Source organism: Lepidochelys kempii, chromosome 6 (assembly GCF_965140265.1).
Source record: "Lepidochelys kempii isolate rLepKem1 chromosome 6, rLepKem1.hap2, whole genome shotgun sequence".
NCBI classification, from domain to species: Eukaryota; Metazoa; Chordata; order Testudines; family Cheloniidae; genus Lepidochelys; species Lepidochelys kempii.
In genome coordinates, this window is record NC_133261.1 from 63,029,729 (window position 1) to 64,016,772 (window position 987,044).

The 987,044-nt window shown below is 42.7% G+C and overlaps 5 protein-coding genes across 33 annotated transcripts; 4 read left to right on the plus strand and 1 right to left on the minus strand.

The window, feature by feature from the left end:
• Window positions 1-141,165: 141,165 nt before the first annotated feature.
• On the plus strand, window positions 141,166-731,365 carry GPHN (gephyrin). Of its 22 annotated transcripts, XM_073348352.1 has the most exons (27): window positions 141,167-141,298; window positions 307,948-308,026; window positions 408,012-408,069; window positions 450,565-450,657; window positions 474,572-474,610; window positions 507,985-508,079; window positions 521,172-521,238; window positions 528,870-529,142; window positions 530,524-530,631; window positions 545,742-545,876; window positions 580,094-580,150; window positions 589,175-589,216; window positions 615,895-615,937; window positions 630,599-630,736; window positions 645,814-645,906; window positions 655,520-655,575; window positions 659,587-659,706; window positions 674,682-674,740; window positions 674,960-675,113; window positions 677,270-677,391; window positions 690,621-690,692; window positions 712,745-712,832; window positions 720,232-720,305; window positions 723,359-723,423; window positions 726,315-726,418; window positions 728,488-728,584; window positions 730,396-731,365. In XM_073348352.1, exons 1-27 carry the CDS (start codon window positions 141,235-141,237, stop codon window positions 730,527-730,529), a joined length of 2,529 nt encoding a protein of 842 aa, XP_073204453.1. In that variant the 5' UTR covers window positions 141,167-141,234; the 3' UTR covers window positions 730,530-731,365. The 22 variants fall into 22 exon arrangements, with proteins under 22 accessions (XP_073204474.1, XP_073204453.1, XP_073204456.1 ...); XM_073348355.1 differs by lacking the exon at window positions 589,175-589,216; XM_073348358.1 differs by lacking the exon at window positions 530,524-530,631.
• On the plus strand, window positions 245,334-247,738 carry LOC140912939 (myb/SANT-like DNA-binding domain-containing protein 7). The gene is made up of 2 exons (XM_073348377.1): window positions 245,334-246,189; window positions 246,778-247,738. The coding sequence occupies exons 1-2, from the start codon at window positions 245,607-245,609 to the stop codon at window positions 246,861-246,863; spliced, it is 669 nt and encodes a 222-aa protein (XP_073204478.1). The 5' UTR covers window positions 245,334-245,606; the 3' UTR covers window positions 246,864-247,738.
• A 71,761-nt stretch (window positions 731,366-803,126) lies between the features above and the next one.
• PALS1 (protein associated with LIN7 1, MAGUK p55 family member) lies at window positions 803,127-939,678 on the plus strand. 7 transcript variants are annotated; one of them, XM_073348379.1, is made up of 15 exons: window positions 803,127-803,324; window positions 870,418-870,544; window positions 878,159-878,671; window positions 889,919-890,127; window positions 900,958-901,035; window positions 903,854-904,000; window positions 904,810-904,971; window positions 909,162-909,239; window positions 914,356-914,539; window positions 916,960-917,031; window positions 919,167-919,238; window positions 921,079-921,246; window positions 923,092-923,294; window positions 926,771-926,881; window positions 936,657-939,678. In XM_073348379.1, exons 3-15 carry the CDS (start codon window positions 878,305-878,307, stop codon window positions 936,831-936,833), a joined length of 2,028 nt encoding a protein of 675 aa, XP_073204480.1. In that variant the 5' UTR covers window positions 803,127-803,324; window positions 870,418-870,544; window positions 878,159-878,304; the 3' UTR covers window positions 936,834-939,678. The 7 variants fall into 7 exon arrangements, with proteins under 7 accessions (XP_073204480.1, XP_073204479.1, XP_073204483.1 ...); XM_073348378.1 differs by lacking the exon at window positions 870,418-870,544; XM_073348382.1 differs by lacking the exon at window positions 870,418-870,544 and having other exon boundaries at window positions 889,922-890,127.
• Window positions 939,679-940,426: 748 nt separating this feature from the next.
• ATP6V1D (ATPase H+ transporting V1 subunit D) lies at window positions 940,427-961,023 on the minus strand. Its single transcript, XM_073348388.1, has 9 exons — window positions 960,837-961,023; window positions 953,406-953,523; window positions 952,134-952,213; window positions 950,871-950,938; window positions 948,520-948,564; window positions 947,982-948,085; window positions 947,264-947,330; window positions 943,074-943,152; window positions 940,427-941,118 (listed from the first exon to the last, which is right to left on the minus strand). The coding sequence occupies exons 1-9, from the start codon at window positions 960,875-960,877 to the stop codon at window positions 940,977-940,979; spliced, it is 744 nt and encodes a 247-aa protein (XP_073204489.1). The 5' UTR covers window positions 960,878-961,023; the 3' UTR covers window positions 940,427-940,976.
• A 446-nt stretch (window positions 961,024-961,469) lies between these two features.
• EIF2S1 (eukaryotic translation initiation factor 2 subunit alpha) lies at window positions 961,470-975,127 on the plus strand. 2 transcript variants are annotated; one of them, XM_073348385.1, is made up of 8 exons: window positions 961,470-961,590; window positions 963,505-963,746; window positions 965,975-966,054; window positions 966,679-966,830; window positions 970,901-971,007; window positions 972,943-973,040; window positions 973,859-974,002; window positions 974,568-975,127. In XM_073348385.1, exons 2-8 carry the CDS (start codon window positions 963,506-963,508, stop codon window positions 974,691-974,693), a joined length of 948 nt encoding a protein of 315 aa, XP_073204486.1. In that variant the 5' UTR covers window positions 961,470-961,590; window position 963,505; the 3' UTR covers window positions 974,694-975,127. The 2 variants fall into 2 exon arrangements, with proteins under 2 accessions (XP_073204486.1, XP_073204488.1); XM_073348387.1 differs by lacking the exon at window positions 961,470-961,590 and adding an exon at window positions 961,653-961,811.
• The last annotated feature ends 11,917 nt before the right edge of the window (window positions 975,128-987,044 follow it).

Below are 987,044 nucleotides of genomic sequence, written 5' to 3' on the forward strand. Positions count from 1 at the left end.
GTAAAGGGGTGGCAGTGAGAGGAACACATCTTTTTATATTCTTAATATTTTTCACATAATTGTGATCAGTGCCTTAGATACCAACGTGCCAGAGGTCTAAAACAGACAGAGAAACAAAGGAAAAATCTGCATTATCAGTCAGTTTTATTTGGGGTTTATAGCCTCTGTGAGCTCCAGCCACTGGAGAAAGACAATTAAAATGTGTTGAGCAGGTAAGAGACATTTGATCCAAATAGAAAGCAGTAATCATACATATAAATTACTCAGTCTATTATATGTCAGAGAAGACAGGGCAAGTAATTTAGTTTGGTTCCCACTTCTATTTATAGCAGCTACAAATCCAAGGAGAATCATGTTGGTGGTGGGAAGGAGCTCTTGTCTCCTCTCTTCCCCCACCCTCCAGCGCAGCTTCTATCAGTTCAAGGTTCAAACCCTCCCTGGTTTTCATCACTCTGCTTTGATCCAACCCTTGTTTCATGATATCAAGCTTTGATCTGCCAACTTATATCTCCCAGGTATCCATTATCTCTCACTGTCTCCTGAGACCTCGTTTCCCTACTCTTCTTTCTTCTCCATAAGTTCTCTCTATCCATTTCTCCTTCCCTGTGTGTCTGTAGGGAGTGGAGAAGGGGTCTGCAGTTTGTGACGTGTCTGAGTCTCCCCTTCTTGTCACTTCTGGCCTCTTTTCTCAATCGTGATGGTAGTAAAGAGTCACAGAAAGAGCCACTTTCTTCTAATACTGAACAGGGGACTTTATTAGAATAAAGAAAATCACAGAGTCATAGAAATGAAGGGCGAGAGGACCGCAAGAGGTCATCTAGTCCATCCCTCTGTGCTGAAGCAGGATTAAGTATGGCTAGGTCATCCCCAACAGATGTTTGTCTAACCTGTTCTTAAAAACCTCCTGTGACAGGGATTCTACTTCCTCGCTAGGTCACCCCTGTTCCAGGGCTTAACTGGCCTTGTAGCTTTTCCTAATATCTAAATCTCCCTTGCTGCAAACTAAGCCATCATCTTTATAACAACCTTTCACATATTTCAAGACTGTTGTCAGGTCACCCCCTCAGCTTTCTTCTCTTAAGACTAAACATGTCCAATTCTTTCACCTCAGAGGTCAGGTTTTCTAAACCTTTTGTCATTTTTGTTGCTGTCCTCTGGACTCCATCTAATTTGTTCACATCTTTCTTAAAGTGCGGTGCCCAAAACTGGACAACAGTACTCCTTATGAGATCTCGCCAGGCCAGAATACAATGCGACATATTCAGTTTGTGATCCATTACAATCCCCAGATCCTTTTCTGCAGTACTGCTGCCTACCCAGTTATTCCCCATTTTGTATTTGGGCATTTGATTTTTCCTTCTTACGTATAGTACTTTGTACTTATCCCTAAAGCTACTGTCTCTCTGTGCCTCACTGCAGAACTTCTGCCTGCTACAGATTTAAAGAAACGGTACTCATCCCAACAGTTCCCTCCCTTTGCTCTGTATAAATCTTTAACAAACTGTAGATTTATACAATTCACCATCTTCACTACTCATCAAGATTTGGAATTCTTCTGGCCTTCAGAAGGGTTTTGGCCAGTTAATTCACTTGAATTATTAAACCCCACAGGTATTAAAGCTGGTTGAGAACACAACAGGATAGCGTGAGAACCACTGCAACTAGGGTCACAAAGCAACACAACTGTGTGTGGAATCAGAGGAATCATGCCACCTTTTCTTTGCACTGAGTACCATGATCAGTCCTAACCAAATAGGGTCTTGGAATGTAGCTGTATTCAGCAACAGGTGGGTGTTGTCCACTATGGGCCTGGGTCTACTGGTTTTAAGGTTAGGTAAGCTTTGGACTATGTTTTACTGGTTAAAGAATAAAAGCATCTCTCTCTGAATTTGTCACTTCTCAGATGCATGTTTTTCAAAAGCAGGGCTACTTAGGATGAAAACATTTCTAAGGATAGGAGTGTTCTTCTAATGAGTGGACCTATACATAGCTGAGATAGGTTGTCTTTGGTGACTGATGTATGGGTTGCCCTACAGCTCACCAGAGCTAATATAGAATCTATTTATTGTAAAATTCTCTGGGCCATCTGTAATGCTCGGTTCATCATTCCATTCTCTCATGTGTGCTGGGCACTGGAAGTAAGATGCTTAAACTCATATTGTATTGCAAAATTTCAGTATTCATGTGTGGCAAACTGCAGCCTGTTGCTGGTGTCTATTTCTTCCAAAACAAGCAAAGTTGTCTTCAAGTTTTCTGTGACCTGATGACATGTGGGTTTAATAAGAAGTATTTCTGCAAATACTGAAAAATAGTCAGACAGACATGCCACTTTTCTTCATGTAGGTCTAATGCTATTCTGTAGCCTGACTTATTGGGTAGTGTTGTGGGCATGAGATGTTCTTTTAGGTGTATACTCAGCCTGGGGTGCACTCTAATTTGTGCCAGCTGGTAGAGTTACCAACCCTCCAGGATTGGCCTGGAGTCTCCAGGAATTAAAGATTAGTCTTTAATTAAAGATTATGTTATGTGATGAAATCTCCAGGAATACATCCAACAAAAATTGGTAACCTTACAAGCTGGCTGTGGTCCCCAATTGGGGCAGCTTCAACAGGAGAGATTAAGGAAGGCCCACATCAGAATAGCCCAGTGGTTAGGACACTCAAAGGTATCAAATCCTCTCTCCCTTCTGAACCTGGGTCTCCCACATTATAGTTGAGTGCTCTATCTATTGGGTTAAAAGTTATAAGATAAGCCCCACCCCCTCCTTCAAACCGATTTAGAACAGACTCCAAACCAGTAGGCAGCTTCTGAGCATGCTTACTGGGTCAGGCCCTGCACGCAACTTAGGGGGCAGAATGCCTGTCTTCTGCTGGTTTGTGACTTGTTCTGGGGTTTAAGCAGGAGCTAGGTGTCTGGACATAAGAACAGCCATTTTGGTCCAGCTAGCCCAGTATTCTGTCTTCTGACAGCGGCCAACACCAGGTGCTTCAGAGGGAATGAACAAAACAGGCAATCACAGAGTGATCCATCCCCTATTATCCACTCCCAACTTCTGGTAATCACAGTCTAGGAACACCCAGAGCATGGGGTTGCATCCCTGACCATCTTGGCTAATAGCCATAGATGGACCCATCCTCCATAAACTTATCCCATTCTTTTTTGAACTAAGTTATACTTCTATTCTGAACATCCTTTGGCAACAATTTCCACAGGTTGACTGTACGTTCTGTGAAGAAGTACTTCTGTTTGTTTTTAAACTTGCGGCCCATGAATTTTATTGGGTTCAATTCTTGTTTTCTTGTGTTATGTGAAGGGGTAAATAACACTTCCTTATTCACTTTCTCCACACTATTTGTGATTTAATAGACATATATCATATCCCCCCTTAGTCATCTCTTTTCTCAGCTAAACTATTCTACGGCTGGGCTTCAGGCTCTTTCATTTAAATATTCTTGCAATACCATTTACCCCCGGCTCAAAAGAATCTATCAGAATGTTCAGCCATATATGTCAAGTATGACCTGATATGGATGGAATCAGACCTAGTTGTGACATTCCTCTGGTGTTATCCAGACCAGTAATCTGCTAGGCCACTCCAATCCTTGACTCTGGGACCCAACCTTACCCTGCTCTGCTGTGAGAACCCCCCACTCCTGGGCTGTTCATGTACAGCCTCTGGCATGTAAGCTGCTCCTTGGATTGTGCAACTGAATGACACTAACCAGTATCTCCGATCCCAGACACAACCCTAGGAATCTCCATCTTACAGTGTCCAGTTATGCCCGCTGGACACTGCAAGCTTTTATGACTTTGTCAATTTAACAAAGAAATTTATATGTACCAGGCTTGTTATCCCAAGGGGAGTCTCTGACATGCTTTAAACCAAACACACTGCTTCAGGTAGAATAAACAAATGAATTTATTAACTACAAAGATAGATTTTAAGTGATTATAAATCAAAGCATAACAAGTCAGATTTGGTCAAATAAAAAAAAAGCAAAACGCATTCTCAGCTGATCTTAACACTTTCAATGCCCTTACAAACTTAGATGCTTCTCACCACAAGCTAGCTCGTTGCCCTTCAGCCATGCTCTCCCCTTTGATCAGTGTTTCAGTCGCTTGGTGGTGACATCTGTAGATGGAGGTGGAAGAGAGAGGAAGAGCATGTCAAACGTCTCTCTCTTTTATCATTTCCTTTCTTCCCTCTTGGCTTTGCCCCCCCCCCCCGCCCTCCACTTCAGAGTCAGGTGAGCATTACCTCATCGCAGTGCCAAACTGACCAAAGGAAGGGGGGTGACTCACTCAAGAGTCAAACAGATCCTCTGTTGTTGCCTAGACCAGTGATCTTTGTTCCTGTGAGGCTGGGCTGGGTTCGTCCCATACATGCCCTGCTGAAGTGTGAACTACCCCTCTGCTTCTGGAGAGTTTTTGCCTGGGCTTGCTTTAAAACATGAGGACACATTTTCAGCCTCATAACTATATACATGAAATTACAACTTATAACATTACTATAACAATGATTACCATAACATTACCCCAACAACAATGCTCAGTGCATCATGAGACTTCCGAAGACACCTGACATGACAAACTTTGCATTAGATACCACACAATCATAAGGATGAACATGGGGGTGTTGGATGTTCCCCCAAGGTACAGAACATCACACTAGTCCTCTCTGTGTCACCACTGCCTTTAACTGGATAGAATTATACCTGTTCCTCTATTGAAATTTAAATCTTATCAGTATTGTCTCCTGTTTGATGTAAATCAGACCTGCACATGTGTGTGCATGTGCCCCCTGAAACACTGGTATTTGCTGAGGAATATTTGTTGTGCATTCATTTAGATTTAATATAAAATAAAATACCTATATAGAGTTCTACATTAGCTGGCAGCAATTAAAATCATATCCCCACAGAGATCACCCTGTAGTGAAACATAATAAAAATCAATGTACTGCCAGCAAATGCAGCAGCCAAACACTCCCCCATTCTAATCAATCCAAAGCCCCATACCCTCAGCCATCTTCAGAAGTTTGTCAAATAGATGGTTTTGCAATATATCCTAGAAATCTATTTCAGAGTAAGGATATGGGGAGGGGGAAAATTCCAGAGTTAGGGGGCCCTCACAGAGAATGCCTTATCCAGGAATAGTGGCATTTGCTAAATGCTAAATAAAGCCATAATTTTTGGTCACAAGGATTCCTGCAAAACATTTTCATCTGGGAATGGGCAGGCTGGGGGTTGCACTTCACCTATTAAGTTTCATTTTGAGTTATTAGTTTTTGTTCATATGGGTTCTATCATAAACTACAGCTTATCCCAGGCTCACATGAGACTCAGCTCAGATTTGCCCAGAAAGTTCACAAACCCTGATAAAACTAAATGAACAGATCAAGGAAATCTGAGTCCCCAGTGAATTCATTCATTGGGACATCTCGTCTCCCCAAACACTAGGGCCCAAGATTCAGTGTGCACCTTCCCCCCTTTCACAAAAACTCCTGTCAGATGTTCATTCCCTCAGAGGTGCGTAGCTGAGTATGAACCGTACCACAAACTGGAGTATATGTTTGCGGAGGAAGTTAGAGATTGTGAAAGGAGATTTCCTGTTAAACAGGAGAAAGAAGGAACCTGGACTGCACTGTGCCTCATCATGGGCTGCAATAAGAAGGCAGACATTTTGATTCTCCTCTGCTCAAGTTATCACCACAGGACAGCTCATATGTCACCATGTCAGGAGCATAAGCAGTAAACACCACACTAGTATTTTCACCTATCCCAGGTGCAGAGTCTCAGTGGCCTAGTGACTCTCTTATGCTAAGAGATTTAACAATATTATCTGAACTAGTTCTATGGACCTGACCCACATTCCAGTTTTGTGATGAAACCTCAAGGTAGGGGGATTTTGCCTGTTTCAGATTAGAAGCGTGTTGCATGTTAAGGCCAGTCACCCCAGATTCTTTGCTGGAAATCCAAGCATTTTGGGGTCTCCTGCACACAGCTATGTGAGGTAACTGTCTTAATGACATTGTGTGTGCCAAATGCGAAAAAATGCTATTCCATTCATCTCAACCTTGACTCAAACGGAACTTCAGCAGCTGTGTGTTGTGTGATATGGCAGCAGAGACAAAAGACAAACTGAATCCCAGCAGTCAGAGTAGCAGCTTTCATCCCCCTCACCCACAGAGCAGTTAGCTCTTTTGTAATGGCTTTACCTTGAATACTTTGACTAATTAAGCCATTTCATCTGAGTGCTCTCTTTGTACTGCAAAAGGTTTTTGGCAAGGTAAACATGATTTGGAGCACATGAATGACTAAGGTGTACATGCTAAGGCGGGAAATGTGATAAACGATTTATTCTAAGAAAAACTTATGTCTCTCCTGCAATTTATTGCTAAGTATTTAATTGTTTTAGCACAAGTAAAAATACAGAAATAATAGATTTTTAAAGGTTTCTTCAAAAGGTTAGCTCAATTAGCAAATGATGTGGAATCAAGTAATTAGACTCTTCCAATTGTTTTTCTCCAGATTAAAATTTATTCAAACCCCTCTATTTTAAAAACAAAGGAAAATTGAGATTGAATATTGAGAAAAAGTATCTTGACTGTGAAAGCTTTTGGCTGTGAAATAGCCCTCAAGAGAAGTGATTTCCAGATTTAAATAACTCAAGTGCCTAGACAATGCAAAGGATGATACATAGAATCAATCCTGTAATCTCTTCCTACTCTAGTGCCTGTGATTCTATAGTATATTCATGGGGCTGCATATTAATAAAACTTCACAGCTATAAGAAAACAACATTCAAGAATGACCCCTTTTGGCAATGCCAGTGATGGTTTCTTCTCAGCTTTTTGGCTAAATCTACCTGTAGCACCAGATTAATATCTGTTAGGTCCTCTGTTGATGCGACTATTGCGCTTTCAAGGGTTGGGCTCAGTGATCTAACAGATCCTTGCCATTTCTAACTGAGATTGTTTATCTGAGGTTTTTCAACCACTTTCCCAATGTGACCTATATTTAACACCTCAGATTCAGTCCTCTTCAGACATGCCCCATAATCCTTTGCACCACATAACACAGTGCTTCACAGCCAGTACAATGGGAATCAAACCAATGTTTTATAGGGTTTTTCTAGCATCTAAGGAGGAACACTTCTAAGTGACAGAGCAAATCCATCTCTGCAAAGACCAGAGACAAGAAAGAGGAGAGACAACTAAATAAATACTGGCTAAATTATTCCCTTGATGGTTCACTTATAAAGCACCCAAAAGCCATTCAAAGAATGGTAGTGAAGGACACAGCCGTGACCCTTGTCCCAGTCACTCAGAGGAGTCATCTATGAGTTGATATGACTCCTACTGCCAGAGTCTTTCCCAGATTGATTATAGAAGACTGAGGATGTTGAGAGTCTCAGGCTGTAAAAGGTTCTTCTCTGGAAGCAACTAACAACTAGCCTTTCACTTCTTATTTATTTCCCTTATTTTCTGTTCTGTGAATATTATTCTGTTAATAATTTTACATTGCCTGCTACTCTTTGCAGCTCAGATTGCATCTTGGCCTCTAAGACTATGTCTACTCAGCAAAGAAAAGCCCACTGCTGGCCTGTGCCAGCCAACTCGGGCCTGCAGGGGCTCAGACTTCAGGGTTGCTTCTTTGCCTTGTAGACTTCGGGCTCGGGCTGGAGCCCAGACTCTAGGACCTTGCAGGGTTGGAGGGTCTCAGAGCTCAGGCTCCAGCCCAAGCCAGGAAGTCTACACAGCAATGAAACAGCCACTCAGCCCGAGCCCCGTGAGCCCATTTCAGCTAGCATGGATGTGTGTGCATGTGGTTTTTTAATCTGTACTGTATATTTAATCTGAATATAATCTGGCTATGAATGTATTTGTATAACCAAGACACAATGATGAAGACCACAGACTAGACAAGGGTTGGGCCTGGAGAAATGAGTAAGAGAGCACCATTAGGGGTTTCCATTAACTGAAACCCAGATCCCACAAGAGAGTAGAATGTTTCCACTTGCACGGAGTTAGGTGGCAATAGAATGTAATCATAATTAGATATCTTTAAAGCTTGGAAGAAGGAACCCCAGGCCATTACAAAACCCCAACCATTAATCACTCTTAGCCATCAATGCCTTTAATAATACCTAACTTCAGTTATAACTCAGCTCATAGTTCTACAGCCAAATGCAGCTCAACTGGATTCTAGCCATCTGTGTGGAGCTCTAAATGCTCTGCTTGGTTTTAGTGGAGTGGCGATCATGGGAATGCTCGCCATGCTACCTAGCAGGTAGCATGAGTCACAATGAGAATGTGCTATGGGCACATTCATCCCACCTTCATCCCACCAGAAAACCAAGGAGCTGTTTTCATCCCACCTTCATCCCACCAGAAAACCAAGAAGGTATGGAGTAGAAGGGGGAACAAGGAGGTGGTCAAATGGATCTGCAAAGGAAGAGCTTGATATTTAGTAGCAGTGTTTTCTTTGTGATATGCATGAACAATGTTAGTATATTGAGTTTTCATTGTGAGACACTGTGATGTCAGTATTGCAACACAATGCCAGGTTGTCATGCTGTTATTAATTTGTGCAGCTCCATTCTCTGACAGATTGTTAAAAGTGGCTGGTGTGGTTTCTGTGCTTCTTTATAATGGAGGAAGAAGGTATGAAAATGTTTGTTTTTTTCCCCTGTGTTTTTTACCATAGAGATATCAGAATATCTAATGAGGTTTTCCTGAAGGACCATTTGGGGGCCTCAGAAGTGGGGCTGTTGAGTCTTTAACAAAAGCTTCTTGTATATAAAATGTTCATTATTGTAAGGTGGTTGCGGCTCTCTCCCCGTCCGTCAGGGAGGGAGACCACACCCCCTTGCTACAATGCCTTTGGAGCGACCGGCAGTTAGTAGGCCCGAGCGGGCAGTCCAGGCCGGACAACAACTGAGCCTATGAGCCACAGCCCTCAATCAGGGTGGGGCAGCAAACAGTTAATGGTGCTGGTCTGCAGTCGGGCCGAGCAACACAGCAGTCTAGGGAATCAGCTCTCTGGAAGGGCAGACAGCAAATCCTAGCTCCGGCGGATGACAGACCAATTCAGGTCTCTTGGCCTAAATTTGGGGAGTCTGCCACCCTAGGGGTAGGGTGCCAGGGGGTACAGGGATGCAGGCCCATCTGACTCCACTGCATCCTAGCCAAGGGCTCTAACAGTAGCAGAGTGGTCCGCCACTGGGTCAGCGGGGAATCCAGCCACAACACACTAGCTAGCTTGCAGTCAGTAATGCAGCCAAACGCTATTCGGCTTCCCTGGGCTCCTTTCTACACTCCCATTCAAGGGGTACTTGGGTTCTGGGGTCATCATTCATCTCACCGGGGTAAACGGCTAGTTACAGCCCCAACAGCTCCTTGGTGTCCCCACTGCCTGGAAGTGCCAGCAATCCCTCCAGGTCTCTGGCACTGTAGCGGCCTCCGTCAGGTCCAAGCTCTCGTAGCAGGTGGGAGATGTCCTGATCCTCTGGCAGCTGTCCTCCAACTAAGCTGGAGGTCCTGCCTTTTATATTTCCGGTTCCTGTCCCACCCCTCTGCTTCCAGTGGGGCAATTGTGGGTGTTCCAGCTCTGCCCACCAGGAGGCAGTTGCGGCTCTCTCCCCATCCATCAGGGAGGGAGACCACGCCACCTTGCTACAATTATTGAAATTAAATAACTTGTTGTTTTAAAGAACTCCAATGCAAAATATTTAAACAGTGACTAAATATCACTTCTTTAAAGAGCTCAGTTTCCACAAAGTGACTCTTACTGGAGGAGCCCAGAGCTGATTGTGACTAGCTCACATGTGTATAAAAGTGTTGTTATCACTTTTCAACACATGCAGCTTGTCAATGTTTGAAGTCCTGTGGGTCTTCCAGTTGGGAGTAGAAATTGGTGGTAGTCAAGTATTTCTTTGATGCAGTTTTGTTTATTTACAAAGAATGTACAGTCTTGTGTCTCTGAACACAGAAGGAATCAAATAGCAGAAAACAGCTCCTTTTGCTCACAGCAGCAAGAGCACTCCTCTCAGCCTGCATGTCTGACCAAAAAACCTCTCCTAGGTTTCTTCCAGAGTCAGCCGCATGCTTTTAGTTGGTCCTCCAGGCAGTCTCTCTCTCTCCGTCGGTTCCGTTTTTGTCTCAATTTCTGTGAGATCTCTCTTCCTATACACACACCTCTACCCAACACAGTACTCAGCAAAAGTTCCTGGGCAGGTTCACACACTCCTTTTGTCTTAGGTGGGGGGATATGCTTACAGTTGTGCTAATTGAAGGGTGAGTTCATGCCTGTCCATCTCAATGGGGTTTTAACTCAATACATAACAAGGTTTCACCCAGATCATAACAGTGTTAAACATTGTCTATGCAAGTTGCTAACTCGGAAAAATGGGTGTGTGCACACGTGCTTTTTAGACAAGGTTGGGGTGAAGCAGAAAGCCTCATGTCCTCAGTCCACTGAAAAGCATTGATGCCGCTACATCCCCCAAAATGAGGCACTTTAGGCTCCAAGCCAGTTCTTCCCAAACCCAGCCTGACCTCCACCCATCAGCCCATTTATGGCCTGCATGAACAGTCAACAATAAGGAGGTGAGTATCAGAGGGGTAGCTGTGTTAGTCTGTATCCACAACAACAACGGGGAGTCCAGTGGCACCTTAAAGACTAACATTTATTTGGGCATAAACTTTCATAGGTAAAATACCACTTCTTCAGATGCTTCAGTGAGGTCGAGCCAGTCATCACTCACTGCAGGCAAGAATCCTAAAGTTGTCCCACCTCCCCGCAGCCAAAAAATTCCTGTCCTCATCTAACAGCACCTTCTAGTGACTTCCAAACCTTTGGAAGTTAACTGTCTCTCAGGTGATTAACTAGCTTCTTAAGGGTTAATTTAATGTGATATATTTGACTCTTTTCAACCCAAGCAACTAGTCAAATTTGGGACCCGGGGATGTTCCCAATGGGAGAAGAAATGGGTGACTGATATTTCTTTGATGCAGTTTTCTTTATTTACAAAGAACATACAACATCCTGTGGCGCTGAACTTCTTTTTTTCTGTCTCTCAGAGTTTTTGTGTTCCCCTGACACACACCTGGTCACAATACCCAGTGGATCTCCTCTGCCCACGTGGTACTAGTTTCTGGGCAGACTATATTAGGCCTTGGTTTAGGTGTGAACCCTTAAGTGTTTCTTGCAACTATCTTAAGTGTAGTTCACACATCTTTTTGACTGAGGTTTTAACTCTACCCATAACAGGGTTTCACCCAGCTCATAACAGCATATACAGCATAACGAAATTAACTAAAGAGTTCAGGAAAATAGTTTAATTTTCCAGTTTATGGGGTGGACTTTAATTGCATTTTTGTCTCTTTAATTTAACTCTTAGGAAAGCTGTAGTAGCTAGAGGTTAATTAGCTTATGGACTTATTTCTTTGTGCTTCTGCTCATCAGTTTCTTTAGGATAATTAGGTGTGACTAAGAACATAAGAATGGCCATACTGGATCAGACCAATGGTCCATTTGGCCCAGTACCCTGTCTCTGACAGTGACTAGTGTTTGTTGCTTTTGGCAGTTGGAGGATTAGGGACATCTGGAGTATAGGGTTACTTCTCTGATCATCTTGGCTAATAGCCATTGACAGAACTATCCTACATGAAACTATCTAATTCTTTTTTAAACCCATTTATACTTTTGGCCTTCATAATGTCCCATGGCAATGAGTTCCACAAGTTCACTCTTCATTGTGTGAAAAAGTATTTCCTTTTGTTTGTGTTATATTGATTCCCTATTAATTTCATCAGGTGATCCTAAGTTCTTATGTTATGTGAAGGAGTAAATAACACTTCCTATTCACTTTCTCTATACCATTCAAAATTTATAGTCCTCTGTCATACCCCCTTAGTTGTCTCTTTTCTAAGCTGAGCAGTCTCACTCTCTTTAATCTCTTCTGATCTGGAAGTAGTTCCATAACTCTAATCATTTTCATTGCCCTTCTCTTGCACCTTTTATAATTCTAATATATCTTTTTTGAGATGGGGCAACCAGAACTGCATGCAGTTATTGAGGTGTGGGTGTACCATGGATTTAGATAGTGGCATTATATTTTCTATTTTATTGTCTATCCCTTTCCCAATGGTTCCTAACATTGTTAGCTTTTTTGACTGCTGTTGCTCATTAACCAGATGTTTTCAGAGAACTATCCACAATGACTCCAAGATCTCTTTCCTGCGCGGAAACTGCTAACTTGGACCCCATCATTTTGTGTGTATAATTGGGATTGTTTTCTAACGTGCATCATTTCACACATCTCGGCACTGAATTTCATCTGCCATTTTGTCACCCAGTCACACAGTTTAGTGAGATCCCTTTGTAACTCTTCACAGTCAGCTTTGGACTTAACTATCTATCTTGAATAATTTTGTATTGTCTGTACATTTTTATCCCTCACTGTTTACTCCCCTTGTCCAGATCATCCAGACTCTCCCAGTCTTGATAAGTTACAAGTGGTGGGAAATAACCCTGGATCTACCAAAACCCAAGCAAAATTCCTCTGAAGTGTCTGCTGGAAAAGGCCTCTCTCATCAAAATCCTCATATCTGTCTAAGCATAATTCCCTCATTGTTGATGATAGTTTCTTGAAAGTAAAATGTATTTTTCTACTATTTTTCTCCTTCATACAAACACACATTTGTTATTGTAGGGTTGTTTATAAGTACTAAATATCCCCTACAGTTTCAGTTAGATACAGCACTTTCCACTTGCCATAAACAGCTATTTTCCACTCCAGAGAACGTTGTATTCTGGCATTTGGTAAAGTGGTTCCTGAATGTAAAGGGTGTTATGGGCCCTTTAGGGATGAAAAGCACTAGTGAAGTGTACAATACTATTGATTCGTTATTACCTTATTGAGGGGTGTATGTTGAAAAATAACATGACATAGTCCTAATGGAGACACATGATGGACCTATGTGACTGACTCCTCTCTTCCTTCTGCCTGACCCTGCTGTTTCAGGTTGCTGAGAAATTCAGTGCATTTTGAATGTCTAGCTAATCTGTCACTTAATTCTGGTTTCTGCAAATGAAAGAGAAAAACATGACATATCTTTGCTGAGATGCTGTTTACCCTGAAGTACATGTTTGCTCACTGGCTTAATCTGAGCCACAGGAAAACTCTGTGTGTTGTAGAAAGCCAGTCACAAGAGCATTCCTCTCACTCCACTGAGCCACAGTCCAGACAACAAGACAGATCTGAGAGTAAAGAGACAGAGGCATGTACCAATCCAATTTCACACAGGTCTGTCAGCCATTCCTCAGCTGCCCTGAGGAGTCTACATGTGAGAACAGGATCTGTCTACAGGAGCACAGAGACTGTTACTTCATGCTGGGTGCGTACATGATATTTGCACTGTCTGAACAGGTTACAGAAAGGAGGAATTCGAAGAACATCTGCCAAACTTCAGGAAACTGAACATTAGGGCATTCCAGAGGGGTAGAACTGGAATTAAGGGGATGAAGTTTAGGCTGGTTATCAGAAAACCATTTCAAATGATGAAACTAAGACTGGGTCACATGGACCATTAAAAACTGAACCAACCATAGCACTAGAAATTGTACTGTAGCAAACAATCATTCACTGGTCCCTGGATGGATGGACTGGCTTTGTGACCTAATAGCCCTTTCCAGTCTGTAACTTCTATGATTAAGAATCTTAATATCTGATAAAATTTACAATGTTAAACAACATTTGCTCCCTCTAGCACTGTTGTAAAAGACACTTGCGCTGCACAAAAATCTCTTCAGTCTTATTATTATTCAGGGTGTGAGTGAGCCTCAATTTTTTTGGTGCCAGTGTGTATGGAGGCTAATGGCATGTTGGCACAAATGGTGCTAATAGTCTTCTCACTGCTATTTCACAGTGCACTACTCACTGCCAAGTTGGCCTGTCCGGTTTCCTTTCTGCACTCCACAGGGAGTTCCAACACCAGTTGTTGCAAAGCAAAATCACAGCTTCTGCTCCCTCTCATTTGGGCTCACAACCATGTATTTAAATAAACCCCATTGTGCTCTCAGTCTTCCTCAAGACACACCACTCCACTTGCAGGTGGAGGGATCATTTTGTACATATAGTTAGGATTATGTTTTCCAATGTGCATTACTTTGTCTTATCAACATTGAATTTCATCTGCCATTTTGTAGCCCAGTTGCACAGTTCTGTGAGATCCCTTCGCAGTCTGCTTTGGACTTAACTATCTTGAATAATTTTGTATCGTCTGCAAATTTTGCCACCTCAACGTTTACCCCTTTTTCCAAATCATTTATTAATACGTTGAACAACACTGGTCCCAGTACAGACCGCTGGCGGGACACCACTATTTACCTCTCTCCATTCTGAAAACTGACCATTTATTCCTACTCTTTGTTTCCTGTCTTTTAACCAGTTACTCATCCATGAGAGGACCTTCCCTCTTATCCCATGACTGCTTACTTTGCTTATGAACCTTTAGTGAGGGACCTTGTCAAAGGCTTTCTGAAAGTCCAAGTACAGTATATCCAGTGGATCACCCTTGCTCACATATTCATCAACCCTCTCAAAGAATTCTAATAGATTGGTGAGGCATGATTTCCCTTTACAAAAGCCATGTTGACTCTTCTCCAACAAATTATGCTCCTCTGTGTATCTGATAATTCTATTCTTTATTCTAGTTTCAACTAGTTTGCCTGGTGCTGAAGTTAGGCTTACCCACCCGTAATTACCAAGATCCCCTCTGGAGCCTTTTGTAAAAATTGGCGTCACATTAACTATCCTCCAGTCATCTGGTACAGAAGCTGATTGAAGTGATAAGTTACATACCACAGATAGTAGTTCTGCAATTTCCTATCTGAGTTACTTCAGAACTCTGGGGTGAATACCATCTGGTCCTTTTGACTTATTATTGTCTAATTTTTCAGTTTGTTCCAAAACCTCTTCTAATGACACCTCAGTCTGGGACAGTAAATTCCTCAGATTTGTCACCTAAAAAGAATGGCTCAAGTGTGGGAATCTCCTTCACATTCTCTGCAAAGGATTCATTTACTTTCTCCTCAATGGCCTTATCTTCCTTGAGTGCTCTTTTAGCACCTCAATCATCCAGGGTCCCCACTGACTGTTTAGCCCGCTTTCTGCTTCTGATGGACTTAAAAAAAATTGCTATTAGTTTTTGAGTCTTTAGCTAATTGCTCTTCAAATTCTTTTTTGGCCTGCCTAGCTATTCTTTTACATTTGACTTGTCAGAGCTTATGCGCCTTTCTATTTTCCACAGTAGGATTTAACTTCCAATTATTAAAGGATGCCTTTTTGCATCTAACTCCTATTTTACTTTGTTGTTTAGCCACAGTGGCACTCTTTTGGTCCTGTTACTATGTTTTTCAATTCTACTGTGTCCTGCAAAATCTTATCTATGTACCTCTTTGTCTCCCTTAGCTCCTCCAGTTCAGCTACTCTCCAGAGCAAGTAGTTGGTCTCTGAGGGCCATGAATGCACACACATGCCACCTGCCCATAAGGTAGGTAATACATTCTGCATTCAGTGCAATAACTGGATAGCCCCCACTCTGTTGCTGGACTTCTGTCTGCATTCTCTTTAAAATCCTGCATCTTTTGTTGCTGTTGTGTTTTGTTTTGTTTTTCTGTTTTGTTTATTGGGGTAGAGGGTGTTTACTGCCTTAAGTTTAAAGAATGTTAATCAGGTGTATCTAGCTCTTCCATTCCCTCTATAAAGACTTCCTTGCAACATTAGCTGCTCCTGTTTGCTAATTCGAATGGTCACTTAGGAGCTGGCTTTTTAAACTCCTGTGCTCCCAGAATAGCTCCCCCACCCTTAAGGATTAATGGGTGTTAAAGAGCCTTGTCAAAGCCTTGTTAAGAAGCTCTCAGCCTTACCTGGCAGGCTGCTAAACTCAACATCCCCCTCAAACAAAGAAATCACACTATACACTTCAGTCAAGCAGCAAGCACACCACAAACACACACTAAAGACAACAAACACACCCCAAGGGTCATATAGTCGCTCCTCCTTCACCTGGAGAACTCCCTTGCAAAACTCCCGTGTTGTAATATAAACTGGTTTTGATGTTTAAAGTACACAGTTACTTTTCCTCCAGGTATGCATTCCCCCTTCACTGTGACAAAATTCAGTACCAAAAGCAATAAACCCACAACCTTAACAACAAAAATATTTCCTCTTCTCACTCCTTCTCCGTTAAAGAGAAACAAATTTGTTAAAGCATAACAATATCAAAGCGAAACATACATCAACAGCCCACCACCATGGCATCAACAACGACTTAAATGCACCAGTTATTTCTGACGTATTAGCCTCCTGGAGCACACACCCCTGCAAAACTATGTATTGGCTTATATATCACCACCTCAACAGCAATCTGCCTGGACTCCGCAACCCCAAATTGAAATTGCATTAGCACTGGGGATACCTGTGCATCCTGCAAGAATTTTTGTCTTAATATGAGGTGTGTTACAGTCATGGGCGCTTGCAGTGATGCTTGCAGTGCAAAAAGTTGGCAATATCTATTACACAGGGCCAGTCCATCAGGAGATCTGATACCAGCTTCAAAGAGCATCCCTCACTCCCTGAGATGGCAGGAGTTCTCTATTAGAAAAAAAGTTTCTAATTTCACCTCCCTAACAGGAACCACCACAATGAAGGTACTATAAGTACCTAGATAGGATATCACCAATAGATAGCCTCCTTTGCATCCTCATTAGTTTTCATTCACATAGATAATGAAGTAGGCAAAATCATGTAATTGAGGATTTATGACCCTAAGAAGAGGATCAGTAAATAAAAGCAACAGATTACCCCAATATTATTGAATGCTGCCATTTAGAGTATCTTTTGACAGGTTTACTAGGCGATATATATCCATTTTATTGGAGGCTCTGGAATGACTAGCATCTAAATCAGAAACACAGAGTCAACAAGGCAGATAGATATCTTATCTTTTAGCTGGATGGTGGTAATGCATGCAAGATTTGGAGAGATTTATGCCAGGATTCAAGGAATATAATATTCATCCTGAATTAACTAATTTTTACAATCAACGTACTATGAGTGATACACTGCTGCCAGCATAGATTTGTGATCTGCCTGAAGTACCAATTACCTTTCAATTTCAAGAGTAAATTTATTTGGCAATGTGAGGTGCTGCAGCAATTTTTACATACCAGTAAAGATAGAAATGAATGGGCTTTCTATCTTGCCTGGAAACCAAGTTTGTAAATAAAATAAAATATAGAGGAGAAATCTCTAGGACTTGTGCAAGCAAACTTCAATTGGTATTGAATTTTTATTTATTTGTTTTTTCTGCCCAATGATGCTTCTCAGAAAGGTTGATTTTTCTTGTACGTTAAAACAAAATGCTCTGTATGCTTTGAAAAGGAAGGTTCTTTCTAAGTACAGGAAAGAGCCAATATAGTACAATCTTAAATCAGGTTGTATGCAGCAGAACACAATCTACACCAATGCTTTGGACAATTTCATCTTTATTCTCCTCTTGGTATACATACAACAGTGTGAGTCCTGTCTCTTTTCTGGTTTACTCCAGATTTACAGCAGTGCAAATAAGTGGAGAAATAAGCTAACTGCTATATTTATAGTGATATTGTCAATTCAAAAATCATATTGCAAAAACAAATTGCCTTTATCTGTGTTACTAACAACACCTGTAATTATTAAAAGTGACTAGATTTTTAAAAAATCCAATATAACTCATCATTATTTATGCCCTTTGTTTACATTTTTCATTTCTTTCCGCATGGACAATGAAATTCAGTCACTCAGTTTCATGTCTGTTAAAAGCCATTTTCACTTTAAGATTCTTCTGGCTGCAATGTTTGGATTTAAGAGCGCTGTAGCAGAGTGCTTATTTGTTTATTTTCATTGGATATTTATTTTAAATTTATCCAAAGTTTTCTATTGCTTACTTCTCAAGCTTACTTCTCAAAATTTAAATTTCAGGCCAAAAATAAATTGGACAGTATTCCCTTAAAGGCTTCAAAACAGTTTGTTATAACTCCTGTTTTCAGATGCTCATAACATAAGTGTTCCTGTGACTTTTTATTAAAAAAATAGGGCTTTAGCCAAAATAGCTGTAGTTCAAAGCCGCAATATGGCATGGAAATAGTCCCCAGTGAGGTACAGAATGAGCTCAAATTGGTTTTGATTTGACTAAGTCATGAGCATTTTAAAAATTGCCCACTGAGCACATATAATAGAGATTTTTGCTAAGGTTAAGTGCATGCCTAAGGATCAATGGACTGTGCATTTGTGCATTAACAGTTAAGTTTGCATTGCAAACTAAATTCTCAAAAGCTTGCATTTATATAGGGGCTCATTCTGGAAGGTGATACAGCTCCAGGAGTAGAATATATTTTTCTGTATGTTGATTAGCAGAGGGAACCAGCTCACTTCTGTTCTGCAGTTCTTGTTGCTGGAATTCCTGTAAACATGGATTTGTTTGCAGAAGTGCAGATGTAGAGTTTCTGATGGAGTTTTACCCAATCAGTGTAATCAGCTGATGATGATATACTTCTTATCTTATGTATACTATATACTCAGGTGATATTGCTGACTATGCAGCTTACTGCAACACATCCATCCTACTTGACCATTTTCAATATCTCTGTTTTGTCATTTTTAAAATAAACTTCTTAACTTTTCTGTGCTTTTGCTGCTATTTTGAATCTGGTCACATTGCATCTGTTTGATGGGTACTTCACCTTTACTTGAAACCATGGTCCATTTAGCTGACTATGGAGCAAGAGAGACACACACAGACAGACAGGGTTGGTTATGGAAGTGGTTACCAAACCTAGTGGCATCTGAGGAGCCATAGTAGGTATTGACCTATGGAGTAGGGAGATGCTACTTCTCTTACAAAAATGTAACTGGGGGAAGGGGTCTTTTGCCCTCCTGAAAGGCTACAGCTAACTTGTTCACAAAAAACACAATATTCTTACAAACCCCTCATTTCCTGAGTCTGATTCATCCAAAAATCAGATGTGGGCCATTTTTAGACCAATAATTCTCAACCTATTTACCGTTGTGGGCCACATATACAGCACTCTATATGCTATGTTGGCCACACCTACACAATATATACACTACCCGTATTGCCCTGAAGATGTCTCATGAGCTGCAGCTGTGTGCTAATTGGGCCACAAGTGACCCGCAGGTTGAAAACCACTGCTCTAGACTTTCTACCTCTGTAACGGGGCTTTGGGATTCCAGCATAGATGTAGTTTTATCCTGGTTCTCATGCTGATTCTGGGCTAGAACCCAATAATACTGTTCTCTCCTTTTTTATTTTTTTGTCTTTCTATATTGCTGGGTGTCTTGTTACAATCTAAAATGAATTCTAGCTCTGTAGAATGCAGTCAAGTTCATCATAAAAGGGCAGGTTTTTCTTTCTGGACTGGAGCAGCTGTTGTGATTCTGGGTTCTGTGGTATGGGACCTTTTCACAAAGGGGAGTAGGCCCTTTAAGAGGGAACTGCTCCATCCCACTTGTGCCTCATTAACAGCCTTAATGGGGCCCTGTAGAAGATAAGTGTTCCCTATGAAGAGCTAGAGAGGAACAGGAAAGAGAAAGCTGTAGTAAAAGGGAGTTGTAATAAGCTGAAGGTTCCTGCAGAAGATCTTGAGGGGGAGAAAGGTTGGGGCCTGGAAACCAGAGCAAGAAGGCTGAGCTTTAGCTAGGAAGGACTGGGAGTCGTGGCAGATTTGGGATGAGCAGATTCAGATAGGACAAGTGCTCCAGGTGTGATAGAAGATGCCAGAGCTAAGTATGAATTTAGTGTTGTGGTGATAGACTTTATTTTGGATCCTTGAGGAATGATTTCTGTTATTAAACAGCCCCAGGAAGGGGTGACGTTAGTTACAAGAAAACCTGTGTGGCGTTTTGAGGGGCCCTGAAAAAAGGAAACCAATATAAAGTTCTATAGAGCCCTCCCCGTTCCCCCTGCCAGGGCAGAGGGGCTTGAGAGGTGGCTCACCCCATTGCTGACCTTCAGATCCTTTTATCTTTTCCTAGTAGTGTTTCTTGGCGCAGGTGATTGCCTAGTGGTCAAGACACTTGAATATTGGACATACTACAGGGTATTCCAACTGGAAGTCAGCTGTGGCTGTATTTTCTGGTAAATTCCAGAAGTTCATAATCACTCTGATCTGTACTTTAAACTAGCTTGTAACATGTTCATAAGGGGACTTCTTCTGAGACGTGTTCCAAAAGTAATTTGATTACACCACAGTTTCAAGGGAGTTGGATGCTGGTGAAACACTGTGATATCTGAAGTGTGTGCAGCATAGTTGGTGAGGGACTTCCTTAGGGTGACCATATCTCCCGTTTTGGCTGGGACAATCCCTTTTTTTAAGCCCTGTCTGGCCATCATGACCTTTCTAGCAAAACTGGATATTTGTCCCTTTTGCTGTTGCCAGCTGATGATCAACCCCGCGCAGGCAGACAGCAGGAAAACTTGGGCTGCCCCACATATAGGGGATTGGGGGCGTGGATATGGGCTGGCTCCAAGCAAGCGGAGGGCAGAGGGGCTTGGGATGGTCCTGCTTGTGGGAGAGAGAGTGGGGCCTTGGGCTGGGACTGAGCCATGTCTAATTTTCCCTTTGGGAAAATATGTTCACCCTAGGCTTCCTGAAAACTTGACCTTGGTCCAATAATACAGAAACTCAGGCCCAGATGTCCCATAGGAAGTGAGTAGTGCACTGTCACTTGGTAGTGGGAGGATTAATTGTACAACTCTAGCTGATACTCCATCACTTGCTGTCTACGCCAGCACTGAATTGGTGGAGACTGGCCTGGTGAGGGAACAAACAATAGTTGGTCTTTCTCAGACCAAGTACAATGCTTGTGTGCTGTTGGGAGCACTCTTGCATAGCATGGTGTCAAGGTTCCCTCCCCACTCTGAACTCTAGGGTACAGATGTGGGGACCCCCATGAAAGATACTCTAAACTTATTTCTACCAGTTTAGGTTAAAACTTCCCCGAGGCACAAATCCTTCCTTGTCCTTGGATGGATACTGCTGCCACCACCAAGTGAGTTAGACAAAGATTCAGGAAAAGGATCACTTGGAGTTCCTGTTTCCCTAAAATAACCCCCCAAGCCCCTTCACCAGGGAGGCTTGAGAATAATCTGCCAACCAAATAGGTTAACAAGGTGAGCACAGACCAAATCCCTGGGTTTTTAGGACACTAAAACCAATCAGATTCTTAAAAACCAGAACTTTATTAAAAAGAAAAAAAAGTAAAAGAAGCACCTCTGTAAAATAAGGATGGAAGGTAACTTTACAGGGTAATCAGATACAAAACACAGAGGATTCCCCTCTAGGCAAACCTTTAAAGTTACAAAAAAAAAGGGATAAACCTCCCTCTTAGCAAAGGAAAATTCACAAGCTAAAAACAAAAGATAATCAACGTGCCTTGCCTTATTTACTTACTCTTTTTGCAATATTGAGAATCATTTTAGGAGATGGAGTTTTCTGACCTGATACTTCTCTGCTTCCCCAGAGAACATACAACACCAAGCACAAACAAAGCCTTCTCTTCTTCTCTCCACCTGCCCCCCGCATATGAAAGTATCTTCTTTCCCCATTGGTCCTTTTGGTCAGGTGCCAACCAGGTTATTTGAGCTTCTTAACCCCTTACAGGTAAGGAGGGATTCTAGGTTACCCTTAGCTGTATGTTTATGACACATGTTGAGTGTGGAACTGGAAAAATTGAACCTGGTTTCAGGAGGGGCATATATTGATATGGGGCTAGAAACCCACTTATTGCTCTTTGGTGTGGGATGGAGACAAACAGCAGAGCCTGAAGGGTTCTTGGCACTTCACTCAATCTCTTCAAGAGTGAGAGGATTTTGGCTGGGGCTGGAGTTCACCCGGTGACAGTTCTCTCCTGCATTTCAGCCCTGTCCTGTGACAGGCTGCTGCACTGTCCTGCCTCCTGGGAAAGAGCAGCTCTTCTCCCTCAGGCAGCTAGCACCAAAATAACCTCATTTAATAGGATTGCCAGGCATCTCGTTTTAAAAGTCTGGTCCATGGTGCAGCAGGGTTAAGGCAGGCTCCCTGACTCTGCACAGCTCTCAGAAACGGCTGGCATGTCCAACACCTAGGCGCAGGAGTGACTATGGGGTCTCCACATGCTGCCTGTCCCCCCAGTGCCGGCTCTACAGCGCCCACTGGCTGGGAATTATGGCCAACGGGAGCTGCAAGGGAGGCGCCTGTGGGTGCGGGCAGTGCACAGAGCTGCCTGGTCGCACCTCCACCTAAGAGCCGGACATGCCGTCCACTTCTGGGAGCCGCCTGAGGTAAGCGCTGCTTACTGGAGTCCCAACCCCCTGTCCCACCCCAGAGCCTGCACCCCTTCCCCAGCCCTGAGCCCCTTCATGCACTCCTGCCCCGGTCCAGAGCCTCCACCCTGAGCTGGAGCCCTCATCCCTTCCTACACCCCAACTCCCTGCCCCAGCCTGGTGAAAGTGAGTGAGGGTGGGGGAGAGTGAGCAATGAAGGGAGTGGGGGTGGAGTGAGCGGGGGTGAGGCCTTTTAGAAGGGGTGGAGCAGGGCTAGGGCCTCGTGGATGGGGTGGGGCAAAGGTGTTCCATTTGGTACGATTAAAAAGCAAGCCTATTAAATATATTTGGAAGAGTTGGCAACAATAATTTCTCTCACACGCTAGGAAGGGGCAGTTAAAAAGATCAAAAGCACAATATAAGCTTTTAAAGCCAAATTGCATGTTTGGTGGTGGGGCAGTCTGACTCCTGAATATTTGGGGTTGGCAGTACCGTAACACTGGCCTTTGACTATATTTAATAAAAGTCTTTTTCTTAAAGCTCTCCCTAGCTGCTGCAAAACTTACTGCAAACGATAGAGCAGAGGGGGGCAAACTTTTTGGCTTGAGGGCCACATCAGGTTTTCAAAATTGTATGGAGGGCCAGTTACAGGAGGCTGTGCCTCCCTAAATAGCCAGGTGTGGCCTGGGCTCTGCCCTCTAGCTGACACCCCCCGCTTCTTGCCCCCTGACAGCCCCCCCGGGACCCCTACTCCATCCACCCATCAGGGCCGGGCAGGAGGGTCCCGTGGGCTGGATGTGGTCCACAGGCCGTAGTTTGCCCACCTCTGTGATAGAGTATGTGTGTTTCAAATATGCTAGGCAGTCCACACTGGGTAGAGTGATATGGCACACTAGTGTAGAAAAGACTTTGGAGAACAAATGTGAGAGACTTCTCCCAACTTGACTATGTGACAGAGAAAGAGATGGCCCCTGCCTTGCAGCTGCAGCAGAAACAAGCCATGCAGGGCTAAGCCATTGCAAAGAGACTGCAAGATGTCTCTACAGCAGGCCTTTTAGCATTGCCAGAGCTGGCTCTATGTCCCTGCTTCTGCAGGAGGCCCTGGCACAGGGAGCATTTTGGGATAGCCAGGTGTGTGTTGGGGATGATTTGGGGACTGGTCAGGACAGTCCTGTGTACCCTGATTTCTGTGCTGCTCCAATGATCCATGGAAGTCATTGCAATAAGAGTGCAAGATAGGGCAGTCTGGAAGGCTGTGAGGGTGGCTTCTGGCAGTCCCTGAATAGCAAGGTTACAAGCCACCTCCTCTTGGTGCCTGTGCTAGATTAGGATCTATTGTGTAACCAGTTTGACAAGAGAATTGAAGATCAGAAGAGCCATGAATTAGATCCAGGCCCATGTTATATAAACTGAGATGAGAATAAAAGGAGGACCTGCCTTTGAGAAGTGTCTCTAATAGGAGAGCCAGTATCCAGCTGGCCTAAAGCTGGGAGAGGTAATGGAGTCGTTGTTCATCTGGTAAAGGGAGATAAGAAGAGTTAGGGTGTAATTTAATGAGAATCTCACATATAGTCTCATCAAAATATTCTTCACAAGTTAACAGGAATGATGCAACTGCTTTAGTTTAGTGCACAGAAAGGAACTCTGGTGCCTCTGCAATTCGAATGGCTTTATTTAAAGGCAAAAAGTCATAGAACCAAATCATATGCAAAGTGCAGTATCTTTTCCAGCTGCTCTGGGGTGACTATATGTACTGAGATCAATTAAAAGAACGGTATGGAGCCAGTTGACATCTTGCAAGCATGCTGGAAAAACAGTTGCGTAACCATTTGTTAAATTGTTTTCCTATTGAAGTTGTTACCCAATTTAACCTCCAGCAAACTTTTTAAAAACTGAAACTTAAAAGACAGAAACCACCTCCTCAGTGAGGTGTTACAAAAGCCCTTATTCATGGTGACAACCTGACATTGTTGAGACAGCAAGGAGTAAAAATGCAGCAGAGAGCAATGTCTGAAAGGCCATGACGTGCTTCAAGCATTGCAGCAGAAAAATCCTACAGTTGGCAGTATCAGAAAGTTACAGGAAGATCATGAGGAATTAAAATTGATAGAATGCCAGGATCCATCTGTGAGAGAAGGTCAGTGCAAATACATGTAAGAAGTCTTTGTTTGGAAGGGTGGGGGAGTAAGGGTTCTTGTCCCTATTAAAACAGTAAAACTTACTGTGTGGGTTGAAGATGGAAAGTCAGATTCTCCATTCTACACGCACTTTGCATTGGAATAAATGATGACAGAAGGTGCAGACCACAGTCTATAAATACACTGCCACTAGCAAAGACTGTAGTCTTGTCTGCCCCAAGTCCACTTCAACCATATATGTACATCTGAGTCAGAAGGCTCCTTCACAAGAGGAAGTGTCCTCATTACAGGGCTATTTGCACCTTTACCCCCTTTCTGGTTGTCCTTAGTGGAACCCCTCGGATACCAAGCCTCATGCATTTACCTAGCTTAGCCCTGGTCTACACTAGGACTTTAGGTCAAATTTAGCAGCGTTAAATCGATGTAAACCTGCACCCGTCCACACAATGAAGCCCTTTATTTCAACTTAAAGGGCTCTTAAAATCGATTTCCTTACTCCACCCCTGACAAGTGGATTAGCGCTTAAATCAGCCTTGACGGGTCGAATTTGGGGTACTGTGGACACAATTCGATGGTATTGGCCTCCGGGAGCTATCCCAGAGTGCTCCATTGTGACTGCTCTGGACAGCACTCTCAAATCAGATGCACGATTGTTTGCCGTTGCTCTGATGCAAGGAGGAGCGACTGACGACACGGCTTACAGGGTTGGCTTCAGGGAGCTAAAATCGGGGCGGGGGGGAAGCAAATGAGTACAAAACAAATCTGGTCTATATCTTGTTTTGATACACTCCATCTATCTTTTACATCTTTGGCTGGCAGCAGACGGTGCAGAAGGACTGCATGCCATCCACATCTCATGGCTGCTTGGCAGAAGATGGTACAATAGGACTGCTAGCCATCCTCATCTCTTGCCTGCCCGGCAGAAGATGATGCAATAGGACTGCTAGCAATCCGTATCACCTGCCTGCTCACCATAAGATGGTTCAATAGGACTGACTGCAGGACTAAAGAGAATGACTTGATCAAGTCACTCCAAATTTAGTCCCTGCGCCCATGTCTGCCCAGGCGCTCCTGATCGACCTCACAAAGGCGACCAGGAGCACCTCGGACATGATGATGACGGCTACCAGTCCTATTGCACCGTCTGCTACCACAAGGCAATGGGCTGCTGCTGCTGTGTAGCAATGTCCGCATCTGCCAGCACCCAGGAGACATATGGTGACAGTGAGCTGAGCAGGCTCCGTGCTTGCCGTGGTATGGCGTCTGCACAGGTAACTCAGGAAAAAAGACGCAAAACGATTGTCTGCCCTTGCTTTCACGGAGGGAGGGAGGGAACGGGGGCCTGACGATATGTACCCAGAACCACCCGTGACAATGTTTTAGCCCCATCAGGCATTGGGATCTCAACCCAGAATTCCAATGGGCAGCGGAGACTGCGGGAACTGTGGGTTAGCTACCCACAGTGCAACACTCCGGAAGTCGACTCCAGCCTCGGTACTGTGGAAGCACTCCGCTGAGTTAATGCACTTAGAGCATTTTCTCTGGGGACACACACACTCGAATATATAAAACCGATTTCTAAAAAACGACTTCTATAAATTCGACCTAATTTCGTAGTGTAGACGTACCCTTAGAGTGGAATTCTCCACTTCCCTCACTCCTAGAGCAGGACCTGGGCTACAGCACCCTGTGTATCAACCACTTTTACCTTGCAGGTCCAACAGAGTTTGGACCCCTGCTGTTCTTCCCTTTGGGCATTTATGATCAGAGGTATATAGTGACTAGACAGCCTTCTTATTGTTTTGTTTGTTTTTATTTTTAGCATAGGAACAAAGCTTTTAGAGGAAAAGGATTTTAAATCAGTATTTATGTAATGTAAACTGACATGAAGCCCTACCATCCTTTGGTGAGCTAGGCAGGCCTAGCTTCTCCAGAAACCTGTAACTTCCCCAACCAACTGCCTTGAGAGTGTGTCCCCCTTTTAAACTCTGCTCTTGTTCCTACGCTTTGACACCTCCTGGTCCAAACCACTTTGCAGGTTGGCTCAAGACAGAGCTGAAATCATCCAAGCTAATTGTTCTGGCATTGTCCTCTTAAAAACTCATAAGTGTTTGACGAGGAGTGACTATCTTGAGCCATTCCTTTTCTTCCTGCCTGTCTTTTTTTTTCCAGACAAACTCTGGTTGAATTACACTTATAACAGTCATACAGAAAATACAAATACCCAGGCCAGCATACAGGATTTGAAAATTATCACTGGGCAGCTCCAAATCTGCCATCTCCTCCCTTTAGATCAACCAGGATGGTATGCTCACAGTCATATCTGGGAAGCTTTCACGTGCCTCCATTAACTCGGACCTTCTGGGACCTGAACTTACCACCTTTTCCCATTTGTCTTCCAGGGAGTGAGAAGGGTGGTGATCCCTTATTTTTTATTTCTTAATGTGCCAGACACTGGCTTTAATGAGGATGCTGGCATTAGAGCAGCAATCTTCCCACTTGATGCAAAGGATCTTCCAGAGGCGGCATTGCTGGTACCTCTCCAGACTCTTCAGGTGCTGTCAATAGGTCACCCAGGTTTTGCATCCATAAAGGAGTGTGAGAATAACAATTGTCTTGTAGACCTGGATCTTGGTGTCCTTCCATAGGTCACAGTCCATGAAAATGCATTGGAGTAGTTTCCCAAAGGAAGCCCTTGAAGCTGAAAAGAGAAAACTTTCTCCAGCAGGCAGCTGATCCACCAGGAACTATCTGTACCTAATGTGGGCGGATCTGTGGTTCCAGGATCAGACTCCTGAGTCATCTTGGGACCTGTATGTAAATCTGTGGTAGAGATCATCCTCAAATTGAGGGATCACAGATGAGAGTTCAGCAAGCTACAGTGTGCTAACTATTCTGCATTGACTCTTCTATGGGGACACATACTGTGCGCTAAGAGTGCCTTTGTGCACTTGAGTTTACTCATGTACAGTGTCATTGCAGAGTAGCTAGCACACTGTAGCTTGCTGAGCAGTAACTTCCCTGTGTAGGCAACCCCTGAGGAGAGAGTGCTCTGTTGCATCACACCACTGCCTGCAGCACCCTGCATTTTCCTTGGCCTTGCTTTGATGGTGAACAAAAGAAAACAGAATTACTGGTGCACAGATGAAGCTGTCTGCTTCTGCTTTGAGAGATGTGTAGTGGGTTATGTCCCACTTTCAATCATGAAGCAAGAAGAGGGTGGGGGAAATGCTTCAACCCAAACCAATCCATCTCATTGCTTTTCACAGCACAGACAGAGAGCGCGAGAGTGTTTGTATGACGCTGTTCCAAGTCATGCAAGTAAGTCATTGTACTCTGTATTACTCTGTAATACCTTTAGGGAGAAACAGACTTGTCTGCACTTTATAGATGGTTCAGAATAAGATGGTGTATGAATTTTAAAGCACAATACGTGTTGTAGAGTAACTCCATATGTAGATGAGCCCTAAGAGATGAGATAGAAACAGAATGCAGCAGACAAAGAGAGAGTGAGACAGACAAACTGAGAGACAGAAGAAAGAAGATACACCAATAAGAAGGTAGAAAAGAGACAGGCACATAAAAAGAAGGGGGGCATCTATGCTACAGAACGTCTAAGCATCTGGTATGTAGATGGAAACAAAGACAGGAAGCAGTTACTACTCACTGACTTCAGGAGCAGCAGAAAAGTAATTTGTATGCCAGGAGAAATGAAACCAAGAGCCCTGTACTACTTGTATTTCTCGTTATGAGACCATGAGTTGTGTGATTCTGGTCTAAGGAATGTAAGATCAGAGGTACTCATGCTGGTGTTTAGACTATCATTTATTTCTTATGCAGGGTTGCCAAAAATTCTAGTAACAGCTCTTTATTAATCCCACCCTGACCTTTTCAGGGATTTTATCCATCACTGACTTTACTTTGTACTTTTGAACTTAGCAACATATGAATCATGGAGTTGAAAATGTGTGTGTGACTGTGCTGTGGATGCCAGAAATGCAGGGGGCATGGCAAGTGCAATAGACATGGAGAGGGTTGGTGGTACAGGGCTCTCCAGGCAGGCTGAGCCCTGGAGATGCACAGAGAGTATTTGGGTGGGTGGGAGAAATGAGGAACAGAGTGGGAGATACATGAAACACAGGTGGCAGAGGCCACAAAATGATGGTAGAGAAGATGTGGGGTCATGGAAAGAGTCTGAGGGGAAACAGGGAAACCTGAGTTGTGGAGGCACAGATAGTGGATCCGGAAAGGCCCTATATTTCAGCTTTTCATCACTTGCGCCGCTGTGATCTCATGTGTGCCTCTGCTCTTTAAGAGCCTTCAGATCAGAAGGAATTGACCCGCTCTCCCGGAAGTGAGGAACACCAGGAGGCAGCTATATCACTATGATGCTGTGCTGGCATGATGATGTGCATTATTCCTCCAATTTCATGGGGAGCAATTCTTCCTCTTAAAGTCAATCTGCAAGCTAACGTGTGTGTATGCACAAGGATTAGAATTCTCCTTTTCCAGTCTGTCTGCATTCTGGCCTGGCAGTGACCATTGAAACCAAGTTGCCAGGAGAAGGTACATGAAGTAGGTAGGTATCTCAGCCACAGAATGAATGACCAGCTATTGTCTCTCCTTTGTTGAAAACTATTTTGCATAATTAGCCATCTGTAAAAGGGACTACACTGAACTACCATGGAGAAAAGGCTTGTTTCCAGGGGTCCATTCTATTCTTCAGTGCATAGAGGCTGTTCTAAATTGCACCTCATTATTAATCTAATGCTCAGTGGCCCATGGATCATGTTGGGGGAACTGTAGCAATGTTTTATTGAAATCCAGGTAGACTAGATCTACTGTATTTCCCTTGTCTAGAAAATCAGTTAAGTCTTAGATCTATCTTTAGTAAAACCATGTTACATTTTATCCTGTTTACTGTTTACCTCTGCTTTTAATTACTCTTTTCAAAATTTGTTGCAAGATCTTGTATACAACTGAGGTCAAACTAACAGGTCTATAGGACTATATACTTTTTTACTTGGTGTTTTTGTTTGTTTTTTGCTCCTGCTCAATATTAGAATCAGGCATGGAGACTACATGAGAATCTCCCAACCATCATCCCTGAATTCCTAGTTTAAAGCTGTTTTAATCTGTTGTACCAACCTCCCTCCCTACCCAGGTGGAGTCCATCCCATGAGAACAGTCCATCATCTGTGAATGCCTCCCAATAGTCAAACATCCCAAAGCTCTCCTTTACACCCATTGCCTGAGCCATCCGTTGATCAGCCTATTCTTGTTTTGCCTTTGCGGTCCTTCTCTAAGGACAAGTAGATCACATGAGCCTCCATTTCTTAATCAGTGGATTCTTTCCTGCTCCCATTAGGATCCTCTTCAGCCTCTGGTCCACATTCCATATCTTAGCTCCCAGCAGACAACATCCCCTTCTATTTTTCCGAATCCACTCTGGTGACAGGTCTGTGTGCTTTTCTTCTTAACAGTGTCCCCAATCACATAGACCACCTCTTCCTGGTGTTGGTATGATTCTCTGGCCTTCCCCCTTCTGTATTTTCTGGCTGTAAGTTGTCTTGTCTTCTGTTGTCACTTGCAATGTCCTGTGATTTACCCTCTATCCTCCTAAGGCTCTGAACTCTGGCTATCTCCATCATCTCTTCTTCTTACTGCCTGCCTCTCATCTTCATTTTCCACCTCAGCAAACCTGTTCCTCAGCTCTTATTTCTCCTCTGCTAGCAAGTGTTGTGTGGTTCCCCCCCACACACCTTTGTTCTCATAGTCACATGGTACTACGGACCCCTTTCTTCATCCAGAAATCTACCCTCCCAGCACTCCTTCCCAGCATGCATCTGACATTCAGTCTTCACTCTCCTTCCCTCCATCTGCTCAAATCACCTTTTTTCTAAATCCAACTATAGTTTCTAGCTGCATCTCCAAACCTGCAAATCTGCATCTATCAGATGACACATCATACAAACAACACACCTTTCAGGTACCCTCTCCAAAATAAATGTACATTCTGCAGCTTTCATATGTAGTCGTCTTTGCCTCTTCCATTCTTAGGGTCTCTAGCTGTGCCTAAACTGCTATCAAGGAAAAAAACATACCACACAAACTGTCGTCTTATCAAGGTGACCCCAAATGACTAGGGCTTCCTAAACAAAACTAATTATGTTGATTTTCCAGACCACTACACTGAGTAAAATAAGAGTCATTCTATTTCGCCCTCTGACTTCCCTATTCCTGTACTAGCATGTTATGCTTCAATCAGGCACCCTGTTACACAGGCTAAGTCTGCATTTCTGCACTGCATTTACTGTTATCAGAACAAAGTCTAACAGTAAGAGGGAAGTGCAGTTTTACAAAGCACCTGTATTCTGCAGTTCCCTTTTTAGCATAGTAAGTCATTTAAGTTGAATTATTAAGTCAGGGGTTTCTGACTTCCTGGGGATTTAGCTGAAGGCATCAGACTAGTGAAGCATTCAGAATAAGCATTATTCCGTCTGTCCATCCTTCTGTGACTTGTAATCTGCAAGGCTTGAGACCCACATCAAGGGAGTTAGCATTTTGATCAGTTTACTCCACTCCTGGAAATACTTGGTTGGCAGACTTTCCCTTTACTTTCCTGCTCTGGATAGGAATTTAGGGTAAGAGGGTAGTGGGAGAGAAGTCTTACGGGATTCCCTATTTAAATTTTCTTACTGTTCACTTGTAATGCCCCCTACTGATTCTCCCTCACACTGAGAGGCTGGATATGTAGGGCCAGAACCTTAACAAGACCTTCAGTTTTGCACCCACAATGAATTACAGGTAGTTAGGTGTCTGAATACTGTTTTGTTACTTTAGCTCACAAATGATTACAAGTGCAAAATGGCACATGCAACTTTGAAGTCACAGGGGCCCTGCTTCTATTTATTCTCCAGGTTCTGTAAATCCTGACTGAAGCCCTAGTAGAGAGGTCCCACTACTGACTCCCCAGCACCACCTTTTGCAGGACAATTGGATTTCCTTGGAGAGTCCCAGCCAAGCACTGACCAGGCCCTACCCAGCTGCACGCTTTGTGAAATCCAACAAGTCAGTCTGCGGCAGAGAAGCTCAATAAATGAGACACTGCCTTTTCTTTCCCCCTCAATAAACTTATCTATAGAAGTCCCCTAAGTACCATTCTCATGTTCTTTCATGTACTTCTTCACTTCCAATACAGCTATGGAGATCACCTTCAGGGAAATGATCAAACATTTCTAAAAATGTCCAAGTAATTACTTTCAAGCAGTTGTGCATGGCAGTTTTTGCCTTCAGTACATCAGTGGAGCCAGTTTTCAGTAATCTTCAGCTATGCAGAGAATGTAGCTGGTTCTCCCTTAATTCTGAAGTACAGATGCATTAGCCTGGGGAAGCTAGGGTTGTGTTATTGACCATAAACTTACCAGCAACTGGCTTTCTTCTCTTATCTAGTCTCTGGAGACAAGGTCCCCAAGCTGTACATGGGGAAGTGCCTGAGTCTCTGCTTGATATGATGGGATACTTGTATGGTATGAGTGTAACACATCACTACACACAAAACTGAACATGTTAATCCTTTGAATGTTAAAATGAGCTCACCCTGTCTTGTTTACAGAAGATTTGAACTCAGACAATCTCTCCCTTTCCCTCCCATTTTAATTTACAGTTTTGCACTAAACTGCTGCAATGTAGAAAGACTCTTTGGCCTGGATTATAATCAGGAAAACAATCCTTAATTCCTGACTGTGGGCACTGACAAATGATATCTCTTCTGGCATCCATGGTGCTTAACACTCAGAGTATAACAGTCACATAGGCTATGTTTCCACGGGGCACTTCTTGACCTTGTAGTGAGCCATGTGAGGCATGAGACTACAACTATTATTAAAGACTCCCAGTCCAAGTGAAATGCCAAAGTCCTTTAGTATTTTCCATCAGTGGGAGCTGCTTGGAAAGCAACAGGAGACAAACTCTTCAACCAAAGCAGATCATTCCAGAATTCAAGTCATTCAGTGGATAAGGCAAAATTTCATATACTGATATTCTATTCTATGGGCTGTGATATAAATTTAGGATAACAGACTACCTTGAGTCCACAGCAGATCTCCTACTGATGTTAATGGGAGGTTTAAATAATTTGAAGAAAGAATGTCTTTTATCTAGCACCTAAATTTGTAGTTTCATTTGTTTTATTTAAGTGCCCTGTTCTTGCACTCAGAATGTGATCCCCTTTATGACCACTCTCTTCTTTTCCCCATTCTCCTTTCTTTCTCTCCCGCAAACCCCCCCACACACACACACACACACCCCTCCAGTCCTTGTCTCACTGTCTCTTCTCCTCTTCCCTCTGCATTTCCCTCCTGGCAGCAACTCCCAGTTCCCTTCTCCATCTTCTAAAGTTTTTGGCAACCAAATTGTTACTGTTTAAATGTAAAGTGCCACAATTAGTGATGATACCTCAAAGAAAGAAATGGAGAGGAAGGGAAATTAACAGTCCTGAGCTGCTGTTTCAGGCTGTCTGCTTGTGACAGATGCCACCATGCCATTAATTCACACTCCAGTCATGTTGGGAAGGTTTTCTTTACAAAAATGTAGGCTAAAATCCTACTGGAAGGAAATCTTGATCAGGCATGCTGGATCTAGCCCACAGCACAGGCATTTAACACTACTGCTTTAGACTTGCCAAGTGACAACAGCAGCTGACTCTGCAAAAGCGTTCACTGTCTCCAACTTCATACTTATTTAGATTTATACTGCTACTAAAATGAGTTCCTCTCCTACCTGTGGGCATCCTTGATAATCTCTTAAAATATGCATTTAAATAAAAAGACTCCTTCACTTATCCCAGAACACAATATGCTGAAAGCAGTAAAACTTAAGCCCTGATCCACTCAATGGAGACAGTGGGGGAAGTTGCACAGACAATCCAGGAAGTTTTTGGAAAGTGTAGGGGACAATTTCCTGGTGCAAGTGCTGGAGGAACTAACTAGGGGCAGAGCTCTTCTTGACCTGCTGTTCACAAAGCACGAAGAATTAGTAGGGGAAGCAAAAGTGGATGGGAACCTGGGAGGCAGTGACCATGAGATGGTCGAGTTCAGGATCCTGACACAGGGAAGAAAGGAGAGCAGCAGAATACGGACCCTGGACTTCAGAAAAGCAGACTTTGAATCCCTCAGGGAACTGATGGGCAGGATCCCCTGGGAGAATAACATGAGGGGGAAAGGAGTGCAGAAGAGTTGGCTGTATTTTAAAGAATCCTTATTGAGGTTACAGGGACAAACCATCCCGATATGTAGAAAGAGTAGTAAATATGGCAGGCGACCAGCTTGGCTTAACAGTGAAATCGTTGCTGATCTTAAACACAAAAAAGAAGCTTACAAGAAGTGGAAGATTGGACAAATGACCAGGGAAGAGTATAAAAATATTGCTCAGGCATGCAGGAGTGAAATCAGGAAGGCCAAATCATACTTGGAGTTGCAGCTAGCAAGAGATGCTAAGAGTAACAAGAAGGGTTTCTTCAGGTATGTTAGCAACAAGAAGAAAGTCAAAGAAAGTGTGGGCCCCTTACTGAATGAGGGAGGCAACCTAGTGACAGAGGATGTGGAAAAAGCTAATGTACTCAATGCTTTTTTTGCCTCTGTCTTCATGAACAAGGTCAGCTCCCAGACTACTGCACTGGGCAGCACAGCATAGGGAGGAGGTGACCAGCCCTCTGTGGTGAAAGAAGTGGTTCGGGACTATTTAGAAAAGCTGGACGAGCACAAGTCCATGGGGCCGGATGCGCTGCATCCAAGAGTGCTAAAGGAGTGGCGGATGTGATTGCAGAGCCATTGGCCATTATCTTTGAAAACTCATGGTGATTGGGGGAAGTCCTGGACGACAGGAAAAAGGCTAATGTAGTGCCCATCTTTAAAAAACGGAAGGAGGAGGATCCTGGGAACTACAGGCCAGTCAGCCTCACCTCAGTCCCTGGAAAAATCATGGAGCAGGTCCTCAAGGAATCAATTCTGAAGCACTTAGAGGAGAGGAAAGTGATCAGGAACAGTCAGCATGGATTCACCAACGGCAAGTCATGCCTGACTAATCTAATTGCCTTCTATGACGAGATAACTGGCTCTGTGGATGAGGGGAAAGCAGTGGACGTGTTGTTCTTTGACTTTAGCAAAGCTTTTGACACGGTCTCCCACAGTATTCTTGCCAGTACGTTAAAGAAGTATGGGCTGGATGAATGGACTATAAGGTGGATAGAAAGTTGGCTAGATTGCCGGGCTCAACGGGTAGTGATCAATGGCTCTGTGTCTAGTTGGCAGCCGGTATCAAGTGGAGTGCCCCAAGGGTCGGTCCTCGGGCCGGTTTTGTTCAATATCTTCATAAATGATCTGGAGGATGGTGTGGATTGCACCCTCAGCAAGTTTGCAGATGACACTAAACTGGGAGGTGAGGTAGATATGTTGGAGGGTAGGGATAGGATACAGAGGGACCTAGACAAATTAGAGGATTGGGCCAAAAGAAATCTGATGAGGTTCAACAAGGACAAGTGCAGAGTCTTGCACTTAGGACGGAAGAATCCGATGCACCGGTACAGACTAGGGATCGAATGGCTTGGCAGCAGTTCTGCAGAAAAGGACCTAGGGGGTTACTGTGGACAAGACGCTGGATATGAGTTAACAGTGTGCCCTTGTTGCCAAGAAGGCCAATGGCATTTTGGGCTGTATAAGTAGGGGCATTGCCAGCAGATCGAGGGACGTGATCATTCCCCTCTATTCAACATTGGTGAGGCCTCATCTGGAGTACTGTGTCCAGTTTTGGGCCCCACACTACAAGAAGGATGTGGAAAAATTGGAAAGAGTCCAGCGGAGGGCAACAAAAATTATTAGGGGACTGGAACACATGAGTTATGAGGAGAGGCTGAGGGAACTGGGATTGTTTAGTCTGCGGAAGAGAAGAATGGGGGGAGGGAGAGATTTGATAGCTGCTTTCAACTACCCGAAAGGGGGTTTCAAAGGGGATGGATCTAGACTATTCTCAGTGGTAGCAGATGATAGAACAAGGAGTAATGGTCTCAAGTTGCAGTGGGGGAGGTTTAGGTTGGATATTAGGAAAAACTTTTTCACTAGGAGGGTGGTGAAACACTGGAATGCGTTACCTAGGGAGGTGGTGGAATCTCCATCCTTAAAAGTTTTTAAGGTCAGGCTTGACAAAGCCCTGGCTGGGATGATTTAGTTGGGGATTGGTCCTGCTTTGAGCAGGGGGTTGGACTAGATGACCTCCTGAGGTCCCTTCCAACCCTGATATTCTATGATTCTATGATTCTAAGTTTCAGAGAAAACCTGAAATAGAGGGGATGGGTGGGTGGCACATAGGGAGCTTGAGAGAGGGATACGGGGAGCCCCTGGTGTGTAATGTGCTCCTCTTATGGAAGCAACCAGCGTGTGACCCTAAAGTTAAAGCTTCTGAGGATGTGTGCACTTTCTCACTGGTCTAGCCAAAGAATTTTGTGTTCTGCTTTCTTTATTGCAGGAAACTAATTTCCTATGTCTCTGGAATAGCTATTTCTCATCCTCTTTGCTAGAGTACTTTCAGTCTGACTAACTATCATGAGATAGTCACCTTGTCAGAGACCAAATTAATGAAAAAAATAGGTGATGGTGTTCTGCCCACTCATCACCAGCATGCGCAAGATGCTGTAGCAGTGGGCAGATACCATTGTGGGCACAGCATCTAGACAAAATAGAAAAGGAACGCAAAACTCATCAATACCAGTGACCATGTACTGGTGTCACTCGCTGGGCTTCATATCCCGCTCTGGGATTCCATGCAGTGATGTGCACTGAGGTCAGGGGTCTCTTACTAGGTTGTCACTGAGGCATGCTAGCATCCCTTGCTGGGGTCTGGAGTCATGCAATAGGGTGGACTACCCTTCTTGGGCAGCTGCTGCTATTTCCAGGTACTCAGAAGGGAATGGCACCCACAGCAGCTCTCCTGTGGTTGCAGCTCCATCTCTGGGTGTGTTCCCTCTGCCAGCTGGTGGGGAAGGAGCTGTCAAAGCTTGGGCTCTTATGCCAGTCTCAGGAAGCTGCATTTCTGAATACACCAGTGGCTGATTGGTCAGTTGTATGAAAAGGAGCAAAAAAGGGGTGGTGCAAAACACTGCTGTTTAGAGAAGTGGCACTCTGACATACATGTGCATACTGGCTGTTTCCAAGCCTTGTCTGTAGATGTTAATGGTGGAAAATATCTACGGAATCAGTCATTTCACTGCACTGAAGCCTAGTGAAGGCTTGACCCCTGCATTTATTTTATGCAGTGCAATTTTAAATTACCCAAATGAAGGGACTTCCACAAGTCCTCTTTCAAAGGTTATTCCATAGGCTCGCAGACCTCCTTGTTAGGCTGCATATCAGGATAAAATTCCTAAATTTTCATTTGATCATTTTCCTCTCCCTGCTCTTTAGAGCTCTCCTTTAAGACAACCTCAGCAATTCCTCTTTGGCATTTATACCCTACACAAACTTGTAGGCAGTTTTCTTTGAGGAAGAAGCATCAGATGTTGATATCAAAAGTAGCTTACAACACCACTCAGAATTGCAGACTTGGAACCAATGAAAATTTTCCTCCCGTGTATGCTCTCTAAATAATAAACCATACTTGAGATACCTGGGACAAGTGAAGAAGATTAATGGGAGAATGACATGAAAGAAGTTCTTTGGCTAGATTTGGTTTTGGATTATAATAATGATCGGCCCACAGCTTGTGGTGGCAAAAAGTCTTCTCATAGGGCATTGTGGCAACACAAGGCACCCTGAAACCCTCAGTTGTGGGGGGATGGGGGGGAAGAGAGGACCTACCCTCTGCCAGTGAAGTTCTCCGAACTGGAAGTGTTGGCTAGAAGAGGAGGGGTATTGAAGATAGGTTTTCAGCAGTCCTTGCACTCAGGAAGGACTGTGAGTCCATGACCTCTTAGTCAGGGCTTATTGGGAAGGTTCCTTATGCTCGCTCGCTCTCTCTCTTGCTTACCCATGCAAGGCTGAACACCAACTGTGTTCCTTAATCACTTTCATTTTAGGACACTAGTTTAATTTCTACCCCCCAAAAAGGATAAAAGAGTTTGGCTTCTATAGTAAAACCAGTATCTGTATCTGTGGTATACATTGGATTTGTTGCTTTAATTCTGGTGATTGATATTCAGAATCAATAAGCTAAACTGATTAGCAGATATGAGGGCAAGCAGCACTTCATTTTTCAGATTATGCTGGCAAGGACTCTGAGTGTTTTCTTCTTCCTCTGGAGCTTTTACAAGAGATTATCTGTTAAGATTAGGTGGATTTATCACACCTGCTAAGCTTCTAAGGGCAAGGGGCATTGGTAGACCTTAATATTTAGATGTTTTCTGTTTCTAGCCTGGCACAGTGGGCAGTCCCTGCTTAACAAGTGTCTAGGTAGGGAACTACCCTCCAGGTGGAAGCATTACTCAACCCAAAATCAGTTTGATTTTGCAAAATCAGGGGACAAGTGTCCAGAAGATTGTCTGTAATCCCTACAAAAGGGCAATCTGTCTTTATATAGAATGGCAAAAGGATCCTGAAACCCCAAAGCCCTTTCAGCTGTTTGCCTCTTCTAGAGTGCAAATATTCACCGCTAATCTCGTGCAAACAAAAAATGATCAGTAGCAACTGTTCCATTTACTGTTAACAGGAGTTGAGGAATAATTATGCATATGTGGTATAAGCATTTCAAGTCTTCTAAGCCATTTGGCTGGAAGCCTGATTATATTTCTGCTGCAGTACACTTTCTCTCTTTTTTTTGATTTTTTTTTAAACTATTCAAATTTTATTTCTTGACCCAGAAAAAATCCTACTGTACTAGCCTGCCATCCACAAAGGGACTTCTTAAAGATAAATTATGGATTAAATCCAACATGCCCCAAAATATGGCACCGCCTGATTATTCCAGGAAGAATAAAACTGAACTAGGCAGCTTTTTTATTTCTGAAGAAACTTTACTGCTCATCAAGTGTGCCAGCTAGTCAGCCCTGAAGAACGAAGTTCTCTATCTAATCACAGAGCAGGTCCAGCATGAGCTGCAGCTATGCAACTTTCCCCTACACTGCCTTCTCCCAAAATACCTCTGACTGAGACCATCACCTCATTTCATTTGGGCCAAACAATCATCATGTATCTCTAGATTTCCCCTTAATTACATATGGGAGTCCTCTTCCCTTTCTGTCCTAAATTATTATGTAATGTTGCTGTGTGCTGTCAAACAGCTTCTGCATTTTGCTACAGGGTGGTTGTATTATAATGGTGGGTGAAATTATTCCTATCTACATCATATAGGGCTTGGTCCTCTTTTGGTGTAAATTGGTGTAGCTCTATTGAATTCAACAGATCAGTGCTGGTCTGCCCCTGCTGACAATCTGGTCCATAATTTCTAAGGTGCTCTGGGATTCTTCAGGATGAAAGGTGCTTTAGAAATGTAAGCTCACTTTCATTATTAACAGTAACATCAGTTACACACACATCAACAGCAGGCTAGACCCCAGAATTGTTAAACCATCAAAATCTCTCTGAACCCTGCCTATAGTCATTTAAAGAGGTAATGAAGCCACAGAGTAAGAGCAAAGTGTTCAAACTAAAAATACAGGGTGCAAAATCAGAGACATCCATGCTGAGAAGGGACAAAGGCAGAGGAAATTCTCTGACTAGAAAAAAACAATCTGGATCCAAATGAGTCATAGACTGAGTTTCACAGACTACACATAGCAAATATAGTCAGCAGCAGCAAATTACAACTTCAACTCACCCAGTGATGTGTCCAATTACTGAGACAAGAGTTTCATGCAAAGTGAATAGCACAGTAAGTAATTAACTGTAGTGCAAATACTTTAAACGCTGAGAGCATGTTTCATCCTGGCTGTCACCAATTGTTCTGTGCAATATGGAAGCTTTTCATCTCAACTTTTGTTGAACACTATTTTTGTCTGGGCTTCAATAGGAAAAAAAATCAGAAGTAGGACATACTAGAACTATAATGAGAAGAGACAGTTTATTCAAGGTTTTTGGCTCTGCTTTAGTCAGAGCTAGATAGAAGCATTAGACAGTTCATGGGAGGTAGCAGATTCTTCATCAGTATGGTTGGAGGTGGCTGCTGCAGCTAAAGCCACGGCTCCCAACGTGTGGTACATGTGCCACTGTGGGCACGTGAGCTTGTTGGAAGAGGTATGCCGAAAAAAATTCAGTTTCAAATTAACAGTTATGCACCATAAAATGTCCAAGAACCAAGATGCACTTTTCTGACCACTGTCAGCTATAATGATGAATAACACCCCTCAGTCATGGTGGCACAGTCGTTTTATCTGGTGGTGTGTTATGCACTGTGGCTGTGTAGATGGGCACTGTACTCTCAGCTGGTACACAGCTGGCTGGCTCTATGCTAGGCCTAGCCTTCAGCCTGGCCCAAGCTGCACAGCTTGAACACTGAAGGAATCACAAAGTTCCATATCGCTGCGGCAGAGCACCTCTCTTTCCAAAAAGATACATGCATACAGGGTTGCTTCAGAGTGCCTGGAAAAATCTGCAGCCCCAGGGAACCCCAAGATCAAAGTCCCTCCCCCATCCAAGGAAGTTGCTGCAGAGAAGGAGCACCCTTTGCTCTCCCTACCCCACAGAGGCTACAGCCTGGCCCCTGCAGGGCAGGAAGGCAGGGGTCACCTGAGGAATTCCCTCCTTTCTCTGCAGGGAAGTTGGTGGGTGGGGTGGTCAGTTGGATCCAGAGGATAAAAGCCTGGTTACAGGAGTAAGGAGAACCACCTGGCCCTAGAGCAGCAGAACAATGACTGGCTGCAAAGGAAGCTTTTTGGGATCTTTTAAGATGAAAGGTGCTGTAGCAATGTAGGATATTAATTGTTACTTAATAAAAACACCCAAGTGCATTGTTCGGAAGGTAAAGAGCTACTGTACAGTATTTTATGAATAACTTCAATTTCCAAACATTTAAAAACTAATTACATTGCCATTGATATAAGGCTCTCAAAAAGTCCAGTGAATGGGCCTTCAGAAAGGTGACACCAATTAATTGCCAGCAGTAATTGTCATTTCATAATCATGTTAATATCTAATTTGCTTCTGCCAACTCGTTAAAATGACAATTGCACATCTTCTTTTTAGTGTGTTAATAAAAAGAGCAATCATGCATTTGCCTTTATAATTTCTGAGTTAATTATATAGCAGCTTGAGGTATGTCTTCTGTACTTAACCGTCATGCTGAGCTCTTTGAAGAGCCCGGTGGATGGCAAATTAATATACTTGAACTACCTCGCCATAGTGAACTAAAATGCTTGCGTGGAACACTTAAATCTAAAACTTCTCAGGGATGTTCAATTAAAAGAGATCTGAAGTGACACTGGAGCTACAGAGAGTATATTAAAGAGCAATGCAATTCTTCATCCTCCCTTGCCCCATGGAAGGAAGGGTAAGGCAAAAGATAGGTTGTTTTTTAACAAAGGGGGCAGGGAGGTTTCCTACTAGCCGTCACCTGGAGGCTCCCGGGTGGTGCCTCATTACCCAGGAAAGTATTGGTATCTAAGTACAGAACGATACTCTTCCAAAAGGGTTGGTGGCAGGAAAGCTCAGGAAACTCATTCAAATCTGTCCACCGTTTGGTAGAACTAGGGCAGTGCTCCACTACCCAGTGGGACCTGGTTTGGATTCATAGAGATTCAAGAGGCTAGGAAAGATTTATGAGGACATACTGTTCATGCCTAGAGGAGCTAATATAGAATTGGGGCCTAAGGTATGTCCTGCAGTAACACAACACATTTAAGATCCACAGGCATCCGAATAAATTCTTAATCTCAGCATTTAGGTAAATTAACTAAACTCCAAATACCTTGACATTTATATTTATGGATTTTTATTATCTTTCTCTAGGGAACCATTGATGGGCCTAAAGCAACAGGAGCTTCCCTTCTGCTAGTATTTCCACCATCCAGAAACTGAAAAGCCGGGAGAAAAAGATCTCCTATGTTAACCCCACAAATCCCTATATGTGGTTCCTTATTGTTTGTAATTCTGTAAAGCTTTATGATTTGGATCCTGGTGAGCATAGAGACTGCAGGACAGATTCTCAGATGGCATGAAGTTAGAATAGCTCCATTGACTTCAGATGAGCTGCACCAACTGAAAATCTGCCTACACCCTATCCCCTCTCTCTTTGTGTGTCACCACAACAGTTAAGACAATCTGTAATGTCCTTCTAGTTAAGTCCCCTGATTTGAAAGGGGGGAGGGTTGGAGCCAGGCTCTTTTTCTCATTGGTGGCCCCATAATCCTGAGATTTTTTTCACTTATCAAAATAAATGTAGCTAACAAAATGGGAAATTGAAATAATTAAATGAACAGCATGGTGAACCTTGCGCCTAAACTCCCACAAGAAATTTGTCCTATTTCATTATGACTGATGCCATCTGGTATATTGACACCTTTTTAAATGGAGATGGTTTAAACTGAAATATAGGCCCCTCATAACCCAGGCCTCTCTCTAATGATCTTGCAACAACACATACTTCAGCCCTCTCATCCAGAGACTGGAAGGAAAAAAATGTCCTCCTCTCACCTACCCTCCCTAAATCTACGCAAGATCACAGCTGCATAACCTGCATGCAGGGATTATCAAATTAGTGGGGCTGGGCCAGTTGTGGCAAATTAGTTAATCCAGTAATATGCTATACGAAGGATGTGCTTGCTGAACTTGAAACAGCTGGAGCTAGAAGTTAGATATACTGTGCTGTAAGATCTTTTGAGAAGAATCTATTTTGTACAGTTTATGTACTGTACTGTGCCATGTACATTTACAGTGCTATATAAACAAATATATTCAGTTTTGTACAGTAGAATGGCAATATTTCATAAGCACAACAGATAAACCCTTGAGGCTACATGGGTTTGTTTGGCCTGAGCGCTAAATAGCCCCAGCAGTTTCCTTTTCTTAATCTAAACTACTGACAGGAGGTCCATAGACATCTATTTTTGCTGCAAATTTTAGCTTAAGGGCTCTACTGAAGGCAGTCCAGTACAGTCAAAAGGCATTGACCCAACAATCTGAAGTCCTACCCTGACCCACACTTTTGTAATGTCCAGATTTAATGTTATGTGCCCTCCAAAGTGCAAAATTAAGATTTTTTTTAAAAGAGTGCGGGGGGAGGCGGGGGGAACAGACCCACTGGCAGGGAAGGAAGAAACCCCACTGCTATTGTTTGGCTCCCATCAGCACAGTATTTGAAGCTCTCCCAGGTGTAAAGTCTAGATAGAAAAACCTATTGTGTAAACCAGAGCCAGAATGTGGGGTGAATGGAAAGAGCCTGTGCAGCTGCTCCACCTCACAGCCCCAGGAGTTCAAACTGCTCCAGAGAAGGTGTGGGGGTGGCTGGGTTCTCTACCCACTTACAGAGCTGGTCAAGCCATGAGAATGAGGAGGATGCACCATTCAAAGGGATAGTGCTGCCTTTGTGCATCTCCTGCCTACAGGGAAGGATGGTACATCCTGAGTTCCACCTGACGTGGTGTGACGCCATACCATTCCCTGTGGGAGACAGTGGCTAAATCTCACACTCTGGCCATAACTGTATGTTGCCCTGTTGTAGCTGCAGTCCCCAGAAGGTACGGGCCCTTCTACTCTCACATGGGAGGAAGATTCTCTTTGAGCAAAAATAGCACAGACCTACATTTGGGGGGTGAAGGTCCTACGGCCCTATCTTCACTGGCAATCATGATGGCTGCAGCCTATGGAATTGCAACGTTGTCCAACGGATCCTTTCATGTGTTTCAAGTTCTGTCTGTTTCCCATATTCATCCCTTAGGCAGCTTCTAGGAGATGGGGAAAGAACTTTTTTTTTTTAATTCCTGCCCTTATGTGGAACAGCCAGGTGGAGACATTTTTAGTGTCAGCCTGGTGCAACAGACACAAAGTCACAGATAAAACCTTTGTGAGGAAAGTGGTTCAAGTGACAATCTTGTTGCTTACAAAGAAAAGTAGGTCAACTTTTATTGTGTAAAACACTGGGAGCAAGAACAGTGCTGCTTAACATGAAGCTGACATCTCCCCCACCTCCTGCATCACGTTCTGCTTTTAATACAGTTTAAAAAAATTAATACTGTGAGATTTAATCTGAAGCCCGTTTAAAATTAACCCAAAGACTGCTCCCCTTTCTCACCTTCTGTTCCTCTTGTACTTTCTGCCATGTTTTTTTCAAGTTTTTCTACCTTTCCATCTTCACATTATTTCCACCTAAACTAGCCTAAATGGATATATTAACTATTTCTCTCTTAATAATTTCCTCCCTTTTTTCTTTCTCTCCATCTCCACATCTTTTCTGCCTCCTCTCCTTCTTCAAGTATTTGACTAGTTTAAACACCGAGAAGGAGATGGTATGATATTACAAGAGAAAATTTTGGTTACAGGTGAGGAAAAAATTTCCTGACAGTGAAATTACTGGACTGTCAAGGGAAGTGTTGGAAACCCTTTTGTGCAAGACATTGAAAAGTGAACTTGACACAGCACTGGAGAATGTTCTGTAGGGAACAGTGTTGCATTGCTCAAATGAATGAGATCTCTGGTATTTTCTGGTTCCAGACTAAGTGGAAGCACCATGAGAGCAGCTTCCCACACCTTGCTGGTATTTTGGCACTCCCAACCCTTCCAAATACAGGAAATGCAGAAGCAACTGCCAAAATAAAATAATAATAATAATAGAATAGAAAAAGTTAACCAAAATTCATATCTCTAGAATTACATTTTAAAAATGATAACTTGTGAATAGTCATAGACTAGAGTCACAGTGAGAATTAACTAGTTTTGTCTAGAAATGTTATAAGTATGCTGCACAGTTATTCATCAAATCTGAGGTTTTATTCAGCTTCAGGAGGCAAACGAGCAAAAAGTGTCTGTCTGGTCCATTCTCCTTGCTCTGGACTGATTTTTTTACCCATTCTGTTCAACTTTAAGATAGGGCATCACTACTACTGTGCTTTGCTGTGATTGATGTTAGCAGGAAAACAAAATTCATGTCCTTAAGATGCAAGACCTAACAAAAAGCCTCCAATAAACCCACCAAAGACTATTACGTTCTCATTGATTAAATTCTGTTGACTATGCAATAAGGGTGTTGGTTTCATTATATCTTATTCATTTGCTTCGTTATCTATCTTTTTGCTTTGTTTACATCTGGTTCAACTTTTCCTATCACTTGTACCTACCCGCTATGTCTAGCCATTTGAAGCAGAAGAAAACCACCACCTACTGCAGTTGCTGCAAGTTTTCTAATTTTCTCAAACAAAACTAGACACATTACAATCTGAGTAGCTACAGAAAAGTTTTCTACAATTGATCTGAAGTGTCCGCCAAATGTATGATTCCCCCAGTGGTGCTGCCTCGCATATTCTGTTAAATCCAATTGTGCTCTGAGGCTGAGCCAGGACTCTGAGCCACTGTGTTTGCAAATGTTTAGGGTGGACTCAGCCTGGGGCCACACACAATGGGAAATACTGACAAGCTTTGAGAATAGCAGCAATACAATCATATATTCTAAAAGGCACTCGCAACATCAGTTTGCCTTGAAGCCAAATGGCTGCCAGAGGTTTTGTTTCAAAGCACAGATCAGCCCTGGATGAAACAATAGGGTTTACTGTAGTTGTATTTCTTTTCCCCTAGATTTTCAAACTTGAAACTAATCAGAAACAACAGATCATTTATTCACCTAGGGCTATAGGAAGGAACCACCACATAACAATATATAACTCTTTCCTCAAGAAGATTCTATGCCAAATCGTTGCAGATCTCAAGTCTTCTATGGTAACTGTACAAGACTGTCTCTGCTTCAGTATAATTAAGCCCCTTTGTTTTCAGTTTAAACCAAGTTTTACTGAAAAATTCTTGGGTTTTATAAAAAGTATGATTCAGTTTTTTTCTGATTTTCACCTTACTTTTATATCATTCAAATATATAAAAAAATAACTTGTTTTATTAGGTAAATACAATATGTTGTCTGAGAGAGCTGTATTACAATACAGTAGTCTGTGTGTATACGCAAAGCTGCCTGTTGAAGTAAGGCTATGTATTTGTCAGATACACACAATAAGCAAACAGGCACGCACACAAGCTCTGAAGTGCGTGCACATCTGAATGTACTGATTAATCTAACGCCCGCCACTTACAGATTTTAAGCTGTTAGCAGGTAATAGTTAAAAATTTGACCCGTTAAAATGGGAAGAAAACAAAAATCTGTATCAGAATATGTTTCAGAACACGAGGAAGTATTCAAAAGTTTAAAACAAAAACAAGAGAAGAGGATGAAGTTGAGTGTATGCGCTGCAAATGGTGTGGCCCAATTATGAAATGTAAATATTTATAGGCTAATAGTTCTCAGTCTACAACAGTAAACTGATTATTCAAATTAAAAGTTTTATTTGGGGATTAGAGATGTATTGTTTTCTTAAACTCAGAGGTGGCATTGTGTTTTGAGTTCTGTTTTAGTTCTGCAGCAAACCATGATGATGAAGGGAATTCAAAGCATTAATCTACTGAATACTTTTTCCCCCCGTCTTTCCATCCACCAAAATAAACCCTGATATTATTATTAATAGTTTTTGCACTGATTTTCACCTGTTTTTGTTGTTGTGGTAATAAACACTCATAAATTCCCAGTAAAACTTAAATAAAATAAAACTGAAAACAAAGGGCCCTAAGTATAATTAAGATGCAGATGGTGGTCACTAGATGGCAGACTTTAACCTCTTAAAGAAGGCATTAAGCTTCACTATAGGAGACTTCCTGGCAAGGCCAGAGTTTGCTTAAACTGTAGGTGGGCTTTCTGAGGATATCTGCCCAGATTAATAATACTCAGTCTGGTACATAATAAGAGAACAGACAAAAACACACACAAGGCTGATTTTGTTTGTCATGTGTTCAGTTTGGGAAGAATAATTTCCTAATAGCTTGTCATGTTTGGTTATTCTTTAATTTAAACTCCTGTCTTAGCTAATAAATCATTTGCCTGACATTAGCCTGCATGATCCACTCAGTGCATGTATTTCTATAGAACAGAGAATCCTCTGAGCAGTGTGAACAGGGCCCATCGCACTAGACCGTAACGAAGGATACAAGGGTAAACAGGGCAGTAAGATCTCAGAATTCTGTGTATGTGGAATTGAAGCACTTTCTATATCACTAATAAGACATAATCTGCCCTTCTGGGGGCTTTACATTATTTGGGCTTTAAAACACATTTTGAAGTAAAGCGTGCCCCTTCTCCCCCTGCCCAGCATTTAGGCATTTCAGACAATCCAAATTATGGCTTACAAAAGTTAGAGATGGCAAAGGTAGTTTGGGTAACAGCTAATCCCTCCACCCAACCAACCCTGGGTTGTTCCCTGCGATACATAGTTTTTAGTGTCTTGTCTGATCCAATTTTAAACTAGTCAAGCAATTGGGCTTCTACAGTTTCCCTGAATAATGTTCAAGAATTCTCACAGTTAGGAAATGTTTTCTGATGCTGAAAATGTCCAAGAGTTGAGTTGCAAGCAATTAATAAATATTCAGGATCTAGACAATTTTGTTCATTTAAAAAAAAGCATTAGACTTTACATTAGATCAGTGTCCATATGAGGCACACTTAATTACACATATGAGAAAATAGATGCAACAAATCATAGCATAGTATAGAACCCGGTAACTGCATCTTTATTACTAGCCATTAAGGATGATATTGCTTAGGCAGTGTACCTATCTTACACGCCTGTGTAACTCACACACCTCCTGGGTATCATGTTCTGTCCCCTCTATTAGTACCGAGACCACTGAGAGATTAATGAGTCTGCTACAGCCTTAGCTAAGAGCCATGTGGCTTTTAGCTCATACAGTAGGGGTTCATCCATTTAGCTCTAGAGTTCTCAGATTTGATCCTGCCCGCCGATGACTAGGGTCTGTCGATGTTAAAACTGCACTAGCATCAAATATTTATTTAGTTTATACATTCTATACTTGTGTATTTGGTATTTATGAAAACCAATAACTAATTCGACTTTGTTTATTTTGCTTGAAGTGAAGGGAGCATATTTGTACTCCAGGAGCTTACTTTTCAAAAACCTGACAGTCATAATCAGCTAAAGACCAATCTTAAACCTGTTTATAAAACAAAATATTTAAAATTTAATTTTAAGTGCCACCTTCCTGATTGTAGTGATATTGTTATTGATATGACCGTTATGGGCATTTCACTATTTATAGATCAACCCACCAAGCAGTGGTGGTAATGTCTGACCAATGCTACTCTGCTGTATGGTAATCTTTTTACCATCATGGACTTTCTTTCCTTGCCTTCTGTCTCAGCTGGAATTTTATCCCCATCCCTGTTCATTAAATGGCATCTTTTTATGGGTAGTGACTGAATTATCTAATACCCAGACTAAAATAAACAAACAAAGGATATAAATTAAAGATGAACATCAGGGTGAATATTATTGGGTTTGCATTCCATTTAGGCGAGATTATGGAAAAGGAATAAGTAAGGGGGAGCGGGGGAGAGAAGTATCAGTGGAATAAATGAAGTGGAAATGGAGCAGCGTGTTCAGAATGTAAAACAAAATATGGAAAAGCAGGAAAAAGGTAATGTATTTTGAGCTTAAATTCTCATCTTAAAAATTAGTATTTAATTATATCAAAGAGGGGAAACTGCAAAGCCCTTTCATTCCATCAGAGTCAGACGAGCTTGCATATGAATTATATAAGGGCATTAGGGCAATCTTAATATGGCTGCAATGCTGATATTTCCCCCTAAGCTACGGTAAACATTTTTAGATTGCCAGAGGCCATAACAATGGAGTAGAGTAAACATGCTGAGGTCTCAAATACATTTGGCTAATGTAAAACATCCCCCACACCTGCAATGTTTTTCATTTTTTATTTTTATTTTTTTGGGGGGAAGGGGAAAAGGAGGGGCATTTTTCGTGAAGGTGCTGAGACAGGTGATTGAGCACTTGCTGTGGTGGCCCCAGGGTATGACTCACTCCTTGCTGACATCCATCTATGTCCACCTCTCTCCACTAATAACAACTTTAGGATTTGTTTTTCCAGAAATCTTTTCTTTTATCCCCTCTTATCCCCTGTTTATTTCATTTTCCTCATTATTTTGTACCTTGTTTGGTTTCATTTGGATGATACCAATCTTTTTTTTAAAGTACTTTGAGATCTGTGGATGAAAAGCATTATATAAGAGCAGCTAGGTATTAGTTGTTGTAGTTGTTGTTATTTTAGCTGTGTTTTTATGATGGCGTGCAGTGCCCTTGCACAGTGATGGAGAAGAGGTGTTTTAGTGCTTTATAAATAAAATGATCACTGCTGTTGCTGACATCAGTAGGAGTTATGAATGCAAATTAAGGGCACTGTGTGATCCTATGTGCAGAAGTAAAATCAGGGCAGCCAGTCAGCCTGTCTGTAGTCTCACTTTAGCATGTAAACGATGCTGATCCAGGGATTCTTTTCTGTCTCCTTAATAGATGGGAATTGACCTTAATAGCTCCAAGATTTGGTTGCTGAAGCTGGTCAGAGGCATGTAATTTGTTGGTCTCTGAGTAGGAATTTGATCCAGTGGGCAATGATTGTTTTGTGTGATCTTGGCTGGGGCATTGCATTTTGCAGTAGCAAATCACTAAAAAGGGGGAAGCAGCTAGTGAATTGTGCTTCCCACTTCTGTTGACAGTGATGTAATGCCCTTTACTCAGGGCACTGCCTTAGAGCAGAATCTAGCCCTTACACCAGGTATGTCAAATTCCATTTTTAGTTATGGTCTGTTGGAGATGGCATAAATTTAGGGCCCTGAATCCACAGGATATCTCCCACTGATGACAGTGGGAGATCTATAGAGTTTAAGAGTGAATCTGGGTCTTCATATGAAAGTGAAACTTTTAGATACTTGTTTTAATCAGCGCCTAAGGCTATGTCTACACTAGTACTTTTGTCAGTATAATTTATGTCGCTCAGGGGTATGAAAAAACACATCCCAGCAACGTAAGGGACTGCAACACAGAGCACCGGTGTTGACAGCGCTCTGTGGGCGGGAGATGCTCTCACACCAACATAGCTACCACCGCTTGCTGGGGGTGGGTTAATTATGTCGACAGGAGAGCTCTCTCCCGTCCGCATAGAGCGGCTACACGGGCGATCTTATAGTGGTGAAGCTGTGCTGCTGTAAGCTCTCTGGTGTAGACATGCCCTTATTCTCAAACTCAGCATCACTCAGTGGGGAAATGAGCTTCCCTTTGGGACCAACAATATTTCTGTTTCTCTCCCTTCTGCTTCCTGTTGTCCCACCTCATCCCATTTCCTCTCTCTCTCTCTCTCCACCCTTTTTCCCTTCCTTCTTCATTTTCTTCCTGTCTATCCTGTGCCCTGAATGAGGCAGTGGAAAAAAAATGTGGTCATGTAATTAATGACTATATCATAATGCATATGCAGAAGGGGGCTGAATTAGGCAACCTTAATTCTTGATTTCCTAACTTCTGAGTACTTCACTTTGTAACTGTAATGTTCTTTTAACATAAGTGGGGTCTTGTTTGTTTTTATGTAATGTTAACATGTTATCACTAGGCTTTAGCATTAACATTCCAATTATATAAATAGGGGACTGACGGGATTCACAGCTCTCAGTCATCATTTCAAGCAGACTGCAGATTCAGGAAGAAAACACTGCATCAATTTACACTTAATTAACATTTAAAAGGTTGTCCTTCCAATGACAAGTATGAGAATTTTAGCTCTTCCCCCCCCACCATCTCTTTAAATGAAAGTTTAGTTCTGAATGTAATGTCAGTGACATAAATATATCAAGTGGACAAGATTGAGCCCAGGGGCCAAGCATTTGACACTCATGGCTTAGATTATAAACTCTTTTGGACAAGGATTTAGTATATGTTTGTAGAGAACCTAATGTAATGTGGCCCTGATCTTAAGTGAGGCTTCTTTGTGCTACTGTAGTATAAACATTTAATAACTGCTGCTCATTATTTGTGCAACCCTGTCTTTATAACGTGGGTGGTTTATTAGGAACAAAATTTGCCACCCATGCTCCCTTGGCTTCTAAATCTGAGAAACTGCTATTTCAAGGTTCTGTCACATGTACATAACTCACTTCAAAGTTAAAGCCACGAAACTTCAATTCTAGACAATTCTTTTATTGCTGATACAGAGAGGTATTTCAGATTTCTGGGCCAGCATTCTCAATGGTCAATTAGAAACCAATCTGTGCTTCTGTGAAATCCAGGCCATCATATGTTCAGATGAAGGGAAGCTGTCAAAAACCAATTCACTTTCTGGCAGTCAATACCTGAAATAGAGTCAATGACTCAGCAACATACAGCATTTCTTGCTGCTTCCAGGACACTACAGTTTGTCAGACTTGTCATTCTTTCCTGACAGTTTCAATAATACTTAGTCCAACAGGCTTTGTTCTGGAGTCTCCTGCAATTTTGTCACCTCTTTTTTACAAGGAAAATGCTGGAGGAGACAGTTTCAGAGAGTGGGTTAATTATTCTGCATATATAGTTTATTCAGAAGATTGTTATATTGGTACAATTTATAAAAACCGTACATTTTAAAACAATGAACTATTGACTGATCTTTTAGAAAGATGTCCAATCTTGATTTAAAGACTCCAAGTGATGGAGAATCCTTAGAAAGCTATTCCAGCGGTTAAACACACTCAGTTAAAAATTTACACCTTATTTCCAGTTTGAATTTTTCTAGTTTCAACTTCCCACACTGGGTCTTATTATGCCATTGTCTGCTGGATTATATAGACCCAGAGTGTCAGATATATTCTTCCTGTGTAGGTACTTAGACTTTAAGTTGTCTCTTAGCCTTTCTTCAGCAAACTAACAAATGATCTCCTTTAAGTCTCACTCTCTCTCTACAGTATATTTTCCAGGCTTTAAATCATTCTTGTTGCTCTTCTCTGAATCCCCGCCCTTTTTTTAAAAGCATTCTTTTTAAATTGTTGACACCAAAACTGCACACAGTATTCCAGAAGAGAACTCACCAACAGCCATATACAGAGGTAAATAATCACTTTCCTGCTCCTTTTGCTATTCCCTTGTTTATATGTGCAAAGGCTGTGTCAACCCTTTTAGCCACAGCATTGCACTGGGACCTCATGTTCATTTGTTATCTACCATGATCCATGAGTAGAGCTGTGCAAATAACTGATTTTTTGATTCACTGGCAGTTCCAAAAATAATAAATAATAATTTTAAAAAACACCTGTGAGGGTGAAAGTAAATGTGTTTAGCGTATTTTTAATAAAAGCAAAAGAAATAAAGGGCTAGATACATAAAAATGGAGGAGCCCGTTATTACTTTAGTCCGTGGTGAGATGCTCACCTAGGAGGTGAGAAACCCTTATTTGAGTCCCTGCTTTGGAGCTGAGATTTGAACCCATGTCTCCTTCTCCTAGGTGAGTAAACTGACCACCAGGCTACAGGGTATTCTGGTTTAGGTCTTTCTCAATCTCTCTCCTGTTGCAGCTGTTCCGTTTTGTATAAATAATTAAATAGTCATTGGAACAGGGACTGGAACCCAGGTGTCCCCTTCCCAGGTAAGTCCCTTAACTGCTGGGGTATTGGCTATTCTGGGATGGGGTCTGCCTCAGTCTCTCCTGTTGAAGCTGTTCTACTGTGTAGCAGATAGCTAGTCACTGGGCCAAAGGGGAAGTGAAAATGACTCCATAGCCTAATGCAGTGGTTCCCAAACTTGTACCACCGCTTGTTCAGGGAAAGCCCCTACTGGGCTGGGCCGGTTTATTTACCTTCTGCATCGGCCAGTACGTCCCTCGGCCTGCGCCACTTCCAGCAGCCCCCATTGGCCTGGAGCAGCGAAACCGCGACCACTGGGAGCCGCGATCGGCGGAACCTGCGGTGGCGGCAGATAAACAAACCAGCCCGGCCCGCCAGGGGCTTTCCCCGCACAAGCGGCGGAACAAGTTTGGGAACCACTGGCCTAATGGTTAACACAATCTGCTCAGAGACTGGGATTCTAGTCCCTGCTCTACCAAATATTTTAATTACTTATTCCAAGTGGAGCAGCTTCAACAGGAGAAATTGAGAGACACCCACCACAGAATAGCCAATAGCTGTGTGATCAGCTAATAGCATCCCATAAATATAGGATATAGTCTGTTTCTATTTGCATTTTTATCCAGCCTACCAAGCGATCCAGATCCTTTTCTGTCAGTGTCCTGTTCTCATCAATATTCACCACACCACATATGTGTGTCATCTACAAACTTATCCGCAATGATTTTATATTTTCTTCCAGATCATTGCTAAAAATATTGAGGAGTGGACCCACTAGCTGATGCTTCCTCAGGAATATTTACCTTCTAAGATCCATCAGTTACCCAGTTTTTCATTTGTTTAATATGTGCTGTATTGGCTTTTTTTTATATTGCTAATTTTTAATCACGATATCAGGAGGTAAGTCAAAAGCCTCACGGAGGTCTAAAAGCCTGATTTTCACTCAGAGTTAGGCCCTATTACACCACTCTGGCTCTGTAAAAGGAGCTTTGGTGTAAATGAAAATCAGGTCCTAAATATATCATATCAGCATAGTTACCTTTATTAACCAGCTTGTGATCTCAAATAACGAAATAAAGTTCATTTAAGAAGACCTGTTTCCTATAAAACTATGTTGACTGGCATTAATTATATTTGCATCCTTTATTGATATTCTGTATCAGCTATTCTATTATCTTTCCCAGAATCAGCTTTAGGCTAACTGTCCTATAATTACCTAGATCATCCATTTGCACCTTTTAAATATTGACATGATACTGGGCTTTCTTCAAGCCCTCAGGAACTTCCCCAATTTTCCATTATTTATTCAGGATTAACGAATGGACTGGAGAGCTCCTTGGCCAACTCCTGGGTGCAAGTTATCTGGGCATGCTAATGTAAAAACAACCTCGCCAGCAGTCTATGCTGTCCTTCTGTCAGTCACGTGTGCAGTCTCCTCCTGCTTCATCCTTTGCCTGTATCCTGATGCTGCTACTGTTGGCTCCCTGCCAGCACCAGCCATCTTCCCTGCCAGACTCTCAGCTTTCACTGAAACCTCTTTAACCCAGGTCTCATGCTACCTGTTGCCACAAGTCTGCCATTTACCCTTATACACAACCATTGGGTTACATAGAAGATTGTAGGGAAAGTATCCTACAAGAAGGGAAATATTTCTCATTATGAAGAATCTTACGGCTCCTTCTTGCCTCCTGGCTCAGAATTCTCTTCTCCATAGAGTATCTGAGATCCTTGAGTAGTAACAGTGAGGGAGGAAACGTATTCAGGATAGAGATTTTGATATAATGCAGCAAGAGGAGAGTTCTTGGCTCTGATTCTGTTCCAACCAAACTATGTGCAGACACAGAAGGGTCAGCGCAATGGTGCCTTAAAGTCACCTTTGTGCATCTGATATTCTTGGCCCAACCGCATATGAATCAGAGCATCCTTACATGTAACTTACTGTCACCTACCTGTGGCCCCAAGCAGAAGAGAAGAATCAGAACACAGTAGTGCTCCAGTTTCGATCCCAGTCACACCTCCATGAACCCTCTGTACAATGGGATGCAAAGCATTATGGTAAAACCATTACTCCAGATGTACGCAACCTAGGGAATCCCCGATGACTGTATCTGCTAGCTTTGCACTACATTTATGCCAATGGATAAGCATAAAGTAAACATAACATACTGAAGAATCTGTATCCTTTTCTCCAAATCTGTGTCACTTGAAAACACCTGAAGTAGCTAGTAAAAAAGATTGTCACTAACAAATCAAGACACAAGCTAAATATAAAACATTGATCAGTTATTTATATACAATTTTCAGATGCTGCATATTTTATCTGGCCTGGATTAAAGTATTTGATATTTGTGTATCACTTTTCCTCTCAAATTTCCAAATTACTTGACATACTACAACACATGCTATACAGTGCCAGAGAAATGCAGCTACCTCTGTGGTTGGAAATGACAGCCATCTTCTACACATTCCACCACAGTGAGTATGGATAGTTTTGGCAACAGACAGGTCAAATGCCGTTGAAGAAACAGGGGGATATGTGAGATATTTCAGGTCAAGTTTCCAAAGAGGAGTAATGCATTCACAAGGGAGGCTGGTCCTTAATGGTTCAAATTTGCAATGCTTAAAACCAGTAAGTCCTCCTCTGACAGATTCAAGCTCTTGTATAAACAGAAAACTAAGTGTGTCCGGCCTGCAAGCAATTTATAAGGCATGTACAAAATTGTTGTTGTTGTTTTTTTTTTAAAGAGTTACTGAAGCAAAAAAAAGAAAAAGCCTTCCACTAACTCCAATCCAAATGACATTGAAATGACTATGGAGTGTGTAAAACCTTGATGAGAAAAGTGACTGAATCCGTGATTTGATATTCTAGCACAACCCAATTTTCAGTTTATTAAAAACCTTCATTAAGTGAAACAATGGCCAGGTCTATACTATAAACTTTTGCCAGCACCACTGTGACAGGCAGGGATATAGGAAGGTGTAATCTTTGACTGACATATGCCCTTAGTATAGATGCAGTTCATAGTGGCAAAAACACACTTTTATTGGTATAGCTTATTTGGCTCGTGGGGAGCTGGAATACGCTATACTGGGAAAAATACACTTTTTTTGCCAGCATAAGCTGTGTCCACACTAGGAGCACTTTGCTGGTACAGTATATTGGCAAAGTGTTCCTCGTATAGACCTGGACTCCAAGCAGTTTTCCTCCAGCACAAACCCCTTACCTAACAGTCAACTAAACTACTCGCCATCCAAGGAAAGATTGAGCAGACAAAACAGGACAAAGAAAAAACTATGTGAACACTACAGACTCCTGCTGGCATAGCTAAGATGGTCAGCGGTGTAAAGAAGACTGCTCCCTGACTGACATGGCAGTGCTGGTAGAAGTTTCTATTGGGGATGCAATTATACTGGCAAAACTACACTTACTGGCATAACTTCTTTTGCTTGTGAGGGGTATTTTTACTATACTGGTACAAAGTGCAGCTTTGCTGACATAAACTGCATCCACATTAGAAGTGCTTTGCTAGTATAGTATACTGGTATTTATATACTGATAAAGTGTTCCCAGTGTACACATAACTAAAGTCTGTCTCTTTTTTTTTTTCTCCAAACCAATGGTCAAACATTTAATGTGCAGAGTCACCTGTTGGATGCTGTACTTGCACCTGCGTATGAGCATGTTAGAGATGGATGAATGTTAAAAGGTTTGAGGAGTCTGATCAGATATAAACATCTAGCTGTCTGGATGCTTCTCCAAACTTCGCATTTCTCAGCAGTGGAACAGAAGTCAAGAGAAGAGCTTTTCTGACAGCACATAGTATTTCCTGTGCCGGGCTGTAACCTGGAAGCATGTACATCAAAACCAAAATCAACAAGAAAAAAATTGCCAACATATTTTCAGTGCTCAAAGATTTGTGTTCAGTTCTTAGTTTCCTCACCTTAGAGCTTTCAGTGCACCAGCAGAATCCAGCAGAAAAGTTTTGGTTTTTTTTTTTTAAAGTAGGGAAATCTCAAAATAATTACAAACCTCAGGGACTTAATAGGTTATAGCCTTGTTTAATACAACACAGTCCACAGGAACAAAGTAAGGGAGAAAATTAAAGGGGATTATGATCAAACAGTATGGAAAATGGTTCCCGCTAGTGGAGTATATGACCGACTAGAGAGACAATGTGGGTGAGGTAATATCTTTTATTGGACCAACTTCTGTTGGTGAAAGACATAAGCTTTCAAGCTACACAGAGCTCTTCTTCAGGTCTGGGAAAGATACTCAGTGTCACAGCTAAATACAAGGTGGAACCGATTTTTAGCATTAGTAGTTAACACATTCTAAGGGACCATTTAAGGTGAAGTTGCCCATTAATACCCCTGCAGTCATAGGACAAAAAAAGGGGGGTTAGCAGGTTACAAATTGTTGTAATAAGCCATAAATCCAGTGTCTTGATTAAAACCATGATTTTTAGTGTCTAGCAAAGTTATTAATTTAAGCGCCCAGGTTTGACTTTTGAAGTTTCCTTTGAGGACGAAGACTGAGAGTGATCGTTTTGTGAAAAATGTTCTCTAACAGGTTGTCATAAATATAAAGGGAAGGGTAAACACCTTTAAAATCCCTCCTGGCCAGAGGAAAAACCCTTTCACCTGTAAAGGGTTAAGAAGCTAGAATAACCTCGCTGGCACCTGACCAAAATGACCAATGAGGAGACAAGATACTTTCAAGAGCTGGGGGGAGGGAGAAACAAAGCCTCTCTCTCTCTGTCTGTGTGATGCTTTTGCCGGGGACAGAACAGGAATGGAGTCTTAGAACTTAGTAAGTAATCTAGCTAGATAGGCGTTAGATTCTGATTCCTTTAAATGCCTGAGAAAATAATCTGTGCTGAATGGGATGTAGATTCCTGTTTTTGTGTCTTTTTGTAACTTAAGGTTTTGCCTAGAGGGATTCTCTATGTTTTGAATCTAATTACTCTGTAAGGTATTTACCATCCTGATTTTACAGAGGTGATTCTTTTTACTTTTTCTTCTATTAAAATTCTTCTTTTAAGAATCTGATTGCTTTTTCATTGTTCTTAAGATCCAAGGGTTTGGGTCTGTGTTCACCTATGTAAATTGGTGAGGATTTTTATCAAGCCTTCCCCAGGAAAGGGGGTGAGGGTTTGGGGAGGATTTTGGGGGGAAAGACGTTTCCAGGCGGGCTCTTTCCCGGTTATATATCTGTTACACGCTTGGTGGTGGCAGTGATAAAGTCCAAGAGCAAAAAGGTAAAATAGTTTGTACCTTGGGGAAGTTTTAACCTAAGCTGGTAAAGGTAAGCTTAGGAGGTTTTCATGCAGGTCCCCACATCTGTACCCTAGAGTTCAGAGTGGGGAAGGAACCTTGACACACGTGATATTGAGTTTTTGTCCTTTTATAATTTTTCTGCATAAGTTCATTCGGGAGCACAGTTATTGTGTGGTTTCACCCACATAATTGTTGTGGGGGCATTTGAAGCACTAGATGAGATACACTACATGCTGTGACAGGCATATATAGGATCCATGGATCTTGAAAGGTGTGTTGTGGGGGATATTGATCATTATAGCAATGGAGATATGTCTGCCAATTTTGCATCTGGCAAGGGCTGGTGCCACTTTGAGTTGGTGAGTCCTGGTCTGGGGTGAGCCTGCTTCCAAAGATGAGCTTTGAGAGGTTGCAGGATTGTTTGAAGGCCAGAAGAGGGGGTTCAGGAAAGATTTTTCATGATGTGGTCACCATTGATTATGGGTTGTAATTGTTTAATGACATCCCCTAAGTGTTCCACTGTGGGGTGGTAGATGACAACTAAAGGTGTGCAGACAGAGGGGTTTTTTCCCCCTGTATTGAAGCAGATTATCTCAGGTTATTTGGGTGGCCTGTTCCATGATGCGATCGACTTCTCTGGTGGAGTGTCCATGCTTGGTGAGGGTGGTTTTGACTGTGTTAAGACATGTATCCCAGGCTTTCTCCTTGGAGCATATTCTGTGGTATCTAAAGATCTGGCTATAGATTAGATTTCTTGGTGTGTTTGGGGTGTTACTGGATCTGTGGAGGTAAGTGAGGTGATCCATAGGTATCTTGTATATAGTTCTCTGTAGGGTTCTATTGTTGAAGCTGATTGTGGTGTCCAGCAAGCTGATGCTAGTGCAGGAATGTTCTAGAGAGTTGGCTAAATGGGTGTAGTGGTTGAAGTTGTGGTGCAAATCTATGCAGGAATTCAGGACATCTGACCAGAGGGTGAAAATATCAATGTATCTCAGGTACATCCTTGGTTTGTGGTGCATTTGTCCAGAAAAATCTTCCCCAGGGTGGCCTATGTAGAGGTTCGCAAAAAGAAAAGGAGTACTTGTGGCACCTTAGAGACTAACCAATTTATTTGAGCATGAGCTTTCGTGAGCTACAGCTCACTTCATCGGATGCATACCGTGGAAACTGCAGCAGACTTTATTTATACACAGAGAATATGAAAAAATACCTCCTCCCACCCCACTGTCCTGCTGGTAATAGCTTATCTAAAGTGATCATCAGGTGGGCCATTTCCTGCACAAATCCAGGTTCTCTCACCCCCTCACCCCCCTCCCAAAAAACACACACACAAACTCACTATCCTGCTGGTAATAGCTCATCCAAAGTGACCATTCTTCCTACAATGTGCATAATTAAGGTGGGCCATTTCCAGCACAAATCCAGGTTTTGCAAATTGGATACTATTAATTTAGGCTTAAATAGAGACTGGGAGTGGCTAAGTCATTATGCAAGGTAGCCTATTTCCTCTTGTTTTTTCCTACCCCCCCCCCCCAGGTGTTCTGGTTTAACTTGGATTTAAACTTGGAGAGTGGTCAGTTTGGATGAGCTATTACCAGCAGGAGAGTGAGTTTGTGTGTGTGGTTTTTGGGAGGGGGGTGAGGGGGTGAGAGAACCTGGATTTGTGCAGGAAATGGCCCAACTTGATTATCATGCACATTGTGTAAAGAGTTGTCACTTTGGATGGGCTATCACCAGCAGGAGAGTGAATTTGTGGGGGGGGGGGGGTGGAGGGTGAGAAAACCTGGATTTGTGCTGGAAATGGCCCAACCTGATGATCACTTTAGATAAGCTATTACCAGCAGGACAGTGGGGTGGGAGGAGGTATTTTTTCATATTCTCTGTGTATAAATAAAGTCTGCTGCAGTTTCCACGGCATGCATCCGATGAAGTGAGCTGTAGCTCAAATAAATTGGTTAGTCTCTAAGGTGCCACAAGTACTCCTTTTCTTTTTGCGAATACAGACTAACACGGCTGTTACTCTGAAATATGTAGAGGTTGGCATGTTGGGGAGCCATCCTAGTACCCAGGCTGTTCTCATGGTTTTAATAAAGTGTTTGTTGTTGAAAGTAAAATTGTTATGGGTGAGGATGAAATGGATGAGTTTAGCGATGTGTTTGGGGGGGATATCTGAGTGTTGTCCATTGTAGATACCTCAGGCAGGCCGTAGGGTCATCATCTTTTATTTATACGTAATACTACTGAGCTGAAATGGGTTGAAATCAATATCCTAGAGATTAAAGCATCCAGTATTCTATTACTGATCTCTTGGGCCACTCAGTCCCCTTTTGGTACTGAATACAGTTAGCTGAATGCCAGAGTGTCTGTTTATGTGATTTGTTACCAAATTGGACAACTTCTTTATCTTAAGTCAATTCATTACAATTTATGCTTTTGATCTTTGCTAAAGTTTGTTAGATTCTATTCTCTGTTCCTACATTGATGTGGCAGATATTTTGTGTTTTTCTAACAATGGATGGGTAATATCATGGAAGAAGGCATCAAGTTGGATGGACTACACAAATCTAAGTTTCTGGGTCTTTTCTGGGATTTCCCAGTGAAGCGTAGTCATAAAAAAATTAGTAGTTTCAAATTATTGTGTTCATTTTTGGAGTACTGGATACAGTATAGTATATAACTCAGGTTTGTGCTATTTACTAATATACTTCATTTCAACATCTTTGTTCTGTTTACTTTTTGTTACTATAGTTTCTCATTATCTTGTAGTTAAATCATAACTAAGTATGATGATCCTTTTTGTTTCCCTGTTACCACATCAAAAATTTAGTCTCAGTATTTCGTTTTGAGAGATCTACACAAGTTGATTTCTAGGAGTCTCTCTCTCTGCTGTAATAAAACACAGAGCTTATCATAGAACCAAAGGCATAAACCTCCTACACAAAACTGAAAGAACGAGGCTACATTTTACTCAGAACAAATAATTTTTGAGTGAAAACCATGGTTTATAGTTTTGACTTGAGCACATGGTATATATAAAACATAACTGAAATAAGCAGCTGCCTGACAACTGTGCCACCATGGCTAAATAGCAGAGTAAAAGAGACTGATAGAGGCAAAAAGGCATCCTGTAAAAATTGGAAGTCAAATCCTAGTGAGGAAAATAGAAAGGAGCATAAACTCTGGTAAGTCAAGTGTAAAAGTATAATAAGACAGGCCAAGAAATTGTGTGTGTCTTTAGCTAGTTGCTCTTCAAATTCTAACAGCAAAAAAATTAAGTCCATCAGATGCAGAAAGCCTGCCAAACAGTCAGTGGGGCCAAAGGAACTTTCGAGGGAGACAAGGGTGTTCCAGAAAACCTAAGTGAATTCTTTGCATTACTCTTCACTGCCGAGGATGTGGGGGAGATTCCCCATACCCAAGCCATTCTTTTTAGGTGACAAATTTGAGGAACTGTCCCAGATTGAGGTGTCAATTGAGGAGGTTTTGAAACAAATTGATAAATTAAACAATAATAAGTCACCAGGACCAGATGGTCTTCACCTAAGAGTTCTGAAGTAACTCAAATATGAAACTGTAATATGTAACTTATCACTTAATCATCCTCTGTACTCGATGAATGGAGGGTAGCTAATGTGATGCTGATTTTTTTTAAAAAAAAAAGACTCCAGAGGCAATCCTGGCAATTACAAACCAGTAAATCTAATTTCTGTCCCAGGCAATTTGGTTAAAACTATAGGAAATATCAGAATTATCAGACACACAGAGGATATGATATCTTGCTGAAGAGTCAATACAGCTTGAGTAAAGGGAAATCATGCCTCACCAATCTGCTCCAGTTCTTTGAGAGAGTCAACAAGCATGGGGGCAAGGGTGATCCAGTGGATATAGCGTACTTGAACTTTCAGAAAGCCTTTGACAAGGGCCCTCTTCAAAGGCTCTTAAGTAAAGTAAGCAGTCATGGGATAAGAGGGAAGGTCCTCTCATGGATCAGTAACTGGTTAAAAGATAGGAAATAAATGGTAGGAATAATTGGTCCATTTTCATAATGGAGAGAAGTAAATAGCAGGATCCACCAAGGATGTGTGCTGGGACCAGTGTTGTTCAATATATTAATACATGATCTGGAAAAGTGGGTGAAGAGTGAGGGGGGAAATGTGAAGACTACAAAGTTACTTAAGATAGTTAAGTCCTAAGATGAGTGTGAAGAGTTACAAAGGGATGTCATCAAACTAGATGACTGGGCAACAAAATGGCAGATGAAATTCGGTGTTGATAAGTACAAAATAATGCACATTGGGAAAAATAATCCCAACAACATATAGAAAATAATGGGGATCTAAATTAGTAGTAACCACTTGGAAAGAGATCTTGGAGATATCGTAGATAGTTCTCTGAAAACATCTGCTCAGTGTGCAGCAGCAGTCAAAAAAGCTAACAATGTTAGGAACCATTAGGAAAGGGATATATAATAAAATAGAAAATATAATGGCACTATATAAATCCATGGTATGCCCACACCTTTAATACTACGTGCAGATCTGATCACCCCATCTCAAAAAAAGATGTATTAAATTGGAAAAGGTACAAAGAAGGACAACAAAGAGGATTAGGGTATGATATGGACCAGCTTCCATATGAGGAGAGATTAAAAAACTAGGACTGGTCATCTTAGAAAAGAGACGGCAAAGTGGAGATATGATAGAGGTCTATAAAATAATGATTTCTATGGAGAAGGAGAATAAGGAAGTGTTATTAACTGCTTCACATAACACAGGACTACGGTCACCCAATGAAATTAATAGGCCGCAGGTTTAAAGCAAAAGGAAGTACTGCTTCATACAACACACAGTCAACCTATAGAACTCACTGCCGTGGGATATTGTACAGGCCAAAAATATAACTCGGTTCAAAAATAGATAAATTAATGGATAGATAGGACCATCAATGACTATTAGCCAAGATGGTCAGGGATGCAACCCCATGCTTGGGGAGACCCTAAATCTCTGGCTGACAGAGCCTGGGACTAGACTATGGGGGATGGATCACTGAAAATGACTTGTTCTGTTCATTCCCTATGAAGCATCTGGCATGGGCCAGTGTCAGAAGACTGGATACTGGGCTAGATAGGTCATTGTTCTGACCCAGTATGACTGTTTTTAAGCAAAATGAATTTATATACAGCTTCTGAGACCATAATACCTTACAAAGGTACAGCAAATTTGATTTGTTTTCAGAGGGACCATGATAATGTAGTCAGACTTCCTAGATAACATGCCATTGAATTTCACCAAGTGGTTCCTGCATCAAACCCATCAATTCTAATTGAGCTAGAGCATCTTTTAAAAATACATCCAGTCCTGGTTTAAAGATTTCAAGCAACAGAGAATCCATCACATGCCTAGGTAAATTGTTCTAATGTTTTTTACCTTCACTGCTAAAACCTTATTTCTAGTCTGAATGTGTCTAGCTTCAGCTTCTAGGCGTTGGACCTCTGTCTGTTACAGTGAAGAGCCCTCTATCATCAGAAATCTTCTCCCCACAAGGTGCTTATATGCCATGATCGAGTCACCTCTTTCTCTGGGCCAGCATTTACTGAATGACGGCAGAATCACATGGATGTTTCCTCAGGCCTTTTTTCTTCTGTTACTCTCTTCCCCCTTTTTGCCTCACATCTAATTAGGCCCCTTGTAAATCCAGTGCAATTTCTGTGAATAACTAAATTATTTTCTTAATTGATTTAGTTGGTTTGATGCAATCCCCCTTGCATGAGCTCTCTTAAATTAGTATAGAGTGGCTAGTATTGATTTGGTTTAAAACAGTTTGCTTCCAAATGTGACCTGAAAGTAAACCAATAATTGTTGTTTTTTCCACTCTTTAGGCAGCCTGAAACAACAGCTGTAAGAGAGGCATGAACTGTTTCCAATCAATCTCAATGGGAGGGTTAACGGTCAAACCTAATACTGTAGACGTTGTTGTAGCCATGTCTGTCCCAAGATATTAGAGAGACAAGGTGGGTGAGGTAATTTCTTTTATTGGACCAACTTCTGTTGGTGCGAGTGACAAGCTTTCAAGCTACACAGAGCTCTTCTAATCCTGATAATTTTGTTGTTACGTATTTCATTGATGATAATCAAAGCAAAATCATGTAGTGAATGTGCTTATTGCTGTTGCATTCAGTGGCAGATATTGGGAGGTTGGAGGGAGTAACTGAATGTTGTCAGTGATTGCTGGAGTGGGAATTAAGAACTCAAGCCCTCACAAAAATTTGGAATCACTTCAGTCCTTCCCAATTCCAGGGTAAGTAATAAAAAATACACCCCATTCCTCCTCAAACATGAATAGTCTCCTAAGGTACATTGATAGATGGCATTGCGCCAGGCATTATGTAATGAGGTTCCCAGATCTGGCTCCATCCTGCAAATCTCTGGGACAGCCCATAAGCAGCACCAGGTGGGGTCAGGGCATGCACCCTTTTGTCCGTCTTTGGAGATTTTCAGAGCACAGTGTGCTGGGGTATTTTTGTCCATCCTGGTGACATGGCCAAAGAGCACATAACCCCTCTTTCAAATATAATGAGTGAAAGAAGGAAGACTAGATCTCTGTGAGATTTTGACATTTCACTCAAAGTCAAATCACTTTATGCTCTGGATTTGGCACTGACAGCATATATGGAATGTCTCTAGCTGCTCCAAGTCTGCCTACAGGAGGGTCCAGGTTTCTGACACATATAGCAATACAGGCAGTGCATAGGTTTGATAGATCCTGAACTTTGTCTCAGTGCAAAGACATTTTTGCATCCACAAGCAAGACATGAACTTATTACAGGAGATAATGAGACCTATTTGTTGAAGAACATCCAGTTTGCTGGGACTGTTTGAACTCTGCTTGCAACCTAGGTAGATGACCTTGTCGGCACTCTCCACAGTACTCAACCACACCTGCACCACAGGTTCTGGTGGCCTAGCTCTGAGGTTCTGGATCTTGATCTTCTGCCATGAGACATTCAACCCCATAGGACAGGTGGTATTTTGGAGACCATGGCCGGTGGGGCTGAAATTCTCTGATTTCTCCCAAGTGCCAAAAACCTGAACAGCTTCCTGACTATCTAAACCCCAAGCCACCTTTTGCCTGTTCCTGGGTGCCAAAAGCCCCAAATTCCCCCTGCTCAATTGCCAGAGCTTCAGATTTCCCCAGACAGGTATTACATTTAATATTAAAATAAATGACAAGTTATATTACACTGGATTGTTCATTTTCATATTAAATTATAAACTTCTGGTTTTGAATTTACTTGAATCTTCTACAGAAATGTTGATGTGGCTGTAGAATTCACCACTGAATTCCATAGCCAGCACGCCGCTGTTTAAGCAATTGGGACTTGGGCAGGCATGCTCGGTGGTTAGAGCTGTAGACTGTTAGGTCAGAGGGGATCAAGCCAGAGATGATCACCAGGGTCCAGAACCAGGAGTCAAGAACCAGGAACCAGAGCCAAGGGTCGAGATGAAGTCAAAAGCCAGGACCTGGGGGCCAGCCAAGGAACTAAGAACCGTGAGTGAGACAAGGGAACAGGAACAAGGCAGGGTCGGTTTCAGCAGCAGGTTAGTGATCTGCCTCATTGCACAGACAACTACCAGATGCTCTCTTCAGGCTTATATAGTAGGCCTGTGCCAGTCAGAGTTAAGGGAGGAGCTGCCAGTCATCTCTACTGTGGGCAGCACTTCCTGCAGTGACTGGTCTCCCAGGATGTATAGTGTGTTGACCATGGATCTGCCATGGCTGCCTGGTGGCAGCATGGAAGTACCACCTGACTGTAGCCTTCCAGAGCTGAATTTAAGTCCCATGAAATTTACTAACATAGCTATTCCAGAATAATTATTACAGTATAACCCTCCCCAGGGATACTTTTATTCAGAAATAAGGTTGTCCACATGGGGAGTTATTCCAGAATAACTAATCTAGAATAATTATTTTCATAAAATTCCAGGCGTAGACAAGCCCAGAACAGTAGTGAAAAGATTTAGCAAACATTTCCTAGTGTAGACAAGGCCTCTGCAGCATAAACATTTCATCTTTTGAAGTGTTTTTACTGTTGAAGATTATGTGAAATGTGGATGAACGCTGTCTGTGTGTGTGTGTGTGTAATTATAATTTCTGGAGCACCAACAGAGTGTTTATCATTACACAGAACTGTGCCTAGTTATAGGGGCCTCCCTAGTTTCTAACAAGCGAGTCATTAACTCACTGCTTAGATCTTACAGAGGGATACAGGCTTTAGGGCTCTTTTGTGCCACCAGAGGGCTTTCTGTAAATAATCCTGTGAAATAAATGCCGCTTATGGGGACCAGTAACTTGCCTTAGACCTACACTACCAAGTTATGCTGGTCTAACTATGTCACTCGGGGGTGTGGAAAATCTACACTCCTGAATGGTGCAGTTATAATCGACCTAATCCCCAGTGTAGACAGCACAATGTTGATGGATGGGCTTCTCCCATCAACAGAGCTCCCACCTCTCGGGGAGGCAGAGTGCCTGCACCAGTGGGAGAAGCTCTCCAGTCAGCATAGGTAATGTCTTCACAAAGCACGACAGTGGTGCCGCTGCACCACTATAAGTATAGAAAAGCCTAAACTCTGCTTTCAAACCTCAGGCTGGGGTTGGGGTTGTGGCTTTTGTTTGAATCATGCAAAGTGCCAACTGAGAGAGGCGAAAGCACATAGATTAAGCACCTTTTCAGGGCTAACTGGTTTCTCATACAATGAATTCATTGAGCTTAAATTTGCACTGTGCCTGAGGTGACTTACTTTCATATTTTAGTTAGGCACAATTTCTATTTCACTGAACATAACTGAGCCTGAAATACTAGAAATGGAGAGAAATCTTTGCAGCTAAATGATTTCTAATGGGACATAAACAAGAAAAAGCAAACCTGGCAGGGCAAAATATATTCATAGAATCATAGAATATCAGGGTTGGAAGGGACCTCAGGAGGTCATCTAGTCCAACCCCCTGCTCAAAGCAGGACCAATCCCCAACTAAATCATCCCATCCAGGGCTTTGTCAAGCCTGACCTTAAAAATATTTAAGGAAGGAGATTCCACCACCTCCCTAGGTAACACATTCCAGTGTTTCACCACCCTCCTAGTGAAAAAGTTTTTCCTAATATCCAACCTAAACCTCCCCCACTGCAACTTGAGACCATTACTCCTTGTTCTGTCATCTGCTACCACTGAGAACAGTCTAGATCCATCCTCTTTGGAACCCCCTTTCAGGTAGTTGAAAGCAGCTATCAAATCCCGCCCCCCCATTCTTCTCTTCCGCAGACTAAACAATTCCAGTTCCCTCAGCCTCTCCTCATAAGTCATGTGTTGCAGTCCCCTAATCATTTTTGTTGCCCTCTGCTGGACTTTTTCCAATTTTTCCACATCCTTCTCATAGTGTGGGGCCCAAAACTGGACACAGTACTCCAGATGAGACCTCACCAATGTTGAATATAGGGGAACGATCACGTCCCTCGATCTGCTGGCAATGCCCTTACATATACATCCCAAAAAGCCATTGGCCTTCTTGGCAACAAGGGCACACTGCTGACTCATATCCAGCTTCTCGTCCATAGTAACCCCCTAGGTCCTTTTTTGCAGAACTGCTGCCGAGCCATTCGGTCCCTATTCTGTACCAGTGCATGGGATTCTTCTGTCCTAAGTGCAGGACTCTGCACTTATCCTTGTTGAACCTCATCAGATTTCTTTTGGCCCAGTCCTACAATTTGTCTAGGGCCCTCTGTATCCTATCCCTACCCTCCAGCGTATCTACCTCTCCTCCCAGTTTAGTGTCATCTGCAAACTTGCTGAAGGTACAGTCCACACCATCCTCCAGATCATTTATTTAACAAAACCGGCCTGAGGACCAACCGTTGGGGCACTCCACTTGATACCGGCTGCCAACTAGACACAGAGCCATTGATCACTACCCATTGAGCCCGACAATCTAGCCAACTTTCTATCCACCTTATAGTCCATTCATCCAGCACAATTCTTTAACTTGCTGACAAGAATACTATGGGAGACCATGTCAAAAGCTTTGCTAAAGTCAAAGAACAACATGTCCACTGCTTTCCCCTCATCCACAGAGCCAGTTATCTCGTCATAGAAGGCAATTAGATTAGTCAGGCATGACTTGCCGTTGGTGAATCCATGCTGACTGTTCCTGATCACTTTCCTCTCCTCTAAGTGCTTCAGAATTGATTCCTTGAGGATCTGCTCCATGATTTTTCCAGGGACTGAGGTGAGGCTGACTGGCCTGTAGTTCCCAGGATCCTCCTCCTTCCGTTTTTTAAAGATGGGCACTACAGTAGCCTTTTTCCAGTCGTCCGGGACTTCCCCCGATCACCATGAGTTTTCAAAGATAATGGCCAATGGCTCTGCAATCACATCCGCCACTCCTTTAGCACTCTTGGATGCAGCTCATCCGGCCCCATGGACTTGTGCTCGTCCAGCTTTTCTAAATAGTCCCGAACCACTTCTTTCTCCACTGAGCGCTGATCACCTCCTCCCCATGCTGTGCTGCCCAGTGCAGTAGTCTGGGAGTTGACCTCGTTCGTGAAGACAGAGGCAAAAAAAGCATTGAGTACATTAGCTTTTTCCACATCCTCTGTCACTAGGTTGCCTCCCTCATTCAGTAAGGGGCCCACACTTTCTTTGACTTTCTTCTTGTTGCTAACATACCTGAAGAAATCCTTCTTGTTACTCTTAACATCTCTTGCTAGCTGCAACTCCAAGTATGATTTGGCCTTCCTGATTTCACTCCTGCATGCCCGAGCAATATTTTTATACTCTTCCCTGGTCATTTGTCCAATCTTCCACTTCTTGTAAGCTTCTTTTTTGTGTTTAAGATCAGCAAGGATTTCACTGTTAAGCCAAGCTGGTCGCCTGCCATATTTACTATTCTTTCTACACATCGGGATGGTTTGTCCCTGTAACCTCAATAAGGATTCTTTAAAATACAGCCAGCTCTCCTGGACTCCTTTCCCCCTCATGTTATTCTCCCAGGGGATCCTGCCCATCAGTTCCTTGAAGGAGTCAAAGTCTGCTTTTCTGAAGTCCAGGGTCCGTATTCTGCTGCTCTCCTTTCTTTCCTGTGTCAGGATCCTGAACTCGACCATCTCATGGTCACTGCCTCCCAGGTTCCCATCCATTTTAGCTTCCCCTACTAATTCTTCCTGGTTTGTGAGCAGCAGGTCAAGAAGAGCTCTGACCCTAGTTGGTTCCTCCAGCACTTGCACCAGGAAATTGTCCCTACACTTTCCAAAAACTTCCTGGATTGTCTGTGCACCGCTGTGTTGCTCTCCCAGCAGATATCAGGGTGATTCAAGTCTCCCATGAGAACCAGGGCCTGCGATCTAGTAACTTCCGGGAGTTGCCGGAAGAAAGCCTCATCCACCTCATCCCCCTGGTCTGATGGTCTATAGCAGACTCCCACCACTACATCACCCTTGTTGCTCACACTTCTAAACTTAATCCAGAGACACTCAGGTTTTTCTGCAGTTTCATACTTGAGCTCTGAGCAGTCATACTGCTCCCTTACATACAGTGCAACTCCCCCACCTTTTCTGCCCTGCCTGTCCTTCCTGAACAGTTTATATCCCTGCATGACAGTACTCCAGTCATGTGAGTTATCCCACCAAGTCTCTGTTATTCCAATCACATCATAATTCCTTGATTGTGCCAGGACTTCCAGTTCTCCCTGCTTGTTTCCCTCACTACACAAAGCAACCCTGTGCTGCTTGTTTGTCTGTGAATAAGGAATTGAGGGGGCATATCACACCTTCTGCTCAAATTAAATACTAAGACTCAAACATGAGATAAAACTGCTAGTTCTTTACAAATGCAGCTTTACTGGAGAGCTCCATAAACTAACTATAACTCAGTGTCTTGTCTAGGCCTGCACTGGACTTATTGTAAACCTGGTATTAATTCTTCATCGGGCTGTTTCTTATGATTGTTCCAAAGTCCTGTTCAACTAAGGAGAATAAAAGATTCCGTACAAGTCCCTCTGGTGGCTATGCCCCTGAAAATGAGAGAGCACTGAGACGTGTAATTAGCTGTTCTCTGGATTTTTCTATGAACATGTCAGTGAGAATAAAATATGTCATCAGAAAGGATGCATCTTTGTCCAAGGATTTGCTGTAGTGTCTATTATTATGAAACATAACATTTTAATTAACTGAACGGCTATCACCCATTGGAGGGACTAACTCATTTAATAGAGGTGACAAAATGCCAGCATTTCCTGGCATAAAGTCAGAGTGTCAGTGCTTTCATAAAGCTGACAGAGACAAATTCCCCAGTTTGTTCTGTGTGAAAGCAGCTTTATATACAGTTCTGAGATTGTGTCACAGCTGAAACTGAGACTTGGTAGAGGATCTATTATAATTCCACACACAAAAAGCCACATTAAAGGAACATTAAGGTTGAAAAGTGAAGTTGTCAAATTCTGGAAATTACAGCTGCCTGCTCCCTACTGCACTGGTTTCTTTTGGCTGACTGGTGGAGAAGAGAGGCAGCTGGGGGACAGCCTGTGGCTCTGCTGTGTGTGAAGTCTATCACATCCAGAGGCACTAGACTTCGATGGGGGTTGTACTTTGGGAGTCAGAAGACTGGTATTTTGGCTGATGGCTGTGAAGATGCACAAGGAGATGTCGTCTTGTTCCCTATGGTTGCCCTCCACCTTCCCCCGAATCCCCTCTTGTGCACACATGCAGGGATCAGCAACGCCTCTGGCCCCATATATAAGGATTTCTTGTACTTAACAGGCATTGTACAGTTTTGCATAAAAAAATTCTTCACTGCATTGCACCATGTAGTCACTTTAACCTGTACAAAGTGAGTATGAAGTTGATGTAAAACACAACTTGTTGGGATATATATATACACACATTGTGATTCATATATCCATGTAATATATTATAGGTCATTGAGGCCTGGTATGAATGACTCATGCTTGACATGAATGCGTGTGTTGCAAGTTAGCAACAGAAGCAAGAACTTAGGGTCAAGGACTATTAGAACTATTTGTGCAAAAACAATCTTATGTTCTGAAAAATATACAGAAAATCATCAGACAAAGAAATACCAGCTGGACTGATATAAAATTGTATAAGAATTGGAGGAAATGGCACATCTATGATCATAGCGGCCTGCGCAGGATTGTCTCTTTGGAATTGTGTGGGTAGAAGGCCTAGTAAATAAAGGCAAAGAACCAATGATGCGATGGAATGAACTATAAATGGTTGCCTATGATTTCTGCACATCAGAGTCGTTTATTGATCCAGAGTCCCGTGTAGCTATAGATGTGGTTTTTGCCAGCTCCCCAATCTTATGATCTTATCCCGATGGAAGGAATCTCAACTGGCCATCAGGACCATTCTGACCTTTGGACTCTGGTATAGTATGTTTGGGGTGTGAATGTGGAGTGAGTAAGGTTTGTTTTGTAATCAATAAAGAGCATTTAGAGTATTATATACCAACACTGTGTCCGGTATCTGCTTGCTCCCCATCCCGTAGGGAGACCTCTATTGCGGGTCTAACAAACTTTTCTGATTTGGTAACATTTTATGCCCTCATTGCACTAGCATAAATGACTCCACAAGGTACAAGGCAGTGACAGTGGGCAATCAGGCCTAGTTTCTTTCATCTTCAAATATTTCTGTATCTGAATATTTCTGTATCAGACTTGGCTTTCCAGGTATTGCAGCCTTTTTCCTCCCACCAGATTTCTCTTAAATAATTTTCAGGCTAACTTGGTATTAACTGTCACTTTGATATCCTGAATGCGTTTTCTTTGAGTTAATTTAAATAAAATGAATGACTGAGCAGAAATTATTTCCCAATCTGTTCACTTTATTCTACCTGCCCTCCCCATATTTTCCTCCAGAGAGGACAGCAACTTTATTGCTTTCTCTAGTTGATCTTTAAGATACCCTGTGAAGGCCCAGGAGGGCTGGAGTGTCAAGGAAGATGTACAGGATGCAAACTGCCATAATGGCAATAAGGAAGCAGTTCAACTGTGTGGTTTGGACAAATCTTGCTGTCTCACAAGTCGTAGGTATTAGCTTCTACATACAGATTGGCCCTAAACAAAAATTCCAAATCTGAGCACCCACAAACTTTGAGGGAGTTTGAATCCAGACTTTACAGATGCTTCCATCTCAGTAATAATAATTTACATTTACATAGCACATACCAAAACCCTGGACCACACACCTCAAACTTTGAAAAATTCAAATGATCCAATTCCAGCAGTGTGACTTGGACTTCTCTCCTTCCAACCAGTTGGTAAAATATATAATTGGTAAAATTCTGCACTTAGAGAGAAGTCACATGGCCCTGCAGAACTGCTATTCAGACCCACCATTGCCCTTTTTTATATTTACAGAACCTGCAGCATTCTAAATAAGCTCTAGTCTTCCGAGTCTCTGTTGTCTCTCAGTTTGTGATACACCCTGGAGGCGGTTTAGGCCAGGGATTCCCAGTCTTACTCATGTAGGCCACCTCACAAAACAAAAATTGACTCCACATACAGTTTCCCAGCCAATTAAAAATCAATTTTAAATACACACAAACACATTTTAAACAAATGTAATGCCACTCCCCTCCCCCAAACGCGCACATTTAAAAAAATCAGTGTATGTGAAATAAATGCGTTAACATGTGCCTGCTGAGCTGGGTTTCTCGAAAAGCAACCCCTATTTGGACATATGAGTGCCCTGTTAGGGATTTTGAAACTGCCATGTAAGCAGCTAAACCATGCTCTTGTCCTGCCTCTCTATTTGCTGATCTCAACAGATAGCTCAGGGCCCTTTGTGGCTACTTAAGGCTACTTTTCAAAAATACCATGAATGCCAACAGACAATGGCACACATTTAGCCACCAATATGCCAAATATGACTGGGTAAGCTATTGAAAAGTTTGTCTCAAATCTTGTTGGTGTTTTAATCACTCTTACTCATCAAACCACCTTGCAGTGCATGTGTATGTCTTCAGATGTTGCATCTTTGTTCAGCCCACTTGCCAGTTTTTCCATTGGCTCAGGATTAGGAGTTGATACAGTGGGAGCTATTGTTGTTTTCTGTGGCATAACTGTGGCCTGTTTCTTTGATACATCTCAGGAATTGTCTGTTACCTTAGGAACCTCTGTTTATCCGGCTCCACAGTGCATGAATGAATATGGAGCTACTGATCCAAGCAGGTTCCCTTTCTCTGCTTTCCATCTCTTTCAGTTGGAAATGCCTTTACTCTTTCTCTGACCTGTTTTCCACTCTGGCAGTTCTTTGGTTCCTTGATCACAATATGCTTTGGATTTGCAATGATATTGAATTGTGGTTTATGACTTCAGATGTAGTTTACTGGCTGTTTGGAGCAATGTTCAGGTTTTCCTGGACCTTAGCTGTTGTACAGAGCTGATGATGGTTCCTTGCGGTGGGCAATTCTGCCAGTCAACTATTGCTTTTTAGCAAAAAGAAAAGGAGTACTTCTGGCACCTTAGAGACTAACCAATTTATTTGAGCATGAGCTTTCGTGAGCTACAGCTCACTTCATTGGATGCATACCGTGCATAATAGCTCATCCACCAGCAGGATAGTGAGTTTGTGTGTGTGGTTTTTGGGAGGGGGGTGAGGGGGTGAGAGAACCTGGATTTGTGCAGGAAATGGCCCAACTTGATTATCATGCACATTGTGTAGAGAGTTGTCACTTTGGATGGGCTATCACCAGCAGGAGAGTGAATTTGTGGGGGGGGGGTGGAGGGTGAGAAAACCTGGATTTGTGCTGGAAATGGCCCAACTTGATGATCACTTTAGATAAGCTATTACCAGCAGGACAGTGGGGTGGGAGGAGGTATTGTTTCATATTCTCTGTGTGTATATAAAGTCTGCTGCAGTTTCTACGGTATGCATCTGATGAAGTGAGCTGTAGCTCACGAAAGCTCATGCTCAAATAAATTGGTTAGTCTCTAAGGTGCCACAAGTACTCCTTTTCTTTTTGCGAATACAGACTAACACGGCTGTTACTCTGAAACCTGTCATATTGCTTTTTAGAGATCTTTCCCACTGTTCTTACCTTTCAATTGTTTTGCTACTTTGAATGCTGGCTCAGTATATGTCAGATTGACTGTGTTATAGTGATAAGGGTAGCTACTCAAACTCCCACTGATTACCAACTCTGCAAACTCAGTGCTAGTAAAGTGTGGACAGCTGAAGTGTTTCTCCAATTCTTCATGGGTCCTTGTAACATCCTGTTTATTCTGCCTCGGGTTGTGAGAGATACTGGCAGCAGTCTGTTCCCACTACTGAATGTAAGGAAGCTATCCATACTTTAGGATATTTCTATTTCAGCTCAGTTGCAGCTTTGTAGTCTGCTTGTTTTGATATACAAAACTAGTTAGTCCGATCTCACTTGCATTCCAGCTGGGGTGGGAGGGGAGAGAGAGCAGTTTGGAAAGTTGTTAGTAGCCATTTTCCCACTTCCCACCACCACTACCCCAACTCTCACTCAAGCTTTCATACAGCAAGTTCAACCTCTCTTTGCCGTTACTGAATCTTCAGGCCCAAAAGCTGATCAGTTTTTACAGGGTGGGAGTGTGATTCTGTGGTTTAAATATTCAAAAGTCCACACAGCACTTCTGGCAACATATTTCAGCAGATCTTTTCAAACAAAAACTCTGAATATGGAACTGAAATAAACACTGTAATCTGTAATGCCCACTGGTGGCTCCACACACTGGATAATAATACGATTCTTGTAACATTCTCATGACTGAAGCACCCATCCTGTGCCTGGACTCACTCACTCTGCGCATCCTGCGTGTTACTCAAGCCAAGAATCAAACCCAGAGCCTGATGGGTTCCTTAAGCAGCAGCTCCATTAGGTTTCAGAGTAACAGCCATGTTAGTCTGTATTCGCAAAAAGAAAAGGAGTACTTGTGGCACCTTAGAGACTAACCAATTTATTTGAGCATAAGCTTTCGTGAGCTACAGCTCACTTCATCGGATGCATACTGTGGAAAGTGTAGAAGATCTTTTTATACACACAAAGCATGAAAAAATACCTCCCCCCACCCCACACTCCTGCTGGTAATAGCTTATCTAAAGTGATCACTCTCCTTACAATGTGTATGATAATCAAGTTGGGCCATTTCCAGCACAAATCCAGATTTTCTTTCCCTCCGCCCACACACACACAAACCCACTCTCCTGTTGGTAATAGCTTATCTAAAGTGACCACTCTCCTTACAATGTGTATGATAATCAAGGTGGGCCATTTCCAGCACAAATCTAGGGTTTAACAAGAACGTCTGGGGGAGGGGGGTGGGTAGGAAAAAACAAGGGGAAATAGGTTACCTTGCATAATGACTTAGCCACTGCCAGTCTCTATTCAAGCCTAAGTTAACTGTATCCAATTTGCAAATGAATTCCAATTCAGCAGTCTCTCGCTGGAGTCTGGATTTGAAGTTTTTTTGTTGTAATATCGCAACTTTCATGTCTGTAAGCGCATGACCAGAGAGATTGAAGTGTTCTCCAACTGGTTTATGAATGTTATAATTCTTGACATCTGATTTGTGTCCATTTATTCTTTTACGTAGAGACTGTCCAGTTTGACCAATGTACATGGCAGAGGGGCATTGCTGGCACATGATGGCATATATCACATTGGTGGATGTGCTGATGAACGAGCCTCTGATAGTGTGGCTGATGTTATTAGGCCCTGTGATGGTGTTCCCTGAATAGATATGTGGGCACAGTTGGCAACGGGCTTTGTTGCAAGGATAGGTGCCTGGGTTACTGGTTCTGTTGTGTGGTATGTGGTTGCTGGTGAGTATTTGCTTCAGGTTGGGGGGCTGTCTGTAGGCAAGGACTGGCCTGTCTCCCAAGATTTGTGAGAGTGTTGGGTCATCCTTCAGGATAGGTTGTAGATCCTTAATAATGCGTTGGAGGGGTTTTAGTAGGGGGCTGAAGGTGATGGCTAGTGTCGTTCTGTTATTTTCTTTGTTAGGCCTGTCCTGTAGTAGGTGACTTCTGGGAACTCTTCTGGCTCTATCAATCTGTTTCTTCACTTCCGCAGGTGGGTATTGTAGTTGTAAGAATGCTTGATAGAGATCTTGTAGGTGTTTGTCTCTGTCTGAGGGGTTGGAGCAAATGCGGTTGTATCGCAGAGCTTGGCTATAGACAATGGATCGTGTGGTGTGGTCACGGTGAAAGCTGGAGGCATGTAGGTAGGCATAGCAGTCAGTAGGTTTCTGGTATAGGGTGGTGTTTATGTGACCATTGTTTGTTAGCACTGTAGTGTCCAGGAAGTGGATCTCTTGCATGGACTGGATCAGGCTGAGGTTGATGGTGGGGTGGAAATTGTTGACATCATGGTGGAATTCCTCAAGGGCTTCTTTTCCATGTGTCCAGACGATGAAGATGTCATCAATATAGCGCAAGTAGAGTAGGGGCGTTAGGGGACGAGAGCTGAGGAAGTATTGTTCTAAGTCAGCCATAAAAATGTTGGCATACTGTGGGGCCATGCGGGTACCCATAGCAGTGCCGCTGATTTGAAGGTATATATTGTCCCCAAATGTAAAATAGTTATGGGTAAGAACAAAGTCACAAAGTTCAGCCACCAGGTTAGCCGTGACATTATCGGGGATAGTGTTCTTGATGGCTTGTAGTCCATCTTTGTTTGGAACGTTGGTGTAGAGGGCTTCTACATCCATAGTGGCCAGGATGGTGTTATCAGGAAGATCACCGATGGATTGTAGTTTCCTCAGGAAGTCAGTGGTGTCTCGAAGGTAGCTGGGAGTGCTGGTAGCGTAGGGCCTGAGGAGGGAGTCTACATAGCCAGACAATCCTGCTGTCAGGGTGCCAATGCCTGAGATGATAGGGCGCCCAAGGATTTCCAGGTTTATGGATCTTGGGTAGTACATAGAATATCCCAGGTCGGGGTTCCAGGGGTGTGTCTGTGCGGATTTGATCTTGTGCTTTTTCAGGGAGTTTCTTGAGCAAATGCTGTAGTTGCTTTTGGTAATACTCAGTGGGATCAGAGGGTAATGGCTTGTAGAAAGTGGTGTTGGAGAGCTGCCAAGCAGCCTCTTGTTCATATTCCAACCTATTCATGATGACAACAGCACCTCCTTTGTCAGCTTTTTTGATTATGATATCAGAGTTGTTTCTGAGGCTGTGGATGGCATTGTGTTCCGCACGGCTGAGGTTATGGGGCAAGTGATGCTGCTTTTCCACAATTTCAGCCCGTGCACGTCGGCGGAAGCACTCTATGTAGAAGTCCAGTCTGCTGTCTCGACCTTCAGGAGGAGTCCACCTAGAATCCTTCTTTTTGTAGTGTTGGTAGGGGGGTCTCTGTGGATTAGTATGTTGTTCAGAGGTATGTTGGAAATATTCCTTGAGTCAGAGATGTCGAAAATAGGATTCTAGGTCACCATAGAACTGTATCATGTTTGTGGGGGTGGAGGGGCAGAAGGAGAGGCCCCGAGATAGGACAGCTGCTTCTGCTGGGCTAAGGGTATAGTTGGATAGGTTAACAATATTGCTGGGTGGGTTGAGGGAACCATTGTTATGGCCCCTTGTGGCATGTAGTAGTTTAGAAAGTTTAGTGTCCTTTTTCTTTTGTAGAGAAGCAAAGTGTGTGTTGTAAATGGCTTGTCTAGTTTTAGTAAAGTCCAGCCACAAGGAAGTTTGTGTGGAAGGTTGTTTTTTTATGAGAGTGTCCATTTTCAAGAGCTCATTCTTTATCTTTCCCTGTTTGCTGTAGAGGATGTTGATAATCCAAAAGGGTCCCTTCTCTGGATGAGCTAGTAGGTGCTGTCTAGATCTCAGCTAGTAGTTGTCCTTTGCAGATTTTACAGGCAGCTGATGACTGGCTAAAAGAAAAAGCTCCCCCCTTTCCTCCCCGCCAATTGAGTCAGCAAGACCTATGGTTCCTAATCAGCATGAAACATTGACCAAATATACCTGGTAAAACACAGTTCCTTCCCTTCCAAGCATACCAGTTACTCATCCTGACATCTCCAATTTCGTATAAAGGAAGCAGCTGAGACCCATCACTTGGAACACTTAAAATTGGCCTGGATAAAGCATGGGGGGCAGGGATCACTGGTGGGAACTATCTTGCACTGTCTCCAGGAGGGTTGAGAATGGACTACATGTGTCCTATTGTAGCATCTTTTCATCTGTAATTTACCCGATTCCATGCGGGGTCCCTGGAATGCCACAATAGTGAATTTTGAATGGAGAACAGTTAGCAAAGGCTAACCCTGTGCATAGTTTCAAAAGGACAGTGGATGAACCGAGGAAAATTGTGGATTTCCTTTTAAATTATATAAAGCAAACACTTTAGAGCTTTATAAAAGTTTAAAATCATGAGATTTTTATTTTCCAAGGTCAGGATCTCTCTCTCACTCTCGCTCTCGCACTCTGATGTAACAAACTATAAACAGTTCTCATAGGCTTCGAATCCCAGAACTCAAGCATTCCAGGATCCTGGTTTCTGATTTTTCCTTATTACCTTCCCAGTTAAAAAGCAGCTCAGTCACAGAACTGGAGGCTGTTTTGATCATGTTTTCCAACCCCCGTCCCTTTCCTCCTGCCTTCTCTCTCCCCCATTTACCCATTTGGTGGAGGGGGAAAACATGAAATAAAACACATACAAAAACATCCCAGGAGTGCACAAGAGAGCTCGGGCTGAATTCCACCACTGTGGGATGTGAGGAAAGGTGAAGTTGCTGAAGGGGGAATAGACCTCTATAACAGGAACAAATCCATACGCTTCAGTGATGATGGCTGGAGTTATTTTCAGCAGACTTCTTTCTCACATTATTTCTCCTTGATTACTTAGCCATCAGGGTATAACCAATCTGTCAGTCAGAACATTCTCTTCAGTTTGTTATGAAAATAAAAACTGCCATCATGGGTTTTCCACTGGGAGAGAATGGAGTGTTCAGTAAATGGTGTTTCCATTTATGGCAAATTTTATATTGTGTTGAGGCATAACTGATGCTCCTCTGCTTTCCAGCACCAATTCACAGTAGATTAAATAGTAAAATAAGTAATAATTTACATTTACATAGCACCTATCATCCTGAAGGATCTACAGTAACTAAAACCCCACAATTATGAATTGTTAATATTTAAAACTTGCCCAGGCATAAAAACTTGCCCAGGCATAAACACTGCCCAGGCAAAAACAGAAGAGTGGGCTGAGAGATTAAAAACCCAAAGTCTAATGACTAGTTTTGTTCAATAGTCTGAAAAACCGCAGAGTTGCTGCAGCCTTTCACAAGAGCATACTGCTTGGGCAGCTAAAGACACTTCCCTGTCTATGAAAAAGTAAATGAATTAAAAATAATATTAAATTAATAACAAATATTGATATTATATGAGGTGCCACAGACAGCAGTAAAATAGGGATCTTGATGGAATCTAATCATAATTAAAATGTGTATTGCAAACTTTAATGACAGGATTTACCTTATGGTAATCCTGTTAGCCTTGGTCTACACTACGAGTTTAGGTCGAATTTAGCAGCGTTAGATCGATTTAACCCTGCACCTGTCCACATAACGAAGCCATTTTTGTTGACTTAAAAGGCTCTTAAAATCGATTTCTGTACTCCTCCCCGACGAGAGGATTAGTGCTGAAATTGACATCACCGGGTCGAATTTGGGGTCATGTGGATGCAATTCGATGGTATTCGCCTCCAGGAGCTATCCCAGAGGCTCCATTGTGACGACTCTAGACAGCACTTTCAACTCAGATGCACTAGCCAAGTAAACAGGAAAAGCCCCGGGATCTTTCATTTCCTGTTTGGCCAGCGTGGCAAGCTCATCGGCACAGGTGACCATGCAGTCCCAGAATCGCAAAAGAGCTCTAGCATGGACCGAATGGGAGGTACTGGATCTGATCGCTTTACGGGGAGATGAATCCATGCTATCAGAACTCTGTTTCAAAAGAGAAAATGCCAAAATATTTGCAAAAATCTCCAAGGGCATGATGGACAGAGGCTACAGCAGGGACCCGCAGCAGTGCTGCATGAAAATTAAGGAGCTCAGGCAAGACTACCAAAAAACCAAAGCGTCAAACAGCCGCTGCGGGTCAGAGCCCCAGACATGCCGCTTCTATGATGAGCAGCATGCAATTCTAGGAGGGGGCCCTACCACTACCTCACCCCTGTCTGTGGACACCTGCAAGGGGGGAGTCTCATGCAATAGGGATGAGGATTTTGAGGATGAGGAAGATGAGGAGGAGGATAGTGCACAGCAGGCAAGCAGAGAAACCGTTCTCCCCAACACCCAGGAACTGTTTATCACCCTGGAGCCAATACCATCCCAACCCTCCCAAGGCAGGCTCCAGGACCGTGAAGCCGGAGAAGGCACCTCTGGTGAGTGTATCTTTGTAAATATAATACATGGTTTAAAAGCAAGCGTGTTTAATGATTAATTTGCCCTGAAGACTTGGGGGATGCATTCATGGCCAGTACAGCTACTGGAAAAGTCTGTTAATGTGTCTGGGGATGGAGCGGAAATCCTCCAGGGACATCTCCATGAAGCTCTCCTGGAGATACTCCCAAAGTCTTTGCAAAAGGTTTCTGGGGAGGGCAGCCTTATTCCGTCCTCCATGGTAGGACACTTTACCACTCCAGGCCAGTAGCATGTAGTCTGAAATCATCGCATAAAAAAGCATGACAGCATATGGTCCTGGTGTTTGCTGGCATTCAAGCAACATCCATTCTTTATCTCTCTGTGTTATCCTCAGGAGAGTGATCATCCCAGAGAATTGGGTGTGTGGGAGGTTTAGTTGGGTTTGTGCTGCATGTTAACCCGAAAACCACAGCCCCTCCTTTTAAATGGCCAACCCAAAGGGTGCTTGGTGTGGGAAAGGAGGGCGCTGCTCTTTGAAACCATTCCCACATATTATGAAGATTGAAGAAGCCAAAAGACTGTGGCTTACCATGGCTGCCTGCAAGCCAAATTCTGTTGCCCGGCCCTGCGTGTGTGATCTCTCACACCAAATTGGCAGGCCCTCAATATAAGAGGCAAAATGCGACCTTGTACCAAAAGCACATGTGCTATGTAATAAGTTTTGAAGTGCAGTGTGGCCTTGTCCTTCCCCCCTCCTCTCATCCACCACCCCACCTGGTGCTTCCCTGCTCCCCCACCCCTCCCGGGCTACCTTGGCAGTTATCCCCCTATTTGTGTGATGAATTAATAAAGAATGCATGATTTAGAAACAGCAATGATTTTATTGCCTCTGCAACTGGTGATCAAAGGGGGAGGGCAGTTGGCTTACAGGGAAGTAGAGTGAACCAAGGGGACGGGTTTTCATCAAGGAGAAACAAACACAACTGTCACACCGTAGCCTGGCCAGTCATGAAACTGGTTTTCAAAGCTTATCTGATGCGTAGCGCACCCTGCTATGCTCTTCTAATCACCCTGGTGTCTGGCTGCACACAATCAGTGGCCAGGCAATTTGCCTCAACCTCCCACCCCGCCATAAATTTCTCCCCCTTACCCTCATAGATATTGTGGAGCACACAGCAAGCGGTAATAACAATGGGAATATTGGTTTTACTGAGGTCTAACCGAGTCAGTAAACTGCGCCAGCGCACTTTTAAATGTCCAAATGCACATTCTACCACCATTCTGCACTTGCTCAGCCTATAGTTGAACTACTCCTTACTACAGTCCAGGGTGCCTGTGTTTGGCTTCATGAGCCATGGTATTAAGGGGTAGGCTGGATCCCCAAAGATAACTATAGGCATTTCAACATCCCCAACAGTAATTTTCTGGTCTGGGAAGTAAGTACCTTCCTGCAACTGTTCAAACAGACCACAGTTCCTGAATTTGCGAGCGTCATGGACCTTTCCCAGCCATCCCATGTTGATGCCAGTGAAATGTCCCTTGTGATCCACCAGTGCTTGCAGCACCATTGAAAAGTACCCCCTTGCAGTTTATGTACTGGCTGCCAAGCACTGGAATGCATTACCTCGGGAGGTGGTGGAATCTCCTTCCTTAGAGGTTTTTAAGGTCAGGCTTGACAAAGCCCTGGCTGGGATGATTTAGTTGGGGATTGGTCCTGCTTTGAGCAGGGGGTTGGATTAGATGACCTCCTGAGATCCCTTCCAACCCTGATATTCTATGATTCTATTATTCTAAGGTGGTCCGGTCCCAAGATAGGGATATGTGTTCCACCAATCACCCCACCACAGTTAGGGAACACCATTGCAGCAAAGCCATCCACTATGACCTGCACATTTCCCAGAGTCACTACCCTTGATAGCAGCAGCTCAGTGACTGCGTTGGCTACTTGGATCACAGCAGCCCCTACAGTAGATTTCCCCACTCCAAATTGATTCCCGACTGTCCGGTAGCTGTCTGGCATTGCAAGCTTCCAGAGGGCTATCGCCACTCACTTGTGAACTGTGAGGGCTGCTCTCATCTTGGTATTCTTGCGTTTCAGGGCAGGGGAAAGCAAGTCACAAAGTTCCATGGAAGTGCCCTTATGCATGCGAAAGTTTCCCAGTCACTAGGAATCATCCCAGACCTGCAACACTATGCGGTCCCACTAGTCTGTGCTTGTTTCCCGGGCCCAGAATTGGCATTCCACGGGATGAGCCTTCCCCGTTGCCACCAGGATGTCCAAATTGCCAGGGCCCGTGCTGAGAGAAGTCTGTGTCCATGTCCTCATTACTCTTGTCACCATGCTGCCACCGCCTCCTCGCCTGCTTTTGCAGGTTCTGGTTCTGCACGTACTGCAGGATAATGCGCGAGGTGTTTACAATGCTCATAACTGCTGCAGTGATCTGAGCGGGCTCCATGCTTGCCATGGTATGGCATCTGCAGGAGAGCAGACTTGCAGCGGAAGCAGTGTGTGACAATGGATGCCACAAGAATAGATATTTATAAAGAACGACGAGAGGACCTGCTAGGTGGATTCATGAGAGCAGGAGAGCAGAGTTGCAGCGGAAGCGGTGGAGGACAACGTTTAGCACCATGCACATTTCCCGAGGAAGAACACACGTACCCGGGAGCCCATGACAGACAACATGGAGAAATTCGCTATTGAGACAATAGCAGCAGAGCAGAGTTGCAGCGGAAGCGGTGGATGACGACGGTTAGCAGTCCTACTGCACTGTCTGCTGCCAGCAGCACCCAGGACACAACAACGGCGGTGTCGGTGAGCTGAGCTGAGTGGGCTGCATTCTTGCTGTGGCATGGTGTCTGCGTGGATAAAAGGCACAAAACGATTGTCTGCCGTTGCTTTCACGGAGGGAGGGGCGACTGACGATATGTACCCAAAACCACCCACGACAATGTTTTTGCCCCCATTAGGTTTTGGGAGCGTAACCCAGAATTCCAGTGGGCGGTGGAGACTGCGGGAACTGTGGGATAGCTACCCACAGTACACCGCTCTGTAAGTCAATGCTAGTCACGGTAGTGAGGGCACACTCTGCCGACTTAATGCACTTAGTGTGGACATACACAATCGACTGTATAAAATCAATTTCTAAAAATTGACTTCTATAATATCGACCATAGTGTAGATATACCCTTGGAAAAGAAAGAGATTGCATTCACATTGATTTCTTTTGGTTTGAGATAAAGTGAAGAAGGTTAATGTTTGCAATTAAGCATGTGCATGCTATCTAGTTAGTGAAATACACCTGTGCTGAAAAAGGCAATAAATAAAAGGAACTGAACCTAAATAATGTGTTTATAAGGACACCTGACCACAGAGTGGCATAATCAGAAATGTGACTGGTTAATAATGCACAGACTCAGCTCAGCCATACATACCAAGGTCCCACCACTGTTGTTAAAACAAGGGAAACAGAAATAGAAGATTTATAATGGCTGTTCTCCTGGAGAACAATAGTTCTTGAAATGACTTTGCATTGTATAATGGACTGTTAAAACAAGTTTAAAGAGCAACAAACAATATGGAGAGACTTTGTATAAATTATAGGAACTTTAAACTGGACATTTCAGCAGCTAGCAGAGTGTTCATGGAGAAACTACAAATTGAGCAAGCATAACTGTAAAATAACCCAAGGGATCCACCATAAAGGGGCCCATGGAAAGTGATTTGCAGAGATAAGCTATTGACTGAACAAACCAGCTGTTCTTAAAGATGTGTACCAAGTAGGGTGACCAGACAGCAAGTGTGAAAAATCGGGACGGGGGTAGGGGGTAATAGGAGGCCATATTAAAAAAAGCCCCAAATATCGGGACTGTCCCTATAAAATCAGGACATCTGGTCATCCTAGTACCAAGATGGTTGCACCAACAGTTATGGCCTAACAGGTCTTACACAAGCTGGTGTAACAAGATGTGTTGCACAAAGAGACTAGTAAATTCCAGTCTCAGTGGCAAGAATGCAAAAGCTGATGTCTCATTCCCCGGTTGGATGGTGAGAGAGAACAACTTTCATTTTGGTTGGACATTTTGAATCTTCAGAAGAAGTATGAGTTACCATCTGATTAGCCCACACCAGCAAGAAAATTAACTCAGTTGGATCACCAGGCAGAAATAGGATAAAATAGACTGTCTCCTTCAGCACATTGCTTCCTGATAGCCAAAGACACCTGGAAGGGAGAAAACTGAAGTCCAGGGCTGGCCACCTTGGAGCCCTCTGGTGACATCAAGTACCTAATAGGTAACTTTTATTTTCCAGTAATGTGTTTGCAGTGTTGACTCCTGCTGTGAACAGTAATGGAGCTGAAAGCTGACAGCTGAGCAAAGATCTGGTAATAAGTAACACAGACTTTCTCCTGGGTAACTACCCAAATCAATCAATTGACCACTTCCTGAAACTGGTTACCTAATTAGTAAGGAAATGTACATGTCTGTGTAGTACGTTAAAGATTGTCACAGTTAGTATGTCTTTTTTTTTTTGGTAACAGGTTCCAATCAAGATTGCTGTAAAGTAGCTTTAAACTGAACTGGCTGCTCTTGTTAACTAGGATTATAGGATACTACATGTATGTGTGTCTACCATAGTTAATAGTTTTCAACCTGCCTTTCAAGTTCAAGATGTACGAAGACAAGGTGAGACTAAGCGTGCAAGGTTTTTGCACTCAGTCTGTACAGTCTGTCATAAACGTAGGCATTTATGTTATATAGTTAGGAGTATCAGTCAGATCCTGGGGCTAATATCATTTCTTGGGAAATAGGTAAAAAGGATTGACTACTATAGATACATTGGAAAGAAGACCTTGGTAAACTGGCATGTAACTAATTGACCAAATTGTCTTGTGATCTAGCTTTGATTGTTTTTCTTCTGTTGTGTTAGCAACACTGCAATTGATAACCAGTTGGCACTAGTGAGGCCCTAGTCTGAGGGACTCTTAGTCAAAAGTGTAAACAAAGTCACCTTCCTAAAATAGTAATTGAGTATAAGTAGTACTTCCTATTGTGGTTGTATGATTTGATTCTGCAGACCTGATTGGTTATATCAACAAATTTTTTAATTTATGTAGCCAAATCATAGTCCAATAACATCTTTTGCCTTCTTATATCTTGTACTGTGTGTACCTATTGTTAAGGATATTTTTAGTAAACTCTATAAAACTCATTTCAACTCTCTGATCCTTTTTCTTTAGTTAAACAATAGAAAATAAAAGAACCCTAAGAAAGGTGGTAGGGGTAATCAGTTAAGCAGCTACTTATCAAAGGTTTGTTTTATATCCTATCTTTCTAACAGATCCCAAAATGCTTTACAAGCTACATGAATATGGGAATAATTTCCCCTACTAATGAAATATAGAATTCTTGAAAAAATAGATAGTAACATTACAGAACAGTATAGGACAGGAAATGGAACACAAAGAATCCAATATTCAAATTAAACTGGAATGTAGGAGTTTCTTTATTTGAGTGAATTTTATCAGTGGCAAAAGGTGCTTAAATACCATTCTCAGTTTGGGTCCCCCAAGGATTTAGTAGGTGTCCTGCACTACCTTGGGTAAAACTTAACAGATTGAGACCATTTTGACCTGCACCACATTAATAATTTAATCTCTAGCTCTGTGCAAAAAACCAAAAACAACGTAGACATTTTTTTGAAAAAATGGCTATTTATTTTCCAGTCTAATATCTCCTCAACTTCTAGTTGAAATTATCCCACATTTGGGTCAATAGCCTTACATGAGGCACACCAATATATGTAGTCAGATTTCTTTGAAAACTTGGGGTTTTTTTAATAAAGGTTGACCATTAAACAGAAGGCATGATGTACCCTTCACTGTGCCACTATAATATACCTATCTACATCACAATACTAGTGACGACAGCAGCTCTTTAAGTGTGGAGAGGAAGGCCGGACAAGAGATACAGCCAAAAAGATCATGATACAGTTCCTGGCATATGGGGTCCTAATCCCTGTTTGAAGTCCATCTGAGTTACCACAGTAGAAATGGAGGCTGTATTGGGTAGGTTTTCTTGAGTCACGATGGTTCTGATTAATTTTTCTTTTGGTTCACATGCATCTATACATAACAGATGTGGGTTATGTATTTGTTTGGGGCTGGACAAGGTAGGGATGAAGGTAATATATTGGATAACAGGAAGAAGTGGGATTCCTGAGGGTTTAAGAGGGGAAAGCAGGGAGAGTCATGAGGCTAAGCAGGAGGGCTTGAGACATGGTAGGCAGGGCAGACCTCAGCAGAGCAACAGAGTTGGTAGCAGGTGTGGTAAGCAGTTCTGCACTACCAACAAGATAAATAGTAAATTTAGCAAAATCTAAGGTGCACAGAATTGGGACCAATTCCTTCAGGAGTCACCTGATGCTGTGAAAGCTTGCTCCCCTCTGTGCTTGCTGCAGACTGGATCATAGTAGCAAGAGGTACCTTTATAGGTATGCATTATTGAGAGCCCTTTCTTGTCCACTCAGGCAGAGGAAGCATTAGGGTCATTCTCTCACAGAGTCAGCTCTACACCGAGTCTTATTCAAAAAGGAATAGAAACTTTTTTAAAGGACCATTACAATTTTGCAGCAACTGACTTTGCTATTGTAGAATTGTTGCTTTATCATACTGCCCCCCACTTTAGACATGGTGAATGAGCAGTGTTTTGAAAAATAGCACTTATGGTATTAGAAATAGAGCAGGAGGGAGTAGGATACTCCAGGAACTGAGTGGGATTCCACAAGGTTCAAAGCCATCATCCTGGTCCATGGTAAGATGCTTAGGAGGCATTTAGGCTTAAACAAAACACTTAAACTTTTCTCTTAACTTTAAATTGGAAAAGGCTCAGTGACAAAGTGTGGATCTGACTGGTTATCTGGTTAGACTACATTTGGGTCAATAGCTAAAAACATGCCACTTTTAAAGTCTTTGGTAATCAGTAGTATCTTTACTGTTTCAGAGTAGCAGCCATGTTAGTCTGTATTCACAAAAAGAAAAGAAGTACTTGTGGCACCTTAGAGACTAACAAATTTATTTGAGCATAAGCTTTCGTGAGCTACAGCTCCCTTCACTGGTTAGTCTCTAAGGTGTCACTAGTACTCCTTTTCTTTTATCTTTACTGTGGGATTCTGGCTCAGCTAATACAAAGTCCTGTGCTGCGCTGCTGAAATTTAAAGTACTGCTGCCATCTGCAGGGCCTCATCTTAATGTCATTTTCATGCTTTATTGCTGAGCTTGTAGAGAGCAGGAAACACATCTGTAACTTATGCATCAGAAATCACAAAGTGTCAGGGTCTGTAATGGCATTTTCAAATGTGTCATCTACATATGGACCCAACAGGACAAACTCGTACATGGTGTAACTCCACTGAAGTCAATGGAATAGCATCAGGGATGGATTTGGCACAATATATGGCAATTTCACGAGAATTGTAGAAATGTAAGGCTGGAAGGGACCTTGAGAGGTCATGTAGTCCAGCCCTCTGCAATGAGACAGGACCAAGTAAACCTAGACTATCCCTGACAGTCGTTTGTCCAAACTGTACTTAAAAACCTCCAGTGATGGGGATTCCACAACTTCCCCTATTTCATAACTTAACTACCCTTATAGTTAGAAAGTTTTCCTAATATCTAACCTAAATCTCCCTTGCTTAAGATGATTACTTCTTACCCTACTTTAAATGGACATGAAGGCTAATTGATCACGATTCTCTTTATAACAGCCCTTAGCAAACGTGAAGACTGTTAGCAGGTCCCTCCTCAGCCTTCTTTTCTCAAGACTAAACATGCTCCTTTTTTTTAACGTTTCCTCCATGTGTCAGGTTTTCTAAACTTTTTATCATTTTTGTTGCTTTGCTGTGGACTCCCTCCAGTTTGTCCACATCTTTCTTAAATTGTGGCACTCAGAATTGGACACAGTACTCCAGCTGGGGCCTCACCAGTACCTAGTAGAGCAGAAAAATTACCTCCTATGTCTTACCCCATAATATTAGTCTTCTTGGCAACTGCATCACATTGTTGACTTGTATTCAATTTGTGATCCCCTATAACCCCAGATCCTTTTCAGAATCATTCCCTTGAAGGTAAGGGCATTACTCACAGACTTTACTGGATCAGGGCCAGACTACTTAGCACTTTGTAAGATCAAGCTGAAAATACATATTCCTGGACAGTATGGCATAGTCTGTGCGATCAGCACTAACAATGCACCCTGGCTAACAATTGCCTCTTGATAGTTTATGCACCTTCTGCTAGCATAATTCTAGTATTACAAAACAAGATCAAATTAGCCCAAAGTACATGTTTTGTAAATCTGATCCAGAATTAAATTTGTTTGAACTTCTACTATACAATAAGATGTGTGATTGCTTCACAGCATGGGAACATCCTACACTCCCGTTCAATATTGACCTTATAAATGCTCAGGTGCCTATATGCCAAACTTGTATTTTATAAAGAATACATCAGATAATGAATAAAGTAGGAATTAATTCAGGATGGGGGAGGGAGAAGAGTTGGACGTGGCATATAGGGTGCATTTCATGGGGGCATGTAGGCCTGGTATTAGAGTGTATAGGTCCACCCTGTAAATATGAGGGTACACACTGAGGATGCATGAGACCAGATATGATCACTATTGATTACTGTACAACCAGGTGGGTCACATTGGCCCAAGACTGGAGCCACAGGGAGTTGTGATCTTGTAAGGACCCAAGGAGTGAGGTGGGGCTGGATGGGTACATAAGGCACATGGAACAGAGAGGAAAAGGTAATAGAAACAGAGGGGAAAGAGGATGGTGGACACTTAAGGCTGGACAGAATGCTTTATGCATAAATGGAGCCCTGTAACAAGGTGTCAAGTTTTAGGACTCTAGGGTAAAGTACAAACCTATTCTGCTGACTCACCCAGGCCACCAGACCAGGCGGGTCTCATTAGCTACGACTCTGGAATATAAAAGGGTCAGAGCAGTTCTGAAACAAGATAACTTGAGGAAAAAAAGGAAATCCTGATGGGAGAAGCCCTGGGACTACCCCACTCAGGAAGATTTGTTTGTCAGAGCTATTCTAGGCCTTTGTTACTGAAATTAAAAATAACGAAGGCAAATCCCAGGGTGTGAGAGTTTCAGGCATGACCGCACTATATATGTATTTTGTGAATGGGGTGAAAGGTATGGAGATAACAGTCACATTGCCTTTGTAGAGACTGAATGAAAAGAATTCTACCTATATTCTTCAATTTTATTCACCTTTCCTGTCCTACAGAATAAAAGGAATCCAGACAAATTAACTGGTGACTCTCCCTAGATACTGATTTATCTTTGGCATCTAACAGATTTATTTCTGTCTCACTTAGAGAGTTCAGTTTCTGGTCATTTTGTCTCCTTTTGTAATGATTTTGGCAGGTTTCTCTCTCCATTGTGTACACAGTGCAAAAGCATTCTTGCATCTGAGGAAATTAAATATTTAAGATGGATGGAAAAAGATTTTCCTTTACAAGAACTGATGCCAAGACTACAAAGCAATTATCACTCCCAAATTTGTGTTATTCTGTAACTGTGTTTTGCCTCTTATTTGAAAGTACCCTAATTTTATAAATAACAGCAATTTGTGACTGGCAGACTTTGTCAGTAAGTAGGATTTGGAAACCAACAGGATAAGAAATTAGTGTTAAAATATAATTTCCAGCTTTATATTTTTGAGATATAGTCATAAGCCACTGTAGCTTTGAATTCTCTGAGTAAAACTGGAATTTTAGCAAATCTCAGAATCCTTCCTCAAACTTGTTCTCCTGATTTTAATGGGAATGAGGCAGGTAAAGCTCTTAAGTGATGTGAAATAAGCACAGCAATGTTTTTGTGTCTTCATCCTAAAGGATGCCCAAGTGCTTTACAAACCGTTTTTCTATCTTGCCAGCAAGTTAAAGAAGTATGGGCTGGATGAATGGACTATAAGGTGGATAGAAAGCTGGCTAGATCATTGGGTTCAAAGGGTAGCGATGAATGGCTCCATGTCTATTGGGCAGCTGTTATCAAGCGGAGTGTCCCAAGGGTCGGTCCTGGGGCCAGTGTTGTTCAATATCTTCATAAATGATCTGGAGGATGGTGTGGACTGCACCCTCAGCAAGTTTGCAGATGACCCTAAACTGGGAGGAGTGAGAGAGACGCTGGAGGGTAGGGATAGAATACAGAGGGCCCTAGACAAATTAGAGGATTGGGCCAAAAGAAATCTGATGAGGTTCAACAAGGACTAGTGCAGAGTCCTGTGCTTAGGAAGGAAGAATCCCATGCACTGCTACAGACTAGGGACCGAGTGGCCACGCAGCAGTTCTGCAGAAAAGGACCTAGGGGTTACAGTGGACAAGAAGCTGGATATGAGTCAACAGTGTGCCCTTGTTGCCAAGAAGGCTAACAGCATTTTGGGCTGTATAAGTAGGAACATTGCCAGCAGATTGAGGGACGTGATCGTTCCCCTCTATTCAGCATTGGTGAGGCCTCATCTGGAGTACTGTGTCCAGTTTTGGGCCCCACACTACAAGGATGTGGAAAAATTGGAAAAAGTTCAGCGGAGGGGAACAAAAATGATTGGGGGCTGGAGCACATGATTTATGAGGAGAGGCTGAAGGAACTGGGATTATTTAGTCTGCAGAAGAGAAGAATGGGGGGGGGGAAGAGATTTGATAGCTGCTTTCAACTACCTGAAAGGGGGTTCCAAAGAGGATGGAGCTAGACTGTTCTCAATGGTAGCAGATGACAGAACAAAGAGTAATGGTCTCAAGTTGCAGTAGGGGAGGTTTAGGTTGGATGTTAGTAAAAACTTTTTCACTAAGGGGGTGGTGAAGCACTGAAATGCGTTACCTAGGGAGGTGGTGGAATCTCCTTCCTTAGAAATTTTTAAGGTCAGGCTTGACGAAGCCCTGGCTGGGATGATTTAGTTGGGGATTGGTCCTGCTTTGAGCAGGGGGTTGGACTAGATGACCTCCTGAGGTCCCTTCCAACCCTGATATTCTATGATTCTATGATCTTTTACCTGGGCCTCAAATACTGCAGACCCAATTTTGCTCCAACAATGAAATGTGGGCACGAGCCTGAGGGTACAATTATTCGTGCTTGCTACTGCATCCAGTTAGATGCCTATCTACCTGATTTCCAGGTGCAGACAGGTAGTTTGAGATTGCACTCAGAATAGTGGAGGATGTTTCTGAAGAATTAGGCCTGTACATTGTATATATCCTGATCCTGCAATCATTCTGTGTGCTCAACTCCTACTGGAAGTGCTGCGATTAGACAATGCTTGCCTTCACTGGTCCTGCAGGGGTTAACTCCACCCTATGGGCCAAGGAGGCCACGCCCCCTTGGCCTTGCTGGGCATGCTCCAAGTATAAAAAGTATACTTCCAAGTATACTTGAAAACCAAGTATAAAAGTGAGGAGCTCAGCTCAGTTGGGGCTGACTGCCGGAGAGGGAGGATGCATGTTGCAGGCTCCAGCTCAAGAACTGCGTAAGCCAGAGGTGGCCAAGACCCTGGCAGACATCCAAGCACCTGTGGTCACCCAAGGAAGGTTGGAACTGCCGGGAACTGCGTAGGCCAAAGAGCCCAGAGATGCCTGGACTACTGCATCGGGTACACAGAAGGAAGTAAACCAGGGGGACTAGCCATTGTGCCACGTGGCGTTAGCGTGTTTTGGTCAGATCACCGCTGACTCAGTGGCAACCACACTTGCCACTGCCAGTACCCTGGGCTGGGACCTGGTGGAGCAAGGAGGATTCAGATCCCCCTACCCCAGCCACAACCTACACCTAGGTGACAACCCACTTCCCCAACTGACCACTATGCCACACAGCCCTGAGGGAGAGGGCAGCCATATTTGTCCCTGGCTGTTGGGCCATACAGCCCTGAGGGAGAGGGCAGCCATCTTGATTTTGGCCCCTTGGCCACACTATCCCGAGACTAAAGGTGATTGGGCACACTTAGCCATGGGGCTAAAACAACCCTTAGCCAACTCCAAAAGTGAATGGGGAGCACTTGCCCCGTCGACAGTGCCAAATAGAAATGATGACCATCACTGAAGTGCAACAGTTCTTGGATGGATGGTGGTAGTAGTTTAACAGTGCTGGTACAGTGCATAATAGTTTAGGGCAAATGGTGAACAATACTGGGGAATTTAGATAGACAAAATATAAGTATCCACATCAGAGTTTGGCAAGAATATCAGAACTAACCCCCTATTACAAAAAAAGTGAGAATCTTTAATGATCACATGCAGTCAGGAATCAGGATCTCAGTTTTACATCTCATCTAAAAGATGCACAGTCTCTCACATTGAGCAGTACACTGCTCTATAGACAGTGGGGACATTAGTTCTGTCCTGACTCAAAGGGATGAGTGACCTCTATTGAGCAACTAAAACTATTTCCAGTAGGACCTTTGGGCTTCCTTGGAAGTTTCCCATCTAAATATTTTGTTTACCCTAATGTTCCCACTGTGAAAATTCTCTCTTGTTCTTTGCTTGTACTCTTTAAACTAAACTAAAAGTAATCTAAAGTTCTAATTTTGTGTTTTCCTGTGTGTGGAAAATAACCTGGAGGGCTCTGGAAATGATTGAAAGAGGAAGGTTGAGTGTTGCAGGAGTCTGGGATTTGGGATACTAGTTCCCCTAGACTCCCACCCAGTGGTATCTACCACAGTGCGACCTGGCTTTTGCTTTGAAAGTCTGGTTAACTGAATGGGGAGTTAGGGGAAATGAGAAATAGGGAGAGAGATGTGGGGTGGCTCTGGTACCCATAGTCCTACTATTTACCATGTTTTGAGCACTAGACACAACCAGTGAGACAAATAAGGTTCTATTTTTGACTCCGATTGACACTATGGAGGCAGAGTTAAGGGTGCTTCCCTGCCTTAACCGTGCATTTTCATAACTATAGAGCATTTAGGGTTAGTTTAAATTTAGACTTAACTCAAATTTCCTGGATTTCTAATGCTTGGGTTTTGTTTTATTTATTAAATTATAAGTCTGGCAAGGCTTTACCCTTAAGTAATTGATATACATTTTCAGCCTGAACTCCAGATTAGGAACACTTTGTCTGTTTCATTTTAAATGTTTATTAAATTAAATGGGAGCCAAGGAAGCAAGATATCCTGTGGAGCTCTTAAGCTCCCCATGGCACTGGGAGCAGGTGAGCCAGGGAGCAGTGAGCTGTACAGGGCACAAGGTGTGAAGAAGCAGGGAACATGTGGGGGGCTTAGGAGCTCTGCATGGTTCCTAGCTCCTCAGATCCTCAGTATGCTCCAGCCTTCTCTACTATGTCAGGTTCCATACCTTGATTTCTGCTTCCCCTCCCAGCTGTGCCTCTCTGTTGCTCTACGGTCCACATAACCTGCTGTGGATTTAGCAAGTCATTAGAGATAGTAAGCTTAATGTAGACTCTCATTAAGTTCCACACAGGGGTCAAGCGGTGCTGGAATGCTCCAGAATGCCTTTCCAGCACTCTATCTTTTTTATTTACTATTACTTACCACAAGTCCTGGAAGTGCCTTCTAGCACTTTTTTTTCTTTTAGGTCTGGAGCATGGGTTCCATAACTGCTCCTGTGGACTTTAAATAACATGTAAGTATGTCTGTCTGAACTGAAAACAGGTATCAAAGTATTGTTGCCCTTTGGCCAGAGCAGTTAGCCAGTGTTTGAGACCTTGTTAGGTTATTTCCATTAGGAAGAGAAATTTATGAGAGTCAGGTATTTCTTGGGTGCAGGCCTGTTTATTTACAAAGAATGTACACAAAGTTTTGTTTCCTTGAACACAGTAGGAACTAACAATAGGAGGCAGTCTCCTTGTTCAAAAATCCAAGCCAGTCTTCCACCCAGTACTTTGCCCTAAAAAAGCTCACTCTCTTGGCTTTCTCCCATGGCCAACCTACCAGCTTCTATTGCTTTCTCCTGGCTTTCTGTCTGCTTCTGTCAGACACACAAAGCTCCACCAATCAATGCCCTAGGCCCTATGTTTGCTATCAGTCTCCAAGGAAACCCCATGGGTTTTCACTTAGGCCTTCCCATGCTGGTCTGTGCCTTGGGTGGTGGCTTGTATTGTTTCAGCTAAACAATCACTAAACAAAGGGGCATTTAATTGATCCCTCATTTAGCCTGGATGAAAAATGGCTAGTACACCCACCAGCTTCAGCAAGGTCTGTGATTGCCCACAAAACAAAGACATGCTTGCTGGCAGCCATAGGCGCCGACTCCGTGGGTGCTCCGGGGCTGGGGCACCCACAGGGAAAAATTAGTGGGTGCTCTGCACCCACCAGCAGCCAAGCTCACCTCACCTCCTCCTCTGCCTCCTCCCCTGAGCGTGCTGCATCCGCCTACCTCCCAGCACTTGCCACCGCCAAACAGTTTTTTTTTGTTGAAGAATTGCCACTTTTAAGTCTGTTATTGAGTGTCCAGGGAAACTGAAGTGCTCTCCTACTGGTTTTTGAAGTTACACACACTCCCAATCCATCCCTCCCAGCTTTTAATTCTTCCCACACCTTGTTGTCACTAGTTTCAAAGATATAGTCCCTCTGACATTATAAACTCTTAAGCTTGTTCAAATGTCTCATTATCAAGCTCAAGTTCTGAATAAATTGTGTTGATCTCTCATCTTCTTCCTTTATTTAAAAAAAAATCACAGTGACTGCTCAGGCACTAGTTGTGCTATAATATTTTTATAAGGATTTTATTTTAAGTCCTCGAAGATTTCCCACCTGGTAGAATATAAATTCACTTTATCAAGCAATTTAAATGTATAATTTCTTCACTTTTTTTAGACCTGATAAAAATGCAACAAAAATTTGTCAATTAGGAAAAACCAAAGTGGGCTACATTTCTGTATTGCAACCATTGTATCCTAGCAACAGCTGTGTCTGCTGCTGCTTCTGCAGATGCTTTGCTGACTCACCAACTGATTCACTCAGACAGCAGCTTTATTTGGCTTCTGATTAGCATCACTGTGCTTGCGTGCAGCTCTCTGTGTGTAATGCCCTAGGCCACACCTATAAATAGCCTCTGCTTTCCCTTCCATTGAGCAGGGAGCTGTGCAACATTCAGTGCTTCCATAAGATGAAACGAGGGTCTCTTCGCCCTTTGCTGGACTTGTGCTGCTACAGGCCCTGGGGCAATAATTAAGGTGTAACGAATGAATGGATGCAATCTGTAAAGTTAACAACCTGAAAGGAACTCTTTGTTTGTTTCATGGCCAGTAGCTTGAAGTCCATTCTTCCCCTTGATGAACATGTGCAATTCCCATGAACACCAATGGGAACTGCACAGATGATGCCAAGCGTCAATAACAAAAATAATCATTAAAACTCTGTGAAACAATGTTCCTGTATCTCAGTAAAAATGGCAGGAATTTAAGCTGTAGGACCTTTGGGGCAAAGATGGTCTTAATTTTACACTTTGTGCAGTGTTGATGGTGATGTTGTTATTTATTACAGCAGTTTCCAAAGACAAAAGACAACATAGTCCCTGCCCTGATGAGCTGACACACTATAAAGACAAAGAAAGAGGAAAAGAGAGGGGGAAAAAATGATACAAGGTACAAAACAGAGGTGAGTGGCCCACATCACGTTATCTCCATCTTTTTTTTTTTTTTTGGTTTTGTTAACTGTCACAATTTTTATTGTTTCTTGGCTTGCCCCACTGAATTTTCCTGACTTAGTTTTTTATTGATTGAATATTTGTAAGATTAACTATTTCAAAATATGCTAAATCTGCCCTGCCAGGAACTAGATTGAGAAAAATGAACAAGGAGGGTCAAGAGGTTAAACATAAATAAGGAAAGTCGTCTTACATTTTACGTGTTGTCTTTTGTACATTTAATTGTTGAGCAGCTTATTTCCCTGTGCACCATGGATCATCTGTCAGTTCCCACAGTGGTGACTGCTAGAGCTGGATGAAATTTTCAGATGAATAGCTTATTCGCCAAAAAATGAAGTTTCAGCTGACCCAATAGTTTCAGGTCAGCAAACTGTGTGCAGCTATCAGTCCAGGGATGTGGAATATCTGGGTTTGAATCCCTGCTCCAGAGTGGGGTTCAAATCTAAGTCTCCTACATCTCAGGCAAGCACCCTAACCTCTTGGCTAAATGTTCTAAATGGGACAGATAAAGACAAAACTTACACTGGTGCAAAATGGACTCTCAATTTGCTGATAAAACCCAAAGATTTTTGGAACCAAACCAAATATTTTGTAGAGGGATTTTTTGTTTGGCCAGCAAACCTAAAAATCCATTATTCATCCAGCTCTCGTAATTGCTAACAAGATACATGCTAATCAGCTGCAACCTCTCTCATTTAGACCTCAATTTATTTCCTAAACAAAGACAGATGGGAAAGTCTAGAATCTTTTCTCCAGCCTCTTAAGAAATCAGAGGGTTGCTCTCGAATTCCACAGAGCCAACTTGCCCTGTGAAGTCAGGCATCAGGATGGGATTGCCTCAGGACAAAATGAAGCAGGAAACTCCTTGAGCCCTCATTCTGGGCCTTCGGTTTTCTTTATTTGGGAAAGCAAAGGGCAGGGGGGAGGAAGATATGCACAGAAAAAAAGAATGAAATTAAGAAAAGGAAAAATTAGTTTAAGTATCAGAAAAACCTTTCAAATGGAGAAAACTACTTGGTTTTGGAATAGTTTCTCAAAGGAAATGATGAACACTTCATAACAGACATTCAAAACTGGACTTGAGAAAGCACTGGAGAATATGCTGGAGCAAACAATCCTATATCTGCCTCCTAAAAGGGATGGACTGTATCATGCTTCTCGTTTTCATGGTGTTCTACAAACACTTAAGCCTGGTCTACACTGGAAAATTAGGTTGGTTTAGCTACATCAGTCAGGGATGTGAAAAATCCATAGCCCTGAGCAGCGTAATTAAAGCAACCAAAGTCCCTGTGTAGACAGCGCTAAGTCAATGGAAGAATTCTTCCATTGACCTAGCCACTGCCTCTCAGGGAGATGAATTACCTATGCCAACAGGAGAATCCCTGCTATCAACATAAGTAGTGTCTACACTGAAGCACCACTGTAGCATTTTATAGTGTAGACAAGCCCTAAGACTAACAACAGCTGTGAGGTAGGGAACTATTTTTATTCCCATTTTGCAGAAGAGGAAATGAAGGCAGGGAAGGTAACAGAAGAAGTTAATATCAGAGCCAAGAAAGTGCTGTGTACAGAATACAAGACCTGGCCTTTCTCTAATGACTAAATAAGACTTTACCATTGCTAATTTCTATCACATTCTATATACTTAGTAGAATGATATTCTGGCTTTCAGGCTTGATATTATAGAAAGCTTTCCAACTATCAAATCATGGGTGAGCATGTGTCATTTGTTGCTTGAGGTCTGGCTCAGACACATTCTCAAAAGTTAGACACAGTAAAATCCTGTTCAGATCATGGAAATGTTTTGTAGATCCAAACCTCTGTTGTTAGACTATTTATCAGTTCACCATTGGCCTACAAGGTATTATGATCTAAGAAGAGTTTACAGTTGGTACATAACAGGAAACAGATTCAGCCATGTGAGAAACAGAATGTCCAGTTTGAATCAGTCTCTGTCAGCAAAGCAATGACCAGTATTTGGATGAATTTTTACTGAAACTAGAGGGTAAGAAATAAAAATCATTATAGTCCCAACATAAAACCATGCACAACGCCCAAGTTATGCTGACTGAAATCTCTGGGAAAATGTATGGTGAAAAATTAAGATAAAGCTCCCTTCAGATATTAACCTGTGAGTCAAATATGGTTCCAGTGTCCACGGTGCAACCTCTATCTTCTTGGTCATGTTAGGAGTCACCAATTTCAAGACTAAGAATTGACCTAATCTCTACACTCAGTAAGTCTCAGGCATTCCAATCATGAAAATCAATTCATATAACGTGAGTATCTATCTGAGACATAGATGCACTGCACACTAGCAATTAAGGTGATATCCTCAGATTTATTAGTCTCTTAGATGTCAAGAGTTCCTTATAAACCTTTACACCACTTTCCATGTGGATCTTACAAAGAGCACTGGGACCTAAACCAACGGATTCTGGACAACATGTGAGGAGGAGTTGTGAATGGAAGTCTAGAATCATAAAAGGATACAGGCTGAGAACCTCAATGCTCAAAAACTTCACCTGTAAGGAATTCTGCAAAATTATTTTGCATGTGCTACCAAGTAAAAACTAGCCCCTTGAATAGCTTCTCTTAAAGGATTATGGATGCCCATCCAATAAGAGTTCTTTTGGTATTAACATAATTGATAGTTACACAGGCAAATTAGATAGGGGACCATCTTATGGACTTCTGTAGCTTCCATCACTGTAGTATCTAAGCATTTCCCAGATAAGGTTACTCTGATAAGGTCTATGGTAGATTTTGAGAGTCTCCTGCTTTGCCCTCTGCCCTGGCAGAAGAGATGGTGCTTAGAATATGTATGTATAAACAAGCAAGGAGGTTGTTTGTTTATTCGGCAATCAGACTCTGGATCACCATGGACAGATCTTTATCTGGGAGGAAAGAGGGAAGTTTTCTAGAGCAACTTGAAGGGGGAAGAAGACAAAATCCATGAACTCGTGCTACCTGGTCTCACAGGATAATTGCAAAGGTCCAAGTTGAACAGGATCCCTCCACACCTTTGCATTACTTTGACAAATGGGAGACAAATACCTTTGATGGGAGGTGAGGTTAATGATTAGCATCTTTTCTGTCTTGTGTAAGTTATGTTTGAGCCAGCTGGTCTTCATCCTGGTGTTGACCTCCTGCAGGCATTGTGGCATCTGGTGATGATGTTGGTTGTGTCTCTGGAAAAAGAAGTATACAGCTGAGTGTCATCAGCAAATTGCTGGCAATGGAGGCCAAGAGGAGAATATATACCTGCTGTGTAGGCAGAATGAATTAGAGGCAGAAATCACTGCTGAAGTTGAAAAATAAATACTAAGCCAACTCAAAGGAATGAATTCACACATTCATGTGGAAAAAAGCTTGGTGAAATACCCTGGTCTCCAGTAGATATGTGAGATGCAGATTGATTCATAAAGGGATATTTCATCAAAATTATATAATCCTCTAAAACAAGAAGAGGCAGTAAATACATAAAACAGAAATGGCAGATGAAGAAGAGAACTTGATCAGGGATGCAAAACACTTACTCCCTATTCTCAAAAGTGAGGTTGACAATCTACACACTCCAGTGTTTACTGACAACATTTCAAATAAGGTAATCAATGAATCCGGGTGATACTATTAAATTAATCATAGTTCCTTAGCCCTTTCTCTCCCCTCTGAGGTACTTCAGACCTTCCCTTAATTCCCAAAGCTGTCTTCTCCCCCACAACAACACTCCAGACCACTATCCTCTTCCCTAGTACTTCCACAGCATTCCTCCCTTTAAAATATGACGACCACACTCTTTCTTTTTTCCCATGAATTTCTTCCTTTCTCTGACCCACCCACCCATTGCTGCCCACTTGTCTTGTACTGACTACTTGAGCTTATATTGGTTCCCTCTCCACTTGCAGGAGACATGTTCCAAACACACCTTGTCCCAAGACTTGGGTTTCTTAATTGCAGGAAAACATCATAAATCAGAGATCAATGAAGGTTTCAGTTAGTTGGGATGCAGGTTGGTTCATCACTAGAGTCCTACCTTGTCCCACCACTGCTGTGATGGAGAACATCCCTGAGTTCTTGCTACCTACTGCTCATCCAGCCTTTCCTGCCTATACTCATAGGAATTCCCAGTTACTAGGTGCTATCTGTCTTTCTAGGAATCCAGCTAGGTCACTAAGGCTTTTTAAAACAACTCATTGTGGAAAACTATTATTTCAAAGTAATTCTGGACCAATATGTCTGCTCAAGGTTATACATATCAATGTTTACAGAAATCATGCTAAACTACATTGCCTTTGTAAATGCCTTTCATCTGAGTATCTCAGAGGACCTTATAAACCACTATTAAACCTCGTAAAATCCCATAAGGAAGATGATGCAGATTTTACAAATAAAAAACACCTGGGCACCGAGAAGCCAGGGTCAAAATTGCCAAATGGGTGCCTAAAGTTGGGAATCTGAATACATATTTAGGCACCTAAATAAGTGGCCTGATTTTTAAATGTGCTGAAATTTCACTAACTTCAATGGGAGTCAGAGTCTCTGTATTTTTGAAAAATCAAATCACTTATGTTTTGGTACATGAATATAAACATAGATGCCTAACTTTGAACCCTGAATGTTGACAATTTTGGCTTAACTCTGACTTTTGTTTAGCATTAGAAGGAATATGAAAATCATACATTTCAGCAGCATCTTTCATCAAAGATCCCAAAGTACTTTATAAGCTGTACAATCACTTCACCAACCACTGAAATGTAGCCATCTCTGGGGTGGATTGTGACAGCTGTTTCACACCTCACAACAACACTACAAAACAGTTTTGAAAATGAAGTGAAGAATATTGTATTCAACTTAAACTGCAAGGAGAATCTAGGTCAGCAGAATGTAATTACTAGAGCTGAGTGAGCAGTGGAAAAATTTTCCACTGATATTAATTCAAAGTCAAAAACAATCAAGCTTTACTGATACTTGCAAAAAGTGTGTTTTAAATATGAAAGCTTAAATGGTCAACAAATATATTTGAAATTGTATATTCACATGTAATGTTTGAAACTTGCAGTGTGTTGGTTAGTTACATAAGTCACCCAGTCATGATACAGAAACTTTACCACTTATGTAATTAACTAACACAGAATGAATTTAAAAATACAAATAATGAATATTCACAACAAACTGCTGATGAGCTACATATAGTGAAAACATTTTCCAAATAAATTCACAAATTTCACATCAAAATAAGAATTATTCTGGACGTTTTGTGAACAGAAAAAGGGAAGGAATGTATTTCATCAATTACCTATTAGGAATAGTTAGTTCATTTTTATCTTCTGATTATACAAGCTTGAAACTAGCTAGAATACATGGGATAACAACCTTTTTCTTGAAGAAAACATCATGGGATCTTTAACCACAAATATTAGCATCTCACTTCTGTAATTGTTTTGAACTGTATGATAAATGAAGAGCGGGGTAGCCCCTGTTTATGAATACCCAGCCAGCAAGTTAGCAGTAAAATTTCTCTTGGTGTCTGTTTTCTGCTTGCTTTACCTGTAAAGGGTTAACAAGCCCACAGGTAAAAGAAAAGGAGTGGGCACCTGACCAAAAGAGCCAGTGGGAAGGCTAGAACTTTTAAATTTGGGAAAGAAACTTTCCCTTTGTCTGTTGTTCTCTGGACTGGAGGGACAGAGCAACAATGCTGTAAGCAGCTTTAAGCCACGTATGATCATAAATCATCAGATCATACCTAGAACTACTTATCTGAACTCCAAATGTGTAAGTAGATCAGAATGTTTAGCTAGATGCGATCAGGTTTATTTCCGTTTATTTTTTAAGGCTTGTGGATCTCCTCTGTGCTAACCCCTGATGCTTTTGTTTGCTTGTAACCTTTAAGCTGAACCCCCAAGAAAGCTATTTTGGGTGCTTAATTTTTGTAATTGTTTCTTTTAAGATCTAGCAAAAAGCCTAAATTCCAGATATATTTTTTTCCTTTTTGGTTTTAATAAAATTTACCTTTTTTAAGAACAGGTTTGGATTTTTGGTGTCCTAAGAGGTTTGTGCATGTTGTTTGATTAGCTGCTAGCCACAGCTAATTTCCTTTGTTTTCTTTCTCAGCTCTTCCCTGGAGGATGGTGGGGGAGGGCTTGAGGATACCCCACAGGGAGGAATTCCCAAGTGCTCCTTTCTGGGTTCAAAAGGTTGGGGTTTTTTTTTTTTCATTTGGGTGGTGGCAGCGTTTACCAAGCCAAGGTCAGAGAGAAGCTGTAACCTTGGGAGTATAATACAAGTCTGGAGTGACAAGTATTAATTTTTAAAATCCTTGTGGGCCCCCACTTCCTGCACTCGGAGTGACAGAGTGGGGATTCAGCCTTGACAAACTGAAATATCAGTTAATCCAAAAATCAGCACAGTACAGCACCCCAGCCTCATTTAATTAATTGAATAGCACCCCTACCACTGCACTGGGACAGTATTGACCTAAACAAATGTTACCCTTCACACTGGGACAGTACTGACGTAAAATGTTTAACCTTCTTAGATTGTATGTTCTTCAGGGCAGGGGATGTCTTCTACTGTGTTTTCTCAGTTCCTGGCATATTTTGGGTGATAACACATGCTTGCTACAATTGAAATATTGATCACACCTCTCCTTCCTTTAATGTATGAGGTCAAGCTAAAATAGACTGATAGAAATGGAAGCCAATTTCAATCTTTATAACTAGTCAAAATACAAAACATTTTTATTTAATATTTGGTTGTGTAAAACAACTGCTTTTGGAATAATATTGTAATATTTAGAGTACACAATAAAATTTAGTATCAAGCTGTAGTAGAGAGAGCCTAGACCATTAGGTCTGGTGCAAGACCTGAGGCCTGAATCAGAGACTGTGAACCAAAGTCAGACCATGCATTAAAGCAAATGCCTATAAGTTCAATGTCTGGTACATGAACTTGGCATAGGTACCTCTAGCATTGCTAAAATACACTGAATATGTAAACACATTCCTGCAGGCTAACACAAGTACACCCCAACCTAGCACAAGATAAGACGAATAGTTTTGTCTGTAACATCAGGGGAAATGTTTTGTCTATAACATCGGGGGAAAGGTACAAGAGGAGGTAACAAACATGTAATGAAATGTGTAAGGAGATGTGTAAGTTGTTTATCCCATATTGTTTGTCTCAGTCTATAAATGTTGGGATACCTAGCCTTAACCCTTTGTCTGGCCTAGGTGGCAGTGGGAAGTCCTTGCTGCTAATCCCATTGTCATAGGCATACATGTATTAGTGTACCTGCAGAATCTATGGAGTGCTAGTACCATGCTTTGTCGGCAATAAACCTGGTTGAGCGCCTTTGCCACTGAACCAAGTTTGCAGTCTTTCTTGGCAGTTCTCTCAAGGTTTGCTGAACCAGCTACCTGTTCAGAGCTAGGACAACTCACAGAGAGGACACACACACATGCCACCACTGACAACCAGTGTTAGTAGGGTGCTTTATTTTACTTTAATTCAAAAACATTTCAATATTGTTGTTTGATTCAGATAATATATTACAAATGAATCCCATTAATACAATACAAGTATAGTGTTATATATGAATTTCTGTGGAGTATGTAGGGTACTTCTTATTTGTAAGTATTTTACTTCCCATGGATATCTATAAGAAACTTTATAAGCAGTAACAGCCTTAGGAATGCTTTGGACTAAAGTGCCTGCCCATCTGTTGAGATCTATTTATTGCTTTCTTAGCAAAAGAAAAAAAAGAAAATTAGGAATTCCGGGTTCATGATAATTGTGAATTTTTTGCTAAAAAACAAAAACAAAAAATCCTTTTCATATGTCCTTTTTTGCAAGCAAGTCAAAGAGGAGCCCTGCATATTATCAAATTAGATACAGTTAGTGTAAAAAAACTGCCAAAATATCTTGCCAGTTGTTTTATTGTTTTTTGAAGGGGGCATATTTTAAAATAGATTAAATTTAAAAAGTGGCTAATTTTGTTTTAAAAATAAAATGTTATGGCTGATTTTACTGTTGATGAAAGCCAACACTGAGATAAGCCAGATATAGTACAGAAAGGAACTGTTTAAGCTTTGTCAATAGAAGTACATTCTGATCTATAGCTGTTCTAATTTGGGGCCCCTCATGAAGTTCTGTCTAGGGCCTTCAGCCAAAATCTTCAGACCTAGGTACCTAAAGTTAGGGTTTCTAAATCCATTTTTGGCAACTAAATGAAAAGGGACGGATTTGCGGAGGTTCTAAGCAACTCCAGTTCCTATTCAACTCAATGGGAGCCGCAACTGTTTAACAATTTTGAAAATCAGGCCACCTCTTAGTACAGGAGTGGGCAAACTACGGCTCAGGGGCCACATCTGACCCTTCAGATATTTTAATCAGGCCCTCGAGCTCCTGCTGGGGAGTGGGGTATGGGGCTTGCCCCGCTCTGCACATGCCATGGCTCCACGCTGCTCCCACAGCTCCCGTTGGCTGGCAACCAATGGGAGCTGCAGGGGCAGTGCCTGTGGATGGGGCAGCGCGCAGTGCCGCCTGGCTGCATCTATGTGTAGGAGCCAGATGGTGAACATGCTGCTGCTTTTGGGAGCTGCTTGAGGTATGTGCTGCCTGGAGCCTGCACCCCTGACCTCTTCCCATGCCCCCAACCCCCTGCCCCAGCCCTGATCCCCGTCCCACCCTCACTCCCTCCCACACCCCAACCCCCAATTTTGTGAGCATTCATAGCCCACCATACAATTTTCATACCCAGATGTGGCCCTTGGGCCAAAAAGTTTGCCCACCCTGTCTTGGTAGGTGTCTAAGGGTATGTCTACAGTATGAAATTAAGTAGATTTTATAGAAGTCGATTTTTAGAAATCGATTTTATACAGTCAATTGCGTATGTCCACACTAAGCGGAGTGCATCCTCACTACGGTGGCTAGCATCAACTTACGGAGCAGTGCACTGTGGGTAGCTATCCCATAGTTCCCACAGTCTCCGCTGCCCATTGGAATTCTGGGTTAAGTTCCCAATGCCTGATGGGGCAAAAGCATTGTCGCATGTGGTTTTGGGTACATGTCATCAGTCACCCCTCCCTCCGTGAAAGCAACGGAAGACAATAGTTTTGCATCTTTTTTTGTGCAGACACCATACCACGGCAAACGTTCAGCCCGCTCAGCTCAGCTCACCGACACTGTGGCTGTGTCCTGGATGCTGCTGGCAGCAAACGGTGCAGTAGGACTGCTAGCTGTCATCATCCATTGCTTCCCCTGCAACTCTGCTCTCCTGCAGCTCGGGAAATCCATTCTGGTCTTCCTGGGTGCGGCTAACCATCGTCATCCACCACTTCTGCTGCAACTCTGCTCTCCTGCAGACGCCATACCATGGCAAGAATGGAGCCCACTCAGCTCACCGTTACCACTGCTGTTGTGAGCATTGTAAACACCTCGCACATTATCCTGGAGTATATGCAGAACCGGGCTAAGAGACACCCGCACGAGGAGGATTTTGATGAGGACATGGACACAGACGTTCCTGAAAGCAAGGGCTCTGGCAACTGTGACATCACGGCAGCAGTGGGACTGGTTGATACATTGGAACGCCGATTCTGGGCCAGGCAAACAAGCACAGATTGATGGGACTGCATAGTGTTGCAGGTATGGGATGATTCACAGTGGCTGCAAAACTTTTGCATGCATAAGGCCACTTTCCTGGAACTCTGTGAGTTGCTTTCTCCCATCCTGAAGTGCAGGAATACCAAAATGAGAGCTGCCCTGACAGTTGAGAAGCGAGTGGCGATAGCCCTGTGGAAGCTTGCAACGCCTGACTGCTACCGGTCAGTCGGGAATCACTTTGGAGTGGACACGTCTACTGTGGGGGCTGCTGTGATCCAAGTAGCCAATGCAGTCATTGACATTCTGTTATCAAGGGTAGTGACTCTGGGAAATGTGCAGGTCATAGTGGATGGCTTTGCTGCAATGGGGTTCCCTAACTGTGGTGGGGCAATAGACAGAACGCATATCCCAATCTTGGCACAGGACCACCTTGCCAACCAGTACATAAACCACAAGGGGTACTTCTCAATGGTGCTGCAAGCACTGGTGGATCACAAGGGATGTTTCACCAACATCAACGTGAGATGGCAGGGAAAGGTGCATGATGCGCACATATTTAGGAACTCCAGGCTGTTCGAGCAGCTGCAAGAAGGGACTTACTTCCCAGACCACAAAATTATCATTGGGGATGTTGAAATGCCAATAGTTATCCTTGAGGACCCAACCTAACCCTTGCTCCCATGGCTCATGAAGCTGTACACAGGCAGCCTGGACAGTAGGAAGGAGCAATTCAACTACAGGCTGAACAAGTGCAGAATATGCCTTTGGACGTTTAAAAGCTCACTGGCGCTGTTTACTGACTAGGTCAGACCTCAGCGCAACCAACATTCCCATTGTTATTGCTGCTTGCTGTGTGCTCCATAATATCTGTGAGAGTAAGGGGGAGACGTTTATGGTGGGGTGGGAGGTTAAGGCAAATCGCCTGGCATCCAATTTTGAGCAGCCAGACACCAGGGTGATTAAAAGAGCACAGCAAGGTGCGCTGCGCATCAGAGAGGATTTGAAAACCAGTTTCATGACTGGCCAGGCTATGGTGTGACCATTGTGTGTGTTTCTCCTTGATGCAAACCCGCCCCCCTTGGTTGATTTTAATTCCCTGTAACCAAACCACTCTCCCTCCCACCTTCAAAATAAAGTAACTATATTGTTTTGAAACCATCCATTCTTTCTCTATTAATTAAAAATAAAGGGAGATAACTGACAAGGTAGCCTGGGTGGGGGAGGAGGGAAGGACAAGGCCACATTCCTTTTTGTAGCCACACTGCAAATCAAACTGTTTGAATGACAGCCTTCTGTTGCTTGGGCCATCCTCTGGAGCGCAGTGGCTGGGTGCCTGGAGCCTCCCCGACTGCATTCTTGGGCATCTGGATGAGGAGGTTATGGAACTTGGGGAGGATGTCAGGCGGTTGTACAATGGATGTAGCACGGGTCTGTGCTCCAGTTGGCTTTCCTGCAGCGCCACCAGATGCTTCATCATGTCCGTTTGCTCCCCCATTAGCCTAAGCATCACCTCCTGCCTCCACTCTTCACGCTCCTGCCTCTGCTCTTCGTGCTCACTTAATGCTTTCTTAGCCTCTAACACTGAATGCCTCCATGCATTAAGCTGTGCCCTATCAGTGTAGGAGGACTGCACAAGCTCATAAAACATGTCATCGTGAGTGCGCTTTTTTCGCCTTCTAATCTGTGATAACCTCAGGGATGGAGATGATAGGGGGAGCTTAGAAACATTTGCACCTGTGGGGGGAGATAAAAAGGGAGAGTAAAATTTAAGATGATACATTTCTGAGAACAAAATGGAGACTCTTTCACAGTGAATTAGGCAATTCACAGCAGACAGCATATGTGCTTTAGGTACAAGGTGGCATTTTGCCTTTTATATTGAGCACCTGCCAGTATGGTGACACATCACACACGGCTGGGCAACAGAATTCGGTTTCCAGGCAGCCATGGTAAGGCACAGGGTACGCGGGGTTGGCTTCTTACGCATAAAATGTGGGAATGGTTTCAAACTGCAGCACCATCCTTTCCCATAGCAAGCAATGGGTTGGGTTTCACATTTAAAAGGAGGGGCTGTGGTTTTCGGGTGGATGTGAAGCACACACCTCCCCCCACCCCACCGCGTGGCTATTCTCTGGGATGGTCCCTTCACCCGTCCCCCTGTCGCATGGCTATTCTCCAGGATGACCCCTTTTAGCCAAGCGCAAACAGCCCAGCATGAATGGGGTAAATCAAACATTAAACACTATTGCTTTTAAACCCTGTAGTGTAGCTACAAATGTGCACTCACCAGAGCTGCCTTCTCCGGCTTCAGGGTCGGGGATTCCACCTTGGGAGGGTATTGGGTCCAGGATGATGAAAAGGTCCTGGCTGCCAGGGAGAAGGGATTCACCGCTTGCCTGCTGTGCATTCTCCTCCTCCTCTTCCTCATCCACAAAATTCTCCTCCCTGTTGCGTGAGACTCCCCCCTTGCAGGTGTTCACAGACAGTGGTGGGGTAGTGGTAGGGTCCCCCCTAAAATGCCATGCAGCTGATCATAGAAGTGGCATGTATGGGGGTCCGAGCCGGAGCGCCCATTTGCCTCCTTTGTCTTTAGGTAGGCTTGCCTGAGCTCCTTAACTTTCACGCGGCACTACTGTGTGTCCCTGTTGTAGCCTCTCTCCAACATGCCCTGTGCGATTTTGGCAAATATATTAGCATTTCTTCTTTTTGATCAGAGTTTGGCCTGCACAGATTCTTCTCTCCATACAGCAATCAGATCCAGTGTCTCCCGTTCGGTCCATGCTGGAGCTCGTTTGTGATTCTGGGACTGCATGGTCACCTGTGCTGCTGAGCTCGCCACACTGACCAAACAGGAAATGAAATTCAAAAGTTCCCAGGGCTTTTCCTGTGTACCTGGCTAGTGCATCGGAGTTCAAAGTGCTGTCCAGAGCGGTCACATTGGAGCACTCTGGGATAGCTCCCGGAGGCCAATACCATCTATTTGTGTCTGCACTACTCCAAATTTGACCCAGCAATGTCGATTTTCGCGCTACTCCCCTCACTGGGGAGGAGTACAGAATCGATTTTAAGAGCGCTTTAAGTTGACGGAACGGGGTTGGTTGTGTAGACACATCCATTTTAAAATTAACCTAACGCAGCTAAATTCGACCTAACCCTGTAGTATAGACCAGGGCTAAATATGGTTTTAAGAACCTAAGTTTGAAAATCTGGCTCTAGCCTGTTGCATCCATGATTTTTCACTTTGGGGCTTTCGATATGGCTTTACCAGTGCGTCTCACTCAGAACTTGCAGCAACCCCCGATATGTCAATCCTAGGCTCTCAAAGCACCTCAGTCCTGTTGTTCCAGTACTAGCAACCCAGGTATTCCAGTACTACCTTCTTGTACTTCTCTGCCAAAGAACTTCAGTCCTCAGCTGCGCCCTCCCCACCTGCGATTACAATTTTCATTGTTCCATACCTCAGTGCCCATGCTCTTCAATCCTTATCTATGGTACCCCTACTCTTTACAGTCGTGGAGTTCCACTCAGTCTTGCCAATGAATCTCAACCCTGACTTGCAGTACCCTAACTTGGACTCCCATAGACCTATGCCTCTGCAGCTAAACCTCCTTTGTCTTGCAGCATCTCTTTTTTTATTATAGTCCTGTACCACAATCCTGACAGTGTAATAAAATTTCAGGTTTTGAAATCACATTTCAAAAGGTAAAAGTCCACCAACTACCTGGCCTCCCCTAAGCTCTATAATCATAAGCGTACAATTCTGTATGCTTGATTCTCCACGGCCTTGACCTTGTGTGTGTAAAGTGCTAGCAAATCCGAATATCAGCATTCACATGCACATTGCACAGACATAAATGACCATACAAGGCCATGGAGAATCCAGTTGTGTGTGATTTAGAAGTGCAGGAGTCTGATTGAAATGAGTTTCACATTGCTCTTTGAAGACACTAGCTATTCTGAGAGTCCAAAGTATCATGTTTTATGGGCCCTTGTTACTAATCCCAAAATTCAGGCTTCTGGGGGATTGCCAAATCCAAAGCAGGACAGTTACGTAGAATGGAAATGAAAGTTTAAAATGCAGAAATCAGAAAAATAACTTTTTGTAAAAATGTCACTGTGGGGCCCATTTTTATTCTTTCACAGATTCCAGTTCAAAATCACAGTTTACATGTCAAAATATTTTTTTTAATTGCCCATTGCACAAATTCTACCTGGCACTAGAGAACCTAGATATGTCCTTTCTGACTTTTATATCACCAGCAATAAAGAAGCTGATCCTGCAGCCCTTACTTACATAAGTAGTCTAATTTATCACAATAGATTCTTTGATTTGTCAGTGTAACATGAGTGAGAACTGGGTGATCAGTCTCAAATATTCTGTATTCAGAATTTAGATGAAGGGCTAAATTCTGCTCTCAATTGCACACAAAGCAGAACAGAGCCCTACTTACTCTCTTAGATGGAGCAACCTGCATGGAACTTGGAGAGAGGAGCACAGGCTGTAGGAGGAGGAAGTGTTTGGGAGGCACCCAGAAGTCAATGTGTGTGCATATGGCTTGAATGCTAGCTGCCCTGGCAGTATCTGTGTAAATAGTTCTCTTAATAAAAAGTGTGTTTAGTTCTGTAGGCATTGAGTCCTCTCATATTATTATCCAGCACACAGCACATGAAACATGGTGGCAGCAGACAACCTAGTGAGAGACCCACAAAAAGGAAGAGGGTGTGATTAACAGGCAAACAAAGCAGCACCTAGAAACAGAGCAAAGTAAGCAGCATGGAGGTACTGAGGTAATCAGGAATTCTGGATTTCCAGACAAAAAAAGCCTTGCACAAGCATGGAAGAAAGAACTGAGTCTGTATACAGAGCTGATCAAGGGATAAAGATGAGAAAATGAAGGTAAAGTTTTTTCCAATTGATTGAGGTGAAAGGATGAGAAGTCAGAGAAGCACTGTTGCCTGATAATGCCTGAAATACTGGAACAGCTGATAAGTGTTTGATGAGTACCTCAACTTCCAGACAGAATGAGACAGTTTATTTACCTGAAACCAAGAAGTAGAAGAGGGAATAGACTCTTACATCACAGAAATGAGAACTCTGGCATCCACATCTAACTTTGGAGAGATTAAAAACTCCCTAATTAATTGTTGGTGGACACATGATTCCAGTTTATGGGAGAGATTGTTGACGGAAACAGATCTAACCCTAGAGAAATGCCTCCAAAAAGCAAGGACGGCTGAACTGTCCAGGGAAAGGATCAAAACAGTATCAGTTACAGTCTCAAGCTAAAGGAATCCAGGAAACAGGATGGAGACAGATGGACTGAAAATGCAGACATCATTGTCCAGGCTATGTACCTTGGAAAGCAACATGAAAGGCAGAAAGAAAAATGTCCAGCCTATAAGCACTGGTGCAAGGAGCACAGGAAACAGAACCACTTTATGTCCCAATCCTGCAACTACCCTAGGAAGAAAAAGAGCAGCAGTGCATGCACTGTTTGGAGGACATAGAGACTTTTAATAAAGAGGAGGATATCTGCAGTGTGATTTTAGCAGATTCAAACATCTTCAATCTACATGCACTGCAGACGAAAGCTTCCAGCCTTTCAACTGCCATATTTCCAACTATGCTATTAGATCATTGACTAATTCTATTCCAACTGTAGAGCCAGCTGCATGGTAATCCCAGCAACACTGATAAGCAGCAATATTGGACCAGAAAAATGTGACCAAGTTCTGGTGATGTATAATAGATCCATTCTGAGGCCAGTGGGCAAATGCAGGCTGTCAATAAGAAACCCATGAAATGAGATGTTGTCACTTGGAGTTTATAGTAGTTGACACACTGGAGTACCACCCATTGCTGGTCAAGAAGGCAGTGCAAGTCATGGATTTGGTTGCCATACAAGACCAGAACATCTTCTGCATGAAAGAGGAGGGTGAATAGTCACAATGGGCTCTGTCCAGCAATCTAACAGTGAAAGGATATATTTCAAAGAGATAGCTTGCCTTCTGGATGTCAAAGTTAGAAATAGACTCCCATGTGCACGCCATGAGATTACCAAAATGCATCAGCCAGACCCCAGAGGTGTGCCAGTGTCAACTGAACCAGGCACTAAAGGGACTTCAAGACAACAAGATTGTAGCTGATGACATTCTTATTGTATGAAGAGAGGACAAGGAAGAAGTGATACAGAACCATGATATGAAGCAACAACAGCTCCTGGTTGCTGGGAATGGAATATTAGGCTGAATGCAAACAAAGTGAAGCTGAGAACTGTGTTCCCCTACGCTGGATATCTGTTGACTTCTGAAACACTCCAGCCAGACCCTAGGAAACTGAGAGCCATTAAGGAAATGCCCAGAACAAAGGATGTGAAAGGAGTCCAGAGATTTATAGAGATGGCCAACTATCTTTCCAGATTCTATGCACACCTGTCAGAAGATTCTGAATGATGCAGCATGGAAGTGGTCAGAGAACAGACAGTTGAAAAACCTTGCACAGGCATTGATGGCACCAATCCTAAAGTATTACAACCCTGCGGAGCAGCTAGAGCTACAGTATAAGGTTTCAGAAGGAGGCCTATGACTAGCAGTCCATAGGACTTGCTAGGACAACCCTGACAGACAGAGAAAGGGGACATGCTCAGATAATAGGAGCTACTGGCTGTGCTCTTTGGAAAGAACAATTCCATCTGTTAACGGTTGGCCACAAGGTGGACTTGCAGTCCGATCACAAGCTATAAGAGAGCAGCATGAAGAAGCCACTGCTGTGACTACAACATGTTACTGAGACTCCAGCACAATGATATGAGGATAAGGTACTGCCCAAGAAAGTCACTATTGGTGCCATACACTTGGCAGGCCATCCTCAGTACAATGCAGATAGTCTATCAACATGTTACAATGCCTTCATATCTCTAATAGGAGGCTCCAGGCAATCCAACAAAGCACCAAACAGGATGGAGTGTTACAAGCAGTAAAATTATTCCTACTCCAGGGTTGGCCAAACTGCCAGGAGCAAGTGCCACATGAGGTTATACCCTACTGCCAGGTGAGGGATGAGCTGTGTGTGCAAGATGGGATTTTGTTTAAAGGGACCAAGCAATAATTCCAGTAGACTTAAAAGCTGAAATCAAGAAACAGCCAAGCATGAATGCCCAACTGTGAGCGGGTAAATGGAACAGTGTGAGGTGAGCAAAAAATATAGTGATTGAAAATAGGAGACTCTAGAGCCTCCTGAAATCTCAGCCTAGCCCTAGGAAAAGTTCTAATTCACTTTTAATGACAGGAACTACAAGGTCGCAGTAGATTACTGCTCCAATTTTCTAGGAGGTGGATACTCAGGCAAGATCTATGTTCAGGAAATTGAAGATGCATTTTGCAAGGTATGGTATACCTGACATGCTATGCTCAGACAATGGACCACAGCACAGTGCAGCACAATTCAAATGATTCAGTGCCAAATGAGCACAAGACATCTTCCCATGGGTACCCACAAAGCAATAGGAAGGCAGAGTCAGCAGTTAAGACAGCCAAGAGACTGATGGCAACAGTAAAACAGACAGAAAGTGATCACTACTGGCAAGGTTGGACCATAGCAATATGCCCTCCTAGGGATGACATAGAAACCCAGCACACAGAGTGATTGGCCAGAGAATTAAGACCGCTTCCCATGAGGGGCAGTCTGCAACTGCCCAGCAGAAGAACAGTGGACTGGACACAGAAGCAATTAATAGAACACCAAGCTGGGCAGCCCGCTAGAACAATGGAGCCAAGGATCTAAGGTCACTGCTCATGGGTGACCAGGTCTGGGTCCAACCCTCCAATAGCTTTACAAAACAATGGCATAAGACAACAATCCAAGCTGCAGTGGAGCACAGGTCATGTGAGGTAACTACAGACTCGGGACAGCAGTGGAGATGCAACCGAGAACCAGCACACATGGACAAACAGGACCAAAGCCAGGACCAGGAGAACTTGGGAAGAGCCTCTGTTATTAGTTGGCTTCAGAAGAGCTGTCAGAAACAAGGTGTATAAGCAATACCAAGGGTGAACAGGATACCCCCCAACAGACAAAAAGCAGCAACAGATGGAAGCAAGTCCTGAACCACCAGTGAAAACACAACCATTAAATAGGAGACTGATTTGAAGACTAGCATGCTGAAACACTGTGAGGCCTAACAGGCTGCAATGGGCCAGTGGTAAAGGCCATGTCCCTGGGGTGAACTGCGTACCAGTAACCTCTGGCCATTACAAGCCAGCAAACACTTTCACAAAAGACACAAAAACAGACATTGTTAAAAAGAAAGCTGTAGCAACATGCATGGAACTTGGAGGGAGGAACACAGGTTGCAAAAGGGAAGAGTTTGGAGCAGGTGCCAGTAAGTAGATCTGTGTGCATGTGACTTGAATGCTAGCTGCCATTGCAGCATTTCTGTAAATAGTTCTCTTAATAAAAGAGCCATTGGAGCTCTTTCTTGTTATTGTCCAGTGCAGGGCACCTGAAACACTGCCACTAACCCAGGAACTTATCCTTGCAACAAAGCCCGTTGCCAACTGTGCCCACATATCTATTCAGGGGTCACCATCACAGGGCCTAATAACATCAGCCACACTATCAGAGGCTCGTTCACCTGCACATCCACCAATGTGATATATGCCATCATGTGCCAGCAATGCCCCTCTGCCATGTACATTGGTCAAACTGGACAGTCTCTACGTAAAAGAATAAATGGACACAAATCAGATGTCAAGAATTATAACATTCATAAACCAGTCGGAGAACACTTCAATCTCTCTGGTCACGCGATCACAGACATGAAGGTCGCTATCTTAAAACAAAAAAACTTCAAATCCAGACTCCAGCGAGAAACTGCTGAATTGGAATTCATTTGCAAATTGGATACTATTAATTTAGGCTTAAATAGAGACTTGGAGTGGCTAAGTCATTATGCAAGGTAGCCTGTTTCCTCTTGTTTTTTCCTACCCCCCGCCCCCCAGATGTTCTGGTTTAACTTGGATTTTAACTTGAAGAGTGGTCAGTTTGGATGAGCTATTACCAGCAGGAGAGTGAGTTTGTGTGTGTATGGGGGTGGGGGGGATGTGAGAACCTGGATTTATGCAGGAAATAGCCCAGCTTAATTGTCATGCACATTGTGTAAAGAGTTATCACTTTGGATGGGCTATCACCAGCAGGAGAGTGAATTTGTGTGGGGGGGTGGAGGGTGAGAAAACCTGGATTTGTGCTGGAAATCACTTTAGATAAGCTATTACCAGCAGGACAGTGGGGTGGGAATAGGTATTGTTTCATATTCTCTGTGTATATATAAAGCCTGCTGCAGTTTCCACGATATGCATCTGAAGAAGTGAGCTGTAGCTCACGAAAGCTTATGCTCTAATAAATTGGTTAGTCTCTAAGGTGCCACAAGTCCTCCTTTTCTTTTTACTGTAACTATATTGGCTCTGCAGGGCTAACAACAAAAATTGTTTGCATCAGCAAATTTGGAATTTGTGACTTTACTTGACATACAGAGAACTTGAATAAGAAGGAACTATTTATAGTGCATCCACAATTAATGAATATAGAGCAATCTTTCGAAGGTAACCTGGAAATTGATAGCAAGGAAACTAAAGAAATGAATCAAAGAAAGAGTTGGGGAAAATCTGAGATTTTGCAAAAGGCTCTTTCTGATTAATGAATAAAATGCCAAGGAAGGAAGAGAGGATCCAAAGTATGGAAAAGAAGGTGGGAGAGTAACCATGAAACATGCATAATTAACCCAGCATATGATTATCATTTCCATTTGCTTACCCTTCTATTGTCTGTCATTATTATCTAAGCACTGACAAATCCTAACAATCAGTTTCCTCAAGGCAGGGACTGTTTCTTCTGTTAGTTCTGTGGGAAAGAAGCAGTGGGGAATAGACATGCATTTCTTTCTTGAATCCTGTGTGTCTCATCACACATGTAGAGGGCACCTAGTTAGAAAGGCCCACAGAAATCTAAAGGGGGTGGGGGTGGTAAATTACTAGACATATGCCCAGTAGCTCTCACTGAAGCGAAGCACAGGGTTCCAATTAAGGGCAAAACAGCCTAGCGAGTTCTGCACATTCATCATCTGAGAGCTGAATCAAGCAGAGCTCAGTGGGGAAAAGTTTATAAATAAGGAGTTGGAGACAACCCTGTTGATTCAGCAGGTAAACAATGCAGGACTAAGATTTGTCTGTGATTAAATGCAGGGGCAGGGTGGGGTTGCAGAACATCAGGGAGGGTGAAGAGCTATTTAAGCTAAAGAACAATATTGGCACAAGAGCAAATACAAGTTAGAAATTAGTAGGTTTCTAACCATCAGAGGAACTAGGTTCTTGACCAGCCTCCCAATAGAACTGTGAGGGGAAACAACTTAATTAATTTTAAGAGGGAGCTGGACAAATTTATGAGTGGGATTGTTTGATGAGGTTGCTTCCAATGGTGGGGGGAGCGGGGAGCTTGGCAGTCCTGGAGGTCTCTTCTGGCTTGTGTCTTATGTTCCTAAAGTTCATGCTTTGGGGTTTCAGCTGGTTACTTGCAGGGGTAAGAAGGGATTACCCCTCCAGCATATTCTGGGTTTTCTGGGGGGTTTGGGGTTTTTTGTCTCCTTCCTCTGAAGCTTCAGAGATAGCCACAGGTGGAGATGAGACATTGGATGGGGTGGGCCAGTACTTTATGGTAGTAACTGAACATTCTCTCTCTCATATGTTTAGCTGGCTGATTCACATGCTCAGGGGCTGACCGCCATATGTGGGGTCAGGAAGCAGTTTCCCCTTAGGTCAGATTGGCAGTGACCTATGGGCGGGTTTTGCTTTCCTGTGCAGGATGTGGGTGCAGGTCACTTGGCAGGATTATCTGGGTATATCTCATTTAATCATTTTCCTGCCATTGCAGGGCTCTCAGGCATGGGTGCACCTCCGTCCCTCCTAGTCTCTCTGTGTAGCACATGATCTTCCTGTGGGCTATAGTATTTCAGTGTAATTTTGGTTGTTGGGTTTAGTGTCCAGGTGGCCTGTGATACACAGGAGGTCAGACAAAGTGATCTGGTGGTTCCTTCTGTCCTTAAACTGTTATTCTCACAAGCAAGTAGTATCTCTCCATGGGGACAGAGGATCTAAGTTTGTGTCAATCTCCTCCTGTCAATTGTAATTAACTGCACACTTGTTTACAAACAATATTGATACACAATGAAAACACAGGAGGAACAAATGGCATTTCCAGAAATGGATGATAAGGCAGATCCCCTAAAAGTGCTGGGTAATGAGTGGGTTGGATGGGTGGTGGAGCCAGAGAGTTCACACTGATTTTTCAGAAGTGTGCAAAGTCTGCCCACATGTCCACACAGTATTACTGCCCTGATTGTGTCAGGGAGATGACTACCTTAGCAGGTGGAAATGAACTCACTCACCTGCCACCAAGTCTTTGGATGAATCAGGTGAGGCACACCTGATGAACATTAAACACCACTTTGCCCTCTGACAATATTGCTGTGATGTTGATAAAGTTTGTCTTTTAAAGCACCAATTGATTTGTTCCCTTAAAACTGTGTCAGACCCAATGCCACAGGTGTTCTTTAGTTTCACAAGATGAATTTTTATGTTCACATCTCTCGGAAGATAAGTTCACCTGACTACTCAGGCTGCTGAGGCCCCATATCAAGAGTATGCCATTCAGTCTTATTTTTCTACTCTGGAAAGCACGCATTCAGTGGTGATTCATGTGATATTAAAGCCTAGATAGAATATAGTCATAAGGGTGTCTGGATGATTGCTTTTATCTGACAGGAGAAAACTCATTCAAGCCATGTCCTTCTCAGGACACCAACTGTTATCCAGTTCATGGAGCGATATTTCCATGGTTACTTCTGACCTATTTGCTACAATAAAGAAGGAGCAGCCACACTGCTAGATTAGAACGTGCAAGGTGAAAAAGATGATTCCAGATGGTCAGGAAGACAGTTGCTTAAGCTCTGAGCATGTGGAAATGGTAATCTGTACAGAAAGACTAAGATTCATATGGGACACAGCAAGTCATGCTCTACAAATCAAAGCTGTATTGTATATCTTAGTCTGTAGATTGGAAGGATGTGTCTGGCCCCTCTGCAGATATATTGTAGTTAGTGAGAGCTAGCTAGTGGCACTCTGATACTGTTAAAAGAGAGCAGCACATCTTCCCAGCTGTCTCTGTGCGCTCCTGCTGTAGCCAGCCAGGGGTCCAATAGTAGAGGAAATGGTGGGCAACATCTTGGCTTTCCAGACCTGTGCTGGCCAAGTCACAATTTGGCCTTAGCTGTTTTAACTAAAAATAGAGCTGTCAAGTGATTAAAAAAAATTAATTGTGATTAATCACACTATTAAACAATAGAATATCATTTATTTTAAATATTTGTGGATGCTTTCTACATTTTCAAATATCTTGATTTCATTTACAACACAGAATACAGAGTGTACAGTGCTCACTTTATATTTATTTTTGATTAAAAATATTTGCACAGTAAAAAAAAAAGCATTTTTCAGTTCACCTAATACAAGTATTGTAGTGCAATTTCTTTATCATGAAAGTTGAACTTACAAACGTAGAAGTATGTACAAAAAAAATGCATTGTTTTATTTTTGAATGTAAAACTTTAGAGTCTACAAGTCTACTTAGTCCTACTTCTTGTTCAGCCAATCACTCAGACAAACAAGTTTGTTTACATTTGCAGGAGATAATGCTGCCCGCTTCTTGTCAGCTGAAAGCGAGAACAGGCATTCACATGGCACTGTTGTAGCCATCATCGCAAGATATTTAAGTGCCAGATGCACTAAAGATTCATATGTCCCTTCATGCTTTAACCACTATTCTATAGGACATGCATCCATGCTGATGACGGATTCCGCTCGATAACGATACAAAGCAGTATGAACTGACACATGTTTATTTTCATCATCTGAGTCAGATGCCACCAGCAGAAAGTTGATTTTCATTTTTGGTGGTTCAGGTTCTGTAGTGCTCTTTTAAGACTTCTGAAAGCATGCTCCACACCTCATCCCTCTCAGATTTTGGAAGGCACTTCAGATTCTTAAACCTTGGGTCGAGTGCTGTAGCTATCTTTAGAAATCTCACATTGTTACCTTCTTTGCATTTTGTCAAATCTGCAGTGAAAATATTCTTAAAAGGAACAACATGTTCTGGGTCATCATCCGAGACTGCTATAACATGAAATATATGGCAGAATGTGTGTAAAACAGAGCAGGAGACGTACAATTCTCCCCCAAGGAGTTCAGTCACAAATTTAATTAAGGCATCTTTTTTTAATGAATGTCAGCAGCATGTAAGCGAGTCCTCTGGAATGGTGGCCAAAGCATGAAGGGGCATACAAATGTTTAACATACCTGGTACATAAACACCTTGCAATGCCAGCTACAAAAGTGCCGTGCAAACACCTATTCCCACTTTCAGGTGACATTGTAAATAAGGAGCAGGCAGCATAATCTCCCATAAATGTAAACAAACTTGTTTTAGCGATTGGCTGAACAAGAAGTAGGACTGCATGGACTTGTTTCCAAAGTTTTACATTTTGTTTTTGAGTGCAGTTATGTAACAAAAAAATCTACATTTGTAAGTTACACTTTCATGATAAAGAGATTGCACTACAGTACTTGCATGAGGTAAACTGAAAAATACTATTTCATTTATCATTTTACAGTGCAAATATTTGTTATAAAAATAATATAAAGTGAGCAATGTACACTTTGTATTCTGTTTATAATTGAAATCAATACATTTGAAAATGTAGAAAAACATCCAAAATATTTAATAAATTTCAGTTGGTATTCTATTGTTTAACAGTGCAATTAAAACTGCAATTAAGCTTGATTAATTTTTTAAATTGAGATTAATTTTTGAGTTAATTGTGTGAGTTAACTGTGATTAATCGACAGCCCTAATTAAAAACAACACTGCCCTTTCCTGTTTTGACAAAAAAATGCCATAAACAGATTAATATCTAAAGTAAGTATAATGCTCTTAAAGTCCAGGTTATTCAGGGTCCAGTTCTGTGCTGTGGAATCTGTGGCTAATCAAAGGGATTTTTAGATTAATCATGGATGGTATTGATGTTCTTAGTTAATTATTCAAAGGGCTAATCTTTTTCTTCCCTAAATGACTGTTCAAGTGATTAAAAGAAATCATGGCAATCATCAGATTGAAAATGTGCAATTTTCAGGTGACTCAGGAGATAAAAAATTTACTTGCTATCTCAGAGGAAAAATTCTACCCACCAAAATTCGCTGTGCAGTTTCAGTTGGATAAATTAAAGTAGTTTTTACTTTCCCTCCACTTCTCTTTCCTTTATACTGGCTGTCCTGTGCCACCCCAAAAGTATTTGAATTTCAGTGGTGGGTGAAGTGACCCTATATCTTCCATAAAACTGTGGCTTGCAAATTATTATAGTACATGTTTCAATTACTAATGCTCAGCAGAGATATGATGGGTCACAGAGTGATAGCGTCTCCTCATTTCCAGTTGCTTCCACAGGTGTCCAGGAACTTCTTTGAAAAGACAAGCCTGGATGCCTGCAAAAGCAACTGGAAATGAGGAGGAGGAGCCAGGCTAATTACCTCCATTAAGTGATTGTTACTAAAGGAACAGAGAGAAAAAGAGAGAGTAGCCACACTTGGAGACCAGAGCCACCAGCAAGATCAGAGCTACCAAACACCAGCATGACTGCAACTGCCAGTTACTATGAGGAAATTCAAATGGGAGAGAAATGTGAAGGCAAGCAGAAAAAGAAGGACCTGGTTGGAGGAAAATATGTGCTAGGAGTGTGGGAAAGGAACAGACGAGATGATAGGAGGAAATAAAATGAGGAGCAAGATGAGATGACTAATTTTTACCTAAAAGGCCAAAATGTTTTTCACTGTGAAAGTTAATGTGAGTTTCTAACATTACTTTTCCATATAAATAATTGCTGTAGTTGCCGCAAATATGCTGTATGACTGGAATATTGGGAAGGGAGCTGATCCATAAAATGATCTCTCTGCTACGTTATGAGCCACACCATGAAAATGAAGTTTGAGAGTCTCTTCCTGAAAACACTTTCCTTCCTTCAGGATGATGGACACTGTAAAAATTGAAGGCACTGCTGTTCATAAAGAATTACAGGTAGAAACCAGTATTTTCAAAGTGGGGGGAAACGGGTGCTCAGCTCTTGGTAGACACTAATGCCCTCCTTTAGAAAATGTTTTAATGTCTCAAACTGTCACACACAAGCTTTTGAAAATTCTGGTGATACTGTCCATTTGATGTGGGGGTGATTGATATGAGATTTCAGCCACTTCCTCCCAACCATCTTCATTCCCTAAGGATACTCACCCTTGAAAAGCCTCAATCCTGCAATGCTTACTAACTAGGTAGATGGTTGCACCCATGCATTGCATTTTTTTATGCATCAGTGGAAAAAATAGCCTATTCATTACATAAAAACTTGCCTTGGTATTGCAAACAAAGTGAGTTTTTGCAATTGCAATATAACTACAGCCAGGAACACACAACTCCATATGAAACTTAAAGTTAATAGTAGTAGTTGGTGTTTTTATAGCACTTTTTCTTTCAGTGATTCCAAAATATTCAAATAACTTCAAAGTGATATATAAATTTTGGGCCCAGTTCTATGGATTACTTGCATGAATAAATATTACTCAGTATGGGTAAGGGATGTAGAATCACTTCACCCTATACTGAAGTACTGCAGCCGTCTTTGGCGTGGAACAGGACAGTTACTTAGAGTTTCCTTCAGAAAGTGAAAGAGGAAGCAATATTCACTTGAAACTGAATGGTGGATTTATAAGGACTGTTGAAGGTTAGAATTTCTAGGTTACTCCTTTGGGGTGAGAGCAGGTCTCTCACTTCCCTTTTAACCCTATATCATTCTCCAGGCAGCCACAACCCTGCGGTCTAGTTCTGAGGCATGGAGTAAAGCCCTCCAGCTGTGCTTTTTAGTGAGTCCGCCCCCTTTTAGTGATATAACACAGTCCAAACAAAAGGAAAATCCTTCCCTCACCCCGTTTCTTGTGCAAGAGAGAGGGAAGCAGTCTCTCAGGCCTCACAAGCAAGTCTCCTTTCCCACTACTCAGTGCAAGTAAAAGTCAGGCTTAATCAAGGGAGAATTTCAACAAAGAAAACCAGCCCATCATCTTCCTTTGAGGGCTCAAACAAGTCATAGGACCCCCAGTCTGGGGGGCTCTGGGCCCTGGCTCTGCTTGATTTTGAGTGTCACCCCTACTACACTGAGATCTTCCCTTTTAAGAGCCCACCTCCTAGCCTGACAAACCCTATGGGTGCAGTGGTTTACCGCTGATTGCGACCACAGTTCTTTAATCCTTGCCTGGCTTGGTGTTGGGAAGGGCGGGGGGCTCATCTGTCCCACCAAATCGAAGGAGAATGTTATAAATAGTAATTTTACCTATGGTAGTAGGGTTAACACATTCTTTAGAGAAGTGCCATGGTATCCTTAGTGACCACATGTATGTGCTTAATATCTTTGTTTTACATCTCATTCAAAGGTCTTGTTCTTTCAGTTCCTGTTTGAACACAGTTGCTAACACAGCACACAGATGCACTCTGATATCTTTTTATAAACTGTGTTATTCTCGAATAAATGTTATTCACCAAGTGAGTGACCACTGAGTTCCTATTTAAACTGTGTCTCTGATTAAATGCCTGCATGCACGGTTGCTGCACTAGAGGGAGTAGGAACCTCATCTCTGCCATGAACAGCATTGTCTCACTTAGGCTTGGATAGTATGCATGCTGCATTGAGACCATCAGATTGATCAAGTCCCCTGGTTACTAAATATAGAATATTGAATACATCATTACGTAACAATTCTGGAGCTCAGTGGGAGAACAAGGGTCTTCTAGAGATTAAAACTTTTCAGCTTCAAACAGCTTGATATACATGTCAAAAATAATTCTTTTGATAAGGCTCACCAACCCAGGCACTTTCTGGAATTGCTCCATCCTGAATCTGGGAATCCCTCACCCCAGGCTATCTGTATTTACTCTTTCCTGTGGAAGAGACTCCCCTATCCCATTATATAAGATGGATAGAAAGCTGGCTAGATTGTCGGGCTCAACGGGTAGTGATCAACGGCTCGATGTCTAGTTGGCAGCTGGTATCAAGTGGAGTGCCCCACGGGCTGGTACAAGTCCCTGTACTGCAGATGATACAGAACTACTAGGCTGAAAGGATGTGGGGCTTGGTCTATCTGTAAACCTGAAGAGCTGCAGTTAGAACCTTACCTTTCAGTGCCAAAAACACAGGCCTCTATCACACCAGCTAAAGGAGGTCTTCCTTAGCTGAAAGTTGTTAAAGTTTCCCATATACAAAAAATAACCATATAGTTCTTTGAGTGATGATCCCTATTATCAAAAAAAGAACAGGAGTACTTGTGGCACCTTAGAGACTAACAAATTTATTAGAGCATAAGCTTTTGTGTTTCAAGTTTAATCTTGAAGCCAGATAGGCCTTTTGCCCCCCACTGCTTCCCTTGGAAGGCTATTCCAGAACTTCACTGCTCTGATGGTTAGAAACCTTCGTCTAATTTCAAGCCTAAACTTCCCGATGGCCAGTTTATATCCATTTGTTCTTGTGAAGTAGTAGTTTTTAGGATTTTAAGGACTTTGTGACACCATTTTACTGGTCGCTCCCTCTTCCCCCCCCCCCACCTCAGTACAGGTTTGTGCTGAAGACGCCAGGGTTCAAGATCTGTGCCTCCTGCCCTCATTCATTCTCAGTCAGCGATGAGCACCAGCACTGCCTTTACTGCTTGAGGGAAGCCCACATTGCATCTAGGTGCAGTATCTGCCTATTCTTCCCAAGCCATACCCGGGAATGCCGGGCTGTCCTCCTCAAGAAGAATCTTGTGGAGGTCGCCATGAGACTGCAGTCTTCCCACCCCACCTGTACGTTGGCCTGAGCAATCAAGGAGCACACCTCCTACCATGAAGCACCAGGTCGGTTTTGCTGGTACCAGTGCTATGGACCCCATGCTGGAGCCTTATCGTGAGGCAAGGAAGCAGATCCATAAAGATGGCAGTAAGTCTTCCTCCTGACTGAAGAAGGATACTGCTCCATCCACCAGTTCCAGCCATGAAGAAATGATACATTCCAAGGCTCACAAGCACTATAAAGAAGCCACACAGACTGGCAGATCCTCAGTTCCATCCACTGAGCTGTGAACTCCTTCCAGGTTGGCACCACCAAAGTCAAGGCAACCTTCAGTTCCGAGGCAGTCCTCTGTTCCAGCTCCCATTCCTGCTCCGGTTCTGACTGTGGAGCATGTACTGCTGATGCCCCCGACTTTCATGAACTCTGCCTTGGCAAAGGTGAGGTCTCCACACCTATAAACATATATTAGACTCGCCAGCCATGTTCCTGCTCTGTCCCCAACAGCTCCCATCATTGGAATTGATTCTCAGCATCGGAGGACTTGGATGGAATGCAGGATCCCCCCACTTTTGTACCATCAGTATGCCTATCTTAAGGTCCCATTGACTCAATGGCAATAACCTTCCTGCTCCTTGGGGCTCTCCACAGTAACGACCGGATCTGTCTGGTTGGCCAAACTGGGAGTTGTGGCTGCAGTATCCGCTGTCAGATCCCTCCCACTCCTCTTGTGAGGAGTCTCCAAACTTGCCCCTTCAATTGTCATCGAGTAGGCATTTAGAATTGCTGTTGGAGGATGAGCCACTTAGTTCGATTCTGACAGTACTGGCAGAAGCAGAGCAATTCCCCTCATCATTCCCTGATGCCACGGTGTCTTTGACTCCCTCTTCGCCCCTGGATGACTACTGCCAATTTCAAAACTGCTATGTAGGGTGGCTGATGACCTCCACATTCCACTGAAGGAAGTACAAGACAAACTGCACCAGCTCCTTGACATCTTACATGCCTTGGTACCAGCCAGAGTATCTCTACTGATCAACAATGCTATTCTTCAACTGGCATGGACAGTACAGCACACACCAGCTACCTGCAGACACCCCCCACCCCTGGGGGCAGAGAAGAGGTATTATGTGCCCCTCAAGGGGTCTGAGTTTCTCTTCTCTCACCCCCACCTAATTCCCTCATCATTTAGGCAGTGATGGGATGGGCCCAGCAGCAACACCCACACTCCACCCTGGCAGACAAGGAGGGCAAGGGACTGAGCATTCTGGGTCACAAGGTCTCTTCTGCCAGCATCCAGTTTCACATTTCCAATTACTTGACTCTATTCACCAGATACAACTTCCTTACCAGCAGCAAGTTGGTGGACTTCACAGACAAACTGCTCCAGTAGGATCAAGCCCACTTTCCGGCTATCCTAGGGGAGGGGAAGTTGGTTACAAGGACAACTCGCCAGGCCACAGTGGATGCAGCGGATACTTCTTCACACATAATGGCTATGGGGATTGTCATGCAAAGGGACTCATGGCTACATTCATCAGATTTCCCGAGGGAAGTTCAGACCACCACAGAGGACCTCCTTTTCAATGAGTCTTATCTCTTCACTCCCTCGAAGACTTCAGGTCCACTCTGTGATTGCTGGGTATCTACAAATGAGTAACCAAATGCAATTCTACCTGCTGCCTCCAGTGCAAAGATTTAGAGTTCCCGAATTCTTCCACCAATGGTCTTATGAGCCTCCTCGCAAGGAGTAAAAAACCCAACAGCCCCATCCTCTCGGTTCATCATAGAATCATAGGGTTAGAAGAGGCTGGAAGGGTCATCTTAATCTAGCCCCCTGCCAAGATGCAGGCTTTGTTGTTTCTAAACCATCCAACATAGATGACTATCCAGCCTCCTTTTGAAAACTTCCAGTGAAGGTGCTTCCACAATCTCCCTAGCCAGTCTGTTTCATTGTTCTCCTGTTCTTACAGTAAGGAAGATTTTCCTGAGATTTAATCTAAATCTGCGATAGTGTAGTTTCTTCATCACAACCTTCAGTGTCTCATACTCAGTCTTTGCAGAAGCCTTATTTCTGAGTGAACCAGAGAGCTGCCAACAACCCTCCCTCACACTGTGCATCTGACCCACTTCCTTTGGGGGGGCATCTAGAACTCTTTTTACCAGCTTGGAGTGTGATAACAGGCAAATAGGTGCTAGATGTCATTAGACATGGCTATATGATCAACTTCACGATGCTACCTCACCCACGACCCTTGCCACAGCCCCGCCTCAGGGACCACTCTCACAACAGTATCCTTGCCCATGAAGTTGACTCCTACTACAAAGAGGAGTGATAAAACCTGGTCCTATGACATATTAGGGCACAGGGTTCTATTTCACCTATTTCCTGGTCCCCAAGAACAAGGGCAGTCAGAGGCCAATTTTAGGCTTCGCCATCTCAACCGCTTCATACACAAGCCATACACAACATGGGCGAGTGCATGACTATGGGGACTTGGATTGCTCAGAAATCCCAGATGCACATCAACATCCTGGAACTCCGAGCAGTGCAGAAAGTGTGTCAGGCGTTCCTCTCATCCATCCATTCCAGTCATGTTCTTGGCATGTCAGACAACACCACCACAGTTTACTACATCAGCAAACAATGGGGCATGAGGTTGCCTATGCTTTGTATGGAGACTATTTGCCTTTGGGACTGGTGCATTGCACACCAGATCCTGCTGTCAGTGGCACACCATTCTGGGACTCAGAACATATTTGCAGACTCTCTCAGCAGAAAATTTGTGACCGACAGCCAGTGGGAGCTCCATGACACTGAAGTCGCCAGCATCTTCGACCACTGGGAAGACTCTGACCAGAGACCTTTTCACCTCCCACCCCAACACCAAATGTACTCAATACTGCTCTGGGGATGAGCAGCACCCTTTCCCAATGCAATGTTCTGGTCCTCTGCTGGTCGGACCATGTCAATTACGCGTTTCCTCCTCTACCACTTCTGCTGTACTTCCTGCACAAGATCAGATGGGAGTGGTTTCTGGTTTCCCCTTCTTCTCCGTATGTCAGCATACTCCCCACTTCTGCTGCCACTTCTTCCAGAACTCCTCATGCAACAAAGCAGCTGGACCCGACATCCCGATCCACAGAACCTTCACTTTAGAGCATGATTTTGGGATGGGCATATTCACTAGAGTGAGAATGTTCATCAGCAGTTCGAGACATCCTCTTGAGTAGCCTAAAAGAATCCACAAGGTTTTCTTATAGGGCCAAGTGAAAGCGTTTCTCCTCATGGGTGCAACGGAGGGGTCTTGCCCCTGGGAATTGGACATTCCTCTTCTTTTGGTCTATCTCCTCTCACTGAAGACACCAGGCCCTACTCTCAACTCCATCAAGGTGCACATAGCTGCTATCAGTACCTTCCAACCCCCTGTGGATGGGCACTCTGTCTTAACTCACTCCTTGACTACCAGGTTTTGTAAGGGCCTCCTATCAACCTATCACCCTATCCAACCCTTTGCTCCCCAATGCGACCTCAACCTTGTCCTCACAGCATTGACAAAGTCACCCTTTGAACCTCTGACCTCATGCTCTCTGTCTAGCCTCTCCATGCAAGTCACCTTCATGGTAGCTATTACTTCCACAAGAAGGATAGGCGAACTGGGGACCATGATGGCAGACCCCCTTCACCACGTTCCATAAGGGCAAAGTTTCCCTGCATTTTGCATCCCAATTTTCATCTCAGCCAACCCATACACTTACCTGCTTTCTTTCTGAAGCCTCGTGCCTCAGCAGAGGAATGGCGCCTCCACTCCCTTGATATCCACAGGGCCCTAGTCGTCTGCTGGCAGAGAATTAAATCATACTGTTTATCACCATAGCAGAAAGGATTAAGGGGCAAGTGATCTCCACTCAGAGGCTTTCTGTGTGGGTTTCGAGGTGCATTACGCTCTATCGGGACTATCTCCACCCCTTGAGGTATAAGCCCAGTCCATGAGAGCGCAAGCATCAACTACAGCCACACTTCACAATGTGCCACTTACGGACATATGTAAGACAGCCACATGGAATTCGGTACATACCTTCTCTTCCATTATGCCTTGGTGCAAGACTCTGCAAGAGATGCCTCATTCGGCACAGCTGTTCTCCGTTCCACAGTTCCATCATCTTCCTCGCACCCTTCTCCTAACCAGGTACCACTTGTTAATCACCGTCAGTGGAATACAATAGGGACCATCACTTGAAGAAGAAGAGGCGGTTACTTACCTGTAACTGGAGGTTCTTTGAGTGGTCCCTGTATTCCAATTCTGCCCTCCTTCCCCTCTGCAGCAGATCTTTGATTTGTGGTGGAGAAGGAAATGAGGGTGGGTCAGTCCGCCTTGCCCTTTATCACCTTGGATGAAACCATGAGGCAGAGCAAGGGCAGATGTGCAGACCAATGGGTACTACTACTTTCAAAATCTCTGGCTTCAGACACATGGCTCAGTGGAATACTGATAGGGACCACACATCTCAAAGAACCTCCAGTTACAGGTAAGTAACCTCCTTTTTCACCTAAAATTACTTATTTTAGAGTAAGAGTTTAAAACAACCATCAAGAAATCGATGACAGAACACAATGTCTGTATATTCCTCCTAGTCAGAGATCAGGGCCTACAGAGCCAGTCTCTGGGCAACCTAATGAGCAAAGTAGACTGCCTGATTGGCTACACCACCCGATTGGTGGGAAGAGTCAGCAGACCAACTGCTCAAACCATTTGTCCATGGCAGCAATAGCTTCTATGCCTGCTTATTCCCAGCCCTGCCCCCGCCCCATGAAAGGTAACCTAGCTCTGACCCTCTGCTCCAGTTCCTGACATCTGACTCCAGCTCTTACCCTGGGCTCCTATTCCTGGCTACCAACCCCTGCTCTAACAACTAGGTATGACCACCCATGTCACAATCTGATACTTTTTAATAGTCTGCATTGACCCCTGCCATTCAAAATAGCTGCCTGTAGCTGCAGAGTCCTAAAAGATTAAAAATATTCAGTATGCAGAAAACCCGAAGGCCTCCTTTTTATAGCAATGGTGCATACACCTCAGTAATAATGGTAGAAGTAGATCCCTTATTCCTGCTGTATGCCAATCTTTAGGAGAAGACATGCTCACACTCTCAGAATCCATAGATAACCTTTTCTTATTTCTCCTACCTTTCCAGGTGCCACCGCATATTCCTGCTCCCTTTCGTATCTAAGATCCTTTGGCATGTAGTCCATTCCCATCAACTAAAGTTTCTCACCTCGAACGCTCCTTGACCATTTACAGTCTGGCTTTTATCACATCTTTTCTATTGAGACTGGCTTCACTGTCATCACAAGTGACCTCTCCCTAGATCAGTTGGGAAGGCTCCTTTCCAGTCTTGTTCCCTTCATCCTTTCCATTGCTTTTGACACTGTTGACTACACTGTCCTTCCAAATGTTCTCCCCTCTCTGGACATTTTTGAGTCCATGTTGACAGGGTCTCTTTCCCACTCTCAAACTACTCCTTCATGGTCTCCCTTGGTGCCTCCATCTTCTCCTCACTCCTTGCTGGTATGCCTCAGTGCTTTGCCCTTGCCTTTTCTGCTTCTCAGTCTGTGCCCCCTTCCTGTACCTCAGAGAACCCTATGATCTCTGGAATATTCTGACTGATGCAAGAAATGGTCCTTAGCAATTCTGGGCAGACCACTGTCAGAGCAAGCAAAGACACTGTCAAAGTATTTTCAGGCAACAACTCCCAACCCTTTTCATTTCCTGCCCCTTCACAAGAACTTCATTTATTTTCTGGTTGTTAACAATTGATCTCATATAAGTAACCCTTTCATCTTTTGGTGAAAGATACCAGATTGAAAGATGACTGAACTAACTGCCATGGACACTGAAGCATTCTGCTCATTCCCAGAACAGGAACAGTAGCAGTTTAAGCTTCCCACACACACCCAATGTATTTCAGTCCTGCCGTGGAAGACAAGGTTTCAAGTTAACCTTGCAAAACAAGGAATTGTGGCTCAAGGGATTAGTGATAAGCTATGTGCAGCCTTATACGTGCATTAGCTGAACTGTGAAAGGGCATGTATGCTAGGAAGAGCAGAGGGTGTTGCAGGCCTGGCTTGAGGTGCATCACCAGTGCTGCTAGTTCTCAACCCACATGAGCACAAATTCACACAACTTTTTTAAATGCCAACAAAATAAAATTAGTTTTACCCTTTTATGCCCACCTCAACATAGGGGGCATATTGAAGACAGGGAAAGAACCAACCAGGAGTGGGACTAAAGCACATAGCACTCTTCCCAACCCTTAGTTGCTGTCATGGTATCTGGGAGAACCTGCTACCCAGCACAATTTCGGGCAGAGGTGAGCAAACTACGGCCCGCGGGCCACATCCAGCCCACAGGACCATCCTACCCGGTCCTTGAGCTCCTGGCTGGGGAGGCTAGCCCCCGGCCCCTCCCCTGAAGCCTCAGCATGCTGTGCCACCAGCGCTCTGGCCTGCCGCTCCTGCCAGGCAGCGTGGCAGCATGGCTGGCTCCGCCGGGCAGCAGGGCTACGAGCTCCTGCTGCTCTCAGTGGCATAGTAAGGGGGAGGGGAGTGGGGGGGTTGGATAGGGGGCAAGGGGTTCCAGGTGGCAGTCAGGGGATGGGGAGCAGGGGGGGGTTGGATAGGGGGCAGGGGGTTCCAGGTGGCAGTCAGGGGACGGGGAGCAGGGGGGGTTGGATAGGGGGCAGGGGGTTCCAGGTGGCAGTCAGGGGACGGGGAGCAGGGGGGGTTGGATAGGGGGCAAGGGGTTCCAGGTGGTAGTCAGGGGATGGGGAGCAGGGGGGGTTGGATAAGGGGCACGGAGTCCCAGGGGCAGTCAGGGGACAGCAGAGCAGCACACAGCAGGAGTTTGCCTGGGAGTTCGCCTGGAGTGAGCCCAGTGAGGCTTACATCTTGCCAACTTCTCTGAGGAAGCTCATAGTAAGAAGGTGATATGAAAGGGGGGGCTTCAGCTGTTGTGACCTGCACTGGATGTGCCATGTTTGTCTTTCTTCCACAGGACAGAAGCGACTTTGTGTGTACAAAGTGCAAGCTGGTCTCCATATTGGAAGAGAAGATTGAAGGTCTGGAGCAACAGATAACGACCCTGCGTTGCATATGAGAAACGGAGGATTTTCTGGACAAAAGTCAGGATATGCTTCTACAGGCACAAAGCTCTAAAGATTTAGAGCTGGTTGCACAGCGGAGCCAAGAGGCCAGTGAAGAAGCTTGGCAACATGTGACCTCCAGAAGAAGGGGGAATGTCCAAGTTCCAGCAATGCAGACACAGGTAACTAACCACTTTCATGTTCTCTCCACAGGTACCATTGCGGAGAGTGGACTGGATGATATGTCCGGGGGGAGAAAGCAGAAGGAGACTGCGATGGTTGGACGGCATGAGATGCACTGTCCTGAGATGGGGGGTTCCACGACCACCACTCCCAAGAGAAGGAGGCGGGTGGTCGTGGTCGGGGACTCTCTACTCCGGGGGACTGAGTCATCTATCTGCCGCCCTGACCGGGAAAACCGAGAAGTCTGCTGCTTGCCAGGGGCTAAGATTCGCGATGTGACGGAGAGACTGCCGAGACTCATCAAGCTCTCGGATCGCTACCCCTTCCTGCTTCTCCACGTGGGCACCAATGATACTGCCAAGAATGACCTTGAGCGGATCACTGTGGATTAAGTGGCTCTGGGAAGAAGGATAAAGGAGTTTGAGGCGCAAGTGGTGTTCTCGTCCATCCTCCCTGTGGAAGGAAAAGGCCTGGGTAGAGACCGTCGAATCGTGGAAGTCAACAAATGGCTACGCAGGTGGTGTCGGAGAGAAGGTTTTGGATTCTTTGACCATGGGATGGTGTTCTGTGAAGGAGGAGTGCTAGGCAGAGATGGGCTCCACCTTACGAAGAGAGGGAGGAGCATCTTTGCGAGCAGGCTGGCTAACCTAGTGAGGAGGTCTTTAAACTAGGTTCACTGGGGGAAAGAGACCAAAGCCCTGAGGTAAGTGGGAAAGCAGGATACCGGGAGGAAGCACAGGCAGGAATGTCTGTGAGGGGAGGGCTCCTGCCTCATACTGAGAATGAGGGGCGATCAGCAGGTTATCTCAAGTGCTTATATACGAATGCACAAAGCCTTGGAAACAAGCAGGGAGAACTGGAGGTCCTGGTGATGTCAAGGAATTATGACGTGATTGGAATAACGGAGACTTGGTGGAATAACTCACATGACTGGAGTACTGTCATGGATGGTTATAAACTGTTCAGGAAGGACAGGCAGGGCAGAAAAGGTGGGGGAGTAGCACTGTATGTAAGGGAGCACTATGACTGCTCAGAGCTCTGGTACGAAACTGCAGAAAAACCTGAGCGTCTCTGGATTAAGTTTAGAAGTGTGAGCAACAAGAGTGATGTAGTGGTGGGAGTCTGCTATAGACCACCGGACCAGGGGGATGAGGTGGATGAGGTTTTCTTCCGGCAGCTCGCGGAAGCTACTAGATCGCACACCCTGGTTCTCATGGGTGACTTTAATTTTCCTGATATCTGCTGGGAGAGCAATACAGCGGTGCATAGACAATCCAGGAAGTTTTTGGAAAGTGTAGGGGACAATTTCCTGGTGCAAGTGCTAGAGGAGCCAACTAGGGGGGGAGCTTTTCTTGACCTCCTGCTCACAAACCGGGAAGAATTAGTAGGGGAAGCAAAAGTGGATGGGAATCTGGGAGGCAGTGACCATGAGTTGGTTGAGTTCAGGATCCTGACACAGGGAAGAAAGGTAAGCAGCAGGATACGGACCTTGGACTTCAGGAAAGCAGACTTCGACTCCCTCAGGGAACGGATGGGTAGGATCCCCTGGGGGACTAACTTGAAGGGGAAAGGAGTCCAGGAGAGCTGGCTGTATTTCAAGGAATCCCTGTTGAGGTTACAGGGACAAACCATCCCGATGTGTCGAAAGAATAGTAAATATGGCAGGTGACCAGCTTGGCTTAACGGTGAAATCCTAGCGGATCTTAAACATAAAAAAAGAAGCTTACAAGAAGTGGAAGGTTGGACATATGACCAGGGAAGAGTATAAAAATATTGCTCAGGCATGTAGGAATGAAATTAGGAGGGCCAAATCGCACCTGGAGCTGCAGCTAGCTAGAGATGTTAAGAGTAACAAGAAGGGTTTCTTCAGGTATGTTGGCAACAAGAAGAAAGCCAAGGAAAGTGTGGGCCCCTTAATGAATGAGGGAGGCAACCTAGTGACAGAGGATGTGGAAAAAGCTAATGTACTCAATGCTTTCTTTGCCTCTGTCTTCACTAACAAGGTCAGCTCCCAGACTGCTGCGCTGGGCATCACAACATGGGGAATAGATGGCCAGCCCTCTGTGGAGAAAGAGGTGGTTCGGGACTATTTAGAAAAGCTGGACGTGCACAAGTCCGTGGGGCCGGACGAGTTGCATCCGAGAGTGCTAAAGGAACTGGCAGCTGTGATTGCAGAGCCATTGGCCATTATCTTTGAAAACTCGTGGCGAACGGGGGAAGTCCCGGATGACTGGAAAAAGGCTAATGTAGTGCCAATCTTTAAAAAAGGGAAGAAGGAGGATCCTGGGAACTACAGGCCAGTCAGCCTCACTTCAGTCCCCGGAAAAATCATGGAGCAGGTCCTCAAAGAATCAATCCTGAAGCACTTACATGAGAGGAAAGTGATCAGGAACAGTCAGCATGGATTCACCAAGGGAAGGTCATGCCTGACTAATCTAATCGCCTTCTATGATGAGATTACTGGTTCTGTGGATGAAGGGAAAGCAGTGGATGTATTGTATCTTGACTTTAGCCAAGCTTTTGACACGGTCTCCCACAGTATTTTTGTCAGCAAGTTAAAGAAGTATGGGCTGGATGAATGCACTATAAGGTGGGTAGAAAGTTGGCTAGATTGTCAGGCTCAACGGGTAGTGATCAATGGCTCCATGTCTAGTTGGCAGCTGGTGTCAAGTGGAGTGCCCCAGGGGTCGGTCCTGGGGCCGGTTTTGTTCAATATCTTCATAAATGATCTGGAGGATGGTGTGGATTGCACTCTAAGCAAATTTGCGGATGATACTAAACTGGGAGGAGTGGTAGATACGCTAGAGGGCAGGGATAGGATATAGAGGGACCTAGACAAATTGGAGGATTGGGCCAAAAGAAATCTGATGAGGTTCAATAAGGATAAGTGCAGGGTCCTGCACCTAGGACTGAAGAACGCAATGCACAGCTACAGACTAGGGACCGAATGGCTAGGCAGCAGTTCTGCGGAAAAGGACCTAGGGGTGGCAGTGGACGAGAAGCTGGATATGAGTCAGCAGTGTGCCCTTGTTGCCAAGAAGGCCAATGGCATTTTGGGATGTATAAGTAGGGGCATAGCAAGCAGATCGAGGGACGTGATCGTCCCCCTGTATTCGACATTGGTGAGGCCTCATCTGGAGTACTGTGTCCAGTTTTGGGCCCCACACTACAAGAAGGATGTGGATAAGTTGGAAAGAGTCCAGCGAAGGGCAACAAAAATGATTAGGGGTCTGGAACACATGACTTACGAGGAGAGGCTGAGGGAACTGGGATTGTTTAGTCTGCAGAAGAGGAGAATGAGGGGGGATTTGATAGCTGCTTTCAACTACCTGAGAGGTGGTTCCAGAGAGGATGGTTCTAGACTATTCTCAGTGGTGAAAGAGGACAGGACAAAGAGTAATGGTCTCAAGTTGCAGTGGGGGAGGTTTAGGTTGGATATTAGGAAAAACTTTTTCACTAGGAGGGTGGTGAAACACTGGAATGCGTTGCCTAGGGAGGTGGTGGAATCTCCTTCCTTAGAAGTTTTTAAGGTCAGGCTTGACAAAGCCCTGGCTGGGATGATTTAATTGGGGATTGGTCCTGCTTTTGAGCAGGGGGTTGGACTAGATGACCTCCTGAGGTCCCTTCCAACCCTGATATTCTATGATTCTATGATAATGCTGAAAACCAGCACTTGAGAGTTTAAAATGGTGCATCCAATAACCTTATTCAGAATAAAACCAAAAAGGGAATGTGACTTCAGAAGAAAGACTACAATATCTGGAAAATCAAATTACACACAAAAGTATAGAAGCTCTTGGAGATAGTTTTGGTATGCTATGCAGTGCTATACTGTGCTTAAATTGACGGGAAAATAAGTGGTTATGCCACACCACCATTTTTCACTGCTACTGATGGGGGAAAATAGGTAAAAATTGTATTTAGAAATAGCTGGAATATGTTGTAACTTTTTTTTTCTTTTTTTATAGAGGGGTACAAGGGAGGATGGGTATACTATGGGTTTGTGGAGCACATCATCACATTTTCCCCCCCAGTTCAAGCTCTGATCCTATAGACCTTTCTTTCTCCTTGTAACTGTGTATAAGCTACCCCAAATATTATTAGCTATGATAATTTCCTGTTACAGTGGTCTTATGGTGAGAATAGGGCATTAGCCATCAAGATTTTGATGGTGTATACCCAGTTCTGACATACCCTCATTCTGTGATCTTGCACAGTCACTTGATTCCTCTATGCCTCAGTTTCCTCATCAGTAAAATGGGAGTAATAATGCTTAACTTACACTAGAGTTGGTTGGTGAATCTGAACATTTCAAAAATTCAAAAAAAAAGGGAGGGGGGAAATGCATAATTTCCCCCATTTTTCACTAGGCATGCATACCACACAACGATGTGTGGGGATTAATTAATTAATGTTTGTATAACTCTTTGAGATCTTTCATAAATGAGGAAAAATAACCATCCAGATGCTATGGAATTTATTTTTACAATCTTGCAGGGTATGTCTACACTGCAATGTAAACCCAGGTTTAGTAGAACTTGCGTTAGCAGGGCTTGAGTGTCTACACTCATTTGTAATCCCAGGTTAGGAATTGTTGAACCCTGGTTCTCAGTGTGGGGCTCCATTATCTAAATTGCATTATATAGGACTGAGTCCAAACACCTAGACTAGTCCTAGACTTCCTAGTGCCCTCCATAAATGTGGCTGCTCTAGCAATTTGTTTATGGTGCAGTATGGGAAAACTTGCCTGTGCATGAAATTTACTCCTGGGGGGAATTCTGCACTACTGTGCATGTACATAATTAGTGAGCCCCACATTTTTTTTTTTTGGGTAGAAAAAAACTGCTGAAATGTTGATGTAGTTCTGTTTTTGCCCACCAGAGGGTGCTGTGGTGAAGAACAGCAGCAGCTCCCTGCAAGTGAGGGAAGAGACAGAGGCCTGCCTTCTTTGCAGCAGCCCAGGTCAGGAGATGGGCTATGGGGAGACAGACAGCATGGGATGCTGGGTGGGGGGGTCAGACAGGGGCTTATAATGGCTAGTGGGGGAGGACAGACTGGGCAGAGGCCGAATGGGAGTGGAGGCACAGGGCCATGGGGGCAGGGAGATGCAGGGCCACATGGGGACAGAGGGAGGGAATACGGGGGAGGGGGTACAGGGACACATACGGACAGGGGAGTGGCTAGGTGGGGGCACAGAGACATATGGGGATGGGGGAAGGGGTACAGAGCCACAGAGGAAGGGCTGCAGGAACTTATAGAAATAGTGGCTGGGTCGGGGATAGAGACACATGGGGGCAGTGGAGTGGGTAGAGAGACACATAGGGACGGGGGAATAGCTGGGGAATTGATGGGGGAGAGGGTACAGAGCCACATAGGGATGCAGGGGGTGGTGGTGCAGGGACACATAGGGACAGGGGAGTGGCTGGGTGAGGCACAGAGACACAAGGGGATGGGGGGGGGTACAGAGCCACACAGGGACAGGGGGACGGGGTGCAGGGCCACATCGGGATGGGGGGGAGTGGGCATCTGAGTGAGCATGGAGGGACAAATGGACAGGGGGGTGCAAAATACACAGGGGTGCAGGAACACATGGGGACAGTGGCAGATGTGCCTGACTGAATGGGAGAGGCTAGGGGTCAGCCAAGGTCTGCATGGGGGAAGCTCGCTAACAATCCCTCCCAAACCAACAAAAAAACTGTTCCATACTTTTCCCACCCATACCCAACAACCCTCCAAGTTCACACCCAGGCTCCTTCCCAGCAATTTACTTCCCTCTCCTCAGCTCCTCTGTTACCCCTGACTTCCCCAAGCCTTTGCTCTGCTTCTGAGGAGTGTGGGAAATACAGTTTTGAATTGTAGTTTAAATGAATTATAACTCAGAGTTCTGTATTAATATGCCTGTTTGAAAAAAAACATTTCCTGAATCTTTTTTGTTGTCTGTATTGTTACAGACAGATTTGCTGACAGATATTTTGAAATAAATTATCAGAAATAATGGAAACTGGTATGATTATACTGTGTTATTTTGAGAAATAAAATAGTCAGAATTTTGCAGAATTTTAAAATATTGTGCACAGAAATTTAAATTTTTTGTTGCGGAACTTTTAATTTTTTGGCACAGAATTCCCCCAGGAGTAACCAAACTCGACTATCCAGAGGACAAAGAAAGTCAGGTCATGGGATTGGGATATTTCTGGTGGACTTCTAAAGGATGAGTTCAGTAGGGCTGTGCCTATACTGCAAAACAATAGGGCTTGAAACCTGGGTCCGGGCTTGATTCAGGCTCGGACCCTCCACCCCCCCAGAGGGATACTGGTACCCTGAGTAAGCACAGAGTTAGACTTGAATCTGAGTTTGAACCCTGAGCTTACATTGCAATGTAGACATACCCATAGCAATCAGATGTGGAGCACACTGGGTTCTTTGTTCCAGTTCTGTTTGAATTGTGACTCAGGTGAGCTTTATGACTCAATCAGATGGATCACGCACTATTATAAGTTGACATGCTATGTAGATCAAAAAAGTGCCACCCTTATTGACTAAAAAGTACTTGAGGAATTGCTAAATGTGGTTATTATCAGGTTAAAAAATCAGAGGCTTTCTTTTGCTTTCAGTCTTCTTCAAAATTTCTTTTTTCTCTTTAAATTACAGGCAAAAACTCAGAAGTATCCCTTATGTTTCTTCACTGATCTATATATATGATGATATGGTTGTGCACTGGTGTAGTAATGAAACCAAATAAAAAGAAGCACCATGACATATGCTGGCTTAGATAAAGAATAATAATTAAAAATTCACTTCCTGAAGAAGCTGTTCCATTGTACACTATTTCTATGTACAAAAAAGCATATTCTTGTCATTCTTGTTCTCAGAAGGTGTACAAATTATGGCATTGGCACTCTTGGATCTCTGTTTCACTAGCATGACTGATGAGTTTCCCTTAGTAATTAAGTATTTGACATCAAGGAGGAAGGCATTGTATGCCTATCTTTGCCTAGAATGCTGACAATCACTAGTGCAGTGACAGGAAGATCATGGATATAAGATCTAGCAGAAGTGGGTGGTATAGCACTAAATTTGCTTTGCTCTGTCTTCTTTGGCAGATCCTTGAAAATTATGATGAACAACAGTGCTACTTCCCATATCCCAGGTGAGTACTCAAAGCACCTGGCTAAAAGTTATAAGATGGGCACCACCACTTCTCTGGCCAGAATGGGGACCAATCCAGGAGGCATGCTCTGAGGCTGCTTACTGGATTGGGTCCTGCATCAGCTTAGGAGTCCAAACATATATCATCCTCTAGTTTGTGAATTGCTCTGGGGTTTAGGTGATATATAGGCATCTAGACACCTAGAGAGATGCAGCAGTGTGCATGCCCCCAGCGTCTAAATGGCACCTAGGGAACTTTTACAGTGGAAAGTTAACCTATCAGAAAGTTCATGGATTGGAGTGGTGCCACACACAGGGACTGAAGTGCCTAACTTTGGAGAAATACTGGTGGATCAGGGGACCAACTTTACATCCAGGGTTATGCAGGAGCTATGCTCTCTACTGAAGATCAAGTCACTGAGGACCGCCGTCTATCATCCACAAATGGATGGATTAGTTGAGAGAACAAAATGCTGAAGGTGATACTAAGAAGATGGGGCCTCTGGTCCCAAGCATTGGGACCAGCTACTTCCTCCCCTTTTGTTCACCATAAGGGTGGTACCACAAGACTTCACCAGGGTCTCTCCCTTCCAACTGTTATAAGGCACCAGTTTCAAGGAATATTAGACCTCCTGTGTGAGGACTGGGAAAGGCAAGACCTGAAGGTATCCAACACAGCTCTACATGTTCTCCAATTAAGGGAGCACCTGAAGAAGCTAGGGGATTTTGCTCTTGAAAGCTTTTTTAGGGTTCAGCAGGCACAAGAACAACCATGCAGCCAAGGTGCACACCTACAGACCTTCCAACCCAGTGGTCAAATATTGTTACTCTTCTCCAGCATGAAATCCAGATTGCTAGCCAGCGGACAAGGGCATTTTGAAGTGATTGCCAGGTTGGCCGAGTAGACTCCAAAGTCCACCTGCCCCACTCCACCCCTTCCCTCAATGCCCCACCCCTGCCCTGCTTCTTCCTACCCCTGCTCTGCCCCCTCCCCTTCCCACACCCACCCAGTTCTGCCCCTTCCCTCGAGCACCCTGCGGCCTTGCTCCTTCCCCCACCCCACAAGCGCCTCTTGATACTGCGAAACAGCTGATCCATGGCAAGCACTAGGTGCTGGGAAGAAGGGGAAGGTGCTGATCGGCAGGGCCCCCCTGGCGCGTGGGAGGCACTGTGGGAGAGGAGGAGGTAATGATGGGGGGCTGCCGGTGGGTGCTCTGCACCCACTATTTTTTCCCTGTGGGTGCTCCAGCCCCAGAGCACCCACGGAGCCGGCGCCTATGCTGCTGAAGTCCCATCATTCTTGTCTGAAAACCCGATAGTTCAATGCGCTTCTGTTAGATTGCATTAAATTTTTAGAAGTCTATGTGTAATCCACACACCTCCTGGGTGTGGTGCTCTGTCCCATCTAGTGCACTTAGAGCAGGGATTCTCAAACTGGAGGTCGGGACCCTAGAGGGATTCACGAGGATAGTACATGGGGGGTCGTGAGCTTTCAGCCTCCACCCCAAACCCTGCTTTGCTTTCAGCATTTATAATGATGTTAGATAAATAAAAAAGTGTTTTTAATTTATAAGGGGTGTTGTACTCAGAGACTTGATATGTGAAAGGAGTCACCAGTACAAAAGTTTGAGAACCACTGACTTAAAGAGAGATTAATGAGTCTGCTACAACTTAGCTAACTGCTACATGGCTTTTAGCTCATGCAGTAGAGGCTCATGCATTTAGTTCTAGAGGTCCCAGGTTTGTTCCTGCCTGCTGGAGACCAGGGTCTGTTGGTGTTACATATGCAGCTTGACATGTACCCAGTTCCAGGGGACAAGATATTGAAACATTTAGGATCTTTTAGGTATGTATCAGTACTTTAGATCTTACAAAAGGGTCTTGGCTGGCCCCTTGTTGCCTGTGTCACAAGAAAAATCAGCCTTCTCAATACCTTTTGGGTTCTTCCACTTCAAGACAGTGCCTTCTCTTGTGTGGAGCAGTTGCAGTGTTTCAAGATTAATGGATAGAATATTCATACCCAAGGGGGCAAAAATAATTTTCCTAAGGAGGGGGCCTAGGTTACCTGTCAGGTAGCAGAGATTGGTGGGATCCCACCTTATGAATGCATTGCATTCCGAGAGGCACATGCATATATGGGGTTTTCCTTTTCCTTCCTTTTTATTACCACCCATGTCCTCACTGAGCCACCATCTCTCCTTCTGGAGTGGCATTGGAAGCAGAAGAGGTGGAGGAGGAGGCATGAGAAAATGGCAGCCTAGCATTCTGGGAAATGTTCACATAAAACTGGCTTACATATAGAAAAAGAATTGGAGGTAACAAAACAGAAAGGCTTAATGTACACTCTGGATTCAGGTTTGTCAGGAAGGTAGGTAAAACACATTTTTATTCACGGCATGAGTACACAGCTCAGTCTATGGGGGTCAAGCTTCTGGAAACCCTGGATAGATTCAGAGCTTTAATACAGGCATAAGGATAGTTATGACCATATTAATATCACATCATTATTAATTTACATGATTGTAGCTTGACCTTCTTCTGGCCATGGAACTGAAACTGGTGATCTCAGCATTCAGATTTAGATAAGAATCTGGAAAAAGATCGAAAGGATTTGGCTTTCTAGTCAAGTCACTAGTCAAAGTATGTGGTGTGCCACATTTCAGCTGCATATGGATGTTAGTGTCTTTCCTTATGCAATCAGACTGAATTTTATAAAAATACAGTTTAGTTTTATTTATAAAGTTAATTGTGTGCTGTTCTGCGTGTATGCTAGGGGAGACAGTGAGACAATTTTGGCTGTGGATTATACATAGCTGTGTCTTATTTTTGTCAGCCCTGGTTGGTGAGGTATTGCTTTCGAAGACCCGGTCTACATTTAAAAATTAGATCAACCTAGTTACATTGCTTTGGACTGTAAAAAAATTAAAGCCAAGTGCTGGAGTTACTTTGATCTAGCCCTTGATGCAGATGCAGATGCAGCTAGGTCAAAGGAAGCAAACAGACACGGGAGTCTCTCTTTTTTTACCGTTTGGAAATACCCATATCGGTTGACATACAAATGAAATCTCAGTGAATTAACCTGAACTGAATTTGAATAGGTGCAATGCAGGTGAGGGCAGTACAGCTCGGTGCAGCTTGTGTGTGGCAGTGGAATGCCGATGAGCGTGGTGCATTATGGTTAGCATTGCACGGGCAGCTGCAGCGCAGGTGTATGTAGTGGAATGCCGGTGAGTGCAATACAGGCGAGTGTTGTAAATATATTATTTGCACAGGTCAGCTAATGTACATTGATGATCTGCAAACATGTAAACAGCGGTGCTTTCTGGCTGCTCTGAGTGACGGCACAGGCACACGCATGAAATCTCTCTAGCTAGGCAGCGAGCAAGGCACAATCAGGCCAGTCCGCTCACAACACCTCGCTGCAAATCTATGCCTCGGCGGTAGATTGATGCTGCTTGAGTCCGGTACTGCGGGTTGGTCGTCTCGAGCTCATTCGTCCGCGTTGTTGGCTCCGCCCCACGCTAGCTTCGCCCTCCCTTTCACGCTGGCTCCCTCCTCCTCACGGGTCCTCCCTCAGGCGAGCTCCGCCCCTCCGCCGCGCGGGCTCTGCCTCGCGCTCCTTCCCTCCCCCCCCCACCTCGCGCCCGCGCCGCTCTCGCGCTCCCTTTCCCCCTCCCCCCCCCCAGTCAGTGCGGTGGCTGCGCTGGGAAACATGGCGTCGGAGGGGATGATTTTAACCAACCACGACCATCAAATCCGCGTCGGGGTCCTGACAGGTAACGGGCCGCGGCCGGGCACGGGGTGGGGAAGAGCCGGTAGAGGGTCGGTGCTCCCTGTCAGGCTGCCCCGCGGGGCGTCCCAACGGCTGTCGCCTCCCGTGACGGCGCCGCCGCGCGGGGCGCCATAGCCGCTCGCCAGTGTTTCTGGGCCCAGGCCTGGGTTTGGGGGCTCCGGCCAGAGGGGCGGCCCCGGCTGCCGGGGCTGTACGCGTAAGGCCGGGGGGAATGGTTTGGGCGCCGCTGCCACAGGCGGGCGGGCTGCTCCGCGCTGCACTGGGGATTGGCCCGTAAATAACCTGAGTTGTGGGGTGGGGGAGGGGAGATGGCCGGGCCCCGGGATTATTACAGGTGCAGCGGTGCCTGGGATAAGTGTCTCTTCGGCCAAGCCGAGCTCAGGGGAGGTGGACCTGTAGTTCTCACCCGGGCGGGAGGCGAGCCCCCGGGAAATGCCTCTGAGCGTGGCGCGCACGGCGCAGCAGGCACCTTTGCAGTGACTCTCTCCCTTCCCTCCTGTGTCCTTTACTTCCAGGAAGGTGGAGCGCGCCTGTGTGTGGGCATGTATGGTGCTGCTACTTATAGCGCACGGTTGATCCTTTAGTAATCTCATGGTACATTACATGCTATTGCTGTAAAGAATGACTTCTAGGTCCATAGTGTGTGTTGCAGCTTCGTGGTTTATTTGGCTTTTGAGGTTGTATGGCCTGATGTAGTGTGGAGATTCAGGCTCCTGATTGAGAGCCACACGCCTAAAGCCCATGAGGGTATGCCTTTTTAGGGAGAATAAATCTGAATTTGTGGGTGCAAAGATACTAGAGATATTTATATCATGTCCAGTTCAGATAGCTTTTAGCAGACGTTCGAGAAGGGATAGATGTTAATGAAAAGCTGTTTTATGAACACATTGACGAGTCTATAGGTGTTCGGGATGGGAAGGGATAAATTAGCAGAAGGGGGAGCGAAGAGCTAATCACAGAGTTATTTATTGAGCTTGGTGATGTTAAATAAGAACAACCCTGCCTCTTCTCTTTTTAAAAATGGATTGTATTTGTCTGTGTTCTTGTCGGTCCCAGATATTGGATGAGGGTGTGTTCTGCCTATGAATGTCCTACTGGACGCTCCCTTGGGTAGGGAAGCGAGTCTGAATGTGACATGTAGAGGGAAACCCCCGAGTCTGATGGTACGCTGTTCTTTCCTCCTGGTGCTGAAATTGTCAGCCCACTGACTTTCACCAACAGTACCCACCAATAGAATTAAAGGATTAGAACAGGGACAGGAATTTCAAGCATTACTGCAAGATTATTGTGGCAGAATATAAACCTCTAGAAAACTCCACTGTAATAGTAATCGAAAAGTAAATCTGTAGTATTGGTTTCACAATTTAAACAATCAGCTCGTTCATAATGACATAAGTGGTTTGACAAAGTGTGAAAGTCAAATTGCAGGAGTTCATACCTTTCTGTTTGTGCCCTAGGGTACATAAACACAATTTAATTTTATAAAACTTAAAGTATGGGGGAAGGAGTATGGCAATTATAGAATATTAATTGCATGTTTTGTACATTTTTATGTAGCTTAGATTTTTCTCCGTGTTGATTGGTGATTTCTGGTAGCTTGCATATTTCTTTTAGAAACTAAAAGTCTAAAAGTTTTAGTACTTGTGCATTTTAAGGAAATGCAATATAAACCATAAGTGATGCAACAATTTCTTAAACAATTGTTTAAGTGGCTTGAAATAACCATATGATATCACAAAGATCTGTTCTCTGTTACATATCTGTGATTATAATTCCTGTCTGACTATTAAATTCTTGTACTTGTTACCATAAATTGTGGTTGCATTGAGAAGGGCACAGGGCCTGTCTTTAAAAAGCAAACACACCTGTCCTTGTTCCTTAAATCCATGATTTTGAATTAAAATATTCAAGGTTGCACTAAAGTGTTCTTTCCAGTGATAAGAGATGGTTTATGTACTGAATAATTTTTAATAACCCTTTGTAGTTTAGCCAGTGGACTTTTTACAGACTTCCAGTCAGAATTTATACAAATATATTATTTGAAAATAATATCATTGGCTGAGCTTCATTCTCTTCTCTGTGGTGTTTCTGTTTATCCGTTGACAGCTACTATTTGCACTTTGAGGGTTTTTGTCCTCTGGATGTTTTAGTTATCTTCTCTCCAGCTGTGAATTCAGCAAATATAGTATGCGGTCTATTGAAATTTCTCATAAAAATGAACTAATAATTGTATGTTGGATAATTTCTGAAAGAATAAGAGTAGGAAGAGAAACATTAAACATAAGCAGTATTTTTCTGGTTTAGTCTTTCAGATTCATTCAGGAATTAGAAATCAGATAATTAACTTAGCATGGGCTTTTTAGCTTTCTAATTAAGATTATATCTATATATTTGTTTCATTATCAGTGAAGTAGTAAAAGTACATATGTGTATGTTTTATCAGTAGAGTCGTAAACACTTCTATTCCTGTCACACTTTGAACTGTACATTTAGAAATGTTATATTGCATATAGAATACATCATTATCGCTCCTTTAAAATGGTATTCAAATAGAATTTAAATGTACTGTAAAAAGTAACTGGTTTATATTGATTTGTCAGGAAAAAAGGTTACATCTACTTCAGTGGTTTTTTTATGTAGTAGTTGCTAATAGATGTATTTTACATGTGTTTTGCTTATTGTAGATATTGAAGGTTGTTCAATAATAATGTCAAGTGAATATTTTCTACCTTGTAACTTGAATCAGTTCAAATAGGCTTTTAGAATACTTTCTGAAAGTGATCATGGTTTGTATATCTTCAAGAGTGTGTATTGCTACTTTTAACAGTTTGCTATTTAAAAATAAATGTTACTTTTCACCTCTCTGTTCTTACTGCAAAAATTTATTACGATAGAAATTTAGAATGTAAAAAGATTCTGCTGTCTGTATATGTGAAAGCATATTTGACATTGACATTCAAAAATATACAGAAAATGATGTCTTGATATCTTAGTCTTATATGCTGCATTTATTGCAATAAATACCATAGTTGTCAAACTTTTTATTGGCTAGGGGTCAATAAGAAGTGGGTGTATACAGAAGCCACTGTCTCAAAATCCAGGAAGAGTCTCTTTGAAATGTAGAAGCATATTGTGCATTGTACAGCATTCGAAAGCTGACTTTCACATTTTCATTCACATTTACTGCTGTGTCTTTATTCAAAAAGCTACAGCCTTGACCCTACTCACAGAAATATGGACAAGTCTAAACACTGTTGATAAAATACAGAACTAATAAACTAGGGCAGTATTTCCTATATGGACAGAAAACCTCTTTAGCTAATGGATAGATAATTGCTTTCTAGTTTTTGTATAGTGTGCATTCCAAGACATTTCTTAGTGTTAAAAGTATGCAACCTCAGAAATATCAAATAATGTGCCATTGTTAATGCAGTGTTGAAGTTAAAGAAAGTGATCACACAGATTAATTTCAAAGTTTCAGTTTCCTACTTGATCTGTGTATTTATGGTACACATTGAACAATAAGTCTTTATATTTGCTTTGTTCTCATGGGGATAATACAGCAATTAAAAGGTCCTCATAGAATCATAGAAATATAGAACTGGAAGGACCTCGAGAGGTCATCTAGTCCAGTCCCCTGCACTCAAGGCAGGACTAAGTATTGTCTAGACCATCCCTGACAGGTGTTTGTCCAACCTGGTCTTAAAAATCCCTGATGATGGAGATTTTACAACCTCCCTAGGCAATTTATTCCAGTGCTCAACCACTCTGACTGGAATTTTTTCCTAATGTCCAACCTAAACCACCATTGCTGCAATTAAAACCCATTGCTTCCTGTCCTATCCTCAGAGGTTAAGAAGAACAATTTTTCTCCATCCTCCTTGTAACAACCTTTTATGTACTTGAGAACTGTTATCATGTCCCCTCTCAGTCTTCTCTTCTCCAGACTAAACAAACCCAATTTTTTTAATCTTCTCTCATATGCCATGTTTTCTAGACCTTTAATAATTTTTGTTGCTCTTCTCTGGACTTTCTCCAATTTGTACACATCTCTCCTGAGATGTGGCGCCCAGAACTGGACACAGTACTCCAGTTGAGGTCTAATCAGTGCGGAATAGAGCAGAAAATTACTTCTCGTGTCTTGTTTACAATACTCCTGCTAATACATTCCAGAATGATGTTACACTGTTGACTCATATTGAGCTTGTGATCCACTATGACCCCCAGATCCCTTTCCGCAGTACTCCTTTCTAGGCAGTCATTTCCCGTTTTGTATGTGTGCAACTGATTGTTCCTTCCTAAATGGAGTACTTCGCATTTGTCCTTATTGAAGTTCATCCTGTTTACTTCAAACCATTTCTCCAGTTTGTTGAGATCATTTTGAATTTTAATCCTATCCTGCAGTGCACTTGCAACCCTTCCCAGCTTGGTATTGTCCACAAACTTTATAAGTGTACTCTCTATGCCATTATTTAAATCATTGATGAAGATATTGAACAGAACCAGACCCAGAACTGATCCCTGCTGGACCCTCCTCATTATGCCCTTCCAGTATGACTGTGAACCACTAATAATTAGTCTCTGGGAACAATTTTCCAACTGGTTATGCACCCACCTTATAATAGTTCCATCTAGGTTGTATTTCACTAACTTGTTTATGAGAAGGTCATGCGAGATTGTATCAAAAGCCTTACTAAAGTCAAGATATACCACAATCTACCATTTTCCTCCTCCACCCCCCATTCACAAGGCTTGTTACCCTGTCAAAGAAAGCTATCAGGTTGGTTTGACACGATTTGTTCTTAATAAATCCATGCTAACTGTTATTTATCACCTTATTATCTTCTAGGTGTTTGCTAATTGATTTCTTAATTATTTGCTCCATTATCTTTCCGAGTGCAGAAGTTAAGCTGACTGGTCTATAATTTCCCGGGTTGTCCTTAATTCCCTTTTTATAGATGGGCACTATATTGTCCCTTTTCCAGTCTTCTGGAATGATTCTGACTTTGTCCAAGCAGGAGAATCCCTTTCAGGGAGAAGGGACTAGTATAGTTCTGTTGAGCATGAGCTTTGGCTTCACTAACATTCAGCGTGCCAGGTGGCTTCCCTTGGAAAAATAATATGTGGGAGAGATGCTGTGAAATTGATCAGTTTTAGTCAAAGATTGCATTTATATATTTTTAATAGAACTACTTATCTGAAACTGTACTCCTTTTGCCACCCCACCCCCCAAAATATCAGAATAGACCAAAGTTTTCACCTTCAGCTTCCTGATCTACATACCTGATATAAGTAGTAGATCGGTTACCACTAGTGCCAGAATATCATTCTGGGCATCAATCTTAGGAAAATTTTTGAATGCAAGGATCTTGATTGAAAAAGGAAAGAAAATAATACACTGTCATAAATATAAAGGGAAGGGTAAACACCTTTAAAATCCCTCCTGGCCAGAGGAAAAACCGTTTCACCTGTAAAGGGTTAAGAAGCTAGGATAACCTCGCTGGCACCTGACCAAAATGACCAATGAGAAGATAAGATACTTTCAAAGCTGGAGGGGGGAGAGACAAAGGTTCTCTCTGTCTGTGTGTTGTTTTGCCAGGAACAGAAAAGGAATGGAGTCTTAGAACTTAGTAAGTAATCTAGCTAGATATGCGTTAGATTCTGTTTTGTTTAAATGGCTGATAAAATAAGCTGCGCGGAGTGGAATGTATATTCCTGTTTTTGTGTCTTTTTGTAACTTAAGGTTTTGCCTAGAGGGATTCTCTATGTTTTGAATCTGATTACCCTGTAAGGTATTTACCATCTTGATTTTACAGAGGTGATTCTTTTACTTTTTCTTCTATTAAAATTCTTCTTTTAAGGACCTGATTGCTTTTTCATTGTTCTTAAGATCCAAGGGTTTGGGTCTGTGTTCACCTATGCAAATTTGTGAGGATTTTTATCAAGCCTTCCCCAGGAAAGGGGGTGTAGGGTTTGGGAGGATTCTGGGGGGAAAGACGTTTCCAAGTGGGCTCTTTCCCTGTTATATATTTGTTAGACGCTTGGTGGTGGCAGCAATAAAGTCCAAGGGCAAAAGGTAAAATAGTTTGTACCTTGGGGAAGTTTTAACCTAAGCTGGTAAAGGTAAGCTTAGGAGGTTTTCATGCAGGTCCCCACATCTGTACCCTAGAGTTCAGAGTGGGGGAAGGAACCTTGACATACACACCGTGCCTAGAGAGAAAGTGATCATGTTCTGAAGTCTCTAATCAGTATTAGCCCATTCTGTATTGTATTTGACGATGGTAGTCATATCCTGTGCCCTAACAAAAAGTGGTACCATGGCTGGGGCTATTACTTTGCAGTAGGAATCCTTAGCCGATGAGCAGAATCCCATCTCTTCACTTGGTGCGGGAGCCCTCAACCTTCAAGCAGGCTGCCTGAGCAAGAGTCAGCTTCACTGAAGTAAGTGCTATTAAATCAAGCTGCATTTCAACCTCTGTGCAGCAAATGGGTAACACAGACACTGGAGTTGTCTAATACCTTTGCCAACCAGAACATCTCCAAATTTTGCAGCTGTTTCTGACATAAATCTCATGCTACTGGTTTTGGCACTGAAGATTCAGCTGCCTCTGCACCCATCTTTTTTACTATAGTGGCCAAATCCTCATTACCACCCTGGAATACTATCCCTGGAAACCTAAAGATTGAGAAACAGTTGTTGTTCTGACTAACTCATTGAGTCCCTCCTTCTCTTAAAGACAGGTTCACCTTCATTTCAGCCGTTTATGGTATGGTAAACTTCTTTCACATTGATTTTTCTCTTAGAAATATTTCTGGCAAAATGATCACACCTCGACTCTGGGTTGTCTCTCCAGTCTTCTCTTCAATTTCAAGTTGCAGCCTTAAGTACTGTCAAAGGTAGAATTGGTGGCTGTTCATTATGGTCCCTCTTCTTAGCAAAAAGATGCATTTGAGCAGCCACTTATCTGAAACCTAGATTCAAATCAGTGGCTCCTCCCAGGAGCCTCAGATAAGTCTCAAGAGTGCTAATTGCCTAGATTCCCATGGATTTACGGATCTTTAAAAGAATGCTCCTTGTAACCATCTTTTCAGCTAAAAGAGTAGAGTTTTAGGCCCTTCTTCATTTTTGCGGAGGAGTCTTTCTAAATTCACGGAATGTACTGCTAAGTGCAGTTGTGAAGTGAGAAAGTTAACAAAAGCCTGTAGGTCTTGCCTCCTTCACTATGAATTTTGCAAGTTAAAAACTGAACATATTCAAAGGCTTGCAAAAGAATTGCTCCCTCCTATGGAACTTGTGAAGAGTGTGGGTTTAAGTGATGCCATGGTATCTCTCAAGTAGTGAAATACTTTCACATAACTCCTCTCACTTTGCCCCTCCCATACATGGAGTCTTAGGTCTCATGATTAATCACTGAAAAGTCCAAGTAATGTAAGTGGGAAAAAATGTGTTAATTTTATTGTCATAATGGTTTATTATGATTGACTTAGACTAAAGTTCTCTTCTCTTAAAGGTATGTGTTTTAGGGCCTGTTCCTACTGCTATTGGGATAAAGGGAAAAACTTCCATGGACTTCATTGGTAACTCATAGGTCTTGTCAGCACTGTGCTATAGTGCGGACTGTGGGGATATTAATTGCAGAGTGCACCAAAGTGTTGTACTCTGTCTGCCCTGTGTGAATGCTGCTGGCATGAATGAAAAGATATCTAATTCATGTTAACATAGTCCTGTTTGAAAGAGGACTACGTTAATGTGAACTCGATACCTTTAAGTTTGTGCCAGCAACATCCACGTGGGCTAGTTGTAGTGCAATACTTCGGTGCACTCTGCAGTTCAGATGCTCATAATCTGCACTGTAGCATAGTGTAGACCAGGGATTGGCAACCTTTGGCACACAGCCCATCAGGGAAATCCACTGGCAGGCCAGGACGGTTTGTTTACCTGCAGCGTCTGCAGCTCCGGCCAATCGCAGCTCCCACTGGCCACGGTTCATTGTTCCAGGCCAATGGGGACTGTGGGAAGCAGCAGCCAGCACATCCCTCGGCCCACGCTGCTTCCCACAGCCCCCATTGGCTTGGAATGGCGAACCGTGGCCAGTGAGAGCTGCCATCGGCTGAACCTGCGGACGCTGCAGGTAAACTGTCCCGGCCAGTCAGCCAATTTCCCTGATGGGCCACGTGCCAAAGGTTGCCGATCCCTGGTGTAGACATAGGCTTAGTCAGCAGTTACGTACTGTAAAATTTATTTTCAAAGAGCAGCAGCAAGACATTTGTAGTTGCAGTCCAGGGGTTAGAGAGACTAACTACAAACCTAATTTAGCTGCAAATATAAGTGGCCTATATATGCCAACAAACTTCAGTGTTGCTCTCTGGTGTTCTACAAAATGTGTAAATATATTTTAGTGTGTATTTCTTATACAAATGATGTTGAAGTGTTTGGCAAACGTAGTACACTACTACAGCATGCTGTATATGTATCTTAGATTGAAGAAAAATTGTATATTTCAGAAATAGGATGTGATTGTTTAGATTTTTTTTTTAGAGTGTATCATGATTATGCAGAAGAGGGCAGTGGCAAGGAGGCACATGAATCGTTAACTTTGGCATTTCCTTGACTTTTAGGTACTTAACTGCATGATCTTAATATTCTAATATTTTTTTAAATAATGGTTGTATTTTTTTAGAATTTTGAAAACTATACATTACTTGGAAATACAGGTTTTTTTACAATTTTACTTGTGATCTTATTTTGACGAGACTAGAATGTGACTAAATTAAAGAGATGTACAAATGTAGCTGATCACAGAAGGCAAGGGAAATAGAACCATAAGGTATCATTTCAGGGTGATTCAGTTGGGGCTTGCCATATTGAGAGATTTACTCAGCAGTGGCCTTCATGACAGACACTCCAGTTGATTGACTGACAGATACAGTGTAGGAGCAGTGGGTGTAACTCAGCACCATGTCACTAACTTCGGCTTTAAGACTATGGAAAGCAGACCTTAAAGAAAAATAAATGTGAGTCAGTGGACTACACTGGAAGTTAGACTCTTTGGTGAGTCTATAGATCAAGCAGCAACTGAGTCCTCTGGTAAAGCAGAAAAAGAGTTTGTTAGCCACAAAAACCTCCAGAAGGGATTCTATATTATTCTGCAAAAAGAAAAGGAGTACTTGTGGCACCTTAGAGACTAACCAATTTATTTGAGCATAAGCTTTGGTGAGCTACAGCTCACTTCATCGGATGCATACTGTAGATCCTGGAACTCTTTTTGCTGCTATTCAGCAAAACAGGACAGGAAGGATAACCAACCAGCAAGAGGTAGTTAGAACAAGCCAAGAGGCTTTGAGAGGTCAGTGAGACTTCACAGAGGAAACTTTGCCTCCTCCAAGCAAGCATACTTACAAGGCAACCCCGTATAGTGTGGGTCCTTGGAAAGAGAGCAAGTTGCAGGACTTCTAAAAGGTTGGGTATGCCCATGTTTGACAGATGGGTCTTATATCTAGTTATTTTGGGTGTCACCTTAGAATTAAATGCAGTTCTGAAATTTGAGATTTTTTTTTTGTATGTTCAGCATTGTCCAATCCATTGGAACCCCAGAGTATGAAGATGGCTATAGATCACCTACTTCTGCTTGGAGCAAGAAGCTCAGGGACTCCATGCTTTTCCTAGTTACCCTAGTGTTCTGGGGAAGGCAGGACAGTTCTCAACCTGACATTCTCAAAAACTTTTCTATGGAAGCCAAAGATCAGGAAGAGGACTTAAAGTCCACCTTAGCAGTGACTGATGAAAAGGACTTCCTGTCATTGATAGACTTGAAGAGATGCCTATCTGTGTGTTCCTATTCAATCTTTCTAGAGGAGGTATCTCCAGTCTGCACATGACTAGCGTTACCTCTACGTGGCTTTACCCTGAACTGCTGATCATTGTTTTGCCATTCCTTAGACAGCAAGGGGTTCATGTATGCCTATTTTAGATCTGATCATCAGTAAGGCAAGAGCAAAGTACTACATCTCAAAAGGAAAAATCCAGCACACCAATACAAGATGGGGAATAACTGGCTAGGCAGCAGTACTGCAGAAAAGGCTCTGAGTGTTATAGTGGATCACAAATTGAATGAGTCAACAGTGTGAAGCTGTTACAAAAATGTAAAAGTGATTCTGGGATGTATTAATAGGAGTATCATCTAAGACATAGGAGTTAATTGTTTTTGGGCACACGCTTTAAGAAAGAGGTGAGCAAATTGGGAAGAGTGCAAAAGAGAGCAACAAAAATAAGAAGTTTAGAAAATGCGACCTACAAGGAAAGAATTGACATGTTCAGTCTAGAGATGAGAGGGCAAAGGGGGGACATAAGTCTTCAAATATGTAAAAGGTCATTATAACGATGATGGTAATCAGTTGTTTTTCATGGCCAGCGAGGGTAGGACAAGAAATAATTGGCTTAGTTTGCAGCAAAGGAGATTTAGATTAACTATTTGGAAAAACTTTCTACATATAAGGGTAGTTAAGCACTGAAACAGGTTATCTAGGGAGGTTGTGGTCACTCTGTCATTGGAGGTTTTAAAGAATGGATTAGACCAGGGTTTCTCAAACTTCATTGCACCGTGACCCCCTTCTGACAACAAAAATTACTACACAACCCCAGGATGGGGGACCAAAGCCTAAGTACTTCTGATTCCCACTACCCCGGATTTGGGAGCTGAATCCTGAGCCCCACTGCTCTGGGTGGCGTAGTGGTCAAAGCTGAAGCCCAAGGGCTTCAGCCCCAGCCGGTGGACCTGTAACCCTAGCCCCACCACCCAAGGCTGAATCCCTCAGGCTTTGGCTTTGGCTCCGGGCGGTGGGGCTTGGGCTTCAGCCCCGAGCCCCAGCAAGTCAAAGCCAGCCCAGGCAACCTCTTTAAAATGGGGTTGCAACCCACAGTTTAAGAACCGCTGGATTAGACAAATATCTGTCAGGAATGGTTTAGATTAGGGCTGTCAAGCAATAAAAAAAATTATTCGCGATTAATTGTGCTATTAAAAATTATTTGTGATTAATCGTGCTGTTAAACAACAATAGATACCATTTATTTTAAATATTTTTGGATGTTTACTACATTTTCAAATACATTAATTTCAATTAAAACGCAGAATACAGAGTGTACAGTGCTCACTTTATATTTATTTTTTATTACAAATATTTGCATTGTAAAAAACCAGTGTTTCAATTCACCTCATACAAGTACCGTAGTACAATCTCTTTATCATGAAAGTTGACTTACAAATGTAGATTTACGTTAAAAAAAACTGCATTCAAAAATAAAACAATGTAAAACTTTAGAGCCTACAAGTCCACTCAGTCCTACTTCTTGGTCAGCCAATCACTCAGACAAACAAGGTTGGTTACAATTTGCAGGAGATAATGCTGCTTGCTTACTTGTTTACAGTATCACCTGAAAGTGAGAACAGGCGTTCACATGGCACTGTTGTAGCTGGCATTGCAAGATATTTACATGCCAGATGCGCTAAAGATTCATAGGTCACTTCATGCTTCAACCACCATTCATGCTGATGATGGGTTCTACTTGATAACGATCCAAACCAGTGCGGACTGACACATGTTCATTTTCATCATCTGAGTCAGATGACACCTGCAGAAGGTTGATTTTCTTTTTTGGTGGTTTGGGTTCTGTAGTTTCTGCATCAGAGTGTTGCTCTTTTAAGACTTCTGAAAGCATGCCCCACGCCTCAGCCCTCTCAGATTTTGAATGGCACTTCAGATTCTTAAACCTTGGGTCTAGTGCTCTAGTTATTTTTAGAAATCTCACATTGTTACCTTTTTTGCGTTTTTGTCAAATCTGCAGTGAAAGTGTTCATAAAACGAACATGTGCTGGGTCATCATCCGAGACTGCTATAACATGAAATATATGCAGAATGCGGGTAAAACAGAGCAGGAGACATACAATTCTCTCCCCAAGGAGTACAGTCACAAATTTAATTGACACATTTTTTTAACAAGCATCATCAGCATGGAAGCATGTCCTTTGGAATGGTGGCTGAAACATGAAGGGGCATATGAATGTTTAGCATATCTGGCACATAAATACTTGTAACGCCGGCTACAAAAGTGCCATGCGAACACCTGTTCTCACTTTCAGGTGACATTGTAAATAAGAAGCAGTCAGCAGTATCTTCCGTCAATGTAAACAAACTTGTTTGTCTTAGCAGTTGGCAGAATAAGAAGTAGGACTGAGTGGACTTGCAGGCTATAAAGTTTTGCACGGTTTTGTTTTTGGGTGCAATTATGTAACCAAAAAAAAAAAAATCTGCATTTGTAAGTTGCACTTTCATGATAAAGAGATTGCACTTCAGTAACTGTATGAGGTGAATTGAAAAATACTATTTTTTTTATCATTTGTACAGTGCATATATTTGTAATAAAAATAATACTATAAAGTAAGTACTGTGCACTTTGTATTCTGTGTTGTAATTGAAATCAATATTGAAAATATAGAAAAACATCCAAAATATTTAATACATTTCAATTGGTATTCTATAATTATAAGTGCGATTAATCATGATTAAATTTTTTTGAGTTAATCGCATGAGTTAACTGCAATTAATTGACAACTCTAGTCTAGATATATTTAATCTTGGCTCAACATGCAAGGATGGACTAGATGGTCCCTTCCAGACCTACACTTCTATGATTCTATGATTCATCCAGCTAGGAAGGTGAAGCATGTGACTAAGTGACCAGTGTGCCCCTTGTGGCACAGTATTGCATAGCAGGCTTTTCTCCTTTAGCACCACCTGCTGACAGCCTCTCCTGGTGGGCCAGGTCACATGTAGTCCTGGACCTTCTGAGGTAAATCAATATTCCAACAAATAACAGTCCATCTCCCTCACATTGGGCCTTCTGTCCAACTTTGGACTCAGTCTTTATGCCTTGCCAGAGGGGTTCCACTCCACTTTTTTCAATGGGCCAGTAGGGGAACCCAGACCCTCCCTCTCCACTGGATTCTGGTCCAAGGACCCTTTATTAAGCAGTCAAGGCCTCTTGACACAGACCCCTTGCCAGTTCCCTGGATCACATCCTACCTTGCCCTGTCTTGGGCCTTTTTGTCATAGCAGGTTCACAGTATATTGACTCTTCCCTTTCTAAACTTCTTCCATGGGCTTGCTGCAGAGCTTTCTAGCGCTTTCTGCCATCCAGCTAGTTCTGCTACTGGAGAGTTTTCTCTACTCTCCTAGCAGGGCAGTCCCTAACTTTGTTGGAGTCTTCCTATTCCCTGCAGGCCCCTCCACCAGCATAGAGATTCTGAGGCCTACTTGTTTCCTGTTGCTTTCCTTCACAACTATCTTGGGCTCCCTGTTGCAGAGAGACCCTTACTTCTGCCAGCAGTCCAGCTCAGCTTCTAGACTCCAGAAAGGCATCTTTCACTGAGAAAGAGCCAGCAATCTGCTCTCCCTCCTGAGCAGCCCCCAACTGAGCCCAGTTCAGTCTTTTTAACTCCTCCTTCCAGGTTTGACACCTACCGCAGGTGTAGCAGGGCAAGCCCCCAGGCTCTCACTAAGCCCTTCTGTGCCAGTGTGGAGTTAGTACTCTCCATCATAGAACGGTTTTAGAGCTTGGGGCTTTATCAATAGAACTGCAGTACTGTACCTTTCATAAAGATAAAGTTTGTGCTGAGAATTAATGTGGCCTTCATATGTAAAGTAAGTTCAGTCACGTCACAGGAAAATATCTTTCCATCTTTCTGCTCTCATTTGAAACGTTCCTTGGGAAACTATGGTACCCCTTGAACATCAGGAGAATGTTAAAGACCTTTATTGCATGCACTAAGCCCTTCAGAAAGTTTTTGGCCCTGATCATTCTGTACCACCCATCAAGGAGTTAAGGGGGAAAAAAGCTTTTTAAGGCTTTCATTTCTAAAGGTATAAAATGGTGTATTGCTGAGATGTATAATACTAGAAGCCTGCCTTTCCCCCCTCAAACATTTGTGCATACTTCCTCAGAAGCATCCTGTGCTGAAAGATATGTAAGTTGGCTGCCTGGTTGTCCATCCACACACATTAATTGGTATAGGTTAGATGTTTTAGCCTCAGCTGAGATTACATTTGAAGGTTTCTGCATACTTTTGTCACTTGTTAGCCATGTAAATAAAGTTAAGTTTATATATATTTATTTTATGCACTTTTGGTTCCCCAGCTATACACTTTTATTGGAAATGCCATTGTAAGGGATCTGTAGAATTTCTTGTACAGAATAGGATAATATGTCTTAACCTATCTGAAAACTTCCTTTCTTCTCGTGGGACAGTTCCCAGATCCATCCCATATGATGCAAGTTTGCAGTTTAGAGGGATGGGTTTTGCCTTTGTTGCTATTTTTTTCTTCTTCCTCTTAAGTGCAATTTCTTTCTATACTCTGCTGATGCTTGAAGCAGATTTAAAATTACAGTACATTTTTTCTGTGATTGTTTTTGCTATGTTAATTACCTGTTAATGGAGTTTTAGGAGAATTGAACTCTATGTAGCAGCTTTGGAAGAATCTCAAACTGGCGGGGTACCCCAGGATGTGGCCATTTTCAGCCTGCTGTGTTTGAGAAGTTAGGGCTCTGCTTTCAGTGAATTGCAAGAAGGGGAAACCCGCTGTAAAGTATCTACAGACTTTATTGCTAGAAGAAAATAAATTTTCTGGGTAATTCAAGATACATTTTCCAGTTATCAAGTGTATATTTTCTGATTCACATGCATAATAGCTAGGTCAGCATATAGTCCGTTCCAGATGTTTGTGCCCAACATAGAGCTGAGCATCCAGGATCTTATTTAGGTGTAAGCAGCTGGAAAAGCTGCATGATATGTTTATAGAAATATTTAAATTTATGCTAAAAACTGAGATAAAAATACATGGTCTGGCTACAAAAACTGTCTTGGAATGGGGAGAAGTGAGTACTGGATCTAGCATTTGTGGAGAAGTAGGAATGGGTTTTGTAGATTTGTATACCACAATTCAGTGTTTGTCAATTTAAATAGAATAATTATAAAAAGATCTAGATTAAGACAATCTCTCTCACTTTAGCTAAATTGAAGCATGATAAAGAACAGATATGCTGTACTAATTGCTTATAGTGGGGACATCTGCTCTAGCCTAGTGATTTGCTTGATTATTGTTTCTGTTTTTAGAATTTTAGAAACCTTCAGTGTTCAGGTGTCACTCTGGGAACTAAATAGGTTTGCTTCAGGGTATTTTGTCAGAGTTGCTCAAAATGGCAACTGCTTCTGCCTTAAGAAAGGTTTATGGTACAAACCAAAATGCACATTTGTTGGGGATGGGAAATTTGGCCTAGGAACTTATAGTTTGAACATCAAGGTCAGGAAACCTGTTTTACCACATTTGGGATTATGTGTCTCTGAAAATGTGGCTAATAGAGGTAGTGGGATGGACTGAAGATGATGTCAGGAAACTTATGCTATCACAAAAACTGGTTCTGTTGTGATTTTTCTTTTTCTCTCTCTTTTTTTTTTTTTTTAAGGGATACTGGGGAAGAAGTGCTCTTTCCTCTTCTGTTACTTACCACTACCAGCTCTGGTCTCCCTTGTTTTCACTCTTTCTACAGACCATGTGCCAGTCATGCTCTCTGTGGCCTTGTTTACACTGGGAATTGTTAATTGTGTTGGAACACGATTTTTATCAATCAAATTAGCTAGCATGATGTTGACTATGAGTTTTTGGTCTGCATAGAAGAGAATGAGTAACCTCTTGGAAACTAGGCCGGCATACAATTGTCTTCTAGTAAATGCTAGCTGACATGCTGTATTGAACTTGATTTGTCCTTGTATGTTCTGACCAGAAAGTCATAGTTAGCATCATGTTAGCAAATTGTTTGGACTTTTTTTTTCCAATTTTTAATTTTGCAACATCCTTTCCTCACTGTTGATACTGAGCAGTGTCCGGATCTCTCTCTGGATACGCTCTAGGGTTATCCCTTTGAGATCGATGTGGGTGGCACACCCAGCCGCAGGCTTCCCTGAATCACGTAAATTGAACACTGGTATGCCTGAGGTGACCTGGAAAAAAAGTATGGGTATCAAAAAGTATCAAAAAAGGATCAGTGGCAGCTTGGTTACACTGGCACAGTTATAGGGTCCTGTCTTCCAAGCAAAATGTTAGATGCATTTACCAGAAGACAGCTGTGTGCCATCATAGGCTGCAGACAAATGTGGTACACAGTTAGCTTCAGTGGTTTTTAATTATGTATTAACCATCTTTGTGTGTGGACACAAACAGTGTATGGAGGTAACCAAGTCATGACCTGGTTTAAAATGAATGTTAAAAGGTGTAGTGAAAGTGGAATCTTCGTTATGAAGGCCCAGCATGAAGCAAAAGTTAGGAGAAAATGCAGTTCGGAATATTTGGAATTTTGATACAGGTAATAGTCACAGAATAAAGCAATAATGCAAATGAAAAATGGGAAATGTAAAAGATTAGTGTGATTGCACAGGGACTTTTTAAGATAAATAAAAGGGAATCATAGAAAATGAAATGGAGAAGTTACAGGAGTCTAGGCTTATAGTAATGCTATGTAGGTAGAAAGATGTAGCATAAAGTACAGTTTTAACAAAGGATATAAAAGGACACAAGTTATAAAAATGAAGCAAGAGGATGATACTAGAAAGTACAGATTTTCTGAAAATGAAAAGGAGGTTCGTGTGCTTAGTGTTTACACAGACTTCACTAGAAAGTCTAGTAGTAGGATAGTTAATGTGATGCACTAAGTAACCAAAAGGACAAAATGAGGAAGGAGCAGGTTAAAGAAAAGTTGAAGTAAACTGAATGTAGTAAAAGCAACTGGTCGTAGTCAACTCTCCTTAGTATTTAAGGTGTGCTTTTCATTTTCCAAATGCTTTATGAACACTGAACCTGACAACTCTCTGTGGTAAATATTTTGCAGACGGTGAAATTAAGGGTATGTCTACTCTTCGAACTTGGAGTGTGGATCTCAGGTCGGGGAGACAGACTGGTGCTAAATGTTACTGGTGCTAAAAATAGACGGTAGCCATGGTAACGTGAACAATGGAAGGGGCTAGTCACCCTGAGTACACCACTTGTGTCTCAGATGGGCTGAGCCATGTTCTGCTTTTAGCTCACTAGCTCTGTGAAAGCTAGTACGAGTGTATCTTCTGAAGCTGAGAATCACTTTCTCAGCTTGAAATGTAGACATACCCTAAGGTGTGCAAAAACTGTCAGCTGCTTTAAGGCAAAGTAGCAGTGCCTGAATTCCAGTTTTGCTCAGTCCATTGACCATGTTGTCTGATCAGAACCATTAACTGTTTGTTTTTTATAACTGTTGGAGGACAAGTGAAATTCCAGAATATTTGTCAAGAATACACATCACATATCATAATTAGGGAGTCCTTTTTTAATTCTCTACCCAAGGGCCAGTATTTTTTTTTTTTTTTAATCTTCAGTGTGTGGTAAAATGCTGGAACAAACTGACTGACTTTTTCAGTAACTGTAAGCACCTAGAAGAAAATAAGGTACTAAATAATAGGCAACATGGATTTATCAAAAACACAGAATGTCAAACTGACATTTTTGAGTTTTTCATGCCAAACTTATTTTTTTTCTTTGATTAGGATAACAAGTTTGGTTGATAAAGAAAATGCAGTAGTCTTGGTATATCTTGACTTTAGTAAGATCACTGATAAGGTTCTGCACAACCCTTTCATAGGGGAAACAGGTAATGGGGATTAGCTAAAACTTTATACAGTTGACCTCAAAAGTCTTTATACAGTTGGCCTCAAAAGTCTGACACAAAGTGATTAATAAAGATTTTATGTTGAGTCGAGTCCTGTAGGGTCTATTCTGGATCCAGTGTTACTTAAAGATTATTGATGAGTTTCACTATTAGCGAATGACTTACAGGAGGGAGTAGGGGAGATTATGTGAAATTGCAAATGAAATTTTAATATAATATAAACCTGAGAGAAATCACATTCTTAAAAGATTTTATTTAAAATTCAGGTCAGCATTGATGAGCTGAGAATACCGGGATGAAACCAAAATAATTTACTAAAACTTCAATGAGTAAATAATTCTTTTATAGAAGGAATAATCAAAAGTACAAATACAGACTAGAGGAATAGTGGCTAGCTTCTGTATACCTCTAACTGATCTGTGTCTACTGGTGGTCTAAAAATTAAACTTTTTGAGAGCCAAGCGTGTGTTGGAAGGAGAGGTGAATTCATAGAGGATTTCTTGAAAAGTGGTCTGTAGAATATTAAAATAGAAGCAACACTGGGTTAGGTAAGAATGTTTGTTACAAATACAAAAATGGAATTTGTGATAGACAAGTTGAGTGAATCAGTAATGCAACACTATCTCAAATAGTCAAATGCTATATTGAGTTGTTTTAACAGAAGAACTAGTCGATCTTGCTGCAGATTAATTAGACCTCATTTGGAGTACTACGTTGAATTCTGCATATCAGATTTTAAAAAAGAAGCATTGGGATCAAGCATGTGTGGCTATTGTTTTTAACTCCCCCAAATCTACATCAACAGATTTTGTGGCTGGAGTCCCACTAAGTGGAGCTTCTAACAATCTCTAGTTTAAGGGAGTAAAATAGCTACTTATTTTGTTCCTTTGGATCACATTGTTTAGAGTGACTAAGATTCTTTTCTCCACACTTGAGGACCCTTACCTCCGGGGGAAAAAAACCTGGAAAATACTCACAGGTTTACAAAGTGAATCATAAAATGTGTACTGTATACTTTGCTTTGTAAGTATATTTATTCCCGAAACATAAGAAGGCAGAGATATTGTCAAAAATGAAAAGCTTGCAATTCTTAAGTAAATCACAAATCCATAATTGAATGCATCAGTCTACTAATTAGTTAGATCTACCACTCTTATCTATCTTTAGCTACCGATATACTTTTGCCAACCTATTTTTTTTCCAGTGTCTTGCTTTTTGATCAAACAAATATAAATGCAGTTAAAAACAAATAATTAACAGATGTTGAATTGGCAGGAAGAGAGTTATGGGCATCATAAAAACTGGCAAAATTCTGAATTAAATTATTTTCTCTTCCATGCATTTTACTTCCACAATTTTACACAGTGAACTGAGAGAAAAATGCCTTCACAATTGTAAATTTGGGGATAGAAATCTGGTTCTCCCATTCTAAATAGTAGAAAAGAATAAACAAATTTTTGGGATTACCTTCCATTAGCCACACTTAAGTCTCTCTTTCCTGTTCTAGGCTCAATTTAACATCTTTGCTCTCCCATGTTGGTTAAATATTGGAAATGTTCCATACCTTCTCAATTTCTTTTCATTGTGCAATTCCAGTTCTTTTTTAATTAGATCAAGCCAGATGTCCATTGAAACTACGACATGAGTGTCATGAGCCTGTAGTCTTCATTTGCTTTTCTAACTTTTTTGTGCCTTGTTGTGTGAAATGCGTGTTGTGTTTTGATTGAGGAGGAGTTGTGCTCAGTGAAAATTACAACAATACTGGATGCAAACAGGTATGACATTTTTCTTTCAGAGTTCCTACTGGATATCATTGGGAAACTAGGGCATCAATCCTTTTTTCAGTCAACTAACTTTGAGGCTGATAGTGGTTATGGAACTTTTAAACTTCCATGGTTGCTTTAGGACTGTTTTTTAGCATTGGCTCTTACTGAATGAGGTTTGAATAATGTACTGAACATCCATATGTCAGAAGCTTGAGAAGGCTGCACTTTTGAAGTGTTCTTACTTTGTTTTGTTTTTCTTGTCTGAGCAGATGACAAGACCTCCTTGTCATATTTTTCTCTGCATTCTTGAATGACATCATCAGCAACTTGGATAGAATATTCTGTGACTTTTTTTTCTTTACAGGCATAGATTCAGTAGCATTAAAAAAGAATATATTTTTCCCAATATGGCTGCTTTAAAGCATTATTGTGTTTGACCATGTTGTCAGTTTTGATTCTTCTAAATATTTCTTCAGTTTGTCCTTTTTGTTTCTTCATTTTGCAGCATCTACTAGTGGACTTACAGGTTATCTACTGTCTGGAGGAGTATATTCAGAGAGAAGTGCTTTAATATAGAACAAAATGAGAAATTGAAAGAAATGTTTGAAGGAGATTTTGGCATAAAGGAAGGTTATAACTGTCTTATCAGTTCAAGTCTTTGCCTTTCACTTTTTCTTAATAGTATAATCACCAATTGATCTCTGCCATTTTTTGGGAGTCAAAAATAGAGTTTGTTCCTGAATGAATCTGATGGTGAACGAGCTGCTGGAAAGCTTGGAACAGCGACTTAAATAATCAAATATCAAAAATGTCTCTCGCAGGATCAGCAGAATTATCAAACTCATCAAAGTCCTGATTTTTCTACATCAGTAGATAAAGTTTCATTTAATGGCATAGTTGTTTTTGAAGGCTGAAGAAACTGACTTTCTGCATTTCTGGAGATTAATAGTAACCTATTCAGTCTTGCTACTTTAATTTTTCTTGCTGTTTACTTCTTAATTTAGAAGAATTATCCATTTTCATTATTTAAATTGCTTGCTCCTTCCACTTCCTTCAGCTTTATCATGTTGAGTCAGATAAATTAATACTGATGTTTGATACTCAGACACCAATTGCCTGTTTGTAATATTGATCATAGACATTTACTAACTAATGGAACTTAACATTGTGAAGATAAAGATAAGATGAAGTAGCCTCCTTCAGCTAGAGCATCTGCTAGATTTGAGCAAACCAAGCCCACTTGTTCACAATTCCATCCACTCCCTTCTTTTAGTCATCCAATGACAGTTGATTCCAGTCACTAATTACACCTCTCTCTCTCTCTCCAGTCACCACTAACTCTTCCTTTTCCATTTAGGTATACAGACCATTTTATTACCTAAATTTTTAATAGTGACTAGAGATTTTGGGTAGCTCACCTTTTTCGGTGCCCCTTGTGAGATAATTTTAAGAGACCAAATGTTCAGAAAGTATACCCACTCTCTAAAAATTTAGCACCTTTTAAGGTATCTCAAGTTGGATACCCAGATATTGAGCCATACAAAGTCACTGGTCACTTCTGAACATTAGGCCTATGTACATTTCTTCTTGTTTTGTAAGAGGCATAACCTTGATGTTCTTATTGCATCCTTCTAAACTTTTTAGGTAAGTTAAAGGATAACCTAATAAGAACTGGTGGTTGAAAAATTGGAATATTTTCTGTGAAAACTTTCATAAAAAGTTTTGAATTTTTTTCAATCAGCCCTAAGCCTAATGGTTCTTCTAGTTGTTTTAACCTTTCAAATGTGCCATCTTCATTAAAATATTTCAGAGTGCAAACAGTACAGAGTACTTGAGATAGAGTGAGTTCAAAATTGTGTGCAAGAGGTTATTTGGAGTTATTTTGGCTAGATGAGCTGCGTGATGAGGATTTTACATAGCTCTGCATCTGTTGTCTTTTTGTTTTCCACTGTATCGAATTCAAGCTGTTTGTCCCTGTCTTTAAGGCATGTCAGGACACCCCTGTGAGGAAGGAGAGTCATTGCTTACAGATGGGGAACTGAAAAACAGAGATGTCATACAGGAAGTATGTGGCGCAGCTGGGAACAGCTGTCTGATCTCTGGAGTGCTAATTGAGTGCCTTAAGAGAGACCACGTTCTTCCTTTCATTGTTAGAAAACCCATTCTAGTGGCTATGTGGGGAGAGGTCAAGTAGGATTGTGGGACAGCAAAGAAAATGTGCAAAATGTATGTAGTGGACCAGAGAAAATATGATGAGAGATGGAGGATATAGTGGGGGTCACTAAGAAGCAAACTTAAAGTGAGGATTTTTATTTTTTTTGGCTATAAATTCAAGTAACGGCAAGAAACACATGTACAGGTCTTGCCCCCGCCCCAACTCAGAAAACAAAACATTTTGAACCCTGTCTGTGTTTGGGAGTACATAGATATGGAATATTTGTAACCTAAAACTTGATTTGGCTGTTCAGATGCTTTCATGGTGTCTTCTTTCAATACTAATTCCCTTTAGTAAACGTTCAATTAGAATGAAACAATATTAATAATCGTTGGGAGACTGGCTTCTGCTAGCCATTAATAAAAGCAATCAATCATTTAAAATTTCAAAACAATTTTTTTTGAGTTGCTAATGTGTCAGAAAATTTCTCAAAGTTCTATGAAACAAGTGGTGTGTAGGCAACTGAGTCTGCTCTCTCACTTATTTTCAGTAACATTACTTTGTGAATGTTAGACTGCTTGGCAAAGCAGGACCAGACTGTAGCCAGGGATTTTACTGTAATGCTAATTGATAACTCTCTAGGAATAGCAAAACCTATAATAAGCAGTTTGATCATGATTTAAACTATAGAACTGTAAGTCATGCTGCCAATTATAAATTAAATTTAGAAATGGCATGTAGTGATATAGATTTTATGCTATAAAATGGAAAAAAAATTGGTGTATTCTCTGGATATATGCTAACCGTTTGTACAGATTCATGATGGAAATAGTCTCCTCTTTTTGTGACAGATACTGTATATCAATGCCAGCGTGCTTTACTTTACCAAAATAGTAGGTAGTGTCAGAAAATAGGACATTTTACCTTTCTTCCATAGTGTAAGCATGAATGGGTTCAAATGTATCTATTTGCCACTATGCCTGTTAATTTAGCTCAAATTTCAGAAACAAGATTTTCACAAAAAAGATTTAACGAGTTTGAGGAATACTAATATCCAATATTGTCTGGCAATATTATAACCTTGTTTCGGTGTGAGTTTATGGAGCATTAGTTTACTAACTTTAATGCTGGGTTCTTTACACTGAGCAATTTTTTCTTTGGACAGCACTCTTGCACCAGGACATTTAATTATTCTTAACTGCTGTTTTTATGCATTCACCACAGACAAATTTATATGTATTCACAGTTGGAAAAGATCTATAAATCAAGTCTGGATGCACAAGATATTCTAGGCATATAAGTTCACAATGTACCGTCTTTCAGGTGTTCTACATAGACTTGTGTTGAGGCTAAGCAGTTATACAAGAAAATTAATCGCTACTAATTTCTTATAAAATTTATAAAATGAGTTACTAAATTTCTAGAAAGAAAAGGAGTACTTGTGGCACCTTAGAGACGAACAAATTTATTTGAGTATAAGCTTTGATTTTCTCCATATGGCTAAATTCAGTGCCTTGCATAATGACAGGTTTCAGAGTAGCAGCCGTGTTAGTCTGTATTCGCAAAAAGAAAAGGAGTACTTGTGGCACCTTAGTACTCCTTTTCTTTTTGCGAATACAGACTAACACGGCTGCTACTCTGAAACCTGTCATTATGCAAGGCACAGAATTTAGCTGTATGGAGAAAATTAAATTTTGTTAGTCTCTAGGGTGCCACAAGTACTCCTTTTTCTTTTTGCGAATACAGACTAACACGACTGCTACTCCTGAAACCTAAATTTCTAGAGTATTTTAAATACTCTGAACACACACCAAAATAACTCTCAAAGGAGAAAAGGTTACATTTTGACTGACTGTATTATATAAATGTTGTTCCTGAGATTTTCTCTTACTGTTTTTTAGAAGGCACTAGTTTTATAATAGCAAAAGAACTTGCTGTAAAGAATGTTCTTTGGTGGCCATTACATCTGTGCCTCAGTTTTCCCTAGTGAACTTTCAGTATGCCCGGTGAGGCTGATGTATATTGAACAGTACCTCTTCAGAAGTCTGGTTTATTTAACCCAAAGGTTAAATCCAATGAAATTAATAGGCAGCAGTTTAAAACAAACAAAAACAAGTACTTCTTCACACAACGCAGTCAACCCGGAAATGTTGTGAAGGCCAAAACTATAACAGGGTTCAACAAAGAAGTAGATAAGTTCATGGAAGATAGGAGTATCAATGGGTATTAGCCAAATGGTCAGCGATGCAACCTCATGCTCTAGGTGTCTCTAGCCTCTGATTGCCAGAAGCTGGGAGTGGGTGACAGGGGATGGATCACTTGATTTGTTGCCTGTTCTGTTTATTCCTTCTGAAGTACCTGGCACTGGCCACTGTTAGAAGACAGGATACTAGGCTAGATGGACCATTGGTCTGGCCCAGTATGGCCATTCTAATGTTCTGATGTGGAATATCATACAATAGGCCTCCACTTCACCATCTTTATCTGGAGTGGGAGAGGGCTGAGTTAACCATAGTTCATCACTCCACTTATGCCTAGCAAGGCTCTCTCGACCCAGAACCCTCTTCTGGAGCCAGGGTCTCTTGTCATCAGATGAGGAAGGGTCTCTCCTCCTGTGTCAAGATGCTCACAACAGTCAAACCACAACAGCTCTTCGTCGCAGGTGAATCTGAGTTGCCTCATCCCCTCCCCCCCCATGGAGCCTGTCAGGTAGGCGGAACCCCTCACTCCTTTGGAGGGCCCGCTATCCTCTGACATATATTTTTAGTGTTTTTCTTAAGCCACCTTGCTTGGATTTATAAAGAGGAAACTTGTATATTAAATTACTTGGGCTTTGTCTGCACTAGTACTTTTGTCAGTAAAACTTTTGTTGGTCAGTGGTGTGAAAAATCCCTCGACCTACAAAAGTTTTAGTGACAAAAACGCTAGTGTGGATAGAGCTATGTTGGCATGAGACTGCTGCTCGTTAGGGGTCGTTCAGTTATGCCAGTGGGAGAGCTCTCTCCCGCTGGCAGAGATCGACTACGTGGGAGACCTTACAGTGGCACAGCTGCAGTGGTACAGTGTGCTTCTGTAAGGTCAGTAGTGTAGACAAAGCCTTAGTAAAACCCAACATTCAGTTCCTTAGGATCTTGCTGGAAGGAGTGAAGCTCCAGCAAGGTAACTTTGAGATAATTAATAAAACCAAAAGAGAGCCAATCTTTTATTTAAGTGAAATCTCACAACTTTTTCTGGTTCCTGGTAGTCAGTGGATAAGGGGTGAGGCTGCTCTCAGTGTAGTCTTAAGTTTTGCATAGATAGTATTGCTCTTGGTGGATTCAGCATCTCTGGAGGCTCTTTCTTGACATCTGAACTTTTATAGCCTTTTTGGGGGAGAGGCTGGAGCAGGGACTTACCCCTGTTTCTATTGGATATTGACTCCTCAGATTTCTGATCCTCAGGTTTTTGTTCTGCTTCTGTTGATGTCCATTAGATAGTGTCAGTATATCTAAAATCTTGTTTGATTTTTCTTTTTCCAGATGATTTTAGGTTTTATGCATTTCAAGACTGTTTTCTTTAACCCATATTAATAAAGAATTCTTTACTCAATTCTTTTTAATGTCCTAAAGCTGCATCCAGGTTGGGTGTTTATATCTTACAATATTTCCTTCTGTCTCTATATAATGCAGTTCACATTATTAGAAGATTATTATTTCCAAAATGCAACAACTTTTCGAAATCTTATAGTTCTCATGTTTGGTGGCAGTGTTCCATACATTCTCTGAGTTAAATTACATCTAATATATTTAATTAATAACTTTTGATGTTTCCATTAGAATAAAATATATAGAATTACCCACATTGAAATAGAATGTATTGGTACAGAAAGACCAACTATCTGATTTGTAACAACAGATAAAACTACTTTCTAGCTTGGAATGAAAACCTATTAGTTTTATTTTTTTGAGGTGATAATAAGAGTGAGTTTGCTAGATATAGGCCCTGTCTGTACAGGGGGTTTAGTCTGCACTGAGTTGACATGTACTAGTTGGTGCACCATGTGCAAGCTGCACACAGGAAGGCTGTGCCGTCTTTCAGTTCTCCTCATTGTATACACATGGCGGGGGCTTGTTGCACAGTAAGCGATTTGCTTTGTGGGAGGGTATCCCATGGTCCTTTGCTTTGCTGTTGAGCTGCGTATTGTGGGATGCATAATAGAAGCCAGGAGGAAACCATCTTAATTTTGGAATTTGGGGTCAAACTCCAAAAATCCCATGATTCCACTCCCTCTGCCCCATGGATCCTCTCTATCTTGGCAGGTTAGTGCCATTTTTGAACTGTTGTTGACCAGCATGGATCCAACAATTCTGTGCACCACTTTGTTGGCAACCATGAATATGCAGAGGCCGTTTGCATTTTATTTGAGCTTTCTGAGCCAGGTGGCTTTGGTTTTGGACTTTATTCTGTAGCAAATGACCTGGTTGCAGTAGTGGCTCCTGCAGCAGCAGCAGAGTGGGAGGACAAGGAAGAGGAGGGCAACATCAAGCAACTGCTACTGAACGAGTTGTTCGTGGAGCATCTTTATACAATGCAGTGTCATTTCTGGGCTTAGGAAACCAGTGCTGATTGGGGGAAAGGACTGTTCGGCAGACCTAGGATGACAGAAGTGGCAACAGAGTTTCAGGATGGTGAAGACAACCTTTTTTGAGATCTGTTCTGAACTAGCCCGACAGCTGCAGTGGCAGCATACCAGCATGTGGTGTCCTGTAACCGTTGAGAATCCAGTCACCATTGCCATCTGAAATCTGTCCACTCCTTAATGTTACAAATCCATAGCCAACCAGTTTGGCATAGGGAAATCGATTGTTGATGCCATTGTCATGGAGGTGCCATTGTCACTGGAGGTTTATAAAGCTTGTTAATGCTCTGGAGGTAGGTTATTGATGGCTTTGCACATGCGGGATTCCAAAACTGTATGGGGGCAGTTAATGGAACCTATGTGCTTATGGTGTACTTCCTGTACCGGGCTTGGAGTTTGTAAACAGAAAGGTGTTTCTCCCTGGTTCTCCAAGGCCTCGCAGACTGCTATAGCAGATTTCACAAACATAAATACAGAATGGTCTTGAAAGGCCCATGATACTAGGATTTTTTTGGAACTCAGCTCAGTTTATCTTAACGAATAAAGGAGACTTTGTCCTCAGGATCACTATGGACATTAATGTTGTGGAGATAGTCCAGTTATCCTGGGAGACCTGGCTTATCCTCTGCTTCCTTGGCTAATGAAGCTGTTCACAGGCCACTTGAATAAAAAGAAGGAACTGTTTAACTGTTGCATCAATAGTTGCAGAATGACAGTGGAGTGTGCCTTTGGACATCTTAATGGAAGTTGGTGTTTTACGAGCTAAATTGGAAGCCACAGAAAAATAATTTCCTAAGATGATAGCTGATCGTTATATTTTCCACAATATTTGTGAGAGTAAGGAAGGAAGTTTTAATCATAGGTGTGGAGGGTGTGATGTTGAGATTTGCCCAGCCATTTGAGAAGCTAGTAAGGTGTCCGCTAGAAAATATAAATGACCAGGGCAGTACCATCAGGGTTGCCTAATTGTCCTCATTTTGAGTCTGGGGTATGAAAATGAAGGGGAAGGGGACAGACTGTGAACACTGCAGGATTTTTGTTGTGGACCGTAGAAGTTACATGTTATGGGAGTCCTTATTTTGTCATGTGTGTGTTTTTTTCTTTGTAGAAATCTGATTTATGCAAAATTCATATTTTTGTGTACCATGTACCATGCGTGACACTGCAACCCATATGCTTCACAGTAATATTATGATATGATTATGACATAACCATAATGTATTTCATGCAAGATAGTTCATGTGAGATATTATTGGAAAGGTTATGATTTACTGAAATGATTATCCTATTTGTATGTATGTATCATTTTTGTATCTGAAGTTAGGAATATTGACTATGTATCTGTATCACAAATGTGTTTACACCTGGGGAATGCCCAGTAAGCAAAAGACTATCAGTCTAGATGGTTGGCTGGGAAGGGCCCATTCAGATTACAGGGCCATTAGGAGAAAACAGTAGGTTTTAGAAGAAGCTAATCTCCCACCCGGGAGCCTTCCTGAGGAAGCTGTAAACAGCCTCTGATATATGGCTGCTAGGACCCTATAGAGGCAGGTGACCAGGTCACCTGGTACTGGACTCTGTCTTGGAATACCAGTGTTTTTCCACTGACTGGCGTGGGAACGAAGGTTGGAGACAAAGGGTTCCTGCCATATGCAAAAGCTATTTAAGGCAAGGGAGTGACATCATCGAAATTCTTCACTGACTCCCCTCCCAAAGAAGACTCCTGAAAACACCTGAGGAACAAGGACTGAACTGGAGAGAAGTGCTGGACTCAGGCTGAAGGGATTTTTAGCCTGCGAAAGGAACACCTGGGGTTTTTAAGCTGTAAGTGTCGCTGGCCCCTTAAGAAGTTTTGCAGCTGCTCGAATCATCGTTTAGGGTGAGAATTTGCTACTCATATGCAATATCTTTAGTATATTAAGATTAGTTTGTGTGTGTTGTTCGTTTGCTAGGTAATCTGCTTTGATCTGTTTTCTATGCCTTATAATCACTTAAAATCTATCTTTTGTAGTTTATAAATTTGTTTTTGCTTCATCACAAACCAGTGTGTGGGAGTCATAGCTTGGGGCAAAAAGCTGTTGTATGTTTCCTCTCTACATTGAGGGAGGGGGCGAATTTCATGAGGTTATGCTGTACAGATCTCTGTGCAGTGCAAGATGGTATAATTTTGGGTTTACACTCTGCGGGGTGTGGGGGGCCTTAGAAACTGGGAGGTGCCTTAGCTGTGCCTTCCCATGCAAGGGCTGGTTAAAGGGATTCTCATGCAAGGGCTGCGTGTATGTAACTACAACTGGGTGTGTTCCTACCTTTATGTGTGCGCTGGAGTCTGGGAGAGGGTTTGGCAGGCTGGTCACAGCAGTACAGTGTATAGAGAGCCCAGGCTGGTGGGTTGCGGGGCTCAGTGGTACCCCAGTTCCAAGTGGCACCCTGAGAGGAACCTGTCACACCATGCATTGCAGATTCTTTATGAATGTATTATAATGGTTTTTGTCTTTACATTTTTTTTAAATAAATCAACCAGAAGTAAATCTTTGATTAAAACAACAATGAAAAACAGGTGTAAAGTGAAACAGTGCAGTGGATGGCAGCACTCAACAATAGTGGGAGAGAGGCTCCAATTTATAGGCAAGTATGTGTCTTGTCTCTGCGTTTCTTCTGCCTTCTGGGTGTTGAGTGTCAAGGCTCAATGTTACCAGGGGCTTTTGATAGCTCAAAAGAGCTAAGTTTTCAGGTGTGGTTCTTCTTGCTGCCCTGAGTTGGGGCCAAGGAGGGAAATGGCATGTGGGAACACAGTTGTGGGATACATCTGGGGGACATCTGCTGTTGCAGAATATGGCTGGGTCTCATTTAAGAGGACAGGATAGTCTGTAGGCCACCTTGCAGCAAGCACTCCAAAAGAGCATCTGCTTCTGTATTGCATTCAGTAGTTGCCTATTCATGTCCTTGTCTTTCTCTAGTGTCTTAGGCCATGACTGAGCTGTCTCTGGACACTTCAGTGCTCTCTCTCTGGATATCTGCCTGTCTTTTTCCCTCTCTGACTTCAAAAACAATCTCTAGCTGTATGTTGATTTTGGTGAGGTTTTTTTGAGTCTTCACTGTGGTTTCCGAAAACATCTCATTTTGATTTCTGTTTTCTCCCACCCTCCCCCCTCAGGTTAGCCAGCCACTTAGCTGTTGACATTCTGAAAGTTTAGAGAAAAATAGATTTTGTTTTGCACTGATTGGAAGCAGTTAAGGTTTCAAACAGTCTTTTTCTATGTAAGCTGTAGGGAGCTGTAGTCTTATTACCTTAATGGCATTCAGTGCCCCTGTCTACATCACATAAACTGAGACTACAAACCAAAGCTTTTTTCTTATAACCACTGTCCCAGTAAATTTTGCACAACTGAATATTTTCATTGTTTCACTATGCTCGGGACAGGAGGTGGGGCTGAGGTTGGAGCTGCGCCATCCTGCTGGCTGCCATTTTGAGCAGGCAAATGGGGTTTTGAGTGGGAGAGGGGTGATCACTGGGCAGGACAGAGGTGGGTAAAGAAAATGAAAATCGGTGCCCTCTGTGTCATGGGCTTGTAAACAGTCTGTGGTCATTGTGGCTTTAGCTTGAGATAGAAGCTGATTGCCTGGCCAGTCCAGACATCATTTTAAACATATGATGTAGGGAACAAACAAAAGGGGATAGTGTGGGGAGAGGGAGATAGGAAGGGAGGTGGGGGCTGGAGACTTGGAAAGGCTCCTACTCACATCTGCCAGAAATGTCTGTGGCTGGAAAATTTAAGCACATGAGTATAGTATAATAATTTTTAAAAATAAATACTAATATGCTGAGGTTCCCTTGATAGGATCTGCCTCCAGGGTCCTGGGCTGGATTTCTATGTGGCCACTCTCAGGGTCCTGAGTTCCAAAGTGATCCTGAGTTTCTGAGTAGATCTCTTCACGCCCCTCCTTGTTCCTCCTCTGATGACTGGAATAATATTGCTGTAATGCCAGTATGTTGGAATCTGGGAACAAATGGGCCGATCTTGGCACTGCACCAGCTTTTAAATGGGAGGATTCAGCTTGACTCCTGAGCAGTGGAGGGCACACAGGTGGGTAGGTTGGTCATAGACACCCACAAAACAGTGTGGGATAGCAGTTGGAGGACAGCTGGAGTAGTGCATGGCAGCACTGTATGCCAACAAACAGACTGCACTAACTCAATTTCACATCAGAGTTAGTACACCTTGAAAGACAACTCAAGAGTGCACAAAAAGGGCAGAGTTAGTGCATTCTAACAAGTTGCATTGTGTACACAGGCATTTTCAGATCAGACCAACTTAAGTTAATGTGGACTAAACCCCCCTCCCCCAATGTAGAGATACTTGTGTATATAGTGAGGGGAAAAACTCCCACTTTCTTTAGTGAAGCAATCAAGACATGATTATACTGTCAAAACAAATATACACGTACTTGTAATCAAGTTTCATTGTAATTTAATGGATAGAGGCATGTATATATGGAAAATTAATATTGATTAACTATCAGTAAAAGAGGCTTGTGGAGTCTTAAAACAGCTTAAGAGAAGGAAAATTGATTGATTAATTGAACTGCTTCTCCACGTGGGCACCAATGATACTGCCAAGAATGACCTTGAGCGGATCACTGCGGACTATGTGGCTCTAGGAAGAAGGATAAAGGAGTTTGAGGTGCAAGTGGTGTTCTCGTCCATCCTCCCCGTGGAAGGAAAAGGCCTAGGTAGGGAGCGTCGAATCGTGGAAGTCAACGAATGGCTACGCAGGTGGTGTCGGAAAGAAGGCTTTGGTTTCTTTGACCAAGGGATGGTGTTCCATGAAGGAGGAGTGCTGGGCAGAGACGGACTCCATCTTACGAAGAGAGGGAAGAGCATCTTTGCCAGCAGGCTGGCTAACCTAGTGAGGAGGGCTTTAAACTAGGTTCACCGGGGGAAGGAGACCAAAGCCCTGAGGTAAGTGGGAAAGCGGGATACCGGGAGGAAGCACAGGCAGGAATGTCTGTGAGGGGAGGGCTCCTGCCTCATACTGGGAATGAGGGGCGATCAACAGGTTATCTCAAGTGCTTATATACAAATGCACAAAGCCTTGGAAACAAGCAGGGAGAACTGGAGGTCCTGGTGATGTCAAGGAACTATGACGTGATCGGAATAACAGAGACTTGGTGGGATAACTCACATGACTGGAGTACTGTCATGGATGGTTATAAACTGTTCAGGAAGGACAGGCAGGGCAGAAAAGGTGGGGGAGTAGCACTGTATGTAAGGGAGCAGTATGACTGCTCAGAGCTCCGGTACGAAACTGCAGAAAAACCTGAGTGTCTCTGGATTAAGTTTAGAAGTGTGTGCAACAAGAGTGATGTAGTGGTGGTAGTCTGCTATAGACCACCGGACCAGGGGGATGAGGTGGATGAGGCTTTCTTCCGGCAGCTCACGGAAGCTACTAGATCGCATGCCCTGATTCTCATGGGTGACTTTAATTTTCCTGATATCTGCTGGGAGAGCAATACAGCGGTGCATAGACAATCCAGGAAGTTTTTGGAAAGCGTAGAGGACAATTTCCTGGTGCAAGTGCTAGAGGAGCCAACTAGGGGGGGCGCTTTTCTTGACCTGCTGCTCACAAACCGGGAAGAATTAGTGGGGGAAGCAAAAGTGGATGGGAATCTGGGAGGCAGTGACCATGAGTTGGTTGAGTTCAGGATCCTGACGCAGGGAAGAAAGGTAAGCAGCAGGATACGGACCCTGGACTTCAGGAAAGCAGACTTCGACTCCCTCAGGGAACGGATGGCCAGAATCCCCTGGGGGACTAACTTGAAGGGGAAAGGAGTCCAGGAGAGCTGGCTGTATTTCAAGGAATCCCTGTTGAGGTTACAGGGACAAACCATCCCGATGAGTCGAAAGAATAGTAAATATGACAGGCGACCAGCTTGGCTTAATGGTGAAATCCTAGTGGATCTTAAACATAAAAAAGAAGCTTACAAGAAGTGGAAGGTTGGACATATGACCAGGGAAGAGTATAAAAATATTGCTCGGGCATGTAGGAATGTTATCAGGAGGGCCAAATCGCACCTGGAGCTGCAGCTAGCCAGAGATGTCAAGAGTAACAAGAAGGGTTTCTTCAGGTATGTTGGCAACAAGAAGAAAGCCAAAGAATGTGTGGGCCCCTTACTGAATGAGGGAGGCAACCTAGTGACAGAGGATGTGGAAAAAGCTAATGTACTCAATGCTTTTTTTGCCTCTGTTTTCACTAACAAGGTCAGCTCCCAGACTGCTGCGCTGGGCATCACAAAATGCAGAAGAGATGGCCAGCCCTCTGTGGAGATAGAGGTGGTTAGGGACTATTTAGAAAAGCTGGACGTGCACAAGTCCATGGGGCCGGACGAGTTGCATCCGAGAGTGCTGAAGGAATTGGCGGCTGTGATTGCAGAGCCACTGGCCATTATCTTTGAAAACTCGTGGCGAACCGGGGAAGTCTCGGATGACTGGAAAAAGGCTAATGTAGTGCCAATCTTTAAAAAAGGGAAGAAGGAAGATCCTGGGAACTACAGGCCAGTCAGCCTCACCTCAGTCCCCGGAAAAATCATGGAGCAGGTCCTCAAAGAATCAATCCTGAAGCACTTGCATGAGAGGAAAGTGATCAGGAACAGCCAGCATGGATTCACCAAGGGAAGGTCATGCCTGACTAATCTAATCGCCTTTTATGATGAGATTACTGGTTCTGTGGATGAAGGGAAAGCAGTGGATGTATTGTTTCTTGACTTTAGCAAAGCTTTTGACACGGTCTCCCATAGTATTCTTGTCAGCAAGTTAAGGAAGTATGGGCTGGATGAATGCACTATAAGGTGGGTAGAAAGCTGGCTAGATTGTCGGGCTCAACGGGTAGTGATCAGTGGCTCCATGTCTAGTTGGCAGCCGGTATCAAGTGGAGTGCCCCAAGGGTCGGTCCTGGGGCCGGTTTTATTCAGTATCTTCATAAATGATCTGGAGGATGGTGTGGATTGCACTCTCAGCAGATTTGCGGATGATACTAAACTGGGAGGAGTGGTAGATACGCTGGAGGGGAGGGATAGGATACAGAAGGACCTAGACCAATTGGAAGATTGGGCCAAAAGGAATCTGATGAGGTTCAATAAGGATAAGTGCAGGGTCCTGCACTTAGGACGGAAGAACCCAATGCACAGCTACAGACTAGGGACCGAATGGCTAGGCAGCAGTTCTGCGGAAAAGGACCTAGGGGTGACAGTGGACGAGAAGCTGGATATGAGTCAGCAGTGTGCCCTTGTTGCCAAGAAGGCCAATGGCATTTTGGGATGTATAAGTAGGGGCATAGCGAGCAGATGGAGGGACGTGATCGTCCCCCTGTATTCGACATTGGTGAGGCCTCATCTGGAGTACTGTGTCCAGTTTTGGGCCCCACACTACAAGAAGGATGTGGATAAATTGGAGAGAGTCCAGCGAAGGGCAACAAAAATGATTAGGGGACTGGAACACATGAGTTATGAGGAGAGGCTGAGGGAGCTGGGATTGTTTAGCCTGCAGAAGAGAAGAATGAGGGGGGATTTGATAGCTGCTTTCAACTACCTGAAAGGGGGTTCCAAAGAGGATGGCTCTAGACTGTTCTCAATGGTAGCAGATGACAGAACGAGGAGTAATGGTCTCAAGTTGCAGTGGGGGAGGTTTAGATTGGATATTAGGAAAAACTTTTTCCCTAAGAGGGTGGTGAAACACTGGAATGAGTTACCTAGGGAGGTGGTAGAATCTCCTTCCTTAGAGGTTTTTAAGGTCAGGCTTGACAAAGCCCTGGCTGGGATGATTTAACTGGGAATTGGTCCTGCTTTGAGCAGGGGGTTGGACTAGATGACCTTCTGGGGTCCCTTCCAACCCTGATATTCTATGATTCTATGATAATAAAACTTACTTATAAAGTGTTTGACTACATGGAGAGTTGCACTTATTCAACTAAAGATGTGAAGTAAAACCAGTGCAAACTCACACATGGACACTTTTATTTCAGTTTGAGAGTGACTTTATTGTGGTTTAGTTAAAGTCAGTTAGGAACAGGCTTAAGATAGACCAAATAAGCCACTCTCAAACCAAAATAAGAGTATCCACATGGGGCTTGGCCTAGTTTAACAAAACCTGTGCAAGTTTGTGTGTAGACAAAGTTTAAGATTTTTTTTCATTCATGATCTGACCAACAGTTTAAGAAAGCTTTTAAAATATCAATATTTTGAGGAAGTTTGGTTACATATCAAAGATTCTGTATTGCCCATTTCTTGGAGAAATATGTTTTGACTCATTTGAAAGGGACATGATTCTGGCAGTTACGTTACCTTGGTTTCTGGACATCAAGATATCTTTTCCTATTGTCCCAAGTTTAGGGTGAAACTTGAATAAGCACTTGTTTGGGGATACCTAGAGTTGGATAGCTACATGTTTTGCTGCATCAGTGTGATGGGAATAGATGAAAAGGGTTACAGGTGCTTGTTCTGGGAGACGTGGGGCCCCCACTTTATTAATAGTAGTTATGAAGTACCACTCCATTTAGGGCACATTTGGCATCTATATATACCACGATAGAAAGTGTGCAAAAATAGACTTCTTAAATTTAACATTTCATGATCAAGAAAAAAACAAATAAGTTGTAGCTCCATCCCTTAATTGCCCTTTTTCCAGAGTTTTTTCAGTTCTTTTTTCCTGCTACTCATTTATTCTCAACGTGATAGTTTTATACAAATTAGTCCCATTCATGGAAGTAACACCCAGATTTCTCTTCAGAATTTTTTTTATAATCCAGGTAACTTCCTCTGCTGGCAAATTAAAAATACTTCACCCATGCTTTTTATTCCTAGTATGTTGTCTTCTTATTGAAGAGAGAGAGAGGAATCTAGTTAGTTCCTCACAGCTTCTTCAACAAGAAGCTTTGACTATTTTTCCCTCTGTAGGTCTCCTGCCTAGTGGTTAGGGCCCCAGGTGGCAGCTCCAATAATAGGCACAGTTCTTGGTGGCAACCCTGCCTAGTAGGTTTAGTTCATGAGTGGTGGGGTAGGGGGACACTACTCCACCAGATTCTGACCTAGGCTCTTAAAAAAACCACCTCCACGAGGGGCGTAGCTACTAGCGTTGGGAGTGCAGCTTCCAGTGCTGGTGCACTGTCTATACTGGCGCTTTACAGCGCTGAAACCTGCTGCGCTTAGGGGGGTGTTTTTTCACAGCCCTGAGCAAGAAAGTTGCAGCGCTGTAAATTACCAGTGTAGACAAGCCCTTAGGCTGAGCATACTTTGTGCACTTCTGGGATTTTAAAGGGTTTCAATCATGGTCTCTTTTGCCCACTTAATACTGCCCACTTCATTGCTTGGTTCCCAAAAGGGAATTACTGGTGCAAGTGAAGATGTAGCAAAACAAAGTGTTGCAAGCCACCACCTCTCTTTTAGGTACTGTATTGCTAATGCTCTTACCACCAGGGAATCTTGACACCAAAGGGAAGAGTTGCATTAAAGTTGTTCACAAAGTTATTCACCAATCTTTGTTGTTCAGCCTTTTTTGCTTTTCCCCCTCACTTATCTTTGGGCTGTGTTGCTGCCGGTAGTCTTTTGAGAAAAGTCAGGATCAAGCTTATCTAATTCTTTTTGTTTAGATGTTCCATTCCATGCTTATAAGAAGCGCACGGGATCTTTTTCAGGGGAAAAGGCAACACACCACATTTATTGAGAGTACAGCAGTTAGCATATGCTTTTCAGTCACACACCCACACCCCTACCTCCCAGTCGATATTTATAGTTACCAGTCCAGAGTCTGGATCAATCTAGTGGCCAGCTAGATTGGTTGCAGAGGGTAGTCAGGCTCTGTCCGATGCTCCTGGAGTTGTGGCAAAACGAACCCAAAGTCCCATGGCCAAGCACCGTGTTCTGATAGTCTTTTTTACCCTCTGTTGAAGTCTATGGATTTTGCTGTGTCAGTTTGCGACTGGTTACTCCTTATTGGTGTTATCTTTTGATGGTAACGTTCCAAAACACCTCCGAGAGGGTCATCCTGTCCTGGTTTCGATGTAATCAATTGTCTTGTCTTTGGGGGTGCCAGCCTCCACCTCAGGGTCGTCAATCTGCCCTTCCTCACTTATGGATGCATGTTGATGGTTCTCTGGTGTCCTTAAGTTTCTTCACTCCTTCTTCCTTGACCATCTGGCTATAACAATGGTCTTCACACCTTATCTTGTCCTGATGCATACATTCCTCATTCACACAAATAGTCTTTTACAGAGACCTTCAGACAGGATAACATTTTGGAAAGGATTATATGGTTACTAAAGGGATTACAAAAGAACCTTACACAAATTAGTTTGCAATGCATACAAGAAGCAAGACCTTACAGCAAATTATTGTAATGAAATCTTATCCTAAAACAAAAGGGTGACCATAATCAGTCATAAGGATTGTTCTGGTCCGTCCGTGCCTTAACATCAGTACAGACACCGGCAGTCTCTCAGATGCGTTTCTACTAATGTCTCAGAGAGTCATTCCTTTCTACTATTCGAAAAGGGTGGCTAGCAGGATGATCAAATCATACATTAATTCTTATAGTACAAATATAAAATCCTGCTCCTACACCATGATGTTCCACAGTTAAGGGCTTTCTACTGAGAATGCTATTCCCTGTGGTTTCCATGAGTTTTGCCTTCGTTGGGGTGAGCCCTGTTGTTCTCTTTGTGCTTATCTGCCTTAGATCACTGATGGACAGGTGCTTTCTAAGTCCACTGGGACTAGACTATTAAGGTAATATCTGGTCCTTGAATCCTTATAATTAGTTTGAATTGTTGATAATGAGCCTCTACTACTCCAGCGTGATTTTAAAACACATGGTTTTTTAATTAATAGTACAAATAATACTATACACAGTTGCTGGGTGTTTGAGAATCATTTATAAATGTATTATTTAATGTTTATATTGCAGACCCTTAGAGGTGACAGCCAGTTTAGGCCGCATTATGTTAGGCACTGTACAGACATACAATCAATAATACTTTCTGCCCCTAAAAGCTTAAAATCTAAAAGACCAGATATTAACAAGTGGATGAGACACACTACGAGAAGACAAATTCTTGCTGCCTTTTCTCTGAGGATCTCAAAGTACAGTATAGAAGAGGGTGGTATCTTTACTATTGAAAGTTGTTTCAGGTTACATTTTTCTACATTAAGTAATTGGTAATAACTATTCTGAAAGCAGTGCATTCACATTGCATTGTTATCCCAGGTTAAATTACTTCTGTTAGGCTCACTGGCCTATAATTTAGTACCGGGAAAATTGGTAGAAGCTATAGTAAAGAACAGAATTATCAGATACATAGATGAACACAGTTTTTGAGGAAGAGTCAATACAGCTTTTGTAAAGGGAAGTTGTCCCTATCATTTTAGGAAACTCAGTTTGCCCTCTGCTTACTTGGTTTATAAAGACTTTTACTGAACAGCTGGATAGGAGAAAGGAGCTGTTTAACTGTACTCCTGAGCAGCTGCAGAATGACAGTAGAATGTGGATTTGGAAGGCTGAAGGGTTGATAGAGATACCTCATGGCAAGGCTAGAGCCTGTGCGGCAATATCTGCCCTGTGTGATAGCTGCCTGCTATGTTTTTCACAACCCCTGTGAAAGCAAAGGAGAGAATCTTTTTGACAGGTGGGTGCAGGAGGTAGACAGACTTTATGAACAGCTGCATCTGGTTAGGGATGTGGGCAATAAGTTCCATGGGTTAACTGTGTGTTGTGTGAAAAAGTATTTCCTCTTGTTTGTATTATACCAGCTGCCTATTAATTTCATCAGGTGACCACTGGTTTTTGTATTATGGCAAAGGGTAAATAACACTTCTTTATTCACTTTCTCCACACCATTCATGATTTTATAGACCTCTATTATATCCTTTATTAATCATCTCTTTTCTAAGCTGAAAAGACTTCATTTTTTTTTTAGTCTCTCTTTGTATGGAAGCTGTTCCATACCCTTGATCATCTTTGTTGCCCTTCTCTGTGCCTTTTCCAGTTACACTTATTGAGTTATCCTTAGAGACAGGGTGACCAGAACTGGACACATTATTCAAAGGGTGGGAGCTCCATAGTTTTATCCAGTGGCACTATGATAGTTTCAGTCTTATTTTCTACCCCTTTTCTAATAGTTCCTAGCGTTCTGTTAGTCTTTGACTGCTGCTGTGCATTGATCTGAAGTTTTCAGAGAATTATCCACAACAACTCCAAGATCTCTTTCCTGAGTGGTAACAGCTCCTTGGCAAAGGCTTTCTGAACATCCAAGTGGACTCACTGCCATAATAGCAGGGCTCTACTATTACCCTTATTCACGATCACCTTTATCCACATGCTTGTTGACACCCTCAAAGAAATCTGTGTTGTTGGCTGGTGAGGAATTGGGGAAGTGAAGGGTATCTCCCACTATGCAGCATTCTTAGATTGCTGCACTGGATATGGCTAGGTTGGGGTGGTGTCCGTAAACAAAGCGCCACTGTGTTCTCCAGTTGGGCTGTATGCTTCCCTACCATCCCAAGCAGCTGTGCCTGCATATCTCTTAACAGTCCCTGTCCTCTCTCTCACAAAGAGTCTCACCTGGATGTGCGCCTGCATTTAAACAGGGAGGTGACATCTTCTCAAGATGACCTCAGAGAAGTAGCGGTCACACAATTAAATAGACAGTCTGATTCAGGTGGGCAGCAAAGCAGTGAGGGATAGCAGTGGGAGGACTGTCAGAGACAGAACAGTAGATCTGGAGTGGGAATGCATCCCACACCTATCTTGTTTTGGGAAAACAAATCACTTACAATTTGGGTTAATTAACATGGGTTGAGACACCAGATGCTTTGAAACAAAAACTTTTGTGTGGATGCAAATGCAGTTGATCCCAAAAAACTCATTAATCCAAAACAATTTTCAAGTGTAGATAAGCCCCTACAGTCGGAAAGAGCTAATGGATCTTTGCTTATGTGGAACCAGTGGGTGGGAATTCCAACATAGGAGCTGTGGAGGGACAGTGGGCTTGGAGTAGCAAATATAGGAGTAACTGTGTCATAGCTGCATGGTCTACTTGAGGGTTGGAATTGGATTTCTTTCCTGTTAGCTCCTGCACAAGTCATTAACATATAAAGCCCAGTTACTTGGACTTTGTACATTCTGACATGTAACTGGCTTGATTCAGAAATGCTGAGCACCTGCACCTTCTATTGAAACAATATTTTAAAAGTATTTTCCCAAAATAAGAATTGGGGGAAAAGATCTAGGCAGCCATTCTTTCAAATCAGTTCTCTGCCAGTTGTCGTCTTTATCTTGCTTTCTGGAGCATTCTTCACATAATTGCACAGTTATTTTATTTTTGAAAGATAATTGCTCTTTAATTTAGGGTTTACTCTGGCTTCTATTGAATTTAATTGAACTTTGCTTGTTGACTCCGCTGGAAGCGGGATCAGCCTCTAAATTAAATTATTTTTCTTTTTTTTGTTTTAAATTCTGTCAGAGTGAGCTGTTTGTCAGGGGGTTGCTATACTGAAGAACTGTACTAAATTCTATATAGAGTCTGCTCAATCCTTTGGGTTTGGGAATTTTCTCATATTGTATAATAATGATTCCTCAAGCTAAATTGTATTTATATATATTTTAAGACTCCTAAAGATATTCAGGTATAGAGGTGTCACCGGGCCTCAGTGGGTCACGGCTGAGAATGCCAAATTCAGAACACACTGCTGAGAAATAGGCAGATTCACCCCAAACTGGTGATGATTCTATCATTAGATTATACCAAGCCAATAACAAATGTATACTTCTGTATCACCACACTAGTTAACAAGAAAGCAAAAGTGCACTAGAGTGGACTAGATGACCTCCTGAGGTCCCTTCCAACCCTGATAGTCTGTGATTCTATGCAATCTCCTCAGGCATTCTATCCCTGGTTCACCATCCAGACACAGGACTTTATGATGAGTAATTACTGAAAACCAATTTAATCAAGCATAGAGTCAGTCTAATCCCAAGAGATCAACCATTTAGCCAGGTCAGTTTATAACTCTGATCTTACCCAATAATCATGCTGCTGCCAATCCTTTAGTAAGTAAAACTAAGGGTTTAATAATAAAATAGAAGAAGAGGAGGTGTTAATAAAGGTTAATAGATCATATACATAAAGTTGGATACAATTAACTTAGGCTTGAATAGAGACTGGGAGTGGCTAAGACATTATGCAAGGTAACCTATTTCCCCTTGTTTTTTCCTGCCCCCCTCCCCCTCAGACGTTCTTGTTAAACCCTGGATTTATGCTGGAAATGGCCCACCTTGATTATCATACACATTGTAAGGAGAATGGTCACTTTAGATAAGCTATTACCAACAGGAGAGTGGGTTTGTGTGTGGGGGGGGGGAAGAAAACCTGGATTTGTGCTGGAAATGGCCCAACTTGATTATCATACACATTGTAAGGAGAGTGATCACTTTAGATAAGCTATTACCAGCAGGAGAGTGGGGTGGGGGGAGAGAAAACCTTTTGCAGTGGTAAACACCCATTTTTTCATGGTTTGTGTGTATAAAAAGATCTTCTGTATTTTCCACAGCATGCATCCGATGAAGTGAGCTGTAGCTCACGAAAGCTTATGCTCAAATAAATTGGTTAGTCTCTAAGGTGCCACAAGTACTCCTTTTCTTTTTGCGAATACAGACTAACACGGCTGTTACTCTGAAACCTATACATAACGTGATTTTTCAGTGTTCATAGGTCAGGTTCATAGCAGTGTTGGAATAAACTGCTAGCTTGCAAAAGTCTCACTGGAAGTGACCCAATCATATTGGGGGTCATCTGTCCTTGTTCAAAGCTTCCTTGTTAGAAATCCAGTCCAGAGAAACGAAGCAGGAAATGAAGACAAGATGGAGATGTTTTAGGGGTCTTTTATATCCTCTGCCAAGTGCATGGAATTTTACTGTTCCAAGCAAAGCTCACGGCCTTAGTTTGTGGAAAGTTACTGGCCCAAGATGGAGTTCAGGGTCACATGAGCATATCCCATGTCCTTACATGCTTTGATGAATCATAGGGGCAGCCATTGTCCATATTTTTGCTAAGGCGTCCACAGGAAGAGCTGTCTGGACAGAATGAGTTTCTTCTATGGCCCACTGTGAAAGCTAAGTGTCCTTGATGAGCCATCAATACGTAGCTGTCTGGCCTTAATGCAAATTCCATCTGGTGGTAGTACCCAGGAATACAACACATGTAAGATGCCAGTGCATAGCCAATATTTATAACTTCAGATACAAAGATGATATATGCATATAAACAGGATAATCATACTTAGAAAATCATAACTTTTCCATTGATACCTGACATGACATACTTTGTACAAGATTTGTTGCAATTGTATGACAGTGGTAGCTACAATGATATAAATGGTCCTGTTCAATCATACAACATCACAAGGAGCCAAAAAAAGATAAATGAATTAGTGTATTACTGAGATGGGGTGGACTAGGCCCAGAGGCTCCCTGCTCAAGGCCTCAAGATCCTGCCACACCTATCCCAGGAAAAGGAGCGTGGACTGTGTACTCTGAGTGGTCTAGAGAGGCTGCAGAGAGCAGCCTGTCAGGGCCAGGAAGGGCCATATAAAAAGGAGCTGCAGAGCCAAAAACAGGCAGGTCCTTGCTAGAGCCAGAGGAGTACAGATGGTCCTCCTGGCTGGCCAAAGGAGGTCTTTAAAGACTTCAGACACACCTGACCAGCAGGGGGCTCTTGCAAGAGGTGGGTTTCACCCTGTTACATTTACACTAAAGGAACAGTAGGAGTCCTTGGCCAGAAGGTTGTCAGCTGTGAAGCAGGCCTTCAGAATTGTCTGCAAAAAGCAGGAAAAACGGTGACAATCTCCTTAGGACTGTGAAAGGAAGTCTGAGATGCTAACATCAAAGCATCTAAATTTTAAGGGTCTTTTTTATTTGGAATGAACTAATCTCGATAAGAGGTATTGTGCTCATTTCATGTTTATATTACCATTCTAATTATATAGTGAAACATTTTACAATCTTTTGATAAACTATTTAGAAATACAGATACACTTTTCCCCTTTGCTGCAGGGGAATTGTGTGTAACTATTTTCTTAATATCAGGTTAAATACAGCTATGGGGTATTGATAATACATCCAATAATGTAAGGTAAGATGAACTCTCCAACTTTCCAGGACAAAAATGAAACAATGGGGGAATTTGAATAAAAGAATTACTTCAGGATTGCTGCAGTATGAAATTGCATTACTTCTTAGAAATCAAAATATATAAATAACTCTTGTAGTCAACCAGCTCTTGATAAGCAAGTTCTACGAAGATACAGAATCATAGGATAAAAAGTTAGAATTAACAGTTGTCAGAGTGAGTTGTCTTTTAATTTGCACTGCTTTAAACTACATATTAGTGGAGATGTTTTGATGAGGTAACTTATTAAATTATCCATCTAGCACTCATGCTACTTTTATTATGTTTGCTATCAAGCTTTAATTGATGCCAAGTGTGATATAATACACCCCTGTATTCACATCCTACACACTATTGTAATAATCTTTGTCCAAAGCATGCCTTGTAAGACCATAATTTACTGGTCAGTATTCTCCTGTTAAAATGTGTGGCAACATTGTGTATGAAGTTATAAGATTCCCCTACATGATGATGTTTACACATGTTCCATACCCCACAGCCCTGCCCAGGCAGAAGTCAGGTTAATCGTAAGCCAAGGAAGGAATGTGTGCTTACCTTAATTTGCATTTAAGCTATAAACAGAGTTATCAAGCAGAAATTAAAAACATACAGGTAATATCCTTCCTCGTGGACTTTTTGTCTCCTGGGTCTCAGCTGGAAATATTTCTCAAGCGGGGGACTGAAACTAAAAAGGAGGGACAAACAGCCAAAAGAACCCTCCTCTCACCCATCACATTCTCTACACCTGAAGAGACAAAGAAAGCAGCTGTTAGACTCTGAGAGAGATGTACTGAACTAAAAATTTTGATCAGTAAGACTGCTGAAAGCATGTGGTGAGAAACTTTGCTTGAATCTGCTATAGTTTGTAGGCATTAGTAAACATATTATCTTTCTTTTTTCCCCCTCTTGTAACCAGTTCTGACTTTTATATCTCATTGCTTGTACTCACTTAAAATCTATCTCCTTGTAGTTAATAAACTTGTTTTATTGTTTTATCTAATCCAGTGTGTTCAAGCTGAAGTGTCTGGGTAACTCCATTTCGGGTAACAAGTTGTGTGCATTTCCCCTTTAAAGGAATAACAGACTCAGTATATTTATACTGTCCAGGAGAGGGCTGGGCAGTACAGGACATATATTTCTGAGGGAAAATCTGGGACTCGGAGTGTGTTGGGATCACCCTTTGGCAATTTTTAAGGCTGGTAAGAGCCAAGGTGCGGCTGACTGGCTACAACACACGCACAGACATAGCTGGGAGTGACTTACATGCTGGAGGCTGCGTGTGAGCAGTCCAGGTTGAAGAATACAGCAGCAAGGCATTGTAAAGGGTACTTCAGTTACAGGGCCAGAGGGACACAGCTACTTAGTAGTCTGGATTGTATCCTGGTATGTCACACCAAGGTTTCTGAAACTTATGCTGTACTAGTTGAAGTAAGTGGAAGCTTATCTTCTTCACGTGTAGTCCATGTATTCTCCACTTTAGGTGATTGCGCGCACCTGTGCCGCTAGTTGGAGAATTTAAACAGTGGTAGCTAGCGGGGCTGCACATGCACTCTCCCCATCTCATGCCTGCAGTGGTGATTAATTAGCACTGTGCAGCCATGCCCCCTCCCCTCAGTTCTTTCTCAACTGCTGTTGGTCCAAGTTGGAGCTCCGGCAGTGCGTCACTCGATTAACCTCAGACCTTAGTGTTAGCAGTACATAACAGCTAGAGTAGTGTTCGTCTATAATAGGTTAGTTTAATAAAACCCTTTCTCTGTTTTTCTTCCCCATTTAAAAAAACAAACAAAACCTTTTCTTTATCATTTCATCCCACTTGGCATATTTTCTTCAAAATGCCAGGATCTCCAGGCTTTAAACATTGCCTCTCTTGCTGTGAGGCAATTCCACTTTCGGATGGATACTCACAATGAGTCCAGTGCCTCAGGGAAACATGTACCCCAAAAGTGCACCCATTGCTACAACCTCAAGGCTTGCACAAGAAAGGCCAGGGACCTTAAATTAAAACGTATTCTTATAGAGAAGTCCCTCCATCCAGCCTTGCACCAAGGGCCTCAAGCTTGTCCCAGTGGCTGATTGCTGAATACTGCTTCTGACGGAGCTCCCTCCTCCTCAACCCTGTACGGGAAGGATCTATCTCCTAAAGAACATGCAAAGAGGAGTACCACCTCTCTTACCAAGTCCATGTCTAAGAAGCAGTGTTCCCTGACTTGGGCTTCAGCATCGGTACTGACCGTGGTGCAGCAAAGAACCTACACGTCGGCAGGGACTTCCGGTACTCTCCATACCGTTAAAGCCACAGACTCTAAGCAGGCAGGCTCTAAAAAGGAAGGCAGAGAAAAGACTGCCCATTCCAGCGTGTTACTGGCAGCAACAACTAAATACTTGGTGCCAGGTGCCTCTGCAGTTTCTAAGGTACTGACGTCACCTCCTGGCTTCTTGTCTCATAGCAAGGATGCATCGGCACTGAAGCTTGCTGTGTCCTCCTCTGTGCAGTTGATGTTGGCACCTATTCCCCAGGTGCCGCAATACCTCCCGGGACGGCATCAACTCTTGGCACTGCAGAAATGCAGGCGTCTCTGCCAGTACCAAACTTTCAACAATTCCTTACACCTATGGACCTGACAGTGACCCCGGCACCTGAATCGCCTCTCCTTGGTGCCGACAGTGCCTTGGTGTTTTCACCACCATGCTCATGACTGGCTGCATCTGCCCCTCCCTTCTACTGTGAGGAGGATAAGGAAAGGGAAGTTTCTTAATCCCAACACTCCTCACCTCTGCAAGTCAGTCTCAGATCTGAGCCACAAGTAAAGTTTAGGCATCACCCCAGACCAGATATCCGTGGGGACCTCCACTAGTTCTTTTCCCAACGTTTCCCATGCACAATCTTTCGAGGAAACAGAGGAGGCTGTGCACCAGGAGGCTATTCCTGCCACCAACCCTCCTCCCTCCCCTGACGAGACCATCATGCCTCCGCCACCTACTACTGGAGATGACTTCAAACAGTTTCAAGATCTGTTTAAAAGGATAGCTGACACGCTCCAAATACCCCTCGGGGAAGTCACTGAATCATAGCACAAGCTCTTGAACATACTCCACACACAGACCTCCTCCAAGATCACCCTGCCGATAAATGTTGTAACCATGGAGCCCACCACAATCATTTGGCAGGCACCCCCTCCCCTCCCCCAGCCACAATTCCACCTACATGTAAGAGGATAGATAAAAAATACTATGTCCCTTTGAAAGGGCTGGACTTTTTATTCTCTCACCCCAGCCAAACTCTCTGGTGGTAGACACAGTAAATGACGGGGGCAGGCAACATTATTCCAGGACCAGCCCATATAAGAAAGAGTGGAAGAGACTGGATCTACTCGCCTGCAAGGCCTATTCATCAGCGAGATTACAATTTAGAATCGCCAATTATGAAGCCCTAATGGCGAAATAGGACCACATGAATTATTCCAAAGTATCTGAATTTACTGACTTCATACCTGAAGGAAAAAAACCAAACAATTTATATCACTCATCTCAGAAGAACACCTCTTGGCCCATATGGCCCATCAGGCATATTTGGATTCCGCTGACATGGCAATTAGGTCCATCACTACCACCACTGTAATGGGTCAAGCCTCCTGGCTTCACCTGTCAGGATTTCCAAGGGAAGTGCAATCCACAGTAGAGGGCCTCCCCTTCGAGGGTCAAAAACTGTTTGCGGGTAAAACTGAATCCCTCCACACTCTCTAAAGGATTCGAGAGCCATTCTCAGATCTCTTGACATATATACACCGGCAACAAAACGTAAACAGGGCGGGTATTACATCTTACCTGTCCTAGACAGGCTCCCTATATGCAGATCCAGAAACAATACGATCCCCAGAGGTGCAGACAAAGGCCACCCAAGCATAGAACAAACTCTTCTCAACCCCCTGTACCACAACAATCTACGCTTAAACACCAAATTTGAAGGTTTGGTCAAGGGCTTGGCAGACCTCCCCCAATTACCAGTGCTGAAACTACTCTCCTTCAACCATCCATTTACAGATCGTCTAATACCATTCTACCTAATATGCAAACCATCTCTTCTGCCAAATGGGTATTGGAAATCATCAAAACGGGATACCCCATCCAGTTCTTCTCCATCCCCTCTATCTACCTTCCCTCCTTAGGGACCTCTCTCATAAGCTCCTCTTGAGACAGGAAGTAGAGCACCTTCTGCAACTCAGTGCAGTAGAACTAGTGGCCCTACAACACAGAGGGAACAGGTATTCTCGATCTCAGGAACCTAAACAGATTTGTCAAAACACAATGATTCCAGACTGTTAATTTGGCAAAAATCATTCCAGCTCTGGAATGAAGGGATTGGTTTGCAGCCCTCGATGTGCAAGATGCTTATTTTCACATCACCATTCATCCAGCACGCAGACAATTCCTCAGATTTGTCCTTGGGCAGCATCACTATCAATACACGGTACTGCTCTTTGGCCTCTCCACAGTTTTTTCCAAAGTTCTAGCAGTGGCAGCAGCCCACCTACACAAGCAAGGGGTCATGATATATCCCTATTTAGATGACTGTCTCCTCAAGGCTCCCACTCAGAAAGAAGCCATCAAAGCCACCATGTCACTCTTCACAAACCTCAGCCTGCAAATAAACCTTCAAAAGTCAACGTTAACACCAGTTCAAGAACTGGAATTCACTGGGGCTCATCTAAACTCGCTAGAAGCAAAATCCTCTTTACCATTTCATAGATTTGTCATGCTAGTGAACCTGATCAATACCACTGTGAGCAGCTCACAAACATCTGCCAGGATTTGCCTCCGACTACTGGGATACATGGTGGCGACCACTTACATCGTCTGACAAGCCAAACTGCGCATGTGCTGCCTGCAAGGATGGCTCAGGATAGTGTACCTCCCACACAAACACAGCCTAAAAAAACTTTTAAACATGCCAACAAAAGTCAAGGTCTCCCTTCAGTGGTGGACCCGCTCACACAGGGTGTGTACAGGTGTGCCTTTTCTGCAGACTCCCTCTGAACTGATAATCATAACAGACACCTCCCTGCTGGGGTGGGACGCCCACTTAGACAATCTCACCGTCCAGGGCAGATGGTCTTCTTCGGAATCAACTCTGCACATAAATGTTCTGGAACTGTGAGCAGTTTGCAATGCTGGAGCACATTTCCCACCTCTGATCAAAAACAAGGCCATACAGATCATGATGGACAAACAAGAAGGAGCGAGGTCACGCTCCCTATGTATGGATGCCATAAGGCTGTGGATGTGGTGTATTCAACACAACAGCTCCATATCAGCCACTTACTTACCAGGATCTCATAACATCACTGTGGACATGTTAAGCCGAAATTTCTCCCGTGACCATGAGTGGGAAATAAACACCTCAGTGATTCACAACATATTCTAACAGTGGGTCTTCCCTCTAATAGATCTATTTGCCACGAGTTGGAACAGCAAATGTCCAATGTTCTGTTCCAGAGCAGGCCTGGGACCAAGATCCAGGGGTGATGCCTTCTTCATCCGATGGGATGTGCCTCTCCTGTATGCCTTTCCCCGTACCCTGTTGTTAGCCAGGGTTATCCATAAGATCAGAACCGAACACACCAAAGTCATCCTGATAGCCCCAGCCTGGCGCAAGCAAACCTAGTATCCTAACCTACAACAGATGTCTGCATGCCCATCTCATGTCCTCCCACTTTTTCCAAACCGCTTGTCACAGGATACAGGCCATACCTCATACCTGAACATGGAGACACCCCCTGAGAGGTTGGCTCCTCAATGGTTCCAAGGCGAGATGATCTGTTCTGAGGAAGTTAAAGACACCTTGTTAAACAGCAGACAGTCAACTATACGCTCAACATACCTCCACAAATGGAAGAGATTCCACATGTACTGTCTAAACAAACAAATAGAAGCCATTACCTCTACCCTGCCATTAGTCCTGGATTACTTACTCCAATTTAAGAAATCAGGTCTGTCAGCGAGCTCGATACAAGTTCACCTGACAGCGATCACAACCGTCCATAACAAAGTAGATGCGGTCTCAGTCTTTCCACATCTAGTTACCAAAAGATTCCTACAGGGAATCTACCCAGAACCCAGAGTCCCAACTCCTCCATGGGACCTCACTTTAGAGCTTCAGTCCCTCACAAGTGCCCCTTTCGAACCTTTGGCTACCTGCTCACTACTACACCTGTCCATGAAAGTTGCTTGTCTCGTTGCCATCACATCAGTAAGGTGTGTAGAGGAATTCGGGGCCCTTATGGCACACCTCCCATATACGATCTTCCTTAAGAATAAGGTCACCCTAAGGCCGCACCCAAGGTTCTACCTAAAGTCCCTTCTTCCTTCCGCATTAACCAACCCATTCATCTCCCCCACGTTTCTTTCCTAAAATGTTTACGCCTGGGGGAATTCTCCATCACTGCACATGCACAGAATTTACGCCCCCCACAGATTTATTTGCTTCCCAGCAGAAAAATGACTTTCTGTTGGGGAAGCGAAGGAAAGCCAGAAGAGCCGTCATGCGACCCTCCCCAGCAGTACGTTTCGGGCAGCCGGCAGAGAGGTAAATCGCTGTTGGGCAGGAGGCGGGACTGGGGAATACCTGGCTGGTGGCTCCTACCCTGCGCCGGGCTCAGTTGGTAGTCCAGACTGGGCTGGGTAGGATGGGACTTCCTCTTCTCCTGCATAGCATCCGGGTCCACGTCAGACCCACCCCCAGATTTCTCCCCCAGCTGCAGGAAGCTTTGCAAACCCCTCCCCCTATTTCTTGCAGCCATCGCTCCTCACCTGCAGGGGGAGGGATCCCTGTACAGGGAGCTGCTCCGCCATCTGCCCAACCCCTGTGCATCCAGACCCACCTCATACCCAGACCCTCCTGCTAAGCCTCACCCCCATCCCCGCACACTCAAAATCCCCCTGCTGAGTCCCACGCCACCTGGATCCCCCACCCCACTGAGTCTCACTTGCCCAGCATCTGGAACCCCCACTGAGCCCCTCCCCCCCGCATCCAGACTCCCCTGCCGAGCCCTATCCCTCCACACCCAGACCCCCCCCCCCCACTGAGCCCCAGCCACCTTCACCTGGACCCGCCTGCAGAGTCTCATTATCATTGCACCCAAAAACCCCCAACAAGCCCCTATGCATACAGATCCCCTCTGCACCCACATATCCTACTGAGGTGCCCACAACCACATTGCCCCACACAGAGCCATCTCAACCCACACCTGGATCTCCCCACACTAAGTCTCTCCACACTTGGATCCTTCCTTGCTGAGCTTGCCTGCCCATACCTGGTGCACCTGGCATAGAGGGGCTGGGCCCTGGCGTGTTTCTGGGGTAGGCACGATCCTTGTACTGTCTCAGAGTTGGGTGCAGCCTCACTGCTGAGTCCGTGTCCAGGGGTGGGGGGGAGGAGCTGCACAGTGATCTCCCACCTCTGTGCAGCCAGTGGCCTATGCTCCCCAGTGCCATGCTGGAGCCTCCACATTTATTTGACAAATAAAATTTGCAGAATTTTGCAGAATTTTAAAATATTGTGTGCAGAATTTTTAATTTTTTGATGCAGAATGCCCTCATGAGAAACCTCTCAAAAACAAATAAGGCAGCATTCCACACCCTGGGCGTCAAAAGGGCACTAGCCTTTTATCTAGAATGGACCAAAGTGTTCAGAAAGACTCCTAAATTATTTCTCTCCATGACAGAACGGACTAAAGCAAATCCATATCTAAGCAGAGACACTCCAAATGGATTTCCGGCTGCATCCAGCTTTGCTACCCCACCAACATGAACTGCAGCCTCCATCATGGATCAGAACACACTCCACAAGATCCGTAGCCACATTGGTAGCCTTTTCGAATGGCGTGCCTATTACCAATATATGTAAAGCAGCCACTTGGACATCCTGTCACATGTTCATACAACACTACATCATTGATCAGGATTCAGCCTCTGATGCTCGGTTGGGATGCAGTCTTATAGTCCATTCAGACCTAACTCTGAAGCCCCTCCTTTCCCTTGAGAGGCACTGCTCTACAGTCACCTAAAGTGGAGCATTTACAAGGACTCCACTTGAAGAAGAGGAGAGGGTTACTCACCTTGTGGAGTAACTGAGGTTCTTCGAGATGTGAGTCCCTGAGGATGCTCCACTACCCACTCTCCTCTCCTCTACTTTGGAGTTCTAATTTAGTCCTCTGTGGTAGAGAAGAAACTGAGGGGGCGGACAGGGGAGGCACACAGCTCTTGTTAATTGCTGCTGCAGGTGTGAGACAGGGAGAGCGCATGTGCAGCCCAGCCAGGTACTGCTGTCAAAATTCTCCAAGTAGAGGTGCAGGGGCATGCAATCACCTGAAGTGGAGCACCCATAGGGACTCACATCTCAAAGAACCTCAGTTACTGCACAAGGTGAGTAACCCCCTCTTGTTTTGCTCTAATATAGGGAGAATCAGACTTTTGCGTAACTGAAATTCATATAAGCAACTTGCCCAGTAACCACGTAATTTTCATAAAGTTGATCAGTTTGCAGTCACTTTCCTTTAATAGAATAGTATGATCTGTGGAGGCTACGGGGCCACAGTGTATACTCTTCTATCTTGGTGGGCAGTTCAGATCAAGATAGAACAGTGCATGCTGGGACTTACAATTCTCTGTGGGCCACATCTCCATATTAAAAACAAAAAAATACAAGGATACCGGTACGTCACATTTTCAAAATCCATGGGCTGAATTTGGCCTGCAGATTGCTTTTTGGGCAACTCTAATCTTGCTACAGTTATCAACAGTTCCCCTTGCTGACATGACATTGAAGAGCTAGGTGAAGCACCCAGTGATAATGGATCAAAAGCACTAGGTGCTCACTTCAAAAAGGTACATTTTCCTACATTCTCTGATCTCCATCTAATTAATTTACTCATTGCTGGTATCCAGGTGCCAAGAAGTGAACATAGCATTCCTGGAATGGCCTCGCTAATATGGTATTTAAAAGGGACTATCTGTTCTCTGTAACAGTATTGCCACAATACAAGCATCCAAACATCAGATTGCCTCTTAGTTTGGCTGATGTGTCTGACCAAAAGGTTCTTTATACATCGTTGGTCAATTTTGTGTAAGGCAGTTCACCCTAATCCAAGTACCCTGGAGTTTTAACATAGAGAATATCTTTGTGCGTGGAAGAGGAAGAGTATTTTTTCTAGCTATCTGGGATGAAACATGGTGGGGAGGGTGTAAAGTGGTGGTAGTGTGAAGGTTGGTAGGGTTACAGCTGGAAGCTTTTATTCAGGAAAATTAGGTGCAGTACTAATAGGACTACTAGTTCTGGAAGATTACTTTCCAATTTCTTTAAATATTAAATACCTACCTCGGGTCCCTTTAAGTTAAAATATAACTGAGCAACATATACAAATATCAGGCCAAAGCCTAGTTATATATTCATGTAATCCAGTGTGCATAAAGCAGTTCTGACCTGAACATTAAAAAATATAGGACAAATTAAGAGTTTTTCACAGAATCAGTCAAAATAATTAAAAAAACCCCCTGCTTTAAAAAATTAAATCTGACCGTGTTTATCAATGTATTTTTAGACTTGCAACTATTGAAACAACAACATAATTATACTGTCCTCAGCCATGGATGCAAAAAGCTGCTGTTTTATTTCCTTTCAAAAAGTGAGATGGTGCATAGGACAAGAGCAGTATATATTTGCTCTGCACCCAAGCGATAAAACCTAGGAGCAACAGCAAAACCAATAATTGCTAATGATCTGACAAAGGAGTTGTTACCATCCATAGTGACTTAGATCCAATAGATCCCAGTTATTCAGGCTATGTCTACACTGGCACTTTTGTCACTAAAACATGTCATTCAGGGGTGTGAAAAAACACACCCCTGAATGACAAAAGTTTTAGTGACAAAAAGTGCCGGTGTGTACAGCGCTTCATCGGTGGGAGCTGTGCTCCAGTCAATGAAACTACCGCCCCTCGTTGGGGGTGGTTTTATTTTGTCGCTAGGAGAGCGCTTTCCCAGCGATAAAGAGCGGCCACACAGTGTACCTTTCAATGGCATGCCTGCAATGGCACAGCTGCGCCGTTGTAAGGTGCACAGTGTAGACATAGCCTCAGTCACTATGTGTATACAATATATATATTCCTTTTAAGCCAGTTACACAGTACAATTACTGATCTACTAAGGGTTGATGAGTCACTGACCTCATCACCGTAGGCAGCTTCTTTGAAAATGGATGAAGTTGTGAACTTAAATAAAAGGGTTCAGAGTACTGTTCTTTTTAAATAAAAAGGGTTACTTATGAATCTTGGTGTCTCTCCTCCCTCCCTCCCATTTTGAATTTTAGCTCATTTTGCACCCCATCCCTCCTGGCCTAATCCGTCTCATTTTCTTTTTTCTAATGTCTATAATTTCCTGCTGAGTCTCTGGTGCCATCAACAGGGGAAGGCAGTGCAGTTGAAAGAAGAGAGGCTGCTGCTTTAGAAAGCGTGGGTAATCTGAGGGGCAAGTGATGAGATGGTCTTTTGCAAACCAACAGCGCTAGACACATCTGTCCGTCTTTCATGCCCAGCTGGTATAAAACATCTAAACTCAGAACTGACCACAGAGAGTTGATAAAACTGGGTAGAATTGAAGTGGAGGGGAAAGTACGATAACCAGCATGAAATAAATTTGGTCTGAAGAGCAAATGTTTCCTAAATCCAATGTAACATACTTCAACGCTTCTGGGAATCCTAGTCTTCGAATCACAAATGGCATTTTTACCCCTTGTAGTTTGAGTTATTGAACCTTGGAACTGTCACTGCTCCCTTGGTCTGGTTGTGCTTTTTGAGGTGACCACCTTTCTTCTTTTACCAGCAGCAGAAATTTTACTTTCCCCTGCTGTTGATACTGCTCCTGACACTGCTAAGTGTTTCATGTATAGTTTGAAACACTCTCTCAAATTGAGGTCTGGTAAGGTGCAGGTACTCGGCATATTACAGGACTGTCCCTATTAGAAGAATTTTAACAGATGGTGATATGTCAGCTTTCTAGATCAAGGAAGAAAATAAGAAAATTGAGAGAAAATTTGAAAAGACCTAAAAATAAACCAAGATTTGAGCTGTAAGTCACTATGAATCTTTGTTTAAAAAAAAAAAAAAAAAAAAAAGCAAGGGTCAGTTAAAAGGGGGAGAAAAACACACCAATTCCATATTAAACTCATAAAGAGAAAAATATAAATGTATGCCTCAATCGCAGATATAGAAATTAGGATAAATAATAAGTGGAAGATTTACCTTACTAAGAAATGCTAACTTTAATCCAAAACATTTTACATGTACACGTTTTTTTTTTAAAGGCCAAGACATTCTTTACTTCAGGCACTTCTCTGCTAGATTTCACTTTTCCTGTTCCTTTTTCACCTCTTGGGCCTTAGTGCATGCAGTTTCACATAACTGCAGAGGGGATTTGGAGAGGATGGGAAGAAGTCTGTCTGTAGTGGTGGGGATGGTTAATTTGTGGAAGGGGATGTTGGAATCTTGGCATACATACTGATACAGAGTTAAGGTTGTGGTGTCTTTTCTGGTGTCTTTAGTGCTGGTAATAATGGATGTTGTGGGAGGGGGAAGAGTAGAATGAATCTATTGTTGGTTGTATTAAGTTTTCATTTTCTTGATTTCAATTTTGTATGTTATACACAGTCCATCCTTAACTGAATTACAACACAGTTTATATAGTATCATCACAGCAGATTCTCATACTGTTGGATTTTTTAGCATTTTTATTAGTTTTCTCTATTTCTGATTCCATATTAGTTATAGGTAAATTTTATAGTTTATTGCAGCACGGTTTATGCCCATTCATCAGCCTGTTCATGTGAGCTAATTCAAAGAAATACTTTGGTGACAAAAACAGTATTGTCTGTACTTGGTTCCTGTGTATCACAAACGTAACATTTTGATTTGGATTGTACAGTTCCATCTTTAACAGAGTTAATATTTACATATTTAAAAAGTGCTTTGGTATCAAAAAGCTATTATGAATAAAAAGGACTTATCATGATCAACGCGTCCATGTCTCAACTTCCTGGGCAAAGGCTGGTGTTCTCCCTGGCATTTATTCATCTATCATGTTCACCGAATGCAAGCACTTGCTTCTAGTAAAAATAGTAGGCTGACAGTAATCATCCTGAAGCAGACCTTATTTGGTGTGCCCATCAGCACTGAAGGAAATCAGGTTCAGGTCTAAAAAAAGTACACTTCTCTGATCCTAATGTAGTAGAATAAAGTAGAAAATCTTAGATTTGTGCTTATTGGCTCTGGGTGCTGAGAATCTTCACAGGCACATGGAATTAATTGTGCAGTGGGTTAAAAGATCAGAGATTTGTATAGGTATTTTTATATGGTGCTTATGGGCTTTTTGGAGAAGGGAGGGATGACTATTTAGATTCTGTGGTCAGTATCACCACACATTTGGTCCTGGATCTGTAACAGGATTTCTCGTTATTGCTGGGAATTCAGGGCACGAGCAGTCATGTTTTGTCATCTTCAGATCAGTCCTCAGATCTTGGCCCCTACCCTTCTCATAGATTCTAAGACTGATAGATTCCAAGGCCAGAAGGGACCATTGTGATAATGTAGTCTGACCTCTTGTATAGCACAGACTAATGAACTTTCCCCAAATAATTCCTAGAGCATATCTTTTAGACAAACATCTAATCTTGATTTAGAAATTATCAATGATGGAGAATCCACCATGACCTTTGGTAAGTCGTTCTAGTGGTTAATTCCTCTCACTGTTAAACATATATGCCTTATTTCCTTCAATGCTCATGTGATCCAACCCTTCTTTCTTCTTCTAGGAATCCAGTGTCTGCTCAAATATGTATTCTATGTCTTCCTCCTCATGATGATTTTAATGCCTTCTAAGATTAGGCCCACAACTTCTTGACATATTGAGGTACTTCTCTCTATAGTCCGTGACAAGTATCATTGAGTAATGTAAGGTATTTCCTCCTCCTCTGTTCCTTACCATTAGGGGAGCTAATTTATACTATCTACAGCACTTCTGGCCTCAGGAAGTAGGAGTCTAGGACTGGAAATTTTATTTTGGTTTTCCTCATGGTAATGCAAGGCACAATTAATGGACCAATACACAGTTTAAAATAACTTGTTCAGTAGTGTATAAATCATTCTAAACCAATCCAGTTTCCTTTTTTGACAGGGTAACTGGCATAGTGGATGAGGGTAAGCAGTACACATGATATAGCTTGACTTTAGTGAGGCTTAATACACAGTCCCCCATGACATACTTAAAAGCAAACTAGGGAAATGGGATCTAGATGAAATTGCTATGAGATGGGTGTATAACTGGTTGAAAGATCATGATAAAATATTAGTTATCAGTGGTTTGCTGTCAAAGAGGAGTCCCACATGGGGTCTGTCCTTGGTTTTGTGCTACTCAACATTTTGATTAATGATTCATGTAACGGAGTGGAGAGTATGGTTATAAAATTTGTGGATGACACCAAGTTGGGCAGTGTTGCAAGCACTTTGGAGAACAGGATTAGAATTCAGAAGGACCTTGATAAATTGGAAAATTGGTCTGAAATCAACAACATGAAATTCAATAGAGAAAACTGCAAAGGTACAATACTTAGAAAAGATAGCAAATGCACAAATATAAAATGGAGAATAACTAGCTAAGCAATAGTACTGATGAAAAGGATTTGGGAGTTTTAGTGGATTACAGATTAAATGTCTACTAAAAGTCTAATATCATTCTGGGGTATATTGACGGAAATATCATATTTAAAACATGGGAGGTAATTGTTCCACTCTACTTGGTTCTCATGAGGCTTCAGCTGAAGTACACTGTCCAATTCTGGGCGCCACGCTTTAGGAAAGATGTAGGTAAATTGGAGAGAATCTAGAGGAAAGCAGCAACAAACAGAGGTTTAGAAAACCTGACCTATAAAGACAGATATAAAAAACTGGACATATTTAGTCTTGAGAAAAGAAGACTGAGGGGGGCATGCTAACAGTCTTCAAGTATGTTAAGGTTTGTAATAGAGTACTATGGTCAATTGTTCTCCATGTCCACTGAAGGTAGGACAGGAAATAATCAGCTTAATCTGTAGCAAGGGAAATTTAGGTTAGATATTAGGAAAAACTTTCTAAGTATAAGCGTAGTTAAGTAATGGAACAGGTAGCCAAGGGAGATTGGGGAATCACCATTATGAGAGGTTCAGAACAGTGAGACAAGCACCTGTCAGGGATTGTCTAGATATTGTGCCAACCCCCATGTGGGACACAAGTGTTTTTAAATGTCTTAAATAGTGAGCCTGCACCCCTTCCTCTCTGAGGTGGACATTTGCCCGCTTTGCTTATGTGGGTCCAGAAACTCCTGATACAAAATTCCTGTGTGTAATTTGGTTTTGTAACAGTGTATAAAAGAATATTAGACAAGGGAATGGGTACAGATTGATGCACTAAAATGGGACTGGGAAACTTCGGGGAATTTAACAGTTAAACAATAGCACAGTCCCTTCCTCCACCTCTGGAAGTGAGCATAATCTTTAGTCCCCACCTAAGGCCTTTAATCCCACCAGTGGTGCACATAAAACTGAGCCTGGTGAGCTGCTCTTCTGGTGGCTGCTCAGTCTGGATCTCTGGCCTGGTTGGTTATGTTGCTTCTCCGCTCCTCAGCCTTTATCTTCCTTTGGGACACAAGTGAGTTTAAATCCAAAATGCTCACAAATCTGTCCAGCAGTGTTCATTGCAAGTTCATCCCCGGGCTCACGCACATTCATATTCAGGGCAACACAGCTTTTTGTTTCACAGAGGTCCCACATACACACTACTACAGCCAAGATGGCACCCACCCTTCAGCTCCTCCCCGGTGTCATGGAATCCTTCTCCTTTTTGCCCCTCTAAGCAGTTGATCCTCCAGGACTTGATTGCTTGATCCAGGACTTAGGTGCTATCTGCTGACTTATTATATTATTCCTGCTCTGAGGTTGCATCCCGACATCCTACTGTAGCTACTTCAGGTAGTCCTTAAGCCACGTGGTCTGTCTGTGCATGCACTGTGGTCTGTCCTGGGGTTCTGAGACTGGAGCCAGAGGTTGCAGAGATGAATTTCAGGAATGCTCCTCTGCCATAGCTTGCTCTGCCACCACATTGCCCTTACCATTCCCATCTTCATCATGCTAGGGTACCCAAACTAAGCTTTTTGACTCAGGAACATTCCTTGCGGGTTGCGTATTAGAATTGTAGAGGGATGTAATACAGGACTCCTGAGAATATGTTGGCTGAGGTTGGGTGGTACCACCCAGGGCTCCTGTGTAAGATCATTGTCCCTGAATTGTGAATTCACATGAGCCTTCAGCCAGTTGTAGTGTACATAGAAGATTGTCCACCTGGCTCAACTTACAGCTCATACACCACTCTGGACAATTTCCCGAGGACTATATAGGGACCATTAAACATTTTGTGTAAATTTTTTACATTGTCCCTTTCTTCTAGTCTGGTCCTGTACCCACATCAACTTTTCTGGCTTGTACACCTTCTGGCAACCCTGAGGTCATAGTATTCCTTTTTGTGTGTGGCTCTAGCCTGATGCCTCTTAACAGTCTGTGTCATGGTACGCAGTTACCCTGCTACCCATGTGACATACTCAGATTGCTGAACTTTTCTGATATATCTATCCCAGATATAAGCTTAACAGGTAGGCAGTTCTGCCCAAATAACACAGTATTATAGGGTATATATTCCACAGAAGACTGGACACTGCTCTGATATGTCATCATAATGCAGGGGGGTAACTTTATCCCACTTCCTTTGTTTGTCTGATCAGAGAAGACATATTAACAAATGTGCGGTTGAATCACCTGACGAACCCATTTGATTGGTGGTGATGAGGAGTAGTGTGGATTTTTTTTTTGGATCTCCAAAAGGTTATGCAACTGTTAGAACAATCGGGATTTAAGATTTTTCTCCCTCATCAATATGCAAGGACTGAGGCACCCCATGGAGGCACACAAACCTGTTGACAAATGCCCTTGCTACTGTCTGAACTTCATGATCAGGAATGGGCTATTTTGAAAAACTGTCATTCACTACTAACACATATTTGTTTCCTTGAGGTGTAATGGGCAGAGGACTCAGGATATCCTATGCCACCCATTCAAGGGGCTGCCTGGCCTGAGTGGAGGTCATAAGAAGCCTCTGTTTACTTCCTGTTTCTTTTTGAGACCCCAACACCTTGCACAACCTACACCAATTCCTCGTGGACTTCCTCCACCCCAGCCAGAAATACTGGGACAGGAACTTACGAGTAACTTTTTTTTTATATCCAAATGTCGTCTTCCCCCCTCCTCCATATTTACATTATGAAGAGTCCTCAAAATTCCTGGCACTTTCTCCTTTGGCATCACTACTTGAACAAGTTCTGACCTTTGCCTAGATCTTGACAGTGTCCACACCAGTATCCCTTGTCTAACTCTCAGGTCAGGCCACAAAGTCTGATACCTTTTCAGGAGAGGAGGATGCTGAATTTCCTCTGGGAGCTCCCCGCTACCATTTCTTTAAAATAATTTTAGCTTTTTTTATACCAATATCTTCCTGCTGGCTCCGATGCCAATTTATTGACCCACTGATCTTTTCTGAATCTCTGAGTGCTACAACCTTGGTTGACACACACGTAGAGAATAGCAGCATCTCCGCCACCTGAGTCTCTTGTTCAACTTCTTCCAAATCAGGGTTCCGGGAAAAGGCATCGGCATTTGGGTGTTGCTTCCCTGGGCAGTATATAATCTGATAGTCAAACTGAGCCAGTTGTTCCAACTCTCCGGCTAACTGCCCTCCAGGTTAATGGAAATTGTGCAGGAGAGAACTGTGATCTGTTCTCCCTAGAAGAAAATACTGAAAACGTTTGTTTGATAAAGGTGACCACAGTGAGCAGCTCCTTCTTTATCATCACATACTTGAGTTGTGCTCTACTTTGGGCTTGGCTACCATAGGCTATCACCTTCTATTGGCCATCTTCCACTTGTGACAGAACTGCCCCAATACCAACCTCACTTACGTCAGTATCCAGCAAGAAAGGCACTTGGGGATTTAGATACACTGGGATGGAAGATGACATCAGCCATTGCTTCTGCTCTATGAAGGCGTCTTGACACTCCTAAATCCAGAGGAACTTTACCTTGTCCAAAATCCTGTGTAAAGGGGTAGCAAAGTATTCTGTGAATCTTTTGTAGTAAGAGGCCAAACCCAAGAAACTGCGTACTTCAGTCATCTGTGAAGGCACTAGCCATGCACTTATAGCCTTTATCTTTTCTTTATCTGGGCCTACTTCCACTGTAGAAATCACATGCCCCAAATATTTCACCTCCCTGCAGAAAAACTGACACTTAGCAGGCATGACTTTCAAATTGTCACCATTCTACTTCTTGAGTACCAATTTCAGTTTCTTCAGGTGTTCTTCAAAGGTTTGGCCTATCATTATATTATCAGGTATGCTAGGCAGGATGTTCCTGAAAGTTTGCTAAGAAGATATCTGAGCCTTTGGAACCTGGATAAAATCCTGCCCTGCACCCCTAACTAAACAAACAAAAACACAACAATCTCTTTAAAGCCTTCTTATAGTGATACAAACAAGCAAAAATGGGTAAAAAGCCACTTTCACTTCCCTCTTGTAGTTCACTTTTTTCCCTCACCCTCACATTTATATGGTGAATAGTTCTTTGTATCTTTATAAGTAGTTCCACCTAAATATTGCATGGAACTTAATTTGTATCTTAATCTTGGCAGTGAGACTGCTATACGAGATTAAAAATTGAAAGGTGCTGTGTAGGTGATAAGTATTTTGATACTTTTATAAAAAAAAAAAAAAAACCACCAACTAGCGCTATTTAAGAAAATTATTTCCAAACTGAGATTCTGTGGACTAAATCAGAAACCTGAGTAGAATTTTGTAGCTAAGAGTAAGATAGCTCTGAAATTACAAAGGGTATTCCATAGAGATGCTGATATATCCTTGACAATAGCTAGGCTAGTGGGTGCTATTAGAATATTTCACATCTTTCTGGTGAGTTACAGCATCATGATGGCAAGTATTTCCACTTGGAATTTATTTTCAGAAATGACAAAAACACCTTGTTATAATTAATCTTTTGCACAAAAAGTACTGGACTGTAGCAAGGAAAATATACAAAGAAACCAACAGTCTCTGGAGTTCAAAAACAGAATTAATTTTTCTGTGAAGTTCTCTAATCTGTACATTGAGAGACAAGGTGTAAGAGAGAGAAGGAAAACAATACCATTTCACTATCTCTCATTGAGACAATGATACTGATCATACTTATATATAGTTTTGTTCCATGTAACAGACTTATTTCTTTCAAGAAGTCTTTAATATATTCTCTGCCATGGAATGTGAACTTTTTGTTAAGTAAAAGCTTGTTATAGGTTTATTCTTTTAAATGGTACAAATGCCATTAAGTGTAGACCTGATTATCACAAATGGCAGCATGTAGAGCAGATCTTTATAATGCAGTCCTTTAGAATAGTAGAACATCCAGTTCATCTACTAACAGGTGATCTATTGACACAGAGTCCAGCTTATCATGATTTACTTCAGGCTTAAGGCATAATAATTGAAAAAGGAAAGTCACTAAAAGAAAGGTCTTTGGGAAAGGTAATTACATGATGTACTCCTGCAAGCTGTCCATATCCACCCCAAATACAAGGATCAGGACAGCATTTTCTCACTGGTGTTGCAGATGTTTTCCACCATAGCTGGAATACCTTCAAAACGTGGGAATGACTGTTAGCACTTTGAGGTAAATTTGCTGATAAATTCACCTTTAATCTATTAAACTCATTTAAATTAAAAAATATTATTAAGTTGTTGCCAAGTTTTAAAGAAGGTCAAACTACTGAACTGGTATAAGTCACTGGCTAAGCACCTGAAACCAGAGTTTGTTGGTGTGCTACACCAGATTTTGATTGAATGTAATGGCTTTTTTGCAGGTTTAGAGAGAACATTCTCTTCATTTTAGTTTAAGTCAGTGACTAGTTCATTCAAAGTTAAGAAAATTGGGAGTTGAAAAAGCAGGAAACGCTTGTTTTCCTCTTCTGATCGATGAATGACAGCTACGTGTGGCAGGATGAAATCTACTAATTCTAAATTAGTCAGTTCACTAACTACAGATACTTCTTTTGTTTAATAAATCCATTAGTTTTAAATACAAAACATGTTTTGATCAACTTTTGTATGTATTCAGAACATTTAAAGTAGTATTTCACTTAAAAAATAAAATTTCTTGCATTTTAACTGAATTTTAATTTTCATCAGAGTTTGAAAATCACAAGTTTAAATTTTTTTAGCATCTATTAAATGAGAAATGCATCATTTACCATTTTCTAACATAAACAAGATGACTAACATTTATTTTGATTTTTAATATTTAAGCTATATATTACTTAAATAAATGTGTATAGATATTGTGTATCCTCCTGGTTAGCAAAAAGAAGCACCAAGTCTTATCCCTGGACCGATGTAATTTTGTGGGGGAGGCAGGATGTAGATTGATTTAAATCAGAGTGACTTAAATCACTTATCTTAGTCATGACTTATAGTCATGCTTATATCAGCAAAGAGAGAACCTTTATTTAAATTGATTTTAATATTGTTTTGCATTTGTACTTTTTAGTTGGTTTCCCAAAGAAAAGTTGATTCTCATTGTTTGTTTCATATAATTTAATTGTACTTTTTGCTAGCCAAGGGGATACACTATATCTATACTCTTATTTAAATAATTATGTATCTTAACATACATTTATTTGGATTGTTCGTTTTAAAAATTTTATTATGTTAGAAAATGGGGAATGCCAAAATAATTTTTACTCATGATTTGAGTCACATTGCATTGGGCTGGAAATTGGAATTGAATTAAAAACACACCATTTTACAATAGTTTTATTAGTTAAATAAAACAATCTTAAATGCATTGGGTACATAAACTTATTTCTTATCAAAATAGTTTTATTTAAAAATGACTGATTTATTAACAAAGTATTTTGAAGTGATTGTTTCTGGTCACCATATCCTTCAAGATTTTGGAACTGGTAGATCTTACCTTGTCACACCTAGCTTTTATTAATAGGATGGAAAACATTTTTTTCCTCTTTTTAAACTACCTATTCATTTCTCAACTGTCAAATAATCTAGATTCCATAAAAAATAATATTGAAGCAGTACATGTTTGTTTGCGGTCAAAGTTTTAAAGAAAGTCAATCCACAGAACTGGTGGATGTCACTGGCTATGCACCTGGAACTAGAGTTTATTGAAGTGTTAAAGAAGTTTTTAATAGCATTAACCTCTTCTGCAGGTAAAGAGAGAATAATTTCATTTAATCTGTTTCTTCAGTGCCTGCAATTTAACCTTATCCTAAAATAAACTTCTGCAGTATTTCATGAAATTTATTCAAAATGTAAACAGTATCAGAGCTATCTGTTTGTAGTTTAACTTCGGCAATGGAAGTAGGCTGCGCTGCGCTGGGCATCACAAAATGCGGAAGAGATGGCCAGCCCTCTGTGGAGATAGAGGCGGTTAGGGACTATTTAGAAAAGCTGGACGTGCACAAGTCCATGGGGCCGGACGAGTTGCATCCGAGAGTGCTGAAGGAATTGGTGGCTGTGATTGCAGAGCCACTGGCCATTATCTTTGAAAACTCGTGGCGTACCGGGGAAGTCCCGGATGACTGGAAAAAGGCTAATGTAGTGCCAATCTTTAAAAAAGGGAAGAAGGAAGATCCTGGGAACTACAGGCCAGTCAGCCTCACCTCAGTCCCTGGAAAAATCATGGAGCAGGTCCTCAAAGAATCAATCCTGAAGCACTTGCATGAGAGGAAAGTGATCAGGAACAGCCAGCATGGATTCACCAAGGGAAGGTCATGCCTGACTAATCTAATCGCCTTTTATGATGAGATTACTGGTTCTGTGGATGAAGGGAAAGCAGTGGATGTATTGTTTCTTGACTTTAGCAAAGCTTTTGACACGGTCTCCCATAGTATTCTTGTCAGCAAGTTAAGGAAGTATGGGCTGGATGAATGCACTATAAGGTGGGTAGAAAGCTGGCTAAATTGTCGGGCTCAACGGGTAGTGATCAATGGCTCCATGTCTAGTTGGCAGCCGGTATCAAGTGGAGTGCCATAAGGGTCGGTCCTGGGGCCGGTTTTATTCAGTATCTTCATAAATGATCTGGAGGATGGTGTGGATTGCACTCTCAGCAAATTTGCGGATGATACTAAACTGGGAGGAGTGGTAGATACGCTGGAGGGGAGGGATAGGATACAGAAGGACCTAGACCAATTGGAAGATTGGGCCAAAAGGAATCTGATGAGGTTCAATAAGGATAAGTGCAGGGTCCTGCACTTAGGACGGAAGAACCCAATGCACAGCTACAGACTAGGGACCGAATGGCTAGGCAGCAGTTCTGCGGAAAAGGACCTAGGGGTGACAGTGGACGAGAAGCTGGATATGAGTCAGCAGTGTGCCCTTGTTGCCAAGAAGGCCAATGGCATTTTGGGATGTATAAGTAGGGGCATAGCGAGCAGATCGAGGGACGTGATCGTTCCCCTCTATTCGACATTGGTGAGGCCTCATCTGGAGTACTGTGTCCAGTTTTGGGCCCCACACTTCAAGAAGGATGTGGATAAATTGGAGAGAGTCCAGCGAAGGGCAACAAAAATGATTAGGGGACTGGAACACATGAGTTATGAGGAGAGGCTGAGGGAGCTGGGATTGTTTAGCCTGCAGAAGAGAAGAATGAGGGGGGATTTGATAGCTGCTTTCAACTACCTGAAAGGGGGTTCCAAAGAGGATGGCTCTAGACTGTTCTCAATGGTAGCAGATGACAGAACGAGGAGTAATGGTCTCAAGTTGCAGTGGGGGAGGTTTAGATTGGATATTAGGAAAAACTTTTTCCCTAAGAGGGTGGTGAAACACTGGAATGCGTTACCTAGGGAGGTGGTAGAATCTCCTTCCTTAGAGGTTTTTAAGGTCAGGCTTGACAAAGCCCTGGCTGGGATGATTTAACTGGGAATTGGTCCTGCTTTGAGCAGGGGGTTGGACTAGATGACCTTCTGGGGTCCCTTCCAACCCTGATATTCTATGATTCTATGATTCTAGGCTTCAGTATATTCTCTTTACTCTGTCTTTACTTTTGGCAGTGATATCACCTATTTTTTTTCCAGAATTTTCTTCATAGTTTGTCCCTAATCGTGTAGTTAAATATATTGTTCAAAACTCCTGTTGTGGAAGATCAAGTGGTTGAGATGCCACTTCTCCTCCTCTCCCATCACAACCACCATTCTCTAGAAGCACCTGAATATTATGCTAAAGATTAGGCTATGGAATTGAGTGGGAAATGGTTTAAGTGGTAAACTTCATCCAGTTTATTAAGAATCGGAGAGAGGAGGAGGTGGGGAAAATAGAGGAGCTGGCAAAGGAAGCAGATATGATCGTGGAGGGACCCTACAAGCCTGGCAACTTTTGCAGCAAAAGACTATAACATTTTAACAGTTAAAACTGTAAACCTATTGTGTGTTTGGTGAGTTGAAAGGGAATTAGGGGAATTTAATAAAAACAGTGGAGAAAAAGTGTTTGTAACCTTTTCTGTTTTTCTATTTTTCTTTTTATTAGGATCTAGTTTTAATATTGTAATAATATATTCTTTAAGGGTCTGTGTTCATTCCCTCTTGTGGGATATGGTGCCCCTGGTGTTGAGCTGCAGAAATACCTTGAAAAGCAGTGTCCATTCACAGACTTTAATACAAGAAGGGACCATTAGATTATCTAGTCTGGCATTCTGTACATCACAGGCCATTACATTTTACACTGTTAGTTATTGGGTGCAATAAAGGACTGTTTGCCTAAAGCATGACTCCAGAAGGTCATCCAGTCTTCGTTTGAAGACATCAAGTTATGGAGAATCCATCACTTCCCTTGGTAGTTCAAATGGTTAATCACTGTCACTGTTAAGTGTCTTATTTCCAATTTGAATTTGTCTGGCTTCATGTTCCAGTCAGTGGTTCTTGTTATACCTTTCTCTAGATTGAAGAGCCCTTTAGTACCTGGTCTTTTTTCTCCATGAAGCTCCGGCGGGGGGTGTCACCGTGCCTCAGTGGGTCACAGCTGAGAATACCAGATTCAAGACAAACTGCTGAGAAATAGAGCAGACTCACCCCAAACTGGTGGTTATTCCATCATTAGGTTATACTAAGCCAGTACCAAAATAAACTGTCTCACCACATTGGTTATTAAGTCAAAAATGCAGTCTCGTTAGGCATTCCAGCTCTTATCTCGCCATACAGACACTATACTTCTGATAAGTGATTATTGAAAACCAATTTAATCAAATATAGGGTCCTTCTAATCCCAAGGGACCAGCCACTTAGCCAGGTCAATATATAACTCTCATGTTACTCAATAATCAGGCTGCTGCCGGTCCTTTAGTAACTAAAATCTAAAGAACAACAAGGAGTTCGGTGGCACTGGACTCCTTGTTGTTTTTGTGGATACAGGCTACTCCCTGATAAAATCTGAAGGCTTGTTGTTAAAAGAAAAGAAGGGAGTTAAAATGGTTAATAGATCATTTACCTATAATAATTTCAGTGTCCATATATCAGGTTTATAGCAGTGATTTTTATAGAGTGCTGAGGTGTAAAGTCTCTGTGATTGGAAGGTCCTCAGTGCATAGTTCAATATATTCCTTTTAGTTGTAAATCCGCAGTCCAGAAAATCAGGGCAGGAAAGAGGCAAAATGGAATCATTCCAGGGGTCTTTTATACCCTTTGCCACGTGCCTGGAAATTTTCTGTTTCATATAAAGTTCACAGTCCAGTTTGTGGAAAGTTACTTGCACAAGATGGAGTCCACGGTCACAGGAACATATAACATGTCCTTACAAGGTTTGATGCCTCACAGGGATTGCCACTGGCTGCTTGGAGGCTGAGATGTCCACAGGAATTGATATCTGGGTGGAATGAATTTCCATAAAGCTTGATTAATCCATGCACAATGGCTTGCTAGACTGGAAGTAAACTATCTTGTGGGTGATACCCCAAGAACAAACACATTTGAGACTAGGGTTGCCAACTTTCTACTCGCTCAAAACTGAACACCCTTGCCCTGCCCCTCCTCCGAAGCCCTGGCCCCACCCCTGCTCACTCCATCACACCTCCCTCCCTTGCTTGCTCTCGCTACCCTCCCTTGCTCACTCATTTTCACCAGGCTGGCTCAGGGAGTTGAGGTGTGGGGGTGGTGAGGGCTCTGGATGGGGGTGCGGGCTCTGGGTTGGGGCCAGGGATGAACGGTTTGGAGTGCAGGAGGAGGCTCCGGACTGGGGGGTGGAGCGAAGGGTTTGGAGTATGGGAGGAGGCTCTGGGCTGAGGCAGTGGTGTGGGAGGGGCTATGGGCTCTGGGCTGGGGGTGTGGGGTCCAGGGTTGGGCCAGAAATGAGGGGTTCAGGGTGTTGGAGGGGGCTCTAGGCTGGGGCAGTGGGTTGGGGTTCTGAGGGGGGAAGGGCTCCAGTATAGGGCTAGGGATGGGGGATTTGTGGTGCAGGAGGGGGCTCTGGGCTGGGGCTGAGGGATTTGGAGTGTGAGAGGGGGCTCTGGGCTGGGGCTGGGGGCTAGGGTGCGGGGGTGTGAGAGAGCTCCGGCGGGGGGTGCAGACTCTGGGGCAGGGCTGGGGATGAGGGGTTTGGGGTGTAGGAAGGGGCACCGGGGTGGGACCAAGAGGTTTGGAGGGCAGGAGCGGGATCAGGGCTGGGGCAGGGGGTTGGAGCACGGGAAAGGGTCGGGGTGGAGGCTCCAGGTGGTGCTTACCTCAAGAAGCTCCTGGAAGCAGCAGCATGTTCCCCCTCTGGCTCCTACGCAGAGGTGCAGCTAGATGGTTCTGTGCACCGCCCCGTCCCCAGGCACCACCCCGTTACCAGGCGCCGCCGCAGTTCCCACTGGTCACTGTTCCCAGCAAATGGGAGCTGCGGAGTGGCGCTTGGGATGGGGGCAGCACGCAGAGCCCCCCATCTGCCCCTATGCATAGGAGCTGGAGGGGGACATGCCGCTTTTGGGAGCCGTGAAGAGCCACGATAGGAAGAGAGCCTGCCTTAGCCCGCTGTGCTGCCAACTGGACTTTTATGGCCCAGTCAGCCGTGCTGACTGGAGCCTCATTTTTTGACCAGACATTCTGGTCAAAAACCTATACCTGGCAACCCTATTTGAGACACAGGTATGTAGCCAATATTCATAACTTGAGATACAGTAATGATACATGGATTTAAAAAGGATAATCTTAATTAGCAAATCATAGCATTTCCAGGGACACCTTACATGATATACTTTCGAACAAGACTTGTTGCAATTGTCCAACAGTGGCAATATCAATGATATACATGGTCAATCATACAGTATCACAAAAGGTACTGATAGATTCTGATCAAGTCACCTCTGAATCTTCTTTTTGATAAGATAAACAGATTGAGCTCTCCAAGTCTCTCACTGTAAGGTATTTTCTCCAGCCCTCAAATTATTTTTGTGGCTCTTTTCTGCAATTTTAACATTCTTTTAAAAATGTGCACATCAGAACTGTACAGAATATTCCAGTACCTGTGTCACCGGTGCTATATGCAGAAGTAAAATTATCTCCATAATTCTTCTCTGCTCTGTTTATACATCCAAAGATCACATTGGCTCTTCTTGCCACCGCACCTCTCTAGGAGCTTATGTTTAGTTCCTTATCCACTGTGACCCATAAATCCTTTTCAGAATCACTGTTTTCCAGGATACAGAATCCAATTCCATAAATAAGGTCATCATTTCTTGTTCCAAGATGAATGACCTTGCATTTGGCTGTATTAAGAACACATTAGGTTTGAATGGGCCCACCATAACAAGCAAACCAGTTTGCTCTCTGTAACTGCCGTATCCTTATCATTATATACCACTCCATCAATCTTTGTGTCAGCCACAAATTTTATCAACAGTGAATTTGTTTCTTCAAGTACTGTCCCTATTGGTACTCCACTGTAGTTGTGCTTGGGTCCCTGCGCTGCTGATAGGAGAACTGTGGTAACAGTGTCCGTTAGACCCGCAGGTGCGCTGTCTCTCCTTGTGCTGTACCACAAGGTTAGTCAGTGTGCATGGGCTAACGCTGCTCAGTTCCTTCTCAACTGCCCCTGGCTAGAGATAGAGGTATTCACAGTCCGTTAGGATCATTGCGTCAATTTGCATTCAGTTAGCTGCCTACTTCTTTGTTTACTCCTGAGGGCATTCTGTGCCAAAAAAATAAAATTTCTGCACACAATCTTGCAAAATTTTGCAAATGTTATTTGCCAAATAAATGTGGAGGCTTCAGCATGGCACTGGGGAGCACAGGCCACTGGCTGCACAGAGGTGGGAGATCACTGTGCATTTCCCCACTTGGACACGGACTCAGCGGTGAGGCTGCGAACCAGCGCTAACACAATGCCAAGGATTGGGCCTGCCCCAGAAACACCCCAGGGCCCTGGCCCTCCATGCTAAGTGCACCAGGTGTGGGTGGGCAGGCAGGCTCAGCAAGGCAGGAAGGGCTTAGTGTGGGGAGATACAGGTGTGGGTTAAGAGGGTTCTGTGTGGGACAATCTGGGTGCGGGTGGCCTAGTGGGGGATCTGGGTGCAGGGGGAATCTGGATGCACAGGGGCTTGTTGGGGGCTTCTGGGTGCAACAGTAATGGGACTTTGCAGGGGGCTCCTGGTGAAGGTGGATGGGGCTCATCGGGGGAGGGTCTGGGTGTAGAGGGCTCAGTGGTGGGGTCCAGATGCTGGGAGAGTGAGGCTTGGTGGGGTCAGGATCTGTGTGTGGGTGGCTCGTCGGGATAATCCAGGTTCAGGGGGAGTGGGGCTTGAGGGGGGGGGTTCTGGGTTCGGGGTGATGCTCAGTGGGATGGTCTGGGTATGAGGAGGTCTTGGGTGCACGGGGGTTAGGCGGATGGGGGAGCAGCTCCCTGTACAGTAATCTCTTCCCCTGCAACTGAGGAGCGATGAGTACAGGAAGTGCCCGGGGAGCAGGGGGAGATTGCAGAGCTTCCTGCAGCTGGGGGGAAATTTGGGGGAGGGTTTGACCCAGCCCCGGATGCCATGCAGGGGAAAAGGAAGTCCCATTCTCCCCAGCCGAGCTGGGACTAGCAGTTGAGCCCGGCACAGTGTAGGAGCCACCAGTTGGGTCTTCCCCAAGTCCCACCCTCTGCCCCACAGTGATTTACCTCTCTGACGGCTGCCTCGGGCATCTGAAAAATACTGCTTGGGAGGGTCATATGACCGCTTTTGGGCTTCCCTTTGCTTCCCTGTCAGAAGGTCCTTTTTTTGTGGGGAAGCAATGAAATCTGCGGGGGACATAAATTCTGCGCATGCGCGGTCATGCAGAATTCCCGCAGGAGTATTTGTTGTTGTCCTAATTGTAGGGTTTTTTGTTCTTATTTTTTCCCTTAAAAATAAAAAAAATACCCTTTAGTTTCTTTTCCTGCTTCTTTGCTCGTTGGGGACCTTTCCCCCAACGGAGTATGCCTGGCGCACCGGGCTTCAAATAGTGCCTCTTTTGCAAAGAGGCAATCCCTGTTACAGAGAAGCACTCACAGTGCTTTTGCTGCCTCGGGAAGGCCACATTCAACAAAAGTGTGGTCTTTGGCTGAAACTCAGGCCCATGTCTCATAAGGATAGAGAGCTCAGGCAGAAAATTATCTTCATGGAGAAGGTTTTCTGACCCTCTCCAGACTTGTGCCACGAGTCACCTGGCACATGTGAGTCTTCCCCACAGTCTTCAACATCTAAAGGTTGTGAACTGAAGAAACAAGTCACTGACCCTTCCCACAAATCATCAAAAAAGACAGCGAGCAGACTACGTAAATTATTCAAAGCTAAATGATTTTATTGAACAGCTGCCAAGTCACATCACAACCAATTTAAGGCCATCATTTAGGAGGGACAGTTAGTAGCAAAGACAATACTACTATCTGCCCTTGATGCAGCTGACATTGTGTCCAGGTCCAACTCCATGGCGGTGGTGATGTGACATGCATCTTGGCTCCATCTGTCAGGTTTTTCGAAGGAGGGACACTCAACCATTGAAGATCTTTCCTTTGAGGACGCTAAGCTCTTTTCAGAAAAGCCTGATGTGTCTCTTCACACCCTGAAGTATTCTCAGGCCACTCTCCATTTGCTGGGCATCTACATGCCAGGACAGAAGAGAAAATTTTGTTCGTAGCCCCAGCATAAGCCACGCACCTCCCAATACACAGCTCAATGCTACTATGTGCCACAGAGGAAGAGATCTAAATTTTTGAGGTGTAAACCGTCTGGCTCGCAATTTTCCTCATCATAGCCATCCACTTCCAAGCACCAGTTTTGATGTGTTGGTTGAGGTGCCGATAGACCATTTCCCCCCAACTGCTACATCTGACCACCGCTACCTACCCATTTGGCCACCAGTTTGCAGCATTCCGCAGCACCTGGGAATGCATAACATTGGACTGATTGGACCTAGAGATTGTTAATGAGTACTCTGTCCATTTTACCTCCCTACCCCTCTCCACAACACCGTTCCTTGTCCCTCTTCAGGGACCATTCATAGATATTTAGGTCAGAAGGGACCATTATGATCATCTAGTCTGACCTCCTGCACACCGCAGGCCACAGAATTTCACCCACCACTCCTGCAAAAAACCTCACACCTATATCTGTGCTATTGAAGTCCTTAAATCGTAGTTTAAAGACTTCAAGGAGCAGAGAATCCTCCAGCAGGTGACCCGTGCCCCATGCTACAGAGGAAGGCGAAAAACCTCCAGGGCCTCTTCCAATCTGCCCTGGAGGAAAATTCCTTCCCGACCCCAAATATGGCGATCAGCTAAACCCTGAGCATATGGGCAAGATTCATCAGCCAGATACTACAGAAAATTCTTTCCTGGGTAACTCAGATCCCACCCCATCTAATATCCCATCACAGGTCATTGGGCCTATTTACCATGAATATTTAATTACCAAAACCATGTTATCCCATCATACCATCTCCTCTATAAACTTATCGAGTTTAATCTGAAAGCCAGATAGATCTTTTGCCCCCACTGCTTCCCTTGGAGGCTATTTCAAAACTTCACTCCTCTGATGGTTAGAAACCTTCATCAAATTTCCTGGTGGCCAGTTTATATCCATTTGTTCTTGTGTCCACATTGGTACTGAGCTTAAATAATTCCTCTTCCTCTCCGGTATTTATCCCTCTGATATATTTATAGAGAGCAATCATATCTCCCCTCAACCTTCTTTTAGTTAGGCTAAACAAACCAAGCTCCTTGAGTCTCCTTTCATAAGACAAGTTTTCCATTCCTCGGATCATCCTAGCAGCCCTTCTCTGCACCTGTTCCAGTTTGAATTCATCCTTCTTAAACATGGGAGACCAGAACTGCACACAGTATTCCAGGTGAGGTCTCACCAGTGCCTTGTATAACGGTACTAAAACCTCCTTATTTCTACTGGAAATACCTCTCCTGATGTATCCCAAGACCGTATTAGCTTTTTTCACGGCCACATCATGAGAGTTTACTAGAAGAGGTAGATCATCTCCAATTACGAGCTATAGAATCAGTACCTCAGTATTTACAAGGCAAAGGGTTCTACTCTCATTATTTCCTAATATTCAAGATACCCTATATGCCACGTTGGCGGTTCTCTGCCTCAAGGCATAGCTCCTTCTTGGTTCAAACACCTAGAAAGTGCCTGTTCAAAGCACACGTTAGAGGGTATTGTTACACGGTAGAAAGTCCTCAACATGATGTACTTACCTGCAAAAATTGTCCAGGTTTTGAATTTGGTATACTTCCCAACAAATCTCCCCATCTGTGACTCTTCGACACATCTTAGATTATACTCTGGCCCTAAAAAGATTGGAACTGTCTCTAAGATCTCAGAATCCACCTAGCAGCTATAATAGCCTTCCATCGTGCAGTGGAGATGTACTCAGTGCTGTCACTGACAAGGATCCACAATAGACAGAGCAGGGAGAACCTGGTAAGGGACTCTCCATTCCTTAGCATGCCTCTCCCACTCTGTCTTTCAGTGGCTCAGGACTACTCTCTGGCACCAATGTCAGCCTGTCACTCTCTGTCTTCCAGCACAGCAGGTGGGCAAAGAAACACCTTTGAACTTCCTGTCTTGGAGCATGGCGCCCCAAGTGTTGGGTCAGCCTAGTTCCAGGCCACGTTCATGAATCTCCCTTGAACAAAGAGTGGGATACTGAGAAGTGCCCTCCTGAATCCAGTCCAGCACAAATCTCCAGCCTGAACCTACTCTTAGGGCTAGATAGCTTCCCAGAAGAGTAATCATAAGGTTTCCCCCACCGAAGAGAACTTAGTCTAAAATTTCTGTCTTCCTTTCTGAGGAGGAGGAAGATCCAGGGACGCATAAGAAGAGGTCCCAGAGATGTTCTGATCTATCTAGTTGCCTGGACAAAAACACTGAGGAAAGAAAAAGAGCCCCCTGATTCCCTTCATCTTCAGACTACTCTGTTTAAGGGAATTCCTCTAGGAGTCTCTCTGAAGAGGCATAAAGTGAAATCTGTTTTTCTGAATCTGCATGAATCTGCAGAGTGCAGCAGGGCAGATAATCCTCCGTGCTTGGTTCATCTGTTCACCTTCCTGGAATGCAGCATGGAAAATCAATGCAAAAAAACCCCAAACAAAACACACAAACCCAGGCCATGGACATGTGTTGATTCTTATGAGTACATATTCTCTCCCCCCCAAGTGAATTCTTCCCTTTTAGAAGAGTAAAGCCAGCATTCCAAATCAGAGTTAGAGAATCAAATAGTAAAATATATTAAACAAAAAAACAAAACATGATATAGAGGATAGAGAGTGTATTGAGTATTGGAAACTATTATATGTCAGCAGATTTCCTAGACAAACTATAGCTAATTATTCCTCGACAAGCACCCTGGGAGTATAATAATGGGATAGGCATTTTCTTGCCTCACCTAAAAGACTGAGAAAGTATATCAGGCTGTCATTTCCTGCTGTTGCTGTGGGTCACCATGCCCTCATATCCAGATTATTGCTCCCAGCTCTGTTGCAGGTTCACATGTCTCGCCACCATCTCCTGCCCCCAGCAGATGGCTATGGAGTGATAAGAAGGATAGCAGAAATGGAAGAATTGGCAGGCAGTAAGAGGCTTCTTGGCCCATCATTTCTTTCTTTCTATTCCCTCCCACCCTACCCCAGGCCTCTGTTTTATAAGGCCAGAAGGTATTTCAGCATGCACCAATCCAAATTTATCTTTGTATCATTAAACAAAGATAATTGTGCATGTTTTCCTGATAGTCAAGGACTAGTTGTTTCATATAAAAATCTCTCCTAGTTAGAAAGAGTGGCTTCCTCGTTATACAGGTCCTTCATAGGCAGGCATAGTCTTATTCCCTCCGTTGGTCATGAAAACTACTGGGGGGGCATTAGGCCAACAAGAATAAACAAACCAACAAATATGAGCTATCTGTCACGCTAAATGCTCCATATGCTTTCACAAGCAGTGCTGTTATAGGTGGACATATTGCAAGTATGGTCCCTCATCTTACCAAAAATGAAAAATCACATGGCGTAAGGGCTTCTCCCTGAGTAAGAAGAATCAAAGCATGCAGACAGCTGTCCTAGATTTACAAATGGGAACAATAGAATCTGTCCCTCTTCTACAGAGTAAACAAGGTCTTTACTTCATATTGTATCGAGTTTTTAAAAAAAGATCAGAAGGCTACAGAGCAGTTCTCTGCTTCAAGTACCTGAACAGGTACATGAAAAAATCAAAATTCAAGATGGAGACATTAAAATCCATGCTAGTTGCTATCAAAACAACAAACTCCATGTCATCAGTAGATTTTAGGCTATCTATCTACGTATCCCAGTTTGTCACAGGTGCTTGCTAAGCTTTGTTTTCAGATCATGACACTACGAGTACAAGCCCTTGCCAATTAGTATAGTAACATCACTGCAAATATTTACAAAATGCTGTTGGTGTTATGGCAGTTCTCAGACAGGAAGGGGTCCATGTGTTTCACCAGTTGTATATTCCTGAAGAGGAGGCTGAATCCTTCTTCATTGTCAATATATTCATGTAACTTCTTTCTAATTCACTGGGACATATTAGGGTCTCTAAGCCCTGGTCTACGCTACGAGTTTACAAAAAGAAAAGGAGTACTTGTGGCACCTTAGAGACTAACAAATAAATCTGTTAGTCTGTAAGGTGCCACAAGTACTCCTTTTCTTTTTGCGAATACAGACTAACACGGCTGCTACTCTGAAACCTGTCACTACGAGTTTAGGTCAAATTTAGCAGTGTTAGGTCGATTTAACCCTGCACCCGTTCACATGACCATACTTGTCTGTTGACTTAAAGGGCTCTTAAAATTGATTTCTGTACTCCTCCCCGGTGAGGAGAGTAGTGCTAAAATCGACCTCGCTGGGTCAAATTTGGGGTAGTTTGGATGCAATTCGATGATATTGGCCTCTGGGAGATATCCCAGAGTGCTCCACTGTGACCGCTCTGGACAGCACTCTCAACTCAGATACACTGGCCAGGTAGACAGGAAAAGCCCCGGGAACTTTTGAATTTCATTTCCTGTTTGGCTAGCATGGCGAGCTGATCAGCACAGGTGGCCATGCAGAGCTCATCAGCACAGGTGACCATGGAGTCCCAGAATTGCAAAAGAGCTCCAGCATGGATCTAATGGGAGACACTGGATCTGATCGCTGTATGGGGAGAAGAATCTGTGCAGGCAGAACTCCATTCCAAAAGATGAAATGCCAGTATATTAACCAAAATCTCCAAGGACATGACAGGCAGAGGCTACAAAAGGGACACACAGCAGTGCCACGTGAAAGTTAAGGAGCTGAGGCAAGCCTACCAAAAACCAAAGGATGCAAACGGTCGCTCCGGGTCAGAGCCCTATACATGCTGCTTCTATGATGAGCAGCATGCAATTCTAGGGAGCGCCCCTACCACTACCCTACCACGGTCCGTGGACACCTGCAAGGGGGGAGTCTCATGCAACAGGGAGGAGGATTTTGTGGAGGAGGAGGAGGTTGAGGATAGCACACAGCAGGCAAGTGGAGAATCCATTCTCCCCGGCAGCAAGGAACCGTTCATCACCCTGGAGCCAGTACCCTCCCAACCCTCTCAAGGCTGACTCCCGGACTGTGGAGCAGGAGAAGACGCATCTGGTGAGTGTACCTTTGTAAATATAATACATGGTTTAAAAGCAAGCATGTTTAATGATTAATTTGCCCTGAAGACTTGGGATGCATTCACGGCCAGTACAGCTACTAGAAAAGTCTGTTAACGTGTCTGGGGATGGAGCAGAAATCTTCCAGGGACATCTCCAGGAAGCTCTCCTGGAGGTACTCTGAAAGCCTTTACAGAGGGTTTCTGGGGAGGTCAGCCTTATTCCATCCTCTGTGGTAGGACACTTTGACCACGCTAAGCCAGTAGCAAGTAGTCTGGAATCATTGCAGAACAAAGCATTGCAGTGAATTGGCCAAGTGCTTGAATGGCACTTTGGTGGCATTCAAGCAACAGCTGTTCTTTATCTCTTTGTGTTAACCTAAGGAGAGTGATATCATTCATGGTCACCTGGTTCAAATACGGAAAATTTGCTTAAGGAGACATTCAGAGGTGCCCGTTCCTGCTGGGCTGTTTGCCTTTGACTGAAAAGAAATCATCCCCGCTGTTAGCCACGTGGTGGGGGGAGGCCCGTTCATGCTGAGCTGTTTGCGTTTGGCTGACAGGGATTTTCCTTGATAGGGGTGTGTGTGTGAAGCGATCATCCGAGAGAATTGTTGAGGGGTTGGGTTGTGCTGCACATTCACCCTAAAACCGTAGCCCCTCCTTTTAAATGGCCAACCCAATGGGCTTTGCTTGGTATGGGAAAGGAGGGCACTGTTGTTTGAAACCGTTCCCACATGTTATGAAGGTTGAAGAAGCCGAAACCCTTTGCCTTACCATGGCTGCCTGCAAGCCAAATTCTGTTGCCCAGCCGAGCGTGTGATATGTCTCAAACCAAACCAGCAGGCACTCAATATAAGAGACAAAATGCGACCTTGTACCAAAAGGACATGTGCTATGTAATGTGAATCGCTTGATTCACTGTGAAATAGTCTTCGCTTTGTTCTCTAAAATGTATCTTTTTAAACACTACTCTCCCTTTTTTTCCTCCCAAATGTTTCTACACTCCCCCTATCATTTCCATCTCAGAGGCTAGCACAGATTAGAAGGCAAAAAAAAACGCACTCGCGATGAAATGTTCTCAGAGCTCATGCAGTCCTCCTGCACTGAAAGAGCTCAGCAGAATGCGTGGAGGTAAACAATGGCAGAGACCAGGAAAGTGTTAAATGAACACGATTAGAGGAGGGAGGATGCAATGCTGAGTCTAATGGGGGAGCAAACTGACATGCTCAGGTGTCTGCTGGAGCTGTAGGAAAGGCAGCGGGAGCACAGACCGCCACTGCAGCCCCTGTATAACCGCCTGCCCTCCTCCCCAAGTTCCATATCCTCCTCACCCAGATGCTCAAGAACATGGGGAAGGGGCGGCTTCAGGGACCCAGCTACTCCATTCCAGAGGATTGCCCAAGCAACAGAAGGCTGTCATTCAATAAGTTTTGAACTGTAGTGTGGCCTTGTCCTCCCCTTCTCCACCACCCCACCTGGTGCTTCCCTCCTCACCCACCCCTGCCGGGCTACCTTGCGAGTTTTCCCCCTATTTGTATGATGAATGAATAAAGAATGCATGATTTTGAAACAATAATGACTTTATTGCCTCTGAAAGCGGTGATTGAAGGGAGGGAGGGAGGTTGGCCTACAGGGAAGTAGAGTCAACAAAGGGGGTGGGTTTTCATCAAGGAGAAACAAACAGAACTGTCATACTGTAGCCTGGCCAGTCATGAAACTGGTTTTCAAAGCTTCTCTGATGCGCAGGGCACCCAGCTGTGCTCTTCTAATCGCCCTGGTGTCTGGCTGCCTGTAATCGGCCGCCAGGTGATTTGCCTCAACCTCCCACCCTGCCATAAACGTCTCCCCCTTACTCTCACAGATATTGTGGAGCACATAGCAAGCAGTAATAACAGTGGGAATATTGGTTTCGCTGAGGTCTAACCGAGTCAGTAAACTGCGCCAGCGCGCTTTTAAATGTCCAAATGTACATTCTACCACCGTTCTGCACTTGCTCAGCCTATAGTTGAACTACTCCTTACTACAGTCCAGGGTGCCTGTGTATGGCTTCATGAGCCATGGCATTAAGGGGTAGGCTGGGTCCCCAAGGATAAGTATAGGCATTTCAACATCCCCAACAGTAATTTTCTGGTCTGGGAAGTAAGTTCCTTCCTGCAGCTGTTCAAACAGACCAGAGTTCCTGAAGATGCGAGTGTCATGCACTTTTCCCAGCCATCCCATGTTGATGTCGGTGAAACATCCCTTGTGATCCACCAGTGCTTGCAGCACCATTGAAAAGTACCCCTTGCAGTTTATGTAATGGCTGCCAAGGTGGTCTGGTCCCAAGATAGGGATATGCGTTCTGTCTGTCGCGCCACCACAGTTAGGGAACACCATTGCAGCAATGCCATCCGCTATGACCTGCACATTTCCCAGAGTCACTACCCTTGATAGCAGCAGCTCAGTGATTGCGTTGGCTACTTGGATCACAGCAGCCCCCACAGTAGATTTGCCCACTCCAAACTGATTCCCAACTGACCGGTAGCTGCCTGGCGTTGCAAGCTTCCACAAGGCTATCACCACTCGCTTGTGAACTGTGAGGGCTGCTCTCATCTTGGTATTCTTGCGCTTCAGGGCAGGGGAAAGCAAGTCACAAAGTTCCATGAAAGTGCCCTTATTCATGCGAAAGTTTTGCAGCCACTGGGAATCATCCCAGACCTGTAATACTATGCGGTCCCACCAGTCTGTGCGTGTTTCCCGGGCCCAGAATCGGTGTTCCATGGCATGATCCTGCCCCATTACCTCCAAATGTCCAAATTTCCAGGGCCTGTGCTTTGAGAGAAGTCTGTGTCCATGTCCTCATCACTATTGTGATTGCACTGTCATCGCTTCCTCACCTGCTTTTGCAGGTTCTGCACATACTGTAGGATAATGTGCGAGGTGTTTGCAATGCTCATAACAGTAGTGGTGAGCTGAGTGGGCTCCATGCTTGCTGTGGTATGATGTGAGCAGGAGAGCAGAGTTGCAGTGGATGATCACAGATGCCATGAGAATAGATATTTATACAGAACAACGAGAGGACCTGCGAGGTGGATTCATGGCAGCAGGAGAGCAGAGTTGCAGTGGAAGTGGTGGAGGATGGCGGTTAGCACCGCGCACATTTCCCGAGGAAGAACACAAGTACCCGGGAGCACATGACAGACAACATGGAGAAATTCGCTATTGAGACGAGCAGCAGAACAGAGTTGCAGCGGAAGCGGTGGATGACGACGACGGTTAGCAGTCCTACCGCACTGTCTGCTGACAGCAGTATTGCGTCTGCACGGAAAAAAGGCACGAAACAATTGTCTGCCATTGCTTTTATGGAGGGGGGCAACTGATGACATGTATCCAAAACCACCCGCGACAATGTTTTTGCCCCATCAGGCATTCGGAGCTCAACGCAGAATTCCAGTGGGTGGTGGAGACTGCGGGATCTGTGGGATAGCTACCCACAGTGCACCGCTCCGAAAGTTGATGCTAGCCATGGTTCTGTGGACCCACTCCGCCTACTTAATGCGCTTAGTGTGGACATACGCAATCGACTGTACAAAAGCGATTTCTAAAAATCGACTTCTATAAGATCGACCTAATTTCGTAGTGCAGACATACCCTAAGTGGTTCCTCTGTTCCCCCAGTCTATCTATAAAATACAAATCACAGCTGTTTTACAGTATTATGTGGGCATATACACCACTGCAGACAGCAGTTGTAAAATCATTGCTAATCTTTTCAGTATTTGCTCTTCTATTGATGTGTCGTATCATACATCTCTGGGTTTGAACTAATGTTATGATGGGGTGTTATTTTATTTTTTCAGACAGTCATTTGTTTAACAAATATAGGGAGAACAGCAGACAGGAAGAGGCATTACCCTGGTTATATGTTTACCATTCCAGCCCTTATGCCTGTATTTAATTTGCAATTCACTGACACAAGATAATTACGCAAGGGAATAAAGATTCTATCTAAACAAAATGGTTCCTACTGACTTCCTATTTTCTTTACGCAGTCCTCTTTTCAGAGTGGGAATAGGGGCAGTTACATGTGTACAAAAAAGAAAAAAAGCATAAAAATAGTTGATAGTATGCTTGATCTAGTGACTTGCCGAAACAAATCCGTTCATAGATTACAATCACTGCATGACACTTGGAGCCATTACTGGGTGACTTATCAGTTGCACATCTTTTCCTAGAGTGTCTGTCCACTCTCTCTCCAAGTCCATGTCTACATTACAAAGTGATGCCATTAATTGTCTCCTGCTACAGAGGACTGTGACTCTGGGCAATGTGCAGGACATAGTGGATGGTTTGGAGCAATGGGCTTCCCAAACTGCAGTGTGGTGACTAATGGCACAAATATCCCTATTTTAGCACCGGACCACCTTGCCACAGAGCACGTCAACAGAAAGGTCTGCTTTTCTATGGTAATGCAAGCACTGGTGAATCACCTGGGGAGCTTTACCAACATCAATGTTGGCTGGTCAGGGAAGGTAAATGCCGCACACATCATTAAGAACACGGGACTGTTCAGAAAGCTGCAAGTACAGACTTACTTTCCAGAGCAGCGGATTACCATTTGGGATGTTGAAGTGCCAGTAGTGATCCTGGGAGATCCAGCCAACACGTTGCTTCCATGGCTCATGAAGCTGGCATTGTTCACTTACAAGATTGCCCCTCCATGAGAAAAATATCCCAATAGTATAGCTGCTTTCTGTGTCCTGCCTAATATCTGTGAAGCAAAGCGGGGAAAATTTCCACCAGGGTGGAGGTAGAGTGACTATCTGCTGAATTTTGAACTACAAGATACAGGGGCTATTAGAAGAGCTGAATGGGGAGCTATAAGGCTCAGGGAGGCTTTGAAGACTATTTTAATCATGAGACTGAGTAGTGTGTGTTGCTGCAGTGTGTTCTACCTGGCCTTGCTCTTTTGCAGGCTGGCATGAATCTTGTAGTGATTGCTCTGTAGATAGGTGCACTGACAATGTTATATTCCTATCAATATTGTCTGTGAATGATGTTATCCATTCTGTGACAAAGTGAAGTAATAGGAAATTGGTGAGCATCAGACCTGCTCAGCAACAGATAGCATATGTTATGATCTAATAAAGATGAGTTTTGTTCCAAAAAATAGAATTTTAATCTGAAACGTGAACCAGGCAACCAAAAAAAGACAACAAACCATTTAAAACTTAATAAATTAATGGAACAGAATTTATGAAGGGGGAAGAACTCTGCATTTCAGGTACACGTACACCAACCATAACTTTCACAGGTCAGCGTATATGGAGCTGTGATTGTCCTTAATGTCCCACTGAGTGGAGTGGTAAGGGTATTGATGCCACGTGGAATGTGTGTGTTTTGGGGGAGGGGCTGAATAGGAGGTCCTGATATTGAGTTCTCTGTGGGATTGAGAGGGAGGCGAGCATGGAACTGTTAAACTTGCAGGTCTGCTAGAGTCTGCAGCATCTCAGTTTGCTGTCTGAGAGGCGCAAACGTCTCCTGCTGCACATCCCTCTCCTTTTCCTGCACCCTGAGACCCAATCCTGCTGCCTGGGGTCTGTCAGCCCCAGGCGGAGCTCAAGGCTGTACAGTACATGTAATTGGGACCCAGGGACTCGGGTTCATTATAGCCAAAGGTTTGTAATAGTAAAGGGTGTTATAGAAAGGGTGTACTAAATTTTGAAAATACTACGCATACCAGGAGAGTCCCCTCCCGAACGCCAAAAAAGGAAGAAGTTAGCTGTCCAAGGTATCGATTTTGGCTTTGGAAATTCTGACCATGACACCTACATTATTGTGTTCCACTTTCTCCACTGCATGAAATTAGCAGAGTATGTTAGTTGTGATAGGATGCTCCAAGAAGTCCTTTCTATTAGAAAAAAATAGTTTGGTTCATTTTAATGCAAGGCATTTCCAATTTATTAAGAAAAATATTCCAGCATAGTCTTGAAAGTTGCTGTTCTAAGCATTGTTCTAAGTATTATCAACTGCTTCTGTGCTAGAATTGTGGTATGTGACTGGGTGCTAAAATGTTCTAACAAGTTTAGAAAGGGAAAAAATGCTAATGATTAATCTCTATGAAACAAATCACTGAGGACAATTAGTGGAATCTGAATTCATACCTGCTATTTTGCTGAACTTCTAGATTTTCAGACCTTGTGATTTGGAGTTCCTGTGATGTTAACAAAATCTCTATAGCGTCAGTATTTTTTGCATTGTAGTTGGTATCTGTCATACAGTGTCTAGCTTTACTTTACAATTAATTAAATAATTTAAAGTCCTTTATACCACAGTAATCAGTTTAAAAGAAGAAACGCTTCAGTTTAAAGGTGTTTGATAAATAATTACTGTAAACTGTCAGGTGTCTGAATTGTTTCCTGATCTAGAGGCGTAAGGAGCAAAACCTAAAAGTAGGGATAGCAGTGAAGTGTGGGTTTTTGAATATGCTTGAATATACCTGGAATGCTTGCGCTGATAAAGGCTTATTGGAAACCAAATATAATTTAATTTAATTTCAGTGTTGTTTATATCCGTGTTAAATGAAGCTTGCCCCTTCACAACAAAATAATATTCTGTGTCTGAACCTCCTGTGGTATAACAGACAGGAAATCCACACTGATTCTTAAGGAATGTGGAGGAAAGGGAAGAACTTGGGGGAGAAGGGCACAAGGAGGAAGGTGAAGGGCAGGAGAAAATGTGAGGGACGTGAGACTGAGGGGAAAGAGAGGGTAAATATTAGCATGCAGATGGAATACTGAAGACTGAGAACGCATGGAGGGAGAATGTGACTGGGGCAGAACACTGGATTTGATGGCAAAGACAGAAGCATGGGGGATCAGGAGAGAACAGGATTCTCATAGGTTAGCAGAAGGGAGAGGGATAGAAAGATTGTTTCCCTACCTCAGGGCTCAGGAAAGAAGTACCTTTCCAAGCAGCCAGGGGAGAATTTCATGTTTTTGGTAGTGTATATAAAATTGAACTTTTAACTGGAAATGTTCAAACAAAAATCAGGATTATTTTTTCAGGTTGGTTTAGTTCCTGAATGTCCCATCAAGGAGCCTAAATAGGTCGGGTGGGGGGAATGGAAGGGGATTGTTGTTGTTCTGAGTTTTTTTACATGAGAAATCAATGTTCCTCAGGCTGGGCCTCATACTAAACGTGCCCAAATCCACGCTGGTCCCTACACAGAGAATAGAGTTCATAAGGGCTCTCTTGGACTCTGTGCAAGCCATGGCATCCCTGCCCTAGCCATGCTTCCAAGCCTTCAGGGCCATTATTGAGAACCTTCGCCAGTTCCCCACAACGATGTCCAGAAACTGTATGAAGCTGCTGGGGCATATACATGGTCCAGCATGCCAGACTACGTCTCAGACTCCTCCAGGCGTGGTTAGCTCAACTGTACAGACCCAGCCGAGACCCACTGGACAGGATAGTTACTCTTCCTCCTCCCATTCTCGAGTCTCTACATTGGTGGCTATGGCTGCAAGTGGTCTGTGCGAGAGTTCCCTTTGCCAAACCGCATCCTACCATGTCGCTGGTCATGGACACCTCAGCGCTGGGGTGGGGAGCGCATATAGGCGGTATCAGAATTCAAGGCCTATGGTTGCAGGCAGAACTATCGCTGCACATCAACGTGTGGGAGTTGACGACGGTCCGTCTGGCATGCCAAACGTTCCAGAACCACCTTGGAGGCAGATGTGTGTCAGTGCTCACAGACAACACCATGGTGATGTTTTATATAAACAAACAGGGTGGTGCTCGCTCCTCTCCCCTGTGCCACGAAGCCCTAGAGCTCTGGGAATTTTGCATTGCCAACTCGATACACATACAAGCGTCGTACCTCCCAGGGGTGCAGAACAAGCTCGCAGACTGACTCAGCCACTCTTTCCTCAGTCACAAATGGTCCCTCAGGCTGGACATAGCCCTTTCAGTTTTCCAGAAGTGGGGCTTTCCCCACATAGACTTGTTCGTGACATGGAGCAACAGGAAGTGCCAGCGGTTCTGCTCCTTTCTGAACCACAGCCTGGGCTCCATCGTGCCCGCTTTTCACCTCATGTGGATGAGTCACATGCTCTATGCATTCCCATCCTTCCCTCTCATGCACAGAGTTCTCCTCGGTGTCCCCCAGGACAGGGCTTCGTTGATCTTCATAGTGCTGGCGTGGCCCTGCCAGCACAGTTCACCATGCTGTTAAGCCTATCGGTCAACAGACCAGTAACCGTTCCCTTTATGCCCGGACCTCATCACTCCGGACCACGGCAAGCTCCCGCACCCCAACGCGGAGTCCCTCCACCTCATGGTGTGGAAACTCCTTGGTTGAGCTCGTTGGAGCGCCAGTGTTCAGACTCAGTGAGAGAAGTTCTCCTGGGAAGTAGGAAACCTTCCACCCAAGCCACATATCTGGTAAAGTGGAAGCAGTTTTCTATTTGGTCCTTGCAGAAGGTCCCACCGCAGCAAGCTCCAGTTCCCCTAGTTTTGGACTACTTACTGGACCTGAAGCAACAAGGGCTGTCAATATCATCTGTAAAAGTGCCCCTGGCCGCCATCTCTGCCTTTCACTCAGGCAGCAAGTAGATCAGTCTTTGGAAATCCCATGGTGGGCCGATTCCTCAAGGGCTTAGACAGGCTTTACCCTCATGTGCGGCAGCCCGTTCCTTAGTGGTACCTCAGCCTGGTCTTGTCCAGGCTCATGGGCCCTCAATTTGAGCCCATAGCCATCTGCCGTCTCTCCTATCTCTTTTGGAAGGTTGCCTTTCTGGTGGCTATAACATTGGCCGGAATGGTCTCTGAGCTCAAAGTGCTTACCTCCGAGACCCCCAAACTGTCTTTTACAAAGACAAGGTTCAGCTGTGTCCTCACCCTGCATTTCTGCCCAAGGTGGTCTCCTAGTTTCATGTGAATCAGGACATATTTTTACTGTTCTTTTTCCCTAAGCCTGATGCCACTGGAAGAGAGCAGAAGCTCCATTCCCTTGATGTCAGGTGTGCTCTAGTCTTCTACATTGAATGCAAAAAGCCATTTTGTAAGTCACTACAGCTCTTTATTGCAATCGCCAAAAGGATGAGAGGGCTTCCCATCTCATCCCAGCGCATTTCATCGTGGATCACGTCCTGCATTAGAAAGTGCTACGACCTGGCCAAAATTCCACCCCCGCCATTGAGTGCGCACTCCACAAGAGCTCAGGGTTCGTCCGCAGCTTTCCTTGCGCACGTCCCTGTTCAAGACATATGCAAGATGGCAATGTGGTCTTCCATCCATGCCTTCACGTCACACTACGCCATCACCCAACAAGCGAGAGATGACGCAGCATTCGGCAGGGCAGTCCTACAATCATCAACCAGGTGAACTCCGACCCCTCCTCCAGAGAAACTGCTTGGGAGTCACCTATTGGAATGGACATGAGTAAGCACTCGAAGAAGAAAAAATGGTTATCTACCTCTCATAACTGTTCTTCAAGATTTGTTGCTCATGTCCATTCCAAATCCCACCCATCTCCACTCCGTTGGAGTCTTCTGGCAAGAAGGAACTGAGCAGGGGGTGGGTCGGCAGTGTTCTATATACACCGCCATGATGATGCCACTCCAGGGGGCTCCATGGCCGACCCGACATGTACTGCTATGGGAAAAATCCTTCCAACGATCATGCATGTGGCATGCGCAAACACCTATTGGAATGGACATGAGCAACACATCTCGAAGAACACCAGAGGTACGAGAGGTAGGTTACCATTTTTTCAGTTTGGATGAGTCCATAAGACTCTGCTATGAGGGATTCTCTAAACTTAATCCTATTTTTAAAAGGGCTTGAATGAGGTTTCCTCTGGATCTGATAGGTTTCCGGCTTTCTTACAGTACTTTCACTTTTTTCTTTATCCTTTTAGGATGGGTACCTGATTTGGACCCAGATAAAGCAACTATGACTGAAGCTATCAGATCACATCTGCTCTTAATCATTGGTTGAGAAATACAAACATTTTTTTATTTTGAAAACACAGTGTGTGTGTGGGTAGGGGTATGTAAACGTATAATTTTTAAGGCAGATTATATGTCATACTTTCTTGGTTTGTCATGGACTCAGCAATGATTGTGACTTTTTTTTTTTTTAAAGTCACAGCTCCTTAGTAATCTTGGCTTTGGGTTTGTTCAACAAATGATTGATAAAATGTACCTTTAGTTTCAGATGAGGTGTTTTTTTTTTCTGTAATTAGTCATTTCTAACACAAATGCTTCTTAGGTCTTGTCATCTAGTTTTCTGATGATGGCTATACAGTATTTCTCCGTTTGGCTGCATTCGCAATTCTTGTTGCTAACAGTGAAAGTGTTAGTACTGATCTTTTTCTGTAGCAGTACACCCACTTGTTTGTCAGTGGTCTTCAACACCATTCTTTTACATTGCTATGTTGCAACAAATACTATAAGGTGATGGGATAGGCTATGTCACTAGTGTGTCCACTTGGAGTAAGGAGGAATAACACTGGAGGAATTCAGACTAGTGGATCCCAGATCTCACCTTTCCCTAAATGTTTCCAACAGCTTGGAAGATGAGCTTCATCTGACAGGCTGAAGGTAGTGGTTAACTGCTCTGCCATTTGCTGAGGGAAGCAAGCAATTGGGGAGGTAAAATACTACACTGGACTGGGTGCGCGCACACACACACACACACATTTTCTCAAACTAGGTCTTTCACTGTGGATGAAAATATCTATGTATTAGAACTATGAACAATTAAATTTGTTTGCCCACACACACTCAGAATCCAGGATTCTTAGACTGCTACAGCACTGGAAATCACCATCATCTCCTAGGATAGAATACTGGCACAGTGAATAAAGTGACATGGCAGTTCTTAAGAGTAGCAGAGTAGAATGGAAAAACTCCACAGATTTGCCATTTAATCTTTCTGCTTTTAGGGCTAGATACTTATAGAATGATTGTATGGGAAGTTCTATTAATAGATTTGGTGAAACAGTGCTGACAACTGTTGCTAGATTGATGTCATTGTTGTATGACGACCATTTGATTGCGTGGTATTTCATCCGACTAGAATGATGTCCAAATGTGTTCTTTCCCTAATTTCCTACCACTTTTTTGCTGTACTCTTTGCTGTTTTTTCCTGAAATTTCTTATAACCTAAAGCCCTGAACAGATGTGAAATATTATCTTAGACATGATTAATATGGCTTTATAGTAGATATGTAGTTTTTCTTATCTGATTGCAATTGTATGTCTTCCCCCTCTTACTTACAGAGGAAAACATTTAATCAAAAAAGGTCAATACTCGGAAATGATTTGAAAATCCAATTTATTTAGCATTCCTAATATTTAGTAGCAAGTAATTCTCACACTCCTAAACTCAGGTAGAAAAGTGACTCTGAAGTTGCTCTCTTAAGAGGCAACAGTAATCTTCATCTTCTCCCCTTAATTACACTTGAGGTTGCACAGGTCTTATTAGGGCATCATTTGAAGACAATGGGATTGGTCTGATGCCTCTGCAGTTGGTTCGTACTTAACAATTTTAAGGATGATTCACATGCTGGAAAAGAATCCTGTTCACTCTCCTAAAACTGTATTGATATTTTGCAGGGCTGACTGTGGAAAAATATTACTGTTAGCTAAGACTTTCAAAGGAGCCTGAGGAAGTTAGGAATCCAGCTCCCAAAGAATTTCAGAGTTGGGGTCCTAACTTTCTTAGGCTCCTTTGAAAATTCCATACCTTGTTATGAAAGTAAATAGTCCATAAATACACACTGAGCAGATTTGCTGAGTGAGAAGGTGCTATTTTTACAGTAATTTTTCAGAGTAAATCTTCTCTTTAAGGACATTCTCTCAAATACATAGTATTTAATTTCCTCTGAGTTGCAACCCTCTTCGCCCTTTTAAAAATCTGCAAAGTGGCTGTTTAGATATCTTAATGACATACATTTTTAAAAAGATAAAAGTTGAGGCTGTCACGACATTTTCTTTTTTTCCAGTTAACAACCACTGTAGAACACAAATGAATCCTAATTGTGGAAGCATTTACCTATATCACAGAGATTTCTAAGTTTTATGATATGCTTTGTACTGCAGATAATAATGGTGTTGGTTACAGATCACTGTGGTCTGCTAGCAGGTTGGCGTTATTCTGAAATATTTCATAATTGACCCAAGAAACTGATATTTAAAGGCAACCTAAGACCACCTGCATGCATGCAATATGTAATTTTTTCTTACGCTAGTGTGCACACCTTTATTTTGTTATATTTGAACTTCTTGAACCACTTGACTTTTGGAAAACTATTCTTTGTAAATGTCTATTCATCTTGCAAGGTCTTTTCTTAAAATATGAAATATTTCTAAAGCAGCTTGAACAAACTTGACAGGACATTAATATTAAACTTCAAATAACAAACACTGGTTTTTAAAAAACATAAATGGTAGTTTGATAAATTGTATGAAATGTATTGTTTCCACTTGTATAATTTCCTTACGCTTATTTGAGACAGAACTATACACTTTTTAAAATTAGATTTCAAGATCAAGTTGGGGACCTTATCTGCCTTGTGGTTTTACTTTAACACAATAGTGCCCAGACCATGATGGGGCCTCTTGATGTTAATGTAATATAAATAATAACTACAGTTGTTAACATTCTGAGCAGTAAAAATAATATTTGCCTCTAAGTTGCTTGCAAGCAAGTCTTTAAACCACAATTTGAGGACTTCAGTAGCTCAGACATAGGTTAGAGGTTTGTTACAGGAGTGGGTGGGTGAGATTCTGTGGCCTGCGTTGTGCAGGAGGTCAGACTAGATGATCATAATGGTCCCTTCTGACCTTAAAGTCTATGATTCTATGTAAGCAAACTGGCATTATTTTCAGAAAACACCAGGCACCATTTTCAACTGTCTGCCGTAAACAGTAGAAAGACTTTTTTCTAAATATGTCAAGTTGCTCTTCTGCACTTTATGAACTACTGTCATTTCCTCCACCATGCCCTGCCTAGAAGATAGACGTTTAAAAAGAAGAAATTCTAAGGTCAATTAAGTATTAGAGAGGGCCAGCCAGGGCTTTGTGAATGTTGTAAGAGGAAAGACTGATGGTGCTTATAGATCTGAAATTTGGCAGCCTGTAATAAAGTTCCATTTCAATAAATGAGACTATAGAGCAGGGAGGATTGGAAATGTCTCTGGTTTTCCCACACTTTTTCTTTTCTTCCCTTCCTCTATTTTCCATCTTTTGATCTCCAGTTCTGTTCACTTATACTGATGGATCCCAGCAGCTTTTTATATATATAATTTATGCAGCAATTTATGTTGTAAAGGAGAGAATACTCTATGCATATAAATATACATTTTTAATATTGTACTTCAAAGTTTTGTAGAGCAAGTACAAGACTGTCTATTATCCACTGCAGTAGCAGCGGACAGGGTTAAATCCTGGCCTCATTCAAGTCAATGGAAATTTTACCATTGATTTGAAAGGGGCCAAGATTTCACACAGGGTCTTTAATACCATTTCTCTGATTGAGCTGACTAGAAGGTTGCACACTTCATTGCTTCTGAGGCATCAGTTTTGAGGAAAGAGGCTTCTAGTATAAGGCACTCATTTCTCTCATTCTGGGAGTGGCAGTTTTCTGTCACCTGATCCTGTGCTCTCTCCACTCCACTTCTTACTGGGGGCTCTCTAACTTATGATTTGCATTCATGACTTACTCTACTTGGTGGATTCCTAGCACTTGTGTTTAACAGCCGTGGAGCAAGTTTCTGTTATCAAAATTTGCTTGTCTCATTGCTATGGGAAAGTACTGCTTGTGTGCTGTTCTTAGGAAATGGTATGTAGTATATGTGGTCATATATTGCAGAGGTTGGTTCTTTCAGCCTCTCTGGAATGCCATAGTTTACCACTTAACGACTCCAGCATTTTTCTCCATCAACTAGCCATGGATGAAAGAACCTGAATCCTAAGGGTAAGGTCAGAGGAGAATCTTTGGAAAAATCAGTGGTTAAGGTTGTCTTCATCAGGAGTTAAAGGGAATGTAACACCTTGATTTACAATAAGGCAGTGCCTACACTATTCTACTTGTTCTCCTAAGGCATATAAGGGTATGTCTACAATACAAAGTGAGACAAAAAAGTTCGTTAGGGGCTGGTAGAATAGAGGACAGTTTGGGGAGAATCTTGACTTTAACTAGGCAGTCAACATAATTCTAGGTCAGACTAGTCCAAAATGGAGCTTCTCGTAGGAGGCAGATTACAGAGTACTACAAGAAAATTGATTTGTAACATGATGGACAGACGGGTGTTGTGCCTGCGATGCCAAAGCTACATGACAGTATTGTTTCAAGTAGTCTTGGCTCTGAGATGCAAGTGTGTAGCAATCCCAATTTCAGACAATATCTCACCCTCACTTCCTCTTCCCCTGAACAATAAAAAAACACAAAATGAAATCAGAAAGCCCATGAAAACAGTTATACCTTACTCAGATCGGCGTTCACACAGCAGATAGGGTTTTATACTCCGTCTTTTCCTTGATTCCCAGGTGCTCAAAGGAAGACAGCTGAACTAGATCCTGAACATAGTCATGCGGGTGCTGTGGGAGGGCAGCCCAGCTGCTTGGGGGTGGGGGTGGGCAGGCAGAAGCATGCAGCCTGGGACCCCTGCTGGTGTTGGGGGGGGCGGCAGGATCCCTACCTGGCTCCTCGCCTCCCCACCCCATCAGCAGCAGAGTTTCGATGTGGGAAGAGGGAGGGGGTTGGGGCATGGGATGGGGTGAAGCAGGCTTTGGGCGGCACTTACCTGGGTGGTTCTCCAGAAGCAGCAACATCCCCCTCGCTCAGCTGCTAGGCGGAGGCGTAGCCAGGCAGCTTTGTGCACTGCCTCCGCCCAGCTCCCATTGGCTGCAGTTCACTTGGGTATGTGAAGGTATCTCAGAACAGCTTCACTAGTCAGTCCTCCACCATGCTGTAGGATGCAAATATATGAGCTTAATTTGAGCTTTAAAGCATTAATTTAAGCATCCCCTTGAATAGTTGGATGGGTGTACTTTTTATCGCTGATAGTCTTCATAGTTGCAATTGCTTTTGCACAAAAAATTGTAGAACTTGGAAGAGTGCCTGTTGTGGAAAGTAAAATACTGTGGAACAAGGATTTAGTAGTATTAAGAACAAACTCTGCATCTGTTTTCCAAAGTGTGAACTCCATGTTCCTATAGTCATGGCACATAGTGTTGCCTACTGTGTGTCTTTATCCAAAGCACCCATCAGAAAAACAGTGGCATACTTTGATGTGAGAAGCTTCCTCAAGATTTTCATGGACCAGACTATAGCTTTCAGATGTTCCCTCTCTTTTATCCATGTTCTACCACCTGGCAGCTAAGGACAAGAAAGTCTCAAAGGTGTTAATTTACAGAAGGATAAAGAGAAGCATTTGAGAGACATACTTTACTCCTTTTTTGTGGTGTAGGTCTCTCTCCCTAAAAGTCATGAAGTTTACATGGACAGAAGGGAGCTAATATCTTTCATATGAAGAAATATACAAGCAATAAGGTGGTCACTTGTCAGTCCATTCACCAAATTGTACTAGTTATGTAATTCCACCTCCAGCAGAAGATCCTAGATACAGTGGCTTGTTAATGATTAGCCAGAGGGGTACTCTTTTATGAATATGTAGTAATATCTGTTGAATCTTTCTTCATTGCTTCACACTACTGCTTAAATCCTGCTGTTAAAGAACTGTGTGCTTTCCTGCACAAGAGAAAAATAACATATTTTAGCTTACCTGAAAATTTCCTTTCTTCCAATGGGAAAGTCCACAGATTCAGCCCCACCATGGACAAGTCTTGAGATTTCTTTTTGTGGGGGCCCTGGTCTTCTGGCAAAGAGGAGTAGACGTTCTTCAGTAAATTAGGTTGACAGGACTAAGCTGATTATAGAGTACAACTTGTTAAATCAGCTAGTTACCTGAGAACAGCTATGGAAGTTATTTTGAATTGCCAGTCTTCAGAGGTCAGATGAATCCCTTCCTAACAGCTATTGACAAATCTGGTTCTGTTTCCTTAGCAGGACACAGACTGAAATCCCACAGTTAAAGATTTGTAGACCTTCGTGCCACAAGAAAGAACGTTTTCAGGTAAACACAGATGCATTTTCCTATTCTCCTTCCCCCACAACCAAACAGTCAAATCTATCAATTTGGTCACTCATTTTTACTCCCTACCTCTTTGCGGGATTATTCTGTTTCTGCTGCAGCCACCCTTGTTGCTCGTCTTTCTGTAGATTGGCCCTCTAAGTCTCCATGTTCTTTCATCTCTACTGCAGAAAGTTCAGCAGTTCCAGATGTTTTGCTCTCTCCCCTTCTAAACAAGTTAGTGGTGGATGGTCTGCTCTGCTTCCTGTGGCCTATTTCCCTCACATTTAAAAGATTCATGTGTTAAGTGAGGACAGAAACAACACTGGATGTGAGGTCCACTGGAGTTGGGAGTGGTGGGTTAGGACATTTGCTGGTATGGGAGAGCAGAGGTTGAGTTGCCCGCCTAGTGCCAGAGTCCTAAGGCAGGTGTTCAAAATCCAATACTGTCTTGGGCATGCTGTAACTTTTGGCAGCTAAATCTATTGTGCTTTATTCTGATTGGCTTTTTTTTCGTGTGCTACCATTCTCTACAGACATTGGTTATTATAGCATAATATTCAAAATTAACTAGAAAAGGGTTTGTTTGTTTATCCTAAGGGTGATATAACTGGAGGTTTGTAATGCTTGATGCTGAAGCCTCACTAACATAGACAAAGCCTTAATTACGGCTAGTAAATTAGTCTTCACAACCTGCATCTGTTCCAGGCATGTGACAAATTTGCTAACGGAACTGCTGTTGGAAATCATACAACAGGAACATGAACAGATGTTCAGTGGATGTTGGTGTATAGCAGACTGCTATATTCAAGCATATCTGGCAGCACTTTTATATTTTATGTACATCATTTTCTGGGTGAATGAGTTGTATTTTAACAATAACCTCTGCTTGCTGTATCCCAAAATATGTAAAAAGAAGAGGCTAGAATAGTGTTCAGAGGCTAAAAGTGTGACCTAGAAGTAACAGTGCAAAGCCCTTGCAATACTTGCAGATTTTCTTTAGAACAAACTGTTTCCTACTATGAAGTTTGATAGAGAATTGACAGCACCTCCTCAGTCTGTTCTTAAAAACGTCCAATGATGGGGATTCCATAACCTCCCATGGAAGCCTGTTCCATATCTTAACTTCGCTTATAGTTAAAAATATTTTCCTAATATCTAATCTAAATATCCCTTACTGCAGATGAAATCTATTTACTTCTTGTCCTTCCTTCAGTGGACATTTGTTCAATTCAGTGATCAACTGTTCTCCATTGTTTTTATAATAGACCTAATAATTTGAAGATTATCAGGTCTCCCCTCCCCCCGTCATCTTTTCTCAAGACTAAACATGCCCAGTTTTTTTAACCTTTCCTCATAGGTCAGGTTCTTCTTTGAGTGATGGTCCTCTAGTATTCCACTGAGGGTTATATGCATGTGCCATGTGTCCAGAGCCAGAGATTTTGCACCCTTGCTCTACCTCATGGTTTTGTCCGAAGTGATAAATTGCGGGGTGAACCAACAGTACCCTCAGTTCCTTCTCACCTCCATATGGTGTGAGTCGGAGCCTCTGCTGTTTTGATCGGGGGAATCTACCTTATGTCTTGTGATGTACTTTCTAAAATACAGAAAAAAAGACTTATATTCTTGTAAATAGTATTTTTGTTATTTTTTGTTGTGTTTTTAGTGTTAGTAGTAGTTTTTAGGCTTTTAAGGACTTCGGGATGCCATTTTGCCAGTCTCCCACTTCCCTCCTGAATTCCACACCTGAATATTAGATTATGCTGAAAAAGCAAGATCTGCGCTTCCTGCCCTTGCTTGTTCTTGGTTAGCGATGAGCACCAACACCTCCTTTACTGTTTGGGGGAAGCCCACATTGCATCCAGGTGTAGTATCTGCCTCTCCTTCCCAAGCCAAACCCAGGAAGGCTGGTCTCTCTGCCTCAAGAAGCACCTCATGAAGGTTGCCAGGAGGCCACAGTCAGATCCAGGCTGGGGAATCCTCCCCTTTACATTTACCTGAGTAATCAAGGAGCATACCTCCCACTGCGGAGCTCCAGTCCAGTTCTGCTGGTACCAGTGCTATGGACATTGTGCCAGGGTCTTGTCATGAAGCAAGGAAGCATGCAGTAAGTCTTCCTCCAGACCCGAGAAGGATACTGCTTCATCCATAGTTCCAGCCACAGAGAAGCAGTGCATTCCAAGGCGCTCAAGTTCGATAAGAAGCCGCACAGACCGTCTGATCCATCGGTTCCATCCACCGAGCCGTGTACTCCTTCCAGGTTGGCACCACCAAATTCAAGGGAACCTTCGGTTCTGAGGCAGTCCTACGTTCTAGCTCCAGTTCCAACTGCGGAGTACGAATTATTGACACTGGGGAGACTCGAGTCATCCCCTGAGCCAAAGGTGAGGTCTCTGTTTCTTCAAGTGCCATCACCTCTTAGGGGGGTACGTTCTCCTACCTTAGATTTGCCTCCTTCAGTTCATGTTCCCACCTGTTCCCCTCTGGCTCCTATCCTAGAATCAGAGAATACTAGGGTTGGAAGGGACCTCAGGAGGTCATCCAGTCCAATCCCCAACTAAATCATCCCAGCCAGGGCTTTGTTAAGCCTGACCTTAAAAATATCTAAGGAAGGAGATTCCACCATCTCCCTAGGTAACGCATTCCAGTGTTTCACCACCCCCCTAGTGAAAAAGTTTTTCCTACTATCCAACCTAAACCTCCCCCACTGCAACTTGAGACCATTACTCCTCGTTCTGTCATCAGCTACCACTGAGAACAGTCTAGATCCATCCTCTTTTGAACCTTTCCTCTTTCAGGTAGTTGAAAGCAGCTATCAAATCTCCCCTCATTCTTCTCTTCTGCAGACTATAAAGAATCCCAGTTCCCTCAGCCTCTCCTCATAAGTCATGTGTTCCAGTCCCCTAATCATTTTTGTTGCTCTCCGCTGGACGCTTTCCAGTTTTTCCACATCGTTCTTACAGTGTGGGGCCCAAAACTGGACACAGTACTCCAGATGAGACCTCACCAATGTCGAATAGAGGGGAACAATCACTTCCCTTGATCTGCTGGCAGTGCCCCTACCTATACATCCCAAAATGCCATTGGCTTTCTTGGCAACAAGGGCACACTGTTGACTCATATCCAGCTTCTCATCCACTGTAACCCCTAGGTCCTTTTCTGCAGAACTGCTGCCGAGCCATTCGGTCCCTAGTCTGTAGCGGTGCATGGGATTCTTCCGTCCTAAGTGCAGGACTCTGCACTTATCCTTGTTGAACCTCATCAGATTTCTTTTGGCCCAATCCTCTAATTTGTCTAGTTCCCTCTGTATCCTATCCCTACCCTCCAGCGTATCTACCTCTCTTCCCAGTTTAGTGTCATCTGCAAACTTGCTGAGGGTGCAATCCACACCATCCTCCAGATCATTTATGAAGATATTGAACAAAACTGGCCCGAGGGCCAACCCTTGGGACACTCCACTTGACACCGGCTGCCAACTAGACATGGAGCCATTGATTACTACCCACTGAGCCCGACAATCTAACCAACTTTCTATCCACCTTATAGTCCATTCATCCAGCCCATACTTCTTTAACTTGCTGGCAAGTTCCTGGGGTTCTGCCAGTTGCAATGGCACCGCCATTCAAACTGGACTCTGATTTTTTGGCATTGGAGGACTCGGATGGCGCATAGAGTTCGCTCCTTCTGTATGATATGACTACTCTAAGGTTTTGCCGACTCAGTGGCAGTACCCTCCCTTTCCCCAGCAACGGAGCCATGGTACCACACTCCTTAGGGCCCTCCACAGCAACCGCTGGATCTGCCTGGTTGACTGTACTCGGGGTTGTGGCCGCAGTATCTGCCTTCATAACCTTCTGGCTCCCCTTGAGGAGTCCCCGATCTCACCTCTTCGACTGTCATCAAGTAGGCATTCTGAACCAGTGTTGGAGAGGACTTCACTTAGTCCAACTCTGATGGTACTGCTGTAACTCGAGCAGTTCTCTTTGTTGCCTACAGATCGCAGTGTCTTTGACTCTCTCCTTGCCCCCGGATGACTACCATCAGGTCCAGGGACTGTTATGTAGGGTGGCTGATGCCCTCCACATTCCTCTGGGGGAAGTCCAGGACAAACAGCACCAGCTGCTTGATACCTTACACACCTCAGTACCGGCCGGAGTCACTCTATCAATCAGCAATGCCATTCTTCAATTGGCCCGGACTGTCTTGCACACTCCAGCCACTTGCACACCCCACGCCTAAGGGGGCGGAGAAGAGATACTGTGTACTTGCAAAGGGGTCTGAGTTTCTGTTGTCTCACCCCCCTCCACCCAATTCTCTCGTCATACAGGCAATGACAGAGCAGGCCCGACAACAGCACTCATTCTCCACCCTGACAGACAAAGAGGGCAAGCAACTGGCTCTTCTGGGTCGCAAGATATTCTCTTCCAGCCTCCAATTTTGCATCTCCAATTACTTGGCTCTATTTGCTAAATACGACTTCTTTACCTATGGCAAGTTGGTGAACTTGGCAGACAAACTTCCCAGAAGGATCAAGCCTGCTTCCAGGCTATGCTACAGGAGGTGAAATTAGTTGCGAGGACAACGCTCTAGGCCACAGTGGATGTGGCACACTTCTTCGCACACAATGGCTATGGGGATCATCTTGTGGAGGGAGTTATGGTTGCATTCGTCAGGTTTTCCAAGGGAAGTTCAGAATACCATAGAGAATGTCTCTTTCAATGAATTTTATTTCTTCAATTAGAAGACTGATGATTCCTTCCACCCCCTCAAAGAGCCACTCTGCAGTCACTGGGTATTTACACATCAGCACTCAAGTGAAAGTTTTAACTGCTCACTACTGGCACAATGTTTTAGAGTTCCCCAATTCTTCCATCAGTGGTCCTATGATCCTCCTTGCAAGTTGCAGAAGACCCAACAACCCCGCTCTCTGGGTTCATTGTCACAAAGTTCAGCATCTCATACTCAGTCTTTGCAGAAGGGATATTTCTGAGTGCACCTAGAGAGCTGCCATCCATCCTGGATCATGCTGTACACCCAACATCTTTGAGGGTATCTAGCACGCTTTTTACCAGCTTAGAGTTTGATAACAATGGAGAAATGGGTCCTGGATGTCATTTGACATGGCTATATGATTGAGTTCATGACGTTACTTCATCCATGTTCTCTGGAAGCAGAGGACAGTTCCAGATCCAGAAGAGCTGATTTTCCAGAGGATTTCTAGTCCTCCTGTTCTGGCCAGGACTTGCCTTTCTGTTCTTGGCCACATGATGGCTTGCACCTACATTACTGCCTTTTCTTATCTCTGCTTTCGCTGCTGTGACTCCAGGGGACCTATTCTTCCACATGTCGCACCGTGGACTTTCTACTTAGAATCATAGAATATCAGGGTTCGAAGGGACCTCAACAGGTCATCTAGTCCAACCCCCTGCTCAAAGCAGGACCAATCCCCAATTTTTGCCCTGATCCCTAAATGGCCCCCTCAAGGCTTGAACTCTCAACCCTGGGTTTAGCAGGTCAATGCTCAAACCACTGAGCTATCCCTCCCCCCCTTAATGGTTCCCCACAAGGTTCTTTCCTCCCTCCAGTGGTGGGTGGACCCAGGTCAGGTCTGCACCGGGATACCATTCCTTCTATCCTTTCCAAGCATAATGGTCATCACAGACTCATTGCTTGTAGGATGGGGCACCCACATGGACAAGCACATGACTTAAGGGACTTGGACCGGTTGGGAATCCCGGATGCCCATCAACAACTTGGAACTTCGGGTGGTGCAGAGAGTATGTCACGCATTTTTCCCATCCCTTCAGTCCTGACATGGTCTCATAATGTCACCACTGTTTACTACATCCCCAAATAAAGGTGCATGAGGTCCCTTGCACTTTGTGTGGAGACAGTTCATCTTTGGGATTGGTGCATTGCCCACAAGATCCTGTTGTTGGCAGCATACCTTCCTGGCCCTCAGACTGTAATTTCAGACTCTCTCAGTAGGAAATTCATGACTGACCACAAATCAGAGCTCCATGACACTGTGTTCGCCAACATTTTCAAACACTGGGGGACTCCAGCCAGGGACCTCTTCTCCTCCCATGCCCACAGCAAATGCATCCAGTACCGCTTTGGGAAGAAGGGAGGCTCGGCGCCCTTTCCCAACTTGAACCCCTAGTCATCCGCTGGTCAAACCAGATCAATTACACCTTTCCTCCCTACTGTTCCTGCTGCATGTCCTATTGAAGATCAGATAGGAGAGAGCAATGGTCATTCTGATCACCCCATTCTAGTCTTGCCAGTTCCAGTTTTCCCTTCTTCTCTGCATGTCAGCATGTCCTCTGCTTCCACTGCCAGCTTTTTCGGAACTCCTTACACAACATAGTGGCAGGATCCGGCATTCTGATCCACAGACTCTTCACCTCAGAGTTTGGTTTTTGGATGAGAATGTTTGTGAGTGGGACTGTTCGTGAGCAGTACAAGACACTGTCTCGAGTAGCAGAAAAGAGACCACAAGGTGGTCCTATAGAGCCAAGTGGAAGTATTTCACTACATGGGCCCAAAAGAGGGGTCTTGCCCTTGAAGATGTGGACATCCCTCCTCTTTTGGACTATCTCCTCTCCTCTTTACTCATCCCTTGACTATCAGGTTTTGGAAGGGCAGGTCTCCTATGGACTTACCCTCCCATTCAATCCCCAAGGGGACCTCAACCTTGGCCTCATGGCGTTGATGACCTCGCCCTTTGAACCTCTGGCCTCCTGCTCCATGTCTCTCCTCTCCATGAAGATTGCCTTCTGGATAGCTATTACTTCTGCAAGAAGGTTTGGCGAACTGGGAGCCATGATGGCAGATGCCCCCCACTTTACCCCATTCCATAAAGACAAATTTTCCATGTGCTTGCACTCCAAGTTTCTGCCAACGGTTGTATCCCGATTTCATCTCAAACAATCCATACACTTACCTGATTTCTTTCCAAAGGAATGGCACCTTCATCCCCTTGACATCTGCTCAGCCCTGGCTTTTTACTTGCCGAGGATGAAATCATTTAGAAAGTCTCTGAGACTTTTTATTGTTATAGTGGAAAGTATTAAAGGGCAAGCGACCTCCACTCAGAGCATTTCTAAGTGGGTTTTGGGGTGCGTTACACTGTGTTATCTCTTATCTCCACCCATTGGTGTATGAGCCCACTCCACAAGAGTGCAAGCATTGACTATGGCTGTGCTTCATGACATACCACTTAGGGACATATGTTGGGTGGTCAGGTCGAGTTCGGTATGTACCTTCTCTTCCCATTACTCCTTGGTGCGAGACTCTGCAATGGATGCCTCGTTCAGTGTGGCTGTTCTTCATTCCACAGTTCCATCATCTTCCTCTCACCCTCCTCCTAGCTAGGTACTGCTTGTTAATCACCTTCAGTGGAATACAATGGGGACCATCACTTGAAGAAGAGACAGATAAATAATCTCCTTAACTGGGGGTTCTTTGAGATGTGTGGTCCATATCCATATTCTAATCCCTCCCTCCTTTTCCTCTGCTGTGGAGTTTTTGGTTTGCGTTGGCAAGAAACTGAGGCCATGGTCAGTTTGCCCTGCTTTTTATCGCCTTGGACGAAACCATGAGGCAGAGCAAGGATGCATGTGCAGACCAACGAACACTTTTACTTTCAAAATCTCTGGCTCCGAACCATGGTGAATGCATATAACCCTGTATGTAATACAGATACGGACCACACATCTCAAAGAACCTCCATTTACAGGGTAAGAAACCTCCTATTTTCTGAAGCTTTCATAATTTTTGTAGCTCTCCTGGGCTGTCTAGAAATGATGTGGGCAAATTGGATAATACGGTGCCCAAACTGGACACAGTTGGAAGTAGGTAAGTAATTATTTTGGCACCAGCCTATATAATAATATAGTATGTGTTTATGTATGATATACATTGTTTTGAACTTCTGAAGGTTATGAAAATAACTAAAAGAACAGTCTTGACAGTCTTTCTGTCAGACATGAAATGCTGTAATTGGACACTGAAGCATTTATCTATAATCATTCTGTATGAAAATTAGAAGAAGGAATAAAGGGAAGTAGTTTTTTGCTCCAGATAAAACCTTTACACCACATCACACTATCTTGTAGTCTTCCCCTCTCTCTTTACTGAAGATGTGGGGCCAGATCCTGGCCAAGCCGCACTTGATGTAGGTTTGGGATAGGGTGAGGAACCTAAACCTCGTCAAAACTCAGAATCAACTTGGAGCAACCTAAGCTTGCTCTAATTTATGCCAGACGCTCAAGACCCAGAGACTGTTCCAGTATCTAGGGACAGCATAAAGTCTTGACTACTCCAGTAGTCTTGACTGCTATTCTTTACTTTTCCAGCCAAGCGTCCTGTGCTGGTCAGAAGGAGTAATGGTGGTGTAGGAGCCATTATGGCAGCTCTGTCTCCCAGGATAGTGAGAGAATCCTCACCAGCATTGCACTCGTTGATTGGCTCAAAGCTCCCCAAAGGTAGGGCAGGAGCTGGGCTGTAGAATTTATGATCAGGAGATAGAGGTGACCTTGCAAGTCACATGAATTCACTGTTAACTTTTCACTGAGAATGGTATGAAAATGAAAAACTGGTATTTTACTTCGTTGTTCTGAACTATGCTGTTCCCTCCATGTAATGTATTTGTATTAAGTGCCAATGATAAAGAATTCACACAGAAGTTAAATTTAATTAGAATTGTATAATTCTTAACATTTATGTCATGCTTTATAACTTCAAAATGCTGTACAAATATTCAGATTCTGAAAATAGAGAAGTATTAATTATGTAGCCACAGACACTGAATTGTAATGTCTGGGTTCTTTCTCAGACCCTAATATGTAATATGCAGCTACTGGCTTGATGATTTGGATGCCTTTTGCCCTAGCTCTACCCATGTTATATAGCAATAGAAGCTTCTTTGCCTTAGCTGTTTTTAAAAAAACAACACATCAGCACACCGCTCTTCTTCACCCAAAAATAAATGGGGGGAAAAAAAACAAGGTGGGGAAGAGGGGGCAAGGAATTTGTGTCTAGTTTTGCTCTACACCATTACTTGGACAATTTGCCCATGCTTTCAAGTGCTGAGAAGGAGAGTCATCAGACTTGCTACCTGCAGGTTGCAGTTCACCTTCATGCAACAGAACTCAACCCTCAGTTACTCCAAGATTCAAGTACTGCCAGCCAAAGCCATAGATCCCCTTCTCTCCTGCCACCCCAGAAGCCAGGACATGGGAGTTAGGAATCCTAACAGCTTCCCCTTGTGTGGAGGAGGCATAGAGGGGACTCCAGTGACTCCCTTTCCTCCAGTATGGAATCTGGAATGTCTATGAAACGACTGTTCCATGTGTCTTTATCCAGAACCACACCTGGTAGTCAGTGTGGGGTAGGGTGGGAGAGATCTACCTACTAAAGAGCCTAGCAGGATTTTTTTTGGGGGGGGGAGGAGGGTTTCCTGCCTCCTTAGGGGCAGGCATTTCTTTTTCAGACCTCCCTTTTGCAGAACAGAAATTGAAAACAAGAGTGGTGAGGAATGTTTAATTCAATCAGTTGTGTCTTTTTAGAGCTGTGTGGCCAGGTTTCTCTGAGGGTACTTGAATCCTATTTTTTTTGTTTTCTTTCACTGAACACTGGTAGCAGCTATTTCCCTTGAAGAACCTCTGGAAGTGCAAACTTAGCAGACAAACAAAAAGAAAGGAGAAAGGAAAGGTCTGTATCTCCTGTTTTTCCCACCCCCTATTGTGGAATTCAGGAATAGAGCTCTTGTTCTCTGGGCATCTAGACCCATCCTCTGAAGCTCCACCAGCCAACTATTTCTGAAGACACCTCAGGCCAGGCAGGAGCAGAGCCAAATAAGCAGTTGCTTTAAACGGCATCCAGAGGATACTCATACCCTTCTTCCTCACATGGTAAGCCACCTAAAGCACAGCACAGCTAGTCCAGCTGGAGTGGGCATGAAGTTCCTTGGGCTTCCATCGTTACTGCTGCTGCTGACTGTGATGCCCCATCTGGTTGTACCTTTGACAGCAACTCAGACCCTGTGTAGCACTGGATGCTGGTAAGGGATTTCTGGGTTTAGGTGTTCATTCATTTAGTATCTCTCTGACTCCTGTCCTCCAGGTGATATGCCAGCCCTCATTTCCAGTTGGCCCTTCTTAGGTGGGTTTCATCATTCAGATTCTACGTGTAGGGATGTCTCAGCACCTCCTGAGTTGGAGGGTAGTGCACCATACTAACTGCATGACCAACCCTGTTTAATAAAGGTCCACTGACTGATGTGGGTATCTTCATGGCTCCTAACTTGCTGATTCATTTGGAACTACTCAGTAGGCAAAGAGAACGTGGGGAGAACCTTGCTTGTCACAGGGGATGTAGGAATGCCAATAGCAATTAGTTGATTGTTCAGCAAGCAACAGCACAGTAATGAGTGGGCACTATGTGGTCAGGCAAGTACCAATACAACCTGCTGCCATGGCTGTACTGGCCCTATTGGGGCTCAGCCTCTCACAGGTCACAAAGCAGGGAACCTTCGCATTTCTCAGCAAAGAAGCAGCAGTTTCAGTCACCATCAGCATTGATTCTGTGTGTTGGAGTTTGATCTTTTTCTTGTGGCATTTGAAGCTATCTTAAAAGCATCTTTATGTGTGTGTGTGGGGGGAGAATATGCAAAACCCATAATGGGGCAGTAGTCAGCCAATTTCTAGATATAATGGATTGCAAAATATCATACATTAAATCTTCATCAGATGCATAAAGTGAAAAGTACAGTGAGGAGATTTTGTATACACACAGACCATAAAAAAATATACATTGTAAGGAGAGTGATCACTTGAGATGAGCTATTACCAGCAGGAGAGTGGGGTGGGGGGAGAGAAAACCTTTTTAAGTGTTAATGAAGGTGGGCCATTTCCAGCACATTTCCAGGAGTTAACAAGAACATCTGAGGAACAGTGGGGGTGGAGGGAGAAAAAAACAAGGGGAAATAGTTTCACTTAGTATAATGTCTTAACCACTCCCAGTCTCTGTTCAAGCCTAAGTTAATTTTATCCAATTTGCAAATTAATTCCAATTCAGCAGTCTCTCGTTGGCGTCTGTTTTCGAAGTTTTTTTTGTTGAAGAATTGTCACTTTGAGATCAGAAATCGAGTGACCAGAGAGATTGAAGTGTTCTCCGACTGGTTTATGAATGTTATAATTCTTGACATCTGATTTGTGTCCATCTTTATTCTTTTACGTAGAGACTGTCCAGTTTGCCCAATGTACATGGCAGAGGGGCATTGCTGGCACATGATGGCATATATCACATTGGTGGATGTGCAGGTGAATGAGCCTCTGATAGTGTGGCTGATGTGATTAGGCCCTATAATGGTGTCCCCTGAATAGATATGTGGGCACAGTTGGCAACGGGCTTTGTTGCAAGGATAGGTTCCTGGGTTAGTGTTTTTGTTGTGTGGTGTGCGGTTGCTGGTGAGTATTTGCTTCAGGTTGGGGGGCTGGCCTGTCTCCCAAGATCTGTGAGAGTGATGGGTCGTCCTTCAGGATAGGTTGTAGATCCTTGATGATGTGTTGGAGAGGTTTTAGTTGGGGGCTGAAGGTGGTGGCGAGTGGCATCCTGTTATTTTCTTTATTGGGCCTGTCCTGTAGTAACAGTTAACTTAGGCTTGAATAGAGACTGGGAGTGGATGGGTCATTACACAAAGTAAAACTATTTCCCCATGTTTATTCCCCCCCGCCCCCCACTGTTCCGCAGACGTTCTTGTCAACTGCTGGAAATGGCCCACCTTAATTATCACTACAAAAGGCCCCACCCTCCCCCCCCCCGGTCCACTCTCCTGCTGGTATTAGCTCATCTTAAATGATCACTCTCCTTACAGTGTGTATGATAACACCTATTGTTTCATGTTCTCTGTGTATATAAATCTCCCCACTGTGTTTTCCACTGAATGCATCCAATGAAGTGAGCTGTAGCTCATGAAAGCTTATGCTCAAATAAATTTGTTAGTCTCTAAGCCCTGGTCTACACTAGGACGTTAGGTCGAATTTAGCAGCGTTAAATCAATGTAAACCTGCACCTGTCCACACAATGAAGCCCTTTATTTCGACTTAAAGGGCTCTTAAAATCGATTTCCTTACTCCACCCCTGACAAGTGGATTAGCGCTTAAATCGATGTTGCTGGCTCGAATTTGGGGTACTGTGGACACAATTCGATGGTATTGGCCACCGGGAGCTATCCCAGAGTGCTCCATTATGACCGCTCTGGACAGCACTCTCAACTCAGATGCACTGGCCAGGTAGACAGGAAAAGAACCGCGAATTTTTTAATCTCATTTCCTGTTTGGCCAGTGTGGCAAGCTGCAGGTGACCATGCAGAGCTCATCAGCACAGGTGACCATGATGGAGTCCCAGAATCGCAAAAGAGCTCCAGCATGGACCGAACGGGAGGTACGGGATCTGATCGCTGTTTGGGGAGAGGAATCCGTGCTATCAGAACTCCGTTCCAGTTTTCGAAATGCCAAAACCTTTGTGAAAATCTCCCAGGGCATGAAGGACAGTGGCCATAACAGGGACCCGAAGCAGTGCCGGGTGAAACTGAAGGAGCTGAGGCAAGCCTACCAGAAAACCAGAGAGGCGAACAGCCGCTCTGGGTCAGAGCCCCAAACATGCCGCTTCTATGATGAGCTGCATGCCATTTTAGGGGGTTCAGCCACCACTACCCCAGCCGTGTTGTTTGACTCCTTCAATGGAGATGGAGGCAATACGGAAGCAGGTTTTGGGGACGAAGAAGATGAGGAGGAGGAGGAGGTTGTAGATAGCTCACAGCAAGCAAGCGGAGAAACCGGTTTTCCCGACAGCCAGGAACTGTTTCTCACCCTAGACCTGGAGCCAGTACCCCCCGAACTCACCCAAGGCTGCCTCCTGGACCCAGCAGGCGGAGAAGGGACCTCTGGTGAGTGTACCTTTTGAAATACTATACATGGTTTAAAAGCAAGCATGTGAAAGGATTACTTTGCCCTGGCATTTGCGGTTCTCCTAGATGTAGTCCTAAAGCCTTTGCAAAAGGTTTCTGGGGAGGGCAGCCTTATTGCTTCCTTCATGGTAGGACACTTTACCACTCCAGGCCAGTAACACGTACTCGGGAATCATTGTAGAACAAAGCATTGCAGTGTATGTTTGCTGGCATTCAAACAACATCCGTTCTTTATCTCTCTGTGTTATCCTCAGGAGAGTGAGATATAATTCATGGTCACCTGGTTGAAATAGAGTGCTTTTCTTCAGGGGACACTCAGAGGAGCCCATTCCTGCTGGGCTGTTTGCCTGTGGCTAAACAGAAATGTTCCCCGCTGTTAGCCACAGGGAGGGGGGAAGGTTGAGGGGGTAGTCACGCGGTGGGAGGAGGCAAAATGCGACCTTGTGACGAAAGCACATGTGCTATGTATGTAATGTTAACAGCAAGGTTTACCCTGAAAGAGTGTAGCCACTGTTTTATAAAATGTGTCTTTTTAAATACCGCTGTCCCTTTTTTTTTCTCCACCAGCTGCATGTGTTTCAATGATCACAGGATCTTCTCCTTCCCAGAGGCTAGTGAAGCTTAGAAAGAAAAAAAAAACGCACTCGCGATGAAATGTTTTCCGAGCTCATGCTGTCCTCCCACACTGACAGAGCACAGACGAATGCGTGGAGGCAAATAATGTCAGAGTGCAGGAAAGCACAAAATGACCGGGAGGAGAGGTGGCGGGCTGAAGAGAGTAAGTGGCGGGCTGAAGACAGGGCTGAAGCTCAAATGTGGCGGCAGCGTGATGAGAGGAGGCAGGATTCAATGCTGAGGCTGCTGCAGGACCAAACCAGTATGCTCCAGTGTATGGTTGAGCTGCAGCAAAGGCAGCTGGAGCACAGACTGCCACTGCAGCCCCTCTGTAACCAACCGCCCTCCTCCCCAAATTCCATAGCCTCCACACCCAGACGCCCAAGAACGCGGTGGGGGGGCCTCCGGCCAACCAGCCACTCCACCACAGAGGATTGCCCAAAAAAAAAGAAGGCTGTCATTCAATAAATTTTAAAGTTGTAAACTTTGAAAGTGCTGTGCTTAAAGTGCTGTGTGGCATTTTCCTTCCCTCCTCCACCATCCCTCCTGGGCTACCTTGGTAGTCATCCCCCTATTTGTGTGATGAATGAATAAAGAATGCATGAATGTGAAGCAACAATGACTTTATTGCCTCTGCAAGCGGTGATTGAAGGGAGGAGAGGCGGGTGGTTAGCTTACAGGGAAGTAGAGTGAACCAAGGGGCGGGGGGTTTCATCAAGGAGAAACAAACAGAACTTTCACACCGTAGCCTGGCCAGTCATGAAACTGGTTTTCAAAGCTTCTCTGATGCGTACCGCGCCCTCCTGTGCTCTTCTAACCGCTCTGGTGTCTGGCTGCGCGTAACCAGCAGCCAGGCGATTTGCCTCAACCTCCCACCCCGCCATAAACGTCTCCCCCTTACTCTCACAGATATTGTGGAGCACACAGCAAGCAGTAATAACAGTGGGAATATTGGTTTCGCTGAGGTCTAAGCGAGTCAGTAAACTGCGCCAGCGCACCTTTAAATGTCCAAATGCACATTCTACCACCATTCTGCACTTGCTCAGCCTGTAGTTGAACAGCTCCTGACTACTGTCCAGGCTGCCTGTGTACGGCTTCATGAGCCATGGCATTAAGGGGTAGGCTGGGTCCCCAAGGATACATATAGGCATTTCAACATCCCCAAGAGTTATTTTCTGGTCTGGGAATAAAGTCCCTTCCTGCAGCTTTTGAAACAGACCAGAGTTCCTGAAGATGCGAGCGTCATGCACCTTTCCCGGCCATTCCACGTTGATGTTGGTGAAATGTCCCTTGTGATCCACCAGAGCTTGCAGCACTATCGAAAAGTACCCCTTGCGGTTTATGTACTCGGCGGCTTGGTGCTCCGGTGCCAAGATAGGGATATGGGTTCCGTCTATGGCCCCACCACAGTTAGGGAATCCCATTGCAGCAAAGCCATCCACTATGACCTGCACATTTCCCAAGGTCACTACCCTTGATATCAGCAGATCTTTGATTGCGTGGGCTACTTGCATCACAGCAGCCCCCACAGTAGATTTGCCCACTCCAAATTGATTCTCAACTGACTGGTAGCTGTCTGGCGTTGCAAGCTTCCACAGGGCTATCGCCACTCGCTTCTCAACTGTGAGGGCTGCTCTCATCTTGGTATTCATGCGCCTCAGGGCAGGGGAAAGCAAGTCACAAAGTTCCATGAAAGTGCCCTTACGCATGCGAAAGTTTCGCAGCCACTGGGAATCGTCCCAGACCTGCAACACTATGCGGTCCCACCAGTCTGTGCTTGTTTCCTGAGCCCAGAATCGGCGTTCCACAGCATGAACCTGCCCCATTAGCACCATGATGCATGCATTGGCAGGGCCCATGCTTTCAGAGAAATCTGTGTCCATGTCCTGATCACTCACGTGACTGCGCTGACGTCGCCTCCTCGCCCGGTATCGCTTTGCCAGGTTCTGGTGCTGCATATACTGCTGGATAATGCGTGTGGTGTTTAATGTGCTCCTAATTGCCAAAGTGAGCTGAGCGGCCTCCATGCTTGCCTTGGTATGGCGTCCGCACAGAAAAAAGGCGCGGAACGATTGTCTGCCGTTGCTCTGACAGAGGGAGGGGCGACTGACGACACGGCTTTCAGGGTTGGCTTCAGGGAGCTAAAATCAAGAAAGTGGGTGTCTTTACATCAAGGAGTATTTCAGGCAGGACTTCACGGAGGGTTCCAATAAGAAATGGTGCACCTAAGTTATCGTTCTTATTGGAACAAGGAGGTTAGCCTGGCCTCTGATTGATACATGGCTAGATTTACCTCGCAGCACCTTCTCTGTGAGTGACTGCAGTGTGACCTAGAGGAATGAGTCCCCTAGACAGGAGAGGAGGCAAATGAGTACAAAACAAATCTGGTCTATTTCTTGTTTTGACCCACTCCATCTATCTTTTACATCTTTGGCTGACAGCAGACGGTGCAGAAGGACTGCATGCCATCCACATCTCATGGCTGCTCGGCAGAAGATGGTACAATAGGACTGCTAGCAATCCGTATCGCCTGCCTGCCTGGCAGAAGATGGTACAGTATGACTGCTAGCAGTCCGTATCGCCTGCCCGCTCACCATAAGACGGTTCAATAGGACTGACTGCAGGACTAAAGAGAATGACCTGGTCAAGTCACTCCAAATTTAGTCCCTGCGCCCATGTCTGCCCAGGTGCTCCTGATCGACCTCACAGAGTCGACCAGGAGCACCTCGGACATGACGATGACGGCTACCAGTCGTACTGTACCGTCTGCTGCCACAAGGCAAGGGGTTGCTGCTACTGTGTAGCAATGCCGTACCACGTCTGCCAGCACCCAGGAGACATAGGGTGACGGTTACCTGAGCGGGCTCCATGCTTGCAGTGTTATGGCGTCTGCACAGGTAACTCAGGAAAAAAGGCGCGAAATGATTGTCTGCCCTTGCTTTCACGGAGGGAGGGAGGGAACGGGGGCCTGACGATATGTACCCAGAACCACCCGCGACAATGTTTTAGCTCCATCAGGCATTGGGATCTCAACCCAGAATTCCAATGGGTAGCGGAGACTGCGGGAACTGTGGGATAGCTACCCACAGTGCAACACTCCGGAAGTCGACTCTAGCCTCGGTACTGTGGAAGCACTCCGCCGAGTTAATGCACTTAAAGCACTTAGAGCATTTTCTGTGGGGACACACACACTCAAATATATAAAACCGATTTCTAAAAAACCGACTTCTATAAATTTGACCTTATTCCGTAGTGTAGACATACCCTAAGGTGCCACAAGTACTCCTTTTCTTTTCATGGATACTAAGTTTTTTAAAGCACCTATTTTTCAGTTAAATTTAATTTAAGCTAATTAACACATGTAAATTCTCAGAAAATTTATTCTCTGCCCAAAGTGCCATCTGTCTGGGGAGGATACTCTGTATTTCGTGTAGCGCACGTCTACACTTCCTTGCAGTCCAGACTACAGAGGTGTGAACTGCAGTATGCGCTGTAACTCCTCTATTTCAGACTCTGCCAGCATGAACTAAAATGTTCCTAGCTCATGTTCCTAGTTCTCCTGTTTGAAGAGGGCTAGAATGATCACATTTGGGGGAGGGGGGCGGTGACTGGGTGCTAGGGACTCTAGGATATAGTTACTTTGAGTCAGGTTTTTGCAGTGTGGATGCCAGAGCCCTAGGTTCGAACATGGGTTAGAAATGTCTTAAAATAGAGTTAAAATACAATGTAGATGCCCAAGCCCAGGGTTTCCTTACACAGGTCAGCTGACTCGAGTCCAACTAACCCTGAGCTTACATTGCAGTGTAGTTATACCCATGGTGACCTCCAGGTGATCCTAATCATTATATTAACGTTTGAGCCTTTGATACTCCATATAAAAAAAAAATTGATTACTAATTTCTTTAGCCGAGTTTTGAATGGCTGCACCTTCCAGAGCCCCGTATATATCATGAGGTTCTTCAGAAGATCTAATGGTGATTGGATTTTTTTTTTTTTTTGGCCCAGGTCTCGTGTGTTACAAGTGGTGTGCAAGAACTATCCTTTGACTGCTGGGATCGCTAGAGATACTGATGATTTTATTGTTTCTCTTAATCCTAGTGGGCATATTTATTTAATCTAATCTAATCATTCACACATCAGACCTTCCCCCCCACCCAAAAAAAAATCACACCACACACCTGGGGAGGTTGTGACATTAATTATACTATTTTATAGGGAGCTCTTAAATCTCTTTAAATACTCCACTTGTAGTGTTTAAGTGGAGAGCTTCACAAAACATATATGGTAAAGAATGAAAAATTAGGCACCACCAGCAACCACACACCACACAACAAAAACACTAACCCAGGAACCTATCCTTGCAACAAAGCCCCTTGCCAACTGTGTCCACATATCTATTCAGGGGACACCGTCATAGGGCCTAATCACATCAGCCACACTATCAGAGGCTCGTTCACCTGCACATCCACCAATGTGATATATGCCATCATGTGCCAGCAATGCCCCTCTGCCATGTACATTGGTCAAGCTGGACAGTCTCTACATAAAAGAATAAATGGACACAAATCAGACGTCAAGAGTTACAACATTCAAAAACCAGTCGGACACTTCAGTCTCTTTGGTCACTCAATTACAGACCTAAAAGTGGCAATTCTTCAACAAAATAACTTCAAAAACAGACTCCAACAAGAGACTGCTGAATTGGAATTAATTTGCAAACTGGATACCATTAACTTAGGCTTGAATAAAGACTGGGAATGGATGTGTCATTACATAAAGTAAAACTATTTCCCCATGTTTATTTCCACCCCACCCCCCCCCGTTCCTCACACGTTCTTGTCAACTGCCTGAAATGGCCCACCTTGATTATCATTACAAAAGGTTTTTTTCTCTCTCCTGCTGGTAATAGCTCACCTTACCTGATCACTCTTGTTACAGTGTGTATGGTAACACCCATTGTTTCATGTTCTCTGTGTATATAAAATCTCCCCACTGTATTTTCCACTGAATGCATCCAATGAAGTGAGCTGTAGCTCACGAAAGCTTATGCTCAAATAAATTTGTTAGTCTCTAAGGTGCCACAAGTACTCCGTTTCTTTTTGCGGATACAGACTAACAGGGCTGCTACTCTGAAACCTGACATTAGGATGTTACAGTACAGCATGATGGAATCAAACAACATTGGGTGGTGGTAAACTTGATCAGCTTTGAAAACTTTTGGCAATGCTGACATCCCTTGAGATATCTATGGTATTAAAGGGATAGAGTGAACTTCGGAATCACATTTCTCTCAGAATTCCGCCCCACGTTTATTACAATAAATGTGTAAGATTTCTGTAACTGGAAGATATTATAGAAAACAGAACAGGGTAGATAAGTCATATGTTTCTATTTAAATGAAACCTTTGTAATACTAAGTTTGAAATTATAACAACCTGTGTTAAGGCCTAAATTTATTATAATCTATTAAATGTGTTTAAATTATGTACATAAAGGGTATTAAGCAATATCATTTTGCTGCTAAAATTTTGGAAAAAGTTAAACCACTGACCTGGTGTAAGATCACTGGCTAAGCACCTGAAAGCAGTGTGTTGAAGTACTACACCAACTTTTGAGATCAGGTGCAGAGAGACTAGTTCAGTTCAATTTCTTCGTTCATTCAAAGTTTAGAAACCAACCGAGAGTTGAAAAACCAAGAAGGCTTGTTTTTTTCTTCCAATGTATTAATAAGAACTAGATGTGACAGGATGAGTTCCAGTACTTCTCAAATCTTGAAGGACATGATGACCAGAAGCAATCAGTTAATTTCTCTAAAGGTAATATTCCCTATGTTTAATAAATCAGTTAGTTTTACGTACAAAACTTGTTTTGGGAAATTTTTTTATATGTATCAAACATGTTTAAGGTAGTTTTATTTAAGAAAAAAAATTTAAGGCTGTTTTTGTGCATTTTTAATTAAATTTGAATTTCCATCCAGTTAGACCTCGACACAAATCACAAGTAAAAAAGTTATCAACTAGTGAAAATAAAGAATGCGTCATTCACCATTTACCGTTTTCTAACATAATAAAAAGCTAAAAAGTAAGAATCTGAATAAAATGTAAATTAAAGTGTACAATTGTTTTAAATGTATGTGCATAGTCCATCTATTTGATTAGCAAAAAGATGCACTAAATTTAGTGTGAAAGCTATATTTTGTTGAAAAACAACATGTTTTAATGATTACTGAGCAATGGGAGTCAACCTTTCTTTAGGAAAATAACTAAAAAGTACAAATGCAAAACAAGATTAAAATCAGTTATTTAAATCGAGGTTTCCTGCGTCCTGATTTAAATCATTATTAAAACCATTAATTTAAATGTATTTGAATTAAATCATCCCACTCTCAGACAAAATGTAACTTTATCAGTTTGCTTACTTTGACCGTTTGATGGCATTTTGTAAACAATCATCCTCTAGTGATTTTTTTTTGGGGGGGTGGGGGAAGGGTGGGGTGTTTGTTTTAGATAGGAACAAGAAAGGAAAAAAAGCCTGAAGTGTCTGGGGAAGGCCCATCAAAGTGAGAAGAGCAGGATCTGCAAAGGGTTTTGTCCTCAGACTAAAAAGGAGCGGGACTTTTGTTTAAAGCAGCTCTTCATGGAGGCAGCTCTTAGCCCTCAGCCTCCTGCGGTGTGGCAAGACCCGGCACCGAGCGCCTCCGTGCGAAATGCCCCGGCGGCGGCAGGGGCTGCACCTCGGTTGGACTCTGACTGAGACCCGCAGCACCAATGCTCCCCGGTACCGCAACCGGCGACATCGGCTCAGCACCGCTCCCACTCTCCTGGTCAGAAGTGGCATTGGAAGCTGGAAAAGGGAGGCTCTCCTACGCACAGACCAGCTTCCCTGGAACCACCTGTGGTGGTGCGTCCCAGAGGGGAGTGCCCAGGAGCAAGGGCTACAGCCCCGGGACTGTTGACTCTGGCCCTGAGAGGGGAGCCGTTGAGTCTGGTACTGTGGGACTCCCCGACCTGCAGCGTGGTAGAACTCGAGCTGCCATCTACTCCAGGCACCTTTGCGGCTGCGAGGGACCTTATTGCCATGACGGCATCAGCATCCCCTCAGCTACATGTCAAGGCCCTGGTGCCTCTGTTGTACAGCAGCGTCTCTGGGAAAGCCAGCCCTGGTTCACCCGTTGGCACCATCAGTTGAGCTATGGCACCGATCCCGCTCTCAGCACTGTTCTTGCTCTCATCGTCACTTGGAGTCCCAACACCGCTCTCCTTCGTGGCGCCAGTCGTACTTGTCAGGGGCAGGGTCTTAGCAGGCGCACGGGCAGGGACCCACTCAGTGACTGTTCTGGATGCCATTGGTGTACCGCCAGGCCTAAGGTGCTCTGTTTGGGGCTTCCCGATTGGCCCCTTCCGAGGCGCAATTGCCAGAGGCTACTGCCATTCAGCCTGCTTCGGGGGGCATGGAGGTGGCGGCTACTCTCCTCACTTCAGGACCTTCTCCGATCCCAATTGCTGGGCCAGCCTCTGAGATCGGTGACACAGAACAGCGGGCCCCAACACTGCAAGGGGCTCTAGATGACCCTCTTCCTCCTCACCTGATGAGGCAGTAGCAGGTACTTTGTCTCCTCCAGTAGACCTCTGTGCCCACCGGGACCTCCTGCGCAGGGTGGCATGAAATATGAAGCTTCAGGCAGAGGAGGTGGTGGAGTCGGAGGACCCTGTGGTGGACATTGTAACTGCAGAAGCCCTGTCAAGGGTGGCCCTGCCTCTCATTAGGACCATCCAGACTAATGCCGCGACAATCTGGCAGGCCCTGGCGTCCATTTCCCCGACGGCCAAGGGGGTGGAACGGAAATACTTTGTCCCCTTGAAGGGGTAGGATTACCTGTTCACCCACCCACAGCCCTGTTTGCTCGTGGTTGCAGCTGTGGATGAAAAGGAGCGGCATGGCCAGCAGGTTCCAGCGCCCAAGTTGAAGGACGCCAAGCGACTTGATTTGTTTGGACGCAAAGTCTATTCTACGGGGGTGGGGGGGCTTCCACTCATGATCACTAATCAGCAGGCACTCCTGAGTCATTACAATTTTAACTCCTGGAACTCCATGCTGAAATTTAAGGAGCTGGTGCCTCCGGAGTCCAGAGAGGAGTTTGGGGCTTTGGTTGACTGGGGCAAAACAAAGGCACGGACCTCTTTGCAGGCCTCACTAGACACTGTGGACCCAGCTGTGCGTACTTTGTCCTCAGGGATCGCGATGAGGCATACCTCCTGGCTGCAAGCCTCCGGCCTGCCCGCAGAGCTTCAAAAGACACTGCAGGACCTCCCCTTTGATGGAGAGGGCCTGGTTTCAGAAAAGACTGCCTCAAGACTGCATAGCCTTAAAGACTCGAGGGCGACAGTGAAGTCCCTGGGCATGCACACCCAGTCTACCCAGCGGAAACCCTTCAAGCCTCAGCACGCACAGCAGCACTCGTATCCTCCTCAGCCGAGGGCAGGATTTCTATAGGCAGTGGGGGCATAATGGCAGAGGAAATCCTCCAACCCCCCGTCAGGACAAGGCCTGGTCCCGACCAAGCCATTTGTCGAGCTCAAAACAGGCCTTTTGAAAGGACGCCTGAGGACGGTGTACCAGACCTCACTCAGGATTCTACCCCACCTTTCTTGCATCGCTTATCCCATTTCCACCGTGCTTAGTCTCAGATAACCACAGGCCGCTGGGTCCTCCGCATGGTGGAAGTGGGATACTCTCTCCAATTTTCTTCCTCCCCGTCCATCTTCAGGGACCCTTCTCACAAGCTACTCCTTATTCAGGGGGTTCAGGCGCTCCTTGCCATGGGGACGATCGAGGAGGTTCTGAGGGAACTAAGGGGCAGGGGGCTTTACTCCCGATATTTCTTAATCCCCAAGGCCAAGGGGGGCCTCCGGCCCATTACGAACCTGTGTGGACTCAACAAATTCATGGTAAAGTTGAAGTTCCGCATGGTCTCCTTGGGCACCATTATACCTTTCCTGGTCCTGGAGACTGGTACTTTGCTCTCGACGTGAAGGACGCGTACTTCCACATAGCGATTCATCTGGCTCACAGATGCTTCCTCCGCTTTGTGGTCAACCGCGAACACTACCAGTTCATGGCCCTTCCCTTTGGACTTTCCACGGCCCTCTGGGTGTTCACCAAATGTATGTCGGTCATGGCAGCCTTCCTTCGTCGACGGCTGGTGCAAGTATACCCTTACCTCGATGACTGGCTGATCCAGAGTCACACCAGAGAACAGGTGCAGTCCCATCTCCGTCTGGTCAGGGACACGTTTCTTCGGCTGGGCCTCCTCCTCGATGTAGCAAAATCAACCCTAGAACCGACCCAGAGGATAGAATTCATTGGGGTGGTTCTGGACTCTGTTCAGGCGCGAGCCCTCCTGCCAGACGCTCATTTCCAAGCTATCGTGGGCGTCGTCCGGAGCTGTTAGAGATTCCGAACCTCATCAGCAAGAAGTTGCCTGAGTCTTCTCAGCCACATGGCTTCCTTTTCATACGTGACCAGGCATGCCAGGCTCGACTCCGCCTGTTACAAGCCTGGCTCATTTCAGTCTATTGTCCCGGTCATGACAGTCTGAACTTGGTGGTCACCGTCCCGGAGCGGTTCCTGGCCTCCCTCTGATGGTGGCTAGATCCCCAGGTGGTGTGTGCACGAGTCCCTTTTCACAGTCCGCAGCCCTCCTTGTCCCTGGGATGGGGCGCTCACCTCGGAGAGCTTCAGACGCAGGGCCTGTGGCCTCCGTCCACACTCTCCCTTCATATCAATGTCCGTGAGCTGGTGGCAATGCATCTTGCCTGTCAGGCCTTCCAGGAGCAGCTACAGGGTCGTTGTGTGGCGGTCCTCACGGACAGCACCACGGTCATGTTCTACATCAACAAGCGAGGGGTGGGGTGGGGAGGGGCGCCCGCCCCGCTCCGCCTGTTATAAGCCTGGCTAGTTTCGGTCTATTGCCCCGGTTGCGACAGTCTGAACTTGGTGGTCACCTCCTCTCTCAGGAGGCCGTTTGACTGTGGGAGTTTTATATAGCCCACTCTATTCACCTGGTGGTGTCCTTCCTCTCCAGCGTCCAGAACATGCTGGCGGACTGCCTCGGCAGGTCCTTCCGTACGCACGAGTGGTCACTCCAGCCAGATGTCATCCACTCCATCTTCCAAAGGTGGGGGTTTCCCCAGGTTGACCTGTTCGCCTCCCGCAGCAACCGGAAATGCCCAGTGTTCTGCTCCTTCCAAGGTCCCTGCCCAGGCTCCCTCTCAGATGAGTTTCTACTCCCATGGACAGGTCACCTATTTTACACCTTCCCTCCATTTCCCCTAGTGCACAAGGTCCTGCTCAAGATACGTAGGGACAGGGCGTGGGTGATTCTGGTGTCTCCGGCATGGCCCAGGCAGCAATGATACACAACACTGTTGGAACTGTCCGTGAACACTCCAGTCCAGTTGTCTCTTCTTCCTGACCTGCTCACTCAGGATCACTGTCGCCTCTGTCATCCCGACCTGCAGCCTCTCCACCTCATGGCATGGATGCTGCATGGCTGAATCTTTGTGCTCGGACTCCGTGCAACAAGTGCTGCTGGGCAGCAGGAAGCCCTCCACTCGAGCCATGTATCTGATGAAGTGGAAGCAATTTTCTTTTTGGTGCGGCCAGTGACGCACACCCCCTCTCCAAGTGCCGGTGCTCCTCATCCAAGGGTACCTCTTGGACCTGAAGCAGCAAGGCCTGGCCGCATCCTCTGTGAAGGCTCACCTCGCGGCCATCTCAGCCTTTCACCTGGGCATGTCGGGCCGCTCTGTCTTCGCCAATCCGATGGTTAGCCGCTTTCTCAAGGGCTTAGACTGCCTCTACCTTCAGGTCCAGCAGCCTGTCCCTATGTGGGACCTTAACCTGGTCCTTTCAAGACTCATGGGGCCCCCGTTCGAGCCGCTGGCCACATGTTCCCTCCTATATCTCTCCTGGAAGACGGCTTTCCTTGTTGCCATTACGTCGGCGAGGCATGTCTCTGAGTTAAAGGCCCTTATCTTGGAACCGGCTTACACATTCTTCCATAAGGATAAGGTGCAGCTTAGACCTCACCCGGCCTTCCTTCCCAAGGTGGTGTCGGCCTTCCATACCAGCCAGGACATTTTCCTGCCAGTTTTTTTACCCCAAACCACACGCTGGTCCCCAGGAACAGCGGCTGCATTCCCTCGACATCCACAGGGCACTTGCCTTCTACATCAAGTGCACAAAGCCATTCAGGAAATCGACCCAGCTTTTTGTCGTGGTGGTGGACCGGATGAAAGGCCTCCTGGTCTCCTCTCAACGGATTTTCTCCTGGACCATGTCCTGCATCTGTGCTTACTGTGAGCTGGCCGGTGTACCAACTCCAGCTCTCACTGTTCGATCCACCAGGGCCCAGGCCTCGGCGTCCACATTCCTGGCCCAGGTGCCGATCCAGGAGATCTGTAGAAGGGTGACTTGGTCCTCAGTGCATAGTTTCGCCTCGCACTATGCCATTGTCCGGCATGCCAGAGATGACGTGGTGTTTGGCAGAGCAGTGCTGCAGTCCACGTTACTTCACTCCGACCCCACCACCTAGGTAAGGCTTGGGAGTCACCTAATTGGAATCAATATGAACAAGCACTCAAAGAAGAAAAAATGGTTACTCACCTTTGTAACTGTTGTTCTTCGAGATGTGTTGCTCATATCCATTCCAAACTCACCCCCCCTTTCCCCTCTGTTGGAGTAGCTGGCAAGAAGGAACCGAGGAGGCGTCGGGTCGGCTGGGGTATATATCGAGCGCCATGAAGGCGCCACTCCAGGGGGCTCCACAGCTGACACGCTGGGTGTTGCTAGGGTAAAACTTTCTGACGGCCATGCACATGGTGCGCACACACCTAATTGGAATGAATATGAGCAGCACATCTCGAAGAACAACAGTTACAAAGGTGAGTAACCATTTTTTTCAAGTAGACAGTGTCCTTTTAAAGGCAACACAGTCCAGCACTGACAGCTGAAAATAAAAACTGACTCAGGAAAGTGCAGGTTTAACACTTTCTTCTCACCCAACTATCATATCAATTCATGTTGTGAGTGGAGGAAGGAAAGAGGCCAGCTGAACAGAAACCCTTAGCCTGCGCTGACCACCAGTTTGATTTACTCAAGTTAACAAAGAAGTGTTTAAATATTCACAATTAGTAATGATGATGCAAGAAAAATGTATATACATTCTAGTCATTCATAGTTTGTGTCTTGTAAGTGTAGATTCTATTTCTGTCAATTTTGAAGGAATTTTCTGTTTGGTATTTTTGTCAGTAAAGCCTTCATTTCATCAGCTCTAGATTGGTGTCTGTTCTGAGATGGTAGAATATGAATAATACTTTGTTGAACAGTAATGTTTTGATTGATATATGTTTTCTTTGTTTGGAAGATGGTTTAAGAAAGGAAAAATATACTTTTATTCCTTCTACAATGCATGAGAACACTTACTGTAGCCCAGCAAATTCTTTTTTAACCGTACACCATCTTTGGTATGAAGAGCTTTGAAATTGGCCCTGCAAACTCTGATATAATGAGCTCTCTTGCATCTCTCCCTTAATGCTACATTATGGAGGAAGGAATATAGGAATAATATTGAGGAATATCAGTTTATTGTAGATCTGTTAAGAAACTTACTTTAAAGTGTTCGTAGAGAAGAAAGGAAAAGGTTATACTGTCAAAATAATTCTTTCTGAAAAGTCTTTATTTAACATAATCTTACTGAGCACTTCAAATACCCTTTTTTGCTGTGCCCCAAATATATATCTGCACTACGCTGTCTATATGTGCAATACTGCATCACATCCTGTTCTCTGTACGCTATAAATATATTGGATTGAGGTAAAAGATCAAGATTCTAGTAGCCAATTTAAAAAAAAAAAAGGATTAATTCTGCTAGATTATTCAGACCAACTGACTGCCTGTTTGCTGAGCTGATTCATATGATTCTGTGAATCAAAAAAAGCCTGAGTCCAGGGCAGGTTTAGTGCTGTACTTAAAATCTCATGCCCTATTTTTTAGGCTTCTTAGTGCTTGTCTACACTGCCCCACAGTTGAGACAAAAGGGACGTGAATAGCAGTGTGCACTGAAGTGCTGCACTGTAACACTCCCTTGAGAGCATGAACTAAAAGGTTAACTCACTCATATTAATGTAGTCCCCTTCAAACAGGGCTACATTTAATGTGAACAAGGAATCTTTATTTTGTGCGCACAGTGTCCACACAGGCAGCATTTTGGTGCACAGTGCTATTCACACCCCATAATGTGAACTGCAGGGCAGTGAAGACATAGCATTAGACACATTGTTAGAAACATAAATCCTGGAGAGAAAAAAGCAAAAATTAGTGTGACAGTAAGTGAGAATATATACTGTTAAACATTCCTAGACCACTGAAGGAGTCCTGCAATTTGTTAAATTAAAACAATTTCATAGTTACTGTGAAGCTAGTGACACTGTAAAAGCAGAGTACATTTTTTCTCTTTTATGTAATATGGCTGCTGTTATTATTGCTGGAAGTCTGTGATTGGTTGAGAGTCACTCTCAGGTAAAATAGATACCTTATAGGGGATAATTAAATCTGTTAATATTCAGGACAAAAATATATTTTTAAAAGAGTATGATAACACATGTAGAACAATATTTGTAGGTTATAGAGAAAACAATTCCCATTTAGTTTGAGGCATTGACTTCCATAGTGCTTTACTGGTTTATAGGTCATTTTTCCAACCTGCCTAGAAATATTTTTTTAACATTATATTTCCATTCCAGTCCTTATGAAACCCAGTTTTCAGATGCTATAATTTTTACAAACTTTAACCATTCCATACTGAAATTTTTAATGTTTTTCTGTCTCAGGCTAAATTTTTATTTTGAAAGTTTAAGCAAAAATGGTTCATCCATTTTTGAGAATGAGATTAGGATAAAATGTTATTTTGCCAATGATAAAAATGTCTTACAGCTGTTTCCTTGAGAGGTTCTAGTATGTCTACATGTTTTGAAGCAAGGTCTTGAAGCTAAAGAGATGAGGTTAGAGAGCTGCCTTTTTGCTATCCTTGTGAAAATTCATCTAAATTTGGCCAGATTTTAAATCTCTGAAAATCATTATTTGCACATGGTCCATAGAGGATTGTTAGAGGCTGGCAGAAAAATTCTCAACACTTCATCACCTATGAGTATGCTCCACCTCCACATAGCTCTGTACTAACCACACTGAACATGCTTTGCCCCCCCCCCCCCACACCTACATAGTTCATTAAACATTCAAGTAACCAGAGGGTGAACAGAATTTTTCCTGCAGTTGCTGCTAATGACATTTATATGCAGCGTTGTTGCAGCTGTGTCAGTCCCAGGATATTAGAGAGACAAGGTGGGTAAGGTGATACCTTTTATTGCACCAACATCTATTGGTGAGAGAGACAAGCGTACGGGTGTAAGCTCAAAAGCTTGTCTCTCTCACCAACAGAAGTTGGTCCAATAAAAGTTATTACCTCATCCACCTTGTCTCTGTAATTGACATTTGTGGCATCAAGCACCATAACTGGGAGCAGGGAGACTTTTTTTCTCTCCCTGTTGGCACCCAGGTGGCTTGGAGGAAAAGGAGGAAGCAGCCAAATTCAGATTTATAAGGGCAGGATGAAGAGTAGGTATGACCAGGCTGATTAGAAGAAATATGAGAAGGGGGAATGGGATTGACTGGAGCTAAAGCACTGGGAGAATGGGACAAGCCGGTGAGGAGATACATGAGCAAGTGGAGAATGGGACAGTCTGGAAGTTGGAATGTCAGAAACCGGGGGAATAGGATAGGCTTGGACAGACAGCAGAGGGGACAGGGACAGAAGGGATCAGGAGCAGAAAGGTCTACACACCACTAGAAAACACTCCCCTGTACAACCTGGACTAGAACCCAGGATCTCGGAGTCCAAATGTTCCTCTGCCGTCAGCAAATATCTGTGAAATCCACTGGCAAACCCACTCTGTTTCATCCCCCTCTAGTGTCTAACCTGCAGACTAGTATTATTACGACCAGTTACTCTGTGTGACAAAGTTCCTCCTCTGCTTTGGTGGGTCCTGCACTTATTGGCGGATTTGCTCGCCTCAGAGATTCACAGCAGCTCTCAGTTTGGCCACTTTTGCTAGTGGCTCAAGCCTGCCCTTCACTCAGTTAACCTCAGCACTGGCCAGCTTGGGGAGAAGAAAGGAGAACAATTCCCGCAATCTCTGCTGGTTCACCTAGTGGGTTGGGGGACAGGCCAGGGACCTTCCCCTCTGATGGGACCCACAGTCCGGTCAACTCCTCCTGTATCCAATAGGGAGTTGGTTGGGGGGGGAGCCCGGGTCCGCCCTCTACTCCAGGTTCCAGCCCAGGGCTTTGTGGATCACAGCTATCTACAGTGTTTCATGTAACACCTGTGTGACAGATACAACTCCCTGGGCTACTTCCCCATGGCCTCCTCCCAACACCTTCTGTATCCTCACCACAGGACCTTCCTCCTGATGCCAGATAGCATTTGTACTCCTCAGTCCTCCAGCAGCACACCCTCTCGCTCTCAGCTCCTTGCACGCCCCTCACTGACTGAAGTGAGGTCCTTTTTAAACCAGGTGCCCTGATTAGCCTGCCTGTCTTAATTGATTCTAGCAGCTTCTTAATTGGCTCCAGGTGTCCTAATTAGCCTACCTGCATTAATTGGTTCCAGCAAGTTCCTGATTGTTCTGGAACTGCCCCTGTTACCTTACCCAGGGAAAAAGGGACCTGCTTAACCTGGGGCTAATATATCTGCCTTCTATCACACTCCTGTAGCCATCTTGCCCGACCCTGTCATGTCTGCTAGTTCGAGAGGTGGAGGCCTGTGCAATAAAACTAAAGGTTCCAGTTCTGCTTATGATCCATATGGGGGTCAGTATGGTTCCACATGACAGAATTTCTACAGTTTCTACAGTTAATTTCTACAGTTAATTTTTTGTATATAATTTCCTAGTTATTTTTTAAAGCTATATTAAATGAAAATTTAAGATTCAAAATTAAGCATTCAAAAGCTAGGAAATGCCAGTATTAAGGTTGACCAAGCAATCTTAGTTCAACTCCTGTGTGCCTGTGGACTGTGACGGTCTTTAATTACATGATCACATACTGTTTTTTCCACCGGACGCCTGCATCGTTCTGTGTTACAGATGATGTATGTAGTGAATGAGGCAGTAGGAAAAGAAAGGGTGTGTTCATGGTGATGAAAGTTGAGTGCAACTCTAGAGAATTTGATTCTATCCCTGCAGCAGACTCTCTGTGTGATGCTGGACAAACACTTAAACCAATGGTTCTCAACTGGGGGTCTGTTGCCCCTTGGGGATCTGCGAACCCTTTCCAAGGGGCCGTGGGGCCCCACATCTGAAGCCCCGATCCCTGATTGTACCAGGAGGTGTGGGGCTGAAGGCACAGTCCCCGCCAGTGTAGTGGCACAAATAGCTCCCTGGCAGAAGAATTTCCTATCTAGGTTGTACTGAGCATGCTCACCTGAACTGAACAGGCTCAGTAGGTAACTGCTATTGGTGGGAAAATGTGCCGGCTGCTGTTTTTGCCATTACACGTGGCAGTGCAGGGCAGCTGCTGCTCTGGCTGGTGCCATGGAGCAGGCAGCTGCAACGTTCCCTCCCCTCCTGCTGGTGCCCCCCCCAACCCAGTTGAAGCTGCTTCTCAGCTCCCAGCCCCTTTGCTCCTGCAGAGGCAGCTAGTAAGAGCCACCCAGGTGGGGAGTCCCAGCTCCATGGCTGGCAGACCCTTCTGGGAACAGGGACCACAGGGGAGTCCTCCCAGCACACAGCCCCTAATAGCCCTCTCTCTGCACCCTGAGTTATGCCCTCCTACACTCTGAGCTACCCCCTGCATGCACACAGCCCCAGCTGTCCCTCTCCCTGCACCCTGAGCTACCCCCTGCGTGCACACAGCCCCAGCTACCCCTCCCTGCACCCTGAGCTACCCCCTACCTGCACACAGTCCCAGATATTCCCCTCCCTGAACCCCAAACTACCCTCCTGTCTGCACACAGCTTCTAGCTACCCCCTGCCTGCACCCTGAGGTACTCCCCTGCCTGCACACCGCTCTAGCTACCCCCTGCCTGCACCCTAAGCTACCTTACTGTGTGCACACAGCCCCTAGCTATTCCCTCCGTGCACCCTAAGCTGTTTTCAAACTTTTTGAGCTAAGCCCCCACCTTTGAGTTATAATTTTTGGTTGCACCCCCTCTAACCCAGACAGGCTGGGTGGCCTGCTGAGGTGAGTCACAGCGTGGAGGTAGCACTCCCTCCCTGGACCCCGCCATGCGGAGGTGGCTCGAGCCCCGCTGGCCCCTGTTCCCCCAAAATAGAAGTCAAACTACGCCTCTGCCCAAGGCTCCTGCCCTGAGGCCCCCCTCTGGGCCCTGGAGTTTTTATAGCATGTCGAGGGGTGAAAGAAAAGAGAGAAAAAGTTTGAGAAGCTGTGACTTAAACCAAATTTTTTCACATCTGGCCACTGTGAATTCCTTGTTTTTGTGTGTATGTGGGGGCGGGCGGGGGAGTGATGCCATTGGGAATCGCGCACTCCTGGCAAAGTCATCCAAGGTGGCAAAGTGAGGTTCCAGACCAAAAAATCCAATTCCCCACCTCAGGTCCTCAACAGAAGAGGAGGCAAACAGAGACAATTTGTCTCGACAGCTGTGAAGCCAGATGAAGGATGCAGCAGGATGAACGTCTCCAATTATCTTGGTTTCCTTGACGTTGAATTATGATCCTCATGTCAAGCACTGTGTGGACACTGGTGTGTAATGGTATCTTCATGTTAAAAGAAATCATGTATGTGTCTTCCATATAGATGTTCGAGTCCTTTGCAGATCGACAAGTGGTGACAGGAGCAGAGGTGACCGGAAGCCTCTAGTTGTGGACCAGCTTGCAGCGGCTGTCAGATGGTCTTTTTGGATGGAGGCAGGCGTGCAACTTGGCAGTTGCAACTGTGACTGAGCAGCCCATTTTAATGTTCACCAAGTCAAATGCCTTTTTGTAGGTGACAAATGCAAGACACAATGGTGCTCTGTATTCCTTGCATTTTTTGATGAGCTGCTGAACTGAGTGGATATGATCAGTTGTCAAATGCCCTGAGCAGAAACCGGTGTGTTCTCTGCTTTCGTGCATTCCAAGATTCTTCTTAATCCAATTGAGTACGACGCGGGTGAAGACTTTATACACTTGTGAGAAGAGTGTGATCGGACGGTAGTTGCTCAATTCTTCTGGATTGCCTTTCTTCATCAATAGTATTTTTTTAGATTTTTTCCATGTATCTGGAATACGCTTGCCATTGATGTAGATGGTGAACCATTGCGCCAATGCTTTGAAGAGAGTATCTTCCCCTGCTTTGAGATATTCCGGCCAAATATTTTCCACTCCTGGGCTCTTTGCTCTCTTTATGTTACGAACCGTGTATTTGATTTCTTCCCACATAACGTTGGGAACTTCTTCTGTAGCCTGCTGCCTTGATGGTGTACACTGGACATTGACATGCAAGGAGTAGAGATCATTGTAGAATTTTGTACAGATTTCATACATCTGGCTCCTTTCTGATATCCTTTCACCATTATCATCTTTCAGCGCTGCTGGGATAACCTGTTTCAGCCTAACATCTCTTTCTACTTCCTTCAGACTCTCGTTCTTTTCAGCTGCCTCTGAATTTCTTCTTTCTGAAGTTTTTGTAGTCTTCTTTGATCTTCACGCAAATTTCTTTGCACAGTGTTCTATGTTCTTTGCCCATTTTTCCTTCTAATTTCATGTGCACCCTCCTCGCTATCAGATTTACAAATTCCTCACTGATCCTCTGTCTGCGTCTCAGCATTTTCAATGCCTTTGCCTTCTTAGCTCCTGAGATTATCTGTGAGATAAACTCCTCGTAGTCTTCATTGATGTCCTTGTTGACCTTATGCTCGAGGTCCATTCCACTCACTTCCTGTGCAAATGCCTCTTTTTTTGAAGTGCCATTTTCCCTTCGGTTTCTGGTTTCTCTTGACACGGTCTTTGTAGGCATTGTCAACGCATAGTTTTGAGCGCAACATATGATGGTCTGAGCCTGTGCAAATGATTCATTTTCCTGTTGTCACTACATTGTTGACCACACAACAATTGAATATGTAGTGATATAAAATATTAAGTACTCTTGTGATGGGGTCCCCGGGGTGAAGCCTGGATTGTGGGACCACTGAGTTCCCTGAACCCACCGACCTGGGCTGGCCCTCACACTGTGATGCAGTGGTCCAGCAACAAACCTCTGGTAGGTACTGCAGTTACACAGCCATCCACAGGCAGGGACACATCCAACTGAGTTACATGAATGCTCTCCCACCCACTCGTGAACCAACAATATAGAGGCTTAAGACAATTCCCCCAGCCTTGCACCCCAGAATTATACTGTCTTGCACTGATAAAATATAAAACAGGTTTATTAACCACAAAAAGATAGATTTTAAGTGATTATAAGTAGCAGGCATAGAATTCAAAGTCTTTGTCTTCCATACATTCCTTCAGGTGTTGAGTTGGGAGGCAGGGAGAGAGAGAGAGGAGAGGCCAGGCTTGCTGGAAAGATATTTGCTGTGACATGGGGATCAGCCAATCCCCATTGGTCAAGCAGTCTCCACTGCATATAGTCTATAGGATAGTGAATCTTTTCTGTGATCGGTGTTGATGAGCCATTAATGTTGTCTGGGTACTCTGTTGTTGTACCTGAAAGGCTGGTTGTGGGTGTTCCCAACCTCACAACATATTTCAGTAACATATACAGCAATACTTCATAACCTCACATACAACAATAGCACATACAATCCAACAGGATATTAATGGTCAACATAATGTTCAATGGTACCTCAGAAGGCATACTTTGTACAGAACATATAATTACATGACAGTGGTGAATATGGGGGTTCCCGTATGCTGCTTTTGAGGTATAGAGTGTCACAAGTCTGAAAACCTAGGTGTCTCAAATTAGGCATCCAACATGAGTGGATGCTTTTGACATCTGAGGCCTTGATTGCCCTGTGCCTCAGTTTCGCATCAGTAAATTGGGAAACTGCTTACTTCATGGAAAAGAAAATTCATTGCTGTTTGTGAAGCAGTTAGATGCTAGACTGATGACTGCCTCTGAAAAGCCCATGAGGAAATTAATAACTGTGTATTTAATCAATGGTTGGGCTGGTAAATTAAGCTTCGAGCCTCACATTAAATGAGCATAAAATAAATACTGCTACACACTCAATGAGCAACATCCAATTAATGCACTGAATGAGGCAGGGATCTGGTAGAAAAAAAGTATATTGAACATTAATGATAGTATCGTAATGGAGATGCATAAAAGGGATGGAATTAATATTGCACAGGCAACCAAATTTTGGCATTTTCTAATTTTCGAGTACTTGATTTTGCAACCTAAATAAAATTCTTTTAATGTAGGTTTTTAAAAATACAATTAAGACATAATTAGGGTCCTTAGATTCTGCAGTGCTCTGGTAGAAACTCATGTAAATTTAGTATTCTTTTAGTATAATTTTTTTACCGTATTTTTTTTTAAAGTGAATGAAACAGCCTAGAATTCTTCTACCTAGAAATATATGGGCCAGGTATTATATTTCTGCTTTTATTGATTCAGTTTTTAAAATATTCTACAAAAATTGACACTTGCTTTTGTCCTGAATCATTAATTTCACTTTCTTTCACATGAACTGTAAAAATGTTGTAAAGTTAGTGCCGGTGTAGAAGTCAGCCTGTTATTTTTTTTGTGGGGGAAAAGGCAGGGTTGCCAGGTGTCCAGTTTTCGACTGTAACGCCCAGTTGAAGACTGGAGCCTCCAGGGTCCCTTAACACTGTAGACCGGGCCGTTAAAAGTCTAGTCGACGGTGCTGCAGGGCTAAGGTAGGCTGGTCCCTACCTGTTCTGGCACTGCTCTGTGCCTCAAAAGTGGCCAGCAGGTCTGGCTCCTAGGCGGGGGGGTCACGGGGCTCTGCGCCACTGTCCCCGCCTTGAGCACCAGCTCCATACTCCGATTGGCCGGAAACTGCAGCCAATGCGAGCTGGGACGGGGCGGGGGGGAGGGGGAGGGCACTGCCTTCAGGCGAGAGCAGAGTGCAGAGCCTCCTGGACCCCCTGCCTAGGAGCTGGACCTGCTAGCTGCTTCTGGGGCGCAGCGTGGAGCCAGGACTGGCGGGGAGCCTGCCTTAGCTCCACTTCACAGCTGACCGGGAGCCACCCGAGATAAGCCTGTGCCCCAACCCCAAGCCCCAACCCCCTGCCCCAGCCCTGGGCCACCCAACCCAGAGTCCCCTACTGTACCCCAAACCCCTCATTCCCACCCCAGAGCCTACAACCCAACCCCCTGCCCCAGCCCAGTGAAAGTGAGTGAGGGTGGGGGAGAGCAAGCCACCGAGGGAGGGGGAATGCAGTGAGTGGAGGGTGTGGCCTCAGGGGAGTGGCAGGGCTAGTGTGTTCGGTTTTGTGCAATTAGGAAGCAAGTAGCCTAAGTGTGAAAACTCTCCTTCATAATGAACATCGGATGGCTGAGCAAGGAAAGTGCTGATTTTAGACGCGCACGCGCACACACACAAAATCGATAAACTATTTTAACCTACTGTGCTTTTTTTTAGCAATATTGCCATACCATTTTCTCTTCCGTATACATACACACCTAATATTAGGCTAATGATTTCTTGGCATGCAAATTGTTTAAGTACGTTCCTATGTGTTATGAGTATCATATCATGTATACTAACAGTTTAAGGCTATTCATATGCATATTTGCGATGAAAACCGAGACAGTGCTACAGATACTTTGCAGTAAATTAGGGCTTGAAAAATATTACTCCACGATGGCATGTTGAACCTTTTCCAGGCAAGTAGCTGGCTTCACCATTAGCATCTGCAAAATATAAACTTTAGTTTGAGGAAAAAATATATTCTAGCTCTTGCACTTTTGAAGATAAGTTTCCAAATGTGACCTGACCCACTGTAATTTTCTTGAATCTGCCTGGAGCAATGGAGGTGTGAAGTGTTTAAGGCCCAAATGCTGGACCCAGTCCATAGCTAAAACATTTTGACTCTATGGCAGGGAGGGTTTTTTTTGGGGGGGTGGGGTGGGGGGTATCTAAAAGTGGGGAAGAAATCCTTATAAATACCTGAGGCTTGCAGCAGTGGAGCTACTCTGCTGCCACTGTTCCAGCAAAGAAAGGTTTGAATTGCCTCCCTTAATCTCAAAGGAATTTTCACTTTGAAGCCTTTCTGTCTCTCTGGCCCTATCTATGTTGGTAAATTGATCCATTGCTGACAACAGTTAATACGAAAGTTATGCATGCCCCCTTAATGTAGAAATTTCTTGACTTTTTGAGTGCTTATCTTTGCAACATTCTATAAGAACAATAGTGGCATATAAAGTATAATCTCTTTGTTGAGGGCTAGATTGAAATTTCACAATCTAGACAGAGCGAGGCTGGAATGTAGCTGTACTACTCCAGGTTCACACTGGGGAGGGAATTATGTTGAGTCACATTCCCCTCCCTCATTTCCCACCTTGTTCCAGTGGGGAAGTAATCTGCTGTTAGTCTGTACCAGTCTATAGTCTGCTGGTGTCAAAACTCCATGTATTACCCACCTCTTTCTGCACCCTCCCCACCCATCTGTAAAGAAAGAGCCTCACACAGGCTACTCTCCTCCTCCTGCCCTCCATTCACTGTACTGTGACCTGCCTTGCATCTCCTTACTGTGTGGTATCACTGATATGCACCTGCAGTCTTAACTTTGCTGTAATAGTTGTTTTTGAGTGTGTTTAAAATGACAAGGAAAACTTTAGGACATTTTCTGTTTAATTTCCAATTTGTGTTTCCCCAGAAGTCTCAGGAAAAAAAATCTGGTGACACATGGTGGAAGTCTACTACTACTTTTCTCTAATACACCGCAGCTTTTTCAGATTAATTGAGGAAAAAGTAGGCCATTGACAGAGTGGTGGTGTCCACCTCAAAAGAATAGTCCACCTCAAATTTGTGTTACATTAAGTTAACGTAAGGATTATTGTAGTGTAAACATGCCAGGGATTACAGACTCCTGCCTAGGCTCAAAATAGCAGCTCAGTTCTGTTTAGAGTTCGTTGCACTAGGTGGATGTAGGAGAAAAGGGTTTTCTTTTTTTGAAGAAGCACAGGAATTGTGGTCTCTGTTGTTGACGTCTGTGGTTGTTTTTAATCAGATTCCTGCTCCTGGGTTTTTTTATTGGGCTTTTTGACAAGCATCATTAGAGCTTTGGTGACTTAGCTCCCAAAATGAGAGAAAATGTCTCACTTTGTCAAGATACCAGTAGCTTATATAAGGAACACGAGTGTTAAGCTTTTAAGACAGTTCCCATCCTTTGATCTGGAAGAATAGTAGCTATAACACAGATTATTAATCGTTAGGGGGACGGTGAAACAGAAAAACTACAAGCAGTGGTCACAGCACACCAGCTGTTGAATATTTATTGACATTACTGCTAAGGAGGGATTTGAGGTAGGAAAGTGAGGTGGCTTTGTGGATATTCATAGGAAGCTTTTCCTGTGCATAAGGAGCATCATGGGAAGGAAGAGTGAAGGAGCTTGTTTGAAAAATTTAACAAATAAGTGATAAAAACAGGTGGCGGTGTTGGAAGAGCTGAGATGGGAGTCAACATATAAGACATGATAGGTAAGAGTACAGCAGGTAAGAGTACAGCAGGCTGTGAAGAGCACTGAAAATGAAGAAAAGTAATTTGAATTTGATATGGTGGAGAAGGAGCGGCCAGTGGAGGGAAACAAAGAGATAGGAGCCAGGAAAGTGATCTTTGCAGCAGTGTTTTCCGTTTAGTTTGAACTGAATTAGCTCATGATCACTTGAACCAAGATTGTCCCCTACAACCATTTCTTCTATGAGGTCCTCACTACTCACCAAAACCAAATCTAAAATGGCATCCCCTCTAGTCGGTTCAGCAAATACTTGATGAAGGAATCAATCAGCTATCACATCTAGGAAAATCTGAGCCCTATTATTATTACTAGCATTTGTCCTCCAGTCTATATCTGGGAAGTTAGTCTCCCATGATCATGCAGTTGCCATTAGTATTTACTTCATTAAAAACATTAAAAAGGGCTCTATCCATATCCAGATTAGATCCTGGTGGTCTATAGGACACCCCAAGCACTATCACAGGGGAGGCTCTAGTAGTTTTCTTCCCCAATGTGATTTTTGCCCAGACGGACTCTGTCTTATCCATTCCATCGCTTCTTATTTCTTTACATTCTACCTCATCATTGACATACAATGCTACTCCACCACTTTTAGCTTTATTTCTGACTTTCCTAAACAGCACATACCCTTCAATACTTGTAGTCCAGTCATGACTACTATTCCACCATGTTTCTGTTATTCCTATAATATCTGGTTTCACTTCCTGCACCAGTAGCTCTAGTTCCTCCATTTTGTTACCTAGGCTCCTCCCATTGGTGTACAAACATCTTAATATTTGCTGTTTGGCCTCGCTCACATTCTTTACCTGATTAGGCACGGTCATTCTACAGGCAGTGTGACCTATCAGACTGGTATCCTCACTGCCCTTCCTCCTTATGTCCATTCTCCTACCCATGGCTGTATCCTTTCTTACTTTGTTTTCTTCCTTCTTAATGCTAAAATCCAGCGTGGAGATTACCTGGACATCTCCCAACCATCTCCCCCAAATTCCTAGTTTAAAGCGCTCTTCAGTAGTTGTGCCAGCCTCCATCCTAGAAGTCTATTTCCTTCCCTACTCAGATGAAGTCCATCCTGAGAGAACTGTCCTCTGTCCATGAATGCCTCCTACTGGCCATACATCCCAAAGCCCTCCTTATAGCACCACTGCCTAGTAGTTCCTTTTTCACTGGTCAGCAGAGGATCTCCCTGTAAGACATTACACCTCATCAGGAGAGCATAAAGGTGAAAGTGGCAATGGCTAAAGGGAAGACTGGCCATATCTGTGGTACTATATCCTCGAATTCTGAGCTGTGGCAATAGGATTCATTTGGAAAAAGAGATTACCCATTTTATTGCCACAACCTGTTAAATCCTGGATTACCAGATTTTATGGCAAAAGAGAGACAAGGTGGGTGAAGATTTATTGGACTAACTTCTGTTGGTGAGAGAGAGAGAGAAGCTTTTAAGCAAAAGAGAGAGACACCTTGATCAATCCCCTTCCCCAAGAGAAATGACAGGTGCTTATGAAGTTTTGGAAGCCAGACTACAGGTTCATTGGTCTGATCTGGTATCAGGTTCAAGTGTCTTCGGTGTTGTTGATACTGTGGTGAGAGATGCTGTGCCAGGGGTGGATGTCTACAAGTCTACTAAGCTTCAGACATCCAGATTCCAAAAAGAGAGCCAGAAGAAGCTCAAGGAGCTGCCTAACAGGAGAGATGCATTTTTGGAGGAGTAGGTAGAATCCTCTTTACAAAGTGAGAAGGGGACGTAGGGCATGTTAATTTTGCTCTCCTGGGTTTCATCTTTCATCCTTCCTTTCAACAGAGGGAAAAGAAAGGCTCTGCTTCAAAAGCCTGCTTTCACAATAAGTGGCTTCAGTAGTTTGGTTGATAAAGTGTTGACATAATATACTCTGACTTCTTTAAGGCATTTGACTTAGGGTATGTGTACACTGCAGTCAGGTGTAACCGCAGCACATGTAGATACACCTGAGCTAGCTTTGATGTAGCTAGATAAAATAACAATAGCAGTGAAACTACATCAGTATGGGCTAGCCGCTTAAGTATATACCAAGAGTCCTGGGCAGGGTTGTACAGCCTATGCTGCAACAGCTTCACTGCTTTTGTTGTTCAGATCAGTATGCCTTTGTCTGCACTACTTCACTTTTAGCGACACGGCTGTGCCACCACAGCCATGCTGCTAAGAGGCGTGCAGTGTAGCTGTTGTTTGTTGGCAGGAGAGAGCTCTCCTCCCGACAAAAATCTTCCACCCCACACAAGAGACAGTGGCTTTGTCAGCAGGAGAGTGCTCCTGTCGACGAAGCACTCTTGACACTGGTGCTTTTCGTCAATAAAACTTTTGTCATTCCGCAGTTTGTTTTTTTAACATCTCTGAATGACACAAATTTTGCCAATGAAGTTCCAGTGTAGACACAGCCTAACTCTGGTATGTGTACAGGTGCTGTAGTCCCATCTCTAATTGCAATGTAGTACTACCCTTAGTCCTACATGACATTTTGATTATATACACACACACAAAATATCATTTTAGCCCATATTAAATGGATTAAAAATTGGTTAACTGATGAATCATAGAAAGTAATTGTAAATGCGTAATAGTCATCTGGGGGAGGGGAGGAGGTGTCTCACAAGGCTCTGTTCTTGGCCCAATGCTGTTCAATATCTTTAGCAATAATCTAGAATAAAATATTAAATTATTGCTAGTAAAGTTTGTAGATGACACAAAAATTGGTACAGTACAATATATAATGATGACAGACCAACCTGGATCATTTGGTAAGATGGACTCATCTGAACAATTTGTTTTTAACACAGCCAAATGCAAGGTCAGATATGTATGAATAAAGAATGGAGGTCATATTTATAAGATAGGGGACTGTATCCTGGCATGTAGTAATACTGAAAAGGGCTTGAGAGTCATGATAGATAACCAGATGAACATGTGATACTGTAGTTAAGAGGATGAACATAATCATGAGATGAATAAGCATAGCAATATCAAGTATGAGTAAAGAAGTGGTACGAATTCTGAATATAATGTTAGTGAGACCATTACTGGAGTCCTGTGTCTAGAAGTGGTGTCCACAGTTCAAAAAGGATGTCAAAACATTGGGAAGGGTTCAGTAAAGAAGCTACAAAAATGATCTGAGTTCTTGAAAATCTCAACATTAAACCTATACTGAGAGATCAAAGAAGCTCAATCTATGTAACATATAGAAGAGAAGGATAAGGGGTGACTTGATCTCACCTTCCCCACAGCATGAGATGTAGTTCTCTTGTAGTTATGATTTCTCAGTTTACCACCTACATGCCTTGTGAAAGTTTTCACAAAGTAATCTACCTTTATTCCATTTGTCCAGCTATGTCCATATATGGTATCTGTGGTGATTTCTGATCTCCATCCCACACTTCACATGTTTTATCTATTTAGACTATAAGCTCTTTGGCAAGAATTAATAGTTACCATATTGCACCTAGCACAAAAGTGCCTTCAGCTCAGATGGGGCCTCTATATGCTGTTATAATAATAACTAATAGTAGTAGTGGCAGAATTTAAAAAAAAAAGTTGTATCTGTGACGGGATACCCAGGGTGCAGCCTGGGACCGTGGGACTGCTGTGCTCCCTGAACACACTCCATCCTGGGCTTTCTCTCACAATGCCTTGCTAGTGACCAGCAGCAAACCCCTCCAGGTGCTGTTATCACTCAGCACAACCACATGTGGAAACCCCACACCCAGCTAGATTGCATGAATGCTCCCAGAGCCACTCAGGAATCACACAGGGAAAGGCATCAGCCAAATCCCCCCATCTCCCAGCACTGTACCTCTGGAATATACCCGTCTTGTACTGCTCAAGACAAGCAATGCAGATTTATTAATTGGTTCACCACTTCATCAATGGAAAGTGGATATACAACAACCTTTGCAAAACCTGAGCAGATTTGCCACACACTTCATACAAACTTACTGGTAAAAATACACAGTGAAACAAATTTATTGACTACAAAAGATAGATTTTAAGTGATACTAAATGATAGGCAAAAAGTCAGTTAGTTACCAAGATAAAATAAAATATAATATAAGCATGCAGTCTAAACTCTCAACCCTATTAGACTGTGCAACAACTAGACTACGTTTTTCTCACCCCACTTGATATTGCAGTTCATAGTACACAGATTTCACTCTTGAAATCTGGGCCAGTCCCCTCAATAGGAGCTTCAGTGTATCCTTGTTGCTTGCAGCATGGGTGGGTGAAGAAGAAAGGCCCAGCATGTGGCCACTGTGTTGTTTTATAACCTCAGTCCCATGTGCTTGGTGAGCACAAGTCCAGGCATGTGTGAGGGCATTGCTGAGTCTCCAGGCAAGGTTGAGCAATTCCCCTAGTGTTGCCTCATGCAGGTGAGTCATTTGCATTTAGCTCCCTTGCTGGACAATGGGTGCTGATAGGTTGATTGACACGCCGCCTGGGTGTTGGTTACTTTCGTTGCTATTGCCTCTGGGGAGCTAATTTCTGGTTGATCCCCCAATTTACAGCATGTTTTAGTTAAAACCATACAACATAATTCTCATAACTTCATATGCATTAAGATATACATATATGGATAGAGAAATGACTTTCATTAGATCATAACCTTTCCCCTGATACCTTACAAGGCATGCTTTATATGTAAGATCATGATTATATAAAAATGAGGAATATGGGGGGTCCAGGTCACTTCCCCAAGGTATAGAAAGTCACAGTATCATGTTTGTGTATTTGAAGAGTTGCATCTTCACTTTTAAGATCACAGTAATTATATGCAGATAATTTTTCCTTAATTAGGAATTTCCTTTTTTCAGTATCTTCTGTACTACTCAGAAACTTGGGTATAGTATCCCACAAACCATAAGCCAAGCTTCACCCTCTTGAGCTGCCATACTGAGAAATGATTACCAGTAGATTGTGTAGATGTCTAAAATATGATTATATGGACTCTACTGGGCTCCTTAGGCTTGGCTTCCTCTCAGTGGGGTTCAGATACATCATTGGACAGGCTGTATTATGAATGAGTCAGCTCAAACTTGTCAGAGCTTTTGTTTCAAGCTTCCGCAGATTGTAGCAGACATCTTTGCATTGGTTTGCACTTGGGTCACATTTTCAAGTTTTTCCCCACATCCCTAAGGGTTATAGACTTACATAGTAATAATAATAATTAATAATTAATAAACAGCTGAGATTCTCTAGAACAAGGTGGCGGCCTCAAACACACAAAACAAGACAAAAACAAACATGAAGAAGAAACAGTGCCAGGTCACTGACTCAGCACAACCTGGCCCACTGGCTTGATTTGTGTCTTGTTTATAGTCCATTTCACTTTCTGGTTCCTAGGGACAGCTGTAACCTGCTTCCCTTAAGCAAACTGGGAAATACGACATTTACTCAAACAAAAAGTAACAAAACATTTTGGTTGAGAATACATACCCCGAGTTGGTTGTCAGTCCACAGTTTAGGAGTGCTTCTGAATTCCTTAATGTTCATAAGTGGTCGTTTAGCACTTGCAGTATCTGCCGCTAATGCTTTCTACCATGTCTAGTTGTGAAGCAGGTGGTGTCCCATTCTGGCAAATTATGACCTGGTTTCACTAATGCTTTCATCACCTCCCTGCTGAACTACAGCAATGCAATCTACCTGGGCATGAAGTCTTCTGCCCTTGGGAAACTCCAGCTGGTTCAGGATGCTGCACCATTTCTCCGCAGAAACAGAGGCTATTGTGGAGCACCTCATATACTATGGTCTGCTGTCTACAGTGGGTTCTTACAGAATTTCTATTCAAATTCAAGATCTCTGTCCTTATCTCCAGAATGCTCAATGGTCTGGGTGCAGCATATCTAAAAGATTGCCTGAGGCTCTGACAGGAGGACTGTGGTCAACAGCTCTGCTCCAGAGCCACAATGGAGCAGTCCACAGCAATTCAATAACAAATGCACTTAGCATAGAAGACAAAATGAAATAATTAAAAATACATAAATGGAACACATAACTTTCTCATTGGAGAGAAAAGGCGGTGGGGGGGGGGAGAGAATGACACATGACAAATGATAAACATGTCACTTAATTCAGTGGCTGTCAACCTTTCTAGACTACTGTACCCGTTTCCAGCGTCTAATTTGTTTCCCCTCACTTAAAAACTACTTGCTTACAAAATCAAACATAAAAATACAAAAGTGTCACAGCACACTATTTCTGAAAAAATGCTTCCTTTCTCATTTTTACTATATAATTATAAAATATAAAATCAATTGGAATATAAATATTGTGCTTACATTCAAGTGTGTAGTATATAAAGCAGTATAAATAAGTTGTTGTCTGTGTGAAATTTTACTTTGTACTGGCTTCGCTAGTACTTTTTATGTAGCCTGTTGTAAAGCTAGGCAAATATATAGATGAGTTGATGTGCCCCCTGTAAGACCTCTCCGTACCCTCTCTCAACCCCCATGCCTTGGTTGAAAACTACTGACTTAATTCACGTCTAGAAGGTTTTCATGTATATGTTGAAGAGGTAGGTATAAGAATCAGAATAAAATATGGAAATCTTTCCATTTTGACTAAGAACTTCTTTATCTTAATCCTCCTCCTTCCGCTCTTTTCCCCAGTCTCCTTTTGAGGGATTTTTTTTTAAATGATTTCAGTGGTAGGTGTTTGCAAAAAAATACTCTAATCACCTTGCCCTGGGCCCAGTGAAGACAGAGGAGCCTTCCAAAAAAACTCAACAAAAAACAGAGGGGGACATAGAGGGGAAGTCAGAAGCGGTCTCTTTTAGCTTTGTTTAGAGTGAGAATTATGCTGTTTCTACTTCTAGACTAGTGTGTCTTCACTGAGGTCGATCTTTACTAGATAGTTCCTGCTAGCTGCTGCTTCACCAGCCATTGATGTTGTGATAGTGAGCCTAGGAGCTCCCTAAGAGCCTCCGCTGACAGTGGTAGCAGCTGCTTCATCCATAAGCAGCACAGCTTCCCTTTTGCCCTCAGCGCTAGAAGGCACAGCAGCTCCAAAGGGAAGAGGGAGGAAACGTGGCTCTAGGAGAAGGGATTGGGATAGCTCCTGGAAGCCCCAGTTGCCATTTAAAGCCTGTGTCATTCAGCCAGGCTCTTATCACCAGTCTCATTGTACTTCTAGCCTGAGCACCACAGGCTCTGGCTCAGTGCCTCTTCAACCAGCCCTAGGCCTGATCCGGTGACTTCCACCAGGACCAGCAGCCCCCGATTCTCTGTGTCTAGATCTGAGTGCAAGACAATGGAGCATTGCAACTTTCTTCATCTCCTGAAACCCTGTGAACTGTGGTCAGTCTCTCCATGGCCCCATTCTCAGCCATGTCTGCAGAGTACCTCATAGTGCCACTAGGGGTCCTTTTATAATTATACCAACCAAGTGGAGACCCTGATACAGAAGCCCTTTTCATTTGGATCCTCTGCTCCCTTCATTTTTCCTCTTAAAACATATTTCCAAATCTCTATCCCTGGGATTTTGAAAGTAAAGATTATCCCTGAGCCTCCTGGGCTCTAGTCCAACTTCTAGTCCAAGTAATGTCCCAAATTATGTTTGGAGAGCTCCTGGACAAAAAAATTCTTAAGGCAAGGGATAAGTCCAAAAAACCTGCCATGATCCGTACAACAGAGGGAAGGACTGAAGTCTTTCATCAAAATCTCAGCTGTCTTTTTAAGGCTATTTGTATACCAGTTTCTGTAGATGAACTCCTCAAGAGGATGAGGGAATAGATCCCAGGGAAGAAGAGCCAGAAGAAATTTATAGTAATTTTGCATCATGATCTCCATCAAGAACATCTGGCTTCCATCTCTTTGAGGAGCATAGGTCTTTAGAGGGCAGTCTCCTTCAGTTTTCAGGCCAGTGGACTGTCACTTCTTCAGACTGATTAGTAACAGAAATAGTAATCTTTGGCTGTGTTTAAAATAGTTTCATAATCCCTCTTCCCAAAGATTCCTTCTAAGGGCCTTGTACCTTCTCAGACTTGCATAAATGGGTGTTCTGACTGAGAACTCTAGAGTGAATGCTCACATAAATTACAGATGAGTAATCTGAACTTGCTTAATCTTCTGTGCCACTTTTGTAATGTTTAGATCGATGTTCCACTGCATTGTCTCATTGGACTCACCTAAGAAGTCCATGTGGGTGAAGCAGTAGGCATCAGATAACTCCTCTAGGCTACCTGCTCTACCCTTCAATCCTTGTTTGAAGAGGCGCTAGAAAAGATCCAGCAGTTGCTGTCTAGTTCCAAGAATGCATGCCTAATGCAGAACAGGCCTGTGAAGTGAACCTCAAAGCACAGTTTTCTAAGAGCAGATTCAGAGATATAGGTTTCTACTGATCAGGTAGAGGGGCTCAAAATAAGCGTTAGGAGGGTTCCACAGCATTAGTTCCTTTCTGCACCAAAGAAGAGGTAACAAAACACAGGGAATGCCTGAAAACGTGAAACAATTGGATTGAAGGCATACATGCCTGTTGGTTAAGTCCCATAAGCTGCTTGTCTTATTTTCAAGGCCCTTATATCCTATCCCCTACCTATCATCTTGTTCATTACCAAGCTGTTGACACATCTCTGATCTGCTAATGATACTGGTTAAATTTTCAAACAAGCACCTTTGTGCTTTTTCCCTTGCAGCTCTTCACACCTGGGAGAAACTCCTCACAAACATCTTATTATTCTCCTTCAAATCTCTCCTTAAAACTCTCTTTTTCGATGATGCCTACGAAAAACTTATCAACGGTTAGGCTGCTGGAGTGCTGATACCACAACCTGTTATGCTGGCCAATATTATCTCATTGTTTCCTTTTACTATTCCATCTGTCTGTCTGTTTCTATGTGTTGTCTTTTGTCTTATACTTAAATTGCAAATTATTTTTGTTCATACAGCTTCTAGCACAGTGGAGTCCTGGTACATGACTAGGGCTTCTAGTTAATGGGGCTTTATTAAAACACACCATCAATAAGTATAATAGTCATGGTAAGACTGTATTTGGGCCCAGAAAATGTCAGGCAATTAGGTCTTCAACATAATGAGTTGGAGGAGCCCAAGAATATTTTTTTGTTTCACCAGGAGAGCTGTAACTTGTACTGAAAATGGTCAGTGCTTTTCTCAGGTTCCCAAGCCTTAGGCCTTGGCTACACTTCCAAGTTAGAGCGCATTAGATCAGCCACAGGTGCCCTAACTCCTGAGATGTCCACACTGGCAAGGCACTTAGAGCACCTGGACTCTGAAGCTGGCGCGCTCCTGGTAATGCACCTCCACGAGAAGCATAGAGCTTGCTGTGCCTTGGCTGAAACACTGGGGTGTCAGTGTGGACAACGTGTTGCATTACTGCTCTGTAATTGGCCTCTGGAAATGTCCCATAATCCCTTGAAGTCAAGTGGCCATTCTGGTCATTGAATTGAACTCGGCTGCAGGCATACTTATATCCCCTTTCAAAGCTCCGTTTCTGACAGCCGGCATGCTTATCTGCTCCGGGACAAAGCAAACCATTACTGTGGAATGCTCCTGCTGCAGAGGCAGGCATTTGTGCGTGTGTGTGTGAGAGAGAGAGAGAGAGAGAGAGAGGTGGGGGTGGGAGCTGATGTCAGGGTTTCCCCCTTCGCCCGCCACTCTCTGAACTTACAAGACAGCATGCTGACAAACTCTCTGCCTCCAGAACACACTGTCTCTCCCCCTACATATGCTCCCTGTTACATTCCACACACACCCCATTTGAAAAGCATGCTACAGCCACTTGGACACTGGGATAGCTACCACAATGCACTGCTTTCTGTGGCGTTGCAAGAGCTGCTAATGTGGCCATGCCACTGCGCTTGCAGCTGACAATGTGAACACATGTCAGCGCTTTCCCTGCTGCGGTCTCCAAGGGCTGGTTTAAGTCCTGGTACTCTACATCTGCAAGTGTAGCCATGCCCTTAGGATGGAGTCTTTATAGTCAGTCATTCAGGGAGTGAACTTTGGTAAATTGTTGTACTTCTTCCATTGTTGTGAATTTCTGAAATGCTTCTCCCCCAGTGTACCCATCCTCTGGTTGTATCAGATATGCATGTGATTAACTGTTTTGAGTCAGGATGCCCCTTTAGGCTGACGAGAGCACCAAGGACCAATAAAATAATGGTGATACCTGTAGCTGCACTGAGGGAAAAGGCGATGTATGTCCACTTATACTTGCCTAGTTACAGCCAAATAAGAGCAAACACTTAGGCTGACAATGAGAAAGTCTGTAACTTCCTGGAAGTGTATAGGTTAATAATAAGCAAAGAGAATAGCTCTTCACTCCATCGCCAAAACTGGTATATCTGGGAGCAAGGCCTAACTGTAGGAAGAGAAAAGTATTTGCTTGTACAAAGCAGCGGGAATCCCATTGTTGGAATGGTTGCCCATAGGAGGAAATTTATTCGGGGAAAACGTATCTTGTTCTATTCACATCCAGGTAGATTTGGCAGAACACTTTATTTAAAAAAACACTATAAACGTTGAGGCTATAGTATTTGACAGTCTCTTCAAATAGCTCCAAAATACCAGTCATTCCCTGTTTTGGTGTGCCCCAACTGAAAGCTATTACACTGTTTCTTTTCTCATCAGTTTTGCCACTTATGAGCTCCCTGTGTAACTTCTGTAAACATAATTAAAAATATATGAATAATCCAATGCTGCATAACTATAATTTCTCCCATGTTGCTTAGCCTAAAAACCAGATTTGCAGTGTACACATTTTGTAAAACTGCAACTTAACACGCTTGATTCAAGATATTGAAAGATAGACAGATCTGTATCAATTCTGCTGTTTTGAATTGTTGTCTTGTTTGTGAAGGTAAGTCTCTCCTTTTTCACTAAAGAAATGTGTTTGATTCTTTCAGAATTGCAGGGCACGTCAGTGTAAATTTCAAGGTGCAATATTTAAGCTTCTTAAATGCACCCTTGAATTCACACATTTTTACATAATACTTCAGCAGTGATGTTATGGGGGAAATTAAAACTTTTTCTCTTATGTAATATCCAGTAAATTGTTAATAATTTGGGAAAGACAGCTTTCAGACAGTGTTCTGCCCTCAGTATATGATCAGGCAATGAGAATTCATTCTGCTGGTATAATACTTCAAACGGGTTCTTCACGGATTGCATTTGTTATCACTGTATATTATGCAGAGTTCTGTGGAATTCTATGAAAGTCAAGAACTAACTCAATTTTAATTAAATTGTTATTAAACTCAGTTGTTACTTTTGAACTCTCTTCTGGGCTCTTAATCTCTATTGCTTCAAGCACAATTCGTTCCTTTTGTAGTTTTTCTTTTTATGCCTGTGGGGTAATCTTGTGGCAGTATGTATTAGGGCCAGTATTTTTAAACCTATGAGCCTAAAGTTAAGGACCGAAAGACCTTAGCCACCTAAATAAGTGGCTTGACTTTCAGAGATGTTGAGCATGCTTGGAGTGTTTCAGTGAATAGGTTTCCTAAATCACTGCGATTTTCTTATGAGTCACTTTAATGAGATTTTGAGAAACACATACATCTGTTTTGCCAGCTTGCATCGTGGATTATATAAAAAGAAAAATAAAATCACTTTTAAATGGAAACTTGATAAACATCAAAGCCTGTGTTGAAAAATTTTGTTTGTGTCTTAGAAACTTATTAGGCTGTGTGCACTCCGTCTTTGGGGGTGTGCTGCAGGTCACTTTGACCCACCCTTTGAGCAGTAGACTGGCTCTGATGGAAATTTTGTCCTGTCCTTGGCCAAAGGAAAAGGGAAGATTTCTGTGACATGGTATCTTTTGAAAGAGGGAGGAAGTAAGTAAACCAGGAGAAAACAGGAAGTCTACAAAAGAACCCTTCCTTCTTTCTACATACTCAGACTGTATTTATATATATTTTTTCTTGCAAACGTCCGTTTCTCAATCCAATCCTCTGAACTGACAATGAATGTAATTTCTAGAGGTCTGGCAAGTAGCTCTTTCTCCTATCACAATGAACACCTGTAAGAGCAGTTGTCTGTCTTTGTAACTTGTTGGGGTGGATTTCAAATTAAATTCTAGAAATTCAAAATGATCATTATTTTATATTGACATTGCTGTGAATTATTGCTAATGTTATCAAGCTTTACCTTTTTCAGATCTTGTAAGGTTTAGAAAAGGTATGTTCTAACAGCTGTATGAGGAAATAGCATGATTGCTTTTACAAGATTAAGTCATTGGTTAAATTTAAAGCTTAATGCTCTGGATGATACGTTGCCTGCTTTTGGTCCTGACATTTCAGTGAGACTTTGCCTTTATAGGTAAAAAATAAAAGAGGAGAGTCTTACTGCCCTTTGGCTGAAATCCCAATATGGCAAATAATCCAAGACAACATCAAAAAGAGCCAAAGGACATTAATGAGAATGTGGATTTCATGAATATTGTTTGAGAGAATACAGCTGTTCTACTGTGGTTGGTGATTCTCTTCAGCTATTGGGAAAAGAGATGAAATAGGAGTCAAGTTGTCTTATCTGAATAATGTTTATATAGACTTGTACTGCTTGTTTGTTTTTAATATGGTAGTGCCATATAAGATTTATATCTGATATATCACTGAGGACTTTCCTGTACCTAAACATCTAGAATAAGAGTTGTTTCAGACTCATGTTTGAATTTTCTAGCTTTCGTGAACTTTCCAGATCCTTAATGTTAGTTATAGATAAAGCTACGATTTTGTCACAGCGGTCATGGAAGTCACAGAATCCGTGACTTCCAGAGACCTCAGTGACATTTTCACTTCAGCCCTAGGGTAGTGGGGCTGGAGCTGTCATTCGACAGGGCCCCCTTGCAACTTCCAGCCATCATGGGTACTGAGCCTCCCTGTTAGCCCCAAGCCACTGCCACAAGGGGCAGGCAGGACCCTGCAGCTCCCAGCCACCATGGGCAGACCTCATATCTCCAAGCTGCTGCCGGCTCTCAGACCCCCACTCTCAGACACCGTGGGTGAGGGGAACCCTGGAGCCCCGGCAGCAGTGGGTGCTGGACCCTCCTTCCAACCCATTTTGTCATAGTTATTTTTAATAAAAGTCAGTGACAGTTCACAGGCTTCTGTGAATCTTTGATTATTGCTTGTGACCTGCCCCTGACTTTGACTAAAAATAACCATGACAAAATCTTAGCCTTAGTTATAGGGATAACATCATAGGCTCAACATCTGGTCTGTTTAAAAATTTTCTCTATGTATTGTCTTGGTCCATACGTTCTTTTTTAATTATTTAAAATGCTGTAAAAACAAATTATGCTCAGAATGTAGAGTTACAAAGTAAATAAGTTAAATTTTGGACTTGCTAAATTTAATAATTGTACTTAAATCACAATAGAAATTAAATTCACAAAATAACAACAATCAAACAAGGAAACAGTGTTACACGTAATGTATGACTTAATGGCCTTCCCACAGAAAAAAAAAATCTCATTATTACTTTACCAAAGTTTTTGTTGTTGTTGTTAATTATTCATAAGTAACTTGTCAACATTAGGGATATTGAGAGGGTATCAAGCACTTTGACAGTCTTGTAAACCTAGGAAGTTAAACCATCTGAAAAGTGTAGCATGCTCATCTTGCAAATCATGGAACAAAATTCCTAGATATAATAGTTAAATAAAAGGCAAATTAAGCTCATGGTTTTCTGGTTCTGTCTGTGAAAGGATGATTTAATGGTTAAGGTACAAGATTAGGACCTCATGAGTATGCAATCAGCTGTTCATTAATCAAGTGTATATGAAACAAAGATTCTAGGCATGTAACTGAATAAGCAAATTCAGCCGTGCAAGCAGTTGTCATAGACTAGGGCTGAGGCTCCGCAGTTACACCATATAACAATACAAATTACCAAGTCTTCTTCTTACATTTAATTATAATAATCAGTTATCAATTCTTTAGTACTTTTAATATGTTTATTGCACTTCTAGTACTTCTCCAAGGAGTAAGGATGTACTTGTTTTAAAAGCACTCTGAAGTATATGGTCCCTGCTATTTGAATAGTGTGGTATGAAAGGGACAAGTTTAAACTATCAAAAGCAGCTGCTTAAAGCTATTGTTTAAACCTCTCTTAGGCCAGTTTGCTTGGGTGTACAAAGGAGAGCATGCATATAGCATGAGTTAGTTAAAATAAAAAAATATATTTACTTGAAGCCTTGTTATAAAGAGTAGAACTCAACAAGATAACTTTGTTATTTATATTTAAAGAACAGAAAGAGAAATAGACTTTGAAATGAAATCTCACTCCTTTTTCACAGCCCTGTTAACTCTGGAATAGGGAAGAGTCTTTTCACATGGCTGGCATGAGCATTAGTAGCACTTCAGGATTCTGCTGCTTTTTTGTGCATTCACTTAACTGTGCTTTGTCCAGTAACGCTGGGGGTTGGGAGGGGCTGTCCACAGGGGTTCAGCAAAGCTTTGGGGTACTACACTGTGACATCAGGTTTATATACACTGTTTCAGAGGCTACTGGAGGAAGGCAATCCCCTTTTCTATTAGACCCTGGCCAACTGAGTACTCAGATTTCAGCTCTCAGTTTTTCTTCTGCTTTCATCAGTACCAGTAGATGGTGGTAGTAAATACTTTTTTGTCAATCCTTCTCTTATAAGAGGGCTTTTATGTTTGATTTATTTCAAGGACTGTATTTGTGTATTAGCCAAACTCTTAATTGGAATGCCCCTCTTTTTAAGCAATTTCTTTTAATAATTCAGTTATACTCTGGTTAGGTAATTATATCTTTCAATATTATTTTTCCTTGTGTCATATGACTCCTACAACTTCTGTAGTGCAACAGTTCTTTTAGAAAGAAAACTATCAAAATCCCCCATAGTCTTTTTGTCAGCTGTCAGGGCCTGCAGCAGAGGCCGTCTCTGGGCAACCTGACAAGCGCAGTTGGCCTTTAGTAGGCTGCCTTAGTGGCTACACTGTCTAACTGGTGGAAAGAGTCAGCAGATTATCTCTTAAACCCAGCAGCACAAGCCTCTGTTTGTCAGCTGTTCCAAATATTGCCCATGGTTGTGATAGCTCATGCTCCAGCCTAGTTTCAAGTCCTGCTCCAGCCTTGCCTCACTCCAGATAACCTGGTTTTGACCATCAGCTCCCATTCCTGACCTGTGACTACAGCTCTGATCCTTGGTGCTGGTTTTTGGCCTCTGGATCTGACTCTTGGCTCCTATTCTTGGCTACCAATTACTGCTCTAGTCATTAGGCCAGACTGCCCACATCCTACTCTCTGACAACTTTAAATCTAGTAAACATAGTCCATATTTTCTTTGATTTCACATCCTTTAGGGCAATAAAATGGCAAATGAAATTCAATGTTGATAAATGCAAAGTAGTGTACATTGGAAAACATAATCCCAACTATACATATAAAATTATGGGGGTCTAAATTAGCTATTACCACTCAAGAAAGAGATCTTGGAGTCATTGTGGATAGTTCTCTGAAAACATCCGCTCAAAGTGCAGTAGCAGTCAAAAGAGCTAACAATGTTGGGAAACATTAAGAAAGGGACAGATAATAACACAGAAAATATCATATTGCCTCTATATAAATCTATGGTATGCCCACATCTTGAATACTGTGTTCAGATGTGGTTTCCCCATCTCAAAAAAGATATATTGGAATTGGAAAAGGTTCAGAAAAGGGCAACAAAATGATTAGGGGTGTGGAACAGCTTTCGTATGAGGAGAGATTAATAAGACTGGGACTTTTTCAGCTTGGAAAAGAGACAACTACGGAGGAATATGATAGAGGCTTATAAAATCATAACGGGTGTGGAGAAAGTAAATAAGTAAAAAATACTTCTCAGAAAACAAGAATTAGGGGGTCATCAAATTAAATTAATAGACAGGTTTGGAACAAACAAAAGGAAGTATTTCTTCACACAACGTACTTTCAACATGTGAAAGTCATTGCCACAGGATGCGTGAAGGCCAAGACTATAACAGGGTTCAAAAAAGAATTAGATAAGTTCATGGAGGATAGGTCCATCAATGGCTGTTAGCCAGGATGGGCAGGGATGGTGTCTCTAGCCTCTGTTTGCCAGAAGCTGGGAATGGGTGACAGGGGATGGATCACTTGATGATATCTGTTCTATTCATTCCCTGTGGGGCACATAGCATTGGCCACTGTCTGAAGACAGGATACTGAGCTAGGTGGACCTTTGGTCTGACCCAGTATGGCCTTTCTTATGTTATCTTATGTTCTTATCTTAAAAAATCACAGCACCAATTAGTGTGGCTGCAGGCAAAAACCAGCATTTGGTGTTGATGAAAAGTTGTCAATCATAAAAGCGAGATAGATTTTAACAAATCTTCTATAAGAAGATTCTGTTGAATGAATATAACTGAATTTTTCTGTTTCCTTCTTTTCTAGAGCACTGTAATTTGAGGTTTGATTATCCTATGTAGCTTGAATGGCCTCACTTTTTTCTTGTTTGGAAGTAAAATTTTCACATTAATACTAAAGCCGTGTATGAAACAGAAACCTTTTTATAATTTTGAAAAGAAAAAAAATACAATACAAAGTTAATATATTTTATTTCAGGGAAAAGTGTGCTTTTGTGATTGTGTAAGATAAAGGTTAAATTGTAATTAATATAATTGAAACTTAATTGCTAATTTTGGGCTTTGTTCTATCTACTATATGAAAAACATATTTAATGGAAAATGTACACATTCTCTACTGATGACAAACCACTACCTGTCTTTTCATGAATAATTCCTAAAATATCAAATGTCATCTTTTCCAAACTGAAATATATTCCACTCCTCGTATACTCTATAACTCCTATCTGTCTGGGGTTTTACCTGCATGACTCCCTTTAAGGAGAATGGGCATAATTAATGGAATGTGCAGCAGAATTAATTTAGAACATATCTGATGGTGGTTTAATAGAATACAAAAATCACTAGCTGAATAAATTACTTCAGTTCATATTATATATGTATGCATATTTGATATACATTATGTGTACGTTATATTTATATATATATATGTGTATATAACATACACACATCTGATGGTGGTATCAGTGTGAAAATAGCAGGACTGTGTAGGAGAGTGTGTAATACACTCAACCTATACTCTGCTCACTAATGCATTTCCAGAAAGACCACTATTAATATTCCAAATCTGAAATAGCTTTAAACAATCACTATTTAAAAAAAATAGTTTGACAGAGAAATGTTTCCTTTTTTCCCCACCCATTCTTTATATCAATCTAAGGCCTAGGATCGGTACTATTCACTCTTGGATAAGTGACAGGTTTAATGTCTCAGAAACCTTGAGTGACAGGAATTAGAAGAAGCTTTTTTAACTTAAGTAGCAGAGATTCCAAGCTTTTCAATGGGATGTAGCTCTTGCTTCTAGGGATATAAAAAGTTAACCAATTAACCAGTAAGCATTAGGGTTGCCGTTAACCGGAATTTAACCGTTAACTCCAGCCGGCCGCATTGGGCTGGCCAGCCACAGGGACCCCATCCCTGGCTGGCCGGTGGGCGGGTAAGCGGGGCCACGGCAAGCTGGAGCAGCCCTGGCCGCAGCAGGCAGACAGGACCCGGATGTGGCAAGCTGGGTGGGCTGAAGCGGCCCCAGCCCATGTGGGCGGGCCAGAGAGACCTCAGCTTGGGCTGGGCCTGGCCGGCAGGACCCCACCCATGCCTGGGCCAGGCTGGGTGGACTGGAGCAGCCCCAGCGGGCAGGCAGAACCCTGGCTACGGCCATGTTGGAGCGGCCCCAATTGTATGTGTGAAGGATGTGATAGATTCCTGTATTATTTTATGAATACTGTGTGTTCAAATGTTGGCTTGATTATTTTTGTGTTGGTTGCTATATGATTACCGAGGGTCAATTCAGCCATGTGCTGACTGTCAGATAGACAAGTAGGCAGACAGAGGCGTCTTGCCCCTTCATCCCCCCCAGTACTTAAGACAATGTAGCCGTGTTTCTCACTGAGTATGTGTCTGGGGAGCAGATTGTCCTCCCAAACCCAGGTGTGGGCGTGTTGGGATAAGCTAAACTTATTTAAACTTCAGGTAAGACAGTTATGCTTGTACAGTATTTGTGCTAAAAACATCTTTTCTTGTTATGTTTTCATTCCTTCTACTTGGATTAATCTATACTCTGGTTTGAAAAGGCTGTTTGGGGTCACTGTGTACGCTCTGGTGTCAACTCCCAAAGGGAAGGCTTGAAGGGTAGCTGAATCTAGTTGAGCCTCCTGAGCAAACACAGTTTGTATACAGGAAGTGGTGGACTAGTATCCTGTTCTGAGAGTGGGAGAATCACAAGATTCCACCCTATGGAGGTAAAGGCAGGAGGCCTGTCACCTAAGGGGCTTATAGTTAACGAGAGACTGAGAAGGGCCAGAGATACAGCTAGCCATGAACTGTGACACTATGGTATGGTATAAAAGTTTTATTTGTACTCTTATAGGATGACTTGTATAATTCACTCATGGCGTTACCACTTGTGAGTAATATGGCCATACCAAAGTCATGGATTTATGGCCTTCGTGCTACGCCACAACATCATATGTTGCTTATCTAGTATAGAGGAAGCAGCTGCAGCCCCTATATTTAGGTTACCTAGCACATTCTATTGTGAACATTATTCACACTTTTTTTTCACAGCTCTAGCACTTCATTCTTTGCAGGAATGTGACAGGGTGCTGAGTAAGGAGGACTTAATCAGACCCCTGTCACTCCAGCCCCAATAAAGGGGAATAGATTGGGGCTGGTTGAACAGCCCTGTGCCTGCCTGGCAATGAGAAACAGCTGCCAGCCTAATCAGCCAGGGGCTATAAAGGCTGGCAGGAAGGAAGCCAGAGGAGGATGAGGGAAAAGAAAGGCCAGGCACAAGCAGTGTGGGGCCTGGCCCGGCCCTCTAGTCTGCTGCTGGCAAAGTTTGGCTGTGAAAAACCTGTACATAGATAGTAAGATGGTGGTGGTGGGGAACAGCTGTAAATAAAGAGCACTGGTGTTTGCATCAACCTGAGGTGTCCCTGACTGATTTGTGAGGGAAGCAGGGCAGAAACCAGAGGGGACCAGCTTATGCCTCACTACAAGGAGGAATTCAAAGTTTACGGAGGGATAGTCCCGGGGTCCATGAACAGCCTTTCGCTGTGTAAATTTGTGTAAATTCAGTCAGATTTGGCTGGTTCATGAGCTGTTGATACAATTTTCCATAGGTGTTTTGCTTACTACAGTTTGTTCCAAAACTGTTAGCACTATGTGATGGGATCCCTGGAGTGTAGCCTGGGACTGTGGAACTGCTATGCCCCCTTAACTCTCTCCAGCCTGGGCTGTTTCTCACAGTGCCTTGTAGTGACCAGCAGCAAACCCCTCCAGGTGATGTTATCACTTAGAACAACCGCATGTTGAGACTCAATACCCAGCTAGATTGCATGAATGCTCCCAGAGCCATTCATGAATCTCACACAGAAAGGCACCAGAGCCAAATCCTCCCAGCACTGTACCTCTGGAATATACTGTCTTGCACTGCTCGAGATGGGCAGTGCAGATTTATTAACTGGTTCACCACTTCATCAATGGAACGTGGATATGCACTAGCCTTTGCAACTTGAGCAGATTACCAAACACTTCAGGCAAACTCACGGTAAAGATAAACAGTAAAACAAATTTGTTGACTACAAAAGATAGATTTTGAGTGATATTAAATGACAGGCAAAATGTCAGAGTTAGTTACCAAAATAAAATAAAATATAAGCACGCAGTCTAAACTCTCAGCTCTACTAGATTAAGCAGTTTCTCTCATGCCACTGGATATTGCAGTTCATAGTTTCACCCTTGAAACCTGGGCCAGTCCCTTCTGTTGGAGTCTTCAGAGTGTAGGTGGGGGAAGGGGAAAAGGCCAAGCATGGGGCCCCTGTGTTCTGTTTTATACCCTTAATCCCATGTGCTTGAGGAACACAAGTCCAGGCATGTCTGGGGGGCATTTTTGAGTCTCTAGGCAAGGATGAGCAATTCCCCGGTGTGGCCTCATGTAGGTGAGTCATTGCATTGTAACTCCCTTGCTGGACAATAGCTGTTGATGGGTTGATTGACAGTGCACCCGGACGTTGGTTACTTTCCTTGCTGTTGCCTCTGGGGAGCTAATATCTGGCTGATTCCCCAATTTACAGCATGTTTTAGTTAAAACCATGCAACACAATTCTCATAACTTCATATGCATTAATGATATACATACTAAATGATAAAATACAGCTAAATGACTTTCGTTAGATCATTACCTTTCCACTGATACCTTACAAGGCATGATTTATATGTAATATCACAATTTATATACAGATGAGGAATATGGGGGTTACAAGATGCTCCCCTACGGTATAGTATGTCACACACTGTGCATGCACTGCCTCACTTTAGTATGCTGTACACACAGGACATCCAAATGGAACATAGACGAAATGGATCCTCTTGCTTTGAACGAGGATACAATGAATTCAAAAACTCACTATTTCTCCTGACTGTTAATAATTCACAATCCTTACTATTGAGCAAAGTCGCTGTGACAAGGTAGAGTGTCCCCTTTAAGTACTCAGAAAAAGCAGGGCCTGTGTGTCTCAGATTAAATGTCTGATCATCGAGGGATCAAAAATTAAGAATTTTTTGCAAATTTCAGCCTTAATCTCCTTGTGTCTCAGTTCTCCAGCTATGAAAAATCATCCCTACTTCACAGGGGTATGGTGAAGATTAATTTTTTGTTAGGCTCATATACCACAGTGATAAGTGTGATAGAAGAAAACATGAGGAAAGGAATAATTTTGTATTCAGAGCAGGCTTTGGATGGTGTGCAGTAAATAAAGGATAGGTCTACACATTGAATGAGCAATATAAAAAATATTGAACGTGTGCCTTATTGCTTGAGCACTGAATGAGATAAGGGTCCTTTGCAAAAAAAAAAAAAAAAAACAACCCACCTTATTGTATAATTAAAGACTGTATCATAATAATGCATAAACAGGTGGGCAACTTTAATTCTGACAGTTTCTAACTGCTGAGTGCTTCACTTTGCAACCTAAACATTCTTGTAACTTAATTTTTTTACTGCAATATACATAATTTTTTATATGTGTATATTTGTTTTTCATGGTATAATTAGATAATAAAACTAAAAATACAAGATTAATATTTAGTTAATATTTTTATATTTATCTCATCATAATAAAATAACTTGAAAATATGATACTCAGAAACTTGATTCTGTAAATGACATTGTGGGTTCTTATTTATATACCCTAAAATAGTGTCTGCATCACAATTGGTCAAGTTAAGAGGCTCTTTCTGTTTCTTATATAATCTCCAGTAATGAAGATCCTACAATTTGAATTTAACTGATAATTCTGTTGATAATAAATGAGCAGAATAGACTCCAGCTCATTCTTCCACACCTTTGTTGACTTGCAAGGCTGACAGGATTAGAAACTTATTTGTATTAGTGAAGTCAGTAGCTGTGACTCGGAGACATAAGGATCACATGAATATGCCAGTTTGACATGATTTCTTGTCTAACAGTTGTAACTATTAACATAGACACAATTTAGGTCTGAATGCCAACACTTGAGCTCTGTCTCTCCCCTGTCTTGTCTACAGAGTGCCATTTCGCTTGGTATGGGGCAACTTCACTCTTTTTTTTTTTTTTTAAAGTCAGCTACTCAGTGCTTAGGAAGAGCACTGTAAAAATGGGTGCATGGAAATCAGGGTGGAAAAGCATTTCCATAAGGAAACAGGAATCTATTTCAAGCTACCAAATGGTAATTATGAGAAAAAGTGAGGGGTTAAAAATTGGCAGTTGTTTTCTTAATTGACAAAACAGTATTCAATAGTTAACAAAACAGTAGTTAGTAATTAAGTATTAACATGACATAAAGCTGTGCAGTTTAAAGATGGAATTATTACATATAGATAAACAAAACAAATGAGGTGGTGATTTAAGAGACATTGTCCAAGGTATTGGACCTGAAAATAAACCTTGGCTTTTTGCTATATTTTATCTCTCCATGCAAGGATTCCAAACTTGATCGTGTCTTAAAAACTACTACCAATCAACAAAACCACTAACTTTATTACATCTGTTTTTGTTTCTGAATTCCACATCTCTTCTGAGTCTTCCCAAAAGTGAAAGTTGCAAACTACCTCAAGCTATTCTCAGAGAACTTCCAGCCTGTTGAGAAGGAAGAATGGAAAACTGTTCTTGTGTGATTTCCATCCCAATTTGGCAGGTTTAGAGGCGAAATCCTTTCTCCATTATAGTCACCAGGAGTTTTGCTTTTAAATTCAATGAGGCCAGAAGTTTACCCTAGGTGTTTATCCCAACTGAACCATAGAAACCCCTTAGGTTCAGTTTTACTTAAGTTCTCATTAAGAATATTACAGCTGTTGCACTGTTCATTGAAACAAGTGTGAAAGAGATGGTCTTTTGTCTTGTCCAGAACATTTTATTGTCAAGTGTAAAAATGCAGGAGTCGTCATGCTTTATCGGTTTTGTTGGTCCCCCCGCCCCTGGTACTTGCTTGGTATTTCAGCATTCATATCTGCAAGCTATTCATGCCTTACTTGTCATGTCGTCTGATTAACAGCTCCCCAACTTTTTTTCTCATTAAAGTGTTTCTTTTGCTGAAATCCACAACACATTTGGTTCTTACGTTTGAATCAAATAAATTTTATTCATGCTGTCTGAGGGAAATACTTCAGTAAGTTACATTACACAGGAAAAAGAAAAGGAGTACTTGTGGCACCTTAGAGACTAACCAATTTATTAGAGCACAAGCTTTCGTGAGCTACAGCTCACTTCCTCACGAAAGCTTATGCTCTAATAAATTGGTTAGTCTCTAAGGTGCCACAAGTACTCCTTTTCTTTTTGCGAATACAGACTAACACGGCTGTTACTCTGAAACCTGTCATTACACAGGAAGAGAAGGCAGAGACAAAGTAGAGTGAATGGTTTACTTTATATCTTAAAAAAAAATGAAATACACATTTTTATTGGAAGGGGGGGAAAGAGATATTGTGTAGTTGAAACTCTGGAGATCTGGGGGTATGTAAACAAATTGAAATGCAGCACACCCTGACTTTAAGTCATAATAAATGCATGTTTGCCCTGTGTGTGTGTTGTGAGGCAGAATGGGGAGAAATGTATAAGATCTCCTTATGACGAGTTTTCCTGGTGAGTGGTGAATTACTCATTTAAAAACAAATGTATTGTTCTGTTATATTGATAACTTAGGGAATGCTTGAGTGATGCTCAACCTTTCTCTTTTAGGTCTCCAGGTATCTGTAACAAAGGAGACTTTTTAATGGCAATATGTGTTGAAATAAGAATAATGAATATTTCTTTAAAACTGACAGTGTCCAATAAGAATGTATCTCTTAGAGGATTTAATATGATTAGCTTCAAAGCATTGGGAATTTACAGTAGCATGCAACCTATTATAAGTATCATTACTATTAAATCTCTTTAAGGTTTGGATGTTCTTCATAGCCTTGAATTATCTTTTCAAACTCTAGCCTGACCACTATTAAGAGGATAGTACAGTTGAATTGAAGCACAAACGAGAGTTATGCATTATATGAATATGAGTTTTGAAATACCAAATAAGTTCAGTGGCCCTGGGCCACATAAACATTATAAGGTTTGACATACATCATTAGAAACAGTTGTGATCTCTGGGGTCAGTGAATACAAAGGATAAATGTCTCATTTAATTAATGTTTGAGAATGTAAGCAGTCTGGGAGTATTTTTTGAGAGTTTCAGAATCTGCAGACTATCTCTTTCTAATTACATTCAACAGCATTTAGGGGATTGTGTGGTAAATAAAACTGTGTGAACATTCAGAATTTTTTGAGACTTTTGCATCTAAAAGTTGTCTCTCATTGGGCAGCTATCTATTTTGCATCTGTCTCATGATAACTGTTGTTTTTTTTTCCATTTTCAGGTTACACTGAGGGAGATATCTAAATTTCAATAAAAGTTATTTCATAAGTTATTTTTGTTCTTAAGTGTTTTGTACAAAATCTGTATGATGACCTGAGGGCTCCTCTGTAATAATGGATAATCTTAATTTTGTACAGAATAGAGTCCCTCAGTTTTATTTCTCTAACTTATAGCTCTAGAAGCAGAATCATGAATGAAACTGTCATAGTTACAGGGTAAGCTGCACCTCTGAACTCTCTTCAGTCTTTCCAAATTTACTCTTAGCAGTGACAGGCCCTGGGCCTTCACTCCTCTCAGGATGGAATATAGGGTTGCCAGATGTCCGATTTTTGACCCGAACAAAAGGGGCCCTGGTGGCTCTGGTCGGCAATGCTGGCTGTTAAGTCTGGTTGGTGGGGCTGGCAGCCCTGAGCCCCTCCTGCACCCAAATTCCCTCCTGGAGCCCACATCCCCTCCCAACCCTGTGCCCCAGCCTTGAGTCCCCTCCCACACCCAAACTCCCTGCTGGAGCCTGTACTATGCAACCCCTCAGCCCTGAGCTCCCTCCCGCACCCTGAACCCCTGATTTCTGGCCTCATGCTAGAGCCCACACCCCTAGTTGGGGCCCTCAGCCCCTCCTATATCCCTGCCCTAGCCCGGAAAAAACGAGCAAGTGAGTGAGGGTCGGGGAGAGCAAGCAACAGAGTGGGGGGATGGAGTGAGCGGGGGCAGGGCCTCAGAGAAGGGGTGGGGGCTCAGAGAAGGGGCGGGGCAAGGGTGTTCAGTTTTCTGTGATTAGAAAGTTGGCAACCCTACTGGAATCTTGTGATTCTCGCACTGACAGACCTGGATTCTTGGTCTACAGTATCCCTCTTTACCAACAATATTTCCTCAGCAGGTCCAGTTGGGTTTGGCACCTGCAAGAGACTTCCTTTTGGGAGCTATGTCTAATAGGTTAATGCAGTGACTCAAAGCAGTCCCTTCAGAACAAAGTTTTAATTCTGCTACCCTGCAGACACTTTATCTGTGTCCCCACCATACTGAAACACAACAATCACATAAACAGAGGTATGCATGATATTCAGAAAATGAATACAGACAGGCTTTGGAAAAACAGTCCCTAAGGTTTTGGAGATGAGCTTCTGTGTGAGTTATCACTGATGTGTCATCAGCAAAGAGGAGGCATTGGATAAGGGCTTCCTGAGTCTTGGTTTTAGATCTGAGTCTTGCAAGACTCAGAACAGTTTTCCATCAGGTCTTATATGCAAGTAGATTCCCTCAGTTCAGGAACCAAAATCTTGTTTCAGTAGCAAGGAGAAGAAGTTCCCAAACATAGGGCAAGTACACAGCCGTTTTTAACTTGGCGACAAATCTGGAAAGCCTCAGAGACTGTGCCGTTGTATTAAACTGTGCTGTACATGTTTTCATGGAAGGATCGAATCATGCTTAAGAGCTTGTGGGGACAGCCAATCTTTTCTAGAAGCGCAAATAGTACACTTCTACTGACAAGGTCAAAAGCCTGTGTGAGATTGATGAAGGCTATGTAAAGGGGCTTTTTTTGTTCTCTACATTTGTCTTGTAGTTGTCTCATTGAGAAGATAATGTCGATAGTAGACCTTTGAGCTCTGAAGCCGCACTGTGATTCAGGATAGATTCTGTCTGCAAGGGTCTGAAGCCTGGTAAGGACAACTCAGGAAAGGCTTTTCCCATAATGCTAAGAAGGGAAATGCCATGATAGTTGTTACAGTCTCTCCTGTCACCCTTGTTTTTATAGAGAGTGCTGATGTTGCCATCTCTCATTTTTTGTGGTACTTCACCTTCTTTCCAGCACAGGCAGAGCAACTCATGAAGATGTTGCAGTAGAATAGGTTTTCCACATGTTATGATCTCTGACGCTATGCAGCCTTTTCTGGGGGCCCTTCCACTAGGGAGGCCATCTCTGGCAAGGCTAAGCTCCTTGACAGTTGGTTCATTGTTGAGTTAGTTCATAACAGGCAGGCTTTCGATGGCGTTGATTGCTGCGCCTGTAACAATATTTTCACGACAGTAAAGCTTAGAGTAGTGTTCTACCCAGTGATCCATCTGCTTGGTGCAGTTGTTGACTGTTTTCCCTGTTGTTGATTTCAGTGGGGCTGTCTTCTTTGAAATTGGACTCAAAGCTTTCTTGATCATGTCATGCATGATTCTGATGTTGCCTGCATCAGCTGCTACTTGTATGCTTTCGCATAAGTGCAACCAATAGTCATTGGCACAGTGTCGAGCAGTTTGTTGTATCTTGGTTTTTGCCACTCTCAATGCTTGTAAGGTTTTTTCATTTGGGTCTCTCTTGTAGTTGGTTTGGGCTGTGCATTTGGTCTCTATGACTGGTGTCAACATACTGGGATATGTGTCAAACCAGTTGTTGGTCTTGTTTTCCTTCTTCCCAAAGACAGACAGCTGTGTCATAGCTTGTGTTCTTCAGTTGCTCCCACTTCAGCTGGGCGCTTGTGGCACAATTACTGGAGTCAAGGGCTTGTTGTAGTATATTCTTGTACTGCTGTGACTTTTCTTGGTTTGCGAAGGCACTGATGTTAATCACATCCTTTTACTTTAGATCTGTGTATTTTCTTTGGTTTAAGTCTGACCTTGCTGCATACCAGAGAGTGATCTATGTCTCACTTCGATAGCTGCAGGTAATGAGAACAGTGTTAAGGTTGGTATGCCTTGTGATGATAAGATCCAGTTGATGCCAGTGGTCAGATCTGGGATGTTTCCAAGACACTTTGCATTGCGGCTTTGTCTGGAAGAATGAGTTTGTTACACAGAGGTCGTAATAGGAACAAAGTTCTAGCAGTTTCTGATGGCTTCCATTCATCTTACCAGTTCCGTATTAACTAAGATACTTGTTCCATGCTTCATGATCAGTTTCCACCCTTTCATTGATGTCTCCTAGCAGGAAAACATATTTGTGTTTCGGAATCCTGCTGATGGTGGTGTTCAACTGGTCATAGAACTGGTCCTTGATGTCACAAGATGAGGAGAGTGTTGGGACATACACATTCACAAGGTTGATTGGGCAATCAGATGTGAACAAGTGTAGTGCCAAAATTCTCTCAGATCCATTTATAGGTGGCTCAATCATCCCCAGAAGTGAGTTCTTGATGGCAAATCTCATTCGGTGCTCTCACGTTTCTTCAGCGCTTTTTCCCTGCCAGAAAAATGTGTAGTCTTTTCCCCTGAGAGATCCACTTGATGCTAGCAGTGTTTCTTGGAGGGATGCATGTCCACATTGAGTCATTTCAGCTTGTTATTGATCACGGCAGTTTTACATTCATCGTTGATTTCTTGAAGGTCCTCAGATAATCCGGTTGTCACGGTGCAAACGTTCCAGCACCCTGTCTTTAAGGGTGTTTTCTTTCTTTTACTTGATTTGCCTGGTGCATTGGTTACAGTCCGCTTGTCAAGTTATAAAACTCCGAGCTCTGAGTGCCCATTGAAGCAGGCAATCCGTGGTGGGACAACACTCTATTATCTGGGGGCTGCGCAGTTTTATGGCGGGCGATGGTTGTCCAGTGAGATGTGATCTATCCCACTGTGGGAGACAGCCCCCAGTGCCCAACTCTACACCAATTGAGTAAGAGCTTAGAACTGGTGACTGCTGCCTCCTATGTCTTGTTGAGGTGAAGCTGGAGTACCTCTTCAGGGCACAAGCCTGGGCAGATGATATGGAGGCCCTGAGTTACCCATGCATCAGGACCCCCCTCTCGGTGTCACTGGTAAAATCCAGAAGAGAGGAAGAACCAATACATCTGGTACTTGATCCGCTGCAAGAGTTGCTGGAAAGATACTAAGATCTTAGTATCTGACCGCCTTTGGGGCTCCGTTCCAGATTTTCTGTCTGAGTTTACTCTCATAGCCTTACATTCTCCCGAACTCACCCACAAGGCAAGTGGGGCTTTTCTGTCAGGGGTTGCTGCCTTAGCCTTACATCCTCCTGGGCTACCCATAAGGCAGTGGGTTTGATGACCCACAGGTAGTACTGTCTACTCTCCTTACAGTAGCACGCATACCCTGATCTGACACTGAAATGTCAGTAGCAACACAGAAACACTCGCACTGGGTGGAGGAGGAGGAGAGGCTGGTGTTTGAGATGAGTTTATTTCAATCACCTTGTTGCTGTTCAGAAATGTCTCTTCTGAAGTGATTGCATTAGCTTAAATCAGGAAGTTCATTTGTAGAAGATGTGGATCTCAGTAATTTTTCTTATACATCTGCCATTTCTGTTTAAGTAGTTGAGTCTTCTGTAAATAAACTATAATCTACTACTCCCTCCATCTCCATTACCAAGAAAAAATACAGAAGGGAATACACTAATTTTTCAAAGTTGTTGAACACCTTCAGTTCTCATTGACTTCAGTGGCATAAGGGTACTCAGGATCTTTGAAAGTCAGGCCATAAATATTCAGCTGAACTTAGGTTTGAGATGGGTTATGTTGTGCTATGAAACATTAATGTATTTATTGTTAGCAAATTTAAAGTGAACCATCCTAAACAAGCTACAAGATTACTCCTAACCTCACTAATTAGCCCCCAAATGCCACTCACTGCACACTTCTCCCAGTAAAGGTGATATCCAGTAATATTTATGGGGGAGGGATATTTTGAATTGAAGAAAATCATGTGCAATTTGTGATCTTAAAGAACTGTTAGTATCTGAGTTCTTATTGAGGCTCTTGATTTGAGCAAGGCTCACTGTCAGTAGAGCTATTGATAGTACAGTATATTTCTTTCTATACAATGGGGTTAGATATTTTTAATACAAATGCACTAATCTAAAAGAAAGGGAACCAAAATTTCCATTGCTGAGGATGAAGTTTTTGAATCTGAATGCTATTTTCAGCTCAGAGTTCATTGAAAAAAATATTAAAACAAACCTCTTCCCAATATCATGTGTTCAGAATGATCAATGAAAATAAACAAGACTAACCAAGTGGAAGTTATTAGGTTAATGTTAAATGACAAGTGCCCCTCATCCTTCCCTGCACACTTGCTGGGAGCTAATTTGGTCCTCAGGTAGTTTACAGAGGCAGAACAGTGATTTCTCTTCCTTACTTTGTGTAGGTCCATCAGACTTTTAAATAACACAAACCGTTTGGGTAAAATAGTTGTGTTGATTTATTTTTCAATTATATTTAGGGATGAAAATTTCCCCTCAATTACAAAAATTACTGGATGAAATTCTGTGCTCTGTTTTGTAGGAAGTCAAGACTAGAAGATCATAGTGTTGCTTTTGACATTAAAACTATGGTTCTATGGAGTATGAGTATTTTTCTTCTATAAATATTAAGCAGTACATTCCTGAGGAAAATGAGGTATTGCTAATACTTGATCTCTTTAGAGGTTGCACTATGGATCAGTTATTTACAAAACTCCAGCAATGCGAGATTATGCTAGTCTTTGTTCCACCTTCTTGCACAAACTTTAGGCTCTAGATCTCTCACATGACAAACTTTTCAAAGATGAAATGAAAAATGAGTACTAAATTTCTGCTCAATTTGGCAAAGACAGTAGTGCTTCTAAGATCAGTATGGACTTGAAAATGCTAATTCTGGAAGAAAACCATGCCCAGTGGCCTGTTGCCAGCTATGGGCAAATGAAAACTCACTAAGAAAATTCTCCATAGGCTTTCAATTTCCTGGAATTACTGCTGCTCACTGTACATGTTCTGATAGTCAAGATGAAGTGAATATCTGAATAGAAACTATAATATTTTGACTTAATATCACAATATTGTCCTATTAATAGCACTGTATTGTATTATTTGAATTTTAAACATGATTTCTTTTCAGTTGAAAAAATCCATTAACATTTATGAACATTTATCTTTGTTGCTTGATCCTTAGTTGGTCCTGTTTCCTATAGCTTCCATGTCAGAATATGTAAACACTTGGAAGAAGTCAAGATAGTACTATGTCTTCTATAATTGACTGTGTGCACACCTATACAGCTTTTATAACATGCCTGATTAATTACTATAGCTATCACACCTTTCTGTTACTAAACTGTTTTTCTGAATTGGCTACGTTATGGTATGAAATGTTTTTCGTCAAATATTACAGACAGTGCCTATTTAGTTAATATATTTTGAGATGATATGACAAATTCTGTAATGACAGGTGTTTGGTATCCTCAAGATGCAAAAGTTTCCACTTTAATTCCATGTTTTCACACAGCAATTTTTAGTAGCGTGAGATTAAAATAAATTGATTTTTCCCATTTGAAAAATGTGAGCCAAACTTTTTTAGACAGGCCGGTAGCAAAAGTAAATAATTAGAGCATTTGTTTGAAAATAATTGTTGTTTTTTAACCATTCTGAACATTTGAAAATTGCATGCCGATCATGCACATTTTCAGGTTTTTAAGAGCAGTTGGACAAACACCTGTCAGGAATGGTCCAGGAATATTTGGTCCTGTCTCAGTGCAGAGGGCTGAACTTGATGACCTCTTGAGAGCCCTTCCAGCCCTACATTTCTCGGATTAAGTCCGTCAGGGTGGGATCCACAAAAGTACTTTAGCACCTATGTCCTGTTTTTAGGCTCCACTTGTGATCCACTAAACCCCCACTCAGCTGCTGCCTAACCTGGTAGGCACTTAAACTCACTTGGTGCCTAAGGATGTTTTTTTATTGTTGTTTTTTTCTCTATAGATGTGTGCACTGCAGCCTCACTCTAGGTGCTGAGTTTCCAGTCTCCTGCATGAGCATGTGCACTACTGCCTCATGATAGGCATCTGGAGATGTCTGTCGCCCACCAAAGCCCAAAGAGCAATTCACAAACTGGGAAAGATAGGCATTTGATCAGCTAAGTTATATGCAGGGCGGGGAGGTGGAGGACTTCCCTTATAATGTTTAGCCTAATGGATAGGGTACTCAGCCAGGATACGGGAGACCCCTGATTCAAGTCATCCCTCAATCTGAGTGCGGGAAGGGATCTTAACCAGGGATCTGCCATCTCTCAGGTGAGTGCCCTAGCCAGTACGCTAGAGTCATTCTAACTCTTTCTGAGTAGCAGCCATGTTAGTCTGTATTCGCAAAAAGAAAAGGAGTACTTGTGGGACCTTAGAGACGAACAAATTTATTTGAGCATAAGTGAGCTGTAGCTCACGAAAGCTTATGCTCAAATAAATTTGTTCGTCTCTAAGGTGCCACAAGTACTCCTTTTCTTTTTGCTAACTCTTTCTGTGGCCCAATTTATATTTAATTATTCAGTTGTTTAAAGTGGAACGACTTCAATAGGATAAATTGAGGGAACCCCATATTAGAATATCCCATAGCCCAGTGGCTAGGGTATGCACCTGAGAGGTGTCAGACCCCTGTTCAAATCTCTTCTCCCCCTCAGGAGGAGGGAGAACTTGAATTGGGGATTCAAGTGGGATTGGTGAGTATCCTGTCTATTAGGCTAAAAGTTATAAGGGAGCTTAGAGATTAACCAATTTATTTGAGCATAAGCTTTCATGAGCTACAACTCACTTCATCGGATGCATACTGTGGAAAGTGTAGAAGATCTTTTTATACACACAAAGCATGAAAAAATACCTCCCCCCACCCCACTCTCCTGCTGGTAATAGCTTATCTAAAGTGATCAATCTCTCTGGTCACGCGATTACAGACATGAAAGTTGCGATATAACAACAAAAAAACTTCAAATCCAGACTCCAGCGAGAGACTGTTGAATTGGAATTCATTTGCAAATTGGATACAATTAACTTAGGCTTGAATAGAGACTGGGAGTGGCTACGTCATTATGCAAGGTAACCTATTTCCCCTTGTTTTTTCCTACCCCCCCGCCCCCTCCTCAGACGTTCTTGTTAAACCCTGGATTTGTGCTGGAAATGGCCCACCTTGATTATCATACACATTGTAAGGAGAGTGATCACTTTAGATAAGCTATTACCAGCAGGAGAGTGGGGTAGGGGGAGGTATTTTTTCATACTTTGTGTGTACAAAAAGATCTTCTACACTTTCCACAGTATGCGTCCGATGAAATGAGCTGTAGCTCACGAAAGCTTATGCTCAGATAAATTGGTTAGTCTCTAAGGTGCCACAAGTACTCCTTTTCTTTTTGCAAATACAGACTAACATGGCTGTTACTCTGAAACCTGTCATCCATCCCCCACCCCCCCACCCCACCCCGCAGTCTGGTTTTATGCACATGTCACCAAGAGAGGGTTTTGGCACACATCCCTCTGCCCAGCACACACCCCTCTGCCCAGTGTCTCCCATTGGCTAGTTTAGTCAGCACCCAGCTGGCTGGCTTTGTTGATAGCATTCTTAGGTGCCTGCCTCTACCTATTCATAGTATTAGGGAGCCTAGGTGTCTAACTTAAACTTTGTGGATCGCAGTGTTGTTTCTGTGACTTTCTAGGCGCCTAAAAGTTAGGTACCATGATGTTCAGCATTGTAATTCTTACATCCCTCCATGGACCCCATCCTAAGAGCATACATAAAGAGATGCACTGTGATTGCTTGTACAGGTAGTTAAGTGCAATTTTCAAAACAGGTTTTGCTGACTTTAATGTCCATGGACCACATTCAGTGAAGGATGTGGGACAATCCTCTATGGGATAAGGCTTGCATAATGACTCCTATATATGCCACAGGAAAGGGAACATAGGCAGGGCATGAACTCTGGCTGACAAAACTGACTGTGGGGCAGTTAGCTGATCTGGTGTAGAAGCAGCCTTCAGGTGACAGATTGGCATCCACTGGTCACACAAATATGTCAGCAAAGTTCATTTAAAGCTGCTCTAATGGGATATACTGATCCTTTAAGGCTGGTGAAGGAGTCCTCAGCTGCCCGTACTGTCCTGTCCCAGGCTATTCTTTTGTAAAGACATACCTATTAGACAAGGAATGCTATTGGTGATGAATAGTAGCCTTTCTGGAAGAGGCATTTTGTAATTTGGAAAAGAAACCTACTGCTATCTCTGTTTAGGCCTAAGATCTGAGTTCCAAAAGCCGTTACTTCTTGTTACAAAAGGATGCATCTTTAAGTTAGAGAGGAGCTGCTCATGTACCCAAGCATTTACTGAATCAGGACTTCAGATTGTAAGCTTATTTGGTCAGGGACTGTGTCTCACTGTATATGCAAACAGTGCCCAGAACAATGGGACCTGAATCTGAATTGGGACTTCTGGGCAACACTATAATACAAATGGTGATTCTAAGGGAAAATTCTATATAAAGGCGAAAGAAATCAAATTCTGCTATGGACTGTTCACAGAAGAACACCATAGAGACAGCTAGGTCAAAGAAGATCAAGACATTTTCTTAAGATAAATCATATTCTTTTAAGGAAATTCTAAGGTACTTGATATTTTAAAAAAACAAAACAAAAAAGGAATAATTTATAAGAAAAATTTAATCATCATAAAATACTGTATAGTAAAGAATCTTTTCATACAAAGGCCAAAGTTCTCATACCTTTTTTGAAGTCATACCCCTTTTCAAATGCACTGTTAATCATGGACCCCCCAAATGAGAAACTGATTGACAAAAGTATATGTTTACTTCATATAAACACGTTCTATTTGTAATGCTTTAAGAAAAAGAGTATGAGTACTTATAGATAATCAGTGAGATGGGTGTGCCTATGTCTTACTGCAGTCTGTCTATTCTTGGTGTGATGATTGACAAGTAAACTCGTAAATCATTCTTCATTTCCAGTCGGGACCTGAACTTTGTCTTCATAGCTGTCATGGCAGAGAATGATGCTTTGTGTGTGTGTGTTATTGGGAAAGGTAGTGACACTTTCATTGCTTCTGTAACTAAAATTGGGTACTTTAGTGCAACAGTTGGCCAAAACTGTCAAGGTGTCTGTTTCTGAAACTTAATTTTCAGTATAAGAGGGGTAGCCGTGTTAGTCTGGATCTGTAAAAGTGGCAAAGAGCCCTGTGGCACCTTATAGTCTAACAGACGTATTGGAGCATAAGCTTTCATGGGTGAATACCCACTTCGTCGGATGCATGCTTCAACGAAGTGGGTATTCACCCACGAAAGCTTATGCTCCAATATGTCTGTTAGTCTATAAGGTGCCACAGGACTCTTTGCCGCTTTTAATTTTCAGTGTGCAGAAACAGGATAGTTCGAGCAGCTCCTGTCCTGCTTTTCCAATCCAGTGGCAGGATGACATAGCAAAAGTTGAGAACGGATCCAGAACTCAGTTATATTCCTCCATGTTTATATTATTGAAAGTTGAGCAACGATTCTCTCTCTCATGCAGTCAGTTGTGATGCTATTAGTATTCAGAAATTCTGTCAATAGTGGAAACATCTCTGAGATTCCACTGCTCAGTCTAGTTTTCCAAATCTATATTTTCTTCTGAAAAGCTGCAGTCTTGTCACTCACCTCAAGTATGGTTGTATCGCCCCCTTGTGTGGACAGGTTTAGTGCATTCAACAAGTTAAAAATGTCTGTGAGGTAAGCAAGCTTCATGATCCATATCAGATCAGAAAAGTTTGCAGTGATCTTGGGATTGCACAGAAAGAAAACCCAGCAGCTCTTTGTGGAGCTCAAAAACTCTTTCCAACACTCTGCTGTGAGATAGCCAACACACTTCTGTATGAAACAATAATTTGTCATGTCCTGCACCCATTTCTAAACACAGCTTTGGAAAAAGGCATGAATTCAAAGGCCAGGACTTTACAAAATTCACAACTGTCACAGCTTCATTTAGCACATCATTTAATTTGGGTCCCTTTTCTTTGATGCAAGGGCCTGGTGATGCAACATATAGTGTGTTACAATTACCCATGGGTTTATGGCTCATATTCTTGCAACATCACCACTCTTATTGCCTACCATAGCAGCACCACTGTCCATGCAAACAGCACCACACTTCTCCAAATTTAGCAATTCAGTTTTCATGAAATATCCAATAATTTGACTATTTCCTGACCTGTTGTCTGTTCCAGTAATTCCTGACAAAAATTAAAATCTTCTAAAATTTTTTCCCAGCCAAACCTAACGAACAAAAACTAATAATTGTGCTGCATTACCAACATTGGTTGTCATATGAAGCTGAATTGAAAACTCTTCACATGTACACAGACTTTGAGTTAGTTGGTATTTTACATCATTTGAAAGCTCTTCAATTAACCTACTAACTGTGTTGTTATAACGCGATTTGAGTTTTCTGTCTAGACACAAGGATCTTAGGCTGGCTGGCTGCATTGAGGATTGCTCTAACTTGCATTGGCTACCAATAGCCCTAAGAGACCAATATGAGAGTTATAGATTTTTTTTCAGGACAGAAAGGACTGTGATGATCATCTAGTCTGGCCTCATACATAACACAGACCATATAAGTTCACTTAATAATTTCTAGCACAATAAACTGGTTTTGAATTAAAAAAAAAACTCCAACCATATAGGGATAAAATTAGAAAGGCCAAGGGACAAAACAAGATTAAACTTGCTAGGGCATTCAAGTTAAAAAAAAAAGATTTTACAAATACATGAGAAGCAAGAGGGAGAGGACAGAGTAGGCCCATTATTCAAGAGTAGGGAAAGACAATAACAGGAAATAACAGGAAATGCAACAATGGCTTGAAGGTTAAATGCCTTTTTTGTTTCAGTTTTCGCCAAAAAGGTTAGCAGTGAATGGATGACTAACATACTGAACATCAGTGCAAGTGGTGTAGTGTCTGAGGCCAACACAGGGAAAGAACAAGCTAAGAATTATTTAGACAAGTTAGATGATTCCAAGTAAGCAGGGCCTGCTGAAATACAACCTAGAGTACACCTCTACCCTGATATAAGTGACCCGATATAACATGAATTCGGATATAAAGTGGTAAAGCAGCGCTCTGGGGGGGGCGGGGCTGCGCGCTCCAGTGGATCAAAGCAAGTTCAATGTAATGCAGTTTCCCCTGTAACACGGTAAGATTTTTTGGCTCCCAAGGGCAGCATTATATCAGGGTAGAGGTGTGCTTAAGAAACTGAAGAAATCTCTGAACCATTCGTAATTATCTTTGAGAATTCATAAAGGGCAGAAGAGATCCTGGTGGACTGGAAAAGGGCAAATATTCTGCCTATCTATAAAAAGGGGAATAAGGCTAACCCAGGGAATTATGGACCAGTCACTTTAACTTTGGTACCCAGAAAGTTAATGAATAAATAATCAATCAGTTTGTAAGCATCTAGAAGATAATAAGTAACACCTTGGATTTGTCAAGAACAACTCATGTCAAACCAACCTAATATCCTTCTTTGACAGGGTAACAACACTTGGTGGGGAAGCAGTAGATGTGATATATCTTGATTTTAGTAAGGCTTTTGATGCTGTCTCACATGATCCCCTCATAAGCAAACTAAGGAAATATAGCCTAGACAAAGTTACTATGGGGGGGGGGGTGCACAACTGCAGGAAGAGCATATTGAGTGGGGTCCTGCAGGGATCTGTCCTATGTCCAGTTCCGTTTAACATATTCATAAATTATTTAGATAATGGCACAGAGAGTACAGTTATAAAGTTTGTGGATGATACCAAGCTGGGAGCATTTTGGAGGACAGGATTAGAATTCAAAATAATACTTTCTTGACAAATTGGAGAAATGGTCTGAAATACATGGGATGAAATTCAGTAAGGACAAATGCAAAGTACTACACTATAACAATGCTGCAAAGAGTACTAAGGGTGTGTATATGAGGAGGGAATTATGCAACAAGGAGCTTTTGGGCTCCAGGTTCACACAATAAATATGTTTTTTGGAAAACAAAACAAAAATACATGGATAATGTTCTTTTAAACTTAATTGCCCTATGTAATTCATTGTGTCTTGAATTATTATGGTAAATCTCCTAGGTGGATTATTCCACTGAAACTGTTTTAAACACAATTTTAATATCATTTATAAGTTGTATTAATAATTATACCATCTAAATTATTGTATGTTTACTTCAATTCAAGTAAACAATTTATACCATACTATAAACTATTGAAAACTTGAAATGTTAAAATATAGCAATTCTCAATATTTTGAACCCTTTAGAGTATTGAATTGTGTGTGATTGACACAATTACACTATAATTTTTCATATTTGTATATATTTATGCCTCTCATGTGATGTTTGATGAGATTGTGTGGTTGGCTTGTGAGAGCAAGGGATTTAGGAGTGTTGAGGGCCCTGGCTGAGGCACTTAATGACCCTCCTCATGACAAGTTTTCTGACCTCTTTGTGCTTTAGTCAACATATCTAAATTAGGTGAAACTTCACTGAAAAGTAATTTAATGGATGAGCTCTGAGCTTTCCTTTAAATAAACAACCTGCCAACCAAACAAATATTATTACTTGGCTGACAAAAACTGTACACAGTTCTCAAATGTTCATTTCTTGTGTTTCTCTTTTTTAGTGAGCGACAGTTGTTTTAGGAACCTTGCTGAAGATCGCAGTGGGATAAACCTTAAAGATCTGGTCCAAGACCCATCTTTGTGAGTATCTGGCTGCTACAGCTGAGCATAGAAAAGCTATGTTATTATATCCTGTGTGTGTAATTGTAATTAGGGACAGATTTAGATGTGATGAAGCACACTTTGCTTTTGTAGGAGTCTGTGTACCATGTGCTGAGTCTATAATACAGACAGATGTGACTGGAACCTCATTGTGTCTTTCTCTGAGGAGACAGAGGAAAAGGAATGGCATCATTGATTTAACTCCCAAAGAGCACAGATAATAAATGGAACACTTTGTCAGCAGCAGGGTTATTGTTGTAAAGGAAGACACATTGTACCCATGTCCTCTTCTTCATTTTTTATAGGCACAAAACATATAACTAGATTTTAATCTCCTGATTTTGAATTTACTCTGAGTTTTCTTTACTTTGGAAGTCTTGGTTTTCTTCATATCTGATCTGATTTTCTTCCAGCTGATTTTTTAAAAACTCCTGTTTCTTTCAGTACTTTTTATTTATGCCAAACAAATTTTTGGCAACTTCACTTCATACTAGGAGAACAGGTCAGTTACAGTCCCTTATTCGTCCCATAACACAGGCACAACCTTTGAAAGTCTAAGGCAAGAGGCCAAAGAACTATGTGGCCATCCTTTCTAATCTTACTTGTTTAGTGACCAGGACAATGCACACATCCTCCCACTCAGCAGTAGTCCAATATAGGACTGTCTGTCTGTTTCTATAAATCCTATTTCCCCCTTACAAGCCCTGTCACTAGGAAGTGAAGCCATGTTTAGTATTGTGTCAAACATGGCTTTTCCCAGGTTCCTCATGAAGTAATGTTAAAAATGCTTTTCCCATTGCTATAGATAAACACCTAAGTGTATCACCTGTTGTAAGAAAATGTGGTCCTGTCTCTTTCTAGCAGAATTGATTGTGCCTTTCTAATAATGGGTTTTGAACATGATTGGCCCTGTCAATATAAACAGGTAAAAAGTTTTCAATATTGTTTGAGAAGCAGCAGAGAAGAGGCCATGTTTGAAACCTTATTTCAAACATAGAAGATTTTTACTGATAGATGCAAGCACACCAATTAATTTGTCACATTGCTAGAGCACAAACGCGACATGAAGGTCCTGAAGTTTCAAACTGAGGGAACAAGCTCATAATGTATTTAGTATATGATAATTCATACCACAGAAAAATATAAAGAAGAGGAGGGGAGATGTACATTCATTGCCTGAGAAGTTATTGAATGGTTAGAAACGGGAGGCTAAATTTTCAAAAATGACTAGAGATTTTCAGTGCCTCAGTTTTGGGTGTCCAATTTGAGACTATTTCAAGGGGCCTCGTTTTCAGCTGCACATCCTTTCATGGGTTTTTTTTTATTCTTGAGAATTGTGTCTGTTGTGGTGAGATGCAAATGTGATTTCAAGAGCTGTACATAATGTACAACAGTGACTTAGAAGTCTTGTACAGCTGTAGTCCTGTTACAAAGATTCACTGCAGAGATGGTGAATGGTGTTTGTTGTGGAATATTGTTTTTTCTTTCCACCACCTCAAAGTAATGAAATCCTCTAACTCCTTCCCCCCAGCCCATAACTTGTATGAGATAGATTGTAATCCATTAATTAGTTTAAACTAGGAAAATCAAAAATAAATTGTGACTATTGTTTGTAGCATAAGTGGTAGTAAGTGGCTGCTGAGATTGATTAAAAGGTGAGGCAAGTTTGGGATATTTACTCAGCCTCACAACCAATTACTTTTTCAAGAATAGTGATCATAATAAGTATATTGTACAACAAAGTATAATACAAGAAAGAAATAGTATTTTTATCTTCCCTCCTGATGATGTGAATGTGTTGTGCTCTCTCTTTCTATGACTTTCCTGATGAACATTCTTATGAGGTAGGGATTTAATAATGAGTAACTGTTTAAGAACAGTTCTTATAAAATGTGTAGTTGTGTGAGGGAATGGCCAGTATGGAAAATGACTGAAGTGATTTGACACACAATGCAACATTATTGGCTCTAGTGCTTTGCCAGAGGAAACCCACCTGGCTGTTAGAGAGACCTTTTTTGTCTCCTTCCACCACCAGAACAGTGCAAAGGGGACAAAGCAGGGCCAATGATTGGGCCTACAATGTCAATAAAGGTGATATATCAGCATTTTTATGGGAGAAGGGTAAAGCTGAATTACATTCTGAGGAGCAATCGGTTGAAATTATCTTGTATAATTGTTGTACTGAATAGTGTTTCAGTTGCTGGCTGTGTGTGAGTTCATTCTCTTTGTACTGTGCCAGTTCTGTGCAGATAGCCAGCCCATCAGACCTCCGTCGAACTGTCCGAAGAGACCACCGATTTGGTTTAGTGGGGAAAGCACATGGCCAGAATTATTGTCAACGAAGCATGGCCCGAGCTCCCCAGATCAATGTCTACAGTTACACTAGCACATGTATACCTGTTACAGTGGACTAGCTCAGTGAGTGGCGGGACTTTCCGCTCTCCCCTCTCCCCTCCCCCCCCCCCACCGAGGCCAGACAAAGGGTTAAGGCGAGGCATCCCAACATTTATATACTGAGACAAACAATCTGGGATAAACAACTTATGTATCACCTTATCTGTTTCATGACATGTTTGTTACCTCCCTTTGTACCTTTCTCCTGATGGTTCAGACAAAACATCGCTATTCATCACTTCTGTCAAACCATCTTATTGTGTGCTAAATTGGAGTGTTCTTGTCCTTGGCTGCTGGAATATATTTACATATTCAGTGTGTTTTAGCAATGCTAGCAATACCAGTGCCAAGTTCATGTACAGGATAGTGAACTTGCAGGTAAGCATCTGCATTTGACAGGGCATAACTTTTGCTGACTTTGGTTCATGCCTCAGGCCTTGTACTACACCTCATGCTCCAGACTCTCTCTCTCTCTACTACAAATAGCATGTCCTGATTCAAATAAAACAGTTTGAGAGCTGGAATTCAAAAGAATGTAGGTTTATTAATATATATTAATACTGATACTTTGTGTATAATATTAATGTCTAAATTCACATTATCAGCAAGTGATGTGGACTATGGTCAGAGGTGGTAGAAATACAGTATTACTCTTAAAGTCTGACATTAAAAATTTTTTATTGCACCAACCTCTGTTGATGAAAGATGACCTGATGAAGAGCTCTGTGTAAGCTTGAAAGCTTGTCTCCCTCACCAACAGAAGCTGGTCCAATAAAAGATATTACCTCACGCAGCTTATATCTCTAATATCCTGGGATCAACGCAGCTATAGCAATTTATTATAAATTTTTCTCTTGCATCAAACCTGTATGATACAAAAGCTTAATTACAAATGGCTTCTCTCTTTTGCATTAGGTTTAGTTTTTATATATTTTTCTCAACTGTACTGGTGTCTGTATAGTCTTTTGTCATGTTTAGCTTCTGTCAGAAATCTAGTGTCGTCACAAATGTTTCATTGTGTCTTTGCAAAGAGTTGTCAAATAGAAGCCTATTCTGCAAGGTTTTAAGTGTGATTATATGTTGAAAAGGAACACTTTAAATATGTCATTGTAGGTGTCACAACCATATAGCTAAAGGGTAGCATAAAATCTCTCCTTTACCTGTAAGGGGTTAAGAAGCTCAAATAACCTGGTTGGCACCTGACCAAAAGGACCAGTAAGAGAAGAAGATCCTTTCAGATCTGTGGGGGGAGGTTTTTTGTTTTGTGCTTTGTTGTTGTTCTCTCGGGACAAAGAGAGGGACAAGGCAGAAAAAAAAAAAACCCTCTCCTAAAACCATACCTGAAATAAGCCTCTAAGATTACAAATTTTAAGTATAGCAAGATAATGCATTAGTTTATCTTTTGTTTTAGCTTGTGGATTTTCCCTGTGCTAAGAGGGAGGTTTATCCCGGTTTTTTGTAACTTTGAAGTTTTGCCTAGAGGGGAATCCTCTGTGTTTTAAATCTTATTACCCTGTAAAATTACCTTCCATCCTGATTTTACAGAGGTGCTTCTTTTACTTTTTTTTCTTTATAATAAGTTCTGTTTTTTAAGAATCTGATTGGTTTTTAGTGTCCTAAAAACCCAAGGGTCTGGTCTGTGCTCACCTTGTTTACCTATCTGGTTGTTAGATTATTCTCAAGCCTCCCCAGGAAAGGGGGTGAAGGGACTTGGGGGAATATTTTGGGGAAACAGGCACTCCAAGTGGTCCTTTTCCTGAATCTCTGTCTAACTTACTTGGTGGTGGCAGCAGTACTCATCCAAGGACAGGGAAGGATTTGTGCCTTGGGGAAGTTTTTAATCTAAGTTGGTAGAAATAAGCTTAGGGGTCTTTCATGCGGGTCCCCACATCTGTACCCCAGAGTTCAGAGTGGGGAGGGAACCCTGACAGTAGGGTTCTATGTTTAGTATCTGAGTGACATCATATCAGTTGTGCTGAGTTACCAATAATAGATTTTTTTTTTCTAACAGCTCTGCAAACTCAGTGTGGGCTCTGACAAGCAAACTGTTTTTTCCTTCTCACACGTCATCACCAGTAATAAGGGTTTACTGGCCAGATCAGGTCTTCAGTCACAACTGTACTTTCTCATGGTCTTTACTTATGTCTAACTGAATGGCCTTGTAAATGGAAGTTGGTAAAAATACCGATGGGATTAGGATGACCAGACAGCAAATGTGAAAATTCGGGGTGGGGGTGGGAGGTAATAGGAGCCTATATAAGAAAAAGACCCAAAAATCAGGTCTGTCCCTATAAAATCGGGACCTCTGGTCACCCTAGATGGGACACAAAACGATGTAGACTCCAGCTCACTCTCTTAGCATTGCAATCAGGAGAGCTAATAGGAGTAAAAAGCAATAAAAACTTATTTTATTTGCTACGGTTACCTAACATGGCTAGTAATACACAAAGAAAACAAATCTAGATGCAGATTCTGCCTCTGGCCTAGCTCTGTACATCATTCCAATAGCTTATAGGCGCCACTGAAAGCATTGCATCAGACCAGGGAAGAATTCCCCTGGTGTAGGCACATCATAGGTGGTCTTTCTGTTAGTGGCTGCACACAACCCCCTTGCAGACAATGGCATAAGGGGTTCCAGAGATGGTCTGGATGTGGGAGGGACCAGACTGGGAGCAGACCCATAGCACACAATGCTATAGAAATTCCGGAATTCTGTTCGCTGCTGTAACCAAATGGGCTGCTGTAAGTTAGAGCAGACATAGTTGTTAGCAAGATGTCCTTGCTGATACTGAAGAGGAATTCTCAGGAGTTCCTTGAGGCTTTGGAGGAAGGCAAAGCTTCTCAAGCCCTGCTCCAGTAAGGAATGAAGGCTGGCCAGCTCACATCACCCACAACTCAGTGGCATGTTTAAGGAATTTTTTTTTCCAGTTCTGGGTTCCAAACCACTGGGACAAATGGGTATTGGACATCATTCAGCACAACTACCTCCCAGAAATTTCTTACCCTCCTACCAAATTTCTTGTCACTAAATCGCTTTGCTTTAACCCTTCGAAATGGATGGTGTCACAAGGTGCCTCTGTCATTAACCAGTGAACTCCACTGCCTGGCCAGTTTGTGTGGTCTCACAATCACAAACACACACCAGCTTGTTATCTTTCACCAAGGTGAATATTTATTCTTTTCTTACAAAGTTACACAGTGTAAAGCAGGCTTACAGCAAGGGGAGGCTTCCTCGCAACCTTCACTCCTCAACCCAGACTCATTCTCTGTGCTTCCTTCTGCAGTAATCTGCATGATCCAGGTGCTTCTGATCATGCCCTGTCACAGAAAGCTATGTCAAATACTGCTCAACATCTCCTGGACATTGGAGCTATTTCCCCACAGGATTGATATCCTACTTATGGATCCTACTCTTGGAGATTGTTTTCTAAAGAGAGTGGGAGTACAACCAAGTGCTTGGGAAGCACCTTTTCCAATACAGTAACTGTCACAATTCTGGTGGTGCTAAAAGTGTGCCCGAGAAAGGAGGAAGTTAATGTATTCCACTATTTAGGAAACCTCCTGATTAGGTTCTAATACAGACAAAAAGTTATTTGGATCACCCAAAGAGCAATCCAGCTGCTGCAACATCATAGGCTGGTAATCTGTCAGGGAGCCAGGACATGCTGCCACCTTTCAGTTGGCAAGCAGAAACAGAAAAGGGTGAACCATTGTGGCTTCAGGTATCCTGACCAGTTGATGAATGACCTCCTTCCGGCCAGAAAGGATTCTACAAGATTCTGCATCCAAAGGGTTACTACTGCATATGTCATGTTTTCAAACCCTGGGATGACATGGTCTCAATGAAAAATCAGTATTGATCAAGATTGTCTTCACCTTCTGCTCAATGGCTGCTTTGAAGGACTGAGTCTCAGTCCTTAAGGCTTCAAGTGATTGCATTTTAAGCTCTCTGGGCTTCTTCCAGAAAAGAGAATCATAGAATATCAGGGTTGGAAGGGACCTCAGGAGGTCATCTAGTCCAACCCCCTGCTCAAAGCAGGACCGATCCCCAATTAAATCATCCCAGCCAGGGCTTTGTCAAGCCTGACCTTAAAAACCTCAAAGGAAGGAGATTCCACCACCTCCCTAGGTAACGCATTCCAGTGCTTCACCATCCTCCTAGAGAAAAAGTTTTTCCTAATATCCAATCTAAACCTGCCGCACGGCAACTTGAGACCATTACTCCTTGTTCTGTCATCTGCTATCACTGAGAACAGTCTAGATCCATCCTCTTTGGAACCTTTCACCTTCCAGGTAGTTGAAAGCAGCTATCAAATCCCCCCTCATTCTTCTCTTCTGTAGACTAAACAATCCCAGTTCCCTCAGCCTCTCCTCATAAGTCATGTGTTCCAGTCCCCTAATAATTTTTGTTGCCCTCCGCTGGACGCTTTCCAATTTTTCCACATCCTTCTTGTAGTGTGGGACCCAAAACTGGACACAGTTCTCTAGATGAGGCCTCACCAATGTCAAATAGAGAGGAATGATCACGTCCCTCGATCTGCTGGCAATGCCCATACTTATACAGCCCAAAATGCCGTTAGCCTTCTTGGGACCAAGAGCACACTGTTGACTCATATCCAGCCTCTTATCCACTGTAACCCACTAGGTCCTTTTCTGCAGAACTACTGCCTAGCCATTCGGTCCGTAGTCTGTAGCGGTGTATGGGATTCTTCCGTCCTAAGTGCAGGACTCTGCACTTGTCCTTGCTGAACCTCATCAGATTTCTTTTGGTCTCTAATTTGTCTAGTTCCCTTTGTATCCTATCCGTACCCTCCAGCGTATCTACCACTCCTCCCAGTTTAGTGTCATCTGCAGACTTGCTGAGGGTGCAGTCCACACCATCCTCCAGATCATTTATGAAGATATGGAACAAAACTGGCCCCAGGACCGACCCTTGGGGCACTCTGCTTGATACCAGCTGCCAACTAGAAATGGAGCCATTGATCACTACCCGTTGAGCCTGATGATCTAGCCAGCTTTCTGTCCACCTTATAGTCCATTCGTCCAGCCCATACTTCTTTAACTTGCTGGCAAGCATACTGTGGGAGACCGTGTCAAAAGCTTTGCCAAATTCAAGGAATAACATGTCCACTGCTTTCCCCTCATCCACAGAGCCAGTTATCTCATCATAGAAGGCAATTAGATTAGTCAGGCATGACTTGCCCTTGGTGAATCCATGCTGACTTGTCCTGATCACTTTCTTCTCCTCTAAGTGCTTCAGAATTGATTCCTTGAGGACCTGCTCCATGATTTTTCCAGGGACTGAGGTGAGGCTGACTGGCCTGTAGTTGCCCGGATTCGCATTCTTCCCTCTTTTAAAGATGGGCACTGCATTAGCCTTTTTCCAGTTATCCGGGACCTCCCCCGATCGCCATGAGTTTTCAAAGATAATGGCCAATGGCTCTGCAATCACATCTGCCAACTCCTTTAGCACTCTCAGATGCAGCTCATCTGGCCCCATGGACTTGTGCCCGTCCAGCTTTTCCAAATAGTCCTGAACCGCTGCTTTCTCCACAGAGGGCTGGTCACCTCCTCCCCATGCTGTGCTGCCCAGTGCAGTAGTCTGGGAGCCGATCTCGTTCGTGAAGACAGAGGCAAAAAAAGCACTGAGTACGTTAGCTTTTTCCACATTCTCTGTCACTAGGTTGCCTCCCTCATTCAGTAAGGGGCCCACACTTTCCTTGACTATCTTCTTGTTGCTAACATACTTGAAGAAACCCTTCTTGTTCCTCTTAACTTCTCTTGCTAGCTGCACCTCCAGGTGTGATTTGGCCTTCCTGATTTCACTCCTGCATGCCTGAGCAATATTTTTGTACTCCTCCCTGGTCATTTGTCCAATCTTCCACTTCTTGTAAGCTTCTTTTTTGTGTTTAAGATCAGCAAGGATTTCACTGTTAAGCCAAGCTGGTCGCCTGCCATATTTACTATTCTTTCTACACATCAGGATGGTTTGTTCCTGGAACCTCAATAAGGATTCTTTGAAATATAGCCAGCTCTCCTGGACTCCTTTTCCCCTCAATTTATTCCCCCAGGGGATCCTGCCCATCAGTTCCCTGAGGGAGTCAAAGACTGCTTTTCTGAAGTCCAGGGTCCGTATTCTGTTGCTCTCCTTTCTTCCCTGTGTCAGGATCCTGAACTCGACTATCTCATGATCACTGCCTTCCAGGTTCCCATCCACTTTTGCTTCCCCAACTAATTCTTTCCAGTTTGTGAGCAGCAGGTCAAGAAGAGCTCTGCCCCTAGTTGGTTCCTCTAGCACTTGCACCAGGAAATTGTCCCCTACACTTTCCAAAAACTTCCTGGATTGTCTGTGCACCGCTGTATTGCTCTCCCAGCAGATATCTGGGTGATTGAAGTCTCCCATGAGAACCAGGGCCTGCGATCTAGTAACTTCCGGGAGTTGCCGGAAGAAAGCCTCATCCACCCCATCCCCCTGGTCTGGTGGTCTATAGCAGACTCCCACCACAACATCACCCTTGTTGCTCACACTTCTAAACTTAATCCAGAGACTCTCAGGTTTTTCTGCAGTTTCATACGGCACTCTGAGCAATTGTACTGACTGCTCTCTTACATACAATGCAACTCCCCCACCTTTTCTGCCCTGCCTGTCCTTCCTGAACAGTTTATATCCCTCCATGACAGTACTCCAGTCATGTGAGTTATCCCACCAAGTCTCTGTTATTCCAATCACATCATAATTCCTTGACTGTGCCAGGACTTCCAGTTCTCCCTGCTTGTTTCCCAGGCTTTTTGCATTTGTGTATAGGCACTTAAGATAACTTGCTGATCATCCCGCTTTCTCAGTATGAGGCAGGAGCCCTCCCCTCTTGTGCTCTCCTGCTCGTGCTTCCTCCCGTTATCCCACTTCCCTCAGGGCTGTGGTCTCCTTCCCCCGGTGAACCTAGTTTAAAGCCCTCCTCACTAGGTTAGCCAGCCTGCTTGCGAATATGCTCTTCCCTCTCTTCGTTAGGTGGAGCCAATCTCTGCCTAGCACTCCTCCTTCTTGGAACACCATCCCATGGTCAAAGAGTCCAAAGCCTTCTCTCCAACACCACCTGCGTAGCCTTTCGTTGACTTCCAGGATTCGATGGTCTCTACCCAGGCCTTTTCCTTCCACAGGGAGGATGGACGAGAACACCACTTGCTCCTCAAACTCCTTTATCCTTCTTCCCAGAGCCACGTAGTCTGCAGTGATCCGCTCAAGTTCATTCTTGGCAGTATCATTGGTGCCCACCTGGAGAAGCAGGAAGGGGTTGGTCTGTAGCAGAGTTTAGAGCAAACAAGTTCTATTACCTATATTTTTTTAAAATTGGTGCATATTTTAGTGACACATAAGTATGTGCATTATATTTTCTTCCTCAGAAATTAGTGTACAGTATTCTGATGCAACTGTTAAAGCCTCTGTATGTAGTAGCAGGGCTTGAAAAATCACTCACCTATAGTAAGAAGGAATCTTTTCCAGGTGAGTGTAATCAATTTCTGTAGAATCAAAGATGAATCATTTTAAAATCCACTTCTTCTGTTCAATCATAGCAGTCCAGAAGCTTGGGTAGAGAATCCACCAGCCACCAGATGGATACAGAATTATTGGTTTTCTAGATATTGTCAGCTTTCAACATATTAGGAGCTTCCTGGATCATATCGGAACTCAGTAATTTCTCGTTTCACCAAGTGGGACATTGGTACTTTTGTCCACTGAGAATCTTGAATAAGTAGAGAATGGAATAAGTCTCAGAAGTGTGAGAGGTTTTCCAGCCACACTCTGGTATGAAGCTATTTTTGAAGCTACCAACAGTCTTGGAGCCCATTATCCTACATATTGCAGGCCTGTCCTTACAGAAATACAACATGGCCAGCTACTGCAGGAGCTACAGGACTAGGTTTCTAGGTTGCCAGATTCTCAGTTTCTACAGGCAGAATTCTGGCTGAACTCTGAGGAAAGCTACTACTGGGAAGAAGAGTCATGGACTTGTTCTTCGAATGCTTGCTCATGTCCATTCCAATATAGGTGTGCGCGTCAGTACATGTGCACGGTCTCTGGAAGTTTTTCTCTCAGTGGTATCTGTCAGGTTGGCTCCTGTGCCGACTAGAGTGGCGCCTTCATGGGGCGGTATATAGGGGCTTGCCAATCCCCGCCCCTTCAGTTCCTTTTTACTGCCCTTGACAGTCACTGCAACATTACTGGTTTCTTGCTCTTTCAATGCCTTTCTTCAGTCGACCTCTGTAAATAGAAAATTGTATATAGTTATTACATTAGTTGGTAGTTAGAACAATAGTTTACAAGTTAGTGTAGGTCGAATTCCCCGCACGCAGGTTGAAGGTTTTAAGCCATGTGCTGCATGTCACAAGCCGATGCCGCATGACAGTTGCCTCAAGTGCCTTGGCTCCGAGGAAGGGCTCTACAGAGGACTCCTGACCCCGTCATTTTCCACCGGTGCACAAGAAGACAATCCCAGCACCGACTTCTTGGCACCACTCACTGTCACCGGTGCTGAAGAAGAAGCAGCGTAAGACGGACTGGGGGCGCTAGCTGACCCCAAAGCCAGCAGGCCATAGGGGCTCAGAGAGAGTGCAGCCCATGCTAGGCTACTCTGAGATAGCAGCAGAGTGCACAGTGTCATCGACTTCGGGGCTGGGAAGGGCACAGCCGAGTCCGACACAAATGCTCTACCTGCCGAGGGAGAGCCACCAAGAAAACTCAAGCCTGGCTTTACCATCCATGCCAGAGGCATTCCAAGCAGAGAGGGAACTACTCTCCCTCTCAATGCCCCAGCAAGTCGTGAACAGTTAGCAACACCCCCGCACCACAAGATGCTATGGCACCAAAGCAAGTGCCTATCAAGGGCAAGCTGGCAATGATGCAACGGCATAGCTCTTCACCCATGTGGCACCGCTCTACCTCATGGCACTGATCTACATTTCGTCACTGCTCTCCCCTGCAGCACCGCTCTACTTCCCAGCACTACCCCATTTCAGGACAGCACTGCTCATCTCCTGCACAACACCACTTACTGATGGCAACCGGCACCACGCCACCATGATCGCCCAGAAGTGACTTCCGTGAATCAGACTCAGAGGCTGAATCCTATGCCTCATGAGGGAACAAACACTGATCGCGTTACAGGCACCAAGTGCTGGACATGGTGCAAGGGATGGCATTGATGCCATGGTCACGTATTCAATAGCAGATGCCTGTGTCATGACCAGTGTGGAACCCTTGGGCGTTAGAATAGCTGCAAGGGCACCAGTCAGGATACTCATACTCGGCGACTTCTGAAGGGTGAGCTCTTCCACATCTCCCTCAGAACAGGTCAGTACAGAGGTTGGTGCTGGTACTGGTACCGAGAAACGAGAGACCCCTTCACAGGGCCTGTCTACAGAAAAGGTACAGTCCCTGTACAGGCTTCATCCTCCTCCCTGGATGAGGCACTGCCAGGGAGCACCGTGGCACACACTCAGGATGATTAAGGGCGAATCAGGAGCTTTTGCTCAGGATGGTCCAAAACATGGGCATTCAGGCAGAAGAAATCTCTGAGTCTGCTCACTCTCTTGTGGACATATTGGTACCCTCAGGGCCGTCTGAGTTGCCTTGCCCCTGAATTGGGCTATTCTGGAGCCGATAAAAACCCTTTGGCAAACCCCCGTGTCAATACAGCCAACGGCTAAGAGAACGGAGAGAGAGAATTTTGTTCCTCAAAGGGGTTACAAGTTCCTATGTACTCATCCACCAGTGGGCTCGCTGGTTGTTTCTGAGGTGAATTAAAGAGAGACAGGGACAGCAGGAATGCCAAGGATGCAAAAAAATTGGACTTATTTGGCAGGAGAGTATATTCCACGGGGGACCTCCAACTGAGGAAAGCTAACCATCAGGCCCTCTTAGGCTGCTGTGGGTTTAATTCCGAGTCTGCCTTAGAGAAGTTTGAGGAGCTCCTGCCTCTAGGATCGAGGGTCCGTTCATAGCCTTAGTGGAGGAAGGGAAGGCAGTAGCCAAGGCATCCTTTCAGGTGGCTCTCAGCGCAGTGGTCATGATGAGACAGTGCTCCTGGCTACAGGCCTTCAGACTCCCATCTGAGGTCCAGAAACCATCCAGGACCTGCCATTTGCAGGGGGCTTCCTCTTCTTGGAGCAAACGGACTCAAAGCTCCATAGTTTCAGAGACTCCTGGGCCACCTTGAAGTCATTGGACCTACATACACCAGACCCTACAAGGAGGTATTTTAAACCATGGCAGTTGGGCAGGTTCTATCCTGCACATCAACAACATCAGAAGCAAGACTTCAGTAGGAGGAGAAATAAGGACTATAGGAGGTGCCCTCCTTCTCCTTACTCGACATCAGCCCAGACATCCACCTCGGCGAGACGCATGGCAGGCTCAGAGCAGACTTTGTGACGGTATGCCTGAGGACAGCATACTGGAACGTTACCTGGATCCTACCTCCCCTTCGTTTGTGGCCTGGCTGTCATCTTGCATTACTACTGACCATTGGGTGTTGCACACAGTAGAAGTGGGATATATCCTACAGTTCAGTTTTTCCTCTCCTTTCCAACCTCCCTCTCCATCCCTCTTCAGGGACCCTTCTCATGAGAGATTTCTGGCTCAGAAGATGCAGTCGCTCCTAAGGGCAGGAGCAGTGGAGGAGGTTCTTCTGTGTCTAAGGTGCAGAGGGTTCTACTCCCATTATTTCTGGATCCCAAAGGCTAATAGCGACCTCAGACCCATCTTGGATCTGCGAAACCTCAACAGATTCATAAAGAAGCTGAGGTTCCGCATGGTCTCCCTGGCCTCAATTATCTTGTCTGGATCCAGGGGACTGGTACGATGCCCTCAACCTAAAGGATGTGTATTTTCAAATCACAGTATTCCAAGGACACTGGAAGATGTCTATGATTTGTGGTGGACCACAGCCATTATCAGTTCACAGTGCTACCCTTTGGCTTGTCAGCACTCCGAGGGTATTCACAAATGGCATGGGTTTTTAGATGGGGTAAGATCCAAGTTACCCGGGAAAGAATTTTCTGTAGTATCTGGCTGATGAATCTTGCCCATATGCTCAGGGTTTAGCTGATCGCCATATTTGGGGTCGGGAAGGAATTTTCCTCCAGGGCAGATTGGAAGGCCCTGGAGGTTTTTCGCCTTCCTCTGTAGCATGGGGCACGGGTCACTTGCTGGAGGATTCTCTGCTCCTTGAGGTCTTCAAACTACAATTTGAGGACTTCAATAGCACAGATATAGGTGTGAGGTCTTTTTTAGGAGTGGTGGGTGAAATTCTGTGGCCTGCATTGTGCAGGAGGTCAGACTAGATGATCATAATGGTCCCTTCTGACCTAAATATCTATGAATCTATGTCAGTTGTGGCAGCCTTCCTGAGAGGAGAGGGGTGCACGTACACCCCTATCTGGACGACTGCATGATCAGAGACTGGTTCAGGGACCAAGTCGAAGCTCACGTAAAACGGATATGGTCAACCTTTCAAGACTTGGGGCTATTTATAAACACACAGAAATCTATATTTGCACCAGCCCAGAGAAAGCCCGAGCCAGGGCTTTTCTTCTGGAGAGTTGCTTTTGAGTGATGGGGCGCTCATAGAAAGTGTAACAGAACACACCATTACTACAGCAAGGACCTGCTTGAAACTGCTGGGCCACATGGCATCATGCATTTATGTGGTGCAGCATGCACGGCTGAGACTAAGGCCACTCCAATCGTGGCTCACGTTAGTATACACACCAGGATGCCATCATCTGGACAGGGTGGTCTCCCTTCCCCCATTGGTAATTTCAACGCTTTAGTGATGGCAGAACCTGGAGAACGTGTGCGCAGGTTTCCTTCTCAAGACCCACTCCCATACTGTCCCTAGTCATGGATAATCTGGGTACCCTCAGGATCCAAGGCCTTTGGTCATTGGAGGAACTGGCTTTGCACATCAATGTGTGGGAGCTAAGGGTGGTGTGCTTGGCCTGTCTGGCTTTCAGAACCCATTTGGAGGGAAACCAGGTATCAGTCCTCATGGACATCACAACAGCGATGTACTACATTAACAGACAATGGGGAGCTCGCTCCTCTCCCCTATGTCAGGAGGCTCTGAGTTTGTGGGACTTTTGTATAACCCATTCTATTCGTCTCGAATCATCCTAACTGCCAGGATTGCAGAATGAGTTGGCAGACATCTCGGCAGATCCTATACCAACCATCTCAAGTGGTCCATTCACTCAGACATCTTAAACACGATTTTCCAGAAATGGGGGTTTCCCCTGGTGGATTTGTTTGCGACGAGACTCAACAGAAGATGCCCCCAACTCTGTTTTTTGGGGACACAGTCCAGGCTCTCTCACAGATGCCTTTCTCCTTCCCTGGCTGGGAAGGCTTCTGTACACATTCCCTCCTACTCCTCTGATCCACAAGGTCCTATTCAAAGTCAAAAAGGACCAAGCAGAGCTGATCCTCATAGCACCAGCTTGGCCACACCAACATTGGTTCACAATCTTACTGGACCTCTAAGTGGACAGACCTATCAGCTTACCACTGCTCCTGGACTTGATCTCACAAAACCACAGTCGCCTGCTCTGCCCAAATCTTGAATCCCTTCACCTGCCAATATGGAATGATAGTGTTTGGAATGAGAGCAGGAGATGGTCTTCGGGAGCAGAAAACCATCCACTAGAGCCATTTACTTAGCTAAATGGAAAGATTCTCCGTCTGGTTGCTTCAAAAAGGGTCTTTCTCACTGAGGCCTCTCTGTCCCTTATCTTGGATTACCTGCTCCATCTGAAATATGGAGGTTTAGCGATATCATCTGTAAGAATCCACCTGGCAGCGATCTCTGTGTTTCACCCTTGGGTGAACAACTGCTCAATATTGTCAAAGTTTGACTCAGACTCACAATTTATCAGACCCCTCAGTTTTATTAGCAAAGCTGCTCTGCTAATACATTTAGAAGTGAGCCCCCTGAGTGGGGCTTGTCTTTTAATTTATACAGTTTTTTGGAGAACAAGTTACAGAGAAGTTACAGACAAAAGAAGAAAAAGATTTTAGTCACCACCCTTCGAGATCCCTGAGACCAGTCACGTATCTTCAATTACCTGCCACCCGTAACAATCTCCTTTAACAGCTTCCAGTTAACTTAACTAATTGCCCTTCACACCTTCCATTCTGATGCCTGCTTCTTAGACGTGCTGGCTCTATCTTAATTGCTTCTCCATTCAAAAGCTAACTGTCCCTACGTGTGCTCCCTCAGATACCTTGTAACATGTTTTGGCATGCCCTCTCATATACAATGTATCCAGCATGTCCCCTTATACAACGTTATACTTATACAATGTTATACTTCCACAATATTCTCAAACCAGATTTGTGGCTGGTTCCTCAAAGGACTGGAGTGAATGTACCCACAAGTTCACCAACCCCTGCCTCTTTGGGACCTTAATCCGGTACTGGCAAGACTGACAGGCCCTTCATTCGAGCCACTGCCTTCCTTCTTTTTACTTTATCTGTCATAGAAGGTTGCATTCCTGGTGGCTGTCACCTCAGCTGGAAGGGTCTTGAAGATTCAGGCACTTACCTCTGAACCAGCATATACAGTCTTTTTCAAGGAAAAGGTGCAGCTACGACCCCACCCATCCTTAATGCCAAAGGTCGTCTCTCAATTCCATAGTAATCAAGACATATTCCTCCCAGTCTTCTATCCAAAGCACCATGCTAGCAAGGAGGAACAGTGGCTTCACTCACTGGATGTCTGACAGGTGCTCACTTTCTATTTAGAGAGGACCAAGCGCTTTAGGAAGACCACACAACTCTCTGTGCCCATCGCAGACAGACTGAAAGGCAGTCCAGTCTTGACACAGAAAATCTTGTGGTGGATCACGGCCAGTATCCTTACTTGCTATGACTTGGCGGGAGTCCCAGCTCCTAAACTAACGGCTCATTCTACAAGAGCAAAAGTGTCATCAGCTGCGTTTGTGGCACAGGCCCCCATACAGGACATCTGCAGTGTAGTGACATGGTCATTGGTCCACAAGTTTGTGACATGCTATACCAACTCAACAAGAAATGATGCGGGCTTTGGCAGAGCGGTGCTTCAGTCAGCATGCAAATGAACTCCGAGCCCTCCTGCTAAGTAACTGCTTGGGAATCACCTATATTTTAAATGGACAGGGGCAAGCACTTGAAGAAAAAAATGGTTACTAACCTTTCTGTAACTGATATTCTTTGAGATGTGTTGCTCATGTCCATTCCAAAACCTGCCCACCTACCCCTCTGTTGGAGTTGCCGGCAAGAGGGAACTTCAGGGGCAGGGGGGTCAGCAGGCCCCTATATACCGCGACATGAGTGCGCAACTCCAGGGGGCACAGGAGCCGACACAAAAAAAGAAAAAAAGTCTGTTTCCACCTCACCCAATAGTCAAATACACAACCAGTTTAACTTCAGACACTCCTAAACCATTCCCTTTTCCTGATTTGTTGTCCTCTTTAATTTTCCTGGATTGCCTCCTGCCTGATCCCATTCTTCCAAGGCCTTGTTTGAAGGGGACTGGATTAGATGACCTATTGATGTCCCTTCCAGTTCTACACTTCTATTATTTGTTCCTTCTTCACTCCCACTTGCTGTCTCCTCAGCTCATATTCTCTATTAGCTTCCCACTCCTGCCTTTTGACTCTGTCCCCTAACTCCTTGCTTTCTCATAGACTACACTGTTGCCTTCTGGACCAGCTCAGCACTCTTGGCTCCTAGCCTGGTCCCTAGCTCCATGCTCTGTAGCTTCTGGCCCAACTACCATCTGTTTTATCAAACAGCAGCTTTTAATAGTGACAGCTCTTCCCTTCCACGGAGCTCCTGGCTGGAGCCGAATCAAGTGGGCAGAGCCAACAGCCCTGCTGTCCACAGGCAAAATTTGGTAATTGCTGTTGTACATTAATAATTTTCTGATGGGACTGTTTCTACATCTGAATATGCAGTATTGTTGTAACCTTGTCATTACCAGGATCTTAGAGAGACAAGGGGGGTGAGGTAATATCTTTTATTGGACCAACTTCTGTTGAGAAAGGCAAGCTTTCCAGCCACACACAGCTCTCCCTCAGGTCTGAGAAAGGTACTTAGAGTGTCACAACTAAATACAAGATCAAACAGACAGTTTAGCATAAGAATTGAGCATGTATTCTAAGGGACCATTTAAGGTGAAGTGACCTGTTACCACACCTGCATTCATAGGACTAAAAGGGGGGATTAGTGGGTTACAGATAGTTGTAATAAATTGTAAATCCATTGTCTTTATTCAGACCATGCTTTTTAGTGTCTAACAAAGTTATGATTTTAAGCTCCTGGGCTCGTCTTTTGAAAAAGTTGTGCAGTTGTCCTTTGAGGATGAGAACTGAGAGTTCAGATGTGTTGTGATTGCTTTGTCAAAAGTTTCACCAGCAGGTGATAGTGGTTTTGTTATCATTTTCCTGTGTGAGTTCATTCGAGAGTGTAGTGATTGTCTGGTTTCACCCATATAATTGTTATTGTGGGCATTTAAGTGCACTCAGTGAGGTTTATAACATGTTGTGATAAACATGTGTAGAACCCATGGATCTTCAAAGGTGTATTGTAGGAGGTGTTGATCATTGTAGCTGTGGAAATATGTTTGCAGATTTTGCATCTGTGGTTTAGGCAGGGTCTGGTGCCCCTTAGAGCTGGTGTGTCTTGGTCTGTGGGGAGCTTGCTTCAGATGATGAGCTTGGAGAGCTCGGTGGGTTGTTTGAAGTCCAAAAGAATGGGTTCAGGAAAGACTTCTTTCAAGATGGGGTCCGCATTGAGTATGGGTCATAGTTGTTTGATGATACCCTGTATGGGTTCCCATGTGGGGTGCTAGGTATCAAGAAGGGATATGTGGTTGCAGGAGGGTTTATTTCTATATTGAAACATTTTGGTAGACCATTCCATGATGCAATCTACTTCTCTGGTAGAGTATCTTTGTTTGGTAAAGATGGTTTTGAGTGTGGAACATATTCTGTGGTATCTGAGTGTCTGCTGTAGACAATGGATTTCTTGGTGTGTTTGGGGTGGTTACTGGATCTATGATGGTAGGTGATCCGAGGGTTCTTATAGTTGTCTGTAGGGTTCCATTGTTGAAGCTGATCTTGATGTCCGGGGAAATGGTGCTAGTGTGGGAGTGCTCCCAAGTGAGTTAATGTATGGGTGAAAAGAAAAGGAGTACTTGTGGCACCTTAGAGACTAACCAATTTATTTGAGCATTAGCTTTCGTGAGCTACAGCTCACTTCATCGGATGCATACTGTGGAAAGTGTGGAAGATCTTTTTATACACACAAAGCATGAAAAAATACCTCCCTCCACCCCACTCTCCTGCTGGTAATAGCTTATCTAAAGTGATCACTCTCCTTACAATGTGTATGATAATCAAGTTGGACCATTTCCAGCACAAATCCAGGTTTTCTCACCGCCCTCCCCCCCCACACACACACAAACCCACTCTCCTGCTGGTAATAGCTTATCTAAAGTGACCACTCTCCTTACAATGTGTATGATAATCAAGGTGGGCCATTTCCAGCACAAATCCAGGGTTATAAAAAGATCTTCTACACTTTCCACAGTATGCATCCGATGAAGCGAGCTGTAGCTCACAAAAGCTTATGCTCAAATAAATTGGTTAGTCTCTAAGGTGCCACAAGTACTCCTTTTCTTTTTGCGAATACAGACTAACACGGTGGTAACTCTGAAACCTGTCATTATGCAAGGCACTGCATTTAGCCATATGGAGTGGAAATCTATCAACTGCATGAAAAAACTTGTACAGATACAGACAGACGTCGTCTTCCTTTCCAAATGCAAACAGATGGACATCGTACCAAAAGGACTGAAGGTAAAAAATCCATTACAATCTACATACCACACAGACTATGCTGACAGCTTGTGCCACACGCTCTCAAAGAAACTGCGGAACCCACCTGATCAACATCCTCTACAGCGAACAGGGAAAGATTAAGAATGAGCTCTCAAAAATGGATACTCTCATAAAAAAACAACCTTCTGCACAAACTTCCTCGTGGCTGGACTTTACTAAAACTAGACAAGCCATTTACAACACACACTTTGCTTCTCTACAAAAGAAAAAGGACACCTAACTTTCTAAACTACTACATGCCACAAGGGGCCACAGCAATGGTTCCCTCAACCCACCCAGCAATATTGTTAACCTATCCAACTGTACTCTCAGCCCAGCAGAAGCAGCTGTCCTATCTCGGGGCCTCTCCTTCTGCCCCTCCACCCCCACGAACATGATACAGTTCTGTGGTGACCTAGAGTCCTATTTTCGACATCTCCAACTCAAGGAATATTTCCAACATACCTCTGAACAACATACTAATCCACAGAGACCTCCCTACCGACACTACAAAAAGAAGGATTCTAGGTGGACTCCTCCTGAAGGTCGAAACAGCAGACTGGACTTCTACATAGAGTGCTTCCGCCGACGTGCACGGGCTGAAATTGTGGAAAAGCAGCATCACTTGCCCCATAACCTCAGCCGTGCGGAACACAATGCCATCCACAGCCTCAGAAACAACTCTGACATCATAATCAAAAAGGCTGACAAAGGAGGTGCTGTTGTCATCATGAATAGGTTGGAATATGAACAAGAGGCTGCTTGGCAGCTCTCCAGCACCACTTTCTACAAGCCATTACCCTCTGATCCCACTGAGTATTACCAAAAGCAACTACAGCATTTGCTCAAGAAACTCCCTGAAAAAGCACAAGATCAAATCCGCACAGACACACCCCTGGAACCCCGACCTGGGATATTCTATGTACTACCCAAGATCCATAAACCTGGAAATCCTGGGCGCCCCATCATCTCAGGCATTGGCACCCTGACAGCAGGATTGTCTGGCTATGTAGACTCCCTCCTCAGGCCCTACGCTACCAGCACTCCCAGCTACCTTCGAGACACCACTGACTTCCTGAGGAAACTACAATCCATTGGTGATCTTCCTGATAACACCATCCTGGCCACTATGGATGTAGAAGCCCTCTACACCAACATTCCACACAAAGATGGACTACAAGCCGTCAAGAACACTATCCCCGATAATGTCACGGCTAACCTGGTGGCTGAACTTTGTGACTTTGTTCTTACCCATAACTATTTTACATTTGGGGACAATGTATACCTTCAAATCAGCGGCACTGCTATGGGTACCCGCATGGCCCCACAGTACGCCAACATTTTTATGGCTGACTTAGAACAACGCTTCCTCAGCTCTCGTCCCTTAACGCCCCTACTCTACTTGCGCTATATTGATGACATCTTCATCATCTGGACCCATGGAAAAGAAGCCCTTGAGAAATTCCACCATGATTTCAACAATTTCCATCCCACCATCAACCTCAGCCTGGTCCAGTCCACGCAAGAGATCCACTTCCTGGACACTACAGTGCTAATAAACGATGGTCACATAAACACCACCCTATACCGGAAACCTACTTACCGCTATTCCTACCTACATGCCTCCAGCTTTCACCCTGACCACACCACACGATCCATCGTCTACAGCCAAGCTCTGTGATACAACTGCATTTTCTCCAACCCCTCAGACAGAGACAAACACCTACAAGATCTCTATCAAGCATTCTTACAACTACAATACCCACCTGCGGAAGTGAAGAAACAGACTGATAGAGCCAGAAGAGTTCCCAGAAGTCACCTACTACAGGACAGGCCTAACAAAGAAAATAACAGAATGCCACTAGCTGTCACCTTCAGCCCCCAACTAAAACCCCTCCAACGCATTATTAAGGATCTACAACCTATCCTGAAGGATGACCCAACACTCTCACAAATCTTGGGAGACAGGCCAGTCCTTGCTTACAGACAGCCCCCCAACCTGAAGCAAATACTCACCAGCAGCCACATACCACACAACAGAACCACTAACCCAGGAACCTATCCTTACAACAAAGCCCGTTGCCAACTGTGTCCACATATCTATTCAGGGGACACCATCACAGGGCCTAATCACATCAGCCACATGATCAGAGGCTCGTTCACCTGCACATCCATGAATGTGATATATGCCATCATGTGCCAGCAATGCCCCTCTGTCATGTACATTGGTCAAACTGGACAGTCTCTACGTAAAAGAATAAATGGATACAAATCAGACATCAAGAATTATAACATTCATAAACCAGTCAGAGAACACTTCAATTTCTCTGGTCACGCGATTACAGACATGAAAGTTGCAATATTACAACAGAAAAACTTCAAATCTAGACGCCAGCGAGAGACTGTTGAATTGGAATTCATTTGCAAATTGGATACAATTAACTTAGGCTTGAATAGAGACTGGGAGTGGCTAAGTCATTATGCAAGGTAACCTATTTACCCTTGTTTTTTCCTCCTCCCCCCCCCCCCCAGACGTTCTTGTTAAACCCTGGATTTGTGCTGGAAATGGCCCACCTTGATTATCTTACACATTGTAAGGAGAGTGATCACTTTAGATAAGCTATTACCAGCAGGAGAGTGGGGTGGGGGGAGGTATTTTTTCATGCTTTGTGTGTATAAAAAGATCTTCTACACTTTCCACAGTATGCATCCGATGAAATGAGCTGTAGCTCACGAAAGCTTATGCTCAAATAAATTGGTTAGTCTCTAAGGCGCCACAAATACTCCTTTTCTTTTTGCGAATACAGACTAATACAGCTGTTACTCTGAAACCTGTCAATGTATGGGTGATGGTTGTTGAAGTTGTGGTGGAAATCTATGAGGTAGTTGAAGTTGTCCGTCCAGAGGATGAAAGTATCATTGAAGTATCTCAGGTATATCATTGGTTTTATGGTGCATTTGTCCAGAAATTCTTCCAGGTAGCCCATGAAGTGATTGGCATATTGGGGAACCATCCTCGTACCCAAGGCTGTTCCCATTGTTTGGACAAAGTGATGGTTGAATATAAAATTGTTATGGTGATGATGAAATAGAATTTGCTGAGGGTGCAATCCATCCCATCATCCAGATCATTAATGAAGATGTTGAACAAAACCGGCCCCAGGACTGACCCTGGGGCAAACCTTATGATACCAGCTGCCAGCTAGACATTGAGCTGTTGATCACTACCTGTTGAGCCTGATGATCTAGCCAGCTTTCTATCCATCTTATAGTCCATTCATACAATCCATACTTCTTTAGCTTGCTGGCAAGAATACTGTGGGAGACGGTATCAAAAGCTTTGCTAAAGCTTTGTTTAGGCTATGTTTTGTAAAGGGTTGTTTCCTTATGGATAAGAAATCAGTGAAAAGAATCAGATATAGTCTTAGTGTAATCTTTTTATTCACAAAAAAATTACATAAAATCCTGTTTCCTTGAAAACAGTAGAAACAAACAGCAAGCAATTTCCTTGCTCAGAGATCTCAAATGCACCCGTCTCGCAAGCTCTGTGCCCAAGAAGCTCTGTATCTTCACTTTCTTTCAGGGTCATGTTCATAACCCCTGCTGGCCTGTCCTTCCAACATACACAGTCTACAACCAACATTCTAGCCCGTATGTTCACAACCACAGACTCCATTGTTAATTCAGCTCTGCCTTGGTCATGCAACCTAGTTTCTTGAGCTGTAGCCCCTATTTGTATGCAACTGTTTCTACTATAGAAAGGGGCTTGATTACTCTATCTGTTAATCCTGAAAGAGGGCTTAGCAAACTATTGGCCTGAATGAGCTCTGAAATTATTTTTGGATCCAAGACCCCCTGATTATAGCCATTAGCACTTTTTCAGTATAACATTATTATTATCCTCCTCATTTTACACATGGAGGCACTAAGGGCAGGTCTACACTAAAAAGTTAAATTGATCTAGCTCCGTTGCTCAGGGGTGTGAAAAATCCCTTACTGACATAGTTAAACTGACTTAACCCTCCACATAGGCTACATCTACACTATAGCACTTACAGTGGTTCTGGTGAAGATGTTCTAGGTTGACAGGAGCTCTTAACGAGAGCTGTCTTGTTGGCTTAATAACTCCTGCCTCTGCAAGAGGCGATAAGAGAATCTCTCCTGATGACATAGCGCTGTCTAGACCAGCGTTTAGGTTAGTGTAATTTACATTGCTCAGGGGTGTGGATTTTTCACACCTCTGAGTGACATAAATTATACTGAAGTAACCTTTAGTTTAGACAAGTTTGTAGACAGCACTAGGTTGATAGAAGAATTTTTTGGTGACCTAGCTACCACCTTTTAGGGATGTGGATTAACTACAGTGATGGGAAAATGCCTCCCATCTCTGTAATGAGTGTCTTCTACACTGAAGCAGAACAGCAGCACACATAGAGCTGTGCCACTTTAGTGGTTTAAGTGTAGACAGCCTCTAAGATAGAGAGGTGCTAAATGACTTGCAAAAGTATCAGAGCAAGACTATGGCAATGTCAGGAATGGAACCTAGATCCTCCTAACTGCATCTAAATTGGAGTAATTATACTGGAATAGAATCACATTTATTCCAGAATAGAGTATCCAGCTGGGGAGTTATACTGTTATAGCTATAGTGGTATAATTATTCTGCTGTAGTTTTGCTGGTAAGCTTCCAGGTGTAGACAAGCCCTTGATTTCTAGCTTTGGAAGTGTGAACCAGAGGCCTTCTTCCATGCATTAATCAAGATTAGTCTCCAAATCTATTGTACCTTGAATTGTTAAAAATTGTCATGAGTGCTCTCCCTGTGTGTGTTATATAACATTATGCATTGTACTGAACAAACTGTTAAAAATAAACCAGAAAGACAAAAGGGACAAAAGTACATACTGAAATATGTATATATAGCACTGGAAAGTGAGAAATAAGGGTCAGGGATTTCCACAAGTAAAATATTCTTGAAGAATTCATATTTTCCCCTGGCACTAACAGTTCCTAGCTTTCAGTTTCAATTTCAGTCTGACTTCACTTTGAATCACCTTTAGTTGTAGCAAGGTCCAAAAGTGCAAATGAGGTTTGTTTTGTAGTTCATTTTTACCAGTGCCTTTCCAAATAAATTGTAATTGCTTCAAACCTTTTACCTTTCAAGTTTTTCAAGAATCCTATCATTTTCACTAAGGATCTTCTCTCAGAGAAGATTTTTCATGAAGTATCTAAGCAGTGAATTATAGCCTTTATCAAGGAAAAAATTAGACTTTCGAGAGGCTGAAATGTCAAGTATTGTGTTTGCCTTTGTAAGTATGAACTTCAAGTGCAGGACCTCTTTGTATCTATTTACAGAGAGATAGTGACCCAACTGAGCACAAGTGCTACAGGAATACTATTATTTCACTACTGGAGGCAGAGGAAAATAGTGAACTCTAGTCTCCTTGTTTCAACAATGCCTACCTGATCTGGTTTCAGGCTAGCTGATGCCTCAGTTTTCACTCAGGTTGGAGCTTCTGACCTCCCAGCCTGGTTAACATGCTGCAGGGACTTTTGCAGTGTCTTGGCTATCTAACTAAATGATTGATGCAAATATCCTCAAATTCCAGGGCGTCTAAAACAAACATAAGGGTCTTCCACCCCAGTCTCAGGTGGGGATCAGCCCCTACTTCTTGAGGGTCTGTTTTCTTTTCAGACTTCAAACCGTCTTCAGCCCTAGTCTCTAGCTGGGCCCAGTCTCTCCTTCCTGAAGGTCCTTCTTCTCTTCTTGAACCCTTCTGGGCTCCTTTGAGGCTCCACCAAGCACCAGCTCCCTGGGCTTCCTACCCAGTGTCTCTCTTCTCGTCTTTTTGGTTTTCCACAGGCTTCTATATTATACTCGCCCCCAAAGGCCTGCTTTAGCCACATAACCTGCCTGTCATATGGCTTTGTTCATTTTTTCCATCTGGGGAGGCAAGGTAAGGGTGTCACAGGTGGGGTTGGGTCCATCTCAGAGAGCCAGTCACCCTGTGACAGTCTTGTTACTGTAAGAGGTGTACACTCAACAGTGTCATTTAGAATCATAGAATAGAATATCAGAGTTGGAAGGGACCTCTGGAGGTCATCTAGTCCAACCCCCTGCCCAGAGCAGGACCAATCCCAACTAAATCATCCCAGCCAGGGCTTTGTCAAGCCTGATCTTAAAAACTTCTAAGGAAGGGGATTCCACCACCTCCCTAGGTAATGCATTCCAGTGTTTCATCACCCTCCTAGTGAAAAAGTTTTTCCTAATATCCAACCTAAACCTCCCCCACTGCAACTTGAGACCATTACTCCTTGTCCTGTCATCTGCTATCACTGAGAATAGTCTAGATCCATCCTCTTTGGATCCACCTTTCAGGTAGTTAAAAGCAGCTATCAAATCCCCCCCTCATTCTTCTCTTCCGTAGACTAAACAATCCCAGTTCCCTCAGCCTCTCCTCATAACTCATGTGTTCCAGACCCCTAATCATTTTTGTTGCCCTTCGCTGGACTCTCTCCGATTTATCCACATCCTTCTTGTAGTGTGGGGCCCAAAACTGGACACAGTACTCCAGATGAGACCTCACTAATGTCGAATAGAGGGGAACGATCATGTCCCTCGATCTGCTGGCAATGCCCCTACTTATACATCCCAAAATCCCATTGGCCTTCTTGGCAACAAGGGCACTCTGTTTACTCATATCCAGCTTCTCGTCCACTGTCACCCCTAGGTCCTTCTCTGCAGAACTGCTGCCTAGCCATTCGGTCCCTAGTCTGTAGTGGTGCATGGGATTCTTCCGTCCTAAGTGCAGGACTCTGCACTTGTCCTTGTTGAACCTCATCAGATTTCTTTTGGCCCAATCCTCTAATTTGTCTAGTTCCCTCTGTATCCTATCCCTACCCTCCAGCATATCTACCTCTCCTCTCAGTTTAATTTTCAGAGTAACAGCCGTGTTAGTCTGTATTCGCAAAAAGAAAAGGAGTACTTGTGGCACCTTAGAGACTAACCAATTTATTTGAGTATGAGCTTTCGTGAGCTACAGCTCACTTCATCGGATGCATACCGTGGAAACTGCAGCAGACTTTATATATACACAGAGAATATGAAACAATACCTCCTCCCACCCCACTGTCCTGCTGGTAATAGCTTATCTAAAGTGATCATCAGGTTGGGCCATTTCCAGCACAAATCCAGGTTTTCTCACCCTCCACCCCCCACACACAAATTCACTCTCCTGCTGGTGATAGCCCATCCAAAATGACAACTCTTTACACAATGTGTATGATAATCAAGTTGGGCTATTTCCTGCGCAAATCCAGGTTTTCTCACATCCCCCCCACCCCCATACACACACAAACTCACTCTCCTGCTGGTAGTAGCTCATCCAAACTGACCACTCTCCAAGTTTAAATCCAAGTTAAACCAGAACATCTGGGGGGGGGGGTAGGAAAAAACAAGAGGAAATAGGCTACCTTGCATAATGACTTAGCCACTCCCAGTCTCTATTTAAGCCTAAATTAATAGTATCCAATTTGCAAATGAATTCCAATTCAGCAGTTTCTCGCTGGAGTCTGGATTTGAAGTTTTTTTGTTTTAAGATAGCGACCTTCATGTCTGTGATTGCGTGACCAGAGAGATTGAAGTGTTCTCCGACTGGTTTATGAATGTTATAATTCTTGACATCTGATTTGTGTCCATTTATTCTTTTACGTAGAGACTGTCCAGTTTGACCAATGTACATGGCAGAGGGGCATTGCTGGCACTATCCATTTATAATTGTCTCAAGTCAGTCACTTGAGAGGCAACTGCGTACAGATGCTACTGTATTTTTCCAGTGGTAGAGTCTTCAGCTTCTTTCATGCAGAGAGCACGTGATTGTGTAGTCTTCAGCATCCTGTATAAGAGAAACAGGTTGCAGTAAAATCTTTCCATATCTCTCCTATCCAGGGCAATATGTCGCGGAATCTTCTCTCTCACACACTGAAAACCGCAGTGGTACATATGGTGGCATCTTACCCCATAGTAATGGAACCACTTTGATTTAATTGGGGGAAAGGGAAAATAATGAGGCTAAAGATGGTGAATCATTACATTTATTACTTCCGTAAGCATCATTACAATGTGCCACTATGTGTACAATTGAATTGGTGAGAGGCATCAGTAGTGCATCAGCAAAACCTAACACAGACTTCTTTAGTAGAGTGTACATTGTGCTTGTTGTTCCCGTTAACTGAATAAGGTCTACAGAAAGTCTTGCAGACTTCAGAAGAATGCAAAGCTGGATGTGACACTGGCAGACCAGGTCATGGCAGAGTGTATTTAGGCTATTTCACTTGTGTATTAGTGTAAATCAAAGTGATTGTTGAAGGTATAAGAGTGTATTTGGTGTTTAGACTTCATAAAACTAATGGGATGTTACTTGCATTGTTTTCACTTATCTGAATCCTGTTACAATGCAACAGCAAACATTTGCATTGTGTATAGCCATGTTACTAAATAGCCCATCATAGAGGCATTGTGGGATGCTAATGAAGGATTTTAACAAAACAGTGCTAATTTCAAAGCAAGTGGCCATTGTGTGTGATGACTGGAGGTCAAAGATTAAAAGTGTGTTCCTCGTTCACTGTCATCAAAGAAAAAGCCTATCTGGGTAGAGACACTGTCAGCTTGTTTTCTGTCAGAAGATGTTATAAGTATGGATTCAAGGTAAAAGACTCTTGATCTCTGGACTGTTACAGGGAAGTGTACCAGATGCAAAATGGAGATCAACAGAGACAATCTGGGTACCCTGAAAAGACTTTTGGGAAGCTGGCAGTTTATTACATCACTACCATCATAGATTCATAGATACTAAGATGAGAAGGGACCATTATGATCATCTACTCCGACCTCCTGCACAACGCAGGCCACAGAATCTCACCCACCCACTCCTGCAAAAAACCTCTCACCTATGTCTGAGCTATTGAAGTCCTCAAATCGTGGTTTAGAGACGTCAAGGAGCAGAGAATCCTCCAGCAATTGACCCATGCCCCATGCTATAGAGGAAGGTGAAAAACCTCTAGGGCCTCTTCCAATCTGCCCTGGAGGAAAATTCCTTCCCAACCCCAAATATGGCGATCAGCTAAACCCTGAGCATAGGGGAAAGATTCACCAGCCAGGTACCCAGGAAAGAATTTTCTGTAGTAACTCGGATCCCACCCCATCTAACATCCCATCACAGGCCATTAGGCCTATTTACCATGAATATTTAAAGATCAGTTAATTACCAAAATCATGTAATCCCATCATACCATCTCCTCCACAAACTTATCGAGTTTAATCTTAAAGCCAGATAGGTCTTTTGCCCCCACTTCTTCCTTTGGAAGGCTATTCCAGAACTTCACTCCTCTGATGGTTAGAAACCTTCATCTAATTTCAAATCTAAACTTCCCAATGACCAGTTTTTATCCATTTGTTCTTTTGTCCACATTGGTACTGAGCTTAAATAATTCGTCTCCCTCCCCGGTATTTATCCTTCTGATATATTTATAGAGAGCAATCATATCTCCCCTCAACCTTCTTTTAGTTAGGCTAAACAAGCCAAGCTCCTTGAGTCTCCTTTCATAAGACAGGTTTTCCATTCCTCGGATCATCCTAGTAGCCCTTCTCTGTACCTGTTCCAGTTTGAATTCATCCTTCTTAAACATGGGAGACCAGAACTGCACACAGTATTCCAGGTGAGGTCTCACCAGTGCCTAGTATAACAGTACTAAAACCTCCTTATCTCTACTGGAAATACCTTGCCTGATGAGTCCCAAGACCGCATTAGCTTTTTTTACGGCCATATCACATTGGCGGCTCATAGTCATCCTATGATCAACCAATGCTCCAAGGTCCTTTTGGAATTACAAACTGTGACTCACCTGTGCATAAGCTTAACTTGCTTTAACCTCTCAACAACTCTCATTTCCTTTTCTTAGCTAATAATTCTTTAGTTACTTTACTAAATAAAGTAAAATAAATAGAATTGGCTACCAGTGTTGTCTTTGGTGTTAAGATCTGAAGTACCAATTGATCTGGGGTAAATAACTGGTCTCTTGGGACTGGAAGCAACCTGATGTGGTGTGATTTTTTTGGTTTAAGTGACCTTTTATCACAAAGTCTAATTTGTCTAGGTGACAAGGTAGGCTGGAGAGTCTAAGAGGATGGTCTGTGATTCCATGGTAAGACTGGTATAGTGATCCAAGAGTTCAAATTTGTTACTGGCTTGGTGAAATCTAATTATAGAATACACCACAAGCTGGAGGTATCTGCCCTGTTTTATGACAGTCTGTCCTGAGGTAGGCACTCACAGTTGTGAGTCACTCCAGACAGCATGACACTAGGAATGGGGAGTAGCAGGAATCTGAGGGTCTTTTCTTTTCAGACTTGCAGAAACGGGCAACGGATCCATAATTATGTGGGGCTCCTAAGTTCCATATACTTTCTTGCTCTCTGGTTCTGCATAGTTTGTAGTGTGTTACGAAGCTCACTTGCCCCATTGCAATCTGTGCCTTAGGGTAAGGTGTTCTGTTCCCTATAAATATTTCAAACTTTTAAAAAAGTAAGGAAATCACCATACACAAAAATTCATTAAGATTGGGAGTATATATGACTGTCATAAGAGTAAAACTCCTTATAAGAATGTTGTAATAAAAAAACCAAACATTAGAAACCCAGGAAATTCAGAGTTAATGTAATACTTTTTAAAAAGTCAACCATTTGAATGTACAGAACTACGCAATTAAAATGAGCAGTTATCCTTTCTCTGTGTGTGTAAATGAAAGGAAAAGTCACGTTTTTAAGACGAGTGTTTCCATTTGGGCAGAGTTGCTACCGAAGCTCTTGAAGGACTTTTTACCTACTTAGGCTCATTAAGTTGCATTTGTGGATTTTTATTTCTTTTGGTTTAGTTCATATTAAGTGACGTACTGCAGTTATAAAATGAATAAAGCATTTCATCGTACTAAAAGGAAGCTATTTATCTTGTAAAAGTTGGATCCTTAGCAAGGGCTAATTGGTGACCTTGACTATAGTTGTATTTTTGTGAATTATTGTATATTTTAATGGCAGTCATCTTAGAACAGAAAGATGAATAGGTGTAGATGAAATACTGTAGATATAAGTTACTTACAGAACATTCCATCTTTATGTCTTTAAGCTAATAATTTAAAATATGCACACTTTTTTTTGCAAGGTGGAAGAAATAGTCTTCTAAAAATCATTCAGCCTTATTGGCTCTACGTCAACAAGTTACCTTTCTACTTAGGTGCATAGAGAACCTTAAAATGATTTCCTGGTGCAACAGTCTTTCTTAGTTATAGATGGGATAACCATTGAGGACCAAATTAGAATTCTTTTGCCAAACCTGTTATGTTGTTGAGGGCTAATTTTAGGTCTGCATCAACCCCTGAGGCTTGCCAGGGTGCTTCTTTGCATATGACTTTGCTGCAAGTTTGTGTCAGTGATTTGTCATATGAGGATTGTGTATTGGATTTTCCTGAATTTTAAGGCTGGATTTGTAAGACCTACTTAAAGTTATTTCTCATTTGTCTGCTCTTAATTTCTAAGTAAATTGTGCTATGCTGTCATTTCTTAGATATAAATAATTGAATCCACACATGCATGTGTGCAGACATAAGAGTATAATCATAATTTCTGTTAATCTGATTTTGTAGTAGGGCTTGTGACTAACAGTATCCAAGTGCAAGAGGGCCAGGGACTAACTGGTATCTGGTAGTGCTTTTCACCTGGCCTGACTGGTTCAGTGTACCCCAATTCATTAATGTCTTAAACTGTATCTGAAACATGTCATGTAAAACTGGAAAACTAATTTATTTGGGCATAAGCTTTTGTGGGCTAGAACCCACTTCATCAGATGCATGGAGTGGAAAATACAGGAGCAGGTATAAATACATGAAAAGATGTGTATTCATATATTTATACCTGCTCCTATAGTTTCCACTCTATGCATCTGATTAAATGGGTTCTAGCTAGTGGTGAGCTGGAGCCGGTTCGCACCGGTTCGCGTGAACCGGTTGTTAAATTTTGAAGCAATTTTAGAACCGGTTGTTAAACCGCTTCCATGCAAGGAGCGCTGAGGCTTTGATGGGTTCTGACCGGGAAGTGATGTAATTCCTACTCCGGCCGCCGGGGGTGCTGCGCTGCGGGAGCCATGTGGGCTGCCGCCTGGCCCTGAGCACAAGCCCTGTTGCTGCTGCTGCTCCCCCAACCCCTGGCCCTGGGGCTCCCGCTGCTGCCTGGTGGGTCCCTGGCTGCTCTGCTGGTCCTGGGCTTCGTCCTGCTGCTTGGGCTGCTCCGAGCTGTTCTCCCCGTGAGCACCCACCACCCTGCCCGCAGCCAGCCCCTGTCTCCAGCCACCCCCGCGCTCCCTGCCCTGTATCCAGCCAGCCCCTGCCTCCAGACACCCCCTGCACTCCCTGCCTGCAGCCAGCCCCTGCCCTCCCTGCCTGCAGCCAGCCCCTGCCCTGTATCCAGCCAGCCTGTCTCCAGCTACCCCGCACCCCCTGCCCGCAGCCAGCCCCTGCCTCACCCCCTGCCCTCAGCCAGCCCCTGTCTCCAGCCACCCCCGCACCCCTGCCTGAAGCCAGCTCCTGCCTCCAGCCACTCCCTGCCTGCAGCCAGCTCCTGCCACACCCGCTGCTCTGCCAGCACCAGCCCCTGTCTCCAGCCACTCCCCGCACCCACCACCCTGCCTGCAGCCAGCCCCTGCCGCACCCATCACTCTGCCCGCAGCCAGCCCCTGCCTGCAGCCAGCCCCTCCCACACCACATGCCCTGTATCCAGCCAGCCTGCTCCAGCCACCCCTGCACCCCCTGCCCGCAGCCAGCCCCTGCCGCACCCCCTGCCTGCAGCCAGCCCCTGCCCTGCCTGCAGCCAGCCCCTGTCTCCAGCCACCCCCGCACCCCACCTCCAGCCACCCCCTGCCTGCAGCCAGCCCCTGCCGCACCCCTTGCTCTGCCCGCACCAGCCCCTGTCTCCAGCCACTCCCCGCACCCACCACCCTACCTACAGCCAGCCCCTGCCGCACCCATCACTCTGCCCGCAGCCAGCCCCTGCCTGCAGCCAGCCCCTCCCGCACCACCTGTCCTGTATCCAGCCAGCCCCTGTCTCTAGTCACCCCTGCACTCCCTGCCTGCAGCCAACCCCTGCCTCCAGCCACCCCTGCATCCCCTGCCCGCAGCCAGCCCCCGTCTCCAGCCGCCCCTACATGTCCTGCCTGCAGCCAGCCCCTGCCACACCCCTGCCCTGCCCACAGCCAGCCCCTGTCTCCAGCCAGCCCTGCACCCCCTGCCCTACCTGCAGCCAGCCCCTACCTCCAGTCAGCCCCTGCCCTGTCTGCAGCCAGCCCCGCACCCCCTTGCCTCCAGCCAACCCCACACCCTCCTGTCTCCAGCCAGCTCCGCACCCCATGCCCTGTCCGCAGCCAGCCCCACACACCCTGCCTCTAGCTAGCCCTGCCCCACACCCCTGTCTGCAGCTGGCCCCATGTCCACTGGTGCCCTGCAGTTCCCAGGGCAGTAACCCTGCACACCTGCTTCAATGAGGGGGGCAGGGAGCAGCTGGGACCCACACATGTCCACACCCTAGGGTGACCAGACCGCAAGTGTGAAAAATCAGGACAGGGAGTGGGGGGTAATAGGAGCCTATATAAGAAAAACATCCCAAAATCGGGACTGTCCCTATAAAATTGGGACATCTGGTCACTCTAGCACACCCCCAGGGAGCGGCTACGTGTGAAACGGAGCTCATTTCTAGTTCAGGCCCATCTTTTTAAAAAAGAACGTTAGGCAGGGTTAACATACATCCGTATTTTCCCAGACAGGTCAGGCTTTTTGGTTCTTAGATCGCCGTCCGGGAAGAATTTTTAAATTTTAAAAATTCCTCCCAGGAAAATACGGACGTATGGTAACCCTGTTGGTACAAAAAATACATACTGGGGCACATCCCTTAAATCAGAACTTTTTATAGGGAACCGGTTGTTAACATTTTGACAGCTCATCACTGGTTCTAGCCCATGAAAGCTTCTGAATTTGTTCGTCTCTAAGGTCCTCTAACAAGGACTCCTCATTGTTTTTGCTGATACAGACTAACCCTGCTACCACTCTGAAACCTGGAAAACTAATAACAGATTGATCATTAATATTTTTGCATTATATTTATGATAAATGCCCAAGAGACCAAACAAATATGAAGAAAAAGCCTGGGGAGAGGATAAACAGGTTACTCCTAGACAAAGGACAAGCCATTGCCTCCAAGCACGTGTCAGAATCGATTAGTATTCACATGTCAAGGGCCCATTCATTTGCATTGGTGAAGGCAGGAACAGATCACTTTGTGTTTTAGCAAACACCAGTGGAGGAAGAAACCAGAATGGAACTTCATTCACCACCAGATGCCATGTCTGCTCCCCCCCAGCTTGAATAAACTTTATTTGGGGGAGGGAAGTAGCCTTCAGAAGAATCCATTTCAAAGGTTCAGTGGACAATAAAAGAGAGGGGCAAAGAACCTCAAGTTATCTTGTCACCTAAGAAGACAAAGAAAGCATTTTGTCTTTGGAGAGAGATCCTGACTAGAGGAGTGGTCAGCCATCTTCTCGAAGAAGTGTGTGGTAAGAACCCAATATCTGTACAATAGCTTGTTAAAGTCTTAGCATTAGAAACTTAATTTTTACTTTTGTTTGCAATTCTTTTTAACTTTATTCCTTCTACTTGGTATCACTGAAAATCTTATCTCTTTTTCTTAATTAACTTGTTCAACTTTTCATCTAAACCAATCCAGTGCTCTGAATTGAAGTAATTGTTAACATAAATTAAAGTGATAAGCTGTGCATTTTTATCTTTTTGGAGCAGAAAACTAACTTTATTATTCCTCTGAATGGTCCAGGAAAGGATTGGATATTGCAGAGCACAAGGTTTTGCGAAAGTTTGGGACTGGAGAGTGTTGGGGTCATCTTGCCACGTGTAACCAAAGCTGGTGGATACTAGAGTGTGGCTGGAACAACAAGCAGACTGCTGGAATCAGAATTGCTGAACCAGAGCTATTTAATACACAGACGCTCAGTGTTGTTCATCTGCTGGTTGTTGGTGTGCAAACTGTGAGCCACAGCAGCAGAGCATTTAAGTCACCCAAGCTGACTGGACAGGCTGTTAGAAAAACCCCCATTCGTCTGGATTGAACCTCAGAATTTGACAGTGGTAAAAGCTCTTAATAGTGTACTTTAGTGGAGGCAATTAATATTAATGTATAGACTTGCAGTAATTTCCATATATCAAAGAAATATATGCACTGCTGCTCCCACTTTTTTAGCAACAATTAGTGAATAAAATCCTGGCAAAACTCACTGACTTGAATGGGTCCAAGATTTCACTCAGTGTATTTTTAACAGAAACAGAGAGTGGACAACATGTTACCTTCCACTGAGAATTGTAGGGGGAAGCAAAATATGAGAAAAAACCTCCAAAATGAAGTCAGAGGTTTCACTATACCCAACATGTTGGTGTTCAAATTGTGAAAATGTTAACATATAATGACTGAAGTAAATAATGTAGCAAAGAAATCAAGTGAAGTTAAGGATGCTAACAATTATATTTGCCAGTTTGTGGATCTTTCCTCATTTTCTACTTGAAGCAGTGTAATCATGTGAAAGTGTGATGTGAAAGTGTATATTTAATGATAATCGTTATTCAAAGAGAAAATTTGAGATAATAGTTAAAGCACTAAATTTAATAGTTCTTCTTCAAGGAGTATCCCTGTGGGCGCTCCACTTTAGGTGTCTTGGCGTCCTGTGCTCGTCATCAGATATTTGTAGTAGCAGTGCCCTGGTTGGTTGTGCATGCACGGCAGCTGTCTCACACCGCACCAAGTGGCTATTTGGTGTGCGCAGCCAACCATCCCCAAGCTCCTTCTCTACTGCCTTTGGCTTGAGTTGCAGTGACTTCAGTGCCTCTCTAACTTCAGATAGCTTAATATTTTCTGTTTTTCCTGATAGTGATAGCCTATCCATTTTGTTCTTTATAGACCCTATATTTTATATTTACTTAAAGTTTTCCTCCCCCAAAATCCCTTTTTCTTCATTTTTACCTTTCCCTCCACCCGCCACGAAAAATAAGAATGAAAGAAATATAAATGGACTTCTCCTGTTTCATTCTCCAAAACAAGTATCCTCTCAGGTATGCCCAGGTCTCCTGGCTTTAAACGCTGCCTGACTTGCAGACTTTCAATACCTATCTCAGATGGCCATGCATAGTGTTTCCGCTGCCTCGGTGAGACACACATTGCTCAAAAATGTCCACACTGCAAAAAATTAACTGCTCAGAGAAGGAAGGCCAGGGATCTTCAGTTGAAACTCCAGATGATAGAGAAATCCCTCAGGCCAGCCTCCGACCCCGAGTCCAGGATGTCTCCTGGCCAGCGGTCACCAGCATCTGACGGGTTCTACCTCATAAACGGCTGCTAAAGAGCCTGCTCCCAAAAATGCTAGTAAAAAGTGGTCTCACTCTTCCCCACAACAACATTTGCCCAAAAGAAAGCGATTTCCGAGTGAAAAATCTGCCTCCGTACCAACACACTGAGAGTGTCGGACTGCGAGGCACCGGGAATGTTCAGTACCGAGACTTCCCAAGGAGTTAACCACCCAGTGCAGGCAAGCTCTCTTGGAGGTATGCACCCTAAAGCCAAACCTCCCAGCTTGTCACCGACAGAGCCGAAGAAAACCTTGTCACGAAGTATTGCAATGGTGCCAGCTGCTGTACCTGCACAACAGAGCCAACAGAGCCAGAGTCATCGGAAGCAACAGCTCTGGCCCTGATTCCTAGTCAGAGAATGGTACTGTCCCCAGCCCTGGGCTTCATGGTGCCACACCAGTTCATAAGACAGCCAGATCTGACAGTTACTTCAACACCGGGAACTCCTCTGTTCAGTACCAGTGGTACCCCAGCAAGGCCGGGACCAAGCAGAATGACTACTCCCAGTGGTTCAGCACCTCCCCTCTCCAGTGATGATCAGGAGGAGCATGAGGCAGACATATACACCCCTCGCCACTCCTCCACTAAACCAGGACCCTCTCATCACCAACCACATGCGGAAGTGCGAGGCTGGCAGACTCAGCATTGGCTACTGCCTCCTATTACTCTTCCACCAAATTGGCCATACTGGGATCCATGGGCTATATATAGGGCCCAAAACCTCAGGCCTTCCAATCCACCGAGATCCAGAAGGACACGTCCCCTTTGCCAATGGACCCAGCACTCTCTGAGGCACAGGGTGAGGAGACTGAAGAGCCTGAGGATGCACCTTAAGGTGATACACTGCTGCCCACATATATTTCGCCTTCGTGTCTGGATGAAATAATAATGCCCCCACACCCCATGGTGGGAGATGATTTTAAATCTTTTCAGGATCTCTTTAAAAGAGTAACCGAATCCTTGGATATTTCATTATCAGCTCTACCAGAGACCCAACATAAACTCCAAGACATACTCCAGGCATCCCCAACAGCAAAGATAGTGCTGCCTATTAATGCTGCCATAATGGACCCTGCAAAAACAATCTGGCAGACGCCTGCCACAGTCCCTCCCTCTTGCAAGATGTCAGACAAAAAGTATTATGTGCTATCTAAAGGGGCTGAGTTTCTATTTATACACCCCACACCAAATTTGCTTGTGGTAGAGGCGGTCAATCAAAAGGGAAAACAACATCAGTCCAAAACCACCCCTTCTGATAAGGACTGGAAAAGACTGGACTCTTTCGGGCGGAAAGCCTATTCTTCTGCTATGCTACAATTCCACATAGCAAACTACTCGGCCCTGCTGGTCAAATACACACACAACCTGTTTTCTAAAATGTCAACCTTTATTGAACATCTACCAGATGACAAAAGAGAAATGTTCAAAGCAAACATTTCTGAAGGGTCTCTCGTCGCCAGGACGGCCCTCCAGGCCTCCCTCAACTCTGCAGACATGGCAGCATGGTCCTTCACTACATATGTAGTCATGTGCCGGGCATCCTAGCTCCACCTCTCAGGGCTCCCAAAGGGAGGTTCAGGCCACCGCTGAAGACCTGCCATTTGAAGGCCAAAAATTGTTTGCAGAAAGCACCGAAGTGTCCTTACATGCTTTAAAGGACTCATGGGCCATCTTGAAAACTCTGGGCATCTGTGTACCTGCAAAAAAAAAGAAACAAGACAGATTTTACAATCAAAGATTCTGGTCTGCGCCATACTCCCTGCCCCAAGGACGTTATAACCAACGACGAAATCAGAGACAGACAAGGTGCCGGCAGAACCAAGCTCAATCTTCCACATCTCAACCATCCACCTCCAGATAATCATTTTGAAGGCATGGTCTAGTTCCTTACTTCCAAAACTAGAGAACCAGTCTCCAGACCATTCGGAGACCACCTGTCACCATACTACCCAGTTTGGAACAACATCACTACAGACAAATGGGTGCTGAAAACCATCCAGAAGGGTTACTCCATCCCCTTTATTTCTGTTCCACCTACCCCATCCCTCCTTCCCCGTCCCTCTTCAGGGACCCCTCTCACAAGCACCTGTTAGCAGGTTCAGTTGTTCAATTACGTGCCGTTGAACCCGTATCAGCTCAACACAGGGGGAGAGGGTTTTACTCCCATTACTTTCTTACTCAGAAAAAGACTGGTGCGTGGAGACCCATCCTGGATTTATGAAAGCTCAACAAATTCGTAGGAACACAAAGTTTCAAAATGGTGACTGTATCCATAATAATTCCAGCATTAGAGAAAGGAGATTGGCTCTAGCCCTTTACCTTCAAGCCGCTTATTTTCATGTTATCATTCACTCGCACACAGAAGATTCCTGAGATTCACCTAGGGAATTCCTAGGGAATCAGCATTTCCAATACAGAGTGCTACCCTTCGGCCTGTCAGCTGCCCCAAGGGTCTTTTCCAAAGTTCTTGCTGTCGTCGTAGCTCACCTCCACAGACAGGGGATGATGATTTTTCCATACTTAGACAATGGGACAGGCAGCAATGAATGCCACTCACACCTTGATAACCCTGTTCATGGAAATTGGGTTACAAATAAATCATCAGAAGTCCACCATGGTTCCTCCCCAACAATTGGAATTTATAGTAGCTCACGTCAACTGTCTCGTAGCATTAGCAAGGTTACCCAAACACTGTTTCCTCACCTTAATCAATCTAATTGCAACAGTGATGGACAGTCCACAAATGTCTGCCAGAACATGCTTACAACTCTTGGGGCACACAGCTGCAACAACATTCATAGTAAAATATGCTAGGTTTCACACGAGATGCCTATACGCCTGCCTCTAAATTGTCTATATGCCACACAGACATTCTGTCAACAGACGGCTCATGATGCCCCGCAGGGTAAAGGACTCGTTCACATCATGGGCACAACCACAGAATGGTTGTTCAGCTGTCCCCTTTCAACAGAAAGCTCCAACCATAACGACCACGACAGATGCTTCCCTTGTGGGCTGGGGGGCACATTTACATGACAATACCATCCAGGGCCGCTGGTCCCCAGCAAATTCCAATCTCCACATCAATGTACTGGAGCTAAGGGCAGTCCGAAACACATGTCAGCACTTTCTCCCCTTAATTCAGAATAAAACCACCAAGATTCTCACAGACAATATAGCATGCATGTTCTAGATAAGCTGCCAAGGGGGACCTTGGTCATACCCCGTCGGCGCAGAGGCAATACATCTCTGGAACTGGTGCATCATTAACAACATAGACATTTCGACATCCTATCTACTGGGATGTCAGAACATGACAGCGGACCAACTAAGCAGGGATTTCCCTCAAAAACACACAAGTGGGAGATAGATACGGGAACCCTAACAACCATATTCCAGCTATGGGGGTTTCCCACCATAGACCTATTCGCAACAGCTCAGAATACCAAATGCCCACAATACTGCTCCCGAACTTGGTTGGGACACCGCTCCCTGGGCAGTGCTGTCCTTGTGAAGTGCGAAGCCCCAGTATTGTATGCATTCCCTGTGATCCCACTACTGGGTCATGTCATTCACAAGAGCAAACAGGACAAATCCAGGGTCATTCTCATGCACCCTCAAGGCCCAGGCAAACATGGTTCCTATACTTGAGACAGATGGCAGTAGAACCACCTTGAATTCTTCCTTTAGTACCTCACCTGCTGACACAGGACACGGGACGTATCCCCATCTTGCAGTACTTCATCTTAAGGCCTGGCTACTGGGGGCCGAGAAAGACTGTTCCAAGAAAGTGAAAAACATACTATTGAACAGCTGTAGACTAAGCACAAGAAAGACATATATACATAAGTGGAAACAATTCTGCACTTGGTGCCAGGAAAAACAAATTGTTCCACAGTCGACCCCATTACCTAGAATCCTCGATTACATATTGGCAGTTAAAAATTAGGTCTATCCACCATCTCACTCAGAGTACATCTCTCTGCCATCGACTCCTTCCATGGCAAGGTGGACAGAGTCACTGTCTTCGCTCATCCCACGATTAAACACTTCCTTAAAGGCATAGAAAACACACCACACTAAGAGACCCTCTCCCCATGTGGGATCTCAGCCTTGTGCTCTGCAGTCTCATGGGCAAACCATCTGAACCCCTCGCAACTTGTTCCTTGTTGCATTTCTCAGTGAAGGTAGCCTTCCTCATTGCCATCACGTCAGCAAAACGAGTAGGAGAATTAGGTGCCCTAATGGCGCACACACCTTATACTACATTCTTTAAGGACAAAGTTGTCCTACGGCCGCACCCTAAGTTCCTATCTAAAGTTGCCTCCCCATTTCATTTAAATCAACCAATCTACTTACCTGTATTTTTTCTGAAGCTAGATGCTGACAAAAGAGAGGCCGCCCTTTACATGCTAGATGTCTGCAGAGCACTAGCTTTCTATCTAGAAAGAACAAAAACATTCAGGAAATCATCTTGCGTCTTCGTGTCTACAACTGAACGTTTGAAGGGTCAAACAATCTCAAAATAGACAGAATCCAAATGGATATCTTGCTGTATCCATTTATGTTACTAAAACAGCAATCCTCCAGCTCCGTCGCAAGTTCACACGCTCTCCACCAGAGCGTTATCTGTTTGGACTCACAGTGTTATCAACCATTAATAAATCAACTCCAAAGCCCCTCCCCTCCACTGAGAGGCACTGCTCAACAGTCACCTAAAGTGGAGCACTCACAGGGACACTCCTCGAAGAAGAGGAAGTAATAATAATAATATATAATAATTTACTCACCTTGTGCAGTAACTTGGGTTTGTTGAGATGGTTGTTCTTGTGGGTGCTCCACAATCCCCCCCCCCCCCCACTTCAGCATTTCAGGCCAATCCTCTGGGGTAGAGAAGGAACTGGGGGACGGTTGGCTGTGCATGCCAAGTAGCCACTCGGAGTGGCAGAGACGGCTGCTGTGCATGCCCGGCCAACTGGGGCACTGCTACTACAGATCTCTGATTACAAGCACAGGGCGCAAGACACCTAAAGTGGAGCATTGACGGGGACAGTCGTCTCGAAGAACCTCAGTTACTGCACAAGGTAAGTAACTTTCTCTTTATAAAATGAGAAAATTATTAAAGGATTATCGTAAAGTAAAAACTTGGCTAAAATATGAATCACTTCTGCCCAGAATGGCATAATACAAGCAAAAATATGAATATGACTCTTCAGCTTCGACTGACAGTAGTATGTGTATGCTCTGGTACCGATTAAAGATCTTTTCTTCTTGTTTCCATGCTATTATTGATCATATTAGGTTTTTTTTTCCAGAAAGAATATAAACTGTCAGTTCAGGCAAGCATCTAATATTTAATAAAATTGAGAATTTAATTAAAACCAGAGCAGTTTTAAATGAGATATTTGCAGTGCCAGTGGCATAAGTGTTAGTCCCAATGGTGAATTACAAAGGAGAACTTCAGTTATGAGCAGCCCTCATGAGAAGTTGTTTTGATCAGTAAATGAAAAATCAGTTCTAAATACAATTTTTTTTTTGCCTTTCTAGTTTGAAATTGGAAGTTAATACTTAAAACTCTCCATGTTCAAGTTAATCTTAATGCTGTTTACTTGGTATGGTCACAGCCAGTCTCAACACAGGAATGTTGTATGGTTAGGTTACTTACTTCTATGTGTATGATAGTGTTCAGTAACTGTACAAAATAAAAATCTCTGAAAGCTGATGTTCTGCTGCTCTCAGAATTTGCTATTCATATGTTTACATATGTAATTTATATCTTAATTATGTGTAAAATATTGAAGCAGACAGTTTAGTGTAATGATGACTTCAGGATACTTCCAGTTAACTTATAAATAACTGTGCCATAGACTAATAAATACATACGCTTTCAGCCCTGAAGTTCATTTAGCTCAGGTTACATTTATTACTGTGGAAAACAGAATTGCCTCAAGTTGTTAACTAAAACTTTAGAAAAGAGAAACTTGTGCCATATGATCAGTTAGGCTCTTCCTTCTTCATGGAGTTGGTGCCTTTTTGTACTCTATCCTTAACCAGTTTTTCAAAATGAGGTTGACTTCAGGCACTAGATGATGTCCTGGATAAGAATGCTGTGATCTTAGTTTTGAGCCAGTTTTTTAAATGAAAAGTATTTTTATTATACCCTTATTATTTCTGTACATAAGAATTGACATGTTTTCCCCACTCTAGCTGTAAATTATCCTTCTGTTATAACTTGTTTTTTACATCTATGAATTAGTAATATATGAAATGCAGCCTATTTGTAGTTAAACTACATTGGATATTGTTAGTGTTCCTATAACGTACACACACCATGGAGGATGTGTTGTATGTCCCGCTCTTCACCATATTTCCCCTAATTGTGGTTTTACCTAAACTCTGATTTTTTTCTGCATTATGTATATTTCTTGATTTTGCATAATTGAACCTAAGTGATATAAGTACTATATTTTTTTAGTTATTGGGGACAAGCTCCCAAGACATTTGTGGACCAGAAAATTGAGAGCTCTCTAAAAAGAGGCTTCAAATCTTCCTCTGTCACCTTGCAAGCAACTATGTCTTCTGATGTCTCAGCTTGAGCTGCTGTCTGTCATTTATTTATTGAAGATGTTGTGCAGGGTTCTGGACAGAGATTTGAAGAAGAAGCCAAAATATATCGTATTGTCATTAGCTTTCTTGTATGACACCATTTATGACATTATAAAGTTTTCTGCCACATCCCTCCTCAGGAATACCTTAGCCAAGTGCAATAACTGGTGTAGAGCCTTGGACACTGCCACCTTTTTTAGGAGCAACTTTCAGTAAGGTAAAGCTGTTTAGAGCACCTTTTAAGAAGGCTTTAAAAGATTCCTCAAACCTTAACAAGAGCACACCCAACCATTCTTCTTCCAGAGACTCTAAAGCAGGGGTCCCCAATGTGGTGCCCGCGGGCGCCGTGGCACCCACTGGGGCATTTTTGTGCGCCCGCAGGACACCCTGCCACTGAATGCTGCTGAGAAGCGTTGCCATTTCTTGGTGGCATTTCGGTGGTGATGCTTTTTCGGCATTTCGGCTTCGGGGTGTCGGGCGCCCGCCACAGTCTTCTGGGAATAGCAGTATGCTATTCCCACAAGAAAGGTTGGGGACCACTGCTCTAGAGTGATCTTCAAGCACTTTAATTGTAGGTCAGATTGACAGTAACCTGGGGGGGGGTTTCACTTTCCTCTACATCATTTACCAGGATTATCTGGGTATATCTCATTTAATCATTTCCCTGCCATTGCAGGGGACTTGAGCACTGGTGCACCTTGGGTGCCTCCTATTCTCTTCCTGTGGCACATAATAGTCTAGTCTTCTGTGGGTCTCATTTACTTTAGTCTCCTTTCCAATGTTGGGTTTTGTGTGGGGATGTTTGGTGTTGTTGGTGGCCTGTGATATACAAGAGGTCAAACTAGATGATCTAGTGGTTCCTTCTGGCCTTAAACTTTATGACTCTACAAAACTTTCAACTGCACCAGAATCAGTCCTTTATGCACTTTCACTCCTTCATGGCAAGAAACTTCTTTCCAAATACCACCAGGGTGGTTCAATCATACTTGCAAGCAAAAATGTTCTTCTGGCTAGGGCGCCCATCCCTCCTGGAAGAAGGCTGAAGGACTTGCTCTCCTCCTGAATTTGTACCACTCTGGACAAATGTGTTCAACCTTGTCCACAGGCTTGTTGTTAATACTCCCAGGGAATTCTAATAGATTGGTGAATCATGATTTCCCTTTATAAAAGCCATATTGACTCTTGGCCAACATATTTTGTTCATCTATGTGTTTGATAATTCTGTTTTTTACTATAGTTTCAACCAGTTTGCCTGGTACTGAAATTAGGCTTACTGGCCTGTAATTACCAGGATCGCCTCTGGAGCCTTTTTAAAAAATAGCAGTAAAATTAGCCACCCTCCAGTCATATGGCACAGAGGCTGATTTAAGCAGTACATTATGTACCACAGTTAGTAGTTCTGCAGTTTCACATTTGAGTTCCTTCATAACTCTTGGATGAAGACCTGTGTTCCCTCTAAACTGCACGGTTGGGCAGGCACCCAGTGATTCAAGTGCCACGTACTTGATTAGCAGAGCCACGCACAGCCGGCAGTGTGTGATCAGGTGCCCCACACCCCACCCCACTTTGCAGCCATGTTGCTCCTTCAGCTGCTCCTGAGACCCTCCTGCTGGCTGTGCAGAGCGGGGGGAAGGAGGGAGGTACTGATGTCTGGGTGTCCCCCTTTCCCCGCCCCTGTACCCCATCTCCACAGAGCAGGGGAGAGGAGACAGCCTGGCTCAGGACTCAGAGCAGGAGAGAGCTTCTGAGATCTGAACCAGCCTTCCCTTCCCAGTGAGTGAGTGACAAAGAGATAGCGCATGGCATCTCTCAGGAACTTCCCCAGCAGTCAGCACACACACTATTTGTGTGTGTGTGTGTGCGTCTGTCACTCACACTCCCACATGCACACACGAGTTTTTCACACTCACCTCCCAACACATACTTGTGTTGTTGTTGTTACTTCTTGGTTCTTCCTGTAAAGCACATATATTCTCTGTAATTCTATTCTTTCAAAGTGTTGTTTTAGTTTTTTGACTGGTCTGTGCATTTCATAATTTTTGTTTCTCTCTTACACTTAAATTTAATTCTTTCAGTTATGAGTTCTAAAATGACTCACCTGTCTTGGCTGGAGTAATTATCCCTACAGTGACTTTTTAAAAAAAATATATATATATATATATATCAGGTTTTTGTTTCTACTCACGGCGCACAGCTGCATATACCTCAGTGCACATAAAATTTATTCCGCACATGGATGGAAAAAATTAGAGGGAACATTGGTAAAGACCATCTGGTCCTGGTGACTTATTACTGTTTAACTTATCCATTTGTTCCAAAACCTTCTTTATAAACATCTCAGTCTGGGACAGTCTCTCAGATTTGTCAAGTAAAAAGAATGTCTCAGGTGTGGGAATCTCCCTCACATCCTCTTCAGTGAAGACTGATGCACAGACAGCTGCAGCAGCACAGGAGCCAGCAAACAGAGCTGTAAATGGGTGTTTGAGTGGGAGTTCTGTTGGAGGAGAAGGTATTTGTAGGTATTTGTATTTGCACTGGTATTTATAGAGGCTGGTAGGGGCAGTGTGCTGGGAGAGATTAGTTTGTAAGGGGAGTTTGGTGGGGAAAGACTAAGAGAGCCAGACAAAGAAACAGACAGGCTAGTGAAGGGAGTGTGTGGTGGTCTGGCTGTGTTTTGGTGCTCATTAGGGGTTTGTTTTGCTGTGGGTGGTGGTGTTTTGGTTTGGTTTGTGTTTCTCAGACTAACAGGACTTAGGTGAGAAGGCTATGACAGATACAGAGGCAGCAGTGGTAGTGACCCAAGTAGTGGAAGACACAATGAAGATGACTAGATGTAGAAGCTGTGGCATGTACATGAATCTGGAGGGGGTACCTGAAAAGAGTTTCGTCTGCATGAAGTGCTGCCTGATAGAGCTGATGGAAGAAAAGATCTGAGGCTTGGAGATGCAGGTGGAAACTCTGGCTGAATTTAGAAGGGGGTTTGAGTGGATGATGGAGGAAAGACAGGTGGAGGCTGAAGGGAAAAGCTCAGACTTGCAGCTGGAAGCAGGACCAAAGAACTCTGAGGGGATACTGCTGAGTGAGGAAAGTGGACAGTGGAAGCATGTGACTAAGAGAACCAGGCAGAGGAAAAGACAGGCTAGGGAAGGAGAAACAGAGCTCAGGAACAGATTTTGCGGAGTTGGAAAATTAAGAAGGGGCAGAGCAGGTGGTCACTGAAGGTGAGAGGGCGAGGAAGAAGAGAAGAGCAGCTAGTCCTATAGGAACAGGGCAAGCATCAATGGAGATAACACCAAATATGAGCCCCAGGAGGATATGGGATGGATTGCAAGGGACAATAGGAATTGAGAGGACTTGCAGCCAGAGGGAACGGGATAGACCGGAGAATCACACCATCACCAGGAAAAGGCAGGTCTACGTGATTGGGGACTCCTTACTGAGAACAATAGACAGGCCTGTAACAGGCTGATCCAGAGAACAGAAGGGTGTGCTGTCTGCCGGGTGCTAAGATACAGGATGTGGACCTGAGGCTGAAGAGGATCCTAACGGGAGCAGGAAAGAATCCACTGATTGTCCTTCCTGTGGGAGCAAACGATACAGCTAGATTCTCGCTAGAATGTATCAAGGGAGACTATGCCAGGCTGGGGAAGACGCTGAAGGAAATCAAGGCTCAGGTGATCTTCCGTGGGATTCTGCCTGTTCCTAGAGAAGGGCAACAAAGGTGTGACAAGATTATGATGCTCAAGAGATGGCTCAGGCACTGGTGCTATAAGGAGGGCTTTGGGATGTGTGGCCACTGGGAAGCATGGATGGACTTCACCTGAGTAAGGAGGGAACTAGACTTCTAGGATGGAGACTGGCACAGCTGATTAAGAGAGCTTTAAACTAGGAATATGGGGGAGATGGTTGGGAGACATCCAGGTAATCTCCACACCAGATTTTAACATTGAGAGGGAAGAAAACAAAGTAAGAGAGGATACAGTCATGGGTAGGAAAATGGACATAAGGAGAAAGGGTAGTGTACATACCAGTCTAATAGGTGATACTGGTAGTAGAGTGTCTGTGCCTAATCGGGTAAAGAATATGAGCGAGGCCAAACAGCAAAAATTAAGATGTTTGTACACTAATGTGAGGAGCCTAGGTTACAAAATGGAGGAACTAGAGCTACTGGTGCAGGCAGTGAAACCAGATATTATAGGGATAACAGAAACATGGCGGAATAGTAGTCATGACTGGACTACAGGTATTGAAGGGTTTTAGAAAGATGGAAATAAAGCTAAAAGTGGTGGAGTAGCATTGTATATCAGTGATGAGGTAGATTGTAAAGAAATAAGAAGCGATGGAATGGATAAGACAGAGTCTGTCTGGGCAAATCAAATTGGGGGAAGAAAGCTACTATAGCCTCCCCGGGAATAGTGCTTGGGGTGTGCTATAGACTGCCAAGATCTGATTTGGATACGGATAGAGACCTCTTTAATGTTTTTAATGAAGTAAATACTAATGGGAATTGTGTGATCATGGGAAACTTTAACTTCCCAGATATAGACTGGAGGACAAGTGCTAGTAATAATAATAATAATAATAGGGCTCAGATTTTCCTGGATGCGATAGCTGAAGATTCGTTCACCAAATAGTTGCTGAACCAACAAGAGGGGATGCCATTTTAGATTTGGTTTTGGTGAGTAGTGAGAACCTCATAGAAGAAATGGTTGTAGGGGACAACCTTGGTTCAAGCAATAATGAGCTAATTCAGTTCAAACTAAATGGAAGGATAAAAAATAATAGATCTGTAACTAAGATTTTTGATTTCAAAAGGGCTAACTTTAAAAAATTAAGGAAATTAGTTAGGGAAGTGCACTGGACTGAAGAACTTGTGTATATAAAGGCGGAGGAGGCCTGGAATTACTTCAAGTCAAAGTTGCAGAAACTATCAGAAGCCTGCATCCCAAGAAAGGGGAAAAAATTCATAGGCAGGTTGTAGACCAAGCTGGATGAGCAAGCATCTCAGAGAGATGATTAAGAAAAAGCAGAAAGCCCACAAGGAGTGGAAGATGGGAGGGGTTAGCAAGGAAAGCTACCTTATTGAGGTCAGAACATGTAGGAATCAAGTGAGAAAGGCCAAAAACCATTGTGACGGGGCAAGGCCAGATGGCTATAGAAAAGTAGTGGGAGATAGATATATAAGCTCCAGGCTAAACAAATCCCTGGTGCCAGGATAAGTTAAATGGCAGCTGCTCCAGGTCAATTAAGACACCTGGGGCCAATTAAGAACTTTCCAGAAGGCAGGGAGAATGCTAGGTTGATTGGGACACCTGAAGCCATTCAAGGGCTGGCTGAAACTAGTTAAAAGCCTCCCAGTTAGTCAGGTGGGTGCGGATGTCAGGAGCTGTGGGAGGAAGTTGCGCTGTTGGAGAGACTGAGCAGTACACACCATATCAGGCACAAGGAAGGAGGCCCTGAGGTAAGGGTGAAGGGGAGCTTGAGGAAGTGGGGGTTGCTGTGGGGAAGTAGCCCAGGGAATTGTACATGTCATGTTTCTAAAAGGTCAGCTACCATAGCTGATACTACTAGGGTCCCTGGGCTGGAGCCCAGAGTAGAGGGTGGCCCGGGCTCCCCCCTTTGCCCTCCCCCCTGATTAATCACTGAGACTAGGAGACAACAGAGACTGTGCAAGGGAGGAAAGCTTCTCCTCACCTCCCTCGCTAGCTTATGATGAAAATGGCTCAGTAGACTATGACCCTTGTCTCTAGAGAGAGAAGGGTTACGTGGAGGGTCACAGTGAGCCTCTGAGGCTAGTGAAATCCGCCAGGAAATGCTGGACCCACGGAAACAAGGACAGAGCTTTGTCACACCATGTAGAGTTGGACCTTGCAAAGGAAAGTACAACCAATAGTAAAAGGTTCTATAGCCATATAAATAAGAAGAAAACAAAGAAAGAAGAAGTGGGACCGCTAAACACTGAGGATGGAGTGGAGGTTAAGGATAATCTAGGCATAGCCCAATATCTAAACAAATACTTTGCCTCAGTCTTTAATGAGGAGCTTAAGGATAATGGTAGGACGACAAATGATTAGGAGGATATGGAAGTAGATATTACCATATCTGAGGTAGAAGCCAAACTTGAACAGCTTAATGGGACTAAATCAGGGGGCCAAGAAAATCTTCATCCAAGAATATTAAAGGAACTGGCACATGAAATTGCAAACCCATTAGCAAAATTTTTTAATGACTCTGTAAACTCAGGGGTTGTACCATATGGCTGGAGAATTGCTAACACAGTTTGTATTTTTAAGAAAGGGGAAAAACGTGATCCGGGTAACTACAGGCCTGTTAGTTTGACATCTGTCGTATGCAACGTCTTGGAAAAAATTTTGAAGGAGAAAGTAGTTAAGTACATTGAGGTCAATGGTAAATGGGACAAAATACAACATGGTTTTACAAAAAGTAGATTGTGCCAAACCAACCTGATCTCCTTCTTTGAGAAAGTAACAGTTTTTTTAGACAAAGGAAATGCAGTGGATCTAATCTACCTAGATTTCAGTAAGGCGTTTGATACAATGCCACGTGGGGAATTATTAGTTAAATTGGAGAAGATGGGGATCAATAGGAAAACTGAAAGGTGGATAAGGAATTGGTTAAAGGGGAGACTACAATGAGTCACACTGAAAGGTGAACTGTCAGACTGGAAGGGGGTTACTAGTGGAGTTCCTTAGGGACCAATCTTATTTAATCTTTATATTACTGACCTTGGCGCAAAAAGCAGGAGTGTGCTAATAAAGTTTGCGGATGATACAAAGCTGGGAGGTATCGCCAATACAGAGAAGGACCGGAATATCATAGAGGAAGTTCTGGGTGACCTTGTAAACTGGAATAATAGTAATAGGATAAAATTTAATAGTGAAAAGTGCAAGGTTATGCATTTAGGGATTAATAACAAGAATTTTTGTTATAAACCAGGGATGCATCACTTGGAAGTAAGAGGAGGAGAAGGACCTTGGAGTATTGGTTGATCACAGTTGGTTTGGATTGGTTGATTGGTTGACCCGCCAATGTGATATGGCTGTGAAAAAAGCTATTGCGGTCTTGGGACGCATCAGGCAAGGTATTTCCAGTAGAGATAAGGAGGTTTTAGTACTGTTATACAAGGCACTGGTGAGACCGCATCTGGAATATTGTGTGCAGTTCTGGTCTCCCATGTTTAAGAAAGATGAATTCAAACTGGAACAGGTACAGAGAAGGGCTACTAGGATGATCCAAGGAATGGGAAACCTGTCTTATGAAAGGAGACTCAAGGAGCTTGCTTGTTTAGCCTAACCAAAAGAAGGCTGAGAGGAGATATGATTGCTCTCTATAAATATATCAGAGGGATAGATACCACGGAGGGAGAAGAATTATTTAAGCTCAGTACCAATGTGGACACAAGAACAAATGGATATAAACTGGCCATCAGGAAGTTTAGTCTTGAAATTAGATGAAGGTTTCTAACCATCAGAGGAGTGAAGTTCTGGAGCAGCCTTCCAAGGGAAGCAGTGGGGGCAAAAGACATATGTGGCTTCAAGACTAAGCTTGATAAGTTTATGGAGGGGATGATATGATGGGATAGCCTAATTCTGGCAATTAATTGATCTTCAACTATTAGCGGTAGATATGCCTGATGGCCTGTGATGGGATGTTAGATGGGGTGGTATCTGAGTTACTACAGAGAATTCTTTCCTGGGTGTCTGGCTGGTGCATCTTGCCTCCATGCTCAGGGTTTAGCTGATTGCCATATTTGGAGTTGGGAAGGAATTTTCCTCCAGGGCAGATTGGCAGAGGCCCTGGGGGGTTTTCCACCTTCCTCTGCAGGGTGGGGCATGGGTCACTTGCTGGAAGATTCTCTGCACCTTGAAGTCTTTAAACAATGATTTGAGGACTTTGGTAGCTCAGACATAGGTGAGAGGTTTTTTGCAGGAGTGGGTGGGTGAGATTCTGTGGCCTGCGTTGTGCAGGAGGTCAGACTAGACGATCATAATGGTACCTTCTGACCTTAAAGTCTATGATTCTATGAAATAATTCATTTAGTTTCTCCCAACAACATTTCTTCCTTGAGTGCTCCTTTAGTACATCGATCGTCCAGTGGCCCAGCTGATCGATTGGGAGCTTTATGCTGCTGATGTATTTTTTAAAATTGCTGTTAGTGTTTGGACCTTTTGCTAGTTGCTTTTCACTAGCTCACCTTACCTAATCACTCTTGTTACAGTGTGTATGGTAACACCCATTGTTTCATGTTCTCTGTGTATATAAATCTCCCCACTGTATTTTCCACTGAATGCATCCAATGAAGTGAGCTGTAGCTCAAGAAAGCTCATGCTCAAATAAATTTGTTAGTCTCTAAGGTGCCACAAGTCCTCGTTTTCTTTTTGCGGATACAGACTAAAATGGCTGCTACTCTGAACTCTTGAGTTGAGTTACTGAAGTCCTCAAATCATGATTTAAAGATGTCAAGTTACAGAGAATCCATCCTTTACACCAGTTTAAACTTGCAAGTGAACTGTACCTCATTCTGCTGAGGAAGGTGAAAAACCCGCAGGGCCTCTGCCAATCTGAGCCAGGGGTAAATTCTTTCCAGATCCCAAATATGTTGATCAGTTAGACTCAGAGCATGTGAGCAAGACTCACCAGCCAGACACCTGGGAAAGAATTCTCTGTAGTAACTCAGAGCCCTCCCCATCTATTGTCCCATCACTGGCTGTGCATTTGCCTTGCCAGAGTTTGTTTCTTTCTATTTTCCTGAGTAGGATTTGACTTCCAGTTTTTAAAAGATGTCTTTTGGCCTCTAACTGCCTCTTTTACTCTGCTGTTTAGCCACTGTGGCATTTTTTTGGTCTTCTTACTGTTTTTTGTTTGTTTGTTTTCAGTAATTTGAGGTGTATATTTACTTTGAGCCTCTGTTATGGTGGTCTTAAATAGTTTCCATGCAGCTTGCAGACATTTCACTCTTGTGGCTGTTCCTTTTCATTTCCATTTAACTAGCTTCATCATTTTTGTGTAGTTCCCCTTTTTGAAGTTAAATGCTACTGTGGTCAGTTTCTTTGGAATTTTCCTCCCTAAAAGGATGTTAAGTTTAATTACATTTAATTATGGTTGCTAGTACCGAGCGGTTCAGCTATATTCACCTCTGTGCTCCACGTCTGACTCAATTTAGAGTTGCCTCTCCCCTTGTGGGTTCCAGGACTAGCTGCGCCAAAAAGCAGTCGTTTATGGTGTCTAGAAATTTTATCTCTGCATCCTGCCCTGAGGTGGCATACACCTCGTCAATGTGAGGACTCCTTTTCTTTTTGAAATCCCCAATTATACTTTGGTTTTCTGGTTTTGTAGTCTCTCTAATCTTCCTAATCGGTTCACAATCACTGTTACCATTCAGGTCAGATGGTCATATAGTCCTACTGCTATGCTCTTATTATTCAAGCATGGACTTTCTACCATAGAAATTCTATGGTACAGTTTGATTCATTTAAGATTTTTATTGTATTCATAGATTCATAGATATTTAGGTCAGAAGGGACCATTATGATCATCTAGTCTGACCTCCTGCACAATGCAGGCCACAGAATTTCACCCACCACTCCTAAAAAAGACCTCACACCTATATCTGTGCTATTGAAGTCCTCAAATTGTAGTTTGAAGACCTCAAGGAGCAGAGAATCCTCCAGCAAGTGACCCGTGCCCCATGCTACAGAGGAAGGCGAAAAACCTCCAGGGCCTTCCAATCTGCCCTGGAGGAAAATTCCTTCCCGACCCCAAATATGGCGATCAGCTAAACCCTGAGCATATGGGCAAGATTCATCAGCCAGATACTACAGAAAATTCTTTCCCGGGTAACTTGGATCTTACCCCATCTAAAAACCCATGCCATTTGTGAATACCCTCGGAGTGCTGACAAGCCAAAGGGTAGCACTGTGAACTGATAATGGCTGTGGTCCACCACAAATCATAGACATCTTCCAGTGTCCTTGGAATACTGTGATTTGAAAATACACATCCTTTAGGTATTGCCACTCTCTGATCAGCATGACCTACTCTGTCATTCCTGTATATTTTATACCCTAGTCTTAGTGTCCCATTGAATATGATCATTCCACCAAGTTTCTGTGATGCCTGTTATATCAGTATCACCATTTAATACCAGGCACTCAAGTTCACCCATCTTAGTATTTAGACTTCTAGCATTTGCACACAAGCACTCATAAAATTTTCCAGTATTTAGTTGACTGTCTTCATGTGATGTAATTGAATGGAACTCTTTTCTGTTTGACTGTTTCTCTTCAGTTCCTACCTGTACTTTATCAACTTTTATCCTCTCCTCTTTACTAGGATAAAGAGTATCCTCTATAATAATTACTCTCCTACGGGATGTTTCTGTCTGATCCCTGTGCTCTTCTGCATCTTTTGGCTTTCTCCCAGCCCTTCATTTAAAAATACCATTAACTTGCATATAAAAAATTTGGCATGCTTTTGTGAGGGTTCAGTTGCAAAACAGACTGGGACTGACTTTAAAAGGTGAATATTTCTTTCATTTGCCTATTTTGTAAATAACACAAACTACAACAGACAACAAAATAAAATAAGGAATCTTGACACTAATCTCAATTATTATAATCTTCAAGAGTTCTGACAATTACAATACAAATGCGAAGTGAGTGTAGCTAGACTGTGTAAACTCCCAGTCTAATATAGTTATGCTGCTCACCTGTGCATGCAATATCATATCCAGTGATCTTGAATGTGGGGAATGGTCATCCAGTCATTCAACTGCCCTGTTGAGTTGGTTTCTAGAAGTTATTGAATTAGGTGTTCCTAGAGCTAAGGCTCTGCCAGTATTTCCATTACAACAACTAATTTTCCAAAATTCAGATCTCAGTTACTTCTGATTGTCACCTTGAAATCTTCCCACAAATTGTCAAACACCGTGTAGACAAATTGCTGTTTAGAAAAAAAGTTTCAACTTGTGAAATTGTTTATGAATCTTAGCACTTCAGAATGCCTCTCCTCCCTCTCTACTCTATTTGTATAGTTTATCATATTATTTTTGCCTTCCTGCAGTGTAAATACTGGAGTTGCAAAAACCAAAATTTTATATAAATTGTTTTCAAGGAAATGGCTTCATGAGCCTTGCTGTGGGGCCAGAGCTCAGTGCTAGTTGCATGGGAAGTCTCTCATAGAATCGTGGAGGTTGTTCAGCTCTGTCATGCATTCTTGCATTCTGATACATCCAGCAGGCCTGTTGAACAACAGCGGTGATTACCCTGCAGTTCTTCCTCTTGGTCCCTGAGGGTTGCTATGTGACCAGATTTCATGCAGCCAGGCTGCTTGTCTCTTGTTCTCACAGTTTCCCCCCCAGTTGATCTCAAGCTAGCATGGGAGAGAAGACAGCCAGAACTGGAGAGTAGACTTTGGAAGAGGATAGTAGCTAGGACACCGGATTGTTTCTTAAAAGTACAGCGTGACTTAGCCACTGACCTGTTGTGGCAACTTGGGCAAGTCACTTAACGTCAGGGGCCCGACCAGCTGCTGGCATGGTCTCTGACTAACTTTGCTTCTAAGAAACTTTATGAGCCCAGCTGCACTGCCTTGGAACTGACAGAGTAGCTACAGTCCCTGATTGGCTGCTGGTTTAGCAGCCCTGCGTATAAGTCTGGCTCCCTCAGCAGATCAGCGGTGGCTCAAGATGTACTTTGGCTACGGTTGGACTTGCCCTTGTTCCAGTCCCTGCTCCTGCTATTTTCCAGCCTCCTTCCAGTCCCTGCTCTAGCTCTGCTTCAGCTGGTGTTCCCCACTGGCTTCTGGCTTCAATCCCTGACTCTACCTCTGGTTTATGACTCTGGTTGATCCTCTGGCTCTGACATTTGGCTTCTCTCTCTCCACTACTGATCCTTAGCTCTGCCCTGGCTAGGGTTGCCAACTTTCAAATCACACAAAACCGAACACCCTTGCCCTGCCCCTGCTCTCTCCATCCCCCCTCCCTCTGTCGCTCACTCTCCCCTACCCTCACTCACTCATTTTCACTGCTTTGGGGGAGAGGGTTAGGGTACAGGAGAAGGTAAGGGCTCTGGCTGTGAGTGCAGGCTCCAGGACAGGGCCAGAAATTAGGGGTTCAGGATGTGGGAGGGGGCTCCAGACTGGGGAAGGGGATTGGGGTGCAGGCACTGCAGTGAGGCCTGGGATGAGGGGTTTGGGGTGCAGGAGGGGGCTCTGGGATGGGGGGTGGAGCTGAGGGGTTTGGCATATGGGAGGGGGCTCTGGGCTGAGGCAGGGGGTTGGGGTGTGGGAGGGGATACAGGCTCTGGGATGGGGGTTATGGGTTCCAGGGTGGGGCCAGAAATGAGGGGTTCAGGGTGCAGGAGGGGGCTCCGGGCTGGAGCAGGTGTTTGTGGTGCGGCGGGGGTCCCTCTGGAATGAAGTTTGGGTGCAGGAAGAGGCTCAGGGTTGGGACAAGGATGTGGGAGGGGATGCGGTGTGTGGGCTCTGGGAGGGAGTTTGGGTGCAGGAGGGGGCTCAGGGCTGGGGTAGGGGGTTGGGGTGTGGAAGGGGGTGTGGGGAGCAGGCTCCAGGCAGGGCTTACCTCGGGGGACTCCCCGGAAGTGGTGACATGTCCCTTGGCTCCTAGGCACGGAGCGGCTGGGCGACTCTGCTTGCTGCCTCTGCCTGCAGACGCTGCCCCTACAGCTCCCAGTGGCCGTGGCATGTAGCCCCCCTGGCTGCCCCTACACCTAGGAGCCGAGGGACAGGTCACCACTTCTGGGAGACCTGCCAACCGGACTTTTAACCGTCCGGTCAGCAGTGCTGACTGGAGCTGCTGGGGTCCCTTTTCAACTGGGTGTTCCAGTCAAAAACTGGACACTTGGCAATCCTACCTCTGGCCTATGACTCAGGTTTACTCTCTGGCTCTCGCATTTGGTTTCTGTCCCTCTGGTACTGAACCTTGGCTTGTTCCTGGACATTCGTTTCAACTACCAGGCCTGACTACTGACAGTCCGCTTGGCTACACGTCACCTCTCTGTGCCTCCATTTTCCTTCTTGCCCTTTATCTGTTTTGTGTATTTACAATGTAAGCTCTTTAGGACAGGGACTGTCTCTTGTGTGTATATACAGTGCCCTGCACTATACTGTCCTGATTTCAGGTGGGGTCTCTAGACACTACTGTAATACAAATAATAATAGCATCTAGCTGCTTCAGTGCTTCCCCAGCAGGAGTGTGGTGTGGGACACAATACATAAGCTAATGGAGAGATGGACAATGGCTGACGGGGAGACATAATGGTCAGGGACCTGAAAGGGCCAAGAAAAGGATGGGGAGCATAATGGGGAACTTTTTTAGTGGCAGAACTTCTTAAATTTTGCATATAAAAAGCACCAAATCATTCCCATCCACCAAAATAGTAGACTACTCTGTTGTCACAGAAGCCATTCTGTTGCAGAGGCATTCTGTTTAAAGTATACAGCTACAACTGTTCAGCTAAACAAGCCATCTGTTGAGATGAGATGAATACCTCTGAGTGTTATAGATGCCCGTTGGAAGTACCAATAATACTCTACATCGTGTGTATTAAGAATCCTGAACTTTTCTGACAACCCATCCATATTTGCATTATATAGCTTGAATCATGAGAGTGCTCAGCTCTTCTGAAGATGGTGTTTTCCTAGAAACCATCTGCTAGAGGGAGCTTAAAAGCTGCATGAACTGGTGTAAAATAGCATGATATATGCCCATTGGAACAGTTTTCTTTTAAATTTAGGGATTTTCCCCTCAAATTTCTGTAGGAGTTTGGTGCCTGACACAGTAAACAAGGTCTGGGTACTTTGGAATGATCAAGATCAAATAAGAATGCATATCTGAATTTTCTAGACTTTTTGGGCCAAGATTAATTGGGCTGGAAAACTAATAAGAACAAGCTTTCTTGCAATATTTCTGGTACTTAATGTTTCTATTAGGACTGGAAATTCCATAGGAACAATAAAGAGGTATATGAAAAAGAAGAAACAATAAAACACCTAATCAGCTTTTATAATCTTCAAAAAGTTTGTGTTTTGATTTGGGACAAAGAATCAGTGTCATTTAAATTAGTTCCCTACTCCTTAATGAGAGAGAACTCCACAACTCGGACATTTAGGGTGAATAAAATACCTTAAAATATACTGTAGGGAATAATCCTGCACTGCCCCCGGACATTGGTGTAGATTTTATTTGAATGGTCTTTTCACTTCTGATTTCTAGGATTGTGATGATCATCAGCTGGTGATGTGGCTGAAGGATCAGTATAATTAACTATAAGTCAAATTGCCCTCTCTTGTGTAAAAACCCCAGGACAGATGTCAAGGGGAAGGGAAACTGCGATAGGAGGATTATTCTGTGTGTGTAGGTGAGGTTTGCCCAAGTGCAGAACAGGAATTGAGTTTGTATCCAAGAGATCTTCTAGAGCCCAATATTATGTGGCATATGTTCTTCGTCCTGTCCTTTGTAGCATTCTCTCAGGTTTTCTCCATTAAAATGTGTTTAGTAATGCAGAGGGGCTAAAGGGTAAAGGTAGTAGATTTGTATCTAGCATAATAATCCAACTCCATAGGATTTCCATATACAGAGGATCTCAAACTGCCAACACTCCATTGGCTTCACTGGAAGTTCTGCCAGAAGACAATTTAGCCTACTGCCTCCAATGACTCATTTTTAACTGCTGGGGCATGGAGCATGTTTTTGTACCTTTGAAATGTAAAACTCTTTGATCAGTAGCTGAATATATACATTGTTAATTCTGTTCTGACTCAAATATCTTCCACTCAATTCACAAAATACCATATAGTACAGTACACTTAACTGTTCAGTGATGTACAGAAGCTCAGAGAATCTTACCAAACTCAGTAATAAAAGAAACGGGACTAGGTCAAAACACATTAACAAACTGTTAGTGCGCATCAGCAGAGTCCACAGGGATAGTTTGTCCAGGCCAGCTATCTCAGGGTAGATTTACACTCTGGCTTGTCGTGAACTAATTATTCATGTAGACAAACCCTTAGTCACTGCCACCACTGGGACAAATTTAGGCAGCCTGAATGGGAAAGGCTCCATGTCACAGTACATTCAAGAGAGAGAAAGACTGACTCATTCTATTTCCTAATCTTTATATTCTCATACACAGTCATTTTGCTGATTTTACAAGTCAAAATACAAATTCTCTAGCTGCCACCACTGTAAATTCAACCTGGATTTGAAAGTCTATCTGTGGTGTTTCAGCCTCTGACATCATAGTCAGTACTATAGATTCTGCAAAGAGAATTAAACTGGCAAAGACACCAAAATGAGAGCAGCCCTCACAGCTGAGAAGCGAGTGGCCATAGCCCTGTGGAAGCTTGCAGTGCCCAACAGCTACCGGTCAGTCGGGAATCCGTTTGGAGGGGGAAATCTACTTTGGGGGCTGCTGTGCTGCAAGTAGCCAACACAATCATTGACCAGCTGCTATCAAGGGTAGTGACTTTGGAAAATGTGCAGATCATTGTGGATGGCTTTAATGTGCTGGGATTCCCTAACTGCGGCGGGGTGATAGACGGAACGCATATCCCTATCTTTGCCCCGGAACACCGGGGCGGCCAGTACATAAACCACAAGGGGTACTTTTCCATGGTGCTGCAAGCACTGGTGGATCACAAGGGACGTTTCACCAACATCAACGTAGGATGGCCGGGAAAGGTGCATGACACTCGCATCTTTAGGAACTCTGGTCTGTTTGAACAGCTGCAGGAAGGAACTTACTTCCAGACCAGGAAATTACTGTTGGGGATGTTGAAATGCCTATAGTTATCCTCGGGGACCCAGCCTACCCCTTAATACCATGGCTCATGAAGCCATACACAGGCACCCTGGACTGTAGTAAGGAGCAGTTCAACTATAGGCTGAGCAAGTGCAGAATGGTGGTAGGATGTGCATTTGGACATTTAAAAGCGCGCTGGCACAGTTTACTGACTCGGTTAGACCTCAGCGAAACCAATATTCCCATGATTTTTGCTGCTTGCTGTGTGCTCCACAATATCTGTGAGAGTAAGGGGGAGACGTTTATGGTGGGGTGGGAGGTTGAGGCAAATCGCCTGGCTGCTGGTTTTGCACAGCCAGACACTAGGGCGATTAGAAGAGCGCAGCAGGGTGTGCTGCACATCAGATAAGCTTTGAAAGCCAGTTTCATGACTGGCCAGGGTACGGTGTGAGAGTTGTTTGTTTCTCTTAAAGTTATCCACCCCCTATGTATATATTAAAGGAAATAAAGTCACAATTGTTTAAAAAACATTCTTTATTATTTGTTGCACAAAGCATTGAAAGAAATCAGAAGCTAGACGGGGTGGGGGCAGGTGTTAGGGTGGTGGAGGAGGAGGGAAGGACAAGTCCAGAAACCAAATCAAAATTTAGGATATGCCAGCTTTCTGCTGCTTGTGCAATCCTCTGGCGTTGACTGTGTGGGTCCCCGTAGCCTCCCCCCCCCCGCCGCCCCCGTATTCTTGGGCGTCTGGGTGAGGAGGCTATGGAACTTGGGGAAGAGGGAGGGTGGTTATTCAGGGGCTGCAGCGGCAGTCTGTGGTCTTGCTGCCTTTCCCACATTAGATCCACCATACAGGGAAGCATGTCAGTTTGCTCCTCCATGAGCTTGACCATAGCATCCTGCCTGCTCTCATCGTGTGCATCCCTCCTCTCTTCGTATTCATGTAGTGCTTTACGCGACTCTGCAATTGTTTGCCTCCACGCATTCAACTGGGCCCTATTAGTGCGGGAGGACTGCATGAGTTCGGCAAACATGTCATCCCGAGTTCGTTTTTTCCGCCTTCTAATCTGGACCAGCCTCTGGGATGGCATAGATAGGGGCTGCGTTGAAACATTTGCACCTGCTGCAGGAGGAGAAAAAGGGAGGGTAGTATTTTAAAAGATACATTTTAGAGAACAAAGGGGACACTGTTTCTCAGTGAAACAGGCAATTCATAGTACACAGCACATATTCTTTCTGTACAAGGTCTCATTTTGCCTCCTATACTGAAGTGCCTGCCACTTCAGTGTGAATAAGCCATCACATGCAGCCAGGCAACAGAATTCAGCTTGCAGGCAGCCTGCGGGCTCTCTGGGATGATGGTTTCACACAACACTCTTCCCCCCGCCCCCCTCCCAACACACACACACACACACACACACCCCCGCGGGGCTCTGATGAGGCTCTGAGCAGGGATGAGCCCTTTGAACTAAACACGAGCAGCCCAGCGTGGCTCCGATGGGGCTCTGAGAAGGGATGAGCCCTTTAAACTAAACGCGAACAGCCCAGCGCGGCTGGGTTTCCCCCCACCCCCTACCGCGTGGTTCCAATCAAGTTCTCACTCACCAGAAGTGCCTTCTCCAGTCATGGTCTGGGAGCATGCTTTGGGAGTAGGGGCAGGCTATTGGCTCCAGCGTTAAGAATAGTTCCAGGCGAGGGGGGAAAACAGATTCCCCACTTGCCGCCTGTGCAATGTCCTCGTCCTCCAAAAACTCATCCTCCTCACTCCATGCTACTCCCCCCTTGCACGTGTCCGCGGACAGTGGTGGGGTAGTGGTGTCGTCACCCTCCATAATTTCATGCAGCTCACGGTAGAAGCAGCATGTATGGGGCTGTGACCCAGAGTGCCCGTTTGCCTCCCTGGCTTTTTGGTACGCTTGCCTGAGCTCCTTGATTTTTGTATGACACTGTTCTGTGTCCCTGGAGTAGCCTCTTTCCATCATGGCCCTGGAGTCTTTAGCATACGTATTTGCGTTCCTTTTTTCGAAACGTAGTTCTGCCATAACAGATTAGTCTCCCCAACATGCAACGACATCCAGTACCTTCCGTTTGGACCATGCTGGAGCTCGTCTGCAAATCTGGGACTGCGTGGTCGCCTGTGATGGTGTATTGTGCTGATGGTCACCTGTGCTGTTGGTGACCAAACAGGAAATTCAAAAGTTCCTGGGGCTTTTACTGCCTACCTGGCTAGTGCATCGGAGTTCAGAGTGTTGTCCAGAGCGGTCACAAGTGAGCATTCTGGGATAGCTCCCGGAGGCCAATATAGTCAAATTGCGTCCCACAGTACCTGTAACTGGGAACTGTGATCTCTATTTTAGCGCTACTCCACTTGCCGAGGTGGAGTACAGAAATCAGAGTTAAAGAGCCCTTTAAATCGAAAAAACTGGTTTGGTCGTGTGGACAGAACCAGTTTTATTTCGAGGTAACTCAGCTAATTCTGAAATAACTGCGTACTGTAGGCGAGGCCTTAAAGAAACAGCCGCTCAGGCTTTGATTGCTGCTACAAGGTGATAGCATTACTGTTTATGGCCTGCATAAAATATCTTAGATTAAAATACAGCTGTCTGTTTCTGTGTCATTAACAAAAAGAAAAGGAGTACTTGTGGCACCTTAGAGACTAACAAATTTATTTGAGCATAAGCTTTCGTGAGCTACAGCTCACTTCATCGGATGCATTCAGTGGAAAATACAGTGGGGAGATTTATATACACAGAGAACATGAAACAATGGGTGTTACCATACACACTGTAACGAGAATGATCAGGTAAGGTGAGTTATTACCAGCAAGAGAGCGGAGACGGGGGGAACCTTTTGTAGTGATAATCAAGGTGGGCCATTTCCAGCAGTTGACAAGAATGTCTGAGGACCCGGGGGGGGGGTGCAGGAGAGAGAATAAACATGGGGAAATAGTTTTACTTTGTGTAATGACCCATCCACTCCCAGTCTTTATTCAAGCCTAAGTAAATTGTACCCAGTTTGCAAATTAATTCCAATTCAGCAGTCTCTCATTGGAGTCTGTTTTTGAAGTTTTTTTGTTGAAGAATTACCACTTTTAGGTCTGTAATCATTTGACCAAAGAGATTGAAGTGTTCTCTGACTGGTTTTTGAATGTTACAATTCTTGACGTCTGATTTGTGTCCATTTATTTTTTAACATAGAGACTGTCCAGTTTGGCCAATGTACATGGCAGAAGGACATTGCTGGCACATGATGGCATATCACATTGGTGGATGTGCAGGTGAACGAGCCTCTGATCATGTGGCTGATGTGATTAGGCCCAATGATGGTGTCCTCTGAATAGATATGTGGACACAGTTGGCAATGGGCTTTGTTGCAAGGATAGGTTCCTGGGTTAATGTTTTTGGTGTGTGGTGTGTGGTTGCTGGTGAGTATTTGCTTCAGGTTGGGGGGCTATCTGTAGCAAGGACTGGCCTGTCTCCTAAGATCTGTGAGAGTGATGGGTCATCCTTCAGGATAGGCTGTAGATCCTTGATGATGCGTTGGAGAGGTTTTAGTTGGGGGCTGGAGGTGATGGCTAGTGGCGTTCTGTTATTTTCTTTGTTGGGCCTGTCCTGTATTAGGTAACTTCTGGGTACTCTTCTGGCTCTGTCAATCTATCAAGCGTTCTTACAACTACTATACCCACCTGGTGAAGTGAAGAAACAGCCCCCCAACCTGAAGCAAATACTCACCAGCAACCACACACCATACAACAGAACCACTAACCCAGGAACCTATCCTTGCAGCAAAGCCTATTATGATCATCTAGTCTCCTGCACCACGCAGGCCACAGAATCTCACCCACCCACTCCTGCGAAAAACCTCACCTATATCTGAGCTATTGAAGTCCTCAAATCGTGGTTTAAAGACTTCAAGGAGCAGAGAATCCTCCAGCAATTGACCCATGCCCCATGCTACAGAGGAAGGTGAAAAACTTCCAGGGCCTCTTCCAATCTGCTCTGGAGGAAAATTCCTTCCCAACCCCAAATAAGGTGATCAGCTAAACCCTGAGCATATGGGCAAGGTTCACCAGCCAGATACTACAGAAAATTCTTTCCTGGTTAACTCAGATCCCACCCCATCTAACATCCCATCACAGGCCATTAGGCCTATTTACCATGAATATTTAAAGATCAATTAATTGCCAAAATCATGTTATCCCATCATACCATCTCCTCCATAAACCTTAGCTGATCACTCTCGTTACAGTGTGTATGGTAACACCTGTTGTTTCGTGTTCTCTGTGTATATAAATCTCCCCACTGTATTTTCCACTGAATGCATCCGATGAAGTGAGCTGTAGCTCACGAAAGCTTATGCTCAAATAAATTTGTTAGTCTCTAAGGTGCCACAAGTACTCCTTTTCTTTTTGCGAATACAGACTAATACAGCTGCTACTCTGAAATATGTCATTAACGTAATTTGTATTAAAATCTCTAGTCAAAGGTACCGTACCTAAAAAAAATAATTCATAAAAAATTCAGAAAATATAAAATATACTTTTTGCTTGAAATACTCCTCTCACTCCCCACCCTAGACCCCATCCTTTGGGTTTTACCACAGGAGTAGGCAGTCTGGTTGATGGTTAATGATATTATTGAGTGTCCAGCCACCTGGAGTGTGTCACCTGCATCTCTGTCCTCAGGATCCCCACTTACGCAGCTGTAAACCCCCTTGAGTAACTTGTAGTCCATACATTATTCTCTTTAATCAGCAAGGGTAATGAATAATGAGTATTTTCTTCCCCATCCCTAAATGGCTTAGCACACTGTTTTCACTGTGCAGTCAGTTGTTGCTAACTATGGTCCCAGTTCTATTCCTACTGAAATGAATGGCAAATGTCACTGATTTAAGTGGGAGCATCAATCAACTAGATTAGCTACTCTCTGGGAAATAGGGAGGCTGAACAGATAAAACTATAATACAGTTAAATCAGTTGTAAGAATTGAAGGGACCAGCTAAATTCAGTTCCCCACTCAAGGGTTAGTCATTAAAGGATGGACAGAATTATACTGAAAACCTGGGAGGTACTTTAAGGTGGTTGCTAAAGATAATGGGATACCTAATGAAGGTTGGGTCCTCAGTAGAGGATTTGTTATGATCCCAGTCAATTTTTTTTAGTAGAAGGTTTAATTTATTATGTCAGTTTTCAGGTTTATATAATAGCCAAAAAGTACAGTAATTCACAAAATATAATTTGCATGTTTATTTTCTCTTAAAATGGAAAAAAAAAATTGTGATGAAGTGCCAGATGAGGTTGGGAAATGGTTTGAACTTGTTCCAGTTCTCTTTTGTGTTGAACCAATAGGTTTTAAGGATTGGTTTTTGAAGTGCAAAAGTAGTTTTGAAGTGTAAAGTATTAATGGTCAAAGTCATTTTCATAGCTACTAGAAGCATGATCTGCCTACTTTTAAAACCAGATTTCACAATTTTAGGGTCTTCTGGTTGATTGCATAGTGACAGTGGCCAAGAGTGCTTTTTTAAATCTTTCCTTGGCATTGATTTTGTGAGTCTTCTTGTGTATTACTATAGTCATCCTTGTTTTTGTCTCCTTCAGACAGAATTATGGCAAATCTACTCTATTTAGAACTTGAAAGATACTCAAAACTTCAACTAGTGAAGGATGGAACTACCTCCTTACTCATCTGAGCTTCATTATGGGAGACAGTCACATTAGGGTTCCTTAAACCACGCTAACTTACATTCCATTTCAGTGTGCAATTCAAGTTGCTCATTTTAACCTACTATATAATACCCATTGAGATATGGGCCTTGTGAATATGAGAGACTGCTCTTTTCTTCATGTTACACTGCAATAATGAAGATCAGCTGGTGTGCACAAGGTAACAATACCTAGATTAATATGTCTGAGGCTTGAAGACATGGCATTCTGAGTGAAGAATCTGTGACGGGTTGTCATCCCCAGGGTGAAGCCTGGAAGCTGTTGGAACTGCTGTGCCCCTTGACAATTCAGCTGGGTTGGCCTCTCCGCCTGCTCTACTGGTGACTCACAGACAGCCCCTCAAGGGACTGTTATCACCCAACATGACAGCAGGTGGTGCCGCATACCCAACTGAGTCATCTGAGTGCTTTACCTAAGCCACTCATGGACCAACAATAGAGGCACCAACCAATTTCCCAGCTCCCCAGCCTTGCACCTATACTGGAGTATAAACCCCAAATGATACCATCTTGCACTACACAGGAGTCTACATGGTGCAAGCTCATTAAATTAGTCCACTGCCCCCTCGATGTGGGGAAGATATGCAGCACCCTTTCTTACCAGAGCTAAGATTTCTAAACTGTTCACTCAAAGACACATACAAGTTTATTAACTACAGAAAGATAGATTTTAAGTAGAGTTGTTGATTAATCACAGTGAACTCACGCGATAAACTCAAGACTACTCAGAATAAGAGATAATAAAAACTTGGGGGGGGTTTCCACAGGAGTAATAGGTATGACTATGATCACACAGGTAACAATTTTGTATAATAGGAGGGTGTGATCTTTACATAGTTACTTTTCTGAGCAGAAACACATTTTAAGGTATTTTTCTGCACAACCACTCAATGCAGTTCAGATGAAGTGTTGACAACTGTAAGGTAATTTATATTACTTAAGGTTTGAATGTTAATGATGAACTTGAAGTCTGGGAATACACAGTGGAAGATCATGTGCCAATATACTTCCACAGGACAAAGTTATCTGGAGTACCAGGGTCCATGGATCCCAGTTTTAGAGATGCTGTCCTAAGTAACCGGCTTTGATCTATTTGCTATCACTTATAATCACTTAAAATTAGGGCTGTCAAGTGATTTAAAAAAATGAATCACGATTAATCACACTGTTAATAATAAAATACTGTTTATTCAAATATTTTTGGATATTTTCTACATTTTCAAATATTTTGATTTCAGTTACAACACAGAATACAAAGTGTACAGTGCTCACTTTATATTTATTTTGATTTAAAATATTTGCACTCTAAAAAGCCAAAAAGAACACAACTCGACTTTCAGATCCTAGGCTACATTAGCAGGGCTGTCTGATTGGAAAAAACCCTATTTTTATTGTACTGTAAACTGAGCAAGTTTGATATCTAGTCATTGGGAGACAGTGGGCCACATACTCATCTACATTAAGGGTGTTGTAGTTTGGTCCAATGCCATAAAGCCGCGTTAAAGCCAGCATACATAACCATTTGGGGATATTATGGCGTGGGGAAATCTCCAAATGGTAGAGTGCCAATGTGACAACTCACGTGCTACCCTATCCTGCCCCCTCCAAGTGTAGGAGTGGTTGCTTGGGGAAAAGGAATATGGGCAAAGTACTTGAAGGCTCCTCTAAATTACTTCTTGGGATTGGCTTGGTGTCCTGAAGATCAAGGGGTATAAAGGTTTCCTGAATCTCTCCTTTCAAAAACTCTTTTCTTTCTCTCTCTTTCTCTCTTTTCCCTAATCCCTGCCCCTCCCCCTTTACACATCCATGGTTTCTTCCCTCTAATTTCTTGAATCTGCCCAATTCCCAGACTCCCACTCTCTTCTTCATTTTACCACAGGCTTCTCCTGTCCCAAATCCTCCTTACTTTCTTACTTTCCTTCTTCAAACGCTTAGCCGAACAGTCGGCCTAGCAATCATTCACCATTTGGTCCGTTCCTGTGTGGCTACAAGGGCTTGATGGCCAGAGAGTCCAACATTGGAACTGACTTGATGAACCCATGTAATAGGGGGTCTGCCTCTGCACCCACCCCTCGGTTTGGTGGAATCTTATCCCGGATGTTACAAGCCACCCAGAGAACAGTGTTCTCTGGAACGTCTTGTGGCAATCTCATGACATTCCCAAAAAGTGTAAGGCGCTATCTGCGGACAATGGCCCCGGTAGTCTGTAGACCAGAGTGACCATAAACATCTGCATTTCAGGTGAAGTACTGTAGTGCAATCTCTTTATGATGAAAGTTGAACTTACAAATATAGAATTATGTACAAAAAATAACTGCATTCAAAAATAAAACAATGTAAAACTTTAGAACCTACAAGTCCACTCAGTCTTACTTCAGCCAGTCTTCCTTGATTAACATTACTTTTGTTATCTTCCTGCTTTATGCATCACAGTTGATGTTCTCCTGCACTCTGTCAGGGCTTACAATGGGCTTTCTAACTCTGTTCTGATAGGTGCACAGCTAGATCTACTGCACTGAGGCTACGGTCTATGCCCAGCCTAACAAGGACTCAACAAAATGTTCAGCCTCAAACCTGGGTTTCAAACTTCCTAGCTTGCCTCAGAGCTTAGAGAGCAGAAATGGCCTTTGCACTTTCCCAATTTGGATTTAAAATTTAACTTTGATGATTTTTATATTGGTCTCCAAATATCTGTCCATGCCTGACAATGAGGAAAAGGAATAGGTTTAGTGTGGCTTTGTTTCTTACTCTGCAGCAGAGAAAATTGTTGACAAACATAATAATCAAAATTCTGCTCCAGAAGTTTGCCATTTGCTCCAGTACTCTGTCTCCTCTGTGACACCAAAAAGGTATTCTTATGCTCTCCTCCACCTTGAAGAAAACTACTGTCAAGTAGCGAGAGAGCCAGGTCCATTCAGAGGCTGTACAGCAAGTATGGATCTGCAGATGTCACTGATCAATGGGCATTTTCTGTCAAACTCACAATGGGAATATGAAAGGACGGGGGTAAACATTGGGTTATGGTGAGGTTAGAGGATTTCAGGGAGGATCGGGCAGGTTGGAACATGTGTGAGAATAGGTGCTGACTTTGTGGGTGTTCCAGGGCTGGAGCATCCATGGAAACAATTTAGCAGGTGCTTAGCACCCACCGGCAGACAAGCTTCCCTTGCTCCCACAGTGCTTCCCACCTGCCAGAAGCCCTGCTGATCAATTCCTCCCCCTCCCTCCCAAGTGTCTCCTATATGCTGTGAACAGCTGTTCTAAGGTGCTGGGAGGGTGGGGGAGAAGCAGAGACAGGGCACGCTCAGGGGAGGGGGCAGGAAGAGGCGGGGCCTTGGAGGAAGGGGTGGAGTAGGGGCAGGGACAGGAAGGGGCAGGGTAGGGTCTTGGGGGGAAGGGATGGAGCGGGGTGGGGCCTGGGGCGGGGTTGGAGGAAGGGGTGGAGTGGGGGCAGGCCTGGAGTGGAGTGGGGCTCGAGCACCCCCCAGGTAGAGAGAAAATCAGCACCTATGTGGGTGGGTGTGACAAGCAGGGGCATTTAGGAGATGGGGGGTATCTGAGACTTACAGGGCTCTGACCTGTTTGGAAGGAATTCAGGATTCTGGCAGTGGTAGAGTCACAGTGTTTTGATGATCTGTGGACCTGCAGCAGTGCCCCCCAACCCCAGGTCAGGCTAAAAAGAGACTACCTATGTAATTTTAATGTTAAAAAGTGAAATCATCACCCAAATGCCTTTCCCTATCCATTTCCTAGAAACTGTTTCATGAGACAGTCTAGATGGACAAAGTGACTTCTCTCCTTCAACTGGGAGTAATACAGTCAGTTTCGTAGGCATACAGGAGAAAAGATTTCTATTACCAATATTTTCTCCCCATCATAGACTTCAACTCAACCAGCTAGTAAGTGCTGAAGCACAGCTTGCCTTATTAAACATAACAGCTAACATGTTCTTAAAAAACATGAGGATGTGAGGATGCACAAGTATAAACAGGGCCGGTTCTAGGTTTTTTGCCACCCCAAGCAAAAAATTTGCCGCCCCAAGCTCCGAGAGCGCAACTGCCCAAGCCAAAAAAAAAAAAGGGTGGTCGGAATGCCGCCCCTGGAATTGTGCCGCCCCAAGCACGTGCTTGCTTTGCTGGGGCCTAGAGCCGGTCCTGATATAAATGAGGAAGGTATTTGGCCAGCAGAACCTTTCATGCTGGTGACAATGCATGAGAAACCAGCAAAGCAGCTTTCAGATCCTAAAGAGAATTTGCAGGGCTGGCAGTTGGGAAAAAAATTACTTACAATTTGAGCAGGTTTGAGCTTGAGATCATTGAGAAACAGAGAAAAAAAATTGCAAATCTGTATTTGTCTGTTTCTCAGTGACTTAAAGCTCAAACTTCTCAGACAGTAGGTAAAATTTTTCAAAGTAGAATTGCTGTTTAAGTCTATGGAATGGTGTTTGAGGCTTCCAGCCTCAACAGTGTATACTTCCACAGACATATCCATCTGATCAGCATATCAAATGCTTGGCTGTGATAGCAGTTCATCTAAGATGCCAATGGATAAATGTCTACGCCTATTTGATTGACTGGCTGATAAAGGCACAGGAGCACCCTGCCTTGAGAGAATCTGCTTTCTGTTTCAGGGCTTGTCTTCACTACTGGGGTAAGTTGACCTAAGTTACACTACTTCAGCTATGTGAATAATGTAGCTGGAGTTGACATAGCTTAGGTCGACTTACCCCAGTGTCTTTACTGTGCTGCGTCAACTGGAGACACTCTCCAGTCAACTTACCTTACTCTTCTCTGGAATACCGGAGTCGACCGGAGAGCACTCTGCTGTCAATTTAGCAAGTCTTCACCAGACCCACTAAATGGACACCCGCTGCATTGATTGCAGCAGCATTGATCTCCCAGTAGTGAAGATGCCCTCAGTTGTTAGGTCAATGGATCAACAACAAAAAAGGAACATTTATACCAAGTCAGGTGGTAACTTTCACAGGAGTTACCATCAATTTCCTATCCCAAATACCTTTCAGAGGACTGGTTCCAGACATAGTGCATACAATTTAGTTAATCAAATCTTAGCCAAAGAAAAGTCTGCCTGGATTGGTAGGGAATTTTTAAAATTTTAATTAAAAATATTAAATAATTGAAAATCATCAAGTTTTTCATATTGTTTGACTTGTAGCTATATAGTTATGGTCACTATTATTACTTTTCATTTCTCCCCCATCCTGTCTCCTGTTCTTTGTTGCACTATCTTGTTGCATTTTATCTTTAGATCGTAAATAGTTCAGGGCAAGGACTGTTTCTACCTGTGTGTACAGCCATACAATCCTGATTAGGGGCTTTTGGAATCTACTGTAATACACATAATTTGTGGTATGTGGAGAAAAGTCTTGGAGTTGAAGAATGTAACCTCTGCTCATAGATTGACTAAGCAAATCAAATTGCTGTATTCAAACATCGTATGACCTTGCAGGTGAATCAATGCCTGAAGTCTTGGAACACATTCCACCAGATCTAAAGCAACCTTCATTGTCTCTTCTGTGTAATGCTGCAGTGTAGCTTAGTTCCTAAGTACAACCATTATTCTTTTGACCTAGTAGCTAGTTCTAATGTCTATTCAGGATAATCCCTTTTTTTTAAAACTAGGGTTTCTTCAGACTTACCTTTTTTTAGATGTTTATTGGAACTAATTAATCTTTCAAGAGTGGGGATGGATAATGACACTATTTGAAGGAAAAAGAATGTTTACTTTTCCATAACCGTGATTCTTTGAATAAATCCACACTTCCCCACATTCTGGCCCTGCTTCTTCTGTGTATGTATATGGATTCTGATTCTGTGGAAGGAACTGAGGGTACTTGGGGCCATGGATCCTAAGATAATCTTGCACTGAATGTTTGAGTGTATGAAGCAGCATGTGCAAAATCCTGAAGGTCACTGGTTTTTATATTTCTCTCATTGTAGTGTGGATTTATACCAACAGTCTATACGAGAAGCATTGTTTCTGGTAAATTTCTTTGTTGCCTGGCATATCCACCCTTCCTTAAAATTATGTCATACTGAATAGACTGAACGTTTCAATATTTTCCATAAAAATCTCTGCAAAGGTCTCAAGAACTAATATTCCTGCCTTAAATCCCTCACCATTATGGTGTGTGTGTAAACATATGGGACATATGCATAAAATAGAAAAGTTTACATGGTTTTGAAATGTGTCAAATGTTACTAATAAAACATACCAGCTGGAGCTGTTCCATCCAGAAATGTCTCATACCTTTAATATCTTTACAGCTTATACCAGGTGTTCATTCAGAATGTATTTGCTGCAAAATTCATATCTAGTGAATAATAATAAAAACATAAAGTTTATAATTATGAGAATGGCGGATAAAATCTTCAGATGTTTAAAAGTAAACAAAACCCCTGCTTGAATTTTTTTACTCTTTCTTAAAGGCGATTTGTTCTAATTTCAGAAATGGGCATGAAAAACGAGGAAAGTTGTATAATGGGCTTATTTCAGTCTTACTTTTAAAATATTTTTACAGCATTGAGACTAAAATTGGTGGTGTAGGATATGCGTGAAGGCTAATAGCATTAATAATGATGAAGCATATGAAGTTGTATCAGTTATCTCAAACAGTAGCTTGAGTGTCTTGCATATTATTGATTTTTCATATCATTATATTTCTTGTTCTTTCTTTAAAAGTAGATCAGGTGCTCAGTCACAGGGGAACCCCAATACAAAGTAAATACTTCAATAGCAGAGCTGGGGAAATAACTATTTTTCAGTTTGCTGGCAGTTTTAAAAAATTGGCACAAAAAATGGGTTCATGAAATGCGTGGCACTGGTAGCGGCTTACCTGAGACATCGAGGGGTCCAGATCTTCCCGTATCTCAACAATTGGCTCATCAAGGGCAGGTCTCCGGAGCAGGTGCAACGGAGCCTTGATTTGGTGCAGTCCATCTGCAATGATCTGGGCCTGTTAATAAAAACAGAGAAGTCCACATTAACACCAGTCCAACACATTTAGGCTGCTAGGTAAGAGATCGAAGTCCAGGACCTCCATGGTAGCATTCTCTGAAATGCTTCCAGTTCCATGTACAGGACCAATTAGATAGGCAGAACTGCAGGGTCTCAATGTGTGGATAAGATGATGGTATTGGGGGGAGGATGGGTTTAGATTTATTAGGAACTGGGGAAACTTTTGGGAAAGGGGAACCTATACAGGAAGAATGGACTCCACCTAAATCAAAATGGAACCAGATTGCTGGCTCTTAAAATCAAAAAGGTCATAAAGCAGTTTTTAAACTAAGGGCTGGGGAGAAAGGTGCAAAGAAGATTCTCTATGTCCTAGTAAGGAGGAGAGGATGAAGATGATTAAAATACAGGTCGGATCTGATGAGAAACAGTTAAATGAAAAAAGTTCCATTCATTTATATCATGTAATGGGAGACAGCTAAAAAGTGACAAGTTTTTAAAGTGCTTATATACAAATGCTAGAAGTCTAAATAATAAGATGGGTGAACTAGAGTTCCTCGTATTAAATGAGGATATTGATAATAGGCATCACAGAAACTTCTAGCGGAAGGACAGAACAGGTCATGCTGGTGGGGGAGTGGCACTATATGTGAAAGAGAGCATAGAATCAAATGAAGTAAAAATCTTAAACGAACCAAGCTGTACCATAGACTCTCTAAGTATAGTAATTCCATGCTCTAATAATCAGAATATAGCAGTAGGGATATAGTACCGACCACCTGACCAGGATGGTGATAGTGCCTGTGAAATGCTCAGGGAGATTAGAGAGGCTATTAAAAAAAACAACTCAGTAATAATGGGGGTTTTCAGCTATCCCCATATTGACTGGGTACATGTCACCTTAGGATGCGATGCAGAGATAAAGTTTCTTGACACCTTAAATGACTGTTTCTTGGAGCAGCTAGTCCTGGAACCCACAAGAGGAGAGGCAATTCTTGATTTAGTCCTAAGTGGAGCACAGGATGTGCTCTAAGAGGTGAATATACCTGGACTACTTGGTAATAGTGACCATAATATAATAAAATGTAACATCCCTATGGCAGGAAAAACACCACAGCAGCCTAACACTGTAGCATTTAATTTCAGAAAGGGGGACTACACAAAAATGAGAAAGTTAATTAAAAAGAAATTAAAAGGTACAGTGCAAAAAGTGAAATCCCTGCAAGCTGCATGGAAACTTTCAAAGACACCATAATAGAGGCTCACCTTAAAAATATACCCCCAAATTAAAAAAACATAGAAAACCAAAAATGTGCCACGGTGGCGAAACAACAAAGTAAAAGAAGCAGTGAGAGGCTTTAAAAAGGTATCCTTTAAAAAGTGGAAGTTAAACCCTATTGAGGAAAATTGAAAGGAGCATAAACTCTGGCAAATGAAGTGTAAAAATATAATTAGGAAGGCCAAAAAAGAATTTGAAGGACAGCTATCAAAAGACTCAGAAAGTAATAGCAAAAAAATTAAGTACATCAGAAGCAGGAAGCCTATTAAACAATCAGTGGGGGCCACTGGATGATCGAGATGCTAAAGGAGCACTCAAGGACGTTAAGGCCATTGCAGAGAAACTAAATGAATTCTTTGTGTCGGTCTTCACGGCTGAGGATGAGAGGGAGATTCCCAAACTTGAGGCATTCTTTTTAGGTGACAAATCTGAGGAACTGTCCCAGATTGAGGTGTCATTAGAGGAAGTTTTGGAACAAATTGATTAAGCAGTAATAAGTCATCAGGATCAGATGATATTCACCCAAGAGTTCTGAAGGAACTCAAATGTGAAATTGCAGAATTACTAACTGTGGTCTGTAACCTATCATTTAAATCAGCTTCTGTACCAAATGATTGGAGGATAGCTAATGTGAGCCAATTTTTTTAAAGGGCTCCAGAGGTGATCCCGGCAGTTACAGGCCTGTAAGCCTGACTTCAGTACCTGGCAAACCTCACCAATCTACTAGAATTCTTTGAGGGGGTCAACAAGCATGTGGACAAGGGGGAATCCAGTGGATATTTAGATTTTCAGAAAGCCTTTGACAATGTCCCTCACCAAAAGCTCTTAAGCAAAGTAAGCTGTCATGGGATAGGAGGGAAGGTCCTCTCATGGATTTGTAACTGGTTAAAAGATAGGAAACAAAGGGTAGGAATAAATGGTAAATTTTCAGAACAGAGAGAAGTAAATAGTGGTGTCCCCTAGGCGTCTGTATTGGAACCAGTCCTATTCAACGTATTCATAAACGATCTGGAAAAAGGGGTAAACAGTGAGGTGGCAAAATTTACAGATGATACAAAACTACTCAAGATAGTTAAATCCCAGGCAGACTGCAAAGAGCTACAAAGGGATCTCTCAAAACTGGGTGACTGGGCAACAAAATGGCAGATGAAATTCAGTGTTGATAAATGCAAAGTAATGCACATTGGAAAACATAATCCCAACTACACATATAAAATGATGGGGTCTAAATTAGCTATTACTACTCAAGAAAGAGATCTTGGAGACATTGTTTATAGTTCTCTGAAAACATCCACAGAATGTGCAGCGGCAGTCAAAAAAGCAAATAGAATGTTAGGAATCATTAAGAAAGGGATAGATAGTAAGACATAAAATATCATATTGCCTCTATATAAGTCCATGGTACACCCACATCTTGAATACTGTGGGCTTTCTGGACCCATGGAGATTAATTGGTGTGGTCTGGTCTGTAAAATCCTAGTTCTTCTTTGAGTCTACATGGATTCCACTCTTGGTGCAAATACACTCACGCATATGAGTTTGGATTCTTTTAGCAAATAGTGTCTGCTGAGGCCACACCTGTGTCCTAGATATTCTCATACCCCTCCATAAAAGTACATAAAGGGTGGAGCGGGCCCAGCAGTCTCTCAATTTCACCTTACTGCCCATGGCAGCAAGACCAAACCCTGCAGTCTCCATTTGCTTCTCTGAACACTGCAATAATGTTGCTAATTAGTTAATTGTTAGTAGTTTTAGTCTTTTGCCTGTTGGCGCTTTGTGTGTGTGTACTGGAAGCAAACTCCCTGGTGTTTAAAACTTGTCCCTTATGTGAAACCTCAGTGCTGCTTAACAGGCACTCCAGGTGCCTTTTTTTTTTCCCTTCCTAGGAAAGGGACATATTCCTGAGCAATGTTCCATATATTGCTTCCTCTCTAAGTGGACAGAAAAAAACTAGAGATGCCCACCTAAAATTGTTCCTTGTGTAGCATTCTGTTCAAGTGTCCACTGATGCCTAAAGGAAGAGCATAATGAAACCATAGTCCTTTGGTTGGTCCCTGTCTATGAGAACCGCAGTGGATTGAGATTCCACCCCAAGCTCCCATGCTACGTTGACCAAGAAGCCCCAATCGTCTACCTCCATTCTGGGTCAGTGATCTCAGGTGGGTAGGAAGGAGCACTGCTCAAGAGATGAGATGGGGCATAAGTCACCCTTTCTAGTACTTACCAAATCAAGACACAAGAGTCAGTAGTATCTGACTAATCTTGAGCTCACAAGTCAAAGGTTATCCAATGTCCTGGCATAGGTCAATCTGATGACTTTGTGCTGGCTGCTAAACATGCCTGCAGTACCCACTAAACTCATGGACTGCCCTTCCAGTAATACCAATACCCTGAGCCTCTACAGGTTGAGGATGATTGATAGTTGAGCCACCAAATTCCAAATCATCAATGTGGCAGCTGAGGACCCAAATGGGAAAAATAAAGCAAAGCCATGGCACTCCTGACAGGAGGACCCTACATTTGGAAGAAGTGTATTCTTTTTCTACCTCCCCATCAAGATACAGTAGGGAGTCATCTCCTACATTCCCTCCCCTGTTTAGGTAGCACAATGGAAGGCAGGAAGGACCTCTAAGAAGGGCTGTGTCATCAGGAAACTATCTGGAGCTCACAGAGAAGATCCCTCTTGGTACTCCCCCTCCCAATACATATCTTTCATCAGCCTTGTCCCTAACAGATGCTTTGGGGTTGCAGCCGTATTCTTGTAAGCCTGCATCTTCTGCCCTTCTACAGTTTGATCCCCTCCCCAAAGGGGCAGTATAGACCAACCCCACCAAGTCAACTAGTGCAGCCTCAGCTCCTAGGAAATGACGGAGGAGTAACATCTGTAAAGGGGAGGAACAACTTATATCTACTACAGCCACCTCATCCACCCATGATGACACCATAAATCCCTTGTAATTTTCCTCAGCTGGCAGCTTCAAGGTGTTCTAGGACCTCATCAAGTACATGGCAGAAACTCTGGCGATACCTCTGGAAATGGTGCAAGAGAAAACTCACAAGTTCTTGACTATTGTGTATTCGTCTATACCTGGAAGGCTCACCATGCTGATAAATGAGATATTGTTGAAGACTGCAAAAGACCTGTGACAGACTCCAGCATTGATTCCAGCCATATGTAAGCTTGCAAACAGAAGGTTCCAGGTCCCTTCCAAAGTGCTGAGTACTTTTACTATCATCCAGTACCAAGCTCTCTGGTTGTAGCAGCTGTCCAGGAGAAATCTAATCAGCCAGTGCCTCCCAAGGCAACTCCTATGAAAAAAAAGACTAAAAAGCTGGACCTGTTTGGATGCAGTCTACTCGTCCACCAACCTTCAGATACACATGGATAACCAGTAAGCCCTCCTCTCTAAATACGACATTCTGAATTTGAAACAAACTGTCTCAGTTTGTGGACAAGTTTCCAGAGGAACACAGAGAGGAATTTAAAGGCACCACAATTAAGGGACAACTGATAGCCAGTGCTTCCCCTCAGGCTTCAATGAGCACATCTGACACAGTGAGGCATGTTATGTGGTAATGAGAACATCCTCCTGGCTCTAATCCGGAGGGATTCTCAGGTAAGTCCAGACCACAACTGAGCCCTTTGATGGTAATGAGATTTTTCATTCCAAAACGGATGAAGGCCTCCATTCATTGAAGAACTCCAGGGCATCTCTACGTTGTTTGGGACTGTACACATCAACCACAAAAGGAAGGAAGGAAGATCACAGTCTTCCTTCTGGGAGCATCCCCCTGACCATTACTACTGTCAGTCTCGGGATTTTGGAGCCACTGAGAGAGAAGCAAAAGTTCCACTGACTACTTTCCGTCACTTTCTCTGATGCTGCACAATCTGCATCTTCCAACAGGGAGCATATTTGACGATAGTGTCAAGAAATAGACAGAACCTCTAAAGGATCACTTCCCTTCCACCAGCATCCCCTTTGACAATTGTGTCTTTCATTTCCAGGAACCGACTTGTATCATCTAGGACCAGAGGGTCCTAGAAATTATCAGCAAGAAATATTCTATCCAATTCCAGTCCTTTCTTATCCATTTTCAGAGACCTGTCCCATGAGATACTGTTGAAACAACAAATGGACGTCCTATGTCTGGAAGCTGTGGAAGAGATGCCTTTAGAGTTCGGGGCGGGAGGGAAGTTATTCCAAATATTTCGTCCTCCCAAAGAAGAAAGTGGGTTGGTCTCCCATTCTGGACCTTTGACATCTTAACAAATTCATCCATAATTTCAAGTTCAGAATGAGTCCGGCCTTCATAATTCCTTCTCTAGATTCTTAAGACTAGTTTGCGGCTCTCAACATTCAGGATGCCTACCTTCATATATCCATTCATCCAGTCCACAGGAAATACCTCAGATACCTACTAGGAACATGTCACTACCAGTACATGGCCCTGCCCTTTGGTCTTTTCACAGCACTGAGAGCATTCACTAAATGTTTGGCCATTATGGCAAGTCATCTAAGGAGATGGGGGTTGCTAGTTTATGCATTTGTCAATGACTGGCTGATCCAAGAAAGATCACCGCAGCAGGTGACCAACTCAGTTCAAGTGATGTTTTGCCACACTGGGTCTAAAAGTCAGCAGAGGAAAAAAAATATACACTTACTCTGACTCAAAGGATAAATGGGAACCATGTTAGATTCCAGCTCACCGAGAGTTTACTTTTGACAATAAAAGTTCCAAACTATAGTGAACCTCATCAGCCAACTCTGTGTTCACCCAAGACTTCGATAAGAGCATGTGTCAGACTTTTGGGATACATGACTTTATGCACCTATGTGCCACAGTTTACCAGACTTCACCTACATTCCATACAAAGGTGATTGAAATCAATGTATCTATTCAGCAAGCACCACATGGACATGTTGGTCATGATCCTGCAAGAAGCCCTCTCCTTGTTAAACTGGTAGAAAAATATTATTCAGGTGTGTAAGCAAGGACCACACATATTACACAGCATCTTTCACAAGTGGGGATGCCCAGCAGTAGATCTGTTTGCCACAGAGTGGAACAAAAAATCCAAAGATGCTCTGCTGCAGAGGGAGCTCCAGCCTAGGCTCTCTGTTAGACGCTTTTCTCATCTTCTTGACGCCAGGACTAATGCATGTCTTTCCCCCCATCCTCATAATACTGAGGAAATTGAGACAAGATGCTGGTATGATAGCCCTGGCACTTCTGGTATTCAGATCTGGTAAACCTCTCAATGCAACCACCAATCATTTTTGTCTGCTATACGCAACATAGCCTTGCAGAATAACAATCCAATCCTATACCCGAACACAGCATCATTACATCTGACAGCTTGGATGATGACTGGCTGACCTAGAAAAGAAGCTGTTCAGTTGAAGTTCAGATCATTCTGCTCCAAAGCAGGAAAGCATCAACTACATTGACTGACTTCAAAAGCTAAATGGAAGATGTTTTCTATTTGGGCATCTTAGCACTAACTATCTCCCTTGACAATGCCCATTTCATTTATACTGGACTGTTTACTAATCCTGAAACAATATGGACTTTGTTAGTTCTATAACGGTCCATCTAGCAACAATATCTGCATGTCCTCCTCCAAGCCAGGGCTACATGATATGCTCTCACTTTAGAGTGGCTAGATTCCTTAGGGACCTAATTCATTCCCCTCCCCCCCCCCCCCCCAGTTGAGGAGCCTTCTCCCTCCAGGACCTCCAGTATAAACAGGGTTAATACCCTTTGAGCCGTTAGCAGCCTCTTCCCTATAACATCTATCAGTGAAGAATGCCTTTTTAGTAGCCATTACATCCGTTTGAATGGTAGAAGAGATTGACGCCCTCAAAGTGGATTCCCCTTATATATTGTTTGATAAGAACAGGGTTGCTCTTAGGCCTCATCCCAAGTTCCTGCCCAAAGTTGTTTGAGTTTCACATGAACAAATAAATTCATCTCCCAGTTTTTTTCCCCAAGCCTCACTCAATCCTGGGGAATCTAAACATCAAGCACTTGATGTAGTAAGGTTATTGTCATACTATCTTAACAAGACAAAATCCTTTAGGACACACACAGACTGTTCATGGCCTTTGCTGGTAGGATATGGGTCAGAAATTATCAAAATGGGTTTGCATTTGTATGAGAACATGTTACAAGCTAGCCAAGTTAGATCGACCCAGCCACATTAGAGCTCATCCCATAGAGCTCAGGCAGCCTCTACTACGTTTTTGAAAAATGCCCCTATTTCTGAAATTTGTACGGGAGATGTGCTGAGCTTGGTTCACACATTTACAAGACATTGTTTTTTCAGAGGGGCTTCCAGATCAGATGTCTATTTTAGTAGGGCTGTCTTCTAGACATTATTTTAAATAGTATTCCTAATACCAATCTCCATGCAGACAACTGCTGGTTATTCACCAAAGTGGAATCCATGTGGACAATCACTCAAACAAGGAAGAATGGTTACATACCTTACAGCAGGGGTTCTCAAACTTTTTCCCTGAGGCCCACCTGTGCAGCTGCAATAGGCAGTGTGAACCACTATTAACACTTCTTGAGGAAAGTAATTTATTTTAATGATTACATAGCTATAAACTATAATACTGTAAATAAGCAATGTATGTTTTTTCATTTTAATGTAAACAATTATAATGATAGAAATCCCTAGCAATGTGCGCTCAAATAAATGCTTCAATGCTTTGAAACCAAACAGTTTTAGTAAAACTACACTTTAAAAAAATGTTAAGAGCAAAATGTGGTGTTCAGACAGGGAAAACACACTATATAAATGTAAAATGTACAAAACTGAACAATAAGCAACACAACAATGTTAACAGAATTGTTTAAAAAAATGGTGTTGTTCACTGATTTTAAAACAAAACAGTTGTCCAATTTTTAACACTTTATTGTGTTTTCATTTTTTAATGAAATATCAAATCTGAATTTCTGTGCTGTGTAAGTAAAGACCCAACCCTACTCTCTACTAATTAGAAAAGAATAAAATATTACAAGTACAATCTAACTGTTGTTTTACATTTTTAACACACTTAGGCAATGGGTAATCATCCAGTAAAGGGGAATCCAAACTTCAAGTATGTGTCATATTTTCTTACTGGCTCATTTTGTGTAGCTGTAGATGGTCTGGGACTTTCATTATCTTCTCCACCAGTGCGCCCTTCTTTTTTTTCTAAAACTAAATCAATCCACGTCAGATTGAAATACTCCTTACCCTTCTTTATAGTTGTAAATGGTGGAGTGTGTGTATGTTGCTAGGTTACTTTGCAGTGAAACGCACCCTTGTACTTGCAAGAATTAAACTTGACATAGTGCAGCTTGTTTTTTTTTTTTAAATAAATAAAGTTTAATAAGGATCTTGTTATCTTTCTGACACTGTTCAAACAAAATCCACATTACTTACAAATGGGAAGTAGTTACTATCTCAGTTCAGGGCAACTGCACCTGTGTTTCCCCTTAGTGGACCAGCAAGGGCACACTCTCTCAAACTTCTAGCTCCCCTCTCATTGGCTTTCTTGAATGGAAACCCACATTTCACTCCCTTCTGACCAGGATATTCCCAGGCTGCACAGTTCCTTCCCTTCACTGTGTTCTTCCCAGCAGAGACAGTCTGCCTCAGCACACTTGCTTGCTTTTTCTTAGAGATGGCTAACAGGTATCATTGCTACAGTTATAAGTTACCCACACAGAACTTCTTATGCAAACCTATTTTATTCTTAAGGAAAAAACACTATAGAGAAAACAGATTAAAAACAATAAAAAAACCTACACACATACTAATAAGCTTACCAAAGAACCTCCCCAATCCTAACATGGGCTCTAGCAAAAGCAGCCCTTCAGCACCCCATCTTTAGGGTTTCCTGTATAGTCACAACCTATTCCCAGCTTCAGCTCAGAACACGCAGACTCATAACATGTTTAGTCCATGGTTTATACCAGGGGTCTCCAAACTACTGCCCGCATGCCGGATCTGGCACGGCTTCCATTTGTCCGGCCCTCCAACCAACAGGGGAGAAGCGAACAGCTGAGTAGGCATGCCAAGCAGGCAGGGGGAGGGGCTGCGGGGCGGCAGCACAGCTGAGCTGTGCAGAGGGGTGAGTGCCTCTGGGAGCCAGTGTCCCCCCAAAAGGGGAACCAACTTAGGGGAGAGTCGTTGCTGCAGCTGAGCAGGCACGGTCCCCTGCCTTAGAGTAAAAATACAAGCCAAATGCTTAATTACTTCTCCAATAAATGGAGTAAAGAAGATGGAAATTAACAATTCCATAATGGTTAAATTTTAACTACAGCACTAATAGAACCAAACAGTCCCAACCGAGTAGAGTAGTGTTGTTTTTTTTTAATGATTTTGCATATATTTTGCATATATTTAATTTCTTTCACAGTTGCTTCGGCCCGCGAAGCCCCATCAAAAATCTAATATAGCCCTCATCTCATAAAGTTTGGAGACCCCTGCTTTATACAATGCAGGGATCTTTGATATGGAGCTTTCAGGAGGAGGTAATTAGTAGACAATGGGTTTTCCTCCCCAGGGCATAGCTTTAAAAGTGTGGGTTTGAAGTGGTTTATTTGCATTCCCCTCACTCCCCAGGTATTTCCTATAGAATTCACTTTACATGCATTGTTCCAAAAAGTCTTTTGAAGTTTTTGACTGTAGCTCAGGAAAGCTTATGCTCAAATAAATTCCTTAGTCTCTAAGGTGCCACAAGTACTCCTTTTCTTTTTGACTTTTAAGTTAGTCAAGTCATTTAAAGAGTCACATACAATCCTACAATAACACAGAAACTCTTGCATTTTCAATACAGTAGCTATCAAGGACAAACTCAATTCACTAACGCTTAACTTAATTAAGTAAAGTTTATTCAGGATAGTCAGTCTGTCACAGTTGCATCTTTCAATACCTGTGTGAAACAAACTGAACAAATCTTCATTTAGTGGATCCAATGAAGTGAGCTGTAGCTCACGAAAGCTTATGCTCAGATAAATTTGTTAGTCTCTAAGATGCCACAAGAACTCCTTTTCTTTTTTCATTTAATGGAGTTTCTCTTAGGGAGGATCACAGAATTGTGTGGTGTTAAGCTTTTGGTGATCATTGTGGCAGAAATGTGTTTTAAGGAAGGATTTGAAGGAGGACAATGTGGTGGCTTTGTAGAGTTTTATGGGGAGCTCTTCCTGTGCAGAAGAGAGGCAGGGGAGAAAGTGCAATGGTTAGAAAATTTACAGATAGATAATGAAGACTAGCACTGTTGACAGTATGGAGGTGGGAGTCAACATTTCAACCATGTACAAAGAAGTGATAGATAGGGTGAACATAGACTATGAAGAGCCTTAAAAATGAAGACAAGTTGTTTTTATTTGATGCAGTGGAAAAGGAGGAATCAGTAGAAGGATGCAAAGAGAAAAGGGAGATTATGTGGTTGAAGTGATAAGGCAGGAAAACTAACTTTGCATGTTAAGTACACGTATAGTTTTGGATTGTGTGTGAGTACACTCCAGATGATTGACTTTTGGCTGGAGAGGGAGAGCAGAGAATAAAGAGGGCAGCCAGATGTGAACCTAACTTGCTCAAGAGCACACAGAAAGTCAGTCTCAGAGCTGGGGTTAGCATCCAGGGGTGAAATCCCCCAAATCATTGCTATGCTGCCAGTCTCTAAGAGAGTCCAAGATCCTTCTTGTAATTACTGTTGTATGGAAGTGTTTTAAAAAGGAATTACCTAAGGCCTTGTCTACACTGCCACTTTACAGTGCTGAAACTTTCTCGCTCAGGGAAAAAAAACACCCCTGAGCGATGCAAGTTTCAGCACTGTAAAGTGGCAGTGTAGACAGTGCTACAGAGCTGGGAGCCGCGACTACACAGCCACGTTAAAGCGCTGCCACGGAAACGCTTTAACGTTGGTAGTGAAGGCATACCCTTAAACAGTTAGTCATATAGAGTACCTTATGAAACTTGTGTCTTATTCACTTTGGATCTGGACCCTAAACTGTTTGCACATGCCCTCCACACACTCTACTGTGTTAGTCATGATGTTCTGTCATCTTACTATCATTGACATTTTGTTGCATTGATAGATTTATTGGGCGCAAACCTGCCTGGCATGAATGAGGAATAGACTACATCTTTTCCATCTAAATATTATGATTCATTTCAAATTGTCCTCCAACACCAACAGTACCTGTGACTTTATCTCAAAAGCCTGTACTTCCAGTATACCATCCATCCCCCCTTTATTTTTTTACCTTTCTTTGAATAAAATTTACCCTCTTCCTCGATCTAGCATACTAAAAATAGTAGTGTAGCCAGGGCTAGTACTGGTGGGTTTGTACTCAAGCGGCTAGTCCAAGCTGCTGCCCATGCTACCCCTCACTACATTGGTATTTTTAGTATGCTAGCTCAATCAGAGCTCGTGCGTGTCTGTCTACCAGAGCCAGGAAGCACGCTCTCAGCTGCAGTGTAGATGTACCCATAGAGCGAGTCAGCAAAAATAACTCTACCTCTCTATACAGTGTTCTAAAACCTGATGTCCGGGTAATTCAGCAGAAGAGCCCTGCATTCCCACGCATAGGATTAGAAACCTCAGCTCTATTATATGGATCCGATGAAATGAGCTGTAGCTCACGAAAGCTTATGGTCAAATAAATTGGTTAGTCTCTAAGGTGCCACAAGTACTCCTTTTCTTTTTGCGAATACAGACTAACACGGCTGTTACTCTAAAACCTATATGGATACTGTAACCTGCAGTATCTGCAGATTTTATTTCCATATCTGCTTCATATTATGTAAACTAGGTTTTGTTCTCAGACACGCAACAAATTCCCTTAACTTGGGCAATGTGTGACTGCCCCATGATGATCCACTGCTGACTGTACTGCTGCAGATTCTCTGTGCCCCTCATAGAAGTGTACTTACTTTAAAAATACCCATCCCATTGAAAAAGTGCCTCCTGTAGGGCAAAGTAAGAAAGAAGAATGTATTATCTTCGCCCCTATTGTAATAGTCTACTGTGCTTTCTGGAGTCTTCAGCCTACAAACTAAGGGTACGTCTACACAGGGATTAAAAAACCCTGCAGCACAGCTGTGGCTGGCCTAGGTCAGCTGTCTTGGGCTCGCGGGCACAGGCTTCTGGGCTAAAAATTGCTGTACAGACCCTTCACACTTGCATAGGCTCCAGCCCAAACCCGAATGTCTGCAAGCAGTTTTCTAGCCCTGGAGCTGGAGCCCCATGAGCCCAAGTCAGCTGACCCAGGCCAGTTTTTTTATTCCAGTTTTTTTTATGTGGACATGGCCTAAATCTCCAATGGCTTTTGAAAGGCTTTTTTCTCCTTTGTCTAAACCATGTGAATTTATGGCTGTTTTTATGAGGATGATTTTTCTGGTTCTGCATATTTTTTCTCACATGAAGCTTGAAATCCTGCTCTTGTTGTTTAATGAGCTGGCCGGTCAAGTATCTGATGTCCTAGTAGGAACTTTTAAAGTCACTGAGCACATTTTTCCTTAAACCTAGTTGACATTCTTGTCTGTTTGATTTAATGTATGACTTCCATAGTTAAACTACCAATCAGATGGAACAGTCTAAAATCATTCCTCGGTTCTGTAACCATGTAGTCATCCAACACACAAATTGTTTCTTCTTTTACATGGCAGTACATTTTTAAGATTTTCTCTGCATTTGAAAGCAGGTTAAAATATTTTGTTTAGAAACTGGAAATTCTGAGCAAAGAGCTAGTTTTTCAGCCCAGTTCTCAGATGCAGTACCACTCTCTCTTCTTGTAATCTACTGGAACCATGGCACTAGAAACCATGCAGTACTGATCTTCCTTCTAAGAAAACATTTGAAGAGCAGTTTATGTATGCTATTCTTATCCTAAAGTGATGTATTTTCAGATGGTGTTTCATGTGGCAGTACATTATACAGTATTCTGGATGCCAGACCATCTGCCAGAGTTTAAAAAAAAGAAAGTTTTAAACCTATGTATTACAATAAATAATTTCTGTATTGTTTGTACATATATAGCTTCTTTTCATTCAAGGGTCTCAATCCACTTTACAGTCAATGAAGCCTCAATCTCATAGTAAAATGTGTAGATTTTATTAATGGTGGATGCATCCTTTGTATTAGAAGTTTTATGAGGCTTTTTGAACAATTTTCAATGAATTTGTTTAGTGAAAACAAAAACCTAAAAAAATTGTTGGAGTTGCTCATAAAATTTCCATCTTTCTTCCTTTCCCCAATTCTAATGCCTCCATTTACTTGGCTTCTGCTGGAAGGAGACAGTCAGGGCTGGCTCCAGGCACCAGCGAATCAAGCAGGTGCCTGGGGCGGCAAATGTAAAGGGGCGGCAGGACGTCGGGCGCTGGGGCAGCAATCCGCCCATGGCGGTGGCGGGAATTTGGCGGCCGCTCCGTCACAGCGCTTTTTGTGCTCGGTGGCAATTCGGCGGCTTGGACGCAACTCTTCTTCGGCCACACCATCACTCCGCCTCCATGTTCGGCGGCAAGTTTTGGGTTGTTTTTTTTTTGCCGCTTGGGGTGGCAAAAACGCTGGAGCCGGCCCTGGAGACAGTGGTGAAATTTGTGATCCCTGCCCACTCCTTCATTCCATGGGGAGGAGTAATAAAGATGCTGCATTTCATCCCTCTCAAATTTCTTCAGATTTCTTTTATTACGTTTTGTGTCTTCTCAGGGCCATCTGTTCCCCCTCTATTGTTTTCTGGGGTTACAGACTCCCACATCTTCAGTGAGGCACCAAGGAGGCTCATGAAATACAAGTTAAAAGGGAAGACAGTCTACCCACCTATCACAGGCAGCAGCAGGATCAGGAAGCCCCCTATCGCACTGTACTATTCCTTTAAGCACTGTTAGGTAGAGGTGCCCCATAGTGCACTAGGTTCTTCTTCAGGTGGTATCCCCACAGGTGCTCCACAGTAGGTGCAGCAGTGCTTTTATGTCTGGAATCAGAGATCTTCATAGCAGTGCCCGTTGGACCACACATGTGCTTCTTCCCTCCCTCGTGTTGTGTGCGGGATGTATATATAGCACTGTGCAGTCTGACCACCCTCAGTTCCTTCTCTATTGCTGTGGTCTGGAATGGAACTCTTAGCAGAGCCTGGCTCTGGTTTCCCTTTAGATTGTGCCTTTCTCCATTTCTTCTCTTGTAGTTAGCTAGTTCCTCCTTTTTTTCTTTCTTTTTCCCTAAAAATATAAAAATAATTATTATTTTACTTCCCTTACAACTCTATACTCTTAGGTTACTGTAGTCTTCGTTTGCCTCTCTCCCTTCCCGTCAGAGAAGCTACTGCCTCACCCTTACGCCTGGCTCTCCTGGATTTAAGCGGTGTGTCATTTGGGGCCGCCTTTTCCGTAACAGACAGTCATGGACAGTGTATCCATTGCCTTAGAGAGGGATATGTTCCCGAGAAGTGTTCCCACTGCCTGGGCTTAAAGCCGACAGCACTCAAGGACAGGAACATTAAACTAAAATTAATCCTAATGGAAAAGTCCCTTCGACCAGCTTCAGACCCGGGTTCTTACACCTCCCCGGAGAGACCCTCATGCTCCACGCGGTCATCTACCAACCCTCACTCCCCATGCACGAATAAGAAAAAGACATCATCTGACGGCTGAGGGTAAGAAAAGCGTGGTCCCTTCCTTGGCTCCTGAGGCAGAAGCTGTGAGAATGCCATCCCTGGCTAGATCCGTGGCATCAACAGCTTCTAATAAGGGGCATAACTCTGCTGTTGGACCGAGTACTCAGTCTCCAAGAAATGGTCTAAAGACTCTACTAGAGCACAGCTCCAGCTATCAGTGCCACCAGGCTATCAGTGCCATCAGTGACAACCAAAGCGAGCCCTTTACTTCATCTGTGGCCCCAAGACTTTGTGGCACCAAAGAAGCCATTGGCACTGATATCGGTAGCAGTAAAACTGCCAGTTCCTGTAAAACCACTGGCTGCGGTGAAACTGTCGGTTCCGACTACATCCATGGCACTGAAGCCCTGTACACAGAAGCCCTCGGCACTGAGGAAGCCACCAGTACCGACATTGGCACTGACTAAATCAATAGCTCCAAAAACCTCTCTGGCGCCACCTGCTGACTTTTCTAAATCTCACAGCTTGGCACCATGGTCTGCACGGCTCCGACTTTTAGACATATATCAGATCTGGCAGTTTCAGACACTCCAGACTCCTTGGACGGAACCTACCACAAGTCTCTCCATCCTCACAGTCCAGACACTCTTCACTCTTTCCACCAGGAACAGTGCCTCCTTTCCTAGTGAGCCCAAGGAAGAGTATGAAGAATCTATTGCCTGTTCCACATCAGGGCAAATGGCACCAGCCTGCTAGGCTTATCCTCCCACAATGCAGGGTACTCAATCTTTTCAGGCCCTCCGCATATCCCCCCCCCACCTAACTGGCCATATTGGGATCCTTATGTCACAGATAGAGCACAATTTGGCAACCCTGCAGCACAGAGATTCAGAGGCCTCCTTCCATTTGTTCCGCAGTGACCTCCTGACCTCCAGAACCACAACCTCCGCAAATACTGCAGGAGGAGGAGGAACAGAAAGAGGGGCAGGACGAAGAGTTATCTCCAGCCCTGCACTTCTCTGCATCTTCACCCGAAGAAGCAATTATGCTGCCGCCTCCAGCAGCAGCTGATGATTTCAGAAACTTCTAGGACTTATTCTGTAGAGTGGCTGATTCACTGAACATCCCCCTCGAGGCGGTCAAGGAACAACAACATGAATTTATTGACATCCTCCATACCTCCTTGACATCAAAGATTGCACTGCCCCTCAGTGGGGCCCTACTTGAACTTGCTAACCTCCTTTGGCAGATTCTAGCCTCTATCCCACCCACCTGCAAGCGGGCAGACAGAAAATTTTATGTGCCAGCAAAATGAGCTGTTTCTCTTTTCGCATTCTACCCTGAAATCCCTTGTGGTAAATGCAGTGCTGGAGAAGGGAGGACAGTACCAATCCTGAGCCGTTCATCTCGACTGTGAGTGGAAGCGGTTGGATTTATTTGTCAGGAAGACTTATTCATCCAATACCCTCCAATTTTGAATTTCTAATTATGAGGCCCTCATGGCCAAGTACAACTATAAGAACTGGAGGAGCTTTGTCAAGACCTACCAGAGGCAAAAAGAAGAGCAATTCCTTGCCCTAATAGCTGAAGGCCACTTAATAACCCATACAGCTATGCAGACCTCCCTAGATTCAGCAGACGTGGCCGGCCGATCCATTGCTACCTCGGTAGTAATGAGATACGCATCCTGGTACACCTTTCAGGATTCCCTAAGGAGGTGCCATTTGAGGGACAAAAACTCTTCTCCAAACGTACTGACAATGCCTTACATTACTTAAAGGACTCCTGCGCCACCTTAAGATTTCTCGGAATATACACCCCACCGCCAAAACAGAAATCAGGGAAATACCAGCTTCCCCCACAATCGCAACCCCAGCCATACTATCCACAACAACAGTTTGATAACCAACGTTGTCACCAGAGACCCCACCGCAAACAGGCGCAGACAACCGCCCACATAAGGAGCACCATCTCATACATCTTTCACTAAACAACAATTTTGAAGGTGTGGTTGAGGTCCCAAGAACCTCTCACCTGCTCCAGTCAGACCTACCATCCCTACTATCTGTAACATCTCTAGCACATCAACAGCACATCAACCTACTAGCTCCATTTTTGCCATCTTGGATGCTCATCACTTTGGACAGATGGATCCTGGAAATAGTCCAGCAGGGATATTCCATCCCCTTCCTAGCTACACCCCGCCCCCCCCCCCCTTCAGGGACCACTCTCACGACTCCATCCTTGGTGGGAAGGTGAAACATTTTCTTCAACTGGGAGCCATAGAACCTATCCCTTACAACACGGGACATGGTTTCTACTCCCACTACTTCCTCATTCAGAAGAAATCCGGCAGTTAGCGTCCTATCCTGGACCTTCGCTATCTGAACAAGTTTGTCAAGCTGCAGCAATTCAAGATGGTCACTCTCTCCACCATAATCCCAGCACTGGAACTGTGGTTCTCGGCCCTCGATCTGCAGGATGCTTATTTTCACATCGCCATGCATCCCACCCAGAGACCGTTTCCTATGATTTGTCGTCGGCAATGGCCATTATCAATACCAGGTGCTACCCTTTGGACTATCCACAGTACTGCGAGTTTTTTCCAAGGTACTTGCAGTGGCCACATCCTTCTTAAGGAAAAAAGGCATCACCATCTTTTTGTACCTGGACGATTGCCTTCTCAAAGCTCCTTCAGAGGCTGAAGTGCTCTAAGCGGTCCATACAACAATGACTCTCTTTACAAGATTAGGTCTCCTCATCAACCTTGAAAAATCCACACTAACACCAGTGCAGAAGCTAGAGTTCATTGGCGATCTACTCGATGCCATACAAGCAAGGGCTTTTCTCCCACCTCACAGGGTCACAGCCAGAACAGACCTGATATCCAGTGCTCGAATATGCCTCCAGATCTCAGCATGCATATGCCTCCACCTTCTGGGATATATGGCTGCAGCTATGTTTGTTGTCAAGCATGTAAGGCTCCATATGAGGTGACTTCAGGGCTGGCTTCGTACTGTATATCTCCCCCCCCAAAACACAGCATGCTAAAACTTCTGTCCATGCTAAGTCAGGTCAAGGACTCTCTGCTGTGGTGGACACATCCCAAAAACGTTTGTGCCGGATTCCCCTTTCTCCAACCCTCAAGTACCATGATGCTAACTACTGATGCCTCCCTCATTGGCTGGGGAGCACACCTCGGCAAACACACCATACTGGGCAGATGGACACCCATCGAATACACCCTGCACATCAACCTCTTAGAAATGAGGGCGGTACAAAATGATGGCTGTCATTTCTTACCACTCTTAAAATCTCGCTGCATGTACTACATCAACAGGCAGGGTGGAGTGAGATCCCATTCCCTATGCTCAGAAGCAATCAAATTATGGAATTGGTGTATCTGCAACGGTTACACTAATAAAAATGATACCAACAGGATCTTGTAAGAGGGACAAGGCAAATTGCCATGTGTATTGTAAATACAACAAAATATTCCTATATGCAATTTCTATATAGATCCATTCACACACAGGTTCTACATAGAGGGTGTTATAGTTACCAACCTAGATGTTGCTTATGCCAGGTCACTGGCCAGGTGGCCTGGACACGAGAGTGGAGCCAAGTCGTTGTTAGATGTGCATCCGATGCTCTTGGAGGGTGGTCGTAGAACCAGACTCAAAGAACACAGTCCCTGGACCCAATTTTTATAGGTCTCTGGTTCAGTACAAGTCTATGGAAGTTGCTTCATCATGCTGAATTTACAATTGAGATGACCATCAATCAGCTCAATCAGTAGGTGGTACATCCATGACGGCTTCATGCTGGCTAGGTGTTATCTTCTTGTTCTTCCTTGATGCGTTTTGGGTGGATTCCAGTTCGCCCACTGGGGGTCATCCGGTTATCTCCACTTTGCATATTCTTCGGCCCATGGATATCAAGGTTGAAATTCTTAGGATTAAGCTGGCACCATTTACTAACCAATTATTTCCCTGCTTCAGGCTCTCAATTCCATGCACTCATCATTCATTCTTTTACTTAACAACACAATCTATGACTCTTGATTCATTTAAAAAGTTTTATCCCACTATCTATTTTTCCATCTTTGGATACCAAGATTTACGTAGGCATGACAAGGGGCCCCCGCGGGGGAAGAGCATTAGGGTGTTGTTTTAAAGAACAGCATTGTTTCCTCAAAGTTCTTATCACTTTCCAGCACAGACTCTTTGTCCTGTACCGGCCTGAAATAATTAGCACTTTGGCCTTGCATTTGTTACAGAGTGAAATTCAACAGCATGGAACTGATGTTCATACCTTTTTACAATATCTATATACTCTTTTGTCTATCTTTATTTCTACTACTACATAATTATAATTCTATCATACTTATATAACTGTGAGGGCAACCCAACACAACAACATCTCCATGTTGGCTGCATATCTCCCCAAACATTACCGCGGACACCTTGAGCAGGACATTTTCACACAAGCATGAATAGGGGCTAGATATGAGAGTGCTCCAACCCATATTCCATCAATGGGGTCACCCTACTATAGACCTTTTTGCCACTCAGTGCAATATCCGTTGCCCTCAATTTTTCTCCAGAGTGGGCCTGGGACGCAGCTCACTAAGGGATGCATTTCTCATAACCTGGAATGCCCCACTACTCTGTGCTTTCCCTCCTTTTCCTCTTCTGTTCAGAGTCTTACACAAGATACATGAAGACCGTGCTCAGGTTATACTAATAGCCCCAACATAGACATGACAAGTCTGATACACTTACCTGCTTTGCATGACACTATGCTGAGTGATTTTTTTTTTTTTAATAAAAGAGGAAAGCACAATTTCACTGATGACATGTAGCTTTCTGATAGCAGTGAAAGCCTTAGCATCATTTAGATAGCATGATCTGCCTGAGAAATGATTAATGTTAATTTAAGTGGCATCTGAAAACTTCTGCAAATGACAGCAGCCAAGCTGGATGCAGTTATTTTAACACTACATTGCATTCAGCATTACTCATTTATTAAGGTTTAACAGGTGAATCAATAGCTCAGCTTCTCATGACACTCCCTAAACATAGAACTGCATAAAAGGACATACTTGGTCAGAGCTAAGATTATGAAAACAAAACAACACTGCCTCAGTCCAAGGCCACCTAAGAAGTTTAAAAATGCATATGTATTTCATAGAAGAATAAATGTGTTTCTAAATGATATTTGAAAAGGATGATAATGACAGGGAAAACCCATCACAATTCTAACTTGCAAACTACACAGAAAAGAATTTGATGTGTACAAAGAGATCCTGACACGTTTTGGCTTATTTTCAGAATATTAGTGTTTTAAAAAATATAAATACACTGCCAGACAGAGGTTGTGCTGGCAGTGTCAGTAGAAGGTACTTCAGAGAAATCTTTAAAATCATATATTTCAGTTTCCCTCAGATCAGATGCACAGATTCTTGGGCTGACGTGCAGTCTTGGTTTGCTTTTCATGTTCTTCAGACATGCTGTTTTCTTATCCCTCATCTTGACATTTTAATCATCCTCATCTATGTGTGTGACATTGTGTAGCCCTCCCCCCCACCCCAATTCTCACATGGTGGGGCTGTCCGTTTGGGACAGCTAAACTGACACCAATAAAAGCAAACAATTTCAGTTCTGCTTTAACGTGCTGTTCAGAGCACTTATCAGATCAGAATAGACAGGTTTTTGCTACTCTTGTGTGAAGTGCACAGCAATTTTAATGATTGGTTCTGCCCATTTGCAGCAAAGTCAGTGTGTCCACAGAATTGTGTACTGCGTTTTGCCCAGTACTGAATCAATACTCTATGTGAAAATGGACTCAAGAAAGGGCGAGTAGCTAGTGATACTCTTTTAATTTTCTGTATATGTGAATTTTACCCTGATGAAAGGTGCCAAGTAGACACTCCTGGAAACCAAAATCCTTTCTCTATTTGTATAACAGATACATTACAGTACAGTAAAAGAGTAAATCCCTCCACTATTCCCCACCCCCCAATGTGACTTACTGAAGACCTGGAGAAAGTCACCTCCAGGAAGGGCAGACTATGAAAGGCCTTGAAAGTAAATACAAGCAGTTTATGTTTGATGCAGTAGAGAAAGGGAACCCAGTGGAGGGATTAAAATAGAGGGGTTATGGTTGAAGCAACAGACCAGGAAAATTATCTTTGCAGCAGCATTCTGAATGGAAAAGAGCAGAGCAAGTTTGTATTTGGCACAGAGAGAAAGATGTTGCACTATCCAAGAGGTGTGACAGAGTGTTAGTTGTGTGGATGGATAGGAAAGGTCATATCTTAGAGATGTTTTGCAGAAAGAATTGGTAATGTTTAGCTATCGCCTGCACGTGAAGACCTAGAGAGAGAGGTCTGAGTCAAAGATGATGCCCAGTTGATAGGCCTAGGTGGTGGTGATATGATCAAGAAAGAAGGTACCAGGAAGGGTTGAGAAGGGAACATTAGAAGCTCAGTTCTGGGCATTTTTAGCATGAGTTGGCAGATAGACATGCATGAGGAAATGCTTTCTTTCTCTCTTTTTTTCTCTTTTTCTTACATAGTACTCTATGACTCTTTTCATGTTTCTCCCCTTTCCTTTTCTAACTGCATCCATTTTCTTTCTGTGTGTTTTGCTTTTTCTTCCTTTCCCCCAATTATTTCAGGAGAAGGAGAGATTTTGAGTTCTTTTACTCTAAGTTGTGTAAGAATAATTTGGCTCCCTGGGACATTGGTGTTTCATTATATGATTTGATTCCATAATGGTTGTAGGTGTAAGCATATCAATCATATTGCTTTGCTATTATATTTGTCCCATAGAATTCTAAATCATAATTGTTTTCCATCAAGCCTCACTGATATAGATGAATGGGGGAGCAGTACATAAGATGGAGCATTTTGAACTGAATGAGGTGTAGAATATCTTGACTTCTGTGGCTGAGCTGCAAGTCGTTTATAGGGTCAAGTATCTTTGTTTGTTTGTGATGCTGGGGTTCTTCTTCCGACTTAATTTAAAACTGTTTAATTGTGGTGTCAGGTAGGTCGTGCCAAGGATGGCACTGTGGGATTGGGAAATAAATTGGCTTGTGATAGTGTATGGCAGGTGTGGGCAAACTACAGCCCGCAGGATTGCCAGCCCCGTGGTGCAGTGGGGCTAAGACAAAGGTTCCCTGCCTGCCCTGGCCCCGTGCCGCTAATGGAAGCCACTGGCACCATGTCTCTGTGGCCCCGGGGGACGAGGGGGGGAAGCGTTGCAGGCACCACCCCAGCCCCGCAGCTCCCATTGGCAGGGAACGGGGAACCACGCCCAATGGGAGCTTTCAGGGGAGGTACCTGCAGGCAAAGGCAGCGCACGGAGCCCTCTGCCCCCCCTCTACCCCTGTGGTGCCGGCGGCTTCCAGGAGCAGCACAGGGCCAGGGCAGGCAGAGAGTCTGCCTTAGCCCCACTGCCACCCTGGAGCTGCTCAAGGTAAGTGGTGCCTGGCTGGAGCCCGCACCCTGAGCCGCCTGCTGCACCCCTCTTGCACCCCAACCCCCCCCCTGACCTGAGCCTCCTTCCGCACTCTGCATCCCTCCCTGCACCCAACCCCCTGCCCTGAGCCGTACTCTGTGCTCCCATACTCTACATTCCTCCTGCACCCGAGCCCCCTCCCTGTACCCCAACCCCCAGCTGTACCCCACACCCCTCCCTGCACCCCAACCCCCTGCCCTGAGCCCCCTCCCGCACTCTGCATGCCCTCATGCACCCCTCCTGCATGCCAAACCCCTGCCCTGAGCCCCCTCCCACACTCCACGCCCCTTCCTGCACCCCAGCCCCCTGCCCTGAGCCCCCTCCTGCACCCCAATCCTTTGCCCTGAGCCCCTTCCTGTACACCGCACCCCCTCCCGCACCCTGCACTCCCTCCCACACACCAACCCCCTGCCCCAGCCCTACATTCATGACTCTGCATGCATGAAAGTGCTCTATTATCAAGGACACTGTTTTAATATATATGTATATTAGGCAAAATGATCCCCTTCACTCTTCCCAGTTTTGCCCTTTTTTTGGTTCATTGTGACATATCTGCGCCTTGGCAGGATCCAAGCTCTAAGAGGAAGTGCTTTATGTTGATAATTGAAGGCATTGATATGTTTGTGATTCAGTCAGTCTATCCATTATAATGGCACTGGAAAAAATGAAAACCAGTCCAGAACTCTGAACTTAGCAAGGTCCAAGTATGATAATTATCTAAAAGGAAGAACACAGTAAAAGCATATGAGGTTTCATTTTGTTTAATATGAATAATGTTGTCCATGATCAGTCTCATGATTCAGTATTTTTTCCTGAGGTAACTAATTGACAGTAATTGCTATTACGTCATCCTAACTTTGGATCACTGTCACCTTTCACATTTGGTCTGTGTCTTGCATTTAATTTTCCTATCACATATAGCCCAAGATAAAATGATTAGCCCTTGACACATATAGCTTTGATTAACACAGATCAGTCCTTTGGAAAATGGATTAAATCCACAGGGTCTATAAAGTTTTCATTGCACAGGAAGAAAACTAAACCAGTTTAGCAGTGAAACCACTCTCATATCTAGTGGAGAAATTCCACATTTTCTCTCTGGGAACCATTTCAGATACACCAGTCAGAATTATGATCAAAACTACTCATCCTTGTTCCCTGTCAGTCAGTCTCCACCACACTATGTGGTTCCAGGCACACACTTACAGTCCAGTTGCAAAACTGCACCACACAAATAAAAATATTTCTATTTAAAACATGTTACATTCATTAACATAAAAGTGGTAGAGTTTAATTCATCCACCTGAGTCTACTGATTCAATTATTCTGAGTTATTTATTGACTTGATCTGGGAGAATGGTGAAGGAAAGTTTCAGGGCTGGAATCTGTGGTCTGCTAAGGCCACTTTGTTTCAGGGGGTGGATAGTGAAGATTTCACCCTGTGCAGAGGAACTTTCCACTCATGTAAATCTCACAGTAGTGGCTCTGTTTCCTCCTATTCCCATCACCACTGGTGTAAGGAGAAGGAGGGGGGATATATTGGGAGGTTCCAGGGATAGGGCATGGGTAGGACATGCAGAGGAGAGAGCATGGCAGAATGGGAGAATGGCAGAATCTACACCTCACCTCAGCTGGCATAAAGTCCCTCATGGACTTTACTCCAAGTAACATTAGGGCATTTTGTGTGCAGCTCTAACTTATACCAAGGCAGAGTTGTTCTTAATCATGTGGCAGCCAACTCCCTGCAACTTTCCCTCAACTAAACTTGAGCAAAGCTCAGGCGTAGTGGAGAATCAGAGCCCTTGGTGTACTGTATTGTCATTGGCAAAAATCAGACACACAATTCACCACCAGTGAAGCTCTACTGATGATAGCAGTGGTGGAAGCTGCAGCATAGACAGGGCTGATGCATTTCTACCACTATCCTTGTATCTACCTTGCAAAATAAGACCTCCAGCAGCGAGTCTCAGAGCCCAGGTAAACTGACTTGGGATCCTGCTGCGGAACTAAAAATAATAGTGTAGATGTTCCCACTCGGGCTGGAGCCCAAGCTCTGAAACCCTCCCCACTCACTGGGTTTCAGAGCCCAGGCTCCAGCTTGAGCCCAAATGTCTACACTGCTATTTTTAGCCCCTCAATGCAAGGCCCATGAGCCCAAATCGGTTGTTCTAGGTTCTGAGACTCACTGCCGTGGGGCTTTTTCTTCTTTTTCTTTTTTTTTTTTTTTGCAGTGTAGACATACCCTATGTCATCTAACTGCTCATAAGTTAAATACCATGATGGTGAAAATTCCTGTGTCCTGTCTATGCCTCAGTATCCACTGTTGCTACCATCAGTGAACATGCACCAGTGTCAATTATAGGGATAATTTTTCCTACTGTAGACATAGCCTACATCTTTTTCACAAAGCAGTTTCACTCCACATGCAACATATCAGTTTTAAAGGTGACCTGCTTGTAGAGAGATGTATAAGCCAGAACACATAAGCCAAATCTTGTTTGGTTTAAAAAAAATTTTTTATTAAAAAAGCAAAATGTATAATAAATTAAAGCTGTATTTCATTATATTCTAACTGGATGTATATCTTTCTAGCTGAAAGAGAAAAACCATCCCTGCCAAGTAAGAGAGTGAGAATTTAACTGTATAAATATTTGATAATTCTCCAGTGCTTTGTCATTAAATTTTTTTCTAAATGGGTTTCACTTCTGTAGGACCTGCAAAATAATTAGTTCTGTTCTGCAGCAGAGCCAGCAGGGGGAATATTAATTAATTATATTCCCAGAGCTGTACTGTCATTATCAGTGATAGTGCTTCATGATATGAACAGAAAACCATGGTAGCATGTCCTTGGGGGAGAATATCAGTGCCTGTAAAATAGACACCTAATCCTGCAAATGCATACTACCAGCTGCAGTACTTATTATTGCGAGTCTTAGTCCCCTTGCTTCAACAGGAGCAGTAAATGACAGTAAGGTCTTGCAGTATACAGTCTTAAAATACACATCCTTTACAAAGGCTATTCGAGGGGTTTTGGGTAGGGAGAGCCATAGAATACATACAGTTGGCCAGCTGTTTAACAAAGAAACTTTTCTAATTTATTTAGAAACTAAAGCTATAACTGGCTCGCTCTCCCCTTGTACCAGTACCTTCTACTTAGGCATGATGTTTCTCAACTTTTTAAAAAAGTATCTTTTATACAGAATGATATTTTTAATAGAAGCTTTGATTAAGAAACACACAAGTTAAAACCAACATATTAATCTTTGCAGACAACTTTCTTTTTTAAAAAAAAAAGTCAATGCATGATATGGTGGTGTTAGCCGACGGCCAAGGATGTTTGGTGAGGTGCCAGCTATGCCCGTTTATACCATCCGTGACTTTAACTGCTAGAGCTCAGAGCTCCTTCGCAGCGGGCAGTCAATACTGACTGACAGGTGCCCCAATGGCAGCACTAAGAGCCTCTCCACACCCGTGACTTTAACTGCTAGAGCTCAGAGCTCCTTCGCAGCGGGCAGCCAGGATTGACTGACAGGTGCCCCAAGAGTTTGCCCCGTGGAGGCGACACAACTCAACGCTAGGCTCTTAGTACTCTCACCTAATGGCCAGGCTTTAGAGCCAAAACGGCTGAGGTTCTTTAATTGTGTTGGCTGCTTTACAGTAAACCAGAGAAAACAAGTCAGGCTTATGCATAAATGGTTACCAAAATTTATTAAGCTAGATTCTAATCATGTGGTTACAAAATTGCTAGTGCCTACTTATTTAAATGTAGAGATGTTACACACACAAACAAGTTACAAAACTGAAGCCACAATCCCAAAGAAAGAAAACAAAGTATAGAGCTCTATTTCAAAATATGTGTACACTAAAGATAGGAGGTCAGGTGTGGGTGCTTCTTACCCTCCTTGCATCTCTCGATTCCAGCGGTGCCAAGCCAGGATCGGTCACTCAATTCCGCGGAAAGACGAATAAGGGACAAGGCGTAGGGACCCTCTTAGCTGCAGAAGCCTTGGGAGGCTGTCACTTATCTGACCAGCAGATAGATAGTGAAAGCACTCAAAAATCATGGTGCTGTAGGTCCCCTACTTATACCTCTGTACTCCTTTATTCTCTTTCTCCTTTCTTATGCCAAATTGAGGCTGGTCTGTCGGGGTGACGCCAGCTTTTGCAAGAGTAGTTTACACTTGCAAGGGAGAGAAACAATAAGTTTCGACTACTGGACATTTCTTTTATCAGGGTAAATATTTTCCCACCTAGGATGTTGGTGTGTGTGCATCACGCTATTTAGTAGGGGCTAAGAGCCATGTCTGTCACAGGGCCTCTGCCTGCTGTGAACTTAATCGTTATATCTGTTCCCAGAGGCACATTGTAGCAGCACACCTGTGCTTTCACAGCTTCAAAGGCTGTGCTGGAATATATGTTAAGTGCCCTGTTCCTGCTTCCTCCTGTGTTTCCAGCAATGCTGGTCTGAGGGGGGGGGGGGGGGGCTGGCTGTCTGGCTACAGGTGGGAAAGAATTAGGATAGGCAAATAATGCCAGAGGAATGGGCTTTGATCTGGAAATGAGGACCATCAAACTTAGTTTGTAGTGTAATAAAATAAAATTAATAAAATTTCTTTAAGATATTTTTTCAGTGGCACCTCACACCAGTCTAGTTAAAAAATAGAGACTGAATGAGGATAAATATTGGAGAAATTATGTTGAAAAAAAGATTTTATACATATGTGGTGGACATGTTTTAAAAAAATACCACAACAATTACGTACCTAACAAAATAAAGGACAAATAGATACTCAGGTCTTTGGTTACTATTTATTCAAAATATCTTCTTCTGAAAAACAGCACACCTGTACAATTTTTTTGAATATTAACATTTGATAGATACCCCTGATTTGATAAATATGTGTAGAGTCAATAGTTTCATTCCGTTTAATAAAATAACCAAAAACAACATGTGCCAGGTGGTATAAAGAGAGTTACTCTGTAATATTGGAAGGTAGAGAAATGTTATGATTATATTACTGTATGATATTTCTCTAAACAAAATGATAAGTTCAGTCTTTTAATTATTCATTTTTTCATTTTTAATATTTACATGGCAATGACTTGTATATCTATTAAAACTTCACAAATAAGCAGTTATATAAAAAATCACAGAATCATTAAGGAGATGAAATTTAATTTCCAATTTTCTAAGTGGAGATTTCAAACTCTGGAGGATTTTTTAAATGTGAACTATTAAAAAAACGTAACTATGTGACCATGGAATTTAAATGAAATTAATTTCTATAACTCCTTTACTGCTGAATTGTATGCTAGGTATGTGGATCAAAATGAATCTCTACTGCTGCGTTACATATTTGGTAATATACATCAACATGGAAGTGCCATCATCAAACAATGCTACCTTAGGAGTGTATGGCTGAGGGGCTTTTTTTTTGCGGCATGTTCGATATTTGTTTGCTATTTCAAATCTAACTCAAGAGTTGTAGCAGCCAGAAGTTTTTACCTTCTGTAGGCTTTACAATCCAATAGTTCTTGATGGTCTATGAGAAATGAGTAGTTCTGTTTGTCTCTTTCTTCCACAATTATCTCTGCACAATTATCTCAAGTCTTTCCAACGGTTGACTTCAAAGGGCTTTGGATCAGACTCTTCAGTACCTACTGAAGACCCATGTCTTCCACAATACCTATAAGAAACTTACTAATTAGTAAGGCTCCGTGTTTGTCATAGAGATCACGGATTCCATGACTTTCCATGACTTCTGCAGCAGCCGGTGTGCCTAGCCAAGGAACCTCCTGAGCGGCTCAGGCAGCCCCTGAGCCAGTCACACTGTCTGCTGCTGGGGCAGTCTCGAGCCCCTCCACCCCCCCAGCAGCAGGAGTTTTGGTGTGGGCAGGCTCAGGAGTGGGGATTCGGGTGCGGAGCAGTGCTTACCTGGGGGTAGGGGCTCCCCAGAAGGATTACAGGATCTCCCCTCCCTCAGCTCCTAGCTCCACGTGTCGCCTCTGCCTACAGACACCGCCCCACCACTCCCATTGGCCGCAGTTCCCAGCCAATAGGAGCTGCAGAACCGGGGTTTGGGGCGGAGCAGAGGCAGCACATGGAGCTAGGAGCTGGAGGTTGCAGGTGCCCCTCAGCCCCCACCCCCCGAGCACCCATGGCATGTCCCGTCCCTTCCCAGCTGTCCCCTTTTCCCCCATGTTTTAGTCTGGGGTATATAGTAAAAGTCATGGACAGGTCACGGGCCGTGAATTTTTGTTTACTGCCCATGACCTGTCCATGACTTTTGCTAAAATTATCCGTGACTAAAACATAGCCTTAGATCTTCTATTTGTCCATTCTATTTAGCTATTTTTACACCCCAAAGCATCTGCTCCATGATGATGTGCACTTCCCTTTGCTGAATAACTGCATATTCCTATTGATCTTATCTCTCAGGCTGGCCAAGCACATCTTGCTTCTGATGCTCATTTTAACTACTTAAAGGTTTTTATTTGGTTAATGAAAGAAACATTTTCTGAACTGCTCAAATACCAAGATAACACTCAGAACTAATATACTAAAAAATAACAGTGACAACATGAACAACATTACATGCTTTGTGATACTGGTTATGAGAATATTTTCTTCTCCCAATTTCAGGTTGGGTGGGACTATATCTGCATACAAGATAGTGCCAGACGAAATTGAAGAAATCAAGGTACAGTATTACTACTGTCTTTCAACACTGGAAAGTGGACAGTGTTTTGCTGGGGAGCATTCTTAAGGTGTTACATGAAAAAGCCCTCCTCCCTTCTTTTGTGCTTTGGAATGCACAGAGTGTGTATGGCCTTCTCTTAATACCCCACCTGATAAATACTGGAAATGGTAAAAAAATAATTTTAGATATTGAATAGATGACCTGACTACCATCTGGAGCAGTCTCTAAAATTAAAAACAGCATGAAAATAAAAATCAATTTTTGTCCTTTTTATACATTTTAAAGTCCTTTTTAGTCACTGAGCATGACAGATTATATTTGCTATTTGCTATATTCATCTAGCTATAGCTTCACAGGGCAAAAACAAGGTTTTAATCAGCCTGACAGAATCTAAAAGACTCAATAAGGCTTTTCCCTTCTAATTTCTGACTTGGTACCTGTATTTAAACTGATTGGGGTATTTTATTGTACAACAGTTTTAATCAGGCTTTATAGTTTGTGGCCAGAATTTTAAAACATGACTGCCTAAAGTTAGGTTCCTAAATCCCTATTTAGGCACCTTAATAGAACTAATCTGATTTTGAAAGGTGCTGAGCACTTTCAGCTCTCATTGACTTTAGCAGGATGTGTTGATGCTTAGCAATAGCACCTGTATAATTCACGCCATTTATGTTTACAGATTCTGGAGCCTAACTTTTGACATCTGACTCTGAAAATGTTGGCCTAATTTTTTTAACTTTTTAGATATATGTAGGCTTGGAAAGATTAGATTTTTATCAGTAAATGTTGGTAAGCCTTGATTTCAATGTACACACCCAAACAAAAAAAAAATTCCATTGATAATCAAAATTTACAGATTGGAAAGGTGAGAAAAATGCAGCTTGAGAACTTATTAGAGTTTGATTTAAGGATATTTCTTTTGTATATTTTGTATAACTTGACATGTGATGTTGACAGTTTGTATTTTAATGGTCATAAAGCTTTAATTTGGAATCTTGACATCTACTGCCATTAAATTATTGTCTGACCCCCCCATTTTTTCCTGCAACTGTGAAAATTTAAATTGCTAAAAAAAGTTGAAAACCTATAATTTTGCAAAACTATGAAAATTTAAATAAATAAAAATCTTTAAAAATGGTTAAAAATAAATACTGATATTATCCATCACAATTATAAAAAAAATGAATTCTGTCAAGCCTAGAAATATATAAACTTTTTTATTTTCTTTTGGTGATCAAAAGCCTATCCAGCTCAAGGCATATTGTCCTTTTATCCTTCCATCAGAGCTCTGCTGCTCTAAGGCCAGGTAAACAGACATCCACCCCTCCCCCTGTAAAGCCCTGGGAACTTTGAAAATCCCCTTCCTGTTTTCTTGGCAAGTGCCAGGTGACATCTGGCCAGGTGACAATGCCTGCTCCACGGAGCAAACAGTCCCCAGTTTACAGCAATGCTGAGCTATTGGAGCTGATCAGTGTTTGGGGAGAGGAGGCTGTGCAGGGACCCAGGATGCCCGGCAATCACCTTACCTCCCCCTGCCCCCTTCCCACAAGACCTATCGTCAAAATGGAGAGGGCTGCACTGTGAGATAGCTATACTCAGTGAGCTGGTCTCATCGGTGATGGAAGTGCTGCAAAAGTAAACACCCTCTGATGCCTGTGGAAGTGAGTGAGTACACAAACCAGCGCTTTTCTTTCACTGGTTCACTATCACCATTGAAACTGACAGCAGAAAAACTCTGCAAGTGTAGACATAGCCAGAGTGTTCTTGCAGTAAAGAGAGGGAGTTTATTCTGTCTGAAGTCCTCCTGTAAAAGGAGACAGAGAACAGAGGGCAATGGGAGGAGAAAACAGGAGAAAGAAGAGAGGATGAACAGAAAACCAGAAGTGATTAAACATACAAAGGGTTTTGATGGTTCTCAGAGTACCTGGGTCTGTGACACCCTTGCTACCCCTGCCTCCAGCATGAGGAAGTCCTGCTTGAGGTAACTGGATGTAGGTTCCCTAAAACCACCAGCTTTTCAGCCACTCAAGCAGTCTTTTCTGGGCTATGCCAGCCCTTTCTTTGCCTTGCAGGTTAACAAGAGATGGACCCAGTCCCCAAGTCCCCTCGAATCAGTACCCTGTGATTTCCAGCCCCTGAAACTGAATACTCACAGAAATCCTAAAAGCAGTGTAACCCCATTTTACCAGATTTACCTTAAATCACTGCTCCTGTATAACGCACAGCAATTATAAAGAAACAAAAGAAGGTTTATTTAAGAAAGAGTAGAGATTCCACTAGAAACAAGAGAGAATGATGGAAACAAGTGATTACAATACAAAACAAAATAAGAAGACATGAACTAGGGCCTACACTTATTAATTTTTACCTTTCCTACCTAATAAAGTAGCTTTCCCCCCAAAGTTCACAGCTGGCTGGCTTCAGAGAAATCAGGCTCCAGTCTTTCATGAAAAAACATCCCTGCTCAGTAGGCTGTCTCAGTGAATAGATCCAGAGTCCCTCCCTCTGCTTTGTGTTATGCTGAAACAGCCCTTTGTCTTTATTCATAGATTGGGTGATCCCTAGTCTGCTCTAATGTTCCTTTTTTTTTTTTTTACCTCCAAGTGGTTTTGATTGTTTGCAGGTGTTTTGATGGTTTTCCATTGACTGTTCTGGGATGGGGGAAGGCTAGGCAATTGAACAATACATTACATAATTGGTAAGCCAGGGAGGGTGATAACTCCCTTCTGCTTGAATGGGTCATCACCAAGACATAACAGGTTTCAGAGGAGCAGCCCTGTTAGTCTGTATCTGCAAAAAGAAAAGGAGGACTTGTGGCACCATAGAGACTAACAAATTTATTTGAGCATAAGCTTTCATGAGCTACAGCTCACTTCATCGCATGCATTCCAGACATAACAGTCTCCGGTGACTAACTTTTACTCCAAGACCATAAGAGAATAATTTTCAATATAGTTACATATATTGTGCCTTAACTGTTCCCCATAAACAAATCTGACAATCATTACAAGCTTTCAGTAAAGACCTTGCAAGCTACACTCTGTGGATAAATACCATGAAAGTGGTATATTAGATGTAGTGAGTTTGTCAGGTCTGAGACAAGAGTTATTTGGAAAGAACAGTGAACCTTTTTCTAGTTGGCACCCATAAGTCTCTGTGTCACAAGGGTAAGAAATGGAATCTCCTCTCATGCACAGTAGTGCAGAGGAGAAATTCCAATTCTCATCCTCCCTTTTCCCTGCCTAAATGTGAAATTAAAGCCCAGACTTTTAAGGGTAAGGAAAATAACTATAGTTTTAAATATATGATTTATCTTGACATGTTGCTGAACTAAATCCACAGGGTAAAGAATAATCAGATTGGCCTTTACTAGCCTTATAGAGTGATCCCTGCTCCCTGATGGGCAAAAGAAGGGGGATTTCTCAGTAACAATACTAATTATGAAAAATGAAGAAGAAAATTGGGGACAAATTTAGCTTTGCACATCAGTGTCAGAGAACAGAAAGAATCCGACTGGCATGCCAGGTATTTTTATCGCAGATCAGGGGAAACAGCCTCATAGACAATACAGCAATGTTCTATCTCTACAGGCAGTGGGGAGCCCGCTCTTTTCCACTTTAGCACGAGGTGACTGTGCTCTGGGAGGTCTGTATTTCCAACTCTACAGATCTAGAAGCTTCTTACCTGCTGTGGTTCCAAAATGACCTAACAGACCACCTGAGCAGATAGTTTGAGTCACCACAAGTGCTCTCTTTGTCCAGATGTGGCCAGGTACATCTTCCAGCAGTGGGGATTTCCCCAAATAGACCTGTTTGTGACAAGGACCAACAGAAGGTGTCAGCAGTTCTGTTCCCTACAGGATCACAGCCTGGATTCCCTGGCAGACACGTTTTTACTGCCATCGTCAGGCAGGCTTCTTTACACTTTTCCACCAATTCCACTCATTCACAGGGTATTACTAAAGATAAGACAGTATCAGGCCAAAGTAATACTTATAGCCCAACATGGGCCCATCAGTACTAGTTCTCCACTCTCCTAGTGCTGTCAGTGAAACCTGCAGTTTCACTTTCATTAGGACTAATCTCCCAAGATCATGGCCACCTACTCCAATCAAGCATACAAACCCTTCACTTATCTGCATAGATGTTCCATGGCTAGATACTAGAGAGTAGTCTTGCTTGAAATAGGTTCAAGAGATCCTGCTAAATAGTAGAAAGCCTTCTACAAAAACTACATACATCCCCAAATGGAAACAGTTTTTTTATCTGGTCTCACCAGTATGATGTATTGCTGTCTGATTCTTCAGTTCAACATATCCTGGACTACTTATTGTACCTGAAACACCAAAGTTTAGCTGTTAGTTTGATCAAAGTACATCTGGCAGCTATTTTAGTGTTCCAACCTACAGTGGACAGTCTCTCCATTTTCTCTAATGATATGTCCATATGGTTTTTGAAACTCTTAGTCAAATTGTATCCTCCAGTGTAAGACCCTGTTCTCCAGTGGGATCTAAACTTAGTATTGTCAAGACACATGGGTCCCCTGTTTGAGCCACTGGCTACTTGCTCTCTGCTGCATCTGTCAGTCAGTGAAGATGACATTTTTGGTGGCCATTATCTCAGCTACAAGAGTAAGAGAGCTATATGTCTTAATGTCTGGGCCTCCCTGTATGATCTTTTTTAAGGACAAGGTTTACCTGTGTCCTCATCTGAAGTTTTTATCAAAGGTAGTATCATCTTTCCACGTCTACCAGCCAATTTATTTCCCTACATTCTACCTCAAGCTGCATTTGAGCAGGGAAGAAGAGTGTTTGAGTACCTTGGACATCAGAAGAACTCTAGCATTCTACCTGGACAGAACCAGGCACTTTCTATAAGTCCTCCCAGCTGTTTGTAGCAGTGGTGGACAGATTAAGAGGATAATTAGTCTCCATCCAGAGAATTTCTTCTTGGGTTGCCTCCTGTGTATGCATGTGCCATGACCTGGGTAATGTCACTCCATCTAGCAGAGTCAGAGCTCATTCAATGAAGTTGCAGTCGGCCTTGGTAGCTTTTCTGGCACAGTTTCCTTGGTCCACACTTTTGCCTCCTCCTGTGCAGTGGCTCAAGACTCCAGAGACAGAGTTGATCATGTTGTTTTCCAAACATTATTGAAATAGACTCCAATCCCACCTCCTGTTCTTATGACTTGTGAGTCACCAAGAGTGGAATGCATGTGTTCAATCACTCGAAGAAAAAACGGTTACTAATCTGTTCAATAACTGTTGTTGTTCAAGGTGTGCTGTACATGTCCATTCCATGACCTGTCCTCCTACACCTCTACATTGTAGTTCTAGCAGGATGGACCTGAGTGGGCTAGGAGAAGCTCTGCCCTTTATACCTGGATGCAGTGGCATGCAATAGCAGAATGAGTTTGGGCTGCCCAATGGGTACCGCTGAGGGAAAAAAATTCTGATGACTTTGCACTGGGCACACAAACACCTAGAGTGGACATGTGCAACACACCTCAAACAACAACGCTTACTGAACAAATTAATAACCATTGTTATAGCCTGCGTCAGTGAAGGCCTTATTTATTAAGCGACATAAAGTCAACATAGCCTTGTTGTCACTAAAGAGACCACCATCCCTGTGTAGGGAGGCTTCCTGCCCAAGGATCCAAGGTTGACTTCTTGCTGAGACGTAGACCTCACCAACTTAATCCTGGTCACTGTGGCCAGGATATATTCATTGTTAGAGCACACTCCTATCAAGATCCAGAAGTCATATGACCTGGAAGCTTCATTGTTTAAACAAAACAAAAAAAATCCCTCATAGCAGCATTTATTTAAGGAACCTCATATGATGATCTTCACAATTCAACAGGAGAAATAGACTATAACACAGTTTCCCATTGTCAAATATGGGTATGATTGTGGAGTGCTGACACACAGGTCAACCAGATCCTGGCAGCCTTCAAGTATATAAATAGTACACTCTTCAGAGAGCTGATATTAATGTCATCACAGAGTCCTCTTGGATATCTTGACCGTCATTAGCAGTAACAAGAGGGATTATAAACTCCACTATAAAATGAAGCAACCTTTTGCTCAGATTCCTTTTTGTTCATATGCGTCCTCAAGATATAATAGGAGAGACAGCCAAGCTGGTAGAGGCAAGTGGAGGTCAAGGGAGTCTGGGATTTCCCAGGGCAACCGTTGACCTTCTCCAAGCAGTGAGCATGCCTTCAACTAATTCTAGTTCAAAGTGGAGCCCTTCATAGGTTGGACTTTGCATACATCTAGGGATAAATACTAGAATCCACAGTGTGTTTGGAGGGACTAATGGGCTCAATCCATTAGTTTATCCGTTTTTAGGGACCTCAGAGTCCAGACCCTGATGTTTTTACGAGGAATGGCTTCCTGTTATTGATATTCTTCTCTAGGCAACACTTTGCACTCTTAAAAATAAAATAAAATAAAAATATCAACCACAACAGTCAGTTGAGTATTGGAAGTCGTCCACTAGGATTGTGCAACGTAACTGGCTCTTAGAAACAGATTTACAGCTCCCAAACTTGGAACAAAAGCAAAGTGTGGTTGCAAATATATATCACTTTCTCCAGGTTAGTGGGATAGAACAAGTTCCCAGAGCGGAGAGGGGGACCTTAAACTATCCTCCATCCTCTTCTTGCTACTCAGTACTCAGAAGGATAAAGAGCTAGGCTAGATTGAAAGTTCCTGAATAGATCCATCAGCCAAAATAGAGGGTGGAGATGCTCATATCTACTTTGGCTGCAACATCCCAAGAGGATTGTTTATCTTCAGGCCTTTTACAGATCAACCATTAATATATCCCAATAAGATCTTCTTACAGGAGATTTCTGCACTCCTTCTACAGTGGCCATTTCCAGCCCGTTCTTTTCCTTTTGAGTTAGCAGAAGTCGTGAGGGGTTTTGGTGAAAGGACTAATGACTCTTCTACCACCTCTCAGGCAGAGAGGTGTATCTCTTCCTAGATGATCCTCTAATCAGAGCATCCTCACAGGAAAAAACAGAAGACACTACTGAGCAAACAGCCCAACTTCTGCAAAAGCACCACTTTGTCATAAATCAGGATAAGAGCAAGCTGATACCAGCTCAACTGTGTACATTGGTTAAAAATCTGTATATCTGATCCCAAGAGCTGACTCAGAGAGAATTGAGTTTACAACATATATCAGTCTGGCTGGAGAACCTATACAGAAGGGAGCTTAGGTTCAAGGGATCTGGTCAAATTAGAAAGCAGACAGTATAAATCATTAGTATGGCCCTCAGAGAGCTGACTGCATCGATGCACTACAGGAATATGTTGGTGGTGATTGATAATACTGCAGTCACAGCCTACATTATTGGTCAGAAAAGAACCAGGTCACTGACACAACAGTGGGATTCCAGCCTTCTGCTCTCTTGATCAGAGAGCAAGATGTCATCCCTGCATGTTCGCAGTGTAAATGGAAAGTTGTAAGTCTAAGTACACAAGGTAAGCAGTCAATAAAATCAGGCAAGTGGGACCTATGTGTTGAGGTATTTGATTTGCTGTTGAAATCTCAGGGCAGACCATAACTAATCTATTAATTTTGAGGTTCAACAGCAATAAAACTCCAAATTTCTTCTCTAGGAGGAGGAACCACAAGGCCATGGCAGTTGATACCCTCAACTAGAGAGAACCAAAATCTCTAACGTCTGCTTCCTACTGTATTGGTAGAGGAAAGAACTTGAACGTGATAGGTGATTTATTGTTTGCATTGTTGTTGTAGGCGTGTTGGTCCCAGGATATTAGACAGACAAGGTGGGTGAGGTAATATATTTGATTGGACCACCCTCTGTTGAGGAAAGAGACAAGCTTTTGAGCTACACAGAGCTCTTCTTCAGGTCTTTCAGGTCAGGTGAAACATGTCTGACAAGTACCTATTAAACATGTATGAGTAATGTTTTATATATATAATATACAAACCTGTTAAAAGAATAAAATCTGCTCACCATATCAGTGGAAGTGTGCACATGATTATCAATCCATTAAATAGGTTGTGCAAATTCAGTTTGCTGTATGCTAATGCTATGTGTGACCATAGGAAGGAGCAGACTTATTAAGGAACTAGCTTATTGTTTAGCCACAGGGTACCTGCATGTATCATTTTATGAAGGCCTACCTCATTCAGTATGTAATGGAATGATAGCATGAAAATGCTCTTTTTTAAGGTCCTTTTAGTATTCCTCGGAGAGAACATGTGCTGAGTCCTTCCCTGAAATCATCAGCTTTTCAATAAACTTTGATGGTTCTGTTTGGAAACACATTTATAACTTTAGTTGACTGTCAGTTACCAGATTTCAACCATAATACAATCAAACATGGTTCAGTTAATTTTACTTTGCCAGCAGCAGTATGAAAAAAATGTATTATGCAATTTTCTCCAAGGTAGATTAAAAAAAAGACCATAATATTTTATTTAAAATGTGCTAGCTTCTCTCAAACCCCAATTTTTTCTACCAGCAAAGATTATTTACCTGTTTGTCCAGCAGTTAGAATAAAAAAATGAGTAACCCCTTCTGTAGAACAGGATTAGCCTTTGATTTCTCAAGACTAAATAAAAATTAATAAAAAATATCAGTTTTAGCAGATTTTCATTGGATCATGATCCACAAGAAGAGACAGTGATGATATAAGATTTGACTCTCTCATCTCCTGAACTGAAGTTTGTGATGGATTAATTCATTAAAATTGCTTTAGTTTCATTGGCTAATGTTTACTGGTCTTAGGTTTTTCCCTTATATGTGTGTATATGTATTTAAATATCCACTCAACCCTCCCTCCTGCCAAAAAAAAAGTTTTGTATTTTCCTTTTGAAAGTGAAAAAAATTATTCAAGTGGTGTGCACTATTTACATTCTAAGTCAACAGGTTGCTGGTTTGTTCTGTGTTGTAGAATCAGTTTTAGCAACAATATATTTACAATTCTGTCACAAGGTGGCTGGCCCCTTGGGAGGCTGAGACTGGTGGATCACTTGAGCTCAGGAGTTCTGGGCTGCAGTGGGCTATTCTGATCGGGTGTCCGCACTAAGTTCGGCATCAATATGGTGATCCCTGGGAACCTTGGGGTCACCAGGTTGCTAAGAAGGGATGAACCAGCCCAGGTCAGAAATGGAGCAGGTCAAAAACTTAAGGAACTCCACCTCCTCTGTACTCCCACTTGGGCCAGTTAAGAGGGCAGGGCTGGACCTGAGGTTATAAAACATTAGGTGGCATTTGAGTGTGGCATTTGAGGGTTGAGAGTGAACCAGAGAGAATTTGAGGGCATTAGGTGGCATTAGGTGGCATTTGAGGGTTGAGAGTGAACCAGAGAGAGGCAGGACTGCCAAAGACCTGGGAGTGGAGGCAGTGAAAGCCTGAGATACAATGGGTGAGTGGATAAACTGTTTGTTGGTTTAAGTTTGGTAATAAAGCTGCATACAAGAGATTTTGGGCAAGGTAGTGAGTCCATAGAGGAACGCCAAAAGAGAATTTGAAGAACAGCTAGCCAAAGACTCAAAGATTAAGAGCAAAAAAATGTTTAAGTACCTCAGAAGCAGGAAGCCTGCTAAACAACCAGTGTGGCCACTGGGCGATTGAGATGCTAAAGGAGCACTCAAGAACGATAAGGCCATTGCGGAGAAACTAAATGAATTCCTAACATCGGTCTTCACAGCTGAGGATGTGAGGGAAATTCCCAAACCTAAGCCATTCTTTTTAGGTGACAAATCTGAGAAACTGTCGCAGATTGAGGTGTCATTAGAGGAAGTTTTGGAACAAATTGATAAACTAAACAGTAATAAGTCACTAGGACCAGATGATATTCACCCAAGAGTTCTGAAGGAGCTCCAAAGTGAAATTGCAGAATTACTAACTGTAGTTTGTAACCTATCATTTAAATCAGCTTCTGTATGAAATGACTTGAGGATAACTAATGTGAAGCCAATTTTAAAGAAAGGCTCCAGAGGCAATCCTGGGCACGTGGACGAGGGGGATCCAGTGGATATTTAGATTTTCAGAAAGCCTTTGACAAGGTTCCTCACCAAAGGTTCTTAAGCAAAGTAAGCTGTCATGGGATAAGAGGGAAGGTCCTCTCGTGGATTGGTAACTGGTTAAAAGATAGGAAACAAAGAATAGGAATAAATGCTCAGTTTTTAGAATGGAGAGAGGTAAATAGTGGTGTCCCCTAGGGGTCTGAACTGGGACCATATTCTATTCAATATGGGACTATTCAACATATTCATAAATGGTCTGGAAAAAAGGGTAAATACTGAGGGGGAAACATTTGCAGATGATACAAAACTACTCAAGATAGTTAAGTCCCAAGCAGGCTGCAAAGAGCAACAAAATGGCAGATGAAATTCAGTGTTGATAAATGCAAAGTAATGCACATTGGAAAACACAATCCTATCTATACTATAAAACGATGGGGTCTAAATGAGCTGTTACCACTCAAGAAAGAGATCTTGGAGTAATTGTGGGTAGTTCTCTGCAAACATCCACTCAATCTGGAGCAGCAGTCAAAAAAGTGAACAAAATGTTGGGAATCATTAAGAAAGGGATAGATAAGAAGACAGAAAATATCACATTGCCTCTATGTAAATCCATAGTACGCCCACATCTTGAATAATGTGTGCAGATGTGGTCTCCCCATCTCAAAAAAGATATATTGGAATTGGAAAAGGTTCAGAAAAGGGCAACAAAAGTGTTTTTCTCACTGAGATCCAATTTTGTGAGTGAAGAATGTCGGTGTCCCTTCAGGCTACAAAAAGCACATTCAGTTGTCATTCCGCACCTGCTGAGCTGGTACTTGAGTCTTTCCTTGGTGATGTTGAGGTGGCCAGTGTATGGCTTCATGAGCCAGGGGAGTCAGGGGTGGACTGGATCCTCCAAGATCAGTAATGGCATCATGAATGGTAATTCGCTAGTTGGGAAAGAAAGTCCCTACCTGTAGCTTTCTGAACAGTCCTGTGTTCCTAAAGATGCAAGTGCCATGCCCCTTCCCTGACCAGCCAGCTCTGATGTTGGTGAAGCGTATCCAGTGATCACTAGCACTTGCATAACCATATAAAAATAGGCCTTTCTGTTGATGTACTCTGTTGCCATGTGGTCTGGTGCCAAAATAGGGATGAGTGCCTCCACCACAGTTCATGAACCCCACTGCTGCAGATCCATTCATTATGCCCAGCACGTTGCCACGAGTCACAATTCTGAGTAGCAATAGGTGATTAATGACCCTGCACACTTACATGACAATGGCCCCTACAGTGGATTTTCCAAAATTATACCCACTAACTGGTAGCAGTCTGGCATTGCAGGTTTCACAGTGTGATCACCACTCGCTTTTCCGTTGTCAGTGCAGCTCTCATTTTGGTGTCCCTGTGATGGAGGGCTGGGGCAAGGTCTGCTCACAAATCCAAGAATGTGGTCTTGTGCATCCGAAAGTTCTGCAGTCAATGCTCATCCCAAACCTGCATTAAGATGTGAGCCCACCAGTCAGTGCTCATTTCTCAGGTCCAGAAGTAGTACCCCATCATTTGCAGCTACTCTGTGAACACCACCAATAATCATAGACCAATCTCGCTATGTCCCACAGCAATCTCCAAAAAACTCATGTTCCCTGTGCCTCTTCTTGTGGGTCTGCAAATATTGGTGAATTATGCATCCTGTGCTTGCAACGCTCATGACAATAGTGCAGAGCTGTGCAGGCTTTGTGCTTCTATCAGAGAGAGTGGACAACGACAATTCCTGCATGGGTTGTGGGATTTTTAAAATAGGTGTGAAAATTATGAGATAGAGATGACATTATGGGGTGGAGAAAGTAGCATGATGGGAACTTGACCCTGCAGTTCCAGTCACCCCGCGCAACTCATTTCTGCTCCAACATGCATTGCCGAAACTTCCCAGAAGACAATGCGCTGGATGGTGTTGAGTTGCACACTGGAATACTTACCCATGATGCACCACACTGTGCATAGAAAGAAGCATTCCTGATGAGCTCACGTAGTGCCAATGCAAGAAGCTAAGTATGCATGCACACGCGATATGCTAACTGCAGCGGCTTAATGCTGAAGTAACTTGCATCAGCAAAAGTTTGTAGCATTGCCCTTCCTGCAGTTTAAGGATGGTTTCTCCAATTACATTAGGTGAATCACCTTCCCGAAAGGTGGTAGCTAGTTGGATGGAAGAATTCTTCCATCGACCTAGTGCAGTCTACAGTGGGGGTTACATCTGCTTAATGACATCTCTCATAGATACGGATTTTTCACATTCTGGTAATGGCTGTGGGCCAGAGGGAGGAAGCACCTCACGCAAAGTGGGGAATGAGCAGTGACTCCTAGTTCCTGGAAGGGTGGGTACTTCCTATTTTTGAACTGGGATCTGGGGGGCCTCCCCTTTTTGGGGTGTGTGAGGCCCTCTCCCTGCCCACATATGTGAACCGTGATCTGGGGGTCTTCTTTCTCTGAGTGGGGTAGCCTGGTTTATAGACCATTAATTATATTGATTACTTAAGAATTCCCAGTTATTACTTTGAGGGTTGATAACTCAGTAAGGTAAATAGAGAGACTGCTGAATGTACATTTGCACATCCATATACTCACACCATCCCTTACAGAACAACCTGAAATGTTAGCATTTATCTTCCGCATCACCAGTAGCCATGATTCTGGCACCTTCCAAGGGCTACATCTCTCTCTCTCTCTCATACTGTCCACAGGCTGGGATGCAAATTTTATAATATGTTATGCTGACACCACTGTATCTAATGCATATTTAGTAGGGGTTTTCCCACTTTTCCTTATTTGTATTTCCTCATCCTACTAATGTTGAGGTGTCCTCCTTCTGTAGGTTAATATATGAGTATGTACTGCCACCATTTCAGCTGATGATCATACCCGTCATCCCTTGCTTAAGCAGATTTGTAGTTATTATTTCCATGTTCTTTGCAGTAGAACTTACTGGAACATTCAATCTTTTACCATTGAGCAAGCTCTTCTTAGTTCCCAAAATCTAAAGGTAAGCATTAATCTATGCCAAGGGTTATGGCCTACTTAACCACACACATGCTAATTTATGCTTCAGCTAATAGTTACAGAATACAGGCCTGTAGGTTCTTTGCATTACAGCTGAATATAATGAAAGCAGCAAAATATAATGAAGGCAAGACAGTGAATATAGTAAAGGCAAACTCGATATATTATGGGTTATGGTTGTGGGCATGGGAGTATCTGAGCCCTTCTTCCTGCCCTCCCATGTGTGTACGCTGGGGGCCTTGCCGTCTTGAGGGGTCCAAGGCACTCTCCTTGCCATCCATGTGTGAACCAATATGGCTCTATATAAGATGCATAATCATTGACAGTGCCACGTAGTGGTCAGGCAGGAATTGGCAGATCATCTTCCTGTTGAAACACAGTCTCGTCCTTCAGCACCCCCACCCCAATGGTTTCCAGTTTTCCCCTTTAGCACAGGGATTTTTGGGGACTGAGCCCTTGAACAGTTGAGGTCTTCCAATTGTCCTCTCACCCTAGTTGGAGGCTGTTATAGTCGTAACATCCTTCTGGAGCAGGTAGAAGAGCCCAGGATCACCCTCTCCATCAGGCTGTGGTCCAGGGCCCAATGGTGGGCAGCTACACTTGACACCTTGCAGTGCTAAGCTGCTGCACGCCCCCCCTCCCCACCCTGGGCACTTCCTCCCACAGTCTCCTTTAGCTTCCCGAAGTAAATCACTCCAGTCAAGTCTCTGACATGCACACTTAGTCATGTACCTCTCCTTTGTGGGTTTGCACGGGTTTGTGGTGTCAGGCCTCAGGCAGTGAGTTCCTAGGCCGTACTTACCCCTCAGAGCAGCAATCAGCTCCCTTGTACCACCTGCCTCTGAACTCCTCTGCTCCCCTTTTTAAACCCCTGCCTCCATCTTGTGCAGGCATTGCAGGTGGGGCTGGATGGGGCTGCCTGGGCCTAGAGCTGTTCCTTAATCCCTTGCTTTCCAGTACAGGGTTTGTATACTCCATCACAGCCTCCTTTCATATGGAGCAACAATACTGGATTAGAATACAATGCTCCTAATATTCAGCATTCTGATATTTGTGCATTCTATACATTTTTTTTCTGGATACTGAGACAAACTATCTTGGTGATAAAATGGTAAAAAAAATAGATTTTTTATTTGATTTTTTGTGGCTGTGTTTTTATTTGTACCTTTGAATTACCAGTAGGACTTCAGAAATGATTTGGCTTAATCATCCTTGGAGAAATGTATGAAGGAGAAAGTGCCAGTGAGTCATCCGATATCAATAAAGGTGCAGTGGTGGCTGAGTTTTACTTTTTAAATAGTTGACTCACGGGATATAGAGGGATATTTAGGCTTGTTCCATCAGAAACTTTTGCATTCAGTCTCAGGTGCTCACTCTGGCTTCATTGATAATAAGGGTAGATGAAATGTCTTCGACTTTGTTCGTAACTCTGTAAAGGTGATATTTATATATTTGCTTTTACGATTTACACTTAGACTGACACTTCTAGGGTTGTTTTTTCTGTTTTACTGCTGTTTGTCCATAACCTCTTTGTCCATAACTGCTTTGGGTTGCCTTGAATTTGTAGACTATCAAATATTGTAACAGCTTCACTGTGTTCCTCAAATATTTTACGGTGACAGAAGCAATTATCCTTACTTCCTATGTACCATTCCACTGGAATAATTTGTAATGTTCAATACACCATCAAAGACTTCTTCTGGCTTCTTCCCATTGATGATGGTGGTCTGTTGGTTATGTATTGAACAAGTAAGGATATGAGTTGAAGTCAATGGGAGCAGTCGGATACTTATAATTTTTGAATAGGGTACAAAAGAGGACACAAGCCACCAATTTTTAAAATCTTTGCTCTCATTCATAGGAAAGCAAAGCAACACTACACAATAGTTTAGAGTAGGAAGTTAAGAATACTGTGCTGCAGATGAAGCTGTGCAGGGGGAGAGGCCATGTTTAAAGAAGACAAGTTGGAAGTTGTGTAGGACACTGGAGATAATACCTTAGTCTTACAAAAAGTACCATGGGATTGTTAATGACAATAGATGGTAAGGACCTCAGTTTTGCATCTTATCTGAAAGGTAACATACTTCTAAATTTTGAAATGGTGGCCGCATTTAAATAAAAAAACAAAGTCTTACACTCACTTGCGATAGCAAAGGTACATTAGCACTTCCCATTCCTCTCTACATTGTTGTTGCATGGTCCTTTCATTATTGTTTACTCTATATCCTTACTAGTTTAAAGATGCAGTCAGTAGACCACCTTCCCAATAGGAATAATGTATACTTTTTTGATGGCTGTATTGAACATTGTGATTTTACCCAATAGCCACAAAACTACAAGAATCTCTTCCACCCCAAAATGTTGCATTTCACTAGAGAGTGAAGTAATACTTGATATATGCTATATAATATATTAAGTGCTTTGGGATGAAAGGCATTATACAACTTATAAGATAATATTTTTAATTATTACCAAGATGTATTTCTTCTGAACCACGTGATTTTTCAGATATATGTAAAAATAATGAGATTGTAATATATTTAGTAAGGGAGTTTTTGCTACCAGTTTTAGAGATACTTACATAGGTGAACACCTTCACCTAACAGACTACAAATGAGAGGTAATAATAGAAAATTAGATGGCATGACATACAGTGAAAAGGCCTCACCACTTCTAAAACTGGTGTTATTTAAGGTATATAAATAGTTTAGGATTCTTTTAAAGGTTACCGTGTATTTTTCTCTTAAAGACAGAAAGAGAAAGAGCACTTCCTAGCCCAGAGGGCTTTCCATGGTTTCACATCTCTCAAACTAACTCATGCTTGAGCAGGGAGCTTTCTGTTCTTGTGAGGCATCAGAAATTTCAGACACACACGCTCAACTTTACTCTCTGATTCAAACACAGCAACAACAATAGGAAGATGCTTGTTTTGGCTGGAACCTATGTACCTATGACTTACTGTTTATTTTAACCTACATAGTGCTAAAGCTACTGAGCTGCCCTGTGACATACTATACCTTGAGGGAGCATCTTGTAACCCCCATATTCCTCATCTGTATATAATTGTGATATTGCGTATAAAGCATGCCATGTTGGGGTATCAGGGAAAAGCTTATGATCAGTTGAAAGTCACTGTTCTATCTAAATATGTATATCTATAGTGCAGATGAAGTTATGAGATTGTGTTATATGGTTGTCACTAAAACATGCTGTAAATTGGGGGATCTACCAGATATTAGCTCCCCAGAGACAACAGCAAGGAAAGTAACCAACGCCTGGGTGGGGTGTCAAACAACTATCAACAGTCATCGTCCAGCCAAGGAGATACAATTCAGTGACTCACCTGCATATGCCCAAACCAGGGGAATTGCTCAACCTTGCCTGGGGATTCAACAATGCCCACCAGACATGCCTGGACTTGTGTTCTCCAAGCAGATATACTGAGGGTATAAAACAGAACACAGGGGGCCCATGGTTGGCCTTTCTCCTGTGCCCACCTATGCTGCAAGCAACAAAGACACTCAGAAGAGTGAAGACTCCAACAGAGGAGACTGGCCAAGGTTTAAGGGACAAACCTGTATATTAAAGACTGCAATATCCAGTGGCGTGAGGAAAACTGCTTAATCTAGATGTTGCCCAGTCTACTAGGGTTGAGAGTTTAGACTGTGCGCTTATATTTTCTTTTGTTTTGGGAACTAACTCTGATTTTTCCCTATCACTTAAAATCTATCTTTTGTAGTCAATCAACTTATTTTATTGTTTATCTTTACCAGTAGGTTTGCCTGAAGCATGTGGTAAATCTGCTCAAGGTTTGCAAAGGCTGATGTATATCCACTTTCCATTGAGGAATTGGTGAACCAATTAATAAGTTTGCACTGCTCATCTTGATGGTATATTCCTGAGGTACAGGGCGTATTGGTCTCGTGGCTTTTTCTGTGTGATTCATAAGTGGCTCTGAGAGCATTCATGCAATCTAGCGGGGTGTGGGGTTCCACATGAGGTTGTGCTGAGTCATAACAGTGCTGCAGGGCTTTACTGCTTGTCACTAGCAAAGCATTGTGAGAGACAGCCCAGGCTGGAGAGTGAAGGGGGCACAGTGGTCTCACAGTCCCAGGCTGCACCCCAGGGATCCTGTCATACTCCCTGCTTAGCCCTCTTCAGAAATCTTCAAAAGGCAGTAAGATGTTAATCCATAGATTCTCTCTTTCTGTGGAAAAAAGGAGGTATGAACTTCTGACTGTGATGAATAAAAGCAATACATATATCTTAATTTACTTGTGGGATGCAAATTACTTCCCAAATAGGTACAAAGGCTCCATAGGAATCCCAGGTAAAAGAAATCAAGGCAGGCTTAAGAAACATTTAAGAAATGATCTCTGAAACACTACTTAGAACAGAACATTTGCATAATGTATTGATTATGCTGGAAAATATTTGTTAAAATTAACAAGCTAGATAAGTGTGTGAAACATACCAAAAAAGAATTCTCTTCAGACTTATAGCTAACGTATTTTGTAACCAAGACACATAACCCATTACTGATTGTACAAAATTGACCCCTGAATATACTCTGGAGCAGTTTGAAAATCCATTTTGGTCACGAAATGTCAAAATACTAGACGTACCTGCAGGCAAGAAGTTATGAGACTGTGAAGGGGCATGGACTCACAAAGACTAACAAGCTTCTCTGAGCCAGTTGAACAGCAAAGAGGCGCACCTGCAAGACTCATTCTACCTGGAGAGAGGGGAGCTTAAAAAGGAAAACCTGCCACCAGGGATTCTGGAACAGTTTTTATACTGGGGGTGCTGAGAGCCATTGAACCAAACTGTAAACCCTGTATATAATGGAAACCACTTCAAGATGGGGGGGTGCCAGCACCCCCCTGCCCCCCACACCTCTAGTTCCAGCACCTACGCCTGCCACAGGAAGAGGGCTGCTCCAGCTCAGCTGATGTCGGCTCACTGAGAGGAGACAGCAATAAGCCCCACCACTCCAGAAGCTGCAAGACTAAGCCTCAGAGCAGTATACCCCAAGAGGAGGGGCTTGAGATAGACCCCATTTAGACTAAGCCCAAAGGGCTGACTTAGGAAGACTGCCTGAGATCCAGGTCACCCTTACTTCTCTCTATTTTCCTATGGACTCAACTCTCTCATAAGGGAAGAAAAGGGAGAGAGGACTTTTCTTTTGTTTGTTTGCTCCAACAACCTCCTTAGGCATCTGCCTAGGGGGTGGAATGGGGAGAAAGACAGTATAAGGACCTGAAGCAGGATGTGGATGGGACTTGTGGGGAACGCTGCCCTCCACAAATGGTGGAGAATGCAGACATAACCATACCTGATACAAGGGGTTAAAAAAAAAAAACATTAGAGGGAATAGTGTTCAGATGCTCCATGCAAGATGGCACCAGAGTGGTGGTATAAGTGGTTAGCAGAGATACAGCAGCAGCAAGCTACTCAGCAACAGCAATTCTAACAGCAAATTGCTGCAGCAGCGGACTACCCAGAAACAAGTTCAGACCACAACAACAGCGACTGAAGGAACTGATGGCCCAGCAGCAGGCATTTCAAAAGGAGATGAGGCAGCAGATAGTACCAGTTCTGTGCCCCCTGGAAGTCCCAGGAGGTCATGCGTCTGTCAAGGGAATTCCTCTGCCAGTATCAGTAAAGCTAATTGAGATGGGTCTGGGCGATGACCCTGAAGCCTTCCTATATTTGAGTTATTTTTGAGAGGGTGGCACTAGCAGCCCAGTGGCCCCCAGGATAGTGGGCTTTGATCCTGGCCCCATACTTTAAAAGTTTGGCCCACGCGACCTATCATAGCTGGACTTGGAGAGGGCAAAAGACTACAAACACGTAAAGTCCAACATTTTGGATTACTTGAATATTTCTGAGAAGACCCTCCATCAACAGTTTAGAACTGAGAGCTACTCCCAGGAGGCAAGACCCTGGATAGTAGCACAAAGGTTGAGACAACACTGTTGGAAGTGGCTCCATCTGGAGGAGCGATCAGGAGCACAGGTGTCTGAGGCTATTGTGACAGAACAATTCATAAAGATATTATTCATGAAAGGCAAGGTGTGGATGCTATGGCACTGCCCAGGGATGTTACCAGAAGCGGTAAAGCTAATGAACGACTTTGTAGGAGCGAACGGATCACTAGGGGCAGAATCAGCAACAATCTCCCTGAGAGGCCTGGCTGTGAAGGGGTCCTTCCAGATTGTCAGACCACCCCTTGGACCAGGGACAGTCCCAGGAAGGCAAGGTGGTCAGGTGCAGATAAAACACCATCAGTGGGACTGCCAGGCACTTCAGACAACAGGAGCAGAACTCACAGACCAGGATCCAGCTGCCACCCCATAACCGGGCCCATCCTCAGCTGGGAAAGATGCTGGTAGTGCCAGCCCGTTAAAGTGCTGTGGGCAGACTGGACACATAAAGAGGAACTGTCCTCTTATGGAATGCAAATATGACCAGGACTGGACAGCAGAAACCCCGGCATGAAAAAAAGACTCCCCCCTAAGTTGATGGTCCTGGTGGTGGTCCAAGGGAAGATGGTTCAAGGACTCTTGGACTCCAGTTGCAGTCAGACGGTGGTTCAGGCCTCCGTAGTGGGATGCCATGACTCCTCTAACATACAATCCACCTGCAGTGTATACAGGGTGATGTCAAAACATATCCCAGACAGCAACTACAACTGGGAGCCCATACTGCAGTGGTAACAGTAGCCTTAGCTGAAAATTGATCTACCCCATAATCGTAGGCCGAGACTGGCCCTTTTTCTGGCAAGTCATTAGTGCATAAGCGTGGATAGCAGGTGAGGGTCAAGGCTACAACCAGTTCCCTGGAGGCTGATGAGCCTTGGGGAAGCCAATGACCCTGGAAAACAAACATCCTGAGTAACTCGGCTGCCAACACCCTTAGGGAAAGAAGAGGTAATTAGTTGGGACCTGGAAACCATCCTACAGAGCAGGAATTTCATGCAAGAACAGAGGAACGACCCTATACTGAGCCATGTATATGAACAATTATAAAAAGTGAGGTAACAGAGCCTCAGCAGGGTGAGCAGTATCCACACTTTGTGCTCAAGGAATGCTTGTATCGAATTGAAAAGGATCAACAAATTGAGGTGGTGAGGGCCCAGTTGCTGTGCTACTCAGGTACCACAGGATGGCATTGCTACTTGCACACTATATCCCATGTGCTAGACACCTGGGAAGGGAGGAGACATTGTCTCGGGTATTAGTCAGTTCTACTGGCCAGGTGTGCATAATGAGGTAAGAGAATACTATTCCTCCTGCCCAGGATGTCAGTTAGCCAGCATCAAAGCGGCCCCTAAGTTACGTTTGGTCCCTCTGCCCTTGATCAAGACATCCTTTGAGAAGAGTCAGTGTGGAAATGGTCAGGCCCCTAGAAAAAACTGCCTCAGACATTAATATGTATTAATGATAAACTATGCAACCAGGTACCCAGAGGCTGTTCCTCTGCATTGAGTGAAAGCTATGGTGATAGCTCTGGAACTCTTGAAGCTCTTCTAATATGTGGGACTTCCCTGTGGAATATTAGGAGATCAAGGGATCAGCTTCACCCCCCAGGTGATATGTGAACTATGCTCCCTTCTGAAAGCCATGTCGCTGATAACCGTGGGATACCACCCACAGATTGAGCAATTTAATAAAATGCTGAAAAACTTTGACAGTGACAACCCCAAACAGTTGGACCAGCTACTCCCATTTGCCATAAGGGAGGTTCTGCAAGCCTCTATGTGGTTCTCTCTATTAGAATTGCTTTATGGTCATCAACCAGGGGAAATGTTGGACTTGCTATGCACAGATTGAGAGGAACAAGATGTAGGGTTCTTAAGCATGACCCAGTATGTCTTGCAATTAAGGGAACAACTCAGAAACATAGAGAAAATTTGAGAATGGCCCAACACACACAGGAAAGAAATAATAACTGAGGGGCACAACTACAGACTTTCCTCCTGGTTGACTGTGGCCTGCTGCTCCTACCCTCGGCCAAGTCTAAATTAATGGTCCGATGGCAGGATCTGTTTGAAGTGGTGTTGCAGATCGGGCCAGTAGACTGTGAAATAAGACTACAAGGGAGAAGAAAAGAAACCAAGATCTATTATATGAATCTTCTCAAGCCTTAGAAGATGCACAAGGTCCTGATGATAACACTCTCTCTGCCAGAACCTGAGTTAGGACTCCCAAGTATCCAGCAGCCAAGAACCAACAACAGTATACTTGGAAGGGCTCTGCCCTGCACAAAAGAAGCAGGTCCTCCAATTGATCAAGGACTTTGCAACGGTATTCTCCACCCACTCAGAGAGAACATAGTTGATCCAACACGATCTGGAGACCACCCTGGGCCAGCTGGTCAGGGAGAGCACTAGGCCATTGCCACAGCGGATGTAAAATACAGTCTGAGAAGTGTGATCAGTGTTGGATATGGGAGTAATTCTGGAATCCGAAAGAGAATGGAGAAGCCCCATAGTTCTCGTTCACAAACCAGATGATTCTGTTCGGTTCTGCATCAACTTTAGAAAGGTTAATGCCATCTCAAAATTCTATACCTACCCAATGCCAGGGATAGATGAATTACGAGAATGGCTGGGACCTGCAAAACACGTCCTATTCAAGGATATACTTTTCGACCTCCACGGAGCTGCCATGACTTTCCAACAGCTTGTGAATAGGATCCTCAGCCTCCCTCATGAATATTCTGTGGCCTACATAGACAACACTGTCAACCATAGTCCTCCCTCGGAAGACTACCTATAGCACTTAAAGGCAATATTGAAAGCACTACAGGATGTGGGACTTACAGCCAACCCTGCAAAGTGTAAGTTAGCCATAGGTGAAGTAACCTGCATGGGGTACCACATAAGAGGCAGCCTGGTAAAGCTAGTGGTCAACAAGGTACAGGTCCTAACATCGTGTCACATTCCCCAGACAAAGAGGCAAGTAAAACGTTTTCTCGGCCTGGCAGGATATTACCAGAGATTTATCCCTGTTTTTGCCTCAGTCGCAGCCCCTCTTACAGACCTCATAAAAGACAACAACTCTAAGAAGATCTAGTGGGATGAGAAAATGAAGATGTTTTTAATGAACTGAAAACAGGACTATGTTGGGCACCTGTGTTTTTCAGCCCTATTTTTTTCCGGGAGTTCATACTGCACATAGATGCCTCGGACAACCAACTTGGCACCATATTCTCGCAAGATTTCGGGAGAGAACACCCATTCTTCTACCTGAGTAGGATATCCTTTCCTAAAGAAAAGGCTTACTCAGTTATTGAAAAGGAAGCATTAGCAATTTAAATAGGCTATGGATTCCCTCAGGTATTATCTGTTGAGAAGCCCCTTCTTCCTGGACACATATCACACTCCTCTCTTCTGGATTCACAAAGCCATGCATAAAGGGATGGTACCTTGCATTACAACCCTGCAGTTTCAGAATACCACATTGGGCAGAAAAGAAGCATGCTAACACTGATTTCTTTTCTCAGGAAATTAGGAATGGTGACAAACCACCCCAGGATGGCCTGTCCATTTTAAAGCACATCCTCTCACTAGTGGAGAGGACACTAATGAGCTCCTTTGTGCCTGCTCAGCCCCAACACTGTGCACCCGTAAGGCTTGTTCTGCCTGGGTGGTGGGGATGGGAGCTTAAAGGGAAAACCTGTCACAGAAAGGGGTGGTGAACTGGCTCCACCTCAGACAGCCAAGACAAGTTCACTGAGAGAGAGACAGCAGCAAGCCTCACCGCTCCTGAAGCTGCAAGACCCAGGCTCAGATCTGTATGCCCCATGAGGAGGGGCTGGAGGTAGACCCCATTTAACTAAACCCAAAGGGCTGACCCAGGAAGACTGCCTGAGATCCAGGTCACCCTTATCTCTCTTATTTTCCTATGGACTCCGCTCTTTCATAAGGGAAGAAAGAGGGGAGAGGACTTCTCTTTCGTTTGTCTGCTTCAAGAACCCGCTTGGGCATCCACTGGGGTAGGAGGTGGGGAAGAGAAAGAAAATATAAGGACCTGAAGCAGGGTGTGGATGGAACTTGAGAGGACCCTGGTTCTTCACAGACGTCAGTGACTTTTGCAGATATTTTTATCATTTTATCATTTACAATTTAATGTGATATTACTCTGAAAAGGGACTAAAAATAGCGTTATTACCTCACCCACCTAAAAATGACCTTATCAAGTTCCGTTTTTCTCTTAAGATGAAATCTCATTGACTTCAGTGGGGCCAGGATTTCACCCTCAATTATTGCTATAGTCAATCAAAACCTATGCTAAGAAAATTTTAAGGAGTATGATTAAGTACTCAAAAGTCAGGAAATACAAATATAATGGTTGCATGCACAGCCTTAACTTTGATCTTTTGTGCATAATAATTGTTATATGAACTTTAATTACATGATCGCATACTATTTAAAAAATACAATATAATCTCATACACTTTTCTACAACCTCTGTTACAAGTATACTATTTATAGTATCTTTGAACACCAGAAAGAATTATCAAGTCATTTTTTAAACATATCACAATAAGCAAAGTGAATGAGTGAAGGGTGCCTTATTCAAGATCCTCACTATGCACCGTTACAAAGATGAATGAGGCAAAGATTAATTGCTCTGTAAATATTCACCTTAAAGCAAAGACCAGGTCTGGAAAATTTCATCCTGAAAGTTGAGTCTTTGAAAATTACAAGAGACTGAAAATAGCATGTGTGGGTCAATTTATAAATTAAAAGATTTGTTTTTCTAATGTTGAGCCATGCAAATTCAACCTGGGATCTGAGAGTTAAGTAGGTTCTTTTGTTCTTCTGTATCAGCACCAGTAATAAAGATTCTGGAAGCCTAGTTATGCCATCAGTGTATTTGTATTATTTGTATGTGTAGAGGCTTGTAGGGGCCTTTTGCTGGGAGAGAAGCTGAGCCCTGATTAGGGGGTGGGGCTTCTCTGAGGAGGGGTCCTATAAAGGTAGCCAGCCAGTCAGGCAGCAGCACAGACAGCTGCAGTGGCACAGGAGCCATCAAACAGAGCTGTAAACAAGGGACTTTAAGTGGGAGTTCGTAAGGGGAGTTTGTATTGCGGTGCTTGTTTGGGGTTTGTTCTTGCTATGGGTGGTGGTGTTTTGGTGTGGTTTGTGTTTCCCGGACTAACAGAATTTAGGTGGGAAGGCTATGACAGATACAGAGGCAGCAGTGGTAATGACCCAAGCAGTGGAGGACACAATGAAGATGACTGGATGTGGAAGCTGCGGTATGTACATGATACTGGAGGGTGTACCTGGAAAGAGTTTTGTCTGCATGAGGTGCCGCCTGATAGAGCTGATGGAAGAAAAGATCCGAGGATTGGAGTTGCAGGTGGAAAGTCTGGTTGAGTTTAGAAGGGGGTTCAAACAGATTATGGAGCAAAGACACGAGGTGGCTGAAGGGAAAAGCTCAGACTTACAGGATGGAAGCAGGACTGAAGAACTCTGAGGGGAGACTGCTGGGTGAAGAAAATGGACAGGGGAAGCGTGTGACTAAGAGAACCAGGCAGAGGAAAGGATGGGCTAGTGAAGGAGAAATAGAGCTCAAGAACAGGTTTGCAGAGTTGGAAAATGAAGAAGGGGCTCAGCAGGTAGTCACTGAAGGTGAAAGGGCAAGGAAGAAGAGAAGAGCAGCTAGTTCTATAGGAAAAGGGAAGAGTCAATGGAGACTACACCAAATATGAGCCCCAGGAGGATACAGGATGGGAAGAAGAGGATTACAAGGGAGAATAGGAATGGAAAGAACTTACAGCCAGAGGGAACAGGGGATAGACCGGAGAATCGCACCATCGCCAGGAAAAGGTTGTGCTGTCTTCCAGGTGCTAAGATACGGGATGTGGACCTGATTAAGAGAGCTTTAAACTAGGAATCTGGGGGAGATGGTTGGGAGATGTCCAGGTAATCTCCACGCTGGATTTTTAGCATTAAGAAGGAAGAAAACAAAGTAAGAAAGGATACAGCCATGGGTAGGAGAATGGACATAAGGAGGAAGGGCAGTGAGGATACCAGTCTGATAGGTCACACTGCCTGTAGAATGACCGTGCCTAATCAGGTAAAGAATGTGAGCGAGGCCAAACAGCAAATATTAAGATGTTTGTACACCAATGCGAGGAGCCTAGGTAACAAAATGGAGGAACTAGAGCTACTGGTGCAGGAAGTGAAACCAGATATTATAGGGATAACAGAAACATGGTGGAATAGTAGTCATGACTGGACTACAAGTATTGAAGGGTATGTGCTGTTTAGCAAAGACAAAAATAAAGGTAAAGGTGGTGGAGTAGCATTGTATGTCAATGATGGGGTAGAATGTAAAGAAATAAGAAGCGATGGAATGGATAAGACAGAGTCTGACTGGGCAAAAATCAAATTGGGGGAAGAAAGCTACTAGAGCCTCCCCTGTGATAGTGCTTGGGGTGTGCTATAGACCGCCGGGATCCGATTTGGGTATCGATAGAGACCTCTTTAATGTTTTTAATGAAGTAAATACTAATGGGAATTGCATGATCGTGGGAGACGTTAACTTCCCAGATATAGACTGGAGGACAAATGCTAGTAATAATAATAGGGCTCAGATTTTCCTAGATGCGATAGCTGATCGATTCCTTCATCAAGTAGTTACTGAACCAACAAGAGGGGATGCCATTTTAGATTTGGTTTTGATGAGTAGTGAGGACCTCATTGAAGAAATGGTTGAAGGGGACAACCTTGGTTTGAGTGATCATGAGCTAATTCAGTTCAAACTAAATGGAAGGATAAAGAAAAATAAATCTGCGATGAGGGTTTTTGATTTCTAAAGGGCTAACTTTCAGAAATTAAGGAAATTAGTTAGGGAAGTGGATTGGACTGAAGAATTTATGGATCTAAAGGCAGAGGAGGTCTGGGATTACTTCAAGTCAAAGCTGCAGAAGCTATTGGAAGCCTGCATCCCAAGAAAGGGGAAAAAATTCATAGGCAGGAGTGGTAGACCAAGCTGGATGAGCAAGCATCTCAGAGAGGTGATTAAGAAAAAGCAGAAAGCATACAGGGAGTGGAAGATGGGAGGGATCAGCAAGGAAAACTACTTTATTGAGGTCAGAACATGTAGGGATAAAGTGAGACAGGCTAAAAGTCAAGTAGAGTTGGACCTTGCAAAGGGAATTACAACTAATAGTAAAAGGTTCTAAAGCCATATAAATAAGAAGAAAACAAAGAAAGAAGAAGTGGGACCGCTAAACACTGAGGATGGAGTGGAGGTTAAGGATAATCTAGGCATGGCCCAATATCTAAACAAATGCTTTGCCTCAGTCTTTAATGAGGCTAATGAGGATCTTAGGGATAATGGTAGCATGACAAATCAGAATGAGGATATGGAGGTAGATATCACCATATCCGAGGTAGAAGTGAAACTCAAACAGCTTAATGGGACTAAATCTGGGGGCCCAGATAATCTTCATCCAAGAATATTAAAGGAATTGGCACGTGAAATTGCAAGCCCATTAGCAAGAATTTTTAATGAATCTGTACATTCAGAGGTTTTATCGTATGACTGTCGAATTGCTAACACAGTTCCTATTTTTAAGAAAGGGGGGAAAAAAGTGATCTGGGTAACTACAGGCCTATTAGTTTGACATCTGTAGTATGCAAGGTCTTGGAAAAAATTTTGAAGGAGAAAGTAGTTAAGAACATTGAGGTCAATGGTAAATGGGACAAAATACAACATAGTTTTATAAAAGGTAGATCGTGCCAAACCAACCTGATCTCCTTCTTTGAGAAAGTAACAGATTTTTTAGACAAAGTAAATGCAGTGGATCTAATTTACCTAGTTTTCAGTAAGTGTTTGATACAGTGCCACGTGGGGAATTATTAGTTAAATTGGGGATTAGAAAAGATGGGGATCAATATGAAAATTGAAAGGTGGATAAGGAATTGGTTAAAGGGGAGACTACAGCAGGTCATACTGAAAGGTGAACTGTCAGGCTGGAGGGAGGTTTCCAGTGGAGTTCCTCAGGGATCGGTTTTGGGACCGTTGCCAATTCAGAGAAGGACCGGGATATCATACAGGAAGATCTGGATGACCTTGTAAACTGGAGTAATAGTAATAGGATGAAATTTAATAGTGAGACGTGTAAGGTCATTCATTTAGAGATTAGTAACAAGAACTTTAATTATAAAATGGGGACGCATCAGTTGGAAGTAACGAAGGAGGAGAAGGACCTTGGAGTATTGGTTGACCACAGGATGACTATGAGCCGCCAGTGTGATATGGCCGTGAAAAAAGCTAATGCGGTCTTGGGATGCATCAGGCGAGGTATTTCCAGTAGAAATAAGGAGGTTTTAGTATGTTATAGAAGGCACTGGTGAGACCTCACCTGGAATAGTGTGTGCAGTTCTGGTCTCCCATGTTTAAGAAGGATGAATTCAAACTGGAACAGGTACAGAGAAGGGCTACTAGGATGATCCGAGGAATGGAAAACCTGTCTTATGAAAGGAGACTCAAGGAGCTTGGTTTGTTTAGCCTAACTAAAAGAAGGCTGAAGGGAGATATGATTGCTCGCTATAAATATATCAGAGGGATAAATACCGGAGAGAGAGAGGAATTATTCAAGCTCAGTACCAATGCGGACACAAGAACAAATGGATATAAACTGGCCACCAGGAAATTTAGACAAGAAATTAGATGAAAGTTTTGAACCATCAGAGAAGTGAAGTTCTGGAACAGCCTTCCAAGGGAGGCAGTGGGGGCAAAAGACCAATATGGCTTCAAGATTAAGCGCATACGTCTATGGAGGAGATGGTATGATGGGATAACATGATTATGGCAATTAATTGATCTTTGACTATTCGTGGTAAATAGGCCCAGTGGCCTGTGATGGGATGTTAGATGGGATGGGATCTGAGCTACTACAGAGAATTCTTTCCTGGGCATCTGGCTGGTGAGTCTTGCCCACATGCTGAGGGTTCATCTGATCGCCATATTTGGGGTCAGGAAGGAATTTTCCTCCAGGGCAGATTGAAAGAGGCCCTGGGGGGTTTTCGCCTTCCTCTGCAGCGTGGGGCACGGGTCACTTGCTGGAGGATTCTCTGCTCCTTAAAGTCTTTAAACCATGATCTGAGGACCTTAATAGCTCAGGCATAGGTGAGAGGTTTATTGCAGGAATGGGTGGGTGAGATTCTGTGGCCTGTGTGGTGCAGGAGGTCAGACTAGATGATCATAATGGTCCCTTCCGACCTTAAAGTCTGAGTCTATGAGGACTCAGTTAATAAAGAACTAAAGGGAGATAATGTAATTAATGCAACTCAGCATAGGTTTATGGAGCCTCTCAATCTAACTTATGGCACCTTAGAGACTATCAAATTTATTTGAGCATAGGCTTTCGTGAGCTACAGCTCACTTCATCAGATGCATGCAGTGGAAAATACAGTGGGGAGATTTATATACACAGAGAACATGAAACAATGGGTGTTACTATACACACTGTAACAAGAGTGATCAGGTAAGGTGAGCTATTACCAGCAGGAGAGCGGGGGTGGGGGATGGGGAACCTTTTGTAGTGACAATCAATGGGCCATTTCCAGGAGTTGACAAGAACGTCTGAGGAACAGTGACGGGATGGGGGGAAATAAACATGGGGAAATAGTTTTACTTTGTGTAATGACACATCCACTCCCAGTCTTTATTCAAGCCTAAGTTAACTGTATCCAGTTTGCCAATTAATTCCAATTCAGCAGTCTCTTGCTGGAGTCTGTTTTTGAAGTTTTTTTGTTGAAGAATTGCCACTTTTAGGTCTGTAGTCGAGTGACCGAAGAGATTGAAGTGTTCTCTGACTGGTTTTTAAATGTTATAATTCTTGACATCTGATTTGTGTCCATTTATTCTTTTATGTAGAGACTGTCCAGTTTGGCCAATGTACATGGCAGAGGGGCATTGCTGGCACATGATGGTGTTTATCACATTGGTAGATGTGCAGGTGAGCGAGCCTCTGATAGAGTGGCTGATGTGATTAGGCCCTATGATGGTGACCCCTGAATAGATATGTGGACACAATTTATAACGCGCTTTGTTGCAAGGATAGGTTCCTGGGTTAGTGTTTTGTTGTGTGGTTGCTGGTGAGTATTTGCTTCAGGTTGGGGGACTGTCTGTAAGCAAGGACTGGCCTGTCTCCCAAGATCTGTGAGAGTGATGGGTCGTCCTTAAGGATAGGTTGTAGATCCTTGATGATGCGTTGGAGAGATTTTAATTGGGGGCTGAAGGTGATGGTGAGTGGCGTTCTGTTATTTTCTTTGTTGGGCCTGTCCTGTAGTAGGTAACTTCTGGGTACTCTTCTGGCTCTGTCAATCTGTTTCTTCACTTCAGCAGGTGGGTACTGTTGTTGTAAGAACGCTTGATAGAGATCTTGTAGGTTTTTGTCTCTGTCTAAGGCATTGGAGCAAATTCGGTTGTATCATAGAGCTTGGCTGTAGACAATGGATCATGTGGTGTGGTCTGGATGAAAGCTGGAGGCATTTAGGTAGGCATAGCAGTCAGTAGGTTTCCGGTATACGGTGGTGTTTATGTGACCATCGCTTATTAGCACCGTAGTGTCCAGGAAGTGGATCTCTTGTGTGGATTGGTCCAGGCTGAGGTTGATGGTGGGATGGAAATTGTTGAAATCATGGTGGAATTCCTCAAGGGCTTCTTTTCCATGGGTCCAGATGATGAAGATGTCATCAATGTAGCGCAAGTAGAGTAGGGGCATTAGGGGACGAGAGCTGAGGAAGCGTTGTTCTAAGTCAGCCATAAAAATATTGACATGCTGTGGGGCCATGTGGGTACCCAAGGCAGTGCCGCTGATTTGAAGGTATACATTGTCCCCAAATGTGAAATAGTTATGGGTTAGGACAAAGTCACGAAGTTCAGCCACCAGGTTTGCCGTGACATTATCAGGGATACTGTTCCTGATGGCTTGTAGTCCATCTTTGTGTGGAATGTTGGTGTAGAGGACTTCTACATTCATAGTGGCCAGGATGGTGTTATCAGGAAGATCACCGATGGATTGTAGTTTCCTCAGGAAGTCAGTGGTGTCTCGAAAATAGCTGGGAGTGCTGGTAGCGTAGGGCCTGAGGAGGGAGTCTACATAGCCAGACAATCCTGCTGTCAGGGTGCCAATGCCTGAGATGATGGGGCGTCCAGGATTTCCAGGTTTATGGATCTTGGGTAGCAGAGAGAATACCCCTGGTAGGGGTTCTAGGGGTTTTCTCTATGTTTTTCCTCCCTCTCCCCCCCACTCTCCTGCTGGTAATAGCTCACCTTTCCTGATCACTCTTGTTACAATGTGTATGGTAACACCCATTGGTTCATGTTCTCTGTGTATATAAATCTCCCCACTGTATTTTCCACTGCATGCATCCGATGAAGTGAGCTGTAGCTCATGAACGCTTATGCTCAAATAAATGTGTTAGTCTCTAAGGTGCCACAAGTACTCCTTTTCTTTTTGCAGATCCAGATTAACACGGCTGCTGCTCTGAAATCAATCTAACTTGATTTTTTTTATTAGATGACAAGTTTGGTTGATAATGGAATGTTGACATAATCTATTTAAACTTCTGTAAGGTGTTTGACTTGTTACCACATAACATTTTGATTAGAAACTAGAATAATATAAAATTAACATGACACACATTAAATGGATTAAAAACTGGCTGATATGTCTCCAAATGTAACTGTTAACAGGGAACCATCAGCAAGTGGGTCCTTTTCCAGTTGTAGCCTTCAGGGATTGGTTCTTGGCTATGAATTATTTAACATTTTTGTCAATGGAAGGAGACATAAAATCATCACTGATTAAGTTTGCAGATGACCCAAAAATTGGGGGAATGGTAAATAATAAAGAGGACAGTCACTGATTCAGAGCAATCGGATATCTTGCTAAACTGGGCACAAGCAAACAATATGCATTTTAATATGGCTAAATTTAAATGTATACATCTAGGAACAAAGAATGTAGGAAGCAGTGAGTCTGGAAGAGAGTTGGGCATCCTGGTGGATAATCAGCTGAACATGATCTCCCAGTGTGATGCTATGTCCAAAATCGCTAATGCAATGCTTGGATGCATAAACAGGGAATTCTCGAGTAGCAGTAAAGAGACTATTTTACCTCTGTATGTGGCACTGGTTTGACTGCTGCTGGATACTGTGTCTATATCTGTTGTCAACAATTCAAGAAAGATGTTGATAAATTGGAGGAGGTTCAGAGAAGAGCCATGAGAATGATTAAAGAATTAGAAAACCTGCCTCATAGTGATAGACTAAAGGAGCTCAATCTATTTAACTTAACAAAGAGAAGGTTAAGGGGTGACTTGATTATAGTCTGTAAGTACCTACACGAGGAACAAATATTTAATAATGGGGTCATTAATCTACCAGATAAAGGTATAACACGATCCAATGGCTGGAAGTTGAAGCTAGATAAATTTAGACTGGAAATAAGGTGTACATTTTTAATGGTGAGAATAATCAACCATTGGAATAATTTACCAAGCGTCTTGGTGGATTCTCCATCCCTGTCAATTTTTAAATAAAGATTGGATTTTTTTTCTAAAATATGTGCTCTAGGAAATATTTTGGGGAAGTTTTGTGGTCTGTGTTATACAGGATGTCAGACTAGATGATCACAGTGGTTCCTTCTGGCCTTAGAATCTCTGAAACTATGTTTCTCCATGGTTGCAGAAGCATTAATATCTCTCATTGGTTCCTTCTTGTATCCAAGATCAGAACAGTAATCAGAAGCGGAGTCAGATCATGGACAATCTCAGTTCCAACCTTCCCCCCCAAATGAACTTTCAGGCTCTCAGCCAATTCTTGAGAAACCTTACTATGATTATTACAAACCAGATCCTCATCTGGGATATTGGTCTGAATGGAAAATCCCACTATGATATAGACTACCTTCATGGCAGACCCAACCTCTTTGCACAGATCCACAACAAATGCAAATCATCAGGCTTATGCAGCCTCCAGCACCATTGGAACTGGATTCTTTAAATCCACGATCAGCGATCTGATGTTATTAACCAGACAAAGTGAAAAATCTCTGGCAATTCACCAATAATCATTTTCAGATGTTGAAGAGCAAGTGGTCATTCAGGAATTCCCAGAGTTAGATCCTGAAATGGATGTGTAAAGGTCACCAGACAGGAATGTGAGGATTTATTCAGCCACTTGTCTTTCGCAGGATACTGTAGCTTTCTGAGAGTTAATGCAGAGAATGGCTGCTACTTTGAAGCTACTTACCTCCACTGAGGAGGTAACAGACCACCCAATTTTTGACATCTTGGGTAATCAGTCTTCAGGCAGAATATCATTACCATTCTTGGGTGACTTCTACAACCTGAAAGATCAATCTGGGCAAATCCTTGTTCCAGTCCAACCTGTATCCAAAAAAGTGGACAAACTGTATCAAGAAGAGTTTTCATATTTTCATACACACCCATCATCTAATTCTGCAGTAGTCAAACACAAGTTACTGGGCCCAATACAGAGGAAACTGGGTTAAATCTGTAGTCTGTATTATACAGGAGGTCAGATTAGATGACCTACTGATCCCTTCTGCCTTAAAATCTGTGAATCTATTAATGTAAATATAGCTGTGAAAGCAGGTTGGGGACTTATAATCAGGAAGAAGAGAAGCAAAGAATGTAGGAAGATACCTTTGCATTGGTGAAATGAGCAATTTGATCATGAGAAAATTCTACCACAGATGAGTTGCAAAGTCCTAAGTAACCAATATAAAACTGAAATCAGTTCAGCTCTGGGCAATGCATAAACAGGAAACCCAGCAAGTCATTTGAGGTTATGAAGAGAGCAAAGTGAATTGTTATCTGATGGCTAAGCACAAAGAGAAAATTATGTAAAAGAGCCAGAAAGCATGACTAATGAACATGTGCCAAGTAAGTATTAAACTGATCTATATCATGCATATATATCAAGAGCCCTTGGAATAGGGAATGATCTCAAAAAGTAGAATACACTTAGCAGCGATGCTCACAGGAGTTCCATTTGCCATTGATCAAAACTGAGCTTTAGAAAAGTGTCAGCAAAGATTCTTGAATGCCATTGAAAAAAGAGAAAAAAAACCTGTTCTCTAGATGAAGGAGAAATCAAAGAAATCAAGCAGGATGTTCAAAAGGAGTAAGAGGTGAAGTGAAAATAAAATGGAGAGGTAAACCTAAGACACACAACGTAGCTACTGAAGTGGAGGAAGCAGCCCTAAGAAATGGGCTAATAAAATTTTACACCAGTTCTGAGCGTAAGCGTCAAAGGTCAACTGGGTAGATGCTTTATTTCTGTGTATCACAAAAATATAGCAACCATTAGTGATTCAAGCACTTCAGTGAAGTACTAAATAGGTCAGAAGCACAATTGTGATTTGATTTTCTGGAGTAAAAATTAGTCTAGAAGAACCAAAAATAAAGCACATTTTTCTTTGCCTGACCCTTTCACCACAGAAGCAGGGGAGAGCTGAGTATTAAAAATATATTTATTTTTCATAATTGTTACAAAGGACAAAGATTTTTATTGGATTCATTTTTCTACACGTGCTGCAGTTTCTGAATGTAATTGTGATTTTTACAAATATGTTTCCAGAGCAAGATCCTCCACTGGTATGAAATATAATGATTGCATTGACTTCTATGGAACAACATTGATTTACATAATCTGTGGATTTACCCCTCAATTTTAGTTTGTATGGAACATCTGAATTGTAAGCAAAGTCACAAAATATAAAGGAGAGATGTACAAATATTATTCCAAGGAGTCTTGTTTGTTTGAGGTTTATAAAATTGTTTTTGTAGCACCACTAAAGAGTTCTGCCAAATAGCATGTTCCTGACCTGGAGGGACCATAGTCTGAAAACACAGCAAGTACAATTCTATGCAAGGCACGCAAAAAGGAGGCTGTAAGCCCCTTTGTCTCTCCTGCCCTTAGTTGCAGTGCAGATTGAGACTCTTGTTTTCAGGTGATTACAACTTTTTAAAAATATTATTGAGGGGGGCTGTACTTTTAAATTGGAAATACTATTCTGAGTAATTTTTAGAGATTTCTAAAATTGATTTTTCTTGTTTTTCTCCCTCTCTAATGTCTCAGCAGTGGGATTTGGTACTAAAGAAGCCTACATTTACAGGCAGAGAGATATGAAAAGTAGTACCAGTAAAATCAACAGTTTGGGAGGAAGGGTTAAAGTGCTTCTTGTGTGGAGAGGAATGGATGAGAATTTCCAGTTCTCAGTGTTCCAGGGTTAACTGGCTAAACCCTAGTGTTCTGTGAGTGTATAAAGATGAAGTGTTTTTACTGTAATTTGGATGAACACATAATTACAACCTGTTATCATTTCTCTCAGTATTTTGGAAATCAGAAAATAAATACATGTAAGATCAACATAGGTTAAATTTCTTTGTGGTTTTAAAGATCTATGTGGTCCCCAATTAAAGCTTCTGAAGTAGAATAAAGCTCTGGTTTACTGCATGTTATAAAGGAACTGATTTTTCTTTAGTGTAGGCAATAGGTAAGAATTATAATTGTACCTCAGCATATTTATGGAACAGCTACAATATCTAGTTACTCACTCTTTAGTTTATATAAAGAACAGTTTTAAAAAAAATTATTTATCTTTGGCTGCATTGTATGATGTCACATTAAATTTATTCTTTTCTTTTTTAGCAATGCCTTAAAATGTGGTCAGTGGCTACGTCTACACTTGGAACTGGAGATGTAATTCTCAGCTTGAATAGAGATACACACACTAGATCTCATCGAGCTAACAGGCTAAAAATAGAAGTGTAATCACTGTAGCAATGGGCAGTGGCAAATGGTACCAGTAAAGTACTGGTATGGGCTAGCCACCTTGATTACAAACCTAACTAGACCCTGTGGGTTCATACGTGGGTGGCTACCTTGATTACAAACCTAACTAGACCCTGTGGGTACATACGTGGGTGGCTACCTAGTGCTGCTGCTCACCTCTGTATATGCTGCCATGGGTATACTATTATTTTTAGCACCCTTGCTGTCATTCAAGTAGCATATGTTTACTTAAACTGAGAATCACATCTCCAGCTCCAAGTATAGACATAGCTAATATGTCACTGAACTATGGCAAAACTGAAGCTCATGAAATACGTATTCTATAAAGCTGATTGTAGTTGGCAGGTTTTCTTTTGTCTAAATAAGATTATGAAATGGAGATACTGTGTTAAGAAAACTAATACAAATCCCCCTTCCTCCTATTCTGATACTGACAGATTTTGCTCAGTGATAATGAGTTTTTTTGAAACTGTGCAATACAAAACTTTGCAAAAAAAAAAAAAAAATTACTCCACTGAAGTCCTGTTGAGTCATCATATGAGGCTTACTGTTATTGAAAGTCCTTGAGACAAATACTGTTGCTAGATGATAAAGAAGCTCTGACAAAATGTTATCTATTTAAAAAAAAAAAAAATTGTTCCTATCTGTTTTGCTGATGAACACCTTAGATTATTAAAATTGAAGGAATTTTAAAGTGTAATCTGCTTTTTACTACTGATTTTGGGAGGGGGAACATTTCACTCAATTTTGAAGATCAAATTTCGTAACTGCTGAGTTATGTGCTGCTCCATGTGTGATATTTTATGCACATTATTTAATATTCTTATATTGAAATAAATTGCATATAACTATAAATGTCTGCTTTAAAAAAGGTCAGTCTGTCTAACCACCAGTGCAGATGGGGAGGTTTCTTGCCCAAATGAAAATGACCATCCCCAGAGAGGAGGAGGGGACAAAAGAATTTTTGTCAACTACTTACAAGGGACAGCTCGAGGGGCAGAGCTGGGAGTAATGTCAAAGCTGCTGTAATGGTGCCAGAAGGGGACACCAAGCCCAGAATCATGGGCAGTGCCCTCTACTCCCTCAAGCTGTTGAGGGAGCCAGTGAATGCTACCTAGTCAAACTGTGCCCAAATGTCTGCATGTGTAAGGTCAAGGGAAGCAGCCACAAAGTCACAGAGAGCCTCCCAAAGGTTAAAGGCATCAGCTTGATAGCCTTAGTGAAGGAAATCCTCTGCATCAGCATCTCATTCCAGAGTCAGGTCCCCTTCTCAACCTCAGAAGAGGGATATATCTCCACCTCATTTTATGCAACCACTCTAGAACTATCTATTCATGCTTTGGAAAAGAGATCACAAGCAGATGACCATCCAACTCCTGTATATGTATCTTCTCCAGATGAGGCAATCATGCCTGGATTGTGGCTTCCACTCCAGATGGCTGTATGACATTCCAGAACCTATTAAGGAGAATTGCTACCACATTAGAGATTCTGGGCAAGATAGTTAAGAAAAATGCTACAAATTTCTCAACATCATCCATACCTCGGTTCCTGGACATCTTGCTTTACCTATCAGTGATGGATTATCAGATCCTGCCAAGCTACTCTGGCAAATGCCTGCTTCTGAACCTGCAACATCGGAGAGAGCAGACCTCCACAGCCAAGTTTCCTTACAGGGATTTGAAGTTTTACAGTCGTTCAACACCTGGTTCACTGATGGTTGCCACAGCCAATGAACACACATGTCAGGGTCAAGAAAGGTCCATTCCTAAAAATAGACGCCCCAAACAGTTGAACTTATTTGGATGGGAGAATTGTTCTACTTCTAGCCTCCAAATGAGAATTGCCAGTTACCAAGTCTTGTTAGCAAAATACAATTTTATTAATTGACTCAGGGTCAAAATTACATAAAAGATTCCTCAGGGCAATAAGGAGAAGGTTAAGAACAGCAGAAACAACTTGCATATCGATGGTGACCTCATTCGCAATGAAGAGTCTCCAGGCTCCATTCCTTAGGGCTCCCTAAAGAAGTTCATTTAACAATTGAGGCTCTCCCATTTTAGGGGTGTGAACATTTTAATTCTAAAATTAAGGCATTTGAGGCATTACATACCCTGAAAGACTCTTCTACAATGTTGAGATTTTTTCAGGCTCTAAACTCCTGCTTCCAAGTAGAAGCATTATAGACAACAACCTCAATAGCAACAGTCTTCCATTCCCTATAAACAGATGGAAATGCCTAGGAAATGTTAGAAATTTCCTAGAAGAAAATCTGTGTCCACCACCATATCAACTCACCCGCCTCCATCTACATCTAGATAGCAGCTTTGTCCGCTTGGTCAAGAGCACTGTTCATCCCGTCATATCCCATTCTTTTGGGAACCATTTATATCATTTCTATGAGTTCTGGAATACCATTACTACTGACAGGTTTTAGAAAAAATAGAGGTGGGCTAGACCATCCACTTTCAGACCCTTCAGGGATCCTTCTCAGGAGAGCGTGCTACATCAAAAGGTGCAATAACTTCTGACTGTCAGAGCAGTAGAAGTTGTTCCTCAATAGCACAGGGCAAGGAAATGTTATTCTCTTATTTTCTCATTCCCAAAAAGATGGGAGTGTGAAGACTTATTTTGAGCCTAAGACAGCTAAATACATTAATGAGAAAGCTCAACTTCAGGATAATGTCCCTAGCTTCTATTATTCCATCCCTAAATCCAAATGATTGGTATGCCACACTCTTATCTTTGGGATGCCTGTTTCCATACCACTATTTTCCAGGCTCACAGGAGATATCTCAGGTTCCAAATGGACAGTTGCCATTACCAGCACAGAGTATTACCATCCAGGGTTTTCATGAAATGCCTCACAGTAGTGGCAGCTTCCTCAGAATTCTCATACTTGCAGAATTGGCTCATTCACAGGAAATTGCACCATTAAGTAGCAGACTTCATTCAGCAGCCTCTGAATCTGTTTAACAGGTAGGCCTGAAAGTAAACAAAGACAAGTCAACACTGACTCTAACTTAAAAAGAAGAATTCACAGGACTGATTCTGGACTCCATGATAGTGATGTCTTCTCTATCTTCAGAAAGATTTCAAGCCATTCTGGATCTACGTACCCCTTTCCCAGACTCCAGAACATCAATTAGAATGTGCCACAGACTGCTAGGCCACATGACCTCATGCACCTCCATGCCTCAGCATGCCAAACCTCATATGTGCTGCGTGGAAGAGTGGTTGAAGGCTGTATATCAGCAGACATCAACTGGAAATGCTAGTTCACGTTCCACCATGAATCTTATCATTAAAGTGGTGGTTAGACCCCACAAAAGTTTGCAATAGATTCCATTCCTGTATGCACACTTCCATCTAAAACTGGAGATGAATGCCATTTGAATGCAAATACCAGGGTTATGGACTCCTCAAGAGGAAAAGCTTCACATAAATGTCCTGGATTTAAAAGCCATTTATTAAACATGCTCAGTTTTCCTCCCAGCCATCAAGGGTCTTACGGTACAAGTCATGACGAATAGCACTATGATCGTGTTTTATATAAATAATCAGGATGGCACAAGATCTACTCCACTATGTCAAGAGGCTGTATGACTTTGGAACTTCTGCATCCACCATGAGGGCAACTGAGGGAAGTTCATCTACCAGGAATACAGAACATACTGGTAGATCACTTTGGCAGACAAATTGTAGATGACCACAAGTGGTCCATAAATGACAGTGATTCTGTAAATTATATCCCACCAATGGAGTCTCCTGACTATAGACCTGTTTGCTACCAGAGAGAACTGAACTGGAAGTGTCTTTGCTTCTGCTTCAGAAAGGGTCAGAGCCATCTGTTTTCAATGCATTCCTGATCGCATGGTCCTTAGGCCTTCTGTTACGCATGTTCTCTGATTCCATTAATACCCAGGATTCTCAGAAAGCTCAAGCAGGAATCCGACAAAATGATCGTGATAGCCCCAGCCTGTCCAAGGCAATTTTGGTACCTGTATCTCTGAAATCTCTCCATTCAATCTCTGATACACTTGTCTCTAAAACAAGACCTGGTACATCAGAATTGTGGCCAAGTCCTGCATCCTGATCCATACGCTCTTCATCTCGTGGCATGAACGCTAGCTAACTGATTTAATCAGAAAGAATATGTTCCTCAGAGGTTAAAAACATTCTCATGCGCAGCAAAAAGGATTCTAACAGACACATTTATTCTCCAAAATAGAAGACGTTTTCAATATGGGGGTGAAGCAGCCTTGTACAACCTCCAAATTACCTTGGTTGTAAAACAGGAGAAATCATAGTTGCCTGCCTCCTGGCCTAGATCAGTAATACGGGTTGTGAGCTGCACAGAAATGTTAACAGCACTTAGTCAAAGAGACGAGATCAGAATCCATGGTCTCCTAGCTGCCAATCTAATGTACCTTCCTACAGGCCAAAGGGTATTGTGTAAGTCTCTCTCTGTGTCTATCTTACCTGAGATGTGGGCAGGCTTGACAGATCTGCCAAATGCAAGGATCATGCATGGGGCTTAACACTTTGCAGGTCTGAAACTAGATTGTTCACTTTCACTCTCTAATTTTCAGGCAAATCCATGACAATTAGAGATGTGAAGAGAAAGATAATTCCATTTTATGGAGGATTTAATTCTTTTGTAATTTGGTTTCCTTCTGATTTGGAATGGTATCAGAGGCAGTCCATATGGCAGACTACCTCAGACCCTGGAAACTGTAGAATCACCAACTTTGAGGCAGTCTGCATGGCTGCTGAGGAACTGGTCAGGTGATCTGGCAGAAAACCAGGTAGGTTTTAAAACCTGCTGGGCAGATGGGATTCCATTGGACCCTTACCTGGGTTCTACAGGAACTCTGGTGAAATCCAAACATCTTGGCAATTTTTTTCAATTTTGACAAATAGGCAAATTTTGATGAGAAAATGTTTTGATGAGCTTTTCCAATCAGCTCTAATAGCAATGTTGTATTTGGGTTTCCAGTATTACAGGGAAAGGTTCAAATAAAACTATTTTAATTTAATTGGGGGAAAAGAAGTTTCATGAAAAATTTACCATAGGATTTGTAAAATTCTTTTAAAATAAAATTATATTAAACCTACATCTGGGGTGTAAGCTAAATTAATGGCATTCTTTCAAAACATTATCGTTCGTTTCATGACCATCAATACTATTTTAGCCTTTTTCAAACTCAAGACCATATTCACATCTAATCTCATGTTTCAGATCATCACCTTATCAGTCTCCAGCAGTCACAAAAAATAGTTCTTCCTTTCCCTATATAACATTATAGAAAAATGACAGTGCATTCACCTTTTTCTGAGGAATCAAGTCCAACTGCTAGGGTAGGGATCTCTGACTAAATGAAATGCTAGTCTGAATGGTTTTGAGATACTATGATGATGGGCACATTAGAAATGCTGAAGATAAATAGATGCATAGTGTCATTTATGAGAGGGGAAAGATATTTTGCCACTTCTTGCATAGAAGTCTGGTATGATTGCTGTAGCAGCGTCTGGATTCATTAGTAAGTACTGGTCCCCCAATCCAACTTAATTTGAGAAGAAATATCTGAATAATATTTGTTAACAAATAAAACCATCTCTGATGGCCTAGAAATTCACTTTAAAAAACTACACTAACAAGTTTTATTAAAGGGACAATCAAACCTATAAAGACCAGTTTAGATGGGAACATCCCATGAAACATGTCATGTAATACCTAGTTCTAAGAAGACACCATATTAATGGCTTCAGTTTGCTCCCTATTGTAGGTTTTGAAGCACATACAGTATGATCATGCCTGAACCATGTGCATTTCCTGCCTATATAGAGTTTGTGGTACAGTCCATGTGTTGGTTTAAAATGCAGTTTTGATAGAAAATACAAATTCTGTTTTATTTGAATGCAATTTTCATCATGGAGCTATGAGTTTTCTCAGTCCAGTCTTGGAATCATACTCTACTGCAGAGGTGGGCAAACTACTGCCCACGGGTCACATCCTGCCCGCTGGACCCTCCTGCCTGGCCCCTGAGCTCCTGGCCTGGGAGGCTAGTCACCGGCCCCTCCCCTGCTGTCCCTCATCACCCACAGCCTCAGCTCACTGCACCGCTGGCACAGTGCTCTGGGCGACAGGGGTGCAAGCTCTTGCCAGGCAGTGCATCTGTAGAGCCGCAGCCTGACCTGGTGCTCTGTGCTGCGCAGTGGTGTGGTTGGCTCCAGCCGGGCGGCACGACTGCCTGTCCTGGTGCTCTGGGCAGTGCGACTGTAGCGCCACCAGCCACCGGTGCTCCAGGCAGTGCAGTAAGGGGGCAGGGAGCAGGGGGTGTTGGATAGAGGGCAGGGAAGTTCGTGGTGATGGTTAGGGGGCGGTGGTGTGGTTAGGGGTTGGAGTAGTCAGAGGGCAGGGAACAAGGGGGTTGAATGGGGGCAGGGGCCCTCTGGGGTGAGTCAGGAAGGAGGGGGAGTTGGATGGGGCAGTCGGGGGCAAGGGTTCCAGGGCGGTCAGGGAGAAGGGGTGGTTGGATGGGGCAGGGGTCCCGGGGGAGCAGTCAGGAATGAGAGGAGGGGTTGGATGGGGCAGTGGGGGGGGGTCCAGGGTGGTCAGGGGACAGGGTGGGGTGGATGGGGCAGGGGTCCTGTGGGGGCCGTCAGGGAGTGAGAAGCAGGGGGTGGGTCAGATAGGCGACGGGGATGGGGACACGCCTGGCTGTTTGGGGAAGCACAGCCTCCCCAACCAGCCTTCCATACAATTTCGGAAACCCGATGTGGCCCTCAGGCCGAAAAGTTTGTCCGCCCCTGCTCTACTGGGTCCTTGAAAGTGTTGATGTGTAGTAGGGAGCAGAGAAAAGGTGAGCAAGAAGCAGTAATCACCTTTCTGCTGCTGTTTTAGACATACAGCATTCGCTTAATTTGTATTCTTGAATCTTTCCACCAAGAAGCTTACAGCAGTGTTGCTCTCATAATCATCAGGCCATTCCAGTTGAAATTAGAGCATGGAAACCACAGTCACCATGAGAAATATATATGTAGTGTATTGACATATGCTGGGGAGATTAGGCCCAGATCCTCAAAGGCATCTAGATTCCTAACTTCTATTGAAACGAATGGAAGTTAAAAACCTGTAAATACCTTTGAGGATATGAGTCTATATTTGTATTCAGACCTATGTTGGAATATATATGTGTGTGTGTAGTTCAGTATTATAATAAAAAGTTATTAAAGTGTTAAAATTACAATTTTTTTATTTTTCGTTTGGGACTCAGGAAGGATTCTCAATTTCCATTGAGAATCAATATCAATTTTCATTTCCAAAACACATTAGTATTGGTGCCCAAATTACTTTGTCATATATTTATTGGTCATAAAGACAAAAAGAGAGAGAGAGAGAAAAGTGGCCATATAAATTGTCATGTGGAATGTCTTAAAAATTCTCTCCATTGAATATATGAATCCAAGTTTAATTATTGGTACTTGAAGATTTTTAAGCCTTAGGAATTTTTCAGATTTCTATATTAACATTATATGCCAAATCTGATAGTGATGATATTCTCTTTCAGGAGACACTGATAGACTGGTGTGATGAAAAGGAACTTAACTTGATTTTGACAACTGGAGGAACAGGATTTGCACCACGAGATGTCACTCCAGAGGTGAGATATCCTGGATTCACAGCAGTCTGCCCTTCAGCACATAAACTTCCTGGCTGTTAGAAATTTCCTTCATTGCCCTGATTCTGCAGTATCTCTGGACAGATTGGGTGATACACAGCAAAGGAGCAGTAGCAGCAGTAGGGAACAAGTACAGATGAATATTTCTCATAGCTCACGTTGTGAACTCCTGTCTTCAGAGGACCAAAAAAAAAGGCTTTTTGACTGAAACTTGCCATTGGACAGAATAGAGTTCCATCCCGCATACAAAAATAAAAAATACTATAGTATTCAGGAGTAATGTTCCTAAACACTACGTTTAATTATTCTACTATACAGTTACTCTAGTGCTAATAGAGGGTATAATGTGACCTGCACTATGTGCCTGCAAAAGGGAGAAAGGAGATATAAGACACCCTTTTATTCTCCAATGTTGGGTATACACATTACAGGTCACAGTATGTGTGGTAGGGAGGGAAGAGAAGCCTCTGGAAGGCTGGTACTGCCCTTCCTACACTGGCAGCCAGAACTTTGACACTATGCCTGCTCTGCAGTGTTGAGAAGGCAGAGGTGGAAGGAATCTGCACTAGGTAAAAGGCTGGCACAGTTTCCTTCTGTCCTGGAGCAAGTAGGGAATCAGGAACTATACTGTGACATTCATGGATCACGATGTGATTTCTCTTCTACTCCCAGGAGAGCGCAGCTACATACTGGCTCTTGCTTGGGGCTTATGGTAAAACCACAATCTACTTCACTGTTTTGAACCATACAATATAATTCCCAGACAGATATGGAGATTAAAGTAGAGTTAGGGTTGAGAGTAGATTTCAGTAACTTAAAGGGAAAAACATTACAGAGAAGTGGTAATTGACTCAAGACCAAACATTACAAACCCAAGAAATTCGGAGTTAAGGTTACTTTTAAAAGACATCCAAATACATTAAGGTAAGAAAGTCACAATAAAGGCAACAAAAAAACTTTTAACTCTGCATTCTTGTGACACCATGAAATAACTATATGATTATGATTAAGGTATTTTAGTGTTAGAGTTAAATTAACCTGATATTTTAAATCACCGGCCGCGGGAGGGGAGGGAGGAGAAGTTACACTTTTTTCCCTTCCTGGTATCACTAGAGAACAGAGTTAAGGTTGCTTAGGTGCCTTAAATGTGTATTTTTGTAATTTAGCATGTTTGGATTTCTTTTAAGTGCTAACTTAATTCTGAATTTCCTGGGTTTGTAGCACTTGATTTTGTATTGATTATAACCTCTCCATAATGCTTTTTACTCTTAAATAGATGTTAAGTACTCTCAACCTCAACTCCATCTTAACATAGTTGTTTGTCTGGAAATTTCCTTTTTTTTTTTTTTTTTGTGAAGGTCATTAAAAATGTCAAGAATGAAAACTAAACAATAAACCCAAAGAGAATGTTGTTATGTGATATTTCTGATGATTCAAAGATATGTAGTATCAACTTAAATATTTTCTTTAAACTTTTAAGGCAGATTCACTGGGACATGAGAGCACTGCAAAGCAAAGAGAGCATATTGGCCAGTTACACCTGCTTTGCATTGCCAGAGCACCACAAAGTAGCCAAAATGTACAGGTGAATCTGGCCATCGTTTTGCAATTGACTTATTGGTTTAGAGGACTGTATTACAGATAACAACTCTTTGTGAAAGGATGGGCAGGGGAGAGCCCAATTCCCAAGTTCTGATATTGCTGAACTTTAAGGGCTTGACCTCTGCTCCTGGCTAGTTGCCTTGGCAGTACTGCCTTGGTGCACAGTGGAGTAGAGGCAGCAGAGTCACATGGAGCCTTTCAGGCAATGTTGCCCACAATGAGTTATGGAACCTCAAAGGGCAGTGGCAGTTGTGCCAAGTAATCTACCAATGAAAATTCTTCACACAAGTGTGCAGACTCCCTCATACCACAGAGGCATTAAAACCAAAAGAATTATTACATTTAAATTAGTTACAGAATGGCAATGATGATTGATTGAGTTATCCCTGAGGCAACAGTGGCCCTTTATCTGAGATGTTGAACTGACTTTCTCTGATCCTATATAATCATGACAACTGGATACAAAAAGCATTAACAACTTAGAATGATTGCAACCTAATTTCTTCTAACATAACTTATTCACAAGATTTCAATTGATTATAACTATATGGAAAGTTTTAAGTGTCTCCATTATTCTGTTATTAAAAATCACATGGGAAAAAATCAATAGGGATAAATGCAAAGTACTCCATTTAGGAAGAAACAATCAGTTGCACACATACAAAATGGAAATGACTGCCTAGGAAGGAGTACTGCAGAAAGGGATCTGGGGGTCATAATGGATCACAAGGTAAATAAGAGTCAACAGGGTAACACTGTTGCAAATAAAAGCAAACATTCTGGGATGTATTAGCAGGAGTGTTGTAAGTAAGACACGAAAAGTAATTCTTCTGCTCTACTCCGTACTGATTAGCCCTCAACTTGAGTATTGCGTCCAGTTCTGGGCGCTTCATTTCAGGAAAGATGTGGAGAAACTTGAAATTCAGAGAAGAGCAGCAAAAATGGTTAAAGGTCTAGAAAACATGAACCAGGAGTGAAGATCAAAAAAATTGGGTTTACTTAATCTGGAGACGAGAAGATTGAGAGGGGACATGATAACAGGATTCAAGTACATAAAAGGTTGTTACAAGGAGGAAGGAGAAAATTGTTCTCCTGAACCTCTGAGGATAGGACAAGAAGCAATGGACTTAAATTGCTGCAAGGGCTGTTTAGGTTGGACATTAGTGTTAGGATATAGATATTCAGGCCTGTCTGCAAAGGCCTGTACTTTAAGAATTTAGGTGTATTCTTATCACTTGGCTAGTTATAGAGGTATAAAAGAAAGAATCAAAATCACTGTCTGCCGGTGTAAGGTCCTTCTCTTACTGTGACAGTCTGAGGCCCTGTTCTTAGGCTGAGGCCTTTGGTTAAGCAACAGAGGCAGCCATAAGCTAGGAAGCAAACGGTCACATCCTCACATTCCAAACTAGGCACATTGAAATAAGGTGCTATTGGGCTGTTAGGAATACAATCCTGTCCTGATAGTGCCTATCGCCTCCAGAGGAAGTGCCTAGAAAATGTAAAAGGAAACTTAGTTTGATAGCATCCTGTCTGGCAAGAACTCACTTATCAATAGCTGGTATGTGAAATCCTCACTTCTATATTGTTTTGTCATTATAGTTCCCACTTTGCTATTGTTTGTCTATATAATCTCTGTCTGGTTCTGTGATTGTTTCTGTCTGCTGTAAAATTAATTTTGCTGGGTGTAAACTAATGAAGGTGGTGGGATATAATTGGTTACATAATCATGTTACAATATGTTAGGATTGGTTTAGTTAAATTTCAGGAACATGATTGGTTAAGGTATAGCAAAGCAGAACTCAAGCTTTACTATATAGTCTGCAGTCAATCAGGAAGTAAGGGGGTGGGGGTGGGCGTGGGGGAAATGGGAACAGGGAATGGGGGTAAGGAAATTGGAATCATGTTTTGCTAAAGGGGGAAATGGGAACAGGGAATGGGGGTAAGGAAATTGGAATCATGTTTTGCTAAAGGGGGAAATGGGAACAAGGACACAGGTGTAAGGCTCTGTGGTGTCAGAGCTGGGAAGGAGGACACTAAGGAAGGAAACTGGAATCATGCTTGCTGGAAGTTCACCCCAATAAACATCGAATTGTTTGCACCTTTGGACTTCGGGTATTGTTGCTCTCTGTTCATGCGAGAAGGACCAGGGAAGGAAGCGGGTGAAGGAATAAGCCCCCTAACAATTAGGAAAAACTAACTAATGTCAGAATGGTTAAGCACTGGAAGAAGTTGCCATGTGGGGGTTGTGGAATCTCCATCATTGGAGATTTTTAAGAGAAGGTTAGACATACCTCTATGAGGGGTGGTCTAGATCAGGGATTGGCAGCCTTTGGCACGCGACCCACCAGGGTAAGCCCCATGGCAGGCTGGGCCAGTTTGTTTACCTGCCGCGTCCACAGGTTTGGCTGATCGCAGCTCCCACTGGCCGCGGTTCGCCGTTCCAGGCCAATGGGGGCTGCGGGAAGCGGTGGCCAGCACATTTCTCGACCTGCACCACTTCCCGCAGCCCCCATTGGCCTGGAACGGCGAACCGCGGCCAGTGGGAGCTGCGATCAGCCAAACCTGCAGATGCGGCAGGTAAACAAACCGGCCCGGCCCACCAGGGGTCTTACCCTGGCGGGCCGCATGCCAAAAGTTGCCGATCCCTGGTCTAGATAATACTTAGTCCTGCCCATGAGTGCAGGGAACTGGACTAGATGACCTCTTGAGATCCCTTCCTTTCCTACGATTCTATGAAAAAAGAAAAGACTGATTTAAATTTCTCAGAGGGCCCAGTTTTTAATTAATTTTAACTCAAACTAACGTTTACTTACACAGTCTCAGAAAATTCTATACTCAAAGAGTAAGAGCTGTAAATTTGGGAAGGATATATTGTATTTTTCATATATAACAAAAAGGCTGAATCCCTGCTTTAATTGCAAAATGAAACTGCCTTAACTATGAAATTGTGGCCATCACCTCCATAATATTATCATTTCTAAGGGTTCTTTTGAGCAAATGTTGAAGGAAAAAACCCTGTCTGTTTGCATTTAAGTGATATCAGCGTGTTTAAAAAAAAAAGAGCACTTTAGCTGCAGAATGAATTATTTTCCTTTGAAGATAACAGGAAGGCAAATACATAATAGAAAAACCAGTAGTTAAAATGTATTTAATTTTATAAATAAATATCAACTAAATTAAAATAACTTTACTCGAATATTGGAGTTATTAAAAATAAAAGTTTGTGATGTAGGAAATTCATAATGAAGGTTCACAAACAACCTTTACTCTGACATTGTATCCCACCTATGGTCCACTTGTTTTTGGAGCAGTATCTTAATCACATCAGGTCATTGCAATTATCAGAGGTAACCTAATCAATATATATTTTGAAGGATGAAGATTGTGCTCATTGCCTTATAAGGAATGGTGGCTATGAGACTGTAATTATAGACTGTATATGAAAAGATCAGAGGTTAGGTATTTCTTACTGCCACTGGGTGGTTAAATTTGAAGCAGTCTGTCTTTGTAGGTGATCCTGAATGGTGGTGGTGAAGGTGGTAGTTCTGTATCTATAGTATGGTAGATGATGTTTCTTGACTTTAGCAAAGCTTTTGACACGGTCTCCCATAGTATTCTTGTCAGCAAGTTAAGGAAGTGGGCTGGATGAATGCACCATAAGGTGGGTAGAAAGCTGGCTAAATTGTCGGGCTCAACGGGTAGTGATCAATGGCTCCATGTCTAGTTGGCAGCCGGTATCAAGTGGAGTGCCCCAGGGGTCGGTCCTGGGGCCGGTTTTATTCAATATCTTCATAAATGATCTGGAGGATGGTGTGGATTGCACTCTCAGCAAATTTGCGGATGATACTAAACTGGGAGGAGTGGTAGATACGCTGGAGGGGAGGGATAGGATACAGAAGGACCTAGACCAATTGGAAGATTGGGCCAAAAGGAATCTGATGAGGTTCAATAAGGATAAGTGCAGGGTCCTGCACTTAGGACGGAAGAACCCAATGCACAGCTACAGACTAGGGACCGAATGGCTAGGCAGCAGTTCTGCGGAAAAGGACCTAGGGGTGACAGTGGACGAGAAGCTGGATATGAGTCAGCAGTGTGCCCTTGTTGCCAAGAAGGCCAATGGCATTTTGGGATGTATAAGTAGGGGCATAGCGAGCAGATCGAGGGACGTGATCGTTCCCCTCTATTCGACATTGGTGAGGCCTCATCTGGAGTACTGTGTCCAGTTTTGGGCCCCACACTTCAAGAAGGATGTGGATAAATTGGAGAGAGTCCAGCGAAGGGCAACAAAAATGATTAGGGGACTGGAACACATGAGTTATGAGGAGAGGCTGAGGGAGCTGGGATTGTTTAGCCTGCAGAAGAGAAGAATGAGGGGGGATTTTATAGCTGCTTTCAACTACCTGAAAGGGGGTTCCAAAGAGGATGGCTCTAGACTGTTCTCAATGGTAGCAGATGACAGAACGAGGAGTAATGGTCTCAAGTTGCAGTGGGGGAGGTTTAGATTGGATATTAGGAAAAACTTTTTCACTAAGAGGGTGGTGAAACACTGGAATGCGTTACCTAGGGAGGTGGTAGAATCTCCTTCCTTAGAGGTTTTTAAGGTCAGGCTTGACAAAGCCCTGGCTGGGATGATTTAACTGGGAATTGGTCCTGCTTTGAGCAGGGGGTTGGACTAGATGACCTTCTGGGGTCCCTTCCAACCCTGATATTCTATGATTCTATGATGATATTTCCAGTATGAACTGGAGCCAAAAGCCAGGAATTGCAATTGCTGAGGTAATCATATCACTCTGGTTGTTGATATCTTTACTCTGTTCATTGGGATACTAGGGTTTGGGTGCATATTAGGAATGTGGTGTGAAATTGTTGTTTGGCTTTATGGTGGCTTGGTGTAATGAGGTTGTTGAGAGTTAAGCTTATTTGTGGAACCTCAGTTTTTACATTTCCAGCTTTGTAATCCTTTTTTTCTAGAACTGCAGGATAACAGTGTTTTTATTTAATTGATATACAGATAGAATCTTAACAGAAAGTTAATGATATTTTGCCTTACACTTTTAAGGAATTATTTTAAAACATTGACACGATAATTTGTTGTAGATCATTATATTTCATTCTGATATAAAAACATATTTTGCTTAAGGCAATCAAATAACTTGAGGTAAAAAGTGCTAGTATAGACATATCCTCTATGTCCTCCCCCATCTCCATGCACATTCTTTGTCATATACCATCTTGCAAAATACACCTAAAATAGCAAACATATGTTCCTGCATCCCTTAAAAAAACACAAAATTCTCCTGCCTCTCTCCAAAATTTCTCACTTGCTGTAGCCAACTATTCCACTCTCTTTGAATGTCCCTCTTGTGATTGATCCAAGGGCTACCCTTGTATACCACAGCTGGTCACATGACTGTCACTTGGCCCTTAGGGAGCTACAGTTCCCCAGATCCCCCAACAAATTACATCCCACCTCATGCCTGCCCTTAAAGGGCCCAAGCCTGCAAACATGGTCACTTTGCCGCAGATGATTACTACCTTAAAGAGCACAGACAATCTTGTTACAAAGACTAATCCTAATCCCTACAGTACCCTGTTATAGCCCATTAGTAATTTGATGCTTTGTAATTTGTCGGTACTGGTAGACAGTTTTCAATCCATATGAATAGATTTTTATCCAAGCTAATTTTCTGGGGTTTTTTTTATTAAATTCAATTAGGAGTTTGAGATACTTGATCAAAAACTTTATATATACTGTATCAAAAATCCAAATATGATATGTATACTGTGTGTTCCTTTAGTCCACCAATTTTGTAATTCTTTTTTAAAAAATTGTAAGGCAAGATTTTTTATGGGGAACTGATAGTGACCCCCTATATTTAGATTACCTACTACTTTTCATGATAAAGAATTCTTGCCAATACTTTTTGCTCCATTCTTTGTGGCAAACCTTTGCTGTTTGGCAGGAGATATTTCCTCAGGCTAAAGAAGTGCCTTTTCTTTGTCCTGTGAAATTCCAGTCAGATTTAGCTAAATTGTAAAGCTTAAAAATCACAATTTCCCATCTCTTATTTGTGTTCCTCAGGAGAATTTTGGCAGCATGCCAGAATCACTGAACATCTAAAAAACCTTGCCCTGCTGCCATCAGAGCAGCAGCAGACACTGCGCTGGGGACACCTATGAGCTCCAAAGCAGCTGTAGCAGGATATGGGATTGGGGAGGGAGATTCTGCCTCAGTTCCATTTACTGAAATGACATTGACCAGAGAGTGGCAGAATTCTGAGGAAGAGGGAAAAGTCTGAGGGTAATATAAATATGCAGAGACAACACTCTTGAAGAACTCCAGTTATTTGTAAATAACTTTTCTTCTTCAAGATAGGCTTACGTATTCTTGCTGCTGGGAATTTAGCAAGCAATACAACCCCAGGAAGGCAAGCTAAAAACTTACAGTTAAATAGCAATTGTAAAACTGCCATCCCAAACTGAATATCTGACTGAGAGGCCAAGTTGAGAGAGTAACACTATATAAAGGTGTGCATATGACTCCAAGTTCCTTCTCTACAGATTTCCAGGCGTGGACAAATCTGAATATGACAAATAAACAAGGGTGTAGTAAGTAAGAGTACTGAGGTGATTTTACCTCTGTATACAGCACTGATGAGATAGATACTGGAATACCATGTAGAGTTGTGGTGTCCATGTTTTAAAAAGGATGTTGAAAATTTGGAGAGGGTGCAGAAGAGAGCCACAAAAATGATTCCAAGGCTGGAGAAAATAAGTTGTAAAGACAAACTTAAAAAGCTCAATCTGTTTAGCTTAGCCAAAAGAAGATTGGGAAGTGACTTAGGTACAGTGTATTAGTGCTTCCACAGAAAGAAAATACTGGGTACTGAAGTGCTCTTTAATCTAGCAGAGAATGACATAACAAGAACCAGTAGCTAAAAAGTGAAGCCAGACAAATTCAAATTAACAGTGAAGGCGATTATTAATCATCGAAGTAAACTGCCAACAGGACTGGTGGAATCTCCATGTCTTAGTGTCTTCATATCATGACTGGATGCCTTTCAGGAAGATATGCTCTAACCAAACAGAAGTAATTGGGATCAATGCAGAAATAGCTGGGTGAAATTTAATGAAATTTACAAGTCAGACTAGATGATATAATGGTCCTTTCTGGGCTTAAACTCATATCCATCTATTAATCAAAATCTATGAAATCAGTTGGAGCAAATCCACAGGGGCAATTTTTAACTGCATCCTGACTTTTGGATAGCCAGTGGAGTTGTTTGAGGGTGAGAGGTTGATATGGTCACAGATCTTTTCTCTTTGGATATGTGAGAAAGCTGGTAATGTCTGCACAGGATGTGATGATGAAAATATCTTTCAAATCTTTAATCAGTTCTGTGAACCTGTTAATATGAGGAGATTGAAAGATACAGAATACCAGATTCTGAATATTCATAGTACCTAGGTTAGAATCCTCAACCAGCCTGGTTGCTTATTTTATTTTTGCCCCTTTAATAAATAGTTTTGTTTGCTTCACCACAACTTTCCCTGGTACATTAAAAAGCAAGCTAATAATTCCCACCTCTGTCTTCCCATTGTATTTAAGATATTCACAATCCTCTGCTCAAATTAGAAAAAAACTACAAAGATTTGAATGTTTCATGTACATTGAAAGATAAAAGATGAGATATCCTATTTTCTGGCCTGTGATAGATTTAATTTGACGTCTATAAATCAGATTTTTATTCCATGGTAACACCAGAAAATGGAAGAAGACTCTGCATATCCCATGAGTAGATAATTGGTCACTTTCAGGCTAATACTGGAAGAGTAATGTGGTTATAATTGATTTAATTCTATACAAAAGTTACCTGTGTTGTTGCTGCTGTTGTCTTAATTGACAATCATGGATTAATATATGCAGTGTCGTTTTAGCCGTGTCAGTCCCAGGATATTAGAGAAACAAGGTGAGAGACATAATATCTTTTATTGGACCTACTTTTGTTAGTGAGAAAGACAAGCTTTCATGCTTACACAGAGCTCTTCTTCAGGTCTGGGAAGGGGAGAGGGGAAACAGCTGGCAAGGTTGTAGTGTGTTAAAATATAGAACCCGCTATAACAATAATCTGTAACTCATTAAGAAACCCTCCAAGCTGCTTCCCCCTCCTTCCTTTCCTCTCTATGACTGGAGGGGTGTGATTGGTCCACTTCACCTTGAATGATCCCTTGAAATATGAGTTAACTCAGTGTTTCCCAATTGGTATAATGGAGCACACTGGTGTGCCATCAAGCTCGAACAGGTGTGCCCTGGAATTTTTTTAAAAACTACATGTGAGAACAAAAAACCTTCCCTTGTATTTTAATTAGTGTTGGAGCCAGATCCCATTCTGTACTTTTGCTCTCTGGGATGAGACCCCTTTCAAATATTATGCATGTGTCACATTCCTTTCCCCAAAGATAGGCAAAGTAAGAAAAATGCTGCTTGAAAACTTATTAGCGTTTGATTCAAGGATACTTTGTATTTTCACATGTGATGTTGATAATTTGTGTTTTAATGGTTATAAAATTTTAACATTTTGATTCTCGGCATATGTCCATGTGCCTCCCCAGATTTCTGCCTTCCGTTTAGCAGAGAAGTGTTCAAACTGTGGGGTGTGACCCAGAAAGGGGCACACCCTATAGTTTGAAAACCATTGCCTCCTGCCAGGAGCCAGCAGATCAGAAGCTGGTGAGAACTGCCCGACCCACTTGGTCCCCTGGCTCTCTGAGCTGTGGGAGCTGGGGCACTGGCTGGCTTTTCTGCAGCCCTCCCTGCTCTGGTCCTCAAGCCGAGCTGGGCTACCTCTGTATTGCTGGGCGCTCCCCAGGCAGAGCAGGCGGCACAGCTCCAAACCCCGACACACTCTTTCCTCTCCCCTAAAGGAGCCTGGCTCTGACTGGCGCTGACCGCAGAGGCCAACTGCTATGAGGTGCTCGACACTGCCCTAGCATTCCTGTCTCTGCTGCTGCTCCACAGAATGTGGTGGTCACCATTAGTACCAAAATGCAATGCTGAAAATTCTGCAGTCTCTCTATGTGGAAATAAATACATATATGATTCTTGCATATAAATACTGAGCTTATTGCTAATAGTCCATCAAATAGTCAGGTGGTGTTAGTATCTTTCAGTCATTATTGATCTGCCTGGGATCTGAACTAGCAATTTAGCAGTGAAAAGCCATACAGCCCACTACCAATCTCTTGAACCATCCGGTGGTCTGACCTTAGGAATATTTTTTTCTTTTTATAACATGAATAGTGTTTAAAGTTCCTATCTCCAGAATTTCTGAATACATCTTTGGCATGAAAGGTTTAATACGTGAGAAAAAAAGTGTATTTAGAAAAGTTACCCAAGCTGTTGACTGGAAAAAGATTAGGAACTATTAGCATAATAAGATGCCAGTCATTAATATGTATAGGATTTGACAGAAATGGATGTATATACACAAGCTTCCAAGGTCATCTGACTTCTCCAGTCGCATCTTCAAATGATAATTTTTGCAGAGAGAGGAAAAATGAATGCATGGAGGGACTACTACTATAACTACTATGGAAAATCAAGAAATATGAGAAAACAACTTCTTAAAAATGGAAATGATACCCTTCAATACAATGGAAAAAGGACACTTGTACATATCAATATATATTGATACTTTCATGATATAACGTTCATAACTATGACATGAATAAAGGAAAAACGTAAAACTGAGTTCAGTGTGCACTTCAGAGATATGTTAATGATTGCATTTTACTGAAATATCAAGGACAAAAGGGGGACCCTAGGTGAGTTCTTTGTTTCTGCACAAAGAGATTGTGAGCCTACAGGGAAATACAGTGCTGGATGGGAGTCTAATCAACATGTACTCTGCAAATTTTGTGTACTGCAAAAGTCAGTGTCAGTTGTCAAGCGAAAATCTCCACATAACTCTGAATGTTTAGGGATTAAAATAAAAATAATTGAGTTGGGAGGAGGATCTGGGAGTAAAACGCTGCGTAAAAGCTTGCACATTATAGGAAAAGGGGTAGGATCTTGCAGTGCTCACTTATAAAATGTGTAGGTTAGCACAGGATTCAGTGTGCTTGTTGAAACCTTCAACCCTTGCAGTGCAAATCACTGGTGATTAGCCACATTCTTTAAGTGGTGATACTGTTTTGGAATTAAGGAGATTACAAATATTGGGCTTGATTTTTCACTGGTTTACACCTTGTGCAGCCTCTTGCAGGAATGCAAAGTGGGTGTAAAATGCTACTATTTTATTTGGTTGTGTCTCACTCCCTCTTTGCTGTCACATGGCACAGGTGTAAACGACTACCCAAGATGCAATGCAATGGAGAATCAGGGCCATTTTGCTTGTATTTGTTTCTTATGTGAAAGTCTGAAATTCTGAAGTATTTATAGGTATTTATAGTATTTATTCTGAGGTATTCACATACATGAATAAAAGAATAACTAAAATGGGCACTGTTGTCTGGAAGCAGTCCTTTTGGGTAAGTTTTGCCTCCATTCATACTTACTTGCTATCTGAGACTATCCTGGTATTTCTGCATGGCTACACTGGAAACTTGAAAGCACTGTCTCGGGAGCGCTCCCGCAGCAGCGCTTTGAAGTGCGAGTGTGGTCCTGCAAGAGCGCTGGGAGAGAGCTCTTCCAGCACTCCTGGTAATCCACCTCCACGAGGGGATTAGCTCCAAGTGCAGGGAGCCTGTTTACACTAGCACTTTAAAGCGCTCTGACGTGCTGTGCTCAGGGGGGGTGATTTTTCACACTCTTGAGCCAGCAAGTTAGAGCGCTATAAAATGTAAGTGTAGCCAAGCCTTAAGAGTGCTCTGTGCTTCTGAAATCCCGGCAGTGCTTTCTGGAGCATCAAAACTAGTGGATGTTCTATTGTGCAGGAGAGTTTGAATCAAACTGCTGGGCTACAGGGTCTTGCTGCCAAGGGTTCTTTCTTTTCCTGCAATCAAATGTGGAGGGAGACATACTAAGGGTGACCAGTTTTTAAAGGGACAGTCCCATATTTAAGCCCTCCTGCAGGTGTCCCGTGTCCCATATTTTCTGTCTTCCCTCCCACCCACAGTACTGGTGGGTCCTGCTGCTGGCCAGATCCCTGCTCGCCAGCCGCCTGCACACCAGTGGTGAGTGGGGTGGTCCAGTTGCCGACAATGGGGAAGGGTGCGAGGCTGGAGGTGGGGGAAAGATGCAGTGCATTGGGCCAGCCGCTCCCCCGCTGGTCTGTCAGCGCAGACCCTGCTGCGTGCTGTCTCTTGGCCAGCAGGGCCCTGTCACCCCATCCCATTTCCATCCAGCACTGGCTGCGCACTGTGAGCTGTGGTGGTTGGTAAGTGGAGGCAGGCACCAGGCAGCGGCCAGTTACGTGTTGCCTCTGCTGCCCACCGATCAGCCTTTTACATGCTCCTCCACTCCGTGTCCTTTCCCTGCTTTGCCCCTTCCCCCCCACTCCAGCCCCACTGCTCCTCCATATTCCCCCCCAGTGGGGCATGTCCCACTCTCAGCGCTGTGCAGAGAACCAGCCCCTGGTCGGTGCGTTCAGCTCACCAACAGCCTGGCCGGCAGGCTCCTTCCTTCCCCCACTGCCGACACCCCAGGAAAGCCAAAGACCCTCCGGACCGGGGCACTGGCCAGGAGGCACCGAGCCCTGCATGTGCCAAAGCTCCACACCGCACTGGCACAGAGAAGCATCTCTGCCCCTCAGCTAACCTATGGAATGGTGTGGAGAGGAAGCGATTTCTAGCCTGTTCACGTCTCAAACCTGCAGACTCCACAGAAACTCCCCAGGCAGGGGCTTAGCACCTTCTTCACCCAGCCCTGGGTCTTTCCCCCGGGATCGGGGGACTACTCCGTCCCTTAGGCACCCTCCCCTGCTGAGCCATGCTGAAGCCCTGCAGTCAGGTTCCCTGGAGCACAATGCATTCTTAGGGTTTAACCCTTTCCTACGTGTGCTCTACCCAGGGGCCAGAGGCAACTGGGTTATTTCTGTGGCCAGCAGCAGCCTAGAGCTCTGCAAAGACATGGGCCAGGTCATCCCTTTACCCCATCCTCATCCCGTGCGGCTGGAAGCCGCTCCTGTCCCTTCCCTCCCACACAGTGCGGAAAGGCTGCTGCTGGCCACATTCTGGTGTGAATCCTGGCATGAATCTTGGGGGCAGGGGGAACATGTGACCCTGCATGCCCCCACCCCATGTGTTGCCTCAGGAAGATGCAGTTCCAGCTACCAGGAGAGATGGGTCCCAGCCAGGCATGGAGGGGAAAGAGTGCCCAGCAGGGAGGGTAGGGTTGGTCGGTCATCCTCCCTGTGTGAGAGAGGCAGGGCCAGCCCACAACATTTTGGCTCCTGAGGCGGGGAGCTCAAATGACGCCTCGCTTGGGCCAAAACTTTGAAAGGTCTCAATTCTGCCTTCTTCCTGTTCTACTCCTCTCATGGTACTGCTCTGCTACCTACCCCAATAAAAGAGAACTAACAACTTAAAATGCCTTGTTCAAAAGTTTTAAGTAACGCTTAACTTTCAAATGCCTGAACAGCAAATGTAACTTTTCTTGTCTGCATAGTAAACACTGGCATTTTTATCTGTTTGCATAATCGAAGTGTGCCATGCCTTTCCATGCCTTTCCATGCCTTCTTGGTTGCAAAGATTTGAACTGCATCCTGAAGGTCCACAGTGTGGGCCAGCTCATGCTCTACTGAGATGGTTGCAAGGCCAACCAGCCTCTCCTATGTCATTGTGGAGCGTAGATGTGTTTTTATTAACTTCAGCTTGGAGAAGCTGCTTTCTCCACTGGCAACTGTTACAGGAAGTGTTAGAAGTATGTGCAGAGCCACAAAAGCATTTGGAAAGAGGGCTGTCATCTTATTTGTGCACCTATATTCCAGAACAGCCTTTGGAGTTGATCCTGCTGAAATGTATCTTGAAAGGGCTTTCAGTTCATCACCTAAATCACTTGCATCAATACCGTGCATGTCATCCTTTGTCAACACTGTCTCTAGTGCCCTGCATTGCTGGTATAGGTCTTCTTCAGGTATAGTGAGGAGTTTTGGAATATCATACAACATTCCAAATATACTGCTGTGTTCCTTGAGCTGCATGAAACGTTCTTCAACTGACTGTATTGCACAATCTAGCACCTGGCTAAAGAATTCAACTTTGAATTGTTGTTTGGGGTCTCTTATGGGATAATCCCGTGCTTTGTAATCAAAATGTCTGACTCTTGTATTCTTGAATGGATGGGAAAATAGCTTCAGTGTGAAGTTCCTCTGCCAGCTTCTGTGCGCTCTTCAGAACTTTTTGAAATCCCTCATCTGACCGGTACGTCTGTAGGTATGACTTTGCTTTCTCTAGTTGTTCCATTGCTCCAGATAGATCAAGGTCAACACCTTGGCATCTCTTGCTTACAACATTTATTTCAAACAGTATGTCATGCCACAACACTAAGCCACAGAGAAATTTGAAGTTATGTATGTTTCTGGTGATTCCATTTCCCTCTGCCACTGTTCTCCCACAAACAGTTCCTGTCATAGCATTATCCTCCATAATGGCAACTATGGCATCATCTATCTTCCCAATTTGGTGTTTGATAGGCTTTATCGCCTCCACTCTACTTTCCCATCGTGTGGCACTCTGGTTTCAGTGTCAGAGAGGATGTTCCCATATGTTGCTTCAAAATTTGCCATCGTTGAATTGATGCAGAGAAAAATATATAGATGCTTTGAATAACATTAAAAAATTCAGCAGCCTCACTAGAAACTGATGCTGCATCACTGATCACCAAGTTCAATGAATGAGAATTGCATGGGACAAAAAAAGCTTGATGGTTTAACTCTCTGATCTGTGTCTGCACTCCTCTGTTCTTTCCTGTCATGTTGGCACCATTATCATAGCCCTGATCTCTCATGTCAGCTATCGCAATTCTCGTATATTCCAGCTTTTTAAGAAGCACATTTGTCATACCAGCTCCTGTAGTATCATCAATGTCAATATATTCTAGAAAGTGCTCTCTGACAGTCACCATTGCAGGGACATTTTCACTAGGTTCTGTTGTTGTTACAAAATGCATTCAAGTCATTTGTTCTGTATGGCTGATGTCAGGTGTGCAGTTCAAACTAACAGAGGAATATCTTGCTGATTTCAGATCTGCCACAATCTTCTGTTTGACTTTTGTTACCAGGAACTGTATGATCTCATTTTGAATTGTTTTTCCAAGGTAGTGGTGTGTGTACATTTCTTGGGTGAGCATCAGCTTTCGTGAGCTACAGTTCACTTCATCGGATGCATTCTGTAGCTCACGAAAGCTTATGCTCAAATAAATTTGTTAGTCTCTAAGGTGCCACAAGTACTCCTTTTCTTTTTGCGAATACAGACTAACACGGCTGCTACTCTGAAACATTTCTTGGGTGGTGACTCTTCTTAGATGCTCCTAGAGTATAGCATCAAACTCAAAGCCATCAGTTTCACAATTTTAAGGAAGTTTCCATTGTTTGGCACTTACTGCTGATTTGAAGTGCCACGCAGTGCTAGGTTTTGGGTAGCAAGCATTCTCACAATGGCAATGAGCTTTTTCAGAGCGTTTTGCCAGTAAAGAGACTCTGATGCAATCTTCTCTTGATGCTGATCATCTATGGTGCCCTTTAACCTTGGTCTCACCTCAAGCTCTTTCCACCTATGGAATGCTCTCTGGTGATTTGCTGCCTTCTCATGGCATGCCAGATTTCTAGCCAGATTTTTCCAGTCCTTTGTTCCTGTAGAACCCAGTGTGGCTGGAACATTAGACTGGAAGAGTTTGCAACAAAAACAGTATGCAGCATTCTGGGTTTTTGAGTACATAAGCCATGGCCTCTCCACTTTGTCACCATTGGGGATTTCATGCCAGTAATGTGTTGGATGGACACTTCTATTTTCATTGTCTTTGGGGAACATGAAGTTTTTCACTTGCTGTGGCCTGTGCAGTACAAGGAAGTCCCTCAGGATACTGCTCAAGTGGGTCCACAGTCCTGGATCATCTAGACTTAAGGAACTAAACTCAGCAGCAGCTGTTTCTTGTGCCTCCACCACACTCTTCTCTGATCTACACTTTTCTTCAGGAATGTGCATGGTTACATCCATTTGAGATGGAGATATTGATGCTGCAGTAGCTGCCAGGTCACCTGCACTCTGACTAACTGGAATATCAGGCATCTCCTCACCACTCACATCCTTACTGAGGCCGGAAGGCTCACCATGAACATTTGTGTCTATGTATCTCAGGAGAGCTCTTTCCTGCTTAGATGGAAAAGCTTCCTTTGCTTACTTTCTTTTTCTGAATGCTGCCCCAGAGGGGTATTTTCTTCTTTCATTCATGACTGCTGTTCTGTGCTATAGTGGGCTCTCAACACTCAGTTGAAGGGGACAGACAAACAGGCTGATAGCAGGGCCTGAGTGAGGGAAGATATCAGCGTCTTAAGGGCCTAACTGGCTCCTACTACTTCAGTTGACTGCCTGTTCTCCTCAAGTGGGTTCAGGGAAGCAACAGGAAACAGGAAGCTCCCTGAGAAGCTGGTGTTAATGAGTCCAGGCTCCTGGGGGTGCTAGAGAGGTACATAAGAGGCTCCTCCTCCTCTCTCTCCCTGCAGCTCCTGCTGCTTTCTGTTATCTCCTCTCACCTTTTCTCCTGAGAGGGAATACATATGCACCACCAGCAGACACAATTTTCTACACTCTGGGTCCTCGTGTCACCACCCCCCCCCCTTATCAAAAAGGGAAGGACTAAAATGTAGAGGATTTGCAGTAGATTAGGGGCTTGGGTCCTGTTACTCCATATGGTAGAACTCCAGGAGACCCTTTTCTCTATTCTCTCTTATTCTTTTATAACAAAATGTAGTGATTCCTCGTATTGGAAGATTGGTCCTTCAGAGAGCAATTCCAGCTACAATGGATAGCACTAGAGGTGTTTTACCTAGTATGCTATATCTGCTATATTATGCAGCCTTGACATGATATATATAATCATTAGCTAGGACATTGTAAACAGTAATGTATGAAATTAAAAGAAAATGTAGACTGCATATCAGGAAACTTTTCCTATTTCCTGTGAATAGCCTCCCATGGGAAATGTTAGAAACCTCTTTATTTTGCTCTTTTACAACTGGATTAGAGAAAGCACTGAAAACTGTGTTATAGAGAACAATCTGTACTGGCAAGGAGAACGGACAAGAGTTTTCCTTCTCTAGTTTCTATCATTGTGAGTAACATTATTTGTTACTCTGTGTATTCAAGTACAATCTATCCTACAATCTGTTTACTCCTCACTTACTATTCTCTTATTTTAGTACCAAGTACAAAACATGCAAAGTAATCCATCTATTTCATTTTTATATATATATAAACTTTAAAAGCTCTTTGATAGATTCTTACAGTTATGGAGAAATGGAGGAGGGGAAGAACAAGATGTTTACCACAAAGACCATATTGCTGGACTTTTAGTCTTGAACAGGTCTTTTGGATCTTTGTTCTAAACGTCATTGTGGATAGTTCAGTCAAAACATCTGCTCATTGCACAGTGGCCAAAGAAGTGAATAAGATATTACATTGTGTTATGAAAAACATAGAGAATAATACTAAAAATCTGCTAAGTAATTAAATGTCACCCTTGTACTGTGTTCTGTTCTCGTCACACCTTCTCAAAAAGGATATAACAGAAATAGAAACAGTCTAGAGAAAGGAAGCAAAAAAGAGCAGAGACATAGAAGACTTCTATATGAGGGAAAATTAAAAAGATAAGGACTAGGAGGCAAAAGTTTACTTTAAAGGTATACAAAATACAGAAGTGAAACATTTTTGAACCAAACCCGTTAACAAAATATCTCCTCGGTTGTGCATTTTGTTGTTATTTGGGGGCTTGGGGAGAATTCCAGCATCAGAGTATTGTTTTCTCATGTAATCCTTCCCTTTTACCCGTCAGAACTCTCTTACCACCACAGTTAGGAGAAAGACTAGGCAGGGCAAAGACAGTAGTGTGCTTCTATTTGTGTTCAAGGAAATATTAGCATCTCAGCTGTAGGTCATTAATCACCCTGCCTTTATTATTCCCTATAAATATTATACAAAAAAAATTCATGTGCTAAAATGTTTTCTGCTAATTAGGCACTTGTGGTTGTGTTCACAGGGACTGTTCTTTCCTTCTCAAATTGTGAAACTCTTGTTGATAGTGGGGAAGAAAATAAATATTTTATAAAACCTTCAGTAGACCATGTGTGACCATTATCACATCTTGTGATCTGACTGATAACTTCCAGGCTTTTTCCATCAAAGCCTAACTCTGTCCCATATATTTAGGAATATGATTATCTAAGCATGATGTATATAATCCTAAATTACTCCTTTTATTATTATATTATCCACATTTCAAACCTCTTTCCATTTCTTACATTTCATTGTCTAACCCTGTTCAGTTGCTTCATATATTAAAGTTTGTTTATGGTTTCCTAAGAGTCATTTGTTCTCGCTCATTCCCACTGAAGTCTTGGGTAGAATCTCCCCCTTAAAGAAAAGATGCTAGCCATTGTGTTTATGATGCAATGCAACTAACTCTGGCCACATCTATTCATGATATCACATGAGCTGCTGAAGCTGCCAGCAGGTATTCTGAGTATCATTTTTACTGTACAATATTAACAGCTACTCTGGTTCCATTGCTTACAGCAAACTATAATTGACTAGTGTGTGCCCCTTACTTATCCTATCATATTACTGGTTACTCTTGATTCTTTCTTAGGCTACATTTTCCTCTACCATTTTCCAAACCCAAGTAACAGTGCTTGATATTGGGGAGTTGTTTTGGACAGGATAAGGAAGACATTCCATTCTGTGGCCAGTAGACCCTGACCCATCAGCTACAGCCTGTCACTGCCTTACCATGCTCACAAACCCTGCTGCATAAGGATGTACAGCAAATCCCTGTGGATACTGGCTTTGTGACTTTTCTGAGTTTCCCAAATCTTGGCTCAGCACCACACAATACAACTAGTGCATCTTTCTCCTGCTTCTGAGGTTCTCTGCAGTTTGGAGAAGAGATAAAGATTTGTTATTGCTTATATTACCTATCCAAAATGGGATGTAGGTATTTTTCAATCATGCTGTATGAAATCGATGCATAGGTGGCTGACTACATGTAAAAAAGTACTTCATGCTTTGTATTAGAAGCGGTTGAAGTGGAATTTACAATGACCAGGATAAAACAATGGATATAATACGTGGCCAAAAGAGATACCATTGTAAAGTAGAAAGCCAGGGAAGCCATGACACGAGGGGGAGAGTGCTGACTCAATAAAAGGAGATGAAAGCTGGCAGGTAGGAGAAAAGACCCTAATTCAGTTAGTGAGGATGGGATGCAAGTTGGAAGTCAAGCAAAGGCAACAATTATATTGCAAGAACTGAGGTTAGGAGCCTTCAAGAAAGCACCAATTCTTTTTAGGGTCTGGTAATGGAGGTTAGGAGGCTCAGAGAAATCCTGTACTATAGGACTATGGGATGTGGAGGACAGAGATTGGGAAGCAGGGAGAGGGCTTTACTCCATCATTGTGAAGGAGTTTGGAAACCGTGGAGGATGTTGATCCCATTGGTGAGTGCAAGTTTGGCAGCTGGAAAAAGAGTCCTGATCCCAACAGAGGTTGAGAAAGAAAGAGAGTGCTTATTCTGTCAGTTGGATTGAAGTTGAAGGAGAGGACTCTGGTTCCATTAGTGGGGTGGAGATTGAGAGAAGAAGATGCTGATTTGGCTGATAGAAAGGATAGAAGAAATAATGCAGAGTGACAAGACAACTTCAGGGAGGAGGATGGAATTCCAATTACTGGCATTCGTTGTCATCTTTTTAGAGTCTTTTTGTCCATTCCTTTGAATTTACTGCCTTTGATATGACTCCAAGAAAATTGGGGCACAGCAATGTCCAAATAGGGACTCTGGAATGAGAGATGGGCGAATTTTATAAGTTCTTCGAGTGCTTGCTCATGTCCATTCCACATTAGGGGTGTGCTCACCCCATGCACCGGTGCCAGAAGTTTTTCCTTCAGCAGTATCTGTAGGGGTGCGGCTCTGGCATCCTCTCCTTCACAGCAAAATGGTGAGAGTCCTGATGGGCAATATGGCTTCGATGTTCTACATCAACAGGCAAGGAGGAATGTGCTCATCAGCTCTCTGCCAAGAGGCTCTCCATCTCTGGGACTTCTGCATCTGGAAGCTGGTCACCACCCTGGCATCAGGAATGCCCTAGTAGCTCACCTCAGCAGGGACTTCTCCTCTTATCACGAGTGGTTGCTCCACCCGGAGGTGTCCTGCATGATCTTCCAGAGGTGGGGAACTCCACAAGTAGATCTCAGGGTGGTAGCCATGTTAGTCTATATCAGCAAAAAGAAAGAGGAGAGCTTTTAGCCCACAAAAGCTTATGCCCAAATAAATTTGTTAGTCTCTAAGGTGCCACAAGTTCTCCTCGTTTTTTTACAAGTAGATCTATTTGCCACCAGGTGAAACAGAAAGTGCCATTGGTTTTGCTCCTGGCAGGGCCTGAGCAAGGGCTCCCTCTCCAATGCCTTCTTCCTGTCGTGGGCTGAGGGTCTGATGTACCTGTTCCCTCTGATGCCTCTGGTCAGCCGGGTCCTAGTAAAGATCAAGATGGACAAGGCACAGGATACCGTTATCACCCCTGCGTGGCCTCGCCAGCACTGGTTCAGCACGCTCATGAACATGGCGGTGGCCCCTCCCTGGCCCCTTCTCTACCATCTGGACCTGCTGTCACAGGATCACGGTTGGCTCCTACACCCCAGCCTCGAGTCTCTACACCTCTCGACTTGGATGCTCTGTAGTTGAACCTGGAGGAGCGTACCTGCTCAGAGGAGGTCCAGCAGGTCCTCTTCGGAAGTAGGAAGCCATCCATGAGACTAACTTACCTGGCCAAGAGGATGGGGTTTTCCCACTGGGCGTCAGCATTTCTCCCTCACGTTCTACAGTGCAGTGCATCTTGGACTACTTACTGCAGCTCAGGACCCAGGGTCTGGCACATTCTTCCATCAGAGTGTACCTTGCGGCCATCTCCACGTTCCACCAGCCGATCCAAGGTCAGATGGTCTTGTCTCATGACATGACTGTCAGGTTCCTGAAGGGCCTCAAGAGGCTTTATCCTCAGGTACACGCCCCTGTCCTGCAGTGGGACCTTAACCTGGTCCTCTCCAGGCTCACCAGCCTGCCTTTTGGGCCGCTGGGCCCCTGCTCCCTTTCCTACTTGTCCTGGAGGGTCGCTTTCCTGGTGGCAGTGATGTTCGCGAGACAAGTCAGAGATTAAGGCCTTGATCTCGAAACTGCCTTACACAGTGTTTTGTAAGGACAAGGTCCAGCTGCAGCCCCACCAGTCTTCCTGCCAAAGGTGATATCTTCCTTCCACATGAGCCAGGACGTATTCCTGCCAGTATTTGTCCCAAGCTGCACAAGACTGTCAGGGAGAGGCATCTGCACGTGCTGGATGGCTGGAGGACCCTGGCTTTTTACTTGGAGTGTACCAAGCCTTTCTGTAAATCCACCCAGCTCTTCATCACTATGGCAGATAGGATGAAGGGCCTTCCAGTTTCTTCACAGAGGATTTCCAACTGGATCACCTCTTGCATAAAGACCTGTTATGTGCAAGCAAAGGTCCCACTGCCGCCAATCATTAGGGCCCATTCGACTAGAGCGCAGGCATCTTTGGCAGCCTTCCTGGCGCACATCCCAATCCAGGTCATCTGTAGAGCCGCGATGTGGTCCTCAGTCCACACGTTCACGTCTCAGTATGCCATCACTCAGCAAGCCAGAGAGAGCTCTGGGTTTGGCAGAGCTGTATTACAGTCTGCGCAGCCATGAACTCCTACCCGCCTCCACGGGAACTGCTGGGAGTCACCTAATGTGGAATGGACGTAAGCAAACACTCTAAGAAGAACAGACAGTTACCTTTTCCATAACTGGTGTTCCTCGAGATGTATTGCTCAAGTCCATTCCACGACCCGCCCTCCTTCCCCACTGTTGGAGTTTCTGGCAAGAAAGAAATGAGAGTGCGGGGAGCCAGCAGGGCCCCTTATACCACGCCATATGGGCGTCGCTCCAGAAAGCACCAGAGTAACTCCATTAAGGATACTGCTGAGGGAAAAACTTCCGGCACCAGTGCATGTGGCGAGCACACACACCTAATGTGGAATGAATATGAGCAACACATCTTGAAGAACACCAGTTACGGAAAAGGTAACTGTCTATTTTGGAGGTTTGGATAAATATATGAAAGTGTGGATACTTCTTTGAACCTTCAAGCCTATAGTGAGAATTTTCCTATGTTCCCTCAGGTATAGCCTCTCCCTCACCCAAATTTGCCTGCTCACCCTTATCTTAAGGGGATGTAATTTGGAGGGCTGAGGAGAGGGATGTAGGTGTCCTGCTGAACTGTAGATCAGTCTGTGGTCCCCTTCATCCCTCCCCAGGCAGGTCCTCATAATTCTCAGTCAAATCCCCACGCCAATCTGGCAAGCAGCTACAGCAACGAGATGAAAAGATGCAGTTGTATTTCCACTGGGTCTGGTTGCTTCTGTGACTTTCTTAGCACTTACGTCTCAGATTTTTAAAGTGTGTTTTTGAAACCAAACTGCTGGTGAAATATCTGAAACATACTTTGAGATGCAAATATAAGTGATGCCCCAGAGAGCCCCTGAGTTGCAAGAGAATAGCCTCATCAAGGTACAGTGAAGGCGTTGCTGAATCTCCCCAAACACAGCAGTTGCTTTTGGAGAAGAAAAGGGCCATTCCCACAAAGACTGATGCTTCCTAGGATGGGAAGTGATTATCTGGACAACTTAAAATACCAGCCTTTGCTAGAGGTGAGTTGGGGTTAATGAACCTCTTTAATGTATCCCATAAAATGAACTGCATCAGCCTTGTGCACTGGTGTCTGTCCTCACTAGCTGTCTTGCAGTGGATATGGGAGTGAGCTCTTGATGCTGTCTCCTATCTCCACTTGCACAGCCTGCACTAGAGGTAAGTGTGGTTCTTGGAAGTAGAGGTGGGATATCATGAGATGAAAGTGGTGTGGACTTCTTAAACCTTTCTCAGACCTCAATAAAGGCTTGGTTCCAGAGAGAGGCAGAGATTCAGACCAGTTCTTATTTTGCCCAAAACAATTCACCAAGCCCTAAATTGACCTGCTTTTCCTCAGACGGGGAGTCAGAAATCCCTTTTCTCTTCTGTTTTTCTGCTGCAGAAATTCCCAACATTCCCATTTTCTGGGCTCCAGAGAGGGGTAAGCAACATCTTCAATTCCAGCCAATCATTTCCAAACTAATTCTTTGCTGGTTTTTTGTTTTTTGTTTTAATCATCAGAAACAGCTTTCAGGCTCATTTTTCCCATTTGTTTGATTTCCTTGTGGATTCGCATAGTTCTGTTAATAGGAGGGTCCTGTGGCCTCCCCAGGCACTAGGGCTCAGATTCATCTGCTGTTTCCATTTATGTACTGTTCTCTATTGGATTTTCATGGTTTACTATGTTAATCTAATGGTGTTATTAGAGAGTGTTTTTCTCACACTATCCTTCAGTACCTGAAAAGCATTGTCATCCTGCTGCCAACCTATTATCGGGCTTCCATTTTCTCCATGCCAGCAGTAGTATTTGATTATTAATGGACATTGCCCTCTTGCTACCCCTGTCCACCTAGGGATTGCCTGGCATTCATTGCTCTCTTTATGCTATGTCTACCTACTGGCAGCTCAGCATTGCCCCCCTGAGGCCCTGGCCTTCTGCTTGATTGTACGGCTTTCCCCTCTTGACCACCTGATTGCCTGGCATTGACTATATTTTGCCCTATCCATCTGTTGAGTGGCTTGCATTGATTTCTTACTGCTCTTTACATCAGATTGCACGTGGGCATTGACTTCCTGCTGTCCTGCCTCCTTTTTTGAGTGCTTGATACTGTCCTCCTTCTGTTGTGTGCAGCTGTTGACTTCCTGGAATTGCTGTCCTGCTGCTTTGTGCATCTGCTGATTGCTTGATACTGCTTTATTGACTTGCTGAGTGTCTAGCATTTCCTTTCTGCTTTTCCACCTGCTTTCTAGCTTACATTATACCCTTGCTGCCCTTTGAGTCTGATTATACACTGGCATTGCCCTTTTGCTGCACTGTCCACTTGCTTATTTTCTTGGCATTTATTTCCTGCTGTCCTGCCTACCTGCTTAGATTTCACTTCCAAATTAGCACAATTTGAAAAAAAAATCATAGGAAATGTGAGGAACCGGAAAAGACTATTATCTGGCTCCAGTGAGCCCTGCTTCAACCCAACATACCAGCACTTTAATATTGATCTCTGTATCTTCATCATGCTTTGTCGTAGGATTACTCAATCCCTTCTCCTCTTAGAAAAGATTGAGAGATGCAGTAATCTCATTTAAACTCTTTGCTGCAATCTCCTCATCTGAATTTATTCTGTAGGTATATTACAGTTTGCAGGACCTAGCATTTGTACAATGCTATTCAGTATAAAATCATTTTACCAACATTATCTACAGAAATCCTTGCAGTACCACTGTAAGGTAGGTAATTAACTATTAGCCACGTATTGCTGAGGCTCAGAGACATTAAGGGCTGAATGCTCAGCTGTGCTCTGTAGGCACTTTGCATAGTTTTTGGATTCCAAAGGTAGGAGGGATCCTTGTGATAATCTAGTCTGACTTCCTGCAAAACACAGGCTATAGAACTTCCCCCACAATAATTCCTACACTATATCTTTTAGAAAAAAAAGCATCCAATCTTGATTTTAAAATTGCCAAGAACGGAGAATCCACCAAGACCCTTGGTAAATTGTTCCAATGATTAGTAACTCTCACTGTTAAAAATTTACACCTAATTTCCAATCTGAATTTGTTTAGGTTCAGCTTCCAACCATTGGATCATGTCAAACCTAGATTGAACAGCCTATTATCAAAGGTACCTGCTTGTCCCCCAGGCAGGTACCTATAAACTGTAATCAAGTCACCCCAAGCCCTCTCTTTAAGTTAAATAGATGGAGCTCCTTGACTCCATCACTGTAAGGCATGTTTTCTAATCCTTTAATCAGTCTCCTGGCTCATCTCTGAACCTTCTCCAGTTTATCAAAATTCTTCTTGAATGATGGATACCAGAACGCAGTCACACTAATGCCAAACGCAAAGGTAAAAAACTTCTCTACTCCTACTTGAGATTCCCCTGTTTATCCAAGGATCGTATTAGCCCTTTTGACCACTGTGTCACATTGGGAGCTCATGTCCAGTCACTGCTTCCCAGGATAGAGGTCCCCATCCTGTAAGTATGGCCTATATTTTTTGTTCCTAGATGTATACATTTACATTTAGCCATATTAAAACACATATTGTTTGCTTGCACCCAATTTAGCAATCAATCTAGATCGCCTAGTATCAATGACCTGTCCTCTTAATTATTTATTACTTTCCCAGTTTTTGTGTCATCTGCAAATTTTATCTGTGATGATTTTAAGTTTTCTTCCAGGTAATTCGTAAAAATGTTATATAGTGTGTGGCCAAGAGCTGATCCATGTGGGACCCCACTAGAAAGACCCCCCACTCAATGATTCCCCATTTACAGTTGAGGAAAGATGCTAAAAAAAGATTCTTTTACAGATCCCTGATTCTGAGGTTGATGTTCTAAACAACACTGGCTTGCTGCAACTGGCCCAAAGATTCCTTTGTAGCAGAGGAAAATTGCCAGAGTGCAGCATATTCCAGACATACACCCTCTCACTCAGGCGTGCCCCTAACACATCCTCAATGCTGAGAGAATCTTTAATTGCCCACTTATGGCAGCTTTTTGGCCTATTTGTATGGAGCAGGGGCCAGGATCTGACCCTGTGTGATTTGCTCAATGAGACAAGTCATTGTCAGAGCCTAAAATAGAAATAAGGATTTCCTGCTTTCTTCTCCTGGACTCAAACTACTAGCCCACACCTCTCCTAAGACATGCTGGAGTTCTCAGTTACTCCTAATTTTCTTGGGTTTGGATCATGCTTTTGAACCCAGTACCATAATGAACATTCTGTCTCTATAGACTCCTTTCATCTCTGTCATAATTTCATAGAAAAGAATTATGTTACATTAAAGTCTTCCTTCTTACAATTAAAACAAACTGATCTCTCAACTTTTCCTGATAACTTAGATTATTCAGATTTGATGTTACCTGTGTTGACATGTGCTGTTTTGAAGGGTGCCTAATTATTATAGAAAAGGTCTAACAATTGCTTTATAATGTAAGAGAATAACATTCCTCAAGGCAACAATCTCTTTCCTCTGGGATAGAGCCCAGCACAGTATTGGATCAAGCAAACAATTTTTATAATATCAGATTATTCAAGACATTCACTTCTCCTTTGTAGGATAGTTCCCAACATTACAAACAATATTTCAGATAATGTCAAACCAGGACTTTCCCTATGAGTTTTCTGGTTTTCACTTTAACCCTGAGAAAACTGAGAATTCTTGTATTTTTTGTTCTACACTGAGAAACTGACCACTACTATTACTATTACTTCCACTCCTCTCTATCCTTTCACCTGCTCTCCCTTCTCCAAACACAAGAGTCCTTCCACCTCTTTTATCAAGTACCCAAACATACTCAGCAAGCTCACAATTGTAGAAGGCTGATGTCATCTCATTCCCCAACAACCTTGCATTGCTGGAGGTCCTAGCAACAGGTCTGTCTGATCTCAATGCCAGTTTCATTCCAGTTCTTCCCCAACTCCCAGCCTCAGCTCTCAATATGACATTTCTCCCTTTGCTGGTTCCCAGCCTGGTGTTTGGGAATGGGTATCAAAAGGAGACATTACATTAGGAGGGTGGAGGAATGGTTTCCTCCAACAAAGTAGAAGGACTGTTGGATGCATCTAGAACTCATTTCAAATCTCTCCACTATCCCTTCAAAAATAGCTGTCTCTCAGATGTTATTCAGATTTTCTAAGTGTAAAACCAATAGAATGCCACCAAAGCAACTGACTGAGAGGCCACAGAATTTGCTATTTTTTTCAATGTTAAGAGCTTTATATGTTTTTTCAATTGAAAATTTTAATTGGCAAAAAAACCAGGTCAAAACTGCCTCAGGCAGCTTCTCAACAAGCTATCAAACCAAGTCAGTCTTACAGGTGTGATGTTCAAATTAACAAAAATTCTAACCAATTTATTTTAAAAGATTTTTGTGTTCATTTCAGAAGGATATTTATCCAGTCATTTTCACATCTACAATTGAGTTATAATTTGATTAAAGAACCAATAAAAATATCAAAAGCAATGGAAAGCACTAAAGCAGGAATCGTATTTATCAAGTCCTATCATCATCTTTGCTCTTTGGCATTCTGCCCTTCTGATAAAGTGACCCCTATATGTGTTAGCTTCTTTAGTGCAGCTGTACCCTTTGCAACAAGAAGGGTCTTAAAATTAATTTTTGAGATGCTCAGCTCACTCTCTTTCAAACTTGTAAACTTTCCTTATGTGGTACTTCTGTGTTTCCTAACTCAGCCAACTTTTCTCCCTGTTTTATTTCCTGTTAATGAACACTTTGCCTTCACCACTTATTTCTGAAATGGAATCTTGTCAAATGATTTTTTAATATCTAGTGTACATCATCCACTGAAATGTCCTTTGCATGCCTGAGTACTTCTGACTATCAGTCATCAGCAAGGTTTTTTCCATGTATTCTCATACCACACATCCTCAGAGAGTTTCAATACAGTAAAAGATTTTAAACTTTTTGGATTGGTAGCTTTCTTCTTTGTCTCTTACTTCCATCATTTTAAATACAGGGTCCCTTGTTACTTTGCAGTACTCCACAATCTTTCCCAAAGCTAGCAAAAATTTTATATTACATTTATATTACATTTCCGGTTGCTTTGGTCACTTCCTGTAATCTCCTGTGCTTTATCTATTTTAAGGGAATCATAGGTATCTAGGCATTTATGCTGCACTCATCATTGTAATATCTGAACATCTGGCTTCTTTAACTGTCATTCCTGCAAAACTGATTCCAGACTAATGCAGACCAGCACGCTGTTTCTCTCTAAATAAAGTAACTATTTGTCACTTGTGTTGCCTCCTGAACCCGAAATGAAAGCACATCGCTCTCCTGATCCCCTTGATGGAAATTCACTGTTTTCAATCTCAGTAGAAGCTCTCCTTTTTTAAAGAGAAGTCACTGTATACTCTGCAAACTGACTCTGTAAAAGTTGCATTGTGGAATTCCGTGTCTCAATGGCTTCCAGATCAAATTTGAGAGATTTTTTTTCTAAATGCTGGTGCCTCAGTCTCCACCTAAATTGTTAACTATAACTCATGTATTATCATCAGTACTAATTTTTTTTTCAGTCAGAATTTATTTAACAATTCTGTTGCTGATCTATCAGGCAGAATAGACTCTAGTTCTCTCTCTGTCACCTCTGTTGACTCTGTGGGACTAAAAGGAATAAAAAGGAATACAAATCTATTTTTGTCTGAAAAAATGAGCAAATACATCTTAATACAGACAGCGGACAGATCTGATGAGTAAGAAGGTGCCATATTTACATGACTACTTTTCTGATCATCATCATATTTTATCACCAACTGTTTCTTTTACTTTTTAGCTATTACATATACTGTACATTAGGATTTTAAAAAATCAAAAACCTTACACACTGTCTCCCTTTCATAAAAAATGTCTCTTCTTTGAGTGTAGATTGAAAAAAATTTCACTTACTTTTCTAATTTGCAAATGTGATAGAAGTATAATCATAGTACAGTCTTGAGTTGACTCCCTGCCCCCGAAATAAAACCTGTAGCTTCAGTTAGGTGAGATGCCTCAGGTAATTAAAACAACAGATTTAGAGAAGTCAGAAATGAAGAAGACCAAATAGTCATTTAGTCTAACCTCCGGTGGCCAATATAGGATTGTTCTTTACATAACATTTTTCAGTTGTTTTGTCCAGTCAAATTTTCAATTTTCAATTTGATGGGGCTTCTACCATTTTTCTTGAAAAACTGAAAACAGCCTAATAGATTTCATGGTCAGGAAGATTTATCTGATATTCTACCTGAATTTTTGCTTAATTTAATCTTTTTACTGCTAGTTATAGTGCTTTATAGCCACCTTAAATAATCCTCTCCATGCTTGTTTTATATACTCTTCAAATATTTGTAAATATTGTTGTTTTCCTTTAATGGTTGCTTAGATGAATTCTCAGTTACAGACCCCTTTGCAGTCCCTCTCAAGTGCATGCCTCTGGTGGCAGGTTTTGCTACCTTTAGCCATTCTGGGTGGAACCACACAGTCCTGCCATTCTTAGTCTTCAGAGTGAGAGCCGTGTTAGTCTGTATCCGCAAAAAGAAAAGGAGTACTTGTGGCACCTTAGAGACTAACCAATTTATTTGAGCATAAGCTTTCATGAGCTACAGCTCACTTCATCAGCCCCTCTGTTTACTACCCATGAAAAAACAACAGGCCCAGGTATATGGCACCTCCAAGACCTTTTCTGTGGGAACATGTGACCAGCAGCTGAATAGAGTGACTCAAAACAGTTTCTTCAAAATAAAGTATTATTTATTCACCCCAGGGTACAAAGCACTCAGAGAAGAGGTTTGAAATGACAAAAGGCCTATCCACCTGGGTCTTTTTCTCACAAATTTTCTTAAGTTCTGCTCAGCCCAAACACCCCTGATTTCTCTGCTCAGTGTTTTGATCTCTGCTGCCCTACAGGCATGCGCCCCTCCCCTTTCAAAGCTACAGGAAGTATCTGTGTGCTGCTCCCTTTGGGGAACAAACTAAGAGCAAATAATTGGGATGCTGCTGTTCTGCCCTGCACTAGGAACACAGCAGCAGGCAGCAGGACAGACTGCTCTGCTGCTTTGCCATTCCTCAGCATGGAGAGCTCACAGAGCTGCTCATAATGCTGCTCTCAGCAGCTGAGGGAGCTGTGGGAGAACTGGGAGAGAATCCCAAGATGCACAGCGATCAGCTCTTCCTTCTCACTACACTACACTGCGGGATACCCACAATGCATTGCTCACCCTGTCGATGATCATGTCCCCAATGTGGACATGATCTTTTGACAGAGGGAACAAGTGTGAACACCCTTTGGCAATTTTTGTTTTGGCAACTTTTGGATATTGACATAAGTTTTGTCAACAAAACTTGGTAGTGTAGACAAGCCCCACGATATAAAAGGCATTATAACTCCTCTTAGCCCTGGTCTACACTACAAGTTTAGGTTGAATTTAGCAGCGTTAGATCGATTTAACCCTGCACCTGTCCACATGACAAAACCATTTTTGTCGACTTAAAGGGCTCTTAAAATCGATTTCTGTACTCCTCCCCTACGAGGGGATTAGCGCTGAAATCGACATCGCCTGGTCAAATTTGGGGTAGTGTGGATGCAATTCAATGGTACTGGCCTCTGGGAGCTATCCCAGAATGTGCCATTTTGACCGCTCTGGACAGCACTTTCAATTCAGATGCACTAGCCAGGTACACAGGAAAAGTCCTGGGAACTTTTGAATTTCATTTCCTGTTTGGCCAGCATGGTGAGCTCATCAGCACAGGTGACCATGCAGACCCAGAATCACAAAAGAGATGCAGCATGGACCAAATGGGAGGTACTGGATCTGATCACTGTATGGGGAGACGAATCCATGCTATCAGAACTCAGTTCCAAAAGACGAAATGGCAAAATATTTGTAAAAATCTCCAAGGGCATGATGGACACAGGGACCCGCAGCAGTGCCGCGTGAAAATTAAGGAGCTCAGGCAAGCCTGCCAAAAAATCAAAGAGGCAAACGGCTGCTCCGGGTCAGAGCCCCATACATGCTGCTTCTATGGTGAGCTGCATGCAGTTCTACAGGGGGGCCCGATTACTACCCCACCCCTGTCCGTGGACACCTGCAAGGGGGTAGTCTCATGCAACAGGCATGAGGATTTGTGGGACGATGAGGAGGAGGAGGATAGTGCACAGCAGGCAAGCAGAGAAACCATTCTCCCCGACAGCCAGGAACTCTTTATCACCCTGGAGCCAATATCTTCCCAACCCTCCCAAGGCAGGCTCCCAGACCATGAAGCCGGAGAAGGCAGTTCTGGTGAGTGTATCTTTGTAAATGTAATACATGGTTTAAAAGCAAGTGTGTTTAATGATTAATTTACTCTGAAGACTTGGGATGCATTCACGGCCAGTACAGCCCCTCCTTTTAAATGGCCAACCCAATGGGTGCTTGGTATGGGAAAGGAGGGTGCTGCTGTTTGAAACCATTCCCATATGCTATGAAGGTTGAAGAAGCCGAAACACTGTGGCTTACCATGGCTGCCTGTAAGCTGAATTCTGCTGCCCTGCCCTGTGTGTGTGATCTCTCACACCAAACCAGCAGGCCCTCAATATAAGAGGCAAAATGTGATCTTGTACCAAAAGCACATGTGCTATGTAATGTTAACAGCTTGGTTCACCATGAAAGAGTCTACCCGTTGTTCTCTAAAATGTGTCTTTTCGAATACTACTCTCCCTTTTTTTCCCCCTGCAGTTGCAAATGTTTCAACACTCCCCCTATCATCTCCGCCCCAGAGGCTAGCGCAGATAAGAAGGCGAAAAAAATGCACTCGCAATGAAATATTCTCTGAGCTCATGCAGTCCTCCCGCACTGAAAGTGCTCAGCAGAATGCGTGGAGGCAAACAATGTCAGAGTCCAGGAAAGCAAAAAACAAACGCGAGGACAGGAGGGACAAGTGAGATGAGAGGTGGCGGCAGTGTGATGAGAGGAGGCAGGATGCAATGCTGAGGCTACTGGGGGATCAAACTGATATGCTCTGGTGTCTGGTTGAGCTGCAGAAAAGGCAGCAGGAGCACAGACCGCCACTGCTGTAACCGCCTGTCCTCCTCCTCAAGTTCCATAGCCTCCTAACCCAGACGCCCAAGAACGCAGTGGGGATGCTCTGGAAATCCAAACACTCCACCCCAGAGGACTGCCCAAGCAACAGAAGGCTGGCATTCAATAAGTTTTGAAGTTCAGTGTGGCCTTGTCCTTCCCTCATCCACCACCCCTCCCGGGCTACCTTGGCAGTTATCCCCCTATTTGTGTGATGAATTAATAAAGAATGCATGATTTTGAAACAACAATGACTTTATTGCCTCTGCAAGCAATGATCGAAGTGGGGAGGGCGGTTGGCTTACACGGAAGTAGAGTGAACCAAGGGGGCGGGTTTTCATCAAGGAGAAACAAACAGAGCTGTCACACTGTAGCCTGGCCAGTCTTGAAACTGGTTTTCAAAGCTTCTCTGATGCTCACCGCACCCTGCTGTGCTCTTCTAACCACCCTGGTGTCTGGCTGTGCATAATCAGTGGCCAGGCGATTTGCCTCAACCTCCCACCCCGCCATAAACGTCTCTCCCTTACTCTCACAGATATTGTGAAGCACACAGCAAGCAGCAATAACAATGGGAATATTGGTTTCGCTGAGGTCTAACAGAGTCAGTAAACTGTGCCAGCGCTCTTTTAAACGTCCAAATGCACATCCTACCACCATTCTGCACTTGCTCAGCCTATAGTTAAACAGCTCCTTATAATGCTCATAACTGCTTTGGTGATCTGAGCGGGTTCCATGCTTGCCGTGGTATGGCGTCTGCAGGATAGCAGAGTTGCAGTGGAATCAGTGGCTAAAGACGGATGCCACGAGAATAGATATTTATAGAGAACAACAAGAGAACCTGCAAGGTGGATTCATGAGAGCAGGAGAGCAGAGTTGCAGCGGAAGCAGAGAAGGATGACAGTTAGCACCGTGAACATTTCCCGAGGAAGAACACATGTACCCGGGAGCCCATGACAGACAACATGGAGAAATTAACTATTGAGACAATAGCAGCAGAGCAGAGTTTTAGCTGAAGCAGTGTATGACGACAGTTAGCAGTCCTACTGCACTGTCTGCTGCCAGCAGCACCCAGGACACAACAGCAGCAGTGTCGGTGAGCTGAGCTGAGCGGGCTGCACACTTGCCGTAGTATGGCATCTGCGTGGGAAAAAAGGCGCAAAATGATTGTCTGCTGTTGCTTTCACGGAGGGAAGGGCGACTGACGACATGTACCCAAAACCACCCGCGACAATATTTTTTCCCCATCAGGCATTGGGAGCTTAACCCAGGATTCCAATGGGCAGCGGAGACTGCGGGAACTGTGGGATAGCTACCTACAGTGCACCGCTCTGTAAGTCGATGCTAGCCACAGTAGTGAGGACGCACTCTGCCGACTTAATGTGCTTAGTGTGGACATACACAGTCAACTGTATAAAATCGATTTCTAAAAATCGACTTCTTTAATATCAACCTAATTTCATAGTGTAGACATACCCTCAGAGATAAAGGGGACAAGCTCTTTAATCCCTTAGCAAACAGATCAGATCCTTGTATCTGGCTGAGGAATGGTGGCTAAAGGGTTGTGGGGAGAGGCAAAGTTGTCTATTACCATTATTACTATAAAGCCATTATTATTAGATACTTCTTGATCCCAGGAGTGAGAATCCTACACAGGTGGAATCTCTAGAGAAGAGAAAATTACTTACGTATGATTCTGTTTCTCTGAAGATATTATCTTGCAGAGTACTCTCTCACCTGCCCACATCCCCTCAGAGTTTGGAAATTAATGTTTTTGAATGCTCCCACTCCCCTGGCCATATTTTTCATCTTATGTTGGTCATCTTGAAATTTTGAATGCCCTTTTCTACATTCATTACCAATGTAAATGGAAGGAACTGACTGGAACATTCATAGGCAACATTTATACTTGGCAGAGGGTAGCAAACAACAGGCAGTAGGGTACCAAGCTTGCTATCGACCATGCTACTGCTGCCCTTAAAAGTTAGAAAAACATTATGAACTAAGGGACTTATAATTGAAACTAAGGAGCTAATGCCCAGGAGTAAGAATCCCGCAAGATATCGTCAGAGAGGAATAATTACAGGTAAAGATCTTTAATTTTTGTTGTGTCCACCATGAAAGGATATTTGGGTACAGCGCTCTTGACTGATGGGTTATTTGAGGGGTGAAGCTCCTCAAAAAGCAAGGTCCTTTCCTTTCATGAGAATTAAGGCCACCGCTGAGCAAAAATGACGGTCTTGTTTTTGTGGAGGGGGCTGGAGTATGTGGCTCAGGGTCCCCACTTTTTACCTTCCTGAGGTCCCTTTTGGTAATTATCCAGGAGCCCAAGAGTGGGACTTACTTTGTATAAAATGAAGCAAACTAGCCAGACTTATCTCTAATATGCAAATGTAGTCTGAAGAAACTATAAACTCACCAAATTAAGACTGAGCTCCCCATACTAGGCTGTGTATTTTTTCAGAGCTACAACTCCTTATTAATTATTAAGCCAGTCACAGTCATTGTAGAATTGTGAGTGACACGTTTCAGAAGGACTTTATTTAGCCCCTACATCTTTAAACCTATCATAAGATTCCATGAAATAGTAACACCACGGAAGGTTAAAAAAAAACCTACTAAATAGACTTCTACTGTTTTTTGTTCTCAAATTTGGCAGTGCCTCTTGAATGTATACTGTATATTTCACCTCTGTTACACAACAGTGAAAGAAAGTCAGTATGGTGTAGATCATGCTGTGAAACATCACTTATAACATCAATTTAACACCTAGTGAAGAGCTGATTCTCTTACCCAAGTTTTTCAGAGATAGTAGTGAGTTGTTAGGAGTTGCTGAACTTGCAATTATTTCCAAAGGGGAAAAACAAACAAGAAACAATCCACTGATAGTCTGTGATTATCATTTAACAACTCCAATAAGAAAAACAACTAATAAACACAATGAATGAAATCCAGGCTCCACTGAAGTCAGTCAGGATATTGCCATGAACCTTGGGTAAGAGAAGTTTCATCCTAATTAAACTATAAATTGCACATGTTTGAAAGAATTTGGGACTTTCATTCAACTTCACTAAAATGGTGTATTGTTGTATCTAATTTCCAATGTATGATTTCACTGTATTTCTTTGTAACACTGCAAAGGAAAAAATAAATACCTGTTAATCTTGAGTTGCTCTCTTCTCCCTTTCTCTCTTCGTTTCCTCTCCTGCAAGAATCTGATCTATGCTCATTCCACACAGTTGTTTACATGCCATCTGGTTGCTTTTTATACAGCGAAGAGCTACAAAGGGATCTCACAAAACTGGGTGACTGGGCAGCAAAATGGCAAATGAAATTCAGTGTTGACAAATGCAAAGTAATGAACATTGGAAAACATAATCCCAACTATAAATATAAAATGATGGGGTCTAAATTAGCTGTTACAACTCAAGAAAGAGATCTTGGTGGCAAATTTATTAGAGCATAAGCTTTCGTGGGCTACAGCCCACTTCATCGGATGCATAGAATGGAACATATAGTAAGATAGATAGAGATATAGATAGATAGATAGATATACATAGAATCATAGAATATCAGGGTTGGAAGGGACCTCAGGAGGTCATCCAGTCCAACCCCCTGCTCAAAGCAGGACCAATCCCCAATTAAATCATCCCAGCCAGGGCTTTGTCAAGCCTGACCTTAAAAACTTCTAAGGAAGGAGATTCTACCACCTCCCTAGGTAACCCTTTCCAGTGTTTCACCACCCTCCTAGTGAAAAAGTTTTTCCTAATATCCAACCTAAACCTCCCCCACTGCAACTTGAGACCATTACTCCTTGTCCTGTCATCTTCTACCACTGAGAATAGTCTAGAACCATCCTTTTTGGAACCACCTCTCAGGTAGTTGAAAGCAGCTATCAAATCCCCCCTCATTCTTCTCTTCTGCAGGCTAAACAATTCCAGTTCCCTCAGCCTCTCCTCATAAGTCATGTGTTCCAGACCCCTGATCATTTTTGTTGCCCTTCGCTGGACTCTTTCCAATTTATCCACATCCTTCTTGTAGTGTGGGGCCCAAAACTGGACACAGTGCTCCAGATGAGGCCTCACCAATGTCAAATAGAGGAGAATGATCACATCCCTCCATCTGCTGGCTATGCCCCTACTTATACACCCCAAAATGCCATTGGCCTTCTTGGCAACAAGGGCACACTGTTGACTCACATCCAGCTTCTTGTCCACTGTCACCCCTAAGTCCTTTTCCGCAGAACTGCTGCCTAGCCATTTGGTCCCTAGTCTGTAGCGGTGCATTGGATTCTTCCGTCCTAAGTGCAGGACCCTGCACTTATCTTTGTCCTTGAACCTCATCAGATTTCTTTTGGCCCAATCCTCCAATTTGTCTAGGGCCCTCTGTATCCTATCCCTACCTGCCACCGTATCTACCACTCCTCCTAGTTTAGTATCATCCGCAAATTTGCTGGGAGTGCAATCCACACCATCCTCCAGATCATTTATGAAGATATTGAACAAAACCGGCCCCAGGACCGACCCTTGGGGCACTCCACTTGATACCGGCTGCCAACTAGACATAGAGCCATTGATCACTAACCGTTGAGCCTGACAATCTAGCCAACTTTCTCCCCACCTTATAGTGCATTCATCCAGCCCATACTTCTTTAATTTGCTGACAAGAATACTGTGGGAGACCATGTCAAAAGCTTTGCTAAAGTCAAGAAACAATACATCCACTGCTTTCCCTTCATCCACAGAACCAGTAATCTCATCATAGAAGGCGATTAGATTAGTCAGGCATGACCTTCCCTTGGTGAATCCATGCTGACTGCTCCTGATCACTTTCCTCTCGTGTAAGTGCTTCAGGATAGATTCCTTGAGGACCTGCTCCATGATTTTTCCGGGGACTGAGGTGAGGCTGACTGGCCTGTAGTTCCCAGGATCCTCCTTCTTCCCTTTTTTAAAGATTGGCACTAATTAGCCTTTTTCCAGTCATCTGGGACTTCCCCCGTTCGCCACGAGTTTTCAAAGATAATGGCCAATGGCTCTGCAATCACAGCCGCCAATTCCTTTAGCACTCTCGGATGCAACGCATCCAACCCCATGAACTTGTGCATGTCCAGCTTTTCTAAATAGTCCCTAACCACCTCTTTCTCCACAGAGGGCTGGCCACCTACTCCCCATGCTGTGTTGCCCAGCGCAGCAGTCTGGGAGCTGACCTTGTTCATGAAGACAGAGGCAAAGAAAGCATTGAGTACATTAGCTTTTTCCACATCCTCTGTCACTAGGTTGCCTCCCTCATTTAGTAAGGGGCCCACACTTTCCTTGGCTTTCTTCTTTGTTGCCAACATACCTGAAGAAGCCTTTCTTGTTACTCTTAACATCTCTAGCTAGCTGCAGCTCCAGGTGTGATTTGGCCCTCCTGATTTCATTCCTACATGCCCAAGCAATATTTTTATACTCTTCCCTGGTCATTTGTCCAATCTTCCACTTCTTGTAAGCTTCTTTTTTGTGTTTAAGATCAGCAAGGATTTCACCGTTCAGCCAAGCTGGTCGCCTGTCATATTTACTATTCTTTCAACACATCGGGATGGTTTGTCCCTGTAACCTCAATAGGGATTCCTTGAAATACAGCCAGCTCTCCTGGACTCCTTTCCCCTTCATGTTAGTCCCCCAGGGGATCCTACCCATCAGTTCCCTGAGGGAGTCGAAGTCTGCTTTCCTGAAGTCCAGGGTCCGTATTCTGCTGCTTACCTTTCTTCCCTGTGTCAGGATCCTGAACTCGACCAACTCATGGTCACTGCCTCCCAGATTCCCATCCACTTTTGCTTCCCCTACTAATTCTTCCAGTTTTGTGAGCAGCAGGTCAAGAAGAGCTCTGCCCCTAGCTGGCTCCTCCAGCACTTGCACCAGGAAATTGTCCCCTACATTTTCCAAAAACTTCCTGGATTGTCTATGCACTGCTGTAGTGCTCTCCCAGCAGATATTAGGATGTTTAAAGTCGCCCATGAGAACCAGGGCTTGCGGTCTAGTAGCTTCTCCAAGTTGCCTGAAGAAAGCCTCATCCACCTTATCCCCCTGGTCCGGTGGTCTATAGCAGACTCCCACCACTACATCACTCTTGTTGCTCACACTTCTAAACTTAATCCAGAGACACTCAGGTTTTTCTGCAGTTTCGTACCAGAGCCCTGAGCAGTCATAGTGCTCCCTTACATACAGTGCTACTCCCCCACCTTTTCTGCCCTGCCTGTCCTTCCTGAACAGTTTATAACCATCCATGACAGTACTCCAGTCATGTGAGTTATCCCACCAAGTCTCTGTTATTCCAATCACGTCATAATTCCTTGACATCACTAGGACCTCCAGTTCTCCCTGCTTGTTTCCAAGGCTTTGTGCATTTGTATATAGGCACTTGAGATAACCTGCTGATCACCCCTCATTCTCAGTATGAGGTAGGAGTCCTCCCCTCACAGACGTTCCTGCCTGTGCTTCCTCCCGGTATCCCACTTACCTCAGGGCTTTGGTCTCCTTCCCCCAGTGAACCTAGTTTAAAGCCCTCCTCACTAGGTTAGCCAGCCTGCTCGCAAAGATGCTCTTCCCTCTCTTCGTTAGGTGGAGCCCGTCTCTGCCCAGCACTCCTCCTTCATGGAATACCATCCCATGGTCAAAGAATCCAAAGCCTTCTCTCCGACACCACCTGCGTAGCCATTCGTTGACTTCCACGATTCGACGGTCCCTACCCCGGCCTTTTCCTTCCACGGGGAGGATGGACGAGAACACCACTTGCGCCTCAAACTCCTTTATCCTTCTTCCCAGAGCCACGTAGTCTGCAGTGATCCGCTCAAGGTCATTCTTGGCAGTATCATTGGTGCCCACGTGGAGAAGCAGGAAGGGGTAGCAATCCGAGGGCTTGATGAGTCTTGGCAGTCTCTCCGTCACATTGCAAATCTTAGCCCCTGGCAAGCAGCAGATTTCTCTGTTTTCCCAGTCAGGGCGGCAGATAGATGACTCAGTCCCCCTGAGGAGAGAGTCCCCGACCACCACCACCCGCCTCCTTCTCTTGGGAGTGGTGGTCGTGGAACCCCCAACCTCAGGACAGCGCATCTCATGCCTTCCAACCAGCGGAGTCTCCTTCTGCTTTCTCCCCCCAGACGTATCATCTGGTCCACTCTCCGCAATGGTACCTGTGGAGAGAACATGAAAACGGTTACTTACCTGTGTCTGCGTTGCTGGTACCTGGACATTCCCCCTTCTTCTTCTGGAGGTCACATGTTGCCAAGCTTCTTCACAGGCCTCTTGGCTCTGCTGTGCAACCTGCTCTAAATCTTTAGAGCTTTGTGCCCGTAAAAACATATCCTGACTTTTGTCCAGAAAATCCTCAGATTCTCGTATGCAACGCAGGGTCGATATCTGCTGCTCCAGACCTTCGATCTTCTCTTCCAATATGGATACTAGCTTGCACTTTGTACAGACAAAGTCGCTTCTGTCCTGTGGAAGAAAGACAAACATGGCACATCCTGTGCAGGTAACAGCAGCTGAACCCCCCCACCGCATATCACCTTCCTACTTTGAGCTTCCTCAGAGAAGCTGGCAAGATGTAAGCCTCACTGGGCTCACCCCAGGCAAACTCCTAGGCAAACTCCTGCTGTGTGATGTTCTGCTCTTCCCCGCTGCTCAGCTGGTTTGCCGCCACTCAGCTGGTTCATGGAGCTCTGGCTATTTTTAAACAGCCAGGCTTCCCTGAAACAAACAAACAGATACCCCCAATACCTGCCCCCTGTAGGCTACCACCCAATCAGGCACTCGCTCAGGCTTTCAAACTGCCCTCCCAGCAAACACACACTCGGATACTCACTCAGCAAACACGCACTCGGATAATCAAGTTCTTGGTTATCACTACAAAAGTTTTTTTCTCCTGCTGATAATAGCTCATCTTAACTAATTAGCCTCTCACAGTTTGTATGGTAACTTCCAACTTATCCCATATGTGTGTGTGTATATATATATATATATATATATATATTTTTTTTTACTATATCTTCCATTTTATGCATCCGATGAAGTGGGCTGTAGCCCACAAAAGTTTATGCTGTAATAAATTTGTTAGTCTCTAAGGTGCCTCAAGTACTGTTCTTTTTGCAGATACAGACTAACACGGCTGCTACTCTGAAACCTGTCATTGTGGATAGTTCTCTGATAACATCCATTCAATGTGCAGCGGCAATGAAAAAAGCAAACAAAATCTTGGGAATCATTAAGAAAGTGATAGATAATAAAACAGAAAATATCATGTTGCCCCTATAGAAATCCATGGTATGCCCACATCTTGAATACTGCATGCAGATGTGGTCTCCCCATCTCAAAAAAGATACACTGGAATTGGAAAAAGTTCAGAAAAGGGCAACAAAAATTATTAGGGGTATGGAACAGCTTCCGTATGAGGAGAGATTAATAAGATTGGGATTTTCAGTTTGGAAAAGAGACAACTAAGGTGGGATATGATATAGGTCTATAAAATCATGACTGGTGTGGAGCAAGTAAATAAAGAAGTGTTATTTACTCCTCATAACACAACAACTCGGGGTCACCAAATGAAATTAATAGGCAGCAGGTTTAAAACAAACAAAAGGAAGTATTTCTTCACACAATGCACAGTCAAACTGTGGAACTCTTTACCAGAGGATGTTGTGAAGGCCAAGACTATAATAACAGGGTTCAACAATGAACTGGATAAATTCATGGAGGATAGGTCCATCAATGGCTATTAGGCAGGATGAACAGGGATGGTGTCCCTAGCCTCTGTTTGTCAGAAGCTGAGAATGGGCGACAGGGGATGGATCAGTTGATGATTACCTGTTCTGTTTATTCCCTCTGAAGCATCTGGCATTGGCCACTGTCATAAGACAGGATACTGGGCTAGATGGACCTTTGGTCTGACCCAGTATGGCCGTTCATATGTTCTTTTCTTCCTCTTAAAAAAAACCCAAACTTTAAATTTTTGAACCCTGTAAATTGCACTGTCCTATTTCTCCTCCCCAGTCTGTATTTATCACAGTTAACAATATGCTTTAAGGGAAAGCAGGATACATGCCTGGGAGTAGAGAGTCTCTATGATTTTTACCAGCTTCTCTCCCTCCTCTACTAAATTGGTAGGGAAGTTTCCCTAAAGTGAATTATATTTGCTCTTTAACAATTCAGACATTAAAAGAAAGACTGAAAAGAATCTTTTAAAAGTTGACATGAATAAACATTTTAGATAAAATTGTGATCAGTATAAAGTTATTGTGGAAAGATGGAGAGGGTAAGAAAGTAAAGATAAAATAACATTTTAAAGATGAGTTTATACCATATTGCAGTTGCACCACTGCCTTTATCTTTCATCCTCCCTTAAGTGGAATAAGTTATTTAAAAAGTTAAGGGCTTGTTAATTCAGTCTGCCATAAAATGGGGCTGACTTAGGAAGCACAGCAATTTGTGAGCGGGAAAATATGACTATGAAAATAATATTTTTGTTTGATCTGTTTGTTATCAAGTATCCACAAGCATGGCTACCTAAGAATTTAAACAGAAACTTGTTGATGAGAATCAGAGAATCTTGTCACAATGTCATAGTTAAACTTCTTTTGACATTGTCCCATAAAACAAGTATTCAGCCTCCTTCTTTTGTATGAAGAATACAGTGTATCTTCTTCATATTTATAGCATGTGATCTTAATCTAAGAGTAAAGATTGTTGTTGTTTTTTTGAAGATTATCAAGTCAATAATTAGTTTTAAAAACAGGCTCTTTAAAAAATGTTGCTCTGAGTCTTATTTCTTCCCTTTAATTCCCCATAAATCCTTCACACTTTCCATTTAGTTAATACTAATTAAAAACTTATTAATAGGATACATTTGGAGAAATTAGGGTTAAGTAAGAAAAGTTATTAATAATTGCTTCTAACTGTTATGATTATAGTCAGAGCTGGGTCAGAGCTCAAGTCGTTCTCAAGTATTGTCATTATGACACCAGTGGTAACTCAACAAGTCATCGCATTTCTTCTCCAGTTAATTTGCATGTTGTAATTTGATTGAAATTAGTAGACAAAGTGAGGGGAATTGTACTCGTATGTCAAAAGTTCTCAGTTCACAAACAAGAAGGACATTGGATTGGCTCCCTGCTCTTGGATCTGATGCACCAGGCCGAAGGGAGGGGTATATGGGGTGATGAATAGATATGGCAAAGTGAGGAGGATTATGGGAATGCTTGTCAGGGGAGCAGGGGGTGACGGATGCAGGAAGAGAAAGAGAAGGCAGAAGAGTACTAGTGCATTTTTCCCCACGTTCCAATTTATCAAACAATGGTCACTGCTATGATACTTTTGTTCCCTACATGGATCAATAGGGAGCCCTGATATTAATGACAGGTTTCAGAGTAACAGCCGTGTTAGTTTGTCTTCGCAAAAAGAAAAGGAGTACTTGTGGCATCTTAGAGACTAACCAATTTATTTGAGCATGAGCTTTCGTGAGCTATTATTAATTATTATTTTATTATAATATATATTATATTATTATATTATATTATTATATATTATATTATTATTATTTATTATTATTTCGTGAGCTGATATTAATGTGGTCCGAACACCACTTTCAACAATGGAAATCTGGACTTCAGTTTGCACATGTCAGGGACATGGGAAACTCCCAACTACATTCAGATGTGCAATAATTTGTGGCAATGGGAACATGGTGTTGGTGCTGAACTGGCATACCAGTCTGTGAATTTCCTTGAGTGTATATATAGACTAGAGCAAGCTCTCAATAGTTGTTTTTTTAAGCAGAATGCACAGATAGAAATATTTAGTGTCAATAGGAACAAGGGCATTTCTATAAGGATCAGGATGACACATAACCAGTGTCAGGCTGAGCTCTTTACTGTATAGTGCGGCTAAATAAATATAAAACCATGCCTAGTGACACAATTTTTTTTTAAATTACTTGTCAAGCTATTCATCAATATAATGCTTTCACCTCTCAATGGTTCCTGAAATAGAAGTCTGTACTAAAATCTAACACAGATACTGAGACATTAAATTAATAAGGAGAAAGAGGGATCTTTCTGATAGCTTGTTTTGCCCTCTAAATTACAGAATACATGTGATTTTTTTCCCCCATGGCTGTTGTAAACATTTTTTCCCTCTAATCTCAGACTTATTATCACCTTTTTCCACCCACTTTGACAGACTACAGTCAGTAAATTCAGCAGGATATTAAATGCCTTGTAATATAACTGAGAAGCGGTGGTTGGCAATCTGCTGTAATTGCTGGGACGAATGTTTGCATGTTGGCAATGGTTCCAACTGAAAATTCTTAAATATCTATTTGAGAAATGTTGAAGTTTTGGGAATTGGGGGGTGTGTGTGTGTGTGTGTGTTATTATTTCATTTGATTCTGAGTCATCAATTTAATACTTCTGTGTTTTCCTTTCATTTTTATTAAGCTGTTTATTTTCATTCCCCTGAGGCATCCAGTGTTTAATCGCACTGTTAAGCAATAGAATACCAACTGAAATTTATTAAATATTTTTGGATGTTTTTCTACATTTTAAAATATATTGATTTCTATTACAACACATAATACAAAGTGTACAGTGCTCACTTTATATTATTTTTATTACAAATATTTGCACTGTAAAAATGATAAACAAAAGAAATAGTATGTTCCAATTCAGCCCATACAAGTATTGTAGTGCAGTCTCTTTATTGTGAAAGTGTAACTTACAAATATAGATTTTTTTTTTGGTTACATAACTGCACTCAAAAACAAAACAATGTAAAACTTTAGAGCCTACAAGTCCACTCAGTCCTACTTCTTGTTCAGCCAATTGCTAAGACAAACAAGTTTGTTTACATTTACGGGAGATACTGCTGACTGCTTCTTATTTACAATGTCACCTGAAAGTGGGAACAGGCCTTGCAAGGTATTTACATGCCAGATAGGCTAACCATTCATATGCCCCTTCATGCTTCAGCCACCATTCCAGAGGATATGCTTCCATGCTGATGATGCTTGTTAAAAAATAATACATTAATTAAATTTGTGACTGAACTTGGGGGAGAATTGTATGTCTCCTGTTCTGTTTCACCTACATTCTGCCATATATTTCACGTTATAGCAGTCTTGGATGATGACCCAGCACGTGTTGTTCATTTTAAGAACACTTTCACAGCAGAATTGACAAAACTCAAAGAAGGTACCAATGTGAGATTTCTAAGGATTCGACTCAAGGGTTAAGAATCTGAAGTGCCTTCCAAAATCTGAGAGGGCTGAGGCGTGGAGCATGCTTTCAGATGTCTTAAAAGAGCAACACTCCAACGTGGAAACTACAGAACCCGAACCACCAAAGAAGAAAATCAACCTTCTGCTGGTGGCATCTGAGTCAGATGATGAAAATGAACATGTCGGTCTGCTCTGGTTTGGATCATTATCGAGCAGAACCTGTCATCAGCATGGACGCTTGTCTTCTGGAATGGTGGTTGAAGCATGAAGGGACATGTGAATCTTTAGCATATCTGGCACATAAATATATTGCAATGCCGGCTACAGCAATGCCATGAGAACGCCTGTTCTCACTTTCAGGTGACATTGTAAACAAGATGTGGGCAGCATTATCTCCTGCAAATTGTAACCAAACTTATTTGTCTGAGCGATTGGCTGAAGTAGGACTGAGTGGACTTGTAGGTTCTAAAGTTTTACATTTTTTTATTTTTCAGTGCAGTTATTTTTTGTACATAATTCTACATTTGTAAATTCAACTTTCATGATAAAGAGATTGCACTACAGTACTTGTATTAGGTGAATTGAAATATACGATTTCTTTTGTTTTTTACACTGCAAATATTTGTAATCAAAAATTAATACAAAGTGCGCACTGTACACTTTGTATTCTGTGTTGTAATTGAAATCAATATATTTGAAAATGTAGAAAATATCCAAAAATATTTATATAAATGGTATTCTATTATTGTTTAACAGTGCGATTAATCGCAATTCATTTTTTTGAAAGAACAGCATTCTTAGCTGGCTTTTCCATTTACTGACTTTAACAAAAATTTAAATAATCTGAGAGAATGGTAACTGGGTTAAAATATAACTTAATTTCTTTAAAATGTGATATTATTCTCCCAAACCTGTCTTCTTCAAACTACCTTGTACAACCTCCTCTTATTCTTAGTTCTACTTTAATTGGTAAATGTCAGTCCAACACACTAAAAGTACTAGGTCATTCAAATTTAGATCCCCAAGTCCCAGTTCCCTGAGATCAAACTGCTGAATGAACTTCTTCCTTACTGCACTGGAACTGAATACCCAGCTATTTCTGATCTTGATATAACAGTGAACAGGTTTCTCTCAGTAATAGTAAAACCGATGTAGCGAGGCCTTTGAGCTGAGGGCTTTCCTTATGAGAGACTAGTTCATGCAGATGAAAATGTTAAAATGCTAGACTGCTTGTATCACACTGGGATAGTAGTAAAGAGTTCTGAACATTTCAAAGACCCCTCCACATTGCTTCTCTCTGCTACTCCTGGCTTGAAAATGATTTCAGACACATTCTGATCTCAGAGATGTTGTAGAAAATCCAGACGCTCCTGGCAAAGAGGGTCATCATTCAATGCCATTGGATTAAAAAGTATCCTAGATACTTCCTGATAATCTAGCAGTCTCTGGCCTACCCGGGATCTCAAGCGCTTTTGGAATTAATATTTGGTTAAAAAAAAGTTCAAAGTGGTTTTTTTTGGGATTCATCATGCCTCTTCAGGGGAAAGTGACTAGCTGTTGTTCTCTGGGTTTTGAAGATGCCTACACATACATAGGAATACTTCTGGTGCTTGGGGAGTATCTCAGATTTATTGTACAGGAACAGCACTATCAATTTCATGTTGTGCCTTTTGGGTTGATATTGGTGCCTGATGTTTGCATGAAATGCCTGCCAGTAGTTGTGGCCTGCCTATGCAGTCTGAGAGTGTTTTGACAGTTGGACAATTGGTTTATACAGGACACCACTTCTGAGTACATCTGACTATAGGTCTTTTTCACCATCCGAGTGTTGGTATCACTAGGGTTCATGAAAACTATCAAAAGATTTGTCTCAGCAGACTACTGGGGTACGAAGGGGTCCTGCTATACCCTACTGAAATCAAAGCCTTCCTCCCCTAGGATAGATACAGGACCTCATCATTCTAGTAGAAAGAGTAAGCAAGAGCCAGGAGATGACAACATAGAGAGTCTTATGGCCATAGTATCCATGACACATCTCAACATGTAATGGCCTTTGTGGGCCCTTTTCTCAAAAGGCTTCTACATGGTACAAATTATGGAAACTTTGTGGTGATACACAACAACATTGATATAAACTTTGGTGCAAAACAACTTTGATACAAGACAGTATTTTCTGCATCCTTGATCCCTGTCTCCAGGTGGCCAACAGAAAAAATAGGTGAGTGGGTTTGCAGTCCAGAATTTTCAGTCAGTCTAGATCCCTCTAAACTCTAATTTCTCAGTGCCACACCAATTGTAGGGAAGTAGCCTGTATTTGTTTTTGTTGCCAGTAGGGACTTGACCAGCTAAAATGGCTGACCTGTGAATATGAGTAATTTATAGGCCTATAGATTATCTCTTCATATTAAAAGGAGTGTGGGGAGAAACACCATAAATGAGAGGTTTCAGAGTAACAGCTGTGTTAGTCTGTATTCGCAAAAAGAAAAGGAGTACTTGTGGCACCTTAGAGACTAACCAATTTATTAGAGCATAAGCTTTCGTGAGCTACAGCTCACTTCCTCTGAGGAAGTGAGCTGTAGCTCACGAAAGCTTATGCTCTAATAAATTGGTTAGTCTCTAAGGTGCCACAAGTACTCCTTTTCTTTTTACCATAAATGAGATTATTTTACCTACCAGATCTGCTCATTGTGAAATGAACTAATGAGACCACTCAGGCCAGACTAAACTATCTACTTTCTTCAGTGCCCAGGATTTCTCAATAGGGGAAGAAATATCTGCTGAAAATCTTTGGATAAATCAGGTGCCCTAAATCTTTCAGGCTGCTGGAGAGGCCTGCCAGGTGTCACATATCTTGTGTGATACTCATATGACAGCTCTGTAAAATACCTTGTGTTTTTGAGGAGGTAGAAGGACAAGAGAGAGATCCTCACCCATTAACCTTGGGGAAAATTAACTGAACTCCAAGTAAGAGACTGAATCCCAGTTCATACCTTGTGATGAAACAAAGTACCATTCAGTTATTTTAAAGGTAAAATAACTGTTTGCACAAGGCCACTCCAGTCAGAGCACAGGTTTCTAATATGACAAAGCCAAGTCTTATCTATTGTTTCCACACTGCTGCCTTTCAGAATGAATGTGCCAAATTACTTGTTGGCTAGCAGGGGTGCTAGAACAATTTGTATGGGGGAGGGGGCTGAGAGCCATTGAACCAAAGTGTAAAGCCTGTATATGATGGAAACCTCTTCAAGCCAGGGCTGCGCCCCTAGCAGCCCTAGTTCTAGCACCTTTGTTGGCTAGGCTGTCTCCAACCGTTAGACCTCATTCAGCTCCCGGAGTCAAGAACAGAATCCAGGAATCCTAATACTCAATAGCTCAGTGCTTTCTCCTAAATAGAAATGTAACCCACTGCCAAGTGTGTGTCACTGACCCACTACGTGGGCTTGTCCATATAGGGGATAGCAGCTTATTTCCACCAAATTACAGGTGTTGCTCAAGTGGATGAGGTATGTGCTGTTTTAAAGCTTCGGGGTTCAAACCCTTTTGCTGACGACCCATGTAGAAAAAAAACTAGTATGTGATCATGTAATTAAAGACAACAGTATAATGCAATGGGATGAACTGAAACTAAGAGAATCTTAAGACTGGTACATGACTATCTCCTGGCTGTAGCCCCTCTTCTGTCTTCTCTAGAAGCAACTTTTGAGATACTGGCAACTTTTTTTTTCTTGGCTGTTTGTTTATGGTCATCCTATCCACAGCACAGCTAAGTCCAGAGACCTGCTCCTGACACTATCTGAGATGACCATTTATAAGTCTAAAGAGGAATCTTTGGCCTTTTGATTAAATCAGTTTGCAGTCAGTGCTTGCCAGAGAAGCTGCCATGAGGCCTTCTACAGCTCAGGGAATCTAGTATTTCATTTACATGGAGTAAAAGAAGGGAAGCAAGCAAGTGGAGAGCTCTGTGAAGCTAGTTGGCAGTAAGCCATCTGCTAAGCAACCACAGCTACATCAAAGATGCCTAAAAATAGATCAGTTTGGTTGACAGCATATTACCCTCTTCAAACAAAAAGGGACCTCAGGCTGGATGGAAACATTTCTTTGCTATTACATTTTTACTTATAAAAATGAAATGTAGGAGAAACATTCTCTTTTAGGCAGGAGCTCCATTTCAGATTTTGGTAGGGAGTGACAACTTTAACTGTGATTCCAGGCAGGCTACTTAGGCACTTGAAAACTCTAGTTTTTTGGCAGATAACTTAGCAATTAGCTGACAGGAGCCCTGTATCTAATTCCTATATAAAAGAAAGAAAATTAAATATATATTGGACCCACTCTGCTCTAATAATAACATGTTCTGACATCTTGTGGCAAGTCACTTAAGGGACAATGGTTAGGTTTAAAATTTCAGTGTATATTCTTACTTTGTTACTAACTTTGCAGAGAGAGAGAGACAGTGTCAGGACTTTTGGGTTCTATCTCAACGCTTGGAGGGGAGTGGGGTCTCGTGGGTTGCAGTGGGGGCAGATACATTTGGGTTCTATAGAAGAACATCAGAATGGCCATACTGGGTAAGACCAATGGTCTATCTAGTCCAGTAACCTGTCTTCCAACAGTGGCCAATACCAAGTGTTTCAGAGGGAATGTACAGAACAGGCAATCATCAAGTGATCCACCCCCTCTCGCCCATTCTCATCTTCTGGCAAATAGAGGCGAGGGACATGCAGAATAATGGTATTGGGTCCCTGTCCACCCTGGTTAACAGCCATTGATGGACCTATCCTTCATGAACTCATCTAGTTCTTATGGGAACTGTTATAGTTTTGGCCTTCACAACATCTCCTGGAAAAGAGTTCCACAGGTTGACTGTGAAGAAATACTTTCTTTTGTTTGTTTTAAATCTGCTGCTTATTAATTTCATTGGGTAACCCTGGTTCTTTTGTTATGTGAAGGAGTAAATAACATTTCGTTATTCAATTTTTCCACACCATTCATGACTTTATAGACCTCTATCATATCCCCCCTTAGTCATCTCTTTTCCAAGCTGAAAAGTCCCAGTCTTTTTACTCTCTCTTCATATGGAAGGTGTTCCATAGCAGTAATCATTTCTGTTGCCCTTCTCGGTACCTTTTCCAAATCCAATATAGCTTTTTTGAGATGGGGCAACCAGATCTGCACTCAGTATTCAATATGTGGGCATACCATGGATTTATATAGAGGCAATATGATATTTTCTGTCTTATTATCTATCCCTTTCCTAATGATTCCCAACATTCTGTTAGCTTTTTTGATTGAGCAGATGTTTTCAGAGAACTATTCACAATGACTCTATGATCTCTTTCTGGGTGGGTTCAGCTAATTTGGACCCCGTCATTTGGTATATATAGTTGGCATTATATTTTGTCATGTGCATTACTTTGCATTTATCACCATTGAATTTCATCTGCCATTGTGTTGCGCTGTCATCCAGTTTTCTGAGATCACTTTGTAACTCTTTGCAGTCTGCTTTGGACTTAACTATCTTTAGTAGTTTTGTATCATCTGCAAATTTTGCCACCTCACTGCATATCCCTTTTTCCAGATCATTTATGAATATGTTGAACAGCACTGATCCCAGTACAGACCCCTGGGGAACACCACTATTTACCTCTCTCCATTCTCACCATTTATTCCTACCCTTTGTTTCCTGTCTTTTAACTGAGTGTCTGCCAATGCTTTCAGGATCATCTAAGGATCTTTAATTTGCTTTAAAATAGCAAAAGTCTTGTCATTAATCACCCTTCCTCTGTTTCTAAACAAACTTCCTGCCCCAAAGGCTGTGCTGCTCCCAGCTTCCGAACTCATCACATATTACACTCAAGCTGTGTTGCAATTAAAAGCTCCGTCTGGGGCTATGTTGAGTAGACCTCATGTATGAAACTCGGGGGGCTCTAGAGCCCCCCACACCCTCTCTAAATGGCACCCCTGATTTTAGGGAACCCATTTTTCTGAAATAAATAAACATTACTGGCCTCCACTTATCTCCTCCTAGTCCCCGAGGTAGGAGAAGCTACCAATTTATCCATGTCCATTTCCTCCTTCCCTATCAATATCCTCTCTCTCTCCCTTCTTCATTTCCCTCCCTATTCCACCCAGTCTCCGTCCCACTCCCAATTCACTTCCATGCTCCCTCATAGCGTCCTGTTCCCAGCCCGTACCCTTCATTCACATATTCCATCCTTTTCCCTTTACGGTATCTTAGTCCTTGTTTCCCCTCTGCCACTCTCCATTCCCCTGCACCTCTTCAGTCTCCATCCTGCTCATATTCCCATCCCTCTTAGTCTGCAGCCCCCGCATTCCACTGTAACCTCTAAGTTTCCCTCCCTGCACTCCACATTCCTGTGCCCATCTGTCTCTCCCCTGAACCCTACATTAGCCTGCAAACAACCCCTTTCCTTTACCTTTCTGTCTCCTGCCTGCATCTTGCATTCCCTTTGTTTCTCCCGTTCACCTAGCATTGCCACCTTTTTTTGGGGGGGTGGGGGGATTAGGGAGACATACGATCCTATTGTATGAGCATTTTATGCAAATTGACTAAATTTTGTATTTGCCAGTGATTTTCAATACTTTAAAAAGAAGTATAGATGTAATGCTGCTGAACAGCTCAATTTGATATTTCTATGAATGAAGTCCCTATACCATTCTGCATTCCTTATTCTGTTCCCCTCATCCTGCCATTCTGTGTCCCCAAGGGAATGCCACCGTTAGTGTGATTCAGAGTGGTAGCCATGTTAGTCTGAATCAGCAAAAACAACGAGGAGTCCTTGTGGCACCTTAGAGACTAACAAACTTATTTGGACATAAGCTTTTGTGGGCTAGAATCCACTTCATCAGATGCATGGAGTGTAAAATACAGGAGCAGGTATAAATACATGAAAGGATGGGAGTTGCCTTACCAAGCGTGAGGTCAGTCTAACGAGACAAGGTCAACTGTTTGAAATGGGCCACTTTCATTACCACTTCAAAAGTTATTTTTCCTCCCTTAGTATCCTGTTGTTAAGTGAATTGTCTCGTTAGACTGACCTCACACTTGGTAAGGCAACTCCCATCCTTTCATGTATTTATACCTGCTCCTGTATTTTCCACTCCATGCATCTGATCAAGTGGGTTCTAGCCCACGAAAGCTTATGCCCAAATACATTTGTTAGTCTCTAAGGTGCCACAAGGACTCCTTGTTGTCATTACTGTGTTGGCAGTTGGGGATGAACAAACTCAATTCCTGACACATTTTCAATCAGTGGCAGCTGCAGCAGGCAGACCTATCTGAAGGTAAGGCCACCCAGAGCCTCCTCTTTCACTCAGTGTTTAGGCCCCCTATGTATTCCTTTATTTTAACTCATCCCAGGCCTTCTGCCAGCTCCATGCTGGTCTAGCAGGGAGGCTGAAACCCTGTGAGGCTGCTGTCACACAAAATTGGAACTTTAACATTCCTGATTAACAAACTTGTGGGATGTGTGACAGTCACTACAATTTTGAAAGTGTTCTGTAAAGTTCAAGACAGGTGGCATCTTACTTGCAGCCCACATTCTACTGTTTCCTCTCAGTTCTTCTTTGAGTGATGATCCCTATATGTATTCCAGACGTGGGTGTGCATGCATGCCAGGCACCGGAGCTGGAACTGTTTGTAGTAGTGTCCGTTGACCCACACACGTGTCATGCATAGTCCCTATGTTGCATCTGAGGCTATGTGGGTCAGTGCTGTTCCAGTTCCCTCTTACTGCCACATGGCCAGAGGCAGAACCCCTGTTCCTCGGTGCTCTTAGCTGGCTAATAGAACTCTTGTCCATTCCTACTTATTGTGTATAGTTTACTTGTGTGTTAGTTATATATAGTTGGCTTTGTTACGTACTTAGTTAGGCTCCCCTGTAGGACTTGATCCCCTGGTGGGGAAACACCGCTCCCAGACCAAAGCTCCCGGGAATTATGCCCTAACAAGCCAGCTTCAAAAGGTGTGAGCTTTTCTGTGAGTGACGAGCACCAACATTCTCTACTGCCTCAGCAAAGCCCACATCATCGCCCGCTGCTCCATCTGCCACTTGTTCCCGCCTCAGACTTGGGAAGCTAGAGAACTTCGCCTCTGCAAGTATCTGAGGAGAAGGCTATGCGTCCACATGCGCAGTCGGATGCAGGCACCAGCGGATCTGCTGGAGTGGTGCCTGTCTGCTCCAGTGAGCACCTCCAACCCCCTGTCTTCCTCGCGGTGAGTGCCCCCGGTACTGCTGGAACCACAGAAGCCCAACTGTGAACATAACAAACATGCTCACTTCCATGGAGAGAGAACGAAGGGAATGGTAGCTGCCGTGACTGAGGTTCAGCCCCAATGAAAGTAATGAGAGACATTGGCCTTCTGAATGAAGTAAAATTCACAAATTTAATGCCTGCAGTCATGAGAAAATGTGATACTAAAATTTCAGAAAGTAAATATTGCGAGACACACACTAAAACCATGATAGCTGACAATTCTGACGTAAAAACACCAAAGGTCCGTCTATATTAGTGGCTTAGTGCCAGTGCAACTGCACTATTTCTGGCTGTTGCTGTACTATGTATACTAATTTTTCTAGTGTAAATATGTCTTCATGTTCTGTCTCCAGCAGATTGTCCCAAAACCAGTGCCCTTCAATCCTGTCACGTTAAGAAGGGAGATGATGAATTGTGATGTAAAATAAGGAGATGGGCTTCATTAGGCCTAATATTTGGTTACTGATCTTTTCAGGAAATTATCTAAAGTGGGTTATCAAACAGAGTTTTACTGCTTCACTGCAGCTCCCAGAGTATTGGTGCAATATCAAGATGCTGAGTCACCTTATTTTGTTAATGATTTGTATGCAGGAGAGTAAATATATGTGCCTGTTAGCTCTTGAGCTGGACACAGATGCAAATGTTATATTGACATTCCTCCTCCTGCCTCAGTCCACGGAGGAGGGGTTAAGAAAGGTGGCTAAAAGCTCTGTAATAAAAAAACTACTTGAAAATAACAAAGAGAGTGTTACAGATGAACACAAAATGGTCTGCAAACTATGACAGGCCCAGTTATTTCAGTCATATGTACAACTACTTAACTTGCATGTGTCTGTCTCAGAAAGACTGCAATTCTTCTTGCTCACTGATTTGTACATACTGTATCTATGTGTTATTTAAAGACATCCCAAGAGTGGAGTCTCAGGTGGCTGATTTAAACAGCAGATGGAACTGTGAGAATGTTAGTAGCAGCCATTTTCATTAAATCCATCTAGCCATGCTGTGAGAACAGGCAATGTTCTCCTGTTAGCAGAAGTATGCCTGTAATAATAGATGAAGGCATACATACTAAGAATGCAGTATATTTATTGACTTATACGAAGGGTCAGACTGTTTATCTGGACTTGTTGCCCTTCCAGATTTTGCCGTTGTATAGACAATGCATATTTAATAATCAATCTGCCTGCTAGCAATGACTTTTTATTAAGATAATTTTTCTTATGAAGTTAAAGAATGTGCTTGAATTTCACTGAAGGACTCCCTGGACTGCAAGGTTGTTTGTGACACTCTTTTATATCTTGCACTATCTTTGAAGCCTCTTTCAAACATTAACTAATGACATCTTCAAAGTGTCACTCTGCTCAAGGGCAAAGAAAAGGGATCTCAATATATAAATTATGTTTAAAAGCAATTTTTAATAACTTAGAAAATATCTATTACTTGAAGGTGAAAGGCATATGTGTGTATAATACATACAAGTGTATGTGATTTTATATACACACCCATACACAGTTCAGTAGCGTGCCTACTTTCTTCATTCTTAGTAAGATGCACTTTCAGTAACTTGTCCCAATACTGTAATGTATATTTCTTCTATACTGAAAAACACACCAAATCTTTTAGATTTTCAGTGGGCGATTGATAATTTTATATCAAACCAGGTATATTTTTTGGCAGAACACCTTATTCAACATAGAGATCTGAGCTTTGTTTCTATTGTTTCCAAGTCACGTCTTCCCATTTCCTTTTTGCAGCAATGAAAACATGAAGCTGCATTTTTATGCCTTTTCTGTTTCTGAAGGGAAGATGGCAGATATTGTACAACACACACTATATGCATGAACTAAAGGGAAATGTAGTTTCTATTACTGCATTCAAATTCTTTGGTTTAGCATAAGCCTAAGCTTCTAGTTTTCAGGACTGAGTGCACATACCAGTTTGCATCTTGATGAAAGATTGGAGTCTTTTCTTTGTGGTTATATGTTATGTCTGTTGGTATTATATTTACCTTTGGAAGATGTTACTAGTGGTAATGCCTTTGGTTAAGCAATATGCAATAGGCATATTCTTTTTTTTAGGGTTTGCCCTGTAACATGCTCTCTTAGGGACTAAAAGAGACATTCAATTCCTGGCTATGCCACTGACTCACTTAGTGACCTTAGGCAAGTCATTTAACCTGAGGTTCAGTTTTCCCATATGTAAAATAGGGGATATACTTACCTCTCCTGGATAATGTAAGAGAGAAATAATTAATGTTTGCAACATGCTTTGAGATCCTTTGATGAGAAGTGCAAAATAAGTACAAAGTGTTCTTAATACCAGCAATGATCCCACCAATTCTTGTTTTCTTTTCTGACTGGTGAACTCTATGTGGAATCTAGTAGCTGTAACTGTAAGAATTTGAATCTTTACTTTTATACTTGCTGAAGGGATTATAGTTGCGGCATTTGTTTCACATCCCTTTTACACACCAGTTCAAGGGTTAGACTCAATGCAGCAGACCTTGTGTTTCCCTGTTGCACCCACTTCAGGAGTGATGTAGTATTTCTGCACCCTTCTGGATGTGGAGACATCAGTATTGCCAAGCCCTACTGTTTCAGTCAGGCCCTCAGAACTCATGAGGTAGGCTTAAAAAGTGTGCAAATTTCAAAATAGTACATCTGAGGGGTTTTTTTGCCTTTGGGGTTTTTGAGCCTTTAGGACTCACATTTTCAAGCTTTCATCTGGAACCATGAGAGCTAGACTTTTTTTTTTTTTTTTGAAAAATCATGTGACTCCAAGAGCTGGGCTTCAAGAATAACACCAAATATCACAAGGGTTGGCACACTGAGACATAGTATCTTCTTGGGGCATATTGTATGCAACAATTGAGCCAACCACCTGCAAAGCCATTTGGGGTCTGCTGCTTCTGAATGAAACATGCTGGGTAAATGTAATTGATTTGTAATATATAACTTTTCCATGGAATCCTTTACATATTATTTTTTATTTTAATTCTTTCAGTGTGTCAAATTGCAAAATATTATGCAAAGAATATTTAGTATATTGACAGTGACCTTCCTAACAAGGAGTTTCTTGCTTCCCTGTCCCTTCTACTGATCGCTGCACAAAGAAGTTTGGTTGCATTTTTAAAAAATGGGTTTGATGATTTTATGAGAATTAGTAACTTTCATAGCTATTTGTGGTAAGAAAAGGGTAATCCAATATCATGGTTCAGAGCATAAACTGGTCTCTGCAAGAGTCAGGAGGTTTTTATCCCCCACGTACAACATTTACACTGTTGGTCACGTGCATTATAAGGAATGGGAGAAAGGAGTTTAACTTTCTTTGGAAGTATCAGGTATTGGCCAGTGCTAGATGTTAGAGACTAGAATAGATAAATTTAATCCTATATGACAAATCCTGTGTTATGAAGTGGCAGCAGAAGAGTATGCATGTCCCTTAAAAATAATTTCTCACCCATTTCCTTACATGCAAAAAATTGTGAAAATTTGGTAACTTTACCACCATCCTCCTGCATATGGACTGCCTGTGAACAAATGCCACTGGCTTGTTTGGAACCACCACTTTGCCGATGTAATTGATAGGGAAGGCTGCAGCTTTCTGCCATCCCCTGGCCATTATCATTTTCATTTTCACTATTTTTCCTGTCTGTCTGCTACATGGGCTTCATTTAGCAGGTTCTTTTCCCTGCTCCTACTCAGATTGCTTTATACTTTTCCCTCCTTTTCCCCTGAAAAAAGCCAACAGGAAAATTCACATGATGATAATAAGGGGGCATTTACAATTAGTCTTCTTGCCTAGTTGCCAAATGCTATTTCATTCCTGATAGAGGAAGTTATCATTATTCATGCAGTGGAACTTAATAGTCCCTGCAGACATAAAGGTCCCAGAGCGCAAGGCTTTCAGTATTCTCTCAGTAATTTGTTACACTAAATCTAACAGTGATTTTGTATTTTCCATGTTATGTTTATTTTCTTTACACAAGCAAGAAAATATTCTTTAGGGGATGAATTTCAGAATCCAGTCTTTGTCATGGGCATCTTCTATATCGCAAGTGGGTAAGACCTCAGGAAAGCTGAGTGTCTCCGCTCTGAGTTTGTAACACTCACAGCTGAAACTTTCATGCTGATCACATTTAAGAAAAATGGGGAATGTTCTTATACAAACTTTAGTTAGTTTCACATTTCTTTTCATTTCTTTTTGTTGTTTTCACTCAGTCTGCTGTTTAATCTTTGATTACAGGCCACTAAAGAAGTAATAGAGCGAGAGGCCCCAGGGATGGCCCTGGCAATGCTGATGGGATCACTTAATGTTACTCCTCTGGGCATGCTCTCTAGGTAAGAATGTTACCAACAAAATACAAAGTGAACTATTTCCCTAGAAATATTCAAGGTGGTGGAATGACTGCACAGAAAAGAACTGATGCTTGGCACATATCTTAAGAATAGGGGGTCTGAACCCCAGATAGGTGGCCAAATTCCAACTCTGGTAGTTGCATTCTGCCTCCTTAAATTCCCCCTGCAGTTTCTGCTGGATAATGTATCCTCCTGTATATCCTGTCCCAAACTGTATAGTGTTAACAGCTGCTTGATTCCAACCCAGTGCAGTTGCATTTCAGTGATGAGTGAAGTAATTCCTGTATATATAGCTTATAAAGCACCAAAGCACTTCCTTTAGTACGATAAATATAAGGGTATTATTTTGACACTCCAGTATGTTCCAGAATAAGCAAAGAAAAATATTTCTGTATGAAAATATAGAAAGTTAAAAGTTTCAGAGTAACAGCCGTGTTAGTCTGTATTCGCAAAAAAAAAAAGGAGTACTTGTGGCACCTTAGAGACTAATCAATTTATTTGAGCATAAGCTTTCGTGAGCCACAGCTCACAGCTGTGGCTCACGAAAGCTTATGCTCAAATAAATTGATTAGTCTCTAAGGTGCCATAAAGTTAAAAGTGGCACTGTCACATGTGCTTAGTTTTTAGTCATTTAACTATTAAATTTTGGAATTTACTATCTGATGCTTGATGATAATTTTTCTTTCCCTATTGGTGTTTTCCTTCAAACAACAACTTCTCCCACAATCCTATGTTTGCATGTGTACCATAAAAGAAACATGGGTTTTCCCATTTATTCTCTTGAGGTTCTCAGTATCTTGATTGATCTTTCTATAATGTTAGAGCTTTAGTAGAATCAACAAGTTTTTGTTAGGCTTTGTCTACACTGGAACTTTGTTGGCAAAACTTTTGTCATTCTGGAGTCAAAAAAAACACACACAGACCTGAGTGACAAAAGTTTTACGAACAAAAAGCACTGCTGACAAAGCTGCTGCCACTCGTGGCGGGTGAAAGTTTTTTGTCTGCAGGAGAGCTTTCTCCTGCCGACAAACAGCAGCTACCCTGCACAGCTTTTAGCAGTATGGCTGTAGCAGCACAGCCTTGTCGTAAAAGCTGCGTGATGTAGACAAAGCCTTAGTTAACGTGATTGCTGTTTATATGTCTCTGAAACAGCAAAGCAAAAATATTTCAGGGTAACTCAGAAACAATGACTGCAATGGTTTTAATTTTATTTATTTTGCAATTTCAGTGATAGATAAAACGAGTATTGTAATCATGAATAATAAAGAGATTTTAAAATCTGAGGATAATTCTTACTCAGATGCGTGCAATTGTGAGGGCCCCAAGTGACTGAGAGTTTCCATTTAAACCTTTGTCCCTTTGTGGGTATCCGAAAAGGCAACACCATGTTAACATCATTAGATTCTGTCCACTGCGCCCAGTGTTCTCATTTCCATATCTGATATGCTGTTATATATTGTTGGGAGAAAGAATTTTCTTTTTTTGGATACACACGGATTTCAGCAGAGGAAGGGGATAATTTAGCTTCTTTGTTGTCAGCTCTGACTAATAAAGTGGGGATTACAGTGGGGCTGACTTTGCAAGCCCCTGGACTTGCATAGCTGGTCAGGCTTTGGTGAGTCACATGGACAACATGTCTAAAAGTAGGGATATAATGTTTATTGTTGATCAGAGAGAATGCATCATGCTGTCCTTTCTCCTGTGTGCATGGAGTGGAAGAGGAGAAAATGTCCCTTAACTTCAGCCATTCCCAAGTGTTGTGGGGCAGAAGGATGGAATGCCCCTTCCATACTAACGCATCCCTAGCTGTCTCAAATATAATTATTGTACTTCATTGTTTCAAAAAGGATACCAATTCCCGCCCGCCGCCCTCAATTCAAGCACTAAATACAGAAATTAGCAGACAAGCAGGAAACTGGCTGGGACATTTATCTTTCAAATCTTTCAAATTGTCTTGAGAAACAGAGATTTATTATACAGGCCTTTGAAATTAGACCTTTTCCAAAACATTAATAGAATGTCTATGTAGCTGGTACACTCCTTTACTTTCCCTTCCTCTTACGTTTGGCTTGGTTGGTGATACTGGTTACAGGCACTGATGCCCCAGGTCTGCCAAAAGACACACCAACCCTTTGAGGCAGCAAATGGCTTCTTTTAGCCCCTCTAGTTCCCAGCTAGATAAACTCCAGGCCATGTACACCATCAAATCTCAGGAAAACCACAGGTGCTGCAGAAAATTGTATTAGTGACTCAGTAGGTCATTTTCTTATGTGTTAGTGCTGCACAAATGCTCCATCATTATGCTAGGAAGTACTGTGATGTTGAAGATGCCATCCATCTTTTGAATAAGACATGAAGTCAAGATGCTTACTATTTTTGTAAAGAATTGCATGTCACTATTTTGTATAATAACAAATGTTTAACATTATGTTCTGGCCAATTCTAAATAATTTTTTCTCATTCCAACTAGCTATGGTATTATTTTTCATGTTCTCTTACAAACTGTAGTGTAATGGTTCCATGTACTGTTAATTGGCTACTGAATTCCACTCTAGACTTGGCTGTATTTAAGTAGCATGTAAAAAGTGATTCCTACTGGGGATCCTTTGTGATGCTATATAAATGTAAGGTATGATTATTATGGTGTAGTTGTCTCATGTAAAAGAAGATTAGCAGAGTTTTAAGTCTTTTTTTTTTTCATGTCTATAAATGAGGAACCTAGTAGATTGCCAAGCAGGAGCTCCATTGGGTAGCTTGCTGTTCCTCTGTGATAGTCTATCACTGTATTTTCCCATTTAAAGTCCTGCCCCCAATGTGTTTAATTGTCTATTCAAATAAACTGTTGCCAGGTCTTGCAGTTTTATTGCAAGTCTTGCAATATTTTTTGTTTTTCTTGAATCTCCTCCTGAAAACAAATGATTATGTCAGAATCTGAGCTTTCATTTTTAAAAATAAAAGTTTCTAGCCTTCCTGGTTGCAGAGTAAAGTTTGGCAATGTGTACTCTAAAGGCTCAAAAACCAGAAGGCAAAAAGAATTATTATTTTTTTAGTCATTCTCATGATTTTGGGGGGCCTGACGGAGGATTTTTGAAGTCTTGGGGTTGGCAAAGCTGTAATATGAATACATTTCAGGAATAATTTAGAATAATTTATAAAGCTTCTCTGTACAAAGCATCTTGCTCAGTGAAAGAACATAAACTAAGGCAGAATCTAAAAAGCATGCAGTGGTTCTTCACATTAATATAGAGAAGCTTTGAAATTGTGCACTGAATTTTACAAGACCCTGGACTAGTCAATATAAGAATTATACTCTTTGTTTAAAAATATTTCTTTGAGTTACTAATGATACATGGGATTATTAAGATGGATAATTTTAAAAATCAAGGTTAATTTTTACAATGTAATGTATTCTCTCTTTAACTCCACTTGGATTGTGAAACTAGACTGTTTAATTTCACTTTGGGTCTAGTCAGTTTCACACTCTGATTCTCATGCACTAGCATTAATTGGGTTTGGATCTCCAGCACTGTATAGGGAATGTTGAAATCCTAAAATAGTTTTTTTTATCAAAATGTTTTACACTGAGATCACATTACTTGCAGTCATATTAGGTTTTGCAAACTGTTTCCCCCCTAAAACTCATCTGCAGTTTTCCTTTAATATTACTACACAGAAAAAAACTATGTTAAAAGAACATAAAGGTTGCAAAATCAAGCACTCAGAAGTTAGGAGCTGCCAGAATTAAGGTTGTTTATGCAACCTTACTGTGGCTCCCCTATGTGTATGCATTATGATGATACAGTCATTAATTACATGATCACAAACTATTTTTTCCAGCTGACCCAGCTTCATTCAGTGCACACAATGGAGGATGATCACCTAATGAACAACTATTTAATTTTTTGTTTTCTCCTTATTCAGTGTATGGCCCCAGATGTACTGCACACTATTCAAACCCTGCTCTGAATACAAAATTATTCATTTCTTCCTGGGCTTTTTAGGGGTGTTCATTGCTATTGTATCTGAGTTTTTCACAAATAATGAATTTATTTTCACAACACTTGTGAGGTAAAGGGGTATTATTATCCTCATTTTACAGATGGGGAATTGAGGTATATTGAGATAAAGTTCAAAGATATACACTAATTCTGGGTGCCCAATTTGAGATGCCTCTTGTCAGTTCGAGGGTTAACTGCACTACTGGTCCCCTCTGTGATTTGCTCGAGGGCATCCCAACCATCACCTCTCTGTGGGTCAGAACCCACATCCCTCTCCCTCCAGGCCAAGGATTTAGTCTTGCACTCCCCCTGCCATTCATTGTGCTCATCCCATTGTGTTTTAGTGGAACCTCCCATTCTGCTGTCTTCAAGGGTCTATGACAGTCTTTACTGATGACCAGCCAGCTTTCAAAAGCACGGTACATTTATGTACAAAAGCCTTACGGAGAAAACATACAATAAAACAATATACAGTCTGCACACATGCTAAGCTTACCAGGTGTCACTGTCTTCCACATCAAGACCCTGGTATGTCTCCAGTCCTTCAACTCTTCCAGCAGGGTTTTTCCATCTTAGTAACAGTCTTATGTTAATTTGTGGATCAACAGAGTGTCCCTGAGTCAGTTCAGCCTCCACCTTTATACCAAAAGCCCATCTTCTTTGAGTGATTTCATGTCTATTCCACACTAAATGCACGCATACTTTTGTACACTGAAACCGTAGTAATGCCCATTGGAGCAGTGTATTCACTCTGATTCTCCTTGCACCCCCCGCCAAGGTTATAAAGAGGGAGTCACTTTCAGTCCTTCTCACCACCCATGGATGGTAGTCGGAGCCTTACATGTGCTCTTGCTCACAGTTTTTACCTCTATCAAGAATTATTTTTCTAGTTGTGTATAGTTAGTTAGTTGTATATAATTGTTAGTTAGCTAGTAGTACTATTGTTGTCCCATTTAGAATAATTTACTTAAACTTTGTCTTGGTTTCTGTTCTGGGCAGTAGCTTGGTACCAGGGCTTCAACATGCTGAAGTCACCTAGTTTTAAGCACTGTTCCATCTTCAGAGTAACAATGCCTGTTAACAGCCCTCTTCTTAGTTCTTAAAGTGTCTGGGAGAGAGAAAAGTGCCAGATGTGAGATCCTTCAAAAAAAGGATTGAAAAATCTAGAGAGATGAGGCTGTGGGACTTTCTTATGGACTGTGCTTTGAGACCTGCCTCTGAACTTGGAAGGTTGGTGCAGAGCAATACAGCTAAAAAGAGTTCCCCTTACAGCAAGGTCTCAGACCATTGTCAACCCTTATGAGAGCCTTCTTAGAATTGCTTGGGTGCCAAAGATGGAGCTTGAGCCCTGGATTGAAGTTCCCTGGTACCATCAACTCTGGTACTGTCAACACAACCATGGAGACTGATGTCATCTGCTGTTCTGGGCTGAGAATCTGCCCCCACCTCGGTACCACCATACATTGAGTGTCAGTCACCATTGTCGGTACCAACGATGCCAGAAGCATGTATTGCGGCTATAGATCTCCTGTGCTTGTCAGTGTTAGATTCTCCACTCTTCCAGATGTATGATATGGAGATTTCCACACTGGTCCTACCCGTGAGGCATACATTACACTGGACATAATACGACCTTTGGTACAATTGACCCTGGCAGTATTTACCTTGGCACCGTCAATGAAGAGATCACCAGTATCACCTCATTCAAGCATTTGGTACCTATTGTCTGCAAGCCTCCAGTCCCTCCATAAGTAGTGGCTCTCTGTCTCCTGCAATTTCCCCTGATACCATACCATCATGACTGATGGATTATTCCTTCTTATCTTTGTAATCAGAGGTTTAATTTTATGCCTCACCTTCAATGTATAGAAGGTCTCAAGTCTCTCACCTTCCTTCTTTGGGGACATCCTCGCAAACTTGCCATGAAAATGGGTACAGAACTGGGTCAAGAGAGAGAACCCAGTAGAGTCAGCATAATTGGAGCCCAATGCCTTATCTGTTCCTGCAGTGCCTTATTGGAATTCCTGGGGCATCCCTCCTGTCTCTAAGTCACTTTCCCCCAACCCTCTGAGATACAGATCACTTAGTAGGGACAGTTTTACCTCGTACCAATCCAGTGGATATCATGCATCCCCTTCCCCACACCATCCACCGCGCACAAGGCTCACCAGAACAACCCTCCCACACCGTTCGCAGTTGGGGCTGAACGCCCGAGCTCTGCGCCACACGGGCATCAGTTCTGAAGGCAGTGCTGCCCGCCAGGAGCAAATTTCTCCACTGCTGCTGGTGGGCAGTGCTGCCTTCAGCTGACGCCTGGGCAGCAGCTGCCACTCTCCACTCTGCCTTGCAGCTGGGCCAAACATCCAGTTTTGGTGAAAAAGTAGGACTAGCTGGGACAGAGCTGAAAGAGGGGACTTCTCCTGGCCAAAACAGGATGTATGGTCACCCTAAACCAGGACCATATAAGATGGCCAACACCCAAACATAGGGACACTAAAAAACTTGATTTAGTTGGGGAAAAGGTTCACCCAACATCTGGGTTACAATTCTGTATCGCCAATCACCAAGTATTATTGGCTAGATACATACACAGTCACAGTCTCCATTACTCAGACTTCTCATCCCAGTCCCAGTCTCCTTGCCCAAGCAGTCACAATTCTCCCCATCCTGATTTTTTTGTTCCCATTCTCCTTCTCCAGCTAGTCTCAGACATCATGGCTCTCATATGATTTGTCTCTCCCTTTCCTACAGCTTCCAGTCAATCCTCGGTATTGCTGTTTCTTCTCACCCATTCGCCCACCCTGGGTCCACCACTAGATTCTAGTCCCAGTATCAGGACATCCCCTCCTCAGTGTATCTCCTTTTTTGCAACAATTTGCTATCCTCTTCATGCAGCTGAAGGTAACATGTAGCCCACTGCATATCTTTCAAGTTTGCCTCATTGAGGGATATCACTCATTTATCCCCAAAACAACCAAGAATCCATAGAAATTTGGTATGCTTTAGAGTTGCCAACTACCACAGTATTTTTTTGGTCCTGAAATTTTGGAGCACTTTTATTTGCTTTGAGTGATCTCACTAGAAGTTATGGGCAGCTCAGGACTTCAGGCTGAGCTGGAATTGATGTCCAGTTCTGGCTTCACCGGCTAGAAGCCTCACTTGGCAACCTAAACTTTAAACTTTGGGTTGCTGTTCCATTTGTCACCAGTAGAGGCCACTGCAGTTCTTGCTGCCTGCTGCTTTAGTCTGCTTTTGAATTTGCAAGGTTAGCAGTGTTGGTCATCTTACTTTTATTGTTGAAATTATTTAGATATTAAAGAATCATGAAATTGAGGTTGTAGAAAGAGTTATGTGCACGAAAGGAATGAGTCCACAATAATTTAAATTTCCTGTGTGATGTGGAGTTTTGTTATACATTGTATCCCACCTAGGCCTTGCCAGGTGGAGATGTATTACTTATTGTTTGGAAGCCCGCTAAAATCTACTGCTGTGGCATACAAAGCCAGGCACAGTATTTATTAAATTAAGCTCTTCATATTTGTTGTGTTGTAGGATACCTGGAAATGTTCTTTCCTAACAGTGAGGATAGATACTGCATAGGAGATAAATACAGAGAATTCTGTTGTAAAAGTCCAGCTTTAACCAAAATGTAGAGGTTGCTGCTGCATCAACTTTCTTTCTTTTTTTCTTTCTTGACACTCAATGAGTATATTGAAACAGAAACTTCTGGCTCCACACACAGCATGAAATTTAAGTAGTAGCAGTAATAGGATTGAACTGTTCAATTTGCATATTTTTCACATATGCAAACTTTCCAAACCACATACAAGGGCATGTCCCTTGCAGAGCAGCATAAATCACAGCTTTTTGACCTGCATCAGTTCAAACCCTGCCCCTCCCCCCTGTTCCTCATGGGTCTCTTCACCCTGGAGGGTCTGCAGTAGGGGTTCCCTTCTCCCCCTTCCAGGCTGGAGGGGCATCTCCAAGGGCTCTTCTGCCTTCCAAGGCTGGATGCTGCAAGAGCGGAGCAGGAGCACTGTCCTGGCCCAATTGGTTGTAGGAGGGAGTGAGGAGAGGAGGGAACAGAGCCTCTCTGAGCGGCAGGGCTCTTTAGCTCCCTCATCCCCTCACTCCTCCTGTGCAAATGGCTTTAGGTTGCTCAGGGGGAGGAAGAGGAGGGGAGGAGGAATGGCGGGGGGAGAAGAGAGAGAGAGAACACACTCTTCCTATAGCTGTTCTAATTGGTTGTTCTGCCCTAGAGATGGGCAAGTGGCACAGACAACCAATCAGAGGATTCATATTCTCCAGAGCAGTGGTTCCCAAACTTGTTCCGCCGCTTGTGCAGGGAAAGCCCCTGGCGGGCCGGGCCAGTTTGTTTACCTGCCTCATCCACAGGTTCGCCCGATCGCGGCTCCCAGTGGCCGCGGTTTGCTGCTCCAGGCCAAAGGGAGCTGCTGGAAGCAGCGCAGGCCATCGGCCGAACCTGTGGAATGGCAGGTAAACAAACCGGCCCGGCCTGCCAGGGGCTTTCCCTGCATAAGCAGCAGCAGCTGTGTGGTGATTAGGCTGCAGGTTGGAAACTGCTGCTTAAGGAGGGCTGGGTTGTCTCACTCATTGTAAGACTGGCTTCACCCCTACCCAAAATGCTGTCATTCGTGAAAAAATGCAAGAGTTGACAATGCTGAATTTTACATGCAAAATGTAATCTTCTTTTTTCATGCCATGCCATTTCCTGTGACAGACTAGGGAGGGAAAAGGGACAAGGAAGGAAATACTGTCATCTCTTTTTAAACATGCAGTTCACGTTGTCAAGTGGACAAATTGCCACTTGAATCTTTGCAAGTTATCTAGTAACCTTAAGCTGTTACTCCGTTCCCCTGGAAGAAATTTCTAAACTGAGCAATATTACACCTGAAATATGCTAATACAAGAGGCAGTACAGAGACTGTAAGACAGAACATATTTGAACTGCACAGTTGAAGGCAAGACTTGTGTTCTCTGTGAGTCAAGTTAGCAATGACATGAAAGGCTCATTCTGAGGCTCTGAAAAGCTACTGTGCTCTTTCATGCTGAACATTTTGACACCTGTCACTAGGAAATTTGTAACCCTGCCAGAAAAATGCAGTACAGCCTCTAAGTGCCATTAAGACACTGAATTATCTGTGTAAGAGGAAAGCCAGGGAAATTCTCTCCCTCATAAATCAGCTGTGGTCCTTGGCTCTAAACATTCAGTAACATCCCAGCAAGAAATATATTTTCCCCTTCCTCCTCTCATTTTCTGTGGCTTACCTTTTCATTTGCTAAAAAATTGTGACACCTTATTTTTCCCAGACTGATGCTTAAACTTGGGTGTGTGAGTTTGGTTTTTGCTCCCTCCCACCACACCCTAAGATTTTCACAAAAAATTTGTTCAGTTCTCTGTATAAAATTGGGAGGTACTCTTATGACTCCATGGCAACATATAATAATTGTATTCTTTTAAAAAAATGTTTTACTAAAAAGAAGAGCAGGCAAACTCCTCCCTATGGCGCTGATTCAAAAAAGCATCCCTATTCAAAACAACATGTAAGGGCTGTCCTGACTCAGGCCCTACGGCAGTGATTCCTTAATGACAGGGACAATTAAAACTACCCACATATTGGTTCACTATGCTTTCATTTTGGAGATGTGCATTTACAGTCTGCAGTTTTCACGGTGGCTTCACTCTTGCCCTTTAGCTACACTCTAATATTTTAGACAACTAAATTGTAAAAAGCAAACATCATATGTCCAATCTCTGACATTTTTAATGAAGAATGTGCAGAGCTGGGTAAGTGCTGCAATCAGGCAGTCAATACAATTCACCTACTTTTTTTACACGAGTTGGCTTTTGCTATTTTCATTCCCCTTTTGACTTTGTTTTCTGCAGACATTCCTGCAAAACAGTTTTATTAGTATGAATGTCTGTAGGAAGTGAATTTTAAGTTCATACCGTTGAGTACTCAGATTTACTTTTTGAAAGCATTTATACCAAGATTCAATCCTTCAGTCAGAGAAGAGGAACAATGCTATATGGCTTATGTGGCCAATCACAACTCAGCTGTGTAGCTGAAAAATTAAAATGTTACATATTAAGCCATAGAATAAATGTAATTTGTAAACAATGTAATCTAAAATTACGAAAAATTTTCAATCTCTTCTCAAATATTTAACAAATAGAAAAAAGAAAAACTTGTGGCATAAATTCTTTGCAAATTATTAATTGACTTGCAACAAAGCAGGATTTACAAAGTCTAGCAAAATTATGTAGGAACTCTTGCAAAGAATTCTCATGAAACAAAGTGTGCTGTCAGGAGCTGACTCAGCACCCTGTCACTCAACTCCCCACCAGTTTATATTATTTGAGCACTGATTGAAAGACAGGTGGTTGGCAGAGGTGACCAATTAAGTGAGAGAAGGTACAGTTGAGAGGCTAGTTGGGTGGAAGTATCCAGCAGCTAGGACTATGTAAGCAAACATGAAGGAAGTGCTGGGAGGAGAGGAAGACAAAAGTAAACAGAAGTGGCTGCTGCTACTGTACCTTTCTTCAGAGCTAGTGGGGAAGCTGGCAATGATTGTAAAAGTAATATATAATAAAGCATAGTGGTGGTTAAGAAGACCTGGAGCAGTTGTGGTCAGTGACTGAAGTTGGAAAGGACTCTCAGGATACCCCCGGCACCTTATTGTATTGAAATGAAGTCATGAGGAAAACATGCATCTGTCCATATCTGATGGGATTCCCTAATGCATAAAGAAGGACAAATTGTGCCACAAATACGTAACGTCACTGCATCTAAATTGCTAGTAGACTGATCTGCGCAATGTTGGGGTTGTCTGGTGAAGGGCAGGTACCTTCTAGGACTTGCAGCTTTGCTCCCTCTTCTCTTGGTTTTGACTAAATGTTCTTTACCTGAGTTCTGGGGAAAAAATCTCTCCTGATAACGCTTCATGGTCCCATAGGTTGTAGTACACTCTGGTGGTGCTAATGGACTTTGGTTTGGGCTACAGATGTACATCTGGGGTATCATTTGTGACAAGGCTCACAGTGTTTCTTTACTTTCAGTGTCAAGGCAAACTCCATCCTATGATGTATTTACTGTCTCCACTCATAGATACCTGTGGGTAAAATTTTGAATTTAGGGGCTGATCCTGTAAATAGGTACAAACATGAGTGACTACTCATGTGAGTAGTTCCCTTGCTCTGCTAATAATGTCATCATTGACCACGCACTTACCTACTGCCCCAAACACTTTCTCACTTTCTTCCATGACACCACTTAAACATGGAACATCCTCCCTGAACTGATCCTTAAGGCCACTACCTTCCTTCTTCAAATACTTCTCAGAACCCACTTTTGACATAAATGCCTACAAATGTTCACCTGTAAATGATAGTTAGGGTTTGGAGCAATTGGGAATATCTAATGAATAGATATAAATATAATGCAGAATATGTTTTTTAAAAAGGAATTGTACATTGTATATAATTACATATACATATTTTGATGTATTCATCTCTCCTTCCCTTTATATATCACTTGTTTTCTCAGGGGCAGGTACTCTGTCTACCTCTTTCTCCAAAGAGGTACACTACAGGGCCTCAATCCTGACTTCAGGCATCTAGAGGTATGTGTACACTGCATTGTAAACCCAGGCTTAGACTCAGTTTTGAGCCCAACTCCCCCTACTGTCCACACACAATCTGTCTTCCTGGGGTCAGCAAGCACTCAGGACCCTGATCCCAGGACCCACCTGGGGGTTGGATCCTGAGTCCTGCTGAGACTCACATCCAAGCCCTGTCATTTTGCAATGTGGACACAGCTCAATCCACAAATCCAAGTCAGAAGGTCTGCATAGTGCAATATGGATGCATTAGCACAGTTGTGAGACCCAGGTCCAGCAATTGTAAATCCAGGTTTACAATGCAGTGTGGATGCTCAAGCATGGGCTTGGAAACACCAGGTCCACAAGCACTGGTCCCACAGACCCAGGATTACAATGCAGTGCAGATATACCCTATGTGGTATTGAAATATAAAAGTAATATTTATTATATATACCGTATTTTATATTGTATGATAGAGATGTTGTGTGAGTACAGGATTGAGAACCTGATCCGGGCTGATTCTGAGGTCTTGAAACCAACTTCTGCTTTGTCTTTTTGCAAATCATTTATCTCTTTCCCTCCCCCTTCCCCCCCCCAGCCCCATCTTTAAAATGGAGGTGTAGTCTGGGGTGCCAAAGAAATAAATGGCTAAAGTTGTGAAGGTCTTTGAAACTGTTAAGTCATCTACATAAGTGCTTAGCAATATTATTATTATTCATTTTTGATCTTCCATGCTGATGAGATAGGCTCTAATCTCAAATTTTCTGCTTCAAGTAACCTCTTCATCTTGGCTTTTTCACTGCTGAATGTGCCTCTTGGAAGTGCAAAGCAGACTCGTAGGGAGAATAAGATTTGAAAATTGCCCTTTATGTTTGAAGTGAATATATCACCATTCTGTCCAGGTTGCTGTACTAACAGTCCTCCTGTTTAAATTTTTATATATGAGAATTATTATTATTTCCTTTTGCTGTAATTAAAAACATAAAATAGAACAAATGGAACATTGAGTGACCTATTGTTATTTTTAGTTCCTAGTCAAAATAATTTTCTGGAACCATTACTCAAGTTGTACACAAACCAAAGAATTTGAGAAAATAGCAAATAAGCCAGATCCTTATTTGATGTAGCTAAACAATGAAGTTAATGGCACTATACAGATTTATGCCAAATGGGGCTCTGGCCCAATCAATGTCTTTATATTACACTTGATCAAATGTGGAAATCTGATTGTCTGCCTTACCTAATGCTGCTTCTGCTCCTGTTTCTTCTGAGCACATCTCACCCCCCCGTCCTAATTCAACTCTTGATTGGAATGTGACCACCAGGCATTTTGAGAGCATGCAAACTGAAATGGCAGGCAGTGGTGACTAGTTATAATTGCCCTTTCGTGCTGGGCTTTTCCCATGAAAGATGGCACATGCATACATTTCACCCTGTTTCTCTTTCTTTTCAGACCTGTATGTGGAATCAGAGGAAAAACTCTCATAATTAACCTGCCAGGCAGCAAAAAAGGGTCACAGGTAAGAAGAGTTTATATTGAGTCTACCTTTAGAGCTTGCTGCCATCCTATAAGAAGGACTTCACATTGCTTGACATGGCAGAAAATTAGCTACACAACCTATTTTACAAAAATCCATGTATATATGTATTAATATCGCCAAAAGCAGGATCAAGTGCATTACTGTCTGCAACCACAAGACTCCGCATTCTGATTCTCAGGGAGAAATAAGAGATCCAGCTCAGTCTGATGTATGAGGAATTCATTTATTTCTTACTACCAGTTTTGGTCAGGAAAGGGGGGAAAAAACGGTGTAGGGCAACAGTTTTTAAACTGTTATGAAGATAGATATATTCCAAATAATCTCTTCTTTCATTATTGAATTTAAGACTTATTACAACTGAAAGAATTTTAAAACTCAAAGTTACTTTTCACCCTTCATGTACTTTGTTTTCTTTTTGTCTTTCTCTCAGCTTGGACAGTGAAACTAGCTGGTCAGTTTTCTATTTTAAGTTGTTTTCATTTCCTGATTCTAATACACTACCCCAATTATGTTATATTTTAGAGTTTCCATCACAGCAGTGAAAGATTCACATCAAAATAAGAATTTTACCCCATATTTACTATTATTTAAGCAAAAATAAAAAATGAATATTAATAAGCTTGAAAAAGTTTTGACAATGTATATAGGTGGTAATCCCAAAGAGACCTTATTTCAATACATTATATTGCCCCTTTTTTAGCTTCTAAAGATTGATGTCCCATGTGTTAAACTATGGGGGAGATAGTGGCATTGTTTTTCTGTTAATTTTTATTTACTATTTCCAGTAGACCCACAATGTGCTAGGTGTTATCCAAACAATAAGAAGGCACGGTCTCTGCCCTGAGTTACTCATAATGTAAAGATAGGCAAATAACTAGACAAAGGATGATGAAAAGCTGTACAACAGGTTGAGAAATAGTTATTTTAATGAATATATGAAATATGTGTAAATGATAAAGAATGAGATCACTCTGCTGAAAAAGAAAGGAAAAAAATATGTAGTGAAATTTCATAAAGGAGGTGTTTTTGTAACCTGTTGTGCTTTCTTTGTCTTTCTGTCCCCCCCTCAATTAGTGTAGTTTAAGAAGGCAAGATCTCTAATTCTAATCTCTAGATTTCAGCAAAGGTTATTAAGACCCATGATAGAGAGGTATACTTATGAGATGTAGGAATCTCATGAACTGAATTGAATGAGTTAGTTACAGAAGTATCAAATGAGGATTTACTCTTTTTAATGAACTGTTACTTCCCTTTTAATTTCATTAAAATAACCTTATTAAATGTCACTGGAAGGTAAAAAGAGGGTATGTGGATGTTAACATTCAGAGCTGGAAAACATGCAAGACTGCAATTTCCCTAATAATGAGAAAAGTTAAAATGCCATCATGGTCAAAAAGGTAAATGTGTAAAAATTATTCCTTCTTACTCTGTATATGTTTCCTTCATATTTTATGATTCACAACTGCCAACTTCTTGTGCAAGGAAGTGTTTATTCCTCTTAGCTTTGTAGCACAGCTACAGGAGAGGACCCTGGAGTCTATTTTAATAAATTAACCTGGAGTTTAATTAGTAAATTATTTAAGCGCTGACAATGTACTTAGCTCTGACCAGGACACCAATATAAAGAGCTGTGAATTTAAGTCTCACTATCAACAGAAACAGCAGCTAAATTCCAAATGCAGAATCTTTATTACTGGTAATGACATGAGTCAGAAAAAGTACCCAGCTGGATTTTTAGATCCTGTTTAGTTAATATCCCTGACAATTAGACAAAATCAATTTTTTACTTTTAAACTCTGCTTATTTATCATGGAAGGAGAATAAATCATGAAGAGAACATAAATAGCAGACGTTCCATGGTATTTTATATTCACTTTTCTGACTATACTGATTGCTACTTTTTGGTAGATAAATGAAAAGAAGTGTGATGTTTCAAAAGATAATTTTTTAAGAGATTAAACTGTTAGTGTAATAAAATGGCTCTAGTCATCTTTTAAGAGGAGCAATTTGTTTGGTAAACTCTAGATTGTACCAGGGTTGCCAAACCTGCAGGATTGTCCTGGAGTTTCCAGGAATTAAAGATTATGTCATGTGATGAAACCTCCAGGAATATGTCCAACCAAAATTGGCAACCCTGTGTTTGCCTTAGCAATATAGTGGGGGAAGAAACAAACCCTTGTACCCACAAGAAGCTGTACTTTACCCAGTACTTTGGGTTGTGGCTATGGCTGTAATGATAGGCACACTAAATATTCCACTTGGCTTCAGAGAGCATTCAGTGTGTTTGATTGAATGCCAAAACCAGCACATTCTTCTCTGCAGTGCTTGTGTAAGGTCTGGGAGCAAAAGGAAAGATATAAGTGGTGCTGGGATGTGCTGTTCAGAGAACTTTTGTACAGTGTGCCTCAGAATCAAGATTTGTGGGAGATTTCTCCTACTTTTTGCCTCAACAAAAGAAAGAAATACAATATTTTATAACCTTTATGTTGAAATGTTCTCAGTTAGCATTAAGTTGTTAAAGATAAGGGTGCAATAAAACCCAACTTAGTTTTCAAGTTCGAGCCTCTAGGTTGGTTTCAGAAAATGTATTTAGTAGAGGACCATGCAATGACACTTCGAATGATACAACCAAACTATTAAAGTCATGCAGTTGCTACTTACACGGTATACAATTACACTTATGCTCAAATATCAGTCCACTGACACCAAATGAAGTACAGCCTTATAATCTTAGAACCTAATAGTACCCTTTTGATATTAATTGGAGTTCACTGGCAATTTAGCAAAACTACTCCTTTTATAAGCAATTTATAATATTAATTAACATTAAACTGATCTTTCCCATAATTGTATTTCTACCACCTTCTTATTGGCTCTTTACATTACACAGTATTTAAAATAACATCGTCCCATATTATCGATATAGATAGCATTTTAATAAACATTCACAATTCTTAAAAACATTCATTAAAACCTTGCTTTAAACCAGTTATAGCCTAAATGCAATGAGTAAAATAACCCTGGGTCATGTCCTTGCTAACTCTTACTTTCCCATTATATTTTAACTTTCTCACACTAGCAAATTCAATTTCCCATACTCCTTTACACTTAGGCCCAAAAGCTAATTTCAACTTATTTCTTAACCTAAACCATTGTATAGGCTACAGAGGGCAGATCACCCTGAGGTACACACTTGATGTAAATTGTCATAGACCCACTGATGTCATCAGGCCTATGACAATTTACACTAGCAGAGATTATGATCCCTAGTGTTTTAATGTTTGCCAGTAAAAGTTCTGAATACTACAAATAATGTGGGGTTTAGAACTCTCTTTTGGAACCTATTTGTCAGTACTAAAACCAAACCGGGTTTTGTTTGGTTGTTTGCTTGCTTTATTTTCCCCAAAGCAGCCTGTTTACTTTTCTAATGTGTTAGTAATTCTTTGGGTACTTCCTCAAAGATTCACTGCTTTTCATTTTCGGTCAGCTTACAACTTCCTGTCCTTGTCCACCACTTAACTTCTGTTTTGCTTTTTGAGGTTTAGAGTTTATTTACATAAAGAGAGTTGTGTGCTTTGGTATTTCTAAGACTGTTTTATAAAAAATAATAGTTTTGGAGAAATAGTAGCAAGAGTTTTGCACTTAAAGATTATTTTTATGTTTAATGTAGTGTATCTGTATTCTCACCTAACTTACAGCACTTATACTGAGTACAGAATTAATTTTCAAAGAATTTAGAAGTAAACCTGTTAATTAGCTTGAATTGTAATTCAAATGCACCCTTTGAAACTTTTTTTAATCTTTCTGGCAAATTGATTCATGTGTAGAGTCTAGCATCTAAAGGATAGGCTACTTTTTATTTTGTTAATGTGATCATTTTTTATTTCCTGGCAATATTTATTATAACTATTTCTATCTACAACACACCGTTCATTATTGGCAACGATTTGTTGTTGAATGGATGCTTCAGAATTGGAGATTTCATTTTAAAAAGATTTGCTTCTGTATTTCTGGTTGCAAAGAAAACTTGAAAATGAGCACCAAGTATAACAAATGCAGCATTGTCTTCTCCCCTCCCCATCCTGCTCCTATGGCCCTCCTGCCACATGGCTGCTGTCTTCTGTGGTCATCCCATCACACTGGGTCCTCTGACTGAGTACTGACCAGAGGGAAACAGACTCTGCTGATGTCGGCAAAGGCTTCCCCTCTCTGGCACCATTCCCCAGACCTTCGGCATCGGCCAGTGGAAGCAAGGGATATCTCCAACCATGATCCCCGCAAGCCAACTTGTCATTGGAGTTGGAGGTGGAGCCATGCACCCAGCCAAGGGGCCGATACCAGTACCTGGCCTGTGTTCTGTTGGATCCCGGTGCAGGTGCCCCTCAAAGTACTTGGTCCAGTGGGCAGTGACCTATGCAGGTCCAGTGGTCTTTTTGGAATCCGTGGGGTTTTCCCCAAGTACTGGGACATCTTCCAGCTGTTCATACTTGGTGGGGTCCAAGAGAAGGCCCTCTCCGCTGCACCGTCTGGCACCCGACCTGGACTCTAGTACCAAACACGGTACCGATACTCAGGATTTGGGGCTACATGTTATGGTTGGTGCAGAAGAAAAGGAGGAAGCTCTCCTCCTGGTTCAGGCTTCCTCTTCATCCCCAGACGAGGCTGTGTTGTGTGGCTCGGCGCCTCAGGATGACCTTACAGCTCACCAGGAGCTACCGAAAAGGATAGCTTCTAACCTACAATTGGAAGTGAAGATGCTTAAAAAATCCTCCCACAGCCTGATTGACATCTTGGCCTCGGCAGCCCTCTCAAAGGTGGCCCTACCCCTCAACCAGGTTGTTATGGGTCCAGTCAGATCCCTATAGCAGATTCTGTCCTCCCTGCCCCCCACTTCAAAAAGAGCAGAGAAAAAGTACTTTGTCCTCAACAATGGGTATGAATACCTTTATTCCCATGCCCCTCCCAGGTTCCTTGTGGATGCAGCAACCCACAAAAGAGACAGGTAAGGTCTGCAGGGTGTGACCCCCAAGGTGATGGACTCAAAGAGTCCTATTTGGTAGAAAAATGTATTCTACTGATGGATTACAGCTCCACATCTCCAATCAGCAGGCCTTGCTTGGGCAGTATGATTATAACATCTGACCTTGTGTCTATATTCAAGGAGTCGCTGCTCTCAGAAGTCCAGACAGGAATTCTCTGCTCAGGTGGAAGAATAAAAAACTATAGCCAAGACCTTCCTCCAGTCTGCCCTGGATGCAACTGACACAGCTACTAGAACTATGGCATCGGCACTATTCATGCAAAGGTGCTCTTGGCTCCAATCTTCGGGCCTTCCACCAGAGGTTCAGCAGTCCATTCAGAACCTTCCATTTGAGGGAACTTCTCTCTTCTCACAACAGATGGACACAAAATTCCATGGCCTGAATGATTCTAAGGCCACTCTCTAGTCCCTGGGCCTCTATGCCCCAGCACCTTTGAAGAAGTATTTCAGACCTCAATAACCGGTCTACTTCTCGGCTCCGCCACTGCACCAAGACCTGTTTAAGAAACGAAGCTGGGGTTATAAGTACAGGCAACTGCCCTCTTCTGCATCAGCCCTACTACTAGGCCCACAATGATATCTGGGAGGCCCCAAGCAGAACTTTTGAAGGGGCACCCGAGGGTGTTATATCAGTTCCCATACTGGATCCTGTCCCCCTTTTGTTTTCAGACTGATTCTCCTACTTCAGCCCTTTGTGGTCCCTCATCACCTCGGAACGTTGGGAGCTGAGAATGCAACTCGTTTGCGCGCATGAGGCATTGGAACCATTCACAAAACACCCCGTGCTAGGTGGTGGCAAGGTACATAGTGGGGTAACTACCCATGATGCACTGCTCTCTGCATCGATGCAAGTGCTGCTACTGTGGATGCACACCGGCAACACGAGGAGCATAGTGTGGACATGCAGCAGCAGTTTAATTACTGTAGTGACTGTACATCACTGTAACGTAAGTTGATTTAATTTTGTAGTGTAGACAAAGCCTAAGAGACATGGGTATGGATGTCATCTAGCTGTCTGGCCCTTAGTCCCCATATCAGTGGAACTTCTGAGAAGACAATATCAGAACATTGACACCTAGCAACCAATGATCCAGAGGGATACAGATTTCCCCACTTCTCAGCAAGGAAGTTGAGCAACATTCCCCAGCTTGAAAACAAAGGGTTGGGAAGTGCGAGGCAGGCGATAGGAGCTGGCTGTTGGAAAGAGTCAGGGCTCTCACCTGGAGTCTGGCCAAGGAGGTCAGACTCAGGGCAGGGCAGTACTACAGATTTACATCAGCACAGCTGCATTGGTGTAGCTTTGCTGGGCTAACCAGAATGGGCTATGCTTTAACCTTCAGTTCTCTGTGCTAACCTAAAGACTTCCTATGCTGTGGTCCAGTCGACTAACAAACCCTACTGTTTTGACAAAGCTGTTTGAGTGTCACTGCAAATGCTTGCTGAGGTCCATTAATCCCTGAAGAGCATACAAGTCTCTACCAGGAGTCTATCTATCTATCAGCACTTGCTGAACAGAGCTTACGGTGTAAAGCAGGAGTGCTGAAGGCCAAGAGGTCCAGTCTAAGGAGGCAGTGAAGCCATGTGGCTTAGCCTGGAGGACAAGTGACGGCCTGGAACACTGAAAGGGTTCCTCCTACAGACTGTACCAAAGCTTGGTCCATAGCACCAATCCTGTGGATCTGAGACAACTAGATTGTTTTAATTTTGTTAAAATATTCCTAAATACATAGGTAGTTTGTGTATATGTGTTGTGGGAATGCATCACACTTATGACTGGTATTATAGGTACAAGGGGTACAGTTACGGGGTACAGTTACAGGGTCTCTACAGTTTTTCAATTTCTCCAACCATAGGATGGAAACTTCTTACAATCTTTTAGAAAAACATAGGACAAAGGGAGGTTTAGAGGATAGATTTTATATGGTCACTGTTAAATTATCCTGAGTTATAAGAAATTATGATGATATTAATGATAGTCTGTCATTCTACAGCCCATAGGAAAAGTCCAAGAATAAAAAGTAATGTATCTTACCATATGAAAGCATGATTATAGAAACCCCTAATGGTGTGAATAAGAATTTGAAGAATCTTTCTTTAGATATGAAAGGAGCAAAATGGGGACAGTTTGAGTCTAGGATCACTATAGGCATAGAATAAAGGTTGTTTATGTGTTGAATGTCTGTTTAAATATTTGTGATGTGTTCTGTGGTTTGGCTAATGATTATTTTATAAACTGTTGTGGATTGGTTACTGGATGGTGTGTACAATGGCACTTAACTGTTGACATCCTAGATTTTTATATTTGTAATATTGGTTGGTTAATTTTAGCTGTTGCACAACATAGTGTTCTTGTGTATGAATAATAATACTGTATAGCGCCCAATTCACCTTTGATTAAGCTGTTAGATTTTCACTTGATTCTCCTCCCATCAGCAATTGGATGTTAATGTTTTTATCAGATGTCAAATCTGATGTAAACCCCAATTACTCCTTACTGACAGAGAAGTCAAATCCCTATTTTCGTCTGCAGGTAACTCTTCACTGTCATTTCTCTTCTTGTTGTACATAGGAATGTTTTCAGTTTATACTGCCAGCTCTACCTCATGCCATTGACCTTTTGCGGGATGCCATTGTAAAAGTAAAGGAAGTACATGATGAACTTGAAGATCTACCTTCACCGCCACCTCCTCTTTCTCCTCCTCCAACCACCAGCCCACACAAACAGACAGAAGACAAAGGTGTACAGTGCGAGGAAGAGGAGGAAGAGAAGAAGGATAGTGGAGTTGCCTCAACAGAGGACAGTTCTTCTTCACATATAACTGCTGCAGCCATTGCAGCTAAGGTGAGTCTAAGTCATATGCATAAGAGGCACTTAGGTTTCTATCTCAGGTACTTTCCACCAACATCCAATTGCATTTTAGGAACATGTTTGTTTTTTGGTTTTACAAACTGATGAATTTTAAATACATTGTCTAAAAATCAGTACCATCCAGCTCCACAACAATATGCGAGCCCTGTTTTGGTAGTTATCACAAACTTTGTAAGGTACCACACATACCCTGCTATTATCTTAATGCTTTTGTGGACTTTACAATACCATTTTCTGAAGTGCTAGAATTTTTTATTTTTACTTAAAACACCTGCCCTGCCTGACTGTATTACCTCCAGTAGGTGGTACTTCATTTCCTGCTATCACAGTGTTCTGTTTAAAAGGACAGTATTGATTTCCCGAAGCTAAAATGGAAAAAAAATATGACAAATAGGTTGTAGAATAGCTAATAATCTACCCAGGCTACTGGTATTCCCCCATATACATCTGTGTTCTGGGGGCCTAGTGATGTGGAATTCTGCTACAACAAATAGGTCTCATTACTATTTAGATTTCATTACTTTAGCCAGTTTGATTAGGCAAATGTTACTAAGACTAGGATTAGAAATTTTGGCGTATAAAAGAAAAATGACTTGCAATAATTTGTAAAAATAGTGCTTGGAAAAATTTATGATTTCAATGTGTCAAAAACAGTTAAAATACTATTTTCTCTATAATTTTGTTTTGCCAAATCAATACTATTGTTTTAGTTGCAGCACTGTATCTTTTACCTTTGTTTCATGCATTCTGTTTATACGTATTTAAGGTTTGTGTGTTGCTAGATGCTTGTGAAAGGTTATTTAAGTTCATCCACCCTACAGTTGGCTAAGCTGATGTTTTTCAGTTGCTGTTGATCACCATATCCAGATAAGGAATTCATTTTAAGTAAATCAAAAAGACAGTATGCCACTTATTTAAAACATAATAGCAGCATTCCTGCTCCCAAAAGATGAAGCTCAGGAATGAGCCATCATGATTCCATGATGCCTCCAACCTAACATCATTTTCTCATGAACAAAAAAATCCTGATTACGTATAGGTTTGCAGGATTAGAAGCAAAAGGTGATGTAAATTATCAACTGCAAGTTGCAATTTTTGTTAATATTAATTTAAATGTTATGTCTAATTAAGTCAAATAGTTCTTTTGAAATGGCCAAAGACTTACGTATTTAGTGCAATTTTTATGGGCAGAAAATACCTGAGATCTAAACTGATTGTGCTCATATAAATTTCTCAGCACTTGGCATTTCAGTGTCCCACCTGTATTCACCCTTGTTCCCTCTCAGTCATTTTGCTTGTATAGTTTCATGTTTTCCTGTCACTGTATTCATAGCTGTTATGTATTGTACATTAGAAGCATCCATCCTACACCAGTTCTGCTGTTATCATGGCAAAAGGTGAACAGCCCATCCCGGGTCTCATCTGTTATTCCCATCACGCAGCAGGCAGTGCAGGAGAACCGGTAAGACACACCTACAAGAGGCTTTTGCATTAATAGTATCTGCAAGTATACTGCCTGCCTCCTCTCCTAGCGTGTAAAGAGGACATGTTATTTGTTTTATTCTAGCAGACATACAGTGGTGCTTTAAAAAAAAATTAAATATATGAAAAGCCACTGAGCCTATTCTGTTAAGGACACAGAGTTTAATAAGATCTATCCTATAGCCAAAATATTTGGTTGAGGATTAAGATATTGTGGGTTGTGTCAGTGAGTATCCTCATTTGGATGCCAAAATGTTCATTGCTATGAAACATGTCTGTTTCATCATCTCATATATTTAATAAATTATTCAACCTCATTAAAATAATCCCTTAAAATTATTGCTTTGGAGTCTTGGTGGCTTTTTCCCCCATCAAGTTGCATTGCCTCTTTAAATACTTTTTTCCTTGGTGAGTGTATCAAATTAGTGTGTCATTTGAATTAGCCATTCATATTTTGCTTGTTTATGCTTTAATCATTTATAGATTCTACTAAATTCTAATGTTTTGTGTTTAGAGTCAGGATTTCCCACAATGTAGGGGCAAAAATTGAGGATGCGGAATAAAAAGGACTTTTATTGTAGATATTGTTGAATTTCAATGAACAACAGGCAAAAGTGAGGAAGGACATGACATGGCCACATTTAGGATAGTCAGCTGCTCTGACAATTTAGGTAGGAGGGCCATAGTTAAGAGTCTGGCAATATCATTTGCTGTTGTTGTTACCCCAAAAAAATTCAGACTAGATTCCAAGGTAAAAGAATGAGCTAAGATGTCATCAGAAAATTGTAATTTATCATGTTTATAGCTACAGATTAGTGAGCCCAAAGAAAACCAATTGGTTTGGAGAGACTTGGACTATCTGATCTCATCAAACAGCAAGCTGCTTTCTTATTTATTATTGGTAAAAATTCTCTGGACATTGTAACATTAGTCTTGTTGGCAGAGGCTGCACAGTGTTGCTCTTAGTTTTTCACCTTTGTGTGCCTCCTCAGACAAATGATAATCCAAACCATTGATCAAATAGTCTAATGTGTCTGTATTTCAGACATGACATGTTAAAAATGTAATTTACGAAATGAGGAAAGGACTCTTTTGGAGTTAACACAGCAGATGATGAATCCATGTCCAATATATGAACTTGTACTGGTACTGACACTCTGCTTGATGCTACTGTAATAAGCATCTATATCATTATTATCTCCAATGTACACTCTTCATTATTATTAAAATAATGAATTCAATGTCTCTCAGCAATACACTAACAAATTGTCATCTAAACTTAGTTCCAGGGTTTTTGGCTAGCTTGTTTTAAACTCTCATGATACCATTGTCATCCCCCCCTTAATTTGATCTTCATAGGTCAGGATCTTCATGGCTAATTTATAAGAACTTTTTTTATTGTATATGCCTTTCGTCTTTTGTGTCTACAAGATGCTTCTGCTCTTCTTATTCATTTTGGACAGTCATGACAATTGCAATCAGCAGTTTATACACTTGACTAACACCTTGCTAGTACTGTCAATTTCTCTTCAGATCCTCTTGGGGAAAGAGAATAAGGAGCTTTTGCCTTTTTTCCTCTCTCTTGTCATCATTTGGTTCTTTGATCTCAAAATTAACAAGAGAAATTGTAAGAAGATAGGTATAAAACCATTTCCAGAAAAGGTGGTGTCAGACAGAAAGATGTCCTTCAGAATCAGAATAAATGTGCGTAATAAAATGATGGATAGTGAGATGGATGGAAAGGAGAGGAATGAGAGCGAGAAAGGACAAGGGAAAGGGGTAGGAGTTCTCCCCTAGCCAGGGGAAAACCACTCCCCAATTAATCAGTTCACTGCCCCTTCATTTCAACTGTTCTACTCTTCCATAATTAATCAATTTTTGCTCTGCATGCCATTCCAATTGAATTTATTTCCCTTCCCTCAAAACATTTCTTCTTCAGTAAGCTTGATGTCAACCTCTACCACCATTTAAAATCCTTCCCACTGCTCAGTATCTCATTTTCTACTCACCAGCACCACTGCTGTTTAATTTTGTACACCCCACACATCCCCTTACCCAAGTGTTTTTTCTATACTTTCCTCATATCTTTGTACTCAAGTATTTAGTTTCTGATACTCCATATATTCCTTCTTTCTCTCTGCATTCCTTTGTCAATTGTTTGCTTCCTTCGCCTACTCCTTAGACTGTATTTTGATGGAATGTTTTCAGTTAATTATATGTTTTTCAGGGCAGGGGCCTTATTCTACATCTGTAAAGTATCTAGCACAATTTGGATGCCATGTAAATAATAATAATTAATAATTTAACATTATGTTGTGGTAGTGCCTAGAGGCCAGCCAGATCAGAATCCTATTGTACTAGGTGCTGTGCAAACATATAAGATTCAATGAGCTTATATTCTAAAGACAAGACAAAGTAGGTAGATGAGACAAACACGTGGGTCAGGGTGGAGGAGACAGAGTAACAAAAATAATATCATGTAGACTCATACATTCATAAACTTTAAGGGCAGAAGGGACCATCATGATCATCTAGGCTGAACTCCTACACATCGCAAGCCACAGAACCTCACCCACCCGCTCCTGTAATAGACCCATAACCTCTGGCTGAGTTACTGAAGTCTTCAAATCTTGATTTAAAGACTTCAAGTTTCAGAGAATCTTCCATTTACTGTAGCTCAAACCAGCAAGTGACTCATGCCCAACACTTCAGAGGAAGGCAAAAACCTCCCAGGGTCTCTGCCAATTTCAGTTGTGGGAGAATCCTTCCAGACACCACACGTGGTAGTCAGTTAGACCCTAAACATATGTGCAAGACCTACCAGCCAGCCACTCGTGAAATAATTCTCTGTTGTAACTGAGAGCCTTCCCCAAATAGTGTCCCATCTCCAGCTGTTGGAGATATTTGCTAACATCAGTTGCAGATGGGCCATTGTAGGCAATCTTATTTACCACCCCTGCCATAAATTTATCAAACCCAGTCCTGAAACATGTTAGGTGTCTTGCCCTCACTATTCCCCATAGAAGGCTGTTCCAGAACTTCACTTCTCTGATAGTTCATCTGATTTCAAGCCTAAACTTATTGATGGCCAGTTTATATCCATTTGTTCTTGTGCCAACATTGGCCCTTAACTTAAATAACTGCTCTCCCTCTGATGTATTTAGAGAGCAATCATAGTAGCCCTCTTCTGCACCTGTTCCAGTTCGAATTCATCTTTTTTAAACATGGGAGACCAGAATTGCACACAGTATTCCAAATGAGGTCTGAGCCGTGAGTTGTATAATGGTAATAAGACTTCCCTATCTCTACTGGAAATACCCCGCCTGATCCATCATAGGATCACATTAGGCCTTTTTCATGGCTGCATCACATTTGCAGCTCATAGTCATTCTGTGACTGATCAATACACCAGGTCTTTCTCCTCCTCTGTTGCTTCCAAGTGATGTGCCCCAGTTTATACCAAAAATTCTTGGTTTTAGTCCCTGACTTTACACTATTAAATTTCATCCCATTTTTATTATTCCAGTTTTCAAGGGCATCCAAATCTTCTTGTATGATATTCCGGCCTCTTCCGTATTGGCAATGCCTCCCAACTTTGTGTCATCTGCAAATTTCATTAGTATACTCTCATTTTTTGTGCCAAGGTAGTGAATGAAAATGTTAAATAAGAATGGTCCCAAGACCAATCCCAGTCCCTGAGGAACTCCACTAGTAACCTTCCTCCAGCCTGACAGTTCATCTTTCAGTACGACCCATTGTAGTCTCCCCTTTAACCAGGGTGCTGAGCCACCTTTCAAATATCATATTAATCCCCATGTTTTCCAATTTAACTAATAATTTCCCATGTGGAATTGTATCAAATGCCTTACTGAAATCCAGATTGATTAGATCTACTGCATTCTCTTTGTCTAGAAACTCACTTATCAAATAAAAAAGATCAAGTTGGTCTGGCACAGTTCTACCTTTTATAAAATCATTTGTATTTTATCCCAATTACTGTTTACCTCTATGTCCTTAACGACTTTCTCTCTTTCAAAATTTGTTCTAAGATGTTGCAGACAATTGAGGTCAAACTAACAGGCCTGTCGTTTCTCAGATCCCTTTTTTCCCCCCCCTTTCTTAAATATAGGTACTATATTTGCAATTCTCCAATCATAGGGTGCGACCTCTGAGTTTATGGATTCATTAAAAATTCTTGCTATTTGGTTTGTAATTTCATGTGCCAAGTTTTTTAATATTCTTGGATGGAGATTATCCGGTCCCCCCAATTTGGTACCATTAAGTTTCTTTGAGTTTCTCTTCCACCGCAGATGTGGTCATTTCTACTTCCATATCCTCATTCCCATTAGCTACCCTGGCACAGCCCCCAAGCTCCTCATTACTCTTGTGAAAAAGTGAGGCAAGATATTTGTTTGTGTTGGGACATGCCTAGATTATCTTTACTCTCCACCCCATCCTCAGTGGTTAGCAGTTCCACTTCTTCTTTCCTTGTTTTCTTTTTATTTATGTGGCTAAAGAAACTTTTACTATTGGTTTTAATTTCCTCTGCAAGGTCCAGCTCTGCTTGGCTTTTGGCAGTTCTCAGTTTTTCTTTACACTTTCTGACCTACAAGAGGTAGCTTTCTTTGCTGATCCATCCCTTCTTCCATTCCTTGCAGGCTTTCTGCTTTCTCTTAATAACCTGTTTTGAGATGCTTGTTCATCTAATTTGGTCTGCAACCCTTTCCTACAATTTTTTCCCCTTGTTTGGGATGCAGGTTTGAGATACGTTAAGTCAAAGTTGCAGAAACTAATTCCAAGCCTCCTCCACATTCAGATCTTGAGTTCTAGTCCACTTCCCTAACTAATTCCTTTAATATTTTTTAAGTTTTCCCTTTTGAAATCAAGGGCCCTAGTTTCAGATCTATTTTTGGTTATCCTTCCATTTAGTTTAAACTGAATTAACTCATGATCACTTAAACCAAAAGGTGTCCTCTACAACCAGTTCTTCTATGAGTTCCTTGCTACTTACCAAAACTAAATCTAAAATGGCACCACCTCTTGTTCATTTTAGGACTATTTGGTGAAGAAATTTATGAGCTACCACATCCAGAAATATCTGGGCCCTACCATTATTAGTAGTACTTATTCTCCAATCAATATCTGGGATATTAAAGTCTCCCATAATCACAAAATTTCCAATAATATTTTTCATTAAAAATAATAAAGATGTCACTATCCATATCCAAATCAAATCTTGGAAGTCAGTAGCAGCCCTCAAGTACTGTTGCAGTGGAGCCTCTGTTACCTTTCTTTCCCCAAGTGATTTTGACCAAGATTCTATTTTATCCTTTCTATCGCTTCTAATTTCCTTATACTCTACCTCATCATTAATATACAATGCTACTCCACCACCTTTACCTCTATTTCTGTCTTTCCTGAACAGCACATATCCTTCAAGATCTATATTCCTGTCATGACTACTATTCCACTGTGTTTCTATTATCTCTTTAATACCTAGTTTTACTTCCTGCACCAGTAATTCTAGTTCATCCATTTTGGTACTCAGGCTCCCTGCATTGGTGTACAGACATCTTAGTTGTTTCTGCTTGGCTTTGCCCAGATTCCTTACTTCAGGTACATTTTACTGCCAGTATTGCCTAACTTACAGTTACTATCAGTGGTACTCACACTTTCGTTCCTCACGTTGTCCTTGCTACTACCTTCTATTGTTCCTTTCTCCATTACTGTATCCTCTCCTACTTGATTTTCCTCCCGCTCAGTATTCGAATCAGGTGGGAAGATTACATGGAGCATCTTCCAGCCATCACCCCAAATTCCACGTTTAAAGCTCTTTTAATCAGATGGGCCATCTCCCAGCCCAGATGTCTATTTCCCTCCCTACTCAGGTGGAGTCCATCACATAAGAACAGTTCTCTGTCCATGAATGCCTCCCAGCAGTTGATCATCCCAAAGTCGCCATTTACACCATTGCCTGAGCCATCTGTTGATCATCATAATCTTATCTTGCATTCGCTCTCCTCTATGGACAGGTAGAATCCCACTGTAGATCACCTGAAGATCATTTCTTTAAGCGTCTTCCCCAACCTCGTGTATTCTTCCTTGATGCATTCCCGCAGGAATCTAACAGTGTCATTTGTTCCCATATGAAGGACAATCAGTGGACTCTTTCATGCTCCCATTAGGATCCTCTTGGAATTCTGGTCCACACCCTGTATCTTAGATCCTAGCAGACAGTACACCCTTCTGTGATCCGGCCTATCTGGTGACAGGCCTGTCTGTTCTTCCTAGTAGGGAGTCTCCAGTAGCATAGACCTACCCCTGCCTGTTGGTACAATTTTCCAGCCTTCCCCCTTCTGTTCTTTCTGGCTGCAAGTCTTTTTTTCTGTTGTCATTTGCAATCTTCTGCAATTCATCCTCTATCCTCCTGGGGCTCCAAACTCTGGTGATCTCCACTGGCTCTTCCTCTCTTCTTGTAAGACTAGCTGCTCTTCTCTTCTCTTCTTTTTTGCTCTCATCTTCTGGTACTGCCTGCCTTTCCCCTTCCTTTTCCAACTCAGCAAACCTGCTCCTCAGCTCTATTTCTCCTTTGCTAGCCAGTCTTTTCCTCTGCCTTGTTCTCATAGTCACATGCTTCCACTGGTCACTTTCCTAATCCAGCAGTCTGCTCTCAGAGTCCTCTGATCCAGCTTGCATCTGCAAGTCTTGAGTTTTCCTTTCAGCCTTCTCTCTTCTTCCCTCCATCATCTGCCCCGCTCCCCTTTGAAACTCTAGTTTCTAGCTACATATACATTTTCTCTTCCATCAGATCTATCAAGTGGCACTTCATGCAAATGAAGCAACTTTCAGGTACCCTGTGGCAAATTGCCAGCACTACTTCGATGGGTCTCGCGCTTTCTCTTCTTGGGGAGGGTTCAGGGCACCGTTTCTCGCCCCTGAACTGGGGTATTAACTGCCTCACTAGTGTCCTAGAGGAGGGGAGTGGAGAGGGAGGGACCCAGGTCTGCCCTCTACTCCGGGTCCCCCCAGGGGCCCTAGGGATAGCAGTAAACCGCTTGAACTAGCGGTTCCTTCCCCTGGACTACTTCCCTCTCCTGCCCTTCAGCTTATGGGGCTTCCTGCCCTACCTCTGCACAAACCAGGTGTCCCTTTACCTAGGGTCTTGGTCTTCTTAGTCCACTGCAGCACTTCTCAAACTCTCCTCTGCTTCCCTCCAAACTGCTCTCTACTCCAACACCAATCCACTCTACTTCAACTCCTCCAAACTGCTCTCTGCTCCAACACCAATCCACTCTGCTTCAACTCCTTTCCTTGGCTGAATGAAGCAGGGGGGTTTTATCAGGTGACTGGCTTCAGGTGCTCTAATTGGCTTCAGGTGCTTTCATTAATCGATAGCAAACTTTCTTCCCTCTACAGGGAATAAGGCTCCCTTCTAACACTCTCCTGCTGCCCTCTGGCCACGCTGTGTCACACCCTCTCCAGAATAATGTACATGCCACAGGTGCCACATCCAGTCAACTTCATTGTCTCTTCCCCTCTTCAGGGCCCTACCACTGATACTTCTGCAGCTGTCATAGCCTTCCCTCCTAAGCTCCTGTCAAAAAAACAAAAACACCCTACAAATGCAAAAACCAAAAGCAGACCAACGCATAGCCCATTCCCCAAGCTTTCAGTCAAGCTCTGTTTGCTGGCTCCTGTGCCACTGCTCCTTTGTGCACAATTCTTAATTAATCAAGTCAATAATCACAATTTGCCACCTCTAAGTATTTTCAGATTGCAGTTTACTGTGTGCACCATGGAACAGGTGAGTTTTAAGGATGGAATAAAAAAAGATAAGGTGATGGTTTTTCAGATTTTTCTGGGAGCTTTTCCCACTTGTCAGAGGCAGCATGGGAGAAAGCGTGAAAGTGCTTTTCAGAGAAATGGGCAATCATGGCTGATATCACTGGCAGAGAAAAGACGTAAATTTACCTTGAGATAAGATAAAAGTTGAACAAGTAGGACAGAACTAGATTATCAAGAGCTAGAAAAGTTAGGACAACAAGTTCATGTTTGGTGCTATGGAAGAGGGAGAGCCAATGGAGGCAATTGAAATAAAGAAGCATGCAAGGAGGATTATCTTAGCAGTAGCTTAGAGATGAAGTGGTAAAAGGGGATGAAACAATAATTTATGGGAGATAAGGGGTCAAGGCTGGACTTTAAGATGGAAGAGACCAGGTATGTTTTATGTTGTAAGGGGAAGAACCTTGAGGAGAATGAAAAGTTGAGAAGGGTAAAGATAGGAGTTAGAGTGGAGGTGAGGGAACTCAAGAGATGGAAGGGGATGGAGTCACTGAAGCAGGTGCAGGGTTTAGAGAAAAAACCTGTGAAGCAGTCCCAGTGTCTGTGACTGAGGCAAAGGATGAAAGAGTGATGGGGAGACAGATATAAAAAGGAGAAGGGGGCTTCTGTGTCTGGTTTTTTTTTTCTTTGTAGAAACTGACAAGATTTATGCAGAGAGGGAAAGTCCTTATCTCCTTATATTACAGTCCTTATGGCAGCCTTTCAGTCCCTATCATGACTCATCCCAGACTTTAACCTTCCCTCTTAAGGTTTCTTTGAGGCTGAGCTTTGAACCAAAGGGGAATATTCATAAGACTGTCACAACCCCCTGTTTGGATTCTTCTGTTCCACTTAATATTCAGTATAATATTAAATAACTGCACACCTCTCTGGAGAATTTAAAACAAAGACCCTTTAAAAACCACACACTTATACCCTATATATCAATATTTAAATGAATACCAAACAATTTATACTAGAGCTGTCAAGAAATTTAAAAAATTAATTGGGATTAAAAAAATTAAGCGTGATTAATCGCACTGTTAACAATAATAGAATACCATTTATTTAAATATTTTTGGATGTTTTCTAAATTTTCAAATATATTTATTTCAATTACAACACAGAATACAAATGTACAGTGCGCACTTTATATTTATTTTTAATTACAAATATTTGCACTGTAAAAAACAGAAAGTAGTAGTATATTTCAATTCACCTAATACAAGTACTGTAGTGGAATCTCTTTATCATGAAAGTTGAACTTACAAATGTAGAATTATGTACAAAAAAAACTGCATTCAAAAATAAAATAACGTAAAACTTTAGAACCTACAAGTCCACTCAGTCCTACTTCAGCCAATCACTCAGACAAACAAGTTTGGTTACAATTTGCAAGAGATAATGCTGCCCATGTCTTGTTTACAATGTCACCTGAAAGTGAGAACAGGCGCTTGCATGGCACTGTTGAGATTCTTAAACCTTGGGTCGAGTGCTGTATCTATCCTTAGAAATCTCACATTGGTACCTTCTTTGTGTTTTGTCAAATCTGCTGTGAAAGTGTTCTTAAAACGAACATGTGGTGGGTCATCATCTGAGACTGCTATAACATGAAATATATGGCAGAATGTGGGTAAAACAGAACAGGAGACATACAATTCTCCCCCAAGTTCAGTCACAAATTTAATTAATGCATTATTTTAACGAGCATCATCAGCATGGAAGCACGTCCTCTGGAATGGTGGCCGAAGCATGAAGGGACAAATAAATGCTTAGCATATCTGGCATGTAAATACCTTGCAACACCAGCTACAAAAGTGCCATGCGAACGCCTGTTCTCACTTTCAGGTGACATTGTAAAGAAGAAGCAGTCAGCAGTATCTCCCGTAAATGTAAACAAACTTGTTTGCCTTAACAATAGGCTGAACAAGAAGTAGCACTGAATGGACTTGTAGGCTTTAGTTTTACATGGTTTTGTTTTTGAGTGCAGTTATGTAACAAAAAACCATCTATACTTGTAAGTTACACTTTCACAATAAAGAGATTGCACTACAGTACTTGCATGGGGAGAATTGAAAAATACTATTTCTTTTATCATTTTTAAAGTGCAAATATTTGTAATAAAAAATAATATAAAGTGAGTACTGTACACTTTGTATTCTGTGTTGTAATGGAAATCAATATATTTTAAAATGTAGAAAAATGTCCAAAAATATTTTATAAATTTCAGTTGATAGTCTATTGTTTAACAGTGTGATTAATCACGATTAATTTTTTTAATCACAGTTAATTTTTTTTAGTTAATCGCATGAGTTAACTGCAATTAATCGACAGCCCTACTTTCTAGTGTTTTAATCAAAATGTCATGTGGTACCAAGTCAAATGTCTTACAGAAGTCTAAGTATATTACATCAACACTTCTACCTATATCAGCCAAATTTGGAATCACAGCAAAACAAGATATCGTTAGTTTGACAAGATCTGTTTTCTATAAACCCATGTTGATTGACATTAATTATGTTACCCTCCTTTAATTCCTTATTAATCAAATCCCGTACCAGCTGTTCCATTATCTTGTCTGGGATCAATGTCAGGCTGATAGGACTATAATGACTTGGGTCATCTCATTTACCATTTTTGAAAATTGGCACATTAGCTTTTTTCCAGTATTTTGGGACTTCCCCAGTGTTCCAAGACTTATTGAAAATCAGCACTCTCAGAAGCCGGCTCTTTTAAAACTCTTGGATGCAAATTATCCAGACTTGCCGATTTTAAAAATGTATGGCTTTAGTAGCTGCTAATTTACATCTTCCCATTATATTCCATATGTAAAATTGGAATACCTTTATTTTTCAAACTCTCATATTTCACAAATATCTTGCTTAATTAATCTCAAACTTTCCCCCAAATTCTCCTTTGGCAAGAGTTCACACATCAGAAATTTCACATGGAGAGATTTTGTTTTGATAAGATTAGTCAAAGAAGGGTCACAAGTGGGATTATAAAGAAAAGATAGTTGTAATTTTAGGGCCTGACCCTGAAAGCCCTCATGGGGAGTGACTTTTGTAAACTACACTTGTGAGTAAGGATTACTTATTTGAATAAAGTTTGCATGATTGGGCCCTTCATTATGGAATTGGTATAACTTCTGCTGTAATTTCTGTGACTAATGTTTTCATGTTACCAATGGTTCCAACTGAAAATTCTTAAATATCTACTTGAGAAACGTTGAAGTTTTGGGAATTGGGATGTGTGTGTTAATATTTCATTTGATTCTGAGTCATCAATGTAATACTTTTTTGTTTTCCATTCATTTCCATAGGTTTTCTAAACCTCCCTTGCTGCAGTTTAAGCCCATTGCTTCTTGTCCTATCTTCAGAGGTTAACAACAACAATTTTTCTCCCTCCTCCTTGTAACAACCTTTTATGTACTTGAAAACAGTTATCACATCACCTCTGTCTTCTCTTTTCCAGACTAAACAAACCCAGTTTTTCCAATCTACCATCATAGGTCATGTTTTCTAGACCTTTAATCTTTTTTGTTGCTCTTCTCTGGGCTTTCTACAATTTTCCACATCTTTCCTGAAATGTGGCACCCAGCAGTGGACACAATACTCCAGTTGAGGCCCAATCAGTGTGGAGTAGAGCGGAAGAATTACTTCTCATGTCTTGCTTATAACACTCCTGCTAATACATCCCAGAGTTATGTTTGCTTTTTTTTGCAAAGGTATTACACTGTTGATTCATACTTAGCTTGTAGTCCACTATGATCCCCAGATCAGTACTCCTTCCCTAGGCGGTCATTTCCCATTTTGTATGTGTGCAACTGATTGTTTCTTCCTAAGTGGAGTACTTTGCATTTGTTCTTATTGAATTTCATCCTATTTACTTCAACCATTTCTCCAGTTTGTCCAGATCATTTTGAATTTTAATCCTATCCTCCAAAGCACTTGCAACCCCTCCCAGTGTGGTATTGTCCACACACTTTTTAAGTGTACTCTCTATGCTATTATCCAACTCATTAACAAAGATATTGAACGGAACTGGACCCAGAACTGATCCTTGTGGGACCCCACTCATTATGCCTTTCCAGGATGATTGTGAACCATTGATAACTCTCTGGGAACGGTTTTCCAACCAGTTTTGCACTCACCTTATAGTAGCTCCATCTAGGTTGCATTTCCCTAGTTTGTCTATGAGAAGGTCATACGAGACAGTATCAAAAGCTTTTAGTAAAGTCAAGATATACCACGTCTACCACTTCCCCCCTATCCACAAGGCTTGTTACCCTGTCAAAGAAAGCTCTCGGGTTGATTTGAGATGATTTGTTTGGCAAATCCATGCTGACTGTTACTTATCACCTTAATGGCCATATGGTTGCTGTATGTACTATGTGCACATTTATGACAATCTGATTTTTAATTAAGAATAAAATGTATTTCCAAAAAGCGTGTGTTATAGACACAAGGTCTTAAGAAAAAGTTTTTAGGATAATGAAAGGTAGTCCCTGGGCCCACTAGCCCTTATCCTAACTCAGGGTTTGAAAAACCCACTACTTCATTTTTGGCAGTGGGTCCTCAGACATCAATTTTCAGAGAATCTGGTTTTATTTGGTATTTTAGTTAGGTTTCTTGCCATATGGGCTGTGACAATGATCTTCTGAATGTGAGCAGACGCATTAATGTCTCTCTCAATCTACAGACAGAGGGTTCCAATGCATCTTTAGCTGCCTATAGCTTTCCCAAGTGCCAGCAGAATGTCCATGTCACCAATTCATAATCCTGTGTTTAGTAGTGAAACAGGCCAGAATTATTTCCATGTCACCCTGCTGACTGGGAAAGTTGCGAGCAACAGAAGACCGCACTCAAGCTAATCATTAGAGCATACAAAGAAGGAACCTGGCCAGCTGGGGGACTATCAGTTCAAACACACAAACTCATATACCTAACACCCAGGATACTGGGAAAGGAGGAGAGTAGTAGAGATCCATAAACAACTCATCCTTGCAGCCGCAAAGTGGCTGGTGGAAGGGTAGAGTAGGAGAAAACTATTCCTGTGCAGAAGGTAGCAAAGGTGAGGAGGAACACATTCATGAAGAACTCCCTACCCTTGTGATAGTCAAGAAGATTGTCAAGAACATGGTGAGCCTGAGGAAAAGAGAGATCCTTCTATTTTCCAGCAGTGGAGGGTGGGAGTGGGAAGGGAAGCTTCATAGTTATCAGACACCCAGGGCTAAATTCATTCCTGCTGTGGGGTATGTGCCAGCACAGGGACTAAGCAGGGAGGCAGCTTATGCCTCCCCTATTAAGGTCCATTGTTCAGGCTAGCACAGGCATCAAGGCTACCCAAATTTTGCCCCCATTTCAGTGGCCCTTATATTCCATTTCAGGTGCAAAAATCACCAGGACAGTAAGAATACCCTGGCCAGGCAACTTGTCCCCAGTCTACCTGCTTCTTCCCCTGGCCTATCCCTGCTCTGCTTCCACTTCTCCTCCAAATTCAGATGCCCTTTATGACAAGAAATGCTGTGAAGCGTGTATTAGTTGGTTACCCTGCAGCCCCTAGTAGCCAGAAACTCATTAAAAAGATGCCTGAGTAGGATCCAGATTGCAGCACCCTGCCAAGCCCACCTCTTTCACAGCACCTGATTTCTGGCTTTGCCCCTTGTTCTCACTTGTGCCCACTACCGAAACATGTTTCATGTTGGCCTTTGGCTAGTCATTGGAAATTGAAAACAGGATACTGTATTGATCTATTAGACTGTGAAACTCTCATTGAGGAGAGAAATGCAAAAAAATATTATTCTAAAGCTCTAATGTATTGGAGCTGGTATTTCATGATCAACTCTAAACCATACAGTCAGTTGTGATTGGGGAGTAAATACCACTAAATAAGGACAACTTGGCCAAATAGCCAGGCTGTCTCAGAAAAAGGAGGAGATTAAAATAATGGAGTGTGACTTTGAAGACAGCTGTATGGAAAACATTACACAGTATAGGGAAAATAAATATATTGTAGAACCAGCCCTCACAGCCCTTAGAACTCACTTCTCTGGCTTCTGGAACTCAAAAGTCATGTTTTAGGTCTTACAAGATTATAAAAACATGAAAAAGTGAATGAATAATTTGAACTGGCAGTCCAATTATAATAGACAATTTTGTCTCTCTGGTTGGTTGTATATAAGTATTACAGTGATAGGAAGATAGAAGCTTTCTAAAACTTAATATTTTAGAAGCAAGAAAATCCGTTCCTTAAATCCACCGTGTTTCCTCTTTTCCTTGGGATTGGACAGAAAACTGAGCAAAAGAGCTAGAAAGAAAACTAAGGGCTAGATTTACTTTCATAACCCAGCATACACAATTAAATAGTTAGGTTTGCTCGTAAACTGGTATAAATGAGCATAGTTCCATTTATTTCAAAGGAGGTACACGGATTTACACCAGCTAAGGATCTGGCCCTTAAATTGCAGTTAAAAAATGGCAGGCCAGACATTTGAAAACAAATGACATATGGAAAACAAAAGACCAAGGCACAGCAGTGGGTTGGTAAAGATAACGGTGGTTGTGCTGCTGCCCTTGCTCTGTCTTCTCTCTGGATAAATATAAGACTTCAGGTTCCAGAGCTATAAACTCAGCACCCTTCATCAGCACCAAATTCACTTAATTTTTTTTTAGAATAATAACTTCACTACATGGAATAAAAAGGAAAATGTATTCAGTTCTTGACCTCTGTTCTTAGATTGTCAGAGGGATCAATTAATGCTATGTGTGGTATTGGTCTTATGATTTGGACACCAGTCCACTAGGAACTGGATTGGGAGTCTAACTCCTTTTAGACAGGCCATGAAAGAACTATTGTGTGGTGGTAATCTTTTGGTCATTATTGGCTTGTGTTGATTTGAACCTTAGTCTTAGAGGCAAAAAGTTCCATATGTTGTTGCCAATCCCCTGACCCTTTTAGTCCCCTCCCACTTTGAATTGGTTGATCGGTTGTTTATATTGTGGTGTATCTGAATGCAGTCGTGAATTTTTCAAGACAAATTGTGGTATGTTCTGTGCATCTGCGGTTAGAATCTGACCTTATATTTGCTGATGGATTGTTTTGGAATTACCAAAGGTGGCATTCTTGCTACCAGAACAGAATTCTGAAGAAGGCTGGGCAGAGAGAGATGGGGTATTGTAAGCAGTTTTGGATTCAGATGTAAGATTCTGAGTCATTTTTAAGTACAATATATTTTGGACTGTTAACTGCATCTCTCGTCCTGTTCAGATTCCAGACTCCATCATTTCTCGTGGTGTTCAGGTGCTCCCACGAGACACAGCCTCCCTTAGCACTACCCCTTCAGAATCTCCTCGTGCCCAGGCCACCTCTCGTCTCTCCACTGCGTCCTGCCCAACACCAAAAGTAAGTACAATGCCTTGCTATCTCCTAGTGTTCGGATGTATAATCTGATTGATAGTTCCCTTCCGCTGGTGAAGGTAGGATCGCATGCAAGATTACGCTGTTGAAAATGACGAATGACAAATAGTGTTGTACATTCCTACATGTATTGTTACACAAATTACAGAGTGGGGCCAGCAATAGATTATGCAAGGTCTTGTATAATTTTGCGGCTCCTGTATTGAACCATTGCTGTAGCTCCTATTTGCCAACATTGAAACATATTACACATATGAAAGCACTTGTCTGTTATCTACTGCAATATTGATCATGAGTCTGAGAATGTTAAACCTTTGAAATTCTCTATTCATTCCCTGAGTAGTACAGATAACCCTGCCACTGAATAACAGGATTAAACTAATAGAGTACTTTCACCCAAAGGATGTGTGCATATTTATAGCCTGGGCTGGGGCAGCTCTTTGCCCCAATATAATACTGATGAATTTAAAACACTTTCAAGCCAACTTGTTTTGCTTTATCTTGGATACTTGCTGCCTGATATTTGAAAACAACTCTAAATTGACTAGAAAGAAAGTTTTAATGCCAACCTTTTGGGATTATTATTCAATTCTTGCAGATTATTCCATGCTGATTTAATTGATTCAGGTGAACTCCATTTATATGGATTTTATATCAGACCTTCAAGACTGTAAATTGGAAGCTAAGGAAATGAACTAGTTGCAAGACCAGTAATGATCATGATTACTTTCAGCTGGAGAGTTCTCCATTTGCGTTCAGCTAGTGTTGTTCAGATCACAAAATTCTCTTTTTCATGTACGTGATACCAACATATTAATAGACTTGTAGCAAATGACAAACAGTAACATTCCTTCTCGTCTAATTGATCATGACCTTAGAGATTATTCTGCTTGCTAAAATGATAGCAAGAAAAATGAATTGTCTGACATCTGCAATCTCATTTCTTTTCTGTCAGCAATTTAGATTAACCTGTAGTCACCCAGGGAGCGGTCTCCATTTAATATTTTTGACAATTTTATGAACTGCACGCCTTGACTATAATAGAATTTTGGTGGCAGCATGTGGTGGAATTCACTAAGCAGTTCATTGCTCTTAAAAAAAGATTCAGTGAAACCTTCATCTTTGCTTGATTTTGTTTCTTGCATTTGCTTTCCAAAATAAATTGTCACTTACAGAATGGTCTCATTAAAATACAGCCTGGAAGGATATTAAATAGGAATACCCAGGACAGGAGGAGGAATGCACAAGCCAGGAGAGGGAAACTGTGGGCCCTATACTCAGAGTTTGTGCCTTTTCAAAAGACTGTGAAGCAGGAATGTATACACACACACACACACACACACACAGGAGGCCAATCAGAGGTCTAAACAATATTCATTATACTATAAAGAGACTCCCAGTGAAACTGAAGTAGTTAAAGCAATATATGGCAAAGGGAAGGAGCACAGTGTGCCAACTCTGAAACAGAATCCACACTATTGGACAGTCTTCATGAGATAAGGGGTTATACAAGGAAGCTAGAGGGAAATGCAAAGCACATGGTGAGACTGAGGATTTTCCATATGAAGTTGGTTGGAATAAGTCCCCACCAAACAAGGACCATCTCTGTAAACTTAATTTAGCCCATGTTTAATTGTCATTTCTTATCAGAAACTCAAGTGTATTTTCAAGACAGGCTAAATCACTGAGCACCTCCTAAAACATAGGAATTGCTGTGCCAGATCAGACCACTGGTTCAATTATTCCAGTATTGTACTTCCAGCAGTAGCCAGTACAAGCTGCTTCAGAGGAAGATTCAAGAAAACCCAGCAATAGACAGTTTGGGAATAATTTGCCCACAGGGAAATCTTCTTCTTAATCCCCAATATTTAAAGGTTGGATTAAAAGCTTGATCTTTTATTTCCCATACAAAGCTCTTGGGGTTTTTTTTTTATTATTCCTTACTGTAAAAATTCAGGTTATTCTTGTTATCCATATAAATGTCCAGTCATCTTTTGAATCCTGCTAAATTTTCAAGAAACGGATAGCTACCAAATATAATCGAGTATATGGTTCTTTCCTCTTCCTTAGGGAATACTCATGTTTCTTGGTGTGTCTACTATTTTCATTATTTTTTCCTTTTGGAGCCTGGATTTCTAATCATGCAACATGCATGCAAATTTCGCTGGAGCTGATGTGAGAGCTCTTGACTCACCCAGGTAATGGGGTTAACTATAAATTCTAATCTGTAACATGCAATTGATTTGTAAGAATCTGTTTATTTTAATCTGCAAGTGTTTAACATATGTATCATTTCATATTCCTATTTCTGAAGTTCACTTTAGATTATGGAGAATTATAAACACACATACAGGGATTGTAGTGTAAAAAAGAGAAGACTTAGAAGAAAGCAACTCACAATCCACATAATTATACAACAACATGTTGACGGGAGTTGTGATTTAACACAGAAAACTGTTTCCCCAAGGGTATGGGGCAATAGATTTCTTTATGAACTACAAACTCCAGTCTATCTTATTATACCCATTAAAAGTGTATTTTTATCCTATGTACCACAGCCTCAGTAAATCTTTACTGAATCTGCTGTTTAGCAAAAGATCATGTGACCCTCTCAATCAAAAACCAAGCTTCAGAAATTATAGTAGCAACTATGCTGGATTAATATTTGTGCAGACTCAGAAGTGATGGGTTATGAAAGGTATGTTAGGATTATGGGGTAGGGATCTTGATAGCCTTGGTTGGTTAGGTGGGTAAGGAAAAATTTATAACCTCTCAAGCTTATTTTGAAAAATTCTATAAATTGTATATGCATGTATAGCATGTGGTCAGACATATTTTAAAAATCAAAATACATATTTTAAAAATTAAGTTTCTCAGTTTTTGCAGTTTCTCCCACATTTTCTGAAAATTTGCCTCTAATGCAGCACTAACTATAGACCCACATCAAGGCTAGCCCACAACATTTTGGCACCTGAGGCAGGGGGCTCAAATGACACCCCCATGCCTCCTCGCTTGGCAGAATTGAGACCTTTCAAAGTTTTGGCCCTTCTTCCTATTCTACTCCTCTCATGGTACTGCTCTGCTACCTACCCCAATAAAGGAGAACTAACAACTTAAAATGCCTTGTTCAAAAATTTTAAGTAACACTTAACTTTCAAACGCATGAACAGCAAATGTAACTTTTCTTGTCTGCATAGTAAACACTGGCAGTTTTATCTGTTTGAATAATCGAAGTGGTGCTTTCCGTGCCTTCTTGGTTGCAAAGATTTGAACTGCTTCCTGAAGGTCCACAGTGTGGGCCAGCTCATGCTCTACTGAGATGGTTGCAAGGCCGACCAGCCTCTCCTATGTCATTGTGGAGCTAAGATGTGTTTTTATTAACTTCAGCTTGGAGAAACTGCGTTCTCCACTGGCAACTGTTACAGGAAGTGTTAGAAGTACGTGCAGAGCAACAAAAGCATTTGGAAAGAGGGCCGTCATCTTATTTGTGCACATATATTCCAGAACAGCCTTTGGAGTTGATCCTGCTGAAATGTATCTTGAAAGGGCTTTCAGTTTCTCTCCTAAATGACTCGCATCAATATCACGCATGTCATCATGTGTCAGCACTGTCTCTAGTGCCCTGCATTGCTGGTGTAGGTCTTCTTCAGTGAGGAGTTTTGGAATATTATCCAACATTCCAAATATACTGCTGTGTTCCTTGAGCTGCATGAAACATTCAACTGACTGTATTGCACAATCTAGCACCTGGCTAAAGAATTCAACTTTGAATTGTTGTTTGGGGTCTCTTATGGGATTATCCCGTGCTTTGTAATCAAAATGTCTGACTCTTGTATTCTTGAATGGATGGGAAAATAGCTTCAGTGTGAAGTTCCTCTGCCAACTTCTGTGGACTCTTCAGAACGTTTTGAAATCCCTCATCTGACCGGTGTGACATGGTCGGGCCAGATGGCTACAGGAGAGTGATAGAAGGCAGATATATTAGCCCCAGGTTAAGTAGGTCCCTTTTCCCTGGGTAAGGTAACAGAACAATCAGGAACTTTCTGGAAACAATTAAGGCAGACAGGCTGATGAGAACACCTGCAGCCAATCAAGAAGCTGGTAGAATCAATTAAGACAAGCAGGCTAATGAGGGCACCTGGGTTTAAAAAGGAGCTCACTTCAGTTTATGGTGTGTGTGCAAGGAGCTGGGAGCAAGAGGGGCAAGAAGCTGAGAGTGAGAAGGCATACTACTGGAAAACTGAGAAGTACACGCATTATCAGACATCAGGAGGAAGGTCCTGTGGTGAGACTGCGGGGATTGTTCTTCCTTTTCTCATGCTGGCCAGTGATGAGGCTAACGGAGTGAACGGCAGATTTGAGCCACAAAAGTGGCCAAACTGAGGTTCTGCTGTGAACCTCTGAGACGAGCAAATCCTCCAATAAGCGCAGGACCCACCAAGGCAGAGGAGGAACTTTGTCACACCGGTAAGACTGTAGGTATGACTTTGCTTTGTCCAGCTGTTCCATTGCTCCAGCTATGTCAAGGTCGTCAACACCTTGGCAACTCTTGCTTACAACATTTCAAACAGTATGTCATGCCACAACACTAAGCCACACAGAAATTTGAAGTTATGTATGTTTCTGGTGATTCCATTTCCCTCTGCCACTGTTCTCCACCGAACAGTTCCTGTCATAGCATTATCCTCCATAATGGCAACTATGGCATCATCTATCTTCTCAATTTGGTGTTTCGAGTGGAGGCGATAAAGCCTATGACTTTCCCATCGTGTGGCACTCAGTTGTTTCAGTGTCAGAGAGGATGTTCCCAGATGTTGCTTCAAAATTTGCCATCGATGAGTTGATGCAGAGAAAAATACATAGATGCTTTGAATTACATTAAAAAATTCAGCAGCCTAACTAGAGGCTGATGCTGCATCACTGACCACTAAGTTCAATGAATGAGAACTGCATGGGACAAAAACAAAAAAAAAACTCCAGGGTTTAACTCTCGGATCTGTGTCTGCACTCCTCTCTTTCCTCTCATGTTGCCACCATTATCATAGCCCTGACCTCTCATGTCAGCTATCGCAATTCTCATATCTTCCAGCTTTTCAAGAAGCACATTTGTCATACCAGGTCCTGTAGTATCATCAATGTCAATAAATTCTAGAAAATGCTCTCTGACAGTCACCATTGCAGGGACATTTTCACTAGGTTCTGTTGTTACAAAATGCACCATTCAAGTAATTTGTTCCGTATGGCTGATGTCAGGTGTGCAGTCCAGACTAACAGAGGAATATCTTGCTGACTTCAGATCTGCCACAATCTTCTGTTTGACTTTTGTTGCCAGTAACTGTATGATCTCATTTTGAATTGTTTTTCCAAGGTAGTGGTGTGTGTACATTTCTTGGGTGGTGACTCTTCTTAGATGCTCCTAGAGTACAGCATCAAACTCAGCCATCAGCTCCACAATTTTAAGGAAGTTTCCATTGTTTGTCACATACAGCTGATTTGAAGTGCCACGCAGTGCTAGGTTTTGGGTAGCAAGCATTCTCACAATGGCAATGAGCCTTTTCAGAACGTTTTGCCAGTATAGAGACTCTGACGCAATCTTCTCTTGATGCTGATAGTCTATGGTGCCCTTTAACCTTGGTCTCACCTCAAGCTCTTTCCACCTACGGAATGCTCTCTGGTGATTTGCTGCCTTCTCATGGCATGCCAGATTTCTAGCCAGATTTTTCCAGTCCTTTGTTCCTGTAGAACCCAGTGTGGCTGGAACATTAGACTGGAAGAGTTTGCAACAAAAACAGTACGCAGCATTCTGGGTTTTTGAGTACATAAGCCATGGCCTCTCCACTTTGTCACCATTGGGGATTTCATGCCAGTAATGTGTTGGATGGACACTTGTATTTTCATTGTCTTTGGGGAACATGAAGTTTTTCACTTGCTGTGGCCTGTGCAGTACGAGGAAGTCCCTCAGGATACTGCTCAAGTGGGTCCACAGTCTAGACATCTAGACTTAAGGAACTAAACTCAGCAGCAGCTGTTTCTTGCTCCTCCACCACACTCTTCTCTGATCTACACTTTTCTTCAGGAATGTGCATGGTTACATGCATTTGAGATGGAGATATTGATGCTGCAGTAGCTGCCAGGTCACCTGCACTCTGACTAACTGGAATATCAGGCATCTCCTCACCCCTCACATCCTCACTGGGGCTGGAAGGCTCACTGTGAACATTTGTGTCTATGTATCTCAGGAGAGCTCCTTCCTGCTTAGACAGAAAGCAAAGGAAGCTTTTCTTTCTTTTTCTGAATGCTGCCCCAGAGGGGTGTTTTCTTCTTTCACTCATGACTGCTGTACTGTGCCAGCTATAGTGGCTCTCAACACTCAGTTGAAGGGGACAGACAAACAGGCTGATAGCAGGGCCTGAGTGAGGGAAGATATCAGCGTCTTAAGGGCCTAACTGGCTCCTACTACTTCAGTTGACTGCCTGTTCTCCTCAAGTGGGTTCAGGGAAGCAACAGGAAACAGGAAGCTCCCTGAGAAGCTGGTGTTAATGAGTCCAGGCTCCTGGGGGTGCTAGAGAGGTACACAAGAGGCTCCTCCTCCTCTCTCTCCCTGCAGCTCCTGCTGCTTTCTGTTATTCCTTCTCACCTTTTCTCCTGCCTGCCTGTTATGTCTGTTGTGCCCTCCCTCCTCCAGCACAGCACTCCACCATCTCTGTGCATCTAGATCAGAGAGAATACATACGCACCACCAGCAGACAATTTTCTACACTCTGGGTCCTAGTGTCACCTCCCCCCCTCCCCCCACAGTCTGGCACCTGAGGCAGCCTCCTCAGTTCACCTCACGGTAAGGCCAGCCCTGCTCCACATATGTATTTAGAATCAGTCATCAAAAGCTCCATTGCTTCCCTAAGTTATCCCTAAGTTTTGTCCCTGTGTTAGTCTAGTTCTTGGTTGTTAATGAAGCTGGATTTTCACTGAGACTGCAGGAGTAGGGTGATCAGCCTGTAATCAGTCAAGTCCCCCAAAAAGCTCCTTTGGTTGCTCTGATAAGGTTTTAGTGTGTCTCTGTAGAATCCCTTATGTAAAATGCAAACTGTGTTTTGAACAAAGCCCTCTTTGGGCTCAATGCAAATGTCAACATATTTATAGTAGTTGGTTGCAGATGTGGAGACATTTCTAAGGGTTTCACCAGAAAACATTGGCAAACTGAGGTATCAATCCTCTTTTTTTCAGTCAGCCAACCAGAAACTTCATTGTGGTGCAGAAGAATTTTTGAACTGTTTCAGTGTGTGCTTTAAGCCTGTGTTAAGTATTACTTCTTAGTTCATGAGGTTTAAATTGTGTTCTGAATATCCATATCTTAAAAGTTAACGATAATACCTAAGCAGTTCTTTTAAGTGTTCCATATCACTTTCACTGGCTGAGCAAATCACAAGATCTCCTTATAATAATCTCTATATTCTTGGATGGCATTTTGACCAATTTAGATGCAATATCCTTTTCATATAAAGAAGCAATACCATTAAGTAGGAATGCATTTTTCCCTATGAGACTGCTTGTAGCCTTTATTAAGTAATTTCTTTTGTTTGACATTTAATTCAAGATGATTGGTTAATGTTGGGTTTTTCCTCTGTTTCTTCATCTGCAGCATCTCATAGATTCTAATTTGCCATCTACTATCTCAAAGAGCATATCAAGGGCAAATGCTTAAATCATTTCCTTAAACTGCTAATTTTATAGCACAGAGTTTTATGCTGTTACCAGTAAAGAAAATTGCAACTTTTCTTTTCAAGTTCAAATCTTTCCCTTTCATTTTTTCTAATGGCACCATCAGTATTTCATTTTTTGCCATTTTTATATGTCAGAGACACAAAGTAGATGTTGAAGAACTGCAAGATGACTAGGGACAGGGTTTTAAATTATCACTGACTAGGGGTCCTATAAAGGTAGCAGCCAGTCAGGCAGCAGCACAGACAGCTGCAGCAGCACAGGAGCTAGCAAACAGAGCTGTAAACAGGGGAGTTTGAGTGGGAGTTTGAAAGGGGAGTTTGTCTTGTGGTGCTTGTGTGGGGTTTGGTTTTGCTGTGGGTGGTGGTGTTTTGGTGTGGTTTGTGTTTCCCAGATTAACAGGATTTAGGTGGGAAGGCTATGACAGATTCAGAGGTGGCAGTGGGAGTGACCCATGTAGCAGATGACACAATGAAGATGACTGGATGTGGAAGCTGTGGTATGTACATGATCCTGGAGGGGGCACCTGGTAAGAGTTTTGTCTGCATGAAATGCCGTCTGATAGAGCTGATGGAGGAAAAGATCAGAGGTTTGGAGATGCAGGTGGAAAGTCTGGTAGAGTTTAGGAAGGGGTTTGAGCAGATTATGGAGCAAAGACATGAGGTATCTGAAGGGAAAAGCTCAGACTTGCAGATGGAAGCAGGACTAGGGAATTTTGAGGGGAGACTGGGTGAGGAAAGTGGTCAGTGGAAGCATGTGACTAAAAGAACTAGGCAGAGGAAAAGACGGGCTAGTGAAGGAGAAATAGAGCTTCAGAATAGGTTTGCAGAGTTGGAAAATGAAGAAGGGGCTCAGCAGGTAGTCACTGAAGGTGACAGGGCAAGGAAGAAGAGAAGAGCGGTTAGTCCTATAGGAAAAGGGGAAGAGTTAATGGAGATTACACCAAATATGAGCCCCAGGAGGATACAGGATGGGTTAAAAAGGATTACAAGGGAGAATGGGAATGGAAAAAACTTGCAGCCAGAGGGAACAGGGGATAGACTGGAGAATAGCACTGTCACTAGGAAAAGGCAGGTCTATGTGATTGGGGACTCTTTATTGAGAAGAATAGATAGGCCTGTAACCAGAGCTGATCCAGAAAATAGGAGGGTGTGCTGTCTTCCAGGTGCTAAGATACGGGATGTAGACCTGAGGTTAAAAAGGATTCTAAAGGGAGCGGGAAAGAATCCCCTAATTATCCTTCATGTGGGAACAAATGATACGGCTAGATTCTCACTGGAAAGTATTAAGGGAGACTATGTTAGGCTGGGGAGGACGCTTAAGGAAATTGAGGCTCAGGTGATCTTTAGTGGGATTTTGCCTGTTCTTAGAGAAGGGCAACAAAGGTGTGACAAGATTATGACTATCAATAGATGGCTTAGGCAGTGGTGCTATAAGGAGGGCTTTGGGATGTATGGCCATTGGGAGGCATTCATGGATAGAGGACAGTTCTCTCGGGATGGACTTCATCTGAGTAGGGAAGGAAATAGACTTCTAGGATGGAGGCTGGCACAACTGATTAAGAGAGCTTTAAACTAGGAATTTGGGGGAGAAGGTTGGGAGATGTCCAGGTAATCTCCACGCCAGAATTTAGCATAGAGTGGAAAGAAAATGAAGTAAGAGTGGATACAGCTGTAGGTAGGAGGAAGGGCAGTGTAGATACAAGTCTAATAGGTTATACTGGTAGTAAAATAACCGTGCCTAATAGGGTACAGAATGTGAGTGAGGCCAAACAGCAAAAATTAAGATGTTTGTACACTAATGCAAGGAGCCTAGGTAACAAAATGGAGGAACTAGAGTTACTGGTGCAGGAAGTGAAACCAGATATTATAGGTATAACAGAGACCTGGTGGAATAGTAGTCATGACTGGGCTACAGGTATTGAAGGGTATGTGCTGTTTAGGAAAGACCGAAATAAAGGTAAAGGTGGTGGAGTAGCACTGTATATCAATGATGAGATAGAATGTAAAGAAATAAGAAGCGATGAAATGGATATGACTGAGTCTGTCTGGGCAATAATTAAATTGGGGAAGAAAACTATTAGAGCCTCCCCTAGGATAGTGCTTGGGGTGTGTTATAGACCACCGGGATCTAATTTGGATATGGATAGAGCCCTTTTTAATGTTTTTAATAAAGTAAATACTAATGGAAACTGTGTGATCATGGGAGACTTTAACTTCCCAGATATAGACTGGAGGATGAGTGCTAGTAATAATAATAGGGCTCAGATTTTCCTAGATGCGATAGCTGATGGATTCCTTCAACAAGTAGTTGCTGAACCGACTAGAGGGGATGCCATTTTAGATCTGGTCTTGGCGAGTAATGAGGATCTCATAGAGGAAATGGTTGTAGGGGATAATCTTGGCTCAAGTGATCATGAGCTAATTCAGTTCAAACTGAATGGAAGGATTAACAAAAATAAAACTGCAACTAGGGTTTTTGATTTCAAAAGGGCTGACTTTCAAAAATTAAGGAAATTAGTTAGGGAAGTGGATTGGACTGAAGAATTTATGGGTTTAAAGGTAGAGGAGGCCTGGGATTATTTTAAATTAAAGCTGCAGAAGCTATCGGAAGCCTGCATCCCAAGAAAGGGGAAAAAATTCATAGGCAGGAGTTGTAGACCAAGCTGGATGAGCAAGCATCTTAGAGAGGTAATTAAGAAAAAGCAGAAAGCATATAGGGAGTGGAAGAAGGGAGGGATCAGTAAGGAAAGCTACCTTATTGAGGTCAGAATATGTAGGGATAAAGTGAGACAGGCTAAAAGTCAAGTAGAGTTGGACCTTGCAAAGGGAATTAAAACCAATAGTAAAAGGTTCTATAGTCATATAAATAGGAAGAAAACAAAGAAAGAAGAAGTGGGACCGCTAAAAACTGAGGATGGAGTGGAGGTCAAGGATAATCTAGGCATGGCCCAATATCTAAACAAATACTTTGCCTCAGTCTTTAATAAGACTAAAGAGGATCTTAGGGATAATGGTAGCATGATAAATGGGAATGAGGATATGGAGGTAGACATCACCATATCTGAGGTAGAAGCGAAACTCAAACAGCTTAATGGGGCTAAATCGGGGGGCCCAGATAATCTTCATCCAAGAATATTAAAAGAATTGGCACAAGAAATTGCAAGCCCATTAGCAAGAATTTTTAATGAATCTGTAAATTCAGGGGTTGTACCATATGATTGGAGAATTGCTAACATAGTTCCTATTTTTAAGAAAGGGAAAAAAAGTGATCCAAGTAATTATAGGCCTGTTAGTTTGACATCTGTAGTATGCAAGGTCTTGGAAAAAATTTTGAAGGAGAAGGTAGTTAAGGACATTGAAGTCAATGGTAAATGGGACAAAATACAACATGGTTTTACAAAAGGTAGATCGTGCCAAACCAACCTGATTTCCTTCTTTGAGAGAGTAACAGATTTTTTAGATAAAGGAAACGCAGTGGATCTAATTTATTTAGATTTTAGTAAGGCGTTTGATACTGTGCCACATGGGGAATTATTAGTTAAATTGGATAAGATGGGCATCAATAGGAAAATTGAAAGGTGGATAGGGAATTGGTTAAAGGGGAGACTACAACGGGTCCTACTGAAAGGTGAACTGTCAAGTTGGAGGGAGGTTACCAGTGGAGTTCCTCAAGGATCAGTTTTGGGACCAATCTTATTTAATCTTTTTATTACTGACCTGGGCACAAAAAGTGGGAGTGTGCTAATAAAGTTTGCAGATGATACAAAGCTGGGAGGTATTGCTAATTTAGAGAAGGACAGGGATACCCTACAGGAGGATCTGGATGACCTTGTAAACTGGAGTAATAGGAATAGGATGAAATTTAATAGTGAGAAGTGTAAGGTCATGCATTTAGGGATTAATAACAAGAATTTTAGTTATAAGCTAGGGACGCATCAACTAGAAGTAACGGAGGAGGAAAAGGACCTTGGAGTATTGGTTGATCATAGGTTGACTATGAGCTGCCAATGTGATATGGCTGTGAAAAAAGCTAATGTCGTCTTGGGATGCATCAGGAGAGGTATTTCCAGTAGGGATAAGGAGGTTTTAGTACCGTTATATAAGGCACTGGTGAGACCTCACCTGGAATACTGTGTGCAGTTCTGGTCTCCCATGTTTAAGAAGGATGAATTCAAACTGGAACAGGTACAGAGAAGGGCTACTAGGATGATCCGAGGAATGGAAAACTTGTCTTATGAAAGGAGACTCAAGGAGCTTGGCTTGTTTAGCCTAACTAAAAGAAGGTTGAGGGGAGATATGATTGCTCTCTATAAATATATCAGAGGGATAAATACCAGAGAGGGAGAGGAATTATTTAAACTCAATACCAATGTGGACACAAGAACAAATGGATATAAACTGGCCACTAGGAAATTTAGATTAGAAATTAGACGAAGGTTTCTAACCATCAGAGGAGTGAAGTTTTGGAATAGCCTTCCGAGGGAAGTAGTGGGGGCAAAAGATCTATCTTGCTTTAAGATTAAACTCGATAAGTTTATGGAGGAGATGGTATGATGGGATAACATGGTTTTGGTAATTAAATATTCATGGTAAATAGGCCCAGTGGCCTGTGATGGGTTTTTAGATGGGGTAAGATCCAAGTTACCCGGGAAAGAATTTTCTGTAGTATCTGGCTGATGAATCTTGCCCATATGCTCAGGGTTTAGCTGATCGCCATATTTGGGGTCGGGAAGGAATTTTCCTCCAGGGCAGATTGGAAGGCCCTGGAGGTTTTTCGCCTTCCTCTGTAGCATGGGGCACGGGTCACTTGCTGGAGGATTCTCTGCTCCTTGAGGTCTTCAAACTACAATTTGAGGACTTCAATAGCACAGATATAGGTGTGAGGTCTTTTTTAGGAGTGGTGGGTGAAATTCTGTGGCCTGCATTGTGCAGGAGGTCAGACTAGATGATCATAATGGTCCCTTCTGACCTAAATGTCTATGAATCTATGAATCATGAATGCATTCCAGCAACAACAATGGTATCAAACATCTTACTTACGGGATCGTCAAATTTATAAAATTTTTGCTCTTGCACTTCAATAAACAAAGTTTCATTCAATGGCACATATAGTCATTAAGAATCCAAAGAACCCAGTTTTCTGCACTTTTTGAGATGAGCACATTTTTGCTATCTTGCTTCCCTCTTGACAATTTTTACATTTTATTTTTTAAAAATTATCTGTTTTCTTTACTTCGCTCCCTTCTTTTCTTGTTGCTTACCCTGTCCTTCATCTTTAGGACCTTGAATCAGATATATTTGTATGCTGATGTTAGGTAATGTGTTCACTCCAGTTTGGAGTAGTCAGCAGCAACTTTCACTTTTACTAGGTATAACAAGAAAGAACAAATCAGTGAATTCACCACTTTGAAAGGTAAGATGAGGAATCCAGCTTTGGATGGAGCCCCATTGTCATGCCCTATTAATCTTCCAGAAGTGTTTAGATTCCAGATAATCCAGTCTGTACACAGTTCACAGCTTCACCCATTCCCTCTCTTTAGCATCTAAGGACAATTGATTCTGCCAACTAACTACATCATCCTCTCCCATTACTGGTGGCTACCCATTCCCCTTCCTCTCAAGGTTTCTAGACGGTTCTGTAACTTTATTGATTTTTAGTAGGCTTAATAAGAACTTTGTTTTCCTTATCACTTTTCTTTTCTATCACTTTTCAGGATAATTAAAGTTTATATTCCCTGAGTAAAGGCAGAGAGACCATATTTCCAGTGTAAAAAAGTTTCAAATATGTATGTGCAGCAGACTGCGGCAGGACCCCGTTGGCTCCTGTCTCTGCTAGGTCCACGAAGTCACTCGGAGACTCTGGGGTTAGTAACCACAGGTGCAGATTATTCACAGGTTTGTTCCCACCACCATTTCACCATGTACAGTTGGCCTTTCACCATCTGCAGGCGGGAGGGAGGGAAGAGCTACCTCCCTGCATCCACTCCCTGCCTTTTCCCTTTCTTTCTGCTCTTCCCCAGCTTCCTTCTCCTGAGGCTTTTATACAGCCCAAGGCTAATTAGGCGGCAGCTATCTCTGCCTCCCCAATTATGGCCAGGTTATCTATCCCCCTAAATGGGAGCTGGCATGACAGAGGGCTGCAACAGCAACCCTTTTCCCAGCACCCTGTCACAGTATGTAATGTTTGTGTAAATACTTCAGAAAAATCCCAGAAAAAATGGAAAACTCTTACCCACCCTCACTAAAAAACAAAACAACACCAGCATGGTTTATTTCTGGAATAAAAATTCTGTTTTGGGTTTTTCAACCATGACGACTCATTGCTTCGTCTGCAATATGGTCATGTGAACACCAAATAAAGTGAAATTATAGAATCATAGAATATCAGGGTTGGAAGGGACCTCAGGAGGTCATCTAGTCCAACCCCCTGCTCAAACCAGGACCAATCCCCAACTAAATCATCCCAGCCAGGGCTTTGTCAAGCCTGACCTTGAAAACCTCTAAGGAAGGAGATTCCACCACCTCCCTAGGTAACGCATTCCAGTGCTTCACCACCCTCCTAGTGAAAAAGTTTTTTCCTAACATCCAAACTAAACCTCCCCCACTGCAACTTGAGACCATTACTCCTTGTTCTATCATCTGATACCACTGAGAACAGTCTAGATCCGTCCTCTTTGGAACCCCCCTTCAGGTAGTTGAAAGCAGCTATCAGATCCTCCCTCATTCTTCTCTTCTGCAGACTAAACAATCCCAGTTCCCTCAGCCTCTCCTCATAAGTCATGTGCTCCAGCCCCCTAATCATTTTTGTTGCCCTCCGCTGGACACTTTCCAATTTTTCCACATCGTTCTTGTAGTGTGGGGCTCAAAACTGGACACAGTACTCCAGATGAGGCCTCACCAATGTCAAATAAATACAGGGGAATGATCACGTCCCTCAATCAGGTGGCAATGCCCCTACTTTTTGGCCTTCTTGGCAACAAGGGCACACTGATTCATATCCAGCTTCTCATCCAATGTAATCCCTAGGTCCTTTTCTGCAGAACTGCTGCCTAGCCATTCGGTCCCTAGTCTGTAGCAGTGCATGGGATTCTTCCATCCTAAGCAATGTTCCCTCTAATTTTTGACAGGCCGTGTGTGCAAAAAATTTCTTGTGTGCAAATTGTTTTGCTTCTGTGCAAGTTTTTGTGCGCATGGTGTTTCGCCGTGTGCACAGGGTTTAGGATCTGTGTGCGCGCCGCTTAGAGGGAACAGTGATCCTAAGTGCAGGACTCTGCACTTGTCCTTGTTGAACCTAATCAGATTTCTTTTGGCCCAATCCTCTAATTTGTCTCGGTCCCTCTGTATCCTATCCCTACCCTCCAGCGTATCTACAAACTTGCTGAGGGTGCAATCCACGCCATCCTCCAGATCATTAATGATAGTACTTAAATTACAATCTGGCCCTTAATGTCAGTTATTCCATATAGTGAAGTGAGTTTTAAATTAAAACCAATTGTGATTGTTTTCAGTCCCAACCCAGGGCCCTGTTGCTAGCAGGGTGCCCGTCACCAGCTCGGCACAATGCAACAGCTAGGCAGCAGGGCAGTACTAGAAGTTTCTTTTTGGAGGTTCTTAACTAAGCTCCTGGGAGAAGTCCTGCTTTGTATCCCTCTAGGTTTCATTCTATTTTATTCTATTTATACTTCCCTCATTACCATGTTTTCAGTACCTACAGGGAATGAGCAACTCTGACAGGTTGGATCAGCTCCAGGCAGTTGACTCCATGGGAGAGGAATCTCATCCTTCAAGTTTTCACAAGCATTTGCCGCAATTTAAGGTATCTTGCAATAGACTAGCTGTCCTCAGTGGTGACTCCTTAATTTCCCTTGTTGAATGTTTTGGCTTTTCTTCTAAAAGTGTTCAAGACCAGCCTTAAAATCTTTGCTTTCCCATCTCTGCAATCATGCAACCATAAGAGAGCGGGATTCTGGTTGGAATTTTTTTTTATTCTTGCAAAGACCTTTTAGTCATCATTTTAGTCTTCACTAGGGTTAGTCCTTTGTTTCACAGGTGTGAACAGGGCCATGCTTTGAGTTTGAGAACACCTTGAAATTGCTGTCTTCTAATGTAGTATTTTTAGTTGCTAACACTTCTGCTAAATGAGTAGATGAATAATGAGAGAACTCAGTTTTTCTCCCCTCTGCTTCAGGTTTCTCCCTCCTCCCCCAAGAAGATAGTTTTTGATCTTCCACCTGACTTCATCCCAATGGTAAATACAGAATTTCATATCAGTTAGCTCATTGTTTTTCCACCCATTGTGTTAATCTGGTTTTCTCCCAGGACATGTTGGATGTTTACATGTGTTCTGAAATGTTATGTACCTCTTTCACAAGAGTTTGAGCCACACAGTTGTGTTCACAAGGGCAAAGCTGCCACAATGGGCCAGAGAATTTATTTCAATAGCAGCTCAGTCAGTCATGCCACTTCTCCAGAAGAGTCTCCACTTTCTGGGCAGTAAGGGCTTAGTCATTCATATTTAAAGTGTGCAAGGCAGCAACTTATTTTTCCTCTCACAAGGTTATATGGCATTACTATACTAACTTGATTTCACTGCATCTTGGGATACTTCCTTAGGTCTTAAATTCCTTGAGGTGGCAAAATAATATAAGCCCTTCTTCCCTGGGTATTTCTTATTACATTCACTGACCATCCTATTGTGTCCAAGATAGGATATGGGAAGAAGGGAAGTATGACTAAGAATTAATTGACAATTTTATTTGTCATAGGCCCCTCTTCACAAATATATTGTCATCTTGCTTTCTGGTAGATTAAGCCATTAACAGTATGGTTCGTAATGTCTCTGTAGTAGGTGGGAGAAGAGGACTACATCAAAAAGAAGTGCTGTTGAATAATTTTCTCATATAAAAACTCAACCTCTCCTGTCAATACTAGCTTTGATGGCTATGTAAGAAAACTACACTACTCACTCTCTGCAGTCAGAAAACCCTGTTAAGTAAAAGCACAAAGAAATATGAACTGAATTCCTTGTGAAAATGATGAGTGCTTTGGAAGATGCTCAGCCTTGCTGAGACTTCCAAAGTGCAACAGCTAAATTATGGCTTTGTTTCTTGAATATGGTCCCTAGTAGGCAATATTCACAACTAACGAGAACATTGTGGCCAGTTTGTACCAACACTGCACTTTTATTTTATGCTGGTGACATTTTCAGAAAATGCCACTAAGAATGTGAGAAGTTGGGTGTTGCCAAGAGAAGGAAGAATGAAAAAGCATCAAAAATCAGTATCATGCTATAGTAAAATTAAGACATTTGTAAACCTGCACACACACTCAAAATATTTGTTCCTAAGGAGAACTCAGAGCATCATTATATTCTTCCCTTGGTCCTCCTGGATTATTTTTGTTCATTCATGAATGATGGTTTCTAGAAAAACCACCAAAAAACACATTTTGCCTCTGCCTGCTGAATTATAGTAAGTCCACATGCCCTCTACAAGAGGCCTGTCCTTCCTGATGTGCTTCATATTCTTAGCCCTCAGTAGCTATAAATCATGGTATGTAACAGCAGCCACCCTGACCCTGATCTAATCTTAGTCATCAGTACAAGCATGTGATTCATTTGGCTGTGGTTTTGGCTCATCAGTGATACAAGAATCCTCCACATCACCTGCTGCTGGGAAACTGCATGACTTCAGTCAGTGTTGCCTTCATTTTCTTCTCCAATCTACACAATGCACCTGATTCTCATGTACACTGGTCTAGCAATGTGAAATAGTTGTAAAGCAGGTGTAAATGATGTTTGCATCCATTTTAAAGGGTATTTATACTGCCAAAGTGATATTAAGGGATGTAAACGAGAATTAATTTGGCCCAGTGTTCTTGAGATGTCAGGCTGCAAAGGTACCAAACCTGTAATACACCATATTAACCATACCTCACTGAAGTAACATTGACACGTCCTTCAGTAATAACCCCCTTTTAAGGATTTACGGTAATTTTTGAAGTTCTCCTTTTTGAAGAATAAGTCCTTTGCAGGCAAATGGAATTCAGGAATAATGTAGGCTAGATGACGTAGAAGACATTCTTTATTCCAGTCATCTAAAGGCAAGTTTAGAGAGCCTAGATATCCTCCTTCCTGGCTGAGACAATAATCCGATAAGAAAGGCCTTGAGAGACCAGAGCACCTACCTATAGGCAGACCTATCTTATTCACAAACAAAAAGAGGATGCCTCCATTTCTTCACTGCATGGGTCAACATAGCCTTGAATTGCTGAGTTCTGGACTACATAGCATCCTTTCTAGATAGAATTGTTTTCCAAACCCTACAGCAGAGTCTTAGTTCAATCTGGAGCTCTTTAAGCATCAAGGGGTTCAGGATACTCTCAACCATCTTATAAATAACCCATCATCCCAGTTACCAGAGGATCATAGTGGACAGGGAATACACACCATCTGCTTCACGGCCTTCCAAAAATAGAGTTCTGTGTTCAGTCCTGGCTTTCAAGATGGAGCTATTTAAATTGATTTATTCAGGCAGTGTACTTGAGAGAGTATTCACTGGGTCTCTCTAATATTGATACACATCCCAGTTCTGACATCCATTAATTCACAATACTGAAACAATACCTCATTTGGTGTGCATAGCACCCAGAACATTCTCAAAAGTGATGGCTGTCCTAGCAGCAGCAGATTTTTGTTTGAGAGCGCCAAAACTGAAATTCAGATAAAGTAAGCCTTTTCCCAGGTGGGCATGTTCCTAGAGATATATAGCTAATTTTTCATTGGTTCCACTGCAGAAGCGCATGTACCTAGAAGACTAATTCAGTAAAGTAGCAGGCAGCATCTACCTGATGCAGGACAGATGAGGAAAAGCAACAATATCAAACGCAGCCACTGCTTTACTTATCACTGGTCTGGATGTAGGATTATGTACAAATTCTAGGCTCTGTGGCAAGTATAGCAGTAGTTTTCTGGGTCTACTTCCACTTGAGGCCATTGCAGTGCTTTCTTCACTGCAGTGAAAACTAGAGTGAAAGGACTTCAAGAAACTGTTTCAGCTATCAACTTGTTCCTGATCAGAATGGCACTGCAACAGGAGTCTATTGAAAGAATGCCTCTTACACCCTATCAATGGTTAACCTGGCTACAAATGCCAGTCTATCAAGATGGGGCTAGCTTATGATCCAAGAGCCTATTGCACATGAATGAGGCTCTTGGATCATAAGCTAGCCCCATCTTGATAGACTGGCATTTGTAGCCAGGTTAACCATTGATAGGGTGTAAGAGGCATTCTTACTTCAATCTTGTGGCATGCCTATTAAAAGTACTTCTCAGACAAGGTGAAATCTACCCTTTTGTAATGAAAAAATTGGTCTACTTTAATATGTATATGAAAATATAGAAAACATTCTCAGGTCTGGTGTGACATCAGAAACAACCAAATCCATGGTAGTCATACTGGCTATCCTGAACTAACTAAAAGAAAGGCTGAACCTGGAAATGCCTGCTTATGAGAATAATTTGTTGGAATGTTTAAACAGTGGCAGTTGCAGAATTCAGAGTTTTTATATAAACCCTCTACCTCCCAGTGTACATCTAGACAGCTCTAGCTTCTTCATGGTCATTGAGCAACTGAGACACCTGATAACAGAAAATGGAACACTTGGAGACTTCAACCTAGTACCCTCACAGACTATCATTCAAATCAATTCTGACTCCTTTCTAGGAAGTATGACTCCTTTCTATCAAAGTTGTGTTCTTTGTAGCTCAGACAAGCTTGAGAACTCTCTCCACTTCAGTAAGTTAGGGCCCAGAATCATACCATACTTTTCTGCTAAAGGTCAACTCCATGATTCATCTAAACCGGGGCATAGCCATAACATCTTTTTGCCCATCTAAAGAAGACAGACTGCATCACCCAAATATTTCCAGTGCTTTCAGGATTTATCTTGAGAGATACCATTCTCCTCCTTCCTTGACAGGTTTTGAGAAGGAATTTACAAAGTCACTGAATGTTCTCTCTTTTGCTATAAGAGAAATTACATTCTGCTATCAAATTTCTATCCATTAGTTTTTGTTTGGAAGAAGGGAGGAGAACAAGTGTTCTGCTGTATCTGTACTGGTTCATTTATTCCTCTGGTGTGGTTTCTCTGTGCTGAGATACAATAAAAGGATGCAATTTTCTCTGTTCCCCACTTCCTTCCTACTGCAAGCTAACGTCTATCCTTCCTGAAGTATGTCACTGAATACTCAGAACTTCAAGCTCACCATACAAACAAACATAGTTTGTGTTTTGAAAAACCTCATTGCCAATATGAAATCTGATTTTCTACATATCAAATTCCATTTGTAAAAATAGCTTTACTGACAAGACATGCGGAGCCAAAATTATTTGTAATTGTAACAGTTTTTAATTTAAAAAAAGGCAGAAACTGTCTTGAGTGCATTATTTACTTAAATGTGAATTATCCTTTTTAGTAAGCAATACATAAAGGGTCTTTTTTGGCTTTCAACTTATATACTACTTTGTGCCAGCTAGCATTAACCAGAAGCCTATGATATCCTCAGGAAATGCTAGTAATCTGAAGTCTCGTCCTTCCACAGTATCTTGTAATTATGCCAAATATAATAAGTGACAGCATTGGGGAAGGGAAACAAACAAACAAACAAAAATTCTGTGAAATAGCAGCAATGTCCAGAATAGGGATGATTTAAACTACAATGTAACGTCTTTCATACTGCTATTTTTATGGGTCTGTGCATATATGTTTTAGGAAGTGATTCCCGTTACACTTTAGGTTTTCATGCCTGATACCTAGAATCCCCTCATCACCTTAACAATGATCTTACATACTCAGCCATGATTCCTCACTGCAGTCCTTTTGTCAGCTGTGTGCACTCCACACACCGACCATGGAGGTTTTGGCTACTCTGGGTAATTGGGAACCAGGGACACTGATAAAGACTAATACCTAATCTGGTAAACTGGTACATTCACCCGAAAAAGGTTGAGAGACACTATTGTAGTCCATGACATACCAGAACTCACTTGTATTATTAAATCATAATGAACAGTAAGCACTGTCTTTCATTAACTGGCAAAGCAGAAAACTAAGGTAATGGAAAGGGCTACTAGGTTGTCTGGAATCATAACAGTTTAAGGTTCTCTAGTCTGCCTTACTTATCAATGACCGTTTGATTTCTAAATAAAGTTCTCCACTCAATTTAATATAGCTCCTACATAGAAATTTTCCCACTCTTCTAGTCCCCCTCTGGTTTTTCCCCACTTCAGTGACAAAAACCGACCACTTTTTCATTCACTTAACACGTGCGTAACATTTCTCCAACTCTTTGTATTGCAGGCAAGCAATGACTGTTTGACATTATCTGTGTGAAGTGATATGACTGCATCTAAAGACATTCTTATTTAGAGTTGCCACTTTCTGTTAAAGACTGCTCCCATACTAGGTCCCCACTGTAGTTATGTGCTAGATAGAGCAGGGGTCGGCAACCTTTCAGAAGTGGTGTGCCGAGTCTTCATTTATTCACTCTAATTTAAGGTTTCGCGTGCCAGTAATACATTTTAACGTTTTTAGAGGGTCTCTTTCTATAAGTCTGTAATATATAACTAAACTGTTGTTGTATGTAAAGTAAATAAGGTTTTTAAAATGTTTAAGAAGCTTCAATTAAATTAAAATGCAGATCTTGTCTGTTTAGTGTGATCCTTGCCCTTGCTTTTCCTTACTGAGTTTTCCAATGTCTGGCACGTATTTGGATACTTCAAGCTGCATGCAGGCTTCTGAGTGATCAGTTGTTAACCGACTCCGAGAGGGACAGAGGACAGATTTCATGTGTGAAAATACCTGTTCACACAGATATGTGGATCCAAATGCTGAAAGCATTGCAAATGCAGTTTTCTTCAAACAGTTAAATTTCACTGGCAGGGATGTCCAGCAGGTCAGAATAATCTCCATGACCTCTCTCTCAAGTGCACTCCGCAGATCTCCAAACTTTGATGCCCACAATTCTGAGCTTTTTAACTGAATGAGCTGCATTTTGAAATCTTCACCACCCATCCACTGAAATCCAAGTTGCTTTCATTGAACTTTTCAGGTTTAATTAGAAAAGAAAGCATTGTGCCAAATCGCTTGAAATCTGTCAGAAAATTCTGATTCCAGTTCTTGCATGTACATTCTAATCTCAAAGTCAAAAGCAGTGTGCTGTTCCATGTGGCGTGATAGTGATGTAAGCAGCAAATCAGGACTTAAAAATCCCAGTACAGTGGCGCTGGAACAATTTTTAATGTGGGGGTTCTGAGCTTTGCCCCTTCTTGCCCCTGTCTGCACCCCTCACTGCCCCAGTGGGCCTCAGCAGGGGGCAGCTGCAGAGCCCTGGGAGGGTGGCTGGGACCCCAGGCCTGCAGCAGAGTCCCCCAGACAGGTGGCCGGGGCTGGCAGACGGAACCCCGACGGGCTGGTGGCCAGTACCTCAGGCCAGCAATGGAGCCCCCAGGACCGGTGGCCGGGACCTGGCAGCAGGCTGAGTGGGACTGGCAGATGGAACCCCAGCTGGCAGGGGGCCAGCAGCCGGTACCCCAGGCTAGCAGCAGAGCCCCCAGGACCGGTGGCCAGGACGCAGGCAGTGGAAGTGCCACTGAAAATCAGCTCATGTACTGCCTTTGGTACACATGCCATAGGTTACCTACTCCTGTGCTAGAGCTACAGAGAATTGACCTGTTCTGAACACCAGCTGTCAGTCTAACCAGCTTTATATGACTGATCCTAGAAGACATTTTCTAAGAAAATAGCTATTTGAGTTCACCGACATTTTGTTCCTTCAAACTTGACCGAAACCAAATGAACCATGAGATAACTCTGATGCTGTTATGTCAGCCATGTATTAATATGGATGTAATTCCAAAAATGTACAGCGATGAGGACATTATCTCATTCACAGGTACCACAGGGTAAATATGGGCATGATTATGTATTTAGCATATTACATTAATGTTAATGTAAATGAGATGGCTAAATCACCTTGTATACACCTTGAAAATGTGCTCTTAACTGTCTGAAGTTAACTTTGTTATAGTGTTGGTTGTTTGGGGTGAGGTGGTATTAAACCAAATGTATGTAATTTATATTTATTTAATTTTTAAACGTCAAAAATGAAGATTATCCCCTCAGATTAGTTGTTCCTGAAACCCCTGGTTTGAATAAGATGAAATCACGTTTACTCAATATGGTGCACTTCAGCAGTACACAAGTCAGTCTGTCTGGAAGAAAAAATAAAGGCTTATTTATCTGTTTCTGATCCGATTACAATATTCTATGACAAGAATTTCTCTATTTCAGGCACTAATTGTGACACTAACAGTTCTCAGTCTATTAAAAATTGTGCCACCCAGGAGACCCAAATTTAGAACCCTTTCTTTCCTAATAAAGGGCAACTGAGTTTCCCAGAAGGAAGGCTCAAGATCTGAACCCAGCTCATTTTTTCTAGGTTAATAGCCTTTTTTAATGACATTTTTGTGAAAAACTTGTGTATTTCAATTTTTTTTGTTTTTCACAATTTTTTGACATCTTTAGCCAAAAATTTTATAAAAAATATCAAAACCTGAATTTTGAATGGCAATACATTAAGCTCATGTGGGTACAGGAATTAACTTTGCAGAACAGATAAATGAATAGTTATTTTTTCTCCTTTTATTTCTACTTAGCAAACTCATGTAGGAAATGGGTATTTAAGAACAGCAGCAGGAATAGATGATTTTTGAGATTTTAAACTCTTTGGTGCATGGATTTTCTTTTTGCTATGCATACAATGCCTGCCACAATGGGGCTTCGGTCCCTAATGGACGCTCCCAGGTGCTATTGCAATATATATTATAAATAGTAATGTGTCACAATTTTTAAACATTAAGAAACAAGAAATCTTTAAGGATGGGGAGAATCAAAGGTGTAAGTTCCTTGTTTTTTTTAATGTCCAAGTCATTAGTGGCTGTCAAGACAACAATGTTGGGTTGGGTTTTTTAAATTTATATTCCTTCTGTATTTTCTTATACTTTTTCTATTTTTTTCCCTTTTCACTTTATAGCTTCCTCTTTCATTTAGACCTAACTCACTGTGGGAAAAACTTTCCTTAATTATGTCTGAGATTTTTCATTACATTTTGTTTGTGATAAAAGGTACTATTGTCATGTGCAGTGGTAGAATTCTTATTTTGTTCTTATGCTAAAACATCATCTTTTTGATTGAAATGACTGTTAGTTGTAGGTGAGACAACTGTGTAAATGCTCATTTCTGCACGCACAATGGAAATAAATCTAGATCCGCCCATGCTAACTAATACAATCATGTCATTGTAACTGCTCTTTTGAGAGTTAAACCATTCTGTTTACAAAATTCTGTCATGCATTGTTTAGTGAGCTTGGTTCTCCACAAGTTGATCTCAAATCATGTCTGATTCAGTTATCCAAAATCACAAGACTTAGCTAATTCCCTTAATGTATTTACATATAAGTCAATGGATTCATTAGCCATTTGTATACTCAGTTTGAATTTCCACCATTCAGGTATTATATTTATAGATGGAGTAAAATGGTAGGGAGTACCATGCATTACACAAATGTTGTTCGTTTCAGTTCATCATCTGCTTCATGTAGTCCACTGATGGACTCCTTTGATGAGACTATCTGCATCTTATATACTGCATACAGATTGGTTGCATTCAAGTTGAAGGACTCTAGTAATGGTATATTATGGCTTTCCAGCTTTCTCAAATATCCTCACCAAACTACTGTCTCATTACCAAATTGTATTTTCAAAGAAGCAGGGATCTGAGGTTTCAGTATAATATGTTAATTTAACTATTACTATCAACAGCATAATGGATTAAACCAAATTCAGTCTCTCACTCAATCTCTAAACTCAGATTTTCAGAGCTACTTAAGGGATTTGGATGCTCAATTCCTTTTAATTATAATTAAGACTATATTTTAATCTTGGTATTTTTAGTAAAAGTCATGGATAGGTCACGGGCAGTAAACAAAAATTCACAGCCTATGACCTGTATAATGTACCCCTGACTAAATCTTGAGGCGGGGAGGGGCAGGGATGCCACAGGTGCTCGGGGGAGCAGCCGGGGGCACTGCAGGTGCTGGAGTGGGGGGGAGGGGGGCAGGCAGGCAGTAGTGGCGGCATGTAGCTCAGGACTGGTGCTGGTGCTGGGGGGTGGTTGGTGGGGCTGGCAAGCTCCCTACCTGGCTCCATGCCTCCCCGGAAGCAGCAACATCTCCCTCCCTCAGCTTCTAAGCAGAGGGGCAGCCAGACAGCTCTAAACGCTGCCTCCACTCCAAGCACCGGCTCCTCAGTTCCCATTGGCCAGGAACCGTAGCCAATGGGAACTGTGGGGACGGTGTCTGCAGGCGGAGACAGTGCCTGGCTGCACCTCTGCCTAGGAATGTTGCTGCTTCCAGGGAGTCCCCTAAAGTAAGCGCTGCCCAGAGCCCTCACTCCCTCCCGCATCCCAACCCCTAGCCCTGAGCGCTCTCCCACACCCAAATTCCTGCTGCTGGTGGTGGAGGATGGCGTGTTGGCCTGAGATTGCCCCAGCAACAGCTGGTGCGGCTAGCCCGGGGTCTGCCTGAGCTACTCAGGCAGCCCCTCAACCAGCCACACCAGCCACTATAGAAGTCATGGAGATCCCAAAAAGTCACGGAATCCGTGACTTCCATGACCTCCGTGACAAACTTGCAGACTTAATTATAATGGTAAGTAGATATCCAAATACTCTAGGCATATTTGAAAATCTTGACCTGTAAATTGTCCATGTGTCTCTAACCTGTTTTATCCTCCTTCTGCTCTTCCTGCTGCATACATGCAGTGTCCACAAGATGGGACTATGCCATAAAACTGCTCGAATTGTACAGTATCTTCCTGTTCGACAGTAAAGTTTGGGCCAACTCCAATATTCCTTGAAGTCAATGAGACTGCTTCATTTCATTTCAGTAGACCTGATCAGGTTTCATGTCATGTTTTCAAAAATACTCCTCTAGTTCTGCTACTTATTGTTTATATCTTCTTCAGATATCTGCATAAAACAAATAGGTCCGATTTACTACACTGTGTACAATGAGGGCCTGATTTTCATTTCCACTAAGGCCTGGTGCAAACAAAAATTAGGCCCTTAAATTGTTAGCAACAGTGACATAGTGTGTGACTTTTTTTATTTTTATAACTCATTTATTTCTTAACCTTTTTGACTACATACTGTAACTGCCAATTTTGAACTTCTAAAATGAAAAACAGTTTTGAATTAACAAAACTTTCAGAAAGCACCTGCAAAAGTTATTAAAAGGTGAAAACAATATTTTTTTAAAATGAGCAAACTAAATATTACTAACAGCAGCAGAGGAACAGGCTTTGAAAATGTAAATGAAGGATTAGTATAGAAAGCTGTCAGCCATGTGAGTTAACTTTTCCCTGGTCTAATTAGCGCTTTGCACTTTAATGAACTTGAGTGACAGTTAAGCTTGATTGATCTATGGAAGTCAATAGATAGATGTAAGAAAACAGTTTACTGCACAACAGGTGTAAACTACCAGTGCGTTTACATAATCTGATTTATAGGGACATATTTATATTTTGTTTTCTGTTTTACATATTAACAGGGGATATATCTGGTGGTAATATTCACATGATAAATTGCTGAGCTGTGTGATCAATTACATTATCTTGTACCTTTAATTGCCTCACCTGCAGTCTGCATACTACTCTGCCTCCACAATAACTTTTTTTTCCAAACTTCTTCACATAGGCACCTTTTAAAAAAAAAACTTAAAATTTTACTACAAAAATTAGTCTTTCAAACTCCATTTCCCTAAACTTTACAGTGGTTTGAGTATATGATGAAAAATATTCAGGTATGGACTAATGAAAAGTTTAAGACCCCATATTTCATGGACTATCATGAAACGAAGAAATGTTTGATTTTTATTGTTACACGCCTCCCCCTTTCCTATGAAATATACAGCACTTGTTTCTAGTCCTGGTAGGTTGTAAAATAGCACACCTTAAAATTACAATACTGATTATTTTTAAAGAGTCTGTTATAGGTAAGTTTTTAGAAGTTACTAAGATATATTAGGTTTCAGAGTAGCAGCCATGTTAATCTGTATTCGCAAAAAGAAAAGGAGTACTTGTGGCACCTTAGAGACTAACAAATTTATTTGAACATAAGCTTTTGTGAGCTACAGCTCACTTCATCAGATGCATTCAGTGGAAAAAAAAAATTAGTTATTCCTTTTTTCCCCCAAGAAGACCTATTATAGTGTTGGACTCATGTTACTAGTAAAGCCTGAGGCCACAGGCAAAGTGATAAGAAAAATATTACCAACTTTTAAAATAAAACAGCTCTAAAACAGTTTAAAAACATAGATGGCATAAAGAAGAAAATATATGATGATGTGATAGTGGTTTATTGGCACTTAGTTGGGTTAATTTACAAAACTTGTAAATTGTAAGCCACTTGTAATACAGCAATTCCAAACTCATGACAATAAAACCTTTATGCTATGCCACACCATCATGGGTATGTGTGTATACGTTTGTTACGGGAATTTTCAACCCCTTTTACTTGAAAACCCTTACAGTTTATTTAGGAAACACCACCTAATTGGTGTTTATGTGGTCTATATCTTGTATAAATAAAAAGCTTTTTCAGGAACAAGTTTGCTTTTATTATAGGTCAATGGAAAAGTTATAACAATTAATGTAATATTTTTAGCTTTTAATTAAAAAAGGAATGGATTTGCCATAATATACTAATCACTAAATATACTAAAGAAGTATTTATTGGTATGAGGCATTTTTCAAAGAGAATTGTGAGTACAAACTATATTCTCAGTGTCTGTGCATTTCATCTCCTCTACAAGTATTTGCTGTTGTTTCTCAGTCAAGCAAGGATGCAGGAGATGAGAGCTTACTTGAATAATTTTCCTTATTTTGTCTAGATGTTGGCAGTCAGAATCCCCCAAGATGAATGTATTAACAGGCATTATGCAATTACTCCGCTAACTAAAACAACTTCTTGCCAGCTTCAAAAGCCTGACTGTTTCTGACCCATTTTTAGTGCTCAGTCCTTAGTCCAGTTTCAGTTTGTCCTATACAGTGGAACTTTGACAAATACTTTCTGAGCAGCTCATCCAAAGCCTATGGAAGTCAAGTATTACAGGATCACCTTTCTCTCATGTGCCCTAAAAACAGCTCAGTTGATGTGCAGTATACACTTGCTTCTTGATTGCCATGCTCTTATTCTCTAAGACTGCCTGCGCTAGCCATGAAAAATGGCTAAAATCTTTATGCATTCACTATTGCAAAGAGCTTTCTTTGGGTGGATGAACTGTTTGTGAATTAGCCGGTATTTTGTAAGAGGCCTTGGAACAGGGCACTAGTTTGGGGATGCCTGTGCATATCCCAGTGCACATGTTAGGGTCTGGGCCCCTTAAAACTAAGAGCTGTAGTCACAGGCATATGATTAGAAGCAAGTTTATGACATACAGTAAACCAGGACTGGTCTATGTTAAGTCAACCTAAATCAACTTACTGTGACATTATGGAGCTCATCCACTGGATTCTGTCACTGCCTGCATGTAACCTTGTGGTGACTTAATGCTGTACATCTTTGGTTCAAATCCCTGATATCAATAGCCTGCCCACAATCAGAAGGTCTCATTCTAGCTTTCACCAGCCCATTCCTTGCAGAGTAATTCCAACAGTCCTTCCAGATCCAAGTTTCCCTAAATCTACTTCCTGAGATCTTAACTACCAGACACTTGGACTTTTCCCCTTTGGTTCATTGCCCCTGACAGCGTGAAACCGCCCCACTACTTATCAGCTGCATTTGGCGCCCACTCTCCATATAGTAGCACTGCAGAGACCTGCTTGGAGTAAAAATAAACAAAAGGTTTATTTAATAGTGTATCGACACGAGACTCACCCGGCAGCGCCTCCTGCTGGTCGTCCAGGGAATTAGCTCGCCAGCCTCTGGCGCACCCTCTGTCGGCCGGTGTCTCGCCTGTCGCTGGCCCCTCGTGTCCCTCTTGAACCCCTTTCCCTTGGGTCTTGCCCCCTGGCAGTATCCCCACAGTCTCTGGGTCTCCCCTCCTCAAGGAATCCCCCAACCCCCTATCCCCACCTCGCCTCAGTATATGGCTACTGTCAGTCACCACCTAGCCCCCGTTCACTGGGGCTGACTGCAGTGTACAAGCCACTCATCACAGGCAAGGGGGTTTGGACCTGCTGCCTCCGCCTACCCTTGTACCTATTTCGCCTACCCTTGTACCTATTTGACTAGGCCTGCAGCCTGGGGGGGTTTCCAGGCCGGAGCTCCCCAGCTCCTCTGGCCTTCCCCAAGCCCTGCTCCAGTCTATGTACCCTACTCAGCTCGCAGCAGCCAGGTCCCTTCCTCTCAAAAGGCTAGAGAGAGTGTCTCTATGCTCCTGGCCCACTGCCTGCTTATAAGGGCCAGCTGGGCCCTGATTGGGGCTTGGCCCCAGCTGGGCCTTTTTTCCCAATCAGCCTGGGCTGCTTGCGTGAGCCACAGCCTTCCCCTGGGCTGTTTTAAGCCCTTCAGGGCAAGAGCAGGTGACCACCCAGCTACAAATAGAAAAAACACAGATTCAAAGATTAAATAGTAAGGGAGAGCAAACATATACAAGTTACATAGAAAATAAACATATAAACATATAGCGGCAACCTCAGGCTTTACACTTCTATATTGGATAAAATATCTTTTTTAACCAAGCTATCTATTGCCTTATTACAGTTTCTCAGTGTACCCTTATAGGGCGGATCCAGCATTTCACAGACAGCCTCCCACCTACAGGCTGGCCTCAGTTTCTGGATGGATTTCACTTCAAACCCCTTTCATTTTAAAGGGCTTTGCAGTTTTTTCTTCAGTCACTTTACTTCCTTTGGTTTCAGAGTAGCAGCCGTGTTAGTCTGTATCCGCAAAAAGAACAGGAGTTCATGTGGCACCTTAGAGACTAACAAATTTATTAGAGCATCCAATGAAGTGGGCTGTAGCCTACGAAAGCTTATGCTCTAATAAATTTGTTAGTCTCTAAGGTGCCACAAGTCCTCCTGTTCTTTTTACTTCCTTAGTAAGTAACTTACTGGATCTAAGTTCTCGTGATAGCATCATCTCTGATTGAGCTAGGACAGCACCCATTTTTTCATTAGTGATGGAAATGGAGCAAAAAATGAATATGAGTGGGAGTAAATATCACAAAGTCAACAGCAAAAACTGAACTTTTAACCCAAGCTGGACAGAGGATTTTATTTTTAATATGCCACCTCGTTTAAATGCAAAATCTTTGTGTTTAATATGCCAAACCACTGTATCTTCTGTGAGGTCATCAACATGAGGCGTCACTTTGAATCAAATCACAGTAACTTCAACGCCGCCTATCCTCCTGGCAGTGTTGCAAGATGTGACAAAATTGAAAATCTGAAGTCTTCGTATCACACTTCAAGTGTCATTCTCACAACATCAGCAGCTATACAGGAAAAAGCAACAGCTGCTTCTCTTCGAATAATATGGGTACTAGCTAAAAAGAAAAAACCTTTCCTGGATGCTAAGCTTCTGAAGAAGTGCACATTGGACATGCTGGAGGAGCTTTTTTCTGGAAATAAAAACGAACATGACATTGTAAACCGTGTAAAGCCAATTCCCCTGTCTGATTCCATGGCAGTGTGAAAATTGGAGGTAATTTACAAGGATTGTCTGTCAGCACTGCTTTCCAATTTAAAAATGCCAAATGTCTCTTGCAGTGGACAAATGAAGTGATTTAAGTGACATTGCCCAGATATCACTGTTCGTTAGATTTTATAATGGTGAAATTTTCAAGGAAGAATTTTTGTGCTTAATACCATTAGAAACCTACACCACAGGAGTGATCATTTTTGCAAAGGCAAAAGGTTTTTTTGAAAAAAAGGGTTTAGATCTGCAGAAAGTAAACTTGCTTGTTACAGACAGAAGTCCCTCCATGACAGGGAAAGAGAAGGGCATCGCTTTGTGTTTGGCAGTGATACACCTTTCATTAAATACACTTCACCGGATCATTCACTAGGACACTGTGTGGTAAGTTGTCTGGGGACCTGGAAAAAATAATGGATATTGTGATGAAATTAGTGAACTACATACGCTCAACTTCTAGCTTGCAACGTTGTCTTTTTAAAGCTTTCTTTCAAGACGTTTCAGCCAAATGCAGTGACATGTTGCAGCATAATGATGTTCACTGGTTAATTAGGGTGTGTGTGTTAGGTTTTGTGCGCTTCAAAGAGAAATAATATAATTTATTTCAAACCACAATACCAACAATATTAATGATGTCCCCTTTTGTCACAGGTAGCTTTTCTGTGCGATATTACTGGTCACTTGAATCCCCTCAACATGCAGCTCCAAGGCAGTGCAAGGAGTGTAGGGAATCTGTTTGAAAAAATGTGTGCCTTTCAGAAGAATCTTGAAATCTTTCAGACAGACTTAACAGGAAAAGTGTTGCACTTTCCACATTATGTGTTGTTGCTACAGAGGAAACCTTGTTGACAATGATGCAAGAATTCCTAAACAATCTGATAGAAAATTTTAAAATGCAATTTAAGAATATTAAAATTCCAAAGGATTTGCTTTTATTTATTTGTAATCTGTTTGTTGTCTATGCTGATAGACCTTGCCCTTCTGAAGCAAAGAACATTCTTGATTCAATTTATGAAGGTGTGTTTCAATTAGAAATTGTAAGGCTCCAGAGCTCAGATGTCTTGAAGGCAAAATTCAGAGAAATGGGACTTTGTGGTTCCTGGACTCAAAATGCTGACCAGTTTCAGAATAACCAGAATCTAACCATCTATCTTTTAAAAGTGTTTGGATCAACGTACCTCTGCAAATCTAGGTTTTCCACCATGAACATTATAAAAAACCAGCACCGCAATCACCTGACAAATGAGCATCTTCACCAGGGCATGCACCCTGCCCTGACCTCCTACAAACCATTCTTCACAAACCTTGCCAGAGATCATTGCTGTCACCTCTCCCATTAGAGATTGCCACAAATACGGGTAACAATTTTGATTTATAATCTTTGTTAAAAGATAGAAACACTAATATTTATGTTGCAGTCAAGGTCTTTGTTTACTGGCAGATGAGGTGTTTGTTTGTTTTTTGTCAGCCTTCTGTGCAAATGGCCCGCCTCTTGTTAAAATTCTCAAATCAGCCTGCAGGTAGATCTAATTGAGTATCACTGAGTAGACACTTACTATAGCAACAGGAAGGGTTCTGCCATCGCTGTAGGTAATCCACCTCCCTGAGGGGCAGTAGCTAGGTCAATAGAAGAATTCTTCCATCATCCTCGTGTTATCTAAACCGAAGTTAGGTCAGGTTAAATCTGCGCTTGGCTACACTTGCGAGTTAGAGCGCATTAAAGCAGCCCCGGGCGCCCTAGCTCACTACCCATCCACACTGGCAAGGCATGTAGAGCGCTCTGACTCCATGGCTAGAGCGCTCCTAATACTGCACCTCGGCAAGAAGATTAACGCTTGTTGCACCTTGGCTGAAATGCCTGGGTGTCAGTGTGAACGAGGTGTCGCATTACTGCACTCTGATCAACCTCTGGAAATGTCCCATAATCCCCTTCAGTCAAGTGGCCACTCTTCTCATTGTTTTGAATTCGCTGTAGGAATGCTGATATGCCCTTTGAAAGCTCCGTTTCTGGCAGCCGGCAGGCTTATCTGCTCCGAGACAAAGCAACCTTTACAGTGGAATGCTGTGTGTGAGAGAGAGAGAGAGAGAGAGAGGCGGAGGGGTGGGGGGGTCTGCTGCTGTCTGAACTTACAAGACAGCATGCTGATGTGCTCTCAGCCCACCCACCCCCAAAACCCACTCTCTCTCCCCCCACATACACACAACGCACTCCCTGTCACACTCCACCCCACCTCCATTTGAAAAGCACATTGCAGCCACTTGCATGCTGGGATAGCTACCACAATGCACTGTTTTCTGTGGCCATTGCAAGAGCTGCTAATGTGGCCACGCCAGTGTACTTGTAGCTGTGAGTGTGGACAGATTGCAGCACTTTCCCTACTGCGCTCTACATCTGCAAGTGTAGCCATGCCCTATGTCCCTCGGGTTTGGATTCTTCACACCTCTGAGAGATGTAGCTATGCCAGTGTAACTTTTCCATGTAGACCAGCCCCCATGTTCACACATCATCAGCATTCCTGCCATTGTGCCTTAGCCCTGACCTGGAAATATCACCTCAAACACAGAGCAGGAAATTGAGTTTCCATGGTGTATTCAGTTTTTGGCTTCTCTTCTGAGATTACTAAAAGGGATGCCAGTTAATGCCATTTGTGGTGTGTCTCAGTCCAGTTTGTAGTAGATACAATTTATTTTACATGGAACAGCCATCAAGTGGCAACAACTGCCAACCCAGGCTAGATTCAGATCAGCCACTAAGAGGTGAAAAACTCTGTATCCCCTGTGCTATCCAACTCTCTCTCCTCTTCCCTCTCGCCTCTCCTCAAATGATTTAGCTTAGTTTTAATTTCAGTTCAGAAAGAAAGAGTTCTTTAGTTGATTCAACAGTTCTGGATGAAACTTTTACTGTAAATGGATTTTTTCAGGACATAGTTCATCTGGTATTTGAAAATTGTGTTTACATGTTAATAGCAATGTGAAAGGTTGGAGCAGCAACTTCATTTGTTTCTTCCATCCTCTACATAATCTAGAAAAGGATTGCTATAATTAAGGAAAAAGATCAAGGCAGAAGGAGGTGTTGGGAATGGAGTTAAAATATATGTACTACAGTAAATCTAATGTTGGTCTGGCATTAAAATTTTCTGGTTGGGCAGCACAATTGTTTAATTGGGAATCTTAATGGCAGTGGCTAAAACTTCTATGCCTGAGTCATGGGCAGCTTGTATTTTATTCTGTCAGGTATCAGCAATGATACTTGTCAGGATTGATAGTTCCATTTACAGTACATCTGTGTTTCTAATCATATGGTTGACACCTTCTAACTTCAGTTTATACCACAAAGTTAAAACATTAACTGGAGTGAAAAATACAGGATTTTTTTCTATCAGTGTGTAAGGACCTTACTTTCTCTATGAACCAAATCCAGACAATCACAAAATACTAAGTAATATTTATCCTCGGAGAAGAAGAAGAAGATAGTGATTTCAGCATGCAAAGTTTTGGTGCAAAATTGGTAATATAAAAAAAAAATCTCAACAAAAACAAGTTTACGATGACTTGATAAAGCATCACTTATTCCAGAAACTGGAGTCTGTGTCCTTGTCCTCTAGAGATGTCTCAGAGAGTCAAATTAATGTCTTGCATGTACTGCTAATTGATTGTGTGGAAATTTTTTTAAGTTCACTTTTTCTTTATTCTTCTGTCTTTTTACCCATTTTCCCCCATTGTAGCAAATTAGACGGCCGGATGAAAGCAAAGGAGTTGCTAGTAGAGTTGGATCCCTCAAAGTAAATATGTTTCTAACATTTATTTTGCAAGTTTCCTTCTATAGCCTTCACTTTTCCTTTTGGAGGGGAGGGGAGGGAGTGAGGGGGCTTTCCCATTTCTCACCATCCCATTGTTTTTATTTCAGTATTTTTATCACTGTGGGTCACATTTTGTTTGTTTCTGTGCTACACATAGAAGAACCATCTGAAAGCAAGCTGCCAGGTAGTTAGCTTTGAATGTCACCCCAACTAGGAGATAACAACAGCCTCCTTAAGGTGCCTATAATTTGGGGTCATTATTACACGGCTTCTCTGATTGGTGTCATTCAGTGAGTATAAAGTGCCTGTTATGTATAAAAAAGACTTACTCATTTTCAGAATACAGTTTCCCCCTTTAAAGAGTAATTAAATTGTTGTTTTAGTGCTCTCACTGTTTGAAATTAATTCCAGAAAAGCTCATTGTTATGAGAATTGATTAATTTATTTAGTATTTATATGCTTGAAAATCAGAAAGGTGTGCGAGAGAGAGAGAGATCCATCCATCTGTTCCGAATACGAATGGAGCCACCATTTAGCTAATAGTATTAGGCCATTTCTCTACCTTTGTAAATATAAAGAGCATCTAAATCAGTGCCCGCTCTTGTACAGTGTGTCACATTAAACTTTCTTTAATTGTACATTCTTGCTAATGCTCTTGTATTTAAAAGACATATCTAAATAATCCAAATTTACCAAAATGCTGAAGGCACATACTATAGGCTACCCTGTTAAGATTCAGATCCAACAATAGCTTTTTTAAAATCATTTTAATATTTCACTTTTTTCCACTTTATTTCCTTTTCAGCACTTTATGAAGCACGCTTTTTTTTTCCTTCTGCACTCTCCTCGCCTCTCTGGCCTTTTTGGTTTTTGGTTTTTATTTTATTTTTATATGTCTGTGTGTTGCCTTTGTTCCAGGACAAGCCATCCTCTCTGTTCTCTAACACTGCTATACAGCTGCTCATTGTGAAAATGTTATTTCACTGAGCATAAAGAGGGGGAAGGGAAGGTTTAATTATGCAACTATTTCCGGTAACGACACCATTTAAATTTATTTCAGTGTAGAAAAAGAAACCAGTTTCTGTTTGTTAACACCAGTGTTACCTAGAGGCATCTGTAGCATTCCTCATTGTCAATCTCTGTGAGGTTTTAGTGTTTCTTCTTTAGTTTTGGGAGGAGGTTACAGTTACAGTGCAAATGAGGGAAACACTACATTAATGATGCGCTGTTGTTTCAGTTGTAGACAATGCAACACAATATGAATTCACAGAAGGGAAAAAATGATAGCAACACAGTTTCTACTGTGTTGTGGGTATTGCATATGTATATAACTACCTCTGATTTCTGCTTTTGAGTGGAACCCTGCATTATAACTGTATATGCTTAATACATATACATATGTGTAACGTGTATGTATGTATCATTTAAGTAAAAGAAAGCCTTTTAGGGTTGGGACTCCATTTTATTTTAATGAGTGTTGCTCAAATGTCAGTTTAAAAAAAACAAAACATGGGGCTCAATTTTCAAATGTGAACACCTAATTTAGAGTTCCAGTTTGTATCTGACTGCTCAAATTGGAACTTAGCCACTTAAAATGCTAATTTAGGCGCAAGAGTCCAATATGAACATCTAAATATAGAATTGGACACTGTACCTGAGATCCCCAAGTTTGAAAATTCACCCCAAAGAAGTTTTCTATGATTAGACAATTTTCGACAGACTATCTTGCCAAAAATAAAACATGTAAACAATGTTGCTGAAAGCAAATATCTTTAGAATGATGTGTCCATTTACTTGTATTTATTTTTCCCATACTAAAAAAAGAGCATTGTTAATCAAGAAAAATAGCTGGTTTCCAACTTCAGAGTTTACTGAGCATGTATATTTCTGTTGTGCAAAGAACTTTGACGTCTTCAAATGTTTTGCCAAAGGCAGTGAGAAATGTGTTATGCTATGATCTTATTTTTTTAAAAAAGATAAAAAGAAAGAAAGAAAAAAGAAAAAAAGTGAAAAGAGAACAGCTTGTTTTTTCAATTCATTTTCTGATGTTTATATGTAGCTCCATCGAAAGCTGGAGGAGCTCAGGGATCACCTAGAAGGCAATGTCAAAGGATGCTCTCTCCGAGTAAATGTACGATTTCACTCGGTGATTTATTTATTTTTAAATTTCCGCTGGTTGGTAACACCAAATCTGATTGGTTTTGTCCTCTCATCTCCATCTTTTCCTTTCTCTCTCTTTCTCCCTACCTGTTTCTTTCTTTTCTAGCTGGGGTTTCATTGTAATGTATGAGAGAATTCTAACGGACCTAGTGAGTTTGTTTAAAAGAAAACCCTAGTGCCTTTTTAATTAATTTTGACCATATTATGGCAGGTTTTAATGGCAGCAAATGATTAAACAACAACAAAAACTCCCTTTCCAAAATCAAAATTGTATTTGTAGGTCATTCCTGAACATTACAGTTAAATTACTATATATACTCGTTCATAAGCCAAATATTTTTGGTAAAAAAGCGACACATCAAAGAGCGAGCATCGGCTTATAAATGGGTCTACACCAAAATTTGATGATTTTAAACTCTATGAAATCATTGAATTAAATATCTAATACATTGTCGTTTTGTTTACCTGGAGCGTCTGCAGGCATGGAGCGCCTCAATTCCCTGTGGCCGCGGTTCCCTGTTCCGGCAAACCGCAGCCACTGGGAGCTGAGGGGCTCCGTGCCTGTGAACGCTCCAGGTAAACAAAACGTCCCAACCCGCCAGCAGCTTACCCTGACCTGCCGGGAGCCAAAGTTTGCCAACCCCTGAAACATAGGGTCGGCTTCTGAAAGGTTATACAGTTTTTACTATTTTACCTATCCATCTTGGGGGGTCAGCTTATAAACGAACGGACTAATGAACGAGTATATACGGTAAATCCAGTAAGTATCCCTGGTTTGAAGGGCAGCCATATATCTAATAAAAGCTGTAGTTGAACTGAAAACTATGGGCTGGTTTAAGGTAATCCAGATGCAATCTTGGCTCAGATATAATTCTGTTGTTGAGATTCTTTGGGCCCTCATTTGATCTAAAGAAAAAAAATAGAAATTTTCATGTTGAATGCACAGCTAATCAAATTTCACAGCTTCTTTGGAGTTAGTAGAATCCGTTTAATTAACATTCAGCACCTTCTGAGATTTTTATCATATTTGTGTTCTAATTAAAACATGCTTATTCAGAATGCAAAAAATCATATGAAATAAGGATTAGTATCCAGCATATAATTCATGACACCTCTATAAGAGTGTTCGGTGCTAATAGAGCCAAAGAAAACTACAACAAAGTATCCAGTAGAGCATTACAGACAGTACCTCATTCCTAAAAGAGAAGTCGTTTTGACTTTTGCAGACCCGCCTCTTGACTTTATGATAGAATTTGAAGGGCAAATTGCACCATGCAATATGATATGAAAATAAGGAAAAAACATGAACATGATAGGCATAGCAAATTATGTCTTTGTTTATGCAAAAAGACCAGTTGCATGAGTCTTCTTCACAAAACATCATATGTAGCTCCTTCTCCTGGTTTGTGTCTCCCATACACTGAGGCAGCTGGCTTTACAATTATCACCATTTTGATGCAAAATCCAATATGGTGCTGTGAAAGAGAAGGGAGAGCTTTAGACTGATCATTTTACCTATTACTTTTGGTGTACCTGAACATTTCAATTTTCAGCTAAATATCAGACATAAAGATAATCCCTGCTCATTATCCAATCCCAGAGCTCATAATCTCTTGCAAGTGAGATACAAGGATGTTGAGCTGCTGGTTGGCAGCAGCTTTCTGTAAAATCAGTTTGATGAGCACTTTGGATCTCATGTCATTTCACTGGCATACATTTCTAAGCAGACAGTCTAATCGTGCGCATGCCTTTTTTTTTTTTTCCATTTGGTGAAACATTCAGCTTCTTAGGTTTGATAAGGGCAAAGGATGGGTATTTTATTTTAGGATTCTCAACCCCAAGTCCACAGTATTAGTGGGTGAACATATAGCTAGCAAAAAGTGCATATTGAAAATGAAGAATACTACCAAAAGTTGTACTTGACTACACATCCTCCCACAAAATGTCATACAAAGACAAGTGCAAAGTGAAAATATGTATCTGCAGTAATCTTAGCTATCTCGAGAATTGATTGAGTAGACAACTCAAGATTGGGAGACTGATTAATATAAAGTTGCCCTCTTCTTCCATGCCATATTACCTGTCACATCATGACCTGTACCATATGAAGGGCAGTTATTTTAGGTGAGTAGGTAGGGCAGAGTCTGATCCCAGATATGTACTGTAGATGCCACAGATGCCCCTAAATTTCCTCTGATGACTCTGATCATTGGCAAGAAAGATATTAAATGGGCAAAATCTGCAGCCAGTTTCCCCACCTTAATTATATATGCTGTTGAGTGCCATAATAATGGATGCTTTGCATGAGGCAACTTTCTGAGGGAGAAGAGATCAGTGTCAGTACTTAGACCAAATAATGGCATAAATCTGCAGTAAATGCTCTGCATCTGGAAAGAAAATTGTGAGGGAATAGTTTATAAGTGCACTTTCAAATTAATTTTCATATTTTCCACACTGTTTTTTGAAAGGGATTTAAATAAAAGTTGCTCACATGACTATGATGCAGCGACTGTATTGATTGGTATGGGACAGGGAATAGGTAGTAGCTATTAGCATTAATTTCTCACTAAGAGGGCTTGCTATTGTACAATTCTGTACTCTGTTAAGGTGGAACCTTTGATTAATAATGATTTTCAAATACATGTCTTTCACATTAATTAATAGATCCACTGCAAATCTGTAGTAAACTTTGCCAGATTCTGTGGAATTTTTTCCTCCAGTTTCTGCTGAAATTGTTCGGAAATCTGCCAGATTTTTTTAAAGCACATCAACTCAAAACATATATGCAAATACTAGCAAATTAAACACATTTGTATATTTGTTGGTTAGTTTTAATTTTAAAATGACATTTTATATAATCAGTCATATCTTTTCTTCAAAAAAAAAGTTATCCTGAATTGAGATCTTTCTTTTCCCCCTTGAGATCATCAATCCGATATCTTCCCATTTCTCTTCATCTGGAGATATTCCAGTTACCTTTATATCTCTTTTCTCTTTAAATAAAATTAAATATTTCATAGAACAGTTAATCATTTCCAACTTTGGAATTTTTAGCCTTATTTTTGTTCTTTCAGATGAATCCAGCTACACTGGGTAAAAGCACATTGGCTGCTCAAATGATCAACAGTGAAATAGTTAACAGCAGTGATATTTTAAAGCTCATAATTCATTTTCAGAATTGATAACCTGAGGTGGCTGAGACAATTCATGCAGACTCAGAAAGAGCACTACATCAATTTGTATTTAGATTTTCTTTGTAACACAGGCTAGGATATTTATTTTTATTTGTTTAAATTCCTCAGAAAAATACTGAGAACATTTAAATTCCATAAGGAGATACTAAATCTGAAAATACATGGAAATTCTGCAGACACAGTTTCCTGAAACAATGTGTCCATCAGCCTCTGTGTGCAGGTTAGACAAACATGGATTTCATATCAAAGACTCCCTTTTTTAGGATCAAGGTAGGACTTGCCCAAATGCAGCATGGACGCCAAATATCGCCCATGGATGTTCTATGATTAAGCCTGGGCTGCTGTCAAAATCTTTCCTATAGAATGGTACCCCATAAGGGCTTGGGGCCCAACATGCAGTGTTTCATCTTGATCTGAGTAAGCTCCCTTCTTTGATTATGATGAAGGATTATATTTATGGGCCATTCAGTCCCTTTTGACCTTGTCTCATTAATAAAGACTAGAGCAGATGCAATATGTATATTATGCATCAGGCTCATGGCAAGTTACTAAGTCATGTTCTTAGCTGCTGTAAGTGGGCACAGCTCAGTTAAAGTTTGAAATTATGCCAGTTTTCAGCAACTGAGGATTTAGCCCCTTATTTGAGTGTCTGTGATATAACAAACAGCTCAACTCTTAGTACACTTTGGGTAGCTTCACCTCAAGTAATGTGCAGGGGCTGTTTGGTATCATGTGAAATGAGGAAAGTTCCTCCCTTTAGCTGGAAGGAGATGCATAAAGGTCAACCATTCAAATTTACAGATGACATCAAATTAGGAGGGGAATGGAAACACAATTGATTTTAGAGAGAAAGTACTGAATGGTCAAGAGAGTTTAAAGAAAAATGGAGAAATGGGTTGAAATATCATTTAGATAATGCAAGAGTAATGCCCTTAGGGTATACTAGTACAGGTCATAAATTCAAAATGGAATGTGGTTAGTCAGAGAGCAGTGATGCAGAAAGGATCCAGGAATTTATCAGTGTGCAGCAAATTAAACATGAGCTCACAGTGTGATCTTGTTCGAAAAAAAGCACAAATTATACTGGAATGTGTATATGGAGGATCATGTGAGAGCAGGGAGATAATAGTTCTTTTCCTTAAAGCCATGGTAAGGCCACACTTGGAGCACTTTGTGCAATTTAGAGCTCATCACTGTAAGAAAATGACATGGCTAAATTAAAGGGAATCTAAACATGGTTGAATAAAATGTTGAAAAAATTATGCATAAAATAAGATGAAGGGAAGCTAACATATACATTTTAGAACAGGGAATATTACTGGCTGCCTGTAAATATTTTAAAAGTTATAACACAAGAATAAGTATGTTTTAATATGGTTAAATGTCAGGCAAAATAAGAGCCTGAAGCTAAGGCATAAATTTAAATTATATATTGATGAAAAAATATCTGAGTGAGGACAATTAAGCCATAGGATAATTTGACAAGGGAGGCCACCTCACAAGAGATGTTTAAGAAGAGACTAAATAAAGCACACGCTGGTTTACTATAGAGATAAGAGGGGAATTTCTATGGCCTGTGTTATACAGGAAGTCAGACTGGATGATCACAATGGTCCCTTCTGGCCTTGGACTTTATGCATCTATAACTCCTGCAGTTGTGTGGGGAATAGAATAGATAGGATGACTCAGGAGATCTTTTCCAGCCCGGATGAGAAAACTTCCAAAACCCCTCATTCTGCTATTCCTGTTTATTTAATTTCTGATGTTTGAAAAGCCACTGCTATGAAGTTACTTTTTAGTACTGCATTCTCTGGATCTTCACTTACTAAGCTGAAGCTAATGGATCTTCTTTCTTCCTACCCTCCAAAAACAAAATATGGAAACTATGACTAAAAAAATATACATTGAAATCTTGATTGTGGCTCATCAAAATCTGTATGAATAACAAAATACCATGCTGTATAATTAAATGAAAAGACACTCAACATCTCTTGGAAAACTTTGAAAAATAATCCTTTTAGAAACAATCTTGCTTTGTATCCTGTTTTTACTTGTTTCTTGACTAATCCTTTTGCAAAAAGAGGATGTAGGAAAAGAATGTTTTGCTTCTTCAGAGTGCATCTTCTGCTGTTTGTATTCATCTGAAGTCATTATTTTCTTTTTGTGACATAATCATTTTCCAAAACAACATGCTGCTCCGTGTTGTCACAAATAATTATTACATCAGGTGGAGGTAATAAGTGTCAGGCAGACATGCACACTTAAAATATTCCCTATTCATACGGATTTCCTTAGTAATAGAATGTAGGAAGAACAAGGGAAATTCATGATATGCAGAATGCTAGAGAGGAGCAAAATTGTTTTTGGACAGAATTTTAAAATATTTCTGGTGATGCATGAGCAGCTCTGTAGAATTCTGTAATCAAGGCATAATGGAACATGGCTAAGCGTGAAGGGGGGAATTTTTCTGGAATTGGATATTTTATCATTTTGATAAAGAAAAAAGTAGATGGAATCATGAGATCTACATGCCTAATATTGAAGAAAGCCAACGTGTTACTTACACATTGGAGTGGTATTCCCAGTTCATTCCATCAAGCTACCTAAGTTAGCAAGTGCTCCATGAGAACAAGTGGCATACACAGAAGCTGTCCTTGGGATCATCTTTAATGTATCTGGTCTGATATTTAACAGGTGCTGAACACTTACTGATTCTACTGAAATCAGTTGGCGTTTTGGATGCTCTGCTCTTCTGAAAATCAGGCCACTCATTTATCCAGATTTTCATAAAACTCAAAACAGGATATTTTTAACTCACTTGTAGAAGCCACCTTCTCTTTTTTCTTTGATTTTTTTTTTTATTTATTTGACTGTTTTGGATCTTTACATCCAGTTCTTGGCATAACTTGATGGGAAAACCATGTTGCAACACCTCTTGAAATTCATATTAACTGATGACCAAAGAAAGACATGGTGTGTAAGGAAGAACAGAACGTAGCCCTTGGAATTCTTATGCTGTATATGAAAAATGAAATACTTACCATCTGGGAAAGGGGTTTGAGATTCAAATTACTGGGAAAACCAAGTTTCCCATGAATAAACTGAGACTGTTTCTGCATTTTATTTTTACTGACATAGCTTTTGCGAATGGTAGTGATTTCCCATTCTTTGGAGGAGTGGATGGAAGAGAGATCATTCCAGTATCAAAAAACTGACACTGTGCGCCTAACCAGATGACATCAGTAGGCTATACAGTAAAGGAGAGAGTCTCTAATGTGTTCCACATTGTGAACTTTGCAGAGCTAGAATAAAACCTATAGGATTAAATGAGAGATATTTAGAAAACCTCATTCCAGAATATCCTAATGAGGGTATTCTTATCACATTACCACCTCTCTGGGGGAGAAAAGATTGAATCCTTACTTCAAATTTCCTATTTATAACCATTATTTTATAATTTTTTTAAAGAAGCTTCCGCCTTAAATAACTAAATTATGGGTATTCTTACACAGAAGTATCTGGTCTCAGAAACTAAATGAACCCCCTGCTAATGTCTCAGTGCTGGAACCACCTATTCAGAAACCTTCCGAGACCATTACTGTGCCACCATTTCCTTTTTAACAATGTTTTCTTTTCCCCGCTGCACAACCAGGCTCGGCTCCCTTCGTGCTCATCCACCTATAGTGTTTCTGAGGTATACTTTGAACGCATTTTATCACAGTCAACATGCTCACCCATCACCCTTGTTTGAGATTTTTTTTTTATATTGCCTTGTACTGTGCACAAATGAGGAAAAAACACTTTGGGGATTGATTCTGCATGCTCACTCTGCAACCACGTCTAGCATGGTTTCAGTATCACCATGTCAGTCTGGGACCACCACAGTGTAAAGTGAAACCAAGCAACTATTACTTACATATGATCTGAGCTTATATAAAGAAAATTTCTTTAATTACCTATTAATTTATAATGAGACTGTTCACATGATGGACACAGAAATGCCCAGACTGCAAGACACTTTTTTCAGGCTTTCTGACCATTTTACCCTGTGCTCAGTAGTATAGCTGAAACTTGAGTAATAGTAAGGCTATTCAGAAATGGCTGTTTCACTCTGATTAATAATTGCCTCTTTACATATGAATTACTTTGTGGATTTCTAAAGTTCATTTATAGTAATGGAGGCTAAAATGTACCATTACACTACATTTTAGTCTTTATCTTTTCATGAGATTTTCAAGCAGGTGTCAGAACCACTGACTGTTTCATTAAACATATCTCTTTCCTTGCTCCTTATACGGTTAATTCTTCTGTTTTCTATCAGTTAAACAAGTTTCCCCCTAACAAGAAATGTCCAGTAATGCAAAGTCATGAGTTGGGTTCCTCTAATGAAATACATTTTTAAAAAAAAACTTTTATGTTTATCTTTACATTAAAAGAGCCCTGCTTATTTCCCCAAAAACTGGTGGAGGTCATCTTATCCCCAAAACACACTTTATTTTTAACTACTTTTTACATCTGCTTCAGGGTATGTATACTTTAAAGGGATCCTATCAATTTAATAAAACCTGAAAAGGAAGATACTTTAAATTGAAGTTACAGTCAGAAAAGTGATGATATAAAATTGGCTCCTTTTACTTCACAGTTAATCTAGAGCCAAAGCAGCCATCCTTATATATTTTACAAAGAGCCTTTAAGAATTCCTAAGAAGAGAATTAACTCTATCTCATGTTGCAAAGTCATAATTAGTAGAAGCACAGGCCCCAATAGTTCTGTGAGCTCCACATGAGTGGACCATTGTGCCCACATAAAGCTCATTACAGTACGAAAGCCTTAGTCACTAGCTTAGTTTTTCCCAAGATAACACAGGAAGTGTGTGATGGAACAGGGAAATGAACCTGTATTTCACATGTCCCAGGCTAACAACCTAACCTCTGGACAAACCATCACTCCTCTTGTGTGATGAAAATCTGATTTGTTAAATAAAATTTTATAGCCAAATAGACACCCAGCTTCCTCAGGGTGAGAAGGGTTGGGGCAGAATGAACATGAATAATAATTTGAGTTAAGAAGAAGCATATGTGGGTGTAAAATCAGAATGTAGTTTGTAGGTCCACTCAAAGAAAACACTGCACAAAAGATTTCTTGATTGCCAAGGCGTTCAATTTACTGTTCCTTCTTGCAGAGGTAAAGTCACTCTCTATTCAGCAGGAAAACAATGACATAGTAACCTAGTTTTTGCTCTATCAGTTGTCTCATCAAATTCAGCTTATATCTGGAGACAGGTCTTTTGATTAAAAGAATAAAATTTGCCATTGCTTTAATTAAATATCATGGTGCGATACGAGAGGATACCCAATGACTCCCAACTTAGCCACATGGATCCTTTACTGAATCCATGTAACAGAAAGATCAGTTTATAATGATGTGGACTTAAAGGTGAGATCATGATCAAGGACACTATAATGTTAAAATATGACAGAAGTGGCATTGTTAGTGGACTGAAGCAAGATACCTTCTAATTGATCAGAGTAACCCAAATCTCATTGGTCCATCCTTTCAAGTTACAAACTACCAGTTTGATCTTGTCTATGTCTTGACAACAGAATGAATTTTACATACATTACAAGATCTTTGAGGAGAAATAATTGAGAGGACAGGGACAATTGATTTTCCCACAGATGGGAGAAGCAGGGCTTGCAAGGCCAATATAAGGACATTAGGAATATGCCTTGTCTACTTTGATTTTCCTGACCACCCAATTTAAGACAGAAAAAGGTTTGAAGGTCTGATCAGCTGAATTTGAATACATATACTTATCTCCCAATATCTGGAGCAGAGGGAAGCTAACTTTTTGTTGATGTCCATTACAAATAAGTCAATATACAGAATCTGCCACTCTAGGAGACTCACTGAAATACAGTATTGTTCAATTCCCACTCTGCTGGAAAAAAAACCCTTGTAATTCAGCCACGTGTCCTGAATGTTAAGTTTTCCCTGTGTTCAGGAGACTGAGACTGTTAGGCTTTGCTTCTCCACCCAGTAGAAGATACAAAGAGCTGTCTGAAACACCTTTCTCCCCAGAGACCATGTTGAAGGTGTTTGTTCCTTTGTCTCCTAAAATGCACTACAGTGCTTCCTAAGAGGGGCCAGGATAGGTCTGTCCCTCTTGGTTGTCAAGGGCAAAGCCAATCCCTCACAGCTGGAGGAGATGTATAGAGGTGTATAGAGGACTAGTTGCATTTGCCTATTCTTACCACTCACCCTCTAAGGTGTGTCAGTTGAGGGTCTCACATACGAGGGAGGGAGAAAGAAAAAAAGACAAGTGAGAAACTGCAAATCTCAGAGTCTGTGGCCATTCCCAAGTGAAGACAGCTCAGCAAGCTGCTTCTGCCAGATGCAGGTGGAAAACTGAACATATGACCCAGTTCCTCAGTGTCAAAAACTATTCGCCAGTGACTTGCCTCTATGAGTGTCTATAAGCATGGCCAACCTAAGAATCTGTTGCATACGATAGAAAGAACAGTTCATCAGAATGTCTGTTTACTCTTAGCCATATCTAGGTTTTTAGAGTCTGTTAGTCTCTAGACATTGTAGGGCGATGGTACACATACACATAAGCTAGTGGGGCTTTTCTGTTTTCTGGTTCCTTGAAAAAAGAGATTTCTTTGTTTTAGGAGAAGTGGAGTTTTAATGCTCTAAGTCTATATTATGACAAACTATGTTAATGTATGTTTTATTTGTTGCTGTTAAAGTTTTTTCCCATTGGTGAAAATCCTCAAGCTTCATTCCTTTAGCTCTTATTAATGTTAACTGGGGTTTTTTGATGGTTATGTATGAAAGATGGAATTATATTAGCTAGCAGTGGTACTGACTGAGCAGTTATCCAGTATAACTTTGCCTGTCATTGACTCATTAGACAGTCATTACAAATTGTAACAAGCAACATTTTATTTTTTAAAATTGTAATAATTATTCACTTCAAGAATTAGACAAGATTGGCTGCACTTACATGTTTAAAAGTACTTGGCCTTTAGTTTTGTGCCTTAAAAATACTGTACCCAAAGTATAAAACTAAGCCTGCTAAATTTATAAAACAACGCTTAGTTTTTCAATGGCCCCGTTATTTTGTCTTTCTTTGTATCTCAGCCATTTTACTATCACTGTCATTCTCTCTTGCTCTCGCTTTCGCTCTGGCTTCTGCATGTGCTATGTGTGCTGAAAGTAATGAAGGAAGTCTTTCAATATGTTTATTGAAAGTGTAGCAGCAACCAAATACTCATCATAATGTCATCCCCCAGTTTCCAAAAACTGTGGAGCATGAAAAACTAGTTACAAAGAGGGAGGAACTAAAGTGTGCACCATTGCTCTCAGATGTCCTCTGTATTATTAGGTATGTCCCATAGATGAGAGACAAGACTATCTGTGTTATGGGAATTCTGCAGTAAGGGTATGTATAGCTCTTCCTCTCCCCAAGACAAGGCTAGTTATGGAATATATATTGATTGTGGAACTGACAAATTAGATTTGGTTGTCTGCTTACCCTTTATAGTAATATACTATAGGTTTCCTTGTCTGACAAAACAAGAACAAAGGCACTATTTGATGGAATTAAGAGCCAGTAAGATTAGCAGAATGAAAAATAACTATTTCATAGAATATGCAATCAATCTATGGAATTCCTGTGTCAGAAGGTCATTCAGTCAAATACAGTGTGTGGTTTTCTGAAACGTCTGGATAAAGTTATAGCCCTTAATTACATTTATAGTTCTATGTGCTAAGTTGTAAATAATTGAATCTCATGCTTTAGAACTAAGCTGGGGTAGAAGTGAATGTTTCTCCTACAAATGTAGCATTGTACAGCTGGCTAGGCACATTATGTTTTCCCCCTTTCCTCTGAAGTATCAGATATTGGCCAGTTTCTAAAGCAGGATATTGAAATTGATGAACCAGTGTTCGTTCTGCTGCCATAAAGTAACATGTTCTTGTGACTGAAAATGTGGGAAGCTGTATCCAGACATGGTAAACAAACTCTGCTAATCTTGCTCTATGAGTGGACAAATGAAATCTCTATAGAGCAGGAGATATATTTTTGATCTTCGAACCCCATCATTTTATCATAAATGTTTTTATGGTGGGAGAGAGGCATTGATTCTGTCATTAATAAAGTGATTGTGCTAGTCTCTCCATGTCACTATAGACTACAGTTAGCAAATTTGCTTCTGAATGGAGTGAGGACGTCCTCTTCCCAGAGGAGAAATGCCTGAAGACAAAAGATTGACAGGTTAATAAGGAACTGCTCATATAACTATGGGCCAAATTATCAAAAGGGTGACCTCAGTTTTTGCAGGCACAATCTGTGGTGGTAAAATTTGTACCCACATTCTCCACCTTTTGTTGAATTGTGGTCACAAGTGATTGGACTTGCACCTCTGATTACAGGGTCCAGTGGTCCACACAGAAAAAGGAGGTTGGGCCTCTGCCCTGTGAAAATTTGCCGCTACATTCTCCTACGGAATTCCTATATTCAATGGTATTTGCTGTTTCTCCTAGGCGAAGTGGCTTTCATGTGAATTTTTAACATCAATGAAAGGTGCCAGATTAACGGTCCTAGATACTACTACCGCATTAATGTCCTTTGTTTATCAACGGAAGACAATACAGCATGAGCAGTATAGTGCAAGCTTCATGTATCTTGTCCCTACATGTCAATATGCTTTCGGTATGACCTAAAGGACCCATATCTAGAAGTTAAGGCAGAGTTCATCATCATAGCTCATTTAGTCCTTGCCCTCTTTGAGGATACTGCCAACAAGGAGGCTAATTAATGTTGGTGGTGGTTCCTTTTGATATTATAATTATGTAGAACTTTTCAATGAATGTTTGCCAGATATTAGAAGCAATGGATAATTGTTAGGGCAATTAATGGGTGACTGGAGGAGATGAGGCCTCAGCCAGTTATTAGTTGTCAGGAAATGTATGATCGATGAAATCATTAGTTTTTTAAATCATGAAAATATTTTTAAGTGTGGCAAAGACTAAATTAATAGCCATTAAAAAAATAAAATCTAAAAGTTGAATTGCATGTTACCGTAGATATGTTTTTAGTGCTCTTTTTGAAAACCAGCAAACTATCTAATGGGAAAATAGGACTTCATTCCCAGTATTCCACTGGGTCTGTAATGTAAAATGTGCATAGTCTTTTGCTTTCATGTGTAATGAAGAAATTATATGTTTCTATTTTGGGTGGGATTTTAATCAAAGAATGGCAATTTTTGCACTCTGTTGCAGACTGTGTTGATTAATGCATTGTTTTTAAATGATGTAACATGCCAACTTGTCATGGTGATTGGCACATAATAAATCTTTAGGCAAACAGAAATTATTTTGACTGTGACGAAAGGAAAAGTGCAAACAAAAAATTAGTCACACGTAAAAGGGCAGTAATTTGTTTTAGCGGTTTTTCTTTATTCATTTATTTGCTTTTAACTTTTCAGTCTTTATAGCTAGCAGAGGATTCCCTGTGCCCAGATGAGCTCTTCTCTGGCAGAAAGCTGGTAGTGTAGCTACCTTCTTTGCCAACTGCCCCTGCCGTGTTGGCACTGGGGAAGGGAAGGAGTGTTTCAGTGGCGTGGCAGAGCAGAGCTACACCTGATCCTCTGTTGCTTAAGAGCTCTGAGGGACCATACACCAGTCCAGTGTTCTTCAGAAGCTCTATCATAGGCCTGTGCTAAGTAGCCCAGGATCAGTGAGACAAAAGCTCCTTTGAAGTTCCTCTTCTCTGCTGCACCGAAGCAGAGCTCAGTTGGGGTGGAGAATCTAGTCCTAAATGTTTAACACCCTGCACATAGGCGGCGCATGAGTCTTCTGTTTGGGGGAGGCTTACACGCAAGCGCCTGAAGCTCCCTAGAAGTGAGGGGGCCACTGGTGCCTGAACCATGGCCCCTCCTCCCACTCCACCTCTTTCTCCCAAGGCCCCACTCCAACTCTGCCTCTTCCTGTCCCCACTCTGCCCCCTCCCTCGAGCCTCCTGCCTGCTCCTCTCTGCCTCTTCCCCCATGGTGGAAAGGAGCAAGCAGGCAGCAAGGGGGCCTACGGGGAAGAGGTAGAGTAAGGGCAGGGCCTTGGGGGGGTAACAACAGGGGTAGAACCTGGGGATGGAGCACAGGCAGAGCCACAATCCAGGCCCCAGTAGCCCCACACACACTTCTAGCGAGATTGGCTTCCAGCGCTGCAAAGCGGCAGGCTGGCACACTTCCAAAGGGAGGTGACTGATGCCACATCCACGACATTTGCCCTCCTGCATGGCCAGCCTTTTTTGGGAATGCTTAGCCTCCCCAAACCTCTTATAAGTGCCACCCATGATCCTACATCTTGGCAAGGGGTTAGATTACATGACCTTTGCAGTCCCTTCTAACCCTATGATTCTATGAACATGACTAGAGCTTGTAGATGTACATCCTTGCCTCTAGGATACTCTCCTTGTCAGGATACTGACATCCCAGGGTTTTCCTGCTGGGAACCCATGTACCACTTAAACTGGCTTTCCACCCTTCACAGCCTCGTACCTCATTGTCTAGTCCTCACAGATCCTAGCTTGGGGCTCATCTCCACTTTAGAATGCCCCACAGGAGATAAACCTACTCCTGTAGTGCTGCATCCAGGCCAGAGCCAGTCCCAAACCAGCAGACCTGCCTCCAAGACCTTCCATGGGATAGGGTACTTTCCCTAGCTCCTGTCTTCTAGATCTCCCCTTATCTGAGTTCCCTCAGCTTCTTATTCAGCCTAGCTCCATCTCTTCTAGCCAAGAGAAAAATAATTAATCATCTCCCAGGTGTAGAGCATAACTAATCAGGTTCTTTCTGTTGCCTTACAGGTGATGGGGATTAAGCCCCATCACAGAACTGCTAATCCATCATTGGACATGTTACATTAAATCAGCATTGCCTACCCAGAGTGCCCTGTGAATACTTACTCTTTCTAAAAATGCTCTTCAAAGCTTGAAAATAACATTTATTTTCTCCAAGCTAGTGCTTCTTTCATTTGGCTGAATATTGCTTTTTTTTTCCTTTGTTTTTGAGCTCAGTGTAATATAATGTACATGCAAATTTTGTCCTTTGACAACATCTTCAACTTGTAAAAGGGCAAATAAGAATCACACCTGTTTTTATACACCTGTTACCTCAGTGACTCAGCAATGAGGGGTGTGAGTTCTAAAGGAGACTACATGTTATGCCTGAAATTATGTGAATGCTCACTGTTCTTGTTTCGTTGGTTTGTTTTTTAAATACCTTTTGACAGAATACAGTATTTTTAAGTAAAATTAGAATTCATAGGAATTTCTCTTTCCATTTCAAACAGTAAGTCAAGTTTGGGTCTCAGCTACTTCACAGTTTCCCTTTATAGTGATTTATATTTTTATCATTATATTTTCCTTGATTTTTTTCCTTTGGTTTGTTTTCTTTTGGTATGTTTTATTTTGCTGTTGAAATTACATGTTTTATTTTGGAAGCTTAAGAGAAAAAGTAAATCAGAGTTGTAACCTGTAGACAAGTTTGTGTTTTCCTTCATGGCATGCTAAAATGCAAAAGTATATGACACCTAGGATCCAGTCAGCCTACCCAGGAGAATGTGCAGGCTAGAATAGTGACTAGAACATCTTAACATTATCACCTTCACTTCCATGTTAGGATTAATAGTCTCAGGGAAAATCCTACATGTGGAATTCACTTCAGCATACCCAAATAGAGAGCCTTTCTTGATATAAGAACTAGTTATATTGCACAATAGGGCATTTACTTCATCTCATGCATGGAGATTTATCTAAATTCTCCTATGTTAAATTGAAAGAGAAAATGATTGTATTATTACTGACATTACAGATTTTTGTGCAATCTATTTGATATGGACCATAAAATTCATTTTAAAAAACACCTGCATTTATGTTTGTACTTGTATATCTTTTCAACTTAATATGGTCCCTTCAGTGTGCCCACTGCTTTAGCCCTTTGGCATATCTCACATTCAAGACAGAAAGAAAATATGGGCCTAATCCTACTGCTGCTCTGCTCAGAGAGCTACTGTGACTTCTGTCTAAGGAAGCGGTACTAGCCAGGTACAACCAATTAAAACAAATCTCTCTGGACTAGACTGTTTTCCTGGGTGGATGCTCCAGAAAGTTAGGAAAATTCCCAAAAATGAAAACACCAATTTTTTTTTCAATTACCCCATCTTACAGATGCCTTGTTCATTTTGCCTCTGACTTGAGTAATAAATTCTATCCTTGTATAAAATGTCTATGATAATTCATATGGATCAATTTTAGATTTAGGGAGATAGTAAAAACTGGCGTTATAAAGGAAGTCTATCTTCATAATCTAGATTTTTGTTGAAGTCATATCTATTCATTTTACACAAATCAAAGTGATAATATAATTATAATTTTTGTCATAATGCCCCAGCTCTGTATTTATCAAACAGAGCTGAAATAAAAACTCAGAATATTCAATAAGAAAGCACCAATACTAAAAAATTACATGATATAATGACAAATATATATCATATCATACCATAATACCTAATATTGATATTCTACATTATCAAAAAATAATTTAACTGAGGAAGAATTCTCCTCTCTACTCAATGGACACTTGGCACTCTCAAGTTCTCTGTTGTTTTCAAATCATTAAACTAAAATTGTCCATTTCTCCCTCTTTTCTCCTGCCTTGGAGCAGGAAGACATTTCATCCTTAACTCTGGTTGAGACTAGTGTCTCTTAGTAATCCCCACAGGGAACTGACTTTGCCTGAGAGGTGAACTAGAAGATCTAAAATGACCTTTTTGTCTTTTCTTTTGATTCAGTGGATATGGTTTAGACCCAGGTGTGATTTAGCTTCACATTTCCTAGTCATAGAATCATAAGACTGGAAGGGACCTCGAGAGGTCATCTAATCCAGTCCCCTGCACTCATGGCAGGACTAAATATTATTAGGCCAGGGGTAGCAACCTATGCCATGTGTGCCAAAGGTGGCACGTGAGCTGATTTTCAGTGGCACTCACACTGCCCGGGTCCTGGCCAACCGTCCAGGGGGCTCTGCATTTTAATTTAATTTTAAATGAAGCTTCTTAAACATTTTAAAAACCTTATTTACTTTACATTCAACAATAGTTTAGTTATATATTAAAGACTTATTGACAGAGACCTTCTAAAAACATTAAAATGTATTACTGGAACACGAAACCTTAAATTAGCATGAATAAATGAAGACGCGGCACACCACTTCTGAAAGGTTGCCGACCCCGATCTAGACCATACCTGACAGGTGTTTGTCTAACCTGCTCTTAAAAATCTCCAATGATTGAGATTGCACAACCAATTTGTATATTAGAAATAATTGAAATAATTTCCATTTGCTCATAATTGCATCCAGTTAAATGATATATTTTCATAGGATTTCCCTATGCTTTACTCTACCTTGCACCACGCAGGGCAGAACAATCCTTGTCAAGCAGGTATACTGGGTTTCTAGTCTAGCCAGCCACTAACTTCTCTTTATTGAGCACCTTGCTACTGTCCAGCATACAACAGTTGCCAGTGATTTTGTTTGGGCTGCTCTACTTACATGTTCTGTTTGAAAAGCATGGCTCCAGCTTCTGCACAGTTGTCCAGGAACAATGGTTTATGCAGCTGTAATGAATGTTCAGTTCCCTACAGCAATTTACCTAGTTAGATTTAGGTTTGCAGCTGCAGTAGTTAGCCATGAACTTCCAGATCTCTCTCAGAGCTTGGCAAAGCAAAGGGATTTCCCCTGAGAATGGGAGGAGAAGGAAATCATAATGACCTTGGCACTTCAAGCAAACAGCTGTTGCTGGATCTGTGACCAGTATTCTTAAGCCCCTGCGTCTGTACCTATAGCTCTGGGTGTCTTCACCTGACATTGGACACCTGTTCTGGGGATAAGGGAGGAGGAAAAGTGAGGGGCCAGACACCAAAACCATAATGAATCCAGGAAAAAGATATATTAAACTGCAACTCTTGTCAGCCTCAAGAGCAGCATCCTTGAGAAGTTGGCTCCATCTCTGAAATACAAATAATTAAACCAAATTAAAACCAACTTTAATTGTATTGCTGTAAGATTTCTTGACATAATCATCCAATTTAAAATGACATCAAATGTGACCTAATTTACTCATGTCTGTAGCAGATAGAAAGTATTTCTAATAAATCATATTGTCAGCTTCAATATTGTACAACTTTATCCACGTCAGTAATTTATAATTCAGAAGTCAGTCTATCCTCATCAGTGTTTACACTAACATCCAGTTTTGCAGTTTAAAAAAGTAAACTTTTTTCTGACATGGAAAAAAGATTTTTCCCCAAGCCTCTCTGTCTGTATATGTGTGATTTCATGAAAAATGCATGTAAAGAAAAAAGGAATGTGCTTAATCCTGGCATGTTAACTCCTGTCTTTCATATCTCTTTTTCTGTAATCAGTTCTAGGATTTAGTGTTGCCTGAAACCCAGCCAAGTGTATATTCTGTTCTCAGTTTAGTCTACCAGTCAGCCCACTGATTTCTTCAGTGCAGTTTATGGTTGCCATCACCTTTAACTTTAGCTACAGGTCTGAACACCTGTTGGCTCAAGTTGTAGCAATCTATGCTGGGCCTTGTGATTTTTGCAGGCTGTACCGCTATATTCAAGATGGTCATGGAGGAATCTGATCAATGTTATGCAACGCCTTCAGATTTCTAGTTCCTGGCAAATTGCCTATGGGTCTTTCGTTTTGGCAGATTTCTAATGTAAATCCTGTTACCTGCAATTGTTATTAATAATTGTTTTTAGAAAGCTATTGTAATTTACACTTGACAATATAGTTCTTAGAGCAGCATTTGCTCCATTTCAGCCTCTGTTCCTCCTGTACTGGTTATAAACTCTCTGAAATAAACCAGCTACTCAGCCATGATGATCCTGATTTCACTTTAAGCATCCCCCCAAGGTAATACGGGCATTGTTGTACTCTCTATGAATAATTGCCTCTTCATAAAGCAAAATTCACTATACTTTATACTGGCCACCAAGCAGATTCACATAATGTATTTTTACTTTCTCTACAGTTCTTGATGATTCATATACTTTACTCCATTTAATCTATTTACCCCCTGTGAAAGGAGTTTTATTCATCCTTATATTTAACTGTGTACATGTACTGTGTTTTTGTCTCTTAAGAGTACTACATATATCAATCATTGTAATGACCACTATAGTTATAATTAAGTTGGGATTTTCATATCCTATTTTTACTCACTTATAAGTTTCTCAATTTTTTTTCTTTTTAGCCTGAAATTTCCCACACTTAGACCTCCCAGCCCAAATGAGAATATTGTTGAGAAAGTCTGAGCAAAATCCATTCATCCAATAAGTTACAGAAGGTTGAAAAATGTGCTTTTTTGCATTGCAAATATCTTGGTTAATGCTTTTTTGATGACTTATAACTCAGAACAGGTGAATGTTTAAAAACTTTTTTTATGTCCTGTTCTCACTAAAGACTGATCTCCAGGCTACTTTCTTTTTTAATAGTGAAGTTATAAGTGATTGGAAACTGAGTTTTGTGCATAGGTTGTAGGAAATTTCCTATCACTAAGATTCTGTTGTAATTAATGTCTATTTAGAAATATTCCCCTGGGAAAAGATATGTTGGGCATATATGCATCACAGGTGCAATGCAGTGATAATATAATTCATTAAGAATTCAGTACAGAAAAACTTCAACACAGAGTTTTTGATACAGAAATATTTTTAAAGATTCAGATGGCAGGAGAGAAATTAGATTTCAGTAGAGGAAAAATGTTCAGGTCTTCCTTTGTTGAATTTGTGCAGCCTATAAATGATGCTTTGTCCCAGCTCTGTGATTATAAATTTAACAGATTACAAACTCTACTCTTGCAGCGCTTATAAACTTCATAAGGGCCAACTTTAACCTCCTCTTCCATGGCCATAGAGGTCCCCTAAGGCTGCAGAATTGACCCTGGTCTATTGCATAAGGGACACTGGATGGAGGGGGACTCTACAGGTAGTGTGTACCCGTTTATTGTACTGAGCTGTGCAGCAGACGGCAGAAGAGCCAGGAAGTCATCGTTGCAGTAGGATGGTACAGAAGAGCTACTTTTAAACAGTTCCTGCTACCCTTTTCCCATTGGGAATGACATAAGGGCCAACTGGGTCTCCCTCTGTATGCACGCACATTTATGTACGTGTGTTTATATATTGCCACAGATATGTATAAATGTATGACAAAGATATTTTAAAAAACAGTAAAGTCTAGCATTAATTAAGGATTTCAAATATCAGCATTCCTTAGCTCTTTTGCTGTTTTTAAAATCTCTTGGAAAGGTGCAATAACAAGATGAATTCAAGACTTGTAGTTTCAACTATTTTAAAGTTATCTGAGTTCAAAATTTCTGATTGGAATATATGGAGAAGGTGTGTTTTTTCATTCTCAAATAACTCAAAAATAGTCCAACTAGTTTTCCTGAAGCTCTCCAAATCCCATTTGGACTGTCACCAAGCACACAAAATTTCTCTCCAAAATTGTTCGAGAAAGCATTCTGAAAAGAAGGCTTAGAATGGAAGTTGGAATTTGCCCTTAAAGGTGACCTGCAAAGAAAAAAAAGAGGGGTTGTGCATCTTTTCTTGTTTTCTTATAAAACAAAGGCCTGCAAGGTTCGTTGTTCAGGTTTAAAGGTTTTTTCCCCTCTTACCTCAGAAGTGTCAGGAATGTCACATCTAGTCTCTGCTGACTTTACTAGAGGACTAGTTGGAGATGTAAGATGCAGGTTGTGAGCTTTCTCAGACATGAAGGGTCAGATTCAAACCCACTAAAGTCAATGAAAAGATAGATTCCTATTGACTTCTATAGGCCTTTTATCAGACCCCAATAGAAGTGGTTGGAACCATGTTTAAGATTTGATAGCTGCTTTCAACTACCTGAAAGGGGGTTCCAAAGAGGATGGCTCTAGACTGTTCTCAATGGTAGCAGATGGCAGAACGAGGAGTAATGGTCTCAAGTTGCAGTGGGGGAGGTTTAGATTGGATATTAGGAAAAACTTTTTCACTAAGAGGGTGGTGAAACACTGGAATGCGTTACCTAGGGAGGTGGTAGAATCTCCTTCCTTAGAGGTTTTTAAGGTCAGGCTTGACAAAGCCCTGGCTGGGATGATTTAACTGGGAATTGGTCCTGCTTCGAGCAGGGGGTTGGACTAGATGACCTTCTGGGGTCCCTTCCAACCCTGATATTCTATGATCTATGATTCTATGTTTTTTTCATAAAGAGATCTCTCCCGTTCCCTGTCAACTGTTTATTCAGACATTGACAACAAATAAGTGTTAACTAAACATAAAGCAGATATTTTTGCAATTTTTATTAATTTGTTACAGGGCAAAATCTTAGATTGAGATTGCAAAATTGGCAGGTAGCACACAAGGTGGATGGGGAATGATGCTGTTGTCAGAGGACTTCATTGCAGAAGTTAGAAGGTTCAAATGCGTAATGGGCTTCAGCAAGAGAAAAGATGATATTGTAGTTTAAGACACTGGATTGGTTCCAAGGAGTACTGGGTTCTATCCCTGTCTCCACTATGGTACAGATTTCCTATGTGATGCCAAGCAAGTCACTTAACCAACGTTTTCTGGGTGTCTTTCCTAAGACACATAGCGGTTGATTTTCATGAGCTGAGCATTCACAAAAACAACTGAAGTCAAGGGAAGCTCTGGGGGTGCTCAATATCTTGAAATTAAATCCAGCCCTAGGTGTCTCAAGTTAATTAATGGGTACTCTTGAAAATTTTGGTTTAAATACATCTCTCTTTCCCATTTTGTAAAATGAGAGTACTTCCCTAGCTCGCAGGGATGGTGTTAAGATAAATACCTTTCTATTTGTAAGGTATTCAGTGCTTCAATGCTAAATGCAATGGAATAACCCATGATGGAATAAAATAATTCCTTATTCCAAGCAGGGTTTGGATGGTGTATGATAAGCAAAACATGAGACCCCTCATTGAATTTTGGAGATAAAAAGAAATATTGAAAAACTGCCTCATTAAATTAACTAATGCTGGTTGTGAATTTTTTGACGAAGGCATTTCGCCAATCCATCAAACCTGACACTTTTTGCAGAAATTTTCTATGAAAATTTCATTGGGAATGTCCAGAGTGGAATTCCTGGTCAAAACAAGAGACAGAGAAACTGGTCCGTCCCAGAATAGCCAGTGGTTAGGCCTTGGATGAGGGAGACGCAAGTTCTAGTCCCTACTCTAAATAAGGCAGTGTAGAGACTTGAACCTGAGACTCTGCTGTCTCAGGTGAGTAGCCTAACCATTGGGTTATTGGCTATTCTGGGATAAGTGTCTCTCATTTTTCATTTAAAAAAAAATCAGATTTCAGTTTTGATCCAATGCAAAATGAAACAAAATTCTCAAATCTCAGAATTTTTCACAAAACAGAATTCTTGTCTTTTGGCCAGCCCTACATTTATCATCATCCATCTCTGGCAGCTTTCCTGTGGGAAAAATTGTATGTTATCATATAATTTATTTACCATAATCCATACACACATTATGGGGAAAAAATAGGATTGCACAGATAACTTGAATTCTGGTATTGCCTAACTTTTGAGTGCTTGACTTTGCAACCTTAATAATGTTTCTTTTATATATTCTTGAAGGGAATTTATATTAAATTTGATAAACTCTTTTAAAACATATACTTCACTGTCATCCCTTTAAAACAGGTGAGGAAATAGTTTCCATTTCTAGCAATATTGTCTGAATTGGGTTGTTGTGGTATTACAATTGATTTGGCTATTACTGTGGACAAGGCAGAGAACTGTGAAAGTAGTGATGATTTAGTTGGGGATTGGTCCTGCTTTGAGCAGGGGGTTGGACTAGATGACCTCCTGAAGTCCCTTCCAACCCTGATATTCCTTGATTCTAGTGGAAAGCCTCATTTAAAAACAAAGGAGTAGGAAAGTAAAATGACTGGAGCGCTATTAAAAATGTTAATCCTGTTAATATGTGCTAAGGTCAGAGAACAATTCATTCTGTGTCAAAAGATAAGAGTTCATTTACATCACTATTGGAGTTTCAGCTTTCCTGACAGACACCAAGTTAAAAAGCAATTGAACTAGAACAGGCAAAGGATTTGGAAATGTCTTAATAGTGGTCAGACAGGACAACAAACAAGACAGTCCTTAAACCAAGTGATTCATCAGTCTACTTGCCAGGGAGTAAGGCAGTGTGAAAATAAGACTGCGTGGTAGCATACTGGTTACACAGGATGCAGAACTCCCTCGTCCCCACCCCAAGCTTTCTGTGTGAGATAATTAAGGGAGCATATTAGACTCTCTTTATCTAATGAACACCATACAACAAATGCACTATAATTATCAGTTGACTCTTCTCACGAGAGCCTGCTACAACAGGAGATAAACCATTTCTACAGCATAAGAGTCATAGAGCCAGTGCTCACACATTTAAAAGGCAAAGGCTTCTATTCTCACTACTTCCTAATACCAAAGAAAAGGGAGGATGGAGACCCATACTAGACCTCAGAGTGATCAACAAATTTGTCAAGGCTCAGAAGGTCAAGATGGTCACGTTCATAACAATTATTCCAGCATTAGTAGAAGGAGACTGGTTCTCAGCCCTCGACCTTCAAGATGCATATTTCCACGTCTCGATCATACCGAGTCACAGATGATGCTTCAGGTTTACCTTAGACCAAGACCACTACCAGTACAGAGTACTCTCTTTTGGCCTCTCATCGGCCCCCAGAGTATTCTCCAAGGTCCTCTCAGTAGTGGCGGCCCACTTACCCTCCCAGGGCATCATGATTTATCCTTAATGGACAATTCTGTCTTCGGGACACATTCCTTCATTGAAGCCGAACAAACAGCCATACCACATTGAATCTATTCCAGAGTCTGGGCCTATAAATCAATGCACAAAAATGTGACATTGATGCCAGTATAGAGGTTAGAATTCACAGGAGCTGACATCAACTCCATCTGGGCGAGGGTGCTCCTCCCACATCACAGATTCCTAAACCTCTCCATGCTTCAAGAGACAGTGCAATCCAGCCCCCAAATTTCAGCCAGACACTGCCTCCAGCTTCTGGGGCTTATGACTACAGACACATAGGTTATAGCTCATGCCAGACTGTGCATGAGATGCCCCCAAGCATTCAGTTTGGTTCGGTTTACAGACTGCCTGTCATACCTACCTACAAAAGTAGACTAGATTTCAGATCTGGTGCCAGCCCAAAGGCATCACCCCGGATAAAGCCACTCTACCTGTAATCCTAGACTATCTGTTCACTCTCAAAAAATCGGGACTCTGTATTAGCTTGTGTGACAAAGCTTTGTCCTTATCTCTGTGGGTCTCACGTTTCCTGGCGGATTTCACTAGCCTCAGAGGTTCACTGTGACCCTCCACATAGCCCTTCTCTCTCTAGAGGCAAGGGTCACAGCCTGTTGAGCCATTTTCATCATAAGCCAGCGAGGGAGGTGAGGAGAAGCTATCCTCCCTTGCACAGTCTCTCTCGTCTCCCAGTCTCAGTGATTCATCAGGGGGCAAAGGAGGGAGCTCGGGCCCACCCTCTACTCCAGGCTCCAGTCCAGGGACCCTAATAGTACCAGCTGTAGTGGATGACTTTTTAGAAACAGGGTGTGTACAATTCCCTGAGCTACTTCCCCATAGCAGTCTCCACTTCCTCAAGTTCCACTTCACCCTTACCTCAGGGCCTCCTTCCTTGTGCCTGATATGATGTGTACTGCTCAGTCTCTCCAACAGCGCAACTTCCTCCTGCAGCTCGTGACATGAGCGCCCACCTCACTATCTGGGAGGCTGTTAACTAGTTTCAGCCAGCCCCGATTGGCTTCAGGTGTCCCAATCAACCTAGCTGTCCTCCCTGCCTTCTGGAAAGATCTTAATTGGCCCCAGGTGTCTTAATTGACCTGGAGCAGCTGCCATTTGCTTATTCTAGTAACAGGGATTTGTTTAGCCTGTGGCTAATATATCTGTCTCCCATTACTTTACTACAGCCATCTGGCCTTGCCCCGTCACACTTGCTAAAAGTCCACTTGGCAGCAATTGCAAGCTTCCACCAGCAGGTAGAAGGGTACTCCATTTTCTCCCACTCAACTACAAATAGGTTTCCTCTTTCCTCAACCCAGACTTCCTACCCCACAATGAGTAGAGCCCTGCACGGATACAAAATTTATATCCATGGATGCAGATATCCCTGGATATAAAGTGGATATTGCAGGGCTCTAGTGACAACAAGCGAGATCAGCAGGGCCATGGCCAGCTACCGGATCAAGAACCGCAGTGGCAAAAGCATCAGCATGTTGGGCCATTGCTTGCAGGAGCCAGCATCCAGCCTGGGCAGCTCCTCCAGCAGGGCTGTACCACTCACAGCCCTTCCTACTGGAGCAGGCGCCAGGTTCACAGGTAACTGTCCCTGGTCACCCTAGTTTGTGCAAGCGGCTCACACCCTCCCAGACAGGAGATGCACATTGCTGTGTGGAAGGGACAGCTGGGTGCTTTTGCCACTGTGGTTCCCGGTCGCTGGTCATGGCCTGGCTGATCTCACTCGTTGTCGCTAGAGCCATGCAACTCCACAGATATGCACATCTGCAGATATAAATTTTGTATCCATGCATGGCTCTAACAATGGGATCTTAATCTAGTATGAAAAGGACACCACCATTTGAACCTATGGCCACTTGTCCTTTAACTCACCTCTCCATGAAGATAGCATTCCTGATCGCCATCACCTCAGCAAGAAGGATAGGAGAAGAGATAGTGGCTCTGAGGGCGCATTCCCCCTGCACAGTGTTCTTCCCTGACAAAGTCATGCTTAGACCACATCCTAAATTCACTCCCAAGGTGACTTCTGCATTTCACATGAACCAACTCATTCACCTTCCACCTTCCAGACTTCATCAGGATAATCAGGAAGCCATCCTCCATATGCTCAACATGAGGAGAGCCTTGGCCTTCTATTTGGACAGGACAAGAGTTTTTAGAAAATCTCTGAGACTCTTCCTCTTCCTTGCTGATAGGTCAAAAGACACAGCAGTTGCTGCTCAAAGCTCTCCAGTGGGTCTTGAACTGTATCAAACTCTGTTACCAGATTTGCAGTGTAACACCCCCATCTTCAATACGCGCACACTGTATAAGATCGGCCCCTCGTCTGTCGCCTTCTCCAAGGGTATCCCTATATCAGAAATCTGCAGAGCAGCTCCCTGGGCATCTGCACATACCTTTGCGAAGCACTATGCCATCTTGGTGGACTCTGCTTCAGATACCATATTCGGTGCCCCAGTAGTATCATCCATAACAGGCTCGACTCTGAATCCCCAGCCTTCGAGATGTGTGTTTTTATGGGTGCTCCGTGACCCACCCTCCTCCCCTTGACCACTGAGTTCTTGTCAGTGACTCTGTGCTAGAAAAGGAATTGAGGAGGGTACACCCGTGCAGCGCTGGGTAGCCTCGGGGCAGAGGATGACGGGGCAGCAAATGCATGGGCTGAATGGATACTACTACTAAAGTTCTCCGATCAGCAGGGCAGGGATGCAGATACCCCTAGAGTGGAGCACCCATAGGGACACACATTTTGAAGAATCATCATTTCTGCGCAAGGTGATTAACTTCCTCTTGTCCTTCAGCAACACCTTTTATCCTTGTATTATTGCATATATATTAGGCAAATAGATCCATTGCTAATGGTGAATAACAATGGTACCTCTTTTTTCTGTGTCTCTTTGGAAAGAAAAGATATTAGATCTGCTTCCATTTATATTATCCATTTCTTAAACTGGGAACTTATTCCCAAGGCATTCAGTTTTATAAAAGTAACTTCATTCAACCCTATCAAAGGCCTTTTCAGCAGTTATCTAAGAGTAGTAGAGGATTTTTTTTTATCTTGGTGAGTGTAATGTTCCTAGTACCCATATAAGATTATCTGTATTGTTTATAAATCCTATTTGGTCTCTGATAACTTAAAATTATCTCTAAGAGGTAGTCTGTTCACCAATATGTTGGTGAGAATGTTACATCTCAGTTCAATAAAGAAACTGGATTATATGATGTAAGGTTCTTTCCAGGTTTGGGAACAACAGCTCTTGTAGTTGGAAGAGGACTTACCAATTTCCCTATAAATGTTTATAATATTTTTATTGGTAACCCATCTCGATCTAGGACTTTACCATTTTTCATATCATTTATAAATACTAATTTTTTTCCTCTCTGATGAATTATTCAAGCAGAACTATGTCTAAATGAAATATGAGGAGGTTCACATTATTTAACACTAAAAACTGTCATCCTTTGTGGCTATATGGGAGTACAAGAAGTAATAAGGCTGCCCAGTCCCCTCCTAGTAACCCCAAGCAACCATATGGATCTTACAGTTTGTGACTGAGAGCACAGAACATACAGGGAAAGCACAAGGATTGCTTGCCCAGTACTCCCACTCCGGTCCCTAACAAGTGTCTCTGAGAACTATGCCTTCCCAGTGCTCCTCTTGGGGCAGCACATCTATTCGCTGTCCCATACTCCGGACTTTACCTCAAGGCACAATCTAGCTCATAATTTTTATTTTTCTAATACAAAAATAACTTTTGTAAATATTTTTATAATATGAAAAAACATCTCCCATTTTTTTTGCCTCTCTTCATTCCTAACCATGCGTGGACGATTATGTTGATAGTTTGCTTTTCTTTTAGCTTTCTGCTTAACAGTTTATCCCCTTTATTCCCTTTTGTCCCTCTTTTCACAGAATAATTGTTTTGTATATCTGAAGAGCTTTTTCTGTTTTATCATTTAGCAAGGTGTTTAGCTTGCAACTTAAGTTGATGCATTTTTGTAGGATTTTGTTTGAACTATTTTTTTAATGATATGATTTTTGGTTTTGCATCTCGTGTACCAGTTGCAATCTATCTTGTAGTCTCACTTTTTCAACGGAGAGACTATTAATAAAATGACCTCTCATAACTGCTTTATTTGCAAAGAAAGACCCCTTAGTATGTAATCTTTGTTGTTATGTTCAAAATATGAGAAGATTTTTTAAATGACTGCTCTGTCTGGATCTTGTAACAGGAAACAATTCAGTGTGCCAATCTGTTTGGAGAATGATTTCTTCCCCACCCTTCAAATTAAATGTTAGTTTGGTTGGAACAAGAGCTGACCATGTAATTCTATGTTTATAGTTTGTTGGAAGACAATGTTAGTGATCAAAATTCAGTCTATCATCATATAAAGTTTATGTGGATGAGAATAAAATGAGAACATATAAAACTATCATCTGTTTATAAAGATCTAGATTTGTATCTCTCTTTTGTTTAGTGTCTGCTCTTTCTAATCTAGCATTCAATGTTAAAATAATATCCTAAAATTATTTCTCCTTCTTGGAAGGAATCTAGAAGCCTAAAGAATTTCTTTTTAAAATCTTTTTGCTTTTGGGATATACCAAGCTGATTGTAACTTTTTTGTCATTTAAATCTCCTTTGAGGATAATAAATCTATAATCAATAATTGTAATTTGATCTATTATTGGGAATTATTATTATGGGAAAAGAGCATATTCCTCTTTTTAAGGTTTGTTAGAGAATAATAGATTTGCCCCAACCATATTTCCTTGAAGTCACTTTTATTTTGTCTCTCTTTTAAATGTATTTCCGTTATACAGATAAAGGATTTTCTTTAGTTTTGTACTGCCTTTGGCTCCAATTAAGTGCTGTCCTGAATGGGGATGCTTTCCTAAATATCAAGGCCTGTGCATCTCTTATCCACATTATGTAATGTTACCATGTTACCAAAATGTTACCATTTTATATATATATTTGCCGTGTGTATGGGTAACCTATTTAGACAAAATTCTTTTATATTTTATTTTAATTCAACAAAAACAATTATAGTTTTCTCTGTTATTTTGAATAGGTTTAAAATAAAAAACAAAATATTTTCTAAAACCATCAAATCCTAGTATATTACTCTGATACTTTCTTCATTTGATTTTATGTTCCGTGACCTTATGCATAATATCCTACAATAATAGTCCAAAACCATTATGGTTTACAAAGTTATAACATAGTGCTGGGATATTTGTTATAAAATGCTGTGATTTTATGATGTTTAATTGTGGGGCAAGGAGAAATTTTTTGCGAAGGGACAGCAGAGTATACTCCAGAGCTCCTAAAAATAAGATAATGATATCTTTAATACCAATGCAAAGTAGACAGGTCTTCAGTATTGGAGGGATCATCCAAAATATCCACACAGTAAATTGTGTGGAACTGCGATCATATAATTACTAATTGTAGGTAAGTATGACGAGAAAAATTTGAAAGTTAGCAGAATTTGAACAGCCATGCAGTAGTATGTACTAAAGCTTGAGTGGTGCTAAGGTTCTTCTTGCCACTCATGTGCTGCTGACAGTCTGATACTGAAAAGTGATTTGAATGTATTGGAGGTTTTGTATTCCAAGAGTGGATTATACACAATTTATCCACTCTGCCTATTTCATGAAACAGATGGAAAAAGGCAGCAACAGTATACTGCACCAGATCTCTCTCAGAGTACAGCTGGTTTCTACACAACTGTTGAAGTGTCAGGGAAAGGTGATGAGAGTTCCACACTAACTTATAGCCATGACTTGTAGTACTTGTAGAACACACTGAAAATAATCTTTTCCTTACTTCTTAAATGAGTCTGACATTTATAGGGCAGTTAAAGGAAGACAGTTCTCAAATTCATAACTGCTGCTGTGCTTCACATGTCCTGCTTCCTTCATTGCAACTTGGCTAACCCATTCCCTTCCTGTTGGGTTTCTGCTGGTGGTTCCACATTCTGCATGCTGTCTTAATAGTGGAATATGCTTTCCCGTAACTAGATTATCGGTTAGCCTCCTATGCTCCTCTGTGTTCTTGAGAAATGGGTTCTTTCTAGTGCTGGTGGTAAAATCATGTGTTTTAATGTTACGAATTCTTCATGTTGCAATAAACCTCAATTGAAATGTTTCCCCATAAGACTTAGCTTTTCATATTTGGCTGGAAACTCTTCATGTTTGTGTAGCCATTCATTTTACGATAATCTATGGCTTTTAACTACCTCCCATAATGAAGAGCTGATTTTATACTCTGTTCTAAATCTTGTTATGAAGTATAAAAGGTAAGTAAATTCTCTAACCATTCCTAAAGATTGTGGTCATGTAGTAAAGGCTTCTCTTTCCTCTTTTATTTATTTTACTTTTACTTCACTTGTAACATGAGCTTTTCTTCATTTCATTTTCTATTTTACTTGTAAAGATACCCTTATAGATGCTAAGATTTGCCACAAGTGATTTCATGTCTCAGACCAGTCATGATTGATAGAGATTGTCAGCAGGTTTCTTGTTTTTACCATTTCCTCTGTTTATTTTAATTTAAAATGCTTTGTTTCGCATAGCGTTTGGTGCTTACGCCCATGGGAACAAGGCTTACTCTGCATTACAAGGCAATACAATTATGATTTAAATATAATAAAATCCTATGGACGTAAAGGTCAGGGCAGTGGATTGTGGATGCTCTGCTTTCTGATTGTTCCCTCCTGAGCCACCCTGGGGAATGATATTGGATGAGATCCCAATTTATTCAGAGCTTCTCTGCCAAAATATATTGGCAGCTAGGGGAATGTAGACCGAAGAGAAATCAGATTTCCTGTGATATGGGAGACAGGCACAGGTTACTATCTCTGGAGCAGCCTGTGAGTGAGGGAAGAATTACAGTTGTTCCAAAACCATCTGTCCCAGCAAGTCATGATATGGTGTATGATGGTACACTAGAATATTTACTTCAGGGTTATATGATTTTAAAAATCATGTAACCCTGATTTACATACAGATTTAAAAAATATCACAGGTACAAAACATATACAAATGATAAAATATGAAAAGACAATTTACACAAAGCTCTAAAGTAGGTTTGGGCTATCAAACACTATTTTTGACAAGTAAAATAATTTTTAATAGAACAATATTCAAAAAATGAAACAGCCTATGAATGTGCAATATACAGTAAATTGGAGAATTGGCTAACTGATTAATCCTTCAGCTGTGTTGAAGCACAGTTTGTATTCAGCAGCTATGAGCCTAGGATTGGAAATGATCAAGTCTAGTTGAGTGTTTTTTTCACAGTTATGGATTCCTCTTCTACATCTGCTTTTAAAATTTGTGGAAAACAAATTATTTCCCACAGTGCATATTTTGCTAATCAGGTGAGTGATAAAGGATAAACATTAGATCACCATGAGACACTGCAAAGCACAGTTTAGCTTTGTCATTTGAAGTCCTCTGTGCTCATAGAATAAAAAAAATACCTCCAAGAGCTATGTTTGAAGCCAGCTGTCTTTTGTTGCCATTGTCATCTGGACGTTGTAAGAGTGGTATTCTGTCAGCACATTTTTTATATTAGATCTGCAAGTCTCAGCTGCTCTTTGCATTATAAATTTCTTGTTTTTGTTCATACACTAGCTCCACTATAGATTGGAAGGGCTTAAAGATGAACTCAGGAGGAATAGAGGCTACGACTCGAGAGTAACTATTATTGCTCAAAGGAGTTGGTTTTCATTCGCAAACATTGCTTTGCGCTATGGGTTTCGGCTCCTTCTGTTCCCACACTTTGTTGAAGACTCTCTCTTGACTTGTCCACTAACATTTTTCCTCTCTCTAGTAGCTTTTATCTGTGTCCTTTGAGTCATATTTTTACTTAGTTTGTTTTATTAGATTGTTTCTATAGTGTTTGTGTGGGTTTTTTTGTTTGTTTTTTTCTTTAGGACTGTGTTGTTGTTTCACTAGGTTTCATTCCAAAGTTTGCTGAATTTCTTGATTATTTTGCAACAGGCCCATTCTTTGTTCTCTCTTTGCATATGGTTTTCAATGAGAAATAGCATAGCCTCTTCAATTTTAAATAATATCCTATGCAGATAGGCCCATCTCTCCTTTTGCATAGTACATTTTGCATTTTCCTCAACTGTGACCCACTCACCCATCCAGCCCTCCCTCTCTCTCTCTCTCTCTCTTGCTCTCATATATACCATTATACCTTCCTTTTTGGTCCAGAATTGCTCTTCGAAGAGAAACATTTTCCTCTTCCAATGAGATTTTATTTTATCATGTACCTGAAAAATGGAAGAACAACTCTGGACCAAATCAGGGCATCACTGACATTTTGGAGTTTACCTGTGTAGTATTTTTGACGGGAAGGAGGGTGGTTTTAATTTTTAAACATAACAGTTTTTTTTCAGGGAAGAACAACCATAATCCACTCTAAGTTGCAACATTACCATCATAAATTTTTTCATTACAATGAGTAGACTGTTATGCTGTAGAATCCAACTTGTTGTGTGAATATGCGTTTGGGGCAAGCTGCTGTGGAATGAAAGAAAGAGGTTTAGAAAACAAGGAATGATTAGTTTCAGACTTAAAAGATGGCTCTAGTCTGAAAAGAGACTGAAAAATGGCACTTTGGAGTTCCACATTTATCACTCATAAATAATTTCCAGATCATGTGTGCTCAGTTTGCAGGCAGATATTTGTCTAGTTCCCACCCCCACAAACTCAACCTCAGATCTGAAAGTTAAGCTGGTCTCTTTCCTTCCTACCCTTCCTTCTTCAACACTAAAAAAGGTTTTACAAGGATTATGATGCCCTCAATGACACCTATGCAACCCTATTGCTGTAAATAGGTTTGCATGGGTGTAATTTATTGGCTTGTACTTGAAGTCTTAGTGAACAATTCTGTTGAAGGAGCACATGAAGGAAAAGGATCCAGCTCACACTTCTCGCACTTTCATAGGGCTTGTCTTCCCTTCAAAGTTAATTTGAGTTATAACTAGTATTGTCTCTAACTTGAGTCCCATCCACACACAAAAACCTTGAACTAAAGTTTGATGGTGCTTTTTAACTTTTAACAGCTGGCTGGCCTGGGGGTATAGGCCACAGCTCGAGTTAAGACAACTCATCAACTACTAATCCAATTACTCTGTGCAGCTCAAGTGTCATTTCACAGTGTGACTTTCTGACTCAAGCAAGACTGAGAAAAGTTAACTCAAGTTATCTACGCTCAAGTTAACTCTGCAGTGAAGATATATCCTATATTGCATTGGCTTTGCAGGGCTAACAATAGTTGAAAACCAAAACTTCTGTTAGTCTCCATAGTAAGCAGATATGACTCTACTCAGACATGATTCACCACTGTTACTTCAATATTACACCAGTTTGAGTCTATTGACTTTACTGGAGTCACACCAGGATAAAACTGGAGTAACACAGTGGGAATCAGGTACACAAGGAGTAGATCTATTGATTAGGAAGATGGTGTTTTTACACAATCACTTTCCAAAGTAGATCTACATTATAAAAAGCATATTCATAGATTCATAGATACTAAAGTCAGAAGGGACCATTATGATCATCTAGTCTGACCTCCTGCACAACGCAGGCCACCAGAATTTCACCCACCCACTCCTGCGAAAAACCTCTCATCTATGTCTGAGCTATTGAAGTCCTCAAATTGTGGTTTAAAGACTTCAAGGAGCAGAGAATCCTCCAGCAAGTGACCCGTGCCCTATGCTACAGAGGAAGGCGAAAAACCTCCAAGGCCTCTTCCAATCTGCCCTGGAGGAAAATTCCTTCCTGACCCCAAATATGGCGATCAGCTAAACCCTAAAGCATATTAGGCATAGTACTTTTCTAAACTAGACTTAAACAGCTGAACAAATTCATCTGTCTCCAGCCAGAAGATGTTTGTGCAGCTGTGAAGCAGAATTGATAAATGTTTTCACAATCACCACATTCTAACTTGTTAGCATTTTTAATTTCTCTCTACGAAACCTCAGCAGCCCCACTGACAGCAGCAATAATCAAGTCTTCAAGCAGATTATGTTAATACAGGCATATTGTTGTTCTGGTCTGCACATAAAACACAAGGACTTAGGTTCAGGATCACTGTGGTCACAATTATATACCATGAACTTGGAATTTAATGTAAAATTGAAGTTTAATATGTATCTTTGAAAGCTGTATATTCATTTCTTAACCTAAAAATCTGTCCTTTAGGCTGGCTTGTTTGCGTTTTTTAATTGCTTATATCAGATTCAGACTGTCAACCAGTAAGTTTCTGCTTGAATATATGTATCCTATATATACACTATATAAAATTGTTAAGGTGTCAAATATTTAGAGCCTCTGACTCTAGATCCCAGGAGCTTGCCCATTAAATCGCCACATCTTGCTGTGCCTGTTAACTACTGTAGCTCATAGAGTCTGTGCTCTCTTCGCAGGTCCAGTCCAGGTGCAGCAGCAAGGAGAACATCCTCAGAGCCAGTAAGTATTGCTGCCTCCCTGATGTACTCTTGAACCATGACTCCCATTTTAGTTAGGAAGTGGGAGAACAAGTTAGAATAATATTTTGATGGTGTGGAAAGTGAAGAACAAGGGAGGGTTCATATGACTTTACAGCAGGAATAGAAAAAAAAATAGGACAATGAAATTCAATCCGAAAAGAAAAAAAAAAGAGAAAACATTAGCAGCTTTCACCTTTCTAAAATAGCAGTTAGAGTCTGTGTTAATAGGTATTTTCCTCTTAATTCTTTCCCCCCGGATATTTCTCTTAGTGACATTAGAGTCTAAGCTATGTATAGTGTGATAAATGATATACACCCCATCATAGTGCAGTTCCTGCCTGGGCTTTTATCCCCTTTCTTTGGAGTCACCAGCCCACCTGTTGATCACTGCACCTTGGGGGATGTACGTGCATTTAATGCATTTCACAGGAGAAAAGAATCAACACACAAAGATAATGGGAAGGTAAATATCCATGATTTTCACCTTTGAGCTTGAAGTATTTTAAGAAATGCTGAGCTAGATGAGGGAAAAAATTAGGTGTCAGATTCAAAAAAGAGGATTTACACAAATGAACTCTTTCTACAAATAGAGTTTGTAACCTTCCAGGTTAAAGACCTCTCTCTTCATGTGCCCCGAAAATTTAACCTACCTTAAACGTATTACACTCTGCATAGGAAGTTGGTTTAGTGGTCAAAACAGAAGATGGGTAGTCAGGTCTCCTGAGTTCTGTTGCCAGCTCTCCACCTGATTAGCTGAGTGGCCTTAGGCAAATCACTTGACTTCTCTTACTCAAAGTATTCATTTCTGGAATGAATACAGCATTATTTTATCATGTAGGATGTTGTGGGATGTAAATAGCTGTCTTTAAAAGCACTTTGAGATACTCAAAGTGGAAGATGATTTGTGAGGGCTGAAGCTTATTATTTTTTTATTTGTTATCATCATCTAAGTTTTATAAAAAAAAGAAATCTACTATTCCATACCTGAGCATTAAAAAACAAAATCTTTATAAGTTGGTCTTGTCCATGGACATAACAGGAATTTAAGATTTCTGCTTTTAAATATCTGACATATCTGAAAGAAAAAGAAAAATCAGTGCTAAGAAGAAATACGGGTTAAAAAATGATAGCTCTGTATGTTTCCTTCCTCTTTTATGCCTTAGCATTATGAAAGGTTACTGTAGACCCAGAAGAGGTAATATTTTGTTTTGGTTTGTGTCTTTATGGGGGGGTTTGCAAAATTAGGGACTGCTGTTTCATCTGTGATGTTTAAAAATTTGCAAGATGGGTGGATTTCCTCCCTCCCGCTTTAAAAAAAAAAGAATATTTGTAATTTAGAGACATTTCCCCTCTAGATTTTTAACAGATCATTTTGGACATTTGACATAAAAAAGCAAATTGACAGCTATCTGACACCATGGTTTGAATTCCATAGAATTATGTATATCTTCATTTCCAGAGAATTCTCACAGTTATGTGGGTGCCATTCAAAAATTTGGACACTGAGTATACATTAAGTGTGGCACTCCAGGGGTTCTAGGAAGTGAAATTGTGGCATCTAAAGTATTTATCAATAACTTTTATAAAACAGAAAACCTCAGAAACCCTGAAAACATGTTTACTAGAATGACTAGAAAATACATGGTGTGCTTGTATTGTCTCTCTCTGTTAAGTAGTTATCCTTGTTTAGAGGCACATTTTAATCTTACCCTTATTTTATAGTTTAAAAGAAAAAAGGAACAGAAAATCACAACTCAAAACACAGTCATCCAATGAAGGTTTGATGGGACCCCCCGCTTCTTTTCAGGATTTGCCTTCAAATAGTCCATGGTTCCCATGATCTCACAGGAGCTGTTCATCCCTTCTAACAGGAGCTCCTCCGAGCAGTCTCCAAGCTGCAGACAGGCTTCTCTCACATTGGGAGCCTGGGCAGGGCTGAAATGGAGTAGATCTCCTTTTAACTTCCCCTCTCCATGCCTAACATTGCTGCGGGTGAAATGCAGGCAGTGCTAACTAGGTCCACAGTCTCTCATTAACCCTGTCAGTGGGACCTATCTGCCCCATCACTATGAGGAAAAATGTTTTACTCCTGTTAACCCTGCAATTAATACAGCTATAGAAGAGCAAGCTGGATTCTATTTTGCTTTGCACACCATCAGAAAACTGTCAGCTAAATTCAGCTTGCAGAATCACTAATCTTTATTCCCAGTGATGGTTTCAGAGGTGGAAAGAGCCCAGCTGGATTCTCAGATCCCAGGAGCAGTTTGTGGTGCAGATAGTTAGAAAAATCATCTTTTTGACTTTCACGTTAAACATATTTGATCTAAAATCACTACGAGAGAGTATATTAGAATATATATACAGTTGTATTTCAGAATATAAGCACACTTTAAAAAATCATATATTTTATTTTTGTGGAACATGTAACATGAAAGTGAAGCACACTGTACATTGCATTAAAACCATGCACTATTTGCCAGATATCTGGTGTTCTCGGTGTGTTGGAATCCAGCAGATACAGGAATTGGATCCAATCAGTGGACAACATGTTACCTTTTCCTCTTGGGACCGATCACATGACTTCAGCTTGCATTTAATTGTAAAGATCAGCAAGTAGATGAGCATGAGGGGAAGGGTGAGGAAACCTAACCCTAACCTAAGGTGAATATAGCTGAACTGCTCAGTAATAGCAACCACAATGTAATTAAATTTAACATTCATTTGGAGGATGAGAAATACCAAAGAAGCTCACCACCGTAGCATTTAACTTCAAAAGGGAGAATGACACAAAAATGAGGAAGCTACTTAAACAGAAATTAAAAGGAACAGTCACAGAACTGAAATGCCTACAAGCTGCATGGAAACTTCTTAAAACCACTATAATAGAGGCTCAAATTAAATGTATACTCCTGTAGGGAGCCAGGGTGGCTTCCCTCCGAACCACAGGGTAAAGAGCAACCCTCTCAGCCTGAGTGGGCGGGCCCAGACCAAGCTTACCCCGGAAGGGGAGGGGTAGAACAGGAAGTACAAAGGGCAGGGCCCTTTGCCAAGTGAGGGCAGCATCAGGGAGGGAAACAGACAAAGGCTGCTAGCTGTTCCCTCCAGACCCTGCTGCCGACCCAGGGGAGGCCCTGGGCCAGGAGAAACCTGACCTGGAGGAAGGACTGAGGCGACCAGGACTGCCAGCTGCCGAGTACCCGGAGGGGCCAGGCTGTAACCCGGGCCAGCGTGAGCCTGACACAGAGCGGGAGCTGGAGCTGGAGCTGCCAGCAGCTGAATACCCGGATGAGCTGGAGGGACCGGAGAGGCCCACTTGAGAGACCAGGTTGGAAGTAGCCCAGGGGCAGAACTGCACAGTGTGGTGGGCATATTTGATCAGCATGGCGCGGACGGTTCCCCGGTGACCCAGCGGCGGTAGCCTGAGTGGGCGGGGCCAGACCAAGCAGTACCCTCTCGCCCTGCCACTGTCAGGGCCCTGGGCTGGAACGCAGTGGAATTGGGTGGGCCTGCGTTCCCTTACCCCGGCCAACCTGCTTTGGGTAGCAGAATCCCAAATGCCACTGACTCGTGCCAGCGCTCCCCTGCCTGAGGGGCGCACCGCAGACTCGTGCCGGCGCTCCCCTGCCTGAGGGGCGCGCTACAGACTCTGGCCAGTGCTCCCCTGCCTCAGGGGCACGCTGCAGACTTGTGCTGGCACTCCCCTGCCTGAGGTGTGCGCCGCAGACTCTGGCCAGCACACCTCCGCTAATTCCCCAGTGACCGAAAGGGGTGACTAAGGCCTGCCAGTGGGACAGTAGCTCTCCATTGCCCCCTAGAGGCTCAGTGGACTGATTGAAACCTGTCACGAGTGTTGGAGAATGCGGGCACCAGTCCCTATCCCTGCAGGAAGGGATTAGAGCGAGGAGGCCTCTGAAGCTCCCCTAATTGAAAGATGGAGATGGAAAGGCTTATCCAGTTCCTGGCTGAGAGCCAGCAACAGCAGCAGCACCAACTCGTACAGCAGCTGTGTGCCCACCAGCAGCAGGTGCTTCAAACCTTGGGGGCTCCGCACCACGAACAACAAACCCAATGCTTCCAGTAGCTTGCAACCCTGTGGCTGGGCCACGGCGGGGCTCAACCAGAGAGGGCAGCCACCCCAACCCCTCCTGCCCCACCGATCCGTCTGGCCAAGATGGGGCCTGAGGATGATCCAGAGGCCTATTTGGTGACCTTCGAGCGGGTTGCCTCAGTGGCCGGTTGGGCATCTGACCAATGGGTGACCCTCCTCGCCCCATATCTGACGGGGCCTGCCCAGAAAGCTTACCGTGGACTCCCAGATGATGAGGCCCGCATTTACGCTCAAGTGAAAACAGCTATCTTGGATGCCTTCGACATGACCCCGGAGACATTTCGGCGACGGTTTCGGGAAAAGGTCTATCCACTAGGCGCCAGACCCTGGGCTGTGGCCCAGGAACTAAAGGACGCAGGTGGCTGATGGCTACAACCCGAGCATCGAACAGCGGCTGAGGTGACTGAACAGGTCGTCCTCGAACAATTCGTGCACATCCTCCCGACCCAGGGGAGGGTATGGGTGTTGCGGTGCGGCCACAAAGTCTGAGCGCGGCCGTCATGCTTATGGAGGACTTTCTAGAGGCAGAGGCCCCAATAGGACTGGCAGCCCGCCCCCCAAACTCTGGACCCAGTGCACAGAAACTTGAAAGGAGGTCCACCTCCCAAGCCGACGCACCACACCGTATCCGACAACCAGATGGCGGCAGGACCGATATTCCCCGACGCCCCGAGTCCCCACCGCGCTCCACCTCTAGATACTTAACCCGAGCACCAGGCCCCAGCCAACCCTGCAGCCCCACCGGTGCACCCATGCGGCTGGGGCGTCCAGAGGTAGGACCTTGCTTTCGGTGTGGCAAGTACGGGCATCTGCAACAGGGCTGTCCTGCAATGGACTGCAACTTTGGCCTGGTGTGCATCAGGGAGCAACGGGCCCGTCCGCCCTCCTTGGCCAAACTGACAGCCCCCATGGAAGTCGCCGGGACCCACGTTGTTGGTCTAGTTGATTCGGGCTGTGGGCAGACCCTTGTCCGCCAGGCGCTCTTCCTGGACACCGAGCAGCCCATTGGGGAAGTACGGATTCAGTGCATACACGGAGACGTGAAATCGTACCCCACAGTTCAGGTCCCCACCATGGTGAACGGAGCAACTCAGTTAATGAGTGTGGCAGTGGCATCATCTCTCGCCTATCCAGTTATTCTGGGCCGCGACTGGCCAGACTTCGTCGAGGTGTTTCGATCCCTACCGACCGAGGAGGCGTTCGAGGGAGCTCCACCTGAGATGAAGACAGGCCCCGACTCGAGGTCAGATCCCGGAGTTGCCCCAGTTCCCACACCCGGGCAGGACGGCCTGGAAACAGCTGGCCCCCCTCCTGACCTGGTGGACTTTAGCCGAGATCAAAGGGAGGACCCTATGCTCCGGTTTGCCTATGTGTAGCTGGCCCGGGTGGATGGTGAGGTCGTGGAGGCCTAGGTTTGAACTCAGTCATGAGCAGCTCTACTGCGTTGATTGAGACCCCCAGACCCAAGAGGTCCGGACCCAACTCGTGGTTCCCCGCATTCATCGTCGGGCTCTCCTGAAGCTTGCACATGACATCCCGGCTGCAGGCCATTTAGGCCAGGAAAAAACAGTGGTTTGGGTCCTGGCCAGGTTCTTCTGGCCCAGCGTCCACCATGAGGTGAAGGATTACTGTGTGTCGTGCCCGGACTGCCAACATGCAGCCCCGGCAGGGGTACGGAAGGCCCCCCTGGTCCCTTTACCAGTCGTAGGTGTACCATTTGAGTGAGTAGTGATGGACCTGGTGGGGTCATTTCCAAAGAGTAAGGTGGGCCATCAATACATCCTTGTCCTGTTGGACTACGCCACCCGCTTCCCCAAGGCCGTCCCCTTAAGAAGTATCACCGCCCACACTATTGCTGCGGAGCTCGTGAAGATTTTCACAAGGGTGGGCCTCCCACGGGAGATACTCACTGATCAAGGGACCAACTTCATTTCTAAGCTGTTCCGTCAGGTATGTGCCCTATTAGGGATTAAGAAACTGCAGACCTCGGTCTACCATCCCCAGACTGACAGATTGGTCGAACGTTTTAACCAGACCCTGAAGGGAATGTTGCGGCGTTTCCCCACCCAGGACCTCTGCCAGTGGGACCAACTGCTCCCTCCTTTACTAATGGCAATTCGAGAAGTCCCACAGGCGTCCACGAAGTTCTCCCCGTTTGAGCTCCTCTATGGGTGGCGACCCCGCGGGGTGTTGGACCTCTTGAGGGAGACTTGGGAACACAACCCGTCTGCAACGCAGGGTCTCTTACAATATGTCTTACAGCTGCAGGGGCGGCTGGTGCGGGCGGGCAAGCTCGCGAAGGAGAACTTAAATACAGCCCAAAGAGCCCAGGAGCAGCACTACAATCGGGGAACCCAGGCTCGATCATTTGGGCCAGGGAACCAAGTACTTCTCCTGCTCCCCTCAGCGGAATCAAAGCTTTTTGCCCGCTGGCAGGGTCCATATGAGGTCCTCCACCGGGTAGGGCCTGTCACCTACGAAATCCAGCAACCTGGTCGCGGTAAGGAAAAACAGATTTACCATGTAAACCTCTTAAAACCCTGGCAGGAACGGGAAGGACTACTAGTTGCCCTGTACCCCCCCGAACCGGACCTGGGGCCCCAACCGCCAGAGGAGTCAGATAATGGTGAACCCCAGCTAGCAGAGACACTCACAGTCGAGCAGCAAGAACAGGCCTTCTGCTTAGTAAGGGCATTCCCCAAGACATTCACCACGAAACCCGGGCGGACTATGCTCGCCTACCATGTGATCCAGACTGAACCCGGGGTGGTGGTCCGAGAGACAATCCGGCCATTGCCTAGGTGAATGCAGGAGGCCGTAGAGGTGGAAGTCCAGGCCATGTTGTATCTGGGTGTTACTGAGCACTCCCAGAGCGAGGGGCGGAGCCCCATCGTCCTCGTACCAAAGCTGGATGGGAGCCAGAGGTTTTGCATTGACTTCCGGAGGGTAAACGCCATTTCAAAATTTGACGCCTATCCAATGCCCCGCATCGATGAGCTCCTCGACCGGCTCGGGGAGGCCTGTTATATCACCACTTTTGATCTCACAAAGGGGTACTGGCAGATCCCCTTGGATCCCAGGTCCAAGAAGACAGCATTTGCCACCCCTTCAGGGTTGTACCATTTCACCCGGATACCTTTTGGCCTCCATGGGGCCCCGGCAACCTTCCAGCGTTTGATGGATCGGATTTTGCAACCACACACAAAATATGCTGCGGCCTACTTGGACGATGTGGTCATCTATGGCAATAACTGGGAGGAACATCTTAACCAAGTAGCAGCTGTCTTCCGGGACCTCCACACAGCCGGGCTTACGGCCAATCCAAAAAAATGCCAAATCGGGCAGGAGGAAATCACTTACCTGGGGTACACCTTGGGCCGGGGACAGGTACGCCCCCTCATCGGGAAAGTCCAAGCCCTCCAGGAATGTCCAGCGCCGACCACGAAGAGGCAGGTGCGTCAATTCTTGGGCTTAGCTGGTTATTACCGGCGGTTTGTACCCCACTTCGCAAGCATTACTGCCCCGCTGATGGAGCTCTTGACCGAGGACAGCCCCCGCCGGGCGCATTGATCCAATGAATGCGAGGCGGCCTTTCGAACTATCGAAAAACGGCTGTGTAGCAATCCAGTACTCTTCAGCCCTGACTTCCATCGTGACTTCATCGTTCAGACTGATGCCTCAGGAGTAGGGCTTGGGGCAGTCCTCTCACAGGAGGTGGACAGGGAGGAACACCCTATTGTTTACCTCAGTCGGAAGCTGTTCCCCAGAGAATGGAACTACTCCATCATGGAGAAAGAGGCCTTAGCAGTTAAGTGGGCAGTCGATGCCCTGCGCTAATACGTCCGCGGAGCCCCCTTTACACTGGTTACAGACCATGCACCCCTGAAGTGGCTTAATAAGGAGGACAGTAATGCCAGACTGATGCGGTGGTATCTAGCTCTGCAGCCCTATGCCTTCACGATTCACCATCGGGCAGGAAGGGACAACGCCAGTGCAGACTTTCTATCCCGCCTCAGAGAGGGTGAGGACGCCAGCTCCGATGGTCGGGAGCTGGATTTGAGGGGTGGGGTATGTGGGGAGCCAGGGTGACTTCCCTCTGAACAATAGGGTAAAGAGCCATCCTCTCAGCCTGAGTGGGCGGGCCCAGACCAAGCATACTCCAATCCCCAGAAGGGGAGGGGTGGAACAGGAAGTGCAAAGGGCAGGGCCCTTTGCCCAGTGAGGGCAGCACCAGAGAGGGAGACAGACAAAGGCTGCTGGCTGTTCCCTCCAGACCCTGCTGCCAACCCAGGGGAGGCCCTGGGCCAGGAGAAACCTGACTTGGAGGAAGGACTGAGGCGAGCAGGACTGCCAACTGCCGAGTACCCGGAGGAACTGGAGGGGCCAGGCTGTAACCCAAGCCTGACACAGGGGGAGCTGGAGCTGCCAACAGCTGAATACCCGGACGAGCTGGAGGGACTGGAGAGGCCCGCTTGAGAGACCGGGTAGGAAGTAGCCCAGGGGCAGAACTGCACAGTGTGGTGGGCGTATGTGATCAGCGTGGCGCGGATGGTTCCCCGCTGACCCAGCGGCGGGACCCTCTCGTCCCGCCACTGTCAGGGCCCTGGGCTGGAACGCAGTGGAGTTGGGTGGGCCTGCATTCCTCTACCCCAGCCAACCCGCTTTGGGTAGCAAAATCCCGAACACCACTGACTCGTGCCAGCACTCCCCTGCCTCAGGGGCACGCTACGGACTCTGGCCGCCACACTTTCTCCGCTAATTCCCCAGTGACCGAAAGGGGTGACTAAGGCCTGCCAGTGGGACAGTAGCTCTCCATCACCCCCTAGAGGCTCGGTGGACCGATTGAAACCTGTTACAACTCCAAATAAAAAAACATTAAGAGGGCCAAAAAATATGCCACAATAGGTGAACAGGGTAAGAGAGGCGATTAAAGGCAAAAAGGCATCTTTTAAAAATTGGAAGTCAAATCTTACTGAGGAAAATGGACAGGAACATGAACTCTGGCAAGTCAAGAATAATAATAGATTTAAGCAGGTCAAAAAAGAATTTTAAGAGCAACTCGCAAAAGATATACAAAATAGCAACATTTTTTTAAGTACATCTGAAGCAGGAAGCCAGCCAAACTATCAGTGGGGCCACTGAGGGTTGTGGTGGTAAAGGAGCACTCAAGGAAGACAAGGCCGTTGCAGAGAAGCTAAATGAATTCTTTGCATCAGTCTTCACTGCAGAGGATGTGAGGGAGAATCCCACGCCCAAGCCAGTCTTTTTAGGTGACACATCTGAGGAACTGTCCCAGATTGAGGTATTAACATAGGAGGTTTTTGAACAAATCAGTACATTAAATAGTAATAAGTCACCAGAATAAGATGTTCTGAAGGAACTCAAATAAGAAATTGCAGAATTATTAATTCTGGTATGTAAACTGTCACTTAAATTATCCTCTATACCAGATGACTTGAGGATAGCTAATGTAATGCCAATTTTTTTAAAAGGTTGCAGAGATGATCCTGGCAGTTACAGGCCAATAAGCCTAACTTCAGTACTAGGTAATTTGGTTGAATCTATAGTGAAAAATGGATTTATCAGACACATAAATGAACACAATTTTTTGGGGAGAGAGCCAACACTGCTTTAATAAAGGGAAATCATGCCTCACCAACCTGTTAAAATTCTTTGGGGGGGGGGTTGTCAAAAAACATGTGGACAAGGGTGATCCAGTGGATATAGCGTACTTGGATTTTCAGAAGGCCTTTGACAAGGTCCCTTATCAAAGGCTCTTAAGCAAAGTAAGCTGTCATGGAATAAGAGAGAAGATCCTCTCTATCAGTAACTGGTTAAAAGACAGGAAACAAAGGGGATGAATAAATGTTCAGTTTTCAGAATGGAGAGTGGTGGATAGCTGGGTCCCCCAAGGATCTGTACTGAGACCAGTGCTGTTCAGCAAATTCATAAATGATCTGGAAAAAAGGGGTAAACAGTGAGGTGGAAAAGATTGCAGACAATATAAAATTACTCAGGATAGTTAATTCCAAAGAAGACAGCAAAGAGTTATAAAGGGATCTCACAAAACTGGCTGACTAGGCAAGAAAATGGCAGATGAAATTCAATGTAGGTAAATACAAAGTGATGTACATTGGAAAACATAATCCCAGCACTACATACAAAATGATGGGGTCTAAATTAGCTGTTACCATTCAAGAAAAAGATCTTAGTCATTGTAGATAGTTCTCTGAAAACATCTGCTCAATGTGTATCAGCAGTCAAAAAGCTAACAATATTAGGTACAATTAAGAAGAGGATAGATAGTAAGACAGAAAATATCATCATGTCACTGTATCAATCCCTGGTATGCCCACACCTTAAAAACTGCCTGCAGTTCTGGTCGCTCCATGTCAAAAAAGATACATTAGAACTGGAAAAGGTACAGAGAAGGGCAACAAAAATGATTAGGGGTGTGGAACAGCTTCCATGTGAGGAGGAATTAAAAAGAGTGGGACTGTTCAGCTTGGAAAAGAGATGAATAAGGGGGGGATATGATCGAAGTCTATAAAATCATGACTGGTGTGGAGAAAGTGAATAAGGAAGTGTTATTTACTCTTTCACATAATGCAAAAACTAGGGATTACCCAATGAAATTAATAGGCAGCAGGTTTAAAACAAACAAAAGGAAGTACTCTTCACACAATGCAAAGTCAATCTATGGAACTCATTACTAAGGGATGTTGTTAAGGCCAAAGGTGTAACTGTGTTCAAAAAAGAATTAGGTATGTTCATGGAGGATCGGTCTATCAAAGGCTAATAGCCAAGATTGTCAGGGATGCAACCCCATGCCCTGGGTGTCCCTAAGCCTCTGACTGCCAGAAGCTGGGACTGGACAACAGAGGATGGATCACTCAGTAGCTGCCCTGTTCTGTTCATTCCCTCTGAAGCATCTGGCACCGGCCCCTGTCAGGCTACATGCATCATTGGTCTGATCCAGTATGGGCATTCTTATATTCTTCTGACCTGTACCCACATGACTGGGATAGAGATTTCACTATGATACGGTACATAATGTCATCATGCTACATCTTGTTTGAAATGTTTAATCATATGACATTTCAGTTCTGTTATCATATGTGCAATATGTAAATAGAAACATTGAAATCATGACCCCTTAAAAAACACACACACAATGAAAAGCCAGTGTGTCCCCAGCGGTAGGTATACTAGGAGACATGAAGTCCAAAGACATATATGCAACTAGATCTGGAAACTCTTTACACAAGATTGCAAAGTCATTCTGCTTATAAAATTTATTTTGTATGGGTGAGCTATCAAATGCTGGATTTTCTAGGAAAAACAGCTTAAGCACAAGCTACTTCTAGATATTCCAAAAAGTTTATGAGTAACGCTGGAGCAGCAAGTTGAAAAGTCAAAAGTATACTGAAAGTTCCTGATAGTCACAGCCTGACATCATCAACAGGAGACCTGTATTCATTTAAAATAATTTTAAAAAAATTAAAGTAGCTGTGAAAATATTTTACTGCTCCTGGTTGTTGTTTTTAATCCTGGGCATATTGGTGTGAACCACAGTAAAAAGGTTGAGTAGTTCCAGGCAATGTCCTCATAAAGATTTATATGCATGTCTTAGAGCAACTTTTGACTAACCAGTTGATGTTCTCTTTTAATGGATTTCTATTTCGTGATGCAGTAGCAGCTGGTGTTCCAGCAGCCTAATGGTAGTGGAATAGAGGGAAATTGCTGCGTTGCATTTCCCTTTTGATGTCACTGCCAGGACAGTTCTTTCTTAGTGTTCCCATTCACATTTCTCAGTTTTCCTTTGCAAAAGAGTGCAGTCTTATACAGTCCACTTAAACCTGTTAGCATGTGCAGTATGGCGTCCCCCAGGGCTGCAGGAGCTCTGTCATCCTTTTAACCAATGTTTCTTTTAATGGCAATTACACACTAAAGGATTTTCTGAATCTGAAGTAGTCTTTCTCTCTTTAAACTCCTTCCCTTTCAGAGTTGTCAGCCTCTTGGGGGTGGTAAATAATAGATATCCCTTTGAAAAGAAGACAAAAGGTAAACTGGAAAATGTAGATATTACTTGTGGAAACTTAATTCCTATGCTATTCTGAGCCAAGCACATAAGGAGTCAGAAGGAATTGCGGGCTTTTGCCTGTTTATAAAAAATGACATTGACTTTGGTTTAGTAATAAGATTTGATTGCTTCTGTGTAGCTTTTGAGAGGCTGCTATGCCACTAGGTAATCATCAGCGATAGAAATTAGTTCATAAATAATGACCTACATAACTCATGTGAGTGAGGATGTGTTGACATTGAAGGAAGTTTTGTGCACTCAGTCATTACTGTACTGACTCAGCATCATCCTCCTTAGAGCAACAGCAGTTTTTGGCAGTTGCTTATAAAGTATTTTTACAGCAGACCACAATGGAAATATCCTCTCTTGTTTAAAATAACCTTTTTAAAAGAACTGAAGATACATAAAGCAACAAATAGGGAGCTTGGTAGCCAGAGAGACACCAGAGATAAAATAAGGCATTTTTAAAAATACCTAATCTGTGTTACTGATAACACATTATTGCAAGGGAAATTGTTTTAAAAATCAAATTTACTTTTCAGTATTTATGCTACAGCTTTTGGTTTTTAAACCTATTTTAGGAAGTATGGAATGAAGAGAAGGCAGGTGGGAGCAAGTTAATAGGAGGAAGGGAGGGGATGGGAGACACTGAGGAGGGAAAGTGAGATGGGAGAGGAAGGAGGGAGGAAAGGATGGAGAGGAGCATAGAGGACAAGGAGATTGAAGCTGACAACAGAGTGACTGAGGCAACAGGGAGATGGAGCAAATGGCCACCCGGCAAAAAGTAAGACAGTTCTGAGTGGAAAAAAACAGTCTGGTAAGATCACTCATCACCGGCAAGTAGGAGTTTGGGAGGACATGGGAGGGGGAAGGCATGAGAGCTCCAGGTGGGCCTCTCTCCCTGCCACTGTGCTGCCAACAGTACTCCCAGGCAAGTCCTCAGAGTGTGCCTTCTTTTTTTTCCTCCTATTTTTCCCTTCTGCCTGAAGAGGAAGGTTGCACTTGAGCTCTGGTGCCCCTGTAGCAGAGGATGCCTCCAGTTTTCTCCACATTTAGGTCCAAGCCTGGAGGCAGCAGAGGAGCCCAAACGGGGCCATACACCACTGCCCCACTCCTGCAGCCACTGCTGCCTCTAATTCCTACTGTGAAGAGGAGTCTCTCTCTTTAGTGACTATGGATTCATTCGTAAGTTCTTTGGGGGACCCGTCACACTTTGTATTACAGTAATTAAACCTGGAAGTTACAAATGCGTGGATCACTGTGGCCTGGTCTGTGTCTGACAAGATGAGAAGTAACCATCTGGCAAGCCAAAGGTGGAAGAAAGTGTTTTTGCTGCTGTTATTACTTGCTGTCTAGAATTAAAAAGAGTCCAGGAGGACTTCTTGGTTGCATACCATTTTAATGATGGTAGGACAGACACCTTCTTTTGAGGATGAGGGAACAGTATTGACTGGTGCTTCAGGGTATCTCCCTCTACCCATTAGCATCACCTGTGTCATCTCTGGATTTAATTTAGCCAGCTGTTCCTCATTCAGCCACTGATCTCATTTAAGCATTAGGATCACTTGGAAAGAGGTGTGATTTGAATTTAAGATTAAGTAGATGTATACTTCAGTATCATCTGCATATTGGCATTTAAAGCTGTAGTTTATGACAGTCTCTCCAAGGATTTTAACATATAGAATGAGAGAGGAGGAAAGAAAAGAAACATGTAGAACTCCTCCACAGATGAGGGCCCTGACTCCCGAAGAGCAGTTACCCATCACAACATTCTGGGGGAAGTCTGTTCAGGAGAAACAGAACCATCTGAGGGGGTTGCCACTGCCCCTACCTTGCTCCCAGAGGTGAATCAGCCTCACATCATGATCCATGGTGTCAAATATAGCACCATCTTTTGAAGATATGTAATAGCGATGTACTGTTCTCTTGTCATCATTACATCTCCCAAAGCATTTTTCATAAGAGCAGGGATATTAACCATTGTAATCATTTTCAGTTTTGAAAAATATATTTTGTTTCCCTAAATTTGCTCTGCAATTTTAGTTAATTTCAGAGCTTATGCTTTAAGGCTTCCGCTGGACATCTAAAGGGATTTTTGTTTGTCCCTCAGTGTATTCTGGTGGGTTTTTTAGTCTCCTTTCTCTGAAGCATTAGAGATGGCCACAGCTGGATATTGGATGCTGGATAGTGTATTGGTGGCTGTGATATACAGGAGGTCCAACTAGATGATCTGGTGGTCCCTGCTGGCCTTAACTCTGTGACTTTAAGGATACAGCTTTCACTTCCTAGCCATAAATGCTGTGAACTTGAAGCTATTCCTCTATGTCGTTTGTAAAACACTATGTTATTCTTCTGAATGAAAGTTGTTGAATATATGTAAGTCATCCTGTCAGCATTCCAAGGCAGTGCCATGGAATATTTTCTAAACTGGATGCTCTCCCTCTCTGCAGGTCACAGTGCCGTCGACATTACCAAGGTGGCCAGAAGACATCGCATGTCACCATTCCCATTGACATCTATGGACAAAGCCTTCATCACAGTTCTGGAGATGACCCCAGTGCTCGGAACAGAAATCATCAATTACCGAGGTACTTTACATTTAGTTGGACTCTTTTTTCTTTTAAATTAGGGCTAGAGAATATTACTTCCCATTTGCTTAAATTGATTAAAATAAAGGGACTTCTAGTAATTTTTGGGAGGTGCTTGGGACAGGGACAACACTCTATCCTCCTCCAGTGGAATTAGTTTTAGAAAGTGAAGTGCGAAGATCAGGCCTCTCTTTACCAAATCGGAAGGGTGTGCATTGGGCTCAGTGCTTCTTCCTGAAGGAACTATGATGTTCCTATGACTGGAATCCATTGATAACAAAGAGTCCTAGTTTCAGAACACCTGTTTAAAATGGTTGAATTCTGTTTCTGTCCATGAAAGAAAAGAATAATATATCCCATCTGCGAAGGATAATAGGAACATTTCTGTTGCAGTTTTGAACTAGAATTGATGTCAGGACCTAAACATTTAATTCACAGAGATGGGTTCAACTACTGAAGAGTGTTCAACATAATTGATGCTGTTCCCTTCATAAGAGCTGGTGTCCACATTTTACCTACTTGAATTCAGGGCTTTATTTTTTTCTCATAGAAATTTTTCTTAAAATGAAATCAGTACTTGTGAAAAGTGACAGATAGTCCTAGACGCAGTATAAAAAAAATTGCTGAGAACAGATTACAGCTTCTAGGTCTTATCTGAACAATTCCAGTGAAGTAAAAAAATAAATCTTCTGTTGGAAAGAGCAACAGGAAAATTTTAAAAATGTCAGTTGTCTAAGGGAGCAAGGGTGGATTTAACAGGGGGCAACTGGACCCTCTCTCTGTTGAATCCTTTTGGCCTCTGCTCTCACCTTGTGGGACTCATAAAACCTTTTCCAATCTAAAAGCTCAAGGGGTTGCAGAGGTTCAGTCACTGCAATTATTTGTTCTAACCTGCTCTTTTCTACACCCATGTCTCCAGCTCCTCCTCTCAGCCTACCTCTCCAGCTCCTGTTTGGCTCAGAGGCCACTCCAGCACTCTCTTCCTTTTCTCTTAATCAAGCAACTCCACCCTGGTCTCTGCCCTGCCCTGCCCCTAACACTTGACCGCTCTCTACTAGTGCTCCTGTCTCCCTTCACATCTTGGCTGCTGCTCCACTTCCACTTTATTGAAACTCATGATGATCCCAGTTGTTGGGAAACCACACACACACATCCCAGATCATTTGCCAACTGGGCCTTTATCTTAAATTCATATCTCCAAATTGGCTGGCCAGAGTGTTCATTCACTGGGATTCTGCCGGGCAGAGAGAGGCTTCAACCTAGGAATACATTAAGGTATGGGATATCAGAGAATCATAGAATATCAGGGTTGGAAGGGACCTCAGGAGGTCATATAGTCCAACCCCCTGCTCAAAGCAGGACCAATCCCCAACTAAATCAACCACTCAGAACTGTCCTTGATACCTGAAATTCACATGTTAGGGCAAAAGCAGCCTTTTGACAGAGGATATATCAAGGCCATAGAGCTTAAGCTAACTGATATATCCAGAAGCCTGTAAGGGACCAAAGTTGTACCACTAAAATAAATGTTAAAACTCCCTTTGACTGTAATGGGAGCAAGATTGGACCAGAAGGACAGACTCCTTAGAATCGAACCTATATGCTGGCCTGGAGCCTTTTGAAGGCACCTGCCTCAAAGCGGTTATTTGACCCTGTTTCCAAAGTGTGGCCTTACATCTTTGTCCAACAGAGAAGATTTAATGCCAGAAGACATTATGGTTCAGCATATTGGTTCAGACCTGAAGTCTGTTCATCAGCACAAAGCAGTCCTTTGACAGAAGAAACATCAAGGCAATGGAACTTGAAGTAAGTGGCATCAGAGCAGAGCTGCAACACAGACCCAAAGTTCGGTTTGCAGGAATTGATACTGTAATATCTCTGTGCTCACAACATTTATACTGTTCTGTGTGAGACAGGTACTGTTGGCCCAGTACCATTCTTCAATGCTTGTGTTTGGAAACAGCAAGCTGTTATATGCTGAACAATAGACTGGTATCAAGTTTGGCTGCTTAAAACGTGGTAACCAAGACACTGAACTGCTGCTAAATTTCCTTGGTTTAGAACCACTTCATAAAGCAGAACCCTCAATCCTCAGACACTTCAAAACAGCAGTCATGACTCAGACCCTGTTTGTCTCGTGCACGCACAGTCATCCTATGGAACAAAGCCATCTGTGCTTGCCTGCACAAAAGCAATTAGCTTTCACAGAATCATAGAACTGGAAGGGACCTCGAGAGGTCATCAAGTCCAGTCCCCTGTACTTGTGGCAGGACTAAGTATTATGTAGACCATTCCTGACAGGTGTTTGTCTCACCCACTCTTAAAAATCTCTAATGATGGAGGTTCCACAACCTCCCTAGGCAATTTATTCCAGGCATAACCACCCGACAGCTAGGAATTTTTTCCTAATCTCCAACCTAAACCTCCTTGGCTGCCATTTAAGCCCATTGCTTCTTGTCCTATCCTCAGAGGTTAAAAAAAAACAATTTTTCTTCCTCCTCCTTGTAACAACTTTTTACATACTTGAAAACTGTTGTCATGTCCCCTATCAGTCTTCTCTTTTCTAGACAAACCCAATTTTTTCAATCTTCCCTCATAGGTCATTTTGTCTAGACCTTTAATCATTTTTGTCACTCTTCTCTGGACTCTCTCCAATTTGTCCACATTCTTCCTGAAATGTGGCCTCCAGAACTGGACAATACTCCAGTTGAAGCCTAATCAGTGCAGAGTAGATCAGAAGAATTACTTCTTGTGTCTTGCTCACAACACTCCAGAAGGATGTTTACTTTTTTTGCAACAGCTTTACACTGTTGACTCATATTTAGCTTGTGGTCCACCATGACCCCCAGATCCCTTTCAGCAGTACTCCTTCCTACGTGGTCATTTCCCCTTTGATACATGCCACCTCAAATAGCAGTTGCAAGTCGAGTCAATGTTTTGTTCCCATATGGGAACAATTGCACTTACCCAAATAAGGCTATTGGTCTTTGGAAGAATTTGAACCAAGGAGTGTCAACCATGGATTACCCTTTGGTGTTTCATGGTCAAATCAATGCCCCATAGCTTAGGGCAGCAGTTCCCTGGATATGGGGCATGATCACTTTGAGGTTTTAAAGGACTAGCCAGAGCCATGGAACAGTGACAGGGTAGATTTCCCCTAAGCTGCCCTTGTTATAAGGTGGGGATGGAGGCGAGTTTGGTTGGTTTTATTTTCTAGAAGGGCCGATCAGCTTAGAAATGTTTGAGAAATTCTGGCTTAGGGGATGTCATCTTATTACTCCTTAATATAAGGTAAACAGCTTCAGTGGATTGACATGCTTCAAGTATGTGGTCTGTACACAGAGCTACCCCTTGTAGCACAATAGCAGTGAACCAATAAGTTAGGTTTGAATGAAGTATTAACCAGTGCACGTTGTTCATGGAGAGATCACAGAAAACATTTCCAACCTAGACTTGTAGGTGTTGAGCCAAGAAATTTAAGCACACATTGAAAGATGTAGTTTGTCCAAAACTGTGACTTGATCAGTGAAGGACAGTCTCATACTGAGTTATATCAACACAGATCTTCAATTGGTCTCAAATACATGGCATTCATTAAAAGCCTCTCATTGTTACCAAAAGTCCAAGGCACCAGGCTTCTGCCAGGGTGAGTACATAGTCCTGGATTCTTGTCCACCAAACAAATCAGGAACGGAGTCATAGATTAGTGAAGCCTTTCATCCTTAAGCTCTGACTGTGCATAGCTGATTTCTTGGTGTTGCACACCTTTGTATTGCAAAGTGTCATCCTGGCCTACTCTGAGATAGCAATACCTAGACTTCATTATCATGTTTTGCTCAACTGCCTTTTAAAACAGGTACTAGCTGATCATAATTCATAGATAAACTTTCCCACATTTTCATGTGATAGTAAATCATTCATCTTTTATATTGTTGGAGCATTAACTGAATAAATCTAAAGACTTTTCAGTGATCACAACTGTCTTGTTTTGAGAAACTACATAGTCTCCTTTCTTACAGTATTACAATTAGGATTGTCAAGCAATTAAAAAAATTAATTGCGATTAATTGCATGATTAATCGCACTGTTAAACAATAATAGAATATGATTTATTCAAATACTTTTGGATGCTTTCTACCTTTTCAAATATATTGATTTCAGTTACAACACAGAATACAAAGTGTACAGTACTCACTTTATATTTAATTTTGATTACAATTATTTGCACTGAAAACCCCCCAAAAGAAATAGTATTTTTCAATTCACCTAATACAAGTACTGTAGTGAAATCTCTTTATCATGAAAGTTGAACTTACAAATGTAGAATTATGTTAAAAAAAGTTTGCATTCAAAAATAAAACAATGTAAAATTTTAGAGCCTGCAACTCCACTCAGTCCTACTTCTTGTTTACAATGTCACCTGAAAGTGAGAACAGGCATTCTCATGGCACTATTGTAACTGGCATTGCAAGCTATTTACATGCCAGATGCACTAAAGATTCATATGTCCCTTCATGCTTCAAACATCATTCCAGGGGACATGCACCCATGCTGATGACGGGTTCTGCTTGATAACAATCCAAACCAGTGCGGACCGATGCATGTTCATTATCATCATCTGACTCAGATGCCACCAGCAGAAGGTTGATTTTCTTTTTTGGTGGTTTGGGTTCTGTAATTCTGCATTGGAGTGTTGCTCTTTTAAGACTTCTGAAAGCATGCTCCACACCTCATCCCTCTCAGATTTTGGAAGGCACTTCAGATTCTTAAACCTTGTGTCAAGTGCTGTAGCTATCTTTAGAAATCTCACATTTATATCTTCTTTGCATTTTGTCAAAATCTGCAGTGAAAGTGTTCTTAAAATAAACAACATGTGCTGAGTCATCATCTGAGACTGCTATAACATGAAATATATGGCAGAATACAGGTAAAACAGAGCAGGGGACATACAATTCTCCCCCCAAGGAGTTCAGTCACAAATTTAATTAATGCATTATTAACAAGCGTAATCAGCATGGAAGCATGTCCTATAGAATGGTGGCCAAAGCATGAAGGGGCATACAAATGTTTAGCATATCAGGCACATAAATACCTTACAATGCTGGCTACAAAAGTGCCATGCAAATGTCTGTTCACACTTTCTGGTGACATTGTAAACAAGAAGAGGGAAGCATTATCTCCTGTGAATGTAAACAAACTTGTCTTAGCGATTGGCTGAACAAGAAGTAGGACTGAGTGGACTTGTAGGCTCTGAGGCTTTATGTTGTTTTGTTTTTGAGTGCAGTTATGTAACAAAAAAATCTACATTTGTATGTTACACTTTCACGACAAAGATTGCATTACAGTACTTGTCTGAGATGAATTGAAAAATATTATTTCTTTTGTTTATCATATTTACAGTGCAAATATTTGTAATAAAAATATACACTTTGATTTCAAATACAACACAGAATACAATATATATGAAAATGTAGAAAAATATCCAAAATATTTAATAAATTTTAATTGGTATTCTGTTTAACAGTGTGATTAAAACTGTGATTAATCATGATTAATTTTTTAATCACGATTAATTTTTTTTAGTTAATCGTGTGAGTTAACTGTGATGAATCGTCAGCCCTAATTATAATGGTTGTCTACGTACAATAAAGTAGATCAGCTGTGTGTAAAAACTATCCTTTTTCCTTCAAAAGTACCAGCCTGGTAAAGTATTGGAATTCATTGCTTTTTTGTTGGCACATTCACCTACTAGGTAGTGACTGCTGTTGAAAATCTTCATGGACTTTCTCACTAGATGGAAACTTTCTATCCTGTTTAATTATCTATACATCAGTGAGCTTATTCCGCTTGTTACATGATTGTATACCCACATATGAGTTCTCATTCCTATCATCTATTGATATTTGAACTGAACAGGACTCAGTTGTCTATCTTTCTCTAACCATGAAGACTTCAGATGTGCTGCTTTTTCACTGCTAAAGGCTCCCAAGTTCCTACTGACACCTTAGAGAATACCTCAACTGTTTCTGAGTGCAGATTAGGGCTTCAGACCCTTTCCTCCAAGGTTGTAGGCCTGTGCAGTGTGGTTTGAGGTCCTCTCATCAGCCTCACTCCTTTCTGCTTCACCTTCCTGATTTTTCTGTTAAAAAATGACTAGTGTGGTAAATAATGTATTTCTCAGGTTTATGTTATGGAGCTGCTGCTCACACTACTTCTTTACTGCTGTAGAATGGAAAGTCTGCTATCTTCCTTGAACTTTGGGAACATACATTCATTATAACATCCCAGGAACACATTTTGGCGCCCATAAGCTCTTTTGAGCTATTGCCTTGTAACCAACTGGACCACTGTCAGGAGCAGCCCTAGCCATTTTGCTGACCAAGGCAGAAGGAAAAAAGGCCAGCCAATTAGCAAAGCTGACAATGAGACTGGAGCAAAAAAACCCCAAACCTACAGCGGCCTGCCCTGCTTGGCTGTCCCTAGAACTGGCCATGAATGCTTTATGGCATAGTAGAATAATGGTGGCCTGCTTGAAAACGTTAGAAAGAATCTAACAAATCATTTTAGAGTACAGCCTTTTCAAGATTTTAATTACCTTTCAGTTTTCACATTTGATGTACATTGCCCAGGATTCATGTTAATACTGGTCCTTGATTTCCTTTATCTGGTTGCTTCTTGATCACTATTTTCTTATCATATACAGTATATCATTTGAGGATTCTCATTATTGTACTAGAGTTCTTCGGTACATAATGGGAGTTGATGTTAGTGTCACTGGCAATATTATTTCCCCAAGATATGCAACAAGATCTTAGACTTTGATCTCTTGGTGTGACCTTTATGTCGCAAGTGTTTAATGATTTCCATAACAAGATTACAAAATCAAACATACATATAATTTTCCTGTACATTTGCTAGAATTAGATTAATTTATAAGAATGCTTTCTGTTTACATTAATTAATATTTAAATCTTCATTTATTTAGGCTGATATACCTGTTCTTCAGGAAGGGAGTTCAACTGTAGTCCTAGAGCTTTGAATTCTGACCTGTTCCGCAGTAAGGGAGTGTCTCTTTTAAAATGTAATACTACTGAGCTCTTGGAATTCACCTTGCATGTCAGACAAGTGGAATTTTTAAAGTTCAAGAACTATAGTTGATTTTATAAATAAAGTGCATACACTCGTACAAACATCAAAGCAAAAGAGGAGAAAACAAATCTAATTGATTTGCATTCCTAAATATATCTCAGAATACACAGTAATGGTGCTAAGTGTGTTGCTACATACAGACATTTGGCATCAGTCGGGCTCTTGCCCTTATTCTGAAGACCAGCTTGAAATCCACATATCTCTCCATTGTGTTCCCTAATTGTGTTCCCCTTTTCAAGCATTTCAACCCTAACTTTATTCTTGACTAAATTGTTTCCCTTTGCTCAGTAATGATCATTGTACACAGATTTCAGCTATGAAGCGTTCATCCAAGATAGAGACCAAAAAAAGAACATGGCTTAGAAAGAAACTGGACATCTATAAACTGAATTTATGGAATATCATGATGTCTGAGTTGAAGCTGAAGTAAAACTGTTCATGCGATGTATTACTGAGTGGTTCCAGCTTGAGCTGACTCAGCCATGTATAGTGCAAAGCCCTAAAAAGCTGAAATGAGGATAGTTTGAAACCAAAACATTGGCTCCCCTATGATAAGGCGATACTCATGTACTGCATCCCAGAATCCTGAGCTGCCACGTTAGGATTAATTCTGGAAAGGCCTGACTAGTCCATGACTGCAGCCCTTTGCATTGTGGACTACTGAGTCTTCATGACCAAATTTCAGGAAGAAATGGGAGAAACCCTCCAATCTGGTCAATTCTCTTCTCCAAGAGAAATGCAGAAAGCTTCAAAAAGATAATCCACAATTGGGTAGACACAGTTCAGCATCAAGCTCAGGTCCTTTTATGTGCAGATTCAGTGACAAGGACTGCTGCCTTAGGGTTGCATTGCCACAGGTCAGCCTGGTTGCAGGCATCCAGATGCAACCAAGAGGTCTAGTTAGAGATCAAGAATCTGTTTTACAGTAGAGAGCACTCGTTTGGGGAGCAAGTAAATGTGTTTTTACAGAAAGGAAAGGGGGGAAAAGTCCATGCTATATTCTCTCAGACCTCACACCGTGGGCCTCTCCTTCAAGGGAGGGAAGGATAAAGCTCTACTTCAAAAGATGGCTTTCAGATTGATGAGTGATTTTAAGATTACTCAGTACCTTCCTGCACAAGTCACTTGGCCTCAACAACATCAAAACCAAAATTATCCTAAGCCCTCTTTCACCAACCAGAAAACAAAGAGATCTTTAGCAATGTTCCCTCTAATTTTTTACATCCATGTGTGGAATAAATTTTATATGCACCAATATGGAGGTGATGTGTCGCGGGGGTGGGGCTGAGGGGTTCGGAGTGTGGGAGGGGGCTCAGAACTGGGGCAGAGGGTTGGATTGTGGGGGGGTGAGGGCTCTGGGGTGGGGCCAGGAATGAGGGGTTTGGGCTGCATGAGGGAGCTTAGGGTGCAGGGGGTGAGGGCTCCAGCTGGGGGTGAGGACTCTGGGGTGGAGCCGGGGATGAGGGGTTCAGGGTGCAGGAGGGGGCTCAGGGCTGGGGCAGAGGGTTAGGATGCGGGGGGATGAGGGCTCCAGCTGGGGGTGCGGGCTACGGGGTGGGGCCAGGGATGAGGGGTTTGGGGTACAGGTTGCCATGGGGCTGCGGCAGGGAGAGAGGACTCTCCCCAGCCGTCTCTCGCCACAGCAGCCCGGGGCCGGGGGAGAGCACCTCTCCCTGCCAGGGCAGCTCTGGGGCCATGGGGGAGAGGCACCTTTCCCTGGCTGCTGCTGCTCCAGGGCTGGGGCCGGGGGAGAGGCACCTTGATAGCCTGCTGAGTGGCTGCGCAGCTTAGAGGGAATGTAGATCCTTAGCATATAGGATAGCCTGTCGCTACCAATATTTTGCATGGTTCTTCATGGCAGAGGCCAATTGGCAGCCTTTTACCCCAATGGCCTCTGATACCTTGGATACGTAGTTCCTGAGCATTGTTCAATGGGGATATAAGATCAGGTTTTCAGGAAGCCAGGTAGCAAAGGTCCTGTCAATGCTAAGGAGAAACAAAGGTTTGATGATCATAATATCCTCAGACTCACTCAGATAGATTTGGTTCACAACTCAGTAGTGGATGGCCAAAGCCAGTCCACCCAAGTTGAGAGGATGGCTTCAACCTCAGAACCAGGGCCCTTTGCTCCATCCAATACAGGAGCCCTGTAACTTCTGTCTGAGCCGATGTCTTGTGTTCTTTTATCTTGAAATCCCAGACAGACCTAAAATGGAAAAGGGTTGCAAATTGGTTCAGTCAAGCCCAGAGTGACCCCTTCACTTGATCCCCTCCAAAACTCCTTGACTATTTTCTTCAACCACCTAAATTTACATAAAGACTACATTTTTCAGCTATTCTAGCCTATCACAAACTAAGTGAAGGTGAACCACTCTGTATGCAGTCCCTTGTCAGTTAGGTCCATGTAGTGATTTCAAAAAACAATAATATTAAAATACCCCTTGTGGTGTGGGATATAGATTTCATTCTGACAAAGCTGAAAAAAATCTCATTTTGAACCACTTTGTTCCTGGGATCTGAAATTTCATACATGGAAGTTTATTTTCCTTTTGTCAATTACTTTAACTCAATATGTGAGAGCTATATACCAAGCTTTATGAAAATAAGGCAGTGCTGTTGATTCAACCAAGTTCTCTCCCCAGGACAACATTGTGGTTCCATAAAAATAAGACAAACTTTTATCTCATGTCCACATCACACAGTGGACCCTTGTCAGCAAAAAGTTCTTAGGGGTTTCTCTGAAGTGGAGTAGACTGAAACCCTTTGAAAATCCATCTAACTCTTTGTTTCTGTTGGAACTAGATCTCTGAGCTATACTATTACCAAGAGGATTGTGTCTAAATGGATATTCAAGTGGATTTCTTTTTGTGATGATCTGGCTGACCAGTAGCTAGAAAGCCATGTTAAGGCTCAGTCAGTGGGAAAAAAAGCTATCTCTGCTGCTTATTCCAGAGATGTGTCCATAGCAGACATCTGTAAAACAGAGACCTGGGCCTTTTCTCTCCACACTAAGCATTATTGACAGGAAAATCCATTTCAGACTCTTCATTATCCAGAAGTTGTTGTCAAGGTAAAGAAAGCCAAACATTCTCACCTCAATGAAGTCTTATTTCAGATTGTCCCTTTATTTTAAGTTGGCCTATTTTCGTGTGAAAAAAAATTTCCCCCAACATCTCTGCTTCCTTTTGCAAGCATGAGCATTTTGGTCTGCTTGGACATTTAGGAGGTATCTTAGTCCAATTTTCTCCATATATATTTTTTAAAAAACCCTTTTTCTTCTCACTGTTGGCAATGGCCTTGCTGTTGATGCTCATTGCAGCTTTAACTGTTTTTGCTTTGGGGACTTCCCTCAAACTTTTTATTCCACGAGTTGGAATCCTGACAGACAGTTTGCTTAGAGATGGGGAAATTGACTGTAATTCTGCTTCTTTGAAGAAGATCATTGCTATAGTGTTCACTAACCCAGCCACCTACCTTCACGGTTTGAGAATTATATACTTTTAGTGTTTCTCTGTTCACACCTAATTTATTTATTACTCAGACATATTTTCTAATGTTTTAATCATTGTTAATTAGCTTATTTTAGCTTTGCCTTCTGCATAACTGCAGAAAAACACTGAACTGTTGAGGAGGGAAACTGTTTATAACCATCGGAATGGATAGTGCATGCTGTCCATTAGGGGGCCTGGCTCACAACTTTATCCCACTAACACTGCCCTGGGGCATCAAAATTCTTAACACATGTGCAAGTTTTACTTGCACTAAGAAAATAAGACACAAAACTAAGACTCCTATTACAGTGATATTTTCAGAGAAACAAAATTTACAGGCCTTTTCTGTTAACACCAAAAAGCTGTTATCATAAGGAAGGGGAGTCTGAAGACGCAGAAGACATTTCAGAACTTTTGTTTTTAAAAATCAAAATTAGTCATAAACAATGGGGTGAAAAAGATTTTTAGACTTCCAAGATGAAAGTGCAAAAAAAAAAAAGTAAAAAATTGTATTTGAGAGTGTCCTTATTTTTTTGAATTAAATACCCAAACCTTCACCAAACATTGACTGTTTCTCTTTCCTTAATGAAATGCTTTCTAGCTGCTGGCTGTCCATTTGTTCACCCCAAATAGCACATGGCAGGATGCCAGGAACATACTGTCCACCATCTCTCTCTAACTGGTGTGATTTTTGCATGCAGGCAAGAAATAAAATGAAGATAGCTTACCTGCTAAAATTAGAAGCATTACATTTGCATTGGATTTGTGCGTGTATGAAGAGAGGGGGCATTCACTATTTCTCTGAAAGCTGATTTCTCAGCTATAATTAAAATGTTGTGTGTTGTATTCTCCCCTGCACTGCAATTACTCAAGCTTGTGAGTAAGCTTTCTAATAAAAAGAAGTTACTTCCACATAAGATAATGTGGAGACTATTAATGGGTATCAACAGTGCCTTTCTAGCTGCTATAGTGAAGAATATATCAGCATTTACATGCTAATTCCTACTATAAAAGCAGAAGTTCTAAAATGCACCATAAATATTCACTCCAGGCTGAAAATTGATGTGTTGGGTATCAGTATGGGAGCAAATACATAAATTATATATATTTACAATACAACTCCATTTAACTGAAGTCCAGTTCACCAGTATTCACACACATCAAGGTTTAGTTAACTTGTAATTTTGAAAAGCTTGGCCTGCTGCTGTGCAAAACTAACTTCACATGCACTTTCCCATTTCCCCTTCAAATATCTCACACACAGTCTCTCTCTTTCTCTTTCTCCTCTTAACCAAAAATCACATGCATACTCCTGTCTTCCTTAAAAAGAAATACACATACATACACACAGTCTTGTCCGTGGCTCTCACTTGGTTCCGCCACTAAATTCACACATCTACAACTACCCACATTGCCAAAGTTTTTCCCAACAAAATCACACACATGCTAAGAGTCCCCCTCACGTACAGGACAGCACCCTCTGCAATTTGACACACACACAAACACACACGGCCTCCATTCTTAGATGAGTCTTCCCCTCCCCAACTCAGACTACTAGCACCCAATCCCCCACCCTCTTGGTAACTCCTCACCCCATACTCCCCCCACTCTCACATACGTTGAACTTCCTTCCTGTCTCTCCCTCTCCCACTCTTTTTTCAGAGTTACCTGACTATGGAGTAGCTCTAAGCAGCCTCCCCAATTGTCCACATTGCCTCCAGCAGCAGAAGAATAAGCTTTTCAGAAGCCAGAGCTTCTTTCTCCTCTGCTGCTTTTGCAAAAGCAGACACAGAACATGAGCCAGGGTTGGGGGCTAACTAGTTTAAGCTGGGGGACACGTCAGGCTGAATTAAGGCTATTCAGGGTCTTAAGCATATCCCACATGGGGGACTTCCTGTACTCTGGCCCCATCCCACATTATGGCTGTGCCTCCCTCCCCATTTAAGGTGGTAGAAACTGGGGCTTCTGTTCCCCTGGCTGCTAAGAAGTATGGCAGTGTCTGTGGTTCCCGTCATCCTTGTTTCCAAAGCACCAAATGGAGAGCGCTTGGGTCCTCCTCACTCCTTCCTCCTTCTGGGTCACCTCCTCTCAAAGGATCCCCTACTCAAGAGAGGTGGCAGGGTCTTCTGCCCTCTTCACATGGCTAACTGGAGCAGAGGTATTCCCTGCCCTGAAGAGTTTACAATCTAAGTATAAGACTAGATACAACAGAAGGGAGATCACAAAGAAAGGATGAAACAATACCATCACCTCTACTGCCAACATGGGGAGGGAAAAATATGAAAACAACCCTAATCCATCTTTAAAAATTAGTTTACTCTAAACTGGAATCACAAACGCTAAAATGCACTAATCATAACTGTATGATTATTCCATGGTCTCACTAGGGCCAGAGTTAAAATTGTTTTGAGTGCCTTAATTATGCATTTCCGTACCTTAACGTGTTTGGATTTCTTTTAAGTGTAAGCCTAACTCTGAGTTTCCTGAGTTTGTAATGTTTGATTTTTGTATAATCAGAACATTCCTGTAATTATTTTCTACTCCTAAATTACTGATGCATACTCTTTAAACTCTGTTTTAATGTAATTGTTATCTTTATATATATTTTCCGAATTTGGAAGTACATATCAGTAACCTTACCTAATATATTCAAAAACAACAATAGGTTAGTTATGTTTGCAAAGAAGAAAAGATGTGAAGAAAAGATGATATGCTGCCGAACACATCCATTAAAAAAATATTAAAAATTATGTCAAGATCACAAGCTAAGTTTACATAAACAACCCAGACACCAATCTTCTCTATCTCTCTCTCTCTCTCTCTCTCTCACACACACACACACACACACAACTAGCACCTAAGCAATTTTAACTGTGTCCTTGTAACAAAATTCAATTAGCAATTCAAGAGTACCTGAAAAATCTGTCTGTCCCTCCATTCAGCTAAAGTTTCTTATAATGCCCATGAACATCCAAACAACGGACATCCAAACAACCATATTTTCTTACTGAGCAAAACAATTCCATCTACCTCTAATAAGACAAATATTATCATAGGCCATGTCTAACTTTGGTTGAGTCAACTTCCCAGCATGCAATTGTCTCCATCCCATAATGTCATCTATATCCAGCTACAGGCAACTACTCTATTCCCAACCTCTATTATCACTGGCAATGTTGAAATACCTGTAGTGATCCTGGGGGACCTAGGCTACTCCTGGCTCCTCTGGCTCATGAAACTGTACACTAGCCACTTCAGCAGCACTACGGAAAAATTCAACTACTGGCTCAGCAGGTGCAGAATGACAGTTGAATTCACTTTTGGTAGATTGAAGGGACACTAGTGTTATTTACTCACAAAATTGGATATCAGTGGAAAAAATATACCCGATGGTTACAGCTGCCTGCTGTGTCCTGCAAAATATCTGTGAAGCAAAGGGGGGAAAGTTTCCACAGAGGTGGAACAGCTGTCTTCCGAGTTTGAACAGCCAGACACAAGGACTCTTAGAAGAGCTGAGTGCACAGCTATATGGCTCAGGGAGGCTTTGAAAGATCACTTTAACAGTGAGCCACAGTAATGCATTGTGGTGTACTGCATTGTACCTGGTCCTGCTGATTTGGGGTCTGCTAGGAATTGTGTGGTGTTTGCTGTACATCTGTGAATAACATTATCGATGCGCCTATCAATATTGTGTGCTTGCTTTACATTTATGATTATTACATTGCATCAGGATCCCACTAGGGGCAGTCAGGGCCAAGGGGCGAAGCAGCTAGGTATGCTCACCAAGCTGGACAATCAGCAAAAGGCATTTCAAAAATGTATGGGGCTTTAAAGGGGTAGGGGGTCTTCTGGTCTCCATGAGCCCCAGGCAGAGTAGTGAGTGTTGGGCATTGTGGAGCAGTGGATGGGGGACTCATGGAGTTGACATAAGTAACATAGTATCTACATTCATGCTGCAGTGATCTCAGTACATCAGTGTGGCTCACTGGGAAGGTTGGGAAGGTTGGTGTTACTGCGGTAATGGGGCACTTACATCAGTGGGAGACAAATTTAAGTGTAGACATATGCACAACTAGGTTGATGCAAGGCAGCTTATGTCAACCTAACTTTGTGGTGTAGAACAGGCCATAGCCTGTATCTCAGCTGACTGCTCTGGTTCTGGATACTGTACATCCAAATCCAATGCCAACAAGCTTGTCCTAACCAGAAATGCAGGTTCACTGAACCACATCTTTCATCCCTCCTTCCAGGCTGCATCTCTCCATTTATTTCCCTATTGGTTTGGAGAGAAATCAAAAGCTTGACAGACCTGATTACGAGATGTGTCACATACCCATGAATTTCATCCATCGGAGCACACTGCTGTCACCGTCTATTCCCTTTGAATACATTCACTGACATGGAACATGGTCTTTTTTTTTCTTTCTTCCCTTTTAGATGGAATGGGCCGAGTTCTTGCTCAAGATGTTTATGCAAAAGACAACCTACCCCCCTTCCCAGCATCAGTAAAAGATGGATACGCTGTCAGAGGTAAATGCTTTAACTCTAGGCATTCAGTGCATCTTTTGCAGCATTACCCCAGATTGTTAGTACACCTGCTTGTTCCATCACAGTCCGAAGCACTTCTTTCTTGGATATAACTATTGTTATACACAGGGCTTTGCAGCGGAGCCCAGAGCTGGAGCGCAGAGCAGCTCCAGAGCAGTGAATCTGCAGGTTTTTGCCTGGAGCTGGAGCAGAGCCGGAGCACTGCTCCAAAGCCCTGGTTATACATTTTATTTGTAGATATCTAGATCATTACTGAAATCACGGCTGTGTAAAATTCAGCCACTTCAAAGGAAGACTGCAGTGATTAGTTCTAATTCTTTAAATGAGAGGCGCAGGGTGAGGGGGAGTGAAAATGCATATTTACAGAGCCATGTTTAGTAAAACCTTTCAGTGTTTTACTCTCTATATCTGTGCTTGGGTCTGGTAAACCTTTCAATGAAAGTTGCCATTTTGCTGCCACTTCCCAGCAGGAAGTCTGGCCTCATGATATAGTTGAGACCCAGGAAATGCAGTTCTTGTATGAGACAGACATGAGAATTTCAAAGGTTTCCTTTTTTTATATATATATAATTTTTATTATTAAGAGTATGAGCTTTCGTGAGCTACAGCTCACTTCATCGATGAAGTGAGCTGTAGCTCACGAAAGCTCATGCTCAGATAAATTGGTTAGTCTCTAAGGTGCCACAAGTACTCCTTTTCTTTTTGCGAATACAGACTAACACGGCTGTTACTCTGAAACCTGTCATTATTAAGAGTTTTTCCTATGCATCAAATATTTTATCAGACTGTTACAATTCCATTTTACTGTATGTTTATTAATTATTCTTTATTATTACAGTTGATAATTTTCAAAATTGTGTATGGGAATGCACGCTTCTGAGTAATTAGATGTAGCGATTAAAATATTTTTTTTATTACACTGAAAGTTTTCCTAGGAACTTTTCCTGTAAAGACTCCTTAGGGAGTATAACCTAGAGAACAGAGCACTGATCTGGGACTTAGAAGATCTGACTGTGCCATTGGCCTACTGAGTGGCCTTGGGCAAGTCACTTCACCTCTGTGCCTCTGTTTTCCCATCTGTAAAATGGGGATATGAAATCTTAGTGCCTGCTAAAACATTTGAACAGGAACTGATATATTTAAAAATGGTCTGTGATAAACTCAAGTCTGCTAATCTGAAAGTGAACCCAAAGAAATTTTGAATTGTTTCAAAAAGAGAAAACTGAGGCTGCACAGAACTGGCCAACTTCCCAGACACTCACAGATGTGCAGAGTTTTGTAGGGCTCTGCTCCTATTACAGAAGGTTTCTTTGTGAATTTGCCAATATGCAAAACAATTGCATAGGCTTGGTGAGAAAGGGAAACCATTTCAGAGGTCAGCAGAGTGTGATGTAGCATATTTGGAATTGAAAAAGGCTCTTGAGACTGCTTTTGTCTTAGCCTACCCATTATTTTAAAACCCCTTTTATGTTGGAGGGTATTACAACAAATATCTAAGTTCTCCTGAAAGAAATTATTTCATCACCCTAAAGGACCCCCGAGCAGTGATTAAATCTATAGTACATTTTCATCACTCTTTATATGGGAGGAAATTTGTGGTCAGGACAGACCATGCGTCCCTGCAATGGCTGTTTAGATTCAGGAATCCTGAGGGGCTAGTTCCCAGGTGCAGACCTATGATTTCATAGTTGCATGAAGGCCTGGGCACAAGTATGGTAATGCTGATGCTTTCTGGGAGGCTAATTTCCAACATTGTGACTGCGCTCTTTATGATCCAAGACAAACTATAGGGCAGACTTCAGTAAAGGGCAAAAATCCACTGAGTTGATTGAGACAGTTCCCCAAATGTCCCCTGGGCAGGGGTTCCATGGAACAGTCTCATTAGGACCCGCAGGCCTGTCCCAGGCAGCACAGTCGTCTTTATGTATTGAATGGCAGCCATCTATCTCAGAAGGCAATGGTATAGGTGCCAAAGCAGTTCAGTTATTGTATCCTACTGCAGAATTGCAAGTGGCTAAAAAGTCCAATTCTCAAGCAACAGTCCTTGTTGAGTGGGCTTACAGCAGCACATTATCCCTTGCTGACTTAGTGCGGCGTTAGTATACTCCAACACATACCCTCCCCCTCAGATCTTAGGGGACTGGATGTAGATTCCAACTCCCACGTCCCTTCCCAAGAGAAGAAGTTGGCATTCAGGTGTCCCTTCCCTGCTCATTGCTGAACCTGGAGGCATATGACTGAAGGGACAGATATCAACTCATCTATCAGCTTTTTGGGTCTTTCGTCTCATTCAGCCATCTTAGGGAACATGATCCATAACCAGGATGACTGGGTTCCCGAGGAGGTAATAATGAAATGCATCCACTCCCCATTTTACAGTCAGGCCCTTTTTTTCAATAACAGAATAGGCCAATTCCCAGGGAAATAGTTTGCAATTAATATAGAGCACTGGATGTTCCTTCCACTGGACAGAAGCACACAGAGAAGGCAGCAGGAAAGCCCCAGATGCAGCCAGAGAAACACTTGTAGTGTGACCCTGAAAAAAAATTTAAAGAGGGAGCTTTTTGATAGAGTGCTGGCACACAAGAGGCTTTGATTTGTGAACAAAAACTATCTCTTGCTGCTTGGTTCCTATTTTGTCCAAGAAAACAGTACTATTGTGTACATTATTTGTAAATAAACAGGATTGCATCAAGATAATACCTGACTTCTTCAGTTTTTCCTCCTAACAGATACAAACCTGCAAGACGCAGAATGTTGGTGAACTGTTCAGGTTAAAAGCCATACAGATATTAGTATTATTATTAATATTTGTAAAATGTTTTTCACATTCCATTTCAGAAAAAGATGGCGATATTTGAGAATGGGAGTGATATGTTTGCACTGTTTTATATGTAAAAGAAGGTGGGCAATAGCATTCTGTGCATGCTCAACTCTGGAGAGTTGAAAATTTAGGAGGCTATAGTGAAGAGAGTTGCAGGAGTGGAGACAAGAGGAGATAAAGGAATGGATGAAGATTTCATCAGAGGTAGATTCCAGGCAGTGAAACTTAAAGGCATTGTTGCAGAGGTGATAAAATGGTAGGTTGATTTGCAGATCTCAGCCCTGAGATGAGAGTTCGAGGTAAAGGAACAGGATAGAGTTTCCCATGAGACATTAGCAGCTATTTAAACTGGAGGTGCAATTCATTGAGCTTTTTCTTGTTCCCAGATAAAAAGAGTTAAATTTTGGCATTTAGGCATAGCCCTGTAGTTGGTATGGTGAAAAGCTGCAGGGGGTCATCAATAGGCATCCTGCCTCAGGGAGGCACAATGTCTTTGGTTAGCTCTGCGGTAACATGGAGCAGAGAACTAGTTCATTAAACATGGCAACTAATTCCCTCCTGCACAGATGGCTAGTTAACAGAACCATGGCTCTTGCTATTCTCCAGCACTCTCTGACCCCTTTCCAGTAAGTTTCTTCCAGAGAGAGGGAGAGCAATTCAGTAGCTGCTCTTGCAGTCCCAAAACATGGGGAATGCAATTCTGGACAGCATTTACATGGGTGATAAAGCTCTTTAAAAGTTAAATCTGCTTTCAATGTGCAGTACACGTTGATCAAACTGACACCCTCGCTCTGCCTGTGTGGCTGCTAGCTACTAGTACCAATCTAACCCATATGATGAGCACATATGGGCCTCACTAATGTGTCCTCACTATTGTAAGACTGTTTAAAAATAGGCTTATGTATGAGACCAAGTTGTCACATTCCATATGTTGTAGTTTAACTTTTTTTTTAATTATTTCAGAAAATGAAAACTATTTCCAAAAAATAAAATAAAATCTAATATTGAAAGTTTAAGGAAACATGTACAGTTATATAATATTCTGTAAAACATGAGAACACCTGTTCAGAGCTGAATATCTTAGCCCCAGGACCACTTGCCATCAGGTACTGTTCTTAGGCATAAAGGTGGGGAAAGTTTTGGCTCAACTTTGTGAGTTACTTTCACCCTTTGCTATTTGAGAGTTTGGAGGTTAAGGGACCTAGTTGGACTTTTTTTTCAAGTGAAATTAATCTTTCCTTCAAAGATTAGTAAATTGGGTAGGCTTCCATCTGCAGATTTGTAGACTGGTTTCAGAATGTGAACTCAATAAAACATTACAAATGTAGCCAACCATACAGAGTAGCCATTCTTCCTGAAAGCAATTCTTCTCAGAGTGGTAAGGGAATCTAGATGTCTCTTTCTAGAGGACTGTTTGGGGTATTGAAATGAAACAAAGATTACTGTATAAGGTCATCATTGATTGGTCTTCACTACCAGGAATATTTTGAAACTGAACAGATTTAAAACGGATAAAAGGACATATTTTCAATGCAATGTATAATTAAACTATGCAGCTCACTTCCACAGGAAACTCTGGAAGTAAACAGCTCAAAAAGTTTTCCCTAAAGATTAGATATTTATACAGATAAGAATCGTGTCTAACTATACTAGCTAACATGAACAATTACAAAGATTATAAATTTTTATGCTCCAGAGCGTGAACTACCCATTGGGGTCCAGTGAAATTTCCTTTTATGGTATATAGTACTGTAGAATTTGATGCATTATGGTTTCTTTGCATTTTTTCTGAAATATCAAGCATTGACTGCTTGTCAAAGATGGATTTCCAGACTACTGTATATAGACAGTCTGTTTCAATGTGGCAATCTCTATGTGCCTATGAACCCTGTGTTGTTGAGGAGATAATGAAGAAATGCACTTCAGCAGCACAGTGTGTTTCACATCAACCAAGGCTACTCACTCAGTTTGAATAAAAGTTAAATCCACTTTTGAAGTGCATGGCATCTTGATTCAAGCTAACTTGAAATCATTTACTAGCATATTGGCAGCAAAGTAATGAAATGCACCTCATGGTTCTCAGTTCATCAATAAACCCTTGTGCAGAGCCAGATTTACACCTTATGAGCCCCGCACTCCCCATGTGGCCCTGCCTGGAGCCCCCTCCTGCGTTCCCATGTGGCCCTGTCTCTCTCTCTCTCTCTCTCTCTCTCACACACACACACACACACACACACACACACAGCCCTGTGTGGCCCACTCTGTTTCCTAACCTGGCTTGAAGAGGGCTGCTGTGACTTTTTACTTGAGGAAAAAATGCACCCACCACCCACCTGCTAGCTGTTTGTTGCCACCCGCCAGACCAGTCAGCCTCAGCCAGCTCAGGCAGTTCTGGTGCCACAGTGGCCTCTGGTGGGCAAAAGGCAGAACTGCCGAACATTTTCTTCAAGGGAAAAAAAATTCTGCCTCCCTTGGACAAGAATTCTGCGCATGCTGCAAATGTCACCTAAGGGGAGGGGGCATGATGTGAGCCAAGTGGTGTGTGGGGCATCTCAGCAGGGAGCAGGACAAATCAGGAAGCTCCCTCCCCCTCAAGAACTCCTGAGCAGTGTGGCCAGCAGCAGCAGGGCAGCAAAATAGCCCAACTTGCAGCAGCTAAAAAACCCTGCCAACTGACAGCTAAAAATAGCCCAATTGGGCTAGAAAATCACATATTTGGCAACTAGTACCAGTGCCTCTAGACATGCCTGCTGTGCTTAATTGGAAATCCGGCCCTACCCTAGTGCACTTTTGAGCTCATCCATTACTTGACTCCTGAATAGCAATTGGTGGCACATGGAAAACTCTGAAACATAATTTATTTAGAAACAGATCTACTTATATCATATATTGTCGGCCTTTCTTTCCCCATCTCATGTTTCCCTGCTAGCAACATTGGCATGAAAACAAGATTTTTATTTCTTAGTAGTTCATCTGCTCCTGTTATCTTTTCCTCAGCTCATCTTATGTTATAACCCTTCATTAGATACGTCATAATCAGTCCGTCCCAAAGCAACCACTTGTGGTATTAGGTAGGTAATGAGCAGTAGAAGCAGATGAACAACTATGAAACAAATTGCCTGTTTTCCTGGAGAACAAGATAATATATATACAGAAGATCTGAGAGGTAGGCAAAGTTATTTATTTAACAGCTGAGTACTGCTCTTTAAGGAAAGGAGTCAGTTAACGAAAAACATGGTTTGATTTTGAGATTACATTTTTAATATGATTTTATTTGGTTAAGAAAATAGCCAACACAACTCATTTAAAATTAAATGAAGTTTTTACTGTGCAGTGTTGTTATGTAATGCAGGCCCAAGAGGTTTGTCTGAAATAGCAGATACAACTAGACTTGTGAAATTAACTCACCACTGCAACAGACTATAGATTTGGCAAAAAGCACTTCCAACACTCCTTATTGGGGTCAATAGGTATTTACAGTAGTAATAATAATACTTAGTACTTTCCATCTAAGGATCTCAAAAACTCATCTAAGGATCTCAAAAAAAAAAATATTTGCCAGCCTCAAATATTCAAAAATCATGAGATTTTTTAAAAAACTATAAATCTGAGATTCTTTTTATTTGCTTCCTGATTTCTGAGTCTTAGGATGCACTTATTTCACATTTTCAAGCTTTTCTAACATCAGGAGGGCTAGAAACTTACTTTTTTTCTTTAATGAGAGCTGAGATTTTCATGTAATCTCTTGATTCCAATAGCTTTTAAGGGTTAAAGCAAATTTCTTAACCCAATAGGATTTTAAGACGAATACTAAACATTGTGAGACTCGTGATAGACTCTCGTGAGTTGGTGGCATTGTGAAAGACTTGATTCTGCGGCCCTTACTTGTGATGAGTAGTACTTTACTCCATGTGAAATTTCAGTGAAATCAGTGAGGCTACTTGTGAAGTAAGGTACTACTCAGTGAGAGAGAGAGAGACATTGACCACAGTTTAGTAAACATCACAACACCTTGGGGACATAGGTATGGTAAATACTTCCATTTTCCAGATGGGGTTTCTGAGAGTAAGAGAGATTAAGTCATTGAGAGCTCAGATTAGAACCCAAGGACTCGATTTTGTTCCAATTAACATCAATGATAAAATTCTGATTTCAGTGGGAGCAGGATTTCTAGTCTAGTCTAGATAGGTTCTTATGCTGCCCCCATCACTGTAGTTTCGGAGCCCCTTCCAGTAGTGCATTTAGTGACATGACTAACATCTGTCACAGTGGTTTGTTCTCTCTCTTATCCTCTCCCTAGGAGGAGAATTTTTGCATGCAGCGTACTGTTTTGTTTTGGTAAGTTTTCTGTTTGGGCTAGGTTTTTTTATTTGTTTTGAATAGAGAAGGCAGGTGCAACCAGGTTGTCTACATCAAGACACCCCTTTGTGGCCCATCAAGGTACACCTCAATCAGCTGTGTTTCCCTGACAGTTGGGTGTCACACTTCATGGATCCAGTGCCTTGATGTCTTAGCCCTCTGGCCATGGCACACTTGAGTCACACCCCTTCCAGGGCAATAGAGTCCAGAATAAAAGGAAAACAACTCAAACGCAAGGTCGTCCAAGGATTTGTCGGCAAGACCCTGCCCTTCTACTCAGGGCTTGTCTCCATGTGGCCAGTCTCTTTTATCTGTCTTCCTGGGTCCAGTCATCCCATCCTCTGGGAGTCTCATCCAGGCAGCGAACTGTCTCAGGATCTTGTCTAGAACCAGGCTTCCTCATCAAGGAAGACTCACAGTGCTGCTCTCTGTTCTTCCTGGTCTGTTCCCTAACTAAGCTGAGCCTCTTCCTTTAGGACCCCTCTCGATTCCCGAGAACTGCTGCAAGAGTAGTGGGGCTGGGCCAGTCGTGTCCACAGGCTCTTATTAACCCCCTCCCTGACAGTGTAGGGCCTATCTGCCCCATTGCAGCAGGTCAAAGAAATGCCCCTGGCACTTGGAGCGGAAGGTGGTAAGGTTTGTGACGATTCTTAGATCGTGTGGGAGTTCACTCCACAAGTTTCAGATCAGTCCCCAAGAAAATTCTATCTCCTGCACAGATAAACTTTACCCTAATGGTAGAAAGCTTCATTGTGCCTGAGGAGTGGTGTTATTGACCCTGGTCTTCACATCAGAGCTTTAGGCAATCTTCTAGCTATGTTGGGCCCAAGCCCCAAAGCACTGAGTGCCTTGAAAATAAGGAGAAATAAACCTTGAACGTGACTTGATATTCTGTGAGAAGCCAGCGTTGAGGGTGGATGATTAGATCCCAAGTCTCCTGACTTCCAATCCTGTACTCTTCCCCTAGGACGACATTGCCTCTAGATATAGAGGAGTCACTTTTGGGTGTAGCATGATCAAATGGTTAGAGCAGGTAACTAAGTGTCAGCACTCCTAGATTCTATTCCTGACTCCAGCTATGAGACCTTGAGGAAGTCACTTACTCTTCCTGTACCTCACATTCTTCTTCTGTAAAATATTGATAACACCTACCTCAGAAGGTTGTTGGGAGGTTTAATTAATTAACATTTGTTAAGCACTTAGAGATCCTCAAATGAAAGGTGCTATAAAAGCATAAATACAGTTCTTACAGGCAGAACACATAGCGACACCTATACACCTCCTAACACTTAATACTTCCCAGGATTTCAGTTGCTTCAAACTTCAGCTGTTTACACTGATAATTTCTGTGTTTGGTCTCTGCCTCAGAATTATATATTCAGTTTCAGCAAAAACAGTTTAAGAGTTTCTGAGAATAAGAGTAGGGAAAATATGGTCGTTATTCTCAATTGTTTCTTCGAACCTTTCTAGTGCCTCCAAAGCAGAAACTCAGCATTTGTCAGCAGAATTATCTTTGCTGTCCCCTTGAAAATCTGTCCAGATAAGGACAAATGAGCAGCCCTGGGAAATTGCCATTTGGACATACACAGTAAAACTGCAGCACTCATAAACCTTTGCCCACCTGCTCTCCCCCATCAAAATTCCCTTTTGTCTAAATGAAGGTGCACTGGGCTGGGACTGAGGAAATGATGAGTTCAGATATCACCTCTGACACTGACAGCTAGGAACAGAACCCGAGTCTCTAACATGGCATGTACAAGTCACATCTACGTAGCCCACTGTCTTTCAGAGCAAATGCGTCAGATGTACATGCTTGTCTATATTGTCTGTAACCACTGCACTAATAATTAAATCACATTCCTCCCAGAGGTAGGAAGGGAACCCAGAAATCTTGATATCCAAAATTCTGCTGTTGTCTTCCAAACAGTTATGTAACATACTGGCAAAATATATACATATCACGGCCCCCTGTCTGGTGGCAGTTTCACAGAGAGGATAACCAACTCTTGCTGTTACCTCTACCTCATGAAGTTGAGGCTTTTATCTTAAGAATATTATGTACAACTGGAAATCTTTGATATTAAGATAATATCCAATGGTTTCCTTTTACGTTCTCCCAGACTTCTGCATAGCCTTGGAAGAACTTGGAACAATGAGTCTATCTGAGCAATTCTGTGGTAGAAATATTATTATATAACCTGTGATTAGCAAATTCATAAATACATCTTAAAATAGACCTAAAAGTTCAAAATGTTTTGCAAAATATTCATATCCTCTCATACAGGTTCTAAAGAAGCAACTCTAAACTAAATCTTGGATTATTCTAAGATTCTCCCATTCTTGGTTTCTAATTTTCCCATTTGCAATGGTTCAATATTTTTATCATCTTCTTTCTTCTGTATTGTCTTACAGCTGCTGATGGCCCTGGGGATCGATTCATCATTGGGGAATCCCAAGCTGGTGAGCAGGTGAATGCAATTTCTTTTCTCCTCTTCTTTTTCTCTTTTTATTTAAGTTGTTTTTCTTCTCTTGTAAAACTAAGGATCTGATTTCTTTTTTTTTCTTTTAAACGTATGCCTTGTATTTGTGCTCTGGAATCCTCACAAGTGCTCCAAAGATTGTATTTGTTATTGAAGTTGACACTAAATAATTACGAAGTTGTGTACACTGTCTAGCCTGTAGCCATACAACTTGGGACATGATCTCAAATGCTAAGTAGTGTAAGATCAGGTCAGTACTTGCATAAGAGACTTAGAGGGAAACCCCAGAAGACCTTAAGGGGTAGTGTTGGTGATTTAGTAGGTGGTGGTCTTATGTATGAATAAGCAATAATCCAGTGCCTTAGGATGGTGTTAGGAGATGCTGTGCTGTTGATGGTGTAATTTTACAGAAAAGATAGAAAACCAAAGTCCTAACCACTTGTCCTTAAGAAATTTTCAAAGGGACCTCTAACCAGCATCTATTTGTACATGCACAACCAAGAAAGCTTATGCTCAAATAAATTGGTTAGTCGCTAAGGTGCCACAAGTACTCCTTTTCTTTTTGCGAATACGGACTAACACGGCTGTTACTCTGAAACCAAGAAATGAAAATTGTCTAAGAAATCTTAAAATATGCAGAATTACATGTAAGTGATTTTCCCTTCTTCTGACTGCCTGAAGTAGATGGCTCTTTACTAGGGCAGTCAAGCGATTAAAAAAATGTATCGTGATTAATCGTGCTGTTAAACAATAATAGAATATCATTTATTTAAATATTTTTGGATGTTTTCTACTTTTTCAAATATATTGATTTCAATTACAACACAGAATACAAAGTGTACAGTGCTCACTTTATATTATTTTTATTACAAATATTTGCACTGTAAGAAACAAAAGAAATAGTATTTTTCAATTCACCTCATACAAGTACTGTAGTGCAATCTCTTTATCATGAAAGTTGAACTTACAAATGTAGAATTATGTACAAAAAAACTGCATTCAAAGATAAAACAATGTAAAACTTTAGAACCTACAAGTCCAATCAGTCCTACTTCTTGTTCAGCCAATTGCTCAGACAAACAAGTTTGTTTACATTTGCAGGAGATAATGCTGCCCACATCTTGTTTATAATGTCACCTGAAAGTGAGAACAGGCATTTGCATGGCACTATGGTGGCCAGCGTTGCAAGAGATTTACATGGCAGATGCGATAAGGATTCATATGTCCCTTCATGCTTCAACCACCATTCCAGAGGAAATGCATCCATGCTGATGACAGGTTCTGCTCAATAATGATCCAAAGCAGTGCAGACTGACGCATGTTCATTTTCATCATCTGAGTCAGATGCCACTTGCAAAAGGTTGATTTTCTTTTTTAGTAGTTTGGGTTCTGTAGTTTCTGCATTGGAGTGTTGCTCTTTTAAGACTTCTGAAAGCATGCTCCACACCTCATCCCTCTCAGATTTTGGAAGGCACTTCAGATTCTTAAATCATTGGTCGAGTGCTGTAGCTATCTTTAGAAATTTCACATTGGTATCTTCTTTGCATTTTGTTAAATTTGCAGTGAAAGTGTTCTTAAAATGAACAACATGTGCTGGGTCATCATCCGAGACTGCTATAACATGAAATATATGGCAGAATGCAGATAAAACAGAACAGGAGACATACAATTCTTCTCCAAGGAGTTCAGTCACAAATTTGATTAACACATTTTTTTAACAAGCGTCATCAGCATGGAAACATGTCCTCTGGAATGATGGCTGAAGCATGAAGACACATGAATCAGCAGTGTCTCCCGTAAATGTAAACAAACTTGTTTGTCTGAGCGATTGGCTGAACAAGATGTAGGACTGATTGGACTTGTAGGGTCTAAAGTTTTACACTGTTTTATTTTGGAATGCAACTTTGTATGACTCTCAACAACTGGTTCACCTCAGGAGACAATGGTTTTCTGCATATGGGATTCGCGTGGCTGGGGGTTAGAATTTCCCAGCCTGGGGACATGGCAAAATAGAGTCAGAGATGGTATTAAAGAGGGGTGCTATCCCCTGGCTGGAAGGAAAGAGAAGACAGGAAGGACTCTACACATAGCCTAAAATGCTGACCAGACTTCAGGGCTTTTCTGCACTTACAGCGCTTGAGCTATGGCGCTTAGTGAAGACACTACCTACCTGACGGGAGAGCTTCTCCCATCGGTGTAGGTACTCCACCTCTCTGAGAGACAGTAGCTGTGTCAATGGGCAAAGCCTTCCGTTCAAAACAGTGCTGTCTACACTGGGGATTAGGTTGGTATGGGGATGTGGATTTTCCAGGCCCCTGAGCAACATAGTTATACTGACATAAGTTCCTAGTGTAGACCAAGCCTCAGACTCACATGAGGGTGGGGAGTGAAATCAGACTAATGGGGTGCTTCTGTCACGGTGCCTCAGTGGGGCCCAGCTGAGACTATTCACCAGATTCAGGACAAACTGCTGAGAAATAGATCAGACTCACCCCAAACTGGTGGTTATTCTATCATTAGATATACCACCAAGCCAGTAACAAAAGTAAACTTCTGTCTCCCCACATTGGTTAACAAGAAATCAAAAATGCAATCTCCTTAGGCATTCCAGCCCTTATCTGACCCCCCAAACACTGGACTCAATGATGAGTGGTTACTGAAACCAATTTCAACACATATAGGATCCTTCTAATCTCAAGAGACCAGCCATTTAGCCAGGTCAATATATAACTCAGCTCTTACCCAATAATCACACTGCTGCCAATCCTTTAGTAACTAAAATCTAAAGGTTTATTAATAAAAGAAAATAAGAAGAGAGTTAAAATGGTTAATAGATCATATACCTACAATAATTGCAATGTCCTTATATCAGGTTTATAGCAGTGATATTATAGACTTCTGATTTGTAAAGTCTCTCTGGTAACTTCCAAAAGATTGGAAGGTCCTCACTCCATAGTTCAGTATGTTCCTTTCAGTTGTAAATCCACAGTCCAGAGAATCAGGGCAGGAAAGAGGCAAAATGTGTTTTTCTTTATTTATTCTTTTCTCAAATGATTAGGGTCAAATGATAATTTTACTATGGATTTTGGAAAATGTATATTATAAAAAATGTCTTAGTGACAAATTAAAAAAACACACTTTTGTTTCACATCGTTTATTTTTTCATGTTGCTACTGGTTATTTTTTCTGTAATACATAATGCATGCTTCTTATGAAGTTAGATTGTTTCTGCTAGGACTTTGTTCTGTACCATGGTTTTGTGTGATTACTATAGAGCAACTTCAAATTTACAAATTTTAGGCCTCAGCAAATAGATCTGCACGAGAGCAGATGCCCCATGCAAACCTCAATGTTTGGAGTTGATCTACCTCACAGTAATGGAGAAACCTGCTCAGAAGTGAAGCACGGGACATGTTTTTTCAGGAAGAGTTTTTCCTAACCAGCTTTGTTAGTTCTTTCATTTTCAAAAATGCATTTTAGTGCTAGTAAAAGTCTGCAGCCCTGGAGACCACAGTCCTCTATTCAAAGACCATATACCACAGTGGCTCTTTGCCTGTGTGCTTCATCCCCAACTCAGAATGACCACCTCTTTTTGTGACAGGGGAGTTAATTCTCCTGATCTAATCATTCTTTGGCTTCTTTACCAAAGGGCATCAATATATTACCCATTGTGATAGTTTCAGTCATTTTCCCAGAAGATAGGTGTCCACATCACAAAAAATAACTACCAGTTTATTTCATACTGCCATCAGATAATAACGGCTCTCAATTACTAATGAGCTGAGTCAGATTTGAACCTGTTTTATTCTTTAATTACCTAAGGGATTTACCCATATTAATTCCACTAACTCATATCAAGAAAAAAATAAGCCATGCTATGAAAAGGATTTATTACTCTCCAGTTTATTTCTGCAGTGTTCAAATGTTTTCAGGTTTTCCCATTCCCTTGTTAAAAGTAAATTAGTTGTCATCATTTGCTTGTTTGTTTATTGTTTTCAGCCAACTCAGACTGTGATGCCTGGTCAGGTAATGCGGGTTACAACAGGTGCTCCAATCCCTTGTGGTGCTGATGCTGTGGTGCAAGTAGAAGACACAGAACTCATCAGGGAATCAGATGATGTGAGTCATAATTAAAAACTCATTATGCTAGTAATTCTGTGTGCAGTAGCATGGTACCAGGGATTGCAAAGATTCATTGTGCAATCCAGTAGCCTCCAAGGGGACATTGTGTCCTAGCGTCCATGCCATTCGTTTTTGGGTTTTTTTGCCCTGTTTATTAAGATTAGAGTACCAAATCCAGAAGGAGTCAAATACACTATACCTGACTCCTCTTCCTGGAATCTCATAAATCTCTCAATATTCCTGCTTCATGTAGTATCCTAGTCCATGCAGTCCTGTTGAAGGCTTATTTAGTCTCTTCTAGTATCTTGATTTGGGTTTTGAGATGCTGCAAACTCTTTATGCACTGAGAACTTGAGAATCTATATTAGTTGCATGCCCACTGGAAGCCTCTATCACTTATTGCATTGATATACGTTTCTATTAGCGGCAGGTAATAACAGGTTTGGTACTGAGAGCCTGCCTCAGTATTCTTTGCACAAGGAAGATAATACTGATCCAAATATCCCACCTGTTAGCACATCCTCAGAGGAGATATAACATGTTCATCAGAAGGAAATCTCAGGTTAGCATCTCTCAGTTAGAATCTGCATCATCTGCCCAAATTGTGCTACCTAGTAATCAGGCTCTGCTAGATCCTGCAAAAGTAAACTAGCATACTCCAGCAACAGTACTGCCCACTTGTAAAAGGGCTGATAAATACTATGTTCCATCTAAAGTTTAGGAGTTTCTGGTTTCTCATCCCCCTCCCAACTCCCTGGTTGTTGAAGCTTTAAATGAACGTGGAAGGCAACACCACCACTAAATCAACACCATACGTCAAAGATCAGAAGCATCTCAGTTTGTTTGGTCACAAATCATATTCGTTTGCAATTCTGCAGTTTAGAATCATAAACTATCAGACACTTGATGGCAAAATATAATCACACCAACTACTCAAAGTTCAATTTATTTATTGAGCATTTACCACCAGAACAGATAGACCAATTTCAACCAATCATTACAGAGGGTCATCTTCTTGCCAGAACATCCCTGCAGGCCTCTTTGGATGCCACTGACATAGCTGCTTTCTCTGTTTCTACAGTGGTAGTCATGAGAAGGGCCTCCTGGCTTCAGCACTCAGGATTTCTGAGGAAGGTCCGGAACACAGTAAAGGACCTTGCCTTTGACAGCTTAATTTACACAACTGTGCATAAAAGGAAATTTAGTAAATCCCAGACAGTGCAGAGATCTCATCTTGTTCAATTCTCCAGCTTCCAGAGACCTTATGAACCCCAATGAAAGAGGCAGAGGTTCCAGAAAAAGAGGCCGTCTGCTGCAAAGGCATTGACCTCACAACCCTCCTCATCAAAAAAAACATTTTGATGGGGTGGTCAAGGTTCTGATTTACCTTCCCCTTACTAACTGCAATGGTTCAGATGCCTTCCTTGCTTCAGGGATGACCTTTCTCACTTCCGACAAGCTTGGAAGCATATCACTATATACAGGTGAGTTTTGGAGATCATATCAGCAGGGTACTCCACTTTACTTTCCTTCCTATACCCCTTCTCTCTCCCTCTTCAAGGACCCCTCTTGTGAGCATCTTCTAGAACAGGAAATAGACTTCCTTCTGAACTTAGGTGCTATAGAAACAGTCCCTGTAAAAGATAGAGGGAAGTGGTTTTATTCCAGGTACTTTCTGGTTCCAAAAAAGAATGGCAGGTGGAGACCCATTCTAGATCTAAGGCTTCTCAAGAGGTTCGTGAAGATAATAGAAATTCAAAATAACACTTACAGCAATAATACCATCATTGGACCTAGGAGATTGGTTCTTGGCCCTCAACCTACAAGATGCATATTTCTATATAGTGATTCACCTTTCCCACAGAAGGTTCCTATTCCACTCTAGCTCAAGACCACTTTCAATAAAGTGCTTCCATTCAGCCTCCCTTCTGCTCCCAGCGTGGTTTTGAAGGTTCTGTCAGTCGGAGCAGCTTATGTTTGCAGAAAAAGGAATCCTATTATTCGCATATTTTGATGATTGAATGCTAAAGAAGTGCTTCTGCAGCAAGATCTCAGTCGCAATTAGCACTATTTCTCAGCCTGGGACAGCAGTTAAATATTCAGAAGTTCACCTTGACCCTGGTGCAAAGATTGGAATTCATAACTCGATGTGGTAGCAGCCGAAGACTACCTCCCAATTCGCAGGTTTACAACCATAGCAAATTTAGTCACTATAGTTCAAATCAGTCCCTAGACATCAGTCAAAAAAATGGATCCGGTTGTTGGGGCATATGGCAGCTTGTACTTTTGTGATAAGCCAGTGAGGTTGCACATGTGTTGCCTCCACCGTTGGCTCAGAACTGTTTATTCACCAAGCAAACACAGCTTGAAGAAACTACTCTCAGTGCCTATAGTTGTGAAGAAGTCCCTCAACTGGTGGAAAGACCCTCACAATGCTTTCATAAGAGCCCCCTTTGCTCAGCTGTCTCCAGTGGTCATAACAACAACAGATGCATTCCTGTTCTTCTTTGAGTGCTTGTTCATATCAATTCCAATTAGGTGTGTGTGCACCACGTGCACAGTTCTCCGGAAGGTTTTACTCCTAGCAGCATCCATCGGGTCGGCTCTAGAGCCCCCTGGAGTCGCGTCTTCATGGCACCGTATATGAGGCCCTTCTTACCACCAGTGACAGTCATTGGAGCATTTCGTCTCTCGTGTTCAACAAGCAATTCTCTAGCGTACTATGTCTGTAAATAGCTAAAGACCATTTTTAAAAAATTGTTTGTAATTAGTTAGATATTTGGAATCGGGGTACTGGGGTGTGTTTTCCCTCCCCCGTTTCCCTCTCCCTCTCCCGGGCCCATGGCATTCCTCAGACCCAGGGGTTTAAGCCATTTGAGGTTTGCCAGAAGTCTATGCCCCAGGGCAACCCACACTTGGCTTGTCTAAAGTGCTGGGGGAGTCCCATCGAATGGACAGGTGTAAGATTTGTCAGAGTTTTTGCCCCCACATGAAGAAAGAGAGGGACCACAGATTAAAGTTACTGCTAATGGAAGCAGCTCTGCGCCCTCAGTCTGAGTTGAACCCCATGGACATGACACTGGGCTTTTCAGCATCGGTGCGCAGTGTGCCAGCTTCAGTCCGGGAGATGCCAAGGAAGGACTCTGGGATCTGCACTCCACGTTGCCAAGCATGGCGCAGAATCAATCTCGGCACCGCTCACAGTCTCCTGTCCCAAAGAAGCAGCACAGGAAGACTGATAGAGGGCGCTCCCCTTCCCATGCAAGGGAACGGGAACCACCCAAGGGAGGGCAACTGGTGCAAGACCGCACCACCCCTCCAACTCAACAGCCAGCACCGTCGACTCCAGGTCTATGGGAGGGACCATTGATTCCAGTGCCAGTGGAGGAGACCCAGGTGGAAGATTTGGACCTTCCTTCCACACCTGAAACTTATGAGGCAGTGCGGGATCTGATAACTCTGACAGGTCCACATTCTCCTGACCACGGTGCCACTGCACCAGCCCGGAGGCCCCAAATGACACCAGTGCAGTCCAGGGGCAAGCTGGCTATGACTCAGCAACAATCTCCATCACCCTGGTGCACGGTGCCACCATGGTCTCTGCGCACACACTCACTGGAGTCCGAATCAGACATGGACTCATGTGTGTCCCGGAGAAGCCGGCACTATAGCCACCGGCACTCCCAGACAGCAGGGATGACTCAAACCTTCCCCACTGTACTGTGGCCAACACAATGGCAAGTACCAGCTCAGATGCCAACTTAGTGGCCCTTCTGGACACCATGGGCTTACTACCAGTCCCAGGGGTCTGCCTTTGCATGCTCCTTTTTGGTCACTTCCAAGAGAAGGACTGTGTCCAGGGCCAGGGAGCTCTCCCAAGCATTAGCCACTACTAGCACCACAATTGGTACTGCACCCATCACCGACCGCAGAACCGGTGCCGGCACTGACAGCAGGACCAGCACTGACACAGACAACAGAGCCAGCACCGCACCCGGCAGCACCATATCCGGCACCGCAGCTATGATCAGTTCCACGGAAGGTACCACAGCCGGTGCAGCGACCGGTGCTGTGGCTGGCACCAAGGCAGACTCCGATTTGGGGGTGGAATCACAGTGTTTTGAGGAGCCAGACGGGCAGGAGGGGCCCTCCCTTGTTCGGGGCTCCTGATTATTGTCTCCAGATGAGGCAGTGGCAGGAACATCCTTGGGGCCTTGCCTTCCCAACAGCAGAGCCCACCTTGAACTTCTCAGGTGGGTCGTTCAAAACCTTGGGATACAGATGGAAGAGGTCACTGAGGTGTCAGATCTAATGGTGGACGTTTTATCCCTGGCATTTTATCATCAGGGTGGCCCTTTCCCTGATTAAAACCATTCAGAAGAACACAAAAACTCTCTGGCAAACACCATCCTCTCTGGCTTCTACAGCTAAAGGAGTCAAGAGAAAGTACTTTGTGTCCTCCAAGGTCCACCCCCCACCAGACTCATTGATGGTGGCGGCTGTCAATGAGAGGGAGGGTCAAGGGCAACAAGGGCCTACCCCTCAAGCTAAGGTTGCAAAGAAGCTGGACCTCTTCGGGAGGAAGATAAACTCCACCAGTGGGCTCTAGCTTCAAATCGCAAACCAGCCATCGATCCTTAGCCGTTTTAACTTTAAGTCATGGGACGCAATGTCAAAATTTTCAGACCTTGTCCCACCAGACTCTAAGCCAGAATCCTTGGCTCTCATGGATGAGGGCAAGACAGTCACCAGAATGTCGCTGCAAGTGGCATTAGACTCGGCAGTCTCTACAATGCAAGTGATGTCCTTGGGCATCGCAATGTGCCATTGCTCATGGCTGCAGGCCTCAGGCCTCCCCAGGGAGGTCCAACAGGCAATTCAGGATCTCCTGTTGAGGAGGCCACATTATTTTCAGAGAAAACGGACTTGAGACTCCACAGTTTGAAAGACTCCCGAGCCACTCTGAGATCGCTGGGACTCCTGCCACCCAGCATAGACAATTTAGGCCTCATCCCATGACACGACTATACCAGGGGCAGTCTAAGCAGGACCAGAACTGTAGGCAACCTAGAAATCTGAATCGCCGTCGCCAACCCCAGCCACCAAACAACAGGGGCTCTGGGTCGAACAGGCAACCACCAGGCCCTAGGCAGACCTTTTGAGGATGTGCTTGAGGACATTATACCAGCCTCCCAACTGGATCCTTGTTTCCTGTTTTTGGCACATCTGTCCCACTTCTACTGAGTGTGGTCCCAAATCACCTCAGACAGTTGGGTCCTCCACCTGGTAGAAATGGGATATTCTCTCCAATTTTTCTCTCTCACCCTCTCACCCCCCTTCACTCATCTAGGAGGTACAAATCCTCCTATCAGCGGGGGCTGTGGAGGAGGTTCCGCTGGAGCTCAGCAGAAAAGGTTTTACTCCCGTTATTTCCTAATACCAAAACAAAGGGGGCCTCAGACCCATCTTGGACCTGCGCAATCTCAACAAGTTAATGAAGAAACTAAAGTTTCTTATGGTCTCTTTGGCCACTATCTTCCTGTCCCTGGATCCTGCAGATTGGTATGCTGTCCTTGACTTGAAGGATGCATACTTCCACATTTCCATAATCCCGCCACACAAGTGCTTCTTAAGGTTTGTAGTCTGGAGTTCCCACTACCAATTTACAGTACTACCATTCAGCCTATCATCAGCACCTCGGGTGTTCGCCAAATGTATATCGGTCATGCCGCTTTTCTGTGGAAGAGGCGGGTTCAGGTATTTCCTTTCCTAGACGAGTGGCTAGTCAAGGGCCAGTCCAACAGACTGTGGATCAACGTGTCTGCCTCATAAGATCCACCTTCAGCGCATGGGTCCTAAACACTCAAAAGTCAACGCTCATCCTTATTCAGAGAATAGAGTTCATAGGGGCAGTGCTAGACTAAAGACAGGCCAGAGCGTTCCTACCTCAATCCCGCTTCCAGACCATTCATGACATCATACAGGACCTCAAACGATTCCCTATAACCACAGTAAGAAGTTGCTTAAAACTCCTAGGTCACATGGCATCTTGCACGTATGTAGTGCAACATGTGAGGCTCAGACTCAGACCTCTCCAAGCTTGGCTAGCATCGGTGTATCAACCGAGAAGGCACAGCTTAGACAAGGTGGTTACCCTTCCACTGGGTGTTCTCAGGTCTCTTTGCTGGTGGCTCGACCCGCACTTGGTGTGTGCAGGGTTTGCATTCTCCAAACCCTGTTCCTGACCACAGACTCCTCGGCCATGGGGTGGAAGGCGCACTTTGGAGAGCACAGAACTCAGGGTCTCTGGTCTCTGAAGGAACTGATGCTTTACATCAAATGTGAGGGAGCTCAGGGCAGTCCAGCTGGCATGTCAGGCATTTTGGCCTCTCCTGGAGGGCAAGTGCATTTCGGTCCTGACAGACAATAAAACAGTGATGTTTTATATCAACAGACAGGGGGAGCATGTGCCTCTCCCCTGTGTCAGGAAGCCCTCAAGCTCTGGGAGTTCTGCATAGCAGACTCCATATTTTTGGAAGCGTCCTATCTTCCACGGTCGCAGAATGAACTAGCAGACTATCTCAGCAGGTCTTTTCACAATCACGAGTGGTCTATCCACTTGGATGTAATAAGCAATATGTTCCAACTGTGGGGAATTCCCCAGATTGATCTGTTCGCCACAAGGACCAACAGGAAGTGCCTACAATTCTGCCCCTTCCTGAACCACAGCCCAGGTTCATTGGCAAATGCTTTTCTGCTTCCATGAAAGGAATGCCTTTTCTACCCGTTCCCTCCTATGCCACTGATTCACAAGGTCTTTTTCCCGAAACCTCATGCCAATAGCTGCAAGCAGAGGCTCCACTACCTGGAAGTGCGGCATGCACTGGCATTTTACATTAAATGAACTAAGCCATTCTGCAAGTCGAACCAGCTGTTTGTTGCGGTAGCAGACAGGATGAAAGGCCTCCCAGTGTCCACGCAAAGGATATAATCGTGGATCATATCCTGTATACGGACTTGTTACGACCTGGCAAAGGTCCCTGCCCCCGCTCTGACTGTGTACTCCACCAGAGCCCAGGCATCCTCGGTGGCCTTCCTGGCCTAGATACTGATCCAGGAGATATGTAGAGCAGCAACATGGTCTTCGGTCCACACCTTCCCTTCACATTATGCCATCGCCCAGCACACCAGGGACAATCATAGAATATCAGGGTTGGAAGGGACCTCAGGAAGTCATCTAGTCCAACCCACTGCTCAAAGCAGGACCAATCCCCAATTAAATCATCCCAGCCAGGGCTTTGTCAAGCCTAACCTTAAAACCTCAAAGGAAGGAGATTCCACCACCTCCCTAGGTAACGCATTCCAGTGCTTCACCACCCTCCTAGTGAAAAAGTTTTTCCTAATATCCAACTAAACCTCCCCCACTGCAACATTACTCCTTGTCCTGTCATCTGCTGCCACTGAGAACAGTCTAGATCCATCCTCTTCAGAACCCCCTTTCAGGAAGTTGAAAGCAGCTATCAAATCCCCCCTCATTCTCCTCTTCTGCAGACTAAACAATCCCAGTTCCCTCAGCCTCTCCTCGTAAGTCATGTGTTCCAGTCACCTAATCATTTTTGTTGCCCTCTGCTGGATGCTTTCCAATTTTTTCACATTCTTCTTGTAGTGTGGGGCCCAAAACTGGACACAGTACTCCAGATGAGGCCTCACCAATGTCGAATAGAGGGGAACGATCACGTCCCTCAATCTGCTGGCAATGCCCCTACTTATACAGCCCAAAATGCCATTAGCCTTCTGGGCAACAAGGGCACACTGTTGACTCATATCCAGCTTCTCGTCCACTGTAACCCCTAGGTCCTTTTATGCACAACTGCTGCCTAGCCACTTGGTCCCTAGTCTGTAGCAGTGCATGGGATTCTTCCTTCCTAAGTGAAGGACTCTGCATTTGTCCTTGTTGAACCTCATCAGATTTTTTTGGCCCAATCCTCTAATTTGTCTAGATCCCTCTGTATTCTATCCCTCCCCTCCAGCGTATCTACCACTCCTCCCAGTTTAGTGTCATTTGCAAACTTGCTGAGGGTGCAGTCCACGCCATCCTCCAGATCATTTATGAAGATGTTGAAGAAAACCGGCCCCAGGACTGAACCTTGGGGCACTCCGCCTGATACCGGCTGCTAACTAGACGTGGAGCCATTGATTGCTACCCGTTGAGCCCGATGATCTAGCCAGTTTTCTATCCACCTTATAGTCCATTCATCCAGCCCATACTTCTTTAACTTGCTGGCAAGAACACTGTGGGAGACAGTGTCAAAAGCTTTGCTAAAGTCCAGGAACAACACGTCCACTGCTTTCCCCTCATCCACAGAGCCAGTTATCTCATCATAGAAGGCAATTAGATTAGTCAGGCATGACTTGCCCTTGGTGAATCCATGCTTACTGTTCCTGATCACTTTCCTCTCCTCTAAGTGCTTCAAAATTGATTCCTTGAGGACTTGCTCCATGATTTTTCCAGGGACTGAGGTGAGGCCTATAGTTCCCCAGATCCTCCTTCTTCCCTTTTTTAAAGATGGGCACTGCATTAGCCTTTTTCCAGTCATCCGGGACCTCCCCCGATCGCCATGAGTTTTCAAAGATAATGGCCAATGGCTCTGCAGTCACATCCGCCAACTCCTTTAGCACCCTCAGATGCAGCTCATCCAGACCCATGGACTTGTGCTCATCCAGCTTTTCTAAGTAGTCCTGAACCACTTCATTCTCCACAGAGGGCTGGTCACCTCTTCCCCATGCTGTGCTGCCCAGTGCAGTAGTCTGGCGTGAAGACAGAGGCAAAAAAAGCATTGAATACATTAGCTTTTTCCACATCCTCTGTCACTAGGTTGCCTCCCTCATTCAGTAAGGGGCCCCTTACAATGCAGTATTCGGCAGGACTATGCTTCAATCAGTGATTCCATGAACCCTGACCCCACCTCCTAGGTAAGGCTTGGGAGTCACCTAATTGGAATCAATATGAGCAAGCACTCAAAGAAGAAGAAACGGTTACTCACCTTCTTGTAACTGTTGTTCTTTGAGATGTGTTGTTCATATCCATTCTAAACCCACCCGCCTTCCCCTCTTTTGGAGTATCTGGCAAGAAGGAACTGGGGAGGTGGTGGGTCAGCAAGGCCCTATATGCAGTACCATGAAGGTGTGACTCCAGGGGGCTTCAGAGCCGACCCGACAGATGCTGCTAGGGGAAAAACCTTCCGGTAAACTGTGCATGTGGTGTGCACACACTAATTGGAACGGATATGAGCAATACATCTCGAAGAACAACAGTTACAAGAAGGTGAGGAACCATTTCTTGGGTTGGGAGGAGCACATCTCAATGCATACTTCTCAGAGCGGATGGTCATCTTACAAACTCACTCTACACATCAAGTTGATGGAACTCAGGGCAGTCAGGAATACCTGTCTCCATTTTATGCCATTGATCAGGGGCAAATTTGTTAAGATTATGACAGACAAAGAGTCATGCATGGTTTATATCTGTTGTCAAGGGGGAGCGAGTTCACCCTCCCTCTGCACTGAAGCAATGAGACTCTGGAATTGGTGCATATGAAATCACCTCAGCATCTCAGCAGCTTACCTACTGGGCATTTGAAACATCACCACAGATTCCCTTAGCGGACGCTTCTCTCAGGATCATAAGTGGGAGATAGATCCCTTTATGCCCCACCATGTATTTCAGTGTTGGGGCATCCTACAGATAGACCTGTTCACCATGATCAGAAACAGGAAGTGCTTCCAGTTCTGCTCGAGAGGGGGACTGAGTCGCCACTCCTTGGGAGATGCGTTTCTCCTTCACTGGACTTTGAATCTCTTGTATGTGTTTCCTCCAATCCTCTAATATCCAAGCTGCTGATCAAGATGAGGAAAGACAAAGCCAGAGTTTTTCTGGTGTTTCCAACATGGCCAAGACAAGCATGGTTTTCTTACCTAATCCAGTTGGCTGCTTGTCAACTGATCACCTTCCGATCATCCCCCATCTTCTCTCTTAGGATGCCAGTCAAATTCTTCACCCAACCTCAAGATTCTTCACTTCAGGGCATGGCTGATCAGTGGTTCGCGGGAGGAAGTGAGAAGAGTATTGTTACATAATAGGAAGCAGTCTATCTGTCATAGCTACAAAAGTGGATGAGACTCAGCCACTGATCAGACCTAAGAAACCTTCTACCTGCATCCGCTTCACTGTCAGATATACTAGATTACATCCTAGAACTAAAGAAGCCAGTTTTGTCTTTGAGTTCAATTAGGATACATTTGGCAGCTATTACAGCCTTCCATTTCCCAGTAGAGGGCTTTTCAGTGTTCAGACATTTGATGATGGTGAGATTTCTCAAGGGGTTGGGGAATCTCTTTCCAAGAGAGAAACATCCTGCCCGGGTTTGGGACCTTAACATGGTGATTATATGCTTTATGAGGCCTCCCTTTGATCCGGTGGCAACCTATCAACTGATCTATGAAAACGGCCTTCGTGGTAGCCATTACTTCTGCACAAAGAGTTGGGGAGATAGGGGCTGTGATGGCATATCCCCCCTTCAGAGTATTCTTCAAGGACAAGATCACATCATGACCACATCCCAAATTTTTACTGAAGGTGTCACCTAACTTCCACATTAACCAGTCTATTCATCTTCCAGTGTTCTTTCCTAAACCACACCTGAACAAGGAGGATGTGATATTACATACACTCAATGTCAGAAGTGTATTAGCCTTGGACAGGACTAAGTCGTTTAGAAAATCTCCCTGATTCTTTGTGTCTATGGTGGACAGATCTCCAGTTTCCAAGCAAAGACTCTTTAGATAGATATCTGGCTATATTACTTTTTGTTATCAATCTAATGATCTCCAACCTCCTTCTAGAACAGTGGTTCCCGAACTTTAACAGCCCACGAACCCCTTTCACTAAATTGTGAAATCTCGTGAACCCCATCCTAAAAATGAATATTTCCAGGGATTTAAGTTTAAATTTCCTTCGCACTCCGTGAGGCTCCTGCTGCTGGACCCCATTGACCGCCCCGGTCAACTGAGCTCCACTGAGCTCAGGCTGCAGGTCCCACTGACCGCTGGGACTTGGGCTGTCAGCCCCAACTGCCCAGCCCCACTATTCCTGGGGCTCAGGCTGCCAGCCCTGTGCAGAGCACTGGGGTTCAGGCGGCCGGCTCCCCCGCTGACGGCTCCCCCGCTGACGGGGGCAGGGCTCAGGCTGCCAGCCCCAATTGCCCTGCCCTGCTCTCCCTGGGGCTCTGGCTGTCTGCCCTGCAACTGGGTCCCACCTGCAGCCTCCAATGCCCGGGGTCCTCTGGCTGCCACTGTTCTAGAGAGCTAACCCATTTAACTCTTTTGCTACTTCACTAGCCTCTCTTATGAATTTCCCATTGCTGAGGTATGTAGAGCCGCAACTTGAACCTCCATACACACCTTTTCAGAATATGATGCAGTAATTCATGACTCAGCTTCTGATGCTGTGCTGTCTTTGATCTTGGACTTGACTCCAAAGTGCCCCCCACTTAGAGGGTTCTGCTTGAACCTGCTTGAGCACCCATAGGGACACTACTCAAAGAAGGAAGAGAGCTTACTGACCCTGTGCAGTAACTGTAGTTTTTCGAGATGTGCCCCCCTATGGGTACTTCACTACCTTCCCTCCTTCCCCTCTGCTTTGGAGTTCTCTGCTGTGGAGCTTTGAGGTAGTGAAGGAACTTAGGGCAGTTCATCTGTGCAGCTCTATATAGCCATGGTGCAGAACACGAAGTGGAACAGAGAATATCCGTGGCCTGAACGGGCACTGCTACCTGACATCTCTTATCAAAGGCACATGGGGCGTGTGGGCACCTGAAGGGGGGCACCCATGGGGACAACATCTTGAAGAACTACAGTTACTGCACAGGATGAGTAACCTCTCCTTCTGGGTCATAGGACCTCATGCACTTATGTAATACAGCAGGCCTGACTTCACCTATGCTCCATGCAAGATAGCATGTGGACATGAGAATGCAGATCGCCCCAAGAAGTCCTCTAATTGCTATATTGATGGAAGGACTGTCTCCAGGTATGCAAAGGAGTGCTGTTTTCTCCTCCTCTGCCTACCGAGAATGTTAGGAACCATTAGGAAAGGGATTTATAATAAAACAGTAAATATCATATAAATCCATGGTGTGCCCACACCTTGAATACTGTGTGTATTCTGCAGTTCTGGTTTCCCCATCTCAAAAAAGATATATTAGAATTGGAAAAAGTACAGAGAAGGGGAACAAAAATGATTGGGGTATGGAACAGCATTCATATGAGGAGAGATTAAAAAGACTGGGACTGTTCAGCTTGGAAAAGAGACAACTAAGGGGGGATATGGTAGAGGTCTATAAAATCATGAATGGTGTGGAGGAAATGTTATTTACCCCTTCTCATAACATAAGAACCAGGGGTCACCCAATGAAATTTAATAGGCAGCAGGTTTAAAACAAACATAAATAAGTACTTCTTCACAGAACACACAATAAACTTGTTGAATTCATTGCCGGGAGATGTGGTGAAGGCCAAAAGTATAACTGAATGAAAAAAAGAATTAGATAAATTCATGGAGGATAGGTCCATCAATAGCTGTTAGCCAAGACAGTCAGGGATGCAACCCCATGTTCTGGGTGTTCCTGAACCTTTGATTGCTGGGACTGGACAACAGGGGATGGATAAATTGCCCTGTTCTGTTCACACCCTCTGAAGCATCTGGCACCAGCCACTGTCGGAAGACAGGATACTGGCCTACATGGACCATTGGTCTGACCCATTATGGCCATTCTCATGTTCTATCTATACCATCTATCTATGAAAATAGCCTTTGTAGTAGCTATACCATCAGCTCTAAGGGTACGGGGGATTCAGGCTGTCATGGCTAATCCACCTTAAACAATGTTCTGTAAAGACAAAGTGACTGCTGAAATGTCTATCTAATTATATTAGATCACGTTATGAGTTAGCTAGAGTAGATCCACCCATGCAGGTTACAGCTCACTCCATCAGGGCTAGGAAGCTTCAACAGCTCCTCTGAGAAGCATAGCAGTTTCATAAATTTGCAAGGAAGCAACATGGGGTCAGTCTTTCACCTAGTATTATTCATTATTTGAGGACTTAAGAGCAGATGTTCACTTTGGCAGAGGTGTCCTGCAATCAATGTTTAAATAGGACTCTTAGCACTCATGTCCTGTTTATGAGTCACTGTGTGCAAGTCACCTGAAGTGAAATATATATGAACAGTCATTCAAAGAAAGAACAACTACTTATTTTACAATCACTGGTTCTTCGAGATATGTTGTCCACCTGGATGTCCATGATCTGTTATCTTTTCCAACTACTATGGAGTCTTATCCCAGCTGGGATTCTGTGTTGTCAAAAGAATGGAGGGACAGTGCTGCTCACTCCACCCTTCATGCCTTCAGGTTGGGGGGGAACTTGAGGGCACCCAGGATGCAAGCATGATCCCAATGAATACTGCTAGACAAAAGAACCCAATCTCACAAACATGGGGCACATGCACACCAGAAATGCAATCCATGTGGACAATACATCTTGAAGAACCACAGTTACTATGAGGTAAGTAATTATCCATTGTCAGCAGATTAAGATTGCATTATCATAACTCTTAATTTATTGGTTTTCAGAAGTTTACATATAGCCAATCTCCATATTTTGGAAGAGTACAAGACATCACAGGGAAACCTTAACTCTGCAGCAGTGTTTTTGAGTGTTTAATTTAAACCAAAATCCTTTCTGCTTCTCTTTGATGTCTGTCCTGATGAAAATGCCCAATTTTCTGGCACTTTTTTAGAAAAGTAAAGGGTAATCACAGTGTGCTGTCCAATATTGTCTTACTCTACAAAACAGGTTCTAATGTTCCACATGGCAAGGTAGGTATTTCTGAACACATAATGGCTTGCCATGTTTGCCTGCATTGTAAAACAAGTGTCTAACTCATGGCATTGGGGTGCCTCAAGTACAAAAGGTGCTAATACAAAAATAAAATTCTTCTCCATTCTCAGCACAGTACAAATTCAGTGCTGACAACCTACCACTTTCTCACAGCTGAGCATTTTTATCATCCGCCCACTTGCAAAGCTTATAAAATTAAATATTTATACATATCGTGTAGTCTATAAATTAAACTGCCCCAGTGGATTTATTGGCATCAAGCAAATCACCAGAGCATTGAAATCCTGTGTATGTGAACACAAAAATTCTATCAGAAAGCAGAGCTCAGGCTTTCCTACCACTGTCTTGTTCACAGTACATAAACATGACATATTAATCGCTCACTGATGTTCTGAAGAGGAGTAAAGGTTCTTGCACTACAGAAATTCCAAATAACCCCACCGAAATTTGGGCACACGAGTGGTTGCTACGGTGGGTTTTTTCTTATTACTTATCTGTTGGCGTAGTGCCATATGCTTTACGATGCTGATTGATTTTCTCCCGGGAGAGGCTACTTCTAAAATATTGCTCGAACACAGCAGGTTGACTGAGAAAAGGGGAAGGAATCCCTGTGGTAAATAAGATCAACACACACCCCAAGGATATTGTATGGGGAAGACACATAAACAAAGCAGTCAAAAAAAAGCAAGGCAAAACTATGTATTCAGTGCAGGTTCCTTCTTAGTAAGCTCAGCTGGAAAGTAATTATTTTAAACTCTTTAAATTAGAGCACACATTGTAATACACTCATGATCAGCAGATCAAGAGAAACGAGAGGATGCTTGAACCATAATATGACAGAGTAATCGCTGCTGTGACGAGATCAGACTGTGGCATGGCCATTTTGTGAACCATTAAGAAACAGTGCAGACTGGTGAGAAATAAAAGCTGATTAATTTTGTTTGGTTAACACATCTGGAATTGTGTGACTTTTTTGTTGTTTTTTGTTTGTTTGTTTGTTTTTAAAAAAACAGGGCACTGAAGAGCTAGAAGTACGAATTCTGGTGCAGGCTCGACCAGGCCAAGATATCAGGTCTGTAAATAACCTAGTTTTAAAATACTCTAATATTTCTTTAGAGAATATAATGGATAGTGCATTTTATAGTCATTATTTTACCATAAACAGCACTGAAATTTTGAATTTATGACCAGGGTACAGATGCACACTCCTCACTTGGAGCTTGACCAGGAAACGAGAGTCATTTTGAATTATATTCTGTTTTTTTTTCTTTTTTTATGATATGGTTTTCAGACCTATAGGACACGACATTAAAAGAGGTGAATGCGTGCTGGCTAAGGGAACCCACATGGGTCCATCGGAGATTGGTCTCTTAGCAACTGTTGGGGTAACGGAAGTAGAAGTTAACAAGTTTCCAGTCGTTGCAGTCATGTCAACAGGGAATGAGGTAAGAAAAATATCTTTAAACTCAAGACTTTTTAAATTTCTTTCTTCTGCAGGCACAGGAATAGTATTTTGGATAGTAATTCCCATCCTAATTCCAATTGGGCCTGTTTAAGTGGTGCTGAGCACCTAAGGATCAGGGAAGCAGTTCGCATGTCTATGCATAAAAGCTCCTTAACCCTCTACACACAGGTCCCAAAAGAGATGATGCCTACTCTTAGCAGGTATATATTGTAGGAAGGAGCTGTGCATGAGACTGGTCTCTGCCAGAATATCTTCTTTAGCATATGATACAAAACTGTACTCCTACACGTTTTCTTTGCAGAGGCTTCAAATGCACTATAAAACCCAAATCCTCAGTAAAACTAGATGTTATTTCTTCTAGTATGTTCACAGAAATATAAACAGCACCCAACTGGCCTGTAATTGTTCTCTTATTTCTAATATTCTTTGCAAAATTTTCAAAATTAGAAACATGAATGTTAAAGGATTTATGAAAGACAAGGTGGGTAAGGTAATATCTTAGTTGGTTCAATAAAAGATATTACCTCACCCATCTTGTCTCTCTAATATCCTGGGACCAACATGGCTACAACAACACAGCATTCAAAGGATTTACACTAATACCAGGGGAATTTTTAAACAGCTGGTTTAGGTACTTGTGGGCAATAGCCCTGTGTGGAAGATGAGGCATTTGGACCAATTTCTATAAAAGACAACTTATATCTTTAATTGAATTAAAAGTCCTCATCTTTACCAACTAGAAAATCACTTTTATTATTGTAGCAACTGTGCTGTATTTAAAAAATCCAGTTACCTCAAACATGCATTTTGACCTAACATCTTGACTGTGCTCTTCTGAGGCAAACCTTTTGAACCCCCTGGCAGTATTCTCATCCTATTGGAAGCCTTTGATGTGTTTAAGTTTTAAATCTTTGATGTGTAAAATAGAGCCATAAAAATAAAGCTCTGTTCACATTTGTCCAAACCATTTCTGATTGATGCACCCTGTTGAAATACTTAATGCTTACACAACCCCAATGAAAGTTATTCTGTGACGGCAGAATGCCAACCCAGCTTAGCCTGCAATCTGAACAGCTATCCTAAGATAGACAGGAGTAAGCTGGACAGTAGATACCTCCAGAGAAAGCCCAGGGTGTCCCAAGGAGTGGTGGTGATGAGTTAGTAAGTGAGACTCTTCCCTGTGAGCATCTTTTATATAACATTTTAAACCTAGATCCTGCCCACTTGTGTTCATTAAACTTCCTGTGAAACTTTTCACAAGAACGGGTATTAGTCACAGTCTTGTGACGTAGCCAAGTTCCAACCTGAGTTATTATATTCTTACTACCTAACATCCTCACTGCCATTTCCTTCATCTCCTGTCCTCAACAGCTGTGTTGCTGCATGCTGTTAATCAGCACTACGGTCCATCCCAAAGGCCAAGGTGTTTCAGACCTGGATGAAAGCATTCCTGTTGTAAAATGTGTCTGTATGTTTGTTAGATACTTTGGCATCCTTCAAGATGAAAGATGCTATGTAAATGTAAGATCATCATTATCATCATTGCCAGTTTTCTACCCCTTAAAAATAACACCATTTTTCATCTAAAATGGATGTTATGTTATGAATTACATGGTCGGCATTTGAAGCTGTGCTTAAGTTTTCATCTGTATGTTTCCACATTTAAAATGTATCTTTCAAAGTGAGTAGACACTAGACTTTATTATTCTTGGTCGCTGCCGCATCAACACAGATCCTTAAAGTTTCAGTAAGATCAGAACAAGCAGATCTATCCATCAACCTGGAAATAGTTACAAATTTAGAGTTTGTGATTTGATTTATACTGTATGAGGTTGGAAGCCTGGTACCGCATGAAAAGAGGGTTTGCAGGCATGAATGCATTGAAACAATTTAAGAGAGAGAATCCTAGAAAAATAAATTATTTTGCTCTACCAATGTCTCAGCCACATGTCTTTTTGGCTTAAATTGCTGCATAGTCTGAATTCACAGAACCTATTTACAGACACACACTGACTGACTTGTCATAGGTGTCTGTCAGCAGGAACCATATCCAACTTCAAAAGCAAGAAGTTTCCCATGAGCAAAGGCACATAACACTCTGAGGAGACTGATTGGTAATGTGGCTCTGTTTTATAGTTGTTGAATCCTGAGGATGACCTCTTACCAGGAAAGATCCGAGATAGTAACCGTTCAACTCTCCTAGCTACAATTCAAGAACACGGCTACCCAACAATCAACTTGGGAATTGTGGGAGATAAGTAAGTAGCACATGTTAATAAAGATTGCCATCTGTTGTCACTTCATGTTCATGTGGTGCAGTTTAACGTAGCAGTGGGGAAAGAAAACATTGCAGAAGCTGCATTCGCTAGCTCACTTCAAGTGCCACAGCATTGTGAGGGTGCTCATTTTGGAAGAGGAGTATTCTGTTATTTTTCTTCCCAGTATAGAGTTTAGCAAGCCACATCCTAGTAGTAAGAGGAATAGTCAGATAAGGATGTTTTTAATGAGAGATGTTTGTCTTGTTTAGTTTTCCTCCTGTTGTACAATTCTAGCATTGCCTCTACTCCCTGCAGTATGGGCTGAGTATAAATTGGGACAGGATAATAACACCAGCACTTGAATGGTGAAGTGTTTTGGTATCTATTCATGCAGCCTCATCCTGGATTGAAACTCACTGTATTTAATAAGGCAAGAACCTGCATCTGGGGAATATATTCTACAGAAATGCCAGTTCCTGATCTTTAAGAAGGTGTCTGGCACACAGTTTATTTTCCATATTAAGATTAATTTAGAGGTTAACTTTTTGTCAGATTTCTTGAATCACTGTCTTTTGGACAAGGCCCCACTCTTGACTGTGGGGTATTGCTAAAACAGAATTCCAGAAATGCATTCGAGGATGCACAAAGTTTTTCAGTGTTGTCCTCAAGTGAGCTCTCTGTTTTGACTCTTGTTATACTTCTGTGATCAAGTCATTTTATTCATCTGACAATAATTTCTCCTTGGTTCTAACTAGGAGTGAAAATGAGTTCTGCTTTTGAGAGCTCTAGCAGAAATGTTTGCAGCCTTTGGTGCAAAAGGTTCTCGATGTGCCAATGTGAAATCCAGAGCTTCCTTGTCAGGAGCACCAATTCTCAGGATGCAAGCTTGTGCCTCAGTACAAAAAGTGGTCCAGCTGTGCCAAGAGGACCACTGATACAGGACAAGAGGAATGCTCAGCTGGTACACAGTACTTTGTGGCAGCCTCATAGAAGATTATGACTGATCATGGTGGCTGAGTATATACTTAGTCTCTGGAATCATCAGCCCTGTCTCTGGACATGAATATGTATGTGGGAGGGGGAGTGAGAGAATCTGGAGATTTCAGTAAAAAGCTGTCTGAAATCAAATGCATGGGAGGATTCATCTGATGCCAAATACATATTCTGTATGGAGGAGCACCAAGAAGGTAACTCTTCATGGGATAATACCACCTTTCCCTAGTTTTTCCGACATAAATCCAAGATGGATGATTTTTAGTTTAATTACAATACTGTGCCCCAGAATCCAATGCTGTGCCTTTGGATTCATTCAAAATAAATGTTTACCAGTCTGTAATTACAACCCTTCAGATCACGTACTGCCAAGACTTCATAGTCAACAGTCAGATGAAATTATCAAAGAAAGACTTTACTCTGGTCAGTTTTCTTCATCCTTCCTGCAGTCTAATCCAGAAAGGTGAAGATTTAGCTTGGGCAGCTTTTGATGTGAGTGATATGATTTCAGAGACTACTGCCTAGAGGTGGATGCCCACAAGTTTGCTTTGCCGCAGATGTCTGAATGCCAGCAAGAGTTCCAGAGAGAGCCCAAGGATCTACCATACACTAGAGAGAATTTGTTTTGGGGATCAAATGGAACCTCACTGCAGAAGACAAAGAAAACAATGGCTGTATTGGGTTCTCTTGGACCTGTGTCTTCTCCTTTCGGTCCCTTGTTCAAGGGAGGAAACGGAAAGTCTCCACTTTAAAACCCAGGTGTCGCTTAATTTTTCTTTTAGCCCCATACTGTCCCAGACAGGTATGATTCTAAAATCTTTTGCCATTGGCTAAAGGAGATTCCATCAAACTGAGATTCTGACCTCAGATCATCATGCAAAACCATTGCGCCTCACTTAGTCCCAATCAAGAAGCCCTTGTCCTGTCAAGATAGAGCTTCATATGCACAGTGTGTCTGAGCAGGTGATTCATGTCCTGCTGCCATCATGGAAACCTTTTGCAAGGACCTATGATTCCAAATAGAAAAAAAATTTGCAATGTGATATAATTTGGCCCTGGGGAACCTCTTTACTTTTCAAGCACAAAAGTTGTTTGTCAGAACCTAGCTTAAAACAAAGTAAACTCTATCCAGGTATGTCTCACAGCTATTTAGGCCTCTCAGTCAAAGGTAAACAAGTGTCTCTGCAGCCCCTTACTCTCAAGTTCATGAAAGGCTTGACACATTTGAACTCTCCCCATTAAAAAGCCCCTTGCATCTTGGGATAATAATATGATCCTGACTAAGCTGATGAAGATCTGTTTCAACCACTGAGTTTGATACTTGGACAGTCATTTTTCTGGAGGCAGTCAGGCCCATCAAGAGAAATTCGGGGCCCCAGTACATCATGTTTGCTGTGTCCCTCCCACTTCAACCTACTTACAGGCATTTTGAGTGGGCCCCTGAGTACAGGACCCCAGTACAATTGTTCCCCCTTTTCTCCACTCTGATCAGCCCTGGAGGCAGTTTGTACAGCCTAAAGAATTAATGAGCTTCCAGATCTAGAGTGTGACTACTGAACTTATTTTTATTATTTGTTGCTGTGGACTCATCTGAGAGTCCTCACCAAGTAATGTTAGAATTCCACTTAAATGAGCCTATCGTCCTTATAACATTATTTCCACACCAAATGCCCATCCTTGGGGAGGCTTTTTCTGTATATTTGTCAAAATGTCTTTGGGGTTCTACTAGGGTCAAACAACTGGTTTTTTTTTAAACATTTTATGCTAATTCATGATGCAGTGCTGTTACCAAGAAGACAGTGTCTACATGGGTATTTGAGTGTGTTTCCTTTTGTAATGACATGGTCTGACTTAACCCTGGAAGGCCACGTCAAGGCACATTTGGTCCCAGGCAAGATTGTCACTACTGTCTGTTTCAGAGGCCTTGTTTAGAGTAGGATTTTGATGTGTTAGCTAACACATGTTAATAGCCTAATGTAGAGAAGGCAAATATACCTCTAATGTATTTAGTTGGTCTAGTTAAAGCCTAGGTTCCCTCATATCTAAAGTACAAGGGTTTATATATATATATCACATAATAAAATCCTGGGAGATATCTTTAGAGAGGGGAAATTCCATCTGCTTCTTTGAAGAGATTATTGTGACACAATTCTCCCTTAATGTTTTGGTAATTATATTCTTTTAGTGTTTCCCTGCTTACACCTAATTACTATTTTTTTTTCTTTTTCTGGGGCAAACTTTTTTAACTTGAATAATTTTTGAATGATCTTATCATCATGGGAGCTTCACTTCCTATGCAACTGAAGGAACTGATTGGAAGGATTAGAGGGCAACATTTATGTACTGCAGGGTGTGGCACATAACATGCAGTAGGGGGCATAGATCCTAATGTAACTCGTTAACGGTGCTCTCCAAGATCAGAATTCTTTAAGGGCTGTAGAAGTTCTGCCAACCTCATACTAAGGAGCTAAAAATCAAGTGTGAGAATCCTTTTAGAATGATATCTGCAGAGAAACAGTTTTACAGGTAAGTATTTTTCTCTTTCATCTCAATTCTCTGAACCATTCACAGGTGTTAATTTAACAAAATAGCTCATCCAGGTTAAGGATATTCCTGGTGGCAGCTACTTCATAGCCCAATACTGTATGGTGCACATATGCACATTCCAGTCAAATATTTGAAAGGATCAGGAGACACTTGAACATCATGATAGGCACTGTAGAGCACTTAGGAGCACTTTAAAATCAATGTTATCACATGTGCAATTTTCAATGGTCCACTCAGAATTGGACGTAAAGCCACACAGAGTACTTTGCCACTTACTCTATCTTTTTACTTTAAATCTATACCTACATTTTATTTATTTTCATTATTTCATTATTTATTTCAATGTTATTGTTAAAACAATTTCTGAGCTTCTCTCCATTGCTTGTGTCCATTCTCTTGGCCTACATATAAGGCTCGGTATGCAAAAATTCAAAATATCAATTCACAAAACATGTCTACCTGCAGTTAAAGTCCAGGAAGTCTGGAATACAAGAGAAGAAGGACCAGCCTGGAGAATGAAGTGGGGCTGAACCTAGGCTAAAAGCTAAGCCTCCCTCCCAATACATGAAACCATATTGTTTGAGGAGCAGACATTTCAAAAGTTATTCTGAGAGGTGAGGCAGAATGGAAAGAAATTCCTGCAAGACAAACCCAAACACAGACCCACACAGCAACAAAGCCCAGAAGCCTCGAATTCTTTACGTTTAGTTCTTGACCTGGTTTCCTACATCTCCAGTCCTCTGGTTTCCCAGATCCACTTCTTGCTAACATAGTCTAAGGGTGATGTTCATGCTGAAGGTGATACACAAATGTTATTTTTGACTATTTTCTTCTGCATGAACAGGGTCAAAACAGGTTTATAGTTGCATTTCATTTGCTCATAATCTATGAAATTGTAATCTGATTCTGTGGGAAACTATTATTAAAAATATGTGCATCTTTGCTTTGAGTAGCTGATCTCCATTAATTATTTATCATGGAATTTTTGTGTGTGTTTGCTGTTTTTAAAAGTTTTGTTCATGGCCTTCCTTGTATTTACTTTCTGTAAAAGTTGTATGGCTTAGCTCTGGGGAAATGTGCAATAAATTAGGCCAGTGTTGCAAAGGGGTTTTTTAACATAACCACGCTCCATTTTTAGAAGTTCTTCTGGGGGAGCCCCTTTAAAATAGTTTACTGATGGACCTCTGAATCTTAGCCTCTGTGCCTGGTGAGTTTTAATTTCCTTTCCTGTTGTTTACCTCTCTTGTTTACCTGCTGTTTACATGAGTAAATTTGCCCCATCTATGGGTTCTTTTCCAAACTCTGTTGTTTCCCCTGATGGTTTTACACTGTAGCAGCTGTGTAATGTTAATTGCTTTCATCTGTATTTTATCCTGCAATCATGAAGGTTCATAATGGAGAGAGAGGGAATTGCTACAGAATTTGACCAGACACTTCATAAACTTTACATTAAATGCGCCTAGTTGAGTTGCTAAAAAATATTGCACATATTTCTTATCAGAATAGTCATAAATTCACAGGCAGCCTGTCTTTCTTTTACTTTGTGTGAAGAATCAGCATATAGTTTTTTTTGTGTCAGAAGTAATTATTTCCAGACTGATGATATAGTTCTATAGTGACACATCGTTTGACATAAAGCTCCCAAGGGACATCTAAATCTTAAAAATCATCCTTGCTATTATGACAGCATCACTTTATGATATTGCCAGAACAAAAACTTTGAAAAAACTCCTTCTTTGTTTTAAAAAGGATACCAAGGCCTGACTCGTATCAGGATTTTAGAATACTTGAATGTTACGCTTGCCATCCAGGAGGTCTAAACCTTTTGTAGCTGTGTCTGATGCATATAATTACTAAATTTTAATTCACAGACCGTGAAGATCACTCAGGGGTGTGTGGGATATTTTAAGGCACCTGTCACTTTGGAATATATATCCCGCTGGGGTTAAGCATACATACAGAATGTGGCAGCAGAACTGTAGGATCTTGTCTGCACTAAATATTAGTCTGATGTCCACATAAGACAAAATTAAATAGATATTCCAACTAGTATGATATTTATGAGTATGATTAAACAAAGGCTACTACCATCTGTTAGACTTAGTGGGGAGGCAGGAATTCAAGTGCTGAGTTGTTAGTTTCTACAGAAGTGTCTTCATTTCTAGATCTGCTCAAGCAACATGCAGGTTTCAGAGTGGTAGCTGTGTTCATCTGTATCAGCAAAAACAATGAGGAGTTCTTGTGGCACCTTACAGGCTAACAAATTTATTTGGGCATAAGCTTTCGTGGGCTAGAACCCACTTCATCAGATGCATGGAGTGGAAAATACAGTAGTAGGTATAAATACACAGCACACGAAAAGATGGGAGTTGCCTTACCAAGTGTGAGGTCAGTCTAACGAGACCATTCAATTAACAGTAGGATACCAAGGGAGGAAAAATCACTTTTACAGTTGTAATGAAAGTGGCCCATTTCAAACAGCTGACAGGTTGGGGGGGCTGTCTGTAAGCAAGGGCTGGCGTGCCTCCGAAGGTCTCTGAGAGAAAGGGATCGTCCTTCAGGATAGGTTGTAGATCCTTGATGATGCACTGGAGAGGTTTTAGTTGGGGGCTGAAGGTGACGGCTAGTGGCGTTCTGTTACTTTCTTTGTTGGGCCTGTCCTTTAGTGGGTGACATCTGGGGACTCTTCTGGCTTTGTCAATCTGTTTCTTCACTTTAGCAGGTGGGTATTGTAGTTTTAAGAATGCTGGATAGAAATCCTGTAGGTGTTTGTCTGAGGGATTGGAGCAAATGCAGTTGTATCTTAGAGCTTGGCTGTAGACAATGGATTGTGTGATGTGGTGTGGATGAAAGCTGGAGGCATGTAGGTAAGTATAGCGGTCAGTAGGTTTCTGGTGTAGGGTGGTGTTTATGTGACCATTGCTTATTAGCACCGTAGTGTCCAGGAAGTGGATCTCTTGTGTGGACTGGTCCAGGCTGAGGTTGATGGTGGATGGAAATTGTTGAAATCCTGGTGGAATTTCTCAAGGGCTTCTTTTCCATGGGTCCAGATGATGAAGATGTCATCAGTGTAGTGCGAGTAGGGGCGTTAGGAGACGAGACCTGAGGAAGCGTTGTTCCAACCTGAAGCAAATACTAACTAGTAACCACACACCACACAACAAAAACACTAACCCAGGAACCTACCCTTGCAACAAAGCCCGTTGCCAACTCTGTCCACATATCTATTCAAGGGACACCATCATAGGACCTAATCACATCAGCCACCCCATCAGGGGCTCGTTCACCTACACATCTACCAATGTGATATATGCCATCATGTGCCAGCAATGCCCCTCTGCCATGTACATTGGCCAAACCGGACAGTCTCTATGCAAAAGAATAAATGGACATAAATCAGACGTCAAGAATGATAACATTCAAAAACCAGTCGGAGAACACTTCAACCTCCCTGGACACTCAATTACTGACCTAAAAGTGGCAATTCTTCAGCAAACAACCTTCAAAAACAGACTGCAACGAGAAACTGCAGAACTGGAATTAATTTGCAAACTGGACACCATTAAATTAAGCTTGAATAAAGACTGGGAGTGGATGGGTCATTACACAAACTAAAAACTATTTCCCCATGCTAATTTTCTCCCTACTGTTACTCACACCTTCTTGTCAACCGTTTGAAATGGGCCATCCTGATTATCACTACAAAAGTTTTTTTTTCTCCTGCTGATGATAGCTCACCTTAATTGATTTGTCTCGTTACAGTTGGTATGACAACCCCCATCTTTTCATGTTCTGTGTGTGTGTGTGTGTGTGTGTATATATATATAGAGAGAGATATATATAAAATATCTTCCTGTTATATTTTCCACTCCATGCATCTGATGAAATGGGTTTTATCCCACGAAAGCTTATGCCCAAATACATTTGTTAGTCTCTAAGGTGCCACAAGTACTCCTCATGCAAACAACATTGTTTTTATAGATTTCAGTCATAAGTTAAGGCATCCAGGGATACCCAAACCCAGTAATGGTTTGAAAAAATTTGAGGGTTCAAGGCTGTTTACAAGGGCTGTTACAAAGAGGATGGTGATCAGTTGTTCTCCATATCTGCTGAAGATAGGACAAGAAATAATCAGTTTAATCTGCAGCAAGGGAGATTTAGATTGAATATCAGGAAAATCTTTCTAACTATAAGAATAGTTAAGTGCTGGAACCGGCTTCTAAGGGAGTTTGTGAAATCCTTGTCATTGGAGGTTTTTAACAATACGTTAGAGGAACACCTGTAAGGGTGGTCTAGGTATACTTGGTCCTGCCTCAGTGCAAGGGCTGGACTAGATGACCTCTTGAGGTACCTTCCAACTCTACATTTTATGATTCTATGAGACATGGAGGCTCCCTCTTCCATTAAGCCCCATCAACCAGAACATTCTCCTTTCCAAGTGTAAATGTTTTGTAGACAACACAACTTTTTCATGATCATTAGACCAAACTTCATTGCAAATGTCACTCTGATGTCATCCCTTCCTCTCTGTTTATGTGACAACCCATCTTGTTTTAATGTGTGTACTTGAACCTGAAAGCACAGAGCAACATCTAAAGGTGAGAAATAAGAGTTTCTAAAACTGTGCAACAGGTTATCTTCTATAGCAGGTAACAAACTATCCAATGTGGCACAACCTGAGGGTGAAATTTTCATTTCTAAAGAGGACCAGTCATTTTGATGGTCCTCACGCAGGCATGAATTTCTCCTTGAATTAGCATTTCCGGAAAACTGTTTCTGAAGAGCACAGCACAGCATCAAACAGCAAGTGAATAGTGAGGAAGGTACCACTCTTGCTATATTTGATGGTACCATGAATCTTTATAATTTTAGCTGTTACACCTCCACGGTGGGAAAAAAACTACAACTCCAATCTGCTTCTGAGGCATGGGGTAAAATTTTCATAAGCCACCAAATTACTTAGGAGCCTAATTCCCATTTTCAAAAGTGACTTAGGGACTTAGAAGCCTATGTTCCATTGGCTTTCACTTTTGAAAATGAGACAAACTCCTAAATAATTTAGGCATTTTTAAAATGTTTATGTATAGTGTCCATTAGATGGAACAAAGTAGTTAAGTAGGAATTTGAGGGGGCAGTTAAAAGGTTTTCTCACAAGAATGAAGGTGCAAAACCATCTGAAGTAGAAAAGATTACTTGAGATTATCGTTTCCTTCTTGCAGAGAAGAAAAGGTTAATTTGAAAAACCTGGCAAAAAGGAGCAGAGAAGAAATATGAAAAAGCAGCCTGCTGAGAAATTACCAAAAGCTCGATTAGCCTACACTGAAATGTTAAAAACGTATACTGATAGTTCAAGTAAAAAAACAAAACAAATTAATTAATTAGCATAACAAGGTTTTCCAGTTTTAGTGTAGTATTTCTAATGTCCAAGATTGTGAATTTACCACGTAAAACAAAATAACACCCACTCCCTCTCTGGCAGAAATAATCTAAGGATCTATCTGACAGTGGTGCATTCTCTACTTTCTCCTGAGCTAATAAAATCATATTAGATGAATTCCCAGTGGCAGGAGAGGAAAAGGATTCTGCAGCAGTTACTAAATAAAAGGAAAAGAATAACACTCATATAGCTTAAAGTTTGTGTGTCAGGGAGTTCTGGAGAAATCCAAGATCTCTGCTTTTCAATGGTTACAATTCCCCTATAAAATAATAAAAATCGCTTAATTTATCTATTGATCTTACATCTTACATCAAAGCCCTGTATTGATATTGACTAAAAACTGTGAGGTAGCTAAATATTATCCCTATTTCACAGATGTAGAAATTTGAATTAAACAAGCCACTTTACCTCTCTTCCTCACTCAACAAAGTCAGTGACATCTCACAACTAGAACTCAAAGACTTCTTGATTTCCACTCCTATACTCCAAAGCATGCTGTCTCACATCTTTAAAAAACTGAAAGTGAAGTTCTCCCATGAAAAGTGTCAGGGACCCACAGCTGAACCCAGACCCAGCTTGTGGTCCTTAGCTGATTCAGCTAATGAATCTGGTCTTCTGATTGGCAGAAAACTCTAGCAGGCACATTCTCAAATACTGCAGCAGGTCTGGGTCTCTGGCTGTTCAACAGTATTCCATGCCTTCAGCTGTGTTTCTGATCCTCCTGTCAGTGCCTTCCTTGCTCCTGTCCCATGCTCCTTCTTCCTGGCTCGCAGTCCTGGTTTCTTCCCCTGGCTCCTGGTTTCTACTCCTGTCCCTGTTCTGGATGATAGTCTGGCTCTAAGCTTTGGCTTAGAGATTCCTGGTTCTTGCCTCTGGCTTTCACCCTGGACTTGGTATTTGGCTTCTGACCTCAGCTCTGACACTCGGTTCCTGATTCCTGGCTCTCAGCCATAGCTCATTCCCTGCGCTTGATAACTTGACTCCTGATTCAGGTGCTGACCACTAAGCTTGGTGACTACTGCTCCAACCACTAGGCTAGCCTCCCTGCCCACAGTCTTGTCCTTAACAAAAAGTGACTGCAAAAATGGTATGGTGAGGTTCAGTGTTTTTTCCCTTTCAATGACACCAGATCAGATTTGTTCTGTTTACATATAAAGCTGTTTTTCTAACTGTCAGTCCTGCAAATTCATTCTAGGATCTGAGAATCAATAACATTCTTTTCTTCTACTAGCTATTATGCCAGGGTCAGCTATTGCATTAAAAAAGCAGTTATATTTAGATTATGAGGTGAAAGATGATAGGGCTAAATGCAGAGTAAAATTCCTCTTTTTTCTCTCTCTCTCTCGCTCTTTCCTGAGACTGTAATGATCAGTTTCCAGAAACTTCTGTCAAGCTTTTCTAATCTTGACGTATTTAAATTGTGTAGCATAATTCAAAGCCCTTTAATTGCTTCTCATTGAAAAATGTTACTGCAACATTGCTTTGAATGTAAGTTTAATTTTTTTAAAATGATCACTCCAGGATATTTTAACAGCAAATAACGTCCTTCTTTAACCATTTGACTGCTTCTGTATCTACCAGTCAGAATGCTTCTGCTGCATCATGGAATATAGTACCTATATGTACTAACATTCCACTGATTTCAATTATATGTTAATGGATAATAGGTAGTAGTACACCAGGTACAGAAGATCAGCACTGAGAGGGTTAACGATTGATGAATAATATGGCAATGATTTAGAAGGATAGAATACTGGAAATTAGACTTTGGTTCTTTTGAAATGCTCTGTTTCAAATGAATTTAGAACTTGCTGGCCTATGAAAAGATGCTTTGGATTCCCTTATAACCAATTTTGTGGTTCTCAAACTTTTGTACTGGTGATGCCTTTCACATAGCAAGGCTCTGAGTGTGACCCCACCTTATAAATTAAAAATGCTTTTTATATATATTGAACACTATTATAAATGCTGGAGGTGAAACAGGGCTTGGGGGTGGAGGCTGACAGCTCGCGCTCCCCTTATGTAATAACCGCTTGACCCTCTAAGGATCACAACCCACAGTTTGAGGACCCCTTGTATCATTTAGACATGTCCATAGTCCCATACAGTCTTCTTGTAGCAGAAAATACTGGGTTACAGAATATTCTATGAGAGACAAGGTAGTTGGGGTACTATCTTTTATTAGACCAACTTCTGTTGGTGGAAGGTACAAGTTTTCGAGCTACAAAGAGCTCTTCTTCATGTCTGGAGAAGGAATCAGGCTGTCTGAGCTAAATACAAGTTGGGGCAGCTTGTTAAGTGGAAGGGACAGTCATTTGAAATGATGTGAGCAGTTGGGGGTTAGATTGTAATGCATAAAGGGTTTGAAGTGGGCAATTAAGGTTAACAGGCAGTGTGGTGTGCTACAAATTGTAATGAGCCATAAAACCAGTGTCCCTGTTAAGTCCATGATTTTTGGTATTTAGCACAGTTATGAATTTAAGTTCCCAGGTTCACCTTTTGAAGGTGTTGTGCAGGTTTCCCGTAAGGATAAGTATTGAAAGATCAGGCATAGAATGGTTGCTTTGAGACCAAGACAGCTACAACATATCCTGGGACCAACACAGCTACAACAACGCTGCAAACAGAATATTCTATAGACAATTTAGCAACCCCACTGAAAAAAATAAATTTGGTTCTTGACGCTCCTCTCTTTAATGCTGGAGACTGGAGCAGTGACCAGGATCAGGTGGGAACTTTGAAGGTGGCTTATTACAGCATTTCTTCCCCACCTCCTGAGCTGCATTGAGACTATATCTAGAAATGAAGGTACAGGTTGCCCTTTGACAAAAGCAATGGAATAAGAAATAAAACACTAAGACTAAAGCCTTCTTCAAGGATGGCTGTCCAAGGAAGCTCATCGAAGAGAAATTGACATCTAGATGTATAAACTACTAGTTTTTCAGAACAGCTTAGTTTCAGGATTTTTTTTCATGCATGCTGACATTGTTTAGCAAGTATCTGATCATATATAATGGAAATTTTTGCTGGAATGGCTAATGAGGACAAGCTACATATTATTAAGTCAATATACCTGAAAAAATTTTTAAGAAGATGGATTATATCTGCCGTATTCTTCTGCGGCATCCCTTGGCCCCTGAAAAGTATTAAACTTCTTGTTGTTCAAGAGTTGCAAAGCAATTTCTCACAGTTGCTGTGTCCATTTTGGTTTCAAACATCTTATTTTAATATTCCAGAAGATGCATTCTAAAGATTTCATATCAAGTTAATTGTCTTAAAAAAGAAGAGGGGGAGGAGAGAGAGAGATTAAAAGTACTTTTCTTTGTGAGGGAAATGAAATGTACTCATCTGTCATCTGATACCACAGAGTAAAAAATGGACTTTGGTTTGTTTTATATTTGTAGCACAAAGGGCCCCAAGCATCTGAAAACAGGGTCTCCCCAGCCAAATTGACTTGACCAGAGTACATGCTAATAGGAACACCACCTCCATAAGGTAGTAATTTAAAGTAAGACATCAGCTGGTTCAAGTTGGGTCCTAAAACCAGCTACCTTTCATTCTGGATACTTTTGTCTCTATTAGTCCTTCTCCCTCATAACAGCAGTTGTATCCTATAGTTGAGTAGAGGGGATCAGACAGACTCCTATGAGAATGAAGTGGTGCTGTAATCAATCAGTAAGGTAGAGAAGCAGGATGGATACTGCACCTTTCTTCCTTGCAATCAAGAACATGACATTTAACGTGCCTTTGAACCCATTTCCTGAGGAACAAGTTAGGTTTCCTGCATGGCAGTTCAATGCACAAACCACAAAACTTTAGGTTTGACCCAAAGTTTGCTTTCCCCTTCCTCTTACTTTACCTTTGTATGCCTCCACTAGGCATGTGAGAATTAAATATTTAGTTGGAGGCCTTCTCCAAAGATTGTCCATTTTCTGAAGTCCTTCACAAATCTGTGTGCTTAGCACCCTTCATTTTGATTTCTCTTGAAGTCAAGAGTGAAGAAGTTTCTTCCTAGACTCTGGAAGAAAACAAAACATGCTCACTATGCTCAGCAGCACTGTTGCTAGCAGATGGGCATGCTCAATGTCCTCAAATGCTTCCACGGCTTCTTCACATTTCATCCATGTGAGCAACCCTTTGAACATTCTGGGCCACTCAGGGGAATGTGGCTGGGCGTAGACCATTCCTTTCTCCCCAGGAGCCTCTCCTCTTCCCAGGCTCTTTACTCCCCTTCTGCTTCCTTTACCCTCAGGAAGCCAGATGCTTTTAAAGAAGAAGGGACACAGAGCTTCCAGAACACAGCGGAGACAGGCCTTCCAGATTGGTGAGCACCATTTTTAAAAGCACTTGAAACGTTCAGGCACATGCATGCCAGCACAGGCAGGGAAAACTAGAGGCTATTTGTGCAAAGCTTTGATCATGGAAAATACCAGTTATTGTTATACTAAATAACATTTTATCCTCACTGGTTGAGGACTGCTAGCACAAAATTGAATGTTTATGCACCATTGCACTGGCCCATATGGCACCCAAGACTTTGATAAAGTTAATGGTACTGCAACTGTTTCACATTCTGTTAGTACTGAGAATGCTGATATTATTCACCCATACCAGGAAACAACTTTATCCTTCAGGAGTTTGCCTTTTAAAGATAGCGCAAGTTAGGAATAAATTGTGTTATAGAGGCATTCCAGAGAGGTGCTACTTCACTGAAGTCATTATTACAACTCTTTAGTCATAATCACATCCATATCATGCCACTCGTTATCATGCCAATGCTGATAATTACTCCAGTAGGTCGACTTTAGATCTCATGGAGTCCATGGAACTATCTAGGGTGGTTTCTGCTCTGAAATACATATACCGTCATATATTGGATCTTATTTGGAGTCTGGATTAGGAAATAATGTAAGGTGAATGATGATTATATTCTTGTCATATACAGGGTTTACAATAGATAGTGATAAAAGAGGGCAAGAGCAACCTATCATAGCTTCTGTTAACAAAAGAGACCCTTTAGCATAATTTTAAATTCTACTTATAGAGCCAACAAACCAGAAATAATCAGAAAACTCATGAAAACCACTAAAACTCCAGCCTGAAACCATTAATTGTGAGTATCCTCATGAAAGTTAAGGGGACTAATTTTATAAGGGGACTACTTTTAAGGGCCCAGCTGCAGGGCTAGGGGCTTAATTCGCTAGTAGCCATTCCTTCTGATTACAAGGTATCTGCACAACATGTGAAAAATCTCACAGAAAAGACACATCTTCTCTGCATCCATCATTGGCTCAAGAATAATATCCTTAGCCCTTAGATGATGTGGATGAATTCAGCAACCCACTGTTCTTGTATCTGCAGTTGCTAAGGCAAGATTATCATAGCTCTGGGTTCTCCTCATAAAATTACCAGAACAGATAAACCGTATCAGAATCTCTCACTATGTTGTGCATATCTCTGAACTGTAGCAGCATGGTCTTCCCCTTTAAGGGTCAGGGGCCCAGGGAGCAGTCAATCCTGTTCTATAGAGGAGCCCAACAAGCAGTTGCTGGCATTCATTTGATGGAGCTGGACAACATCTAGTGATTAGGTTTGATGATTCCCAGATAGGGGATATAAAGAAAGGCCTCAGCTACATGAGGTTGCCTGGAACCAGGAGAGGGCTGGGTGTGCACTCTCTTGTGGCTGCAGCAGAAGGCTGCAAGAAGGCAGACAAGCCCTAAACACCCACTATGGGGAAGGTCTGGCCCATTAAGCTATCACAGGCCACACGGACTCACCATCTCAGTTAAGAACAGGACTGTTGCTTTTTCTTATTGTTCAGTTTTCCCAAGTTAAAGAATAAACAGAGCCCCGAGGTAAGAAATATAAACTGAACTGGGTGTGGCCAATTATCTGATCAGGTTCACCAGTCTACAGAACCCTTATAAACAGTTAGCTTCTAAGGAGGGCTATGAGAAAAGCCTCCTCATTTCTCCCCCACTACACACGCACTCTTCTTTAAGCAGATCTTGGCACGCAAGAGAATGTGGCCTAGAATTATAAAGCATCTCCAGCTCCCTATGTTGATTTGATGCCTGTCAGTGAAACTCTGAACAGGTGGCCTCAGGCAAAATCTAGTTTCTCTTTTGCCCCCTTTTCCCTTCTTATTTTTAGTAAACTGTAATTATTAAGCTTACTTGTATAATGTCATATTATGTTATGTACAAAAAAACCCTGTAACTTTTCCTATGACTTCTCTTCATATGTAAACATCTGTTTAAGACATGGCTGCTGACAAGGAGAGGTTTCAAAAATATCATGTTTGTACATACAAAATGTCTGTATCTGAGCAACACTGTTCATATCAGTTTTGCCTTGAAGAGGAGTGTGTAGTCTTGTGTGTATGTTTTTTTCTTTGTTTTAAACACCCTGAACTCAAGTTAATCAAGAGAGGTGTTTTGATGTTCTCTTACAGGAGAAACCCTTAACACTGAGGCTTTGGGTCCAGTGTAAATGGTCTCAAATTCATCATTCCAGCTTCTGTGATCTGACAGTCTCTAAGGACCAAATTCATTGCTGGCATAACCAGATATATCTCCCATGTACTTCAATGGGAGTTGTACCCACTCACACCAGGGATGAATTTGGCCCTCTATCTTTGTATTCATACTCAAATCTTAATCCTTACAAAAATGATTATAAAGTAAGAAACAGTTATAAGAAACTATGTCCAGTTGCCATGTATTAAACTATGAGGAGATTTCTGTGCCATTCTGTTGTTTTGAAGAACTTGGCACTGGTTAAATTATGAGCCCCATTTCTGTCTTGCAGCCATCTCTCAATGTATGGCATCTATCCCATCTTGCATAAGGGCTCTGGAAGAATATCAACTTTGGCACCATGTCTAGTCTTAGACCCACCTGTGCACTGTCATCTTTCTTAGTGCCAGCAACCTTTTTGGTATTATTACTTTGTATAGTAACAATCATCAGTAACATTCCCTTCCAACCACAGCTGAAAATGTTCCACCTCAGAAATGAAAACATTTGAGTGCATCCATATTATCTGTGAGGAAAAGGACAAAAAAGAACTTAACAGTCTTAATGGTCTCCAGACTCATAGGTGAAAACCCTCCTAACTTTTTGGAAGAATTAAGGGACCTGCTGGTAAGTATTATGCTGGAATCCTCAAGGGTCGCTGATCTCAGCTTCAGTTCACAGGCCAGGAATAATTTAGTATTTAATCTCCTGGTTCATATCGAAACCATGAGATTCTGTCCGGCTGTCTCTGGATTCTCACACTGGACCTGACCTGCTGCCTAGGATGGGCCTTTGGAGACACCACAAACACCCAACCTCCCTGGTCAGACCACTATCCACTATCCCCATCCAGGCAAAGGTCAGATCCTTGCATCCATCCTGCCAGGGAAAATCAAAGCTGGTTTGCCCTCAATAATTCTTGAATCCTTTACACTTTCAACTTGCCCTGGGAGAGCAAGCCACTCAGCCACAAAGCTAAGAATCACAAGTTGGTATGTCACTACCTGACAATCACTACTGTCAAAGCCTTGGCCCTGAGTTTCCCAGGTCACGAAGAAGATCACAATAGTTCACAGGTAAACTCCAGTGGATGGAAGTACACAAGCAGAAGACTAAAATGCTGATGACACGCAACCAGATCTGAATCCAGGTATCAACAGTATGATGACTTCCTACAGGATGATGCCACCACAGTAAAGAAACCTCTACCATCACCACCTCCTTTGTCTCTCTCTTCATTGTCTCTCTATCATTCTGTGTCAGTCTAATGGGTAGCTGCCAAAACAGTTCATAAATACACTGGAATAAAATAAGTTACTATTCAAATGTAGAGAAATGTTTTAAAGGAATTAGGAAGATCTCACAGATACATTCATGTCATTCTGAGAGCTCTGACATCTTTAGCCCACGGATGGAGGCATGAAGGAAAATTTTTCTCTAGGAAATACTATTCCTATTAGCAGTAACATCAGTTAGGAGGGTAGTAGAAGTTAATGCCTGAGCCTTTTAGCTGATATCTGACAAAGGATGGAATTTATACAGAACCCCTTTTTATCTAAGTAGCCTAAGTTAGTATCATTATTCCAGCTTTACCCTGAAAGTGACCGAGACAAAAAGCACCATTTTGAACACATGCAAAAAGGAAATAACAAAGAAGGTGAGAGGAATGGAATGCTGTCAGAACATTATAGAGCACACTGGAGAATTCTGAAACTCAGTTAATCTGATGAAATTATTTTTAAGGCCTCCATATGCTTCTATATCCACAACCAAAATGGATAAGGTTGTCTGAGGAAAACATATGAGCCAAAACAAACCCCTTCACATTCAAAAGTACACTCTGCAAGGGGAGTAGCTCTTTCTTTGGCCGAACTAGATAAGGTCATTATTCTACATCTGGAAGATTACTGATATGCAAAACATTCTTCTGACCCATGACAGCATAGTCCTAAAATGGGTGACATATCTTGCTTGCCTTTATGCCCAGCTGCATCCATGATTTTGCAATCTGCCACCTCTACTGAATGAACATGAGAAGACAAATAAATGTTAATCACCATGGGTCAAGTCCTTTTTCAGCCCTTCCTCAGAAAAAAATTTAATTGATCTCAATGAGAGTTTTGTCTGAGTAAAAAATAAGTTCTTCAGAACTTGGCCCCATGAAATTAATAACCTTTCCCTAACTGAAGTTTTCCTCCAGCACACACTTCCATCCTTATCTTTATGGAAAGGAGATGTTCCTTAATTTATCTCAGTCAAAACTGGGAGTTTGCTGTGATTATACAAGGGGAAGGAAGTCTTAAGGTGACTGAGGGAATTCCTAACAGGACTTAACAGCTTTTTACAAGCCATCTCCCATATTGGGAATTCCCTTAGCATGGGGAAGTCCCCAGGAAGTGTAGACTCACATAGCCAATTCTTAACTTCTCCAACCCCCTGCAATCCTCAGTACAGGAGGTGAGGAGGGGTGCAAAAGGGTTGTGGCTGGAGTATACTACACTCCAGCTATCCCCAAATCGGGGCTCATAGCCAGCTGGTGAAGTTTAGAATAGCCCTCCGGCTACTCTGATCTATGGTGCAGTTGATATAGAACCAGCTCCAGCATCACTGCAACCAGCTCCCTCACAGCCCCCAGGCTGTACCCATCCCTACAGCTCTACCTTCTATGATCTTATGAAAAAAACGTTTAATTCTTTAAACCTGTAACTGTCTTGTTTTTAAGTACGGTAGCTGGAGGCCAAGAAAGATGACCCAATTCTGCCTTCATCTACACAGGCATACATCTACAATACCTATGTTGCATGCAAATCTCCTTCTGTCTCTCACTCTCTCTCATGAATTTGTAAAGCACCCATCACAATAAATTCAAAGTGGTAAATGACCAACAGATATTGAAAGCTTCATTTGAGTGAATGAGACTTGTACAAAAGAGAACTCTGTGGAGATGGTCCAGGAAATCGGTAACGAGCTCTGAAAGTTGTAGCATGACAGCACCTTGATAATTCAGTCGCTGCTAAATGCTCCAGTTCAGTTTTGGAAACTCTGCTGATCGTGTTGCAGAATGGTAGGTGATGCTGCATGCTGTCTGTGTTGTTACTTGTTTTCCAGATTAAGTAGCATAACTGAATGATCTAACTGCATGAGTTTCAAACTGCTGATAAATGGGTTGTGTCACAGAAGGGGTTACCTGCTTTAAAAAACAAGTTATAGTAAAATCTCATTAAAAATCAACAACAGGATCAGCAAAAATGAGCTGTCTAGCAGACATTGGTCTCTATCTGAAGGTCAAACAAAATTGTACTATAAATTTGGGGATACTTTAAAGTGGTGCTTTTAGACACTGAATTGTTTATTGAAGGATTCTTTGGTGCAGTTTTATTCATCAAGATAAAATAAAACCTTTTGCAAGTTGGTGTATGTTTTGCTGATGTTTGCATCGCTTTCCAGTCAGGCTGCTGGTTCAAGCTATTGAGTTCCTTTGTACTTTTCTAGGTCAGCTTAAAGACAGCTCAGTAGTCATAACTATTGATATATGCTTTCTACATACTGGCCTGGAGGGCTGGAAGATTTCCATGATTGTAGAAAGGATTCCCATTCTGGAAAAATGCCATCGTCCAAACCTTTTCCAATCTGATTAAATCAAGTTGCACTTCTACATCAGCTTGTTAGATTTGTATTGCATGCTGCTGCTGCCAAGTTACAGCCTATCCTCAGCCTCCATACCAGAATGTATTGTGCAGTCTGCTCTGCAAAAGAGAGAGAGGAGGGGCAATAAAACACACAGCAAAACTGGTGATGTGCTTGTTAAATTGGCACAGTTAGCAGAGAATATTAAAATAGACTTAACAGCACACTGACTCTTTAAGCAAAGCGCAATGTCTGCAGTTTCCAAAATATGTAAACAAAGCACATCCCTGCTTCTTAGTGCAGAAGTAATCTGCTGAAAGTGGGGATTTCTAATTATCCAGGGAAGTTTGGATCTCTGCTTAATTAGCTACATGCACAGCTTCATAAATTTCATATTTTCCTTACAGAGAAAATATTCTCATCAGCTCTATCTCCAGTACATACAAAGTTGTAAGTAGCAATAAAATACAAAGATTATGATTTGTGAATCTGTATTACCAATGTACTGTTCTTTTGTGTCAAAAAAGCTGCATTATTTTCTCATGTGAGTCTTTCCCATGGAAAACTCATTTAGGTGTAAGTTACTTATCTGCTCTTCTTCACCATAATATCTTAGTACGTGGCCTAATTTCTCAGTGAAGGAAATGTCCAGGAATGGCATTTTCAACCAAACATATGAAATGATTTGCCATGCCAGATCAGATCATTAGTCCATCAAATCCAGTATCCTGACTCTAGCAATAGTTGGTGTTTTCAGAGTAAGCCCAAAATCTCCAATCTGTACCTGCCCAATTAAGCAGTGGTGTAAACAGGGTTTTTATCCCGCACTTCTCATAGACTGTATTATGCCCTGAAGAATGTTGTTGATCCTGTTCTTAACATGTCCACTTACAAATGTTATTTTGCCTTTTATTTTAGAATCCAAGTACTTTCCAAATACTTTTTCTTTCCCCATCTATCCAGAACGAAGCTGTTCATTGTTTGTACAGAAGATGAAGCGAGAGACAAAATTAACAGCTGTTGTCTGGCTGTGATTTAAATATTTTTTTAAATGCCATTCAAATGTTAAAACTTTGCCTTCATAATGACAACTCAGCCGGCAAACTCCTTCAGTTTATAATAATAACAATAATAATAAATAATAAATTAATATAATATAATAGTTATGTAGTGTTTTTCATCCTCAAGGATTGTAAAGTATTTTGTAAACATAGCTAAAAGGAATGTGGAATAGTGTGGTTATAAAGATTTTATAAGGTATGAGCTGTGGATGCCCTATATTACTCAACTGGTGAAGCCAAGGGTGAGTTATGCAGGTCATCCCAAAAGAATTGTAATAAAACCCTTACACAAATCAAACAATCAAGGACTTTTTATATGACTCATGTTAAAGAAAAACTTCCAAATTTTCAGAAAAGTTTAATTTACCCCTGAATTACTCTAGTTTTAAGATAGCATAATGCCATTGAAATTAGTGGCATTATGCCATCATAAAACTGAAGTAAGAGTGGTGAATTGAACTGTCAATGAGCGTTATTTTTCATCTTCCTTTATCATTGTTATTTTATGTATTTATTTTGATTTATACATAAAAATAGCTAAAAGAGCTCCTATTCTATTGCTCTAAGTGACTTTGACAACAACTAAATATGCATTTACACATTTTTTACAACTCCCTCCAACAATAACTAATAAATACCGAATTGCTGTTAACCCACATTCCTTGCTATGCTTACAATTCCTTACCCCTTCCCAAAAGCTAGTCAGAATAGATGGCCTTTGCAGCATTCCCTTAAGAATAGATTTGGGCTGTTTTAGACTGAGGGTGAATGTGGGTTCCAAATTAATGAGCCCGTGATGAGAATACCCTGCTAGAAACTCACTCTCTTCTATAAAAAGAGGGCTCTAGCTCAAGCCTCTTTTGACCACAGCTGCAATGGTATAGCATAGGGAGAGACGTGGATATAAAAAAGAAACCTTCACAATATCCTAGCCATATATAAATAAAAAAAGCTGTCCTTGCTGTTGCTACTACCTGACCACCTAGTAGCAGCTGGTAATCTAGCCCAATCCTTAGATCGTGGACATGAACAACAAAAACAGGACATGAACCCTCAAACTATGGGGCAGATACTAGCTTTACCATATCTTCTGGTCACCTCAACCAACAACCCAGTCTTACCCAGACCTAGTTTCAGCCAGCTAGACCTCTCCCATTCCTCTATCATCCAGACCTTGGGTAAGGCGATTCACTTCTCTGGTTGGGTCTGATATGACTGGTTTTCAGAGCTAGGTATCATCAGCACACAGAAGGCCCAGCGATCCATGTCTTCTCATTAACTCTTCCAACAGCCATCTAGCCACATTAAACAAATGGGGTGACAAAATAAAATTCTACAGAACCCCAAATTAGAATACCCTCAACAGCAGGAGTAATTGTCCACTACCAGCCTTTGAGAAATTAAGCAAGATAAGAATAAAGCCACCCAAAATAGTCCCACATACTCTCACTTGGGTCTGCAGGTGAGTCAACACCACCTCATTGTATCAAAGGCAACTCCTAAACTGGAAAATATCAGCATGGACACCTGACAATTATCTGTTGCCAGGAGGAGATCCAGCCAACAATGCAACCCACACAGCCTCCATGCTGTATCTGTATCTCAGTCTGTACCCAAGCGGACAAGGGTCAAGGAGAACTGGGACAACTAGATATTGGGAGAGTTATCTTAATCAAAATTGGAAGATTAGATATAGAGTGATAATTGGTCACATCACCAAAATCAAGCGATTGTTTTATGAACAGCAGCTGCACATGTGCTTTTTCAAGGGAAGCTGGCATTCAACTCATCTTCAAGGATTCACTAATATTTTCCATCAACAGTTCCTCCCCATTGGCCTCCAGAAACCAGGAAAGACCTGAGTCTCAAGCACAGGTTGTTGAATAAAGTGATCCTAGTACCTTAGACTCTAGAGGGTGACACTGGCCAAAACTCCCATCAGAGAAGCCTTTTCATTTGTCTTCTCAAGAACACACACTTTCACACAGAGGGAGACAGTTTTGCTTGAATCTCAGCAATTTTAAATGCAAGTTAAAAATAAATTTCCTCATAAGTGGAACTTAAATTAGCCACCAAGTGTAGGCAGCTTGAATTAATCAAGCGGCCCAGTATTAAAAACAAACCTGCTTATCAATATTTTGCAGATGCTGTCATGGAGTCACGTGCCTCGCACATAGCCACCCCCGGGCAGTGTGTATCACAGGCCAGAGGAGGCTGAGCCTCCCCAAACAGCCCGGCATGGCCCCGCCCATGCTTCTCCACAGGCCCTCTCCTGGCTGCTTCCAGTTCCCACTCTTCCCCTGTGGCCCAGGCTGTGGCTGGAGTGGGCTGGCCCGGGCTGGGGATGCTCCGGTAGCCTGGGGCGGGGGTGCCGGTGGCCATGGTGGGAGTGCTCTGGGCTCCAGCAGGGGAGAGGGGGCAGAAAGGGTGGGGGAGGGAGGAGGCCTTGGGCAGAAGGGGAGGGGCCAGGGGCTAGCCTCCCCCAACGGGTGGTTCACCGCTGCCCATGCAGCCACCTTAAAAAAAATCTTTATTGCAGTCAATTGACTGTGGGCTCCATGGCACCATCAGCACTCTCTGTCTTTCCTCCTGCTTCACTTTGTTGCAAGCCATCTATAAACCAAGGTGACCTTTAAGGCCAAAGCCAGGGGAGAGGGTGAAAATGAGGGGCACTGATAGAGAATGGTCTATCAGAGGAAATTTCTTCTCCCAAGCCGTCCGGAAATATTCAGGTTTGAATAGTTTCTGAAGGCAGACTCTTGGAACAGGCCCCTCATCCAGATGAGGAGGTATTCCTCATATTGAATTGAAGTAATGGTTGGTCCATGACATGAATTTCCAAATTCCCTATATCCAATCCCAACCCAAAAACCAGCAGTTACTTTGTGGTTAGTAGCATACTGAATAAGAAGTATTGTGGCAGAGAAGCCAAGCACACAATCTCAGAAATTAATCAATCTTCCATTGGTTCAGGATTGTTCCATACACTGTGTATGTGTGTCAAGGGGTGGGGGCACTAGTTTATGTTAAAGGAACTCACATGTAAATGCTGTAGATGTAAACTGATTATAAATTAGCTAACTTCAATATTTTGGAAGTTCTGTATGGTTTCTTCTGCTCTGCTGTGTTTAGTCTGTATTAGTCGGAAGCTTCACCCCTCCATGCTCCCAATTCACATAGTAGCATCAGTACTAATGTTAGTCATTATCCTCAGATAGTTGTTCAACATGTCAAAAATGAAAACTGAAATGTGTGTGTAAGAAAAAGATTGCTGGTGTATTAGAGACAGAATTAGGAATTGAGTTTGTTTTTATTTTTCAATATCTGTCTTTTAGTTGCATCACATCAGACTCCTCAAATATGGAGAGTCTTTATACCAACATGTTTTCCCACCACCACACTGTTTCCCATGAAAAGTACAGAGAGGCTTGTAATGTGTGTAGCAGAATGTGAAAAAGTGTGTATGTTCTAGAGGATGCAGATATGTGAATGGCTTTATCAGAGTCCTGTAGTGGAGATGAGAAGCAAGTTTCAGACAATATAAAGTTGAAGGTTTTTTTATGCCTAATTATGTCATGTTTTGGTTCCATTGTTGTACATATTGAATAAATTGGACTGGTGATGAACAGGATTATAGTATGTAATTTTAATCAATGGGTTTTCTTTGTGAACCACAGAGGTCCTTCTTCCTACAGTGAGTCTCTGGAAAATAATACTGAGATTAAAGAAATGTCATGTTTAAAAAAATACTAAAGATCATAAACACAATAAGTGAATCACTAATTATGAAGCCTGTCATCTGATTTCTTTGGTCTGTTTGCTGAGACCACCAGCAAGGTGGCCAATTAGTGCCTAATGTAGTGGGTATTGTGATGTGGCTATCTATCCATGAGGCACAAAACTAACATAGCTAATTTTCTATAGCCTGGACTAGCCGTCAGATACTGGTGACTTTTGATTATTACTAACCTAAATTGAATAAAAATGACTGTCCGCAGCCTATTACCCTCCATTGGAGCCATCCAGTCTCCCAGAGAGAATATTCCCACCAGCATGGAGACAAATAAGAGGGGACATGCTAAAAGTATATAATGAATGGTAGAGAGAAGGTAGACCAGGAACGTCTATTCTCCCTGTCTTGTGCAAAGAAGAGCAAGAAGACTTTCAGTGAAATTAAAAGGTGGCAAATCCACAACTGATCAGAGGAAATACTTTTTCAATAATGCATAACTAGACTCTGGAACTCATTGCCTCAAGAATTTAGCAAGATTCTAACGTGATTGTATATTCATATGGATCTCAAGAATATCCAGACTCGTAATTCTTCTTCAAGTTATTGTCCCTACGGGTGCTCCATGTCAGGCTGTGCATGTGCCTGTTCCCTCCTGATCTGAGATTTTGTCAGTCGTGTCCACAGGTCCAGCCTGTGCCCAACACCCTCATACTCTGATGCAAGGATATACAGGGAGGGGTGGACCTGCACCACCACTCCAGTTCCTTCTCCATCACCTGTGTCTTGAGATGGAAAATCAGTGTCAGCTTACTAGCTGACCCAGCTTGTTACTCTTCTGTCTTATTTGTCTTCAATGCCTGGGCCAGACGGCAGCATGTACGTTTGTATCACCCCTGGCAAGACTACACTTGTGATGTCTCCACACCTACCTCAGGTCTGCCTACACCCACAACAAGCACAACGTGTCCAAGCAGGTGTCAATACCTGTGAGGTTCCTTGACCGCCTCAGCTAGTGGAAGGATCCCCTGAAGGTTTGTGTGGGAATTCCATTCGTACATACTTCCACCACAAAGATCATCAAAAGCACTGCCTCCATTCTAGGGTGAGATGCTCATTCCAGGATTTCACAGCCCAAGGCAAATGGACCCCCCAAAAAATGTCTTTCCATATCAGCATTCTCAGACTCAAAGCAGTCCTTTATGCTTGCAGCAACTTCCTAACCAGCATCAGGAGCCACTCACAGTAATGCTAGACAACAGAGTTGCAATCTATTATATAAATCACCAAGGAGGTGCAAGATCCCAGGCTTTATATGCAGAGTCCATAAAATTACGGAATTGCTGCATATCCTACTGCATAGAGATCTCAGCGATTAATGATGATTATTAATGATTTGGAGGATGGCGTGGACTGCACCCTCAGCAAGTTTGCAGATGACACTAAACTGGGAGGAGTGGTAGATACGCTGGAGGGGAGGGATAGGATACAGAGGGATCTAGACAAATTAGAGGATTGGGCCAAAAGAAATCTGATGAGGTTCAACAAGGACAAGTGCAGAGTCCTGCACTTAGGACAGAAGAAGCCCATGCATTGCTACAGACTAGGGACCGAATGGCTAGGCAGCGGTTCTGCAGAAAAGGACCTAGGGGTTACAGTGGACGAGAAGCTGGATATGAGTCAACAGTGTGCCCTTGTTGCGAAGAAGGCTAATGGCATTTTGGGCTGTATAAGTAGGGGCACTGCCAGCAGATCGAGGGACATGATCATTCCCCTCTATTCGACATTGGTGAGGCCTCATCTGGAGTACTGTGTCCAGTTTTGGGCCCCACACTACAAGAAGGATGTGGAAAAATTGGAAAGAGTCCAGCAGAGGGCAACAAAAATGATTAGGTGACTGGAGCACATGACTTATGAGGAGAGGCTGATGTAACTGGGATTGTTTAGTCTGCAGAAGAGAAGAATGAGGGGGGATTTGATAGCTGCTTTCAACTACCTGAAAGGGAGTTCCAAAGAGGATGGATCTAGACTGTTCTCAGTGGTAGCAGATGACAGGACAAGGAGTAATGGTCTCAAGTTGCAGTGGGGGAGGTTTAGGTTGGATATTAGGAAAATCTTTTTCACTAGGAGGGTGGTGAAGCACTGGAATGCGTTACCTAGGGAGGTGGTGGAATCTCCTTCCATTGAGGTTTTTAAGGTCAGGCTTGACAAAGTCCTGGCTGGGATGATTTAGTTGGGGATTGGTCCTGCTTTGAGCAGGAGGCTGGACTAGATGACCTCCTGAGGTCTCTTTCAACCCTGATATTCTATGATTCTACGATTCTATCAGGGCTACAGAACGCCATAGCAGACTGCCTGAGCAGCCATTTCCATCTCTTCGTAACACCATTTAATGTGAAGTGCCAGCACTTCTGCTCAAGGAGTCAACATGGTCGCAACTTGCTCGGAGATGCCCTCCTTCTCCTGAGGCCATGTGTCCTATTTTATGCTTACCCTGCAATGCCATTGCTCCTCAAATTCCTGAACAAACTGCAACAAGAGAGATTGATGTCCATTCTTATAGCACCATAATGGCCAACACTTGTTTGGTTCCCAGATCTACTTCACCTATCCCTGAAGCTACCTGTTTGTCTTCCTCTGACAGTGAACCTTCTGACTCAAGAGTTCAGCACCATGACCCACCCCAACCTCTCATCATTGCACCTCAAAGCCTGGCTCCGTATGCTCTCTGGCATAGAACAGGCTTGCTCTGCAGAGGTTCAGATAGTTCTGCTGAATAGTATAAAACCCGCCACAAGGACAACTTACCTTCAGAAATTGAAATGTTTTCAAGTGTGGTGTGCCCAATGATCCATATCTTCTCTCAAGTGTTTCCTCACACACATTCTAGATTTCCTGCAAAATTTAAAAACCATGGGTTTACTTCTGAGCTCAGTTAAGGTTCACCTGGCTGCCACTGCAGCCTTTCACCTCCCCACATCAAGGCATTTTCAGTCTTTGCTCAGACGACCACTGTGAGATTCATTAAGGGTCTATTTAACCTTTTCTTCCCATCAAAAAACCTCCTCCACAGTGTGATCTCAAAGAGAAAACTGCCATTTGAACCTATGGGGAGTTGTTCTCTCCTTCATTTTTCTTTTAAATCCTCATAGCCATCCCCATCGCCAGAAGAGTTGGGTAGGACTCTTTTGGTTGACCCACTGTACAGGATGTTTTATGGCAACAAGGTGACAATACATCCCCACCCTCGCTTTCTACCAAAAGTTTCATCATAATTTCACATTAATTAGGACATTCATCTACCAGTGTTTTGACCCAAACCTCACTCCACCAGAGAGAGAAGCCAGTCTCTAGACACTGGATGTAAGAAGAGCTCTCACCTTTTACCTTGATAGGACTAAGCCTTTCAGGGCTTTTCCCAGACTCTTTACTTCCATCTGGAAAAATTGAAAGGACACCCAATGTCAACCCTAAGATTGCGAAAATGGGTTTCGAGATGCATCTTGAGCTGTCACAATGCCGCAGATACACATCCTTCATTTAGGGTGACTGCCTATTCCACCACGGCTCAGTCTACCCCTGTGGCCTTATTGAAGACCAGATCTATCTTGGACATTTTCAAAGTCCACCACCTAGTCTTCAGTGCACACATTTTCCGAGCACTATACAATTGTGCATGCTTCTAGAGCTGCCATGGCCTTTGGTGAGGTTATTCTATAGTCTGTATTGCATCTGTCTCTTCAGCATCCTTCTTCATAATTGAGGTACTGCTTGGGAATCTCCTGATGTGGCACACTTATAGGAACAATTACTCAAATAAAAAGAAAAGAGGTTACTTAACTTGTTCAGAAACTGGCGTTCTTTGAGATGTTTATCCCTACAGATTCTCCACTACCTGCCTGCCTTCCCCTCTACTTTTGAGTCATTTTTTGTGGGCTTCATGGTCGAAAAGGAACTGGAGCGGCAGCAGGTCCACCTATCCCTATATATCCTCTTACAAGGGCATGAGGATATGTAGGGCTCAGGCACAGACTCATGGACGCTACTGACAAAATCTCCAATCAGGAGAGCATGGATGCACGCAAATCTTGAAGTGGACCATTCATAGGGACAAAACATGTCAGAGAACTCCAGTTACTGTACAAGGAAAGTAACCTCTCCTTCATGATGATAAATATTTTGGAAGGGATATTAAATCTCATGTTTCAGGGCTTAAGACAATCTCTGACTATTAGAAATCAGAATGAGATGCAATGTGGGGGCATATTTTCTCACATCTGCCTCCTGCAAGGTTTTGATACTTTCCTCTGAAGCTTCTGGTAGTGGTCACTGTTAGAGACAGGCTACTAACCTAGATGGACTATGTGTATAATGAAGTATGGCAATTCCTTAGTTCCACCATAATGGCCCATTATTCTTCACAGGCTCCTGGAAATGAGTATTTGCAGATGGGATCTTGTTCTGTTATCAGTTTTATCAGTGTCCAGGCTGAAATTCCTTTTGAAGTTTTTAAGGTCAGGCTTGACAAAGTCCTGGGTGAGATGATTTAGTTGGTCCTGCTTTGAGCAGGGGGTTGGACTAGATGACCTCCCGAGGTCTCTTCCAACCCTAATATTCTATGATTCTATGGGTATGTCTACACTACGAAATTAGGTCGAATTTATAGAAGTCGGTTTTTTAGAAATCGGTTTTATATATTCAAGTGTGTGTGTCCCCACAGAAAATGCTCTAAGTGCATTAAGTGCATTAACTCGGCGGAGTGCTTCCACAGTACCGAGGCAAGCGTCGACGTCCGGAGCATTGCACTGTGGGTAGCTATCCCACAGTTCCCACAGTCTCCACTACCCATTGGAATTCTGGGTGGAGATCCCAATGCCTGGTGGGGCTAAAACATTGTCACAGGTGGTTCTGGGTACATGTCATCAGGCCCCCCTTCCCTCCCTCCCTCCGTGAAAGAAAGGGAAGACAATCGTTTTGCGCTTTTTTTCCTGGATTACCCGTGCAGACGCCATACCACAGCAAGCATGGAGCCCGCTCAGCTCACCGTCACCATATGTCTCCTGGGTGCTGGCAGACGTGGTACTGCATTGCTACACAGCAGCAGCAACCCATTGCCTTATGGCAGCAGACGGTACAGTAGGACTGGTAGCCGTCATCGTCATGTCCGAGATGCTCCTGGTCGCCTCTGTGAGGTCGATCAGGAGCGCCTGGGCAGACATGGGCGCAGGGACTAAATTTGGAGTGACTTGATCAGGTCATTATCTTTAGTCCTGCAGTCAGTCCTATTGAACCATCCTATGGTGAGCAGGCAGGCGATACGGATTGCTAGCAGTCCTATTGTACCATCTTCTGCCGAGCAGCCACGAGATGTGGATGGCATGCAGTCCTTCTGCACCATCTGCTGCCAGCCAAAGATGTAAAAGATAGATGGAGTGTATCAAAACAAGAAATAGACCAGATTCGTTTTGTACTCATTTGCAACCCCCCCCCCCCCCCCGCCGCCCCCGTCTAGGGGACTCATTCCTCTAGGTCACACTGCAGTCACTCACAGAGAAGGTGCAGCGAGGTAAATCTAGCCATGTATCAATCAGAGGCCAGACCAACCTGCTTGTTCCAATAAGAACAGTAACTTAGGTGCACCATTTCTTATTGGAACCCTCCGTGAAGTCCTGCCTGAAATACTCCTTGATGTAAAGCCACCCCCTTTGTTGATTTTAACTCCCTGTAAGCCAACCCTGTAAGCCATGTCGTCAGTCACCCCTCCCTGCGTCAGAGCAACGGCAGACAATCGTGCATCTGAGTTGAGAGTGTTGTCCAGAGCAGTCACAATGGAGCACTCTGGGATAGCTCCCGGAGGCCAATACCGTCGAATTGTGTCCACAGTACCCCAAATTCGACCCGGCAAGGCCGATTTAAGCGCTAATCCACTTGTTAGGGGTGGAGTAAGGAAATCGATTTTAAGAGCCCTTTAAGTCGAAATAAAGGGTTTCATCATGTGGATGGGTGCAGGTTTACATCGATTTAACACTGCTAAATTCGACCTAAAGTCCTAGTGTAGACCAGGGCTATGATTCTAAGTAAAGGGTAGGGCATTTTTAGCAGATCTTCATATGTGAAATGAAACCAGAGGAAATCAGAATGAGCTCAGGGATGACCACTTTTAAGCTTACTTAAAAACCTGCCTTTTTTGCAGAAGCCTTCTTACAATGATAATATATTGCCGGGGGTGGGGAGTGCAGGGCAAAGAAAGAAGGGAAAGATTCTGAGGTTTAACTCAGAAAGATGGCAAGAGCAGGGTCTGTTATGGCCTAAAATTGATGTTAATAGGAATTCTGAATTCAGAGGCTAGATCAGATGTGGGCAAACTATGGCCCGCGGGCCACATCCGGCCCACGGGACCATCGTGCCTGGTCCTTGAGCTCCCGGCCGGGGAGGCTAGCCCTCCCTCCCTTCCCCCCGCAACTATGCCGCTGCACAGGCAACACTATGGGTGGCGGGGGCTGCGTGCTTCTGCAGGTCAGCACGGCAGTGTGTCTGACTCCGGCCGAGTGGCGCAGCTGCTAGATGTGCTGCTCTGAGCGGCGTGATAAGGGGGCCGGGCCCAAGGGGTTGGATAAGGGGCAGGGGATCCCGGGGGGCGGGCAGGGGATGGGGGCAGTTGGATGAGGTGAAGGTTATGGGGGGCAGGTAGGGGATGGGGAACAGGGGCAGTTGGATAGGCATGTCAGGGGATGGGGGTGTGGATGGGGTCGGGGCAGTCAGGGGACAGGGAGCGGGGGGGGTTGGATAGGGGGTGGGGTCCCAGGGGAGTGGTTAGCGTCGGGGGGGGGGGTCTCGGGTGGGGCTGGTCAGGGGACAAGGAGTTGATGGGTCAGGAGTTCTGAGCAGGGCAGCGAGGGGGTGGGAAGTGGGAGGGGTCGGCTGGGGGCAGGGGCCAGGCTGTTTGGGGAGGCACAGTCTTCCCTACCCAGCCCTCCATACAGTTTTGCAACTCCGATGTGGCCCTTGGGCCAAAAAGTTTGCCCCCACCCCGGGCTGGATTCTACACAGATAAAGGCTTCATAACTGTGATAGACAAATTTCATTAGCTGGTTTGCAGATAACTCAGGCTAAATAATCTTGGTGTGATTTCACAATTAATATTTCAATTCATAAGTCAAGACAAAGCACAATATCCATTAGAGAGCAGTATAGACATTCTGACCAAGATTTTCAAAAATAGGAACTTTAATTTAGACTCCCAGTTCCATATTAAAGTACTTAAATATGTGACCTGACTTTCAAAAGTTCTGACAACTCAGCAACTTCCATTAATCTCAACGAGTGCTGCTGGAAGCTGATCACTTTTGCAATTCAGGCTTCTTATTTAGGCACTTAAATATGGATTTGGGAGACTAACTTTAGGCTCCTATTTTTTGAAATCTTGGCCACCATGTGAAATTGAAATAGTAAGAGGGGTTTATACGGAGATCAAAATCCTCCACTCACAATTCTTAAATCATACAGATTCTATTTAACTAAAACAAAGAGATTTTGTCTTTTTGTGGGGTTTTTTCGTCCCAGCTGGTTTCTCTTTCCTTGAGCAAAGCACCTTAAATTCCTGTACCTCCCAGCTGTAGTATAGTCATATCCCATGTGTCCACCTATGAGGTCTGTGCAGTGAGGAGGCTCAGTAAGTGTCCACACTGTAAGCACTAAAACTGGGGAGCTGCTCCAGCCATGGTTTGCAGGGAGAAGGAGGAGGTCTGAGGCTGAAGGTCTGCTGTGAGCTCCATCATTAGCCCCAAAGACATTTGGGGCAGTAAGAGATCAGCAGCCCCTCATGACTTTGGGAGGAATGCGAAGGTGAGCAGCTACAGAGACCTTTGTTGAAAGGGGAAAGCAGCCAAAGTTGTGGGTACAGAAGAGCAAGAGAACTGCATTTCTGGTCTTTTCTGTGTAACATTGAATGAATTCTGGGAAACATGGCCTTGGGAGGAAAATGTGGGTAGTTTGGGGGGGTCAGAAACAGAAACTATTTGGGAACACCTGCTCTAAATTTATGCTTTTGAACATGAGGACAGAACAGATGAAAAATCTGATGCTGAAGATTGCTAAACACTACAGTTTGTTATGGAGTGTTGAATGGAAATCCTACATAAACAAAACACCAGAAAAATGGAGTGGGTAGTATCATATGTCTGCAGAAGTTTAAGGGGAAAGAGTTTGAATGTAATATATTGGAGAAAAATTATTCTAGTGTTTATTTTATGTAAACTTTGTAGGGGGGTTTTGGTCAGTGCCACTGTGTTTTATCTACTATGTACTATAAGGGGCAATTGACGTAATACCATGTACTGGAAGATACACTAATTTGCTCATAATCGGAGTCAGCCATATACTGGAAGGGCTGGTTATTTCAGTTAATGTTCCCCCTATATTGGCAAAGTACAACTCTTTATTACCAATGTCTGTTATTTATCAGCCCCTAACCATTTTCCTGCACACCCAACCTCCACCCACACCAAACAGTATTGCCTGTGAATTTTCCTAGTCAGTGTATGGGTCTACCCTTCAGTTGTATGTAATGACTGGTGGGTAGCAAGTCATTGTGGCTCTCCAGCAGTTTGCAACAGCATCCTAGCATCTCTGGTGTACAACTATATAAACAGAAGAAAGGATAGATGGTTTGGAACTTGGAAGTTATTTTAATCCATGTCACTCAGATTTGAAGATGAAAGTTTGGATACTTAACAATAAATAGGAGTACTTGTGGCACCTTAGAGACTAACAAATTTATTTGAGCATAAGTTTCATCAAGTGAGCTGTAGCTCACGAAAGCTTATGCTCAAATAAATTTGTTAGTCTCTAAGGTGCAACAAGTACTCCTTTTCTTTTTGCGGATACAAACTAACACGACTGCTACTCTGACACTTAACAATAAATGTTTATTTTTAAAAAAATAAGATGTCAGCATGATAGTGAAGAACGGATTGGTTAGATATGTTATTAAGGGTCCTTTCATTACTTAGGCCCATTTACATTATTTTCACCATTAAATACAGTGTATTCCTGATTCTACATCAATCTGAATCTCTACTTCAACATAGGATGCAAAGTATTTATCTGTTTGAAGCGCTCGGCGTGTGAACCTGTGTCTATTCTAGTGTATGTTATGTTGGGAGACAGCCCGACTTTCCCTTGGTTGACTGTGGAATAAAACTAGCAAAAAAGCTTGGAAATTGGGATTGACTTTAGACAATGTGCTGAGGACCAAGCAAAGGGATCACTCTCACCTTTTTTTATCTTTATTAATGGATTTATTGCTCATGACAATGGGAGACTAATAGCATGGACTAGAGCCTGGCAAAGTGTAGTCAGGCACTTTGCAAACTTCCCACAAACAACTGTTCCAATACACCTAAATCCTAACCTGAAGGTAATTTTGCTTTTCCAGTGCTAGATCCCCTTATGCTGCTCTGCCAGTACACCTCAGTCCTAACCTGTAGTGCCCCCTATTGCTCTAGTCCTGCACATTTATATACCTCTACCAATGATCCTATAGACCTCTTGGCAAGAACTGTATCAATAGACCACTTGGCCAGAACTATATCAAATTACGTGGTGTTTGATTAGATCACTTGCTCATGAGTAAAAGTGGCTAATCTACTTAAGAAGGGAGTGCAGTCTTATGAAAGAAAACAGAGAATGGTGTAACACTACTGCAAAAAAAAAGCAAACATAATTTTGGGATGTATTAGCAGGAATATTGTAAGCAAGACACAAGAAGTAATTGTTCTGCTCTACTCCGTGCTGATTAGGCCTCAATTGTAGTATTGTGTCCACTTCTGAGTGCCACATTTCAGGAATGATGTGGACAAATTGTAGAAAGTCCAGAGAAGAGTACCAAAAATGATTAAAGGTCTAGAAAACATGACCTACGAGGGAAGATTGAAAAAACTGGATTTGTTTAGTCTGCAGAAGAGAAGACTGAGAGGGGCATGACAATAGTCTTCAAAAACATAAAAGGTTGTTACAAGGAGGCAGGACAAAAATTGTTCTCCTTAACCTCAATATAGGACAAGAAACAATGGTCTTAAATTACAGCAATGGCGATTTAGGTTTCACATTAGGAAAAACTTCCTAACTGTCAGGGTGATTAAGCATTGGAATAAAATGCCTAGGGAGATTGTGGAATCTCCGTCATTGGAGATTTTTAAGAGCAGGTTAGACAAACACCTATCAGAGATGGTGCAGATCAGAGGAGAACAAACTATGGCCAGCGGGCCACATCCAGCCTGCGGGACCGTCTTGCCCAGCCCCTGAGCTCCTGGCCGGGGAGGCTAGCCCCTGGCCCCTCCCCTGCTCTTCTTCCTCCCCCGCAGCTATGCCACCATGCGGGCAGCGCTCTGGGAGGCGGGGCTGCGTGCTCCTGCAGGGCACGGCAGCACAGCAGCGTTTCTGGCTCCAGCTGGGCAGCACGACTGCCAGACATGCTGCCCTGAGCGTCATGGTAAGGGGGCAGAGCCGGGGGTTGAATAAGGGGCAGGGGGTCCTGGGGGGCAGTCAGGGAGCAGGGGGCAGTTGGATGGGGCGGAGGTTGTGGGGGGGGCGGTCGGGATGGGGAACAGGGGGCGGTTGGATAGGGCAGAGGTTTGGGGAGGGGGCAGGAGATGGGGAATGGGGGGTGGTTAGATAGGGGGTGGGGTCCCGGGGCATGGTTAGGGGCAGGGGTTCCCGGGAGGGGACGGTCAGGGGACAAGGAGCAGGCGGGGTTGGATGGGTTGGGGATTCTGAGGGGGGCAGTCAGGGGGCAGGAAGTGGGAGGTGTTGGATAGGGGGCAAGGGCCAGGCTGTTTGGGGAGGCACAGCCTTTCCTACCCAGCCCTCCATACAGTTTTGCACCCCGATGTGGCCCAAAAAGTTTGCCCACCCCTAGTCTGATAATACTTAGTCCAGCCATGAATGCAGGGAACTGGATTATATCAGTGGTTCTTAACCAGGGTTACGCGTACCCCTGGGGGTATGCAGAGGTCTTCCAGGGGATACATCAACTCATCTAGGTATTTGCCTAGTTTTACAACAGGCTACATAAAAAGCACTAGCAACTTCAGTAGAAACTAAAATTTCATACAGACAAAATGTGAAAGTAAGCAATTTTTCAGTAATAGTGCGCTGTGACAGTTTCGTATTTTTATGTCTGATTTTGTAAGCAAGTAGTTTTTAAGTGAGGTGAAACTTGGTGTATGCAAGACAAATCAGACTCCTGAAAGGAGTACAGTAGTCTGGAAAGGTTGAGAACTGCTGGACTAGATGACCATTTCAGATCCCTTCCAGTCCTACGATTTTATGATTACCTCATATTTTATGTGTGCAAAGATCTATTCATGTTTTATTTTATGCAGTACCTAAAAATATTTCTCTGGCCATTAATCTCTTTGCTTTGATTTTCTTGCAGCCCAGATGATTTACTGAATGCACTGAATGAGGGTATCAGCCGTGCGGATGTTATTATCACATCAGGAGGCGTGTCCATGGGTGAAAAGGTATAAGCTGAAGCATGGTTGCTACATTGCAATAAGAATACCAGGCATGAGGTCAGGAGTTCCTGATGGCAACTGCAAATGTATTCATGATTATTTCCAGGACATCCCAGGTCCCTGGACCCAGCGCTGCTGGATTAATTAAAAAAATATTTTTTAATATTGTCCTTTTTTATGCTTTTGTTTCAATACTGTAGTGGGTGTATGATATTTCTGGGAAGATTCTAAGTGGTGTTGGAATCAGCACTTTCCAAAATCTTGTTGTATCTAGTTTTCATTTAAGGAGTGATCATATAAATTTAGTGCTGGTGAAAGGTGCTGAATTGACAGCATCTGAAGACTGAAGACTTCTTTTTATCCATAGAGTAGGTAAAACGTGGGTAGTAGCAGTGAAAGCTACTCTGCAAGTGAATGTGTAAAACTGGCTCATTCTTACTGAAAGATTTGTTCTCTGAGTGTATCAGAACTATATCTGCTGACCTTAAAATAGTTTTTGTTGTGTTTTATTCCTCTTACCTCTGCAGAGACAGCACACATAAAAGACAGTGAACTAGATTCTTTGCCTGCTTGTGAATCATCAACAGAATTGTTTGCTAAGTTGCAGTTGGTAGCACCTGTGCAAAATCAGTGAAGACAGGTGTCACAAAGGGGATAAATGGGCCTGCAGAACCTTTAAAACTTCTGGTGACATAGGAGAAGGAAAAAACTCAAAATGACTTTTTTATCCCAGGTTGTTTTTGCAGGAGTGGCAGTTAAAATAAACATTTATCTAGGTGTAACAGAGCAGATTTTATATGGAGTCACTGACAGATGATAAACAGTAAGCTCAATGGTTCCATTTTTAGAATCAGTTTTCTGAGCAGATCCTCACTTCAAAGGTCTAGTATCTTGCATAAAGGGAGAACTAGAAGCATTTTGTTGGACCAATAAAAATTACTTTCAGGCCCTTTAAAGTCCACAGTCACTGGCCCTGGAACAGTGATCAGAAAGAAAAGTGTTGATCGATCCATGAATTTTTAGAACAGTGGTGTCATGCAGACACATGGCCATGAGGAACTGAATTGAGACTACCACCTCTTTTCACAAAGGCATCTGAACAGCCTTTGGATGCCAGCAATTTCTGATCACTCCTCATCGAGACTGGATTTGAGACAGCAGTCTAAAGCTGAAAGGTTCCGTATCTCATTACCAGTTCCTTGAGGCATCCCATCCTTTTTTATTGGACTCTTGGTAGTGTACATGAAATATCTGAGGACATCTTAAGGAGAATTTAGATGGAAAATTAAAGACAAGGACTTAATATACCTAAAAGTCAAGTAGAGTTGGACCTTGCAAAGGGAATTAAAAGCAATAGTAAAAGGTTCTATAGCCATATAAATAAGCAGAAAAAAAAGAAAGAAGAAGTGGGACCACTAAACACTGAGGATGGAGTGGAGGTCAAGGATAATCTAGGCATGGCCCAATAGCTAAACAAATACTTTGCCTCAGTCTTTAATAAGGCTAAAGAGGATCTTAGGGATAATGGTAGCATGACAAATGGGAATGAGGATATGGAGGTAGATAGTACCATATCTGAGGTAGAAGCGAAACTCGAACAGCTTAATGGGACTAAATTGGGGGACCCAGATAATCTTCATCCAAGAATATTAAAGGAATTGGCACATGAAATTGCAAGCCCATTAGCAAGAATTTTTAATGAATCTGTAAACTCAGGGGTTGTACCGTATGATTGGAAAATTGCTAACATCGTTCCTATTTTTAAGAGAGGTAAAAAAAGCAATCCGGGTAACTACAGGCCTGTTAGTTTGACATCTGTAGTATGCAAGGTCTTGGAAAAAATTTTGAAGGAGAAAGTAGTTAAGGACATTGAGGTCAATGGTAAATGGGACAAAATACAACATGGTTTTACAAAAGGTAGATCGTGCCAAACCAACCTGATCTCCTTCTTTGAGAAAGTAACAGATTTTTTAGACAAAGGAAATGCAGTGGATCTAATCTACCTAGATTTCAGTAAGGCGTTTGATACCATGCCACATGGGGAATTATTAGTTAAATTGGAAAAGATGGGGATCAATATGAAAATTGAAAGGTGGATAAGGAATTGGTTCACAGGGAGACTACAGCGAGTAATATTGAAAGGTGAACTGTCAGGCTGGAGGGAGGATACCAGTGGAGTTCCTTAGGGATCAGTTTTGGGACCAGTCTTATTTAATCTTTTTATTACTGACCTCAGCACAAAAAGTGGGAGTGTGCTAATAAAGTTTGCAAATGATACAAAACTGGGAGGTATTGCCAATTTAGAAAGAGACCGGGATATCATACAAGAAGATTTGGATGACCTTGTAAACTGGAGTAATAGTAATAGGATGAAATTTAATAGTGAGAAGTGTAAAGTTATGCATTTAGGGATTAATAACAAGAATTTTAGTTATAAGCTGGGGACGCATCAATTAGAAGTAATGGAGGAGGAGAAGGACCTTGGAATATTGGTTGATCATAGGATGACTATGAGCCGCCAGTGTGATATGGCCGTGAAAAAAGCTAATGCAGTCTTGGGATGCATCAGGCAAGGTATTTCCAGTGGAGATAAGGAGGTTTTAGTACTGTTATACAAGGCACTGGTGAGATCTCATCTGGAATAGTGTGTGCAGTTCTGGTCTCCCATGTTTAAGAAGGATGAATTCAAACTGGAACAGGTACAGAGAAGGGCTACTAGGATGATCCGAGGAATGGAAAACCTGCCTTAAGAAAGGAGACAAGGAGCTTGGTTTGTTTAGCCTAACTAAAAGAAGGTTGAGGGGAGATATGATTGCTCTCTATAAATATATCAGAGGGATAAATACCGGAGAGGGAGAGGACTTATTTAAGCTCAGTACCAATGTGGACACAAGAACAAATGGATAAAAACTGGTCATTGGGAAGTTTAGACTTGAAATTAGATGAAGGTTTCTAACCATCAGAGGAGTGAAGTTTTGGAATAGCCTTCCAAGGGAAGCAGTGGGGGCAAAAGACCTGTCTGGCTTTAAGATTAGACTCGATAAGTTTATGGAGGAGATGGTATGATGGGATAACATGATTTTGGCAATTAACTGATCTTTAAATATTCATGGTAAATAGGCCCAATGGCCTGTGATGGGATGTTAGATGGAGTGGAATCTGAGTTACTACAGAAAATTCTTTCCTGGGTATCTGGCTGGTGAATCTTGCCCACATGCTCAGGGTTTAGCTGATCGCCACATTTGGGGTCAGGAAGGAATTTTCCTCCAGGGCAGATTGGAAGAGGCCCTGGAGGTTTTTCGCCTTCCTCTGTAGCATGGGGCACGGGTCACTTGCTGGAGGATTGTGGATAAATTGGAGAGAGTTGTGGATAAATTGGAGAGAGTCCAGCGAAGGGCAACAAAAATGATTAGGGGACTGGAACACATGAGTTATGAGGAGAGGCTGAGGGAGCTGGGATTGTTTAGCCTGCAGAAGAGAAGAATGAGGGGGGATTTGATAGCTGCTTTCAACTACCTGAAAGGGGGTTCCAAAGAGGATGGCTCTAGACTGTTCTCAATGGTAGCAGATGACAGAACGAGGAGTAATGGTCTCAAGTTGCAGTGGGGGAGGTTTAGATTGGATATTAGGAAAAACTTTTTCACTAAGAGGGTGGTGAAACACTGGAATGCGTTACCTAGGGAGGTGGTAGAATCTCCTTCCTTAGAGGTTTTTAAGGTCAGGCTTGACAAAGCCCTGGCTGGGATGATTTAACTGGGAATTGGTCCTGCTTTGAGCAGGGGGTTGGACTAGATGACCTTCAGGGGTCCCTTCCAACCCTGATATTCTATGATGCTATGATTCTATGATTCTCTGTTCCTTGAAGTCTTTAAACCACGATTTGAGGACTTCAGTAGCTCAGACATAGGTGAGAGGTTTTTCGCAGGAGTGGGTGGGTGAGATTCTGTGGCCTGCGTTGTGCAGGAGGTTGGACTAAATGATCATAATGGTCCCTTCTGACCTTAATATCTATGAATCTATGAATGGAGTCAACAATCAAGAATTTGTGTCATGGTAGAAAAAGGGTCACAGCTTTGGACAAAATAGATTTAAGAAAAAGTCAGAAATCTGTGTAGGGACTTCAGGTTCATTGCTTCTAAAGCCTCTCTTTACTGACAATTCTAGCAGGTGATAACCTAATTTAAGATGCATGGAGTCTAGTAGAAACAAACTTATATAGGCTTGTTATTTTCAGTTATGATACTCAATTTTCTCATGTGGGCGTTTTTTGATAGCAGTGTAAGTTCTTCTAGGATGAGCATTTGACATCTCACTACAAGATCATCTACACATCTGTGAGCACAGCTATTATCAACAGAGAGACAGCATAAGGAATTCTGGACTTCTTGAACTAATGGATTGATTGTGTTGATCCAAAATAATTTAACTTGAACCAACACACAAGAAGTGGAGGCTCACTAATTACCCTCTAGAGAAACTTTAGTTAAATAACCTATAGCTGTGAATTATACGTCCCCAAGAAATTACAAAAACTATAGTAACAAGGTGAGTGAGGTAATATCTTTTATTGGACCAACTTCTGTTGGTGAGAGAGACAAGCTTTAAGCTTGAAAGCTTGTCTCTTTCACCAGCAGAAGTTGGTCCAATAAAAGATACTACCTCACCCACTTCTTCTCTCTGATATTCTGGGACCAACATGGCTACAATAACACTGCAAAGAACTACAGTGACTTTTTGAGAGACTTTGAGGTCTACAATGCATCCTAGTTCTGAAAGGTACTGCTGATCACTGAATTCCACTAGTAGCTAATTTCCAGTCTCCAAAGAAAAGTAGTTTTATTGGGTTTGAGTCTTAGCCCTGACTTATAAAGAAAAATGTTTTTGTCTTTGGAATATATGCACAAGATTTCACAAGCTGGCATTAAAAATTTCCTGTAGTGACTAAATATCTTTGGACACTTTAAAGATGCCAGTACTGCAGTTGACTGTGCAAGGATCCCTGTATCCACACTGAGGCCTGGTCTACACTACGGAGTTAGGTCGAATTTAGCCGCATTAGGTCAATCTAAAAATGACTGCGTCCACACAACCAACCCCATTCCGTCAACCTAAAGGGCTCTTAAAATTGACTTCTATACTCCTCGCTGACAAGGGGAGTAGCGCTAAAATCAAATTTGGGGTAGTGTGGACACCAATCGACAGTATTGGCCTCCGGGAGCTATCCCAGAGTGCATTGTGACTGCTCTGGACAGCACTTTGAACTCTGATGCACTAGCCAGGTACACAGGAAAAGCCTCGGGAACTTTTGAATTTCATTTCCTGTTTGGTCAGCATGGTGAACTCAGCAACACTCAGCAGTACAGGTGACCATGCAGTCCACTGAGAATAGCAGAGCATAGAATGTTTCTACGCTCCCCCTATCATCTCCGTCCCTGAGGTTATTGCAGATTAGAAGGCGAAAAAAACGCACTCGCGATGACATGTATTCCGAGCTCATGCAGTCCTCCCGCACTGAAAGGGCACAGCTTAACGCATGTGGCAGAGGCCAGGAAAGAATTAAGTGAGCGTGAAGAACGGAGGAAGGATGTAATGCTGAGGCTAATGGGGGAGCAAACGGACATGATGAAGCATCTGTTGGGGGAGCAAACGGACATGATGAAGCGTCTGTTGGAGCTGCAGGAAAGGCAACGAGCACAGACCCCCGCTGCATCCACTGTATAACCGCCTACCCTCCTTCCCATGTTCCACAGCCTCCTCACCCAGACGCCCAAGAACATGGTGGGGGATGCTCCGGGCACCCAGTCACTGCACTCCAGAGGATGGTCCAAGCAACAGAAGGCTATCATTCAAACAGTTTGATTTTTAGCGTGGCTACAATAAGCAATGTGGCCTTGTCCTTACCTCCTCCCCCATCCCACCCGGGTTACCTTGTCCATTATCTAATTTTTTTTTTAATTAATAAAGAAAGAATGCATGGTTTCAAAACAATAGTTACTTTATTTCAAAGGGGGGAGGGTGGTTGGCTTACAGGGAATTAAAATCAACAAAGGGGGCAGGTTTGCATCAAGGAGAAACACACACAACTGTCACACCAAAGCCTGGCCAGTCATGAAACTGGTTTGCAAAGCCTCTCTGATGCACAGCGTACCTTGCTGTGCTCTTCTAACTGCCCTGGTGTCTGGCTGCTCAAAATTGGCCCCCAGGTGATTTGCCTCAACCTCCCACCCCCCCATAAATATCTTCCCCTTACTCTCACAGATATTATGGAGCACACAGCAAGCAGCAATAACAATGGGAATGTTGGTTGCGCTGAGGTCTGACCTCATCAGCAAACAGCACCAGTGAGCTTTTAAACGTCCAAAGGCACATTCTACCACCATTCTGCACTTGCTCAGCCTATAGTTGAACTGCTCCTTACTACTGTCCAGGCTTCATGAGCCGTGGGAGCAAGGGATGGGCTGGGGTAGGTGCGACCGCGCGGTGCTGCCAGCTGGGAGAGCAGCCTGAGGCAGAAGCCTCCAGCTCGCATGATATTCCGGGCAGGACTGAATTTCCATGAGACGAAACTTAAAGAAGAGAATGACCTGGAGTCTCTGGCTCCCATTCGGTGCTCTAAGAGGAGGATAGCCATGTCTGTCCAGGCACCCCTGATCAACCTCACTGAGGTCTGCCAGGAGCACCCAGGAGATGTATGACGGCTATCAGTCCTACTGCACCATCTGCCATGAAGGCAAGGAGCTGCTGCTGTGTAGCAATGCAGTACCATGTCTGCCAGCAGCACCCAGGAGACATATGGTGACGGTGAGCTGACCAGGCTCCATGCTTGCCGTGGTATGGCGTCTGCATGGGTAACCCAGGAAAAAAGGCACGAAACAATTGTCTGCCATTGCTTTCACGGAGGGAGGGACGAGGGCATGATGACATGTACCCAAAACCACCCACGACAATGTTTTTGCCCCATCAAGTATTGGGAGCTTACCCCATAATTCCAGTGGTCAGTGGAGACTGTGGGAACTGTGGGATAGCTACCTACAGTGCACTGCTCTGTAAATCGATGCTAGCCACGGTAGTAAGGATGCACTCCACCGACTTAATGCACTTAGTGTGGACATACGCAATCGACTGTATAAAATCGGTTTCTAAAAATCAACTTCTATTAAAATCAACCTAATTTCGTAGTGTAGACATACCCTGAGTCAATTGCATGTTCAGAGTCTAAAAGAATTATAGCTCCCTCTTCCGCACCCATCTTTCTGCAAGTTGCTCCTTTCTAGTACTGGAAATTCCCTACTGGTTTATAACACTTTAAACAGGCCCTCCATGTACATGACATCTTTGATACTGTAAACCACTGTAAACAACTTTGATTTTAATTTAATATTTTTTCTTTTTTTAATGTAAACAGGACTATCTTAAACAGGTGCTGGACATTGACCTTCATGCACAGATTCACTTTGGCAGAGTTTTTATGAAACCAGGGTAAGAAATATTTTAAATTTTTTGGCCCTGATGGAATTTACCTTGTGCCAAATATGCTACATGTTCTGTTTTGGTAGAGATGCTATTTTAAAACCTAATATAAACCATTGAATAGTTGGATATGGGAAAAGAAGTAGTATCAACCCTAATTAAATCAGTGCTTACCATTGCTAGTGAATTTAACCAGAATTGAAAGCTTACTGCTGATTAGCAACAGATATTTCTATGCTGGAAATCACAGGAAAAAAATCAATGCATTCAAAAACGTGCAGAGCCCTAAATATGTTGCCAGAGCTCAGACACCAGCTTTGCTATGAAGCAGCTGGGAAATGGACGGACATTCTGGCTGTTGATATGCTCATTAAGCATTTCATTTCACTTCACTTCAGAATTCACGTGACCCATATTGGTACAACAAGGAGCTTTTAAATAAGAGAAGGGTGGAGTAGGATCTAGGTTGTAATGCTCCTTGTTGTCTAAATGTTGCATATGGGAATTCTGAAGTGATGCAGGATGTTTTATATGCTTGTTTTATATATAAACACACAGACTGTACTGCTTCTGCCTCACCACTACTTCACTGTAGTGCTGGTACTGTGCTCTGTGGAGACACTGAAAAATGTGGGTCTTCTGGGAGCAGAGAATTCTTTTCTGCAAATCCAAGACTATGGAGTCTTTTCTCAGCTCCTTGTCTCAAGAACTATTGAGTGTGGTTTGTTTACAAACTAGGTAGTTCAGAATTCTAAATTGTGGTTAAAGCTGGTGCCGGGCTGGTTGGTTGGTTAGTTTGTTTGTAATAAAGCCTCTGTAGCCTCATATAATACATATCTAATATATATTGCCAAAAAGGTGTTAGGAAATCCATTGTTTTTGCCAATTCTCCCATTTTCATTTTAGGCCATAGAAAGAGACTCACTATCATTAGCAAAGCACATGAGCCTCTCAGCCTCCTGAGACTTTTAAACAGTCACACATCTTCACTGACCCTGGTAAAAGATCAAATGTACAGCCTTATATTTCATCAGTTCTATCTGCGAAGACATTAAGCTTGAATTGCCACTATTCTATGCTGACCTAGATTTGGAAAAATCCCCTGGACCTAGACAAACAGAGCCAGAAGAGACTAGACCTTGGGTTATATTTTGAGGTTTCAGGATAATATAGTGCGACTCCTGGAGTAAAATATTCCCCATTTGGCCTCTGATGCTGCTGGACTAACATAGGTGGGTGCTATCAGGGAACAGTGTGAGAGGAATAATACTGGAAAGCCTCAACGAGAATGTTGTTTACAGAATAATACATGTCACACTATTAGAAGCTTTCTGGTGACCATCTATATATTAGCATTTAAAGCTGTTACAGCTGCTGTGTGTATGGAAGGTAAGATACTGTAGAATGTGTAATTTGGGGTAGACGTGGCTCCCGTGGGATTAGATAGGAAAGAAGGAAAATGTTAAGTACCAGCCTTTCCTTGTGAGGTGCATCTGTTCATGAGTATTTGTTGACAATGAATTAATCTGTAATCTGACAATGAATTAATTTCAAATTGTGGGTCATTTCTTGGATATTAATGACTGGCTGGGAGCTGATAGCCCAAAATGCAGCTGAGGGACCTTATTCGTTATTCCCATGAAAATGCCCTGCACTGGTATTTTATAAAATGAATAAACATAGTTGTATGGAATAGATTTCTTTTGAATGGGTGATACTATTTCAACTGGTACAAAGAGCACATTCCTAGAGAATCAGTGCCTCTTAAGTTAGCCAGTCAGATTGCTTGAACTATCTCCCATTACTCCATTGCGCTGATTATTTGTGATAACTGTCTGAAACCTGAGTAATGAAGGAACATTCTGGAGTAGCTTAGGAAAAGAGGAAAGGGTGCTCTTTACTTAACAGACCTCAGTCCCAACTGACTACAGTTCTGCTTGTCTGAGTCACTACCGCTGTAGTCACAGGAGGAAAGGGACTCTAAGGAGACACTGATGCACTATAGAAATCTTTGGAAAGCCTTATATTTAAAAACAATTCTAGCTCTATACTGTAGAATTTGTGCACTTCCACTCTCATTCTTGGTTTCTTGGGCTATTTGCATGAAGACAGAATCTGGATTTCTGTTGATTAGAAGTTTATCTTCTCTTGTTGATGCTTCCTTACCTGAAACAGAATGTTCTGCCTGTGACTTCATAGCTGGATACCACTGAAAAATTATTCTGTCATCACAGACAGAGATTGTGGTTCCAGGTGGGAATAAACAGCAGCCACTAATGAACTGCTAAGAAAGAAAGAGATCCTGGGTAGGGTTGTGTTTTTTTTGTTTTTTTGTTTTGTTTTTTTTTGCAAATGTTCTTAATACTAAAGAACAGGTATGAAAAACAGAAAATACCTGTTGTAGCAGCAGGACTCTTTCTAAATAAAATGAAGATATTTGGCAAGTCCTTAAGCCTTGGAACACTAAGCAGGTTCCAGGTGGATGACACCTGGAAACTCGGTGTTTTAATAGTATGGGAGTGAAATTGTGTTTGAGTTAGTACTCAAGGGACTGGGTTATTTGAGAGTGGCTGCCCAAAGGCTCAATGAAATGAGACAAGAGTCAGCAAGAAGAGAAAGATCCATAGAGTGCAGTGGGAGTTGTATGGTTAGAGTAATCAGTCCTTTATTGGGATTCTATGGGCTACTACAATATGAATAAGTATTAATAATACTAGAGCAATTTAGGAGGAAAGGGTATTAGCATGTGGTCAGGAAGCTGGGAGGAAATTTGGTTACTAGGGAGAATGATCAGCATTTGATGAGTAGGTTAAGGTGATTGCTGGGAGAGAGGGAAGGATGAGGACAAGGAGATGAATTTAATCAGCTTAAGTTCTTCAACACAATTTAATTAGGATGATTATGCTCACAGTGCTCTAAGGGTTAAAAAGGCAGTGACAATAAAGAAGAGAAGGAAAATTTCAGATTAGGAAAGGAATGGAAGGTAATCTATACATTATAATAGCACAGCCACGTTAGATATGAGTTCAGTGTATTTATTAAACAACTTTCTTTTTCCCTAGCCTGCCAACAACATTTGCAACTTTGGATATTGATGGTGTACGAAAAATAATCTTTGCACTGCCAGGTAAGATATTTTTGTAATTATTTTTCTTGCTCTCCACAGGTACAGAGATCCATAAAATAAAACCAGGATGCCTCATGAAGGTCAGAGGCCTGGCACTTGCTCTCCTAAGCACAAAACACTTGAGATTTTCCCACCAGTTTTTAAAAAGAAAACGAGGACTTGTGGCATCTTAGAGACTAACAAATTTATTAGAGCATAAGCTTTCGTGAGCTACAGCTCACTTCATCGGACGAAAGCTTATGCGCTAATAAATTTGTTAGTCTCTGAGGTGCCACAAGTATTCCTGTTCTTTTTACGGATACAGACTAACACAGCTGCTACTCTGAAACCCCCAATTTTTATTCAGGAAAGGGTTTATTTGAGGGTATGCTAGAGAGTTCTTACCTCTGTCTAACATGTGATGGCGCACAGGACCTACAGTTCTTCTATCCAGAGACTTCCTTTGTCTTTTTAAAGAATATTGTGCAGTTGTCCTTTCCTCCTATTTCCCCACCCTCCCAATAGATATTCTCTGCAGGAATATCTGTGTTAGTTAAATCACAGAATCTGACGTACCACTAATATAGACAAAAACTAGACAGTCCCAGAATATGTCACAGAACTGTAGTCTTATTTGTCATCCTCAAGCTGTGACAAGGTGCGTGAGGTAATGTCTTTTATTGTCACCTTGTCTCTTTAATATCTACTCCTGAAGGCATTCTGGACCAAAAAAATTCTACGCACAATACTTCAAAATTCTGCAAATTTTATTTGTCAAATAAATTTGGAAGCTCCAGCATAGCATTGGGAAGCACAGGCCACTGGCAGCACAGAGATGAGAGATCATTATGCAGCTCCCTCCCGAGACACAGACTCAGCCGTGAGGCTGCACCCAACCCAGACATAGCGCAAGGACCGAGCCTGCCCCGTAAGCATCCCAGGGCCCTGCCCCTCTGTGCCAGGTGCAGGTGGGCAGCCTCAGCAAGGCAGGATCCAAGTGGGGCTTAGTGTGGGTGATCCAGGTGTGGGTTGAGAGGGTTCTGTGTGGGGCAGTCTGGGTGTGGGGGCTCAGTGGGGGATCTGGGTGCGGGGGGATCTGGATGCATAGGGGCTTGTTGGGGGGGGTTCTGGGTGCAACGGTAATGGGACTCTGCAGGGGGTCCAGGTGAAGGTGGTTGGTGCTCAGCGGGCGTGGGGGGTCTAGATCTGGGGATAGAACTTGACAGGGGGGTGTGGGTGTGTGAGATGGTGGGAGAGTGGGGCTCAGTGGGATGGGGATCCAGGTACAGCTGGATGGGCCTCGGTAGTGTGGGGATCCAGATGCGAGTAGCTCGTTGGGGTGATCCAGGTGCAGGGGGAGTGGGGCTCGTCAGGGGGTCTGGATGCACAGGGGTTGGGTGGATGGGGGAGCAGCTCCCTGTACAGTGTCCCTTCCTCTGCAGCTGAGAAGTGATGGATGCAGGAAGCATGGGGGGAGGAGTTTGCAGAGCTTCCTACAGCCAGGGGAGAAATCTGGGGATGGGTCTGACATGGCCCCGGATGCCATGCAGGGGAAGAGGAGGTCCCGTCCTCCCCAGCCCAGGTACTGGCAGCTGAGCCCAGCGCACAGTAGGAGCACCATCTGGGTCTTCTCCAGTCTCAACCCTTGCCCCACAGTTATTTACCTCTCTGCCGGCTGCCCTGGGCACCCAAAACACACTGCTGGGGAGGGTCGCATGACCGCTCTTGTGGCTTCCTTTTGCTTTCCCATCAGAAAGTCATTTTTCTGCGGGGCAGCAAAGAAATCTGTGGGGGACATAAATTCTGCACATGCGCAGTGCACAGAATTCCTCCAGGAGTAAATATCCTGGGACCAACACGGCTACAACAACACTGCATGCTCAAGCTGTATGAACCAAAAGAGGGCAGTATTGCCTCACTTTGCTGTATCTCTTTGAAAACCAATAGGCACAGGATGAGGGCTGGTCTACACTAGAAGCACTACATCGGTGCAGCTGCATGCGCTGACATAGTGCCGGTGTGGACAGTGCTCAGGTTGATATATCCTGAATTGCTCGGGATGTAAGTTACATCGACTTAAGCGGTAGTGTAGACCTACCCTCAGTGTTGCATTAGCAGTGTGGACAGGAAGCTGCATATTCTGAAGCTAGGAAGAACTTGCTTTACTCCGTTTACCTTGCATGCGTTTGTGACCACAGAAGAACTGCACTTCTTCATGAGATCGTGATTTTTTATTTTATTTTTTTAGATATGTGCTTAGGGTTTCTTTCTCTACTGTATTGATTGTTTTTAGGAGGGAGATGAGTGGAGCATTTACTTGATTGTATAATGTAGATAACTAGAGTTGTCACCAAGGCCAGCCCAGGTGTTGGCAAGAAGTGTGATTGGCAAAAAGTAGGTGGCACTCTTCTCTCTGTCAATACTTAATCTCAGTAGCTGGTGCTAGTTCCTCTGAATTAGTGCTAAAACAATTTGCTGGCATGATGTTAGGGGGCATTATACTGCCAAAAACCAACTTCCCAATGAATACATAAAGAATCTGAGCATGTGCAGTCATTAAAGATCCCATGAAACTTTTTGCAAGAGAACAGGTATTAGCCCAATGTCTAGTCTGTATTATAATCTGATAAATTACATTCTGCGGCCCTAAATTTCCCTTTCAATTTCAGTTGGATACAGTACTCTGCTTCACTTCTTGTCCTAAACTCCTTAGTAGTATAGTTGTGTACTGCTTAACAACTGCCATATGCCACTCCAGATTTAAGTGAAGTTTTTCCTGTGTACATAGTGTAAAAAACTCTTTGGAATCCTTCAGGATGAAACCTGCTATGGAAATGTGAGATTATTTCATCATTTCACATTTTAACTCAAAATTACTCACATGTGAACTACTGTTGTGTTTTGCTCTCTAGGAAATCCTGTATCAGCTGTTGTCACCTGCAATCTCTTTGTTGTCCCAGCACTGAGGAAAATGCAAGGCATCCTGGATCCTCGGCCCACCATTATCAAAGCCAGGGTAAGGACTTTCAAATATAGGCTATATTTAAAATATATAGCTTCTTATATCATGTTGAGATCCTGCTGTCTGACAGGTGCAGTGAGCCACCCCCACCCCCAATACTCTATCTGACTTTGGATATCTCAGCACTAGAGATATGACGATAAATTGAAGGGAATTCACAGCAGAGAATAGATCAGATGACGAAAGGAGAATGATTTGGAAAGATTTTAAAAAGCTAAATATACATTGAATTTGATTAAACAACAACTAATGGTCATAAGACAATTGCATGAAAAGATATAATGGGTGTTTACACTGAGAAGGGACAGGAATAGTTTAGGGTTGGCTTAGAGGTTGCTATTGGAGGCCCTTTCTCCATTCTCCTTCCCAACCCCAGCGGTGAGTGTAAAATTTCCACCATGCCTCTTCCAAGCTACTGTCAGCCCAGGGAAAGGGGAGACTGGATCAAGGAATCAAGCAAATCCCAGTTTCCTGCATAACAGTCCAGAGAGTCCTGTTAGGCCTGTCAAACCGGCCCATCCACAAACTTGCAAATTTGCTCATTTAACATAATTCCTAGCTTCATTTAATGATCATTTTAGCTCCTGAAATCACTACAAGATGGATCCATGTTTTTCACTTACACATTGCTGCATCTCTGTTCCATTTTTCCCAGACCTTTTACTTTGAATGATGGGTAATATCAATCTCATTCATGCATGTTTCTGCCAGTGCAGGTTGCAATTCACTGAGCAATGGAGGCCATTTAACACTTATGAATTTCATAAGCAGCTGGGTTTCCCACTAGCTCATTCCTCCAGCCATTTTCTGGATTTGGAAGGGGGCTAAACTTTTCCGGGCTGGAATTTTCTATAGGTACTGTGCCATTGTTGAACTTAGCAATGTTTCTATGAAGTGCTGCCATTTCATTGGATGTACCAGCTGTGCATAGGGTACCACTGAAGATGTACATGGTCCACTAAGCAATAGTGAAGCAAGTCAAAAAGTACTGCACTGATGTCTAATCCAAGAAGGATAAGAAAAGCAATCCTAGCAGTTCAGCAAGAAGTGATGGTGTTCCAAGCTGACACTCGTAAGCTTGCAGCTGACATAATGTACTAAAATGTTTAAAGGTCACTGATGTCATATTGCTGTTACATTTAAAAGAACTGACTGTCCAAAGCCCAGAACTATGGCAGGGGCAGGGGCTTTTTTTTTTTACCAGAATTTTGAGTGCACATAGGATCTAGGAAGGTCAGAGACATAGTATAAGAACATAAGAAAGGCAGTGCCTGAAAGAGTAGCTCAGACAATTGCAGGAAGGGCTGCCTGTGGAAGGGCACAGGATGTGGTGAGTTTAAGCACGTGGACTGAAATTATGAAAAGAAAAAGAGGGAAAGCAAAGGAGATTTCTGTTAAGCTTTTCTCAGCTGTTAAGTTTGTATAGAAGGATTACCTAGAGATGCAGGAAACATATAGTCAACCCAACTTACTTAACCTATCAGAATGCTCTCCGTTCACATCAGAATGTTGAATGAAAATAGGAAGGTTCTGAGATAGTGTCTATAAAATCACTGTTGTGTCCATGTTTCTCTCCTCTTAATGATGTCTGTTTTAAATTTGCTCAGTTTAGAAAAAATCTATGGACTTGTAAACTGTCAGTGCTGCAAACGCTACCTGCAATCTCAACAGCAAGCTCTATTCTTTCTGTCTCTCAACCAGTCATGCCACTCTGTCCAGTGATCCTATCAGATTTCACAAGGATTGGGCTGTAGGAAGTGCTGATGGTGATTAAATAGATGTCACTCTTCCCTCTGAGTCAATACCCAACTGATACCACAGACTGTCATTAGTGGGAGCTGCACTGTTCGAAGCACCATCTTTCGAATGAGATATAAGCCTGAGATCCTGACCACTTGACTTGTCCATGGAATTTTTGACAGTAGTAGGGAGTATTAGTTCTTGGGTTTTAGACAGACTCTGACAATCCTGTTGCTGATGACTGAGGCAGAATAAAGTCTAGCTTGTCTAATGAAATGTGAATGACAGTCTGTTTCTTCTTCCTCTCTTTGCTTCTCCTGCAGTTATCATGTGATGTAAAATTGGATCCTCGCCCAGAATACCATCGGTGCATACTGACTTGGCATCACCAAGAACCACTGCCTTGGGCACAGAGTACAGGTTAGCCACTTATGTAGGCTGACACAACCACATACAGGCTCCCAAACACCCACCATTACAAACAATCAAACACATACACATATTACACACTTATGCGTATAACTGCACATTTGCCAACAGACACATGCACACACATATACCTGCACATACTTACATGCAAGTTCACTGATGCTGTAGAACACACGCTTGCTAGCCTACTCCAATTTTTTACACGATCGCTTGCCTTCATGCTCCCTGACACACATTCATTTGCATACACACAACCTGCCCATTTACACATGTTCTTTTGCAAAAACATTCACTCACACTTGTTTATGCTCGCTCACAGACATGCACTTCCTCACATGCTCACTTCCACACTCATACATTGACTAAATACAAGTAGGGGCATTGATGGGAGCTGGCTGATTGAATTTCATTCCAAATAAACAGAGATGTTGCTAGCTGAATGGGAGAAACATCTAGTCGAGATAGCTGAGGGTGGTATCTATTCTCTCAATCAAGAAGATATGCCACTTTTTACACAAGATTTGCAATCTGGGAATGCTGTTCGATCCTCAGCTGCTCTGCTCCTAGATTTCTAGGTAGAAGAAGTACTTGAGTAGTTTTTCTATCGGCATGTGGCTAGTAGGTTGACCTTGCCTATCTCTCAGATGGATGTAGATCATGCTGCAGTTACCCATGTTTTTGTCACCTCCAGATTGGTTTAAAACAATACATCCTACATGAAGTTTTTCTTGGAAACTACCTGGAGACTTGTTAGTATTGATTGTGTCTCACTGCTTACATAGGTAGATTTCACACACGGAGCTCTACACCATTGATTCCAAAGACTGAACAGGCACTTTTACAGATGCAATTCAAGATGTTGATTTTTATCTGTAAAGCTTTACATGCTTTAGTTCCTCGTTATTTTATGCACTACCTCTTTTCTCATGTTCCAGGCAGACAGTTGATACCAACTGGAATGCTCTCACTGTCAGTCCCTAGGTTTGAACACCAAGAAGCCAAAGGCAGGGTATTCTCTGTTGGGACTTTTGCCTCTGTATTTTGCTTCACAATTGGTCCAGCAGAGCTGAAATTGTTCACTTTCACAACATATTGCAAGGCTGGGGGTGTCAAATGGGAGTGGGAGTTCTGAGCTCTTTTGAGCGGATGAATTATGTAGATTGTGCTAGGTTTTTAGTTATTGTATGAAATGGATTAGATACTCTTACAAATTGTAAGATAACTATGGTGTCAGTGGAAACTGGTGGGAAGGCAACCTGAAAATGGGAAGATTTGAGAACACAGATGGAAAGGTGGGGGAGGTTTAGGTTGGATATTAGGAAAAACTTTTTCACTAGGAGGGTGGTGAAGCACTGGGATGGTCTACCTAGGGAGGTGGTGGAATCTCCTTCCTTAGAAGTTGTTAAGGTCAGGCTTGGCAAAGCCTTGGCTGGGATGATTTAGTTGGGGATAGGTCCTGCTTTGAGCAGGGGGTTGGACTAGATGACCTCCTGAGGTCCCTTCCAACCCTGAGATTCTATGATTCTATGTGGGGTAGTAAGGGGGAGAAATGTGGGAGCTTGGATGGCAAGGAGGACAAGTGAGTGAATGGAAGTTTGGAGAACCTGGAAAAAGTAGGCTGAGAAATTCTCTCTCCTGGGTATTCTGTAGGTATTTGCCATGTGTCCATTGAGTATCCAGACCCCACGCTCCATGACTAAATTAGCTCCATGATTCTCCTCCTAAGAATAGCCCTTTTTTCCATCTTCATATATTGTGGGAGTAGTAGTGTTAACCATAGTATTTCTCTCATTCTGCTCTAGGGAATCAGATGAGCAGTCGTCTGATGAGTATGCGTAGTGCCAATGGACTGTTGATGCTACCTCCAAAGACAGAGCAGTATGTGGAGCTTCACAAGGGCGAGGTGGTGGATGTTATGGTCATCGGAAGGCTATGATGTCACCAGCAAGAGTGAAGCTTTGATGCATGTCCACATATCATTGACTGTATCCTGTAATATGCAACGGCACAGCTAGTTTTTCTGATTTGGATAAAAGTTGATCAGTATAGTCAACATCTTGAACTATATTTCAAATGGAATTTAAATAAATACCTTTTAAAAAAAACTTTAAAAAAACAAATCTTAACAAAGAAATTTATTCTGATTATATCAAAGCAACTTTTTCCTTTCTTGCAATTGCTTTGTGTGTTCAATGCTAGTTCTGATAGCAGTAGCTTTTAGTAGACAGCAGTAGGTGCCTGCAGAACTTGTGTTTTTTCTCATCTTTAAGATACAACTAATGCTCTTAAAACAAGGCTGTCTGCTTATTTATACTAGCGTAGACAACACTTGGATTTCCCTTATTAGTATGCTTCATAACTGCTTCACAGAGAGCTTCTGCTTGTTCTTTATCTTGTATCTCGTGTTGATGTGCACAGTGCCAAAAGCAGAGTGGCTGCACTGGGAACCCGATCAAGCCCCGAGGTTTCCTCCCTCGCTGCGCGTTCAGGGATATCTCTCGGCCCAGCAGCCACCCAGCTCAGTACTCTTGGGCAGTAACTGGATACCTTTTATTTGAACAAACAAAAAAAATTGCTTCCTTAAGTGCTGACAGCCTTTTTAACCAATACATTTAAAATGTACAGAACTAAAAACTAAAAAAAAAAAAATCAAAGACTGATCTTGTACAGATATTAATGTTACCAGCATTCATGTGGAAATCAAATGAGCGAAGAAATAAAACTAATGTTAAACAACTCTGTACCATAACATTTTCTGTAATGATATTGAAACTTAAATGAATAAAAAAAATTCCTTGATCATTATTTAAAATTTCACCGTTTTAGCCTTGTTGTTTGAAAATAGGGAATAATGTTTCTTTCAATTTTGGGGGGAATGGCTGGGATAAAAGGAATTGTCTAGGGTGATATAATGAGTGAACTGAAATTAGACCAAAAAGACATTTAGAGTGTTCTAAGTGTAAGATCTGTGGAATAGTCTCCCAGTTGAAGAGGTGGAAGAACCTATGACTGGGTAATTTAAAACTAAACTAGAAAAGGCACTGAAGAATGTGCTGTGCTTTTGTTGAATTTCATGACAATTCTGCACTAATCCCTGAGATGTACTAGAGGTGGCATGACCTAGTACTATAGGTCCTTTCTCTCCTTTTCATGAATCTTTGATTAATACCTTGTCCATTCACATCTTGCCCAAATTGTGTGCTCTGGTGTTCTATGTATAGCTGCAGAGTCCATAAATTACATCCCTTTAGAATGATCCTACACTGTGGAGTCTCTGCTATCATGCCTGCTCCATTAATGAAGTCAGACCAATTCTGCTGTAGTAGTTTTGTAGTTAAGGTCCTGGAGGGGAACTAAGAAGATCTGGTTTCAGTTCCTGACTGCCACAGACTCTGCCACTGTGTGACTTTGGGCACACTTAATTGCTCTGTGCCACAGTTCTCCCTCTAAATGGAGATAATATTTATCTGCCTCACAGGGATGCTAGGGGTGCTAGCACAGGGGTGCTAGGATAAATACATTAACATTTATGAGATGCTCAGATACTGGTTCTGCAATGATGGGGACCACAGAAATACCTAGTGAGAGAGACCTAAAGTAACAAGCCTTTGCAAAATGCGCTGGAAGGTGAGACTCTTAAATATGATGCAGACAAATTATTATTACATCAGTTACAAGGCAAATATCAGACAGCATAGAAAATAAAAATATGATTTATTAACCACATTACTAAGAACAATCTGATGGCAGGTTGTTCATAGTGTTGGAACATTTTGTTAGAGAAAGATAGCAAGACTCAAGAAAATGTACAAGTAGCCACCTTAGGCCTGGTCTTTTTTACAAAATTTCACTCTGTCTGAATATGGCTGTGAACAAGCATGTTAACTAACACAATGTTGAACATTATGTATCAGTCAGTGTAGAACAAGCCAACTCATCTCAACAACCAGCTAACCATCATTGTGTATAACTAAAACATTTAAAGGTAAAAATGCCAGGGAACAGTCATGTCGTAGCTACAGTAACTGGTTTGGCACATTATTCATGTTTGGCCAGACCCTATTCCGTCAAAGTTTCTGAGAATCCCCTCACATGTGGATTAGTATCCAGGGCAACAGGGTGTGTTGTGTAGGTGGCTCAGGAAGTTGGTAATAGGCTGTGGAGCCTTTTAAATCACTTTCTACCAAGCCTAGATTGTTAGTGACCGAACAGCGTTACTATCTGAACAATATTTCTTGGCCTGTGTAAAATAGATTGATAAACTCAGAACAGTTCCTAGTGGACAGATGTTCACATAATAATTTACAGTCTTGTTGGCAGCTTCGAAAAAGAAGTCAAGGAATGATGGGTCTCGATCCTCTCACACAGGCTCAGGAATGAGAAAGTGGTAGGTCAGTTTGAGGGGTATTTGCACTAATTTTACCTCTCCAGCGGATAATCAGAGTATTTCAGACCCAGAACTATCAACAGGGTAACGTTCATCATAACTCAATATAATACTAGAAAATATAAAAAGTGACAGAAGGTAGGGCTTGTATTTTGGCTTTTCTGTTTTTCTTTTTTGACTTGGTTCCCCACTTGTCTTGTAGTCTTGGGATTTCTTCAGCACTGTATACAAGGCAATGCACAGCAGTAGAAGCTTATGTAAGAGTCTTTCTAAGTCATATTCATCCAATTGGGCTAATCCTACAGTGACTTATGTGCTTACTGGCGTCCTGATACCAGAACCTTTACTGGGACTATGGGTAATATCACGTATAGAAATTTGCTGCACTGAATTGGACAACTGGAAGGATAAGATGACCTAATAGAGCTTTTCCACTACTAATCTCTAAGATTCTAAGTACAATTGCAACCTTCATTCTATACTGTAGAGTGATATTCAACTACATCAACTCTCATGTTACATGGAGGAGATCAACTGCCTTTAGGGAAGTGGATGACTCAGAGGACTGTTAGTGGAAAATTAATCTTTAACCTTTCTGTGACTAGTTCAAATCTGGCCTGAAGTGTTTGTAACTGAAAGTTATCATCTGAAGGCTCCTAGGTGGTCTATATGAACTGTATTGGAGGAAGGGTCTTCTCAGTTCCCAAAGGGCAGATTTCAGCAACACAGAAACCACAGTTTAATTGACTGCATTACTGACAGGATGAGCATACAAGCCAAGGACTTAACTCTTCTTTTATGGGGAGAGATGGAGCCACTACATGCAGTGGTGTGAAGAAGCTTGTACTGCTGCTGTCTATGATGTAGTTCTTCCACAGATAAATCAGAGATGTCAACTTAGCTTCTTTCACAAGCCATACAGTAACTTTTAAAAATTGTAGTATCCCAGCAGTTACAGTATCCCTGCATTTACTTTCCCTTCCATGATATTTCTTTACTGTTATTTTCATATTTGCTTCAGCACAGCCCAGGACCCGAAACTGTCCGTTTTCCCTCCACTGTGATTGGCCAAGAAGTGACTGAATTTCAGTGATGAGTTAGAGTCCAGAGGGAGACTTCTTACTTTATGTGTAGTTGGAGGCTAGGATGCATGGTATTTAGACAATAAAGGCAGAGATGGAAGGAAGAGATGCCTGGAGGATAGATGGGACTGAACCTTTCTGCCAGAAAACAATGAGATTTTGGTGAGTAGGTGAGCTTTTCACTCTGAGTCAGTACTGAATCCAGTATGATGCCAAGCTGTTGCAGATAGTAGGTTTGGGTTGGTTGGTTTTGGGAGGTGGGGGTTCAAACCAAGGTTCTCAACATTTATGATTACTAAATATTTCCATGTCCTTTATCATGAGTTAGGATCATAACCCCCACGTCCTGACTAAATTCCTCTTTGTGTAACCACATTTTCCCTCTCTAACCATCACCAGCAATTTCAATTTCTTTCTCCACCCCAGTTTTCTCCACTGCCCCAACAGTGCCCACCTTGACTACTCACTGGTTCACTTCTCCTATGCTGTCTTCCACATCTCACACACACAATGCCCTTCTGAATCTGCCATGTAGTGCCCAATCCTCCTCATAACCTGATGTGACAATGAGGCCAACTGAGAAGGCCTATCTCCAAGAGAGATGCTGTAATAGATTTAAGGTCTTTGGACTATGCACCACCTAACAAAAGTCATGCTAAGAAGAACCTAATACATACTGGGACCTTTGTTTTGAGCCTTTTTTTTTTCTTTGAGAATGGGACTATTGTTGATATATTTCTGGGTTACAATTATTTGGGTTAAAAGACTGATTACAGAAATTCTTTCCAGAGTTTTTCAAGGACTGAGAAGCTTTCCAAGGACTATACAGTTATAAAAAGCTAAAGGATTCTGAAGTTAAGGGAGCATTTTTGCCAACTTTGGTCTATTGGCATTTCAATATCTTTTTTTTCTTTCCTATCCTTATTTATGGCATGAAGCTTACTGTACATCAGGTCAAAACTGTTCCTTTTAAGAAAGTTAACCCTAGCCAGTCCTGGATTAGTATCAGCCTGCTCATCTGACACTGGCTCAGCTGGCTTTTGGCCACAGGAAAGAGGAAGAAACTTAGTGGAACAGCCAGGCCTCATCTTTACATCAGTCTTCCATCCTGATCTCAGATGAACCAGGAACTGAGACAAGAATAAGGAGATACTAGCTTCAACCCATATCTGACTGTAAAAGAGCATTTTTTCCTGTCCCCCTGCTTTTTTGCGCTTCTTTTTGTACTTGTTTGTCTTTGGGGAGACTGATTTTTGTGCATTGTGAATAAAGTTAATGTGACTACCATTTAAGAAAACTGTTTTTGGGGAAGGGAGGGGTTTGTTGTTTGTTTGGTTTTTTTAAATTTATAATTCTCCTTTCCTCTTATGTTCATAGAATGAAAGGTTTATATGATGATGTGAGTTTTGAGATATTATGCCTTAGAACATAAGAATGAACCCTGGGAACTCTCAACCCAGGGAGAGAGAGGGCTAAGGGAGCTTTAAGTTACCTTTGCTCCCTACTGATCCTTGGCTGTTCCAGAGGCTAGAGAGGCCCCCAGCATACCTTTGCCAACCCTAAGAGCCTATCTAAGTTACAGCCACCGCTCCATGCTGGTCTGTGAGCTGCAGCGCTGCCTGGAATATCTTCAAGCACTTGGTGTCTGCGGCCAGCCAGCAGCAGAGACAGTCTCCTGACAACCCAATGAAACCTGGTCCTGACAGAAGCTATCTAATTAACCTTGCCACCTGATTGGCTACAGGCTGACACTTATGCTCAGTAGCAGTACCAGTCCAATGGCTATTCAACACATTCTAGCCTGTACTTATTGAAGCACTGGGGATGGGAAAGTGTGGGCCTGCCCACATCTAAAGGCCCCCCTCCTCACATTCTCCCCTGCAACTGTGCTTGGTCCTGTCTCTGCCTCCACTGTCTCTAGCCTTGCTCCTGCTCTAGCCACAGCCTGTACCTGCTCCTGCTCCAGCCCCCAGTTCCTTCCTGATCTCTGACTTCCGGCTCAGATCTTCGGCTCAGATCTTCAGCTCCACCTTCTGATTACGATTCCTTCATCTTAGGCTTTGATCTTTGACTCTTGGTTACGACTCCTGGACCTGCCACATTGGGATTCAGCTCTAACTGGTAGGCCAGACTCTTGCTCCAGACACTAAGCCAGACCACTCACAGCTAAGTCACTTATAGTTTGAGCAACTCAAAAGATTGAACAAGTGCGCGTAACAGCTGGACTGCCCTTCAGATGGATTCTGCAGAGGCAGTTGTGTCTCTGTTGGACATCATGGCAATTCTGCAGACCTTATAGGCCCAGGTTATGGCCTTGCAGGTACAAATTGCAGCCCTACATGTTCAAACCATCCTGTCCATAGCTGCTGCCCTGGCTTCTAGGGAGCCAGGGATTCCAATGAGAGAGAAGTTTGATGGGGACCATAACAACATCTGCAGTTTCAGGAATCATTGCTGGGTCCTGTTTATGCTTTGGCCCCAGTCATTCTCCACTGACCAGACCCGAGTAGGACTTATTACTAGACTACTAACTGAGGATGCCTTGGCCTGGCCATCTCCCCTCCTGGAGACTTTTAGCCCTCTGCTGAAGCAGTTCAAAGAGTTCGTCAAAACTATGGCAATTGTGTTTGGTGATCCAAATCGCACACGATCTACCAAGAATGCACTTCAGAGGCAGTGACAGGGAAACAGATCAGTCACTAAGTTTGCCACAGAGTCCCAGCACCTGGCAGCAGACACTAAATGGAACAAGGTGACAAACTGCTCCCATATCCAATGTGCCCTAAGCAAGGACATAAAGAATGAGCTGGCACAGGTGGAGCTGCCACCCAACCTGGATGCCTTCGTCAAGTTGTGTATCAGTATTGATGACCGCCTGACCAAACACCGGCTGGAGAGAGAGTCGAGGCATTGCTCCCCTTCCTGTTCTCATCACAAGGGCCCAGTAAGATCTAATGCAGAGAAGGGCTGGCATCATGCTTTGGGCTTATGCCTGTATTGTGGGGAATTTGGATGCTATACTGTGGCATGCCCCACTAAGAATCAAGCCGTGTTTTCACCAGAAAGACTCCTGGCCTCAGCTCCAATAAAGAGAGGTCTGGGCTGAGCCTGTGTTCTCTCCCTCACAACAGGACCTTGAATTGCTCCTTGTCTATCAGCATCCTGACTATGGATGGATTCCATGCCAGTACCCTCCAACTCTGCCTTTGGCTACAACATCCTACCATAACAGAGCTCAAGCTGAGGGCATGCACAGGCCCAGGGGCTTCCAACAATTTCATGGATTTAAACTTCGCCCAGGTTCACAACGTTACAACTCTGCAGGAAACCATCCCCAATTTGATGGAGTCTGTTGACAGATCCCTCCTCTCCTCTGGCCTGGTTACTCATCAAACAGCACCCTTGATGGTTACAATGCTCCAGCGTCACTGGGATATTCTACCATTCATTCTGATCCATGCACCTCACTCCTCCATCATCTTCTGCATTCCTTGGCTCATCACCCATAATCTATGCATCCGCTGGGGGCCAGGCACAGCACACTTCACATCAAGACTCCACCATCAATTTTGCATCCCAAAAACGAGTGCTGGACCAGAAGCCCCCTGCAATCTTTGCCAGCTACCTGAGAATTCAGAGACCAAAGGAGGTACACTGAAGGGGACTGCCGCCATCCCTGCAACTCCATGAAAAGAGGGCAGATGCTTTGCCACCCCATCATAATTATGATTCTCCAATTGACCTGCAACCCAGAGCCAAGATTCCTGTTGGCTGCATACAGTCCCTCTCAGAATCTGAACTCCAGATGCTCTGGGAGTACCTCCGTGACACCTTAGAGAAGGGGATTCATTTGCCCGCACACACACACATCTCAAGTGGGGGCTCCAATCTTCTTTGTGGCAAAGAAGGATGGCTCCTTATACCCTTGTGTTGACTATCGAGCTCTGAACAAGGTGATAGTCTGAAACTGCTCCCCTTGCCATTTATTAATGAACTCTTTGAGAGGCTCTACTCAGCCAAGATTTTTTACTAAGTCGGACCTACATGGGGCCTACAACCTGGTCTGAATCAGAGAAGGTGATGAATGGAAGACTGTTCCACACCCAATATGGACATTTTGAAGAGTTAGTTGTGCCTTTTAGGTTGTGTAGCACTCCGGCAACATTTCAATATTTCATCAATAATATCTTTTGTGACATATCGGACCAGTTTGTGGTTATTTATTTGGATGACATTCTTGCTTTTTCTGAAAACCAGGTACTGCATGATCAACATGTGCTCCACACGCTTAACAGACTCCACCAAAACCATCTGTACTCCAGACTGATGAAATGTGAGTTTGACAGAGACACAGTCAAGTTCCTCGGGTATACTGTTTTCCCCGAAGGGCTAACAATGGATCAATGGAAAGTATTTGCCATCTCTGGATGGAATGCCCTAAAGGACATAAGAGGCATTCAGTAGTTTCTTTGGTTTGCCAATTTCTATAAGCATTTTGTCAAAGGATTCTCTCACCTAGTTGCCTCAATAACTGTGTTTCTTTGAAAGGGAGTTCATTTCATCTGGTTACCAGAAGCACACTTCACATTTGATCAGCTAAAAAGATCTTTTACCTCAGCTCCCATTCTTGTGTACCTGGATCCTGCCCAGCCCTTCACCATTGAGGCAAATCCTTTTAACTTTGCCATCTGAGCCATTCTGACAATGTACTGGCTCACATAACTAATTCCATCCCTGTGCCTCCAATCCCTGCTCAGAAGAGTTATGATATCTAGGGCAAAGAGTTACTTGCCATAAAGGCAGATTTTGAAGAATTGGTGACACCTTCCAGAAGGAGCTTTGTTCCTGGTCCAGATCCTTACTGACCACATATATGCTGAGTCAGACATAGCTCCCTTGGGTACCATTTTACACCCATCCAGTTTTCTCCAAGGGACAGCAAACAGGAACCTGATACCCCTCTTCTGGTCCCTGCTTCCCCAAGACCTCCATGCTACTAAGAGCTATCAGACTCTAGATCAGGGGTGGGCAACTTTTTGGCCTGAGGGCCACATCAGGGTTCCGAAACTGTATGGAGGGCTGGGTAGGGAAGGCTGTGCCTCCCCAAATAGCCTGGCCCCTGCCCCCTAGCCGCACCCTCCCACTTCCTGCCCCCTGACTGCCCCCCTCAGAACCCCTGACCCATCCAACCCCCCCCTGCTCCCAGTCACCTCCCCACCCCCTCCCAGGACCCCCCGCCCCTAACCGTCCCCCTGGGACCCCACCCCCTATCCAACCCCCCTGCTCCCTGTCTCCTGACTGCCCCGCCCCCATCCACACCCCTGCCCCCGACAACCCCCCTGGGACTCCCACACCTATCTAACCACCCACTGCTCCCTGTCCCCTGACTGCCCCCCGGTACCCCCTGCCCCTTATCCAACCCCCTCACTCCCTGCCCCCTTACCATGCCACTCAGAGCACCAGGACTGGCAGCCGCGCCGCCTGGCTGGAGCCAGCCACGCCGCCATGCAGTCTAGAGCACATGGGCAGGCCGGCGGTTCTTGCAGCCATGCTGCCCAGCAGGAGCTCACCGCCTCTCCACCCAGAGCGCTGGTGGCATGGCAAGCTGAAACTGAGGGGGAGGGGGGACAGCAGGGGATGGGCTGGGAGCTAGCCTCCCCAGCCGGGAGCTCAAGGGCCGGGCAGGAGGGTCCCGCAGGCCGGATGTGGCCTGCAGGCCGTAGTTTGCCTACCTCTGCTCTAGATGGTCCTAACATTCTGCCCCACTCAAGATTTCACTTGAAGGATGGTCTGTTGTATGGCAGAAGGTGCTTTTATACCCCAGAGAGACAGCCCAGACTCAAGTCTGTAGAATTTCTGGTGGCTATGGTTGAGTACTGACAGTAAAAATAATGCCCCTTCGTGGGTGCCTGCTAGTGCGCCACAGGACCTAACTTCAGGAGGTATTTCTGAAGGAATGCATGTATGAGTTCTAGAGCATGGACATTTTCTATCAGCTCCCATGATTGTGCTTCTGATCCATAGCACACCCAGTCCATCAGATATTAGTGTTTGCCACTTGGACTCTAGAATTTCCTGGACCTCATACTCCTGTTGGCCTTGGATATCTACTAGAGGTGGTGGTGGAGTGGAGTGAACAGGAAAGGAATCTCCATATAGGATTTTAGAAGAGACACATGGAAAACTGGGTGGACCATCTAGCAATTGAAGCCTAAATGCTACAGGGTTAATTGGTCCTGCTATCTTAAATGGGCCCAGGTACTGATGATCCAATTTGGCTGAGGGACAGATGGATTTTAGATGTTTGAAAGAAAACCAGACCTTGTCTCCAACAGACAGGGTCAGTGTGGCTTGGCGTTTTTGGTCAGTATGATGTTTATGTGTCTCCTTGGAGACTTCAAGGTGTTCACTAAGCTCTCGTTGGACCCAGTGAAGGTGGGCAACTAGATCTGCTGTGGAAGGGACTTGGGAATCTGGAAGTGCAGCCGAATTAAGTTTAGGGTGGAAACCGTAGTTTGTATAGAAAGACCTATGTTGGGTGGATGCATGAGTGCAGCTATTATATGCAAACTCTGCATATGGCAGGAGGACAACCCAGTTGCCTTGACAATAACTGAGAAAGCAACAGAGGTGTTGCTCAAGGACCTGGTTCACTTGTTTTGTCTACCTGTTGGTCTGTGGGTGATAGGCTGAGGAGGTAAGAAATTTCATTTTTAAGAGCTTGCAGAGTTTGTGCCAATAATGGGAAGTGAATTGTGAACCTTGATCTGAGACTACTCTGGTTGGCAGTTCATGGAGCCGAAAAATATGATCTAGAAAAAGGTGGACCGTTTTCCTGGACAGTTGGGAGGGAGTGAACGTAAATAAAGTATGCCACCTTAGTGAGGAGGTTGACGGCAACAAGGATGACAGTGCAACCATGGGAGCAGGGTAGCTTTACGATGAAGTCTGAGGATACTGAGGACCAGTGTCGAGATGGGGTAGGCAAAGGCTGAAGAAGGCTGAGTAGTTTGGCACATGGGCACTTACTCCAACAGCACAGATCTCCATAGTAGAAAGTTAAGTAGGTGATGCCATTCTAAGAGGGTGGGTGAGAAATTTTAAAGACCAAATTCTCTTCTCAGTGGCACCTGTGTAATTCTGGAGTAATTCTACTGAAATCTATGAAACTACTTTGGATTTATACCTATGTAAATGAGAGCAGAGCTGGTACCTGAAGAGAGATTGAAATACTGCCCCCACTCAAACTGGCACATCTGATCTAGCTCCAGAGTTGAGCAAGTAATACGTCATAAAGGTGTGAAGTGAACTGCATATTGCAGCTTTACAAATTTTAATACATACAAGGAGATGAAATAACTATCACAAAACAGAATGAGCTTTCAATTCTTCTGGATAGATGGAGTACTATTGAAGGCTTTAAAGTCCATTCACACTGATCCTGGCCCTTCTAAGACCTTGTCTACATTAAATTTACACCACTAAAATTGCCCACCATTGCTACCACTTGTTCCACTGGTGGTACCAAAAGTGAGAATGCTAGTGTAGACAAGGTACCATCAGCTACCAGTGTTTTAAGCACTGTGTGTAGCCTGCTCTAAGCAGCATTACACAATACAGAGTTTAAAATGGAAATACCCACCTGTAGTCAATTGCCCCTGAAACCAAAACTTCTCCTTTACTTAAGGAGTTAATACGTATTTAAAATATTATTTATCAAGGCAGGGATTTTTCTACAGAGCCTAAAAGAGTTAATCAATAAGAGTGCCTAACACTAAGCCCTAGTCTACACTACGAGATTAGATCGGATTTAGCAGCATTAGATCAATTTAGTCCTGCACCCGTCCACACTACGAAGCCATTTTAACTGACTTTAAGGGCTCTTAAAACTGGTTTCTGTACTCCTCCCCGATGAGTGGATTAGCACTGAAATCGACCTTGCTGGATCCAATTTGGGATAGTGTGGATGCAATTTGACGGTATTGGCCTCCGGGAGCTATCCCAGAGTGCTCCATTGTGACCGCTCTGGACAGCACTCTCAACTCAGATGCACTGGCCAGGTAGACAGAAAAAGCCCTGCGAACTTTTGAATTTCATTTCCTGTTTGGCCAGCGTGGTGAGCTGATCAGCAGAGGTGACCATGCAGCCCCAGAATCACAAGAGAACTCCAGCATGGACCGAACAGGAGGTACTGGATCTGATCACTGTATGGGGAGACGAATCCATGCTATCAGAACTCCGTTCGAAAAGACGAAATGCCAAAATATTTGAAAAAATCTCCAAGGGCATGAAGGACAGAGGCTATAACAGGAACCCACAGCAGTGCCACGTGAAACTTAAGGAGCTCAGGCAAGCCTACCGAAGAACCAGAGAGGCAAACGGGCATGTAGGAATGATATCAGGAGGGCCAAATCGCACCTGGAGCTGCAGCTAGTAAGAGATGTCAAGAGTAATAAGAAGAGCTTCTTCAGGTATGTTGGCAACAAGAAGAAAGCCAAGGAAAGTGTGGGCCCCTTACTGAATGAGGGAGGCAACCTAGTGACAGAGGATGTGGAAAAAGCTAATGTACTCAATGCTTTTTTTGCCTCTGTTTTCACTAACAAGGTCAGCTCCCAGACTGCTGCGCTGGGCATCACAAAATGGGGAAGAGATGGCCAGCCCTCTGTGGAGATAGAGGTGGTTAGGGACTATTTAGAAAAGCTGGACGTGCACAAGTCCATGGGGCCGGATGAGTTGCATCCGAGAGTGCTGAAGGAATTGGCGGCTGTGATTGCAGAGCCATTGGCCATTATCTTTGAAAACTCGTGGCGAACGGGGGAAGTCCCGGATGACTGGAAAAAGGCTAATGTAGTGCCAATCTTTAAAAAAGGGAAGGAGGAGGATCCAGGGAACTACAGGCCAGTCAGCCTCACCTCAGTCCCTGGAAAAATCATGAAGTAGGTCCTCAAAGAATCAATCCTGAAGCACTTGCATGAGAGGAAAGTGATCAGGAACAGCCAGCATGGATTCACCAAGGGAAGGTCATGCCTGACTAATCTAATTGCCTTTTATGATGAGATTACTGGTTCTGTGGATGAAGGGAAAGCAGTGGATGTATTGTTTCTTGACTTTAGCAAAGCTTTTGACACGGTCTCCCACAGTATTCTTGTCAGCAAGTTAAGGAAGTATGGGCTGGATGAATGCACTATAAGGTGGGTAGAAAGCTGGCTAGATTGTCGGGCTCAACGGGTAGTGATCAATGGCTCCATGTCTAGTTGGCAGCCGGTATCAAGTGGAGTGCCCCAAGGGTCGGTCCTGGGGCCGGTTTTGTTCAATATCTTCATAAATGATCTGGAGGATGGTGTGGATTGCACTCTCAGCAAATTTGCGGATGATACTAAACTGGGAGGAGTGGTAGATACGCTGGAGGGGAGGGATAGGATACAGAAGGACCTAGACAAATTGGAGGATTGGGCCAAAAGAAATCTGATGAGGTTCAATAAGGATAAGTGCAGGGTCCTGCACTTAGGATGGAAGAATCCAATGCACCGCTACAGACTAGGGACCAAATGGCTAGGCAGCAGTTCTGCGGAAAAGGACCTAGGGGTGACAGTGGACGAGAAGTTGGATATGAGTCAGCAGTGTGCCCTTGTTGCCAAGAACGCCAATGGCATTTTGGGATGTATAAGTAGGGGCATAGCGAGCAGATCGAGGGACGTGATCGTTCCCCTCTATTCGACATTGGTGAGGCCTCATCTGGAGTACTGTGTCCAGTTTTGGGCCCCACACTACAAGAAGGATGTGGATAAATTGGAGAGAGTCCAGCGAAGGGCAACAAAAATGATTAGGGGTCTAGAACACATGAGTTATGAGGAGAGGCTGAGGGAGCTGGGATTGTTTAGCCTGCAGAAGAGAAGAATGAGGGGGGATTTGATAGCTGCTTTCAACTACCTGAAAGGGGGTTCCAAAGAGGATGGCTCTAGACTGGTCTCAATGGTAGCAGATGACAGAACGAGGAGTAATGGTCTCAAGTTGCAGTGGGGGAGGTTTAGATTGGATATTAGGAAAAACTTTTTCACTAAGAGGGTGGTGAAACACTGGAATGCGTTGCCTAGGGAGGTGGTGGAATCTCCTTCCTTAGAGGTTTTTAAGGTCAGGCTTGACAAAGCCCTGGCTGGGATGATTTAACTGGGAATTGGTCCTGCTTCGAGCAGGGGGTTGGACTAGATGACCTTCAGGGGTCCCTTCCAACCCTGATATTCTATGATTCTATGATTCTATGCTCCGGGTCAGAGCCCCAGACATGCCACTTCTATGAAGAGCTGAATGCCATTCTAGGGCGTGCCCCTACAACTACCCCAGCCCTGTGCGTGGACTCCATCAATGGACTCTCACGCAACATGGATGCGGATTTTGGGGACGAGGAGGAGGTTGAAGCACAGCAAGCAAGTGGAGAAACCATTTTTCCCAACAGCCAGGAACTGTTTTTCACCCTGGATCTAGTACCGTCCCAACCCACCAAAGGCGGGCTCCTGGACCTAGAAGGCAGAGAAGGGACCTCTGGTGAGTGTACCTTTGTAAATATAATACACGGTTTAAAAGCAAGCATGTTTAATGATTAATTTTCCCTGAAGACTTGGGATGCATTCGCGGCCAGTACAGCTACTGGAAAAGTCTGTTAAAAGGTATAGGGATGGAGCGGACATCCTCCAGGGACATCTCCATGAAGCTCTCCTGGATGTACTCCCAAAGCCTTTGCAAAAGGTTTCTGGGGAGAGCAGCCTTATTCCATCCTCCTTGGTAGGACACTTTACCACAGCAAGCCAGCAGCACGTAGTCTGGAATCATTGAATAACAAAGCATGGCAGCATATGGTCCTGGTGTTTACTGGCATTCAAGCAACATCCGTTCTTTATCTCTCTGTGTTATCCTCAGGAGAGTGATATCATTCATGGTCACCTGGTTGAAACAGGGGAACTTTGTTAAGGGGACATTCAGAGGTGGCCGTTCCTGCTGAGCTGTTTGCCTGTGGCTGAATAGAAATCATCCCCGCTGTTAGCCACGTGGTTGGGGGAGGGGTGAAGCGATCATTCCAGATAATTTTGTGTGTGTTTGGCGGTGTGTGGGGGGGTTAGTTGGGTTTGTGCTGCATTTTAACCCGAAAACCGCAGGCCCTCCTTTTAAATGGCCAACTCATTTTAAAGGGCCAACCCAACGGGTGCTTGCTATGTGCAATGAGGGCGCCTCTGTTTGAAACCATTCACACATGTTAGGAAGGTTAAAGAAGCCAAAAGACTGTGGCTTACCATGTTCGTTTGCAAGCCGAATTCTGTTGCCCGCCGGCCCTGCATGTGTGATCTCTCACACCATACCGGCAGGCCCTCGATATAAGAGGCAAAATGTAACCTTGTAAAGAAAGGACCTAGGGGAGACAGTGGACGAGAAGCTGGATATGAGTCAGCAGTGTGCCCTTGTTGCCAAGAAGGCCAATGGCATTTTGGGATGTATAAGTAGGGGCATAGCGAGCAGATTGAGGGACGTGATCGTCCCCCTCTATTCGACATTGGTGAGGCCTCATCTGGAGTACTGTGTCCAGTTTTGGGCCCCACACTACAAGAAGGATGTGGATAAATTGGAAAGAGTCCAGCAAAGGGCAACAAAAATGATTAGGGGACTGGAACACATGACTTATGAGGAGAGGCTGAGGGAACTGGGATTGTTTAGTCTGCAGAAGAGAAGAATGAGGGGGGATTTGATAGCTGCTTTCAACTACCTGAGAGGTGGTTCCAGAGAGGATGGTTCTAGACTATTCTCAGTGGTGGAAGAGGACAGGACAAGGAGTAATGGTCTCAAGTTGCAGTGGGGGAGGTTTCGGTTGGATATTAGGATAAACTTTTTCACTAAGAGGGTGGTGAAACACTGGAATGCGTTGCCTAGGGAGGTGGTGGAATCTCCTTCCTTAGAAGTTTTTAAGGTCAGGCTTGAAAAAGCCCTGGCTGGGGTGATTTAATTGGGGATTGGTCCTGCTTTTGAGCAGGGGGTTGGACTAGATGACCTCCTGAGGTCCCTTCCAACCCTGATATTCTATGATTAGAAGCCGAAAAAAACGCACTTGTGATGAAATGTTCTCTGAGCTCATGCAGGCCTCCCACGGTGAAAAAGCCCAGCACAATGCGTGGAGGGAGACAATGTCAGAGTCCAGGAAAGCACAAAATGAACGTGAGAACAGGAGGGACAAGCGAGAGGATAGGAGGGACGAGTGAGAGGAGAGATGGCATCAGCGTGATGAGAGGAGGCAGGATGCAATGCTGAGGCTACTGGAGGATCAAACCGATATGCTCCGGCATATGGTTGAGGTGCGGGAAAGGCAGCAAGAGCACAGACCACTGCAGCAGCCCCTGTGTAACCGCCTGCCCTCCTCCCCACGTTCCATAGCCTCCTCACCCAGATGCCCAAGAACGCGGTGGGGGGTCCTCCGGGCACCCAACCACTCCACACCAGAGGACTGCCCAAGCAACAGAAAGCTGGCATTCAATAAGTTTTGAAGTGCAGTGTGGCCTTGTCCTTCCCTCATCCACCACCCCTCCCGGGCTACGTTGGCAGTTATCCCCCTATTTGTGTGATGAACTAATAAAGAATGCATGATTTTCAAACAACAATGACTTTATTGCCTCTGCAAGCAATGATCGAAGCGGGGAGGGCAGTTGGCTTACAGGGAATTAGAGTGAACCAAGGGGGTGGGTTTTCATCAAGGAGAAACAAACAGAACTGGCACACCATAGCCTGGCCAGTCATGAAACTGGTTTGCAAAGCTTCTCTAATGCGCAGCGCACCCTGCTGTGCTATTCTAACCACTCTGGTGTCTGGCCGTGTATAGTCAGCAGCCAGGCGATTTGCCTCAACCTCCCACCCCGCCATAAATGTCTCCCCCTTACTCTCACAGATATTGTGGAGCACACAGCAAGCAGTAATAACAGTGGGAATATTGGTTTCGCTGAGGTCTAAGCGAGTCAGTAAACTGCACCAGTGTGCTTTTAAATGTCCAAATGCACATTCTACCACCATTCTGCACTTGCTCAGCCTACAGTTGAACAGCTCCTGACTACTGTCCAGGCTGCCTGTGTACGGCTTCATGAGCCATGGCATTAAGGGGTAGGCTGGGTCCCCAAGGATAACTATAGGCATTTCAACATCCCCAACAGTTATTTTCTGGTCTGGGAATAAAGTCCCTTCCTGCAGCTTTTGAAACAGACCAGAGTTCCTGAAGATGCTAGCGTCATGTACCTTTCCCGGCCATCCCACGTTGGTGAAACGTTCCTTGTGATCCACCAGAGCTTGCAGCACTATTGAAAAGTACCCACTATTGAAAACCTCAAAAGTATTGAGGTTTATGTACTCGCCGGCTTGGTGCTCCGGTGCCAAGATAGGGATATGGGTTCCGTCTATGGCCCCACCACAGTTAGGGAATCCCATTGCAGCAAAGCCATCCACTATGACCTGCACATTTCCCAGGGTCACTACCCTTGATATCAGCAGATCTTTGATTGCGTGGGCTACTTGCATCACAGCAGCCCCCACAGTAGATTTGCCCACTCCAAATTGATTCCCAACTGACTGGTAGCTGTCTGGCGTTGCAAGCTTCCACAGGGCTATCACCACTTGCTTCTCAACTGTGAGGGCTGCTCTCATCTTGGTATTCATGCGCTTTAGGGCAGGGGAAAGCAAGTCACAAAGTTCTATGAAAGTGCCCTTATGCATGCGAAAGTTTCGCAGCCATTGGGAATTGTCCCAGACCTGCAACACTATGCGGTTCCACCAGTCTGTGCTTGTTTCCTGGGCCCAGAATTGGCGTTCCACGGCATGAGCCTGCCCCATTGCCACCAGGATGGCCAAACTGCTGGGGCCCGTACTTTGAGAGAAGTCTGTGTCCATGTCCTCATCACTCTCCTCACCGCGCTGCCATCACCTATTCGCCTGCTTTTGCAGGTTCTGGTTCTGCATATACTGCTGAATAATGCACGTGGGGTTTAGAGCGGTCACAACTGCTGCGGTTATCGGAGCGGGCTCCATGCTTGCCGTGGTATGGCGTGAGCAGGAGAGCAGAGTGGCAGCGGCGGGTGGATGACAATGCTGACAGCAATATGGCGCCCGCATGGAAAAAGGCGCAAAACAATTGTCGGCCATTGCTTTCACGGAGAGAGGGAATGACCTGAGTCACTCCCATTTATGTCCAGGCGCCCCTGGCAGACCTCACTGAGATCTGCCAGGAGCACCCATGTCTGCCCAGGCACCCTGACCGACCTCACCAAGGCTGGCCAAGAGCACCGAGGAGACAACGAGGACAGCTACCAGTAATAATGCACCATCTGCTGCCACAAGGCAATGAGCTGCTGCTGTGTCCTGCGTCTGCCAGCACCCAGGAGACGTACGGTGACGGTGAGCTGAGCGGGCTCCATGCTTGCCGTGGTATGGCGTCTGCACAGGTAACCCAGGAAAAAAGGTGCAAAACGATTGTCTGCCGTTGCTTTCATGGGGGGTGGGAGGAGGCCTGACGACATGTACCCAGAACCACCCGTGACAATGTTTTTTGCCCCATCAGGCATTGGGATCTCAACCCAGAATTCCAATGGGCAGCGGAGACTGCAGGAACTGTGGGATAGCTACCCACAGTGCAACGCTCCGGAAGTCGACACTAGCCTCAGTACTGTGGACACACTCCGCCGACTTAATGGTCTTAAGTGGGGACACACACAATCGATTATATAAAATCGCTTTCTAAAAAATCGACTTCTATAAATTCGACTTAATTTCGTAGTGCAGACATACCCTAAATCCCCTTTGAAAATCTCAATCTAATTATATTTCTAAAAAATATTGGAGACACCTGCTTCATGTATAGAATTAAAGGGCCAGACTCACTGGTATGCTCTAGCTGCTTCATGTTACTCTGATGACCCAAAACAGCCATAAACCCATCTTAATTGCCAGTGTAAGTAGATTTAGAGCTACCCTGTGTTGCTAAAAGAACCCAGAAACTTTTGGTGGTCTGGGCTAAAAGGGAAGGATCACTTTTGATGGCAAAGGAAAATGTCCATGATCTTACACGACTTCATTCCAAATATTAATGTGTACCTGTACTGTCTTTTAAAGGATGATTATGAAAATAATGGATCATTCAGAAATACATTTAACAGTTTCCTTCTCCTTAGGGTTACCTATTTTTCTCCACAGTTACCCTGAAGCAGGCCTCTTGGCCTGGATGTTTCCCTTAGAAGAAAATTTCTGACTTCTCTTGTGGGAGACATGAGAAATCTGTGCAAAACTCCTACTTGTCCTGCCCCAAGGATAGAAGAGGATGCCAGAAAAATGGTAAATCATTCCCCACATCCTTGTTAACTCCAGCATTCTACTGAGGTATTATTACCTCACCACTCAGAAGGCATTGCTGGAGTGGAGTTGAAATCTTTGCCACACTGGCAGCTACTGACTGCTGACCGAGACTATAACCACCCTGAAGGAACACAGGAATGTCATCTGCTGAAGTGGAGATTGAAATCATGGTAGACTATCAAAGCTTGGCAAGACCCCTGGTATTTGGGAACCTTCTCTTACTCTGAAATGCATTACGCCAACTTTTCAGTCAGTGGAACAACACTGATTTACATCAGCTGAGGATCTGTCCTGCCCTGTGCAGAAAGGCCCTCTTTACAGCTATGCTACATTGATATCATTGGTAGTCTCTTAATACCAACTTTTTATTGCAGTGTTACATACATTTGGATTGTCCACTGGCAGCCTAGTGATATGAGCTGCTGTTGCATTACTCTGAACTGCCAGCAGTCCAGTAAGGTGGTAGCCTAGGCAAAATGCGCACATGGAAAACATGGAAGAAAAAGTTCAGGCTTATCTTTTTCTGTACATTCCATGTTTGTGGATGAGCTCCTGGCTTGGGCAGTTTCATGGTAAGGGCCGGTGGGAACCCCTTGGGAATACAGCATTTAATAGCTGTCTGGTAGGTGAAAAATTGGTGCATTCCAAGAGGATAAGCACAGTGGTACTCAATTATAGTAGAGCAAATTGAAGAATTTGGCAGCTTGTTTGTTATAGGGTGCATTTCTGGTGCACATGATACCAGTGTTTTTGGGTCTACACTGGCTAGCTGTTAGCTATTGGTAAAATTTAAGACGTTGGTTGTGACCTACTTATCAGACAGACCCTCTGTGTATGTGCAGTGGCACCTCAGGTCACCTAAGAGAAAGTGGGGAGCTGGCAGAGTGTTCTCCATAATGGCCCCTTTGAAACTTGTGCCTCACTGGCCAAGTTCAATTGATTTGACTCAATATTTTATAGGGAGCCAGAGTAGAGAGTGAAGGACAGGTTTGATATGCTCATGGCAGCCTGTATTGCTGAGAAAATGCACTGCTGTGTTCATACTAGTTAGAGTTTCCTAAGGGCTGATGACTAGGGCAGGCTAGAAGACAACAATTCTGATTTCCAAGAAATTTAGAGGTTTCAAAATGTGGTTTTGGTTTCTGCAAAAATCCTTAATATAGAGTAGCCTGTATACATGCAACATGTCTGGACTGCGTAAATTCATATCACCCACACTCTTCCCTGATTTAGTCAAGCGATTTAATTGGTCTCTGTATCCTCTGAGAGCACACAGGCCATACCAGTGGATTATGATCCAAGCAGCCCCTGCCCGACTCTGCCTTCCTATTATGACATGACTTGCTGCCTCACCTATAGGCATTGACATATCACCACTGTTTAAGGAAATTCAAGAGGGGGAACTTCTATTCAAAAATCTACTTGAATATGCCAGTCATGGGTTCCTAGTGCAGCAGACTTCTAGAGAGCTCTTCAGAAAAAGCTAGAGCATTTGTATCTTTTTCTTACTTTGGTAGACTCCTCCATGTAAGAAATGGGCCTGTTTCAGTAAAATGAGGCATGAATTCCTAGAAATAGGAGTCTACTTAGGGAGTGTACACAGTATTTAAAAAAGGCAAGACAAGACATCTTGACTCTCTTCATGGCCTTGCCACTGACTTACTACTTGGCCTTGGAAAAGTCATTTAACTTCTGCATTCACAAGCATAAATGGGAATAATGATGTTTACCTACCAAACATGGGGGGGGCACTGTGTTTATGAAGTTCAATTAATTATTAGCCCTGATCCTCTCCTGAAGTGTGACCACTTTATGTTGCTCCATCTTCTGTTTGTGCCTCAAAGTCAGTTTAGCCAGCTGGTAGAGGACACCCTCTTCCCACTCCAAGCACAGGAGGCATGTCCACAGGTTAATAGACATGGTTGGGGTGTTCCTTTGCCCCAAGAATTCCTGACTGCTGGAATATCCCTTTTGAGTTTTAGACAACTGACTCAATTTAGAGCAGTACTACGGCTGCTCTAAATTGCATCTCAAGACGAGACCAGCACCTGGGAGCAACATGAACAAGGGGCACTAAGATTGTGCAAGTCATCTTGCCCCCGTCCCTCTTGAGCTGTGCTGAGCAGACCCGAGGATCTAACCCATTATTTGAAAGATACGTTGGTATGCTCACATGAAAGGGTAAAATGTTGTTGGTATCCTCATCACCCTAACAATGGCAAACAGTACTTTGATCAACCCTACCATTATATTAAGATTCTTCACTTAATTATAAGCGAGAGGAACAATCTGAAATACAGCATAGCACATGTGATCTAGTTTGTGTTTCAACTATATTTGTGCAAGTTTCATTTGTGAACTATCTATATTTATTCATAGAATTATGCTATGTGAGATTTGATGATGAAGAGGAGGAAAGCATGAAGCCAATAGAGTAGGTTGTGTAAGAAAAACAGAACAACAAAGGCACTCAAGGTGGGTTTTGGCAAGATGTTACTTTGTAAAAATAGTTTCTTTTTTCTGGCCTATATGCCCTCCCCTAAGTCTGATCAGCTCCCCAAGCTGATCCCCTCTCGATCATCAAATCCTGTCCAGCTTCTGAAGTGCCTTTGAAAGTTCATACCTTGAAGGCATGTGCATGTTTTTTAAAGAAGTCTTATTGAGTGCGCAGGAACAAACCATCCCAAAGTGCAGAAAGAATAGCAAATATGGCAAGTGACTTGTTTGGCTTAACAGTGAAATCTTCGGTGAGCTTAAACTCAAAAAGGAAGCTTACAAGAAGTGGAAATTTGGACAGATGACTAGGGAGGAGTATAAAAGTATTGCTAGAGCATGCAGGAGTGTAATCAGGAAGGCCAAGGCACAACTGGAGTTGCAGCTAGCAAGTGCTGTGAAGGGTAACAAGAAGGATTTCTACAGGTATGTTAGCAACAAGAAGGTGGTCAGGGAAAGTGTGGGACCCTTACTGAATGGGGGAGGCAACACAGTGACAGATGATGTGGAAAAAGTTGAAGTACTCAATGCTTTTTTTGCCTCAGTCTTCACAGACAAGGTCAGTTCCCAGACTGCTGCACTGGGCAACACAGTATGGGAAGGAGGTGAGCAGCCCTCAGTGGTGAAAGAAGAGGTTAAGGACTATTTAGAAAAGCTGGATGTGCACAAGTCCATGGGTCCAGATCTAATGCATCCAAGGGTGCTGAGGGAGTTGGCTGATGTGATTGCGGAGCCATTGGCCATTATCTCTGAAAATTCGTGGTGATCGGGGGAGGTCCTGGATGATTGGAAAAAGGCAAATATAGTGCCCATATTTTAAAAAGGAAAGAAAGAGAACCCAGGGAACTACAGACCGGTCAGCATCACTTCAGTCCCTGGCAAAATCATGGAGCAGGTCCTCAAGGAATCCATTTTGAAGAACTTGGAGGAGAGGAAGGTGATCAGGAACAGTCAACATGGATTCACCAAGGGCATGCCTGACCAACCTGATTGCCTTCTATGATGAGATAACTGGCTCTGTGGATATGGGGAAAGCGGTGGATGTGATATATCTTGACTTTAGCAAAGCTTTCGATACAGTCTCCCACAGTATTCTTGCCAGCAAGTTAAAAAAGTATGGATTGGATGAATGGACTATAAGGTGGAAAGAAAGCTGGCTAGATTGTCGGGCTCAACAGGTAGTGATCAACGGCTCGATGTCTAGTTGGCAGCCGGTATCAAATGGAGTGCCCCAGGGGTCGCTCCTAGGGCCGGTTTTGTTCAATATCTTTATCAATTATCTGGATGATGGGATTAATTGCACCCTCAGCAAGTTCACAGATGACACTAAGCTGGGGGGAGAGGTAGATATGCTGGAGGGTAGGGATAGGGTCCAGAGTTACCTCGACAAATTGGAGGACTGGGCCAAAAGAAATCTGATGAGGTTCAACAAGGATAAGTGCAGAGTCCTCCACTTAGGAAGGAAGAATCCCATGCACCGCTACAGATTGGGGACCGACTGGCTAAGCAGCAGTTCTGCAGAAAAAGACCCGGGGATTACAGTGGACGAGAAGCTGGGTATGAGTCAGCAGCGTGCCCTCGTTGCCAAGAAGGCCAAAGGCATATTGGGCTATATTATTAGGAGCATTGCCAGCAAATAGAGGGAAGTGATTATTCCCCTCTATTTGGCACTGGTGAGGCCAAACCTGGAGTATTGTGTCCAGTTTTGGTCTCCCCCCCACCCCGCTACAGAAGGAATGTGGACAAATTGGAGAGAGTCCAGCGGAGGGCAACAAAAATAATTAGGAAGCTGGGACACATGACTTACAAGAAGAGGCTGAGGGAACTGGGGTTATTTAGTCTGCAGAAGAGAAGAGGGAGGGAGGATTTGATAGCAGCCTTGCTATCAAACTACCTGAAGGGGAGTTCCAAAGAGGATGGAGCTTGGCTGTTCTCTGTGGTGGCAGATGCTAGAACAAGAAGCAATAGTCTCAAGTTGCAGTGGAGGAGGTCTAGGCTGGATATTAGGAAACACTATTTCACTAGGAGGCTGGTGAAGCAGTGGAACTGCTATGGGTTGCCTAGGGAGGTGGTGGAATCTCCATCCGTAGAGATTTTTGAGGCCCAGCTTGACAAAGCCCTGGCTGGGATGATTTAGTTGGTGTTGTTCCTGCTTTGAGCAGAGGATTGGACTAGATGACCTCTTGAGGTCTCTTCCAACCCTAATCTTCTATGATTCTATGATTCTTCTATGATTCTATATTTGTGTGGGTTTTTGCTCTCGAATAACCTGATGCAGCCTGTGATAGGAAATGGAACAGACACAGGCTTTTCTATCTTCTGCTATTTCCCCATATGTTGATTATTTATGTTTTTCTGGAACAGCCCCTCTTGACTTGCTAATTTTTTCCTGTTTTGTGCGTAGGCAACATTAGAAGCTACTTCTCTTTTAGGAGCTTCAGTGCATGTGCAGCCTCCAGAAGCCAGATCTCCATTATGGGAGATCTTCAGAGAGTTCTCAGCAAAGGAGAATATGCCCCCTTCACATCCGCTCCTATGTTTGAAAGCAACTTTGTCCAGGTAAACAGCATTTATATGAAATTGTTTGGCACTGATGGTTTGACATACCTTACATAGAGAATTTCCATTTTTATTCCCCAGTGTGGTTGCTGCCCACTCCTTTGTTCATTTCTACTATTCTCATTCTCTGTCTCACTCTAACACTTGTATATTCCCCTTCTCATACACACTTATCCTACTCTCCCCTCACATACATTGAGCCAGATACCCAGCTATGCTACTGCTGCACGCAGCTCACCTGGAGGGGAGAGCAAAGGTGGCTTTGTGAGCCCTTTTCTCTCTTCCACACCCTTATTCTGGGAATAACTGGGTGCTGATTCAACCCCCTGTGCAACTTAGAGCAGCCTTAAGGTTGCACCCAATTGCAACAGCTCCTAAGTGGTCATTCTAGCAAATCTTGGCCTGTGTCTCCGGTATCTCCTCATAAATATCTAACCATCAGCTCAAGATCAACATGGGAAAAACAGATCTCCTAAACTTCCCCAACCAAAAACCTTCCCCACTCCCTCCTTTCTCAGTCACTGTGGCCAACATCACCATCCTACCTGTCACTCAGATCCATAACCTGAGTGTCATCTTCGAATCTGCCCTCTTTCTGTGGTCCTCGCATCCAGGCTGTCTAAATCTTGCCAATTCTTTCTCCAAAAGACCCCCTAAAATACAGCCGTTCCTATCCATCAGCGCTGCTGAAACTCCTACCCAGGCTCGCCTTATCTCGCATCTCAGTAACTGCATCAACCTTTTCTTTGGCTTCGACAAATGCAGTCTTGCTCTGCTCGTATTAATTCAGAATGCTGTTGCAAAGACCATCTTCCTAGCCCATCATTTTAACCAAGTCACCCATCTCTTTACATCCCTCCACTTCCTTCCCTTTCCCACATCAAACATAAGCTGCTTGTCTTACAATCGATCCCCTCCCTGTCTTGCATCGCTTATTTGCTATCAAGATGTTGACTTCTGCCCCCAATCAGCCCATGATACCAGCCTCTATCACCCTCTGGTTACATTTTCAAACAAACATCTTAGTGTTTTCTCCCATGCTGCCTATTTATCTTTGCGAGGGTGTTCCCCATAAATATCAAGAATGCTGAAACCATTGCCTATCATGCTGACCAATATTGTGTCATATATTCCTTTTACTACCTAGCCGGTCCATCTGTCTCTATTTGTTGTCTCTTATCTTTATACTTAGATTGTAATTCATTGGGGCAGAGACCGTCTTTTTGGTTTGTTTGTAAAGCACCTAGAACAGTGAGGTCTTGATGCATGACTAGAGCGCTTAGGTGCTACAGTAATACAAATCAACAAATAAATAATAATTATTAATAATAATAATGGTTCACCAGAGCATTGCAGCTCTCTTGCCATGCCCCCTTCACCAGGGGCCATGAGAAGTGGTAATGCAGAGATGGCTCTGTGCCATCCAGGGATATTAGGTACTCAGATACCACAATGATGGGCACAACATAAGAACTAATAGCTGAATATATCTCCATCTAGCTGATTATGCCAGCTTTCCAACCTCTCTTCATTCTTACTCGCTTCCTTCTCCTCCCTTTCCCTTTCTTCATACACACGCCCCTCTCATACGTTTACATTCCCTTATCTTCTCACCACCTGAGTTGTGAGAGTCCCAGGCAAGTGGTACCACAATAGGTCTGTGTAGTGTATTATCATTGTGATGGCTCCATGACATACTGCAGTGACTTTGTTTTTGTATGCAGGTTAATAGGAGAGGTGAACCAATTTATGTTCATAATCGCCCCAACTGTGTGACTGTAGGCATCTGTGCATCCAGCCCCAGCCTATCACTGCCCAATGTGATGCTGCTAGCACACACAGTGCCTACATCTTCCCAGGAAGCTGTGTCAAAGCCCTGGAAGGCCTCAAAGCAGCCATCCTCCATGGAGCAGCTAGTACTCAGCAGGTACAAAGAAGGGGTTAAGTCAGTTCACAGAGCATGCTTTCCACAAAGGCTTTTTGTGGTTCTTGGTCATATCTTGGAGTTTGTAACCAGGTGTCTCTCCACTAGTGTCCATTTAGTAATGCTGTTCTTTGGATGAAACATTAGCTAAAACATGCATCCTTTGGCCAATCTCCAGTGGCCATTCCAAGCCAAATGCATAAAAAACACTTAAGTAAATCTATAAATATATCAAAGAAATTGTCTCTCATCTTATACGTAGATTGCTCTGTGGTTGTACAGTGCCTAACACAATGGCCTCCTGGTCCATGTCTAGGCTCCTAGGTGCAGCCAGAATACAAATAATAATGAATAATATTAAAAGCAGGACAGCCTGTAAGAGAATTGGTGGACTTGCTGGGTCACCAGGGAGCAATCAAGGGGAATAGGGCATATCAGAGAAGCTAATGTTGTTTGCATGAGTTTTTACCATAAAGGATGCTGGGGAGACACCTACTCAAAATATACTTTTTTCAGGTAATAAAAATGAAATGTCAGCAGAGGAGGTGTTGGGACAAAATGATAAAGAGCAACAGGTCACCAGGAATGGATGGCATACATCCAAGAGCTCTGGTAAATTGGAGAGGGTTCAGAGAAGAGCCACAAGAATGATTAAAGGATTAGAAAACATGCTGTATAGTGAAAGACTCAAAGAGCTCAATCTATTTATCTTAACAAACAGAAGATTAAGGGGTGATTTAATTGCTATCTATAAGTATCTACATGGGGAACAAATGTTTAACAATGGGTTCTTCAATCAAGCAGAGACAGGTATAACACAATGCAAGGACTGGAAGTTGAAGCTAGACAAATTGATACTGGAAATTAGGTATAAATTTTTATCAGTGGCAGTAATTAACCACTGGAACAACTTACCAAGGGTCATGTGGATTCTCCATCACTGGCAATTCTTAAATCAAGACTGGATGTTTTTCTAAAAGAAATGTTCTAGGAATTATTTTTGGAGAAGTTCTATGGCCTGTGTTATATAGGAGGTAAGCCTAGATGATCACAATGGTAGTTTCTGTGGACTCTATAAGAATTAAGTGGTTGAGCTGATAACAAAATATACAATCTCTTTAAAATCCGTAACCATACCGAAAGACCAGAGGGTAACAAATGTTGTTACTATCTGTTCAGTAAAGGCCTTATGGATGGTAATTAAGAGATATTGTAACTTTAGTACTAGGAAAACTGGTTGAAACAATAATGAAAAATAGAATTACTAAACACATGATCATGCTTCTTTAAATTGTTCAAATTTTTTTAGCATGTTAGCAAAATTGTGGATAAAGGAAAACTGGTTGATAGAATTCATTTAGATTTCAAAAAGCCTCTACCAAATTTTCTCACAAGAAGCTAAATAGTTATGGAGCAGGAGGTGAACTATTATCTTGCTTTTGAAACAGGCTGAAATACAAAAAACAAAGTAGGAATAAATTAGTTAATTTTCAACATGGCCAAAGGCTAACATTGGGGTGCTCTAAGTTTTCATACTCAGACTAGTGTTGTTTAATATATTGATTGATTATCTGTAAAAGAGTGAACAATAAAGTGGCAAAATTTGCAGATGACTCAAAATAATTTGGGTTACTTAAAACCAGAGAAGACTGTGAAAAACTCCACAGGAACCTAACAAAAGGAGATAAACGGGCAATCTGATGAGAGACGAAATTCATTGTTGGAAGGAATAATTTGAACTACTCACTCTGAAACAAATTACTAGGTTATATATTAATTGTAACCACTTAGAAAAATGATCTGGACACAGGGAAGGATTAACCTTTTGTGGGCCCCTATGTAGTCACTGTGAGCTCTGAGTGTGGGCCTGGTATGGCAGTGCCATTGGTGCCATAGTATACCCAGTACTGAATTTCAGAGACATTTTTCATTTTGATCACACACCTCTACATGACCACATGCATTGCCATACACCGCTCCCTCAGCCCTCAGTTTTTCTCATTGAGCTGTACACTCATGTGAGTTTACCAATGTCCACAGTAAGTAGAACTTTCATAGCGATCAGGGAAACTTCCCACAGATTTATCTCCTTCCTCATTCAGACCTTCTATAGCCATGTCTCCAGTACCACACTATATCACTAGTCACGGTATGTGGTCCTAGTCTCAGCTCAAAGTTCCAAAGCCAGCAGATACCTGATCAGTTCTGACAAATCCCTCCCTCAGCACCCATCCTGCCATTTGAGCAAGCCACTTGCAAATACCGTTTCCCCAAAGTGAGGACTTAGCCCTTGGGAATCTGAAGACACCAGCCTTTCTCCCTCTGCTCCCATCTACATGCTAGTCTACTACCTGATCACCACCACCTCTCCCCGTGCTTGTTTCCTTTCTACTTTGGACATGCTCCCCAGCCAGCTGGGGCTATTCTCCCGCTGCAAGCCTGACCTGCTTCCTCTTTCCCTGATTCCCTTGACATTCCTTTCCTACTGGTGACCTCTGTTCCTTGAGGTTAATTCCAGTTTCTTTATCTGCTCTAGCTTAATGGCCCCCAGTAGTCACAGAGCCACCTGCAGCTTCTCTGGCTATAGCTGTGGGGCCAATTGCCAGAGGCCAGCCTTAGATAGCTGTAGCTACTAGTCAAGGGCGGGGTGGCAATTCCAAGGCTGAGCATGTTTGAACCTTGCAACGGCAGCACTAGGGACTCTAAATCCTCAGCGCTGGCCCTAAATGCTTCCCTCCTCTAGGCCATGGCTTTAAGTACCTGAGATGCCCATCACTTGCAGCAGTGGCCACCAGTTTCCACGCACCCCTCAGCTAGTACATAGTCGTGAAGAAAGTGCAGCCTCAATGATTTTGGAGGCTGGGATGCCAGGAGGTTCTCATCCCTGAGCAGCAGCTCTGCAACAAGCTCACATGGCCCCCCTCCGCTGTGGGACCAGGAGCCTGTGAAGAACACGTAGTTACCCTGTGTATAACCAGTTCTGTCCAATGCCTGTTGAAGTGAATGGGAGTCTTTTCATGATCTTTAATGGGCTGTGTATAGAAGCAAAGTACCCAATTCTAGACTCTAGAAGCAAAGCGCATTCTATGCTGCACTGGTTTACTATTGTGACAGGAAGGTCTCACATTACTTAGTGCAGTGTTTCCCAAACTTGGGACGCCGCTTGTTCAGGGAAAGCCCCTGGCGGGCCGGGCCAGTTTGTTTGCCTGCCGCGTCCACAGGTTCGGCTGATTGTGGCTCCCACTGGCCGTGGTTCGCCGCTGCAGGCCAATAGGGGCTGCAGGAAGCTGCGTGGGCTGAGGGACATACCGGCCGCCGCTTCCCACAGCCCCCATTGGCCTGCAGCGGCGAACTGCAGACAGTGGGAGCCGCGATCAGCCAAACCTGCAGACGCGGCAGGTAAACAAACCGGCCCAGCCCTCCAGGGGCTTTCCCTGAACAAGCGGCATCCCAAGTTTGGGAAACACTGACTTAGTGAATAAGCAACATCTCCTACAGCATCTAACTTTTTCTGAGAGGCTTCCCACCCAATTACTAAATGTAAACCTGCTTCGCTTACAAGGGCTGAAAATATCAGGTAGTATGGTCACAAAAGCAAGGCACTTCTGAATTCAGTAGAAATTTTGGATGTGCACAGAACACAGACAGAACTGGTTCCCGCATGATTACAGAACTGCAGTAAAGTGGAACAATTTTCAGGTTGTGTGATTGGACGATATCTGGATCCATATTATTAAACTGTCCTACATAAATGAGGAAAAGTTGAGGTGCCTTTGTTATCCTTTTGTTCCACTCTTCGTTTCTATGGGGAATTTGCCAATGCAATATTACTGTCTTCCTTTTAAACAAACAAAACTAAAAAAAATGGTAATGGCTGTTGAAAATAGCAATTCCAGTCCTAGTTAGGACTGGGACATGCCAGCATTTGTTGCTCAATTTTATCCTACTTTTTCTACAGCAAGTTACAGTGGATCAGCATATCTGATTTGGGAGAAATGAAGTAACAGCAGCCTAAATTGAGCTTGAGCACTCCTGAATTTTGAGAGTGTTCAGATCTGGAAGGCAGGGGCTAGATTCCCTTTCTGAATATTAGATAAATCTGGAAAGGAAAAGCCAATTTCTGCTTCCATGGCTCAGATGTGGAAATCCTCCTATGTGCCTGGTACTGTATCTAAAGCTGCCCAGGTCCACTAATAGAGCTTTCCCTCCCTTACTTATCATTTTAACTTCTGGTGGGATCTACATACCTCCCTTGCTAGGCTTCAGATAAAGAGGTGCACTGTCCATTTAGTCCACCCAATTCCTTCTTTGGGGGCTGCCAGGCGAGTCACACCAGCATCCCTAATCCAGTCTGGGGAAGTCATCTGAGGGTGATATCTGGGCCAAAGCCTTCTACTCCTTGGGGCATACTTGTTCCCCATTCACATCCCCTTCTAGCAGCCAGCTCTCCATTCACAGGAAACTGTAACGCATGGGGTCTCAGCTTCCCTACTCCCTCCCACTCCCTTTCCTGTTAATAGCTGTCAAGGGAATGCTGGGAAACAGTTCCTTCCTCCCATAGGCAGGGAGCTGGCCAAGGAACTACAGCTCCCAGGGCCCCTTAGGTTCTCAGCTCCCATGCTGTATCCCTACCTCTCCGAGGCTGCTCTCAGGGCCTCCGCTTCTGCAGTGCTGTGAGAGGGGAGGAAGTGAGTGTTATACAGCTCCTTCTCAGCTAGGGTCCGGCGCTATGGAGCTATTGGGTAAATCCAGTACTGTCTGGACATCATTGTGTGCAGCACAATAAAACCTCTGTTCAATGTGAAGTAGCAATCAAGAAGTCAAACAAAATGTTAGTACATATAAAGGATGGGATAGGATATAATAGTGAATAGATAAGACTACTGATTGATCATAGGAACATAGGAATTGTCATACCTGGAAATTAAAGGCTCAAGGGCACTTTTCAGAAAGAAGAAGGGTTAATTGTAGTGTCCTAGTCAATCTACTGTGCCCTTTCTCAAAAATCAGGCTTTAATGTCACAGGTGCTGTGAGTTATTGCAGAGCACCTCTCCCACAAAGGGCATAGTGGCATCTGAAAAGAGAGTCTCCGGGTACACTCACCATGCTTTTCCCAACAAACTTCTCCCCTGCAGTCAGGATGTGCCCCCAGAGAAGACAGACACAATGCCTTCTTTGAGAAGAGTCTGCATGCATTTCCCTTCAGACTACTCCCCCTGCATCCCATTTCCTGAATCACGCAATGGATATAGAAAAGGAGTACTTGTGGCACCTTAGAGACTAACAAATTTATTTGAGCATAAGCTTTCGTGAGCTACAGCTCACTTCATTGGATGCATGCAGTAGAAAATACAGTGGGGAGATTTTATGTACACAGAGAACATGAAACAATGGGTGTTACCATACACACTGTAACGAGAGTGATCAGGTAAAATGAGCTATTACCAGCAAGGGAGGGGAAAATAACCTTTTGTAGTGATAATCAAGATGGGCCATTTCCAGCAGTTGGCAAGAACGTGTGAGGAACAGTGGGGGGCGGCCGGGGGGGGGGGGAATAAACATGGGGAAATAGTTTTACTTTGTGTAATGACACATCCAATCCCAGTCTTTATTCAACCCTAACTTAATTGTGTCCAGTTTGCAAATTAATTCCAATTCAGCAGTCTCTCGTTGGAGTCTATTTTTGAAGCTTTTTGTAGAAGAATTGCCACTTTTAGGTCTGTAATCGAGTGACCAAAGAGACTGAAGTGTTCTCCGACTGGTTTTTGAATGTTATAATTCTTGATGTCTGATATGTGTCCATTTATTCTTTTACGTAGAGACTGTCTGGTTTGGCCAATGCACATGGCAGAGAGGCATTGCTGGCACATGATGGCATATATCACATTGGTAGATGTGTAGGTGAACGAGCTTCTGATAGTGTGGCTGATGTGATTAGGTCCTATGATGGTGTCCCCTGAATAGATATGTGGACAGAGTTGGCAACGGGCTTTGTTGCAAGGATCTGTTCCTGGGTTAGTGTTTTTGTTGTGTGGTGTGTGGTTGCTGGTGAGTATTTGCTTCAGGTTGGGGGGCTGTCTGTAAGCAAGGACTGGCCTGTCTCCCAAGATCTGTGAGAGTGGTGGGTCATCCTTCAGGATAGGTTGTAGATCCTTGATGATGCGTTGGAGAGGTTTTAGTTGGGGGCTGACGGTGATGGCTAGTGGCGTTCTGTTATTTTCTTTGTTGGGCCTGACTTGTAGTAAGTAACTTCTGGGTACTCTTCTGCCTCTGTCAATCTGTTTCTTCACTTCAGCAGGTGGGTATTGTAGTTATAAGAACGCTTGACAGAGATCTTGTAAGTGTTTGTCTCTGTCTGAGGGGTTGGAGCAAATGCAGTTGTATCACAGAGCTTGGCTGTAGACGTTGGATCATGTGGTATGGTCTGGATGAAAGCTGGAGGCATGTAGGTATGCATAGCGGTCAGTAGGTTTCTGGTCATTACACAAAGTAAAACAGATCTTGGGAGACAGGCCAGTCCTTGCTTACAGACAGCCCCCCAACCTGAAGCAAATACTCACCAGCAACCACACACCACACAACAGAAACACTAACCCAGGAACCGATCCTTGCAACAAAGCCCGTTGCCAACTCTGTCCACATATCTATTCAGGGGACACCATCACAGGGCCTAATCACATCAGCCACACTATCAGAGGCTTGTTCACCTGCACATCTACCAATGTGATATATGCCATCATGTGCCAGCAATGCCCCTCTGCCATGTACATTGGCCAAACCGGACAGTCTCTACGTAAAAGAATAAATGGACACAAATCAGACGTCAAGAGTTACAACATTCAAAAACCAGTCAGACACTTCAATCTCTTTGGTCACTCGATTACAGACCTAAAAGTGGCAATTCTTCAATAAAAAAACTTCAAAAACAGACTCCAACAAGAGACTGCTGAATTGGAATTAATTTGCAAACTGGACACCATTAATTTAGGCTTGAATGAAAACTGGGATTGGATGTGTCATTACACAAAGTAAAACTATTTCCCCATGATTATTCCACCCTCCCCCCACCCAGTCGCCCTTCACTGTTCCTCACACGTTCTTGTCAACTGCTGGAAATGGCCCACCTTGATTATCTCTACAAAAGGTTATTTCCTCCCCCTTGCTGGTAATAGCTCACCTTACCTGATCACTCTCGTTACAGTGTGTATGGTAACACCCATTGTTTCATGTTCTCTGTGTATATAAAATCTCCCCACTGTATTTTCTACTGCATGCATCCGATGAAGTGAGCTGTAGCTCATGAAAGTTTATGCTCAAATAAATGTGTTAGTCTCTAAGGTGCCACAAGTCCTCCTTTTCTTTTTGCGGATACAGACTAACATGGCTGCTACTCTGAAACCTGTTGCAATGGATATAGTGCCTCCTGTAAGCAGAGACTCTAGCTGGTCTCACACCGGAGTTTTCTTGTAGGTTCTTCCCCTTGAAGTTTGTGGAGATCACCGTTCACAATGCTGAGAAACGTCGCCTCAAGCTGAAGCTGGCAAGTGGCCGCTCCTTCTACCTGGAGCTTTGTGCCCCACCAGACAAGCAGTGCCTGCTCTTCTGTCAATGGTTGCAGCTCATTTCTCTCTTGAAACTTCCCCGAGATGACTACAACAATACTCAAGTCAATATAGTGTATGAGAATTTTAATGGGCAGCAAGCTGAGAGAACGCAAGGCACAAGGAACCAGTCAGACAAAGTGAGTCTTTGGCACTGGTTCGTAAAAAAATTCACATGCTTGCTCCACCATTCCTTATTATTGCACAAGTCAGAGCTTGTGCAATAGATAAGAATTCAAAGGAGTTACAATTCTGTTTATAAGGAGTTTATATAAAAATAACTGGCCTGCCAGAAGCTCCCTACAGAATCTGAGGGTGGTGGCAGCCAGGTGGCAGCCAGTAGTGCAGCCCTGCTTGGTTATTTGGATGTCAAGAAGTGGGTAACTGACACCATTGTTCTGGATTTCATTTTCCTGATATTTTGGGGGATGGGTTGCTGCGGCCTTTAATGGCACTTCCCTTCTGAATTCCCCTCTGATGTGGGGGCAAAGGGCAGAGCAGAAGAGGCATAACATAGCTGAGTTTCCTATACTTTCTTTGCATTGGGATAGTTTGCAGTTGTGACTTTTATATCATCTCCTTGAGAAGTAACCAGAGCCCTTAAACCTTAGCCATCAGGCAGCACAAAACCAGGTCTCTGCTCCCAGATCAGAGCAAAGACAGAGGAAAACCCAGGCTAAGGATTGTTGGATATGGATGGGATGAAGAAAGGGAAAAGAAAACTTGCAATGTAGGTTATTAAACAGTGCTCAGGGGTTAATTTTGGTCAGCACTGACTTCCATGATCCCATGGAGAATGAACTCCTCACTTGTGCCCAGAAGAGGTTTCAGGGGTGTCAAATGTATGACCCATGGGCTGGATCTGCTCTGTGGATTTCCCATGAATCTTCAGGTTTGTCTTCATGACCCCAAAGTCAGTCCACACTTTGGGGGTGTGATTTATCCAGTGTTCCAGTGTGCTGCACTCTAATTCACTATGTAGACCCTTCTAGTGTGCATTAATGCAGTCTTCTTTCAAACAGGACTACATTAATGTGCACTAAGGAACAGTTAGGGCACACCAGTAGGGTCGACATAGGGGATTGGAGCAACTGGTGCTTTCTACAAATCACACCCCCATAGTCCAGACTCTGGTGCAGCAATCCAGCAAAACCTCATGCACAAGGGTAGAACCACTTGATTGCACTTAAGAGGCGCTGGAGAGGTGTGGGTCTGATGGTTGCTGGTACTTGTCCGGGTGAGGGAAAATGGCACTGAGGAGAGTAGATATGCCAACCTGACAAGTCAAAGAAAAGGAAACTTCCAGGTGAAGCTAAAAGCAATTGTCAACAAGCGTTATCTTTATCTATTTCTATTTTAATAACTTTTTCAGAGTGTGACCCTACCAAGTGGCAGGGTATTGGACCAGGCCTGCCATATTGGTCAATAGTCAGTGGCAAAGGGACAGGGTGGGGAAGTATCAGAGGGGTAGCCTTGTTAGTCTGTATACACAAAAACAACGAGGAGTCCTGTGGCACCTTAAAGACTAACAGATTTATTTGGGCATAAGCTTTTGTGGGTAAAAAACCTCACTTCTTCAGGTGCATGGAATGAAAATTACAGATGCAGGCATAAATATACTGACACATGAAGAGAAGGAAATTACCTTACAAGTGGAGAACCAGTGCTGACAGGGCCAATTCAATCAGGGTGGATGTGTTCCACTCGCAATAATTGATGAGGAGGTGTCAATACCAAGAGAAGGAAAATTGCTTTTGTAGTGAGCCAGCCACTCCCAATGCCTATCCAAGCCCAAATTAATGGTGTTAAATTTGCAAATGAATTTTAGCTCTGCAGTTTCTCTTTGAAGTCTGTTTTTGAAGTTTTTTTGTTGAAGTATGGCTACTTTTAAATCTGTTATAGAATGTCCAGGGAGATTGAAGTGTTCTCCTACTGGCTTTTGTATGTTACCATTCCTGATGTCTGATTTGTGTCCATTTATTCTTTTACATAAGACTGTCCAGTTTGGCCTATGTACGTGGCAAAGGGGCATTGCTGGCACATGATGGCAGATATCACATTAGTAAATGTGCAGGTGAATGAACCCCTGATGATGTGGCTTGTGTGGTTGGGTCCTCTGATGGTGTCCCTTGCATAGATATGGGGACAGAGTAGGCAACGGGGTCTGTTACAGGGATTGGTTCCTGGGTTAGAGTTTCTGTGGTGTGGTGTGTGGTTGCTGGTGAGTATTTGCTTCAGGTTCGAGGGCTGTCTGTAAGTGAGGACTGGCTTGCCTCCCAAGGTCTGTGAGAGTGAGGGATTGTTTTCCAGGATAGGTTGATGATGTGCTGGAGAGGTTTTAGCTGGGGGCTGTATGTGATAGCCAGGATGGGGAAGTTTTCACTGCCATGGTCCCTGCTGTATTGGTCCCATGGGTAAGTAGTCCCATTTCTCAGGACTGTCAGTCTGATACTCCTAACCAACAGAAAATTCAATATAAATAAAGAATTGATAAATATGACATTATTTTCTGATCGCCACTCAGAGCCCCAGTGGTGCTGATCAGCTCCACCCTGAGCCTTTACTTTGTGCCCATTCCTATTGTCTTATTTGTTGGGTGTCTTCCTTATTCCCTACAGAGAGACACCCATCTAGAGACTTTGAATTCTATTGATATCCCAGAATCAGAGAAGGAGGAAGTTGCTAAGCGAGCATCCTCCAAGCGAGTCACCATCTCTGGCATAGTGGGTCCTATTGAAGAGTGTGGCAGCAGCAAGAGAGGGCTGGCAGTTGCCTCACGCAGCTCCATAATAAAAGAGATAAAAAGAGATCCCAGCATGCAGTCAGAGAAACAACAAAGAAAAGATCACCTGGAGGTAAAGAAGAACAAAAGCACAGAGAAGAAGAAATCCAGGTATGTGTGGTTGGGGAAATATTGATGCTAAGACAGAGGTCTCCACAGCTGAACTTTAGAGAATGAAAAGTGGCATGTTCCTGTCATTAGGGAGGTTATTCTTTCAGCAACACTTTAGAATTACTGTGATATTTCTGCTGCTGTATTAGGTTGAGCTGCTTAGGAATATAGATAGGGATTTTCAAAAGCACCTAGATGTGGGCTCCTCAGTCATACAGGCACTTTTGGAAATCCCATCCATAAATCTGTAATTAGGACCTAAATGAAAGTGACCTGATTGTCAAAGATTCTGAGCACCCACTGCTTACCCTGACTGCAGAAAGAGCTGCAAATGCTCAGCATATCAGAAAATCAGGCCACTTCGATTTAGGTGCCTAACTTTAGAGACCCATGTTTGAAATTTTTGACCATACTATTTGCCATACTAGATCAAACCAGAGGTCCAGTTGGTCCAGTATCTTGTGTCCTGAACTACATACTGGCCTATGGAGTTCAGTATCCTGCCTCCTTCTGTGCTGGAGCAGGTCTAACTAATTTCCTGCCTCTAGCAGTGCCCACTGACTTATGGTTCAGAGCAAGACAAACCCCCATGCACCCATACTGCACCTAATTGTGCCATACTGCAAGAAGGGATTGAGGAGATTCCATCCTCTTCCCATCCCCAGCCTTTACCCCGCAGGTGGCTTTACATCCAGAAGTGTGAAATCCGATTACCTTTATCTTTACCTAAGTGTTGACAGTTACAAGTGTTGGGAGAGGTTTACAAAGGCACACAAAAAATAATTAGGTATCCAGCTCCCACTGACTTTACATTTGTGCCCTTGAAATTTCCACCCATTATTAGCTATACAATTATCCAAACACAGATACAAAGCACATAAAGAAGGGAGGAGATCTTGGCGCTGTAGCAGACTCTATTTGTAGAGAATGAAGCACTATCTAATTATACATGGAAAGCCATGAGCACATGCACCATATTTTCAGAACATTCAGAACTCATCACCTGGGGTAGGGGTGGAGGGCTTTGCGCACATCACTCTATCTGAATGTATATGTTCAAAAGAGCATGCTGCAAACCGCACATTTAGTCTGGTTCTCGAAAATGAGTTGGGTCTTTGTCCAATTTCTAGCAGCGAGGTGTTCAGATCATAAAACAACCACCATGATTAGCTCCCAGGAGTGTAGTTTCAGTGCAGAGACCAAGGATTTATAAAGTTAGGGAAATTAACTTTCCCTCTTACCCCAAGAGATGATCTCTCTAGGTCAGGAATTAGATGAAATGTCACGGCAGTGAGGGAGAAGATTGCATTGCTACTGTTCATGCTGCACCTGTAGATGAACAGAGGACTTCAGTTTCTGAGAATGTCAGTCTGGCACTTTTCACTAACACTAAATTCAGACACACAAATACACACTTTAATAATCAAATATAAATATTTTAACAATATTATTGTAATGGATAGTTTTTAATTTTATATACAATGGTTTCCAGCTCATTAGCACATTTATGTAGCAAATAAGGCAGGGGTAGGGTCCCACTGGCATTTCTGCCAATTGGGCTTAGCCCACACCTTACTCTTCATGGTGTGATTACAAGCAAAAAAAGTAACTTTGTAAACGTGGCATTGTGGGGTTCCATGTTTGTCTTTCAATTACTCCATATCACGCATGCTCAGTTTATGGGTAAAAAGACATCTTTCTAACTGACAGGATCACAAACCCAATGTATTATCTTAATATCTATCTGTCATTTTGTCTCCAACAACAATGGTAATAATAATTCTTTAAGCAAAGCTAAGGTGATGGCTGGGTTGGTGATGTGCAACAACATGGACCAGGAAAGTATATACTGTCCTTTCTATACTGTCCCAGTATACCTACACCTGCAATGTTGCATTCAGGTCTGAGAAGCACTAAAATACATAAAAGGTGCACATTCCAAAGGCCAGATTCTCATAACTTCAATGGGAGTTGCAAGTGCTGAATACCTCTTCAGATTTAGGCTATGTCTACACTTTACAAGGACTACAGCAACACAGCTGAAGCACCGCAGTTATGCCACTGTAGTGCTTAATGTACACACTTGCTACAGGTTTCAGAGTAACAGCCGTGTTAGTCTGTATTCACAAAAAGAAAAGGAGTACTTGTGGCACCTTAGAGACTAACCAATTTATTTGTATGCATCCGATGAAGTGAGCTGTAGCTCACAAAAGCTCATGCTCAAATAAATTGGTTAGTCTCTAAGGTGCCACAAGTACTCCTTTTCTTTTTACACTTGCTACAGTGATGGAAGGGGTTTTTCTGTTGCTGTAGTAAATCCACCCCCTCAAGAGGCAGTAGCTAAGCTGATGGAAGAATTCTTCCATCCACCTAACTGTGTCTATACAAGGGCTTAGGTCAACTTAACTAAAGGAGTGTGAATTTTTCACAGCCCTAAGCAACATAGGTAGGTTGACCTAAGTTTTAGGTGTAGACCATAACTAGGGCCCTACCAAATTCACAGCAATGAAAAACACATCACAATCTTGAAATCTTGTCTCCCCATTGTGAAAGCTGGTCTTTTACCCTATACTACACAGATTTCACAGGGGAGACCAGCAGTTCTCAAATTGGTGGTCCTAACTCAAAAGGGAGGTAAGGGGGTGGGGTTGCAAGCTTATTTTAGGGGGATTATGGTATTGCCACCCTTACTTCTGCGCTGCCTTCAGCGCTGGGTGGCTGGAGAGTGGCAGCTGTTGGCTGAGCACCCAGCTCTGAAAGAAGTGCCCTGCCAGTAGCAGTGCAGAAGTAAAGATGGCAATACCATGCCATGCCACCCTTACTTCTGTGCTGCTGCCTTCAGATCTGGGTGGCTGGAAAGTGGTGGCTGCTGACTGAGGGCCCAGCTCTGCAAGAAGCAATGCAGAAGTAAGGGTGGCAATACCATACCATGCCATCCTTACTTTTGCGCTGCTGCTGACAGCGGCTCCACCTTCGGAGCTGGGCTCCTGGCCAGCAGCCGCTACTCTCCAGCTGCCCAGCTCTGAAGGCACCACAGAAGTAAGGGTAGCAGTACCACAAACCCTCCCCCCACCACACACACACCATAACCTTGCAACCCCCACACACAAGTCCATTTTGGGTCAGGACTCCTACATTTACAACACTGAATTTTCAGATTTAAATAGCTGAAATCATTAAATTTATGGTTTTTAAAATCCTAATAACCAAGAAATTGACCAAAATGGACCGTGAATTTGGTAGGGCCCTAGCCATAAAAACCAGGCCTTAGTCCCAAGAACAAAGAATAGTTATTTAGAGTGGTATACAGAAGTATGAGTAATTCGATGAAATTAAGAAAGGGAATATTTAAGATCTGTAAGATATTCAGTGAGATCTGTTAGGCTCTGGAACAGACCCTGGAGGAGAGTTGCACATGCCTCGTTATTTGGGAGTTTTAAAACAAAACTGGGAAAAAATAATAAATAAATGTAATACAGAGAATAATTTGGCAGTGGCAGGAAGATGACCTGGATGACCTAACAGGTGTTTTCTAAATGTATATTCTATGAATTTATGATATGCAAGAGAATCAAGTTTAAGCTGCTGTAGCTATATTCATTCTGCAGGACTAACAGAAGTGAAAACTTGTTTGTGTCAGTAAAGCTAGCAGATCTAAGTCAAAGTTACCCAGGGAGCAGATACTATGGGCCCTACTGTGCTTTTAAGACTCAAGCCTGTGTTGAGGGCAGGCAGTCTGGTGTCAGTACTAAGAGGGATTGTACCTTCCCAGTACACAACGGAATCATTCAAGATGCACCATCCTACGTAGGTGTAGCCAGCATCCTCTCTCTGCTTGGCCAGCTCTGTGATCTGGTGTAGGAGCCCCACCACCTTCCTACCCTCTTCGGGGCTATTGCACCCATGGGGATATAGGGAAGGAGCAGATTCTTTGCACTCCTGAATGCATGGAGGCAAGTGGAAGAGAAGTGAAAACTTACTGTGACATTCACCTAGGCACCCATGCAAGGGCCAAGGACAATCTAGTCCTATATATGGAGTGACAAGGAGATTTTTATGTATTTCAGGCCATAAGCACACATTAACAGCATTAAATAGTTCAGATGCATGTTATGTAAGTGCAGTCCATAGCATCTAAATTTCCTGTATCTTCTATCACACCTCCATTTCAAGGGCAGCTCTGTTACACAGAGTTAGCAAGGCATGTTTCAACTGCTGGCAGAGAGAGTTTAAAATAACAGAACGTATTATGTAATCCTCTTGTGAGTGTTTGTGACAGAACCGAGCAAGATTTTATCTTAACTTTCTATTTCCAGGGAAAATGTAGCAGAGTATAAAACAGAAAACAATTTGCAGGCTTCAGGTATGAATTAAATGTTTTAATATTTATTCCCTTTTCCAGCCCCACAGACAGTGTTCCTACACTGTTTTCCTACAATGCACAGGAGAGGCTGAAACTTGAGTAGCTGGGAGTCCCTACAGCCAGGATTTCTACATCACGGCCTATAGTGATTACTGCTGGGAGAAGCTAGGACTAGAGCACCTAGGAGTTCCTCATAGTCAGGATTCTTAGCCCATGCCATACAGTGTCTCGTGCAGAGTGAAGTTGGGTATCTAGTCACTGGGACCTTCCTGACCACCTGTACTTCTACAATCTTCCCAACAATGCCTCCTTCTGGAAGAAGCTGGCAACTGGACAATAAGCTTTCTCATAGTCTTTAGTCCTGTACAACTCCCTGCGTTAATATTTTCTCCTATATTTTCAGTGGATAAGTGGTGCTGTCTTTGCCTGCCAAATGATAGCAAGACACTGAGAGTGGATTTAATACATTATTGAACTCCCCCACCCTCCGGCTGAATTTGCTGTGTGCGCATCGTGCATACTAGTAAAGCAGAGACTTGAACCAGAGTTTTTGTAATCCTCCCCCATGAACCTCCTCCTCCAGCCAAGCCACAGAAATTGGAATGAATGGAAGTCACTCTGCATATTTTATGCTGTTACTTTCTCCACCTCTTTCTACTTGGCTTTTTGGTTATGGGTCACTCCTTTTCCTACCTGCTATGTGGTGACCTTGCAATGGCTCACCTGGCGTGGATGGCTCTCAGGATCCTATTGTGTTTTATTATGCACCCACCTTTAATTTTTTTAAAATTATAATAATCTCAAAACATTGTCTACCTGCACAAATCTCTTTTTCCTTAACTCACTTAATGTGTTAGTTCCTGTCCATTAATCTGGCTGGCTAAGAGTCTTGCTGCATGTCTCTGTTTGCTTGTGGTTATGTACAGTATATGAATCTTTGTGACTGTCTCATCTATGATTCTCTTTCCTCCTTCTCCCACAATAGCCATTAAAGCCCACTTGGGGCAAGGACTATGGACAGATGTGAATTAGCACAAATTCAGCACACTATCTCAATCCTTCCACCATATATACATGTACAACATTTACATTTCTCCAACATTAACATTTATGTGAAAAGTATTAAACTGAAAGGGGTCTGGGATTACACTTTCTTAGAAAATGTTTAATTTCAGTGCAATTTCCCACATTTTAGAAGATTTTAAGACAATCACACATAAATTGTGCAGAAAATGTTAACTTTGCCATACATTGTGCAGCAACTAGAATTCAATCCTTGAATATTGTATCTATAGTAAACTATATTCTGGTAAGATACCATACCTGAGGCTAAGATTTTGTCATGGATATTTTCAGTAAAAGTCACAAACAGGTCATGGGCAATAAAGAAAAATTCATGGAATCCTGTGACCTGTCCCTGACTTTTACTAAAAATATGCATGATAAAATGGAAAGGGCTGGGCAGCTGAACCTATGGAGGCTCAGAGCTCCAGGGTCTCCCTGCCCCCTGCGGCAGAGGGGAGCTTCAGGGTCTCCCTCCCCAGCGGTAGGGAGCTACAGGAATCCCCCTGCCCCGCATGGTGGCCGGAGGCTGCAGGGGTCTGCTTGCCCCCTTGCAGTGGAGAGGAGCTGTGGGGTTCCCCCTGTCCCACCACCGCGGTGGGAAGCTGCGGGGATCCCCCTGCCACCACCATGGTGGGGAGCTGCAGGGGTCCCCTTGCCCTGCGGCAGTGGCCAGGGAGCTGCGGTGGTCCCCTTGCTCCATGGTGATGGCAGGGAGCTGCCAGGATCTCCCTGCCCCATAACAGTGGCTGGGTAACTACAGGGGTCCCCCCTGCCGCCATAGCTGGTGGGGAGCTGTGGGGATCCCCCTGTCCCCTGCAGCATCCGGGAGCTGCAGGGTACCCACCCTGTCCATGGCAGCTGGGAGCTTGGGGGCCTGCTGCCTCAGGCAGAGGGGGTACCTCACTGCTCCCTGATACTGTGGGAGGCTGCGGGACCCTGCAGCTCCCAGCCACCACGGTGGAAGTCACGGATTCCATGACCTCCAGGACAAAATCGTAGCCTTAACCATGCCTAATAAACATGTATCAAAGCCACCAGAACCAAAATACCTTTGCATATCTCCCCATCACACACACACACACAACCAACCAACATTAAAGCATTCAGAAAACAGTATCAATATTGCACACAAAAAAGCATCAATGTTGCAAAAAGCCATGTAAAACCAAAGCAGATTTTATTTTGAAACAATGGTCCACCTGCCTTTTCACTACCAGATTTCCTGAGCATCCCTCCCCGACAGTCATGTCTCCATTTCCTGATTTATAAAACCAATCACTATATATATTTTGTGGTAGTGTGTTTTGCATAACCTTTTTATAAACAATAAAGAATGACTGACTTTATCTCCCCTGGTTCTTCCCTTTCTCTTCTTTCACATCATTGTTTTTCCTCCTGTGTCTAATTGCTTCTTTTCCTCAGTAATTTACAGTTTTTCAGCTTTCTCTCTAATTAACATTTTGTTCCCCCCTTTACCTCTCTAAATCTTTTATCCTTTCATAGTCTTTCTCTTCCCTTCCATATTCTTTCAATCCCCCTCCATGTTTCCTCCTCCAAACGTTTTTTTCCTTCTCTATGTTGCCCCCTCTTCCATTTTTCTTTTCTTCCTTCCTTGCTCCTCTCTCATTTCATTTGTTCTGTGATTCTTCCATCTCTCCTTCCTAAGGCCACTCTCAGGCAGAGGAAGTATCTCCTCATCCTGGGCCAGCTGTGGCCTGCAGACTGTGCACATCTCTCAATTACTGGTCAGTTTTTAGCAGGAACAGAAATGATCTTCAAACCCTGCCTAACAGCTGAAAAATGTGACAGCACCCTGAAGGGGGGGTCAGCTGGTGTCAGGTATGCACAGACTTTTTACATCTCTCAGCTGTTCCATAGAGAATGAACCTCACTTACTTCTGGTGTGAGGTTAACAGCTGAGAAGTGGTTTGTGGGCGCAAGTGAGGGGTAATAGCTGTAGGGACACCCTACTATGGAACACAAAGCAGTGATTCTGGTAAACTCAATGCTGTGACCTCTTAAGAGGTGGTGACGAAAAGAGAAATGTCATAGCCCTGAATTGTGTGTGTGTGTGTGTATCTTTATGTGTGTTCTCTCTCTCTCTCTCTCTCTTTTGATTCCCTGCTTTCCTGGGCTTTATTTTCCTCGTGCTCATGCTGTTTCTTTACAGGAAATGAAAAGAGTGGCAGTAAATCTGGAGTAATCTGTTGCAAGTAGTATTTCAAAGGGGCTGATCAAGAGGAAAGAATTAAAAAAACAAAGCAAAGCAGTCTGAAGATGAGATACAATTGGAGCAGGAAAGAGATAGAAGAAAAATTACTCTAAAAACATCAAAACTGTCTCCTACTTTTTAATATTATGAAATTAAACATTGTTGAAACACTAACACTACCTCTTTATTTTTCTAATCCAATATGAACAACCAAAGAGATATTAGTTTTGGTCCCTGCCAGTGGGCTCTAGATTCCCAGTGAGATATATGAGACCATTTTTCAGTGAAATGTCTGTTTTAATTTTAAATACTTATGCCAAAATATATGTCACACTTTTACGTGATGAAATGTGCTTCCTTTCAGAGCAACTTTCAGAGCGTTGTGGTGAGAAAAATGATGGCAGAATATAGAATACTTCTTTAATCAGTAGAAGCATTGCTTTCCTATTGGATTTTGCACAGGACATGCCTGTTGTGCTACTGAACATATCAGGCAAGTTGAGGTAGAACTCATCTGCTTTATGTACTATTGCCCCTTTTGACCTGAGTAGCTAAGTCAGCTTTCAGGGCCCTAAGGATGTTCCAGTTGGAAGTAGAAATTGATAGAGTATGATTTTATTTGATTCAGTTTTGTTTATTTACAAAGAATGTACAAAGTCCTGTGTCTCTGAACACAGAAAGAATCAAGAACAAAAGGAGCAGTTTCTTGGATAACACCCCAAGGGTCTTTAGCCAACAGACCCAAATTGCTCTCTCTAGCTTTTTCCAGAGTCATACTGTGCTCTGTAGCTACTCCTGGGCTTTCTTGGTTTTTTCCTCTGCCTCTCTCTCTGTTCTTGTCTGTGTCCTCAGTTTCTGAGTGTTCTCCCTCTCTCACACACACATACACCTACCCAAAACACTATTTAGCCCAAAAGCACTAGGACTCTCTCACACACACTTTTTATGTTAGGTAGGGCTTATGTTTACAGCTGTGTTCTGTGAAGGGTGAGTTCACACCTACCAACCTCAAAGGGATTTTAACCCAACCTATAACATGTTTTCATCCAGCTCGTAACAGTACCAGTATTCCATTGTTAGCAGGATGGCAAAGAGCAGTAGTAGTGAATGGACCCCTCCAGCAACACGGTGCTCATTCTCTCTAGGTCAGGGCTTTAATTCAATATTGACTCAAGGAGAAGAGTGCCATTGACTGCATCACAAACACCATTTCTTACAGCACCTAATGGTTACCAGGATATGTCCCATTAACGTAATAAACAGGCCAAGAACCACTAAGCATATGCTATCTAAGCCCTGGTCTACTCTAGGACTTCAGGTCGAATTTAGCAGCATTAAATCGATGTAAACCTGCACCTGTCCACATGATGAAGCCCTTTATTTCAACTTAAAGGGCTTTTAAAATTGATTTCCGTACTCCACCCCTGACAAGTGGATTAGCGCTTAAATCGGCCTTGCCGGCTCGAATTTGGGGTACTGTGGACACAATTCGACGGTATTGGCCTCCGGGAGCTATCCCAGAGTGCTCCATTGTGACCGCTCTGGACAGCACTCTCAACTCAGATGCACTGGCCAGGTAGACAGGAAAAGAACTGCGAACTTTTGAATCTCATTTCCTGTTTGACCAGCGTGGCAAGCTGCAGGTGACCATGCAGAGCTCATCAGCACAGGTGACCATGATGGAGTCCCAGAATCGCAAAAGAGCTCCAGCATGGACTGAACGGGAGGTACGGGATCTGAACGCTGTATGGGGAGAGGAATCCGTGCTATCAGAACTCCGTTCCAGTTTTCGAAATGCCAAAACCTTTGTCAAAATCTCCCAGGGCATGAAGGACAGAGGCCATAACAGGGATCCGAAGCAGTGCCATGTGAAACTTAAGGAGCTGAGGCAAGCCTACCAGAAAACCAGAGGGGCGAATGGCCGCTCCGGGTCAGAGCCCCAAACATGCCGCTTCTATGATGAGCTGCATGCCATTTTAGGGAGTTCAGCCACCACTACCCCAGCCGTGTTATCTGACTCCTTCAATGGAGATGGAGGCAACACGGAAGCAGGTTTTGGAGACGAAGAAGGTGATGATGATGATGATGATGATGAGGTTGTAGATAGCTCACAGCAAGCAAGCGGAGAAACCGGTTTTCCCGACAGCCAGAAACTGTTTCTCCCCCTGGACCTGGAGCCAGTACCCCCCAAACCCACCCAAGGCTGCCTCCTGGACCCGGCAGGTGGACAAGGGACCTCCAGTGAGTGTACCTTTTAAAATACTATACATGGTTTAAAAGCAAGCATGTGAAAGGATTAATTTGCCCTGGCATTCGCGGCTCTCCTGGATGTACTCCCAAAGCCTTTGCAAAAGGTTTCTGGGGAGGGCAGCTTTATTGCGTCCTTCATGGTAGGACACTTTACCACTCCAGGCCAGTAACACGTACTCGGGAATCATTGTACAACAAAGCATTGCAGTGTATGTTTGCTGGTGTTCAAACAACATCCGTTCTTTATCTCTCTGTGTTATCCTCAGGAGAGTGAGATATTATTCATGGTCACCTGGTTGAAATAGGGTGCTTTTCTTCAGGGGACACTCAGAGGAGCCCATTCCTGCTGGGCTGTTTGCCTGCGGCTGAACAGAAATGTTCCCCGCTGTTAGCCACGGGGAGAGGGGAGGGTTGAGGGGGTAGCCACGCAGTGGGGGGAGGCAAAATGTGACCTTGTAACAAAAGCACATGTGCTATGTATGTAATCTTAACAGCAAGGTTTACCCTGAAAGACTGTAGCCACTGTTCTACAGAATGTGTCTTTTTAAATACCGCTGTCCCTTTTTTTTTCTCCACCAGCTGCATGTGTTTCAATGATCACAGGATCTTCTCCTTCCCAGAGGCTAGTGAAGATTAGAAAGAAAAAAAAACGCATTCATGATTAAATGTTCTCTGAGCTCATGCTGTCCTCCCACACTGACAGAGCACAGACGAATGCGCGGAGGCAATGTCAGAGTGCAGGAAAGCACAGAATGACCGGGAGGAGAGGTGGCGGGCTGAAGAGAGTAAGTGGCGGGCTGAAGACAGGGCTGAAGCTCAAATGTGGCAGCAGCGTGATGAGAGGAGGCAGGATTCAATGCTGAGGCTGCTGGAGGATCAAACCAATATGCTCCAGTGTATGGTTGAGCTGCAGCAAAGGCAGCTGGAGCACAGACTGCCACTACAGCCCCTGTGTAACCAACCACCCTCCGCCGCAAGTCCCATAGCCTCCACACCCAGATGCCCAAGAATGCGGTGGGGGGGCCACTGGCGAACCAGCCACTCCACCACAGAGGATTGCCCAAAAAAAAGAAGGCTGGCATTCAATAAATTTTAAAGTTGTAAACTTTTAAAGTGCTGTGTGGCATTTTCCTTCCCTCCTCCACCACCCCTCCTGGGCTACCTTGGTAGTCATCCCCCTATTTGTGCAATGAATGAATAAAGAATGCATGACTGTGAAGCAACAATGACTTTATTGCCTCTGCAAGTGGTGATCGAAGGGAGGAGGGGAGGGTGGTTAGCTTACAGGGAAGTAGATTGAACCAAGGGGCGGGGGGTTTCATCAAGGAGAAACAAAGAGAACTTTCACACCGTAGCCTGGCCAGTCATGAAACTGATTTTCAAAGCTTCTCTGATGCTTACCACGCCCTCCTGTGCTCTTCTAACTGCCCTGGTATCTGGCTGCGCGTAACCAGCAGCCAGGCGATTTGCCTCAACCTCCCACCCCGCCATAAATGTCTCCCCCTTACTCTCACAGATATTGTGGAGCACACAGCAAGCAGTAATAACAGTGGGAATATTGGTTTCACTGAGGTCTAAGCGAGTCAGTAAACTGCGCCAGCGAGCCTTTAAGCATCCAAATGCACATTCTACCATCATTCTGCATTTGCTCAGCCTACAGTTGAACAGCTCCTGACTACTGTCCAGGCTGCCTGTGTACGGCTTCATGAGCCATGGCATTAAGAGGTAGGCTGGGTCCCCAAGGATAACTATAGGCATTTCAACATCCCCAAGAGTTATTTTCTGGTCTGGGAATAAAGTCCCTTCCTGCAGCTTTTGAAACAGACCAGAGTTCCTGAAGATGCGAGCGTCATGTACCTTTCCCGGCCATCCCACGTTGATGTTGGTGAAACGTCCCTTGTGATCCACCAGAGCTTGCAGCACTATTGAAAAGTACCCCTTGTGGTTTATGTACTCGCTGGCTTGGTGCTCCGGTGCCAAGATAGGGATATGGGTTCCATCTATGGCCCCACCACAGTTAGGGAATCCCATTGCAGCAAAGCCATCCACTATGACCTGCACATTTCCCAGGGTCACTACCTTTGATATGAGCAGATCTTTGATTGCATTGGCTACTTGCTTCACAGTAGCCGCCACAGTAGATTTTCCCACTCCAAATTGATTCCCGACTGACCGGTAGCTGTCTGGCGTTGCAAGCTTCCATAGGGCTATCGCCACTCGCTTCTCAACTGTGAGGGCTGCTCTCATCTTGGTATTCATGTGCTTCAGGGCAGGGGAAAGCAAGTCACAAAGTTCCATGAAAGTGCCCTTATGCATGCGAAAGTTTCGCAGCCACTGGGAATCGTCCCAGACCTGCAACACTATGCGGTCCCACCAGTCTATGCTTGTTTTCCGAGCCCAGAATCGGCGTTCCACAGCATGAACCTGCCCCATTAGCACCATGATGCATGCATTGGCAGGGCCCATGCTTTCAGAGAAATCAGTGTCCATGTCCTGATCACTCACGCGCCCGCGCTGACGTCGCCTACTCGTCCGGTATCGCTCTGCCAGGTTCTGGTGCTGCATATACTGCTGGATAATGCGTGTGGTGTTTAATGTGCTCCTAATTGCCAAAGTGAGCTGAGCAACCTCCATGCTTGCCTTGGTATGGCATCCGCTCAGAAAAAAGGCACGGAACGATTGTCTGCCATTGCTCTGACGGAGAGAGGGGCGACTGATGACACGGCTTACAGGTTTGGCTTCAGGGAGCTAAAATCAACAAAGGGGGTGGCTTTACATCAAGGAGTATTTCAGAAAGAACTTCACGGAGGGTTCCAATAAGAAATGGTGCACCTAAGTTATTGTTCTTATTGGAACAAGGAGGTTAGTCTGGCCTCTGATTGATACATGGCTAGATTTACCTCGCTGTACCTTCCCTGTGAGTGACTGCAGTATGACTTAGAGGAATGAGTCCCCTAGATGGGGGGTGGGGAGCAAATGAGTACAAAACAAATCTGGTCTATTTCTTGTTTTGATACACTCCATCTATCTTTTACATCTTTGGCTGGCAGCAGACGGTGCAGAAGGACTGCATGCCATCCCCATCTTAGGGCTGCTCGGCAGAAGATGGTACAATATGACTGCTAGCCATCCTCATCTCTTGCCTGCCTGGCAGAAGATGGTACAATACGACTGCTAGCAATCCATATCGCCTGCCTGCTCACCATAAGATGGTTCAATAGGACTGACTGCAGGACTAAAGAGAATGACTTGATCAAGTCACTCCAAATTTAGTCCCTGCGCCCATGTCTGTCCAGGCGCTCCCGGCCGACGCGGCCAGGAGCACCTCGGACATGACGATGACGGCTACCAGTCCTATTGCACCGTCTGCTGCCACAAGGCAATGGGTTGCTGCTACTGTGTAGCAATGCAGTACCGCGTCTGCCAGCACCCAGGAGACATACGGTGACGGTTACCTGAGCAGGCTCCATGCTTGCCGTGGTAACTCAGGTAACTCAGGAAAAAAGGTGCAAAACGATTGTCTGCCCTTGCTTTCACAGAGGGAGGGAGGGAAGGGGGCCTGATGATATATACCCAGAACCACCCGCGGCAATATTTTAACCCCATCAGGCATTGGGATCTCAACCCAGAATTCCAATGGGCAGCGGAGACTGCGGGAACTGTGGGATAGCTACCCACAGTGCAACACTCCGGAAGTCGACTCTAGCCTCGGTACTGTGGAAGTGCTCCACCGAGTTAATTCACTTAATGCACTTAAAGCATTTTCTGTGGGGACACACACACTCGAATATATAAAACCGATTTCTAAAAAACCGACTTCTATAAATTCGACCTAATTTCGTAGTGTAGACATACCCGGAACAGACTTATACTTCAAGATATGAGTGATGTTCATGCTACAATCTCTCCACTCATTTGAGAATCTAATGGATTTTACCCTGTTTTTAAAACCCACAATGGACCTGCTCCAGCTTACCTCATGGTCCTTCATTCTCTACTTCCCATCCTCCTTCCTATGTTTGTCTAGCAGCCACAAGCTCTCTCGCACATCCTACAATCTCACTCGGTGCAAGAGCCTTCCCTGCAGCACCTACCATTTGAAACAGCCTTCTTGTATATCTCCACCTCAACAGTTCTCCATCTCTTTAAATCTCATCTGAAAGCTATAACACTGAATGGGCTGTTGTCAGCATAAAATTCATAAAATAATACCTCTGTTCTTTAAAATTGGAAGAATTTTTAAACTCAAATTTACTTTATACCCTTGACACTGCTTGTTTCATGTTTGCATTTCACTCAGCTTAGAAAGTAAAATTAGACTGAATTGTATAACTTCCTAGTACTCATGCATCAGCACAATTCACAACTCTGCAGGCAACTGTTTAATTGCAACAACTTTCAACTTTACAACAAACATAAAAACATTTATATTCTCATTAAGTGGTGTAAAACCATTATTTCTTTATAAATGGATTAAAGGGCTCTATGTAGCACTTGAAGATGTGCTCATTGGATGGAGCATCACTTTGGGGTCTACCACAACTACAGCTCTGACTGATGGGGTTAAAGCAGAAACTTTTCCTATGATCAGGCTATTCCTTAATCTTGTTTCCTCAATAATAGGATTACTTGAACCTTTCTCTGAAGCATCTGGTGCTGGCCTGTGACAAGTTGGTTGGCCCCTTTAAGGGGAAATGAAGCCTCAGGCCCATCTGTGACAAGATCAGCTCACCTCCTCAAGTGGGTAATAATAAATGAGGTAGTGACGTCATGTGATTAATTCAGGCTAGGCCTGGAGAGGTAAAGGCGGATGGGACAGGCACCTGGAGTAGTCCCTGGGACTGGAGAAGCTTGAATGGGAGGCTAATATTCCAATTAGGAGCCTTGAGAGTTCTAGGAATGCCAGAAGATTAGGAAACTGCAGGCAGCTATGGGGAGCAAGATTGGATTGTGGGGTAAGTAGAAGGGTCATTTTCATTAGAATCCAGCTCTGGGAAGGAAGACTAGGAGCCCCTGATTTAGTGGGAGAGACTGGACTGACCCAAGCTCTGAAAATGGAGGGTGGGGACCCTGGCTCAAGGAGAGACGAGAGTGAGGCACGTGAGTGGGAGCCAGAGACTGGAGGAAAGAGAAGCGAGACAGCAAAGAAGGCCTGGTAGGCCTTGCATCTCCTCCAACTGCTCAGTGAGCAGAAAGAGAGAGTCCAGCTGGAGTCTGAGCAGATGAGACTTTATTTTTTAGTTCATTTGGACTTTCCAGGCATTCAAGAAGGGATAGGTGCCCTGAGGAGGTCACAGTCTAGCCAGTGTGGTGTTAGCAAGTCAACAGTTGGTGATGTGGTGATGGGGATTTGTGAGGCAATTATTGATGTGGTTTGCCCACAGGTGTTGAAAATTGCTAATGTTCCTGAAATAGTAGCTGGTTTTGAGAGAAATCGTTCCTGAACAGTGCTGGGGCTCTGGATGACAGATACATGCTCACTGTCTGCTCCTTACAAGATGCATATGAATATGTCAACCAGAAAAATGCTACTTGCTCATTATACAAGCCTGGCCTGACAATTGCAGGAAGTTCATGAACATCAATGTGGCCTGTGCTGACAGGGTGCATGATGCCAGGGTACTCCAGAAACCTGGTGTTTACCTATTTCGACAAGGAGGGACTCTCTCCCAGTAATATGGATATCAAAAGGGACTTAAGTTGATTCTCATTGACCCTGTCTCATGAAGCCATAACCTGATTTCAGAGCACCTAAAAAAAGGAGGATAGTGGTGGTATGAGCATTTGGCCAAACGAAGGCAAGGCGATGCTGCCACAAACCTCTTAGGATGCCAGTATGCCCAATGCCATTCATGTTAGAGGGGTGTGCTGTGCATTGCACAACCTATCCAAGGATAATGGGAAGAACTTTTCACCATGAGTGGTTCAAAGACAGTGTTGGTTTACAGGCCTGGTATGGGCAACCAGAAAGTGTGCCTCTGACAACTGTGGCTGGGTCCAGGAGAGCAAGGGAAGTCAGAGATGCCCCTTAATTTGGGAATTATTTTGGACTCCTTTCTCTCCTTTGCCCCACACATCTCCAGACCATACTCCAATCCTATCATTTGCTGTTGAGTAAGAAAAAAATTATAGAATTTGAACATGGCTTGGAGATGGGGGGCGGGGAAGGGGCGCAAAGGAAAAGTAGGAATAAAAAAAAATAGCTGAGGCTCTTAATCTGAGAGTTAAGGGGTTGCAGCTGGTGTTGTCACCAGTGACAGAGAAAGGCGGATGTAGAGAAAAGTTGGATGGAAGATCAGAAGTTCACTATTGTTCATACTTAGTTTAAGATAACAATTAGGTGAGATTGCCCAAAGATGGGGTACAAATGGCCAATATCAAAGGGCCAAGAACAGTGCCCCAGGGAAGCCCCAAGGACAGTGGGAGAAGGACCCACCTACAAAGATGCTAACTGAGTGGTCAGAGGTAAAAGAAAGACAAGGAGAGAACAATCTCAAAAACCAAGTCAAAATGAGAACAAGAAGATGATGATGGACATTGTCAGAAGCATCAGAAAGGTTGAGGAGGGGGCAGGATGGAATAGAGACATTGTGATATGGTGAAAAGGAAGTAATTAGAAACCTTAGTGAAAGCAATGTCAGCAGATGAGAGGACTGAAGCCAGATTGGAAGGGATCAAAGATGAAGTTGGAGGAGAAAGTGCATCTGTTGCAGATTGACAGGTTTCAGAGTAGCAGCCGTGTTAGTCTATATTCGCAAAAAGAAAAGGAGGACTTGTGGCACCTTAGAGACTAACCAATTTATTTGAGCATAAGCTTTCGTGAGCTACAGCTCACTTCATCGGATGCATGCAGTGGAAAATACAGTGGAGAGATTATATACACAGAGAACACGAAACAATGAAGTGAGCTGTAGCTCACGAAAGCTTATGCTCAAATAAATTTGTTAGTCTGTAAGGTGCCACAAGTACTCCTTTTCTTGTTGCAGATTGAATGATTCAGTGAGTTTAGAGATAAAGGTGAAGAGGCTAATGGGGCAGACAGATGGGAATTAATCCCCCACCAAACAATATTGACATTCCCAGCATCTCCATTGTGATTCTGGGTGTCCCAGTATACCCGTTCTACCATATGTCATGAGCCAATTCCCAAATTGCACATGTCTAGAAAATGACAATTCTGCTACACTCTCAACAGATACAGAATAGTGGTGTTTAGAAGACTTGGGTCCTGTCTCTCTTCCATCGTAAGGGCCTTTACAGATCAAACTGTGTCCTGGGATGAACACTTGCTATAACCATTTTAAAGGAATCATACATGAATGATATAAATTCATTTTACTTTAATCATTTTGTAATTTTTCATTCCCTCTCTAGAGGGCAGCAGTTTCACAGAAAATTCTTGATCTTGTCACAGAACGGGTTTTGCAGACACCGTTTCCCTTTTGTGGAGATTAGGGTCAACTGGATTAACAGACATTAAAGACTATATTGGCAATTTACTAGGAGCCAAAGGCTCCCTTACTGATTTCCATACAAATGTATTTATCAAAGTATTGGTATCAACCTGATCGACAGTTCTGTGTTCTTCAGTATACCAGTGAACTGTATTCACCAGAACACTAATGGCATTTCCTTGGGATCCACTCATTTAAATGCTCAAAAAAGAAAAAAGTCTCAATAGCCTTTTTGGGAAATGGACAGTGAAAAGAGAGAACAGGAAAATTATTTATGAACAGCTGAAGAAACATCAGTTGGCTGAACTATACAGAGAAAGGCAGATCAACCCAGAGGATAGAACAAAACCACAGGTAGTAAATTTACTATAGTCTAATGACCAGTAGTGGAATGATGGTTCAGGATCAGACAACCTTCAGCCTGCTCTTCAGCAACATGAAGCAAATGGTTCAGCAACGCTCTTGAAGCCAATGCCCTGAAGGGATGAGGCTGACAGGGGCGGTAACTATGTTTTGTCCAGACCAAGCACGCTAATGCAACAGGAGTGATGAACCGTTCAACAGCTGGAGAAGGAAAAGCTGCAGCTGGAGAGGGACAGAATGCATCTGGAAATCCCCCAGAGAGCAGCTCAGGAAAGGCAGTATCAGTACAAGAGAGAAGAGAAGGAAAACCAGTGGCAGCACTAGGGGGTGGGAGGGCAGGGGGATCGAGACGACACCGAGCATCAATATCAGCTCGTGACAAATAGACTGCACCAGCAGAACCATAGTCCGGGAGGTGGAGCTAATCCCCAGCTATCTGTCCCAGTTGTTGGTGTAGACCAGGGGTTCTCATCCTTTTTCTTTTGGAGGCCCACCCAACGTGCTATAAAAACTCCACAGCTCACCTGTGCCACAACAACTGTTTTTCTCCATATAAAAGCCAGGGCCGGCATTTAGGTGTAGCAAGCAGGGCAGTTGACTGGGGCACCACACCACAGGGGGTACCACGAAACTAAGTTGCTCAGGCTTCAGCTTCAGCCGCAGGTGTTGGGATTTGGGGCCCCAGGCTGCAGACCTGCACAGCAGGGCTTTGGCTTTCTGCCCTAGGCCCGAGTGAGTTTTATGCTGGCCATGCCTGGTGGACCCCCTGAAACCTGCTCATGGCACCCCAGGGGGCCCTGGACCCCTGGCTGAGAACCACTGGTGTAGACATACATGGATGTGTTCCTACATGCTTCTAAAATGGGATGTGATTTTAATAAAGTGGGAAAAGGGGATGTGATAAGGTACCTGGCTCCACTACTGTCTGGGATAAAGGCCTTGGACATTTTACCCTTATGGAAAGCAAAGACTATAAAGATTATGATGGTTGTAAACAAGTTTTGTTGCAAATTTAAGGAGACTGTTGGCCCCTTACTAAAACTCAGAGGGGGTTTTTTGGTTGGCTAGCTCCCAGTACCAAAAGAAAGGGGAAGGGTCGATGCAAAATCAGGACCCTGAGACTGATAGTCCCCAGGGGCAATGGGGAGAAGCCAGTGCTCCAGGTCAGCCTGTTTGACAGGGCAGGCAGGCTAATGAGGGAGTCAGGAGGCCAGGGAGGTCCCGTCTTCTGCATCAGCTGGAATTGCCTGGGTCAGACTGAGTGGGGCCGAGCTAAGGAGAGAGCCAGGGGCCTGAGCTGAGCTGGGGAGCAGAGCTGTGCCAGCCAGAGAGAACCCAAGAAGCAGCCCAGGGAGCAGATCCGTGCTGTGGGCAGAGCTGCAGCAACAAAAGCCAAGAAGCACCCCAGAGAGCAGACCTGTGCTGGGAGGAGAACTGCAGCAACCAGAGCTAGAGGAGCCAGTAAAAGCAGCCCAGGGGGCTGTAGACAGAGCAGCAGTGCTGAGGCAGAGTGGAGCTGGAGCAGTCCAGAGCCAGGTGCGGTGAGCAGCTGGAGAGAGCGAGGGAGGGCTCAGTGCACAGAGACGACCCCAGCCAAAAGGCCTTGCAGGCTAGACTTGGAATGGGATCGTAACCCCGACGGCTCCAGGGGTTACACTGGTAAGAAGTACTTACACTGGTAAGAAGGGTCCTGCCACCTAGAGCCTGAAGGCGTGTGGCCACCACCAGAGCAAGTGTCCAAGAGAAGGAGGCCTGGGACGTGTGAGGAACAGTCTTTGAACTCCCCCCTACATCCCAGAGACGGCTGTTTGTGATGTTCCCATGCCACAGAGCAGGGTTATGTGTTTTCCTTTAACCTTTCTCTTTGTTTTTCTTCTCTTTTTAAAACTGATTGCTGTTTAATAAATTGTATTTGCTTTGAACTGTATGTAATGATCAATGGGTCAGGGCAGCGTCCACTGCGGAGAGAGCACCCCGGAGTGGGGACACCCTAGCCCTTGCCTTAACTGACCACAAGATTGGGGGTTGAGCCCCCCAGGAATCCTGGGCCCAGCCTTGGGGTAACAAGGACTCTGCCACACAGAAGAGTAGAAGGGGAGCCCTCGAAGTCAGGGAGGCCTACGGGTAAAGGAAGTGGGAGCAAGGACTCAGATCATTTCACTAGCCTATTTCACCGGGGTAGCGTATAAGCCAGGAAAGTTCCCCATTTACACAAACATTTAAGCTAATCCCTGAAGTGTATAACACAAGATTTCGGGGAGTTCAGAAAAAAAGGAGTCATGGCCTATGCTGAGGTCTCAACTCAGGGATTATGTAAGGAACTGGGGAACTGGTAGGGGGGGTTACCATGATCGAAGCGGCCTATGAGTTAATGGATATAGAACAATTCTATGAACTCTGCCACCCTTACCTCAAACCATGGGTAATAGAAAAAAAACCCAGAAATGTAACCATAGCTGGGAAATGGGCTGACCAATATGCAGACAGTCAGCCTGGGTTGGATAGGAAATCTAATAAGAAGGGTTTGGGATCAGAGGACAGGGATAGGGCCCAAGCCGAGACCCACACCAAGTGGGGAGGGAACCACCTCTCAGGAGCCCTCGGATGAGTGAGGAGAAGAGGTGAGCCATATGTAGCCAGTGGGGTCATTTTGCCTGATGCCCACTGAGTCCTAGTGCAGTGCTGGAAAGACCAGTTGCACTCCAAACTCATAAAGTTAACTCTGTGACTCAACAGTCAGGAGGCAGAGAGTCACACAATCAGTTTGCCAATGGCACCTAATATGCATGCTGTACCATTCACACTTCATACCATTGTGTACATGTCATGCTGCACCCTCCTGGGTAAAGATCTATCCCATTGCCAGTGGAAGCAGAAGATTGGTGTTTAATGGGGCGACGTTTACTGGCTGGAAAGCTTTGACCATATGCTAAAACCATAGTTAAGCCACATGTCATGAAACTCCAACAAATGTTCCCAATGTGTGAAATGACAATTAAGGTTCCTGGTGTAAAAGCCTTTGATCTATATACAGCACAGATATCTACACAGACCCAGGAAGGATTGGGTGCTGGTTTTAGGTGTGTTGTCAGATTATAGTTCACATTCTTTGCTTATGGAAAAATTTATGGCTTTGAATATAGAAGGGCTGGATCAGCCATCATCAGGTGGCTTCAGACTGGCAAGGCATGGTGTCAATCAAAATGCAAATAGAATAGGTCACATTCCCTGGTCAGACTCCAAGAGGAGTTACGTCCAATCAGGTTACATCCACAGTACATGCAGATAAATACCTGAGGCAAGAGTGGGGTCAGATAGGCTACTTTTCTGGAGAAAGGACAGGACCTACTGACTTGACAGAAAATTTGCTGGGTCCTAAAGCCCAGATCAGGGAAGTAAGCTATCTGCCAACCCTTAAAAGGGAAACCAAAGCAGAAAAAAGCATGGTGTTGGCAATGTCTGCAGCCAAAAGTAGGGCCATTGAAGCAGCTGTGGTGCTCTGTCATATCTATAGCACCCCCCCGACCCCTGAGTGAGAAATGCCCAAGTAGAGGGACAGCTACTTGAGAGATGACACTCACAGGGTCTTGAGCCAGGTGGGAAAGGGAATTCTACTCACCTTAACTCAGCATGTGGGGAACAAAAGGCTACACCAGTGGGGTGGGGGATCAATACTCTTTCCCCCACGCCCAAAGTAGCAGAGGTGCGGCCACTGGAGTCCCCAGGTCCTGACTTCAGGGGAGGTGAGACAGAGACAGAAATTCTCTTATTATGTTAAAAGCATGCATGGTGGAGAGCCACTGTACAGGGAAGCAGCCCTGACATATTTCTCCCTTTTGTCTGAAGAATGGCTGCTTGTAATAGGAGGAAGGTGGGGAACCACTATCCAGAATTGAAGCAACTGACCTATTGGGGAACAATGTAAAACCACACTTTAAGAATAAATTAGGCTTGCACAGGAAGTGCTGTGTGGTAACTTACAGCTGTTGACAATCTCTCTCTTATTAGTCTCTGAAAAGAAAGCAAACAGGTGTCCTTGGGCAACCTTTCTGTGATGGGAAATACACAGTGAAGGCAGGGAACTATGAAGCCTGGGAATACCCCAGTCAGAAGGGAGAGAGATACAGATCTCCACCTAGAAAGACAATGGCTGGGGAGCTGGAATCTGAGAGTGGGTGCCCTTGCTGAACCAGTGAGGGGAAATACAGGTGAAGTTGCCCTGAACTATGACAACAATGCCTAGAGCAGTGGTGGACAATCTGCGGCCCATCAGGGTTATCTGGTTGCGGGCCATGAGACATTTTGCTGACATGGACCGTCCGCAGGCACAGCCCCCCGCAGCTCCCAGTGGCTGCGGTTCACCATTCCCGGCCAATGAGAGCTGTAGGAAGTGGCAGCCAGCATGTCCCTGCGGCCCGCATCTCCCATTGGCCAGGAATGTTGAACTGTGGCCACTGGAAGCTGCGGAGGGGCTGTGCCTGTGGATGGTCAACGTCAGCAAAATGTCTCGTGGCCCGCAATCAAATTACCCTGATGGGCCGCAGGTTGCCCACCTCTGGCCTACAGATCCTATTCTGGTTGATGCCCCCTTGTGTTAAACTTTGTACAAGACATTTAATAAAAGACAGTCCCTGCCCCAATGACTTTACAATCTGAAAGCTTTAGTTTTACACGGGTCTGACAGGGTAAAGAATGCTTAAAATGTGTAAATATACAATGTGTAATTTACATTGACTTTTAGGCCACTTTACACTGCTAGAAAGGTTTAAAGGGGTCTTAGTGTAACTCAGCATTCCTGCCTTAGTTTAAGATGGGTGTTTACAGATGGGTGGCTGAAACAAAAAAAAAAATAGAGGCACAGAAAATGGGGATGGGGTACAAGTAATATAAATATATGTTTTTGCACAGATTAGCTGTATGCACAATTTGTAGGCATGGTGGATTTGATTTAAATCAAATTGATTTAAATCATGATTTAAATCACTCGTCAGGAAGACTCGATTTAATCATGGATTTCTACATAAAAGTGCATTCTTGTTGGTTGTTATAACCTAGTACATATTCTTTAGAAAGCAATTTTATATGTCCCCACAAAACACAGTAGGTCAGCCGAGTGCGTCCTCAATACCGTGGCTAGCATCGACTCACGGAGTGGTGCACTTTGTGTAGCTATCCCACAGTCCCCGCTGCCCATTGGAATTCTGGGTTAAGCCTGATGGGGCAAAAACATCATCGCGGGTGGTTTTGAGTACAATGTCCCCTCCCTTCATCCCTCCCTCCTTAAAAGCAACGGCAAACAATCGTTTTGCGTCTTTTTTCCCGGGTTACCCATGCAGACGCCATAGCATGGCAAGTATAGAGCCCGCTCAGCTCAGTGCTGCTGTTGTGAACATTGTAAACACCTCGCGCATTATCCTGCAGTATGTGTAGAACCTGGCTAGGAGATACCAGCATGAGGACGATTGTGAGAAGGACACGGACACAGACATTCCTAAAAGCATGGGATATGGCAATTGGGACATCATGGTGGCAGTGGGGCAAGTTGATACAGTGGAACGCTGATTCTGGGTCCGGCAAACAAGCACAGACTGGTGGGACCACATAGTGTTGCAGGTATGGGATGATTTCCAGTGGCTGCAAAACTTTCGCATGCGTAAGGCCACTTTCATGGAACTTTGTGAGTTGCTTTCCCCCGCCCTGATGCGCCGGAATACCAAGATGAGACCTGCCCTGACAGTTGAGAAGCGAGTGGCGATAGCCCTGTGGAAGCTTGCAATGCCTGACTGCTACCAGTCAGTCGAGAATAAATTCGGAATGGGCAAATCTACTGTGGGGGTTGCTGTGATCCAAGTAGCCAAGGCAATCAGTGATCTTCTGCTAACAAGGGTAGCGACTCTGGGAAATGTGCAGGTCATAGTGGATGGCTTTGCTGCAATGGAATTCCCTAACTGTGGTGGGACGATAGACGGAATGCATATCCCTATCTTGGCACCGGACAACCTTGCCAACAAGTACATAAACCACAAGGGGTACTTCTCAATGGTGCTGCAAGCACTGGTGGATCACAAGGGACGTTTCACCAACTTCAATGTGGAATGGCCAGGAAAGGTGCATGACGCTCGCATCTTTAGGAACTTTGGGCTGCTCAAACAGCTGCAAGAAGGGACTACTTCCCAGACCAGAAAATTACCACTGCGGATGTTGAAATGCCAATAGTTATCCTTAGGGACCCAGCCTACCCCTTGCTCCCATGGCTCATGAAGCCGTACACAGGCAGCCTGGACACTAGTAAGAAGCAGTTCAACTATAGGCTGAGCACATGCAGAATGGTGGTAGAATGTGCCTTTGGACATTTAAAAGCTCACTGGTGCTGTTTGTTGACTAGGTTAGACCTCAGCGCAACCAATACTCCCATTGTTATTGCTCCTTGCTGTGTGCTCCATAATATCTGTGAGAGTAAGGGGGAGACATTTATGTTGGGGTGGGAGGTTGAGGCAAATCGCCTGGTGGCCAGTTTTGAACAGCCAGACAACAGGGCGATTAGAGGAGCACAGCTAGGTGCGCTGCACATCAGAGAGGCTTTGAAAAACAGTTTCATGACTGGCCAGGCTACAGTGTGACAGTTGTGTGTTTCTCCTTGAGAAAAAACTGCCCCCTTTGTTAACTTTACTTCCCTGTAAGCCAATCCGCCTCCCCCCTTTGACCACAGCTGGCAAAGGAAATAAAGTCCTTATTGTTTTGAATACATGCAATCTTTATTTATTAAAAAAAAAAGGGAGATCACTGACATGTTAACCTGGGTGGGGTGGGGGAGGAGGGAAGGACAAGGCCATATTGCTTATAGTAGGCACACTACAAATCAAAGCTGTTTGAATGACAGCCTTCTGTTGCTTGGGCTTTCTCTGGAGTGCAGTGGCTGGGTGCCCGGAGCCTCCCCTGCATTCTTGGGCATCTGGGTGAGGAGGATATGGAACTTGGTGAGGAGGGCAGGAGGTTATACAATGGATGCAGCAGCAGTCTGTGCTCTTGTTGCCTTTCCTGCAGCTCCACCAGATGCCTGATCATGTCCGTTTGCTCCCCCATTAGCCTCAGCATCTCCTCCTGCATGTTCTGATCATGCTCACTGAATGCTTTCCTGGCCGCTGCCACCGAATGCCTCCATGCATTCAGCTGTGCCCTATCAGTGCAGAAGGACTGCATGAGCTTGGAAAACATGTCATCGCAAGTGCGGTTTTTTTGCTTTCTAATCTGCCATAACCTCAGGGACAGAGCTGATCGGGGGAGCATAGAAACATTTCCACCTGCAGGGGGGATAAAAAGGGAGAGTAAAATTTAAGAAGATACATTTCTGAGAACAAAAGGGAGACTCTTTCACAGTGAATCAAGCAATTCACAGTAGACAGCACATGTGCTTTAGCTACAAGGTCACATTTTGCCTTATATATTGAGCGCCTGCCAGGATGGTGACACATCACACACAGGTGGGCAACAGAATTCAGTTTCCAGGCAGCCATGGTAAGCCAAAGGGTATGTGGAGTTGGCTTCTTCCGCCCTCATAACATGTGGGAATGGTTTCAAACTGCAGTGCCCTCCTTTCCCATAGCAAGCAATGCCGGTTGGGTTTGCCGTTTAAAAGGAGGGGCTGCGGTTTTGGGTTGGATGTGCAGCACACCGCTCCCCACACCGCGTGGCTATTCTCCGGGATGATCCCTTTTAGCCAAGCGCAAACAGCCCAGCATGAACAGGGTCCTTTTACTGTTCCCTTACAAAAATTCCCCTATTTCAACCAGGTGACCATGAATGATATCACCACTCTCCTGAGGCTGACACAGAAAGATAAAGACCAAATGTTGCATGAATGCAACCAAAACCCAGGACCATTCGCTGCCATGCTTTGTGATACAATGATTCCAGACTACTGGCTTGGCGTGGTCAAGTGTCCCACCATGGAGGACGAAATATGGCAGCCCTCCCCAGAAGTGTTCTGCAAAGGCTTTCAAAGTACCTCCAGGAGAGCTTCATGGAGATGTCCCTGGAGGATTCCTGCTCCATCCCCAAACATGTGAACAGACTTTTCCAGTAGCTGTACTGGCCGCGAATGCCAATTCTTCAGGGCAAATCAAACATTAAACACAATTGCTTTTAACCCCTGTAGTCAGTGGTGTAGCTGGGTGGGGGTAACGGAGCAGTGGCCGCTCCCCCACTGAGCACAATGGTGCCTTGTCAATGTCTTGGCGCCTTTTAAATTTTCCCCTGTTGAGGGAACAGGGGAAGCGATCCAAAAAAAAGGTGCTCCGGGTCTTCGGCGGCACCTCGGCAGCGGGACCTTCACTCACTCCGGTTCTTCGGCGGCACCTCAGCGGCGGGACCTTCAGTGCCACCGAAGACACACGGAGCGAATGAGGGCCCACTGCTGAAGCGCTGCCGGGTGAGTAAAAGTGCTGCAGCGGATGGTGCCTTTTTTTTGGATCACTCCCCCTGTTCCCTCCACCTGGCTACGCGGCTGCCTGTACTGTAGTTACAAATGTGCACTCACCAGAGGTGCCTTCTCTGCCTTCAGGGTCCGGGAACCTGCCTTGGGAGGGCATTGGCTCCAGGGTGATGGGAAGGTCCTAGCTGCCGGGGAGAATGGATTCTCTGCTTGCCTGCTGCACATTCTCCTCCTCCTCCTCTTCCTTATCCACAAAATCCTCCTCCCTGTTGCGTGAGAATTCCTCCTTGCAGTGGTGGGGTACTGGTAGGGTCCTCCCCTAGAATGGCATGCAGCTGATCATAGAATCGGCATGTATGGGGCTCTGACCCGAAGCGAATGTTTACCTCCTTTGTCTTGTAGTAGGCTTGCCTGAGCTCCTTAACTTTCAGGCGGCACTGCTGTGTGTCCCTGGTGTAGCCTCTCTCCACCAGGCGCTGTGCGATTTTGGCATATATATTAGCATTTCTTCTTTTGATCGGAGTTCTGCCTGCACAGATTCTTCTCCCCATACAGCAATGAGATCCAGTGTCTCCCGTTCAGTCCATGCTGGAGCTCGTTTGTAATTCTGGGACTGCATGATCACCTGTGCTGCTGAGCTCGCCATGCTGACCAAACAGGAAATGAACTTCAGAAGTTCCCAGGGCTTTTCCTGTGTACCTGGCTAGTGCATTAGAGTTAAAAGTGCTGTCCAGAGTGCTGTCCAGAGTGGTCACATTGGAGCACTTTGGGATAGCTCCTGGAGGCCAATACCGTCAAATTGCACAATGGTGCATCTGCACTACCCCAAATTTGACCCAAGAAGGTAGATTTTAGCGCTACTCCCCTCGTCGGGGAGGAGTACATCAGTCAATTTTAAGAGCCCTTTAGGTTGACGGAATGGGTTTGGTTGTGTAGCTGCACTGCTTATAAAATCGACCTAACGCAATTAAATTCGACCTAACCTCATAGTGTAGACCAGGGCTTAGAGAGAGGTAAGCGATTGACTCTGTGTACACAAATTTGCAGAAGGACAATAGGGTTGAGGTCTGTTATTTCTCACCTCTATATATTATTTATTTATTTTAAAACATTTTTGCTGTTAACAAGCAAGTTATCTCTGAAGACACAAACCCACAGTTTGAGAACTGCAAAACTAAGCATCTCTGATGGTATCTTCTAGACTGAGCACTGAGTCCCATTGGGTAGATAGAAAGATTAACCTAAATAATCTATAAGGAAGCCCCTGGAACCTCATAAGATTGGTTCCCTAATCCATGAACTTTTAAAACTCATTTACAAAACTTTTCTTGAACATTACATGAATATATTGTCTCATACTATAGAATTACAATGTATAATCCCTATTCCATTATGTGATATCTTTGAGCTATAATGTATCTTAATTAAAACGATCTTTAGATAGGTTTTTTCATCAAAAAGCATTTTATCAAAAAAATCTGATTTAAATAAAAAAAAAATCCGCTTTTTAAATTTTTTTTTAAAAAATCATTAATTTTTATCCACCCTGTTTGTAGGTATATATTTTTGGTTTGTTAATGGAGACAAATAAGCAGATCAGTAGCAGAAATCTCAGTTTGACACTTTCTTAGTCATTAGCAGTTGGCAGTGTTTACTAGGCACCAGAATAGAAATCTGTTTTAAGAAAGGATATGAAGGAGAAAGGTAAGGTATTGATTAAGGTAACAGAATTTACAGGGAGGGCATTTTGTATATATAAGGGGCAGCATGGATGGATGCACATAGGTACTCGCTCGGAGAAGCAGATAAATGGATGGTAAAGTCTGGTATTGCTGGCAGAGTGTTGGAGGTGACAAGTGACAATAATAAAGCAGATAGGGCCACAACCATAAGGATGAGAAGATTGTATTTGATGTGGAGAAGGGAGAGCCAATGAAGGGACCCAAACAGGTGGCTGGTCAGAACCACAGGCTGGGAAGATTATTGTAACAGTAGCAATTTGAATTGACCTGCACAGTCCAAGGCTTCACTAAACAAGGCCAGCAAAAGGCTGCAGTAATCAAGATAAGGGCTTGAAAAAGTGCTACAAAGATTTACCAATTTGAAGGGAACAAAAGACAATATAACTGGAAATTTTTAACAATTTATTATGGAGAATGTATTCTAATCACTAGACAATATGTATTGTGGTACCAGGAAGAAAAAAAAATTACCTTTTTAAAATTTCTCTAATTTCAAATAGGAAGATATTTTTAAACTAATAGCTACAATGTAGTGTTTCTAAAACAATAAAGGATTTTACTTCCTTGTATTTGTCCCTTATAGATCAGAAGAGAAATGTCCTATGACTACATATCATATTTATGATGGGATCATGCTAAATCATGTATGTATCACAATATATGTCTATGAAATGCTAGGCAGTCAATTCTTTTCCAACAGATTCCAAGGGCCTTGTTGACACAATAGAATTATACCAATGCTAATTAAACTTGTATAATTGCATTGGCACACACTCCAGTGGTGCAGTGCCATCACCAGCCATCCTGTTTCAGGAGCAATTCTGTCCTGTGTCCACAGGCAGACTTGATTCAAATATTGTAGCTGCATTGCCTCCTGGATGTCTATGGATGTGTTTACAATAGATAAGGTAACATTTTTTCTTCCTATATAGGCTGATATACATCTTGAATTCTTACACAAAAAAACTTTGATCAATTATTAATGGAGTTAAAGGTTTCAGACTACTGTTTTTGTGGGAACTAAAGCACAACTGAGTCCCAGTCATTCCTGCCTTAGTTCTTTTATAGATTCATGGATACTAAGGTCAGAAGGGACCATTATGATCATCTAGTCTGACCTCCTGCACAACGCAGGCCACAGAATTTCACCCATCCACTCCTGCGAAAAACCTCTCACCTATGTCTGAGCTACTGAAGTCCTCAAATTGTGGTTTAAAGACTTCAAGGAGCAGAGAATCCTCCAGCAAGTGACCTGTGCCCCATGCTACAGAGGAAGGCGAAAAACCTCCAGGGCCTCTTCCAATCTGCCCTGGAGGAAAACTCCTTCCCGACCCCAAATGTGGCGATCAGCTAAACCCTGAGCATGTGGGCAAGATTCACCAGCCAGATACTACAGAAAATTCTTTCCTGGGTAACTCAGATCCCACCCCATCTAATATCCCATCACAGGCCATTGGGCCTATTTACCATCAATATTTAATTACCAAAACCATGTTATCCCATCATACCATCTCCTCCATAAACTTATCGAGTTTAATCTTAAAGCCAGATAGATCTTTTGCCCCCACTGCTTCCCTTGGAAGGCTATTCCAAAACTTCACTTCTCTGATGGTTAGAAAACTTCGTCTAATTTCAAAACTTCGTCTAATTTAAACTTCGTCTAAACTTCCCAATGACCAGTTTTTATCCATTTGTTCTTGTGTCCACATTGATACTGAGCTTAAATAAGTCCTCTCCCTCTCCGGTATTTATCCCTCTGATATATTTATAGAGAGCAATCATATCTCCCCTCAACCTTCTTTTAGTTAGTCTAAACAAGCCAAGCTCCTTGAGTCTCCTTTCATAAGACAAGTTTTCCATTCCTCGGATCATCCTAGCAGCCCTTCTCTGTACCTGTTCCAGTTTGAATTCATCCTTCTTAAACATGGGAGACCAGAACTGCACACAGTATTCCAGGTGAGGTCTCACCAGTGCCTTGTATAACGGTACTAAAACCTCTCCTTATGCATCCCAAGACCGCATTAGCTTTTTTCACAGCCATATCACATTGGCAGCTCATAGTCATCCTATGATCAACGAATACTCCAAGGTCCTTCTCCTCCTCCGTTACTTCTAATTGATGCGTCCTCAGCTTATAACTAAAATTCTTGGTATTAATCCCTAAATGCATGACCTTACACTTCTCACTATTAAATTTCATCCTATTACTATTACTCCAGTTTACAAGATCATCCAGATCCTCCTGTATGATATCCCTGTCCTTCTCTAAATTGGCAATACCTCCCAGCTTTGTATCATCCGCAAACTTTATTAGCACACTCCCACTTTTTGTGCCGAGGTCAGTAATAAAAAGATTAAATAAGATTGGTCCCAAAACCGATCCTTGAGGAACTCCACTGGTAACCTCCCTCCAGCCTGACAGTTCACCTTTCAGTAGGACCCGTTGTAGTCTCCCCTTTAACCAATTCCTTATCCACCTTTCAATTTTCATATTGATCCCCATCTTTTCCAATTTAACTAATAATTCCCCATGTGGCACGGTATCAACGCCTTACTGAAATCTAGATAAATTAGATCCACTGCGTTTCCTTTGTCTAAAAATCTGTTACTTTCTCAAAGAAGGAGATCAGGTTGGTTTGGCACGATCTACCTTTTGTAAAACCATGTTGTATTTTGTCCCATTTACCATTGACTTCAATGTCCTTAACTACCTTCTCCTTCAAATTTTTTTCCAAGACCTTGCATACTACAGATGTCAAACTAACAGGCCTATAGTTACCCAGATCACGTTTTTCCCTTTCTTAAAAATAGGAACTATGTTAGCAATTCTCCCATCATACGGTACAACCCCTTGGTTTACAGATTCATTAAAAATTCTTGCTAATGGGCTTGCAATTTCATGTGCCAATTCCTTTAATATTCTTGGATGAAGATTATCTGGGCCCCCCGATTTAGTCCCATTAAGCTGTTTGAGTTTTGCTTCTACCTCAGATATGGTAATATCTACTCCATATCCTCATTCCCATTTGTCATGCTACCATTATCCCTAAGATCCTCTTTAGCCTTATTAAAGACTGAGGCAAAGTATTTGTTTAGCTATTGGGCCATGCCTAGATTATCCTTGACCTCCACTCCATCCTCAGTGTTTAGCGGTCCCACTTCTTCTTTCTTTGTTTTCTTCTTATTTATATAGCTATAGAACCTTTTACTATTGGTTTTAATTCCCTTTGCAAGGTCCAACTCTACTTGACTTTTAGCCTGTCTCACTTTATCCCTACGTGTTCTGACCTCAATAAGGTAGTTTTCCTTGCTGATCCCTCCCATCTTCCACTCCCTGTATGCTTTCTGCTTTTTCTTAATCACCTCTCTGAGATGCTTGCTCGTCCAGCTTGGTCTACAACTCCTGCCTATGAATTTTTTCCCCTTTCTTGGGATGCAGGCTTCCGATAGCTTCAGCAGCTTTGATTTAAAATAATCCCAGGCCTCCTCTATCTTTAGATCCATAAATTCTTCAGTCCAATCCACTTCCCTAACTAATTTCCGTAATTTTTGAAAGTCAGCCCTTTTGAAATCAAAAGGAGTACTTGTGGCACCTTAGAGACTAACCAATTATTTGAGCATAAGCATGAAAAGGATGGTCTCTGTGTACGTAAAATCTCCTCACTGTACTTTGCACTTTATGCATCCGATGAAGTGAGCTGTAGCTCACGAAAGCTTATGCTCAAATAAATTGGTTAGTCTCTAAGGTGCCACAAGTACTCCTTTTCTTTTTGCAAATACAGACTAACACAGCTGCTACCCTGAAACCTTTTGAAATCAAAAACCCTAGTTGCAGATTTATTTTTGTTAATCCTTCCGTTCAGTTTGAACTGAATTAGGTCATGATCACTTGAACCAAGATTATCGCCTACAACCATATCTTCTATGAGGTCCTCACTGCTTACCAAAACCAATTCTAAAATGGCATCCCCTCTAGTCGGTTCAGCAACTACTTGATGAAGGAATCCATCAGCTATTGCATCAAGGAAAATCTGAGCCCTATTCGTCCTCCAGTCTATATCTGGGAAGTAAAAGTCTCCCATGATCACACAGTTTCCATTAGTATTTACTTTATTAAAAACATTAAAAAGGGCTCTATCCATATCCAAATTAGATCACGGCGGTCTATAGCACACCCCAAGCACTATCCCAGAGGAGGCTCTAATAGTTTCCTTCCCCAATGTAATTTTTTCCCAGACAGACTCTGTCTTATCCGTTCCATCGCTTCTTATTTCTTTACATTCTACCTCATCATTGGTATACAATGCTACACCACCACCTTTACCTTTATTTCGGTCTTTCCTAAACAGCACATACCCCTCAATACCTGTAGTCCAGTCATGACTACTATTCCACCATGTTTCTGTTATCCCTATAATATCTGGTTTCATTTCCTGCACCAGTAGCTCTAGTTCCTCCATTTTGTAACCTAGGCTCCTCACATTAGTGTACAAACATCTTAATTTTTGCTGTTTGGCCTCGCTCACATTCTGTACCCTATTAGGCACGGTCATTCTACAGCCAGTATAACCTATTAGACTGGTATCTACACTGCCCTTCCTCCTTATATACATTCTCCTACCCATGGCTGTATCCTTTCTTACTTTGTTTTTTTCCCTCTCAATGCTAAAATCTGGTGTGGAGATTACCTGGACTTCTCCCAACCATCTCCCCCAAATTCCTGTTTAAAGCTCTCTTAATCAGTTGTGCCAGCCTCCATCCTAGAAGTCTATTTCCTTCCCTACTCAGATGAAGTCCATCCCAAGAGAACTGTCCTCTGTCTGTGAATGCCTCCCAGTGGCCATACATCCCAAAGCCCTCCTTATAGCACCACTGCCTAAGCCATCTGTTGATAGTCATAATCTTGTCACACCTTTTTTGCCCTTTTCTAGGAACAGGTAGAATTCCACTAAAGATTACCTGAGCCTCAATTTCCTTAAGCATCTTCCCCAGCCTAGCATAGTCTCCCTTAATACTTTCCAGCAAGAATCTAGCCGTATCATTTGTTCCCACATGAAGGATAATTAGGGGATTCTTTCCTGCTCCCTTTAGGATCCTTTTCAACCTCAGGTCTACATCCCGTATCTTTTTTTAATGCCAGTGTGGTCAAGTTTCCTATCATGCTAATACAGTAAGTGCAAATAGTCTTCTCACTGCTGCCTAGATATATGCTGCAGAAGTAGCTCATTGCAGCAGTATCCTCTCTGGTCATCTTTTTGCAGTACAATACCTAGGGGCTGACTTGCCTATGACACACCTACCTATACAAATAAAGTTGCTAACAATGTGCTCTGCTGTGAGGCATTTATGTGGGGAACACCTTCTTCTGCTAAAACTTTTTCATCTTTTCATCATTTAACTAAAAAGTATGTCTCAGCCAAGCATCTTATTAATGTGCTGCTAGCTGGCTAAAGGCCAACATTAATGCTTTCTTAGCGTTATGGAGGAAGGATGAGATCCAGAAGGAGCTGGATGGTTACCAAAGAAACAAACAGGTCTTCAACTAGATATTCTGGAGACTTAGAGATCTCAGCATGAACCTGGTCTGCCAACTGTACTGGCAGAGGATCAAAACCATCAAATATAATTTAAAGAAGGCAACAGACAGAAACAAAGTCGAAGGCTGGTGTCTACATTTGTCTTCTCAATGAAAAGTTGTACAAGATACTGAAAAAGTGTCCCTCCACTCAGCTGAACCTGCTCTTGGACAGCAAGCAAACCCCAGGTACCGAGATTCCCCATGAAGGAGAGGAAGATCCCTGCCATCTGGGAGAACTACACACACAGAAGCCTGAATTAAAAGCTTGTGTGCTCATAGGACCTCTCTGGGTAAATCTTGGATACAGAGCTGGTGATCAAGCTGGATGAGGACGACTCAAGGGAGGATGGAGTTTCTACAGCCAGTAAGCAGCATTTTATTGCTAAAAGCATCCAGTTAGCCATTGTGCCACTTTCATGCAACCATCAGGATTTGAGGAAGTCATTTGTGTATTCTTACGATCGCTGCCATTAGTGCTCATAAAAACATGGATCTAGGTCACATAAGGCCAGCAGAAGTGTCCACCTCTCTTCCTATTCTGCCATAACTGACCACCCTCACTCTGCCACTCCCCCTCTCTATGCCTCTACAGAAGGCATGATAGTTCTGCAGTCTGCCTGAATTTGGATTCCATTATTCCCCAAGTGTCTTTCCCATCCCATTCATTTGAAACATGGACCCCTGTTACTAATCAGAGTGGAAATGCTTGGTTTGGCATGCAGCTATAACACATGGTTGCACAAAATATGGAATACAAATGGGGAAGGAAGCCTTAAAAGGCACACAACATCTACAATGTAAAAAGGCTAGAAACTGGAGCTTTTTAATGCTTCTGTGGAAAGGCAAGCACACAGCTTGGCATGGTCCACAGTAATGGAGAATTAGCTGGCCAGTTTACATGCCAAGAAAAGAAAAACCAAAGAGGATCTGTTTGAATTTGAAAGAGCATTGGAGTATATACATTTCAGAAAAAAGAGATACAAGATAAATATGGGCAGACAGGTTAAGTATAGGCAAGAGGATAAAAAGTGGCTGGACCCCTATATGACAAATGACATGAAGCATTTGGTGAACCTGTACCAGAGGGGAAAAGATTTAAAGAGGCAGCTGTTTGCTGACTTTTTGGTGGTCCAAGAAACACTTGCTGACATTGTGTCCTTAGCCACCCTCTACTCCAGCACCTCCTACCTAATCACTATCCTGCCCTTCAAAATATGAAGACTATAAGATAATGTCACCCTGGAGTCCCAAATCTTGTTTACATACTGATCCCTTCGTTGAAAGTGGACGAGTTAAACTGTCCAATAGTTAGTGGAGGAGAAAAGAGGAGTGTTTCATGAGCAAAGAGTGAAGCTGAATGCATGTTAAACTGAACACATGGATTTAACCCTGTGGACTGCTTTGTCTTTGTGGCTCATTTGCTACCTGGGTCCCTGGTACTGTGTCTACAAAGAACAATCTCTCCAGAGAACATGGGCCCTCTTACTCCAGTTCTGTTGATCATGATACATCTTTCCTATTTTGCAAATATTTTAATATAAACATTAAAAACAAATAATTGATGCCTAGACACTCACCCTGTGCCCTTTAGGCCAGAGATTGCTGCACATAGCCAAGTTGAAGCCTTGTCTTTACTGGTTATGCAGTCTTTGAGATAATCTGGTCTCAACAGGTGACCACACCAAGAGTGACCTATCTCTGTCTCCTTGTCATTTGTCTCTGACTGTAGCAAACTCTCTCTTAGTGGAGTCTTCTTCCTCCCTATGAGGTTAGCCTCTCGATGGTTCTCTTTCTGTTCTGTGATGATCTGTGTGTTATGTCTACTGGCTCATAAATGTCATGAATTTTTATGAATCACTTGTCCCTCTTGCATAATGACTTGTATGACCTGGGTACCACTGCATCCTTCACAACTCTGTTAGTCCCTTCCTTTTGGGGTCTAATAGCTGGATCCTCAAAGTAGTGCCTATCTGCAAAGCTGGTAGGTCCTTGGCTGGCCTATAATCTAATGCCTGCTTTCTCTGATGACCATCTCCTCTTGGGAGTATCCCCATCCTTCTGGCTGCTAAAGGTCACTCCTAACTGGTATCAGTGCTTTGATCTTTTGTCCCATCACTGCTTGGGCCGGACTGTTTTACAACCATGATGGGGTATGCCTCTCTGTCAAAAATGCTAACAAGAGTTCTGAGCCCGAAAATAGCCTTGTGCAACAGTCTCAGAATCAGCTGGGAAAACTAGCTTGGGGTTACTCTGGCCCTCTGACTCCAGTTCCACTGATGAGGCTACAGGCAGGAGCGGGGCTGAGAGCAGCCGAGGCGTAACGGAGGTAGATGCACCAGGAGTGAGGGGCGGTGCGGAGGAGGCTCTAACCGGTGACCAGTCCAGCCTGAAGGAGTTGGTGGTGGAAGAGAAGGGCTCAGACCCTACGAGAGCAGGGCGGGAGCGGCGCTTAGCCAAGACGAGGGCGTTTTGAGAGAGCTGCCGTTTCGGTGTGTGGGAGCCTTGGCTGGTCATGAGAGATGCGACGGGCCACAGGGGCCATTACTGTGGGTGGGGGACAGCAAGGAAGCCCCTCATTCCCCGAGCCCCTTCCACCTCCTCATTCCCCCCACTCACGCTCCACAGCCCCCCCCCCCCTTTCTCCCTGCGCAGCGAGCGGGGCGTGCGCACCCCAAACTACCGCCCTCCAGCCAATGAGGACGTGCGGCTGTGGAAGGCGGGTGGAGCGCGTGCGTGCGTGCGTGCGGCCGTTGGGGGCAGGGGCGCCGCTGGGAGGCGGAGCGGGCGCAGCGGTGTGAGGTGTTTGTCTCCTGGGCTGTGGCCGTGGTGGCTGCGCAGCTCCGGGGGGTGAGCGAGCGAGCGAGCGAGCCGGGGGGGAGTCTCCGGGCCGTGCGCGAAGGGCTTAGAAGAAGGAGCTGCTGGGCGCGTCCATGCCGAGGAGGAAGGGGTGGCAGCAGGAGGAAGGTGAGTCCGTCCCTCCCTCCCCTCCGTGTGATCGACTCTCCGGGGGAGGGAGGCTGGGGCGGGGCGGGGTGCGGCGAGTTCCTCGGGGCGCTCTGGCTCCAGCTCCTGTTGCTGCTGCCGCTGCGCCTCTGGCTTCCTGCGGGAGGGACGCAGGCGCGGTGCGGACTTTGCTTTCCCACTCCCCCTTCGGCGTGAACTTTGTCTGGCAGGGGCCCCGCGGCGTGACCAGGGCCCCGCCCGTGTCTGTGCTGTCGGGGGCGTGCGTGTGATTTTGTGGGGTGGCGGCCTTGCAGGTTGTATATCCGTTCCCCTCCCTGTCCGAACTAGGGATCCCTGAACCTGTAGCTTTTGCCTACATGACCCTACCTGGGGCTTAGTCTCTGGTGCAAATGTTACAAGTTTGGGCCTTAAAGTTGTATTAGTAAGGACTCCTGTTGAGTGTTGTCTTTTACTTTTTGAATATATTTATTTTAATAATGGACTGCGCTTAATCCTACTCTTCTTAACCATCTATTGGCAAGCCAGCGTTTGGAAATGATGTTCCTGTAAAGAGATTGCCCTGTAGTGATTTATGGGGCTTTGCAGGATTAAGTTAAAGTGGCTTGAAAACCAGCACACTCAGTGTTCCACAATAGGTAATAGGTATTGGTCAGGCTATTGATTAAATATTCGATAAAATACACAGATGAGTGTTATGGTAATGTTTAGGAACTCTAATCGAGGAATTGGATAGGCGTTGTATACACAAGCAACAAGAAAGACAGTGTCTATCCCAGAGAGGTTTCAGAGTAGCAGCCGTGTTAGTCTGTATTCGCAAAAAGAAAAGGAGTACTTGTGGCATCTTAGAGACTAACAAATCTATTTGAGCATAAGCTTTCGAAAACTTATGCTCAAATAAATTTGTTAGTCTCTAAGGTGCCACAAGTACTCCTTTTTATCCCAGAGAGCTTACTTTAGAAAGAGTGATAGGATATATCTTGCTGACTGTATTAGAAAGAAAAGGAGTACTTGTGGCACCTTAGAGACTAACCAATTTATTTGTGCATTAGAAAGCTGACTGTAAGTAAAAGATCTACCCAAAACAATCTCTTACAAAGTGTCCTTACTGTGTTGGGTATACAGATTTTTTTGTTTGTTTTTTTACGATATTATTAAAATTACTGTAGCTGAAAGAGATTGGTGTGAGGGATGACACTATTCAGTTTTATTTGTGGCATTTTGTATTTTTTGTCTAGTTTTTTCTGTGGGTTTTCACTCAAACAAGAGTAACAATTTTCAAAAATAGGACAGTCTGGTTATAAAAACAGAAGATGATAGTGATGTGAGAGGAATTGTAAAATCCAATTTAATTTTAAAATAGGACATTAAAATGTCTGTTTCAAAGTGTGAGTTAAAGTAGTTTTGAATTCTGTGGTAGAAGCAAATGTTGGATTTCATATCTAATGGTGCCCTTGAAATAGGGAGACTTCTATAATGTTCTGTTTAAAAATACTGTCCCAGTGATGAGCAGTTTGTCTCTAAATATATTTTCTGATCGCTGAACCAGGTCCCACTGACAATGTTTTGTGCATGTTTATATGAATTTTTCAAGTTGTTGCAGAGGCATAGAATTAAACAAAGATTATAGGTAAACCCTTAAGTTCTACTAAATGTACAAGAAATAATCTGTAGTTTAGAAATGTAATATATTGTTATTGTAAATTTAAAGATCAGTTTGTTGTAGGGCCACTGAAGATATTTAATCAAAATCTTGAGGCTCTTGCTCTTAAAAGCAACATGTTTTGAGTCTATTTATCTTTTAATTTGAACTCTGAAATAAAAGCATGCTTCCGTGTTTATTGCCTTGTTATGTAACCGTTGTTGTAGGCAATCTTTTGTTTAGAGTCTTGTAAAGCACTTCTGGAATGATAAGAATCTGAGTGGTAGTCAAAGGTCTTCATAAATGCATTGTAACTGCGTGTTCTTAGTGGTCTTGATTAGGGTATGTCTGTACTACAATGGCACAGCTACAGTGCTGCATCTCTGCTGCTGATGACCGTGGTCTGTTGGTTGTAGCTAGGTTGATGGAAGAATTCTTTCTTTTGTGGACCTAGCAGCATCTACGCAGGTGGTTAGGTCTATCTCACTACATCGCACAGGGCTTGAAATTTTTCACAGTCCTGAGCAAAGTAGCTAAGTGAGTCTAATTTTTGGCCTTTGTTACGTACTGTAACTTCTTTGGTGTGAATTTGTTCTGAACTCTGATAATTGGATGTATCTCTCACATAGATGATCCAATTGGAAAATCTTTTTTTTTTTCAAAATAGTAAAATAATATCTTTCTGGAACATCGTTCTTATTGGCCTGCTTCTTGAGAAGCATTACATAGAGACTTGGACATGGCAGTCTTTTTATGTTGAGAAATGAAAATGTTTTCAATGTGATAACTACAATCCTTCATAGTTAACTTATGTACAGTTCTAGTATTTGATAGATGAGTTTCCAGTGATGTTGCTAATTACATCTTGGTTACTCCTGCATTGGCAACATCAACCAGGGTTTTCAAAAGTGGCTAGTAATTTTTCAGTGCCTCAATTGTATAGTGTATGCAACTTCAGACACCTTATAGAGGTCTGTTTTTTTCAGAGGGTGAGTCCGCCACCCTTTCTAAAAATCAGATTTCTTTCAGGTATATCATGCTGCACACCTGAAATCAAGGTGGATAAATATAATTGATTTTAAAAAATGTTTTTTAATTTAAATTGGATTTTTTGATTGTTTAAATTATAATTTTTCTTTTTTAAAATCTGTTTTAAAATGAAATCTGAATTTAATGCAAAATACATAAAGGCCTACATTTATTATAATCTCTTAAAACATTTAGATAAAAATGTGTTAAATCCATGAGCCTGTATCAGAAACTTTGAGTTAAAGGCTGATTTTTCTGTATAAAAGAAGATGTTTTTCCCCTTATTTTAACTTTTGAGGTCAGGCTTCATAAATATGGCACAGCAGCTCAGCCAAAGTAACTTAGGAGACTGTCTCATTGTCATCGGCAATAGGACGGGGTGGGTAAACTTTTTGGCCCAAGGGTCACATCAGCGTTGCGAAACTGTATGAAGGGCCAGGTAGGGACGGATGTGCCTCCCCAAACAACCTGGCCCCTGACCCATCCAACCCCCCCCCCCGCTCCTTGTCCCCTGACCGCCCCTTCTTGGGACCCCCGCCCCTAACAACCTCCTGGGACTCCACCCCCTATCCAACCCCCCCCCCCAGTTCCCTGTCCACACCCCCGCCCCCAGATAGGCCCCCTGGGACTCCCATAGCTATTCAAGCCCCCTGTTCCCCGTCCCCTGACCCCTCCCCCAAACCTCCGCCCCATCCTACTTCCCCTGCTCCTTGTCCCCTGACTGCCCCGACCCCTATCCACATCCCCACCCACTGACAGTCCCCCCCGTCCCCCCCCCCGGGATTCCCACACATATCCAACCGCTCCCTGACTGCCCCCAGGACCCCCTGCCCCTTATCCAACCCCCCCTGCTCCCCTCCCCCTTACCATGCTGCTCAGAGCAGCAGGAGCTTGCAGCCCCGTCGCCTGGCTGGAGCCAGCCACACAGTCTGTGCTGCACAGCTGGAGCGGCAGGCCAGAGTGCTGGTGGTGCAGTGCGCTGAGGCTGCGGAGGAGGGGTAACAGAAGGGGAGGGGCCAGGGGCTAGTCTCCCCGGCCAGGAGCTCAGGGGCTGGGCAGGACGGTCCTGCGGGCCAAAGTGTGCCTACCTCTCTGCAATAGGAACTTAAGTTCTGGTAACTTTCACTAAGGCATATTTGAAAATTTTCCCAGGCTTACCTGAAATAATCAGTTTAATTAACTATAGTTAATCCCTCTGTTTAATAAATACTTTAGCTGTAAACATGAAACATCTTTTGATAAGAAAAATTATGTATTTAAAATATTTAAGGTTTTGTTCAATAAAAGTCAATTTTATGTTGAGTTGTGTGATGTAGCTATGTTGGCGCTACCTCTATGCATAGACCAGGCCTAAATTCTGAAGCAGAGTTGTAAACAAAAGCAGAATCCTAATATCCAGTCTCCTCTTGAACCAATACACATGTTCTTTCCTGATGATGTTTATTCCTGTATGGACATCACTGCTCACGTTACTACTGTGGTTCTCAAAATATGAAATGTTTTTCTTTCTGAAAATCTACTCTTTAGTATGTGTAGCTTTTGATCACTGTAAATTAGTCAAGTATGTATATACTTGATCATAAGCTGGTTCGTTTATAAGCTGACCCCACCAAGATGGATAAGTAAAAATGGTAAAAACTGTGTGACCCTTTCGTAAGCTGACCCTATATTTCAGGGGTTGGCAAACTTTGGCTCCCGGACCGTCAGGGTAAGCCACTGGTAGGTCGGGACATTTTGTTTACCTGGAGCGTTCACAGGCACAGAGCCGCTCAGCTCCCAGTGACCGCGGTTTGCCATTCCCAGCCAATGGGAGCTGCGGGAAGTGGCAGCACTTCCCGCAGCTCCCATTGGCTGGGAATGGCAAACCGCGGCCACAGGGAACTGAGGGGCTGCATGCCTGCAGACTCTCCAGGTAAACAAAACAACAATGTATTAGATATTCAATTCAATGATTTCATAGAGTTTAAAATCATCAAATTTTTGTGTAGACCCGTTTATAAGCTGACCCCCACTCTTTGATGCGTCGCTTTTTTTCCAGAAATATTCGGCTTATGATCGAGTATACACGGTATACAAATGACTATTAAAGTGTCCGTAGTTATACCTCTAATGTTATTTGACATTAATTTCTTCAGGATCTTTCTTTTCTAGCAGGTGTGCTTAGATATCATGGTGGTATGTGCCTTTTAATATCCCTTTCTTCTATATAGTGATGTATTCAATACGTGGGTATTTATTTCCATATGCGGGTATTAACAACTCTGTATTGACTCCTTAGAGCCAATTCAACTTCAGTTTGAGTTCGTGGAGAAGCTCCCCATTAACTACATTAGGATCTTCATGTTGTTTATCTAAAGAAGATTTGTATTTGTGTTCTGGCAGCACCCGCAAAGTGATGGACGTTATCCACACATAGGAAAATAGTCTTACTGTGGAGAGCTTGCAATCTAATAGACTAAATTCCAGTTACAATTTATTAACATCTTGTTACAAACTAGACCAACTAAACTTCTAAATATGTACACTTTCCTATTTGGAACCATAGATGGTCACCTGGAGCTTCAGGTTTGATTTCCACTAAAGTACAAGAAGTGAAGCTTGATGTTAAACTCTTCCTCTGTATATTTACTGTAATACAAATTACAAACTTCTTTAAAAATGTCCAGTTTTTGTGGGTCTTGAAATGGTAAGATTGTAATTCTGCAATGGAAATTGAATGCTTAGGACAGTCGTTCCCAAACTGGGATTTGCAAAATGTTACAGTGGGTTCACCAGAAACATTTCACTGATGGCTGCCAGCGGTCCACAAGCATTAGAGGCAGCAGGTGGGACACGGTTGCAAGGCAGACAGCCCAAGCCCTAGGGAGGGCGGGGCAGTGTACTTGGGGCTGGCAGCCTGAGCTCCGCCCCCTGTGAGCGGGAGGGCTGGCAGCCGGACCTGCAGCCCGAGTTCAGTTGACGGAGGCGGTCAACGGGGTCCAGCAGCAGGAGCCCCGCAGAGTGCAGAGGAAATTTAAACTTAAATCCCTGGAAATACTCATTTTTAGGAGGGGGTTCATGAGATTTCAGTGTTAAAGTTTGGGAATCACTGGCTTAGGAACACTTCTTTTAAGCCGTAACTAAAAGTACATTCTGAGAGTGAGAGAGCAAAGGAAAATACACCAACCAACATTCAGCCATGACTCTGACCATGCTTTTGTTGATTCATTGATTTACGGACCACCTGTCTTTCATAAATTTCATTATCTGTAGTTCTGTATGTGGTTTTGTACTGGCCTGTGTGTGTAAGTAAGGTATGTTAGATGTGAAATGTCTTTCTGCAGTGTTCAGGAAAAATTATATGAATGAGTGATCTCTACTAGTGACTTATAAATTTTGATAATCTTCATGTAGAAATAATTGAAATCTTCAGGAAAGGGAGGATAGACAAGGAAATAACCAATGAAGTCATTAACAAACTTTTACGAACTGCAGTGGTGGGATATAGAATCTAGCAGCCGTAACTAAAGTTAAGTGTTTTGTGGTGGAATCGATATACAAACACCTAAAAATGTTAATTTTGAAATTGATGCTCAGGTGTGTCAAGAAATCTACTGAATGAGCCAGATAAAGTGCTAAAAGTTATGTGAGTAACTTTAGAACTACTGATGCAGGATGTGAAACTGGGTATTTATAAGGATTAACAGCAGCATGGTGGATAGCAGTGATGACTGGAATACAGATATTGAAGGGTATGAGCTTTCCAGGAGAGAAAGAAATAAAGGTAAAAATGGTGGGGTAACATTTGTATATCAATAATGTGGTAAACTGTAAAGAAATAAGCAGCGATTGGCTAAAACAGTCTAGCCTTTCTACTCTTAAGGATTCTTTAAGGAAAATGACAGTTCCCCAGGATGTTGAACCATGGAAATATTACTCCGCTGTTTACACTGTTGTTGACCAGGGAACATACTTCAGAGGTTCATGGTTTCAATTTACAAAAAGTATGATGCTTATGATGCTTTTTGACACATTCCAAGTTTTAGACTTGGTTTTGACAGTCCATGGAGAGTACACTTGTTCTACTTCAGGAACTACTGATGTACCTGGGACAATACTTTTAGCAAATGAAATATGATCTACAAAAATCTCATTAACTGACTTCACATCACAAATTCCATTTTCATGACTTTAAAACTTGTTGAGTAAGTGGGATTGTGGTGGACTTTTGGTTCTGAAACATATATGTTTAAACTGAAGGGTGGGGGAAAAAGCCTTTAATCAGTTTATGGTACTCTGTGGCCACTCTGCTGTTCTTAATCCACTAGGTCAGATAGAGCTATCGTGTGTCCATCTATCTGCACTGGGAAGCATGCTCCCAGCTGCAGTGTAGGCATAACCTTAGGGCAGTGGTCCCCAAACTTCTGAGGGTCATGCCCTCCCATGACCTGTGTCTGTGCCCCACCCCCCCGGAGCCACGGATGGGAGCGGGGCCATGGCTCCAGGGGCGGCAAGGAGGAAACAGGATGTGGACAGGGGTAAAGGGGCCAAGAGTCTGGGAGTGGGGGCTGGAGCAGAGCTGAGCTGGGCTGCGGTGGGGGCTGGCAGCCGGGCCTGTGGCCAGGTGCGGCTCTGCTCCCAGCCTTGTCTCCAGCCTCTACCCCAGCCAGGAACAGGGCTGAGGCTAGGGGCTGGCATGGGGCTTGGAGTCGAGCTGTGCCGAGGCTGGGGATGGAGACAGGAGCCAGAGACTGGGTGGTGCTCCCTCCCTCCCCCCATTGGGGGCTGGCCCATGCTCTGCCATGCCCCATGGATGTTCCTGCATGCCCCCCTGGGGGGGGAGTGTCCCACAGTTTGAGGATATTTGGCTTAGGGTATGTCTTTACTGCAGTGTTAGTTTGACTTAACTCAGAATGGGTGGGGTGTTCCCACGCAGAACCCAACCCTTGCCAGACCTGTGTGACTGTGTCCACAATGGTGCTGTACTAGCTCATGTGCTGGAATGGATCTCTAGCAGCATATCCAAAGTTTTTAGTGGTGCTTTAAACTTAGTTGTCCTTCTTTAGGTTTTTTTGTGAAAGTGCTCTTGTGGGTCTTTCTGATAATTATTTCTCTGCTCTGCTATAAGGCTGGTGTCGGCTACTGGCCAGCTAGCAACATGTGAGAAGGATTTCTTGGGTGGCATCTCTGTTCAAATGCTATGGAAGTGCAACAGACATGGAACAGGCAAATGCAGAGTTAAAGAACAGTGTAGAAAAAGAGGACTTAGACAAAGTACAGCCCAGATAAAAAATTTTGGGATAGGATTGGGGGGCTGACTGCATCTGCGGTTGATTAGTCTGCATCACTGCAAAATAAGTGGGTTGTTATTGAAATCTGAGCTCCAGCCCATGCCCTCAACCATGTCTGCTAGCTCTGGTTTAAAGCACCCTTAATCCCACAAGTTAGAGTTTTTTCTGTGTGGATAGAAGGGGGCTGGAGCAATACCCAGGCTACGTCTGCAGTGAAGACATACCCTTAAAACAAATTCATTCTGGAAAACAGCAAACAGTATAGAAAATTAAATACCTACTGATTTGTCATTTGCTGCCACTTAATGCACAGCAGCCCTTAAACGATGCTTCTATCTTAAATTTCCAGATTGTTTTAAGGTGTAACCCCATGTAGATAGAATGTGTTCGCAGTAATTCATTCTGGAGGTGTCAAAAGCAGCGATCATACACAGTAGGAAGGCCTGCATCCGAAAAAAACCAAAAAACTGTTGCAACCTGCTGGTGAGGTATAGATGGTAAGAAGTGGTGCTAAACTTTAGAAATATCAAGGCTGAAAGTTAGGTTTACCATCTTTGATTTGCCTCATATGTGAAGTTGGCTGATACTTGGCAATCAGACTCAGTGACCTGGGTTGTCAGCTGATTGCTCAGAGTAATTGGCATGTGAACAATGTTGTAGTTCTTGTTTAGGAGACTCATATTTTTCATGATTGAGTGTATATTTAACAGCTGAAACATTATTTGGTATGCTGTTGGAATAAGTTATACTTTGGGCTGTACCTTAAATATTTTCCTAGGTTTTGTCATTTTATAGTAATGTAAAGCCAGTGCTGACACTGTCTCCCTAACTCAAAAGGTTTGTTACAAGTGACCTGTTGGTTTCAATCTGGAATTTCCTGATTTTTTTTGTCTTTAAAATATAATACAAAACTAATTTCACTTTAATCAACTTCAGTGCCCACTTCTAGAGTAAGAACTCTCCTATACAATAAAAATTTAGGAACAGCATCGTGGAAAATATTATTGAGGCGATAACATTCTAAAATAAATGTTGCATGAAAGGGGGTCTCACACTTGATAGCTTCTGAAGGCTAAGTTTATTGTACACATTAGAGGCTCCCTGTATTTACTCCGTTCCACCTCACAAGCTTCCTATGTGCATCTCTTCATCTTGATCTATTTCAGGGACTCCCTGCAGCTCCCTTGTTCCCCTCCTGCCATGAGTTCAGTGTGCCTCCTGTTCTTGCCCAAATGCCAGGGGCTTCATTTGCACCCTTATGCCCTTCCCTCCACCCTCCCCCGCCAATGCCAGGTGCTCTACCCCCAGTCTCCTCTGACCAGGGGTTCTTTGTGTTCACCCATTCCTTCCCCCTCCCCCTCCACAGACTCTATATGCACTACCATTCTCCTTTTCTCCCATTATTTGTCTGGGAGATAAGTCATTTGAGTTGTCAACATGTTAAACTCTACTGGGAGGATGACAGAGGTATTGATTGTTAGGCTGGAAGGCATTAATCAGTGCCATCAACCAGTTTGATCTAAAGACAATTGCAGAGGTTCTTAAAGCTGTGGCAGGGCTCCGTGTGTCCCCTATTTTCCCCTTTTGTTTTTTTTATTTTTTTCCCCAAAAATCAATAGGGTTTTTGCCATTGATGTCTAGCATATTTCTGGAAATTTTGAAAATGATTAGACCTGGCATTTAAAGATTATCACATTATATACAGACAGACTAACCCAGAAATGCCATCAAGTTCAGTGTAAGGCCTTTGCAAGGTCAGTCAACTAAAAAACTGTAGAGTGGGTTAAAACTTCAGAAGGACTTGGAATTACATGTCTGTCAGTCTGATGTAGATCTCAGACAAGAAAATAGAGTGGATGATATGGGACTCAGTTAACACAGAATTAAAGGAGGGTAATATCACTAATGCCAATCAACACAGGTTTAGGGAAAATAGATCCTGTCAAGCTAATTTGGGATCCTTTTTTTTTTTAATGACCTTACAAGTTTAGTTGACAAAAGTAATAGTTTTGATCTAATATACTTAGACTTCTCGAAGGAATTTGATTTGGTACCGTATGATATTTTGATTCTAAAAAAAAAAAACCCAAAACGAAAAAGATCTAAAACTAAAATGCACACATTACCTGGGTTAAAAGGTGGCTCTGATAGCTCTCAAAATGTAATTGTAAGAGGGAATAATCATTGAATGGTTGTGTTTCAAGAGGGGTTCCACAGGGATCAGTGCTTGGCCTTATGCTACTTAACGTTTTTATAAATGACCTGGAAGAAAACATAAAATCATTCTAATAAAATTTGCAGATCACATACAGATTGGTGGAATGGTAAATAATAAAGCGAATGGGTCACAGATAGTGATCTGGGTTACTTGGTAAACTTGGCATAAACAAACAGTATTCATTTTGATATGGCTAAATGTATCCTCCTAAAAACAAAGAATATATGCCATACTTACAGAATGGGGAGGGGTGGGGAAGGGACACCTGTGTCCTTGGAGGCAGGAAAATGATATGGGGGTCATGTCAGATAACTAGCTGTGTGAGAGCTCCAAGTGTGATGCTGTCGCCAGAAGAGCTAATACGATCTTGGGATGAATAAACAGGGGAATCTCCAATAGGGGGAGTAGAGAGGTTGTTTTACCTCCCTATTTGGCACTGGTGTGACTGCTGCTGGAATACTGTGTCCTGTTCTGGTGTCCACAATTCAGGAGGAATGTTGATAAATTGGAGAAGATTCAAAGAAGAACCAGAAGAAATAATAAAGGATTAGAAAACATGCCTGATAAGACTCAAGGAGCTCAGTCTACTTAGATTAACAAAGAGAAGGTTAAGGGGTAACTTGATTATAGCCTGTAAGTACCTACATGAGGAACAAATATTTAATAATGGGCTCTTCAGTATAGCAGAGAGTGGTATAACAAAATCCAAAGGTTGGAAGTTGAAAATAAACAATTCAGACTGGAAATAAGACTAAATTTTTTAACAGAGAAATTAATGGTTGGAACAGCTTACCAAGAGTTGTGGTGGATTCTACATCACTGACAGGTTTTTAGATTGAGATTGGATGTTTTTTCTAAAAGATATGTGCTAAGAAAAATTTTGGAGAAGTTCTATGGCCTGTATTGTACAGGAGTTCAGACTAGATGATCACAGTGGCCTCTTTTGGCCTTGGAACCTGTGAATTCCTTGCCAGATATTTGCTCATCACACAGACTGAAAGCTTCTTTTAAAAAATAATCTCTCTGTCTGGGAGTATTGACCTGATTAGTGAGACATTCTTTCCTCATTCACGGTAAACACTCCAGTATACCAGCTTACCAGCCTTTTTGGTAGCAAGTTCTTCTGGCAGAACTTGGACAAAAGTTCTGGTATTTTAACGAATCCATGCTGGCCTTGTAAGGAAAGTTTTGTCTCATCTCCTCTAGATGGCCAATGAGGGTATTTTCTGTCAGGTGAAGACCTCAGTTTGGATTGTTGATCTGTATTAACTCAAGAACACAAGGTTCTTTTCCTTGGCATATCAGTTCTTGATGGGGGTGGAGCTCCATAAGCATGATATTGGATGCTGGAACAGTTTTTATAGTGGAGGTGCTGAGAGCCATTGAACCAAACTGTAAACCCTGTATACAGTGGCAACCACTTCAAGCCAGGGGGTGTGGCAGCACCCCTAGTTCCAGCAACTGTGCATGGTATATATGAGTAGATGAGCTAACTGGAATTTATTTATTTATTTTGGAAGGGTTCAGTGGTTGGGAATTATCCCACACCTGGATTGTATGTCTTCACTTTTGGAGTCTAATTCTTACATCTGCTCTGTCTACTTTAGCTATGCTAGTCTAAAAGTAGAGGATCATGTCAAGATTTGTATGGTGCCAGGGGAGGTGACCAGTATTGCCAGCCAGCAGGATCGGGTTGCCAACTCTGACCGAAGCTATTCTGGGAGATTTTTTTTTTCTCCCCAACATGACGTAATGTCATTTTCTTAAAATATCCTATTAAAATCTCCTGGATTGCTTTCAATAGTCACTAGGAGATTGATGCCGATTCCAGGAGACTCCAGGCCAATCCTGGAGGGTTGGCAACCGTACAGCAGGATGGCTGTGGCATACCATGCATCTTTACATACATACACAGAGACTGACTGACTACGTGGCCATGTCCAATGTATTCTTTAATCTCTACTGCTTGTATTATATTTCCTGGCTATGTTTCAGTCTTGTTCTCGCAGCTTTGAGTTTGCATCAGAGGCATAGCGTCAAAAATTTCCCTTCCCTGGAGAACTTTGTTTTTTTGGGCAGGAGAGGGTGAGGGGTTCACAATATCTCATTTCAGTTGGTCAAATGTAGAAACTCTTCCCAGGTCTTTGCCTGTTTGACTTCATCTTATGCCATACTTTAGTAACAGTTGCTGGTATTTTCCCTTGGGACATCTGTTACTCTCCAGGAGTGAGAATCCAGTATAGGTGATATTGTTGGAAAAGAAAAAATTACTTTCATTGTATTTCTGCTTTTCTGTAGTTTTCTCTCCTGAACAGATCATCTAGGTTATGACTTGTCTATACTGGCACTTTAAAGCACTGCAACTGTCTTGCTCAGGGGTGTGAAAAAACACCCGCCTGAGCACTGCAAGTTTCAGCGCTGTAAAGTCCCAAGGTAGACAGTGCACCAGTGCTGGGAGCCGCGCTTTAATGTTGCTAGTGAAGAGGTGCCCTTATTGTCTTGGTTAACATTAGTCAGTATAAGATCTTTCAGAGAAAAGTGAAAGAATTATGAAATCTGTTTCTAGGCGATATTTCTTCCTAAACCTATTAGCTGGGTGTTAACTTATCCCCTGAAGCATGAGGATTTATATCCCTATGTTTTTCTATTTTAAATTAAACGTGATTTTACCCATTATCTATATATGTATTTTTGAATCCGTCTGAGCTACTGGCCTCAATAATATACAAAGCGCTTTGTTGCCCTTCAGTTTAATTGAATGTCCTTTGCTTTTGTATTTAGAATTGCCTGATTTAACTTCTCCATACCCCTTGTTGTTTTATATACTTATGTAACCTTTTCTTTGTCTCCTCTTTTTAAATTAACAGTCCCAGTATTTCCAATCTTTTCACTTCGGAGTCTTACCATATCTCTAATGATTTTCATTGTAAGTTTCTGGATCCCTTATCTTATCTCTCTTGAGACAGGATGAGCAGAATTTTATTTTGTATTCCAGGAGAGAATGTGTCACTGACTGATACAATGGCATATTTTAGTAACTCGTGTTATGCTCCAGAATGGTCTTGAACTGAGTCTATTTATCCCTAGGTATACAGGCCACTGTCCTACTCAGACTTAGTTCTCAGCCAGCTCTTGTATTGAAGACCCATGCAGAAAGGACTTTTATCTTTCCTTAGGGCCCGGCCTCTTCACCCAGTCTTATCGATCTAGAACCACTTTGAATGTTGAATGCAGTTCTGATCGCCCCATCTCAAAAATGATACATTAGAATTGGGAAAAGTACAGGGAAGGACAACATAAATGATTAGGGGTATGGAACAGCTTCCCAGTCAAGAAAAATTGAAAAAACTGGGACTGTTCATCTTAGAAAAGAGATGACAAAGAGTGGATATGATAGAGTTCTACAAAATCATGAATGGTGTGGAGAAAGTAAATAAGGAAGTATTATGTACCCCTTGCATAACACAAGAACCAGGGGTCACCCAGTGAATTTAGTAGGCAGCAGGTTTAAAAGAAACATAAGGAAATACTTCACACAGTGCACAGTTAACCTGTGTAACTCATTGCCAGTGGATGTTGTGAAGGCCAAAAGTATAACTGGATTAAAAAAAGGAATTAGCTTCATGGAGGATAGGTCTATCAACCCATACCATGGGTTTCCCTAAACCTCTGACTCCCAGAAACTGGGATTGGATGACAGGATGGATCATTTGATAATTACCCTGTTCTGTTCATTCCCTCTGAAGTATCTGGCACTGGCCATTCTTGGAAGACCGATGGACTGGGCTAGATGGAGCATTGGTTTGACCCAATATGACTCTTGTTATGGCGGACTACTTTCAGGTTCAGAAGGGAAGATGCCTATCCAACATCTAAATTTTGTGCCACCTTGGCCAGCTCCCCACCTGCTCTCTCCAAGAATCCAGAGATGGTAAAAGAAAAGAACAAAATAGTCTGAGTCCAGAAGGGGAAACTGTCCATTAGGTAAATATCTGATTCAGTCTGAAATTCACTTTCAGAGTCTAATTGAAAAGATACAAAAATCTTTGTGTATTAGAAATAATAAGAGCTTGGGAATCCTTACTCTTCTCTGAATTCTCACATGAACCAAGAAAAGTCTGGTATTTACTGAAAGTTGGTGCTTTGTCTTCTAGGTTCGTGTGTAGTTTGTGGTTTTTTTGTTGTTCGTTTTTTTTTTTTTTAAATGAACTATTTACAATAGAGGAGTTTACATTTTTAGGTAGCCCTGTCTCCTTTTCTTCCTGTGGATTGAATTTTGTAAGCTGCTAACAAAGGTATGGTCAAACTTTTTAGAGACCAGTAAATGTTCTTAAATTAGAGCGGAATTGACTTTTCTCAATTATTACATAATACAAAATAAGGTAGAGTCTCTAAAATATTGTTCCTGTTCTTAATTAGTATTTATTAGAAGAGCTTCAGTCTGTCTTTGAGTAGCAGATGGTATTCTGGAACAAGATCCAGAGAGGATCTGGTTAACAAGAGGACATGACTGTTCCCTGACCCATCTTCGTGGAGGCAAGACAAATAAGCTTACTACTATAAGTAGCTCCAAAAATAGTGGGCCTGATTGCCTCAAGGTCGTGTGATTTATATTAAAAGTGTAGGTCCATCTGCTTTTATAACAATGATTTTGTTAGAATTTGCAGAAGTCATTTTATGCTACCTTTTAATAATTGAAAACTATTACTAATATAGAATCATATTGCACAAATGAACTAATTATACTGTACTTATCATGCAACTGGTGCTTATAAATACACTTCTCTGTATAGATTACACCATCACTGATACAATTAATCACATTTCATACAGTTACCGTTTTTCACTTGAGTGGTTAGCCAGTATTTGAGGTCTTGCAGGCTATGTTCCCTCTAAGCTGCACAGCCATGCAGCTGCCTGTTGTGCTCAGGGCTGCGGTGGGGAGAGATGCATCTCCCCAAGTCCTGGACCTGCTGTAGCGCCCCTTCCCCTGCCCTGAACCTGCTGTGGCTGGGGGACAGGAACTTCTCCCTCCTTTGCTGCCCCCCCCCCCCAAGGGCTGCTACAGGCAGAGAGAGCTGGGGTGGGGGGGGGAGTCCTCTCTCCCCACCATAGTCCTGGGGAGCCCCACCGCACCCTGCATCCCCAGCCGAAGCCCTCACCTCCCCCTGCCCCCCACTGCCCCAGCCCTGAGCCCCCTCCCACACTCTGAACCCCTCAGCCCCACCTCACCACATGAATTTTATGTGCACCCATATGGAGGTGATATGTGACACATCAGCTCCATATTGGTGCACATAACAACATTTCATTCCGCACATAGGTGCGAAAAATTAGAGGGAACACTACTTGCAGATTGTTTCCATTTCCAGTAGGAGAAATTGACAATGGAGTCAGGTGTTTCTTTGATGCAGTCCTGTTTATTTACAAAGAATGTACGTAAAGTCCTGTTTTCTTCAACATAGTAGGAATCAAACAGGAGGCAGGTTTTTTTTGCTCCCATTCTAAACCAGCCAGTAGTCTACCCAAAAACCTTTTAGCTTTTTCTCAGGTTCATATTAATAAGTGCTTTTTTTCTAGCTGTCCTTGGCTTTCTGCTGTCTTTTCTGTCTGCTTCTGTTATGTTTCTGGCTGCTTCTCTCACACACAGCTTTATCAAACAATACCTCTGCCCACATGATTCAGTGCTGTCTGGCCTAGTTCGTGGCCTGTATTTTGGGCAGTAGCTTCTATTATGTTGGCTAGCTTACTCCAAAAGAGGCTTAACTGCTTCTTGCATTTATCCTGAATGAAGGGCAGCTATTATGCCCAGCAGCTTCAGTGAAGTTTCACACACCCCTCAGAATAACAGTACAGTAGCTATTTTTGTAGATTAATACAAAAGGTGTAGGATTTAGTGTAGGACAGGGAGTCTTCATTTGTCTACTAATAAGTTGATTTATGAAGATTCGCATAACAATTTGAGAAGTAAGCTTTAATGTCAAAGTGTTCGCAAGCATTACGATTGCACGTAATAGGTATCTATCTTTGTTCACCAAAGTAAAAACATAGAAAACGTATCTTCTAGTGACAGGTTTCAGAGTAGCCGCCGTGTTAGTCTGTATTCGCAAAAAGAAAAGGAGTACTAGTGGCACCTTAGAGACTAACTAGTTTATTTGAGCATAAGCTTTCGTGAGCTACAGATTTCCTCACTGTATTTTCCACTGAATGCATCCGATGAAGTGAGCTGTAGCTCACGAAAGCTTATGCTCAAATAAATTGGTTAGTCTCTAAGGTGCCACTAGTACTCCTTTTCTTTTTGTATCTTCTAGTGGTGTTTCCTAATTTTTATTTTGAATCTAGTTCATGAACATATTGCTGTGCAAGTTCTTCTCTCCATCAGGTTTACATTTAGAAGCTTGCACCATAAGTGGTGTCAATTCTCATTCTGAATGGCTGGTAAAATATTATAGACAGTCCTTATTTCAGGTATAAAGGTCAGTTTCATTCTTTTTTTTCAAGATGGTGGTACAGTAACTCCCCACTTAATGTCCTCTCACTTAATGTTGTTTCGATCTTACGTCCCTGCTCAGTTACAGAACATGCTCCATTTAAAGTTGTGCAATGCTTCGCTATAATGTCATTTGGCTGCCTGCTTTGTCTACAGCTGGCAGCCCCCCTATCAACTCCCCTATGCCTGCCTCCTGCCCGCGGCAATCAGCTGGCTTGTGACGTTCAGGAGGCAGGGAGGGAGGGGGAGCCTGCGCACCATGTCCTCACTCCTCCCCTCTCCCTCCTCAATGCCGCAAGCCAGTTGATTGCCACTGGCAGGAGGTAGGGGAGGGAGAGGGGAGGAGTGAGGTTGCTGAGTAAAGGGGGAGGAAGGGGGGAAAGAAGAGGCAGGTTAAGGGTGGGGGCTTGGGTGGAGTGGGTGGGCCGAGGGTTGAGCCCCCCGCCCCTGGTGCTTGCAGAGTAGGGGAAGCTGCTGCTGCGCAACATGTTTCTCCTAGCCTACAGCACCTTCAGCCTCCTTGCCTGCCTCATTGTCTCCAGTGCCCATGGGCTGTGCCTTTGTGGGGTAAGGCAGGGGTACCTCCCAACTATAGTACTGTACTGTATGGCAAAAAGATTTCCCTGGAACCTAACCACCCCACCCACCCCCATTTACATTCATTCTTATGGGGAAATTGGATTAGCTTAACATCGTTTCACTTAAAGTTGCATTTTTCAGGAACATAACTACAATGTTAAATGAGGCGTTACTATAATTCTGTTTTTAGAGCTCACACTAAACAAGGTCCTAAGTAGCTTTTTCAGTTCAAATTTTAATCTTAAGGGAGTTCAATTAATACGGGATGTTGTCTTCAAATGCTTGACCTTTTTGATAAATTTATCTGGCTTGTGAGGAGTATGTTCTCTCGCAAAACTAAATGTGTGGTGACCAAAGGATACTGGGAAATTAATCTGCTTATAAAAACAACCTAAAAAAGACTTCATTTGCTGATGATTTATAGAATTGGCCTGAAAGGTTTGTTTGTTTTTTTAATTTCTTTACATTAGAAATTTAAGGTCTTGTTATACCCTGTTTTTCCTGGAAGATAGGTGGACATCTGCGAAACTAGTAGGAATTATCACACAACAACAAAATAAAATCTGGTTGAGGGTATGTCTACACTGCAGCTGGGAGTGTACCTCCCAGCCCAGGTAGACACACATGCTAGCTCAACTTGATGAAGTGTGCTAAAAATAGCAGTGAGGACATTGCAGCACATGGATGGTGGCCTGAGCTAATCCCCTGAGTATGGACCTGGGGAGTCAGGTAGGCTTATACGTGAGTGGTTAGCCCATACTGCTGCCCATGCCACAAAGTCCACACTTCTATTTTTATTGCAGTAATTTGAGCACAGTTAGTGTAAGTCTCTCTAACTGGACTGGGAGAGACGCTCCCAGCTACCGTGTAAACATACCCTGAGAGGCTAAGTAGTCTTATTCAGTCTGTTAACACTAACACCTGTCTAAGTCAAATACTTTGCCAACAAAGACCTTCTGTCCCAAATATTTTAAAATTCAATACCCTGGCCCTCAGGTAAGAGCTGAAAAATCTGCTGCTTCATTTTCATATCTTCTGAAGATGTCTTCAGCGTCAAGAGTGAAGACCAGATTTGAAATTCTTAATATATGTAAGGTAGGAAAAAAGTGGAATGCCTTCGCCAAGGAAATGTTCAGGCCAACTTTATGCATCATTTAAAAGAAAAAAATGAAACTAATTTTTTTATCTTTGTGGGTTACCTTTACCTTTCTTGACCATGACCTTAATTTTTTATTACAGTTCTGCAATTTTTTGTTCTATGAACCTTGTACCTGTTAATTTCATTGGGTGACCCCTAGTTCTTGTGTTATATGAAGGGGCAAATACCACTTCTCGATTCACTTTCTCCATACCATTCATGATCTTATAGACGTCTATCATCTCTTTTCCAAGCTGAAAAGTCCCAGTCTTTTTAATCTCTCATCATATGGAAGCTGTTCAATACCCTTAATCAGTTAGGGTTGTGCTATATTTGTTGCAGTACACTCAACTTGTTTCGCTTGTAAGTGATTAAGAGTTTATCTCTGGACGCTTTGTGAATACAAGATTTGCTCTTGATTTGGGTGATATGAAGGGTGTTGTCTTTGATTTACTTTGATAATGTAGTCCCTTTCAGCTAATGGTATTTAGAATTTTTGTGGATATATTGTTCTATCACCTATGCTTACTAAGAACTTCAAAAGTTGGTGCCTCAAGTTTTTATTTGACATGTCCATGCTAAAACAGACTCTACAGCCCTGTTAATGATTTGTTTTCCTTGAAGCTCTCTGGGTTGAACTGGCAGGCCTGTATAGTAGCTGACTTTTGTGTGCAATTAAAAATGTTTTTGACCAAGTATTGTAAAAGTAAAAAATGTTAATACGTTTTTCTTAAAACTTAGCGTTCTGTTGTACAGAAAAATCTCTCAAGATTCCATCAACAATGTTTGTGAAATGAGTAGCCACCAAAGAAATTTTTCTTTATTATTATTTTATTATTATCATTATCGATCTTTACACATTCATTATATCTTCAGCTAAAAAAGAAAATTACTCAGAATTGGTTAAAATGGTATTGGTAATCCTAACCTTTACTGGATATTTAAACTACGAAATAGAACTTGCTTGTATGGTGGTTAAAATTGGTATTAGTCACTTTGGCTAGCTGGTGGGAAATGGCAGGATTTTAGTGTGACTCTTGGTAACTCCAGTGATGCTACTCTTTTTGGTTTGTGTGTGAACTCGATATTTGGAAAAGGTTGACAGGACTCATAGTAAGGCTATAAGCATACAATTTCTAGCACTTGTCCTGTAAATTCCCTATTCTGCTACCATTTTTTGTAATTACTGTATTTTTTTAATTGGTATTAATCTAGCTCATCTGTCTCCAAGAATAGCCTAGTAAGCTTTATTGATATAATGCTATAATATTGACCAAAAATACTTGGAATTGTATTTCTATATGAACATATTCCATAGAAAGAATTAATTAATAAGTTAATTACAATACGTCAGCCAAGTAAAGTACGTAGCAAAAGTAATTATGCTCTTGATAACTACTATTAAGGGTTTTATATTGTACTGTGGAAATTCATTTGGATTGAAACTTGAAGAAAACATTTCAGGGTTAAGAAAATTAAGTATTTTAACAATTTGGAGGAAGATACAATTTGAAAATATTTTACTTGTGACACTATAATTTTGGAGTTTTTTTGAACTTGTATCTTAAAACTCTGCATGGGGTGAACTCAGGGTTTGAACTCCCCTCCATCTACATGCAACTGGCTTGGTCCCAGGACCCCAGGGGAGATGTGAAGGGGCTGAGCCTGTGTCAAGTGATACCCAGGGATCAAGCCCTATTGCTTTGTACTGTAGATGCAGTCCTACTGGACTCATGTTCTGGGAGTCCGCCAAAAGTCTCTCTCCCATAGGCCGGTTTTCTTTGTTCTCTGGATAGTCAAGTTTTCCCACACTGCACCATGAGCAAAGGCCACATTTTGGGAGGGCTCTAGGGAGTTTGATACGATTGGTTGGACTTGGGTCTGCATACTGCATTGTTCAGGATATTTGAAGCCAATCCCAGCAACCACCTGTATCAGCACTAATTCGGTTTCAGCATCTTTCTAGATATGGACATTATTAGAATGGCAGCCCAACAAATTCCAAAGTGTGTACCAAGGAATGTCACTACATAGCCAGCAATCGCATGGGTGCCAAGAGCTTCAGTGGCATAAGATTGCCAGTGATGGACAGAAACTAAATATTCAGCCAGACCACCTTAAAGACCTAGGCAAAGATTGATCCAGATGGGACTCAATCTGCAAGGAGGTCACGGTCCCTTTGTGAGTTGATATAAGAATGCTTACCTTGACAACCACTTCTACCACATACATATGATTCCTGAGATTTTCAGACACTTCCAGGTCAGTTCCCTGTGTGGTGTTTGGTTCCTTGGACAGTCATCAATATGTAATCATCATAACAGCTTTAGAAAAGAAGGTCTCTGTAGTTCCTTAGGGCTTGTCTACACTGGCAATTAACAGCGCTGCAACTTTCTCACTCGGGTGTGAAAAAACAACCCCTGAGCGCAGCAAGTTGCAGCACTGTAAAGCACCAGTGTAAACAGTGCTCCAGCACTGGGAGCTACGCCACTCGTTGAGGTGGTTTTTTAGAGCACTGGGAGAGCTCTCTCCCAGTGCTGCACTGCGACCACACGAGGCACGTTAAAGCACTGCCATTGTAGACTAGCTCTTAGTAACTGGCTGGTCTAAGTCAGCACTAGCCAGATGGTATCTACAGTGGTTGATGGAATTTCTGCAACTGATCAGGGACTTGAGCCTGGTAGTGAACTTGCATAACAATCAGTCTCCCTCCTTGATGGAACTGTCAACAACACAGAATGAAGATTTCCCTTTTCCCAGCAGGATCCTGAAACTGGAATCTTTGGGCAATTTCACATCAAGTTGTATGTCTGTATTGACAGCATGCTTTTCCTGGGGGCTCCTGCTGTCCTTCCAGGATTTGGTCCTGTGGGTGCAGTTTCATATCCAGGGTCTGCAATAGGACCCAAGAATATTTCTCCACTCTATGGAGGGAGCTGAATGGCTGTTTGCTTCCCCAAAAGATCAAGAATCACTGCATTTGTGGTTGGAAAACACCAACTGTCTAATAAGGTTCCCCTTTTCAAGTTTGTCCTAGGATTCAGGTGGCCACAGATGCCAGCCTGCTCAGGAGGGAGCCCCATTCTACTATGGAATTAGTTCGGGGCATTGATCACAGTGGGAATGCAAACTGCATGCCAGCATCTTGGAACTAAGGGCAGTTTGTCTCTCCTACTTCATAAGGACTTCACCCTTCCATAGTGTTCTAATCAGGCTTCATAACACAATGAAGGTACCGTGTTGTCCACCTATCAAGGAGGGAGTATAAGCAAACCTGTCTTGTGAGAAATCCTACCCTCTTCGATGAATGCTGGGGGAGAGCGAGAGGGGGAAGAATCTGAGGACAATCAGATGGGATGGGAATAAAAGCTCTTCTCAAGTTTAAAAATTACCAGTGATTTCATGATCTACATAGGTGTTTTCCTTTTCTGACTCTGGCTTTTCATCAGACTCTGTCAGGAGCTCTACATCTAAAAGGCGAACAAGTCAACAAAAAGGAAAGAAAATACGAAAGAGAACTTTAAGGAAACTAATCTCCTTGGTTTCTGCCAAATTGAATAAATACATCTTATCTCTTTGGGTTGCAAGCTTCGTGCTATTGACTCCATGGCCTGAGTATCACCTTGTTCTCCTTCCTCTCCTATTGAGGATGTCACCTCCTATGCCTGCGTCAATGGATGATTTTAAATCCTTCAGACGTTATTGAAACACACGGAGCAGATTTTGGAAGCGTCTTTAGCAATTGTATAGGGGAAAGTGAATAGCTGTTTGATATTCTTCAGTCAGCTTCTCAAAATAGAATTGCTCTACCTATTAATGTGGGAATTTTACATCCGTCAAAGGATCTCTGGGCTATTCCGGCTTTGATTTCATCGACTTCAAAATGTGTGGATCATGGATATCAGGTACTGTCAAAAGGCTTTGAGTATTTTTATACTCTTCCAATTCCATAATCGTTACTTTTTACTGCTTCAGATGAAAAATCAAAACAAATAGGAAAGTCAACTTCCAAAGAGATTAGAACTCTTAGGCTGAGGAATAATTTTTCCTGCGTCTTTGTTTGAGTATAGCTAACTATCGAGCCATGCTATCTAAATATGATTACCATCAGTGGAATAAATCATCTGAGTTTAAAAACAAGTTACCTTTAGAATTTAGAGATGAGTTTAAATGAATCTTTAAGGAAGATCTGCTAAATTGCTAAAACCTTGTTTCACTTTGCACTAGATGCAGCTGATATGGTTGTCCGTTTGATGGCTACAGCTAGTGTTCTGAGATGTGTATCATGGTTGTGTGCATGAGGGTTGCCAAGGGAAGTGCAGACAACCATTGAAGATTTGGAGTTCAATAGACTAAATTTATTTAGTGCTAACGTGAACGAATCTCTTCATTCTTTAAAGGATCCAAGAAAGGTTTATGCACTTTCAAGAGGAAGCAGTCTTGTTGTAAATCTCCTACATATAAGAACACTACTCCTTCCCCATTTTTATCAATAGAGAGATTGGGATATCAAAAGAGGAGATTAGGCCCATCATCCTCTTCGGTAACCTTGCACTGGGACAGACACAGAGGCATCAGATTTGCTGTGACAGTCAAGCATCTTGGGACTAATCTACAAGGATCTATAGCATTTTCCTTCTTTCCTTTGTTCTGAACTCTTTCCCCCCTGCCCACCCCAGGAAGCTTGGATAGCAACCACCACAGATCAGTCAGTCCTTCAAGTTATTGAGGATGTTTGTCATTCAATTTCAAACTTTGCTTCCCACCCATTTCCAGTCCCAGTCTCTCTTCAGGGACCACTCTCATGAGAATGCAGTGTGTCAAGAGATAGAGTATCTTGTTGATCTAGGGGCAAGAGAACTGATTTGCTCAAGAATTTATAGGAAAGAGTTTCTGTTCCCCTTACTTTCTTATAGTGAAGAAGGGAGATTGACATCAGATCCTAGAGCTCAGGAATTTAAACAGATACACTTGATGCACCAAAATTTGTATGGTAGCTCTTGCTTCCATTATTCCCGCTCTAGATTCTATATTTAGAAATTACCCTCGACCTACAGGTTGATGATCTATCAGTAGTAATGACTTATCTATGCAGACAGGGGCCACATGTTTACCTTGTCTAAACAATTGATGACATTGACGGCATGTTTGGGTAGAGTGGCAATTTATGGTCTTCCTGTTTACAAAACATTTTTCTCTAGTGACTGTTCAGTGTTAAGACATCCATTCTGGAGAGCAGTTCTACAGTCTCTTTTCAGAAAACTCCTAGGTTCCACCTCTATTGAAGATGACTACAAGACTGGGGTCCACATGCGCAGCACTCGAAGCAGAAAGAGCAGTTATTTATTTTACAGTAACTAGACCTTAAAGATGTCTGCATGTGTGGATCCTAGGACCTGCCTTCCTCCCCACAGCTTGGAGTTCTATATATGTGGTTCTAATAGTTGAAGGAACTTAGTGGCTGTTGGGATCGTTGTGCTCTGTATGCCCTTGGGGTGCAGGGAGGAGAGAAGGAGGACATGAGGAGCACGTGTGACCCCTACTGGAAACTGCTGGTGAAAACATTTGAACTGCTGCACACACTGTGAGTGGGAGCCACATGTGCAGACATCTCAACTACAGTTACTGTAACGACTCACTGACTTCAAGGAGCTCACTACAGACTACGTGGCTCTGGGAAGGAGGGTAAAGTTTGGGGCGCAAGTGGTGGTCTCGTCCATCCTCCCTGTTGAAGGAAAAGGCCCGGACAGGGACCACTGAATCATTGAAGGAAATGCGTGACTACGCAGGTGGTGTCTACGAGAGGGCTTTTGCTTTTTTGACGACAAGCTAATGTTCCAGGAAAGAGGATTATTGTGCTGGGATGGGCTCCATCTATCAAATACTGGGAAGAGCATCTTTGGACATCATCTAGCTAACCTGATAAGGAGAGCTGTAAACTAGGTCCTATGGGGGATGGTGAGACAAATCTGGCCAATGCACATCTAGGCTTGAAGACGAGGAATAGGGGATAATTTCTGGAGAAGGAACTAGAAATCACACCTGTATTAGAAAGGCAAGAAGAAAAGCAGCAGGGCAGGCAGTCTGCAAAATATCTTCAGTGCCTGTATACAAATACAATGAGTATGGAGAACAATCAGGAAGTCATGGTATATGAAGAAAATTATGACTTAACTGACATTACAGAAAGTTGGTGGGACAACTCCCATGATTGGAGTACCAGTGTTGAGGGACATAGCTTGTTCCAAAAAAGGTATGGGGGAAAAGGGAGGTGGTGTAGCGCTGTACATCAAGAATGTATACATTTGCTCTGCGGACCGAGAGGAAGTGAGCGACAGACCTACTGTGAGAGTCTGGGTGAGGATAAAAAGGGAACAGTAGCGATGTTTTGGTGTGGGTCTATTATAGACCAACAAATCAGGAAGAGGAAGTGAATTAATCATTCTGCAAGCAGGTAACAAGATTAGCTAACACGCATGAGCTAGTACTATTGGGGGATTTTAACTTCCCTGATATCTGTTGGAAGACTCTTACAGCAAAACATATGTCCTGCAAATTCTTATCGTGTGTAGGGGACAACTTTCTTATTTAAAAAGCTGAGGAAACAACTATGGGGTCACCAATTTTGGATCTGGTTTTGACCAACAGGGGTGAATTAGTGGCAAATGTGAAGGTGGTCAGAACTTGGGAGAAAGTGATCATAATCTGATAGAATTCAATATCCTATGTAAAGGAAGACATGAGACTACCAAAACAAGGACACTGGACTTCAGAAAGGAAGATTTCAACTAACTCAGAGAAATAGTAGGCAAGGTCCCATGGAAAGACCAATTAGGAAGAAAAGGAGTTGAAAGGGGCTGGCATTTTCTAAAAGATGTAATACTAGAGGCTCAGCGTAAAGATATTCCATTGCAGAGGAAAGATAAGAAGAGCCACAGGAGGCCAGTGTGGCTGCATAAGGAGTTTTTAGGTATCTAAAAACCAAAAGGGATACATATAGGAAATGGAAGGAGGGGCATGTGACCAAGGATGTATACATGGGAAAAGCGTGAGCATGTAGGGACAAAATCAGGAAAGCCAAGGCAAAGAATGAGTTTCAGCTAGCAAGCAATATTAGAGACAACAAGAAGGGGTCTTCAAATAGGTCAGACAAATAAAAAGGAAGATTGAGGACAATGAGGGTCCACTGATCAATGCCTACTTTGCTTCAGTTTTCTCTTAAAAAATAACATGTGATGGGACAACTAGCCAAGTTACCATAGACAATAAAGGGGAAGGAATGCAGCTCGGGATAACTAAAGAAAATGTCAGAGATCTTCTGACCAATTTGAATTCAAAACAGTGGGGTCTCATGATGTTTATCCGAGATTACTGAAGGAATTAACTGAAAAAAATCTGAGCCACTGGAAAGAATATTTGCAAATTTAATGGATGGCCGGAAGACTGGAGAAGGGCTAACATAGTGCCCACCTTTAAAAGGGGGGAAGGAGGAACTGGGGAACTATAGACCAGTCAGCTTGACTTCGTTACTTGGGGAAACTACTCGAGCAGGGGCGGGCAAACTTTTTGGCCTGAGGGCCACATCAGGTTTCCAAAATTGTATGGAGGGCCAGTTAGGGGAAGCTGTGCCTCCCCAACAGCCAGGCGTGGCCCAGCCCCTGACCCCTATCTGACCCCCCTTCTCCCTGTCCCCTGACCACCCTGGATCCTCCACTGCCCCATCTAACCCCTCCTCTCATTCCTGACTCCCCCCTGCCCCATCAACCACCCCTTCTCCCTGACTGCCCCTGGAACCCCTGCCCCTCACCACTCCATCCAACCCCCCCTTCTTCCTGACTGCCCCCCCACAGGACCCCTACCCCCATTCAACCCCCCGGTTCCCTGCCCTCTTACCACACCGACCCCTATCCACACTCCTGCCCCCGAACACCACCACCACCCCCGAACTTCCCTGCCCTCTATCCAACCCCCCCGCCCCTTTACTGCGCTGCCTGGCGAACAGGTGGCTGGCGGTGCTATAGCCGTGCCACCGCGCAACACAGAGCACCGGCTCAGGCTGGGCTCTGCAGCTGCGCTGTCCCAGGAGCACCCAGCCCCGCTGCCCAGAGCATTGCGCCAGTGGCTCAGTGAGCTGAGGCTGCGGGGGAGGGGCCCAACAGGGGAGGGGCCAGGGCCTAGTCTTGCGGGCCAGGAGCTCAGGAGCCGGGCAGGTCCCGCTGGCTGTAGTTTGCCCACCTCTGTACGAGAGCAATGTATAAAACATTCAATTTGCAAATACCTGGAACGTGAAGGAGTAATCACTAGCAGCCAGCATGGGTTTACCAAAAACAAATCCATGTCAAACCAGCTTGATTTCCTTCTTTGACAGGGATCTTGTTTGGTGGATAAGAAGAATGTGGTGGACATAATATACCTGGACTTCAGCAAGGCTTTTGACACAGTCCCACATGACATTTTGATGAGTAACCTGGAGAAATGCAGACTCAACAGAACTGTCATTAAGTGGATACATAATTGGTTAAACAACCACAAACAAAGAGAAAAGGAGTACTTGTGGCACCTTAGAGACTAACCAATTTATTTGAGCATGAGCTTTCGTGAGCTACAGCTAAGGTGCCACAAGTACTCCTTTTCTTTTTGCGAATACAGACTAACACGGCTGTTACTCTGAAACCTGTCACAAACAAAGAGTAATTATTAATGAAATGATGTCTGATTGGAGGGGCGGTCTCAAGTGAGGTTCCACAGGAATCTGTTCTTGGTCAGGTGTTAACATCTTTAATGACCTGGATGTAGGAATAGAGCACATACTCATCAAATTTGCAGATGACACAAACCTGGGGGGAGAGGCCTGCCAGCACTTTGAAGGATAGAGCTAAAGTTCAGAGGGATCTTGATAAACTGGAGAACTGGACTATAGGTGACAACAGTGAAATTCAACAAAGACAAATATAAGGTGCTAGTCTTAGGGAAGAAAAACCAAATGCACAAATACAAATAGACGATAATTGGCTTGGCGCTCATGTGGCTTTCTTTTCATTAAAATTATTAGACAATATATGGACCCTTTGCTGTGTCCACAGCAATATTTACCAGGATTGCAAATGTGTAGAGCCACAGGATATTTGGTTAATATTACAAATTTCCATTCATTGAAATAGCTTCATAGGATGTAAATGTTCTAATCAAGCTTCCAGGGGACAGCATGCTACAGTTTAATAGAATATTTTGGTACTATCCATAACATAATGCAGGACAACTAATATAAAATGACAACACTGAACAGTCATAACATTTCCACTCTTGGGCCTCAATTCTAGTGCAAAGCACATCAGTCTGCATGATTAATGCTGGAGATGTGAGACCCAAGCAGGGAGAATCCAGTAAAATGATGCCTTCAAAGAAGCAGGATTACAAGGTAAGTAAATAATCCCCCCCCCCCCCTTTTGGCTTTGGTATATAAAAATACATCTATCCAGAGCTGTAGACACACATAAAATTAACTTTTTTTAAAGGAGACATGTCCAGAGTTCTTTGGCCCTTTTCATTCAAAGGATTAATGTAGTAAAACTTGTTAAAGCCCCATTTACTGAAGGCATTACTCAGTAACCCAACATACAACTGCCAGATATCCAGCTTATATTATTAGATTAGCGTAATGAAGGAATTCTGGCTCTAAGGTTTTTGAATTTAATAGCTGTTTATCTTCAAATGGATAGCATCATTGTGTTCTTATGAGGCTTAAACTTCTACAGTACTATGTTGATTCTTTCGGCATGAAACTAAAAAGATGATTAATGAAGGTACTCCTACCTCAAGTGGGTGTTGCCTTATGGTGACATTGTTTTAGGTTTATGTCATAAGGTTTATTTTTGGAATTCTCCCTTCCCAACTCTGAAATATGTGGGATTGAGTTTAAAGTATTGGTGGAAGTTGTAGAAAGAAAGAAACTGTTCTGTTTAAGGAAACATTGAGATTTAAACATTTGTTTAATGAAAATAAACTTGTTTACATCTAGTATCCCTGTCATGTGGGACTTGTACAAACTTATTCCTACGTTAGGTATTTCTTTTTGAAGTGTGTGTGTGTATATATGTGTATATATACACGAGTCTTGTTCGAAGTGTTGCTCAGTAAAACAGTTTTTGAAATTGTTATGATTACCTCTGCTTGGTATAAATATCTATCCTGTTTACTTCACTGAGCTATTAAAATGCAAATTTATCCTACATTCACCAATTCAAGAAATTTTTCCCTGTCTCATTATATGTAATGAAAAATACAAAAAAGAGCGGTTCAAATCTATCGCATGCTGTTACTGGAGGGGCAGGATAGGCCTCTATGGTATAATTAGGTGACATAGGACATGTCTACACGTACAGGGCTGCTGCTTCAGCACGTCTGGTGAAGACACACTATGCTGTTGGGAAAGAACTCTCCCATTGGCATAATAAAATCACTTCTGCAAATGGCAGAAGCTGTGCACATGAGCACTTATGTCAGCACTTATGTCACTCAAGGGGGTGGTTTATTCACACCCCTGAGCAACGTAAGTTATGTAGACATTGGCTGTAATATAGACACAGCCATAGTTATCTCCCATTCTTTCAGTTCCAACTTCATTGAATTTGATCAATGATGCCAGCTTTCTCTCAAGAAGCAGGACTGGCTTCTGAGTACCTCGTACCTTTCTTACCAATTTCTTCCTTCCCTTCTGGCAAAAGGCAGATTTGTTGAGGTTTTTTTTAATTAGATATGTTGGAATAGGGGTACTCTTGAGAAGAAAACTTGACTGAAGAAGTGAGTTTTGCACTTTTACAGAAATTGATAAGGGTTGGTTAGTCAGTCATTTTTATTTTCCCTGTCAGTGAGTTCTGTACTCCTGATTCTTTCTCTTGCAGTCACAAGTCTCCCCACTATTGGTTGACATTGTAGTGGAAAGTAGGTAGCTGGTATGGTTGTGAAAAGAGTCTCTGATGGTTAGGACCATACAAGGCTTTGACAGTTGGAACAACAACCTTAAACTGGACTCTGCGCTCACTGAGGAGTGAGTCCAAAGAGTTGGGGTATTTGAGTAACCTGTGTTGAGCAGGAGGAGTGCTGCATTCTGAACCAACTGGAGCGTTCTCAAGATACACCTCTACCCTGATATAACACGCATTCGGATATAACGCGGTAAAGCAAAAATGGTTTTCTGTCTCGTCTACAACATTGGTTTTCAAACTGGGGGGGTTGTGACTTGTTCTGTGGGGGTCGCGAGCCCCAACCCCAGCGTACGGCTGCAAGTTGCAAGTCCCGACCCCTGCACGGGGCTGTGAGACCCGACCGCGACGCATGACTGCAAGCCCCGACCCCTCTGTGGAGTTGCGGGACTACGAGCCTGAGCCCCAGCGTGCAGCTCTGAGCCCTGACCCCGACCCCTGCTCTGGGCTGTGAGCCCCAACAGGGGCACGTGGCTGCGAGCTCTGACCCCGGTGCGCTGGGCTGCGAGCCCCGACCCCGGACTTGATGTGAAGGACAACATCAGATGCGCCCTTTCTAAAACAATACCAAGAATAAAACTTGTGTCAAATACTGTATTAATAATGGAAATTCCCGAGGACAAAGCAAGTTTGATATAATGTGGTTTCACCTATAACACGGTAAGATTTTTTGGCTCCCGTGAACCGCATTATATCAGGATAGAGGTGTATATGATTTCATTCCTAGATATAGACAGTTGCAGTAGCCAAGAATAGAGGATAAAAATTCATAGTTGCAGTTACTTCTAATAAACCCATTTAGGTTTGGTCTAGGAAGAAAGATCTCACTGTTTGCAGGCATTTCCATTCACCTCTGCTGCCTCCAGTAGGTGGGACAGAGTTTGGCCAATAGCATTAAGAGCAACAATGGGGTTCAGCCAGATAAATATGGACATTTTCTTCTACAAAAAAGAAGTCATCCATCAGAGTGACCAATACTGTCTCGGGAATCCACCAGAGAGGTGGCATTGAAGACTATTTTTAGCTAGGTTTTCAATCAGCTTGATGAGAGGAAAGAGTTGGAAGCTATGTTGTGGCTTATAAAGTTGCTGGAATAAAGTTTCTTTAGTGCCAGTTGGACTGTTGCATGTTTTAGATGGGTGAATATAGTTCGTACTTGAAAATCTGTTGGGGAACATATAAGACCTCTGCCATTCTTACATGAGGCAGAAGGTACAAGGATCAGAGTTTCAGTATCCCCACAAGCAGGTCTTTTGGGTTTCCATTACTTATTCGTGGAGAAGGGATTTTTTTTCTTGTTTTTAGACCTATTGAGGAATATTTTGATCTTTCTGCAGAACATGTCAAGAGTTCCAGAAATTGTATATTAGTTTTTCATTCATTAATTTAAGGTTTTTTACTTTTTGCCCAGTTATTCATTGAAATTAAATATTGTTAACAAGTTTTAAGCAGTCTGGCTAAAAATCCCTTTTGCTCTTTATAGTGATGTTCATTTCATTGGTTCTCCAGCCATCATAGGATCTGTGAGAAAAGGACTTAAATTTTTATAACAAAAATCGAGCAATATTTAAAACTTCCAACTTTAAATCACTAAAATTTAATTAGTATAAGCTACAAGAGCCTTGCTAAAGTGTAGGGAAAAGACTTGGTTAAATCATATTTTTTCTATTATCACTGTCTAAGGAGTTATCTTCTGTGATTCCTGATAATTTGAGGAAATATTCCTCTTCCTCCTTTTTTTGGAAACTGGAGTAGGAAGTGTCTCTGTTATACTGGCTGATCAGAGAGTCCTCTCTTGGCCAGGTCTACACTAAAAAGTTAGGTCAACCCAGCGATGTTGCTCAGGGGTATGAAAAAAACCACGCCCCAGGAAAAGTGGTTAAACTAGCCTAACCCGCAATGAAGCCAGTGCTAGGTTGACAGAAGAATTTTTCCATCACCCTAGCACAGTGGCCTCCAAACATTTTACGCCCAAGATGACTTTTTAAATCTTAGGGAAACCCAGGATCTGCCCTGCCCCTTCCCCAAAGCTCCACTCCACTCACTCTATTGCTCCCCCTCTCCGTCGTTCACTCTCCCCACCCTCAGTCACTTTCACCGGGCTGGGGCAAGGGGGTGGGGTATGGGCTGGGGCCGAGGGGTTTGCAGTGTGAGAGGTGGCTCTGGGCTGAGCCTGGAGCAGGGGGTTGGGGTGCAGGAGGTGGTGAGGAGTGCAAGCTCTAGGAGGGAGTTTGGGTCCTGGAGGAGGCTCTGACTGGGTCAGTGTGTTGGGGTGCAGGGTGTGGGCTCTGGGAGGGGGCTCTAGGCTGGGGCAGAGTGTTGGGGATGCTGGCTCTGGGAAGGGGGTCAGGGCTGGAGATTGGGGTGCAGGAGGGGTTTCCAGGTGCAGGAGGGGATATGGGGTGCTGGCTCTGTGAGGGGGCTCAGGGCTAGGGATTTGGGATGCAGGAGGAGGTTTGGGGTGTAGGAGGGTGTATGGGGTGCTGGCTAAGGGAGGGAGTTTAAGGATGGGGGTTGGGGTGCAGCCTCTTGTTCGGCAGCACATCCTCCAGCAGCTCCCAGTTGGCGGCGGGTGCAGCGAGGCTAAGGCAGGCTCCCTGCCTACCCTGGCCCAACGCTGGTCCTGAAAGGGGCCAATGCGCCCCTGCAGCCCTTCATGCTGCCCCTCTCTGCAAGCATCGCCCCCGCAGCTCTCCCAGCCAATGGGAGCTGCAGGGACAGTGCTTGCAGGCAGGAACAGCATGCAGAGGGAGACTCCCGGTCGCAGGACTGCTCCGGCTGCTTCTGGGGGCGGCATAGAGTTGGAGTAGGCAGGGGGTCTGCCTTAGTGGCCGCCACACTGGACTGCTAGACATCGCGATCAACTGGGATTGAACGGTTGGTGACCACTGCCCTAGTTACTGCTTCTTACGGAGGTGGATTAACTACAGTGACGGGAGAACCCTTCCATTTGCTCTAGTGAGTGTCTGCAGTGGTGCAGGTGCAGCGCTGCCACTGTAGCAGGGTAAGTGTAGACATAGCCTTTGTGTAGACTGCTGCTTTGTGCCTCTCAGCTTCTAGTTTCTGTTCACTGGTTCTGTATTTGGTGAGAGTCTGCCTAATTTGTATATCTCATTGTATTGAGTCCTGTGTAAGGATCTGCAGCAGTTTAGCTTATTTGCTTTTTTTTTTTTTTTTTTTTTAACTTCCTCTTCCCAGTGACTTCTGTATTGATGTTTTTGGTGCTGGGTCTAGCATCTTGACCATTTTTTGGCTTTGAGCGGGGTTGTATGTTCCACTGAACTGCAAGTAAAAAAAATTTATGCCTGATGAACAATGATATAAAAGTGGATGATCTCATTTGGTTTGTTTTTGATCTTCTAGTGCTTTGCAGTGGAAATAATATTTGCTGCTTTGGAGGAGATGACACTAGAAGTTTAATGTTTCTTGCTGTATGTTGATTAGCAAAGGGAATTAGCCCAGGTCTTCTGCTCAGGAGTCATTGTTGCTGGAGTTCCTTCTGCACATGGGGTATTTTGTTTGCAGACCTGAATATATAGGGTTTCTATCAGGGTTTTATTCTTATCAGTGTAATTAGTTGAAGTTAGGCCCCAGACTTTACTCCCATGTAGCAGAGTAAGTAGAATTAAACTAACAGAAAAGGAGTACTTGTGGCACCTTAGAGACTAACCAATTTATTTGAGCATGAGCTTTCGTGAGCTACAGCATCCGATGAAGTGAGCTGTAGCTCACGAAAGCTCATGCTCAAATAAATTGGTTAGTCTCTAAGGTGCCACAAGTACTCCTTTTCTTTTTGCGAATACAGACTAACACGGCTGTTACTCTGAAACCTAGAATTAAACTGTCTTACTCAGAGAGTAAGTTTCTAGAAGGTGTATATTTCTTTGGTGATCTTATATAGGTGATAGTATGACTAAATCAGCAGACGGCACACATTATTTTTGTCATTTTTGGGGAGTCATTGGTTTGGGAATTGTTCCTGTACAATTGGTAGGTAATTGATGTAAATGTTGAAGTTTGGGCTAAGGTTACATCCCTGGTTTGCTCCCTGTCTTGCTTGAAGGTCTATGGTGTGCTTTTTTTAATCCTGCATTTGATGGATCTGTGCAGGGGTTTAATGGAGCTGGTTTTCCATCAGTGATGGCATGGTATTTACCAGAGGTAGTTTTTACGAGGTAAAAAAATAATGGTTTTAACCATCCCAGGAAAAACTAATTAGTCCCAGTTTTAGGCATTTTTTATTTTAAAAACTGCTTCATTAATGCACACTACATTACACTTAATTTTAGTTACATAGTTACATAAGGCAGTAGATTTTTTTTAGCACTGTACAAATAAGAAGTAAAACTGCAGTGGGCGTAATATCAATATATGTAATTGTAATAATGAACATCAGCGTGTCTGTATGCAGTATTTTCTCCAAGAAAGTTATACATGTCATGACACGTTTCAGTTTTCAATATTATATAAACAAAAGTTGAAAGCATTTGATTATGTGAAAACAACAATAATGCCTGAGTTGTGGGCTTGGAGCATTAAGCAGTCAGAAGCATGTGGGGTTGCAGACTACCAATCCAGGTTCAATTGGCCATGCAGCAGTTTGTAGCAGAAAACCATCTTTAGTGTAGTGGATAGACCAAGCCTATTCCTGAGTTTTGAATGGCGGCTTCCAAAGTTTTTTTTGTAAAGATTTGTTCTATGCTTGCTGAACTTGCTGGATCCTGATGCAATTATTTTTTTCCCAGTTTAATCCAGTATTTACCAATGCCCTGTCCTAAACTAGTTTTTCCCAAGAAATTGCCAACCCTGTATTCCACCACTTCTGTTTTGCAGCAAATTTTTAAGGTCCAATTCTCAGGGCCAGATTGTGTTAAAGGGTTTTTTGAGTCTATGAAGCAGGTAGATATTTTCCTTGTTTTGTTTTTGATTTGTATCTTAATGAGTGTCTGTAGGCTAAAGATGTAGTTGGTCATTCATTTCCCAGGGAGGAAAAAAAAATTGGTTTGAATGGATTATGTGATGACTTTCAGGCCTCCTTTATTATAGGGAAGATAAGGTGGGTAAGATAATACTTTTTATTGGACCAATTTCTATTATAGGGAAGTAATTAAACCCCTATGCTTAGATTGCCTAATGTTTTGCATTATAAAAGTCATGCAAACTTTTTTTTTTTTTTTTTGCTGGGAAGGGAGGGTGGGAGAAACTCTAACATCTCCATTGTTTGCAGCAGGACTTTTAAACTTGGAATGAAAGCCCTCAGGATGCAGACATGCCCTTTCTTTGTTCCATGAAATGCTGTTTGGTTTTTGCTGAGAGAAGCTTTGGACAATCACTATTTCCCTTCTGTTACTTGCATTTCTCAGGAAAATTTTGGCAGCATGCCAAAATAACTGAATATTCTTAGGCTGTGCTCCTACCACCTCCAAAGCAGCAGTAGTAGCACATAGAAAAGGAGTACTTGTGGCACCTTAGAGACTCACCAATTTATTTGAGCATAAGCTTTCGTGAGCTACAGCTCACTTCTGCAGTTTCCACAGTATGCATCCGATGAAGACATTATATACACAGAGACCATGAAACAATGTAGTAGCACATGTTGAGTTCTGAGGCAGTCACAGTACTCCTTAATTTTTTACAATGTTCAATAGGTCAGTAGAATCAATGTATGCTAGTTCAGAACCATTAAAAGTGTTCCAAGAAACCTGATGAAGTATAAATAGCTATTCATCAGACTTCTTCTCTTGTTCTGGATGTCTCTTCTGTGCAACTTTCTGGTAAGAATGTTTGGACAGGTAGTCCAAAAAAATACATCTGTACTTAAAAATATTTTGTCGTCTTTAAAAGCATAAGTTACTCTTCTTCCATCTCCAGCAGTTGATTATAAGATGAGTCATTGGGCTCTTCCATACATTTACAGCTATATACTTTGTGGTTAAAAATACATACTTTTTTTTGCCCTTCTAATTTTTGGTTACATAGTTGCAAAATTTCTTCAGGTTGCAGTATAACCTTCATATTGGTGAGCTATTGAACCACCTTAATTTTATCCCATTATTTTTGGGAAATGCTATTCAATATGTTCTAGAGATTTTACTTGCCCAGTTTCTCCAGCACTTATCTGTTGAGCTCAGTTTTAGATATCCAACTGACTGGAATAAGATATCCATATATAGTATTATATATTGTCATAGAACGAGTACTAGCATAGACACAAGCCTCTGACTGTTCTTCTGTCTTGACATCAGAAGCAGCTAATCCTTGTATAGAGCTGGGGTAATCAATTATTTTTTGTAAAGGTTCAAATTTCTTAGTCAAGGTATAGTCAATGTCCAGATGCCAGAGAAAGTGTTGATGATGATGATAAGTAAATAAAAAGATTTTGGGGTCCGTTCAAAAGAGTCTAGTGGTCCGGATTTGGCATGCAGTCCGCCTGTTCACTATCCCTAGTATAGAGCATTGTTCAAAATTGGATGTAAAATGTGTCCCATAATGTCTTCCTGTTTGGATATTTGGAAGGATAATATCTTTGTAAGTTGGGTTTCTGTCTGCTTTTTTAACCATATAGCTTAGCTTAGTTATGAAGCTGGAAATACAAATATAATGGGAATGTTGCCAGTCCTGGTTTAGCTTGTGTCTAAACCTATAAAATTCCCTCTATACTAAATAATGATAAACCATCTAGTAGAATATTTTCTCTTGGCCTAAACCTACTGGACAAAAGCATGAGGATGCACTAAAGGAGGATATGGGGATGTATAGTTAATAAACATTTAATTTTCTAGTTTTTGTCCATATGTCTGATGATGTAAAACATTGGTTGTATAATAATATGTATCTTTTTCTTCAGAAGCCACAGTATTAATTGTAGGTATTTTGACTCTGTTCCTTGCTGTCATGGTTATCTAGAGGCATTCTCATATGCTAATATTTTCCTAGAGATGAGCTATGTTAGTCAGACCCTGTCATATCATGATCTTCTAGATCTTTTGTATTCTGATTATTGTTTCAATAAATTTAATAGGTACAGAATGAAAGTTTACTAGTCTGTAATTCTCTGGTTGCCCTAGTGCCTTCCCAGAATTGTAGGTACAGCACTTGATAACCTCCTGTATATTAGTTTATTTTAATCAGGGTGAATAAAAGTTGCTTTAAAAAAAATCAATGTGTTTTTAAGTTTGATTTTTGTATTTAAATTATATACATTTTTCTTTTTTTAAAAAGTTTTAAAACTAAATTTGAAATCATGACAAACTGTGTTGAGGACTAAATTTATTATAATATCTTAATCATTTAAATTTTTAAAAAAGCGGCATTAATGAGCACTCCTCAAATTTGGATGTGTTTGTGATGCTTTTTAATTGGATATGTGGAATCGGGGAATACTTTAACTTTAGAGGTTATCTCAAGCTTACTTAAGTGTTTATTTTCAGTCATTACAGTAGAGCAAGTGCTGGTATTTTACATTTGTCCAAATGTAAGTACTTTCCATTTCTGTTGCCCAGAAAAGCTTTTGTCTTTATTACTTTTGGTTTCAGTGTATCAGATGCAGAGAAAATATTTTCTTCGCTTGGATTAGATCATTCAGAGTTGTGAAACTGGAAGTTGAAAAAGCAAGAAACCTTGTTTTCCTTTTTTTAAATCAATAAAAAGTAGATGGGGAAGAGAGCTATTAGTTGAAAAAACATGAAGGACATGAGCCAGTTTTTTTTAAAGGTGTTTTAGGCACTTAAGAAGGCACTTATCTGCATCTTTAGGTACTTTTAAAAATCCCTCTAGGTATCTGTCTACATCTTTCAGCAACTAAATTCTTTGAAAATCATCCCCTGGTGACCAGAAATAATTTGTCAATTCACTAACTACAGTTAATGTACTTCCTTTATTTGATAAATCAGTTTTTAAATTCAAAACCTGTTTTGATAAACTTACTTTTCTTCTTGCGTATCCAATACATTTAAGATGGTTTTTACTTATCTAACAAAAAAAGACTTCAAAATGATGATTTTGTGCAAATAGCTTAAATAATTTTTTATAGATAGTGTATCCTCCTGGTTAGGAAAAGTACCAAATTTAGTGTAGAGGCTACATTTATTTGTGAATCAGCTTGTTTTAATGGTTATCCCAATCAGTGAGAAAATAAATCTTTTGGAAAATAAAAAGTAGAAATGCAAAACAAGATTAATTATTTCAATCATAGTTTCCTGCTTGCTGATAATAAATCATGCTTAAAATTGGTAACGTAAATAATTTTGATTTAAGTCAATCCACCTGGATTTTCATGAGTGCACATTTCTGATCACTACTCAACAACCTTATTCTTAAGGGCCTTCAGAACTCTTGGATGTAAGATGCAGCACAGAATCTCCCTCTTTCATTTAAAAGAAGCTTCTAGCACTCGATAGTTCCACAAAATGGAACCTGGGGAGATCCAAATGTTTGCCACGTTAGTGCTATTTGTGCAGTAGCTAAACATTTCACTTATAAAAATTCTAAAATACTCTGGAATTTACAAGATAGCATTAATCGTGGATCAGAATCTATTTATATCCATGAAATGAAAGACTTTAAAGTTAGATTTGTGATTTTTTTACTTGTTGATGCATCCACTTGCAGATCTGTACTAGAGCTAAAGTCCAGGCTTGGAATATACTACCAACTTATGTCAGTATAACTGTCGCTCAGGAGTGTGGAAAATCTACACCCCATAGCAACGTAATTACACCAACCTAATCCTCTATGTAGATGGCGCTGTGTCAACAAGGCGGCTTCTCCCATCAACATAGCTACCACCCGTTGGAAAGGTGGAGTACCTATGCTGATGGAAGAAGCTCTCCCATCACAGTAGGTAGCATCTTCACTAAGCTGTACAGCAGCACAGCTGCACCAGTGCAGTGTTGTAAGTGTAGACAAGTCCTCAGTTTATATCAGATTTGTGCAGGAGGGAAAACTTATATCTGTGACATAGTAGACTTGGAATTGATGGTATTTTACAGGAAATAATAGTTGTGGGCATCAAAACAAAAGAGCTTAAATAAAGTTCTGGTTAGAATGTAGATGGTGCAGAAGTGAATATGGTCTGTATAAAGTATTTAAGGCCATGTTTAGACAAGATACTCACATTTTGTGTACTATACCAACCATTACTCCTAAGGGAATTCTGTGCCAAAAAATAAAAATTCTGCACATATTTTAAAATTCTGCAAATTTTATTAATAAATAAATGTAGAGGTACCAGCATGGCAGTGGGAGCACAGGCCACTGGTTGCACAGAGGTGGGAGATCACCCTGCAGCCCCGCCCCTCTGCGCCAGGAGCACCAGGTGTGGGCGGGCAGGCTTAACCCAGTGGGATCCAAGTGTAGAGGAGCTTAGTGTGGGAGGAGCCAGGAGTGGGGTTACAGGGTTCTGTGTGGGGCAATCTGAGTGTGGACAGCTAAGTGAGAGATCTGGATGCACAGGGTCTCGGGGTTCTGGATGCGAGGGGGCTCGTTGGGGTGGTCCAGGTGCAGGGGAGGTGGGGCTCGTTGGGGTGGGTGCTTGATGGGACGGCTTAACAGGGGAGTCCCAGCTGCAGCCAAGCTCCCACTCTCCCCCCGATTCACTTTCTCCCTTCCCTTCCCCACTGCCTCTTCCTCCCACCCCACGCTCCTTCTCCCATTTCCTCCTCCTCTCCATCCCCCTCGCCATATGCCGTACCCCACCATGGGCAGTCACTGTTACACAGAAAACAGGATGGCTCCCAGCACACAGAAGGGGAGCACAACTGGCACTAGGACCCAGTAGGCAGTGTCCAGTTGCAGAATCAGCAACGGCAGAGCCAAGCGGCATCCTCCTTCATCTGGGCAGCTCTGTGCTTGCAGAAATGGGGAGGGGGGGACAGTGGCATGTGACCCTCTGTACCCCCCACCTTGCCTCTGTTTGGGAGGTCAGTGCCACCCCTCCACCAACTATCCCCATGGGCATCTCCAGTCTGGGTCATGTCTCCCCCCCCCCCCCCCCAACCTCATGGCTTCCCTGTCACTTTCTGCAGTGAAATCTTGGGCGGAGGGGACATTACATGTTTTCTGAGTGCATGCAGTGGCACAGAATTCCCCCAGGGGTAAATCATGCAACCTTGAGTTTTCTATTTTGGATTTCAAAGATTTATGGCTTTAAAGAGTTTTAATCCATTCTGAAAGGTATCTTCAAATTTTATTATTTAAGTCCCAAAAGACAGTGGCAATTTGAAAGCTTTGCTCATGACTTTTGAGGAAAACTGAGTTATATGGAGACAGGTGTAATTATTAGCTAGGCCAGAGCACTGAAAATAAGGATAAAAAACATGGATCACTTGGCTGTCACACCTTTAGAACATACTGCAGAAACTAAGTCGGGAGATGTATTCCAAGTTAGGGGCATTTTCAGTTTGATCAGGGCATGATAGTGTTTCATGATTTACCTAATAACCATTGTGAGTCAAGTTTGAGTAGCAGCCGCGTTAGTCTGTATCCACAAAAAGAAAAGGAGTACTTGTGGCACCTTAGAGACTAACAAATTTATTTGAGCATAAGCTTTCGTGAGCTACATGCATCCGATGAAGTGAAAGCTTATGCTCAAATTTGTTAGTCTAAGGTGCCACAAGTACTCCTTTTCATTATGAGTCAAATGTCTTTCAAGGATTATTGTTAAAAGCTGCTGAAACTTGCAGCAGTTAAATAAAACATTAGCTCTTTTTGTCTCTTCCTCATACGGGCTGGCAGATTTGAAGTAGTAAACACGTCAGGGTCTTTGGAGGCAAAGCTGCAGGAAAATCGGATTTATATTCCTGAAGCTGCCTTTAAAGATATGGATGCCAGACTCACCAGATAACAGCAACCACCATTTACAGGTTTTCAGTGCCTTGACTTCCCTCAATCTTCTAGTCAGTTTTACACAGGCATTGAATGAGAAGAAGTGTTGTATGTTAGTGGTAATCTCTAATATTACACTTAAATTGCATCATATCCACAACAAATGATGATTAATATAGTTAACAAAACACCAAGCCTCTTCTCATTCAGGATATGCTGTATTGCTTTCAGTGGAAATGCTGTTCTTACTGTCTTGTGGAAGTGTGGATTTCCATAACAAACTTTAAAATAAGCCCATGCACACACATTCAGCAAAGCATATTCCCAAGACTTGATGTAGATATGAGTAAATGGCCCAAATGTAGCTGTTTTACCAGATTCATCTACCAGTTTGAAGGAACAAAACCTGTTTGTGCACAGTATCACAGCACTCAACAGTAAACAATACTAGTCAAGGACTAGACTAGTGCCCTTCTGTATTAATTCTAGATTTCAAATTAGATATTCATATTATATTTTGATTTGAACTTGTAATAAATGTGCGTAGTCTTAGTTCCAACTCACAATCTCTCTTTGGTGTACCGACAACATTTTAAATAGTTTGTATGAATGGACAAAACTTTACATAAGATAAGTGAGAGTCAGACATTAAAAACAAGGGAATAAAAATAATACCCTGACAAAATAGTCCAGAACAGGACAAGCAGAATGCAGAGAAATACCTTTAGGTAACCAGAACAGCAACACTATTTAACTTTAATCTTTCCGAGAGAATGCAACCACAGTTTGAAACTGGAACAGACATGTTTACTTTTCAGTCAATGAAATTTGAAGTCTTAACTATCTGTGTGAAGTGATAAGAAAATAACTTGACTGTTTTCAAGCTGCTAGTTTTCCTCTGAGATCTGTTAACATCCAGTGGGAATTCTAAGAATTTCTTTACTGTTTATATAGTGCCCTTCTGCTCTGAGGCTTTCCAAATTGGGATATGTGCTATAAGAATGAAGGAAAAGCGAAAATTCAGTTGAGCATTTTTCTTTTAATTTGGATTGTTAGAATGGCACTTGTTCTCCACTGCAATCTACAATATATTGATGGTAGAGCAAGGGGCTGGTATGGCAGAGAGTTCAATGGTGAAACTAGATGTTTAGTTGTATGTGCACACATTTTCATCCTGTTACTGTACCATGGTGCAAGCTAGCAAAGCAGCCCAAGGTAATGAATATATATGAACTACATGGCAGGGGGTGGGTGGGTGGTGGTTTCTGACACTTAATAAGCTTTATAATTGTTCATTTATATGGGCTCCTTTTAGTTAATATAAAAACTTTTGCTCTGAACAGACTTTTCTTTGCCCTTCATGTTCATCTCCATCTCTTGTCCTTTCCAGTCCCTTTCTTTTAATTACTGTGGAGACTGCCCTCTGCTGTACTGTTTGTTCACTTAATACAGAGATTAGCTCTTATGAGCACTAGCTGCATTATCGTTAGTGAGGTGTGGAAGCCACACTAAAGGGGTTAAGCTAGGGACGAACTTAGTTGGTGGAAACAGAGGATGATAAAATGCAAACAGAGGTCAAAAGGCACAATGTTAAATTCCTAATTTGCCTTAATTACATGGACACAAGTCTTTATTTTCAATATCAAAATGGTGAATTTTAAAAGCTAAACTTCAGGAATGTTGTCAATAACTATTGAGAAATTGCAGAGCTTTCTTTTAAAGCTATAATGGTAGGCAGCTCTACTGAAATTCTGTCAGGATATTCTCTTTCTCTCACACCTTTTTTATTTTGTCTAAGGATTTTAAGATCTATTTTTAAAATATTTAGAGAGGGAGTTCTTTGCTGACATGATCAGCAGCTATTCCCCCTGAACCAGGTTTGAAAACAGTTTAGTTACTACTGTTACTGGAACAAAACTATTCAACGCTTCAATAGAAAGTTATTGCTAAGGCTCGTCCTTCCTGTAATCGTGTACAGCAGTCTTGTCTTATCTGTATATCATTTAAACTAACCTCCACATCAGGATGGATTTGATTTAAATTAGTAGTTAGGAAGACTCGATTTAATCATGGATTTCTACATAAAAGTGCATTCTTGTTGGTTGGTATAACCTTAATACATATTCTTCACAGGTAGAGGAACTTCATTAAAATATTCCCATACTGGGTTTTCCCTTCTAGTGAGAGAATGGTATGGTAGATATCAAATCAGGGAAGGCTACACTCAGAACGACCTCAAGACTTCTAGAATATGCTGCTCAAACAGTTTCAACTTTTGTTTCTACTGCCTGTCTCTCCCTTCTCATATTTATCTCCAGACTTCTTCTCCTTGTCCAGATCTATTCCGCCCCCAACAATCTTTCTATTCATTGAACTTTTTGAAACGTCACACTTTTAGAGAGAGGTAAGGTAATCTGTGTACACAAATTTGCAGAGGGACAATAGGGTTGTGGTCTGTTATTTCTCACCTCTATATATTATTTATTTTAAAACATTTTTGCTGTTAACAAGCATGTTATCTTTGGAGACACAAATCCACAGTTTGAGAACTGCAAAACTAAGCATCTCTGATGGTGTCTTCTAGATTGAGCACTGAGTCCCATTGGGTAGATAGAAAGATTAACCTAAATCTATATAGAAGCCCCTGGAACCCCACAAGATTGGGTCCCTAATCCATGAACTACTGGAATTTATTTACAAAACTTTTCTTAAACATTACATGACTATATTGTCTCATACTATAGAATTAGAATTTATAATCCCTATTCCATGATGAGATATCTTTGAGCTATAATGTATCTTAAGTCAAATTATCTTTAGATAGGTTTTGCTCAAAAAGCATTTTATCAAAAAAATCTGATTTAAATAAAAAAACGATTTAAAAAAAAAAACGTTTATTTTTATCCACCCTGCTCTACATCAGTTCAAGGGGACCCATTGCTGACAATTGTCAGAGAAGGTTCAATTTCCTAGTTTAATGCATACCATTGCTTGTCCCATCCTTTACAGAAATCATGGTAAGGACCGATTGTATATAAAGTGAATATAGAGCTTAGTGGTGGTCTTGCCTTATTGTGTGAATGAGCTGTAATTTTATTCTATTTTATGAGGGGAACCCCAAAGTATCCAGTTTTTTCAGGTTTTCAAAAATGCTAATAAGGATTGCTGAATTTAATGGAATTGAAGTGTATTCTTAAAAGTAATCTACTGTTGTGTATCTTACATATCTCTTAAACTGATTTCACTCACTTGAATCATTCAGGCTTTAAGTGGTCTCAAATGATTGACATAAGTAGAGCAGATAGTTTAAGCGCTGCTCTTTAGAGGTTTCAGAGTAGCAGCCGTGTTGGTCTGTATTTGCAAAAAGAAAAGGAGTACTTGTGGCACCTTAGAGACTAACAAATTTATTTGAGCATTAGCTTTCGTGAGCTACAGCCTACTTCCACTGAATGCATCTGATGACGTGAGCTGTAGCTCACGAAAGCTTATGCTCAAATAAATTTGTTAGTCTCTAAGGTGCCACAAGTACTTCCTTTCTTTTTGCTCTTTAGAGGTTTTATTGGTATTGTATAATTACTGCTGCTTACTGGGAGTCTTTAGCCATCTGCCAACTGAGCTTGATAGGTAGCAGAAAGGAGTTTTATGGCTCTGCATTTGAGTAATGGTCTAATTTTCTATGTAACAAGTTTAGAAGACTAACCAGTATTGCCTAAAAAACAGGGGCAGCTGAGTGAGCAGACTGAGGAAAGGCATTCCTGATTGTATGATGCAAGTTCTTTCCTCAACTCTTTGCATGAATTTCATGCTAGCTGACAAAGCTGTTGCTATAGAAACAAATAGTCCAGCTCCAGAGAATGGAAATGGAATGCTAATCTGATATGAGGAGTTTCAGCTGCTGTCCAAAGGCAGTTGTAAGAGGGAGTAACGAGAGGAGGAAATAACATCCCAGTGTTCTAGATGAGTGTCTGATCTGTGCTGGTGTCATAATTTTGGATACTTGACAAATACATAACTGGAAATGAGATCCTATTGTTACAATTGTTAATAGTAATTAAAAATCTTCCATCACTACTTCAAGGCACTGAAAATGTCTTAGCCAAACTATTGTCTTTGTCACGTTGGGGAACTAAGGTTAAGAAAAAACGGCATGCCATTTTATCAGTCTTTGACAGTGCCCTCTATTTAAAAAATTCATTTAATAAAAAGTAAGTTATGTTAAGTTACACCAATTACCAAAATGGATGCATAGTGTGGTATTAAAGTGAAAATTACTTGATCAAAATAAAATTAACTTTTAATTAAAACTGTTTCATAAGGCAACTTATGCTTCCAGATCTACAGTAAAATAGATCTGGATCCACAAAATCCACAAGCCAAATTTAGCCTGTAACTAAAAGGTGTCCTCTGTCCATCTTCACTACAGAGACAGCCCATGGAGACAGGTGACAACCACAAATTGCTTCATATTCGTCCAAATGACCTAGCCATGGCTTGATAGGTCTTAATGGGGCCATCCTTCCCATATTAAATGTCTTGGTTACAGTTTTTTCCATAGGGAAGTAAACTGTGGCTCTTTGGGTCTTTTCATGTTGACAGTGAAGGCTTGACAACATTTTGCCTGCACTTTTTTAGCTACTATCACTGAACCTCCAGATAAGCATTTTGGAGTTTTGTTTGCTTTGTTTACATCAAGTAGTTCATGATTCTTAAATCTTGACAGCTTAGTGATTTCCACTAAACTCTAACATTCCAGAGGAATCTGGATTCTATTCTGATCTGTGATCCTGGGAGTGCCTGTTGCTATACATCTTGCACAGTTGGCCTCAGTTTTTGCACCGAGCTAATATCCAATCTAGCCATAGTCATTGCAGAGATTTGAAATGTCTCCAGTTTGCATGGAGACTAGTGAAATTTGTTACACTGTTTGTTACAATTCTTCAATTTCTCTTTATACAAACACTTCTTGGAACGCAGCAGCACTCCTAATTCTTTTCTTCCTTTCCTTACAAGTTAACCCTTCTTTGTTTTAATTTAGGTCCATTCTCAGTAAAATTTTCAAGATCTGCAGAATGTTAAAACCTTTTGGTATGTCTAAAAGCTCCATGAGATATTTACTCATTTAAACTGAGTTAACTGGATATTCAAGAAAAAAAATCAGTTCAATATCAAAGATATTCTAATTAAAAGGAACAAATTAGTCATGCTCGGGACTTTTTTTTTGTCCTGTCCCAACCTGCAATACCCATTCCCACCCGCTCCTGCATTGTTTCTTGCATTTTTATTCCTCTCCCACCCACAAAAACCTTACATCCCGCAAATCCTGCAAGAGAGGCAGATTCATTCATGTTACTAAAAAAAAGCACACACAAAAAATCTGTTTATATATAAAAATGGAAATCGGACACCATTTTTACCACTAAAAGAATAAAACAAATCTTGCTTAAACCATGTAAAAAAAATACTTTAACTCCTGTTATAATAGACCTCAAATCTTTCTATCCCTCGTGTAAATTTAAGTATTAAAGCCTGCTTTACGTTGCTGAAATTCTATCTATAAAAAACTGCTATCTTTTATATATTACACAGAATGTTAATAAATTGCACCATAATTTTGCCTTAAAAGGTGCAGATTTTCTTAATGATAAAAAGTAAATTGTTTTTTAAAAATGGAATTTTTTAAACCTCTTAGGCACCATTTGTAGAACTTTTAAACATACCATTCAAGTTATTTATATGTCAGAAGTATTACTGCTTTTTAAAAAACATTTAATAGAAAAGCTGCTCACAGCACTAGGTTTTTGATAGAAATAAATTTTTAAGAGGCTTAAAGTAAGTGGATAGTAAGGTTAACTTAAACAGCAGATGTTCCTAAACTTACATTTTATTTTCTTGCAAATTACTGCAGTCTGTTTTTAATTTTTGCTCACCCAATCCCACCTGCAACACAGTACATTTTACCCATTCCACTATTATGGCAGTAGGACCTGCAGGATCCCAGTCCCACTGCAGGGCTCTAAAACAAATAATTGATACAAAGATAATTAAAAAATCAAACTGAAAGCTGCCAACTTAAACTTGGATATAATGTGGGTAGGTTGAAAGGACTGTTTTTGTATTGAAAGTTCTAACAGAGACATAGGGACAGCCGTGGTCCATCTACCCCCAGTATCAATTCTCTGACAGCAGTCTGTACCAGATGCTTCAGAGGAAGGTGCAAGAAACTCCATGTGGACATTTCTGGAATAACCAAGGTCATACTAGAAGTTTCTTCTTAACCCCTTTGGATTAGAGTTAGTTTCATGCACTTGATGAATGAGAATTTATATCCCTTCCACTTTGTCCTATCTAATGTAATTGTGGGTGCCCAAATTTATTGACCTTAATGTTAATTTCTGCTGTTGAGAAAATGAATACTGTTTGAGAGGTGATATGTATAGTCAAAGTTGGGAATTAATTTTTTGTACTGCTTGGATGTTTAATCACAACTTTTAGGGTTGCTGTTTTGTGTATTATACCTTGATTGATGATTAAATACACAAGAGGTGTCCAGAGGGCAGGATATAAGCATCTCTTGTTTAGAAATACAAACGGACAAATGGGAAGGGATAGCTCAGTGGTTTGAGCATTGGCCTGCTAAACCCAGGGTTGTGAGTTCAATCCTTGAGGGGGCCATTTAGGGATCTGGGGCAAAAATTGAGGATTGGTCCTGCTTTGAGCAGGGGGTTGGACAAGATGATCTCCTGAGGTCCCTTCCAACTCTGATATTCTATGATTCTAAATGCCAGAAAAGCTAGTACATGCTGAACCACTTATACATGGGAGTGAGGGGTATACTAGTGGGGCTTCTGAAAACCCCTTGTGGGACATCACTTCTATACTGTTTTTTTCCAATAATTAAGATATCAAGAAATGAAAGGAAGGCAGTGTTAATTTTGTAGGTGATCTTTTTAATCATTTTTAAATCATTTCAGCAACTCAAGACCTAATCTTCCTTTCCTAATAGTTTTATCAATACTTACAAATACTTCCTGCATTGTTTATCTATTCATAGATTTGAATACATTGCTCTTATTTCATGGTAGAATCCTTTATGCTATTTCATCTGATGTAAATAAGTTTCTACTTATGCATATGTAATTACTGATGTAGAATGGGATTTTCAAAAGAATGCAAAGGGGCCTAAATCCTGTTGAAATTCAGTAGGGTTTTGGGTGCCTACCTCCTTTAGTACTCTTTAAAACTTCCAGCTTTACAGAAACATAAAATTATAGAAACATAGGATGGGAAGGGGTCCCGAGAAGTCAAGTCCAACCCTCTGCACTGTGGCAGGACCTAGTAAACCTTGGAAGCCTATTCAAAAACTTAACTTCCCTTACATTTAGAATTTTTTTTCTCAGTATCTAACTTCAGTCTCCCTTGCTGCAGATTAATCTGATTACTTCTTGCCCTACCTTCAGTTAATATAGAATCATAGGACTGGAAGGGACCTGAAGAGGTCATCTAGCCCAGTCCCCTGCACTCATGGCAGGACTTAATATTATCTAGACCATTCCTGACAGGTGTTTGTGTAACCTGCTCTTAAAAATCTCCAGTGATGGAGATTCCACAATCTCCCTAGGCAATTTATTCCAGTGTTAAGCCACCCTCACAGGAAGTTTTTCCTAATGTCCAGCCTAAACTTCCCTTGCTGCAATTTAATCCCATTTTCCTGTCCCAATTTTTTTCAAACTTCCTTCATAGGTCATGTTTTCTAGACTTTTAATCATTTTTGTTGCTCTTCTCTGGACTTTCTCCAATTTGTCCACATCTTTCCTGAAATGTGGCACCCAGAACTAGACACACTACTCCAGCTGAGGCCTAATCAACGTGAAGTAGAGCGGAACAACTACTTCTTGTGTCTTCCTTACAACACTCCTGCTAATGCATCCCAGAATGATGTTCGTTTTTTTGTTTTTGCAACAGTGTTACACTGTTGATTCATATTTAGCTTGTGGTCCACTATGACCCCCAGATCCCTTCCTGCAGTACTCCTTCCTAGGCAGTCATTTCCCATTTTGTATGCATGCAACCGATTGTTCCTTCCTAAGTGAAGACCTTGTATTTGTCCTTATTGAATTTCATCCTTTTTACTTCAGACCATTTCTCCAGTTTGTCCAGATCATTTTGAATTATAATGCTATCCTCCAAAGCACTTGCAACCCCTCCCAGCTTGATATGGTCCGCAAACTTTATAAGTGTACTCTCTATGCCATTACCTAAATCGCTGATGAAGATATTCAACAGAACCAGACCCAGAACTGATCCCTGCAGCACCCCACTCGTTATGTCCTTCCAGCATGACTGTGAACCACTGATAACTACTCTGGTTTTATGGGAATGGTTTTCCAACTGCTATCAAATCCTCCCTCACTCTTCTCTTCTGCAGACTAAATAACCCCAGTTCCCTCAGCCTCTCCTTGTAAATCATGTGACCCAGTCCCCTAATAATTTTCATTGCCCTCCACTAGACTCTCTCCAATTTGTCTACATCCTTTCTGTAGTGGACGGCCCAAAACTGGACACAATACTCCAGATGTGGCTTCACCAGTATAGAATAGAGGGGAATAATCACTTCCCTTGATCTGCTGTCAATGCTCCTACTAATGTAGCCCAATATGCCATTAGCCCTTTTGGCAACAAGGGTACTCTGTTGACTCGGATCCAGTTTCTCATCCACTGTGATCCCCAGGTCCTTTTCTGCAGAACTGCTGCTTAGCCATTCAGTCCCCAGCCTGCAGCTGTGCATGGGATTCTTCTGTCCTAAGTACAGGATTCTGCACTTGTCCTTGTTGAACCTCATCAGATTTCTTTTGGCCCAATCCTCCAATTTGTCTAGGTCACTCTGGACTCTATCCCTACAGAGTATTTACCTCTCCCCGCAGTTTAGTGTCCTCTGGAAACTTGCTGAGGGTGCAATCCATCCCATCATCCAGATCATTAATTAACTTTAATTAACTTATCACCGTATTATCTTCTAAATGTTTTCAAATTGATTGCTTAATTATTTACTCCATTATCTCTCCAGGTAAAGAAGTTAAGCTGACTGATCTTTAATTCCCCAGGTTGTCCTTATTTCCCTTTTTATAGATTGGCACTATGTTTGTTTGTTTTAAACCTGCTGACTATAAATTTCATTACGTGTCCCCTAGCTCTTGTTTTATGAGGAGTAAATAACACTTCCTTATTTACTTTCTTCACACCAGTCATGATTTTCTAGACCTCTGTCGTTTCCCCCCCTTAGTCGTCTCTTTTCCAAGCTGAAAAGTCAGTCGTCTTAATCTCTCCTCATACAGAAGCTGTTCCATACCTCTAATCGTTATTGTTGCCCTTTTCCGATTCTAATGCATCTTTGAGCTGGGGCCACCAGATTGGCACCCAGTATTTAAGATGTGGGCACACCATAGATTTATATCGAGGCATTATAATTTCTGTTTTATTGACTCTCTCTTTCCTAATGGTTCTTAGCATTGTTAGCTTTTTTTGATTGCTGCTGCACATTGAGTGGATGTTTTCAGAGAACTATCCACAATGAATCCAAGATCTTTCTTGAGTGGTAACAGCTAATTTAAGACCCTGTGAATTTGTATGCATTCCCCATTTTGTAGTTGTGCATTTGATTTTTCCTTCCTGCATAAAGTACTTCACATTCAGATTTATTAAATTTAATCTTGTTGAATTCAGACCAATTCTCCAATTTATCAAGGTTGTTTTGAATTCTAATCCGGTTCTCTAAAGTGCTTGTAGCTCCTACCAGCTGTAGGTATCATCTGTACATTTTATAAGCATACTCCACACTCCATTATCCAAATCATTAATGAAAATATTGAATAGTTCTGGACCCAGGGCTGACCCTTGTGAGACCTTGGTATATGTGCTCTCCCAGCCTGACAGCAGACCGTTGATAGCTCTTTGAGTACAGTCTTTCTACTTGCTGTGCAGCCACCTTTTAGTTATTTCATTTAGACCGTATTTCCCTAGTTTGCTTGAGAATGTCATGTGGGACTATGTAAAAAGCCTTACTAAAATAAAGGTAAGCACATCTACAGCCTCCTCCCTATCCACTTGGCCAATATCTCTGTCAAAGAAGGAAATTAGGTTGGTTTGGCATCATTTGTTCTTGACACATCTGTACTAGCTATTCCTTATAACCCTAATATCCTCCAGGTACTTAAAAATTGGTTGTTTAATCATTTGTTCCAGTATCTTTCCAGGTATTGAAGTTAGGCTAACTAGTCTATAATTCCCTGGTTCCTCTTTGTTTTCCTTTTTAAAGATAGGTACTGTGTTTTTTTTCCAAGAATTCTCAAAGATAATTGCTCATGGTTCCAAGATTGCTTCAGCTCGTTCCTTAAGTACCCTAGGAGGAAGTTCATCAGGCCCTGCTGACGTGAACATATCTGTCATTTCTAAATAGCCTTTAACCTGTTCTCCCTATTTTGGCTTTAATTCGTTCTCCCTTTATTAATATGAATTGGTGAGTATCTGGTCATCATTATCCCCTTTAGTGAAGATTGAAGCAAAATAGACATTAAACACCTCAGACTCCATGATGTCATCGTTAGCCCTGCTAAGTAGAGGACCTACATTTTCCTTCATCTTTCTCTTGTTCCTAATGTATTTAAAGAATCTCTTTTTGTATTGGTTTTTATGTCCCTTGCTATGTGTAACTCATTTTGTGCCTTAACTGTTCAGATTTTGTTCCTGCATGCTTGTAATGTTCTTCTGTACTCCTCCTCCTTAGCAATTTGTCCACTTTTTGTAGGATTTCTTTTTAATTTTCAAGTCATTAAAGAGCTCCTGATGGAGACATATTGGCCGCCTACTGTTCTTCCTATCTTTGCTTTGCATCAGGATAGCTTGTAGGTGTGCTTGTTTGAATCCACGTGTTCCATTTTTATAAAGTAGTGAATAGCAAGGACCTAAACCTCTGTATCAGATGACCTAATTCATAGATACTAAGGTCAGAAGGGACCATTATGATCATCTAGTCTGACCTCCTGCACAACGCAGGCCACAGAATTTCACCCACCCACTCCTGCAAAAAACCTAAGGTTCCTTTGACACCAGGAGACCCAAGAGCCATATTGGCATGTACGGCATGCAGAAGCATCCTTCTTATCAAGTAATGTCCCTATGGGTGCTCCATTCCAGGTATGTATGCACCTTCGACCTAAAATCTCCAATTGAAGTGCCCATTTGGCCTGTACATGCACTGTACTCTGCCTCATGCTCTGCACCATATAAATCTGCATGGGTGAACTGCCCTCATTTCCTTCTCAACTGCCTTGTTTCGAGACAGAGCCTCAGCAGTGTCTGAGTTGAGATTACTTCAAATGCAGTGTCACCTTAGATACAGTAATGCTATTAGTGAGTAATAGTAAGGACTGTTGTCCTTTCTGTCTTGTTCAGAACTTTAGATTGCTGGAGAGTATGCCTGGCTGTCAGGGCTTTCAGTGGTGCCTATTGTGCTAGGAGGCTATCTCGGTGAGTGACGGGCGTTCCCGGTACGTCCATTGCCTTGGGGCGTCACACATCCCCCAAAAGTGTAATTTTGCCTGGCATTAAAATTGAGAGCCATAAAGAAACGGAAGATGAAATTGTACCTCATCATGATGGAGAGCTCCTGATGTCTGGCTTCTGTCCCAGGTCAAGAGACCCTCCCTGTATACCAGTCACTGAGCAAATCGAGTACCTCAACTGTTTCAGCACAACATTCCCCTAGAGTTTCTAAGGCCTTGAGTACACTGGCAAGTTTCTGCATAGTAAAGCAGCTTTCTGCTGTGTAACTTCCAAGGTGTGTACACTGCCAAGCCACTTAGTGCGCAGAAACTCCTCAGTTGCAGCATTGCAAAAAAAACCACCTGGACGAGAGTCGTAAGCCTTACAGCGCAGAGCATCCAGCTGTGTATTTGCAGTATAAACACATTGCAGCACAGAAAGCAATCAGTTGGCCTCTGTAAGTGTCCCATAATCCTTCAAGTGGCAGTTCTGCTCATTGTTTTGAACTCGGCTGGCTGCCCTGAAGACATGCACCCCTCCCCTTTCATGCTGTGCTGATCGGCTCCAGGACACACAGCAAACCATTATTGTGGAATGCTCATTGTGTGTGTGCGAGAGAGAGAGAGAGAGAGAGAGAGAGAGAGAGAGAGAGAGTGTGTGCTGTGGGGAGGGCAGGGACTGATGTTGGGGTTTCCCCCTCCTCCTGCCTCAGGACTGGTTGCTTCCTGCTGTCTGAACTTACAAGACAGCATGCTGACACGCTTTCTGTCCCCCAAAACACACGGTCTCTCCTCCCTCCCCTCCCCCCCACCCCGTTACATTCTGCCTCACCTCTTTCAGTTGAAAAGCCGCTGGCAAATATAGTAGGATGTCCATGGAACAGTGGGTTTGGGAAACCTGCATTATGTGACACCTAGCCCATGAGGCATTTCAAACCCTTTCCAAAGCACCCTGCAGCCAGTTTCACAGTGGGATAGCTACCACAATGCACTCCTCTCTTTGCCATTGCAAGAGCTCCTTCTGTGGATGCTCTCCACCGTTACAAGGAGCAGTGTGGACACGCAACAGCTGTTTAATTCCAGCCCTTTAATAAAAGTGGTGTAACTTGTTGGGCAGAAACTTGCCAGTGTAAACATACCCTAAGAGGAAAACTCAAGAATTCTCTCAAAGAATTTAGGAAACAGAGTTTTGAGTTCCCCAGCTAAGGTATCTAATTCAAAGAAACCCCAGTCACCGATTGAGACAACTACCTCGGCACCCACTGGTTCTCGACTCAGTACCCATAAGTCTGCAGGTTCCTCAGGTACTCTGAGCACCACTATACCCAAATGATCTAAGGGTTCTAGCTCCAGAAGATCATCAGTACCATCAGGGGATCAAGGCAACAAGGAGAAGGCAACCCCTTCTTAAGTCAGTATTGATAGAATCAGCCAGGCTCTCAATATGTACCATTTCAGTACAGGAGAAGACTAGACTATCATCTAGCAGACCGTTCTCAGAGCACATAAAGCCTACGGTATCATCTACTCCCTCTGCCACAATCACCTCTGCTGCAGCTGCTACCTCGGTACCGACCACCATGTTGGTACTGCAAGAGTTCAGGTTTTACAAGACTTCATGCTGCCAGATGCCTGACTCCCCCTTGTTCAGTAATAATCCATCCTTGGTACCAAGGACCTTTAGGCAGACATTCACCTGATACCTGTAGAGTCGCCACCTTTTTCTACCACTGCTCCACTTTTACAAAGTAATGTTGAAAATGGTGGTGATGCTGATTTCTCATTCCTCAAATTTTTTTCAGGGCTCCCCTGCTCATTATCACTCCAAATGGTGGAGCCTCACTAAAATCCTGAGAGCTACTATTACTTTTCAGTCCTATGATTTGCTGCTGTACATTGCCCTTTTAAGTATATTGGCACTTAAATAAGACACAGCAACAGCCACCAGCAAGCTCCCTTCATCCCACACCTGAACCTTGTTGCATCCTGTCCCCTTCCCCCTGCAATCTGTAGAGATGGGGTACAGGGGTGGGGGAGGAAGGGAAAGCCTGACATCAGCGCCCCCCTTCCTCTCAGCTCTGCATAGCAAGCAGGAGGCTCCCGGGAGCAGCTCCAAGGCAGAGGGCAGGAGCAGTGGGCAGAGACACCTGAAGTGAGCGGCACTTGATAGCTTGCCAGGCGGCCGCCTGGCCATACACCTTAGAGGGAACTTAGATCAGCATCTCAGGAGCTTACCTTCTGGGTTTCTGAAACATCGCTGTAGATACCCTCAGCAGATGCTTCTCTCAGGATCATGAATGGGGGATAGAGCCCATTGTACTCCATTGCATATTTCATTATTGGGTTTTCCCACAAATAGACCTGTTCACCACGATCAGAAACAGGAAGTCTTCTACTTGTGCCTGAGTCGGGGACTGGGCTGCCACTCCTTGGTGTAGCTGAGGCCTGAAGTGACATGAGCAATTAACACATGGAGGGAAGCATCACTTCTTGGAGGATAGAATTAGGGAGGTAAACAGATCATTAGGCTGAAAACAGAATGTTTGTGCTAAATAAGATCAGTAGGCTAAAAAGATAGAATGTCTGCACCGGCTGAGATAAGAGGTAGAACACCCAAGGAGCCATTTACTTTGAATAAAATAACTATGGACAAGATAAGTAAGGAACGTAGAGATGAGGAGGTAGAGTAGGTTGAGTATGGACAGAGCATGCTGCACAGGGATTGGTTCTTGCAATGCAATCAACCCAATCCATGTGATGAAATGTATAGTACAGTAGAACCTCAAAGATACGAACACCAGGGTTACGGACTTACCAGTCAACCAGACACTTTATGCAACCAGAAGTAATCAATGAGGCAGCAGGGGAGACCCCAAAACCAACAGCAAATATTGTACTTCCTGGGGGCTTTAGCACTGAGCCCCAGGGCTACAGCCATGGAGGGGTTGGGTAGGGTAGGGTATGTTAGGGCTCCGGGCAGTGGAGAAGAGAACAGAGTTATTCTAGTGGTTCTGACATGGCCAAGACAGACATGGTTTCCTTACTTTATCCAGTTGGCTGTTTGTTAACCAATCATCATCTAGACTAAGGTGGGGAACATGTGGGCTGGACCCAGCCTGCTGCTTCATTTAATCCGGCCCTTGGCAAGTCTCCGCACCGCAGGCCAGAAGCCCCGAGCCTTGCCCCACCCCCTGGGGCTGGAACCATGAGCACTGGCTCGTCCCGCTGTGTGGGGAAGCTGGGGTTGCCTGGACGTTAAAAGTCCGGTTGGCTCCGAGCAGCTCCCGGAAGCGACTAGCATGTCCCTGCGGCCCCTAGAAGCAGGAGCGATCAGGGAAGCGCTCTGCATACTGCCCAAGCACCAGCTCTGCAGCTAATGGGAGCTGCGGGGGCGGCACAGGCAGCGCGCACTGTGCAGCGCCCCCTGACTCCTCCGCTTAAGGGCAGGACATGGCAGCTGCTTCTGGGAAGAGTGTGGAGCCAGCTTAGGAAGGGAGCCTGCCTTAGTCCTGCTGCATCGCCCACCAGGAACTGTCTGAGGTAGGTGCTGGCCGGCCGGAGCTGCTGCCTCAAACCCCCAGCCCCAAGTCGGAACACACTCCTGCACCCCAACCCCATGCCCCAGGTCGGAACCCCCTCCTGTACCCAAACTCCCTCCTGGAGCCCACACCTCAAACCTCCTGCCATGCTCCAGCTCGAAGCCCCCTCCTGCACCCCAAATCCCTCATCCCCACTCTTGAGCTCGAACCCCCAGCCAGAGTCCTCATCCCCTCCCATACCTCAACCCCCTGCCCCAGGCTGGAGCTCCCTCCTGCATCCTGAACCCCTCATTTCTGGCCCCATCCTGGAGTCTATGGGGAGCCTCTACACTCCCCCTGCAGGGCTGGAGCCGTGAGTGCCAGCTTGCCCTGCTGCAGTGGGAAGCCCTAAGCCTCCATGCCCTCCGCCCCGCACCTGCGGGGCTGTGTGTGGCCCGCAACTGTTTATTTTTTCTGTGGGTCAGTGGCTCCTGGTAGAAAAAGGTTCCCCACCCCTGCTCTAGACCATCTCTCCTCTTCTATCTCAGGATGCCAGTCAAATTCTTCACCCCAACCTCGGGGTTCTTTGCTTCAAAGCATGGCTGATCTATGGTTCATGAGGTTAGAAACAGCCTGTTCCATGGAAGTGAGAAGAGTATTGTTATTTAGTAGGAAGCAATCTAGCTGTAACAACCAACAAAAGTGGACAAGATTCAGTCACTGGTGTGACCTAAGATGCATTTCACCTTCATCCTCTTCGCTGTTGGATATAATAGATTACATCCTAAAACTGAAGAAGACAGGTTTGTCTTTGAATTCCATTAAGGTACATTTGGCAGCCATTATGACCTTCCATTTCCTTGGGGAGGGCTTTTCAGTGTTTGCACATCCGATGACAGTGAGGTTTCTCAGTGGTTTGGGGAATCTTTCCATGAGTCAAATGTTCTGCCCCTGTTTGGGACCTCAAGTAGGTGCTTAGATACATTAGAAGACCTCCCTTTGAGCCAATGGTGACTCTTTCTCTTGATTTTTTTTGTGAAGACAGCCTTCCTGATAGCCATTACTTTTGCTCAGAAAGTTGGGAAGAGACAGGTTCTGGTGGCAAATCCCCCCTTCACAGTATTCTTCAAGGACTAGGTCACATTGTAGTCACATCCCAAATTCTTACCAAAGGTCTTATCTGACTTCCACACTAACCAGTCAATTCATCTTTCAGTGTTGTTTCCTAAACCAAACCTGAATAAGGAGGATGTGGTATTACATAAACTTGATGTCTGGAGGGCATTAGCCTTTTACTTGGACAGAACTAAACCATTTAGAAAATCTTCTGAGTTGTCTGTGTCTGCTGCAGACTGATCTAAGGGATCTCCAGTTTCCAAGCAGACTCTCTAGATGGATAGCTGACTGTATTACCTTTTGTTATTAGGCTAATGATCTCCAACCTCCTTTTAAAGTACTAATCCATTCAGCACGAACTTTCTATTTCCTTTCTTAAGAATGTTCCCATTGCTGAGATGTGTAGAGCCACAACTTGGACTTCCATATACACCTTTTCTGAATGTTATGCAGTAATTCATTACTCAGCTTCTGACGCTGTTTTTGGCTCTACTGTGCTGTCTTCAATCTTGGACTCAACTCTAAAGCCACATATCCCCTCCATAGAGGGTACTGCTCAGTAGTCACCAAAAGTGGAATACCCATAGGGACACTATTCAAAGAAGGAGGAGAGTTTACTGCTCCTGTGCAGTAACTGTAGTTCTTTGAGATGTGGGTCCTTATGGGTGCTCTACTACCTGTCCTCCTTCCCGTCTGATTTGTAGTTCTATGCTTTGGATCACTGCAGTAGATAAGGAACTGAGGGTGGTTCACCCACACATCTCTATATAGCCACAACGTAGAGCACAAGTCAGAGTAGAGTACATGCAAGGGTTGAATGAGCACTGCTCCCTAAAATCTCCAAGCAAAGGTGCATGGAGTGCTTGCACATCTGAAATGGAGCACCCATGGGGGGACACATGTTGGAAAAACTAGTTACAACAGAGGGTGAATAACTAGATGGTGTTGCTTTAAGATTCATTTTACTCAAGTAGGAAGAAAGACATGTTGAGTGAAGAACTGTCTCCTTAGCAACCAATTCTTCCGGAAACAGATATTCTTCTTTGAGGGCTTGCTCATGTCCATTCCATATTAGGTGTGTGTGTTTGCCACATGCACCGGTGCCGGAAGCTTTTCCCTCAGCAGTATCCCTAGGGGACCAGCTCTGGCGCTGTCTGAGTGGCACCCGCATGGCACGGTGTAAGGGGTGCCACCGGCTTCCCCCTCCCTCAGTTCCTTCTTGCTGCCAGTAATGGTGCTGGAACGTCTGCTGCTTCAGCTAGCATTGTTTCATTCTTTGTTCCTGCAAACTTTGAAAACCTGTAATATAGTTGTATATAGTCAGTAGTTTTAATTCCCCTTAGTAGTAGTTCTCAAACTCTCTTAGTCCCGAACGGGACTCAGCAGGGGGGTGCGGCATGCCCTGGTCCCCAGGCTTTAAGCCCTAAGATCGCTGCAAATGGCCTATGCCCATCAGTAATCCACATACCAGCTGCCTAAGGTGCTTAGGCGAAGGGCACATAAGTGACAAGTGCCGTACATGCAAGTCCTTTAAACCTAGGATGAAGAAGGAGCGCAATATCCGTCTGAAAGCACTCCAGATGGAGTTGACACTCACTCCGGCACCGGAGCAGCAGTCCGACTCCACACTGAGCATTGTGGCCTCCGTGCGCAGTGCTTCGCCAGCACCATCATGAGCCGGCACCAGTCCCCCTCCACGGCTCTGGTCAAGAAGCCAAGAAAGACTGTGCAAGGAAGATCTCCTACCTCCCATAAGGGAAAGGAGAGGGCTGGGGGTGAGCCACAAGCCATGCTGGGCAGCTCAACGACCCTTTCGGGAAGTCTGGCCCCAGCTCAAGTTGAGTGGTGCAGCCCATCACATGCTTCGCCTGCGACTCCGGATAGCAGTGCAGGCCATGGCCAGCTTCTGGTGCCATCAACGCCCAAAGTCCTACAAGCAGCTCAGGAGATCCTGATGCTCCTGGTGCCACCCACACCAGCTCCAGCGGTACCCCCGTCTTGGGGAATACCCACCTTGGGATCTATGCGTGTGTCCCCACCACAGCGGCATCATTCCCCATCGAGAGGGATGTCCCACCATCGCTTGCCCACTCGAAGCCATCACGTCTCAGGATTAGAGAGGCAGGCTCAAGGGAGACCTCTTTGTTCTCCAGATGGGCCACCGATCGAGGGAGTTGAGGCGTACCTCACTGGTAGATTGGCATAGACCCTCTGAGGCATGCACCACCAGGCAAGAACTCCTGGACTGGGCCCGACAGTCTCCAAGGGCCCAGGACCGATTAAGGATCGCAGATCGCCGGACCATCACCCATCTGCAAGCAGTAGTTCGCCCTACAAGGGAAGATCCTCCCAGCAACCGGCCCATATTAGCTTCTGGTCCCGTTCAGCATCCTGGTACCATTCGAGTAGAGAGAGGCGTGGATCGCCTGGTGTCCAATGCAGATCTGCCGAGTGCTGTCTGTCCCCGAGATCCTGACCAAGATGCCCGTCTCACCCTGTCAGATTGGCTTCAGGATGCAGTCACCAGCACCTGTCAGACAAGAGCCACCTCTCTGCCCGATCCTGGTCGCCTGGTACTGACCGCTCTGTTTATACCTCCAGCATGGAGCGAGGTTCCCTGACTGTGGGACAAGCCCTGGTACCTGCAGTGTCGTCTGTACTATCACCATCACCACCACCACCACTGCCTGTCCCATAGTACCCGTGGAACCCTTGGGGGTTCACTCAACCTTCCCAGGCTGCCCAGTTGGCACTGGGAGCTTTGGAGAGGCCAGCAGCCTTGGTATCCCATCCCTCTCCAGTGCTTTAGGCTTCAGGGGGTAAGACCCCACAGGTCCAGGAAGACCCAGGGGAGCAAGCTGCTGGACCACCAATGGAAGTGGAGGTTGCCACAGCACTGGCATCATCCTTGTCATTGCCAGAAAACGCTATCACAGGGTCCCCTCACCCAGTTTCTCAGGATGACGCCAAAGTGCACCAGGAACTTTTAAAGAGGGTCGCTTCCAACCTGGGACTTCAGGCAGAGGAACTGGAAGAGCCCTCAGACTCTGTTTGACGTCCTCTGCTCCTGCCAGCGTAGCCCTACCCCTTCATGAAGGCATTTCCAAAATCACTAATGCCCTGTGGCAGACCCCCTCTTCCCTGGCTATCTCTAAAATGGCCAAATGCAAGTACTTTGTGCCAACCAAGGGGCATGAGTACTTATACTCCCACTCTGCCCCCAACTCCCTTGTGGTAGATGTGGTTAACCCCAAAGAGAGGGGAGGACAATCCGAGACCACCCCAAAAAATAAAGACTCGAGGAGGCTGGATCTGTTTGGACGTAAGATTTATTAGTCTTCCAGCCTTCAGCTAAGCATGGCCAACCACCAAGTCCTCCTTGGCCAATATGACCTTAATATGTGGCAAGCTATGGCCAAGTTGGAAGGGTTGCTCCCTGAGGCTTCCAGGAAGGAGTTCCGGCCCCTGCAACAGTGGCTGGGGACGGTCTATTCCCAGTCCAGAGACCCCCTGGAAAAGATTGTTACCATTCCCCAGGTGATACTTACCTTGCTGCGATGGTGGGTCGACTGCAGGACAGTCCTGGGGGGCTTCAGTTTGACAACCCCACCTCACTCCATCGAGTTGGTGTTGGATGACTCGGCTAGGGTGCGCATCTTGGCGACCTCCAGACACAGGGCATGTGGTCCCTGGAGGAGGCAAAGTTGCACATAAACGTCACAGCGCTCCGAGCAGCCTGGCTGGCGTGCAGAGTCTTGCTGCCCCACTTGTCAGGGCAGGTGGTACGAGACCTGACGGACAACACAGCCTCTATATTCTACATCAACAGATGAGGGGGAGCGTGCTCATTGCCTCCTTGTCAAGAGGCACTCCCATCTATGGGACTTCTGCATCTGCCACGAAATCCCATCTGGAAGCTTGTCACCTTCCCAGCATCAAGAATATGTTGGTGGACCAGCTCAGCAGCGACTTCTTTGCTCGCAGTGAGTGGTCACTCCATTCAGAGATAGCCAGCATGATCTTCGAAAGGTGGGGAATTCCCCAAGTGGACCTGTTCGCTACCAAACAGAACAGGATGTGCCACCAGTTTTGTTCTCGGCAAGGTCTGAGCAAGGGCTCCCTCTCTAATGCCTTCCTCCTGTTATGGTCAGGGAGCCTGATGTACGTGTTCCCTCCGATTCCACTCCTCAGCAGGGTCCTGGCAAAGATCAGGAGAGGCAAGGCACAGATTGTCGTGATTGCCCCAGTGTGGCCTCACCAGCGTTGGTTCGGCATGCTCATGAACCTGTCAGCTTCCCCTCCCTGGCCCCTGCCCAACCAACTGGACCTGCTGTCACAGGACCACACTTGGCTCTTACATCCCAACCTTGAATCCTTCCACCTCTTGGCATGGCTGCTGTGTGGCTGAACCTGGAGGAACGGACCTGTTCAGAAGGAGTCCAACAGGTCCTCCTGGGGAGTAGGAAGCCCTCAACTAGACTGACTTACCTGGCCAAGTGGATGAGATTTTCCCGCTGAGCACCTGAACATGGCATCTCTCCCTTGCGTTCTTCCATACAGGCTGTCCTTGGACTACGAGCTCCATCTGAGGAACCAGAGCCTGGCACACACTTACATTTGAGTGCATCTCACAGCCATCTCCGCTTTTCACCCGCTGGTCCAAGGACAGACGGTGTTTTCCCATGACATGATGGTTAGATGCTTGAGAGGGCTCGAGAGACTCTTCCTGCAGGTACAGGCTCCTGTCCCATGGTGAGATCTTAAGTTGGTCCTCTCTAGGCTCACTGGCCCGCCCTTTGAGCCGCTGGTTCCTGCTCCTTTTCCCACCTGTCATGGAAGGTTTCTGGTGGTGGTGACTTTGCTAGATTGGTCTTTGAAATTAAAGCCTCGACCTCAGAACCGTGGTACACCGTCTTCTACAAAGACAAGATTCAGCTACGGCCCCACCCGGACTTCCTGCTGAAGGTGGTATCCACCTTCCATATGAACCAGGACATCTTCCTCCCGGTGTTCTGTCCCAAACCGCACAAGACCAGTGAAGAGAGGCGGAGGTGTCTTCACGCCCTGGACGTCCGAAGGGCCTTGGTTTTTTACTTAGAATGTACCAAGCCTTTCCGTAAATCAACTCAGCTCTTCATCACTACGGCAGATAGGACGAAGGATCTTCTGGTGTCCTTGCAGATGATTTCCAATTGGATTACCTCATGCATAAGGACCTGTTACAGCCTGGTGGGGGTTCCACAGCTGATTGTCAGAGCCCACTCGATGAGAACACAGGTTTCTTCAGCGGTCTTCCTGGCACACATCCTTATTCAGGACGTTTGTAGAGCTGCAATGTGGTCCTCTGTCCACACGTTTACGGCTCATTATGCCATCATTCAGCAGGCCAGGGACGACGCTGGGTTTGGCAGAGCTGTGTTGCAATCTACACATCCGTGAACTCCTACCCATCTTCAGGGGTATTGCTTTTGAGTCACCTAATATGGAATGGACATGAGCAAGCACTTGAAGAAGAAAAGACAGTTAATTTTTCCGTAACTGGTGTTGCTCATGTCCATTCCACAACCCACCCTCCTTCCCCTCTTTTGGAGTTTCTGGCAAAAAGGTACTGAGGGTGGGGGGAACCGGCGGCACCCCTTATACCATGCCATGTGGGTGCCGCTCCAGAGGGCGCCAGAAACAGTCCCCTATGGATACTGCTGAGGGAAAAACTTCCGGCACCGATGCATGTGACGAGCGCGCACACACACCTAATATGGAATGGACATGAGTATCTCGAAGAACACCAATTACGGAAAAGGTAACTGTTATTTCTTCACAACGTGTAATCTCCTTTTTGAAGTGCTGCCTCCCTTAGATTGGTTGCTCTCTCAGCTGTTTCTATTTATGAAGTTTCTTGTCTGTCTTGTGTATTTTTCTCAAGCAAACAATGCAACAGGACCGATCGCTGGAAGACTGTTAGTTCTAGTGGCTGTAGAAGCAGGGAACATGTTACTCTCTGATCAAATTGTCTGTTTTCTTTGCTGGGTTCAATACAACTCCAACGTGTGCCAAATTCAATTTGGTTGTGTGTTTCTGAAATCAGTCCCTGTGATGGGGTATTGGTAGAACATCCTCTAAACTAGAAAACTCATCCAGTAGTCTCCAATACAATTCATCTCTCCTGGCTGCTGCTTCCAGCATCACAGAATTCTCTCCAACACTAGTGGCTTTTGGCAGTTTTTTGCATTCTTTTGATTTTCTTGACAAATAACACTTTTCAAAGTTTTTGTAGAGAGTAGTGTAAGCTTTAAGAGGCTTGTATCCTCCATATCTTCATATACTGTTACTTTCCTGTAGAAGTAAAATTTGCAAAGTATATTGTTAGCATTGCCACCACTTTTCATTTTGTCCCATTAATAGACTTGTGCTAAATTAGATATAAATTAGATCTGTATATTCATATCAACATTGCCATTTTTGCTTAGTGAGCACTTCTGATTGAAACCCAATATGAAGCAGTGTATTGTCATCTCTAATACTATTTCTGACCTGTGCATTAGTGCCACTGAACTAAAAAGCTAGTTTCTAAAATATTTTAAAGGCTAGTTCTGCATATGTAGGCAATTACAATTAGCCTGCCTAGTAGAAGGTTTTAATTTGTATGCGCAAAAGCTTACAAGTGGAGAAGCATTACATTAAGGATTCATGTCTACTCACCATGCATTAAAAACAATCGGCATGCAATCTACTGCTTTTTGTGCAAAACCTTCAGTGTGACTGATCTGGTCAGCAAATTTAAATTGAAAATACAGAAAACTTATCACTTGTGAGGTGCTTTTACAATTAAGATTATGTGGTGTGAAAACATTTCATGTTAGTATATTGCAAAATGTTATTTGCCATAGTTGTCACGTGCTAAACAGCTCCATTTCTGGGGAAAAAAAAGCAATAAAAATCTCTTAATACAAATGAACACCACATTAAAGTGTTTACGTTAATTTTAACAGTAAAACTTGTAGTAATAGTCATGTTGTCGTGTTTCTGGAAATTGTGCAAAAACTGACACTTTCTCATTTTGGATGCTGCTGTTTCATCTTGTCTACAGGTTTACAGCACTACTTGACAACTCCATAGCATACCTCATATAAATGTACATAAAATAAGCTTTCAAATGATGTGGGTGTGTAGGATGGGTACGTTAAACTCCAAAAGTATGTCCCTTTTTGGAGAATTGCTGCATGCCTATTGAGAGCACCAGTGGATCAGACCATTCAGGCTGTAGGATATGAATTATTTCACCAGTTTGTGGGGAATGGTAGGTGAGGTGGGAGTAGATGAGTGTAGCCCTCCAAAACATTTAATGATGAGAATTCTGGCTAGTTTGCACTAGATGTTTGAGATCAGGATTAAAAGTCCTGTGTGATATCTTTAAAAATGTAGAATTTCAAAGTAATTTTCCCTTCTTAATCACATTGTCAGTGTCTGTTCTTGCTGCCTTTTGCAGTTTTTACTACTTTGATACAGTTCTTGTGCTACTTCCTCTTTTGACATGGCAGTCCTGTGCAAATTATGCCTTTAGACAAGGGGGAAATTTACTGAGTAATTCTGCTTCTCTGAAGGTCTTCCACCTGTCCTTCCGCTAATTTTGAAGAAAGCCTTTGTTGATTTTGTCTTTAGTATTCCTTTCTGAGGCATTGGCTTCTTTGTAGGTCATTAGTTTTATTCTTTGTAAAGCCTTCCTGATGACTCAGGCACTGAAAGGAAAGTACCTAGAGTAGTGGCCAAGTCTGTGCTCTCTTCCTTACTATTTTTGTCTTGGGCTCAAAATCCCCACATCTTTTAAATTCAGTACTTATTAGGGCTGTCAAGCACTTAAAAAAATTTACCGCGCGCTTCAACAAAAATAGAATACCATTTATTTAAATATTTTTGATGTTTTCTACATTTTCAAATATATTCATTTCAGTTACAACACAGACTACAAAGTGTACAGTGCTCACTTATATTTTATTACTAATATTTGCACTCTAAAAAACAAAAGAAATAGTATATTTCAATTCACCTAATACAAGTACTGTAGTGCAGTCTCTTTATAATGAAAGTTGAACTAACAAATGCAGTTATTTTTGTTCATAATTCTACATTAAAAAAATAAAAACAATGTAAAACTTTAAAACCTTCAAGTCCACTCAGTCCTACTTCAGCCAATTGCTCAGACAAACAAGTTTGGTTACAATTTGCAGAAAATAATGCTGCCCATGTCTTGTTTACAATGTCACCTGAAAGTGAGAACAGGCGTTCACATGGCACTGTTGTAGCCAGCCTCACAAGATATTTATGTGCCAGATGTGCTGAAGATTCATATGTCCCATCATGCTTCAACCACCATTCCAGAATAAATGTGTCCATGCTGATGACTGGTTCTGCTTAATAACGATCCAAAGCAGAGCAGACTGACGCATGTTCATTTTCATCATCTGAGTCAGATGACACCAGCAGAAGGTTGATTTTTATTTTTTGGTGGTTTGAGTTCTGTAGTTTCCACATTGAAGTGTTGCTCTTTTAAGACATCTGAAAGCATTTTCCACACCTTGTCCCTCTCAGATTTTGGAAGGCACTTCAGATTCTTAAACCTTGGGTCGAGTGCTATATCTATGCTTAGAAATCTCACATTTGTACCTTCTTTGCTTTTTGTCAAATCTGCTGTGAAAGTGTTCTTAAAATGAACATGTACTGGGTCATCATCTGAGACTGCTGTAACATGAAATATATGGCAGAATGCGGGTAAAACAGAACAGAAGACATACAGTTTTCCCCCAGGGAGTTCAGTCACAAATGTAATTAACACATTATTTTTTTAATGAACTGTCAGGGTTTCTTCCTCACCCTGAACTCTAGGGTACAGATGTGGGGACCGCATGAAAGACCCCCTAAGCTTATTCTTACCAGCTTAGGTTAAAAACTTCCCCAAGATACAAACTTTGCCTTGTCCTTAAACAGTATGCTGCCACCACCAAGTGTTTTAAACAAAGAATAGGGAAAGAGACCACTTGGAGACGTCTTCCCCCAAAATATCACCCCAAACCGTACACACCCCCTTTCCTAGGGAGGCTTGAGAATAATATCCTAACCAATTTGTTACAAAATCATCAAAGACCCAAACCCCTGGATCTTGGAACAATGGAAAAATCAGTCAGGTTCTTAAAAGAAGGATTTTATTTAAAAAAAAAAAAAAAGGTAAAAATCATCTCTGTAAAACTAGGATTGAAAATACTTTACAGGATATTCAGATTCAAAACACAGAGGATCCCCTTCTGGGCAAAACCTTAAACTTACAGAAAACAAGAATAAGCCCTCCCTCTTAACATAGGGAAAATTCACATAAAACAAAAGATAAACTAATCTGTCTCACCTGGCTTGCCTATACTGGTTGCAATATTGGAGACTTGGATTAGGATGGGTTGGAGATGATGGATTTCTGTCTGGCCTCTCTCAGTCCCAAGAGAGAACCCCCCACCCTCCAAGATTTGAAAGTGTCTTGTTCCCTTATTGGTCCTTTGGGTCAGATGCCTGCCAGGTTAACAAGCTTCTTAATCCTTTACAGGAAACAGGATATTGCCTTTAGCCAGGAGGGATTTTATAGCACTGTATGCAGAAAGGTGGTTACCCTTTCCTTTATATTAATGATGCAAACATCATCAGCATGGAAGCATGTTCTCTGGAATGGTGGCTGAAGCATGAAGGGGCATATGAATGTTTTGCATATCTGGCATGTAAATACCTTGCAATGCCGGCTACAAAAATGCCGGCTACAGACTTGTTTGTCTTAGCAATTTACTAAACAAGAAGTAGGACTGAGTGGACTTGTAGGCGCTAAAATTTTACATGATTTTGTTTGAGTGCAGTTATGTAACAACAAAAAAATCTACATTTGTAAGTTACACTTTCACGATAAAGAGATTGCACTACAGTACTTGTATGAGGTGAATTTAAATATATTATTTTGTTTTTTACAGTGCAAATATTTGTAATAAAAATAATATAAAGTGAACACTGTATACTTTGTATTCTGTGTTGTAATAGAAATCAATATATTTGAAAATGTAGAAAAACATCCAAAACTATTTCAGAAATTTCAGTTGGTATTCTGTTGTTTAACAGTGTGATTAATCACAATTCATTTTTTTAATTGCAGTTAATTTTTTTGAGTTAATCGTGTGAGTTAACTACAGTTAATCTACCGCACTAGTACTTATTGAAAGAGAGTTGTCCAATATTGAAGGGAAATAATGAATCTTCATTGCTATTCAAGTGCCAAAATATTTACTACTTGAATGGTTTTAGTAACTACTCTGACAAAAGCTAAAGAGATGAATTTTTCCAGGAGTGTTTGTACGTTGCTTTTCATTAAAATGAAACGCAGCACTTCAGATTTGCAAGTGAAAGCTGCCAGAAACTTGTGTAGGCTTTACTGCCACTCCTCCATTATTGTACCACTTACATTTAGTTTTCAGCATTATTTAGAACTTCAGTAGCCTCCTCCAAATTCATAACATTCCCTAAAAACAAAACACAAGTTAAGGTTTTAGTCTGAACACATACTATATTTAAAAAAAACACACTGAGATTCAATTACTGATATTTAACTATTTAAGAACAAAGGGAATTGACTAGTTTAAACCAGAGGGTTTTTAAAATTTATAAAAGAAGGGAAAAAAGCTTAATTGGCATTGCCGTGGTCACTTTTCTACTATTTTTTTTCCCTCCTCAGATTTGTTAGTAATGTTGTATCTGGCCCATTGGCCTAGCAATAAAGGAAGTTGAAGAAAACTGCAGTGTGATATCAGATGTTTTTAATTACTACATTTAATGACAGAAAAGAATGAATCACTAATATTGTAAGTATGATACGTTATTAATTCTTTAGGAATTCAAAATCTGAATAAATTAATTCAGATAAGAAGCTGCCACCCTCACAGTCTGATATAGAATGGGACTTGATGAGGGAGAATGTCTTGTATTTGAATGTGTGAGCCATAAAGGATTTTCAGAGTTGTCATCAAGTCTTAAAATTGACTTTTAACTGCAAATAGAATTTTTTAAAGTTATTCTGACTTTCCGGTGTCCTACTTTCCATAAGCAGCTGGACCTTCTACTAGGGAAGTATCAGGAAAACGTTACTAAATGTTCCGTTATGGAGATACTGAAACAATTACTCATAAAACAGTTTTTAACTTTTATTACTCAACATATATTTTTAATGTTTATCTGTATAAAGTATAATTGCTGCAAATTTCCTTAAAACATTCTTTAAAGAAAGTGAGAAATTTGAGTTCTTCACTGGGGTGGCTGTTTATCAAGTTGTCCTTTTAGGAAGATCAGAACTCAAAAAATACTTTTCCTGACTTAATCAGAATGCAGAACAACAGATGTTGGCAGTTGAAAGAAATAGGTTAGGCTGCCTTTTCTCATTGCTAAAGAATTGCAATTTGTTGAGCTCACCAGGACATCTGCAAGAGCCTTCCCAAATGGTACAATGGTACCTATGGGACTGTGTTGTTCATTTCCTGGTAAAACTGTGCGGAGGGAACAGGCCCAGGAAAATCTAGTTACACCTTATGGGTTTCTGTAAATGCAGCCCGCACTTGAAAATGACAATTTGTGGCATCTGAATCTTATCAGTCCAACAAAGTTTCAGCCCTGTGGTTGTGGTTGTCCTAGTTTGGCAACGTGGCTCTTTCTGGAGTTGCAGTGCTATTGGTGTCTCTGCTTTTAATTGCACAAATGCTCTGCCTCTCTCTGGATGGGGTGGATGGAAACGCAAGGAAACTTCTCCAGTGTGCCATCGTATCCTTTGCTCATACATTTTGTGGAATTCATTGGTTTCCATATACCCAAAATCAATAAAAGGAAGCTCAGGTAGAGCTGTGGTCTTGAGCTAAGAAAGTGCCACAAATGACAGGGAATTGTGCTGGCACCGTGTCCTCAGATCTTCAGTGTGCACAGAGTAAGCTCATGTTATATCCACCTTTTTCTCAAACACTTTGCTACTGTTTCATGCAGGTATTTCATTGCTATGCTTCATAAATGTGCTGTATTGGCTTTGGGAAATAGCTATCATTGTCTGTCTGTAATATGGAGTTCTGAGACAGTCATTTTTCCTCACATAAATTAACTCCTTTTGTTCCATCAGACCTCTGTATTTAAAAAAAAAAAAAAAAAGGGCATTTTACTCTGCATAAACATGAAAAGTTGAATATAATGTATTTTTATTGTTTCAGCAGCAGGAATTTATCAAGTAATTTTAGCATGCAAATTACATTAACAAAAGTAGATAGCATTTGTCAAGTTGGATTGAGAAGTTTACTAATAACTAACTAAATGTTCAGAAAAGTAAATCTTATTGATATGACATTTAATCAACCACACACAAAAACTACATTAATAGAACACTGAGGTTGCAAAGTCAAGCACTTGAAGGTTAAGAAATGTCAGAATTAAGGTGGTCTTAATTTGGTAGCCATATGTTTACATCTTGTGATCAAGTAAGTAAAGCCTAGATAGCACAGGAACTCTTAATTCTGGCATTTCCTAACTTTTGGATGCTTGACTTTGCAACCTGAGTGTTCTTTTAATGTAGATTTTTATGTATAATTTTTTCGGTTTTAAAAAAGCAAACTGGAAAACGTGAAATTCCATCTCTGTAACATCATAATGAGACACCTGCATAGCTGATCATCAGGCTTTGAACCTTTAGATCTACTATGTATCTGCTACTTGAACTAATGAAGTTACTGATAGCAGTAAAAGTTGTCATCTTCTGTGGACCTGAAATAGAGGGGAATCATGTTTTGCAAGTGGGTTTTAAATTCACTTCCTGACTGCAGAAGGAGGGGGAGACTCTAGAATCTTGAGTTACATTCCAGTCTTTCTAAGGAAGTGCTCTCTGGTGTGCACAGGCTCTTCTGCCCTTCCCCCTGCCCCCTCAAGATTGATCCTTCCCTTCTGCTGTCCCCTCCAAACTGTCCTGCTTCGTTCTCACCTCTTCTGTGATTCCACATTCCATTCCTATTCTCACCTAGCCAGTCCCAATCGCCGCTTGTCATCCCAGTCTCTTTACGCAGCCACTCTGTGTTCCTCCCATCCCCAGCTTATTTCCCACTCTCCTTTCCCAGTCTTCCTACTCTGGATGTTTGTACCAGTCTCCCCCCATGTTCTAGATGGGTAGGGTAGGGAGACCAGGAAAAGAGTTAGAGCAGAAGCTGGGATTGGGAGGGAACACTGAGAATTAGTTGGGCAAGGAAACTGGGAAGCGGGGAGAGCAAGACTGGAACTGTCTCCTTGTCCAGCCATTACCAGTTTCACTCTCCCTCCTTCCGTGTTCCAGTCAGTGTCCTCCCGCTTAGCCCTCTTGACCACTTTGCAGTTGTCAGGCAGCTCCCTCTTCCATGTTTCCTTGGCACCAGCAAGGGGAGGGTGGGAGGATCATCCAGAGCACAGAAGAGACAGTTCTATTGTTTTCAATTTTGGTGCCTCACCTGGCCCTGGCCCACAGTGACCAGAAGTTTCAGGGAATGTCCTAGTGATAGTGAGCCCCTATTGCCCTGGGTTGGAACAGGCTCATTCCCTTCCATCTGTGGGGATGGCATATACACAGTTTGGTCACTTGTAGGAGCAGTGTGGGAATGGAGCATGTTCAAAGCATATGGAGATTTTAGTTGCTAAACTCTGACCACATGCTACTTAAGATTTATCAAAGGTTGTAACTTGGCCAAATGTGACAGATTTTCACTGGAACAGCAAAAGGCACATCCATGGCACTAAAGCCCACTCCTTGCCAAATTTCAAGTCCCTGTTCCAAAATGTTCAGGGATTAAAGCTGCTTAAACATTCCTAAGAATATTTTTTAACTGGACAAAATGCATTTTCCCCTAACCTCATTCTCAGAAACAGACAGATGTTTTGGCTGAATCATTTCATTCAAAACCAAATCAAAACAAAACAAAAAATACACCTCAGCCTGGCATGGAAAATTTCAGCCCAGATAGTTTGGCAGAGATTATGAGCAACTGAAAACAGGGCTGTATAATGGGAAGTTATTGGGCAACCTGAGGTGGTGGTGATGGTGGTACTAGCTCCACCTATGATAAACATTGGCCATTAAACACATGATATTTTGTGTAGCTGTTATATATTAGGTTAAATTTGCAACTCTCTGTACACACAGAAATGGTACAGATGGGAATGTTGGATGAGGCCTGGGCTTGGAACTGGCATAGGATTGCTGCTGAGCTTCCTGGTCAGTTTTTAAGATGCTTCGGTAAAATGACAGGAGCAGTAGCAGGATGTACATAGCTTCTCTTCCAAGCTGGCTTCTCCATGTACATGTCTGGTGTGACAGGGTCGGCCAGATGGCTATAGGAGAGTAATAGAAAGCAGATATATTAGCCCCAGGCTAAGCAGGTCCCTTTTCCCTGGGTAAGGTAACAGGGAAGGTTCCAGAACAATCAGGAACCTTCTGGAAACAATTAAGACAGGCTGATTAGAACACCTGCAGCCAATCAAGAAGTTGCTAGAATCAATTAAGGCAGGCTAATCAGGGCACCTGGGTTTTAAAAAGGAGCTCACTTCAGTTTGTGGCGTGCGTGTGAGGAGCTGGGAGCAAGAGGCACTAGTAGCTGAGAGTGAGAACGCGGATTGTTGGAGGGCTGAGGTGTACAAGCATTATCAGACACCAGGAGGAAGGTCCTATGGTGAGAATAAAGAAGGTGTTGGGAGGAGGCCATAGAGAAGTAGCCCAGGGAGTTGTAGTTGTCGCACATCTGTTCCAGGAGGCACTGTAGACAGCTGCATTCCGCAGGGCCCTGGGCTGGAACCCGGAATAGAGGGCAGGCCTGGATTCCCCCCAAATCCTCCCAACTCCTGGTCAGACATAGGAGTCTGAATTCAGAAACACGGCCAAGCTGAGGGCCACCGTGAAGCTCCAAGGCAAGCATATCCGCCAATAAGTGCAAGACCCACCAAGGTGGAGCAGGAACTTTGTCACACTGGCTTTTTGGGGTCTTGCTGTCCTTCCTTCTCCCTCCCAGCTCAGGGCTGGTTGGAGATATGCAGGAAGTGCACTGTAGAGTTTTGCATGTCTAGTTGCATGGCAGCCAGTTGACCTTCTAGGTCCCTCTCTCCAGGGCTCCAGAAAGAAAAGCCCTCCCGTCAGCCTCTCAGGAAGCCCAGATGAGCCCACACCAGCTGGAGGAGATGGGGGAGAGAATCTTGGGCTCCATCCTCTTCTCCCCAGCCTGGATGTAGGGGGAGATAAAATTCCTTGTGGAGAATGAGAGGGATTATGTAAAAGAGACCAGGTGCTCGTGAGGAAAGAATTAACAGTGGGATTCTCTGTTGAAAGCAGTGCACAGAACCACTATGTGGAAGCTATACCTCTGAAAGCCTACTGTTGTCATTACCTCCCAGCTGTCCCTGTTTCACGTGTCCACTTGTCAGTGTGCTGCCCCTACCTCAGCCACCTTCCCTGGGAAGTTCCCCTTAAGAACTTTGTTACATTTGTAGATCACAGAGACAGGCTGGACTGTGGAGCTCAATAGAACCAGGACTTGCACCATAGTGACTGCTCATACAGTGTAAGTGAGGGAAAATGAAAGATTGTTGGCTGCTTCTGTGCACTTCAGAGAAAGTAGCCTCAGCTTCAGAGGAAGAATTGTCTCCATCTCACTTCTCATTAGTAGTACTTAGCCAGTCATAGTCAACATGATTTTACTTTGTAACCAACCAATATATATGATGAAATGTATTAATCATATAACTGATCCAGCAGCACAATGAAATTCGAATGGTCAGTCCTTATCTTCTAGGTGTTTAGGCCAGGATGTCTAAAAATGACTTAAAGCTCTAGCAGTAGGACCATTGCCGACAACTCCATTCCTCAGGGATTGGAACTTTCTACCATGAGGTAAAACATGACAGCTTTCTTGGGAACTAGTCTGGGACTGTGGAACAAACTAATATTTAAAGAGACGACTAAGGGGGAATACGATAGAGGTCTATAAAATCATGAGTGGTATAGAGAAAGTAAATAAGGAAGTGTTATTTACTCATAATACAAGAACAAGGGGCCACCGCATGAAATCAATAGGTAGCATTTTAAAACAAACACAAAGTATTTTTTCATGCAACGCACTGTCAACCTGTGGAACTCCTTGCCAGAGGGTGTTGTGAAGGCCAATACTATAACAGCATTCAAAAGGGAGCTAGATAGATTCATGGAAGATAGGTCCATCAGTGGCTATTAGCCATTGGTGTCCCTAGCCTCTGTTAGCCATAAGCTGGGATTGGATGACAAGGCATGGATCACTTGATGATAACTTGTCTGTTCATTCCCTTTGGGGCACCTGCCATTGGCCACTGTCAGAGGAGAGTATACTGGGTTTGATGGACCTTTGGTCTGACACAGTATGGCTGTTCTTACGTTCTTAAAACTTAGGACTATCACAGCTAGAAGTATCTGAAAAATGCAGTTTCAGTCAACCTGAAACTGCAAATTTATGTCAAGCTTGCTGAATAGTTTCAACCAAACCAAAAAAATCAAAATGTTTTGGAAATGTCTAAACCAAACACTTCAGTTTGACACGACTCAAAACTTTTCCTTTAGATTTCAGGCATTTTTAACAAAAGCAAACGAGGACTAAATTCACAAAATGTCTGGAAGAGGTGTCCTCCTTATGCCTTTTAGCCCAGTGGTTAGGGCACTCACCTGGAGTGTGGGAGACCCATAATCAGTTCCCCTCTTTGTGAGAGAGAATTTGAGCTTGGGTCTCCCATGTTGCAGGAGAGTGCCCTGTCTCCTGGGCTATGATGGGATATTCTGTAATGGAGTTTTCTCCATTTTGCCTGGTGAAGCAATTACACTTCGTATAAATAAGTAATCATTGGAGCAGGTTTTGATCTTGGGTCTCCTACATCCTTGGCGAGTTCACTATTCATCACTGGATCAAGGAAAGAGTAAAAATGATTCTGCAGTCTGGTGGTTAGGTCACTCAACAAGTATATAGGAGACCCAAGTTCAAGTCTCTGCATTAATGACTATTTATTTATACAAAGTGGAATGACTTCAAGAGGTGAAATGGAGAAAGCCGCATAACAGAATATCCCATGACAGCCCACTCTCCTTCAATGTTGGAGACCCAAATTCACATTCCTTTCCACATCATCAGAAGGGGGAGTTGAATTTGGGTTTCCCACATCCCCTCTGAGTGCCCTAGCCACCCAGTTAAAAGTTAAAGGAGAGCATCATACACCTCTTTTTCCTCTTCCAGCAGTTTTGTGAATCCAGTTCTCCTTTGCTTTTGTTAAAATGCTCACTACCAAAATGAAAAATTGAGTTAGGTCAAAATGAAACTTTGTTTCAACCTGACCCAAATATTTCTGACTTTTTGATTCACCAAAAAGTTTTGGTTTTGGTTCAGAAACTTTCTGTAATTGCCAGAGAACCAAAATATTCATTTATTCACCCAGCCCTAATAACTTTTGTTCCAACTGATATGTGCACTTTGACCTGCCTTCTCCAATAGACATAACAAAGGAAAAACTAAATGAAATATAAAAGACAACAAGTCATACCAAATCACTACACTGAACAGATAATTCTCCCTGTAGGGAGATGACAGAGAAAACAATCCACACATGACAGATGTTAATAGTATCACTTAATACACTAGTGTGAGGGATTCAGATGTCACAGTGCTAAGTGTGGTATAAAAACCTGTATAGGATAGACATAAAATTTTACATGAAGTGTGAAAATGGGTCCTGACAACATCCTCAAGACACTTTTGATGAAAACAGGATTATCAGTAATGGTCAAACGCCAGTCCTAGTGAATTTCATTCAGTCCACTTAATTCCCCTTTCCATTTCAGCTGGATACAGTATCCTTTACTATGTGTTCAAAACTGTTGTGAAGTTTATGCTGTTCCCTTTCAAACAGCAGCTGTCTTCTACGTTGCCTTTAGTGGTAGGTGAAGTAATTCTTGTATGGAAACGCCCCAGTCCTGGGAACACTTACACATGTGAATATCTTTACACATGTGCATAGCCTCATTAAACTCTGTGACCACATTCATATATAAGTATTTGTAGGATTGGTGGAATAGCTTGAGAAATGTCTTGCAGTCCTTCAGAATGAAAGGAAAAATGTAAGAACTGTGAAAAGCAAGTTTCAGAAAACTGCCAGTTTGTAATCTTGTACATTAAGTGCAAAATCTTTACTGGAAATTTCATCTGGAAATATTATGAACTTTGTTTAACAGAACAGTCTTCTAATTTTTATAAACAGTGTGCGAAGGCTACTACACTGTTAATTGTGTGGCTGCTACATTAAACAATGCTTGAGTTGGGGAAAAGTGCACTATATAAACATAGAGAAAAATGTCAGGGTCAGGAAGTTATAAAAGTCTTACTGTTTTTCTTGTTTAGTAACTTAATTATTCATTTTTTCACTAGATTTCTTTGCTGGCTATTTCTTCAACCTTGGTCTTCTGATGCAATATCCTTTGAAATTATAATGGCTTTTAAGTGGGAGCATGAAGAAAACTGGCCTTGTAACAGAATTTGTATGTGAGCGGTGGTACAGATTACTATAAATAGCCATGACAACTTCTCATATGAATGGACATGTTACAGAAGATTCTGACAGTGAAACAAAAAATGTGGAGCTTGCAACTCCTGAGGAACCTCAGAAGCACAGAGAGATGGCTGTTGATTGCCCTGGGGATTTGGGCTCCAGGATGATGCCAGTACGACGAAGTGCTCAACTTGAGCGGATTCGCCAGCAACAGGAGGACATGAGGCGCAGGCGAGAAGAAGAAGGAAAGAAACAAGAACTAGACCTTACTGCTTCAATGAGGCTTAAGAAACTAGCACAGATTCCTCCCAAAACTGGAATAGATAATCCTATGTTTGACACAGAAGAAGGAGTCATTCTGGAGAGTCCTCATTATGCTGTGAAAATACTAGGTAGGTAAAAAGTACAAGCTAGAGGAAAAATACTTGTTTATCTGCAAATACTGTTTTAGGCCAGAAAACATTAGCTGGTTAGGCTTATGAGAGAGTTACAGCAATAAGACACAGTTTTCAACTTCTGTTGGTGGAAAGAAACACTTAAATTCCAGCCTGCAGTTTCCAGTAAAAGTTGAGGATAGTACAGATCCAACAAAATTCTGTTAGTGATGGAAATTTCATCAATAGTATAAATTATACATATTAATTTTACTTTTTTTTTGTCCTCCTCATTTAAGGCCTGCTGGAAAATATTTTGGATTTGTCCGTGTCTGACTACCTTCAAATGTATATTTAAGTTACAGCTCCTAATGGAGTTGTAGTAAACAATTGATTGCTAGAGTATACATTCATGACCATTAATTAGACACACATTCCAAACCAAATTTTTAATATCTGGGTAGTATTCCAGTTACAAGACCTCCTCCTCTTTCTCAGAGTGGAATCTCGTGATTCTTTCACTCTTCTGTTGGGACTCAGGTATACTACCCCATGATTGCTTGTCACCCTGCAGGCCTGAATGGATTTTAGGCCCCTGTGTTTGTTCACTTCAGGAATCTGTGACCAGTGATATTGACCCAACAGCTTTCTTAAGTTTTATTTAGCAGTTGGATCAAAGCATTAGAGAACAAATGTTTTAAAGCAACAAACAATCTACATGCATATTTAGTCTTATCAGTTATGTTTCATTACAAAAAAAAATTGTTACCCTCTTAAATTACAGTAACAGAAGTGACCCAACTCACATTCTCCTTGAAGGCCAAGAAGTCACAGTTAACAGCATGCCCTGCTGTTCTTGATCTTTTCCTTTTCTTTCTGTATGTCCCCTCTCTCTCACACAAACTGTGTTTTAGGGAAGATCTCACTTTCCATGTAGGTGTTTGAGCCCAAATACCATACTGCTCAATAGTGTCTGTTTTCAGTGTCCATCCAATATGTTTCCTGGTGCCTCAGACTGGTTTTTTCCAGTCAACCCAGGCATCTACAGTGCCTATCCAGGAGAATACATCTTTGATAGCTGCCCCATTGTTTGGGCAGTTGGACTCATTGAGACTCATTGGGTTGTAATCATTGGATTTATAAAACTCTCCCCTGTGGTGAAAGTGTTGAAAACTATATGAGAATATGAGATTCCTTCAGCCTCCTTTGTTATTCTAGCATACAGTCTTAGAAGTCAAACACACAAATTCCAGTTTAGACACATCAAAGTATGTTGTTAATGCAGACAGGGTCATATTTCATAACAGTAAATCATTTTATTTTAACATTTCAAGCATAATCCTGTTGGTAATCTGTATTCTTAATTCACATAATTCTATAGTTTGAGAGTCACACTGTTACAACTGGACAGGAAGACGTGTAAATAGTATGCTGAATTAATATAACTGTGCAGCTAATGCTCACTTTGAGTTGTTTCAGTTATAAATTTCTTTCAGATTATTCAGAATCTTTCATTTTCAAAAGGAGAGCCACAGTGAGCATAAAATAAGATGAATGTGGAAAAGGAAGTAGTATCTGCACATTGACCATGCAAAATTGTTAGTCGAATTGATTCTTTACCGCAACAGCTCCTTAACTCTTAATTGTATTCAGAGAAAACACTACACCCCCAAAAAGCTGACTTTGATTAAAGTGACCATATCTTGGTTGTTAGAGGCCTTCCCCCTGTCTCCCAATAAGGTTAGCAAAAACTGGTATCCTTTTGTTTTTCTCTCGTCACCACCACTCCCGAGCGTCCTACGTTCTTACTGAACCCTTTCTAGCCCACGACATGTGGTCACTTATGTGCAGCCAGATACCTCTGGTTCAAATGCTGATGTGCTGAGCTTTCGTAGGCTCTGCATAAGTAAAATTTTTAACTCTTGTCTGTGTAACTTTCTAATGAAAGTTGTCTCTTTAAATCAGTGGATGAAAAAAGTTACTTTTTGTAGATTGCTGAAATATTTTATTAGCTTTTAAACTAGAACAGTGCAAACATAGTTAACCAGTGATAACTAAAAATAAATTTCATTCCAGGACTAAGCAGTTAAACTTTTTTATATAACTATTCTCTGTCTATCTTCTGTTGGGCAGAAAATTTTTTTGTTTGCATTAAAGGGTTTGTCCGCTACTTCTATTAGTTGTATGCGTTTTCCCAGCCAGAAAGGTAATTAGGAGTTTGTGGCAATCTAGTTGGTAAAGATTAACCTTGTGTTTAAAGAAAAAATGCTTCTGGGACCAATATAATAGACTCTTGTCCCTTTAAATCAGGTGCAGAGATTCTCTTACACGGTGTACAGTACCAGTCTTTCCCTCTTTGCTCATATTTATAAGCAGAGAAAGGAAAATAATCCTGAATATCTACAACTGAGCTATTTCCCACCAATGCAGACAGCAGAGCCAAAAGGGATGTTGCCACCTTGCATATCAAGTGCTACCTGGATCTCTGGTTAGGTCCTCAGAGTAGTCTGGCTAGATATTCAGCATATATCCATCTCTGGCAATTTTATAATCCCTTATGAACTATAAAGTGGGGGATCCATAGGATACCAGTCTAACGCATTCACATCTTCCAAACTCTGCACTGCAGCCATCATTCTGGTCAAGAGATTCCTTTCAGAACAAGTTTATTCTTAATTAGATGCAGAGGTTGCTATTGAACAGTATAAGGAGACAGAAGATCAATTTTTCATTCAGTTGGATATCAAGAGCAGAAATTGCTATTTCTTTGAGATGCAGACAGGATTTATTTGTAGTGATTTTAGACTGGTGTAGCAATTTGCAATTTCTGCTTGGAGAAAGGGAAATTAGCTTTAAGCTATTTGGCTGTTTTTGTCAGAAATGCACATCCATTGGAAGTTATCCCTTATGTAATGTGCTATGAATTTGGAAGCATTTCTTTATTGCAATACAATGGCAATTTGAATATCTGCCAGTCAGTAACCACATATAATAGGAAGAGGCCTATAGTTTCTGTTAGGAAAGTGACAGTCCCACGTAGTACAGTAACTCCTCACTTAACGTTGTAGTTGTGTTCCTGAAAAATGCAATACTAAGTGAAACTATGTTAAGCGAATCCAGCTTCCCCATAAGAATGAATGTAAATGGGGAGGGCGGGGGTTAGGTTCCAGGGAAAAAATTTTTTGCCATACACTACAGTACTGTAGTTGGGAGGTACTCCGCCTTACCCCACACAGGCACAGACCACTGGCACTGGAGACAATGAGGCAGGCAAGGAGGCTGAAGGTGCTGCAGGCTAGGAGAAGCATGTTGCACAGCAGCAGCTTCCCCTACTCTGCAAGCACCAGGGGTGGGGGGCTCAACCCTCAGCGCCCACTCCACTCCTTCCCCCGAGCCCCACCTTTAACCCCCCTCTTCTCCCTCCCCTCCTCCCCCTTTATTCCGCACGCCGCATCCTCACTCCTCTTCCCCCCCTCCACCTCCTGCCCGCAGCAATCAGCTGGCTTGCGGGTTCAGGAGGGAGTGGGGAGGAGCGAGGACATGGCCTGCAGGCTCCCCCTGCCTCCTGAACACGACAAGCCAACTGATAGCTGTGGGCAGGAGGCGGGAGCGGGAGGGGTGGGCATTCTGCGTCCTTGCTCCTGCCCATGGCAATCTTGCGATGTTCGGAGGCAGGAGGGAGTGGGGAGGAGCGAGGACTCAGCATGCAGCCTTCCCCCGCCCTCCTCCCCACCCCAGCTAGCACAGCAGTATCGTGGAGGAGGAAGACTCTGATTAGAATGCAGCGGAGACAAGAGCAGGACCAGCAGGAAAGGAAAGGAAAAGTAGACTGCAACTGGAATTGGGGGGACAGGGAGGAGAAGAGATACAGTAACTGAGTTGCAAGGGAGAGACTGGGACTGGCTAGAAAGGAGACTGAGAGCTGGGTGGTAGTTGAAGGCAGGCTGCAACTCATTGGGCTAGGAGACTAGAACTGGGAGTTTGGGGGAAAGGGGAAGCTCGGACTGGCTGGGAGCAATAGGCTGGGAGCTGGTGAGAGAAATGGGAAGGGTCATACTAAGATTGGATGAAGAGTTGGGATAGAACTGGTATTCGGTGGGCAGAGAGATTGGGACAGGAAGGTGTGAAGGACTGAGATTGGATGAGGAGCCCAGTGAAGGGAGAGGGACTGGAAACCAACCAGTGGGGGGGAAGGAGGGAGAGAGATCAGATGAGGCTCTAGGAGGAGGAATCTGGGGGCAAGGAGGCTGGGGGACAAGAAGTTGGAGTGGGAGGGAGGGGACTATGATGAACCTGTGGAGGAGTGGCGATTGGGACAAGGATCTGGGGAGGAAAAGAGAGAGAACTAGGACCCATTAGAGGAAATGGAGCAGAGGGGTCAGGATTGGAGGAAACGGGCAGAAGAGTTTGTGCCCACAAGAGCACACTTGCTTCCAGTGGCTGGAATGGAGCCCAAGTATCCTAAGTCTCACTTTCTTCTGCTGTCATCAAATGTTTGTGAAATCCTCTGGTTAAGTGTGTCTCATCTCATTCTAGCGCTTGTCCACTAGAGCAGTGTTTCTCAAAGACCAGTCCGTGGACCAGCAGAGGCAGCAAGCCAGTCCCTGGTATCAAAAAGGTTGAGAAATACTGCACTAGAGCACTAGGATATCATAGTGATTAGTGCTGTAGAAAAGCAGGGTTTGAATAGTGTTCAGTAAATAAGGCCTAGGACCAGACATTGAACAGAATAAAACAAAATATTAATTAGTTGCTCATTAATTGAGCACAGTCTTGTGCACTGAAAGAGGTGGGGTCTTGTGGAAAATAGTGTGATCATATCATTAAAGACTATCAGAATGCACACGTACAAAGGGGCTGAATCAAGGTTGCATAGGCAACTGTTTCATCCTAATTTGAAGGAATGACAACATGTTAGTAGTTGCATATGGTTAATACCCAGTTTAGGATGACATTGAGGTCACGGGTCAAATCTGAGGTGCTAGTGGAACTACTACTACTACTAGTACTGTTCTACTACGGGAAGAAAGGGTAGGAATAAATGGTAAATTTTCAGAATGGAGAGGGGTAACTAGTGTTGTTCCCCAAAGCTCATTCCTAAGACCAATCCTATTCAACTTATTCATAAATGATCTGGAGAAAGGGGTAAACAGTGAGGTGGCAAAGTTTGCAGATGATACTAAACTGCTCAAGATAGATAAGATCAAAGCAGACTGTGAAGAACTTCAAAAAGATCTCACAAACTAAGTGATTGGGCAACAAAATGGCAAATGAAATTTAATGTGGATTAATGTAAAGTAATGCACATTGGAAAAATTAACCCCAACTATACATACAATATGATGAGGGCTAATTTAGCTACAACTAATCAGGAGAAAGATGTTGGAGTCATCGTGGATAGTTCTCTGAAGATGTCCACTTAGTGTGCAGCGGCAGTCAAAAAAGCAAATGGGATGTTAAAAAAGGGATAGAGAATAAGATGGAGAATATCTTATTGCCCTTATATAAATACATGGTGCGCCCACATCTTGAATACTGCATACAGATGTGGTCCCCTCTTCTCAAAAAAAGATATACTGGCATTGAAAATGGTTTCAGAAAAGGGCAACTAAAATGAGTAGGGGTTTGGAACGGGTCTCATATGAGGAGAAATTAAAGAGGCTAGGACTTTTCAGCTTGGAAAAGAGGCGACTAAGGGGGGGATATGATAGAGGTATATAAAATCATGAGTGGTGTGGAGAAAGTGAATAAGGAAAAGTTATTTACTTGTTCCCATAATATAAGAACTAGGGACTACCAAATGAAATTAATGTGCAGCAGGTTTAAAACAAGTAAAAAGGAAGTTCTTCTTCACTCAGTGCACAGTAAACCTGTGGAACTCCTTGCCTGAGAAGGTTGTGAAGGCTAGGACTATAACAGGGTTTAAAAGAAAACTGGATAAATTCATGGAGGTTAAGTCCATGAATGGCTATCAGCCAGGATGGGTAGGAATGGTGTCCCTAGCCTCTGTTTGTCAGAGGGTGGAGATGGATGGCAGGAGAGAGATCACTTGATCATTACCTGTTAGATTCACTCCCTCTGGGGCACCTGGCATTGGCCACTGTTGGTAGACAGGATACTGGGTTGGATGGACCTTTGGCCTGACCCAGTATGGCCATTCTTATGTTTTTATGTATTGCAAATCTAAGGAAAACTGTATTTCAGATTAAATTGTGTGACCTTTAACTCTGTAATAAAGGAACCGCTCATACAGCTAGAATCTCCAAGTTGTAATATAATGGAGAAGACAAGAAAGTAACCCACAAAAAGGCTCTACAACAATTATGCTGTTCTTTCCTAGGGCTTTAACTTGTATGCATGTCCTTTTCCCCCACATTCTGGATTCATCTGAGAACTGACAGTTTTGCTGAACTTCAAAATAAGACTGTGTCATTCTGAAAGCTGTCTCCCCTGTTTAGCTTAGTGGGTGGAAAAAAAAGCTAGTTTAAGAATACATTAAAAAAAAATCAAATATGATGGGGGAGTGTGGGAGTCCATTATGAGCAGTTCAGCTCTTTTGTTGAAAACATATTGAATGTCTTCCTTTCAGAGGCCATCATGCTAATTTTAATAATAAACAGCTTCAGTTGCCATGAGGTTCATAGTCAATGATTTTTTAAAAAAGGAATTAGATGTATTTAAAACTACAGCAACAGTTCTCAAACTTTGAGCAACCTGAGGACCCCCATTTTTATTTAAATTTTTTCACGGCCCCCCAAGCTGCCCACTCACCCCCAGGCCCCACACCCACTTCACTCTTTCCCCCTAGCCCCGCTCCACCCCTGCCCCATCTCTTCCCTCCCCCAAGCGCACCCTGTCCTTGCTGCTCCCCCTCCTTCCCATTGCCTCCTGCATGCCGCTGAACAGCTGCTCCCCCGCATGCAGAGGGCACTGGGAGGGAGGGGAAGGAGTTGATCAGGGGTCTGCAGATCCCAGTTTGAGAAACGCTGAACGGCAGTATTACTTCATATCTGGTAATCTGCAAAGAATGCTACGTTATGCAGCTTGGCTTCTTCCTGTCTCAACCCTTGTTGTCCAGGAGTGGGTCACTATCATGTAATTCTTAAAGAAGTATTACCAAAATCCTTAAATGATCATTATGGCTGTTTTTCATCAGGGTTAATATAGAAGAAAATATTAAACTGTTATCACTCAGTGACTAAAAATCTACAGGAACAGTGGATCAGTATTTTACAGGCTTTTTAAAAACCCTAATGAAACTCTGAACAAGTGCTAGGCACAAATAGCAATGCTGGTCCAATTAATATAAACTGTCCTCATTTTCCATTGTTGAAAATAATTTGTTTTATATTCTAATGCCTTTTAAGTGCCAGGTGACATACAGAGATTTAAGCAAGGGAATATATTTGGATTTTAACATATTCTGATTAGAAAGCTCCATAGCTATTTCTTAACCCAGATGTCTAGGTACTGCAGAGGATTAATGAGAACTTGAGGTCCCAAAAGAATACGAAATAAATTAATCTGTTGACATAGATGATTTGCATAGATTAGCAATACATGTCTCAGTTAATATTGTCTCTCCTATCCATATTGCACTTTTGAGGTATATGCAGTATGTAACCTGTATTTAAAATAACAAATGACCGCTATTATTTCCTTTCCCTCCTTTTCTAATCTGCTAACATGTCAAACTGCAACAGGAATCCTCCCCTGCAGTTGCATATTTCTTTTCTCCTGCCAGATTTTTGATTAATACACACGTTACATAGTGCTCAGACCTCTTCCCTGCCATTTCTTAAACTAGCAGGAAAGGCTGCAACTTTTCTCATAAACGGGGAATAAAACAAGGAGTATTTGGGTTCAGAAATAGTCTTTGATATATAATGGACCTGCAGTATCCAAAAGAAGCCTCACTTTCTCTGTGAGTAGAGATGGTTTACCTTTCTTTAAGTAGTATTTCTTAACTTTTTTGTCTTAAGGAAAATATTTATAATTGAAAAATGTTCAAAGTGGGAGTGGATGTAATAGACTGATCTCTCATTGGCGAAAGGTGGGGGAATGAACTGGAGCTTATTAGGTATACTGTACACAGATGTATCCCTTAATCTAGGATTCAGAAATATGAGTCTGGGAAAATATTAGTTTCCAGTGAGCTCATTATAGATTTTTATGTATATGACTGAAATACTTATTAATTGGGTAAATTGGGATGTACAGGCATCTATCTTTTAAAAGTCCCTGCCCTGTGGGAATACCGAATTCCACTCCCATTCCTCTTTTATCTTCCCATGAAGTCTCTCCCCACCATTTCCTTGCTTGTTCCCTGTCACTTTCATGTGTCTCACAGACAGTATAGAACTCTGGCCTTTAACACATGTGCACGATCAGGGCAAAATAACTGCCGAAGGAGGACAGTGTGATGGACACATGGGGTGCAAGACTTTGTAGGGGGTTAGAAAGAAAACGGGAGATGGAAATAGTCAACAGTTGGTGGATTGGGTGGGGGAATGTAGAAGTAGCCAGGAAGTGGGCAGATGGGGGTACAGCTGTGATCTGTATAGAGGGAGAATTTTTAGGTTTGTAAAGAGAAAAGGAACATTTAGAGAGAATAAATAGAAGGGGGAGGAAAAGTACATAATAGACAAGGAGAGTGAATGGAAAGTGGTGGAATGAAGTAAACTTGAAAGAGAAAACTATACAGTGTTTAGTTACATTTATTGTATTTTTCTGGTTAATATCCCACTGGCAGAATGTGAGTCAGATTGCTAAATGTAATTAGGTATGTAACCAGGTTAATTGGACAGGTATTTCTAAAAAATTGCATGCTATAGCACCTGAATTTTTCACTTTTCTGTGAGAGTCCAAATGTTTTAGTTCATCAGAACCAGTCACCATTTAGGTGATCTACGTCACTTGTTTTACAAGGGGTTTGCCATCTGATAGTGCTCTGTTGGTGAATATTCTTGCCAGCTGATCTGGATGGAAAAGTAAAGAACAAACTTTAGATACCACTGTGGGAATGGGGATCAGGAGTATGCTTTTTTACATAGCTGCATCTATAGCTTTCTGCTGAGACACTGATTACCTTAGGATACCTTATTCTAATATGCATTTGGCCTTGTGTATGAAATACCCAGTATTACTGTAACCTGACTATACTCCATGGTATGTCTCACGGGATGAGACTGGACAGCTGGTGCTGGACTCCAGTGCTGCTGCTGCAGCATACCCTTTCCCCCATTTCCCTGGTGGTAAAGGGGACACTAAGGTCGTGAAAAGGGATAAAATGGTGACTGTACAATCAGGGAGTCTTTGATCTGTGCTTTGCAAAAAGTGCCCGTTCCTCCAGGGATCTGCCTTTGCCTAATCCTAGACACTGCTCCTCAAGGTCCAAAGGTACAAAAGCGTGCCTCAGTTTCACACAGAGGACAGTTGCCTACATCTCCCGCAAAACACCTTCATCCAGGTCTCCTGTCTCCGTTCCATACTCAGTGTCACTCCATCTCCTTCCTCAGTGGTGTGGCTAAACAAAATAGACAGTCATTGCAGCTCTACAAGACTTCAGAAGAGCTTTAGAAAAGCCACAAACTTAATTCCAACCTTTATGCAAGGCATTTCCCTGTTCTGTCTTCCTCTAATGCTAGAATAACTCACCCCATCTCGCCCAAAAATGTCTTACCTTGTTTCTAAACCCAGCTTTCCCAGGAAGCCCAACAGGTCCACTCTGATTCTGTGATGGATAAACACTCTAAGCAGCACACAGTGCTAGATGCTTTCTATAGCCTACAAGAGAGACTTGAACCCAGAATCCTCATCAGAATTTATGATGAAAGGGGCCTTTAAAGCATTTAGAGAGAGCGGAAACTACCGCTTTAGAAAGATGATTGAGCAATGGGCACATCTTACAAGCAAAAAAATATATATGCATGCACACATTGATACCCAAGACCCTACTTACCAGATTGGGATCTGCCCTTCAAAGATTTACCAGGAGCACCAAGAGTTGTGAAGTTAGAAAACCCTGAGGATGAAGAAATGCATGAGGGCAGAAGATAACCAATGGGGAATAGTCAGAAATTCCCTGATCCTCAATCTCAAAAGAGGGAAGGCTTCTCCCACAGAGGCTTTTATAGTCTTAATCTGCCTTCATGTGGTTCAAATGCTGTTCAGATCACCCGTAGTTTAATTTGTGTTCAATATAGAATACTGCATTGTCACCTTCTTATTTATCCTTCTTCCAACTTCAGTCCTCAGCTGCCTGTTAGAGAAAGTTGTTCTACTGGATTGGTTCCATTTTCTTTTGTAACACAGCTAATTAACTTTTTATAGTCACTCAAAATGAAAACATTAAGATTAGTTTTAAATACTGTATATTGAAATACCACACTCTTGCAACAGTCCTAAAATTCTACTTTCTGCTAAGAAATCTAAGCCTTTTAAACTCTCCCCAAAAAGCAAATTTAGTAAAATATAAAAATGCAATGCTAAAAGTTATTAAACCCTGTTAAAATGTATGTCCCAAGTAGAATTCACAACCTAATGGGTAAAGCAATTTGTAGTCTGAATTTTCCTATTCTGACACACTAAAAATGTACAGAATTCAGTATGGTAAGAGGATTATTTTGTGCTTCTTCCTCTTCCCCCTGTCTTCAAACCTGTAAGTTCAGAATTGCTCAATATAATTTTTAATTTTGCTCCTGTCAGAAAAACACTGTAAAGAGGAAATGGCACAAATGTACCTAATACAAAAATAAAGCTTTTAATGCCAATATTGTAAATGTGTGAAGAAGATTGTATTTGAAATAGGGTTCTCTATTTATAAATATTCAATAAAGCATCTAGATTACTTTAGAAAAGCTGCTAACTTTTTCATATTGTAAAAGAGGGAATATTTTACATCTGTTATTAATGGGTTTTGATTATCAAACCCTTTCATAGCAACCCATTATTTTGGAGAAGCTAAAGAATGTGAGGAATGAATTGCTGCTGCGATCTGGAACTTATCTGCAAAGATTTTAATCAGCTTTTTTATTGCTCCTAATTACACTGATTTTTTTCCTTTTCTTTAGTTATGATCTGCTCTTCAGTGTGAGGTTTATTATTAGTGGACTAAATAATGAACAGTTGTGCATGCATCATTGCTCATTCAGTCAAGGTTGAACTGCTATCTTTTGTACAAATCTTAAAAGTTTAGAATGTGCATAACAAAATAAGCTTAACCTAACTCTCACATCTTTTTTTTTTTCCCCCTCCCCCGTCCAGAAGTGGAGGAGCTGTTAGCTTCTCTTAAGTATATCCAACACACTTTGGTAGACCCCCAGAGCCAAGAGGATATCTCACTCATTTTACAACTTGTCCAAAATACTGATTTTCAGAATGCATTTAAGATACACAATGCTGTCACAGTGCACATGAACAAAGCCAGCCCTCCATATCCTCTTATCTCCAATGCACAAGAGCTAGCACAAGAGGTATGTATAGTATACATCTCAATGCTATATTTTGTAACTTGTAATTTGTATAATTAGAAATATATCCAGTTTTATCTGTGTATATCAAGCTTGTCTGAGTTATTAATAATCAAAGTTGAATTAAAATGGATCTTAATATATGAATAGTCACTGATTACTGCATCCACTTTTTCCAGAATTAAGCATTACATCCAGGAATTAAATAACTTTCAATTTTGGGTTAATAGCTCAGTTTTTCATAGTAAGAAATTTAACAGCAAAAAAGAAGTACAGTACTTAAGTGCAAAATATTACACCATTTAAGTGCGATGAAAGAAATGGTGCTACAGTAAAAATGGGAACATTTTTCATAGCTCTTCATATCCAGTATCTGTAGATATTGTTCACTTACAATGGATTTGGCATTCTTCTGAGTTTTGAACAGTACTTCAGGGATACCCCTGAAAATGAATGGAAATGAAATCCCTGAAGGAAGTAAACTTAACCATATTTAAAGTTCTTCAACTGTTTGAATCTTTAGGTCTTTGCATCTTGGGACTAAAGATTCTATTGTATATAACTCAGTAGTTCAGTGTTGCTTGGCCATCTGGATTGGTGATATCGTCTATGCTAGTGGTTCCCAAACGTGTTCTACCGCTTATGCGGGGAAAGCCCCTGGCCTGCCTGGGCCGGTTTGTTTACCTGCCATGTCCGCAGGTTTGGCCGATCGCGGCTCCCAGTGGCTGCGGTTCGCTGCTCCAGGCCAATGGGAGCTGCTGGAAGCGGTGGCCAGTATGTCCCTTGGCCCGCGCCACTTCCAGCAGCTCCCTTTGGCCTGGAGCAGCAAACCGCAGCCACTGGGAGCCGCGATCGGCCGAACCTGCAGACACGGCAGGTAAACAAACTGTCCCGGCCTGCCAGGGGCTTTCCCCACACAAGCGGCAGAACAAGTTTGGGAACCACTGGTCTATGCCTACCTTAACTACTGATTTAAAAGTGTCGCTTAAAATCAGACCGATTATTTTATCCTAATGGATCCCAGGTGACACAGGAGAAATGGATTTGCAGAGTTCCTATGGCTATCAGTCACCAAATAGCTTTCATTTCAAGGCATGGTCAGAAAGAGAGGCTTCCTGAAAACTCAGTTGAAAGCTGCTTAGACTCCTAATCTAGTTTAAGAATGTAGGAGAGAGTTGAATTATCCATATGCTAAAAGCCCAGTACATAAATTTAAAAGAGGTGGTATGTATACTTGTTCCCCACTTCTCCTTTAGATCTTGGGGTTACCAGGGACCAGTTCAGCCCCAAGCACTGGTTAGAGCAGGTTGTTCCCCTCCCTCACCTTCTGATCCTGTAGTGATCAGGGAATAGTCAAGACATAAAACTTTACTGGTCATATCCCTTCCCATCCCTGGAATACCCCCCAGGTGTCCCAAAAGACTCCATGACAGGGTCTTTGCCAATTCTGCGACCTCCTGTTCTGGGCAAAGGACAAAAGAAATATTGTACAAAATAAGTAAGATTGAATTTATTGTGCTTTGAGAGAATAGAATATATTACATTCATTTGTTAGAAGTCCTTGCATTTAATGAAATATTTTTGGCTGTCATTAAGGGGCCTCATTGAGCAGAAATGATTTTTGCTAACAGGATTTGTTAAAGGTCAGAACCATCAGACTGGAAAAATGCATATTTAGCCAATAAATGAATACTGCAATTGAGTGCAACAAACTTCCAATTCAAATCACACTAAAGTAATTTAAATTTTGAGAGCCATGTACCCCGGTCACCATTTTCACTGAGTCATGCCATTTAGGAACAAGTGAGCACCTGATATTTCTTTGGGATTTTTTTAAAGTGACTCTCAAACTGCACTTGAACAGGAGTCTAGTGTAATTTTTTTAGATGTTTTCTAGTTTTAGAAATCATATAATCATAGAATTGTAGGACTGGAAGGACCTTGAGAGGTCATCTAGTTCAGTCCCCTGCTAGCAGGATTTGTTAAAGGTCAGATAGACCCAGCAGACTGGAAAAATGCAGATTTTCATTCCTTCTCTTCTTCCCCCCTGTTAATGCAATTAACGACAACTTTTGGGTGTGAATCTTTCCATCTTGGCCGCAGGTGAATTACTTGCATTTTTTGAGAGTATGAGGAAGAATATAGGACATTCATATTTTTTGTTCGCACATATAATTTGAACACAAACTTTAAACCATTTTAGTCATAAAGATATGGCTAGTCTTTTAGGAGCTGTTTAGTAATTTTCTTTCTCTTCCCCATCCTTTGACTTAGCTTTACAGCATGGATGCTGGTTTGATCTCAGCATTGGCCTGCTAAAGCCAGGGTTGTGAGTTCAATCCTTGAGGTGGCCATTTGGGTCAAAAATTGGGGATTGGTCCTGCTTTGAGCAGGGGGTTGGACTAGATGACCTCCTGAGGTCCCTTCCAACCCTGATATTCTATGATTCTATGATTCCTTTAATGTCTGTGTCTTCACTTCCTGATAACTGGGTACAAGCAGCTTTAGCATCCAGGTCCCCCCCTTTCTCTGTAAGAGCCTGGGTTGTTGAGGGAAAGCTAAATATCCTTATCCATAAGCACCACCAAATAGGCCTCAGCGTCATAAGCTGTGGGAGACAGTGCTAGAAGATGAGTGGAAAACCATTTTCCAGAAGAAAGTGGAGAAGGTGCCTGACTTTGGGGATCTCTTCCAAATATTAATTGCAGGACAAATACGCCTGCAATTCCAACTAAGCAGCCACATAGAAGCCAGTATTTGTGGTGATATGCAACAGCCTGTGGATTTGTCCATAGGCAAGAAACCTGTCCTCAAATTGAGTTTCCTGTTCTTCCTTTCAAGGAATCCAGACTGTTTGTAGATATTCTTTATTCAGCCCTTAGTGCAGTTTCTGGGAAGAAAACCTCCTTTCCAGTTCTTGTTTTACTGTCCTGCAAGCCAAAACCTTTTTCCACATCCTTAATAGGAGAATCACAGAGCCCTCTTAATGCAGGAAAACTTGTGTAGGCTCACCCTTCAAAATGCCATTCTCCCACTTCCCTCCTTCCCTGTTTTAAATCCAACTTGAAACCTTTCAGGACCAAAAAAAACTGGGGAGAGCCAGTTCTGATTCTTTTTGGAGTGGGAGAAGAACATAAACATGCAACTCCATTGTTCTGGAGGTTAGGTTTTTGTATAACAGAAGGAGGTTGCAATTTATAGAGTTCTAGCTGCACAACTTCGAATTGTAGCAGCTGTGTGTGAATGTGCAGTTTTTTTATTAAAAGAAAACACGCACAGGCAAGTAAAAAAAACAAAACTTATTAATTCATTGTTAAAGTTACAAATTTTAAATGGTAAAAATCAAGAAATTGCTCTGGCACTCCGATTTGATCTGCCACGTACATATTTTGGATTACTCTTCAAGCAGTTGAATGTATATTGTAACATACAGTATAGACAATATGGGTGAACTAAAATTGCTGTACGAACTTTGTTCGTGCTTCTTCGTCCTTATTTTAAATTTGCAATCCTTAAAGAGTTGTAATGAATTATTGGCTTTATCTTTTAAAACATTTTAGAATTTTTTACATAATTGTACTGTGCTAGTTTAGCAATTCAGCTGGAGTGTTTGTGGGAGAAAATGTGTAACTGATAAGCGGTCAGCAAAAACTTGTGATTTATCTATTTTTTTTAGGCACTTTAATTTAATTAAAAGGCTGAGTAAAGCATGCAGGCTTAAGGAATTTATCTGGAGATTAACTCCCTAAACTAATTTGGTGCACTCTGACTCTTGAATAAAAATAGTGTTAAACATCAAATGTCATTACATTGGTTTAAAAGTCAGTTAAACTTGACAAAAATGGGGGCCAGGATTAGAGGAACATGATCTAAATGTTGATGCTGTAACAGCATTTGATACAGCATTCAATACAGTTTATAATTTTTGGCATAGAAGAGCATCTAAAAGCACATTAGCAAGAACTGTCTCTCTAAACCTGGACTAATTAAACTTAATTTGATCCTGCTTACACGGAATGAATTCTAAACGCTTCAGAGACTGAAAAGTTTTAATTTTTTTGCAAGACCAGATGTATGTAAATAATAAAATTAGATCATTTTTAATGGGCTTAACTGAACACTTACTACTGTACTTATGTATAGGGCTCCTTGTTTGTCATGGAGGTCGCAGAAGTCAGATTCTGTGACTTTACGCTATCTTTGTGACTTCTGCGGGGGCGAGTGTGGCTGACTCCAGGGCTGCCCAAGCAGCTGTGTCTGGGACCACCTGTTCAGGTGGCCCCAGGGACAGCCACACTGGCTGCTGCTGGGGCAGCCCCAGGCAGCTGGCCCTGGGAATCATCTGAGCAGTTGTCCCAGGGTGGCTGGTGTGGCTGCTGCCATTGGCCCCCAGCAGTGGTTTCCGGGTGCCTGGAGTAGCCACTTCTCCGGGTGGCTCCTGGTGGCAGTGGTGCCCAGGCAGTGACCCCATTAAGATTTAGTTAGGCATATTTATATTATGTCCTGGACAGGTCATGGGCTGTGAATTTTTGTTTATTGCCCATGACCTGTCAGTGACTTTTACTAAAAATACCGGTAACTAAATCATAACCTTACTTAAGTAATATAAAAATGCACACATCCTATATTAAATAAGATTACATTAATATAGAAATTAATATTAAAACTGAGTTGCTGGTTCTGTTATAAATAGGGCCCTATCAAATTCATGGTCTATTTTGGTCAATTTCACAATCATAGGATTTTAAAAATTTCATTTCAGCTATTTAAATCTGAAATTTCAGTGTTGTAATTGTAGGGGTCCTGACCCAAAAAGGAGTTGGGCGGGCACAGTTTGCAAGGTTCTTGTAGGTGGGGTTGCGGTACTGCTGTCCTTTGCGCTGCTGCTGGCAACGGAGCTGCCATCAGAGCTGGGTGGCTGCTCCTGGCCAGGAGTCTAGCTCTGAAGCCAGCAGCAGCGCAAAAGTAAGGATGGCATGGTATGTTATTGCCACCTTTACTTCTGCGTTGCTGCCTTCAGAGCTGGGCCCTAGGTCAGCAGTCACCACTCTCTGGCCGCCCAGTTCTGAAGGCAGCAGTGGAGAAGTAAGGGTGGCATGGTGTTGTATTGCCACTCTTACCATACTTGCAGAAGTGCTGCCTTCAGAGCTGGGCATCCAGCCAACAGCCCCGGCTCTCCGGCTGCCCAGCTCTGAAGGCAGAGCAGAAGTAAGGGTGGCAATCTTGCGACCCCTTAATATAACTTTGCAACCCCCCTGCAACTCCTTTTTAGGTCAGGACCTGCAATTTGAGAAACACTAGTCTCCCCTGTAAAATTTGTATAGTATAGGGTGGAAGCACACAAAAGACCAGATTTCACTGTCCGTTATAAACTGTTCTTCAGATGACTCTCAAATTGTGGTATGTAATTTGGCATGCACATTCATGGCTCTGATGCAACTATTTGAGCTAAAATTAGATGTTTTGGTATTGTTTTACATTTTCAAATTAATATCTTATAAACAAAACTTAATCTTTTTGGTGGAATTTGGTAGAATTTTTTTTAATATGGCAGACTTTTTGCAAAGCATTTATGGGGTAGAAGAATAATGTAGCAGATGGTGTGGATTTATTAACTACAAAACTAAGCCACTGCAACAAAGAGGCCAGTATAAAGTTACTGTTGCCATGTGCGCACAATAGATCACTAAACAAGATAGAGAATAAAGCTATACACAGAAAAGATTACTTCAGAACTGGTGGAGACTCCTGTGGCTTTACCAATTTAAAAATAAGAGGCAGTGCAGACTAGTGCCTTTAGTTTTAATATTAGCTCTGCCATTGACTTGGTCTCTCATTTTTGGCAAGTCAACTCTGATGCTGAATCACAGTAACCCCATTTGTGAACAGTTGTTCACATCTGCAGAAGTTATTACAGACCATAGCATAGTAATGTGACACACTGGAAGATACACATGTTCTACATGCTATTATATCTGCCAGAATTAAATAGTCCCACAGATGTAATAAAGGTACTAAATGTATAGAGAGGAGAAATGTAGTATTTCATCTGAATACATATAATGAAAGCATTTAAAGAACTATGAAACTATTCCAAATAGCAATCCAATTTGAGTGAAGAAAAACACAATGCACGAAAAATGTCTCAATGGGCCAGGTTGGCAGGCATGGATACTTCAAAAAAGAAAAAGGGGGGCAGGAGGAAGAAATTTAATTTCTGACATTGCCTCCATAAAACCACTGTGTAGGAATCATGGCCATAAACCCTTTTTGAAGCAGTAATGTCTGTGGGTCTTCATATGGGGCAACAGAATAAATAGCTTGCCCCAACTAATGGTCCCCATTTCTGATTTCTGCCAGATGTAGCAGTATAGAAACCTGTCCATTCCATTTATGCATCATGCAGTAGCTTAGGAAGAAGTCTCAAATTCTTAAGTAAACCAAACAAAAAAGTATATAATTGTAGGTAGTTCTTTGTATTAGGTATTTTTTGGTTTTTTATAAATTCCTTAGATTTAGAGGGGATGTCAGATCCAACTCTTACAATGGATTTGATGACAAAGAAACATAGTTTCAAGAGGTGAACCTTTTGCCTCACTAAATTTCCAGCCTCTTACAAGCATTCAGAATGTTGTCAGGCACTGCTGAGGCAAGGAATTGATCTGTGTGCTCATCCTTCTCCAAAGGGGTCCAAAAGGATTGAGAGATGAGGCTGCAGAATTTCTTAATGCAAAAACCTTCATCAGGCAAGGAAGAAGGGGAGATCTCAAACAAGTACGGGTTCTGTGAAGTTGTTTGAGTGCAAAAATCTGTCAAGTCAAAACGGATGCAGAAGGGTTGCTCTCTGGAGAATACATCCTGTAAAGAAGGTTCCTCATGGCAACAGACTTTTGAAGATTCAAGCTCATCAGACAAAGCTGGCAGAAGTTCTTCTGGTTTCTGGCAGCTCTAAGAAATCGTATGGCACTGACAGAAAGGAGTCTCATAGTACATCAACTGATGGATGTCACCAGGCCATGGTGCAGCTGACCTACCTCAAACCTCAGGGTGCTGCAAAGAAGAAAAAAATATATATTCAGCTCTGAGCTGGGTCATTTCCATCCTTCTTGAGACCTTTGTTAGATCCCCTTGGCTTGATCTCCCCAAAACACCTCAGTGGAGATGCTCGAAGGGTTCACCAGTGTTCTCAGTACCAATCTGCGATTACTTCCTTTTGGGCTCAGTGTCTCCTTGGCAGCTAGGAGCTGTGGGAATCTCTGTCTAGAGGCTTCTGCTTTGGTGCTAATGGATTTTTTTGTTCTACTGTGGGGATGTCAGCTTCATAGATTCCAAAGTCAGAGGGACCGTTGTGATCATCTAGTTTGACCTTCTGTATAACCAGCCACAGAACTTCCCCAAAATAATTCCTAGAGCATATATTTTAGAAAACATCCAATCTTGATTTAAAAATTGCCAGTAATGGAAACGCCATCATGATCATAGGTAAATTATTCCAATGATATTTCCAATCAACACTGTAACCTTTATCAAACAAACTTGTAATCTCATAAAATAAGGATCTACTTTCCATAAATCTATGTTGATTAGCATTAATTATATTCTTCTCCTTTAATTCTTTGTTATTCAAGTTCCATATCAGCTGCTGTATTACCTTACCCTGGAATGATGACTGACAGGCCTGTAATTACTCAGGTCATCCTGTTTACTCTTTTAAAATATTGACGCACCAATAACTTCCGGTGTTCCAAGACTCACTGGAAATCAACATTCACTGTTCAGCGAACTCCTCAGCCAGCTCTTTTAAAACTTGGATGGAAGCTATTTGGACCTGCTGATTTTAAAATTTCTAACTTCAGTAGATCCTGTTCAATATTCTTCTGATATACGAGTAGAATGGAAAATGTTATCATATGATATTACTACATCTATTTTTCCCCTCAAATACAGAACAGAAATATTAATTGAACATTTCTGCAATTCTGCTATTTCCATGTAGTAATGAACCAATATCATTGTAAGGATTCTTTTTGAGCCTATTATTCTTGAAAAAACTCCTCCTTATTGTCCTTAACCCTGATGACCATAGAGTTCTCCTTGTGGCCCTTGGCTTCCCTTACCAATTTTTTACAATTCCAGGCTTCTGATTTATATTCATTACCATCAATTTCTTCCTTTTGTTTTATACTATTTTATTGTTTCTTTATAGCTGCCTTCACTTTCCTTCTTCACAAGATGGCTTTCTTCCTTGATTTGTAGGCTTATGGCTTTTTGGAGATCTAGGAAAGTGTTTATAAACCATTCCAAATTATCATTTACATTTTTCTGATTAAATTCTTCATCCCAGCTGATTTGGCTCATAATCTTAATCAGTTTTGTGAAATTATCCCTTTCAAAGTAGAGTCTCTGTCTCTCTGTCTGTCTTTCTCTATATATATAAATAAATAAAATTACTGATCTGTACTTTATTCTGTTTGCACATTATAAATGTGATCAGGTCTTGTATGTAAGCTACCATTAATTTTTAGTTCTGTGATCAGTTCCTCTTTCTGACAAGATGTCTAATATAGAATTCCCCCATGTTGACTGTAACACTTGGAGTTAGGAAATTGTCCTCAGTAATATTTAGACATTCCCAGGATGTTTTAGCATTGGCAAGATCAGACCTCCAGCACATCACTCAAATTGAAGTCCCCCATGATCACACAGCATTTCGCCCCGACACACACATTAAAGATAGGTAAATAAGAAGCCAGTCATCCTGTTCCAAAGTGTGATTTGGTGCTCTGTAGCAGATACCGACCAATACCCCATCTGGTGTTTTTGTTAGGACATTGATCCATAAGCATTCAGGATCATTGTCTTCCAAGTTATCAGTGACTGGGAAACAAGTAATGCCATTTTTGACATCACGTCACTTCTTCTCTTTTGTCTACTTGATCCTTCCTGAATAGGTTATAACCATTTTTTTAACATTCCAGTCATGTGAGTCATACCTCCGCATTTTTCTGGTGGCCACACTGTGCCCACTCTCGCCTGTCTCTAGCTGTTGGAATGCCACCCTGACCTCTTGTCTCTGGTGATTAAGAACAGCAAGGCCTCCTCTCCGACTTCCTCTTCCTTTCTTCCTTGAAGCTGGGGCACAGATATTCCCTGAACCTTGCTATCTAGGAACTCCTCACCTTCTCTGATTCTCAGTAGTGTCTTTACTTGCCTCTCCAATCCAGTAATCTTTTCCTCCAGCATAGTGACCAACTTGCACTTCATGCACAGGAAATCTGTTCTGGCTTCAGGCAGGAAAGAAAACATGGCACATCCACTGCAGGTCACCACTACTGTTCCATCGCTGGCCATCTTGAAATCGCACAGAGCTGAACCAGGAGGGAAAGCCTCTTTCATGCCCTGTCTAAACTCTCTCTGAAACTCTCCTCTTAAGTAATTCTGTTAACGGCTGTCATGTACACCTAACAAATTACTTTTTATACCAAGTACCCTGCTTAGCTCACCTCTTGCCTCTCACTACCATGGAGAATTAACTACTTGGAGACTTTAAACAGCGAGGCTGATCAAAGCTCCAAGGCGCAGCCATGTGGCCCTTACCATGGGACCAGATATGAGAGAGGAGCTCCTAGCACTGCTGCAGGTGCTCTTCATAATCAAATATTGCACTAGAACTTCCTGGGACCTTCAGTTGTTTTGCTGGACCAATCATCTTTCTCTTTTCCCTTTTCTTAGCACTTCTGGGTATCTGACCCTCTACCACCACCTTCTGATAAGTCATCAGCAAGAGTGGAGGATGAAAGAATATCCCAAAAGTTGAAAGAGAGCAGTCTTTTGATCCTAAAAATGGGGAAGGCTCTTGTAATGACATTTCAGTCACTTTCGCCTGACTTTTCAAGGTCATCAGTGCTTCTGAACCCATATATTTTTATTTTCTCAGAGGAGGATGAGACTAGGAATAAGAGCCATGGATGGAACCCCCTTCCACCTCCTCACCAGATAAGGGCGTCCTTTCTGCTTTGTCTTTCCCTCTGAGCAATGGCAGGTCAGGACCTGGTAGTCAGGATGGCATGAGATATACATCTTCTTTTGACAGCTTTCCCAAGTAAATCTTGTAAGCTTTTTGACATCCTGAGTTGCAGAAGAAAAGGGCACCCCTCCCTGTCAAGAGGGATTTTTCAGAGCCAGACAAGGAAGTCTGATGACTCTATCAGGGTCTGAGGGAAGGCTTTGACATGGTCTGTTGAAACCCTGCATCAGAATCACTGTCTTTCTGCTGCCGGTGGAAACAGCAATTTGAACAAAGTGAGACCATCTTCCACTCCTAGGAAAAAGAAGTCTAAGCAGTTTAATACATTAATAATCTGGAATTATCTGTAATTTATGAGTCACCCAGATGACATTTTAGAAACGTCTGTGATGGTATGCTGCTGTTTGGTAAATAGGCTACCTTTTGTGGGGATGTGTTCATTTATAGTTTTTTAATGACTGCCCTCCTTTTACAGATCTTAATCTTTTATTCATTCCCTATAGTAGCCTAGTCCATCAGTAGTGTCCGCTCATGTCACTCTAATGTACTGGATAACAGCCTAGATAGAGAAGCACAGTTCTGATTTGACACATTAGAATAGTTCATGTATTCTCATTGCATAAATGTCTTATTTCTTAAGAGTTTTTTATAAATATATTGAGGCAGAGTAATAAATATACAGATTTGCTTTGTTTCTCTCAGTAAAATAGCTAATTACATTTAGTTTTCTTTCTTCAAGATAACTTTAGTCAGAGCTAAATTAGCCAACTATGCAAAGCAGATTTTCACTGTTTGGTCTCTTTTAGGTACAGTGTGTTTTGAAACCCAGTCACCAGAAAGATGGGCAGGAGCTTAGTGCTTTGCTGAATGCCCCTCACATTCAGGTAAAACTAGGCAAAGTTGGTACTGTGTAATCTATACTATGTAGATTTTTAAAATGTTTTTATATATTTTATTTCTTGCAAACACCATAAAAACACCGGTTTGAAACTTGTTTCTTGAGGCTAAAAACTGAGTGTTCCTCGAATATATGGAAAATCTCCACGTGATTGAAAAATGAAAACTTAACGTGTTTCACAGGTGACAAAATTGTAACTTCCTGCTACTAATGACATTTACTATTGAAATGCGCACTTGGGTTCAGTGCCAGCCACCAGTCTTCAGGTGTACTTAGTTGCATACCTAGTAAGCCAGCCTTCAATGTTTATGCAAAAGGCAGAAGATTGACTTTAAACATAACCATTGGAAGAGTGAAGCTGCACTGGGTGCATGGGTATATAATACAGTATTTTCCTCTACACTGTTGCCCGAAAACTCAATCAGAATTGGGGCTCCATGGTGCTAGGCACCGTATAAACACATAGGAAGACAGACTTTTGCCCCATACAGCTTGCTATCCAAACAAGGGAAGGGAAAAAAGTGTGGCATACAGAGTGAACAGGGAGATAAAGGTTTATGGGGGAGGGAGAGTGAGACTGACAGAGGACCTGTGATGGGAAATAGCTAAGATAAGTTAAGGGCAAACAGGCATTCATCAAATGCCTGATAATGACCAGAGTTCAGATGGATTTAAAAAAAAAAGGGGTGGGGGGCGGGTGGTTTGCTGCTATTGGTGGCGTTGAAGTGCTGTGGAAGTATTAAGTGGATAGGGGGCCCCTGGCTGAGTGTAATCGTGCCCTGCCGCTTCTGGCTGTTTTGGGGGAATATTTGCTGTTCCTTTGGACTGACTGCTGGAGCTTGGAGGCTCTGGAGTGGGGTCTTTTTATTGGGAAAGTATTCTTTTTCCTTCCCAACTCTTCCCTCCCTCCCCCTAAAAAAAGTGTTCTGGGAGTGTGGAGGAGTCTGAAACCATAGGTATAAATTCCAGCATATATCACTACTGTACAAACAAGAATTGACAGCTAGTGAAATTTACAGTTGTCAGTTACAGAAGAATGTGATTAATGTGCATTGCTTGCAACTTATAAGTAAAATAGCTTCTACTACATTTCTTGGCAAAGATTTAATAGCTGAGTGCTACGGTGAGGTCTCTTTTTACTAAAACTTCATTACATTTAAAAAAATATATATTTAATAGTATACTCTGAACAAGGCCCTGTTTACTCTGACAAGCTGCACTTAAATTTTGTGGCAGAGTCCACTAATTTCTGCAGTGCTTTAATGGAAATAATCAAAATACAGTGACAGCTTCAAATATTAAAACTGGAGGTTTTGTATTTAATTATATATGAAAATGAATACAAGCAGTACAGCAGCCCCTGTGTTTGTTAAACTGATTTTGTCATTAGATTTTATCAGCGTACGTTCAGTAAGCTACAGATTGACATGGTTGTCATCTTTAGGTTTCAGAGTTAACGTGAAGTAAAATGGGGTATTGAGACCCCTCAGAGCCATTGATTCAGACTGTCAGCAAACTCAGGAGGATAACACTAGATTAGTTTACATTCACTTCATGTTTTCCAGGTTATCATTGCAATCGTCTCTCAAAACTGGGTGACTGGGCAACAAAATGGCAGATGAAATTCAATGTAGATAAATGCAAAGTAATGCACGCTGGAAAACATAATCCCAGCTATACATATAAATTAGCTGTTACCATGCAAGAAAGAGATCTTGGAGTCGTCATGGATAGTTCTCTGAAAACATCCACTTAGTGTACGGTGGCAGTTAAAAACGCTAACAGAATGTTGGGAATTATTAGGAAAGGGATCAATAAGACAGAAAATACCATATTGCCTCTATATAAATCCATGGTATGCCCACATCTTGAATACTGTGTGCAGATGTGGTCGCACCATCTCAAAAAAAGATATATTGGAAAAGGTTCAGAAAAGGGCAACAAAAATTATTAGGGGTATGGAACAGCTTCCATCTGAGGAGAGATTAATAAAACTGGGACTTTACAGCTTGGAAAAGAGACAACTGGGGGGATATGATAGAGGTCTATAAAACCAGGGCTGGTGTGGAGAAAGTAAATAAGGAAGTGTTATTTATGCCTCATAACACAAGAACTAAAAATAAAAGTAATAGTCAGCAGGTTTAAAACAAACAAAAAAGGAAGTATTTCTTCACACAGTGCACAGTCAATCTGTGGAACTCTTTGCCCAAAGGTGTGTGAAGGCCAAGATTGTAACAGGCTTGAAAAAAGAGCTAGATAAGTTCATGGAGGATAGGTCCATCAATGGCTATTAGCCAGGATGGGCTGGGATGCAAAACCATGCTCTTAAGTGTCCATAGCTTATGTCTTCCAGAAGTTGGGAATAGGCAACAGGACATGAATCACTGTTCTGTTCATTCCCTCTGAAGCACCTGGCATTGGCCACTGTCAGAAGACAGGATACTGGGCTAGATGGACCATTGGTCTGACCCAGTATGGCCCTTCTTATGTTCTTAATCATAAAGACTAGAATATTAGCTTTTTAAAAACTAAGATTCTGAAGCACACTTTCGCAGCAAGGGTGAATTCTGCAGCTGTGGAATATATCTGGCTCTCACTATGAATTAGTATAATTAAAACTTAACCATGCTATTGTGATAGAGATCTTTAGGATTTTTTAATTTGTTTACCAGATAATTTGCACAGTTCTCTAACTTGCAATGGATATCCTAGTTAGTACAAATTAGTGAATTTCTGTTGTGCTTCATGTAGGTATGAAAGGCATGATTTCCTTAAACTGTATTGTCTGTTTTGTTTAACACTAGGCACTTCTATTAGCTCATGATAAGGTTGCAGAGCAAGAAATGCAGCCAGAGCCAGTGACAAATGAAAGGGTTTATGAGAACTTTGGCCTGTATGGAGAGGAGACAGTTAAAATAGTTCGCATTGAGAAGGCTCGAGATATTCCATTGGTAAGTATTGTTACTCTGACAGCAGATCCCTTGCTCTGGAAGAAAATGAGGCTTGAACTGTCCAATTTACTTTTATTCTTCCAGACTCCCTGGTGGGGGAAGTTGTCCTAATAGTAGTGTTCAAACCCCTCCCCCCCCTTTTTTTTTTAATTATTGAGAGAGAGGTGTTCTCTTTATAGGTGAAGTAGGGGACACAATTTTTTTTCCTTTTGCAGGTCATTATTTTGTTTTGGAATTTTATCATCGGTATGCAGGTTAAACTTTGAGAGCTAATAGTAATTTTGGTTCATGAAATAAAAATGTTTATGGCTGATGCATATTTCTTATACTGAGGCTATATTAATTTATTCTAATACTGAAACATAAGTTGCTGCCATTTAGAGCAAAGTCAGTAGTACATCTGTTGAAAAGTCAATGGGTTTGAAAGAAGGCCTTCCTAAAGAAGGCAGTATCTCAGGGTTTGCTGAAACTGAGTTTTAATCCTTACTGTGCCAACAACTGCATTTTTTACCTTTCTTATGTTCTGTTTTTCACGTTCTACATAAACGTATTTGGAAAAAAGTTGTTTAAAACATTTCTGTCATAATGTACAACTCAAATTTAATCACTGTTGAGCAGATTAGAAGTTCCTGTTTCTGCTTTAAGAACTGAATATCTATTTTTAAGTCAAAGCTTTGGATGTGTTCATCTAAGTTTGTTTTTCATTTGTAGTATATGAAATTTTATCCACTGGTTTAAAATATATGCAGTATATATCCCTGAGTTTCATATTTGTTTTACATTCAGATTATCTATTTGCAATTGTGTAGGGTGCTACAGTGCGCAATGAAATGGATTCTGTCATCATTAGTCGAATAGTGAAAGGGGGTGCTGCAGAGAAGAGTGGGTTATTACATGAAGGGGATGAAGTTCTGGAAATTAATGGCATTGAGATTCGTGGAAAAGATGTTAATGAAGTTTTTGATTTGCTGGTAAGTGGTTCCTTCTTTCCCCGCCCTCCCCAGGAATATTTGCTGTCTGACCTTTTCAAGTTGCCGCTCTTTTTTTTTTTTTTTTTTTTTTTTAAAGGAATTGGATCCAAACATCATAATTATAATTTTAATTAGTTAACTTTAAGAAATGTATTTTGTTTTTGATAATGTTGTTAGACCTAGAGAATTTTTTCACATCTGACAGGTTTCAGAGGAACAGCCGTGTTAGTCTGTATTCGCAAAAAGAAAAGGAGTACTTGTGGCACCTTAGAGACTAACCAATTTATTTGAGCATGAGCTTTCGTGAGCTACAGCTCACTTCATCAGATGTTTCCACGGTAAACATCTGATGAAGTGAGCTGTAGCTCACGAAAGCTCATGCTCAAATAAATTGGTTAGTCTCTAAGGTGCCACAAGTACTCCTTTTCTTTTCACATCTGGTCTTTTGGCAAGTCTGACAAAGCAGTGTTCTAAGAGGTATGAAAATATTGTCTGAAGAAAGTAGTCCTTCAAATTCTCCAGATCTTGATGGTCATCTTCATTAGGTTTCTATTCTCAGAAGTCCAAGCACTCAGTAAACCAGGCTCACCTACATCAGAGGAGTCTGTGGTCTTTCTCTTCAGCATTACCCACTTCAGCCTCAAATGGTTCTGCCTCTAAGCAGCAAATTTGAAGGGGTGTGATAGCATGCCATACTAGACCTGATTAAGACCAGTCTTCTGTGTCCTTCCTTCCTTCCTTCAAGGATCATTTTGTTTCAGTTTTTGTCAGCAATGATATTTCTAATTTCTTTGTCACAGTAATCTCAGAAGTGTCTTGTAATGATGTGAGAAAATTCAATAGATCAATTAGATGGAAGTGTGATTTTGAAGCTGATTGGTATCCTCTTAACTTCATTCAAGGTGGTAAAAATGTTCAGTATCACTTTTATTAATATGGCAGCTGAAAAGATTTTTGAAACTGGAGGATAATCACATTAGTAACTTGGGATAAATTAAAAGTCCACTTAGAATTTATTTGCATACTGGCACAGAAGCCGATCAAATGTGCCCCTCTCAGCCATTCACTAGGCTGCTGTGAAGGGACCCAAAACCATGGCCCGAGGTGCTTTAAGCCTGTGGAGCCTGAATGAATCCGAGCCATGCCCCAGTGTGTGGGGTCCTTAGGCACATTCCAGAGCACAGACCTTCAGTCTGGTACCCCCTCCTGAGAGCTGGAACCTATTGTCTAGCTGCCTATCCCCCTGAACAAATAGTGACCCATCAGATTCTCCTGAAACTTAAACACACCCTCTCCCAGAATCCCACCAAAGATTTTGAGCCTTCTGAGTTGGGTTACTGTTTACCCTGTCAGGGCCCCTGCGGTAGGTGCAGTTTCCTTACCATCCCAGGGCATCATTTGGATCAGAACTATCAAATCCATCTACTGCAGGGCATTCCTTGGGTTGCTGAAACATGGGTACTTACTTCCTAATCTCACCACCTCTGACCTTGGTCCAACTGTTCTTTTTCTTCCTCCTGCTCCAACTTCCTGTGTATTTCAAAGCAACATCATTAACATTAAATATTCCCCATTGTCCCTGGTCTGGGGAAGACATGGTACAATCTTGCCAGTTCATGGTGATACACATACAGAGGCTTTCCTTGATACAGCAATTTAATGATACATTTCATAATATCATTTCGTAAGATGTATAGACAAAACTCCAAAATCATCACACCTGCCAGTATCGGAGTGAAGGATTCTAGCTTCCCCTACAACAGAAGACTGCTTCAGTTATAGGTGGAGCTGGTAACTATGTCTATAGTTACAATGGACACTGTTAGGCAATCTTAAGTCCCTGTTATAACTGTTTAGGCTGTAACTTTCAGCCTGAACTTTGTCTGCATCTACCTGAATCTTTTTTTTCCGAAAGTTTCAGCTAAAACTGTTCAGCTCTTTGAGAGAGAATTTAGGGAATTTGTCCAAGTTTAAAAAAAAATCTTACAACCATTTGATTCAAAATATCTTAAACATCCATACTTTTGTAGCAGGGACTTGAAATTTGTTGGGGGTGGGGCTCAAGCTAGGGATGTAGTTTGCCCTCCCTGCAAAATCTGTTCAAATTTAGCCAAGTTATGAGCCTCTGAAAAATCAGTTTGTATGTGCTTAGTAGAGGTTTATAAGACTTTGGCAGTATTGTGTTCTGAAGATTGTCTGCGAAGAACTTACTCCAGGAGTGGGCAAACTCCACATCTGGGTGGGGAAATTCCATGCAGGGCCATGAATGTAGGCCTGGGGGAGGGAGTGCGGGGTGTAGGAAGGGGTGCGGTGTGCAGGAAGGGGCTCAGGGCAAGGGTTTGGGGCGCAGGAGGGGTGCGGGGTGTACAAGGGGGCTCAGGGCAGGGGTTTGGGGTGCAGGGTATGGCAGGGGGTCGGGGTGCGGGAGGGGGCTCGGGCGCGGGGTGTGGGCTCGGCCCAGCGCCACTTACCTGGAGCGGCTCTGAGGTGGCAGTGGCACGCAGCAGGGCTAAGACAGGCTCCCTGCCTGCCCTGGCCCCGTGCCGCTCCCGGAGATGGCTGGCACCACATCCCTGCAACCCCTGGAGGAGGAGGCAGAGGGCTCCATGCACTGCCCTTGCCTTCGGGTACCTCCCCCCCAAAGCTCCCACTGGCCGCGGTTCCCCGTTCCTGGCCAATGGGAGCTGCGGGTGAGGCGATGCCTGCAGGCGAGGGCAGTACATGGAGCCCTCTGCCACCCCTCCCCTAGAGGCCGCAGGGACTTTGTGCCAGCTGCTTACAGCAGCAGCATGGGGCGGCAATCCTGCATGCCGGATCCAAAGCCCTGATGGGCAGGATCCAGCCCACTGGCCATAGTTTGCCCACCCCTGACTTACTCCATACTGACATAGCTCCCACCAGATAGAATCATATAATGGAAGATTGAATGTAGTATTGTGTAACTAAAGACTATATAGTATTATTACACACACACACCCCCCCACAGCCACCCACCCACCCACCCTCAAGTTAAGGTTATATGGGCAACCTTAATGCTAGGGTTTCTTAACTTTTGAGTGCTTGACTTCGCAACCTTTTAACATAATCTTATGTATAATAATTTTCTGGTGTTTTTAACTCTAAAATGCTTTACAATCATTCAGCAGCTAATCCATGCAACAGAAGATAAATTTGTTATCCTCGTTTTACAAAAGGCCATACAACAAATCAATGTAATTTAGGATAGAATTCAGGAATTCCTGGTTCTAAGTCCCATGGAAGGGTCAGCTGACCTCTTTCTGTATAAATGAGCTGTACACACTCCATGCACTGCTTTCATAAGACCTGATTGTGCAAACATAATTGAGTGTAATGCTTGCTGCACCATATAAATCAGGTCCTAAGAACCCCATTGTGCAATCATTTACACACACACTTTATTTTAAGCACTGTGAGTTGACTTGTCAGTCAGGAGAACTACGTGGTGTGTAAATTGAAGTGTATGTGTAAGTCTTTACAGGATTGGGATCTTAAGTATGTGAGCTCTTCAGGGCAAGGACTTCGCTGACTTTCTTTATAGGACTGAGCACAACATCTGTGGTTAACAATTAAATATTTTAGCTGTTAGTGATATAATTTCTATGGATGATGGTTTTGTGCCTTGACGTGAGGAAAATACTGTAAATTTGTTTATGTACATTTTGGCAATGTTTCAGTATAAGCAAGCACTCTCTTTACACTTGTAATTAGAAACACTGTTTTATAACTGAAAGAAATTTGAGTTCACCATGAACATTTTCATCTTTGTTTTAGCTTCTTTTCCAGTATTAACTGACTTATTAACAACTCAGAAAAGAGTGGCAGAATTGTAATCCTTGTAGTTCTCTAATTTCCCCATCTTTTCTCAGTAAAGTTGTATAGAGAAAATAATTTGTACAACCAAGCTTTCTAGGCTTCCATCATCTGGAGATCAGCATCAAGCTCTTTAGTCTTTCCTACTGTGTCACTTTTCTCTAGGAATGTATGTATATTGGGATTATTATAAATCTTAACCCACATAGTGATATAATGATGCATTTGATTATAGGGCCTGGATTTTCTTGGAATTTGTATTGCATTTTGAAAACAGTAAATGTTATTTATTGGAATCCCTAATTCAAATAGTCAAGTATTTATGGTGTAGATTACTGGAATCTTGTTTTTTGTTGCAGGCTGACATGCATGGCACTCTGACATTTGTGCTGATACCCAGTCAACAGAGCAAGCCGCCTCCTGCCAAGGAGACAGTTGTAAGTGAAATTTATGTTAATCTTACAACCGTTGTTTTTCACCCAGTGCTTACAAAGGTCTTTTGTGGGTCATTTTACAGGACGAAACAAAAGAAATTGATTTAGACCTCAAAGATTTGAGTAACACTGCTGAAAATAATCACAGGTGACTGCCTAGAGCATTGGTTCTCAAGCAGGGGTCCGTGTACCCCTGCAGGTACACAGAGATCTTCCAGGGAGTACATCAACTCATCTGGATATTTGCCTAGTTTTATAACAGGCTACATAAAAAGCACTAGCAAAGTCAGTACAAACTAAAATTTCATATAGACAAAATGAGAAAGTAAGTAATTTTTCAGTAAATAAGTGCGCTGTGACGCTTTTGTATTTTTATGTCTGATTTTGTAAGCAAGTAGTTCTTGAGTGAGGTGAAACTTGGGGGTACGCAAGACAAATCAGACTCCTGAAAAGTTGCCCGGAAAGGTTGAGAACCATTGGCCTTGGCAATTCCAACAAAATGTGATCATTTGTGCTCAGTTTATGGCCTTGTCTGTGCTTGCAGCAATGTGTAGAGTACATGTGACTACACACCACAGTGAAAGACTTTAGTGGGGGGGAGGCAGTGGAGTCTTTCATTGAGGCAGCAAAAGGCTCCAGCAGCTCCCTGTTGCTGGAGTCTTTTACTGCAACAGGGAGGCAGCAGGACCCTTCACTGCTAAAAACAGTGTAGATATGGCAGGTCCTGCTTGGCCATGTAGAGAGCTATGCAGGCTATATTCACTAGAGTTCTGGCATGTCTGTACTTTACTCACATAAGTAGTGTCTCACCATCTACACTGCTGTTTATACGTGTGCTAGCTGGGCATCCAGTGTCTGTACTCTACGTGCTGCTGCTGCAAATGTTGACCTACCCTATATAGCGTTGCTTACTGTCAGTCACTAAACATGTACAAGTAAGAAATGCTAAATCTAGAGCTGCTTGCACTTCTGAAATGTTCTGAAGTTGTTTTTTTTTTTTTCTTTTGAGAATATCCATTTCTCCATTACAGATAGGGGGTGGAATTAAAAAGTGGTGAGTTGTGCCTTAACTTGCAAAACTTATCTGGAAAAAAAAGCAGTAAATTGAAGATCTTTCTAAAATGTTTGTTTCTAGCTAACAGTGTCTTGAGTTATCTTTAACTTGGACTATAGCAGCTTACGTAAAGCGTTATGCAACATTTAGTCAAAGATGAACAAAACCTTTAAATTACAGTAACATGGTGGGAGACTGATAAGCAAGCATCACTTATAATGAAACCTCATCTATAATTCAGTAAAAATGGGTTTTGGAGGAGCAGTCGTGTTAGTCTGTAGCCGCAAAAAGAAAAGGAGTACTTGTGGCACCTTAAAGACCAACAAATTTATTTGAGCATAAGCTTTCGTGAGCTACAGCTCACTTCATCAGATGCAGTGAGCTGAAGCTCACAAAAGCTTATGCTCAGATAAATTTGTTAGTCTCTAAGGTGCCACAAGTACTCCTTTTCTTTCAGTAAAAATGAAATCTCTGTTACCTTTAATGCATTCCTATGGAGTTGTACTACTTTTATAATGAAAGACAGATCTAGATACAAGGAATTTTGGTCATCTGACGCTGACCAATCAGAATAGTTAATACTGCATTCACTACTCTTTATGTGCCTGTAGGTTTTTTGCTGTCATTGAAGGTCAGTAAAAGTAACCTGAGACCTATAATTATCTCCTTAATCCAGTTTAAATTTCCAAAATATTAGAAAAATGTCTTTCTGGGGGCTGAGCAGAAAAATGACAAAGAATAAAAAGTGTGGGGGTTTTTTTTGGTGTTTTTTTTAAAAGATCAGAGAGAGCTTGTGAAATCATAAATTATTAATAATCTGTAAATTTGGCACTGATGTGACCGCTACTGGACTACTGTGTCCACAAATCAAGAAGGATGTCGATAAACTGGAGAGGGTTCAGACAAGAGCCACAAGAATTACTAAAAGATTGGAAAACATGCTATAAACTGATAGTAAGAGACTCAGTGAGCTCAGTCTATTTAGCTTTACAAAGAGAAGGTTAAGGGGTGACTTAATCATATAAGTACCAGGAGGGGGAACAAAAATTGGATAGTGGGCTGTTCAATCTAGCAGAAAAAAGTATAGTAAGACACAATGGCTAGAAGTTGAGGCTAGATAAATTCAGACAGGAAACAAGGTAAAAAAAAAAAACCAACACTTATCAACCATTGGCACAATTTACCAAGGATTGTGGTGGATTCTCCATCACTGGCAATTTTTAAATCTAGTTGGATGTTTTTCAAAAGGGAATTAATTCACAGAAGTCCTATGGCCTGTGGTATGCAGGAAACTAGATGATCACAGTGGTCCCTTCTGGCTTTTTAATTTATAATCTGTCAATTTGTTTCTTACATATAGCCACCATTGTGTTGAAAACTGTAATTCAGACAGTAGTAAAACTCTGGTACTAATGAAGTGATCTCTTCCCCAGAAAAATTATTTGACTATAAGCAAATTCCACTGCACATACAATACTGCCTCTAAGGATTTTCTTTACCTTCATAAAAATAGGCAATTGACTGCATTTTCACATTCTGTAAAAGGAGTGTGTGTTCTCAGTTCTCCTCACCAACCTTTTCAGCATGTATGGATCTACTGTGTGTGTTCTGTGACTATAATTCCTATTTAAATTATTACGTAGTGAAAAACATTGTATAATGGAAGAAGGCTTCTGCAGTGTGAAGTGAGATTTTTTTGTTTTGCCACATACCTGTGACTAATAGCACTTTGGTAAACTCCCTTAATTAGATAGAGTTAGTATTTTCATCATACTAAAGTCCATAGTCTATCACAGTGAACTTTCAAACTGTTGCAGCTTGGAGACAAGCTCAGACCCGTCAACCTTCCTGCCAGTGACTATGCCCCTCCTCTGACAAGCCAGCTAGTTTAATTTTTGCCTTCACAGAAGCGGGTGCATGGTTCCAGGCCTCTCTGTTTTCAGACCTTTTTTTAAAAAGACTTTTTTCCTGTTTAAGGAACTAATTTGGCTGCAAATTCTCAAATTGTATTCCAGAATTACCTCTTTTTGGCAAAGGGAATAGATTCCTTCCTTCCCAAAGATACTATAGCAGTTGGAACCCCCTTTTACCTATATAGAATGCAGCATGGTGGGGAAAGCAGAAATGTGTGCCTCTCGTATCCATTTTCAACTGTCTTGGTGGGGAGTTTTGCCTTGTCTGTAGGCAGGATCTAGGCTTTTCACAAGTTTAGTGTTCCTTAGCCCAAATCTAACAGAATTCCCATAGCACAGTAGTTTTTGGCACTAGAGAGGAATAGCAGTGTCATGCACTACCCATGACGGACTACATATACCTCTGCCTATGACAGTTCCTTCTTGAGCACACCTAGAGAAGAAACTTCCTGCTGTGATTAGTCTTTGTGGCTATTAGAGGATCAGGCATATCTTTTATACTAGTTAGCTAAATTCCTTATTAATGTGGGTTTTGTACTCTCTGACACCTAGCTCTGTGCTGCAGTACATTTTCCAGTGCTTCGGGCTGTCTGCTTAGGGAGCCTCAGTGTTCGGTTGCTGTAATATTAGTGATTTGGTGCATTTATTCTTGGCACATCTTTTCAGCACACTTAATTTCAGTTCTCTACCACCTTGCGTGTCCTGGATTTTACTCATTCATGCTTTAGCCTACTTCGCCTTATCACATATTCCTTATGTGATTGATGCACCTGGCTCAACCAGGCCTGTGTGGCCAGTGGCAGCTGTAGAAGGCCTTTGCCCTGGTTGATTTTCCTCCAAAGAGAATTACCAGGAACTCAGAGAAATTATCCATTATGGTGTAGACTTTGCCTTATGTCAGGTGTGAGCATCCTGTAATGCAGGATATGACTGCAAAGGATGCTACTTTGAGTGGATTCCTTCAGCTTGGCTGCAGACATCTAATTTCCAGCAGAAAAAATTCAAGGACCTGCTATATGCCAAAGAGAACCTGTTTGGGAAGCAGATGTAAGCCTCTTTACAGAGGGGAAAAATAACATGCATACTAGTGTCTTGGACCTGTTTCATGGCCCTAATTTAAAAGATGCAAAAGAAGTTTTTCTTCTTATAAGCCATCTACAACTGATTTCAAAGGATCCCAGCTCCAGAGTGGTCAGCCTCATCAGCTGCAGAAGCTGACTGGTTCTAAGCCCAGTTCGTACAAGCAGCAAAAGCTTTAGGGTTCCAGAATGTGTACCATATGTGCTACTTTCAGTATCCTGCCAGGATATCCGTGCTTGGAGCAAACTTAAAAGCTTTTTACACCTAGTCAGCCCTGGCCACCTTAGACACATGGTGCAAACTCAGTTCGGTGAAGCAACTAAATCAGGATTTCAGAAATACTTCCAGATTGTCAGTGCCCAAGAATTCTCTCTCTCTCTTCTCAGTGTCAGGAAAAAATGCTGCAGGAAATCCAGTCCCTCCTGGCAAAGACAGTCATCAGTTTGTGCAACTTCGTGAAAAAGGAAATGGATTTTATGCTAGGTACTTCCTGATGAGCAAAAAAGCCAGGAGGACCCTGACCCTTCAGGATCTCAAGGAATTAAATCAGTATCTGGTCAGAGAAAAAAATCTGAGCTAAGGGAGTTGTATAGGCTTTGCGATAAAGAGTGCTAACACAAGAATCAGAGTCCAGTGTAATGATGTCTTCAGAGAAGCAGAACTACAGATAAGTAGTCTTCCCTTTTAGCCAAAATTAAGTAGCAAAACTAGGAATTTGCATTAAAAGTGCCACCAAAACCCCTATGTGTGTCTCCATTAACTTCATTAACTGGATTGAACTATTTCACCTCAGTGTTTTTGGCACATAGTCATTTGTATGAAAGGATTTTCATGCCTTCATCTTCAGTTTCTAACCTTCCCCCAAATTGGTACGGCTATATTTTCCCCACCATTATACATATATTAGTAGTGCCGTCCATACCTGCATACAAGAGACTGACTCAAATATTGAAATTACAACTTGTCACAGATTTTGTTTCACAGCCAAAGGGAGAGAATGTTTTAGGGGATATGAATCCTTGGAATTACTAAATATATTTTCCCTTTTATTTTTATATCTCTTGTTTCCTAGATACACGTGAAAGCACATTTTGACTACGATCCTTCTGATGATCCTTATGTACCTTGCCGAGAATTAGGTCTGTCTTTTCAAAAGGGAGATATACTCCATGTGATCAGCCAAGAAGATCCAAACTGGTGGCAGGCCTACCGAGATGGAGATGAAGACAATCAGCCTTTGGCAGGCCTTATCCCAGGTACAGTGCAATGTAACCAAAAACACAGATGTGCAGAAATTTTGAGGTGCCATTGTTTGGAATACAAGCCACTACAGCAAGTGAAAAGTCTTGAGAGACTTTTATATCCTGGAGTTTGGCTCGTTAAATGTCCATCTCTTGCTTGAACCTCTTTTGAGCAAAGAGAACCACTGTGATGGTTTTGTGATATAGAAATTAATTTACATGTTCAAAAATAGTTACCTATTTCTTAGCAAGCAGGTGTTAATTTTCTCATACACAGGCATCCACTGGTATGTCTGCCAATCACAGATTAGTCCTGATCATTCCACTAGTTTCTGCTTTTTTCCCTTTGAGTTCACATTTCCTCTGCTGCTTGCTGCAGCAACACTGCACCTTAACCCCAGTTTACTCTGCCGCCCTCTGAGAAAGCAAATTTAGGCTCAGTAAGTACAGAGAGCAGTAGGTAGAGAAATTGCTCTTTCAAACTGCTTGGAGCTTCAGATTAATTGGATTTTCAGTCATTGGAACCAGTGTTTACCTTCTATTGTGGAGCATCAGCAAGAGAGTTATTTATTAAGATCTTATCTGTTACACCCATGCAATGCAAATCCATTGGCAGCAATATGGTGAACAAGAAATAATTTGAAGACAGGTGTTTCACAAGTGTGACTTCATTACTTTGTGATGTTTGGATGAGATGAAAAGGAACTCAGTTTGATTCTGTAAGTCCAGGCTGATTTTGCAGGGCTGGAATTTATAAAAACACAAAACATCCACATCTTTTACTTGCAAACTGAGCATATTTAATATGAAAATCATTGCAAAACAATGCCATTCTTTTATAATCACTCTTCAAAGCAGAATTGCTCAGAGTAATACTAAGGATACACTCCTCTTCCTTGAGAGGTTTATGTTGGGAACGCTACAGTGAACTACAGTTTTCTAAATAACTTTCTCCTTTTATAAGTGTTTGCATGGTATTTCTCAAAGAGCTGAATCCTTCCATTTAAGAATCATAGACGTTAAAGATGGAAATATCTTATTGGATCATGCAGTCCCTGTCCTTAACAATACAGGATTGTTCCCTATACAGTAACTCCTCACTTAATGTTGTAGTTATGTTCCTGAAAAATGTGACTTTAAGCGAAACAATGTTAAGCGAATCCAATTTCTCCATAAGAATTAATGTAAATGGGGGGGTTAGGTTCCAGGGAAATTTTTTTTTGCCAGACAAAAGGCATTATATACATCTAAAACAATTTTAAACAAGCAATTTAATACAGGTATTAAACAGGTTGGCAGCTCCTCTACACACCACCCCCCCCACCCCACCCCCAGTGCCTCCCGTCCGCCAGCGGACCCCGCGGATCAGTGCCTTCTGCCGGTGGCAATCAGCTGATTTGCGACGTTCAGGAGGAGCGAGGATGTGGCACGCAGCCTGGCTCCTGCCCGCGGCAGTCAGCTGGTTTGCGGTGTTCAGGAGGCAGGGGAGGGAGCGGGGAGGCTGCGCACTGTGTCCTCGCTCCTCCCCGCAGCCTCCTGAACACTGCAAGATCGCTGATTGCTGCGAGCAGGAGGCGGGGGGAACAGAGGGGGAAGGCACTAATCCGCAGGGTCCCTTGGCAGGTGGGAGGTACGGGGGGGGCCTGCCAGCCATGGAAAAACAGGCAGCCAAACGACGTTATAGGGGAGCATTGCACAACTTTAAATGAGTCTGTTCTGTAATGGAGCAGGGACGTAACATCGAAACAATGTTAAGCGAGAGGACGTTAAGTGGGGAGTTACTGTATTACACCATCACTTGCCCTAAGTATGTATGCATAGGTGCACTTACTGATGTTGCCACGGATGTGACAATACTGGTATATTTGAGCACAAAACTAGATCTTAAAAGGAATGTATGTTTTTTAAAAGTTGCTTGCAAAATCATACAGCTTGATTCCATGCACCATTGTGAAAAGTTAACCATAAATGTCCATTTGCTTAATTAGGTCACTACAACCAAACTGCAAATAGAACCCTCTGTTTTTCACATGCAGAAATATAAATTAGTTGTACCTCCAAATATCCCTTATTTTGAAGGATTACACTTTAGTCAGTTACCTACATTCCACACAAATTCACCATCTCCTTACTTTCGTTGTTTAAAATTATATACATTAACTGTAGTCATGAAACTGAGATTATAGAAAGTTCTTTACCCTAAAAGAATGAATTCCATAAAATTTAAGTTTCATGTATAACACATTGTCCCTCATTTTGGATCTTTGTCGCACAGTGTGTACCACTTGGGCCGTAGCAGGTTGAGAGGTATGATAATAGTGTAGTTGTGTAATTCTGAGAAATTAGTTAAAGAAAACTGGCATCTTGCTTGTAAAAGGAAATAGGAGTGGTTTCCCAGTGCTAACTGCTTTTATGTACCTTTTTTATACATTAAGGAAAGAGCTTTCAACAGCAAAGGGAAGCAATGAAGCAAACTATAGAAGAAGACAAGGAGCCAGAGAAATCAGGTTGGATATATATTCTAAAGAAAATTTCTGCAGCTGTCATACCAATGTTAATTCAAGTGGTGTCTGAAGTTTTGGTATCAAAGGCTCTTTCACATGCTTTTTCACATGCATGCTTTTTTGTACAACATGGCTTCTTTCAAGGTTACGCTCTACCAGCTCCATAATGGATTTTAACTTTGCCCTGAAATTAGATACCAGTTCAGTTACAGGTTGCACCTGGAATGCCAAAATCATTAGAAAAACATATTCCCTTCCTTAATAAAAGAGGGGGGAAACCTTAATCACGTATGTTAAAATTATGTTTTTAGTGGAATGAAAAACAGTTTACTAAAATAGAGTAGATAATGGCAGTAACACAGAGTGTCTGTTAGAGAAAGTAAGCAGATTTTATTTATTGTATTTTAGTAGAGATACTGTACGAAGTATCAACCATGTGTTTCTGATATGTGTAAAAGCTCCAGAACTGATACCTCAAGGTTTGGGATTGGGAATATTTTGCTGTATTATCTCCTGATTGTTCTAAATTTACATATAAACTTTATATACAAACTCCAATTAAAGCCATATTTATTTTTTATTTCTTTATATAGCAATTACATATAATGCTCCTGTCAGCTAACTCCTAAGTTATCTGCAGAACAAACAAAAAAAACAAAAACAAACCTAGAGTTTTCAGATGCCTAAGTAGTCGCTGGAGTTATGGTTAAAGTTTCCTCCCACCCCCCAAAATCTGAAATGGTGCCCTGGTGAGCCAGGAGTGGCCAGAGGGCTGCAGGAGGGTTGTGGGCTCTGGCAAGATGCCGCCCTTAATTCTACTTTGCTGCTGACTGTGGCATTGCTATCAGAGCTGGGCACGCAGCCAACACCCACCAGTATCAGGCTGCTCTCCCAGTGCTTAAATTGGGCCAGGGCTGAACTCTGTCATCTCTTTCAGTACAAATTAAACACGGGGGGAGGCAGCAGGGTCCAGAAATGATGGAAGGGGGGAAGCCCAGGGAGCCTGTGGGAGCCAGGGATGATGGGTGCGAGGCGCCAAAATACAAGTTTACCCAGGGTGCCATTTTCCCTAAGGCCTGCCCTGGGTATAGTTGAAGTTGTAGTAAGGTCATGAATGCAGTTTTCTATGTACATAAATATGTAGATTCATAACCACAGTTTGTAGATATGTCCTAATGACCATTAAGTTCAGGGTTTCATAAAAGACCTTACTCGATACACTTTACAGTACCATAATACAGTATGCAGTCAGTTGGTTCAACTGCTCATTTTGGGGGTTTAAACCATCCGTTCTTTCCTTGGAGTGTCTGGACTCTGATTGTCAGTGTCTCTGAAGCCTTGTCTACATACAGAATTTTAGGGAATTCTCCCACCTGTAGATCTAGCCTGGATGGGATAATTCTCTGAAATTCTTAGTATAGGCAAGAAGTTTGTGTAGGAGCTTGTTAGTACTCAAATGATGTTCTCATAGCACATGCAAATCTCATTGGAGTAATTCAAGGAGATGAGCCTCACATCCTCTCTGAGAGGAATTTCATCCATCACCCCTCCCTTGTTACTATAGTGACAGAGGTGGGTTAGAAGAAAACTTCTAAAGATCTGTGTACTCTGAGACCACCTTAACTAGACAAGGGTGGATAAAGTCTGGTCAAAGCAACAAAGAGGAGATTCTTAGGAAGTGTCTTGTATGAATTGGCAGGGAGATAAGGGATATTAAGGCAGTCAGAGAATAATAGTTTATAATAGTCAAGACACAAAATAAGAGCGTATGGTCAAGAGTTTTTAGCAGTAAAGACCTAACAGAAAGGATGGCCCTTGGAAATGTGGAAGAAAAGTGGGAGTATTTGAACTCTACTGAATGTATTAGGTAAGAGAACAAGAAGAGTTAGATGACCTCACATTATGAGTCTGAGCAATGCAGGAGGCAGTTGGTATTGTGTTGTAGGAATTATATTAATCTAATACTACATAGCTATAATCTATAGAAATTTATATTTCTTAATTTACTTAAATACATGTAAAATATTTAGAAAGACAAACTGTATCCTACCATCTTTAAGTACACAGCCAGGAAAAAGAAGCTTTGTTTTTGTGTCCAAGCATTTCTGATTCTAGTGATTTTTTAATTTGACTTCCAGGAAAACTTTGGTGTGCAAAGAAAAATAAGAAGAAACGGAAAAAAGTTTTGTACAATGCCAATAAAAACGATGGTAAGTAGTAATAACTCTGATGTGAACTGTATGTCAGTTTTAGAATTTTCTAGTTAAAATGTCCTGAACGTTCTTTACCTTGCTGTAACAATGACAAATCCATTTCTTCTTTTGTGCTAAATAAAGCTTGTCCCTGCTATTTCTTATTGAATGTTGTATGCATATTCGATATGAGACTGAAACTGTGTCAGCAGAAAGTTCCTTCCAGTAGCGTTCTATATACAAAAGTACTTTTGGGATTTATGGTAAATGCAAATTGTATGACAAAATCTAAAAAAAATTGAATTTTGGTTATAAATATAAATACCAAGAAATAATTGCTGAATTACTGTTTCTTTATTAGAAACCTAATTTATAAACATATCAGCAAATTTATTCCCCAAATCCAGTGCCAATAGGGCCTGGCAGCACACTTTCTTCTGACAGGAAGAGGAATGCATTTCATTGCTGAATAGCGCAATCCTGGAGAAATAAACAGACAATGAGATCTCTCCAATTCTCAGCCGAAAGGCTGATATACCCATCAGAGGGACTCAAGAGTGAGAGGTGCACAGTGAGAAAGGAAGAGAGATGGGTTTCCCTAAGCTCCTTACATTATGTGTCAGGCTCACATTGCAGTTAATACTGCCATATAGTAATAGTGTTGTTATACCCATGTTGGTCCCAGGATATGAGAGAGACAAGATGGGTGAGGTAATATCTTTTATTGGACCAACTTGTGTTGGTGGAAAAGAGAAGCTTTTAAATGCTACAGAGACCACTTAAAATGAAGTGGGCAATTAACATCTCTGCAGTCATAGGACAAACAAGGGTTGTTAGGTTATAAATTGTTGTAGTGAGCCATAAAACCAGTGTCTCCATTGAGTCCATGATTTTTAGTGTCTAGCAGAGTTGTGAATTCAATTTCCCAGTCTCCTCTTTTTTGAAGGGGTTATGTAGATTTCCTTGAAGGACGAGGACTGAGAGATCAGTGATGGAGTGATTGCTTTGTGAAAAGTTTTCACCCGCAGGTAATAGAATGTTTGTCTTTTTATCATATTTCTGTGAGAGTTTATTTGAGAGAATAGAGATTGTCTGGTTTCACGCACATAGTTGTTGCTGGGGCATTTGATGCACTGATGAGGTACACCGCATGTTGTGATCAGCATATTAGGACCCATAGATCTTGAGTGGTGTGTTGTGGAGGGTATTAATCATTGTAACCATAGAAATAGGTCTGCAGGTTTTGCATCTGTTGGTCTGGGAGGGTCTGGTGCTGCTTTGAGTTAGTGTATCCTGGTCTGTGGAAAGCTTTCTTCTGATGATGAGCTTGGGAAGGCTGGGGGGTTGTTTGAAGGCCAGAAGAGATTCAGGAAAGATTTATTTCAAGAGTGGTCTCCATCCAATATGAGTTGTAATTTTTTGATGGTACCCCATATGGAGTGCGGGGGGGGAGGGGGGTGTTTTCCTGTACTGAAGGAGGTTCTCTTGACCATATTCTGTAGTATCTGTGCCTGGCTGTAGATAAGATTCCTCCTAGTATCTGGGATGGTTATTGGATCTGTGGAGATAAGTGTGATGATCCATGGGTTTCTTGTTACATTGCAGGAGACCACTTAAAATGAGTTGACCCCTTATGCTTAACAGTCTGTCCCATCTTGTATTTAGCTCTGACACTCTGGTTACCTTTTCCACACCTGAAGAAGGGGTCTGTGAGAGTTGGTTCAATAAAAAATAGTATCTCGCCCACCTTGTCTTTCTCATGTAGTAATAACATCAGTCATGTTTTATATCTGGTTGTCGTCTTTGTTTTAAATAATATTTTTCAGGGTTTTTTTTTGTTTTTGTTTTATCTCTGAAGATTATGACAATGAAGAAATTTTAACCTATGAGGAAATGTCACTGTATCACCAGCCAGCAAATAGGAAAAGGCCTATTGTCCTGATTGGCCCACAGAACTGCGGCCAGAATGAACTACGTCAGAGGCTAATGAATAATGAAGTAGATCGCTTTGCAGCTGCAGTTCCTCGTAAGTTTAAGGGGAGGATGTGACACACCAGGGTACAATTCAGACTAGTGGGGGGCTGTCACCCCTGCCCTGCAACCTTGGATGTCTTACAATGCATTGCTGAAGTAGTTCCCACCTGGGCTCCTCATAAACAGCCCTCAAGCATGCAAGCCACACCCTGAGTGTCAGTGTGGAACTTCAGTCTTCCAGTTACACCCTGGCTCTCAGCAGTCTCTGTTATACTGACTCCAACACACTTCCAGTCATGGATTTTCCCCAGAAATGTACAGGACGTGCCTGGCCTTCTCCTGGACAGTGCAAATACATTAAGTCCATTATTCCTTTAAGGGAATAATATGCCATTTTATTACCTTAAATAGTTACCCAGACACTTCAGTTTAAATACACTGTATTCGATAAAACAATAAAACAAGTTTACTAACTACAAAGAGAGATTTTAAGAGAGTATAAGTAATAATGCATAAAAGTCAGAAATGGTTACAAGAAAAATAAAGATAAAAATGCTTACTGGTAAGAAGCTATCTTGGTCGCAAAGCAAACTTTCTCACCACATGCTCCCATAGATTACTGACCATATTTTCAGGTCAGGATCCCTCCCCAAAGTCCAACAGCTGTTTCCTTTTGTCTTCTCAGGTGCAGAGAAAGAGATGTGCAGGGAGAGGGGTCCCTTGGGGTGTTTGTCCCTGCTTTTCATAGTTCCAGTCCCCCTATTGAAACCTATTTCCAGCTGAGAACTAGGAGACAGTGTCTGTATGGAAGAATATTCCCTGCTGGGTTTTTTGTTTTTTGTTTTCTTTCCTGTTTGAACTTCCTTTGTTTTCCCTTCCTGCTTGATGACTCTGTCTACTGCTAAAATGCAAATAAAGGCAAGCACACATTCCTTCATTTAGGACAGACCTGGTTGCCAACTTGTGCTTGGGCAGAGCTGTGTGATTTGGAACATACGTTAATAATATCATACAGAAAAGTCTTAAAGCTTCACATACAGTGTTGCTACATATATTTTATCGGGACACTACTGACCAGTGAATTGAGTTTTCAAAAGATGCCTTACATGGCATACCTTGTACAAAGATTATTACAGTAGTTTGTAGGGTGTGAATACAGGGGTGTGTTCTGTCAGACAGTATAACCACTATCCTAAATATAACCTGCAACCAGATCACCTCAGGCTATGATCTTCGTGAATATTGCAAGCTAAGCAGGGTAAGATCAGTTCTGGATAGGAGGATCAGTAAAGATAACCTTTGTGTGCAGAAAGTGGCTTTGATAAGACAGTACTGGAACAGTGCCCTAGCATGGTGTTGGGTGCTGCTGGAAGTGCTTTTTTTTTTTTTCTTCTCCCAGATGAGACATAAAATTGGGACACTTACACTAGTTAAAAATCCCATGGAACTCTTCACAATAGTAAGTGATTTTAACATGGGGGTCCTGGTAAATTCAAATTTGGGATGATTATGCTGTGCTTTCCTAAATTCCCCCTGCAGTTTCCATTGAATATGGTATTCTCCACTATGTATTCTGAATTATGTTGCTGTGTTTTATTAAACAGCTGGAGCTTTCCATCCAAAGTGGCTGCATAGTGAAGGGATCTCTTTTCTAGTTGGTAAAGAGTTTCCAGATCATTCTGCGTGAAAAACACTAAATGCAAGATCAGTATGATACAATTGACACAGACTAATCTGTTTAGAGAGATTTATTTTTGAAAAGAGAATAGCTGCCCTTTTGTCTAATTGGATATTGCATAGTACTATAGCCTAAAAAGGTGTATTACTCCTGAAACACTTGGAATTTGAGAAGTACACCATTTTTTCTCAACTTCTGTTTGGTGGTTGTTAATTTCAGATACAACTCGGAGTAGGCGAGAGAATGAAGTAGCTGGCAGAGATTACCATTTCATCTCACGGCAGACATTTGAGACTGACATATCTGCAGGGAAATTTATTGAGCATGGCGAGTTTGAGAAGAATCTGTATGGTACCAGCATAGACTCTGTGCGGCAAGTAATCAACTCTGGCAAGATATGCCTTTTAAATCTCCATACACAGGTATTATATTTCATTGCAGCAGTTGTTATGAAAACTGAACATGTTACTGAAGGAACAACATCTGGTATTAGTAAAACGACACGGGTGACCTGTGTGAAACGAACACCTGGTAACAATCCATTTTCTACTAGCCCGTCTGTATGCAGCCTATTCAATCCCTATGGCAGCCCCTTTTATATATTGTTCAGACATCCTGGCAGACAAGGTATAGGAATAGGTATATCTACAGCCTGATCCATATCTGTTCTCTAGATAAATAGTACTTGTGAAAAATGCTCTGGAAACTGAAGCCCTGTGTACTTTTAACTTTTTTTAGGAGTGTTGATAATGCCCACCTTGCCCCACTGCCTTGGAATTCTCTTACTGTCTGAACTCTGAAATCTTGCAGAGGGTGGAATAGTTTGGGGAAGGTACCTCTCTCTTCAACCTAAGGCACTGATTTTCAAGGGAGCGCTTATGCAGTCCCCAAAAGGAACAGCTCTAGCAGGTGGAATATACAGCAATACTTTTAAACAACTCCAGTTACTGATATGACCTCTTTTTAGCCTTTGCTACCTTGTAAATTACAGCAAAGGCTGTAAAACATGTTATTATGAGCCCTACTGCCGCTGTTCCACAGAGGACAGTGAGTTTGCACCACTTCACTGTATGTGTGTGTTGACACAGGGATAAATACAGGTGAAATAGGATTGATAGCGTGAATGCTCAATAACATACCATCTAAACATGGGCCAGTGCTAGTGCTTTAATTACATATGTAATTAATCTGTGTAGTTGAGAGACCCTTGACTTAAGTGGAAGTTGAAGGAAGGGTGTTCTGAACTTTGCGGGATCAGCCTTTTTTCATTCTAAACATATTTTGAAACAAATGGTAAAACTTCAGCTCAAGTTGAAACTCAGCATGCAGTTTAGAGGGGAAACTTTCATCAAATGCTTGGAAAAGTGGGGGTGGGGTTTCCTCCAATTAAATGAAAATAACTTTAAAAGAAAAACTTTAAAACCAAAATCTAGTGGTTTTGAAATTCAGAATTTTTTTCACTCAAACTCATATGCTGGTGGGATTTATTTCAGAGAGACAAACATGGGTAGGTGCTCGCTACGGTGATGAGTACAGTATAAGAACTTATATAGAGTAGAATAATCTGTAATGTGACTAAATATTTTGTGCTCGTTTGGTTCAGGGGGAAATTAACTTGCAATAATGGAGGGGTTCTGATTAGCAAAGTACTTACTTCACTTGTCTCGTAATTAACTACTTGAAGAAATAACATTTATTTTTCAAGACTCTACCAAGGGATATTTAAGGTGGTATAAAATTAGAACTGGTTGGAAATTTTCCAGTGAAACAGTTTCATTTTAAAATGCCAATTTGTCAACCCCAAAATATTTTGTGAAAACCTCTCCGGTAAAACCTCTCAGTAAGTTGTTGGCGAATCAAAGGCAGGGTTCTGATGGAGCCATGGGAAACCTGCTGGCTTGCCAGTCTGCTAGGGAGCCAGAGTATTACAAGTTCAGTGGCTCTGGGACAGCTCCAGCCTGTGGGCTGCCACAAGCTTGAGGACCTGGTCTTGCAGGTTCCATGGCTCTGGTGCAGGCAGACATGCCAGAACTTCCATGCTCACTTCCTTGAAGCTGGGAGCGTGAAACCCATAGGAGCTCCAGCTCTAACGAGGGCTTGACTCCCAGCTCTACTGCAGGAAGCCTGGAAGACCTTAGAACACCTATTAACGCTAGGGCTCTCAGGCCTTCCAATCTCCCTGTTGCAGAACCTGAAAGACCTGGGATGCGCTCCCAGGATGTGCAGCTCTGGGGCTGCCCCGCCATGCAGACTGCCCCAGTTGGGAAGGTCCACATGGCAGGGCTGCCCCAGAAGCACAGACCCCACTACCCTAACAGCTGCTAAATGAAATTGACATTCTTGTTGGTTTCACTCAACCACTGTCAGGGTACTGGGGAACAGATTTCATTTAGAGAACACCATATATCGGTCTTTCTGATTCATGAAATATTTTGGGAATTTCCAATTCACTGGAAACCTTGAAACAACTTGAATTCATTCCAATGTGGAACAAAACCAAATTTAGAAAAAGCAAAACTTCCTGCAAATCAGAAATCCCATTTTTGGTCAACTCTGTGTACAGTAACCAGAGCACGTACTTATTTAATAACACATTAGAATTTAACTTTTAGTAAAACCAAAAGGATTTGCCAGTGCATTTTTGTAGTCTTGTTATGCCAGCTACAGTATCACATATAATTGCCCTGTATTTGTTAAGCCTGTGGTGTAAAATAGCAATTAGATAATCAAATACAAACAGTGAAAAATCACATTGGTGTAGTTACAAAAGAATTATTTAAATGATTTCCATTGTTTGTTTTTAAATATATACATTTGGAGAACTTTAACCCTATTTCAGAATTTTAAAGAGTCACGTTTACACTGACCGTGCATTCCAATCTGTGTAGTATAATATTTTACATTTCTCTAGAATGGTCCATGAGAGACTCTCAAAGCACATAACAAAAAATAGTTAATTAAATTTCTTAACACACACACTGTGAGGCTGGTTAGTAATCTTATTTTGAAAATGAGGAAGCTGAGTCACAGAGAGGTGATGACTTGTCCAAGGTCACACAGAAGGAAGTTCTTGAAGAGCCAGAAATGGAATCCTGTTCTCCTGACTCCCTATCCTGTGATCTTACCACAAAACTATGCAAAATGGATGCTTTGCACATCATTAGTGCACTTGGTGTCTCTTGGTAAGATAAACTGTGAGGGGATAACTGGTTTGTTTTTCTAATGTTAAGGTTAATGCTGTGTATGGAATTTTTGACAGTGTGTAACAAAACACATTATATTACTGGTTCTCAGTTGTATATGGAGAAATTGCAAATGTAGTTTAAGGCTATTTGTGCTTTCAAACACTGAAAGAAGTGCAATTAGTCTGAGTTCATATATTTAGTTTCTGCCAAGCCAAGTTTAGGGAACTGTTGACCTACTTTTCTATGAAGAACTCTTGAGCAAGAGCAAATGTTGAGGTTCCATAAGCAAGAAAAAAAAGATGGTAATACCAATTGCACAGGAAAAGGTGAATGGCACCAGAGTTAGTGATGATTGTCTGGCTATGTGACATTGTTAATCATGCTGCTATTAAGGAATGTTGTTTCATATTCTCTGTGTATATATAAAGCCTGCTGCAGTTTCCACGATATGCATCTGAAGAAGTGAGCTGTAGCTCACGAAAGCTTATGCTCTAATAAATTGGTTAGTCTCTAAGGTGCCACAAGTCCTCCTTTTCTTTTTGCGAATACAGACTAACACGGCTGTTACTCTGAAACAACTTTTAATAAACACTTGAAATTTATACTGAGTTACCTTAGCATTTGAGAACATTATGTGAATAGTGCATCTATACTTGTCCTTTACAAACACATTAATGAGATTGAAATAATAAATGGAACATTTTTTTCTTCAGTCATTGAAGACCCTACGCAATTCAGACTTGAAACCATATATTATCTTCATTGCACCACCTTCGCAAGAGCGGCTACGTGCTTTATTGGCCAAAGAGGGTAAAAATCCAAAGGTAATTTAACATTTCTTAATAAGTGGGTTTTGTTTACAAGTCTGGAGCTCCATTGACAAAGACAACTCCAAAGAATTTGGCATAAAAATATTAAGCATTATTAATGCAAGTGAAAATATGTAATATGAAAAATGTTAGACCCAGACAATTATATTTAAATATTTAACTTTATGAAGCCATGCCTCATTGAGTGTGCATTATGCGGGAAGAGAGAATTCTAGTGCTGGTCTAGCAAGAAGTTCTATAGTATATTTCTCTTTCCTGTCATTTTCCTTTAAAAACAAAAATCTAAATCAAAACAAGAAATTTATTAGTGTTCTTTTTAATTGTTACAACATGTCTCATTTACTACATACTGCCCAGCCTGCAACGGTTGGTGGCTTTGAGCAACTGACAGGTGATGTTCTTTTGGGCTTGAAGATCTGCTTTGTAACCTGGGATCAGTTGCTGCTTTAGGGCTTTTACTCCATGCATGCCAAAGAGTCATGGGTCAAGCTCTGAAGTGCTTAACTCCAGAGCTATGGGTGAGCCACCAGTTAAAAATACTTGAATGGGGCCAGCAACCAGGCTTCAAGTTAATACTTAAAATTTAAAGAATAAAAAACTAGCAAAAGTGTGCAAAAACAAGCAAAGATTTAAAATATGACAATGACTAATACAAGACAAGTGTACATTGGTGCTTCAATTCTATCCACCTCTATACCCTTCTCCTTTTTTCACGCCACTGTTCGCTATTCGCCTGCCGCTTTTCTCTGTGGGTTTGTCTTCCGTAGAAAACCACCTTGTGTTAGAAGACAACCTCAAGCAGTTGTTTTATCTAATATGGTTTTAAAGACAGTATTTTGGTCAGTGTAGACCAGGGTCATGAGTAAACATTACTGGAGCCAGACATTTCCCAAGAGCAGCTGGCATTGAGTTGAACACTACAGCAATGGACTCGTGACATTGGAAGTAATTTGACCAGTCTTAAAGTGCAATTAACTTGTGTAATTTGTGTGCCTCAATCCTATTGGTTAAAAATGCCTTAGATGTTTTGAGTTTGAAATCCTTTTTTATTACAAAGCTAATCTTAGCTTCCTAAGGTGTTTTTTGGTTTTTGGTTTTGGTTTTTTTAATTTTCTGGCTGCACATATTCAAACATAGCTCAAATGTCAAATCATATCTGAACTGTAGAAGTAGTTTGCTGAACAGATATGCAGACTGGATGCTATTTTTTTAGAATATAAACACATTTGAAAGCATTTGTAGTTTGTGTTAAGACAAAAATACTTTTGAGTCTTTAAGCAAAGACTGTTCAGTAATTTTGCTACTATAATATACCAGTCACTGAGAGAGATCTTAATGTATTAATTCAGAATCCGAGCTGCAATAGAAAACACCCAGCACATGCCACTGAACAAAGGGATCAGTGTGTGGCACACCAATTGCATGACATTCCTGAATTAAAATTAGAGCACAAACTAAGTGTTTTATTGGCAGTTTATTGTTTTGGAAGCTTGGTAAAATTAAGATTATGGGAGAAACCCAAAGCTCCAAGCCCCATTAATTCATGTTAATATCTGTTCTAGTTGTACAAAAAATAAAAATAATAAACTGATTTCAATTAAGAGTATTCTGTATGTGTGGGATTTCAGACACTATCTGTGTTAAACATTTGAAGTGGATTGGGAAGAATTCTACGACTAGTTCAAATAGTTATCCAAGATGGCTTGTCTTCTCGTTGGACTCTCCATTTGCTGTACATTTTCAGGGTACAGGATTCAGGATTTCAGTTCACAGGTGGACTCATTTGAACAACAAGTATTTTAATGAGCCAAATGCAAGGTTGCACATCTAGAAATAAAGCCAAAGGTTGCACAATATGGGCGACTATATCCTGGAATGCAGCAATACTAAAAAGGACTTTGTGGTCATGGTCGATGACCAGCTGACAGTGAGCTGGCTGTGCTTTGTTGTAGTTAAAATGGCAAACATGACTGTGGGATACATAAGTAGTGGAATATCAAATATGAATAGGGAGATGGTATTATCTCTTCAGACCTCATTTGTGAGACCATTATTGGAGTTCTATGTTCAGGTCTTGGTGTCCACGCCTCAAACAAGATGTTAAAAATTTGGAACGGGTACAGAAAGAGCTATAAGAATGATATTTAGTTTTAATTCAGAGTTAATTTTAAACAGGTTTATTTTTAAAAAGAAAAGCTTATAATTTAAATTAAAAACTGATTTTTTTTAAAAATCAGTATCAATTTTTATCCACTCTGGCTGTTGATGATAGGAAAAATAAATACAAATATTTTCTTGCAAACCATCTCTGTTTTCTTTCTGATTATTCTCACTGGAGTTACAGGACAGAATATTTTAGTTCTTCTTCGAGTGTTCCTCTGGGTGCTCCACTGAAGAATGAGTGCTCCACTGTAGGTGCAGCAGCTCCCCCTGTGCCGGGGATCGGAGATCTTCATCAGCAGTGCCCGTTGGACTGCATCTGCACACCTCCCCATCTCGTGCTATGAGCGGGACGTGTATATATAGCGTGGTGTGGTCCGACCGCCCCCCCATTCCTTCACTACCGTCTTTGGTCTGGGATGGAATCTGTAGCAGAGTCTGCTTCTCCTTTTTGACCTTTAGATAGTGCCTTACCTGTTAGGTTTAGTTTAGTAATTTCTTCTTCTTTCCTCTGTATTCCTTCTCCTCCTTCTCTCCCCTCCTCCCCCGCCCCGTTTTCACTTTACCCTACTCATTACTTCATAGCTTAGGTTTTCATTTCTCTGCTTTCTGACTGGGAAGCTTTTTCCCTCACCCTTATGTCTGGATCTCCTGGGTTCAAGAGGTGAGTGTCTTGCTGGGTCAACTTCCCAATAATGGATAGCCCCCACAGTGCAGGGACGCATCCCACAAAAGTGTTCCCACTGCCACAATTTGACTGGCAGAACCAGAAAAGACTGGGACATGTGGTTACGACTTCTCCTCATGGAGAAAGCACTGGGTCAAGAATCAGACCTGGGCCTGGACTCTCCCCCTGTGCAGCTTTCCCCACTCTGCAAGTTCATCTGCTGATCCTCATCTTCCACATCCCTTTCTAAGAGAAAGTTGTCTTTCTCTCACTTTGACGAAAGAAATGGGATCCCTCATCCATCCCTGAGACATCACCTACGAGAAAATCATCCCCTGCGAGGTCAGTCGACTCAGCATTCTCAGACAGGGGACATAGCTCCAGGGCCCTTCCAAGTACATGAATTAAACAACAGTCTAAAGATCCTAACCAGGCAGACCTAGAGCCCTCGGCACTGAGCAGTTCTTCAGCTCCACCTGTTGGCTGCTCAGGAGAATGCATCTCTTTCTCAGCATCAATTCATACACCGGTACTGATGATGCTCCTACCTCCTCCCCAAGAATTCAGATACCCTAAAGACCTACTTGTATCTGACATGCCTGAGTCACCATTACTCAAACACGACCTTCCCCCACTTCCACCCTCTTCTCCAGATTCACAATGTTCTTCCCTTTCCTCTTCGAGGATGGCACCCTCCTTCCTCAGTGACAATGAGGAAGAAGAGGAGGAGTGGTCCATCACTCCTTCTTACTCGAGACAGGAACAAACGACTTCCTCTACATGTCCTCACTGTTCACAATCCACACCTGAACCAGAACCCTGGTATAGACACCGTGGATGCAGCCCCATGTTCCACTCTCTCCGCACTGGCCGAACTGGGACCCCGAGCCATTTACAAGAGTCCAGTTTGGGAAGCCTCCCATGGAGCAAAGCTGGAAACCTACACCTTTGCTTTCTCCACCAGCTTCTCGTCCACCAGAGACTGAGCCTCTCCCTACAGCAGATGAGGAGGAAGAACAAGAGCAGGAAATTCCACCACCACTCTGCTTCTTCGCCTAATGAGGCTATCATGCCTCCACCCCCTACTGCAGCTTACAACTTCAGACATTTCCAGGAGCTATTTTGCAGGATTGCAGACTCCCTCCCCATTCTTTTGGAGGAGGTGAAGGATCAACAACATAAGCTGCTCAACATCCTGCACACATCCTCCTTCTCCAAAATAGCCCTTCCTATCAATGAGGCCCTTTTCAATCCTGCCACGGTTCTCTGGCAGACTCCAGCATCCATCCCACCAACTTGCAAGCAGGTAGACAAAAAATATTATGTTCCCACAAAGGACTTGGAATTTGTTTTCTGAACCCACCCCAAACTCCTTGGTTGTAAATGTTATGCCAGAAAAAGGACACCTATACCAATCTCGAGTTACACACCATGCTAGAGACTGGAAACAATTCGACCTGTTCAGACATAAAGCTTATTCATCCGCTGCTCTCCAATTCCGTATATCTAATTACGAAGCGCTCATATAATTGGCTAAGTATAATTACATCAACTATTCTAAAATACAGGAACTCTGTCAAGACCTTCCTGATGACCATAAAGAACAACTCCAGGTACACATAGCTGAAGGACACCTCTTGGCCCACACAGCTCTGCAAGCCTCTTTAGACTCTGCAGATACCACTGCCTGCTACATCACTACCACTGTTGTAATGAGACGGATGTCATGGCTGCACCTCTTAGGCTTTCCTAAAGAGGTACAAACCACCACTGAGGGCCCCAAATTATTCGGGCAGCATAAAGATGATTCCCTTCACTCCCTGGGCATTTTCCCGGGCGTCTCTTTGGAGCTGCAGTGTAAGTACCAGTTTCTTCCATGATCCCGATCACCATAATACACTCCCCAGCAACAATATGATACCCAACAATATTGACAGAAGCCCCCTACCAAATGCAGACATACAACTCCATGGGGTGCTACTTGTCACGCTCCTCCACCCAAACAGCTATTTTGGAAGTGTGGTTAATGTGACGGGATTCCCAGGATGCCACCTAAACTGTGGGACCGCTGAGCCCCTCTTCTGTGATGCAGTTGGCAAGCTATAAACCTCTGGCAGGTACTGCACTACACAGAGATCCACAGGTAGGGACACAACCAATTGAGTTATATGAATGCTTCTCCCAGGCATTCATGGACCAACAATAGAGAGGCTCCAGCCAGTTCCCCCCAGTTCCCCAGCATTGCACCCCAGAACTGTACCATCTTGCCCTGGTCAGAAGCCTAACCAATGTAAATTCATTGCCCAGTTCTGCCCCCCCCCTTGAAGTGGAGAAGACATATATTAGCCGTTGTAAACTGAGCTGAGATTTCCCAAGCACTTCAACCAAAGTACGCTGTTTTAGGTAAAATAGATTTATTAACTACAGAAAGCTAGATTTTTAGTGATTATAAGTAGTAAGGGTAGAGATCAAAGTTGATTATCTAAGAAATAAAAGTAAATTTGCAATCTCAGTTCTATAAACTAAACAGGATTTGAATCCAGCAGTGTCTCTTTCTGATAAATGGTACAAACAGGTCACAAATCTTCCGTACACAGGCTGGAACTCTACTCTAGCCCAGGGCCACCCTCACAAGTTCTGTCTTTGTCCTCCAGCTGTGTTTCTAGGTGGTGTTGGGGGTGGAAATGAGGCCAAGTCATTGTGTCACTTCCCCTCTTTATAGTTTCTTCCAGCTTGCTGGAAAGATCTATGCTTGTGACATGCGGGGGGCTCCACCCCCATTGGTCAAGTATTCTCCATTGCCTACATGCTCTCTCTGAGAAGTCTCCATTGTATACAGTTTCTGGGATAGTGGATAATATTTAATGGGCCATCAGCATGTCTGGCTACTCCATTGTTGTGCCTGAAAGGCTGGTTGTGGGTGTTCCCAACCTCCCAACATATTTCAGTAACACACACACAACAAAACTTCATAACTTCACGTACAATGATAGCACATACAGTCCAATAGGATATTAATGTTCAGCGGATCGAGACTTTCAAAATAATACCTCACAAGGCATACTTTTTACAAAACATATTATAATTATATGACAGTGGTGAATATGGGGATTCCAGGGTGTTTCTTTAAGGTACAGAGTGCCACAGTTGAGGCCATGAGAAGTCTTCCCGTTTGTCATATCCGACATCTTTGACATCCCACAAATTGGCGACTGATTTAGCCCTGTTTTTTCCATCACAGAGGCAAATTACCTCAGACCAGTGGGTCGTAGAGATCATCAGGGAAGGATACTCCATCCCTTTCCTATCTATCTCACCCCATCTCTCTTCAGGGACCTTTCTCACGAACACATCCTACGAGACGAAATAAATGACTAGGAGCCCTAGAACCAGTCCCATTCCAGCACACAGGAAAGGGTTTTTACTCATTACTTTCTGGCCCAAAAGAAATCCAGCGGATAGAGCCTGAATCTAGACCTTTGAAACCTAAACAAGTTAATCAAACTGGACCACTTCCAGATGGTTATCGCCGCCACCATCATCCCAGCACTGGAACTACCAACCCTTTCTCCCACTGATAGCACATCGCGCCAACAGAGACATGATAGACAATATCACCTGCATGTTGTACATCAACAGGCAAGGCGGAGAGAGATCCCACTCTTTTTATGCTCAGAAGCATTGAAATTATGGAATTGGTGTATCCAACACAGCATTACTATCTCAGCTGCATACTTCTCTGGTCACCAGAACACCACTGCAGACTCATTATGCAAGCAATTCTCCCACGATCACAAGTGGGAACTAGTTGCGCAAGCCTTTCAGCACATCTTCAACTGCTGGGGATCCTGCACCATAGAACTTTTCTAGTGTGGCAAAAACGCCTGCTGCCCTCAGTTTTGCTCCGGCGGGACTGGGACACAGATCCCTGGGAGACTCATTCCTCCTCGCATGGGATGCTCCACTACTCTATGCCTTTGCTCCCTTTCCTCTTCTGTTCTGTGTACTCCACAAGATACAGAGGGACCAGGCCAGAGTCATCCTTATAGCTCCGACATGGCCATGACAGGTCTGATATACTTACCTCCTTTACGGAGGTATGCCCTCCAATCTCTCTCTGCGACTCTTTTCTCAGAGTGTGGGTCGTATTTTCAATCCCAATCCACAGCTACTCCACCTCAAAGCATGGCTCCTCTGTGGTTCCAAGATTCAGAAATAACTTGTTCAGAAGCAGTTAAACAAGTACTCTTGAACAGCAGACATGACACAACAAGACACACTTACCTCCATAAATGGACTAGGATCTAATGCTGGTGCATCTCCCATTAGGTTGACACAATGAATGCTCATTGCCACTTATCCTGGACTATATTTTACACCTAAAATGATCAGGATTATCCACCAGCTCCATCTGTGTGAAGTTGGCATCTATCATGACCTTTCACTGCCACATAGATGGCCACTCCATCTTCACTCACCCACTCATGAAATGTTTCCTAAAGGGCCTCCAAAATCTTTACCCTCATATACGGGATCCAACCCTTGCTTGGGACGCCTGCCTCATTCTGCGCTCTCTTACAAGACCTCCATTCAAACCAGTAGCAATGTGTTCCTACGTTCACTTATCTGTGAAAAGGGCATTGTCACAATCACTTCTGCCCAATGGGTCAGTGAAATTGGAGCCCTTATGGTTCCATGTGTACAGGGGGTATATACAATTTTTCACAAAGACAAGGTTACGCTGTGTCTACATCCTAAATTTTTACCCAGGGTACCATCCTCTTTCCATCTCAATCAACCTATCCACCTTCCTTACTTCTTCCAAAGCCTCACAGTAACCAACATGATTGCATACCCTCCATGTCACACGAGCATTAGCTTTCTTCTTGGACACTAAACCGTCCAAAAATCATCATGCTACTTCCTCTCAATGGCCAAAAGATCCAAAGGTGCAGCCATCTCTAAGCAAGACCTTTCAAAATAGATCTCTCAGTATATATGTACATCAGTCTTACCCAACTACATAATCGACAGCCTCCTCCTGGAACTAGAGCACATTCAACCTGGTCACTCTTCATCTCTGTTGTTTTGCTCAGTAATGTCCTGATTATTGACATTTGCAAAGCGGCCACATGGCCATCATCAGACACTTTTGCTCATCACTATACCATTACTCAGGATGCCTCAGCAGATTGTCCTATCATCTGCAGCAAATAGGGGCCCTTCCAATTAGGGGCCCTGCTTTCCAGTCACTTACAGTGGAGCACCCAGAGGGACATCAATTGAGGAAGAAGAGCAGGTTACTCACCCTGTGCAATAACTGACGTTCTTTGAGATGTGTCCCTGTGGGTGCTTCATTATCTGCCCTCCTCCCCTCTGTGTCAAAGCTGAAATGTTAGCTCTGCCACAGAGAAGGAACTGGGGGCAGTCAAACTGCACAGCACTATATATACATCCCACTCATGGCGCGAGAAGGGAGGTGTGTATCTGCGATCTGACGGGCACTGCTGATGAAGATCTCTGATCCCAGGCGCACAGGGTGCTGCCACACCTACAGTGGAGCACCCATAGGGGGTCACATTTTGAAGAATCTCAGTTAGTGCACAGGGTGAGTAACCCACTCTTTTGTGGAAGCTTCTATTCTAGCCCTTTCCCCAAAAAATATTTTGTTTGGGATTTTTTTTAATTAAAACCTAACAAAAATCAGGTTTAATCCTAAAATCTCTTTTACGTCCGTTTGAAAATACCTACCTTACTTCTTATCTCATGTATCATAGGGAAACAATATTTTTTGCCTTAGTTAATGATGCAGTGGAATAAGCACAGGAAGCTTTGAGAAATCTGGCATGCTTCTGTAATCTGTTTACACTGGTAATAAAAATCCTGAAGTAGAATGATCCCATTCCACTGCTAACTTCTTTCCCAGTTCTCCCTCTGCCTCTCTTATCTGGACATTCATTTCCAGCCCATCTGCAATTTTCCTGCTTTTCTGCCACTTGGCCCTTTCACTCCCCTGAAACTCCTCTTCTGTTGTTATTGCAACATTCACTGAATGGTGAACTGGTTTCAGCAACTTGCATTGTGTGGTTCTTAACATTTCCTCATTATCCTGGTGTAGTTTTTTTATGGTAACTCTTATCTTGTCCCTTTCCCTGTAGGTTTTTTTTGTTTTTAAAAATGAGCATATTTTAAATACATTTTCCTAAACTTTGTTTTGATTCTTGTAATTGTGTTGTTACATGTTCAAAGTCATGGTTCCTATTTCTGTAACGCAATCTAAATTTTAATCTAAATTATCTCAGCACTGTTTCTTTCACATCACTGGTGTGGGTTTTTTTGTTTAAATTAATGAGAATTTGGCTCATACATCACTTTGGCACTTTTGAAACTCTTAGCCTTTATTTTTTTTGAAACATTTTTTTTTCTCTTATTTGGTTCCTTTGAGGGCACTTATTTGCTGGGCAGTTAATTGCAATAATCATTCTATCATTTTCCTTTCATGTCTTTAAAAGTTTTTTCACTCAATACTGCATCATCATCTAGTGATGGAATAAGACTGGGCATGATCAGTGGAATTTCCTGACCAACTACTGCTAAAGACTTAAGTCTTTTAGAACACACAAAACAAAACTACCACATTTTGGATAGTTATTAAAATGCATAGAAATGTCTCATGTCCTGCCCTTATTAAAATACATACCTGCTGTAAAAATATTTGTTGTAGTTGTACAGCTTCATACATTTTCAGCCATTGTGTGTGGAATTACATTTTTCTAGCCCACTGTAGCAGTTTCCAAGCAAAACTTGCCTGTGCCATGAAAATTTTGTACAAGACCTTACAATCCCCTGATGAGTAGTTTTGTTCATTTTTTCAAAATGAACATTCAGAATGTTCATATAATTATACGATATAAATTAATTCCTCCTATGTTTTCATTACAGCCAGAAGAGCTAAGAGAAATCATAGAGAAGACCAGAGAGATGGAACAAAACAATGGCCACTATTTTGACACAGCAATTGTGAATTCTGATCTTGATAAGGCATATCAGGAGCTACTTCGTTTAATAAACAAACTTGACACGGAACCTCAGTGGGTGCCATCCACCTGGTTACGGTGAAAAAGAACAGTTCTAAGGGACAAGCAGACTTGTATCCAGCAGTCTGTCAAAGGGAGATTGCACATCAGACTTAAATATTAGGTGGCAGTGTGAGCTCTAGACCTCTGTGGGTGCACCCCTTGATAGTTGGTGTATTAGTGAAGAAAATCTATTAGGCAGTTCATGAACAGAATGATATACTGATTAAAGATTGTCTGGGTTTTCTTCTCATCTTTGGACTAGAAATGGAAGCTCTGAAGAAGCCAGTACAATTTTTAATAGTTTAAATAGCCTTTCTAACAGCTGATTTACCTTTTCTATCTAGAATCACCTTTCTTTAAAAACTAAAGATTTTAAATGTATGTATATATACAGTCCATGTTGTCACATAGTTATAAATATTATTATTATTTAACACTGTTAACTTAATGACCTTGTGGGACATGACAGTAGTTTGTGAATATACCTTTTACGAAAACATCGGGCAGAGAAATAATCTACATGAGACACTAAGGTTTATGAGAAATTCTCCCCTTTTAAAAATACACAGAATAAGGTGCGCTTTGGTCTGGAGTTGCCTGGTTAGGCTTGAATTTATTTTTTTAATTATTTACATTCCACTTTCTGAGAGCACTGTAATTTGCAAAATGTGTATAATGTAAATATTTCAACCCTTTGTGTCTTTTTAGTCAGACTTTATAAATCAGATTTGACTGCACATTAACCTTAGGTCCAATGAGAGAGGAATATGTACTGATCTTTTAGATGTGATATTTTTATGGAATTGTGTTTTTCTTTAAAGCTTATCGGTTGATTTGGGAGCCATTGCTCCCCACAGATTTGTAGAGATGTTTAGAAGGCAGAGGTTATATTTTTATTAAAAAAAAAAAAAAACATTCTTATAAAACATGCGGATTTTAAAAAATATTCTTCCTGATAATGTAAACAGTTCTTATAACATAAAGGATACTGACTGAATGGGCAGTTGTAATGAGTGTCTTTTTATTTTGGCCCTGGTATATATTGTGGCTAATGGTCCTACAGGTAATTAACTGGAATTAAAACCGCTGAATGTAACTACTCTAAGTAAACCAGTCACCTTAAGGAAACAACCTCAGATATGGAAACATATGTATTACACGGTCTATATCCTAGCATGTTCTGCCGTCTAAGTTCAGCATGTCCCTACAGACTAGCCTGAGCTGTGAAAGTTGTGCAGCTGTCAAATCTGCAGCAGGGCTATTCCAAGCATTGAAATGAAATGTTACCTTTAGCTTTTCTTTGTTCTGGGGGTAGCATGAACAATCTTGAATGTGAATGTTGATTCTCCTCTTGTTTAGCCACAGTCTTTCCTTGTTCCCACATTTAAACACTGGAGTTATGTCAATGTGTAGTTGATTCAGTGTAACAGTGAGAAATGAAGAGTGAGTTTGTTTTTCACAGTCTTGTTTTGTGTATATATTTTCTTCGAAGAACAAATCCAGGCAAACCTCTTGCCTTCTGTGTCTATAGCTGAATGAAGAGCTCTAGGCTACACAGAGAATGAGTATAGTGTGAAAAGGTTGTTTTAAATCACTTTTAGTAAAGTGACGTTCCTGTATTGCAGGGTGAAAGATAGAGATTGTACTGTCTGCAGTAAACCTAGACGAGGCCCAGCAAGTTGGTTGCCTATGGAGAGAAGTTATAAGCTGTTTACTTGGGTTTTAGAACCATGGTACATATTATCTTGGTGAACATGCTATGGCTGAGAGAAGAATCATAAGGTCCATTCACTAACATACCTACAGCGAGGTGGGTGTTGGAAGCCTTAAATGACACTGAAATTAACTGCATATCATGTTTGGGTCAATAGCTAGCATGTTACTAAATTAGCTCCAAGTCAAGTATTCAAAGTAAGTGCACCTGCAGTGTGAGGCAGCAAGCCACTAACTGTTTAGTCTGGTGTGAGACACTACAAAATTCAGGTGCTGGGGGGCAACAGCATTATCCATCAATTCTGCCCTTCAAAGTTTACATCGCTTAAGTTGTAGATTCTCAACTGCCTGTAAAAAAAAAAAAGTTGCTAAAGTGAAAAGTTGTTGAAGTGCAATCTTTAGAGAGGCATCTTTAAAGATGTCACAGGTGAATTATCAAAATTTCTCTCTATTACTGAACCCTGACAGATTCAATGTTACATTGTTATTAACTAATGCTGTGAATGCTGGTAAATCTCACGCCCTTCTCTCCTATCCTTAAGACTTTGAATGCAGTAGGTTGAGAGATGTTTAGCTGTACCCTGTTTGTTTTTGAAGTATGGGGGGGTGTTGATATTTCACAGAGATCCATTTATGGAAGTGAAATGATCACGACTATAGGAGGCAGTGTTGGCTTTGTATCTAATTATGTGAGTGTGCTGGAGCAGTACTGAGGAACAGACTAGGCTCACAGAGCTCAGATGGATATTGGTATCTGGCACTAGTTTTAGAGTTTGAACCCAAATTGCCTGAACCTGGAGTAAGTAAGCATTTTCTACCATTTTGTCATGAAGGAAGAGTGTCTTTTCAGTCCCTTTGAGGGGTAAAAGACTTGATTGCTGGAAGAAACACTAGGCATGGTCACCTGTTTAATAGCCAGCTGAAAGGGGAAGGTATCTTCATTTTTACCAATCCAGATTTATTGAAAAAAACTGTTTCATCATCTGAATTAAACAAAAATATTGAAGGATTATGAATAATTGTATAAGATGTGGACTTGACAACTAATAATTTCAATGACCTGTGGTTAGCCCCAATGTATCTGCACTCTGTATTTTGAGACCTCATGAACTGCACACTATGTAAAAAATGTAAAATATTTCTAGACAAAATAAACTACAATTTTTACCTGATGTAGCTACTGTTGAAGTCTTTTCTGCCATCACTCAAAGGCTGCTTTGGGGTTGGTTGAACCTAAGTGCTTAAGTATTTCAATTGAAGAGTTCCATGCTTCTGTAATTTTTTTAAAAAGCACTAAGTGCCCCTTAAGCTCAAAATAAATACCATAAGTATCTTAACAGTGTGGACACAGCTCAGGGGCATGCATGTAGTTGATAGGGAAGACTACAAATTAGGGCTGAGCTCATAGTCAAGTGGGAATTGAAGTCCAGCACCACCCCCACCACAGCTCTAGCTGTAAGCCTGTACCACACAGAGCAGGAATGTACTCAGTCTTCAAACTCATGCATTCCAAACATAAGACATGCCATAAATAATGTTGCCTCTGTGCATGTATTGTACTGCTGTGTTAACCCCTCAGCAGAAGAATAATAAGAATGGCCTTGTCTATCACCAGGGATTTTAGAGTCCTATATAAAGCTGCTCAGTGGCCTATAGAAAATGGCTTTGCCATTTCAGTCAAGGTTACACTAGAATGTGATCCATAGCACTTCATCATCACCTCAGGAGAGACAAAGGGTCCAGTGGACATGGAGACAGCACTGGAAGTGGGCCCCTCTGGTTCAAGATTAAGGTACAGTGGCTACAAAGCAAGGGAAAAGCTTGCACTGTTACTGAGCCTGCTATGCCACAGTTTCCAGGGTCATGAAAGTAGCAACTTTGTCTCCTACTTAGCAAAACCTTAGGGTGGACACCAGACAGTAACATTTAAAATAATTTTACTAGACACATGAATTTTCTCCTACAGTTACACAAAATGGAAGATGTCTTCCAGCAACAAGGTTAGTCTGAACAATCTAGCTTTTCTATCATTAATACTTTGCAAGTTAATTGTAGCACCTACTTTCACCTGTTAACATGCACATAGGGTTTTTTTCCCTCCCTTAGTGGAAAACACTCCTTATGTTTTAAAGGTAGGAAGGAGAGAAAGGAGGGTATGATTGCTATAAATATATCCTTAATCAACAGCAGTCAAGATTCAGTAGCCATTAAGAAGCAAAACAGGTGGTGGTAGATTGGCAGTAGCAAGAACCTCTCCCTTACACTAGAGACCAGACTCCTGCTAGTCTCTTTTTTCTGCTTCTATACCCCCACCAAAAAAAGCTCCCAGAGTTCTCATCTTGGGAAAAACCACAATCAATGGAGCTCACAGGCTAATACACCAAATGAAGAACCACATAAATATCCAGAAAGCATGTCCAGAATTACATCAGTTAACACGCTGCTGTCTAGGTCTCCCCATCCAACAGAGCTACTCAAAGAGGAGGTCTTCATCCTTCTCTTCTGCTAGGAGATTGGCAGGTTCATGTTCCCCCCCAGCAGCTTTCCGTAACGCCCGCTCTCTCTCATTCTTCTCTTTCAATATTTTTTTCTTCTCCTGAATCTTCTTTAACCTGTAGTGAGAATTGGGGTGTAATTAATGCCTGCATTGATGGTTCCTCTTCCTAAGAAATTAAGATGTGCTCCAACAGTTCGGCTTTTCCATCAGTCCTCTGGGGAGCCCCGGGAAAGACCGCTGATGCAATACATTTGACATGATAGCTTACATGTAGGTACAGCAAGATGCTCTCTGGGCCCCAATATGCTGACCTGTAAAACATACTAAATCTATCTTGTCTGATGATCCCTCAATTCCTACTCCAGCAAGAGAGGCACCTAACCTGTATACACTAGGCATTTTATAGGCATGTTACTCTGGAGTGAACTAGTTTGACCTGCATGCAGTTTACTCCTCGCTTTCCTATTCTTAGCTTGAACCTGAGATCTGAACTGAGCAACTGGCTTCAGCTATCCTCCAATTTTTTTAGCCACAATTACAACCTTAAAACCTCTTAATGGTTCCCCCCCCAGCAAGAAAAAGGCCAGTTTCTTCTAACCTTTCCTCAAACTTCAGCTTCTTGGCACCAGGTTGCCTGCCTCTAATGGGCAATAATTTCCTTCCAGTGGCACAAAGCCCAGGACTACACCCACAAAAAGAGTAGGCCATCCCTCTGCCACCAAAAGGGTAGGCTGAGTGGCTGATTAGTGTTTAACTCCCTCTGCTTGATTTGAAACTAGATTAAGACTGAGTGGCCCTCTCTGTGCAATGAGCTGTTCACCCTGGTGGGCTGGCCAATCAATGCCACACCCTGCCTCCTAACTTAATCCTCTCCAGCCTGTAGGGATGGTAGGAGAACCTCTGAGGCCTCCCACAGTGACTGAAGAAAATCTATCCAAGACACCTGGTAGGATTCATGGGAAAATGAATCAGCACAAGGAAAGAATAAAGGTGCAAAGGAACAAAGACAGGTAGAGAGCCTTTTTAGAAGTTCATTAATTGAGAAAGCTTAATGCTAAACAATGTAAGTAAATAGAAAGGGGTACAACAGATGAACGAGCCAGCTTCCTTCAATCTGAATTTCACATAGGACAGAAAGATGTGAATGTTTAGCCCTGCCTCCTTTAACCTAGTACTAACGTCTTTCCCCCCATCACATTAAGCTTGACCTTCCCAAGATTCTCTCACCACAGCCCTTGAAAGTTTGCAGATTTATCCATCAAAAACACTCTGGACCGGTATTTTTCTAGTTTGCCTCTTGATCCCTTAAACGAGAGGGTTTTCAAACTTTTGGGTGGTGAATACATCGTAATAGCATGAGAGCGGAGTGCGGATCAACCTCCACCTCCCCATTCACAATTGCACAGACCATTTCTCCCCCCTATCCCCCATTGTGATCACATCACATCCTTGTGGCACCTACAGCAATTACTCTCAAGGGCAAATGTTAGGAAGTGTTTTCTGAAGTCTTCACTAGACTGTTTTTTTGAAAGAATCACACCCCCACCTGCTCTGTTTGTCAGCTAGAAGCAAGGAAAGCCCCATTTTGCTTAAGGTTTAGTTTTAGTGGCTCCATCACTTCTCTTCTCAAGGCTCTGGAAACAGCATACACAGGAGTAGCCACACCAGCTAGGGAAGGTGGCCCAGAGCAAACTCCCATGGAATCTGAGAGGAGAGGGCAACTAGATCTACAGAATAGGCCCTTACAGCAGGACATTCAGTATGCACTGCAGTGCTCCACCATTCCCTCCCAAGGCCTCGGCACAGGGTGTCAAGGACCACACAGCATAACAGCAGAGGTTTACTCCCATCTAGGAGGGAAGTGGCTGTGAACCGGTGCTTAGGCAGCACTGGTGACCTGCACGTGCAATAAGCACTGGGTAGTTTCTAAAAGCAGGATGTCAATAGTCCAGCCTACTGCACAGTTCTCCTTCTCTACCCCATCACTACCATTTCTTTCTCTCTCTCAAAAGAGAATTTGTGAGAAGAAAGAGAGGGGCCAGCACGACCCCCTCCATTCACATCACTTACCTGTAGAACTCCTCTCGCTCTCTCTCATCCAGCTCCGTGATGATATAGGACAGTGTGCGCTCAATCCTGGGAATAATCACTAAGACATAGGAAGAATCACTACCATATTATTCATGCAAACACAGAATGTACAGTGAGGAGAGATCTCATACATTCAAAGTCAGCCCAGTGATCTGCTTGTCTGAGGGAGCGTAAATGCCTCCCTTATTCTGACAGAAAGAACTGCAGTGTTTCATTAAGAGCAAGTAACCAACACCAAACTTTTCTTTAACAGGGCTCAGCATTTCATAACCTGCGCCAATAATTCAATGGAGCCAGCTTGCACTGGCTTCCAATGGAGGTTGAATGGGGAGAACTAAGTAGTGAAATCAGTAAGTTTATTTTTCTGTAGACAATCTTTTTTTTCCCCCCATGTCCAACTTAAAACTTTTCATTCCACAGCTTCAGGTCCTTGTCCTACAATAATGAGACTGAATGATTTGCTTTCTTTCTGCATCCATATAATCTTATACGGTGATCTCCTCAGATGAGGCTGAAAAGGGCGAGGCCTGACATGGGAGGCCTGCAAGGCAAACCTGATTCTGTAGGTACGGAACCAATATCCCAGGGAGTGCAGTACTGTGCTGAAATAGGTGCTCTCTCTTGGATAAGGTGTAACAAGATCTTTGACCACTAACATCCTGAACTCTTGAAGGTCAAGGTCCCAGGCCATTTCCATAACAATGAAGGTCTTAACCACAGTGTATTGGCCAAATTTCTATTTCAGAAACTGCATTCTTCTGCCTCTGTTCTTCTACCACTGGTTCTTTCAGCAGTTTGTTGGGTGTGACTTTTTTACCCACAACTTCCTATCTTGAATGGTTGCACAGCACTGCTGTGCAAAGTTAAACTTTGCAGTGCCATGTTTAAGTTGTGCATGATAAGATCCCTAATTTATAAAATGCTTTGGGCTCCTTTCTGGATAAAGGGTGCTATAAATTTAAGTGTTGTGCAATATCTGTCATTCAAATTGTATGCCAACGGAGACCATGATGTCAGACAGCATGTGATGCAGCAGCATGGTATGTATGGCATGTCAGTATGGCAAATTAAATTCAGTCATAAGGACAAGAGCAGGAGATGACATTTTCAGCACAGCTTTGATATGAGAGCTAGTCAATTCTGAAAGACTACTGCCAACAATAGGATCTGCAAAGGAGAAGGCTCTCTCACAAACAGTGTCAAGCTTGTTTGGAAGACCAGGGTGGAGGTCACTGCTAAATGAGTGAAGTGTGTGAGCAGTGAGGGGAAGACAAGAGAAGACCTGTAAGTTTGATGGAGCAAGTCCATGGAAAGCTGCATTGCTTAACAAGGGGGACAATTTAGACTTGAATCCTGAAGTAAGCAGTGCAAAGGAGTTGAAGATGGAGTTCAATGTCATGCTTCTTTGTATATATGAAAAGGCAAAAGAAGTCCGGAGAGCTGGGTCTTGAGGAGGCCCTTGAAATAATCTAAGTGGCAGGAGGTTAAAACTGGATGGCTTAGTAGAGGGACCTGCAGCAGGGTTGTACACAAGCAACACAGCAGAGTGGCAAAAGACAGATTCCACCATCAGGAAAAGGAGGGACGAGGAGTTCAGGCCCAGAGATGACACCAAAGGCAAATGAGAGATAGGAGTTAAGCATTGGCATGGAGGATATGAAATTGTGTTTGAAGACATGCTTTCCTAGGAGAAGCACAATCTACCATAAGCGTTTCTAGAGCCCTCATTACCCTGTGTGATGTTGCACTCCATATAATTTTATGAAAATATGCTAATGTGTTGAATATAATATAAGTGGAATATGCTTCATCCAAAAGGTCTTTTGTAAGGTATCATTACAAATCTTATCTACTGAGTGTGGTCATCCTATTTGTATGAATGTATCATTCTTGTATCTGAAACTAGACGTATGAAATAGAACTCTGAGGTCCTACTGTAATTATGCAAAGTGTGGGCCATTAACGGTGGTTTGGAATCTTGATGGCTCCCACCAACTATGACAATGGCTCTGTTTACTCTTAAGCCTTCCTGTGAGTCAGGCCAGGAAGAATAAAGGCTTGGGATCTCACAGGACACGTGACCATGTCACCTGGTACTAGAATCCATCTTAAACCTGGTGCTTTTCCATGTAGAAGGAGGGGTGGGGACCCAGACAGACAAAAGATTCCTGCCTTGTGCCAAAGCTATAAAAGGGGGTGGAACAGAACAAACGGGGCTGCAGTCCTGAGAAATCTCCTAGCTACCACCTGAGCTGGAACAAGGACTGTACCGGGGAAAGGATTGGACCCAGACTAGAAAGGAGTCTAGTCCCTGAAAGAAGCGTATTGGAACATCTCTGAGGGTGAGATTTACCTGTACTTAGTTTCTTAAATGTATTAAGCTTAGACTTGTGTGTTTTGTTTTATTTTATTTGGTAACTTACTTTGTTCTGTCTGTTATTACTCTGAACCACTTAAATCCTTTTTATATTTAATAAAATCACTTTTGCTTATTAATTTACCCAAAGTAATTAATACCTGGGGGAGCAAACAACTGTGCATATCTCTTTATCAGTGTTATAGAGGGTGGACAATTTGAGTTTACTCTGTATAAGCTTTTTACAGAGTAAAATGGGGTTTGGATCCCATTGGGAGCTGGGCGCTAGAGACGAGCACTTCTTAAGCTGTTTTCAGTTAAGTCTGCAGCTAAGTCTGCAGCTTTGGGGCACATGGTTCAGACCCTGAGTCTGTGTTGGAGCAGACTAGCATGTCTGGCTCAACAAGGCAGGGTTCTGCAGCCCCAGTTAAGAAAGTAATTGGTAATGGGAGGGAAAACTTCCATGAGACAATTGTGCTGATTGTGACATATCTGGTGACAATGTGTGTGGGATCTATGACAGTGAGAGTTGCTATAAGTGCCACAACAGTAAAGGGAAAAGCCTCAGATTTTTCAGGAAAGGAATAGTGAAGAGAGACAGGGGAAATGAATTTTGAACAGCTGATGAAAAATTAACTACTTGAGCTATGCAGAGCACAGTATCTCAACAATGAGGACCAGGCAAGGACCCTTCTTGTTTGAAAAGAAGTTGGTAGTAATAGAAAATCACTAATAGGCAGAACAAAGGAAACAGGTGATCCCAGCAGGAGTCTGAATGATATATCAGAGGGGAATGGGGGAGAGAGCCATTTTGCACCAGAGTTACTTAAGGGGCTATAGGGGCACAGGGTAGGCAAGGGGGTGAAAGACCCTGCCTGCTGACAGATACAACACAGATAATCTCCCAAGGGAAGGGTGAGCAAATGAGGACATTAACTTTAAGGAGGTTTTATTGTTTTATGTAATCTGTACTCTCCTGTGCTTTACATGGATTAAATATAAAGAGCATAAAGTTGACAGACTGAACAAAGTGAGAGAGTGTTGACTGCTTCACAACTATGGTGTACCCTGGAGAGAGTTATATTGTAAACCAGAAGCTTTGCACCTGTTGAGTGGAGTTCTGGGTGGTGAGGGGGAGGGGGTTTGAGTACTGAGGAGTCTGAAGGGTCAGCGCTTTGCCCAGCAGGGCAAGGTGGCCAGAGAGCAGATTCCAACACTCAGAAGGGTGATGCTAAACAGAAGATTGCACCCAGGGACCCCAGGATCCATTCAGGGTCCAGATGCTTGGATTCCACCCACTGAAGTCTCAGTGGGGGCCACAAAAGGGATCTCACTAGGATCTACGACTGACCACCTCCCATCCCCACTCCATTCAAAATCTCTTAACATCCCTATGACAACAAAAGCAATCACTTACATGGGAAAATGACAAAGGTAATATTAGTAGATCTCAATGCAAGATAATGTCTGAAAACAAAGGGGAGAGTTGGCATCGTGGGGCTAGACAGGTATCCATAGAGCATCAGCAAATGCTCTATGGACCACAGTACAGCTCCCTTTCATCTAGTCCTTGCAAGACTTGCAACCTGTGTCTAATGCACATTGGCATTTTCATTTACAATATAGTTCCTGGTTTATTCTCCACCTACGTAATATTGTTATAGCAACTCCTGATCAGGACAGAAATCCCCTTAACAGCAAAGCAGACCAATGAAGAGTGACAGTTGCCAGGACTCTATGCTGCTCTTCATCTCCTAAGGAAGCTCAAAAATCAGTTAAGCGTCTTAAAGGGGGAAAGCTCCAACTCACTCACCATGTTCAATAGCATTCACACGCCGGTTTGTTATCTTAATGGCTTCATCCAGTGTAACAAACGAAGTCTATGACAGTGAGATTAAATAATACAAAACCAAATGAGACACAGTATTTTTACCATCCAACAAGCATAGATGGCTTCAGGGAGCCAAGCATGCTTGCTTTAAAGGCTAAATTCCGCCCTGCCCTTGTGCAAACAGGTATATTCTCATGGACATGTTTGTATGCTGTGACTAAATACTTACTGTAACTAACCTACTGTTACATATGCCAGTAACCCAAAGGGGGGCGTTTACAAGCCAGGCATCTTAAGAGTTCAAAATAACAGTAAGAAAACTGGCCACGAAAGGCCCTGCAGAGCTATACTTGTGAGTAGCTAAAGCAGCCATTCAGTCTCTTTCTCACACATTTTCAGGAGGAGAGGCTGCAGAGGACCAAGAGGATCCAGAGGAGCAATTAACATGCAGTGTCTATGCCTGCCAGCAACAGTTGTAGGTGTGGGAGAGGTAGGGTAGAAAAAAAGAGAGAAGCTCAAGACTCTGATGAGAGAAGACAAACTGAAAAAGAACTGCAGTATTGTGGGAACACTGCAGCCCTTCGATCTCCACACGCAATGCTCAGAGATCAAGGGGTTACTACATCCTTAGCCACCAAGATTGTCCATCGAACAACAGAGAAACCAGAACCCCTTTAGCTCGTCTTCTGCTCCCACCTACCTGGAGCGAGGCCAATTCTACAAGCAGCTCCACTGCTTTGGCATAGTTCCTCTTCAATTTTGCCAGCTGCTCTCCACCTCTAGCTAAGCCAGTCAACTCATAACCTGAAATAACCCATCAAACAGTAGAGCTATTAGCAAGAATGAAGCCTCTCAACAAAATTGCCAGAGCACAAGTACAGAGACGCTTATGGGACTGCTAATGGAATGCTGAATCCTTCACCTCTCAGTGAGCAGTTCTAATATTGAAAACAGTAGTAGTTACTGACCATCACTACTGTTGGATGATTGTTCAGTGGTCTATGAAGTCTGCACCTTGGGAGTGACCTCTTATTAGCAATTTCAGCATACAGACCAAAGCTACACTCCCCTCTGGCCCCAAAGGCAACCCCCTGCCAGTCAGCGTTGACAGAGCAACATGGAGAAAGCTTGCATTACCAGTTCCTGTGTTGTCAGGGTTTCAATGATAAAGGGTTTCCAGGACACCCAAGTATTTTTCGCAAGCACCTGAAGACATAAAACATCCATTTTGTACTTACTGTCCCCTCCTTCTTGGTAATGCTCAAACACCGGTAAAGTTACACCTGTTAAAGACACACAAGAGTGTGTGTAAGAATCACTGAATGTTTTATTTGGTACTCAGACTACAGTATTTTTTACAAAGGCAGAACATGCTGTAGCTAATGTTAGTTCAACTTCAATTCTAGTCTCTTCCTTCTCCCATAATTGCTCCTAACATTAAATTCTTTGGGAGCTGAAGGTCTCCATGCTCCCTCAGCTAGAAGTCAATTTTTTTTTTTAAGTTTGAACCAACTTGGCTTAGACACTTGCATATTCAAAACCATGATTTTCTTCTTTATCTTCCAGTCAGAAATTGTAAGCAAAGAGAACGCAAATAACCAAAAATAGAAATTGCAAACTTGTTTTTTAGATCTCATTGAGACCCAAACATATAGCTATGTTTAAAGAAAATCAGTCTAGTAGTTCTAAAGACAAGCATTTAAATTTAAGAATTTGGGGTTGTAATATGCTTTATTTGTCTCACAGTAGCCTCCAGAGGTCCCAGACAATCCATTGTGCTAGGCACCACACAAACATAAAATGATTTCTGACCTAAAGAGCTGACAAGAAGTACAAATTAAACAATGGGTGAACACAACACTGAGATTATGATAAGCAGTGTCCATAGCACATCACTGTAGAATGTGTCTTAAAAAACACAAGTCCCAGAAATTGCATTAGAAATTCAGGTATGTAGACTCAGTTTGATAGTATTTGGTTATTTTGTTGATAACAAGTGAGCCATGTTTTAAGGTATGCGCTGAGCATTCAACTTTATAATGTTTCCTGACTCTGAGTGGCAATTTTTCAGTTAAATAATGTATTGTGTTAGCACTTTGCATGGAATTTTCTGGCATAACCAGGTATCTTTAGAGTCCAGGACATACACACACCCCACCCCAATAGTTATGCATTGTCTGATTGTCAAAAGTTGACCAGACAGCAATTTATGTACTCTCACTTCATTTAGGCAAGATGAGGGACTGGATTTATAGATCCTTCTTCCCTTTCTGAAGGCAGAATCCTGCAGTTGGGGTGCAGCTGGTTGCTGTGAAGTGGTGCACATGCACACACAGCATAACTGAAGATGTTCCGAGACATATGGAAGCAATGATGCTTAAAGAGATTTAGGAGGGATAAAATACAAGTTTGTGAATAGGAAAGTGTTGTTTACTCCTTCGCCTAACACAAGAACCGGGGTCCCCCAATGAAATTAATAGGGAGCAGGTTTAAATAACAAAGTATTTCTTCACATAGTAAACAGTTAACCCATGGAACTCATTGCATGGGATGTTGTGAAGGCCAAAACTAATATTCTGGTTCAAAAAGAATTAGATAAGTTCATGGAAGATGGCTAATAGGTCTACCAATGGTTAAGATAGTAAGGGACATAACCCCATCCTCTGGGCGTCCCTCAACCTCCAAATGCCAGAAGTTGGGATTGGATGACAGGGAACGGATCACTTGAAATTACCCTGTTTTGTTCATTCCCCATCTGTACTGGCCCCTGTCAAAACCCAGGATATTGGGCGACATCTGACCCAGTATGGCCATTCTTATGTTCGTAATGGAATACAGCAGCAAAAACAGCCAATGACATTTTAAGGGTTGTGTACAGAAGCATGTTACAAAACAAGCTGGTGATAAGTCCTTCATACAGCTGATGAGATACTAAAAATATGTTCATAAGTTAAAGGAAGCATAGAGAAGAGGAACAAAAATTAAGTGGTTTGAGAAAATGATCTGAGGAAACATCAAAAGATCCTACGTAATATGTGTAGCTGGGTTAAGTGATGTCTGAGGGGAATATATTTGCACAAGTATTTGAAAGGAACTGTTCAGTGTGATCTAGGTTGTATTACTAGGAATAACGGGATGAAATCAAACAAAAGTTAGAGCTGCATATACTAAAAAACTTCCACACAGGAGATATCTACTAGAACATGGTGTAGCTGGCCTGAGGGAAGCAGTGGAAGCCCCACTGCTCGGGACATTAAAACTGGACTCGACAAAGCTCTGAAGAATAGGCTGCAGTGGAAAACCATACCTGGCACCTGCAAAAGTGGACTAAATGACTTAATCCGAGGCCATCCTCCCGTTTCCCTGACTGCAAAATTTCTTATTGTAACAATTATGGAGACCAAATGAATCTGTAGTCCACAAAGTTCTTATTTTCATATGCAAGTGTCCCTAGTAATAAAAGGAGGAGGGGAGAAGAGAAATGCAGAAGAGGAGACATACATTCTGTTTACAAACCATCTGTATTTTCCAGGAAACATAAATGGGCCTGTGACATACTTGTACTTCGCAAAGGTGGGGAGATAGTCACCTGCTACGTTGTCTTTCTTAGCTCTGATCTTGACTTGAGCTTTGTTCACATTCTGGATCACAGTGGTACTGAAGAGAAGAAAATGCACCTTAAATGGGTAAAATCAAGTCATGAATTCATCAGTTGTGTGCAATGGTTAACCAGCAGTCAAACTGCTTCGAGGATTCATGGAACAAGTCTCCAGCTCTGGCACTGAGTTTTCTGGAGATTAGCTCACCCACACTAGCAGTTCAATGAAGAAACCTTTTACATAGAAATCAAAAGCTAACACAAAAGAGCTATGAAACTAAGTGAGGAGACTGCATCTGTTAGTAAATCTAAAGAGACCGAGTATCTACAACGCACATTGCACACCTGGCTCATCAAGGCTCTTTCCAACCTCAAATCTATGCCTGAAAAGGAGTTATTTATCTGGCAGAAAACCACACAAAAATATTCTAGTAATATTATGGCTCTAATTTACACAAGAACCCAAAAAACCTGAAATCTGGGCCAAGGTTCCAGCATTAAGTTGGATTTTGTGTGACTGTGCATAGAATCATAGGACTGGACGGGACTTTGAGAGGTCATGTAGTCCAGTCCTCTGCACTCATGGCAGGATAAGTATTATCTAGACCATTCCTGAGAGGCGTTTGTCTAACCTGATCTTAAAAATCTCCAATGATAGATTCCACAACCTCCCTAGACAATTAATTCCAGTGCTTAACCACCCTGACAGTTGGGGGGTGAGGGGATGGAGTGAATGGGACAGATCCTGGATTGCTCTTAAATTCAAAAAGTGATTTTGGGCATAAAAAGGTTGGAGACCACTGCCCTAGACAGTCATCAGCATAGTAGTTCTCCCTGGGAGTTACTGAGAAAAGATGATGAAATCATGGAAGAGGAGAATCTGCCTCTACCACTCAGCAATACAGAGTAAAAGGGAAAACTAGACCAGCTTTCTGTTACACTTTCCCATTTCCCTACACTTTAAAGTCCAAGCTGCAGAAGCAACCACTGACTCACCTGAGGGGTTTACATTTACACTTAGTTGAAAGCTGCTTCTACCAGCTGATGTGCTTGTTTGACTTCCAAAGTGATGAATATTTCCTCAATTTATCATGAGGCTGCCTTTCCCTTTCCCAGCATCTACTACAGAACTTTCCTTTCTTCCATTTTTCTCCTAAGAGTGGAACCAACAGCCTGCTGGTTGTCCTCTCTTCCTGGGAAAGGAAAGCTGGGGATTCTCCAGACAGCAGTACAGTACAAATCAGTGATACTCACCTGAAGTCTCCAGCCGTGAATTTTGCCTCAGCAAGTGAGAATGCAGCTTCTCTCATCACCTCACCCATTAACATCTTAGTCTATAAAGAGACCAGAGATGCAATTTTAAAACTTAACAAAAATAACTCAACCTAGAGCTGAAAAGCAGTCACCTCAGGATGTCACATTAATCGTTGACAGCTGTTTGCTGTACCTAGTCAAAGACCAAAGAATCCTGTGTCCTGAGGTTTCCCAACAGTGGGTCACACCCACCAAGGAGGCAGCACAAAAAACTAAAATGTAAAGGTGACTTTTTATATCTTTAGGATGGATACACAATGTAAGATTGCTTATGGCATGCCCCTGATAGGCCACCATATTATTGTGAACTGAGAATCCCAGGATTTAACATGGTAGTAAAAACGGGAACAGCACAAGAGGGCTCCAACAGCTTCTTACAGTGATTCAGCTGAACTACTGGGAAATCTGTTTTTTCCAAGTCTTCTCAGCACAGATAAGATTTAAGCATTTCTAGCCCATACAGTTAAAAAAAAAATATTGAAGCCAAAAATTTGAGTATAAGCCAGTGCACTGCTGCCTTACTGAGTCTGCAGGAAAACAGACAACACTTCTGAGGCCTTATCTACACCATGAAATGGAAACATTGCTAACCATGGCTGTCAGCAGCAACTGTAACTAATGCAATGCTAAACACAGTTCAGTTACAAGAGTAGACAAACCGAATTCATGTTCAGCATCATTTCACCTGACCATGGTTAAATCTTGGGTTTGCTGCTACTGCCGCAGAGTGCACCAACACCCATATTAACACTGTATCTTTACAGAAAAAGGGATAAGATCAAGCTGGACAGAGTTTGCTGCTTCTAATCATGCAGCTGACACTGATGGTCCACAGCATCCTCCCCAAGCCAGAGAGTGAAGGAAGCAGGTTAAACACCACCAGGACTGGCCAGTTTTCTAAAATTCAGGAAAGCCTGTAGGCAGCTCTGGGTACAGAAGGAAGCAGGATTTATGGCTGATTGGAGAAGGAAGAAGAGGGGGTTTAAATTCCTAAACAGAGTCTTAGGCCTCTTGCGCAGCTTCTTCAGATAGAAAAACTAAAATCACTTCAGTGTTATTTACCAGAACTGCAGCTTACCTGCAAAATTCCACCAAATTCTAACCTATGTGAAAGTGATATCAATGGAAGCACTATGGAAATGCATGGTTTACAGAACACAGATAATTTCCTAACAGAGCAAGGCAGACATGGTAGAAACTGAATTCACCTACCTCAATGATTTTCTTTAGTATCTGTCGGAATCGAAGAGTCAGAGCATCAGATTTCTTCTTTAAGAGGTTGCGACCTGTCTGGGCCCCTTTCAAACGAGCCTTCATGATGGTCTGAGCCCTATTAAGCAGGGAAAGAGATATAGATTTTTTTTCTATCACTCAGAAGGATAAGGAGAAAGCAAAATAATTTCTGACATGGAAAATGACAGACATTAGGAAGCATCTGAAGACATGTTAGTCGTCTTGGTCTCCTTGACCACGAGCAACCACTTGATGTGGCTCATTTTCTCATTTGTAAAAATGGGAATTCTACTTACCCATCTCAAAAGGTGGGTTAGTGTTTGTAAAGCTGAAGATCTCAACAGGCTGACAAGTGCTACATACGGGCACTGTATTTCAAATCATTGCTCAGCCATTCCATTATAGAAAGCCACACAATACACAATCAAAATTCTTTGGAATGCAACTTCTCTAGAGCCATTCAATAGGAACCAAAACTAGCCCATTGTCATCCTGAGGACATTTGTTCTACTTTCTAATATTCTTATTTTTGACACTTCTCAAATACCATAAAGGCAACCAATTCTTCATGAGACTTTAGTCTGTCTATTGAAACCAACAAGAGTTGGCTTTTCTAAAGAGTCAAGTCTTTTTTTTTTTTTTTTTTTTTTTTTAAAAGACCGCAACAGGCAAGACAAAACAGCAGCCAGACTTTCAGCAGCAGCTCACACTCTCCTTTGGAAAAGAGCAAACACTGTCCAGAAAGTGGAGTTATTCCCTACCCTCAGAAATCCTGTGAGAGATTTCCAAGTCAGTGGAGACAGGTGGAAGTGATCCTAATTTGCAAGTACTACCCTCTGAATGGTCTGGACTGAGTATTAAACTCAGTCCTGAGGAAGATTTGAGAACTGAAACCAAGGTCACAGGTTCCATTTCCATCACTGCCATAAGCTGTGTCTTCACTGGAGAGTTTGCACCTCTTGAGTTAGCCTTGCTGAAGCAAGAGGGGCCACACTGTGAAAAGCTTGAGTTACTCAGAACGGTTGCGTTAGCAGCTAATGAGTTCTGCTAACTTGGCTATTGTGTAGCCCAGCATTTCTCAAATGCGGCCACCAGGGGCTTTTGCGGGAGGGAGGAAACAAAGCAGCAGCCGCTCCCCTTCCCCATTGTTCCTGGATGCACCACCTTGATGTTGGCTGTTGGGGCTGCAAGCAGGGGCTGGGGACAGCTGGACACAACACTGGAGGAGCAAGCAAATGGTGAGTTCCCCACCTTCCCAGAGGTGGTGGGGCTCAGGATTTGGTCTTAAACCCTGGGGTGATATGGCTTCAGGCTCCGGCTGCAGGGCTTCAGGCTCCGGCTGCAGGGCTTCAGGCTTCTGTCCCCAGCTACAGAGCTTCTCCCCCTGCCCCAATTCCATCACCCCTGGCCCCTGCTGCCTACCCCGACCCCCCATCCAGGGTTTAATTTGTCCCCAGGCTTGCTGGGGCTGGGTAAGTCTGCTGTGAACAGTGATACCTGCAGGTTTGTTTACTGCTAACTAGTAAGTTTGCTGTGAACAGAGATATTAACAACCCTGCAAGTATCACTGTTCACAGCAGACTTACTAGCTAGCAATAAATAAATTACAATGATTCGGACCTGTATATGTGCATATTTATTTGTTTTTCCTAAAGCCAATTAAGCATTTTAGAAAAAAGCATGAGTGGCCACCAGCAAGAGTTGGTGGCCACACTCTGAGGCCACCAAAAATTTGTCCTGAGAACCTCTGATCTAGTCTAGATACAGAGAGAGAGTGCATAGCATACATGCTAGAGTTAACACTTGAGTTACAACTTGAGTTAAGTTTGCAGTGAAGGCAAGCCCAGAGACTTCCTGTGTGACCTTGGAAAAACACTTAGGCCATGTCTACACTAGAGACCTTACAGTTGCACTGCTGTAAGATCGCTTGTGTAGCGGCTCTGTGCTGACGGGAGAGAACTCACCCGTCGACATAATTAAACCAACCCCAACAAGCGGCAGTAGCTATGTTGGTGGGAGTAGTTCTCCCGCCAACATAGTGCTGTGTCCACTACCCCTTATGCCAGCAAAACTTATGTTGCTCAGAGGGTGTTTTTTCACACCCCCAAGCGACACAAGTTTTGCCGACCATAGTGGTAGTGTGGACATGGCCTTAATTTCCATTTACCTCAGTTCTACATCTATAAAATAACAAACAACACTTTTCTACCTCACAGGCATGTTGAGGCAATACATTCTTTCATGTGTCTGAAACACTGAGATACCACAGCAACACAGGCCATATAAATTCCTAAACAGCCAAGAACTCAATTCGCACTGAAACTTCTGAATGTTCACAGTAGATTGTCTTTCAGGGAATAAAAATGAAGCCTCCTTTTTAGAAGAAATCAATGCCTGGAATTTCAAACAGGTTCAGCGATTTCACAGCCATGTACCAGCTGGCTTTTTCCAAGATCTAACTATCAAAGGCTGGCTCATTTTCTAGTCCAAGCAAGATTTAACAGACTCCATGTGTGCATTAAACACAGTCCTATTTACCATCAAGCCAGAACAGCTAGAACAAAAAGACTTCACCAAGCAGCTTTGAAGTAGAAAAGATTTATGCCAATAAGAAACTTTACTAACAACAAGATGGAGTAAGAAATTCTGTTCAATTGAGGAGAAGACAGACAGATTATTAACAGAACTTGCTATGAGTTTACTTCTCTGCTGAGACCCTAAATCAAGTCACCTCTCATCATTTTTAGAGAAAGAGTGCTCTCAAACTTAGGCATAATTCTCTGGATGAAATATTCTAGACAACTGTGAAGACTACAAAAATGAACAGTGGAAAAAAAAAATACACCTCCATAATAGGCTCCCTGCAAAAGTCATGGAAGATCCATCACTTGGAACATTTAAAATTTAACTGAACAAGAGCAGTAGTGAACAAAGTGAAGAGGACAATTCAGTAGCAGTAACCAGACAAGGCAGATAAAGATAATCTATTAGGTTGTGTCCAGCATCTATGATTCTGCATTTCTATGAATGAAGCTTGAACGAATGAAGCTATGAATTCAAGCTCTACTTTGTAAGTGTAATAATCTTTCTACATGGGATGCATTTTTTAATCTTAAGAAGAGAAGAAGATCTGGAATACAACAGCTATTATTCAAAATTTTAATAAGTCAGTTATGCCTCGGTTGCTGTACATTAACATTGCACACTAATTTGATTAAGGATCTCAAAAGTGCTTTTTAAAAGACAATTCTACTGTGAGGAAGATAAATGTTATCCCTGTTTTACATAAGGGTAAACTGAATCAGAGGAGTTAAGTTCACGCAGCAGAGTCAAGAACGGAATCCAGAACTCTAGACTCTCAAATGCCTTCCCATAGCATTAACCCTTCTTCCCAAAGCGATTTGTACTCAGAACACTACATGGAAAGATCTTGCGTTCTGCTCTCTGGCCCCTAGGGATTAGTCATGTTTTACTATGACTAATGGAATTTCAAAAGAAAAAACAAATTTTATCAAAATATCCCTCGTTCAGAATTGGTCGTATTCTTCTGGAAATATGTTGAGGATACACACCAATTCTAAACTTGGGCAGTCCCTGAATCCACATTTGCAGAATGTTTAGTGATCTGTGCTTCAGGAGTGACAAGCGATCGAAAATGGAGTTATCTAGTCAAACAGTCAATGAACCTTTCAGGACCACATATACCACACAGCTATTCTCAACAAGGAGCTGTAGGCAGAGACTGCAAACTGACCACTTAGATCAAGTGGAGGTATAATGTGCCGGGACCCACCTACGTATTAAAGCTGACAGCAGCAGCTGTCAGCACAATTTTATACAAGACTAAGAATGACCCTCTCCTGCTCATGGTGAAGTTTGGTTGCTCCGACCCTGGAAATCTGAACAGTTTTTGAGTAGAAACATTACAAGACTGCAGTTTCATAACTCAAACTTTCAAGTGTCTTGTGTTCTGCTGTAATGATGGCCATATTCCATGCTTTGTCAAAGACATCTGACTACATGACAAATCAGCACCTGGAAAATTACCGAGAATCGGGATTATACTCCATTTAGTTGACTTCCTTTGTCAACACAATTAGCTGTGAACCCTACATATTCCACTTGAAGTACTTACAATATCTGGGAAGTTAATAATTTCTATCTGAAATTAAAGGAAAAGTGCATTTCAGTGAATGTCCCCATTCTCAGCTATATATCAAAGACTGTAAATGTCAAGTTCTGCCTTCATACATGGTTTTCCTTGACACCAAGCATAGAGTTTGCCTCCCAACACAGGTCTCATGTTCCAGCTTCCATACAGCTATTCTCTTTCAAGTAAAAGCAAAAACCAATACATTCTTCTCCTGTCCCACGTCCCATTCTTTATCAGTTTTATGTATAAAAGCTTAAGCCGGCTCTACACTAGTCTCTGATAAGCTGTGATTTGTGACACACAGCTGTGCAGGCAAGAGTCCTTAGTGTAAATACAGTTATACTGGAAAAACTATACTTTTGTCCGGAATAGCTTATTTTGCCTATGCCAGGCAAAGCACTCCTAGCATAGACCTGGCCTCAATCTCCAGTTGTATGGTCACTGAATTTCTGAGGTGTCTTGATTGCCTCATTACCAGTCTCAATCCTGAGATGGTTTCTCCAGGAAGAACTGATCTAGTTTCACAGCTCAGTCTTCATGCTCATTCTCCCCCAAGGCCACAAATACAAATAGAGCATGGGCAAAATCAGGAAGCTTAAAATGTGACCTCTGTTTATGAAGTCTGTATTTTTTGTTGTGTGTTTAACAGAAAAATGTGTGCAGAGCAACCCAGTATATTATGACAGGTTTCAGAGTAACAGCCGTGTTAGTCTGTATTCGCAAAAAGAAAAGGAGTACTTGTGGCACCTTAGAGGCTAACCAATTTATTAGAGCATAAGCTTTCGTGAGCTACAGCTCAGCATCTGATGAAGTGAGCTGTAGCTCACGAAAGCTTATGCTCTAATAAATTGGTTAGTCTCTAAGGTGCCACAAGTACTCCTTTTCTTTTTCCAGTATATTATGTTTTTCTTTAAATTTAAAGATTTTTTTGATATTTTAAAAGGGATTGCCATAAAAAAAAGGAATACAATGGAAAATATCTTAATGTGGCCCAAGCTTTACACACCCAGAAAACTGCTGGTTCTGAGGATCCCCTTTATTTATGTTTGTTGCATTCAGTGGAATTTGTACTGCTCAATAAAAACACTACAAAAAAGTAAGCTACTTGGATCTCTGGTTATAAGGCGACAAAGGGAAGTTAAGTGAATTATGACATTGCAAACTGCCCCTGCAAGAGCAAGGGAACTACAGTCATCTGCACTGGCCATATGATCATCTCCTGAAACAGTTTTCATAAAGAGAATATAAGATTCTCCATCACTGGCAATTTTTAAATCATAAGAATCACCATACTGGGTCAGACCCATGGTCCATCTAGTCCAGTATCCTGGATGCTGATAGTGACTAGCGCCAGATGCTTCAGAAAGAATGAACAGAACTGGGCAATCATCAAGTGATCCATCCTGCATCCAGTCCTAGCTTCTGGCACCCAGAGGCTCAAGGACAACCCATGCATTGGGGTTGCACCCTGGACCATTTTTAACCCAGTTATAATATTGGCCTTAATGACGGAGTTTTGTAGGAGACTAATGTAGCAGTACAAGACAGAGTCCAATTCGCTTGTAAGTTCCTCAGAGATACTCAGTTGAATGGATTCATTAAAAACATTGCAAATGCATTGAAGATATCTGGAGGGAGTGCTTCTGACATGGAGCAGACTTAATAGAAATTTATGTTGATAGAACTGCTAAGAATGAGAGGTTTCAGTATTGGACTGAGAACTACAGGAACGTGTTAGATGCTTGGAGGTTCTGGCACAAATTAGCTGAATTTGACATCCACAGGAGTAGGCAGGATCTCAGTTAAAAACCCTTAGCATGGGTATTTGTGAGTTGCAATGTCTGCAGGAAATCAATCCCTTACAGTTGTTCAGACATACCTCAGCAAGGCTGAGGTTTTACTCAATGTGGGGTAAGTGGCTCACCAACCAAGTCAAATGTTACAAGATGTCATGGTTGTCAAACCCCTTCCTCGCTATACACTTTTCCTAATATATACAGTGACCCCAGCTTCCAGCTGCCCTGTATGACCCAAGTCAGATGTAATCAAGACTAGACGTTTTTCTAAAAGACAAAAAGAAAAGGAGTACTTGTGGCACCTTAGAGACTAACCAATTTATTTGAGCATGAGCTTTCATGAGCTACAGCTCACTTCATCGGATGCATACTGTGGAAACTGCAGAAGACATTATATACAGAGAGACCATGAAACAATACCTCCTCCCACCCCACTCTCCTGCTGGTAATAGCTTATCTAAAGTGATCATCAAGTTGAGCCATTTCCAGCACAAAACCAGGTTCTCTCACCCCCCCCCCAACTCACTCTCCTGCTGGTAATAGCCCATCCAAAGTGACTACTCTTTGGATGGGCTATTACCAGCAGGAGAGTGAGTTTGGGGGGGGGGGGTGAGAGAACCTGGATTTGTGCTGGAAATGGCTCAACTTGATGATCACTTTAGATAAGCTATTACCATCAGGAGAGTGGGGTGGGAGGAGGTATTGTTTCATGGTCTCTGCGTATATAATGTCTTCTGCAGTTTTCACAGTATGCATCCGATGAAGTGAGCTGTAGCTCATGAAAGCTCATGCTCAAATAAATTGGTTAGTCTCTAAGGTGCCACACATACTCCTTTTCTTTTTGCGAATACAGACTAACACGGCTGTTATTCTAAAAGACAGGCTCTAGTTCAACAGGAATTGACACAGGGAAGTCCTGGGCCCGGGTTACACAGAAGGTCAGGGCAGATGATCACAACGGTCTCTTCCGCCCTTGGAACAGGACAGTGACAAAGCTGGGACGAGTCACACGCAGCGCGTTGCAGCCCCTGCACCTAAACAGCAAAACCCGAAATTTGTAGAATCCCCAACCCTGGTTTCAGAGCCTGGGCCGTTCCCCGGGGGAGCGTGATGGGCGGGCTGGGGTAGGGGTCCGGGAACAGCGACTCGCCGGGGCCGACGTGGCTCCCACACCCCGGCATCCCATCGGCAAAGCAGCGACGGGCAGGGCCACTGGGCGAAGCGGGCGGGCTCCCGCCGGCTCCCGTCTGCTGCGCGGCTCCGAGCAGGGAGGTCCTGCTGCTCCCTGACTGGCCCCTAGATACCACCGTGACGCCGCCCGCCCGCTCCCCGGTCACTGCGCTAGTCCCGGAGCCGCCTCTGCCCGGGCCGCCGCGCCAGAGCCCCGGGGCCCAGGAGGGGAGCCCGGCTCCGGCCAGGGAGGGGCCCCGGCAGATGCCGCCGCCCGGGCGAGTCACTCACATCCGCGAGGGGAAAATCTCGATCCGGTCCTTGCCGGACATCCTGACCGCGGCGAAGGGCGCTCGCGACCCGCTGCTGCCTCCACGGCCACCCGGCTCAGTCACGTGTGACAGCACGACCGGTAATCAAGGGAGGACCGACTCCGCTTCCTTCCCCTTCCGCTTCCCGCCGCTGGCTCCACCCCCAGCGCAGAGACGCCGGGCGCAAAGAACATGGCGGAACTAAGACCCGGATGTTGGGCCTTTCCGTCTCCGTTGCATATGTCGCGCATTGACACAGTACGGGCAAAACAACGCGCGGCTGCCGGGCAGTGGTAGTCACGTGACCATCACTCGCTGCAGCGCCACCGTGTGACAGAAAGGAAAATGCATGACTTGTTCCTAGGCCGGTTTGTACCGCCAGGAGGTCCTCGACTCTATGGTTTCTGCAAGTTCCTGCGCGCGTGCGTCCCTTTCAGAACCCCCCGCACTCCACCGGATTTGGAAGTTCCTGAGCCGGTCTGTGCTTCCCGAAGACCTTGCACTCTATGATGGGTCCTCCAGGGTCCCTCTATCTCGCCCGGCGGTCGCGGAGACTCTATGTTGAGGAGTATGGACTCTCGCGCGAGCACTGCAGGTCTCACGCGCTGTGTGAGGTGAGAAGGGGCGGGTTCGCGGCTGCGCAGTGAGGTGGAGGCTCGGCGCACGCTGCGGCGGACAGGGAGGAACTAAAGCGAGACCCCCGGAGCAGAGAGCGGGACCCGGATACCGAGCAGGTAACGCGGTCGCCGGAGTCTCCCTCTCCTCGGAGCGTATCCCCGGTGCCCGGGCCCGTGGAGCTGGCGGCGACACTGCGTCGTCCGAGACGAGCAGGCCGGGGCGGCCCCGCCAGAGCCTGCGTGCGGGGCGCAGTGACGGGGGAAGCGGCTGCCAGGAGCCCGCTGCGGCCGGCCTCTGTCCCGAGCCTGCGGGCGGCGCTGGCTCCTCGTAGGCCGGGGTAGGGGCTGGCGGCGGGGCACCAGGGCCCACCGGTGCGGGGCATCCGGCAGCCCCGGGCGTCCGGCTCTCGGTTTCTGTGCGCCGCTGCTGCGGGCAGCGTTGGCGCTGTGTCCGCACAGACTAGCGAGGCTCACGAGTGCGTTGAGAGAGATTTTGAGACTAAGTGTTTTGCCGAATGAAAATGTCTCGCCAGCTTTAGGCTTTCTGCCTTTCTTTCTCCTGTCGCTGGGTCGTCTTGCCCGTTGACCCTCTGCTGGCTTGTTCCTGTTCTTGTGTTGCCGCCTTCCTCAAGGGAGGTCGTGAGCGGAAGCCTGATATAGCTGGGTCCTGACCCATGGATAGCTTTCAGGATCAGGACCAAAGCTTTGAACTGACAATTGAAACAGAATGAGAGCTACTGGCTACAGACCCAGGCCTGGTGTCCTCACAGAGGCTTGGCCCGCTGCATTCTGCATGGCATTAAATATTCAGGCTTGTACACTGAGTTATGGTAATTAAGCTTAGAGGTGACAAACGTGTGGCTTTTCATACAGGAAGAAGAAGCAAAGTTTCCTAGCAAGCTAGAGGTAGTAGAAAGCATTTTCTTTTCCAGTGATGCCGATCATTTTGTTTTAGTGAGGATTCTAATAGGGTCTTGGTGCTGTCTTGCTGCTGATTGCCTTCAAGGGAAGGAGACGAAAGAGTCCCAGCTGGTTCTTGGTATTTCCCTCTCCGATCAGCATCACCCATGCCTTACTTAGGCTTTCTTTGCACCAGCTGTTCTTTCTCTAGGGCATCATCAGATCTGGGCCAGTTAGTGTCATCCTCTGTATTGACATCTCCTTTGGATCCTTGTGCTCTGACCCCCAAAAAGTGCCCATTTTGAGGTGTTTTTAGACGGTCTTTCCAAGGACTCTGCACTCAGCCTGGAATATTCCCCTGTGGGATCCAGAGATGTACTACATTGTCCAGAATCCTCCTCCTTGACTTGTAATCCAAAATCTAAATTCCAGCCTCCTACTTTCTCTACGTCATTTTATGTGTTGCCCAGTAAGCTGGACTCCAGATGTTTTCCCTGCATATATGCTAGGGTTGTTAAAGTCTGAGTTATGATTTTTGTGTTACTTTGAGAGTCAGGTGAATGCAGAGAGAGTAGTTTGTATCTCTGTCCTTTTTGAATTTCCCTATCTGTGGTGAGGTATGGTGTTTCATAGATAATGTGATGTCTGGATGACAAGCTCAGAGCAGACTTCTCTCTTCAACATGGTATTTCCTTACTTTCAAGGTTTTGGGTGATCGGACAGGTTGTGCCCTGAAGCAACCTTAACTGGTATTTAATGGTTTTGTTTTTCATATTATTCTCCTAACATAGCTATCCATTTTTAATGGAATGGCCAAAACCCTTTTGGTTGGACATTTCCTGGCAATTGATGACCAGATAGGTAAAGGGCTTGATATAGTTTAATATTAAAGTTGTTAATAATTTGTAAGGCTTAATGAGTGTTACTAGTACTTAAGCGTAAGTTCTACATGCCAAAGTTTATGAAATCATGAACTAGTTGGTGCACAATTTCAAATTGTGGACAAACGGAAACATTTTTCTTTGTCCTCCACCTGCAGTTGAAATCTCAGTATTTGCCACAATAGTGGATTAGTGGTGGCCAGTGCAGTGAGATGAATAATAATCTCTGCTTCTTTTACTCAAATCACAGTATGCCTGGACTAAGCTGTAGATTCTACCAGCATAAATTTCCAGAGGTGGAAGATGTAGTGATGGTCAATGTTCGATCCATTGCTGAAATGGGAGCTTATGTCAGCCTACTGGAATACAACAACATTGAAGGCATGATTCTTCTTAGTGAACTATCCAGGAGACGTATCCGCTCCATAAACAAACTCATCCGCATAGGCAGGAATGAGTGTGTTGTGGTCATAAGGGTCGACAAAGAGAAAGGTATGTTGGGAAAGTAGGTGGAATGACACTTCTGATTGTAACTGTAAAAAGCAATGCTGTAAAACCTGGGACCCTAGCTACTCTTTGAATTTGTAATTGGTTTTTTAAATATATAGTGGCACAAAGTAAGGCCTGATGCTGCAAGCTGCTGTCCTTGTGTGTTATCCTTACTCAGGCAAGTAGTCCTGTTGGCTTCAGAGGGACTGCTTGTAGGAGAGAGGAGGAGTCCTATGAAGGAGGATCTGCAGGATCAGGCCTTAAGACTTCTAAAGTTTATGCTTGGTCAACAAGCCATAGTGAAGTGGCATTTTCTTTTGAAAGTTCAGTAGTGCTTCTGCTTGTTGATATAGAGTGAGGAAAACGGTGACCATCGATACTACTGGTGCAGTGAGAATAAACATAAATAATGAACAATTTCCTCATTCACACCACACAGTCCATCCTGTGCACCAAATAAGGCAGAGGCAATGTGTACACAATATTATGTGATCATGTAACTATTCTCCATCATATAATGCATACACACATGGGTAGAGGTAAGGTTGCATAGGCACCCTTAACTTTGGTATTTCCTGACTTTTGAATAATTAGCATTACAAGTTGAAAGTTCTTTTAATGCATTTGGTATAGGATACAGCATACAAGCAGTCCCCTCAGTATTCGCAGATAACAGTGCCACATCTGTGTTCGGACCTGTCTCAGTAGTTAATGAAACACACAAGCATCCTCTTTTAGAAACCGGAAAATAGAGTTGTTTCATTTGTATAGTCCAAGGGTGGCCAAACTTACTGACGCTCTGAACCATATAGGACGATCTTCAGAAGTTTGAGAGTTGGGGCACGCTTGCCAGGGCTTGGGGCTTCAGTCGCTACCCCACAATGCCACTGTAAAGCAGTGTTCTCTTCTGTAAAGCATGTTTTCTTCTCCCCACCCTCCCCCAGTGGAGAAGGGGCGAGGGGCTTCACAAGCCGCACTTGAACTGTAAAAGAGCTGCATGTGGCTCGTGAGCCATAGTTTGGCCACCCCAGTATAGTCTTACATATAAAATGTATTCCTAAAATATTTATCGGAATTGAATCACGGATAACAGCAGAGAGAGAAATTGAGGTTAATAAGGGAGAAGAAACATTTTCAGATGAGATTTGAAATGAGTTGGAGAGATGCAGAAAGTCTGTTCCAGATGAAAGAAGCTGCACTGAAGGATACTTTTTACCTTTACAGATTTCGTCCTCCTTTTAAAAAAGCTCTCTTGGGGTCATCTGCCTCTCTTATTGAACCCTGAGAGGAACTCCTGAGATGGACTAGTTGGGATGCCATTTGGAACCCATCAGTGCTGCTGCTTAATCAGACAGGATTAAGCATTGGAAGACCTGCCTACCTGTAGTATCTGAGCATGCTGTGCTCTCATTTCTTACATAGATGTGATCAAGGAACTGCAGCAGAAATTGAGCCCAGATCTTGGCTATGATACTGTAGAGCAGTGATTCTTAACGTTTACTGCAGCGTGCACCTCTTTGGTTCTCAAAATATGTTCTTGCACTATTATCAAAAATCGTTGAAGTAGGTCAGTTCTTTAAACCTATTTGTATATTATAGTAATTGTTAAAAAATGTATAATGTTAATAAATACTTAGGTTTGATGAAACAAAGTAGTTGTACTTACATGCCTGTACTGAATTTGTGATTTCGATGATTTATCTTCTAAAAAAACCAGCATGTTTCGCACCCCCAGAAAGGCCATCTCGCACTCCCAAGGGGTGCATGCACCCCAGGTTAAGAACCACTGCTGTAGAGTCATACCCATCTAAACTACCAAGACTGCCAACTTCAAATGGTTTCTTGTGAAATGCTACCAAAAATATACCTTTTATTTACTTTTGTGTGTGCCGGCATCATTGTCGCGAAGAATGTGCACAGTTCTTGGAATAGTAGTGGCTAGTTAATCGCTGAAGTAGAGCATAAGGAGAAACTTGTACTGAATTTTGGGGCAAATGCTCTTAAATAGAAGCAGTATTTTAAAAATGTTGGTGATGTGAAAGGTAGCTGTTTTAAGTTGATTTACAGTCCAAAGAACAAATTTTAATCTGCTAAAACAGGTTCAGTCTTTGCTTGTAACTGATCTCAGTGCCTGATGCGTAAGGCTCGGAGCATTTGTCACTAATGTAAGCGAAGTGTTTGTACTCTGTACACTGAAACTGAATCTTTCAAAATGTTTTGCTTCCTGTTAGGTTACATTGACTTGTCAAAAAGAAGAGTTTCCCCAGAGGAGGCAATCAAATGTGAAGACAAATTCACCAAATCAAAAACTGTAAGTTCGTGTCTGTGCTTTACATTACTTTGCTGACTTCCAACCACCTACATTTCCAACTCGCTCCATGCCAAGAAAACCACAGAGAGCTGAACTGTTGTGAAAATGAAATGCCGTTCTAGTTCCTTTAACATACTTTGAAATATATGGCTGGGGTTTAGACTGGGAGCTGGGACTCCTGGGTTCTGTTTCCACCTCTGTCACTGACTCATGTTGTTCAGTATAACACTCCTCAAATGGGTATAAATAATATCATTCTCACACACGTGCAATATAGGTTAATGTTGATAAAGCACTTTAAGATACTGAATAATTGTATAGGGTATAGCATATAATTGCCCTATGCAATGCCAGGTAAGGAAAATCATACGGTGTCAGCACCCTAAAGCTTTCAGTTTATAACTCCTTTATAATTGCTGCCTCTTATATGAATATTCTTTACTCTTACTATTTGTATTACAGTAGCACCTGGAGGCTCCAACAAAGAGCAAGCTCTATTGTGCACTGTACAAACACATAGTGAGGGGGGATAATCCCTGTGTCGAAGAGATTACAATTTAAATAATAATCTTCACTGAGGTCCTTCATCCCCTACTTTTTTGTTGTTGTTGTTGTTTGTCCTAGGTTTACAGTATCCTTCGCCATGTTGCTGAGGTGTTGGAATACACCAAGGATGAGCAGCTGGAGAGTCTGTTCCAGAGAACTGCCTGGGTATTTGATGACAAGTACAAAAGACCAGGATATGGTGCTTATGATGCATTCAAGCATGCAGTCTCGTAAGGGCACCTTTTTACTCTTATTGTTTTAGTTCCATAGCTGTAGACCAGCGTTTCTCGGAATAGAGCCATCAAAATTTTCCTCATAGCCCATTGGACAACGGGCAGCGTTAGTCACACACTGGTCAAATAAGTCTCACTATTCCCAATTTTTGTCTGCCCAACATCTGTTTCAGGCAGCACCAACGTGGTGCTCTCATTGGAGCTCTTTAACACTGGGAACTAGATTCCAAGGATTCTGCCGTATTCTCCCACAAGCGTCACTTTGCACAGGCCTGTTTTTAAAAGTAATTTGCTTTGGTATGGAGAATTGTTGAGGAACTCTCTGAGTAAGGTATTTGAACACAGAAGAATGGGTTTATAAGTGCTGCCAGTCCGGAGGAAACAAGGCATCATTAAGGAGCCTTACAATACTTTTTTAAAAAAAAGGTAAAGGGTTTAGCCTTTGTGTCTGTCAATTTCCAGCTCACTTAAATTGAACTCCTCCTTAACTTGTTTTCTTCTGTGGTCATTGCTAGGGCCCTACCAAATTCACAGCCATGAAAAATGCGTCAGACTGTGAAATCTGGTCTTGGGTGCTTTTATCATATTCTATACAGATTTCACAGGGGAGACCAACGTTTCTCAAATTGGGGGTCCTGACCCAAAAGAGAGTTGCAGGGGGTTCGCAATACCGCCACCCTTACTTCTGCGCTGCCTTCAGAGTTGGGTGGCCAGAGCACCCAGCGGCTATTGGCCGGGCGACCAGCTCTGCAGGCAGCAGTGCAGAAGTAAGGGTGGCAATACCATACCAGGCCATCCTTACTTCTGTGCTACTGGTGATGGCGGCTCTGCCTTCAGAGCTGGGCTCTCAACCAGCAGCCGCCGCTCCAGCTGCTCCACTTTGAAGGCAGCGCCGCCACCAGCGGCAGTGCAGAAATAAGGGTAGCAGTACTGCAAACCCCCCTGCAATAAGCTTGTGACACCCTCCCTTCCACCCACAACTAGTTTTTGTGTCGGGACCCCTACAATTACAGCAATGTGAAATTTCAGATAGCTGAAATCATGAATTTACGATTTTTAAAATCCTATGACAGTGAAATTGACCAAAATGCAATGTGAATTTGGTAGGGCCCTATAGTCCTTGCAAACCTTTTTTTTTGTGTGTGTGTGTGTTAATGACTTTCAGGAACTATATATGCCAGATGGTTCCCTAATGCATCAACAGGATCTCATTTCACTTGTCTCCCAATTAGGTGTTCCCAAGTATATGCCTGTAATACAGAAATACAAATGTATTGAGACTAATCTGTTTGAAGTAGATGATGTTTACCTGTAATCCCAGAGGTTTGTTAGATTAGACCTTCTTTTCAAATGTATCAATGAGGTTGGCTTGTCATTCCTCTAAGGCAGTGGTTCTCAACCTTTTTTGATACCAGGGACCGGCTTTCTGCCTTCCTAAACTGTATCAGGGATATCTCCAGGACCAGTACTCGTCCATGGGCCGGTTGTTGAGACACTGATCTAAGGGACTGGAAGCAGAAGCGGTGCATCAGTTGAAATAGTTTGTACTGAGATACAGACCATTCACTTAAAGACTGATCTGTTAAGACATGCAGTTCCTCTTAATGGTGCCTTCATAAAAGGCTCAATTGGCAATTGAGCAGAATTGGATTTCTCAGAAAATTCTTCCCCCTCTTCTTTCTTCCCATTCTAAAATACAAAATCTAGAAAAGTATAACTTCAGTCTGCCTCTAGGTGTCTGTGACTGGTTATTTCAATCTGTGCATGTTTTCTTATATCCACCTGGAGATTCAAAGCTTTTATTACTGGTTTTTAATCCTCCTTAAATTGTATCTGTATATTGTGTTTTGAGATAAAAGAGTTTTAGTTTAATGAAGGGATGCTCACTGATTAATGGCACATCAGGGCACATTGCTCCAAAAGGGACCCCAAAGCGCACTGTCATACTGTGAGACAAACACTGTGGTATTGACCTGGAGTCCTTTATATAACTAGGGCTGTTTTGAGGATTAAACCTGGAAAACTCATTACTCAAATCTAATTTTCAGAATTAGGGTTGGGGAACCCACCCCACAACTTTTTAAGAGTTACAAGAAAAAAATGTATCTAAGAAGTCAGTATGTAATCATGTAATTTATCTTAATACATATGTGGAAAGGCCAGAGTTAAGATTCCACAGGCAAATTTGACGCTTTGTGATTTTTTTGAGAGTTTAACTGTGCAACCAAAATGCATAATTGAATATATATTTCAAACAAACTACATTTAAAAAAAACAAAAGAAGGAACAACAGTTATTGGCATCGCTATGCACTAGGTGCAGAAAGCATTCTCATCAACTGTAGTCTTAAATCTTAACCTTTGCACTGTTCGCGTGTATAAACTCAAATTTTGGTTTACATTTTCAAGGGCTGAACATATAATTGATGTGATTCTGATTACTGAAAAGTGATTGGTTGTGGCACCATGTGTTTCTTGGTGTGTACAAGGACAAATTAACCCTGAAAACAAATATACCATTTACATAATAGCATACCCAGGGCCAGATTTTTAAAGGTATTTAGGCACCTAAAGATGCAGATTGGTGCCTAGGTGCTTTTGAAAATCCCAGTAGGTGCCTATCTGTATCTTTAAGCATCTAAATAACTTAAATCTTCCCCCAAGTGTCTGCTCATTAAGGGCCTGTTGAATTTTGTGGAAGTCTTAATTGGAGTACGTGCAGGATCAGGCTGTAAGTTAGGAGACTGGATATTCAGACTTAACAAGGGCACCATATTCACCCTATATAAATTCATATTTTTCAAGATATAAACAGTATGACATAAAATCTGTTGGTTATAGTTTGACCATGTGTGTCCTTATGCTATATTTCTGCATGTAAAATCAATAAAGATCATCATAAGATAGCAGAGCATGATGTCCAAAATGAAGTCTGTTGTGGAAAGCATTCTAGTTAATACGTTCTAGCTAGTGGTGTTACAGGTGGGGCTTGTGTTGCATTTCAGAGAACTGCGATTCGTTTTTGGTGTGACTAATCAGGGCTTGCAAATGGAACTATCAGGATGTTGGCTCCCTAGGCAATAGAGGATGACTTGCTCAGCAGATTGCTCTTATGCAGCAGTGAAATAACAAGGGGAGGTCTAATGGGGAAAACTTGTTTGTGAGGAGCTTATCCATTATTATTAGTTACATGATTATGTATTTTTATTATTGCCCTAGTCATGGAGCAGGCCCCTGTTGTGCTAGGTGCTGTACAAAAAGACTATTCCTGCCCCAAGGAGCTTACAATCTAAGTAGGCTATGCTTGTTTGTTTTAGTAGTTTGCTGAATGGAGCAAAGCAGCACTAAAAGGAAATGCTACCACTTGTTACACCTCACCCCTGACTAGGTCAGCAGCAGCAGCAATTGTACCCCGGAGCTCTAGATCTTAAAGCATCAACCTCTGGTGCCTGAGCTAGAAAGACGTATGTCTGTTAGCCAAGTGTGGTGCATCTACCACAAGAGGGAGTCAAAGCACCATACTGAGTGGGTGGGGGCTATGTAGTCTTATTTTCTCTTTCATTTATAGGGTAGTATTTGCCCCTGACCAAAACATTAAGGTATTTGAATAAGCCATTACTTTAAATCTCTGTGTCAGGGTTTCTCTTTCACATAGCATAGCCTCCTCTGCATAAGGGATGCAGTATAAGCTCCATATAGCTGGCTGCATTTTTCACTGCAAATATAATGTAGATTTGATGCCAAACAGAAGTTATTCCCTCCTTTTGATTAAAATGAGTTTGTCATGCAGTCTTATTTCCTCCATATAACTTGAATGAAAGGCTGAGGCAACTGTGCTCCTCCCTTATCGAGAAATATGTCCACAGCAAAGGTATTTTTAAGTGGATGCTTTCATTTCTCTCCATTGTTTAAATGTTTTCTTAACAAAGCTTCCCCTCTCTCTTTGCACAGCATATCACTTTGTCATACATAACACTATAGGAGTAGTACTACATGTTAATATTGGTACTTGTGTCTCATCTTGTTTATAGATCGCTAACATGTTTAACATTGCTTTGTTTGACTCAGAGACCCTGCAATTCTGGATGGACTAGATTTGACAGAAGATGAGAGACGTGTGCTGATTGACAACATAAATAGACGTCTAACACCACAGGCGGTCAAAATCCGAGCTGGTGAGTCCTAAATGGACAATAAGTTTATGACCAGAGTCCCTATACACAACACACAGTCACTGAAATCCAGTTACTAAGCACAATGTAAAATTATAAACCCAATTAAAACAATTACTACCTCTCAGTGACAATATTTGAATGAAATTGCTGTTTCAGAATTGGCTATCCTTGAATAAAATGCCTTTCAGATTACTGTCCGTGTCCTCCTTCCTCTAAATCCCATGGTACTTTTGTATATTTTTTTGGAGGAGAGAGACTGTGGCTAAGGCATGCTGAAATGACACTGTTAACAGGGGACCTACTAGCCCAGTCTAAGAAACATTGCTGTCCTTCCTTAAGTATTCCATAGGCTTCTTTCTGATGTTTGTATTACTAATCACAGAATCCTCTTCTCTGAAAGCAGCTTCTTGATAAGTAATCCAGTCCATCCCCTTGAACTGGCACAAAGACTGATTTAAAATATTCATCAGTTGTTATTGATTACACCTTTGAACCTGTCTAGTGATGATGATTTACAACTTCCCTTGACAGCTTCTCCTATTACTCAAAATGTTAGTTTCTCTGTTTGCGTGTTAAGCTCATTGCTGCTTGTTATGTCTTCCCTGACAGGATGATTGAGCCCAGTGTGCTTTGCTAAAAGCATTAATCTGGCTGTTCAGCCAAATAATTGAACAAGCCACAAGCACAGTTACCAACGAAATATAGTGGATAGTTACAAATGTCAGGCTGTCACAAAGGGGTAGAAAATGCCTCTAGTAAAGCATTATAGGGCAATCAGTATTATGTTTTTTATTGTTTTGGTTGGGGTGGCGAGAATAAGCCATATCTGGGTTTAGGGAAGTGAAGGAGGTGGCTCAAAGTGCAGGGGAGTGAAACTGTTTGTGCTAATACCTAAAGCTGTTACTTCATTGCACCATATGAATTAAAATTAAGATTTTACATAGATGCATAGATTTTGATTTCCAAATCCTGTTTATATACTGAAATAAATCCCCAGAACAAGAGCTCTTTGACTGGAGTCTCATAAAATTACTTAGAATGAATGTTCCCTCATTTAGTTTCGATAGACTGTTGTGTTATTTTGACAGGCTAAGTTGGATTTGAACTCTGTCTTGTAAGGAAATAAGGAATTTTCCTGTGGGCTTTTAGAGATCAGTCTGAGTCTGACTAAGATGTTTACTTTGTTATCCACATTTGATTGCAACCACTAAAAATGGTGGAGTGTTGTGAATCACCTGTGTGGGAGAGTAGTCAACAAATGACTGCTTTGTGCAGCAATTATATATGGATATAGACATACAAAAACCTTTGTCTGGTGACTAATCAGATAATAATTAACAAATGCAAGCTTCATGGTTCTGAGTCCTCCTCAAACAGACAAAAAACAAAACAAAACATGATAATCATTTCTACTGTAAACTAATACGATAGTATGAAAATTCCCAGTGATGCAGGCCTCAAACATTAATGTTGGCAGAATTTCTTGGGTTTTAGGTGGCATTTCCTTTAATTTGAGCTTTTTTGACAGTGCTTTCATTTTGCAGTCTTCTGTTATCATTTTTTTATATTTTATATTTTGAAGTTGCATCTAAGTCTCTTTCCACTTTATGAAATGAAATTACATGGTTTCTGACTTAATTCGGTCGATATTTTTATTATTCAGTATCTTACAATTTCAAAGCACTCTATAAGACTGTTAATCATCAAAGAACTCTTCTAAATTATGTAAGTATTTTCATCGTTTTATAGATAGGGAAACTGCAACGTTCCTAGACATCCCATTTTCAAAGGGTACCGAAGCGGTCCTGAGAGCTGACTAGTAGTGATTAATTTTTTTTAAAAATAGTTTTCCTTGAAATAATTGTACAGTGTTCTATAACTGGATTTTTGAATATTGTATTATTCTTTGCATTAATTGGGTTGTCTTTGTCTTAGACATTGAAGTTGCTTGTTATGGTTATGAGGGCATTGATGCAGTGAAAGAAGCTCTGAGAGCTGGTTTGAACTGTTCCACAGAGAACATGCCAATTAAAGTAAGTGACTCTGACCTGTGTCAGGTGACTGGTGCCAGGAAGTAGTTTAGTGTCTTATCAGGGTGCCTATTTATCATGTGCATTTCTCACCCTCTTCCCAGCTAGGTGGGCAAGTCATTCCTTTGTCTCTGAAGGGATCTCAAAGAGTCCATTCTGTTAAATTAGCTGACAGGGATAATCAAGACAGGCCATGTTGTAGATAAACCCTGTTTCTTAACACCTGTTGTTCCTGGATATATTCCTGCAGTATTTATTTCCAAGGACCAGCTTGGGAAATGAGGGGATCTTTTAGCCCCAGTGGGTTTGGGTTCTCATGCTGAATTTCAGAGGGGTTACTGCACCCAGTCAATCACATAGTCTTCTGTCCAAACAGTTTTAGTATACTGGGTACATTAATGGATAATCATTTCCCAAAGACCCTGAATCACCTTTTATCTTCTGGGAGCAGCCAGAACAGGGACTGGCAACCTTTGGCACACAGCCTGCCAGGGTAAGCCCCCTGGTGGGCTGGGGTGGTTTGTTTACCTGCTGTGTCCGCAGGTTCAGTGGATCATAGCTCCCACTGGAGGCACTATATAAGAATTACTAATGATGAATATAGAGAAGTAGATTGTACATTCTCCTGTAAGCGTCTAAAACCAAAAGCTTAATTGTTTTCTCATAAGTGGTTCATGCTGCTTGAGAAATAATGGATACTTGTTCTTTGCACTGTGGTATATGTCAAATCCATTTTTAAAAGGGCAGTATTGGTCGCTTCCGTTTTTGTTGTGGTCTGTTTCTTTATGATTGAATCTGCCTTTTTTCTTCAATTTTTATAGATTAATCTGATAGCTCCTCCTCGTTATGTGATGACCACCACAACGTTGGAGAGAACTGAAGGCCTCTCTGTTCTCAACCAAGCCATGGCTGTCATTAAAGAAAAGATTGAAGAGAAGAGAGGAGTCTTCAATGTGCAGATGGAGGTGAGAACTGTTTCTGTATTAAAATGCTCCATTTTTCCTAATTATTTTAGAGCAGAAAACGAAATCTCAGTGGAAAACTACCGTTACCAAAAAATAAGTGGTACCTGCTTTGTATTGAACAAATATTGTTCCTGCTTAAACAAAACTGTCAGTAACAAAGTTTATTTACCAAAAATACTTCCCTGTGTTCCTGATAAACTTTGTTTATAAAAACTCAGATTTTTAAAAACTTTTTAAATGCTAGGTAGAAGTGGTTTGTTTAATTTTTTTGCATTTCCAGTCAGATTCTCTGCCAGGTTTTTTTTTGACTAACACGCTAGTGTTTGTTTCCAGTACTGCAGAGAATATTGAAACCATAAAAAGTCACAAAATCATATTAAGTAGTAGTATTTTTGTTTTTCATAGTGTAAATTTGAATCAGTTTGATCTCTTGCTCTACATTTAGGATGAGTACCAGCAGAATAATTTGGTTTATTTTCTTTCCTATCGGTGATATTTTACACAAAATATAAAAGAGGTTAAAGAAAACCAAATGTTAATGGTATGTATGTGTCCTGCCTTTCAGCCCAAGGTGGTTACTGACACAGATGAGACTGAGCTTGCAAGGCAGCTGGAAAGGCTGGAGAGGGAAAATGCTGAAGTGGATGGAGATGATGATGCTGAGGAAATGGAAGCTAAAGCTGAAGACTAAATTTCCTGGGATGAGTACCAGTTAAGGAGAATATATGATAAATTAGACACCCAGATACAAACACCCTGGACTGAAAGTTTCCAGTATCAAAAACTCCAAAAGCAGATACTTTCTTAAAGTATTTGAATGTTTTAAACAGACCAAGATGTGGAACGCTCTCTTAAACATCATTTGCTCTTATATAGCAGCTTGCGCAAATTGAGTTCTTCAAAAGGAAGGTACCTTCTTTCACTGTAGACTCAAATCCAGTGGGCCAGGGAGGGACCGTAGACCTTTGCTTAACATTTTCATATCTAACAACTCCAGATTGGCAACTGTTTCAGGTCAGTGCCTCTGTCAGTGAGGTTTCCTGGGAGCACCAAAACCGAGCGAACCTAACATTTCTACACAGAATGTATTCAAGCAAATATTCAATAAATTTCTGGGATATTTAACTCCACGCTTCTTTTTTCTTGTCACATGTTCTGTAGTATTATGAATGTGGCGTTGAAGGACACAGTGAGACTTCAGTTTTCTTTTGGAATGGAAGCAGTTTGTTATATATATATGAAGTATAATCTCCTTAGTTTAAAAGAAATCCAAATATTTTTCTTAATACATTTTATAAATGCAAACTTGACTCAGTGGATGATGTTTCATTTGCTTTTGTCTGTATGGGTTGTTTTACAGAAGGGACACTTTGAACAGAACTTGTTACCATTTCAATAAATACAGTTTAATGAAGAAAAGATACATAGTTGCACTTTGCTCCTAGAGGTTTGCATACTAGAATGACACAACACATAGCTGCTGGCATCTTCCTTTGCTCATACTTTAAAACTAAGATTTACTTGGTTGTCCCTGAGTGGACGCTGCCACATAAAAACCTTGAGCTGAGAGAGACTTTGCAGTGATTACTGAAATGTGAGCCCCAAATCTGGTGAACACTAGAAGTGACCATTTTAGATTCTTGGAGGTGGATGATGGAGAAACAAGATTCCCCCACCAAGCAATCTGCAAGACGGCTATGTTATCTTCCTTTTAAATCTCTCTATAGAACCCACCTTGGCCGTGATGCCTACAAAATGCTTAACAATGTTTAGGTAGCTAGTGTGCTGTGACCACTGTCTATTATACCTTATGCACCCCTTGTCTGTTGTATTCACCTATTATTTTTTGTCTTACAAGCTGTTTGAAACAGACTGTCCTCGCTCCATTATGTGCATGTACAGCGCCTAGCAGAATGGGGCCATGATCCTTGATTGGGCCTTATAGGTACTATTTACAAACATTCTCTCTTAGTGTAAATCACCATAGAGCACAGTGAACACAAGACACAGGACTTGGCCAGCAATCTTCCTCCATGTTTCACAGTCTTCTCACCGCCTTGAGAAGTGTGCCATTCCGTATCCCATCCTGAAAGGCTCATCGTCTAACCACACTTGCCATGGGGCCCTCCACCTGGCACCAGGCCCTACAAAATATGCTCTCCAACCCACATGACCTGCAAACTCAAGTTTTCTTTGTCTGATTGTCTTGATATCTGGTATCACTCCAGTTAAGCTTTTAACTTGGGAAATTACCTCCTCATTACTCTTTGGGAGGTGTAGCTAATGTACAACAATCACCTATAGCATTTCAGTTTAAAGGCAGAAAACCTCTTTATGTCCTTGTTTTTAGCATCCATGTCTTGCATGCATTGAGCAAGATGCTGAAGATAAGTGACTGCAGCAGTTTCATTTTAACTTCATTAATACCTTTCCTCCTCCAAATTGGGTGAATGTCGCTAGAGCAGCAGTTGCAAGTCCAGTTCTGTGTCTGATCTGTGAATCAAATTAATATACCAAACTGAGGCACTCAGGAGCAAGCAAGCTGGTTACTGTAATTCTAGCTTAAATGAGACTTAAGGAAGTGTTAGAGCTATTTCTGTCTGCCAAAAGGCTACAATCTGTATACGCTCAAAGGGTTGTGTAGATAGGTTAATGATGTAAGCTTTATTTCCATCTCTTATAGTCCAGTCTAAAGCTACCTAAATCTAGAGTAATTTCAGATCATTCTCTAAACAGAGAGGCTCAGTATACTCATGTACCTAATTCTTTGATATTATCTGCTGCTCCTTTAGAGAGAGCTGAGATTCAATGACTGGCACCTTCCTGAGCTATTGAGGCCAATATCAGAGCAACCTACGATGATTGTATTTCAACCACTTACCTCCCCCCCACACACACACACACACACAGCCCCGACAGATGGAGTAAAGCTCTGCTGTTGTTGCTTGAACGAATCCTAGCTAAGAATTTTGAATACAAGAAAAAAAACGCAGCTCTTTTTCATTTGTAGTGAAGGTACTAGCTAGAGCAAGGTATTGATTATGTTTACAGGTTTGTCAGCTAGTCGTGTCTCATGGTATGGGATTTTTGCAGCATGCAGTACACTGCTGGCCTTGGTTACACTGGTTTTCATTATGTCAATGGCTGTGTCACAGAGTCACTGGGGCGATGATCTGGAACTACTCTGTATGAAGCCAGCCAGGACTCTGGGGGAGCATACCTCCTCTCTCTGAGCATAGTAGCTCCAGGGCAAGATGCTTACACAGCTTCAATCTTCCTGGGTCTGACCTCAGAGCATTCAGCATCGCCTTCCACACTCTGCGCTTCCTGTAGTGAGTCTGCCCGGGAAGGACTCCTGGGGAAGCCAGAAGACCCTGCACCCCAACTCTGCAGTCAGATGTGACTCTTGGCCAGCGAAAAAACGGAAGGTTTATTAGTCAGCAGGATCACAGCATAGAAAAGATCTGAAATCGGTGACTTTCAGCCAAGTCCATCTTTCGGTGTTCTGGGCCAGGTGGCCTAGACTCCTTCTCTTCCAGTCCCCCTAAGCAGACTGCCAGCTTCCATTGACCCAACCTCAGACATCCCCATTGCTGCTCCTCCTCTTTGTCTCGCTTTCCGGGCACTCGCCTGGTTGGTTGCATCCCCCTCCTGGGTCTCAGGTTACGAAAGGCACCGGTCTTAGCATATGTGCAGGCAGCTGAAGCAGCTTCACCTGCCCCAGAGGTCTCAGCCAAAGTCTCACAACCCTATTCCCACCACCGAGGTATTGGTGCAGCACACAGGGAAACTGAGGCACACAGTATTCATGCAAAACAGTAAAACTCACATAGGCTCAGCATAAGGGAAAATCCCTGCTTTGTCACATCTCTCCCCCCCCCCTTTGAGACCAAACTGACAAGGGTCACTTTTGCCAGTGGCCTGGGGAAGTTCAGGCCCCCTCTCCCGGACAAAGCATCAGCTATAACATTTGCACTCCCCTTAACATGGACCATCTCTATCTCATACTCCAGTAGGGACAGAGTCCACCTCAGGAGCTTGACATTGGCCCCTTGTATCTGGTGCAGCCACAGCAGGGCGAGTGGTCAATGCACACAGTGAGGTGGCACCCAAATAGATCTGGCTGCAGCCTTTTAAGAGCTCACCCCATGGCCAGGCATTCCTTCTCTATGGCTGCATAGCTCTGCTCCCAGGACAGTAGCTTCCTGCTCGGGTACATGATGGGATGTTTCTCCCCCTTTGCATCAATGTGCATTGGCACCACACCTAGCTCTGTGTGTGAGGCATCGGTGAACACCATAAGGGGCTTGTCAAAGTCTGGGTTTCCCAGCACCAGGCCCTTGACCAGATCCTCCTTCAGCATGCAGAGAGCCCACTGGCACTGCCTGATCCAGACTAGCTTGTCTGGTTTACACTTATTGCACAGCTCAGTGATGGGAGCTGACACAGAGCTAAAGTGGGGCACAAACATCCAGTAGTGCCCTGCCATCCCAATAAAGGCCTGGGCCTGTTTCTTAGTCTGGGGAGCAGACCAGTTTCTGATTGCCTCCACCTTGGCCAGGTCTGGCTTTAGGCAACCTCTCCCCACCTTGTGGCTCAGGTACAACACCTCTGCCATCCACACCTTGCACGTGCCAGCTTTTACAGTCAGCCCTGCATCTGAAGGTGACCCAGCCCACTCTTCACCTGGGACACATGGTCCTACCAGGTCTGGTTAATGACACAAATATCATCAATGTCTGTTAGGGTAAAATTCTCCATGCCTCTCAAAGTAACTGATCCCCCTGGCGCTGGCAGGTGACCGGTGCCTCCTTGAGGCTGAAAGGTAGGACCAGGGATTTGTACAGCCCCAAAGGGGTGACAAAAGCAGGTTTCAACCTGGCATCTGGAGCCAAAGGCACCTGCCAGTAGCCTTTAGTGAGATCCCTGGTTGTGGGGGAACTGATTCTCCCCCAACTTGTCTAGGATCTCATCAGGCATAGGGCGGGCACTAGACATGGTGATGGCATTGAGTTTTTGATAAGCCACATAGAATCGGATCGACCCACCTTTCCTGGGGACCAGCACCACGGGAGAGGCCCTGGGGCTTGTGGATGGCTGGATCACCTCTAAAGCTAGCATGGTCCTCTTACCTCTCCCTCCAGGGCCTGGGCTGTGTTCCCAGTTACTCTGAATGGGGAACACCTGATGGGAGTGCTGGCTCCTGGCTCCCCACAGTGGACAGCTTGGTTAGTGAGCCCAGGCCAGTTGGAAAGCAGCTGTTGGTATGAATGTAGCGCCTCTCCGATCTCTGCCTGTTGGGCAAGGGGTAGCTGGTCAGAGAGGGGAATTGATTCCAGCAAGGGGCTGGCTCTTGTCTCTGGGAAGAAATCCACCAGAGGATCTTCCCCCTTCTCCCCCTGGCCACATGCAGCCAGTACCAGCCTCTCCCTGACACAGTACAGCTCCATCATGTTGACCTGGTACCCTCAGTGCCTGTTAACCCGGTTGGGCAGTTCCATTACATCGTTTTCCTCATTCACCTGCTTGATGACCTTGAAGGGCCTGTCCCAGGCAGCTTGCTGCTTATTCTTCCTCACCGGGATGAGAACCCTCACCTGGTCCCCGGTGCCATAGGCTAAGTGGTCATACCAGACCTTCTGCCTCCCTTAGGCCCTGGCTAGGTTCTCCCTGGCTGAACCCATGAGCTCAGTGAGCTTTTTCCGGAAAGTCAGTACATACACCACCACTGATTCTCCATCGGGGGAGGCCTTTCCCTCCCATTCATCCCTCACCAAGTCCAGGGCCACCTTCTGAAAAGGCTTCTCTATGACAGGCAGGTGTCTCAAGGCTCCTTTTGCACCTCTGGACAAGCCAGCCCTGGTTGGCAGCTGTCCCGCCCTGGCAGTGGTTCTTCACACTCAGCAGGGGGCTCCAATTCCCCTGGGCTCAGCTTTGCCCCTGCTGACCCAGTGAGGGCAGACAGCGAGCCCACTTCATTGCTCACAGGATCAGAGCCAGCATGAGCCACCACACCTGTGCGCAGGGGGGCAGGAAATATCTCTGTCCCACTCAGCTCCAGGGCTTTGGTTAAATACAGGCAGCTCCTCCCCCTTGCCAGCCAGGTCATTTGCATTTTCCCTGACTGCTTCAGTCTCTGCCAGTAGGTTCCCTGGATTCAAATTCAAATCCTTGGCTGTTACAGGAGCAGGGCCTGGATCCCCTGGATGGGTCCTTCTGCCTCTCAGCAGCAGCATGAACTGGCAAGGGCTGAGCTGTCTCTCCTGCTGTTCTGCTTCATGCCTTCCCTGTCTCTCATGGTCCTCTGACTCCTTCAATCTCAGCTCCAATTCCATCCATCTCAGATCCATCGAGGGGAAACACGGTGGAGACCCCCTGCTGGTTGGGGAAACAGGTCTCCAGGACACCTGGCTGCTCCCAGCCTCTCTCACAGCCCTAGCTGGGTCAGGAACCAGTGCAGGCCTTGGGGCTGCCTTGCTGCTCCCAGCCTCTCTCATGCCCCCAGCTGGGTCAGGAACCGGCTCCTTAGAGCGATCCTCCTCTTCCAACTAAGTAATCAGTTGTGCCTTAGTGAGCTTTCCAATGCGCAGCCTTCTCTCTCTCTGCACAACTCTACAATGTCCTTCTTAAGGGAAACGTTATAGACCATCTTCATGCTGTTCCCAAGTGGTCACAGACTCATAGGCCTATGCTCTCTCAGCTCCCCAAGGTCCCTAGGAGGAACCCCTTCTGGATACACCTTAAGTACCTTCCAACATTGATATGAGCTGTGTTTACATTGAATTCTTTGTAAGGCCAAATTATTGATGCATGCTTTGGCCCAGCCAAAAACTTAGCCCATACTTTGTGAAACACTTTAGTGATTCCAGGGTTTGGTCTGTGGTAACTTAACATAGCCATTAATGTTCATTAGAGAGCACTTACTCTGGCATTCAGCCATAAAGGCTGTGAGATGTTTTAGCTCAGTTTCATTTGTGAACAGCAGTTCAAGCTTGTAATGGTTTTTGTACTGTGTACAGTTTCAAGATTAGATACAGGCACTAACTCTGAAATATCAGTATCACCAGGCGTTTTAACATAGTATGTGTTGTCTTGTAATGAAACAGTATAACCATGAAGGCTTTTACAACATAATGAATTCTGATGTATCACCCCCAACATGTTCAAGGGTTTTTCAAAAAAAACCCATGCACATTGTACATTTGTACAGTTCTTGGTATCAGCAACAAGTTAGTTACAATCGTTAGCAATAACATCAGTTTTATCCTAAGTGTACATTTACAATCATTTTTGTCATGCCAAGCCTTTGGTTTAGACAAATCATTCTTTAGGTCATCTCATTCAATATCCCTTTTGAATCTTTTTAGCTTTTTCTTGACCTCAGGGTCTTCCTTAACATAGGCTTTCAGTTAACCACTTCCTTGGTGTTTTGGTATTTTAGGGTTAACCTGTGGCTTTTATTTGCAAGGTTTAATCCTTCCCTTCCTCCCTGTCCAGTAGGGTCAAAATCTGAACTCTTTTGTGTAACAGAATCCATTGGTGGCTGGGTGTGTCCTCTTTGCTAATGGCTTTGGGCAAGTCTTTCTCCCCCAAGTCAGTCAGGTAATTTGCATCAATACAGACACTAGCTTGTTTACTAGTTTTCAAATCCTCAAGCTTTACCAATTCCAAGGCTGGACTCTGTCTTAAAGAGATACCATCCATTTTCACTAGCATGTTAGACTCCAGGTTCCTTTATCCTTCCATTACGAACCTCTGCTTCTACATGGACTCAGATGTCAAGTCCACTAAGAGACTACAAGTCATATCCAAAATATCTAGAGATGAGAGTTTGCCTGTTCTCCCCTGCATCCTTGTAACCCAATAACCCGATCTTTCCTCACTACCTGAGTCACAGAGTTTACTTAAAGAATAAACGTGGAGACATTCATGTTCCAACAACATTGTCTCCCCAACAAGCTGGTTAAGCTAGTAGGGCTGTTTAAATTCCCTAACAATTTTTATTTCATTTGAAACCTTTTCAAAGCTATCCACACTGGGTCTTTCTAAAGCAAAGTCAGTGGATCTGTACACCTCAGAAAGACTCTGGCAGTTAGGAACTGGAACAAGTCTCCCAAGCAAACTGTTGCTTTCTCTATACAGTGATTCACCCTGAGTTAACTCAATTAAATCACTTCCACACCCATCAGTTGCAGCAAACTGCTTGCAAAAATTACCCTTAAGATTTTTCTTTTCAGGAATCTTTCTAAGCAACAACCCATGTTTCACAGAAATTCTGCCCTTACCCTTTTCACCTAGAGCTGGTGCTAAAGAAACATTTTCCTGAGCAACAACAGACTCTTTCTGGGTTTCACTTAAATCCAGAATCACCTCTGTCCCATCAGGAGGATTTTTACAAAACCCCCTTTCAGGTAAACTGCTAGACTTCATAGTCACAAGATTTAAAAGTATTCTCTTCCTTGTTACAAGTTTCCACATTGTCAGTGGCAGGGCTGGCTCCAGGCACCAGCTTTCCAAGGTGCTTGTGGCAGTATTCAGAATGGGGCGGCAGTCAGTGTTCCACAGCAGCAATTCAGCGGCAGCTCTGCCGCATTTCCCGCCACTGCGGCTTTTGGGTGGCAGCTCCGCCGCTTTTCCAGGCACAGAGGCAATTCGGCAGCAACTGCTTGGAGCGGCAAAATTGGTAGAGCCGCCCCGGTCAGTGGGTAATATAGTCAAATCACCTTCATGCTTTTCTTGTGCCCTGGCTATGATACCACCCTGATCAGACAAAGTTGTCATATCTTTACCCAGCAACACACTAGCAACAGGCAAAATAGAAGCACCCTAATTGCTTGGTCTCCGGGAGCTATTTATGACATTAACTGGATGCAACCGAGTGCAATGTCATCATCCCTAGCAGACACAAATTTAGGACCACTTCCTTCCTGGTCTTTAGTTGTATCCAGAATCAACTCTGGGTCTACTGATAAATTTTCAACCATCATAGGCTGACGGGCTTTTTCTGTCTGCTCTACAAACAGAAAAGAGCAGGAGAAACATTCCCCTTTAACAGAGAGACAGCTTGGGATATCCTTTCCTTTGTCCCAGCACACATGGCTATTCACAGACAACTGCTTGGAGACTGTGGTAGCAAGTCATTACCCCTAACAGACACAGGAACATTTCCTTCACTGTCACAATTCTCCACACTGGTAACTGGTAATGTATAGGGATACTCATGTTGCACTAACCTTGCCAACAATCCATCAATTACCAAGACTGTAGCCCTTCCTTCTTCAGTTGGGGCATTACTCTGAGCACTGACCCTGGCCTGTTCCAATGAAACATTGCTCTACGGGGCCGCAATAAATTCCTTCTCGGTTTCACTTAAATTCAGAACCATCTCTGACACATCAGGAAGATTTTTTCACCTGGGGGCTGCCAGACTCTATAGCTGAAGGGCTGGAGGCCATCTCCTCCCCTTCGCAGCTCTTTTCACTGCCATCAGTCAAGCTAAAGGCATCAGCACCGTACTTCCCTTGAGACCTTGTTATGACATTAACGGTATTAAACTCAGTCATAATGTCATTCCCTATCAGAGCGTCTGCTGGAAGTTTATCTCGAATGCCTACCATCAATTCACCGCTAAAATCCGCCCCACTCCAGGTGGATCTTAGTTAAAGGAACAGTTACAGGAAACCCGGCTAAAGCCAGAACAGTTATGTTCTTGCCTGCCAGTTCGTCCTCCTCTCGGACATAACACCAAAGTAATGTCTGATGTTGTGTCATGCCAACCATGACAATCCACACCATTCACCTCTGAATTTCTAATAAATTCGTCACTACCCCTCCGAGACTCAGTTCTGATATAATTCACGAGACCCTGTCCTTCCCTTACATTCTCCTTTGGGGCTAGGGAGATAACATTAACATTTACAGGGTTAGCATCTGCACTCATAGTTATGGCATTGGCACTCACAGGGGTATAAGATGGTGGGGTGGTTTGGAATTCTGGACAGTTTGGCTTTATGTGCTCAGGCATTCCACATTGGTAACAGGTAACCGGCCTCCCTTTAGGGTAAGAGGTTTTGAACTCTAGGCTCCCATGAGCTTTTTTATCCACGCTGGGGTTAGGTTTACTCCAAGACCCTTCCTTTCTTTTGAACTGGGGTGAATAGTGATTATTCTTTCCCAGGGGCTTACTTCTTTCATGATAATTTCAGTGCAATTTCAGCAGCCTGCAAAACACAATTGGGCTTTCCATCTCATATAGCATCCCGGACCTCGTCTGGCACCAAATTTAATATTTGTTCAAGTGTAATTAATTGCATTAACTGTTCAAAATTACCCCAAGCTTTCTCACCAGTAATTCAATTACTGACAAACAGTTTATGAGCACATTCCACATACGAAAAACCATTAGACATTTTAAAATTTCTAAATTTCAACCTGTAAGTTTCAGAGGTAACCTTAAAACGTTTTAATACAGTATATTTATATTTTACATAATTCAAGGCTTCATCCATACCCATTTCATTGAACACTTCCCTGGCTTTCCCAGTTAATCTGGTCAGCAAGACAGGCATATGTTGAGCATCCGGGATATGGTGAATTTCACATAGACGTTCAGAGATAGACAGAAATTCCTCTGTGTCCTCATTATCTTTGTAAATGGGGCAAGTTCTTTCCCAATTTTTGTTGTCCAGAGCGGATGGATTTGCAGGTTGTGGCAGCTTTTTCTGCTCTTCTAACATTTGGAGCTGAAGTCTGGCAGATTCCTGCTGCATCTGGTGAGCCTTCTCCTCAGCAGCTAGCCATTCTATATGCCTTAAATGAGCCTCTTTTGCCATCTTATCAATCCTTTCTTTAGCCTCCTTTTCCATATCAGCTATCTTTTGCTTCTCCAGTAAACAAAGATCCGTATGCTTCTGTTCAAATTCAAGTTGTTGTTTGTTTCTTATTGCAAGCATTCTCACTGGGTCTGCTTCCTGATCATTTGCCATTAGCAGAATTTTAGTTCTTGATCTGGGTTTTTTCCTTCAAAGACAACCCTCTCTGTAAGCACAAATCTTCAAGGCTTTTTCTATCAAGTTCTTCATATGATTGTTGCACACTCATTGTAGCTGATTTATAACCCTTAAACTCTCCAATATCAAAATTAATTTTTTGACAAGCATTTGGTTCTGATCCAAAAACCCAATTAACCTGTGGTAATGTGTATCCTGCCGACTATACTACTGTGACTGGGGTCCTAGTGGGGAGCCAGCTATGGTCACTCAATTAGGGTGAACTGCAAAGAATGGGGCAGCCAAACCCCAAAAAGCTGATGGATATTCCAATTCTTAGATTCACTAAACCAGCATAAAACAGCTTCTTTATTACCTTACTGGCTACTCAGAAATCCAAACAACACAGTTCCGTTAAAGTGATCCAGCCTCAGGCCTCCATCCAGGTACCCAAGTCAAATAAGATGAAAATTTCAGTAAATCTTTTTCCATCATATAAAAGAAAAGGTTCTACCAATCCCAAAGGATTGGACGCATTACCTCCCAGGTTAATGAATGTTTCAGGTCTTACCCAAATACACGCTTCAGCCAGTTCTTATTAACTAAACTAAAATTTATTAAAAAACGAAAGAGAGAGAGTATGGTTAAAAGATCAATATACATACAGAAATGAGTTCAATTCATTGAGGTGAAGATTCATAGCAGAGCTGGTGAACTTTGTAATTGCAAGGAGTTCTTTTAGAAATAGTTCATAGGTTATAGTCCAATGTCCAAATCTCATATTCAGGGCATACCAGCACAACTGGGACCTTAGTCTTGCGACTCAAACTTCCCCTGATGAAGCCTTAGCATATCTGAGATGACAGAATCAGGACTCAAGGATCTTTTATACAATTTCATGTCTTTTGACAAGTTGGAATTCCTCAGGGAACAAAAGGTAATTAGGATGACTTTGAAGGAGATCCATCACTGGTACTTAGCTAGACGAATTAACATAAGGCCATTTTCTTGTTCCTCCAAAGAGAGATGAATACTGAGATATCCCGTGTTTACAATTAATTTACATGATAGGATGTTCTTTTGACCTCTGAATTATCAGAATACAGCATAGACAGGGACTGTTGATTACATTGTCCACCCTCCCCCCATGTCTTCTGTGGGTTAATTATTTTGCAGGATGTTTAACCCTTTCTAGCCTGATTTGCTGTGGTGTCACTGAGACACAAGAACTGTGAATAGCAGTAAGGCTACAGAGATAGACTTTGGAGCAGAATCTTCACATTGAGGAGACAGGGAAATTTTGTTTCTCATAGATTTTTACACAATAATAGAATGCTAAACCCAGCCCTGAATCTGGATAGCTACACTGTTCCTAAGAAGCACTAACCTATCAACCTGCGCTTAGTTTTTTTAATGCTTTGAAATGGCTGCTGTTGATAAGGTTTTTACCAACTTTTGTCCTGTTATCTAGATGTTTTTCATCACATTCTTTTGAATTATTATTTTGGTAGTTTGTTTCCATCTTAGGTATCTCACCTCATAATCACTAGCTTTAGAGCTAAATGTATAATGGTGTACTACAGTGGAGGGTGAAGGCCTAGTTTTCAAAGCTTTCAAATATGTAGGCTCCCAGAAACCCTAGGTTTGCATGCTGGCAATGTGCACTCAGCCATTCATCTTTCTGAGGTAGGCAAACAGCTCATGCAGTCACTACAGTGACAAATCCTAAAAAAGGGGGAAATGTCATCTGGTCTTGGTGGACACTAAAGATCCCTTGTTTCTCTTTGATGACTTTGGCTAAAATTTGCTCTTCCCCTGACTTGTGCAGTGAAGCGTGTGCTCTGTGGCTGTTGGTGACTTCTGAAATCAAGTGGGCTAAAGTGAAATGTAAAGATGTTCTCTGGGTCAGGTTACAGCAGCAGCCAAAAATCCTACTGTATCTGTATCCTACCATTTTGTAATGGTGAGTAATGTCTACCTACTGCTTACCCTGAGGAGCTTCCAATGCCCCTTTCATCTCAGAGACAGTTGCATTTCAGTAATGCTTTATGTAA

Coding starts and splice junctions, on each gene's coding strand:
- LOC140912939 (XM_073348377.1), top strand. CDS start 245,607: ATGCAGAGCTCATCAGCACAGGTGACCATGATGGAGTCCCAGAATCGC. Junction 246,190..246,777: donor AGGCGGAGAAGGGACCTCTG/GTGAGTGTACCT, acceptor TTTCTCCACCAG/CTGCATGTGTTTCAATGATC.
- ATP6V1D (XM_073348388.1), bottom strand. CDS start 960,877: ATGTCCGGCAAGGACCGGATCGAGATTTTCCCCTCGCGGAT. Junction 948,565..950,870: donor TAAGAAAGACAACGTAGCAG/GTGACTATCTCC, acceptor TGTCTTTAACAG/GTGTAACTTTACCGGTGTTT. Junction 943,153..947,263: donor TGTGAATGCTATTGAACATG/GTGAGTGAGTTG, acceptor CCTATGTCTTAG/TGATTATTCCCAGGATTGAG.
- GPHN (XM_073348352.1), top strand. CDS start 141,235: ATGGCGTCGGAGGGGATGATTTTAACCAACCACGACCATCAAATCCGC. Junction 630,737..645,813: donor AGAAATCATCAATTACCGAG/GTACTTTACATT, acceptor CTTCCCTTTTAG/ATGGAATGGGCCGAGTTCTT. Junction 675,114..677,269: donor TCATGTCAACAGGGAATGAG/GTAAGAAAAATA, acceptor TCTGTTTTATAG/TTGTTGAATCCTGAGGATGA.
- EIF2S1 (XM_073348385.1), top strand. CDS start 963,506: ATGCCTGGACTAAGCTGTAGATTCTACCAGCATAAATTTCCAGAGGTG. Junction 963,747..965,974: donor AAGGGTCGACAAAGAGAAAG/GTATGTTGGGAA, acceptor GCTTCCTGTTAG/GTTACATTGACTTGTCAAAA. Junction 966,831..970,900: donor GCATTCAAGCATGCAGTCTC/GTAAGGGCACCT, acceptor TGTTTGACTCAG/AGACCCTGCAATTCTGGATG.
- PALS1 (XM_073348379.1), top strand. CDS start 878,305: ATGACAACTTCTCATATGAATGGACATGTTACAGAAGATTCTGACAGT. Junction 923,295..926,770: donor TTTTAAATCTCCATACACAG/GTATTATATTTC, acceptor TTTTTTCTTCAG/TCATTGAAGACCCTACGCAA. Junction 926,882..936,656: donor AAGAGGGTAAAAATCCAAAG/GTAATTTAACAT, acceptor TTTTCATTACAG/CCAGAAGAGCTAAGAGAAAT.